At 38.7% G+C, this 955073-nt stretch overlaps 4 protein-coding genes and 2 long non-coding RNA genes across 11 annotated transcripts; 4 read left to right on the forward strand and 2 right to left on the reverse strand.

The window, feature by feature from the left end:
- The first annotated feature begins 47519 nt into the window (after positions 1 to 47519).
- On the forward strand, positions 47520 to 332607 carry GNAQ (G protein subunit alpha q). Its single transcript, XM_058565599.1, has 7 exons — positions 47520 to 47780; positions 143957 to 144141; positions 243722 to 243876; positions 261409 to 261537; positions 264191 to 264320; positions 322062 to 322215; positions 328461 to 332607. The coding sequence occupies exons 1-7, from the start codon at positions 47645 to 47647 to the stop codon at positions 328649 to 328651; spliced, it is 1080 nt and encodes a 359-aa protein (XP_058421582.1). The 5' UTR covers positions 47520 to 47644; the 3' UTR covers positions 328652 to 332607.
- A 67266-nt stretch (positions 332608 to 399873) lies between these two features.
- Positions 399874 to 569830, forward strand: GNA14 (G protein subunit alpha 14). The gene is made up of 7 exons (XM_058565601.1): positions 399874 to 400451; positions 490133 to 490317; positions 559163 to 559317; positions 561890 to 562018; positions 565363 to 565492; positions 568034 to 568187; positions 569294 to 569830. The coding sequence occupies exons 1-7, from the start codon at positions 400328 to 400330 to the stop codon at positions 569482 to 569484; spliced, it is 1068 nt and encodes a 355-aa protein (XP_058421584.1). The 5' UTR covers positions 399874 to 400327; the 3' UTR covers positions 569485 to 569830.
- Positions 569831 to 582913: 13083 nt separating this feature from the next.
- Positions 582914 to 832865, reverse strand: VPS13A (vacuolar protein sorting 13 homolog A). Of its 5 annotated transcripts, none has more exons than XM_058565619.1 (72): positions 832608 to 832865; positions 817636 to 817679; positions 815715 to 815757; positions 812217 to 812312; positions 811844 to 811945; positions 798419 to 798528; positions 797412 to 797471; positions 795547 to 795606; positions 795252 to 795332; positions 792348 to 792405; positions 788068 to 788195; positions 787765 to 787871; positions 786701 to 786872; positions 784734 to 784796; positions 784110 to 784239; positions 782921 to 783015; positions 782458 to 782600; positions 773492 to 773681; positions 773291 to 773405; positions 762868 to 763004; positions 760713 to 760845; positions 757796 to 757913; positions 750991 to 751129; positions 729801 to 729882; positions 728356 to 728510; positions 727784 to 727940; positions 721511 to 721590; positions 720456 to 720515; positions 720104 to 720257; positions 719287 to 719403; positions 719104 to 719207; positions 707970 to 708137; positions 705555 to 705859; positions 698049 to 698196; positions 694701 to 694845; positions 688478 to 688605; positions 687962 to 688131; positions 687193 to 687410; positions 686260 to 686492; positions 678875 to 678967; positions 678026 to 678382; positions 676783 to 676884; positions 675306 to 675464; positions 674868 to 675123; positions 672475 to 672635; positions 666857 to 666960; positions 662999 to 663281; positions 659896 to 660291; positions 659265 to 659369; positions 659001 to 659147; positions 654651 to 654779; positions 654092 to 654225; positions 648768 to 648897; positions 641990 to 642222; positions 638509 to 638662; positions 637858 to 638004; positions 637576 to 637657; positions 636668 to 636737; positions 635693 to 635798; positions 629892 to 630005; positions 628397 to 628539; positions 627119 to 627200; positions 626128 to 626241; positions 625267 to 625342; positions 625016 to 625179; positions 624657 to 624702; positions 624423 to 624546; positions 615183 to 615297; positions 598038 to 598123; positions 595411 to 595534; positions 592562 to 592636; positions 582914 to 584401 (listed from the first exon to the last, which is right to left on the reverse strand). In XM_058565619.1, exons 1-72 carry the CDS (start codon positions 832705 to 832707, stop codon positions 584351 to 584353), a joined length of 9510 nt encoding a protein of 3169 aa, XP_058421602.1. In that variant the 5' UTR covers positions 832708 to 832865; the 3' UTR covers positions 582914 to 584350. The 5 variants fall into 5 exon arrangements, with proteins under 5 accessions (XP_058421602.1, XP_058421598.1, XP_058421599.1 ...); XM_058565615.1 differs by having other exon boundaries at positions 698133 to 698196; positions 832608 to 832753; XM_058565616.1 differs by lacking the exons at positions 582914 to 584401; positions 592562 to 592636 and adding an exon at positions 604764 to 604807 and having other exon boundaries at positions 595448 to 595534; positions 832608 to 832753.
- A 427-nt stretch (positions 832866 to 833292) lies between these two features.
- LOC131419982 (uncharacterized) lies at positions 833293 to 890147 on the forward strand. 2 transcript variants are annotated; one of them, XR_009223421.1, is made up of 3 exons: positions 833293 to 833493; positions 836292 to 836422; positions 889908 to 890147. It is a non-coding gene; the product is annotated as an uncharacterized LOC131419982 (long non-coding RNA). The 2 variants fall into 2 exon arrangements; XR_009223422.1 differs by lacking the exon at positions 889908 to 890147 and adding an exon at positions 889594 to 889763.
- A 26855-nt stretch (positions 890148 to 917002) lies between these two features.
- On the forward strand, positions 917003 to 926038 carry LOC131419981 (uncharacterized). The gene is made up of 3 exons (XR_009223420.1): positions 917003 to 917077; positions 923269 to 923323; positions 924577 to 926038. It is a non-coding gene; the product is annotated as an uncharacterized LOC131419981 (long non-coding RNA).
- Positions 926039 to 949126: 23088 nt separating this feature from the next.
- On the reverse strand, positions 949127 to 952774 carry FOXB2 (forkhead box B2). Its single transcript, XM_058565620.1, has one exon. It carries the CDS (start codon positions 951814 to 951816, stop codon positions 950548 to 950550), a length of 1269 nt encoding a protein of 422 aa, XP_058421603.1. The 5' UTR covers positions 951817 to 952774; the 3' UTR covers positions 949127 to 950547.
- Between the last annotated feature and the right edge of the window lie 2299 nt (positions 952775 to 955073).

Consider the following 955073-nt stretch of genomic DNA (forward strand, 5'->3'; position numbering starts at 1 on the left):
CATGTTCTTTCTCATTTCTAGTTCCATGCATTTATTTCCTTAACATATATCTCCTTTTTCCTCCTCTCGTGTCCATTTACCTGCAGGGTCTATTTAGCCATTAGATCTTAGCTGAGTTATCCCTGCCCTTCAACCCATTCTGATTTGAGACCTCCGTTATGTATTCTCATAGTTCCCATATTTCACATAGTACTCTTTCACTCTCATAGTATTCAGAACACTGTACTGTAATTAATGGTCAGGTAGCTTATTAGGATCCATGTTTAGATTCTAAGTTCCTTGGGGACCAAGATTATATCTTGTGAGTTGTTTTGTCTCAGAACCTAACCTATTACCCAGCAAAAAAAGTAGGGACTCAATAAAGAATAATAACAACAACAACAGCAGCAGCAATGATAATGGCTAATTTTTATTTGTTTTCTGTGTTAGACATTGCACTAAATTTGTCATCTGCATTATCAGTATTCCTTTTGTGATCATTAATTTTATATACCAACTTAGCTAGGCCATGGTACCCAGATATTTGATCAAACACATCTGGATGTTGCTGTGAAAGTATTTTTTAGATAAGATTAACATTTAAATCAGTAGACTTTGAGTAAAGCAGATTATCCTCCATAGCGTGGGTGGGCCTCATTCAATCAATTGAGGGCCTTAACAAAAGACTGACCTCCCCTCAGAAAGAGAGAATTCTGCCAGAAGACTGCCTTTGAACTCAAGCTGCAACATCAACTTTTCCCTGGGTCTGGTCTGCTGGCCTACCTTGCAGATTTTGGACTTGCCAGCCTTCACAATCACGTAAGTCCATTACTTAAAATCTCTTTCTCTCTCTCTCTTTCTCTCTTTTTCTCTCTCTCTACATGCACACACGCACGCGTGCACACACACACACACACACACATTCTATTGGTTCGGTTTCTCTGGAGAACCGTGACTAATACACCTTCCGATAGCCCTATGATGAGGGTAATATTATTTTCATTTAGAAATGAGCAAACAGGACCACAAAGAGGTCAATAAGTTAACTGTCCAAGGTCATTTATCTAGTAAGTAGACAAACCAAGTCCTGAATCAAAGAACTGGACCATAAAATTCATGATCTTAACTATAGTATGCTAGGAATGAATGAATAATTAAATGAATGAATCAACAGATAAATGAGACTGGCTCATTCTTTATGTAAATATCACAAGTAGTTAAATGTAATATCTCTGAAATCTGTAATGATTCATAATCTTCTATCAAAATCATCCAAACATGCAGTGAGAAAACTGAGGTTCACTGTTGTTATCCAGGTGGTGAATGACTTGGGAGTTATAAAATCCAGGTCTCCCGAGGGTCAGTACTGGAATCTTTCCACCATACCAGCACAGCCTTTTCCACAACAACATGTGGTCAATGACTCCAATTATCTGTGGAAAATAGATGATATAAGGAAATGTCCCTGAGGTAGAATCCTGGGGCCAACCATACTGCCCAACTCCAGGGAGCACATTTCCTTTTCTTCTCTCCAGAAACTACACAAGCCAGAGCACTAATACATGTGAATTTCAAGTCTAGCTGGTGCATCCTTCAAACCACAGCACCGTTTAACCATCTGGGGCAAAACAATGGGATAAAGAAGAGAAAGGAATTTGATAATATGAAGTTGACTTTTCATTGAACTCTTCAGCCAGTTAGTAACTTCCCTTTTTCATCTTCCCTTGGCCTTTAGAACAGAACTCTATATTTTATCACAAGGCTTTTAATTCTTTGTTGACCATTAGGTTAATGGTGCTTAATGGTGCCTGTGACATTTTCATATACGCTCAGTGAATACTTGCTAAATGAATGCTGCGTGCCTGTTCAGGAATGATGGCTGAGCATCTATTAGACTGATGGAAATTTCACCCATGGAAGGTAATCTCACCTCACCTTGCCAAATATCCTTTTCCTCACAGCCACCAGCATGAGTGCCTTGAAGCTGTCCAAATATTAATGAGAGCTCATGAAGATATGCCAGGAGGGGCATACTTCCTACCTTCAAGAAGAATGTGATGTGATATTTCCTTCCTGGCTCATTTTTTTGCGGTAGAAAAATATCTCTGGTCTCTCTCAAACACACATTGTACATCTGCTTTAACCATTAAAGTAAAGAATGCACTCAAGATAAGAATGCATACTTCCCCTCCTACGCCCTATTGGTAGCCCCAGGATTAGTCCCTTTCCCCGACATTAGGATCATGTTGACCTGCTAATTTGCAACTGAATACCTCTTTGAAACTTTGATGAATATGTATCCTGGGCAAGTTTAAGGTATGTTCTTTGTTCTAAAAAGGTACAAGACTGTACTTAAAACCATGCTCCTGAATACATTCTTCCCTTGTGGAAACTGCCTTCTCAGGTTATAACCTTCATCCTGGTTCAAGTAAAACTCACCCTACCTCTCTTATCTATAGAATAGTTATTAGTTATTTTGCGTAGACAGCTTCAACCCCATTTATTGAATTCTGACCATGGTACATGATTTATATATATCATTTGACTCTTACAATCATCCTAAGATACATGATTCTATTTTTCTTCAAGTTTACAAATGAAGAAACTGAGGGTCAGTGAGGTTAAGTAACTCACTTACAATCACACTGCTATTAAGTGGTACGGTCAAGATTGCACCCCAGTTGAGCTGGACTCCAAAAGCCACGCTAAACTAATGTGTTGTGAAGACCCGGTGAAAAGATGTATGTGAAGAGCCATTTTAAACTGTAAAGTCTGATTTTGCTAAAAGTGAAAGACTTCAGTAACTTGAGATTTATTGATATGCACTTTCCATTTGGAATTTTTATGAACTGTAGCAGGAAAACTATGCCGTGCCATTCAAAGAGGCACCATTCACCTTATCTACAATGACTTATAGTTAAATAAAATGTGAATAGTGCCCCCTGAAGTTGTGCAACGTGGGGGCCCTGAACTGGAGTTAAGCTGTTAGAAATTGGTCCAATAGAGGCCCGAAATTTTATTTAGCTGGTTGCAGCATATACATATAGATCAAACACACTAAGTATTTGCAGCTTCAGCCATGTTATTGGTTGTTGGCAACAGGGTTTACATCATGAGAGCTTGGGAGGATGAATTGTTGCATACACTGCTGTGATGCTTCAATCCTTGTATTAGTAGAGTTGTCTATAAACTATTAAAAAACACTTATTAGTTCCATCCAGCTTTCTGCCTGATGAAACAGGCTTCCACACAGAAGATAAGCAGAAGAGAATCCCTTTTACTCTACCTGGCAATGATGAGAATATGACTGACTTAGGTAAAAAATAAATCGTAGCCCACGAATCATTGAGTTTTCATTTATAAGTAATTGTTGAATATGTGTTATGATAACATCTCACAAAAGGAAAATATTATGACGTTTACAATAAAGTAAACATTACAATACGAATGACAATTTGTTCCTGAAAACTAGTAGTGGAATTGAAAAGGGCTTCTGGGGCAATTGAGTTTCTCCGTAAATTTGTTGATAACCAGCTGTCATTATTCTTCAGTGCTTTCTCAACAGGTGGCTCTCAGAGCCAAGTCTGTATTATTACTGGTGATGGCATTTCTTCAACATTAGTTGGCATTAGGCTCCATATTTTTAAACCTTTATAAGTTTTCTTCTTTTGGGTTTGAAAATTTGTTGCCTTAGTTTATAATCTTTCTTGTTCAGTTACCTTTGTAGGAAAATTCCAGGCCCCTCTTTCTCTGCATCAGATTTTATCTGTTAATAACATCTCATCTAGCATGTGCTTATTCAGAATGTCATCTTTCCCTTGCAAGCTTTCTGGAAATATTTTAGAGTCAGTGTTGGCCCATGGTTACTCCTATCCAAATCTGAATGGTTGACTTGTTGAATAATATACACTATGAAAACTTGGCCCTGAAGGTTGAGTCTTTTTAAAAAAGTATTGGTCTAGTTGTTTCAGAATCCACTTACACACACTCAGAAACTGGCACACAAACTGCGGATACAGTACTTTTTCTATAGGCTTGGATAAGGTATCAGGTCAGAGTCTGCTCCTGGGGCTGCGTTCCTTTGTGAAGTAGATGCACATAAAGCTAAGTCAAGAGTGTTCAAGCTGCAAGTGACCAGTGGAAAACTGAGGCCCAGAACCGTCACTGTGATGTGCCTGAGTCTTCACAGTTCAAGGCGGAATTAAATGTGGTGCAACCTGCCTTCTAGTTAGTGCTCTTTCTTCTGTTTCCCTTTGTTTCCTGTATGAATATGACCCTGAAAGTTAAGAACTGTGTAAAGGAAGTTTAAATCAGCACTCCTCTGTAAAATCACAGAGGTGAATTAAAGGTTACTGTGGCTCAGCTCCTAAATTTTATCCTTTAATGGTCAATATTTCAGTAAATAATTATTCCTTAATTTATCTTCTTTTTTAAAAATAAATTTTTATTTTAGAATAGTTTTAGATTTACAAATTTATTGCAAAGATAGTACAAAGAGTTCTTGTATACCCCACACCCAATTTCCCCTATTATTAACATCTTACAGGAACACAGTATATTTGCCACAATTAATAAACCAATATTGATACATTGTTCTTCATTTTATCTTCTTTTTTACCGTCATAGTTTGGATTTGCATTAAGAGAGGTCCTCCATAATTTTTGTAGAGAATACATAAGTTTATCTGAGATGTTAAATTAAAATTATAAGTAAATTATTATTGTTTAAAGTTATTCTTCATATTTCTGATCTCATATTCTATTTTCCATTGGACAGTAGTCTCATCTATAAGTTTAACAAATGCTTAAATTTTGTTTATTGTGTGCCAGACATTGTTATAGTTTCTTTATAAATAGTAAGCATTTAATCCTCATAACATCCCTACATTCTATTGTTGTCCTCAATTACAGATTGGAAATTGATGCTCAGAGAGGTTAAGTAACTTGCTCAAGGTGACACAGGGCAGTCTAGCTCCAGAGTCGTGCACTTAATCATGCAGTACTACGCTTTGATCCTAGAAGGCAGAGTGCTTGCTTTATTCATTTCTGTAGTGTGGTGGGTGTATTAGTCAGCTTGTGTTAGCTGTAACAGAATACCACAAACTGGGTGACTTAAACAACAGAAATGTATTTTCTCACTGTTCTGGAGGCTATAAAGTCCAAGATCAAGTTGCCAGCAGGGTCAGTTTCTGGTGAGATCTTTCTTGCTGGCTTGTAGGTGGCTGCCTTCTCACTGGCCTTTCCTCTGTGCACACATACTCCTGGTGTGTCCTCCTTTTCTTTTAAGAACACCAGTCCTATTGGATTAGGGCCCTGCCCTCATGACCTCATTTAACCTTGATTACCTCATTAAAGGCCCTCTCTCCAAGTACAATCATATCAAAGGTCACGGCTTCAACATATGGGTTTTAGGGAGACATGGTTCACTGTATAACACTGGGTAATCACAAAATGTCTGCTAAATTGAATTTACATTTTTATTCTCCCCAAAGCCCCCCAGTGCATGGTTGTATATCCTAGTTGTAGGTCCTTCCAGTTCTTCTATGTGAGCTGTCACCACAGCATGGCTACTGACAGGTGGTGTGGTTCTACAACTGGGAACGGAACCCTGGCTGCCCAAGTGGTGAGAGCACCGAACTTGAACCACTAGACCATCAGGGCTGGCTCCGAATTACATTTTAAAGTAATGCATTCTGGGCCGGCCCTGTGGCTTAGCGGTTAAGTGCACGCGCTCCACTACTGGTGGCCCAGGTTCAGATCCCCAGCGCCCACCGATGCACCGCTTCTCCAGCCATGCTGAGGCCACGTCCCACATACAGCAACTAGAAGGATGTGCAACTATGACATACAACTATCTACTGGGGCTTTGAGGGGACAAAAAAAAAAGGAGGAGGATTGGCAATAGATGTTAGCTCAGAGCCGGTCTTCCTCAGCAAAAAGAGGAGGATTTAGCATGGATGTTAGCTCAGGGCTGATCTCCCTCACCAAAAAAAATAATAATAATAAAATAAAAATTAAAAAAAAATAAAGTAATGCATTCTATATCTGCTCAAACCAGGGGGGTTTTATTTGTTGTTCTTTTTTTTTTTTTTTTAACACCTCAGATGCATGTTTACAATAATGTTACAGTTCAATCCCAGGTCCTTCTATTCTGTAGCACCATTATCTTCACAGTTTATCTCCTATTCTTTCCAGGTTATTTCCAGGGAACACGATATTTGCCATTGAAGACATTGTTACAACCAAGCACATTTGTCATTTTTTCCCATAAGCTTTTATAAACACCTCATGGTGAGATCAAAGCAGTTAATTTATCATTGCTAAAAAAATTGTTATGCTATCATTTTAAGCAGCTCATTTTTGTATTTTAGATCCAAGCTGGTGATTTATTTACTTATGATCTTTTCTTTGTGAGGCATCTTGGAACTTCAAAAGTAATTAATTGCAAATAATTCAAACAATACAGAAATATGTAAAGTAAACTATTATCCTTCTTCATCATCCCCACTCCATCCCAACCAAATTCACTCCCTTGAATTAACCACTATTAACAATTAGTGTGTATTCTTCCAGATTTTTTCTATGCATGGATAGATAGATAAATGATTGATAAAAAGATGGATAGATTAGATCCGTACATACATACATATAGTTTTCTTTTGCATCTTTCTTCTATGGTCATACTATACGTGTTGTTCTGTAACTTTTATTGATCACCAATACATCAAGGTGACGATCCCTGTCATCACATAAAGATCTGCAGAGCGGGTTACCTGAACCAGCCCTAAGCAAATGCCTATGGATTCTACCCACCTACACATTTCTTTTCCAAACTCTGAGAACATGTGAACAGAACCTGCAAGGGAGAAAAATCTCTTAGAAATTAGGGTTCCTATCAACTTAAAATAAAATCAAATAGTTGCTTTATCCTGCTCCCCAACACCTCTTCCAAATCTCCAATGTATTTAATTATTCATGATTTATGTATGTATGTATGTATTTAGGCTTTGCTTGCTTCACAAATGATTTTTGATTTATACGAATATTATTATGAAGCTCGTTCTTGCCTATCACTAGAGCGGGGTAATTCTAGATTACAGAGCAAGTCCGCCTTCTGCATTGTATACCATGGGATGAGATGCAATACTGAGCAAGAAAAAACAAAAAGCATTTGATCATCACAGCGATATCCCCCGTAATTTGATTGCTGCCGAGTTGCTGGAGAAACTGCCTAGAAAATAGGAAATGAACTTAGCATAGATAGAAGGCTGAAAGGCATCAACAGATCATAGCACCTATGATCTTAACAGCCAGACAGTGAGTCCTTGTCGGGAATAGACAAGCAGTTCCCTGTCCGTCCTCTGCCTGCCCGCCCTGTCTTGTGGATCTGCAGCTGTGTGGCAAGTGCACAGGAGAGGAACTGGTGCATAGAAATGAAAGTGGCAGCCACCAAAAGCAGAATACTGCAGTCAACTTTGGAATAGATGTTTATGGATTACTAAATTTTGTAAATTACTAAATTGTGTGATCTATTCCAACGTGACATCTGAAGCCATCAACACACTGTGGAATGACGCCTTCCTCTCTGCAAGGGAGTGCAGTGAGGTGTTGCTGCTCACGCATTGAGTTTTCTTTGCTTCCACTGCTGCTCCTTCTCCGTGTATGTAAATGTCCACAAAATTCAACGTTCTGTTGAAGTTCATCTACTTTAAGTCCACTCCATCTCATGGAGGTATCTCCCTTTTCTAAACTCAGAGCATAAGTTATCTATACCAAGCACTTGCCAAATATTTAAGCATGTTTTGGACATATATTGTCTTGTAATGTGATTTAATTTTCACCAGTTTTACTTCTCAATTCCCTAACTATGATGTAAACTTTCTTAAGGCTTTGTACTGTAAGTGTTTTAGAAATTTCTGACAGTTTCCAACAGGCTTCCTCCAGGACCAACTCAAAAAGTACCTTTTATATGAAGATTTGCCCAAGCACCATGGTGAGATTTATTGCTTACCATTTTTTCAGTGTGAACTTGGACAGTTCCTCCAAAGTGGGAAATGAGAAAGCATAGTGTTTTTCTCAAATGCTCACTCAAGAAGTGAAAATTTTCACTCAAAGAAGTGAAAGCTTGAGGTTGCCAAAGTAGGATGATTCCTGAACACAATTTAAGGCTAACACCCAGCAAAAGCCGGTTGCAAATGGCAGGTTCTGATTTAATGGGCAGCCGGTCAAAGAAACACACAGACCCGAAGAGTTAGAACTGGAGGATAAAGGTAGAATTAGTGCATTCCATTGGCGCACACACACAGGTGGTGTCCTCTAAAAGGAGAACTTGCTGTTTACCTCAGGGCCATGTTTCTGTGAACGGCAATCCATTTACAAGTAGAACCGTGATGTGGTTCAGCCATGTCTCAGCTAATACAGTGTAATTTTTTCCAGTTTTGATCCCTCTTCCTATTTCTTTATGGTACATAAGAAATATAAGCTTAGAAATACTCACACATGCACACACACACACATACAAAAACATTCTAAATAGTTGTTGTGTGATTTAATCAAATTGAGACGGGGTTTCTGTGATAATACCACCTTTCTCCCCTCAAAGCATGTTTATTCAGCGTTTCAACATGACTTCATGGTTCTCTACTTATTATGACTGCCCTGTGTGATAAGCCGTAGTAGATGGGATAGTAATACTTCCCAAATCTAGGGAATCTTAGATTTCAAGGCTCTTCTTTCTCTTGTTACTGGAGGGTAAGTTCCTTTAGAGTGAACAAATCAGGTCTTAGCATTATTGGAACTCCTGGTGCTTAGCATGCTGCCCAGCATATACATGTTGGAAAGCTAATCTTCTGCCTCCTGGCTGCTCACACACCGTGGTGCTGATGTGCACACTCATGCACACACTCATACACACATGATCTATATATAATGGAACTATGATTTTAAAATCTGCTCTTTTGGATTCTCTATGCCTCCGCTTCATTCCATTAGAATGAGAATTGATGTGAGCATTACCAGGTTTGATCTTTTGCATTGATCAGCTTGTTGGTAGCGTAACGGATCTCAAACGTGGCTATATGTTATAACCATCTAGGGAGTTTTGTAAAAATCCTGATGCTTAGGCTGCACCCGAGACCAAATAGTCAGCATCTTTGAGGCCAGGACCCAGACATCAGTACTTTTAATGCTTCCCTAGTGATTGCTATATGCTGCCAAAGTTGACCACCGCTGCAGTAGAGATTCCCTCAAAACAAGTGAAAAGAAACATCAACATCCTAAATAAAAAGGCAACATCTGGAGTGGTGGAAAGAATGTTAAAGTAAGAGTCAGAAAACTTGGATCTAAGTTCCAACTCTACTACTTACAAGCTGTGCGACATTGGGCAGTGTTCCAGCTGCCTGTTACAGTGTAACACACCACCCCAAAAATCAGCAGAGTGAAACAATATTTGCGTGCGTTTCATTATGCTCAGACATCCCATAGTTAGGAATTCAAAAAGTGGATAGTGGGCATGACTTGTCTCTGCCTCACAATGGCTGGGTACTCAGTTGGGAAGACTTGAATGGCTGAGGTTGGAATCCCCTGGAAGCTTCTTTACTTGTCTGGAGCCTGGGCTGGGATGAGTAGGCTTGACTGAGACTGTGGACTGGAGTGCGCCTATGAGGCCTCTCCTAGTGGCTTGGGCTTCTTCACAACATGGCAGCCTTGGGGTAGTCGGGCTTCTTACACAGTAGCTCAAGGCTTCAGAAGTACATGTTTCATTAATCAAAGTAGATGCTGCATGGCCTTTACAACTCAGCCTTAGAAGTCACTTCCAGTGTAGTCTATGGATGGAAGCAAGCCTGCCTAGATGCAAGTAGAGGGGACATGGAACCCACCTCTGGATGGCAAGAGTGTCTAAGACTTTGTGGCTGTATTTTACTATTTCCACAGACAGGTTACATTCAGCCTCAGTATTAGTTATCTATTGCTATGTAACAAATTGCCACAGAGCAACTTAAAACAATACACATTTATTATCTCACAGTTTCCGTGAGTCAGGAATCTGGGCCTGGCTTAGCTGGCTTCTGTACTTCAGGGTCTCGTGCAAGCTGCAGTCAAGGAGTTGGCTGGGCTATCGTCATCTCAAGGCTTAACTGGAGGAGGATCCCCTTCTGGGCTCACGTGGTTGTGGGTAGGATTCAGTTCCTGGTCGCATGGGCCTCACCAGCATGGCATCTTGTGGGCTGAGAAGCAATAGAGAGAATCTGCTTGTAAGACAGAAATCTCAGTCTTTTCTAACCTAATCCCAAAGGGACATCCCTTTACCTTTGCTATATGCCTTTGATTAGGAGCAAGTCACTAGGTCCAGCCCACACTCAAGGGACGAGGATTACACAAGGGCATGAATACCAGGTGGGGATCCTTGGGGGCCATCTCAGCAGCTGGCTTAACAAACCCCCCTATAAAATGGAACATTAACCCTGGCTTGCCCAACTCACAGGCTTTTTATGAAAATTCAGTAAGCTGGTATGTTTGACAGTGTGTTTAAAGATGTATATCACTGTACAAAAGTGAGTAATTTTCAGCAGAGAATACATTGTGACTGTCTCAGAACAGCCTTTCCTCGGAGAAGGAGAGGTCTGTAAAGGTGAAGTGGCACATTTATATGGGAGGAGAGAATGTAAGTTCTTTTTAATCAGTAATTTCTCTGATTTTCTTTTCACTTATAGCTACCTAACGTTCAAATAAAGAATGTGACCTCTTCTTCCTAGGAGAAATGGAATTTATTTTTTATTAAAAGCATTTACGAATGCTTAGATCCATCATATCTTGTGCATTTCCAAAGCAAACTGAGCAAAAGGTCAATGTAAATGTCCTTATGAATGAAATCTTAAAAATGTTCGCATCCTAAAAGGCTAATCTTTAGATAAAACTGCTGAGAAATTCTTGTTTTTTAAAAAACGCTACTTTCTAGTTCTTAAGCTAGAGAGAATTTTTTTTTTTTTTTTGTGAGGAGGATTGGCCCTTAGCTAACATCTGCCAATCCTCCTCTTTTTGCTGAGGAAGATTGGCCCTGGGCTAACATCCATGCCCATCTTCCTCCACTTTATATGGGACGCCGCCACAGCACAGCTTGCCAAGCGGTGCGTTGGTGCGCGCCCGGGATCCAAACCAGCGAACCCAGGGCCACTGCAGCGGAGGGCGCGCGCTTAACCGCTTGCGCCACCAGGCTCGCCCCTAGAGGGAATTTTTGATGGCCAGAAAATATTGACTGGTGGGTTTATGTAGGACTATACCCATTAAAACAAGGTAAATGAGTATCTCACTTTTTTATAAAATAGTTTTATTTGCAGATGTCAAATAGCATTAATAAAACATTATACAGTGTATAAACTGAAATCTTTAAAAATCAATGCTTAAAAGAAAAATTTTACACCCAATAGGTATAAAAACAAAGTTACACATTAAGATGTATAATGTGATGTTAATTTTGTATAAAAAATGTATTTAATTTCTATATATACTTAGGCAAGATAGACACTAAAATGTTAAAAGTGGTTATCTCTAAGTGATATTAGAATATTTTTATTTTATTGTCTTTGTCTTTTTTTAGTTTTCTACAGTAAATATTCTTTACTTTTATAGACACAGAAAAGCTATAAGAATTCAAATTGAGGGGCCAGCCCCGTGGTGTAGTGGTTGAGTTTGGTGCTCTCTGCTTCAGCAGCCCAGATTTGCAGGTTAGGATCCTGGGCGCAGACCTATACCACTTGTCAAGCCATGCTGTTGCGGTGAACCACATACAAAATAGACTAAGATTGGCACAGATGTTAGCTCAGGGCTAATTTTCCTCAAGCAAAAAAAGAGGAAGATTGGCAACAGATGTTAAGGCCAATCTTCCTCAGGAAAAAAAAATCAAATTGAAAAGAACTTATATGGTCCACTTTTAAAATAATAGTAAATGGTCATCAGCAGCTCACTAACAAAATGGGAATAACATGGTAACGGGAAAGCAGAGCAGGCTTTGGAGCCAGGCCATTCCTGCCCTCCCCAAGGCCCTGGGGCCCCTGGCAGTATCCCAGGGATGCTTCAAAGCACAGCTTAGACCACTGTGTTAGGCAAACCAGAGCTAATAAGGGTGAAAATACTACCACCACCCCTCTTTTTTTTCTGACTTAAGAAGTGGAATTCTGAAAGGACTCCCCCATTGAAAGAACGACCTCTTGAACCATTTCTAGTTAATACTTAAATTTTTGAGTTGCATTCATTTAAGAAATAACCGAAGTTGAAGACAAGTCATATAAGTTTACTCCAGGTAGCTACCTTCTCTCCTCCAGTGTGTATCAGGATAAGGGGGTTGTTTCCCACCCGCTCCCAAACCAGGTCGCAGTCAAGTCCAGTGGCTGTTAAGGTCGCTCCTGGCTACTGTTTGGAAACCACCCCAAACAGAGTACCTGAACTCACATCTCATGCCAGGGCTTTTTCTGGGGGACAACACCAAAAATAGAAACCTGAGAATAAAGCACCCCGGCCACGCAGGAGAGGCAAAACGTCTCTAAGGAACCTGGACAAGAGAAGTCTTCTAGCAAAATTTTGCGTGAAGGGTTGAAAAGTAAACTCAGCGCTACAGAGGTGCTCCCAGAACTGATGTGGCTGCGCACTGCTCGACCGTTGCTGGACGGTTAAATGTTGTTTAAAATCAAAAATCGCTGCGAAAGAATAACATAGAAGACCAGCAAAGGAAGTAAGATAAGAACAGTTACTTAGGTTTTTGTGAGAGGAAGAGAGCGAAAGAAAAATCTTTGAAAGGAAGAGTCAAAGAATGATTCATATCTCTAGTCTAAGTAGATTACATCGCTCCTGGCAAGCGTCTTCCATTTAGTACAACTCAGCAAATGTTTGCTGAGTGACTGCGTGGATGGGGGTGGGGGTGAATGAATTAATAAATAAGCAAATATTCATTTGCTCTGCCAAAGAAACCCTCTTGTTGCCCACTCCTGGAGATGAAGACGAAAGGAAAGAGCATGGTGACCTTCATCAAATTAGTGTAGGATGATTTATGTGTGTCTCAGGGCAGGGCAGAGTCAAAAGCTCTCATCACGATAAAGCCAGGGTAGGAGTTCACAGAGAATAGAGTCAAGATGATGATAAGAGAAAGATGAATTTGTCAGGTAAACGTGACTGGGTGTGGGAACAAGTTGAGAGTAAACTTTGAGAAGTGAGAAGTACGTAATTTTTAGTGTTCTAGAAGAGATTTTGTGGACTCCTGGACAGTAAGGAGCTGTACCTGAAGAAACTATATATATATATGTACATACATATATATATATATGTATATTTTTTTTTTTTAGGAAGGTTGGCCCTGAGCTAACATCCGTTGCCAATCTTCCTCTTTTTCTTTTTTTTTTTTTTCCTCCCCAAAGCCCCAGTACACAGTTGTATATCCTAGTTGTAGGTCCTTCTAGTTCCTCTATGTGGGACGCCACCTCAGCACGGCTTGATGAGCGGTGAGTAGGTCCGAGCCCAGGATCCAAATCGGCAAACCCTGGGCCACTGAAGCGGAATGCACGAACTTAACCTCTATGCCACTGGGCCGGCCCCAGAGAAACAATATTTTTGATATTCTGACTCTGCCTCACATGTTACATTTATAATAATCTTTATCCTCCATCCTAAACTCTCTCCCGCCTCCTTCCCTATCTCCTTCCCTCCCTTCATTCTTCTTTCTCTGCCTCCTTTACCTTCCCTTCCTCCCTCTCTCCCTCCCTTCCTTTTTCCTTTTTTTCTGTAAATAATTAATTATGTTACAGTTAAGAAAAGTGATAGTTGACTTAAATGAGATGTCAAAAGAAGAAGAATTGTACTTTAGAGGGGTGGTAAATAAAGAAAGCATAATTTGTAGGGAAGTCTTTTGAGAGGATCATCAAAGAAAAGTTCTAGAAAGCAGGACTGAGGAAGGGAATTGCAGACAGGCAGTGCTGAATGTGCAAAGGAATGGAGGGAGTATATAGGGCACAGGTCACTCGGTGTGGTGAGAACATGGGCTACACATAGGTGGTGGCAGAGGATGAAGCTGGAAGGTTGATAGGGGCCAGATTTTGAAAAGGCTTGTGCCTGACACCATCAATAGCAGCTCCAGAATGTGAACACCTCCTGCTTCCCTCTAAGTGTACAGATACTTGGAATGGCAGATTGAACTCCTGTTTCAATCTGACTGATAGAAATTCATGTACTTCTCCTGATGTGTGAGTGGCCTTGGATTATGCCATGTATGGTGATAGAGGCTGCAACCATTAGGTGACACTACCCAGTGTGGCTTAACCATACCAATGTAATGGTGAACCAAATCAAGGTTAACAAGAGAGCCCAAACTGTGACCTGTGTCCCTATGGGTCACATGTTTGTATGTGGGGGAGAAGGGGCCATGGAATGTCTCTCCACTGGGGATAAGTGTTGCTTTTTGGCACACATATTGTCTCCTGTAATTATTGGCAATGAAATCAAAGATCAGCAGCTCAGCCTATGGAAGGATTTAATAAAGGAGTGAGATGTGATCGGATTTGCATTCTAGAAGAAAAATATAGAGCAGTTGAGAGAACTTTACCTTTAGTTTATTTACACTCAGACCTTTGAACTGAATACCCCTGTGGGATGTGACTCCTTAAATCCTTACAACAACAGGAAAGGAAAATCTCTTAGCAGGCATTGAAGTTACAGAGGCTTACTATTAATGAATCTGAGTAAACACTTTGGAATCCCCCCCCATTTACCATTAACGCAAGGGAATTGATAGCCATCTTAAAGAAAGCCTGGTTTGACTGCCCAGACATAGGACCATTTTTTTTCTTCCTTTTTTTTATGTTAGCTCAGGGGTTCTCAAGTTTTGATGTGCATGAATTTAGTTAGATTGTATACACAAAATCATATATGCTGTGCTTTGTGGGAAATGTTTGAGTCATTTTGACGCTACGAGGCCTTGCTTTATGTGCTGTCTCTGTCCTCCAACCTAAGTTTAAGATTCTCATCTGCGTCTTGTACAATAGTCCAGGAGAGAGATGTGGAGAGCGAGACCCAAGGCAAAGGCAACTGCCTTTTCTCGGATGCTTGCTGGCCTCATCATTCCCACCCTTGCTTTTGACACACATTCTCCCTGCCTTCAAGCTGCCCATCATTTGTAGCTGTTGGCTCAGGCAATGAGCCCCCGGGCTGGATACACATTCTCCTTTCTCTCTGTTCCTCTCTACAGAAGCCAAGGCTTCATGGCAAGTCCTTGACCGGAAAGGGTTCACGGCAAGTTCTTGACCTGAACTCCACAAATATTAAATTAAACTAGGTTATGGGTGTGGATCTCCCATAATGAGTATAATTTTTTAAAAATTCTTTTTCAGTTCCTCCTCACTGAGCTGTGCATAATAATGGCACTGACCTCATGGTTGTTGAGAGGATTAAATTGGACCATGAAGGTAAAGTTTATGGCACAATAACCAGCCAAGTAGTAAGTTTTCAATCCATGTTACCTGCTTTTTCTGTCCTAATTTCTAGGAGTTTTTACAAAGTCATTAATTTATTTTTAAGTTTATGCAGAAGAACAGTATTTTCAGATATCAAATAGGGCTACACCTCTGTTGGCCTCTGCCTTGATATTCTGCTAAAAGTTGCCCTTTGGCTCTGGCTTCAGTCTTTATCTTTGGATGGTTGAAAAGCTGATTGCCCTTTTCACTCTCATTTCTCATATTCTTTTTTTTTTTTTTAAAGGATAATTTTATTCATTTATTTATTTTGTGTGTGTGTGTGAGGAAGATCAGCCCTGAGCTAACATCGATGCTAATCCTCCTCTTTTTGCTGAGGAAGACCGGCTCTGAGCTAATATCTATTGTCAATCCTCCTCCTTTTTTCTTTTTTCCCCAAAGCCCCAGTGGATAGTTGTGTGTCATAGCTGCCCATCCTTCTGGTTGCTGTATGTGGGACGCAGCCTCAGCATGGCCAAAGAAGCGGTGCGACGGTGCACACCCGGGATCCGAACCCGGGCCGCCAGTAGTGGAGTGCTCGCACTTAACTGCTAAGCCACAGGGCCGGCCCTATTTCTCATATTCTTGAACTTGACCATGACCAGAGAGCATGTATTCAGGGAGGTCACCATCACTGTAATCAGCATAGCAACTTCAGTTATGGCAATAAGACCTGTCGCTTAACTTTTCTGTGATTATCCAAATATTTGCTTTCATTCTACAGGTAACTTAAAGTGAAAAGTACCCTTATGTGCTTTATATATTGAAATGCTATTAGTCAGTTGAAATAAATGCATATTTATTACTGTAAGCTAACATGCTATGATAATTAATGGTGACTTTTAAAGTGACGAAAATTATGAACAAAATCATGTAGGAATTTTCAAATAATTAGATGAATAGGGAAATAGATTGATAATAAGAATTAGCTAGAAACATTTAGGAAGAGTATTATATTACTTTTTGAGACAATAAATCCTATGGTAATTTAAATAATAAGAGGTAGAATATTCAAGATTAGGTACTATAGTATCTGCAAAATTGTTTGATAAACTGTCATTTGTAGTTTTACACACAATAACCTTGTTATTACATTCTTAAATTCTTAAGAATTGTATTTAATCTTTAATCAATTTCTATCTGAGCCATGAGTACTTAAAGGAAAATTCTTGTTTATGAGTTCTTCTCATTATAGAGGAAAGCAGAATACTGACTTTACACTTCAACATTTCACAAGGAAGAATAATTTTAAATTATATATGATAACATACGTGATTAATCAACTTTAATTCAGAAATAATAAATAATATAAAGAAACGGAGAAAGCAAAAGAAAAATGCCTATTTACAGACCCCACATAATAAATGGCACCACTTAGTGTTGTGCAGTGTACAGCCTGAACTACTGTATATGGCAGCCTTATATATTCATTGTCAGCAGTGTTCAGAATAGTGCCTTAGTAACAACCTTGGAGCTGGTAGTGCTGAGAAATGATCATTCCTGCGCTGTAATGTCAAAAATTTTACTTTGGTTACTAAGATTTTCAAGAATAAAATTTTCATAATAATTGCTTTTAAATAAATATTTTCAGATTTATTCTTGTAGGCTAGAAGTTCGTTCTGAAATATGATTACTGTCTTCAGCAGAATACCCATTTTAACATACGGTCATTTGGCAATCAGCCAAAATGAGTATTCGGAACACCACTAAATATATGAGGGTTTTCTTTTCTATATTCCTTTTCTTGTTACCACCATGATAATAATACTTCATATTAATGTAATTCTCAAGTGTGCAAAAAAGTTGTTTATTTTTCTCTAATCAAACTGAGCTAAATTCATGTGAGCTTTCGTTTCTTCTAATAGCAAAAAACATAATCTGGCCAATTCAAAGTAAACTCAGCTCTTTCTGGATTAAAATCTCAGCTTCTTCTAGGTGAGTAATCAGTCCAGCTCCAGGCTTCTCTCCTCTCTCCCCTCCTTTTCTTCCTGGGACGGATCTGAGAGCCACAGCACCATTTCTATGTCATGCTGCTCAGCTCCAGCCAGTTGTCAACACCGGGACTTGGGGCTGCCAGATCATCTCACACGATAAAAGAAGCTGGAAATCCAGAACTTTATATAAAAATCTGTCAATTTATGGGGTCTAGCCCCATGCCTAGTGGTTAAGTTCAGCGCACTCCTTTTTGGTGGCCCGGGTTCGGTTCCCAGATGTGGACTTACACCACTCCTCAGCGCTATGTTGTGGCAGTGACCCACATACAAAATAGAGGAAGACTGGCACAGATGCTAGCTCAGGGAAAATCTTCCTCAGCAAAAAAAAAAAAAAACTTTCCGTTTGTAAGTATTGGCAAGTATTTGCCCCTCCAGATCCCCTCTCCACCCCTCTTGACCTGGCTCTGTGCGGGGTGGCTGGCCCTTAGGGACAGTATCGATGGGCTTTTTTGCCCTCCACTTCCTATCGAGCTCAGCCAGTGGGAGTCACTAGCCAGTGGGTCACAGGGGGAGAGAGGACACTGAGGAAGGTGTGTCTCCTCCATCTCCCTCTCTGCAAAGTATGGGGTTGGCTTGGGCTGACCATGGCTACTGTCCTCCACCAAAGGCTCTTGTCCAGAAGCCCATCCGGGAATGGGGACATGTCTCTGCAGCTACAAGCCCAGAAGGTCTTGCCATTCTTTACTGTTTTCCCCTCACTCTGTCCTTACTCTTCTAAAGAGTTCGTTTGAGAATGCCATCTGTTTCCTGCCAAAACCCAGATTGATTCAGAAACCAATTCAACTTTTTGTTTTTTAACTATATGGGCCAAATAAAGCATAAAAAATTGTATGGGCCCAATGAAACCATGCCTACAGGTCACATTTGGCCCATGGCTTATAAATATTTTATTTGTAGCACCTCCTATAACCTGCTTTTGCCTAAAAAAATTAATACAAGTCAATCAAGTATCTGTATCTATATTCCAGTTTAGGGGAAGTAAGAGAGATGGAAGAGGGGCTGGCCCGATGGCACAGCGGTTAAGTTTGCACATTCCGTTTCAGTGGCCCAGGGTGCGTCTGCTCAGATCCTGGGCACGGACCTACTCCTCAGGCCCTGCTGAGGCGGCAACCCATATAGAAGACCCACCACTCTATAACTAGGATATACAACTATGTCCTGGGGCTGTGGGGAGAAAAAAAAAAAAAAGAGGAAGGTTGGCAACAGATGTTCGCGCAGGGTCAATCTTCCTCAAAAAAAAAAAAGAAAGAGAGATGGAAAAGCAAGTTAAGTGACATGATCCAAAATACGGACGTCGCTCTATGGGGCAAAGGACCCAGTTTCTCTGACGAGTCAAAGACATGGAAAAAGGGCATTTGGGCAAGGGGTACTACTATAGAATAAGAGACACTTGAGACAAAACAACGCAAATCAACGTATGAATCTTGTTTGGATCCTGATCCAAGCTAAACACCCTTGAGACAATCAAGGAAGTTGAATATAAATGTAGTAAAATTAAAGAATTGTTAATTTTTCAATCTCAGTTAAAGATGCTTCATGAATAGTTTGAGATATGTAATGAAGAATATGAAATGCCTGATGTCTGGAATGTGCTTTAAAATATTTCGGCAGGAATAATAAATGAATAAGTGGGGAGAGGATGAATGAAAGACCATTGGCAAAATTGTGGCGTAGCTGAAGGGGGGGGGTGTACATGGGGATTTATCGTTTTCTTCTCTCTATTATTGTGAGTGTCTGAAATTTTCCAAACTAAAATGTTTTTGAAAATGGGAAACAAAGATTTCCTTATTTGTACTCAAGCAAAATTCCACTATAGAACAATGCCGTGACCTACGCCCTCTACTCGCTTTTCCTCTTCCCGAGAAAGGCCCCTAAGGGCTCTGTGCCCCAGGGAAGCCCTCTTCCTTCCATGAGAGTTCAGCCTTGCAGCATCCATCTGGAATGCGCTCACTCAGTTCTGGTGTCCCTGCTCCAATTCTTTTGTCTCCTGTGGCTTTTACTTCCTTGCCCAGTTCATTGGATTGACTTTCTCTCTGCCTGGCCTGATTCAGGGCTTAGCCCTGGGTATCAGATCTCCCTGCACCCTGGCCTCTACTGTTGGGGACAGGAGTTGGAAAGTACCAAGTCTAACCTAAGAGATTACCAGGTGAGCTGGTGGCCACCAGTCTTTTCTTTCTGGGATGCTGGAATTCCCACGGACCACCACAGAGATTTTTATGAAAAATTTACTTTCTTGTATTTTGTACGTGGGTCACCACCACAGCATGGCTGACGTGTGGTGTAGGTCTGCCTCTGGGATCCAAACCTGAAAACCCGGGCTGCTGAAGTGGAGTGCACCGAACTTAACCACTACAACCCAGGGCTGGCCCCAATGCTGTGCTTTTTTAAACCAAGACCCTGCTGGAAGATACACACACACACACGTAGACATACACACAGAGATAGGGGGCTGGTTTTGGGTGGGGAAGGGGAGAGTCGGGAGGTAGGGGATGCCTTAGAGCAGAGTCAAATTTTACAGAGGAAATAAGTGAGCCCATTGATAATAGGGACATGTGCTTTTAGTAAGTACATTAAACAGGACTCTTTCAATTGCAAGCAGCACGCTCAAACTGGCTTCAGCGAAAGGGATTTTTCTTGGTTCATGTAACTGAAAACTCTAAGTGTAGATCATCTTTAAGCGTGACTAAATTCAGGGAGGATAGTTTCCCCAAAGAAACTCAGGGATTTGGGTACCAGGGAGGATAGTTTCCCCAGGGAAAATCAAGGATTTGGGTACCAGAAGATCAATGAACATCTGCCCACCATTCAGGCTGCTTGTGGTAGAAGCATTATTTGCTCACAGTTCTTTGTTCCTCCCTTCTTTTGCTATGTGGGGTGTAGAGTATCCTCCCATTCCCAAGAATGCTGGATTTGGCTATGTGACTTGTTCTGGCCAATGGAATAAGAGTGACAGTTTCAGCTTAGCTGAGGTCTTATGATTCACACCAGCCCTCTTGTCCCAGTGTCATCCACCCATAGGAAGAACATGTCCTAAGAAGCTATTGCTCCTTAGGCTAGGTTCTAGAATAAAAGACCAGTGGATTAGATCTGAAACTCAGCTGTGACCTGGAGCCGTGCCCAGCTGAATCCAGTTAGGATCGACAAACTTGCCAGATGCTAACTGACCTGTAGATCAATAGGCAAGAAATGTGTTTGTTATGTGCCACTGAGATTTTGGGGGTTGTTTGTTATTCAGCATTAATACAGTGATAGCTGACTGATGCACTTCATAGACCAGTGAGTATGAAGAAAGAGCGTAAGGCAAGTGCTGGAGTTTAATGTACAGGATCCTTATTAGAGAGGCCCCTTGAGATCAAGACCTGTGGATAGAGGGAAGGAAGCAGGACTGGGCACAAGGAGAAGTTGAACTGAAATGCCTGCCTGCCAACAGCCTTCGCTGACCCCTTGGAAGCTCTGGAGATAAAATGGACCATAAGTGATGCTCCACATTGGGCCAAATGACCAGGTCTTTATCCACCTGCCACTGTGTTGCCACAGCAATACAGGAGATGGCTGCCCAAGAAAGGGTGTGACCTTGAGTGAGGTGGCTCTGTGCGGTTGACACAGTCCCTGAAAGGGTTGAGAGCAGAACACTGTCTGACAACAGCACCCCCTGCAGCTGGAGCAACAAGTCTTTCCTTGAAAGAATCCTCATCACCTCCACCACACCTCCCTCTATCTAGTGAGCTACCACCAGGGGCCCTTGCTCTGGCAGAATGTTTCTGGATTATTCCTTCCCTCTGGGCAGTCAATGGGCATCTACATCTACATAACAAAAAGGACTCATTCTGGTGACTTCCCCTATTCAAAGACAAAGCTAGTGAAATTTTTATGCTTTCACAACATGGATGGGACAATTCTATGATAATCTGGCTGGAGTAAATGGTGAGACTCTGAAGGCTGGGCCAAGGCAGCCTGGGAGATGGCTAAACCGCAGAGTGGAAAAAAAGGAGAGATGTTTGTTTTTATTCTTGAGGAAGAGGGAGCAGACAAGGGAGGCCAGGGAGAGGAGCCAACCAGGTGTCAGAAAGTGGGCACTTCTTGAGATGAAGGGACAATCAGACAGCCCGGTGGCTGACTTATGATGATCACAAAATCGCCTCCATGGTGACTCGAGGTCCCCATTGCCTGAAGCAAACTGTGAGCAGCTTTTTGAAAAATAGTATTTCAACATACCCAAAACATAAAAGTGTAGAGAAGAATATTAAATACACGTGTCTGGCCACAATCCAGAATTAACAACTGTCAATATCTAGCCATATTTTCTTTTGATCTTTTAAATTTTTTAATAAATAAATTTTTACAGATTGAGTGGAAGCCCCTTGGTGCGCCTTCCTGAGCCCATTTTCCTCCCTTGCTGGAGGTAACCACTAAGCTGAACTTGGCGTATATTCTCCCCGTCCATATTTTTATCCATTTACTAGAAATGTATGATTTCTGTTTGCGTGTTTTAACGTTTACAGAAATAGTATCGTACTGTATGTGTTCTGCAAATTCCTTTTTTCTTTCAACTGTATATTTTCAATATATAGTCATGTTCACATATGAACACATATTTCATTCATTTTACCTCCTGTAGAGTATTCCACTGCATGATGAACCTCTGTGTATCTGGTCCTATAATGATAAATATGAGATTGTTTTAATTTTCTTCTCTCAGAACCAATTCTGCAGTGAACATCCTTGAAGAGTTTCCCTAGGGCAAGTAACTTGAGATGAAATTGCTGGATTCACAGGACCAGCTGTCTCCGACTTTTTGTTAACAAGATTAAAATGGCAGGTTCCTAGCTTAAACCTTTTCAGTGCTACCTCACTGGGCCCTCCATTGCATTTCTCTGCAGAGCGTCTCGCACAGTGACTGACAAATAGTAGTGATGTAATAAATGTCTGTTGAGTGAATGGATTACAGATGAAGAAACTAAGGCCTAGAGAGATAAAGTGACCTATACGTTCACATGACTAGTGACAAGGCCATCTCTAGAACCCACATTTTCTGGCTACAGGGCTATCCCTTTAAGGCCCAATTAGAAGTAAAGATGCTCAGATTCAACTCCAATCCCAAGACTAAAGGAGAGTGTCATTAGATGACCAGTTACCCTCCTATTAAGTATTTGTTCCCATTAAATGTTTTGGGATATTAGGAATTATGAACATTTCAAGTTAAACAATAGGAATGAGAACGAATAAACTTTCTTCTTCAGGACAGACTTCCATGAGGTCTGTTTGGGCCATTATCTATCATCTCCATCTCAGCTGGTGGTGTATTTATTTATCTTTTATTTTAAGAGGAAAACCTAGGATTGAGCAATAAGTAAATGGATAGTGGAGGGTGGGAGCCAGGCATCTCACTGTTGGAGTGAGAGATTACAGTCAAGCAAGAGGAAAAGGCTAGAATAAACCATATGGTACTGAATTAGAGTTGAAGACATCAGTATGAACTCATGTTTACCTTACTATAGACACAGATGGATAAAGATAGAAATAATTACACGTATGTGATGTATACACAAGTTCATATACACACATATTTTCAAGCTCTGTTTGCTGAGAGGGCCTAGAAATAACAACGCCCCAATAGCAACAAGCACACCCAGTGCCCAGACTTGGTATCTAATACCATTCTGCAGTAAAAGGAACCACGCCTCCTTGGAGAAATGACAGATTCTAGGGCTGGGGCAGGGAATGTGCAGGTAAGCCTGGAGCATCTTGTAGTGCCAGAAAGTAAGGAAATGCTGAAAACAACAACAACAACAAAACAATGAGGGTATGTCAAAGGAACACAAGAGTCAACCAAAAGAGCTGCCAATGGCCAAAGCTGGAACAATTTGAACAACAAAATAAATAAGGCAGTACTGGATTATAATTTGAAGTATAAAATAAATATCCATGAGTCCATACTCATATAAACAAATGCTTGAATAAATAAATAAATGAAGGAGAAAAACCAAATCTCCTGTACAGAAGAATTCCAAATGATAATGTAGATACTGCCCCCTCAAGAAGGGAGAGCATAACCCCCCAATCCTTTAGTATGGGCTGTGCATAACGACTTCCTTTCAAAAATTACAGTATGCAAAGAAAGGAAAAAGAGTAACACTTTACAGTGGAAAAACCTAACAAACACGACCTCAGCCATTTATATAAGTTTCATATCCTCAGTGATAAATCATGTTGATAGTATGTACTCCTGATATGATGTAATGAGAATGGTACATTATCTCTACGGTCTTCCTCCCCCCAACCCTAATTTCATTCTAACCACGAGAAAAACATCAGACATACCAAGTGGAGGGACATTCTACATAATACCTGACCTGTACTCCTCAAGACTGTCAAGGTCGTTGAAAACCTGGAAAGTCTGAACAACTGTCACAGTCTTCAGGACCCTAAGGAGACATGACAACTAAATGTAATGGGGTATTTTTGGTGGGATCCTGGGACAGAAAAAGAATCTTAAGTAAAAACTAAGAAAATCTGAATAAAATTTGGACTTTAGTAAAAAATAATAATGAATCGATGTTGCTTCATTAGTTTTGATAAACATATCCTCCTAATGAAGGTGTTAACAATAGGGGAAACTGGTGCAGACCATAGGGAAGTCTCTACTATTTTGCAACTTTTCTGTAAATCTAAAACAGAGTTTATTTAAAAAAAAGCTAGGACTTAGAAAGTAAAGTAGGTGACTAGCTTTGTTTTCTATTTGTTTTTATACTCTTTTGTCCTCTACTAGGTGAAAAAGTTACTTGTCACCTATTTGTATTTTAGAAGATTGGTCACTGCAGTAAAAGGGTCCCTGTATACAGCAAGATGGAGGATTTATAGGTCGCTGGATAAAATGTCACCTATTTTCTCTTCTAGTGCATGCTTCTCTGGCTCTTTAGCATTCAGCTGCCTCTAGCCAGTGAACTGGCTGCCTTCTTGAGTATGACAGATTGCTAACTCTTCCAGGCCAATTCACAGCCTGAAGATCTCCTTGGCTAAATGGAGGAGAAATGTTGATGGTATTCTTGCCAGTCACTGTTTTGAGACCCATTGATGCTTTGAAAATATTAAAGGGGAAGGGCCTCATTAAAGGAGTCTTTCATTATTTTTTAAAGAATATTCTCTCATAGACACTTCTGGGTGTGTCCCCCCGCCACAATGATTTCCACTCCTCTGAGTCTCTTTTCTTTTCCATTACCTGGCCCTGCTAGAGGGGGCACCTGTGTCATTTTCACAGTACGTGCTCTGTCCCCCTGGCCATCACTGATTGGATATCCCCCTGGGCATAGTGGACCACTCAGGATTCCTTCCTGAGAATTTTGAATTGGGGCTGAGATTTCCATCTCAGAACTGAATTGGCCTCTTGAGTTGAGAAGAAAACTGTTGCGAGCTGTGGCACAGTTATCTTTTGCCATGTTGGTTTCCTATCCTTGTAGCCGAAAGTATTATCATTAATTTAGAGCAAATCTATTTCTAGTGAGTATAGAAGAGGACGAGAAAGGAAGCTAACATAATGATGTGCTGAGTCTTGTGCTAGCAATTTATATTTATGACCCTGAGAATATTTGTAAATATTAGTAAAGTAAAAATTGGTCCAATAATATGATCATGAGATCTATGTCTTCAACAGAATCTTGATAGCCCCTCAAGACTTACATATCAGTGTGTCCATCGAATATATCGATAGAGTATGAGTTCTATCTTTCTCATTCTAAACCATTTCTGGAATATTTACTGTCATAGACATGTATTGTTTTGGGCTCTCCAGCATCCCAGGTGTATACAGTGTCCCTAAAGGAGCTTTAACATTAGGAACTCTGACCCGCCCTCTGCACCTGCCATCTGTGGAGGGCCAGGGAAGGCTGGTGTGATAACTGGGGCCTTGCCATGGACCCGCTGCCCTTCCTGTTTCTACATTGACATTGTGGGGCAATGAAAAGACCCATGAGGAACTGGCTAATTTTCCTTCTCTACTTTTTGAGGCAATAGTAAGCAAGACTGACCCTTTAGACATAGTAAGTACCACACCCCCAGGGGCCTTGGCCTTAGCTTGACGGGTTCAGAGAGCAAAGACTTGCTTGTTATAAACAGGAGAGTTTCCTTCTCAGAGGGGTTGTAATGTAAATAATCTAAATTATTTTGCATGCCAAGTATAGAAGGTCGGGTTGATTAGATGGCAATAAATAAGACATTGCCTCTGCTCTCTAGGAGTTTACAGGTTTGGGGGAATATATATAAAATGGGAGTGCAAGATTAGATGTTTAACATCTCCTTCAGCTCTACAGTTCTATAATTGTAAGATATGATGCGTCTTCCCTTTGTATAATACTCGTTCAGCAGGCCAAATGCGCAGTGGAGAGTGCCAGATTTAACAAGCTGTTTCATGCCAATGTCAGCACTCCCCGTAGGAGAGAGATGTGAGCATCTACTGATCTATAACATCAGCTACCTGATTGCAACATCAGACAGCAAGTTAGGTGACTTGCCAGCTTATATGAGAAAGTACCTGACATATCAAAATGCATAGCTCCGGGCAAGGCTGAATCCTGAGGACTGATGGCTAATGGGAATAATTGCTCTCATGACAGTATGCAAGGCTGACTACTGTGCTTTACTCTATGGATTAAATTAGTATTTTAACATCAGATAAAGAGAGATGCGTGAAAATCAAGTTCACGTTACTGTCATTCCCTGGTTTCTTGGAGTTGTCAAGGCCCAGACAGCCAGGCCTCATGCGGTTCCTAAGTCAGTCTGGACCACAACAGTGAATTCACTGCAGCCCCGTCCGTATCAGTAGTGGGACCCTGAGTTAGTGTGTTTGCTCTACAGAAAGGACTGGCTTTCTGCTTTGGTACCCGATTCCACTCCAGGTTCTTGGAGGGGCTGGGGTCCTAGGCTCCACTCTATGCCATGCGCCTTGGATTATCCCAAAGTGCCCAGCTCTGGCCAGCGTCCTTCCCTCCAAAGTCAACTCCAACTCTCACATTTGCAGCTGCTGAATAATATTCTATTAAAACTCAGAAGCCTCGTGAGCCCATGTGTCTTTGAGTAATAGTGGTGCCAGGAGGCCCCTTCAGTTATATTCTACTCACCTGAGCAGATCCCTTGGCGTGAACAAGTCTGAATCAAGACTGAATTAACCACATCACTCTCGATGCTGCTATTCATGCTGTTTGCCTCTATTATTGGGTAGAAAAGTCCTTCTCAGTCCCAGTCCCAGTACTAAGTCCCAACATGCTTCCAAGCTAACTCATTCATGTTATGAAAACTACATCTGTGTGTGTCTTCACAGAGAATAAGAAATATATTTACGTTAAATGATGTGTTACCATTGGCATCTTATTTTTTCTCTTTCCTAATGCTGTATTATCCTCAGAAATGACAGAACTCTTAAGGTTTACGCATGTGAGTGTTTTGCCACTGGTTTCTATTGAAACGTTTATCAAAATCTTGAAAAATTAGATCCCCAAACTGCATATGGATTATTTATTTAAGATAGTGAAATTATTTAATCAAAATGTAAAAATGATGGGACTTGGGACTCTTACTGAATCAGTGATCAAATCATTGTTCCATAATATGAAAATTATCTGCTTGAAAATTTCTAGAGGTTGCTATTAGACACCAAAAATTACCATGCAGTATTAAGTAACCAAGGAGTAATTATGGAAATGAATATTTTAAAAGCAGAATTGTGACTGGAAACAATGACGTTTATTTTGGTTAATAAGTGTATTTTTTTCCAAGGTAAATCATATTTTAATGTAATTTTTTGAGGCAATATTGGTACCTTTTATTTTTTTTATTTTTAATTTTTTTGTTTGTTAGTTTGTTTTTTGTGTGTGTGAGCAAGATCAGCCCTGAGCTAACATCCATGCGAATCCTCCTCTTTTTGCTGAGGAAGACTGGCCCTGAGCTAACATCTATTGCCAATCCTCCTCCTTTTTTTCCCTTTTTCTCCCCAAAGCCCCAGTAGATAGTTGTATGTCATAGTTGCACATCCTTCTAGTTGCTGTACGTGGGACGCCGCCTCAGCATGGTCGGACAAGCGGTGCGTCAGTGGGCGCCTGGGATCCGAACCCGGGCCACCAGGAGCGGCGCGTGCCCACTTAACCGCTAAGCCATGGGGCTGGCCCCTTGGCACCTTTTTTTAACTAAAGTCTGTAGTCTACATTAGGATTCATTCTTTGTGTTATACATTCTACGAGTTTTGACAAATGTATAGTGACATTTATCTACCATTACAGTATCATACAGAATAATTTCACTGCCCTAAAAATCCCCTGTGCTTCACATATTCATCCCTCCTTCTCCCAAACCCCAGGCAACCACTGATCATTTTACTGTCTCCGTAGTTTTGCCTTTTCCAGAATGTCATAGAGTTGGAATCATACAGTATGTAGCCTTTTCAGATTGGCTTCTTTCACTTGACAATATGTATTTAAATTTTCTCTATGTCTTTTTTGTGGCTTGATAGCTCATTTCTTTTCATTGTCTGGATGTATTGCCGTTTATTCACTGTTCACCCACTGAAGGACATCTTGGTTGCTTCCATGTTTAGGCAATTATCAATAAAGCTGCTATAAACTTTGTGTGCAGGTTTTTGTGTGGACATAAGTTTTCAGCTCCTTTCAGTAAATACCAAGGAGTGTGATTGATGAATTGTATGGTAAGAGTATGTTTAGTTTTATAAGAAACTGCCAAACTGTCTTCCGAAGTGATTGTACCATTTCGTATTCCCACCAGCAGTGAATGAGAGTTCCTGTTGCTCCACATCCTCGCCAGCTTTGGAGTTGTCAGTGTTTTGAATTTGAGCCATTCTAATAGATAGGTTTTAAATTTGCAATTCTCCAAAGACATATGATGTTGAGCATCTTTTCATATGCCTATTTGCCATCTATATATCTTCTTTGGTGAGGTGTCTGTTCAGATCTCTTGCCCATTTGTAAATTGGATCATCTGTTTCCTTTTTGTTAAGTTTTGAGTTCTTTATATATTTTGGATACGAGTCTTTCATCAGATATGTGTTTTGTAAATATTTTCTCCCAACCTGTGGCTTGCCTTTTCATTCTCTTAACAGTATCTTTCTTAGAGCAGTTTTCAAGTTTAATGAGATGCAACTTCTTTCATGGATCATACTTCTGGTGTTATATCTAAAAAGTCATCGGCAAACCCAAGGACACCTAGATTTTCTAGTAAGTGTATTTCTTTTATAGTGGTAAAATATGCATAACGTAAAATTTTTTATTTTAACCATTTTAAGTGTACAATCCAATGGCATTAAGTACATTCACATTGTTGTGCATCTAATAAATATATTTTTAAAGGTGTATTTGTTGTTTTTTTAAAATTTCAAAGGTAAAATAGGTTAATTTAGAAACTTTAAAAATACAGAAGAGCAGAAAGTATAAAGTGAAAATCACCCACAATCCCCCTTCCCAGAGATATAACTATTGCTATTTTGGTGTACAGCCTTCAGAACACACACACACACGTACACTCTCCCATTAAGTATATATAAAATTAAAAAAAACGTAATTAGGCATAATTAGGATCATTCTATTTATTTAATAACCTGCTTTTTAAGAATGTATTTTATTTGACATTACATTTTCTACTATCGTTAGGTATTTTTTGTATAGTTGATTATTCATGATTACTTCATATTCTATCATATGAATTTAGTGTAATGTATTTAACCAATTCCCTAACATTTGACTCTTGGATTGTTTCCATATTTTGTGTAATCTATCTTAACTGTGACATACAACCTCATAAATGAGTATTTGTTCACATTCTGACTACATCCTTCAGAGAGATTTCTAGAAATGTCATTACTAGGTCAAAGGATATGCATATTTTTCAGGCTTTTTTTTTTTCACTGTCACCAAATCACTCTCCAGAAAAGTGATGCCAATTTATAAGATAAGAATATGCCCGGGGCTGGCCCCATGGCTTAGCGGTTAAGTGCGCACGCTCCGCTGCTGGTGGCCCGAGTTCAGATCCCAGGCGTGCACCGATGCACCACTTCTCCAGCCATGCAGAGGCGGCGTGCCACATACATACATAGAAGGATGTGCAACTATGACATGCAACTATCTACTGGAGCTTTGGGGAAAAAAAGGAGGAGGATTGGCAATAGATGTTAGCTCAGAGCCGGTCTTCCTCAGCAAAAAGAGGAGGATTGGCATGGATGTTAGCTCAGGGCTGATCTTCCTCACAAAAACAAAAAAGAAAGAATATGCCCATTTCTTCACACTATCGTCAATGCTTGACAATTAAAAAAGAAAAATAAATCTCCAACAAACAAAATGCATCGATACAGTTTGCAAGATGGGAAAATGGGAAGAGGGGTTATATTCAGCAACCTGAAGATCAAAACTAAAAGAGTCACCTTCTAAAAGCACCAAAAATGGAAGAAATTTTAAAGCTCAACTGAGAATATGAGAAACAAGGACCATCTCCTTTAAATAATAATATATGTATATTTCTTTTTTTAACAAGAGAAGAGCATACAAATTCATTGAATATAAGTTTTACATGACATGGGAGCCTTGATAAGGAAGTGAAGACCCAAAGAAACAGACCTGAGTACGTATTTTATGTGAGGTTTGATGAAGAGTAGACAGTCATGGAGGAATATGACAGGTTAAGGAGTATGAGGTAAGTGTAGTAAGCTGGGGGAAACTTAGCAAGGTCTGATGGTTAGGATTCTTCCTCGCTTCCCTCTGTCTTCAGAGATAAGGATGCTCCTTTCCTTTGGGAATAGGGAGGGCACCTCTCACATGGGGGTTTATGACCTCTCCTCCTGCAGATCTTTCAATGAGGTTATTGCTGCAGCCCCCTGTTGGAGTCAGCAAGCCTTTTCCTGCATCGCTGGGGCAGCAGTGGGGGCCCCAAGAGGATCCCCGCTGGCCCCGCCGGGCATGCCCCTGAAGTGGCACGTGTCCTGGTCATTCCTGGGGTGGAGCATGGCTCTCCCGGCTATGTAGCCCAAGCCGGCCTCACTGCCCCCTGAACCTTCTTTGGATGTCTCGCAGTCCACACACCACATTTAGAGTTGTTTCGTTGGCCCACAGCTGAAGGAAAACCCGGAATCTGGAGTGGGAAGAACGGTCAGCACAAAGAGCCGCTCAGAGATCAGCAGAGTCTCCCCCTCGAGCCACTGACTTCCTGTCATAAGTCCATAGTTTAAGATTTATGAACACCTTCTTACTCCCTGAAATTCTAGAACTTTAGAGCTAGAGAAACTTACAGAACACCCATAGTTGTCACTCATTTTAAGGAAGAGAACTAGAGGATTAGGTGACTTTGTTAAGGCCATGCTGTTCCTGCTGTTAGTTAAGGATGAGTCACACCTTGGGCCGGCCCTGTGGCTTAGTGGTTAAGTGCACGCGCTCCGCTGCTGGTGGCCCGGGTTCGGATCCCGGGTGTGCACTGACGCAGCGCTTCTCCAGCCATGCTGAGGCCGCGTCCCACATACAGCAACTAGAAGGATGTGCAGCTATGACGTACAACTATCTACTGGGGCTTTGGGGGAATAAATAAATAAATAAAATTATATAAAAAAAAAAAAAGGATGAGTCGCACCTGGAACCCAAGGCCCCAACTCTCCTTCTACCTATTGTAAAACCAGCATCTGCCAGCGTACCTGCCAGGTGGAAGGCTGGGGTCGGGGGCGTGTACACTCAAAGGAGCTGGTGTTAGGGAAGCATTAATCAAATGAATAATAATAACTTTTTTTTTTAATGAGGAAGACTGGCCCTGAGCTAACATCTGATGCCAGTCCTCCTCTTTTTTTGCTGAGGAAGATTGGCCCTGGGCTAACATCCCTGCCCATCTTCCTCTACTTTATATGGGACACTGCCACAGCATGGCCTGACAAGCAGTATGTTGGTCCCCGACCGGGATCTGAACCTGCGAACCCCAGGCTGCTGAAGCAGAGCACACGCACTTAACCGCTACGCCGCCGGGCTGGCCCCAATAATAACATATTTTTAAGGAAAGCCTTATTGCATTAGTCTGTTAAAAGTACTCAGGTTCGAATTTGTTGCCTAGAGTTAACTTGTATTTCAAAATCTCCAATGTTTTAAGCTGTATCTTTTTCTCCAAACCACTGAGCCATTAAAGTACCAAGCCACATGAAATGTTAGTTTCTGCCTTTTTGACTTATTAAGGGTTCAACAACGACTATATTCTCAATGAACTGGGCATAAGGATATAAGGATACATAGGACGAGACTTTATACTGTCTTCAGTTTTACAAGACTCATGGCATGGCTGTATCATCGTGTTCAACCCCTGCATGAGTCTTCTTAAATGATGAGAGGGGTTATTTTTCTAGTATGAACAATATTTGTCACATGAAGATTGGATAAATCACCAAAGTAAATTATAAATTATAAGACTTCCTACTTTTGGTCAAATTAATTAAATTGGCCACCTACAGGTAGAAGACTGCCTCTGAGGACATTTTTTTATTATTATTATTTCAAAGACTTCCAAAGATTTGCAAGTGATTAATCACAAGAGTTTTCTTTCCTGACAATAAATTTTTTCAATGTTTTAAATTTTTCATAAATGTCAAATATTTTATTTATAAAGATATACATCCTCTTTTGAAAGGAGAGAATTTATAATGGCTCTTGTAGTTAACCATTTTTTGTTTCTGCAAAGGGAATAAAACATTGTAAGGAATCTAAGTGCAGTTCTAGGATCTTCTTTGTCGCACACTGCTAAAATGTGTAACACTTATTACTGGGCACACAGCTATTTAGATGATCCCATGTAGACAGAAATTGAGCCACACGCTTATTCAGGTCATGCGCTTCACCAGAATCCAGGCAAGAATGAAGCGTGATGCTGACTACGAAGCCCGTTTTGATAACCCTAACCTTTTGCAAATCAATTAGGAAGCTTTACTTGTAGACTGCCTACTGTTAATTAGCAAAAATGTATCCCGTGATGCAGAATATTTATAACTCACACTTTCTGTTTTCACTGACATGACATTTGCACGGTGCTATAGTAAAATAAATGATTTCCACAGAATTTACTTGATTATTGCCCTCCCCCTGACTTAGATTGGATGAACTACATCTAAGTTCGAAATCTCTTCCATTAGAAAAGCTTATTAGGAAGAGAAAAACCACAAAGTTCTTTCTTGTTAATGAATGTGAAATTAGCATTTTTCTGAAGCTTCGTAAGATCCTCCAAAATTTGAGCTGTGTTTGAAATGAAACCAAGTGAGCACTTACTTTCTCCTATCATCTTGCTGGTATAATTGCTGAAGGTCAGGACTGCACCCTGCACATCCCAAGGGCACAGCAGGTGTTCTGGAAATATTTGGGGACTGTAAAGAGCCTTAGGAAGCCCTTCCAAGAACTACAATTCCATCATTTTGTCATCATCACTAGAATGAGATGCCTGGGTGGCATTTTACTTCCCTTAAACAAATGCCCCCAAATGTATCTGAGATAAACATGGCTCATGATGTCATTCAGCTGTTTGACATTTACTACTACATCTCTGGATGCACACAGATGCTTTTTTTTTTCCCCCCAGGAGAGCTAAATCATGACAAGCCTGCTTGGAGAGTATCAGTTTGCCACCAACTATCTGAAAGTACAAATTTGAGGAACAGGTAAGGTGGTGATCCTGATAGCCTGGACATACTAGAATTCATCCTATTTGGTCATGAGCTCAAGGTGCAGCTGTCGTGGAGTTTCTCTAACTACACCATCCTCCAGGATCACTACCCGCCCCAGGTCTCTGCTGCTCCTTCTCAAGGTCATTTGGAACAAGACTCTCAGTGTGCTGAAACCTAAATCCCACCTCAGGTTCCACATAAAAGAGAAGTTAAGACTCCAGGTAAGGTACAGTTAAACGTCTTGAATCTTCCTTCCCTTCATAATATCTTCTTTTTTAGAATTTAGCTTTGGTTATTATCTGGCAACCACCAGCAATGCTCACCAAGATCTCCAGTTCATCCCTCCTTCCAGGCACATGGTCCCCTGAAGTTAGGCATGGCCATGTGACTTGCTCTGGCCAAGGAAATGTGAGTGGAACCATTTAATTAGTGCTGCTGGACGATCCAGTCGTCTTGCCCCACTGCCACAATTGCAGGTGACACAGATCATTAACCTGGGATTCCAGAGTGAGGACAATGTAGACTGGAGCCTCCTGCTGACGTGCAATGGACATGAAGCATGAGAAAGAATTACAATTGTGCTTTAAACTGTTTAGATTTAGGAGTTGTTTGTTACTGCAGCATAGCTTAGCCTAATTTAACTGACACACCTTCCCCTGAATGGAATTTGTGCTCCAGATCATTTATTCATTTATTTGAGCCCCAAGTCAGAACTTTTTCTCATATATAAGTATAATCCCAGGCCGGGACCTGTTTCTCTGCTTCCTTGTCTAACTCTTGCCGCTTCCTGATCTTGCAGACCAGGTTGATTCCTGCCTCTGAACTCCAGCCTCGTCTAACCCTATGGACAGATTTTATGTGTAATTCCTGTTTACCTAATCCCTCAGTAGCACTCATTCTGGATTCCACACAGCTGGCTCCTTCCGTTTGCTAGCTCTGCCTTCTGTAGCCCTGGATGGTCACGGATCCTGCTGGACCCCATGGATGTTGTATCTGACCCACAGCTGTGCCTTCTCAGTCAGTCCTACACTTGGAGCAGCTCCTGCAATGCGCACCCAGTGTCCTCCAGTGATTCCAGGCCTGGGTCTGGGCTCTTTCCGCTCTGTTAGCCCCGTGCCACCAGGTAGCATTCCTTCCAGAGTAAACACCATGTGATCAGTAGTAGTCAGGTGGGAGGAATGAGACATGAAGACTAACAGCAGGGTCTGACAAGTGGTAAGAATTAGACAGTAATTCTTTATTTAAGATGAAGAAACAGGATTATCTCTTCTCTTTGTTTTGGTAACTTTCTGGTTTTGATATGTGTCCGTGAAAATAGTCTATAATAGGATTTGAATCCTCTGTCCCATCATTACATTTCTGCCTGGGATGGCAATTCAGAGATGCTCATAAAGATTTAAGACCAGGATGTTTCTGATAGTGCTGTTTATAATAGTGAAGAGAAAATGTCAGTATTTAAATGTGCACCAGTGGGAGGAAGGGGAATATAAATTTTTAAATGCTTAATGATGAAATAACATGTTATAAAATATGTAAAGATAAGAAAAAACATAATAGATTAATAAGTAAAAAGAGCAGAAATTCAAAATGGGATGTGCTACCTAATCCTAACTATGTTAAAAATTCACGTGGGCTGGCCCAGTGGTGTAGTGGTTAGGTTCGTGCACTCCGCTTTGGTGGCCCCGGGTTCTCAGGTTCGGATCCCGGCATGGACCTACACACTGCTCATCAAGCCATGCTGTGGTGGCGTCCCATATACAAAATAGAGGAGGGTTGGCACAGACGTTAGCTCAGGGACAATCTTCCTCAAGGAAAAAGAGGAAGATTGGCAACAGATGTTAGTTCAGGGCAAATCTCACTCACCAAAAAAACAGAATAAATAAATAAATTCATATTTATATTTGCATAGAAAATAGAAAAATGATATGTAAAAGGTATTTACCTTGCTGGGATTCAGAGTAATTTTATTTTCCTCCTTTATACTTTTTGTATTTCCTAAATTTTCTATAATAAGTATGTATTATGTCCTAATCAGAAAATAATGTTAAGAAATATGATAAGAAGCATGATTTCTACTTTGGACATGGTCTAAACTGTTATGCTGACACAGTAAGATGACTGTTCCCTGTTCTTGCTTTGCAATTGAGTATCCTCAGGTTTCATAATGAGTTTCTTTCTTTCTTTGTCTTGCTGCGTTTATCACAAAAAAAATTTAACGAAATTACTAACAATTACCATACAGAAGAAACTATGGAGGGCTCCAAAAATGTTTATCTGGAGATGCATATTATATAATCCCAAAAGCTATATTAATAATTTTGAAATTTCTTAGTTATTTTCTAAAAAAAAACTCAGCTGTGAGTGAAGCTTTGGAATAGTATATCCATTTGGAGTATTATTTTTTTAAGCCCAGAAAAGTATTTGAGGAATAGACAAAAAATTATGCATGATTAACTTTGAAAAAATCTAAAATTGTTGAAAACTGGTTTTTACTAAATCCAGAACTGGAAATCATTAAGCAGATCCTGCTTGGAGAGGGAAGAAAAGAATTGTCAAGTGCAGGCTGCTTTTGCGTGCTTCCTTCAAATAGCACATGGGACCATTTGGTGCCCAGCGCAGCAGTGGCTCATCTCCAGCTCCCAGGACCAATCCAGGACTTCTGGTTGAGCCCGGCTTTCTGGGGGTCAGCATCAGGTCACTCTGTGACGAATCTCTCTTTGCGGCGGTGCGCCAGATTTTGTCCCTGCCCCTAAGTTCTGTTCTGCTATCCTCCCTTGACCCTAATTCCCCAGGGGGCTTGGCCTGTTCCGGGAACTAGAGGCAGGTTACAATCTTCTTGCCTTGTGGCCAACTTTCCTGATGCTGACTGCAGTCCTTGCAATCACAGGCTCTTTCTTCTTTCTGCGTCCTGCCTTACTGTAAACTGGGAATTGGATGAATACATGAATGGACAAAAATGATGAATGAATGGAGTTATTTGAGCTGTGAGTTCTTGTGGCTGTAATCCTTGAACACTGTGTGATACTCAACTGCCTCGGACAGAACCTACAGCAGGATCTATCTTGTCAGGCCTCAGTGGGCCAACTAGCATGACCCTCCCCTCTTCCTGCCCAGCTCTCCCCCTATTTCCTGAATACTGTGCTTGCCAACTCCAATCCTAAGACATGTCAGGAGTGGTCCCTATAGTTAGCTTAAAGAGTTTGAGGTTAAGTGACTCAGTGGCATAACAGCAGCCTTTGCAGGACATGACTATTTTACCAAGTTGACAAATGTGGCCTGAGGATAAATAAAATTAAAATTATTTGAATGTGATGCATTGAGGAGACACAAATTATTTTCCTGCCATTTTACCAATATTCTGCCTTCCATATAGTCAGGGCACCAAGCCCCTGCTGATCAACCTGGCATTGAAGTATTCCTCATGGAGAAGAGAAGAGAATGATTCTAGAATCCTCAGATAACCTTTCTTTTTCTATTCCTGTCTTGAAGAAGTTTAGAATCTGTAGTCCTGGAATTGCAGTGAGTGGAATTGGCAGCCTTGCGCCCATCCCTGTGGAAAGATGTACACTGAAATAAATACCTTTGGCACAATGACATGGCTTAGGTGGCATTTCAGAGCCAACAACCGGCATCTGAGCAATCTGCCATCTCATTGACATTCCACCACATGCCTCAAAATTCTCCAGCTGGCCTGACTAAAAAAATTTGCAAGGCATGTACTTCAGGTAAATTGTAACTATAATTTAGTGCATTTGAGTGATTCCAGACCTTTAGATATTAATCGCTTGGCAGGACATAGAGTCCAAGAGAAATGGTGTGTGATGACTTTTAAAAGATTTAAGCAGTGAATGGTCTGAAAGGGTTCCTGTGAAATTGCTCTACCCTTAATTACTCTGCCTCTTAGTTTTTAAAATCAATTGAAATGCACTGTATTTGGAGATTTTCCCTGCAAGTACAGTACCAAAAGCATAGCATGTAACCTGTGGCTTGACAATGTAGACATTAAATTGGACTTCCTGTCTTCCTGGGGAGCAATTTGTTTTCTGAGTAATTGGTAACATCCTTCCCCTGATCCCTGCAAAATGTCACTGTTGAGGTCTAATCCTTATGAAGCTGAATGCACTGCTCCTTCCCTTGGATTCCCTGTGAATGAAAGGAAAGGCTTAGCCAGTAGAATTTTTATTTGCTTTCGGCAAGCTACACCCCTAGATGCAAAGAGTTAAACAGATGTTGAGCATCTTCAGAATGAAGTTTTGGAAATACATATAGGACAAACTCAAGATGTATCCAAACTATGGGTCTGGTGGATTTGTATTAGAAGAAAGCCTGGAATATTTAGGTGTACTACCAAGTAGACTTTTCACTGAATTGTGGGTTTTATGTGAACTCCCTAAAATAAAATTACTTTCAACTTTTTAAAACTTGGCTTTATCTATATGGCTTATTATTCAGTTAAAAGTGTTTATAATGATTTGTAGATAAATGCATAGTTTTATAAAAATCTTTGAAATTATTAAAGCTTCAGGGTAGTTCATAATGATGAAGAAAGATTACAGTTAGAAAAAAAATCACAACGTTTTGACTCCAAACCAATCCCATAATTTTTATTTATTTATTTTTTCAATTTATTTTTTTAAATAATTTTTTATTTATTTATTTTTCCCCCAAAGCCCCAGTAGATAGTTGTTCATCATAGCTGCACATCCTTCTAGTTGCTGTATGTGGGACGCGGCCTCAGCATGGCCGGAGAAGCGGTGCATCGGTGCACGCCCGGGATCCGAACCTGGGCCGCCAGTAGCAGAGCGCTCACACTTAACCACTAAGCCACGGGGCCGGCCCAATCCCATAATTTTTAAATCACTACTTATAGTTTAACAAAGATAGGGGAATGACGCTTTTCATACATTGCTGGTGGGTGTATAAATTGCTACCAACTTTCTGGAGAATAATTTGGCACTATATAGCAAAAGCCTTAAAAAGTGCGTGTCCTTTGGACCAATAATTCTACTCTGCCAAATTTATTCTAGGGACATGGAGATACATACAAAGATTTATACCTAAGAGTTGTTCATTGTGGCATCATTCATAATGAATAAAGAATTGGAAACAACATAAATGTCTAACAATTCAGTAATATTTGAACAGATAGTTATACATTCATACAATGGAACACCAAGAAGCCATGAAAATAATTTTGAAGCATATTTAGTAAATGAAAAAATTCATGGGAAGAGCAAAGAACTAAATAGATAAATGTTTATTATAAAAGTAGCACAACACTGGAAACAAATACCCATCGATAATGGACTGGTTAAGAAATTGTGGGGAGGGCCGGCCCCGTGGCTTGGCGGTTGAGTGCGCGTGCTCCGGTACTGGCGGCCTGGGTTCAGATCCCAAGCGTGCACCGACGTGCCGCTTCTCTGGCCATGCTGAGGCTACGTCCCACGTGCAGCAACTAGAAGGATGTGCAACTATGACATGCAACTATCTACTGGGGCTTTGGGGGGGGGGGGAAGGAGGAGGATTGGCAATAGATGTTAGCTCGGAGCCGGTCTTCCTCAGCAAAAAGAGGAGGATTGGCACAGATGTTAGCTCAAGGCTGATCTTCCTCACAAACAAAAAAAAAAAGAAAAAAGAAATTGTGGGGAATCTGCAGTGGAAAACTATGCAATGTCAAAAAGAAAAAGTACATAATACAGACCCATCTCTGAGATACGTTCTGAGTAGGAAAAGCAAATTACAGAATAGGTTGTATAGTATGCAACCATTTTTGTAACTAAAAGATATATATGTACTTCATATCTATATACGCATAGATATTTCTGGAAGCCTGCCAATAAACTAGTAACACTGGTTGCCTCTGGGGAGGTGAGAGGTGAGTTGGCAGTGGGAGGGAGACTTTCTTCTTGGGTAAAATTTTGTTCTATTTGAGCATTTTTCCATACGTCTGTACAACTTAAAAAATAAATACCAGCATGTACACTATCATTTTAATTGGTAAATAATTTCATATCTATCCATCTGAGTAGAAAAGACTCAAAACCAAACAAGAAAATGTAAATAAGAGTTATCTTTGGGTGGTAGGATTATAGATAATGTTCATTTTCTTCTATGCGTTTTCCTGTATTTTCTGAGCCTTTCCCCCCACCCCAGGACAATAAACACTGACAAAAATTTTAAGAATATAAATGGGCTAGCCCTGTGGCCTGCTGGTTAAGTTTGGCCCGCTCTGCTATGGTGGGCTGGGTTTGGTTCCCGGGTGTGTACCTATACAACTTGTCAGCAGCTATGCTGTGGCGGTGACCCACATACAAAATAGAGGAAGATTGGCACAGATGTTAGCTCATGGCTAATCTTCCTCAAGCAAAAAGAGGAAGCTTGGCAACAGATGTTAGCTCAGGGCAACTCTTCCTCAGCAAAAAAAAAAAAAAAATATATATATATATAATGAGAGGAAAAGGGAAATAAAAAATATATAAAGGTCTGATAGAGGCTGGCCCAGTGGCATAGCAGTTAAGTTTGTGCGCTCTGCTTTGGCAGCCTGGGGTTCGCAGGTTCAGATCCCGGGCGTACACTGACGCACCGCTTGTCAAGCCATGCTGTGGCGGCATCCCATACAAAGTAGAGGAAGATGGGCACGGATGTTAGCCCAGGGCCAGTCTTCCTCAGCAAAAAGAGGAGAATTGGCAACAGATGTTAGCTCAGGGCTAATCTTCCTCACACACACACAAAAGTATGCATATAGATAAAGGTCTGATGGGACAGTGAGTGGGGGAAGGGGCTAGCTTGGTTCTGGTGAGCACTGAGCCTAGTACCTACCAGCCCTGTGTTCTGCAGGACTGGCCTTACTTCCCGGCTAGAGTAGGCAATTATGGCTGCAGTATCCACCTACTGGCTGAGGCCTGCACATATGTAATTAGTTTTATTACTCTAACTCAGCTGTTCTCAATCTTGCCTGCACATTGGAATACCTGGGGTCATAAAAAAAACACTAAAAATATACCAAGCCTCACCCCAGACCCATTAAATTCAAATATTTGGGGTGAGAATCCAGCACCCAGTATTATTTAAAGTCTCCCCAGGTGGTTCTGATGTGCAGCCAAGGTCAGAACCAAGCTGTAAGCCGAGGCTTTAGTTGAAAATGCAAACCCTCCTGCAAGGGTGCTGAGATTTATTATCAGTAGGTTACGAGCTTCCTGAGGATAGGTAAAAAAGGTTAAATGAACCACTGATACTTTCCAAAAAAAAGGGGGACAAATTCTGAGACCAGGAAAGCTGGAGACCAAATATAATTTCCTCCAGGACTCACTCAGTTTAGAGGAAGGGGGCATCAGGAATAGAACATTGGGAGAAAACTCAAGTTCTAGTTCTGCTTTGCACTTCCTGGCTGCAGAACCTGGATCAATCTCTAGACCCTCTAGGTACGACCCTGCTGTAACATGTGCAATTGGATTAGCTCAGAGGTGTTGAAAATAGCCTGCAGGAAGAGGAAAGAGGAAGAAGTGCGGGGCTTCCCTGTCCCTCCTCCCTAATCAGTGTGTCTCCACCTTTGCCCTTGTATAGATTGGCTTCCAGTACGCTTTATTTTAAAGGAATGATTCCTAGATTTAAAAGAAATTCCCTGGATCACATGGCTTTTTAGGTCTCTTTAGTCTACAGTCTTTGCTTCTTAATGTCAGCCAAATAGTGAGCCTAAAATATTTAATATTTTCTGCATTTGTCTCATCATTTTTTGGGGTTTGATACCGTGTGTTTTGGGGGAGGCTGTGGAATCTTCTACTGCTTCCATTTGGACAATCAATGGCTTTTCAACCCAGTTCTTTTGTTCCAATTCCACAGGCAGAAATCATGTATATTTTTAAGTTGTAAAGAGTAGATAATCCTCCATAGCTCCTTCCTTCTTCAAAGTGACAAATTCTCCACTGGTGTGCCAAGTCATGTACAACTTCTATGCCAGGGCCAGGATAGGGTGAGGCAAGGGAGGCATTTACCTTGGGTGCAAAATTGAAGAGAGCACCAAATATGTTAGTAATCAAGATACATAATATTTTAAGGCAATATTTCTAAAAAATAATGCAAAAATCCATGAAGAACAAATTATAAAAATTTTAAATAAAGGGAGGATTACTAATAGTTTTGTGCCAAGCCATATTGGTGCCTCAGGCAAAAAAAAAGTGCCTCACTCACCTCACCCTATCCCATGCCCTATTCCACATTGTGCAAAGCACCCCAAATCTGGCTCTTAAGAATTTGTATAAGGATGGAAAGATGGAAGTATGTTGATGAATTTGGAAGGGGCCTTTGGAAATTTTTGTGGCTCAAACAGATTTTGGTAGGCCTAAGAGATAGGAAAGGAAAGAAAAAATAAAACAAGTGGGATACCTTTAGATCTAATTTTGTGGTCAAGAAGAGATATTTTATATTCCAATTTAAAATTGAAAAGCTATTAGCTTTCTTACATCTTGATAAAATTCATAATGGCAGACTGAAAAATTTACAAGGATAGTAACTCATTGAAAGGTTAATGTTAAGACCATTTCAATCACTGAGAAGGCAACACAACAGACACTTGTGTATTTTTCATCAACATGTGCTGTTTCATCAATTTATCACATATTGAGCAATTAACAACTTTGACTATATATTATGTCATGATCTCCAATATATAACATGCACACGACTTGAATTTGTGTCAGAAATACCAACTTTCATATAGTTGATTTAGGTGGAATTAATACATGTTTCCATATAGGTCTTGAACAGAAATACTGCATCTTCAGCTTTCTTGATATCCTACTGATGGCTGTTTTTCCTTGGTGAACTGATTTGAGGCAAGATTTTGAAGCACAGGCCAAGGAACGTTTTACAGAGGGAGCCAAGCTTTAGTGGGTACCATCTGGCTAAGAAAAAAAAAAAAAAAGGCAGACTTCATGTGGCCAATATATGTCTTCTTTGATTGGAGCATCTCTTTTTCATTCATTCAACAAATGTTTCTTAAGCATCTACTACTACCTCCCAGGCACTATTCTAGGTACTGGATTCAGGAGTGAACAAAACACAAAAATCCCTGCCCTTCTTGAGCTTTACATGAGAAATCATCAAAGGGAGATGAGTGCAATGGGATAAATGATTATTTGATTTACAAACACGGAAACAAAGAATGGGAAAGAAATCAATTGCCTCGATCAACTACTTGGTTAATTCCCAAATCCAAACCCCATCCTGCTAACTGCCTTAGAGGGCCCATCTGGAATGCCCATGTGTACGGTGTTACTGAATGGGGAGTATACACTGGTCCAGGTTATACAGCAATGGGGAGTAAATTAGGTGGTGGGAATGGTTGTCGTCTGGGAATGTAGGCCTGGGATTTGCCAGATCTTGAACAGGAATTGAAATCCAGATTTCTGTGTGAATGTCTTGATGTTTAAGTTCTGGCAGCTAATTCAAAATTTTCAGTAGCACTGTTAAGTTAAAAGCAACACTTCTTCAGCCCAAAGACCACCAGTTTGCACCCTGGGTCTTAGGTGGGAGTCTAGCAAAGCAGAGAGTCGGAGGTCTGGTGGCTCCCACTTGGAGCAACTCCAGGGCAGGAAGGAAACTCCTCTACTAGCGAAGTCATCCTTGATTCTTTGGGTGCCAGAAGGATCTGGATCATGATTTGGGGTGACCCGATATGTTGCTATCTGATTTTGGTACATATTCATTCATTCATTAAACATTAGTAAATGCCTTCTCTGGCTGAGACATTGGTCTACTTAGCTTAAAAATAGCTCCCATCTGGACAACTTTTTAGGGACTTCCAGTCTGATGGGACTTTGATAGCCTTTACACTGTGAGGTACAGTGGCTCCTGTGATAACGGTAACCTGGGATGAGCCCAGAATAGGTACATCGGATTGGTCAGAGCATCATTTGGACGCATTTCTGAGGTGGTAATGGAAAGATGTCATTGAGGTCCTCTGCTTTATCTAGAATATCTGTTTGGTGGCTTTGCAGGGTGAGTGTTTTCTCTTTTGGAAGAAGGTATTCTGTTTCATGCCTGGTCTTTCATCTTCAACATGTTGACCCTGAAACCCTTTTTCAACTAAGAATCATCATCTTTCTGCTATGAAAGCTGTCCTCTAGGTGGTGCCATTTGCAGCTCTCTCAGTCTCCCTGGGCCTGCTCGCCTGACTTCCCCACCAGCAAGGCCTCTACTCCTTGGCCAGACAGCTGTGCCAGCAAGCTCTCGCAGGATGTGCAGTGCTGCAGGCTGACTTCTAATTGTTCTTTCAGGTGACCCCTACTCCTTCGGGCTGCTTTGAATGGATAACTGCTCCTTCTTCTGAACTCCTCCAGCAATCCATTCTCATACTGTATGTTAGCAGCGAGTGCTTCCCATTTCACATTGTTGTTTATTCTTCTGTGCATGTGGACTGTCTGCCCAAATAGATGATTAAGCCTGTAAGGGCCTTGTCTGCCTCAGGCGTCTGGCAGAGTGCACTGCCTGGGACAGCAGTCTGTGAGTGTGTGTGCTGTGGATGCAGGTTCTGGTATTCTTTTGTTTATTCATCACTCACTGAGAAACTGTTGGGCTAGGCACTCTTTTGGGTGCCCGGAAAACAGTTATGAAAAACAAGGTCTATGCTCTCAAGCAGCTCTGAATCTCATGAGAGAGAGAGAGGAAGGGAGCGAGAGAGAAATCGACAATTACAGCCGTACAGTGCACGCTGTGAACAGCCACGCTAAGTGACTCTGGGAACAGAAGTGCAAGCTTTTCCTTCCCCAGGAGCTCCTTGTAGAAGAGTATGGCCTTTCCACTCTTTTACTCTAGGATCACTCTTAGAGACTCAGCTATGCCTTTTGGTGCTTTTCTTTTCCAGCACCCAAGGAACAGGGCCATATGATCATGGGGATAGGTATCTGTCTCAGGATACCATAGAAGAGGTGACAGTCTTCCCATTTTCCTCTGGTGTTCAGTGCTCCTAGGGTTTTGTGGTTGGCTTTTCAGCTATCTAGTAATTGCCCTTGAATCCTCAAAATGGTTTATCATCTTACTGGGGGTGATTTGGAATTGCTGATTTACTGTTTAGTGGTGTGGATACACATTTATTGAATACCTATTCATTCTTTAAGACGCATCCAAAAGTTCCCTTTCCTGTGAAGTCTTCTCCAGTTCTCCTGAACAGAATGAATTATTCCTTCCTTTTTATACCTTTATATTGTTACTTCTATGCCAACTTTAATATAAATTGATTTCATTTTGTCTTTTACTATAGCTGTGCAAAGCCTCATAATGATGTAAGACTATAAGCCTATTGAGGGCAAGGACCATATTGTATTCATCTTAGTATCCTCCCTCTTCCTGCACTTTTACCTTAGTTATTTACACATAGTAGGCAATGAATGTTTGTTGATTTCATGAACTGGGACTGGTAACATGATCCATGTTTAGTTGCATATTTTAGAGTATTTGCTTCTAAAACATGGTCCACAACTGCAGTAGTTTCTTCGTAGATTTTGTTTGCTTGACTTAGGTTGTATGAATATTTCCTTGGCAAATCCTTTCCAGATATATATGCAAAGGTTTCTGGATAGATCTGGGCTCAGACTTGGAATTTTCTTTTCCTGTTTCCTTCTTGACATCCGTATATGGCTTTATCACTGTCAAGTGTTGGTTTTCCTTACGTCCTGATTTCTTCCCAATACTTGAAGGAACATCCTTCTATTGATTTGTCTTATCCATTCAAATATCTAAGTGCCAAGGAATGCCCCTGATGCTAGGGATACAGGGGTGACAGAACAGACTTTGACTGTATCTACAATCTATTGAAACAGTTTAATTCCTTTCATCAAAAAATAGGTCAATTGAGTCAAAATGGATTACCTGATAGCTTCATGGCACAGTTTGAGAGACATTTTCAAAAATCTCAGGGGATCCTTGGCTAGGAAACCAGACACTTGAAGCTTCCTGACTGTCATGTTATCTTCTGGTGTTTTGTCTCTCTCTGAAGCTCACATATATCCATCTATTAGAGGATGCAAACTTATAATTAAGTTTTTCCCCTGAAGCCATTTAAAATTTCTGCATATTGAATTTCAATCTTCAATTTCATTGGTCATTTAATTTTAAACTTCACAGCAAGTCTAGTGGCTTTTTGTAGGCATTCACATGAAGGGGGGTGAGGGTTGTCCTTTCTGCTCTTTTGGCCAAGGTGAAATGTAATCATTTGTAGGCCAAATATCCTTTTAAAAAGGGAGCCTAAAATACAGATCTTATGTCTCGATGACTTGATTGATCTAAGCTCTGGCTTAGAGTGAGTGTGTGTGTGTGTATGAAGGGTAAAAGGTAATGGCAAATGAAAGAAGGTAGTCACACAGCTGTGGTTCAGGAAGCTTATGTGCACTCTTGACCTGTGGCAATAGTACAATCATGACCTTACTTTACACCCTGGATCAGCAGGTTGCACCAGAGACATCTCAGAGAAAACACAAAATGTGTAAAAGAGATTCCATTCTTAACATATAATTTACTCTCAAGACCTCAGGTTCCATTAAGGCAGAAAGCAGTATGAGTTTCACGTCTTGTAGCTATTAGATCCAAAAAAAAAAAAAAAAAACCTGAATGAGCAAGGAGATATTTTTGGCCATTTATCAGTCGTATATCACAACAAAATAAGGAAACAACAGTTTTAAGTAGTCTGCAACGCAAGTGTAAAAACAAAATACTAGATGAAACTTTGCCCGGGCGATCTTGGCTTTCCCATTTCTCTCTTTTGTTCTTTCCTTTTATTTTATTTCACATTATTTTGCATTTTCCCAGAAGTCATCCATAATTCAGTCTCGGTCTAGAAGGGTAAATTCGATTACTTGGCTGTTAAACATCGTGTGCCTTTTCAAAAATAGAGGAACGCTTGTAAAAAACAAAACAAAACAAAAACACCTTCCATGGCATGAAAAGTTGGAAGCTATCAGGAGGCTCTTGGAAACCTGGGCAGCTTCATTTTTCTGCTCAGGATTTAGATTTCTATCTCCAGGAACTTTGTGGCCAGTTTTGCCTGTTAAGCTCCCCCCACCCCTCCAGCAACCAGTGACAATTCCTTTTCCCCAGTCGCACTTCAAGAGGGTATCTTATTTTCTGCGACTGAACTGGGGTCAGAGGTGACGCGAGATACTTGCTAACCGCATGGCGTTTTAGGAATAGAGACGGCAGACAACACTGAAGTGGCTGAGAGCGGCCCCGGGGGCTTGACCGGCGCTGCCGGGAGGGGGGTCCCGAGTGCCGCGGCCGCCCGCGGGGAGTAGGACGGGGGTGCGCGGCGCCAGGGGGGCAGGGGGTGCGCGGGGCCGAATCCCGCGACTTCCCGGAGGGCCGGGGCCGCGTTCCGGGGCTGGTGGGCTGAAAGGCAAGCGGAGGCCGCCATATTCCTGCTCCACCACGCCCGGGCGGCCGCCGGCAGCGGCAGGTTGGCGGCGGCCCCGGCTCGCGGCAGCGGCCGCCGGTCCGGGCTGTGGCGCGGCGGCCCGACCCCGCCCCATCCCCGCCGGGGGCGGCCGTGACCGCTGCGCCCGCGGACCTCGCCGAGGGTGCGGGAGCGGGAGGCGCCCCGAGCCCTGGGGGCCCGGCCCAGCCGGGGAGCAGCGCGGGAGAGGCGAGAGGCGCACGGGGAGGCGCGCGCCGCGGCTGCGAGCCCAGGAAAGCTTTCCAGGAGGGGCCGGGCGGCACCGCCTCCCCGCTCCCCTCCTCCTCCTCCTCCTCCTCCTCCTTCTCCTCCCCCTCCCGCCGCCGCCGCCGCCGCCGCCGCCTCCCTCCCGGATCTGTGCTCCAGTTCAGAGAAAGAAGAAAATGTGTGTGTGTGGCGAAGGGGAGGGCGAGCACTGAGCAGCCGCTCCGCGCCTGCAATCGGGGCCGGGGGTGGGCGTCTGGCGGAGGCGGAGGCGGAGGCGGGGAGCGCGCGGCGGCCGGGCGAGCGGGCCGGCGAGCGGGGTTTGCGCGCGAGCCGGGCGGTGGGCGCGGGCAGGGCCGAGAGCGGCCGGAGCCGTGCCAGGCGGCGGCGAGGAGCGGGCTCGCCGGGCGCGGGGAGCCGTCGGCGGCCGCTCGCTGCGAGGTCGCCCCAGTGGATGTGCTCTCGCCGCCGGGCGCAAGGCTTAGGGGAGCCTCGGCGGCGGCGGCGCGGGGGGCGAGGCGGGCCGCCCGTTCCCGGGGAAGGAGGCGCGGGCGTCTGAGCGAGGCCGGGCGCAGCGGCCTTACCTCGCGCGCCCCCCGAGCCAGCGCCCGCGGCCGCCTCCCGCGCCCGCCTCGCTCCTCCCGGCGGCCCGAGCCGCCTGCTCGCGCCGCACCGCCGGCCCACCTGGTGGCCCCGGCCCTGGCCGCGGCCCCCGCGGCCGTTCCCCAGGCTCGTCCGGGACGCGCGCCCGGGCGGCGGGGGCTCGGCGGCCACCGCTGCCTCGGGGGAGCGAGGGCGGGAGGGTGTGTGTGCGCGCGTGTGAGCAGGGGGTGCCGGCGGGGCTGCAGCGGAGGCACTTTGGAAGAATGACTCTGGAGTCCATCATGGCGTGCTGCCTGAGCGAGGAGGCCAAGGAAGCCCGGCGGATCAACGACGAGATCGAGCGGCAGCTCCGCAGGGACAAGCGGGACGCCCGCCGGGAGCTCAAGCTGCTGCTGCTCGGTGAGTACAGCCCGGGGCCGGGCGCCGCGGGCCCACCCGCCGGGCCTTTGCACCCTCCGCCTGCCACCCTCGGTGCCCCGGGGCAAGTGCCCTCCGCGGCCCTCGCCCCCGGGCGCCGGCGGCTCGCCCCTACCCTTCCCGGGCGCGCCCCCGGCCACTACCCGCACCCGCGCGCGCGCGCGCGTACACACATACACATACACAGGCGCGCGCGCAAAGGGGTCGGGGTGGCCCTGCCCCGAGCCTCGGCGTGTGCCTTTTCGTGTCCCTAAAGGCTGTGTATCAGGGGTGCGCGTTTATCTGCTGTGCTTCTGCTAAATGGCACATCATTTCGGGGGAGAGGCGCGGAGGTGGGAAGGTGGCAGAGGGGTTGAACTTCCAGTGTGGTGGCCGCAGCGCTCGGTGGGGTGGTGGAGTGGGGAGTTGTGTGTGTGTGGCCCGAGGGTGGCGAGCGGAGCCAGGGTACGTTGGGGGATGGCGTGCGGTGGGGTGGCCTGTGTGCATCCATTATTAGTGCTTTCTGGGTTCAGGAGGGAATGGTGGAATGGTGGGCAGACTCGCAACTGGATTCTCCAGGCAGTGATGATGAGGGAGCCGAGTGGTTGGCCCTCCAAAGAAAGGAGGCTTGTGTACTCTGGGGGCGGGGAGGCGAGCCCTAATGTGTCACATAAGTGCTGTTCTCCAGCCACCAGACCACCGAAAGGAGAGACCTAGAAGAGTTTCTTGACCAGTGGATGGTGACAGGCGTGTTTCTCGTCTGCACCATTTCTTCTAGATAAAGATGAGGGATAGGGGAGCGTTGTGCTGTGTGTTGACAGCGACGAGTATCTTTTGTTTAATGAGGCAACCCAGATGTAGGCCTGAATTCACAATAGTTACTACTGAAAACCAGTACAGCCTCTCAATTACTCCCGTGGAAACAAATAGAAACCTTTTGTTTAAAACGGACAGCATTTTAATATTTTTGGAATCTGGGCTAGAAGGAAAACGGAAAGTATACAGCAAAAATTTCCCTTTAATCTCTTAAAAAAAACAATCCCACATTCTGCCTTAACACTAAGTTAGCAAGAAAATGCCATTTCTCAGATAGGAATTCTATTGATTATTATCTCTGAGAGTATGTTCAGAATGAACGATCAGGGTTCACATACAAGCCAGTGTGACAGCTCTGAGCTATTGTGGTAGGAAGAGCAAACAGCTTTGCAATAACAGGCCTGAAAAATGTCTCCACTTGTGTTCTGGATATTTGGTGTGTAATAAATACGTTTCTCAGACATTTCTGTAAGAAAAGGACGTTATATTGTCAGGATTTGAGAAGCATGCATTTTCTTTCTTATCTTGAGCATTCCATCTCCTGGTTCAAGCAACCAGTGGCCTTTGGGACTGAACTGCTTATGTACTGGATCATTTACAAGAAGGAATGAAATATAATGATCATGGAGAGTTACAAATGGTTAATTCACATGCAGTGCTCTATGTCTTCATTTTGAAACCAGATTAGATAAATGTGCACATGTTTATAAAGAAGAGAAGGCAGAATGCTGGATAAAAGAGGTAGGCTTTAGGGAATGAAGCCAGGGGAAGGGAAAACTGCCATTGGAAAATGAAGATCTTTTTATTTTTCGTTTTTATTCTCATTTTGGGCTACTTCTAATGGCTAAAACTGTGTAGTTGAATCGGTTTTCTGAATTCTCAAGATTGAGAAGAAAATAGAAGGGGCAGGAGAAATGTATATAGAGTATTTAAGTACACGATTAAGGGGAAAAGCATGTGTGTTAGAGAGACTTAAGAACAGTTTTTCTATTTCTTTTGCCCTGTTTACAGTCTTTGTTTCTGTTTTGCTGTGAATGGGGCATTTGAGGTCTCCCAAGCCAACCCTATTGCCCAAAATGTGACAGCTCTGGGTTCCTAGCAGCTGTGCGTTAGAGCCCAGGGGGTTTGTCTGTCTGGGGGCCCAAGGTTTGAATGTCTAGGAGGAGGATTTTTGGGGAAATACACATATATGGATGCTTAACTACAAACTGTGTGTTTAAATAACATACTGTGCTTTAAAAAATGAACTTGGAGATAATTTTATGAGAAAAAATTAAAGTAAAACAGTTTTACTGCTAGTGGTGGTAGTTCGGAGAACTTTTGTTTTCTGTTGTTAGATTTCAGTAAGGTTTAATACAGCCCCATCCCCACCTCCAAATATGCTCTATTGGAAGTGGTAGAAAAATATGACATTAATTTAGCACCTACACTCATTAGTAACACTTAAAATTTATAAGGCTTTCTGTTAGAAACATTATCCCTAGACATCATGTAAGAATTGCTACAGCTTCCTGTTCTGGGGTGTGTTGCTTTTGTAACATAGCTTCTGCAATACCTCCACTATTTATGTAGTAGATGCTATATACTAATTGTAGATTTATGTGTGCTCATGAGCCTGTGATTGCACGATTTCTTGAGTCCAGGAGAGAAATGATGGTTGACTTGAACCAGAGAAGGTGTTGGCAAGGGGTTTGAGAAACTCCCGGTGTGTTCCTTTGATGAGTGCACTGAATCTTCTGGTTCCTTCATTCTTTTAAACCGTACCTATCCAAAGAAGGTCACAGGATGTATCCTTGCATAGTTGAAAGTTTTACCAATATTTTTAACTACTTTATTCAAATTGAGGAATCACTCATATTTACATGAAATTCAGTATGAAATTATTTTCAAAGTAAATTTTAGTTTAAGGCATGACACCATTTTGATTCAGATAGATTTATCTGGCAGGCATAAAAGTGTGGACCCTTACATTTATTCACATAATTATTTAATTTTATATATTGATAATATGGAGAAATTAGAAAGGGAAAATAGTGGATACCTGCCTGGAAGAAAGTATGGCAGTAAAATTTGGGTTGTTTTGATATATATCCAGCAATTATGCCAATGTGTTCCAAATTCTATAGTACTTACATATTTTGATTTTTATTCTTTTTTTTAAAAAGGAACCCAGAAACCTACCGCCATAAAATATCTTATTAAATTCTGAATTCTTTTCTTGTTTTCTTTAACTTATTCATTCTCTGAATTCATTTTTTTTTAGTGTTTATTTCTTTTGATACCTCAAGGAAGACTTTGTATTCTACATATATGCAAGAGAATATTTTAACTTGGTTGATGTTTTTATATACTTTCTGGGTGTAAAGTACATTATATTTTCTTTAATTGATTAATATTCATTAATATTAACTAAATATTTCTATTGGTGGTACATGGGTCACACTATTTAATATCAGTATGTCTTTAAGTCTGTATAAAACAAGTGGTTTTGAATGCCTGCCTCCAGTTGCAATATTCATCCTGAAATTTTTTTCAGTTCCTTGAAGATACATTTTTTTTCCTATTAACCTGTTCTTATTTTACATGTTTTTGAAATTTGTACTCTTCAGATTTTAATCATCAAATAGGAAGATTTAGCAAACTCTGTTTATTGATTAGATTCCACCTTTTGGAAACAGGCAAAGTTTAGACCAGTCTTAGATGGAAGAATATATGTTGTTGATCTTTTAACTGAATTGCATATGTGATTATAGATTTTCTTCCTTTTCTAGACTGGAAGCTTCTGAGGGTAGCGATTGTGTCTGTGTTGTTCACTATTAAATCCCAGCTTCTAGCACAATGTCAAACTCATAAAAGGCTCTCAATAAATATTTGTTGAATGAGTACATTTACTTATGACTCTTCTGGTAGAAATTGGGACGTTAAAATAATGAATAAATCATAGAGACACGGAAATATGTAATGTTTGTATTCCATGGCAGATAAAATCATAATCTTCTTTAAAAAACTGTATGTAACTCTTTGAGCCAATTGAATACAAATGCATTCCAGGATCGGAAGTGTTACTGTAAGATGTTACATCACATATTGACCCAGTGTATTACAGTTCGTGCTGGGTGCATTTGGGAATGATACCGGTCATGCTTAAAGTATGAAAGTTTAAAGGAAAAAAAAAAAGAAACCATTCCATATCTTGATTACTTTTTTTCGTGTAGAAGCTAGTTTAACTCTATCATCTTTTGCCATAAATGTTTCTCCATGATACACTCATCGGAGTGGACTTTTAAATTCTCTGGAGCACAGGTGATAACAGATTTTTGCGATTTACTTATACAGTTACGTGAGGACAACCACAGTGATTAAATACAGAATTTTGGAATTGCAGGTAGAACCTTTTTAATTTGAGGGGTATACATTTGTACTGAAAACTGTACAGTTACAGAGCAGGAAGGGACCTGGAAGGCTGGGAATGCTATGGCAAATTTAGACTGTATGGAGAGTTCATTCATGCAGGTCTGGATACAAGCACCCGCCCCCCTACCCCTCCTGGAGTTCACTGGAGGAAGAATGGGGATGTTGATTGCCTGAATTAACCGTGAGGTTAGTGGCTGTCTAGGATGGCTGCTCAGAACCACAGAATGAAAGCATCTCTCTAAAGCAGCCCTAATAGCAGCATCTCCCTGGAAATACCAAAATATGGTGTTTATGAAGCTGCTTTAAGACAAACCAGTTTTATTTTTGCTACTCTTTTAGCTTCCAAGTGTTAATTATGTTTCTAAATGTCAAGATTTATTTGAATGCATTTCCTGTTTTTTTTTTTTTTTTGAAATAAAGTACTTCTAGTTTATATCTGAAGAGTGAAGTGGAACATCCCTCATAAAATTAAAAACTGTAGCTCTGAGCCGGCCCCGTGGCTTAGCGGTTAAGTGCGCGCACTCCACTGCTGGCGGCCTGAGTTTGGATCCCGGGCACGCACTGATGCACCGCTTCTCCGGCCATGCTGAGGCCGCATCCCACATACAGGAACTAGAAGGATATGCAGCTATGGCATACAACTATCTACTGGGGCTTTGGGGGGAAAAATAAATAAATAAAATTATAAAAAAAAAAACCACTGTAGCTCTGACTATATAACAAAGCCTTCAGAGTAAGATTTTTGCATTGAACCGTGTGGATTCATTGTCTAGGTCTGCCATATAATTGTCAATCCTGTATTGACGTGTTAGTTCTTCATATGGGAACTTTGGCACAAATGAAAACCCTTCTGAACAGTAAAATTGTCCTGTGTATATCTATTCAAATGTTTTTAGGTATGTTTAGAAAGGAGAACCAGAAGAAGAATTGAGTAGCCATTTTGTTTATTACAAATAAATTTGATAGCCTCTTTTTCATAAATAAACAAAACAAAACCCACGCTGTGCTTTATAAGAGATGGCTTATGTTCGGTTTTCAGAGATGCCTATTAAATATAGTTATGATTTTTATCACAGATGAATTTTTAAGGACCTGAAACAGCTTTCGCAGTTGTGAGGCTGCGTGCTATGCTAAACTTAGCAGGAAAAAAGGAACAGATTTTTCTTCATGATCCAGGCAAACTTATGCTTGAAAAGAAATGAACAAGATTTTCCAAGGATGATTATGATTCCAGCTTTCAGATTAATTTTTCTTTAAGGGGAGGTTATTAGTTCTGTTGATATTAGTGGAAATGTTGATTAGGTGCTGTAGAGAGAAAATAGGGAGCTGACAGGGAAGAGAGAGAAGCCATTTTAAGAAGGTTAGGATTGCTTTCTCCCTCAGAAGGTAGAGGGAATCTGTTTCCTCCAGACTGTATGTTTTGGGTTGAGGGAAATACAAGTATTTGTAGCAACAAATAAAGTCTAATTTCCTGGTTGAAGGGAGAGGGCAGTGACATTTTTCAAAAGGAAACTTTTATAATGGCTTTTAAGCAATGTTAAGATCTCTGCAGCGTTAATCCTAGGGAAGTGTGAAATAGCAGTAGAAGGTAGAATGTGTGATTGTTGGTAATTAAATCTGTGGCAATAACTGACTACAGTAAACAGTGAATGTTTTCTCTTGTTCTGCCGAATGGAGTAACGTTAAAGAAAGAGCTATTCTCAGACCCAAACACGCTTTTGTGTGAACAGCTGTTACTAATAAAATTATAGGAAGTTGTTCGACAGTCACCTTTGATTTGTTACGTTACTGATATGTAAAAATCTGTCTGATTTCTCATCTAACGTGTAGTAAAAAGAAAAAAAGGACCTAAACGTGCTGTCAGAAATGAGTCCATAAATCCTAGGTGGTCATGCATCTGAACTTTACAAACAAAAATAAACATCCATATTGCGATGCCGAGAACCAAAAACTAAATTCGCTCAATAGCTCTGGGGTTGGCTTTTATACCTAGCCATAATTTCTGAAATCAGTGCAGAATATTTTGCTAAACGCCTTTATGGTTCAATGTTAAGAACAAAATTAGTATTATTTAAGAATAAAGTTAGGATATTTCGAATTCATTTATTCAATAAACATTTGCCAGTTACTGGAAAATAAACATTACCTCCAAATTTTTTACCAGGCATACCTTAAGAAAGAGTAGTTGCATGCAGAATGCTGATCAGATGAATAAGTATTAAGCACCTACTCTGTGCAAAATAATGTGCCTGTGAGACCCTCCTTATTTCTTATTTGCCAGCAGGAAAGACTACAAGCCCTTTTCACAGTTCTTGTTGTTGCACAGCTAATGCCCTCCGACTGACATGTCCTTCTGAGTATTATCCTTCCTGGCTTTGGCTTTTCTACTGGCTGTAAATACAAAGAAAAAGACAAAATCATCTGAAGGCCATTGTAGAAGCTTTCCGGGGATTACACAACTGGAGAGAGCAGATGATCTTGAGAATTTGAACTCCTGAGTTAGATATATTATTTCCTTGGAGCCTATCATTTTTTTTGCCTTAAACTGTGAGACGCTGTTTGTGACCACTTGCCCTGTGTTTCTAACTGGATTGGAAGCTCCATAAGGGCAAAGATAGTGGCTCTTGTTTCTGTGTATCTCAACGTAGCACAATTACTTGCTCAATTTACAGTGATTTTCTTGTTAGTAACTGAGACGTGGGCATGGGGGGTAGGGGTAGGGTGGGCAGCTGGATTCCCAAAAGAAAGGAGAGCAGTTGAAGAAAGGAAACTTAAACTTATTGCTGTCTTCTGATGGGTGTCATCCACATGTTCTCCATTTGCCACTCTTTGCTGTTCTGTGGTCCATGGACCACCTGGGGCACAGTAAAAGGAATTCTCTTTTCAAGACGGAATAGTCTTTGTCTCCTTGCCTGCTTCTCATTCATTCTTCAGTGAGAATGATTCAGTTTAACATTCTCATATTGTTTCAGGTTGAAAAGCCAATAGCAGTTTTTCCAGAAGTTTGATTGGAAAACGGTTACACAAACAAATCCTTTGAAATTTGAAAATTCCATGCACCTTTATTACAAGATTAATCTTGGATTGTGAGCAATTTGAGTGCTTTAGAAACAAAGTAGTTGTTTCAAGGAAGTGTGTAATGGATTGTGGTGTGGTTGGGAACTAGAATGTTATTAATGCCATTATATTTCTGAAACCTCACAGAAGGGAACAATAATTGATCCACAAATTAAAGAAAAAGAGCTAGAGTGAGACTTTTTGGCTCTGTTGCAGGAAGTGAGTAGTGATGTTTGGAAACATATTCATGTATATTTCTAAGAGATAACCTCCCCTTTTTCCCTTTGGAGAACTGAAATTATGAATTAATGGCCTCTTCCCAGAATTTGACTTTTTTTTTGATCACCATCACTTGCTAAAAAACAAATAGCTTTTCTCTTTTGCTTCTTTTTTATGTTTCAAAACTTTTTTCGTCTTTTTTATTGTTTCTTTTTATGTTTCCTTTCGCTGAAGAGGCAGTCAGGTAATTGGTGGCATCTTCCATATATTTTCTGGTGACTGCAGCTGACTAGTTGTTTCTAGAGAGAAATGCTTCAGTGTCTTACCCACCCATTATTCAGTCATCCAGCTAGTATTTGCTGCGGGTCCCCCAAAAAAACCCTTCCATGTGAAGACCACCTACCTATTTACCCTCTCATCACAGCTTCCTTAAACAAATGCTAGGAGTGGTTCCTTAGATTCTCTGGTGTGAGCGTTTCTATAAAATTTAGGGAACTTCCAAGTGGGTGCTGCTTTCAACCATCGTGACTCTGAGCTGGTGAGAGGGGAAGTTGGGTGCTTTAATACGTTAAAAGAAAGACACTTGTGAATGTGCTTCTGGGAGATGATTAACTTTCTTTAACAACACTTTGGTCCACAAAACCGAGTATGTTGTTATTGAACAAATGTGAAATTCTCCTTCCTTTTCCAAAGGGCGGGGACTTGAGATTGGTTCATGATCACCAGCAGAGACTTAGTGAGCCAGTGCCGGATAATCTATCAGGGGCCACTGTGTTTCAAAATAGGATGCAATGCATTTGCTAGAAGGGGAGAAGGTGGTGTAGGCCTCTGTTGAGTAATAGCGCATCTTCCTCATTTAATGATCTGAACGTCCCCATCTCAGTTACTTGAGGGCCTTAAAACGTCTCTTTCTGATTGGATTTCAACACAGATAGTTAGGGAGGGTGGCATTAGTAGCGGCCTTGGCTTTTGTTATACCCTGTCAGTCTGAGTAGGTTTTCTGGTTTGTTTTTTTAAGGTAAAGATGCAATGATATTTTCTTGCCATGCGAATTGGTATTTCAGGACCTGCACTTTCCAGAACGCCTTCATTGTACGTTCTTTCTGCAGATGCCAAATGCAATTTTCCTCTTGTCCTAAAGAGCTGACCCATTTCCTGTAACTTGTTCTAATAATACAGGATGACTTTAATTCTTGTTCCTGGGTTGTCCTTAAAAGAATGCCAGGGTACGCGTTAAGTGTTTAACTCCCTAAATCTTGTGATATATTTTTGAAAATTGGTAAATCATGCAAACACAGTGGCCGACTGGCTTTGTGAAAGTTTATTCGGCTAGGTAATGAAATACTCCTTATGGCTCTACCTGTTGGTTTAGTTGTGTGTCTTTTCCAAAGCCTGTGACTGAAAGGCAGTCCTCCTGTTCTGCCTCTCTGAACTAACCTGAGGGTGTTTTGTTCCTTTGCTCCTTTACTGTTTCTATAGAAACTTGAAGAAGGAAGAGATTGGACCGAATCTAAGGGCTGTTCAAACGTTGAAACTTGCTCTGCCTTGGCTCTGCAGTTTTGGCAAACTCACCCCTGGACGAGGGGCCTCTCCAGGAGGGATGGGCCATCCAAGGAGCCATTGCCAGGTCTGGTGGACTCCTAGCGGCCCCCACTCTTTCTCCTTCCCCTTTGGAATAACTCCCAGTGCCCCGCAGGCCGCTCACGGTCCTGGGGAAGAGCCTTGAGGATGACTGGGAGTGGGGATGCATCAGCCAGTCTGTCCAGAGCTGTCCCTCACGCCTCCTGGCATGCTGCTGATAGTTGCACTGCCTTCACAGGGAATCATATCAAAAGCCTCCTGTCATATCAGCATGGGTCTTTGGCTTCCTGCAGGAAGGGCGATATCCTGGGAGGCGCAGAGGTGGAGCCTGGGAGGCAGTGTTCTAGCGCTGCCCTGCTGAGGCCTGGGTGTTTTCTTAGATACCTTTAGGCAGCTACCTGTGACTCACTAATACTACTGTTTTGTTTTTTCTTTGCTTCATTGGGCTTTAAGCAATGCTTTTCATTTGCTTAGAAATAATCTCTGCTGCCCAAGTTCGTTTCTACCATTTGCACTGAGAGCAGGTTGGCCATTTGAGCCTGGGCCCTGGGAGTGCCCCGAACACCTTGGCGGAGCTCATCTGGGGGCAGCTTTGTATTTGGAGCCAGCAGGTCCCTTTTCCAAGGGCCTTCCAGGGAAGATTTAGAATTAACCCTTGGATAGACCATTTGTGTTCATTTCCTCTTCCACTGCTGTGCCAATTTTTTTTTCTTGGGCTTTCGTTGAAACCAGAAGAACAGGTAATGGTGGACACATCCATAACATGAAGTAAGGAATTCCATACTTTTTTGCTTTAAAAAAAATTTATATTTACATATATATTCCTGTCGTCTTGGAAGTGCAGTCCGTTGTCATGGCCGTGATCAGAGAAACTTGAAGACGGCAACTTCTGGTGTCCCTTGTCTGCATTCTAGAGAAAGGGCTCTAGGACCAAAGAAGGGACAGCCAGACTCTCACCCCAGGTCTGGAGAAGCACCCCAGGAGCCCAGTTCCACTGGAGGTGCCAGGCAGGTGTTTGGCATTCTCACCCCCACTTACCTCCTGGCCCTCGGCCTTCTGCTCATTATCTTATCAGCTTCGGGCTGCCTTACCTTGATCTCAGATTTGGAGTTGGACGGGCACAGGGAACCGTCACAGGCGAAGGAGAGTAATGGGGGCTGGGGGGCTTGGCAGGATGAGAGGGTGTTGTTGCTGGTCGGGGTGGTGCAGCCGGGCCTTGGCTCGGCTCTGGAGGGAAGGAAAGGAGAGGTGCTCTGTGCGTTTGCTTGGTGTCTTGGAGCAGGAAGAGCCAGGCCAGTGCAGCTCCTCTTGTCAGCTCCACTGGCCTGCTGCATTTCTTCATCACTGTCGCATCTCCCATGCCGTGCTACCCCCAGATCGTGGTTTGGGAGATGAGCAAGTGCAGAAGTAGGCGTTGTATGGGAGGAGTTTTTGTTGCATGCACTCTCTCCTGGGCTTTTGCCCCCAGAGGTGGTTACATAGACTTAGCAGAGAGCTCATGTCAAGCAGTGTCTTGAGCAAAACCATTCACACGTTAAGGAGAAAATGTACCACATGGCTCCTCGGTATTTTTTTCTGTCAGCTGTTTAAGGTGATAGAAAGCGTCGGTTACTGTCTTGAGAACTCTGCTAATCTGGTGATAGGTGAGTAGAATGTCTCTTGAGAGATCTTGAGAAAGCAGGAAATCTGCTTTCACCTGGCTGGCTTCTCCTACAATAGAGCGCCTTTTGGTTGGCGAAGGCGATAGATAGATAAGTGGTATCATGAGATGTTTTTGTCAAGTGGATTCATACTCAGGTGGAGGCATGTAATATAGAAGTAACTTTGTAATTTTTGGCTGAGAAGGGCACTGATCAATGGGATATGTTCTCTTATGAGCCATTCGCATTCTTCGCTATCATATCCAAGCCCAGGGAGCAGATTATTCAAGGTTCCTAAAGCCATATCTCCAATTATGACCAACATTCAAAATGAGCTACATTTGTCCATGATAGAATTGACGTAAGAGGATTTTTTGACTCACAGTGTAGGCAAATATATTTTGAGTAATTTGAATAATTTGAGAGCAGAAATAGGGAGTGCTGAAACAAAAGATACTTGAAATCAATCTCTTTTTTTTTTGGGGGGGGGGGGAAGATCAGCCCTGAGCTAACATCCGTGCTAATCCTCCTCTTTTCTGCTGAGGAAGACCAGCTCTGAGCTAACATCTATTGCCAATCCTCCTCCTTTTTTTTTCCCCCAAAGCCCCAGTAGATAGTTGTATGTCATTGTTGCACATCCTTCTAGTTGCTGTGTGTGGGACGCGCCCTCAGCGTGGCCGGAGAAGCGGTGCGTCGGTGCGCGCCCGGGATCCGAACCAAATCAGGGAACCCGGAATGGGGCCGCCAGTAGCGGAGTGCGCGCACTTAACCGCTAAGCCACGGGGCCGGCCCCAATCTCTATTTTTATTTCCATTCACTTCCTAAAGGGTCAGGAACTAATGAATTGCCATAATGCTGGCTCCTCTTAGAGCCAGGCTTGGATCGGGCATGCATTCTGGACATGGAAGGGCCTTGATGTGTTCCAGGACTCTTGAATGGGCAGTCCTCTGAACCTCGTAGTTTCTCCTGTTATGTGTTGGGTCACCATCTAAGATGTTATCCAAAGCACATTAGAAATAACTAAAAATTTGGACATGTACTATCTCTTGTAATGATGAGTTCCCTAAGTTTCCTATCTGCTATGAGAGAAGATAACCTGTATGTTGCTTGATCAGTTTCTGATAAACAATTTGTATTTCCCTATCCATACAATTCTTGGCAAAGGGTTGCCTTTAATGGAAGAAATCAAAGGATGTCATTAATATTTCTTGAGGGGAAATCTTGACTTCAAATATATTTTCACAAAAATCACTAGCTATGTCCTTTGAGAAACACCTTTTCTATAGAACTTTCCACTCCAGGCCATGCTTATTATGGGAACAGAGATTCTTTTCTGGGGTTTTTCTAAATTCCGAGAGTCTATTTGTGAATTGCTTCTCAAATTACAATGTTTCCTTTCCAGAATTAATTAATGCATTGTGCATCCTTAGTACTGAATCACTGGGTCACACAATGATTTATTTTTTCTATTAAAAAATATTCTTCCTTTATATTAATATAATATATCTTCAGGCAGTATGCTACTGCCTGAATTTATATTGTCTTTTATTCTCTTTTTATAATGAAATAAAGAAGAGCACTTGAGATATATCCTCTGGTGGTATGGTTACTTTTTAAAATAGTAAAAAGTTTAATAGTGAGAAAAACTATTATATGTAATAGACAGTCAAAGTTTGAGTCAAGAAGTGTATATATTCTTCCACTTAAGAATTTTCTTACATTCTTAAGAAATAAATTATATTGTTTTCATGTTGGCCTTCAAACGAATAACAGCCCATTCTATGGTAATAACATGTTTTTATGTTTTGTTTTTCAGTGATTTTGAAATTTTACAAATAATGCAAAAGGTTTTTAGACAAAGTTTAAAAAAACGATTTTAAAATTTATTCATAAATTTATCCAAAATGTACCAATCTAACGTAAGAAACGTGATTTTTTTGCATGTTCTTTTCTAGGCTGTTTTATTTTTATATGTTTCTTGCATTAGTGTAATCATACTGTACAATTTAACATTATGCTGTAAGCATTTTCTTTGTGGCTTTAGATTTCATATTAATATTTGGAATTGCTGTAAAATATTCTGTTAGAGGATATTTATTAATTTCCTTGCTTACTATCTTTTTTTTGTTGTTGTTTCGCACATTTAGGCTTCTCCCAGTGTTTCCATTTTGAAAATAATGCTGTGATGAAGTTCTTGGTGAAGATAGTGTTTTTTAAATCACATTTTCTGTTAGAATAGATTAATAGAAATGTTATTTCTACGTCAGAGGATATGAAAAATTTTAGGACTCTTGATTACACACACCTAACACGTATTCTGAAATGGTTGTATACAGTTTGCAACATCATGAGCAGTATTGTGAGAATATCAGTAAGTTAGTAGGCAAAAAATGGTACGTAATTTAAAAATTTGCATTTATTTGATCATTAGTGAGAATGATCATTTTCCCGTATGTTTGTTTCTAGTTGAATTTCTTATTTTGTACGTTGTCTCTTCATTTCCTTTGCCTATTTATGAGCTCCCAACGTACAAAGGAAATCAGCCTTTTTCACATTTACTGCAAACAACTTAACCCCGGTCTGTTGTTTGTCTTTTTCTTTCTTTTGTATTATTTAATACAGAAGTTTTTAATTACTTTGAAGCCAAATCTGTTGATCTATTGCTATTCTCTTTTAAAATAAAAATCTTTATCTGGTTTAGATACTCCGTGAAAGCCAGATTTACTGCTATTGTAATGGAGGGAACTTGATTGAATGTAGTGTTTACACATCATTGTTGTATGATTTTTCTTTCAAAAGGAAAATGAAATACATACACATGGAAGTTCACACTATCACAGATTACACAACGTAAGCTGTTCTGTATGTAATTGGTTTTTTTCATCTAGTAATATGTAATGAATATCTTGCCATGTTAATATAAATCTTTCGCATCATATTTGTGGCTATTTGATGTTCCAGTCTATTTTTTTTGTTCGAGTGTGTTTTGAAGCATACAGCAGTGCACTGCAGCTAGCTTGTACCTGCTCATGGAAGCCAACTCTACGTCTTTTTTCCCAGCTCTGTGTTCAGTGACTTCATTTTGGTAGCCTGAAATCAGCCGTGATGGGAGTATTTACACCACAGAAATTGGCAAATGCTACAAGTCAAGGCTTTCCCCCAACCCTGGCAGAACTAGTTGCCACTACACTACCGTTTCTAAGTGACCCCTATGGATGGATATTTAGTTTGATTCCATTTAAAAAATTTTATAATCAACGCTGCAGTAAATGTTGTAGGGAATCCATCTTTGTATGCTTGTATGATTGCCCCTTCAGATAAGTTCTCAGAGTTGGAATGTTAGCCAAATGATAGACTTATTTTAATTTTTAATACATGTCACTACCCTGCCTTTCAGAAAGGTTGTGTTGGTTTACTTTCCCATCTCTAGTTTATGTTAGTGACTATTTTGGCACATCTTAGCTATTATTAGATTTTTGTCGATCTGCAAAGAAAAAAAAAGATCTATTTATTTGCATTGTATTGACTTAATTTCTATTATACAGTCTTTCTTTTCTTTTTGAAAATGGCCTATTTACAAAAATAACTAACAAATGCCTCAATTTTTTTTTTCTTTTTTGTGAGGAGATCAGCCCTGTGCTAACATCTGCCAATCCTCCTCTTCTTTTTGCTGAGGAAGACTGGCCCTGGGCTAACATCCGTGCCCATCTTCCTCCATCTTATATGAGACGCTGCCACAGCATGGCTTGCCAAGCAGTGCGTCTGTGCGTGCCCGGGATTTGAACCGGCAAACCCTGGGCTGCCGCAGCGGAGCGTGGGCACTTAACCACTTGCGCCACCGGGCTGGCCCCTACAAATGCCTCAATTTTTTATTTAGTTTTTTTATCACTTTTATTTTTATCTTTATTAACTTAGGTATTTCTAGAAAACTGAACATTTTATCTACAGAAGGATAGAATGCCCTAGGAAGAATGTCTCTAAGGGAAAAAGAAAATAGAACTGATAAAATTATATGACACGTTTGGCTATGTGCAAAATTGTTCTGAAACACAAAAGTTTTTAGTTGTGATGAGGTCCAGTTTATGTATTTTTTCTTTTGTTGCTTATGCTTTTGGTGTCATGTATAAGAAACCATGGCTAAATCCAAGTTCACCAAGATTTACCTGTATGTTTTCTTCTGAGTTTTGTAGTTTTAGGTCTTACATTTAGGTCGTTGATCCACTTTGAGTTCATTTTTGTATATGGTGTGAGGTAGGGGTCCAACGTCATTCTTTTTTTTTTTTTTTTTTTGTGAGGAGATCAGCCCTGAGCTAACATCCGCCAATCCTCCTCTTTTTTTGCTGAGGAAGACGGCCCTGGGCTAACATCCGTGCCCATCTTCCTCCACTTTATATGGGACGCCGCCACAGCATGGCTTACCAAGCAGTGCGTCGGTGCGCGCCCGGGATCCGAACCAGCGAACCCCGGGCCGCCGCAGCGGAGCGCGCGCACCCAACCGCTTGCACCACCGGGCCGGCCCCCCAACGTCATTCTTTTATAAGTGGATATCTAGTTGTCCCAGCACCATTTGTTGAAAAGATAAATTCTTTCCCCATTGTATGGTCTTGACACCCTTGTTATTTATTTTTGCCTTATCTTTGTTACCTTCTTTCTTGCAGTTTCTCTAGGCTTATTTGGTTGTACTTTTTCTGTTTTCTTGAATTAAAATTCTTAGATTATTTATTTTAATATTTTCCTGATTTGAATTAGATGTGTTTAAAGCTTTGAATCTGTCTACATGTTGCTATGTAGTGTTATTATATATATATATATATATTTGTTATATTATATAACAAAGGTTAAATATAACCTTTGTTATTTATTCCTAGTCTTACATCATTTTGATGGGAGAATGTGGTCCGTACTGTTTTTACTTTCTGGAATTTATTGTAGTCTAATATATAGTCAATTTTTGTTCTATGGATACATAAAATATGTACGTGTGTATATATAATAATACATAAATACATGTGTGTTATTTAATTTTATTCTTTTATTTATAGTGAATCTCTTTATTTATATTTTGAGTCTGCCAAGTACTGAGAATTGAGCTGAAGTCTTTTATTACTCTGGGTGTTTATGGCAATTTCTCTTATTTCCAGAAATTTTTGCTTTATGTATGTAAGTACTACTCTGTTTTGAGGTACCTAGAAAATGTCCTTGAGAATTAAATTTTCATCATTATAACATTACCTTTTTATGTCAGTTAATGCTATTATATCTTGAGTTCAACTTTGTTGGGTATTAATATGGTTCTTTTGTTTCTATTTGCTTGGTGTATTTCTCCATTTATTTTTCAGCTATCCTTAATCTCTGTTGTTCTTCCTCTCAGAGTTTTTTTTTTTTAACCTCAGCTTGAGAGTCCTTTTCCTTAAATAGGTGAGTTCATTCTACTTACACTTGTTGAGATAATAGATGTGGTTATTTTTTTGCATCTCATGTCTGTCTTCTGATTCTTTTATTGATTTCTGGCAGTTACCTCCCCTTCTGCATTCCTTCTTCCCTCTCTGCCTTCTTTGCTGTTTGGTTTGTATTGGATTTCTCGTTGTGTTTTCTACCTCTGGTAATTTGAAAGGTATGTAGTCCACTTTTAATTTTCCTGTTGGTAGTCTATATAACTTTTGGTAGTGTTTTTCAAGTTATGTTTCTCAGTTTATCAGCTTCAGAGATGAGATGGTATTTATTGTGTCCCTCCTGTGTGCAGTGGACAGATTTGTTCACCTATTACCAGGGGTCGGGAAACTTTTTTGGCTTTTTGGCCCATATGGTCTCTGTTGCAGCTACTCAACTCTGCCATAAACACTTTGTTAATGAATGGGTGTGGCTATGTTCAAATAAAATTTTATTTACAAAAACAGGCAGCAAGCCGGATTTGGCACTCTGGCTGTAATTTACCAATCCCTGATCTATATTACTTCCATTCTCTGCTTTCCCTGGCATTTTATTTGCATGTTCTAAACTTTTTTGACTTGTGGCTATTATAGACAAGTGAGCGATACCAGACTTAAAACAGTTCTTTAAACCTCAATGGTTATTAAGAATATTAACACATTTTATTTTATACATATATTTTATTTTCTTTAACTCTCTTCTCTGAGACAACACTGAACATATCGAACGATAAAACTTTTATAAGAACAACCTAAACTTGTCCATGGCTAAGGACATTTTTCTGGAGGTTCAAGTCTGTCCCTGTAACTTATTCATGGTCACTGAAAGGCTAAACATATAGAAAACTTAAATTATCTTGGTTTGAACAGAAAAGAGATATTTGTGTCAGATGGAATGAGAAGTGTGCGTGGTATTCAAGATCTTTTCCATGCTCATCGTTTTCATCCACATTTCCTCTGCCCTGCGCTTCCCTTTGATTACAGCTTCCTGACTATTCAAATTCGGCACATCTACTCTCTTAATCCTGGAATAGTTTGTTCTTCTTCTGTTCATCGTTGCCTGTATAAAGTTAGTGTTTGATCTTGCAGCCTATGTGATCTTCAACATTTCAAAAATGTTTCTATAGTTTTGCAAAGTTCATACATAGAGCCAATTTATTTTCACACTTTTAAAAACTTTTCATCCTTTGATTTCATATTCAGTGAAATCATTGATGATCCCAGGGAATCATTTCTAGTTAAGCCTGAAGAAACCCATCTAAGTTTTTGTTGTGTATTACTTATTTATTAGAAATTTTAGTATTATATATATTTGTGCCTCTAATTAAAACTACGTATTTAGCATTAATTCTGTGTTTAAATAAATGCTTGTCACAAGATACTTCTCTCAGTTTCTTTAATTGTGTGCTCTTATTTTTCATTCACCTATGAGTTGACTGGATTATACCTTCAGACAGATTTTTCACAAAGGCACTATGGAGGATATATCTTCTGAGTTCTTGTGTATTTGAGATGGCCGTTCTGTGGCATTCACATGTTAACGATGACGTGCGTGAGTACAGAATTCTTGGATTACACCTCTTTTCTATCTACATTGCCTGCCCCATGGTGGATGCTCCATTCTTTCCTGACATCTAAATTTGATGAGAAGTCTGCAGTCGGCCTGAATATTTTTCTCTGTGATTTGCTTTTTCTATTTGGATGTTTCTTTCTTTAACATGGAAGCTTAATAACTTCACCAGGTTATGCTTCAGTGTTTTATATTCTTCTTCTTCTTTTTTTTTTTTTTTTTGGTGAGGAAGATCAGACCTGAGCTAACATCCGATGCCAATCCTCCTCTTTTTGCTGAGGAAGATTGGCCCTGGGCTAACATCCGTGCCCATCTTCCTCTACTTTATATGGGACGCTGCCACAGCATGGCTTGACAAGTGGTGCTTCGGTGCGCGCCCGGGATCTGAACATGCTAACCCCAAGCCACCGAAGCACAGCGCGCGCACTTAACCGCTGCGCCACTGGACTGGCCCCAGTGTTTTATATTCTTTATTATTTATTCTGAACCACTCTGAACCCATTCTATCTGTATATTTATTCTTTCATTTTAAGGATTTCTCCCAATTTATCATTGAATATTTTTTGTTCCAGGAGTTCTTTTCTTCTCTGGGAACGCCAGTCATTCATATATTGGATTTCTCTTGTTTCTCTACCGAACCTGTCAACTTCCCTCTAATTGCTTCATTTCTGCACTCTTTTCCTTGTGTGATTTTCTCAAATTTCTTATCTGCGACATTGATTTGGCAGTGGTTAGCATAGAAATGTCAAGTGCTAACAAATAGGTTTTGAATAACTGAGGTGCCTGCTGTACGTTTTTGATGCTTCGAATTCACTTTTAAGTTCTGCAGTATCATTATTTTTTCTCCTTGTTTCCTTTCTTAGCTCTGACAGTTTCTTTCTACCTTATTCTATTTTTTAATATCCTTTTTCAAACAGTCCACATTTTCTTAAATTTTCTTGGTAGTACAAAGCAATTGTACTCTTATTTTTTTCTTCTGTTTCCTAGAGTAAATCTTCCAAAGTGTTCTTCACAATTTTCTTTTTGCATGTTCTGTGCCTTGTCTTTATTTTTTTTCAGAAGCGTTCCAAATTTTGTCTGACCCTACTGTTTGTCCAAAAATAGTGTGGGTGGAATCTCACTGACTTCCTTCCCTGTTTGCCGTGGGTCTGTTTGTGTCTTTCTTGTAGCACTTAAGCTGAAGGCCTGGAAGATGATGGTATATATTCTGTTTTTAGCTGTTCAGTTGTCTGAGTTGGGTGGTAGAGATGGCTCTGTGGCGGTGGGCAGCTTCTGTCTAGGAGGCTTGCTGCCTCTTCATTTTGTTGTGTTATACTGCCAGTTCCGTTTGCTCCTCTTTTGGGTGAGCCAGCTACTTGGATGAGAAATCGTTCAGAATGGTGCCTCGCTGTTTATGGAACGTTTGTTCTGTGCATCTGTTGGGTATCTTTCTCTGCATTCTTTAGGCCACTTTGCAAAGTAGGTGTGCTTTCAGCCTTCAACCCCTGCCAGGTCAGAGGAAATTCTGGGGTCAGTTGGCTGGATAGTTTCTTTTTAGCTCCTCCACCGCTAGTGTGGGTAGGAATGTGTGTTCCAATACGATGTTACTTATTCTTTCAAGTTGGGGAGTATCAGGGAGTATTTCAGAATTTTTGCCACTTGCTTCCCTCAGTACCGCACTGTTTTACAAACAGCAGAGCTGTGTATAGACCCGCCGTGTTCTCTCTCTTTAGTCCATTTGCATTGCTTCTGGTTGATAAGTCCTTTGCTATTATTAATGTAGATGAAGTTTTCTCTCTGTTTTTTTTTCTTTGCATACATTTTGAGGGGTAGAAAGGAAGTTGTTGTTGTTTAGAGCACTTTGCCTTCTTCCCAGGAAGTCTGCTTGATGAGTCTGGATGGCTATAATTAACACATGTGAAGCCTTTGTAGAGAGTTATGATTATAGAATCTCAGTTAAGAATGGGCTTTACGGTCCAGGCTTGCACCCCAGCTTGCACAAGCTTGGCACCTCTGTAACATCCCCCAATTTATTGTCAGTTTTTCCCTCTACATTCGGTGGTAAGAACATCCTCCCCCGAGAGGAGTTAATTCTCTTTGGTCATCTGTGTTAGAAAATTTTCATATATTAAGCTGAAATCTGTCCTGAAACTAGTTTCGGGTTCCATCCCTTGGGGACACTGGGACTCTGGAACACACTGGAACACAACTACTTTTCCAAGTAATTGAAGTTGGCCTCATGACACCCCTGGGGCTTGCTTTCTTCTTTATGTGAAACATTGTGAGTTCTTTCCATCATTTGTCATAGGGCAAGAATAAAATCATGACCTTTATCATCCTGGTTGTTTTCTTCTTTAAAAACAAATAGCCATAATGGAGCCCAACACTTCAGGTATGGTTTTATGAAATCAGAGCAGGTAATATTTCTCCATCTTGTCCTGAACTGAGATAACACGTGACTCCAGAAATCTTTGTCTTTTCTAAATAAATCAACGCAAGAAATATGGCAGTTTTGAGTGCGGAGGGCTACTGTAACTTTTCTCTACCAGTACCTTGATTGTTCTTAGTTATTTTTTTTCAATAGAGTGCTACATTGCTATCCTTGTTTTTGACCTGTGGTCGACTGTGATCTGTATATGGTCCTCTGCATTTTTGCATTTCCCTTTATCATGTATTTATTTGCATGGAGTTGTTTTTTTTTTCAATTGCTGAGAGTGTTTATTCCTACTGAATTTCATCCTGATTCTGTGGGAATATCCTTCCAAGGTCAAGATCATTTAAACTTTTTTTTCCAAATTCTAACGTTTGTGATCCTACCCAGTTCATTCTCAGAGGAAAGTAGATGAACCTATTACAATAAGATTCATAAAGAATTATATCAGGAAAAAGAAGTATTTTTGTTAATACTGTCAGTAAAGATATGGAAGATATTAGATTTCAGGACAGATCCTCAAAGTCCATCATTCCATATGAATCTCCAGTTGATTCCAAGTCTTTTTATTACTTTTTGTTTACTTACCTAAAAAATATAAAGCCAAAACAATACTATCTGAATTTGACCTCAATATCTAATTTGTGTTGATATAAAAGGGAATAGAAACATTAAGAGAAGGTACATCTGCTCTTCCTACCTCGCCTGTGGCCTGGTCTCCCATCACAGAAGGAAACCAGGCTGCTCCGCCTGAGTGGGCCTTTCACACATCACGGCTGTTGTGGGGCAGGGGTGGTAGGACCCCTGGCATGGCACATCGTGGGTGGTCTATTTTAATCTCTCCTTACATCCTGAAGTGTAGGTTGCCAACCAGTTTATAATGGCCATGACCATTAAGGAGGGAAGGAGCATTTTCTTAGTCCTTGTTCTATGTGAGTTCTAATTTCCACTGAGGAAAAAAGGAATGTTTTCGGAGAAGCAAATTTCATTTGATACTTACTTGCTTTAGGGCCAAATTGGTTTAATCGCTCTTTCTCGCCATAAGTCAAGTGGTTCTTAAAGAGAGAAAGCCAGCTTACAATTCTGTATACTTTATTTTATAGAATTTGCCATCATGCTCACATTTTTAGCAATTACATTAAATTTTCTCATTTAGGAAATTTTATAGTTGAATGGAAGTTATATTCAGTGAATATATATATGATTATTTAATATGAAATAAACTTAGTCCTTCCAGTTGGATGGTGGTGGTCATGATGGGAGAGAAGTTGGTAGTACATAATTTTTTTTTGAGAGGAAGATCAGCCCTGAGCTAGCATCCATGCTAATCCTCCTCTTTTTCGCTGAGGAAGACCGGCTCTGAGCTAACATCTATTGCCAATCCTCCTCCTTTTTTTTTCCCCCCAAAGCCCCAGTAGATAGTTGTATGTCATAGTTGCACATCCTTCTAGGTGCTGTACGTGGGACGCGGCCTCAGCATGGCCGGAGAAGCGGTGCGTCGTGCGCACCCGGGATCCAAACCCGGGCCGCCAGTAGGGGAGCTCATGCACTTAACTGCTAAGCCACCGGGCCAGCCCAACCCCTTGTCTCTTAATTGAGTCTGGCCTATGCCCATGTGGCTGTCAACCATGGGTTGATATTGGGTGGATATTGATTTTTGGACAGTGGTCAGCCTAGGATATTGCCTCTTTCTAGAACTTTTAACAGAAAAGGTGACTGTGTGAAGATTTGAGCATGTCACCTTTAGAAGGGCAGTCTTTCTCCCTGTCTGTGTGTATGTATGGGGGAGTCTTCAGGCTGCTCAAACACACCTTAATGTCATTGTTTTGAGTGTCACCTTGTTGGAAAAATAGGCTCATTGCTTGTAAGCAGTGCTATAAGGAGTAAGTTTATTTCCTAATTAATTTGGTAATTTACTGGAATGTGTTCTTCTAACCCTGCATATTATAGCCTATTGAAATGCCTAAAGTCATTTTTGTTTCCTTTTCTCTTATCCATGAGAATTATTAAAATTCTGACCTTTACGCTAATGTTTTAGAATTGTTCTATACCTGGATTTACAACAGGACACACTGTCCTAAATCCAGTTATAGTTAACAGGATATTGTATACCTTTTTGGACATTTCAGCCTTGGAAGCCAAGGTGCTGACTATGTCTGGATAAACTATGGCCAGGCTCCAAGATGTGCGGAATCCACAAGGTAAGGATTACATATAGGAGTCTCCCTGATTTACCACAGTGCTGTCTTAGGAGCTGCTGCCATTGTAAGTGTGCTTCTTGTGTAATTTCAATGATCAAGATTCCTTTTAAGAAAAACTGTGGTTGTGCAGACATTTACTTTGAGCAAATGAAGCATAGTTCGTATCTTTTGAAATCAGAATTAATAATGCATGGCTACATGAGTGCTTTTTCCTCCCCTCTTTGTATGTTCTTGCATATAAATTTTTAGAACCCATGGTATATCAGATGGTGCAGAGGCTGTTTATTTTTTTTTTCCTGTCTTCCCTGTTTTCCAGTGGGTGGCTTGCTTGAGCAAGGGAATGCAGTGAATAAATTTATCAGCATCAGAATCTGTATTTATACAATTATATTATTTCTTTTATTAAAAATTAAACATTTTGGTCTGAAGGTTTTCAATTTCATAAGTGTCCTTTGCAAAAAAAAAATCATCTTTGGATTGTTCTTTACTGTGCTTTCAAGTCTTCTTTTCCAGCTGAAAATGAAAGATAAGATACAAATATCAGTATTAATTCTTTATTTTTGTTAATTTTTTTTTTCTTTTTGAGGAAGATTGGCTCTAAGCTAACATCTGTGCCCATCTTCCTCTATTTTGTATATGGGATGCTGCCACAGCATGGCTTGATGAGCAGTGCGTAGATCCGAACCAGTGAACCCTGGGCTGCCAAAGCAGAGTGCGTGAACTTAACCACTACGCCACTGGGCCAGTCCCAGTATTAATTCTTTTATTGGCGTGTTTTTTCCCTTAGGATTGTTCTTTTCCTCTTAGTCCCTGAGTGATGAATAGGTTAGAGGCAAACTTCCCTTATCTTGAAACCATAAAGACTGAGTTTCTGTACCAGTGCTTTTTAGGTATAAATACATTCTGGCCTCTGAATGTAAAGTCTGTCCTGACTGCATAGCAGGGAGCAGCTGCCTTGGCTAAGTACCCTGGCGGAGCCAAACAATCCAGGTTGCAAAGAATGCTTGGCTTCTCGCTCGTTTTCATGAGGAATAACATCACACACAGCACTAAGCCTCACTAGGAAAGAACTGAAATTTACTCCTGGCAGGCCAAGAAATGCATCCAGTCACCTCATGTGATCTTTTGCCCCATCCAGCCAAGGCCGTATCTCTGAGGTGAAGAAAATTGTGCATTACATTGCAAAATCTTCTCCTTGTGAGTTAGAAGGAAAGTCTCAAACCTGACTTTATTTGTTACTTTAGATAGTTTTAAGTTAGCACACATATGTAAACATCTCAACTTCCATCATAACTTAGCAGTAAATTTACAAAAGGCAGAATTCAGGAGAACTTCAGATAAGTGTTGTTTCTGAAAGCATCATAAAATGAAAGGGGAAAAGCACTATCCCATTTTAAATGATGCTTTGGAATGTTTTAGTCCTGGAATTTCAGATGATTTATTTTTTTGGCAGTACTGATTAGACACATGCTGAGAACAGGGGTAAAGCAATACTAGGTTTATTCCTTATTGTCTGATAGAGATTTTTCCTCTAAGGTTTTTTAATGTGTTTAAAGGGCAACATTTTTGTTGTTGTTGTTGGTTTCATATCTCAGTGGAAGAAGATAGTCCTAATGAATTGGGATCTTGTGGGATAGGAACTATATATTTCTTTTTTATTGACATAATTACAGCCAGATGGAAATGTGTAATTACATTTCTTATTATACACACATAATGGATTTGTTTTATATCCTACTACTTCCTGAAATTAGCTGACAGGTTAGAACGAATTTATCTGAGTAGAACTAGCATATGTACCTATATCCTTGGGTTTAACATACCCAACCTCCCCCAAGTCTCTATTTATGACAGTTTGCCTCTGTTAAGTAGCCAGAGCTTTAAATCAATAGCCTTATTAGAACGCAGGCTCTAGGAATGCATTCGTGACCCTGTGCAGGAAAGAGTTAAAGTCTAGCTGCTCTCCTTTGAAAGGCCTGCTTGCAGGATTGGCCCTTGGCTGGCATCTGGGAACCTGGTTTTCGAGAGAGTTCCCACAACTCTCAGCGTGGATTAGAATGGCTCATGGCACCTACACTGTTTGTGCAAACAGTGTGCTTTATGTTGAACACCTGCTTTCTTTGGGGAGTCTGGAATTTTGGCAGGTGCTAGGCAGACCGTGCCTACGTGCCTGACCCTCGATAAAATCCCCGGACTCCTAGGCTCAGGCGAGCTTTCCTGGTTGACAGCGTTTGAAATGTGTTGTCACAGCTCGTTGCTGGAGGAATTAAGTGCATCCTGTGTGACTCCACTGGGAAAGGACCCTTGGAAGTCTGTGCGTGGTTCCTTCCAGACTTTGCCCCATGTGTCTTTTCCCTTTGCTGATTTTGCTTTGTTGTAATAAATCACATCTGTGAGTATGACTGGATGCTGGTCCTCTGAGTCCACCAGGTGAACCATTGAACCTGGGGGTGGTCCTGGGGACCCCTGACACCGACCCCATCATCAACTCCTGAAGGTCTCAGCCTGGTTAACGTGGAGTGCTCTGGAGCAGGGTGTTCACACTGCAGCCTGGCCTGTGCGCCAGGCGCTGCGCTGGGGCTGTGTGGAGGAACACGGGGGCTGCTGTTTGTGTGAACTCCTTGAAAGCACCAAGTCACTATCCAAATAAATGCACAGTGATGTTAGTATTATTTCCTTCTTCTGTCGTACGTTTTGGTCACTGCCATGAGTCAGACATTATTGAGTACGCACAGAACACTCAGTTATTTGCCCTTCAGGTAATCTTAGGTCTCTTTCTGCAAACCGGACCAGGCAAACCCCCACTTCCCCAGCGGGCTGAGTGAAGAGTGACAGACGAACTCCCCATCCTCCCTACATTTGTCACATTGCTCTCAAGTGACTTTTCTTCAACTATATTGATATCTTCGTCTGATCCCACTCTCCGTTTCTAGCCTTGTTTCATACTACTCGCCTTCATGAGTCTGACGCTTTGGCTAAACTCTTGGGCATTAACGCTTTTCCTTCCCTTCCCCATCGTCACATCTTGGTTGCTCTCCTCCTTCACCCTCCGGGCTCCCCTCTCCCTCAGGATGCCTCTTTTCCCTCCATCTCTGCCTGTGCAAAGCCCATCTCACCTGCTATGTCTTCCTCAACAGCTCTGCTCTCCGTGCTAGTCAGAGTCTCTCTTAACTTCCTTGACCTTTTATCTTTGTTGCATGTCTGTGTTTATTGGGGATGTGCAGGAAGTGTTGGCGGGAGAGTGGAGAAGTGAGATAGCTGAGGGCAGGCAGCCAATAAAGGTGCGTTATTAAACCAGCCGATGGTGGGCAGTTGGAGCTCCAGCCAGGGGAGAAGCCCTGGTTGATGGTGTCGAACAGGGCTTCACAAACTTTAATATGCGTGAGACTCACCTGGGGACCATGTTACAATGCGGAGTCAGACTCTAGTCTAGGTTGAAACCTGAGAGTCTGCATTTCTCACAGGCTCCCAGTTGATGGTGATGCTGCTGGCATGGGTCCACAGACCACATTTTGGAGAACAGTGATGCTATAAAGTTGTCCCGGAAGGGTGAGGAAGCCGGATTATGTATGTACCAATTCTGGGTGGTCATTAGTTGGGGGCTCTCCTGCCACCTTTGGCCTGTCAAGTGGCCGTCCCTGACTTGGAGAAAGCCCTCAGGCAGAGAAGGGCAGAGACCTGCAGTTGGACGTCTGCTTTGGGTGGTTCAGATAGAGTTGGCCCCATCTTGTAGTTGAGGTTATTTATGCACTTCTCTTCCTCTGTGCCAGACTGTCAGATCCCTGAAGGTAGGATCTGTCACTCATCTTCTCAAGCAGCATCTAGCACACGTTATGCTTTTGTATTAGCGTGATGAATGAGTGGATTGCTGCTGCTCTCTGCTTTGGTAAAGTATTACAAGTGCAGCTTACGGTACAGTCCAGTGACAAACCCTAGTTTGTCATTTCTGATCTCAGGGTCTAAGATGAAGATCCACCGGAAAGAGAGCCTCCTTTCTAGGTCTGCATCTCTGAAGGTAACAGTGGCCTGGTCCTTGTGGGCCAGAATTAACACTTACAAGAGAGGAGAGTGCCCTGGAAGAAAACAAACATGTCCCCTTCAAGGACTTCTAAAGCAATTTTAAGGTGAAAACAGAGAAAAGGGCTCGAGAGAAGAATTCTGGTGGGAAACTTTTGGGATAGTTAGTTCTACCTCATCTAATTTTCTGTCCCGAAAGGCACCTTTCTTTTCATTCTTTTAGGGATTTCCATTCTTTAGTTTTACATGTTGCTTCATATTTGGATGGATTTCCTGTATGAGAGACAAAAATTTGATTTTCTAATGATAAAGGTTAAAACAGATCTTTGACCTTGGTTGATAAATTTCCTCTAAATTATTAAAACCTTTTTTCTTTTGAATACCTTTCCCAAATTTCATTTTTCCTTTGACTCATAAAATCCAAAGTTTAAAAAACTTTCTCTGATATGGAACTTTTCTGACGTTTTATATGAAATAATCACCAAATATTTATTTAAGATCTCCTATCTATTTCTGTGGTTGATTGAAAGGAAATGTAAGACTTTCTCTTAACCCTCAATTAATCATTTAGGTGAGGATAAAAGATAGTATGAAAATGGTAGAAAACCAATTATAAGTGTTTAGGGCTGTCCAGTGACAATTGGCTATCTTTGATTTTTTTCCATTCAGTCCTAATTTCATATATTTCCTTTTGTTAGCAGATTGTTTAAGTTGTGGGTTCAGATTCCTAGTTGAAAAGATATAGTCCTGTCAGATATAGGAATTTATCTACAGGCAGGATTGTAGGTTGGCGTGATTGGAGAATATCACAAAGAATCTCCAGTATCCTGGCTCCTCCTTGAAAAGTAGGCCACTGTAGAAGACACTGCAGGGAGGTCCAGGACAGTGCAGCCATTGGCCTCAGTGCCCAAGGTCTGGTTTGCTGTCTGGATGAACCTAAAATTATGGAAGCTGCCTCTGTCTCCCAGTAAAACCAGCAACCAAATCAGGATTCTCGATTCTTTTTTGGCATGTCTTTCATGTGTTCTTCTTTTGGGTTCTTCTCCGAGTCCGTAAATATTTTAAAGATTCATTTCATAATCCTGTTCACTTTGGTCTTTTCTAGCCTTTGACAACTGGTGTGATCTCTTTCTCTGAGGTGGCTTAGAGGAAGGAGTAAGTGATAAGGGAGTTGTTTCTCAATTAGACAGTACATTTGAGGAAGAAACATGCCTTCCTCTGATTCATGCTCATCGCTTACTGAATAACATTGTATGGAATGGTTGACTGACAAAGTGAAAAGAATGCAAAAAAGTACTGATCACTGAGAAATGCTATCAACTTTTTCTGTATGGATAAGTCCTTATCTTCTGGATAAATATACAACCATTATACTTTATAATGCCGTTTCACATGTGTGATTTCATTTGAAACATAGAAAATTGTGATGAAATAAACATATAGTCCTCATCTTGAGTGGCCTGGAGAGGTTATGTGACCTCATGGAGTAGAGTCTCGAGTCCTCTAAGTTTGAATATTAGCCCTACTATTTACTAGTCTTGTGAAGTTGGTTAAGTTCTTAAGGCCTCGGAACCACAGCTTCTTTATTTGTAAACTAAGGATAATGGTATGTTCTTCTATGGATTGTTGTGGAGAGTAGATAAGATGATGAGGCCGAGCACGGGAGGGGATCTCAGTAAATGTTCCTTCCTGTCTCTTCTCCTCTAAGCTTCCAATTAATAGAAGTTGGGTCCAGAGGAAAACTTAAGTCTTCCAACTCAGTCCATAGCTTCTTGGGAAAAAAAAAGTACAAAGAGGTATGAAAATTCAAAGTAGTATTTATTTTTATAATTCAACTGACTGCGATTAGCTCATGACTGCTGATATCAGCTATACTTACTAAGTGCCTTCTAATAATCCACTGTTTGGGGATATTTCTGTGTCTCACCCAAACTCAAGACCCTTAGTTCCTTGTTAATCTCTTTATTTATTTACTGTATTCTGACAAAGTTACATGCTTGTCTGATATTTAGGTAGTCACAAATTTACTGCAGCATTATTTTGTTGTTTTTTAACCCTGTGTTTATTCTAATTGGTTGGTGTCTATTCTGTTGTTTGGTATGTCTGTTCTGATTGGTAGGTGTAAACTGTTTGGTTATTAAGTATTTTGAATTTCACTGGGGATTATGTGTTAAACATTTTTACTATGTAGGGTTTTAGGATGTGTCTTTTAAGAGAAAAGGTTATTTTAGTAAATTCTTCCAAATTAAAAGATGAATAGTAAGAATTTGCTGGTTTCCTATTTATGGCTGTATCTGAGCAAGCATTTATAGTTATTTTCTAAAATAATCTTAAGTTAATGCTAATGGAACTATGTATTATCAGTCACACATTGGAAGGCTAATTATTGGTCTGTAATCTTAGCAAATTATTATGCTTGTTGGTGTAATCCATGTCAGCAAGGTGACACATTGTAATTATGTATTCATTTTCGCTTGCTCTTTGTCTTCTGTGTGTATCGTCAAACAAGCTTTCTTTATTACAGTTGTGGTTATTTTAGTGGCAGCCGCTTTCACTTGAATTGATACAAAGACCATCCCTTATCCCTGGGCCGCATGGTCTTTCCTGAGACATAAATGTGGTATAGCATCCGCTACATAATCGTTCCTAATGAGACGTGTGTAGACACCTTAAAGCTCCTTTTGTTTCTGTGTCTGAAGTGTTGGATCATTAGCGGATTTACCACTGGACTGATGTGTTTCTCCAAGTTCTGCCGACATAAAATTGTGGGCCTATTTTTCATCGGTTTACATTAGATTTCCCTTTAAATCATCCTATAGTTTTCAAGCTAGGAAAAAAAAATGAATTACTGATGTTAATGACCCTCTTTTTACTTCTCTCAATTGTCGTTTAAGGTGATGTATTAGATTTGGGTTATTAATAGTTTATGTTCTCTAATATTTGAACCTTTATTAGATGGTTTTCTAAAAAGTGTCTTGTTCTGCTTGTTCTACAAACAAATTTCTCCATTAATGTGTGCTTATAGTACTTTCTAAGCATCTTAATTTTCTTAAGTTATGATCTAAACTTAAGTTATGATGAGGGTTTAATCTGTTTTGGCTCAAGGAGGACTAGATACTCATTTACGAAGTGTTACCTTATATTAGAGCTTTAATAACATTATTTTTTTTTTTCCAACTAGGGAACTAACCCACTTATGGGAAGTTCTTCTTTCTTTCTTTGTATTGACTTCAGATTTTCCATATTTGGTAATTTGCGGTAGGGTAGTGTGTGAAATTTGATTTTAGAGTTGGCTTAGAGCTTCAGTAAGAACATATCATGTCTTTGTTACTCCTTTTCATCTATGTATCCTTAGCTCTTTGCACAATGCTAGGCCCAGAATAGACAATCAATATATATTTGTTGAAATAAATAGCTCCCCAGAAGCTTGCTGGAGTCTGTTCTTTTGTTCATTCACCTGGCAGGAAAATAAGGTCTTGATACCAGTTTTGTCTTTGGAGGCCTAATTCCTTAGTTCTTGTGCAGATTGGCATTATGTAATCTTTCCAGTGTTGGAGAACATTTTCTGTGACAGCAGACTCTTCTGGGTGAATGAATTCCTCTATCAGCTGTTGAAGTACAGAGTTTGGGTTTAGACAAATGCAGAAACATTTGTCTATCAAGCCTAAAGAGATTGTTTAACAGAAGAGAGGGGAAGTATTTAGTATTTAAGTCAGAAAAATTTGCTTTCTATTTCACATCCTCCTTAGCCATGCAGGCTGGCCGTAACTTCCTGGATGCAGTAAATTCTTTTGTTAGATTGGAATTGAATCTTGTAAGCCAAAATTGTTTTGCTTGCTGATTCTGTTGGCATTTTAGGGGAGGGGATAATTCTAAACATCTACAGGTAGTCTACAGTTGTGCCAGATTGATGGCCCTCTATTACAAATTTATCTTTTTCTTTGTCTTATTGCAGTGGTTCCTAAATCCAGTTAGTAAACACTTTTGTCTTTGGTTTCATACAGTATCTGCTTTGGTAGTCAATCAGTAATACTGATAATTTTATTCAGCAATGATTCTATGAACCTCGTTAATATTTTAGTTTATATTATGTTGTGTGGTCTTTTTGTTTATATCCGTTCATGTAGCAGAAAATAATTCCTAACAGCATTCATCAGAGAATTTGAGGACATTCCCATAAAGGTAGTGGTAAACGTATGTTTTCTATAAAGTGAGATTCAAATCCAGTGCTCTGGGCTTGTGTGACAGGGAGCTGTTTGCAGTGACAGTCCAGATGCGGAGAGTAAAGGGGCATGTGGAGAACAGGGATATGGCTGTCACTTTTTTCTTGAATATGAACTGGAGCCAGATTTACTAAGAAGCACGGAGCGATACTCAGCATGAGGCAGTGGTTTATGCAATTTGTATTTGGCTATTTCATAGAAACCAGATTCTCACTTCAAATCTGTTTTGAAAGTAGGTACCGTATAAATTGTTAAAAAAAAAAAGTGCTGCAGACAAAAGAGGCAGCAGGAGAGGTGCCAGTGCGCTTTTCTTCCTGGGGCGTCTGCTCCCGCTGGTGAACTGGGAGCGAGTGCTCATTATCAGTGAGTGGGAACGCCTGGGGCCGCCTTCCACAGGAAGCCCAGCAGCTTGACCCTGCCCTTCCTGCTTCGTAAATGGCCACTAGCTCTTACACAGGCATGGGAGGGAGGGCCTGGTGTTCTGGGTCTGGGCCCTGGCCTGTGTGTGTGTGTGTGTGTGTGTGTGTGTGTGTGTGTGTGTGAGACAGAGAGAGAGAGAGAGATTGGAGAGATTGATTCTTTGACTCGGCTGGCTGTTGTTAATGCCTTGGGGTCAGGAAATGCTGCGGGTCTTCCCTTTAGCTAGTTCCTTGGCCTAAGTCCCCTGATGTGGCTCATCTCTTTCTAAGGGAGTCACTAACTGTATTTATTAGCGGTATAATGATCATTCACACGAGCCTCTTCAAACTCTCCTCTTGAGATGCCCTTTGGGATGAGACGCCTGGTGCCTGGGGACTGTCCTCGCGCACAGGGTGCTTATGATTAATGGCTTGGCGTGGTTACAGTGCGAACCTGGGTCTCCAGTGAGGATGTAGGCCAGTTCCAGCCTAGGGTTGCACCGTCCTCCAGCAGGTCGTGCATTTATTGATTTGGCAGGGCAGCCTCCTGCCTGAGGCCTTTGTACAGGGAATCAGGCTGGGGCAGCTCCTGACCACCGGAGCGGGATCCTGTACGGAGCTCTGTTACTTGGGAGGTGAGACTCCAGGCCCTGGTGGGGAGAGAGCACAGCAGCCCACAGGCCAGAGGCAGCCCCAAGATGAATTCCACGGCAGCAGGAAATTGGAGCTGGAGGTCACAGAGCAACGAGGCCCTCAGGAATCTCTGGAGATTGAGAGGCTGAGGTTGGCATGTTGGCTGAATGTGGGAGGGGGGCTCAGGCCCTTTCAATTTACAATTTATAGAAAAGGGTAACTACATAATCTTGGCAAGACCCAGACATGTTCCCTGGATATTACTGTTACACCCCCCCCCCCCGTTTTTCCCGAGGAAGATTCACCCTGACCTAACATCTGTCGTCAGTCTTCCCTTATTTTGTATGTGGGTCGTCACCACGACATGGCCGCTGATAGGTGGTGTAGGTCCGTGCCCGGGAACTGACCCCAGGCCACTGAAGTGGAGTGCTCCAAGCTTAACCACTAGGCCATGGGGCTGGCCCCTGTTACATGCATTGATGAGATAACTCACAAACCATCTTTTAGGCTGAGTGGATACTGGTGGCTAACCGTATGTGCTCCAGCATCACCCTGCCTGGGTTTGAATCTTGACTCCAATGTTTATCTGTGTGATAAAAGATAAAAGTCACTTTATCTTTCTAAGTCTCAGTTGCCTCGTCTGTAAAATGGGAGATAATCACAGTGATTGTTGTAAAGAATAAATGAGATAGATAGTATGTGTTAAATATTTTGCACCAGGCCTAGAAGTAGTAAATACTCAGTAAAAGTTAGTTGTTGTTTTTCTTCCTGTATAGCTGTCGTTGATCTGTCTGACTAATGTCCACAGAAGGAAAGGAAAGTTAACAATTGTGAAGAACACTGCTTATTTGCTAGTTTAATGAGATCAGAACAAAGTGTAGGCTTGATTCTTTCTGATGAAATATAAAGGTTACAGAATTTATTCTGTGAAATATAAGGGTTACAGAATTAACTTTCATGTGTGTAAGCAAAGGAAAGACATGTTAAAATCTTAATTTATCTGACCATTGCCTATTTCTGATAACTGGGTATAAATGACGTCAGTGACAGTATTTGTGCTTGTTGTCATGTTTGTAGTGAGAATTGTGCGTTTTTGTTTATACTGTACTCCCATTAAGTTGTAAACTTATGAAAAAAGAGAATAACATCAAATAAAGCCTGAAGCACCACACGCCTCAGGTAATTCAAGGGAAGTAGGTAGGAGGTAGTCTTGGGAACGCACAGTGGTTTTTGGTACATGTTGAGGAGCTCTTGTGTCCTGACGGTTGTCAAGCCTCCAGCCGCCCGGGCGCCATGCTGTGCTCCACTCCTCTGAAGGGTGCTGTTTGTGTGGGTTCCTGATCGTGTGCTGGTAGACAGAGGAATTGCCAGATGTGAATAAGGCGACACTTCCTTTATAAATAAGAAATACTTGATGTAGTCTTCTTTCTATATGCAAATAGAAAGTGTGGCAAAGACTAGTCATGTAGAATTCCTTAGTTTTTTACTTCTAAGGAATTAAATTTACCAAACCATATCTTCTCAATGCAAACAAACTCTAGTCATTTTACGCAACTGAAATCTCTAATGAATTCTAGAAATGAAAATTCCCTATAGCACGACAAGTTTAGGTCTTCATATGAGAATATTGTGTTAATGATATCCTTATGCTTCCACCTTCCCACTTTAATTTTATACCCTGAAGATTTCTTGGTGATGCCTTTCCCTAGCCTTCATCCTCCACCCCAAATGTACCATCGTTGGTCATATTAATACTCTTCTGAATTATAAGAATTAGGAGAAGCACCATAACACAGTGGTTAATAGCATAGACTCTAGAGCTGTAGAACCAGAGTGTGCATCTGGATCTCCACTTAATAGCTATAGCATCTTGGACAGGTTGCATGACTTCTCTCTGCTCTAGTTTGTTCATCCACAAATGGGGGTATCAGTAGTACTAGCTCATCTGTCTCTTGCTGTGAGGATTAAATCATGAGTTCGTATATGCAGAGTACTTAGAATTTGTCTGGCACATACTAAGCACTACGTAACTGTTAACTTTTATTTTAGAGCATTGTCATAGAGTAATATGAGTTGCTGTAACAAACATCCCCCAAATATCAGTGACTAATTCAGTAGAAGATTATGTCTCATTTATTTGAAGTCTAAAATGGGTTTTCTTGGGAGCTGGGGACCTGCCAAACCAAGCAGCACTTATTATTAATAAGAACGTTCAAATGTTAGAATATCTACCTTGAAAGAGGAGGAATTTCAGCTAATCTTAGGCTTAGTTGTATGTGGTCAATACTTCGACTTAGAACCAAGAAGCTGCTAATAGAGATGTACTTATACTATGAGAATGCCTTGGATTTTTTCAGGTAGAGTTTTAAAAGTCCTATAGGAGGTAAGTTAATGATTTTGAAAAGGGGGAAGGACGTAAATGTAAGCTTGAATGCAGGAAAACAAAGAAGTAACTCAGTCTAGATGAGAATGGCACGTCGTGGTTGGTGTTGAGCACAGGGAAAAAGGAGACTTTTGAGTGTGGAGGGCTGTTAGTGATTGAGGTGTATTGTAAGTGGAGATAGAAGTAGGAATTGGTAAAAACGAAATTAATATGGGTGCTGGAAACCAGGAACACATCATGAAATAGATGAATCCGAGATGGTAGTAGCCCGTTAGAGAGGATTAATAAAATGTCCCACACAGTTCTGAAGGAATAGTAACAGATTCCTGTATTTCTTATCGTAAAGAGAAAGCAAGCAGAATAATAGGGCGAATTAAGTCCTTAAAGAGTATTAACATATCCTGGTGTCCAGAAACAACTACAGATATATCTTGTCTCAAACAAACTCATCATATTTGAGGTTACAGAGCTGCTTCATTAAGGGAAAATTATAAATGTTTCCTCATTTCATAAGGATTTTACCATAGTTTTTTTCATATCTTGCTAGTTTAAAACATGATTTTATCAACTAACTAATTCTACATAAATCATTTCAAAATGATATTTTACAGCTAAACTGGTCTTGAAATATTACTTTTTTCCGTTGAAAGGTTTCAAGTGATATTATAAAGATGAATACCTTATAATAAATTATAAATTTATCTGCACTTTTATGTACTTTTTTCCTCATTAGATCATTGATTTATGATCTAATAAATCAACATAATAAATCAACAGTTTGTTTATATTCCTTTGTTATTTGCTTTGCTTATACTAAAGACAAATCTGGAATATCTGATATAGTCTACTTATATATCAACTGTTAGTATTTTCTGACAACTAATTAAAAAAATTAAATACCAGAGCATATTTCTCCATTAGAGAGAAGGCAAACCATAAATTTTGTGGTTTAGAGTTTTAGAGCATATTTAGAGCTAAATTAAGTTGACTTGCATTGAATTTAATGAGCTTCTAATCCCAGCAAAGGCACCATGTTTTATGTATAAGGCTGCCGTTAAGATGCCTGGATATTTAAACTAACAGTATTGGAGTGTGTTTTGTAGAAGATAAGGAATGTTTTGAAATTAGAATAGAAAAATAATAGAAATTAATTCCACCTAAAATCTACCTATTCCCTCTTTTCTTTCAAATCTCCTAGCTTTTGAAAAGTTACAGAGACAAAATAAATTATTTCCATACCTTTTGTAGAGGTCACATAGATCAAGGATTTTCCATCTTTATTTTTTAGGACTTTTTCATATACTTTTGGGCCTTTGGCCAGATCCCTATCCTTCTGTCACTCAGAAGTCCCAGAGGCTTAAAAAAATTAAAAAAACAAATTTCAATGTTTCTTATTCTTCCTTTTCAGAATGAAAATCATGCCTATAAGGCAAAGCAGCGTTTGGTGACCTTAGTCTTTCCAGTCCTTGACTAACTTGTATGTGACATAAATGGCAGAAGCCCAATAGAAAACTTTTACTTTGTTGTGGAAATTAAAGTAATTGACTAGCCAATTTTAAGTGTTTCTTGCATGGTTCTACTTTGCAGAGGAAAATGATGGAAAAAAGTGAGGACAGAGATAAACCAAGAGGGAAGGGAATTCTGAAAGGAGGTGAAAAGGTAACGAATAGGGCAGTGGAGGTGTGAAGATGGAATATTGAAAAGACAATTCTGGCAGTGATTCTGTCTTGCGCTACTGGTTGGTGTACTGGTCCCGGTTAAGGGCTGTGGTATCTGTTGTTGAAATATGACCAACTTTAGGCCTTTTCTGGTGTTTGAGGCCATTTCGATTCCACGGTGGTTTCTAACCCTTAATATATTCTTTCTGTGATAGTGAGAAACAACACTGAAAGAAAAAGAGTAAAGCAGAAATAGGTCAACTTTTGATGTATATCTGTAGAAGTGACTGATTTGGCCTGAAGAGCCACATAAGCCACCTGAATGTCCCAATTCCATTTAAAACCACCTGCTTTGCTTTGAAGGGTTCTCTGACTGAACAAGTGATATGTCAACTGTAAATGGCAAATATTCTCAAACCCAGTGTACAAGCAGTTTTGCCACCAAGATTTTTTGTTTCATTTTGTGCAGCTTCTGTTGTGAATATTGAAAGCAATTTCTTTAGTTATGAGTATGTGAGGTGCCTTGAAATCTGAAATTAGTAGGACTCTCTATTAAACACATTTTGAAGGAAATTCATTTGGCATTGAGATAAGTGACTCCAGTAGAGATTTTCTTTTGTGCATATAAAAAAGGTCAACATGGTGTTATGCAAAGAATGCATTCTTCGGTCATGTGTGTCTGTGAAAGCAAGCAAATAAACATCGTCTCTTTGTGTGCTGAAAGGGAGGAAATGCTGTTTATTGGCATATCATAACTACACTCAACTTTTGTAAATCCATTTTGCAGGAAAGCCGTCATCTTGAAATGCTTAGGCCAAATTTTAGATTCCAACACCTTTTTATACTTAAGCTGTTTCCAAGGACAGAACTTCTGATAACGTTGGATTGACACACATGTGCTTGTAATAGACATGCATACACACGTGCACACACACATAGACCCCACGGCATTCTTGAGACACTGATACAGGGAGAAGTGTGTAAAGCCTTATGCCTTTGGAAAGGATTCAGGAAAATGCTCAAAAGAGACTAATTTTAACAAAAACCTTGTAATTCCACAAGGCACTGAATACCTAAGGAATAAAAGCAGAGCTCAGAGGTTGTAGTAAATCTTTCCACCCTTCTGGTTATCAAAATACCTTGAGCATATGTGGGCACACAGTTTTCATTGGCTTTTGTAAATAACCAAACCAGGATACGTGTAAGTTTAATAAAAATGAAGACATTATTGTTTTGAAATCTCAGACTTGACTCAGTTCATTTATGAGATTTAAAAATGATTTTTGGAAGGGAATGTACATTACACTTATGATGAAAAAGAGTAAATAAAAGAGGAAAGGTCATCCGTTTATTCATTTGTACAAATGTGATGTCATTTATCAAAATAAATTTTCAGCTGTAGTACTGGATTAAAAGAAAATTGGTAATCATTTATTAAAGCGATGGTTTAGTAGGCTGCTGGTAGCAGAAATACCCAATTCTAATTGGCTTCAGCAAGGAGGAAATTAATTCTTTGAAGTGACAAGCAGTCCAGAGGTAGGGAAGGCTCCAGATGTCACAGCTCAGGGCTCTGGCTTCTCTGGGATTGTTTTGCCTTTGGCACTTAGCAAGCCAGCCGCAGGGCTTCCAGCTCTGTATCCAGATGCAGCACAACTAGAGACAGAAAGGTCTCTTTTCTTCCGGCGTTTCCTTCTTGGGAGCAAAGCAAACTTCCCCAAGGTCCCTCCAACACGTAGCCACCGCCAGTATCGGCATTCAGTCCTTCCCTGAGTCTCTGAGTCATACCTGCCTCACATGGTCAGCCCACTCACAAGGGGAACTAGACCCTGGACACAGTGATGGTCTCATTCGGGATTCAGGATTCAGGTCTGAACTGAGGGCAGGGCCGCCCACCATCCCTTGAAGTGTGTGAGGGAGGGATGAATGCCCTAACACATTTGAGACTTTGCTAGCAAGGGTTAAGGGGGAGTGCATGTTGGGTAGGCAACCAGAGATATCTGCTCTTATAAACAGAAGATGATGGAAAAGAGTGGATTTTTAAAAAACATTATGAAATGTGTCTGTCAAATGAAACCTTTGGCTTTTTAGGTTACTTTAAAAAAATAACATACTCATACTTTTGTAAAGAGAAGATACATTTTTCTAAATAAAAAGAATTTATTTTTTAAAACTTTCCAAATAGAGCAATTATCCAGGAATTCTTACATAGCATCTGGCATAGCATTGGGATGGAACATCATTTTGTCTTCATCACCAAGAATAATGGAGTTCTGAGTTGATAGCTGACACTCACGTTTGATCTTTTTAGGATAACTACTGCCGTCCTTGCTAAATCTCATGAAGTAATCTAACGAAATGCAAGTATTTAGACTTGCAGCAGCTTTCGAAAAAGTCCCTTGTCTTGTACTTTACAGAGGGTTTGGCAGTTGAGATTAGTAAATGAGGAAGATGCTACTGTGTCTTCATAGACCTTCTATAGCGTATGGATTTTCAGCAAAGCCTTGGGTTCTCTGGTCATCGTCACTATGCTGATAATGGTAACAGCCATCCTTTGTTCATCACTGCATGCTCTGCCAGACCCCAGGCTCCTAGGTAGTGTGTTCATCTTTTTTTTTTGTTGTTAAAGAGAAAACATAACTTGGCCCATTTCCCTCATCCTACAAGTGGAGCAGATGGGAATTGAAGCCAGGTCTGTGTGGTCCTTGAAGCCCATGTTTTCAATAAATCATACTTCAAAAGACAAAAGATGAGAAATCATCAATTCTGACCTCTAGTGATGGGAAGATGCTGGATCAAATCCTTCAGCAGATTGATCGTTATGCCCCAAAGTGCCTTTCGGTCACAGTGTAGAATAAAAGTTATACTGTTTCCAGGGTGGCAGCTCTCTTGCCCTGCCTCCCTCCCCGTTTATTCTTCCCACAGCAGTTATCCTGTTTTAAAGCATGTTGTTAGTGCCATAGAGTCGATTCTGACTCCTAGCATCCTGTGTACAGCAGAGCGGGAAGGCTGCCTGGTCTTTTTGCACCATCCTCTCACCTTCTGGTGCTTTATCAGACAGTGCTCCTCTGCTATTCATAGGGTTTTGGTCTTTCATGGTCAATTTCTTTGGAAGTGGGTGGCCAGGTCCTTCTTCCTAGTCTGTCTTAGTCTGGAAGCTCCGCTGAAATCTGTCTACCAGCGGTGACTGCTGGTATTTGAAATACTGGTGGCATAGCTTTCAGCATCACAGCAGTGCACAGCTGCCCCAATATGACAACCGACAGACAGGTGGTGTGGTTCCCTGACCGGGAAACGAACCTGGGCCTCGGTGGTAAGAGCACTGAATCTTAACCCCTTGACCACCAGGGCTGGCTGTTAAAGGATAAAGCGGCTGTGTTACTGCTCTGCTGAGAACTGTCTGGGGGCTTCCTGTCTCACCGTGAGTAGAAGCTAAAATTGTAGACGACCTACTGGTCCTCTGCCTTCTCTGTCCCCACCTCCCTCCATTCTCTGACATCGTCTCCTACGCCTGTCTTTGTTGACCCTGCTTCTTCCTCCTTGCTGTTCCTCGAACCCACCAGCCTCTCTTCTGTTTCCAGGACTCTGCCTTTGAAGTGTGTCCATCCCAGACTGCACCCCCACCAGGAATCAGCATAGCTCATTCCCTCCTCTCTTTCAAGCCTCTACTTAAGTCCTCTCAGTGAGGACTTCCCTCACCGCCACTCCCCATAGCACACCCTAACCCCTTGCGTTTTCTTTCTTTTTACCCTAGGAGTTTTCACCATTTTACATCCTGTATGTTTATTTGCCTGATGTCTTTCTCCTTCTACTAGAAGCTCCACAAGAAGTTTTGCCTGTTTTGTGCATTGCTAGACCCCAAGTGCCGGGAATGGGACCTGACACAATAGAGGCTTAGTAAATATTGTTGACCAGATGAATGAATGAGTGAGTGACTTCTGCAGGAAAAATTTTCCAGCCTGACTTCAGGCATTTCAGAAGTCTTGAAGGCAGTCACCCAGAAGCTTCCATGTGCCAGTGACTCTGCAGAGGCAGAGAGACACTCGAGATAATATTGACACTTGTGTAGTCTGCGTGGTGCTGCTTGCAGATGATAAGCCAAATGAACAGCACTTCGTATGGAATTAGTATTGTTTTTGCTACCCCAACAGCATGATGACAGGCAAAGAATAGAAAACTAAGTGAGGCTAACCAGCATGTTCAACAAGGAAGGAGAACAAGTGACCCTCACATTCCAGACCAGACTGAAGATGTGTATGGCGATGATAGTAACCTGGTTTGAGGGATTAGGCCTCTCCAATTTGGTATCTTGAATAGTTTCCATCCCTTAAATATTTCTTTACGATGTGCCCCAGGTACTGTGCTAAATGCTGGGAACAAATGATAAATTACAGAATAAGATCCCTATCCTCATGGAGCTTCCAAACAAGTAGGGAAAACAGACCTTTAACCAGTACACACATAAATAAGTAATTTAAAAACCATGATCAGAACTCTGAAGGAAAAAAAAACAGGCAGTGTGAGAGGCACTGATGGCGGGAGGGGTCTGGGTGAACCCCCCCTAGAAACTTACACTTAAGGTTTGACTTTTTTTTTTTTTTTTTTTTTGAGGGAGATTGGCCCTGAGCTAACATCCGTGCTAATCCTCCTCTTTTTGCTGAGGAAGACTGGCTCTGAGCTAACATCTATTGCCAACCCTCCTCCTTTTTTTTTTCCCTTCCCCAAAGCCCCAGTAGATAGTTGTATGTCATAGCTGCACATCCTGCTAGTTGCTGTATGTGGGACGCGGCCTCAGCATGGCCGGAGAAGCGGTGTGTCGGTGCGCGCCCGGGATCCGAACCCGGGCCACCAGTAGCGGAGCGCGCGCACTTAACCACTAAGCCACCGGGCGGCCCCTAAGGTTTGACTTTGAGTAGTGTCCCACTTTTAGGAGGTTATTGTGTAGTTTCACCTGCAGCAGTCACAGTCAGCCTCAAAAGTCAAATTGAGATCTCTGGAACAGGGTACACAATATTGGGAAGTTTAGTGAGATTCAAAGGTTACTTAGAGAATGGCTGTTTATATTAGGCTAACAGTGTTGCTTAGAGCAACAGGATTCTGTTGGATGGAGAATGTGCAAACAGCACGTAGGGCCAGGATATCTAGGTAGCAGCTATGTGACAAGGTAAAGGGTGGTGGCAGCTATAATCTGCATGGCCGAAGAATAAGCAAATATTGATGTGGGACTTTAAACTATGGCAATGCTAGGAAATAGCAGCAGCAGTAGAGATGGATTATACTTTTTGGTTAAGGTATCTTTGTTCTGCAAATGATAAGGCTGTATAAAGTCAAACTGTTCCAGAAAAAAAAAACAGACAAAAAAGTCTTCATGTTGTAACGATCAAAGTTCAATTACATTTGGATTCAATGACAGCTGGTTTTTAAAAATCTAACTTGCAGGGCCGGCCCCGTGGCTTAGCAGTTAAGTGCGGGCGCTCTGCTGCTGACAGCCTGGGTCCGGATCCCGGGTGCGCACCGACGCACCGCTTCTCCGGCCATGCTGAGGCTGCGTCCCACATGCAGAACTAGAAGGATGTGCAGCTATGACATACAACTATCTACCAGGGCTTTGGGGGAAAAATAAATAAATAAATAAAATTATAAAAAAAAAATCTAACTTGCAGGAATCTAGCAACACCCAGTTGCTTACAGCATTTTGTGCTGTGAAGGTTAACCCCTTGTACTTGTTAGCAGTATGTAATATTTTTTTTTTTTTTTTTGTGAGGGAGATCAGCCCTGAGCTAACATCCGTGCTAATCCTCCTCTTTTTGCTGAGGAAGGCCGGCTCTGAGCTGACATCTATTGCCAATCTTCCTCCTTTTTTTCTTCCCCAAAGCCCCAGTAGATAGTTGTATGTCATAGCTGCACATCCTTCTAGTTGCTGTATGTGGGACGCGCCCTCAGCATGGCCGGAGAAGCGGTGCATCAGTGCGCGCCCAGGATCGGAACCCCGGCCGCCAGTAGCAGAGTGTGCGCACTTAACCGCTAAGCCACCGGGCCGGCCCCAGCAGTATGTCATATTTTAAATGGCACACGACTATACTTTACTCTGTGGAATACGAGTTCTTGCAAAAATGACTGCTTGTGATGAATTTCTTCAGCTTTTTCCGTTGTATAATGTGATATGGGTTTCCATAGCAGGAAAACCAAACCAAACCAAAACAAAACTCCACAGACTATTTAGAAAACCATTTTGGAGCAAGTAGGATATGTCCATGCCATAGAGTTGCCATTTCTCTGCCTTAGTGTTGGGATCTTCAAATGATAGTTCACTTTAATTTTGTGATTCTCAGCCTTCCCCTCTCAGCTCTTAAATACCTGAATATGTGTTTGAGGATTGTTTCATTATTGACTCGGGAACTTGGTCCCCTTTGTCGATTTCAGTAGTAAATCAAGGAGTTTCTCTCCCTGGCTTTGCTCTGTGCCCTCCAAAGCAGAGTTTTTCCAAGTGTGGAAGGAGCCGCTGCGTCAGAACACCTGCACCGGAATCGTCTGGGGCACTTCTGTTCCAACTGCAGGTTCCTGGGCCCAGGCCCAGAGCTGTTGAATACAGAGCTCTGGGATCCAGATGGCGGATTAGCATTGCAGCTGGGTTCCCACAGGTCTTCAAGGCTACATAATTATCATGACTTCATCCCACACATTTGAACATTATTGTGATAATTCTTTATTGGCAGAGAGCATCAGGAGCTTAAACAAGTCCACTCCAGGGCTCTAGCCTGTACTTATAAATGTTACCTAAAACATTACTCACAGCTGGGCTTTTTCAAATTTTGACCCAATTTCTTTTCACAATACACCTGGTAATTTACCTGTCCATTCTCCATGAGCCAAGTTGTAGAAAAGTGGTGTTATAGGAAGGGGATTTTTTCGTGATGTTTAAAAAAAAGATATTTTGAGACAATAAAGGCATATGAATTTGTAGGAGTTCTAAAGAAAATAAAAATAAAATGAATTTCTCCTTTAAAGAATCCTGTATTTTCCAAAGACTTGGTTAATTATTTCATGAGCTCTGTCTGGCACTTCACGATAATCACAGTTGTACAGGTAGTTCACCTGAGACTCAACAGCTTCCTGTTGGTGCTCTGCTTGGCTACCTGACCACTTGGCCTAGTTGCTACTGTTGCTTTTTCTCCAAAATTCTGTTTACATATATGGCAATGACCCCGGATGACTTTTGAGGGGAGGGAAATAGTTTTGGGATGAAAGGATGAAAGGTTAGGTCTTTTGTTTCTGTATCCCCTGATGCTGAGCAAAATGGCTGACATGCAGCAGGATCCCAGTCAATCCTGCTGTCCTCGAGGTGTCTTGGAGTAGACTTTCTCTAGGATACATTAAGTTCAGACTGTGACTTCCCAGGAAAGGATCTATCTCACTGCAAGAGAGTGGACTAGGGTGAATGGTTATTTGAGTCCAAATTCTCCTACTGATGATGCCAAAACCAAGGCCAGACATGCCAGTGATGCTGGTTTTACATGCATAAGTTGCTAATACATTTGCTGGGTTTCCATAAAATGCAAGAAAATGAGCACGGACCATCTGCTCATAAATCAGCCAAACCCAGCGCCACAGGGAGGAGGGCCTTGAGAGAAAGAAGCAAAGTGCACGGCCACCAACTATGAGGGGAGAGGCCCAGGGCCACACCAGTTCTCTCAGGGTTCACTGGAGAAGCAGCGGGGTGCAGAGGGGAGTCAGGCTGAGAGCTGAAAGGTTGTAGAGGTACCCTGAGGCTACTCAAAGAGGAATTCAGAAGGGAATAAACAGCCATATCCACATATTCTGTTAGATTTTTAGCAGCACAAACTGGCTACTAATAGATTGCCCCTCTTATATAAGAACCTTTAAAAAATGATGTAATTGCTTTCTATGAAAGTATGATGTTGATGTTCAGCACTCCATAAATATATACTCTGTAAATGTTATTACTGTACATGAGTTCATGCTGTTACATAGGACTAGCGCTAAGTTAAAAACATAATGCCTATTTCTATGTAGGAAGTGTTTGTACAATTTCTTCAGTTTTTTTCCTACATCAGTACAGCAGAGTGCTGGGTAGTGTAAGTATTTGAAGAATTTAAACATTGGTACATTGTATAGATCAATTAGAGACTCATTTATGTATTTTCTTTATGATTCTTCTAAAAACATTTATTAACATTTGTATTGATTGTGGCTTTTGTTTTTTTAAATACAGAATTAAATATTGGATCCAGGTAGAGGATTCATTAATGAGAATGCATTTTTCACTACTGTGCAATGATTATTTGATAGCATTTTTGTTGCCTTGAAACACGAAGGTGCTGTCAGTACCCTCACAAAAGCTTTTCAGTAAGCTCACATTACTTCTCAGAAAAGGCTGTTGTCTTTACAGTAATTTGAAGGTATGGCTGTAATCTTCCCCTCCGTATGTCATATGTCTATCTCCTATATTCTGCCAACCCCATGTAGAGTTTCCATGTGAAAAATTCCTGTGAAGTTTCGGTAGCTCATAATGGCTATTACCATTAATTGATTGGTCTTTAACCTGCCCATTTAGCTAGGAGGATTCACTTTTGTTTTTTCATTTTCCCAGCATCAGCAGTCAAATGGTTCCCTATTATTTTTAAACAGTGTGTGTCAGAAGTGGAATTTGAGCCCACACCTCCTTACAAAGACCAGAATCATTTCCTTTTTATAAAACTCTTTCTGAGAATAGTGATACTGCTTTGCTAAAAATGTTCTGTAGAAAAGACTTTTCATAAGTTTACAGACACACACAATGAGTTGTATATGAAATGCTACCAGTAATGGTAGTCGCATTTTGCAGAGGCTGTGTAATCTTTCTGTGCCAAGAGTGAGCAGTAAGTTTGCAAGTCATTGGCCTGGGATGGTTTAGACACGGCCCAGCCTCCAGGTGGGAACCTGAATCAAGAGACTTTCCTGCCTCAGAGGGTTAAACACAGAAGCATAACACTCTCCTCACACCTATCAAGTCAGGTAATTGTTAGGTTTATAATTCCATGATTTGTAATCACTCTTATGGATGGTTAGGCAGTTAACTAGCCATATGGAAGTGATGTGGAGTTATAGTCAAGGTAAAATTGAGCAGCAGAGTAAAAATCCAGCAGCTTTCTGGTTCCTGTGCAGTGGGGAAAAGGGTAAATGGAGCAGTGATGAATACCTGGTTAATAAGTTCTTATGAAGTGCCTAATAGCTTTTCCTTGAGATCAGGGATACAAGAAATAACCATGAAATATGAGAGAAATGAGATTTAAGATATAATTGACAAAAGGGATGAGTATTTTAAAACCACTTCAGCTCATTGGACTTTTAGTTGGCTGCAAAACAGAACATACAACCTGGGAGCAGACAACCGGCCATGAGTTTACTTGATTCACAGTAAATGTTATTTTTGCGCATCTGCGTTTACACATACCTCCCTCTGACTTGCCCTGGGGTACAGTAGCTATCCCCACCTCCTGCCACCAAGGCTTCTGGCTGTGTCTGCCTGTAGAACAGGATTTTGTCAATTGCCTCCTACAGAGGAAGTGCTCAGAGGTATATGTCGAAGTGAATTTCTGAAATAGTTGCAAGTATCACTTTCATAAACAAAAGGACTGATCTCTCTCTCCCTTCCTTTTTTTTTTTTTAAAAAAAATTAAGGTATAATTGACATACAGTGTTATATTAGTTTCAGGTGTACAGCATAATGATTTGATATTTGTATATATTGCAAAATGATCACCACAGTTAGTCTAGTTAACATCTGTCCTCACACACAGAGAATTTTCTTTTTTCTTGTGATGAGAACTTTAAGATCTATTCTTTTGGCTACTTTCAAATAAGCAATACAGTATTATTAACTATAGTCACCACGCTGTACATTACATCCCCAGGACTTACTTATTTTGTAACTGGAAGTTTGTACCTTTTGACTCACTTCACCTGTTTCGCCGACTCCCCACCCCCCCGCCTCTGGCAACCACCAATCTGCTCTCTCTATCTGTGACCTTGGTTTCTTGTGTGTGTCTGTGTTTTTTTTTCTGGATTCCTCATATAAGTGAGATCATATGGTATGTGTCTTTCTCTGACATATTTCACTTAGCATAATGCCCTCAAGGTCCATCCATGTTGTTGCAAATGGCAAAATTTCATTCTTTTTTATGGCTGAATAATATTTCGTATAATATAGACACACACACACAGATATATATATATATATATATATGCCACATTTTCTTTGTCCATTCATTTGTCGATGGATGCTTAGATTGTTTCCATATCTTGGCTATTGTAAATAATGCTGCAATGAACATTGGGTGCATATATCTTTTTGAGATAGTGTTTTCATTTTTTTTAGATAAATACCCAGAAGTGGGATGGTTGGATAATTTTTAATTTTTTAAGGAACCTCCACACTGTTTTCCATAGTGGCTGCACCAATTTACATTCCCCCCAACAGTGCACCAGGGTTCCCTTTTCTCCACATCCTCACCAACAGTTGTTATTTGTTGTCTTTCTGATAATAGCCGTTCTGATGAGTGTGGGGGATATCTCATGGTGGTTTTGATCTGCATTTCCCTGATGATTACTGATGTTGTGCATCTTTTCCTGTACCTGCTAGCCATCTGTATGTCTGCTTTCGTCAAATGTCCGTTTAGATCCTCTGCCCATTTTTTAATTGGATTGTTCGTTTTTTTGCTACTGAGTTGTATGTCCCTTCTCTTTCTTTTGATGATTAAAAGAGAATTTTAAGTATCCACCATTTTTCTTCTGTCTTGACTGATTAAAGGAAATACTATTACATGGCGGAATATTGGCAGTGAGTAGAAATACAAGGCAGCTTTAACATTAACCTTATGGAGAAACAGTGGAAGGCCAATGAAATAATGAAAGAAAAGGCTTACTAATAATATTACATACTAATATAATTAAATGAATATGGAAAATTTCATGCATTTTTAGATGGTGGTCTAGATCCTAACACCTCACCACTCACTTTCAAACAGAAGCTATTTTTGTAGGCGTGTAGGAGTCTAGTAATATAATTTTGGCTAGAAATAAAATCATTTTAAGTTTACATCACTGATATAGCATGGATTAAGCAGATGCAAGCAAATTAAAGAAGAGACTGTTTAGATTTCAGAGAGTAAAATCTATGTACGTATCTGCGAGAGGTGGAGCTTGAAATATTGCCATGGTTTTGGGGAAGAAGTTTCAGTGACACCGTGTCTCTGTGCATGATTCTCACATATGTAAAATGTGTGGGAGTATTCATCGTCCACAATTCCAGAATTCATAATTTTGTAATCAGCTTATAGAGTGATTCCTACAAAGCCTTTCTTTTTCTTTTTTTTTTTTAACCATATATTTGGATAAATTGTGAATGCCAGATTTGTTTCTTTTTTTACTAGTAAAGTGGTGTCTTTTGGAATGACTTCTTAATTGTTCATGGTAAAGTGTATGTTACTTGTCAAAACATCTTAATATACTAAAGTCTAGTTCAGAATTATAATCAAAGAAAGGGCCTATAAAAAAAAATCTTCTGGGACCGGCCCGGTGGCGTAGTGGTTAAGTGCGCGTTCTCCGCTGCTTGGTGGCTCGGGTTCGGATCCCAGGCACACACCGATGTACCGCTTGTCAGGCCATGCTGTGGTGGCGTCCCATATAAAGTGGAGGAAGCTGGGCACAGATGTTAGCCCAGGGCCAGTCTTCCTCAGCAAAAAGAGGAATATTGGCATGGATGTTAGCTCAGGGCTGATCTTCTTCACCAAAACAAAAAAAAAACTTGCAGGGGTTGGCTTCGCAGCGTAGTGGTTAAGTTCGGCGCTTTCTGCTTCCATTGCCTGGGTTCACAGGTTGGGATCCTGGGCAAAGACCTACACCATTAGTCAGCCATGCGGGCGGTGACCCGCATATAAAGTAGAGGAAGATTGGCGCAGATGTTAGCTCAAGGCCAATCTTAGCAAAAAAAAATCTTCCGCAGAGTCTAATTATAAAAGAATTTTATAGTAACATTGTCCTTGACCAAATTTTTGTCTAGCATTGTATGTCTTGTTTTCATTCTGTACCTTTCCTTTAGTTTTATAACTAGATTCTTAATAATACCTGCCTGCCACTCTACTCTCTTATTCCTTCCTAGGACCAGAATAAATACAGCTTGATGCATGTATTTTTTATAGCTAATTTGAGAGACACTTGATCCTGAGCATGTAAGATCTAGTGCTAGTAAGCATCAGGGACTATCCTGGTTGTGTTACACACATCAACTTATTTTGTCTTCACAGGACCCCTGCAAAAGAGATGGTGTTAGGCCTGTTTACAGATTTGGAATCAGAGTTCAGACAGCTTCAGTAACTCTCTCAAGGCCTGTAAGGCAAGTAGTTTACCCAGGAGTTAAGTTCAGCTTTGTCTTCCCCCAAAACCATGCCCCTTTCTACTGTGCAACATTGCTTCTCCTGTAACTTTGCCTATTTCAGAAATTAATTTATCTCCTGGAACAAGCAGTTTTCTCTCTGCTAGGTGTTGTGACTCATTTTCACATTGCCAAATACATAATTTAAGATTATGCATGTTTTTTATTGTTTGTCTATATGTTGTTGCTGTTGCTTCTTTAAGCAGATAAACAATAGCAGAAATCACGTAGCCAAGAAGCTAAATCACATAGCCAAGCTGCACATAGGAAACAGAAAGTCACAACTCTAAGTGAGTCATCTCTTCACTGGTGTCATCTCCCCACTTGGGGAATCCACCTTGGAGTATTTGGGCCTCAGGGCTGCTTTTTATTGGCTTAATTGTTTAGCTCAGTAACTGTTCCCTTGTGCTTTTACAGTAATGTGCACTTCTCTGTTAGAAAGGGATGAACACTGGATAGTATTCAGGTCATATGAATGTAGTTGTGATTAAAAACAAAACAGAACAACATGGACACAAATATTGACTAGACTGGTGTATAATCAAATAGTCATTTCATATGTTTTTTTTAAAATGTGAAAATTAAAGCAAACGCAAGTGCGGTATAGTTTTGAGCATTTAATGGAGTATAAGAAAGGAGACCCCCTTAGAGCCTGAGCTGTAGCCGTGTTCACCGACATAGGATTAAATTTCCTTCTCCAGTTGATCGCTGCTGTTGGTTCTGCAGGAAGTCATATTTGCATAATCATAATGTTGTAAATGTGGCTCAATAGTTTATTGGTTAATCACCACACAAGACAAGAAAGACGTAATTATAACTAAAGAAGAAAAGCATCAAGCTTAACAACCTGGCAGTGCCAGAAGAGTGGAAGAGCTGGCAGAGTCTTTCCACAGAATGGGGACAATGGTAAGTTGGTATGGAGTGACAAGTGACCTACACCCACCATCTCATTCGAGTCTTCAGCTGCTTTCACGGTTGGATCCTGATCAAAATGTGACAAAAAACCCACCACCCTTCCTTAAACATGCAAGGTGAAAGGCTCCTGTGACCAGAGCCTGCCCGGAGAGCCCAGCACGGGTGCTCGCTAATGCCACTGCTGCCTCAGGGTCCTGCTTCCTATTCTCGGGTGCTGTAGCCAGTCTGGAGAGTAGATGCTTGCCTTGCCTTTGTTTTCTCTGGTCTGAGGAGTGGCTGAGCTTCAGGGCACCGACTTCCTTCCAGGAACTTCCTGCAAGGGGAAATTTTGACTTTTCTGCTTGAACACTCCAAATGCCTGTGTGTTGAACAATGGCCTCAGCAGTTGTTTTTCAAGAAGGGGTTTGGTTTTGTTTTGACCCTGAGAAGTGTGGGTTGTTGTGTTCATGGCGCCTCCAGGTGGGCGGTCAAGGAAGGGCGTCTTGGTGGGCTAAGAGCCCTGGGAGAACCATGACTTGATTGTGTCATTTTTACTTTTAGCCTTAGTCTGTGTGGTCCCGGGGCTAGCAGTTCAGTGGTGGGGTTTAGGTGGGGAATGGAGTCCAGGGAAGGGCTCGGGAGTTAGTGCCAGCAGCTCAAGGATGCACCCTGGGAGGAGGTTGTGTAAATAGATGCCTTTATCCAGTGTGTCCCTTTTTGCCTCTCTCCAGCTAAATTTCTAAATAATTCCATTTTTGAGATGAAGGTGATAAAAGGGGGTCCTCTCCCAGCAGCTGGGAAATCCTGCCTAATGGTAGTTGTGGATTTCTCTATCAGAAGTTGATTTGCTGTTGATTTAGTCCATGGCTGCAAAGTCAAATGCCGAGGCAGTCGGGGCGGGTGGTTTTAAATGAGCTGCCACCATCTGGGTGGGGACTCTCGCCGACTAAAATCGCCTGCTCATTGAAGCTGTTGTTCAGCTTCAAATGTTGCCATGTATGGAGAGCAGGTTTAGGGTTGTCAGAGCCTCCAGGTTTTCAAGAAAAACACAGAATCTGGATTTTTTTGGTGTGAAATCTCTTGGATTTTAAATGCTGCCAACTAATTTAAAAATTTCAAAACTACTGTCTAGACTTTAAAAACAAGCCTCTTGGGTGGATACAGTCCATGAGCTGCCAGTTTTCTCCTCTGGTTAGGACTCTAACTCCTGTCTTTCAATTGTTCTTGTGCCTTGGTTGTTGGAAATGAGCTGAACATCTTTTGGGCACTTAACCTGTATTCCGTCTTGTCCCCAAAGCATTCTAAAGATGCTCTCATTATATATAAGATAGTATAGATCAGGAGTAGATGAAAAAGTCAGAACAATTATAGGATAATCACTGGAACCAGGGTGAAATTATACATACAGATGTAAAAACATTTCAGTGGACCTCAGGTTAGGTGTTGAACTTTGTAGCAACTTGCTTAACACAGAAAAGTCTTATCAGCTGTACAGTGTGTAGTGTTCTTAAAACAGACTGTTTAACAGACGCATGGCTCTTCCTGATGCCAAGATCAGAGGATGCTTTCAGAGGGGTCTTGAAAGGAACGAACACGCTGAATCATATGAGAGGCACGACCATCGTGGCAGTGTGAGTTTTTTTTTGTGAGGAAGATCAGCCCTGTGCTAACACCTGCCAATCCTCTTCTTCTTCTTCTTTTTTTTTTTTTTTTTGCTGAGGAAGACTTGCCCTGGGCTAGCATCCACGCCCATCTTCCTCCACTTTATATGGGATGCCACCACAGCATGTCTTGCCAGGTGGTGCATCGGTGCGGGATCCGAACCGGTGAACCCCAGGCCGCTGCAGCGGAGCATGCGCACTTAACCGCTTGCGCCACCGGTCCGGCCCCGCAGTGTGAGTTTTATCGGACTGTTCTTTCTGTTGCTCTTCACGGAAAGACTGATAACATTGACACTCAAGTGTAGTTTAGGAAATGAGATCGTAAGGAGTGCTGAGGTGTAGGTAAAAGTCTTCTAGTGTTCTAACTTTTGTGGTGTGGAGAGGGCTGGAGGTAGAGGATGGGATAGTTAACGAGACGAGTAGTTAAGAGCCAATTTCTGGAAGCAGAGGGCCTGGATTTGAATCCTGGCACCATCCCTTACTAGGGGTGGAACCTTGGGTAAGTTGCTTTATTTTTTAAACCTCAGTTTCCTCATCTGTAAAATGGGGATGATTATATAATAGGATCACTCTCACAGGACAGCTGTGTGGGTTAACTGGTTTAGTTCGAATAAAGCGCTCATTGCGGTTCCTGGTACTCAGTAAGCATTCCACAAATGTAATAAATTAGAGAAACTGCTAGCAGTGTGAACTTGCTTGTCAAAATGATTAAAAATGGCTGTCCAAGGTTTATTTACAGGACTTAAATGTTTGTTTTTGTTTGCCACAATAGGAAAATTTATTTTACTTAATTCCTCGTGACCAAAAATGTGTTAAGTACCTGCGTACAAAGTATTTTGCAAAGTTCTATGGGATGGCGCCTGCTCTCAGGGAACTCGTATTTTGGTTTAAAAGGTAAGTAATGCATGAACAGTACAAGACAGGGAGCACCACGGGCCATCCCAGCAAGGCTGTAGCCAGTCAGAGAGGGAGTGTCACAGCGGGCTGATACCAAAGTAAGATTTCACAGATGACGGTTGACTTTATCATTTTCGGGCTAGATTTTCGTAGTTTGAATAAGTCTAAACACTGTACAAGAATAGTTTCAGTTATGTAACAAAGTACAGTGAGCATTTACCTGAGTCTTTTTACATGAATCGTTATAGGAGAGAATGGAACAACAGCAATTAGCCATGCTTTACAATTTGTGTTAATTAAATATTATCACGGGTAATTTAGGTTGGGCCACCATATGCATATTTTATCATTACAAAGAGAGCGCTTAGCTGGCCTTGGGGAGTACTGAGAGGTGGAGGTCTGTGTTAGCGTGCATGGTGCAGGCCCTGGAGCAGAACTCCTGAGCTCCTCCCTTAGTGGCCCCTGTGGCCTTTGGGAAGCTAGGTGGCCTCTCTCTGCCTCAGTTTTGTCATCTGTAAATTGGGGTATGACTACTAGTGTCTACCTCATAAGGCGTGCTGTAAAGACTATATGAGTAAGTGTCTTTGAAGTGCTTAGAACGGTGTCTGGCAAAGAGTGAGTGTGGCGTGTGTTAGTTATCACCATCAGTCCCTCTTGGAATAATCAGTATTAAAATTTTAAAGACTGCTGTCTGGGCAGGCTTGGGCATGCGGCCTGTAGTTTCAGAACAGACTGCAGCTGACTGCACGTGGGGATAGAAGCTCATAACTTCATAGCACTCTGGACCTCCTTAGCTCTGTGGTTGTGGAAACAGAGTGGGGCGTGGGGAGGGTCCCAGTTTCAGACCCGGAAATTGCAAGCTGAGCCCCAGCCTCAGCAGCAGCTCGCTTGCCCTGTGACGGGTGGCGAGTTCTTCGGTCTCCTCAAGTCTCTTGTCTGTATCTGTAAAACAGGCCTAACCTCGTCCTCTGGATGTGTGCTGGATCGTCATCTACTTGGAAAGCATTGAGGGGAGGTAATGGTTGGGAAATGGGTGGGTGAGTGAGTTATATTCTAAAATGCTATTCAAAATTAAAAGAGATGTAAAGGTAACTACTAAATATTATTGATTTGATTTCAGGTTTTCATAGGAATCCAAATATATGGTATTCCTCATGTGAGAAAATTAAATTTCACCTTTTTATCTAATAATAGCCCAATAAAGACTTTCATCTATTGCTCAGTTTTTGTGTTTCCTGGAAATCTTTAATATTGAGCATGAAGATCCAGAAAATGCATTCACCGGGTTCCTACCTTTTCCATCAAAGAATTGACTTGAATCTCAGTGTGCTTTTGAACCCTTTTTCATGAATCTCTGTTCTTTGTGCTGACACAAATCTCTCACACACATTGGTGGCTTTACACACAGCTGGCTTCTGAGGCCTCCTGTCTGGGGGAGTTGCTCTGCCACGAGGGGTCGTATAGAGATAAAGCCATGCACTGGCTGCATATAAAAATACATGCCATCCTCCAGAGCTGCACACGCGGGGCAAGCAGAGCCACCTTGCAGCAGAGCCAGGCTCTCAGCCCACTTGTATCTGGAAATGTGTGGATGATATCATGACTTCTCTTTCAGAGCAGTTCAGTTCATGTTTTCCTTAAAGAAAAATATTTGGCCATACTCACATGTTTATTCTTCAGATGAAATTTAGAATCGTTTTGTCAACATCTTAAAAAAAAATCCCATTGGTATTTTGAATGTGATTGCACTAAATATATAGATTAATTTTGGGAAAATTTACACTTTTACAGTCCAGGAACGTGATATGTCTCCCCCTTTTTGTTAAAATGTCTTCTCTCTTTTTTTTTTTACCTCAGTAAATGAAATCTTGTACTTTTATTTATATGGGTCCTACACGTTTCCTGTTAAGATATTTTATATTTTGTTTTTGGTGGCTGTAGTGAATAGACTTCTTAAATTATATCTTGTAACTGATGTTGGCTGATTATAGAAAAGCTGTTGATTTTTGTACAAGTAGGCTCACAAAGCGCATTTACTGAATTTCCTGAAAATGGGAACTGATGTGGTTTGCATTTGTTCTGTTCATAAATACAGGAAAAAAAGGAGTCTGAGAAGCTTATATTTTTATTTTGTTCTCTGTCAGACTCTAAAATGCACTCTGGGTTTCTATTTTTATTCACCTACCTCAGGTAGCACCTCCCTCAGGGTTTGCTATGCTCCATACTCGATAAATATTGTGGAATATTTCTTAACTTTCTTAATTCTGTAATTTTCAGTTGTTTCTCTTGTCTTTTTTAAGAAAAGCAGTTATAGCATCCCTAAATAATAATAATTTTATCTGCTTTCTAGTATTTGTTTCTTTCATTTTAATTCTTAGTATTTTGGCTAGAACTTCCAGTATAATCTTCAGTGACGGTCACCATAGTAGGCATCCTTATTCTGGTCCTGAATTTAATGGGAATACCTCTAGTGTTTTACTGTTGGAGTTTGAGAAAGACTTTTTTTTATTGCATTAGAGACAGTTACTTCTATTCCTGGTTAACTAGAGTTATTTTGTTTTAAAATCAGGAATAGAGCCAATACATATATATTGAGATAATTATTTGATTGTCTGACTTTGACTTATCTGATAACTTATTTCTCTCTCTATACTAATATTAAAGTATTCTTGAATTACTAGAGTAATCCCTCTTATTCTAATAATATATTAGTGAATTAAATTTGCTATTTTTTCTTATGATTTTATTTCTGTAGTCATGAATTAGATTTTCTTTAGTATTTTTTGTTATGATAGCCTGATAAAATGAATTAAAAATTTTTCCTTTTTTTTTTTCTGTGCTACGATAGAATTTAAATCATGTAGGAATTACCTGGTCCTTGAAGGTTTGGCAGAATTCACCTGTAAAACTGACACCAGTGGCAGCCTTTATTTATTCTTCTTTCTTTCTTATTATTTAATACTGTACATGTATTAAAGAATTAAAAAATTTGGAATGTAACAGATGACCAGTAAGTAGCCCAACCTCCTGAATTCCTACCTTCCATGCAAAACACTTGTAAACCTTTTGGTTTGTGTCCTTCTATACATATTTCCTATGCATAAAAACACACAAATACACAAAAATTACATGGGTTCTTTTAGCAAATGTTATTCCTCATGTTATTTTGTAACGTTTTGAACATCCTTTTACATCAGAATTAATCTGCATCATTTCTATGGGTTCTTTTAGCAAATGTTATTCCACATGTTATTTTGTAACGTTTTGAACATCCTTTTACATCAGAATTAATCTGCATCATTTCTGTGGGTTGCATAGTATTTCATGATATCAATATATAATAATTAATTTTGCATGTTCTCTATGAATAAATATTTAGATTGTTCCCATTCTTTGCTATATAAAGTATTGAGCAATCATTCCTATATAGACATCTTTGCTTAATTATCTGATTTTCTCCCCACCATGGCAAATTCCTGCAAATGTAATTACTGGATCAAAAGGTAATGAATATTTTTTGAGTACACATTTTGTCCCATTACCTTCCAGAAATGTTGTTCAGTTTAGTGTCTGAGGGTGTCATTTACCTTTGACTATCACAGAAACATTTATAAAAGCAGATTACCTGATGATAATTTAGCATGTGGCCGCAGGAAGGCTCATCTCCCTGACTGGCATCAATGAGGAACTCCCCAGCATTGCGGGCACTGGTGTTAACCTGATTGATCTAATTAACTGCATTGCATTTAGGAGCCTTGGGCCCTCAGGGTGCATATGGTACTGGCATCGAGCCAGGCCCCAGAACCTTTTAGACTGGCTACCAATTCCACACTCCTGTCCCTTTTACCTGCTCAAGGGCTGTGAGCCAGCATTTATTGGGTCTCCCTTGCTGCCATCCCTGCCTTGGGAATAACAGAAGAAAAAGCCCAAACCTTGAAGCAGCACTTTAAAAATTATTTTTTTGATCAAAGTAAAATTTGTCATATAAGAAAAAAAGTTCAAGGAGTACAAAAGTGTATAAAACAGAGGTGGAAATTTTCAACCCCACTTTCCAGAAACAAACTGCCATTTGCAATTTGGTATGTACTGTTTCGGGCGTTGGTTGGTTGGTTGGTTGGTTGGTTGGTTTTCTCTGCTGGAGCATAAATTAAGGGGCAGATGTCTTCTTGTCTTCTAACCCCTGACTGCAGGGAAACCAACATGGACTGAAGAAGGGCTTTGCTTTTACTCTACTGTATTTAATTTCATGACACTTTTCCCACTGACATGCTGTTTTACACTGGGGGAAATATGAGAGAGTTTAAATGGCTTGTTCAAGGTTGATAGGTCGTAAGTGGCAGAGCTGGGATTTGGATCCAGGTCTGTTTCCATGACGCTTGTTGCCCTGTTTCAGGGACCAGACCTGTCTGTCTAAACCTGCAGTTGTATGGTGACCATGAGACACGTGGCGGTTTAAATTTAAATTAATTAATATTAAACAGAAATTAAAAATTCAGTTCCTCGATTGCTCTATGTTTCAAATGCTTAATAGGCACATGTGGATAGTGACTACTAAAGAACCTAGATGAAGACCAGAGAGATCAAGAACATTTGCATCATGGTAGAAATTTCTATTTGACGAAGATGGTATCACTGAAATCTTAAAAATCATGAGTATAGGGTTTTTTTTTTTTTAAAGATCTATGCTAGCACATTGAGTAGATTCTTATGTTCTACATTTACAAAGATAGCCCTGAAAAACCAGCTTGTTTAAGAAATAGGGCAAACCTGCAAAGTCCAAAATTTAACAATGAATTATTGATCGCCTGCTGTGTCTGCAGCTGTCTGCTGGGATTGGGATACAGATGTTCTAGGAAGTGTATTCACTGTGGTTTGGATGGGCGCGAAGGTGGCACATCCAGAACAAGAATGTACTTCCTCCCTTGTCTTTTTTTCTCTCCTTCAGAAGAGTGAGGGTAATGTATTTCTTTTCCTACTGTATGTGTATAAAACCAGCAGAACACGAGAAGGATGGAGCCCGCAGTTTTGACGGTGGCCACACCTACTGCCTTTGAGAGGCTCTGAGTGCTTCTCTTGTTGGCGTGTACACTTGGGCCTTTTGATAACCGCCTGGTGAATAAAACTGGGGAAGGGAACTCAAGTCTGAGGCAGGGGTGGTGCGGGTTTGCAGTGGGTAACAGCATGGGGAGAGTAGAGAAGAGGAGTGTGGACTGTGTTAGCTTTCATCATGGTTCAAACCTTCAGCATCCAGTTACTCATGAAGAACTTGACAGTGAGTTGGGGAAACGGGTGCTTGTTCTCTGCGTCTGTGGAGCACATGCTTGAGACTGAGAGAGCACTACTTCTTTGCCTTATATTTAGTAGGTGCTCAATATACAAATGCTTCATGTATTTAAACAAATAACTGCCTCAGATTTCCAGGAAAAACCATAGGATTGACCTGTTGATGTGGCTAGAAAGTGCGGTTGCAACTGCTGGAAAACATTTTGCTGTGGGATATTTAAAACTCTTAGTATATGAGTACTAATGTCCTAGTACACTCATGTGGACGTCTACATTTTATGACTTTCCTATTTACAAGTTGGCCTTAATTTTATTCTTCAGTACCAGGCACTGTTAAAGCAGTGTATCAGACTAATTGTATAGGAAGGCAAGATCTTGGGCAGTAAACAAGCTAATTCCTGAGTTTAAATTGGAAACTTTGATGGTTGCATTAATTTTCAGGCCAGCAGAAATTCTTAAATTGCTGCTTTAGGGCCTCGCATGGTAATTCGGATGTGTTAGGAAATTACAGGGAATCATGGGAGTGTGAAATTATTAAGAGAGCCACAGTTGTATTTCCTACCTGTAGGAGGCAGGGCCAAAGGGAGCATTAGGAGGCTGAATAAAACTGAAGGGGCAGCTGGGCTGCCTTATGAAGGAATTACTCTTTCCCTGGGCTTAGAAAGAACAGACCTGGGAGGTGTATACAGACTAAGAACGAGCCTCAAAAAGTAAATATACTTTAATTACTTTAGGGATAAAGTGCTGTCCTATTATGATCTGTCCAAAATATTTTTATTTGGAGTAAACTCTTATGCTCTGCAATCACGCATTACTGGGGAGGAGAATGCTGTCCTCATGTAGATGCAGATGTTGGTAGCATCACTTCCTTCAGGCTCTGTGAGGGGGGAATCAACTTGCCCACAGGAGGTGATTTCCCATAAAATCCCCGCACTTAGGAATTACTCACACGGTCAGCTCTGGCTCTGGTTTTCTGTCTGAGTTCTCCTTCAGAGGCCCGGCGTATTAGTGTCTCTGCTTTGGCAAACAGCATTCTCTTTCCTTTGGTTTGGTACACTTATGAAGATTAATTTAGAATGAAATGTAATTGAAGGCCAATTATATCTGATGGCCAGATCTATTAGAACAGAGCAGTGTTGTTGATTGGGAAATGGAAAGCATTTGAGATAGTGCCTGGGAAATACATTAAATGCATCGAATGTCACTGCCTTGTCTAATAGCCTGATTGAAATGGTTTTTTCCTTTGCTATTGCACTAGGTTGTCCCACATAGACTTCGGAGTCCAAGAGGAAGGAAACTGAAGGCAAATGAACACTTAGGCATCCTGATACATTTATTATCATTGGTCTAAGAATTGGAAAACACTTAAAGGAAATCTTTAGTTTTTGATTCTTCTGCAGAGAAAAGTGGGAAATAATTTGCCTTTTTTTGTTTGTTTGGTGTTTTCTTTGTTTTCTTTTTTGAGGAAGATTGGCCCTGCACTAACATCTGTTGCCAATCTTCCTGTTTTTTTCTTTTTTCTCCCCAAAACCCCAGTACTTAGTTGTGTATCGTAGTTGTAGAGTTGTAGCTCTTCTATATGGGACGCCACCTCAGCACGGCTTGGTGAGCGGTGAGTAAGTCTGTGCCCAGGATCCGAACCAGCAAATCCCGGGCCGCCGAAGCAGACGAAGCAGACGGCGCGAACTTAACTGCTATGCCACCGGGCCAGCCCCTAATTTACCTTTTGAATTTAGTCGTTCATTTAGCCTGTAGGGACTTAATATTATCTGAAGTGGCCGTAAAATACTTTATACTAAGCAAATGACATCCTTGGTGTCTTTGTTTCTGCCTTTCTACAGTTTCAGTTCTTTAGAGATGTTTTTTAAATTGAGATGTAATTTACATAACATAAAATTCACCATTTTAAAGTGTACAATTCAGTGGTTTTTAGTATATTCACAGGGTTGTACAACCATAACCATCATCTAATTCTAGAGTATCTTCATCCTTCCCAGAAGAAACCCATACATATCAGCAGTCACTCTCCATTCCTCCCTGCCCCCAACCCCTGATAACCACTGATCTACTTGCTGTGCCTATGGATTTGTCTGTTCTGGACTTTTCATATAAATAGAATCATGCAATATGTGGCCTTTTGTGTCTGCCTTCGTTCACTTACCATGTTTTTAAGGCTTTATCCACATCATAGCATATATCACTCTTTTTTTTATCACTCCTTTTCATGGTGGCTAAGAAGGGTAACAGGGGGACCCTTTGAGCATGGAGAAGGTGGAATGGACGTCTGCCAACAAGACTAGAACCTACATGTTGATGGAGAGGGCTGGTTGTAGGCACAGCAGGTGGCTGAAGCCTAAGAGTTGTGTGGGTTACATTCAGATGTAAAAAGCTGCAGTGTGGGGACCCAGGCCCTTGGTGTGTAGAGTGACCATGGCTGGCTGACCTAGGGAATAGAATCCTTCCCTCCACATCCTTTACTTTTAAACCATTTTTATCTATATATTTGAAGTGTTTCTTGAAAGCAGTGAATAGTTGGGTCTCTATGTATAATGTGCCTTTTTCTCTCTGTTTCTTCAAATGTATTTTTCTGATGTTCCCACCTTTCTTTTCTTTCCTTCTAAGACTCAAATTCTAAGTATGTTAGATAACTTGATATTGTCCCACCCATCACTGAGACTGTACATTTTTTCCAGTCTTTTTTCTTTCTCGGCTTCATTTTTGATAATTGTCTTCAGGTTCACTTATGTTTTCTTTTCAGTTTCTCATCTGCTGTTATTTCCATCTGTTGTAGTTTTCATTTTAGATGTTGTACTTTTAATCACTAGAAGTTCCATTTGGATCTTTTTCTGTATTTTTTTCTCTCTTCATCGTGTTTATGTTTTCCTCTACATTCTTAAGCTTGTGGAACAGAATTAGTATAGCTTAAAAAAATCCTTTTCTGCTAATTCTAACGTTCTTATCTTTTCAGAATCTAATTTTATTGAGTTTTCTCCTACTTATAGGTCATCTTTTCCTGTTTCTTTATTTGCCTAGTAGTTTTGGATTAGCTGCCAGACATTGTGAATCTTGCATTGTTGGTTGCTAGCTTTTTTGGATTCCTTTAAATAGTGGTGGACTTTGTTCTGTTATGCAGCTAGTTCACTTGGAATTACTTTGATAATTTTTAGACTTGCTTTCAAGCTTTGTTAGGATGAGCTTAGAGCAGCCTTTACTAGGGTTACTTAAACTTCTCTTCTGATGACTCAGTGACCCATGTATTATCCTTTCTGACTAAACATGTGTGAACTTTGGCAATTGTTCGAACTATGCTTTCCAATATTTCTTCCCAAGCCTCATTGAGTGTTACCCTACTCATTCCTAGGTCATTATTTGGCCAAAGATTCAAGGGTGGCCCTCTGCACATCTCCAGAGCTCGCGCTCTCTGTGCACCTCTCTCCTTCCAGCATTCTGTCATGCAGATTTTAGGCTTCTCAGCCTCCCTGAACTCCCATCTCTGTGATTGCCAGGTTGTTGTGTGGAAACTGCTTTCAGGCAGTTATCTGGGGGCATTCGTAGGATTTACCTTATTTGTGTCCCTGTGTTGCCTATCATCCAATGTCTTAAAACAATTGTTTTGTATATTTTGTTTGATTTCTTACTTGTTTCTTATTGTTTGTTTTTAGTAATGAGTATAAGCAATTAGGTTCTGAAAGCATTTGTTTTTGTTATTTTAATTTTATATGTAGAAATATTACAAGATATTACTTTTAAAGGAAAGAATATTTTATTTTAGGTATTTTTCCGTAGAAGGGAAGAGTATTTTAAACTGTTTTGTTTGTTAGATCCTGAACTATGTGTTTGAAATAATAAAATGTATTAAAGATACCTCATACACAGAATGATCTCATATATCTTTTATGAAGTAGTTGCTTGTACAAAGTGATTTCCAGGCTTTCTATACTCATTAGTACTACATTAAAAAAATAGGCATGAAAAATGAAGGCGAGAAAGTGAACTCTTAAGTTTCTTATTTTTCTACTTGTTCTAGTGTTAGTGAAGGGAAAGTTGATGTAATAGGCTAAAATGATACTTTGGATCCTCTATGGTCTTACTTTAGCTCAGTTATCCCATCTTTTGTTTTTTTTTTTTTTTGTGAGGAAGATCAGCCCTGAGCTAACATCCATGCCAATACTCCTCTTTTTTGCTGAGAAAGACTGGCCCTGAGCTAACATCCGTGCCCATCTTCCTCCACTTTATATGGGACACCGCCACAGCATGGCCTGACAAGCGGTGCATTGGTGCGCGCCCAGGATCCAAACCTAGGCCGCCAGCAGCGGAGTGTGCACATTTAACCACTACGCCACAGGGCCGGCCCCAGTTATCCCATCTTTTACAAATAATATTTTGTGTTAACTATATTTTCTTATCTTGGTATTCTTTTTTTTTTTTTTTTTTTTTTTTACTGTGGAAGATTTGCCCTGAGCTAACATCTGTCACCAATCTTCCTCTTTTTGCTGAGGAGGATTCGCCCTTAGCTAACATCTGTTGCCAGTCTTCCTCTTTTTGTATGTGAGCCTCCGTCCCAGCAGAGCCACTGACAAGTGGTGTAGGTCCGCGCCCAGGAACTGAACCTGGGCCACCAAAGTGGAGCACACTGAACTTAACCACTAGGCCACGGGGCCTGGCCCCAAACTGTCTTTTCAATGGCAGTTGTCTCCTTAGCTGTTGGCTTCACCATACTTGAATTAAGGCAAAATCCCAGGTACATTTAAAACATATTTGAAAATTATGTTCAAAAGTATTAAAATTCATTTCTTAGAGCAGTCAAGCCAAATGTATTAAAATAAAGTTAGGACTTGAAGTAGAAAAAGAAAGGATGCCTGTAATAATCAACCAATATCAATTCTTTCACTAGTCTCCTGCTTTTGAGGGATTTGGAAGAGAAGGAAATAAGGGGAGTAGAGAAAGTGAAGGAAAAGAAAAATTGGGAATGAAAGGTCAGGATGATTCAATAGAACATTTTAAGTAGACATAAAGCTTCCTTACCCCTAATAACAAATAAAGGCAAAGCCCCACCCATTCTCTTTTCTGGTACCCAGAAGCCTAAAGATAATGATCACATTTGGTTGTGTTATTCCTACGTGAGTAAAAAAGAAAATAAATGGTATTGAATGAAGACGAAGGGAATCCATTTATCCACCTTTGCACAGCTTTTGGAGGGTGGAGGGTATACAGCAGGTCCCACTGACCTTCCACCTGCAGGGTTCTACCAACCTGAGGGGGTGAGGCCTGGGCTGAACAGACAGGATTCCCCGAACTGTCGTATCATCTTTCTTTGGGTCTGAAATCTCAGTTTCCAAGAATTTTGCCATAGAAAAATTGATTAGCGTATAGTTAAATTTGTCAGCAGTTATTTAGAAAGGAGAGACGACTTTGATTTTTTTTTAATACTTTCCTTTGAATAATCATGAAATACTAAATATTATGGGGTGTAGGAAGATAAAAAAAAGTTAGTGATTCTGCAGGCTTCTCTTGGATGTGTAAAGAATCACCTGGGAAGCTTATTAAATGTTGAACTCTCTGGGACCCTCTCCCTGCATGATTCTGATGCAGGTGTTTGTATACCCCACCTTTGATAAACAGTGACATTGAGGCTTATACTGCATCTAAAACAAAGTAATCATTTGCTTATTTCTCTTTTTAGTGAACTGTGTTAAGTACTGATAACAACTTGGAGTACCTTTCAGTTGGGAAAAGTGAAATCACCAAAGAACTGAGGAGTTTATCAGGGGTTGCAAACTGATAGTCTGTGGGTGAAATCAGCCTGCAGGTGTATTTTGTTTTGCATACTTTGTGGTCCCTCCCCCTTCATTTGCATTCCATTGCCTTTAGATAGGCTAAACTGTCTGCTTGGCTGCAGTCCCTACTGCTCTGTGTTGCCCTGCACCCTTGGCTTCCTGTGTTTCCCTCACCTGGTTGGTTGTTAATAGTATTAGATTGTGGCTGACTTTAGAGGAACTTAGTGACAAATATCTTGGCCAAGAAATGATGGCTCAGTTAAAAAACATGTCCCTAACCTTAACAAATAATTCAACCTAAGTTGGTTCCTTAAAAATATGTATCATTCTTACATATAATCATTCTTACATTTTGTCAATTCCATAACCTCCAAAGGAAGTCCTAAATTTTTCACCTTAGTGAATAGGCCAGAGTAATCCACAATATTGCACAATCTGAAAGCCATTTAGTGTTGTTCTGGCAGTGTATTTTATAGCTTGGGGCTATAGATGTACTTTTTTAGTTGCATTTTATTCAGTCAGTTGTTAAAACTAATCTTGATTCTCTTTGTCTTGGCAGTAGGATACAATGGAGACGTAGCCCATAACTGATCATGGAAAAGGTAGATCAGCACATAGAGTTTTAAGTTCTGGCTCTTGAAGGGATTTTGAGAAATAATGAAAAAAAAAATAGCAACAACCAGCATTTACTGAAAATTTACTATGCTCCAGATACTAAGCTAAATACAGTTATTTGCACTTTTAACCCTCCCAACAAGTTTATCTAACAGCTACTCTACTATTCTGTTATCCTGTTATAAATATGAAGAAATTGATGCTCAGAAATATTAAGTAATTTGTCCACATTGCCTTTATAAAGGCAAAATTTGTCTTTTAAAAGACACACTCATAAAGTTAACCGCAGACTAATAATATGATGTTTGACCTTATCAGAACATGCCTGTCATTCAAATGTGGCTTTTCTTTAGGACATTGCACTACATAAGAGGCCCTGCGATTGACGTATCCCATAGGCAACATGGCCAGTAGAAATGTTCAGGTGGCAACAAGCACGTGCCTAAACAAATCCTGCCCCCTCTCATTCTGATTGGACTGTGCCACTGGGCTCCCACAGTTTGCTCCCTCCAGCAGGTGCAGGGCATACACTGTTCCTCCTTCATCCGATGATGGATGAACACCATATTAATTAAGGTGGGCTCGTTAATGTCTGCATCCTCCTCCTTTTTTTAACTCTTTTGCTTGCCGATATCTGACCTTTCTTTCATTCAAGTTACTCATGAAATCCCATCGCCTCTGTGAATCTGACCTAGTTGGAAAAGAACAAGCAAATTCCCAATGCTCTCTGCCCAGCCATCAGGGCATTCACTTCTCATTAATTGCTTCCCATGCAGGAGTGACTGCCCATTCCTGTGTGTAGTGCAAATAGTGCCATGATGCGTGTTGACAGGGACAGGGGCAAGGGCTTTATCTGTCGTGGATATTATTTTATTTTTACACTGCCAGCATTTATTTCTATCATCGTGTCTCCAGCTATACTCTCAAATGAGGTTACTTTGTTAGCTGTCATCCTCATTCAGAGTACTGCGTTGGAATGTGATCATACGTGGGTATGACTGATACCCGTTCTATTCCCTTTGCCCGTCCACCTGGGCCACTTGGGAAACGTCTATACCTATTTCAAAACCCAGAATAAACAGTGCCTCCCTGTGTAACTCTTTGTACCATTCTCCTGTTTCATCCAGTTCCTGTTGTGTAATTCAGGTGTTCTATATCTCTCTCACCTGGAAACAGACAGTGTGTCCCTGGTGCCCAGCACTGAGCGTGGAGGGGCTCTCATTTAATGTTGTGTACGGTTGAATGCATATCGCATTGCAGAGAGACGGCCCCTTCCACTTCCATACCTGTGGTGAGTTTACACATGTTCTTTTCCTTTGGCTGAGAGCTGGGTGAGAGGGTGTTTTCCTTCCTCACTCTTCATGGGGCTCTGTACTCACCACTGGATGAGAGAGGTTGAAACTAGAATTTAGAATGCTGAGAAGACACTCCGTAACTGAGCAGTGCTAATCCAAGAGGGTTATAGTGTCTGCCCTAGAAATTGATCTTCTCCTAGGGTATATGGTTTCGAAAGGGAGGGATCCTTGTACTAAAAGGAAAACATTAATCTTCAGGAGTTTGAAACCATTTTCTCCACTCTTCCTGCATTCCAAGGACATGAGAAAGGAAACTGGGCGTTTGTAGTGTCTAACAGGATCATGACAGGCTCATAGCAGGATAGTAGGGATTTAAATTTGCACAAGTAATCAACAACTTTTTTCTAGTGTATTACTTTCAAATTCCCTGTCTTTGGGGACTCTACATTTCTCCTTCCGTTTTGGGGTCTAGTAAGTTTAAGATGGCATGATGCTGGGTTTCTATGTAAAATAGTAATGTTACCTACCTTCTATAGGGTTGTTGGGAGGGTAAATTAGATAACAGAGGTAAAGCTTTAGAACAGCCCTGGTAAATAGAAAGTACTCAATACACATATTATTGTTGTTACTATTTAATAATGAAAAATGACAACCTTTGGTTAAAAAAATGGATTCAAAAACATTTCACATGAAGTTCTGTACTTACCATGGATGTGGCTTATTCACGGACGTGCTGAAGGTAGCTGAGGAATCGTCATCAGGAGCAGGGAAACATCACCTCTTGGTTTTGAGTGGAAACAGTGATGACCTGTCATCACTGTGTCAGACAGCTTTATATGATGATGACTTGGGACAAATCTAAATCAAATATCTATTGAATATTTTAGTTAAAGTTATTATTAGAGAGCACTTCCTTTATGTCCTGTAAATCTAAAGGTTTAGATTTAATGACCCTGTGGATCTAAAGGTTTATATCACTTATAGAAAGAGTTTAGATGAATCCATAAAATTCATCTACTAAGTGATTTGAAGTAGGCAAATTAAATACTTGTTTTAACCTTTTCATATTTACACTAGCCAAACTTCAGAAATTGATTTGAGCTTTTTGAGAATTATCGAGCAAAATTCTTGAAGGGTTTACCAAATTGTGCATTAATAGAACTTACTGTTATTTATTATTATTTACAATTACTAAAATTTGCTTTGCATATGAAGAGAAACAAAATATAACAAATATTTTTCTTCGATGACTTTGGTAAGGAATTAAGATTCTAGAAAGCCTTCTCATCCCCCCAGTACTTATCTTGGAGCAATTGCTACGGATCTTGAACATTTTCAGTGTTGATGGGGTAAATGTGTCATTCCTATGTCCTCACTATTTCAGGCTTATTATCTAGCCAGCTATTATTCTGTGGTTATGGAGGAGAGTCCTGGTTTAAAAGAATTCGTGTAATGGTCAGGACCAAATTTGATGAAAATTGAGCATATTACTCAGAGTGTTAATATGGAGTTTTCTCTGGACACCACTGTTGCCAGCTTTATCATTGCGTTGGTGGTTAACACAGGAATGAATGGGGATATTTTGTCAGTTTAATAGCACTGTGGCAAGAATCAAGAGACCTTGTTGCCAGGCCTGGTTTTGCCATTAGCTTGCTCTGGATTTAGTCTGGTCTCTTAATTGCTCTGTGCCTCAGTTTATATGTCTGCAATAAATGAGGAGTTTGAGGTGGAGGATCTTGAAAGCCTTTTGCAACTGGGATCTTGATTTTGTGTCCTTTTAGCTCTAATGTTCTTTGAAATAAGACAAGTTTTCTTGAGTGCTAATCTGAGTTAATTAGGATTTGATGTTAAACCATACAGGAAATTCTGAGACTTGGGGGAAGTCACACAGCTGGTATGCTCAACAGTGTTATTGAGCCGACTCTTGGTATCATTCTCCTGTTTTATCAAGCAGGACGCTTCTGAAACAGAAGTCTGAAAATTCGAGTGCTCTCAGGTCTGTTCCGGAAGCCCTGCTGTGGTAGCACTGTGGCCCAGTTGACAATGCATTAGACACACCTTTCTTTGCTTTGACACTTAACTGAATGAAAGGAAGATGACTTCCCGTTAGACTGGAATTCTCCAAAACCATTTGGCATGTGGCTGACCTAAGCGAATTAGGAAGAAAAAAGAAAATATGCTAGAGAGGGTGGAAATCTGTTACAGTGCCTCTTTCATTGAAACCCGGCTGAACCCTGTCTACATGATGGTATTACCAGTTGCTGGAATCAAATGCAAGGAAAGGATGAAACTGGACTTTTCAAGATCGCGTGATCAACTGAGGTGCTAAGGAAATGAAACAATTTTCATTAAAATTGTTAATTACGTTTCATTTTATGTAGTTTCAAAGACGTCTTAAGCCTTTTTCTGCAAGAAAGCAGAACATTTTGTGCCACTCAATTAAGTGAGATACAAAATATTTGTGACCAGATTTTTGAGTTTGATGAGAATAGAGGATTAAACAAGTATTTGTGACACTGAGGGATAGGAGTTTATCAGTTATTTCTTTAACAGTGAGTCTGTGTCAGGGGAGGATAAATTCCAAGGGCCAAATTGGGTTTTAAGGGAAAGGCTGTGTCACTGCAGGTATCAGGCTGGGTCCCTGCTGGAAGAGCCCGTTGTAATTGCTACTTGGTTCTGTCTCATTGCCAGCCAGCTGTATTCAATTTACTTCCTTAGTTTTGATAGCCACAGCATTTGTTATCTGTTTAAACACAGGCAGATTAAATACCGTAAGAGGATTACTTTACTTAAAGCAGTCACACATGGACTATCTGCCCATATTTTGTTTTTATTTTTGTTTTAAGAAAGAAGGAAGGGCTGCCTACTGCTGGGTTTAGGTGTGCAAGAATGCACCGAGCGGTAAGGCCTGTTGGGGGACAGGCTCTTGAAGCAGTTTCTGATTCCAGCTCATCCCTTTCGAACGTGCACACTGCAAGGCTAGCCTACATTAGGTTTCCTTCTGGGAAAGGACGGAGGGAAAAACATGCCTCTCCTCCAATGCAGTTTTCTAGTCGAATTTACACCAACTTTTGAATTTTGCCTTAAAAACACTGAACTATTTTCAAAGCATACAAATTATTTTTTTATATCATAAGCATGGAAATAACAATAAACACCCAGAGATGATTTTGTTGAGAGACAGCAGGGAATAATTAGGGGTTCTTGGACTTTGATGCACATCAGAAGCATCTTAAGAACTTGTCAGAATATACCTGACCCCACACTGCCACGGAGGTGCCCCGATGAGAGCACATCTCAGGCTGGGGGTAGCTCCCAGACCAGCAGCTCGGGAGCCCCCCCAACCTCACCTCCGAATTGTTAGTGATGATTTCCGTCTGGTAGGCTTCACAGAGATGATGTGCTTGGGAACTCAACATGATGCAGCTGATGCTGGAGTGTATGATTTTGTCCATAATCTAACTTAAAAATATTTTTTCATGTTTACTGAAACCTCTATATAGTGAATTTTGGAGAATTGCTCATTTTGATAGAGTTCTTAAGCATGTACTTAATATTTCTTTGCTTTCCCCATTGCAAGTGTTTTTCATGTTTTCCCAGTCTCAATCTTGTCTTTTGATATGAGTCACTAGCATGATATCTGATATTTTGTTTTTGCTTATTATTTATTAATGGGCTTCTTAGACATTTACCTATGAATTATTAAGCAATAGATGAAATGAAACAAATTGTTGAGTTTAGTAGTCAAGTGACACATTTCTGATTTAGCATGGTAAAGTGAATTTGGAAGACACTATATATATTAAATGCTATAATGGCTATTTTGTATTGAAATTTGATAAAGAATAACTTTATAAAAGCCAAAACTTAAGTTAATTTTTTCTGCAATCTTAATTATTCTTCATTTCCTAACTGTTCTAAGTTAATCATGTGAGAATAAAATACAATAAACTCGAGTCCTTTGGAATAAAGGCACAGTTGAATACTGCTAGTGTACTTAGTTTCGTTTTTATTTTTGTGCCATCAATATTTTTGTTAGAGAACGACTAAAAATTAGGAAAGAGAAAAGAGAATTTCTTTTAAAACAAATATCCTCTGTGCTGTTTACATTTTTATTTTTGATTTGACATATGCAGGGAAAGTTCTTTAAAAGTGCAATTTAAAAGATTTCTTTATTTTCTCCTTTGTTTTGTAAAACTGTTAGGTCGTAGTCTACCCGACTGTAACTTTTAGAACAACGACACAAAAGATTCTTCTTAAATACAAAAATGAGTATATTTCCTGCTTAAATCAACCCACCTTGAGGCATATTTTTTCACTTTAGTAAGTAAGATAGAGAAATACAAAATAAAGATGTTACCTAATTTCAGCCTCCTCAAGAAACTTTTTAACAAATAGGGAACTGGACATATTTGAGTTTTGTCTTTTTGCCCACTCGTGATTGTCCTAACGATCATCAGAATACCTTTATGCAGGTAGCTGGAAGGAGGAGAGTGAGGAGCAGAGCTTCTTGTAGTATAAAGCCCAGGGGTCAGCCTGGAATCAATACCATCCACCTTGGCCTGGGTCAGTAGACGTGTGTTGTGTCACATTGATTGATCCTTGGGGTGGAGTGAATGCTGAAGAAGCTTATTTAGAAAACTCTGAAATGTAAACTTTCTTTGAGATCATTCAGATCTCTCGGATCTGATGACTCATCGAGATGACCCCCTGAAAGTTCTTTCCCACAAATCGAATGTGGAGAATCATAAGGCTGAGTGGTAGAAAGGGCCTTGGAGTTCATCTTGGCAGCCTCTCCTTAAAGAAGCCTTTTCTCTGCTATCCAAGTGAGGGGCTCATTTCAGCCGTGGATTGAGAGCAGATTGGGCTTTACCTAAAGAGGTCGACCATCTAGATGATAACATTTTAGATAAACAGCTAAATGAATAGAATATAAGGCCTAGAGACTAATTTGTCATGCATAACTTGTAAACTGACTGTGAAGATATTTGTGAAAGAAGAGTCCAAACCTATCTTTATCAATGGCCGATTGATTACAGTGAGTGAATGAAGATGATTCTGGTAAAAGTTGACTGTGTTCAGCATTCATATTTTATAGATGTGTCTTAAAGTATACTGGGGTGAAGAGAGAGGATGTAAATCTTGTCCTCACAGTGCTTTTAATCTTATCTAAAGAATGCAGATTTTGTTTTCAAATTAAAAGAGTTGTTTTACAACCTGGTTTTAATGTATTGTAGATGTTTCCAATGACAATATAATACTTTTAGTAGCTCCCCGGGATTCTGTTTTATGGATGTAATCTGATTTATTGCACCGAGACCCTATTTATTGATTGACTTAGGTGTTTTCAGTTTCTGCCTATTATTTTCTACCCTTACTTTTTTCCCCAGCTATGAGAACATTACAGTGACTCTCCCTGTACATACATCATTTTACACTAGTTAGCCGGTTCTTTTATAAAAAGTATTTATTTAGTGAAGAGTAAGTGTAGTGCATGCACATGGTGAGAAAACTTCAGATAGCACCAAGTTGTGTACAATGAAGGGAAAAGACCACCTTCCCTTTCCCCATTCCCTTCCTAGAGATAGTCACTTCTGAACATGTTCTTATTTATCTGTATAGATATTTTTGGTTTTTAATACATGAGAAGGCAGATATTGAAATAACCAAGATGTTTAAATAACCAAGGTGGAGATTTCTTTGAGTTTGAATATGAATAAAGATACAGTTGGGAATATGGAAATATGGAAAATTTCCTGCCCACAAGGAAAATTTGCATGTGAGTCTCTTAATGGTTTTCTTTAAAAATATGGTGAAGCTCCCAGCTCTGCTGGACCTGGTTTTAGCCCCCATGTTCCCTACAGATGGAGCAGTAGCCTTCCCCTCCTGCAGCTCACCTAAAACTACTTCTCAGAGCTGTGACCTGGGCTGAGATATTGGTGGTGGCCCACCTCAGCTTCTGTCATCTCCTTGCTCCAACCAGGGCTTTTGCTTGAGTGGCCCTCACTGCTGCTGATCGTGATGTGGTCCCTTCTGACCTCGAGCTCCTGCCTTGCTCCAACCAGGGCTTTTGCTTGAGTGGCCCTCGCTGCTGCTGATCGTGATGTGGTCCCTTCTGACCTCGAGCTCCTGCCTTGCTTCCTGGGTGACAGCTTGTACCCTGTGGGAGCTCCCTTCACATCCTGGGGAGAGAACATCTAAGCCTGACTTGTTCCCAATAGTTTAGAATTTGAATTGTTTGGTTCCCACTGTGGGACACTGCTGTGACAATCTGCCTCACTCCCCAGTGACCTCTGAGTCCTGTGGTCCTGCTGAACTCTTTCTCATTTCCGCCCCTCCCTAGAGCTTCATCCCCAAGCCTGGGTGGAGCTATCCATGACCTGTTCTCTTCAGATCTTGCCTTCCAGCCTCTTGGCTTATGGCTCTCGCTCTGTGACCCGTGTGCACATGCCTGTGCCTTGAGTCATACAGATCTGGCTTCCAGTACCAGCTTTGCCACTGAGTGTTTCTGTGGGTTCGGTCAAGTTTCTTAACCTCTCAGCATCAGTGTCCTCCTTTTCTATTTTGATAATAAGAATTTCTGTCTGCATGTCTGTCATCTCATCCCAAGAAGACGGCTGCTAAAGTAAATGTGGAGGGATTGATTGAAAACACAGGCTTCGAGGCGTATGTGAAATCCCCTTGGGTAGACCCTGAGGCACCTTAAAGAGGTCACAGTCATTTGGGAGAGATGTGCATTTGTATCAAGATGTGGGCAGAGGAACAAACACCGATTTCCAACATGAATCCAGATTCATATGCTAGGGGGTCTCCTAGGCTGCACACTGGGGGTAATAAAACTGAACCTCACAGGGTCAGTCTGAGGATGGATGGGATGACTGGGGCCTTGACACGTAATGGATGTCAGGACATAGTAGAGGCCATCCTTCTCTTTGCTGCGCTGGGCCCACTCGTTAGGACCCTGTGGTAATTCTCGTATCCGTGAGGCCTGAACCATCACTTAGAGATCGCTGTAGCCCAGGGGGCCCAGGCTGCCCTCCTGGCTGAACCCCGCATCAGCTGCCCCCCTTCCAGACCATCTCCATGTCCTCTTGAGTCCTCTCTGGCCCTCGCCTTCCTGGGTAGCCCTGTGTCAGGCCTCAGCCTCCCTCCCCCAGCTGGAAAAGGGTAAAAAAGGCTGCCCCTGGCCAATGAGTACCAACAGTTTGTGTCCTGGTGTTGGGACAGTGGGCTGAAGCAGAGTCTGAGATCAGTTTAAAATGACTAGTTTTAAATATATGTATCAGCCCTGAGCTGACGTCTGTTGCCAATCCTCTTTGTTTTGCTGAGGAAAATTGGCCCTGGGCTAACATCCGTGCCCATCTTCCTCTACTTTATATGGGACGCCTGCCACAGCATGGCTTGACAAGTGGTGTGTAGGTCCCTGCCTGGGATACGAACCTTTGAACCCAGGGCCGCTGATGCAGAGCTCGCGAACTTAATCACTACACCACTGCACCAGCCCCATAAATTTAAATATGATCCATGTTTTGTTATAGTAATGTCCTCTGGGGATTTTAATGTAGATACTGTTTTACTTATTGTTCATACTGTCTGATAAGCATGTTAATTTATTCAAAAATAACATTTCATTCAAAAACATTAATTTCTGCTTTTTTGAATTGTTACTGTTATGATAGATGCAGGAGATATTCAGAAGTAAATATTAATAAGAACAATAGCTAACCTCTATCTAGCACTTTCCCTGTGCCAGGTACTCGTCTAGGTACGTTCACACGTGTTCACTCATTAATCCTCAATAACTACCCTGTGAAGTAGGTTCTCTTATGTACAGATGGGAAGACAAAGAGGCCCAGAGAGCTTAAGTAACTTGCTCAAGGTCACACAGCTATCAAGTAGCAGAGCCAGACTGTGAACACAGGTGGTCTGGCTCCAGCGTCTGTGCTCTGAGTTCTTGCTACTTACGTGGTCGTGCAGTGTGGGCATCACCTGGGAGCTGGTTAGACAAGCAGAATCTCAGGCTCCACCCAGCACTGCAGAATCAGACATGCCTTTTAATAATATTCCCAGGGGATTCAAACGCACAGTCGAGTTTGAGAAGCACTGCTGCAGAAGACTCTGCTTTACTGTTTCCCCAGCCATGAGAACTTCATAATGGGGAAACAGTGTAATGGAGGAAATAAATGGGTATTGAAACATTTATAACTTGTAGAGTACATGGCAACTTCCTGTCCTTCTGATGTTTCAGGAAAGCTTAGCCTGAATGGGAATTTAGTGCTTCAGGCATTTCAAAGCCCAACCCAAACATCCTCATGGCACAGACTTTTGTCTCTTGTCTTTCTCTGTGCACGTGCACACATGCTCATACACACACACATCCACTCACATTTGACTTTTTTTTAATTGAGGTCATAATAGTTTATAACATTGTGAAATTTCAGCTGTACGTTATTATCTGCCAGTCACTGTATCTGTGTGCCCCTTTACCCCTTATGCCCACTCCCCCAGCCCCCTTCCTCTGTGGTAACCACTAATCTGTTCTCTTTGTCCATGTGTTTGTTTATCTTGCACATGTGAGTGAAATTATTTGGTATTTGTCTGTCTCTGTCTGGCTTATTTCACTTAACATAATACCCTCAAGGTCCATCCATGTTGTTGCAAATGGGATGATTTTGTCTTTTTTAAGGCTGAGTAATATTCCATTGTGTATATATATACACCACATCTTGAATCTTTCATCAGTCGATGGGCATTTGGGTTGCTTCCACCTCTTGGCTATTGTGAATAATGCTGCAGTAATCACATTTGACTTTTTCTGAGGTGTAGTAACTTTGGAGAAGATACGAGGATGTCACTAGCGCAGGGCAGAGTCACATCTCATGCTTTTGGCTCTTTGCATCTTCCTTTCATGTTGAGACCCTCCTCAAAGCCTGTGCTCTTTGGGAAGTGCGTCCAGACCCCTGCTTTGGCCCACTGCTTCATGGAAATAGCCCTGAGAGGGTGGTTCTCACATTGCACCCCCCATTCCAGTAAATAAATTTCTTTCTTGTTATATAAGTAATTATAATACAAATGTAATCACGTAATAGACATAGAAGGAGCAGCCAACCGGCCTCAGTTGGCCATCTTCAAGGACAGAATGAGGGAGATTTTGCCAGGCAGAGAAGAGCATGTGAGAAAAAGAGGGTAGCTGAGAGAGTATCCTTGTAACTGGTGGGGAGCTGGGTGTCCCGGCGCACGGAGCATGGCCAGTGTGCGGGCAGAGATGGGAGATGAGGCTGCATCAGCGAACAGCTTTAGGCTTTATTTACCATAATATAGTTGCAGAATTTTACTATGTGGCAGCCAGTTTGCTAAGGGCTCAACATGCATTTCATCTGCAAAAATGCTCTTTGAGATAGGCATCGTCGTTATCTTCATTTTGCAGATGTTGAAAGTGACAGCAGGGATTAGATAACCTGTCCCACGCCGCACTGCTGGTCAGAGTGCCTAGATCTCTCTGTCCTGAGAACCTGGGCTTTAGTCGTTGTGCTTCCAGATGTGGCACCAGCAGTCTATTTAGCAAGTACTTTAAAAGTCATCATAAATACGCTGCTAATGTGTAAAATGAATACTGTTAACCCCAATGCAGAGCATGTTTCATTTTTTGTTTGAGTCTCAGTCATTTCAGGAGACTGGTTTCCAGCAGTCCAGCGGTGGAGAGCCTGGGTTCATATGCCCAGGGTTTGCGTACGGAGTTTGGGGTTCAGGCACTTACTAGCACTGCAACATGGCCCGTCTTTGATGGCGTTTCTCTTGCATAAGTAGTTTGGGGGCTTAAGATATGGAATCTCAAGAGAAGAAAAACCTGATTCCTCAGCTGGAAAAGAAGTTTTTTCTTCTTATTCTAAATCCTTTACTGACATAGTGGTGGTTTTGCTGATTTGGTTGGTGGTGTGATACTGTCTTGTTTTAAGTGAAAATATTCTTCTATCAGTACGTAGATTAGTACTAAGGATATCTTCTTCATCTTGAATTTCTTAGAAACTCTGTTTTTCTAGATACATCAGATTTAATGAAGATTTTCTGTTTTCTTTAGTTTCTGCTGCTTCTCCCTTTGTACAATATCAACTAGCAGTGTGGTTGTTCATCTGTACTTGGTGATGTTACCACCTCAGCACTTGGTCTTCTCTCCTCTGCATCGGTTAACTTTCCTTCTAATATCTTCTTGTTCTGTGAACTGCTCTAGGATTCCTATGCACTGACAGAAGCAGCATGCTAGCATTTTCTGTTTGGAACCAAGAAACGCATGCAATTCAGGAAGTGTAGCAACCCTATAAGTGGTGGGAAAATTAGTTAGAGGATGTAAACTTGGGCAATTCACTGAACTCCACTAGACCTCAGTTTCCTAGTTTATAAACGAAGAGGTAGGTCTAAGAGCCTTAAGAAGAGGCCTTTAAGGGTCCCTTAGATGAGGTTTAAAGTTCATTTACTTTTAGGAAATTTCACCACAAATTCTTGGCTGTCTTTATGTTTTGTAGGTTTTAACACTCCTGTAAATTTAAGTATACTATCCATTTTTCCAATTTACAATTTATTAATAGCTTTAAGGAATTGTGAATGACAGTTTAATTAGATCATCCATATATAATTAGGACAACCATGTTTTTCCCCCTAAGAGGATCTGTTTTTCATTCCTGAGTATACAGCTTACCTCTAACCTAGGTAATTAAGCATTTCCAAAGTGGGAAAGCTTTTTTCGATCTTCTTAATAATCCTAAGGATCTTTTTGCACTTTCTTGAAAAGCACATGCATAAAATATGGAGAGCAGTTTTCGCCTAGGTTTTGCATGCAGTCATAACCCAGACGACATGACCTCAGGCAATAAATTTAGTTCAGTGGTAACAAAGCAGTGTGGAATTTAAGAAAATCTGTTTTCTGTTTACTACTTAGTTTCCTACTTTTTGTGTAGAGCAACTTTACAGGCACTTCATATCTGTTTTGAGTGCTAACTTTTCAAAGCTGGCAAGCAGATTTTCATTAAAGTGTTCTTATCTCTTTTGTGAAGGTGCCACATTAAATATGTAAAAGAAAGTCAACCTTATCTGATGGATGGCCTCCAATTAATTGCCGAGGAACCATTTGTATTTGGCTTTGCAGTGTGTTTTTGTACTTACGTTTAAATATGGGTGTGCCTGATGTTCTGGGAATTTACAATACTTCAAACAAATAAGGAAGTCCCGCTGTGAAGACAGACTCAGAAGGAACTGGAAAGCTGACAGATAGACCTTTGTCCTTTCCGAGTTGCTTTGCTTAGTTCTGGCCCGTGGCGGGCCAAGACCCTCAGTATTCTGGGATGAAACATCCCTCCCAAGCTGAATGGCTCTCTCTTACTTTTTCCTGGATCATCTTTTGATTTATGTCCTCCCTGGAATTGGGTGTATATTGGAGTATTTAGACTTCGAATACCTGAGTTATTCAAGTGTTCTTGTCTCTCCAGTCATGAGCAGGTAATTATGGAAGTACAGCCACTTTAAAGAGGTAGTGTGTCCTATTATGTTCATTGATTATTTGACTGCACTTCATATGGTGAATCCCACACTGGATAAGTTGGTGTCAGAATAGCAGACCAGATCTGTCTTTGCATTACAATGAATGGCAGAGATTGGAACAATACCTCAGCAAAGAGATGGTGGTTGACAAGGCTCAATATGGGCCCCATGAAGCTCTACTTGCCCCCAAACATCTTCCCCATTGGCTCAACTAGAAGGGGCCTCAGAGAATGGGTTGCCAAATGGTTATGTTTAATGGGGGAGGGAATAAGAATGGTTTGGTGTCTGATCTAAAGAGGGAAGATAGGGTGAGGCAGCTTGGTGGCGCATAGGTAACTGAGTGCCTTGGAAGAATGGTGACAACCTGCATCTTATACAGAGCTTTATAAAATAGCCTCTATGGGTAATATATTTTATTTGGTTTCTGAGTGAAAATAGAAGAAAGAGGAATGGAGCCAGATTACCTTGTTCAACTGAAGATTTGTGAGCCCTGTTAGAATAATTCTAAAATGCTCTTTATTATTACAGTTTCTGATTATAAAAACAATGCATGTCCAAGTGTACCAAATTTAGAAAATACAGAAAAGAATAAGAAAAAAGAATCACTAGTATTGCCACCAAGCAGATATTATTTCGTTAATATTATGTGTCTATTCTGTATACGTCAATAGATTTTGAACAGGTATTGTTTGTTCATACTGCCTGCTTTCTCCTCAATGTATGATGAACATATTCTCTTGCTATGAGGTGTTTTTCTGAAGTATTGCTTTGATAGTTGCCCTAACGTGATGTGGGACAATCTTAAAATAAGACATTAGTCACTCTCATGACAAAGGTACTTGATTCTTTTCCTAATCTGTGTTGTGGGGAAAACCAGGGTTTAATTAAGGGTGGCCTTGTATGAATATAGGTGTTAAAGATTTATATCTTGATTGAAATAGAAGGGACTTTTGAGTGTATCTGGTCTGACTCTCTTGTTGTATGTATAATGGAATTATGGCTCATATTATTTATGTCACTGCTCAAAGTCAGACACTTTAATGGCAGAAGAGAGACTAGCATTCCCAGTGTTCTTTGCGCATTATATCATATTTGACAAATATATCATACTTTCCTTTTCTCAAGACACACTGGACATGTGACAGTATATACTGTCGTTAACATCTCTGGGTTCCTTTTGTGGTTTGTAGCTTGGCTTTAAAATGATCTTTAGGCTCAAATTTGGCTCATGAACCGAAACCGCTGAGGGGGAGCCCTTTCTTTGGTTCTGCAGGTTAGAATAATCTTCAAATCTGGGTTGGCTTGAGAGCTTTTGAGGTCGGAAATGGATTCTACAATGCCATATAGCTGCCATTTGAGGTTACTAGCTTTATGTGCTAACTGGAACTAGTGGAACTACTACAAATAATGTTTTATTCATAGATGTTGTTTCTATCCATTAAAAAGTCATTACTCTTTACAGCATTATCTACTACTGTGCTAGATACACTAAATGTCTTTAGTCAGCTGTCACATGTGTTCCAGAGCTTTCCTTGATAAACTTGAAGAACCTGAAACCCAGAGAGGTAAATTGACTTGTTCACAGTCATATAACCAGCTGGTTAGTGTGTGGGTCCAAGTGCAGTAGATTCCTGGAATTTGCAAAGACTGCTTAAAATTTAATTTAATAAATACTCATTTGAAATTTATAAAACAGAGAGAAAAACAAACATTGCCCGTATTCTCACAGCCCAAACACAGCTATTGGTAACTTTTTTGGTAAATTTCAGTGTTTATTTTTGAAAATGTGTGAATGAATTTTTTTTTTTTTTGGTAAAATAATTATTGATCAACTTTTTTTCTTTAAACTCCTACGGTGTTCAAGGTCCTGAGATCAAGGACTATTAGTGATTTATTTAGTGAGAGTTAATTCATTTCCTCTTTTTTTAGTGACTTTCCCAGGAAACCTGCTGGGAATGTCCTGTTATTTTTTCTTCCTTTGATTAGAACAGGGGCTAATGAAATGAGGGTTATGGTTTTAATCCAGCGTGCCTGTTCACTTTGTAACTCTGTCCAGACAGCCATTTTGTAAATGCATCATCATGCTCATAAAGCAGAGTGATGGATCATTGCAGAATTAACAAGAAAAACAACTCAACCCAAAGTACATGTTCTCCTAATGGCAGGCCATCTAGTAGACTCATTCCTTATATAATACTTGAATACTCTTAAGATTTTCTTGTGTGTTTTATCTCATTTTTATCCTCACAAGACTGGATCTTGCGGAAATTAAAACAGGGCTCTAAACCACCTCATTTTTGACTTCTTTTGACTTAAAGACCAGTGCTCTTTTAGCTCTGTCACTGACTGTGTTACATCTGTGATGTCAAGTCCTCTGTAAAGGGGTAGAATATATATTTTTTTGTTTTTTTTTTAACAAATTTTTTCTTCTTACAAAATGATACCCATTCCATTTGTTAAATTGAGAAAATATAAGTTAGCAAGAAAGAAAAAAGAAAAGTTGCTCATCCCACCACCCAGAGCTGATCACTTTTAACACTTTTCTTTCCACCCTACCTTTTTCTATATATAGATGTGTGTGTGTGTGTGTGTGTGTGTGTGTAAGTAAATTTTCAAGAACTGGTGTGATACTTACGTATGGATTTGTAATCCATTTTTTTTCCATTTCCATGATCAATTACCATGAACATTTTCGTATTTAATTTAAGGTAGTAAAAGATCATTTTTCATAACTGCACAGTCTCTCATCACCTATTTTATCCATCCCCTGTTGTTGAATGTTTAGATTTTAATTTTTGATGTTTTTAACCAATTATGGGATACATATGCTATATAGCTAATATTTGCAAAATTTATTTTTATTTCCTTGGGAAAAGTCCCTAAGAATGGAGTCACTGGGGCAGGAATCTATGTGGCATTGTAAGACATGATGGCTATTGCTGAATTTCCCTGAAAAGCTGTAGCTATTTGCATTTCCCTGTAGGTGTATAGAATGCCAGTTTTCCACTAGATTTCTGAGTCCTGAATATGATCATTTAAAAGCAATCTTTGCCAATTTAATAAGTGAAAAATATTACATCATTGTCATTTGAATTTGTAATTCTTTTAATACTAGGAAAGCTAAATTATTTTTTAATCGATTAAATAGATTTTTTTTTCCTGATATCTCTTTTCTTTATTGGGAGATTTTCTTCTTTTTACATATCATTTGCAAATGCTTTTTATACATTTTACTATGAACTCTTTGCAGTTTTTTGCAAATATTTTCTCCCAGTGTGTTAGATCCTATTTTTAATGACGTATGTATTATAGGAGTTCATACCTTTTGTAGAATTGCTTCCATGGCATGAACTAACCGAAAGGACAAAGGTAAGTTTATGAGGTCTCCCATTTCTCTGGGACTATTTTACTTATTAATACTTTTATAAAGTATTATAAATTTATAAAATGACCTGATCAATCATCCAGCATGGAGTTAGTCTTCTCATTTTCTTTTGTGATCACATAAGAAGGCATTACCTAAAAAAGGGCACAGCTATCTCTATCCCCTTTCTTGACTTTCTCTCTAATGTAAGACAGTCAAGCTTCTAGTCAAGAGTCTGTGAGAAATATCACTTTTGGGGGTTAACATCTCTAGCTCTTGACTCTGTAGTATGCTCTCTAAGGGATATTAGTGCTAGCCTTGTTATTGATTTTTATTCCATGTCCTATATTCTTCACCTTTATAGCATCTCTTCAGATTTTTTAATGCTGTGTTACAACCCTCTTTCATACCAGAATACCTGTAATGGGCCACGCATGTGTCTCAGTTCGCCTAGGACTGTTGTGGTTACACATATTGTCCTAGCATAATTTTTATCAGTATACTTTTTTCTCTCTAAAGTTACTCATTTAGGATGATAAATTATATGGTCACTGTAATCTTTAAGTATCAGGACATCAGTGAGTACATAAAATTTGGGTATTTCAATCAGTATCACTTCTTTGTTTTGGCAAAAAAAAAAAAGTAATTAAGCTTGCCACGTGGTCTTGTGTTCTTATTCTGCAAAAGAGTTCTATGGCCATGTCTCGAAATACCCAGCATATTATGGTTATAAAATATTCTCTTTATGGTATTATATATTTGATTCTGAAGACTTACTAATTCTAGTTGGACAGAATAATTATTCACTTAAAATTAGGTTGAAATTAAAATTTCAGAATCATTTTTTGCCCCAGTTGATTGTGATGGCTAATGATTTGTGATTTGAATTTTTAAAATTTTCTTCTTTGCTTTCTCTCAGTGGTTTAGGTTATTGGTTTCTGGGAATGAGTTGAGAGAGAAAAGGGGGATCTAATATTTTTTAATTAATTATGCTTTATACTGACCCAAAGTGGTAAAATTTTTAAGACCTTCCAGTGAGTAGTTTAGCACATCAATTGTACTGTTTTAAAATTTTTAGTTAACTTTAGCAAAAATAAATGAACTTTCAATAGGTGATTGAAATATTCTTGGGGAGGTTTGAAGAAACGTGTTCAGATCTTCGTAATGCAGGATCACAGTTTTCTGACAAACTGAAGACACCTAGCTTAAGCCTAGCTATTGCATGCGTTAATCGAATTTGTTACTTCTGGCCCAGTGGTGCTTCTGAGATGGTGTACAAAGGCTATTGTCATAAAAGGCCCTAAATGTGTGTATTTATTCAGCATTTCTATAGCCTTCCTTACCCCTTATTCCTTACGCTGCGTTAGGAAGGCATAGAGGCACATCTGATAACGAAGCAACAGTGGGAAAGATGTGACACCGTAAGGCATGATAGGCTCGGTTTGTACTCTTTCTTGTCTCTCCCAGAGCAGCCTAGGGACCTCACACCCAGCCCTCCTCTAGGCTGCCCTTACCTCCTTCGTGTAGCTGTTTGCGTGTCGAGGGACAGTGGGCCATCTCAGTCCCATCTTGCTGGTTCCCACTGCTCTTTCCAACACATAAGAAGCCTTCTTGCATCAACCAGTGTCAGCGATGCTGTTGTTCCCTGTCTTGAGCATTCGGCTGTGCACACTTAGCATCATTTTTCTTCCATAAGCCCAGCAGGATGATTTCTGGAACTGCACTTCTAGCTTCTACCACGCCCTGGAAATGCATTTGCCAACATACCGCATCTAAAAGTGGCCCATCAGCTTCAGCCTGACGTCAGTTTTTCCTTCTGGATCCCTATTTGTGCTAAAGGTGTCCCTATCTCTCCAGTCTCCCTATATGAGCCATGGTGTCTTCTGTGGCTTCTTTCTTCCACTCCATCACAGACCAGAGCCACACCCGCCTGTTCTGCCTTTTCAGTATTGTTGAATCCCTTCCTTCTTATCCATTTTCATCACAGAAATTCAGGCTTGTACCTCTTGCCTGGATTTTTGTAATAGGTTTTTTTGGTTCCATTTGAAAAAGTTTCAGTTGATAAAATCTGAACTATCCACTCATGACATGCCTTTGTCTTCTTAATGGATTCCTATGATGGAGTTTAGACCTCCTCAAATATTTTCAGTGGCTCCTCATAGGCTACTGAGTCAAATCCAAACTCTGTAGCGTGTGTTAAGTGGAAAAAGAACAAAGCAGCTACAACAAAGCCCAAATATAAATATATACTTTGAAAGGAGAGGGAATGCATTTAGCAGCAAGCATTTCTAACAAAGTAGTCTGATATTTTGGCTAGTTAGATGTTTGGCAACTCATTCAAGTTTCGTTGTCCAAGATGAAAATGCTCTAGAATTGATTGTGGCGATGGTTGCATTCATCCATGAATATATTAAAAACCATTGAATTGTACGCTTTAACTGGGTGAATTGTAGAGTATATGAATTATGTCTCAAAAAAGGTGTTAGTAAAAAAGTTCATTACCCATACTTTCCCTATGGCACCTGTTAGAGTACAATACAGGCAATACGTAATGATTTAATCCTCTTAGCAATAATATTGATTAAGAAGAATGCATGGTCGGGGGAAGTTTTCCCACATATATTCTCAACCTTTTGTGTGGAATGTCCAGAATATTGTAATAGTCATTCCATTTAATATGTAGTGTATTAACAAGCTTTTTAAAAAAGTCAGTGGTGGGTGTACTTGAGAAAGCCATAGGTAGACAACAGGGTAAACAAGTCATTATTCTAGTATCAGCATTAGGCTAAAGCATTTAGTTTTTGAAGCCCTGTCCCAACTCTATGTATGTGTGTGTGTGCGTGCGCATGACCACATGCATGCATGTGTGCACGTGTTTGTGTGTGTGGTTTTACATATGCCTAGAGATATCACTCCATTTAGCAAGGCTTAGTGATTCAATATTCTCTTTTTTTTTTTTTTTTGAGGAAGATTAGCCCTGAGCTAACATCTGTTGCCAGTCCTTCTCTTTTTGCTGAGGAAGATTGGCTCTGGGCTAACATCCATGCCCATCTTCCTCTACCTTATATGTGGGATGCCTGCCCCAGCATGGCTTGATAAGCGGTGAGTATCTCCATGCCTGGGATCTGAACCTGGTAACTCCGGGCCGCCGAAGCAGAGCACACAAACTTAACCACTATGCCACTGGGCCGGCCCCTCAATATTCCCTGTTGTAAAAATTTGTTTTAATATTTTGCATTCAGTAGATTTAATTTCTGCCAACTTCTTTATTGGTTCAAGTAAGCAAGCACTATCTAGGTGATGCAAGCTTTCACTAGATGCCTTAATGACTTTTCTGCCTTTTCTGTGCTGAAATATTTCAGAGAAAAGGTTGCATATAAGACAGTTGGTTTCTGGTTGTTTTGTTTTTACTCAAGCTACTATTATTACAAGCCTCAAATGTTATATTAATGTATTCTTAGGTCAGTTTGTAAGAAATCACATCCGAGTATATACTCATATAATTTGGACAACATTTGTTGGGTCATGTGGCCTAAAACCAAGACCCATTCCGAGAGCCATACTTTATCTCGGATTATGAGTCTCTTTCCCTTGAACTCGAATTTTTGTTTCTGGGAACAATTACATGGATTGCTTAGCAAGAGAAGAGGCTCTTTAAATCAAAAGAGTAATTAGTTTCAATTCACCTTTTATCCGTCAAATGATACGGAGTCATCATAAGTGCAAGCCTTACAAAATGTTTATAAAATGTACCAATGTGCTTTTTTCTACTTTACTTCCTCAAGGAGCAAATTTGGTTCTAAGAATATTCTTTCTTATTTCCAGCCCGCTGGTAATACGTTTCTAGGTGTGATCCTTCTGAGGAAAGAGTATGTTGTATTCTTTTTTCATGAAGAAGGCATATTTCCATGGGCAGCTTACTTAAGAGTAAGAAAAAAGGCTCTTCTTGGAGGGGAAGACAGCAGAAGGGAGAGCCCTGCTGCCTTACCATTCTGTTGCACATCTGTTACTGTTACTGGCTTGAACACTGGAGAGACATATGGCCATCAGGCAAAATAAATTAGAGGACAAAATTTAAATTAATGAAACAAATCAGAGGGCAACTCTTTAATGGTCTGGGGAAATTGTTTTGACATCAATTGGTGGTGCCAGATGTTGCCCCTCTCTTTGGACAGTACATGGGAATGCCCAAGATGCATCATTGGATCGCTTTGGAGTAATTCAAATCTAAAAGAACGGGCATTTCATGTCCCCGTCTTCAAAGTTCCCTGAGCATTGAATACAAAGGGACCGCTACCATCCTCCAATGGTAAATGTTCCAGCTTTTTAAAAAAAGCTGAGTCTTAAAAATTATTTTTGTTTTATGCTTCTAGCAGAAGTGAGAACCCAGATGATTTCCTAATCCCTCTCTCCATGGTGTAGTTGATGAATCCTCCCAAATTAGCTATTTGGAAATGATTAGTTTTAAGAGTCCTTGCTGGGTGGTATTCATGCTGATAATGAGACCCGCCAGCAGGTACTATGTTTTTGATCAGCATCAACACTTCCTCCCAAGAAAGAGTTTTAAAAATGTGAACAATGCATAGGTTTGTCTTGTCTGTGTGTGCGTATTTTAATCGTGTTTTTTCTCTTCCCTTAAGAAAAGGGAAACATTTCTCTGAGTTGAGTTTCCATTTTAATTAAATCTCAGATGCTACATGAACAGTGAACTTCCCTATTAGCTCCATAACAGCTCTACATGAGCAGATTCACTAACTCTTGTTTTCCATAACACATTCTCTCCTCAAGATCCTGTCATAGTTTTATGCTTACTAGGCAGACTTGGAACATATGCAAGTCCTCCTTAGTATTCCTCGTGTCATTATTTGAAACATTGGGGTGATATTAACTCAAAAAACATGCGGCGTTCTGCAATCTGAATACCCATGTATTTTGTGAGAGCCCAGATCATTGCTTCTCTTAATTGGAGCAGTGCTTGCTTGCTCCCTCCAGCACCTTAATTCCCTTACCTCAAAAGATAATTATTTTTAGACGCTTAAAGTAAAGAGCTACATGCGTAAAAGCAAAAAAACATCTTGACATATTAAAGTTGAAAGAAGACTACTACAGTTTTTAGTCAACTCATCTGAGTTAATATTTGAATTCATAGTAAATAATAGGTCAAGTTTCTTTTCTGCCTCATGAGAAATATAATGAATGGTTTTTAAAGCTGTACAACATACAGAGAAGGAAAATAATCGTAAAACCTGAAAGCTGGAGCCAGTCTGTGAGGTTGTCCGGGCCAGTTTCCTCATCTTCAGCACCCAGAGGCCAAGTGATCATGTGTGGATTGCTTCCTGGGCCCCTGACTGCCGCTGATGCTCTTTGCACGCCACACACCTGTCTCTAGGTCATCTCCTGATGAATATGAAATGAGGTGGAAAATGGCATTTTACATCCGTCCTGGCCCTTTGCCTCCACTGGAAATTTAATTTGTTGCTCTCCTTGAGGGAGGGCCACATGAGCCATTCTATCCTGAGGAAGTATTTACTGGTTAAATGAAGCCTTCAAGGTGCTTTCCAAAGTGCATCTCATCATTTCCCACCTGGTGCGTTTTTGAAGTATACAGTTTATGACTGTGTGTAACCTAAAAAAATCAAGACCACTTACATTCACATTTTTTGTTATCTGAAATAATCAACGTTAACATTCTGTGGGTGATGGGGGCCGGCCCCGTGGTGTGGTGGTGAAGTTCACGTGCTCTGCTCCAGTGGCCCAGGGTTCGTGGGTTTGGATCCCAGGCATGGACCTACACACTGCTTGTCAAGCCATGCTGTGGCAGCATCCCATACACAAAATGGAGGAAAATTGGCACAGATGTTAGCTCAGGGCCAGTCTTCCTCACAAAATAAAACAAAAAAGATCTGTGGGTGGATATTTATTCTGAAGGGTTCCTGCTTCTTAAAATGTTATTATGATGACTTGGTATTTTTATGGTATCTTCATCCATTCTAAATAATGTTCAGTGAAGTCTTGGTTTTCTCTCAAGAAGTGTGCATGGTGACCTCTGCTAACCTTTGGCTATATCTATCACAGCTATTTAGGCAGCGCTAACATACGTAGCAATGTCACTACTTTATAAATATCAATAAATAAGTATGTGTGTGTTTATAACTTAGAGGCTAAAAGGTTTCATATCTTTTTACATAAGGAGATTTATCTCATAGGAAATGAAATTATAACCCTGATTTTGAGGTCTGCTCTGACTCATGCATTAGCATAAGGACCTCAATCGTGGCTGTGTCCTTGCCTTTGCTGGAGGCCCAGAGAACGTAGGATGACACAAGTCAAATCTTCTTTTTCGTGGATATCCTCCACATCAATGCAGTGGACCTTGTAGGTGTACAAAAAGTGCTTCTTCTTGGAATGAAGAAGCATTTCAAACTGACCGTGCCTCTCTACCCAAATCTTTTCCTCTTCTGGCTTCTCTAAGAATCTAGGACCTCCATCCATCTCATGACTCAAGCCAAAAATCTAGCAGTTATCCCTATTTCGTCTCCTTCCCTTACCACCCACTCCTCGTCCATCTCCAGACTAGATGTGAATTGGTCCACCTCTCTCCATCACGTCTCCTGCCATCATGGTCCAAACTACCATTATCTTTTGCTTGGATTTCTAAAATACCCTACTAGCTTGTCTCTTCAATCCACTCTTTACTTAGCATAAATCAAACCATATCATTTCTCTGATTAAAATTCTCCAAAGATGTCCAGTGTACTTAGAATAAATCCACACTTGCTTCCTGAAATACAACACCCCATGTGACTTAGCCACTGCCTCTGTAGCCATTGCTCCTGCATTATCTCCTACCTCTTTCCCCACCACCTGCTATGCCTTGGCCCTCTTGTACTTTCAGTATGCCAGCCATGCTTGTTCTCACCTTGACCTCTTTGTCAGCTGGTCCACAGCCTGGAATGCTGTTGCATTCTGATTTTCTTCTGGCTGGATCATGACTATTCAGATATCAGCATAAATGAACCTTCTGAGAAAGGCTTTCCCCGGCCTCCTAAATTAAAGTAACTGCTAGATCACTCAATATTTCATTATTCTTTAATTGTTTAATGCATAGCACCCTTTTGATCTGATATTTTATTATTCATATCTATGTATATGTCTTCTGCCACTCAGACTTAACATATTACCTTTGTGCAAGGAAGGCCTATGACTGTCTTGTATCCTTGCCTAAAAGATTGTCTGGCATGTAGTATACACCCAATAAAATTATGAACAGTTGAAGCTAAAAATCTCCAAACACTGTGGCTTTAAATATTGAAATACTGGAGATGATTATCTCAGTTGTTTTGGGAAATAGAGAATTAGAATCAGGGCTGAGACTAGGGTAAGGTGACTAAGGTACTTGTCTCGGATGCAGAATTTAAGAAAGCTTCTTGGGTGCCAGTATGGCACAGCACAGCACTGATAATGATGCTGTCTTTATTTAAAATTGTGTTATTTTGTTTATCATGGGTTTTTTGGCATTAATTGTGATTTCTTTAAATATTGCACTAAAATATTTTCTCTTGATTACTAAGTTATTGTCCACCCCTCCAGCCCTGTATTAGACTAGTCTCTCATTTTCCCCCTTGATTTTGCACTGTCAATTATAGCCAGTATTTATTGAGTACTTCTTATGTACCACACTAGGCTTTACTTAGATTAACTCACTGAGAACTCGGGGCAGAGCTGTAAGTAGGTAGTGGTCTTTACAGATGAGGAAACAGGCTTCGAGAAGACAGGTAGCTTACCTGGGTCACAGAGCTGTAAAGAGGGGGAACCAGAAGAGGCAGGATATGCAGAATGTGTCATATGGGTAGAAACAGACTTATAAAGTGGGCGAGAGATTAGGATCTTGAACATCCTGGCATATTGTCTTGACTATTCTTGAGAGGCCTTTAAAGAAATGTGCAGTGAGCAAGAATCTAAGGCTTAGGGAGAGAAAGGTTGACCTGCTAGTTGGGTAGGGAATGGGAGGAGGGGGGAATAATGGGAATGTGTCAGATGCTTTAGGAGACTCAGTATGTCCCATATATTTTATTGATCGCCATTGAGAGCACATTAGGGAACATGAAAAAAAACTCACCTGTTTGGATCAAACACTCCATTATATTTAGAAATACTCCTGTGACAACATTAAAGTGTAGAAGGGTTTGGGGGAAAAATTCACTAGTTTAAAAAAAAAAAAAATCACTGCACACCACACATCAAAATAAAGTGTAAACAGGTTAAAGTGTAAAATGTAAAACCATAAAAGAATAAATATATAGAATACATACATAGAATAAATATGTTTGGGACTTTTAAAAAACAAAGAAATCACAAAAGGGAAACAGATGAATTAAATACCAATTTTAAACTTAAGTATCAAATTTTTTAAGAAAAGGAAAAGTTGGGGAAATATTTGTAACCAAAGATTAACTTTGTTTTAAAAATGAAATTGGGGGCTGGCCCCGTGGCTTAGCGGTTAAGTGCACGCACTCCGCTGCTGGCGTCCCAGGTTCGGATCCAGGGCGCGCACCGAGGCACTGCTTCTCCGGCCATGCTGAGGCCGCGTCCCGCATACAGCAACTAGAAGGATGTGCAGCTATGACATACAACTATCTACTGGGGCTTTGTGGGGAAAAATAAATAAATAAATAAAATTATAAAAATGAAATTGTCCTAAGAAACCAATAAGAAAAACAGTAAGTCCTCAAATTTAAAAAAGGGCGTCTTCATAGAAGAAATACAGACAAGGAAGTATGAAACAATTTCTCATAAGTAAAGATGTAAATTAAAATAAAGATTTATGTTTCTCAGATTGTACGTATTAAAGAAGTGTAGTGTTGGTAAATAAAAAGTGGGGTAGAGAAGGGTCTGATGGATGTGTCACATGGTGCAAGTGGATGGTGGCCAGAGCCTCTACAACTCTTTCACCTCATCGCATTTCTATGATGTTCTCCTAAGGAAGTAGAGATTCCGGAGAAGATTTTTCTTCAGCGATGTTTATTACAACGTTATTTATAAAAGTGAATAATTAGAAATACTCAAAATGTGTTACAACAGGGGAATTGTTAAATTATCACACGTCCTTATGATGGCCTTTCAGACAATCATTCTTAACTATTTCTGAAGAGTAATTAGTATCTTGGAATAATTATCACACTATGTTAAGTGAAAAATAACTGTACAGTATTATTCCAGTTTTATTTTAGAACAAGAGCAGAGAAAGTGCATTTGCCTAGAAAAGGAGACTGGAAAGAAATATACCAAAATGCTCAAATTTTAGCAATTTTGAAAACTTCTGTTTTTCTGATTTTTCTATAATAAATATGTACAACTTTTATGAATTGGAAAAATGTTTTATAAAAATAAAGTTTATGAGGACATAAGCTCAGGAGACCTGGACAGACAGGAGACCTTGGTAGATTCTAGTTCATCTTCATCCTAATTAGTTGTCAACCAGCAGAATCCTTGAACGAGTCACTTCCTCTCTTTAGTAAAATAAGTTGAGTTCAGGGCTCCTCAAACTTTTTCTCTGAAAGACTCCCAGAGGTAGAAGAGAGTGAACATGCTCTCCCGGAGAAGGAAGGGATGGGGGAGTTGAGAAGGTCGGCTGAAAGTCACCTCCTAAAAAAGTTAGCGTGAAGATTTGTGTAAACTTCCTGTGCTTCTCCAAACTAAAATTAAAAAAAATTGAGATATAGTTCATGTACCATAAAACTCATGTACCATAAAACTATTTTACATTGAAATGGCATTTAGTATATTCAGAAAATTGTGCAACCAGCTGATGCCAGTGCTTAATATACAGATGTTTCCCATGGACACTCCAAGGAAATGCTCTTGCTCCTCTGAGTTACCTTAGAAGCACCATCAGGTACCTTTCCTAGGACTGCTTTGAGAAGTCTGGGACTAGATGATCCTCCAGACATTTTCAGTAAATTGCATTTTCAATGCATTTTGTCTGTCTTTCCTTTAAAAAAAGCTTAACTGGATGAGTTATTATTAATAGTTCTGGCTACTGCTAACTTACTCATGTATTCATTTTCCACTCATAGTTGATAAAACTAAGTTCAGTTAGTTTCTATGCTACATTTAAAAAACGTATTTAGTACCTTCTGTGACCTTGCTGGGGATAAAGGATTAAGTATTCCCAACCCTTGCCCTCACAGATCAGTCTTTAAAGGAAAGGAAGTTATGGTGACTTTGGTATCAGAGCTGCTCAGTTTCAAATGTGAGTTTCCAATTTAAGTGGAGGGTAGTGTGCAGCAGGCAGAATACGTGTATTTTACAGTATGTAGCCCGGAATGTGGACAACACATGGATTGTGTTTTGAGCCAGTGTTACTAAATCACTTTTTATCTCAGTGCTATTAATTCTTTGCATGTGTGGGTTAATGATGTACTTGTGGGTAGAAAATTCCTCCTTGAAATGTCTGGTTCTACTTTATCCAAGTTTATGTGGAAGTAGCCCAGGTTCAGCTTTGGTGGTGCTGAGATTCTGTATTTTAGACTCTTGGCCTAAACCAATGGACTTTAAGTACAGTTACTTGAATTATATATAATTGAGCGCCATAAGACTTGGGTTTGTTCTCAGCTGCTCTTTATCTGGGTGCTGGCCAGTCAAGAGGGCAGGGTGGGGGCATTTGGCCTGAGCCTTCACGGTAATTAAAGGCTTCAGATGTAGACTTCTGATGGTTTGACAATATCTCCAAATACAGTCATGAAAGGCACTGGCAGGATGAAACGAATATACTCGTTGTACAACTTTAATACCACAGTTTGTATAACTCTGTTTTGGCATTTCTTCTTTTTCCTGGGAATGTAAAAAATGTGGCCGTGGTGTGGGTCTCTGTGAGCCTGCAAGAGGCCCTGAGAAGAAGGTGTATTTTCTGCCTTTCTTTGAGGATAAAGGGAATGAGCCAGCAGGACCCCTGAAGTTCCGGACAGTGCAGTGTTCAGTGATTGTGTCCCCAGGGCCCTTGTGTGGGGACTGGGGACACCAGCATTCTGCAGAGCAGTGGCAGTGGTAACTGACATTTTTAGGGCATGGAGCAGTTCTTGTGTGTACGTGGATTGTGCTTCGCAGCTCTTTTGATAAACGTGTAGTACGAGAAGCCAGCTGAGGTGTGAGAGAAGGAACCAATGAGTCCATGATTGCTTTCAACAATAATGATAATTCATTGCCATTTAGAAGTTAATGTATTACTGGATTTAAAACTGTCATTCAGGTAGGGTATGGGGTAAGAAAAACTGTCCTGCCTTTAGAGATTAATTGACAGAACTATTTACATATTACATCATGCATATGGGCAGAATAATCAGTATAAACATATAGATGCTTAGTATGAGTTGGGTACAGATACATAGAGTAAGTATGGATTTGTGGCAGAGGCTGTATGTGGAAATCCTCCTGTGTTGAAAAGATCTTGGCAAAGCATAAAATGGAAGCATCAGACTGTGTGTGTGTGTGAGACTGTGCATGTCTAATATGCTATATTCTAACAGCTTAGAAAGTGATGCACTCCACAGCAGGATATTAAATTCATATTTGATGTTTGTTCTGATGGAAGGACATGTGAAGTGAACTGGAGGTTGCTCTCTGCTTTATCCTGATCCAACGGGTAGGGAGGAAAAAAGATTAAGTATCCCTCAAAGCCAATTATGCATGCTGGAGAAAGTGGCGTTTTTAATAGCATGCTTCTTAAATAGTCTCATTTCTGGGTGTTTTGATGAGCCAGGATAAGAAAAGGCCGAGTACTTGTCCAAAGGTGCAAATAACTTTTCTGGGAAAAGTTTTCTGTTGCATTTATAGAGACTGCTAAAGGAGAAAAGCAGGAGTTTTGTGGGACTCACACCCCTGTGTGTGTTGATATGCTTGTTAAAGTTATTAAATGATTTGATTGGAGATATATTCAGATTAGCAAAAATGAGATCTCCCCCCCTTCCACCCGAGCATTTTAGGTAAGGGCTCGTCGCTGGATTTTGTTTTATCATTGGCTTTGGAAACAGTAAATTTGTATTTCTTTCTTTCTTTCTTTTTTTCTGGTGAGGAAGATTAGCCCTGAGCTAACATCCGTTGCCAATCCTCCTCTTTTTGCTGAGGAAGATTGGCCCTGGGCTAACATCTGTGCCCATCTTCCTCTGCTTTATGTGTGGGACACCTGCCACGGCATGGCTTGATAAAGCATTGTGTAGGTCCATGCCCGGGATCTGAATCCACGAACCCCAGGCTGCCAAAGCGGAGCATGCAAACTTAACCACTACGCCACTGGACTTGCCCCAGGATTTATATTTCTTTAGATAAGTTAAGTTATTTATGCCCTGTGCTGTGAAAAGACTTTAGCCATCACTGGATTCACAAAGCAATCTACTAGTAGAAAAGTCTGCTTTTTTTCATTCGGAGACAAAGAATTGTGAAGTCTCTCATATTTTTCATGTGGCCTTAGGAAACAATATCATTTTATAAGATTTGGGCACAGCTGTGTTTTTTTCTTATTGTACCAAATATTTTTTTCATACTAATCATGAGTAGAGTGTTCAAGTGTCCATTTCAAACCCTGAGAATATTGTGTCAGTCTTAAAAAATAGGAGAAGAACATGAAATTTGGCTTACACATTTGTTAAAAATAGTTCATTTGTCTCCATGATAGAACTCTTTCTATGGTACAAAGAAGCTGAGGGTTTTGCTCAGTTGTTTTAGTCCGTATACTTTCTTTTTGGCTAAATCCAGTGTTAGTACATTACAATACTTTTTTAATTTATTTATTTATTTATTTGTGAGGAGGATCAGCCCTGAGCTAACATCCACGCCCATCTTCCTCCACTTTATATGGGACGCCGCCACAGCATGGCTCAACAAGCAGTGTGTCGGTGTACGCCGGGATCCGAACCGGCGAACCCCGGGCCCCCGCAGCGGAGCGCGTGCACTTAACCACTACACCACCAGGCCGGCCCCCACATTATAGTACTTGAATTGACTACTTACTTGTGTTGTTGTACCTGCAGCATTTGCATCACACAGATTTTCTCTTACGTGAAACTTTGCCTTCACTTTGAATTTGCTACATTTATATAACGTCAAAGTGTGAGCATTAAATTCATGGGTGAAATTTACCTGGGAGGGATGGTCAGTCAGTTGGAAGATGGCAGCAAGATTCAAAATGGGTCCCCATGAATTGAAGTAGTATTCAGAAATTCAGAAGTAGGTTAAATGGATAAAAGTTGGGTGTAGTGAAAGCCAGGTTGAGACACTTTTAGACTGTGGGCTGTAGAAGTGCATTATTCTGGATTTGCGGCAGCCGTGGCTGTGAAAGTAGTGCTGAACCCAAACTGGGCAGCTCGGTGCTGCGCGTGAGCCCTTGTGCTGCCCGTTACTGGCCATGTCATCTTAGCCCTGATGCCTCACTTCTCCAAGGCCTTTTCTTTTCCGTGAAATGAGGTTGAAGACATCTGTCTCATTGAGCTTTGAGAGCATAAAATGACAATGTATTTCAAAGTGGCAAAGTATAAAGGGTTGAGCACAAATTTCTTTCTTTTTTTTTTTTTGTGAGGAAGATCGGCCCCGAGCTAACATCTGCCAATCCTCCTCTTTTTGCTGAGGAAGACTGGCCCTGGGCTAACATCTGTGCCCATCTTCCTCCTTTATGTGGAAGGCCGCCACAGCATCGCCTCACGAGCAGTACATTGGTATGTGCCTGGGATCCGAACTGGCGAACCCTGGGCCGCCAGCAGCAGAGCGCGCCCACTTCACCACTTGCGCCACCTGACCGGCCCCAATTGAGCACAAATTTCTTTTGGTTTCCTTTATAAGAGAAAGGATATTCAGGCGGTGGAGACCACTGTTTTCCCTGTCTATATTAAATCTATTTCCCTGTCTATATTAAATCTGTGAGTAGGGGGTGGGGGAGGTACGCACACGTATGCACGCTTTGGGGGACAAGCACTGGATTTGTACTTTGGGGGAGAGTCAGGAGCCCTGGATCCTGGTTTGGGCTGTGTCATTTCTTCATCGTGATTGGCCTCCAGAAGAGTGTTATAAGAGCGAGTTGTGACTAGAAGAACTTTATAAACTAGAGAGGACCTTATAAATAAGATTTACAGAGAGAGGGCAGAGAGAGGAAGAAGAGAGAGTACCTTCCATTCCCGTGCCTTCCGGTCCTTCATTTTACTAAGCTGTTCCTGCTTTCCTTTTGGTATTATACCAGTCAGGGTCCCAGCAGGAAGCACATGGCACCCTCCAGCTGGGTGACTGAGGAGAGTTTTATACAGTGGCTGTTGACAAAGACGTGGGCCGGGTGTAGGTAACCAGTGAGGGCTAGTGCAGTAACCAAGGGCCAGGAGTGGGAGGGAGCAGTTACAGGAACCCAGAGAGGGCAGCTGTCTGGGGCCTTTTGGAGGGGACACAGCATATCTGTGGTGCCCTTGCAGGGAAGGAGCTGGGGGCATAAATGCCCCTTCCTCGTTCTCCTGCTCTCTGGTCTCCTCCTGGTGTCTCTATGGACTAAACCCGCGGAGAAGACCAAGGACAAAAGGGCTGTTCATATGAAATCCTTTCTGGTCAGCCTCCTGGGGCACCAAGCAAGATGAGAAAAGACAGAAAGAGGATCCCTGGGTGTGTCCTGGGGCAACAGGAAAATGTCTTACTTTGGAGTTGATTTTTGGATTTCTTTTTCCATCCTCTTAATGTCTCTCCATTCATTCTTCGCCCTGTATTCTGCCTGTTCAGATTCTTCACTGGTGGGATGACCAGGGGCTTAGTGTCAATCCAGAGAGGTGCCAAGTGTTGTCTGTTCTAGCCTAACATGACTCCAGTGAACACAAGCCAATGGAGTTTATACTTTGTTTTCTGCTTCCTTGTTTTTGTTTTTGGGGGTGAGTATATAAAAGCTTCTCAGAGAGCCAGGAGAGAGAGGCCCTATTGCCTGATTCTTTTTCCTTTTCTTCTCCTACCATTAACGTCACATATTAAGATTTCTTCTTGTTTTTGTTGTGGAAAAAACTGGCAGAGATTCTGATTCGATGATTATGTCTATAGCTGGGCCCTCAGAGCAAGCTTTTGGCGCTGAGATACCGTAATAAACAGAAAAGCCATCTGGATCTCCTTAAGTACTTTGAATTGCTCTGGAGAGTAAAGGTACTGGTTTCTTTCCATAAATTGTTGATTGATAATGAGATACAAATTCATAGCATTATTTCTATTAGAGATTCTACTTTTTAAAGACTTCTTGTTTTTTTCCAATATTTGTGGTTGGGATTATAAAATATTCATTTTAAATTCTTTAGATTACTCTTGTTAAAATGGGTTGATAGCATTCACATTGCAGTGTTAACTTTATACTTCAAGGAATTCCAGGTCACTGTTAAAAGTCATATGAAAGTGATAAAGGAATTGGCGACTGCAGGACTGTGGAGCTAGAAATCATCTTTCATTGTAACTGTGTGAGCCTTCTGTATTTACCAGGACATCTGCAGTCACTTAAGAGTGCTTCTATGAAAACTGCAATACTGATTTGAATTTTTGTGATTGTTTATAAAGATAGTAATGAAATCCAACCACCAGAAAAACAAAACAAAATTAGGACAGATGTTGTATTCCTAGTTTTTAGTTTTCCTTTTCCGCTTTTTTTTTTCTTTTTAATGCCTTGTAGATAGGAAATGGTGGTAAGGAGGCTGTAGTCTTTCTGGGTTTTATTATTATATTCTTCCATGTTCAGTATCCAAATAGGTACTTTTAGTTTTTTTCCACATTGTTAGGGGAACATAAAGATATTTATTGTTTTGGAAATCACAAGGAAATTTGAAAGTGAGTGAAAAATATTCAGAAGTGAAATGACATATGAAAAAAGCCATTTATGTTTAGAAAAATGAAGTTTTTAGATTAATAGTTTTAGATTCATTGTGGAAGAACTATGTTGTCACTCAGTGAAATGATCTCATCTTTCCATCTTTCCTGCTTCCCATGGACATTTGCATCTTTGTTAGGGATTACTTTCAGGCTTATGGTAACAGAAAAGTAATACTGAAGAAGGGAAAAATGAGACAGCACAGGAGAAAAAATCCAATAACATTAAATTTCTATATCATGTTATTAGTCAAGAACAGGCAGAAGAAAGGAGAGTCACCGTGGCTTCTTTGAATGAGGTGATTCCTTGAAATAACTCAGCCGACCTAACCCCCTAGAAATAAATACAGTTGATACTTGCTGTCTAGAAAAATCCTGATTCTTATCTTATCTGGATACCATGCTCCCGGTACACCCCATTTTAAAATAAGAGAAAATGTCTAGAAAATTTTCAGGCATTTTTCTCTTATTATTCTCTGAACAGCACTGGTGTAAGCACATTGTCTTTTCCAGACCCAAATCCTGGCTCCACATCCCAGCCTCCTGGAAGTGTTTCAGATATTCTCCAAAAAAGGAGAGCTTTATCAAGTGTTTATTCTTTCAAAAGATACTGTTTTCATTGTGTTTCTTATAAGATGCATGGTTACAAATCACTATCAAAATTCCAAGATGAGTGGTTACCAAAGAGGTGACAATTTTTTTTAAGCTCGTCTGCCTCTGAAATGGACTCTCATCCCTCCGATTTTGCTGAGTGTTCACCGGCGGTGATGTTTCCACCTGTGGCGATGCCGCTGTCCTGTGATGTTCCTCTCAGCAGGCTGCTGGGGAAAGTCAAGTCCAAGCCGCCTTTTTGGGTTTAGTTGACTGGGAGACGGTGAGAAGGTGTCATGGTCTGATGAGCTGCTGTTGTCCATCTTTCAGGGACGGGAGAGAGTGGCAAGAGTACGTTTATCAAGCAGATGAGAATCATCCACGGGTCAGGATACTCTGATGAAGACAAAAGGGGCTTCACCAAGCTGGTGTATCAGAACATCTTCACGGCCATGCAGGCTATGATCAGAGCCATGGACACACTCAAGATCCCCTACAAGTACGAGCACAATAAGGTAGGCGTGACTCCTCTTGGGAAGCGCTGGCAAAGCCGTCCACGGTGCACGTGGTCTCTCACGCTTCTGGGATGCATAGTGGGTTTTTGAAATGTATGTTTTTCATCTCATCCTAAATGGGACTTTTAATGGTTCGATAAGTTATTTATAAATTTTTTTTTACCTAAGTCTTTCAAGTCACATCTATAAAAAATTGGAGTTGTGTTCTTAGCGATATCAGTGAAAGACATATTTGGATGTTTGATCATAAATCGAGCTTTAAAATATAGGGGCACGCATTACATTAGGAAGACAGCTTATAAGTTCAAGACAAACTGACCAGAGTGAGGGAATTCAGAGAAGAGGCAGAGGCCTTGCTTCAACCTCCCACTTTTTGTGCTTCCTTGAAAAAAGAATGAAAACAGCTTCAGACCCTTCTGTCCGGTTTAATTTTGGATTTCGTGACTGCCTTTCAGTAGTGCCACAGACTGAATTTTATTTCAAAATAGGTCCATCTGTCACTTCCAATAACCTTTTAAACACGTTTCCCTGCAATTGTGTTAAAGTAATGGAAACTTCTAAAATCACTTGAGAAAGGGTTAGGAAAAAAAAAATCTAAAATTTCAGCTTTTCAGAAAATAAGCAAACTTTTCCAAATCCGGGATTCTCTCTTAGTTGGAATAGAAAAACCAGGTTTTTTATTCAGGTGAAAACAAAGATTGTAATTGTTCGCCCTCCAAATATCATAGATACATGATGCCAAACAAGGTTGGCGCATCTGAGGGCGGCTCCAGGTCCGAGTTGTGCTGCAGTTGCCCTACATTTAGCTCATGGGCAAGGATTGGAGTTAGAGCAGGGAGTGACAGCCTGGGCAGGGTCTCCTCCTGAAGGAAGGGAAATCTATTTGGAATTTGTAGAAATGTCTTTATAGTCTGCTTTCTTCCCCTCCCGTTAATCAGTACATCCACTGAGGGATGCAGTCTTTGCTCCTTGGGCTGATCTTATGGTAAGCTGGTAAAGCCTCATCTTTGGTTGACAAAATACTACATTTGCACCTACGATTTTTCAAGGCCTTCAATCAGAAGGCCCTTTCAGTCTCTCAGTCCTCTTGATAATCTACTCTTAGGGATATTTCCATATGCCAGGATCAATAGGTAATAGCAAGAAGTTAGCATGCCCACTGTGACTCACAAACTGATTCAAAAATGAATCATGGGTAAAATAAAGCAATTCTGTGTACCCCCACTTCTGTTACCATCTAGAAGCTTCTAAATGTTATATTGATCATCTTAGAAATCAGGCATTTCTTTTTCTTGGATGGTTCCTTGAAATTAACTGGCTGTTTCTCATCTAATTGATACCCTCATGCTTAGTTTTCCGATGGCAACAAGAGAGTCTCCACAAATAACAGAGAGACCCTCCACATATACTCCCTCCTGCTTCTGCTCTCAAGAGCGAAAAAGGTCCGGGCAGGTTTGTGAGCCTGGGAACATAGAACCAGATGAGGCTGCCTGGATATCTAAGCAGTCTGAATTTAAAAGGATCAGGGGTTTTTTCCCCTTAAGAAATCTCAGTGTAATGAGTTTCTGAAATAGGCAGCGTGCTTGTTTTGTTGCAGTTGTGAGACAATTCAGGAAGGAATTTTTTTTTTAATGCCAGTGACTTTCCCCACCTACAGTTGGTTGATAATATGATGATCTGATGAATTCTGGCTGAGTTACCATGTGGGTGGTGTGATCGATATGTATATACATGTGTATATATAATACACACACACATTGCCAGTTTACGTTATAATATACTACAATCTCCCTAAATTATACCAAAAATCACCTTTCTTGGATGTTCCAAAAAATTCTTCAGAAACTTGCCTCGATATTAGATTTTCATATGAAGATCATTTATTGTACAGTTATATTGATGTAGAAGATGGAATGGAATTTATGCCTTATTCATATAATAACACATTGAAGAATATTTAACAATGTGTGTTATTTGAGCTCTTTGTATCAATTGTAGTTCAGTAGACTTTACCATGATGAATACCATTCAGTTAAAAATCAACATCATAAAAAACTATATGATTTTTCTCAGATATAAGAATCCTGTGAAATCTTCCCGTGTCTCTTGGTTGCTTGACATATTGCCTAATGTAGTGACATTAGTGTGTGCTCACGTCTGAATTCTTCAATATGTTTAATCCCCTTTAATTCATAACATAAATTACTTGCACATTTATTCCATTTTCTGTCTAATATATGTATATTCTAAGGCATCACCCCTTCTTTCATCCATTAGCTTACCTCCTGAGCTCTGCCCACTCCTTCCCTTTGTTAATGCTGATTAAACAAATAATGTCGTCTTCCTGTTCCACCCAACTCTGCTTCCTCTTAGAGTTCTTCTCTACTCCCCCTATAGTACTAAGGAATCCCACCCCCCGAGCAGCACCCACAGTGGAGTATTTATAATTGTCTAGCTTGTATTAATTATGACGATCTGGGTATTGATCTTATTTTCCTGAGTAGACTAAGCTCTTTGAAAGTAAATTTGTGTCAGCTTCATCTTGGTATTCTTCATTGTCCCTGGTATTGTATTTTGTACGTAGTAGGTGCTCAAAAAATACTTTTTTTCTGAATAGATAAATCATTTGTAAGCTTAAACGACTGGAAGTCTCCTCTGCCCCCAAGTTGTTGAAATGATTATTCAAGTCAACAGATAGCTGTTGAGATTGTTCTGTATGCATAAGGGAATAAATGCAATGGGCTGTCAGGGATGCAGGGAAGTTTAATCAGGGCTAAGCAGAAATTTACAATCCAGAAAGAGGCAAGGGCATAGCTGAGGGCAGGACACTTTAGGGAGGAAGATGGCTGGAGTAAAGCTTCAGAAAAAGAAATGTGCATGCAATGGGTGTCAATTCTACAGTTTAACTTGAAAAGAGTTCTTATAGAGGAGAACTGGAAAACAAGAACCAAAAAATGGTTTAGAACGTGCTTCTGAAAGGTTTTGAATCCAGGCTAAGAAGTTTGAATTTTATTTTCTTATATTTATGATACCTATTTAATAATAATTTTTTTATGTTTTGGTTAGAATTTTCTACAGAAGCTTCTGGTTACAGTATACTCTCATATTTTACAAACAGTTTAAAGAACATGGGGGGCATTTTACTAGCAATTACTTGAAAGCAGTGCATTGTGATTTATATTATTTCATGACACTAAAGATATAAAATAAATAACCATTTAGTTTTTTTACAAGCTTCTTTGTGGCTACTGCCAGACTGGCCATAATCTATGGTAGTAGCATAAATAAAAACAAACATGTTCCAGTATTGTCCAGCCTAACTTTCTACTTGCTTCTGAGTTCATCTATTTTATGAAGCAAAACATAGCTTACAAATGATATGGCCTGTTCTTAGCTTGGAAATTGTTCACAGTTTCGTTTTTTGTGAAGTTGTTTCTAGCTATGAGAATGCCATGTCAGAATATTGGAATTTCTTTTGCTTCTGTGTAACTGTTACTACGTTGAATTGGGAGTCCCGCTGGTTAGCTGGGAGGCTGCTACAGCGGTCAGGGGAAGTCCAGGCCACAGTCTCTCCCCAGATGGTGGCGTGGCATCGCTTGTCTTTTTGTAGACCTGACTCAGTGTTCCAGGGATTGCCAGTTCAGGAGTAGCTTGTAATAAATTGCAAACTTTTACCAAAATAAAGATGAATTCTTCACTGAGTGAATATCTGCTATCCCGTTCTTGGACTTTCTTTGCCAGACAAGTACTGTTGATAGGTGAGCTGCTTGGACTCAGCCCCAGTGAGAGAACATGTTTGAGGACTTCTGAATATGCTATGAGCTAGGGTTTGTTTATTCCTAAATATTACTTTGCTGTTTCCCTAAACACAATTGTTGATAGCTGATGTTAAAAGGGATTAAATATTTGTTGCTTAGTCAAATCAAAAGATACATTCAAGCCTCCACTAGGTGCAAGGCATTCAACTGTGAGATGACTCTGTCGTTGCTTACTTTCCCAGAGGGAGAATTTTCATCACTATTATTTATGGTTACTTGTCTTATACAGGCATACTCTTCTGATTATTCTTTGCATTGAAACTGAAATCAGCTCTTAATAAAAAGGAACAGATAAGTTTCTGTGCTGACATGACTAAGAACTGTCTAGAATTATAGCCGAGGGAAGTAGATTCCGGGGTTTTGAACCCCTGATATTTATGTACTTATTGTCTATATCTGGCAGTTGGCATTCTTGCTGCATTGCCTCTTGTTATTTCGTAATGCATGCCTTATTTTCTCAGTCAGATTGCACATTACCTTACAATAAGCAAGCTTCTTGGTTTATAATTCGTTGTCTCCTCCACAACATGCCATGAATGTCGTAGGAGCTTTTGTTCATTGAGTGGATTACTCCAGATGGTGGATCCTGGTGTCCGTTTATTGTTGGGTTATAATTTCTGTGAACTGTGAAATCAAGGTAGTCTTATGGCAATTTCAAAGTATCGACAGGCCTTTTCTCCCTTTGCCAGTCCGAGGAAGAGAAAATGCTTCTTCATGTAGTGAACTCGAGACAGTTATTGAGTAGAACTCAGCCGCATGCTAATGTTGGGTAGACAGTTTCACCTTTTCTTCTCTTCTGGTTTCTGCTTTTAGACTTGGAAGTCTCGATGACCAGGGCTCATGTAGCACCGAGGCTGCAGCTGCCTTTGACTAACTTAGCCAGGAGTTTCCAGGCTGACACCTGTGTTTCCTTTCTCCTGGGGAGGAGAGGCTCTGAGAGGACATGCTGCTATAGTACCTCTTGTCCTCCCTGACCTCTTGTCACAGGGAAAGTACCTCGTTAAACACATTTACAGCTTTCTGAATTTTCTGTGCTTCCTGAGAAATCTCAGGTTCCAGAAGCTACTTTTCAAAAGAAAAATATAGCCAAGATTCTGGAGAACTTGCCAATTTATTCCTGCCTTTGATCAGTTGAACAAGAAGTTACTGTACTACTTTTTTCAATGTGAGGGAATTTTCTTAGTTTACAAAATGCTAAGAGACTGATTTCATTTGAATATTTCTCACCTATATAATAAGCACATAATAAAAGCAGAGCTTAATAAGTATTTATTTTAATCTATTCCTCTGAAGAGTTGTATCAGTCAAGTTTCTCTGCTTGCAAAGAACAGAAGCCAATACCGGCTGACTTTAGAAAAAGAGTTTGTGGGAATATGAGGTCATTTGAAGAATTGAAGAGAAGCTGAAGGACTAGCTCTTGGAAACCAGAGCAAGTTGGGGAACTCCTCTGTGAGAAGGATGAACTCTGGCCATTTTCAGTCGTCTGTCACTCCGCTCAGGATTCAAATTCCTGGGAAAACTTGCCTGATTGGTCTAGCCTGGATTCTGTGCCAGCTCTCTGGACAAGGCTGGGCAATTTGATTGACAGTCCCTGAGGTTCTGGGTACAGTTAGTAGAAGAAGGGGAATGATACTGGCACAGTCACAATTATCCATTGCAAAATCACGCCATCAGTTTAGAAAATAAAATGACACACGGATTCTCTATAGATGCAAGCCCTCCAGTTTTGCTCAGCATTTGCTAAGCCTGTCCTAAAATACAACTTCTTATTCTGGGCATGTTCAGGGTGGGGAGCAGGGGAAGGTTGAGGAGTTAGTGACCTAGTAATAGTTATATATGAAGTAAGTAGCAGAATTTGAGCCCAAGCTGAATAGCTGAGTAACCCTGGGATTGTCACATTTCCTCCCTAAGCCTAAGCATGTTTGCTCTCTGAGCCTGAATTTCCTCATCTGTAAAATGGGACAGATAATAATAGGATTGTTTCAAGTGTTAAATATAATGTATGTGAAAATATCTTGCAAATGATAAAGAATTTGGAAGTTATTAAAAGATGAATTGTCTTCATAGAGAGAACGAATGCTACTAATCTTCCATCTTTATTAAGAATAAGACAAACGGCAAATAACTTAAACAGCACGACCAGATTTAGGAGATATCTAAGGAGAACTTTCCTCAGAGTGACAGTCATTGAAATGGGATACCAAGGGAGGTAGAGAAATCTCCTTATCTGGATGTGTTCAAAAATAGAATGTATTTTTAACATGTGGAATTCTTTAAGGCACTTTTGCTGAAATAAGACAAGGGATGGACTAAACAACCTCTGAAATCCTTTCCAAGGCTGTTTTTCCTCTTGCTGATTCTCTGAGTCCAAAACCCTAACAGAGAAGAAGCTGTTGTTAAAGTTATTTTGTTATAGTTTAAAGCTCCTACCTTTCCTGAACTTTGTCCGTTGTAGAGCACTTATGAAAATTAAAATAGACTCATTTTGACAATAGTCTCTAACTCAGTGGAGATTTTTCTTTCTCTGCATCTAAATCCCATAAGTGATTACGGTATTTATATCTATGTAGGTTTTTTTTTTTTTTTTAACAGCGTTCAAAGTTCAAAATCAGTTGCAGGTTTTGTGAGTATTGTTAGTGATAGTTATTTTAATTGGATTGTTGGCTAGTGGCCACCAAAGACAGCCTGTACTTTCTCATAGGGAAACTTTCTACTCCTGCTTCTACAAATCTTTGAGAGTTTTCTAATAAATAGTGTAAAGGAATCTAGAGACTTTTCATGACTGACTTGATCTGTCAACCACCTCCATTGCTGAGGTGGGTTTACCACTTTCTCCCTTGTTGGGAGTTGAATCACCACTGATTCCCTAGTGCCTATATCAGCTTTCAAAACCCGTTTGTATACTTTCTTTTCTCTTTTAGTATCTTCCAAATACTTCATGCCCACATTTTCTTCCTCTTACTGTCCTTGTTCCATTGCAGTTCTTTATTCATTTTATATCAATGACAGCCATGTAAAAACAGAAGATGAATATGTGATTTTTTTAATCCCTTTTTCTTGGCCAAAATTAATCCATAATCCCAAGGCATGCCATATCATTAATCTAGGATGAGTATCCTGAGTTCAGTTTCATCAGAGGAGGACTCTGAAGCAAAGAAAGACTTCAACAATACAGTGAGGCTGATTTCTTTTCTCTTTTTGCGGGGGCAGTTTTTACATACAGAAAAGTGCACACATCATCAGTATTGAGTCCCCTGTATTTTTCCATTGTGAACACATTTGCATCCAGATCTGTTGATCTGCATCAATATGACCAGAAATTCAGAAGCCTCCTCATCCTCCCTTCCAGTCAATACTCCCAACCCTCAAAGGGTAACCACTATCCTGACTTCTAATAAGATAGATTAGCTTTTGAACTTTCTATGAATGGAAGCATATAGTGTGTACTCATTTATATCTCGTATATTTAGCTCAGCATTACATTTGTGGAATTCACCCATGTTGTTACTTGTAATTCATTTATTCTTACTGCTGTATAATAGCAATGCTGCATAGAACTTTATGAAAATTCTTTATGTCTGTGCTATACAATACAGTAGCCACTAGCCACATGTGACTCTCGAGCCCATGAAATGTGGCCAGTGTGACTGAGAAACTGAAATTTTACTTTTTTTCAATCTTTTTGGTTTACATTTACATTTATATGTGGCTATTGGCTATTGTACTGGACAGCACAGTTGTATAATATTCCATTTTATAAATATGCTACGGTTTGTTTATATATCCTATTGTTAATATAAATTTGGGTGTTTCTGGCTATTACAAATAATGCCAACGTAAATTTCCTGTGCTTGTCTTTTGGTGAACATAAGCATGCATTTCTTTGGTGTATGTGCCTAGGATTTGGAATTGCTGAGTCAGAAGGTATACATCTGGTCAGTTTCAGTACACAGATACTACCAAAGAGTTTTCCAGAATGGTTATACCAATTTATACTCCCACCAGCTGTCTATGAGAGTTCTAGTTGCTCCATATCCTTGACAACACTGGTATTATTAGTCTTTTTATTTTAGCTATTATGGTGGCCAGATAGTGGCATCACATTGTTGTTTAAATTTGCATTTCTTTGATAACTAGGCATGTTGAGCAACTTTTCATATGTGTATTGGCCATTTGGTTATCTTTTGTAAAATACTTCTTACCTTTTTTTTTACTGGGTTGTCTGATTTCTTATTGTTTTGTAGTTCTTTATATATTAAGGGTATGAGTTTCTGTTGAGTAAATGTATTGCAAATATTTTCTTCCCTTTGTGGCCTACATTTTATTTTCTTCATGGTTCTTTTAGTGAAAAGAAGGTCTTAATTTTAATATAGTCCAGTTTATCATTTTTTCCCCTTTGGATTCATGCTTTTTGTATCCTTTTTAAGGAATCTTTGCTTACTTTTGGGTCGTGTAGATAATCTACTGGCTTTTCTTCTAAATTCTTGGTTGTTCTGCTGTTTACGTTCATATCTAAAGTCTACTTCAGATGGATTGTAGAGAATGGTGTGAAGTGGGGCGGTCAAGTTTTATTTTTTTCATATAGTTATCTAATTAACCCAACTCATTTATTGAAAAGACCATACTTTACCCAGTAGAATGCAGTGTTTGTCACCTTTGTTACAAATCAAGTGAATGTATATGTGTGAGTTTGTTTCTGAACTCTCTATTCTGATCTGTTGGTCTATTTTGTATGTCTTTGTGTCAGGACTAGACTCTGTTAATGACTAAGCTTTGCAATGAATTTAATATTGGACAGTATAAGCCATTCAACTTTAATTTTCTTATTCTAAATTGTACAAGAGCTGAATTTATTCATTTGTAATTACAGGTACCTCTAAGGAAGAACATTTCCTTAACTAGTGGGTAGATTTCCCAGGGTGAATCCAGATATTATAATTGTTGTCTATAACACAAACATCCTCCCCTACCTTGGGACCTCAGTTTATTTTTTTGTTCAGGCTTTGTTGGCTGCATAGCTCAGTACAAGGACTTCTATTTTTTCTAGGTTAGTAATGACATTTATTAATTACCTCAGTTACAAAGGGTGATGGAGCTGCTGTGTGACTGTCATTATTCAATGGGATCATGTTCTTCTCACTTTATCATTCTTGTAACAAGAGTAGGAGCTGACCTATGACTGCAATGGGGTTCTACCAATTTCCCCTTCCACTAATCCCTTTTTGGGCCACCATTGTTCTACACCCCCCAAATTTGGCAGATTTGGCACCAGAATCTCTTATTATTTCATATCTTCACTATCCATAGCATATTAGAAGGATTGAACAGGCTTACCTGGATTATCTTTTTTTGTTTTGTTGTCTCTAGCTGTTGTGGAAATAGACCATCTAGTGTGGCTCAATGTGAGAGCTATAGTTGGGTAAGAAGGTAATGCAGGCTGGTTTTTCCTTTTTGTTAACTGTAGTATTTTAATCCTATTATGTAAAATTTTTACTCATTTGTGTTTTAATGAGGATATTGAGAATCAACTCATTTTGGCGAAGTAGGAGTTTTAAGCACAGGCAGAACTGTAGACATATGTATCCACACATACACATGTATGCACACACTCATGTATGATTGTTGTCTTGAGCATTAGAAATGACCTTTGGACACTATTTATATATGTGGGGATAAAACTGATGAAAGACCAGCATCCTTTCCATATTGTATTTATGTAAAGACTGTCTTCAGATAATGTTTCCTCAGCTTATCAGTGCCCAGTCTGCTCTGTAGCCCATCTCCTCTGGAAATAACTCATCTCATGTGTCTGTCTTCAGCTAATCCACATTGTTTAAAATTGGACTAACAGAAGAAAATTCACTCTAGAGGACAGAGATAGGGCATTAATTATTTAAACCTAGCACAGTATTTGGCACATGGTTCTACTCTTGTTTGTTGAATGAATAAATGAATGAATGAACATTTGTTTACTATATGATGGGCTTTTATGTACAGTGTGGTATACTGTCTAAGAACACACTGGTTGGAGTCAGACATAACTTGGTTTGAAACCTAGGTCTACAGCAAAATCACTGTGTGATATTGAGCAAATTAATTTCTCTGCACGCCAGTTTCCTTATCTATAAAATAGTGGCGATTATAATGCCTACTTCACAATGTGTTGTGAGAATTAAATTACAGAGTCTGTGAAAAAGTTGGAAATGTGCATTGTTAAATGGAGATGATGTTCTTTCATCTAGTCATTCAACAAATATTTACCGAGTATCTCCTATGTGCTAGTCAACATAAACCAATTTAGCTATTTTCCAGAAAGAAAATAGTGAGGGCTCTAAGGAACGTCACTGATTTGTCCAAAGACACAAGAGAACTCTGCTTAAGTAATCTCCCTCAAAACCCCTTTCAGCTGCTCAGACCTTGGATGTCCAGGAACTGACAGCCACCATATAAAATACATGTGGCATGGTTTAACACATTTTAGTAGGAAGTTGTGAATCTGGTCATTTGGCTGTTTTTAGTTAACTCCTGGCAAAGCATCACATAAATACTTTCCTTGTTCTTTTAAACCAAGTAATGCTTGATTTTCCCCTGTAATTTTAAAACAGTGCATCTCTTTTCAATTAGAGAGGCAGATATATTTGTTGGAACCAAGGAAAGTGAATGCGTAATGAAGTCTGAAGGGATCTAGTTGAGGGTATGAGAAGTGCTAGCACTTTGCCTTCTTATTCTCACCCCACTGAAGAAATGACTTCAGTTCCGGACTTACTTTTGCCATTATAGACATTTAGGGTAGAGCTTGCTTAGTATTTGGCAAAGCAACAGTTTTGCTTATCTAAGTCCCATGTATCAAGGCCTGAAATCTTGTTTCTAAGAAACTGTACTCTTATTCTTCACTATATTGGTTTACCCAAAATCACTTACACTTGCTACATAATTGTGCTTTTAAAGAATGTATTGTTAATATACTGATGATCTTCCTGAGTGCGTGTGCGTGTATCCATACACGAATATCAGCAACAAAATGTACTTTAAAAAATAATGTCATGTTATATATTATGACACCGGATAAAAAAGTTTCATTAAAAGCTGTGATTACTAATTTCGGCTGATACTTTGTAAACTTAATGCCTTGAACAATTTATTTTCCTGATTTTATGTTTCCTAAAGTGAATGTGCTAAGAAGATACCTTTAAGTTGTTGCCACCACTACTTTGCATGATTATGCAATTTTCTTACAATCTTATATTATTTGTTTAAAATGAAAAATGGCTTACAGGAATGGTGTTACCAACATATATCAAGACACTTGATATCACTGCTGAGATGTACAAGAGTATTAGATGGGTTGGTAGGTTTTCTGCTTCTTGCAATGTACGCACATCCTCTGTGGTAACAAGTATAAGAGTTTTGAGCTGAAAAGAAGATTCTGACTGTAGACGTTGGCATGCCTGGGAAGTGGTGAACGCTCCTTACAGTCAGTGAGTCTGTGGTAAGAGTTCGGTTATTCAGGTAGTTGTTTTCTTTGTTTGTTCTTGAGGGCGCTAACCTAGTCTTTGCTCTCTGGACCCTTTTTTTTTAACCATTTTACTGTGTTAACAGGCTGTGCCCATGACAAAAGGATGAGAATGTGTAGCTGTTTGGTGATAGTATACTGCAGGCAAACTCGCACTGAAGTTGAGTGTTGAAATACTTTTGGATTCAATTATCCTTCAATTGACTTTGATCCTACATTTCATGTTGTAATGGAAAATGTAGTATTAGCAATGCTGTTAGAGTTTTAGGAATTTAGGCCTTAGCAGGGCCAAGTGCAATATGTGCAGTATGAAGATACTTCTTCACTTCAGAGAATATGATATTGGCGTAAAATGGCCAATGCCGTCTACTTTGTGGACGGCCTATGTAGATATTGTGCAGCTTGTGTCCAGCCATGGGGGAGAAGGGTGGCCCCAAGGAGGAGTTGCCTTTTTCTTTGTCCAATGACACTATCATTTTGACAAACGCCATATGCAAATAGGATGCCTTTTTCTAATTTGCATAAAAGGTGCCATATAATCCAATGGCAGCTTTGAGTCATTCTAACTGAATATGAGGTTGTGAATACTGATTTTATATTCTAGAACAGTGCCTTTCCAACTTTAATGTGTGTACAAATCACATGGAGATCTTGTTAAAATGCAGATTGTATTTCAGTGGATCTAGGGTAGGCCCGAGGTTCTGCTTTCCCAACAAGTTCCCAGGTTATGTTGAAATTGCCTAAAGCAGAGCCATCTTTGAAATAAGTGACTCTCTACCACCAGAGGCAATATGAAATCATCAGTGGGCTAAGCTTTGGAGAGAAGGTCCCAGAACTTAGGCTTCAGTAGAATTTCAACCAAAGGACATTCAGCAGGTTACTTAAACTTTCTAAGCTATGCCTTCCTCATCTGAAAAGTGAGATGATGACGGTACCCACTTCGTATAGCCGATGTGGGCATTAATGAGAGAATATAGATGCACAACTTGTCGGATAGTAACATCGTATAGTAAGTGTCCACTGTGTGGTTGTTGAATTCTTCCCTGACTGTGCTGGGTCAGGAGAAATGTATGGGCCTTTGGGGAAAGTGCAGAATGTGCGAAGAGAAATTGCTGATTATTTAAAGATATTGAAGAGGCTATGATCCAAGAATGAGGCACGGGTTCCCATTATCAGGTACACCAGTGGTTTCCAGAAGCAGTGGTCTGGCGTCTGATAGGACCTAAGACAGCTGGTCTAGAATGTAAGTGATGATGGGGACCCTGAAGGGGTTCATGGATCGTTGGGACTGCTGGGATCAAGGAGCACCGACTTTTCTCTGATGGTCACGGTATCTTGCTCTCTTGACTCCAGGATGTTTGCAACTAAGAGAGGGCAGACAGTCCAGTGAGGAACAGGGAAGGGGGGAGGGGAAGGAAAAGGGAGAGAAATAACCTTTGCCCAGCCCTTCTGGGCCTGACACAATGTCAGGTATTTAATATGCTCAGAAGTGTGAGGTGTAGATAGTAGTATTCTGATTTCACACATGAAAAATGTTTAAAATGTGTGTCCCAAATCGCTCAGTTTGTAAGTTTACGGGGCGGGATTTTAAAACCAGAGTTGAGCTTAATAATTCCCAAAGGGCAACTCATGTACTCGACTCCATGAACAACTTTGGCACCTGGACATGTGTATTTAATTTCCTTCTGAGAAAGAGTAAGTGGAGTTCTCTGTGGCCACTCCACCTGTTTTTCCACCATTTCAGCCAGGGCCGGAGGCAAGACTGCTCTGCTCACTGCTGTGTCCCCATACCTCGCACAAGGCCTGACCCACAGTCGGGCGCAGTCAGTGTTGCAGAATGAAGGAATCAGAATTTAATCAGAGGGCCGATTGTCTGATACTGCTATTATTGTGGGCCTTTTAAATTCTTCGTTCTTAGAACCATCCGTTTGACTTCTGCTTCCTGACTACACACTCTTTTTATTTCTTCTTTATATTTTCGATTAATAACATGGTTATTTAACATCTAATTAAATAAAAAACTAAGCATTTTTCATTCCTCTTAGGGCCAGAGGAAGTATAAAACATGTATTTTGCTTATGGGGACTTGCAGTCTCATTGGGAAGGGATGAGATACTTAAAATTATTTAGTTCTTTAATGTGCGGTCACGGCAAAGATTTCTACATGAACGCGTATGTGTTCTTTCTTCCTCTCGTAATTTCCCTTTCTTTGTCCTCCTTCCTGCCATTCTGGGTGGTGCACGCAGTGACACATTGGTGCTGTGGGGCGTCTGTTTGTTTGCCGACAGTTGCCCATGGAGAGATCTTTGTTGGGAGCCAGGGACAGCGTTTGAGCTGCTGCTGCCCTCTTGGGCTGCCGATGGGTCTTAATCTCGACTATTATAAATGACGTAAAGATTCCACTCGGTGATAAACTTAGTCACAAATCAGGGAAGTGATTGGAAAGCTTATTCCGCAGAAAAATCACTTGACTATAAATTATAAAACACACAGTTATAAAATGTGAACATAGCTATAATATGTGAAATTAAGGAATTTGGTTGGGTGTTTTCATAAAGACTAGATTTTTTTTTTTTTTTTGAGGAAGATCATCCCTGAGCTAACATCCGTGCTAATCCTCCTCTTTTTTTTTTTTTTTTTTTGCTGAGGAAGACCAGCTCTGAGCTAATATCTATTGTCAATCCTCCTCCTTTTTTTTTCCCCAAAGCCCCAGTAGATAGTTGTATGTCATAGTTGCACATCCTTCTAGTTGCTGTATGTGGGATGTGGCCTCAGCATGACCGGAGAAGTGGTGCGTCGGTGCGCGCCCGGAATCCGAACCCGGGCCGCCAGTAGTGGGGTGCGCGCACTTAACCACTAAGCCACGGGGCCAGCCCAGGACTAGATTTTTTTTTTTTCCATTTTCGCAAATGGAAATACATTGATTTTTATAAATATAAAGATAAATGTGCTCATTGTAAAAAGGAAATTCAGACAACATATAAAAGCAAAAGAAGAAAGTAAAAGTCAGTTGTAATTTTACGATGTGAGAAAGCCACTGTGAATGTTATGACATATAAACATAGTAAGATTTAACTATGTGCATGTACATATAGGTTCGCTGTACCTTATCTAAAACTCTCTGGGCTGATTGTTTTTCAGTTCAAAGCTTTTCTTTTTAGATTTTAGAAAGATAGTATGAGAAATATACTATTTTATAAAACACCCATTTAGGTACGGAGTAGTCCCCTGTAATCAAATGCAGTAACATTTCAATAGCAAAATATAGTAATATTTACAATTAGTGGAATAAAGACCGTAAGGGGCCTTGCAGCACGTCACGTTTTCCCGTAAATGAATCACGAAAAACATCTTTCAGTTCTGGGAACTTTTGAGATTTCAGATTATAGATAAGGGAGTGGGGACCTGTGTGTAAATACTGATTGTTTTTATTGGCTATATACCACAAATTCTTTTTTTCTGACTTGCTTTCTTAATTGTGCCATAACGAATACCCTTGCAGGATACATTGCTAGAAAAGGAATTGCTGGTTCAAAATGTGTACATATTTTTAAAGCTGTTGATAAAGATTGCTACACTGCCATCCTGAAAAATCATACTAGATTTCAGTGTAGGTTCTGAGTGTGCCTGTTGTTACCACATCCTTGTCAACTCTGAGTTTTATTAGTTAAGTTTTAAGTCTTTCCAATCTAAGAGGTGAAAGTGATACTTCAGTTTACATTTTTTTGTGTGTGAGGAAGATCAGCCCTGAGCTAACATCCATGCCAAGCCTCCTTGTTTTTTTGTTTTTTTTTGCTGAGGAAGACTGGCCCTGGGCTAACATCTGTGCCCATCTTCCTCCACTTTATATGGGACGTCGCCACAGCATAGCTTGACAAGCGGTGCATCGGTGCACTCAGTTTACATTTTTTAATACTCATGATGTAGTTCTTTTCTTAAGTGTTTGGACATAGACTTTCTTCTAGATTCAGAGATTGTGACATTTTCAAATCATTAAACTGGGGCTATTATCTTATGATGTTTTTGGAGGTATTTTTTATTTGTCAGGTACAATCACTTGGCATGGTTATTTCATTTAAAAAGTTAAGTTGAGATGGAGAGCAAATGTTTCTGTGGGTGTCAGCAGGCTATCGGCCAGATATGTGTGTAATCCCTGGCTGGCACATTGTGCTCATTCTCAGACGTGGCTCAATGTAGTGTCCCTTGGTTCTTTTAATATGGGTAAGTATGGTGGTGCCTCCAGTGGGGCTCTATCAAGGATCATTTGGACAGAAATTTCCTGAGTACGAAAGGGGTATTGAACGGCATTCACATCTGAGGGGTTTGGTTTGAGATCTCTCCACGTGCAGCATCAGCCTGTAGGTGAGAGTGAGCAAGCCTGTGCCCAGTGGCCGTGTGTAGTTACCTCATTCGGTTTTCTGACAACTGTACAGTAGTACGGCCACACTTATTCTAAAAGAGGAATTTTGATTTTTTTTTAGAATTTTGATGTTTTATCCTTTCCTTCTGTAGAGTCTGAAAAGGTTTCCCCTAAGCTTGAGGCAGTGGTTCTCAGACATTGGAAAGATCTGGAATCACCTGGGGGGCTTAATTACCATGCAGATACCTGAGCCCAGGCACCAGAGAATCTAATCCAGCAGGTCTTGGACTACCTTGAGAAAGGTAGCCCAGCTCTGATTTTAATCAAGTTATTAGAACAATAGTAATAATCCTAGTGATTTTATACTCGTAAGTATAGGTATTGTTATTATAATGGCAATACAGATAATCATAAAAATTCTTATTAACGGTACTGTTATGAATGTTTTAATTCATGTCAGAATGTTATATCTGATAATTCAATATTAGTCAAAGTTCCATGTTAAATGAATGAGGAACTTTTGATTTTATCATCCTTTAATATCTGATCGAGTTTTATTCTTGGTAATAGAGAATAAGTACTTGAAATAAGGGCCATTCTTAAACACAGAGCAAACAAATATGTGCAGCATTTTTTTTTTTTTTTTTTTTTTTTTTTTTTTTTTGTGAGGAGATCAGCCCTGAGCTAACATCCGCCAATCCTCCTCTTTTTTTGCTGAGGAAGACGGCCCTGGGCTAACATCTGTGCCTATCTTCCTCCACGTTATATGGGACGCCGCCACAGCATGGCTTACCAAGCAGTGCGTCGGTGCGCGCCCGGGATCCGAACCAGCGAACCCCGGGCCGCCGCAGCGGAGCGCGCGCACTTAACCGCTTGCGCCACCGGGCCGGCCCCTGTGCAGCATTTTTTTATGAGAAAGAAATCATTTTTGGAAGGAGATTAGTTTTCGTTAGTTGGTCAATAGAATACTCAACAAACTAGAAAATTTCCTATCGACACTATCTCACTGTTTGATATTTTATTATGGTTTGCATTTCATTTCCTTACAGTGTGTGTGTGTGTATCTTCCTTTGTCTCTTTGTGTCTCTTTCGAAATGAGCCTGTATAGAATCTGCCTACTTCCTTGGAGATCGTATCACAAACAGTGTTCTGAATAGTTGATGCAAGAAAGCAGAACATGTTTGCAGCATTTTCAAACGTGTCGATGTGGTTCAGCGTTCTGGGGTCAAAGAAACGTAAAAGAATGTTAACCTACACCAACTTTAATTTGGGTCAACCCAGAAGACTTGCTAATTATTTGACCTAAGCACTAATTATTTTGTGAACCCTGTTCTTAAAACATAAGCAAGTGTGAACTTCCATCAACTCCCATCACCCAGATCCCTTTGTGTTCTGGCGGTTGATTATTTATGGTCTCCACAGTCAGCTATTAACTAAAAGCAAGGTATGCCAAAACGGGATACGAGAGACCAGGCTTTCCGTCCAAGTAGAAGCGCAATATCCTTCATCTTCTGTGGTCTTGCTGCAGCCAGTGCTCAGCCTAGCAGAGAAAGGGGCTCGGCTTTACCTTAGGTCAGCAAGTCTGACCTGGCTTGCCAAATTATCCGAATAGATATGGAAACTCAAAAAGTCATCCATCACTGGCCTTGTAAGGGCAGTGACATTTTGCCTTTAATTTGAAAATGATTTGACAGGATTTTTCGATTTGTTTTAGTGTTTCCATAAAACATGGAAATATATGTAGCCTGGCTGTCAGGTGTGAGGAAACAGAGGCACCAATTTTTAGGTGACCTCCCAGAAGTCATACAGCCCTGGAGCTGCAGTTCGAAAAATGACAGTTTACTTTTGGACATTTTTTTCCTCTCTCCTTTAAAAATAACGTATAACACTTGTGCTTTAATGATAGATTTAGACTAGAAAGGCCAGTTTCACAAATTATTTTGCTTCCCAACCTTTTCGTTCCCAGCTTCTCACAGGGTGGGTGACTTGCCTACCTGTAAACTGGATTGAGCCTGAGTGGAACAGTCACCTGTGGCCCCCGGGGAAAGAGAAGGGAATCATTTAATGAGAGTTTTTCTCTTATCGGGCTGTTTGTCCCCACTAGGTACAAAATGTCCTAGGAGCTTCCTCTAAGTGTCCCATTTTATTCCTCACACTCCCTGCTACTATCCTCTCCCTTCCTTAAATCCGAAAACTGAGGCTTTGTGAGGTGAAATAATATTCAGAGTTGCAAAGTGGGTATGTGGCATCTCTCGATGAATCTGGCTCTGCAGTGCAGGCTTTCATCAGGCAGCTTTGACCATCAGGCTCCGTGTTGCTGCCTGAGTCCTGTGTCTGTGACCACACCCGCTTAGGTGGAGGCGGACCTGGACTTCCTCAGACCTTCATCTTTTGTGTCCAGCCTGCTTCTCATCTGTAAGTGCCTGATCCTACCACCCTTGGTTGACCTCTTTCCTTGTGACCTCTGACCCACATTGCTCAGACTGCCTTCCAGCCCCTGTCCTGACTAGCTCAGATACTGCTGCTCCTTCTGGGCCTGGCTCAGCTTCCCACCTCGCAGACCATGATGTCTGCCTGGAGATTGGTGACAGCTACGCACCTGACTTCCTCCTATGGTTATGAGCTGTGTGAGATACTGAGGACGGGGCCAAAGTGCAAAACGATTAAAGCAGAAACTCCAGGATTGCGTGCTGAGGTAGTAAGTGAAGCAAAAGAAGGCTGTGAAAGAAGTTAACTCAGTGACGGTGGCTCATGGTTCAGGAAGGTGGGCTGCCTGACCGGGAAGCACTTGTACCCGCTTTAGGGTCACCAGGGACAGAGCTGGGTGAAATTTCGCATTCTCCATTCAAATTTGCCCTGATTCATCCAGAAACAAATTGGTGATGATTTTTCTACCCCAGTTTGGATTTTGTAACCCTTGTTCTTAATTCTAAGATCAGAAGTCATCATCCGTAATATTTTGTGAATTATTTTTTAAAAACAATTCAGATCTCCTTTCCTTTATTATTTTTAACATTCTCGCTTTCCTTTTTTTCTTTCTTGTAATTTAAAAGTAGCATTTTGGCTGATGTGTCATGTCAGACCAGGTTATCTCATCTGTTACTATCATAACTTGTTAAGGTATTCCTCTCAACTTTGCGTGGCAGAGTTTCTGTCGTGGAAGTCTGCAATGAGGATGGATATTGATTAAGGAAGGTGCTAATGCATAATAACCAGGGTAATATTATTGAAAAGCATGCTTGATGAAACTTAGACAAAGACCACAAGTTGAGAAAAGTATCAGGTGAAGTATAGTATTTGGAAATTAATTGTGATGACAGCAAGTAGAAAGCAAACAAGATATGTTTTTTCTGTATGTTTGGAGCTTGCCTTAGGTGTAAGAAAATTCTGAGGGAATGTTTCATTTTGCTTCACCCAGTGAGTTATAATAAATTTAATTTAAATCTAATCCTAAAACGTGGGTATTATTAATCCCATTTACCGATAAAGAAACTGAATTCAGAAAACCTAGGTAACTAGGCTGAAATTGCAAAAGTACAGGGAGGGTGGATTCAAAACTGGGATTTCTAGGCCAGCTGTGTGAGGAATACAGGGGTGGGTCAGGCGTAGTCTCTGCCTCCAGGGAATGGGCCACTGGGTGAGGGACACACATTAACCGGATATGGGGATGGGGGGAGTGAAGGGAAAGCGAGTAGCTCCGCTGGGGAGGAGGAGGCCTGAAAGGCTCTTCCAGGTGATACTTGCGCTGGGTCCTGAAGGATGGGGAGAGTTCCGACAGATGAGTGGGAGTAGGGGAAGGTGATGAGCAAAGGTGCAGAATAAGAAAGCACAGGGCAATTCTGGGGACAGTTGAGTAATTTAAGGGACTAGAAACAACAAGGTGGGCAGGTTTTGTGAAAAGGTACAGGGGGGGCTGGCCCCGTGGCTTAGCGGTTAAGTGCACGCGCTCCACTACTGGCGGCCCGGGTTCGGATCCCAGGCGCGCACCGATGCACCGCTTCTCCGGCCATGCTGAGGCCGCGTCCCACATACAGCAACTAGAAGGATGTGCAACTATGACATACAACTATCTACTGGGGCTTTGGGGAAAAAAAAAAAGAGGAGGATTGGCAATAGATGTTAGCTCAGAGCCGGTCTTCCTCAGCAAAAAGAGGAGGATTAGCACGGATGTTAGCTCAGGGCTGATCTTCCTCACAAAAAAAAAAGGTACAGGGGAATCAGATTGTGAGGAGCCTTGACTTCCGCAATCCCAGGATTGACTCCAGCTGCCACGAGAGCCGCCCAGAGCCTAGGGGCAGGAGGAGGAGGCATGGGAGTCTGTTCTCAGAAGACAGGTGAGGCCAGAGTGTGGCAGGGGGTGCTGTCTGGAGCGCGAGGAACACCTGGGAAGTGAGGTGATGAGAATCACAACCAGGACTGAGGGGATGGACATGGGGAGAAACTGCAGCGGGAAGGGGAAGCCAGAAGCAGGATTCAGGTGAGTGTTTTTTAACTTAAGAAGAGACCTGAGTGCATGTGTAGGTCAGTGGAAATTTGCTGGTAAAGAGGGAAACTCTGGACAATACAGAGAATAAAAACAAAGTTCTGGAGCAGCAGGCTACCCATTGCTCTGACACTGTTGGAAGCGAAAAGAGAATTGGTGAAGTTCAAAAGTTCTAGGTAGAGAAGAAGGCAGCTTTTGACAGACAGTCCTAATGAATGTCGTCAGAACTGGTAGGCAGGATCATCCGCCGAGAAAGAGGGAAGTGAGTGAGGCAGGGGGTTCAGGATTGTGGGAAAAAATCGCTTAGGTGCAGATAATTGGGAATTGGTGAAAGAGAGTGAACCTGAGATGAATTACTGAGAATTGCTGAGCAGGGCTGTGCACCCTTCATCTAACCACAAGTAGACCTTATCAGCTTGCCCTACTGGGTAGCAAGCGTCCATACAGTCATCCCTCAGTTTTCCCTGAGAAGCAAGGACAGGTATTAACATGAATAATTTAGATCTCCAGAGAGGCCTCAAATCTCATTTAGCAATAAGCTTCTTTTGCGGTAAAATATCTTAGTGTCCCCTGACGCATCTTTTTTCACTGGTATTTGTGCATGTGGTTCTGTCAGAATGGGGTATCCCTCTGGCCTGAGACGGTTCAGCTACCCCAGGATCCCTGACTGACTTAGTAAAGAACTGTGTTGAGCCACGGAACCCGATTCAGTCAAGGGATAGCTTTGAGGAGTCTGCTAACCCAGTGAACAAGGGGGTCCTGGAAGGGCTCACAAACCTCCGAGTGCGTAGTTTGGCAGCATGTAATAAAATGTGAACTGTATCTTCTCTTTTGGCCAGCAATTCTTCTCTGCAGAATTGTCTCTGCTGGAATGAAAGCTTTGAGACGGCAGCAATCCTATCTATTTTGTTCCTGCTGAATTGGCAGCATCCAGCACAGTTCCATGCATATAATATGTGCTCAATACATATTTGTTAAATAAATTGGTGATTGAAATGCTCATAAAAGTGTACGAACACACTGCTCTCCACCAGTGTTCTCTGAGGTCCGGCCAGATAGTCTTTCCCTTCTGTACTTCTGCCATGGTCCCTCCTGCACTGGGCCTTTGCACATGCTGCCCACCTCCCCATTCTTCCAGATTCTTTTATGAGATACTTTCATATGATCGTATTCCTTTCTTTCTGAGCATTTATCTCATTTTGTGATTATATATTTGTTAATGTGATTCTTTGAATAATGTCCATCATCCAGCTGTGATCTTCCTGAGGGCAGGGAAGTATCTGCTCACCATTATATCCACAGGGCCTACCTAGTACCAAGGCTGGTACAAAGCAGGCTCGACACACGCTCACACACACACACACACACAGATGTTAATTACTAGTGAGTGAGGTTCTGTACAGCATTGTTTATAATAGTGAAGACTTGGAAATGACCTAAATATCTATCAGTAAGGAAATAGTGAAATTGTGGTATAGCCACTCTTTGGAATTCTGTGCAGCTGAAATAAATTATGAAGTAGAACTAGATGTGCTCATCTGGGAGGTCCTGGGTGACATATTTATTATTATGTTTTTTAAACAGCAAGTTGCAAACTGTTAAGCATAATATAATCCTATTTTTATAAAAAATATGTAAAAGAAAATAACCCCAAAATGTGTATATTGTAAATAAATAGAAAAAAGCCTAGATGGATACACAATAAACTCTTAATAATTTTTGAATTGTGGAATCCAGGCTCAATTTTTATTTCTTTTCTTTTGTACATCATTTATTTGGGGAAAAAAGTAGCTTTTTTGGCTATAAATTTCATTTTCTGCCCTCTTCATTCATTCATTCTTTTATTCATTCATTCATTCATTCAAGATATTTAATGAACCCCGTGTGCCAGGCACGGTGCTAAGCATTATATACATATGTAACAAGCTGCTCTTGAGTTGCTAAACTGCTAGCTGTGGGCACAAGCAAGTACATGGTCAATTTATGATGTAGTGTAATAAGTGTTATAATGGGAAACACTGCAGCACACCTGGACAGGCAGTAGCCTGGATGGGCGAGGAGGACAGAGAGGCTCCCTAGGATGTTTTTGCTAATGCTGTTATTTATTGAGTGCCTACTGTGTGCAAACCTCTGGCTGACCCCCAGGAACCCATAAGCTGGTGGAGAGGAGTGATAGCGAGTGTGTTATGTATTGTGCCTTTTATTAGCATTATGTAACAGGGATGCACAGCGTGTGAGATAATAACCTTGGACTGGAGAGAAAGAGGGAGAATGGCCTGGATTATCCAGTGACAGAACAGTTGGTCTCTAGGTAATTAAGAGTGGCTGTATTTTATGCCTCTAAAGATGTCACTCTGCCATAGATTTATGGTACATGATAATTCTGAATAATTTTTCCCATCCCACCTTCTTGGCCCTTCTCACCATTCACTTGCTTTATTCTAAGTGAAGCGAGTCTTGGATTGCTTCTTTTTCCAGAGAAAGTCTTTTAAATTGTTCACTAATTTTTCTTTTAATAATAGTAATTTCTGAAATAAAATAATGGGTTTGATGAGTAGCTGTGGAGTGCTGGGGCGTGGGAAGGAGGCGGCCCCAGCGCTTCCCAGCCTCCCGTTGTGGACCTGGCCGTCTTGGACACTTGCAGCAGCCACGCAGGTCCTGAGTGGCCTCACTTCATTCACAGATACCTTTTTTGGTGTTTTGGTTCATAGAATCTAAACCAGGAGTGTAAAAGGGGACGATCTTAACAAGACTCTCAGGGGACGCACCCACAGGAAGCTTTGCTCGGCCGGCTGCTGGCCAGGCTCATCAACCCTGGGCATAAGCCCAGCGCCGAAGGGCAAGCCGAGTGAGGGCAGAGCTGCAGCCAAGGGAGCAAAAAGCCCACTCCAGAGTCACTTTGTCCCTGATGGCCTCACTGACAAAACTGGATTCGCCATTCAGGGTTGGCCAGTTTCCTTTTTTGTCCCTAGACCTGACAGTCGTTACCGGTCGCAGAAAGCTGGTAAGAGGCCCTGGCTCCCTCGCCCTGCTCTCAGCAAAGATTTAATAGCCGGGCCCTGCTGCACCGAGGTTTCGTGTTACTAAGACTTCATTATTATTACAAAACATGCAATGGAGCGTCATCATAAATAATTAAAAACCCCTGACAAAGAAAGTGAGCCGAGCACATTCTGTGATACAGCAAAGTGATTTTCCCCCTGCATCACAGTCGTCCGTTAGCCTGCTAATTCCCCTGACTCCATAATTAACAATGGGCAGCTCTGTTCTTGAGAGAATTACCCAGGTTTGGCGCTGGTGCCTCCTTTGTAATGGGGCAAAGGGGGGGGTTGGCTGGGTTCCTACCAGTCTCTCAAATAGGACTTCAGTGTGCTTCCTATTGTAATTAAGTATCATTGTAATAACAGCCATGTTTAGTTGTTAGTAATGTAGATAACTTCTGGAAGACAAAACACAGCTGGCTGTATGGTGTGTCATATGGAGTTGTTTTCCTCTTTGAAGACAAAAAGTAAGGCAACTGAAAAACTTACTCTGAGGCTGGAAAGTTATTAGTCAGGTCCACTTTGGTCTGTGTGCATAGTAAATAATTGGGAGCATGAAATGAATAAAAATGGTTAGAATTGAGCTAGTTTCTTCCTTAAGTTGATGACATGATGAAAAGGGGAAGTTCGGGAGAGGCTGTTCTAGATTAAAAGGAACTAAAGAGATGAAATGCAATGCGTGTCCCTTGTTTGGATCCTGTTTTGAACAAAAGAAGTTAAAAAAAGAAAGAAAGAAAGAAAATTTTTAGATAATCAGTGAAATTTGAATGTGGGCCAGTCATGATACCAAGAAATTATTCTTAATTTTGTCAGGCTTGACGATAACATTGTGGTTTATAAGAAAAAGTCCATATTTTTTAGAGATGCATATTAAAGCACATAGGGTAAATGACAGCTTTAGGACAAATGGGATTTGCTCTGAAATACTTTATTAAAAAAATTTTGAGGGGCCGGCCCGATGGCGCAAGCGGTTAAGTGCGCGCGCTCCGCTGCGGCAGCCCGGGGTTCGCTGGTTCGGATCCCGGGCGCGCACCGAAGTACTGCTTGGTAAGCCATGCTGTGGCGGCGTCCCATATAAAGTGGAGGAGGATAGGCACCGATGTTAGCCCAGGGCCGTCTTCCTCAGCAAAAAAAGAGGAGGATTGGCGGATGTTAGCTCAGGGCTGATCTCCTCACAAAAAAAAAAAAAAAAAAAAAAAAATTTTGAAGGGTGGAATAAGTGAAGCAAATAGTGCAGAATGGCAAAATCTTGATGACTGTTGAAGGGTTTATGGGGATTCATTTTACCATTCTCCAACGTTTTATGTATGTTTGAAATTTTTCATAGTGGTTGATTTGAAGTGACTGAATTCTAAGTTCTTTAGAAGGAAATAGCTACTTTCAAAATATTGGAAATAAGTTAATTTTCAAGGAACTGGAAAGTAAAGCCTAAGAAAATAGAAAGAAGGAAAGAAAGATAGTATCAGAAATCAATAAGATAGGAAGCAAAGCAACTGTAGAGGATCAAAAACATCAAAAAATGACCCATAAAATATACAAATCCCCCAAAAAAGAGAAAAGGTATTTAAGCAATGTTAGAAATGAAAGTAGGACAAAATTATAGTTACAGAATAGATTTGAATACAGTAGGTGTCAATGAATTTGAAAATTTAGATGAAAAGGACAATTTTCTAGAAAAAATACAAAATTTTAAAAATGGACTCAAGAAAAAAGGAGAAAATCTGAATAAACGAATAATTGTCCCCCCAAAAGTGACTGAGTTCTAAGTTCTTTAGAAGGAAATAGCAACTGAGTTTTGTTCAGTAGTTTACAAATACTTCAGTTCAGCTTCTTTGGTTGTCATTTCCTATGTTTTAAGATGGGGATAATGGATTGACTAAATAAACTCCAATAAACTACCTCCCCCTGCAAAACAATTTTTTTATATAAAAGCTGTAAGCAGGTTTCTACCCAGGATTCCTCACTGCCCCATCATACCTCCTGCCATTCTATGAGTAAATGCACAAATTTAGGTATTTTCTAATTTGGAAGTTTTCTGTGTTTAATCTTTGCCCAGTCCTCTTTGTTCCTCTTGTCTCTCACAAGGAGGAAGGGAGGGTATCCAGAGCTTTATTCCCACCAAATGGCTGTGCTGGCCTGTCCCTCCTCTTCTGAGGGCCTGAGACCCAGAGACCAAGGGGAGGTTCTCTTGGGAGTGTCTCCACCTCCCGACTCAGCTCTGAGGCCTCCTCTCACTCACTGTCCATGTAACTTGAGGCAGTGCTCTGCATGTCAGGTAGTGACTGGGCGGTCCACTGTTCGGATTCCCCAATCACCAAGAATTAGATATCAGTGCTGCCACTTACTAGCTGTGATCTTGGGCAAAGCAGTTTCGTTCTCTGTGTTTCAGTTTCCTCCTCTGTTAAAGGCAATTGATGGTAATAAATCGCTGACTCACAGGGTGAGATTAAATGACAGAATACACATAAAGCAGTCACCAGAGTGCCTTGCACAGTGTAAGGACTTATAAATGTTTGTTGCCATTCTTCTTAAGTTTATTATATAAATAAACATTTTTGGAAAATAATGTTTATGACCAATGAAAAAAATAATCGTTTTTCCCCATCTTATCACAAAATATAAGCAGATCCATTCAAACTAATTCTGTTAAATCAATGTATTATTATCAGTACTGTTTTTACTGTTTGGTTTTAAATTAAACCTTTAAAAATTTAATTGATATTTTAAGGATTTAGTAACACCCTTATCTGTGTGGTACAGTTAATATAGAGAAATAGCATGAATGGTGTGGCATTCTAGAAAGAACAAGAGAAACTAGACATACCTGGAATGAAATGCTGGCTTTGTTGCTTATTTCCTGTGTTGGATAATTTCTCCAGGCCACATTTTCCTCAACCCCGAAATGGGGGAACCTGGTGCCTGCTCAGAAGGGCTGTGGTGAGGATTAGGAGAGCCGGGAAGCCCTCACACAGTTCCCAGGATGTAGGTGTGTCCGGGGTTATGACAGTTTCGCACAGTGTGCTGTGCTGAGAGTGGGAAGGAGAAGGTGACAGACAGGACTGGGAGCCCCTGTGAGGAGACCACACATCGCCTCTGCTGAATGCGGAGGCCGCGAAATTGAATGGGTGAAATGCGAGGACCTGATTTCTTTGAATGCTTCTCAAGATGCCAAATACACGAGAACCCATAAATTTGCTTCAAGCTTGTACTGTTAAGTACTTGTCTGACCTCCTAGTTCACCTTTTCACTTCATGACCCAGCTGGGGCAGACTGAGGTTTCCAAGCCTAGATTATCTGTAGAGTGGGCAGTTTACCCTCAGATTATTAGGAATGGGATGGAACAATAAAATTGTTTGACATTTCAGTGAAATTGTCTTGTGTACTGCATTCAAATATCTGTATATTGTATCTACTTCTCAATTTTTCTCCTATTTGAGAGGTTAAGAAAAAACTTCACAAAATTTGACAAGAAGGTTTCTCTCTTTTCAAAAGCTGTATTATTAACTAAGTAACCGTATTATATCCGAAAGGGATCATTCAGTGTTTTTAATCCACTTGTAGATTCTTATCTATGCCCTATAAATGAAGCATTATCCGGTAAGGATGGCTAGCATATGTTTGGTTTCCACACCAGTGAATGCCATAGAATAAAACCCGGGTCCTGTTGATATTCAATTAAATGCTCTTCAGCTTTGGTTTTTAACAAAACATTGCTCATGACTATTGTTAAAAATCACTCTTTGCGACGCTGAGTGGCTTCCTATCGCTGAGTAGGCTGTGATTATGAAATTCACTCTTGTATGTTAGAATATATTGTCACTGTGAACACTGTTCGTGAAAATGGGCATTGACCTGGAAGAAACCAGCGTGGATGTAATTGAACCTGTGAATCTAAGATGTGTTCTTCTTTCTGTTGATTTTGTATTTGACCATCAGTTGTAGTGGGTATGGGAGGAGCCTGGAGCCTACTTAATGTGTTTACGTGGCATCCGGAGTGGCAGAAGGTGTGCCTCATGGGTGGGGTACTGCCGAGGGGCTAGAGAGAGAGGAGGGGGTGGGGACTGACCGTGGGTTGGAAAGCCTGACTATTAAAAATGAGGTGAGAACAGAGACCTCCAGTGTGTCAGATAACATTTTAGAGAACTCATGGACTTGCTGGATTTAGGATTCCCTAGATGCCAAAGAAGGACAAGTGAAACTAGAATCCAGTAAGTTTTTAAATATCGAATTTGGTGCTCAAGACATATCAGAAACCAAAAAAAAAAAAAAAACGGGCCTCTCTGGGTACAGAGCCTTGGCTTCTGAAAAAAGGCAAGAGTTTGGTGAAATTAGTAATTAGAGCTTTATTTCTCATCTTACTTCATGCCTGGGGCAATGACCTGGCCTCAAAGTTCGAATTCAGAGGAGTTCATCCACAAGGCTCAGTTGCTCAGAGTCTCTTAAAATGTGCTTGAAGAAAACAACAATTGAGAAATGAGAGGAAGGGAATTTTGGAATATGCTCTAACCAAATCACACTACAAGAGTGAACGGCACTGCAGGTGTTGGTGTGTTCTGTATTACTGGCTTGGAGGCTCCTGTTATAAGAACTAGTGTGTGCAGTAGGGCACCCAAAGTGGAAAGAGAACACTCCATTCTCCTATACTTGGGGGCAGTGAGGGGGCCTCCCAGGAGTGGCAGAGGCAGGGCCTTGAGGCCGGAGCACTGACGAAGGCACACAGGTGGCGCTCACGTAAAGACAAAGCCATGGCAGTATGTACTGAGCTTTTGCAAAATGAACTTAAACACTAAACTTTCCCCGAATGTATGTGTTGGGGCAAGTTAAGTAAGTTGCCAGATTTTTAAGATTTAAGATTAAAATAACCGTTTCCCTATCTCCTAACCCCCACCCCACCCCAGCCCCAACAAAAAAAAGTCCCCTATGTTAGGCAAGGGAAAGAATCCAACAAAAATATACCAAAACTATTTAAACTTTCGAAGAAAAGATAAGAATTGCTGCTACAAATGATAGCAAGAGATAGAGAGAGAGAACTGTGATGGGTTGGCCAGTGAGGTTAGGCAAGATAAGAATAATTTAGTTGAGAATATGTATGAGAATGAAAAAAATGGCAAAATGGTTACTGTAAAAAAAATAAAATGAGGAAAATTAAAGCTGCTCATTTTTGCTGAAGTGCGTTTTATCTTTGAATGTTATGTTAAGGAATTAGAATGTTAAAGAAGCTCTGAAACAGGGACAAATAAAGTAAACAGATTATGGAAATGAAAGCATTCTCTTCTTATACCGTGACTTTGGAATGAGATATTCTCGTCTGACCAGTCTCTGGGCAGATGATTCCAGCACAAAGGTGTCTGCTCTTTTGAAAACTGAGTGTAAATATCCTGATCATCCTCCCCCATGCATTTTTGTTAGAACTTTTGTTACTGTGCAGTGCTGTTTTATGACACGTTTCTAAATCTCATATTTCTCTACCCCCTCTATTTTCAGGATGAAATAAGATCATTTAGGAAACGACCGTTACTCAAGCTTTCCTAGGCACAGTTTAAGTAATGCTGGATGGCCTGGGTGAATATATGAAGTCTTTACAGTCAAATCACATGTTTCTTAGGGGTCTGACCAGAGGGACTGTGGAGGATGCTAGAAGGAGTGTGGTGTTCTGTCTGGCTACCCAAATAACCAATACAAAGATATGTGCAAATAGGCGGTTGCATTGGGAACAGAATTAAGATACATTATTTCCATGAGACTATTGTATGTGTTGGAAAGAAAAAAACATTCTGAATAAAAATTTTAGTAAAAAACTAAAGAGTAAAGTGTAAAACACACCAAGCAAACAAACCAGTGTCTATTTGGAGGATTTGTTTTTATGTGTTTTGTAAGTAAGTAGATAAAAGGAGCAGCTAATTTGTAGTTTTGCTTGTTTGAGTTCAGTATGTATGATTTGGTGTGTTAGAGAATTTCTGCGTGTAAAATTAATACAAATTGACTTTGACAGAAACATTATCTCATAACTGGAAAATTATTCTGAAGATCAAGACAAAAGCTCCGAAACAGGATGAAATGGCAATTTATTAAAATTTCTAGACTATGATAACTTAAAATTCTGGGGAAAAAATAACAAAAGAATTGATATAGATAGTGGTGCATTGGATAAGAAGTAAACAATGATTTATTTTGGCAAAGAGAAGCAAACTAATTTAATACAGCAAGCAGAACTCATTAGAGACTATGATAATAAAGAGAAGAGAAAGAAAGCAAGAAACGTTTCTGCCTAGTGTCAAGGGTCTAGCGTAGACAGCAAATTGGAAATGAACTTGCAGTATTACATGGGGTCTGGAGGGATCAACTTTGTGTCAGTAAGCATTGGGGTAATGATCCCTTTTTGAAAATATTCTGAAAATGCCTGGAATGCCATATTTAGAGACAAAGGCAAGATGCTAGAAACAGATCAGAAATGAATAAACAGCCTTATGGAAGATTAGATAGGATTAAATAAATTTTTGAAATGTTTAGTTCAATAGTTATATTTTGACTAAAGTGGAAGGAATCAAAAATTGTTTTGAGGTGTTTAGTTTAAGAGATGATACGTGGTGTTTCAAAGGTGTTTCAGAGTGACAAAGGGGAGTTTAGGCTTATGGGCAGAATATAAAATTTTTCTGCTTTTCTAATTTGATTGTCTGTTCCATGCTGAAAATGGAATCTCGTCTGTGCAGTCTCCCATTCTCTACTTGCTGAAGTAACAGATGGCTTTAGTGCTTTGATGCATCAGACGCTTACGGGACTTTGCTGGGCTAATTGTTAGTGAGTGTTTTGGAGGCTCCTACTCTGCTGTTCTGATTTACAGGAACAATTATTTTCCTCATCTTTCTCGTAAACCTAAGCTAAAGACTTCTTTCCAAAAGCTGACATTCTTCTCAGCCCCATGTGCAGAATAAACAGACTCAGTGTCGATTTTTTTAGATTGAGGTACTCTTTTTTTTTTTTTAAGCCAACCACAGGATAACCCCAAATAAGTATTTTTCAGGTTTAAATGATAAAGAGTCATCTTACACTGAGGTGTTAGGGGATTGGTGACATTTGATAGACATTTAACATGTCTTCACTCGTAAGTGACCACTTGCCTCCTTCCTGCCTTTACGCCCAAACACCCAGTAAGGTTGCTGAGCTGAGCTCGTATTGCTGTGCTTTCTTCGTTAGATGTTTTCTCTGGGAACTCTAATTTTGAACGATAAGAATTCCAGAAGTCACCCAAGACTTAGTATTCTGAAATCTGTAGAGTAGCAGGAGGATTTATTGCCAGCTGTCTGGAATGGAGATCCTCTAACTTTTAAGTTTCAGTACTTCTTTACATTCTTAAAAATTATTACAGACTTCAATATGGGCTTCTGTTTATATGGGCTAGGCCTACTGATAGTTATCTTATTAGAAATAAAAATCGAGACACTGTCAAAACCACAAGCATATACAAGCATGCATCCCATTAGCCATCAGAACAATGGCATCATCACGTGTCTTGTAGCTTCTGGAAAACTCCACTGCTCGGTCATGAGAGAAGGTGAGCAATAAAGGCACCACATGTCTTAGGGTTATTGTGAAAGTAGTTAGGTCTCCTGGACCTTCTCCAAGGGTCTCAGCAATCTCCTGGGGTGTCCAGATCACACTTTGAAAACTACTGCTTTAGAATAATTACTAAGAAAGAGAATTATTACTTGAGCCAACATTTGGCTCATAATAAGGCTTTAGTAAATGCTCATTGAGAGGATGTAGATGAAATGATACTAGTCGTGATATAAAATGCAGTAAAAGTACAACAGAAGTCCTTAAGAATAATATTGTGTGTGTATATGACTTATGATTATATAATATATTATACTAATCATATTTATACTAATATGTATCATTTATAGCATATATTAACATTCTATATTATTATTTAAAAATACATATAATATTAAAAATAATAATATGAATGTTCTACCTCCACTGGGAGGATTATAGGATGAAGATTTCCTGAATCTCTAGCAGTGACTGCTAGAATAGGCTAATAGCACACCCCAGCAAAATGTGCCCCAGTTGCTGCATTCCTTACCTATGTCCATGAGCACAAACTACATATATGAAGTTGCAAAACTGGTCTTGCTGTCTTTGGGGCAGATAGAAGTTTAGGGAGTGAAGCAAGTGAATACGAAACAATCTTGATTTATTTCAACCCTAATAGTCTGTGGCTGAGCCCTAAAATCTCTTTCTATATTTTCTTTGATAAAGGCAAAAAAAAAGTATTAAATCCATTTTGGTTTAAAATTATAGACTGAAAGAATGGGTGTATTTACTTTAAGCTCTTTACCTTGAAATGTAGGGAGTGTCTTCAGTTTTTAGTAACATTGAGTCTATCTGCCAGTAGTTAGGAATTGTGATTCGTTTATTTGTTAGATCATCAGTCAAAGCTCTTTCCCAGACGTGGGAGACCCGTCTCAGCTTCTCTAGGCAATTCCTTCTCTATCTGTTTATTTGGACGGCTGGAGTGGTAGCTTTGCTAAGGGCTTTAGTCAGGCAGATACAGAGTTCACAGGGCAGTCGCGTCTCTATGGCACTTGCCCTGTTGTGATGGACTTTATAGCCAGAGACAGTATTCAGTTCTCAATAAAGTTTACCTTACATCATTTACTCTTTCATTTGTCTTGTAAACACCCTATTATCAGATGGTATAAATTTGAATGCCCCATTAACCAAAAATTTTTCTGCTAACTAGCCCCTTTTGTTTTAAGCCAACAGAATCCATTTTTAAAAAGAGTTCAAAATTTATTCCAGGAGTCTGTGGGGCATGTTTTCTGAATTCTAGCAATTCATAGTTCTCCCCCTTCCTGGGAGAAATGGTTGGAATATTAGAAATTAGCTACTAAGATGCTTCTTTTTTTCCTGAAGAGCATAGTCACTGCTAAAAAATTTAATTAAGTTATGTAAATATATCTTCTGACAGATTTCTCCAGATTTAATTTTACAAATAAAAAAGACAGCACTGCCTTTCTTTTTAAATGCTGAGGATAGTATATTAGAGCATTTTAGTAGGTCACTAAATCATATAAAAAGTTTAAACCTTAAGGGGAAGATTTTTCTGTTCTTTTAATAATCAGCGTTTATTGAATTTGAATCTAGTTTCAACAAAAGACATATAGTCAAGATGATAATACTACTTTTTTTGCCCTTAAAGGAAAAACTCTTGTTCTTCCCTATATTCTGTTCAACATGCAATACTTCTGGCCACCAGATGTGGGTTGTCCCCCACCCCACCTCACCTCCCCAAGCAATTCTGTGACACTAGCTAGATGTTCTACAGTTCACTGCAATTCTCATACTGTCTACCTGGAGTTAGTGTCAGTCCCCAAGGGTTAAGGGTTCAGTCCCATAAGACTGTCCCTCTACCCCCACTTCTGATGCCATTCACAAATCCAGGTTGTTACTTGGGCTTCTGACCAGCTGGCTATAAATCAGAGGTTACCATGACCCCCTTCTGGGGTTGCATAATTTCCTAGAGCTGCTCACAGAACTCAGGAGACCAGTTTACTTACTAGATTACCAATTTATTATAAAAGGATATAACCTGGGAACAGCCAGATGCAAGCCATGCATAGGGCAAGGTATGTGGGAAGGGCACAGTGCTTCCATGCCCTCTCTAGGTATGCCTTCCAGCACCTCCACGTTCACCAACCTGGAAGCTCTTTGAGCCCTGTACTTGAGGGATTTTTATGGAGGATTCACTCTGTAGGCATGGTGGATTAAATCATTAGCCATTGGAGACTAATTCAATTGAGGAGCTAAAAGTTCCTCCTAGCAACCAGCCCCCATCCTGTGGTTATCTAGGGGCTTTCCAAAAATCACTTATTAACATAAACTCTGATGTGGTTGAAAGGAGCTCATTATGAATAACAAAAGTCTCTCCTTTCACCTTTATGGCTCTTACCACTTTGGAAATTCCAAGGGCTTTAAGAGCTCTGTGCCAGGAATTGGGATGGAAACCAAATATATAGTTCTTATTTTAAATCATAATATCTTTATCCTCATCCTTTTCTTTCTCTTCCTAGAAATTCTCTTTTACTCGCACTTAAAAAAAATCCATTTTAGGGAAATGTAAGCTGTCCAAAATTGTAAATGATTTTAGTGAGTTTGAAAATTGGCCTTTATTTTCCATTGCTAGTGAGACAATAACCAGATTTGTGGACTGGTATTTTCAAAATCGTAAAGGCAAAGGATAGTCTTTGTGGGCTGTAAGTGCAGAATACCATAGCTCCTGGGAAGGTTTAATATCTAATTTATGCTTTTTCTGTCTTTCCAAACTCAGTTACTAAAACACAGTAAGCCCTCAGGAGAGTTGTGCTGGAGAGGGAAAGCCCTGGTGGTGGCGGTTTCCTTTACCCTCCCCCTAACAAGTAGAAAGAAAATAGTTTATTAAAACCTACTGGACCCTTACTTTTCCGCCAAGCTCTCTTAGAATTCCGGTTTGTTCTTGGGATTTTGTTTTCATCATCTTTATTTTACTGTGTACCTGGCTTGCTTGGTATACTTGACCCTATGAGCATGCTGACTTCCTGAGAACGAGCAGAACTTGCACTTCTGTCAGTGTACTCACACATGTGAGCATTGAGAGGTCCAGAAAAAGGCCAAGACCTTGGGCACATCTCTTCATTTCCCTGAGCTCAATTTTCTTAGTTATAAAATGAAGATGTGGAATTAAAATATCTCTAAAAGCCATCACAACTCTATTATTATTGTAGTGTTACCGCACAAAATTGGAGTTCTCTTGCCCAATATGCATAAAGAGCCAATTATTACAGCATCAGCTTTTGGGAAAAGAATACAGCTTTATTTCAAGATCGATCTGCAAGGAGACAGGAGTCAATGCTCTCAAATCTGTCTCCCTGATCCAGGGCTTGGAGCAGAATTTATGGGATGAAGGGCACGATGGTCTGAAGTGTAGAGATAAGTGATTGGAGGTAAGGAGAAGTGAGATAATTGATGATCTGCACAAGCGTAGTCAAGCTTCACGGCTCTTCATAGGACGCATGTTCGCAACTTGGTGGTGTTAATGTGATCTGAGGCTGGAGTTTTCAGCCCCTTGGCATCAAAAGGGTCACTTATCGGGCATCTGCGCAGGCCCAGTTGAAGGGTTTGTGGTCTCAACTAGCCTGAACTGGACAAGGGATCTCAGTTCCTTAAAAACAACTCTTATTTACTCTGTTGGTAAGATGGGGTCAGATTGGACTGGTCCTAGAGGGCCTGTGGTTACAGTAACAGTAATCATCCCTAACGTTGGGCAGCTTATTATGGGCCTGGAATCTATATGGTCTTTAGTCTTTAGAAACCCAGTAGGTAGGTAACAGTATTTTCTCCATGTTATAGATAAATCTGGCTTTGAGAAGTTGGTGGATTTTCCCCAGGTCACAGAGTTAATGAATAGTAGAGGTGGCCTTTCAGTCCATGGGTGTGTGACATCAATGCTTTTCTCCATTTTGCCTGCTGCTTCCAAAAAAGGGAAAAGTCAAATGGCTGCCATTTTTATTGAGGGCTTGCTATATGCCAAGCAGTGTGCTAGGCACTTTGTGCAGAGTCCTATGATGTAAATATTATCTCAATTTTTTAGATAAGGAAATTGAGGCTCAGAGTAATAAACTTGTCCAAGAAACAGCCACATAAATGGTAAGGAAAGATTTGAATCAAAATCTGTCTGTTATAAAGCTTTTGCTCTTATGTGCCCCTGAGGGATTCCAGTTTATGAAGGCTTGGTTGGGGAAAGAGGAGAAGAAACAGGAGGGACATATTCATCTTGTCAGCTTTTGTGATCCTGGGCTGCAGCTGCTCCTAAAACATCTGTGTTTCTGGATCAGAATGGAGATGTTGCATGCAGGAAGGCAATGATGGACAATAATGAAGTGTTGACCTATTGTTAGGGGCTGGTAGTCAATCACCAGATGTATCTCTGGACAGAATAAGGAGCAGGTCCTTGAGTGTATTTCTTGCTAGGACTGCTTTGATGGCCTATGGGTTAATTAGATGGATCCAGCATTTTAAAATTACACCAGGGCAGTGGTTCTCAAATTATGGTCCCAGGACCAGAAGCATCAGCAGTGTCACTCGGGAACTTATTAGAAATGCAAATTCTCAGGCCCCATCCCGGACCTACTGAGTCAAGAACATGGGGAGTGGGGCCCTGGAATCTGTCTATTAACAAGCCCTTCAGGTGATTGTGATGCAGGCTTGAGGTTGAGAGCCTCTGCACCAGAGAACAGGCACTATCTTCCTCGGCAGTGTGGCTGTCTACAAGACAAGAAAGTGAGTCAAGGGCCAAATCTTCAAAATTGGGGTTTCAAAAATGTTGCTTTTATCTTTCACTGTTGAGCACACAGCATATCATTGTTGTAAATGAATGCCCTGATTGTAAAACACCTGCCACTCCTCCAAAACTAGGTCTGTGTCAATGTGGTATTAAAGTGAGCATCCTTCAGAGGGCTGAGTCAAGAGGAAGAAATCTTGACAGATGGGTTTATTGAATTCCTCCCATTTTAAAAACTTTCTCCCTTCCTGGAAGCAGCTGCCCTAACTTTTGCTCTCTGAACAGCTCAGAAAACAAATGAACTGAAATCTTTTTTCAGTTACAAGACGGTGTTACAAGACGGTGAACGTTTCTGGCTTGCTTTTTGAGGAATCTTCACGGTCATTGTTCATTTAAGAACTAAACTGTGACACAGAGTCCCAAACGAGAGAATAGTACTTCCTCCTCAGAATCTCCCTCTCTGGAGTCTGACTCCTACTAGGGATTACTGATTTCTGACAAGTTTCTTAATGCACAATGCTCTTGGGGCAGTTGCCCTTCCCTAGTAAAAGGAGACATTTACAGTTCAGGGACTGTGGACAGAAATTGAGGGTGTATTAGCTAGGTGTGCCAACTATACCTCAAGACTGAACAGCCACCTGCCCTCGTTGGGAAAGGATGAGCTTCCCTAAGAGCACCATTTGACAGCATAGGCTGGAGGTATAGGCTGGAGTTTCGGCCTCACTTTGGGGGATGGTGGTGGGGTGAGGCCGAGAACATATTCTCCAGGCTTCTCTAGTCTTTGCAAAGGGGAAGCACTGAGATTCTTAACCCCGTATTCACCATTATGGCAAGTTTCGCTTTTGTTGCAGCTTGCTTCATTTACTGTTTTCTTTTGTGCTTTAAATTTTTTCTCTACTTCAGATAAATCCCCCTTTGGTTTCGTAACCGTTTGCCTTTTCTCTTCCTCGGAAATATAGCAGAATGGAGATGTTGGGCAAAATGGCCAGCACACTGATTAGAGACAGCTGGTACGTAGTGGACTGAAGCAGCTGGCTCTCCAGGCAGATTGGAGGAGAAGAAGGCTTCACACCCCCGTAGGAACTTGCCAGAAGCAAGTGCTAGAAGAAGCACCTACACAGCTTAACAGAGGGAATGTGTTTTTTTTCTCCCCCAGTTCCAACCCTGCGAGTGTTTCTGAAGCGACAGAAATGTTAGTAGCTTGTTCTTGGGCTGGCTGTCCCTTTTGCAGTTGCTGCGCCGTTTGCTTCTCATCTGGAGCAACCATCCATTCAGAGATTTTATTTGTCTTTGGGGAAGTCTCCCTCCGTGTCTGTTTTGAGAGCGTATTGGCAGGTCAAAGACATCCTTTTCTCTTTAGCTAAATCCATTTTCCTGAAACACCAAAATCTTGAGAAGAATTTGAGAGCCTGTGACAAACAAGCTTTTGTTAAACAAACTGGGTAGTTTCTACATCACGAATTATCGTAACTATTTTGGAGGGGCTAGGCAGGGAGTAGGAATTGGACAGTTTGGGATTAGAGTCAGTTGAGGAAGCAAAGATGGGGATATGACAGCATGCAAGGGAGTGAACTTTACTCAGAGACTAAAGACTCTTCATACCCTGGTTCACAAATGATTCAGAGACTCAGTGCAGAAGCAAGTATATTAAAACCCATGAATGAAAAGAACCTGCCCCTTTTTTCTGCATATGAGAGGGAACCACTGTTCCTCAGCCTACCTAGAAGAGCACCCTGCCTCGATGCTTTGTTTCCTCTCTGTGAACTAGGCAGTGAGCGTTCAGGTGAGTCAAGTATCCCGGTGTTTTAGATGCTGCCGAAATGGGCCTGAGAATCCTGTATATATAGCATACTGTCACTTTCCCAGCCACTGGCAGAGACCAGGCTAGCACACTAGGCAGGGGCTGGAGGCACACTGTAGAGAGAGTCAGAGTCATGACTGTGTTGTTTATACTGAGAGGTGGGGAGATGGGGATATTCATTGCATTTCACATGGGGAAAAAAATGTCCCCTTCTACTTCTAGCTCGTATGTTTTTCCAGTCACCTAAACATCTTAATTTATTTTACTAATCACTTCTGTTCTCTTATAAGATAGTTTGTTGTGTTAATACTCTGTAAACTGAAGTGTTTGCATTTTGATTTCAAGAATTTGCTTTTTCCTTAGATGAGTGCTAACTCTCTGTTAATCATGCCTTTGATATGTGTGTTAGACAAGAACAATAGACTTATTGGAGTGAAAATCATTAATCAGTTAAATGCTCAGATAGCTTCACTCTGAATCAGTATCATATGTGTGTGTATCTCATCTGCACACGGGCACTTTAAATGTAATTTTTCTTTATTACAAGAATAATTAGAAAATACCAGTAAAAAAGAAGAAAAATTTCTCTCAAGTGTCACATCCCAGTAGGTTCATCATGAATACTTGTGGAATATACCCTTCCAGTCTTTTTTCTCATGCTTTTCCTTTTTCTCTCTCTTACCAAAAATTGGATCTCAGCACGTTGTTTTCATGAGCCTCATTGTGAATGCCTTTCCGTGTCATTTGACCGTCTTCTCTAGCACGTAGTGGCTGTGCCATGTCCCATTGTACATCTATCAACAGCTTGTGTAGTCAACCCCACTTGTTCAACATTGACATTGTTTTTAGTCATTCACTAGTGTAAGTAATGCTGCAATGAAATTCTTGAAAACCTTTTACACTTGCTTGATTGCAGCCTTTAGATAAATTCCTAGAAGTGTTACTTGCTGGGTCAGAAGCTTTTGCCACACTGCCCTCCAGGATGGCTTATTTTTCTAGGATTCTGGGTTCAGTTTAGACTGCTTCAATACAAGATCTAGAACAGCATTTCTGCTCTCCCATTTTGTGTATCATTTGAAGAAAGGGAAAAGAACTTTTAGCAGGGTCTGTTTTTCACAAAACTATGTGTAAAGACATGGCAGTAAATTCATAGTACCATGTAAAATAATTCTTGGTAGCTGATTTGGCTAAGAGTAGTTTTCAGAGTATGAATTCTCTGTACACCTTTGGTTGGTGTCCATAAAAACTCAGTGAAAGACAATTGGGCAGAGAACAGGCTGTGACTAAAAGGGTCAACCAACTATTCTATTTGTTAAAAAATAATCAGCCAAAGGGACATCATTCATTGATTCACCAAAGGGATTTTGAGCCCCTCCTATGTATCCTGCAGTGTTCTGGATGCTGGGGATGGCTCAGTGAGCAAACCAGATAGCAGCCCCTGTCCTTCTGCAGCTGACATTGTAATGTGTGTCTGTGTGGGTGTGTGTGTATAGAGGAGGCAGTGATACAGAAAATAACACAATAATTTACTTAGTATGTTAGAAGATGATCAATGTTATGGGAACAGAAGAGATAGCGTAAGGGGAATGGGACACATTATAAAGAATGAAGGAAGATATTGGCCTCACTGAGATGCCGACATTTGCGCCAAGAAATTTGCAGGAGGGAGAGATCAAGCCTGGTGACCCATGCCTGGCAGGGGCATGTCAGAATCAAGGCCCCGAGGCAAGGCTGTGCCACGGTCCAGGATTTCAGGGACTTGAAGAGGTGCTTTTGCACACCCATGCACACAAACCCAGAATGTATTCAGCCCCCATGAGGACCCTTGCTGGTGGTCCTCTAGAGCACTGCCTTCAGCTGCAGGCCTATCATGCAGGGGCAGACCCTGGGAAGCATGTCCTTTTCATGTAATGAAAGATGCAAAACACACTCGACATATACCTGGGTCAGCCAGGGTAAACTAATGGAGAATGAATTGGTCCCAGAAGGAACAAAAAATTCTCCGCAATGAATGCCAATGCCTTTTCACAGTCAGCTAAATAAAGTGTAGGATACCATGAGATTAGTGAAGTAGGCTTTCTAACAGGGAAGTATGGTCCAGTGAAACATCTGGGCTTATTGGCAGTAATCAAACTATGTGAGAAAAGGTACAAATAATTCCATTTAGAGTTCAGCGGGACTCTAAAAATTATTATGCATCCCTAAATACTAAAGAGTCGTGGACATCTTTTTCAGCTCTCTCCCATTCTACAGTGGAAGAAACTGAGGCACAGGCAGTTCCGGGACCTGTTCTCAAGCTGGTGTGAATGAGCTGTTGAGTTGCTGCGAGCCTGGTCCACAGAGCCGCACTCTCTCTATCCCACGGCAGGTCTCTCCCAGGGCCGCTGTGCTTCCATCAAGCTTCCTTGTTCATTAGAAGGACTGATTGATAAATTCATTTCTAAATACCATCAATTAGGAGATAATTTCCTCTCACTTTTCCTTGAGGTGGTAATCGATTTCTACTTATTAATATGCTGGGCGGCATGCTTGAACACTGAACGAATTACTGAACCTTGTATTTTCCTTGAAGGAAAGTGTAACGCACACGTTGTGAAAACCAGACAGGGCCGGTAAGATACATCTGCCTGGGAATTTTCAAGCCCAGCAACATAGCAGAACCCAAAGGGTAGAGTTTAAGTTCAACCTCAGTGAACCAGTTAGATGAGATTTTTCAGATCTGGTTTGATGTGTTTGTAGACACAACCTAAATCTTGCTGTTGACTCTCACTCTATCAAACCTGCCCCTTGAGTGGCTACTTTGCAAGAATACACTTTTTAATCAATGAAGGCGTAATATATAATTTTTAAAATATTTTAGGTCTTGTCCACAAATATCCATTAGATATTGAGTGGTTGGTTGTCAAGAAAATAATCATCAGAGCTAGAATTTGCCCTTCTAGTCAATCCGAACAGATCCTACTCAAAGGCATGTGTCCAGTAAGAGCAAGCCAACATCCAGTAAGAACAATGTAAGGATGACTTGACACAGAAAAAAGAAAACTAGGCATTTTAGAATTGCAGCTAAAGCTGCAGTGTTTTCCTAGAGTATCTTTTCCTGATTTTTCAGATGCTCTTAGTTTGTCATTACTTGTAAGACTCATTGTTTTGTTTATCTTAAATTAAAATATTACTCAAAATCACTTATAAACTTTAAAATTTCTGTCTCAAGTGTTTAGCTTAATAGCACCAAAATAGGATTAATTTTTACCCCCCTCCCCCCCTTTTACTTAGGAGCTTGATTATCATGATTTCTTTAAAAAATAACTAGCGGTTGAAAAGTGACCCTGAGAAAAGCAAGGAAACCAACACATTCGGTGAATTTTATGGCCCAGGAAGTGTGCTAGTGTTTTATATACAGTGCATTTAAATCCTCCAAATCATATGTAGTAGGTGTTATGATCCCCGTTTTAGAAGTGAAGAACCCGGAAGATTAAATTGCCCGAGTCTCGTAGCCTGCGAGGCACAAAGGTAGCGTCCAGACCTTACCATCCTGAATTAAAAGCACATCGTTTTTCAGTCCTCTCTTTCTCCTCCCATTTCTGCCATTACCCTGGGCCATTTTCCCTAGATCAAATTAAAAAATTTTGAGTTAGATTGTAATTTTTTTTGTGCTTGGAAGGGTTTAAAAAAAAAAATAATCCTCTACTGCTTTGCATAACACCTACCAAAGAGCCAGAACTTTATCTACCTAATATTCCTGGGAACTGGCAGTCAAGGTAGAGACTAAACAAAAACAGTCATTCATTCAACAAATATTTATCGATCATAACACCATGTTCTAGAAACTGTGCTAGGTGCTCGGTTAGAGGAGAGGATGAGACTTTCCCTGCTTCTGTCCTGATGGAGCACCCAGTCTCATGGGAAAGAGGGACATGGTCACTTAAAGTGTGGTGACCAGGTCAGTGGGGGAGCAGTTGGTGTGTGGGAGAGAGTTAGAAAGTACGAAAAGTAAATCAAAGCAAGTCAGTGGAATGGACTGAAAACATGTTAGACATTCAGACAGGGGAGTAGCTGGGACATGTTTACTAGAGCTAATAGAACTTGAACTTCGGGCAGTAGATAAAGAATTATGGTAACAGAAGTGAGTGTTGCAGAGGGGACTGTGTTGTTTGCAGGGCAGTTTAAGCCCATTTTCTCCTACCTTTGTCTCAATAGAAATGTTATTCCTGTTTGATTAAGTACAAAATGGGATCATAGTTTTATATGAAAAAATTTTTTTTTTATAATTTTATTTATTTTTTTTTTTCCCCTAAAGCCCCAGTAGATAGTTGTATGTCATAGCTGCACATCCTTCTAGTTGCTGTACGTGGGATGCGGCCTCAGCATGGCGGGAGAAGCGGTGCCTCGGTGCGCGCCCGGGATCCGAACCCGGGTCGCCAGCAGCGGAGCGCGCACACTTAACCGCTAAGCCACGGGGCCGGCCCTTTTTTTTTTTTTTTTAATAGAAAATTTTTAATTAAAGTTGGTTCTTATAATTGTATCACACCTCTCCCCAAGTAACAAGCTTCTTTTGGGGAGGATAGACATTTATTACCCATCTCTGTTTTTTCCAACTTGACAGAGACTCCTAATTTGAAAAAAATACAGCAGTCTCACAACAAATGTACAGAATCCATGCTTGAACATACATTAACTTGTCAGCTAGCAGTTCAGCTCCAAATTTCAGGTGTCCTTTGAAAAGAACTGATGGGTTTTTACCCGCTTTCATTGTCAACATGGGGTGTTGAAGGAGCTATTTCTGTTACTGAGCCCATTGTCCTTGGTATTCATGATGCTAAAACAAATTTCATGAAAAACCAATAATAATAATAACCTTCATAATGACAGTATCTATGAAATGGAATAGGGAATATAAACAAATTATATGAGAGTACAGAATATTTGAATAGCTGCTACAGAATATTCTTTGGAGAGAGTCTATAAGACAGGCATTAGAAGCCTTATTAGATAGAAAAAAAATGTTGCAGGGTAATAGCAGCCACCCATTCGTTTATAGGACTTGCTCATCATTCTTGGGAATGTCAGTATTGAAATGATTAATCTCAGGTACTTCCAAGTATGAGTTTTTTGGCTAGTATGTTGAAAATAAATTTAGTTGAAAGGATTTATTACATTTAATTAAATAATATAATAGCCATGAAAATCTATTTTAATTGATTTTTCTTCCGTTACTCTATGTGGAGAATTTTGGCCTTTTAAGGCTGTATCTTGTGGTTAGGAGGTAATGAAAGTCAAGTTGAAGATATTGCTGTTGTAGATAACTCACACTCCTACAGCCCTCCACAGTATTTAATTGCTTTCACAGAGACTGGAGTGGAAGCCAGCTCACTGATTTATTACTGAATGACCTAGGGCAAGTCCCTCTTTTTTCTTCTGTAAAATAGGGATACTAATAATACTTACCTTACAGGGTTATTGAGAGGCTGAAAAGAGATAAGGATCAAATGGGAATTAACATCCAGAGCTTAGCATAACGCCTGGCACCTAAGTAAGCAAATCCCTTAATAAACATTAGCTGAAAACAGTGGGTTTAGGGCAGTCCTGTCTAGGAGCTCTGTTTGCTTATCCTCATTGTAGAGTCAAAACAGCAGCAGCAGCAACAGCTATAACAGATACCTGTATTGAGCAGAAGTGCTAAGTGCTAGTACATTATTTCATTTGCTCTTTACAAGCACTGTGAAAAGGAGGTTTGTGGCCATTCTGTGGAATAGAGTGATTAAGTAACTTGCCTAAACTCACCCAGATTGTCCTGTGGTTGGTCCTTGGAATTTAACCCAGGCCTGTCTGAAAAGCCCTCTTCCTCAATCAGTAGGTCACGTTGCTGCCCGTACAGGCAGGAGCTCTGCATCCTGTCCTGGGAATCACTGGCAAGGAGACCTGACTGCCATTTATGCCCACCCATGCCTCACTGGCCCATGTTCTCCAGGTCCGTGCCTGTTCTCTTTCTGCTTTAGAGGCTATTTAAAAAAAAATCAATAGTTACACTTTATTGGGAGGTGTGTATAGAATATGATATTTGTTTTTCAATTATAGCTTTGATATAAGGTGTCTTTTTAAAATATGAAGTAAATAATAATCCTGGTGGTATGCAGATATGTTCGCTGTCAGGGAACCACACCACCTGTCTGTTGGTTGTCATACTGTGGTGGCTGGGTGTTGCTGTGATGCTGAAAGCTGTGCCACCGGTGTTTTAAATACCACCAGGGGCACCAATGGGGGACAGGTTTCAGAGCTTCCAGACTAAGACAGACTAGGAAGAAGGACCTTCTTCCAAAAACACTGGCCACAAAAACCGTATGAAGAGCTGTGGAGCATTGTCTGATACAGAGCCAGAAGATGAGAGGATGTTACAAAAAGACTGGGCAGGGTTCCACTCTGCTGTACACAGGGTCTGTAGGAGTCAGCATCGACTCCACAGCACTAACAACAAAAATGCAGATATGGCAGAAAATCGTGTGGGTGGGTGGATTTGGGGAAACTCAGCGGCGTATCATGTACCTCTCTATATGTAGGTTTCTCTCTCTATTTTCTTCCTCTTTTCAGCCAAACTCTCCGCCTCCCTCCTCCTGAAAAATAACAATGATGAGTTAAACTAGTCAGTCTGATTGTGATGTGGACAGTGGGTGGCTGGATTGGGGTTAAGGTTCTTATTTTATTTGGCATCCATGGATTCTGCTATCTATCTAGTGTGCCCTTCACGTTATAGCACTCTGAGAGGTTCCCATTGTCTGCGTGATTGAAGCGTAAAGTGATGCCTTCAGCATTGTGGCTTCTCTGATTCTCCTTCTAATTACCAGGGAAGGGGTGACCGGTTTATGAGCTCAGCTTCTGAGGCTCTTTATTGGCATTAAAATTGGCTCTGATCTATGAAAGTGGACATTTTCCAAGGCGTTTCCCCATTCCTGAGAGCTCCATGGAGATCATATTTGTGGGAAGCAAATCCATAAAGTAATTAGCAGATGGGTAGACAGACCTGTCTGTAGTGAACACTCAGGCTTTCAACCTAATAGCTTGTCGGCCTGGCTGGTAGCTCCTCCTTCTTTGGGGATGGTTAGCACAACTGATTGTTGTTGAGCCTGGTAAAAAGTTAAATTATATTTCTGTTTACACTTCTTCTAACGGCAGAGATGTGGGTTAATGTACCCGCTTGCCCTTTGATTGAAGAGATTCATGTAGGCTATATAGAGGATTTAATTTCTAACACATTTGGAAGTAGTTCTAGGGTGTAGGGGAACCAGCTGACTTTTTCTAGATTTGAAGGATGTGAGTGGCATTAGTTATCTGAAGCAAGGATGAAGTCATCTTTCATTCTTTCCTTTACTAGTTACTCAAGCCTAACCAGAAAATTTGGTTTTTATAATCTCATTGGGTCAAATAAATCACACTGAACTTTAAACTTTAGATGGGTTGCTTCACCCAGCCACCCTGAATGCTAAGTGGGAATAGTGGTTACCAAAGTTCAAGGGGCTTTGAGAGACATGGGGAAAGCCCCCTACCCCTGCCTCCAGACTCCTTGAAATGACCAGTTCCTTTCTTTTGAGGCTCCTGATGTCCAGTTTTATCCCCAAATCCCTGGGCTAGTGGGTTAAGATGGAAGAGGTTGAGATGGGGTGGGCAACAGGAGGAGGTAGAAGGAAGAGCCCCTTGGAACCTGGGTCACCACCCCAAGAGTTCATGCCTAGGCCAGAGATAGGTAGAAAGTTCCAGAGGAGGGAGGGGGACCATGAAGAAAGACTCATTTTACCTTCCTTATGGACTTACCTAAGGCAAGCCTGAGCCTAGTTTACTAAATGAAGTGCCTGGCTGTTTTCTGTACTTAAGAAAAAGGAATGATGGAAGACTTGAGATACATTGGTGTGAACCAGCCATGAACATAAAATCTGAACACCATGCGATAGGTGTTTTATGTCCTTAATTGTTTAATGCCTAGGCACAGAGCTGCTTTTAAGTGTCTTGCATCTCCTTGCCCCGTGGGCCCAATAGCAGTGTTTGTGGCTGCCTGTCATTGTCTTCCTCAAGACATCATTTCTTCTTCCCCAGCTCCTTCCTCTTGGCTCTTAACCCCTTCCTTATTCTTATGTCACAGGAAATGCCACCAAAACAGAAACACCTGACAGCAGACTCCTAAATGCATTCTTTGTAGCAAGAGAAGAGCAGCTTAGTGATTTGATTGCTGCATATGTTTTCATTTGGGGGAGGAATCTTCAGCTCCTGGGAGCACTGCAAATAAATATAAAATAAATAGGCATCTCTGCAGTAGCCCTGTTAGAGAATACATATACATTTATTTCCCTTGGGGGTAAAGTCAAACCTCAAAAAGGATAATAAATATAATAAGGTTCATTTCCTTTTTGTACCCAACCACGAGTAGGTATCAGCTGTTACACCTTGCATGTGAAAATAGATACAGATATTTTATTGTGCTGGCAAACATCTGCTCACCACTTTTACTGCAATCCCGTTTCTATTCTTCAACTAGCTTCAGCTAAGTGGGGTGTTTGAGTGTTGTAACATCCTCAGGATTAGACCCCAAGGGTATACAAAACCTTATTCTATTGTACTTTCCAGTACATTCTTCCAGTGAAGCAAATTTGCTTGCTGTTCCCTCCCTCCAGTGCCTTTGTGGGAACAGTCTCATGACCTGGAATATCCTCTTACTCTTCTCTAAGCCAGATCTTCCTTCTGGCAGATTCCACCTTGGATTTTCTGTTCTTCTTTTTGCATTAGTCCTTACTCCTGGGGGAGAGAGCGCTATCAATTTACGCAGCCTCCAAGTGCATTGTATTGCTTTCTCTGTGTATTATGCATAAGCCCCTTTCATGTGTCTGTGCCTATGCATAAGCCCCTTTCATGTGTCTGTGCCTCGTACATACACAGAGGCTAGTATTCTGTAAAAAGCACTAGACCAGGAGTGAGAAACCCCGAGAGTCTTTATGTGCGTGACCCTGGACTTTGTCTCCATTTCTCTGGGCTTCAGTGTCCCCATCTTTGAAATGGAGGATCATTTCTTCCACGCCAATCACACAAGTTTGTGGTCAAGAACTCAGTTGTTGCTAAAGGAGGTTAAAATGTGCTTTATAATCTGTACCTCACGTGAAATATATGTCTTAGTAGAGCTGTATCACGTGCACAGTTAGCATATGGCAGGTTCAGCTTACACACAGTGCCCCCTCCACAGCAAAGCCTCGGCCTCCATTGCTCCAGGGAAGGGAAAGCCACAGCTGAAATGCTAATAGAAACGAAAGAAATTATTTTTTTTGTTTTAAGCTTCCCAGAACTCAGCTCCTAGTAGTTTAAAGGTAATTTGACAGTGATTTTAGGAATTTTCATAGGCAGTTTTGACCATATGTAATTTTAACTTAAGTGTATACTTTATGACCAAACCACCTTGCATTTGCATTCTATTTCACATAGTTCCAATTACTTAGCCCAGTGCTGAATGGACGCTCAAGAAATATTGAGTAATATATAATATAATATATCAGGAAGTTATGAGACTTTGACAAACAATAGCAATTTGCCCTTCAGGAAATTTTGGACGCTCACACTACCTGTTATTTGATTTGGAGGAACTACTAAAATGCATTCCTTATTAGCCCTGGAATAAAATAAAACTTAAGATTCAGCATGCATGAGATAATAATTTAGGGCATAGCAGTGTTTTGTCCAAACTTTCATTCTCTGCCCTTGCCCCTTCCATACAGCCATTTGTGTACACATATACACACACCCCCTGGGGAAAGTCCAGTGTTGTTCAGATGATCAGAAAATCTCAAGTTGTCCTATAGGAGAACTTTTTCTGTTATGGCAACTGGTTTCTAATGTTAAAGAAGCATAGGTTTCCCATTTGTCCACTCAGGTAGTAAAATTCTGCAGTTCTATTATAGATCAGAAAAGAGCGATATTTTTATAGCACACTTTGGACAACTGACATGTCTTTATCACTCCATCTGGGGACTGAAGGTGGAGTCAGAACTTGGGAGCAAAGCAAGGTGAGGGTATGGAGAGAGGAAGCCACCAAGAAGCAGCATCTGAATACCTTGCCTTTGAAGAAGACATTAGAAGGGATCAGAAAAGCCTACTGCATTGGAGACCCCTCTGAGATTTCATAACAAATCTTCCCCAACATGTACCCTCTCCCCCCAAAAAAAAACCCCCAAAACCATGTTTGTGCTTTAGAGAAGCAGGCAGAAATTTAAGCCAGTCTGGGTGTTTTAAAAATAACTTCTCTGAGCTCTGCATTTAACCCGTCTCATCTGAACAGACCACTGGGCTGGCTCCTCTCATCCCTGGTTCCTACACTTAGTCCTAGGAGTGAGTAGTGGTTGTGATTTGGGAAGAGTGTAGTGCTTGGTAAAGGGCCGAAATTCTCTTCTGGGGAACCCAGAGGGCTATGCCTTCAGGAAATAGAATGGTATCACAAGAAAAAAGAATTGTCCTTTGTCAACTAATTTTTAGTTCTTTGGCTAGCATAAGTAACCTATAATATGGTATATGTTGTAGGGAGAGTCAAAACTAAGCTTTTAAATTTTTTTTAAAAAATTAACTTTGAGATATAATTTACATTCAATAAAATGTGCCCATTTGAAGTGTAGAGCTTGAGATGTTATGACTGGGTAAAGCCTATGCCATTGGTGGGTAAAAAGCTAGCACCTAAAAAAGGCATCAAACGTTGTCTCATGTTTCAAACGTACAATTCAAACTGCTTCCTCTAACCTCGTTTGTGTGTAACAAATGTGTTTATCCATATCACACAACTGAACTACCCTATAGGAAACTATTTAAAAATTCTCCATTAGCTGATTTGGCTCTCATAACCTTCTTGACCCAGAAGACCATTTTTTATCCTAGCTTTAAAAACTGTCATATTGGCATAATACTTTCAAGAGTTATTGAAAAGAACTCAGTGATGAGGGGAAGCAGTTATCCTGTTCTAGCTGTTTCTTTCTTTCTTTCTTTCTTTTTTTTTTTAAGGAAGATTGGCCCTGCGCTAACATCTGTTGCCAATCTTCCTCTTTTTTCTTTTTTCTCCCCAAAGCCCCAAGACATAGTTGTGTATCATAGTGGTAGAGTTGTAGCTCTTCCATATGGGACGCCGCCTCAGCATGGCTTGATGAGCGGTGAGTAGGTCCACGCCCAGAATCTGAACTGGCGAACCCCGGGCAGCTGAAGCGGAACGCACGAACTTAACCACTACCCCACTGGGCTGGCCTGTGTTCTAGCTGTTTCTGATTGCAGGTGATTCAAAGATCTCGAAGACTAAGTTCTACTATCAAGATGCTACTTAGAAGAGACTATCTCTTTATACATATAGATATATAAATTATAATTTTTTCACACACCCATCATCCATCTACCTACCTACCTACCTACCTACCTATCTGATTAAAAATTCTAAATATTTTCACTGTTCTCTCTGGCTTAAGTGGTCAGAAGAGCCCACTGGCAAAGGGGGACCTTGTGTCAGGCCTTGAGTGATGGGGAGTGGAGAGGGCATTCCAGGAAGGGAATGGGTTTGAGCATAGACAGGGCAGTAAGGTCCATTCAGAGGAGGGTGAATCATGGCCCTGTTGAGGGGTAGTGGTTCATAAAATTATATGGGTAGGAAGTGGCCAAATTAAGGAGCATTTTATAGGCTGCACAGTGAAGTTTGGATTTTATCCTGGAAGCATTTGAGAGCAATTATGAATTTTTCAGCAAGGCAGTGATGTCATTAAAGTAGTACTTAAGAAGATTTAACTCGTGTCTTATTCTCTACATTTATATGTAGCAAATATGATTGTTTTACCAATTCAGGTAACTAAATTATCCCAAGAGGGAATAATTCAAAATTCTCCATAAGCTGATTACACTTATTTAGACTTCTTGACCCATTTGATTATGTTTCTATACTTTCAGTCTTCTTTTATACATATTTTATATGTCCCTGACATGCTGTGATAAACACAGGCAACCATGACCTATTAATTTTATCATTCTTCTTCCAGTGTTTTCTACTCAAGCACTTAGGGTTGGGATTTGTTATTCCCACTGTGAAAGAAAATGGCTTAACATTGAAGAGTAAAAAATATAATTTTCTGATTTCATTTAATCAGGCTTGTCCTACAAATTATTCAGCTAAATTTCCTCTCCTGAATGTCAGTTCTTTGTGTTTTTTTCTATCAAAATGATGATAGAATGAATACTTACATGATTAGTAGTTTATTTAGAAATAAAATTTTATGTCAATAAATACTGACAAAGACAGTGGGGAGACAGTTGAAAATAATATTGTTCATAAGATGAAATATATGGACTAGGTCAATAAATACAGCTTGTCTCCTGGTAATTAGTGTTCATATTTCTTGAGGAGTTAAATTGTTTATTTAAAGCTAATTTGAGGAGATGTCATCATTTAAGAAGAAACTTAATAAACTTGTTTCCTTATTAAAGGTAAGTCTGTTAATCAAACTATGCCACAAATCATTAAGTATCCTCTGATTCATAATTCATAAAGTTTGTTCTGTTTCAATGAGGGTTGACTTTTTGTTTGAAAAGAATTACTGGAGATGGAAAAAATAGGTGACCATCAACATTGAACATCAGAAACATTTGGTTTGGACAGAGTGGGTTATTTTGAAAAGTATAACCGTAGAACTGTCGTGAGATTGAATTGCTTTAGTAATATAATTTGCTGCTATTTCTATTGCTAAGTAATATACATAGGTATTGTATATTCACATAGTATATACTATGATAGATACTTACAAAGACAAAAATATATCATCATATATGCTAATGCTTCTCCTTATTCCATCTGTGATGAGAGAAGAGGTCAGGGTATGGGTAACTTGCAACTATTGACTACCCTTAAGCAAAATTGGCTCTATTGAGGTTTGAGAAGGCTAATATTTATGCTTGGGGCTGGTAGATTTTACATAGATTTACGCTGCAAAGCTCAATTATTGGTCCAGGTTGATAAGTGATTTGTGCCCATAGCCTACTTGAATCTTTCTAAAGGGGTTTAATGATGATGGGACATTCGAAAGGCTTTATTTGTTCTTGCGTGTCTTTTAGACTTGTCTCTAGTCCTCTTCCATAATACTGTATTTAGGAATAATCCAGATTGTGTGAACCAGTTCTCAATGGCATACAACTTTAATTCATAGAAAGGACTGTACTTAAGAATCAAGATTATTTTCCTGAATGCAAGCTCTTGCATGTGATGCTTCCACATCCAGTACTTGTCACTCTTCCTGCCATTCACAAAGGAAGACTGCCTTTGTCCTCCTGAGGGCCACCTAGACAGGGATTCACACCATAGACTTGAGCACAAGGATGCTCTCCTTCTGCTTGATATTTCTCTACTCGCGCACTTTGGGGTTTGTTTCAGATGAGTATATAATCTTAATATATGATGATTTGACTGTAACATTTTAAATCATTCATTCAATTAAGAATGTTTTATTAAGACCCTACCATATCTAGGGCACAGTTCTGGTCCTTATTGGGGATTCTTTATTTCTTTATTTATACTTGGCCTTGATCCAGCAAAGGTTTTAGATGGTTTACAAGGAGTAAAATAACATAAATTAAAAGTAATTTAGAAAAGGAAAATAATATTTGTGATACAGGGAATTTTGGAATCTGGTACTGGCTTCTATGGAATTTTCGGTTTAGTTGAGGGAATACAAATGAATAGTTAAACCAACAAAAAAAAGTCCTTACATGTTGAGGGGCTCAAATGAGTGGCACAGCCAGTGCTACCTGAGTGTAGAGTTCCTAGGGAGCTAGGATGCTCAGACAAGGGTTTACAGAGGATGTGGGATTTGAGCTGGGACTTGAAATGGGGCTTGGGGAGGATGATACAGGTTGATGTCTGCATAGGTGAGAGATATAGAAAGGATATTCAGAATGCATTCTGTCTTATCAAACGAGCTCTGTTTTCAACTGGCAATTCTTTAAGCTCAATAACTCCCTGTTTTAAAATCTAATATAGAGGACGTGTTTTAATTCTCAGTTTAAGATGCAAAGCATGAATATATTTCTTTAAAAACAACGTATTAGTTTACTTTAGAAAACAATAAATTCTAGACTACTACTGTCTTTCAATAAAAGACAACTTTATATGCCTTCATTTTAAAAGTTTTTATTTTATTTTGGATAAAATTTCGACTAAATTTTATATCAGCTAATTTCTAAGCTTATTTTCATTTTTAACTCAAGATAGTGATGCTTAATTTACATTTTAAGAACTACTCAGTTTTTATTTTTATATTTCTTTCATAACTCATTGCTGTATGCAACTGTGAAGTTACTGTGTGAAATTTCTAGAGAAGTACTACTGATCAGATTATTTTGTCCATTGATATTGTTGGTATATACAACTGATAATTGGATAATTTGCTCATCCATAGCAGTCAGTAAAGATTGACAAGATATCACAACTAGCCACTTTGGCTGTATGATCTGGTTTTATTATTTGGTGTTGTTTTTAATTATGGCCCAACTTTGTTTTTACCAGCTAGTGGTAAATAATTATCATAAAGCATGGTTGTTCCCTTTCCTTCCAGGAATATTAGAATCAAACACAATTGTCTGTGTTCCCATTGAACTGCATGTAAACTTCTAATATAGCAATTTTAACAATTTGATATGTTACTCTTCTGAATAGTAAGCACTTCAAGGGTAGGGATAGGTATCTTAATCATTGTTTTATTCCCAGCACCTGAAATAGTACCTGGCACAGAGTGAATCTTCAATAACTATTGACTGACTGAATGAATTAATGACCATTGCTAAGGTTGGCTATACTCAGTGTAACTCAGCTCTTTATTATCATTTTGTAGCACTTTCCAACTCAGTATTTCATAGACTCATAGAACACAAGAGCTGGAATGATTACTAAAGGTGATCTAATTTCCTTTATTATGGATAGAAAAAAGCTGAGACCCAGAGAAAAAATGGGCTTGCCAGAGGACACAGAGCCAGTGACTGGCAGAGCTGGGCCTAGAACTCTGGGTGCCTTGTGGTCAAGCCTTGTTCCCGTGACACTCCTTGCCCTGCCCACCGGCCACTCAGCCATCTCTCCCCAACAGTTACATATTCTACATGGTCGGTAATGCTGCTTTCTACACATACAGCTCCAAGGACTTTGCTCCTTGGTATTTACAGTGTCTAATTGGGTTATCCTGAAATAACATTTTTCTGACCAAGGCTGACATCTTATATGGCGAGAAATTTCCTGAAGTGCCAGGCTACAGATTATATGAAGCAAATAGTTTTCTTACTGTATAGGTTTAGTAATTTCACAAAAATCCTTAGGTAAGAATGAGAGAAGGACTCTTTTATTCTCATAATGTTATAAATTACATGCAGTTTCTTGAAATGATATTCTGAAAAAGTGTGTGCTAGCTGTCATCATTTTGAACTGACTTGATAGTGACTCTTGACTTGTTGGTTGGCCTCAGTGGCCTTTCAGGTAGGGAAGGAAATGTGGAATGACAAAGTGAGCTGTTTGTCAAGAGAAATAAATTAATAGATTACTGACCTTACTGACAAATGTAGAGGAATCTTGGGTTTTAATAAATTTGGCTCCATTTGGAGCTCAGAGCAAAAAGGGGTTAATTTTCTTTTAGCAGGAAAAAGCCAAATGATATGGTGGGATTATATGACTCTGGGTTCCAACAGGGGCACAATCAAAACGGGTAGAGTAGGGTTTATTTATAAAGAGGCTATCTACAAAGGTATGGATAGGAACAACCAAGGAGAGTCAGTGGTCTGGGCCTGAAGGAGAATGAGTAGTTACCGGAACCTGAAAAGAGTGTGTTAGTTTCTTATTGCTGCTGCAACAAATAACCCAAAACTCAGTGGCTAAATCAACACAAGACTTCTGGAGATCAGAAGTCTGAAATGGGTTTTATAGGCCAAAATCAAGGTGTCAGTAGGGCTGCTTTCCTTCCTGGAGGCTCTAGGGGAAAATCAGTTTTCTCACCTTTTCCAGCTTCTAGAGGTCTCCTGCATCCCTTGTCTTGTAGCCTCCTTCCTCCTTCTTCACAGCCAGCAGCAATGTATCTAGTCTTTCTCACATGGCATCACTCTCACCTCTTCTGCCTGCCTTGTCCACTTTTAAGGACCCTTGTGATTATATTGGGTCCACCCAGATGATCCAGGATAATTGCTCTATTTTAAGGTCAGCTGATTAGCAACTTTAATTTCATTTGCAACCTTAATTTCTTTTTGCCTTGTAAGGTAACGTATTCATAGGTTCTGGGGAGTAGGACATGGATATTTTTGGGGGGGGATGCATTATTCTTCCTACCATAGAGAGTGAGAGGTGCGTAGAGTATGTTACCTTCAGCAGAGCCATGAAATTCACTTGGGAGTACTTCTAGCATGAGGGGAGCCAGGGATATCAATGCTCTGCCTTTCAGTCTCCTCCCTGGGCTCCCCAGTGGCTGAACACACCTGAAAGCCAGAGGAGGCAGGGGCACTGTTGATGCAGTATAGTCCGTACAGGGAACGGGTTGCGGGAGGACGACACAACAGACACGGGACGGGGTCGAGGACCGATCAGGAAGAGCAAACTGAAGCTAGGATAGGAGAAGCTGTATTATTTAGTATCATGTTTCAGTCAGTGTTTATTTCCCTTTTATCCTCAAGTATTTAATAAAGTCTTTAAATGGTTCCACCTTTTGTTAGCTACCTGCTGTTAATTAAGAACAGGTTCATGTATGTTTAGTTAGACACCAGTGTTAGTGAAAGTTCCCTGCCACCCTCATGTCACCCCAGCCTATTGATGACGTTAATTGGTGAGGCCTCTCAAGGTAGTTTCTCTCCCTTCAAACTCCAGGAGGATCATGGGGCAGGTTCCTTGATGGGGCCCTGTTGCATGTGGGGAAGGACAATTCTTCCTTGGATGAGGACTATTCAGCATTTTACAGAACATTTAAAATTCCTGCTCCCACCCACTCAATGACAGTAGTGTCCCACAGTCATTGTAGCAATCAAAATACCCTGTGGGAGCAGTCAGACTCCATAGAGAACTACTGGCAGTGGAATGGGTAGTCTTCAGAGTCAAACCAACCTCCCCAATCTTGGGCATTTTGCTTAGCTTCTCCCAAACTTAGTTTCTTCACCTATAAATCGGGGATAACAACGTCTGCTTCTTCAGCTCAGTGGCAGCGTTAGTGATAATGTATGTGAGGTGCCTCCCGTGCATTGTTTGGCAGAGAAACCAATCAGAGAGGTGGGCTGTCTGAGCATCAGGGTTGAGAGTGAACTTGGAAATCAGACACTAGCCGAGCTCCCTTGGCTCCCTAACCCAGCTGGCCTGCAGGTGCCCCGGGGGCCGTGGGCTGTGCCGAGAAATGGCAGTTCTGCTCCAGGACAACCTTGATGTGAAATCTCAGCCTAGGAATATTTTATGGTTTCTGTTAAATGTAGAAGGATAGAAAGTTAGCCTCCTTTGAACATTTTTGCATGAAACCACACTTAACTGAATCATTCCTTTCTTGGCCTTCCAGTAGAAGGTAAATTATAGATGTCTGTCTGTGCATTTATTTAGGGATTTTTTTTCTCTTTGCTCAAGCAGTTAAATGTTTTTACACTACATACTTTACTAAATCCAGCATAAAAAGTTATAATTTTGCTAGCTTACACGTGGCTTGCTGAGGTGGATGAGAGCTGCACTCTTTGAAGACCCAGAATAGCTACAAGGTAGGTTCACGAGATTACTCTTCATCCTACACAGTTGGCCTCATACTTCACTGCATTCTTTATGGCTGGGGCCAGCCTAACAGTACTTTAAAATATCGTTTTGAAGTCTTGCCTGCCATTGACAAAAGTGCTGTTACACAGTCTCTCTAAATCTATAAACACATAAACATCCTGAATGGAGCTAATTTTCTTGAACTTTGGATCTTGTAACTCTGGAACTTATGGTTGCCAGGCTTAGTGTTGATATGTTTATGTTAAAAAGCAACCATTGCTTCTTTATCTTAAAGCAAAGATTCCAAATTACACAAATAGAGGTGATTTTTTAATCATGTTTTCAGGTTTTATACTAGTGGCTTAATAAACTTGATATGCTTTTTATTATACACAGTGTAGCCAAACAGATAAATGGATCAAAGTGTGGGGCTGATTTAATGAAATTATTAAGTTCATCATTATTTCACATCTATCTTCTTCTGCAGTGAAAACAAAACAAAACAACCCATTAAGGGAATGAATAGGACCACTCTTTTGAATATACGGTAAGGATGTACCTTCCTTAGCTCTTAGTTCCTAGGTTTCATTTTGTTGTTATTCATCAGCAGTATGTGAAGTGTCACACTTGGGTTACAGAATAGTAATTGCAAGAAGAGAGGCCTTGTGTTCAAAGGGGACTGGAGAAAACTTCTAGGAGTTAGCATTTAAGCAGATGTGGGCACTCACACAGGTGATGTGAAATTAGGGAGTCAACACGGGGAGACCTTTTGGGGGAGGAACGGGCAGGATTCTGTTACTGTGATTGGCGTGTAGGGCAAAGGAGCAAAAACAGTCCAAGAAGCTGAGGTTTATAGCTGGTGTGATGGGACCCAAGTATAGAGAGGGAAAGACAGCAATAGAAACAGGGCAATCAGGAGGAGACTGAGGGAAGGAGTTAACTGGCCTGAGGTGCACACAGCCCTCATCAGGTGAGAGGAGTGAAAATGCTTGCAGGCTGCTTCAGAGCAGGTTCAGGAGCTTTGAAGAGAGAGGGGGCCGGAGAAATGAGCGACTTGGATGTTAGCTGCCACAGATGACCGCTGCAGCTCAGGGAATGGCCAAGATGGTCAAGGGTGGAGAGAAAAATAGTGGGCTAGGCATAGAGTTCTGGAGGAATGATTGCACAGGGGGTCAGTCAGAAGAGAGGAAGTGGCCAGGGAGAGAAAGGAGACATGGCTAGAGAAGTTGGCGAGAACCCGCCAGCAATTTCAAGATGGAAGAGGTGACTAATGGTCAGATGTTACAGAGGAGGGTGGAGACTGAGACAGGCCAGAAGTAGGCCTGAAAAAGCCATGTCAGCCCTACCCATTGAGAACAGAAGATTGGGTGAAGAGGGGGATTAGGGAATAGTGAGAAGTGAAGACACCAACACTTGGTCTGGCGGTGCAATGAAGGTAATAGCGGTCACTCCAGGTGGCTGAGGGGGACTGATTTTTAGCAGCAGAACAGTGTCCCTTCTTTGATTCGCTCATTATTGTGGATTTAGAACAATAGTCCTCACCCAAAATCTTAAATCCCCTTTGTGTGCCACTTGCCAGAATGGGGGTGAGCAGAGAGTGCAGCTGTGGAAAGCAGGAAGGGTAGATTCCTGCTCATAGGTTCAAGAGCAGGATTGTAATGGAAATGCCACAACTTTCTGACATGGTACTTGCTCTCTCATCCATGGGCTCTTTGTAAATCAGAGGCTGGAACAAACAGAGCTGACAGCTCTGTTTAAAAAAGCTTTTGGGGAGTTTGTGAGGAAATAAAAAGAAGCCTAATGCTATGTGAAACATGTAACCTAAATTCAAGACCGAAAAAGAGAGCCTTTATTGCCTTCTCAACATGCTTTACCTATAAATTGTTTTTTCATTAAGGTAAACAGCAGAAAATAAAATGGCCTTTTACAAAGAGTATAAAAGTCTTTCCTTTTATGATTAACAGGCATGAACATTCAGGGCAAGAATTTAGGTAGCTCCATCCCTTCCTCCCTCCCTCAACATCCTTTGGATTGGAAAACAGTGTGTACTATATAGGATCCGGATCCCTGCAGGTTAAACAAAGATCTAGATAAGAAGTGTGATATTGTTAAAAATGGTGTTTTAGGGAACTGTACACCACTAATCTCACACAGCCAAGAGATGTAGGTCAAGTTCTAGATGTCTGCTGAAAGTGATTGAATTTCAAGACAGAGAAATCCATGTTTGGTAAAGAGAAGGGCCCAAGGTAGCAAGATGCTAATGCCAACAGTGATCAAGAGAACCCAGCCAATCCCATGTTTGGGTTTTCCACCCCACTTGAACCTGGGTGGGTCTGAATTTCCTTCTCTTGCCTTGCTTAGCTGTCCTGCTTAACTTCTCAGCTTTTCTGTAGTTTTAGAGGTGGTGGTGATCATATTACCAAGAAGTTCAGCTCTCCATTTTCCATGGTGATGGAAGGGAGGGCTTACCAACAGGGGAAATTTGGAAGAGGTAGGGATCCAATGGTACGAACACCTCTTGATTCCATAGATTACTTCCACCCGCTTCACAAAATTCCCTTTCAGCTAAACAAACAAATATTTACAAGAACTGCTCGTAAGAGGTCATGTTTAAATATCTCATTTATTTCATGTTATTGGTGTTCAAGGTAAAATAGTGAAAAAGTAACAAAGGCTTGATTGATACACAGCCTGACTATTCCAGGAGTAATTTTCAATTGCCTGCTGAGCAAACCCAGTTAGCAAGTACTCGCAGTATATATCATAAAAATAATTTAAAGTAATTCTATAAAAAAGTCTCCTTAATTTTGATAGTCTTTGTCCTTTCCCTTCTGTCATAATCATGTTGAAAGAATTTAATTTGTGTTTCTAAAGTGATCTTAGGATATCATATAAGTGGAAGTCAGGGGTCAAGTGCTCTCCATCAGAAAATAATCACTTAGATGTTACATGCTGCCAATTATAAATTATTGGTGTATGAACTACTAATATTATTCATTTATTCCAGAAAAAAGTCCTAGTTTCCAGTTTATTAGAAGATTGAGCTGATCTGTTTAATTACTTGTTAGTAATAGTTTATATATCTCCTTCCTTCCTATAGAAGGAATATATATATTTCTAAATCTCCCAATTCTTTCTACATGCAACACACCAATCATTTGAATATAGAATATTCAGCTCCCCTGCTCGGGCTATTGTACTTGGCTTTCATAGTGAGAAGCTGAGTCTGAAGTCACAGGATTAAGAACCTAGACACCTCTTCAATTCCCCCAGAGTTGGAGGTTCACTCCAGGTTAACCATATCCATAAATCATAGCCTCTGCCCACACCAGTCAGAGAATGAAAATACTTGTGTGGGCCCAGAAATTCCTTTCATTGAAAAGCCGGCACTACCCATGCCAAAATATAAAGCAAATATAAATGAGATTTAGATTATTTATTCATTCAACAAATATTTGGTAAGCAAAACCCATGAGCCAAGCCCTAATACCAGGAATTTAGATATAGCTTGTGTTATTTTTGCATTTCTTTGACTAGAAGGTTTACTGTATGTATATTTTGACCAAAGCATGTATGAAATATAAGAACTGAATTAAATGTTTTTCTGTGTTTCGTGCAATCATAAAATATCAGTAGGTGCTTTGATTGATTCACCTGCTTTTCAGTTCTCATATTACAGCCAGTTGTGACATTTATAGCAAATGAGCAGAGGGCTTTTCCTTAGGGTTCATTTCATTGCATTTTTTTTTGGTAGCTAGTAGAACTGACTTTCACCAGGAAATTAAAACTGGGCATCTTTGCCCTTAACTGTTTTAATAGATTAATATTACCAGTGATGGCATTTGTTTTCTTGCTGTGGGTAATTGTATTTGTTTTTGCATGTGGGATTTTTATACCAGTGATAGACATGTTTTATGTTTTCCTACAAAATAGACCTCATTTCAGCCAACAAAGAGAGAAAAAAAAGGTGAGATAATGAGCTGGTTTTACAGGTATACCAAGCAGCATCAAAATATAAGCCTGGAAAATCATTCTTAGGGGCCTGTGTTTTAAAATCTAGCTTACCTCTCTAGCGAAGAAGCCACAGACACTTCAATTTGCTTTTATTGATTTTTATTTTTTATGAAAGGAGACCTTATACAAAAAAACTGTGTATTAGTCTTTGACAAGGTTCTCTATGCCTCCTTTAGTTTATTTCCTCTGTAATTACTTTTGCTTTCTTAATCCTCATTTTTCCTGCTTCTCCTCTTTTATTATTACCAATTTTCGTGCCTCTTCTTGTTTCCTTTCTCGTATTTCTGAATATATCTCTGAAACAGAGCAGTTTTTTCACTAAGATGCCATCTGACCGTTGTTAGGATACAGGTCCGTGTAGTTTCTTTTGGGCTGGGACAAGGGCACAATGGTGCTTTCATATTGTGTCATTGAAGTCATTTCTGGGACGAGAAGCAGTAACCAGTAAACTGTTTGCCGAGCTTTATCAAATACTCTCTATTCCTATTTTTGAAGTGCCCATTTCCCAGAAAGACTGTTGATTTGTTCTGTGAAACTGTAGGTTTTTTTTTAATTCAATTAAACTAAACTTTTATATTCCACACAAAACATTGAATTTTTAGGTGAGCAGGTCTTACATGTTGTAATTATACTCTCTTAATAGAAAAGCAGAATCGATACCATTATCCTGCATACCACGCCAACCCATAAATTATACCATCTGCACCTGTGTCCTTATAGACTGCATTAGGCACACGGCTCCTACAGAGCTCACATTGCGTGATTGCACTGGTTTAGTAGAGAGAGAGAGGAAAAATGCTTGCCTTGGCCTCATCTCCTTAAAAGATGTGCAGACATTTGTTCATGAATGAGGAGGGCAGTCCAGGGCAGAGAAAATAGGATGTATTCACATCTTGCTGATTTGTTTCTGGCTTCAGGGGCCATTTACAACGAAAGTGTAAGCAGGAACAAACCAAACCTGAAGCCGCGAATGAACAGACAACTCCCCAAGCATGCATATCACTGCCACTTAACCTGTGATTAGTCTGGCCCATGATGAATCTTCCCTGGTGTCATTTCTTTTGAACATCTCCTGATAATTTCCATAGCAAGTATTGAAATTGGTGTGACATAATTCCTAAGAAGTAAGTGGGGGCTAACAGTTGCATTATATTTGACCTCAAAGTTGATCAATTCTTATTTCTCATGAGACAGTGTTCATTAGGCACTGCATCTTTTTTCTTTGTTTCTTTCTTTTTTTTTTTGGTGAGGAAGATTGGCTCTGAGCTGACATCTGTGCCAATCTTCCTCTGTTTTGTATATGGGTTGCCACCACAGCATGGCTTGATGAGCAGTATGTAGGTCCACGCTCGGGATCCAAACACGAGAACCCCAGGACACTGAAGCAGAACATGCGAACTTAACTACTATACCACCAGGCCAGCCCCTAGCCATTGCATCTTTAATAGTCTTGTAAATATATTCATCGCTGGGCTAAAAGTGATTTAAAAAACAAACATTCAAACTGAATACTTTTCATATTCATAGGGGTTAGCTCAACAATCCCCTATACTGTGTTCTATGGGTCTACATTTTTGAGCTATAAAAATATACAGGACGTAAGGGAGACATGTGACCCATATGAAGTAGCGCCTCTATATTTGGGTTGCAGGATAAAAATCAGAACGAGATTCTTCCAATTTAGTACCAAAAATAGTTTGAACCCCCAACTTGTTTTTTCCCTTAGCAATGACTTGTGATTATCATATCAACAGGTTTCAGCAAGCTCTGTCCTCTAGCCTGGGGGCACTCAAAATTCATTTAGGTGGTTTATGTAATAGTGGAAAGATTCTTAGAAATGGGACAGGGTGGATATAAGGTAATTGCTTTTCCCTAATGAAATAGTGCCTTTGTGAAATTACGACAAAAAAAACCAAAGATCCTAAATTGAAGTTTAATGGAATGGTGGGACACTGAGGTGGAGCCACTGTGCTGCTCTCTATTATATCTAGCATGTGTGTGTCTTTGACTTATGGTTGTGCATATCATAGGTTTATTTTCAAACTGCCAATTGATCAAGATTTCTCAGGGCTTGATGCAAAAGCTAGAATTACTGTGGCTCTACTGATCCCTCTGTACTGTCAGAAAGACTGTCAAGTTCTTGGTCAAGAGAGTGGTTTCCATGGTTAGCTTTCATTGGAAATGGTTTTGAAAATAAGATATGATCACAATTACTGAAGTCAGGATCTGCTCTTCATTCAGTAGTATAAATAATAATCATAGCTAACCTTATTTACCATTTGCCTTGTGGTAGGCCCTGCTAATACTATTGATGTACATCATTTCATGTAATCCCCATAACATGTCTTTGACATAACTACTCCTGTTCTCATTTTCCGATGAGGAACTAAGTTTAAAATATGCTCAAAGAGCCACACGGTAGTGCAACTCCACCTCAGATCTGACTTGACTGCTGCTGACAAATGCTGTTTGTTTTTCTGGGTGGGAGACCGTGAAGCAGGAAAGTACCATGTAGTATAGTTTTCCAGTTTTCTTCCTTTTGGCGTAGTTTAGTTGATAACAACTCTTACTACTTTTGTCTCTCTCTTCTCCTTTTCTAAAATACCATCAATGTTAATAAAAAGAGAAAAGAGAAAATATGTGGCCTACTGGGAAGTCTTTTCTCCATCTGTGCATGCTTGAAGGAATATGCTATAAGAACCACAGCCATGAGAGCCTCACCACATACTGCCAGGGTATAAATTCTTCAATCTCATTTTGTCTCGGTTGCCCCACTGGTAAAATGGGTATAAAATTGCCTCTGCTTTGCCCTCAAAGTACCAATGAGGGATTGATGTCAGGTTCTTTCAGCTGCTTAGAGAAAGTATAATTGTAAATGCAAGGCCAGGGGTATAATTGCAAATGTAGAACTGTGAGGTTTCCTCATGAGATAATGAGATACCTGAGCAGCCTACAAAAGGTGCTGTGTTTGGAAGGATGAAGGCAAACAGTGACAGAAAGAGCACTGTGCTAAGAGTCTTCCCATAGCCCCAGAATTGAGCAGCAGTGCTTCCTGGAGATGCTGTATGCATACCTGGAAAGAGGGTGTAAATTCACATTGCAGGGAAGGACTGGAAGAGCCAGCTGTTTGAATCCTGCTGGTGGTGAAGGGCGTGAGAGCCAGGAGCAGCACACCCTGTTCAGCAGGCATGTGGCTCTTGGGCATTGGCAGGGCAGAGTAGGTTGGCAAACCATGGTTGCCATGATCATTCTGCCTCTGCACAGTTACACTCCATCCCCTTTCCTCATCACTCTGCCAAAGCGCTTGTGTCCGGAGCTCTGAGTCCAGGCAGAGGAGGCACTGTCCTAAGTGGGCGAAGTGGTCAGGTGGCACAGCGGACACTGAGGGTCTGTTGAAATGAGGGCGGGGCAGAATGGAGTGTTTTCTTCTCTGTGTACACAAACTAGAGCATTCTTCCAGCGAGAGGAGGAAACCCTGTCCAGTTATGCGAAAGCATGGACCTTACCTGGCCACTTCGGTGCAGGCAAACCAACTCTGCCCCCTTCTTGAAGTTCTGGCTCTTTCCCCTTTCGTGCTCTTTTTCACAAAGTGTGAACTCCTGCTTCTGTGTCAGCAGTGGAGCCCCATTCCAAATAATCTTCAGCAAAATCTCATTTTCCATATCCTATTGACTCTGGCACTTGCTCTATTTACTTAAGCACTCAGTTGATAAGAACAGGAATCTTTGCTGATTTTCACCCAGAGCTGGAAGAGAAAGCCTCATAAGCCAAAAAAAATAACCTTCCTCTGAAACAATACATTGAAGGGGAGATGCCAGCTCAATTGGTATAAAGATGTGCATCGCATGAGGCTGAAAAATGATGGCGTAGAGAGGAAGGGGGTTTTTGTGATAAGTGGAAGTAGGGCAGCGACAATTAAAGTAGGCAGAGCAAGCTTCCCAGTACATGCTGCTACCAGCATTTGTAATAACCCCCAGGGTGGGACAGGACTGGAGGGGGCGTTATCAGGTGGGAGACTGATACGAGGGACCACACAGGGACACAGTTACTACAGCAGAGGTACATAATAAAAGCTTGGAGATAGAAACAAAAGTAGAATGATTAGAACAGTGATATTAAGGTTGGCTAGATGCCATCTACCTGTCTGTTTCACTAAATTTCGGTCCTTTTCAATGACCTATATAAGGAGAAGAATGACCTCAGAGCATAAGTCCTATATACCTTCAAGGGAGCCACAGATCTTATCTCCCCACACAAAAATACCCAGACTGTCCAGGTAATGATTTATCATTGAACATTTAAAATTCTGTGGCAGGGAGTGGAGGAGGCATGTCCTGCATGCAGAAACTTTTGGTCCATCATAGAGAAGAAATGGGTCATTTTATCTGAAAACCTGGGTCTCTGAATCTTTGACTCTCCGATTTTAGGCAAACCATACGACTTTGCTGCTCTTTCCCCATCTTAGAAATGTCCTTGTTTGGTGAACATAAATATATACATGTACTTTCCCAAACACGGGTCTGCATGGGAAGAAGGAATATGAAATTCTACAAACCTGCGACGGTCTAGGAAAGAGTGACATCTTCTGTTTTTTTCCAGTAAATGTTAATTGATCATTTACAAGATGCCGAGCACTTCAGGAGCTGTAGAGGGGAGAAAAGAAAAGTGGCGGTCTCTGTCCTAGACCCTGTGTGAGACAGACAAGGGGTCGGAGGTGCACATTTGCTGTGGGAGTAAGGAGACGGGAGTGACTGCCTGGGGATGGGCATGGATGGGGAGGGTCAGGAAAGGCTTCAGAGGAAAGGAGGTGTTTGAGTTGGGTGTTGAAGGACAAGTAGCGGTTTTTAAGGATGGACCAAGGGCATGCAAGGATGGAAGAAGGGCAGAGGGAATCTCAAGAGAGAAAGCATGGCGGTGTGAATGGGCTTGCCAGGTTTGGGGAACTGAAAGGAGGTCTGCTTGGCTAAAATTAAAGGCACAGAGTGGGAGGTGAGGAGACCAGGAAGGTCTGTGGGGTTCACGTTGGAAATGCTTTGTCCTGTAGAAAGTGGGACCAGGATGGGGGGTGGGGGATTTTAAGTAGGTGAGTGATGTGATTGGGTTTGCGTTCATGAGAAATCATCCGACAGCAGTGTGGAGAATGGATTTCAAAGAGAGCTTCCTTTTTTTTTATTATTTTATTTTATTTATTTTTTCCCCCCAAAGCTCCAGTAGATAGTTGTATGTCATAGTTGCACAGCCTTCTAGTTGCTGTATGTGGGACGCGGCCTCAGCGTGGCCGGAGAAGCAGTGCATCGGTGCGCGCCCGGTATCCGAACCCAGGTCGCCAGCAGTGGAGCGCGTGCACTTAACCACTAAGCCACGGGGCCGGCCCTAAAGAGAGCTTCCTGAACGCAGGAAGACGAATACAGAAGCTCTTGCAGTGTCCGAGTAAGAGAATGAGGTCCAGACCCAAGGTGGTGGAAGTGGAGAGACGGGGAGGAGAGAAACGGCATGAGAGATGGGTAGCAAGTAGGTTAAATAATACTTAGTGATTAATTAAAAGTGGGAGATTCAGGAGGCAGGGAGGAGCCAAGATTGTTCAGAGTTTCTGGCTGAGGTGACTAGGTGAATGGGGCACCATTAACTCTGACATATAAACAAGAGGAAGACCAGCTTTGGGGGTTTGGGGGAAGCAGACAAGGGTTGTGTTTGGGGCTTTTGGAGTAGAAGATGCCTAGGGACATCAGGTGGAGTGCCTAGCAGACATTTGGAAGTAGTACTGACTGGGACTCAGGTGGAAAGCCTAGCTGGAAAGGTAAAGTGCTAGGTATTATAGAAAAAGGAGAATGTAATATCAGAAAATCACAGAAGAACACGATTTTAGATGGAGTGGTCAGTATTAGCAAATACTGAATGGAAGACAAGAGAAGAACTGAAAAGTGCCCACTGGATTTGATCGTCTTGACCAGGGCAGTTTCAGTGGAGCGGTGGAGATGGAAGGAAAGTTACCACAGGCTGGGAGCTTGGGGACAGGGGACCTGTTAAAAAGCCGGTATGGACAACCATTTTAATTTAGTTTGGCTGGGAGAGGAAACAGAAAGAACAAAGGGATCCAGGGGGTCAGGGTTAAACCAAGACTTTATTTTTAGACTCCACATGGCTACTAATTGAACTCCCGACCCCACCCCAATATCAAAGCATGGCCTGCAGCTTAGGAATAGTGTACCACTATGAAACATATAAAATCTTTTGTAAAAGACTATTCATTATTTCTAAACAACTCTATTTTTTAAATAGTTTTAGGATGCTTGTTTTGAGAGTCATGTTTTAATTCACCCATCCCTGCAATGAGATGTTATGTTCCTTTCTGGAAGCCCCTTGGGAGTCATCAGTCATCCTCTTCTACAGTTAAATAAGTGATGTCCTTTGCTATCGGCTCGAGTCAGGGGGGTGCTATCCTGTGACTCATGCATTCTCATTCACAGCGTGTTGAGCAATGCACTTGGTACGAGTACCTAATAAAGCCTGCTGAGGATGTTGTCACTGAGCTCAAATTTTCCTCAATGGGGCTGGATTCCTGTCACCACACGTTCTTCTTCATGCCACGCTCTGAGGCACTTCTCAATGAAACATTTGTCCTTTTTTCCTTTATTGTGTCTAGAATGGTGTGTTTTCTAACATATCATTGCATTTTGCTGCGGAATATCTCTCTCTGGTTCTGAGTCGGATTTTTAATGTTACCGGTGTTTTCTCCTTTTTTTTTTTTCCCCCAAGAAAGAACTCCTTAGAAGGTCTTCCATCTAGAGGTGCCCCTCTAGAGTGTCTTAAGAGGGACCAGAAGCTGTGCCCAGTGCATCTTATGATGCAGAGGTTGGCTCTGATGAGAAGCCAGTGCCACATCCCTCAGAAGGGCAAAGGCTCAGTTCTCTGGATGGACCACTGCTTGTTCCCACCACACTAATTAATTGTCATCTCAGAAGGCAATGAAACCAATTGTTCCGGCGTCGCCCTGGCCAAGCCGCTCTGGAAGAGGTTTTAAGCTGCCAGCTCTTCTGCAGTTGGCCAGGAATGTATCTCAGCAGTCTATCGGGGGAAGCAAGCCAATTTGGGGTTTGATTTGCTGCCTCAGAGATGCCAGCAATGGAGTTGCTTGTTAAGAAAGTTGCACCCTAGGACTCTAGTGAAATGACTTGAAGATGTGTGAGAGTGGTTGGAATTTAGATGTGTGAAAAGTGTATGATTTGCTTGGGAAATGGAAGTTGTCCTATTCAAGTGGGCCTGAGGGCGTTTGCCACTTAGCACGTCATTTATAATCTTTATTCTTTTATTTACTTTGAACTTAAATGAGGAGGAAAAGCGTGATGGTAATATATGGGGAAGCTCTGTGGAAGACATTTCTGGAGAAAGAAATATGGTTAGACTTTTGGCAGCGGCTTCACAGTGGCCCTGAGGAGACAGGGGTGAGTGGGCCTGTTCTTGCTCGAGCCGGAGAAAGTAAAGCAGAGACTCACTTAACCTGATTTGCATAAGGCTCTGCATGGCTGGTGCTCAGATCCAGGACATCCGACTTGACTGCATTGCCCAACACGTAAGATGACATGGGCTTGAAGGGCCGGAAGCTGAAAGGGGCAAACCTTTACCAGGCTCAGGGCTGCTGCTAGCACATGGAGTGCCTTTGTGCGAATGGAAAAAGGCATCCAGTTACAAAAAGGGGCTTCCTCCTGGCCGAACCAGCACACAGTTTGTGAGCAGAGTGACGGCAGGGTTTCAGGCCCCAAGCCGACCCCACTGTGCGCACCCTTGCACAAGGCACCAAATGCACAACCATACGTGGAGGACCTGGGTGGCCATGTGTCTTAACAAAGGACTAATTCACACATATTTGCAACCAGTTAAGCAAAACCTTTATCTCCTCGCTCACTTCATTCCCAACCTAAAAACAAAAAAGTTCATCCATTAAAGAATTTTAAGTGCCCCACCTTCACAGTCTTCTTAAGGAACTCCATTTTTTAAACCATTTTTCTCTCCCTGAAAATTCTGCTGCCCGCCCTTCCTTTCTGATATGTGCTGTAGCAAATGGTCAGGCACCAGTCTACCCGCAGGACGTGGTCTTTAAAGGAGTCATTTCCTCTTCCCTCTCCTCCGGCCGTTCCCGGCCTGTTTTTCGTGGCACTGGCAACAGGAAGGCACATTGAATAGCAGCGCTGAAAAGGCACTTTGTTGTTTATGTTATTACTGTGGGTTTGTCTCTGCCTAATAATTAGCGTTTCCGGCTTTCTGAATTTATTTGCCAAAATATTTGCAGAACTTTCGTGAACAAATAAGGGATGTTTCTAGACATAACTGACCACTGCCTTGTAGGCTGAGCAAACTCTTGGCGGTCTGAGTTTTGAGGGATGGATTTACTCAGGGAAAGATTATCCTAGTAAGGGAAAAACCTCCTAAATCACCAGCCGGCAGTGGTGGTTCTCAGCGACCGCAATTCCAGGCCGGCTGAAGAAGTCCAGTGTTCCTGGCAGTACAGAGTGGGTCATTGCCAGGGAATGGTGAATCCGTGGGTTGTAGTGGCAAAAGCCCAGCCTGAATTCCATCCCAATTCCTGTACCTCAGTTTCCCGTATCTATAACATACGATAATACTATTTGGGTAGTCTAGCTTGCAGAATTATGGTGGAGGGGTACCTGAAAGAAAGTGTATATAGTAGTGCTTTGCTAACTCTAAAACATTATAAAAATTTTATTTATATTAGGCTCTAGGGATGCTGTTGTCCACGGGAGGATTAACCAAGGAGAGAACCTTATTCACTATATTTAGGTTAAAAGGGACATGGACTTTCCTCCCTGCTGCATTTTCTCTTGTGAAAGAGAAAATAAGACGATAAACAGTCCGACCATCTCCCTGCCCCCTAGATGACGTACCTGGCCCTTCTAACTAGTTCCCTGTCTGCCTCGTACTTGGGAAGAGGCCTTCTGGGCTGCCCGGGGTCACCCAGACCTCTTTGGGCCCACTGCACACCCGTCAGCATCCTGCCCCTTCAGTCTCCTTTTTTTCTGTCATAATCAGCCTCTCTCAACCAGCTTGTGCTTCTAGCTGGGCAAAAACAACTCAAATGCCTGCAGGTCCTCAGGTAAAATCGGTGAGTGGAACGGCAGAGTGACATGGATTGACAGATCCCCAGACTGGGCACTCATGTCCCTCGGAAGGGACAGCTGCCACTTGGCTTTAGGCAGCCCTGGCCCTGTGGAATTGCGAGTCTGGACTTGCCACACATCTCCTGATTTTTCAAGAGAAGGCAGAAATCAGGATTTCTATGTGAAATTTCTCGATTTTTAATATTGGGACCTATTTCAGTGTTTTTAATAATATCATGCAAATCAGCAGCATGTGGCCAAACACATTTGTGAGTATTGGCAGACTGCTGGTTTGTGACCTTCATAGATCTTCAGTGCATTGTGATGTGTGCCTCATTTCCTAAAGGATTATACACACTGTTGCCGTGCTCAACTAGAGCATCAGCCTCCTTGCCTGCCTCTGCCTGTCTGTAGTTTCACTTAGCCACGTTTCTTTTTGATCTGCTGCAATATAGCTCCCACGCCATGCAAGCAGCTCTTTCTTTCATTGCCAATGACATTCTTTTAGGGCCTTCTTGTCTACGCTAGCCTAGACCTTTGTGCTCTCAGGTCTCCCTGTGCTAGACCCTCCTAGAACCACTCTTTCTGGTGGGGTGACTTCTCATACCCATCACTGTTCATCCATTCCAAATTGCTTATACCTTGTAAAAGTTTACAATAAGTATATTGCTTCTTTCAGTGTTTCTGGCTGAGGAGGCCATCTTCCTGATTTATAAAGAGATGGCTGTGAGACTGGGTGAAGGATTGATGCAGAGGGTGGATACAAGCCTTACAATTATGTGGTGAACTTGAAATTATTTCCCTTAAGTAACTTTTGGAGTTCATGTGAGGACATAACTCTGCTTAGATGAAACTACTTTTTAAAATATTGCCCACAGGAGCCGGCCCGGTGGCGCGAGCGATTAAGTGCGCGCACTCCGCTGCGGCGGCCTGGGGTTCGCCGGTTCGGATCCTGGGCGCGCACCGACGCACTGCTTGGCAAGCCATGCTGTGGCGGCATCCCATATAAAGTGGAGGAAGATGGGCACGGGTGTTAGCCCAGGGCCCTCAGCAAAAAAAGAGGAGGATTGGCAGATGTTAGCACAGGGCTGATCTTCCTCACACACACAAAAAAATACTACCCACAAAGGAATTCGGTAGATTTTCTAATGTTTTCTCTGTGTAGTTACCAATTTAACCTACATCTCTTCTTGATGCCAGGTGGATTGTAAGGGATTTCCGTTATTCCATCTCAAGTTTATAATGAGATAATACACTGAAGGAATTCACCATGAGAGAATTTTGTTTAAAAAGGAAGGCCTAGCTCCAACTGAGGTTCAACAGTTGCTTCTGACACCTGCCACTGGCTTATTACAAGAAGCAAACAGTAGACGTTACCAGGGGAAGGTGAAGTGCAGTACCATTTTAGATTTTCTGACGAGAAGTAGAACAAACAACTAATGCAAAAATGAATTTTTAAAATCTTTAGTTCTTAGAGTTATATTCCCAACCAGTCACAGCCTTGAAATGCTAAAAAACAATTTCTTGTTAGAGAAGCACTTTGCAGTTTAGAAACACTTTCATATACATATAGTGTCTCACTCAATCCCCACAGTTTCATGATGAGATAGGTAAAATAGTTTTTTAAAAGATTTCTGGGGCCGGCCTGGTGGCGTAGTGATTAAGTTCTTGTGCTCCACTTCGGGGGCCCAGGGTTTGTGGTTTCGGATCCCGGGCACAGACCTACACACCACTCATCAAGCCATGCTGTGGTGGCATCCCACATACAGAATAGAGGAGGATTGGCACAGATGTTAGCTCAGCGACAATCTTCCTCGAGCAAAAAGAGGAAGATTGGCAACAGATGTTAGCTCAGGGCCAGTCTTCCTCACACACACACAAAAAAGATTTCTAGTTTTATTTTGTAGATTAAAAATAGGCAGATTCAGAGATGTTAAATGACTTGCCCCAGGACACACAGAGAGCGGCTAGTATATTGAAATTCAAACTCTCATCTTTCATTCTTATTTCTTTCCTACAATTTGTGATTTTTCAAAATATTAGGGATCCATCCTTCACTTAGCAGCTGGTTGAAGCCTGAAATTTCCCCATTAGAATTTATTATGATGTTTTATTTATTCCTACGCATTTTTCTCTGGTTAAAACATATGTCCCTGGAAGAAATAATATAAAGAATAATATAAACCTCCATTCAGTCAGTCGAATGAATGTTTTGTTTTGTTTTTGCAAGGAAGATCAGCTAATCCTCCTCTTTTTGCTGAGGAAGACTGGCTCTGAGCTAACATCTATTGCTGATCTTCCTCCTTTTTTTTCCCCAAAGCCCCAGTAGGTGGTTGTATGTCATAGTTGCACATCCTTCTAGTTGCTGTATGTGGGACGCGGCCTCAGCATGGCCGGAGAAGTGGTGCGTTGGTGCGCGCCCGGGATCCGAACCCAGGCCACCAGCAGTGGAGTGCGCACACTTAACCGCTAAGCTACGGGGCCGGCCCCGAATGAATGTTTTTTCCCTAGACTCTATTTTTATAGGGGAAGGAAGGGTCAGAGTGGATGGAGTGGTTGACAGAGAGAATGAGGAGCCCCTTCGTTGTCTCTTCTCTTCCAGTTTGCCTTGGTCTTGAACTCTTGGCCAGGAGTAGAATCATTATTTAGAGGTGAAGCCAGTGGTACTTTTCATTGTTTTCTGTCAGGTGAAGGCTTAAGGGGGCCATTTGTACACCATAATCTGCTGAGGAACAGGCTATCCTGGTAACCTGAGGTTGGTATTCTCTTTCATACCTTAGGAACCCAAATACTTGGAATCTTTGTAAGTTTCCCTCAAAAGGAATCAAGACCAAACCTGGGGGAAATGTCCGTGTCTCCTTAGTGGATTGCAGGAAAGTAGTTTGGCACCATTGGATTCTCCTAAAATGGTGGCATGTGGTCAATGCAAGAATTTTCCAAGTTACGAGGAAGTCCTGGTATGATAACACAACCACACTCGTCCAGGGCCCTCATCCAAGGGCCTTGAGCTGGAGCTGCAAATGGAAGCGAAGGGTTTTAGGTGGCTTAAGTCTAATGAATAAGCCATGGCACGATCTCATGCAGAAAGCATGCCCAAGAATGTTTGTTCAGATTGTGCCATAAAGAAATTATGCAGTGGCCTGGAAGTTCACCCCCATGTTGGTGTGTTTGTTACATTTCCAAACAAACTTTTAGGTTCCCCACAGACTTCCTCTTGCCTCCACCTAGAGAGCCAATTCCAGAATGAATAGTTTCCCTGAGGTACATTTTCTCTGACTTCATAGGGCAAATGTGCCAAACTACTGTCTCCAGAAGGTTGGGATCCTTCCTCCTCGTGCTTCTGCTTGAAGCCCCTTTGCTAATTCTCATTTAGTTGGACTTACAGCCGGTGCCCTCAGTAAACAACAAAATCATCACCCAGTTATTTGATAGTCACGTTGGTGGGCTCTGTGAAAGGAAGAAAGAAATAACTTTTGAAGGGCCTTGACCTCCCAGTAAAACCAGACCAGCTCTGCAGGTGCTACTTCCATCTCTCACCTTAGCACTCCCCCCTCACTCAGCCTCCCCACCACCTAATGCTCCCATCAGTCTGCCTGGATTTCCTTCCCCCAGATATCTGTATGGCTCACTCCCTCACCTCCTTCAAGAGGGAGGAAAACAGGCCAGAAAGAGGCAGGGAGATGATCACAGGGTTTTCTTCAGTGCCACTGTAATGTTAAGGATGGGTCACAGTGAACTTAGATCATATCTAACCTTAGTAAAATCTAGTTCTTAACTCTTTCAAATTGTATTATTAAAAAGTCAGTAATGCCTTAAAGGAAAATATAATCAGATTACTCATACCTTATCTATGTGTATTTTCACTTTTGTGTCTTTCTGCACATATCTATAAAAATAAAAGCTTTGAGCTCAAAGACTTCAAGGTCTGTTGTTTGAGCCCATTCAATAGGGATGGAGGAATGGGATTGGAGGGGATGGGGATACAGTTTGACAGCTTTTTTACTGGCATTGTGATAATAGAAATTGTGGGTCAGCGTGGTGCCTCCAATAATGGATATCTGTGCACTGAGGTTAATATAGAATTCTGGGAGCCTGGCAGAAGGTACATGTATCCATTGGAGCCTTGCAAAAGATGCATATACTCATCAGAGTATCCCAGGAGCCCCAAAGCCAGCTCAGCTGGGTTGGGCTGAGAATCTCTATACACCTGGGGATCTCCAAGGCAGCAGAGGGGCTGTTCTGCCAAGCCTGAGAGAATCCCAAGGCCCAGGGGTCAGCCGCATGTGGGTAGCCAGGTGAATGTCTCAGTGTCCCAGCATCCCTGGGCTTGGAAAGCATGCTGTAAGCATGATGACATGCATCTTTCAAACTTTTCTGTCTCTCTAGGCATCTTTAACAAAACATCACAAATAGAAATCAGAATTAAGAAAAATCGCTTTCCCCCAAAACAAGGTTATTTTCCATCCCCAAATATTAATCAGGTTTCTTCTTACATTCCACCCAATAGCATGTCTAAACTGGACTTGACGAAAACTGGATACATTTTCTTAGCTGAGGAATGTTGTTTGTTGAGTCTGCGCTCTTCTGCTCACACTGTACTGTCGGGTTTGATCAGACCACAAAGAGGGAACTCATTTGATAGTTTCAGTCCAGCTTTCCTCGCCGCAGTCAGAGCACTGGAGTCCGGGTTTTAACTCCAGCCCCAGTTCAAGGCTAGCAGAAGGTACTCCCATTGTTCCCTAAGAGCAGTTGAGTCTAGAACTGAAAAATAGCCACCGCTAGGTGGGGGTGGGGGTGGGGGATGCTGCGCCCACCATGTTGAATTGCGATGACATCTGTCTGTGGGGGGCAAGATAGCCAAGGAGTTCAACTTAATATTATTTCTTGTGGCATAGAAGTCCCCTAGGGGGATTTGATTTACTGAAAATGAAACTCCCAGGTCAAGTAGTCCTTAAATGATTTCTAAGCTCTACACCTGCAGATGACTAAAAAGGCTATTCTCATTTTTAATGATTTTGCCTATATCACGCAGAGCTTCCTGATAAACATACTGAAGCTAAGGTTTGGGGCCGTAGAAGGCACTCCCAAGTTTAAAACACAAAATAGAATTCTTTACCCCATCAAGAAACCACTGAGCATCCCTGCTAAGAATTTACCTTTGAATCAGTTTCTCCTTGTTTTTTTTGTTTTTTTTTTTGTGAGGAGATCAGCCCTGAGCTAACATCCGCCAATCCTCCTCCTTTTTTGCTGAGGAAGACGGCCCTGGGCTAACATCGGTGCCTATCTTCCTCCGCTTAATATGGGACGCCGCCACAGCATGGCTTACCAAGCAGTACGTCAGTGCGCGCCTGGGATCCGAACCAGCGAACCCCGGGCCGCCGCAGCGGAGCGCGCGCACTTAACCGCTTGCGCCACCGGGCTGGCCCCAATTTCTCCTTGTTTTTTAAAAATGAAATCTCACTGTTAAGGGTGGTACCTCGTCAGAGTCATTCATGTAATGAAGGTCATCTGTCAGAGGACTTCTACCCATGCCAAACTCTGTCTTTTAAAAAACTGGCATAATTTATATATGGTTTGTTTCACTTACTCATGTTATTTGTGTTTAATTACTTATTGATAACTGGGTACAATCCTTGATAAATCTAAAACACGTAATAAATAATGATTATCGTAGATTCTTTTTAAATAAAAATTCTAGAATGCAACAGAGGCAAGGAGGGAAAAGGAACATTAGAATAAAATATAATGCCTACTCTGAGAAGTATACCTGAAAGGAACATTTATACCAAATTGCAGTGATTTTGCCCAATTTATTGTGTGAAAATTGCAGAATGATGACTGTTCCTTTGCCAGTCATTTCTCTGTGGCCACGCTGTTTTAAATATATGCTGAAAGCTTTGGGCTTTTTTCCTCCCATTTCACCTTGTAGGAAATGTCAACGCAAAATTTGACTCCAGTGTGAAATGCTGGATAATTTGTTATTTAAATGCTTCCAATGTCTATTTTTGATGCCAGTCTCTCACCAGAAAGCAGTTAAGAAAGGTTTTCTAATATATGTCTTATGTTTACAGAGATATTTTTCTTTTATAGATCAGCATAAACTATCATGGGGGCAGAAAATATTATTGAAAATTCTTTGTGTATGTGTGTCTGTGCTTCAGTCAATTTTGGTTGGGCTGAGTTTTTTAAAACATGAATGCATGAGGTATAATGTGTGGGGTGCGTGTGTAACAGGATGAGGCTCAGGCACTGCATAAGGAGGAATGTTCCTTCCACCCATGTTTCTCATCAGAGTACAGTTGATACTCCTTTTGTAGTGCTCAGAAGTAGCCACTTCTGACCTGCTTTCCCTGCCTGCCACCTCATTCTTCTCTCTCCAGTGCTGTCCCTGAAGGGAAGGGAAGAGTCTGAGTTATGACCTTGGGCTCAAAGATAAAGGAACTGCCACGGCCAGCTCAAGGTCCCTAAGTACATCATCTCCCTCTCACCCCTCCCCTGAGACTGGCACATTGACGTGACCTTGACTCTCACGTTAATAATGGAAGGCTGATCATTCACCTATTCACTTGTTTCTTTTTTGTTTTAAAATATTTGATTCAGACCTAAGACTCTACATAACATATATGTTATAAAACATAATAAAACGGACACATCTGCACTAAACACCCAATCCGAGAATGAAAACACAGATAATAACTTGCACCTACCTACATGTTAATCCATTGATTTTTTTTTTAAGGAGGAAATATTCTATTTAGAAATACATGAATTCTTTCATATCACCGTACTATGTATTGTTTTAAAAATCATTATTCAGTCAACCATTTACGGAGTGCACTATGCATCCAAAACGGCAGAGTAAGAACTGTAACATTTTTCTTTAAAAAATGAAACATGTGCTTCTTGAGCATTTGCAGAGAAAAATGTCCAGGTTCCCAGACAGGAAAAATGAATTAAAGATGAATCACTGAGTCATTTGGAAAGGTTATACTCTCCAGTTGCCGGTGAAGAAAATAAAACAGACAGTCAAAAGTTGAACTTGGCCCTCTCAGAAATCTCAGCAGTGTTAAAAAACAAAGCTTGCTGTCATTATAAATTGGGCACAGGAATGCTAAAGTATTAGGGAAGGTATGTTTTGGTTCATGTTCTAATTAAATACATAGTTCTTGTGTATTTTTCAGCACTTTTACTCTGATCAGAAAGGTAAGGATAACATTCAGGTTTTTAACTCACTACTCAGAGTAAGGTAGTTATTTTTAAATAGAAAACTTGCCAGACCCAAGTCTCATCAGATGTTTCCTCTGAGTAAAGTAGAGCCAACTCTCACCATGAAAACTGTACCTCCCTGACCCTCTGGTTCTCTCCCGTTCATGGAGCCTCATTTAGCTTGTAGCAGGTGAGTCTCCTGCTATTTCTGGGAGTCCCAGGGTGATTTCAATAACCACAGGGCAGCACGTGCTGGAAAGGGAAACATGACCTTTTCCAGGGAACCTGTATTTAAGATAAAATCAAATGAGAAATCCTAAGTAGAGTTTGGCCTGAGTATGAAGGCTGTAATTTAGATGTGTCAGATTCCTACCCTTCTTTCTCCAGTGTGCTTGAGATATGCCAGGACTTTGGGTACCTTGTAGCTCATAGTTTCTGGATAAAGTTGAGAGGTGTTGATGATTTACGGAGAGCAGATTTCAGTCCATTCAGAAATTATCCTATCAATCCTTCTTTAATTATCTTAGTCCCAAATAAGCTAATGAAGAATTGTGTGAGATAAAGCAATGTTTGAATGACCATGTTATTTTACTGTAAAAGTGGAGTCTCTTGTTGAGGTCTTATGGTCTTGATCAATCAAGTCTAACTTCCAATTTGGGTTAACACAATATTCAGAAAGAACTTTGATTATTCAACTGCTAATAATGTAGTTCTGTCCACCAGGAGACCTGGGGGTGGTAGAGAGACAGAGCTTGAGAACTAGAAATGGAAGTTCTAGAACAAGAAGAGAAGAGCAATCTCCAGTCCAGCCAGTATGGATCCCAAAGAGGGCGCCATTTAAGTTCAGTCCACACATCTCTGATGGTGTCAGCTCTCAGAAAGTAAAGCTTTCTTTCACAATAAATTTTTTTTTTCTCCTTAGAGTCACAAATGCTGTCTAGAAATCATCTTCTCTTCAGAATTTACGTTAAGTCTCAGCTACAGCCAAGTGAAAATTGTCAGGATTCTATTTTTAATGTGTAAATTTATTTATATTAAATTGCATGAGTAATGCTATTCTTTGTAAATAAATCAGAAAATGCTGGTAAAGACCAATTTAAAAATTAAAATCCCCCAGTATCCTATTGGGCATAATCACATAATATTTTTCTATATTTCTTTTTGGAATTTATTTTATGCATGTAGATTTTTAAAACAAAAATGGTATTTTACTATTTTACAATCTACTTTTTAGTTCCAATATTACATTTTTAGTATCTTTTCATGTTGATTAATATATTTAGAATTTTGGTGCTTTTTTTAGAATAATGATACACTTATTTTTTTTTTAAGTCAATCATTATGAAGAAACTTTAATAAAGTTACTCAGAATCCCACCCCTGAGAAACAGCTGTCATCAGCCTTTGGTGAACATCATTCCAGATGGATAGAGAGAAAGACTGAGGAACTTATCATGTCTTTCTATATAAATATTATAGATATATAGTTATTTGACTTTAACTTGAGCTAAGAAGTAGTAGAAAGAATTTAAGGAGACACTGAAAAGAAGTCACTGAATTTCAGACATACATTTCTTCACAAAGGAAATCAGTTCCTAACAGTTCCTCCTCCAACTAAAAGTGGAATATTATAGAAAACATTGTAATTTTGAAATTATTAGTTTTTTAAACTATACATTTAATGTAGGCCTCATCTCTTTGCTTGCTGCCATGAAAGATAGGAAATTAGGAGACTTTTATGCTCTCTCCTTCACTCACCTTTTAATATGTGATGGTTTTAGTATTATTTTTACGTCAAAGTGAACAATATTCACAATATATTCTGTAAACATAATTTTCACAACTTACTTTTAGTTGTAGGCTTAGTAGAACAGCGTTTACTATTAGTTCTTTTGTCAAGTTGAGTGAATTTTAATGTCGTGTAGTTTTGTTTTTGTTATTTCAAGAACAGTTGATGGTCACTAGATTCTCTGCCTTCTTGTCTGTTGAGAATCTTTGATGAGTTCCCTCCTTACTTGGTAGACATCGCTCCAGTATCTTCTGGCGTTGATTGTTACTGTGGAGAAGACTGAGGACAGTAGTAAGAGTTTTTCCCCTTGAACCTGACTTAATTTTTCTGCGTAGAGGTTTAGTATATAATTTGAAAGAAGAAATGAAAGAGATTATTTCAGACAGAACAACATTGCCTAAACAATAGTGTTTTCTCTGCACTGAGGAATCAGTGTGACCATATCCACATTTTCTGACACAGAAGCTCATTGTTAAAAAAAGAAATCCTACCACTTGCTTATTCCCCCTAATTTCAAGAATTTGACCAAGTAGTGTAGTCAGGGAACACCTGAAAGGATATTGGATTTTCTTGGAGTTAGAAGAGAGAGCTTTGGGCCGGCCCCCGTGGCCTAGTGGTTAAGTTCAGCGTACTACGCCTCGGCGGCCCGGGTTTGGTTCCCAGGCATGGACCTACACTGCTCTGTTAGTGGCCATGCTGTGCTGGTGGCCCAAATACTAAAAAAAACTAGAGGAAGATTGATACGAATTTTAGCTCAGGGCGAATCTTCCTCAGCAAAAAGAAGAAAAAGAAGAAAAGAGAGAGCTTTGATGGATCCTGGAGGCCTCTCTAATCACGGGGATCGGGAAATGAGAGTATCTAGAGGAACAATGTAGGAGAAGGCTTGCAGGCCTCATTACTCCATTTGATGGCTTCTATCCAATCCCATGTCTTCAACCATAGTTCCTCAAATAAAGCTGTTTAGATTGGTTATTTTGGCCATTAGTTTACAATACTGAATGTTCAGATCTCGGAGTTTTTTTCTGTTTTTTTTTTTTTTTTGAGGAAGATTGGTCCTGAGCTAACATCTGTTGCCAATCTTCCTCCTCCCTCCTCCCCCCACTCCCCACCACCGCAAAGCCCCAGTACATAGTCAGATATCCTAGTTGTAAGTCCTTCTAGTTCTTCTTTGTGGGATGCCACCTCAGCATGGCTTGATGAGCAGTGAGTAGATCCGTGCTCAGGATCCAAACCAGTGTACCTCAGGCCACCAAAGCAGAACACACGAACTTAACCGTTATGCCACCGGGCCGGCCCCTCTTTCTTTTTCTTAATACCTTAAAATCATCTTAGGATTTTTAGGAATCCTTAGGAAGGAATCCTAAGGAAACAAGTTTTGCAATCACTTTTGGAAACATTCCTATTATACCAATAACCTAGAATTACTGTCTTCAGCTTCTTTATCTAAATTTCGTAGACAAGTAACTTGTGCCCATGTCTCCGTGATTAGTGTGTCATAATGATGCAGGCATTCTGGAGCCAGCCTAGCTGGCTGGGTTGAATCTTGACTCTGCCGTTTATAAGCTTAAGCTACTTTGGGCAAGTGATTTAACAATCCCCCCCCACCGCAATAAATGAGGCTAAGAATAGTACCTATTTTCTGTGGTTGTTGTAAAGATTAAATGCATACTCTATATAAAAGTGCTTACACAACTTTGCCTGCCTAGCACACTGAAGTGCTCAAAGATAACCATTTTTCTGTCCTTACTATATATGGTTATACATAATTTTATACTATATAAAATTTTTCTCTACTTTCGTTCAAAATGACACTATAAAAGTTATACTCCTGGGGCTGGTCCAGAAGCATAGTGGTTAAGTTCACGCACTCCACTTTTGCAGCCCGGGGTTTGTGGGTTCAGATCCCAGGCGCATGGACCTATGCACTGCTCATCAAGCCATGCTGTGGTGGTGTCCCACATAGAAAATAGAGGAAGATGAGCACAGATGTTAGCTCAGGGCTAATCTTCCTCAGCAAAAAGAGGAAGATTGGCAACAGATGTTAGCAAAGGGCCAGTCTTCCTCACACACAAAAAGTTATATCCCTATCTTGGTACTTTAAATCATTAGATTTGAGTATTAGATTTCATCTCCTCACTAGTCATTTGTAGTCTGAAGAGTTGGTGATGAGTGTGTAAATATGTTGCTGTTTGTTTTTTGTTTTTGGTGGGAGTTTAATCATTACTTAACTGAAAAAAGAACTACATCACCCAGTAATGTGTTATCTTGCTAATCTGAAGTTGAAAACTCAAATAACCAATCCCATGACAGAACTTGCCTAGATAGTACTCTTAAAACTCAATCAACTCAAGGACTCCAAAGTAGATCTTCACTATTGCCATCTCCCTAGTCAGGTTTCACAAAAAGCAGACTGGCGGTGGGGTGCGGATTTTTGTTCATTGCAATCACTGTTTTCCCTATCAAATGTCGGAAGTCACTACCTTTCCGGTACCTGCAGACTCTCCTTGTCCTGCCAGCCTCTATGCCAGGAATCAGATTGCCCCAGGACATTTTCAACAAATGTGGGCCAGGCTTTGTTCTCAAGTGAGGTTTGCAGTTCTTTCTAAAATCAGCCAGAGTTGCAGAATGTGCTGCATTAAATTTGGCTAATGATGTAGATCTCTGCAGTGTTCTATTAAAAAAAAAATAGGTGGAGTCCTAGTGTATTTGAAAGATTAGTCCCCAATTTTAAAAATTCTTTGCCAAAAGCCGTCCAAGCCATGGAATCTCAGTTGTAGTTGGCCTAAAGGTATAAAATCTTATCTGCTGAGAATCAGAAACCTTAAACAAATGAATAAAAAAGCAATATACCACTTTTATTTAGTTCATAACATATGTCGTAATTAATCTCTCAATAGCCAGTGTTTCCTGAAAATCCTTGTAAACTACAGGGGAGCAAAGAGGAAGAAATGGGACATATAACTGAGCTCCTTCCAGCTGAGCTCACCTGCTGTGCATTTAAGGGCTACGACAGATATCTTAAACTGCTCTCCTTAGTTCATCAGGGGCAAATGTATAGTTGTGGTGTGACACTGAGTCGTCATCGTGCAACCATTATTACTTACTTGTTTTCTGTTTTAACGCTGTGAGAATTTCGATGCTCAAAGTTCAAAAACCAGTAATATTCATTGGTACCCAATACCTAAATTCTAAATGTATTATTACATATTTTAAAATATTTTTCTCTGTGTCAAAAAAAAACAAAAGACAACTCAACACCACTTTCCATGTGGTTTTAATTTTATCAGACTGTAGGAATTTTGGAAACTGTCTTTGCCTAGATGTTGGAAGAAAATATTTTTTCTACAACAGCCAAGTCTCTCATACTTTAGCTATTGGGTCAGCTTCTCCTTGTGTAGAGCCTGTTTCTTCAAAAGAAAGAGTGGCAACTGTAGGATTTACATAAAACGTTTGCAGTTTGCCTTATTGAGCAAATTGCCTGCTTAGCAATAGAATGCAGGATTAAAAATCGGTGTGTGTATGACCAGACTCACTGCCTAAAGAGGAAATGGAGCTTGCTTTCTTCCTTGCTCTCCAAAGCCATCGTTATATCATAGGAGAGAGATTCTCAGAAAAACTTGTCAATCCCCAATTTTTTTTCAGCATGAGCATCTGAGGAAGTGGAAACTAAACATTAAATCTAGGATATACACTTTTCTTTTCAAGAATGGTTTCATGTGTGTGTACATGGCCAAGAGCAGAGGTATGAACCAGATAACCCTAGAAAGCAGTGAGAAGTTTTTACCACACACCTTGGGGAATTATCGTTAACCTAAAGTGGCTGGGTACCAACCCACTAGTTGTTTACTCTGTACTTCTGATCCAAACAGGTACCCGAAGCGTGGACATTCAGAACCACCGAAGGGAGCCCCCATGGGGAATTGAGCCCAGGGGAGAGACATACTGCTACTCCTCAGGGAAAGTCTAGCTAGGGAGATGATATTTAAAAATACAAAATAAAGCAAGAACAGCACAAGACAGTATATAATTAGCTGTTAAATTGTGTAGCACATGCCATAAATGCTGCTTGGAAGCAAAGAGAACTATCTACGGGCTGGTGCAGTTGGTGCCTTTCCTGCGGCCTGCCCTTACCCAGGCAGTGCCTTCGTGTGCAATGTCCTGTGCGTGAACACTGGGTGCCTGGCCAGCAGCATGCAGGCGGGGTTTCGGTTCCTGCTGTCCCCTTGGCTTAGGGCCTTGTGCTGTGAATAACATAACAACTGTACAAGGTGACCGTGTTCACTCAGCTTCCTTCCCTGGGGCATCATGGATTTAAGTCTGGGGATGGACATGTGAAGAGCTCCCAGAAGGATCTGCATATTTCCCCAGTATGTGCATTTGGGGGATACCTTTTAATTGAAGTCTGCTTTGTCCGCATTCCTCTCCAGCTTCCTTCTTGTTATGATTTGTCTTCATAATTGCCTCTGTAATCATTGGCATCTTTGTGTCTCCTAAAGTGCCTATCACAGTGCTGTGCACAAGGTGGGTGCTTAGATATTAAATAGAATTAAAGTATTTCACATGTAATACCCTATAAATGATGGGAGGAATAACGTCAAAGGAAAAATAGTCTAGAAGGACTGGAAATACGCATTCAGTTAACCTTAACAAGAAGAGAGACAGATGATATTTGTTATCGTGGACTTGGGTACTCTCAAGATCATGTTTGGCTTTTGGGGGATTTCACTGGTGCTTTTCTAAATATCTATTTTAATATTAACTTTGTGGATGCTGTGGTTTCTCACCTACCCAGGTGAAATATTTTGTTACCATATGCTTGGACTCTAGGCATCTCCTGCCTGAATCCCCTTCCAGGTGCACCATATCCATTTCTCCCCACCCCCTAGTGCAGCGCCTCAGTGTAGTATATGAACAGCTCTGCAGAGCTGGGTATCTAGTCTATATCATAACTTTTGACCCAATCACGTTGTGAATAATTGGAGCAAGAGCTTTGTTACTGGACATCTGGGTTTAAGGAAAAATAAAAATGTCCTGGTAGGTGAAACCTAGTCTGGATTTACTTTGTTCTTTTTCCCACTCCTTTCCATTATGCATCAGCAAGCAGGGAGCAAAAGACACTTCCAGTAAAATGAATAGGACAATTGTGATGTATGTGATGGATATACTGCATGGAGAATATTAAAAAGCATTGATGATTTTTGTCTTATTAAAATTCAGATTTTTGTGCCCTATATTGAAAAATAGAAAAGCAGTGGAATAGGAGGAAAAAAAGTGCTCTAAATGCTGCCTGGGGTGTGGGTTAGGTTTAAATTTCTGCAAAGGATGTCTTTGACCTACATGTGCTATATCCTCAGTTACCCAGAGCAGAGGCACCTCAGGTGAGAGAGGCATGTGATATGGAGCCAGTGAGGATTCTTCTAGTTAATGCATTCTGAGAGGTGAGCTGGTGAGGACAGTTGCATACAACTAGTTTAGGTCACATGAGACCCTGACACTGTAAGGAAACTGAAGAGGAGGTATATAAATACATAAAAATGTTCATAAATACTTATTGCGTATAGCTAATCCATTTCCTTAAAGATTTGCTTTTCAGGGTAAGATTTTACAAAAGCAGAAACAGTGTTTCTGTGGTCATGTAAGATGTGATCTCCATATAACAGTTTCCATTATATCACATGGGCATTTTTCAGGCACAATAATATTAAGATCAAGATGTTTAGTGATTCTAGCAACTAAACCAAATATTAATATGTGGAATGTGAAGCAGGAAATTCTAACACATTGAAAGTGGTTGTCTCCTAAGGCTCAAAACACTGTCTCGTAGTTTTCCACTGTACTATATTTAACAGAGGCTTTTTAAAATTCCGTGATAACTAATTAATAATTTTTCCACTTCCCAGTGGCTGAGCATTGTAGATATTATGTCAAAACACATTATCAATTATAAGAGTCGTCATTTTATGTTGCATTCATGGAAGTGGATCCTACTGATATACTGCTGAGATTTTTCACCAAAAAATAAGTGGCTTTTGTCAACAGCGTCTGTTGAGCACCCACAATATAAAACCATAGTATGAGACACTGGGAGAATGAAATATGAGGCACAATCTCTCCCCAGGTTCGTTGAACTGGTAAAATGTCTACTTGCCTGCTGAAGCAGTTATGCTTCATCTCCAAACCAATCTTTAGCAGAGTTCCAGAAGTTTCTTCATGGCTCACTCTCTACGACAGAATCGCTAATCTTTCCTCACCTTCCTCTTGTACACTACTAACCCAACAGGTTACCAGTGTCTACAGTATGCAGTGCAAACTTCCTCTCTCTTCTCACTGTACAATCTCTGATTTCGGTGTGGCTGATTGAATACACAGAGTAGTCTGTTAAATACAGTATGGTCCAAACTTTTATGATCATACACTCCATGGATAAAAATTATTTTGGCTTTTATTGAAATTATGCTTGATAAATTTTTGAATCCTTTGTGATATAAAATATTTAATATTTTTTAAAAATTTGATTAATTCTGTGTCACAGTGATTCAGTAGAGTGGTTCTAAGTTCAATTAAATTCAGTACTTATTTTTGTTGCCTCATAAATAAAAAGATGTCATGCAAGATCTGTGGCTGTAAGAAACTATCTTGATGCAGACATACGTGTGGATGATTATGTGTCCCTACTCTGGAGACCAAGTTCTCCACCAGTGTTTCTCAACTCTGGCTGTACGTTAGACCACCTAGGGAGTGTTGAAAAATCTTGGCCACTTCCCAGGCCGATTAAATCAGAATCTCCAGGGGTAGGACCTAGACATGAGTGCGTTTTTTTTTTTTTTTTTTTTTTTTTTTGGTGAGGAAGATTAGCCCTGAGCTAACATCTGTTGCCAATCCTCCTCTTTTTGCTGAGGAAGATTGGCCCTGGGCTAACATCCATGCCCATCTTCTTCTACTTTATATGTGGGACGCAGCCACAGCATGGCTTGATAAGTGGTGTGCAAGTCCGCACCCGGAATCCAAACCCGCAAGCCCCGGGCCACCAAAGCGGAGCACGTGAACTTAACCACTACACCACCAGGCCGTACATGAGTGTTTTTTAAAGCTCCCCAGCTGATTCCGATGTTCAGCCAAGTATGTATACCTAGTATCACTAAATACCACTACGTAATACTTAGTACCACTTAATACAAGGTTTACATAGGCCCTCCCCGCTGCATGCTGGCGTGCTACAAGCTGCAACTGTGTCCAGAGGGGCCTCAAGCTCCCAGACAGGAGCATTACTATAGTTGCATGTCACAGGGAATTTTATTGTGAACAAAAAATAACACTTTCCTCATCTATGAAGAAAAGGTAGTGGTTAGGTCTGTTCTTGGCCTTTGTGCTTTATTTATTGAGCAAAGCAGAGAACATAGCATGGTTTGAGCTCCGCATTGCAAGATGAATTAATACTATTGTGGAGAAGCCAGAAATTATAGAATGGCTACCTCAAAAAAATGTCGAGTTAGAAGTATGGGGAGGAGCAGAATCAAAAGGATACATTACATTAGTGTTAGTGGGAATTTCTGTTTTCTTTTTATTGCCAGCTATGTAAGCAGTCCTATGCTATCAGATAAGAATAATAAATTTTGGAGTAAAATTAACACATTTATAACTCAAAGATATTACTTATAGGCTGAGTTGGTATTCACCCCTTACCCACTGATAACATTGTACTAATCTTAAAATTTTTAAAATTATAGCTGCTGCCCCAAGTTCCTTGAGTGACCTCCGCAGTCCTTGTCCTACCCCAGGAATCCTGACCTCTTCATGGTCCAGCAGCTAAAAGGTTGATGTGAGGCATAGCAAGGAAAGTCCGGAGCCTGCTCTGTTCTGATGGCCAGTGCCCATGCCATCCCACTGGTTAAATATTTGAATTCCACCCCAGCTTATGTTTGAATGTGTAATCATTAGGGCAAGGCACCTCAGCCCTTCTCTAATCCAGCCACTCAGTTGCAGAAGTCAACACTTAACCTATAAAGATTAGGAGGCCTGTCCAAGATCATACCAGAGGCCCAGCCAGGCCTCCCACCTTCCCACCCTGTATTGGTGCTTATTCCTTCTTATCCTCTGTCTTGTTAGATCACATTTCTGGACAAAGACATCAGAAAGGAAGACAGTTCAGTTCCATTGTAGAAATATTTATTGAGTAGCCCTAGCATTGTACTAGAATATAAGAAATATGAGACAGTCCTTGCCCTCAAGTAACTTACAGCACTGTTGGAAATTCTGTACGTACAGATAGGGAGCAATTAGATAGCAGTGCCAGGCAGTATATAGCTTGGTGCCCAACGAGTATTATACGATGAATATAAATGCCCTGAGAAGATAAGAATAATTAGGAAAGGCTTAAAAGGGAAGATGGATAGGGTTCTTGGCAGACCGAGGCCCTGCTATATGTCCGTTCTTCACCAGATCTGCAGGGTAGCTTTTGATTAGGAACTGCTGCTATTTGTGACGGATTTCCTTTATAAGTGTGAGACTCTTCCTGTGCTGCGTTTACTGGCCACACACTCAGATTGTTTCTGTGTGAAATTTTGAATATATTGCTTTAAGTCTTCCTTTCATACCCCAATTTTTTTTCTTTCTCTGTAATTTATCCTTCTTAAATCTGATATTAATGAATAGATAGTAAAAAGAGAAGAGCATTTTGATAGAATGGTAATTAACCCAGATAAATGATTCTGAAATTTCTATCTATATGTGCGCCATTGTTTTTAACCTCATTCCAGCACCAGCTGTCTCCTTACTCCCCTTCCTTTTGGTTTTCTCTCCCCTCAGTCTTCTGCCTTAGGTTAAAAGAGATGAATTTCCTCCTTTAACTCATTTTCCTAGCAAGAGATCATTTTAATAAAAAGACATTGAAGCTGTATGAAGGTTGATATTTCCTACCACCAAGTAAAAGAAATTTTAAAATATTTAAAATATATATGGATGATGCCCATAGAAACTGCAGAGGGAAAGAAAGTTGTCATCTTGTACTATCCACAAGCACAGAAGAGGTTAGTGAAAGGTTATCTTCCTTCTGAGTCATTTTCTATATAGGTTCCTTGGAGTGAAGATCAGAATGTTATCAGAGACGGACTGTGGCTCAGATGGCACAGAAAAAAAGGAAGTAGGAGCTAAATTTAGAAATTATATGAAAGCTTTTCAAAAATAGATTTATAGCTAAGAACACATAAAAGAGGCAATATGCATTTTTATCCTCCTGAAAAAGCAATGCAAATTGCTAAGTCCTTTTGAGTTATATAAAGATGGATTTGGTTTGTTTTATTTCATGACCCATGGTACATCACCAATCACTTTAAGCTTTTCATGGGAAGCTCACCAGAATTTAAAGGGAAAAGCACATCTGGATATATAATATCTGGTAAAATCTTTGTTACATTTATTTGGATGTCTTAGAAAAGGTTTTAGTCAGGTTGTGGTCTCTGCATGTTTTGAAAACATGACATTGAGATGAATGCAGTATAAGATTTGGGCTTTCCTATGGAGAAATTTTTTGTGTGTGTGTGAGGAAGATTGGTCCTGAGCTAACATGTCACCAATCTTCCTCTTTTTGCTTGAGGAAGATTGTCCCTGAGCTAACATCTGTGCCAGTCTTCCTCTGTTTTGCATGTGGAACACTGCCACAGCATGGCTTGATGAGCGATGTGTAAGGTCTGTCCCTGAGATACGAACCTGCGAACCCCAGGCTGCCAAAGAGGAGTGTGCAAACTTAGCCACTATGCCACTGGGCCGGCCCCAGAAAAAAATTTTTTGTATGTTTCTGAAAGTCAACATGCTTATAATTGGAAAAACAATTATAACTGTAAAATAATCAGTGGTCAATATATGACAGTGGTCACTATAATTATTGTATATAACCCATAATTTAAGTAAAAGTTTAAAACAGCATTTCTTTACATATAAAACTAATAGTGCTATATAGTGTATTGGTAGGAATCATAGAAGTTATTTTATATTTTTGGAACAGATTCCCAAAAGTTGAAACCCCCAAAAGGGTTGGTTCACTGAATATGAGAACAGGGCTGGGTGAGGATATTTCACCATCATTCCCTCTGGATCATACCTGAAGTCAAACTAAAGGTTGCTTCTATTTACTGAACCATTAGTGTGTGCTTGTTACTCATGAGTGTGTGCTTGTTCTTTTATGTATAGCATTACATTTAACCTTTGTAACAATGCTATGAGAAGGTATCATTACCTCAATCTAGGGATAAGGAAATTGAGGCTTGGAGAGGCCCGAAAGCAAGTAAATGGGAGCATGGGTGAAACTCAGTGTTTGACTCCAAAGCCACACCCTTAGCCACTGTGCATTACACCTTGAGATAGTCATGACCCCGCCTGACACCCCAAACCATGTGGTACCATCTGCTGCCTAATGCACGCCCTGGTCCTCTTGGTTAGACCAGGGTGGATTGGAACTCAGAACACACACATTCAGAGTTTGGTGTAGCCACAGCTCTGGGGCATAAATCAAGGGGCTGGTGAGGGTAAAACCCTGGAAGCTACCAGGTGCACAACATTTTTTAATGGATTCTGACCAGGAAGCTGAGAAAGTATCCACTGGTGGGAGTCAGATACAGTTGATTCTCGCTTCCTCTCATGCATAGTGCACTGCACGAGCCTCATCACACAGAGAACAGAAGAATTGCACAACCTCGGGGGAGGAGGGGAATGGGGTTGGGTTGAAATCAGATTTCTTCAGGGTGCCAGGCAAGTGATGGGAACAGAACAGGTTCTGTTCTTTGACACAACAGTTAGTTGGTTAGTTAGTTTTGGCATTATAGGACGTAGAATGTTCTTTACTTCTATGAAGAATTATACTCTCTCCCATTATTTTTGACAATAGTGAGGGGCAGATGGTAGCCTATTTGGTTATGGCCTCTTGTCCTCTTGGAATATGGACACAGTGTTGCTTGATCTTCCATTTTCCAAGAGAACTAGGAAATCGCTTTGTTTGTTTTAGTGAGAAGGCTCTCAATTTTACATGTTGACCCCCTTAGAAAAATTGTACTAGACCAGGTAGCCTGGAGAGTATCAGCTCACTTGTAGGCTTCTTGACTCCCCTAGCCCAAGTCTTCCCCAAACATAGGTTGATCCTAGGTCTTGGTCTGCCTGAAACACTTGCAGTTTGCACTTGTTATCCAAGCATCCCACCAGTTTAACATTTGTTCCAGTTTCTCATTTTTTAAATGAAGGATTCTTATTAATAGCTGCATTAAAATAAAGTAGGATGGGTTTGATAGACTTTCATTTTGTATTTCCAGATTCTGCCCATGCAGTTGAACAGATTTCTCGCTTTACACTTGGTTAAATCTGAAAGATGTTCCGACTCTTTTCCAGATCCTTCCCAGATGCAGTGTAACTGCATCTCCCTTTCAAAGACAATATGTGGGTGCTCACTGCTAATATGCAATAAGCTTGGGCAAGAGTGGCTAGGGACAGCCAACTCCTTCCAGTCTCTAAGGTGGTAGAGAAGGATGTGGTGCTGCTGCCTTTACCATCTGTTTGGTCTTAGCCAACCATTTGCACAGTCAGTATTAGCTGTGCCTTGGTTTATAGGCTGTGAGGTCCGCTAAGACACCAGACCTTCCGTGAGCAGGGTCAGTGGGAAACTGTTAGGTGTATGTAAAATGTAGGTGGAATCAAAGCTGAGCAGTCTTGCCATGGTGGTCAGAAAGCTTTTGCTTCAATGGTTTTATCATTATTTGCTTTAAATCTATTACTATTTGTTTTATTGTTTGATAATGCTTTTATTTTGCAATAAATCCTTTTGGCCATAATAGACTTTTTTTAAAAAACCTGAAAATGCATGTTTAACAAAAAATTAAATACTGAATTTTTGTTTTTCAAGAAAGTCAATGATAATTTGTAACTTGGACAGAATTATTTGTTGATATTTAGCATCCCTCATTGTAGCCATAGTGATATCATCCACCACACAAAATTCGAAAGATACAGATCTGCTGAAAAAGTATCAGCATCTACTTGAAAAGTTAGCTTTTATTTTCAGAAGATTGTGCTCAAAGGTGACACTTTAGCACTGGCAGCTGCAGAAAATGCATTTTTATATCACTCTGTGAAGCATTACTTTTCATTTAGATCAAGTAACTTTCCTTCCAAGTTAATTTAGCTCATTTTTTATTCCAAGTTTTCTTATACATGTACAAAAAAATGAAGCAATAGCTGTTAATCTGTTAACTCTCTTAGTAGAAGAAAATCTTTGCAAGCAATTGATGGTTTGATTTTTTTCACCTCTTTAATTCATGGAATCAAGGTGAAGCTTTTGAAAGTTCATTCTAATAAAGTGAAATATCTGTCATTACTTTGAATACTATGGTAAATGCTTTTGCATCTTTAGAAAGTGTTGAAAATAAAAGTATTTCGTGATAATGCTATGAATATAGTTCTTGATGGAGCATGGTGTCGTGGTAAAACATTTATTGGATTAAGAAGCCAATGGAGCAGAAATGGACTTGGAATTGGTTATGACTCACACATAAATCATAATTGTGTCCAAACAAGCTGTGATAATCTACCAGTCATGAGTTTGTCTCCTAAAAGTATTTGTGAAAGGATAATATTATGAACTGATACAAAAAGATATAGTTCCGATGAAAATATTTGAACTGAAATATTTACATTTTTGTATTTGAGAAAAGAATAGAGTTAAGAATACCTTCCATTTAGCAGAATTTGTTCTGGGCTTACCAAGTATTTCAGCCCCCAAAAGAGAGAATATTTCTGAATTAAAAATATTAAGATCTATAGAAAAGGAAAGGACCCAATTGAAAATGTTAACAATTTCAAATTTATTAACCTAAAATGGTTAATGCAATTTTGAAGAATATTGCAGGCAATTTTATGAAATAGTTAAATATATAATATTTCCATAGTGAGAAAAATAAAGTCTTCTGAAAAATGTCAGGGCCATGATCTTAGAAACAGATAGAGCTGAGAACACGACTAAAGTACGTGACTATACCACGAGAAATGCTTCAGCTCATGCTTTTGGGTTTTTTTCACTTTATACAAATATATGAAAGTTTTATTTTTTAGAAAGATTTTTATATTTGAAAATATTTTAATACCAATATAATAAAACTCATTTGTTGGTCAGTAAATAAATATTTCAAAGATATATAACATTAGCTCTTTTTAATAGCCCTTTTCATACTCAAAAGTGTCGTGTAGACTATAAGCTGTATCATCATACTTTCACTACCAAGTTACCAGTTTCTCAACACTGGTCCCACGTAACTTTTTACAATTGATTCTTGTCCGTAATCTTCCTGAAATTTGGGTCCTTATTCAAAGTGACAAATTATGTAACTTACTATGTATCAAAAAAAAAATACCTAGTGACATGTGGGTTCTGTCCCTTCCCTTCTTCCTTGTCGGATTCTAAATGTTTCATTAGCCTTCTTCATGGGATGAGTAGGCACCATTGCTGTTGTCTCTTTTAACATTCTTACTATTGGAACAGTTTCTTGCTCTGTGAGTCGCTTTTTACATTCTTACTATTGGAACAGTTTCTTGCTCTCTGAGTTGAACGGGTATTTAAGCGAGTGTTCTGAGAAGGTCCTTTCCTTCCACGAGATGCTGGGACTGGGAGCCTTTCACTTTCAGTTCTCTTGAACAAAGTGTGTGAAGCTGCGCTGGTCAGGTTTCCCAGTGGACATCCCGGGAAGATGACATCCCTGTGCAGGACTGGAGTTCCCCGGGCGCGGCTGGGCCTCCCTTCATTAAGAGCTTGTTTGTATTTTTTCAGCTTTGTTTGGAAGTCTACCAAGCGGAGCAGGGAAATCTTCTTTATCTGTTCTTCCTGTTGTCAAACAAAATAAAATCCCAAACCAGTGCAGCATACTCCTCTGGTTAATAACATTGTGGGAGCACAGACATTGCAAAGGGCTAAAATGATTAGGTTTTTTTCTGAGATGTAATATCAGGAAATGAACCACATGCAAAATGTGATCTCAGAAATGAAGATGATGTGAATTCTTAAAGCAGACATTTGCCTATCATGCCAGAATGGGGGAGAATCAGTCAATTGGTTGTTTTGCTTGTATAAAATCAACCCTTAGTTGGCTATTGAGAGTCTCAGTCTCTAGTCAGTGTTTTTCAAAATGTGATCCATGAGATCACCCGTCTTATCAACTGATCTGAGGAGGAAAAAGCTGCCATGGTCAGACAAGTTTGGGAAATAAAATAATATCTCCACTCTACCCTGTGCTCATGGATTCCTAGCACCATTTCATTTTTAAAGGTTCTGAGTTTTGCAGTAGAGACATCTGTTTAACTTTTTATAACCATCATTCTCCACAGCTATCTGACTTTGACTTTAGAACCCATTTTTTAAATAAACAGCCATTAAAATCCCAAATAACTAATATTCCTCAAATATTTTTTGAAAGCAGCCGTATAAGTATACCTAATTATTCTGAATCTTAATAAATATGCATATCATTAAAAGAATCTCCCTTTCTAATTTCTTTTTATCACTATGACTTTGAATAAATTCTTTGAAAATCAATATTTTTGTAGTATTCATAATGTATATATATGCTCTTACTATGGTATTACCATCATAATCATGAAGGTAATAAGTAGCATTTCAAAGAGTGTTGCCTCCCAAGATTTTACAGACCTGAGGGCAAGATTCTTTGTAATGGAACCATGTAATTATATTAATCAACACACCCTTTGGAACTAATTTGTATATGTTATGCCATGCTGCATCAAGCATCTGACCTATAGTGTCATTGATACTGATAATTATGACACAGCAGACAAACATGAAAAAGGAAAATGATTATCAAAGAACTAAATAGAAGAGTAATTACATGGAATCTATAGTGGTAGAGCCAAGAAAGAGATTGAGTTCTTTAAAAGAAAGAGAATATTTTAAACAATAAAGGAGTATTTCTTCCACTGAAGAAGGAATCCACTATATGTTAGAATAAGTAAATATGGCCTAGAGTGAAGGAAAACTAAAGAAAGAAATATATTTCCAGAAAATGTTTTTTAGGAAAGGCAGTATACCTAGTAGTCATTGATTGCCTTGACGAATACCTTAATGGAGATTAAAAATAAAAATCTAATGATAGAAGAGCAAATTAAATAATGGGATGATAAAACAATTAGTAAAATCTTAAAGAAAGTAGAATAATATGTGACAGTTTAATAAACTTTCTTATCTAATATTTTGTTGTCTGGAACATTTTATTAAGCATAAATTCTCTGCTTTATCAGTGTCTTTTGCATTGCCTGACATGTGGTAGATAAATATTTGTTGAAATAATTAATAATTATTAATGGTAAATTTGAGATGCCGTAAGATTTCATCGTAATTATAATACTTGTACTGAGCATTTTGCTAATAACTCTTTTGCTTTTCCTAACAGCCCTACAATGAATTGTTTTCCCCATTTTATAGTTGAGAAAGCTGAGGTTCAGGAAAGTTGAGTGACCTGCCTACAGACACAGGGCTGGTGTGTGAGAGTGGTGATTGAAGCCCAGTTTGGTCTCAAGCTATGGTTCAGATTCTTCCTCTTTGCTACTGTGGTTCTCTGAATTACTCAGTGAGAGACTGAATAGTTTCCATCTGATACCGGAGTGAAGAGGGACATGGATGCTTAGCAAAGGAGAATCAGTAGATGCCTTGCTCTGAAGGATTTCTCACATAGATTTATGATTCTTCATCCGGGACTTCAGAAGCCTGGGTCATGTAGTCATTTGTAATTTTGCTGAGCCACGGGTTGAATCATAAGTGTGGAGAGGCCATTCTGTGGGAATGAGTCACCCTGCTACGTGAACCCAGCCAGCAGCAGCTCACTGTGACTTGGCTGTTCTTTGTCATTTATGCAGTAATGCTCATAAAAAGATGCATCAACAACAACTGTTGCTGTATGTATAATGCACCTTAATGAAGGTTAACTGTTCAAGTTGTGATGAAGTCAGAGAAGATGAAGTGGTCTCAGAAGTGATAGTTCTTGTCCAAGTTTTCTGTAGGAAATTTTATGCTAAGGGGTGCTTACAAATTTGAGGACTCAAGAGATTCAATATCCAGTATGACTTCTAGAATGTTATTTCACATTTGAGCAAATTAAAGTTTGGGTGACTTGCCAAGGGCACAGAAGCTAGTAGGTGTGTGCACCATGGTTTATGTTTTCTGTGCTATCTTCCTTTTCTTTTGCTTTTTAAGTAACTAGTAGCCTTAGGTATTTGGCTCTGCCTTTAAGTGTCGTTCATGCATCTGTCCTTGAACCTTCTAAGATAAGTGCTATTATTCCCCCGTTTAACAGATTAGGTTCAGAGACGTTAAATAGCTTGCCCAAGGTCATGCTCAGCTAGTACAGGGTGGAGGTGGGATTAAGGCACAGCAGTCTGATCTCAGGGTCCATCATTTTACTCTGTACTTCTGTTGAGCAAAAGAAAACAAAACGAAAAAAAGCCTGGGATTCTTTTTTTTTTAAAGTTTATTTAGAAGTCTGCAATTTTTTCTTCAGAGTCAAATGCCGAAATGGAAATAAGCACCAAGGAAAAAAAGAGTGAGAAGATGTGAGCCTCGGTTCAGAATTAAAACGGCCTCTGACAGTGGTTCAGACTTTTTCTACATCAGAGGTCCTCTGTGTGTGTTGGGCAGCCCTTCAAACAGAACAGGCCTAATGAGCTGAATATTTGTTTCTAAGAGCTTTAACAAATGTGGAAGTTACCATTTGGTTTTCTACTTCTGGAGTGTAGGAACCGGAATAGGTGTGACATTCCAGCCTAAAGCCACCCCAAGCTGTTAATGAGTTTTTGAAAATCCTTCCAAAGTGACTATAAGATCTTTTTTATTTCATCTGAAGGCCTGGCCTTCTGAGGGCATGGTAAGACCCACTATGGTGGGAACTCAGTTCTTCCTTCCCTTTGCTGAAGCAACCATGGAAATATCAACATGGCTAAGATTTACCTGAATTTTATGACCACCAAATCACGAAAACAAGACATTACCACATTGGCACATCTTGTGGTTTCCATGTGGTCTTTCCCTAGAATTCTGCCAGAGTTCCTAAGAGTAGCTACTTAATTCTCACAATGTTCCCTCTAAGGCTTGCCACCAGCTTGCTAAGAATTCTGAAAGCTAGCATTCATCATTAAATATTTCCATCCAGTGTGCTCAACTGTAACTTAAAATGAAATAGAATTATATTTTACATTTTGTTTCTATGATTAATTAACTCATAGCTGCTTTGCTTTTCTGTGCACAAGGTTCAAAATAAAAAGGGTAGTCAATTATAATTGTTATTTATATCATTAGAAATGACTTCTTTCCTTTTCATCATAGTCTTTTTCATTAATGATTGTTTAATTTTGCATAATTACTTGAGATTTTTACTGTTATTCACATTTGACATTTGGACAAATAGAAAAGGGTCTAATTTATCTTCTTATTCTAACATACTAAAAAATATTCTTTCCACATACAGACTATTTTTTACAAAAAAAATTGAGAGGATTGCACTTTCACTGGGGACATTTATATAGGCAATTTTAAAATTCTATGTGTATTTTGTAAAATGTTCTCATACTTTTAAATAACTTAGAGAACTTCAGATGAAAGCTCTTACAGAAATGCAAATTATGGCTGATTATATTTGAATGTCATTTTCCAAAACAGCAAGGATGGAATTAAACAACGAAGCTTAGGAGACAGTAAAAACGACTTAGAAATTCTGACCCAGGTGAAGGCAAAGTGGTGCTCTCTGTGTTTATTGAGAGCAGTATACTTTCATAGCTAGTGGAGCTTGACTCCTGAGTTATTGTTCATAGCTGAGACTAATATTATAGCTTTCACTGTGGAGGTTAATTTGAATTGAGTCAGCGTTAAACTTTCTCACTAGACTGATCTTGTCACAGTTAAAAGAAAGTGCCGTGTTTATTTTGTCCACTGAGCCTTCGTTCATCTGTTCTTCCTCCTTGGAAGTGTCATACATCTTCATCCCCACCTGCCAGCTAAAGCCTGTCTTCTCTCTGACACCTTGTTTGACCTCCTCTGTCCCTACTGAGTTCTATTTGCTCAGTCCCCATGTAGCATTGTTCATGTACAGACCTAACCATGTTCTGCCCTGTATTGTCAGGCACTTTTGGAAATAGTGAGGTCTTGTTTCAATAAATGATATTTTGTGCGCCTGGAGGGACAGTGTCGTAACTCCTTGGTGCTCTGTGCATTGTAAATATACTTATTATATATTTACAATCATACAGTTTATGGCTGAGTAAAACCTTAGAGAAAAGATTTGGTCCAATTGCGTCATCTTATGGACAAGGTAAATGAAGTTATAAAGAAGTAAAGCAGTTTCTCCTAAGGGTTATGGCTACTTAGTGTTATGGGTAAAGCCAGGACTAGAAGTTAGATGTTCTGATTTCCAGATTAGTACGATTTCCACTCTTCCTTCCTTCCTTGCATCCTTCATTTGACAAATATTTATTGAGCATCTACCAGGTGGCAGGCAATCTGCTAGGCCCTGACACTGCAGTGTTGAGCCTGTCTTGGAACTTATGCTTGATCAGGGAGGAAGAGAGTAACAAATATCACACAAATAGCTGTACACCAGCTACTGAGATAAGTGCTGTTAAGATTATGTAGTTCCGTGAGAGTAGGTAATGGAAGATTTCCTTGAGAAACTCACTTTGACTTGTAAGACTTGGCATTGTATTTATATGTACTTTTAAATGCAATTAAATTAGAAAAATACTTGTGTCTGCTCACTTTGTACTGGGCCTGAAAAGAAATTAGAGTCAGCAGACTACAGCCCTTGCCCTCAATTTATAGTCCAGAAGAGGGATAAGTCAAGATGTAACTACTAACCTTAAGCAAAATGTAGAAGTTCCGTGGTTCAAAAGACGCAAAGATTGCGTTTTTTAGAGAGGAGGAAAATCAGTAAGAACTTCCTGTAGGAGATAGCATATGATACAGCCCCTGAACAAAAGCTAAAGAAGATACAAAAAGAAGAGGGATGTCAGAAAAAGCAAGCAGAGATAGACCAAGATAGGAAATTATGGGAGTTTTCTAGCAGTAGAAAGTAGTCTCATTTTACAGGAGCAGGCTCTTGGTGGAAAGTTACAACTATACACTGTTGAGAACGTTGTCTTTATTTAAATGCCCTTAGAGTCAACCGAAATTAAGGATGGAAATGCAAATATTTTTTCTTGTTCCAACTCCTGGAGCACATAATCCTCTGCTTTGTTTGGTTGCCATCTATATGGACTGTTCCCCCACCCCAACCCGCCGTGGGAACTATGGCTAATTCTCTAATTGCTATATTACCTAGCATCTCATTGGGGTCCAATAAACATTTCATCATAATAGTGAAAAGTGTCTGGTATGTTGAAATTGTTTTCTCTGGCATAAGCTAACTTCTCTAGAAACAGAAACAGAAATCCTTCCAAATGACATGGCTGGCCTAGTGTAGTAAGTATCAAATTCATTTTTTAAATACTACCTAAAGTATGTCACCACATAGCTTTTACGTAATTCAGAGAGAAGTGTCAACCATTTCTCCCTATGGATAGTATAATAGTTTGTCTAAATATTATTGCAGAAAAGTGCTGAAAAATTACTTATTCATTAGCATGTGTTAACCAATGGCCAGCTTCTGTGCAGGACATAGTGTTATTGGTCAGGCTTATTAGGGAAGCAAATGGAGAAGAATCTTTTAGAACAAATGTTGCAAATGAGTAGCCCCCAATCCAACTCAGGCATACATATACTTTATTTATCTTTTATAAGGCTGCCAAGATTTAAAATTAGGGATATTTCACAGAAAAAATATAGATTTTTGGCTTTCCTTGAAATATTGGAAAATCTGGCAACCATAGGCCTACATTACCAATGGCAACAATTGGTTGGAGCTAAATAGCAGCTGCCCTCTTTAATTAGGGCGCATGTTTTTCAGTGTGCCGCAGTTCCTATCACTCCCTATTGCCTGTATGCAGCCTCTTTTACTCATTTCAGTGGCTTCCTCGCCCTTAGGAACATCTTTTAATGACCCTTGTTTTGGAGTGACTGTTGCTTCTATGGGTCTCTTCTCTTTGGTTTCCCATGGCAGTCCTATGGCCAGCCAGGCAATTAATTCTGATCACAAGAACTAGCATCTGTGTGGGACTTTATAGTTTGCAGTGGTTCTCAAACTTTTGCATGCATCAGAATCATCCAGAGAGCCTCTTCAAACAGATTCCTGAGCCTCATTTCCAGAGTTCCTGATTCAAAGGTTTGAAGTTGGATCGGAGAATTTGCATTTCTATCAAATTCCTGGGTGATGCTTCTGATGTGTAGACCACATTTTGAGAATCACTGACCTACAGTATTGTAACACAATACAAAGCCGCATGAGGCTGGTGAGGCAGTATGTTCCCCACCAGAAAAAAATGCTTGGAAAGATTAAGCAACTGCCCCTGGGTCATAAGAAGAAGAAGAGTTAGATTCAAAACCCTGTCTTGCGTGTATAGCCAGCAGGAAACCACCCTGTATATCCCCGCTTCTGCCCCCAGCTGCCCTCCAAGATCCACAGAAGCCTCCAGAGAACCCTATAACACAGATGTAGCGATAGGGGCTCTAACGTAGGATTATCCCAGGGTGATCACTGTGATATCTCAGGACACAAAGAGTTAGAACTTGTTTCATACTCAGTGAGCAAGGACAGACAGGCAGGGGTTGAAACTTGACATTAGACATAGCTGCTGAGGTATGAGACATACCTGTGGGGCAGAATGGAGCAGGCCCACACTGCAGTGCTTTGTGCTTGGTGGAGTTCCAGTTCAGCAGGCAGAAGGCAGAGTAGATGGGTCCAGTACAGTCCTTGGTATACAGGGAGTTCAGCATTGACTAACAGGTGCTACAGAGCCACGTGGAGCACAGCACTGGGGATTCATTGGGGGAACCAGTGATATTGTTTCAAAGGGTGAGTCTCGTGGGGGACTGTGATGGAGGTAAGCCCACCTGGAGTGGGACTTGAGTACAGGAATCCAGGCTGGTAAGGTTGCTGGTGGGATAACAAGGCGCATTGCCTGGATAGGATCTGGGTACAGAAGGCAACTATAGGGATCCATTTTCCAAGATTGAGGTCCAGGGCAGAGTTAGGGCTTCTCAGTTATTAGATCTGACTGTCAAGGTCAGAGCACAACTAGCAAGAAAGGTGATTTCTTCAGTCTCAGCATGTTGGGCTTCTTAAAAGCTTATTTAAGTCAAGATTAGTCTAATGACATGAGGCTCTTCCCACTTACAGGAAGAGAAAGAAGGTAAAGATTGGAAACCAGACAGTGCCTAACATGGATGAAATGTATTAAAGTTCTATCTCCTTAAAACTCGATGAAATGAATAATTAGGTCATCGTGTGATCATGATAGCCATTCACTAACCTAGTTCAAAAGTTTGTATTTCTCTGCAAAATCAAGACTGTTTCAATAAATTATCAGCCATCTGCCTCCAGTTTCCAATGTAATTAGTTATATTTGTTTATTTGCTTATTTATGTGATTGTATAAATTGCTTATGTTATATCCATGAAACCTATTTTGATTGGAATTGTTAGGCAGTGGTGTATTGTGGTCAGTCTGAGGATTGACCATACAACATTTTTATTTCAATCTTATTGAAAACATTTTTTAAATCTCCTTACCTCTTTCCTGCTAAATGTTGTATATTGAAAATAATGAAGTCCTTTTTTCTTGTTAAAAAATTGAATAGAGTTCTCAATCTGATAATATAGATAAGGCAGATATGACGTAAATATTTTGGAAGTTGGAGTGTGTGGGAATAAAGAGAGAATGGTTACTGTTGTTTAAATTAAATCGTTAATATTAACTGTTCTTGTAGTGTTTTTACACCCTATCCTAAAGATGCACTATAGAAACTAATTCTGATTAGTTGAGGAGTCTGATTGGGTTTCTGGTAAGATGTAACACTCATAGGCTGGGTATATTATGTATTTGATTTTAATAAACTATAAACAGAGAGGGGATAATTATTCCTGTCTTTTTTCCCATTAATAATATTAACTGTTTTAGGATTACGATAGTCACCTAAAAGCAGTCATATGTGTAGCATGACGTCCTCATTGTTCTGATGGGAGCTGAACACTTGGCTTTCCTCTAATCAGCTTTAGGTAGCCTCCAGGTTTACTCTAGAGGGAAAAATTGGGGACTGAATTCTCTCTAAGAATAACAAAAATGTTTGCATTACTTTATTATAAACGAGTTTGGAAGCCAGACTAGAAAGAAAGACCTCAGTTTGCACAATGTGATGTGCAAACCAAAAGCAATTTTCAGTGATGGAAAGAAGTTTAAAACTGCTGTTTTTTTGTGTTTTTTTTTAACAGGCTCATGCACAATTAGTTCGAGAAGTTGATGTGGAGAAGGTGTCTGCTTTTGAGAATCCATACGTAGATGCAATAAAGAGTTTATGGAATGATCCTGGAATCCAGGAATGCTATGATAGACGACGAGAATATCAGTTATCTGACTCTACCAAATAGTGAGTATTCATCCGGAGGCCCTTTAGACCTTTCTCTTCACTTTCATGTGCAGATGCTCAGCAGGGATAACTTCTGCGTCCTGTGCTTTGTACATAGTGTCTAATTCAAACCACAAAGTTAGGAAGTATAGATATTAAACATGTGCCAACTTCATAAATTTAGACTATAGACTGGCATTGTGAGTCAGGGAGAGTATTTCTTTTACTATTTTCTGTTTGAAAAACAAACTGAAGACTCTAGGAATTTGATTTCAACAACCCGTCTCTTCCCCCAAATTGTAAACCAGTGATTCTCAAACACATACTCCATTGTGATTTGAAATCTTGTAATAATAATTTTTAATATAAATTTCTGATCTTACTCGTGTGCTAGGAAACACCTACACACACTAAGAACTGCAAACAAATATGCTTGATTATGGCTTCTAAAACATCAGACTTCCTAGTTTCTAGTTTCCAGACACAGAATCTTGACTGCTTTCTGGGAGCCACTATTGTGTTGATGGATAGGTTTGCCTTTGCATGAAAATTGCATGTGAGTCTAATTTTGCATGCATTCCAAAATTATTTTGTGGGCTGTCAATCAAAATCCTGTGTCCCAGGAGAGATTTGCATCCTAGACAGATTTGTTAGCTCTCTAGATTAAATCTCGCCTAACAGAAAGAAAGTAAAGATTTGGCAATCATCGGATTAATGTAATCAATGTAGTCATCAATCTAGATAATCAGGCGCCTGAAAAATGGATTTTTTTTTAGTATTTAGCCAGATTTCTGTCTACATTAATTATGTTAACCCAGCATTCGCCTCTTGTGTTGGTTCTGCACAGACAGAAGAATGGATGGAAAATATTCAGCAGCCTCAGGCTAGTGCATATGATGAAATAATCTGCTGGATGAGAGCAGGCCCATGGGGACAATAAGGAGCCCCATAGGCTGATTGGCATCACTCATTGGTGCATAGAAGATCCAAGAGCTATTCAGCTCTGTTTTTTCAATAAAGTTGATCATGCTTTTACCCTAGCTCCGGGCATTTGTATAAGATAAGTTATGATTCGGGTCAGCCACAGAAATGTTGCCTGGTCAAAACAGTTCTTGTATTCTTAAGGTAAATTTGAATTACATGATTCTGGAATGTGATGTAGAATGTGATGTAGAATGCTCATGAGCACTGTGTCTATCATATTTTAGCTAATATTAACCCCCTTCTGTGCCTCTGAAATGTGTACTCTACTCATTCCTTATTTTCTGTCTTTCTTCCACACCTTCACTCACACTTCCTATTCCCAGTCTTTCTCTTCTGTCTGCCTGTCTTCCTCCGCCCCTCCTCCCTTTCTCCCTCACTCTCTCTTGCCTCCCTCCGTCCATCTTTTCCTGCCTCCTAAACTCCTACTATATAAGTTTCTGTGAGTACAGAGATGAAAAAGATGCATTCGGCTCTTGTCTGTTCCAAATTCTACCCCCTCAACCTTTGACCAGCTGTCTTTCTTTTACTTCCTGCCCCCTCTGTCCTTCTGTTTCCTTTGCCATTTCCAATTTCATCAGTCTCCCCATGTTGCTGTTCCCTGTTCCTGCTTGTTATGTCTTCTCCTATCTGCCAGTTTACCCCTCCACCCTCATCTTTGATTCTCTCTGGTTCTCCTGTAACTCCTCTCTACTTCTCTCTTTGCTACTGTGATGCCTCTCCTGGCCCTTACTAATGAATAAATTCTCCGTTACAGAGTTATATTTACTAGTAAACTCTCCACCCCTTATCATTTCTAACCCCTATCTTTTACTTTTATCGTAAGTCCTGTCTCTCCCTCTCCTCCCCTGTTCTGTTCTTTACCTGTCACCTGTAACTATTCTCCCTACGCAGAGGTCTTGCTATTGGGGCATCAGAGCATCAATGTCTAATTAAATTATGCACTTCCTAGGGTTAGGGCTCCCCCTTAGGATATAGTTTGCCTCCTGCTCCTGGGATGGACCCTCTGAGAAATTCCTTTTTGCCCTGAGGACACCCGTATCAGCTACTGTGGTTGTGTTCTTGAGACAAAGCTCCCCCACATGGCTGGTGAAGCCGTGGCCTTCAGTTTTAGATCGGTGATTCCTAGACAGGTACTCATGTGTTAGTGTGAGAATTGGATGCTGCCACAGCTCCTTGCTGAGGGGCAAAGAGCTATCAAAGAGAGTTTCTCCAGACTCCTGGTAGTGCTGTGATTCTGGGAAAGCCACTGTAGAATTCTGTCGTACAGGCTGCGTCTACCATAGAAACACGCCTGCTCTTTGGGCACATCCCTTATGCTAGAGCCAGACAAAGATGTGGGGGCACCTGGGACAGGCAGACCTAAACCCTTTCAAATGATGATTCTTTAAACAATTCTACTTTCCCTTAATGGGCATGGGGAGAAATTGGTTTTCTAAATTATATATATGTGGGTGTATGTATATGCACATACACCAAATTCTTTTTATCCGTATTTTTATGCAGAAGTAATAAAGTAAATTATAGCTCATCCTTATACCCACATTTCAGTATACATCTCTTTAAAAAAGCAGGATATTTTCCTGTATAGTAAATAATACCATATGACACCTAAAATTAATCATCAGTCCTTTTAATCACTCTATACCCAGTTCATATTCAGATTTCCCAAAATCTTCCAAAATGTCCTTTAGAACTGGGCAATTTTAGGACTACACATTTTATTTGGTTGTTTTTCCCCTTAAGGCTCTTTTAATCTGTTAGGGTCCCGTTTGCATCTCACTGGCGTGGTGGAGCGATTGGTCTGATTGCCGCCCCATGGTGTGATTTAACATGCTCCTCTGTCTCTGGGATCTGCTATAAACTGGAGGTTACATTTGAAGACTTGATTGGATTCAAGTTAAACCTGAGTAGAGTAGGTTGCATTTTAAGTGATGTTGTGCCCTGGTTTACCCATTATTGGTGAAGTTAAGGTTCACCACAGTATTAGGGCGCTAGCACCCTCCATTATAAAGTTGTATTTTTTTCCTCCTGCCACCGAAAGCAATCTGTGTGGTGTTACTTTGTCACTGAGTGATCTCTGGTTCCCAACAACTCCTCACCTGATGGCTTTAATTCTAATTGATGATTCTTATTTGATTTAATAATTCCATCAGGATTTGTAACAGAATGATTTTCTACTTGTATCAGTTGGTCTACATTGGCATTCTTCTGTGAAGTAGGTTTTCTCCTCAACTAGTGCTATTGGATTCTCCTGAAATACATTTCCTATTGAAAGGTGTATGTTTGAACCTTTTCGTTAACAGTAATTTGTTACATAGACTAAATAGATGGTGACTGTATAATTTATCATCCAAACCAGGACATTTTGAGAAGGAAGGGATTGCTATTAATAATTATGCTGAACTAGCAGGCAGGGACTGGGAATCTCCTGGTTAAGCCAGGACATTTGGTCATCTTAGCTAAATGAAGCCTAGGAAGGCGTTTTGGTTTTGGTTTTTAGCTCCTGTTTATTGAGCACTTACTATATGTTAGATTCTGTGCTTAGTCGTTAACATGCATTACTTCATTTAATCCTCAAAGCCACCCAAAGTGGTAGATATTTCTTTTTTTTTTTTTCTCCTTCATTTTCTCTGGAAGACTCTGTTTATTTCAAGGGGAGTAGAACCAATTTATTCCTGCTAGTTATATAAGGAGTTGTATGTGGAAACCTGAGTTAGCTGGCCCATGTTTCTGATCTCTTCCTGGGATGTTTCAGAACTCTTTATATATCAGTGCCTGAGCAGCCCAGCTGGCCTGCCTTTAATCCCGCTGTGTCAGGGGGCCTGAGTGTTACAGTCACCTTATTCTTCCCCATCTTAGGCCTGGGCACTTTTTCTTAGCCAGGAGAACCTTTCTGGCATCAAGATGAGACTGGTGGCTTTTTGGATTCACCTGTGTGCTGCTGCTGTGTTCCACGCGTTTCTCCAGTGTGGTCCCAGCGGATGCTCTGTGAACTGCAGGAGAAACACTGATGAGGCTGTAGGTCCTATATCTTCAGCATCACTAATTCCTAATACTGAATTCATTTTCACAGAATAACTCAAAATATTTCCTTTCTCTGTATTCGAGATAGTTGTTAGCTCTTTTCCTTTTTGGTTTTTTTTGTGTGTGTTCCCCTGATGTATCTTTAGTATTTTTTCTTGCCTCCTTTACTTCATATGAGGTTTCTATGTTGTTCTTTCTATCTTTATAATTAAAATAAAAAATACTTCATTGATATTCTGGACCTAATTTCTTATACAATATCATCACCTTTCAGAAATCTTTCTGAATATAGGACCAGCTTCTCTGAGTACTGACTGTCTCTAGTTATGGTTCTTCAGTTCAGATTTTGGGAACATGTAGATATCTAATCTCTAGCAGTATGAGAACTGGGGCCTGCCACGCACATCTGCTTCAAGTTTGCAGCATAACAGCTGTTCCCTCCAAGATCCTGCTGTCAGTGCAGGCCACTTGCCAGGAATACTGAGAGCAGAGGCCAAGCATGCCTCTCTTCTTCTTTTCTATCTGGTGAGCTCCTATTCATCCTTTAAGACCCAATTCAGGAGTCACACCCTCTGAAAGAAAGTCTTGCCCAACACCAAAGATAGTGAGTCACTATGTCATCTGTCTTAACACTTTGTACCTAATCTCCTTTGTAACTCTTATCATGTTTATTAAAGTATCTCTCTCCTCTTCTCTCAGTGCATAATGGTGACTGTTGATGTTTGACCTTCACAAATGATTGTTCCATGAAATAGTAGATGGGTAGTTTCCACTATTTCAATGACCATGATGGAGGCGCTCTCTTTGGCCATTATTGATGAACTATGAAGTTTCAGAGCTGAAGGCATTAAGTCTTTTTTCCTGCTGTTTTTCAAGGTCTGGGATCTGGAAAACTCTATTTTCAAAAACAATAATAGCTGCTATTTACTGAACACTTACTATATGTTAGATTCTGTGCTTAATCGTTAACATGCATTACTTCATTTAATCCTCAAAGCCACCCAAAGTGGTAGATATTTCTTATTATCCCCATCAAATAGAGGAGGAAACCAGGTCTCAGAGAGGTTGACTAACTTGTTCAAGGTCACATAATTAGTAAGTGATAGGAGTAGGAGTTGAAATCAGATTTGCTGCCTGCGGAGCCTAAGTTTTTAACCATTGTGAAATATAACCTCATGGAGGATGGATAGATGGATGGATGAGAGAGAGAGAGAATTGACAATTGTGAGATAGATAAATAGGTGATAGTTAAATATCTATGGTTAGATAAATCACTTACCATGAAAGATACAAATTATTTATTAATCTTTATCAATATTGCTTATAGGTAGTTCCATATGTACAAAGTCAAGAGGGAAAGTTATGTAGAATTTACTAGAAAACAAACCCAGCAGGGTTTTGATCATCATCCAGAAAACTTAGTCATGTTTCACAATGAATCAGTTATTCATACAATATGGAAGATGTTGTAAGTCATAGATAATTCAGAAGTGTTATTTATTTTAGCCTACAGTCTGAACCCCTCTGCCCGCACTCCACCCAATAACTTGTACTGGAGTCAAACTGGAGCCAATAAAAAAGACAATAAAATGATTTGAGCTTCCCTTTTTCTACTTTGATTAGCCAACTTGCTGATGATAATAAGCAATCAGATGGCTCCAAGGACAGGCAGCACTGGTAGAAACAAGGAGATGGGAAATTGCAGATGATGGATAGTCAGTTTGGGATAAGTTTGCAATTGGCTTTAATTTGGTGTATTCCAGTTCTATTTAATAAAAAGATAAAAAGCATTCTAAGATGCTGGAGAGTTTTGTAGATTCCTTTTGTGTGTGTGTGTGTGTGTGTGTGTGTGTGTGTGAGAGAGAGAGAGAGAGAGGAAGATCAGTCCTGAGCTAACATCTATGCTAATCCTCCTCTTTTTGCTGAGGAAGACCGGCTCTGAGCTAACAGCTATTGCCAATCCTCCTCCCTTTTTTGCCCCCAAAGCCCCAGTAGATGGTTGTATGTCATAGTTGCACATCCTTCTAGCTGCTGTACGTGGGACGCGGCCTCAGCATGGCCGAAGAAGCAGTGCATCGGTGTGCGCCCGGGATCCAAACCCTGGCCGCCAGTAGCAGAGCGTGCGCACTTAACCGCTAAGCCACGGGGCCGGCCCTGTAGATTCCTTTATTAACTTTTTTGTTATTGATAAAAAAGCCTGGGGGTTCTGAAATCTTTAGATAAAGAACACAATAAACAGATGGCTGTAGGTTTACTTTTTTTTTTTTCTGGAGTTCACCACCTGTTTTAATATACCAGGACATCAGGTCAGATGAGTTCACTGCCTACAGTACCAAAAGCTCCCTGACATTAGCCAGAGAACGCAGATCTCAGTCACACTGGCATATAGTGAGAAAAGTCCTCACACTGCGAGCTTTTGGCAAAAGACTGCTTTATCTGTGTTCACCTTAAGAGACCAAATAATCCCTAAGCTCACTTGACTGAAGTCCTCTCTAAGGAGTTGAGTAGATTAGATGCCGTCTTGAAATTTCCACATGCTCTAGAGCCCATAAATCCAAAGTACATAAATAAATTAGCTTTTGGGCATAAATCAATGTTGGAGTTTAACTTCATGCTTAACTTTTTAATTTTATTTAAAAATGCACAAGGAATTTTAATGTTGAATTTAAAATGCAAAAGGAATTTCAGAGGTAAGTTAACACATCCACCTGATTTAGGGCCAAATCCTTTTTGAAGAGGTACCTTGCTAATAAAGTTCCTGACAGATGAACCAAAAATACTTGAAATCCAGGATGTATTGCCTCTAACTCTCACAGTCATCTTGACTTTGCTCTTTATCTGATGATAAAAAAGAAGTATAAGCCTCCTTCAGGCTTTTGGAGGCAGACCTTTGTATGGTGAGAACGTTGGGTCAAGGTCCAGCCTTCTATGGAATTCCCTCTGCCGCTCACCACCCTGTGGCTTTGACTAAGGAAGCCTCACTTGCCTCAGACGCGATGTGTGATCTGTAATCTCTAAATTCTGTTCTAGATTTTGAAGTCCTCTGATTATATTATAGTAGACTGCCTTTATCTGAGAAACCATTATCCTATGCAGTCAAGTGAAAACCTGGTACCCACAAATTTGCCTGAAAATGTAATGAACGGAGAAATTATTCTCTACATGGTTAAATTACCAAAAATGCTGTCTTGAGCTCAGAAGAGAGCATTGATCTTGAATATGTTTGCTCTTTTTTAAAGTGACAGTAATAACATGGGGTGTCATTTTTTTCACTTGAGTGACATATTTACTTCTATTTTTGTTTTGTTTTGTTATCGAATGAGCCAGATCTCCTAATAACCTTTTGCAAAAATAAAACAAACAAAACATATAAAAAGCCCAGCACTTGTCTTCCGCAGTGAACTCGCATGATTCTAAGATGCAGTCTTTATTATTTCTTTTTCAGAATGCTTGGAGCTGTTAGAGATGGTAAGATAAAGCTTAGATATGTTTAACCCCCCTCAGATCTTCATTACAGAGATGCAGTAAGGAAAGGGCTCAGGTTGGCACCAGTTTGCCTGTTCATTCACTCTGCCTACAGGGCACAGTGGACGTGGGAGACATGCTTCACTTGTCAGTTTGCTGCTTGCTCCATTTTGGCAGAAAGTTTACACCTTCAGTAGTTTGGCCTCTTCTTTACAGTCCTTTCACAGGCTATTCAGGATGATGTTGTGCCCAGCTGAAACCAGGGGCACTGTTACTATAGAACAGAGATTGGCAAACCCACAGGCCAAATTCAGCCTGTTTTTATAAATAAAGTTTTATTGGAACACAGCCATGCTTATTTGTTGATGTGTTGTCTGTCGCTGGTTTTGCGCCCAGCGGCAGAGTCGAACAGTTGCAACAGAGACTGTGTGGCCCACAAAGCCTAAAATATTTACTACCCGATTTTTATCAAAAAAAAAAAAAAAAATTGCAAGCCCCTCCTATAGAAGACGACTGAATATTGAAAGACAGCTGTACTCTGCTGTCACTTCCCCCATTTAGATAGAACCCAGCTTAGGAGTCTGATGCTCTGAATTAACCCAGAGATAAGTTTTAGCTTCTGAGAGAATGGAATGCCTGCCTTCCTTCAACAGTGCTCCATGAATGTCACTTTGCACAACAAAGCTTTTGAGATGAAGTGAGCATCAGAGAGCGCTACTGTATTGTGTTCCCAGGTAGTACCTCTAAATGCTGAGCAAAGAGCGTCTAGTACTAAAGATGGTATAAAGGACCAGAAATGTTCATTCAGTTGATTTGGCTCTGAAAGCATATGTGTCTCCTGTGTCTTAGCTTTGCCCCATCAGAGTGCCGGTTAAGAAGAGTGTGATAGGATTTAACAATCAGTTGAAGCAAAGGTAGGACCGACAGGCTTTTGTAAGGGGCCTAAGAGAACATGTACCTGACTAGAAGACAGCCCCACCCCCACTCACAGGTGAGCCCAGGAACCTTGTTGTCTCCATGTAACCCTTAAGGTCATTCAGTTTCTATTGTTTTGACTCCCCACCTCCAAGGAGTCTTTGGACTCTGATAGGCTGACCCTGATGTTCTTCTTCATTATCACTGTGGCTTCTTGATTGAAAGTAATGAATTGAATTTTGATCTATAGTTAGTTCAATTAGGTTAGTATGACCAGCTCCTCAGAACTGATCATCCTTGTCAAAATGCAAGTTCTGATCCTACAGAACCAATATCCGAGTTCAGGTGACAGGACCAGGAGAGACCTACCTGCTTTAGTCAGGGACCTCGTGCTCATGGCTGACTCTTGGCTACAGTCACTGGGACCTCTCTTATGACCCACATAATATCTGCATTGTAGTATGGTTATTTGGAGCATGTTTATCTCCATTGCCAGAGGACAAGCTCCTTCAGGACAGGCTTCATGTCGTTTTTTTCTTTGTGGTTCTCACTCAGTGCTATGCACGGTGCCTGACTCTCAGTGTAGGCCCACAGAGAAAGTTGTTCGATGAATCAGTGAGTAATAAAAGAATACATAAATTCTGTGTCTTTCCTAATTTCTTCCCATCACTCTTCTCTCTTCTTTTCTGCCTGTACAAATCCCATTCTGTCTGCATGGTGTAACTCATCCCCCACTTCTTCTCAACACTATTCTCTAGTGACTGCAGTTCATAATCATCTCTCCCTTCTTGTTGCATTCAGAGTTAGCCAGCTCACAATTTGGCACTTAATTATTTCTTAATTGATTCATCTTTGCTATCTTTGCTTCCCAGGTGTCCTGATGTCCCTATAGGCAAAGAATATATATATTTTAAGCATTTTGTACCAGCTCCTTATGCCAACTCCCCTCCCTCCAACACACACAGTGTGTTAGGATTTAACATATAACAGATTTTCAATACATATGTGTAAATTAACTGAATTAATTAAGCACTGCCATTACATTTCAAGACAAGCACACTAGGATAAAAAGCAGTCTTCTGGTGTTTCTTGATATGTTTTAGAAGTATAAAAATTGTATCAAAATTAGTCAACAGCTTTGAAAGTTATCATATAAAGGATGAATAAATTAAAGCCAAACAGGCAAATGGAAAAAGTCCTCTTCCCCCATTCTCTTCTCTCTCGCTCTGTTTCTCTCTCTCTCTGTCTCTTTTGTTGTTGTTTTGTTTTTAATTACAAGGTCAGTTTATTTGTTCGAGCAACAGACTTGAGAATCTGTCTCTGTGACCCAAGCCTGGCCCTGGCGTCTGCCTGGCAGACACACAGTTGCCCAGCCCATTCCTCATTTGACACCGGTGGTCTCTTTATGTTACACATTCGAATCAACTCTCCATATATAAGATTCATAAGATACTGAAACTATTTACCAAATGCAGTGATAGGATCTTTTTATGAGATATTTAATTTACTTTTAAAAATCTGATTTTCCAGGTTGGTTTAGTTCTTTGGAAAAGGAAAATGGAAATGCATGATCTCTTAGACTTCTCTTTTATCCCACAGAATAGTCTTCCCTTGAATAGTTTTCATAAACCATGAGATTGTCACCTACCTGCTACCACTGGGTGATCTTTGTTTTAAACCTGGAATTTTGTTTTGAAAACAGCTTCTTAAGAACAAAATCCTTGTAATAAATGCTACAGCTCCTTGAACTCTCATCATGGTGTGCCAGGTGTTAAAAAGGAAAGAGGAAAGTTGATTTGCCCTCCACAAAATGAGCTTTTCAGGAGATGGAAGTGTTTGTGTAGTGAGTAATCCTGTGCAGCCAACCAGCCTAACCAGATTGATTACCAGCCAGGCTCATTTCAGCAACAGGCTCTGCCAGATGAGGGAGGGGCTTCGGTGGCTCTTGGCGCCCAAACCTGCACTTGACTGTACTTGACTCTTTCCTCAGGATGGCAGTTTTGCAGAACTGTTACCTTCTCTCCTTTTTTTTTTTTTTAAGTTCAGTTTGACAATTTCTTTTACTTTTTCGCTTTGAATCCTTGTGGTCACATAGCTACTGTACGACAACCATGTGTTTCTGGTTTCTCCTTAGCTTCCTCTGCTTTTGACAGTGTCAGATAAGATTTCATGGCATGATCTAGCTTTCATCTCCCCCAAGACTGTGCCTCTTACAATGAGGTCTTAATTTTTTTTAATGAAGTTGACCTACTTTTTTTAACCTTCTTTTCAATAATTAAAAATGTGGAATTCTACCTAGAGTCATTTTCTGTGCCAGAATTTCGTCTTAATATCTGACTTGAGCTGCAAATCTGTTATAAATACAGCCTCTCGATAGGAGGCCCTTACACAGGAGTTGAAGAACCCGGACGAACACCCATATCATGCTCCATTACATGCGCCAAGGTGCTCTATTCATTTATCTTACTATGTTTGGTTGGATTTAAACTAAATGTCAGAGATTTCTTTTTCCACTAACCACCCACAGGTACTTTCCCTGTTTTGATATAATTGCTGAGGGTTGTATGCCTATAACTTTCAGCAAATTGTTTTAACCCCCAGCTGTAATGTGATATAGTTTTCTTGCTGAGTCATCTCTAAATTTTATTCGTTTCCTTCATTAAAAAAAGAGCCACTTGAATTTCTAATTTCTATACTATTTTTGGTTTAGATTTCAATTACCCTTCTAGTCATAGGTGTTGGGATTTTTTTTCTTTTTTAATTTTAAAAAGAGTTAAAAAAAATGTTCTCATTACATGTCAAATTGGAGCATAAATTAAATATGAAGGTCAAACTCAAAACTGTAACCTTGGGCCCTCCAGGACCAGTTCAACTGACCCCATCTTATCAACGGAGTAATTAAGAGTGGTTTTTCAGGAACTGAGACCACTTGTCCAGTTCAGGCCAGTCGAGACCACCAACCCATCAGCTGAGCCTGCGCAAATGTCCGCTAAGTGACGTTTTTTATGTCAAAGGGCTGAAAACTCCACTCTTAAATCATGCTAACACCACCATTTTATGAACATGTGTCCTATGAAGAGCCACGAAGCTTGACTACACTTGCGCAGATCATCAGTTACCTCACTTCTCCTTACCTCCAATCCTGTATCTCCACACTTCAGACCACCCTGCCCTTCATCCCATAAATTGTGCCCCAAGCCCTGGATGGAGGAGACAGATTCGAGAGCGTTGCCTCCTGTCTCGTTACAGATCAATTTCACAATAAAGCTGTATTCTTTTCCCAAAAGCTGATGCTGTAATAATTGCCTTTTTTTATGTGCATCAGGTAGGAGAACCCCAATTTTGTGTGGTAACAAAACTGTTATTGACAAACCATTGTCATGACTGGAAAACAATTGGAATCTCTTTTAAAAACGTATTCACGGGCCGGCCCCGTGGCTTAGCGGTTAAGTGCGTGAGCTCCGCTGCTGGCGGCCTGGGTTCGGGTCCCGGGCGCGCACCGACGCACCGCTTCTCCGGCCATGCTGAGGCCGCATCCCACATACAGCAACTAGAAGCAGCTATGACATACAACTATCTACTGGGGCTTTGGGGGGAAAAAATAAATAAATAAAATCTTTAAAAAAGAAAAATGTATTCACGAGAGAAAATGCCATATTTAATTTGATTTGAGCATGTTTTAGTAATGTTTAAGCTTCTCTCATATATTTTTAATCTAAAGTAATGGATTATATCTATTTCTGAATTTCTTATTTTTTCTGCAGCCAGAGATGATCCTGAAGTTAAATGTGTAAAGAATTTAGCAATCACAAGGTGTAAAATTATAAACTAATGGGCATGATTTCCTTAAATCTCTCATGCAAATCAGTCATACCACAGACGGATGTTTCATGGATAATCACCAAGGATTAGAGACCGTTCAAACATGTTCCTAGAAAATGACTCTGTCTAAAATATCAAACATTCATTCCATCCCTAATTAACCCCACCATTTCTCCTCTTCATGTAACCCTTTTTTCCCCACAAGTTGGTAAACTCCTTGCAAAGATCCTAGGAATCTGTGTATCCTCAGCACCTACCAGAATGTCATGGTTAAAATATATTGTTGAATTCCAGATGACCCTGCATTTTTTTCATGGTAGGAAAGGAACTGTTGAAATTTTACTACACAAGTCTCTTTGTTGCCGCACTTTTTGCTAAAAACTATCGGAAACCTGTTTCTTCCATTAAAGAGATTGTGTCAGAATTGTCTATTAATAAGGTACCATTCCCTCCATTTGCCCTGGATTACAGTAAATTCCAAGGCCTGAAAGCTTGATACTGATGGGCATAAAACAGATATACAAATTATGTCATTTTGTGGCCGGGACCTAAAGAAGAGCAGGAAGCACATCTACTAAATGAAGTTAAACAAATGCTGCCTTTCCTTTCTGCGTTGTCTTTACATTCATCAAAGGCATTTTAATTCAGAATTTAGTGCTTACATAATGCAGGCCAATAATAGCCCGAGAGGTAGTTACATAAAGATGGGTAGCTAACAACCCCCTTACTCCTTTGTTTTCTCCTAAAAGGTGTAACCTGCCTTGCTAACCACTATAGCATTTTCCATAAAAGAGTTTTTTATCCTTGACTTTTCATTTTATTTTTTTATTGAGGTAACATTGGTTTATAACATTATATAAATTTCAGGTGTACATCATTATATTTCAGTTCCTAGGTGGACTACATCGTGTTCACCACCTGAAGTCTAATTGCCATCTATCACCGTACACATGTGCCCTTTTACCAGTTTCGCCCCCCCCCACCTCCCCCTTTCACCTCTGGTAACCACCAATCTATTCTCTGTGACTATGTGTATGTTTGTTGTTGTTGTTTATTTCATTTGAGTCACATGTTGAGCACCTGCTGTGTTCTAGGCCCTTGGCTAAGTGTTGATGACCAGCTATGGACATAGCTAGTGATGCTCTCGGACCCCACAGAGTGTGAGAGCCCTAACTGGGCAAACGTGGAAAAATGTTGAGGTTTTTTTTTTAATCATTTATGAAGTTATCAGTTATTAAATGTCTCAAAGCAATGGCAAGTCGTTAAATCCTCATGAATGGATTGGAGTAAGGTGAGTTTAATCTGCTAAACCTCAAATTTTCTAGCACAGTCTTAAACATGTCTTGTCTCCTAGACAGTTCTTTCTCTCCCTGACATCAGGAGAGAGTTACTGCCAGCCACTTGTTGCACATACATTGCCTTGGAAATGTACCTTGTGCCTGTCACCATAGCAACACCCCAAGAATGACCTCAGCAGCCACTCAAAATCATTCCTACAAAACAGATTATAGCTATAATTATAACTCTCTGAATTTACTCTGCAATATAAATTTGTTCAGACCTTGGTGTTTCTTTGTGAAAGTTTCAATGAATGGAATAATCCAGCGTGAACCCATCCCCCCCATATTCCACCAAAGTTTTTCCTCAGAATATGAGATGCTTCAATGGAAAGGACAGTTCAGTTAAGAGGTTATTCCATTACTTTTCTCAGAATGTGACAAGAATCAACAAATGAGGATGCACTAGTCTTACCGTACTAGAACTCCATTCTAAGGGAATAGAGTGGCTTTTCTCCCTAAAATGTGAAATGCAGAAAATGCTATGAGTCCATTCAAGTCCCGTAAAGCTATAAACCCAGAGTGAGGGGGGCACATGGGGTTGGGGCTTACACAGGCAAAAGCTCTCCACACTGGCCTCTCCTCGGCAGTGAAAAATGCTGGTCTTGGTTGCCTGCACGTTTTTTCTGCTTCACAAGTTGTCTGCAACGTATCTTCAATCCTGGTGTAGCTTCTGAGCCACCCAGACCTTCCTCTAGGAGAAAATAGTTTCTATGTCTTTTGTTTGTTTGGGGGACTGTGTTGTTTTGTGTTGTTTTTATTACCTTGTTTTGGGATGTGTTTGGTTTGGTTTTGGTTTTAGATAATGTATGTTGCAACTAGCAGACTTTGATACAGTTCCTTTCAGTTTTTTCTTCGTTAAACTTGATTAATTTAACTTTTTTCCTCCAAGTAAAGTGAGCCTTTCTCCCTACCATCCAACTGAGGCAAAGCAAAAAGAATGTCAAGCAAGAACTGTAGCTCATTTTCAAGTGAATCGCAAATGTATGAAACATCTTTAGTGGCCATTTCCTTGCCATGAAATATGTTGATACCTGGGCAATGAACAGACAGAACTGAGCCTGGCGAGCAGCAAGCGCTCGGTATAAGCTTGTTGTTGTTACAACACGCCGTTAACAACATGCCGTTGTTACTCTCTATGAACTACACTGACACTGAAAAGGAGCAAGAGAAAGATGAAGAGGAATAAATATTCTTGCAAGTACGAATGTTTCAGATATTCAGGTAGTATCTCAGTAGTGCCCCAGGTTCACGGAGAGACACCACTGACAATATTTTTAGGCAGCCTCTAATCCCATGTAAGTGGCTTTTCAATCGCAGGTGTGTACCCTGATTCTATCTCACCCGAGCATGTTTTTCAGGGAGCTCAGTTCATTCTAAATTGGAGAGAGACTTGCAAGGTTCTTACTGTGCAGTATGACAGGTAATTCCCCACTTCATTTGCTGGTTCTTTAAATTCTCCTGTGCAAATGCACATCCATGTTTGAAAATGGAGTGGCAACGAATAATCTATTCAGTTCATCTTCGAGAAACAGAAAGTCACCATTTATCTGCCCCACAGGAACATGATAGCACCTTGTGTACAAGAATTAGCCACCTTCTGTTCTGACCTCTGTGTATTGGGATAAGTAAGTAGAAATGGTTTATTGTGCAGGGTATTTCCGAGCAAGCTTGCCAATGTAAATTGGAAGTTCTCTGATTGCTCTAAATTAAATTTTTGCATATAGTATTGTTAAATAAATGGTGATCTTGTGGGTTTCAAAATGTACATTCATTTCAAGTTTTTCAAATCAAGGAGCTGGTAAATTGGAAAACTCCATCTGTGCAGAGTAGCCAGTTGATTGTGCATTTATGGCATGATGAGTTGGTTTATCTGTAGAGTGAGATACAGACCAGCTCCCAGAACATGGGCTTGTTAACCTCATCCGACAACTCCAAGACCATGCCTAGATATTAACTAAAATTTTGGGTCCAGTCCATTTTTACATTTCCTTGTTGCCTCTCACGCCCATATTCTGCCAACCTCTCCCCCTTTTTGTCCTCCAGCCAGTTTTATAATAATTAAAGATATCAGGCTGGTTCTTATCAGTCGGTAGAGAGCTAATTGCCATCTAGAGAATCACTGATGTGTTTGGGATAAAGCCACTAGAATACTAATTAATTGCTTTGCAATAGGAATTTCCAGGCTGCTACTTTTTTGTCTTAAAGGATTGATACACCTCCAAAGAAGGCAGTAATTTTATTTCTTTGTTAAAGTCAGACTTAGCTCTACTATTTTATGATCCCATGAATCGTAGAGACTTTATGTAATATTTCTTTTCAACACTCAGTTTCAAATTTAATAATATCATTAATGTGGAAACACCACTATTAAGAGTGGTATTTAAATAATGCTAAAACTGAATCTCAACATAATAAATTCATCTATCCATCCAATAATAATTATTAAGTACTATTTGCCAGGCTCTCTTTTAGGTACTAAGGCAGGAATAACGATGGGTGAGACAACGTCCTTATTCTAGGTAGATCGTGTCAACGGAGTGTTGGTGCTCTTGCTGAGGTATAACATGCTCCACACCAGACATTCCCTGTTACGTGTCTCAGAACTCACTGTCTCTTGTTTGTGGGCATACAGGTGTTGAGGATCTAACCCCTTCCAATTCTATCATTGGTTCCACCTTTTCTTTAAATTTTCTTCACACGTTAGTTACTTTGTGTATACACTTTGTAGTTGTATGTCTTGAAACCATATCTGTGCTCCATCCTCTCCAGGGCCAAGGGGAACATAGTTACTCTTTGATATCATGAGGGTGCTACGCAAAACAGTCGTTTTCACCTGTTTGTCATCAATTTATATAATTGATGACAATTTTTAAAGTTGCAAATTACTTTTTGCAATTTGAGAGGATGAAAAGTGAATGGACTATAACATTTTTGAAATGACAAAATTATACTGATGGAGAACATGTGTGAGGTTGCTAGGGGTTAGAGTTGGGATGGGTAGCACGAGGCAGTTTCTTTGTGGTGACAGAACAGTTCTGTATTCTGATTGTGGTGGTGATTGCACGAATCTCTACAGGTGATAAAATTTCATAGAACTATACACTCAAAAATGTGTGTGTATATATGTAAAAACTGGAGAAATCTAAACAGGGTCTATAGTTAAGTTAATGGTATTGGATCAGTGTGGGTTTCCTGGTTTTGATAATGTACTGTGGTTATGTAAGATGTTATCATTGGGGGAAGCTGGGTGAGGGGTACAGGGGAAATCTCTGTAATGTTTTTGCAACTTCTTTGGAGTGGAAAGTTATTTCAAAATAAAAAGTGTTTTGTTTTTTTTTTAAAGGAATGGAAAAGTACCATGTAAGCAGATAAATTTAACGTTTAGGTGTGGTGACTAAACATTAAGACTATCTGATTTAGACATCGTTACCTCTGTAACTAGAAATCTCATGGCTTCACATTAATCATGAATGACTTAGGCTTTGGACAGAATTTAGGACACAGTATCCTGCTGTCCTCTCTTAGGGGAATAAGGAAATACATTCCAGGAAAAGGCTCTGATGTTCTGCAAAAAGGCCAAAAAAAAAAAAAAAAGCATCCTGACCTTATGTGTAACTCTTTATTTATACAAATAAAATTTGTATAAATAATTCAAAAACTATTTGCTTTAAACTTCTGCTTTACCCACCAGACCTGTTAAACAAGTAGAGAGTAGGAGGCTTCATTTAATTTCTTTTCTTTTCCCCCTTTACTTTTTGTATGTGAAATAGTTGATAGTAAGAGAAGAAATGAGAAATACAGTAAACCAGGTAATCCATAGATGGATAACTTTGCTCTAACGGAAGGTTGACTTTATCTTAACTTCCCAAACTTCTCTACCACTTTCTGAAATTTTTGTTTCTTTTCTTTACTTCTCTCTTGTGATTCACTTTTGCCCCTCCCTTTCTGTAGGCAGATTTGGTGTAATGGTGTCACTAACGTTCTCGTTGTGTCTTCCCTCTAGCTATCTTAATGACTTGGACCGCGTTGCCGACCCTACCTACCTGCCTACGCAACAAGATGTGCTTAGAGTTCGAGTCCCCACCACAGGGATCATCGAATACCCCTTTGACTTACAAAGTGTCATTTTCAGGTAGTAACTGAGTCCATACAACCCACTTCCCAGCTCTTATGCCTTGAGTACATTTGGTGAACTCTATAAATATTGAAATCATGTGTAGGCTTTAAAATAATATCACCTTTATACCAATTATTATCATTAGATACACAAATGAAATAATGTGTCCCTGAAAGAGAAGGCAGGGGAAAAATGTATGGGTGGGTGTCTCATTTCAGATTAAATCACCAAGAAATCAATGAATTCTTAGTTTTCTGGTGGTTGATCAAAATCAGTTACTCAAACATTGGTCCTGACTATAATATTCGGGGAATGATTTTAACTATGAGGACAATGGATGTATTTTTAGATTAGTATAAGATATAAATGATCTTATGACCCTATTAATAATAGAAATTATATGTTATCAGAAGCTTTCATGTTTTTCCTCCAAGTCCTCTGGTGCCAATGAACAATTTTTCAGTAGCAATAAAAATATGAGATATTTTGTATTTCTAAAGTAAATTGCTTGAAAAATTTCAAAATACATGATTTTGAAAATAGATTGATTAACCTAGTCTAAATTTACATAGGAAAATCACATGAAAATTTATTACTTCCTCTTTCACTGCTGCTATGCTGCCAGGTAATATTTCAGCAGGAGTATTCTAATATTTTTTTTTAAGATGAGGAAAAAATAAACAGTACTGATGTACTTTCATTTAATCTCTTATTACACAATCACTCAGTCATACTTTTAGTTAGAATAGAACCCACATGGTGTATTGAGAACTGAAGCCATGGGAATATGTCTTTGAGCATAGAAAGTTGAGTTCCTTGGGAGAGCCCATCCCATTGAAGACAACTACGTACAAGACAGGGTTGTGAAGGAGGAGTTATGTAACTCCTGTGTCGCTCTGCCACGTGACTTTGATGAGCACACCCTCCATCATTCCCTGCCAAAGTACTGTGTGTTTTATTCTAATCAGTCTCTGCACCTGTGGTCGCATCTGGCTGCCATATGCTACTCTAATAGACATATCCATAAAGTGGGTGACGTTTTGGAAATATTTCTGAGCCTCATTTTTTTAAATCTATAAAAGAGTTGCATTAAATGATCACCAAAGTTCCTTATAGCTCCAGCATTCTGGATTACTTAAGTTTTGAGTTCATAGTATTCAGAGATCTTTAATTTGAGACACCCAAATTTCCTTCCTTTTATAACCGTATTACAGAATATTTTCAGAAAACGTATAGCATTTCATAGAGATTTTTATCTCCTCATTGCTTTATAATTAATGAATTCTGAAACCAGCTTACTGTTATATCTTGTTTTTTCTACATTTTGTGCACTAGCTTTTAAAGGACATTTTTGCCACTACAGTAAAAGTAATGACTTAGAAGAATAATTTCCTGCCACTGTCAAAAGCACCTTGTTGGGGCTTATCGTGACGGGATTTCATGGAATGAGGATTTCATGTAAATAAGTAGCATATTATTTACTCATCATCACGAAAGAGCTAGCATTTTAATTTTTATAAAGACCTAAGAATTCTAGTTTTGATGTCCATAATTCGTAGGTTCTTCTGGATTCATTGTTTTACCCCTTAGGTATTTCTTCCATGCCGTAGAAAACTTTTAGAAGCAGTCACTGGAAGATCCTTGATTTCTTAGTTTAGGTTTAATGCTTGGAGGCAGGAAAACACCAGGAACAACTGTAATTTTCAACAAATGCTTAAAGAGCCCTACTCTCAAACTTTTGTACCTAAACTCTCATTCTCTGAAAGTATTTTATCCTGCAAACATTGTGCACATTTTAGTCAAGAAATAATTTAAGCAGTTTGAAGAAACTTGGATTCAAGTAGCCAAGTACTGCTAGATATTTTCATGTATACCTGATCACGCAAATGAATTGGTGTCAGTGTTGGTTCCTGAGCAGTAACTCAGCACAGAGCTGATGTGTTAAAAACAAATCCTTGAAATAGTTCAAATAATGGCCTCTTGTAGCATTTTGAAGTTTTATACACTTCACTTGTAGCAGGGTAGCAAGTTGGTTTGTGCATAAGGCTAATTGTACCACGTTACCCAACATGACTGGACTTGTGCCAAATTATTGCCAATATTGGAAGGAAAAAAAAAAATAGCCCAAAATGCCTGCCCTACTGATGAAGGATCAGTGGAGTTGTGTTTGCATTTAGTTGAAGCATCTCACACATCCATATTAAAATGTATAATATCTTACATCTTTTAGATGTATTGGTGGTCATTTCTAGCATCCTTGAGAAATACATGAGGATCTTCATTCTCATTTTATAGGAAAAGAACCTCAAGTCAGTATTGGCCATTAGAGCTTAACACAAATAAAACCCATTTGTTTCTGACTCTTCTGTGCTTGATTAAATAAAACACCATTTTGCTTGGCTTGGCACAGGATTGTTTTTTTTTAAAAGTTATAATTTTTATATGTATCAGATAACTTCCTAGTAATCACAATGATTTGTTACCCAGAATGTCTTGACTTTGATTGGTAGGTAACAGAAAATTAGTAGATGTTCAATAAGTATTAATTGAATTGACTTGGATGACCATTCTCTTTAGAGTGTATTTTTCCTAAGTTTGTAAGTAAAGTTATATTTATCTTGATTTTTTTCTTTATATCCTATTAATGTAAATATTATTAACCTTGCAGAATGGTCGATGTAGGGGGCCAAAGGTCAGAGAGAAGAAAATGGATACACTGCTTTGAAAATGTCACATCTATCATGTTTCTAGTAGCGCTTAGTGAATATGATCAAGTTCTTGTGGAGTCGGACAATGAGGTGAGTGCTCTTTGGACAGGCAATGGATTATCATTTTAATATCTGATACAAATAAATGATGGGATGCAGGGTGTGGAATATGGTAAACTGACTTCATTGCTTTCTTAACTATTGATTCGGGGATTTTTTTAAATAACCAAAAATAATCCTGTGGTACCACATGGTATACTCAGAACAGTAAGCTCTTTGTCAAACGTTGTTCAGGTCTGTGTGTTCAAGTCTAATTAGACCCTATTTGATACTTTTTAACGCTATGCAGGGCTCTGAAAATGAAAATGACATGGAAATCCCTAGGCTAATCATCACATCATTTTATAGCCTTCTTCCTACAAGATGGAGTTGGGAGTGTTGGAGTGAGTCAGCCTGTTTGGTTTTGTTTTCATTTTGTTTAAATCGTTGTTTGTGTGATGGGTAGGTCCCAAAGAGTACTCAAAACCTCTTGGCAAATGTGAGTGACTTTGCAGCTGGGCTCTAAATCAATTCATGGTGGAACCAAGAAGTGTCTTGGTGATGTGGCCTTTCTGCTTTTAATAGAATTCTATGGGCTATTGCATAATTTGGTCTCTACCAAGAAGTGAGTGATTGCAAAAGTGTTCTTGATATGCCTGTCTGGAGAACTGATTCAGTAGTGTAATATCCTCCTCGTTACAGGATATTCTAAAGGTATAAATATGGATTTTGAGGATGGTAAAGGCTCGATGTTGAATCAGAGTTGATGATGGAGGATAATTAAGGGGCGTAGAAAACTGTGACTTTGAACTGGAATTCAGTGTGTGTGTTGGGGGAATGGAGAAGACACCATTGATATCCTGTTAGAGGCAGAGATTGCAGACTGAAATGCCAATAGTTAGTATTAAATATCCTTCTAATAAGGTAGAAAATAAAGAGTGAGTGAGATATCCACGATAGCTCATTAAAATAAGATCTGGCATATTAAAATATGCATATAATACTGTACGTTTTTTTGATACACAAGAATTCTCGCTTGTTGGTCCTTTTAAATATTTTATTTTTCTGCAAGTATTAATGTCTCCATTAAAATACATATTCAATCCTCCACAGCATTTCTGTTGTATGTAGGATTGATAAAGAGTTCATGAACCAATATCCCATATAGAGCTGAGTTACCTGTTTGTGCATTTCAGAATCTTTCCCAGGTTACAAGTATATGGGTTTTTGAATCAATTGAAGAACTTCTTTTTAAGAATGAGGTTTATTAACCATTTGCCCTCTGTAGTTGTAATGCAAAGTGCCTGAAAAGCATGCTAAAATACACAAGAATCAGTTATCAAAATTTAAGTTAAGCCATTGCCGTCAGAATTTTAGCTATGATTTCTCTATATATATTTCTGTCTTTATCTGTATCTGTGTCCGTTTGTCGTTCCATAATCCTTGGATGGAGTAGTATGGAACATAGGATGGAATACTACCTTGGATGTGGTAATTGGAACATACTGCATGTTTTGGAAGCAGACATATGACAACATTTCTTATTTCTTTGAATGTTGAATCAAGACTAAAGATATTTTGAGGGATTGTCTCCTATATGCTGGGTACCAGGGTATCTAAAGAGATAACAAATGAAACAAAAACAAAAACAAAAAAACACTTTGCCCTAAAAAACCTCGCAAAAGAGAGACACTTGTGTCAGAATAGAGAATATAGGGGGAGGAAGGCCTTAGTTATATATAGTTCATCATTTCTCTTCTTTAGTTTGCTATCCAGTAAAATAAAAATTATGACATTTATCAACTACTCAGAAGATGTAGGAAGAACACACAAGTTTATTTATGTCACTGTTTACGTTATAGCTGGAGGAAAACAAGTGTTTATCAATCACATTTTATATGAGATAAATGCACTATATCTGAAGGAATATATATGATGATTTTATAATTTTTTTTTTTTAAACTCATTTATTTTTTTTTTGTGAGGAAAATCAGCCCTGAGCTAACATCTGTGCTAATCCTCCTCTTTTTGCTGAGGAAGACAGGCTCTGGGCTAACATCTATTGCCAATCCTCCTCCTTTTGTTTTTTCCCCTCCCAAAGCCCCAGTAGATAGTTGTATGTCATAGCTGCACATCCTTCTAGTTGCTGTATGTGGGACTCGGCCTCAGCATGGCCGGAGAAGCGGTGCGTCAGTGAGTGCCCAGGATCCGAACTCGGGCCGCCGGGAGCGGAGCGCGTGCACTTAACTGCTAAGCCACGGGGCCAGCCCTATATATTATGATTTAATGCTAATCAATTTACCACTTTAAAATTTGCAAAACAGAAAAGAAAGTAGATTTCTTAGGCAACTCACCAGTTAATTCTAGCATGTGAATCCAGTTCTTCAATTATCTGGATATTACAGATCATATTCATTTTTTCATCTGACATTGCTCATGGATATCAGGTTTTTGTGTAAAAGTATATTATTTTATATTAATTAGAATAAGATGACATTGTTTTGATTATCAGATATCATAATTCAAGTTTCCACGGTAACTTGCCATTCAATGTCTAGGTACTATGTACATCTAAAAATATTTTCCCTGTTTCTTTGATTCCTGTGGTGATGGATTATGCTATAAATTGAAATAATAAATTGATTATTTTTTCATTAAGACTCCCTAATCACTTGTGAATATTTTGAAAGCCTACCTTGTAATTCTATGAGAAAAAAGTCGTTTAATGGTGTTCTTTTCTCAGAACTCAAGTCAAGCCTGATGGTAGTATTGGAGATGATCTTAAGCATACTAAGAAAAATACTGCTCAGTAATTACTTCATTGATGTTAGCCACAGCCATCACTGTTGGTTATTAGGAAATACCGTCTAAAGTATTTTTTTTTCCTGAGGAAGATTCACCCTGAGCTAACATCTGTTGCCCAATCTTCCTCTTTTTTTTTTTTTGTATTGATGTTTTAATAGTTTATAACATTGTGAAATTTTGGGTTGTACATTTTTGTTTGTCCATCACCATATAAATGTCTCCCTTCACCCCTTGTGCCCACCCCCCACCCCCATTGTTCCTGGTAACCACAATACAGTTTTCTCTGTCCATGTGTTGGTTTACATTCCACATATGAGTGAGATCATACAGTGTTTGTCTTTCTCTTTGTGGCTTACTTCACTTAACATAATACCCTCCAGGCCCATCCATGTTGTTGCAAATGGGACGATTTTGTCTTTTTATGGCTGAGTGGTATTCCATTTAGTATATATATACCACAGCTTCTTGATCCAGTCATCAGTCGAGGGACACTTAGGTTGCTTCTACTTCTTGGCTATAGTGAATAATGCTGCAATGAACAAAGGGGTGCATAAGCCTCTTTGGATTGTTGATTTCAGGTTCATTGGATAGATTCCCAGTAGTGGGATAGCTGGATCATAGGGCATCTCTATTTTTAATTCTTGGAGGAATCTCCATACCGTTTTCCATAGAGGCTGCAGCAGTTTGCATTCCCACCAGCTGTGTATGAGAGTTCTTGTTTCTCCACATCCTCTCCAACATTTGTTGTTTTTTGTCTTGGTGATTATAGCCATTCCAACAGGCATGAGGTGATATGTTAGTGTTGTTTTGATTTGCATTTCCCTGATGATTAGTGATGTTGAACATCTTTTCATGTGCCTACTGGCCATCTGTATATCTTCTTTGGAGAAATGTCTGTTCATTTCCTCTGCCCATTTTTTGATCGGGTTGTTTGTTTTTTTGTTGTTCAGTTGTGTGAGTTCTTTATATATTATGGAGATCAACCCCTTGTCAGATATATGTTTTGCAAATATTCTCTCCCAGCTGGTGGGTTGTCTGTTCATCTTGATTCTGGTTTCATTTGTCTTGTAGAAGCTCTTTAATCTGATAAAGTCCCACTTGTTTATTTTTTCTTTAGTTCCCTAGTCTGGGTAGGCATGTCATCCAAAAAGATTCCTTTATGACCAATGTCAAATAGTGTGTTGCCTATATTTTCTTCTATGAGTTTTATAGTTTCAGGTCTCACCTTCAGGTCTTTGAGGCATTTTGAGTTAATTTTTGTGTATGGCAATAGCAGATGGTCCACTTTCATTCTTTTGCATGTGGCTGTCCAGTTTTCCCAACACCATTTATTGAAGAGATTTTCCTTTCTTCATTGTATGTTCGTAGCTCCTTTGTCGAAAATTAGCTGTCCGTATATGTGTGGTTTTATTTCTGGACTTTCAATTCTGTTGCATTGATCTGTGTGTCTGTTTTTGTACCAGTACCATGCTGTTTTGATTACTATTGCTTTGTAGTATGTTTTGAAGTCAGGGATTGTGATGCCTCCAGCTGTGTTCTTTTTTCTTGGGCCAATCTTCCTCTTTTTTAATTGAGGAAGATTCGCCCTGAGCTAACATCCGTGCCAGTCCGCCTCTATTTTGTATGTGGGACACTGCCACAGCATGGCTGCCAACGAGTAGTGTAGGTGCATGCCCAGGAACCAAACCTGGGCCGCCGAAGCAGAGCACACTGAACTTAACCACTAGGCCAGGGGGCGGCCTTCAAAAGTATTTTTAATGTCAGGATATAGTCACATTATCCAATTTTTTCTTTTTTCCAGTTATATTAATATGTGAAAATATCATTGCCTCTCTTTCTTAGATCATTAAGGAAATTCAGAACTACTATAGCATTCTACTTTCCCCAAATTTTCTGGTTTCGATGAGACAAAACTGAAATAAACTCCTAAAACATTTTGTTCTTAGTTTTGAAATCTGAAGTTCATAACTTTAATCCAAAGCAGACCTTGTTGTACCTCCCTTGGTATATATTTGTGAGAAGAACCGGGAAATGAATACTGACAGCCTCCCTTTCTGTCCTGGGGAGCTGTAGAAAATGCGTTGCGGACCACAGCCAAAGTGGCTAAGGGAAGTGTTATAGATTATTGCTTTTGCTTTTCATATTTCTTAAACTTTATGTATTAATCTTCAAAATTTTATGTAGATCTGCTTTTGTCTGTCTAGATTCTCAGCCTTCCTAGAGTTTGGGGAATGAATTTACTTTTTTATTTTTTTTCTCCAAAAAAGGAAATATATTATCAAATAGTGATGAGAATAATCAGGGTTATAGCGCTGTGTTGATTTGCGTATTCCCTTTGCTGTCTTACTTTCCCTGTGATAACACATCAGCACGGAGCCAGCTATTCTGCTGTAATCCTTTCACGCATACATTATTTCACTGCCCCGGAAAGCCCAGAGCACACGATGAGGCATCTGCATAGCATGTTTTGGCTTATCAGTGGTGTCCAAACTCCGTCTCTTAGTCTTTATTTCTCTGGTTTTCTGTTATATGAATATCTGAGCACTAACACAAAGATGCTTATGTTACTGACTCAGGAACTGTCTTACACACTAGGCCCTTTATAGAATCTCAAAGACTTAGACCTTTCTTTCTTCCACTTCCTTTTTATTTATTTATTTTTTTGTGTGTGAGGAGATCAGCGCTGTGCTAACACCCGCCAATCCTCCTCTTTTTTTGCTGAGGAAGACGGCCCTGGACTAACATCTGTGCCCATCTTCCTCCACTTTATATGGGACGCCGCCACAGCATGGCTTGCCAAGCAGTGCGTCGGCGCGCGCCCGGGATCCGAACCAGCGAACCCCGGGCCGCCGCAGCGGAGCGCGCGCACTTAACCACTTGCGCCACCGGGCCGGCCCCCACTTCCTTTTTAAATGTGTGCTTCTAACGTATCCTAATCCTTTTGAAATGGTCATGACCAATTATGTTTTAGTTTTGTTAAAATATTGAGATAAGTCCCCATACCTCAGGCCCTCCTTTGAACCAAGATGGATTCCCCAACATTGGTTCCCATAAATATTTATCTCTCAAACTTGATTCTTGGAATTGCTTAGTAGATTTAAAAAAATAGTAAAAGGAGAGAGTAGACCTTTATAATACCTTAGCACTTAATGCCTATTCAGAACTTGCTTAAACCATTACTCATTTGAATCTCACCAGCTAACCTCCTTTTGAAGTGAGAAGATCAGGTTTGCCGGTGTGCATTATAACAATGAGGATACAGGATGGAAAGATTAAGGCCCATCACCAAGGTCACCCAGGGCCAATCCTCTGCCCTTCTAGAACAGCTTTCTTTCCCCTCCTTCACGGTGTCTTCCAGAAGTTAAAGACAAACTCAGAGGAAAAGCAAGAAGAACTATTAAAGGTGGCCAACGGTGTGGAAGTAAGATGAAAATCCTGCCCTTGCACGAAGGAATTGAAATACCTCCCCTCTACCTCTAAGCTCTTATTTGACTCATAGATAACAGTAGACTAGCTAGAGATCCCTTACTGGTAATCCAGAGTTCCTGTATTGCTCATTTGATTTTGAACTATCTTAGAACAAACAGTCTACAAAAAACATTTCCGTTGGATATTTCTCCTCTACTAGGTTTTAAAATGAAGCCATTTTGAAGTTATTCAACTGCAACCAAAGTCTGAACATTTTCTTTAAAAGTGTGAAACATGTACTTTGTTCTGCTCTAAAAATTCCAAGTGAGCTTTGAGAATTTTCTTCAGATAAAATCCTGCTTTGGGGCTGGCAGGAATTGACTAAAAATTGAGAAGAAAAAATTTAAACTCCAAAGGAAAGATCTAAAGGAAACTTATAAGTAGTAAAAGTGAGAGCTTAGGTTGGGATATCCGGTCTCAATTGTATTGACTCTAACCGTCCTTTGTGGACTTTTAATCATATTATGAAAGCAGAAGCTACACCGTCCTCCTCAGCCTTTGATATACACATCTCAGATCCATGGCCTGATTAACAAGGATATTCCTGAAACGCCCTACTTTTGTGTATTTAACCCCTTTTCCACTCCCTCATTCCTTTGTCCATTTTCAGCCAACTTGTTCCTTTTTTAAACTCCTTCCCTCACCCCTTCCTTCTCTGGTTTTTCTTTTTCCTCATTATTTTACTCCTTCCAATGTTTTTGTATCAAAATTGTCCTTTTTCTTATATGTTTGTGTGTGTGTTTGTCTACGTATTTGCACACACAGTAGGATAAATTAAATCACCTGAAAAATGTGAATGAAAGGACAGTAAGGATTAGAGAATGAAATTAAGAATTGAAATACAAATCACACAACCAGGTACCTTTCCTAGTGGTAGTCCACAGATTTAGTCAAGCATCTCTTAGCAACCAATGAAAGGAGAGAATCATGGTCTGTTAGGATTTATTGTGATTTAATAAATCTGTCTATAGATTAATAAATCTATCTATAGATTAATAAATAATCTATCATGAGATTTATTGTGGCTTTAACATAAAAACAAGTTTCTCCTCCTGGTGCTGAGCCAAGTGACTTCTGCAACCTCATAAACAGATGCTGTGGGAGGTAGGAAATTATATCTGTGATGATATCCCTCCAGGAAACCAAATATTGTGTTAGAATTCATAAGGGCTGTTTCTTAAGCTTCCCCCGGTGTAAGTCGGTGCCGTAACGTCAAAATCTGTGATGGACCAATACCATGTGGTCTAAACACACAGCTGGATGCAAGAATAAGACATAGAGTACCTAGAGAAGTGGTTTATAAACTATTTCAGTGATACAGGAGAGTATAAAATTATAGAGAACTTACGATTTTGACGTATTTGCTTTAAATTTTTATTTTCACAGAAATAAAATGATATAGATATAAAGCCCTTGTGTATCCTTCTCTGACTCATTTTTCTTCCTCCCCAGAAGTCATTGGCCTCAATTTGGCATTTATCATTCCTAAGCATTTTTTTTCACTTTTTTACTACATATATATGTATTGATAAGCAATATGTAATATTGGATTCTAAATATGATGCATGATTGTAAATTTTATTAAAATGATTTCATTTTGCAATTTTTTTTCACTCAGCATTGTTTTTGAGATTTTTTAAATTTTTTTTTTAATTTATTTATTTTTCCCCCAAAGCCCCAGTAGATAGTTGTATGTCATAGCTGCACAGTCTTCTAGTTGCTGTATGTGGGACACGGCCTCAGCATGGCCAGAGAAGCAGTGCGTCGATGCGGCGCCCGGGATCCGAACCCGGGCCGCTAGTAGCGGAGCGCCGCACTTAACCGCTAAGCCACGGGGCCGGCCCCTGTTTTTGAGATTTTTTCGTGTTGCTGCACATGGCTCTAATTCATTTATTTAGACCACCATCCAGCTCCATTATGTCAATATGCCCTCCTGTGTTTCACATGCTTCTCAGGCAGTTGGAGTGTCTGTAAAGCAGATTCTCTTTCCTGTCCTTTGCCTGTTCTCCCCTCACCCCAACCCCCAGTGGAGTTGTCCTTTTTCAAATTGGTAAATACACAATTTTAAACATTTTTCTGGATATTATTGTTTGCGGTTATACATATTATCTCTCAGTGTGGTTTGTCTTTTCACTTTATCTTACAGAGGGTTTTAATGTGGTCAACTCATTTCCTTTATTGGTTGTATTATTGTATTTTCTTCAGGGATTCTTTTTCTTCCCCAAGAATAGGAAGATATATCCTTTATTTTCTATTAAAAGTTAAAGTGTTTCACTTTTCATAGGCTTTTTATACACCTATTATTGATTTTTGTGTATGATAGGAAATAAGGAATTAATAGTTTCTTGCCGTATTTCTGTTCAGTAGCCCAATACCATTTATTAAACTTTTGTGTCTGGCTTTTACTCAGTGTTATGTTTGTAAGGTATATACGTTCTATATTCTATGTAATTCATTCATTTACGTTGCCATATAGTATTGTTTTGCATGAAAATACCAGTATTTGTTTATTCATTCTACTATTTATGGACCTTTGGTGTGCTTCTCATATGGAGATATTACAAATAATGCTACTGTGAATATTCCAGTAAACGTCTCTTGCTACACATTTCTGTTGGATATATACCGAGGAGTAGAACTGCAGCCGCATAGGGAATACATACCTTCAACTTTAGTAGATAAGGCAAAAGTATTTTCCGAAGTGAATGTGCCAGTTTACACTCCTACCGCAAAGTCGTAAAGTTCCTGTCACTTCTGTCTTTGTCAGCCCTTAATGTTGTCAGTCTTTTTCATTTTAGCCCTTCTGGTGGCTAAAGAGCTGCGCTGTAGTCCCTGCATGTGCCTGTTTACTCGGGCATACCCTCACTGCTAGTACATAGCCCTAGGGCAAAGCAGTGATGGTTCACGAGAGCCCCATCCCCTCAGCCTCTGCTGCCACCTCCAGAGTCAGCAAATACCTCCACGGGAAAAGTTGCCCCAAATAGGGCTCACTTCTCGAGACTTGTCCTTTCCCAGATCCTGGTCTGGTAGTTCTTCACTACTTTTTAGCTCCCTGAGGCCTTCAAGCAAATGTATTTTTTATTTTGTTAGGTCTTCTGGTTGTTCACCTTCCCAGTGATACTAATGACACATGTGATGTGTATCAAGTTTTATTACACGCTTGGGTCTTTCTCTGGGCTATTTGGCTCATCTGTTTACTACTCCTGTACCAATATAAAAGTTATCAAAACACTAGTTTTATAATAATCTTGATATCTAGTGCATGAAGTCGACCCATCTTGATGTTCTTCGGAATTTTCTTGGCTATTCTTGGTCCTTTAATCTTGAGTTTGAATTTTAAGATAAGCCCATCAAATTCCACAAGACAGATTTGATTGGAATTTTAATAAATACAGATAAATTTGAGGTTAGTTCTTCAACTTTACAGTATTGAGTTTTACCATCCATAAACATGACATGGTATAGTTAACCGTTTATCGTTTAGAACATTGCTTATGTCTTTGTATGTGGTCAGTTTTTATAAATGTTTCATGCGTGCTTGAAATGGTAATTTCATTTTTTTGGGTGCAAGTTTCTATATTACGTCTATTAGAACAAACTCGTTAATTGAGTTATTCAAATCTTCTGTATCCTTACTAATTTCTTGTCTGCTGGATCAGTTACTGACAGTTATTTTTTATTATTTTTAATAATGTTTTATTAACATATACACATAGAAAAGTATATAAATTATAAGTGTTCAGTTTGATGAATTATCACAAAGTGAGCACATCTATGTAATCACCATCCATCGCAAGAAATAGACGTTGTCAGCACCCCAGAAGCTTCCCTGTGCCCCCTTCCAATGACCACCCATCCCCTCTTCCCCATGGGTAACTACTATTTTAACTTAAATTAGTTTTGCCTATTTTTGAACTTCATATAAATGAAATTAGGTGCGTTCTTTTGTGTCAGCTTTTTGTGTTCATAGTAATGTTTGTTAGATAAATCCATGTCGTACGTAGCCATAGTTTTTCATTTTCATTACTGTAATTATTCAGTTGGATGAATATACCACAATTTATTTATCCATGCTATTTTTGATGGACATCTGAGTGGTTTTCACTTGGGACTATTATGAATAATGCTGCTGTGAGTATTCTTTTCATGTTTTTTGCCTTATATGTGCCCGATTTTGTTAGATAGGAGTAGAATTGATAGTTCACAGCAAATGGATATGTTCAAATGCAGTAGATACTGCCTGTGTTAGTTTCTTAGGGCTGCTATAAAAATCATCACAAACTTGGTGGGTTACAACAGAAATTTGTTCTCTTACAGTTCTGGGGACTAGAAGTCTGAAATCAAGGTATCAGCAGAGCTGGAATCCCTCTGAAGGCCATAGGGGAGAATCTCTTCTTTTTCTCTTCCAGCTTCTGGTGATGGTGGCGTTCCTTGTGGTTGTATAACTTCAGTCTCTGCCTCTGTCTTCACATGACCTTCTCTGTGTCTGTGTCTTCTCTGCTGTCTCTTATAGGGACACTTGTCATTGGATTTAGGGCCCTCCCGGATAATCCAGGAGGATCTCATCTCAAGATCCTTAACTTAATTACATCTGCAAAGACCCGTTTTCCAAATAAGTTCGCATTCACAGGTTCTGAGGGTTAGAATGTGGACATACCTTTTTGGAGGTCACCATTTAACCCATTACACTGCTAGTTTGAACTTTGGAAACAGTTTACACTCTCACGAACCGTAGATGTGTGTTCTGTTTGATCCATATCCTGGCCAACATAGATATGGCCAGCTTGTAAATTTCAGCCATTATATTGGGTAGCATCTCATTGTGGTGTTAATTTGCATTTCCCTGATTATAATGAGATTAAGTACCTTGTATATTTCTTTACCATTGGATATCCATGTCTTGAAGTGCCTGTTTAATCCTGTTGTAGGTTTTCTATTGATCTGCCTTCTTTAAAAAAAAATTATTAATATAGAGTTCTTTGTATATTCTTGATACAAGCCATTTGTATAATACGGGTTATTTGTATTGCAAGTAACTTCTGCCACTCCATGACTTGCTTTTCTACTACCTTAAGTGATGTCTTTTGGTGTGGCCCAATTTATCGGTCATTTAAGTTTTGTCCTTTGTATGTCCTCCTTAAGGTATCTTCCCCCCAATTTTAGTGCATACCATTTACATTTTGGAAATAGACGTTTTAACATGATATTTGCTATAAAGTTTTTGTTTTTGAATTATATTACTTGTGTAGTTTCACCTTTTTTTAAATTTGTCAATTCTAAATATATTTAAAAATGAAATACAACACCAGCATTTTAACATTATAAACATAAATAAATAACCACTGGTGTGTCATTTTTCTTTGATATTAAAATCATTTGGATAGGAATTACCCATTTATGTATTTTGGGAACACTGGAGAAATTGAAATATATAAAACTTTTATTTTAAGATATATATTTATTTAGATAAATATAATAAAACGAAAATAATATCTATAATAATATATGTAAAAATTATGTACACTGTATGCTATATATCAAATTACTCTGCTATTCTTGTGTCATAAAAGTATTTTGTATAGCTTGGTTGGCTCATAAAAGTATACAGAAATGAATCCCTGAAAAGAGAAAAACAAAATCCTCTCACTTTTTGGGAGAGGAAGAAAAGCCATCTGAAAAACAATATGGATTTTTTTTCCCCCTCACTGAGCTGAGTTATTTTTAAATCTCCCACTTTGGTTGTAAACTTGTCTATTTTTTTAATTCTACGCTTCTGCTTTTTATATTTTGAGACTTCATTATTATGTACATTATACGTTTGAAATTTTTATATATTTCTGATGATTTGTGCTTTTTGTCATCAAGAAGATTTTTTTGTAAGTCAAAAATGCTCTTTGCTGAAATAAAGCATTTATGCAAGAAGCAAACCAGAAGTGCTTGTGCCCTGCCTTTCAGTCTGGGTAAGCAGACAGAAAAGGCCGAGTGTTTTCGTAAGAGGTGGGAACTGAGCAGTAGGGAGGCAGCTGGTGGCAGCAGCAGGGCAAGGGCGGCAGTGGGCAGAGTACATAGGAGTGAGTTGAACAGGTCGTGACTAACTTGGGAAGGAAAGAGTGTTTCAGAAGCAGAGTCTGTAGCAACAGAAGGTCTAGCCATATAGGAAGTAGAAAAGATTAAATTGAGTTTTTAAATTAACAGTTTATTGAAATATAATTCATATATCATCAAATTCACCCTTTTAAAGTGTACATTTCAATGAATTTTTAGTATATTCACAGAATGTACAAACATCACCAACTAATTGTTTTTTATATAAAAATACTTTATTTTTTAGAGCAGTTTTAGATTCATAGCAAAATTGAGCAGAAGGTACGTACAGCGAGTTCCCATATACCCTCTTCCTCCACACATGCATAGCCTCCCCCATTGTCAACATCCTCCACCATGGGATTTGTTATATTTGTTTGTTAGATTTAGTACATTTGTTACAATCGGTGAACCTGCATTGACACATGACAAAGTCCATAGTTTACTTTGGGGTTCACTATTTCTATTGTACATTCTGTGGATTTTGACAGATGTATAATAGTGTGTATCCACCATTATAGTATCACACAGAGTAGTTTCACTGCCCTGAAGCCCTCTGTGCTCCACCTGTTCATCCCACCTCCCTCTCCCACATTCTGGCAACCACTCATCTTTTTACTGTCTCCAGAATTTTTCCTTTCACAGAAGGTCGTATAGTTGGAATCCTACAGTATGTAGCCTTTTCAGATTGGCTTCTTGCACTTAGTAACATACATTTAAGCTTCATTCATGTCTTTTTTGTGGCTTGATAGCTCATTTCTTTTAGCACTGAATAATATTCTATTGTCTAGATGTACAACAGTTTATTATTTTATTCACCCCCTGAAGGACATCTTGGTTGCTTCCAAGTTTTGGCAGTTAACGAATAAAGCTGCTATAAACATCCGTGTGCAGGTTTTTGTGTAGACATAATTTCGGGGTCATTTGGTAGTTCTGTGATTATATTCTGGAATTGCTGAACTGTTTCCAACAAGTAATGTTTTAGGGTTCTAATTTCTCTATATCCTAGCCAACACTTGTTATTGTTTGCCTTTTTTATTTTAGCCACCCTAGTGGTTGTAAAATTGTATCTCATTGTGGTTTTGATTTTCCCAGTGATTAATGATGTTTTCATTTGCTTATTGGCCATTTGTATATCTCCTTTTGAGAGAAATATCTATTCAAATCTTTTGCCTATTTTTTTGTGTGTGTGTGTGAGGAAGATCGGCCCTGAGCTAACATCTGCCAATCCTCCTCTTTTTGCTGAGGAAGACTGGCCATGGGCTAACATCTGTGCCCATCTTCCTCTACTTTTTTTTTTTTTTATTAACCTTGTATCCTGCAACTTGCCTGTAGTCACTTATTAGTTCCAGGAGTTTTTTTCTTGATTCTTTTGGACTTGCTACATAGATGATCTGTCATCTGTGAGCAAAGACAGTGTTATTCCTTCTCAAATTATATACTTTTTATTTCCTTTTCTTATCTTACTGCATTAGCTAGGACTTCCAGTACAATGCTGAAAGGGAGTAGTGAGAGGGGACATTCTTGCTTTATTCTTGGTCTTAGCCAGAAAGCTCCCAGTTTCTCACCATTAAGTATGATGTTAGCTTTAGGGTTTTTTTTTTCAGATGTTCTGTATCAAGGTGAAGAGGTTCCTCTATTTTCCTAGTTTGCTGAGAGTTTTTATCATGAATGGGTGTTGGATTTTTCAAATGCTTTTCCTGTATCTATTGGTACGATCATGTGATTTCTTTTTAGCCCATTGAGCTGATGGAGTACATTAACTAATTTTTAGATGTTGAAGCATCCTTGCATACCTGGAATAAATCCCACTTTGTCATTCTTTTTATACTTTGTTGTGTTTGATTTGCTAGTATTTGTTGAGGACATTTGCATCTATGTTCCTGAGAGATATTGGCCTGTAGTTTTCTTTTCTTGTAATGTCTTTGTCTGGTTTTGATATTAGAGTAATGCTGTTTAATAGAATAAGTTAGGAAGTATTTCCTCTGCCTCTGTCTCCTGGAAGAGAGTGTAGATAATTGATATAATTTCTTCCTTAAATATGTGGTAGAATTCACCAGTGAATCTATCTGGGCCTGTTGTGTTCTGATTTGGAGGGTTATTAATTGTTGATTCAATTTCTTTACTAGATATAGGCCCATTCAGATCTTCTGTTTCTTCTCATGTGAGTTTTGACAGACTTTGTCTTTCAAAGAATTGATCCATTTCATCTAGGTTATCAAGTTTGTGGGCATAGAGTTGTTCATAGTATTACTTTATTATCCTTTTAATGTCCATGAGGTCTGTAGTGATGTCACTTCTTTCATTTCTGATATCGGTAATTTGTGTCTTCTCTTTTTTTCTTAGTTAACCCAGACAGAAGTTTATTGATTTTATTGATCTTTTCAGAGATCCAGTTTGTGGTTTAGTTGATTTTCTCTATTGATGTCCTGATTTCAATTTCATTGCTTTCTTCCCTAATTTTTATTATTTCTTTTCTTCTGCTTACTTTGTATTTAATTTGCTCTTCTCCTTGTTTCCTAAAGTAGAAGGAATGATTCCTTTTCTCTTCCCTGATGACCGTGTCCCCCTGGAGTTTTTAGTTCTCAGACTTGTCCACACTGAGCCTCCAGCAATTTGTCAGTTACAATTTAGGTTTTCCTGCCCCTGCACTGGTTCTCGCAGAGGTTTTTTCTCATGGTTTCTGCTCCAGTAAGTTGTGATTCTCTGTGTTCATATATCTGTCTCTCCAATTTGGGGACAGCGGTTTGCCCTGTGTCCTCACTTCTCTGATACAACAACTCTAAGAAGAGTTGCTGATTTTTCATTTTGTTCACCTGTTTATTTGTTATTAGGATGCAGTGGTGACTTCCACGCTCCCTACATGCCAGACTGGAAACAAGAAGTCACTGTTTTCTAGTTTTAAGACATTTTTATTACCCCAAAATGAAACTCTGTTCCCATTATCAGTCACTCTCCCTTCCACCCCCCAGCCTTAGGCAACCACTAATCTACTTTCTGTCTCTATGAATTTGCCTATTCTGGACAATTCATATAAATGAAATCATACAATATGTGGTCTTTTTTGTCCATCCATGAGGTAGCATGTTTTAGTACTTACTTTTTATTTCCAAATAATAGTCCATTGTATTTATATACCATATTTTATTTATCCATTCATCAGTTGATGGACACGTGGATTGGTCATACTTTTTGGCTGTTACAAAATGCTGCTATGAATATTCATGTACATTTTTTTCTGTGGACATGTATTTTCCTTTCTCTTGGATATTCCTAGGAATAAAATTTCGGGGTCATTTGGTAGTTCTGTGATTATATTCTGGAATTGCTGAACTGTTTCCAACAAGTAATGTTTTAGGGTTCTAATTTCTCTATATCCTAGCCAACACTTGTTATTGTTTGCCTTTTTTATTTTAGCCACCCTAGTGGTTGTAAAATTGTATCTCATTGTGGTTTTGATTTTCCCAGTGATTAATGATGTTTTCATTTGCTTATTGGCCATTTGTATATCTCCTTTTGAGAAATATCTATTCAAATCTTTTGCCTATTTTTTTGTGTGTGTGTGTGAGGAAGATCGGCCCTGAGCTAACATCTGCCAATCCTCCTCTTTTTGCTGAGGAAGACTGGCCATGGGCTAACATCCGTGCCCATCTTCCTCTACTTTATAATGGGACGCTGCCACAGCATGGTTTGCCAAGCGGTGCGCTGGTGCGTGCCTGGGATCCAAACCGGCGAACCCTGGGCCACCGCAGCGGAGCGCGCGCACTTAACCGCTTGCGCCACCGGGTCAGCCCCGTATTTTCCTGTTTTTTAATAGGCTTATTTCTTTCTATTGTTGAGTTGTAAGAATTCTTTATATATGTAATGGATACTAGACTCATCAGAAATGTAATTTACAAATATAGTCTCCTATTCTGTGGGTTGCCTTTTCACTTTCTTGAAAGCCCCCTTTGATGTACAAAGGTTTTTAATTTTGATGAAGTCCAATTTATCTACTTTTTTCTTTGCTTATGCTGTAGGTGTCATATCTAAGAAACTTGCCTAATCTAAGGCAATGAAGGTTTACACCTATGTTTTCTTCTAAGAGTTTTGTAGCTTTAGCTTTTACATTTTAGTGTATGATCTATTTTTGAGTTACTTTTTGTATATGATATAAGGTAAAGGCCCAACTTTATTATTTTTTTTTTCCGCATATGGATATTCAGTTGTCCCAGCTTTATTTGTTGAAAGACTATCCTTTCCCCTTGAATTGTCTTGGCACTCTTGTCAAAAATCGTTTGACTGTAAACATAAGGATTTATTTCTGGGCTCTTGATTCTCTTCTATTGATGTGTATGTCTGTCTTTAAGCCAATTACACACTGTCTCAATTATTATAGCTTTGTTGTAAGTTTTGAAATTTGAAAGTGTGAGTCCTTCACCTTTGTTCATTTTTTTCAAGATTATTTTGGCTGTTCTGGGTCTCTTGAATTTATATATAAATTTTAGTATCAGCTTGTCCATTTCTGCAAAAAAATCCAACTGGGATTTGATAGGGATGATGTTTAATATGTATATCAATTTGGGGAATATGGCCATCTGAACACTTGAGAAGAAGGTGAATTCTGCCACTGTTGGGTCAAATGTCTATTAATATGTGTTAGGTCTAGTTGGTTTATAATGTTTTTCAAGTCTTCTTTTTATTTGTTGATCTTCTGCCTAGTTGTTCTGTCCATTATTGAAAGTGAGGTGTTGATATCATGAACTGTTGTTCAATTGTCTGTTTCTCCCTTCAATTTTGTCAGTTTTTGCTCCCTGTATTTTAGGGCTCTATTTTTCAGTTCATATATGTTTATAATTGTTACAGTTTCGTGATAGATTTAATTGTTATCATTATAAAATGTCCTTCATTGTCTCCAGTAACAATTTTTGTCTTACACTCTATTTTGTCTGATATTAGTGTAATCACTCCAACTCTCTTATGGTTACTTTTGCATGGTGTGTTATTCTATCCTTTTACTTTTCAATCCATTTGTGTCTTCGAAACTAAACTGGGTCTCTTGTAGCCAGCATATAGTTGGATCACACACTCCCATTTGCATTTACTGTTACTGCTGGTTTTCACAGCTGCTGTGGCTGGGAGGCTGTTGATTTTCAAGACTACTGCAGAGACGGATGAGAATAGTACAAGTTAAAATGCCACAAAACTCACTGTTCTCACTCAGATCCGGCTATTTTTCTTAAGCAGTTGTTCTTTAGATTGCTTTTCACACCTTTGGTTAATTTTCAAAGTTCTGGAAAAGTTGATGTTGACAGTTTTTGCCAGTTTTCTCATTACTTTTGCAGAAGAGTGGATGTTTGGAGGTCCTTGCTCCATTGTCCATATGTGCTTCTCCAAATTGAATTTTAAAGGTAAATCTGACCGTTTTATAATCACAGAAACACAATTGATGTGTGACAGTACCTTTTACCTATTAGAATGGCAAAGGTTAAAAAAAAGGGGATGTAGAGAAATAGATATTCTTTATATGCTGGTAGGCAGATAAATTGGTACAGTCTGCCAATTGTGTGGTAATTTGTAAAATCCTTTGAAGTGGTTATACCCTTTGATCCAGTAATTTCACTTCTAGGGATTTATACTAATTGTTTAATTGGCTCCATGTCCCAAAGATATGTAGAGGATAGTCCATCACAACATTGTATATGGTTGTTAATAATTGAAAACAGCTAAGTTATTTAATAGTAGGAGATTCGTTTAAAAAATCAGAGTATATCTAAAAAATAAATACTATTTAGGTACTAAAAATGATAATATAGATGTTTAATTAATATTAGATAGAAAGATCATTATATATTGATGTAAAGAAATGATTTCAAAATAACATAGCATGCACCTGATTTTTAAAGATATATAGTACAAGGTGTTTATTATTGATGCATACAAAAATGTCTGGAAGGTTAATGTGAAACTGTTAGCAAGGATTATCTCTGGATGGTTGGATTAAGGGCAGTTTTGTTTTTATGTTTCATTCATTTTACTTATCTTCATTTTCTGATTTTTTTCCATGAACATATATACTGTATGGTTTAAAGAAATGATTGATATTTTAAAAGTTAAATTAAAAAATATTTTTAAAATGTTTATCAATTAAAATCTGGTTAAGTAAAAATAAGCTTTTTAGGCTGCTTTCTCTTTTCTTAATTGCTTTAAGAAGGGTAGGATGGAGATACAAGTAAATAAAGAAATCAGTGCAAATGACTAATCAAAGAAGCTTAGCAGTATTAGAAAACATCCATTTTCTGTCAATTGCTGAAAATGTCTTCAAAATTGAAACAGCCTTTAGAAATAATACAAATTAAGGAGTTCATTGAAATAAGGGAGACAGTCGGATGAGGCCAGGATTTATCTCAACACTTGTTTGTCCGTCTTAGAGGGAGCAAACGCAGAGGCTTTAACGTTCAAAATAAAAAAGGCCTACCTCAGCGCCGGCCTGGTGGCATATCGGTTAAGTGCTCGCGCTCTGCTTCATCGGCCCAGGGTTCGCAGGTTCGGATCCCAGGCTTGCACCCGACGCACTGCTTGTCAAGCCATGCTGTGGAGGCGTCCCATATAAAGTAGAGGAAGATGGGCACGGATGTTAGCCCAGGGCCAATCTTCCTCAGCAAAAAGAGGAGGATTGGCAACAGATGTTAGCTCAGGGCTGATCTTCCTCACACACACACAAAAAAACCTCTACATTGTAGGCAAATGAAGAAGCGATGGGCTCAAAGCCAGAGGAATCTGGACCACTTCGGTGGCCAGATTTAACCAGCTGAGATCTTTCTTGAGTACCATCTGATTCTCCCTTTTTTAAAAAAAGAGGAGAGTTTGTCTTTTAGTGGGGAATCTGCATTTTTATAAAACTTAAGATCATTGTCTGTGTCTTTGATATTCTCTAGAAAAATAGCACATTTGATGGAACTCCAGGCTCAGTATTTAATAGGAGGTCCAGATTGCATAAAATTTTCTTCAAAGAGATTAGATTAAGATTCAGGAACATGAATAACTGCCATTCTCTAGGTTTCTTCTGCTGCCTGTTAAATCTGCTGCACTGCGTCTCCAACATGTTTTCACACATGAACCTATGAAGAAATGAATAAAAGCAGTATTTTTTTTTAATTGTCAATTCATGTGATATGAATCGTCTTTAAAAAATAAGAGAACAGAGTTAAGAACAGAATAAGAGAACAGAGTTTTCTTTTAAGGGACATTGGGCAGTTGTGATGTGTGACTCCCAGGTGGTCCCCTGAAGGGCCACAGGGAAGTAGAAATTAGAAAGAGTCCTGGTTTGAACCACAGCTCCACATTTCAAACTGAGTAATCGTGAACAAGTTAATCTCCCTGTGCCTCCCTTTGAATGTACCAGATGAGGCTATTATTTGTCTTAAAGTGTCATGAGGATTATTAAAATAGATGACATGTAAACTTCCTGGAGCACATAGACATTCAGTAAATGACAGTTATATTATCAATAATTTTAATTGTGAAAGAAATACTGTTATAATTTTAATTTCTAAACATCATCTGTGGCTTTCAGTCTTCTTTAAGAGAACTCTTTGATCTGACATTTATGCCTTACAGCCAGAGTCACAGACTTAACTGGTATTTGTTCAATAAGATAAAAATATGGGGAAGAGTGTTATTTGTGCAAATGCTAAAAAACAAGGAAGCTTTTGTTTAAGAGAATTCCTTTCAGAAAAACAGAAGACAAAAGTTTTAAAATGCAAAAAAAAAGCAACTGTGAAACCAATATGGCTTTTAAGATATAGCTGTTCATATTCATAACAAATTTATTATCTGCTTACATATTTTGATTATCATAGTGTTAGTATTAGTCATGACTTTGTGGTTGAAAAAAGAAAGAAAACCTTGCAAACTAGCTCATCACATAGTGGCTCATGCAACCAGGAAGCTGCCTTAGGGGCTCCTGGAACCAGAGATTTGGTTGCACATCTCTGTCTTTATCTCCTCAAACAGCCCTGAATCACATCTTCCAGCTTAGCAACCCAAGGGAAAAGGGAGTTTCCACTCCAACGCCAAATTGAAAATCTCAGGGAAGCGGATGTAGTATGTTGGCTATCTCAGTGTAGGTAAACACTGATTAGTGGTCAGAGGCAGATTGGGCTTCCAGAAGACTGGGGAGCGTGAAGGAGAGCACACCTGGCAGAGAAAAATAATAGCCACTTTAACAATGTTTTCAAATTGTGAATTTCAACACATCAGTGAGATGGAACCATTATTGGTTTGTGAATTCCATATGGTGGGTTATGAGCAGCATCCTTAAAAATAATTAGATTTAAGTGAAATTGAATAGAAAATATCAAAGGGTATCACGGTCAGAATTATTGTTTCATGAAACTTTTGTTTCCATTATATTTATGTGTGTGTGTGTGTGTTGTGTGTGTGTATCTATTTGGACTAAGTGCAATATAAAATGTATTTATTAATGTGGATTGCAATTTAGAAAGGTTCCAGGTCTACGCTGCCCAATGCTTTTCACCGGTAAATGACTGTCCTTAAGGGAAGGTATTCTGCTCATTCATGAGATCTTATTCTCCTTTCCAACCTAGGTATTGGGGGGAATAGTGAGTTTGGAGTAGCATACAGCAGCAGATGGGAAATAGTTGCTCTCCAGCCTCCCAGTTAATGGGGTTGGGGTTTTGTTTTGTTTATGGTTAGAGAGTCAGGGTCACATTTTTTTTCCTTTGTGTGACTCAAGTTAAGGTAAAAGTAGTTGTCAGGAACAGCTGTAGCAGTGCATTCCACTCAATTTGTATGTTTTAACATACAAAGTCTCTTCCACTACCATGGTTGGCTTATCAGGTGTGCAACCCTGTGCAGTCGCACAGAGCCCCACAGTTGGTTTAATGCTCCCATATCACCATCTTAATAATTTTTGAACAAGGGCCCTGCATTTTCATTTTGCACTGGGCCCTGCAAATTGTATAGCCAGTGCTGTTCAGGCAACACTAAACAGAGATGGGTAGTTAGAATCATTTTTGCCCACACCCAGATAGCTGTGGACATCCTTAGCTCTCACCTGTGCTCACAGGGCACGTGATACTGACAAGAGGAATGTGTCTTTCATTCTGTTAAACTTAGTTTCACCTGATACCTCTTAGTTTTAATTGTTTTTTAAAAAATGACACTGGGACTGGCCCAGTGGCACAAGCGGTTAAGTGCGTGCACTCCGCTGCGGCGGCCCGGGGTTCGCCAGTTCAGATCTCGGGCACGCACCGACGCACTGCTTGGCAAGCCATGTTGTGGCAGCGTCCCATATAAAGTAGAGGAAGATGGACACAGATGTTAGCCTAGGGCCAGTCTTCCTCAGCAAAAAAAAAAAAAAAAAAAGAGGAGGATTGGCAGATGTTAGCACAGGGCTGAGCTCCTCACACACACACAAAAAATGACACTGAACCTGCTCTTTCTGATTATTTTGCAGCGTGTTAATACATAGTGTAATTAGCAGCTGATTTCCTGCCTCACTTCCCCAACGGTGCCAGGCTGACATGCCCAATGAGGATGATCAGAAACTAATCCTTGAAGCCGTGGCAGCCTAAACTTATGTTTAATGTATGCCCCATTTCTCCCCATCCCCTCACTGCCCCTGCATCCCTTAAATAAGCTGTCAGCTTTCTAAAAGGGAAGAGACAGCATCTGATTTAAAAGGGCTGCCACTCAGGTTATGTATTCATTAAACTGAGTTTCTAACACACAGTGTTCGTATGCCGATGCTTCCTTTTTGTCTCGGATTAGGATTGCCCGTTGAACTGGGGTAATGAATAGACCCACTCTACCCCCTAAAAACCCAACTAATTAAAAACTATGAAAGAACAGGTTGAAACAATGTTTTATTTTTCATAACCTAGAAAATACAAATCTTAAAACAGGTTTATCTTTGCTTCGTGATTCAATTTCCAAATTGCCCAGTGCTCAGGAACAGTCCCTTTGGCACAGATACAAAACATATATAATCTTTTGTTTGTTTTGTATTAATTCAGCATTCACTGAAATGACCAGAGATTCCATGCCATTCAGTTCCTCTCCACTGAGAAGGGAGGTGTTGCTCTGGAACTTGTCAAACCAAGAGGAAAAGCTCCTAAGAGCTAGAGTTTCGGGCCTTCTGAGCCATCCAGCTAACTGACTCACAGGTTGGAATTTCAGATGCCGGCTCCCACAGGGGCAGAGCTCTTTCCAAAGGGAAGGACAGGAATGAAAAAACACCAGTGGAGGGAGGACTTTTCTGACAAAGGCCTGTTGTTGACACTGATAATAAGCTCCCTGTTTTTTTGAGTCTGGCAGGCTCTGGTCTCTGGTTTCTGTTGAGATTGTGTTTTTGGGTCTGGGGATGGGAAGTGAAGTATTTACCTGCCTTTCCACAAATCCTCCAGGCATTGAGCACATTATAAATGAACCAACATCTAACTAGATAAAAATCACTCTATTCCTTATTAGAATAATGTTCCTAGTAGATATCATCTTCCTCTTTCTCCTCTCATCCACAGAGTGCCTTTTAAAAACTAAAGATAAATTTTAAACCTAATCTTGTGGAATGATATATATCACTCTAAACACTGAAATTAACATAGAATTCTTAATATTCCAGACCATATGCTAACTTCTAAAACTAACCTGAAATTTCTCAAGTTGTGCCAATCATTTTGCTAATTATTCAGTCCCATTACCCAGCATGCATCACCACGAGGAGAAGCTAGTGCTTGTTGCTATTTGATGACAAGTACATCATCCCCAGTAAGATTCTGTTTCTTTATCTTATACATGAGAGAAGAGGGTAATTCTTGTTGGAATTATTACAGTCCGTGTTCTTCTTTTGAATGAGTATCATAGTCTCAGTAGATAAGAAACCCATGCATTCTTATCGAACATTCTGCCTGCCTGGGATATAAAACTGTGTGAATGTTGAGGGAAGTTTGTAAGTCCTGTTTCTTCTCTCCAGCAGCTCTGCTCCCTTTCTTTGTTGTGTGGCAGATATGCTCTCGTAACAGCTGCCTAGCTGTTTGATGTACGGTGCTCCTCCAGTGGGGTCCAAGGAGCGAAGGCTACCTTCACCCTCTGTCTTTCCGGGCAACAGAGGTCCTTGTTGTATCAGTGTCTGCACATCACTGGCAGGGATATGGAGTTCTCTGGGTTCGCTACCTCGTTCCACTTTGTTATCATCAGAATGGGTTTATTCAGAATTCACTATTGAATCAGAAACTCCATTCAGAGCATTCTTAGACCATGACTGATGTTACAGGAGAAGAAGTCTTTACGATGCCAGTACCTGGGCTTCAGGGTCACCTGTATGTAGCACCTTCCGGAGGCCAGTCCAAGACTGCTGCTGACGGAAGTTCCCCATAGGTTTCAGAATGCACCAGCTTGGTTTAGGCTGCTCTGAGTGGTTTAGTTATGTTCCAGTAGACCCTGTAGAACTGATTCCTTAACTGAAAGTCCAGAGAGAGAAGATTTCTTCAGAAAACACTTGTCCAAATAAAGGAGTGCCTCAAAAAAAAGACGTATACTGCTGTTCTACTTGCCGTTCAAGTTACCCAGTCTGTTTTCTTATAGTGAAACTGAAGATGCGATGGATCTTGTGTCAGGGAGGGACAAAGCCTTTGAACTCATGTCTTCAAGTCCCACGCTCAGTGTTTGTTCCACAGTACCTTGCTTCAATATCAAGCTGAGGTGGGAACATTCTTGTCTCTGAGTGCAATATCTCATGGCAGAAAATTCCAGGGCTAAATATTTATTGAGCGTCTATCATGAGCTAGGCACTGGAACGATCTTTACAAATCATCTAGTTCAATATCTTTTACAATTGGGGGAAGTGAGGCCTAAAGAGATTTGAGTATCCAGGGTTATTCAGAGTTAACTTGCCATTAGCAATTTTGGCGAAAAGTGCTTAGAATTCTGAAGAGGATTCAGATCTACAACTTTCTTGACTTTCTCACTGTTTGACCTTGGGGCTCTCAGGGCCTCAGTTTATTTAGCTGTAAAGTCAGGATAATAACATTGCATTCTTCAACAGCGTTAGGGTTTTTGTAAGGATTCGATGACTTCATATATGTGAAGTATTTAGAACAGTCCCTGACACACAGTAAATGCTCTGTAAGTGATTATTATAATTATGGGGTGATTATTCCTAATCCAGGAGTCTAGAAATATTCCCCTTTGGAAATTTGCCACTTACCTGGGCATCAGAGTTTGAAAGCTACAACCTCAAATCATTACAACTCGGGGTCGGCCCAGTGGCATAGTGGTTGGGTTCACGCGTTCCACTTCGGCGGCCTGGGGTTTGCAGGTTCCGATCCCAGGTGCAGACCTATCCACTGCTTATTAAGCCATGCTGTGGCAGGCATCCCACATATAAAGCAGAGGAAAGTGGGCACGGATGTTAGTCCAGGGCCAATCTTCCTTAGCAAAAAGAGGAGGATTGTCAACAGATGTTAGCTCAGGGCTAATCTTCCTCACCAAAAAAAAAAAAAATACAACTCAATAAATCCCTTATCTTTGGAGGATATTTTAGGGCTTATTCCCTTGTAGGAGGAGCAGGTGGGGAGGGCCCCCATGACTTCAAGATTTAACAATCTTGATTAAATGTCTGGATGGGCTGAAGAGAGAGAAAGAAAGGCAAAGATTTTGCATATGAAATGCTAGGAAAACAGACCAATTTGATATCTGTGTTGTTCCTTCTCTTTTAAGCAGTTTTGTCATCTTAAAGAAAAAGAGAGACTTCTCTTTAGATATTACTATTCTCATTCCATTTTATCAAATTACACCGGAAGCTTCTTGTGGAAAGCTGACAAGAGTTACTGTTGCTATTTGCAGTTTCGAGCATTTCATCTTATATCTTAGCTTGTACCAATTTCTAATAGTTTCAGTGTAGATCTGAATTCCTAAGTGAGATATAAGCCCCTTGGCAAGAACAGCTAGTGATGTAAATTGGCAGAGCTGGTGACCACCTACGTGCTATGTTTATAGCAGTGGTTCTCAACAGGGCTGGGGGGAGGCTGTTTTGTCCCCCAGGGAACATTTGCCAACGTCTGGAGACATTTTTGGTTCTCACAATTGGATGGGTGTTACTGGCGTCTAGTGGGAGAGGTCAGGGGTGCTGCTAAACATCCTACAATGCACAGGACCAGCCCCCAACAGCAAAGAATTATCCTGCCCAAGATGTCAATAGTGCCGAGGTTGAAAAACCTGCTTCAAAGGAACCCAGAGGACCACCATACCTTCCCTGCAATCGTTCCCCTTGCTGGCTCACTGACCTCGAGAATTCCAAAGTTAGAGGTTCATGCGTTTGGTTTATGTCAGACTCTGTAAAATGCCAGTACGCATTAAGCTTCCCCTGACACTCATGTATTAGGGTAATTTGCTTTGCCTAATATTTCCTTCCAAAGGTAGGTTTTGTAGAGATAGATGAAGTGCAGGAGTGCAGAGAGTGTTTTGGAAGGGAAAGGCGCTGGAAAGGGCTCACTGAAACCTAAAGTTCACTTAGTGAATTCTTGCTCAGCACAGCCGTACCCTGTGCAGCCCCCAGAGAGGCCCCCTGCAGCCACCTCATGAAAACAAGAGCAGAGGGCATTCATTCTCAGAGCTAGTCGCTCCTTCTAGAGTGTGGGTCCCCTCCAGCAAAGGCTGCTCCAGCTGTCGTCAGCTCACACCTGCTCTTGGGCCGCAGACTGTGGCAGCAGAGCCGTGTAGCCGGCTCTCCAGGTGTCTGAATGCCAAGTCTGACACCCCCCCCCACCACCACCACCACCAATGCCGAGCCCAGCCTGGAATGGAGTGAACATTTTAACATTGAGCACATTTCTCCATTCTGGATCAAACTCAAAATCGGACATACCCAGAAGTCGCATCAAATGTGCATTATTTATTAGTCAAAAATAAGGGACAATGGTGTTTATTTTCTTTCCCCTGGATTCTTAAAAGTACACAGTCCTCTTTTGAAAGTGTTTCAACAGTTATCGAGAACAATTCACTCTTACCAGTATATATTTATACATTAATGATATATTTTATATGAACTATAAACCACTGAAAAAGAACTAGGAAAAGTGTTTTTTTTTAAGTTTTAAGGAAACAAAGAAGAGCTTTGGTCCTCTAAAAACAGACTTCACTTTCCACTTCACACTGATATCGATTTTTTTAACTGTAGTAAAATATACATAAAATTTACCATTTTTTAAAGTGTACAGTTCAGTGGTATTAAGAACATTCACTTTGTTATGCAGCCATCACCACCATCCGTCTCCAGAACTTTTTCATCTTTGCAAACTGAAACGCTGTACCCATTAAACAATAATTCCCCATTCTCAACGCCCCACCCCCTCAGCTCCTGACAACCACCATTCTGCTTTCTGTTCTATGAATTTGACTACTCTAGGTACCTCATATAAGTGGAATCATACAGTATTTGTATAACTTTTATGACTGGCTTATTTTACTTAGCATAATGTCTTCAATGTTCATCCATGTAGCATGTGTCAAAATTTCCCTCCTTTTTAACACTGAATAATATTCCATTGTATGTATAGATCACATTTTGTATATCCATTCATCCATCAATGGACACTTGGGTTGCTTCTACCTTTTGGCTATTTGAATAATGTTGCTATGAAATTGAGTATATAAATATTTGTTCAAGTTCTTGCTTTCAATTCTTTTGGGTTCCTGCTTTCAATCTTTTCTTCCACCCAGAAGTGGAATTGCTGGATTGTATGGTAATTCTATTTTTAATTTTTAGAGGAACTGCCATAGTGTTTTTCATAGTGACTGTACCATTTTATATTCCCACCAGCAGTGTACAAGGGTTTGAGTTTCTCTACATCCTTGCCCATTATTTTCTGGTTTTGTTTTGTTTTTTATAATAGCCATCCTAGTGGATATGAAGTAGTATCTCATTATGATTTTGATTTCTCTAATGATTAGTGATGTTGAGTGTGTTATCGTATGCTTATTGGCCATTTGTTTATCTTCTATGGAGAAAAGGCCTTTGCCCATTTTTGAATCAGGTTTTTTGTTGTTGTTGAGTTGTAAGAGTTATTTGTATAGTCTGGATATTAATCCCTTATCAGATACATGATTTGCAAATATTTCCTCCCATTCCGTAGGTGATATCAATTTCTTGAAGCCATCATTTTTCTAGCATACCAAATAATGGCACTCAATCAATCTAGTAATGAGAAGACAGATTCTCATATGTCGATGATAGTTATTTTTGACCCGTACTGAAGTGAGGGAAAAGGAGCAATATGACCTTTAGATGTCTTTCCAGTCCTTTGATTTTTTTTTTTAATAGATAAACAATTCTTTCTAGCACTTCTGTAAACTGGCATTTTTATTACTCTTGGCTAGTCAAGATGGCCAAATGTCCACTAGGTGGTACTCTAAGTACAGGATGAAGTATTTGCATAAAGCTGAAGGTAAATTCCAAAGTTGTCCTGACAAAGACTTGTTTGCATAAAGCTGAAGGTAAATTCCAAAGTTGTCCTGACAAAGACTTGTTGCTTCACAAAAGTGTGGTTAATTTGAACCAACCAATCACACTTATAAAATGTTAGCACTGAAGGTTAGAGTTCATCTGTTTCAGCCTTCTTGTAAAATGAGAAAACTAGCCGAATGAGGTGAAGTGACTTGCTCAAGGTCATACTGCTAGTTGCTGATGAAGCCAGGCTTCCATGCAGGCTTTTACTCCTTATCTGGTACTTAATCTAATTCCTCGTGTTGCCACTGCTTCCTATTGAAAAGTCCTCCCAAAGTGTCCTGGAGTATGCTAGAGCCTAGATTAGTTTCTTCCACAGTAAACTATGGATGTGATCAAGATACTAGATTACTCTTGTGAAAGATCCTTGGGCTACAAAAAAGGAAAACAAAATTCCATTAATTTACCTATTAATCTTGGGAAAATCATTTAATATCCAAGTCTTGGTACCCTTATCATTAAATTAAGAGGTTGCGTTAAATGTACGCAGATGATCCTCAAGCTCTGTATTATGCAAAAATTAATCTGAGGCTGGAAGCCTGATACTTCCCTGACTTAGTCTTACTTTCTTGTTTGGGAGCATAGCTTTGTGTTTCTTTTTCAACCATAAACTGAAAGAAATTCTATTTGCCTTTTCTCGTGGCGTTGGATGCAATCTTGGCACCAGCTAACCATTTTTAAACTTTCTGCAACTTTCACTTTCACTGGTGTTGGTACTAAACATTACCCGTAATACATAAGCCTGCAATTAAAACAGAACTACTTACAAAATGCAGCTATCTTATAGCAACATATTGTAGAGAGTACAAAAATAGCACTTATGTGGATCATTTATATAGGGCCCCCAGAGCAGCTTGCAGTGCTCCAGGCTGCTAATCATTTACAGCTTTTCACCGTTTCTCACCTGTCTTTTTCTTGAATAAACTGCTGCTGCATTACCAGTGTGCATTGCTTTTCACTCTGTGTCTGTCTGTTTACAGAATCAGCCCACCAGACAGGGCATTTTCCACTTTATGTTTGTAGAGCTCAGTAAGGTTCAGAGTAAGAGTTTTTATTTACCCTTGTAATGAAAGTCAATGATATCTCTTCACCTTGGTCTATCACAATACAGTAACCCCTCACCAAAGTCAGAGCTGCCTTCCTGAAAAGGACAGCCAGTAGCAGGATCACAAAGGCAAGATCATTGCCTCACAGAAAACAGGGGTCGGGGGAGACATTTAAATGGCTTTATGCATAGAATATTATTATCACAGCACATAATAGTTCTAGAAGGCAAAGTGAGGCAAAAACCCTGCTCCCTTTTCACAGATTACCTTACTTAGTACACATGTTGCAGTTAGGAGCTTTGTTTTACTTTTTTTTTTTTTTCTTTTTTTGCTGATAAAGATTCACCCTGAGCTAACATCGGTTGCCAGTCTTCCTCTTTTTTTTTTTTTTTCTTTTTTTGCTTGAGGAAGATCAGCCCTGAACTAACATCTGTGCCAATCTTCCTCTATTTTGTATGTGGGTCGCCACCACAGCATGGCGGATGAGTGGCGTAGGTCCGTGCCCGGGATCCGAACCCGTGAACCCCAGCTGCCAAAGGAGAGTATGTAAATTTAAACCACTAGGCCACGGGGCCTGCCCCTGTTTTACATTTTTAACATTTTCCAGCCAGCTCCTGAGCTTCTGTCACTAGCCTTTTCCTTTTTTCATTCTTCCAGGTATTAAAAATGTCCTTGTCATTGTCTGGCCTTTTCACACGTTATCCTGAGGTTAAAGGCATGGTTTCCTGGGTGACGTATTGAAGGAGGGAGCACAAGTCAGTCCAGTATCTGCACTGTTCATAGACCTGCCCCACGGTCTGCAACAGAGAGAGCAGGAATCATAGTCACATCCTGCAGTTGTTGATCAAGGGAACTGAACTGAAGATGGGCTTTTAAATATTTGGCATATAAGTAGAAAAACATAGTATCTCAGAGTGATTGGCAAGGGACTATCCCAATTTTGTTTTTTGAAAAATGGCTAATGAAGAGAGTTCACTTTTGCTATGATTGAATTTAACAGAAATATAAAAAAAGATTTTGGATTTGTCATGTTCATTCAACATCCAGATGTTTTCTAATTGTTAATTGAAAAGGCAAAAAATAATGATTTGCTAAAATGTTTAAAGATATTATAGAGCAAAAAATCATAATTTTATAGCTCTACACGTAATGGCATTAGGTTCAGATCAATATTGATAAAATTTGCATGATATTTTGAATGCCATGTTTATGTTGCCAACATTGATCTATGAACTGTGTATTTACACGGAGGGGCTACAGAATTCTGCCAAGAAAGTATGTCTTTAGAGGCTTTATACATATCCAAATTGTTTCATATCCTAAGGACACACTGTTGAGTCTGTTTATTTATTTTTATCTGTTTGTTTATTTTAATGGGCTGTTTTTAGTTTTTACAAACAGTATGATTTATTTTTTTAAGTTAAACATACAGTGGTCTCTTTTGAAAGCAATTTTGGATATCTTTCAAAATTTAAAATATGTCCTTTACCTCAGCAATAAAAATAAATTTTACTTATTTGTGCACATTTATACAAAAAAAACTTAGGTGAAGAGATGAAAAAGACTGAGAAAACTAAATGAACATCAGGATGACTGATTCAGAAAATTATTCAAGCTCTTTAAGAAACATATAGAGTAGATTTACATGTGATAACATAGTCTCCAAAGCATATTATTAAATGAAAAAAAGGCAAGTATGGATAATACATATAGTATACTTCCATTTATCTAAAAACTATTTATACATTAATACATATTATATGTTTGTATATACATAAAGTTTTTCTGAAATAATACAGGAGAAAATGAGGAGTTAACATGAATGTGGGGTGGAAGGAATTCCTATTTTTATTGGTATATTTTTTGATGTTAAAATTTTTTTTTTACCATGTATATATAATTTTCATTTTAAGGGCTAGCAATTAATTTAATTTAGAAATTAGTACATACTTTGATATTTAATAATCATTAAAACACAGATATGTCGTACATATCATTCGTGCCGTCTAAATGTACATCTGCCTTTTGCTGTTAAATGTTTCTTGCATGTATCCCTTGACTTTGTGTTTTAGGACATTTGTGACGTTGTTCAGGGCTTTTCATTTAGTCCTTGCTTTAACTCTCAGATGTTGATGCCTGTGCTGAGTAACCTTAAGGAAAATCATGTCAAAAACATGCAACCTGTATTAGAAGGAAGGATAATTTGAGGAAAGGATAATTTGAAAATGGGTAAAAATAAAATTCTGAAAGCAAATGTAGGGCAAATGTCCTTCCCCGCTGCTGGAGGGAAATAATCCTTTGTACTTGACGTTTCCAGATAGCTTTTCTTTGATTTTGACTTGGCTTAAATTTATATAATATTTTTAGACTGTTAACCAAGAAATAGTATAGTTGGGAATGATTGATCATTTCTATCTTTTAGAATTTTGCTTTTAGCTTTTAGGGACATATTTGGATTTAGCAGGCTTAGAAAATTTCAGAGCAGTTCAGATGTGCGTGATATTTATATGTGGGGAGCTATATGTTGACTCGGGGAAATGAAAAAGGGGCTTTTAAATGTTCCTGGAGCTAGAAATTGGGCAATTGGAAGTTGAAAAAACAGTTGATATGCCAGTGGGAGGTTTATGTGCAGTGAATGAAACTGGAGAACATTTACATTCCTAATGGACTCACAGAGCTGGTAGAAGCCAGAAATGCAGTTACGGGTGACATGGTCCTTATACAAATTGATACCCAAGACATAGTGAGAGCTCTGTGGTGATAGTTGATGGCTTGGTAGTAGTGGTAGAAAATATTATAGTGAGTATTTTCTATGCTGGTGAGAATTGGAGACCTAAGAGATGCAGATGTGAAAGTTGTATTAGCAGTTCTCTTCCTAACTGGAAATATTTATGAGCTGGGAGGAGGCAGAAAGGGAGAGAAAATGACTTAGTGGATGTGGGAGTCATTATGGGGATATGAGGAAGAAAGTTGACAGTTATTCACAGGTCTGGTGAGAGGTAAATATTGAGGTAGCTGGAAGTGAGAGAAATTATTATGTGCTCATAGGTCCTCCACGATGGTTCCTTTGCTGGTTTAGAAAAATAATAAATGAGGTGTTGTTTGTAGTACTTATGGGGATAGATTCTCGTCTGTCGGAAGACAGTTATAACAAATGCATGTTTATATTTTAGTATAAGCAGAGCTTAGCTTGAAGGTTCCATTTCACTGGAATAATTTCATGGAAAGGCTGCCTTCCCAAAACCTTGTCAACTTTGGTTGGTACCTGAACTTTCAAATATGAGCTCAATCCTTTCATTTAAGACTTTGATCCTCAGTAAATGGCAAAAGCTCCAAGTTGAGATAACAAGCTGTTATCAGTGTAAATGAAAGCTGTGGAGGAGGCTCTGACAGGCACAGCGAGAGCCAATTGAGGGGACAGAGCGCTTATTAGGGTGGCCCTGGACAGGTCTCATGGGAACAAGAGTAACGATGAATCATAGAATTTTAGAGCCAGAAAGGATTTGAGTTACCCTTCTCATTTTACAGATAGGGAAACTTGAAGCTCAGAAATATAAAGGGAAAATGAGGCCACCATCTCCTCCTGATTCAAATTTTTCCTTAAAGAATTTATTAGTTAGGGGGATGCTCAGCTGCTGTAACGAAGAGTCCTGAAAATACAGCGGCTTAAAGAATGTAGACAGTCATTTCTCTTTTAAGGAAGCAGTCCAGTTCAGCAGAGCAGCTCTGCTCATGTGGGCAGTTGCAGCTGGGTCATTGCCCCATCAGGTTTCAGTCAGCAGAAAGGGGACAGCATGGTGGACTCACAGACACAGTGTAACTCATCACTTTGTTCATGTTCCAATTGTAAGAACTTAGTCACATGGTCACATACAACTTCAAGAGATGCTTTGACATGAGTCTAGCTGGGAAGCCATTTCTCTGGCTACAATTCTCTTATTATAGAAAGAGGGGAGAAACCCATTTGTAAGGAGAGTGAATCATCTCTGCCATAGGAGCAGACCAGATTCCTGGTCAGGTTCTGTGGCTTTCAGAAATCCACAACCATGCAACATGGTTTCCATCCAGGTGGTAATGTACCCTTGAAGTAAGTCTCGTAATTTGACATACTTGGCAGGTCTTGGAACTGTCTCTCCTGTTAGTGACTCTGATCCCTATATCCTGTGCAGGACACTTACATAGCAAAAAGCACCACTTACCTGGTCCTAGCATGCCCAATGCCCAGGACCATCTTGTATCTACCATCAAGGTCCAGTTTTTATATCCAGGGCTGGGAGTATGGTTATGGCAAAACAAGGGAATTCTGCAGTTCAGTAGTGCTTTTTTGCTCTTTTTACTAGGATCGCTAAAATAGAATAGCTGTTATGATTTGGGAGTGTATGAATGTTAAATGAGATAATACATATAAAATATCTAGTTGTGTTGTCAAGAAACATTTATAGAGTGTCCCAGAAACTGTGCTAGATGCTTGGGATGCTCTAGTCCACTAGATATTGCTCCTGTCCTTAAGAAGCTCCCAGCCCAATGGAGGAGACACTCAAGTAAGTTGGCAGTGAAAGTACAGTGTGGCAGTAAGCATTTCCATAGCAGTCTGTGCAGGTGCTATGGGAACAGAAACAGAAGGCACCTACCCCTGTGTTGCAGGGCCCAGTCCTGAGGAAGCATGCCTAGGCTGATGCCTAATGACAGGTAGGGTTGTCAGCAAAGAGACCCGAGGGCACCATCCATACCAAGGTTAAATCAAAGGGACTCAAACACCCCTTTTTCATTTGGCCTCTCCACCTCCTCTGATGTTATTTCTCAGTACTCCACTCATCGGGGCTTAAGGGAGAAAGAGTGAGATTTTGCTTTCAAGAGAAATTTTTCCTTGACTTGGGCATGGTGAAATAAATCCCCACACACAAAAAAAAGGAGAGTGATTTGACAAAGATATCATCGTGACAGGAGAGTTTGGGGAGATTTTGCTTTTACTGTTTCAAATTAGGAAATTGTTGCTGCATTTAGTAAGTACGCAGAGTAATTTAACATGGTTGAATATCCCACTGTCTCATGAACTTTTTAATTAATTCGGATATATTGGTTTTTCAAGGAAGAATATCCAATGCCTTTCTGTCATTCGTATTATGCAACAATGGTTTTAGGAAACCTGCTAGAGAATAATAAACATGATCATCAGATAGACACCAAATTGGTATTTCTAGACCTCTCTAGGGAGAAAAGTAGTTTTTTACCTACATCATGAGTATTGTTTAAATTATCAGACTGTACTTCCTCTCCCCATCACCCCCAATGATATCACCACATTCCCAAAGATCCTCCCAAAACAATTTTATATTTTATTATTTAAATTTGAGTCTGATTGCAGGCATCTTTTAATCTGTGAAAGCTTATTTGCCCTCTAATTAAAGAAACTCTTAGTCTTTGCCCTCATCATTCTGAAGGCCGCGGTATCCACAGAGCCACCCATAGGCAGGGTAAGCATGACTATTTCACAAAGGGACCATTTATCATCTTAAAGCCAGGAAAACTTGTCAGACTCTGGTAAAAGTGAATGTGAAGATGTGCCTTCTGCAGATATTTCATATCTTACCCTGAAATCCTTTTCTTCAAGATGTATACATCTAGAGATAGATAGATGTATATGTATATGTGTATATCATCATCATGCTGAAGAACGTGTGCCTCAAGTATGTGTCTGAGCAATGGGACTTCAAAACTGGACTTAAATTCCCTGCTACCCATTTATGAAAAAAATCCTTAGCGAAGGCACCTAGATTTCTGTCTATAAGAATGCTAATTGTGAAATTGCCCTCAATTTAAAATCACTTGGGAGGATGTAAGATACAGTTCGTACGGAGAATAACTTCTATAGAAACTCGGTGAGTTTGTGCAAGTACTTCAGGTTTAAGAGGCCTAACAACAGAGACAGTTCCCCACAGCAAAACGAGGAAACAAAGGGCCTTGCGCTGAAGGGCAAGAAAACCGAATTCTAGTCTTGGCATCACCAGAAATGCTTTGTGGCTTTTGGAGCAAGTTCTTCAACCTCTACACTTTACAGTTGGATGCATTGTAAACGGAGGAGGTTGGGTCTGGATGAACTCCGCATTTCCTTCCTGCTTACTCCTAATGCTTGAGTGGGAAGGTAAAGGACTCGTTCACATCAGTCCTATCAACCCTCTTTCAGCCTGGTGGTTCCATTGATCTGGAAACATTTATTGAGTATCTATTCAACCTGCCTGGGGCAAGATACTGCAGCCCATCAGTGAGACACTCCTTAGTCTCAAATAGAGTCACGTTCTAATGAGGCTCTAAATGAACCATTGGAACTCTTTCTGCATCTTAGATTTTTCAAATTTTGATACTATTGAATGTTCCTGCCAAATTACTGAGGTACATTAACTGCAGTTTTGCCTGGAGACCTCTCTACATCATGTTTATTTTGTTTTATCATCTATTTGACAATTCAACTGCTAACAGAAATACTTGCCCAGGTGATTAACTTAGAGTGACTACAGATTTTTAAAAATGAGGTTTTCCTTCCCACTGTGTGCATGACAAGAGTGAAAGAAAGTCATTTTGTCGTCCACTTGCAAGGGAAGCATTTACAAGCTCTCTTTGATAGGCGAGTCTCTCATGCGGCCTGAGCATGGGCCATCGTATTTCAGCACAGTGGCACCTCGTTTCAAATTCATTTTTACATTTCCCTTGGCAGGGCGACAGTTCCTGTTAGAATTAATAATAACAACTTAACTCAGTGACCTGTTTTTTGGGGGGTGGGGGAAGGGGGAGGTCTGTCTGTTCCTTGCTTCATTTCTTAGTTGTCCTGGCAACAGCCATCAAATTGAAATTACAGGAAGTGAAATGTCTTTCTTGTTTATTACTAAGGAGAAGGGAGAGCTGTTGACTCAGATACAGATCTGACTCGTGGTGCCCACAGGGTGGCAGCATTGCTTTGAGTGAGGTCACTGCTCTCTGTACTCCTGTATCCCCAACCCACCCACCCCACCATTACAAAATTTCTGCCTCCTTCTAAGCTAACCACAGTTACTCATGTCTTGTCTTTACTGGGCTTTATGAAACACATTCAACTATTTTCAGTTGCATATACATTGCTTCAGTGAAGATGGCAGCATCTGCTTATTCGTTTTACTGTACATGCCAGGCTCACCTAGAGTTAGTTCTCAGTATGGGATTACTCCAGGCCCCCATAGTCAATCAGGGAAGCCACTCAACCCACTCTACAATATTTCTGTTCTTCTGGTAATATCTCCAGAGAACATGTGGAATCAGTGCAGACTTGAGCAAGGCAAGACCACAGAGAAGGCTGGACTTACTCTTCAAAAATCAAGGTATTAGGCAGTGGCTTGGGGTAAAGGTAGGATATTACTGACTCCCATGCCTGGAATAATATTGAAAGCAATGTCTAATACCTTCCTTAATTGCCTCTAATTGCTAAATGGGATTCCACTGACTCTACACAATGCGTGCTATTTAGACTGTAAAGGGGGAAAAGATTTATAAAGAAATACACCAGAAGGGAAAAACTAGGAAAGGCAAAGCAGGACTGGGTCTCCCTTTATTAGACTCATGAGTCAGTGTGTATTTAAATCACTTTAGAGTAGCATTACTGCCACTGTTTTAGATATATGCCCTTTTTTGCCCTTGTTCAAAATGTTCGCTCACCCAACAAAGATTTATTGATCACCTGCCACAAAAAGGTGATGTTTGGATGTCGGGAGAGAGTATAGAAATAAGTAAGACACAGCCTTTACCCTCCAAGCCAGTCAGTCAGGGTGGATTTACATGAATAGTCGTAATGAAAAGTCAAAGGGGGTTAATATAACAAGTGATGTTAACAAACTATGTGTGATTTCAGAGCTTGTTTCCAGCTTGATGACTGAGGAGGCTTCAAGAAAGGCGGCTTTTAAGCTGAGACTCGAAATAGACCAACTTTCAAAAGAGGGAGATAAGAATTCAGCCTATTCTAATCAGAGAGAATGTTGGAAATAAAGGCAATAAAACCAAAAAATATACAGGCACATTATATTATCACAAAAACCTGGTTACATTTAAGATGTTCTTATTAAGGCCCCATCTATATTTGCTAATAAAATAAAACTGCATCAGGATTAAAACTCCTGGAAGAGGCAAGTTTGCTTGCTTGTTTTTCATAATTTACGTGTAAGAAAGGTTGAGTGTCTAAAACATCTGCTCTTGATCATCCTGTGACAAATATGTGGGTCAGTATAATTGAAGTTGCTAGTCCACACGTTAGGAATCTTGCCATATTGACGGAAAGGAGTTGTAAAATTTCTTCTTTAATATTAATTTGGCATTTATAAAAGGAAAATGTGTTTACAGCTGACTTTCAATGGAGATAGTGTTTTCTAAAGGTATACTAGATGTGACTAATCAAATATCCTTTTGCCAATCAACACTTCTACGCAAGATTTCAAAACTGTGTATCCATTTGGCTATAGAGACATTTTAGCCCAGTCTTGTAAAATATTTACTATTGTAGCGTGATTGAGAAGAAGACAGTGTCAATTAGTGAAGAAATACAGAATATCCACAATAATTTTTTTCAGCACACCAAGAGCCATTACTGGGTCATAAAACCAGTTTAATGGGTCTTGTTCAGCATTTTTTAAAATTCAAGTGGCTGGAATAGCATAGGGAGGATAGAATGTAATTGAGTAGAATAGAGGGCATTGCATATTATAAGGAAAAGTGTTGTTTCATGAAACTTGAATTTCAGCCATGTGTGTCTATATGTATGTGTTACTGGATTGCTGTGGAAACTGTATTTCTTACTGTTGACATACAGTTGTAATCAATAGTTTGAAAAACATAATTTTAGAGAAATGCCAATTTATTTCCTTCAACTGTATACACACTAAGGAGAATTACACCAATAGCTGTGGGCCTGGAAGACTCATCCAAGTCCTAATACTAGTGACCAGAAAAAAATGATCCACACTTAGCATATCATTGATAGAAGTAAATGTTTCTAAAGTGCCTCAGTTCTCATCAGAAACTTATTCCCATACATACAGCTTCCTGGGAAATCTAGACAAAGAGAAAAGGAAAGATGAGAAGGACCTGCTAACATATTTAAAGCTTTCTGCCTGTTTTCCTTGAAAATGTTCTGTTACCTGGTTAAGGGAGTTATAACAAGGGGCACATTGGGGTGAATGCCCAAGAGCCCTCACGTTGTGAAGGTCTAATTGGCATCAGCTCGTTGCTTCTGTACAGTTGAGCCTCTTCCCCCTTGAGGGTCTGCTTCTAGTCGCATGTTCTGACTGGGTTCCAAGCAGGAGGGGGCCTAGGCAGCTGGGGAGAGAGAGAAAATGTCAAAACCATGTATAGTATTGAGATCGTGGGGATAGAGAGGAGAATGAAGACCCACATCCTTCCCAAATATTGAGGCTGAGAACGTGGAGAATGGAGAAGCGAGGAGTGTTGGATACAGTCCACCATTGGAAATGTCAGAAGCCAGTGTCCAAGCAGGAGATAGGCCCTCCTTTCAAGCCTCCTCCTAACGCTGTCCTCAGCATATCCTGAGGAGTCACTCCATCCCTGTGCACAACTTCTTTATACTGGCGGAATCTGACTGTAATAACAGGAGCAGTCCTGACACAGCACCTGGGACTGGCTGATGGGGTGGGACCTGGATCACGTGATACACTTGACTCCCACCCCAGTGAGCTGAGATCCACATAGTGAACACTGGTCATTCCTCTTTTTTCTTTGAACCTGACTGAGCATTTGTCATGTGCATGCTGTGCTATTGATTTCCATATTTTTCACAAGAGCAGTTGATATTTCCTCTCTAGAACTAGGGAATTTCAGCAAAGAAAAGTTAGGTAACTTTTCCTATGCCTCATTCCTAGAGTCATGCATTTTACTACTTAGCCTCCTGAGCTAGGCTGTTGTTTGAAACCGACCCACTCCTGTTGCCCTCCACAGTTGTTTAATGGGAGGCAATTTATGCCCAACACTTAGTGTAGCACGTACTTAAAGCATCAGGCTCTACAAAGCTTTATGCTTGTCCTTAAAAGTTAATTGGGAGTATCAGGGGAGGAGCAAGTGCTGGGAACATCTATTTCCTTTTCCCAGAGTACTAGTGAATCCTTTGATCTTTCCAGGGTATTTTAGGAGAACCTGAGTCATTTACTATACTTTCATTGCCTAGGTTTTAGATTTTCGGTACCTTGACACGACAGCTTTTTAAAAAGCTACTGTTTGGGGGCCGGCCCCGTGGCTTGGCGGTTAAGTGCGCGCACTCCGCTGCTGGTGGCCCGGGTTCGGATCCCCGGGCGCGCACTGACACACCGCTTCTCCGGCCATGCTGAGGCTGCATCCCACATGCAGCAACTAGAAGGATGTGCAGCTATGACATACAACTGTCTACTGGGGCTTTGGGGGAAAAAATAAATAAATAAAATTATTTAAAAAAAAAGCTACTATTTGAAATGCAATGAGATGTAGATTTAACAGAAAAGATGAATATTGAAGTAATCCATTTAAAAATAATAGCTGAAAATATTTATCCTATTAGTATTTCTTTCACTGGATTTTATTTCGTCTTAAGATGTTAGATAGACGAGCCTCCGGATGAGGAAACTGGAGCCTAAAGAGGTGAAAGGACGTCCCAAGAAGTGGCATTGGGGACCAGGCTGAGAACTAAGGCCGCCTGACTACTCCTCTCTATACCACATTGTTCTGCTAGATGGAAACATGAGGAATGCTCACCAGCGTCTTAAACACGTCGCTTATTTTCAATGAGAGTACTTTTTAAAAATTCGTCACCGGTTGATGTCATCCAACATGGCCTAGTAGCAAAAGCATGGACTTTGTAGCCAGGGAGATTCAAAATTGAGCCTCAGATCCCTTCACTTGTACGGTAGGAGAAGTGAATACTTCACCTCACAAGGTTGCGTGAGTTAATTGAGGTAACGGGTGAACTACCTGGCACAGAGCAGATGCTCAGTGAATGAGTTCCGACATGGGAATTATGAGCTCTAGACACATTCCTAAAGTCAGCAAGGTTGGTCTCTAATTCCTTCTCACCTGCCCCTGCTGTTGTCTAGGAGATGCTGTGGATAGGTGTGTGGAGCCTTCACACTGCTCTTAGAATACCTAAGATTTTCTGAAAATACAGTGTGTGGCAGCCTTTCTTCCACGTGCCATCCCATTCCGTCCCTGTTCCCCATCAAAATTAAGAGTCCTTGGACCCATTCCCTGCTGGCCTTGCTAATCATATAAACTGATGTTCACGAAAGTGGTAGTAACTAAAACTAAATTGATGTATTGCTTTAGAATGTCATGTCTCCAGCTAAAGAGACTTGATCTCATTTAGAGCAATTAGGGTACTCTTTTATAAATCTCCTTACCAGTCTTATTTTCTTCTTACTGATCTTTGCTTTGCCTTTTTCCATATGAAGTCTTCTCCTTGACGGAGAATTCAGGGACAAAGTAGGAGTTAAAAGGCTCTGCTTTTCTGTGTGACATTTATCAACTCTGTGTCGTGCGTCACTCCCAGCAATGGCCTTGTCTTTTCCATGGATGTCTCACCTTTTGATTTTGTATTACTTTTTTAATATAAAAGAAATGTATTGTTAATTTCTCAAAATATATTAGCCAATTTTTCTCATTTTAATAACCAAGGTAATACATGTTCATTATTAAAAATTCTGAATATACAGAACTCTCTGGAAGAGAGAAAAAATTCCTCTATATTCTCACTCTACCTTCTCCATTCCCAAATTTGAGTGACTACTGCCAGCAATTTTGTGTGTATCTTCTCAGAAGTTTATTTTTTGCATATGAACCAGTACATCTTTTTTTTTTTAAGTTTAAAAATTAATTTGTATTTTTTAAACCAAATAATGGTTTACAAAGCTGAATAACTAAAAGACATATAATTTTTTAACTAGCACTTCCTCAACTGCCAGCCCTCCACAGTCCTGGTAACCAGGGACACTACTCTCAACTCTTATCTCATGGTTCCTCTTATTTCCTTCATATCTCTTAATGTTGTATTTATACTACTATTTCTTGATTTGTCAAGTATATTGTCATTCTATTATGGTGGATAAAGATCATGCTGTCTTTACACTCCCATCCATTTCTTTTTTTCCCATCCTTTCAACACAGTTATGTCACAATTTTTCTGTAATTCATTTAACACTATAGGACAATATAAATGTTGTTCATTGATGAGCTGAGTAGTAAATTGTGATTTTAGTCATTTTTTTGGTCAACTTTTTTCCCTCTAGAATTTATTTGCCTTACAATTTTCTTCTCGTGTGTGTGTGTGTGTGTGTGTGTGTGTGTGTGTGTGTGTTGTTAGCTGATTCTGGTCTGATTCATCAACAGATCTATGAAATCTTTTAAAACAGTCCACATATCAGATAATGTATCAGTTCCTTTTTTCTTTTCTTTTTAATTGTAGATCTCCTTCTAGAATCCTTTGTCTTCCTTTTCTAATCAGGACTGGTTGTCCTCTTGCATCTTCCACACTTTTCATTCTGGGACTTGTTTCACCATCGTCCTGGAAGTTCACTTAACTTCTTTCCTGCATGGAGTTCCCTGTTTCTGTCTTCTTTCTTGGTTTCTTTCCTTATTTTACTGGGGCATATCCTCCGGTATCTTTCTGAGAAAGGGTCCAAGGGAGATAGTTTTAAAATTCTCTCCTTGTCTAAAAATGTTCATGTTCTGCACTCAAACCTGATTGATATTTTGGCTGGATACAGAATTCTCAGATATAAACCGTTCTGAAAACATCATTCCATTGTCTGCCAGTATTCCCTTTCAAAAATCTATGGCTCTTCTGCTTCCTTATTCTTTGTATGCGACCTGTTTTCTATGGAAAGTTTTAGAATCTTTTGTTTATCCTAGATAGTCTCAAATTTAAGGAAGGATCTGTTTTGCTGTTGACCTCTCTCCCCCTCCCCCACTCCTTCTAGGGCCCTTTAACCTAGAGATTTAATTATAAAAAATTTTAATTTATTATTCATTTGAAAGTTTTATCCTCTCCATTCTCTCTGTTTTCTCTTGCTATTAGTTGAGCAACTTCTTTTAGTTGAATTGAGGACTTCGACTGATTTTTTTCATTTTTCTCAACTTTTCTCTCCAATTTTTCATTTCTTTTTACTTCCTGACAAATTTCCAAGCATTATTTTCCAAACGATCTTTTTTGTTTGTTTTTTGGTTTTCATAAATTTTCTTTTTTGAAACTCTTAAGAGCTCTTTTTATTTCCCAAATGTTCCCTTTTCTAAGGCAGTATCCTGTTTTTGTTTCAGGGGGGTCTTTCTGAGGAATTTTTTTTCTTTTTTCTTTTTTCTTTCTTTTTTTTTTTTTTGTGAGGAAGATCGGCCCTGAGCTAACATCTGCCAAAACTGGCCCTGGGCTAACATCTGTGCCCATCTTCCTCTACTTTATATAGGACGCTACCACAGCATGGCTTGACAAGTGTTGCATCAGTGCACGCCCGGGATCCGAACCGGCAAACCCCAGGCTGCCGCAGCGGAGTGCACGCACTTAACTGCCTGCGCCACTGGGCCGGCCCCTTTTTTTCTTTTTTAAAGTATTTTCAGTTTTCTACATTGATCTCTTCCTTCTGATTTCTTTCTCTTCTCCCTCTTTCTTTTCCCCCGTTTATTTGCTTAGGTTTCTGTTTTTCACATGGGAAGTTTTCTTCAAAGGTTTGGTATTCCGAGGTATTTTACACGAGTGAGGCACTAAACAGCTTGTCCCTGCCTCCTCTGCAGGCAGTTCTCTGGGTTAGGAGTCCAGGTTTTGGAGGGTATAAAGATGGCATAACCCAGCCATTCCTCCCTTCAGTCCTGCTTCCCATACAGCAGTGAGTTGTGGAACTAGACCTGTACTGGCTCTTCCTCTGCCTCTCCATGGACCGGTTCACACCTCCAGTCCTGCGTGTTGTGTGTGAAAGGTTATCACTTGAGTGTCTCTAGATCCTACACACAGACCCCAGCAGGGTTGGAATACGGAAAGGTGTGTAATGGCTTTCAGCCTCCTTTCTGGGTCAGTGCACATATCACATATTTGGCATATTCTTCCACATCTGTGGATGGAGTTGTTTCCCAATTTCTTCATTAGACATTGTTGTTGTCATTTCATTCTGTTGGGGTCTCAGGGACCCCAACAATTAAATGCTGTCCTACACCAAGGGTCGGCAGACTGTGGCCCACAGGCCAGATCTGTTACTGTACAACTCCCAGGCAAAGAATGGTTTTTATATTTATTTATTTTTTTTTTAAAGATTTTATTTATTTTATTTTTTCCCCCCAAAGCCCCAGTAGATAGTTGTATGTCACAGCTGCACATCCTTCCAGTTGCTGTATGTGGGACTCAGCCCCAGGATGGACGGAGAAGTGGTGCCTCGATGCGCAACCGGGATCCGAACCGGGGCCACCAGCATCGCAGCGCGCGCACTTAACCACCAAGCCACAGGGCCGGCCCGGTTTTTATATTTTTAAATGGTTAAAAAATCAAAATAATATTTCTTGACAGGTGAAAATTATATGAAATTCAAATTCAGTGTCCAAAACAAAGTTTTGTTGGAACCCAGCCACACTCATGCATTTATGTATTGTCTGTAGTTGCTTTCCTGCTACATCAGTGGAGTTGAATAGTTAGAACAGAGACAGTATGGCCTCCAAAGCCTGAAATATTTACTGTCTGGTCCTTCACAGAAAAGCTTGCCAACCCCTTTTACATACTAAAGTGCTTTGAACAATGTCCAGTGTATATTTTTGCACTGAGCAAATGTTAGTTATCATTATTAATATTATTAAACTTTATGTAAAATAAATAACACTCATCTAGCCAAAAATACATGTCAGAGTCTGAAAAGTTTCATCATATGTTGTTCCTGAAAATGAGACTTAAAAAAAGGAAAAAACCTATTAATTATATGACAAATCGTTTTCACTCATATGTAGAAGATAAAAACAACAACAACAACCAAACACATAGATAGAGAGATTAGATTGGTGGTTCCCAGAGAGTAAGCGGGGAGGGAGGAGGGCAAAAGGGGGGTGACAGGGCACATGTGTGTGGTGATGGATGATGATTAGTCTTTGGGTGGTGAACATGATGTAGTCTACACAGAAATCAAAATATAATGATGTACACCTGAAATTTATATAACATTATAAACCAATGTTACCTCTGTAAAAAAAATAATAAAAAATTTAAAAAAACAAAAATAAGAAAACCTTCGTATGATGCAATCATTAATTTGCCACTTTTCACAACAGTGTGGGCTAGAATAGCATATATTTTTAAATGCCATTAGGATTACATCTTATAAAAATACATAGATTTTTCTTTCATGGATTTATTTGTTCGACATACGAACAAATATATTTTTTACTGTGATTGAAAGCAAAACAAAAAAATGTAAAATAGTCTTAGGAATATAATGCACCAAGCTCATTTTACCAGGGACTTATTTTCAGAATATTTTGTATATTCCTTATGAGAAAACTTTCAAGCCAACAGGTTACACCTCCTTTCTCCGTAATTTTCTTGTGCTTTAATCACTTTATCTGCTGTTTACTGCTGTCCTTCAGTTCCAGACTAACTCTGATTCCCTATCTTACTTCTCCATTTTTACTTACTGTCTGATCCTTCTCAATGGAAATTCTAGCCATATGCCTGCAGTCCTTGAAGGGTAGAAGAAGAAGAGAGAAAAGGTTTAGGAACAAGAACTTTGGTGTGTATGTGATCACGGACGGGTCAGGTCAAGTTGGTACCCCGTTGTACAGGGCACAAAAATGCAGTCCGTATGAGTCCTTTGAGCTTATCTCTTTGGACAGAAAGCAAACCAAATTCTCATTCTAACGCTGATATCGCCCTATTGTGCTGGCCAAACAATTAGGCAACCACATGTTTGTGGGCCAAACTGGCCCATCATAAAAAAATTTTGAGGCAATAAAGGAAGTATTTTACTGAATTGCTTTAGTTTATTTCATTTCATCCCTATTTCCCCTAGACTTAGACTTTCCTGGCGTAACACACCAGGAATTTGCTCAGATTCAGTCTGATGTACTGATGTGTACGTGATTGGTTTAGGTAGATCGATCAAATCTTTCTTGGACCTTTTCAGCCTATTCAGGATTTCGTAGCTCAGTCATATCATCCAATCCTGTTTTCTTTTTAATCCCTTACCTCTATATCCCCACAGCCCATTTCTATTTCTCTTTATTCAAAGTTCTCAGCAGTTTGGCCAAGTCGCTATTCATCAACTGTAGAATCAGGAAGTGGACAAGCAGAACAAAAGAAGCTGACATTCAGATACTTGGCTTCTTGCTAACAGCTCTAGTACAGTTTGCAAAATACTTTCTCAGGTTGAGCTGTGGCTTACGATGGCCAGGCTAACTGATACAAGAAACTGAGTTGGCTTTAAGGAAAAGACCCATTGGGAAACTGAAATTTGATTTTTGTGATAAAGCAGAACTGTTTTCTAAGTTAGAAATGTTGAAGCTATTTAATCTGCTTTCAGACATGCTCCAGAAAACTTCTTTGAAATACCCAACATTCAAAATGACAAAAATTTAGAAAGAAAAATTAAAATGATGATTACTTCAGTATATAAAGAGTTCATACAAATCCATAACAAAACATTAAGAGCAAAAAACATGAGCAAACAATTTTCATTGGCAAAGACGTGAGCAGACAATTCACAAAAAGAGAAAATACTACTGGTTAACAAATCTATTGGAAGATGTTCAACCTCGCTGATATTCAAAGAAATTCGAACCAAGACAGCGAGCAATCATTTTTTTACCCTGTGTGTCGCTTGGTGCATCATTTCATGCTACATGTAATTTGATATGAAAAAGATTTTGAAAGGCTAGAACTCTCTTCTCAAGAGAAAACAGTAAAATGGTAGGTTCACATATTACTGCAGAGTGCGTGTGAGTTCACCCCTTCTAGAAAGCTATTTGGTAGTCTGTTATCAAGAGCTTTCATTTTACAATGCACTTTGATATGCTGTTATAAAGAAAATTTTAACTATGAAAATCTTATACACAAAGTTGTAAATTATAGTGCTATTTATAATAGTGCAAAAAAAACTATTTTACAATAGGGATTTAGTTAAGCTCATTATAACTTTATGAAGCAATTCGAATACTTATGAATTTTAAAACACAGGAAAATGCTTAGGATGTAATGTTGAAAGCAAAATATAGGATTCAGTATTTTATATACAAGATAATCACAGTCCTTTAAAACTGCACTAATATAGTAGCCACAAGTCTTCATGTGTCTAATTTCAATTAGTTAAAATTAAATAAAATTTAAAAATAGTTTCCTCAGTTGCATTGGCCACCATTCAAGTGCTCAGTAGCCATATGTAGCTAGTGGCCTCTAAATTGGACAGTGCGGGTCTAAGAATGATTTTCCATTATCTCAGAAAGTTGTTTTAGACAGCACTGATATCAAATAACCCCCAAAACTGTGCATAGTTCAAAGACTGGAAAAAAACATAAAAACAAAAAGCAATGGGAATTTTTTCCTTCTCATTTATTCATTTTCCTACTCTTCTATTTTTTTAATTTTCTATCATGACCATATATTTTATAATGGAAAAAATCATTAAACTTTGTTTTAAATAATAAAAAAAGTGTAGAAAATGAATACAAGTATAGCTTGGAGAAAGCCAACTAAAATTTACTCTCTACAGTTGAATTCTTTTTCTTGCTGCTGTTAATATTCAGGTTAGATCAGAATTTCAGAAACTCAGGTCGTCAGGGAATGGGGCACCGTGAAATTGGTTGTTCAGTCCTAGAGGAGTTGGCACATAACTGCAGTTGAAAATTACCACACTTCCATTTCTTCTGTTTACTGTTCACATTTCCATACAAGAAGGTCACAAAGGGAGTCTTCTTTGGCCCTAACTTGTACCCTGGAGCCAACATTACATGCTCACTGCACCTACCAGTGATGCTCAAGGAAAAGAAGAATCACTAGTGTCTTTGGAAATAAACTGCCTTTTCCTCTTTGTTGTCCATTTTGAGTTAATTTGTGTCTGGTTCTGGCTAAATCTGGCAAAGAGATACTAAGTGGACCTCAGTGAATGAGCTGTTTCTACAAGCAAATCACCTTGGATGCAGTAGAAACATATGCTAATTCAGCCAAGTCATGGCTTTGGACTCTTGACACAGTGCTCATGGGTCCATTGGGGTCCAGAGTTAGAGTCCACTCATCCAAGTATCAGCCACGTTCTGTAGATCTATCTGGTTGTTACCTTGGTTCTTTTGATGCCTGGCTCAGTACACGGCCACCAAGTTGGTTGTTGCTGAAATATTATTTTACCTGAATGGGGATATAACCCAAGGAGTTTATGATAGGTTGGAATGCTAAATAAGTTATTGTTCTATCTAAACTCTGAAGGTAAATCTATATCTTAATTACGCTAAAATTTATGTCTTTTCCAGTTAGGTCCAGTAGAAACAAAGAAAGTATAGCCATCAACTTAAACAGGAAATATGGGAGGAACTGGTCCTCATGAGATTCAGGCTAGAAGAAATGGCCAGTGAACTAGCTAAGGGAAAGTCTTTGGTGCCTAGCTGTTTAGTGGAGGGAGAGGAATTTCAGTGCAAGTGAACAGCATATAGGATTTAAGTTGGTGGTATGATAGAGCAGTTTTTAAAAGGCAGGAGGTAGGGTGGAGGGTGACAGTTGGTTTTGGCCATGAGACATCATGTCAGAGAACAAGGAGGTGGTGATCTCTCTTGAGCCTCTAGTGGAACTGCCCCAAGATGATGACACAGACTATTGGATGTGAATGGAGTACAGGAAAGATGGGGGGAAGGTCTGTGAATTGAAAAGTCAATGGCATGAATAATCAAGGCATTAAACATCTGTATCCTGACTCGGTAAGTGAGGAGTGTTATGAGAAAAAGAGAAGGAATTTATGTATGTAATATAAGAATAGACTTTGAATCACTGACATGTAAGCATAAAATTAGTAGGATATGGAGCACAGGGTAATTGCCAAGTAGAAAGATCAGTGTATTGTTATATAGTCTTTGAAAGGAGGTTGCTACTTGGTCACTTGACTGAACTAAAATACTAGAACATACTTAAGGAAGTTGTCCTGTCTTCTCTAACTTCTAGGACTACGGGCTTCCACATGTTGTGTATTCTCTTGCTCATGTTGAGGCGCTCTGCTCTCCTTAGTCCGAGGTTGTGTGACCATCTCTCCTTGCCCCTTCCCTTTTGTCTCTCTTTCTGTCCTCCTCTTTCCTCCCCCACTCTTCTCCTACAACACATTCTAGTTTGCATCAGTTCACTTTACAAGAGCCTGCTCTGTGATATCATCTCATTGCCTAGAAACCGTAGACGTGGAGGTAATAGGCAAATATATTCTATATCTTTGCTTCTCTAAACATCCTGTGCAGGTAGAATATATTGATTCATAGGCAGAAATTATAATATTAAAACCTTTGAGAGCTGTTTTCAAGCCTAGAGAGTGTGCCAAATTTGATCTCAAATAATTACTTGCAAAGATTTGCAAAGACTAAGAAAATCATGGAGGAAATAATATCTGTCCAGCTGGGTTTGGTATCCTTATCATTTCTATTGCTGTTCTCTGATTTGGATAGCAGAAGTGGGATGGTTAGGGAGCTGTCTTTAATTATTTCTCCTTCCAGCTGTTCCATTTGTATACAGTCATGCATTGCTTAATGATGGGGAAATGTTCTGAGAACTGCATCGTTAGGTGATTTCATCATCGTGCGAACGTCATAGAGTGTACTTACACCAACCTAGATGGTATAGCTTACTGCACACCTAGGCTGTAAGTTATATGTAATCTTTTGGGAGCACCGTCATATATGCAATTCATCATTGACCAAAACATCATTATGCACCACATGACTATATTGTATATGTTGTTTTCTTGGTTTGCTCTGGGGTTGAGGATATTGAACATTTTTAGAGATTTTGAAGATACTCGAAGAAACATTCTCAATAAGCAAAATTGACCTGAATGATTTTCCAGTTTCTCTGGATTTGAAATCTTAAATAGATTAACTTTGTGCAATTCCAGGGAGTAGAAAGATTTCACTGGGTTTACAGTTTGGCCAGAGATTTGAGGTAAGCAAATTGCCTAACCAAGAGGTTCTTAGGTAGCAATTTTGCCATCTCTGATAGTGGCTACCATTGAAAGCTATTGTGTGCTGGGGTCATAGCTAAGCGCTTTGCATGCATTGTCTCATTCTGTCCTCCCAAACCCTGGGAGATATAAGGAAACTGAGGTTCAGTCACTTGCCTAAGGTCCCACAGAGTATTTAAGGCAGGGCCATGTCTCAAACCCAGGTCTCTGGCTCACAGCCCTGTTCCTTCCCTCCTTCTGCCTGTCTGAGCTCAGCTCAGAATGTGTTTTGAATTCTCCTAGCGTTGACATCAGATAGGACACATAACAATGTGATCCTGCCGGAGATACGAAGTTCAGACACACCAGGCTTTTTCCTAAATAATCGAAGGAGGAAAGTAATATGCAGACCAGCCTTGCAAATTTTTTTCATCAGGCTTTAAAGTTATTTGTCTCGAGTTGTTGCATTAATTTACCCAGTTGACATATGTAAATGAAATAAATACCTGAGGAAGTATGTTCCTGAGTCCTTGTTAAGGATGTGAATTTTTCAAAGCATCCAGTGTTTGAGAAGCTACAAATGATAATTTCAATTCAAATTTTACGTTATCGTGGGTCATTACATAAAAAGTGAACTAATCTTGCTCTTTTAAAATAATAATGACCTTTAATAAAGTAAATTATAAGGTGTCTTTAATGAGTTATGTCTGAAAAGAAATAATGAGGCTTGTCATAGCAATTAAAAGTGAAGAGTGGTATTTAAAATGTAGTCTTGTCCTGAAGCATAAATACCTATATTCTGATGGTCTCCTTTCCTGGTCAATTTCAGAAGCAGAAATGGTGGCAGTAAAAGCAGTACCCAGTGTAGGCTGCCTTAGCTACCCATTTTTGGTCACAGGCAGTATATAGAAGGCAGCCCTGCGAGCTGCTAAGCATTAAAATTGAGTGTGTGTGTGTGTGTGGCCAGCAGATATCTTAACCTGTAACTCTGAAGATCTGGGTTTAAAAATATTGTAAGGCATGATAAGATGTGTGTTTTTCCCTTCTGAACAATCTGTTACTTCACAGGCATGCTCGTGTATCCACACTATGTCCGTGTATCTCGACCTCACTCATTTAAGTCTTGTGTATGGCTCTGGCCTTCTTTTTTAGCAGAAAGCTCAGGGAACACAAAATCACAGAACTGTGAACGCAGAAATTATGGGCACAGAATCATAGCCATCGACCAGCTTCTTGCATCAGTCAGTGAGTTTGTGGATCATGCAGACCAACTGCATCTTTGATTCTAAAGGGGATCTCTGAGCTCTGGAAAGCTTCTTCCTAGTTTCTCTGGGGTACACCCTACCTCGAGGGACAGCTGAGAACAACTAATAGATGATTGTCAGGCCCTCAGTGGTGATTCAACAGTCTGCACGCTTATTTCTTAAGTGTCTAGTTTGTTTGGTTTTTTTGTGTGTGTGTGTGTGAGGAAGACTAGCCCTGAGCTAACATCTGCCAATCCTCCTCTTTTTGCTGAAGAAGACTGGCCCTGGGCTAACATCCATGCTCATCTTCCTCCACTTTACGTGAGATGCCACCACAGCATGGCTTCACAAGCAGTGCGTCTGCGCGCCCGGGATCCAAACCGGCAAACCCCGGGCCGCCACAGCAGAGCGCACGCACTTAACCGCTTGCGCCACTGGGCCGGCCCCTTAAGTGTCTAGTTTTGCATTTAAGGGCTACATTCTAGATCTTATGGGGAATATAAATCAATGCGGTGTATCGAGGTGTTAATAAGAAAAAAATATCAACAAGGAGAGGCAGCGGGTGGGTGACTTGTATCATGGAAAAGAAGGGTCTCAATGTAAACTGCATTCTTTGTTAAGAAGATAAGTGAGTTTTGTGAGAAGAATATGTCTTTATTGGCAAAGTAATGAGGAGTTGCAGAAGTTCTGGAAATGGGTGTTCCAGTCTCTGGTTTAACGCTGCCTTTTGCCAGAGGGAAGTCCCGACTTGGCAGACAGAGGTGAGGAATGAGAGCCCACCGCGGAAACGTGAGCTGTCCGTGGCAACAGGGCTGCAAAGTGTGTAGACATGAAGTATTGACCCTTTCGGCCCATTGCTAATTTTTTATGCTGAGATCTGAGTCAGGTCACAGCCTGAAGAAAGCTGACTTCCAGCTGGGGTCTTGGACTATGTCCACTGGCTCCAGCCTTTTCCTCAGTGGGAGGGAGGTTTGCACACAGGCCAAAAGGAAAGCAGTGGCCTCCTCCCTCCAGGAAAATATTTGCATCTCAGTGAGCCCCACTTGAATTGTCCCATGGGGTGTCCTGTTGGACTTTCCTACCTGCCAGCATTGGAAACAGGCATGCACGGAGACCCAGCGGGTTATTTTAAGAGTGACAGAGGCTGGAGTTCTCCATGGAACTTAGCCTGTGTGTGCCTCCCAGCCTCCACCATAAGAAGCACATGAGGAGGAGATGTTTTTGCGTTCTTGCCACGGAGAATTTTCTTACTCAGTGCCCAAGTTACAGAAGTATTCGTAAACCATTTTATACAAAATTTTCACAGATCTCTTCAAAGGGTTGTGGGTTTAAATTCCCTTTTGCTTTTGCTCTCCTTTCCTTCCTATAATCTCTCCATCTGTCAAGATTCAACTCAAAACTACCTTTGCTTTTTAAACTTTCCTCAGTCAAACCTTTTGTTCTTATGTGACCCCAGCCTCGTCTGTTTACCACTTTTTTGGGCCCGTCACATGGACCTGTAATTACACATTGACACTCTTGTCTTCAGTCCTGCAGGACACAGGCCCTGACTCCAGCCTACTATCATTTCAGCATCTAACAAATCCTCAGTGTGTGCCTGCTGAATGATGGGCAACAAAGAATAGGTCAGTGTGTGCTGGGGTGGGAGGAAGGAGCCAGCCCAAGGGGGCTCAGGGAAGGATTGCTTGGGGAAGTCAGGTCAATCTGGACCTTGAAGGATTAGGGGTGGAGACAGCATTACAGGCCACAGGTCAGCAACTTGCGGTCACACTTGTGTGACAGTGGTGACATTGAGTCCATTTATGTGGAGAAGAGAGCATTCTTGTAGGAGTTCAGGTTGAAGAGGTGCACTGGGTCAGGCCGTGCAAGTTGTGAATGCTTGCCTAAGGAACTTGGCTGTACCCCGCAGGCAGCATTAGTGAATCACGTGTTAGCAGGGGATTGTGTAAAACAGTAGTGTTTTCTGGAGAGTAGAGATCTTGAGAATCGATTTGAGATGTTAAAGATTAGAGGTGTAAGACCCCTCGCCAATGGCTTGAACAGAGCTTTTTCTGATGACCGTGCAAGGAAGGACACTCAGTGGTCACACTGCTCTGCTTGTGAGTACAAAGTGGGGAGCAGGGAGCCTGTCCTTCCCTGGGGCCAGGGATTGGGGTGAATGCTTCCCAGTTTAGCGCTTCACCTCTTCACTGGTTCTAGCCCTGGGAGGAGTGACTTAGCTCATCAGCATTGTCTTAATCCATTCAAGCTACTATGACAAAATACCATAGACTGGGTGGCTTATAAACAACAAACATTTATTTCTCACTGTTCTGGGTGCTGAGAAGTCCAAATTAAGGTGCAGCAGATTTGGTGTCTGGTGAGAGCTGCCTCCTGGGTCATAGATAGCCGTCTTCTCCCTGTGTCTTCACATGGTGGAAGGGGCGAGGGCGCTCTCTGGGGTCACTTTTATAAGGGCACTAGTCCCGTTCATGAGGGCTCCACCCTTATGACCTAATCACTCCCTAATGGCCTCACCTGGGGGTTAGGATTTCAACGTAATGAATTTTAGGGGGACACAGACATTCAGTCCACAGCAAGTGTGGTCTGGGCAAGACTGACATTTCTGTGGCCACATATACTTAAGGGTGACTGCACGGAGACCAATTAGGCCACCACGCTCAGCTGTCCTCAGGCTCTGTGGCCTCTTCTCGCTCTTCCCTCTCTGGGGGGCCAGAGACCAGGGAGGACCTACTTCCGGCAGGCCCGTCCCGTCACTGCTCCCTGTCTTCCAGCTTGCTCACTGGCACTGGGGCCACCCTTCGTTGGGAGAGACACTTGCTTTCAGTTCGGGAGAAGTAGTGGGTGGGGTGACAAGAAGTCAGAAGTCTCCTTGGCCTCGGGCATAGACCAGACTCACCCTGTTAACAGGGAGCCCTACGTTTGGGAGAGTAAAGCCTTTACTAGACTCCTCTTTGAATCAACTGGTTAAAACCCCAAGAGAAGGAGGGTGTGATTAGCACCACCCCCCAGACCACCTTTAAACCTGTCTTCAGAGGTCAACAAAACCTCATTGTTATCATCAGCCATACACGTGTCTTGTACATTGCTGTTTCCTTTTCCTCCTTGAAACCTCATGCCCCGGCAAATTACTAAAAAGCACGTGCCGCAATGTCCCCTGGGACATGCTGTTCCCTCACAGATTGCAATTTTTACGAGCAAAGTGGATTATGCCTCGCACTCTCCATATTCCACCACCTTGTGAGACATCATGAAAGTCTCATTTTATCTGTTCAGGATTTAGTCCGGGCCTTTGATATGGAGCATGTCGGTTTGTAAATATTCTCCCAATGGGGAGAAAAACGGCATACGGAATTTTCACTGAAAGAAAACAACTCATATAGCGTAAAGTAAGAATCCTAACTCGTCTTATTCGGGAAAAACAGAAGCTGGCACAGATTTTCATCACAGGACTCAGATGCTCGGCTGGATATGTGACTTGCACTTCTTATCATCAGGAAAATGGGATAGAACGCTCCCTACCACTCTGTCGGCCGGGCACAGCAAGCTTTCTGCACCTTCCAACTCAAGAGTGTGATCAGCAGCATCACCCCACCTGGGAGCTTGTTAGAAATGCAAACTCCCGGGCCTACCCCGAGCTGAATCAGAATCCGTGTTTTAACAAAGTCCCCAGGTGATTCATAACATGTTAATTTGGAGAAACCCATCTGCAGGACAGTGCTTCACAAGGTTGAGCCTGCATCTGAATCACCCGGAGGGCTTGTTAGAACAGGGATTCCTCAGGCCCCGCCTCTGAGATTGAGTTTGGTAGATCTGGTTAAAGACCTCGTGATGCCGATGCTGCTGGTCAGCTGCCCACTTGGTAGCTCTCTAGCTTTCTTCTGAATTAGAAGCTCAGGCCCCAGTCCATGTGCAACATGGTAAACGGGGAGATATCCAAGAGCAGCCCCGATCTGCATACACAGGCAAAGCTCCAGTGGGACCAGGCCAGTCAGCAGTCGTGCCTCCATGTGGCCCTGAGCACAGAGGGACAGCCACCCAGGCAAGTCCTCTCTGGAACACGGTACTGGGCTCAGTCCACTCTCCTGGCTGCTGTCCTGCAGGCTGGTACGACGCCTCTCCCAGCAGACCCCACCTGGAGCTTGAGGGCTCCAGTCCAGTCTTGAAACTCTTAATCAGAGAGACCTCAGGTGCCTCCTTGTGCATTAACTCAAAGTCAGGACCACTCTCCCTTTTCCTGTCTCCGCGTAGGCTCTAGCCACTTACCCTTAAAGGACTCCAACCAAAAAAGGCCTAAAAGAGTGCCATGTCCCTGGGGAGCCCATCACACCCCTCCTGATCAGTCTTTCTAACGGGGACTCAGTGGTTGATGCCAAGGTGTACCTACCTGTCCTTTAGACAAGGCTTCTTGGAAGATCACAATATGATTTTCTAGAATTTCTTTAGCCATAAGTAAGAAAAAAAAATGTTAACTCTCCCATCCATCAGGGATGTCACTATCTAATAAACCTTCTTTAGATCCTTTTCTAATTCTTTCAGTTATTAAGGCCTTTGGTTTTCTTCAGTCCTGAAATTTTCAGCCTATAAAATCTCAGGCTAGGGGCCCGGGCCCGCGGCTTAGCAGTTAAGTGCGCGTGCTCCGCTACTGGCGGCCCAGGTTCGGATCCCAGGCACGCACCAACGCACCACTTGTTGGGTCATGCTGAGGTGTAGAGGAAGATGGGCACGGATGTTAGCCCAGGGCCAGTCTTCCTCAGCAAAAAAGAGGAGGATTGCCATTGGATGTTAGTTCAGGGCTGGTCCTCCTCACAAAAAAAAAAAAAAAGAAAAGAAAAAGAAAATCTCAGCCTACGAGGTATCATTTCTTAGTGAATATTGTTTCCAGGGCTTAAAATTTTACACTGGCAATGATACCCAGTAAAAGGCAGTAGATAATAAAGATATTATTTTTAAAGGCTGTGCATGCCATTTATATACAAAAGAAATGTATGCAGTGAAATAAACATTGTCCCTTGAGCCATAAAGTCATCTTTCGCTGTATCAGTCCTACGTGGTTCATCGGCATTTAATTATTTAAGCAATTGTAGGCGCAAAGTTTAAAGATTGAAGAGATTGGTCGTGATCAGCTTTACCAGATTTGGTAAAGATCTTTTGAAAAATGAGCCTTTTCCACTTGATTTGAATTGGCACGCTTTACAGAAGAAAAGAGCAAGACATTCAGGATCTAGAAAATTGTGCTTGGTGAGCTGCATTTCCTGGAGATTTCCTGGAACAGCGGTCAGAGGGTTACGCAGAGGAGTGTTCTTGGCCTTGTAACCCTGTACATGACACAGGGAACATTCTGCATCAGTGAGGCAAAATCTGAGCAGAACGTATTAACAGCTTGAACCCCCAGTCTTAATGGTCATCCCTCAAACATCATTCATTCATCTCCTTTTAAAGTTTGGGAGGGGGATGTATCAGGTATATCAACTAGAAGCATTTTATATAAGAAGAAACAGAAAAACACAGCTCAAACTAGCTTAAAAACTGCAAGGTACTTATTGGCTGATGTTACTAAAATATCCAGAGGCATAACCCAGTTCAGGCAGGGTTTGACCAAGCAGTTAAAAGCAGGTGAGCAGGACCTGGTTTCTTTTTCTCTCAGTTTCAAGATGGCTGCAAGACGCTCCTGAGGCTACGTGATTTCTCTTCCACATTCTTCACAAGCAGGATTCTCTGTTCCAGAGTTCCTGGCAAAAGTCCTGGGGTTAATTGAACCAATTAAGCTGCTTGGCTAAACTGATGACCATAAACCAGGAAAGGGTTGTTCCAAGTGACTTGGGTCTGGATTGACCAGCCCTGGTGCCAGGGGCATAGGATGCTCTGGCTTACACCACCAAGCCTCCTGTTAGCAGTGGAGCTGGGCTCAATCCCAGGCAGGCCTCTCCATGGCCGAAACTCGGTCATAACACGTGGGCTCTGGAAAGGGTAGTCTACGTGTGTGTCCAGGAAGAAGCATGCCCGTGCACCAGGGCTTTTATATTCTCAGGGAAAAGAGGATTCCCCAAATCCACTGCCTTTCTCTGTGACCTGAGGGTGGGAATGATTTAGAGGCGAGTTTGTCTGTGGAAGGAAGAGCTGGTTAGGAGATGTGGACGAAGCGAGGAGGCTCTTCTAGCTTTTGGCTGATGAGTGCTTTTTTTTTTTTTTTTTTATTGATGTTTTAATGGTTTCTAACATTGTGAAATTTTGGGTTGTACATTTTTGTCTGTCCATCACCATATATATGACTCCCTTCACCCCTTGTGCCCACCCCCCACCCCCACTGCCCCTGGTAACCACAGTCCAGTTTTCTCTGTCCATGTGTTGGTTTATATTCCACATATGAGTGAGATCGTACAGTGTTTGTCTTTCTCTTTCTGGCTTATTTCAAGATGAGTGCTTTTTTTAAGAGTGATTTGACTCAGAAGTAACCTTGATTAGCATCTTCTTCTATAACAGCAAGCTGCCGCATTCTTTGAGAATCCATTGAGGTTTTCTATTCCCAAGGCTGGCTTTGCTAGCATAGCTTCAGGTGAGCACACTTTCTCACAAATGCCAAAGCTGAGAATATTACATTTCTATCTCCAAGTAATTACCATGTATATCTCCACAATTCTGTATAAAAATTATCATGAAATGTGGGAAGAAAGTGTGCTCCAATAAATAGGAAATGTATGATCTCAAAACATTTTTTGCATGTGTTTTCTTTTTTTTTTTAAGAAGCATAATTTTTTTTTTTTTGATTTTTATTTATTTATTTTTTTCCCCCAAAGCCCCAGTAGATAGTTGTATGTCATAGCTGCACATCCTTCTAGCTGCCGTACGCGGGACTTGGCCTCAGCATGGCTGGAGAAGCCGGTGTGCGCCCGGGATCCAAACCCGGGCCGCCAGGAGCAGAGCACGCGCACCCAACCGCTAAGCCACAGGGCCGGCCTCCATTTTTCTTATCAGGGGATATATATATTTATATAGTAAGGAGTAATAATTCTAGAAATACAGATGCACATTGGGCAAAGAATTAAGTGACTTTGTTTTGATGGTTTAAAAGAGTTAATTGTGAGGCCCCAAATTAAACACAGCTTAGAAAATACAAAATGAAACCTGGTATTTAGTTCTCAATTTGGATCTTAAGTATTTGGTCATGAATGAATAATTTTTGGTGGAAATTTATGACAGTGTGCCAGATAAAACATGATTCTCTAAGTTTGGATTATTTTCTCTTAAGGTTGAAGGAGTTATTTCAGCAGATTTATTATTATTATTCTCTTCTGCTTGTCAACCTGAGAGTTTGCATAATGAAAACAGCCGGTATGTGTCATGAACCGTTTGCACATAAATCCTGAGAAAAGTTACTACAGCCCAGCCCAAGGTTATAAAAATCAGATGCATACAGAAGATGGATTGGACTTACGAAACAAACACAGTTCACAGATTGAGTAATCATGTAATTTACGCCTTGTTTTTCTGATAATTTTTTTCAGAACCGAATGGAGGAAAGCAAAGCACTCTTTAGAACAATTATCACATATCCCTGGTTCCAGAACTCCTCAGTTATTCTGTTCTTAAACAAGAAGGATCTTCTAGAGGAGAAAATTATGTATTCCCACCTAGTTGACTACTTCCCAGAATATGACGGTAAGTCAGCACTCTTCAGCCAGCCCGATAGCTGATGTGTTTTGCTTCCTAAGACCAATGCAAGAGCCAACACATTACAGTCCGCTGGTGCTGCCTTTGTCCTCAAAAGGCTGTATGTTGTGATTGAGGAAGTAATAATTATTGTTTGCCCTGTCTTTTAATGACATGAAATGTTTCATTCCCTAACAATGCTGAAAGTTACAGCATTTTCTTTTGGAAAACAACTTCTTAAAATTTCTGAAATAGGTATATGAGAGGAGGGAACAATCAATAGTTTTAACCAGCTGTGTATCAACCATTGTAGTTCCCTCTGAATCTCTCTTTCATTTGATGACAGTCTGCTTCTGCCTCTCTCTAGAGAGAGAAACACAGTTTTGTAGTTAAGAGCCCAGGTTCAAATCCCAGTTCTGTCACTTCCTATTTATAGAACCATGATCAAGTCACTTAATTTCTCTGGGTCTTAAGACGAAACTTGTAGGATTGTTTTCTAGACTATAATAGATAACATATGTGTGACATTTTAGCATGATACCTGACATATGGTGAATGTTTGGGAAATATTTATTTTTTGAGAGTTTCATGGCCCCATGAAGTCCCATCATCCTTAGGGACAGCACCGATCCTTGAAGCTCTTCCTATGGCACGTAGAATCTGCAGCACTTGCTTCAGTACTCATATGGCTTTGCATTATTTACTTCCATCTTACAAATAGATCTTGCCTCCCCAACTAGACTGTGAAATCCTGAACGACTGGACACAACACCCAGCCCATTCTGAGAAATACTTGTTACATCTACACCCAGCTTCTCTAAAACACGTGGAAGACTCACCGCCCCTGCCCATAGGAGCTTATGTGGCAGGGTACACACACTCTCCCCTTACCCCCATTCATACTTGAGTCTAGATTAGGAGTGGCAAACTGTGGCCTGCTGCCTGTTTTTATAAATAAAGTTTTATTGAAACAGCACACCCATTCATTGATGCACTCTGTGGCTGTTTCATGCTGCAACAGCAGAATTGAGTAGTTGGGACAGAGATCAAATGGCCCACAAAGCCAAAAGTATTTACTGTCTGGCCCTTTACAGAGAAAGTTTGCCAAACCCTGGTCTAGATGAATAGTAGTTAAGGGGACAAGCTTGGAATGTGACAGAGTTCCAACTCTGCCGATTACTGGTGATGTTGCCTTGGACAAGTTGATTCAACTACTCAGTTTCTTACTGAGTGAAAAAGAATTGAATGGAATCATATGTGTAAGTCACTGAGCACGTTGCCTGGCACAGAGAAGAGCACAAACCTGGAAGTACCTATTATAGACGTCCGTGTAACCACGAGAACAGACTGTTTGTAATATTACATTATCAACATATGATCTCTGGGATGGACATCAGTTCAACAATGTTTTTATTAGAAAGATAATTACAGGTTTCACCTGCTCTCCGAAAGTAGAGCATCCCTATGAAACCTTTTGTAAGTTGAACTGCCATAAAACAAAGAAGCAATTACCATTAATTTATGTGGGAAAATTTTTTCAGCATTCGCAGACCCCAAAAATAACAGCAAAATACATAGAGATAAAGCACAGGCGCTCACAGACAGTTCAAAAGTGTGGAGCTTGATGCTGGGATGCTGGCTGTAGTTCCCGGGGAAGGGGCTGGGCAGCACCACTCTTCTGCCAGGATGCGCAGCCTCTTTAAGAGCCCACTGCAAAACAAATGCTGAAAATGCTATTTTCACAAAATCCGTTTCAGATTTCTTTCGGTTCGTGACAACAGGTACTCCTGTAGGTCTTCCATAAAAGTGAAGTGGCGTCAAGTGAACTTTTAGATAGCGGGGGAAACCTGTATGTCAAAAACCTAAGATTCAGTTTGGCTTCATAACTTTCTATGAAGATACAAACACATCAGGGATGGAATTTTACTCATCTTTTCATCCCACTTGCATTTGGTACGGTGCTGGGGAAACGTTATTAGTTTCGGGATGTTTTCAGGTATTAGCCATAGTACCGTTTTTGTAAGCAGTGTGTTCCCATCCTCTCTCCAAGTGCATTTTCCTTTGTGCTTTGCTGTTCCTTTAAAAAGAAATACTTTCCTAGCCTGAACAGTGTTTTCACTTTTACTCCTTGTAATTTGCCACTGGCCTGCCACCAAGTCGTAAATGCCTGAGACTATTCCCCAGTGTTCCTGAGGAAACTGTGGAAGGAAGTGACTTCATGTGTCGTTAACTTGCTCTCCCAACGGGCTAGTTCTTTATACGCAAGGTCTACCTGAATAGGATGGGCACGGAGCACCTGGCTTAGACCCAAACACACCTGCTTACCTCACACACCTAGAAGGAGAGACAGACTCTTAATTTTTCTCACAATTTGGTGAGAATCAGCAGAAGGGAAATGACCTCCCGCCCGGAACATAGCACCCACCTATGGGCCAGCGTGTTTTCGTGACGTGCGTGCATACGGATGACAGAGGACAGATGCAGCACACACAACCACAGCACACTTGGGTTGATTTTTCTGCAATAAAAAAAGACTTTTTTCTGCGACAGGTGTTTGGGGTACTGTTTTTTTCTCTCTGTGCAATGTCGTCTTAATCTCTTTACATATCTCCTTTGTCTGATAATTTCCCCAGATTCCCCATCACTATGAGCATTTTCCTTCCAACATGTGGCCATTGTGAATGTCTTAAAATCTGAAGAGGTTTTTTTATTGTTAATCTCCCCCTGTATACACATAACACACAGAGGAAACTTGGCCACGAAAAAAGAAACAAGACATCGATTGTTATTCACAAACGCACGCAGCTGTCATTTCACAAGACTCAAAGCCCTTGTAAGATGAGCTAAGACTGAAAAGACTCTAGGCCCACTCTGCAGTGGTTTTTATAATAAACATGTTTATAGTATTATAAATTTCACACTTCCATATTTTTGTACTTACAAGGTCTTAATCGTAATGAATGCCATTTCTGTATTTCTCTTCAGGAAGGGAAATTACCATTTCCACATGGACTTGAATTGCAAAATTGTTCATAGAGACTGTGGAATTCTGTTCCTGCTGTGATGACTATAATGATTTCTTTGTAGTTTGTTTATTCAAATAACATAATTTATGCTTAAAAACATAACGCACTTCCAAGTGCTCTTCAGTGAACTTGAGTTAGTTCTGATATTCTTTAGGTTAAAAGAAAAAGGGAAAAAAAATAGACCTTTCTTTCCCAAATAGGTTAAGTACAAAATCATACGGAAGTTCATTCACAAGCCAGAAAGATAGTGTTCTTTTATGACAATGAGAGGCTTCTCCAGCTCTCAAAATCTATTAGCCTAATTTTATTTCTTCTTTTTTTGTTTTGTTTTTTATTTTTTTGTTGTTGTTTATTGCAGTAACATTGGTTTATCTATTAGCCTAGTTTTAAATATTTTTATCACTGCTATGGAATTAGTAACTTAACAATAGTACATTGAAAAACATCAGACAGACATTAAATAATTATATATATCAGAGTATTTTCAATTATGGCACTTTTTCATTCAATATGATGCGAGGCTTAATCACTGACAAAAATTTCAATTCTGGGCACTTAAGTCAAAAATTCAAACATTACTTTTGTTTATTGTACAAATGAGAATAATCTGTTTTCATGGCTCTTTCCTCCCAACTTCTGGCAATGTTGGATATAAGCTCATAGGGGTAATCCCCAATTTGCAATAACGTTGGTTTAAAAAATTTTCAAGGGGCCGGCCGGCGGCATAGCAGTTAAGTGCGCATGCTCCTCTTTGGCGGCCTGGGGTTCACAGGTTCGGATCCTGGGCACGCACCGACGCACCGCTTGTCAAGCCATGCTGTGGCGGCATCCCATATAAAGTAGAGGAAGATGGGCACGGATGTTAGCCTAGGGCCCATCTTCCTCACCAAAAAGAGGAGGATTGGCAGATGTTAGCTCAGGGCTGATCTTCCTCACACACACACAAAAAGTTTTCAAGTTGGCTGTCGGAAACTCACAATGCATTTTGTTAGAAATGGTGGTCAGGCCCTCAGAGTTTTCAAAGATTTCTTTATCCCAACAAGGAGATAACAGAATATTGATAGAAAAAACCTTAGCTGTGGATCCTGAGAGAATCGTGCCAGGGAGAAGGAAGTGGAGGAGGAGAAAGTTATAGCATGACCTCCTTCTTTCTTAGTATAGAACTAACTGGAAGAAAATGGAGGAAATGCAGATATATAGTACAGCAAAGACTGATACAAGATAGGTGCTCAGTACTTGATAGGTGGTGGTGTTTTCATGTTATTAATTTACAACAATAAGTTTTAATACGTTTATCAGGATCTATTAAATAAGTTTTTAAAACAGCTCTATTGAGATATAATTCACATACCATATAATTCACCCATTTAAAGGGTACAATTAGTGCTTTTTGGTATGTTACATTAATTTTTTTAATTATGGTAAAATATATGTAACAAAATTTGCCATTTTAACCATTTTTAAGCATGCAATTTAGTGACATTAACTATGTTCACAATGCTGTGCAACCATCACTAGTCCCAAAACTTTTTCCTCACCCCCTCACAAATTCTGTAACCATTAAGCAGTAACTCCCCGTTTTCCCCTCCCCCTAGCCCCTGGTAACCTTTAATCTACTTTCTGTCTCAATGAATTTGCCTACTCTAGGTACCTCGTATAAGTGGAATCATACAATATTTCTTTTGTGTCTGGCTTCTTTTACTTACCATAATGTTTCCAAGGTTCATGCATGTTGTGGCATCTATCAGAACTTCGTTTTTATGGCTGAATAATATCCCATTGTATGTATGTACTACTTTTTGCTTATCCATTCTTGTTGATGGACACTTGGGTTGTTTCTACCTTTTGGCTCTTGTGAATAATGCAGCGATGAAAATCGGTGTACAAGTATCTGTTAAGAGTTCCTGCTTTCAATTTCAATATACCTTGGAATAGAATTGCTGGGTCATATGGTAATTCTGTGTTTAGCTTTTTGAGGAACCACCAAACTGTTTTGCACAGCAGCTGCACCATTGTACATTCCCACCAACAATGCACAAGGCTTCAGATTTCTCCATATCCTTGTCAACACTTATTTTCCATGTTTTTGATTATAACCATTCTGGTAGATGTGAAGTAGTATCTCATTGTGGTCATGATTTGCATTTCCCTAATGATTAATGATGTTGAGCATCTTTTCATATGCTTATTGGCCGTATGTATATCTTCTTTGGAGAATATCTATTCAGGTCCTTTGCCCATTTTTTAATCAGATTGTCTTTTTGTTGTTGAGTTAAAGGAGTTCTTTATATATTCTGGATATTAACCTCTTACCAGATATGTGATTTGCAAATATTTTCTTGATTCTGTAGGTTGTCTTTTCACGTTCTTGATAACATCCTTTGATGCACAAAAGTTTTTAATTTTGGTGAAGTCCAGTTGATCTATTTTTTCTTTTGTTGCCTGTGATTTTGGTGGCATATCTAGGAATCCACTGCAAAATTATTACCTAAGTTATTAATATATCCTGATAAATATATCACAATCCTTTTTCAGAGCATCTAGGACAGTGCTTGGCACATAAGAGACCCTGAATAAATATAAGAAAATGTAAACCAATTTTTTTTATCATCACACTTAGTGATGGATGTTACATAAAAGTGTGCCCGGAAACACCAGAAGTCTGTAGAAGTGAGGCTGCAGAGGACGATTGTAGATGGACCTGACCTTAAGGAACAGATGTTCTACTCTGAGTGAGATTTCAGTCTGGAGAATGTAAAGTGATCCATAATGGGGGGACATATGGAGGTAGATTGACAAGAGAGCCTAAGTCTGTGTAAGTGTGAGTATATACAGTAAGTGTGTCTCTATGCACATTTATTGTATCGCTGAAACCAGCACTATTAACTCAGTCCAAAAAAGGAAGCTATTACTCCCCTTCTGAAGAGCCTGCAGTGGCTCCCTATCACCCAAGGAATCAGAGCTCAACTTAGTCTGGCCTTGAAGCCGTCTGCCTGTTTTCAACTAACCACATTTTGTGGATGGATGGATAGCTGGATGGATGGATGGGCAGATAAAGTGACAAAGAGGAGCAGTTACACATAGTAGTATTGGGGAACATGATTGTAACAGATCAAATCTGTAGTGTAGGTGCCGTCTTCATGGGCATTGACCCAATAAACATGTATTGAGCAAACCCATGAATGGATCAGCTGACAAACTGTTCCCCTCTCTTCCCTTGACCAATAGGACCCCAGAGAGATGCCCAGGCAGCTCGAGAATTCATCCTGAAGATGTTCGTGGACCTGAACCCAGACAGTGACAAAATTATCTACTCCCACTTCACATGCGCCACCGACACCGAGAACATCCGCTTTGTCTTTGCTGCCGTCAAGGACACCATCCTCCAGTTGAACCTGAAGGAGTACAATCTGGTCTAATTGTGCCTCCTTGACACCGCCCTTCCCTTCCCTGGTGGGCTACTGAAGCTATACAAGAGGGACTGTATTTCTGTGGAAAACAATTTGCATAATACTAATTTATTGCCGTCCTGGACTCTGTGTGAGCGTGTCCACAGAGTTTGTAGTAAATATTATGATTTTATTTAAACTATTCAGAGGAAAAACAGGATGCTGAAGTACAGTCCCAGCACATTTCCTCTCTATCTTTTTTTTAGGCAAAACCTTGTGATTCAATGTATTTTAAATTCTCAGTCATGCACTCACAAAGATAAGAGTTGTTTCTTTCTCTTTATCTTTTTCTTTTCTATTGAGCAAAACGAAGCTGATTTCCCTCCTCCTAACCCATACCTTCCTCCTGATTTTTCCTGGGTTACAATGGCCTTTATTCTGTTCCATTTTTGGTCAAGTTTTTCCCTCGAATGACACAGTCAGGACAACGTCATTCGATTTAAGCCATCAACATCAGCTTAATTTAACAATTTGTAGTTTTTGCTGAAGGAGTATAAGTATTAATACTATGGTTTTAAATGTATTGCTCTGGATACACATATAGAATTTTTTTTATATAAACATATTGTCTTGCCTCACTTTGGGCTGGGACAGTGGATGCCCATCTAATGGTTGAGTGTCGTTTCGCTTGGTTGCTCAGAGAACTGTGTAGAAGTCAATAAGGCAAGGGCAGAGACACCATGTGCCATTGTCCTTTCTCCCATCCTTGCTTCTTTTTCTTATTTTCACCCTCTCTTCCTTAAATTGCAGATGCCAAAAAACATGCCAACAGACACTACATTATCCCAGTGGCTGCTACCCAGAACCTTTTCACAGGTTGCTCTTAATTTTTTTTTTCTCAGTTCAAACTTTTCCTCCCTTTTTTTCTTAGTGTTTAGGCCACAACTTCTAAATGACTTTTATTATGGGTATGTGTTGCCAAAGCTGGCTTTTTATAAAACAAAATCATTAAGAACTTAAAAGAGAAAAGCCGGTATCTTAAACTATAAGAGAGTAAGACTGTGAAGCCTAAAACGATTGACTGAGAATGAACCTGAAACACCAATTGCCAAACAATTGGTAACTGTAAATTTGAGTCTCATGGTCCATTCTTTTCTTTGCCCGTAAGATCACATTGTTTAGTGTCCACGTTCCATGTTGAGTGTCCAAATCAGCAATGTGGAAAAATGTCCTCTGTGATGCAACGTGAAATCTGCTCATATCTCTTCATTTGAAGCCAATTTTTCTCTCTCTATGTTCCTTAAGGTCGAGTAGGTCTGCCAAGAACATTGGTTGATAGTATCATTCTGAGACCTTCAATTTGCAAAATCTGAAGTTAACTGCTAGTTTACCACCTTTGGTATCTTTTTAAACTGGTGACTGGTTAAGTTGAACTTAAGGAAGATTTGTGGACCTAACTCAAAAGTACCCTTTCAGTGTTCTAGAGAACATGTATTTATGTAACTGAACCTATTAGGAGAGATGTTTGGAATTCTATATGTGCAATTTTTCAACAAATGCAAAAAATACAGCACGTGTATTGATGAGCTTCTGTCAAGCAGCTTGAGTTGAAATACGATTTAAGAAAATAAATCATGATTGTTTTAAAACCGGGAAGTTAGAATTAGGCCATGACACTGGTCTCATTTTAACTACAATGCTATTTGGCACAAGTCTAAACTTCCATATAAATCACTCTTTTGGAATGACAAAAGGGAGGGAGAAAATTAATGGCTTGTTAGATGAGTACCAGAGTTACTCAATAGTAATGGAATGTTCTCTTTACTCTCCCAGCCTCAAACAACACAGGTTACTTGTTTTCCTTGCTCAGATAGCACCTGTAATTTAATTAAGAAACAGACTGCTTATAGGTATAGTGCAATTATGAATGCTCTAATCATTGTACATACATCTCTCTCGATATTGCAGCATCCATACTGGCTTTGTAATCATTAATTTTTTGGCAGATTGAATGTGCTGTATTGATATGTATCTATGTAATTGTATTGTATGTCTTATAGCTAATTCACATTTTGAATAATGTTATTTTATTTACTTTTTTAAGAGAGGAGAATGTAAATTTGTCAGTTTATTTCTGACTAGGGATATTTTTTTTCCATTTAGAAAAGAAGAAAAAAAAAACCTTACTATCGTACAGAGCGGTACTAGCATCGTGCTGTATAAAATCATTTGCACATTCCTGAGTAGAGGTATACTGACTATAAGACCCAAAGGTAATTTCATAGCAAAATACATAAAATCAGTCGGAGCTTTTATACAAACATGGAAACCAACTTTGTAGAACTTTTGCCATTTGACCTAGGATTGGAATATGAGCTTTTATACAATTCATATTCTTATTTGGCAAATGCACAGTTTAGTATTACCTCTCTGATGGCCTTTATTAGAAAGGCAGTTTTAGAAGCTATTGTGATCCACTAAGGAAGTATTTTAACAGCTAGAGACCACTGCTTGCCTGAAAGGGCAATCTTAAATTTGGTGCAGCAAAAAAAAAGGAAAACAACATTTGAAGGCCTGCAGTGTGTATAGAGAAAACCTCATCACAAGATCATAAGTGTTACAGTTTAGGGAATCAAGATATTCTATTTAATAGAGCTATAGTAGATGTAGTCGATTAAAACTGATCTCAATGCTCGAAGAGGCTGAGCAAAACAGGGAAAGATTGTTCTATTTGTCTTTATGAAATTGGGATGGAATTGCTATGCAGAATTGAGGTTTGTGGCTTCACTGTTCATCTTAGGGTGCATGACAAGATCCCTTCTCTTGAGAAAGGAAAATATTGATCACCCTAGCTGCAGTGATGCATAGAAACCTAACTGTATCCACACTAGTCAATTGAAGCTAAAGGATTTTCTTTTTTGTTTCTTTGTTTGGGGTTTTATTGAAGGGGCTAGGGGCGGGAAGGGATTCTTTTCAGTTTTGTATAAAAACAAAGTTTACTCATGCTTTATATTATATTGTGATTGCAAGCGTTATAAGCGTGTGCCACTGGACTCTTATTGTCAATGTTCTAGGTAGCGGAGGCCTGTGGTGAGTTTTATGGTGACTTGGGCATGTCTTATTCAAAAACAAAAACACAAAAACCTTTCTTCAGCATACCAAGGCAAGCAGCCATTTCATGACTCACTTAACACATTGCAGTGTACCAGTTTACAGATGAGTTTCCCTTCTTTGCGTGACACAGCAGTTCCAACCCTCAGAGAATTCCTTATTTGTAAATTGGAGGTTTGTACTATGCCTTACAGAGCTTAAATTCAGAAGTTTGTGCCTCATATCTGAAACAAAGGGAAATAACACACTCATTCAAAAGTAAATAAATCCCCTCAAAGTTTTTTTTTTTTAAACATTTCCATATAGAGAGCTCTGTTGAATGTCATGAATCGACTGGGGGAAAAAAATCTTAGGAACCTGCATATGTTGTTTACTAGCATATGACATCTACAAAACGTATTTGAAGAACACCTGAAACTTGTATTCTTTTTGTAGATTAACTAGCAGGCCTAATATTTAAAAAACGTAATTCAGCTAAAGGACAATTTACTTTTTGTACTTCAGACTATCTTGATTGTCAAGGTGTATGAATTGTAATTTTAAAATTTATACTGCCACATGATTGTAAATTTTAGTTGTCTTAAGTTAGGAATTGGTGAAAAGCTATTTATGCTGGATTTGGGTCAAAATGACTATTATTTGCAAAAAAATAAAAAAATAATGGGAAGAAAGGGCTGCATAATGAGATACTGCAAGACTCAGATATTGGTTGGAAATAATCTTCAAATTACCCTCAATTTCCCTTTGTTTTCAGTTTCTTAAGAACGAATGAAATGAAATATAGCAGAATGTTAACCCATATAAAAATAAAGTGTACCCAAATATTGTAATGTATATTGCTGCTCTTCTTAAAATTAAATAAGGGTTTAAAACCACTTAATTGGTAATTGACAACATCTCAATTGATACAAATAAGGTGTGCTTGGTATACGTTCATATTTTATTCCAAAGATATGTCTTTGGTTAGAAACACACAAAATTTAAAACTAGTAATACTGTATGTTTATCTCTCTCTACATATTCCAGCATATGTAGCGTTAAGAGGTCTGTCCTGGTGACTGTCTTTGGGATTTCATTTTGATTCCATCAAATTAGGAAAAGAAATGGCTTAGTTGTGTGTGATTAGCTAGAGATTTTTGGAGCCAGACACCTGCTGTTTAGTAGATACTTAGTACAGTGTCTATAACTTGTCATTTGTTTTTCTCACAGAATAACAAACCCTTTCCTGCTGTCTTCCCAACTACCGATGCCCTTTCAATAATACTCTTGCCTCTAGAATCATCTGTTCAAAGTATGCATACACACCTAGCACGTAGTAGGTGCTCAAATATTAATTTCCTTCTGACCTCCCTTATCTATCATGTACCCTCCATTTCCCCATTTGATTCCAACCCACTAGTAAATGATATTTACATGTTATAAAAACACCTATCAGGTAAAATTGGATTGTACTTGGATAAAGGAATTCTCACTTTCATATAAGCTTTGGGAGGCAGAAAAACAAAAAACAGGGAGGAAGATTATTCTTCAGTAGAATATTTTTAAGTTTAGGAAGTAAGATGGAAAATTACTATGTAACTTTGTTCAGGTTACTTTGACTGAAACACATTTTTGGTGGATTTCTTTTCCTCAAAGAACTCTCTAAATGCAACTTTTTGCTGGCTCCTCGCCTGTCATCATGTTGGAAACCCTTACTAGACCTATGTATTTAGGGAGTTTTGTCAGAAAACATTTTTAACTTACAGTATTTAAAAAGATCATATTTACTGTTCTTAAAATGTCATTCAAATGCATGTATTGTCTATTGTTTGGGGATGGGAACTAGTTTTGCAAAAAACACCTAATGTTGTATAATAATGCCCCAATGATCTTGCTGGTTAAAAATACAGTATTTTTGGCCATAATTTTGTACTACGGTATTCTTCATTCTTGAGTTTTGCTTCTCTTGAAGGTGCCTAAGCCTCTCCCAGAATGTTTTTTATTATAAGGAGCATTGGAATAAATCCTTTTTTAAAACAGTTTATACTGGACATGCATTTTCCAGAGTAGATAGGTTTAATAGTTTCTAAGCGAACACACAAAAAAATCTTTTCTCTTCTGTGTATAATCAGGAATTTTGGTCTCCTTTAGCAGAAATATTTATATTGATAGTATTTATCAAATTTAATTAAAAAAAAAAACTTGTCCTAATTTAGGTTGCAAGCAACTGTAAAAACAAATTTAAACAGCTGCTCAATAAAGACTTGGGAAAAGCCGCCTATCTTCAATCGAAGGCCATCTTCTAATTAGGAAAAAGAACTGGCCTGCAGAGGCAGATGGGTGGCTTCCAGTTTCCCGGTTTCAGCAGTAGGATGAATGAGTCCACTCCAGGTGGGAAACAGGACCTGGTGTATGTGTCCTTTATGTCTGTGACGTAGAAACACCCATCTAGGCTTTTGAGATCAGCTAAAAACTAGCTTTTCTTTCTCTAGCAATTTTGTGAAGCTGGGATGATGGCAGCAAGTGTTTCTCTAGAAAATTGGTGCTTATGTAGGAGGAACTTAAAACCATAACAAAAGCAAAACTTGTTCCTGCTACTTATCAGGTCTTTCCAACTGGCAGCCCAGCCCTTCCTTGCTTATGGAATTTTGTGCTTTGCAGAATACTGTTCCATCCAAGTACTTTATAGAAGAAAGTGTCATTTTTACTTAAAAGCCTTTGGTTTAAGACTCTACTATTCTTGCATATTTTAGAGACCATTTCCAGTCAGTGGTCTCTAATGGATCTTTCTGGATCTTACAGTTAAGGGAATGGTTTGACTGGGGACCATCATTTCGTACAAGCGTGGAGCAATTGGTTCCCACAGCCTCTCTGCTGAGGAATTGGGATGTTAAGCAGACCCCCGGGGCACTGGGGCTTGGCCACTCTACAACCTTGGTCTATCTGTATCATCATCTTGAAGACCTTTAGCCCGCAGGAAAAAAACAGGAACTCACTGAACGTTATTTGAGCCAAATATTTTAACCTGACCTTTTGACTCATAGAGCAAGCCCGCCTAGTCACATTTTTTTTTGTCCTATCCTTCTGGAAGCAATAAAATAGTTGGTCCCAAAGCTTCTCTGCCTTGCTCTTCATCTCCCCTGCCTCCTCTCATTTTTCTCTTAGGTTGTGATAGCCCAGTGCTGCCTCTTGAGAAAGCGATTAAACCATAGCAAAAAGGTGGGGGTGGAACTTGATGCTAAGGAACAACAATGGTTCATTTGATGATGTATACAGAGCAATTTCTGATGGTAAATTAGCCAGTGTCTTGCTTTTCTCTTTTGTTGTCTAATTTTGAGTTATTACCATGCTCATCAGTTACTCCATACTTAAAGCCTCTATTGAAATTTTTTTTTTTTTTTTTTTTGTGAGGAGATCAGCCCTGAGCTAACATCCGCCAATCCTCCTCTTTTTTTGCTGAGGAAGACGGCCCTGGGCTAACATCGGTGCCTATCTTCCTCCACTTTATATGGGACGCCGCCACAGCATGGCTTACCAAGCAGTGCGTCGGTGCGCGCCCGGGATCCGAACCAGCGAACCCCGGGCCGCCGCAGCGGAGCGCGCGCACTTAACCGCTTGCGCCACCGGGCCGGCCCCTTGAAATTTTGATCAGGGTTGGAGAGTACAAGGCAGCGGTTAAGGGTGGGTTTATGGTTGGTTGGTTTTCTTTTGTTTTAAATTATCTATGCATTACTATTCCTTTGTTTCATTGCCATGGCTAATTAAAATATGGATCCAGCTATTGCAAGAAAATGAACTCAGTCTATTTTAAGGGAGCCCCCTAGGTCCCTGCAAAACAAGGCCTTGGTTATAAAATGTAGGTCTCTTTAAAAATCTAAGATGCACAGGGAATTCTGAAAAGATTCTTTTTTCTTTGAATTCTTATGTCCCAAGACTTGAAATCTGACCTGTATTAATTTTCTCTCTTCCTGTTTTCTTCAAAAATGTGAAGGTCAGAGCATTTTTCTGTCCCATAAGCCTGTGAGTAAAATAAGGCAACTTACTCTCTTTAATTAAGAGAGTGATTAAACAGAACCAGAACAAATTGCTGATGGCGGGAATCCCTTGGCGCCGGCCTTCCACAGCCCTGTTTTGGCCCTCTGCAGCCCTGGAAATGTTTGTGCAGCTTAGAGAACCATGGGCCTGTCCCATCTGGATGGACTGCATGAAGGGCCCCTGGGACTTTCACTCTGTTCCCAGTTTGCCCAGTATACGTGTATGGTGGATATTTAAAGCATCTTTAGAAATGAGAGGACCAGGAAAATTTCGACAGACTGACAAATGAAGCTTGGCAAACCCTAGGAGACTGCACATGGGAATTCCACGCTGTGTCCCCAGCTGCCATGTTTGTGTCTGCTCTGGGGTGTGCCTCACCTAGGATGCTATGCCTGTTAGAAATCCACACTGCCTGCCACATACTGTCCAGTCAAGGCACCAGCCAAGGCACACCTGAGGTGCAGGGCCCACATAAAAGGTTGTAGTGGCGTTGATTATATTCCCGGGATCAGAGCAGCATTAACAAAGAGGCCCGCTGTCTCTTTGAGGAATACGAAAGGCCCCACCCCAGTGGTATCATAGTTAACAATGGGCAGTGGGGGTTGGGGGTAGGACTGTGGTACAGATCTGTAGTGTGCTGATTTACGTGGTGTAGATAAATACTCCCACCATGCCCAATTTTAAGCTACTGATCATGATGTCACTGAACTCGGAGTTGGGAAGAGATGCTAACAATGGTCTCTCTCAAGTGTTCCTGCAGGCCACCCTCAGTCCCTTAAGACAACACCTTTCTCTAAACCTGGGAAAATGGCAGGGCAAGCCTACTTGGCTTATTGTACCCAGAGCCTATGCATTCCCTCCCCTTGTGACCTGGAGCTAATTACCAAAGTGCGTCGTGTTCATGATGGGCCCAGAGAAGTGGCAGCTTGACCAGAAATACGAACTATTTAAACTCTCCAAAGGAGCGGCAGTGATGGCTAGCCAGGAAGCTGAGGAGTGAGAATGCACAATCAATTTGGACGTCAAATTGACGTAACACTTTGAGAGTGTGAGTGTGTGTGAGAGTGTGTGAAATGTCTGAGTGTCTCCAAGCAGCTCAGTCATTGCTGAACAAAGAGAAAAAGCTTGTACAAATGTTCATGTCAGTTGGGTGACGAGATTAAGTCTACATCTTTTAAACACCAAACTTTATATATATGTGGCTAGACATGTAGAATCTAAAAATGGTTCGATCTTGAAGTTTTATACACATGCAAATACACGTGAGTATACATGGTCAGACTTGCTTATCCCTTGGTGATTAGAAGCATTTTAACTCACAGAAAATGTCTTCGTATTGACACGATCAAGACAGAAAAGATTATAAAATCGACGGCTAACGTTTTCATTTTTTAAAAAATTTTCTCTTGCCAGTCTTTCCAGGTGCCATCTTCAGAGAGCTCTGCCCTATCTAGGAAGGAACACCTAATTATAGCAAATTAAAAATGCTTTTTAAAAGGGCAGATGAAGCTAGGCTGCAGCTTGGATGTCTCTGAGCCATGAGAGGCTGTGTTTCCAGCAGAGGCAGGGAGGAAGGGTCTCTGAGAAGGTGTGGAAGCTGGATGAAATCTTATCTAAATTACAAAAGCCAGGCCTGCACGATTTAGGGGCACTATCCCTGTTTGATGTTATCATTTCCATTCCTGAGTTGTCTTTGTGCAGGTTGCTCACTTCCCATGGAGGATGATGAATTCCCAGGACCCCAGGCCCATACCATACAAATGCCTGTACAGAACCACAGACTCAGATCCATGGGGTTTGGGGGCTATGCTCTTGTGTCACTTTTCTCAGACTGGCTGAGGGTGGCCGCCCTTCCATGTCTTCTGGTCCACACAGAGGTTGCTGCAGACAGTTCTCTTTCAGGTCAGGATCTGCCTGCATCTTTGTAGCATTCTCCAGTCACAGATCAGAAACCAAAAGTCCACAACTCAGGAGTGACACTCAGCCAGTGAGGGACAGGAGTTGGTGCATACATTCTGCAGCTTCTGGCCCTCAGTGGTCAAACCTTAGGCTTGTTCTACATTCTCTCTCTCAGAGGGTCCCCAGCGGGCCCCACTTGTTGCCTGAACCCGCTCGTTAACGCACCTCTTATTGGCCTTCCTCCTTCCCTGCCTCACTTCCACACTCTCACTATGCAAATAATCAACTTGCAGCAAAATCTTTTACAGGGTCTGCTTTGGGGGAAATCCCAGCTAAGACAGTAAGGCCAGCCAGGGATGGCTTTCATGTGTGGGGAAGCACTCGCGGGGACTTTTGTCAGGAACCGGTCACAAGTGAAGCTAATAAACAGTTTGCCCTCAATGGACTCTCAACAACAACTGATGATTGAGGTCCAAGATTAGCGCCTGGCACCCTCGCAGGAAACGAATTTGCTGCATGCCACCCCCACCCCAGTGGGAGACTATCTATATCAATAATAATATATCTATGGAAAAAAAATGCACCTTTGCCGGGAAACTACCACCAGAGCATTTTTAAAAATAATCATTTTCAATTGTTGAAGAAAAGTGATGCAGACATTTCAAGCTTATTGCCGTTCTGTTTAGTGGCTTCTTTACTCCTTCCCTCCATGCGCCCAGCCCCGGCTCCGGGATGAGTCCCCACATCAGCCCTGACTAATCGATTCCACGTGTCCTGCCAGCTGCCTCCTTGGAGACACGAATGCTCTTTTGTCTTGCTCACCCCGCCAGTGGATGATGCTGACATAGAGGCAGAAAAGAGGAGAGAATATTTCGTCAGAGAACTGGCACACATGGTGACATTTAATTGTTGGGAGAAAAATCAGAAGAGGTAACATATATTGAAAACTATTACAAAAGTAAAGGAACATTACCCAGGTCATGTTCTGAAAGCGAGTGTCTGCCTTCCTTAAAAAAATAAATAAGAAGTTTCTCTAATTTTTGACGGTTGGTAAAGGTATATCCTTAGAAAGATAAACTAAGGAAAGTATGTTTCAAATCTTGATGAAACAGGACTTTAAAATGAGAGGCTGTCTGCCAAAGCAAAAACCATTATGCCACAGTTTTATTAGTACTAATGTCTGAATATATTGTTTTAAAGTATGTTGGAATGTACTTAAATTGTAGTTAGCTATCTAATTACTTTATTAAGTCAGTCCTCCGACTAGATTGTGAAGGAATGAGTTTTTGAGTAGGGGTTATGTGCCTGTATATTTTGAGATGGTCCAAAGCTAAATAAAATTGTATTCAATATCAAATGCTGTTACCTTTTTAGAAGGCACAGTCAGGATTCCAAATTCTTTCATAAGACTAGATTTCTTTTACCCGAACACTTTTGCTGGGCATAATTATATTGACTGAGAGGATATTTCCAGAAAGAAACAACAACAACAAAATCCAGTGATGGCTTAATGTATTTAAGGGAAAAATTATTCAAAGACACCCATATAAAAGAATATGTGCCAATGTGTCTGGACCTTGAGATAAAATTCAGGTAAACTCAGGGAGAAAAAATTTAGGGTAAAGTAAATTGACTGTTTTTGTGGAATTAGGCACTGAGACAAATTTAATGGTTCTAAATATGAGTGGTTTAGGAAAATTTCTAATAAGATTGACTTCTCTCATTCCAATTAGCCACCAGAAATATGTTACAATTTCTTATCCTTCTTTTCCATCATTTATAATTTTAAAAATATGCCCCCGGGGGGCCGGCCCCGTGGCTTAGCAGTTAAGTGCGCGTGCTCCCCTGCTGGCGGCCTGGGTTTGGATCCCGGGCGCCCACCGAAGCACCGCTTGTCCAGCCATGCTGAGGCCGCATCCCACATACAGCAACTAGAAGGATGTGCAGCTATGACATACAACTATCTACTGGGGCTTTGGGGGAAAAAATAAATAAATAAATAAAATTATAAAAATATGCCCCCGGGCCGGCCGGGTGGCTTAGCAGTTAAGTGCGCGTGCTCCGCTACTGGCAGCCCGGGGTTCGGATCCCCGGGGAGGGCGGAAACCAATGCACCGCTTCTCTGGCCATGCTGAGGCCGCGTCCCACATACAGCACCTAGAAGGATGTGCAACTATGACATACAACTATCTACTGGGGCTTTGGGGAAGGAAAAAAGGAGGAGGATTGGCAATAGGTGTTAGCTCAGAGCTGGCCTTCCTCAGCAAAAAGAAAAAGAGGATTAGCACGGATGTTAGCTCAGGGCTGATCTCCCTCACAAAAAATAAATAAATAAATAAAAATAAAAATAAAAAATATGCCCCTATTTCAGTTATTCAGATGGCAGTTTGAGATCTATTCCTAGTTTCTTTTTTTTTTTTTAAAGATTTTATTTATTTATTTTTTCCCCCAAAGCCCCAGCAGATAGTTGTATGTCATAGCTGCCCATCCCTCTAGTTGCTGTATGTGGGACGCGGCCTCAGCATGGCCGGAGAAGCGGTGCGTCGGTGCACGCCCGGGATCCGAACCCGGGCCGCCAGCAGCGGAGCGCCTGCACTTAACCGCTAAGCCACCGGGCCGGCCCTATTCCTGGTTTCTTACCTTTTAATTTTATTGTTACTTATTAGCTTTTCCAAGATAAACTCAAACACCTCCAGGATTGCCTGATCTGGGGGCACCCATTGAACCATTGAAGAATGAGAAGATGGTTTCCCTTTCTGACATCCTTTGAGAGTTAGATTTATTACTTTAAATGGGACATTTCTCAATAAACTCACTTGTGAATCTGCTGGTGTTAAATATTGGCATTAGGGATAAATTGGATTGCAAAGGCTATGGATTATACTACAGATAATCCACCAAATATGGGCTACCATCCGTGGAACAGACTAAGGAAAAAGTGATCAGTTCCTATTGTTTTAATCCTAGGAATTGTTGACCTGAAATCTGCTTGTACTCTTGCTTGGTTTGGGGAGGTCAGGGGTGTGTGTTGTGGACTGAAGGGCATACATTTGACCATCAGAAAAGGCCAGCTCATTACTATGACCTCATATCTTTTAGCCTACACCTGCTATTTACTTAATATACCAAGTATATTAAGAATTTTTGGACGTAAAAGTCTGCTTAAGTGACTTAAACAGATAGCTTCTCCTCCACCCACTGCCTTTCACATATCAAGAAGTCCAGAGTAAGTGCTGCTTACTCTTTGACGACTCAACTGCAACAGGGCTGATGTCTCTGTGGTCTTCAGGCCATTTCTTCATGGTTACAAGATGGCTACTGCAGTTCCAACCATCATTACCACATACAAGGGAAGACTGAAGAAAGAGACAGAAGTACCTGTGTCAGGAAAGTAAGAGCTTTCCTAGACACTCCATAGCAGATTTCTGCTCACATCTCATTGGCCAGATCTGTATCATATGGCTAATCCTAGAAAGAAGCCAACTAAGGAGAAGGTTGAGAATGGGAGTTGAATTAGTTACTCAGCAGATCTTGCATCATGGGTCCGGGTTTTAAAAACCATTAAAACACGTGCTAAATATGCATAAGTCTTTTGGCAAAGGAACATGAACATCATCAGATGGTATGATAGGGTCGTTTAAGAGAATGGAGGGATGTATAAGGCTTTGCAAAACTTTGATCCATGATCTGGAAAATAAACTTGCCGGGTTCCCTCCTTGTTGCTACCATCTATTAACCCCCCTTGACATTACTCTGGGTGGCCTCAGCATCTATACTGATAACCCATTTGGATCCTCTACATCTGCATCTCAGTGATCAATTTCTCTACTCTAGCCACCCATTTTCATGATCACTCTTGAATTTGTAACTTCTCCATCTCCAAAGCACTAACTCAAACTTCTGACTACAACTTCTCTTCCTAATTGTTTATTCGATTAATTCCACTCAACTGTTCTGAAATCCAAGGGTTTTCTTCAGGCTGTTCACCACTTTACTTCTTCCCAATTCACTAGCTCTCTCTTTTCTGTACTTTTATTCTTATCCATCTTATATTTCATATCCCTGAACTAAAAAACAAACTTGGAAACACTCTACACTTACTCTGTCCCAAACAAGCTTGTCTATTGATTGCACACATGAAGCCAACTAACTAATTTTTCAGTGCCTGCACTCAAAAAGCCGAAGAAAGCTGGAGAGAATGACAAAACAGAGCAATATTAGTTCCACTATAAATTCAACCTCAACTTGACCCTTGAGACATTTCTTTCTTTGTTTTTTTTTTTTTTGTGAGGAGATCAGCCCTGTGCTAACAACTGCCAATCCTCCTCTTTTTTGCTGAGGAAGACTGGCCCTGGGCTAACATCCGTGCCCATCTTCCTCCACTTTATATGGGACGCCGCCACCGCATGGCTTGCCAAGCAGTGCATCGGTGCGCGCCTGGGATCCGAACCAGCAAACCCCGGGCCACCATAGCGGAGCGCATGCACTTAACCGCTTGCACCACCGGGCCGGCCCCCACATTTATTTCTTACAATAGCAGACTAGGTAATTTAGACCAATCATCCCAACAAGGTCATCCAGAAAAGCTGGATAAAATATTTAAAAATAGCTTCCAAAGGCATGAACAAGCTAACAAGATAGTGAATAATTACTGGACCAGGATACAGAAGAAGACAAAAGCCCAGGAGAATGAGCCCAGTGTTTGGGTCTGCTCTTCCTCTGACAGCATTTATCAGTTCCAGAAAGGGAGGAGAAGAAGTAGTGTGACATTTTTATTAGCGCTTTACAGTTAGAAGGACAGGTATTGGAGTGCAGTGCCCACTAGACAGTGTGGTCCAGGTGAACCACCTCACCTTGGAGTGGGAATAAAAAGGACTTCAGCCTAAGAGTAATGATGGACCAGAAATGCATGAGGCCTGGAATTCAACTTCAATATGAATTTGGATTAAAATGAAATAAGAGGGCCGGCCCCGTGGCTTAGCAGTTAAGTGTGCTCGCTCTGCTGCTGGTGGCCCAGGTTTGGATCCTGGGCGAGCACCGAGGAACCGCTTCTCCGGCCATGCTGAGGCCGTGTCCCACATACAGCAACTAGAAGGATGTGCAGCTATGACATACAACTATCTACTGGGGCTTTGGGGGAAAAATAAATAAATAAATAAAATTAAAAAAAATGAAATAAGAGAACAAGATAGTAAATTTTGGAAGACATCTGGTAACTATGAAAAGGAACTAATAAACATTCAAGAAAAAATTAATAATCTAAATTAAGAACTGAGGATGTGATTTATTGGCAGTTTATAAATAGCTGAAGAGAAAAATAGTGAACTTGAAAACAGACCATGAGAACATAATGAGGGTAAATTGTGGTAAGAAGAAAAGAATGGAAAATATATAGGGTAAGAAACACACAGGTTTCAGTGAGAAGGTATAATAAATATATTTGGAATCTCATAAGGAGAAGAGATAGAGAATGGTAAAGAATAAATTTTAAAAGAGATAATGGATAGAACTTTTCCAAACTGATAAAATGCATTAAGCCACAAATTCAAGATGTCCAATGTTCCCCAAGAAGGATAAATAAAAAGAAGTATATACCTATATATATTATAGTAAACATGCTGAAAAACAAATGAAAAATAATGAAAGCAGGTAGTGGGAAAAATCAAAATAGGATTACCTTGAAAGATCAACAATTAGATTTATAGCTGTTTCTTAACAGAAACAATCAAATCCAGAAGACAATGGAATGATAACGTTGAAGTACAGGAAGAAAATAACTACCAACCTAGAATTCTATCCACAATGCAAATATGTGAAAAGAATGAAGGTGATTCTGGCTGTGATGGAGTAAATGCGATCAGATTGACCTTCCCAATGTAAACAACTAGAAAACTCAAAAAAAGTTTTCAGATATTAGACAACAGACCGGTAGAGTTGTGATTCCTACAAAAAGAAAACAAATGAGGTGAGCCCTACAGTCATCTTGGCTTTCATCCTGAAAATACTTTCTGACCTAAGGTAAAGGGACAGAAATCCTAAATAGAGCACAAAGATTACAGTTCAGAAAGGCTGAAGTACCTGGAATTTGGGGGGGAGGGGGGCGCATACTACTAGAGTGAAGGGAGTGGCACCTAGAAAGAGCTCCGCAAATCTGCATAAAGGTCCTAGACCTTGAGCCTTCTGCTCAATACAAAAGCATGCACGCATAGAGTGCATGATACCAGGCAAAGAATAACTGCGTGACTGTAAGCTTAGCAGTTCCCAGAGCTCACAGAGTTGGGAGATGCTTAAGTTTCAACCAACCAGAGTGGAGCCTTCTCACTAAACCTATCTGAGAGATAGGGTTAAATTAGGCCTAAAGTAAGGGCTACTCTAAACTTACCATAGCAGACGTTTAAAAATAAACCTTGAATGGATTAAGCTGGTCTACAAATAACTTCACTGATTGCTAGAGCAGAGTCTAACAACCTGAAATACAACAAATCCAGCATTCAACAACATAAAATACATAATGTCCAATATCCAGTTAAATTAGTAGAAAAGTGAACAATCAGGAAATGTAACCCTTAATCAGGGAAAAAAAATTCAGTCATTAGAAAGACATCTGGAAATCACAGAGATAGCGGAATTAACAGACAAGAACTTTAGAATAGCTATTAAAAATATACTCAAGGATTTAAATTAAAACTTGATCATGTTCTTCTCAAGTGCACATGGAACATTCTCCAGGATAGATCATAGGCTAGGCCACAAAAGAAGTCTTAAATTTAAAAAGATTGAAATCAGATCAAGCATCTTTTCTGACCACAATGGTATGAAACTAGAAATTACACTAAGAAAACTGAAAAAATCACAAATATGTAAAGATTAAACAACATGCTACTGAACAACCAATCAAGAAATCAAAAAAGAAATTTAAAAGATACGTTGACAAGCAATCAGGCAAGAGAAAGAAATAAAAGGGATCCAAATTGGAAAGGAAGAAGTGAAATTGTCACTATTTGCAGATGGCATGATTTTATATATAGAAAACCCTAAAGAATCCACCAGAAAACTTTTAGAAGTAATAAACGAATATGGTAAAGTTGCAGGATACAAAATGAACACACAAAAATCAGTTGCATTTCTATACACTAACAATGAAGTAGCAGAAAGAGAAATTAAGAATACCATCCCATTTACAATTGCAACAAAAAGAATAAAATACCTAGGAATAAACTTAACCAAAGAGGTGAAAGATCTGTACACCGAAAACTATAAAACATTGCTGAAAGAAATTGAAGAAGACACAAAGAAATGGAAAGATATTCCGTGCTCTTGGATTGGAAGAATTAACATAGTTAAGATGTCCATACTTCCTAAAGCCATCTATATATTCAATGCAATCCCTATCAAAGTTCCAACAACATTTTTCACAGAAATAGAACAAAGAATCCTAAAATTTATATGGAACAACAAAAGACCCCGAATAGCTAAGGGAATCTGAGAAAAAAGAACAAAGCTGGAGGTATCACACTCCCTGATTTCAAAATATACTACAAAGCTATAGTAACCAAAACAGCATGGTACTGGCACAAAAACAGACACACAGATCAATGGAATAGAATCGAAAGCCCAGAAATAAACCCACACATCTATGGACAGCTAATCTTTGACAAAGGAGCCAAGAACATACAATGGAGAAAAGAAAGTCTCTTCAACAACTGGTGTTGGGAAAACTGGACAGCCATAAGCAAAAAAATGAAAGTAGACCCTTACCTTACACCATACACAAAAATTAACTCCAAATGGATTAAAGACTTGAATGTAAGACCTGAAACTATGAAACTTCTAGAAGAAAACATAGGCAGTATGCTCTTCGACATCGGTCTTAGCAATATATTTTCAAGCACCATGTCTGACTGGGCAAGAGAAACAATAGAAAAAAAAAAAACAAATGGGACTACATCAAACTAAAAAGCTTCTGCACAGCAAAGGAAACCATCAACAAAACGAAAAGACAACCTAACAATTGCAAAGAAGATATTTGCAAACCATACATCTGATAAGGGCTTAATCTCCAAAATATATAAAGAACTCATGCATCTCAACAACAAAAAAACTAACAACCCAATTAAAAAATGGGCAAAAGACCTGAACAGACATTTCTCCAAAGAAAATATACAGATGGCCAACGGAAACATGAAAAGATGTTCAACATCATTAGCTATCAGGGAAATGCAAATCAAAACTACAATGAGATATCACCTCATGTCCGTCAGAATGGCTATAATTAACAAGACAGGAAACAACATATGTTGGAGAGGATGTGGAGAGAAGGGAACGCTCATACACTGCTGGTGGGAGTGCAAACTGGTGCAGCCACTATGGAAAACAGTATGGAGATTCCTCAAAAAATCAAGGATAGAACTACCATATGATCCAGCTATTCCACTGCTGGGTATTTATCCAAAGAACTTGAAAACACCAATGTGTAAAGATACATGCACCCCTGTGTTCATTGCAGCGTTATTCATAATTGCCAAGACTTGGAAGCAACCTAAGTGCCCATCAAGGGACGAATGGATAAAGAAGATGTGGTATATATACACAATGGAATACTACTCAGCCATAAGAAACGATGAAATCCAGCCATTTGTGACAACATGGATGGACATTGAGGGTATTATGCAAAGCGAAATAAATCAGAGGGAGAAGGTCAAATACCGTATGATTTCCTTCATTAAGTAGTAGATAATAACAACAATAAACAAACACATAGAGACAGAGATTGGATTGGTGGTTACCAGAGGGGAAGGGGGGAGGGGGAAGGGTGAAAGCGTTCATTCAGCACATGTGTGTGGTGATGGGTTGTAATTAGTATTTGGGTGGTGAACATGATGTAATCTGTGCAGAAATAGAAGTCTAATGATGTACGCCTGAAATTTATACAATGTTATAAACCAATGTTACTGCAATAAATAAAAAATTAAAAAAAAAATACCTTGAGACAAATGAAAATGAAAATACAAAATACCAAAACTTATGGGATGCAGCAAAAGCAGTTCTAAGAGTGATAAATGCCTATCTTTAGAAACAAGAAAAATCTGAAATAACCTAACTTTTCTGTGTGTGTGTGTCTGTGTGTGTGTGTGAGGAAGATTAGCCCTGAGCTAACATCTGTTACCAATCCTCCTCTTTTTGCTGAGGAAGACTGGCCCTGGACTAACATCTGTGCCCATCTTCCTCCACTTTATACGTAGGATGCCTGCCACAGCATGGCTTGATAAGTGGTGCATAGGTCCATTCCAGGGATCCAAACCTGCGAACCCAGGCTGCTGAAGCAGAGCGTGCAATCTTAACCACTACGCCACCAGGCCAGCACCAAACAACCTAAGTTTCACTTCAAGGAACTAGAAAAAGAACAAACAAAGCCCAAAGTTAGTAGAAAGAAAGAAATAAAGATCAGAGCAGAAATAAATCAAATAGAAACTAAAATGACAATAGAAAAGATTAATGAAACCAAGATCTAGTTCTTTGAAAAGATAAACAAAATTGACAAACCATTAGCTAGACTTACCAAGAAAAAAAAAAAAGAGAAAAGACTCAAATAAAAAGAAGAGATGTTTCAACTGATGCAACACAGAAATACAAAGGATCATAGGTGACTACTATAAACAATTATATGCCAACAAATTGGACAACCTAGAAGAAATGGATAAGTTGCCAGAAACATGTAAACTTCCAAGATTGAATCATGAGGAAATAGAAAATATGAACAGAAAGATTACTAGTAAGGAGATTGTTGGGAGGTTTTTGGTTACTGATTCAAACAAAAGTTCAGGACCAGATGACTTCAGTGAATTTTACCAAACATTTAAAGAAGAATCAATACCAATCCTTCTCAAATCCTTCCAAAAAAATAGAAGAGGAGGGAACACTTCAAAACACATTTTACAAGGTCAGCATTACCCTGTTCCAAAACCAGATAAGAATACCACAAGAAAAGAAAATTACAGGCCAATATCCCTGATGAACATGGATGCAAAAATTCTCAACAAAATATTAGCAAACTGAATTCACCAATACATTAAAAGGATCGCACACCATGACCAAGTGGGTTTTATTCCAGGGATGCAAGGATGGTTCAATATCTGCAGATCAGTCAATCACCACACTAACAAAATGAAGGATAAAAATCATATGATCATCTCGATAGATGCAGAAAAAGCATTTGATAAAATTCAACATCCATTTATGATAAAAAAATCCTCCACAAATTGCATATAGAGAGAACGTACCTCAATATAATAAAGGCCATAAATGACAAACCCACAGCTAACATCATACTCAACAGTGAAAATTTGAAAATTTGAAGTCCTAGCCAGAGCGATCAGGCAAGAAAAAGAAATAAAAGACATCCAAATTGGAAAGGAAGACGTAAAACTCACTATTTGCAGATGACATGGTATTATATATAGACAATGCTAAAGACTCCACCAAAAATTGTTAGAACTAATAAACGAATTCAGTAAAGTTGCAGGATAAAAAATCAAAATACGGAAATATCTGTTGTGTTTCTATATACTAATAACAAACTATCAGAAAGGAAAAAAAATTTTAAATCCCATTTACAATTGTGTCAAAAAGAATAAAATACCTAGGAATAAATTTAACCAAGGAAGTAAAAGACCTGTAACTGAAAACTATAAGACATTGATGAAAGAAATTGAAGACACAAATAAATGGAAAGATATTCCATGCTCGTGAATTGGAAGAATAATGTTAAAATGTCCATACTACCCAAAGCAATCTACAGATTCAATGCAATCCCTATCATGCCTTTCCAATGGCATTCTTCACAGAAGTAGAACAAACAATTCTAAAATTTGTATGGAACCACAAAAAACCCCAAATAGCCAAAGCAATCTTGAGAAAGAAGAACAAAGCTGGAAGATTCATGCTCCCTGATTTGAAACTATATTACAAAGTTACAGTAATCAAACTCTATAGTATTGGCATAAAAACAGACACATAGATCAATGAAATAGAATAGAGAGCCCAGAAATAAAACCCATGTGTATATGATCAATTCATGACAAAGGAACCAAGAACATGCAATGGAGAAAGGACAATCTTTTCGATAAATGGTGTTTGTTGGAAAAACTGGACAGCCACATGCAAAAGAATGAAACTGGACAACTATCTTACACCATACATAAAATGACTTAAAGACTCGGATGTAAGACCTGAAACCATAAAACTCCTAGAAGAAAACAGGCAGTAAGCTCCTTGACATTGGTCTTGGCAAAGATTTTTTGGATTTGACACCAAAAGCAAAGGCAACAAAAGCAAAAATAAACAAGTGGGACTATATCAAATAAAAAGCTTCTGCATAACAAAGGAAACCATCAACAAAATGAAAAGACAACCTACCGAATAGGAGAAAATATGTCTGACAAGCGGTTAATATCCAAAATAAATAAAGAACTCATACAACACAATAGCAAAAAGCAAAAAATCTGATTAAAAAATGGGCAGAGGATCTGAATAGACATTTCTCCAAAGAAGACATACAGATGGCCAACAGGCGCATGAAAAGATGTTCAACATCACTAATCATCAGGGAAATGCAAATCAAAACTACAATGAGATATCACCTCACACCTGTTAGAATGGCTATTATGAAACAGACAAGAAATAACAAGACTTGGGGAGGATTTGGAGAAAAGGAAGTACTTGTGCACTGTTGGTGAGAATGTAAATTGGGGCAGCCACTATGGAAAACAATATAGAGATTCCTCAAAAAATTAAAAATAGAACTACCATATGATCCAGCAATTCCATTTCTGGGTATTTACCAAAAGAACATGAAAACACTAATTTGAAAAGATATATGCACCCCCATGTTCATTGCAGCATTATTTACAGTAGCTAAGATATGGAAACAAACTAAAAGTCCACCGATGGATGAATGGATAAAGAAAATGTGGTGTGTGTGTGTGTGTGTGTGTGTGTGTGTGTGTGTGTATACACACACAATGGAATATTATTTAGTCATAAAAAAGAGTGAAATCTTGCCATCTACAACAGTATGAATGCCCTTGAGGGCATTATGCTAAGGGAAATAAGTCAGACAGAGAAAGACAAATACTATGTGATCTCACTTATACATGGAATCTAAAAACAAAACAAACAAAAAAACAAAGCTCATAGATACAGAGAACAGATTGATGGTTGTTAGAGGTGGGAGACAGGGGATGGGCAAAAAGGGTGAAGGGAGTCAAAAAGTACAAACTTCTAGTTATAAAATAAATAAGTCATGGGGATGTAATGTATAGCACGCAACTATGTATTGCACATTTGAAAGTTGCTAAGGGAGTAGATCTTGAAAGTTATTGCAAGAAAATGAATTCTGTAGCTATGTATGTCAATAGATGTTAACTAGACTTATTATGTTGATCATTTCACAATATATACAAATATTGAATCATTATGTTGTACAACTGAAACTAATATAATGTTGTATGTCAGTTATACCTCAATAAAAAAAAACTCGAAGTAATGAGAGAAAAATGGAAGACATGAAAAGGAATCAAAAGAAACAACTAGAAATGAAAAATACAATACCCGAAATTAAATATTCACTGATGACATTTAGAGCAAATTGATATAAAGGGATTCCCATAATGGGGAGTGGAGTGTTACCCAACCAAGTAGGCTCACCTCCTGGTGAGTTAAATAAGACTGTACACCAGTGGAAGTTGTCTCACAAAGTAAAGTGTATTTCCAGCAAATAGGAGGCCATGAAGAATCATTTCCAAAGTCATAGCATCTCTGAAGAAAGGGAAGCAGGAACTTTTATTTTGGTTGGGGAATGTATACTCAAAAGGGAGAGGTAGGTATTCGTTAGCACAGGCTCAGCTGGAGAACATGCTTCCACAAAATGAGGCCTAAGATCCTCCTGGAGAGATCTTGGCATTAAAAATAAGGCAAAGGTCATGGGCATAGCTCTTGTGGTGAGGCTCGGTCAGTTTTAGGATGGTTGGTGGTTACTTCTCCTTAACATACAAAAGGAAAAGAAACAACTTGGAAAAACAGTTAATTGCTTCCAAACCCACCTTTGAGTTTCTTGAGGCACCTAGTAGGTGACAGGAGGAGTAGAGGAAATGGGGAGGTGGGAGGAGAGAAAGAAAAAATCTTTGAAGAAATAATAGCAAAAAAACCCCACAAAAAAACATTTAAATTTTATGAAGCTATAAATCCACAGATTCAAAAATTCAACAAACACAAGAATGATAAACACAAAACCACACTAAGACCCATCATAATCAAGTTACTGGAAACCAATGATAAAGGGAAAAAAAAAGGCTTAAAAGTAGCCAAAGAAATAAGACTCATTATATCCAGAGGAACCAAGATAAAAATTAAGAGAGACGTCTTATCTGAAACTATTATGACAATGGAATGCTGTGTTTAAAGTGCTTGAAGAAAAAAAAGTCAGTCTAGATATCCATATCCAGTAGGAGGAGAAATTCTCAGAAGATTAAAGACACATACTTTTTTTGAGAAAAAAAAATGCTGAGATTATGTTCTACAAGTAGATCTGCACTATAATAAATGTTAAAGGAACTTCTTCAGACAAAAGAAATATAGCAGATCAATACTTGGATCTCTCTCTCTCTCTCTCTCTCTCACAAAAGACTGAAGAAAACTAGAAGTGGTTAATATGTGAGTAAACATAAAAGATTTTTCCTCATTTTTTTGTTTCTTTAAAAGACAATTAACTGTTAAAAGCAAAAATAATATATTGTGGAGTTTATAACATACGTAGAAGTAAAAGGTCTGACAGCAATAGCAAAAAGATAGGAGGGAAATGGAAGTATATTCTTTTCAGGTTCTTACAATTGAAGTAGTTTATATTATTTGGAGGTAGACTGATAAAGACTTATCATATTGTAAACCCTAGAGCATATTGTAAATCCTAGTGTAATCACTATAAAACAAAGAGATATAGCTAATAAGCCAAGAGAAAAGACAAATATTCCATTAATCCAAAAGAAGGCAGAAAAAGAGGGGAAAGAAATAAAAAACAGAGGAATCCAATAAAAAGAAAATAGCAAGATGGTAGATTTAAACCTAACCATATCAATAATTACATTAAATATAAATGACATTAACACTTCAAAACAAAAGGCAGAGATTATCAAACTGAATAAAAAAGACTAAATAAATGCTGTTTACAAGAAACACACTATAAATATAAATACACAGATATGGTAAAAATAAAAGGAGACTTCCAGTTTCTAGTCAAGCATGTAAGGAGCTTGGAAGTTGCCACTCCATCCTAAAAACAAGTAAAAAGTTGAACAAACTGAAATATCAACAGCTCTTCTTAGATCCATCAGAGAAGTGAGGTCACAGGGCAAACTGCTGCCCTCCAAAATTAAAGAGACAGAGAATTATAACTTACTGGAGCAGAAACTTGTGAAGAGAAGCCTCCATGGGAACCACTACCAGGATAGGAAAACCTGAACTGTAATCGATGAATTACTGGGTGCTCAGTGTGGACAAATCTGTGAGTTAAAAATTGCATGAGGGAGGGCCCACACTTTTGTGAGTTTTACCTCCAGGAGCTCTCCCAGGTTCTCACAGTGAAGATCAGAGAAAAATCCCCTCTGGCTTCAGGCAGGGGGAGGGGTAAAGTAACCATTTTGAAACACACCAGAACATTTTGTACTTCTTAACAAGGCCTGCTCTCAAGAAAAACTATTGTATCAGCACCTACACTATGGGGGTTTTGTGACAACCTAACTGACATGGGGGAAGGGAAATACCTAAGTCCAGTCCCATCTAGCTATCCAGTCCCAGCAACGGCAGGGAAAAAACAGAGAGTCACTTGTGAAGTTCAAAGCTCAGGGGCAGAGGCACAGGCTCATTAAAAGACCAAGACCTAATCACAGGACTGTAGAACGCCTCCCCTTCCCCCATCACATTACTAAAGACTTATTTACCAGATTTCCTTTCACCAAGTACACAATATGTGGCTTTCAACAAAAAATTGTAAGGCAAAAAAACCCCAAAACAACAACACAGTTTGAAGAGACAAAGCAAGCATCAGAACCAGACTCAGATATGGCAGGGACATTGGAATTTTCAGACTGGAAATGTAAAACAACCATGGTTAAAATGCTATGGGAGCTAATGGATAAGCAGACAGTATGCAAGAGCGGATGGGCAACGTAAGCAGAGAGATGGAAATTCTAAGAAAGAACCAAAAAGAAACTCTAGAGATCAAAAATCCTGTAACAGAAATGAAGAATGCCTTTGATTAGCAGAATGGACATGGCTGAGGAAGAAACTGCTGAGTTTGATAATTTCTCAACAGAAACTTTCAAAACTGAAAAGCAAAGAGAAAAAATACTGGAAAAAAAATGGAACAATATCTAAGAACTGTGGCACAACTACAAAAGGTGTAACATACATGTAATGGGAAGATGAGAAGAGAAAAAGGAACAGAAGAAATTTTTGAAGTAATAATGACCAAGAATGATGTCCTCAAATTAATGTCAGACACCAAACCACAGTCCAAGAAGCTCAGAGAACACCAAGCAGGATAAATGCCCCAGAAAGCTATAACTAGCATAATATATTTAAACTGCAGACAGTCAAAGATAAAGAAAAAAATCTTGAAAGAAGCCAGAGGAAAAAATACCTTACCTTATAGAGGAGCAAAGATAAGAATTACATCCAATTTCTCAGAAACCATGCAAATAAGAAGAAAGTACAGTGAAATATTTAAAGTGTTGAGAGAAAAAAAATGACCACCCCAGAATTCTGTTATCTTGTGAAATTATCCTTCAAAAGTGAAAGAGAAATAAAGACTTTCTTAGACAAATAAATATTACAGGAATTTGTTGCCAGTAGCTCTGACTTACAAGAGATGTTAAAAGAAGCTCTTCAGAAAGAAAGAAAATTACATAGCTCAGAAACTCAGATCTGCAGAAAGAAAGGAAGAACATGAGAGAGGGACTAAGTGAAGGTAAATAAAAGCATATATCTTTCTTACTCTTAATTGACCTAACAGATAACAGTTTTTTTCAAAATTATAATAGCAAAATGCACTTGATTATGTATGCACATATATATGCTTATGTATTCTTAAGTATAAGTGAAATTAATGACAGCACTGATACAAGGGATGGGAGAGAGGAATTAGGAATATTTCATATTTCATAAATGAACTAAGTAAATGGAGAGATATTTCATGTTCATGGATAGGAAGACTCAATATGGTCAAGATATCAATTCTTCCTGAAATCATAAAACTCCTAGAAGAAAACATAAGCAGTATAATCCTTGACATCAGTCTTAGCAATATCTTTTTGAATATGTCTCCTCACGCAACAGAAACAAAAGAAAAAATAAACAAATGGGACTATATCAAGCTAAAAAGCTTCTGCATAGCAAAGGAAACCAATAAAACAAACCAAAAACATCTACCAATTGAAAAAGACACTTGCAATTCCTATATCTGATAAGGAGTTAATATCCAGAATATATAAAGAACTCATACAACTCAACAACAACCACAAAAAAACCAATTATGAGGATCTGAAAAAACATTTTTCCAAAGAAGATATACAGAGGGCCAATAGGCAGATGAAAAGATGTTCACATCACTAATCACTTGGGAAATGCAAATCAAAACCACAATGAGATATCACCTCACACTCACCAGAATAGCCATTATTAAAACGACGAGAAAAAACAAGTGTTGGAGAGGATGTGGAGAAAAAGGAACTCTTTTACACTGCTGATGGGAATGTAAATTGGTGCAGCCACTATGGAAACCAGGATGGAGATTCCTCAAAAAATTAAAAATAGAAGGAGAATGACAAGCATCCAGAAATCAACCCTGTAGGCACAGAAATTTATAACTTAAATGACAGAGAATTCAAAATAGCTATCATAAAAAAGCTCAATGAATTACAAGAAAGCACAGATAAACAATTCAATGAGATCAGGAATTTCTTCACAAAAGAGATTGAAACCATAAAGAAAAACCAATCAGTATTGTTGGAGATGAAAAACACAATGGAGGAGATAAAGGAAAATCTGGAATCTTAAAGTACAGAACTGACAATATGGAAGAAAGAATTAGCATTATTGAGGATAGAAATGCAGATATGCTCCAGATGGAGGAGGAGAGAGAACAAAGACTAAAAAGAAGAGAAGAAATTCTCAGAGAAGTATCTGACTCATTAGGAAACATAATGGTAGGTAGCATAAGCATTATAGGAATTCCCAAGGGATAAAAGAGGGGAAAAAGGAACAGAGAGCTTAGTCAAGGAAATAATAGCTGAGAAATCCCAAAATCTGGGGAAGGAGCTGGAAATACCAGTAAAAGAAGCCAACAGATTGCCTAAATATATCAACAGGAAAAGGTCCTTTCCAAGGCATATAGTAGTAAAGCTGGCAAAAGTCAATGACAAAGAAACAATATTAAGGGCAGCTAGACAAAAACAAAAAATAATGTACACAGGAATTCCCATCAGGCTCTCAGCATATTTCTTAACAGAAAATTTATAGGCTAGGAGAGACTGGAACAATATATATAAAATTCTGAAAGACAAAACCTTTCAGCCAAGAATACTCTCTCCACCAAAAATATCATTCAAATATGATGGAGAAATAATAACTTTCACAGATAAACAAAAACTAAGGGAGTACATGGCCGGGAGACCCTCAATACAAGAAATGCTCAAGAAGACCCTCATGCCTGAGAAAAAAAAGAGAAAGGGGATACAAAGCTTTGAGCAAGGAGAAAAATAGGTAGACAAAATCAGAAAAATAATAGCTCTCTATCAGAATAGATTAGCAAACACTTAAATACCAAAATCAAAGATTAAAGGAAGGAAAACACCAAAAATAAATATAACCTCATCACTTTAAACACACACCCACAACACAAGATGGAATAAGTTGTGACAATAACAACTTAGAAAGGGAAGGGGAAAAGGATCCAATTGACTTAGTCTAAGGAAATAAGAGGTCATCAGATAATGGAGTACCTCATTCACAAGATTTTTTATACAAACCTCCAGGTAAACACTAAACAAATAATCAGAACAGAATCACATATGACGAATAAAGAGAAAACTAAAAGAGTCATCATACAGAACTACCAAACTGAATTGGTAGTCTGAAACATACAGGATGAGAAAAAAAGGAAATGCAAAAGAACCAGAAAATAAGTGATAAAATAGCAACATTAAGCCCTCATATATCAGTAATCACCTTAAATGTAAATGGACTGAATTCTCCAATCAAAAGACACAGAATGGTGGGATGGATTAAAAAGCAAGACCCAACAATATGCTGCCTCCAGGAAACACATCTCAGCTCTAAAGACAAACACAGGCTCAGAGTGAAAGGATGGAAGACAATACTCCAAGCTAATGGCAAACAAAAGAAAGCAGGTGTTGCCATACGTATATCAGACAAAGTAGACTTCAAAATAAAACAGGTTGAGAGAGACAAAGAGGGGCAATATATAATGATAAAAGGGACACTCCACCAAGAAGACATATTACTTTTAAATATATATACACCCAATACAGGAGCAGCAAAGTACGTAAAGCAACTGCTAACAAACCTAAAAGGAGATATTAACAACAACACAATAATAGTAGGAGATCTTAATACCCCACTTTCATCATTGGATAGATCATCCAGACAAAAAGTCAACAAGGAAATAGTGGACTTGAACAAAAAACTAGATGAGATGGACTTTATAGACATATACAGAGCACTCCATCCAAAAACAGCTGACTACACATTCTTCTCAAGCACGCATGGAACATTCTCAAGGATAGATCATATGTTGGGAAACAAGGCAATCCTCTATAAATTTAAGAAGATTGAAATCATAATAAGTATCTTCTCCGACCATAATGCTGTGAAACTAGAAATAAACCAAAGAAAATAACCGGGAAATTGACAAAGATGTGGAGATTAAACAACATGCTGCTGAACAACGAATGGATCATCAATGAAATTAAAGGAGAAATAAAAAAAAATCTGGAGACAAATAAAAATGAAAACACACCATACCGACTCATATGGGATGCAGCAAAAGCGGTCCTGAGAGGGAAACTCATAGCAATACAGGCTCACCTTAACAAATTAGAATAATTCCAAATAAACAACCTTAATCTACACCTAACAGAACTAGAAAAAGAAGAACAAACAAAGCCCAAAGTCAGCAGAAGGAGAGAAATAACAAAAATTAGAGCAGAAATAAATGAAATTGAAACCAAAAAAACAGTAGAAAGGATCAATGAAACAAAGAGTTGGTTCTTTAAGAAGATAAACAAAATTGACAAACCCTTAGCCAGACTCACTAAGAAAAAAAGAGAGAAGGCTCAAATAAATAAAATTAGAAATGAAATGACATTTCTCACGGAAATACAAAGGATTATAAGAGAAAACTATGAAAAACTATATGCTAACAAATTGGACAATCTGAAGAAATGGATAAATTCTTAGACTCATACAACCTCCCAAAACTGAACCAAGAAGAAATAGAGAACCTGAATAGACCAATCACAAGTAAAGAGATTGAAACAGTAGTCAAAAATAAAACTCCAGGACCAGAGGGCTTCTCTGGAGAATTCCACCAAACATTCAAAGAAGATTTCATACCTATCCTTCTCAAACTATTCCAAAAAATAGAGGAAGAGGGAACACTTCCTAACACTTTCTACGAGGCCAACATCACCCTGATACTAAAGCCAGACAAGGACAATACAAAGAAGGAAAACTGCAGGCCAATATCGCTGATGAACATAGATGCAAAAATACTCAACAAAATATTGGCAAACCGAATACAGCAATATGTTAAAAAGATCATAAACCATGACCAAGTGAGATTTATACCAGGCACACAGGGATGGTTCAACATCCGCAAATCAATCAACGTGATACACCACATCAACAAAATAAGGAATAAAAACCACATGATCATCTCAATAGATGCATAGAAGGCATTTGACAAGATCTAACATCCATTTATGATAAAAACTCTCAAAAAAATGGGTATAGAAGGAAAGTACCTCAACATACTAAAGGCCATATATGACAAACCCACAGCCAACATCATACTCAACCAGGAAAGTCTAGAAGCTATTCCTCTGAGAACAGGAACAAGACAAGGGTGCCCACTCTCGCCACTCTTATTCAACATAGTACTGCAGGTTTTGGCCGGAGCAATTAGGCAAGAAAAAAGAATAAAAGGAATCCAAATAGACAAAGAAGAAGTGAAACTCTTACTATTTGCAGATGTCATGATTTTATATATATAAAACCCTAAAGAATCCATCAGAAAACTATTAGAAATAATCAACAACTACAGCAAAGTTGCAGGGTACAAAATCAACTTACAAAAATCAGTTGCATTTCTGTATGCTAATAACGAACTAACAGAAAGAGAACTCAAAAAGATAATTCCATTTACAATCACAACAAAAAGAATAAAATATCTGGGAATAAATCTAACCAAGGAGGTGGAAGACCTATACAATGAAAACTGTAAGACATTATTGAAAGAAATCGATGATGACATAAAGAAATGGAAAGATATTCTATGCACATGGATTGGAAGAACAAACATAGTTAAAATGTCTATATTACCTAAAGCAATCTACAGATTCAATGCAATCCCAATCAGAATCCCAATGACATTTCTCATGGAAATAGAACAAAGAATCCTAAAATTCATACGAGGAACAAAAGACCCCAAATAGCTAACACAATCCTAAGAAAAAAGAACAAAGCTGGAGGCATCACAAGCCCTGACTTCAAAACATACTACAAAGCAATAGTAATCAAAACAGCATGGTGCTGGTACAAAAATAGACACACAGATCAATGGAACAGAATTGAAAGCCCAGAAATAAGGCCACACATATGCGGACAGCTAATCTTTGACAAAGGAGCTAAGAACATAAAATGAACAAAGGAAAATCTCTTCAATAAATGGTGCTGGGAAAACTGGACAGCCACATGCAATAGAATGAAAGTAGACCATCTGCTTTCACCATTCACAAAAATTAACTCAAAATGGATAAAACACCTGAAGATGAGACCTGAAACTATAAAAATCCTAGAAGAAAATATAGGCAATACACTATTTGACATTGGTCGTAAAGGAATCTTTTTGGATACTGTGTCTACTTGGACAAGGGAGACTACAGAAAAAATAAACAAGTGGGACTTCATCAGATTAAAGAGCTTCTAGAAGGCAAATGAAACCAGGATCAAAATGAGTAGACAATCCACCAGCTTGGAGAAAATATATGCAAATCATATACCCAACAAGGGGTTAATTTCCATAATATATAAAGAACTCATGCAACTGAACAAGAAAAAAAACAAAAAACTTGATCAAAAAATGGGCAGAGGAAATGAACAGACATTTCTCCAAAGAAGATATACAGATGGCCAATAGGCACATGAAAAGATGTTCAACATCACTAATCATCAGGGAAATGCAAATCAAAACTACACTAAGATATCACCTCATGCCCGTTAGAATGGCTATAATCCCTAAGACAAAAAACAACAAATGTTGGAGAGGTTGTAGAGAAATGAGAACCCTCATTCACTGCTGGTGGTAATGAAAACTGGTACAGCCTCTATGGAAAACAGTACAGAGATACCTCAAAAAACTAAAAATAGAAATACCCTATGAGCCAGCTATCCCACTACTGAGAATCTATCCAACGAACCTGAAATCAACAATCCAAAGAAGCTTTTGCACTGCTATCTTCATTGCAGCATTATTCACTATAGATAAGAAGTGAAAGCAACCCAAATGTCCCTCAACTGATGATTGGATCAAGAAAATGTGGTATATATACACAACGGAATACTACTCAGCCATAAAAAGACAAAATCGTCCCATTTGCAACAACATGGATGGACCTGGAGGGTATTATGTTAAGTGAAATAAGCCAGAAAGAGAAAGACAAACACCACATGATTTCACTCATATGTGGAATATAAACAAACATATGGTCAGAGAGAACTGTATGGTGGTTACCAGAGGCAAGGGGGTTCAGGGGTGGGCACAAGGGGTGAAGGGAGGCATTTATATGGCAACTGACAAACAATAATGTACAACCAAAATTTTACAGTGTTATAAACTATTGACATCAATTAAAAAAATTAAAAAAAAATAGAACTACCACATGATTCAGCAATTCCACTTCTGGTTATTTATCCAAAAAATAGGAAAACACTAATTTGAAAAGATATATGCACCCCTGTGTTCACTTCAGCATTATTTACAATAGCTGAGACTTGGAAAGAACCTAAGTGCCCATTAACTGATGAACGGATAAAAAAAGATGTGGTATATGGGGGCCGGCCTGGTGACTTAGTGGTTAAGTTCACATGCTCCGCTTCGGTGGCCCAGGGTTTGCAGGTTCAGATCCTGGGCGCGGCCCTACACACTGCTTATCAAGCCATGCTGTGGCAGGTGTCCCACATGTAAAGTAGAGGAAGATGGGCACAGATGTTAGCCCAGGGCTAATCTTCCTCACCAAAAAATAAAAAGAGATGTGGTATATATATATTGTACACACACACACACACACACACACACACAATGGAATACTACTCAGCCATAAAAAAAGATGAAATCTTGCCATTTGCAACAACATGGATGGACCTTGAGGGTATCATGCTAAGCAAAATAAGTCAGATAAAGAAAGACATATACCATGTAATTTCACTCATATGTGCAAGATAAACAAAAACATAGATATAGAGAATAGATAGGTGGTTATCAGAGAGAAAGAGAGGTGGGGGAAGGGCAAATGGGGTAAAGGGGCACATGTGTATGGTGAAGGATGGCAACTAGATTTTTGGTGGTGAACACAGTGTAGTGTATACAGAAGTCAAAATATAATGATGTACAGCTGAAATTTATACAGTGTTATAAACCAATGTTACCTCAATTTAAAAAAAGGAAAAAAAAAGTCAATTTTTCCCAACTTGATCTATAGAGTCAATGAAATCCCAACCAAAACCACAGCAAGTTATTGTGTGGATATTTACAAAGCAATTCTAAAGTTTACATGGAGAGTTGAAAGATTCAGAATAGCCAACACAATATTGAAAGGGAAGAACAAAGTTGGAGGACCAACACTACTTGACCTTAAGACTTACTATAAAGCTACAATAATCAAGACAGTGTGGTATTGGTGAAAGAATATACAAACAGATCAATAGAACACAACAGATAGCCCAGAAATAGACCCACACAAATATAGTCAATAGATCTTTGACAGGAATAAAGGAAATACCATGGAGAAAACACAGCCTTTTCAACAAGTGGTGCTGGAACAACTGGACATCCACACACACAAAAAAGAATCTAAATACAGACTTATACCCTTCACAAAAATTAACTTAAAATGGATCATAGGCTTAAATGTAAATGGCAAAACTATAAAACTCTTAGAAGATAACATAGAAAAAACTCTAGGTGACCTTGGGTATGGTGAGGACTTTTAGATAAAACACCATGAAAAGATACAGATCCATGAAAGAAATAATTGAAAAGCTGAACTTCATTAAAATTAAAAACGTCTGCTCTGCAAAAAACACTGCCAAGAGAATAATAAGCCACAGACTGGGAGAAAATATTTGCAAAAGACATCTGATACAGAACTATTATCCTGGGGCCAGCCCGGTGGCGCAAGCGGTTAAGTGCGCACACTTCGCTGCAGTGGCCTGGGGTTCATCGGTTCGGATCCCGGCACGCAGCAATGTACCGCTTGGCAAGCCATGTTGTGGCAGCATCCCATATGAAGTGGAGGAAGATGAGCATGGATGTTAGCCCAGGGCTAGTCTTCCTCAGCAAAAAAAGAGGAGGATTGGCAGATGTTGGAACAGGGCTGATCTTCCTCACACAAAAAAAAACACAACAAAACTATTATCCGAAATATGCAAAGAATTCTTAAAATTCAACAATAAGAAGATAATCCGATTAAAAAATGGGCCAAAGATCTTAACAGATACCTCACCAAAGAAGATATATAGATGGCAAATAAACATAGGAAAATAAACATAAGAAAAGATACTCCACATCATATGTCATTAGGGAAATGCAAATTAAAACAACGAGATCCCACTCTTCACCTATTTGGGTGGCCAAAATCCAGATCACTGACAACATCAAATGCTGGTGAGGATGTGCAGCAACAGGAACTCTCATTCATTGCTGGTGGGAATGAAAATGGTACAGCTGTTTTGGAAGACAGTTCAGCAGTTTCTTTAAAAACTTAGCATACTTTACATAAGATCCAGCAATCGCACTCCTTGGTATTTATCCAAAGGAATTGAAAACTTGTATGCCACACAAAAATTTGGAAACAGATGTTTATAGAAGCTTTCTTCATAACTGCCAAAATTTGGAAGGAGCCAAGATGTCCTTCAATAGGTGAATGGATAAATAAACTGTGGTGCATCCAGACAAAGGAATATTGTTCCACGCTAAAAGGAAATAAATGAGCAAATCATGAAAAAACAAGGAGGTACTTTAAGTGCATATTACTAAGTGAAAGAAGCCAATCTGAAAAGGCTACATACTGTATGATTCCACTATAAGACATTCTGGAAAAGGCCAAACTATGGAGCCAGTAAAAAGATCAGTGGTTGCCAGTGGGTAGAGAGTAGGGAGGGATGAATAGGCAGAGCACATTTTTAGGGCAGGGAAACTATTTTGTATGATACTAGAGGTGGATATATGTCATTATACATTTGTCAAAACTCGTAGAATGTACAACACCAAGAGAGAACCCTAAGGGGAACTGTGGCCTTTGAGTGATAATAATGTGTCAATGTAGGTTCACTGAATATAATAAATTACCACTCTGGTGGGGGATGTTGATAGTGGGGAAGGCTGTGAGTGTGTGGGGGCAGGAGGTATATGGGAAATCTCTGTACCTTCTGCTCAATTTGCAGGGAACCTAAAACTGCCCTAAAAAATAGTCTATTTAAAAAAGAAAAGTAAAAAGATGGGAAAACATATATCATATAAGTAAACAGAAAGTTGCCTATATTATTAGTTGAAAAAATAGACTTCAGAAATATTACCAGATATAAATAAGAACATTTTATAATGACAAAGGAGTCCATTCATCCAGAATAAATTATCCTAAATACATATGCACCTAATAACAGAGCTTCAAAATACATGAAGCAAAACAGATTGAAAAAAGAAATAGAAAAATAAAAAACTGTTGTTGGAGATTAACACCCCTCTCTCAGTAACTGGTAGAACAAATGAACAGAAAATAAGTCAAGGATATGGTAGACTGCACAACACCATCACCAACTTAATTTAATTCACATTTAACCCCTCATTCTCCTCCAATCGTCATCCTATCTTTCTTTTTCTATTCACTACCACCACTCAAAAGAATTGTCAATATTCTTTATTTTTATTCCTCGCTTTTCCTCGCTCAGCCTCCTCTAGTGTGGCTTCTCATTCCATCATTGCTTTGAAAAAGCTCTCACTGAGCTCAGCAGGGATCACTGCATCACTCAACACAGAAGATATTTTTCAGACCTTAATTTATTTCACATTTCAGAAGTATCAACACCAAGGACTACATTTTACTTCTTGACATAATTTTTTTTTTTACTGCTTTTCTTGTTTCCTTAAACTTCTGTTTTCTTCTCAGTTCACCAAGCCAGTAAATGCTGGAGAACTCCGGGCCTTACTCCTAGCCCCTTTTCTCTTCTTTCAACTCGCTGAGGAGAGAGAGTTCAATTACCAACGGTTCCTAAGTTAACATCTATGAGCCTGGCTCCAGACTCGTATATTCAACTGTCTATCTGACATGATAGCAGATGAAAGAGTTCCAAGTCAACAAGTATGAAATCTACTCTTGTTCTGCCCAGGATTCCTTATATCATCTCTCTCCCACACTAACCAAATCTAATCCATCACCATGTCATCATTTTACCTACTAAATATTTCTTTACTGCACATCTGTCTCTATCATTACTACCCTGGTTCAAGATACCAAGATTTTTCACCTGAACTATGGCAGTAACCTCCTAACTAGTCTGTGTTGATCTAACATCCATTCCGTGGCCCCTATAATCTGTTTTCTTCAAAGCAGGCAGAGAAATTTTCAACACACACATAACATAATCCCCTTCCCCCGCCCCCCCAAATGGCTTCTTAGGATAAAGACAAAGCCTTTATCACAGCCTACATGGCCAGGCTCATCTGGCAGCAAGCTCACCTTATTTTTTTAAGTTCCTGCTGTATCAGCTTTCTTTACATGCCTCATCCTCACCACGCCCCCCCCCACAGACCTTTGCACATGCTGGTCCCTTCTCCTCGAGTATTCTTCTCTTACTTATATCACCAAATTAACTCCTCTCTTTGATCTCAAATCTCAGATTTATTTTCCCACCTTCAGGGAAGCCTCTGGCCTCTCTGTGTATTTCCAATCCCCCTATTATGGTTTATTGTGGTGCCATCTACTTTTTCATTGTAGCACTAAACACAAGCCTTACGTTTGGTTGTGTGACTATTTGATTAATATTTGTATCTCCCACTAGACTGCAAGGAATTGAACGCTGGGCCTGTTTTGCTCACCAATGCACTCCCAGTATTTAACACATTTCCAGGCATATGGCAGGCACTCAATAGATACTCGTTGACTGAATAAGTGCACACATTTGGATGAATGGAAGGCCTTCATAAACAGAAGTTCAGTTTTTCTTTTTTTTATTCCCTTATCTCTCGCTAGTGGTACCTTCTTTTCTGAGGTGGAATAGGACTTGCGTGATACTTTATGCCCAGCTTGTCAAGCCTCAGAAACAAAGTTGTCTATCCCATAGGAAAGAATTCCTCCCAAAGCTCCAAACAAAACAAAAGGTCCAGATGATGATAAAGAGGTGGTTTGGGGAATCAGGCTAGACCGTCAGGAGTGCCTCAGGAGGGTTTCTCCATGACAACAGGTGAAAACACAGCTATAAACTACTCAACTTGGCTGACAAGAGCCTCCAAGGGCAGTGGAGGTCTGTGGGTGGTATTATAATGGCCCCCAAAGAGTCTACATCCTAAACTCCAGAACCTGTGAATATGTTATATTACATGCAATGGGGAATTAAGGTTATAGACAAAATTAAGACTTCTCATCAGATGATCTTAAAATAGGGAGATAATACTGGATTATCTGAGTGGGCTCAATGTAATCCTTAAAATTGAAAGTGGGCAGAAGAAGAGTCAGTGTTGGAGTGACGTGAGAAGAACTCAACTGGCCATTGCTGGCTTTGAAGATGGGGGGGATCATGAGCCAAAGAATGCAGGCACCTCCAGAAGCTGAAAAAGGCAGGAAAGCAGATTTTCCCCTGGAGCCTCCAGAAAGGAATGCAGCCCTGCCCACACCTTGATTTTAGCTCAGTGAGACCAGTGTCAGACTTCTGACCTCCAGAACTGTAAGATAATAAATTTGCATTGTTTTAAGCCACTACATTTGCACTAATTTGTTATAGCAGCAATAGGAAACTAATACAGGATCAAAAAGCCTCTTCCAATTAGTATGGTTGGCTGCCGCATGAAAATACCGACTTGTGAGACCCCTCTCAGAACAGAGATGGCGCTAATTAGTCGGAGTTGTATCACATGGCAAGTACTTCTTAAAGCCTTCCAGATGACTCCTGACTCACTCTCTTGCTATAGGAGTTAACTGTCTCATTAAGGAAACCTCCAGGTTCAAAGGCATTAAAATACATTTCTCAGCAATCCTTGCCTTCTATTGGGCCCCAACCTTGATATTCTTTCTGTCAGATGTTCTTTCAAGCTAAAGGCTCACAAGCAGAGACAGCCTTGAGACTTCTCCCAAGTGCTACACTGAGAACCCCCCTCCTTTCTCATAGTCCAACTAGAGCAGCGTGCAACCGGGCAGCTGGCCCAAGAGTTGATCACTCTGTCCTTGAGGTTACTTGGCATAGTGTCAGTCGGAACTTTTGAGAGCAGGAACTGTGTCTTAGCCTGAATCTTCTGCAGATGGTGACAGAGTAAATAGCTCAAGACTTTCCAAAAGTAAAAGCTAGAAACCATGAATTATCTAAGGGCTAGATGAGTTTTCGGAAAATAAAATGCTGTGGAAGGCAAACTATGTGAAGCACATTCTTTAAGCATTAGTGCATTTGAGCAATGATGATACACCAACTCTACTAAGTATATACTGATCTCTTCATATTGGCTCGCTGCCCCACTGTGACACAGGCCTTGCTCTTAGCTAAACCTTTAATCTGCTCTTATAACCCTTTCCTTCCTGATGTCAGTTGATAAAATAAAACTCAAGTGGATAGCAGAATTAATCCTTCCTTTGTTGGGAATATTGCTTCTGTTCTGTTTCGCCTCTTGAATTCAGTTATCTTGAATACAAAATATTAAAGATTTTCTCACTAGACCATTCCCCTAGCTGATACAGCCCACAATCTAGCTCTTTGAGATGGATATCCTAGCATCATCAACCAATGTTTTTCAAATTTCTCCTAGTCTCCTACTGAGTAGAAAGTTGGACTTTTATTATTGTAAATTTTGCACTGAACATGTGTTCAACATGTGCAACTCAAATACCAACTTCCTAAATTGGGCCTAATCCAGGGAGCATATGGAGGCTAGGGTAAAGGTCAGAAAAGGAGTCAAGAAGATATTTATGGTGAAGGCAAGGGGTCACTCTTTATCCTAACTCCTCTCTCTCCTAATGGAATTCAGCCTCCATGGACAGAGGACCCCTGGCATTGAGGATTTTTAGGGCTGAGAGCACAAAGACTAATGGAGAATCTGGAAACTGGATGTAGATATTAGTTTCTTTCCTGTCCCAAACAAGTCCTTTCCCATATTTGTCTCCCATAGATTATGTCTTCAAAGTCATAAGCCTCTCTTCCTGAGAATGCAAAATTTAAGGAGATTAAATGATCTTGTGATTAAAATTCCTTCATATGACCAATTCCACTGCATTCAGAGAACTTTAAGGAGCATTGTGATCCCTTCAGTCCACACATGGCAAAATAGACACTCTGTGCTAAATCAAACATTCTTGTGAGTGTTGGGAATGGATCCTGTGGCATGTGTCACTTTTCTCTGCCATTCAAGTTGGTAGAAAACCTATGACATACATCATGATATACAGGGAGAAGTCACATCTCTGGCAAACTCAGCTATACAGAACACAGTTTTAAATTTGAAAGAAAAAGAAATTTCTGATGCTAAAAGAGAAATCACAAAGGAAATGTACTAAAGCTTGAATTCTTACGGTTCTCAATCCTATTGACTCTTACTTTACACACAGTGCTAACAGAGTTAATTACATTGTGGTTAAGAGCTCTGTAATACCAATTACAATTGATATTGGAGAAAAAGACAATAATCAGCTTCATAATCAGGATAACCAATAATCAGGAGAATCAGGAGTCATCAAGAAAAATTTAGATGATCTTCAAGATACAGTTTTAAGATGGTAGAAAAGTTAGAAATTTGGTTCAAGGTAATATTTTTAATCATCAAAAAATAAACCCAACTAGAATTAAAAAAGCATACTCTAAATTTGATCAAAATTGATTAAATTGGGCATCTGCTTCTGGGAAGATGGAATAGATATTTTTTTGCTATTCCCCTCATCAAACACAACTAAAAGCCCTGGATATTATATATAAAATAAACATAAGAATCTGAAAGGTAGAGAGAAAAAGGCAGACTGGCTAGACTTCAGGACCTGAAGAATGACACAAGAGTAAGTTCCTTGGCTGTTTTTTCTTCTTCACATATCCTAGACTTGGAACTGAAGAAGCTGGCAACCCAGAAACACCAATGGACAAAAAAAGCGCCATCCCCCTCAAAGTCTGTTCTCTCTAGCCAAAGGACCAGGAAAGGGGTAGCCTAGCAAGACAGAAAACTTTTAGACACTAACCACTCAATTGCAGCCAAACATCCCTAACAAATTGTGCGCCTGCTCCCACCTATGCCAGCAAATGTCAAGTGAGGAGCCCAGACTTCCACCCTCATGCGGCTGTCATGAGGCATCCAACACCCCCGCTAAGGTGGTATCTAAGAGGCCAAGTAGGATGTCGGGACTCTCTTCCCTACATGGTTTCAGTGGAGAGCACATGGAGAGCCTGGATTTCCATCCTCCATCCAGCAATAACAAAATACCTCTCCCCCTCTCTGCTGGGGTGGTGTCAGAGGAAGCATACTGGAGAGTCTAGATTTTCTTTATTGACCCAACAGTAACAAGGCTACAACCACCAAGGTGTCAGTGACAATCACATGGGGAGGCAGAATTCCCACCTGTGTACAGTAAGCAGGAGTCCCCATCCTTTGGTGTCAATGTAGGACTAGTGGAGAACCTGAACTTCCACCTGCACCTGGCAGAAACAAGGTGCCTCCTTACCATATAGGAGTGGTGACAGACCCAGGTAAAATAGAAGGTTTAAATAAAATTCAAAGTCTTATAACATAATATGAAAATGTCCAGGTTTTGCTTGAAAACCACTCATCATGCTAAGAACCAGGAAGATCTCAAAATGAATGAAAAATAAGAATCAACAGATATCAACATCAAGATGACAGATATATTAGGATTATCCGACAAAAATATTAAAGCAGCCATAATAAAAATACTCCTATGAGCAATTATGAACTTGCTTAAAACAAATTAAAAAATAAAAAAGTCTCAGCAAAGAAATAAAAAGCCACAGTAAAGAAATATAAAATATAAAGAACAAATAAATTTATAATCGAAAACTACAGTAATTGAACTAAAAAACTTGATGGATGGGCTCAACAGCAGAATGGAGAAGACAGAGGAAAGAACCAATGGGGAACTGGAAGATAGAACAATAGTAGTAACCAATCTGAACAACAAAGAGAAAACAGACTGGAAAAAAAAAAAAAAAAAAAGAACAGAGCTTCAAGGACCTGTGGGAATATAACAAAAGATTTAACATTCATGCCATTGAAATTCCCAATGGAGAGGAGAAAGGATGGAGCTGAGAAAGTACTCAAAGAAATGTGGATTAAAAGTTGCCAAATTTGGAAAGAGACATAAACATACAGATTTAAGAAGTTTAGCAAACACCCCGAACACAATAAACCCAAAGAAATGCTAGCCAGGACACATAATTAAACTTCTGAAAATGAAAGACAGAAAAACCTTGATAGTAGCCAAAGAAAAATAATACCTTACCTGCAGGGGAAAAACAATTAATTGACACTTGATTTCTTCTCAGAAACCACAGAGGCAAGAAATAATTGGCACAATGTTTTTTAATTGCTCAAGTAAATATCAATCCAGAATCCTGTATCCAGTGAAACTATCCTTCAAGAATGAAGGTGAAATCAAGACATTGTCAGCAAAGGAAAACAGAAAATTTTCACCAGCAGATCTACCCTAAAAGAACATATAAAGGCAGTTCTCTAAACAGAAAGGAGATCAAATAGAAGGTTTAAAAGAAGAAAACATGGAACATCAAGAAGAAAGAACATGGTAGTTTAAAAAATATGAATAAATACAGTAGGTTTTCCTTTACTACTTTTGTTTTTCAAAGAATGCTTGATAGTGAGGCAAAAATTATAACACTGCCTTATGTGGTTCTAAGTGGATCTAGAGGAAGTATGTAAGACAATTATATTTTAAATGGGAGAGAGTAAAGGGACATAAAGAAAGGTAAGATTTGTATTTTCACTCAAATTGGTAAATGATGACACCAGTAGACTGGGATATGTATATATAATGTACCATCTAGAGCAACCACTAAAAAAGCTATTCAAAGATACACCCAAAACCGCTATAGATAAACCAAAATGGAATTCTGAAATATGTTCAATTAACTTACAAGAATGCAGAGAAAAAAACAAAAAAACAGAAATGAAAAACAGAGAATAGAAAACAGAAAATAAAATGTACACTTAAACCCTAACATATTAATATTACATTTAAATGTAAATGGCCTAAATATACCTATTATTAAAAGACAGAGATTGGCAGAGTGGATTAAAAAGCATGACCCAGCCATATACTCTCTACAAGAAACTCACTTGAAATATAAGGATACAGGCAAGTTTAAAGTAAAATAATGGAAAAAGATATATCATGCAAACTTTAATCAATAGAAAGCAGCAGTAAATATATTAATATTAGGTAAAGTAGACTTCAGAGCAAAGAAAATTACCAGGGACATTATATAATGATAAAGGGTTCAATCTACCAAGATAACATAGCAGTTCTAAATGTGTATGCGCCAAGCACAGCTGCAAAATATGTGAAGTGAAAACAGGACAGAAAGGAGAAATAGGCAAATCCTACAGCTATAGTTGGAGACATCAAGACCGTTTTCTCAACAACTGATAGAAAAAATAGGCAGAAAACCAGCAAGGATATAGAAGAATTCAATAACACCATCAACCAATAGGGTCTTAACATTTATAGAACACTCCACCCAACAACAGAATAACACTGTTTTCAAGTGCCCCCAGAATGTACATATACCAAGATAGACCATATGCTGGGCCATAAAACAAATCTCAACAAATTTAAAATAATTGAAGTCATACAGAATGCATTCTCTGACCACAAATGGAATCAAACTAGAAATTAAAACAGAAAGATAACAAGAAAAATCTCTGAACATTTGGCAGTTAATCAGTGCACTTCTAAATCATCCATTGGTCAAAGGGGAAATTGCAAGCAAAATTTCAAAATACATTATAGTGAATGACAAGGAAAATATAACTTATTAAAATGTGTGGGTGTTGAGAGCAAAATTCATTTCATAAAATGCATACAGTAAAAATCAGGAAAAGTCTCAAATCAATCATTTAATCTTCCACTTTAAGAACCAAGCAAAACACACAAAAACCCAAAAAGCAAAAACACCCAAAATAAACCCAAAGCAATCGGCAGGAAGGAAGTAATAATGATAAGAGCAGAAATACATTAAACTGAATACAGACAAACAATAGAAAACAAATCAATGAAACAAAGAGCTGGTTCTTTGAAAAGATCAATAAAATTGACGAACCTCTAGCAAGACTAAAAGAGAAAAAAAGAGCGAGAGAGAAGATACAGACTACCAATATCAGGAATGAAATGTGATATCACTAGACAACAAATATAGTATGGGAATATTGTGAACAATGCTACACACATAAAATTGACATCTTAGATGAAATGGATCACTTCCACAAAAAACACAAACTATCACAACTCACCCAATATAAAAATGGTTAATTTGGATAGCTCTATAACTATTAAGAAAATTGAATTAAAAACTCCCTAAAAGAAATCTACAGGTCCAGATAGTTTCACTGGACAATTCTACTATATGTTCAAAGAAAAATTATCCCAAGTTTAGCAATATCTTCCAGAAAACAGAAAAGGAAGGAACACTTCTCGATTCATTTTATTAAGCTAATATTACCTTGATACAAAAATCAGACAAAGACAGCATGAAAAGAAAACTACAGACCAGGGGCCGGCCCTGTGGCTTAGCGGTTAAGTGCACGCCCTCTGCTGCTGGCGGCCCAGGTTCGGATCCTGGGCATGCACCGATGCACCGCTTCTCTGGCCATGCTGAGGCCATGTCCCACATACAGCAACTAGAAGGATGTACAGCTATGACATACAACTATCTACTGGGGCTTTGGGGGGAAAAAATAAATAAATAAAATCTTTAAAAAAAAAAAGAAAACTACAGACCAATATTCATCATGAATATATGTCTTAGCCTGCTTGGGTTGCCAGAACAAAATACCATAGACTGGGTGGCTTAAACAACATACATTTATTTCTTACAGTTCTGGGGGCTGGGAAGTCAAAGATCAAGTCACCAATCAACTTGGTTCCTGGTGAGGACTCTCTTTCCGGCTTGCAGACAGCTGCCTTCTTGATGTGTCCTCACATGGCCTTTTTTTGGCATGTGCTTGTGGAGAGAAAGAGATCTCTTTTCCTCTTGTTTAAGGCCACTAATGCTATCATGAAGTCTCTATCCTCAGGACCTAATGTAACTCTAATTACCACCCAAAAGTCCCATCTCCGAATACCATCACACTGGGGGTTAGGGCTTCAACACATGAATTTGGGTGTGTGGGTGGGAGTGAGTTGGAGAGAGGTGACACAAATATTCAATCCATGACAATAACAGTAGTCCCCCCCTTATCCACGTTTTCCTTTTCTGAGGTTTCAGTTACCTGCACTCTCAACTGCAGTCCAGAAGTAGATGATCCTTCTCTGACGTATCATCAGAAGGTCAATAGCAGCTTAATGCTACATCATAATGCCTACGTCATTCACCTCACTTCTTCTCATCACGTAGGCATTTTATCGCCTCATATCGTCACAAGAAGAAGTATGAGTAGAGCACAATAAGATATTTTGAGAGCGAGACCACATTCACTTAACTATATTACAGTATATTGTTATAATTGTTCTATTATTATTATTATTAGTTATTGTTGTTAATCTCTTACTGTGCCTAATTTATAAATTGAACTTTGTCATAGGTGTGTATGTATAGGAAAAAACACAGTATGTATAGGGTTTGGTATCATTGGCATCCACTGGGGGTCTTGAAGCATATCCCCCATGGATAAGGGGGACTACTGTAGAAGCAAAAATCCTTAACAAAATGCTGGCAAATAGAACTCAGCAATGTATAAAAAGAATCATGTCCCATGACTTGGTGGGGCTTATTCCAGGGATAAAAAACTAGATTAATATTTGGAAATCAATCTAATCCACCATATCTACACATTAAAAAAGAAAAATTAAAACTTATGGTGATCATTTCATAATACATACAAATATTGAATCATTGTTATACATCTGAAACTAATATAACGTTATGTCACTTATATCTCAATAAGAATAAAAATTTAAAAAAAGAGAAAAGTTACATGATTATATTAATCAATACAAAAAAGCACTTGACAAAATTCAACACTTGTTGATGATAAAAGCTCTCAGAAAAATAGGAACGGAGGAGAACTTCCTCAACTTGATAAAGAGTATCTACAAAACCTACAGCTAACATGTTACTTTCTTTCTAAGACTGGAAAAAAGTCAAGGATGTCCATTCTCCTCACTCTTCTTAAACATAGTCCTAGAATTCTAGCTGATGCAACGCAAAAAGGAAATAAAGAATCTAATAAATAAACAATTTACAAAAAAGCTCCTGATCTAATGAGTTTGTCCAAGTCACAGGATACAAGATAAACATACCAAAATCAATTATATTTCTATATACTAGCAATGAAAACCAATTTAAAATATAATACCATTTATAATTGCTAAAAAAAAAAGAGAGAAATACCTAGGTGTAAATCTAACAAAATAAGTATAGGACGTATATGCTGAATACTACAAAATGCTGATAAAAGAAATCAAAGAAGGGGGCTGGCCTGGTGGCGTAGTGGTTGAGTTCCCACACCCTGCTTCAGTAGCTGAGGGTTCACTGGCTTGGATCCTGGGCGCAGACCTACACACTGCCCATCAAGCCATGCTGAGGCAGGGTCCCACATACAGTAACTAGAAGGATGTACAACTATGACATACAACTATCTACTGGGGCTTTGGGGAGAAAAAAAATAGCAAAAAAATGGAGGAAGATTGGCAACAGATGTTAGCTCAGGGCTAGTCTTCCTCAAAAAAAACCAAACAAACACAAAAAACAACAACAACAAAAGGCTGCTTTAAAAACAAAAAAAGAAATCAAAGAATATATAATAAATGGAGAGACACGTTACATTCATGGATTGGAAGACACAACATAGTAAAGTCAATTCTCCCCAAATTGATATACAGATTTTACAGACCTCTTATCAAAATCCCAGCAAGATTTTTTGTAGATATAGACAAATTATTCTATATGAAATGATAGAATAGCAAAGAAAAGACAAAGAAAATGAAATGAAAGTTTTGGAAAAGAAAAATAAAGTGGGAAGAAGCAGTCTAAAGGATTTCAAGACTTACTATGTAGCTACAATAATCAAGATTATGTGGTATTGGTGAAGGGATAGACACATAAATCAACGGAAAAGAATAGAGAACTCAGAAATAGACTCCCACAAACATGCCCAACAGATTTTTGACAAAGATGCAAAAGCAAATCAATGGAGAAAATAGAGCCCATTCAGCAAATGGTGCTGGAGCAATTGGACACTCTTAGGGAAAAAAATGAACCTCCAGCTGTATGTCTCACACATCATACAAATATTAACTCAAAATGGATCACAGACTTATAAAATGTAAAACTGTAAACTCTTTAGAAAAGAATATGAGAAAATCTTCAGGGTCTAGGATTAGTCAAGGGTTTCTTAGGAATGACATCAAAAATATGATCCATAAAAGAAAAAAACTGATAAATTAGACGTCATAAAAATTAAAAACTTCTGTTTTCAGAAGGACTTCATTAAGAGTATAAAAAGATTGGGAGAAAATATTTGCAAACTGCATATCTGACAAAAGACTGTATCTAGAATAGACAGAATTAAAAACTCAACAGTAAAAAAGCAAACAATTCCATTAGAAAATAGGCAAAAGTCATGAAGAGATATTTCACCAAAAAGATACATAGATGGAAAATAAACACATGAAAAGATGTGCAGCATCATTAGCCATTAGGTAAATGCAAATTAAAACCAGAATGAGATACCACTCTAGGTCTAACTGAACGGCTAAAATAAAAAATAGTGACAACACCAAATGCTGGGGAAAATGTGGAGGAACTGGATCACTCATACACTGCTGATGTGAATGTAAAATGATACGGCTACTCTGGAAGACTGACAGTTTCTTAAAAATTCAACATGCAACTACCATACGACCCAGAAATTGCACTCCTGGGGACTTATCTCAGAGAAATGAGAATTTAGTTTCACACAAAAACCTGTACATGAATGTTTATAGCAGCTTTATTTGTAATAGCCCCAAACTGGAAAAAACCTAGATGTCTTTTCTCATAGGTGAGTGGTTAAATATCAACTCTGGTACATCCATGGCGTGAAACACTACCCAACAATAAAAAGGAACCAACTGTTGATACATGCAATAAACTGGATGAATCCCTGGGGAATTATGCTGAGTGAAAAGAGCCAATCCCAAAAGGTTACATTCAGTATGATTCCACTCACTTAACATTCTTGAAATGACAAATTTATAGAAATGAAGAACAGTGCTGTGGTTGCCAGGGGTTACCAAGAGAGTGAGGGTGCAGGCTAGTGGGTATGACTATACAAAAGTGACATAAAGGATCCTTGTTTTGATGGAAATATTTTGTATCTTGACTGTATCAATATCAATATCCTGATTGTGATATTATACTATAAATTTACAAGAAGTTATCATTGGAGAAAACTGAGTAAAGGATACAAGGGATATCTTTGTTTTATTTCTTACAACTACATGTGAACCTACAATTATTTCAAAATAAATATTTTAATTAAAAATACTGATTTAATTTCTTGGAAATTTTTGATATTTAAAGGCAGTGCTATCCAAAAGAAATATCAAGCAAGTCACAAATGTGAGCCTTTATATTTTCTAGTTAGCAAAGTAAACTAAAAAAGTTGAAATTAATGTATAACTATGTATTTTAAGCCAATATATTTAAAATATTATCTCAAGATGCAATCAATATACAAACTATTAGTGAGATATTTTACCTTCTGTCTCAGGCAGTTCAAGCAGAATAGCGAAAATACCGTAAACTGGGTGGCTTAAGCAACATTTGCTTCTCCTTGGCTGGGAAGTCCAAGATCAAGGTGGTAGCAGCTTTGGTGTCTGGTGAGAGCCTGCTTCCTGCTTTGCAGATGGCTGGCTTCTCACTGTGTCTTCACATGGTGGAGAGAACAAGCTCTATTCTCTTTCTCTTCTTATAAGGGCACTAATCCTGTCATGGCGGCTCCATCCTTATGACTTCATCTGAACCTAATTACCTCTCAAAGGCTCCACCTCCTAATACTATCCCATTGGTATCACATGCCCAAGTTGGAGCTGGGAATAGCATCAACTCCACCCAAAGCATCTGTGCTGAGAGTGAGGGAGGAGACATTCACAATCCTACCTCCCTCACAATCACGGTAGATTGAGTTCAAAAATGGTGAGAACAGTTCTCGTGCTTCTCTGCAGTGTGACTTTGCTGCTCCTCCTATCAAGAGGTGGAATCTATTTCCCCTTCCCTTGAATCTGAGCTGGTCTCGAAGTTGCTGGGTTAATCTAGCTCCTCTGAGAAGCAGAAGCCACGGCAAGACTAAATGCGCAAGGATTTTGTTAGGGGAAGCACTTGTATGAAAGTAATTAGGAAGAGAAAGTTGAGAGATCCATCAGACCTTGATGCAAGTCCGACCCTAAGTGAAGGAGAGATGGAGAGAAGGTTGGGGAGAAGTGTCTAAGAAAGATTTGGCAAAGCCATTGGAGAATCCTTGAGCCAAATTTGGCCAAAAAGAAGTCCCACGTCTCCCAGGAACATGACTGACTTAATATCCAGCCTGCTGGATAAGCTTGGCCTCTGCACCAACTCAGCAATGGATTTCAAAGCCCAGTAGCTGAGGCCCTCAGTCAATTACATTTTCTGTAGTGAAAGGTCTGTGAGATGCATTCTCTTGGCCACCACACTTGCTTTGACCAGTAATATGCAGCAGAAGTGAAGTGATGTGATTTCCAAGACTTGCCCTTAAAAGGCTCTGTAGCTCCACATTTATTCTCTTGGAATGCTATCCTGGACCGCCATGTAAGGAACCAAGGTGCCCCAGCCAACAGCCAACACCAACTGTAGATGTGTGAGTGAGGCTGTCTCGTGTCTGTCAGCCCAGCAAACCCTCCAGCTGAATGCAACTGTGAGTGAACTCAAGCAAAGTCAGCAGAGGCCTCACCCACCAATCCACAGAATTGTGAGAAATAATAGTCATTGCTATTTTAAACCAGTAAGTTTTAGGGTGATTTCTTATATAGCATTTAATTGGAACTAAAATAAAGGTGGTCAATACTCGGGGGCCCAAATTCAGCACATGTCCCATATGTCACTGTATTACTACTAACAAAGAGCATCAGCAGTGCAACAGGGGATAACGCCTCGCTTTTGACAGCAGCACTCAGGAACTTGAGAGAGGAAAGCCGAGTGTCAGCCTCAAGAATTTAGGGATAAGCTACATCTATCACTCCTTTAATGGGCCTATACGAGATTTATCTAGAGCAGCTGTTCTCAATTTTGCATATACATTGGGACCATCTTGAAAACACACTGATGAAATTGGTTTGGGGTGCAGCCTGGGTGTCCAGTTTTTACAAGCCCCCCAGGTGATTCTAAAGTGCAGCCAAGGTTGAGAGACACTGAAAAGGCTTCTTTGATCTTTTTATATTTTCTATCATCCTATCTTTTGAGGGACCAAGTGATGGCTGATATGTGGACTGGGATCCAGGAGACCTTGTTGGCTTCTTCCTGGCCTGCTCCCTTTCCCTCTCTGCCACTCAGGGGTACTCCCAGTCCTTCTTCCTCGGTTCTCCCCTTCTTACTGTGAACATGTAACACACTTTCCTCCCTTCATTATCCAAGGCCCCAAATGGATGCTTGTATCTGTTGGTTTCAGTGTTGATCTGCTTCAGAGGGCGTGAAAGACCAAGTTGCCTCCATATGGGACTCTGCTGATCAATCACACAATCAAAGGAATATGATGCCCCCTCCACGGACACTCTTGATCTCTGTGACCGTAGGCAAATCACTTTACCTCTCTTGGCTTCAGTGTCTTCATCTCTAAAATAAAAGTGCTCCTCCCTTCTGTACTTCTATTAGTTTCCTATATTTATCCTCTGCCATCTTATTTGACAATTCCTTTGGTTTCTGTGATAGCAAAAGGAAATGACAACATTAAAATACCAAGATTGTTTGGCTTCATAGGAACCAAAAGCCACTTTCATCAAAATTCTATAGGGATATTAAATATATTTCTGCTTGAATTTATTGTCAACCTCAGTGAACAACAGGCAATTTAAAATGTTTGCCCAGTGCCAGGAGAAGATATATGGCAAAGCAACCATGTAGTTTGAAACACTCTGTTCTCAGAATCTCTCCACTGTCAGTTTGCAAGTGGCTTTCACCCTCCTGAAGTCAGTGGGTCTGCATTCTTATACCTGTTTGTATACGTCAAAAACAGCTTTCATTTAACTCACTGAAACATGTAATCCCGGGGGACAAACAGCATGGTGACTGTTAAATCTGTCTACAGTGTTTTCAAGAAGTCATGCTCACATGGAAACATGCTGGGGAATAAAGGGTAAAAAGTACAAGCATGAATTATCTCCCTGGAAAGATTCATTATGCAAAATAGACAGTGACTGTCAATAAGTGGGGGGAGCAGCTGTTATTTAATGATAGCAAACATATCAAACTACTTTTAGCCTCCAACTGCACACGCACACACGCACACACACACACTCCTCAAGTCTTTGGCTTAGCAACTAGTGCTGGAATGAGAATTCCTTATTCAGCAGCTACTGGATGGCTTGCACTTGAAAAGATTCTCCATTGGTGGACACTGGCTGAGCCTCTCTCCAGTCCTGGTCACTAGTGTGAACTCTATTTTTTTTAAACAAGCTCCTGAGTTTCTGGGTTCAAATCCCTTTTTTTTTTCTAGCTTACCTCTTTATCTCTCTTTCTCCCTCTCTCAGTGAGAGAGAAGCGAGATTACTGGCCAGCAATGAGGTAATGAAAGAGATTCAAGGCATGTACATGAAGGAAGGGGCTTCTAAAGGTCTGAAAATCTAGAGACAGAGGAATGGAAACGCTGGTATTGAAAAGTGTCAAGTGGTGTTTCTAAACTCTGGCAAAGAATTACAGTTAGAGTTTCTGGTGCATTTTAGCAGTGTTTGGTGGTTGAAGGTCAAGGAAGAATGGTTTGAAACATAGTCCAAATAATCATTCTCAAGTTTATATAACAAAGGACCAGCTGAAATCCATCTATGAAGTGCAATTGCAAATCTGCTAAGGAGAAAGAGAACACTGTATCGCCAAATATGGGGAGATTGAAGACAGATTTTACATTCCACCAAATGGTACCTCTTACATCTTGTAAATCCAAGTCTATATTTTGCAGGCAGAAAAAGAGAACCAGCACGTTTAAACGTACACTACAGGGGAACCTCTCTAGCGAATTCCAAAGCAGCTAATCTTTGAAACACAGGGAAATCTTGAGGATTTTCAATGTAGGCAGAAGCTGGACAAAGTGTCCAGCTCAAAGAGACCTTGAGAGCACAATTTTATCCAAACCAAGTGCCCAGAGCTCTGAGCTCAGGCAGGCCCACAAGTCTACAGGCTGGCTTTCAGATAAAAACCCTGGACAACTGAACCAAGTGTTTTAAAAACTGGTGAGTGCAGGGGACATTGTATTGTCTTATTCCCTTCATCTCCAGTGAAATGATCCAGTCTTTCTGCCATCCACAAAGAGAACCCTTGATAAAGTAGTTATAGCAGCAGTGATGAATAGCTGCTTCATCAAGAATGTATTTCAGAAACCAGGAGTGTCTGTCCATTTTCAGTAAACAATCTTTACCATATATAACATCAACAACAAAACAAATAATCAAAGAATAAACCATAATTTTAAGCCCAAAATTTGGGATCAGATAGATCTGGATTTGATTCCCAGCTATACAACCTCCTAGGGAGCTCTCTAACGCTGAGCAAACGATAGAATCTCTTGGAGCCTCAGGTTCTTCATCTGTACAATGAGATAATAATAATGCTTACCTAAGAGTATTGTTGGGACAATTAAATATTATCATGACTGGCATATTATCAACATTTAAGTTATATGTGTTTCCTATTAACATTAGAAAGTAGAATGATGAAACAAAACAGTAATGGTTCCTATGAGTTGTTCTTTTTTAACAGCTTTATTAAGATATAATTTACAAGGCATAAAACTCACTGTTTAAAGTACACAATTCAGTAGGTTTTTGTATATTTACAGAGTTGTATAATCATCACCATAATCTAATTTTAGAACATTTTATAACTTCCAAAAGAAACCCATACCTATTAGCTGTCACTCCCTATTCTCCCTCTCCCCCCCAGCCCCTGGCAAGCATTAATCTACTTTGTCCCCTTTGGATTTGCCTATTCTGGACCTTTCATACAAATGGAATTATACAGTACGTGGTCTTGTGTGACTGGTGTTATAGCTTGTTCTTGATTTATTTTTACATGAATAGTAGCAAATGAAAATCAAAAGGATTTTCCATTAGATTCACTGGTTGAATTTAAAAGCATCAACACAAGATTTGAGAAGAAGGGAATGGTTAAATGCCATATTCTTTTTTCAGCAGCCATTAAGCAAATAAATCATGCAGTTTGATCATGTTAATGTATAACAGCCTTGCCTTGTTCATTCATTTTTCTCTGGATCTGGTCCTCAGCGTTTGGCTACATCATGAAGAAACTCCTTCCAGCATTGAGAGTGCCCTTGACTTTGGCCAAGGCCTGACACGTTTGCTCCTACAGCAAAGCCAATGGTTGTACCGGGCGACCCCCTCCACCAGGCAATGCAACACGACAAAAGGGTGCCTAGTGGGGGTGCAGGAGATCTGGTTTCAGCCCTCACTCTGCCACCAACCTCAGGTGTTGTTAGAATCAAAGGAGGTAACGAACCTGAAAGTGCTTTGGAAAGTATTCACGGATCAGTTAGGACTCTTGGGTCCTAGGAGTGGACTTGCTGGGTCATAAGGGAATTCTATGTTTAAGTCTTTGAGGAACTGGCCACTTGTTTTCCATAGCTGTTGCATCATTTTGCATTCCCACCAGCAATGCATGAGTGTTCCAATTTCTCCACATCCTCGCCAACACTTATTTTCCTTTTTAAAAAAATTATACCTATCTTAGTAGATATGAAGTGGTATATTATTGTGGTTTTGATTTGGATTTCCCTAATGATGTTGAGCATCTTTGCATGTGCTTATTGACTATTTATATATCCTCCTTGGAGAAATGTCTGTCCAAGTCCTTAGCCCAAAAGACCTGAACAGACATTTCTCCAAAGAAGATACACAGATGGCCAACAGGCACATGAAAAGATGTTCAACTTCATTAACTATCAGGGAAATGCAAATCAAAACTACAATGAGAAATCACCTCACGCCCATCAGAATGGCTATAATTAACAAGACAGGAAACAACAAGTGTTGGAGAGGATGTGGAGAGAAGGGAACTCTCATACACTGCTGGTGGGAGTGCAAACTGGTGCAGCCACTATGGAAAACAGTATGGAGATTCCTCAAAAAATTAAGGATAGAACTACCATACGATCCAGCTATTCCACTGCTGGGTATTTATCCAAAGAACACGAAAACACCAATGTGTAGAGATACCTGCACCCCTGTGTTCATTGCAGCATTATTCATAATAGCCAAGACTTGGAAGCAACATTAAGTGCCCATCAAGGGACGAATGGATGAAGAGGATGTGGTATATATACACAATGGAATACTACTCAGTGATAAGAAACTATGAAATCCAGCCATTTGTGTCAACATAGATGGACACTGAGGGTATTATGCTAAGTGAAATAAGTCAGAGGGAGAAAGTCAAATACCGTATAATCTCACTCATAAGTAGTAGATAAAAACAACAACAAACAAACACATAGAGATAGAGACTGGATTGGTGGTTACCAGAGGGGAAGTGGGGAGGGAGGAGGGCGAAAGGGGTGATTAGGCACATGTGTGTGGTGAGGGATTGCAATTAGTATTTGGGTGGTGAGCATGAGAACATGATGTAATCTATGCAGAAATAGAAGTATAATGATGTACACCTGAAATTTATACAATGTTATAAACCAATGTTACCAGAATAAAAATAAAATAAAAAATAAAATAAAATAAAGTCCTTTGCCTATTTAAAAATTTTAATCAGATTATTTGTCTTTTTGTTGTTGGCTTGTAGGAGTTCTTTATATATTCTGAATATTAAACCCTTATCAGATATAGGATTTGCAAATATTTTCTCCCATTCTGTAGGTTGCCTTTTTACTTTCTTAATAGTTTCCTTTGATGCATGAAAGTTTTCAATTTTGATGAATCCAATTTACCTATTTTTCTTTCTTTTTTTTTCCAATTTGTTTTTTCTTTTGTTCCTCTTGCTGTTGGTGTTATATCTAAGAGACCATTGCCTAATCCAAGGTCATAAAGAGGAACATCTATGTTTTCTTTTAAGAGTTTTATAGTTTTAGCTCTTACATTTAAGTCTTTGATTCATTTTGAGTTAATTTTTGCATATGGTGTGAAGTAAGGTAGTTTTTACATTTTTAAATGGTTACATTTTAAATGCTTATATAAGTGCCTACATAATAAACTCACTGTGCCTTTTGACTCATAAAGCCTAAAATATTTACTATCTGGCCCTTTACAGAAAAGTTTGCCAACCCGTGTGGCCAGGTGCAGTCCTTGTGAATTGAGCGCTTAATAAATGTTTAACGTGTAGACTCGTTCGACAAATATTTAACTCTTCTACTGAATACAAAGCACTTACCAACATATTATGGGGTGGGGGGAAGTTTCAAAGATGAGTGAGAACTCATTACATCCAAGCAGGAATTAGTTACACCCAGGGGAGAAGAAGCCAAGTACTGGGGGGTAAAGATTCCTCTGTGTAAAGCTCAGTCTTGAATGGTGATGACAGCTGAGACATAAGAACTGTTTTTAGAACAAGATGAATAATCTGGAAAGATATATGCCATAATGTGCTCATGCACGTACACGCACACACATACACACGCATACATTTCCTTTTCTTTGGTAAAGTCTAAAGAACTTGACAGAGATAGTGAGCCACCAAAGGAGACTGGAATTGCTGTCATATGAGAAGGAAAAACATTTGCAACACAGGGCAAGTCTTCTTTCACCCTTTTTCATTAACAGGAGATCGTCTTCATATGCAGCAAAAGATGTGTATTATTATTTTTTGTGTGTGTGTGAGGAAGATCAGCCCTGAGCTAACATCCATGCTAATCCTCTTCTTTTTGCTGAAGAAGACCAGCTCTGAACTAACATCTATTGTCAATCCTCCTCCTTTTTTTTTTTCTTCCCCCCAAAGCCCCAATAGATAGTTGTATGTCATAGTTGCACATCCTTCTAGTTGCTGTATGTGGGACGCGGCCTCAGCATGGCCGGAGAAGCAGTGCGTCTGTGCACGCCTGGGATCCGAACCCGGGCCGCCAGTAGTGGAGCATGCGCACTTAACCGCTAAGCCATGGGGCCCGCCCAAAGGTGTGTATTATTGCCTATCTGCGGATCCAAGAGTTTAAGTGAAAATGCTCTTGCAGCAGGAATCTGTCTCGCATATGACAGTCCTCTGGAGGAGGCCCAGCTGGCCCTGCTCACAAGAGGGAAAGGAATACATTTCACAGTGCAGTCTCTCTTAATGGACAAAATCATAAGCAAAACAAAAAACTGAGAAAAAATCTGCCTCCTTTTGTATTTGTGGCTCTATACCAGTGGTTCCCCAAAATCTTCTGTCAAGAAATCCTTTGAATGGTGTATCAGTTATGGATTGAGTTTGACTATGAGTAACAGGAAACTCAGTTAAACAGGGACTTCAACCGGGGGCTTCATTTTACCCGCATAACAGTGGTGCAGAGGTAGGCAGTCCACGGCTCTTTGGGATTCTTGCCATGCAGCCATCTTCAGTATGTGGTTTGATCCCTCAGGGTCACAAATAGCATCTCCATCTCCACCTTCATATCCATGTGCCAGGACGAGAGAAAGGGAAGAATAAAATGAATGTACCAAGTGAATCTGTGTTCTTTTCTAAAATCTTCCCCCAGTGACTTTCATTTCCTTCTTGCTGGCCAGAACTATGTCACATGGCAACTTCTAACTTCAAGAGAGATTGAGAAAGTAGCTTTTTAGCCAGGTACCAATTTTTTCTGTTAGTGAGGAAATGGATATTATGTCCTGAGCGTCTGCCACAAATAACCCTTTGATTTGGAAAACCCAGTATGTCAGATGTCCATCCTCCGGTTAGTATCTTAAATTGGTGCTCCTCAAACTTTAAGGTGCATGCGAATCACTTGGGAATATTGTCGAAGTGCAGATTTTGATTCAATACATCTGGGACGGGGATTTTGAATTTCTAATAAGGTCTGGTGACCACACTTTGAATGGCAATGTCTTAAATCACTGAGTTTTCTCATCAATTAGAAAGCAACTGTTTTCTTGTTTTTGCTATGTTTTAATGTATGAGTTTAAAATTTAAATCATAGTCCCATTACATACCTACTAATATGATGAAATAACTACCCAAGTGACCTATAGTGTTCTTGCCAATATTTTTTAACTAGAATCAAATAATGAAGAAAGCATAAAATAAATCAAATCTGTGGGATAGTCTGTAAGTGGCCTGAACTTGTCAAAAAATCAATAGCATGAAAAACAACAAAAGGCAGGAAGACTGTTCCAGATTAAAGAGACTAAGAAGATAAAAAACCAAATGCAGTGCTTAAGCTGGATTATATCCTGGAAATTAAAAAAAAAAACACCAGCTATAAAGATATTTTTGAGACAACTGGGTGAATTTGAATATGTACTGTACATTAAATTATATTATGGACTTGTTAAATTTCTAAGTGTGATAATCATATTGGGTTTTTGTAAGAGAGTGTCCTTATTCTTAGGCAACATCGGTTGAATTATTTAGGGGAGAGGTGCTGTCATGTCTGCAACTTACTTTCAAATAGTTCAGCAAATACATATTTGGAGAGAGCAAGAGAGAAGATAAAGCCAATATGAGGGGAAATGTTAACAACGGGTGAATCAAGGTGAAGAGCTTACAGGTGTTCATTGCATCATTCTTTCAAGTTTTCTGTACATTTGAAAAATTTCCAAATAAAAAAAAGGAAAAATTTCATCACATTAGAGTTAGAGAGCACATAGAGCTGAGGAATTGATTTTTTCTTCTATTTTGAAGTATTCTGAGAAAGGACCACTTCCAAGGAAGGAGGTTACACACTAACATATTCATCAGGAAAATGTTTGTAATAGAGAAAGTATTCTCTATTCCAAAGAGCTCCCCTCCGTCATCCTAGAGCCCAGGGTACACACCTAAGCACTTCTAGGGTATGCTGTAAATGGATTGATAGACCTGTCTCCCTAACAAGACTAGAAGCTCCGTCAAGAAATAGGCAGAGGAGCCGGTCAGGTGGCGCAGCGGTTAAGTGCACGCGCTCCGCTTTCGCGGCCTGGGGTTCGCAGGTTCGGAACCTAGGTGCGCACCAACGCACCGCTTGTCAAGCCATGCTGTGGTGGCGTCCCATATGAAGTAGAGGAAGATGGGCACGGATGTTAGCCCAGGGCCAATCTTCCTCAGCAAAAAGAGGAGGATTGGTATGGATGTTAGCTCAGGGCTGATCTTCCTCACACACACACACATAAATAAATAAATAAATAAATAAATAAATAAATAAATAAATAAAAGAAATAGGCAGAGTCTTACTCATTTCTACAACTCCAGCTGTAGACCCCAATAAACATATGTGAAAGAAGGTGTGAATTGACTGACAGCCTTTGTCAGGATAATTTGGAAGATAGCAATGAAGCCAAATTCAGGATTTGAAATCAGATATAACCCTGGACTTGGTTGCGTGCCACTGCAGAAGAGCCTGTGTCTGGCCAGTTCAGCAACTTGTATGCACCATGGGGTCACTAAACCTGTCAGACATGTTTGCACTGGCAAGCAGGTCATTCGGAGCCAGTTTTTTATAAGGCACTTAGTGACTTCAGGGTCCTAGGCAGTGCATGGTACACATGATGAATAAAGAGCCAAAGAAAATAAAGACAATGGCCAGAGGGAAACTGTGTCACTCTTAAATAATCACCCAAACAGAAACAAAACACACTCAGACTGAAGAGAAGTCTTTTAGTTTGATTATGTAGTCATTTACCAGGATTCCTTTCCTCTCTAAATTCTACAGTGCAAGTGCTAGAACAACTGGTCTTATTAGCCAAATATTTATTTCTTTTATTTCTTCAGATTCAACTAAATCATCTTGATACAGGTACAGGTGTTTTTGACAAGTTGGCTTTTAATAATCAACTGACATCATATTAAAGACAGAAAGCTCGTTGTAAGAACTGGTTCAGGAAAGTTTAACAGATACAGATTCTTCTACGTATTCAGAAAATTTTGTAAATTTGCTGCACCTAAAAAGTTTACTAATGCATGCATTTTTTAAAAACCTATCTGACCACAGATCCTTAAGTCATAACTAAAGACACAATCAAGAAAGAAAGTTTGGCAGAAAGTCAAAGCAAAATGTAATACCCATGCCAACTCTAAGAAGACCTATTTGCTCCTTTATATTGACTGCTTCCTGGTCCATGTTCAGCTTATTCTCGTGACAAAGTGGGAAGAATCTGATGGCCGTTTACTACTAGCCTTTCTTACAGAAGGTGATAAAGTAGGTATTGAAATATTAGGGCATGTAAAATAATCATTAATAAGGGGCCGGCCCAGTGGCATAGTGATTAAGTTCACGCACTCTGCTTCAGCTGCCCCGGGGTTCACAGGTTTGGATCCTGGGCACGGACCTATGCACTGCTTATCAAGCCACGCTGTGGCAGGCCTCCTACATATAAAGTAGACGAAGATGGGCACAGATGTTAGCCCAAGGCCAATCTTCCTTAGCAAAAAGAGGAGAACTGGCAACAGATGTTAGCTCAGAGCTAATCTTCCTCATCAAAAAAAAAAAAAAAAACGAAAAAAGAAAAAGAAATAATCATTAATGGAAACCAAAGTATTTGATTTTTCCCACCTACTAATCCCCACCACTTCATTTCTCATGGGTCAGCTGCATTAGCCATGATTCTTTGGGTTGCAAGAGATAGAAACCCAATCTACACTGGCTTAAACAAACAAGGAAATTTATTGGCTCGAGTAATTGGGAATCTGGATTCATGGGTTAAAATCACGGGAGGAGGATTCTCTTTCTCTCTCTCCATCTCTTGGCTGGCATTCTGTCTATGTTGGTGTCGTAGGTAGAGACGTTCTCATATCTTTGCAAAGATGGTCCCCAGTGGCCCCAGGTTATTTCATATTTTCAAACTAGTTATCCTAGAGAAAGAGGAACAGACTTTCAAGTGGCTCAGGGAATTTTCGGGAAGGATTCGGTTTAGCATCCCCTGAACAAGTCTCTGTGGTTTAATGATGGAGTGTTCTCATTGGCCAGACTTGAGTCACATGCACACCTCTAAACCAATCTTTGTGGTTGAAGACATGGAGTGCTCTGATAGGCCAGGCCTGGGTCATGTGCTCATCCATGGAGCCAGAAGTAATATTAGTCCCTTGTAATCCACATGGATGGGACTGGATTTTCATAGAAGGGTGGACAGGTCTTTCTCAAAGGGATGCCAAGCAAATATGTCTTTCACTCAGAACGTCTCCTCCCACTTTTTCTTGGACTGAAAACTTGCTACAAGCAATGGTGAATCAGTGTTTAGTGCAGATCCACAGTTCAAATTAAACAGCCCAGCATTATTCCCAGAAAGACAATGTGAATCTGTTTTGAACACACAAACACAGATCAGGCACATGGACTCCAGTGAAAAAGTGAAATACATTCTAGATAAATGGTAATGATTCCTGCACCTGATCCACTTATGCATTCATTTGTTCACTGTAGGTAGCATAACATAATGGGTAAGAGTGTGGGCTCTCTATCACATGGAGTTAGGATCCCAGTTCCATCTCTTTGTGGTTCTGTGAACTTGTCATATAACTTTTCCCTACCTTAGTTTCCTCATCTGTAAAATGGGGGAAATAGCGCCTGCCACACAGTGCTGTTGTGAGGACGTGAGTTAAACTCTGTAAAATGCTTAGCACAGTTCCTAGTGCCTGGTAAGCACTCAATAAATGTTAGCTGTGTTCATTCAACAGATCTATTTAGTATCTTCCATATGTTTGGGGCATGGATTGCCATGACAATGGGAAAGATGTGGAAATGTGATTCCGGGAAAGTTGAGTATGTCAGCAGGAAAAATCCCAAATCCATCACATCACGTTGCAGTGTGAGGTGTTTCCGTGATTGCTGCAGAGTTGGCGGAGGGGGAGCAGGGGTTATCGAGAATCCTTTCTGAGGACGATTTAATTTGTGCAAGACCTGGGAGCACAAGTGAGATTCACAGGCCTCGTGCAGTGGACCGGCATTGTATGGCGGAGCGTGGTCAGCCGACGGGGCGTCAACATCACTGGGAGACTGTGAGAAATGCAAAATCTGTCTAGGGTGACCAACCATCTGGGTTTGCCAGGGATGCAGGTCTTCCAGCGCTAAAACTGGGAAAATCCCAGGCAAACTGGGACACGTTGGACACCGTGGACCTGTTGATTCAGAATGTCTGGAGGCCAGCCCAGGAATCCAGGCTTTAACCAGCCCTCCACAACATGGGAGAGGCCCTGTTCTAGAGGAGAACAAAGTGTGAGCAAAGCCTCGGAGAGAGAAAAGAGGCTAATGAAACTGTCCAGTCGACTCCTCATTCTCCTCAGCTCCCTCCGGGGTGCCTGCTGCAGCCTCTGCCTCTGGCAGGGCTAAGAGGGCAGAGGGTGGGAAGGCTCTCTTGGCACCTATCGCCTCAGGTTATCTGCTTCAAGCCCCACAGCAGCCTAGGGGAGAGCTTTGAGGAGAATGTTAGGAGAGAGAGAGGGAGGAGGGGGTGAGAGAAGGGAACGGAAGGCCCTGCAGGGCCTCAGCCTTTGGGCCTGGCTCAGCCTATCGTTTCTCCCTGGACTTGCTCCATGAGACAGGCCTCAGTTACCTCAGCGCCATAGAAACTGCATGTGCAGCCCTGGGGCCTGCCCTCCCTTGTATGATAGGCTTACTCCAACACAGAAGGAAACAACTTGCTCTTCCTCTCTCCACTTGCTTCTCAAGACCCTCACACTGGTTTAGTCCAGGGCTCCTCAACCTCGGCACTACTGACATCTTGGGCTAGACAATCCTTTGTTTGGGGAGGCTGTCCCGCGCATTGTAGGATGTTTAGTACCATCCCTGGCCTCCACCCACAATAGCCCTCTCCTCCCTAGTTGTGAAACCAAAAATGTCTCCAGATATTGCCAAATATCCCCTGGGGAGGCAAAATCCCCTGGTTTGTTGAGAATGACTGCCAAACTCCCCTGCCTGCAGGGGAAGGGAGTGTGGCTCTATTTGCGGAGCACACAGAGTTTTTGAGACTTTGTTTTGGGAATGATATTTTCAGGCCAATAATCTCAGGTACAATATATATAACTGTATTTTTTTTTTAATATCTAAACTCAATTTCTTTCTTGAGACTCCCTCCACAAACCAGTCAACACAGGGTAAACTCAGCAGTCTACTGACTGGCAGATGGATCACCTCAGATCTTTCTCAGTCAATTCACGATCTCATGTCTTTCCTTTTCTCTAAGTTCCAAAGGAAAGAAGAGGGTGGAGGCAGGGCAGGTCTGGTCTGAGGTTGTCATTTGATCAAGCTGACTTCTACCCTGGTGTCCTCTTCAACCAATCCTAGGCCAAGGCATCTCTTCTCTATGGCATCTACTGAGATGCTCAGATTCCTTTCCCTGATTCTAAGGACTGTTTCATCCTGATGTCTTCTCCTAGGTCCCCACAGCCCTGCCTCATGGCCTTTCGTGCTCCCTTGCTTTACCTCTGCACCTCTCTCGAGGAAGACAAACCAGTTTTCAGATGTTCCACAACTGGGCTCCAGAGCCACAGGAACACAAGTTTTCCTCCCCTACATGTTCCAAGTTGCCTTTTTTTCTATACTGTTCTACTCTATTCTATTCTATTCCATTCCTCTTATACTATAATGAATCTTTAGAGTTGCCCATCTAATGTGGCTAGTGGCTCTCGAACACTTGAAATCTTGCTAGTCCAAATGGAGATGGCTGTAACTATAAAATATACACTGCAAACTCCAGTTTAATATGAATAAAAAATTCATTAGTAATTTCAATATTGAACAAATGATAATATTTTGAATATATTGGATTAAATAAAATACATTACTAAAATTAATTTTATCCTTGAGGGGTGGATATATGATCTTGGCCTTGGCAGTCAGAGTATTCTGTTCCCCTGGCCATTATGAATCAGCTCAGGGAGGGGCAATTGACTCAAGCTCAGTTAATCAGCATCAATCTTGGAATTTTTGCTGGAAGATTGGGAGGGGGAAGTTCTCTTTCTACTTAGCTTGCCTGTAGATATGGATATAGGTGAAGTTTCTGGCAGTCATTTTGCCACCATGCTGGGAGAGACCTACCTAAGACTAGAGTTTAGAGGAAAGTCCATCCAGAAAGATGGAGGGAGATGGTTTCTTTATGACATCATTTGAGCATCTGGCTCCAGCAGAGCCTAAAACCAAGACCACTCCCGAACTTCTCAGTTCTAAGTGCCCAAAATTCCATTTTTAACTTGTCAGTTCATAACTTGTCAGGTCCCTGTCGCTTGCAATCAACATGTTATGGCAAACACAGGCAGGGTCTTATCTCCACAAATTAAGGGTCCTCATGGGTGTTTCGTTTTCCTTGGTATTACATAGTGTGGTATAAAACAGACAAATGTCAAATCAGAAATCCCATACATATATGAGGCAGCACAATTTGCTGATTTTTCTAAGACTTAACTTTATTGTTGAAATGGCATTTGGACAGAGTTCAGTGGTACAATTTTAGGATGATGTAGCTTTCTCTTCCTCCCATAGACCCCTCCTCCAAAATCATCGGGCAAATAATTCTGAATAAATATTTTCTCCAATAGATTATGAGATCCATAAGGATAAGTCTTGTTTCTCACAATTGTTATTATTCCAGTGCTTAATACACAGTATGTGCTCAAAACGTTGGTGTATGAGTATTAAGTTTCTTTGGATTGCTTGCATGTGCTGGGTCCTCCATTCCCTCACTATCACGACAGTACCTGCACACTCTGGGTACTCAGAAGAAAGAGGTACACCCTTCACAAAGTGGAAACTGTCATAAGTTAGCTTTTCCTAGCCACCAAACCACTTTTTTTGTGATGTCCAACCTGCTTCAAGGACTTTCCTTTGGTTAGTTTTGGTATCCTCTGTTGGCCCTGTACCAGTTCAGTAGTAATCCGATTTAGTCTGTTACTAACTATTGCATCATATGAAATATTTTTAGAGGGTTCAGGTTACCTATGGCTGCTTCGTAAACTACCTCCAGACTTAGTCACTTAAAATAACCACCATTGGATGGTAATGAGTCTTTGGATGGTAATTAGTCTTTGGGTGGCAAACATGATATAGTCTACACAGAAATTGAAATATAATGATGTACACCTGAAATTTATACAATGTTGTAAAGCAATGTTACCTCAATAAAAAAAATAAAATAAATTAAAAAACAAACAAAAAACCCAACTACCATATTATTATATATCAAGGTCTGTGGCCCAGGAATTAGAGCAGACTTGGCTGGTGGCTATTCTGCTCTATGTGATATTGGCAGGGTCATTTGGTGGTATCCACCTGGGCTGGGCTGGAGGGCCCGGATGGCTTGACTCATATCCCTAGCACCTGGCGGGTATGGCCAGAAGGATGAGCTCAGCCACGTAGTCTCAGGGTCTTTCTGGGTGATCTCTCCAGATTCTTTATGAGGCAGCTCAGGGCTCCAGGAGTGAGTGATTCAAGACACAGGAAATGGAAGCTTCTGGTCTCTTAAGGCTTGGACTTGGAAACCAATACAGCATCATTTCCACTACAGACCATCAGTCAAAACGGCTATGTAGCTTGCCCAGCTTTAAAAGAAGGAACGTATGCCTCCCCTCTCTAAGGAAGGTGTGTCCCAGAATTTGTGGCCATGTTTAATTCACCACGATGACATTAAAAAGGGGGTGGGTGGACTTCCACGTGTCTAAAGGCATCAAGGAGTGACTTCGGTACTTAAGAAGATAGAAGGCAACTACATCTTTTCTCTTCAACTCTACATTTCTAACTGGTATTAGCCCAGTTTACAGATTTTAAAATCACGAAGAAAAATACTAAATGTATAGACTATTTAGGAGGAAGAACTTGGAGTATCTTCTGATATTTGCTTCATTCATGATGATCTTTAAAAAACTGCGTATTTGATTCAGATATTTAAAATCAACATTTATTTTCAAGAGGACTCAGTGGCTAAATGTGTATCTGGACTAGACAGGCCATGCAAGGCTTTTGTCTGCTTCTCTACCTCTGCTGGGAAGCCTTGCAACGTGATTCCCGTCTGCCGCTGCTCCCAGACAGTTGGAATTATTCCAAATGACTGTGCAAAGTGCAAACTCTTCCTTCTCCCTGTGGTACAGAGCAATCATGAACGTATCTGTTGTGTTGAAAATGAAGTTTTTGATGATATTATTTAAAAAAAATACTATCTACTATTATTGAGTGCTTACTAGTTTCAGGCAAGGAGCCAAAGGCTTGATACAGAGTATTTCTTCTAATCTTCACAATAATCCAATGAGGTAGGTGTTACTCATTCGTTAATTCAACAAAGACTTATTAAGCATTATATGGCTTCCTTATGACATCGCTTTAGCATCTGGATCCAGCAGAGCTTAAAACCAAGACCATCCTTGAACTCCTCAGTCCTAAGAGCCAATAAGTTCCATTTTTAATTTAAGTCCATTTACATTGAGTCTTTGTTGCTTGCAATTAACTTGTTCTGTCAAACACAGGCAGAGTCCCACCTCCACAAATCACGGGTCCTCAGGGGTATTTTGTTTTCCTTGGTATTAAATAGTGTAGCACAAAACAGAGAAATATAAAATCATAAACCCCTTATTGCTGATTTTTCTAAGACTTAACTATTGTTGAGAGTGGGATCTGAATAGAATTCAGTGGTGTAATTTTAAGATGATGTAGCTTCCCCTGATCTAGGCCCTGAGGATACAGTGGTGAATAAGACAGTCATGATCCTTCCTTTCATGGAGCTTACCTTCTTTTTCTGGTGGGAGAAGATGATAAACAAATAAAGAAAGAAAGAAACGAGAAATCAGGTAGTGACAAACACTACAGTGAAAATACAAGAGTATGATGACATCAAGTAGATAGATGAGGCAGGGAGGAGTGGCTTTAGGCCTAGTGTTCAGGGAAGCCGCATTTAGTAAGTCACAGTTAAGTTGATACCTAAATGATAAGTAGAAACCAAACATTTCAAGATCAGGAGGAAGCATGATTTAGGCAGCAGAGCAGACAGTGCAAAGGCCCTGAGGTATGTTTAAAGAAAAAAGGTACAAGTGTGACTGTAGTGTATTTGAACAGGAGGGAGAATGTTAGGATATGAAGTTAGAGAGGAAGGCAATGACCCTATCATGTAGGGAGGGCCTCATGGTCTAGAACAAGGAGATTTTATTTTATTCTCTGATGGGAATCCATTGGAGCATTTTAATCTAGGGAATGATGAGATCTGTTTTGGGATTCTAAAAGCTCATTCTGGCTCTCTTGTCCTGTGGTGAGTGGATTTTAGAGGGTCAAGAGTGAAAGCAGGAAGACCAATGATAAAGCTATTGTTTTACTCCAGGTCAGAGGTGCTGTTGGCTTGGTCAGAAGTGGTGGCAGCAAAAGTAGAAATGAACGTACCTGGGGGACCACATATGACATAACAGAGGACAATTCAGGGGCCTCATTCACAAAGATCAAATGTGTGTGACATCCTTAGAGCTGCTCAGTGCAAAAACTGATGGCTGGATGCAGTGGTTCCAAAGCAATTCAAGATGTGGCCTAACGGAGGAGTCTGGAATTGCTAAGATTAGGTGTGGGAGGTAGGGCAAAGAGGCAATCGGTTGGGTGTTTGGTGGTGCTGAGATGGCAAAGATAGCAGGAAGATAAGTTTTGGAAAACAAATTCAGAGTTTTGTTCTGGGCTTGTTAAATTGAGATCCTGTTAGATATCTAAGCCAACACGTCAAGAAGGCAGTCGAAGTTAGGGTTAAGGGTAAGCTTTGAACTTTAGCTTTTGAACTTCAGGGGAGAAGTCATTGATAAATGATATCATAGTTCATACGGAAGAATAAATTTCTGAATACAACTAAGAAGAGCTTGATAACACTGAGGGGTGATATGTCCTATCAGATATCGAAATATTCCATAGAGTCCCTGTAATCAAATCAAGATGATATTGATATAGGAATAGATAAATAGCTCAGTGTAACAGTATAGACTCAAAGAACTGGAATTCAATCAATATGAGAATGTAATACATGACAAAGATTGAAGTTTAATTCATTGCAAAAAGGATGGAGTGCTCAATAAATAATGTTGGTATGACTGGCTATCCATCTGGAAGAAAATAAAATTAGTCTCCTATCTTACATATTTTACAAAAATAAACACCAGACGGATTAAATATTTAAATGTTAAAAATGAAATAATAAAAGTGCTTGCAAGAAAATCTAAGATATTGCATGTACAATCTAGAAATGGTGAGACCTTCTTACAAAGACTGGAACTCCAGAAGCTATGCAAGAAAATAAAGATATTTGGATATGTAAAAACAAAATCTTTTCTATGGCAAAAGATTCCATTAAAAATGTTAAAGGACAAACAATATACTTGAAAATTTGTAATTCAGATGACAAAGAGTTGATATGTAATATTGAAGAGCTCTTACAGATTGTCAAGAAAAAGACGACCCAATTTAAAAAAATGAGCAAAGGATGAAAATAGACAATTCACAGGGTAGCAAATGCTAACAAGCTATGAAGAAATGTACAAATACACGAGTATTCAGGGAAACACAAAGTAAAGCAATGCTTCAATATTATTTGAATCCTTTCAAGCTGCCAAAAATTAATGAGTGATAATATTTATTGCTAGTAGGGACAAGGGTATTCATAATTTTGGCGGAAATGTGAATCGTTTTAGTCTTTTTGGAAAGGAATCTGGCCACGTCTATTAAAATGAAAAATGTATATATCCTTCAATTCAGCACTCTTTTTCCTGGGAATCTATCCCATAGAAATAAAGCAACAGTGCATGAGGATTTATATACAAAGATGTTACCACAGCTTTGTTTTTAGTGGCCAAAAATTGGAAATAAAAATGAATGCATTTCAAAGGGGAAAAGCTGAATAAAATACGGTCCTTTCACATCATGGAATATTATGTATGGATATATAAAAGACTGAATCAGAGGTAACCAGTTTACTTAGATTGCCACAGGTATTGTTGGATGAAAAAGCAAAATATAGAGTTCATGTAAACGGTCTCACTTTTAAACTAATGATGACAAACTCCCTCTGTGTATGTTTATATATCTATGAGTGTTTTTACGCTTATATATAATTATAAGAACATAAAAAAATAGAGAAGAAAACACACTAGGTTGTTAACATTAGTTCATTCAGGAGGAGAGCAATGTAAGTGGAGGAGGAGTACTTAAGCAAAAAGAAAAAGAAAGCAAGCAAAATAAAAATCTCCAAACTTCTCATCTTAAAGATTTTTACTCCTTAAATTCTTGAGATATCTAACTCCCATGAAAAGTCAGATTTAAAAACAAACAATAGCAATTCTTGCCCACTCACAGTCATGTGTGTATGAAGGCAAATTTCATTGTCTGTAATTCTAGCCTTTTCAGTGGAAGTTACACAATAAACAGTTCTGGCCTTCAGGCAGAGAATATTTTGGAGTGACATGTTGACATGTTGACTGCCTTAGAAAAACAAATGTTGAGTACATCCAGCCACCAGCGACAATTATTACCCATTCACCTAAATATCCATCACTACTCCATCAACTCATCCAAAGTTCACAATAGACAATAGACAGAAATCTCTAACTTGCCACGCTCATCCAAAACCAGAGATGATTGGGTGGGCAGTAGGGGAGTGGTGAGGGGGGAGAAGGACGCAAAATATTTTAGAGAACACATTGGGCTTAAAGAATTGAATGAAAAATTGTGAACACGTTTGTCTCAGAAAGATGAATTACAAAATTGGGAATCATTTAGAACAACCCATTTGGGACATGGACAAGCAAACCCCCATTGATGACTGGTCTGCTTAAGAGTTGATACTCATGTACACAACGGATACACAAGTTTCATGAGACAGTAATACATGCAGCATGCTTGTCTATTTTCTATTTCTATTCTATCCTTTTTCTTTAAAAAATATGTTGGTTACCACCCAGGAATGGGTCACATCCACAGTTTGAAAAACACTGCCACAGAGCAGCATAGGTGCATTAGTATTAGTGCTGTTTTAGCTTTGTGAACTTCTTCAGGGGCATATTTTTACTCTCTGTTACTTGTTAAAATTCTAAGATGCTACAGTTGTCAAAGAGAAATAGCGTCTTTCCAGCCGTTGCACATTCCTTGGAGTTCTGAATCAGAAACAGGGCAGTGATTCCCTCTCAGGGGGCACGTTGGGGGCACAAGTCCTTCCTAAATCAGACATTGATTTGTTGTGGCCTTGCTTGTTGGTTTTTCACTGTCTTCCACCACAAGAACCTTCTTTTCTCTCCCCTAGTTTCTTTCTCTTATCTCAGGCTAATTCTTCTTGATTTCAATTTTATTCAGTCAACTACATTTTATTAATTTAGAAATACCAGGATGAACAAGAAAAAACTCTCCACCTGTGAGTAACTAATGGATTAGGAGAAGAAACAAACAGGTCTAATAGAGCGAGACGTTGAAGAGAGGAACATAGAAGATGCTCAGGCAGCAGAGAGAGATGGCTCTAACTGACATGGGGTGGAGATGGTTTCTCAGAAGAGATGTGTTTGCGAAAGAAAGAAAGTGCCCAACTTTGCCTGGGGTGAGAGGTGGCATTCCCGGAGGGGGAACAGCATGTGCCAAGACATAGAGGTGGGGAGAACATGCAATTGCATTTGTCTGGAGTTCCAGGAGAGTGACGGGAGTTGAGGCTCAGCTAAGGGAGAAGTTAGGTGAAGGGCCTGCTACGCGCATGTGTAGGCTGTGGAGAGCCGCCCAAGTGACTCCCTGCTCTCACTGTCTGCTCTCTGGGAGGAAGCAGGGAGGGGTGGGTTCAGATTGCAAGGTCTCAGTCTTACTTCTTTCTACTAGACTGTAGCCTACCTAACATCTGGAATGTCTTATCACCTGAATCCCCACTGCCTGGTAAAGGGCTTGGCATGGACTCAACGGACATTCAGAGGAACCCAGACTATTAGTTCACCTTTGTAGCCCAGCCTTTGGCAGGTATCTAAAAACTCATGTCCAGGCTGTGCTCTGATCTTCAAGTGGAATGAAATGGAATTGTAGCACTTTGGGAATAACCAAAGAAAACAAATATTCTCTTTTATTAAGACCTCTTTTAAAAACTACCCATTCCTGGAAAGATGTTGCAAATGAATTACTGACTTAAAATTATTCTCATCCTGCTCCCAGATCCTAAAAATAAGGAAAATAGAGATGTGAATAAAAAAACAGAAATATAAAAATAATTGACTTGTGATATCCTAGTTTTATATTTCCTATTAGCCTCCACTGGTCAATAACAACTTTAGGTTTATGATTATTTTTATACTATCTTATAAGGGTGAAAATCATCAAAAAAATAACTGAATGTGAGAGTTGGGAGAGTCGTTAGAGCTTATTCTGCTTCATCCCTCTCATTTTACAGCTGAGGCAAGTGGAGCCTAGATAACTTTGAGATGCCCCCAAATAATTGTATATCAGAGAATTAAAATCAACCAAAAAGCTATGACTCACAGCAACTTACCTGGTTGGTGCGTGTCCCCTTAGACCCTTAAAAATGCAAGTGTGTGTTCCCATAATAAAATTTGTATCATACTGTTTATATTTTTGTATCTTGCCTTTTTCACTCAATATATTTTGAAGTTTTCCCCCAAATATTAATTGTTATTACATATTCATTACTCACTTATTCAATGACTATCTAATATCTCGTTGTATGGATATACCATAATTTATGACCTATTCCCCCTTGTTGGGCATTTAGGTTGTTTTGAGTTATTGTTGTCATTGTTAGAAATGAAACCTTTGCACATAAATCATGGCTTCTCTGATTATTTCTTAAGGGGAGAATTACTAGTTTGGTCAAAGGGAATGGACACGTTTAAGGCTTCTAGTATACACTGTCAAGCTGACCAACCCAGGAAAGTTTTGCAGTTTTGCCATAAGCAATATGTTTCACATCTTTTTTGTGCGTGTGTGTGAGGAAGATCAGCCCTGAGATCATCCATGCCAATCCTCCCCTTTTTGCTGAGGAAGACCGGCCCTGAGCTAACATCTCTTGCCAATCCTCCTCCTTTTTTTCCCTTTTTCTCCCCAAAGCCCCAGTAGATAGTTGTATGTCATAGTTGCACATCCTGCTAGTTGCTGTATGTGGGACACCGCCTCAGCATGGCCAGATAAGCGGTGCGTCTGTGCGCGCCCAGGATCCCAACCCGGGCGCCAGTAGCAGAGCGCTTGCACTTAACCGCTAAGCCACCGGGCGGGCCCCTCACATCTTTTTTTTGAAATCTTAGCAACACTCGACCTAAGAAGTCAGTTATTCTAGTTAACTTGGAGTTCAAATTTGCCCTAATTTTAATCATTTAAAAATACTAATAATTATGATGCAACTATTAGTTTGAGAAGCTAAGAGGTCTTATTCTCAAATTGTAAATGAATCTGCAAGAGCTGAGAAATGTGTGACTAAATGGCCAAGGATCAAATGAGAAATGTCCAGTAGTTTTCCTGTAGGGGTCACTGTTACTGTCAACTTATGTCTGGAAGGAAACTAAAATAGAGTTACGCATTTAAGAATGTATGCCCATTTATTTTTAATGCCTAATTCATCTACATCTCCTAAACTGTAAAATAAATAAAACCTTGCAGCCAGATAGCATCATAATGCCAAGTTCTTTATGTAACGACACATAACACTCTCTCCACTCACTATGCCCCTCAGTTTGGATTGATTCAATATAGCTACTCATATGAAAGGCACTTCTGCTTGCTCTTAATAGAGGAAGCATTAGCTAATTGTCTAATGCTATAAAGTGTTTACATAGCATATGCTGACCTGAAGAGAAGGAAGAAAATCATTCACTGCTGTGGACCACGGGATCCCCTCCCTCCACCTTCTCTTTTCTGCTTTCCCATGGATCTCTTTGTGCTCTGTCTCAAAATCTACATGGAAGACAAAATCAGATGTTGTGATATGCATTCTATTGTGCCATTTGAGTGCAAAGAGGGGCTTTTTAATTTTTTATTAATGCAGCTCAAACGTGATCCCGACGTTCCAGGAGCCCGGCCAACGTGCCTGTGCGGACACACCTTCACAAGGCGGCTGTCAGACTTCAGGGCCGGGTGCTGCTGGAAACGTGTCAGCTCTCTCTACAAAGCAGGAGTCTTTTTCATCATAAAATGCAAAGTAGCCAGCCGTTTTCCATTTCCCCCATCCCCGGCCCTCCTCGTCCGGTGGTGTAGGAAAGGGCCGGGAGGATATTTACCCTCGGCACTTCTCGTATTTAACTGAACCCGGTGGCAGTTGCTTCTCTGAGCGCAGCGCCAGCGGCCCCAGGCCCAGCCGCACCTTGCAGGCAAGCTGCCGAGCTGACCAAGGGCTTTGGCCAAGCCCAAGCTGGGCTGGGGCGTCCGGGAAGCGGAAGGAGCCCGTCTAGGAAACCGGAGTGTGTGTGGTGGTGAGGTCGCTGTGCGAGCCTGAACTTCAAGTCGGGCAGGGAGCTCAACCTCGGCCCTGGCGCGCCGTGTCCCGCGGCGGACGCTTGGCTCCGCTCCACTCCTCTTGCGGCCGGGAGGAGTTGAGGCTGGGAGTTGGCGAAACTCACTCACCTGTTGGCACCCGGATCTGGGCAGGGAGCAAGGTTTGGAGGCCAGAGCGCGCTGGTTACCGCAACCTCCGCAGGCGGCCCTCCCCGCTACGGGGCAACGCAGCCAAGGAGGCAGGTGTGCGGGCTGCTCCCGGAGACTCGAGACCCTCCCTCCGCTCCCGCCCCCACGGCTCCGCTCGCCCCTTTCGCCCCCAGGCGCCATCGGCTTGGCGTGCCCCGAAGGCCAACTCGGGCAGACGCCAGAGCTGCAGGTTCGAGACGCTCCGCCTCCCTCTGCCACTTACAGCCACAGGCGCCAGCCGCAACCTCTCCACTCAGTCTTAGCTGCGGTCACTGCTGAGGTTTTTGTAACTTTCCAGGCAGGGGCCAGCCAGGTCCTTTGCCTCCAACCGACGCCGTGCCTGCCTCCTGCCTGGGACACCTCCAGGCCCGGGAGATCCTGCTCTCCCCTGGACACCGACGCCCCAACTTTTTACGCGCAGTCTGCGCCCCCTGAGTGTCCGGCTCCTGTGCCAAGGAGCGCGCGCCTCTTCCGGGGGCCGGCGACGCTCCCAACCTCCCAGCTCGTCTTCCTCCTCCCCGGAGTGAGTGTGGGGCTGGGTAAGCCTGCATCCGCGGTGCACTTGAACGTTCTCAACGCTCGGGATTCGCCCCCGCCTCGGAGCCGACCCTCGAGGAGGGATTGAGCCCCGGAGGTCCAGGCCTCTGATTCAGAAACTCGAGTCGGCCCCCGTCGTTTGCTCTCCGAACCCGGGTGCCCGTCGCGGATCCGCCGGCGGAGGATCGGGGCGCTGCGGGCTGTGTCGCCCCGTCGGTGCTGCGCGCACCATGGCCGGCTGCTGCTGTCTGTCCGCGGAGGAGAAGGAGTCGCAGCGCATCAGCGCCGAGATCGAGCGGCAGCTTCGCCGGGACAAGAAGGACGCGCGCCGCGAGCTCAAGCTGCTGCTGCTGGGTGAGTGGCTGCGTCTCCCCGACCCCTGGGCGCCGGGCGTTTCCCACCCGGCCGCTTCCCTCGCCCGGATCCCCGCCGGGCCGGGAGCCGAGCGGAGTGCATTGCGGCTTCCTCCTTCCCCCCGGGGGGCGCGTGGATCCTGGCAACTTGAGGCCTTTAGGCGGCTGTCTTCTGCAACTCCAGCTGGGCGACTTGCGAAGGCACCCCCTTCTCTGCCCCAAGACAGGGCTGAGACGTAGCATTTGACCTATGTCTGCTTTTCTCCATCTGCCCTGGTTTGCCTTTCTCCCGAAAGCCTCATCCACCCCACCAGCGTCTTGAATGTTGGGGTCGGTGGTGGGGAGCTGCCTGATCCACATCTTGGGTTCAGCTCTAGCTCTGGCCCCTGTGCTCTCAGTTCTAAATAAGTACTGTTGCCTGAGTGCTTCCCATGTGCCAGACTGTGCCAAGTTCTTATGGGCATCACCGCGTGGTGATGCGGGCAGGTAATATCCCCATTTTAGATAATTAAGAATGGAGGCCTGGAGAATTGGTGAACTTGCCCTGACTGAGAAAAGGCAAAGCAGTTACCCGGTCAGTCTTGAGTGTGAAGCCCAAGCCCTAGCCACCCTCCGGACTGTGAACCCCTCAACCAGCCTCCCACGGCTCCCTTGGGGGAAGCCTTTCTGTTTGCAGGGGGCCCAAACCTCCCTTGCTCAGCTTGACTGGGCATGTGCTCCTTCCTAGGGTTCTGACTCTGCTGCCCCAGGTGCCTGGGCTAGTTCTCCATCCGGCTTTTCTAGTCTCTCTGCACAAGTCTGGTAGGACACCCACTTTGAAAAACAGAAAGAAAACGTTAAGGTTTGCCCAGTTTATGCCACAGGGCAAGGATCCCACCTCTTCTGACTTTCTAGGACCCTGTTCAATCCATTTGCTCTTTAAGGGATATTTACCTTTTCCTTCTTTCAGACCAGGATATCAGCTGACAGATCTTTCTGGATAGCTGCAAGTACTTCAGCTTTTTGCTTTTATCCCTTCCAGACAATCCTCCCTGATACCAGTTTATTCATCTTTAATATAAGGAGTCACCCCCTCAGAAGCTTCAAGGAAAGAAAAATCAATGTAGTTAGAATAAAATAGAGAAGGCTCTTAGTGAATATGCCTTCAGACCTGGGCAAGGAAACCCCTTGTGCTTGTTCAGTGGTTTAGAGGGCAGGGTCTGGCCTTCCCCAGGCTGTGCCCCTCCCCACTGGGCCAGGGGTCTGCAGTTGGAGTGGGCTGCCACCCGGAGTCCATGCTGCCATGCACCCCTACCCCTGATGGAATTCCCTGCCCCAAGGCCCCAAGCCTGCTTCCAGGGTCTGTGCAAGTAGGGCGGGCAGACCCCATTTCTGAGGAGTGCCTGCAGGGGCAGCTGTGCTGAGGCTGTGGAAGAGTTTGGAAACGTGTGCTGGGGTGTCCACAGGTGTGCCCAAGGGGCCTCCCTGCGGATGACCGAGCCTGGTGGGGAAGGGAGAGGGGTCTGTCTATTGGCCAGGGCTGCTCTTTCATGTCTGCCCCATAACTCTGAGGGGTCTGAGAATTCCAAATTGTACCTGGCCTCTCAGGTTGTTATAAAGGTACGTTCCTTGAGGGAGGGGGATTATGTGATGGTTTGCTAGCTTGATCAGCACTTTAGAGTAATTATGGGGGCCTCCATTTGTATTCTTGCCCCAGGCCCCACAAATGATAGGGGTAGGCCTGGCTTTAGCTGCATACTTTTTCTTTTCAAGGACAAGCTGAACCCTATTTCATTTTGCAATGTTTTGATTTGTGCCAGTGTATGAAGTACAGTGTCTGGAATATACCAGGAACTTGACAAATGCTGGCTCTTTGTACAAAAATGTAAGGAGTAAGCTGAGCCATACTGTATTGGTAATAAGCCTGTTTGTTTGAAGTAAAATGCTTGCATTTACACTCACACTAGGGGAGAAATGTCCGTAGGTAAGTTGTTTGCTCTGGAAGTCCTGTTTAATCCTGGAGACTAGAATACCTTCTTGTCGCCCCTAGGCCCTTGACCTGACCCTCTTCCTGCTACCTGGAGGCAGGACCCCCTCGAGGCAGGACTGCCTGATCTCCCAGGACCCCCATTGTCGTTGTGGCCAGCTGTAACTAGCACATCGTTTCAGTGCTTGTCACTCAGAAACTGCTAGAAATACAGTTTCCAAACCATGTGGAGCTGTCCAGAACCCTAAGAATGGACTTGAAAACCTCTGATTTCTTTCACTCTGGAAGGGAACCAGGCACACTTCCATTTCTTCTCGAGATAAAGGAGGAGACCATGACTCCAAGACACAGGAATCAGGGAAGGGTATATGCTCTTTTGTCTGAAGTCACGTAGTTTGAGTAAAAAATCCACCTGAGTCTCCATAATGGGTGGATTAGACGATCCACACTGCTCAGATACCTCAGGTGAAAACTCCACTTTGCAAATAAAAGTGTAGGATCCTGTGTAGAGCATGGAATGACTTGAAAACGACCAACTCTTTCACAAGGAAGCATGCTTTGGCAACGAAAACGATTTGAGGATGTTTCTGAAGTGCATTCAGTGGGGCAGTATCCTGTATGCACTTCATAAAAGTGTGAGTCGGTGTCCACAGGAAAGATGAAAGCTGCTGTCTGGTTAGGGCTAGTAATTGCAGGATGTCAGCGTGATGCTTTCTCTGCAGGAGGAGATGGGGGAAATAAAGATGGTCGAATTTAGTAGAAAGACATTCCTTATCAGTTCCTCAGATAAAAGTAGGACAAAAAGGAGTTCTGATAAGAACCTTGATGGGTACTATTCAGTGTAGGAAGAAAGTGTCTGGACAATAGCAATTAAATGGGAGAAAGTGTGATCTTTTACTGATTTTGGTATTAAATGAGGCTTAGTGAGGTGTTGCTTGTTAAACAAGTTGAGTATATCCAGCAACTCTCTTGGCTTAATTTTGGATGCAGAACTTATGTTGGAACTCTCTGGAAGGAATGTTTATCGGGGAATTGGTATTTAACTTATGCTGATATAGGGGTTAAAAATGTAGGCCAGACTGCCTGGATTCAAACCTTGGCTCTACCCTTTCTTAGCTGTGGACTAACTTCTCTTAGCCTTGTCTGGCAGTGGTAAGTGGCAGCTATCATTGCTCCATTTTTGAGCATTTTTAGCCACTAGTGAGGTATCATTTTCCGTTTTAGTTGATGAGTTGTAGGTCGCACACAGTTTATCTAAATTGTCCTGGTAGTGCTTTGACAGAAATGTTTTGCTTTGAGTTTCCCTTACTGTTTTCTGAGCCATAAGCTGGTTTTAAAGTCTCTCTTCCTACTTACACCAAAGAGTTGAAAATCTGAGTCCCAAAAAGTGTATTGCACTGCTTATAACAAAATCCCGTTTTAGAGCTAACTATCGCGTTCCTGGGCGGGAAGTCCATCAGAGAAAATGGCGCAGATAGTATGGGTTTCTCAGTAGAAAGTAACATAATTTTCTGGCTCTGTGAAGAGGAAAAGGAAGGAAGTGGTAAGTATGCCCACATTCCTTCCTCCGCTTAGTTTCAAGGCAGCAGAAACTGGTAGAGGCAGAGCCTGCAGGGGGAGCCGCTGGAGGAGGGATTCTCTCAGTAGGGCCTTGAACAACGGGGAGGGCAGGATGCTGATGACCGTCCATGAGCGGGGGCTCCTGCGAGACACACACACACTTCTCCTGCCTACCTGGAGAAACTTCGGAAGGCAGTAAGGAGTGTTCTCAGGATCTGGGATAATGTGAAGGACACTTCGGGGGCAAGATGTCGTTGAATTTTATCTTAACCATTTGTGTGAATATTGTGTTCACTACAAAATAGATGTTAATGTAAAAATGCTTACTTTTTTGTGCCATAATATGCTTCAGAAAGAGGGCCTGTACGACTTTCTCTTTGGCTTATGTCCATCCTGGCTGGAGTAAACCAACTTGACCAGAGAGCCTGATCCCTCCCTGGCACAGCGGTACCCGAAGCCCTCTTAGGAGGCAAGTGCGGGTACTCTCGCTTCTTCCTGCCCTTAAACCAATACAGAACCTTTTCAAATAACGGACTTTTACCCTTTGGACCTTTTCAAGTAAGCTTTACTGAGGTATAACTTCCATACGGTAAAAGTCACCAGTTTTAAATGTATGATTCAACGTGTTTTGACAGATGTGAACAGTTGTGTAAGCATTAGCACAATCATGATGTAAAACATTTCCATCATCTCCCAAATTCCCTGTGCCCTTCTGCAGTTGGTCTCCTCCCCTTAAATCATTTTTTAAAACTTTTTATTTGAAACTATCTGCAAGAATAAGAATAGTATGAAAAACACGGGTCTATTACTGAAAATTTACCCCATTTTCTTTCTCATTTGTGTGTTCTCTTCAGTTTTTCTGAAATATTTGAGGGTAAGTTATATGCATCATGGCCTTTACCCCTAAAGGATTTAGTGTGTTTTTCCTAAAAATAGAGACGATCTTTTACGTGAGCACAGTCCACCTATAAAGCTTCCATAAACTTAAACTTGATGCAATATTTGTGTCCAGTCTATAATCTGTGTCCCAGTTTTGTCGGTTGACCCAATAATGTCCCAGGTGGCATTTCCCCCACCTCCAGTCCAGGGTCCAGTGTACGCTCAGGTTGTGCATTTAGTTCTCATATTTTTAAAGTTTCCTTTAATCTGGAACATTTCTACAGGTTCTCATTAATTTTGTGACATTGACTTTTTGAAGAATATAGTCCCCTCTCCCTTTTTAAATTGAACATTCCTCATTTGGGCTTTCTTACTATTCGAGATTCCAACTATGCGTTTTCGGCTGGGACTCTGGATGGGTGATGTTGGGTCCTTCTCAGGCAGTCTCCTCTGGACGCACACCTTATTCATCTGCCTCTCTGTTGGTGATGTTAAATTCGATCACCTGATCAAGATGCTGCTGGTTTTCTCCACTGTCTAGTACTTTTGTGGAAAGACACTTTTTAAGACCATGCAAATATCCTCATCAAAATGTCACCCTAGAATTAGTAACTATTGATGATGCCTGATCCGATCTATAACATGATGATTACAAAATGATGATTTTCCAGCTCTGGCATCTCTCCACATTTCCCAGTTGACACTGGACATTCTACTGTAAGAGCCTTCCCTTTGCCCCTATTTATTTATTTATTATCCATACAAACTCATGGATCCCTAGGTTTTTTTTTAACCAATGGTTTTTTACTTCATTACTATCCCTAATCATTTTGGTGTTCAAATTTGTACCCGATTTGTGCAATGAGATCCCCTTCAAGCTAGCTCCTGTGTCACTGCGACATGCCTCCATCATTTTTTGAGGACTTCCTTACTTTCTGGCATGACTAGATGCTCCAGGCTCACCTTGTACACCCATCCCAGTCCAGGAATTGGCCCTTTCTCCACAGGGCCTTAGTTACTTTTAGTGGAGAACTGCACCTTTTTTTTAAAGATGTTTAAGTGACTTGAAACAAAAATATCAAGTCTGCTAATTCAAATCAATCACCAGTATCTAAGCACCTGGAGAACCACATTTCTAAAGCATGGAGTCAGAGGATGAAAGTTTTGAGGCCGTAACGCTGTGAGCAGATATAAAATGGAAAAATCTGCCAGTGGGGTTTGACAAAAAGCAATGTATTAAAAAAAGTCATAACTCTTAAAGAGTCTTTTCTTTTTTTTTTTTTTTGTGGAAGATCAGCCCTGAGCTAACATCTGCCAATCCTCTTCTTTTTTTTTTTTTTGCTGAAGAAGACTGGCCCTGGGCTAACATCCGTGCCCACCCATCTTCCTCCACTTTATATGGGACGCCTGCCACAGCATTGCTTGACAAGCGGTGCGTCGGTGCGTGCCCAGGATCTGAACCAGCGAACCCCGGGCCGCCGCAGCAGACCGCATGCACTTAACCGCTTGCGCCACTGGGCCGGCCCCAAGTCTTTTCCTTTTAAAAATGCCTTCTAGTCTATATCACCTTTTATTTTTCTGTTCCCATGATACCTGAATCACAAGAGAAAAGTTTCCTGGTAAGAACTCTCATGTGTGGGGTTGCAGAGGGGGAGAGCTAGATTGAGAAGGCAGAGACAGAGGGGTTTTCAGTGAATCAGTGTAGCAAAGCTATTACGTTACTAAAGGCAGAGGTTGAAATTCAGGCAGAAAAGGGACTTGATTGGAAGGATTCGCACCAGAGCATCTCATGAAATTAAAAGAATTGAAGAATAAAGACTGGGAAAGCAAATGCCAGGGAATTTCTGGGGCCCTTCTCCAGGGCACAGCCATCAGCATGACTTGGCTCCACTCCCTTCCAAGGTTGAGAGCCCTCTGGGCCTTTCTTGCCCCTGTGAGAGGCTACGGCCTGGTATGGATCAGGGTGCACTCCTGGATCCATCGGTTCTGGCTAGGGGACATACATCACAGACACGACTATCATCTGAGTACGGATGGCCTGGGGTGGGGGCTCCCTGTGAGTTAAGCAGCCAGTGCTGCGAACACTATCCAAGAAATCTAAGTGCACCAGCGGAAATCCAAGGGCTCTGAAGGTGAAAGGCATCGCAGGAGCCTCTGCGAGAGCCGTAACTTTCCTTATGAGCAATAGGCTCTCTGCTGATGGGTAAATTAATGGATTATCATGTTGGCCAGTGTTCTTGGTTGTAGATCATTTAAGTAGAAGAATAATTTATTGGAGGAAAGCAGGAAGCTCATAGAATCGATGGGAATTGGAGAGCAGGCTCAGCCAAAGGGCAGGATCCGAGGGACTCTTGACACTGGGATCAGACCAGACTGCCAAGTGCACAGCCAGGGACTCATCACCCTGACAGTTGCTGGGCGCCTGCCTCCATGGGGACACTGCAAATCATCTGTCAACATCTCCTGCATCCTTGTTTCACTTTTCAAAACCTCAGATCATCTAATTGTGTCCAGCTGCCAAGGAGCTGGGGTAGAGGCAGCATGGCAGAGTGGTAAGAGCATGTTCTCTGGAGCCAGATGTTGTGAGTTTAAAATCCAGGCAAGAAGTAGTTCTGAATGTCCCTCAGGCCATTTGTGTACCATTACGAGGTCACTGATAGACTAGCATGTCATTCCCAGAAGGACATGTGGATAGGAGGGTCAAGAGCATCGAGTCTGTGCTGGTGCCCTTTCTCAGAGAGCAGGGACCGGATGTGTGGCCCTAAGTGAGAATCACGAAGTGAGCAATGCCTTAAAGCTCTGGAGACCTGAGTTTCTTTTTTTGGTGGGAGTAGGCTCTGAGTACTGGATATATGACCATGAGTAAGACATTCCCTCGGAATCCCAGGGTCCTTACTTGTGAAATGGGAGGTCTGGATCAGGTGACCTCTGAAGTCTTTCCAATTCTGTCATCAGGTGTTTTATACCAGTGGTTCTCAAAGTGTGTTCCCAGGACCAGCAGCATCAGTACCTCCCGGGAACTTGTTAGAGATGCAAAGTCGCAGTCTGCTGAATCAGAAATTCGGTAGTGGGGCGAGCAATCTGTATGTTAATAAGACCTCCAGATGACCCTGATACACACTGAAGTTTGAGAACCTCTGTCTTATAGCACTGGCCTGGAGCTCAGGACTGGCCAGCCTCTGATTGTCACTCTAGGCTCTAAGGCAAATATCCCTATCTTTCAGCAGATATCCAGGAGGCCTCTGGGACTGACCTGCCTAGAGGATGCTCTGTTTCTTGAAGTTGAAGCAGTTTCTCACTCATCAACTTAATGAAGGGTCTTCAGAGTCTGAGCTGGGTTTGAAGAATTCCTTACAAGAGCTGGAGGTCTCTGTTGTTTGGGATGCTCTAGGAACATTCATGAAAGGAAGACAGGCCTGGGTTGGGTCTTTAAGAAAGTCAAACTAGAAAATTCCAGAAATGATTTTTTTTAATATGTCCAATATCTTGGCTAATTACTCATCTTAAATATGTATTTATACCTGGATTAGTGGTGTCAAAATATGAAAATTGAGCCTGGGTCCTAGAAATGAAATGATAGCTGGAAAATATGTTCCTTGTATTTCCATAAAGACTTTTCCTAGTAACTGTACATAAGATTTTGATACGTAACTGGAACTATAGTTGAGATATTTGCTAATTGTTCTTCTCTATTGCTTTATTCTAAAATAATTTGAAAAAAATCGTAACTCATTATGGTCTTTATGTAACTTTTGTAACTATGTAGTAGATCTGACTATAAAATAAAGGAGTTAGGCCTCATGATTTTAGAGGCCCATCTCACACTTAATTTTATGAATAAGAAATTTGGAAGCTCTAAAAAGAGAATCAGTCATTACAAGGACTTAAATCCTCTGAAGCTTATCTAGTTTGGTGTGTTGAGAGCCATACCATGGCCTGAGCAAATTTCATAGGAAAGTGACCTCTTTCTGTGCAGCTAGCAGAAATAATCATCTTACATTGCAGTAATTGAGGATATTTGAGGTGGCAAGACATTCTGTGCTCCACATAGAAATATATTGCATTTGTTGATATAAACCTTTGTAATTGGTGTTATCATTTATTTTATTTATTTATTTTTTTTTGTGACGAAGATTGGCCCTGAGCTAACATCTGCCAATCCTCCTCTTTTTTAGCTGAGGAAGACTGGCCCTGGGCTAACATCCATGCCCATCTTCCTCTACTTTATATGGGACGCCGCCAGAGTGTGGCTTGACAAGCGGCGCATCGGTGTGTGCCCGGGATCCGAACCGGCGAACCCTGGGCCACCGCAGCGGAGCGTGCACACTTAACCGCTTGCGCCACCGGGCTGGCCCCTGGTGTTATCATTTAAAATAGTAGTTTTCAGGTTTTGTAATTTTGAGTTTATATTTTAAAAAATTTGGGAAAGGAAACAAAATGGTACTATCTATTTTTAAAATTTGCCAAGTAAGAATGTTAAAAATATTTTAGTATATTCACCTAAAAAGCAATTTAAAAAGTGGCGTTAGACAGTTAACAACTCCTTTCCTGGCATATCCAAAATGGAACACATTGAACAAAATTGAAGGGTCTCCCTTCTCCTCTTCCTGAGGAGATTTTATGCATTTCCACCTGTCTTTCTTATCTCAATAAATGGTACCACCGACCACCCAGGTGCTCAGACCAGAATCCAGAGTCTTCTTGATCTTTCTTCTAGTACACCTAACGCTAGAAATAGAGATGATAAGAATAAAACAGTAACATTTATATATCCAATCATCATTGTAGGCACTTAAAATGAATGATCTCATTTATTCCTTACCATGCTTTGAGGTGCAGTAAGGATTATTCTCTCCATTCTACAGGTGAGGAAACTGAGGCCTCAAAGCAAGGTTCACCAGCCAGGGTAGAGCCAGAGTTCGAACCCAGGCAGTCTGACTCCAGAGCCCTGGTTCTTAATCATGGTCCTGCTTCTGTCTCCCAGAGCCAACATCTCACCAGAATCTACCCTAAGAAGTCAAATCTCTACTTGCAGTCCTCTTTGTCCCATCTCTTGTCTAGATTACTATGTCATCTACCACTCTCTAGCCCTGAGTTCATTCTCCACATTGCGGAGTGACCTTTTAAGAATGTAAATTGGATTGTTGTTTTCCTGCTCAAAACCTTTTCACATCTTCTCATTGCCCTTGGGTGCAAATCTAAAATGCATGGCTGGTGAGACCTACTATCTGTCCCCTGCCACCCCTCTGCCATTATTCCCCATGACCACTCACTTCTGGCCACAGGGCCTTCAATGGGCCAAACTCTTCCTTTTTAGGCTTCTGCACATGCTGATCTACCTGCCTTCAGCGTGCGTCCCTACCAGTCTTCTAGCTGTTTCTCGTTTTCAGAATGCATCTTTAGTATCCCTTCCTTCTGGAAGCCCTCGCTGTCTCCCTGATCCAAATTAAGTCCTTCCAGAATATTCTCCCATAGCTCATTCTGCATTTTTTTTTTAAATAGTGCTCATCCTAATTTGAAACTCTATTTCTGATATTGTATTTAGTATCTTCCCATCCAGACTCTAAATTTGCAGAGTGTAAGGGACTTTAGAACGAGTGGATCCTCAGCATCTTGTACAGTGTCAGGCATACAATGTCTGGGTGTTTCAGAAACATTTGCTGAACGAACAAATATATTGCCATTTAGTATCAACATTATTGCATAAAAGAAAGGATATTTTAACTTCAAAAAGTGGAAAGAGCTTATTCTTAATAAAGAGTAACACTTTAAATTGAATAAACATAAATTTATGACTAACTCACTATTTGTCCTTTCTAAACTCTCACTCTTGGACTAATGAAAACTTCATTACATACTAATCTTGGACTGTCGGTTGATGTTCTGGAACCAGTGATTTATTGCATGCATCTTATTTGTTTCCTAAGCTTTCAGATTTTTTTCAGCACAAATGTAAACAGACCATCTCCATATTTTTTAATCTTTTTTTTTTTTTAACATAAAAAGTGGCATATTTGTAGCAGAGACTGCTAGCAGTCTGCTGAATCTCTGTCCTCTCCTCCTTCTGCAACACTAGAAATTTTATCTGGGCACATGGACATCCAGCTAAAGACTGTATTTTTCAGCTTGCCAGCTGCTGGTGTGGCCATTTGACTAAGTTATAGCTCTTGAGATGTAAACTGTAATCATACAGGCAATTTCTGAGTTGTGACCTGAAGAGGAAAGGAGCCTTTCTTCCCTTCTAGAGAAGGATGCTGACTTGGTGATAGGCGCTAGAGCAACCATCTTTACCGTGAGATGGAAGTCGGGTGTTAAGGATGAAAAAACAACAAAGTAGAAAAGGCCTGTGTCCCTGATACCACGAAGCTACCATATTAGCTGTGAACTATGATGACTGGACCCTTTCTTATAGCAGCTAAACTGGTATCCTAGCTAGTAAACTAGTTTACATTCTGTTTTGCATTTAGCTTTTTAATACTCAGCAATTTATCTGGGAGTTCTTTCCATATCATATGCAATCTTAAGGCAGAAAAGGCAGAATGTAATATGAGGGAGGATCTAATGTGATGATGTTATTGGCCAGCTGGTGGGCAATGCTGTATCTAGGTCTCTCCTTCTCCCTCTGTCATGAACATTCTAGTGGTACGCGACATGCTCGCCTGTATTTTCGGTAACTGAGTTTGCAAATATTTGATAGGGGCTTTTCTGTGAGCAAATAAACATTTGAAGCTGCTTGTTTTAATTGGCATTGAGTTTATTAAAGTTTAAAAATGTAAAAACCTAGTTTTCTTAAGCCTTTAGTGTTCATTTTAATTTTTTTAAAACTAGCAATTTTTTGTACAAAAATAACCATGGATTTCACTTAATTCTTTGATTAGTTTTAAATTTACTACTAAGTTAACTCCACTTATTAATTCAGTGAATTTTTTTTTTCCCCCAAAGCCACAGCAGATAGTTGTATGTCATAGCTGCACATCCTTCTAGTTGCTGTATGTGGGACGTGGCCTCAGCATGGCCGGAGCAGTGGTGTGTGGGTGCACGCCCGGGATCTGAACCCCTGCCGCCAGTAGCGGAGCGCGCACTTAACCGCTAAGCCATGGGGCCAGCCCATCAGTGAATTTTTAAATGATTAAATTTCCTTTAAACTTTTTAAAACATATTTACACGTTTAAAAACCTGAGTATCCTCAAATATTTCAAACCCCTGACAAAGCTGGCTAAGCATTTAAGAGACTCCAGGAGATCTCATAAAGCTAAAGTTATAGATTAAATTAATCTTATTCTTTTAAACAGTTAAATACTGTCTCTAAATGTAATAAAATACTGTTTCTAAATATAATCAAATCAAATAATCACATTTATACTTTTAATTCCTATAAATTAATCACAACTCTAATATTCAGATTATTTAATATCAGATTAAATACCTTAAATAACAATAGCATCAAAAAAACTCAATGTTGACTCATGGTTACTACACTTATCCTTAAATTTGACTTGAGTATTATTACTATATGTTTAATTTACTTATTCTTATTCCTTTGCCTTATGGAGCTTGCAAAATTCAGTCCAACCAAGAAGAGAAGATTTACAATCTCGGCCTAAGAGTTAGGACAATTTTTCAAGCCTGTACGTTTTCTTGCAACCCAAAGTATCGCTTATTCCTTTATTCCAATTTTTACTATTTAAAAAAATGCTTTTAATTGCCTCATTTTAATTGATTGGATTCTGTATCCACTCCCACCTGCAATGGCAACTAGTTTCTTCACTACCTAATTTGTGTTGAGATTCTATACTTTCTAAGCTCTTTTAGCTGTCTCGTGACCATCATTTCTACTTCGTTTACTGTCACTTAACTTTAAAGTAAAGAAGAAAAACTTAGATCTCAGATTCAAGAAATGAGAGATATGAGGTAGTTTCTTAAAGCTTGTCTATATTCTGCTTTGGATAGCTTGTGTTTGAACACATCTTATCAGTCTAATATTGTTTACATGCATTTCTTCCCTTTCGATGGAAACATTAATCTATTTAAGAATGAGTTAAAGAGCAAGATGGAGTGAATTAAACATAAAGCCCTAATCACAAACCATAACCCTGCCGAAAACTCTACCAGCTGCAAGCCTTCAAAGCCAGTATTTGAGTTTAAATGCTTCTTATTTGTTCTAAAATGTCTACAAGTTGACTGAATCACTCCATGTACTATTTTCCTTCTACCTTTGTATTTGTCGCTGTGAAATTGCAGACTATCTACATGCATATCTCTCATGCGTGAGAAAACTGCTTGAACTTGCCATGAGCATTTTCAAAATACTGTTCATTTAGGGTAAGGAGGAAGTCTTTCTCCCTTGCCTAAAATTTTGTGTTGATAGGGGATGGACAAGTGGAGGAAATGAGGTGGCGACTTTGGTTTATTTGACATAAGCTCATCAGGGTAAGACTGGACATTAAAGGTAGTGTCTATCATCTAGGCCTGGCCCCAAAGAAACCAATTTATTCTACGTGTGCATACATGTGCACATATACACACATATGCACACAGACACCACCATCACCACCACCAGGTAATTTGAAATAATTAGCACTTACAAGGCAATTTGAATTTGCCATTAGGATAATTAAACCAATTCTGTCTACAACGGAGTTATATCTTGGTGCAAACCAGAAAATGGCCAGAAAATGTATTATCCAAGAAAAGTATATTCATTTGTTTAAACTGTTCATCTTGAGCATCTGAAATTTGTCAAGTCATCTTTTTCTTTAAGGAGAATCATGTTGGCCAAATCAGAAAGGGTTTTGTTTTTAGTTTTTATTATGATTAGGAAAACTCAAAGAATATCTTAATTTATATTACGATATCTGCTAGAGCTATAATTAGAAATATTTCTAATTTGCATTTTTTCCAGAATTCTGAACATTCCTTATTGTACTTGCCACATAATATGTTTAATGAATTGCTTTTCTCTTTAATACTTTTAAACTTTCAACTGCGTGAAAAGCTGGGTGTTGTCTAAAGCTGTGTGAACGAATTGCCAGAAATCTTTGGTATGAGTCCCAGTATGGCTTCTAATTTGCAGCGTGACCTTGGGCAAGTCACAAAATCATGGAGGCTCCTCATCAGTAAAACGTGGAGGCTGGATTCAGCAGTCTCTAAGGTCTTCCAGCTCTGAGTTTCCATGGTAACTCTTCAACCATAATGGAAGTTAGTTACCTTGATCACTCAGGACAGAAACTGACTCTGTGTGTGTGTGTGTGTGTGTGTGTGTGTGTGTGGTATACGCCTCCAGCATAACTGAGGACATAGTATCTGGTTGCTGTTTGCCTTCGTGACAAATGGCAGAAACAGAGTTCTTCATATTCTTTGTTTTCTAACCATGTTTGAATTTTCATGTAACATGAGACTTTACGTGTGCAATAATCTCAGTGTATCAGAACAGATTTGCCGGGTACAGAAATGTATTGAATTGGTAATCTGCTTGGAACTTCTGACTGTAGAAATATCTAATGACATCAAAACGACTCCAGGGGGTTGGGCGAAATGGGTAAAAGGAGTCCTAAGGTACAAACTTCTAGTTATAAAATAAGTAAGTCATGGAGATATAATGTGAAAAATAAGTAAATAAAATAAAAATGACTCCTGAACGCTTCGTCATTAGCTAAAAATCTTCTAGCCTTCAATTTACTTTAAAGTATATGAACATTCAATAATAATAATAGCAGTAAACTGACATAGCACTGACTGTATGCCAGATACTATTCTAAGGGGTTTATATCAATTCATTTCATCCTTACAAGTCATTGAGGTATGCAATATCCTTTTTCCATTTTACTGAAGAGGAAACTGAGATTAAAGGATTAAATGAGCTGCCCAAAGTGACACACAATGAAGTGTGGGGCTGCTTAGATTAGACTAAGTGTAGATCTACTAAGTGGGAGTTGATTGAGCAGGTAGTTTGGTTCTGGGGATTCCCTGCCCTTACTGCTCTTCTCTACTGCCCCTGGAAAAGAACTCACTGGAGGGAGTCCATGGCTGGCCTGGGCTGTGGAAAGAAGGGGTCTGGCGTGTGCTGCTGTGTCTTCTGTTACAGTGCAGTAGGTCTTTGGGCAAGTCATTTAATCTCACTGAACCAGTACTGTCCAGTGGAAATAGAAAGTGAACTGCAAATGTGAGCCACACATGTAATTTTAATTTTCAACTAGTCACATTTAAGAAAAAGTAAAAAATACAAAGGTGAAATTAATTTTAATAATATATATTATTGAACCCGATATATCAAAATATAATCATTCAACATATTATTGATAATAAAATTTATCAATGAGATATCTTACTCTTTTTTTTTCATATTAAATCTTTGAAATCTGGTGTGATTTTGCATTTCACAGCACATCTCAATTCAGATTATCCACATTTTCATTGTTCAGTGGCCCAGTGTGGCTAGTTGCTAACATATTGGACAGCACAGCTCTGAACCCTTGAGACTTACCCTAAAATGAGACCATGGTGATGGATGATCACTAAAACCTCATCTCTGAAATTCTAGGAATCTATGATGAGGAGTACCCATACTCTTTAAATGGTTTACCATGAGATTACTTGTTTCTTCCTTGCGTAAGCAGCATGGAGAATGCATTCTAAGATAAGAATTCAGTAATGAAATGATTCTTCATGAATCACAAAGGCAATGTAATGTCAAGATAGTGTGTTCATTCCAAAGAAGGATTTTCAGAAAGTGATTATGCTTTGGGGCTGGGGAGGAATTATTCCTTCCACAAATATCTGAGAATTTACTGTGGCCAGGTCCTGTTCTAGACCTCTGAGATTCAAAAGAGAACAATTCAAAGCCTCTGCCCTCATGGTGCTCACACTGTAGTCTGACAATAAATAGATGTGTAGGATGATTTTAGGTTAGGTAGGTATTATGAGGAAAATAAAATGGAGTAAGGGGTTACGGAGTGTGGAGACTGGAGACCTGCGGGATTAGGGAGTCTAGTTTTGATAGGAAGACTTCTCTGAGGAGGTGACTATTGAGGAGAGACTGGGTTGAAAGGTGGGACAAGCTACATGAAGACCCAGGGAACAGTGTGTCAGGCAGTGACAGTGTTCTAGGCTGGGGAGACAGCCTGAGGTGGAAATGGGCTCAGTGGGTTTGAGGAAGAGTTAAAGGCATTGTGTTGAGTGAGAGAAGAGGTGACAGGAAGCATGAATGGAGAAGGAGGCGTTTGGGTTTCACTTTAAGTGCTGTTGGAGGCCAAGGGAGAGCAATGATTGACAGAGGGAGGTGATTTGATTGTCTTTATAAAAAGAAAACTCTGCCTGCTAGACAGAGAATAGTCTGTATTTATTAAGAGTGGAAGCAGGAAGACCAATCAAGATGCTATGGAATTGTGTAGGTGACCTGTCATGGCATCTTGGACTATCATAGGAATTATGGAGGTTGATTGAATTGGTTAGATTTGGTATATATGTTGAAAGTAGAGTTGATTGGATGTATTGATAGATGGCCCTGGGGTATGTGAGGACAGAATCAGGATGACGCCTGGGTTTTTGGCTTGAGCAAATGGGTCAGTGGTAGTGTTGTTTACTGAGATAGGTGAGAATGAGGGGAAAATGGGTTTGGTGGCAGTGAGGAAGACAGGGAATCAATGGTTCTGTTTTTAGACATTTTCAGATCCATTTGTCTATATGAGTGTGGACTTTAGGATTGAAATTGGGGCTAGAGAGATTTATCATCTTCATCTTCAATATTTGGAGAGGGGACTTTGCTGTGATGCAAAAAGCTGGAAGTAAAGTTACTGTTGCCTTTGGGTACTAACTCTAATTTTTTTTCCTGGGATAAGGATGAGGGCTTTATGATGCTTAGCTTTGGATAGTGGTGTAAGTTATAGGGCCAGGAGCCATGACTTGGATAAAGAAATATTTTTCTTCTACTGCTACAAGGTCTTGGTTCTGTGCTTGGGAAAGAGCTATAACCAGTGCTGGTAATCAGCTGGTGAGCATCAGCATGCCTGTACTAGGTGTTAAATATTGAGATATTCCTATGCCAATTGGTAAGTAGCCCTTAGCCTGAGTGTCCCCTCTTGCTGCCAACCTAGCCATCAGGGCCTCACCTCTGGAATACCCCAGATCTCCCTCTACTTAGCAATTAATAAGTAATTCCTTGCACTGCAGTTACCTTCCTTGGCTCCGTTCAGCCATCACAATGGACCTGCATTTGTTCACATTGGTCAGTGCCCACACCACGCCATAAGCATTGTTAAATCTTTTGAGTATTACTCATGATTCTAACATTGGATAGGCCATGACCAAACCATGTGAACTTAAGAAGAATCACCTTTATGGACTAGTCACTTGCAAATAATCTGGAATGTTGATATCCTTGATCTCTTGCATGAATTATGTTTCCATTCTACTTTACCATTCTGTAAACACTGCAGAACATGTTTTACAGTAGCCAGTGTCTGGGTTGACAAGACCTTACATACTTTACTTGAATCCTAGCATAAATGCCACAGATTGGACACTCCTCATCCTAGTCTGTGGCTAAGACCTGTGAGATTTCAGACAGACACTTTATTCCACATTTATACCATAAACTGTGGCTCTAAGACCAAGATATGAAAAATTAGAGTTACTAATATGAAACAAAAAAGGATCTTCCTTTCTGCATTTGACTCCATGTTATCTCTTGTACTTTGGGTTCTCTCTGACAAAAAATGAAAACAAGGGGCTGGCCCGGTGGTGTAGTGGTTGAGTTTGCACACTCTGCTTTGGTGGCCCAGGGTTCGCAGATTCGAATCCCGGGTGCGGACCTATGCACTGCTCGTTGGGCCGTGCTGTGGCAGCATCCCACATTTAAAAAGTGGAGGAGGATTGTCACAAATATTGGCTTGGGGACAGTCTTCCTCAAGCAAAAAGAGGAAGATTGGCAACAGATGTTAGCTCAGGGCCAATCTTCCTCACACCCTCCAAAAAAAGAAAACAAAACCAAAAGAACTGATGATTCTGTAGTACTTTGGAGGCTTGCATGCAAAGTGAAGCCTCAGGTATGGTAAAATTCTTCACTCATTATTTAAACAATTATATACATATATAGACACATATATATACAACGTATTATATGTATAATATACAATAATATATATAATTCCAAATACTTCATTTTCAGCCACCAACAGTGAGTTGGGATGTTCTAAGTAGACTGTGTATATGATGAATAGGTTGGTGAAGGGATAAAAAGCCTTGGGACTTGGGTGAAGAGAGAGTGTGGACTCAGCTCCTGTTTGGTCATCCTGCTCTGATGGAGAGTCCCATCTCCTTGGAGCAGGGACACAACCATTGAGTGGTGATCTACAGCAGGATGAAGCACATGCTGAGTGCCTGGTGAGGGAGAGCAGAATGTGCTGTTTTCTGAGGGCTGGGGCTTGGGAAAGTTTCCCTGGGGGTGGGGAGAACTGATCAGGACCTTGCCCAATCGGTGGTACTTACCTAAGGAGAAAGGGATAGAAGGCACTTCTGATATTCTAGACTGTAAATAAATGTCCCTTAAGATTGATTTCCATTTAATGGCTTAAAAAACATTCTCTCCTGACAACCAAATTGATTTGGGATAATTTCTGAGAGGCACCGGGAGAGTTTATGCTCTAAAAAGTTGATAGCTAATTTGGAGACTGATGGAATCCAGTGGCTGGTCAGATTTCTCACTGTGGAAAGGCTCTGTGATAGTGCTCTTGTCACATTTGTTTCAGCAGTGAAACCATTTGCCTTTATTCCACAGGCAATTGAGAACTTTCTCTGTGCCAAGAACTGTGGGTACAGAGAAGAGTATGAATGACAAATCTAAGTGGATTTTTGGTTAAATTAGACTTTTAACCCCCCTGCTCTGTCCGAGTTTGTAACCCTTTAGGAGGCAAGCTGGCTTCTCTGCTTTAAATGCTTTCGGCATTTACAGTAAATTATGATTGTGGGAGTATTTACAATCTACCACCCCCGACTGCTTCTTTGAGGACAAGATTCTTTTTCACCAGGTCAGCTGGTAGCTCTCCATGGGGAGAATCCAGGCAGTAGATGATGCAGAGAGAATGCTCAAGAAGCAAGAGAGGCCAAGCTGATCTATAATGTAGAGCTGAAGTAGAGAAGAGGAAAGACAGAGAAAAGCTGTGCGGCTGTGTGGCGGGGGGCTTTTTTGGAGAGCACGTTGAGGCAACGAGAGTTCCAGGGAGCGCTTTCTCTCCATGTGGAAGATATTCAGAGGAACAGTGATAAGGAGGGAACATTTTGAGGATACATTCTGAAAATAAGGGATATGCCTCCCCTTTGGCATTTTGTAAAGACTGAGAAGGGACTGGAGAATTAAATATGTGTTGCTTACCTCATTGTGTTTATTTGAATGTGAAACAATGTCAAAATTGAGTTGCATGGGGCCCCAAGAGTTATTGAGGAAATACACTGAAAACACTAAAATATGGGACTCTGACCCCGATGTCCCAAGAACTGAAGACCCAGCGTGGTTTGGCTGGCCCTCTGTGACAGAGACTGTGAGATGTATGGGACGTGGGTCTAGTTTTGGACGTTAGAATGTGGGTGGGAGTGGTATGCAGCAGTTCCATTTATTAATTGGGACATCAGGAGGGAGTGTTTTTTTAAGTCATTAAGGGAAATCCATCTTAAAGGACATTTATTTACAGTCTAAAATATCGGAAGTACCTTCTCTTTTTCTCCTTAGGTAAGTTATGGAGATTATTAGGGCATTAATAAATCTGGCCCATAATAAATCTCCCATTCACAATCCTCTTCGTCTCCTTCTGTAGTCATCTTTGGGGACATTAGTTAGAGAGGGCAGAGCTGCAAGATAAACTGTGCCTTGTGGTCTGAGTCACCACTTGGAGGAAAGCTGCCCAACCACGAACACATGTGTTGGGCTTTATATGTGTGAATGAAAAATAAGTTTTCATGGTGCTAAGTCACTGAAATCTTGGGATTTCTTTGTTACTGCAACAGCGCCTAGCCTACTCTGACTAATACTGATGTCCCACAAGAAATACAGCTGTAACCTCTCAGCTACTCCGCTGACTGACTGCACTGCTAGCTGCTGTCTCTTCCCTTCCACTGTGGGAGACACAGCTGCTAATCCTTAATGAATATGTTCCTCTCGTCTCCAGCACGTTTTCCAACAGGATTACAACTCTCAATGATGCTGCTTTGGCAAGGAGAAGAAGAGATAAAGTACTGGGAGCAATTCAGTGGCAAATTATCAGCACAAACCGAATTATGGTGGAATTTTCCTGAAGCCAGTTCATGTTCTACAAATTTAACCCATGAATGAGCAAGTGTTTGTCTTCCTTTCTTTGGCCCTGTGTCTTTGTATTTGTTTGCATTTTAGGTTTTGGTATTTGCTTTTCGTTTTTATTACGTTTTGTCTGGTTTCAGACTCAAAGAGCACGAGAGCCCTCAGGGAGGTGTTTTACCTTGCTAGATACAGAGTGTGTTTGGAGCTTCCTACCCTCCCAGGTTGGTAGGAGTGATGTCTGGAACAGCATGTTGGGGGGAACCTTTCCTGGTTGTCTCACTTTATGGTCTTTGGTGAGGATTTTGATTTTGGTTCTTTGGATGGATATGATCTTACTTTTTCTTTCCCGTCAGAGGCAAACTGTTGGACTATGTAGCAGCTCAGTTTTTGGTGTCTGCATTCTGTCTGTCACTTAACATCTGTATGACCCTTGATGAGTGACTTAGTTTCTTTAGGACTCTATTTCCTTATTTGTAAAATCAAAAAGATAACATATATAGGTCTTTAGCATAGCTTCTGGTTTATTATAACCATTCAATAATAATTACTATTATTATTAAGGACAATATTATCTGTGGTTTCCTCTTTAATTTTTCTTATGTTGATTTTTTTTAAGTTGTGCTTTGATCGCAGGTCTTTGTACTTGGCATGTTGGGGGCACCTGAAGTTTAGAAACTTCCAAATCATGACAGCATTCTGAGTAGATTTGTGTTCATAATGGCAGCTCAAGTGTAGAAATCTAAAGGCTAAACTGATGTTTGCGTCACTCAGAATAGTGTTTTCCGTTTTTCACTTTAGCATCAAGCTGTGGTGGGTGCAAGAAGGACATGTTACTCAAATCCATGGACAGCAGAGAAATGAGTTATCACTGTCATTGCCTTGGCTTTGCTTCTTTCTCTTTCTCTGGAGATCACATGTGTAAGAAAAAGGCTGAGAAGGGAACAGTACAAAAGGAGGGCAATTAAAGCCGACAGAGATTCATTGTCTAAAATCTCTGCTTTCTACCTCCACGGTCACTGTTGGGAGATAAGTCCCCATGGGCCTTTCATGTTTCTGCATGTCTTGCAAGCGAGGCACTAACTGTCCTTTCTCTGGACTTTCTTTTCAAGGCTGTTGGTATAATAAACAGTCTTGAAAGATAGAGATAGTGTCTATCTCCAGTGTAAAGGGCAGAGATGCTTACTGCCCACTGTAAAAGATTCAAGTTCCTAAGCTCAGAGTTCCTCTCTTGTAACGCAGCCATAGAGCATCCAGGCATCCATCTGGGCCTGTCCACATAGCCACCTTGGGACTTTGGGGCAGGAGAACATAGATAAAAATATGCTAATGCTCATGCTGCTTTTTATGTTATGAGTAATAAAGTCTTTTGTGTCTGACCCTGGAGTATCATGTCTTCTGCCAGCATCCATGAAAACTGTGGCAAGCTAACTTGTTAGCTTGCAAGTAGGGTAAAATCCCAGACCCTTCTTAGTTCTTGACAGCCACCATCTTAGTTGCCAGTCTTCTAGCTGCCTTAAAAACACTTGAGAAGAAGCAGGGTAAAACAAATGTAACTGGAATGAACCCATGAGCCATGTGGTCCAGTTGCGGTGTGTCTTTATCTACCTACTTCTTATTCTTCCACTCTGCCTCTTTTCTTCCTGATTCTGCATTGTTAAAGGCCCAGTCTGACAAGGGCAAAATCATCTTTGAAGTGCAAGGGAGAGGAAAAAGTTTAAGGAGTGAAACCAAAATCCTTTTTAACACAAATGAGAAGGGAAAAATTGGTGGTATTCATATGTTAATCCTCTCTGTCCCACTACAAGCAAGAGTCCAATCTTCTCACATCTTACAAATATTTTCAATTTATAATTGTTGTTTTTCTCTGCTTTGGTCTATAACATTATAACAGAAATGTATAACAGAAGTAGTTTATTTGGTTGCCTGCATTGATAAAACTCATACAAATATTTGCATTAATGAATAAATGGCTTATTTAGCTTTAAACTTATAAGTGTAGAGGAGCATTTTATGGACTGAATGATTGTGTTTCCCCAGAATTCATATGTTGAAGCTCTAACCCCCAATGTGGTGGTATTTGGAGATGGGCCTTTTAGAAGGTAAGTAGGGTTAGATGAGGTCATGAGAGTGGGGCTCTGGTCCAGTGAGATTCATGTCCTTATAAAGAGACATCAGAGAGCTTACGCTCTCTCTCTCCACCATGTGAGGACACAGTGAGAAGGCAGCTATCTTCAAGCCGGGAAGGGAGCTATCACCAGGAACGAAATTGGCCAGCGCCTTGATCTTGGTTTCCCAGCCTCTAGAACTATGAGAAATAGATTTCTGTTGTTTAAACCACCCAGGAGAGAGAAACAAGGAGCAAACCTCATGACAGTCCTAAGAAATGAATAGTCCTAAGAATGAAAAGAAAGAGCAGCATGCAGGCATCGAAGAGAACTTGGGCACTCAGAAGTTTGTGAGGGTATTTGGAGTTGGCCTCGTTGGGAAACTGTCTTCTGGTTTTCACAACTGCTCTTTATATCACTCAGGTGGTTCAGGTGTGTGAGGTGCAGATGATGCTACTCTGCATAAGACACATCTGAACAGGTTTGACCCAGCGTATCCTCCTCAAGAACCTTCATTAAGCCATCCCAACTCCCATAAATTCTTACTTGAATCATCTGCCTCACAGAGTAGTTCCATCAAGCCACTTTCCCTGATTGATTCATGGTGGCTTCTGTTTTCAGGATTCATCAGCAATCACTTATTATTCTGATTTCTTACTCATGCCTTCTCAGCATATTACTTGATATCTTTGGTCTGTATGAGCCAGTGATTAACTTGAAATGCTCTTATTCTAATTCTATGGTAATCTGTCCTTTCTTTTATTATCGTAGACTGTTGAAGCTCAAAAGAATCTCAAATCATTCCATGCAAATTCATTATTTTGCAGATAAGGAAGGGAATGTGTTTTAGCTTGAGCTGCTGTAACAAAATACCGTAGACTGGGTCACTTAAACAACAGACATTTATTTCTTACAGTTCTGGAGGCTGGGAAGTCCAAGATCATGGTGCCACCATGGTTGAGTTCTGGTAAGACCCTTCCTCCTGGCTTGCAGACAGCTGCCTTCTTGATGTATCATCACATGGTGGAAAGAGGAAGCTCTGGTGTCTCTTCCTCTTCTTAGAAGGGCACTAATCTCATCATAGGGACTTTACCCTCATGACCTCATCTAAACCTAATTACCTTCCAAAGGCCCCACCTCCTAATATTGGGGGTTAGGGATTCAACATATGAATTTTGCGGGGACACAGACATTCAGTGCAAAATCAAAGGCTTAGGGAGCTTGAAGCTTTTGAGTCATACAGCATTTTTCCTTTCACAGCATCTACCCAGAAAACGACTCCCCCATGAACTCCAACAAATTAAGCCCTTTATAGCCCATTTGATGGCAGCATTCATGCAACAGTTCTCCTTTGAGCCTTTGCTAAGACACAATGGGTATGCTAATATGCAGGAGACACTGCATCTGAAAACAGATCTCAGTTGGTCTGTATGAGTTTTACTTGTTTTAATGATGATGGCCATTCCCCTCCTGAAACAAGGAGGATATGCATGTTAATGAAGAAAGAATTCAAGATGTTGAGATTCTGGTTTTGTATAATCACGGGATAATATTCATTAACTGGTTGTTCCAAAAATAACGACCAACTTAATAGGTTTGTAGGGAGAAATGTTGCTTGACTTCAGAGAGATTTGTACATACTTGCGCTAGAAAGATTTAGTGAGAATGAGGTTTTCCTATTCACTGGAAAATTACCTTCTCAGAATTTATTTTTTGGTGGGAGATAGCTTTTTTTTTCCTTTTTAGAAAACAATAACTTTTAAATGCTGGAAGTTTTTTCAGATCGATTAGATTGCCTTCTCCTGGGTCAAGCCCTTCAAAGGAGAAGATAGTTTTCTTCCTTTTGGGAGAATAATAGAGCACTTACAATGTTTCTGTTTCATTTCACAGTTGCCCACCTCAGAATCTAGTTCATCTTGCTCTGGCAAACAGTTCCTGAATTACTTCATTGTTTGAATGGCTTTTGTCCCCCCCATTAACAGGAGACAGAGATGTATCTCAACAGAATATATTAAAGGTATCAAAAATTGCTCTTTGCCAATGGATAGTCTTTTATCTAGTTTTGTTTTGGAATGGAAAAATAATGCTGCTTAGGATAGGATCTTAGAACACGGAAGGAATTTAGAAATCATATAGTTCAACTTCATTATTTCAAGCTGAGGTAAGGGGGACCGAGAGGAGAAACTTGCTAATTAGTAAAGAATCAGAACTAGAACAAAGGCTCTGAGGTTCCAGTTCAGCGTGGTTTCTGACCCATGATGTTGCTTCCCTTCTCACTGGATGAGTCTTTGTCAGCCATATTTCATCCTCATCCACGGTAGAAGACAGAGAAACAAGGAGCAAACCTCATGGCAACATTCATGCAACAATTTGTCTTTGAGCCTTCTCTATGACACAAAGATGTATGAAACATGTCACCAGAAAACAAGGATCTTGGTCATTTGAAAAGTTGCACAAACACTTATTGAGCACTTCTCTGTGCCAGACAATGGGTAGGTCTCAGGGTCAAATTGGCATTTACACAGCAGTCAGTGACTGTCATGTGAAGTGAATATTCTTCCTTAGACTCCTCTTGGAAAAAAAGAATAAAACAAAAGGAAGAAAAGAAAATTCTGACAGTGACTCTAGTCTATGAAGGTCTCTGCTAGTCCAGTGGGGAAATGATAGGGACTTAACTATGCCTCAAAATGTAGAGATTGGGTATGTGAAAGGAGAGAAGCATTAGTGAATCTTAACAAACGACTTGCTGGGTTGATTTTTCTCTGAGTTAGCCAAAGGAAAGTTTCTCTGGGATTTCTAGCCTTCTCTTCCACCACCTTTTCACCTTCCACCCATTCTTCCCCTCGCTAGAGCCGTGGAGCCTGACTCTCTCATGCAGGGAAGGCTCCATAGCTGTGCATTTGCAGCTTAGTGTGAATTTAAGTTGATCATTCTTATTTACCAGGGCTATTTTTTAAGCCTTATCTCTAGTTGCAGAAATTGTGGACAAGAAGCTTTTTAATGGAAGGAGAGAGACCCAGGCCTTTTAAAATCTGGAGTGGCTGGGATATCATCTCTGCAGTGACATCTTACTCTGAACACTTACAGGTCGAGGTAAGGAGTCCCAGGTACCCATCTTTGCACTCAGGGATTGGCAATCTCTTTGGTCAACATAGCCAAGATGTGAGATGAACTGTTTCCTATAGAAATTTTGACGAATTGTGGACAATAAATGAGTGCTGGTTCCCTTAATCGCCATGGCCCAGCTGGATTTTCATATTTAAATATTTTAATTAAGGTATTGAGGTATTTTTATAGAGTTAAGTACCAAGTTAGAGTGACGTTTAAGCCATATGTCCAGGAACACAAAGGCAAAACATTTGCAATTAGGATGTGAATTTTATTACTGTTTGGAAACTGAAGCATTTGCCTGTAAAACGTAGTAGTGGAGTCCTGTGAGATGGCATTAGGGTGATATGAAAAAGGGGAAACTCAAGGACTTATTTTCTGCTCAAATATGAGAGGATTAGACCGTTGGGCAATGCTGAAATCAATGAGAAGAGCAGAAAGAAGGATAGAGTAATTGTTAGCCCCATATAGTTTACATAGTGCTTTTCTCTATTTAATTTGATCCTGAAAACGACCCTATAGGTAGTCAGATATTATTTTCATTTTACCTTTGCAGAAACTCAGACACATTTAGCCAGTGGTGGAACCATGACTTGATCTCAGACTTTTGGGCTCTGGATTATATGTTTTGCTTCATGTCATTCTGCTTCCTTGGTAAGAACTGAAAGGTAGACCAGCAGGCCTGCCTGGTAGTTACCGATGAGAAGCCAGATGGGGTTTATCCTGCCGTGTTTCAGAAAATTTCATGGAAATGTGTACTTGAGACAGTGATCAACTGGTCCTGTTGCCCATGTGGCCAGATTCACCTTAGTGACAGTGTATGTAAGGAATAGCACCAGTCCTGAATTCTACCCTGCTCTGCTGACTTTGGACCTCCCCTGAAGGTTTTGCCAAAATGAGAGAGACTCAACTTGAACCTTTGAAGTTCTGACATTTTTATAGAGTTTTGAGAACATGTATTTCCACCAGATACTTGCTTTCCTGTAAATACAAACTGAGGGACTGTCATCCTATGATACCGTGTCATATTTGTGGTTTTGGACTTGGCGGAACAGAGCATCTCAAACTTTTTCACCCAAGTATCCTTAACAGCAGAGGAAAATGAAGCAGGAAGCCTGGCATTTGCGCATAAGTTCAAGCAATGGTGTCTCTGCAGGAAATCTCTCTGAAGTCTTATATTCATAAAAATTAATGGGGATTTTACATTATGGTCTAAAATATTTATTTCCATATTAAAAATAACACTCCAGATTAACAACAAGGAGTGATATTGACTTTCTAGACATTTCCTCTTTGGCTCTGTGAATCCGGCACACTGCCTGCTACTCTTAGATTTCTATTCCCCAGTTTAAGAGGCATGGACCCAGGCTAGTACTCGAGTTTCTCCTGTTTCCCTGGGACTGTAGGAACCTGGGCTCATTCCTGATAGCACAAGTAGGTGTGGTTTGGGGTCTGCATCAGTGGCTCTTAGACATTTACGGTCGCCAGACCAAAGCATTTCATACCACACCCACTCTCCATTTTCCACACACAAAAACCATTACAATGGTATAGCTAGGAGGAAGGGCATTGCTTTTGTAATGGTAGGAGGTGATGTCTGGTTTTAATATAAACTTAACTGTTCATGGAAGAAGAACATAAGTGCGCCTGTGTAACAGACATCGGTATGATCCTGCCCACTGTGTGAAGAGCTTTGTGGGTAAAACTTTGACAACCACTGATTTGTTTTTGTTTTTTTTTTAACAATTTTATTTATTTATTTATTTATCTATCTATCTATCTATTTATTTATTTATATTTTTTTGTGAGAAAGGTCAGCCCTGAGCTAACATCCATGCTAATCCTCCTCTTTTTGCTGAGGACGACCGGCTCTGAGCTAACATCTATTGCCAATCCTCTTCCTTTTTTCTTTCCCTAAAGCCCCAGTAGATAGTTGTATGTCATAGTTGCACATCCTTCTAGTTGCTGTATGTAGGACATGGCCTCAGCATGGCTGGAGAAGCGGTGCGTCAGTGCGCGCCTGGGATCCGAACCTGGGCCGCCGGTAGCGGAGCACGCGCACTTAACCACTAAGCCACGGGGCCGGCCCCAGACAACCACTGATTTGTCAGAAGCCAGGCGCAACCAGATGTTTGCCCCATTTAAAGAAGGCAATAAAGAGTTGGAAGCAAGGAAATATAATCCAGGACGTAGGGCATTTATGAGTTGGGTGGCAGGTTAAATAATGTTCAGGACTGGCTACATAATTTGCAGGCCAGTGCAAAATGAAAATGTAGGGTCCCTTGTGCAAAAACTATGAAACGTTTCAAGATGGTAACAGCAGAGCATAAAGCCAATCACAGGGCTCTTCTAGGCATGAAGCCCTGTGCAGTTGCACAGCTCACATGCTGTGTGGCTGGCCCTGATAATATTTCTTAAGTTGGAAAGTTCTGGGTTAGTTACAGCGTGAAGGAAGAAACCAAAAATACAAAGTTTACATGAGAAGCAAGAGAAGGAGACTGACATAAGGAATAAAGTTTTCTTGTAGGTAGAGTGCAAAAGGCTGTGGTCCACGCTGGAGAGGAAAGGAGAATGTTGCAGACTGGAGAGAGTGGAAGCAGAGATTCAGCATCAATGTTATAAACCAGGTCTCTCCCAGGAGTTGGCTGTAAGGGCTAATGGATAATATCCTAGCAGACAGAATAACATCTACACAAGCACAGTATTGGTTGGTTAATTAATTGTAAGATTCTCTTTCACACTATTCGTTGAAACTCATTGGCAGTCGGTTGCATTTGCTATGAGGTCAGAGAATCATGAATGAGTTATTACTATTTGTTTTGTCCACTTTGGAAAAAAGTTAGTCTACAGTGTGGAGAGAGTCAAAAAAACTAGTCTATAGTGTGGAGGAATTGGCATGGATGGTGATTTCAATGTCTTTTAAAAAGATGGAAACTTGAACATCGGTGAAATGTAAAGGCTGTGAGCATGATTCAAGTTTTATGGCAGACAGTGGTTAGACGCCATGCTCATTTGTTGTTCAGGCAGTGTCATGAATGCGGTGAGAGGCCAAACTCAAACATAAGTAGGACCAGGCAGGGAAGGTGCGTGTGTGTGAGGACAGTGAGGAACAATGGTGACCAAGGCAAGCCAGGGAGCATGGGGCCTGTTGAAAGATGCTCGGAATCAAATAATTCTAAAACATGGAGCAAAATCCTTCCACAGGTTAGGTTTAATTTCTTGGCCGTCAGTTTATAACCCCTGATAGAAGAGGGGAAAAGGAAAAAGCAGACCCATTGGTGGCCCTGGAAATTGTTGAAGTGAAACTTTGTTACCAAGAGTGGAGAGCTTTCAGAGTAGTCAATATCTTCCAATGGACATAACCCTTCCAACCAGGAGGCAGGCACCAGGGGTTTCCATCAGGTCTACATATACCTGCCTTCAGCTGCTCAGCACCGATGGTGTCCTGTGTCCATAAGGTGGCTTGTGCATTCTTTTGTCAATAGAGATCCTATCGGCTACTTTCACGATCAGTAGGATTTAATTACTAATCAGGAAGATCTTCTTTTATTGCTCTGTGTAAACTTAATTTTCATCCTGTTTCTTCTTTCTTACTCCTAAGAATGACATATCTTTCTATGTAGAATAATGTCTGTTTTTACACGAATGTGAAAATATTGGAAATCTTAATTCCTAAAATATATCGTGTGTAGGACCAGAAAGTTTTTGAATAACATTTATTCCATCAGGATAAAAAATGTTTGTCTGTGAGCCACTGATGTTAATAACTAATTATTCTTGAGTAAAAAAGATTCTTCCTTTGAATTCTCTTCCTTTTGTCTAAGATCCCTAGGTCTCATCATCACGTGTACTCTGTTTTTCATGCTCTGGCTCCTCATCTTGCTTTCAGGACTATCCTGAGTCTCTTGAGGGAAACTGCTTGAGTATGTTTTAGCAACTCTGGCTGCCATGTGAATCATGTTAGAGAGTTTGCACGTTTCGGGCGCAGGAAGGAGAAATTGGAGGCCACAAGTTTCCCAGTTGTGTTAAGGAGAACCCTCACACACACCTGTGTACTCCGGGTAGTAGTTAAAGGAGAAATCAATTGCTCTCAAACTTTCCTAAGAAAAAAGGGTTTAAAAAATCAGCTTTACTGACAAAAGCTCTTTCTTGATAAGAATGCCTGAGCTCTGTTGTCAGGATAGGGGCTGGACCATCATCAATCTTTTCTGGTTTGAATTGCCAGGATGGAAAGGGATGTGCTTCTGCTTTCCTCTCTTCCTTTACTCCATTAGGTAGGTAGAGTTTGGGCGTCATAATCAAATCTGCACTTCCAATATGTTTTTTTAACTAGAGAGCTGTAAAAAGGCCCCCAGACAAGGACATTCCTGACTATTTATAGCTGGATCTTAATCAAAACAGGGAGAGAAGTGTTATTACCTCACTTTTAAAATTGAGACAGTTTATGATGCAAATGCACACTCTACAGTTAGAATTTTTTTTAAATTTTCTTCATTTCTGTCACTAGCCACTATGTCCTGGGAAAGGGGCACCTATAGTCTTAAACCTTGATGTTCCTCAGTATGATGGCGGATGGAAGGGATATCTCACCAGGAGAAATGCCTTAGATTGAAGGAGGCGACATGGCAGCTGTCAGCTCATGGTCCAGCACAATGCGTCTGTACTTGACCATTACTGGATATAGACCACAGCAGGCTCCCCGGGGGTTAGCAGATGCCATGCCCTCAAGGCTCGTCTTATCTAAGTTACAAAACTGGAGGCATTTGTCCCTACTCATCTCTGTTTTCTGCATGACGATCAAATTTTGTTACCAACAGAGCTGGAGTTAGCCTACATAGTGCCTTTGTGGGAATTAGAAAAAGGTTACCTCTCAGAGCAAATCCACTGGGTTGGATTCAAGCCTCTCTTCCTACCCTTTGCGTGGAGTGTGAACTGCCTGCAATCCCTTTCAAGGATGCTTGGTATCCCAGCAGAGAGGTCTAGCCTTTCTCGTTCCCACTACTAAAATCTTCTCTGTTGTGTGACTTCTTCTTCCAGGGCCTTCGTTTTACTGAATGACCTAATCACACAATGAAGAAATTCAAACCAAGATGGTATTAGCAGTGGTTGTTCCAAGCATGCTATTATATTGCCAATACTGTTTTCATTGTCCAGAATACTGCTTCCTGACTTTACATCTGGTAAAAATCCTATTCATTTTCTTAACTCTAATATCAATTACTCTGTGAAAAAATTCCTGAAGCTCTCAACTGAGTTATTTCCTTCTTTGAATGCTTATAGCACTTGGTGTGTTCATCTATCTTCATATTTCTTACATTGCTTAAGAAGTATTTACATGTCAGTCTAATGGGAGATCCCCTTGAGATCAGAGGCGGTGTTACTCATTTTTATATCCCCAGCTCATGGTTTATTATTTAGATGTGAATAGGTGCTCAACAAATAAATAGTGAGTCATGGTGTTGAATGAACTGGTCAATCAAACTTCGTACCCACCATGGTGCTTTCACTTAAATAGGGGACTCCTGGGGACCACTTGTTAAAGCAGCTGATCAAAGTGTAGACAGCCCAAAGGACAGAACCCTCTTGCCTCTTTGCCCAGAATCCAGTTGGTGTTTGGCTTTCCATTCATGGTTGGATCAGGAATTAGTAAGAACTCTGTAAAGAGTGGTTTTATCCCTGTTCTTTGCTTTTTACCTGAGTCTCAGGAGCAATTGGAACCTCCAAATATATGCCAGGAAATCCTTTGGTTTCCGGGATTTGAGGCAAATTTACAGCTTATGTTTACTTAGCAGCTTATTGTGCAGGAAGCGCTGTCTGTGAAGTAACATACACTCTAATTGGAGAGATAAATGTATAAAGTGATAAACTACACATGAGGTCAGAAATCACCACAGCCTTTGGTGCCTGGAGAAGTCTTCACAGGAGCAGATTTGGAGCTGGATCTTGAATGATGGGTAGATTTCAGTTTGTTTATTCAACTGAGAAATATTTATCTGGTGGTCCCCATTCTGTCCTAGGATCTGAAGATACAAAGATGGCTCAGTCAGGAGTATTCTTGTTTCAGTCCAGACTTTTGAGGTGGCAGAGCCCCTAAAAGTAATAGAGTTCTTTGCCCAATCCCATGAAATACTGCCAAATTAACACAAAATGACTAAATGGGCTAAGTAATATATCAGCCAGGTTTCAGTGCAAACAAAAGGAAAGAGGTTCCATATGTTTTAAAAAAAAGTTTTTGTAATAAAAAAATTTGTTGAAGACAGTTAAAAGGGAGAATCTTATCAAATATCTCATTTTTCTGTATACTTGCAAAAGATTCTACTGAGAAGAGCACTGAGGATGGAACACCAGGCAAGAACAATCTTTTAAAACTTCCTGAAGAAGATGGATCAGAAAAAGAATCTTGAATTGAGGCAGAGGCTGTTCATCAAGTTCCTCAATGATTAGGCACGATGCTGTTAGTTTTGTTTTCAAAATTCAGTTTTGTCTTTCAAGTTATACAGTGTTCATGCAAGGCCACTTAGTTACAGCCATTTCTGCTAAATCTGTTCGTCAGTTCTCCAGAGAAGTTCAGGCTATGAGACCAAAAGGGTTTTATGTGGAAACACAACATCTTTAGAAGGGACCTAAATGTGGCCAAGATGTTTGGTTTGTCAGGGTGGTTCTGATGGGATGAATTAGGTCCTGAGGAATGTTGTTTGTTTGAAGTGCTGCCAACAGCTATAAAATCATCTTTCGACAAATTCAACCAGGCTTGAAATTCAAGACTTGAAATAAGATAGTAGAATGGCCAAACTCCTTTTTTCTCCCTTTTGTAATATTTTGAGATCAGCTTAATCTCTTATGCCTACCCCTTTCCCTTGACATTACCCCCTGAAGTATATCCCAAGGAGCAACAAATCTATGACGTATCACGTGACAGGATCAGAAGCATTCATTATGGGATGCTGTGGGGAGGAGGCAAAGGGCAGAGCAAGAACCTTGGTTAAAGGGAGACTTCATGGTTTTTCAGTCAGCTATTCCTTTCTGATCCTAGGTAAAACCAGTCAACAAATATCAACTGGGAGATATGATGTTATATACAACAAATTTCTTTGGCCAGAAACAAAGAAATTAATGTAAAACACTGTTGTCCTTTCAAGGTTTTTATAATCACCTTAATGAACATGGCTTAATTTCAATCATTAAGAAAATTATGTCTTTTTATCAATCCTGACATTTGTGTTGAGACTCGATGCAGTGAATGACATTCGTTTACTGACGCCGTCTGTAGACAATGAGCTTGGGTGTAGCCGGCATTCAGAGAGAAGCATGTACTGGTGCAGAAGAATATGAAGTGGCTTGGCATTTTTCTGCTCAGAATCATTTTCGGTGCTGGACATTTTCATGCACTTAGTGATGTGTTCACGGGCTCAGAGATAACAGCTCCCCTCCCTGCAGGTCTGAGGGAGCCCCAGCATGCCATTTCCATTCTCCCTGCCCTGGGCGATAAATATAGCCCTGTGCTTGGGCAATCTCCCAAAGGACTCATATCTTGTCTTTGTTTAAAAAAAAAAAAAATCAGCCCAGTCCATGAAGAGGCGCTTGTCTTTTGAAACCATCCCTAAAAGCCTTGAGTGCTTCTTTCCTATCTTTCTCTTGTCAAGATGGTTGCAATTTGAATTTTGTCACAGTAAAATTCATTTCCTGTCTGTGGTGCTGTCCAGATTCCCTTTATCACACTCACATGCCTGTCAAGTGATAGTGGGGGTCAGGTGAGAGCAGCAGGAAGCGAAAAGGAAATGAGAAGTGCAGTGTTTTATAATCACACAATCAGCATTTCGCTTTGGAAACAACGGTTCGGGGGTGGGGGGGGAGGAGTAAGATGAACTGGATAAAAGCAGGGCCTATGAGGCTGAATCACACTGCTGTCCCTTCCTAACTGTGTGATCTTAGGCTCAGAGAAGTTCAATAGCTGCTGGTTTCATCTGCAAGATGGGGTGTGTGTGTATTGCCCTCAGCGCAGTGTTCGTGGAAAGCCCTGGATGAATGGTACTTATCGTTAATATGAATAAAGAGCTAGGAAGAAGCATTGAAGGCATTTGTCACTAAGAATCATCCTCTGCTCTCATGAAGTTATGATAGCCCATCTGGGGTAGAGAAGGCACATTCCCTTCTCTCATGCATTCGTTTGGCCTCCTCAGATCCTTGGTGAGCTAAGCTGAGGAATAAATCCAGACATAAACTTAACCAGTATTCATCAAGCGTCAGTTGTGTAGTGGTGGATCAAATATAATAGCAAATTAAAAGCTGTGGCAACAGTGGCAAACAGTTCAATGGGGGCAGGAAACAAGGCAAATAGCTATGTCTTAGAGCGTAACGAGCCAAGTGCCGGCTGTCAAGCGTTGTGGTGGTTTGGAAGGAATCAGAGAAGATTCTTGCAAAAGGTGGCATTTGAGCTGGGCATTGAGGAGTGGTGGAAATTCCGGGGAGTGGTGTTTCAGGCAGAGGCTTAGTTTAATTCCCCACATTTACACACAAAATACTGGTCACTCATTTTCTTTTCCCAAGGCCCCACTGTATTCTTTTTATTTTTTAATTTTTTAAAATTTTTTTGTTGAGGAAGATTTGCCCTGTGCTAACATCTGTGCCAGTCTTCCTCTTTTTACTTGAGGAAGATTAGCCCTGGGCTAACATCTGTGCCAGTAGTCCTCTATTTTATACGTGGGTCACGACTGCAGCATGGCTGACGTGTGGTGTAGGCCCGTGCCCGGGATCCACACCCGAGACCCACTGAAGCGGAGTGTGCCAAACTTAACCACTATGCCACCGCGCAGGCCCCTGTGTTCTTTATTTTTATGACACATTAGTATCTTCTTGCTTTAAACAAAAACAGGGTTTTTGTTTGCAGTGGGCATGGACTTGCTGAGTGCAGCCTGCTCTCCCACACACTCTGGGAAGGCACCGTCCTTGAAACTTGAGCAAACCTGGCCGAGGTCAAGCGCAGTGTATTCCGTTACAAGAAAGGGTGGCTCGTTACCAACTCAGTTATGGCTCAGGAGAGGGTTTCTCATGACAGTTGACAAGTCCTTAAATTCTTTTTACCCTATACAGACACCAGCCAAAGTGTAAAGTTTTGAAAGTGTGTGCAGGACCCTTTTCAAAATTGAGAGATAAGGGGAGAAGGACATTTTACAATGACTGACCAGCTCTGTAGGTTTGGTGTCTTCTCACCTCAGGTTCTTCAGAACCCAGCAGACTACCTAGGGACACCTGAAACTTTGGGTGTAAAATACATCTTGACTTGTTTTTAGTTCTTATCCTATTTAGGGCCAACAGGAGACCAGAGCAGCAGGAGGGTCCATGGAAACTAACATTTTCCTTCCACCACTGTGAGCCGGTGTAGAGAAGTCTGCAGTGCTGACGTCCTTCTGAAACTCTGACCCTGCCTTTTTCTGCAGGGCAGACACAATCTCTACCCTGGACTATAGGGACTGAATATGGAAAAGCGTAAGCTTAGATTCAAGGAATGGGCCTGCCCCAGTTTCTAAACTCAAGAGATTTTACGCTCTGACCCTTCTTCAGTCTGTTGTTCTGACACATTGCTGCTGAACTATTTCCTTATCCCTGTAACTGTTTGTTTATTTAATCTGTACAGTGATGTAATCCCCTCCTCCACCCCTTATACCAAGACTCCAGCAAACGAGGCCTGTCTGTGAACAGGCTTTTTCAGTTCTGATGCATTCGGCAAAAGAGGAAGCAGTTCTACAAAGGGCTTTCTAATTGCTGAACAACTGTACAATATAAGATGGTTTCAGCATTATCAGACCTTCTCATGCTCACTAGGAGGGAAGAAAGTAAAAAAAAAAATACTTCAAAGCAAGCTTTTAAAACTGTGCACATATTTGACCTGGATTTGTTAATCTTGCACCCTTTTTCTGCATTGCCAATATAAGGCACACTTGAAAAGCAGAATCTGTGGAAAAGAGAGTGATTGTGATTCTTTGCAGGATGTGTTGTGACAGCCCTGATCAGAGCTGAGATGGTGCAGCCTGACACGCTGCTGTTGGCTCGGAGCGCTCCCCGCCCGGGACTTTGCACCATTCCAGAAGTCAGGAGCTTGGGGTTTTTCATGCAAAATACAGCTTCAGGTTCCACCTCTGTAACCAGAGGTAACAACACTGCCTCGATACCTCATGGGTTTTGTGTGACTCTAAAGCCACAATGTCTGTGACACTACACAGAACAAAAGAAAATACTCACCAGATATAGAATTATAACACATCTGTCATTAAAGAGTTTAAGGGATTGTTTCCTGCAGATGAGTCTAGGGCAAAATTTGAAATTGGGCATCAGGCCTGTGCGACTCCCTCTCCTTCCCAGTGGACCTCCTTCCCCCTTCCTGCCATCTTCCCCCTCCCCAGCTCCCTAACAATTTTTCCTATGAGAAATAATTGATGATTGAAACTTAGCCCAGCCCAGGGAGAAAAGTCTGAATGCCTTATGAGATAGGACTTTCCTATGGTTAAATTTACCTGTTTTTGTCCAATTAAAATTATTTATCAAATACCTGCTTGTATCTGGTGCTAAGCCAGGCACAGTCCAGTTGTGAGTTTTGTTTCAAGGGGCTTGTACTTCAGGAAGGGCAATAAAGCAAGAATATGAAGTATTATACTACAGTATACTGCAGCGTTAGTGTTATTGCAGTGACACGTGCCTTAACAAATACAGCTATGGGAGTCAGAAAAGAGGAAGAAAAATCATTTCAAATACAGAAGAATCAAGGAAAAATTTATGAAGGGCTTAGGATGGGTCAGATGTAGATCAGGGATTGCAAACTCAGATGCCTTCAGAGAGCCAAGCAGATAACCTAGTGAGTAAATCAGGCAGTATAATACTATAGGGAGTGGTAGTGACTAGGGTAAACTGGAGGAAGTTTCTCTTCTAAACAGGTGGCAACTTCTTGGGCCAAGCTAATGGTTGCCACCTGGGAATGTAGACCCAAAGTGGCCAGATCTTATATTTCATGAAAATATAGGCATCTGCTCTTTTAGGAGAAGTGTCCTAATTTTTGACAACTAATAAAAACAAGCTGAGATCCCATGAAAGTAAACATGTGCACACATGCACGCGCGCGCGCACATGCACACTATTATTGGGTTACAACCCCTGAGTTAAATGTTAGGGGATGGATTCAAACACCCCAGATGCAGAGAGAGAAGTATTAGACGTGAATAAGAAACTAAAATGGGTCAGAGAAAGCTGGCACATTGAGTGCATGAAGGGCTGTATGGGAAATCTATTTGGAAGCAGGTCAGAGGACCTTGCATGCTAGATGGGAAGTTTGAACCTTATCCTCTTAGAATGGGGAGCCAGGGAAGGTTTTTGAGCAAGACAGTGGATTTACGAGATGGAAAAATATCTGATCCACTACAAGAGATATGTTAAATCAGAGAGAGGTAGGCAGTGTGCTCCTGTATTATAAACCACTGTGCCACATGGTTTATACAGATTACACCATCCCACTTTAACACACTAAGGTAGAGGTAGATACTGTTAATTATATTCATTTGACACATGAGAAAATGGAGGCTTCAGAGAGTCCCCCAAGATCATACAGCTAGAGCGGGAAAGGTCAGGATTTGAATCCAGGGAGAATTGATTCTAAAGCCCGGATGGTTAGCCCCTCTGGTGTATCCAGGTTGAAAAAAGAGAGAGAGAGAGAAATCTATTATTTTAATCTAAAAACTCTCTCTTCCTGTCACTTCACCAGATACTCAAAGACCCAAGAGCAAGGATGGAGCCTTCAGTTCCACCAGGAGGGTTGACGTAGTAAGCACTTTGGTGGAGGAGGTAGAGGGCTGGCTGTTGAAAGGTGTGATCAGTACAGTTCTCCTCAGAAATAGAGGGTGATTGCCCTGAAAATGCAGTACTTCAGGGCCATGTCTGCCTTCCTGGAGGGCGAGGCTTATCTCTTCCAGTGTGTTGACATTGCTGTTCATCCTCTATCACTAAACGCCAGATGACTGAGTTTACTGATTCTCTCAAGGTTGTGACCATGTTTCCCTATTCCTTGGGAAGAATGTGGAATCTTTCACCCCAAAGCCAAGTCTGGCATGCGGGCCACGCTCCTGACCTGTGGCAGTAGTGATCTCAAAAGTTTGAAAATACGTTTAATGTGTGCAACATGTCATTCTTACTTATTTCGATGCTTGTTTTTTTCATTTTCTAATCAGAAAAGTGAATAAGATAAAGTCAAAGATCCACTTAAATTCTGGAACTTCTTAGTTCTTTGAAAATGAGCTGATTGTGGGGGATGTTTATATTGATAAGTAATAGTATCTTCCTAATGACTTTGTGCTTAATCTTTTTTTTTGTTTTTAAATGTGTGTGATCCAGGAGATGCCTTTGCTTGTCCCCATGGGTGAATGGGTCTTTAAAAAGCTTACTTCCCTCACGCTGCGCTATGCTACCTCTGCCCCTCATTCTAACGCAGAAACTGGCCCATGTGTTTGGACAACTATTAGTAGACTTGTGGGACAGTAGGACAGAATATATGAAATCAGGGCTGTCAGGGAAAATGTGGCACATCTGGTCTCCAGGCTGTGACATTTCCCCAGCAGAGAAGCAGAGACGAGGCACAGTTCCTTAGCTCGTAGAGAACGTGAAATTGTGCTTCCACGCACGTCTTTAAGTCACAGTGGTTTTGTTACGAATCTTACCTGTGCTTCCTCAACAGTGTGGACATACTGGTTCCCTTCAGTGCAAAGCCCAAGCCCAGACACTGTATTTTACAGGCAGAAATCACTTAGGAATTGACTTCAGAGGTTAGGAAATTGATGGGGAGGTTGTCTGAGGTTACCGCTGACATTGTACTGGCTTCCTCATCCTTAGCATCGCTTTCCTTATCCTGCCTGGGGAGAAAGGGCGTGATTATACTCTTACTTGATGTTTTCCTGACTATAAAGGATGTAAGTTGCACAGCATCATGTTAGGAAGTTAAATTCTCAGTACTGAAGGGAATAACTCTGACGATCATGCTTAATTAAAACCCAAGAGACTATGCCTTTGCAGGCAACTCTGACTATCAGTCTTGCTTTAGGTAACCTACAGCTTACTCAGTGTGTACCGACTAAAGGTTATAACCCAAGCCAACAGGAAGAAGGCAATATCCAGCCACCCTGTGTTTCTCCACCCAGGACGAGCAGACACCCCCTTCCCTTTCGACAAACACATATCTATAAAGGCAGAGCTGACTCACCCTGTGGCTTTTGAGAATAAAGTGCAAGTGATGCCTGAACCTCTAAGATGATACACTGAACAAAGAGTGTTCTTCGCTCTTCCAGGAGCCCTGACTTCCTAATAAAAACCTCGCTCAGTCCGTTTTGCGTGAATGAAGTTTCTAGGTCAAAGTCAAGTGAATTGGCAATACTAACAGTTTGTTTAAGGCGGAGGAAGTCAAATAGCTCTGCCCTTAAAAGGCTCAGGGAAATGAAGTGGCCTGGCCTCTCAGAAAATTAGACTGTCCCCACAATTGATTATTTGCTCACCAGGCTAGCAGAGCTGCCAAGAAATGCACCTGTGAAAACCAAGGCCAGGTGTTGGTAAACTGGTCCCAATGGTTACTGAACTAAATAGATTCCTGGGGCACTCGAAGTTTCTGTGATTCCAAACTTGATTTTTCAAACATATTGCAGAGTCTGTACGAAAATGGAACAAAAAGGAAGATGCCTTTGAATGCTGTCTAAAACGGCTCTCCTTTTTGGCTGTGCTGGCACTTTGCTTGTCTTAATGTGGCTGGCATGTGAGCCCCCCTGTGTGCCGGACACTTTCAGGCAGTGGCAAGAGAAGACAAGCTTATTCTCTCCTTTGAAGAGTTTGCTGTGACTGTAACAGTTCAGAGTAACACGGTAAGCACCAAGCGTGTATCTGTGGAGCACGGAAAGCTATTCATTCCGTCTGGGGACAGCAGATGACTTCCTGGGGTTGATGTGACCTCTGACTCAGATTCAGGCTTAACAGGTGGAGGGTATCACCCCATACAGAAGGGTGGTTAGCAACTTTCATGCTGTGTGTGCTAAACAGTGCTCTCCCTTGGATTTTTATAGGTAATACATTTTCCTGTTTCCTCTCTGTGCAGTCTTATCCTTGCTTCTATGGCCTGTGATTAAATACTTTAGTTAAACTTTCCATATTTTATTCTCATCCCTTTATTCATTCAGCCCTCAGACACCCATGGAGCATCTGCTTGTCTGGCTTCCTTGTTCCTGGGGAAAGCTCTGTGCCAAACATACGACTCACACATTTCCTTAGTCATTCTCCCGTTACGGTCAAGACATCACCACCTCCTGCTTGCAACTTTCATATCCCCATTCGTTCAAAATGCAATGCTGAGAAATATAAAGCATTGTATTGCGTGAAGTTCTGTGGTTACAAGCAACAGACACTTGCTAACTTGAGCAAGAAAAGGAATTCATTGAAGAGACAGGGGGATGTGGTAGATAGAATAATGGCCTCCCAAAGTGGTCCACGTCCTGATCCCTGAAACCTGTGAATATGTTACCTTACGTGGCAAAAGGGACTTTGCAGATGGATTAGGTATCTTGAAATGGGGAGAGTATCCTGGAGTATCCAGATGGGCCCAGTGTAATCACACGGTGCTTGTAAGAGGGAGGCAGGAGGCCCAGAGTCAGAGGAGATGTGAAGACACAAGAAGAGGTCAGAGGGATGCCATCGCTGGAAGGAGGCTGCAAGTCAAGGAATGCAAGTAGCCTCTAGAAGCTGGAAAAGGCGAGGTGTGAATTCTTCTCTGGAGCCTCCAGAAGAAAAGCAGACCTGTCAATTCCTTGATTTTGAGGGCTTCTGACCTCTAGAACTGTGAGATAATAAGTGTGTATGTGTGCACATGTGTGTGTGTTATTGAGAAATTGACATAGCATGAAATTAACCATTTTAAAGTGAGCAATTCAGTACCATTTAGTACATTCGCAAAATTGTGCAACCATCACTCTATCTACTTCCAAAACATTTTCATCACTCTGAAAGTAAGCCTTATACCTATCAAGTAGTTGCTTCCCATCCCTCTATCTCCTCTCCCCCTGGTAACCACCAATCTGTGTTCTATCTCTGTGGATTTACATGTTCTGGGTATTTCATGTAAATAGTGTCATACAATATGTGACCTTTTGTGTCTAGCTTCTTTCACTTAGCATGTGTTTGAGGTTCATCCACGTTGTAACATATATTAGTACTTCGTTCCTTTTTATGGCTGAATAATATTCCATTATTATGGAATATACAGGCTGTACTACAGTTTGTTTATCCATTCATCCACTGATGGACATTTGGGCTGTTTTGACCTTTTGGCTGTTGTGAATCGTGGTGCTTTGAACATGCATGCACTTATTTGAGTAGCTGTTTTCAATTCTTTGGGGTATATACTTAGGAGCAAAATTGCTGGATCATGGGGTAACTCTATGTTTAACTTTTTGATGAACTGCCAAGCTATTTTTCTTGGCACCTGAACCATTTTATACTCCCACCAGCAATATATAAGGGTTCTGATTTCTCGACATCCTTGTCAACACTTATTTTCCTTTTTTAAAAAATTATAGCTTTCCTACTGTGTATCTCACTGTGATTTTGATTTGCATTTCCCTAATAACTAATGATGTTGAGCATCAATTTTCTTGTGTATATCTTGTTTGTAGAAATATATATTCAAGTCCTTTTTGCATTTTTTAAATTGGATTTTTGTCTTTTTATGGAGTTGTAAGAGTTCTTTATTTACTCTGAATGCTAGACCCTTAATTTGTGTTGTTTTGAGCCACCAAGTTTGTGGTAATTTGTTACACCAGCAATAAGAAGCTAATACAATGGGACTCACAGAATTGAAGAAAAACTTGAACAAACAAGTTGTGGGAAAGATGCTCTGGGATTCTGGGTAGCAGGAATTAATGGTTGATTCATTTGAGATATTTATTTTAAGATGTATCTATTCCAATTGCTTTCAATTCCTGTGTCCCTGATTTAAGAGGGGAGAGTGGCTGGTATAGCCTGAGTAGTGTACAATCGCTAGGTCAGAAGGCGGCAGACTTCCTCGATTGCTGGTACCATGAAGACTGCATGTAAATGAAATAGAAGTGCTTACCAGAAGAATGGCAAATGGATGCTGGAAAAGCAAAAACAAAAGGGATCCACATTGGCATACAAAGAAGGTAATACTACAGAAGAAGAAAATAAACCTAATATGATAAAGATTTAAATGCTCTGACAGTCCAAGAGATAAATGTGGAATTATAAAATGGGGAAGACATAGCTGAAGATAAACACCAGTAAAAGACCTAGGGGGTTTAGTGGATAGGCATCATAGGCTTCATCATTAGAGGCATACCGTCTGGGAAAAAGGAGGTGATGATCTTGTTCTGTTCTGCACTGGTCATACTCCACTTTAGATGAGGAATTCCATTTAGTGCTCCCTACCTTGTGAGTCATACAGCAAAACAGAGCATGTTCAGAGAGGAAAGGCCAGGAGACTGGAATCACGTCATTGGAGTAATGGTTGGAGAAAATGGGATGTTTAGCTGAAGAAGGAAAGATTCTGGGCAAGAGGAGGTAGGCTGTGATAGATGTACTCCAAGTAGGTGGGGTTAAGATCAAGATCTCAGTAGCTGAACAAAATACAAGCCTAGTTCTCACTCACATCACTATCCAGGTGAGTCTGTGGTGGTGAGAGCTGAGTTCAGCTTCTTCGATCATGTGCCTCCACCTTCCTCCAGACCTCTGCCTCATTATGCAGTCAAGAAAGAGGGAAAGAGACACCTGCTTGTGTGTGGGTGTGTGTACGTGGACCAGGCCTGGCACTTCTGCACATTACTTCTGCTCACGTTCCATGGGCTAAAGCTCATTCACATGGCCACACTTCCTGCAAGGAATGCTGGGAAATATAGTCTTGTTGCTCAGAAAAAAAATGGCGGCATGGACATTAGTGAGCACGAATCACTTTCCCAAGGCCATGCACAGTGGGCCCACAATTCTGGAAAAGTGAGATTGATTAATCATTGACCCTGCTAGGAGGAGAAAAAGGAGGCAGCAAACAGGAATCCCTGCCTTTGCTCTTTTGTTCTTATTAGCTTGGCCTCTTCATTTTTCTTTTCCCTGCCATTTCTTTCTCTTTTCCTTCTTCCTCACAGGACTTAGCTTTGTGTTGACTCTGACTTCATGACTTATGAGGCTTGCTGTTCCTTTCCTACCTCTTTGTATTAATTATGATTATGTGGCTGCAATTAAAGGTTTTACTCTACACACAGTAGGTAGAGCACACTGATCGCTCATGGTCCAGATGTGGCTTGAAGTCTTGGCAAGTTAAAGTGTGTGTGTGTGCCTTTACCTATGTTTAAACATTGTGTGATATCCAGTAAAATTCCAGATGTGTGTTTTCTTTGAAATATCAGAACCCCTGGCAACTCTGGGTCTGCATACCCATATGGGCAAAGAACAGCAAGAAGAGAACGCATGCATTCTCCATGCTGCCACAGTCTCTACTACTCCCTATTGTCTTCTTGGTGTTGACACCTGGAGTCAGTTTCTGCTTATCCTATCACATTTGTACTGTTGTTTTTTTAACACTCTTCTCTCTTTATGATTTTGTGATCCCTCCCTGACTCTTGTGGGCATTTGAGTTTGGGATCACTGGCTCTTCCTACTGCAGCTTCAGCTGAAATATTTATTGGAGTGGCGAGTTGCAGGAGGAGGTCACAGCACCAGGGACTAGGTGGGCTGTGGGGGCGGGGGAGGGGGGATGACCCAAAGATGCCAAGATGTTTGTTCCATGGTGCAAGGGAGGCCAGCTGGTAGTATAGAGCAGTGGGCTCCAAACCTTGCTTGTGCGCCTCATTGACAAAATAGTATTTGCATACATATTCCTCAAAGTAGGAATTAACATTTTAAACGTTATGTACATATACTCCTATTACTTCCAGATGCAATATACTTTCAAGGTCATAATTAAAGATGACTGTAAGTCCATATTCCAAATAATCATCATTATAATTTTGGATTTCTGGACCAAAACTTTTTGGTTGACAGACTGAGATTCTTAATGTTATCTTTAACAGTTTCTTGGCATTATTTAAACCTCTTATACATTTTGTGAGTGTTAGTTTAATTGAAACTAGATAATGTATTCCATACATCTGTGACATACACATTTCAGTATATTGCAATAAGCTGAATGGGAATGAACAAGGTGGTTCACCTCTGTCAACCCCTCTGAGTTGCAGAATGTTATTTCCACCCTTTTCACAGGATTCCTTTCACAAAACCTGATGGGAGGCCACCTGACAGATGAAGGTACCTGTGTTTTAGATTTAAAAATTTTAGATAAAATTAACATAAATAGAATTCTGATAGTTCCTGTGGATCAATGGAATGTCTTCTTTGTCCCCTGGATGACCCAGTTTGGATCTACTGGTGAAGGGTTAGAGCCTTCCTACTCAGGGAGTGGTCCCCAGACCAGCACTGGCATCATCTGGGCACATGTTTGAAATGCCAACTCTCAGACTGCACTGCAGGCCTACTGAGTCAGAATCGGCATTTTAACACGAGTCCTAGGAGATTTGTATGCACAGAAAGGTTTTAGAAACACTAATTAAGGAGCCAATTGAGGATGTGGGGAGGGGAGATGAAGGTCAGGGGGCGCAAAGAGGCGATGATGGGATCTCACCATAACCTTGTAGACACTAGATGTAGTAGTTAGGGTGTTCAGCATCTTCCCAGACCCACACTCAGAAGTGGGTCAGATGGAGCCAAATAGAACTAATCTAAGAAGATTTAAAAGAAAATCCCCAACCCCTCAGCCAACAAGAAGATAAAACAAAAACAATTAAAATCCCAAACAAACGTTTACTGGAATTTCTTGAACTTAGAGAGAAAGCATGCAGAGGAGTCCAGATTTCTCAAATGGGGTTTTTTGTTGCCTGAGCGTCTCCACATTTCCCAGCTGCCTGCAATTTATCTGCCTTCTTAGCTGATGTGCTAATGACCTCAGATGTAAATTTAATGCTTTCTTGTCTCCCTTGATTGTTATCTTTCCTCCCAGCCCTCCACATCTGAACTCAGTCTTTAAGGTCTTGCCTCCATTCCTGAGCAGATTTTCAAAACAAAGGCTTTGCTGTCTCTTAATTTGTTTGGGAATTAGGCCAATTAGAGATGTTGCATATCCAAGACACCAAGGCCTTGCACCAGTGAGTGCTACTGGGAAGTCTCTGTGCATCCTTCTGTACACAGCTTGACCAAAACAGATTCCAGATGCTAGCACTGCAGAAATCAGTGGGGAACCTGATTTAACATGGCTGGGTAGAGGTGTGAAAACTCAGCCCTGCCAGCCAGATTGGGGTTTCCATCAGTACAACCGGTGGTTTTGAACACCTCTGGAGACTGCTCAGTGCCCTGAGAATCCAAAGATGAGCAAGACTAGGCCTCTGACCTTACAGAGCCCAGTGTCTTGTGGCAAATACAAATATGCAGACAGATATTTTGGCAACCACAGACACGTTGTGCAACAACTGAACTATGTAGGAGGTGTCAAGTGATAAGAGTAGAGTGAAAGATTAAATTTTGTGGCAGCTGAGATGATGGGGCAAGGAGGGTTGTCTTCGAGAAGTTAAATAATATTTGTCTGGTGAACTGAAGCAAAGAAAACAAAATTCAGAGAGTTATAACAGCATGTGCAAAATGGATGTGCAAATTGGCATTGGATGTTGGCCAACTGCAAGGCCAAGGTGATGGACAGGATCTCAGGAAAGGCAGATGGACGGTGAGGAGACTAGATTTTATCCTGTTGGATAGTGTCTCGTAAACCAGGGTGTACATGCCTGGGCTGCAAAGTTGGGGGGAGGGGGGAAGATTGGTAAAGTTGTAGAGGGCAGTGATGAAGGTGGGAATATTAGTGGGTAAGGAACCGATCCAAGCTGAGGGAAAGTGCAGCTCTGAGGGCCTGCTGAAATTGTAAACTGCAATTGAGTAGCAGCACATGTGTCAAGTATTCTGTAGTTTCTTTGGGGCTTTCGTGTGCAATGTAGGATCCATGCAGGGTTGGAAACTTCGGGTGCCTTAGGTGGACAAATGCTGGAAGTTGAAAGTAAAGTGTTGGTGAAAGAGGGTTAAAATGATGGAACACGTGCTCCAGGCTGTGTAGAAAAGAAAATTAAGCCAGGAGGGGAAATAATTTGAGGAGCAATGGGGCTTCAAGGAACCCAAGGTATTTATGAGCTTTAAGGAGCTGAGTTGATCTGAAGTTGTGGTCAGAGAGTATGATGTTAAAACTTAAGATTTCATAAGTGGAAGTTTCCAGTTGGGATCCCAGATTTCCCCTGCTCCTCTTCCTCTGTGAATTAATCTTGGCCTGTGGCCCCTGAATTTATTTAAGGTGGCAGGGGAGGTCCACCAACAGGTGACGCTGAGGGACGGGAGGTTATAACAAGGGTCCACAGGAATATGGGATCAAGGCTGTTTCTTCTGGGGGTTCAGGAACCCTGGGGCCTAAGGATTCTGTGACTGCGCCAAACTATGGGAAGAGGAGCTTCTTGTCGCTAGAGATTCAACTTCAGTGACCTACCTTGTTCATCAAGCATTTATTTCCTGAGAGAATTTTATTGGGTTGATTTTTGTCAGTACCCAAATCAAAGTTTTTTGTACCAAATCTCCTCGGAAAATGGACCTCCCTTATTTTTGGCCAATGTGTAGTTGTCTGTGACTAGGATCTGGATCCAGGGCAATCATTTATGGCAGAAAACACTTTATAGCTGTTAGTATGCACAGACACATTGACTCATGTTATTCACAACAACTTCATGAAGTAGGTACTATTATTATCTCATTATGAAGATAATGAGAAAACTGAGGCACAGAGGTTAAATAACTTGCCCCTGTGTATATAGCTAGGTAATGGCAGTGCCAACAAGTCTGGCTGTGGAGTCTGTACTCTCTACCTCTCTATGTGGCTGTCTCTGAAAAGAAATGATTCTAAACATGTTTCTTTTCTTTTTTTTTTGTGAGGAGATCAGCCCTGTGCTAACATCTGCCAATCCTCCTTTTTTTTTGCTGAGGAAGACTGGCCCTGGGCTAACATCCATGCCCATCTTCCTCCAGTTTACATAGGATGTTGCTGCAGCATGGCCTGCCAAGCAGTGCATCAGTGCGCTCCTGGGATCCGAACTGGCGAACCCTGGGCCGCTGCAGCGGAGCGCGTGCACTTAACCGCTTGCGCCACTGGGCCAGCCCCCAATCGTGTTTCTTAAAAGGTGGCAACAGGTTTCATGGTTTCCTCCCATAGCCTGTCATAACTAAGGTTTCATGTGGTCCCTGTAATGTGGGTCCTTGTCTTCCCACCCACCCCACACAAAGCCTATGAGAACTGCAGATGGATCTAGTTATCCCTAGGGAGACAATATAATTTATCATTCAAACTGAGGCAGTCTGAGAGTGGAAGTGGACACTATTAATAGCTATGCCAGCACAACAGGCACAAACTAGGACTGTCCAGGGAAAACCAGGACATATGGTCACCCAAGTTATATGTTATATATTAAGTGAGAGTTGAAAGAAGCCACAGGGAGACCCATAATATTTCCAACCTGCCAGAGGAAGACAAAAATTCCAAATTCCAAAAGTCCTGGTTCATAATAGGTGCTTAATAGATTTTGAATGAATCTATGTGACTGGGTTTTAGCGTGTCCCAAAGAGGTGTGTGGAGAAGAAATAAATCGCAGGGAGCAAGGAAGGGGCGTGGCTGGAAGGTGCACACAGGTCACTCTCAGCAGTAACTTCTGTCCAAGCACGTCCCAGGTGAACAAGTTAGTACTTGCCATTGACTTAAAGAAATTAGTCGGCAGGCCCAAAGGAAACTTAATAAATCCAGCCCATTTTTGCATCTTTTAGTGAGACTCTCATTGAAATGTCAGTATCTAGGGGAGAATTTGGGTCCACTCAGAATTTCCTGCTGTGGAAAGTAACCTTAAATGGTGAAAGGAGGAATAATAGGTCTTTGAAAAGCCCAAGACCAGGGACTGCAGGCATCAAGATTTCCTTTGAATTTGCAAAGCTAACATCACTTCGCAAAACTGGAGAAACTTGATTCCTGGGAAATTGAAAGAATGTGCCCCAAGGTCACTGAGCAGTCATGAAACAAGCAGCTGGTCTCTGGCTCCAATCTTTGTTTTTCTGTTGTTGGGGGAGGGCAGGACTTGGGACACTCCTCTTCTGAGAGCTTCTAGTCCCAGTAGCATTTGGGGCAACAGTTGAAGGATGTGAGAGAGAGTGAGGTGTTCATGTTGGCACACAGTGTTCTCACCTGAAGACAATTTTCAACTCCATCTGCTCTGCTCCTTTGCAGTCAGTTGTACCCAGCCTTAGAGTGAAGACCCCTAATTTGTTCTGGGTGCCTGAGGGCCAGCCACATGGTCTGGCATTCTGACTTTATAGGAGTGGCAGAGGGTGGGACTAATGCCCAGATCTTAGAAATCCCAGGTAGAGACATCCTTATCCCATCTCCTGCATCTCACTCTCAGCCTCCCAGGGCTGGATGGCCCAAAGAATAGGGCAGAAGCAGTGACCCAGCAGTTGACCCAGACATCCTAGCCAGTGTCACGCTATAGTCTGAGATATGGGCCATAGCGTTCTCTGTGCCTATGAGGCTGTATTTTGGATGAGAGTCAATTTGGAAGGATTTATTATTTATGACAACTATGGATCTCTAGTTTTTTACTGGAGTATTTTAGGTGGATTTCCAGTCTCTGTGCCTCTCATCCAACTGGCCCATTACGTTTCCTGGTAATGAATCTTCTTTGTGTTTGAAGTTTATTTCTTTATAAGGAGAAAATTTGTGCAGAAATAAGGTGCTTGAGGGTTTCAACTAATCCACAATTTGGGAAACATTATATGAGGATAAGATTTTAAGTAAGATAAGTGTTGGAAGAATAGTCATCACTGTTTAAACTGAGGATCTGTGTATACACTTGCATGAAAAGAGTTTTTCACCTTCATTAAATTTTTTAAATTTTGTGAGTTTTAAGGAGCCTATGCTAATCTGTATCTTAAGATTGTAGCAACATGCGACCAAACTTGTTCTTTTCATTTTATAGATTATTTTTCACCATTGTACCTATTCCAACAGTTGGCTCATATTGGAAACACAATGTAGAACAATTTCTAAACAGGTTTTTCAAGTGATATAAAACTGTAGGCCCTAGACATAATACAATTTTATGGAATTATGTGAGAAACTGAAACCACAGAGCCACCAATGCAGGACAGTCCCAAAGGTCCTCAGATAAAAGTGAGGCAAGACTTAATCTTGTTGCCATGATCATTCATCGTTTCACTCCATCACCCTTGGTCTACTGTTTGTGAGTTCTGATCATGAGTGTACTGACACTGCAGTGATATGAACTCTTAATGCTGAGAGAGGAGTATTTATGATTTCTTTGTTTACTTCCATAAAAAACATGACTCCTTGGAGAACAAGAGTTTTGAGGTCATTTGATGGGAAAAACAAGTTTACTGCAGAGCTGAGTAAGCGGCAGAGCCAGACACTGGGGTGCTGGGATCTATCAGAGACTGAGGAAGTTATGATCTCACCATCAGACAGCCCCCTAGAGCCCTGATAGTGTGAGCAGTTCCAAAGTACCTCCTTCGAAATCTTTTTCTGTCTTTCTACTTTTAGATTCCACAGAGCCCACTTTGAAAGTGGACAATAAATAGGCAGGTTCCCAGAGTGTTTAATTTGTAGGTAGAGAATGTCGGAAGCTTAAGGAGGCTATGCTAAAATGATTCTAATTATGTTGATGGTAAACTAGCTCCCTCCTGAACGCCCTTTTGGCAAAGAGAAGTCTTATCTGACTGATGACAGCCTTGTTGCCGTGGGGGTTGGGGGGGGGTGGGGATTCCTACCATTGGAAGATGGTTGGACTTGAGTATTTTTTAAAGCACCTTGACTTGAATCCACTAAAAGGCTTGTGGCTACCAGACCCACTGATTAAATGTCTGAATAGATGAAGGGTAAGCTGTGGTCAAGGTCTGAGAACTGCGCTCTGTTTTATTGTTACACTAACTAAACTGCAAAGCTATGAACTTTCATTTAGGGGGAAATGGGATTTATCAGAAATTCTTTTTTTGAAGTGTGGAGCATTTAAGAAATTATGGAGCAGATGCCTTCCTTCCCCGCAAAGCAGTAAATTCAGGTGTCCGAGCTCATAGAGCCTGGTAATAAGTAAAATGAGCTCTTGAGTGATTTTAACTTAAGATGAGGGATTTTTTTCTCCCATTAACTCTTCAAACAGCCTGTGTATCTGCATATTAGCAAGTGCCTTGGTGTCTAGCCTAAAGCTCTTACTTTCCAATTGCTTGCAGAGGACTAGGAACATAACTGTTGCCAAGGATACTTCTGCATGATTTATTAGATTTCTGTGCATGCATATACTACTGCCTTGTGCTTAGAATTTAGCAAAGAAGAGGCATAAGTTTCTGAGCTATTTGCTGATAAGGTGGAGTTCAGATGTTTTACATGTAGGTTAGAAGATCAGGCTCATATTTTCATAGTGTCATTTACTCTGGCGAAAATTTTCTCTGTTTCTGAGGACAGTCAGTAAATTGGGGAAGGTTTAAAGCATTCATCCAACCCCTTTTTACTGAATTATTATTGAATGGAGTCGTGGAACATATAACATCTCCATAAAGGTTTGAGGGAATGAGTGTAGATTTTTAGACCATGGAGAATATAAGAAATTACTGGACAACTCTATTGTGATAATGATGTGAGGAATGTGGAGGGAAAGGTGAGAAACATTAACCTCTAGGCCGTATCTAATTATTGGGCTTATAACACCATTTTAACTTATTTTTCATAAAGCTACACAATTATGGATAAAAATTGGATAATTATTTTGATCTTTGCCCTATCTGATCTCTGGACAAACAGCAAAGCATCCTCTCTCTTTCAACATCTCTCCTTTCTCCCCATCCACCACTCACTCTACTCCTCAATCTCTCTCCCTTAACAAGCCATAATATACAACTGAAAATCCACAGAACAGTAGTTCTATGCTTGGCGTAATTTTCAATCTCTCTATTTTAAAATAGGCAACAGTAGAAGATTTTGTGTTTTATCATCTCAATAATATTCACTGCCCCATCAATGAAAAACTCATTGCAATGACATTTCAGCACCACGGATAGCACCACCCGGTGCTGTTTCCCCCTCCCCAATTTTAGTCATGCCACTTGCAGTCTGACATAAGGTTGGCTAGAGATGGCTGTGTTGCCATAAAATGGCAGTTCTTATACTTGGCTTCACATTAAAATCACCTGAAGAACTTTAAATATCCCAATGTCCAGCCCCCACCACCCTGACAATTAAATCAGAATATCCGGGATGGGTCCCAAGCATTAATACTTCTTAAAGCTTCCCAGCCTTAAAACCAATAGGAAGTGGTAATTTCTAGGAGATGAGGTGAGTTTACTTCTAAAATAGAGGTTCTCAAACTTAATTGGCTCTTAGAATTACACAGGTAGCTTAAAAACGAAATCATTGCCTAGGTTTGTCTCTAGACGTTGTAACTCAGTGGGCCTGAGATGGGGCACAGATATCAGTAGTTTTAAAAATGTCTCCAGGTGATTCTAATTTACAAGGGTTGATAAACACTACTCTAAACTAAGACCTGGAATTAAAATTTTTTTCCGTGTGGAAAGTTTAGGAAACTTTGATATCTTAATATGAGCCCTACATTCTCGAAGGAAACAATGTCTAGTTTTCATGGCATTGGACTTGAAGTTGAGAAACTTGGCTTCTAGCCAGATTTGAAATCAAATGGGACTCCAGCAGCTACTTTCTGCTCCTTGTCTGGGCCAAAGCCCCAACCCTGAATTTTGAGTAAGAGCATGAAGTGTGAAATCATAACCTCCCAACTTGTCCACAAACATTTTTTGTCTTCAACTAACATTGGCAATTTCAAACTATGCTCTAGAGAAGTTAAAAGTTTCCTTAGCAACCTCATTTACTTTATCCCCAGTGGGGCTGATTCACTCTTCTTTAATAAGTTGGGAGTGTGTGGCAGATGTCAGTTAGTGGTCACCAAATATTCTGCACGCTCCCCTGTGTTTTCCTGACTCCCTTACAGTTATATTGGAGCCATATGATTCTGAGCAGAGAGTCTCTTCTGGGACAAGGCAAGTGAGAGCTCTTGTTACTCTCCTTTTTCTCTTCCTTTGCTGTGGTAACACTGGATGGACCACATGTCACAGATAGCATAGCTTCAACATAGAGGCAGGCTGCCTGCCTGCATGAGATTGAGTGTAAATTAAAAAGCCACGGAGATTATATAGCAGAGCTTATCTGATGTGATGGCTACTGTTAATTATACATAACGAGATTCTCAAAGACTAATAAATATTCCTGAGAGTGTCAGCTGATGAGAATCCTTATGTTCCCACCCATTATAAAGTGAGAGGAAAAAATGTATGTACATTAATCCTTATGTTCCCATCTATTCAAATTAAGAGGAAAAGCAATATATACAATATATGGGTTCCAGATTGTATGAATGTTTTTTCTTCCATTAATTATTCTTAGCAGTACTACTACTGTATATATTTAACTGCTTTTCCAGATTTGTGGCTACCTGGAAAAAAATCCTTCATTCCACCTGATATTACCAAACAACTTCTTTAGCTCAGAAGTAAGGCACTGGGAGTAGTGGTTTCTCTCGACCTTACCTTGCCTTTTTCTTCACACCGTAAATCCCCTTGAAGTCAAGCTCATTGCTCTGTTGCTGAGACCAGTTTTCATGCCATGCCCTTGTTTGTATTCAGTGGCAACTTGCGCCCCAGTGTTTCCTGTAGGTCCTCTCTTTTGCTAAGCTGAGTGTGTGCTGCATTCCTTCCTGGTTCCCTTCTTCCCTGAGGCGGAGCTGGGAGCGTGCCCCCAAATTTCCCCCAACCTCTGGACTAATAACCACAGAGAAGCAGACCCAAGTTAAAACAGACTAACAAACGGTGGTGCCTAGCTGGTTTTGGCCACTGACTGTCTTTAAACTGATGGTTCTTGACCTGATGTCAAGCATCCTAATCTCTTTGAGGTTTTGATGAAAGATCTTCCTCACTCTACTGCTCATTTCTTGCTTTCCCTCATTCCTTCTTCACTCCATCACAGAGCCTGCACATGCCCTGGAGAAATGAAGCCAGCTTATTTGTATTCAATCCCTTGAGCATAGGTCGATTATATCCCAGTGGAAGCTCAAAGTTAGATCTTCACTGTTTTGTGTGTGTGTGTGTGTGAGGAAGATCAGCCCTGAGCTAACATCTATTACCAATCCTCCTCCTTCCCCCCCCAAAGCCCCAGTAGATAGTTGTATGTTATAGCTGCACATCCTTCTAGTTGCTGTATGTGGGACGCAGCCTCAGCATGGCCGGAGAAGCGGTGCGTCAGTGCGCACCCGGGATCCGAACCCGGGCCGCCAGTAGCAGAGCACGCGCACCCAACTGCTAAGCCACCGGGTCAGCCCAGATCTTCGCTGTTAATGCTCCCCTCTCCTGCAACCCCAACATCCTTTATACAGAAAAATTCAACTTACGTTATTCTCTGGAAGTTTTCAAAGTTTGAGAAAAGTAATTTTCAAGCCGGGTGTTAAAGTAACCTATAATCTAATTTTAGCTGAAATAACATCACTAAGTATTTATTTAGCACTAACAGTGTTGTGGGCTTATTATTCGTGGCTTAGACCTGCAATTCCTAATCACTTAGTTACATAGACCTGTGCTTGTCTACTTGCAATGTAATCTCTATGAAGCTACCAATGGAACATTTAGCAAATTATTGCTATAGCTCATTAAATTCTGACCCCAAAGCGTTCAGAAGCATCCTCTGTTCTCCTTTCTAATTGAATCTGGCCTGACCTCATTTTAAAATGTGCAGAGTCCCGAGGGACACACAGACAGCAGGTTTTTGCAAGATTTTCAAGGCATGAGATGCCTTTTAGGTTAATTATTGCTTTAAAATATTTAATTTCTTTATAGACCCCATTACCTTGGCTAATTCAAGCTAATTTGATTTTTTTTATTTGTAGCTGGTTAATTTAAGTTTCTAATTACACATTGTGATTCTGATATAAATATTTTTAAAAACTGTGGATCACAGATCACAGATTAGTTTATTGCGTGTTGAAACGAAGTTGCCTCTTCATAGATGTCTTTTGGGGTATACTTGGAATTAATGTCTCATTACATATTCTGTAGAACTAAGATATACATATTTGTTTTCATTTTATGAAAGAAAGAGAAGTGGAAAGAGAGAAATGTCAAAAGGTAGGGCTGATCCAAGATAGGGAGAAGGTGTAAGATTTGTCTGGATATTTTTTTGGATATTATTTCTCAGTCTAAATACTTTCTCAGATACATTTTATAATCTTTTCTCCTTCCAGGTTGGTCTGTTTCTTCCCCTGATATTTTTTTCTTGTGGAACATTCTTGTCACTATGATTGTCCCTTTTTCAATTCCTTATCACTCACTGGCCAAAAAATCACCCACTGCCAATGAAGACCAATTGTAGTTTTCCAAATGACCTGATTTTTCTGCTTACTCTAGATGATTTTCATGGGTTATCCAGTTCACACTGCTCAGGGCTTCCCCCTAAGCCCTTTGGTCTCAGCTGCCACTCTCTTTCTATTGCACCTCTATGTTGCTAGAACACCAGCATTTCCATAGCGTAAATATCTGTGGAAACAGATTCTCCTCTAAGGTAACACCGTAGCATTAAAGTCAAGGACTCTTGACTTTCTTCAGTCCCTTTATGACCTTCCTCCAGGCCCTGAAGGAAAGGACTAATGTCTGTTTTCTTGGCTTGTCTATAAACAGAGGCCTCAAACTCAGTGAATTTGAATTCTCAGGATCAAGGTTTAGTTTCAGGTTAAATAAAACGTGCATTGTACATTCTCTTCTTCTTTCGTATTCCACATCTTCTCATCCTCTGAACCTGGCATATTATAGGAACATCAGAAAGAGTAAATGCACGAATGATGGAATTGAAAAGCAAAAGGGTTAAAGGAAAACAGTTGCTGTATTACTTTTAATATTTCCTTGTCTTTTCGCTCTTATAAATTGACATGCTGCTTACCATTTTCTTAAATGACTACACTGTTGGGTATAAATATAAATGGCAAAATTAATGTTTTTGTCTCATTCACCTATTAGCTGCTTGTAATATGTAAGCGGGACAGAGTGGCCTTCGCCCTGTGCTGTAATGTTTGGGCCTGGTCTCTATACCTCGGCGTCTGTCCCTCTCATTTTGGTTTCACTTTTCCCCATACCCATTCTGGATTCTTAGTGGGGCTTCACTTCTTCAGCATTCTGTGGGCACTTTTTTGCACCAACCTGGGTAACCTGGGTGTTTGGGTCACTTCTGAGCTGGTGTTCATGGGAGTCCGATGGCAGCCAGCTCCCTGCTACTAAATACCGTTCATGGGCACTCCTTTCTCTCAATCCAACAGCACCAGCACCAAACCTTCTTACCTGCCCTCAGTCACCTGTGCCCCCACTCCGAATAGCTCTGTGGCTTAAGTGAATATCACTCTAAACCTCTGGTGGACATCAGCACCTCTTCCCTTCTTGAAGGCTCCGTCTGTGATCATCATCATCCCCTAACTCTGCTCCTTCATTGATCCTTCTTCTTACCTTGATCTTTAGAATCATTCTTCTGTCTGACTTCCTCTGAATGGCTCTTGATGCTAAAAAGAAATTCCTTTGACTTGCTTTTCTCTTCAAGCAATAACTCATCTCTGCAGTTCACTTCTAAAACTTCAGAGAAGTCCGTGTTCGCTGCCCTCTGCTTCTATTCCAGCCACTGTGCAGACACTACTCTTTGAGGCCTGGGGTAACTCCTCATCACCAAATCAAAAGCACGGTCTCATCTTTGTCTGTTTCCGTTTCTGCTTAGCATTTGGCACCACTGGCCCTCCCCCCTCCTTGACACTGTCTTCACTTAACTCACCAGGCAGCCCCATCTCCCAATTTTCTGCGCTCTTCCTTTGCAAGATCCTGTGTTGTCTCCTTGTCTTTTTATTGACTTCTCTTTTCCAAGCTTCTGTCCTTGCCTCCATTGGGAAGAGATTTTCTAGTATGAATTTTATGCATATGATTCATTTACTCATCCCTTTATGTTCAGGGCGGTGACCTGGGTATTATATTTGATCCAGCATTTTTATGAGTTTGGAGAGTTTGCTGGGGGTGGGGGGTGGAGGTTGTCCTTGATCTTTAATTTTAATAATATATTTTATTTAAACCAACATATCCAAAATATTCTCATTTCAACATGTATGCAATTTGAACATTATTGAGATATTTTGCATTCTTTTTTTGGCACTATATCTTTGAAATCCAGTGTGTGTTTACAGCACTTCCCAATTTGAAGTAGCCACATTTCAAGTGCTGAAGAGCCACATGTGGCTAGTGGCTACTGTATTGGATGGCAATAATAGAGGTGTTACCTTAGAGCATTGATTTAAGATGTTCTACCCATACCTGCCAAACAAGACCCACCTTAAATCTCACTTATGCCAAGATACTTTCCCAGATTCCTTCTGTCAAAATTAATCTCTACCCCCTCTAGAGTACTTTTTAAGATTGTGAACTCGTAGAAAGGTACATATTACCCCTTGCTCATCCTTGAAAAATGCATGAAAACATAGAAGAAGATTGGACTTTGGCAGAAAACTGACCCAAGTTCAAATGCTAATACTACCAAGGTGCATTGGTGGTAGCTGTGTAATTATGGCCCATTTTTTGAAACTCAGTTTCCTCATCTGTAAATGAAGGTAACGCCTCTATTACAGAATCAGTGAACATTAAATAAGGTGTGCCAGGTACTTAGCTGGGGCTCAGTAAATAACTTATTATTGTATTTCTGTTATTCTAAGTTGCCACTAATTTAAGGTACACCCTTAATTTAATAAAAAAACAACTATTAGAATGTGAAGGGGAGATCTACTATGTTAAATATGCACATGGATTATAAATTGTACCCTTATTTCAGAAACATTGAAATTTGAGGGCTCATATATTGCTAACGAGAATGTAAAATGATGCAGCCACTTTAGAAAACACTTTGGCAGTTCTGCCAAAGGTTAGACTTATGACCCAGCAAGTCTACTCCCAGGTCTGTATCCAAGAGAATTGAAACATATGTCCACACAAAACTTGTGCATGAATTCATAGCAGTATTATTCATAAGAGCCAAAAAAGTGGAAACAACCCAAATTTCTATCAACTGATGAATAAACAAAATGTGGTATACCCATACAATAGAATATTATTTGGCAATAAAAAGGAATGAAGTCCTGATGCATGCTACAGCATGGATGAACTTCAAAAAACATTATGCTAAGTGAAAGAAGCCAGTCACAAAAGACTACATATTACATGATCCCACATTGAAGTGTCCAGAATAGCAAATCTCTAGAGACAAAGTAGATTAGTGGTTGCCTGGGCTGGGGTGGTGGGGATGGGGAAGCACTGCTAGTGGTATAAGGTTTCTTTTTGGGATGACGAAAATTTTCTAAAATAAGATGATGCTGATGATTGCCCAACTCAGTAAATATACTAAAAACCATTAAATAGTACACATTAAATGGGTAAACTTTACAGTATGTAGATTATAGCTCAATAAAGCTGTTAAAAATTTGAGAGGAAAATGGTTTAGAATTAAGGACATATATATTTATTTGTCTACCTTAAAGAGCGAGTAACAACTTCCCCCAAACAAGCAGATAATAACAAGAAAACAAAAGCTCCTCAAAATAAGATTCCCAGTCCTACAGTTTATGGACATTTTCCCCTGTGTGATTTATGTGAAGAAAAACATATGTTTCCCCCCAGAAGATGTGTCTGCTTTTGGTTTAGGGAGCCAGACACAGAGACCTTCAAATCCACTGAACCCAGGGGAGAAACTGAAGTCTGAAGGTAACCTTGGTCCTTTATTCCTTCTGCCTTAAACCCTCCCTGGACCGACCCCCATCTCCTACACTCTGAAATGGTCTCCTGTTGAGATGTCTCCCCCTCACCATTCTCTAAGCTCCTGGGGAGGAAGGACCGTGTCCGTCTTTTTCACGGCCGTTTCACAGGACCTGACATAGTTGATGCTCAGGAAACCTGTCAGGCAGGACAGTTCTGGCCCCTTCAGCATAGAGAAGAGTGGCTGAAGCACCAGCACCTTCCAGGCCATATCCGGCAACATATGTTTCCCTTCCTGATTTGTGCCATCTAAGAAGCCCAAGTGCCAGTAACCCTTATGCAGCTGTGTTAACAGGACCACGATCCTCTTGGCCTCTCTTGTTAGTTACGACCTCACGGTTGGGATCAAGGAAAGAGCATACCTGAAGCAGGTTTCAGAAGATGTTAATAGCAAGAGTAAGGTCAACTTCTGCAGGGAAGAAACACTTTTTTCTATCGCATTTAAGAAAAAGAAGCAAAAGAGATACATGAAGCTGGGTATTCAACTTGAAATACATCTGGGGCAGTAGAGCCCTTTCACAGGATGAGTGAGCCTATGGGACTTGGGTTTTTAGTCAAGGTTAGGCTAAATAGAAGGTTCTTTCTGCCTGGGCATTGGCAAACTCTTCTGATTTGGAGTTCCACCAGTAACTATCAAATAACCAAGACCCTCGCTGATCTCAGAAGTAGTCTGACATTCTCTTTCCAAATTGAATCCCATTACCATTTCCTGAAGGATAGCTCTGATGCCTAAATTGCGTCTTTGCCACCTCCCCCAGGCCAGCCGAAGGGGGTTTGCTGGGGGCAGCCATGTTTGCTCTGCAGCCTGCTGCAAGGGATGAGTGGGCACAGAACAAGGGAGGGCCCCCGGGACAGATTCTGAGAGACTTTACCAGCCCTACCCCACCTCGTGCACCCCAGGAAGGCACAGCCTGCATTTCCTCCTCAGGATGACTGTTGAGAGGGGCTCTGCCCACCTCCCACCAGCCTGTCCAGTAGCCACAGCCTTGCCAGGTCTTCTGAATCAAAATCTAGGTCTACCTTGTGTGCTTTTTTATCTGGGTACCTATTTTTCTCCATGTCACATTCTTTAATCAAGTCTTTGAGTTACGCTAAATGTACCAGGAGCTGTGGATAGTGTGATAAATAAGAAAAACAATTCTCTTTCCTCAGGAAGCTTAGAAGCCATTCCTCTTTATCTTCTTTCTCCTCCTCCCCCCCCCTTCTTTCTTTTATTATCTAGAATCTTTTAGGCTCCAAATACGAAAGTCAGTAAATATCAGTTTCGACCAAGACATGGTAAAGGTCATCACAAATCTTGCTGGCCGTAATTTGAATACTTTTACTCTGCAAATTCCCCAGCAAAACCTTTCTTAAAACGTGGGGGAGATGGTGACTAGTCAGAACTAATTGTAATTGTTTCTAGCACTCATCTCGTCTTGCGTGCTCTCATACTGAGAATGAATTCATGATTCAAATCCACTCCAGGAAGAAAATTAAAATTAGTTGTTTATTAGGAGTTTACAACAGAGGAAGCTTATAGGAGTCACAATTCTCCTAAAAAGCTTTACGGCTGCAGAGTACCTTACATTTGACTTGCCATGCAAAAAACTCAGAACATGAACCATGTTTGCTACAATTTGCATTTTTGTAACTACGGAAATTGAAAGTTGACAAGGTAAATAATCTTGCTTCCTAAAAAAGACTAGGTAAAATGCAAATATGGGAGTGATGTATTTCATATAAATTTAACCTCTGGATTTGCATAACAGATTTAGATCTATAATGTATTTAGACCTGCTGATTTGTTTGGCAGGATCATCTCTAACTAATAAATATATAGTATGTTTGAGAACAAACACCTGTTCCTGGCACATGACTTATATTATCAGTTACTATACATTAAGGTCATTCCAAGGGCAATTTGCTGGGAAAACAGCGCTGTAGGGCCTTAGATGTAAGATAAATACAAGTAATTTTTTAAAAATTAGCACAGTATTTGAGACTTCCAAGATTCAAATTTTTGCCACAGTTGAAAAACAGAGAGATATATACTAGTTAGTTTCTTAGTTTAGTTAGTTATAAATTAACGATGCCAGGGCACCAAATGAATTATGTTCTGAGATCAAAGAAGACAATTTTTAAAAGGGTGGGAGAGATTTAACCTCTAAATATTACTTAAAACCCTGGGACTTAAGAGTTGTATTCTCACTTCTGTTGATGATAGCAAGAACTCAGGAAATTTAGTGGACATTTTGAAGCCTTTTCAACTTTTCCAGGCTGGATTTATTTATTTATTTATTCTTCAATGATTAATTTTAATATTCTCATGTATTCTGATGAGAGAGGAAACTGACATATCCTCTCTGGAGGGCAATTTGCTGGTGTCTATAAAAATTTCAGGGGCTGGCCCTGTGGTATAGTGGTAGAGTTCAGCATGCTCTGCTTTGGCGGCCTGGGTTTGCGGATCCTGGGCACGGACCTATATCACTTGTCAGCCATGCTGTGGCAGTGACCCACATACAAAAAAAAAGGAAGATGGGCACAGATGTTAGCTCGGGGGTAATCTTCCTCAAGCAAAAAGAGGAAGATTGGCAACACATGTTAGCTGAGGGCCAATCTTCCTCACCAAAAAAAAAAAAAAAAGAAATCAAAAGCACAGGCAATTCTATGACTTAAGATCTACCTTTGAGAAACACTCCCACATGTGGGCAAGGATTCATGCATAACCAGGTTTCTCAGCCTCAACATTATTGATATTTTGGGCCAGACAGTTCTTAGTTATGGGGGGCTGTGCTGTGCATTGTAGGATATTTAGCAGCATCCCTGGCCTCTACCCGCTAGATGCCAGTAGCACTCCTGAGTTATGACAACCAAAAATGTGTCCAAACATTGCCAAATATCACCTGGGGGGCAAAATTGCCCCCTGTTGAGAACCACTGATGTATAAGAATGTCCACTGGGGCACTGTTTTTTGTAATGTCAAATGAACTACAAATACCCTAAATGCCCGTCATTTAGAACAGAGTTATTCAATAGAAATATGATGTGAGCCATATGAATAATTTTGTATTTTCTAATCATTGCATTAATAAAAGTAAAAAGAAACAGGTGAAATTGGTTTTAATTGTATTTTATTTAATCCAATATATCCACCATGTTATCATTTCAACATGTAATCAATATAAAAATTATTAGGATATTTTACGTTCTCTTTTTCTAGCAGTAAGTATTCCAAATCTGGTATGTATTTTATACTTAAAGCACATCTCAATTCATACAAGCCTCACTCAAGTATTCAAAAGCCACATCTGGCTAGTGGCTACCACATTAGATGGCATAGATTTAGAAGAATGGCTTTTAAAAATGACTGTGGCGTATTCATACTATGGAGCAGTTAAAAATAATGAGGCAGAGAAGAACTTCAAGGAAAGAGCTCACAGGCATATTGTTAAGTGAAAACAGAGCAGCAGAATAATATGCATGGTATGACACGTTAAAAATTATTTGGAGGGGCCGGCCCCGTGGCGTAGTGGTTAAGTGCACGCGCTCCGCTGCTGGCGGCCCGGGTTCGGACCCGGGTGCGCACCGATGCACCACTTGTCAAGCCATGCTGTGGTGGCATCCCACATAAAGTAGAGGAAGATGGGCATGGATGTTAGCCCAGGACCAGTCTTCCTCAGCAAAAAGAGGAGGATTGGCATCAGATGTTAGCTCAGGGCTGGTCTTCCTCACCCCCAAAAAAAAAAATTATTTGGAAAAATGAAATGTATATACATATATTCACTGATATATCAGTAATATACATATGTATGTAAATAAATAGAAAAAGTTCTGGAAGAGCACCCATCTTTGAGAGGTTGGGGGTGGGGCAGTAAAAGTGGCCAAGACAGGATTTAATTGTAATATTTCACATTTTTAAATAAGGAGAAATGAATTCATGTGTAATGTGTGTAATAATAAGCACTTTAAAAAGTGAGCTCAGGGGGCCGGCCCGGTGGCGCAAGCGGTTAAGTGCGCGCGCTCCGCTGCGGCGGCCCGGGGTTCGCTGGTTCGGATCCCGGGCGTGCACCGACGCACTGCTTGGTAAGCCATGCTGTGGCGGCGTCCCATATAAAGTGGAGGAAGATGGGCACTGATGTTAGCCCAGGGCCGTCTTCCTCAGCAAAAAAAAGAGGAGGATTGGCGGATGTTAGCTCAGGGCTGATCTCCTCACAAAAAAAAAAAGTGAGCTCAGGGCTGGCCCCGTGGCTTAGCAGTTAAGTGAGCGTGCTCCGCTGCTGGTGGCCCGGGTTCGGATCCCAGGCGTGCACCGATGCACAGCTTCTCTGGCCACGCTGAGGCCGCGTCCCACATACAGCAACTAGAAGGACATGCCACTATGACATACAACTATCTACTGGGGCTTTGGGGGAAAAATAAATAAATAAATAAAATTATTAAAAAAAAAAAAAAGTGAGCTCATTACGTCTAACCATCCCGACAGCCCCTGGGTGCCAGTGGTTCTTACCCTGGGATGTACCTCAGAATCACCAGGGGAGCTTTCTAAAAATATCCGGCCTGGACCCCACCTTGGACCATTTGAATTAAAATCCCTGTGGGTGGGGCTTCTATCTTAAACTCTTCAGGTTATTCTAAAGTGTGGCCAGGATTAAGAACCACAAATGTGGAGGAAAGGGTAGACTGTGTGTCCTTCAAACAATCATCTGTGGACATTTCTCGAAAAAAGAATTTGGTAAGGATCTGATGGAAGGTACTTTGGGGCATATTGTCTGGTGAGAGTTTTCTGTTGTTGAATAAGGGCAGATCCATATTTTAAAGATAAAATAGATCAAATGAGCTGAGGATGGGTTTGACATAGTTTCTTGAAAATTGCAGTGCCTGACAAGACTCTTTCTAATCTGTGGCCGTCCAACTTTGTGTCAAGTTGGTCAAGAGAGTCTGCAAAAGTAGTGCTGGTCTTTCTTCAAAGCAATTCTAGAGAAACTCTAACAAATGAGCATATGTGGTGGCCAGACCCAAAGTTGCACCCCATAGAAAATTGTCTAATAGGTAGTTCGCAAAAGGAAGGATTATAGACTTTAAAAATTATTTGCTTATATTCAAGAGCTCATCATTACCATTTGGAAACATGGGATTACCCATCCTTGGTATTTAGAAAGCATGACTTCAATTAGATTGATAGGAAAAATCTTGTTAAAAACACGTTTTTCCTATTGCTGTGTTCTGCCTGAAGGCATGACAATTACAATGTTAGTGCCATCCAGGGTGAAGCCAACATAATTTCATTTGACAAGATAAGCCCCTCTGAGAATTAGGCATATTTTACACTTGACCCAGGGTCAATATTGGTTTGGGATGCAGTTCTCTTGCATTTCTCCGTCATTGGCCTCCCCTGCACTTAGAAATGAAACAAATCAATGTTTGGCAAGACTTACAGTCATTATCTGTTTTTTCCTAGGCTTTGAAAATACCTGGAAATTGCCTGATTTACTGAATGCTCCATTCATTTGTTCTGGAGTTTAAAGGCACACACTCTTGTCACCATGGAAACAGACTCACATCCTAAGGAAACTGATTCAGTACCTCCCGCCTAATGATAATATATAGCGTGAGCTCTGAATTGAACAAGAGAGCTACATTAACGTTCTGTTGTTGAGATGATGGCATTCCCTAGCTCCATGAGTCTCTTCCTCACTTGGTTTTAGTTTCTGAGTTTACATTTGCTGGGCAATAGTACATAATGAGAGATTTGATGCTTTAATCCCTTGCCACTGAATTACTGCATTTGTGTAAACAACCCAAATGCTGGATTGGTTTCATACAGACTCTGAGGTTGCTGGATATTTGATGACAGTACCCATGTTTGCTCCCAGAAACCTAGAAATCTGATATTGAGTCTAACTCTGGCTGGGGCCGGAATAAATTAGTTAAGACCTAAGGGGTCCCTATGATCTGAAGATAATTGTTTCAGGGAAAAGGCTACTTAAAGTGAGCCCACTTAGAATGGGGCCCAATATTTCACCGGGGATGGGGTGGCTTAATTAGAATTTCATTCTGAAAAATAAAACAAAAATTATAAACATGAAGTTATTTGATCTTACATTTAAAGAATTTTAGGTAATAATATCAAGAATGGTTGAAAATATAGGTTGAATCAAGCATGAAACAAGTATTGCATTTTTTGTTATGAAATTTCTAGCAGAATTTAATAGCTAATAGGTGCTTTCCAGCACACGAGACTTTTGCCACATGCTAGTAGAGTCTTTTCAGTCATTCAGACCATTCCCTCTTCACCACCCCATTAGGTTTCAGCCTTCCTTTTTGTATTGCGTCTACTTCCTAGAATAAATCCCTCACTCTAGCTTGGTGGCTGCCTTCTATGCCCGCCCCCTACCTCATATGTGATAATCCTTTTGGATTCTGTCCCTTGTTTGTGCTCTTCGAGTACCCTCTTTGCCCTTAGTCCTCATTCCTCATTCATTTTAGGTGCTCCATCCTTGTTAGGACTATTCACTGTACGCTTTCTTTCTCCCCAGACTTTCCATAGCACTTATCTGTTCTACTCACTGTGGCACTTGATCTCACACTGCTTCCTAACTTTACTTAAATGATGTATTGTTATGTGCCTTGCCTACTCAAACAATGTCCATGAGAGAAGGGATGGTGTGTCTTCAGGACCCAGCATGAAACCATTCACATTACTGGATCTCAAGATCCTATTGTTGAGTTTCATTCAAGTGATTTCTGGGTTTTCTGAATACATAGTGTTGGCCTATGATTTTACTTTTTTACATCTACTGAAGTTTTCTAATGAAATCTTGTAGGCAGCTATTCCAGAAACATCTACAGACTCGCAGGATATTAGAGAGAATCAGTTCTAAATATATATGGGTAATTCATGTGGCTAAAACCTTGACTGTGGGTTGAAAACTTCCTAGTTCATCAGGCTTTGAAACCCTCCAAAGAAAGTCAGTAATACATTGTTTGGGCTTTATCCCGAAAAGTAAGGTGAAGCAATGGAAAAGAGGAGAGACTTCCTAAGAAAGAAAGGCTCTCTGTAAGGCCTCATTTGATTGGTAGAAACTAGGTGACAGGAATAGAACATATATATTTGATGTTAGTGTAGTATAAGTTAGCTAGCTAAAGGAAAATGTAGTCAGGTTCTAGCTTGCTGGGTTTTATGCGGAGCATTGGCTTAAGAGTTAGAAGATAGTTATCATTAAACAGGTTTTTTTTTTTTTTTTTTTTTTTTTTTTTTTTGTGAGGAGGACCAGCCCTGAGCTAACATCCAATGCCAATCCTCCTCTTTTTTGCTGAGGAAGACTGGCCCTGGGCTAACATCCATGCCCATCTTCCCCCACTTTATATGGGACGCCGCCACAGCATGGCCTAACAAGCGGTGCGTCGGTGCGCACCCGGGATCCGAACCGGCGAACCCCGGGCCGCCGCAGCGGAACGTGCGCACTTAACCGCTTGCGCCACCGGGCTGGCCCCTAAACAGGTTTTTTTTAATTGTGGTAAGATATACATAACAAAATTTACTACCTTAACAATTTGTAAGTGTATAATTCAGTCATTAAGGACATTTACAATATTGTGCAACCATCAACACTCTCCATTTCCAGAACTTTTTCGTCATCCCAAATAGAAACTCTGTACTCATTAGACAATAACTCTCCATTCCTCTGACCCCAGCCCCTAGACACCTTTATTCTACTTTCTCTTCCTATGAATTTGCGTGTTCTAGGTAGGTACCTTGTATAAGTGGAATCATATGAGATGTACGCTTTTGTGTCTGACTTATTTCACTTTGTATGTTTCCAAGGTTCATCCATGTTGTAGCATGTATCAAAATTTCCTTCCTTTTTAAGACTAAATAATGTTCTATTGTATGTCTATACCACATTTTGTTTATCCACTCGTCTGATGATGGATAAACAGTTGTTAAACTATGAGATATTGACGCCATTTGCATGGCACGTTGTGGTGGTTTTTCTGATCTGCTCTTACTCTTCCCCCTTTAAAAGTTGTCTTAGCCTCTGTTTGGCCTCTACAGAGGGATTTGTTGGTCCCAGGAAACAAATTTGTTTGACTGGTCTGGGAAGGTATTTTGACACAATGGAGTGGGACGGATAAGACCAGGTGTGATCAGCTTAACCATGCCCCATCCTTATTGCTCGGCTCTGCTTGGAGGTGACTTTAGAGGCCCAGAGGGGACGGTGCCATAGATTTTAATAGGTACAAGGTGACACTTGTGAAGCTTGTTCAAGTGTCTGTGTAAAAACTCTGAAAAAAAATTTGGATTTAAGTTTGCATTTGGAGTAAAAGTTCTGGGAAGGAAGACTAAACATTTGAGAATTATCATCCTGGCTGTGGGAGCTCCCTGAAGTAATAAGAGTTTAGGCTCTGAGGAATTTGTGGAGTCGTAGCTAAGAATTCTGAGAGGAAATATTTCCTCTGGTTCATGTCAAAGTGGTGAGAGCAACAGACTTTAAATCAGGCTCAAAGAGAAGAGAAAGAACAAAGCCAAGCAACACAGGAGGAGACCCAGATACTCAGCCCCATCTGCCTGGATGCTCAGGGGAGGTTTCCTGTTTTCACTAATAGTATGGAGAGATACCACACTGGGTTAGAAGCTGTGAAGTTGCTTCTTTAGAATACAAAGGTGAACAAGGCAGTGAGTGTCTTTCCTGGAAAATCATTATTGTCTGTATTCTGTTTTTTATAGGCTTCTTCTGCCTTGCTATAGAAGGAAGGCCCCAGTCTCTACTCCCACGCTAGCCTTTTGTGGAGGAGTGGCATACAACGACACCAGATCCAAGGTCTCCTCTACTCCTAGTAGACAACCTCGCCTGGTTTCTCCCACTCTCTACACACACTTTCTAGATAGGATTTTACTGTCACTAGGTTTAGACGTACCATCTGGTACCCCATAAACGCCCTCCCCTGGAAGGTCTGCCTAGCTGTGTCACATGAGGTGTCTGAGCAGCTGGGCACAGAGTCTATCACTCAAAACCTGAAATGCTTTAAAATAATTATTTAAAAAAATATATCTAGGGGCCGGCCTGGTGGCATAGCCCTTAAGTCCGCGTGCTCTGCTTTGGCAGCCCGGGGTTTGCCGGTTTGGATCCCGGGCGCACACCAACGCACCACTCATCAAACCATGCTGAGGCGGTGTCCCACATAGAGCAACTAGAAGGATGTACAGCTATGACATACAACTATCTACTGGGGCTTTGGGGAGAAAAAAGGAAAAAAGGAGGAAGATTGGCAACAGATGTTAGCTCAGGGCCAATCTTCCTCAAAAAAAAAAAAAGTATATCTACATTTCCTCATTTTTATTATGCAACATTTTAAAAGTAAAGAATTGAAGCCATAATGAGCTCCCCTTCTCTTCTATCTAAATTCAATAATTGTAAATGTGTTGCCAGATTTGCTTATTTACCTCTCTATATCTATATCTATCTATTTCTTCTTTTTTGCTGAACCATTTGAAAGTTAGTTGCAGACTTCATGGCATAGCTCCTCTCATGCTTCTTAGTTAGGATCATTCTTCTTCATAAACTCAATACCATTATCACATCTAAGAGTATTAATAACACTTCTGTATTATAGAATATCCAATCTACATTAAAATATCCTCAATTTTCTTAAGAATAATAAAAAAAATTAGTTTTCTAACAGAAGCCTCAGGGACTGGGAAGCTGAGACAGATTTCAGAGGTGGAGAATTGAGAAGGGAAGAACGGAGTAGCACCAGTGGAAAAAATGAGCTGAAGTCCTGGGTTGTGGTTCTAAATTGTTATGAGACCTTAGGGGAGACATTTAGCTTTCTGAGCTTATTGGGAAAATGAAGGGGTTGGATAAGATAATCCCTAAGGTCCCTTCTGATTCCCCCCTCAAAAATATGATTATAAATTGTTAATATAAACATATTATGCAAATGATACTCTGGTTTTTTGAGGAAGTATTTTTTTCCTCTTCATTCATGATTAGGGATTGTCTTGTTCGGTGATGAAAGCTAAAGGTAACTTGCCCTTCTATGGTGCCATTTTCTCCTGTGAAATAATCATCTATTAACCACTGTACCCCTTGTTCCACTGGAGGAGGAACAGTTTCAAACTTAGCTTACTTCTTTGTGCCGTTTATCCAGGCCCACTCTTGTTTTTCCATCATATCTTTGTTAGTCATTGAAAAGATGGTTTCATCTTCTGCCAAAAGGTTCCCTAATGTGAGCCATTCATAGTCCCTGCTAACCAACATTTTGTCCTTAATGAAATATTACTTGAGTAATTATGGAGTGAGAGTGCTCAGCAAAATGTCTCTACTTGCCCTAGAACATTAAAGACGCTGGAGAGAGCAAGGTGGTCTTCTCTGACTTCTCTGTGATTTTGTTGATACACACCATGTTCTGGTTATTTTCCCAGTGAGCCAGAATTGCTCTTGGGTATAATAAATCTGGGAGATGTGGCTGGCTCTTGCCAATTCACCATAGTCCCCCTGAGTCAGTTGCTTCTTTTTCTATTTTTCTCTCTCTCATCCTTTTTTCTTTCTCCTTCTTTCTCTCTCCCTTCTCCTTTCTTTCTTGTTCACGTACTCGGTACTCGTTTGTTCATTTATTCAGGATATACATACGTTGCATGCCTCCTTGCCCTCAGGCACAGGGCGAGGCTACTGTGGAGAAGCATCCTTACCCCACTGGTGTATTTCTATATTGGCCACAGCCCACATCAAAGTGAATGGCTGAGAGAGGATCAGTGCCTTGAACGGCCTGCTGGATTACCATAATGAAAAAGAAAAGGGACCCTTGGGGCGGGGGATATGGAGTGTGTGTGTGTGAGTGTGTGCATATGCGCAAGCTTCTGATTTGGGAAACCTGGGATTGGTTAGGAACGAGAAGGGGGAGAGCTCAGAGCACATAGCTGTGATTGTCCTGGGTCGCAAAGAAGAGGAAGGCTTGGTTCTCTGGGATTTGCTAACGTCCAAATGGAGATACACTGTGATGCCATGGTGGTGGCCTGGAATGATTCAGTTTTATGATATAAGTCCATTTTATTCCTTTGTAGAACATTTGATCCATTAAGTGAAAAAAAAAAAGAAAATGAAACTTTCCCCAGATGTGGTGCTCAGAATTGGATGGCTTTCCTCAATATTATCTGTAAGCACTGTGATGGTCCCTAATTTTTCTTCACGATCCTCCACTCCTACCCTATTAGCATCCACCTTCATGGATCTACCATGACTTCTTTGAATCCATTCTCCATATCTTTCATAGCTGTGCATCTATGAAATGGTTTTGTGTATGCTTAAAAATGGACATTTAGATAAATAGCACATAAGACTCATTTGGCAACCTGCTTTCCTTTCTTTCTTTATCTTGAACTCAGCCCTAGGTAGCTATACTCCAGGTTCAGTGCGTTCCTTTTCATTGCTGTGAAACATTTCATCCAACAAATGTACATTTGTTTGGACATTTGGGCAATGTTCAGTTCCTCACAGTTAGAAATGATGCTGCAGTGGTGCTGTTGCCCTGTGCACATGAAGATATGCCACTTTTTTCTCCAGCTCTTTTGTTTTGAAAATTTTCAAACCTGTAGGAAAGATGAAAGAGCACATAATCATTACCTGTTTTACTTTTACCTAAAATATCCAATTATTTAATTTCACTGTATATTCTTTCTCTCTCTCTCTCTTAGTCCTTTCAGGCTGCTATAAGAGAATACCATAGATTAGGTGGCTTATAAACAACAGAAAATTATTCCTTATGGTTCCGGAGACTGGGAAGTCTAAGATCAAGGAGCCAGGAGATTCTGTGTTTGGAGAAGGCCTGCTTTCTGGTTCATAGATGGCTGTATTTTTGCTGCGTCCTCACATGGCAGAAGGGGCTAGAGAGCTCTCTGGAGCGTCTTTTATAAGGGCACTAATCCCATTCATGGGGCTTCACCTTCATGACCCAAGTACCTCCCAAAGGCCCCACATCCTAATACCATCACATTGGGGATTAGGTTTCAACATATGAATTTTGAGGGGACACAAACATTTAGTCTATAGCACTTTTGCTCTCTCTCTGGATAGATAGATGATAGATAGATAGATAAACAGAAATACACATGTGTGTGTGTGTGTTTGGGGTTTCTTTTTAACTGAATCTTTTAAAGTTTTAGAGCCTACTCCTATATATTCCATCATTGATCTCCTAATAACAGGTCATTCTCTTCTGTAACCACAAAACAATGATCACACCTATGAAAATTAAATAATAATTCCATAGTATCATATAATACCAATCTAGAATATGCATGTTTTTATTTTAAAAAATACTGCCAAAGTCTCTCCACAGCATCTGTACTAATTTATTGTTCCCAACAGCAATGTATGAAAATTTCAACTTTCCCACACATTCACCCACATTTTGTTATTCTCTGACTTTAATTTTTGCTAGTCAATTGGATAAAAAGTATCACTTTTACATTTGCATTTTAAAAAAGAAAAGCCAGCCACAGAAACATGTAATTCAAGTACAAGATTTTATCTTTAGTTGTCAAAGTCGAAATGAGATCTCAATTGGCTTCCAGCACAGGTTAGTAAGCTCCATGTCTGTGAGCAGTTTAGAGCAGGATGCTCAGACTTTTCTGAAGATTTAGGAAGGAAATATAGTGCAGCTTAATTCTTTGTTTTACAAATGTAGACCTTTCAGCCAAAAGTCTTGTCGGAGAATGTTTTGACACAATTATCTTGGAGATCTGAAATTTTTTCAGTGAAGTATTAATAGTTAGTATCATTTTAAATTCATATACAATGGATAACTTTAGTATTAGAATAGCCTACAGGATATGAAGCCCTTGCATTGAGAATAGGGAGAAAAGAACAGACTGTATCTTTGCTTTTCGTGAAAGTAAAACTGATACTAAAACTTACAAAAAAATTTTAGCAAAAACTCTTAGGTTTAAATTTTGATAACTAACAGATATGATATGCTCATAACCAAAGGGGGATAGAATTTTACTTACTTTTTAATGCACAGCTAGTAAAAACAAACACTATATCCCTAATACCCAGTGATTACCACTATTAACATTTGGTGACTATAATTCCAACTTAACAGTATATGTATATGTATGTGTGTGTGTGTGTGTGTGTGTGTGCACGCAAGCATAAAAATAACCCAGATCACTTTGACCTTGAATTAACACTAACACTTACTGAGTGTTTACTATGGGCTAAGCCCTGATCTAAATACTTGTACATCATCCTTCCCATTTTCCAGAGGAGCCCCTTGAGGTTCAAGGTTAGGCAGGAGGTGAGTGGCAGACCTAGAATTTGAGTACAGGGAGCCCTCTTAACCTTTATTATACTCGCTCCTGGTTTTACACATTGCATTCTCATTTACCATACTAGAAACATCATTCCATGTCAGTAAGTATTCATCTGCACTGATTTTCTTGGCCACATAATATTTCCATTGTAGAGAGTCACCATAACTGGAGTTGATTTCATCTCCTACCACTGTGCATTTAATTTTTTCTTATTTATTTTGTGTCATTGTATATAACACTGTGATCACTGTCTCATTACGTATGTCTTTGGCCACTTGTCCAGCAATTTCTTTAGGTTACATATCCTCGAATTGGAATTTCTGGATGATGTGATATCACATTTTGAATGATATTGATACAAGATGTCATAGTCTTCATATTGCTGTGCACAGGTGCTGCAGAAATAAATCGGAATGGGTGTCTGTTTTCTTATATTCTCACTAACAATAGAATTTTTGTCAATTTTGCCCTTCTAACAGACAAAATACAGTATCTCTTGGTTTTAATTTGTACTCTCATTACAGTGAGGCCAAATATTTTTCATATGCCTACTTGTATTTTCTTTTTGTGAATTGCCTTTTTGTACTTTCCATGCTTTTTCTTCTATTGATGTTGTCTTTTAAAAATTGATTTGCAATAGCTCTTTAAATGAAAAATATAAGTTCCTTGTTATGTTAGAATGGTTTTCCCCTAGCAAGGCCTTTGTTTTTCATGTTTTTATTATGATGTATTTTACATTTGTTTATATTAAAATTGTCTGAATTTCCCCAGTGCAATATTGGACAAATATTCACCTTTACTTCCTTGAAGTTTATTGATCGTTTCAGTTTTTTTGCTTATAAATCTTTAACTCATCTGGAATTTATTTTCATGTGCCATACAGGTCTAATTTTTTCCCATATAGTTAAGATCTAGTCCCAACACTATTTATTAAGATGCCATTAATGAAAATGGTAGGTGAGGTGCCTGGCACATGGTTTCTCGGTAAACTGTCCTTGTCTGACTCTCTCCCTTCTCTGTCTCTTGCGTAGTCTTAGGCAGAGCTACAAAGTGAGGAGCCTTGCCATATCCAAGAGTTGGGTTGGAGGAGAAGAAACAAAGAGCAAGACTGATAATTGAGATTGAACCATTTCATTAATGATACATATTTATGAAGCTCCTCTGAATGATGTATGAGAATTGTTAGCTTCTGTAAAGCTAGTTTGGGATTTTGATATGCCTTTTTTCTTGGGATGTGCTTTTCCAGCATGTCACATCATCACTAGGTCAACGGGAGTGGTCCTTATCTGGATTCTCATAATGACACAGCAGACAGCAACCTTTAGAAAACCCTGGTTGAGTTACCCTTGCTTTTCTCCTGTTAGCCTACATTATGGCGTTTCATTGTCTGGCAAGATTTCCATTGCTTGATGCTAGATGGAAAATAAGTTAGAATCTGATTGTTATAGGCATTTTAGTTGTGGTGCTTAACAGGACTAATTATATTTGGTTATAAGAACCCAAAATGTCTGAGGCATATAAAAAATTAAGGTAAAATAATAATTATTTTAAAATTAGCTCTTATTTCTTTGATGTATCAAGGCTAACTAGAGCTACAATGGTAGATCATTCTGGAAGAGATTGCCCCTGCCCACTTGCTGGGTGAATTGGGTCTTTTGTAGTATTTGTTTCCTTAATTATATCAGAGAATAATCGTTCTTTGTGAGGTGATCTTGGAATTCTTAAAGGAGCAGAAAGTAATTATCATAAATAATTATATATATAATTATTATAAATAAAATCGAATTTACCAGTTGTTGTAACTTGTAACATAGCTCAAAGTACAGGATCAAGAAGAGTTTTTCAGTTTTCAAGTCTAGTTAGAAAAGTTTATCAACAAACCCTTTATTTTGTGCCAAAACCGAAGGCTTTAAAAACCTAAAAATGCTCAGACCATCTTTTCTTAGATTATTTTCATTTTTAAATCTTTTTCTCAGATTTGCTCATCTCTCAGTCTTTCAAAGCCTCCACACTTCCTTCACTTTTCACCACCACTCTCCACTGAAATAAACCAGAAAAGCAGCTATGTAAATAAATAATCCCCCAGAATCTGGATATTAAAGATTCTCTTTTATTTTAGAACTTTTTAGAAATAATTGTGTTGAATATCTTTATATTAAGACTATATTGCAGATATTGCCATTCTAAAATCACTGCAAATATTTTCTACCAAATAAGTCAAAAAAATGAAAATGATTGTCTTTTAAGAAAAACAAAGAGCATGCTACCAACTCCTTGTTCTTATTGTTTCTTGTTTCTCAAAGTTGTTCCTCAGAGCTGGTAGGAGAAGAATCCTTGCCGTGCATTTTTCCCTATATTTCCTCCTGTGGGGCTGGAACTGACCAGACTTTAGGAGCAGGGAAGGGTCCCATGACACAGGGCTTAAGTTTCAGTCTGGAAGCAACTTCAGTTCCTGGTGGCTTGGTGATTTGGGGTCACTTGAAAGAGTGGGTGAGTGAGTGTGTGTGTGTGTCTATGACGAGATCTCAATTGTTCTAGTCTCTTGAGTAGTCTTGTGTCTGCCACAGATGTACTTCATGGGGGAAGGACTTTATGTCAGCCAGTTGTTGACCAGATGTCACAATTCAGATGAAGAAATTTAAAGACCCTGCTGATCTGCAGGTCAGAGTTCGAGTTGTAAAAAATCAGTAGATGAATGGAAATTGCCTCCTCCAGTAACCCAAGAAGATTCAGAATTTGAAAAAGAATGAGGAGAGAGAGGAGGAAAAGAACAGCTAGAGAATGTACATCAAACTGTATCAAAGAACGTTAGCCAAGGGTTCTTGATTTGGGTTGTTGATTTGCAGGCACATAAATTCTGCATAAAGTATAATGAACATTCTTAGCTAATCTGCCACAGAGGTTGAATTTTTTTTTCCGTTAAGTCTATAATGGAAAAAAAGTTCATCCATATATGTTGGGGTGGGGGTAGGGACAGGGGAAGACTAAGCAGACTGCTTGGAAATATCCAGTCTTCGTCAGGAAAATCAGAACTGAATTTTCATTTCCATAGGGGATTTAAAGCAGGAATTAGGCCCACAGTATCAACCAGTAAGGGAAAATCTCAAGTCCGATCATGAGACCCGATGTAATTAAATTTCCAGTGTATGAGAGTGAATGTGGAAGTGACCCTTTTAATATGCACACTGTAACTTATAACTAAGCTCGTTTCTCCCATGGGCAGCCTGACTTTGGCAAAATCCTGTGAAGGCCATCTCACTTCCATCTCCCATTAGAGTCTGTTTGGATTTCAAAGTGTAGATAATGGTTGGATTATAGGAGAATATATAAAGTGTGATTTAATGGCTACTTTGAAGATATTTTAAGCACTTTTAATTAGTATTGTCAAATTGATTTCACACTGTTGTGCCTAACTTGAATGCATTTTATGATAATGCATGTGTTTGGAGCCTAGATGTGCACTGTGATGATGGTTATTTCAGGATGGATATTGATTAACATGGGATCATGTGACATCACTCCTGATTGTCCTGGGTAATATGGCTGGTCCAGAAACACTTGCTAACTCAGAAGAATCTTAGCATATTTAGCCAATAATATGTACATTCTTACGTGCTTTTAAAGTTTTCTTCAGTTCTTAAAAACCCTGGGGGAAGGGGCCGGCCCCATGGCATAGCAGTTAAGTGTGTGCGCTCCACTGCTGGCAGCCCGGGTTCGGATCCAGGCGTGCACTGACGCACCGCTTGTCAGGCCATGCTGTGGTGGCATCCCATATAAAGTGGAGGAAGATGGGCACAGATGTTAGCTCAGGGCAAGTCTTCCTCAGCAAAAAGAGGAGGATTGGCATGGATGTTAGCTCAGAGCTGATCTTCCTCACACACACACACACACACACACACACACACACACACAAAAACCCTGGGGGAAAACAAGTACTCTCTGTTTTAGTCTATCATCCTTTCAGCAAATAACTGACTCAGATGTTTCTCTACTGGGTAGATCTATATCAAAATATACAGAGGCTGGGAGAGTATGTCCTGGGTAAAAGTGGGAAATAAGAGAATTTTGCCGTTGATATTTACCTCTTCAACCTTGAGTGCATATTGAGCCAAGGAGGCACTTAACATTTGCAGGGCCCAGGCAAGAATACAAATGGAAGCCCCTGGCTGGTGTCTCTTTATCACCACCACCTCCCACTCACAATACAAAGGGCTTTACATGCACTCAGGCCCTTTGCACCTCCCTTACAAAGCACATCCAAGCTTTGTCCACACCCCCTCACAAACATCTGTCTCAGGCCTAGGGATGCCCACATCAGCAGCGTATTTTGCCCTCAAGAGGATGGATTGGGGAAGGGCCCACATAGGCACTGGAATAGGGCTTGGGGCAATTTGGGCAGTGAACTTCCAGGGTCTCAAGTGCCTGGAGCATAGTCTTGAAGCTGAAAAGAAGACCTGGACTACGCGTGGGCATGTCCCCTTGGCCCTGTGGCCTCACGTCTCCACTGGGTGGGGAGAGATGAAAGAGGCCCAGAAGGAGGCCCTCTGAAGTTTGCAGCTCCTTTGTCCAACTGTAAGGGTGGTGCCTTGTCGAGCCCTGGAATAGGAGAACAATTGCAGGATGGTGTCTCGCTGGCCCTTTCGTTTTTCGCCAGCAGGCATTTGAATGTTTGTTCTGTGCAGATTGTTAGGCTAGGTGTTGTGGGAGGATACAAAATACAAAGCTATTTTTAATTTAGTTGTGGGGGAGACAAAAGCTGAACTGAGAATAATTACAAAACAACCGATTAACAAGGGAAAATGGTTAGCCTATAATTGTCAAGTAAGGGAATTTTAGGTGAAATGAAGTAAAGTTATGGTCCTAGCTGGAGAAGGACAGCTGGTTTCAGGGCCATAGGCTGTTAGAAATCATGGAGTTCAGAGCTGGCAAACTCATGTTTCCGTGGCTCCAGCAGGTACTGTAAATGTGTGACTGGACCTGGTATAAGACTGTAGGGACTAGGGATAGAATGGGGGAAGGTTTTTGTTGAATTAGCCAACGTATGCTTCATCTAAAGATGTTCAAATTAAAATAAAAAAGTTGAACAATGTACTGACCTAAGAAAATGGGAATGGGATCCCTGAGTCCAAACTTCTGAGGTTATTGCTGATGAAATTAAAATGACATTGCCACATTGATGCAGAAACTGAATAACCTGATCACTTACCCACATTTACTCCTAATAAAGTAACTTTAGTTAAGGAAGTTGCCTCACATAGATAATAAATGTTGAGGGGAAAAGTTATAAAGAGAAAATTATTTGGTGGTTAATACAAGTGGAAACAATGAAGAGCCCCTTTCCCTTTCATGTTGGACGTATAAAAAGTTTGCTATGTTTAGAAAATGTGCAGGAATCCCCTATTGTTCCTTTCATTTCTGTACAACCTTACCAATAATTAGTGTACCAGGTTTGTCTGAGTGTTGCGCCTGTGATCATCTTTCCCAAACAGGTGCTATACTGGGTTGACTGGTGTCCCCGCAATTCATGATGAATTTGGAACCTATGAATGTGAGCTTATTTGGAAATAGGGTCTTTGCAGATGTAATCAACTCAAGATGTGGTCATACGAGATTAGGGTGGGCCCTGATTCCAATATGACTGGTGTCGTTGTAAAATGAGTGAAATTTGGGCACAGACACGTGGGGGAATTATGGCCATGTGAAGACAAAGGCACAGATTGAAGTTGTGCTGCCACAGACTAAGGAGCATCAAGGATTGTCACCAACTCCCAGGAGCTAGGAGAGAAGCAAGGAACAGATTCTCGCTCAGAGCTCAGTGAGAGAATAAATTTCTGTTGTTTTAAACCACCCAGTTTGTGGTACTTTGTTACGGAAGCCTAGGAAACAAATACAGGCACCACTTCTAACTTCCTCATTATTATTAGAAATGCCACCGAGTTCCTGGTCTCAAATGTTATAATTCCTATTGCTAAGCTTATCTCTCAAATGCACTCAGTCTTCCAAACCGTTCCGTTCCCTCTTCCTCTTCATTTCCACAGTAACCACTCTTATCAGTTATCATAATAATTTGAATACCACTTTCTAGAATTAAAGTGATTTTTATTCTCGCAGCAAATGATAATGAGTCATGTTATTCTGCCCACTTGATTGATGAGAAAACTGAGATTCAAAGAGTTTAAGTAATTTGTTTAACCTCATACAATGAACTAGTATATTAAAAATCTGGGATTCCAGCAAAGATAAGCCCTTTAGCTCTAAGATAATAATACTCAACTCAAAATGGAGAGCCTTGCTGTAATTATTTTGCCACACTGCCTTCTACATCATTCCAAAGAAAAGGCCACATGAACTTGTCTGTATCATTGAGGTAAAATGAGAATAATCCTCAAATCACTCTCCTTTGCTTCCCCACACCTTGGCAGATTGTTCCTTAGTATCACAGCAAAGGCATCCCAGTAGTTGATAGAACAAGAAAAGAGAGAGCTTATTTTGCCTCTTTTTTTTCTTGGAACAACAGAATTTCTTTTACATGTTTATTACAGCCTTTGAAGATGCATCAAATTGGCTTTTGGTAGAAAGTATTTTTTTTCCCATAAGTAGGTCACTGGAGATATAATTAATACAGATAATAGCTATCTCGTATACAGATTTCTTGTAGTTGAAGTGACCTCTTTTGCATAGGTTTTCCCACTGTCTGTAACAAAGCAGCTAGCTGGGTTATGTTGTTCAGCTAGTTTTATAGCGAAGTCAAAAAGTACATCCTACCAGCATAAGAAACATGTGAGCAACTCCCACAGTTGTCTTTCTGTAAAGCTGGATTATTTTATTAGGTGGAGGTTGTATGAAAAGGAAAAGCTGGTTGGTTATGGATCTTCTTATCTTGGGCTGTATATTTAAGCAGTGAATTAGAGTTGTAAAGCCAGAAGGGACTGTAAAGTCTCTCCCAACCCCAATATGGCAGAATTATACTAAGGGTGACCATATACTTTATAGTCCAAACCAGGATACTTTTGAAAATGAAAAAGGATGCTATTAATAATTACCTCAGGGCAACAGCTATAAACTAGGCCTGTCCTGGGCAACCAGAAGATATGGCCATCCTGGTTATTTTAATCGACCCTGGAGAGAGGAGTCCAGCCTGTCTTTGAAAACATCTTCCCACAGAGATCTTGATGAGTGGGGCTGGAGATTATTGTTAGTCATGAATCATTAGAATGTCCTTTGGAAATTAAATATATATATTTAAGTAATTTTTTTGGATATCAGTGAGAGACATATTGAAAAATTTTCATGCAAATGTTTTAGTCTGAGTTGTTCTGGAGCTCATGGTTCTGGGGAGACTGAGGCGCAAAGGGATCTTGGCCTAGAGGAAAGGAAACCGGGGAGTTGGCCTTTCCCCCTTGGGTGGAGATGCGTGCCCTAGAATTAGTCCCCAGCCTAGGCACTCAGTACATGCTCAACAAATGATTGGAATGACCCTGAGCATGTCCTGAATTGGATTGTCACCTTACTTGATTCACCATTGTACACCAGAAAAGAAATTTCTTTCTGTCAGAGGATGAAGCCATAATGAAGACCATTTAGTGAGAACTCAAGAGTTGAGTGGGCACAGACTTGTTTGTTGATTTGGGGGTTGAGAGGAGAATTAAAGGGGGAGAGCATATTTCATTTACGTTGGGAAAGGCCCCCATGAATTAAGTGGTAGGAAAGATTCCAAGGCCGTGTGGTGATGAGATGAGGAGGGCTGAGAAAAGTGGTATAAGGTAATTCTTCAAATATTCAGACATTTATTGAGCACCTGCTCTGTGGCCGGTGTTGTCTGAGGTGCTGGGGTTCAAAAGTAGAGAAAAGGCTTGCTAATCTAAGGGAAATCAGACTGATGAGAAGACATAGAAACATGTAAACATCATGATAAAGGCAATAATAATGGTACTTAAAGATATGGCACTAACAGGAAGAATAGAATGAGTCTTTCCACCTGGGAATTCAGGGGGATTCATGGAAAAAGTGATGTTGGAGCCGTGTGATGAATTGGACAAGTTGGCCTGGGAATTAGCAGGCCTCCTGGGATAGAGAAAGGGAGGCAACAATGACATGGCCTGAGTTGTAAGTGGTTTGATGTCACCTTGCCAGTATCTTGCTATTATTTTAATCCATGCGTTCTTTTATTTTTTTCCTCCCCGAAGCCCCAGTACATAGTTATACATCAGTTGTATAACTAGAAGGACAGTTGTATGTCCTTCTAGTTCTACTATAATGGGACACCGCCTCAGCATGGCTTGATGAGCGGTATATGGGTCCACACCCAGGATCTGAACCAGTGAATCCCGTGCCGGTGAAGCGGAATATGCAAACTTAACTGCTATGCCACCGGGCCGCCCCAACCCATGCTTTCTTAAACTGGACCTTTCGAGGGTAAATTCTTCAATCACAACGGCAGGCTGAAAAACACCATACACCTATTTGTATATCTACTTAAATCTGAATAAAACTAATTTCATATCCTGCCAGAATGGTGAGAAGGACTCCAAGAGAACAATTTTTTTTTGTTTTTGCTGAGGAAGATTCACCCTGAGCTAACATCTGTTGCCAATCTTCCTCTGTTTTGTACGTGGGTCGCCACCACAGCATGGCCGCTGAGTGGTGGTGTAGATCCGTGCCAGGGAACCGAATCTGGGCCGCTGAAGCAGAGCGTGCTGAACTTAACCGCTAGGCCACTGGGGCCAGCCCAAGAGACAATTTTAAACTATCCAAGGTGGATGATAGTGCATGGTGCTTTTAAAGCCCTACAGTTTTAGAATTCCCCGGGGGGCTTTCACTCCTAACCTGAACCTACATTTAATTGAACTAGTAGCTACTTTTAACTAACATTTAATTTATTTTCATTTAAATTTATCTTTAGGTGTGGGGGAGGATGATAGAAGAGTAGGTCAGGTACCCTGTAGTTGTTGGTGTTTCAGCAAAAAGCTTCAGTGTTTCAAAGTGGGTACCTTGTCTCCTTGCCTGCCCTTATTGAGGCTTAAGGATTTTAAGTCCATTCTCTCTTTTTTAGAGCTGCTTTCTTTTCCTTTAAGTAATTTTTGTCTTTGCTCTACTATTCCTCCAATTTCTTTTCAACGTGAGCAAAAACTTTCAGACAATCATAACTTGTGCAAGAACAAGTTCTGACTTGAGACTCACTCTTGTGTTAGCCATTCTTGTGTTAAGTTACTCCTCATGTTCTTTCAAAGGTTGAGAAGTCAAAGTCTTACCAGTGCCCTGGTGTTACGACTTCCTGATGAACATTTCTGTAAGAATGGGGGAAATGTTAATTTTCAGGAAAAGTAGTGAACCATGGAAGATTTTAAAACCGTTTCTGAAAATGCTTACAATTTGTCTTTTTGGAAAGTAAAACAATTATGAGTCAGAGTCACAGAGCAGAAAGTGATCTCATGGCTCTCCTTACAAGTGAAATGAGCTGTACTTCCAATGGAAATGCTAATGTTTTAGCTGTAAGCCATAGAGTGTATTTGAATAGGTTTCTCCCTATCCTTTGTGTGGTTTATTCATTTTTAGGTAAAAGTAATTGATGTCAAGGGCATTTTCCAAAATAGAGGTTTGTCAGTTACAAGCATTTGATTCTTCATTTTTTTTTTTTTTTTTTGGCGTGAGGAATATTAGCCCTGAGCTAACATCTGTTGCCCATCTTCCTCTTTTTTTTTTTTTTTGGCTTGAGGAAGATTAGCCCTGAGCTAACATCTGTGCCAGTCTTCCTCTATTTTGTATGTGGGTCGCCGCCACAGCATGGCTGACAAATGGTGTGGGTCTGCACCTGGGGTCCTAACCCATGAACCCAGGCCGCCAAAGCAGAGCACACTGGACTTAACCACTGCACCATGGGACCAGCTGCCAGCATTTGATTGTTTAAGTTTCTGTATATTTTGTTACTTTTCCAGAATCTTATACAGATGAGCTATTGACACAGAATGAGCAAAATTATGTAACTGTTTATGGAAGCGAGAAGGGTAAGTTATAGTGTTTGGCAGGTAGTAAAGATTTCTGGATCATGTGACTACATACAAGGGATGCATATCAATCAATGACAACTGTTTCCTGACATAAAGCCATTAATATTAAGCTAAACATTTGTATTGAATTTTTAAGAATACCACATTTGTAACAAATTGTAGTTGTTAAGTAAATGTAACAAATTTAGTTGTATAGGTAAATGGCGCAAATTAATTTAGAGTAAAAATTAGCTTTGTCTCATTGCATTTGAACTTTCTTTTTTTTTTGGTGAGGAAGATTGGCCATGAGCTAACATCTGTGCTCATCTTCCTCTATTTTGTATGTGGGACACTGCCACAGCATGGCTTGATGAGCAGTGCATGGATCTGCACCCGGGATCCAAACCTGCGAACCCCAGGCCACTGAAGTGGAGCACGGCAACTTAACCACTACACCACCGGGCTGGTCCCGCATTTGAACTTTTAAATGCAGTTATGGCAAATATGAGAAGCACATTACTTTTGATACTTCAAATTAGAAAAACAATTATTCAAAAATTCTTTGTGATTAAACATTGTTACCATGACCTTTTGGCTTTTCCTGATATAAGAACTACTCAGAAATCAAATTTGGACTTGAAAATACTTTCTTGATCAAAATGAGGCCCAAACATGACAGAAAGTGGCAAATAATACTTGGAATGGCTGCTTTTCTTGGTTAGTCACTAAAGATGATTTTGCAGATTAACAAAACAAGAAGACTATCAAATATAATACATCATCTTCTAAATTCTGCTTCATTGTTTATTGTTAGTTTTTCTTTTTTTAATCTTAAGCCATCTATTGAGGCTCATCACTTAATTTCTTTCAGCTTTCCTTTTTTGTTTCAAAAGCCTGTGTTCACCTCTTGTTGAGAGAGCAGCCGTGAACCCCGTCTCCAGTCTGTGTTGCCTAGGTCATTGCTAATTCTCCTTTTATGGGAAAAATCGCACCTCCTCTATTTGCAGGAGCAGAAGCTGGGGACGGTAACATGGTCGCGATGGTGATGAAGGGGCTGGGCAGAAGCGGGCAGGACTGGCTTGAATAAGTGGATCTTTATGGTGCTTTAAAAATGTTTTCCCCCTGGAAATTGCAAAACAGCTCCCGTGGGGATATTTTATTTATATAGACATGAAATTGGAACTTGGTGTAAAAACCCATCCGCTAAACTGAAAATGACATAAAAACTTGAACATTGCATTCCCAGGTAGGTCACATTAGCGGAGGTTCCCCTTGGAAGAGCCCTGGAGAAAGAGCTCCCAGCCAGTCTGTGGACCGGAGCATCAAAACCCCCGGAGTGGGGGTTAAAAATGCATATGCATGGCCTCCTGCAAGGGCCACTCAGACTTGGACTGAGGAGGAGTCCAAGAATCTGTGTTTTTATTGTGTATCTCTCCCTCCACTGGATTGCACTTAGTTCGTTTGGGCTGTAATAACAAAGTACCACAGACTGGGTAGCTTATAAACAACAAAAATTTATTTCTCAGCCTGGAGGCTGCAAGTTGCGGTGGAAGATCAGGGTGCCATCCAGGTTGGGTTCTGATGGAGCCCTCCTCCAGATGGCAGACTTCTTGTATCCTCACGTGGCAGAAGGGGCAAGAGAGCTCTCTGAGGTCACTTTTATAAGGGCAATAATCCCGTTCATGAAGGCCCCCCCCCCATGACCTAATAACCTCCCAGAGGCCTCTTAATACCATCACCTTGGGCATTTCAACATATGAATTTGCGGGGAACACAAACAATCCAACCACAGCAGTAGGGAATCATTTGGAGTTTTCCCCAGCATTATCCAGATTCTCTCATAAATCAGTATCTTTAGAATAACAAGTCCCAGGATTGCTGCACTCACAGGGGCAGAAATCCCACTGCATGGGGTGGCTACTGCCCAGAGTCAGCTGTGCATTAGAGGGGGCCAAGGAGGGTGCCCCAAAGTCTCTAGGCCCTCTGGGCTGCTGAGAACTGCTCCTGCTTAAAGATTCCAAAAGGAATTCTCTTAACTCGTCTACACCCCCACCAGCAAACCCTGATACGGAACCTGAGCCTCCCTGCAAGGCTGGCACTGGGTCCTGCGTGTCCTCAGCAGAAAAGGCAAGCGGCTGGGCGCCTGCTCTGTGTGAGGTTGCTTTGTGTACTCAGCAGACTCATCCAGTCAGCTCCAAGTCTTCTCTTGGCCGGGCAAATCCACTTCCTATTGCTTTCCAAACCGTGATCATCCTGGTTGTCTTGGTCAATAAATACCCATTCACCCATGTTTGTTAGGCTCCTACTGTGTGCTCTGTTTTAGGCTCCAAAGATACGAGGGAACTAGAGAAATAAGGCCCTGTCCCTATAAAGCCAGCCTGCTGGTCACATCTGTACGTCCATACCCTCTTCTGCCCACTGGTCTCATAGATCATTTACACCAACGTCCAGAATGTCCCCATTTGTGTTCTGACTTAACATTTTGTTCTGTTTATATTGTCTTCTTCTGTAAAACTGAGCAAAAAACAATGACTTCTCACTGATGGTTTCAGAAAACATCACTGACTGTTGGAGATGGCTCTGCCCGTCTGAGAAGCTCTATGGGCTCCTTGCTTCTGCTCTCAGATGGTCTTTACTAAGGATTTTAGGTAAACTTGAGAACAATTGGCTTTCTGTTTAGATGTCCTTGGTCTATCAGTTGGAAAGGATTTATTTTGCTTTGGCCTCTGTTCCCTCCTGGCTCCTAAGAAGCAACGTCTTTTGTGTTTTTTTTTTTTCCCAGCAGCCTTTCTGTGTATTTAAAATTAGGCTGAAACTTTAACCTCATATTGCTTTCTCAAAGCTCAGAAAGAGTGTAGAATTTTAGTGCTGACGTATTGTTGGCCCGTTTTCAGTTACATGACTTGCAACCCTCAGTTTTTTTGCAGCTGGGTAAGGTTTATGGATGGAATTTCAGAAGCCTCTAGAGAGAGAGAGGAGGGAGCTTTTTTAAGGATGGAAAGTAAAAGGGTAAATTTCACATAAAGAGGACAATAATTTGTTTGTATTGTTTTCCAAAATGTGATACCCAGATCACTGGTGATAGACAAGATGTTTTTAGTTGGAATATCGCTGTAGTCTGATTTTATTACAATATATTTAATTTGATTAATCCTGGCAAATAATACTGGTTTTTCATTTATGACATTCATGTTTCCTTTCATAACAAGCTTATTTAAATAAAAAAATTTTTAAATATTATATAATCAAATGGATGGTGTATGGATATGATAAAAATAACAAGGTAGGGACACAAAAGACAGAGTTTCGGGAAACACTGGTTAAGTGAGTGCCAGAGGTAGGCCTCTTGTAGGAAAGCTCCCAGCCCTGCAAGGTGCACACCCCTCACCCCCAGAAAGCAGGAAGCTGGTGGAGGTGAGATTTAACTTACACGAGAGAACACAAATTATCGGTATATGCCAACCATGCCAGAGTAGCAAGCTGTGGATGTTCGGTTTAACCACTTACTGAGTGTCTACTCTGGAAACGGAAATAACTCATGTTTAAGGCTAGGGGAGGCGGAGGACCCCCGGGCAGAGCTTTACAGTGAGAGACTCAGGAGCGTACCGAGCCTTACAGGAGAAGCAGTTTGTTCTCCTGCCCCGAGGTCAGAGAGCAGGAAGGCAGGGAACAGGCAGCAGGCCCTCGGGGGAATCTCTGTTACCAGCCAGAGCGTCTTACCCAGAGGTTCCCCGCTGGTTTTATTGCAGACGATAGTTACAGCAGTGGGTGACGATAAGCAAGAGCCTCAAGTGTAGCAGGCTCTTAATGGTAATGAAAGTTGAGAAGCACTTATAACCACTGTTGGGTTTTTTTGTTCAAGTATGAAAACAGTGAAGCAAAAACTAAATGGAAGAGGAGCCATTTCCCTTACTTATATTTGGAATAGAATCTAGAAATGAAATTGTAATTTTATTCCTTTTCCCACCCTGTTTTAACAGCCTTGGGTCCAGAAGCGAAAGTCCTTCTGGGCTGTGGTCCCCTTCTCGATTTCCCCCCATTCTACCCTGCCCCTCCCCCACCCTTCCTTGTCACCTCTGATTGATTCCCTTAGTAACCCGACACCAAAATTCACCTTCCACCCAAAGCCTTCCCCTATCCCTGAGAAACAAAAAGCTGCTCCCAGGGTGAGGGTGATCTTGGCTCTCAGCAGAGGCTGTGGAGGAGCCCTCACCAGCATCTTGATTTTGTGGGGGGAGCCAATGAGAAAGTCTTTAAAAGAGATACAAACCAGCAGAGTGGACCTGTGCTACTGAGCCGAACCACACATTCCAATACACAGTTGGGTGGGATATAAAAGCTAAGTTCACCTAATCCTCCCGTCACCAATAATTTTCATTCTAAAAATCACATCCTTTAGATTTTTCTTTTACTTGCCCAGAATAAATGAATAGTTGTACTCAATGTCTGAGTGTTGAGTTTCTGCTTAGAACAGGTGAGGAAACTCAACTCAGATCCTTAACTTGAATTTACCAGTCCCTGTGGACCTGGTCACAGCTGTCACTGCAGAGAGACCCACTACCTCCCCCTCTTTTCCTGCCCCCATCTGCTGCTGGAACCATCTTATTTAGACCAGAGCTCTGAAGGATTAAAGATAAATTCCCGAGTATTGGAATCGCAGTACCAGCTGAAGACAGTACCTAAGCTGATAGGAGGGTGTGACTTGGCCGTTTATTTGGGGGAAACAGTGTAAAACTAGCACATGGTGTTAGCATGGGAAGTGCATATACCAACATAGATCTGGATTTAGACCCAAGACTCAACACTTCCAAACTGAGTGACCTTGGAAAAACTTTGACCTTGGACAAAGACTAAATAAACTATGTAATCTTTCTGATTTTCAGTTTCCTTCCTGGAAAAAGAAGATACTAACTGGGTTGTGTTGAGGCTTAACGGAGAACGAGAGGATCTCCCACAGTCTCTGCTCTCTTGACCTCAGCCCCCAGGGGTGTGTGACTTTTAATCTCTCTTCTTTGCCTTTAACTTGTCCTTTTTTTCCTCCATGTTTGGTATTTTATTCTTCAATAACCACAATATAAAACTGAAGAATATTTTAAAATATTGGTATTGATCAAATGCATTTGTATCTTCTTTTGCATTAATCTTTAAAATCACTTTTAGCACTTTCTTTTTGAAATTCTCCATGTCCAAAAGCAAAAATCAAGGACTTTTTAAAAATGTTTCTGTGTTTGGGGCTGATGGTGGGGTTGGCTTTGACCTGTTGTAAGTGAACGGCTTTTATAACTAAAAATGTTCTCTACCTTGGTGTAGAAATTGGACTGTTGTCTTAAGTGATTTTTCTGGCTTCAGGAACAAAATCACAGCTTGCTTTGAGGTAGTTACATAATCTCTCCGTTCATGTCAGCTTCATGGTGTGTAGAATGTGGAAGTATTAATATTTGCTTAGGATAAGGTAGCCCTGGACCAGAGGTCAACTCTGCTGGGGTGGAACAGGAGAAAGTGTGGCAGTAACATAGACCAGAGGAGATTCAGGGACCCCAAGATTCTGTGAGAGCAGACGTCTAATCCGATCCGGGATTTTGGACCAAACTCTAACAGTATAGGGTCTTCCCACAGGTCCTCACATTATCGTGTGGGATCTGGGCAGCCCAGAATCCTCATGAAATGGTAACTTCAGGGGCACCTGGTCTTATCACAATCATCTTTGGACAATTTATATCTCATTTTTCTGCGGTTGTCCATGATATAAGACCTATGGAGGAAAAGTGACTTCACGCGTTTGTTCCATTCATTCCTTCATTTAGCCATTTTTTGAGAGCCGACTATGTAGCAGGCACAGGGCTCGTGGTGAATGAGTGAATCCCAAGCCCTACTCTTACTGGACTAAGAGGGTAGTGAGAGACATATCTGCAAACAAGCAGTTAGGGGATGTGCTCCCGGGGTGTCCACAGGCACTTTGAGAGCCCAAAGAGGGCAGGCCTGACTGTGGGAGGGTGGAGGGGAAGAAAACTCCTTCAGGGGAGGTGATATTTGTGATGAACCTTGAAGGCCGAGGCATCGGCAGCCTGGCTTCTAGCCCCAGCTCTGCCTTTGCACTGACCTTGCCCTGTTCACTGACTCACAGCCAGCTTCCTCATCTCTGACATGGGAAGACAGCACCCGCCTGTCCTGCCTCTGGAGGTGGCAGTGAGGCTGCTTTTGAAGGCACTCACCAGTCTGAAGTTTCTTCCTTATGCCCCAGCAGCGTAAGCCTGCAAGATGGTGGGTCTGCCAGGGCTTAGGGTTCAGTGCGCGGCTGTGAACTTGAGATTTGTCCTCATTAGACCAGTATAACTAAGTCCCTTTGGTCACCACCCTGACTTTCTTCTCTGACAATCATCTGTCATTAGAGTCTGATTGAATGAACATCTGTCTTTCTCTTGCTAATGGTGTGACCTTGCAGAGATGACTTAACCAATCTGAGCCCCAGGTTTCTCATCTGTTAACTAAAGAAGATAATAATACTACATACCTCTTAGGGTGGTTGTGAGGATTAGGGGAGATCATTTGTGTAGAATACCTGGCACATACTGACTACTCTAATTTTCACCATTATTGCAACTGGGGGAGTAACCCAGAATCGGGATAAGGCTCCTGCTCGGCCACTTTTTGGGTTGTTCTGCCATGGTTGACGTCACTGTTACCCACATAGCATGCTGGATGGTTGAGAGAGGATGACCCAACCTGTTTTCCCACGTTGTGGATAGTGCAGGTAGTTGAGACTGGATGAATTCTTTATCAGCATCATGTACTCAGAAAATACTGGAATATTATTCAAGCCTTAAAAAGGAAGGAAATCCTGTCACATGCTACAACATCAGTGAAACCTGAGGACTTAAACTGAAACTGAAACTTAAGTGAAATAAGCCAGTCACAAAAAGACAAATACTGTATGATTGCACTTATATGAGGTATCTAGAGTAGTCAAATTCCTAAAGACGGAAGGTAGAATGGTGGTTACCAGAGGCTGGAGAGAGGGAGGAATGTGGAGTTGTTGAATGGGAATGGAGTTTCAGTTCTGCAGGATGGAAATTGTTCTGGAGAACGATGCACAAATGTATATTTTGTGAATATACATTCACACATTTTGCATAAATGTATATTCACAATGTGAATATACTTCTGAACTGTAGGCTTAAAATGATTAAGATGGTAAATTTCATTGTGTGCATTTTACCACAATTAAAATACATTTTAAAAAGCTTATTACGCATGTGCCAAGTGTCAGGCATATACCTGGCACAAGGGGAGACAATGTGAGTCAAAACAAACATGGCCCCTGTCTCCCCTTATGGGACTCACAGGCTGATGTGGGAGACACATGTTAAATGGAGAATGACATTAATGGGCAAAAGTGCAGCTGGAACACGTGCTACAAAGAGAAGTTCATGGTACCGTGATAACCTAGCGTGTGGGGCCTTGACCTCATCAGGGAGGCCAGGCCAAGAGCAAAGGTGATTAGGATGAAGGAAGACCATTCCAGGAATGTGCAAAGCACGAGCAAAGGCTGCAAGAAGGGATGGTCTGAGAGGCCAGTGTGGCTGGAGGGCAGAGGGTAGAAGAAAGTGTGTTGTGAGAAGAGGCTGGTGAAGATGGAGGGGCCAGAATACGTGGCCTTGTTGGCCACAGTAAGGAGTTTTGTCTGTCTTCCTGATCGGAGTGGGAAGCCATTGAGGGTTTTGAGCTAAGGATGAGGAGACAGACAGAAAATCGAGTTTGTGTTTTGAGAAGATCAATCTGAAGGAATATTTTTTCTTACAAAGAAAAATCTTATCAAATACTAAGAGTTGTCTCAGTTATCCGCATGGAAAAATTGAATGAGGCTCCTAAGTGTTTCTCAAGGCCCTGATGTTTATAGGGCCTCAGAGGAGTACAAATGGAGACCCCCATCCCAAAAGTCTAAATAGTTATAGGTTATAATCAAGCTAACAAAATTTTATCAATGTGTTCTATCCTCTCACCATGACAAACATGTCTCTATAACTAAAATGTCAAAAAAGATATGTACAACTGGGGTTTTTATGTGACTAAGAGTTGGCACAGTATCAAAGATGATTGAATTTAATTATAATTGCACTGTCTAGGTGTTCTGTTGATCAACAAAATGTAGATGAGGAATGAAATAAAGATTTTATAATTAATAAATCATTTCCTATTCCATAATTTTTTGCCCTTGTAGCAAAATCACTGTTGTTTTAAGATTTTTTATGTAATTTGTGTTCTTTTGACAGAAATACTGAGTTAGATGACTTTTCTTTTTTTTGTAACAGCTTTATTGAAATATAATTCATATACCATACAATTCACCCATTTGAAGTGTACAACTTTTCTTGAATCATTTTAGTTCTGAGCTGGTTTCTTATTAATTTCAGTTTGAAGAAACTTTGCCCTGCTGAGGACATATCAACCTGAATTGTTAAAATTCTTAAAGCAACACTTAGATTTGAAAATGAACCATGAATATAACATATGATGTTCCAAGTATGGTAATGGGATCTCATACAATAAATTATCTTTTTTTATTGAGATATAATTGACATATTATATTAGTTTCAGGTACAATAAACTATCAGAAAATAATCATATAAATCTCTATCATTTATACTACAACTTTAACTGTCTTTTCAAGCAATATCTCAATCTAATATTAATGTGAAGCCCTGGCATCATATTTCACACATGTTATATCCTGACATCTATACAAATTTAAGAGCAATAGGGATGGTTTGATATTGTAAAATGTTCCCCGGCTGCCATGTGCAAGTGTTATGAGTTTGAAGGAGCTTCTGAACTCTGAATTGGAATATGAGGAGGTGCAAGAATATAGACACTTGGCACAACTGAGGAATGGTGCTTCGTTGTACAAAGATCAGTTGTATTCACGTGTCTGTGAGGAAGGAATTGACGAGTTCATTAGCAGTTTCTCTTATGCAAGTGTTCCTGCTGCTCGAATCCTCCCCGCACTCTGAAGCAGCCTCCATCACTACCACTGCTGTATTGGCAGTGGGGGAAACTCGCAAGTATTCGGGGCTTTCAGACACAATTGCCAATTGTTTTGAAGACTTAGGGCAAAGGATGTGTGGGAGCAGTTCCCTAGGGCCTAAGCCATGTTAGTCACAAGAGCTGATATTTAGGATTACTCCAAGTGACAGAGACAATCATGTGTCCTTAATAAATTGTGTTTGTATGTGTGAGAGAAAGATATTCGAGGCCTAAAGCGAAGGGTCTCGGGTAAGGACCCTCTGCCCCGGGTTTAGGGTGCTACTACCCTACAGCCGAGAACTGCATAAGCTTTCTGCAGACCCTTTCCATGTCCACCCCATCAACCTGTTGATGTGGATCAACACTGCCAGGAGGGCCTTTCTTTCTCGGTGTGTTCCCTTTGAAGCCTGCTGACTGCGTGTTTTACTTATTTTGTCTTACAGGAACTGGTGAAAGTGGCAAAAGCACCTTTATCAAGCAGATGAGAATCATCCATGGGTCTGGTTACAGCGATGAAGACAGAAAGGGGTTCACTAAGCTGGTTTACCAAAACATCTTCACCGCCATGCAAGCCATGATCAGAGCCATGGACACCCTGCGGATCCAGTATGTGTGTGAGCAGAATAAGGTAAAGCGCCTATGGGGCGTTGGCCCTCTTTGGGAATGCATGCTCTGCTACGCAGGTTAGCTGTGTCTTTGAACAAAAAGATTTACTGAGTGCTTTGGTCAGAGGCCAAAATAAGCTCTTGAGCTCAAACTCTGGAGGAGTGCAGTGAATTTAGTCAGCCTGCAGTCTTGTTTCTGTGGGAGTTCCATCACGTGGTAATGTGATGCTACCCAGTGTGCAGGGATTCGGACATGTGGGCTGTCATTTAGCTTCCTTATTTCGGGTGCTGAGAAAAGGAAGATGTGCATTTCTTTTTCAGCTAAGATATCCAGTTAATTTCTTCATTGGAGCAATGGAGATTGTGGGTTTACAATGGCCAACTTTTCAAGAATTCCCAGTCTTAGGAAATATTTTCACAAATGCCCTGCAGACTACTCAGAGAAAGCAGTGGGTTTTGTTTATTTATTTTGGGAGCGAGCCCTTCTTGAGAGCTACTGATTGTTTATGAGGGTAATGCTTATGTCCCAACTAGCAATGGACTCTCATAAAGTAATGGTATCAAGCTGGCATTTGCTTTCCTATTACCACTGGTTATTTAAAATGCAAATCTCAGACCATAGGAAAATAATGAGGCAGGAGGGTGGGAGGAGGAGGCAGATGAAATTTTATATGGTATATTGGAATGCAAATCCACAGGAAAATACTGTGTCTGAGTTCATTAAGAATCTACATTAGAGGGGCCGGCCCAGTGGCATAGCAGTTAAGTTCACATGCTCTGCTTTGCTGGCCCAGAGTTCGCCGGGTTGGATCCTGGGTGCGGACCTACACTCTGCTCATCAAGCCATGCTGAGGCAGCGTCCCACATACAGCAACTAGAAGGATATACACCTATGACATACAACTATCTACTGGGGCTTTGGGGAGAAAAAAGGAAAAATGGAGGAAGATTGGCAACAGATATTATCTCAGGGCCAATCTTCCTCAGGAAAAAAAAAAAGAATCTACAGTAGAAATAGAATTTATTTAAAATAATTGATGCCAAGTTACAATATGACATAATGATAAAAAGAAAAATCCTAAGATGAGTTTCTCATGGATTTGTTAAAAAGAATTTAGCAGGTAAAAGGCCAGAATTGCATGTGTTTTAGTATGGACCCCAAAGACAACTTTATCCTGAACTTGTGGCACCTGTATTCACATATATTTTATATATGTGCTATACACAGAGCTTCAAAACACTCAATCTAAATTTCTTATTACTCAGTGACTGGATTACATAGGAAAACACAGCTGCACCAAATTTAGACTTATCTTTACATCATGTCTGCAGCCTCATGTCTTTACCACTGTTTCCTTGCAATCTTGAAGAAATGAAGGAAGGTGTCTTGCCTACAGCTTCAACCTTCAACAGTGTTATGCTGAAAAGTGTGTGTCTGTGTGGGGGGGGGGGAATTATCCTTTAGTATATCTGGTGCCAAGTAATGTGAGAGGTGCATGCTGAGCCATTGGGAGATTCTAGAAGTGACTGTGATGATTCTTTACACGTTGCTTTTGAGTACATGCATTATATCTTTTTGAACGTGTACAATTCTTTTTTAATCACCCCGTACAAGTTATTTTAAAAATTAGGCCATCTGTGGAAATTTAAGAAAATTTCAGAGAAGAGGTATGTCAGGAATATCCTTGCAGTGATTTTAGTTCATCTATTATCCTCTGTTGTAAAATGCATTTTGTTTCCCAGTCATAGTGGGGTGATGGGGGAAAGCTCGGAACTTGGGGATGGGTTTGTAAACAGACCTATTGGGAAGAAAAGGCTCAAGTTGTAAGTCAGTTCTGCTTACCTTGGCAACATGTGTTTGTAAAACCCAGTCAGATTTAGTAATCAAGGTATCTGGGTTTTTGTTTTGGTTTCCCTTAAGGTCTTCTAGAGGTACTCTGAGTTTATATTTTAAACCAGAAGGTTTTATGGGATTTGACATTCCACCACTTTCTCCTTTTCTCTGAATCTTTATTCTTTTTCATAAGGCCATGTCCACTTGCCCACTAATCTGCATTAGGTTCCTACAGCTGCCATAACAAAGTACCTCAAACTGGGTGGCTTAAAACAGAAATTTATTCTTTCACAGTTCTAAAGGCTTAAAGTCCAAAATCAAGGTTGATTGGTTCCAACTGGAGGCTCTGAGGGAGAATCTGTTCCATGCTTCTCTCCTAGCTTCTGGTGGTTGCTGGCAATCCTTGGTTTCTTTTGGCTCGTAGATGCAATCACTCCAGTCCCTGCCTCTGTCTTCACATGGAGTTCTCTCCTTTGTGTCTCTCTGTTCACATGGCATTCTCCTCTTTGTCTGTGTCCAAATTTCCCTCTTCTTATAAGGACACCAATCTCTGGATTAGGGCCAACCCTTATCCAGTATGACCTCATCATAACTTGATTACATCTACGAAGATCCTATTTCCAAATAAAGTTACTCTCTGAGGTTTCGGGTTTGCATGAATTTCAGGGGGACACTATTCAGCTCACTATAGTCTGCCCTCTGTCTCTTCCCATTCATGTCCCTCCCACGAGCAAAATGTATTCAACCCTATTCCAATATCGCCAAAAGTCTGACTCCGTTCCAGCATCAACTCTAAGTCTCAAATCTAATCTAAATACCAGCTCTAAAGGTCCCAAATCTCATCATTTAAATCATCTAAATATGGCATGGGTGAGACTCTGGATATGGTCCATCCAGGGGAAGAATTCCTCTCCTTCCACAGACCTGTGAAACTAGGAAATAAGTCAGTTGTACCTCCTGTCTCCTCCTCATTTGCTGTATCTGGCTCCATTCTGAATGCTTTCTCTCTTTCTACTTCAATTACCTACATGCTTGATTCATAAACGTCCTCTTATCCCTCAAACATATGCCTGGGATGAACCACATGCTGAAATGGCTTAAGGAGAGGCAGAAGATTGAGTGGAAAGAACACTGGATTGGTTCCCAAAAATCTGGGCTCTGCTCATGACTCCCCTGTGGGTCTCGGGCAGGAGTCAGCAAACTCTTTCTGTAAAGGGCCAGAGAGTAAGTATTTTTTTGGCCTTGAGGGCTGTGCAGTCTCTGTCTGCAGAAGCAGCCGTAGGCAATGCATAAACCAATGAGTTGGGCTCCCTTGTAAACTCTGCAAAATGTAAAAGCTATTCTTAACTCATGGGTCGTAAAAAAATAGGCCACAAGTGGATTTAGTCCATGGGCTGTAGTTTGCTGACCCTAGTCCTGGGGGAAGCCCTGTAACCTCTCTGATCTTACATTTCCCCATCTGTTAAATGCAGACACTACGTGCTCTGTCTACTTCATAAACCAGCATGAGCAAAAGGAAGTGCTTTACAAACTAAATGGCGCTCGAGAAATATAAGGTTATTATTGGGGCAAGTTCAAAACCCCAGATGGACTCATTGTTTCTTCTATTACTTGTTTAGGTTATCTTCATCCATTCTTTATTGTTTTCTGAATAATTTTCTCTGTCAGCTAGTCCTGATTCCAAACACGAAACTAACAAAGTACCATGCTTAGGTCATAAAATGATTAGTGTTCCAGTAGTATTAAGTAATTACTTTAAGCAGCGTGATACATGATTTCTTTACAAAGTATCACATCACTTGAAACAATTGATTAGTTAAGACAGGGACAAACAAAACCTTAATTAAGCTTCTATTTTCACATTGGTGCCATTCTTCCCTCACCTTTTATTTATTTTCATTACCTGATTTTTTCAGAGCTGGGAGCAGTTTCTTAAAAGTCTGCAGAAAGGGATTAAAAGTGATTTGAGAGAGTTTTATTGTAAATATTAGTGAGATTATTGCTCAGCTAGCTTGTTGAAAATCCTTGCCAATTACTTGACAGGCTGCTTAGGAAAGGAAATTGATCTGAAATTTAGTTCAGCATTTGGTTTTTAACCAACATGTTTTTTCTATTAAGATACAGCCTTGAAGATTGTTTTCTTATACCTTGCCTGCCTTTTTTTTTAAAGAAATGATCCATATGTATTTGCTCACTCTGTTGATAAGTCTTAATTTTTATGAGTGTCTCTCTAGAGTGTAGTATGAGCACATATCAGAATTTATGACTTCTTGAATAAATAGTACAAGGGCATTTGTTCAGTGGCAGGGCTCCTAAATCCAACTTAGCTTATAACTCACGTTCACTAGTCATGATTTCACTGAAGCCCAGAGAGCTTCATATTTTTGCTGTTTGTAGTGTCTCCAACTTGGGGAATTCTCATTCTAGGCCTGTGCTGCAGTGAAGGAAATCTTCCTGATCCCCTTAAAGGTTCGGCAAAATCTAGCTGGATGATTTAGATTCAGAATTTCCCAAGGGCAAAGGACAACCCTGCCTGACTTCTCAAAAGCCTTTCAGATCTATATTCAGTGATCCCTAGAAAAAAGAATGAGGTCTGCAGGCTCTTTTGTCAGCTGATCTCAGCTTCCTCCCTGCCCTCCTGCTTCTAGGAGCTCTTAACTACAGTAGGGTCACATCATATTTGCATGTAACTTTCACAAACAATTGCAAGGGCTTATCACAAAAACAAAAACAAAATTTTTAAAAAGGAGAGTTAATAATTAAATGGTAAGAGGGATATTTTGCCTGCTATTCCACTCCAAGTACCTAACTGAGAATTCAGTGTTTCAAGAGGTGTGAGGTCTGAAATTCCCTCCAAAAAGCATCTTATTCGGGCCAGCCCTGGTGGCCTAGTGGTTAAGTTTGGCACACTCTGCCTTGGTGGCCTGGGTTCGGTTCCCGGGCATGGACCTACACCACTTGTCTATCAGTGGCTATGCTGTGGCAGTGGCTCACATACAAAAAAAAAAGAGGAAGATTGGCAGCAGATGTTAGCTCAGGGTGACTCTTCTTCAGCAAAAAAAAAAAAAGAAGAAGAAGAAGCAAAAGCTTCTTCTTCCGTTAGAAGCTTTTGCTGAATTCCAAGTCACAGTTGAGATGGTGGGCTTAGGCCATCTAGCCAACCACAGCTCTGGAAAGGCTGAATTTGAGGGGTTTAATCACAAGGCCTCTGCTGGTTCTGTCTGAAGTTTTTCAGTTCCTACGTTTGGGTAAATGGATGCCTTTGTCATCAGTTCCCTGCAGTGTCTTGAGTTTCAGGCCCCCTAGTTCCCCTTCTCCTGACTGCTGGGTTTATCAGGCCATAGGACATCTGAAACGATGGTTCCCAGTCTTGGCCGCACACTGGAATCACCTGGGGGCTTTTCTGCTGCTGCCAGGGTACCACTCCCAGACAGTCAGAGCTCATGCAGCTCGGAATGCGGCCCGAGCTTTTGGACTGACCCTTAGGAGCTTCCCAGGTGATTCTGATTAGGCAGCCAAAGGTTGAGAACCACTGAGATATGTGTCTTAATATTATTTGGCAGTGTTCAGTTTGGGTTCTATTTTCCTATCAACCTTTCTATAATGGGGAGGGAGACTTATGGTAGTCTTTTCCATGGAATGACCTAATTCATCTCCACCCAAAGGTAAATTGAGTGGCCAGCATTGAGGATATTTGTTTTGTTCAGGTGTGCTGGGCTGCCTTGGTGGATTAGGTGATGTAGCCTTGACAGCATCTCCAGGTGACATTTTTTAATTCAGGGCAGATTCTGTGTTTGTTTCTTTTGAGTCCTGCAGGGGCCTAGCATCATGCCGAGAGCTTCCAGTGATGGAGTGGGAGGCTGGAGAGAGGACAGAGCTGCATCTCGTTCTCTGGGGGTTGCATCAGTGGGCCTTCTCGCCCTCCTTTTCCACTATTGCTACTTGGAAATGATCATTTCTTTTTAATCAGTAAAGAATCAGGAGTTCAGCTTATGTTAATAACATGCCCAAGGTATAGATTTTGTTTATAATAGAAATATCTTACAGTTTCGTTTTGTGAGTAGAGACATTATATCAGGAAATTAAGTAGTTACGTATTTTCACTCATTATTAATAGATATTTTTATTTATTGAGATGATAATTCACCAGGTATAAAGCTGAAACATCAAATATCCAACTTCACATTTAAGCAATAAATTCTAGTATTTATGGGGCAGGATCACAGGAGATTATATTTTTTAACACCAAAAAGAGCTTTGATAATGTCTTACATCTGTGTGTATATAATTCTTCCAGCTTAACTTTTCATTCTCAGAAAGCAGGAGCTGAAGTTGCAGAAGGATCTATTAAAGACTCATGTGAGGAAATCAGGCACAGCGAAGTGAAGATGGTCAATTTATGTTACTTTTTATAGAAGTATCTTATAGAAGAGTTTCTCAGGGCTTGAAGTATTTTAAGACCCTCTTATTTTCTAATTTTTAAAACATCTGTTTACATATATTTTTCAGTCCGACTTCCTCATCCAATTTGAAACATCAGATTCTTCATGAGCCTCTGGGAACAGGGAGGCCAATGTTCAGACTTGGGCTGTAGTCCAGGGTTGCTGGTTCTCTGGCAGTTGTCAAACTCAGGCTCTTTCTTCCCGTGTCCTGTTGGATAGTAAAAATCACGTGGTATGTTTTTCTTCTTACTAAGAACTTGGAGTTATAACTAGAGTCACAACAACAACAAATTCTCCACTACAATCCTAGGCTGATTTTTTCCATTTATCCCAATATTTCTTTGATTAATCAATGTTTACTTTAGTGTGAAAATTGTTATAGTTAGAGCTAAAAATGTAAGAGTGGAAAATAGGAAAGAATAGAATGGAGAAAGAACTGGTTTCCTCCTTAATCACCATCACAACCAAATCTGACCACACACTACCCTTTATACCTGGCTTGGGAGATGAGGAAGGTTTGGGGCCAATGATGAATAATGAGACTGATTTCACCATTGAAATATTAATTTCTTCCCCTCCCTCAAGGCTAGGAATGAACCTGCCATATCCAAAGACATGCTTTCAAAAATCTGGTAGAAAGGGGAAATCTCACAAAGTTACAAACAATCCAGAAACTAGGGTGAACATTCATCTATTTGAACATCTATCCATCTATCCAAGATATGTGAAATATTTGCCTTGAGTCTTTTAAATTGTATCCAACTTTGTTGCTATCCTAACATATAAAGGGGAACATGTGAAACACTCACGATTCAGAACTCTTTAATGATGTATAGAATCATCATCAGTGATGCTAGTGAAATTCTTCTTAGATCTAAAGTCCTTCCCAATTTGCTTTCTCCTCATGGCAGAGCTGCACTCTCATTTTCTGATGGTAGAGAGATAACAGGTGTGTCAGTGCCGCTGTCCTCTCAGACCCCCCTTCTCTGAACACCCAGTGACTCCACTGATGAATGAATGCCATAAAGATGTGCCGACATACTCCCTTGGGTTTGTTTTGGAGTCCTGCCAAGGGAATCACATCTTCATCTGGTATTATTGAATTTAGAGCAGATTTTCTTATTAACTGGTTAATAAATTCTGCCATAGTATCCTAGGCAAAATATTCTAGAAAGTATCCTCTCTGTATTAAAAGCTTTTTCTTAGGTGGGGGCTCCAATGGGATAAAGTAACTAATCCAACAGAAACAAATTGTTAAAAAGTAAATGTGTGTGTGTGTGTGTGTGTGTGTGTGTGTTTTTACCAGTAAATCTCCCTTTAGAGTAAAAACCATATTCATTAGAAGCCAGAACAGTTGGCTTTTTTCACTGATGCTTCTTTTCGGAAGCTCACGTTTTCAGGGGGCTTTGAGATACAGCATCTCATGTACTTCATCTTGACTTCCAACACCTAGACTGTGTTGGGTTTGATTAAGACTGATCTAGATTCCTGTCAAATAGCATTGACATTGTTACTATTGCTTTGTGTGTTTCCTAAATCAAATTTTAAAATATTTTGGCACTTTCTGTCTGTAATTAGAAGTAAAGATATAGGCATGTTGGTTTAAGTTGGCCATTTACAGGATCTGGTTAGGAACTTGTTTGCTTTTTTGTGTGTGAGTGTATAATTTATTAAGGGTAGAAAAATGACTGGTTTTTCTAGATTCTCTTAAAAAAAGAAATACACTTCTTGTCTTTTAATCACTTAAATAGTTAAGGTGGAGTTAGTTGCAAAAAGGTTGAGGATGATAGGAATGACTCTGCTTGTATTTTAGGTGCCTCTGAGTTCGCTCCCTTCCTCTTATATGGCAGCAGCATAAGTGGTTGAATGGTTGCGTCTGAGAGAGACCATCATGTTGACCAGAGGCCACCAATTCCTCTCAAGGCCCTGAACTTCTGCCCCCTCTCATTGTATCTCTGCTTTGTGTTGACATTGACATGGAAGGTCTTCCCTGTTGAGTTGTATGGAGGCTTCCCTTTGGGGTTTTGTCATCATTATCATCATCGTGATCATCATGATTTGGATCAGTTGATGTGTAGAGCCCTAACAATGTTAATAATAATTACCCCAGACAAGAAAGTCTTTCTTTCCAAGGTCAAGTTAGCTCTTGGTATACTAGAATGAGACAATAGCTGACATAAAATTGAATTTCTGCCCTGCCTGTCATTTATATCCTCAACAGCCTTGGGCAGATCACCAAAGCTCTCAGTGTTTTCATTTCCTTCCTCTACTGAGGACTCTGTTGGCTCCTGGTGATATTACAAAGTTTAAACATATGGGTAACCTACCTTCAGAAGCAAAAAAATCGTATTCTGCTGTGTCCTGAACAGGTTACTTTTTTCACCAAAATTTTTTTTATTGCTTTATTTTATTATTAACTTCCTAGTTAATAAGATACTACATCAAGTGCAATGTTATATATATTATATAAATATAAGCTGTTTTATTTCATATAATCCAGGGGTTTTTTTCAGATACAGTAAAAATTACCAGATAACAAGCAGAAAGACACATATACTAGACTTGCAAACATGGAGGAAATCCGTGTTCCAGAATGTGTATCGTTTGTAGATGCATCCTCACCCACTTCCTGAGGATAATACCAATTTTGGGGTTTTTAATACTTATTTTCGAATGAATGAATGAACGAGTAGCCCTCTTTCTTGCAGATGCTGGCGTTCACATCTCCTGCTGCTCTCACATATCACTATGAGAACAAGCATCTGTGGACGACAATGGCCCTCACAGAAATCTTGGGTCAGAATGGCAGAAAGACGAGGCAGAATTCATGTAATGTCTTTCAAGTTGCTTGATTTCTTTTAGTGTTTTTTTAAAAAAATGACAAGGGTAAAGGATTGGAGAAAGGATCTTCCTTAACAAATGATGCTATTTCTGGTGATTTCTTCGCTCCCTCACTCAAAGAGAAATGTCCAAGCTGGACCAGGCAGTTGGCGGGCTCTGGGTGTCCACGTATCTGAGTCTACCCAGACAATGGGCTTTGTTTTAAGGGAAATCAAGAGCTTGTCCCTTTGAATCATGCTCTTCACTTTCGTGTCTACAAGGGACAAGTCATCCTCACTGTAGTTAGAGTGGTTTGTTTTTCTTTTTTCTATTTGGCCAGAGATGACCCTTGGCACTGCCAGCAAAGGTGTGACTTGATGTCCTTCCTAATCCCTTGCAAGGTCAAATCCTCCCTTAATTTGGTTATGAAAACCCATTTATGATCGTTTTGCTTCTCAGCTTGCAGGTGGGTGGTATTTCTGCCACTAGATGTTAACATGAATGGCTGATAGTGCCTAAATGTAATTTCCACCTAGGAAACTTAGAGATGGAGACCCAATGCCTAGCAATAGTAGGCACTTGTTACATATTTGTTTTATGAATTAAATGAATAGCATAAGCTTAAAGTGCTCTCTAAATGAAAAGTTGGGCCCAAGAGTGGATAAAATGGACAGCTTAATCTAGAATCCTAGGGCTTCAAGGATTTAATGGTCTCTCTGTTTCTCTTGAAGAAGGGTCCCTGAGTGATGGTTTCCCAGTAGCCCCTATGTCCTCAGGGACTCTCTCCACAGCTCTCCTGGGACATGTGCCACATGCCTCCATTAGTGCTTGTCTCTCTCTGTGGCATGAGGCCGTCACACGGCTGTCTCTCCCGGCTCACTCGGAGCTCCTCAAAGGCGATGCTGTGTTCATGTCTGTTTCCTCCAGCTCTCAGACAAAGGTGGTGCCAAAAAAAAAAAAAAAAAGCTACTTTTTAAATTCCAGGTGGACAGCATCAGAAATCTCAAGTTATCACATTATGGTTTTGGCATTAAAAGAAGAAAAACAAAAGCCACCCAATAACACAGACCAAACAGGCTTTTTTTTTTTTTTACAAGCATCATGGCTATTGGCAGCAGCATCTCTGCTGCTCTGCTGCTCGCTCGTTCAGCTCCGACCACAGTGACCTCCTCTCTTTTGGCCCAGGATTTATGATGCTTCTTCATGTCCGTGACTTTGCACACACTCTTCTTTCTGCTCTTGGCTTCTCTCTTTGCCTAGCCAAGTCTGTCTTGGCTTCTTCTAGAATAGAAGCTCCATGAAGGCCAAAGACCATGTCTGCTGTTATGCATCTTTGCCTGACATGGATACAGGCCAGTTTATCCACTGAAAGATCCAATGTCTAGGGCAAAGGAATATAATTTTTTTATGAGCCCACACAGGTGATCTTGGGGCCACATTCTGGCCTTGTCTGAACCTGTCTCTGACTCTGTCCAGCCTCATCTGCTCTGCCTATTGGATTGTGGTTTCTGGCATATCCCATGCCTCTCTGTTTTGCTTATGTTCTCCATCCATTGGAACATCCTGACAGCCATTCCCTCTGCACTCATAAATACCTAACTTCATTTATTCATCTTGAATAAGGCATCCAGTGCTGCAGCCAACTTTCTTTGACAATCTTCCTCTCCCATCCTCCCTGGAGTTAGGCACTCTTCCCAGTGTTCCTATAACACCTTGTTTTCACCATACGACATTATTCTTTATGCATCTCTCCCACCTCAGACTAGGCATTCTTTGAGATTGGCAACCATTACCTATTCATCTCTGCATCCCTTTGGGCTCAATAATTGTTAGGGAAGTGACATTAAAACCTTGTGTGAAGATAATATCATAAATCCAAAGCTGTCTGAGAGCTTTGTCCAGGGGGTGAAATCCGCAATCTTAGAGGATGACTGAGCTGTTCTTTCATGTGATGTATTTTTGCCTCCTTACCTTGGGGTTGTGATACTGGGCAGAAAGGAACACAGAGTCTACTCTACATGGCCATGTTTTCCTTTTTCCAAAGAAATATTTGGCAATTGGAAATATTGCTTCTGAGTTGCAGGATAATGAAGAAGACTTGTATGTCATAGGGCTCAAAATCCAGTGGAGGAAGCTTGGGACCGGCCATGATCAGCTTTTGAGATGTGCTTGGGGAACTGCAAATGTACTCTGCCAGTGAAAGTTAGGTCAGCGGCGATGACTCTCTTCAAGCTGAATCACCAGGCAGCTGTTTTGGAATCCCACAGGACCAAAAAATGGTGCTGTAGGGAAGAATGGGGTTTGTTTATGAGCTAGAAGAGAGACTCAGTAAATAATACCCTCTTCACCAACCAAGTTCTAAAGTAATTCAGAAATAAGACAGAGAAGTAAGGCACATAGTGACCAAAATATCATGTTTGTTAGTGCTAAAGCAAAGGATAGGGAATGTGGTTCATAACTCAGTCATGTGACCTTTCTAATACTGAACCCAGAATGTGATAGACTTACCCATAAGGTCATCATTAGCTCTGGAAGACCCCAGGCCTCACCCCCAGGGGCAGGCCTCTAACAGCACAGAAGAGAGGAAGAGCAGAGGCCAGGAGTGTCATCCAACTGACATGCCTCCGCACGGAGAGTATTGAGTCACAACACTTATCATGGGACATCTCTTTCCATGCTTAGTTAGCTCCCTAAGGGTGAGGACTGTATATACTTCTGGGCATTAATCAAGTGTAGATCTGTGCCAGGCTTTATTGAAGATAGATATATCATTTTATCCTAAATAATTCTTTAGTGTGGGTACTATCAGTTTCCCCCACTTCAGAGATATGGAAACTGAGGTTTATGGGGTTAAATAACGTCCCCACAATCACACAGATGTTACATATCAGAGCTGGAAACTGAACCCAGAGGGCCTGATTTCCCAGGCAGAGCTGTTAAGCACTATGCATCAAGCTTCTCTATAGGTATATAAGGCCACATGTAGTGGGACGTCTTGGGTCATCATTTAAAGGTTTGAGTATGAAAGCAGTAAACAGTATGAGAGGAGGATTCGCTGTCTCAAAATCTCTATTCCTGGCCACTTTCATTAATCCTTTCTTCCTGGCTGGGATCCAACTAGCTCACACAACTGTCAGTGTTATCTCTACCAATATTTACACAAAGGGGTCATGCGAAAAAAAAAAAAATCAGAATTAGTGCATCTGATAGATGAAGTTTGAGGATTGAAGAGCTTGCGAACAGTTGCATGGAGAAATGTTTTTTGTTTTCTTTTATTTCCCTAGAAGAGAGAAGTAAACAAGCCAGAGATGCTTTCAAATTTATTTTGCAAATTGAAACAATCAAAACATGACAGTGACTTTCAGACTGGTGCCAGAGAGTGAGGAAAGATCAAATAAAATCTGAAGAGCATATTCTGATAGTGGTATAAGTGGGACTCATTTTAGTTTTGATATTCTGCCTGGATTATGTCTCAAGTGTGGTTATAAGTTTTAATTCGCTTCACCCCAATCTATTCAGACTTCCAGACCTGTTCATGAGTTTGGTTTAATTCAGTTGGAAAAAACATAAGAGAAAGAAGAGGGATGTGAACATGACCTCTCCCATCTCCCCCAAAAGGAACACACACACACGTTGCACCTCCGAGTTCTCTCTCAGTGGGGAATGGCGCCTGATTCCCAGCGCCATTCAGTGAGCTGGTGCATGGAAACCATATGGAGAAATGGTGTGTCTTCTGTTTTCTGTGCAACTTTAGGAACACTTGGACACTTTTGGGGTCTAAGACTGAGGTCTGTTTTGGAGAGCAAAGCAGGGATTAGAATTGTGCCTTTGTGGCTAGTTAGCTGGAATGAGGGAACTGGACTAGATGATCTTTAAATTTCTAAACTATAGAGGAATGGAGGACCCATCTTAGAATTGGAGAATAATAAAGTGAGGAAATCCTGGGATTTCATAAGATTATGGTCAGCTTGGGAAGGTTCTTTTAGCCTCTATTCCCTGCTGCCTTAAAAAAAAACTTTTTTTTTTTTTTTTGAGATGAGAATATGTCTGGTTCCCTGTGATCTTGGGGCCTGAAATTCTACTGGGCAACTCTAACATGGAGACAATTTGGCCCCTTCCTGACTTTGACCAGTTCTGAGAGCCTCTCTCCTTCCCCACAAGGGCTGGACTGCTTCATCACTTATCAAATAATCTTAGAATTCTAGAACATCTCCAGACAAGATGCTTCCTCACTCCTTTCCCCCTTCTCTCCCTGGACACTTTTCAACCTAATTCTCTACACTCTGTTCTGAAAGCTGCCTCCTAATAGTATCCTAGGAGCCTGATATAGAAAGGGCCCAAGGGAACATTCCCCCTCTGTCTCCCTGGCTGTCCCGAGGCATGTGGGTCATGAATGGAGACTTGCTCCTTGATGAGGTGCCCAGAGGCCATTGACTGGGAACCAAACCTAAATGTGCAACAGGACCCATCTGAGGGCAGTGTGCTTTGGCATAAGGACTGAAAGATATTCCCACTGTGTTCAGGCTCATCTGTTTAAATGTTATTAAAGATTCTTGGTTAATATTGAAATAAAGCACATTCTATCCAAAGTTCTGTAAAGTAAAAGCCCTAAAGTTTCACCCCAATGAGAATATATTCAAAGGGAGATTCATTCTATATCCCACTCAGGAAGTATGGTTGTAGAGTCAGAATTTCAGAGCTTGAAGGAACCCTCAGGTATCTTCTAGGTCAACCCAGATCTTTTCATGGTTTAGATAACTGAAGTCTAAAGAGGTTAAATGATGTGCCCAGGCACGTTAGAAGGATTGGAAAGAATCTCTGTAGTGTTCTGTTTTATGTCAATCTCTCCTGGACCTAAACATGAGTCTTAAAGTGAAGGTCTGAGTTTTTTAACATCAGCTTGTCGGAAGTTAAGGTCATAAATTGAGGAGGCAGCTGAAAAGCGCTTGCTCTCTCTCTTTATTTTTTAATTCATGCTTTCTATAGTTGGGAAATTTTTTTGTTTCTGTGTTCTTCAAATGACTTTTCCTCTCAACTTTTTAAAAGGAAAATTTCACAACTAGAAAAAAAGTTGAAAGAATATCACCGTGAACACTCATATAATCTTAGCCAATTATTAATATTTTATGATACTTTCTCTCTTTCCTCTCTTTGCACATGTGTACACACACACACTTACTTTTTCTTTATGTAAGTAAAAAGTCAGCTGCAGACATCGTGATGTCACCCTTAAATACTTCAGTGAGTGTCTCCTCAGAACCACGGCATTCCCCTACGTGACCACAATACCATTAGCACACCCAGGAGAGCTTACTTTGAGCTATAATATTATACAATATAAAATGCGTATTCAGTTGTCTCCATGAGCCCCCAATATGTCCTTTATAGCTTCTCTTTTTTTTTTTTTTTTTTGTGAGGAAGGTCAGCCCTGAGCTAACATCTGCCAATCCTCCTCTTTTTGCTGAGGGAGACTGGCCCTGGGCTAACATCCATGCCCATCTTCCTCCACTTTATATGGGATGCTGCCACAGCATGGCTTGACAAGCAGTGCGTCGGTGCGCGCCCGGGATCCAAAACGGCGAACACCGGGCCACCGCAGTGGAGCCCGCGCACTTAACCGCTTGCACCACGGGGCCAGCCCCTATAGCTTCTCTTTTTAATCCAAGAACAAGCAAGCGCCCTGCATGACATTTACTTGTCATCCTTATTCTCCTTTACAACATCCCCCTCTACCTTTTTATTTTTGTCTCTAGCGACATTGACATTTTTGAAGGGTCCAGGCCGGTAGCCTTATAGAATGTCCCACAATCAAGATTTGCATTTTTGTTTTCTCGTTAGATTTAAACATTTTGGCAAGAGTAGTATATAGAGGAACCCTTATATACTGCGAGCGGGAGTGTAAAATGGTGCAGCCACTTTGAAAAAGTCAGGCAGCTCCTTAACAGGTTAAAACAGAGTTCCAGATGACCCAACAATTCCTCTCCTAGGTATATCCCCAAGAGAATTGGCAACATATGTCCACATAAACACCTGTAAATAAATGTTGGTAGCAGCATTATTCATAATAGAAAAAAAATGGAGACAACACAAATGTCCATCAGTTGATGAATGGATAAATAAAATGTGGCATTGCCATAGAATGGAATATTATTTGGCAATAAAAAGGAATGAAGTACTGATACCCACTACAACATGCATGAAAACCTTATGCTAAATGAAAGAAGCCAGTCACAAAAGGCCAAATATTGCATAATTCCACTTATATGGGATTTCCAAAATAGGTGAATCCAGAGATGGGGAGGAGATTGGTGATTGTCTGGGACTGGAGGAATTGGCAGAAATGGGGAATGACTGCTAATGGGTACATGGTTTCTTTTGGGGGTGATGAAAATGTTCTAAAAATTATTGTAGTGATGGTTGCACAATTCTGTGACTATGCTAAAAAACCATTGAATTTTGCACTTTAAGTTGTAAATAGTATGTGAATGATATCTCAATAAAACTTATTATAAAATGAAGAATACTATGTGGTGATGTGTCGTCTCCATTGGGCACTTTAAGAGACACTTAATGCTAGTTTGTCTCACAATTGTTGATGATAAGTTTTGATCACTTGGATAACGTGGTTCCTGCCACATCTCACCGTTGTAAAAGTACCTCTCCTTTTGTGATTAATAAGTAATCTGAAGGGTAATACTTGCCACCATGTGGACATCCTGTTCTCTACCCATTGGCATCCGCTGATGATCCTTGCCAGTAAGATCTGTTACATAGCTGGGCACAAAATGATGATTTTTAATGGTCATATTTATTAACTAGTAATTTTCTTAGAGAAAGTTTCCTTCTCCCTCTTTTTAAAAACTCACTAGGCCTCAATAAATTAAACATAGAATTATCTTATAATCCAGCAATTCCACTTCTGGGTATGTACCCAAAAGAATTGGAAGCAGGGACTCAGACACTTGTACACCCATGTTCATGCAGCATTATTCACAATAGCCAAAAGGTGGGAGCAACCCACATGTCCATCGACAGATGAATGGATAAACAAAATGTGGTATGTATGTACGATGAGATATTATTTGGCGATAAAAAGGGATGAAATTCTGACACATGCTACAACATGGATGAACCTTGAAGACATTATGCTGAGTGAATCAGCTAGACACAAAAGGTCAGATATTGTATGATTCCCCTTATATGAGGTACATAAAGTAGTCAAATTCATTGAGACAGAAAGCAGAATGGTGGTTGTCAGGGGCTGGGGGGCATTGAGAATGGGGAGTTACTGTTTAATGGGTACAGAATTTCAGTTTGCAAACATAAACGAGTTCTGGTGGTGGATGATGGTGATAGTTGCACAACAATGTGAAGGTACTTAATGCCACTGAACTGTACACTTAAAAATGAGATGGTAAATTGAGATGGTAAATTTCATGTTATGCATATTTTACCACCAAAAAACTTGATTAGATTCTTATTTATTCCTTTTTATTTCAATATATTATAATTACTTATTTTGATACTGGAAATTGGCCACCAGGAGCCCCTTCAAGCTGTTCCTGTGTTCCTCATTATTCTTTGAGTATTTCTTGCTTCCTTGTGCAAGATGTTTCCAGCCTACTTTTACTTCCCCTTTCCCAGTCTTGGACACAGCCATTTCTCCACAGAGACCTGGTTCCATTTACAGGGGAATTGTAGTGAGAAACCAAAGTCTGGGTGCTAGGTGGTTGCTACTTGGTTGTCATATGCTTCTCATGCTTTCCGTGGACAGAGCTAGGAAAACATAAACACACACTCACATATGCATGTATACCTACACACACACATGCATATATACACACACATACAAATATATACAGACGTGTTAATCATTTAAATGGTGATTTAAATCCAACACCACATTCTTCCCCATTCACCTCAATCCGTATTTATCTCTCTCTTCCCATGGTAACAACTCTGGTTTCCAAGAATACCAACATATTTATTCATTTGCTCTATTCCTCGGTAAACAAAATAGTTTCAGATTTATCACACCAATACCACAAATCATTTTTTTTTCTTTTTTTGGTGAGGAAGATTGGCCCTGAGCCAACATCTGCCAATCCTCCTCTTTCTTTGCTGAGGAAGACTGGCCCTGGGCCAACATCCATGCCTGTCTTCCTCCACTTTACATGGGACGCCACCACAGCATGGCCTGCCAAGCAGTGCGTCGGTGCGCGCCCGGGATCCGAACCGGCGAACCCCAGGCCGCCGCAGTGGAGTGCGCGCGCTCAGCCGCTTGTGCCACCGGGCCGGCCCCCACACAAATCATTTTAAAAACTGAAGAATAAAATTCACATCTTCTGAATTTTAGCATTGCTAAATGTATTTTCTAGACCTATTTTCCTTCTTTGTGGGTGGGGAGGGTGAAATTGAGGTAATGGGGATGTTGGTGGTGAGAGCAGTAGAAAATAAGAGAAAAGAAAGAATGGGAAGAGCGAAAGAGCGGGGGAATGGAGGAGAGAGGGAGAATGAGAGAGCGAGCCTTTTCAACATTTAAAACATTCAAAATTTAAAGAATAAACCCCACTAAATAGGAGTGAGGTACATAAGAGGTAAGAATTGGGAAGAAAGGAGACAAATGATTTTTTTTTTTAAAGATGAGTCTGGTTTTATGACTTTTGGAGTTAATGCTTTGTATGTTTACTTAAGAAATAGTACATAAGGTTAGACTCAATGAAAATAGAAGGGAAAGACAGCTGTTTTTTATGAATTCCAATAAGATTTTATCCTGTTTTGGGAGGAGGGGTCAGTTGCTGTACTTGGCTTTGATGGTGACATTTTCTCAGACGTGGCATTTGATCCAGCATACATGCTCTAAATGAGGAATTGATTTATTTTTAAAAGGTTCTCCTGCCTTTGGAAGAGAACCAAATATCTCTTTCAAGTTGGAGAAATAACTTCCTTTTGAGGCCTAACCTCTTTCTCACCCCAGCGAGCCATTTGGCCTTTTGTGTAGGAGTTGGGTAAGCATATTGAAACAAGAGATTCTTTTTCTTCATTACTTAACTCTCCAACAAGCTGTTTTCCCCTGCTATGAAGTATTCTGATTTCTAAGAGAGGTGCTGAGATGGAAGAGAAGGCTCTCCAGAGCAAGTGTCCCAAGACCAAAGTTTCCCTCATGGCCTGAGATTTACTAGCCATGCAACTATCAATACCTCACGACTCTGAATTTCAACTCTTCAACTGTGAAATGGGGATAAAATCTGCTTTGTTTTTCTCTTCATTTAGAATTTGTGCCCTACATACTTCCACAACAGATTTCGGGGCACTTATAAAAAATGACACATCTCTAACCACTCTGATAACATCAGGATAAATGATTGAGTCATGGGATGGGGGGAGAAAATTGATGACACCAGAAACCCAAACAAAAAGTAGTGGCTGCAGTTGAGCACAAATTATGTTTCTAACCTGTTGCTGTCCAATATGGTAGCCACTAGCCCCATGTGGCTACTGAGTCCTTGAAGTGTGGCTAGTGTGAATCAAGATGTGCTGTGACTGTAAAATATTCCCTGGGTTTCAAAGACTTAGTATAAAGAAAAGCAATTAAAATATCTCAATACTTTTTTACGTTGATTATATGTTGAAATGATGATATATTTTGGATATATTGAGTTAAAGAATATTTTATTAAAATCAATTTCTCGTTTCTTTTTATATTTTTAATGGCTACTAGAAGATTTGAAATTTCATAAGAGACATTAACATTACGTATTTCCTAAACGTCTCATCATATTTCTGTCAGATAGTACTGATCTAATTTATTTTCATCCGACGCCAAAAAACAAAAAAGGGAAGAATGTTGTCAGCATGCCATATATTCATATAGAGCTGTGGACTTCAAAGTTGTATATAAAAACAAGACAAAAATGGTGGTGCCTTGCTACCAAGAAGTTTTTCCTCCCTATTAAACGACTGAGTCTTAGTTCATGTCCATCTTTGTCATATATGGGAATTTCTGACTAGCAAACAGCATGTGGCTCAAAATGCACGAATTTATTCCTCATTGATTCATTCATTCATTTATGCATCCATTTATTCATTTCACGAGTTTTATTCAGACACTGTGTTGCATCCTCAGAATACAAAGACGAGTTACGACTCAGTTCTGCCTTTAAGAATTCCCAGTCATCAGGGAGATGGAAGAGGAGGAAAGAGTCAGCCAAGTAGGCTAGTAATTTCCAATACAGCACCTTGAGTACTAATCTGGAGCTCTGTGCAAAATGTAGCGAGGGAGGGAGAAAGGTGACCAAGACTTGGCTTGGCTTTGGGGTAATTCATGATTTGATTCTTCATGCTGTTATTCAAAGAGGCTTTGCCAAGTTTATTTAAAGAGATTGAAAGATAGCAAATACAGACATTAAAATAGTTTCTTATTCAGCCTATGCTTTCAAAAGACTCTTATTATAAATATATATTCTTTATTCATCAGACTGGGTCTACTTATGCTCTCAAATTTAGTCTGTCCACTAAACTGTATCCTTGGCCAGACTTACTTTCTGTAAAGCAGACATGGGTTGTTTATTGATGACCAGTTTCTCAGAAGCCTACTTATCATCAGGGACTTGTTCTCTCTTCAGATTCCCCTCTTTGGATCCATATCTCTGATTCTACATCCTTTCAGGCAAGGGTGAGCGTAAATGATCAGGGACTTTTTAACTTGAGAAGACCCAGTAAATTAGAATTTTAAGTAGACCAGACAGCCACAACTCCATAGCCCAAGAGAGCCATGGCCTTCCCCGACAGAGGACATAATCAGTTGAACTGAATGTGGGCTTATTTCTCATTTTAAAAAAAAAAAGGGAAATCAGACTTTTTTGCAGCCTGTTTCTTTTGGTTAGCAACATGTTGAAAACTTGGTCATGGTAATGAGTCTTCTGAGGAGCTTTTTCCTCTTTAAACATTTCTGGCTTTTGGCCTTCAGAACAAAGCTCTGTGTGATCTAAAAAGTTTGCCCTGCAGGCTGAAGGCCTATGGGAAGCTGGTTCCCTGTGAAAGCAGGCCTTGTGAAATGAAGATCTGGTTTGTATAGTCTCAAGCAAGTGATCAAATATTTAAGGCTTTAAAAAAATGGCAGTGTTTATAAGGGCCCTTGAAAAGAATTTCTGATGGAAGGTGATGAAAAAGATTTGTTTCTACTACTCAGAACTTAAGTCGGCTGTGACGGGAATTGTTTAAGTTCTCACTTCTTAGATGGAAACTTAACAACGGTGGATGAAGAAGCCTGTAGGAATGGGTAATTTGGGGCCAGAATAAGTAGAGAGGTGACAGGGTCTTGCTGGAGGCGACTTTGTGTGCTTGTTTGTATACACATCCTGTCTGTTGCTTTCTGCATTGGAATCCTGGTGTTCTGCCTATGTGGGATGTAAATATCTTTGTGTACTTAGTCAAGTTAGACATTTATTATATTTCCATAGAACATTTTTAGAAATCAATGCAAGCACATAGCTCATGTCCAGAGGAATGAGGAAATGGGGAGGGACATTAACATCACGTATTTTCTAAAGTCACTTTTCATTTAGCAAGTTCCTCTCTATTTCTGTGGGAAGCTCAGTTGAAGCTTTTGAAATTATTGACACTTGTACAGAAATGGTTCGCTCAGTACAAAAGCATTTACTGAGTGCCTCCCATCTAGGCTCCTTGTCTTTTACATCTCTATCTCTCCCTAAAACTCCTTGAGGATCAACCCATAGGGACTGGTATTCATCACACCCCAATGGTCACAGTCGGTCAACCCATGAGGACTAGCATTCAGAACAGGTCGTGTCATATTTGTGCATTAAAAAGAAATGGGGACTTCTGCTTCCAGAAAGATGGAGTAGACATACCTTTCCCTATTCCTCCTCTAAGTACAGCTAAAAGCACTGGACGTTATATGTGAAACATAAGAAGACTATGAAAGGTGGAGAGAAGAAGGAAGACCAGCAGGGACCTCAGGACCCAAGGAAGAACATGATGATGAGTCTGCTGAGTTTCCTTTTTGCCCCATATCTTCCAGACTTGGAGCTGAAGAGGCTAGTAACTTGGAAACATAATGGGCACAGACTAAAAAGCCCCCCTAAAAGCCTGCTCTCTCTAGCCGAAGGACCAGGTAAGGGCAGCCTAGTATTACAGAAAACTTCTAAGCAATAGCCACTCTACTCCAGCCAAACACCATAAAAAAAAAAAACTGTGGTCCATCCTACTATGCCAGCAAAGGCCCAGAGGGAAACTGGGACATCCACCCTCACCGGGCTCTAACAAGATGGCCCAACCCCTCTGCTGGGGCAGTGCCAGAGAAAGCTGCAACTTAAATCTCCACAAGGTAAAACGCACCCCGCCCCGCCCTTTCAGCGGATTGATGTCTGAGAAGGCCAGAGAGTCAGCACTTTCACCACTGCCCAACAATGTTTTCAGTGTACTCGGGATGTATTTTAATCAGGCATGGTAAGACATCCAGACATGGAAATACTGTCATGAGGGAGAAGTTTATACTGACAGTTGTCTAGAAAAGGGAGGCATGACACACCATGTAGGGCCACACAGGGAAGCACCAGAGTGGGTCAGGAGGCAGAGGGAGCCAGGGAAGATATGGGTAAGAGCCTTTATTGTGGTTTCCATGCAAAGGAGTGGGTGAGGCAGGGTAAGCAGGCTTAGAATTGGCTAGTTTGAATAATTTTGGCAGGCTCTGGGCTGTAGAGGCTGTCCCCAGTTGTCTGATACCTGGTGCTAGGCTATTTAGGGCAAGAGAATAGTGGCCCAGGGTATAAGAGCCCAGTCAAGGAGGTGATTGGGAGTGTGGGCTCTGGGTTGGTTGGTTTGTATATGAAAGGTGCTCCCGCAGCAGAGTCATTTACTATATCTAGGAATTGGCTAGGCCTGGGAGGGACCATCCCTCCAAGGTCAGCAAGACTCCAAGATGTCAAAGTATCAGAAAATAAAAGGCATGGTTATTACAAAGAGTAACACGGCCACCCCTCCCAAAGATGGTGTAGGTGGAGATCACAGTGGGAGCAAAAATGAGGCTCTCCTACCTCTCTTAGCAAAGTATCTGTGGAGGTCAGAAGGGAGCTGAACTCCCATCCTCACCCGGCAGCATCAAGGAGCTCCCACCACCTTTGCTGCCAGAGCAGAGTAAGCAACTAAAACAGAATTCAGAGTCGCATAATATCCAAAATTTCCAGGTTAACTGAAAATCACTCATCATGCCAAGTATCTGGAAGATCCCAAACTGAAGGAAAAAGACAATCAATATATGTCAAGACCAAGATGACTGAGATGTTAGTATTATATGACAAGATTTTAAAGCAGCCATGATCAAAATACTTAAGTGAGCAATTATGAACACACTAGAAACAAAGGCTCAAAAAAAAAAGAAAGAAGAACCAAATGGAAATTTTAGATCTGAGAAATACGATAACCAAAACAAAATACTCAGTGGATGGGTTCAACGGCAGAATGGAGGGGACAGAGGAAGAATCTGTGAATTGGAAGATAGAATAATAGGAATTACCCAATCTGAACAACAAAGAGCAAATAGACTTTAACTTCACATTAAAAGGATGAAAATACAAGCTGAAAACTAGGAGAAAATATTTTCAAACCATATATTAAAAAAAAGACTAGAAGTAGAACTCGCAAAGCTCAACACTGAGAAAATAAACAATCCAATTAGAAAATGGGCAAAAGACATAAGGGGACATTTCACCAAAGAAGATGTACAGATGGCAAATAAGCCCATGAAATGGTGTGCAACATTATTAGCCATTAGGGAAATGCAAATTAAAATCACAATGAGATATCTCTATATACCCACCAGAATGGTTAGAATTAAAAAGTGACACCACCAAAGGCTGGGGAAAAGACACCACCAAAGGCTGGGGAAAATGTGGAGAAGCTGGATCACTCATACATTGCTGGTGGGAATGTAAAATGGTATAGCTACCCTGGAAAACAGTTTGGCAGTGTCTTAAATTAAACGTGCAACTACCATGCGACTCAGCAATTGCACTTCTGAACATTTATCCCAGAGAAGTGAAAACTGTGTTCAAACAAAAGCCTGTACACAAATGTTTATAGCCATTTTATTTGTAACAGCCCCAAACTGGAAACAAGCCAAATGTCTTTCTCACAGGTGAATGGTTAAACAAAATGTGGAGCATCTATACCATGGGATACTGCTCAGCAATAAATAGGATGAACTATTGATATGCTGAGTGAATAAAGCCAATCCCAAAAGGTTACATGCTATATGATTCCATTTATATAAGATTCTTGAAATGACAAACTTATAGAAATGGAGAACAGATTAGTGGTTGCCAGGAGTTATGGATGGGTTGGGGACGGGACAGAAGTGGTTGTGGCTATAAGAGGGCTCTTTGAGGGATCTTTGTGATGATAAATATGTTCCATGTCTTGACTGTATTAGCATCGATATCCCGGTTGTTGGAGGAAACTGGGCAAAGGGTACATAGGACCTCTCTGTATTATTATTATTATTAGCATTATTTTTCTTTTTGGTGAGGAAGATTGGCCCTGAGCTAACATCTGTGCCAATCTTCCTCTATTTTGTATGTGAGATGCCACCACAGCATGGCTTGACGAGCAGTGTGTAGGTCCGCACCTGGGATCCAAACCCGTGAATCCTGGGGCACCAAAGCAGAGTGCGTGAACTTAACCACTACGCCACCAGGCCAGCCCCTCTGTATTATATTTTTACAGCCACATGTGAGTCTATAATTATATCAAAATAAAAAGTTGAAATTTAAAAAATGGTTACATATCCTTTGTAGGTTTACTTCCAAAAATTCATTCAGAAGAAATAACCAGAGATTTGCACAAAGATCCTAGATCTTAAATATTTAATAGGAGAAAGATTAAATTGTGGCACATTCATGTGTTTAAATACTATGTAGTCAGCAAGAACCATATTCTATGGTGTTTATTTTCTTTATTCTTAAATGTATTTTTATTTCTTTTTTCTTTTTTTGTGAGGAAGACCAGCCCTGAGCTAACATCCAATGCCAATGGTCTTTTTTTTTTTTTTTTTTGCTGAGGAAGACTGGCCCTGGGCTAACATCCGTGCCCATCTTCCTCTACTTTATATGGGACGCCACCACAGCATGGCTTGACAAGCGGCGCATCGGTGCACGCCTGGGATCCAAACCGGCGAACCCTGGGCCGCCGCAGCGGAGCGCGCGCACTTAACCCCTTGCGCCACCAGGCCGGCCCCTAAATGTATTTTTAAATGTGCATGTGTGTTATGTAGTCCTTTTTGTATGCATGCCTTACTTTACAATAGACTAAACACATTCAAAAATTTTAAGTCTATTTAGTACCACGCTAAGATGTACACAGTCTAGATGGAAAAAATACTGTATTAAGTTCTTTGCAATATACTCATGAGTTTGTTTAAAAAAAAAAGGAATATATAAATTATAAAATTCTGAAGGAAATTTACCAAAATGCTAACAGTGGACATCTCTGGTGGTGTGAAGTTTTCATATTTGTTAATCATTCTTCTGATGTTTTCCAGAATTTTACAATGAACTTTCATAATTACTATGAAAAATGGAATGAGCTTTTGAAATCAGGAAAAATTGCAAATGTTATTTAACAGAGCATGGTCTGAGGGGATGCTTAAAGGTCACGGCTAAAGGGCTTGGGGTCACCACTTGGCTACATTACTTACCCTTAATACCATTTTATGTTTCTGTTATGTTTGGAATTCCCTACATAGTAGCAATTTGCCTATTATTCTCCCCAATCTAGAACTTGCTTGACATCTGCTCCTCTCCTTCCCTCACACCAGGCCAAAATGTCAGAAAATTCCACGCATATTTCCTCATAGCTGTTAGCATGTCTCCACCAGTGTGTGGATTTTGTATGTATTATCCAGTTTGCTGGATACTTGTATGCCCAGGAAGCTTGACGGAATGGGGAGGAGGTAGAGGTGAAGGAGCGCAAGGACAGACACCCACTGTCTGTCGTCTGTCTTTTCATCATGTTATCCTAGAAGCTGCACCACACAAGGCCAGGAGGACCAGAGAAGCCCATCAGCATGTCCCTCTTAGATTGGTCATTACGCTACGGGAAAAGCTAGACTCATGGCATCTCTCAGTCCAGGGAAATCTGGAGGCTGTGAGATCAAGATCAAGACTTGTTGATGTTATGACGTTCCCTCAGAGCCATGAGCTGTTAATCAAAACCATTATTTTAAAGAGGTACAAGTGTGTTCTGTGCTCAGGATGTGCCAGGCATCATGCTGAGCACTTTCATGCACGTTAGATCAGATAATCCCTACGATGACTCTAGGAGGTGGGTCCTAGGATCCATCCATTCACTAACTATGCTGTATGTTGACTTCCTACTATGGCCCTGCCCTATTTGAGGTATGTTAGTGAGTAGATTAGTGAGTAAAATAGATGCAAATCCTTGCCTGGGTGCAGCTTGGTTTCATTTGAGTTAATTTACAGATGAAAAACTGAGAAGCAAAGAGGTTAAGTAATTTGCCATGACAAGTAAATGGCAGAGCCTGGATTTGACCCTAGACAGCCCAGCTTCAGAGGCTGAGGACTCAGTCACCAGCACAGGAGCATCTCCAGGTGCAGCAACTGAAGTATCAATGCTCAGATGGGGAGGTGCTGGCTACCAATGTCCTTTGTGCTAATTTGTGTCACCCGGAGAGAATTTTACCTGGTAGTTGTTTGTATGCTTTATGGATAAGAAATATATGGGTATAAATATGTTAAATTGTAAATATATTTATGTTTGATCAGTTTAATTTCTCTAGTATTTATTGAGCACCTGTTACATGTCAGGCACATGGTCCCTATTCTCAAGAAGCTCATAGTTCAGTAGAGAAGGCAAAGAAGTCAATAATTATTACACAGTTGCGAAATGCTCTAATAGAGGTGAGTTCAAGGTGCCAAGGAGGCGTACCAAAAACACACAGACTCAGCCCTGGTAGGCTTGCAGCTCAGGGGTGTGGTGTCTTCACTCTACAGGTAAATGGGCTCAGAAAGGCTAAGTGTCCTGCCCGTGGTCACATTGCTAGGAGCTGGAGGAGCTGTGGTTTGCAACCAGGATTTCTGACTGTTCATCTAGCATGGTCTTTGTCTCCTCAGATGTGCAATTTCTGGAGTGTCCGGTTCTGGCCCAGATTGGCTTCTGGACAAATGAGGAGCTAAAGGGTGGATCTGACCCACTTCTTTCTTTCTTCCACTTTTTAAGTTGTAAGCCTTCTGGAAAGAGCTACAGTTAGAGGCTAGGCCAGTAGGCTTTATCATTCATGCCAGCTTCACTCAGTGGAGTCCTGGGTGGAGAATTCTTCTAAGGTTCATGGGAAGGAACGAATAGTCTACTAGCAGCATCTGCCATGGAGGGGGAAATAAAAAGCAGAGGATACAAATTCCAAATTAGAAAAACAAGTAGATTACCTCTGGAGAGAAAGGGGAGAATATGAAATTGAGGGCTATCTAGGAAGATTCTGTGTGATATTAAGACCTAAAGCTAATACCTAAAACAGTGTTGTGATTTGACAAAGCAGGATAGTGGGTACAAAAACATTTGTTAAATTATTCTTTATGCCTTTCTATTTGCTCAATATATCCATTAAAAACACAAAGCATACCATGAGTAGGGCATAAAATGGGGATTAATCCCAACTCACAGTAAGCACTTTACAAATTTTCGATCACCTTGACATTTCCTGAACCAGTGCATTGTTACTCTAAGGTCTAGTTCAAATGTCACTTCCTCTGTGAAAACATCTCTGGTTCCCCATCGGGGCTGAAAGAATGTGCCCATGAATTCCTGCCATACAAATGAATACCTCTTCCTTGGCAGATCCAGGTCACATTGCTCCTACTACACTGACTTGTTTAACTCTGTGCTCCCAGCAATCCACAGCATAGGGCATTGCTCAGAGAGCTCTCCCTCAGAGCGGCTAAACGGAAGAACAAGGGGAAGCCAGTTGTTTGATAGTTTTAGCTCTGAGAGTTTCAAATTTGACTCCTTGGGCGGGTCACTGTGGCTAAGTGTCATCAATATAAAATACGAAATTGTGGAAGGAAAACGTACTAAGAACACCAGCAGTGAGGTCAAGGGAACTGATGTAGTCAGAGGCGTTGATGCCCTTTCAGATGGGAGAGCCCTACCGCTTCCCTCACAGCCATTCCTATTCCTGGGCCACAGAGGGTGCTTAAGAATACCTCAGGGGTTTAGACTGTCCTTAAAAGTTTTATGGATCTGAGCTCTGAATAAGCAGGGCATTCTAGGACAAAGCTCTTCTTGAAGCGACTTGGTAACAAGTAATTAAAGAACCCCTATGTTATGTGCTGTGAGAACTTGACTCTTGTACCAGTGGTTCTAGATGAATTAATCAAGGGAAAAGTCACCCAGCCAGGGTTCATACTTTGACCATGCAGGCAGACTACATAAAAGTTTCCTAAAAGTCAGCTGTTTCAAAAACAGTACTTTTCCACTATCATGATTTGAAATGTCATTATTTGCCAAGGGAAGGAAAAACAATAAATTCCTTCCCTATTTACTCATCTTCGGAGGATACAATAAAAGATTCCAAGAACAATGTGGGTATGCTGGTTCCTCCATGGCACTTCCCAAAGCAGAGGGTGTCATGGGCATTGCTCCTGCTCGCCCTGGGATCCAGTCCTTGCACAGCAAGTCCAGGGTCTCCCTGGCATTGTGCACATTCTCCATTCCTTTCGTGAAACGTTATCCTCTCTAGGAAGAAAGCCGACTCATTAAGGAATGTGATTTTTAATTGTTTAACGGAGCAAGTAGCCTTTCTTTTGTGTTATCTACATCATCTCAGGCAACTTGTTTTTAAAGAAATTGGCCATTAAAATACAGTTGAAGCCTCTTGGGTAAACTTTCCGCTTCCTGTTTGCTTCCTTTTTTCTAACTATGACCTGTAATGGATTTCTCAGAGTGTCTAAAGATGTGGAGCATCCTGGTTTCTTATTTATTGTGAAATATTCTAAGCATGTAGCAAACTGTAGAGAATATAATAAATACCTTTGTGCCCACTACTCAGCTTTGTCAAAACCTGTTAGCCGTATTTGCTGTATAGTCAGGGTATGTGATATTAGCTGCTGTAACAGACAACTCCCAAACTTCAGTGCCTCCACACCACAGAAGTTTATTTCTTCTTGGTATAATGTCTGTGTACCCGGTCAGGCAACTCTCTGCCAAGCAGTGACTCGAGGTTCCAGGCTACATTCATATTGTGCTTCCATGGTCTTCAACATGTTACTCTAGGTTGCCATGGCACAGAGGGCTAATTAGCCAAGAAGTTTCCCTGCAACAGCTCTGTGCTATGGTGAGTGAGAAGAATTTGTTCTTGGCTAATGAGCTACTACTGCCACATTTCACGGTTTTTTTGAAAAGAAGTCTTTTTCCTCCTCTAAGGTAGCATATTGACTGTGTAACCACTTGAGATCTTACATAGTTCTTCCTTTGTTCTAACCTAAGTCCCTACTGAATCTGAGCCTTGTTTCCTTGCGTTCTTTCTTCCAGTGATGCAAGAGTTTCCAGTTGTTTATAAAACAACTCTGCAAATTTGAAGGCCCTTTCTCCTCTCTTTGGTTTTCACCTTTTTTTTTTTTTTTTTTTGGTGAGGAAGATTAACCCTGAGCTAACATCTGTTGCCAATCATCTTCTTTTTGCTGAGGAAGATTGCGCTAACATCCATGCCCATCTTCCTCTACTTTATATGTGGGATGCCTGCCACAGCATGGCTTGGTAAGTGATGTGTGGGTCTGTACCTGGGATCTGAACCTGTGAACCCTGGGCCACCACAGTGGAGTGCGCAAACTTAACGACTATGCCACTGGGCCATCCCCTGGTATTCACTTTTAAAGTTAAATATTTACAGTTCAGTATTTCCTTGTATATATAAATTTTCACCTCTTTTAAATCAGAATTTCCCAAAGTGTCTTCCTCAAATGGGATTTAAATAAAAGTAAAATCTAAAATGGTTAAATATGTTTGAGAAATACTGTATTAGACAGAATAAAGATGATCTCTTTTCTGAGGGTATCTCAGCACCTCTAATAACCTAAAAAACATTGTGAGTTTCTGGAAATAAACTCTGCAGTATTTCCCAAATATTTTCAATAATGGAATTTTCCTTTAGAGAAGCAGGACTGGTAGAGGATTTGGGGGAACACATTTTAAGATACAATGCTTTAAGTCTTTGTTTTCTCTGAATCCTCCAAGTTATCCATGCCCCTTTCACATAGTTGTCCTGATATCAAATGTGGTGTCAACTAGGTTTTTTAGCTTGGTGTTAACTGACTTCAGGACCAGCTTGGGACGCTTAGCACAGGGATGTTCATAATGATGGCTCTGTGAGATGGGAGACCTGGAAGTGTCTTCTGAAACGCTAAAGGAACATTAGATCATGCTCAGGAGGGCTTTAGTGTTGGGTGCTTACAATTCTTTAAAATCTGTAATTCATAAATGGCAACTAATATTGCAACTGCGTATTTATCATAGTTTTTAATTAACCAGAACATCCCAGTAGTTCAAGCTCCCTCAACTAAACTATTTTTATTATTTTTTAAAATCAAAGTAACACAGGTATGTAATATTTTTAAAATCCTATACTATGAGACTTAAAAGGAAACAGAGTAGTCTCCTGCCTCATATCTGATTCACATGACCCAGTAATGATCACTTTCAGAATTCCAGCAATTTCTTTTGTTAACAATCTCCATATTTTGAAGCTTTAATCTTATACTTTTATTTACTTCCTGTTATAGAAACAGTTTTATATTTACTCCCACAACACACATACACACACACACACACACACACACACACACACTTCCTCTCCTTTATGTTATCTCCTTATATAACAATTTGGGATAAAATCACTTTTATGATTGTGTAAGAATTGTTACCCGTTGAGCCATTTTTTAACCATGATTTTGTAACACATTTTAATTTTTTTCTATTATGTGCCTATCATTAGTTCATTTGTAAACTTTCAGATAGACTTACAAAGTTCCTCTTAATGTGATAAGACAAACTATAATATCTATGTGTATGAAGTCCATTTTCCTCCATTGGATACATTCCACTTGAAGCCCTTCATCCTCCTGCTCCGAGCTGAATTGATTGTTCTCTTGGTCAGTTGCACACTCTGATCTTGAGACTTCCCTTCGTCTCTTACTGTGTTGCAGCACGTATGCTCCAGGTGTTATTTCTTGCTTCTGCTTCACTCCTTGTTTGTGCAGAGGACATCCTTCAATAGCCTCCTAAGAAAACGGACATGGGAGATCATTTCTTTTGTACTCTTGAATGTCTTCATTGTCTATCCTTACAGTTGAATTCCGGGTTGAAAGTCATTCTCACTCAGATTTTGAAGGCATGACTCTACAGTTTTTTAGCCTGCATTTGTGTTTCGAAAAATTGAATGCCATTCTGATTCTTGATTCTTTGTATTTGATCTTCTTTCTCAAAGAATTTCATACCTTCTTTTTATCCTTGTTGTTATGGAGGTGGGTATTTTCCATTCATTGTACTGGGTTCTCCAAAGCTTTTGTTCAGTCTAAAGATTTATGTGTTTTAGTCCAGAGAATTTTCATCTAAGACTCCTTTGAAAAAGTTTCTCTGTGCATTTTCGCCTTTTTGCTTTCTCAGCTCCTATTAGCCAGATATTAGAATGGATGGATGACTCTTTAATTTTCTTATTATTTTATTTCTAATTTCTACAGCTTTATCTTGTTAGTCCATATTTTGGGGAATTTTTTCAATTTTTTTTTACAAGTTGTCTGCCTTCCACCTCAACACCCAACATACAGTGGTGAAGTAGAAATAACAAAATTCCCATTGAGAAAAGGGAGGGCACACTAGCCCCTGGTCTGTAGAAGTAACTCTTTTTTTAAAAAAATTATTTTATTGAGGTCACATTGGTTTATAACGTATAAATATCAGGTGTACGTTATTATATGTCAGTTTCTGTATAGACTGCATCATGTTCACCACTAATAGTCTAGTTTTTATCTGTCACTATACATATGTGCCCTGTTACCCCTTTCGCCTTCCCCACCCCCTTATCCTCTGGTAACCACTAATCTGTTCTCCTTATCTATGTGTTTGTTTATCTTCCACATATGAGTGAAATCATATGGTATTTGTCTTTCTCAGTCTAACTTATTTCACTTAGCGTAATACCCTCAAGGTCCATCCATGGTGTCACAAATTGCACGATTTTGTCTTTTTTTATGGCTGAATAGTATTCCAGAAGATATAGTATATATATATATATAAGAACCCAAGAAGATATAGTATATATATATAGTATCTATATATATATAGTATCTATATATATATATAGTATCTATATATATATATAGTATCTATATATGTAGAGAGAGTATATATATATATATATATAGTATCTATATATATAGAGGGAGTATATATATATATATAGTATCTATATATATATATATAGAGAGAGAGTATATATATATATATATATATATATATACTATATCTTCTTTATCCACTCATCAGTTGATGGACACTTGGGTTGCTTCTACATCTTGGCTATTGTGAATAATGTTATGGTGAACATAGGGGTGCATAAACTCTTTGAGTTGTTGATTTCAAGTTCTTTAGATAAATACCCAGTAGTGGCATAGCTGGATCATATAGTATTTCTATTTTTAATTTTTTGAGAAATCTCCATACTGTTTTCCATGGTGGCTGCACCAGTTTGCATTCCCACCAGCAGTGTATGAAGGTTCCCTTTTCTCCACATCCTCTGTAACACTCGTTATTTCTTGTCTTGTTAATTATAGCCATTCTGATGGGTGTGAGGTGATATCTCATTGCAGTTTTGATTTGCATTTCCTTAACAGTTAGTGATGTTGAACATCTTTTCACATGCCTGTTCACCATCTGTTCATCTTCTTTGGAAAAATGTTCATTTCCTCTGCCCATTTTTTGATCAAGTGGTTCTTTTTTTTGTTGTTGACTTGTTTGTATATATTTTGGAAATTAACCTCTTGTCAGATATATGATTTGCAAATATTTTCTCCCAGTTGGTGGGTTGTCTTTTCATTTTGTTCCTGGTTTCCTTTGCCATGCAGAAGCTTTTTAGTCTGATGTAGTCCCATTTGTTTATTTTTTTCTTTTGATCTCTTGCCTGAGTAGATATGGTATTTGAAAAGATACTGCTAATACTGATGTCAAAGGGTGTACTGCCTATATATTCTTCTAGGATTTTTATGTTTCAGGTCTTACATTCAAGTCTTTAATCCATTTTGAATCAATTTCTGTGTAGAGTATAAGATAATGGTCTACTTTCATTCTTTTGCATGTGGCTGCCCAGTTTTCCCAGCACCATTTATTGAAGAGACTTTCCTTTCTCCATTGTATGTTCTTGGCTCTTTTGCCAAAGACTAGCTGTCCGTAGATGTTTGAGTTTATTTCTGGGCTCTCAATTATGTTCCATTGATCTGTGTGTCTGTTTTTCTGCCAGTACCATGATGTTTTGATTATTATAGCTTTGTAGTATATTTTGAATTCAGGGAGTGTGATACTTCCTGCTTCGTTCTTTTTCCCAGGATTGTTTTGCCTATTTGGGGTCTTTTGTTGTTCCACATAAATTTTAGGATTCTTTGTTCCATTGCCGTGAAGAATGTCATTGGGATTCTGATTGGGATTGTGTCGAATCTGCAGATTGTTTAGGTAATATGGACATTTTAACTATGTTTATTCTTCCAACCCATGAGTCTTTCCTTTTCTTTGTGTTTTCTTGATTTCTTTCAATAATGTCTTATGGTTTTCAGTGTATAGGTCTTTCACCTTCTTGGTTAAATGTATTCCTAGATATTTTATTCTTTTTGTTGTAAATGCGATTGTATTCTTGATTTCTCTTTCTGCTAGTTCATTATTACTGTATAGAAATGCAACTGATTTTTGTAAGTTGATTTTGTACCCTGCAACTTTACTGTATTTGCTCATTATTTCTAATAGTTTTCTGGTGGATTCTTTAGGATTTTCTCTATATAGAATCGTGTCATCCACGAATAGTGACAGTTTTACTTCCTCCTTTCCTATTTGGATCCCTTTTATTTCTTTTTCTTGCCTGATGCTCTGGCTAAACCTTCCAGAATAAGAGTGGTGAGAGTGGGCACCCTTGTCTTGTTCCTGTTCTCAGAGGGATAGCTTTCAGTTTTTCACCACTGAGTATGATGTTGGCTGTGGGTTTGTCATATATGGCCTTTATTATGTTGAGGTACTTTCCTTCCATACCCATTTTATTGAGAGTTTTTGTCATAAATGGATGTTGGATCTTGTCAAATGCTTTCTCTGTATCTACTGAGGTGATCATGTGATTTTTATTCCTTGTTTTTTAATGTGGTATATCACATTGATTGATTTGTGGATGTTGAACCATCCCTGCATCCCTGTAATAAATCCCACTTGATCATGGTGGATGATCCTTTTAATGTATTATTGTATTTGATTTACTAATATTTTGTTGAGGATTTTTGCATCTAAGTTCATCAGCAATACTGGCCTGTAATTTTCCTTTTTTGTGTTGTCCTTGTCTGGTTTTGGTATCAGGGTAATATTGGCCTCGTAAAATGTGTAAGGAAACATCCCATCTTCTTCAATTTTTGGGAATAGTTTGAGAAGGATAGGTAATAAATCTTCTTTGAGTGTTTGGTAGAATTCACCAGAGAAGCCATCTAGTCCTAGACTTTTGTTTTTTGTGAGGTTTTTGATTACTGTTTCAATATCTTTGCTTGTAATTGGTCTATTCAGATTCTCTAGTTTTTCTTGATTTAGTTTTGGGAGGTTGTGTGAGTCTAAGAATTTCTCCATTTCTTCTAGGTTATCCAGTTTGTTGGCATATAGCTTTTCATAGTATCCTCTTATAATCCTTTGTATTTCTGTGATGTCTGTTGTAATTTCCCCTTTCATTACTGATTTTATTTATTTGAGTCTTCTCTCTTTTTTTCTTAGTGAGTCTGGCTAAGGGTTTGTCAATTTTGTTTATCTTCTCAGAGAACTAGCTCTTAGTTTCATTGGTCATTTCTATTGTTTTTTTAGTCTCTATCTCATTTATTTCTACTCTGATTTTTATTATTTCCTTCTTTCTACTGACTTTGGGCTTTGTTCTTCTTTTTCTAGTTCTTTTAGGTATAGTGTAAGATTGTTTATTTGAGATTTTTCTTATTTGTTGATGTAGGTCTGTATTGCTATAAATTTCCCTCTGAGTACTGCTTTTGTTGCATCCCATAAGTTTTGGTATGTTGTGGTTTCATTTTTCTCCAGATATTTTTTGATTCCTCCTTTTATTTCTTCATTGATCCAATAGTTGTTCAATAGCATGTTGTTTAGTCTCCACATATTTGTGACTTTCTCAGCTTTTTTCTTGTAGTTGATTTCTAGTTTCATACGGTTGTGGTTGGAAAAGATGCTTGATATGACTTCAATATTCATAAATTTATTGAGGCTTGCTTCATTTCCCAACATATGGTCTATCTTTGAGAATGTTCCATGTGCACTTGAGAAGAAGGTGTACTCTGCTGTTTTGGGATGAAATGTTATATATATATATAAAGTCTGTCTGGTTTTTCCTTGTTGACTTTCTGTCTGGATGATCTATCCACTGATATAAGTGTGGCATTAAAGTCCCCTACTATTATTGTATTGCTATCAATTTCTCCCTTTAGGTCTGTTAATAGTTGCTTTATATACTTTGGTGCTCCTGTGTTAGGTGCAAATATATTAGTCAGTATTATGTCTTCTTGGTGGAATGTCCCTTTTATCATTATATAATGCCTATCTTTGTCTCTCATTATCTTTTTATCTTGAATTCTGTTTTGTCTGATATAAGTATGGCTACAACTGCTTTCTTTTGCTTGCCATTTGCTTGGAGTATCATCTTCTATCCCTTCACTCTGAGCCTATGTTTGTCTTTAGGGCTGAGATGTGTTTCCTGGAGGCAGCATATTGTTCGGTCTTGTTTTTTAATTCATCCAGCCACTCTGTGTCTTTTCACTGGTAAATTCAATCTAGTTACATTTAGAGTGATTATTGATATATGAAGGTTTAATAATGCCATTTAACTTTTTGTTTTCTGGTTGTTCTATATTGCCATTGTTTCTTTTCCCTTGTATTTCTGTCTGCCATTTCAGTTTGGTGCTTTTCTGTGATGTTTTTCTCAGTTTTCTCTTTATGTATGATCTGTGACTCTGCTCTGATTTTTGGTTTTGTGGTTACCATGAGGTTTATGTAAAAGATCTCCTAGATGAGATGGTCCTTTTTCTGATTGCTTCTTATGTCTGTTAGCCTATACAGGTTCTATCCCTTTCCTCTTCCCCTTCTATGTTTTTGTTGTCACAAATTATTCTTTGTTGTGAGTTTGTGACCAAAGTGAAGTGGTTATAGTTATTTTTGATGCTTTCTTTCCCTTTATCCTTTATGTTATAATTAAGTGTTTACTAACCTGTTCTGTTATAGAACTGCAGTTTTCTGATTCTATCTATTTATCTCTTTGCTCAAAGCTTTGTAAGCCTTTGCCTTTTTATTTTGGGTAGGAGGGCCCCTTTCAACATTTCTTGTAAGGTAGGTCTAGTGGCGATGAACTCCCTTAGCTTTTGTTTGTCTGGAAAAGCTTTTATTTCTCCGTCATATCTGAAGGATAATTTTGCTGGATAGAGTATTCTTGGCTGATAGTTTTTGTCTTTCAGTTATTTATATCATTCCACTCTCTCTTAGCCTATAGGGCTTCTGCTGAGAAATCTGCTGAAAGCCTAATGGGGGTTCCTTTGTAGGTTATTTTCTTCTGTCTTGCTGCCCTTAATATTTTTTCTTTATCATTGACTTTTGACAGTTTTTATATTATATGCCTTGGAGAAGGTCTTTTTGCATTGAGATCATTGTGAGTACTATTAGCTTCTTGTACTTGCATGTCCAGTTCCTTCCCCAGGTTTGAGAAGTTCTCAGCTAGTATTTCTTTGAATTATCTCTCTACTCTTTTCTCCTTCTGGGATACCTATAATCCTTATGTTACTTTTCCTAATTGAGTCAGATATTTCTCAAAAAATTTCTTCATTTGTAAAAATCTTAGTTCTCTCTCCTCCTTCACTTGAATCATTTCTAAGTTTCTATCTTCAGACTCACTAATTCTCTCCTTAATGTGGTCTCCTCTATTTTTAATACTTTCTACATTATTTTTATTTCATTAATTGTGTTCTTCATCTCCAGAATTTCTGTTTTTTTTTTTTTTTTTTAGAGTTTCAATCTCTTTGGTGAAGTACTCCTCTTCACTAATTTTATTCCTGAACTCGTTGAACTGTCTTTCTGAGTTTTCCTTTTTTGGTTTCTTTATGACAGCTATTTTGAATTCTCTGTCAGTTAGATTGTAATCTTCTGTGACTTCAAGTTTGGTTTCTGGAGAGTTGTCATTCTCCTTCTGTTCTGCTATGTTACTGTAGTTCTTAGGAGTCCTGTTGTGCTGTGTAGGGAATCCTCTGTTGGTCAATGGATGTCCAATTGGTTGTAACTTAGAAGGGAGAGACAAAGGGAACAACTCACTCTGCCATTATGCTGACTGGAATTTCTTCAATTTTTACCCACTAGTCTCTAGATTTTTTTTTTTCCTGAGGAAGATTAGCCCTGAGCTAACATCCGTGTCAGTCTGCCTCTATTTTGTATGTGGGTCACCACCACAGCATGGCTGATAACGAGTGGTGTAGATCTGTGCCTGGGAACCTGGGCCACCAAAGTGGAACACACCACTAGGCCACTGGGCCGGGCCCCATAGAATTTTTTAAATGTTCTGTTTGTTCCTTTTTTATAGCATCTTGTTCTTGTTTCAAAGATTTTACTCTTATTTCTAAAGGTATTGATTATTATAAGGTTTTATAAAATTGTTCTTCTGTTCTCTATATTGTCTCTGTTTCCCCTGAGTTGCTTCATTCTCTTTGTATTTTTCTGTTTTATGTTGAAGGTTGTCTTTAACTGTTAACCCTTCAGTGTTCCTTCTTGCTTAAGAGTGAGACATTATAAAAGATGATACGAAGTTCTGTGTTATAGACAGGTGATTAGATGGTAGACTGACTATTTCATTATGGGGCTTCAAATGCCTGTAATTATAGGCCTTTTCTCCTGGACAGTCTGTTTTTCCAGAGAGGGATGTTCTAATCTCAAGTTTGGATGCTATATTCTGAGCAAGAGAATGAGGCTGGAGGGCTCACCATTCAGCACATAGACTTTTACTTAACATACCTGTTTTCAAAATGCACCTGCTCCCCAAACTATGCTTGATACTCCTGTGTCATCTGACTAAGGGAGCAAACTCTAGATTTCTGACAAAGTGGGAGGATTGTGGAGGGTGGAAAACTCAGCTATTATTCATACAGACTTTCCATTGTCCAACCCACTGCTTTCAGGGGCATGTTCTTTCCAAATGGTGGACCTCTCAACCCAGGAGCCTCTGAGGTGCTCTGAGGTTTTAATTCACTAGCTTCTTTTGGGTGTCTCTCTCAGTAGATATGAAATTTTGGCTTTCTATGCTGTTAAGTGATTATCACTCACTCATCTTCAGTCTGCTTTTCATTTCCCCAAATTTTCTTGTTACCTCTCTACAATATCTCCAATGCATTTTGTCCTTTTGGATTGACACTTTTTTTTGTAATTACTGTACTATCATTTTAGTAAGATTTTAGCAGAGGGCATATGTGCTGAGTTCACTGTATATTATGGATTGAATTCTCCCCAAAATTCATATGTTTAAGCTCTCACTGTCAATGTGACTGTATTTAGAGATAGGACCTGTGAAGAGGTTATTAAGGCTAAATGAGGTCAAAAGGTTGGAACCCTAATCCAATAGGACTGATGTCCTTATAAGAAGAAGAGACACCAGGCATGCACACACAGAGGAAAGGCCATGCAAGGACACAGCAAGAAGGTGTCCGTCTGCAAGCCAAGAAGAGAAGCCTGAGGAGAAACCAAACCTGCTGATGACACGTTCATCTTGGAATCCCAACCTCCTGGGCCGTGCGAACATAAATTTCCATTATTTAAGTGACCCAGTCTCTGACATTTTATTACGCAGCGCGAACAGACTACTACACCATGTTTAAGAGGAGCTCTAGCTCACATTCTTTTCACATTGCCTCTATGACACAAATATTCTTCATTTATACAGCTAATGTTTCCTCTCTAAATGGGAAATCCTCTACACACCTGGGTGAGAACTTTATTACTCTGTGTGAACTATTATTCTGGTTTTGTTCATTCAAAAGACGACGATGAGCCAGCCACTGTGCTGTGCTCTGTGGTTACCCAGAGATGAATAAGATGCTGTTTCCAGCTCTCAAAGAGCCTCCTCCTCATTTACTACAGATGGTGATGCCAGTTTTCAGTATCCTGATTTTATATGCTATTTTAAAGTACCAAAATAGGTATTTTTGTTGTTATAATTTAGTCATTTCAGTATTTAAAAAAATCTAAAATCTTGAATCATTTCCACAGGAAGTTGGATGCTACATTAATGCGTTTTTTTCATTTCTAAAGCATTCTGACCATATCCCTCACCTGCTTAAACCCTTCTAAGCTAAATTATTATTTGAATTCCCATTTCCCAAATTACTCATAAGGTGAGGCATCTCTTTTGTACATTTCTTAGTCGTGTGTATTTCTGCCAAGGCAATTTAGTTCTCAAGGATTCAAGCTAGAGGACCCCACTTGGGTCTGCTCCTGCAGGGATTTTAAGGAGCTGAGAAGACAGGCCCACCTGGAGCCCACATCCAACTTCTAGATGGTCTCTGGGAACTCAGATCCCCAGAATACCCTGCCCAACAATGCTGAGTGGCTTCCAGGGCCCATGTGGGTCTCTTCTCCAGGTGTATCTAGTCAAGGGAAGCATACACAATCCTAGGCCCATGGGGGTTATGCAGGGACCTGAGAGCACATGTCATGTCATGTCCCCTTAAATTTTGTGCCTTAGACACTCCACTTGTCTCAGCCAACTTCTGGCCTCAGGAGGATGCTAGGGAAAGAATGAGAGAGTTAGAGAAGGAGAGGGGACCAAGGAGAGAAGTAAGTTCCCTGGCTCAGTTCTCAATTCTTTCCCTGGAGCCAGATCGCTTACTATCCCTAAGGCCAATTCCCTCCGCTCTGTCCAGTCTTGCACTGAAGGACCAGAGCCGTCCTCCTAGGGCCTGAGCCCCACAGCCCTAGGATACATTTTAGATGGTGCGAAATAAATACATTAAGAAAATTTTGGTCACTAGGATCAGAATTTGGAATATCTTAGGTGGATGATAGTTCTTGCAATGTTGAAGCAAAATGTCAACACTTGTCTGGAGAGAAGTCCCTTATCAGATATATGATTTACAAATATTTTGTCCCATTATGTGGGTTTTTTTTCAGTTTCTTCATAGTGTCTTTTGAAGCCCAAAAGTTTTTAACTTTTGTGTAGTCCAATTTACCTATTTTTTTTCTTTTGTTGCTTTGCTTTTGGTCATATCTCAGGATCCATTGCCTAATTAAAGGTTACAAAGATTTACTCCTATGCTTTCTTCTAAATGTTTTATAGTTTTAGCTCTTACATTTAGATCAATGATCTATTTTGAGTTAATTTTTGTGTATTGTATGAGATAAGGATCCAGCTTCATTCTCTTGCATGTGAGTATTCAGATATCCCAACACAATTTATTGAATAGACACTCTTTTCCCATTGAATTGTCTTGGCACCCTTGTAAAAAACCGATTGACCTTAAATATAAGGATTTTTTCTAGACTTTCAATCTATTCAATTAATCTGTATGTCTGTTCTTATTAGTATCACACTGCCTTGATTACTGTAGCTTTTTAGTAAGTTTTGAAGTTGGGAACTGTGAGTCCTCCAACTTTGTTCTTCTTTTCCAAGATTATTTTGGTCATTCTGGGTCTCTTGCACTTCCATATGAATTTTAGGATCAGCTTATCAATTTCTGCCAAAAAAAGAAAAAAAAAACCACAGGCTGGGACTTTGGTAGGGATTGTATTGAATATGTAGATCAGTTTGGAGAGTGCTGTCGTCTTAAAAATATCGAGTCTTCAGATCCATGAACATCAGATGTTTTCCATTCATTTAGATCTTCTTTAATTTCTTCGAATAATCTTTTGTAGTTTTTGGCATACAAATCTTACCCTTCTTTTATTAAATTTATTCTTAAGTATTTTATTCTTTTTGATGTTATTGCAAATGGAATTGTTAATTTCATTTTTGAAATGTTGATTACTGGTGTATAAAAATACAATTGATTTTTTAATATTGCTCTTGTATCCTGCATCCTTGCTGAACTTATTTATTAGTTCTACTAATTTTTAAATATATTCCTTAGGATTTACTGCATGCAAGATCATGTCATCTACAAATAGAGATAGTTTTACTTCTTCCTTTTCAATTTGGATGTCTTTTATTTCCTTTTTTGCCTAATTGTCCTGACCAGAGCCTCCAGTACATTGTTTCTTGTTGGAAGGTGAAGGCCCAGAAGTGCAGTCCTCCCTCACTGTGACTGAGGCCAGACCATGGGAGATTCAGTGAACTGAGAGGGGCTTTGTGAAACTGTTAGTAACATGGTTCCGCTTAACACAGCTTCCTGTGATGGCATTTCAATATATCTTCTGACAGAAAAATACTAATATGTTGTCATCCATTTTCCAAGTTATCAATGGAAGTTCTAGTGCACAGATTGGCAAGTTTGTTTTATCTGTAAATAATTTGGGGGCCTGGGCAACAGTGCTGATATTAAGCCACATGGATTTAGGTTCACTTGGACAACCACTGCCACATTCAGCACTTTGTGAAATGCCAGAAGACAAATCTAACTCCAAGAGCATCAGCTAGCCAGTAATAATAATTTTATTAATGGGGTGATCACATGAGGAAACAGACCTCCAAATAACTCTAATAGACCATTTCTTACTGATGCATTTGGCACGTATATTACCTTTTATGTATTTGTATATACTTGCTTATAATAATTTCCTGGGTGTATACCTTCTCCTCCCATTATACTTGAGGACAGAGACTTTTTTACTATCTTTACAAGTCCCTATACACCTGGGGTGGTGCAGTGTGCAGACTGCATGCATAATGCATCCTAGCTCAGGCATGACTGCAGCAAACAACTTTAGTGATAGATTCGCCAGTCTTAGGACCACTGCTAACTTTTCACCTATGCCCTCATCTTTCCTTCTGAACATCTCCCCTAAAATGCATCCCTGGCATCTCAAACACAGTCTGTAGCAAACTGACTGCCCACTGCCTCTGCTCAGAATGCTCTTCCCCTAAGATTTCCAACTTCTCAGGATGATGCCATTGTACTTCTTGTCCATCTCCCATGTTTATTTAATGTTAACACCTTCCCCTTTCTTGCCGCCTGTATCTAGTCTTTAACGGGTCATGTTGAGTCCACCTGTTTGGTTTCTATCAGCTCATTCATCCCTCCTCCCACATTCTCGGGGCTCTGCATCCACCCAGAGTGGCCCAGATTGTTAGAGTAGCCTCTGTTCATCTGTTTCCTCAATCAGTGATAATTTGGTGCAAGATTAGCTTTCAAGCGTTGTTCTGATCACACCTCTTTCCTGCTCAAATAACCTCAATGGCTCGCCATTACTTATGAGATTCAACTCAAATTTCGTAGCCTGCAAAGTTTTCCATGAATCAGCCCCGGCATTTCTTTTCCATTTAATCTCTTGCTCAGCTAAATCTCAACATCTTCCATTTTTGTTCTTTTGCATTCTTAGTCCCAGGTCTTTGCTTACTTTATCTCTTCAGCCTTGAATGTCTTCCCCATCTCAGCATTTATCCTATTGAGCTCTTACAACTCATCTCAAAGACTACCTTCTCTTTGAAACCCTTCCTGATCTCTCCAATTAGTAGTAATCTCTTGTGCTTTCTGAACCCCTGTGGCACTTTAGCTGTAGCTTTCTTTGGCATTTGCCGCTTTCTATCTTATCAATTAGTTATGTTTGTAGATGTGAGAATAACTTAATCTCTTATAAGCTCTTTGCAAGGAAGTGGACATTGACTGAATCCACGGCAGAGTATTCCACAGCCAACATGATTGATATTGCCTCGATGGGATCATACTCTGATCATTTCTCAATGTGCTTTATAGTCACCTGTATTTATCTTCCAGCCTCTCATTCTTCTCTTTCCTGTGTATTCTCATTGAAGACACTGTCCAGAATTGTCTGATCAAGCACTGCTCTTCCTAGTATGTTTGATGCCCCATGTCCTCAGGACTCAATCCAGGCTCTTTACTCCTACCAGCCTCTGTCTCCCCCTGCCACACACACACTCCAGTTCATTGGGCATCCCGAACATACCATGCCCCTTCTGTACCTTTGAGAGTTCTCCACTTGCCAGAGTGTCTGGATGCCTTGATAACTCCTTGCTGTCCTCCAAAATATAAATATTTCTTCTTTAAGCCCATGCCATACTCTTTTCCCTGCTGTCCCTATAAGCCCAAGTAAACCCACTTCCTCTGCATAGCTCGCGTAGCCCCCTGAACATACCGAGGCACAGTTTTGTTTGTTTACACAATTATATGTGGACATGTCTGTCTCCCCCCAAAAGGCTGTGAACTCCCTGACGAGTGGAGACTTTCTTTTTATCTTTATAACATCAACATCTAGTCATCTGGCAGGTATTCAATAAATATTTGAATGCATGAACACAAAATCCAGGAATGCTTTTTAATTCTAAAGAGGAAACTGTGAGTGAACCACAACCAATCAAGCCAAGATTTTTAGCTTCCTGAGAAAGGAAAATTGTCCAAACTGGGTCTGCAACAGAACTTTTTGCATGATGTAATTTTCAACCTCCTTCTGGGAAGTAATTAACATTGCTGATTATATGCTTGAGCAATTCTCTGATACTCCTAAATGATTAGGGACTTCTGGGAAGTTAGGGTTATCCACCCAACTGACTGACTAACCTCATGATCTTTAATCAGACTTTTTTTTCTTGTTGTCCATCTTTCCTTGCAGAGAGCTTGAAATAAAACTTTGACACATGTTTGTAAACAGTTTGTCTAGAAAGTTCTTTTTTTTAGACACAGTTCACCTTAAGACTATTTCTGGGCCCTCTCACTTTCACAACAACTTATATGTGAATGCAACATCTTGTAAGAGAGGAAAGGGGAGGAGGTGCATCCTCAGAGGAGCTGAGACCGACAGATTGGGCCACAGACATGGAGCACCTTGTAGACTTTCTAAGGATCTTAGATTTTATACATATACCAAGGGATGAAATTGGCCTTAACCAGGATTTTCCGAAATTTAGAAAAATTTACTGCATGTGCTAGGAGTTTTAAGAAGACAGCATTCTTGTCATTCAGCGTAGGCTAGGATATGAGGCAGAAGCAAACAATCCACAAATTTCAGTGGCTTAGAACATCCAAGATTTGTTTCTTGCTCACACCACATGTCCAACAAGAAGAGTGAAGGCTCTGCTTCACACAGTAATCACTCAGGACCCAGAATAACAGAGGCTTCCCCATTCTATGGCAGTGTCACCTCATCGCAGGCTCCAGGGTTTGTTGCAACAAAGGAGAGAAGATAGAGAAGCATATGGCAGTAGTTAAGCCATTAATTCCAAGCAAATGATTCTTCTTGGAAGTGACAAACTTCTCATGTTTCATTGGCCAAAGAAGATCGTGAAGTCATACCCAACTTCAAGGAGGACAGGAAAAGATAATCTTTCTATATTCCTGGAAAGAGCGAAGCACCTGAAATATTTCTGAATACTCTACCCCACAAAGCAAACATGGCTCAAGGCAGAATAGCCACTTCAGATCTGGGAGGGTGTTTTAGATGGTTGTGGAAAAGAGAACTTGGTTGACCTCTGTACGCCTGAGTATAAGGGAGGATTTCAGACCTTCAGAATGGTGGTGGGAGGGGCTTGGTAGACCCCCTCTCCAGTGAAACCAATTAACTGGTGAAAATAAAGTCTCTGGAAATTGTCCTAAGAGCATACAGCAAATGGAGAAACATTTATTCAAGAAAGTCTATATTGCAGTAAGAACATCGAGTTGGTAGCATTTGAGCCGTGACCTGTTCTCACACCCCTTCCACCAACTCCATATGATGGAAGCTCTGTTCCAGGAGGGTGTGGCTGATAAGATGGGGGCCACAGCTCCCAGTCTTCTCCTCCCAGCTCCTAGTCCAGGGCTACGGTTTCACTCTGGGAGGGGCAGGCTACCAACGTATCTCATCCCCTCCAGCCCTGAGTGTGGAAGCGCTATCCCAGGCAAGTATGGTTCAGAGGTCTGGGCGCGCTTCCCCACTCAGCTCTTACTTGAGGGGAAGATCCTCTGTCCCAGGTGTGATAGGCCAAAAATACTGGGGCCTCAATTTCCCCCACCCAAGCCTGCTTGTTGGGTGGAGTTTCCATGTCAGGAGGGCCAAGAAACGAAGACCAAGGATTATCAACACCCTCTCACCAACACACAGTGCCCACTTGTACAGCAGAGGTTTCACTCCAGGAGAAGTGGGCATTGTCCCCACCCCCAGCTCTGGCACAGGTGTTCTGTCCCGAGGGAGAGGCAGGAGGTGAAAATGGCATTTCTGCCAGAGAGGACTGACTGTACTTGGAATATAGCACAGAGGAGTTCATGCCTAAGGTCATTGTCAAAAACAGTGGAAATCGTGGTGGTAAGCAATTAAGGGGGTGCTGGTAGCTCGATGATACTAGTAGCAACAAGAAAAATGGCAGATTGAAAAGAGACAGTGAAGAATAACCTTCCTGAGATCACACTCGCCCTAAGGGGTCCAGAAGGCTGTGTGCATGCAAAGTGCTGAAAGGAAAAAAACTGTTAGCCAAAAATCCTGTATCCAGCAAAGCTATCTTTTAAAAATGAAGGCAACCCTTGTACACTGCTGATGGGAGTTAAGAAAATGGGGCAGCTGCTTTGGAAAGCAGGCTGACAGTTCCTCAAAAAGTTAAACATAGAGTTGCCCAGCAATTCCACTGCAAGGTATAGGCCCAAGAGAAATGAAAACACATGCCCACCCAAAAACTTTTACATGAACGCTCATAGCATTATTCCTAATAGCCCAAAACTGTAAAAAATCCAAATGTCCATCAACTGGGAATGGATAAATGTAATGCATTCATACAATGGAACATTATTAGGAATAAAAAGAAATGAAGTACTGATACATGTGACAACATGGATGAACCTTGAAAACATTATTCTAAGTGAAAGAAGTCAATCACAGAGGATCACATATTGTATGGTTCTGTTTATAGAAAATTTCCAGAATAGGCAAATCCACAGAGACAAAGAGCATATTGTTGGTTGCCTAGAGCTGGGAAAGTGTGGAGGGAATGGGGAGTGACTGTGCATTAGTTTCCTGGCTCTGCCATAATCAAGGACCACAAACTGGCTGGCTTAAAACAACAGAAATGTATTCTCTCCCAGTTCTGGAGGCTAGAAGTCCAAAATCAAAGTGTCGGTAGGGCCGTGTTCCCTCCCAAGCCTCTAGGAGAGGATCCTTCCTTGCCTTTTCCAGCTTCTGGTGGCCCCAGGCATTCCTCCACTTGTGGTAGCATCTCTCCAGTTTCTGCCTCCATCTTCCCTGTGCATCTGCTTCCCGGGCATTCTCCTCTCTGCATGTATCTGTGTCCACATTTCTCTCTTCTTATAAGGACACTAGTCGTACATATTAGGGCCCACCCTAATGGCCTCGTCTTAACTTGATTACATCTGCAGAGATCTTATTTCCAAATAAGGTGACATTCACAGGAACCAGTGGTTAATACTTCAACATATCCTTTTGGGGGACACAGTTCAACCCATAGCAGACTGCTATTGGGAACAGGGTTTCCTTTGGGGGTGATAAAAGTGTTCTAAAATTGATTATGGTGATGGTTGTATGACTCCTTGACTATTCTAAAAACAATTAATTGTACCTTTTCAATGGGTGAATTGTCGGGTATGTGAATTATGTCTGAATAAAGTTGGTTTAAAAAAATGAAAGAGAAATAAAGATATTCCCAGATTAAAAAAGAAAACACTGAGAGAATTTGTGGCTAGGAGGCCTTCCTTAAAAGAAACACTAAAGGAAGTCTTTAGTCAGAAAGGTGGGGATATCAGACAGAAATTCAAATCCACATGAAAAAACAGAGTTCCAGTAAAGGTAATTATGTAGATATGGATAAAAGACAATATAATTATAAATTTCTTTTTCTTTCTTCTCTTTGCTGATATCAGAAACAATTGTATAAAAGAGAGGAACGCACACCTGTACTTGCACCCACATGAAGCCAGAATGACCCCAGCATTTCTCATAAGTCTTAGCCATTCCCTTAGACTGGTTCTGTCCAGCTTGCAAGATGCTCCCTGATTCTGAGATTTCCTGGCCCTGTGCAGGGCTCGTGGAGTACTGGCCTCTTGAATTTGGTGGTATTCTCCACCACCCATTCCTGAAAAGGAAACCAAATAATCATTGTTCAGACATTTCTAGTTGCTTTTGATATGAGTTAAGAAACTACATATGTTCTCTGCTGAAGGAAAAGGAAACACTTATCTAAAAGCTGATCACACTTTCTAAATGACAGAAATGTTTGGCCGGAGTTAAAAACTAAAGGTTAAGGATAAAGGTCCGTTTTCTCAGATCTAATCCCTTGGCCGTGGTCCTGCCCTCTGCCCCGCAGGGAGATGTTCTAAAGCAAAGGTCAGCATCTGTCTTAGAACTGACCAGTCCACATAAAATGCAACCTTTTTTCCTTTTTTAAATGATATCAATTGATTCCAAACTGATTTTTTTAGGCCGCCCGGGGTCTTGGGTGTCTCAAGTGGGGAATTATTATTGGATTTGCCCAATTCGTGGCAGCTGTTTTGGAGGCACTGTGCTGTCTGATTATGATGGAGATCCGTAGAGTCATTGCTCATCCAGAGAATGAATGAGTCTGTGTATTGCTGTGAGAGGTTTAGGATACCCATGGTCTCCTGCCATGCTCTGAAATCTAAAGGAGAGCCAATACAGCTCTGTATTCTGAAATGGCATGTTTTGTATTAGCAGCAGCAGATCAAGATAAGAGCTTGGTCTTCCAAACCCCACTCTCTTACCCTGTGCCTCCACTCCAAGCTGTTTAATACCCTTGAGTTGTTGCCACCAGAGGGCCAGGGCTTGGGGATAAGGCTGAAGTCACATGAGTGAGCTCAAGTGGGTTCCTCCACCATGAGAGGATCCATCTACGATAAAGAAGCCATCAGAGGCCAGTAGGGAGGCCCACAGATGGCAGATCTGGTGGAGGAAGTTGGTGTTTGGGATCTGTGGATCCTGGGGGAAGTTTGAAGCTCCTTGAACCCCAAAAGGCTGAGAGGAGCTGCAGAAAGAGTGAGCTAAGTCTTTCCTAACCAAAGTTGGGAGACTGGAGGGAAGGCCAGGGGACCTCAAGAGAGATTTCATCCAGTATCTCAAGAGGGAGCTGACAGTAAGAGCCGCTGCGCCTTTCACTGCCGGAGAACTCCTCCATCACCAGTGTTCCACTGACCAGACCCGAGCCAGGCGAGCTTGCAGAGAACTGCCCCGCTAAGAGGCACAGCCGCCTGGTCAACCTGGCTGAGCACATGCCCGGGAAAGAGAGCCAGCAGTTGGAAATCAAGGTGTTGGCAGAGTTGGTTCCTTCTGAAGGCTCTGAGGGAGAATCCATGCCTCTCTCCTAGCTTCTGGTGGTATCCGGCAATCCTTGCTCCTTGGCTTGTAGACACATTAGTCCAATCTCTGCTCCCATCATCACGTCATCTTCCCTGTGTCTCAGTGGTCCTTTTCTGTCTCTTATAAGGACCTCTCCTTGGGTTTAGGGCCCACGCTAATCCAGCATGATCTTACCTCCATCCTTACCTTAGTTATATCTGCAAAGACGCTATTTCCAAATAAAGTCACAGTCTGAGATGGACATAAATTTGGTGGGGACACTATTCAACTGCCAGCATTTGGAAGAGCCTTCTGTCAGGCCTGTAGGGTGGGGAACCATGGCAGAGAAACACAAAAGCAGAGAAGGGAACAGACTTGTTCAGGAGGGTACAGGGAGTGCCCTGGCCACAGAGATGCGGGTGCTACAGGAAATGCTCCACGTGACTCATTGGTGGCCTCCCAGAACCACAAACAGCTCAGTGGGCAGGTCCCCTTGCCCGGGCCACTGTGAGGTAGGGGTACGGGGCGGAGCATGGACACACCTGGAGAGGGCGGCCATGAGATGCCAAGAGGATAAAAAGGCACTGTGTGGGCCCGGTGGGTTGTGAGAAAGATTTGTACCTGTAAGTCAGGGGAGTATGGGGTTGAATAAGAACACATTATTATCCTTGGTTACCGAGAAGCTGCTTTGACATTTGAAAAAAAAAATACATGAAAATTGTTGAGGGATCACGCACTGTTAATATTTTGTAAACAGCAGGAGAAATCATGGGCCCAGCCTCCTGCGCAAGTCAGATGGACTGGGGAAAGCTCAGGAAAGAGTTTGCGGGTGGGACCTCAGAGATGAGGGGCTGAGAGCCGGGGGAGTGTCCTCAGGCAGGAGATGGAGGTGGGGCCATCTGTGGGGGAGAGCCACATGGGGACACATCATAGAAGCAGGAAAGGCCATGGGTTTGTGGAGCTGAAGTAAAGAACCCGTGGAGGCAAATAGTAGGAGGTGAGACCAGATGTGATTTTGACTGAATTCTGCAGGAAGGAGGGTGCCAGGGCACGACAGGCTTGTGGGGCACTTCAGGCCGTCTCATAGTAGGACAACTCCTCTGTTCCCAACTTCTTTTCTTCAGTTGTGGTGAAACATACATGATGTGAAATTTATCATCTTCACCATTTTTAAGTGCACAGTTTGGTGGCGTTAAGTACATTCACATTGTTGTGTGTGTTCCTTCTTATCATATGTGAGGGATGGAGGGTGATGGAGAGGAGACTTAATGCTGGTGACAGAAAGAGTCCCATGAGGAGGTGGGCCTGGAGTCTGGGGTAAGGGGGACAAAAAGTCAATCCTCCCCAGCTTGTGATAAGAAGAGCTTCAATTGTGCAGATAAGTGGACTCTCTGGAACACTGGGAAGCAGAGCAGAGATGTCATTCAGAGACAGATGGGCACTGATTTCTTTCTCCCCTCAAGGAGGTAGCCTTGCTGATGCCAAATTTGCTTCAAATGCCAGGGCAAATCTCCGGCTCAACAGTCCCTGATACAAAAGCAACCAGATTTCATTAATGTCTTTACTACTATAAAATAATTGAGTAAATTGAAGATGCTTTGGCACAACTTCTTTTCAAATGCATGGGGCATCCTTATAGTAAAAGAGTATTTGTTGTGTATCCAAAAGTCACGCTTAACTGGGTGTCCTCTATCTTAATTTAGTAATCATATTCTGATGAAACATTGATATCTGGGCTAATTAAATCCAGAACTTAGGCAAACCATACCCAGTTATAGTGGGGTCTCTTTCCACCAGCCCATAACCCACAGGAAGCACTGCAGGCTCATGCACACGTGGCCAGGCCATCCCTGGGCCGCCATTCTGCTCTGTCACAAGTGCTACCAAGACACAAGCACCCATGGCTCCTGCATACCCCTCAGGCCACATGGGGTCCTGGGAGACCCTTTTCCCTCTTCAAAGCTGTCCGCTTGGACCTGGTTTCACCTACAGGGAAGTGGGTAATGGCCGATAGAGGACTATATGGGCCAACCTGCTGGCCCCTAGAAGCAGCCGCCTCTCCTCCACGGTCCCATCTACAGAGAGCCCAGGACAGGCTCTGAAGATTGCAGGGTGGGGTGCGAGAATGGCCTCCCCTAGAGCCAAGGATCAGGGAGCCCTTGGGAAATCTGGGGTGCCCTGCTCTCCTAATGTCGCCCCCAGGCAGAAATGCCTGTGAGTTCTTCCTACAAAAGGAAAACAACAACCAAAGATGCATCCAGGATTAAACCACCATTTCGAAAGCACATCATTAAAGCAAGCTGTGACCCAGATATTTGTTGTGGTGTGCTTAAGAGTTTTTCAAGTTATTGAAAAGAACGGAAAAAGTGAAACACCGAAAAAAAAAAAGGAAGAAAGAAACACTCCAGAGCAAGGAATGTTGTTGGATGATTCTCTGGGAGTTGTGTGGCAATTTTTTATTCTCAGAAATATAAGCTTCAGTGTGGAGGGGGAACTACTTCAGAACTAGAGGCAAAGCATCATTGGAGCATGATTTTGAGAGTTTAAAGGGTGGCAGGGTGGGTGAGGGTGTCTGTAGCCCAGATGGAGTGCATTTGAAACAAAAGGCATGCCAGTGGGAAATAGCGCCTGAAACATGATGTTAAATTCCATGCAGAGTAGGACAACCTCACGCAGCTCCTTGTGTGCAAGGTTGACCGGCTGCCCTGCTGGGCACGCTGGTAGGACCCAGCCAGCTGCACAGAGCTGGCTGTTAGGGCATCGAGGAAGCCGTGGGGACAGCTTAGGGACGTGGGCAATTGGACTCGGTCCCTTTACACTCATTTGCTATGGCTAGTGGAAGCGACTTAACCTTTCTTGTCTATTTTTATACACTTCAAAGGATATGTCAATAAAATTTAAATTTATAGAGCACTGTCCTCCAAATGGTTAATATTCTACCAGCCTTAAAAGTAGCAGCAGAGACGTGCCTTCCACTAAACTGTAACTCTCAATCTCTCTCTCTCTGACTCTCTCAGTCTCCTTCTCAAAGAGTGAGAATGTCTGGGTCTTTACCCAGATGTTATTAACTCTGCGATAGACTCCAAGATAAAATCCAGATCCTGTGATTCTGGCTGAAACTGTAGGTGTGGGATAGAAAACAAGCGCCATGCTGCTTCTATCCCATCCCAAGCAAGCCGCCTTGCTGCTGTCAGTGGATGCGGTCAGAGAAGCTGTCACTAGGTGGCGCCGTGAGTCATAGTGGCGTGAACCACGTGGCCGGGCTCTCCCCAGTCACGGCTGTTTACGGGCCTTGGTAAGAGTGATGCTTATTTTTCTATAAACATCACATTGATATTGTTATTTATGTAAACCACCACCAGCAATCATTAACTGATTTTAAGAACTGTTTATTGTATAAATAAACAGTTAGGATTTATAGCGTAAGGATTAAAGCACACATGGGCTGGCATCAATGACGTGCCTCAGAACATGCCTTTCTAACTCTGGTTTCCATTTCTGTTTTAAGAAAAACTATTTCACTCCTCAGTCGCGTGGTGAATGTCTGGAAGTCTTCTATATGGAAGCAATCACGTGGTGCTTGGGGCGTGGTGTCAGATGCTCTTACACTTGTTTGCGACTCACCATGGAAGAAGCCAACTTATTTCCAAGCCCTCCTATCTCTGAAGGCCCCTTTCCTCCTTTCTTTTGAGAAGAGCGTGGCTATTGAGTTCTGTATTCCAAAGAACTTTGTTTTAGGTTGTAGAAGAGCAGTTGGCAGGCAGGGGGTGCAGAAAACTGTTCTACTGGCCCTCGCAATGCCTACGTGATCTCTTTCTAGTCCCGGAGGGCTTCCCAGGCATCCACTATCCCCAGCTCCTTCCTCCCTTTCAAATGTAAATGTGTTAAATCAGTGGCGTGAGGCAGTTAACTGCTTAGGCTCTGGCATCAGGCACACCTGAGCTTAAACGGCTGTTCTTCTATTGCTACCTCCTCCTCTCTAAGCCTCAGTTTCCTCATCTATTAAATTGGGATAGTCAAAGTATCTAATTTCTTAGGGCTGTTGTAATGATCAAATGAGATAACACCGATACAAGGTGGTCATGTAATAATGGTTCAGTTTACACTAGCTATTGTTTTTATTTTGTTAGTTCATTTGTATTTATGCCCTGTTCCTTAATACAACACACTGGAAGCTACTTATATGAATATCTACCTGAAAAAAAGAACCTCAGCGCCAGAACAGTTTTGAATTCAAAGGAAAGAGTGAGGCTGGGAGAAAAACAGAACACAGGTATTGTAGGACACAGGTACTCGTAAACTCCTACTGAGTTACTTAGACTTAGCCGTGTATTTGTTTCTGAGCTTCCCACTAGGTAAAGTGAAAAGAGAATCAGGTTCACTTATATGATTCCTATGGACCACAAGACAAAGCCTACCATTCTCTCAAGGAAGCATAGTTGTTCTTGATTCTTAATTCCAAAAATATATATTTCTTATATGGAGCATCATCCAGCAAATGCTAACTGATGTAAGGGAAAGTAACCCCAACAACAGCCCTGGATGAGGTATTGTAGGCACTCCTTTATTATAAGCCAAGGGAAAAGTAAAAGGCCGTTATGCTCCCTGGAACTGTGAATAAGACCATGTGGTAGACAGAATTGTAGGAAAGCTCCCAAGATTCACACCCTCTGGTGTACGTGCCGTGCATAATCCCCTCCCCTTGAGTGTGGGCAGGACTGTGAAGGATGTCACTCCCATGGTTAGATTCTGTGATATGGCAAAGGTGAAGGGATTTTCTAGATGTAAAGTCCCTAATCAGTTGACTTTAAGTTAACCAAAGGAAGGTTGTCCTGGGTGGCCTGACCTAATCAGTGCATTATGAGAAGATCTAGGGGTGGGGAGAGTCTCCAGCTGGTCTTGAAGGAGTAGCTGCCCTGTCCCCACGTGGCTAGGACCTGAGGGCAGGCTTAGGAGCTGAGAGTGACATTCAGGGGACAACCATGAAGAAAACTAGGACCTTAGTCCTGCAATCACAAGGAACTGAGTTCTGCCAACAGCCTGAATGAGCCTGGAATAGGATCCTGAGCTCCAGATGAAAATTCAGCCCAGCAAACACCTCGATTTCAGTCTCGTGAGATGCCCGAGAGAGCCCAGTTCTCCATGCCCAGGCTTCTGGTCTACAGAAACTGAGATAATAAAAGGTGGTTGTTTTAAGCTGCTGAGTTTGTGGTAATTTGTTACTCAGTGATAGAAAACTAATACAGATCATATAGCTGAAGTCCACCGCCTTTGGATAGATTCATAAATGGAACCTAGAACATCTAGGGCATTTCTCAAACTAAATTTAATGTAACATTAGTAGATGTGCCATGAAAAAAGGAAAACTTTTGTTGCAGACCCTGATTGTTCACACTACAGGAAAAGGCCTTCTCGGTAGGTTCTTTGGTTGTAAGCAACAGAAATAAACTGGCTAATGCATGCAGAAGAGTTTATGGAAAGGCTATAGTGGAGGTCATGGCATCAAGAAGGCTGAAGAAACAGTCTTAGAATAGACAGAGACCTGGAAATTCCTGGGGCCTCCCTACCAAGAAAACCCTTGATGGCCCCATTGCCACCAAAATAAAAGAATTTCTTTTGTTCCTTTCTCCCATCCCCACTATTATCACATAATTCTGCTCAAGGTTCAGAGTCTCAGCGAAGAGTCAGTGGCCTGGCACTTAGCCACGGGAGTGCAGGACCCTGACTTAACAGACCTGCCAAGATCCACCAGGTAGTTCCCCCAAGGATGATTGTAGCCAGAAGGAGGGAGAATGGATGGGACTCCCAAAAGCAAAGGGAGTCCACAAAAATAGGATTGGACTTGTAAATTTGGGGTGGAATCTGAGCTCTTCTCCCCTTTGCTGAGTGTTAGAAGGAAGGGAAAATCACTCTCGCAAGAAAAGTAAAGAATTTGGAGCCTGTAAACTCCAAAGCTTCAGGAGAGAGGGCTGAGGACGTTGAGATGGAAGAGGGGGTGCATCTGCTGAGATGGTAGAAGGCTGCGCAGTATGACCCTTCCTCATGAACCCCAAGGTTGTGAGCAGATTGGATGCTCTGTGTGAGGGGTAGAGAGGCTGAGCTTTGTGCCCGTGCAAATGAGAACAGATACTGAACCATGGAGGCTTAACCCCTGGAAATCAGCAGAAATTGCACAAGAGCTTCTGACTTGCACAAGCTATGGAATCAGCAGGGGTCTGAGCCAGTTAGACCCTCTGAGAAGATGGGGCCCCAGCTGCCACTTAAGCTACATGGGTTTGGCAAATAGTGTATCCTAAATCCCTTCTTTGGAAACTCATAATGACACCAGCCTATTAAAGGCTCTGTGCTGTGTTTGGGTGTCCCCACTCAATGTTGTTCTGTTTGTGGTGGTTGCTACAGGCTTAGGGCTGCTGATGTCCCCTCAGGTCAGTAAGTTCTCACTAATGCTGCGTTTGTTGATGGAGTTCTTTTGTAGATTCAGGGCTTTTTTTTCCATCATGCATATGTGCATTCTCATTCCCATGTTTAATGCTCTAATGAAACACGCTAACGATCGAATGTTGAAGAATTTAGTGTGCACAGTTACACAATTTCATGAACTGCCGTATCCTGTTAATGCACATTGCTCCTTGATTTAATATATTTTATCAGTATTGACTAAAAGTGAAGATTTTCATGTAACACTCATTTATTCATTCACACAATATTGATGTCCCAGCCACCAATCCAGGCACTTGGGGTATATGGATGAGGAAAAAAGAGACTAAGATCCCTGACCCTTCAGGGTGCATGCAGTGCACACATATGCATACACATACACACACACACACACACACACACACACTCTCAAATTCTGAGAAGCCTTGTGGTTTAAGATAACTTGGGTAACTGTTTCAGACCTTGTCTTAAATTTATTTGGACAAGGAACTTTTTTTTTCGGTATATTTACAACATCCTGTAGAGTAGTGTTCTATATAGTATAACACCCTGGGAAACGCTGACAAAGGCTTGACTGGACTGTGTGTCCCTCAGAAGAACCATCCATCAATATTATTTGTTTCCACATTTGGTAAGAGTCAGACAGCCGGGAGATTGTTGATAAATTTTCTACCCAGGTCTGGAGTGCAGATATCCTTTGCTACTTAAGGGAACATTGATATACTTCACACGTCCAATGAATAGGTGACTTCGGTGAACACTGAGGCGTTCTCTGAGATGTCACTTGACTAGATGTCTGTCCCATGTCTGCTGACAGGACCAGAAGATTTCTAAGGGATTCTGGATCAGACAGTGTTGCAGTCAGATGTGCACTGGTCTTTGTCTCTTACTGGATGAGGGCTCTCTTAAGGCAGGTTCTGTAGATTTGTATGTGCCTCCCCCGGGACCCAGTGTGACACCTGGCACTGGATCTGCTCTATGGGACTCTGAGGACTTGAAGAGACCACGTCTAATTCTTTCCACGAATATCCAGTACCCACCACCTGGACTGCTCAGCTGATTGCTCGGTCGGGATTTTCAGACGGGAAATATGAAGCTTAGTTAAATGTCTATACGAGTTTGAGATGCTGGAGGAGGGAGGCACTTTGCACTGATCCCGACAGGTTTCCTTCCTCACCCAGTTACGGCCAGGAATCTCAGATGATTGCGTGGAGGATGGCTGAGTGGCTTTGCAGCATATTGACACATTCCATCTGAGATGGAATAACCTGAGGTCCAGAGTCCTCAGGTTTCCTGATGAACGTGTGATGAGAGAGGGAGAACAATTTGGGATGATATCATCTTTTGGGGGTAACTGCCTGTGATGCTGTCTTCCTGGTTATTTTGAGGCTATATAAGACACAGGAGAGAGATCGGCCAACACATTGGTTGTGCTGATGATTTTTAGGGCCAACCCAGAAGAACCTCGACCCTAGGTCCCAGGAGCAGAAACGGCCCCTCGTCCTCTGTGGTTCTACGCTGTGGCTCTTCTTTCCTCTTTAATGGTGGCAATTCCTTACATCCTCAACCAAGTATAATTCACTCATCCTCCCTTGGAAATTATGATGATTGCTTTGGGACTCTCTAGAAAGAGCAGTTATGGTGGGTGTGTTTTCCTTTATACTTTGAAAAAAGAGCATCCACAAGACTAAATGTTTATGGAGCCTTATAGTGAAAGAATTATTAGCAAATGTTGAAAAGATCACCCCCCCATCTCCCTGCCTCATTTTACCGATGAGAAAACTGAGGCCCTGGGATTGGATGGATTGATCTAAAGCTCCTTATTGGTGGATGAACTGAAATTATATCCTGAGTCCCCTCCTACCTGAATGAAAACACATGTGTTTCTTCTGTAGGGCTCGTCCCAGCCTTCCTGCGCCTGGGAACACTAGACAGCATTTCAGCACTGAACTGGGGGGCATTTTAAACAGCAAAATCACCAACAAAAAGCATAAAAATGCCAAAACATGGCACTCAATGGACCGTGAACAGGACACTTGTTCACAGTATGAGAGCGGAAACCAGCAGGCAGCCTCACCTTGTCCCACCTCAGCCGGGAATGTGGGCGTTGAGAGAGTCAAATTTTTCACTGCAGCATGCATGTCTGCCAATGGCTGTAAAAGTGCTGTGAGTATTTTTTTGGTTGAGATATAATTGACATATTATATTGGTTTCGGGTATATGTGAGTTTTGATTTGGGGTTTACAAATAAATTTTAGCAAGTTGGTGAATTTGCAAATACGGAATCCACACAGAATGAGGACCAACTGCATGTCTGTCTTATTGCGAGGCTGCACGTAAGCAGCAGGCATTGAGGAAGGCACAGGGAGGTGGAGGAGGGCCAGGTTGCAGCTGCTAGCATCTGTGGGGGGCTTATTGGCTGCTGGGCGCTGCGATGAGCACTTTATATTTTGCTGGCTGACCATAAGCCCATGAACACAAGTGTTGAGACACAAGAAGACCCCCCCATCTTGCCTTGGTATATCCCAGCTTGTAAATCAAGACTCACGACCAGTGAGCATGAAGAATCCTGGGCGAGGACAGGAAAGGGCAATTCGTTTAGTCTGACCACCTGGAGACCAGACTTCCAAAGTCCCAGAATCCTGCGGTCCCTGGGACAAACGCCCTGAGGATGCAAAGGGCCGTGAAATACCAAATGTCCTTCTGTCCAGCTCCAGCTTCCGGTCTGTCCGGGACCACTTGATGCTACCAATTTTCCTGTTCTCTGGTGTTTCTGATGTTCGTGTCTGGGCAGGGAGGAGGGGGATGACTATGAGGCACACACGAGGAATTTCTAGAATTGTGCCTGGGCCTAAGATGGCCTTTAACGAGAGAGACATCCAGAAAAGGCTCTGGCTCAGTGCCTCGGAAGAACCTTATTTCTTCATGTTTGTCCTTCAGCTCAGCCTTGGACGTATGTGCCTGGCTGATGTTACTGACCTAACGCTTGGTTCTAGCATTTCCTTCCCTCTGTTTGAACAGAAAACCTGTTTTACAGGAGTGGGAGGGAGGATTTCTTTGGAGTTGTGTTAAAGTGGCTTGCCCCCGCTCCAGTGGCTTCTCTGGATGTCCACAGTGCCCTGTGGAGAATATGGCCCCTCCACCTACTCCAGGGCCTGCCAGCTTGTCTCGGATTTCAGGGGCTCTGGGAACGTCTGGTATTGGTCCTGGGCTAGTTGACACAGCATAGACTTTATAAAAACAATGTAATTTTACACCTTAGGAAAAAGGACATCATAAAATGGCCTGCTTATGGAAGTAATGAAGGAAAAAAAGAAATGGGAACATTCTCTAAATTTTGTGAAAAGGAGTGTGAATCAGAAACCATTCCAACTTTTTCCACGGGGTGGTGTTTTTGTTTAATTTTAGTGTGTGCTTCTGGTCTCGGGGCAGGTCCACAATCCAAATGAGTTCTGGGCATTGCCCTTTGACAATTCTGAAGAGTTGGGGAAATTTACTTAGGTGGAATTCTCTTGTTTTTTGCACTAATTGAATATGTCTTTTTAGAGGATTCTTTTTCCACACCTTATACATTAGTTACCATCATTCCCATAAAGACTGGAAACTTGAGCGTAAAGACAACGTTTTTTCGTAGCCGTAATCTTGTACCTAGTGTAGTGTCTGGCAAAGAGTGGGGGCTTCATAATTACATGCCCACTGATTCAGTGAATGAGGGAGTTAAGGGAACAGCAGTGGGCCGCAGCACTTGGGACGCATTTAATTAGAAATTATCCGTCTATCCAGGGCTCAGCAAACATTTTCTGTAAAGGGTCAGAGAGTGAGTGTTTTAGGCTTTATGGACCCTGCAGGCTCTGTCACAACAACTTGATGCTGCCGTTGTAGTTGTGAAATCAGCCAGCAGTGTGGCAGGGCTGGCTGTGTTCCAGGAGAACTTCATTTACAAAAACGGGCAGTGAGCTGGACTTGGCCCATGGCTGTAGTTTACCCTGATCTCTGGGGAAGCACACAGAGCACCATACAAACCTTGGAGGTCCTCGTGGTGAAGAGAAGAGACACTGAGAATCTGTGAGTGGCAGAGACAATGCTATGTTGACCAAATCCTGTTTCACTTTCCACCTGAGCACAGGAAGACCGGTTTCCCAGCCTCCTTTGCAGTCAGGTGGTGCCTTGTGACTAGTTCTGGCTGATCAACTGTGTCCTGAAGTGAAGTCTACCGTGTTCAGACCTGGCCTGTAAAATGTCCGGCCTACTGCTCCACACTCTCTTCCCTCACCTGCTGACCAGGTCAGCAGTCATCCCTCGGGACCTGCGGGGCATTGGTTCCAGCACCCCCTGTGGATACCAAAATTTGTGGATCCTCAAGTCCCTTAGGTAAAATGGCGTAGTATTTGCATATAACCTACTCAGTTCTCCCATATACTTTACATCATCTCTAGATTCTTTATAATACCTAATACAATGTAAATGCTGTATAAATAGTTGTTACACTGTATTGTTTAGGGAATAATGACAAGAAAAAAGAGTCTGTGTGTATTCAGTACAGATGTAGCCGTTGTAGGCCTTTCAATCTGTGGTTGGTTGAATTGGCGGATGGGGAACCTGCGGATACCGAGGGCTGACTGTAATCCAGTGCAGGACTTGAGGACCCTGGGAGTTGGGGGAGCCACTTGATGGAGGGGGCCTGGGTCCCTGGATAACTGTGGGGAGCAGAGTTCTTCCCCCCCCCCCCCCACCTGGGACACATATTGGCCTAGGAAGGCGTATAAAATGAACTTCTGTCTGTTGTTTAGGCACTGAAATTTGGGAGTCATTAGCCTGTCCTCTCTCATAATACCATGTTTGAGTTCAGATACGGATAAAGGAAAGAAATTGAAAAATAGAAGCTCAGAGCCGTTCTCCAGGACTAATAGCCTCCTGTCTGGTGAAGCTCTGATTTTTGATTGGAGAGAAGGGATGTGAAGAGGTTTTGCTGCTCACACTCTTTTGGAAAGTGTGTGTATAGGAAGTGGGGCTGCAGTTTGGGTCTGGGAAACTAGGGCCTTGAGGAGAGAGCCACTGGGAGGTAGAATGGGGGATAGCAGAAATGAGGAGACCAGAGATAAGTAGGTGTTTAGAAAATCGTGCATGAACCACACTAACCCTTGTACCCAGAATGTGGCCCAGTGCCCTCAGTACAATGGTTCATCTCTGTGCTGGGTAAAATGGGGTTCTTTGAGCTAGCCTAGGACCTCCTCATCTTAACATCTTAACATTCTCTCTCTCTGTGGGTATATAAAGTAAAATTCGATAGCCTCTATAATAAACCAACACCAAAACCCCAGTGGCTTAGCAAAATAAGCATTTATTTCTCAGTCACATCCATCTCAATCCAGTGTGAGTTGGGGGGTTCAGGTGGTGGGCTCTGCTCCACACAGTCCTTCAGGGGCCCAGGTTCCTTTCACCTCGAGACTCCCCACCTCTTGACCCTCATCATCCTCTCCTTCCGGCTGTGAAATGGGGAAAGAAGGAATGGAGGAGGATCGCATGGGGGGTTTTTGAAGCCAGGCCTGGTAGTGGTGTGCATCACTTCAGCCCAAGTTCCACTGCTCAGAACTCAGTTATGAGACTGCAAGGGAGGCCAGGAAATATAGCATGACCTGTGAGCCCAGTAGGAAAATAACACAGGAATTGGTGGACCCACAGCAGTCTTTGTCTTGATGGGAAAACACTTTGAGTTCCCGACAACCAAGTTTACAAATAAATATTTGGAACCAACTTCTTGAATTGAGACCTTGGCAGTGTTTTTGTAACTGTAAGCCTTGAGTTATGCCTCATTGTCTGGAGGGGCTGCAGACGCAATCCAATAGCAAAGAGAGGACAAGGTTTCTTACAGCTGATTGTGATGCTCCAGGAAGCCAACAGGGGGAGCAAAGCATTTATTACTTACCCTGCAAGGAGGATGGTGGAGGATTGGGGAGGGGCATCTTTAGGTCTAGGACCCCCACCCCCAAAGCCCTGCTCTCTGATCTTTCCTTTTCCTGCCCCTCTGCCTTTCCCTGTAGGTCCTGGCCTTCCCAACATCAGGGCCCTGGTCATAGTCATTCATGGCTTTATTTGGGGAGGACCTGGGTGGGTCCTGGCATAGACCTTGCCAGTCCCCCCAACAGATTCTGCAAATAGGCACAGGCACAAAAGAGACAGATCTCCCTCTTGCTAATTTGAACTGTCTCTCATAATGTAATTTTGATGTGCTAAAAAACTAAAAAAACTCTTCTCAAGTAGGGGAAGAGAGGGAGGAACAAGAAGGTGACAGGGACAGAAAATCCTGTCGCTACATAACATGACCATATTATATGGCCTCTGGCCACATGCAGTTAAACAGGCCAAAACAAATAATTTTCTGAGAGGCAGGTTCCATTGGCCAAATGTACTCATTCCTTTTCAGGGGGTGCAGAGCGGGTGCTACCAGATGCTGTTGTAAATTATACCTTAGATATGTTCAGCTCTCCTGTGACCTGAGGGGGTTCAAGTGCTTTCCAGGGCATCTCAGGGGAAGGAATCTTATGTGAAAAGTGATACAGCCAAGAGCTGATCTGGTCGCCGCCCTTTCACAGCGCCATCTTTGGCAAGTACAGTCAGGAATCCACGTTCACAGATGCAGGGAGGGGGGATGCAGCCCTCTTCTCCCTGCAAACATCAGGCCTCCTCTGGTGGGAAATGCCCTTACTCATCCCCAATTGGAATTTCTCCCTTTCTTTGGTCTTCTAGCACTTGTGTGTGGATCTGAGGTAGTTCCCACCAAAAGGCATAGGTGTAATTCTGCAATCCTCAAGGGCAGTGCCTCAGTCCTATTTCTATTGCCAGATGTCGGTCCTGGATCTAGCATGGAGCTGGTGTGGGGTACTGTGCACTGAAGGATGACTGAGTCTGGCTGCCAGTGCCCAGCTGAGTCGGGGACATGTAGGTCGCTCCAGCTGGGCCCTAAGCTGCTACCACCTAGGGTTATAGGGGATTTTGCCACTAAAGAGAATTGAATGGACCAGAATGGAAGATTCTGTATATCAGTTTGGGTTTGATCAGGAAATCGTAGTCACTCAGAGTTATGCGGAACAATGGATTTATTGGAAGGACTGCACTGTATGTAGCTGTTGGAGCTGTGAAGAAGGCAGTGGGAGGCTGTTGCCTCTGTGTATCTGGTGGTTGGTCAGCAGGGCTGGCAGTCAGGGAGAGAAGCTGGTTGTGAAGCAGGTAGAGCAAAGACAAACTAGAACCTACAAGGCCCAACCAGAATCCATGAAGGCAAAATGGGGCTGCTGGGGACAAACTGGAACCTGCGGCTGTCTGTCATCACCTCCGTGTTGATTATGCAGGTGACTTGTAGAAGCTGGCGTCCTTTGCCATGGACCTGCAGGTGTGTCTGCCCCAGGACATGGAGAAGCTGCCCCAGGATTTGGAGAAACTGAAGGAGAAGATCCAAGTGAGACCTGGGGCCGCTGAGGGGCCCGCTGCTGTCCCACACCAATGAGGTTGAGCAGAAGATCAGCCACAGCCTGTGCGAGCTGAAACAGCTCTGACCTTCAGACCATAACGGCCATTGTTTCACCTCTGATTCCCAAATCTCCTTCAAATTTCTCTTGTGGCCAACCCTCACCCAGAACCAGACAGGGAAGGGAATTCTGGGAAACGTCGTTACAGCTTAGCCCAGTTGACACAATATGAGGCCACAGATTCGATCTCTCAGTTGCATTATTAACACTCAGTGTAGCAGTAGACATTTGTGCCAAAGTAATTTATCGCAGGAGCCTTTAGAAAGAGCCTTTTTTGTGAAACCCACTGAAGTTTTGACTGACAGGAAAAGATAAAGTTAGTTGGCCTTTAATGCCAACACTTTGTAGCCAGTGAATTCTGTTATTTATTTTCGTTGGAGAAAGAGGAGGACAAAGATTGGAGTAGAAATAAAGATTTCTTTTAAATCTTGAATTGGGTTAAACAGCTTACTTTCCATTCTGAGTGTGGTGGAAGATTGCCTTTCTACAAGGAGAAATCTATGTAGCTTTAGACCAGCAGTTAAATATTCAAATACCTGCACAGTGAGGGGGGTGGGCTCGTGGCAAAGGTGACCAATGGACAGTGTGTCTCTGCTGGGGCCAAGAGTTGCTAAAGAAGCTGGAAATTGATCAAAGCAGAAAAACCAAATTTTTATGTGAAATCTAAATAAGTAAATGGTCATTTTTATAAATTTTCTAGGTGTGCTTGAAAAAAGTATATATTCTACAGTTATTTTGAATATAGGATTCTATAGGGTTTGTAAAGTCATATTTGCTGATCATGGTGTTTGAATTGTCTATATCTTTACTGAATTTTTTGTTTATTTTATCAGTTACTGAGAGACGTATGTTAAAATTTCCTGTAAAATGAAGATTTATCTACTTGACCGTTTTTAGATCTGGAAATTTTGCTCTATATATTTTGAGCCTATGTTATTAGCTGCATAGAACTTTAGCACTGTTATGTCTTTCTGAACCTTTTGTCATTTGAAATATGCCTCTCTATCTCTAGTTATGCTTTTAACTTTAAAGTCTACTTTTTTCAGCTTTATTGAGGTATTATTGATAAATAAACCTTAAAGTCTACTTTTATATTTATAGAGAGACCCCGGCTTCCTTTGCGTTAGTGTTTGCATGGCATATCTTTTTCCATCTTTTTACTTGTCCCCGTGTCTTTTGGAATTGTCTAATCTTCTTATGCTTGGTTATTTTTGTTGGTGGGCTGGACGCATGTGAAAAAAAAATTTGTGGGTGAGGAAGATGTTATCGTCTAAACTTCAAAAAGGAATTTCCTTTTATTTTACCAGGTGTCTGGGGACTCAGTTTCTGAGATTGTGATGATTCCAAGTTGAGTTGCAAACCCCAAAGGGCTACCCTTTGGGATTCCGACCCAGAGTCAGCGGGCTTCTAAGGGCCTTTTGTTCTTGCTAACCCTTAAACTTCAATCTCTATCACCCTAGCCCTGTGACGTTGAAAAATGCACTGCTCAGCCTGACAACTGCCCTTTCCAGAATAAGCAGAAGCCCCAGGGAGAAAGGCTTCCCAAATGTGGGTTCAGCTTCTTGGAGCCATCTTTCCCTATATTCTGGCCCAGTAATTATTTACTATTTCATTAGTTTTCTGATATTTTTGAAAATATTTTGTCCACCATTTCTAGCTGTCCTTAGTGGAAGAGTTGATCTAAATTTCCTAGTCTTCCTTTACCAGAAGCAGAAGTCTTCGTTTATTTTCTACAGAAAAAACTCCTTTTTCTAGCATAGTTGACTGGCATTTTCTTTATAATATAATGTTTGAGATGCTTTAAAAGCTGATGGTTAGGGAGCACTGAAATTTTACTTCATAATTTTTGTTCAAATAGAATATATAATGTAATTCTGGATCTTGGTGTAGATGTTAAAGCAAGTGGAGGTGATTGTACAAAAGTCAGAAATACTATGTTACAGGGAACTTTCATTTTTAATCATATGTTTTATTTTAATCTCACTGGTTTTTACAAAGCTTGTGAGATTCATAGGTACTACAAGTGACAGTAGACACTTGAAATAGTATTAAATTAGGTTTTATCATGTAGAATGCATTAATGAATATAAATTTTAATGAAAATGCTTAATTATCTGATGAGAAGACTAGAACTCTGGCTCACTGATGAGGGGAAGGATCCTCCCTGGAAAGTGAGAAAGTCAGTCTTGGAGGGAAAACTCTGGGCCCTGCAGTCCTGGGTGGTTAATGGTGTAGGGGGCTTCCCTGCAGAGGATCTGGTGGAGAACGGGGCTGCCCACTGGTCTCTGGATTCCAGCCAGAGGGCCATGCTGGGCTCACCAGGGACTGTCACCTGGGCAGCTGTGGGTCCATGTGTGAAACCAGCAAGGCACCACTTCATAAGCAGATCCTTACACTGTCGCCCTGGGAATTTCTGAGTGAAACACACATGTAGGACATCTGTTTTCTGTGTTTCTCCTTCAGAGCCATGAAGATGGTGGTTTTGTTTGAGAAGGGAAAAGAGGAAAAGCCAGATATGAGCTCAGTGTTTGAGAAACTGGTCATGTTTCTCTCTCTGCTGAATTGGGACCTGTAATATTTACTCCTTCGTGACTTTTCTTTCTTGTCAATGAAACAAATGTGCTGGGCGATTTCAATTCAGTATGTTTCTCTAGTCTAGGATTTGCCTATGAACTACAGACCCATTTTATCCCACCGCTTCCTGGACGCCTCCACTTAGATGTCGGCCACCTCGGACTCAGCATGTCCCCTGCCCAACTCACAACATTTCCCTAAACCTGACGATCCTCTTCTGACTTTTCTTCCCCTCTTTGCAAGAGATGAAGAAGCCTGTCCTAAATGACACAAAACTTTCCCCACATTGTATAAGGGGCCCCCTGCTCTTAGAGGGTGTCACTGTAGAGATAGGTTAAACATGCCCATAAAAATGCCCATGCTCCTGTGCATGAAACTATTTAGCCAAGCCAGAGGGAAATATGCACAAAACACCACTTTTTGTAACACAGAGACATTGTTAATGGTGTACAAAAGTCATTCATCTCATATTTCGACAAAATTTATTTAGAAAACAGGTGAGTTTCTTCCTCATTCCTCCCTGCCCTTCCTAAATACTTGCCCCTGGAACATTCTCTGGGGCCTCGGCTGTGCCACTCTCTCTACTAAAGAACATACCCGGGCAGCTGTGCCCTTATCAGGGCACTCTGGATAAAGGTGACAAAACCGCCTTCTCCGACTGAAGAACCTCCAGATAAATGGACAAATCTAGTCTCCAGATAAGTGGAGACTAAAGAGACATGACGACTAAATGCAATGTGTGATCCTAGATTGGGTTCTGGTCCAGGTAGAGGACATTAATAATTGGCAAACTTGGGGTAAGTCCTGAAGATTAGATTACAATATTGTGTCAATGATAATTTCCTGATTTTGATCATTATACTGTGATTATATATTCGAATGTTCTTGTTTTTAGGAAATCACACTAAAGTCTTTAGAGATAAAGAGGCACTGTGTCTGCATCCTCTCAAATATTTCAGGAAAAAAGTATATGTGTGAGTTGGTATACATGTGTGTGTGAGTGTGTATGCATGCTCACGGAGAGGGAGGGGATAAATGACAAAGCAAAGTAGAAAATTGTTAACATTTGGGCAATCTTGAAAGGCATAGAGGAACTCTTTGCATCATGTTCCCTACCTTTTTGTGGGTCTTAAATTATTTCAGGATAAGAAGTTAAAAAAAAAAATCTTGTTATGTGGGAGAGCTAACCAGGAAGAGACAGTGACGGAGAGGAGACCTCTGAACTTGGAATTTGTCTGGGCCCCTTGAGTTCAGTCTGTTCCAAACCTAAGTCCCATTGTTGGGTTTCTAAGAAGACTGAGTTCTCTTCTTTCAAGCCAGATTGCCCCTAAACTCTTAAACACTTAAACTAAACACTTTAGCTGAACAGACCATGTCTTTCTCTCCTGGCTGAGCTCTCCTGGTTACCTGGGAGCTCAGGTCTCTGTCTTTTCCCAGCTTCCATTCCCCAGGAGCCTGTGCACAAGCCTGCATTCCTCTTTGTTATCTCACTGGGATCTACTTTTGCTCTCTGTCTACTGGAAGAGCCCAGTGCTGAATTTATCTATTGCAGCCTGCATAAGTCAGGATAGAGTAGGTTGTGCTGCAGTAACAAACTGTCCCCAAAGTTCAGCTTACTTAACACAATAAAAGTTGCTTTCTCACTTGTGCTACATATGCAATATGTTGTGTTAGCGGCTCTCTGCTTATTGTAGTCACTTAGGAAGCCTGGCTGACAGAGGCTCCATCTTGTCTCTTGACAATCATCATGGCAGATGAAAGGGAATGTGGTGAATTACTCATTAGCTCTTTAAAGTTTCTTCCTAAAAGAGACAAACGTTGCTTCCACTTACATTCATTCAGCATGAAGTACAATCCTACATTGCATTTGTGAGCAGGAGAGGTAGAAATATTTTTTTTTTGGCTTAAAACAACACAGATTTATTGGTAGAAATATTTTTAACATCCCTAATGATTCAAACAGTACTACCTCTCAGCAGTCAAGCTGAATAGTTAAATTTAGGAGCAGCGTACAAGGCATGCACCCAAAGAGCAAAGATGCTGACTGCCACCAGGGGCAGAGTGAGAAAGAGACATTGGCGAAGAGTCACCAGAGCATTTCCTCCTCCCAGGGACGTTCCTGTCTTCTGGCTCCTCTGTGCTCCCACCCAACTGGCACAGGCTTCCGTCATCCTGCCCTGGTGTTCTTTTGCTGTTATTTTCTTGTGATTTTCTTCTGTTAGATAGATACATTTTTATGTGTGCCACAAATGTTTATTGGGCACCTACATCAATGGAGGGCACCTATTATTTTCTAGACACCGCACTAGATTCTGGGATATAAGGACAAATAAGACATTGGCTCTGCCCTCATGGCATTTCCTGACTTGTCATGAAGACAGAGAGGAAAACAGATACTTTAAATTTAGAGGGTAGAGCTAAGCTCAGGGGGAGAAGGGACCCTCTGATGCTATTTGGGAGGAGCGAGAGGAGGAATTGGGAGACAGCCCTTCTGCTCCATACAGACGCTGCCAGCTTCTCCATTCATCATTCTCTGTGGCTAAGAATAGGGCAGATGAGGGGGCTGGCCTGGCGTCATAGTGGTTAAGTTCACGTGCTCCACTTCAGTTCCCCAGGGTTTGCAGGTTCAGTTCCCGGGCGTGGACCTACATACCGCTCATCAAGCCATGCTGTGGTGGCATCCCGCATACAAAATAGAGGAAGATTGGCACAGATTTTAGCTTGGAGCCAATCTTCCTCACCAAAAAAAACCAAAACAAGAATAGAGCAGATGCAAAATGGGCCAGTGGGTGGGATTACAAATCATGGTTTAAGGGCTATCGATGTGTCCTGTTTTTGCAAACAAGAAATATTTATTAAGCATCTACTACAATAATAAGGCTAATTCCACTTACCTTTGGGTGATACTTTACAGTTTATAAATCAGGTTCCCCTCAAAATCACTGGCTGCTTGAGGACACCGAGACACGTAACTTGTTGGGGTCCTTAAAAGACCCAGCGGCACTACTTAGAACTCAGGATCCTGATTCCCCATCCAGGGCACGTCCCACTAACCCATCCTGCCTAGACCTTTTTTGAGACTCTACAAACAGGATCCTTTACCTGCCTGAGGATCCCACAGTCCAGGGGAGAGTTTATATCCACTCTTGATGGATGTAGGCAAAGTCATGTGAATTTCATCACAGCCTTTGGTTTTGCCCCAAGCCAAGTGAATCTATAAGATCTCCCTTTTCTCCGGCTTCCTGTTGGACAGGAAGAATGAGGATGAACAATGCAAGATAAGAGCAACTTTTCAGGGGGTACCATATATGCTCAAGGAGATCATAGCTGCCAAACGGATGCTTTGCTGACTCACAGCTGCCAGTGAATAGCCAGCTCTGCATGATGTAATTGCTGTGAGACGCCAGCAAGATGAGAGAGCGAAGAACAGGCCAGGCTTCCTGTCTCTCTCGGCAGGATTCTCTTGTCTGCTGCAGCTTGCAGCCAAGGATGGGATGCTGAGTCTCCAGGGCCAACACATGACGTGTTGTGGATGCAGGCCAACCTTATCGTTTTCCTTTGCCAAGGTTTGGAAGGATTTCTGGCCTTGTGCTAGCCTTCCATTGATTAAATGAGATAATGTATGTAGAGCCCTTGGCACAAAGTAAGTGAGCAATAAATGGTAACTGCTGTAATAGTAATAATTACAGCAATAAAGATCTTAACAATTAATGTAATAATAGAGCAATAGTATGAGAGCAATAATTATTTAATGATGATGGTAATAATAAATATAACATTAGAGCAATCAGTGGCATGGGGGAGGGGGTTGCAGTGGGAGTGGTTCTCCCAGTGGGGAAGTGTTTTATCAGTGACACATGATAATGAAAAGCAGATGTATGAGAACTCTCTGTACTTTCAGTTTTGCTGTGAACATAAAACTCCTCTAAAAAATAGTCTATTAAAATTTTTTTAAAAAATATAAAGGAAATTTCTGAGAAAGAAAGCAGACTGGCAATGAGTTGGTGGTGGTATTATTTTTCAGTCTCTGAAGACAGTGCCCTCCCTTATTGCCTGCACCAGGGTGGACCCACTTCCACCATCCAACCCTTGGTATGCCATTAACAGTAATGATGGTTATTTTTAAATTGCTCCATTGGCTATGCAGATATTCAAATGAGTAGCATGTTAAGGAGGAAGTAAAGTTTGTTGGTAGGATGATGATCGATCATTCCAGTGTTTCTCTATTCGTGACTGGGTGCTGAATGCTGGTGAAACTGGCACCCGGGCACTGAGGTCTTGGGCTGTCTGTGGCTCTCTCCACTGAGTTTAGCAGCCACATCATCTCCACTCAACATGCCTGCAGCTAGTGGCTTGGCTGTGAGCAGCCCTTCTGGAGGGCACCCACCACACCCTAGCACCTAGGGACATCTTTCCTAACCCACAGACCAGGGCAAGTCTTGTCCCCAAGTCACCAATGCATTGGCTTCCTTTCCTTTGCCTAATGAAAGGTTCTCTTTCCTTTGAGTAGGAAAATGCCCAGCTCATCAGAGAAGTGGAAGTGGACAAGGTCTCCGTGCTCTCCAGGGACCAGGTGGAGGCCATCAAGCAGCTGTGGCAGGACCCAGGAATCCAGGAGTGTTACGACAGGAGGAGGGAATACCAGCTGTCAGACTCTGCCAAATAGTGAGTACAGAGCCCCGGGCATGGCTCCCCAACGTGATCTCAGGCAAGCAGGGCTGCACTTCACAGAAGCTTCTCACTGGGGAGAAATGAGCTGCTTGCTAAAATGCAGGCACTCAGCGGCAACGCTGCCTCCCTCCCCCGCTCATCTGTATCCCCCTCTTACTTCTTGCTGCGTCTCTTACCGCCTCCTAAAACCTTCAGCCCCACTGTGGATCCCCAGATCTCGCTCCCTCCCCACACCTACCTTTCCTGGCTGTGTTCTAAGGCTCTGTCCTCTTCAATAAGAGGCTAAATCAAATGTGGGGTTCCTGTGTGGGGCTCTTGATCTCATTTGGGGTGCTGAAATGATCTGATTTAAAGAAGGACTACATCTGCTTCTGGCTTCTACTTTCCTTCTCTTCATATCTCTCTGCCTTCCGGTTTCCTGATCACTAGATAGCAGGTCCAGTTGCCCTAAAATCTACACTCAGTGTAGACCAGCTGTGCACTAGGCGCATCACTGGCTGATCTGGTGCTGCCCTCTAGTGGGTGAGATGGGCTCTGCGGGCCCAGCAACGGGAGGAAGCTCAGTCCTGGAGCCCTTTGTTGATTCACCTCCTGCGAAGGCCTACATGCTATATTTTGGATCCATAAAGCTCTAGTTTTAAATCATTAATCCTTCAAGGTAAAACAAAATGGATGGTCCTGCATGCAAACCAACCCATTGAGATCACAGAATTTCATTTTCTTCAGAAAATTTCCTGAGGTAATGCCTCCCATCAGCCAGGTCACTGAGCACATAGTTTGATCATGGTCCTTCTTGAAGAGGTGATGGTTCTTGGTTCTGCAGCTCAGCTCCTTCCCCCTCGCCCCATGTCATCTTCCATCCTCCAAGGGCCCCGAAATCCTTTCCCGAGACCCCTGCGCTTCCCTTGAGGTGCTGCCATTGCCTCTGAACTGGTGTGGGTGCGTGGTTCACCCGCATTGTCTGGACAGGCAGTGGGCAGGAAAGGAGACCGGAATCTTACCTCCTCAGTTTTGATGGTCTCCCTTTGGCATTTGTCCCAGGCTGTTTAATGTCATTAATCCAGATTGGCACAACCAATCTGAGTACAGGAACATTTAGGTGCAATAGAGCAGCCAAACAGGAAAAGGAAATAAAAGAAGCCCCCATAAGGTGTTGAATCAGCAGAGAAAAGAGCCAGAAGGAAGGAAGGCAGAGTCCAAGGAGGAGGGCGGAGGAGCCAGGGCATCCCTGGCCTTCCCTGAGACAGCCCGGTGTCGTTTGCTTCTGTGAAAGCCTGGGAATTGACTGGGGCTCTTGATGTAGATCTACTTGGCAAAGGCCCACTGGAACTGCTGCAGAATTCAACGGAGCCCTGAAACTGGGGCAAGTCCATTGAGAGGAATGTGAGCAGTAGCTATGGTGTGGACAGAGCCGCAACAGAGAAAATGGCACTCAGAAACCCGGGCCGCTGCCCGCCTTTGGAACTGCGAGGCTTGAGGCACTTGTGCATTTGCTTGGTGCAGGTCGGTGGTGTCATCCACTCTGCTAGTGCTATGTGCTTATTTGGACAGGCATTCATTTCACAAAAATGGGCCAGGTACTGTGGTAAGGGCTGCAGGTACAGAGATGCTCTTTGCCCTCAAGGAACATGGAATGAGACATGTATAAATCAAAAAATCACACACACGTAAGTCAATGGTGATAAGCCCTCAGGTCATGTCTGAGGCGTGGGTCGGGAGGTTGCCCAAAGCTGCCCCAGTGGTTTTCTTCCTGCGCTGAGGGCTGCACGATGAATAGAGTTTGCCTGTTTCCTCCTGGCTTCCTGTCATGGCACCTGCTCAGCCCCAGGCCGACCTAGGCAGGCTCTGCTTGTGTGGGGAGAAGGCAGGACCAGCCTTGGTTTGCAGCGGGGCTCAGAATCACCAACTCTGTTGTTGGCCAGGGCTTGAGTTATAGTTATTTTACTCAAAAAGGCCTTAAAATTAAAAAAAAAAAGTGTCCTCTCATTTTATCAGAGAAAAAGTGATATGTTTTAAGCTTAGGGCTTTAATATATGGCCCAAAATAGTCCAAGATAAGTTTTGTGTTATTTTGGGGATGTTTAATTTCCCAGTGTAACAGGAAACTTTTTCATGTTATTTTGAAAGAACTTATCATTGGCCTGTTTTGTGCCTTTATATTTTCTTAGAAACTAATTCATCGAGCAAAGCATTTGAGAATAGCACCTGCATTCTATAATGTTCTTGATGAGGGTGCGTGTGGGAGGGAGAAGGACTGACGAGACGCCCGAGAGCCGACTCCAACATCCTATTCCTTCCAGCCCCGTCTCTCTCATGGGTCAGATAGTGACCGAGCTTAGAGCCAGGAGGAGGAGAAGGAGGGATCTGCAGATTTCCCAGGAGGCTCTGGTCCATATTTTCTCCAAAACAGTCGTAGGAGGGCTGGAGCGTTGGCTCTCAACAGAGTCACTGATGGAATCCATGAATCTGAGTGCGGTTGCTGTGAGTTGGGGTGACTTCCCTGGAGGGGGATGGACGCTTCTCCCTTCTCTAAAGCAAGTCTCAGTGCTTGTTCTCTACCATCACAGTTACCTGACGGACATTGACCGTATCGCCACGCCATCGTTTGTGCCAACGCAGCAAGACGTGCTTCGTGTCCGAGTGCCCACAACCGGCATCATTGAGTATCCGTTTGACTTGGAAAACATCATCTTTCGGTAAGAATGTCTGCTCAGCATGTTCTGTTAAGAATTTGTCCAGGCTTGGAAGTCCCCAGATGGATTCTTAAATATGTTATTCCTAAAAGGAGTTACATCTCTTAGGGCAATATGGCCCTCTTTACCACAGAGTATTTGGAATTGTTGTGGGTCTCAAGTCCTGGAATGCAGAGGAACTCACCTCCTATTCCCCTTAGAGAATAAAGGTTTCCTTACTGATGTCTGGAATGATTCTTATGTGTAAAATACATACACACACAGATGTACCTTTTATCCTCTTCACTAATTTTACCTTTCCCCCTACACCCCTGCCCTATGCCCTATGGCAACCACCAGTTTGTTCTCTGTAAGTCTGTTTCTTTTTTGTTTTGTTTATTCTTCTTTTTTTTTTAGATTCCACATATAAGTGAAACCATATGGTATTCTTATTTCTCTGTCTGGCTTGTTTCGTTTAACATAATACTCTCTAGGATCCATACATGTTGTTGCAAATGGGAGGATTTCATTCTTTTTTATGGCCGAATAATATTCCATTGTATATATATACACCACATCTTTTTTATCCATTCATCTACCTTTGGATATTCAGGTTGCTTACATAGCTTGGCTATTGTAATTAGTGCTGCAATGACAATAGGGATGCACATATCTGTTTGAATTAATGTTTTCATATTTTTTGGATAAATACCCAGAAGTGGTATTGCTGTATTTTATGGTAGTTCTATTTTTTGTTTTATTTATTTTATTTTATTGAGGTCATAATAGTTTATAACATTGTGAAATTTCAGTTGTGCATGATTATTTGTCAGTCACCATATATATGTGCCCCTTTACTCCTTATACCCACCTCCCAACCCTCTTCTCCTCTGGTAACTACTACTCTATTCTCTTTGTCCATGTGTTTGTTTATCTTCCACATATGAGTGAAATCATATGGTGTTTGTCTTTCTCTGTCTGGCTTATTTTGCTTAACATAATACCCTCAAGGTCCATCCATGTTGTTGCAAATGGGATGATTTTGTCTTTTTTTATGGCTGAATAGTTTTCCATTGTCTGTATACACACACACACACATATATATATTATATATATGTATGTATATACCACGTCGTCTTTATCCATTCATCAGTTGTTGGGCGCTTGGGTCGCTTCCATGTCTTGGCTATTGTGAATAATGCTGCAATGAACATAGGGGTGCATAAGTCTCTTTGAATTGTTGATATCAAATTCTTTGGATAAATACCCAGTAGTGGGATAGCTGGGTCGTATGGTATTTCTAATTTTCTTTTTTTGTGAGGAAGATTGGTCCTGAGCTAATGTCTGTTGCCAATCTTCCTCTTTTTGCTTGAGGAAGATTGTCGCTAAGCTGACATCCGTGCCAATCCTTCTCAATTTTGTATGTGGGACGCCGCCACAGCATGGTTTGATGAGCAATGCATAGGTCCGGGATCCAAACCCGCAAACCCTGGGCCACCGAAGCGGAGCACACAAAACTTAACCACTACGCTACTGGGCCAGCCCCTCTATTTTTAATTTTTTGAGAAATCTCCATACTGTTTTCCACAGCGGCTGCCCGAGTTTGCATTCTCACCAGCAGTGTTTGAGGGTTCCCTTTTCTCCACATCCTTTCCTACATGCGGTTGTATACTTTTTTTTTTTTGGTGAGGAAGATTACCCCTGAGCTAACACCTGTTGCCAATCCTCCTCTTTTTGCTGAGGAAGACTGGCCCTGGGCTAACATCCGTGCCCATCTTCCTCTACTTTATATGTGGGACGCCTGCCACAGCCTGGCTTGATAAGCGGTGCATAGGTCTGTGCCCAGGATCTGAACCTGCGAAGCCCTGGCCGCCAAAGTGGAGTGTGCGAACTTAACCACTACCTCACCAGGCCGGCCCCAGATGTATACTTTTGTAACCCACAAATTGAATATACTGATGTCTTTTCCCTAAAGTTGAATAATATTTATCTTCCCTTTTATTCCCTTGTCCAAGACTTATCCTTAAAAAAAAAACAAACTAAGAATCAATACAAAAATGTGTATTAAAAATTACATAAGATAATATATATAAACTATCTACAGCTGTGTAAAAATGTATGAATTTCCACATACAAATATAGGAAATACTTTTAGGATGGCTTAAGTCGATCTTCAATGCATTTAATTATGGCAAAAAAACGAATAATCATATGGTTTTGTGCAATGCATAGTACTGCAAATTTCAAAGCACTTTCATATCCATTAGTTCCCTCGTTCCTCCTAATGGTCATTACAAATGCTTGTCTAGTTGAGACGACACAAGTCCAGTCCTGCCATGTCCGGTCCTGTTTGTAAACCCATCACATCCTAGTTCTTCTGGAGCATTGTTGCGCTGGGGGAGCCCTCTGGTCGAGTCCCTCGAAAATCTGCATCTTTGTGAGCACATCCCCTGTGCTGTGTCCCATGAATTTATGTCCCCCTTTTCAGAATCAATGCTGCTTGCAACTTCCAAAACCTATATCTGGTCCACAGATGTATTCTCTTTGGCTTACTTGGTGTTTTAAAAAACTTTTGAGTCAACATTTAAAAACTGGGCTATTTCACTTTAAACATTTGAAATTTAGTCTCTCTTGAAACGTTGGAGGATCTGGTTGTGATGAACCTGCGTTTCTGTCCAGCAGCAGTTGGCTGCAGGTGTGTAGCAGCCATCGCTTTAGGCAGGCCCTGGCACTCTCGCAGTGCATGCTTTTCAATTTTGGAGAGGCCCACTTGACTCATGTCCATAAACTGCCTGAGCCCTGGAGCATTCGAGCTTGTGACTGACTCTTGGGCTATGACTTCCTGAAATCTTTCCCAAAGACACAGATAAAGGCTTTGATTTCCATTCTGGACAGAGGGCACTTGCAGGTCTTTCTTGGGAGAAAGGGGTGGCATCCACCTAATGCAGAAAGGATTTGTGGATAAAGTGGAGGAGCCATGAACACAGGAAGGGGCAAGGGCCTGAAGGAAGCTGGGTGGACCTGGGAGACTGCCTGCCTTCCTGCCCCTTTTGTGTCTGGTGTCCTGACGCTCTACAGTGGTTAGAGCAAACCCCAGTGGATGCTGTGCTTCCTGCCTGGACTATTGCAGCAGCTTCCTAACAGCGACTGCAAGCAGGCTCCACGTGAGTGACCTGTGCATCTGTCTTCAGTGACTTCACTTATATTCTGTGCCTCTTTTGCTAGGAAATATTATTAAAATTTATTAAATTAAAAATTAGTGAGGACCCTAAAGAGTGCTGATATCCATGGTATAATGAATTCATGTTCTTCTTTCCCAAAGAGTCATATATTCCAACTTTGGAGTGATCTGTGTTTCACTTGAACAGGATGGTGGATGTTGGTGGCCAGCGATCTGAAAGACGGAAATGGATTCACTGCTTTGAGAGTGTCACCTCCATTATTTTTCTGGTTGCTCTGAGTGAATATGACCAGGTCCTGGCTGAGTGTGACAATGAGGTATGCTGGGTGGGGAGTTTGGTTAGCTGTGGAAGACTGAGACCTATTCCTGCAGTTTGCAAGAAGCCAGCCAGCTTTGGCATTATTCCTCTATTCCTTAGGTTAAATCATCTTGCTACTCAGAGTGTAGTCCATGGACTAGCAGCACAGGCATCACCTGGGTGCTTGTTAGAAATGCATACCTTTTGAATCAACCCAGACCGAATAAATCAGAATCTCTCTTTTAACGAGATCCCAGGTAATTCAAATACACATGAAAGTTCGAGACTCACTGGCCTGGAAACCTGGTTCTTAAACTTGGATGCACACGGGAATTCCCTGGGGACCTTAAAAATAAACTTGGCACCTGGGTCCAACCAGAGATTCTGATTTAATTGGTGGTGGGTGTGGCCTGAGCATGGGGATCTAATCTAATGTGCTGCCAAGGGTGGAGCACTCAAAAGCATTAGTTCTCAGCCTCTCCTGCATATTGGAATCCCCTGGGGAATTTTTAAAAATACCATCTTTTGGGTTGAATTGGGGGTATCTTTTTCAAGGCCCCCAAGGATGCTAATGTACAGCCAAAGTTGAGCTATTTCTAATAAACTTTATCTGAGAACAGGCTTCCCAACCTCCATGGCCAGTGGTGCTCCCAAATAAGGTACCTAGCTGAGTTGGCATGTGGAGCGGGGCCAGATGCTTGGAGCTGTTCTGGGGTCTCTTGGGATGGCTTCTGCCCTTCACTTCCCCTGGAAGGGACTTGCCCAGGGCAGCTGGGACTGATGCACCCAGTCAGGTACTCAGTGTCCGCTGCAGAGTTGCCATAGCACTGGCTGGGTTGAACTCCATTAGCTAGATCTGCCTGGAAAGTGAAGAGAACCATCATGGTCACTTCTTTGAGAGGTGGGGGGTATTTTCTGTGGGATACCATGGTCTTTTCATCGTCTTTTCCCTACCCTTGCACAGAACCTCTTGACCTTTCATAAACTTGTCTCTTACTCCTAGGGCATGAAAGTAAATCAATAAAGAACTCTGTCCAGGATTAGGCAATAACTATGAACAAATTATGTCTTGTATTACTTGAGAGCAGACTTTTCTCTTAGGAGCACAGTTACATTAGCTAATTAGTGAGGGATTAACCCATTTACTGGTATCATTGTGCAAAGAAGAATAGAAATCTTGGCTGCCGCCCAGCTCTTCCAGTGGAGAAATTTTTTTGAAAAGCAAAGGCATCCAGTTATCAATATGAAAAATTAGCTCCAAATTTGTCTCAGGAATTACTTATGACATTTCTCAGGGAACTGAAAAGATTAGTCAGGTGTGCAAGGGACCAGGATCTCAGCCTTGTGTGCTTAGAAATTAAACATTTTCTCCTCTCTTAAAAACCACAAAGTATTTGGAGAAAAATTAAGTGATTGCCACTCCAGACTTTTCCCTCCGGGTTGTAGATATGTGTTGCATCCACTCACTATGCCTTTTCATATATTGTATTTCCTTGGAGATCATTATTGATATGAACATAATAAATTTTAAAGAAGCTTTAAAAACAAATGAGGGGTTACCTCTCTGGTAATAAATTCCAGATTTTAATCCCCAAAAATGTATTGAGCGGGAGAGTGAGCCTGGGGAGTTGCCGGGAAATAGAGATTTATGGCAGTCTCTCTGGAGTAGGTGCACTGGGCTTTGAGGGAAGTCCTTGTTTCGTTCCTCTTAGAAATACATGAGAGAGCAGAATGCCATCTAGAACAATCATTGTCACCAGATAAGATTTGTATGCGCCCTGTCTGCTCTCCGTAAATTAAGAACATTTAATATTTTCTTGCCAATGTCTACTGTTCAGAAATTATTACTGTCCTTCTACATAATTTCCACCAGATCCTACTGTTAGATGGGCTTGGGGAAGTATTTAAATTCTGTGAACAATAGTATGCTCATCCACAAATGGGGGCCTTGTTCCCCTCACAGAGCTCACCTGTAGGGACACACATGTAAAGCATCACACAGGCTGGGTGCTCAGAAGTGTTAGTTCCCTTCTGGGCCAGCGTCCAGTATGGTGGAGGCCTAAGGTGGTGGCCCTGCTGGGAGAGCCTGCCTTCCTCTCATCGTCACATGACTCCTGACATACAGTCTGGAAGTCCACAGCCAATTAAAGTGGGTGTCTCGGGTCTGAAGCTGTGAATCTCCCCTACTTGGTAATCCCAATAATTACACACACACAACTTTGGTCAAATATGAGTATGAACCTTCTTGTTCCAAGTTGCACGAAAGCCTTTCTTATATCCTTACATGTTAGTTTGGGGCTAGAGAAGAGCTGGGGTGCTACAGGAGAGGAGATCCGGAAGGGGGAGATTAATGAGAGGGTGGGGATGGGGGGGAAATAGAAGCAGAAGGCCCCGTGTCCTGTGGCGCCCCACATGCTCACCAGCTTTAACAAGGACAGTGACCCGGAGACTGCAGCTGGATGAGGGGAGGACAGATGGACAGAACCAGCTATTTGGAATCTTGTTTCCAAAGTATTGCTTTTCTTTCTCGTTAACCCTCAGTCTCTTGTTTCTTACTTAGAACCGCATGGAAGAGAGCAAAGCCTTATTTAAAACCATTATCACCTACCCCTGGTTTCTGAACTCATCTGTGATTTTGTTCTTAAACAAAAAGGATCTTTTGGAAGAGAAAATCATGTACTCTCATCTAATTAGCTATTTTCCAGAATACACAGGTAAGTGTCCATCTTCTTGACCTCCCTGGCATCAGTCCAGAGCTCTTAACATGGGTCACAGGGGCCTCCCTGATCTGCCTCTGACCGACTTCCTCACCATTCCCCACCTTTGAATGGAAGCTTCAGTTGTATCATTGTGTGTCTTCGCCTCAGCACCTCCACCTGGGCCTCTCCCAGTGCCTGGAATATACTTGCCAACCTCTTTTGCTACCTCTACTTTATTCTCCAAGACCTGGCTCAGGCACCTCTTCCTTTGGGAAGTCCTTCTGCCCCTCACTCCACCCCATCTGCAGTAGGTGTGCCTCCCTTGGCAGCCTGGGTTCACCTTGCTCTTGGTCTTCCTCGCTCTGTGGGTATTTATTGTCTGCTCATTCAGCTCTCCCCCGAGTCAGCTCCTGAGGGCAGAGATTGTGCCCTACTTCTCTTTGCATTCCTAGTGCCTGTCAGAGCACCTGGCACTTTGTACATGTGGGTTCAAGTATGGCAGCTCCTTTACCCCTTAAAGTGTGGCAGCCCTATTACCATTGTAATAAAGACACTGAAGTTCTTTATTACATGACCTATCCAAGGCAGGAGAGTTTATGCGCTGTTGCTAATGATTTCTGGTACAGAAGGTCTCAAATATATACTAAGTTTGACATTGACATTTTGAGGAGTAGTGTTTTAGCACTCTCCTTTTTCCTTTTATTGTCCATATTGGCCATGTAGTACAGAGCCCTCAAGTGTTAAAATCAGATTTGGGTGCCTAAGAATGTTAGTTCCCACATTCTTCCTTTTCCCTCTCCTAGCCCACTCTGTCTGCCTGAGTTAATAAGGATTGCCTCTATTCAAAAGTGGTCCAAAGCAGAAAATTAAATTGGGTCACTATTTTTCAATAAATCTCCTTAAAATACAATTTTTAGATTCTAGTGGACACTTTAAAATACTTTTATAGGTTCATAATGAGATATAATAAAAACAATGCCCCAGATAAACTATTCTCTAGAAATAAGATAGCTCAAAGGAGGCCAAATCAGAACAAGAGTCCATTGAAAATGATTTTTGAGAGGACCTGGTGGTGAGTCGGTATCTTTCTTCTTTATTCCTCTAACTGTGCTCTTGACTAGGACCAAAGCAGGATGTCAAAGCTGCCAGAGACTTTATTCTGAAGCTTTATCAAGATCAGAACCCTGACAAAGAGAAAGTCATCTATTCCCACTTCACGTGTGCTACAGACACAGAGAATATCCGCTTTGTGTTTGCTGCTGTGAAAGACACAATTCTACAACTAAACCTGAGGGAATTCAACCTAGTGTAAAAGCTGCTGCCCACTCCTCACCCATACCAGAAGACAGGATTTGCAAGCTCTTTGTGTTTTATTTGCAAGTGCTTCTGACATCACTTGACCCAGCCCACTGGTGGTACCACGTCCATCATGCAGGCCACAGGGACAGAGATGGGGGATAGAGCTTGTAAGATGTCTGAGTTTAGCAAAAATTTTTTCAAAGTCTTTATTTCCAAATCGTTTTTATATTTCTTTGCTTGACTTTTGGCCGTGAGATTTTGTGTAATTTTTGAACTTGATTATTTTACAAAGCCACTGTGATTTACTTTTTTTTTAATTAAATTTAAGTGTGTTTAATAATAGCCATTAAAAAATCACATAACAGAGGGGTCTGTTAATTTATAGGTCATGCCTTGAGACCGCTAGGATTAATCTGGGTGACTTATTTTAAAGAAAGTAAGTTAATGGGTTTGAAGCTTTTTATTAAATCTTCTAATTTAGAGACATTTTTAATTGAGTGTTTTTCTCTCTTCATGCTAAAGCATAATGCCTTTAACAGGCCACCAAAGAATTTTTTAAAACAGTTGGTTCTTTTTTGTGTTAACTTTCTAAGCCAAATTAATGACTATATCAGTACATCTAATTTAGTTTTGCCACAATTTGATCATCATGAAGCCAAAGCTGATATAAAGTAAATGGACTCTAGATAGCATGTATGTTGTATTGGTGAAAAATGTGTGTGTGTGTGTGTGTGTGTGTGTGTGTATATATATATATATTACAACATATATGACTAGGTCTTGTAAACTTATGGAATGGCTAAAAGCCCAAATTATTTAACAAATGTAATGTAACCCCTGCCAAAGATCTGATGGGCACCACAGATTTGCTGTTTGAACCATGTATGCTGTGCCTTTCCCAGGAGGCTAAGAATATACCATTCTGCCATTAGCACTGGATTATGTTGTGTTTCTTTAAGCTCATGGTTGATTGATGGTTCTGCTCCTAAAAAGAAAAATGCTGTGATTTTAATAGTTAGGAATTCAAACTTTCTAAATGTCCTTGTAGGGGAGGAAAAAAATTTTCCCTCTACCCTTCTAGGTTCTTGGCTGAGACCCCCTCCTGTAATAAAAGAAAGACAGATTAACAGGAGAAAAACAAAAGTTGAGTAACATCTATACCTTCTGCATACATGGGAGAGACCCAGGAAAACTGAGTAACTCTCCAAAATGCCCAAGCTACCACCTTAAATACCACCTTCAGCTAAAAACACAAGAAAGATATTTGGAGGTGTGGAAGGCCAGTCATGGGAGGTTACCAGGAAAGTTACAGTAAACAAGGGTAAGGTTGTTATGCAGATTTAAGTTGGGCACCTTCTCCATTGATAAGACTTTCTTGCGATTTTGGGTCATCTTTCTCTTCCTGGTACAGAGAGAGAGAGAGAGAGAGAGAGACACCCTTACACATGGAGATTTTTCACCTATAGATGTAAATTCCCCTCACAAAAGGGTAACTTCTCTGAAAAGTTTTCAGTGCTTTTCCTGTGTCTGCTGTTTCTTAATCATCATCAGCTCAAAATAATCCTTATGCCAAAGAGGCATATTTTGGGGTAGCATATTCTGTTCCCCTTCAGTCCTGCCTTTGAAACTTCAAAGAAAAGTTTCACAGTCCAGAGCTGAGTTGATAGATTGCTCTGTTATTTCACTGAACCACTCTTGTAGTCTTGAGAATAGGTCAGTTCAGTTAAACAGTTGTGTCTCGTTTCTGGAGGTGGTGTTGCAGGTGGGGGTCCCAAAGTTAGGCCTATATGGTGTGAGCAATCAGGTATTTAATAAGAGGTATTTCTATGGAAACAAAAGGAAAACAAAAGTTAATGGTTGGAACAAATTATAAGCTCAGTCCCAGTCCTGAGGGCAGCCTGTCAGAAGATTTCTAGATGTGAGGGTTGAAACATCTTTTGCAGTTTGTATGTCTCTGATGTCATCAGGTGTTCAGGTAAACCTTCTGAGTGGCCCGCACAGCAGCAGGCATGAAGATTGTCTAACCATGAGCTATTGTGGCTATTTCTCTGAAGTTTATACCAAGTTGTTCACATTCAGTTTGTAGGGCTTCGGGAACACTTTTGCAAAAGCAAAACGATAACTTCTGTAAATGACAAAAGACTTAAAAACGGCCATGGTTAAAGATCTGATGAGAGTTCATTATAATGCAGTTGATGAGGAAATTTTGTTATTTCTGTGACATACATTTTAAGATAACTAGAATTACAAGTGATAACATTATACCAGGACGTATCAGATTTCTAGGAATTTCATACAATTTTTAGAACACTTATACATTAATAACATGTATCCAGGCAAATATAACCTAAAGAAAGGTTAGTATCACTTATTTGCCAATGCTTCCCATGTAATTTAACAAAGGCCTAATTGGTTTAATATCCCTTTTTTACAAGGAGAGAGAACAAATCTTGAGATGTTCCAGGGGCCCTCTGGAATACCCCCAAGTTAGTTCAAGGTCAAAAAGACTTCATTTAGAATTTGATTTTCAGAATTTTGATCACAGATCATTATGAAACAACAGTAAATAAGATAGATAATACTAAATAAGATCACAGATCATTATGAAACAATACTTACTTACCTATTTAACCAAAGTAACAATAAAATATTTTAAAGGTAAATACAGACGATTACACAGTTGTGAGCAACACTTAGCTCTTAATATTGAGAAGACTCTATTTTCTTAAGTAATCAAAGATCTTGATGATAAAAATAACATGAAGCATGGGAAATTATTTTAGTAAAACACAAAATCCTTGCTTTCTAGGCAGATTACTTTAAAAGGTAAAGAAAAACCTTTCACAATCTTTTATCAGGAGCAGACCAATAGTCCAAGAAAACTTTGTCCTTTTATCAGATGAAAGAAAATTAAGCTTTAGTTTTACCTAAGTACACTATTGATATTAAAGCTTATCTTTAAACCCTTAAAATAAATTCATTCCATTTTAGTCAGCTTAATTATACAAGGTTCCCTCTCTCTATCTCTCTTTCTCTCACTTCCCAACTTTCTATATGTATTTAATCTGTCCTTTATTCTCTTCTTTCCCATTCTGAAACAACCAGTTCTACTTTAGGACAAAATTACTCTCTTCCCTTTAATGAACATGTGTCTCCATACCTCATATGTTCTAATCAAAAACACATCTTACTTTCCTTGTATACAGAGATGTTTCCCTTACTATTTCTAGTAGTTTTAATTACATATGTTAATTAGAATTCCCAACTCTTGAAACCTTAATTTCTAGTGAAAACTAAGAAGTAAACAATTATGAACTGTCTGTTACATACCAACATTCTATAGATTGGCAAATTTGTGAATACATATAATTTCTAGAAGCATATACTTCATCATAATACAATTTTCCAGTGTGGCACAAGAGATGTTTACTAACAGATCCAAATATGTTTACTTTCTCTGTAATATGAAGCCAAAAGTAGACAAACCTATATTCAGTAGACAAACCTATATTCAGTAATCAATGTTTCAGTATTTTATCTTATTTGGAACTAATCTAGATATTCAATAAATTTCCATCATCTAAGTTAGCAAAATTTTAAGGTTTCAAGTTACCAAAAAGATTCTGGAAGCTATTTTAAAGTAGACATATGCTATAAAACTTCAACATTGTTGAAAAGTTCATTTATAAATTTTCATTCCACTTACATCTATTTAATTCACTTGTTCTTAACAATCACGTTTAGATTACTCCTGAAAATTTCATGAGACATAAAATCAAGTTAGCCATCATCCTATTTTTCTAATAAACCCAGGTAGAATAAAAGTTCTATGTCTGCATTATATCCAACACTGACAACTCTGAAGACATGCCTATTTTAATTAACCCAACTTAAACTAGCATTTATTTACTGAATATTTTCCCAGATCATGTGAACTTGGAAAACATTTGGGTTAGTTTCTGTATTTCTGATAGTGTAGAAATACTTAATTCATATACAGGCATACTGTAAGTGCTTATTTTTAAGCCAATTGAATAGAGCTCTTTTACAAATTAATTTTGGCAATACCATCTGGAGGTAAAAAAATATCACACATCTACAACATACATATGTAGATATACATAAACATACAGACAAATGCAAAGAGAGACCTTATAGCTATCATTATAAAATTTTAGCCATGAATTAGGTACAATAATACAAAACTCACTAGTTTATAAAAGAACAGTTGGATCCAAATTGTGTTTCTGGCAGATGGAATAAGTTAAATTTACCCACTCAGATGGCTAAAGCTTTTTTACCAATATTTGTGGAGAAGACACAAGGTTTTTTCCTTCCGCCCAATTTCCAAATAGCTCCTTTTCCCCTTCTGTGAGAATCATCTCCCTAAAATTTGCATTTCAAAGAGATGGCTCTCAGGTGCTAGAGAAGATGGGGGTAAAAAATTTACATCTCAAAGGCACAGAAAAAAATATGCAAGTTTTCTCCAAGGAGTTTGGGGGTATATTTGCCCATTAGCAGAGGTCTAGGGTAATTACTACTTAAATTTTTCCTTTTCATAAGTACAGGACAATTCTGTTTCTTATGTCCCAATCTTTTAGAATATCTACAAGCATTTTGAGAGAAAGAAGGGAGTTTTGGGGATCGGTAAGGACAGTTGGACTTTATATTGCTTCCAGAGCTGCATTTCTGGTTTTGTAAAGATTCATAAAACAAAGATAGTTGTTTCTAACTCCTCAAAGAATTGGGTGAGCCTGAATGATATCATGGGGCTGACCCACCCATCCAACAACATTATCTTCAATTTGCTTCTTTATATCAGGGAGAAGATTTTCATTCCAACCAAGATGGAAACCAAAAGAATCTTGTGTTCTGAAGGTTCAGGGGTTTAATGCTGTATACCTTTGTAAAGTCTGTATAAAGCATTCAACAAAAGCCTTCGAATGCTCTCCTTTTAAAATATACAATTCAACCTTGGACCAATTCACTTTAAGGGGAAAAACCTCTACTATTGATTCTGTCAGCCCCTGAACATTGGCCTCCAGCTGATCCATTTCCTAATTATTTGTAGGAGGGCCTCGGAGGAATTCTGGTCATCTGTTTCCTGTGTGTGTGTGTGTGTGTGTGTGTGTGTGTGTGTGTGTGTGTGTGTGTGTTTCCCTAGGGGGCTGTCTGGCTTGTCTGTAACTACAGTATAATCATGGGTGGGAGAACACCCCTGAGCAGCTGATCAAGGTCCCTGGGAGTGGGGTTGTGAATGTCCACCGATCTTTTTAACTCCTCTTTAAATCCGGTAGGATCTTCTGAAAGTGAAGGTTAAAAGGGCTTTGTAATTTCGTCTTGTTAAGAAAGTCTCTAAGGCTAGATGCCATACTCCCCCATGTCTTCTTTTCAATTTGGTCATTCCATAGGTATCAATAAGATAATAGTTTAGAATGAGAGATGTCTAAAAATTCTTTTCAAATACAGAAGTTGTTCCAATTTAAAGGATCCATTATCTGGCAATCGATGAGTAGGATCTTTAATGGTATATTAATCTCAATAGTGACTCAAACCAATGAGCCTTTTTATGGCTTAACCATGGAAGCAAGAGGCATCCTCCAAGAGGTTGCAAAAGATGCAGCCCTCACAAGATCCAGAAAGTTCACTCCCAGAGTTAGCCTAAGAAAACAAAGACCTGCATTGGTACAGGTGGTGCGAACGGAGTAGTAAAAACGGTGTCTCCAGTTTCCAACAAGAACATGAGACACCACCAGTCACAGACCCACTAATCTGTGACTCCAGGCAGGTGTTACTGGAATGGGACTTTTCCAGCACTAATGAGATAACAAAGGTTGAGATGACAAAGGCCCCTTATGAACTGGGACCCCTTAAGACAAACTCCCCTGAGAGCTGGCACAGTGGGACAAAGAGAATGCTGCTTGTCCCCTCAGTGTCTCAGATCCCCAGCCTATTCAGCTGGCTGTCAGATACAAGCCAATATTTGCATCTTCTGGCTTGTGAGACCAGAGAGCATTCTCATTGGTCAAAAAGCAAAGCTCTCAAGACATGGAACAAGATGAAAATTTCATCTGGCCTATGGTTCTGTTCCTTATGACAAATGACACAAAAGACAGAGACAACAGAAAACAATGACCATCTCTGGGAAAAAAGAGATCAATAGAAAAACAAGAGTACCCATAATAAAAATATTTACCAGAGTGTCTATCCCCAAGGAACTAATGCACACAAATATTTTCTCCTGCTAATCTAGGAAGGAAGGGAAAGGTGAAATTTTCCCTTCCTCTCTCGACTAGGCACTACTGACAGAGATCTGGGAGAGCTGACTTTGGTAAGAATTCTTATCCTTTGCCAGCTTCTGCCAGTTTTCCAGGATCCTCTCTGTAGGCTCCAGGGCAAGTGTAGTGTCTCAGGAGGTCCATCATAGGATGCCAAACTGTAGGCGAGGAAAAATAATTTTCCCTCTACCCTGCTAGGTTTTTGGCTGAGAGCCACTCTGTAATAAAAGACAGATTAATAGGAGAAAAACACTATAGGAGAAGTTTAATGACATGTATACCTCCTGTATATATGGGAAATATCCCAGAAAACTAACTCCCCAAAATGCCCCAAGACATCACCTTAAATACCTTCTTCAGCTAAAGACAGAAGAAAGATGTTTTGGGGATGGGGAAGAAGGCCAGTTATGGGAGGTGACCAGGAAAAGTACAGTAAACAAGGGTAAGGTTGTTATGCAGATTTAAGATGGGCACCTTCTCCACTGATAAGAGTATCTTGTGATTTAGTCATCTTTCTCTTCCTGGTGCAGAGAGACACCTTACAAATGGAGATTTCTCTTATAAATGTAAATTTCCCTCACAAAAGGGTAACTTCTCTGAAAAGTTTTCAGAGCTTTTTATGTGATTGCTGTTTCTTAATAATCATCAGCTCAAAATAATCCTTATGCCAAAGAGGCATATTTTGGGGTGGCACATTCTGTTCCCTTTCATCCTCCACTTTGAGGCAAGTCTGTATTCATCATTATGATATGTTGGAGTTCCCTTAGTAGCTGGCTCAGTAACGCAGAAGCAGAGTCACCTGGGAAGTGCAGACTGCTTCAAACTAAAGGCCTGAGATGGTTTTGTTTCTGCTTTTTATTGGAAGATGCGCACACACATACAAATACACACACACATGCACATCACTTAGGGTTTAAAGTGTGATATGTCTTCTCTCTGGTCAGTCTACAAGATGTACCCAGATTAGTTATGTATGTTATGGAACAATGTGTCAGCATTCCTAAAATGTACCAAGCCTTCATATCAGCTAGTCAGTCAGGTTCTCATTTTGTTGGAACACTTCCAAGTGTGAAGCTAGTAAAAGAAGAGCATCATTGCTGGAAATGACAGGAATTGTGCTTATAGCTAGTGATTCTACCATAGCAACATTAGCTTTAAAAACTAACCTTCATTCAAGAAATGAATGCAAAAGCAACAGTTTTTGTGGAACCTGACAAACTGATGTTAAAAATGTATCTGGAACAGTAAAGGTCCATGAATAGCCAAGACAATTTTGCACAAGAGAACGAAGAGATGGGGAAGTAGTTCTTTAGGGTATCTAGAAATATAACAAACAAAAAGCAAGACAACTTGGGCGGGCGGGGGTGGGGTGGGGTGGGGGTTGGGGGAGGCACCATGCACTAAAGGTCATGAACTGCTTCTAATCACCCAATTAACACAAGAAAAGGGCTCTAGAAAGTCAGTAATCAGGGAAATTAAACAATGTGGAATTTTTTTACTTTAAGCACCGTTCTAGCACTGAGTTGTTAGTTTTAATTTACCTTTTGCTGACAAAGCATACAAGAAAATGATGGCCTTCAATCACTTCTAGTTGCAGGAGGGCTGTGAAATAAATCATTAATAAAAGGTTGTAATTATAGTATTTTCTTAAGTCACGGAAAGGCTGAACTCTCCATATCAGAGGTGAATTAATTACCTCTGCCAATATTGATTCTGCAAGTAGAAAAGTCTCTCCTAGCCCTTCTCCCAAAATACGCTCATTACTTACTGAGAAAATAAGCCATTTGAAGTTTTCTGAAGTTGAGAGGCACAGTCTGGGTACTTAAGAATTTACTAAGTATTACCACTCAAGCTTTTAGTCAGCAATGATCATGCTGGGCTGGAATGCTGCTGGGTTTGACTGAAAAATCAGGACCTTGGGTAATCTGTTAGTTATCCACATTTAGTTAGGCCCCAAAGAGGGTAGAGTTTAGATAGGTGAGGGAAGACTTACTGCAAGTGGTTCTAGTTTTATCCAATAACTAAAAACACAGGCAGTGAAACCGGCAAACGGCCACTGATGATTAAGTAGCTAGGAACTAAAGTCTTTTCTTTTTTGCAATTACTGGTTATAGCTTTTAGCAGTTTACCCACCCACTGTTAACTGTGCTGCTTAGGCAATATGCTATCTGACTCCCACTAGGTTCCTATAGATAACGTCTCCCTGGAGCCTGGGTCACCATGGCAATGGGTGTTTGAGCTGTTTTTCAGGAATTAGAACCCCCTGTCCACTTCAGGCCTGTTGAGACCACCAACCCATCAAATGGGCCCACGCAGATGTCCCATAAGCAACCTTTTGATGTCAAGAAACTAAAAACTCCACCCTCAGGTCATGCTGATGTCACCATTTTGTGAACATGCGTCCTATGAAGAGGCATGAAGTCTGACTACGCTTGCGCAGATCATCAATTACCTCACCTCTCCTCACCTCCAATCATCTATCTCCACATTTCAGATCACCTTGCCCTCTACCCCATAAATATCCCTGAGTCCCCATTATCAGGGAGGCGGATGTGAGACTTGTTTTCCCATTTTCCTCACTTGGCTGCCTTTTGATTAAACCCTCTCTCTGCTGCAATCTTGTCTCAGTGTTTGGCTTTCTGGGCGACGGGCAAAAACGAACCTGGTTTGGTAATAGCAGACTGAAGATCAGAAATCTTTATTTGACTCAATATATTTGAAAAAGGTATACATAGTTACACTGGGCAGTCATCTTACCAAGTAATCTAATTCTACTAATAGCAAGAAATAAATGTGGGTTATAAAAAGTTAGTCATTTGTGAGCATGGCCAACCAACTTTCAGGAAAAAAAAAAAAAGACTAAGGTCAATTTCAAGAGGAAGAACTTCACTGTAAACATTTGTGTTTATAAATTATCAGAATACACAAAACCAAGGCAGAGACTGTATAACAGGCAACTGGGCCAGGAGCCCACATGAGAAGAATAAGGAACACAAAAGTGAAGGAAATATTGCAGTGATGCAGAAATAGATATTTAAAAAACTAATTATCATCATCAATGACCATATTTTTACCAAAGAATAAGCATTCCAAGGAAGCACAGACTAGTTGGTCAATACAAAAATTAGTATTTTTAAAGTGCACATTTCCTGAAAAATTCATTTTTATATGTAATACACATATTCACATAGAGAGATGATCATTTTTAAAAGTTTATAACAATCTATCTGACCTTGCAACAAGTCCCAAGTACAATTTCTAACAGTTTGTTAGTGTGGGTATAAAACCATTGACATTGAGAACATTTCAATCTAATTTACATTTTTATTTGAATGTTTTTCAGCCTCCAAGTTGGAAACTTTTGGCTAGCCAATGGAACACTGGCGGCACGGTGGCATAATAAGAAACATTGGGGTTTTCCAACATGTTCCATTTTAAGTACACTTCTGATTATTAGACTTTTTATTATACTACTCTCACAGGGTTTCTTGTTACAAGGACTTCATTAGAAGAAACACAAAGGTATCAAAGCAATACTGAATCAATGGTGCTCAGTGACAGGAATTTTCAGGTTGACAGATATCTATCATGGCAGGTGTTAAACTATAATACAAATTAGTTTGTATTTGTATGAAGTAACAAAAACTTCAAAAATACACTCATATCAACCTATAAAATCTGAAGTTACATTTCTTATGTAGCTCTTCAGGTAACCAAAATTATCAAAATTTTTTTTTTTGAAAATGCCATATTTTTTAAAAACAACAACTAATCCATAATTCTAAAGTAAAACCTTTTTTTTTTTTTGGTGAGGAAGATCAGCCCTGAGCTAACATCTGTGCTAATCCTCTTTCTCTGCTGAGGAAGACCGGCTCTGAGCTAACATCTATTGCCAATCCTCCTTTTTTCTTCCCCAAAGCCCCAGTAGATAGTTGTATGTCATAGCTGCACATCCTTCTAGTTGCTGTATGTGGGACGCAGCCTCAGCATGGCCAGACAAGCCGTGCATCGGTGTGCGCCCGGATCCGAACCCAGCTCGCCAGTAGCGGAGCGCGTGCACTTAACCGCTAAGCCACGGGGCTGGCCCAAAGTAAAACTTTTTTAAAAAATAACATGGAAAAATTTATTTTACAAAAGAGGTAATAAAGTAAAAAAAAAAAAGGTTTCACTTAAAGAAACATGAAAGAGGTTTGTAAGAGAGTAGATCCAGCATCTTCTCAGTCCCTGTGCTGGCCTGCTTTTAGGATAGCCCTGAAACAAGTACTACTTTAGACCACGTGTGGCAGAAAGAAAAGAAGTATGACAAAAAGTCTGCACCGATAGCTATATTGGCCAATGATCAAAAGTATAGATTATAAGAATCATAAAAATTTTGACTGATTAATGTTAACTTGACTAGGTTAGCATTAGCAGTAAGGTATAATTTCAAAAGCATATTTCAAAGAATTGGGTAGGAGGGTGAAAGGTCCCCTTTTAGAGCATTAAAGGAGCTATAAGTGATACTGGGTAGCACCAAAGAAAATCAAATTGAATAAAGTTTGTATTGAATCTTGCATAATGAATATAGGTTATCTACATTTTCTACTTGAATCCTACAGAAATGAAGAAATTCAATTATTTTTGACTAAACTGCATTGACATTTGTATAGCACCCTCCAGAGATTAAATATTTTGGCCCTACGAGAATGTGAATGTATAAGCTCCCTATTTTCAAGGGCCTTTGACATCTGAATGATGAATCAGACAGAGGGTAGATGGAGCAAATTCAATTTACTTAAAAGGAGTATTTCTATCCCCAATCCTAGAAAAATGCTTATCAGTAGGAGAGAGATTGAAATACATCTAGTTAAATGATATCCTGTGGTCTTTTTTGGGTCCTGTTTGTGGATCTAATTTGTCTATGTTTTTTCTGGTCCCACTGATGCCAGCTGTCAGTGGGAACTCATAAACAGGTATCTGAGGGTATCTGGTACACACTAGGAAAGGAAAACATTTTATAAACCAAAATAAGAGCTATCCTATTTTCTGACTCCAAAGAAAAATATAGTCCTCATAATATGAAGACTCCCTAAGCTGTGGATCTGCTGCTCCTTATCTAAGGTCAGGCTCCACTCAATCCAGATTGTTCCAACAACCACTGGAGGGCCCACGCCTCCTACGGCATTAGCTGTCAAGGTTTTTTTTTTTTTTTTTTTTTTTAACTGCAATTCCTAATATGAAATAATATTTTATATTGTGACCCAGTACACACAGTATATAGAGTATTTAACTGAAACAATATTTCAGGAAACAATATTTAACTTTGTTACATGAAATGCTTTCATTTTCTTTTCTATTCCACTTTTAAAGTATGCTGGTCTTGAGTTGTTAAATTGATTTCATTGCCCACTAATGGGTTAGGACCTACAGTTTGAAAAACACTGTCCTTGAAGATTTTGGTTGATCGTGAGAAAAGGTAAAAAGCAATGGCCCTGGAACCCAAACGGTTTTCTCTGAATTGTGTTGGCTGGGGCATGAAAACACCCAGTCCAGAACAGCTACTTCCACCTTTAGTGTATTCAGTACACACTTTCAGCTCCTACAGGCAAAGGTAACCCAGTACCTTGTCCCAATCTTTCTAATCCTGGGGCCTTGATTTGGCCTGAAGGATCCACTAACACTGGCAATTGATGACTGAATCACTAAGGTGCAGAAAATTTAGCACTGAGTAGAAGCGTTATTTATTACCAGACAGAAATAGGATACTACCTTGCAGAATATTTCTAAGACACGAGCTAGGTGCATATATATTCACTGGGATAATATTATTGCTACTACCATCAGAAAAAATGAGAGAGATAATTATGACAGGAAAGATAATATAAATTTCAGAAAAATTTATTATTTATTTGGAGCCCACAGGATAGTTTTGGGATGGATAAGGATTATGGAGGAGAGAGGGCCAGGGAAGAACTGCCTCGAGCTGGTAATGATTATTTAGCGATCAGAAAATAACTCAGCTGTACTAAGCTGATCCTGGGAAAAATCCCAAGGTCTTGCCAACACCAGGGAAGCAGCAGCAGCAAAGACGTACGCTATAATCACAAAGCCACTGGAGAAGTGTACATGCTCTTTGGTTTAGACAGTATTTTGTAAATGTGAAGAAATCACAAGCTTCTTTTTGTATCAGAAATCAATGTTGCTATTTCTAATGATCATAGTTCTATGGAGGAGAGTTGGCAGGGCACAGACACTCTCCCTTGGGCTTCATGCAATGATCACAGACCAGAATACATGCTGTGTTAGAATTAAGGGGCTGGGGCTATAGCTAACAAATAATACAAAAGAGGACACAGTACTGAGGACCTCATTCCATAGCAATAACCAAACAACTAAGACAAGTTTAAAGTTCTGAAGCAGAGAGCCATTAAATGTAGTTAAATATAATTCAGGGCAGATTGTTTTCAAATAAGATAAGATTATGGATGCAGAAAAAAAGAATATAGAATCAAACGCATAATTGTAAATTGTAAAATGTTATGCTAAAAAGACTGACATTATCTAGTGATCTACTGATGTTCTTTGTTTAGATGAAGACAATTGATAAACCACTGCTCTTGAAATTGTGGGTCTTTCTACTCTAGAAACAGAGAAAGTGATGGGAGGTGTTGATGGGTAGATGAGTGGTAAAGAAAGAAGAAAATATACTTCTAGGTTCTTATTGGTAAGGGAACAGGAGGATAGGCACACTGGCTTTACATGTGTACTAGTTACAAAACCCACTCCTGCAGTTCCAGAAGATACCAGAAGAATTTCTATGTTTCCTCTTTTAGGCTTTTCCCCTTTACCATGGGACACTCAAGGAGTTATGGATCTGTATTTTTTCTGAGAATGAAATCATGAAACTGGAGTAGGTAATGAGGTACTTAGCTAACGGTACTGAATAGAACTCCAGTAAAGCAACATTTCGGATGAGGACAATCTGATGGAAGTTTTCTGACTACTCTACTCTTAGGTTTAATTCTGATGTATGCAAAATTGGAGGAGCTCAGCAACAGAGAAAAGGCGTATGCTACTTTGAACAAAGGTCATCATAGGAGTACGCACTACCATGTGATTTGAAATTTGTCATCTTTTGACTCAATTTATGTTCAGCAAAGAAAAAAACATTCTGGAGGAAACTACTGATAATAAACAAAGTGTTTTTATAATCAGGAAAATCAATAGTATTTAGTAGCAGGACATGGTCAGGAAGAAATACAATTACAGTCTGGCATGCTGTTTATTTTAGCTTTTACAACAAAGCAAGGGTTTGAGGAGCCTGAGGAGAATTTCACAACCATTGACTATACAATCTCCAATTCCAAAAAGTTTATAATAATTTGGCAGCACATACAACATGCATCAAATACTCTGTATTATTCAATAACTAAATGAGACACTGCATCATTCTCTTCATGGTTCACAATCATATATTCATCCCCTTCCACTTGAAAAAGTCAATTAATATTGAGGTACAAGGATCTTGGACAAAAACCAAGAAAAAAAACAAAACCCATGACCTTATTTTTACTAATATGCAGACCATGATTTTTGTTCTGATGAGCTATATATTTAAAAGAGTGATTCTCATTTGAATAACTGTAGAGAAAGCAAATTAGAAATTCTCAATCTATTGCAAACAGGACAGCTTACTGGGTTAGATTTTAGGGTACATACATTTACCTGTGAGAGGGGCTGTCTGTTCAGAAACATAACTCACATCTAAGATGGTGGGAATTTTGTTTATTTCATATTACCAGTGAATGGAAAGTTGGTATTGTTAAGGCTTCAGGAATTTTCCTTTAAAGTCAAGCAATCTATTAAAAACAGGACCTGGGTAAACCAAGTAGATCCAATGGAGTTGGCTTGAGGAAATATTTCTAAGGCTTCAAAAGTTCTAAGAGGGCTTTCCATTTTTATGTATGCCACTCATTTCTTCAAGCCTTTTGTAAGATGAAGCTTGAAGGAGTATTATTCAATATATATTATATTATATAAAAAAGATTGTTTTTCATAGTCATGCTTTGCATTTGAAGTATAGTTAAAACCTATCCTTTATTTTAAAAAAATAAGGAAAATAATACCAAAATATTTGTCTGTAAAAAGAACTTCATGTTTCTAAAGAAACCACCACTGAAGTTCTCTTGATACCACTGAGGCAATGTCTGATTTGATCATTTATCTGTCACTCATTCAGGGAGTTTGAAGTAAGCATGATAGAAGTTTAAAATGTAAACTAGGAACATTAAACTTAGCTCCATATGAAGGCTAAATATGGGCAACTTCTCCAGCACTGCAGAGAATCACCTAGAGCAAATATTTAAGATTCATAAAAGAAATGTTTCTTTTATAAGGTAATTAGAATTTTAACCAGATGCATGATTCAAGTTAGAAAACCAAATAGATCCCCAAAGAGTTGAAATATTTTAATCACATAGCTATTTTACCTGATTCTAACTGATTTCTTTTTTTTTAGTACTTGAAATACTTCTGTTCTATAGATCCCTAACAGGTTTTGGAAGGTACCAAAGTGCAAACTGTAATGATTTATTGCTGTGTGTCTTCGGGCAGTGTTTTCCATCAGAGGCTCGGGGAAGGTTCTCTTGCTTCTTCTAGCTTCGCAAGGATCCACTGTTGTGGGGAAACAAACCAACATTTGTTTACTTCAATGAACTTGCAATGAAACTCAAAATGTAATGAATGGAAATCTAGAAGCTGGCTTTCTAGATTAGTTGGGTGTATACTCATAGCCAATGATTAAATTCACCTTTCATAAGAGATCATTCACTCACTTAAAACTCACTCATTACCAGGGACAATGGTACTGGGTTTGATTTAGCAGTAGGAATAATGTTTTCCTAAGGTCTTTGGACTTAGATGTTCATCTTCAGAATAAGAAAAGTAAAACGAACCATCCTGAGAGAGAAGGGTTATTTGGCAGCTGGACTAAATAACTTTGGCATAGTGTGAAAATTATCTATGCAAAAATCATTCCATCCTATGCCAATTTAGCATCACAAACATTCATGATTCCATATATAGGATTCCACTGATTGAGTAGGAATAATTACATATAATTCTGCAGTGAGTAGTAGCACAGCAACATTCTTGAGCATTTTAGGTACTCTCATTATATATTTTCTATTTGAAAGGATTTGAAATCACAAAATAAAATGAAAATGTAATGCAAACTTTTCTACCAATAATGTCTATTATTATTGGGACTGTATGACAGATAAAAGCATTGGAGGTGATACTGGGGTTATCCCATTATGAAAAGCTTTAGCAGAGATATTTGTGCTTCTTTAACTTAAGAATAACCTAGTGGGCCCAGTGGCATAGTGGTTAGGTTCATGTGTCCCGCTTCGGCGGCCCAGGGTTTGCAGGTTCGAATCCTGGGGATGTACCTACACACCGCTTATCAAGCCATGCTGTGGCAGGCGTCCCACATATAGAGTAGAGGAAGATGGGCATGGATGTTAGCCCAGAGCCAATCTTCCTCAGCAAAAAGAGGAGGAATGGCAACAGATGTTGGCTCAGGACTAATCTTCCTCACCAAAAAAAAAAAAAAAAAAAAAGAATAACCTAGTGGGAATAGCTTTAAGATAAGTAGAGAAAGAGAACTGAGCTCAGTAGCCTTCTTTGGATGTTTCTGGCAGAGCAGGAGGAATAAACACAAACCTTCTCGGATAAAATAACATGGTGACAGAGATTAAATGGAAAACTTATTACAGAGAAACTGAAATACATGATAAAGTCCTTCAGCAACATGAAAGAAGATGGCCTGAAAGTCATGCTATTATCATGTTCTACTCTGTCTCCCTGGTTCCAGGTAACATGAATATTGAGGCTTTCATTACTCTATTCCTCTTTCTTTGTAACTTATCCGTGCCCTCTTTCAGTTTTCTGTTAGTACGCCAGTGTTGCCTTATATCACAAAGTCTAGATAGAATATTGCACAGCCCATGCTAAACTGTCCAAGGTTCCTGGTTTGGGGTCCAGATGTGACAAGTGAACTGGTAAATGTCATATCCAGCCAGGACCAAGGCAGAGAGCAGTATGAAGGCGGGAGGCCCAGGGATTCAGTAAAAGAATAAATAATGTGTTCTTATTATATGTTTCATGACACAGTGAGTACAATTCAGCATCAGGAATAATGTCTTAGTTATTAATGAGGTGGATACTCAGTTCATAGTCTTCCTTTTCTTGACAGTGCTCATGTTTGTAACTGCCATAATCCTGAAGTATATATAGTGTTTTTCAGTTCATACCATTCACATTTTGAGGAAACTGAGGTTAACTGACTTCTCCAAAGTCCTACAGTCAAGAAGGAACAGAACCAATATTCAAACCCAAATTTTCTGACTACAGGCTTGGCTCCTTTTGCCATGATATGGTAATTAAAAAAAAAAGAAAAATCGGATGTCAGCATCATGGCTGAGTGAGCTTTCCCCATAAACTCTCCTTGAATAAGATACAACAAAAATGACATTTGCATACCAACAAAGGACACTCACATAACACAAAAAACGTGTGAGAGACCCACGCAGCTGCACATCTCAGGGTGAAGGTGCTGGAACCCCCGAAGAAGTGGGGAGAGGTAAGGAGAAATCCTCCCCCTCCCCTTTCCATTGGTGACTCTGGGTCCCTGTGGCTCCCAGAGAGAGAGGGGTGAGGGGTGGCCCTCTGCAGGAAAACCGTCGCTCTGTAAGTCCTCTCACAGCCCGTGGGAAAATCCCATATGGAGGAGATGGAACTGTTGTAGTGGTGCTGTCAACATCTGAGCACCCCAGGAGAGCAGACAGTGAGGGAAGAATGAAAAGGCCCCTGGGATCGGGCAGGCAAAAGAGAGAACCCCTCCCCACCCCACACACCCAGTGCTTCAGAACAACTGCTCAGCCAGAGCACCCACAGAGCACAGCAGGCTCAGAATACACAGCCCTTGACCCCCACCCAGTGGCAGCAGGTGGAAACTGTGACCAGATATTTTTAGGGTGAAGAAAAACAAGCCAACATAAGCAGGCAGGATGCAAAAATATATTAAATCTCTAGACCAGAAGGAAAATAACAAGAACTCAGAAATCAACCCTGAAGGCTCAGAAATGTACAACCTAAACGACAGAAAATTCAAAATAGCTATCATAAAAAAGCTCAATGAATTACAAGAAAACACAGAACAACAAATCAACTATATCAGGAATTTCTTCACAAAAAACCATAAAGAAAAACCAATCAGTATTGTTGGAGATGAAAAATACAATGGAGGAGATAAAGGAAAATCTGGAATCTTTAAAGAACAGAGCTGACAATATGGAGGAAAGAATTAGCATTATTGAGGATAGGAATGCAGAAATGCTCCAGATAGAGGAGCAGAGAGAACTAAGACTAAAAAGAAATGAAGAAATTCTCAGAGAAATATCTGACACAATTAGGAAATGCAACGTAAGGATTATAGGTATTCCTGAGGCACAAGAGAGACAAAAAGGAACACAGAGCTTGTTCAAGCAAATAACAGCTAAGAATGTCCCAAATCTGGGGCAGGAGCTGGAAATACCAGTGAATGAAGCCAATAGATTGCCTAAATATATCAACATGGAAAGAACCTCTCCAAAGCACACAGTAGTAAAGCTGGCAAAAGTCAATGACAAAGAAACAATATTAAGAGCAGCTAGACAAAAAAAAAAATAATAACGTACAAAAGAATTCCCATCAGGCTCTCAGCAGATCTCTCAACAGAAACTTTACAGGCTAGGAGAGACTGGAATGATATGTTCAAAATTCTGAAAGACAAAAACTTTCAGCCAAGAATACTCTATCCAGTGAAAATATCCTTCAAACATGATGGAGAAATAATAACTTTCCCAGATAAACAAAAGCTAAGGGAGTTCATGGCCACGAGACCCCCCCCCACTACAAGAAATGCTCAAGAAGGCCCTCATGCCTGAAAAAAAAAGAAAGAAAGTGGATGCAAAGCTTTGAGCAAGGAGAAAAACAGGTAGACAAAATCAGAAAAATTGCAGCTCTCTTATCAGAATAGGTTAGCAAACACTTAGTTACAAAAACCAAAGATTTAAGGGAAGGAAAACACCAAAAATAAATTATAACCTCATCACTTTAAACACACACTCACAACACAAGATGGACTGAGTTGTGACAATAATAACTTAGAAGGGGGAGAGGAAAGGGATCGAATCAACTTAGTCTAAGGAAATAAGAGGTCATCAGATAATGGACCATCTCATCCGTGAGATTTTTCATACAAACTTCAAGGTAACCACTAAACAAATAATCAGAACAGAGTCACATATGATGAATGAAGAGAAAACTAAAAGAGTCATCATACTAAACTGAATTGGTAGTCTGAAACACATGGGATGAGAAACAAAGGAAACGCAAAAGAACTGGAAAATGAGCAAAAAAGTAGCAACATTAAGCCCTCATATATCAACAATCACTCTACGTAAATGGATTGAATTCTCCAATCAAAAGACACAGAGTGGCTGGATGGATTAAAAAGCAAGACCCAACAATATGCTGCCTCCGGGAAACATACCTCAGCTCTAAAGACAAACACAGGCTCAGAGTGAAAGGATGGAAGACAATACTCCAAGCTAATGGCAAACAAAAGAAAGCAGGTGTTGCCATACTTATATCAGACAATATATCAGACAAAGTAGACTTCAAGATGAAACAGGTAATGAGAGACAAAGAGGGGCAATATATAATGATAAAAGGGACACTCCACCAAGAAGACATATCAATTATAAATATATATGCACCCAAAACAGGAGCACCGAAGTACATAAAGCAACTATTGACAAACCTAAAAGGAGATATTAACAACACAATAACAGTAGGGAATCTTAACACCCCACTTACATCAAGGGATAGATCATCCAGACAAAAAGTCAATAAAGAAATAGTGGAATTAAATGAAAAACTAGACGAGATGGACTTAACAGACATATACAGAGCACTCCATCCAAACACAGCAGACTACACATTCTTCTCAAGTGCGCATGGAACGTTCTCAAGGATAGACCATATGCTGGGAAACAAGGCAAGCCTCTATAAATTTAAGAAGATTGAAATCATAACAAGCATCTTTTCTGACCATGACGCTATAAAACTAGAAATCAACTACAAGAAAATAACTGGTAAAGTGACAAAGATGTGGAGACTAAACATGCTACTGACCAACCAATGGATCACTGATGCAATCGAAGGAGAAATAAAAAAATATCTGGAGACAAATGAAAATGAAAATGTCATACCAACTCATATGGGATGCAGCAAAAGTGGTCCTGAGAGGGAAACTCATAGCAATACAGGCCCACCTTAACAAACAAGAAAAATCCCAAATAAGCAATCTTAAACTACACCTAACAGAACTAGAAAAAGAAGAACAAAGAAAGCCCAAAGTCAGCAGAAGGAGAGAAATAATAAAAATTAGAGCAGAAATAAATGAAATTGAAACCAAAAAAACAGTAGAAAGGATCAATGAAACACAGTTGGTTCTTTGAGAAGATAAACAAAATTGACAAACCCTTAGCCAGACTCACTAAGAAAAAAAGAGAGAAGGCTCAAATAAATAAAATTAGAAATGAAAGAGGAGAAATTACAATGGACACCACAGAAACACAAGGGATTATAAGAGAATACTATGAAAAACTATATGCCAACAAATTGGACAATCTAGAAGAAATGGATAAATTCCTAGACTCATACGACCTCCCAAAACTGAACCAAGAAGAAATAGAGAATCTGAATAGACCATTCACAAGTAAAGAGATTGAAACAGTAATCAAAAACCTCCCAAAAAATAAAACTCCAGGACCAGATGGCTTCTCCAGAGAATTTTACCAAACATTCAAAGAAGATTTAATACCTAACCTCCTCAAACTATTCCAAAAAATAGAGGAAGATGGAACACTTCCTAACACATTGTACAAGGCCAACATCACCCTGATACTGAAGCCAGACAAGGACAATACAAAGAAGGAAAACTACAGGCCAATATCGCTGATGAACATAGATGCAAAAATACTCAAAATATTGGCAAACTGAACACAATAATATGTTAAAAGGATCACACACCATGACCCAGTGGGATTTATACCAGGGTCACAGGGATGGTTCAACATCCGCAAATCAATCAACGTGATACACCTTGTTAACAAACGAGGAATCAAAACCACATGATCATCTCAATAGATGCAGAGAAGGCATTTGACAAGATCCAACATCCATTTATGATAAAAACTCTCAACAAAATGGGTATAGAAGGAAAGAACCTCAACATAATAAGGGCCATCTATGACAAACCCACAGCCAACATCATACCCAATGGGGAAAAACTGAAAGCTATTCCTCTGACAACAGGAACAAGACAAGGGTGCCCACTCTTGCCACTTTTATTCAACATAGTACTGGAGGTTTTGGCCAGAGCAATTAGGCAAGAAAAAAGAATAAAAGGAATCCAAATAGGCAACGAAGAAGTGAAACTCTTACTATTTGCAGATGACATGATTTTATATATATAAAACCCTAAAGAATCCATTGGAAAACTATTAGAAATAATCAACAACTACAGCAAAGGTTCAGGGTACAAAATCAACTTACAAAAATCAGTTGCATTTCTATATGCTAATAACGAACTAACAGAAAGAGAACACAAAAAGATAACCCCATTTACAATTGCAACAAAAAGAATAAAATATCTAGGAATAAATCTGACCAAGGAGGTGAAAGACCTATACAATGAAAACTATAAGACATTATTGAAAGAAACTGATGATGACATAAACAAATGGAAAATATTCCATGCACATGGATTGGAAGAAAAAACATAGTTAAAATGTCTATATTACCTAAAGCAATCTACAGATTCAATGCAATCCCAATCAGAATCCCAATGACATTCTTCATGGAAATAGAACAAAGAATACTAAAATTCATATGGAGCAACAAAAGACCCCAAACAGCTAAAGCAATCCTGAGAAAAAAGAACAAAGCTGGAGGCATCACAATCCCTGACTTCAAGATGTACTACAAAACTATAATAATTACAACAGCATGGTACTGGTACAAAAACAGACACACAGGTCAATGAAACAGAACTGAAAGCCCAGAAATAAAACCACACATCTACGGACAGCTAATCTTCGACAAAGGAGCTAAGAACATATAATGGAGAAAGGAAAGTCTCTTCAATAAATGGTGCTAGGAAAACTGGACAGCCACATTCAAAAGAATGAAAGTGGACCATCTTCTTTCAACATACACAAAAATTAACTCAAAATGGATCAAAGATCTGAAGGTGAGACCTGAAACTATAAAACTCCTGGATGAAAATATAGGCAGGACACTATTGGACATCGGTCACAAAGGGATCTTTTTGGAGTCCGTGTCTACTTGGACAAGGGAAGCAAAAGAAAAAATAAACAAGTGGGATTTCATCCAATTAAAGAGCTTCTACAAGGCAAATGAAACCAGGATCAAAATGAACAGACAACCCACCAGTTGGGAGAAAATACTTGCAAAGCATATATCTGACAAGGGGTTAATCTCCACAATATATAAAGAACTCACACAACTGAACAACAAAAAAAAAAACCCAATCAAAAAATGGGCAGAGGATATGAAGAGATACTTTCCCAAGGAAGATATACAGATGGCCAATAGCCACATGAAAAGATGTTCAACATCACTAATCATCAGGGAAATGCAAAGCAAAACAACACTAAGATATCACCCTACACCTGTTACAATGGCTATAATCACCAAGACAAAAAACAACAAATGTTGGAGAGGTTGTGGAGAAAAGGGAACCCTCATTCACTGCTGGTGGGAATGCAAACTGATGCAGCCTCTATGGAAAACAGTATGGAGATTCCTCAAAAAATTAAAAATAGAAATACCTTATGATCCAGCTATCCCACTTCTGGGTATTTATCCAAAGAACTTGAAATCAACAATCCAAAGAAGCTTATGCACTCCTATGTTCATTGCAGCATTATTCACTATAGTCAAGAAGTGGAAGCAACCCAAGTGTCCCTCGACTGATGAACGGATAAAGAAGATGTGGTATATATACACAATGGAATACTACTCAGCCATAAAAAAGACAAAATCGTCCCATTTGCAACAACATGAATGGAACTGGAGGGTATTACGTTACACAAAATAAGCCAGAGAGAGAAAGACAAACACCACGTGATTTCACTCATATGTGGAAGATAAACCAACACAGACAGAGAGAACTGTTTGGTGGTTACTAGGGGCAAGGGGGTTGGGGATGGGGCACAAGGGGTGAAGGGAGCCATTTATATGGTGATGGACAAATAATAACATATAACTAAAATTTCACAATGTTATAAACTATTAAGACATCAATTAAAAAAATTGTTTAAAAAAATCGCTATAGCTATATAGCAGAGAAATCAACAATGTGGGGCTGTACTTTCCCTGCTAGAGCTGGTAGATTAGCATTAGAATGAAATAATTTCTTTTGTTTGTTGACTTTTTTACAAAGTATTATAGTTAGGATTTAAATAAGATGGAGCAATTTGACATGAAAAACAAGTAGGTGTGCTGAATTCAATCTAATGAAAAATAGTTTTGGGGAAATATTATCTAGTTACATATACTAAAACTATATTTTGGTAGTTTTAAATATAAAAACAAAATTAAAAACAAACAATACTTATCTGCCTTAAAAAACAGCCCAACTTACATGACTTTGAAATGAGAAGCTACTATCCGTTTAAGTAAAAGATTCATTATATTTACCCTAGCATCCTCTGGGGTCTTGAAGTTAATTATTTTTCCAAACTCTTTGGCATGGAATACAGACTTCACTCGTTCCTATAAATAGAATAAGTAACTTCATTAAAATGAAAATCCAGTTGTAGAAATATGATAAAGAAATGCCATGCAGTTTTATAAATTTGTGCTTAAAGTATCCATTTACACATATCATACACCTTAAAAAAAGCCACGAATGGGGAATCAAGAAGAATCAAACACAAACGGAAAAAATGGACTAAATTCTAACATATCTATTATCACTAAATCTAAGTTAAAAAGCTTTAGGTGAGATTTCAATTGCTAAAGCCACAAAGGGTTTATGCAGAGGATGGGAAGGAGATAAGTTTGGGGACAGTGCCACTGTTTTTCCCCTCCAAATAATTTCTCACATAGTTCTTGATATCTGGCCATGGAATCATGATGAGTTCAGCTCAAAAATAATATATACATTTATGTGTGTGTATACATACATACATACATATATGTTATATGAGGGTGTGTGAATGTATGTGTGTATGTATGTAACGCCTGACATTTTTAACTAGTCATGCAATAAGAATGTAGTTTGAGAATCAAAGAAATCAGGGTGGGTCCTAGATCCTATATGATTGTTCTCCACTTTTTACACTCCTTTGGTATTCTGTTCAGTGTTTGTGGTGAAGAACTGTCTAAGGATGGATGTTAAGCATTAGAGGGACAAATAGAAAGAATGGGATTATTGAGGAGAAGGGTGGTGTTTACCTCTATTAACTATGGGTACAGTTATAGAAGAAGCAATGTGGAGGTTTTACTAGTCTAACAATTCCTATAAGTAATTCAAATAACCATGCAAATATAGACTCCGGAAGAAATCAGATTCTTTTATTTTAAAAATATGATTGCTGATACAAGGTCTTAAGAAAAAGTGGAAGGGGAAGAAATCAAGGAGATAAGAGGAAGCCTATCCTTGGAGGGAGAAAAAGATATGCAAAAAGCCAGGAAAGCAGTACGGGCTAGAGCAGAAGCTAACAGCCACTATACATCATTTCATATGTGGCCACAGGGCCTTTCACGTTCTGAGTGAATTAGAGAAATTCTCAGTGAATAAGTTGGTCTAAGACTCTCAAGAATTAATATCCAGGGGCCAGCCCGGTGGCATAGTGGTTAAGTTCATGCGCTCTGCTTCAGTGGCCCGGGATCCGCTGGTTTGGATCTTGGGTATGGACCTACACACTGCTCATCAAGCCATGCTGAGCCAGCGTCCCACCCACATAGAACAACTAGAAGGATGTACAACTATGACATACAACTATCTACTGGGGCTTTGGGGAGAAAAAAGGAAAAACAAAAAAGGAGGAAGATTGGCAACAGTTGTTAGCTCAGGGTCGATCTTGCTCAGAAGGAAAAAAAAAAAAAAGAAATAATATCCCATCTGAGAGCTCAAGAGCTGACCCATGTTTTTGGAATGAGTGGTAATATTGGAGAAATGGTCTTCACTGGTTAAACACAAGGCCTACGGGAAGTTCTGTTCAAAATAGGCTAGCCCAGAAGACATCTGTTGTTTCTGCCTGCCTGTGTCCGATGCTTCTTCCAGTAACAACTTTTTGAATCTCTTTTGGGTAACTATTTCTCACCTTCTCTCACTCCAAATACTTCAGATAGAGCTGATTCTTCCTTCTTGGTAGCAACCATGGTGATCCCTTGACCCTCACCTGGCTATGGCCCATTCCAGCTCCCTGACCAAAGTGACTGGTTCAGGATTAAGCACACGACCAAAGGTGGCCCAGTGAGACCCAGTGGGAAATTTTCATTCTGCTGAGCCAGTAGGATACAAGGGTGGAACGTGTGCTGGCCATTGTGTCACCAGACTATAGCCTGCTTGACAATGAAGCAGAAGAAACTAGAACCTAGAGATGGGGGCAGCAAAGGAGAGAACAAAGGAGGAGAGGAAGGGGTGGAGAATAACTGCTAATGACATCATTTGAGCATATCTAAGCTATAAGAGATAGACTCAGACTTTTCAGTTACATGAGCCAATTAAATCCCTCAAAATCAAAACAAAACAAAAATAACAAAGAACAAAACTTACTTGGGTTGAATCACTCACAATATTTCTGACTAATACAGCCAGTGCCAAAGTGGTCCAACACACAGGTATTTGGTCAAATACCTTGAGGTCAAATATATTATCTTATATTTCTTTGTATCACCTATAATACCTAGCACAATCATTACAACTTACAATAAATATGGAGTTTCTCCTGATTTACTAAATGACTAGCAATTCACTGTATTTTATAGCAACATCCAAGTACCAGGCACTGTGCTAGCTGCTAGTACTCAAAGCAGAATGAGAAATGGTCTCTGCCTTTAAGATGATTAGAATTGAATTAGGAAGATAAGATAACATCTATAAAAAGAGAAAGAACTATCAACAATCAGCTGTTAGAGAGAGAGAGAGAACTTTTCAAGTGTCTTTTTGAGAGACTTTCAGGGAAAAACATTCTGTAGGGAACTGCTAGGGATTCTGAGGTATACAAATGATTTTCTCATTTTAGTGCCTTGGACAGCAGTGGGAAGGTGAGGATCTGTTACTGAATATAAAATAAGGGCCCAGGAACGTTGTTGTCAATGTAATAGCAAATAAAGAACATAAAGCACATAAAGTAGCATCTTTTTTCTTGGCCTAGCTTTCTTTTCTTTAAGCTTGAGTAAGACAGCAGGTATAAAGGAAAACCATATGAAGACAAAGCAACATCTATAAAAGAGATGGAAACGTTACAAAAGGAAAGAGGACTATTTCAGTGCATTATTTTCAATTCCCAGTTTTCAAAAAAATCTCTTCAATATACCTTTGCTTCAATGCGCAATCTCCTTCCATGAACAATGAATGGCTCTTTGGTAAACTCATCAAAACTATACTGCCATTCACACGTAAGCTGTCCAAATGTTCCTTTGGTTACAAACAATACACCACTGGGGGAAAAAAAACAGAATCCACTTTAAAAGACTGAGGCACTTAAATCCAATAATATAATAATAACAGGATACACATTCCTTGCAAGTGCAAATAAAACATTCACCAAGAGAAACTACACTCTGGGTCATAAAAAATCTTAATGAATTTAAAAGAACTGATATCATACAAAGTATGTTCTCAGATCATAATGAAATTAAACTAGAAACCAGTAACAGAAAGATAAGAATATTTCCAAATGCTTGGCAATTAACAAACTTCTAAATAATCCATGGGTCAAAGAATCTCAAAGGAGTTAGAAAATATGGAACTGAATGGGAATGAAAACACAACATAAAATTTGTGAGATGCAGCTAAAGCAATGCTTAGTGGGAAATTTATAACACAACATACTTATGTTAGAAAAAATGAAGTACTTATAAAGTCAAATATATAAGGCACTTTATAAGAAATAGGAAAGATTTACAGAATCAATTAACTAATATTTTGGGGAACTTTCACATAATTAATGCTTTAGAATAAATGATTTTATTACTAAGGCTCCATGTAATACATTGACCAACCTACATCAGACAGACGTCTTTTAAATTAATTCTTGTTTCTTCCCCATTTTGAGGGAAGAAACCAAGAAATGAAAATGCATTGGTTATAATAATTCTATTTAATCCTTCCTTCAAAGGCCTTTCTCCCCTAATTCTTCCTTCTGGTTTAAACATCAACTGTAGGTGCAACCAGAGGTTTAAGTAACAGATACTGTAAGTTAAGGGAGTGAATTAAAGAAAAAGCTGGCTCCTGGTTGGAATGGAAGAGAAAGCTAATCAGGATTTACATCTCTCACCTCAATCTTCTGTCTCTGATCCCCTCCTTCACCAATCCTGGAGTATAGGGGCTGTTGGAACAAACCTACTCGCCCTCCAGTACATCTTCAACCATGTGAAGAATCAAAGGCTAATCTTGTAGCAGCTACCTAGTACTCCCTCTCCTGATTCAAAGATCCTTTCTCCTCAAATCCGAAACTTGGACGAAAAGCAAATTCTAAGTATAAATGTCACCTTTCCATCAACTACAACTAACTCACTAACCTTACTCTGTCAAGGTTTATGTGACCTCATTTAAAGAGCTCTACTATGTTGAGAAGGTAATTTTAAAAATGCTGCAAGATTTTGTAAACTAATAAACTTTGTAACTGACCCATTTAACTCTAATAAATCACGCTTCCTTTAGTCAATGGGGGAGAGGGTTAATAAAAACATGATTGAAAATTGCTATGATCAAAAATGACTGCTGAAGCATTGTCTGTAATAATAAAAGTTTAGAAACAACTTAGATGTAAATGCCAGGCAGTCACTTACAAATTAAGAAAGGTCTCCATATGCTGACATGGAATAATCTTCAAGATATAGATCTTAAATAAAAAATTAAAACAAAGTACAGAATGGTATGTACATCAGATTCCCATTTACATTCAAACACATATGTGTGTATGCTCATATAGGCACAAACTATTTCAAGAAGGATACAAAGGAAACAAGTAACAGTAGTTGCTTCTGGGAAGGGGAAAAGAGGGACTAGTATCTGGAATGGAATGAAGACTGACTTTAACGTGTATACATTCTAATACTGTGTGAGTTTTCTATTTTGTGCTACTTTTTAAATAAGAGAATTAAGACAGTGCTGTACATTTTAGTCTCAAATTATTAGGATTAAAAACATTAAAAATGACTGCTAAGTTCAGTAGTCAACTTGAACTAACAAGATGCTTATAGTTCTTGTCATAAGCATGTGATAATAATAGTGAACAAAACCACGTAGGTTTATCGACCACTCCTTTCTACTTAGCTGTAACCTCTCTCCCTCAGCCGCCTTTTCACTTTCTGCCATCCAGAAATCTCCATCCTAATACTAAATTTGCTCCTTCTTTTCCTCAGTTTAACAATAACGACTCCTGCAAAAACTTGCCCCTCTGAGGCTATGCCACTATGTATTTTTGCTTGTACCCCTCCACTGTCTACAGGTCTATTTGAGGATTTGGCTGTGGTTGAGAGTAACCACATAATAACTGACCCATCTCCAATGGTCTATCTACTTATGTGAGTGAATCTCTATGTATTCTAATGAATAGATACCACCAGAAGACCAGTGACTTCTGGGGTAACCTGAAATTGTATACTTTTTCAGAGAAGGGAAAGGAATGGTATTGGCCAACCCTTGAGAGGATAGTTTTATAGGAATTTCTGTATCGGTCCGAATTGGTTGAAACAAATAATAAATTAATTTATAGTTATGTTTGTGCATGGCTATGCATTTATCTGTATGCACGTACAAAGCTAAACATAAATTTATGTGAGGTTTTAAGTACGAGGTTTGTAGAGCAAGAGGACCAGAGTTAGCAGGAATCAGTGTGACTATCTGGAATAAAAGTTGAATAACAGTTGCTTCACTTCATGAGTGGCTGTCAGTTAACCTTTTATCAAATTATATCAGAAAAAGAAAGAAATTTACCTTTTGGTTATCATTAACATATCTGTTTTATTGATCATGACATGGGTAAAATATTTATATTTTGCAAATCTTCCATTTTCCATGACCTAAAAAAAAGTGCGAGTCAGAAAATCAATAATATTCCTACTCTAATGCAAGTAATGCCTTACCATCCTCTAAATACCATTTCTCAATGGGGGCAAATCATTAACATACTTATCCAGCAAGTATATTTTCAGAAAATTGAATATTCACAAAATCATTGCTGCTTCCTTTTTAAAAGCACCTATTTGCACTGCTTTATTCAAGATAATTCAATTGCAGCTATACCAATCTTTAATGCCAGATTTTTGGAATATATTGCTATTATCTTACAAAGTTTAAATTGAACCTATTAAACTATGACATTCATTTTATCTTGGAAAATACATTAATATTTGATCACATCTTACAAAAACACAGGTAAACACCAACGCATTCAGTCATGTGTCACTTGACTGGGATACGGTCTCAGAAACGTATCCTTAGGTGATTTCGTCATTGTGCAAACTTCATAAGAGTTTACTTACACAAACCTAGATGGTATAGCCTACTACACACCTAGGCTACATGGTACTAATCTTATGGGACCACCGTCGTATATGAAGTCTGTCGTTGACCGAAACATCATTATGCAGCACATAACTGTATTTAAACATATGTATTAATTAGCTTCCACCTTGCCTCTTCCTTAGAATTTCCCTATCTGCCTTACAAACGTGATATTCTTTGCAAATCTCACAACTCACTCAAAAATACGGAGCAGAGGGGCTGGCCTGGTGGCGCAAGTGGTTAAGTGCGCGCATTCTGCTGTGGTGGCCCGGGGTTCGCCGGTTCGGATCCCGGGCACGCACTGACGCACTGCTTGTCAAGCCATGCTGTGGCGGCGTCCCATATAAAGTAGAGGAAGATGGGCATGGATGTTAGCCCAGGGCCAGTCTTCCTCAGCAAAAAGAGGAGGATTGGCAAACGTTAGCTCAGGGCCAATCTTCCTCACCAAAAAAAAAAAAAAATGGGGCAGAGTATTTCTGGACAACAAGGGAACACCAGGACCCAATTAGCCTATGAAACAACCTTAAGTTTATTTTCAAGACTGTTGAAACAGTATATATGACATTGTCAACAATTCTTTGTCCCAGATTATATAAAGATAATTATATAAACAAAATACACTTATTTTTAATTCTATTCTAAATACCATTTGCTCTGAAGATGGAGTTACTTTGGCTATTTAAAATATACAGTAGGCTAGAATACCATTTTTTTAAAGACAAGCAATAAGATCCCTCAAGAAGAGGTATGGTAAGAATTTAGCCAAAATGTTACAACTCTTGAAGAAATTCCAAAGAGAATACAAAGATTTTAGAAAGTTGTGTTCCCTGAGGCTACGTCAAAAAACTAAAATTATTTAGCTTAAAAGTAAGCTAACAAGTGACTTCATAATAATCTTGGTAGAGAAGGCTGATACAATAGTCTTCATTTTTATTGGAGACAGAAGTTAAAAAAAAAACTACAATAGCAGGATGAGGCATACAGATTAACTGCGTGAAAGAATTTTCTAACTTCAAAGATTATAATTTTTGAGGAAAGTGTATCTTTACTATTTACTATAGTAGGTAGGGCAAGTAAATACAAATTCCTTGAATTACAAATGAAAAAGGGACAGAACCACAGATTCAGAAGAAATTAATAAGTATTATTAGTTTGTAAATTATGCAAATACTTGAATAACTAGGTGAAATGGGTCATGTTTTAAGAAAATATAAATTATTAAGAGAAAGAAGTATCAAATATTGGAGAGGAAGAGCAGAAATTATTTGCAGATGATAGTATATCTGGAAAATCCAAGTACATAAAACCCAGTAACTTTATTTTATAAACACAATAATCAATCTGAAAAAAGAAGGAAAATTATCCTGTTTATAATGGTAATAAAAAAGATAAATATTTACACATAAGTTTAACAACATGCAGAATTTATGTGGTAAAAGCTGTAACACACTATTGAGGGGAATAACAGAAAAATTTGAAAATGGAAATTCGTGTCTTATTCTTGGATAGAAAAACTCATTACAATAAAGATGTTATCCCCTCCTCCCAATTTATATATATATACACACACACACTCAATGTGATCCCAAGATTGTGTTTGTGAGCTTGTTTTGGGGAGGGGAAGAATTGATTTAAAAAAATTATACTAAAATTTTTCTAGGAAAAAAAGTGATAATATCCACTAAATTATGAAAGGAGAATGAGAACTACCGTAGCAGGCATAAATACAATTTATAAGTTGCAGTACTGAAACAGTTTGGTACTAGTGGAAGTTACATAAAGACATATCAATAGAAAGAATACGGATTCCAGAAACCGACCAAAATGCACATAGGACTTTATAAAATCAAGACAGCATTTCAAATTACTAGGCAAAAGCAAGTATTATCAAATAAATGGTGTTTCAAGTGACTTGCTGGCTAAAGCTGGATCCCTACTTTTCTGTTTATACCAAATTAATTTCACATGGATCACTGATTAAAGTATACAACATGAAACTACAGAGGGACTAGAAAAAATAACATTTTAATAATCTTAGAGTGAGGGGCCGGCTCTCAGGCTTAGCGGTTAAGTGCGCGCGCTCCGCTACTGGTGGCCTGGGCTCAGATCCCGGGAGCACACCGACGCACCGCTTCTCCGGCCATGCTGAGGCTGTGTCCCACATACAGCAACTAGAAGGATGTGCAACTATGACATACAACTATCTACTGGGGCTTTGGGGAAAAAAAGGAGGAGGATTGGCAATAGATGTTAGCTCAGAGCTGGTTCTCAGCAAAAAGAGGAGGATTAGCATGGATGTTAGCTCAGGCCTGATCTTCCTCACACACAAAAAAATAATAATAATCTTAGAGTGAAAAAGACAAATATAAAACACAAAGTTCATAAAACAACGTAAAAAAATTGATAAGAACATGGAAATTAAACGCTACTGAATGGCAAAACAATAAGCAAAGAAACAGAAATAAAGTAAATTAACACAAAAATCAAAGGATAAATTGAGCAAGTATTTGTCAATAGAGATATAGAGCTAATTTCATAACGCAGAGAATTCTTGGAATATGAATAAACTAAGAGAAGAAAAATGAGCAAATAGGAAAACGCGTGAAGTTTACGAATAGGTAGTTCAGCAAAACACAAACAAAATCTGACCAACAAACATATAAGAAAATGTTCAACTTAACTCAAAATCAAGGAAATCTGAATCAATTTAATGTACCCTTGGAGTCAGCAATTCTATTGCTAGAATTTATCTTATGAAAATGTATGCCAAGATATACGTATAAGAATCTTCATGATAATATTGTGGTAAAAGCAAAAAAGCTAAATGCTTATTAACAAGGGACTGTTTAAACAAATTATAGTATAGCCATACAAGGGGACATTATGCAGTCATGAAAAAGAAAAAGACAGATGTGTGTACCGATATAGAAAGAAGTGTAAGATATATTAAATGAAAAGAAATTAAATTACTGAGAATGAATGGGGGCAGAAAAAAGCAGAAACATACACATATGCTTCTTTATATAGGCACAGGAAACTTCTGGAAGGGTTGGTGGTAACATACCAATCTCTTAATAGCACTTATCTCTGGGTCTGGGAAGGGTAATAGTTGGGGGGGAAGTGAAGCTTTTATTTTTAACTTTACATCCTATTATTTCAGTTTTGTGGTATCTGAAAAGAAATAAGCTGCCTCATTAATAGATCAGGACCTTCAAATAACTTAAAAGCTCTGGTTCAACTCTAAGCACCTGGCTTTTATTTCTATCTTATGTTAAGTTTGGGCATTGCAGTTGAGCCTGCCTCTCATCACTTTTCACTTTTCAGACACAACTTAAATCAAATCTAACATGTGCATATAAGCAATTAAACCAATTTCAATAGTCACATAGCAGCTGGTATAAATAAAAGCTAAAAAAATCCAAAAAAAGTCACTCATGCAATGTTTTCTGAAGTTCATCAACAACTTAGATGCAACACTCGAAAGATGAATGGACATTATGGCCACAGCAGTCTACTTTGAAACATACAATAAACTGTATTCTTTATTATTAGAATGGATATATTTGAATAAACATCAAAGATAACTCCTTACACAGCAAAATTTTGCTGGTCAGTTTCCATTACAAATATGTGAATACGGAATAAGAACAGCATTATAAGCAGAAGCTAAAACTTGGGAACTAAATCCCAGAGAAGCATGGGAGAGAATGTGATAGCTTATCAGCCACCATCTTCCATCATGCTGTAAAGAGTCTACAAATATCATGCCTTTGGTCAGAATTTCCTGCCTAATTATTTGACTTTATAAATTCCCTATATATGAAGCTATATACATCATTATATATTATTTTAGGGAAAAAAACCCAGCATTTTAGACCTGAAGGAATGTTATTGTTCATCCAAACCAATCTCTTCCTTTAACACATGAAGAAATCAAGGATCAGTAAGTGTCTTATCCATCTAATTTTCACAACAACCTTGTGTAATTAGGCAAGATTATAGTTAAGTCACTTGATTGGGGTCATACTATCAGGTGCACAACTGGGCTCAAAAAAGTGGTTTCTTCACTTCTAATTCTAGTGCTTTTCACTATACCTTGATGTCTCCTCTTATGGTGTCAGTCACACATTTCCCCAGGATACCTCAAAAATATCTTCAATATCCCTGGATACTGAATGTTGCTGAGGCAGGCTGCTAAAGCAGTTCAGGCTGGCTGATTTTTTTTTAGGTTAACAGGGTGTAAATAGTTTAGTGTTAATATCCTATCATCCTCCATCCCAAACAGATGTTAGGTATTAATGTTTCTACTAAAATAACTTGAGATGCCCTTTAAAATAAATGAAGGGGGGCTGGCCCAGTGGCACAAGCGGTTAAGTGCACGCGCTCCGCTGCGGCGGCCCGGGGTTTGCCGGTGCGCACCAATGCACTGCCTGTCAAGCCATGCTGTGGCACCCCATATAAAGTGGATGGGCATGGATGTTAGCCCAGGGCCAGCCTTCCTCAACAAAAAGAGGAGGATTGGCAGATGCTAGCTCAGGGCCGATCCTTCTCAAAAATAAATAAATAAATAAATACAGAACTAGCAAAACCAGGGCTAGAAGTCACTATGTAGAGCCTTTTGCATAAAGACCAAGATTTGGATGAAATATCAAATGATCTGAAGTATCAAGTACAATAGCCAGTAATTTAGACATGAAAGTCTCATTTAACACGCTATAGTGCTAAGGAAAAACAATTTTTGCCTTATCAAATTACCTATCATTGTTTGAGAACTTTCTTAAAGAAATAAACAGAGAAAGACAAAGGAAACTGCATTCATTACACATAATTATCAGAATTTGTAGATAACAATTGAAATGTATGGTTATTGGTAAAAGGGTCCCTTTTGTAGTAGAAAAAATGAGTATGTACACTTTAGTTTATTAGATATAATAAATACAAACCAAATTGATCACAAACTGAAAAACACACAGAAAGAAGGAACTTGAAAGATAGTGATGTTAGGGTTACCCTCTACTAATATCCATATTTCCTGCCAGATAAATTCTAATACTTTAGAAAAAGAACATAAGCTAGAAACTAAAGTAATACAGAAAAACATTGCTCTCAAATCATCCAAATGCTATGAAGTAGCAGAGTTCCAAAATAGAAATATTTCTGAAAAAACAAAGCAAAATATGAAAAGACAGATATTAGGAATAAATCAGTAATATGGAAGGCTTTAAATCCTGAACAATATAAAGTGCTAATATTTATGGGAAATATATTTTAAAAAATTGGATAAAGGGTAAGAACACATAGTTCAGCAAGAAACAAAAACAAAATCTGATCAATATCTGTCTCTTTTGGATGAGTCTAATAGAGGTACAAATGAATTTTTTTTAAAAGATAGCAACATGGGGGATAAAAGGAAAATGAAATTCTTCTAGATGAAAGATAGAGTAAGAATGCTATCAAGAAAGAAAATCTACTTGACAACAAATAAATGGTTTATAGATTGGTTAATCTGAGTAGTCAGCAGATGATGGGGAAAGAGGAAAGGTATATGAACAGATTATACTGAAAAATTAAGCTTACTTTTAAAAACAACAAAATTCAGGCAGGGAATCATAAATTAAAATGGTAAATGCTCTATTTTTCAATTATTTAAGAAGCAAATAAATAGACAAGTTGTTCAAAACAATCTTATCTTTAGAGAAAAATGTAGTCAATAAGCGTAACTTCCTTAGAGTTATCTGAGTAAAGATTAGGAATAAAAAATGTTTTACTAATTCACTTCAAATATGAGGGATTTGAGGGCCATGACCAGGAAAAACAAGGCATTCAACCAAGCTTCATAATCAAATATAGTAGAAATTCATTACCTCAAAGCTCAGCGATTTCATACAATAGAATAAATGTAAACAAGAGTGAACAAGTGATATTTAGCTTATTCCATGAGGCAAGCTGGTTCCAAAAAAAAAAATCAAATCTCATGGACTGTCATCAAATCTGAAGAGGAATTAGCCCTTACTTAATCCCCATACCTCTGTCTCCTCCCATGCTAATGAGCTATTTTGATTGTCAGCCAAAGTATTAACTATGCTGACAGCTTAGATAAAGCAGGAAAGCTGAGCATAACCCTGTGACATAAAATCAAATAAAAGAAACTATTACCTTAAGACATGTGAATTGTCATCAAATGGTTCAACTAAAACAGTCTGGAAAAAGAACAGAATTATGCTCATAACATAATTATGTGCATTGACAACAGCAGACCATTAATTAACCTACCTAATACGTTCTAGAAGAAGGGCAAGAGAGGTGGGTCAGAAATAATGTAAGTGGACAGTTACAAGAGTCTCTCTAATGCATTTCCAGCAGAACCTCTATTGAGCAACACTTACTGACCCATGATAATATATATACTTGAAAACAACCATAACATTTCTTTTAAAATATTGTATAATTCAGAACAGTTCAAATTACTACGGTTTTATCGTTTTTATTGCTTACCAATTAGTGTGTGGAAACTGTCATGGTATTTTAACTAAAATATTCTATTAACCTTGAGAGGAAAAAGAAGGATAAGATTTAATGATGCTTTTATCTTGGCAAAAAGAACACAAATGAGGAATAAAGAATTTATATAATGATGACCAAGAACCAGTATCAACTGGTATTCATGTGGAAAAATGAAAATACAATGAGTTCTTATTAGACATTGTACTAATAATCATATATATTACTTCACTTGTTTTAATCCTAGCAACACCACCAAGGGACTGTTCTCTTGGTGTTATGTACTAACACCAAGGCACTGTTAAGTACTACAATTATCTCCCTTTTATAGTCTAGAAACTGAGGTCAGAAAAGCATAATAAAAGATTATAAAGCTAATAAAAGGAAAAGCTAATAAAAGGAAAAGGCTGGAAAGTGAACTCAAGTTTACTTGGTTCTAGAATCCAGCCCCTGGGCCATAGGGTATTGCTGCACTTCAGATAATTTTTATTGTCAAAATGAGTTAGCACAGAAGAACTATATGTATTCCAGTAGATGCATGGGATTCCATTTTAACAGCTCACTGGAATATGGATTCAGATATCCCACCAACTGTAGTACGTTTCTTGCAATGCTTCAATTTCATGTAATACTTGGGGATCATTATCTCTTTGCAAGACTGGAAATATCTTATGTGTCTTTTGATTCCTACAGTTCCTTAGAGTATTGCATGTGGCAGCTAGTCAACAAACAAGAATGAGACTGCAAAGATCCAACATTACAGGTTGGCCTCTAACACGGCATGTATTTTATTCCCAATCACCAGAATAATAAAGATCACTACAATTATAAGCTCATGAGAGATGAGCAGGAAACTTGACTACTCTCTTCAGGGCTGTAACCTTTAGATCTAGAAGAATGTCTAATACACAGCTAATAGGAGTTTAACAAATACTTGTATAAACAATAGATACATGGCATTACATTTTTTCTTTGTATTCATATAAACTATGCTACTAAATCATTCAGCAAAAATTCATTTATACATATATAATTACACATTTACTCTTTTGACGATTTAAAAATTCAAAGTAACCTGGCAATTTATTCTAGAAAGGTTAACTTTACATGAAATATCCAGCCTCCCAGACTTGTATTCCAACACTGCAGCTTGATGGGATCTCTAAAACAACCTCAGACTCAAAGTACCACAAAACGTCTAAATGTACATTTCTCCACACTGCTTCCCATGGAGTACTTTACAGTGGTAAATTTTCACTGAAAAATTGGCATTACAGTTCATTAGAGTCATCATCAGAAGTAACTAAGATATCAATTTCATTTGAATTTATAACTAAAGACTCTTAACTGACAAAAAAAGTATACATGGTGCTTCCTTTCATAGATCACATTAAATTTTTGTTTTTAGATGAATGAAAGTAGCCTCCAATCTGATTTTGTATGAAAATGAATTGTTTCATTTGGCAAGAGAACATCCTTTCTCTCATAGGACATTTGACTGTTAAAAAAAATAGACTTTTCATAACTTATATACTAAAGTCTCCTAACAACACTATTGCTAGAGCACCTACTAAAAAAAATGTGAATGAGCTATACTAAGCTCAATTAATGTTGAGAATCTCTATGCTGTCCAAAGTAACGAGGTGAAGTTATAAGGTAGAGCTCTAACACATCAGTAGAGAAGTCGTGGGTGAGTCCCAGGTTACAATTTAGCACGTTTAGCTAAACAAAGGCTAAAGACTTTCTAAACTAATATCTACTATAGACTTTTAGCTCTATTTGCATCCTTGGTAAGAAGAGAGTAAGACTCTTGAACCTACCTGAGCTTAACATTTAGGGATTTCTTTTAAAGTTAAGTGTATTACATTTTAATACTATTTACCCTTCCTTAATATATTTACAAATTTAAGGGATGCAATGATGACAAACTTTTGAAAAAGATTTAGCAGTCAAATCAGTCTCATTCAAGGTACTGGATTAGAAAAGAGAATTTAAAAATTCATTTAATACTTGAGACAGAGAAAACTGGAACCTCCCTTAAGTGTAACCATCACCTCCAGAAAAAGATATGATTTCAAAGACTTATTCAAAAAGTATTTTTACGTAATATTGGAAAGTTCTAAATGGGGTGAATTACTCTATTGGTCCAAAAAAAAGTTAGTGGGACTTACTACTACATGTTCAAAAGTATAGGCCTTTGAAATGATGTGCCAAAGGCTCTCCAAGAGATTTGTGCTAAACTAATGAATGAGGTGTGAGAATTATATACAAGTTGGATAGGTAATATCCTTTTCCATAGGATCTGCTTTATCTGAGATGCTAGGAACTCTAATTTGTCTGGATAACAGAATTTGGCTCTCTTCAGTTTTCTCATCCCATTCAGAAGAATGCTTCTGGAGAGGAAGAGTTACAAAATGAAGAGTGAAATCCAATAAGCCTTTGTCTAGCTCTTGTCCACTTACTCAAAATTTCAGATGAAGCCAGGAAGAGTGTTCGGCACTACTCTGGTGATCTGACTGCCTATGATAAGCCCTTTCTTCCAGATCAGTTGTAATTCTCCTCATGAAGTAAAGTGAAAGACCACGTCGGCTGAAGGCAGTTATCTTCCAATTGCTACTAAGGCAGTGTTTGAAGCTAATTAAAAACATCTGTAATTTCTGAAAGAAAAGAAACATACAACAAACAAAAACAGCCTCCCTTCTCCAACAACTTACATAATGGCAACTGTGATATCTTTGTAAGAGATTTATGAGATTCAAAGACAACACAGATAAAATTTAAAAATATTTGAAATGGTTAAGAATATACTACCCCCGTTGGACAACCTGGCTGTCAATATTCACAGACAATGAAAGACACAAGAATTATACATACACACACACACACACACGCACGCATTTTAAGAGGAGAAGATTTATTTAAGAGGTACAAATTTTTTAAAAAGGTAGAGTTAAAAGGTAGAAATATGTTCAGTCAAAAAGAAAACGCTTCTACGGCAGCTATAAAAATAAAGAAAAGGTTCTGCTGGCTATTTATGTATTCCAGAAATAAAGACCAGGTTTCCCACATTGGGGATTATTCTATGAATGAGTTACCTTTTTAATCTTTAGAAGTTAATAAATCTGTTTATAAAAACATAATAAAATAAAAAATACAAAACAGAAATTTTTATATTTGGATCATAATCACACGAACAAAAAACTTAAAAGGAACATATAAATGGTGGGGAGACAGAATAATTTTTTTGTTCTCTATAGTTTTCTAACTTTTCTTTACTGAGCATATATTACTTTAACAATGCAGAAAATAATCTACTTTAATTTTTAAAATTTTCATCCCTCTTGTAAAATACTAAAATTGTAGATTGAGAATCAATGTTAGCTAAATGATTCACAAGAGGGATTTAGCTTTTTCCATGGAAGTGCGGGTCTCTAATTTTTTTAATTCATAGAAATCCTAAGTTTTATTGAATACATTCAGAAAATCTTTGTAGACATATGTAGTTAACAGGTTATTGATAAACGGTAACTTATAGTAGAAAAACATAGCATGTCCAATTAAGAAGAATTATATATACTTAGCTAAATCTCTGACTATGGTGATTATTTGTTTTTAAAAAACACAAATAATGACTATAATATTTTAAATGCTCAAATATTTAAGCATCTCTAGGATCTAGAGGAATGGCACAATGCAACTTACTAGATATCTGTTACCGTTTCACTGCTTAGAATATGTATATGCAATGAAGAAGGTTACGTTAAAAACCAATTTTGAAAATTGTTAAACATTTATTTTAAAGCTGATATTTGGAGGTACACTGTTGCTATATATATTAGTCGATATGGAATAACTGCTAAATAAATTTATCACACTGATTGAGGGATAATTATGGATATGAAAATGGTCTACCACATTAAAACAAACCAAACCATAAACCCCTATATATGAAAATCATAAACTATTCTAATTAGCTCCTTAACACAGACCTATTGAAATCATGTGTTTTATTATTCTTTGATTCAGGACTTTCTGTAATGTTTTGTCTAGTATTGATTGTACTCATTGCACTTCATGAATTCAAACATTCATCCACGGAAATTAAAGATTTATTTAATGATCTAAACATTTTTAATTGATCTCCATTTATCCCAAAGGTGCAAGGATAAAATAAATAAAATCTACAGTCTTTTTCCATAATCATCATCATTAATATTTGATCTAAATGAATAATCTGTGCATCTTATTTAGATCCCATAGGACCTTTAATAGTTCTGGACTATTATAATAATTTTATAAATTTGCAAGTAAATCTATAAAATAAAAAACAGAGGATTGAACGTGCAGTAGAAAAGCACTCAGTAACAGTTGGGGTGGTGGCTTCTGGTCTTCCTCCCATCACTATAGGAAAGTATAATGCAAAATTTCACCACAGGGCTTAAATCAGACAAACTACTATAGTAGCTACTATAGCAGTCATCATTCTAGTGTATATGACCTCGGGATGTTAATACAATAGCATATATTTCATGTTTAACACTAATGTCCTAGTCACAGATCTACAATGGTTCCATCTGTAAATTTTGTTAACATAACCTTAAAATTAACACTCAATACTGCATCAATGATATGTGTTTTGAACAATTAGAAAAGGTAAAATTTATAAAATCCTGATTATTTTTAAATACAGAAACAAAGTGAAATTTATTCTGACCTCCCTTTCCATAAGGAATATTGCAAGTTAGCAATAATACTCTGGACTTACATTTGTTATATCTATAATCCACTGTGAACACTAATTAATTTCATTAATTACAATAATTCTTATAAACTTAGATTATTTACTCATGGTGATAGGTGTCCAGAATTTCAGGACTTTTATAAATTTTTCTTCTTGCCAGATTTCAATATGTTACTCAAGTGTCAAGTAGACACAAAGGAAAATAAAGAATGAGTAATTACTCCCTTAGAGACGAGAGAAGAACACTCCCTCCCTTTTTCTACACATAAGCAATGAACAGGTAGAAATTTGGAATATAAATAAAGTTAAAGGACAGAAAAGGTATGGTATTACATAATCAATCTTTCAAACACAGTTTCTCACTAGACTTTCTTATTAGGTGGATACTTCTACTTTTAAAGTTCTAATTCATTATAAAGCCACTAATAAACAAACAAAAGAACTGTTCGTCTCATTAAAATCCCAAAGTTGATCTTATTTTCTATACATTTCATGAGGAATAAGAAGCTATTTTTGTCCAGGTCCTACATCTCCATGAATTTTAAATTTAAAAATTTTTATATAATAAAAGCACATAACATTTTTTTAAAAACCGGAAAAATACCTGTGGTCAAAAAAGCTTCAAAAGATTATTTCACTGTGGTAGGAAAACAGAAACAGAAAGAACAAGGGCGATTATACTGTTAAAGAACATATTTCTAAGGGCTAAAAACTTAAGAATGATGAATTCATAAGATCACATGAACAAAGTTTACTAGTTACTAGAATATTGTTTTAAATCTTTTTACTGTTCAAGAGATTTTAAATAAATGTAATCCTACCTCCAATTTTCTTTTCATTAAAATGGTAAATCACGGCTGAAATATCCACAACTTTTTCCAGATAAATTCTTAAGAACCTTTATGAAACCAGTACTGTAAAATTAAGTGTCACAGACCAACCACAGGAAACTCAGTAAATGTCTTGCAAACAAGTAGTTTTAGCATTTTCCCTTTTAGAAAGGCCTTGTGCCTAGCAAAGGTGGAATATAAGAAGTCAATGAAGACATTTCCAGACCTTTCCTTCCTCAGGCATACACAACACATGACAAGAGGCTCTGTTCTTTCTAGCTTCTAGAAGCAGCAGCAGGCTTGGGCTGATTTTGGCCAAGGGTGAGAGAACAGTGGGTACATGACAAATACAAATTGTATCTGATAACCAGTAATGACTATTTTAGTGATCACTGTTTTCATTTATTTAATTACTCCAAAAAGATAAGAATACTATTATGATGAAAATAATAATTAAATTCTTTGATATTTACATATTTCTTAGTCCTAGTATACAAGACCTTGATTTGAATTTAATCTGAATGAATGCTGGGCAGGTACAAATTTCAAAAGAGCTGGGAATTTTTTAGTTTCCTTTTTTTTGTAAGATCAATAAAAATTTAAAATAATCATTTTCTAAAAAATAAAGAACAATGATTTAACAGAAATAAAATCTTGACAAACTTAAGAATTAGAAGAGACTCAGAAATCATGGGCTGAATCAATAAACCAAAAGCTGAACAATTAAGGCTATTATTTACTACAATCTAATATAAACTCAATATAAGAAAAGTGCTTAACATAAATCAAGGTAAATGTTCCTTTGTTGATCAAAAAGCGCAGCACTCATAAGGGATTAAACATCAGACTATAATATTCACTTTTTAGAGAGTTTTTTTTGGTACATCTCATATACTAGAGAAATAGAAAAAGACAGTTTCATCTAAGTTGAAATTAAAAAAAACCTTCAGTACACAAAACATAAAACAGATTTGCTCATATATCTTTCAGAGACATAGATAGCATTTTCCCAATATTGCTAAGAAAAAATATACATAATTATGCTTACTATAAAATTCTTTTAATGTCCTCAATTAATTCATAACATTTTATAATAGGGATATAGCATATGGATATGTAAGTTAATAAGTGAATATATTGACTGTAAAACCAACTTTGTTCATTGTTTCACAAAAACATACATATATACAATGAAATAAAAAGTAAACCAAAGAAAAGAACATTTTTTTCATTCTCAGACTATAAATTATTTCACTATCTAACCTTCCATGACAAATCGTGAATGTTCCTTATTACAGTAGTTCAACCTATATGATTTTGGAATAGAACAACAAATTAATAGTGCTTCAAGTTATATAAGTTTATTATTATTAAAAGAAATTTGACAAAAAAACATTTAAAATGCTAAATAAATATAAAATATTGACTGGATATTACTATTCTTTTTCTTTTTTTTTACACAATAGCATTACATTATAGCCCAGAAAATTTACAGAGAACATTAAAAATGGCATTTTGCTAACAAATAAGCAGATAATTTAAAATAAAACTAGTGAATAGTAAAAAAATATTTAAGCCTAACTTCAAATCATAAAGACAAACTGTATTACAAAGCTACAAAATATATACAAGCAAATGCTATAATATATGGTATGCTCTACTTTGTAAAATATATTTTTCTGTGCTTAAATAATGCAATTATTTTGCTTTTTGAAAATGTGTAGAAAAACATTTTAAAAGGAAAAAGTATTTTAACTCCCTAAAAATGGACATATGGGCATTATGGTAGCAGTCATACAAAACACGTTAAGGAAACATTCCAAATAAAATGACAAAACATATGAATTTTAACATTTCATATCTGACTAATTATCATCATCATAATCATCATCACTACTGCTACTGTGAGTCATAATCCACTCCCTGTAGACCTGAATTTTCTGTAAGCATGGTAAAAAAAAAAAAAAAAAAAAAGCACAAAGGTTAGTTAAGTATGGTAAATTGCTTGGAAAACATATAAAATTATGAAATGTTCAAGGAGTCAGAAGAATTTTGAAGCAGACTTTTCAGCTCTGAGGAGGGCAGTAACTATGGATATAATGTTCCATAACTTAATAGACCTAAGACTAAACTTTACTGGTTGGCACACTTAATGTATAAAATATTTTGATGATACCAGTAAGGGTATTCTGTGAATATATTAGAATTATTATTCTATTTCTCTAGTAGGCAACTCTGACTACTAGAAAGGATGATAAAAATGTGCTACTTTCTAGAAAGAAAAGGACACAATGAAAGAGTGTATTTTATATTTAATTATTATATATGGGCATATATAATTTAGTGAACACAGAGTACTTTTTTAGAAAACTAGAAATAAAAGGAGAAATATTTGCAAGTTTTCTAAGGGCATCAGGGTTAAATCACTCAGATTAAATCTAGGTGGATGAGATTTTAAATTCTGTTTATATGTCATCTACTTCATTTCCACAGTACTGATATTTGTAGATTTTAAAGTGTTTGCTAATAATACAGAAGAGTTTTGATTCAAAAAAGCACCACTACCACCAAAGCAACAACTCACTGCTTACATCTGTAAGAGAATAATGCTAACCACAAACATCCTAAGGCATCCGATGATTTCCCATAGGTATTCCGGCTAACACTGTGTTTAATGCTCTTGCTGAAAAACAAGTAATGGCTGACAAGATAGTGTGAGTTTTTAGTTATTTACATAGCTCTTTTAGTAATTAGTGCTAAGACTGGCCTACGGAAAATAATACGCATCTTTAAAAATACACGGTCAAAAGTCATGACCTTTGAATCCCAACGTTTAAAGCTTCAGAAAATAAAAAGGAAGGTGTAGAATAAATTTACTTGTCACTGAAATTTACTTGTTACTTGAAACATCAATCGTGAGAAATTTCTGATAACTCATGCCTTTCTTACTTATTATAATCTGTTCCCTAATAACGAGGATGTATTTCTAAAACTCTCCTCACTACTCATTCTTACTTCCTACTAAGTTTGTTACAACAGTCTCTCAAGAAATATTTTTAGTTTTCTAAAAGATGATTTAATCACTATTCAGTCTGGTAAAATATTAGCAACATGTTAATTGTGTTCTAATAAGGAAAGGCAGGTACTGAGCAGAAATATATGTTCAAGTGTATTAACCATAGGTGACTTCTGAACATTTTCATCTTCCAAAGAATAATATGCTGTCACTGTAGAGACTGTAAAACATGCCCTTTAGAGCACAACCTCTCACTAGATGGCCAGCTCTATCCCAATATGCAACTATTTTGATGCTTTAAAAATATTTTAAATACAATGTAAACTCACTTTACTAAATATTGCACATTAACTCAATGGTTATGTTTTACTACATTAGATGGAAGTACATTTTATGCAAAATCATATATTTTGCATGTAGTGGGAAAAATATTAAAGTTTTAAATCTTTACCCTGATCTCTCTAGACATGACAATATTTAAAATATCAAGGCTTATTATAAAGGAAGGATCATATCCCCACAGTTTATTATTACCATGAATATTTTCAAGTCTATACAACATAATCACTCTTTGTTTGTCTTCAAACAAATGATTTAATTTAGTATTCCACATCTAAACACAGAAACGACTTTAAATCAGTATAACCTATTATGGTGTAAGTTACCTACACCATAATCCAGATTTTAAAAAGTCCAAGATACAAAGTAAGAAAGTTGTCTAAACAGATAAAATATTCTACTTCAAGTTTTCTATTGTTCCAAAAGCCAATTTTCCTTACTAAAAGATGTTGGCTTTCATGTGAACTGCTTATCAAATTCCACAAGGTTTTAAACAGACTACACAAGCATAAAGCAGGAAGAGGGTCATGGTCATTTGAGCATCTTCAAAAGGAAAACATAAGAACTCAAGAATTTGCAATAGCAGTGGTCCTGATATTTTTCCTTACCCATGCCTAATTGGACATGAGGGTTATATCTGGTAAAAAAGCTACTAGCGGTTTGATAAACACAAATGGTCTAATTGGCTAAATAAGTACCACCAATTATGAGGGTACAAAAGGCACAATGGCTTTTAATAAATTGAGCAAATCCAGTACACAACTAAGAAGAGCCTATAAAAAGATCAGATTCACTAAAAATCCTATACAAAAAGTTACCGATACAAAAGCTTTCCTTTGTATTCAAAATACTGAAACAGCTGTACGTAGTCTATAAATTTTAAGGCTAAAATCTACTGCTGGCTTTCACTTGCCAAGTCATGCATTAACTGTTTTCATATCAAACTTTCTGATGCCTGTAAAAAAGAAAAAAAATCTTATAGTAAATAAATGTACATAAAACCTAAGTAAATATAAGACACTTATAAATGGAATTAAGCAAAACAAATAAAAGCCCAAATAATCTAATATATATTTAAAGCATTATATAGCTACTTTTTAAAAAGCTAACTTGATTAATCTTAATTTATAAGATATTTCTTCACCGACCTGTAACATTTGATTTCCAGTACCATCCCTCAACCTGTACGGTCTGATAACTCCATCTTCATTAAAGAATCGAGGGGGTCGGAGACTCTCTACTTCATCAGAAGTTTCTGTAGCTCTAGGGGGAAAAATATAACTTGACTTTAAAAATTATGCAAAAACTCATAAGTAACTTTAAAGTGCAACTACTAAAAAGGATCTTCTTTAGGATAAAATAAGACTATTACCTCACTACTCTACACAAATAAGTTCTCTAGAAAAAGCAGAACTGTAAAGAAGTTTGTTTATAGATTCTCTTGGAGTTTCTTTGTAGACAATAACCAGAGAATCAGCAAATGATGAGTACTGCTTTTTTCTTTTACAATGTAAGACCTTTAATTTCTTTTTCTTTTCTTACTATAGTCATGCGTCACTTAACAACAGGGATATGTTCTGCAAAATGCATTGTTAGGCAATTTCGTTCCTGTGTGATCATCACAGAGTGTACTTACACAAACCTAGATGGTATAGCCTACTACACATCTAGCCTCTGTGGTATTAATCTTATGGGACCACCGTTGTCTACGTACTCCATTGTTGACCAAAACGTTCTTATGCAGCGCATGACTACGTACTATCTAGTTCCTCCAGGACAATGCTAAATACAAGAGAGGACTGCAGGCATCCCTGTCTCATTCCTAACTTTAAAGGGAAAGCTGTTAAGAGTTCTCCATGAAGTACAGATATTAGGAATGTTTTTGTTTTGTGTTTTAAAAGCAGCTTTTGTCAAGCCAAGGAAGTTCATTTCTACTCTTACTCTGCTTATTATAGTTGTTTTTCTGTTATTGTTTCTGAAAATCATGGATGGGGAATGAATTTTAAATAAGGTTTTCCTGGTCATTGCTGTAATCATATGGTTTATCTCAAATCTATTAATGCTATAAATCTTATATTACATGGTTTTCTCACATTCAAATAACCTCATATTCTTACTTGGGCTTGATATGTTTTGTTTCAAACTCACATATACACTGCTGAATTTGGTACTGTAATATTTTATTTAACATTTTTGACTATATGGACCTACATGAGAATGGTCAATTTATTTGTTCATTCATTCAACAAATATTCACACATTCAACAAATATTAATTACGAGTTTACACATAATATAATCACATATACAGACACACACATATAGATAAACTCTCCAATTAAAAGTAGAAGTTGGAAGAACGGATAAAAAAATATGATCCAACTATATGCTGTCCACAAGAGACTCAATTTAGAGTCAAAGACACAAATAAGTTGAAAGTAAAAGGATGATAAAAGATATACCATGTAAACAGTAACCAAAAGAGAGCTGGAATGGCTATACTAACATCAGGAAAAATTAGACTTCAAACAAAAAATTCTCATTAGACACAAGGAAGGACATTTTAAAATGAGAAAAGGATACAAAAAATTGTATTTTACAATGTATCAAGAAAATATAAAAACTATAAACATGTACGTACTTAACAACAGAGCCCCCAAATACACAAAGCAAAACCTGACAGAATTGAAAAGAGAAAAAGACAATTCAACAACAATAGTTATTTCAATACTCAACTTTTAATTATGGATACCAAGTAGACAGAAGATCAGCAAGGAAATAAAAGACTTCAACAACACTATAACCCAATTAGACTTAAAAACACCTATAGAACACTCAATTCCAACAACAGCAAACTACATATTCTTCTCAAGTGCACACAGAACATTCTTTAAGACAGACTATATATTAGGCCATAAAACACATCTTAATAAACATAAAAGTATTGAAACATACAAGTATGTTATCTGAGCACACAGAATAAATTTAGAGATCTATAAGAGAAGGAAATTTGGGAAATTGACAAATTTGTGGAAATTAAACAGCAGAAGCCTAAATAACTGAAGGTCAAAGAAAAAAATCACAAAGCAAAGTAACTATTTTGAGGTGAATGAAAACAAAAACGCAACATACTAAAACTTATGGAATGTAGTGAAGACAGTGCTAAGAGGGAAATTTACAGCTGTGAACACCTAACATTAAAAAAGAAGAAAGATCCCAAATCAATAATCCACCTTTATAGCTTGAGAAACTAGAAAAATAAAAGCAAACTAAACCCAAAGCTAGCAGAAGGGAGGAAATAATAAAGATTAGAGCAGAGAAAAATGAAATAGAAAACAGAAAAACAAGGGAGGGAATCAGTGAAACAAAAAATTGGTTCTTTGAGAAAGTCAACAAAAATGACAAACCATTAGCTAGACTGACAAAGAAAAGAAGACTTAAACTGACAGAAGAAATAGACAAACTGATTAAACCTATATCAAATAAATAGACTGAAACAGAAACAAAAAACTTACCAGAAATAAAAGTCAAATAGAGATGGCTTTGCTAGCGAATTTTACCAAAGCTTTAAAGAAAAAATAACACCAATCCTCCACAAATTCTTCCAAAGAAAACGAGAGGAGGGGATACTTCCGATATCATTCTATGAGGACAGTATTACTCTGATACCAAAACTAGACAAAGATACCACAAGAAGAGAAAACTACAGACCAATGTCCCTTATGAATATATACACAAAAATCCTCAATAAAATACCAGCAAACTGAATCCAGCAGCACATAACAAGGATTACACACCCTGACCAACTGGGATTTATCTCAGGTATGTAATGTTGGTTCAACATATGAAAATCAATGTAATATAGCATATTAATAAAACAAAGGAAAAAACAAACACTATCATCTTTAACACAGAAAATCCAGCATGCTTTCCTGATGAAGGCACTGAACAAACTCGGAACAGAAGGGAACTTCTTCAATGTGAGAAAAGATATCTACAAAAAAACCATAGCTTACACAGTACCTAATGATGAAAGACTGAAAGTCTTCCCCTAAAATCAGGAGCAAGACAGGCATGTCTGCTCTTGGTATTTCTATTTAACATTGTACTAGAAGTTTTAACCAAGGCAATGAGGCAAGAAAAAACAAACCAACCAAAAGACATCCAAATTGGAAAGGAAGAAGTAAAACTGTCTTTGTTTTCTGATGACATGATCTTATATATAGGAAACCCTGAAAAATCCACAAAACAACTATTAGAGCTAATAAACGAGTTTGGTAAGGTTGCAGAATACAAGGTCAATATACAAAAACTAGTTTTATTTCTATACACTAGCAATACACAATCCAAAAATGAAATTAAAAACATTCCATTCCAGCACCAAAAATAATAAAATACCTAGGAATGAATTTAAGAAAAGAAAACACGCACATCGAAAACTACAAAATATCATTGGAAGAAATTAAAGACCGAAATAAGTGGAAAGATCCATTTTCATAGATTGGGAGACTTAATATTGTTAAGATGGCAATAATCTCCAAATTGATATACAGATTCCATGCAATCCCTATCAAAATTCCAGCTTTTTTGCAGAAATTGACAAACTGATCCTAAAATTCTTACAAAAATTCAAGTGACTCAGAGACTACGTACACAATCAAGAAAGACAGTCAGAGGACTCACACTTCCTGATTTCAAAACTTACTACAAAGGTACAGTAATAAAAACAATGTGTTACTGGCATAAGGATAGACATATAGATCAATGGAACAGAAGTGAGAGCCCACAAATAAATTTACGGTCAATTGATTTTGGAAAAGGGTGCCAAGACCACTGAACAGGGGAAAATATAGTCTTTTCAACAAATGGTGCTGGGACAACTAGATACGCACACACAAAAGAATAAATTTGGACCCAACCTCATTTCATATCCAAAAATTAACCAAAATGGATCAAAGACCTGAACTTAAGGGCTAAAACTCTAACTCAGCTAGAAGAAAACATAGGTGTAAATCTTCATGACCTTGGCTTAGGTAATGCTTTCTTAGATATGAAACCAAAAGCACAAACAACCAAAGAAGATATAGATAAATTAGACTTCATCAAAAGATACTAGGCAAGAAAACTAAAAGACAATACACAAATAGGGAAAATGGGATCTAGTTTCCAGAATATATAAGGCACTCTTACAACTCAATAAATAGACACCAACCCAAGGAAAAAATGTAAAAGGATCTCAACAGACATTTCTCCAGAGAAGATATACAAATGGCCAATAAGCACACGAAAAAATTCTGAGCATCATTAGTCATTACAAAATGCAAATCAAAACCACAATGATATATCACTTCACATCCAATAGGTTAGCTATTAAAAAAAAACAAAATGGAAAATAACTAGTGTTAGAGAGGATGTGGAGAAATTGGAAACTTCTACATTGCTAGTGGGGATAAATAGCACAACTATTGTGGAAAACAGTTTGGCAATTCTTCAAAAAGTTAAACACAGTTACCATACCGACCCAGCAATTCTACTTCTAAATATAAACCCAAGAGAACTGAAAACATACGTCTACACAAAAACTTCTACATGAATGTTCTTAGCAGCACTGTTCTTAAGAGTCAAAAAGTGGAAACAACCTAAATATCCATCAGCTAATGAATCAGATAACCAAAGGCAGTATATCCATATAATAGAATATTATTTAGCCATACAAAGGAATGAAGCCCTCATGTACAATACAATATGGATGAACCCTGAAAACATTATAATGCTAAGTGAAAGAATCCAGCCACATCCAGAATATGCAAATCCACAGAGACAGAAAGTAGAATAGTGGTTGCTGATGGCTGACAGGAGGGTGAAATGGTGAGTGACTGCTGACAAGCATAGGGTTTCTTTTTGGGGTGATGAAAATGTTCTGGAATTAGATAGAGGTGATGGCTGCAAAACTTTGTGAATATACTAAAAATTACTGAAATGTACACTTTAAAATGGTGATTTTTTTTAACAGTATGTGAATTATATCTCAATTTTAAATAGACTACATTAAGGTGTTTAAAGCAGCATTATAGATTACAGGGATAAATGGGAGGGTGATAGATGTGGTTATAAAAGGGCAACATGAGATATTTTTGTGGTGCTGGCACTGTTTACTATCTCAACTGTGGTGGTCGATGTAAAAACATACACAAATGCTAAAACTGTAGGAAATTAGTGCGCACACAAGCAAATGAGTACAAACTGAGGAAATCTGAATAAAATTGGTGGACTGTATCATGTCTATATCCTGTGTGATATTGTTAGAGTTTTGCAAAATGTTACTACTGTGGAAACTGGGCAAAGTACATGTAGTGGTCTAAACGGTGGTTCCCAAGGATATCAGGCTCACATCCTTGGAACCTTTGAATGTTATTTTATATGGTAAAGTCTACATGGATATGATTAACTTAAGGATTCTGAGATGAGGTGATAATCATGGATTATCTGAGTGGGCCCTATATGTCACCACCAGTGTTCTCACGAGAGGCAGAGGGAGATTAGGCATACAGAGGAGAAGGTAACGTGAACATGAAGGCAGAGATTGGAGTGATGCGGCCACAAACCAAGAAATGCCTGCAGCAACCAGAAGCTGGAAGAGGCAAGGCACAAATTCTTTCCTCCAGAAGGAGTGCAGACCTGCTGACACCCTGATGTCTGACTTTTGGCCTCCAGAGCTGTGAGAGAACAAATTTCTCTTGTTTAAGCCATCAAGTTTGTGGTAATTTGTTACAGAAGCCATAGGAAACATAATACATGTATAAGGGATCTCTCTGCATTATTTCCTACAACTGCATGTGACTCTACAATGATCTCAAGGTGAAAAAAAAAGACTGCCACATGTCAAGCAGTATTCTAAATGCCGTGGAAACAGACAAGAGTCACTGCATTCATAAAACTTACATTCTAGCAGGAAAGACAAATAAAAAGGTAAAATACATAGTGTATAAATAGTGATGAGAGCTAAAGAGAAAAAAAATAAAGGAGGGAAGACAGATACGAAGTATCTGGGCAGGGGTAGCTGATAAATTGAAATTTTAGGGTGGCCATGGAAGGCCTCACCGAGAAGATAATTATTGAATAAAGGAAGTGACCATGCTGATAACAGGGCGAAGAGCATTCTAAGGAGAGGGATTGCAAAGATAAGGAGTGGGGAACAATTGCTGTGTTCTAAGTTCCACATCTGATTTTCAAATCAAACTTATAATACTCTCACACAGATGAAGGAGAGGGAGTTCTCTTTTCTCTTAAACAACAGTATAAGCTAGGATTGTCTGTTTCTTGGCTTTTGGAGCATCACTTTCTCAATTATCCCCCATATGTTAATGGCCATTCCTTTTCAGTCTCTTTTCCTGGGTCCTCTTTATTTCCCCAACTTCTAAGTGTTAGTGTGCCTGAGGGCCAAGTCCTTGGTACTCTTTTTTCTCTCTTTTCCATTCTCTTTCCCTAGGTGATCTCATCCAATCTCTTTTACTGGCTTTAAACACCGTATTATAGGCTCAAGAATCTCTAATTTTTAACTCTAGCTTGCACCCTTCTCTTGAACATCAGACTCCTATACTCAACAACTACTTGATGTCTCCATTTGGACATCCAAGGGATAGTTTAAGTTTAATATATTCAAAACAAAACTTCTAATTCCCTCTTTCCCTAAAAGTAATGACAATCCCATCCTTTCAGATGTTCAGACAAAAACTTTAGAATTGCCCTTGATGAACTCTTTCTTTCATATGCCACATCCAATTTATTAACTAATCCTGTTGTTACTGCCTTCAAAAGACATGCAGAACATGACTCTTTCTTACAACCTCTAGCCTATACTGGTCTAATCATTTCTCATATGGATCACTGCAAAAGCCTTTTAAGTGTTCCCCTGTTTCTGCCCTGGTCCCCCTGTGGTTTATTCTCAATATAGCATCCACCTTACATCATTCTTCTTGTTCAAAACCTTCCAATAGCTTCTTATCTTACTTAAGAAAAAGCTCAAGTCCTTACAGTGGCTTACCAAGCCCTATATGATCTGATCCCCTGCTCCTTCTCTGACAGCATCTTTTCCAACTTTCTCCTTTGCTCACTCTACTCCAGGTACACTGGGCTTGCTGTTCCTCAAACAAGCCATGCATACTCCTGCATCAGGTCTTTTACTTGCTGTTCCTACTGCCTAGGGTATTCTTCTCACATGGCTCACTCCCTTACTTCCTTCACGTCTCTCCACAATTTTAATCTTACCAGTGAAGCTTCTCTGAACATCTTATATAAAACCTTCCTCCCCACCACTTTAGATCTCTTTATGAACTTTTACTATACTTTATTTTTCTTCATAGCATTTTTCACCATTTAGTACATCATATATTTATCAGTTCACTTATTTTCATTTATTACTCTCCCACTAGATTGTAAGCTGTATGAGGACAGGAACTTTGCCAATTGTGTTCATTTCTGGTTCCTTAAGTGAGTAAAACAGTGTCTAGGCATATAAGAAGCTCCCTAAAATGTGCTGAATCGATAAATATTTATGTGTGTGTATTGGATAAAACTTGTTAACTGTGTTCAAATCATTTATTTACTTACTTTTATTTTGTCTTCCTGATCTATCAAGTATTGAGAGAAATGTTAAATTCTTCCACCATTATTGAAGATTTGGCAAGTTCCTGTAATTTTATCAATTTTTGCTTTATAAAGATTGAGGCTATTGTGAACTGACGACAAGTTCAAAATTGTTATTACTTTCTTGGTTAATTGTTCTTTTTATCATTAGCTAATTATCTTATTTATCTGAAATAATTTTTTTTTTTGTCTTCAAGTCTGTTTCATCTAATGTTATGCAGCAATCGTCTTTAGTATATATAGTATATATGTATATATATGTGTGCATGTGTATATATAACAAATCGTATATCCTCTTCAGAAATGATATAAAAATGCTTATGCCAATTATTCCCTTCTCAAATTGCATCGTATTATTTTTAATATTTTGGTTCCAAAGTTGTTTTTATACAGTTCAATTAGCTTTATTTACCAATTTATATTTTTACATTTGATTCTTATAACCCACTTCTTTCTGGTTTCAATGTCATTTACAAGTACGTCCTTTAACAGTTCTTAGTCTTATTTTTTTCTAAAAATGTTTTATTTTGCCCTTACCCCTTAAAGGTAATGTAGCTGAGTACAGATTACAAGATTACAAGATTATTTATTAGATAAATGGAAGGTTATTCTAGCAGCTCTGAACAGACACCTGCATAGCTCTCTACATATTTTTTATTTTTTTGCTGCGGAAGATTCGCCCTGAGCTAACATCTGTGCCAATCTTCCTCCATTTTATATGCGGGTCGCCACTGCAGCATGGCTGACAAGTGGCGTAGGTCCGAGCCTGGGATCTGAACCTGCGAAACCGGGCCATCGAAGTGGAGTGCACTCAACTTGACTACTAGGCCATGGGGCTGGCCCTACATATTTTGAATTCCTTATGTTTCATTGACTTTTGAGTTTCTCTGATGACTATGACTCAACACATCATACGTGTGAAACTAAAGTTACAGGTAGAAGAGACTGAACCTTTTTTTCTCATCCTAATTCTAAATTACAAAACCAGAAACATCCAATTATGGTAAGGAGTATGAAATATTGACTTAAGAGAAGCAGCTCATCAGATGACAATACTTATCCCTATAGAGCAGGAAGTAAGAGAAAATACAAAAGGAAACAGATTAGGGAGATATCCACCCACCTAACTTTCTAAGTTAGGTCTCATTAGCATGAATTTAACCAACTGTTGTATGTGTTGGAAATTTCTAGAACAGAGAACAAAAATGTAACTAGTAAATTTCAGTCATAAACTAAACTTAATTTGGAGGAAGAGATAACATGTTTTAAAATTATTGCACAAATGAAGAGAAATAAAGGGAATGGATGTAATGTTTCGTAACAAAATAAGAGCATCCTTTAAAGGAAGGGCAAACACAGGCTAAGTTTGAACCAGGAATATAAAATGCCATTCTTTATTTCTCAAAAAAGGAGACAGAATATTACATTTGCTAATTTTATAACTGACATATAGCATTACACTATCATAATGTATTTCAATCAACATAACTGAAAAGCTTGTTTAACTTGCTAAACCTTTCCTGCCAAGAACCCTGGGAATAAATGACCAATAAAGGAGAACTCTATCAAGTTGAAATGATGCAATGGCAACAACATAAAAAGTATCAAAAGGAATTATAAAGATCATATGCAACTTGTCATATTACAGGGTTCATAACTAAGTACCTTGAGCCAAACAGCAAATTTATTTCATTTCTTGTGGTTTAAGCATTTTACTCATATCCTACATCAAAGAGAATTTACCTTTTTATTCCCTGAAATGTACTGCTAGCCATGTCTATGATGCCTCCTGTTGGCCTTGCCACTGCTCCAACTAAACCTTTCCCAACACCTTTAAAGAAACCAGCTGCTCCTTCTTTTTGAGCTCCTAGAAAGAAAAAAAGACAAAGTTTTAGACAACTGGATGAAGAATGAAAATAGAATCAACTTGTAAAAGACTTGGTAATATACATTACCTAAAAGAACTATCATACTTGCCTTTGATTGGTTTTGTAACAATTCCTGTTATGCCACTTACAAAACCCTAGAGGGAAAGCACAAGTGAAAATTTATAATACTTGCACAGGATGGCTTGAAGAACTGAACCTGGCTTACAAAAAAAATACAGAGCTGTGCTTTCTAGATACCATAAGAATTAATATACTTCCTAACTATTTTATTTAAACTGAATGCTTTTGGAGGCTACTGACGTATTTTATGTAGGCCACAATTTACTGTTCCTCCAATATCCAAATAATATATGAAGGACTGAAAATTCTATGCCTATTTCCTTATTCACAGAACGTGGCTTTAAAAGAAATTCCCTAAAATGTTCACAACACTGGGAAATTTCTTACAGAAACTAAGCCTTTTCCTCCACGAGTGATGCCTTCTCTAAGACCAGCTGGTTGCTTATTCATGGCTTCTCTTCTCTTCTGTTGGTAGTCTTCATCCATAGTCATAGCTGCTACCCCTTTAGCCATAGCACTGGTGATTCTGGAGGCAGCACCAGCTAATCCACCTAGCAGAAGTTATAATATCTTTAATAAAAGCAAATATATCATGACTTTCTAGCATAATCATATTTGGTAGGCATTCTGTTTCTTACCAACAGCCCCACCAACTAGTGCTTTCAGTCCTAGTGCCATTCCTTCGACAAACTCTTCAGGACCCTGAATGGCTCCCTAAAGGGTCAAAAAATAATAATAACAAATAAGGTTCTATTTACTTTTAAAGGTGAACTTATTGCTATAAATGAGGAAAGTAGTAGTGACCAAAAGAATAAAGATTTCCCAAAAGAACTGATAGCAGCAAAAAACTTCACATTACACAATTCTCAGAAAGTGCAAAGGATAAAATGTTGGAAGTTGATCCAAACCTAGAAAAGATTATGACTATTTACCAAAACATACAAAAGACGCTTGCTCTGTATTGTAAGTTATATGATAAGTAAGCACAAACTACTCTTGATACTTAAAAAAAAATAAAAATACTTTAATTCTTAATATATCTAATCTTTTAAATTACACTATACAAAATAAACAACAGGTCTACTTTATTTTCATTATAAGTGAAAGTATGAGAGTTTTGACAGAAATTTTTAAAGGACATAGAACAACCATATTTTTTGCCATTGATTATTAAGATTGCTCTGCACAGTGTCAGCTTGCACGATTATTTTTATTGTCCCACACTATTGTGCAAAGCAAGAATTCCTGACTACCTGTCCATGGTGGTCTTCCTTCTACTATAGTGTGAAGTTTACCCACCTTTAATGTTCCAACAGAACACTTAAAATTCAGTATATCTTAGTAAAGTCTTAAGTTTAAATTTTGAGAGAAAATAATATCCTTTTGTTGTGTCTCCCAAAATCTATTTATACCCATAACTCAAGTGAACAACTGGAATGCATTATTTATTCAAAAGTGTTAGTGTGATATACTGCATAAGGCAAGGATAACTATTTTACCTGGTAAGGTTCATAAAAAAATGCTTCCACACCTTCAGAAAATTCTCTAATCAAGCCAAAGGGATTTCCCAAAACTTCAAGTCCAAGAATGAGTACATACATCTGCTTAATGGCCTAAAAATGCAATATGAACATTAATCAATTCAGGTAATCAGATTTAATATTTTTTTCTTATGTTTACTACATATATCCAGTTTTTTTTCACTCTTACCACCAATTTCAACACCTAAATCATATCACCTTATTCATCCCTAGTTTTCATTTTTAAAAAGCAGATTGGTGTTAGAATATTGGAAATCATATGACATATTTACATAAGCTTTAGAATATTCAAAATGCTTTCACTTTTACAGCTATGTTTGACAGTTATTACCACCATCATTTTAAAGGCTAGAGAAACATACAGGTCAAATGATGCCCAGGGTCACACAGTGGGTAAATGACTAAACCAGGATCCAAACCCAGACCTCCTGGTCATGCTCAGTGACCTGTCCACTACACAACAGATGCCTCAGATACTAAATAAGTTATATCATACAATATCATACAATACAATACAGTTATATCATATGATACAGGATTCTTTCTAGAGGTGGAAAAAAATCCATTAAGATAATATATCTAACTGACTCAATAACTCAATTACATTAAAAATATCCTGTTTTCATCAGTTAGTTACGAATAAATTGTTTCCCTTGAACCTATTTTTTTTTAAGGAAGTGTGATGAATTACTTAATATTTTATTTAAAGATTTATGTCTAGGCCACACTGATCCAGAAAAGATTTCTGTCAGTGGCTAAAAAACAAGACAAAAAATGAAATGGGGGTTGGGCTCAATTTCTTTCTACAATTCTGAGGAAAAAAAAAAGTTTAAAAAATTTGAAAATGGCTATTCACTTCCTTGCCAAATCTACATTATACATATACAGACACATGCAGATTCACTATTTTATACCACTCTGTCCCTTTGTGAAATAATCTCAGACAAACCTGTTTTGAATAGTGTCTTATTACTTCAGATTGTAGTTCAGATGTTGTATGGAACTGATAGTTGAGTTCAAAAAATGCAAGCCTGAAAAAAACATATAAATATATAAATACGTGTGTGGAGAAAAAGAAAGAGAGAGATGTTTTTACTATTAATGGTTTTATTTTCTTTAGAATTTTTCTACAAATCTTTCCTTTTAGTACATTTTCCCATGCCAATCAGAAAATCTACTCTTTAACATACATCTCTGCACATTCTGATCAAAGAACCCTCTAAGAATCTGATAAAAGCTATGGATCTTATCCTCAGAAAAGCTGCCAATATATACACATTTTCACATAATTTAGGAGATTCAGAGACTGCGCCCCTGGACATGAACCGTATTTCTCAACTCTGTCCTATTATGGCCCACACAGAAAATGTTTGACACACTGAGATAAATGGAGAGGCTGCTCAAGAATGGACACAGTTCAGTTGCTGCAGGTCCTGATCAGCTGACAGCTGAGGAATCAAGACTGGTTTACTTATAACCTGTTCACAGCATATACCCGCTCCACTAACTGGGAAGCTCTATGCTAGCGGATATGACAGTACCAAGATTAAAAATCTCATCCTATTCCCGATGTCTTTAAAGCTATGTTCTTTAATTTGACTGTTACCTAACTTTATCTAGATTTAGAGTTATCTCTCATTGGACTTATTGATTCTTACTACTGTTCTTAACAGGTCTAGGTGCTATCCAAAAAGCTCATTCTCATCTAAAGTCTCCCCTCAGACTCTCTGAGTCTCTTTGGTCAGATACTCTAATAGCTTCCATTATGACTCACATTAAAATGTAAATTCTTGATGGTAACATTTAAACTTATCCCTTCACTTTTGCTGTCATGGCATTCATTTCATTCTAGTCACAAATGCTTTGAAGAATCTTGATCCTATAGGTCTTGAAGCCGTTTTAAGCACCACCTCTTTTAAACACCACACCTTTGGGCATACACAGCCTCTTAAGAATCCTTCCCTAGGCCAGAAAGGCCTTATATAATGCACAAACTTGCATGGCCTCTGTCCCTCTTTCTTAAGGAAATTATTTAATAATTATTCTGCTATTTAATAGTTAAGGGTTAGCAGGTAATATGTTACTTAAATTATATTCCATTTAACAGCAAAAACTGTATTTTGCCTATGATCTGCAATGTACTTTACACACTTTTTCACTTAGAAAATTTTTAGGTAAATATAAAATGGACTTTTCACCAATTTATAGACTTGAATATTAAACATACTTAAAAACTACATCTTGTACATCTGTAAGAGTGGCACCAATACTCTTCAGCAAAAGATTTAAAGAATGAACTGCAATCAGTCCTCCACGTTGTTCTGAATCTTTAGCTTCTTTACCCGAACTCAGTGAAACACTTAAATGCAACTAAAGAGATAAAGAGAGAAATATTTAAAGCACTATCTTCATAATGACAATTTTAACTTTTAAAATTTAATCTCATTTTAAATTCACTACACCATAAATAAGATTTCAAAATTATCTGGTTTATGCCAAAATTAATAAGTGGAAAGTTAAAGAAATTTAAAATCTAGTACAGCTCTTTTTAAATTTTAAATTCAGCAATGTAAGATGATATGATATTTAGTTCAATTCAATAATTTTAGTAAACCTAGGAAAATATTAATTTTTACACACTTTTTGTTTTTAATTTTTCTTTTAATTTTTTTTTCTCCCCAAAGCCCCAACGCATAGTTGTATATCACAGCTGTATGTCCTTCATGGCTCTTCTATGTGGGATGCTGCCTCAGCATGGCTTGATAAGTGGTGCATAGGTCCACACCCGGTATCCGAACCAGCAAACCCTGGGCCACTGAAGCAGAGGGTGCAAACTTAACCTCTACGCTACTGGACAGGCTCCTTTACACACTTTTTAATAACATTTAAATCTAAAAGTTGAAGTTGTTGGAAATAACTCAAATATCTCGAAAAGTGAATGTTTCAACTATTAGAACTAAGTTAGCACGGTGAAGCCAGTCAAAAAGCACTTTTGTATTGTATGCATATACATATTGTATATATAGTTGTAGAATAATTTTTCTTCAAGTATTATGTAAGTAACTCATAGAAACTTTGTGTTAAGAACTTACATTTACTTCCATTCAAACTTCAATTCTTAAATCAAGGTTACTTTATAAATTAATTTAAAACTTATACAGTATAGTTAATAATACTGTATTGCACACATGAAAGTTGCTAAGAGAGTAAATCTTAAAAGTTCTCATCAGAAGAAAAAAAATTTATAACACTGTATGGTGACAGAAGGTAACTAGAATTACTGTGGTGGTCATTTCACAGCATATGCAAATATTGAATCATTATGTTGTACACCTGAAACTAAAAGAATCTTATATGTCAATTATGCCTCAATTAAAAAAAATAGTTATACACACATTATATACAAAATTTTGAAAATTGTCACAAATACCTTAACAGAAAACTAAGGTGACATTATGTTAGGTCAAGATATAAACATATAATCCACATGTAGTAGGTGGCTCCACTATTATTTCCACATGGTAAAAAATTATTATAAGTATAAATAAAAATTTAAAAGGATTATTTCTTTGTTATTTATTTACATTCGTAATTGTAAAGTTACAGAATTTATATACTACTAAAGAACATAATTTAAATGGTATATCCCCCCAAACAGATCAAGTTGATTTGCTATTACCTAGATTATCAAGGATAATAAAAATGACTTATTTTTCCCCTACCTTGATAGGAGATATATGAAAGTATTCATAGAGACTGACTTGTGATGAGTCTGCCAATGAAACTGTTTTACATTCTTCTTGGAAAGCTTCTATATCTTTATGAAAAAGTTCAACCTACACAGGAACATAAAAATATTAAAAATTTAAGGGACCTATCTGCATGAGGTATTTAAGCCAATAGCTCAAACTGCAGAACACTCCTCTATAATATCCAGATTCAACATTGCTCATGATTGGAAAGTTACTGCCTCAGAAGGGAAACTAACATCTCTATTGTTAGGAAAGTTCTGTCACTCACAAACTGATAAGCATATCTTCTATGTTTCCACCCAATCCATTAAGACACTAAGCTTTTCTTCATGTGACCATAGATTTTATTCCAAAAGGCCACTAATCCAATCCATCAGTGCTTTCTTAGAAATATATTTTTTTAAAATATAATCATAGTTCACTGGTAGCTTTTTGGTAAATGCCTTACCAACACACCTACAGAGGCCAGTAATATAATCAAAAAAAGAGAAGGCATTGAAAATAATTTTACATGAAGTGATTAGTGCTTTCATTCTTGATAATCAACACTACTTCTCTTCCAAACACTCACAAATCTAAGTTACTTCTATGTGCTGAGAAATGGCCCAACATTCATATTTTAACCTATTAACAAAATCATCAAAATGAGAGCCTTATTAAAAGTATATTTGGAAATTGACTTCTGGGATGACAGTGTGAGAAGCTCTTTAGACTAGCTCCCCAGTGAAACTGGTAAAATCTATTTAAAAAAACATTTGAGGCCGTTATGAACGGTCCTAAGGATATAAGCAAATGAAATATCTATTAATCCACAAAAATTAGGTTAAGAAAAGGAAGTCTGTGGTATCTGAACAACGAACATTCTCTCAGTTCCCACTCCCAGCTCAACAAGCCAGAACTCCACTCAAGACTGGTACACCTGAGAACACAGAGCTCCCTCTCTGCCCAGACTCCAATTGGAAGACTTTCTTCCCGGAAGGCAGAGGATGTCAGAATTTCTCATCCTGCCCCCAGCTATCAGCTGCTGAGGCTAAATTACAAGGAAGGTAGGAGCTTCCTTCTGAATCTGCCCAGTTTCCACTCATGAAACAAAGTGGGTCTTTCTACTTGGGTGTGATACCACTGAGAATATTGGGGTTCTGAGCACCCTTGCCTCACCCCCAGCTCCATGACTCTGGTTCAGAGATTTTGCCTAGGGGGGTAGTAGACTTTAAAACAGTCAGCTCCTAATCTATTTCCAAAGAAATTGACTTCATTTACAACAGAGCGTGAAGGAGTTCAAGCATAAGAGTGCTTTAGGAAACAGTGGATGTTGTGGTGCAAGGTAACTGGGAGGAAAATCATTGATTCAATGAAGTTACAGGCTAAACTGTAAGCCTATTAGTTTTCATGAGAGAACTCGGGAAAGAAACAATTTAGAAGAGTCCTCCTTCGGTCAGATATTTCAAACACTTATCTCCAGATCAATTCCTTCAAAGCAGCCCAAATTTGATTGGATTAGTCTGTACAGCATTTTACCCTAAGCAATTTACCCAATTTACCTAAGGCACTGTTGAAAAAAATAAAGCAACCAGCCAGCAATCAGTGGAGTTTAACAGTTGAGTGTGGTCATGGAAAGAGATGAAGAAAGCCCTGTCAAAACCACTGTTATTCCAGGGAAATGGTGGGTATCCCAAATCTTTGTCTCCCTGAGGAGCAACATCAAAGGCTTAACACTGCAGGGGAAGGCAGAGGTGTGGGTGGGCTAGACTTCAATAAAATAATCCAGCCAGTCACTAAATGAAGAAACTAATAACAGTAACAAGCCTTGGGAAGAGGGGGACCAGTACCCACAGTTGCTACAGCCTATTATCTAAAATGTCCAGTTTCCAACTAAAAATCACAAGGTATGCAAAGACACAGGAATGTATGACCCATATCCTGGGAAAAGAGTAGGCAAAAGAAACTGCCTGTGAGAGTGACCAGATTGGGTTTAAAAGAAAAAGACTTGAAAGTAACCATTATAAACATGTTCCAAGAACCAAGGGAAATCATAATATTTGGACAAGTAAAGGAAAGTATAATGATAGTGTCACATCAAATAGAGAATATCAATACAGAGAGAAATTATAAAAAAGAACCAAATAGAAATTCTGGAGTTGAAAAGTATAAAAGAAATGGAAAATTCACTAGAAGGACTTAACAGTGTATTTGAACTGGTAGAAGTTTAAATGCTTCATTATATGCTACATCAAATGCTTCACTTCATTAGTGAACTTGAAGATAAACTGTTAGAGATTATGCAATCTGAAGAACAGAGAAAAAAGAATGAAGAAAAAGGAACAGTCTCAGAGCAATGTGCGTCACCACTAAACATACTAACATAGGCAATATGGGAGTACAATCATACGCCACATAATGACGTTTTGGTCAGTGATGGAACACATATGCGATGGTGGTTCCATAAGATTAGTACCATATAGCCTAGATGTGTAGTAGGCTATACCATCTAGGTTTGTGTTAGCACACTCTATGATGTTCACACAGTGACGCAACTGCCTAACGATACATTTCCCAGAACGTATCCCTGTCATTAAGGGACGCATAACTGTATCAGAAGGAGAGGAGAGAGAAAAGAAAAAGAAGTAGAAAAAATATTTGAAGAAATAATGCTTGAAAACTTCCCAAATTTATTGAAAAACACTAAGCTACGTACCCAGGAAGCTTAATGAACTCCAAGGGCAATAAATGCAGAGGTTCACAAACAGATACATAATAGCAAAAAAAATGCTGAAAGTCAAAGACAAGGAGAAAATCTTAAAAATGAGAAGAAAAAAATGACTTATTACATACAAGGGGATCCCAATAAGATTAATAATTGGCTTCTTGACAGAAACGAGGTATGAAGGCAGTGGAATGACATATTCACTGGTAACAAAGCACTGGTGAAGGTAATTACGTAATTATAAAAGACAGTATAAATATATAATCTTTTCCCTTTCTTCTCTTAACTGATTTAAAAAGCAATTGATTAAATAATATATATAATATACTGTTTGGACTATAATGACAGACCAATATCTCTTATGAACATGAACACAAAAATCTTCAACAAAATACTCGCAAACTAAATCCAGCAAAATACATACAAAAAATTATACAAATGACCAAGCAGAATTTACCCCAGGTACAGGTTGTTTTAACATCCAATGTAATAAAAATATCTCAGAACAAAAACAAAAACCACATGGTCATCCCAATAGATGCAGAAAAAGCATCTGACAAAATTCAACACATTTTCATGATAAAAACACTCAACAAACCAGGAATAGAAGAGAACTCAACCCGATAAAGGGTATCTACAAAAAAAATCCACTGTCAACATTATAATTGATAGTGAAAGATTGAAAGCTTTCCCTCTAAGATCAGAAACAAGGCAAGGATGTCTGCTCTTGGCACTTCTATTCAACGTTGCCAGAGATTCCAGCAGGGCAATTATCCAAGAAAAAGAAACAAAAGCCATCCAGATGAGAAAGGAAGAAGTAAAACTACCTCTATTCTCAGATGACATGATCTTACATACAGAAAACCCTGAAGAATCCACAAAACAACTATTAGAGCTAATGAACAAGTTCAGTAAGTTTGCAGAACACAGGATCAATATACAAACGTCAATTTTATTTCTATATACTTGCAATGAACAAACTGAAAATGAGATTAAGAAAATTTCTTTCACAATACTGTAAAAAATGAATGAAATACTCAGAAATAAATTTAACAAAAGAAGTACAAAACTTATACTCTAAAAACCATAAATCATTGTTGAAAGAAAACAAAGAAGATCTACGTAAATAGAAAACATCTCACGTTCAAGGAAGACTCAACATTGTTAAGATGACAATGCCCCCCAAAGTGATCTCCAGGTGCAATGTAATCCCTGTCAGAACCCCAGATGACTCCTCTGAAGAAGTTGACAAGCTGATTCTAAAATTCATATGGAAATGCAAAGGGACCCAAAATAACCAAAATAATCTTGAAAAAGAACCAAGTAGGAGGACTCATACTTCTCAAAAACTTTACTTCTCAAAACTTAGTATAAAGCACAAGACAGTGCAGTATTGGCACAAGAAGCGCACACATCAATGGAATAAAACCATGTGTCTATGGTCAACTGAATTTTGACAAGGGTACCAAGACCATTAATGGGCAATGAACAGTCTTTTCACCAATGATACTGGGACAATTGGATAGGCAAATACAAAAGACTGATGTTGGACCCTTACCTCACAACATATACAAAAATTAACTCAAAATAGATGAAAGACCTAACTGTAAGAGCTAAAACTTTAAAACCCTTATAACACCAGGCTAAATCTTCATAACCTTGGATTTGGCAAAGGATTCTTATAAATGACACCAAAAATGTGAGCAACAAAGGAAAAAATAATTTGGACTTCATTAACATTAAAAACTTTTGTGCTTCAAAAGACATCAAGAAAGTAAAACACAACACATAGAATGAGAGAAAATATTTACAAATCATATATCTGATACAGGACTTGTATTCAGAATATACAAAGAACTTATACAGTTCAGTAAAGACAATCCATTTGTTTAATGGACTGTTTAAAGGATTGCCTATTGTTACAGGCAAAGGATCTGAATAGACATTTCTCCACGGATGATAGGCAAATGGTCAATTAACACATCAAAAGATGCTCAACATCATTACTCATCTGGTAAATGCGAATCAAAACCACACTGATATACTACTTCACAGCCACTAGGATGGCTAGAATTTAAGTAAAACTTGTACACAAATATTCATAACAGCATTATTCATAATTGCCAAAATGTGGAAACAGCCCAAATGTCAAATTAACTGATGAACAGAAAACAATATGCAGCATATCCATGCAACAGAATATTACTTGGCCATAAAAAGAAATGAAGTATTGATACATGCTACAACATGGATGAACCTTGAAGATATTACGCTATGTGAAAGAAGCCCACCAGAAGATTACAGAGTGTATGATTTCATTAATATGAAATGTCTGGAAGAGGAAAATCCATAGATAGAAAGTACATTACTGGCTGCATGGGGCTAGGGTGATTTCTTTTTGGGGTGATGACAACGTTCTGGAATTAGACAGTGATGATGGTTGTACAACTTTGTGAATGAACTAAAAACCACTGAATTGTACACTTTAAATGAGTAAAATGTATGGTAAGTGAACTATATCTCAATAAATTGTTATTAAAAGAAAAAACTAAGTCTTTATCCACATAGTTTGTCTTATCTTCTGAATTCTTTCCATGAAGGCAACTGAAAAAGAGCCCATATCTGATCCATCCTAAAACCCACCTTATAGTCTTTCCCCATCAGTCACAAATAAGATACTTTTATTTGCCTTACTCCTTCTGTCATCAAATATCCTGGTTATATCCATATTTCTAAATTATTAATCAAAACAAAAGTAACACAGGAAAATAAAATAAGAAAAAACTTCTTATCTTCTTCCCCCTACTATTGGCCTAAAATCTTTCTTCCTATTTGCTAACTCACTTTTAAAAGGCTATTTTAACTTGTCTTGCTTCCATCTTTTATAATCTGAAAATGTGATTTCTACCAATATACTCACCACAGCAACATAATAAAAATTTAAAAACTGTATTTTTAAAATGGAACAAAACCATTTTAACACCTTTAAGAATTTATAATGATATCATATTTTTTCAGTCCTCCTCTTTCCCTAATTCTTCCCATCAATGCTATTATTGTATCTTACCTCTGTTTTTTCAGTCACTTCAGCTTCTGTCACAAGTTCTGCTAAAGCATAGACAAACCCAAGATCTAACCTGAGATCCATTTCTTGGATCAACACTTTGAAGTACCTACATTATAAAATAGAAAACATTTAAAAATCATCAATTAGCTGCATTAAGAAAATTAGATGAGAAAAAAAAGTATTAGATAAATATTAGTACATTGAAACTTAGGACTTCCTAGATTAATATATAAAAAAATGTCATGACAAGATTGTTCACAATAGCAACAAACTCAAAATATGAAAATATCTATAGAGAGGAAATCAATAAGTAAACTGTGATATATAGTCATTAACAGAATATTATATATTAGTGATAATGAAAAACTCTAGCTACATCCAACAAAATGAATATATTTTAGTAAAAAGGTGAATGAAAAAAGCAAGTCCCAGGAGTACATGTACATTTTGAAAAAATTTTTTAAAAATTAGGGGAAAAAAAGGAAAACTAAAAAGCATAATGTTTAGGTCCACATATATAATAAAACTATATTTTAAAAAGCAAGGAATAAAGAAAGTGTTTATCTTGGTGATAAGGTAGAGGAAACAACAAATAGGGGAGTAATACATAGATGGATATTTCTGTCAATATTCTGTTTTTTGGACTGAGCAGTGACCAAATTTGAAAATATTTTCTTCCTTGTTTCTAAAACAATATGCAATAATTATAGATAACTTAAGAGAGAAAACAAATAAAAAAGAAAATAACCACAATTTAGAAATGCCTATTGTTAATATCTATGAATATTTCATTCAGAGCCTTCTGACTCACCAAGATTATAAAATAATAGATTTTTCCTATGACCTTCATAATTTAATATTTTACACTTAAATCTTTGACTTATCTGAAATTTATCTTTTTAAAGAGTGCAATTAACTCACATACTTAAGTCAAAACATTAAATGAACACACAAGAAATGTATTAAGACACTTACTTAATACGTGATATCTGGGAATGCCCTGCAGATCTCATGACAATACTGACATCTGTAAAGGGCTTTGGTGCTGTAAAGGTTAATAAATACGAGTAATCCATGATGCTTTAAGCAAAAGATAAGCATTTTCTTGCAATTTAATACACACCACAATGGATAACTAAATTATTTACTAAATCATGAGTATCAATCAAAATTACTGATATTTGTAAGACCCATTACAATCTTAATTTCAGACTCTTTAAATTAGTAATTTTAAACTAGAAGTATGCATTAGAATCAGGGAAACTTCGTGAAAACAGATTTCAGGGTATTGCCCCAAACTTCTAAGTGGAGGGGCTTGGGCATGTATACTGGTCAAAAAGTTTCCATGCAGATTATAAATACCCCCTTAGATAGTTTAGAGCCAGTGGTGTGGAGGTAGGGGGTGGAAAGCAAGGGGAGAGGTGGGAGAAGTAGGGCAGTGGAAAGGGAAGAGAAAGTGAGGGGAAGACGGAGGAAGAGAAAGTGAAGGGGAAGAAGCAGAAGGAAGGAAGGACTTGTCAGTTATTCTCATCTGGAGAATATGGAATAGCTGTTAGAAAACACTCTAAATTTGAATTTCCTCATGATTTATTCCAAGGTCCTGGTGGCTTTTAAATCAGGGGTTTACAAATTAGTAATCTTTTTTTAAATATTAATATTTCTAAAAATTTAAATATATATTTCTAATTAATCTTTTCTTCAGTATTCACTCAGAGTTTTGTGGAAAATAGTTGAGCGCTTGCTGGTCCTTTTTAAGCTGTTCAATTTTCCAATGATCCTATAGAAACTAATCTTGAGGATGGTTTCATTTCATATTGCTATAGCAAAATAAACCAAATAGCTAATACAACTATTTTTATGACAACCTAAAAATACAAACAAACCTGAATCCATGGTGATTGACTTGGGAGGTTTAATAGGATAAAACACAAATGGAAATATAGCACCATGTATCTGGTTTTGGATCTAAGAAGATAAAAAAACAGGTCAGTATATTAATATGTTAATTACAGAACCTGACTAGAATAACAGGATTTAAGAAGCGGAAGGAATCAAAAAGTCTAGTTCACTGAAACTGAAGTACTAGATAAAACAGACCATGGGAATATATTAGGTTTATTGCTATGTTCCTTTAGAATATAATTTGACTATCTTTTCAGACTCACCTGTATTCTATAAATTTGAATTCTAAATGATGACTGGTGTGCAGATGTGCTATATTCTACTTTTAATGCTGGAAGATAATTTCTTCGTATAGCTATTACATGTGGTTGCAGAATTTTCATGTTAGTACCACTGGGTGTGAAGCGAACCTGAAAAATATGTCCCCCCCCCAAAAAAAAATTCGTGAAATTTCTCTTTATTCATAATTGGTTAAATGCAGACATTTCAACCAAAAAATTTTAATAATAATATTAATTAAAATAGTAGGCTAAATATCTGATTAGGTTTAGATTGAGATCTTTATAGTCCATATCCATACAATTCACAAAAATATTCACATAATCCTTATAGCCTGGTTCTATCACTTTTCATATAAATTTACTAAAAAATAAAGTGATAAAAAATAATTTTAAAATAAATGAATAAAACAACTCACTGGCTTCTTGTTAACCAAGGAATAGATCATTAGCATCTTAAGGGAAAGTGAGTTCTTAATATAGGTAACTATTCCCTTAAAATATTTTATATAAAGTATGCATGATAGGTTTCGTTGTTTTGTAAGGAAACCAGATTTTCCTTAATAATTCATTAGTGAATCATCTAATTACAACAGATAAAAATCAAAACTTCACATCAGTACTTAAAAATATTACCGGAATGTTAGTGTCCAACTCTATAACCTTATCTTCTGAAGGTGAAGATTCAGTATATTCCTTGAATTCTTTCTCTAACTTCTCAGTGTGCTTTACACTCATTGGCTTCCATCTTGCCTTCTTCTTGGGCTTTGTCTCCCAAACCACATCAGAACTTATAGATGAGAGCAAAATTCATGGTACAAATTTATAAACATTTCATTTTAACCGGTTTATTACATAATTACAAAACCTTCGTAAAATTTAATCAAGTTTAAAAACACGAATTCATTCAACCAATACTTATTAAAATCCTATTCAGGCACTATTCTCAGTGGTAGGAATATTATCAGTGAACATCTCTGTCATTCTGGAGCTTTATTTTAGCTGAGGAGTGACAGTAAATAAGTAAATACAATAAATTAGTGTATTTTAATATATTAGGAGGTAAAATGCTTTTGAAAGAAAAAAAACACAGGGTAAGGTGGATCTGGAGTAGTGGGTTATGTAAAGTGGTGGGGGCTGCAGTATTAAAATAGAGTGTTCAATGCGGGTGTCATTGAGAAGGTAAGATTTCAGCAACCCTAAAAGAGATGACTGAGGGCCGGCCCCGTGGCTTAGCGGTTAAGTGCGCGTGCTCCGCTGCTGGCGGCCCGGGTTCGGATCCCGGGCATGCACCGACGCACCGCTTCTCCGGCCATGCTGAGGCCGCGTCCCACATACAGCAGCTAGAAGGATGTGCAGCTATGACATACAACTATCTACTGGGGCTTTGGGGGGAAAATAAATAAATAAATCTAAAAAAAAAAAAAAAAAAAGAGATGACTGAATTATCCAGCAGACAACAGGAGAAGAACATTTCAGGTGGAGGGACCAGCTACAGCAAACACTCCAAAGCAGAGCACACCTGTAGTGTATGAAGAAGAGCACGTAGGCTGTCATTCTTGGAACACATTAAGAGTAGAAGATGAAGTTAAGACATATAGGGCGAGGTCAAATAATGCAAAGCCATGTAGGACACTGTAAAGACTGAGTTTTATTCTGAAATGAGGAACCACTGAAAGATCATGAGATCCGCGACATGATCTGACTTAAGCCTTGTTAAGAATACACTGTGTGTTGGGATGGGGGGAAAGAAGAAAGAGGATGAAGGCTGGAAGCAGGAAAACTTGTTAGGAGTTCAATGCAGCAAGCCAGGAGAGAAATGGTGATGGCTCTGCCTAGGGTGTGACAGTTAAGTAGTGAAAATTCTATGTGTGTTTTGAAGGTAGAGCCAGCACAGAACTTCTAGATAGATTAGACGTGGGGTGTGAGATAAAGACAGGAACCAAAGATGATTCCAAAGTTTTTGGCTTGGGCAACTAGAATGATGCAGTTGTAATTAACTCCATTCGGGAAGCAGGTTTTGGCAGGAGGAGATCAGGAGATTGGTCTTACACATATGAAGTTTAAGAAGTCTCAGACATCTGAGTAGGGACTCTGTTTAGGCAGTTGGATATACGAGTCTAAAGCTCAGGACAAAGGTCTGGCCAAAGATAGAGTTCTAGAAATGTTTAGCATACATGTGGTATTTGAAATCATAAAACTGAAACACAGAAGAGAAGAGGACTGAAGTCTGAGAGCCTCAGGGCGCCCAATATTAAGCAGTTGAGAAGACAAGCAACCAACAAATGAGACTGAGAATGTTGGGACAGAAAGAAAAACCAAGATGGTGAGGTATTCTGGAAGTCAGGTCAAAGAAACTGTAACAAGGAGGGATCTGTGTTAAGTGCTACGAACTTAAGCAACATGAGGACTGGTAATTGTACACTGGACCTGGCAATATGTAGGTCTGTGGTGATCTTGACAAGACTAGTTTCACGGTATGTTAAAAGCAAAAGCCTGTTTGGAGTGGTTAAAGAAAAAATGGGTACAAAAGAACTGGAGATAGTGAATATATTACTCTTCTGTAATAGACAGCACTTTTGAGGAGTTTGGCTAAAAGGGAAGCACAGAAATGGGCAAGTAGGCAGCAGGAAAAGTAGGCTCAAGAGAATTTTCTTTTTGAGAGAAGTAACACTGATGGTAACAATCTAATAGAGAGCCAAAAACTATTGACGTAGGAGAGAGAAAGAAGAGAATTACTGGATCAATGTCTTAAGAAAGGAAGAGGGAATAGAATATAGTGCAAAAGTAGAAAAATATGTTTAAATAGGAGCACATATGATATACCTATGGTAACTGTGGGGAAGTATGTCGGCACAGTATGTAGGTAAAAATTGCTGATGGGTAGGAAGTTGTGATATCAGAGGATGGGTCTTTGGAAGTTCCCTTTTGATTGCTTCAATTTTCTCAGTGAAATGTGATACAAGGCAGTGAGCTGAGACAGAAAATGGGGGTTTAAAAAGAAACAAAGTGTGAAATAGTAATGTATGAGAGAAGAGAGAGAATGGAACGAATCTAACTTACTGAAAAGACTTATGCTGAAAGACATAAGTACAGAATAAAAAATCTATCCACATTCTAAAATTACTTCACTCTTTCTGTTTATTTAAGTATATAAGTTATTTAATTTTAAGTATTCTATTTTATTCCTTCTAAGATTTATAATCACTTAATAAACAGAAAGGTAGGAATCATGTATTATTCCCTTTGCATTCACATTATCTAGCATATGAGATAGCAAATAGGTTTTACAGGCTTAAAATCTGTTGCCTATTTGAACTTTTTGTTTAAATAATGAACACATTTTTAAGAACAACAAAATATTTCTAAGAAGATAGTTTTTAATATCCCTGTTTAAATGGCATGGATTCCATTCAGTGAGAAGTCAGGGGCATTTCTAGATGAATTTACATAGAAAAATAAATTTAAATCTATATCATATACCTTTAATATATATATTTATTTGGGAGTTTATCTCAAGTAAAGGATTAAAACTACATTATCTTGGTTATATGACTAGAATCCAGAAATCCTCTCAAATTAGGTGCTAACATATATATAACCTAAGCTTACATGAAGTGTTTATGAATAGGAATATTAAGGGCATAAGAGAAACAAAAGAGTTTTACTGGTGATGACTTACATGGGCAATGATAAATACAGTATTACCTTATTAGATATTAAAGTGCCAAGGTCAAATTATAAAGAAATTGTCTTTATTCCTCCAATAAATATTGATGGAGCATTGACAGTGTACCTCGCCCTGCCCTGAGATAGGTGGTAATGGACAACTAAACATTTTCTTATGACATGTTAAACAAAGTATACTTTCGACAGCTGAATAAATCTAACTTTCTAGAGAGCTGGGAGAATCAACATAATGAGGAATTTATAACTTTGATTTTTAATATATCTTTACTTCAAAAGGCAAAAAAAACCCTCAAAAGCACTTTTAAATTAGCCTTACCTTAGTATCAATGAATAGTCAAAACACAAAATTTAAACTAAATTAAAAATCACCATTCTTAATGATTAAGAACTGATCATTTAAATTTATCCAAATTTTAACGCATCTAACCTTGTAATGCCAATATAGGCTACTTCTTGCTTTGTGTAATTGTTGACGAGAGAAATTCCAACATCTTGTAATGCCAACACAATTTCTTGCTCTGCTAACTCTGCTTTCTCACTTTCATATGTCACTTTAAATACCCTTGGATCTTCAGTAAATAAAATAATGCGTTGTAAGCCTTCAAAGAATGAAACTAAATAAATGGTCTTTTTCCCCAAATTTATAGGTGTCATCATATCCTAAAACAAAACCATCAAAAAATAAAAAATTAGAGTTTTGTCCCAAACAACATGAAATCTAGATTCCACGTTTGAAAACTGAGAATAGTAATGGCACCTCCTTCACAGGGTTGAACAAACTAAATGAATTAATATTTGTGTGATATTTGGAAATTTACATAATTGAAATCATTTGATGTTAACTTCTGCCATTATTATTACGAAGTTATTAATCAAGAAGACAGGCCAATTGTTCTTTTAACATCTTAATAAAATCTAATTAGTCTCCCTCTGTAGGCTAATCAATAACACAAAGTATTATTTTCTCTGCTTTATTCTATGATTAATCAATGTGTTATATGTTAAAAGTTGTCCGGTCAGAAATTCATATTTCCTTACAGAGCTGAATCAATATGATAAAACATATCTGACACCTCAGTTGCATGCTCTACAAAGCATGGATATTCACCACAGGATTAATTCTGCAGGAAGCCCTTATATATAAGCATTGTGCTGATATCAGGGTCTTGAGGTTTAATGACAAGATAAATATACTAAATTCTAATAATTAACACTCATGAATTTCTAGTTAAGAGAATATTCAGATTAACAGAAAATTTTACCATACAGTACACATTCACGGTATAACCCACTAAAATTAAAAATTGGGGTTCTTCACATCAAATCAATATCTAGAAACAGTCATGTTACTTATAATACTTTCTAAAATAGAATATATATCACTAAAATTACATTGAGAAAGAAAATTAACTTATTCCCAAATAATTCTGAAGTCTTTCTAATATTTTGTAGATTTCAGGTTTATCTTTATAAACTTCACCTATCATTATGATATAAATATGCAAAAGTACTAATCAACAGATCAAATAAATAAGAGTTTTATATTAAAATATTTTTTCCTGAATAAGTCTAATAATCAGGAATAAAAAAAAGTTAACAGGTCAATTATAAGCAGCCTTCTCAAATACATCTAAAAAAAAAATACCTACACTGGACTCCATAAGAGCAACACTGGAAGACAATGGAAAAAGACCATCAATATCCTAAGAGAAAATAACTCTGAACCCAGAATTCCTTACTCAGCAAAAACATCCTTCAGTGAAGAAAAGTATACAAATAAAGATGCCTAAAGACAAATAAAAACTACTAAATTTCATCATCAGTAGAGATTCACTGAAGGAAATTCTACAGGAGGAATCAAATACTGGCAAAAAGAAAGTGATCCAAGATGGAAGTCTGAAGCAAAAAAAGGAATGTTTTGCAAACAGAATAGCACCTATGTGGGAGAAAACATTTTATAAAATTCAATATCCAGTCATAATAAAAACTTTCAGCAAACAAAGGCTAGACGAGTTCTTTAACCTTTTAACAAACTCTCCAAAAAAACCCCCCAAAACACCAAACTTTGGCAAAGATCATACTTAAAGGTGAAATACTGAAGGTATATAATTTAAGATCAGAAGTAAGGCAAAGATGTCTGTAAACATCACTTTTATTCAACAGTATATAGAGATCCTAGCCAGCCCAGTAAGGCAAAAAGAAATTAAAGATGAAAGGACTTGAAAAGGAGTATTATTTGTAAGTTTCATCATTGTCCATACAGAAAAATAAAAACCAAATAATCAATATTAATAAGAGAATTCAGTGAGTTTTCTGCACAAAAATCAATAAACAAAATGCCATTATACTCCCATATGCTAACAAGATTAATTTTAAAAAGACACCATGAGTTTCTGCTCTGGTAGTTGATGACTAGGTGGTCTTGGACCAACTCTTTTGCTAAGAAAAAAAAGCTGGACAAAAAACAAAAAGGAAAACACATGTTTGAAAAGACAGAAAAGCTAACAAGCAAGTGAGAATTAATGGGGCCAAGATCTGAGAGAGAAAGAAAGCCAATAAAAGTGAACTTCGTATTTGGAGGCACTTTCTCCAAAAGTCAATTGCCAATTCTACAAGTAGAAGCAGACACTGAGAAATTAAGAAAATCAGAAAAATATTGGGTAGTTTCAAGGGAATGGAAGGACCAAATTTGGAGCGCAGGGCATACCAAAAAGAAGGGGTCAACAGCTTAGGCTTTCAGTTGAGTCCCCAAAGGGCTAGGTGCCAGGGTAAACTGAAAATAGACTAGTTCTCACAAGGACTGAAGACGAGATTCGAATCATTTCAATCCCCATTTGGATTAAGGTAATCTCTCCCTAGACTAGCTGCCTGACAAGTGCAAAACCATATCTTCTCAAAAGATAGGGAACATCATACAGAGCCTCAAATTATCTCTGAAAATTTTCATCTACTACGCCCAGTGCACAGTCAAAAATAAACATGCATAAAGAATGGATTTGAGTGAAACCTAAGAAAAAAAAAGAGAAAATATAAAAATATTCACAAGAGATCTAAATATTGGAATTGTTAGATAGGCTTTAAAGTAGCTATGACTAATACACTCGAGGAATTATGTAACAAGATAGAGAATTCTGGAATAAAAATTTCTACAATAGAAATTCTAGAAGTGATAATTTCAATAATTGAAATTAAGAACTCAATGTATGATTTTAAGAGCAGATTAGACATAGCAAGAGAAGTACAGTAAAAAGTAGGTCAGAAGAAAATATCCATACTGAAGGATGAAAAGTATGAAACGATGTAGAACACCATATAAAAGTCGTAAGTGACACACTGAAAAGGTCTAACATTTATGTAATGGTGGAGTCCTAAGGTGAAGAGAAAAAAAAGAAGTGCCAACCCTGAAATTTGACATCCAGCAAAAATACCCCACAAAAACAGGGTGAAATAAAGATATTTCCAGACAAACAAAAACAGATGGAGAACTCAACTGTAGAATCACACTAGAAAAATAGTTCAAGAGAATAAAAATGAACTCAAATGGAAACATGGAGATGCAGGCAGGAATGAAAAGTGGCAAAAAGGAGAAATAGTGGGTTAATTTAAATGGAACATTAATTATGGAAAACTGTAATAGTACTTCTTATGGGATTTAACATATATTTAGAAATAGAACATACAACAATAGCACATAAAATGGAAGGGGGTACTTACACTACTGAAAGAGTGGTACAAGTACTAATTTATAGCAGGTTTTAACAAGTCAAGAATGCACGGCTTTAGGCTTCTCTTAGTGTGATGATGCTTATATGTCCCTTGCAGAAAATCTGTAAGCTATGTTCATCGGTTGTTACAAGAGATATTTGCTATTGTGGAGTAGTGCTTCTTAGGACAAAGTGGCTCATACACACCCAAATGAGCCTTGTTTCCTCAGAACAAAGCTGTCATTTGAGGTGACCAAAGAGAATACCTCCTAAACCGCTATGTGAAATGTCTGATGCTCCCTGTTGGCATGCTGTGTTTCCTGGCCTGTCTCCTCCTGAGTAGGCAGTTGCAGACTGTGTCCTATGATAGTTTTGTGAGTCTGAATGTTTGAGCCTAAAAGCATACTATAGAGGGCACTGCAATATTATATACTAATAAAAGGATCAACCTACCAGGAAGATATAACAACAATTCTAAATTTGTATCTACCTAATCACACAGTTTCAAAATATAAAAGCCAAAATTAACAAAACCAAAAGAGAAATGTATAAATCCATGATTATACTGGGAGATTTTAAACAGCACTCTCACAGTAACAAAACAAGCAAACAAAAAAATTAATCATAGAAGATTTAAACAACACAATTAACAAACTTGAACTGACATATACAGAACACTGTAACCAACAACTACAGAACACATACTCTTTTCAAATACACACCAAATATTTACAAAAACTGACCACATGCTGACTCACAAAGTCAATCTGAATAAATTTCAAAGGACTGAATCAGAGTATGTTCTCAGATCACAGTGGAATTAAGGTAGAAATCAACAAACATAACTAGAAAATTTCCGTATTTTTTAAAAGTAATAAACTAAGTATCCATGAAACCAAAATATAAAAAATAAATCATAATGCAATTTAGAAAAATCTTGAACTAAAGGATAATCAACATAACATAAAATTTGTGAGATAAAACTAATGCTGGTTTTGGAGGGAAATTTGTGACTTTAAGTGACTTCAAATAAGAAGTGAAGAAATTCTGAAAAACAATGATATAGGTATTTCCTATGAACTCAATTGTGTCCCCCCCAAATTCATATGTTGAAGTCCCAACCTCCAATGTCACTGTATTTGGACATAGGGCCTTTATAAAGGAGGCAATAAAGGTTAAGTGATGTAATAAGGGATGGACTATGGCTCTGATCCAACAGGATTAGTATCCTTATAAGAGAGACCAGAGAGCTCTCTCGTTCTTTCTCTGCCATGTGAGGACATAGCAAGAAGGGAATAATCTGCAAGCCAGGAAGGGAGTCCTCACCATGGTCACCAGAACCTAATCATGCTGGCACTCCAATCTCAGGCTTCCAGCCTCCAGAACTGTGAGAAATAAATTTCTGTTGTTTAAGCTATCCAGTCTAAGGTATTTTGTTATGGTAGCCCAAGCAGACTAACATAGTACCTACCTCAAGAGTTTAGAAAAAAATTATCAAATTAAAACCAAAGAAAAATTAAAGAATATAATATAGATTAGAGCAGAAATTGGTGAAAATGAAAACAAATATATAAAAGAGATCATCAAAAGAGCAAAACAATGACTTTCTGACAGTAAACAAAACAAATAAAACTGATAAATCCTTAGCAAAACTTATTAAGGAAAAAGGAATGAAGGCACAAATAATCTATATCAGGAATAAAATAGAGAATCACTACAAATATTAAAAAGATAATGATGGATATTATGAAAACCTTTATATCAATACAGCAGAAAATTCAGATGAAATAAGCATTCTTAGAAAAACTCTTACCAAAATGACACAAGCATAAATAGAAAACTGAATTGTCCTATATATAATAACAAAATAGAATTCATAATTTAAAATCTTCCTACAAAGACAGCTGCAGGTTAAGATGGCTTAGCTTCACTGGTAAATTCTAGCAAACATTCAAGGAAGAAATCATACCAATCTTACATAACCTCTTTTAGAAAATAGGAAAATTGTACCTCCCAACATGTTTTAGAAGTCATCACGACTTCGATCTCAAAATCTGGTAAGGACATTACAAGGTAGGAAAGTTACAGGCCAACTTCTCTCATGAATACAAGCAAAAATCTTAAAACATTAGCACGCCAATTCCAGAAATACAAGGTTAGTCTAATATTAAAAAAGCAACCATATAATTCATCCTCTCAAGTAAGATAAAGTCCAAATATCATATAATCATTTCAATAGATAAAAAATAAAAAGCATAAAAATTGATAAAAATTCGATACTCATTCATTTGTACATATAGACGCACACAACATTTTTACAAACTAAGAGTAGAAGGCAACCGCCTTAATTTGATACAGAGTATTTACCAAAAACAAAAAACCCTACAGTAAAGACATACTTAATTATAAAACATTCAGTTTCTCCTCTAAAATGGGAGTGAGAACCACTGGCCTATTCACAGGAAGAAACAATAACTAGTGGTAAGAAAAAAGACATTGGAATAGGGGTCAAATTAAGATGAAATTTGAAAGACTAATAAAACAATTTCTGGAAGTCACTTAAAATGTTACTGGAAAATTTTATACATAACTTTAATATTATAAAAAACAAATCAACAATAGCTTCTCAGCCAGAAATAAATTTTTTAGTTAGTGGATGCCTAAATGTTCCTCAGAGAAGCTAAATTGACCTAAGGTGACTGTCAATGCAGAGAATATATCTGTTTATGAGGTGAATGCTGAAAGCACACCTCTAAGCACAGTTTACCCTTTATACATAATAGAAGTAAACAATGATGTAGACAAAATAAGAATTCTTCGATTTTTAAACATTTTTTGACTAAGTTAACAAAATAAGAATTCTTCGATTTTTAAACATTTTTTGACTAAGTTAACATTTGAATAATATTTTTAAAATCTTTGGTAGTTTTTTAGAAGCGTAGGCACAAAACAGGCCTTAAAACCAGCAAGGCTGAAACAGATACTTTTTAAAAAAAAAAAGAAAAGGCTGCTACTCAGCCAGAAAAAAATGACGAAATCTTGCCATTTTCGAAATAAGTCAGATGGAGAAAGACAATTACCGAATGACTGCGCTCATATGTGGAAGATAAACAAACAAACATAGATATGGAGAACAGATTGGTGATTACCAGAAGGCAGGGGGTGGGGGAAGGGTGAAAGGGGTAAAGGGGCATATATTATGGTGACGGATGGAAACTAGACTTCCGATGGTGAACACAATGCAGTCTATACAGAACCCTAAATACAACAATGTACACCTGAAATTTATATAATGTTATCAACCAGTGTGACCTCAATTAACAAAAAGAAAGAAGAAAACAGGAATTCACTGGTTTTTCTATCTATTGTTATTGACATTTACAAGTAGTGAAAAAAAGTTTACTTATATTTTTATTCAAAAGATTTTAAAACAAAATCAACTATTGAAGAGGAAAAAAAAAAGGCTGCTGAGAACACCATAATAATCAATCCAGTACATACATCCTTTTGTGTTACTTCACCGTGGCTTTTTCCACATGTCCACTTCAGCTTTCTAGAGCCCACTGGATCAGCCCATGTATAAAATACTGCTTTTCCTGGAGGGAGGGAATCTTCTATTTCCCTGAGAGAACTGACATAAATAGTAAAAGTATGCATTAAATTAAGTGCATTAAATTAAGTGCAAGTATATGAATATATAAAGAATCCAAAATAATACTTCATTAATTCTGAGTCCATTAATTGAAAGTTGTGATAGTTCTGATTGAGTAGACTGAAATTTTTTCCATAATCAATGAAAAAGAGGTTTTCTAAGAAAATGAGACTATTTCAAGGGAAATATATGTTCTACTTAGAAAATAAAAGTCTTCAGGTCTTTGAAACTACTTTGTCAACTTTCATTTTAATACAAATTAATTATGACAGAGAATTATTCCAATTACTTTATCTTACCTATACTAAATCTAAGAGAATTTAATTGGTAACCCTTTCCTAAGTATTGGTCTTACTCGGCAAAAACAATACAGCTCAATTATTTTCAAAAATCATAAGACATGAGATATAAATCTAAGAAATTCAATCAACGCACAAAATGATTGCCCGAAAGAAAAAAATTGGAGAAGTTACAAACCAAAGAAATAATAAAACATAACTTTTCTGAGCTGAAGAAGAAGCTGACTCTGCAGATGAAATGACTTCATTGGTTATTAGACAAAATTAATGAAAACAGAATATCATCCTAGACATCCTTTGTAAAAAAGAAAATAGAGAGAAAACTGCCTATAAACATCTAGGAAAATCAGGAACCCACAAAGAAACAAAAATACGACTGGTTTCACACTTTTCCATAATACTGAATGCCAGAAAACAATGGAGCAATGTCTACACAATTTTGAGGAAAAGAGGTTATGACTTAAAATTTTATGTCAAATTGTCATTAACTTGCAAGAGTAAAATACTTTCAAACAAGCAACAGCATAACAAACTCTTACTGAAAAACTAACTCAAAGACTTTTTCCAACCAAGCCAGATGTGATTCGAAATAAAATTTTAAGAACTAGTGTGTAGAAATATTAAGCAACAAAACCAGTCAAATAAATCAACTTGTTATTAATATGTTATACAATAAATGCAAATGCCAGAGAAAGCCTTGAATAAACTTTTTTTTTAAAGCTTCAGTGCATGGTTGTGCATCCTAGTTGTTAGTTTTTAGTTGTCTATGTGAGCTGCTGCCACAGTTTGACAACTGACAGATGGGTGATATGGTTCCACAATCAGGAAATGAACCTGAATCTTAACCACTAGACCACCAGGGCTGGCTCTAAACATATTTTCAAAAAACTAACCATTTAATATTAATCTGGGTCAAAAATCCAAAATTCATAAGAAACTGAGACCTTGGAAAGAGAAGTTCAAGAAAATGTAAAAGTTATTTCAAATTTTTCATGTGTAAGTTAGCAGATAACTATTTCATTCTCAAAATTTAAAACACATCAAAATCTTCAAGAACAAAAAAGTAATTATATAGAACAGGAACAGAATGTATATTTTCCAAATCATCATTAGAAAAAAAAAATCCATATTACAAAAAAAATATGGCAAGGAATCATAAATTTGCTTATTACAAGGATTACAAATGGGTTAAGGATTTTTATCAAAAGATAAACAGATTCTAACATAAAATTGAAAATAAAATTCTCAACAAAAGAGGAGTATTTAATTATAGAACATCTAAATGTGGAATATCATGCATTCATTAAAAATTGTGTTTTTGAAGCAAATTTACATGTTCACAATAGCTGTTAAAAATGAAATTAAGAAATATAGATAGCAATAGTAAAATAGTGTGAAAAGAAATGCATCAAAATGTTGACAGTGTTGGGATTCCAAGGATTATGGTTTTCTTTTCAGTTTTTCTACAGAATTTTAAAAATTAATTAACAGCTATTATTTTTATCTGCAGGAAACAACCATATTAACAACAAAAAAAGCCAAGGGAAAGCAGAGGAGACAAAAGACCTATAAGCCGTATTTTTCCATGAAAAAATATCAAATGTAAATGTGTTGATCAGATAAATTTGGTTTAAAAATATTTAGAAATGCTTTCAAGTCATATAAATTTTAGTCTATTTAATTCACTGCAGAATATTCCTTATGAAAAAATTCATCTCAAATATACCTTAGGTAGGCAATGGGAATTCTAAAGAAAATAAAAACTAACCATAGTCCTCAGAATGTTAACTATGTATGTGTACATGTCTTAAACTCACAAGAAAATGACAACACAATGTGACAAACGCTTTAACCTACATATGCAAGGTGTAATCAAAAACTGGGTGTATAGATTAAGCTGGTGAGGGAAGGGATCACGTGGAAGTGTTTTTCTATCAGAAAGGAGCACCTATAAAGGTAAAAACACATGGAAGGACCCATAGCATTCAGGAAACAAAGACTTCATTTGGTCTGAAGGATAGAGAAAGAGTTAGGTAACAGAAAGATAAATGATTAGAAAGGTAGCCTAGAAACATATTTTGTTTTAAAAGAAATGGCAAGTCACTAAAGAATTTTAAACAGGAGAGAGCTATGATTATATTTAGTACTTTTGGAAACCTAACTCTGGTGGCAAATGGAGGATTTACTAGAGACAAGACTACGGATATAGATCAAAAATCTACTCAAATAGATAAGAAATGTTGGGAGCCTGAACTGGGATAATGACAGGAGAGATTAAACAAGAGGATAAGATTTTTAAAAACTAGAGTTTAACTAACTGACGGGTGTGGTGAGGCAGAAGAAATCTAGGATGATAGGGGGTGACAGTGCCATTCACTGAGAGGAGGATACGGAAGAGGAGTAGTTTCTGTAGCATAAATAAGATCAGCTTTGAATCACTTTAGGTTCTTATGTGATACTTAGGAGGAGGTGGCAGCTTGAAACTTAAGAGAAGTCTACACTGGAGTAAAGATTTGGGGATCGTCAGCACACAGAACTCTGGATTCAATATTCTTTTAAACCAAAGTTTCAGGTTCTTGATTTAATAACTACTTCTTCAAATAAATCTAAATTTAAATCCAGTGTGTAATTCTTGCAGACTATTTATTTTATAAATTTCCAGTAAGACTGTAATTTTTTTAAGTGTCAGAATTTCAACACAGGATCACATTCTAGTTTTTCCCTTATCCCTTACTTTTACAATTATAACAATGCAGTAGATAAGATTTCTAAACACTTTATGCCTGCACTCTAATATAAAGAAAACTGCAAGGTCAAAGCCAAAGAAAAGACTGAGAAGTCTCTAGCTCAGCCTCAGCCAGGCTCAACCAGATGTCAGAGAACTAAGCTATGAGGCCCTACATCATCCACAGTACGTAAAGAATTAACTTAGCTCCTATGTATCTAGGATGTTACCAGCTATGCAGTATCCTTGAGAGAATCAAGAAAATAGTCACTCAAGTCATTTTCTGTAGGTCTTAATTCTGGAAACACTGGGAAAAGCTACTTGAAGTACATGGATTGAAGGGCATAGGAGAAAACATTTCTATTTGTTTTTGTCAGTTTTAATTAACCAATTTATTATTTTTGTAATATTAATTTCATAGTATTAATCCTAAAAAATAGGCTTTCCTCTCTTTCAACATCTTCCACAGAAGAGAGAATTGATAGGCAAGGAGGAGTCCTAGGTGTTTGCTAGCCCAGCCTTGGGGTCCTCACTCAATGCCTATTTGATTTTAGTCAATGATCAGAAGTGTACATTCAGCAGTGGAAGGAAAGCATAAGTGCACTGATAAATATAGGCCCACTGACAAGTGACACATGAAAACAAACTAAAAAAGCAGACAAAATATACTCAAGACAGCTTGGGATCAATAAGTAGAGGAAGAAAATTACATAAACTGTAGTGGTACTAGGAGGATATTATATCACAGCAAATTGGAACAAATGATGTTAAGAGTAATCCTGAAATATCGAGATTTATTTATGGTCTTCAGAGAAGCTTAAAGATTTGCAGTCCTTTCCTACACACCTCAGCAAGAAGAAGGTATCTACTGTTTGAAAAAAATCTCATTTCACTATTTACATTATGTTCATTAAAAATATGAAAAACTTCAAAAATAGACAAAATTCTTATGAAAACCCTGACATTTTCCTCACCAGATTCCACACCGATTAAGCTTTTGCCATACTTGCTTCAGTTCTTCCATTTTTCTTTTTTTGAAGCATTTAGAAGTAAATTGTATCACTAATCATCAGGGAAATGCAAATCAAAACTGTAATGAGATATCACCTTATACCTGTTAGAATGGCTACTATCAAAAAGATAAGAAAAGAAATAAGTGTTGGTGAGGATGTGGAGAAAAGGGAACCCTTGGTGCACTGTCGGTGGGAATGTAAACTCGTGCAGCCACTATGGAAAACAATATGGAGGTTCCTCAAAAAATTAAAAATAGAACGAGCATAGGATCCAGCAATTATACTTCTGGATATTTATCCAAAGAAAACAAAAACACTAACTCAAAAAGATATATATAGATATATATATATATACACACGCGCACACACACACACACTACATACATACATACAACTGAATATTATTCAGCCATAAAAAAGAAGGAAATCTTGCCATCTGCAACAATGTGGCTAGACCTTGAGGGCATTATGCTAAGTGAAATAAGTCAGACAGAGAAAGACAAATCCTATATAATCTCACTTAGATGTGGAATCTAAAAAAAACAAAAAGGAAAACAACAACAAAAAACCCAAACACACAGATACAGAGAACAGATTGGTGGTTGCCAGAGGTAGGTGGTGGTGGGGTGGACAAAATGAGTGAAGGTGGTCAAAAGATACAACTTTCAGTTATAAAATAAATAAGTCATGGGGCTGTAATGTTTAGCATGGTGACTATAGTTAATAATACCGTACTATATATTTGAAAGTTGCTGAGAGTAAATCTTACAAGTTCTTATCACAAGAAAAAAAATTTGTAACTATGTTTGGTAATGGATGTTAACTAGACTTACTGTGGTGATTATTTCACAATATATACAAATATTAAATCATTATGTTGTACACTTGAAACTAATGTTACATGTCAATTATATTGCAATTAAAAAGAAAGTAAGTTATAGATATAGAGTCAGTTTTACCCCTAACACACTTCAGTATACCTTTTTTTTTTTAATGAGGACATTGTTTTAACATAGCCACGATGCCATTATCAGTATTTATATGCTTAAGAAATCATCATAAAGTCAATGTCTCATCTAGACTCACCTAGACTCTGCTGAAACCAAGGGATATTGTATTTGTGATAATCTTCTTACCTTTGCTTGTACTGAACAATGTCATTCTTGGTGTGATTTATTAACAGGAATGTAGCTGCTCCATCATGATAATCTGAAAATGTAATAACTGTAGAATGCTCAGCCAAGTTAACTTCTGCTATAATACCTCCAAGCTAGAAAAGAGGAAAAGAAAATATTCTCTGTGATCATTTTCTAAAGAATATTAATAACATTTAATAATAAAACTATTCATAACTTAAAACATTGTTTTGATGATTTAGAAAGCAATTCAGGATTTTACACTGCATGTCTGGGAAATCATGAATCTCAATTATTGTATACAGATGGGTCAAATTCCATACGTGGTATATTCCAGTATTCTAATATTCTAGAAAATTATTCCAACTAATTTTCTGTGTAAGAATTTAATTGTTTTATGCCTCAGTTTCCTTTTAGTATTTTTTCCCTTTACAAAAAGAAATGTTTGTTCATTTTTGACGAAAGGAAAAAAAATCATCAGAGATGATTTTGATACAAAAAATAAAATACTAGTAAGTATACAGTAGCTTCTCTAATCACACACAAAAAAATCACTTACCTCATTATCTAGACGCAATAAAATACAATTTTCTTGCTTGTTAAAATGTATCTTTTTTGGAGGGCCTTCATTTCTTTCAACTTGAATCAGAAGTTTATTAGAAGCATCCTCAGGCCAAAAGGGGATACACTAAAATATTTATTACATTACATATATTTATTAAAAAAAAGATTTTATCCTAAAGACCTTTTTCATTTTAATAAACCCATCAGAGTAGATTTAACCTTAAAATAAATCTCTTTCAACACTGCTCTGGTTATTAGGTTGCTTAGCCAAACAGCTCTAAATTGTCAACTCAGAAATGGTTCTCCACTTGTGTGCACTGAATACAAGCAGTAATGGGTACTAAGTTGCAGAACTATGGTAAGTACAGTGCTAGGGAGGAGACTTTAATGTAGTCCAAATCTAGAGAAGGGTTGAAAAATCAGCAAGTAAGTTGAGCTGACAGTTGGGAAGCAATTGATCAGTTTAAAACAAGGGTACATTAGGTTACTAAAAATCATAATCTGGTTGTGGGCATCATTTGGTAATTAAGCAGTAGTCAAAGTACACACAAATGTTGACTCAGGACACGTATTAAGTCCAGAGTCCTGGAAGTCTAACAAGAGTAAAAAAATAAAAGAAATATCCAAAGTTCAGAGTAGGCAATAGGCTCAAAATCTTAAGAAACAACCTAGACATAACTGATCTGGAAACCAAACTAAGGCTATAGGAGACGGTCAATGCACCCAGAAAGAAGACAGGACAAAAGGAGCTGGAAACAAAGTAAAGAGCTAAAAGAACAGGAATGGAGAAGAAGCCTTGTCTACAAACTATTAGGTAAACTCTGTCTGAGTGTGATAGTCCCTGACTAGACTAGTGACTTCACATATTTCAGTGAGACTGTTCAGGTGTGATACTTGATGATCACTATAGGACCTAGGGATAATGCAGCAGTACCTGGGTTTTAGAATCAAGTGCCTTAGCTTGTTAAAGTCAGTTTTATTCAACTTATGGTAGATAATTAATGGAACTAGACATGGGACATGGTTAAGGCTGTAAGAAGAATGTTTCCACTCAGGTCTTCTTGCAACCTAGCAGGAACTTACCTGGGAGAGTCAAAACAGCAGCAATACTAATCCAAGCATATTTCCCACGAGGAACTGAGAAGACTAAAAGTGATGTGCTCTTTGAACATCCCCAAGCCTGCTATTTCCTGGTAGCCTTGGCTTAAAAAATGTATGTTTTATATTTAGTAATATATGCCATATCTTTTTAAAGAGTTATGTGCTCGACCTCTTGAGACTAGTGAAAGGGCTAAAGTACTTGTTTTTTGTACCAGGAAAACAGAGATATAGGTAAGTTTAAGAAATCAACATAGGTAATAAGCATGAGTATGCATCTTAAGTGAAGGTTGACCACGATAAGCCAAAATTAAAATGTAAAAATTTTAAACTAGCAAAAGAATATTTATCTTAAGAAAAGCTGAAATTGAAAACAAAAAGAAGCAGAGAAAAAAAAATAAAAAGTTGTTATGCAGTTATAATTACAATTAACATAAATATAAATTAACAGTTGAAAGACAGACTAAAGATAAGACCCAGCAACATTATCTGCAATAGACACACAAATCTTACAACAGTTACAAAGAGGTGTTGTAAATAAAAGTATGGAAAAAGATATACCTAGAAAATATACAAAGCAAAGCGAAGCTAGAGTCGTAATCTTAGCATCCAGATATACAGAGAGCTCTACATCCAACAAACCAAGAACTTGCAGACTTAATGAGCACATACAGAATATGTGCAAAAATAAATGATCATTCAACAAATATTTATTGAGAGTCTATTACATTTAATCACCGTTCAAAACTCACAAACAGCTCTCCATTTCACTCAGAGCAAAAGCTAATACCCTTGCAATGGCTCACAAAGTTCTGCATGATTACCCTTCATCACTGTTGTGCCTGTTCTCTACTACTTTTCCCTCTCCAGAAATGTTGGCCTTTTTTGCTATCCCTCAAACATGCCAAATATTCTCCACTTTAGGGCACCTACCCTGGCTAACCCTTCTTGTCTCTAATGCTCTTTCCCCAGATATCCACATTGCTGAGGAGTTTAGCTTCTGGCTAAAAACTTGTAACGTGTAATTTTCTAGGTCAGACCATAGGCAATTACAAAGGCTTTATATGGCAGGCCTCACAGGCCAAAGCTGCCCTTCCCATACCAGACTAGGTACATACCCAGGGCATTGCAGTCTCAAGGACTCAGCTCCCACCTCCAGCCATGCTCTTACACATATCCGCATTCCTACCCCAGGCACTTCCATTCAGAGGTCTCTTAATCAGGGCTCTTGGCAGAGGCCTTCCTCAGGAACCTCTGCAAGACCTCTTTATCAAGGAAAGAGAGGAAACCTTGAAGACACTTCTTCTCCACTCTGCCTCAGTGCCTCAGTACTTTTCCACTCCTAGCCCTTCTCCCTTGCCATCTCCCACCCCCAGGTCCATAAAACTACAAGAGCCTTTTGTTCAGGGCTCTCCTGAGAGTGACACAATCCCCACGTCTATGCTGATTCACCTGACCTCTAACGGATGCTGTTCCAGAGGAAAAATGGAATGGGGGGAGTTGGTGCTTCTTCCAGTTTAGTCTCTATTGCTTATACTATCTTAGTAAGTGATTAAAGATAGTATAAGATTGACTGTTACTTTCATTTTGGCTTGTTGTCTTAATCAGCTACTCCAACACCTGGCAGCTCAGCTCCAGCTCAGCTGAGCTCTTGACAATTACTACCTCTCACATTTCCTTTAATTCTGTTTAAACGTGACCTCAATGAGTCCTATCCTTGACCACCTTATGTAAAATTATAGCTCACCCTTTGCTCATTAGAGCTCTTAATACCTCATAGCCTGTCTTATTTCCTTTTCCCCCATTAGATTTATCATCTTTAAACATACTATATATTTTACTAATTGATTATGATATTATTAATCTAATGTTTCCCCACAACTTCACTGAAATGTAAACTACACGAGGACAGGGACTTATGGTTTTGTTAACAGATGTATCACAAGGCATATAAGGAGTACACAACAAATATTCATTGAAAGAATGAATGAACAGGCAGACTTGAAAAAAGGTAGAACTTCTGGAACTAGGAAATATAATTATTCATATAAAAACCTCAGTTGAAGGTTTAAACAGCTGTTTAGACACAGTAAAAATGAAAATTTATGAAAGCTATATATGTAGAATTTATCCAGAATACAGCAAAGAAAGTTACAGAGATGGAAAATATAAAAAAGGTTTTAAGACACACAGAAGATAGAATATGAAGGTCTAAAATATGTCTGATTAAAGGCCCAAAAGGAGAAACTTGAAGAATAAAGGAGAGGCAATATTTAAAGAGACAACAGCTGTAAATTTTACAGAAAGTATGAAATACATGAATCCACAGATCTAGGAGTAAAGCATCTCAAGCAGAATATATAAAAGGAATCACGTGTAGACAAATAGTAGTGTGACTACATAACATCAAAGACAAGAAGAAGATCATAAAGGCAGCTAAGGAGAAAAGAAAGATGACTTCCAAAGAAAGGACAGAATCACAGCAGAATTTTAAACAAAAATGGAAGCCAGAAAACAGTGAAGCAAAATCTAGAACATGTTGATAAAAAATAGAATTGATTATCAAGAAAAATTATCATAAAAGACAGATGATGATAAAAACTTCTACAGATAAACACAAACTGATGGTCTTTACCTCCAAAACCTGCTCTAAAGGAAATTCTAAAGGATGTACATCAAGAATAATGATTCTAGAAGAATGGTTTAAAAGAAGGTACAGTGAATAAAAATAGCAAATGCTTCTCTTACAATCCTAACATATTTAGAACAAAACTTCTTCAAAAGTATCAATCTCAGGTAGTCTTTCAGAAAGCTCTTATCCACAGGTCTAATAGCTGAAGATGGAATAGAATCAAAACTTCACTCCTAAATCACTAGCACCTTCTTAAAATAACTGGTTTAACCCACACTACAAAGGTATTCCCAACAGCTTCCCAGAGACAATAAATCATTTCCTTCTCTTTGCTGCATTTATACCTATCTAGTCTTCTATTGCTGTATTTATCCCTATTTGGTTAGTAATTGTTAATGTCTACCTCCCTTATCAAGTAATGCATTCTTAGATGGCAAGGTTTGGTTTTTAAAAATTAAATATCTAGAGGCTGGTACAAATAAATAATAAATGTTCACAGAACTGAAACAAAATGGGAGAAGGGGGAGTTAAAACATTACATAGTGATTTCAGGTACCTAACTTAAAGGAAAAATGAAAATCCAAAGAGGTACATTTTTGAAATTCATCTACCCACCTGCTCTAAATCAAGAGAGAACCATTTATCACTTCCCTCTTCAGCCACTGATATACGATATTTGCTTTTGTTTTCAATCATATAAAAAGGGGTAAATGTCACAATTCTGGTAATGTTAAAACTGCTGAGGTATATAGTGACACCAACCTAAGGAAAAAAATATTAACATTTCAAAAACTGTTACATTCTTATAACATCCTTATAAAAATTAGTCAATAGACACAGTTTAATAAAAGTTTCTTGATGAGCATAAAATGAACTCACTTGATATTCTATTTTCAGGCCTTTACATTTGACAGCTCCATGACTACCAACGGTATCAATTGAAAACTGATCTGACAATTCACTATCAGTTACCATAAGCTGAACCTAGGAAAAAATATGTCAAATATATTACAATTTAGGTACCTTTTAAAATTCCTACCTAAATTGACAATATTTTTGCTTTTTAGAATAAACTAATATTATATTGTTAACTGCAGTAAACCGTTCCCAATGTTAAATTCTCATTTTTTTTTTTGGTGAGAAAGATTGTCCCTGAGCTAACATCCGTTGCCAATCTTTCTCTTTTTGCTTGAGGAAGATTGTCCCTGAGCTAACATCTGTGCCAACCTTCCTCTACCCTGTATGTGGGACGCTGCCACAGCATGTTGACGAGTGGTGTGCAGGGCCACGCCCGAGATCCAAACCTGTGAACTCTGGGCTGCCGAAGCAGAGTGTGTGAACTTAACCACTGTGCCACTGGGCCGGCCTCTAAATTCTAATCTTTTTAACCTCAAATATTTAATATATCTTATTTCTACCTGTTTCATAATGTTTTATTTTTCAAAACTCTAAAAAACTAAAAAAGTAATAAATAGCTAAAGAAAAATGAAAGTTAAAAAACTTTACATACCTTATTGTTATTAAAAAAGTGCTTTGGCTGAAAAGAAAAGAGAACTGGCTTTTTATAATTAGGTGGATGCTTTCGATGAATTCCATCTGCTTTATACTGTAACATTCGACCAGTTTTATTGACCATCCAATAAGGACTATGAAATGCCACAACTGTCTGGCCAGTATTATAAGTCACATGGATAGCAATATCTAAATCAGTCTTTTCTAATTCTGTAACACAGGTAAAAGTGATGAAACTAATATCTTGCTGATTAGATTTTATATGATATTCACTTTTCCAGTCATGATTAAGATAGTCAAGTAATTTTAAATGTAGCTTGGCTTTATCCAACTCCACAGTACAAATCTGGGCTGAATGTCCTTCGTTTAGAGTAAAAACTCTATGTTCAATCCCCTGCAATAAAAAAATACAATAAATTTTTAAATGTTCCAGAATAATACGCCAAAAAATTCTATTTAATGATTCCAAATGCTATACAAAATGCTTTTGAAATACCTCCATCAAAACAAGTGAGAAGACTTATATTCAAGTTCCAACTCTGCCAACTGTACAAACTTCTAAAAATTATTTGAGATTTGAGTTATTCTATTTGTGAAATGGTTTAAGTCATCTACTTCAAAGGACTATTGTGAGGATAAAATTAAATAACAATATGAAACTCCCACTGGAACTAATAAACATTATAAAACACTGTAATTAGTAAAACATTAAAAAAAAAATCTTATCCACTAGTGATTTTAGTTTTGAAAAACTACAAAATAATGAAAAATGTATGAGAAAATTTATGGTAATCCAAAAAAGCAATCCCTACTAACTCTGATTCTTGATTTTTAACAATCCCTCATCACTCATTTCTAATCACTGTTTATACTGCACCTTATGTGTCTCTCAGAGCTGTTCATTTTCTCCACCCACACTTTCATTACCTAAGTTCATGTCACTGTGACTTCTCACTTGAAGAGTCTCTTAACTGCTATTGTCCCCTCTAAGCCCTTCTCCATACCACAGCTAAACTGTCATTCTAAAAATTAATCATATCCTCTGGAAACTAGCAAACAGAATGTGATCCCTAAAAGCATCAAATTAAAAGTCCTATGAGAATGGGACATAGATAGTACATCTGGATATCTCACCAGTCTTTCCAGCATCTCTAATCTGGTTCCTTCCTGTTGTTATAACATAGGAATCTCTTCATCTTAAGATTTTAAATTACTTAAAGGAAAAATAATATGTTACTGACACTGGACAGGTTAATTAATATTCCACAAAATAGAATAGTAGTGGTGGTGGTGTGGGAGAGGTAAATAAATGGCAACCATGTGCCTGTGAGGCACTGTGCTAAGTCTTTTACATACTGTATCTAATTTTATTTTCCCCGTATCCCACTCATGCAAGTTTTATACTGTCCTCATTTTATAGACTAAGGCAAATGATTTAAAAAGATAATATAACTCGCCTAAAGACATAAACCTAGTTAAGTAATTGAACTAGGACTCAATCTCAAGTCTGACAGTGAAGTACAAATTCATAACCACTACATCTGCCAAACACATGCAAAAAGACATTCTTTTTTTTTTTCATAATTTTTTTTTTTTTTTTTTTTTGGTGAGGAAGATCAGCCCTGAGCTAACATCCATGCTAATCCTCCTCTTTTTTGCTGAGGAAGACCGGCTCTGAGCTAACATCTATTGCCAATCCTCCTCCTTTTTTTCCCCCCCGAAAGCCCCAGTAGATAGTTGTATGTCATAGTTGCACATCCTTCTAGTTGCTGCACATGGGACATGGCTTCAGCATGGCTGAAGAAGCAGTGTGTTGGTGCGTGCCAGGGATCCGAACCCAGGCCGCCAGTAGCGGAGCACGTGCACTTAACCACTAAGCCATGGGGCCGGCCCGAAAAAAATTCTTAAACCACATATACGTTAAATTCTTCCCTCCCTCCCCAAAAATTTATCAGAAAACTGTAAACATATGTAAACCCCAATAATTAATAGACTATAATAAAAGCAATAACCAGTAGACTACAATAAAGAACTACTTTCTTATATCTGATAAGCACGGCAAATGGAATATTTACTTAAAATCTTAAGACGAAGAGATTCCTGTTATAATAAAAGGAAGGAATCAGATGTAATCTGTTAAAGAGTATTTAAAACAAAAAGTATCTTTATAGGGCATAAAATCCTTTTAGAGAACTACCACTAATATAATATAATATAATGTAATGTAATGTAATATAATATAATATACTAATAAAATGATGAAGCAGGTTTTTTCCATTTAAGTCTAGTACTTGAATATTATTTTAATACTAATTGTCATACTTGTTTCAAAAGTTAGTATCCATCTTTTAAATATATGATATACGAAATATACACGAATGGAAAAAATGTAAAAATATACATTCTAAAACTGAAATGATATCCATCTGAAGTGCTACCTTCAGATGATGTGATTATAGCCAATTTTTATTATCTCTATTTTCTGAATTTTCTAATAGGAATATATATTACCTTCATAAATGATTTTTAAAATGGCATATAACATTTGTGTGTGTAATTAGTAGCCAGATTTCTAAGGTGAATCAATGGAAAATTTTTTTTTTTTTTTTGTGAGGAAGATCTGCCCTGAGCTAACATCCACGCCAATCTTTCTCTTTTTGCTGAGGAAGACCAGCCCTGAGCTAACATCTATTGCCAATCCTCCTCCTTTTTTTCCCTTTTTCTCCCCACGGCCCCAGCAGATAGTTGTACGTCATAGTTGCACATCCTTCCAGTTGCTGTATGTGGGATGCTGCCTCAGCATGGCTGGACAAGCGGTGCATCAGTGCGCACCCAGGATCCGAACCCAGGCCGCCAGCAGCGGAGCATGTGCACTTAACCGCCAAGCCGCGGGGCCGGCCCCAGAAAAAATTTTTTTAAATTCTCCTTTTAAACAACATGATTAAGACATTTGTTTTCCATCTGAAGAATATCTGTACTACCTGTTCACCAGTACCATAATTTTTATTAGACCTTTAAAACATCATTTTACTATTCATAATTTTAAATAACTAAAGCTACAAAATCAAAGATAGGAAGGCATTTAAAAAATTCCAGAATACCTCTACATAATAAGCAATTTTATAAGGAAGAAGATTTTGGAGTAGGATAGGTGGCCATAGATGCATTATGTATGGTAAATCCCAACCATCTTCTGAATATACTGACAGAGATGTCAAGTTATCTTTTTCTGGGACAATATTAATGATAAATGGTTTCTTTGATGGGTTGATAGGTCTACATTTCTTCTTTAGAAAAGTGCCATCATTTTTTATGATTTCTTCAAAGTCAATTCCTTCACACATTTGATAGTCCTCATCTTCTGGCTTCAGAAAAAGGAGTGATCTGCATAAAAGATTAAACAATATGCTTTAAAAAACATATATTAAATTATATGATTACAGCTTTAGAACAATGAAATCACCTTCCTCCATACTAGTGTAATAAATTTTTATATTTTCACATTCTTCTTAGAGATAGGTAAGATAGAGAGCTGGATAGATATTTTCACCTTAACTTTCTGGAAACTAATCAAGTTATTTGGCTTTTAAGAGAATACTTTCTTATAAATTTACTGTCTTAGAAGTATGTTTATAAGATAATAGCTGGTTTCTTACAGAAAAGACATAATCACATAGGTCATATATGCAAAGCTAACATATACAACTATCTGTAACTTGTACATTTAACTTAAAAATGTCGGCTTTCTTGGATATGTGGGTCTAACAGGAAGTACATGTCACAATGGAGCTCACGAACCAAAAAGATATTTCTTTTGAAAAATTAATCACCAGCTTCTCAAGGTTAATCAAACTAAGCTCTCAATATGTACTTAACTTGATTGAAACATTGTATATAGCTGCAGAAGAGGTTGAAGACAGTGACAAAATCATTGGGCATTACATATGATTAATCCTTATATTTAAATATCATATTCTTCATTTACATTTCAACTATATTTTAGGTTTAATAATTTTTAAACCTAAGCTGTGTCCAAGTATAAACACTTTAGAAATATTTTTATATTTGTAAAACTCATCACTTATGATTGTGATACTATCCCTTACAGATGAACAACTGTCAATGCTACCTCCAGCTCTGATTATTTTCCTAAGCTCTAGTCCTAAAATTTTAAATATCTACTACATATTTTTGTAATGATGTTTGATAGTGCCTTATGCTAAATTGAACTCTGAACCCTACATACCCCCTTCTCTGTGTGTCCTTTTACAGGAACTTCCAGCTACTGGCAATCTGGACTATGAAATATTAGACTCTTTTGTCTCCCCTGACACACACATAGACATAATTATCTGTCAAATCAGTTTTCAGATTTAGCCTATTCTCTCTGTAATTTTCATTCTCTTTTCCATTCTTACTTCTAATACTTAAAAACTTAATTTTCTCTAAATTAAACTAATGACAATACACTCATCCAGATTATCAAAACATTTATTTGGATCTACTATTTACCAATGGGAAGGTAAAACTGGAAATGAACAAATGAGTCAGTCATTCTTTCTCTTAAAGAGACCCCAATAAGGTGGGAAATGTAATGTTAAAAGATAACTACTGCACTGCAATGGACACTAAAAAACACAGCAGACTGAGGGCATGAGAGTGTGGTTAAGTCTAGACTGGCCACAGAGGGTTCTGTAGAGGTGATAATTTTCCCAAAAAGCTTTGTTCTGAAGAAAAGACTAGAATTAGAGAAATATGCAAAGTTAAAGCAAAGTTTAAGAAAAGAACGAGGAGGGTTGGTCGGCCTGGTGGCATAGTTGTTCAGTTCGTGTGTTCTGCTTTGGCAGTCCAGGGTTCGAATCCCAGGCACGGACATACGCACCGCTCATCAAGCCATGCTGTGGTGGCATCCCATATGCAAAATAGAGGAAGATGGGCACAGATGTTAGCTCAGGGCTAATCTTCCTCAGCAAAAAAAAAAAAAAAAAAAGGATGATTGGCCAGGGATGTTAGCTCAGAGCCGATCTTCCTCACCAAAAAAAAGAAGAAGAAGAAGAAGAAATGAATGAGAAAAAAACATTAGAGAAAAATGATCGATGACAAGAGGTTCTAAACAAGAAGAGCTGATGGAGTGAATGGTCTTGAAAAAGAACACCAAATGTTCTGAGAGAGGAAAGAAGAAACATGATATTAAAGATGAAGATAAAATTTATATAAATGAGGGCAAGAAAATGAGGGAGCAACTACCTCAACGTGAACTTAAACTATCTTTCAAATTTTAATTTTCAACATGCACATTACACTCTAACCAAATTCCAAGTGTTTTTTATAGACCTATACAAACCCTGTGCTTTCATGCCTCTTTATCTTTGCTCATGCAAGTCCTTCCACTTAAGATTGCCCTTTTCTGCTAATCTCCACATTACTATATTTTACCTATAATTCATATACCTTGCCCAGAAGTCAGTCATTAATCCCTACTTTGTTTTCCATAGTTTTCTGCAACTATAACTCTTTTTGTAACTCTTTACAACCCACTGTTTTCTATTTTCTCTATTTACATAATATATCAGTCTCTCAAGAGGAATAGTGATGCCAATTCACCTTGGTATCACATAGTAGTGCATTACAACAATAAAACACATGATAAATGAAATTAAAGAATTTAATGAATTACATGAATTAAATTTAAGAATCGGTATATTTAAATTACATAGGGCAAGATAGCCATTTGTTAATTTAAGACTTCATATCTTAAATGTAAGTGTACCTATATCTAAGCACTGGATTAGAAATAGTACCTAATGTGAAATCCAAGCCAGTTAGTCACTAATAATTTTAATTAAGATTAACTTCCATGTAACAAATTAAACATTAAACAATAAAACATTCATTAGGGTGAACAGGTCTACTACCTGAAAATATGTGCCTAAAACATGATAGATTGTCTTTTAAGCATTAGGGATGCAATCTTGAACTCCCAGGCATCGGTGGGAATGAATAGAGGCAGGGGACATTTAAGCACTGCTTGTAATTTTGCTTCCATCTTTCTGAAGCATAGGTCTAAGTGTCCGTGTCTAGTGTGTATTCTGAAACAGTACTTAACAAATTACGATGCTTATGAGCTAGCCCATCATAAGTAATTTGTTACAATTTTAACAATCCTTTCTTAATACATAGAAAATTTTATATCAAGTTTAATTACTTTAAATATTTAAGATCAACATACTATACATCTCTATTTACCATTACAATTTTATCTCTGAACAATAAACAAATATGTAGATAAAAAGATCAAATATTTTATGTTTTCTAAAGGAATTTCAAAACCTTTGAAAAGTAAAAATCACTTGACAAGTGTATGTAAAACCAGAATCATGCTCAATTAGACATTTCTTAAAAAATCATGAATATATATGATTATGGTTATGATGGCTATATTGCAAGCATGTAATAACTGTATTTCCAAATTACAAATAATTTACATGGTATAAATTAAATACGATAAATTAAATGATATTTCTTGATTTTTTTTTGTGAGGAAGATTAGCCCTGAGCTAACAGCCGATGCCAATCCTCCTCTTTTTGCTGAGGAAGACTGGCCCTGGGCTAACATTCATGCCCATCTTCCTCTACTTTATATGGGACGCCACCACAGCATGGCTTGACAAGCAGTGCATCGGTGCACGCCCGGGACCCAAACCTGCGAACCCTGGGTCGCTGAAGCAGAATGTGTGCACTTAACCGCTGCACCACCAGGCTGGCCCCTAAATGATATTTCTTAAAAAAAAACCAGAAACCTTCTAAGTACCCTGAAACTTAAATAAGTTAGATGAGATGACATATTAATAGGACAGATTTAATCAAAGTTTAATAATTTAAAGACATCTTTATCAAATTAGAAACTAAAAAATTTGATAAGAGATCTTAGAGCAAACAAAAAAAAGAAAAAAAATCACCGGTAAAATGTTAATGGTATGTTGAATTCATTTCCAGGTGAAGCTGTTCCCAATGAAGTGTCTCCTCCATAAACAGAAAGCGGGATTGAAAAATGGTTTCTAATCTGGGAAATAAAAACAAATAATATTTATTATCATTAAGAATCTAAAGACATTTAAAAAATATTCCATCCAAATATCACAACAAAGGAACTATGAGGCAATATTTACCTTGTTTGTATAAATTAGAAAAGAAACAAACATGCAATTACAGTTATGCACTGCATAACGATGTTTTGGTCAACAGCGGAGCATATATGATGGCAGTCCCATAAGATTAGTACTATATAATGATAGTATAAGATAGTACTATATAATATAATTGCCTGACGCATTTCTCAGAATGTATCCCCATCGTTAAGTGATGCATGATTTTATTGATCCTAGAAAGTACAAGAAAAGATTCCATAGTTTTATAGAAAAGGAATCTCAAAAACCAAACTTCAAAAATCCTAGAAGAAAATAAGATAATATCTTCTTGATCTTGAGATAAGGAATAACTTCTTTAGACAAAAATAGTAGGAAAAAAATCACAGGAAAAGATATTACATCAAAATTTTAAATGTCTATATGACAAAGGTAAAAAACAAGCCACAAGCTGGGAAATGTCTACCTTTTTACATCACTGTTGCATGCCACTCACTGGATGAGATACTCAACATTGAGAGAGTGTATGGAGAGTATCTCATCCAATGAGTAGCATACAACAGCAATGTAAAAGGTAATATAATTTTCATTAATATTTATTATCAGATAAACCACCAAACACTTTACCTTTCGGATGGATAAAAACAAATTGGTTAGTAAAACCATTTTCTTACTGTAATCTTTCTGTATCTTATTAAAATCTTTCTATTAAAAAAAAAATCATACCAAAATGTAAAACATGCTAAGTGAGAAGAATTGTTAAATGGATAACCTTAACTATACTATATTTTACTTCTAGATAAATTGTTTGTTCTACCCCTTTGAAGCAACAGAAATAACATTTTCATTTCTATAAATAGTACCTCTAAGAAATTTAAAATTAATGTTTAACTATTTAATGACATTTAACAATAAATCAATAATAATGACAGCAGCCCAACATCTTTTAAAACAATTACTTGTAAATCAGAAAATAAGAGAAGGAATTTCTGTTTTCAGCCATGATAGGGACCAGATAAACTTTCCCAACCTAAACAACTAAAACACAGGGGAAAAAATACACATTAAACAATGGTTTTCAGATATTAGGCAATAGGCAACACAAAAAAGAACAAAAAGAAACCCCACCAAGATAAGCCCTAAGATTGCTCCATCTTGCTGCCTGGTGAGTTTCTAGGCTAGTATGTGGGGAAGGAGAAGTCAAACAGAGCCCAGTCTGCCTAAGTCAAAGAGAGCTATGAGTATTTGGGGAAGCCAGTGTGACTTAAATTCACAGCATACTGTATGGGAGTGGAGAGAGCTGCATGGAGAGGAAAGAGTTGCAGAGAGAGAACCCCTGAGATGTAAGAGTGTCCCCTGTTCCCAAGACTTCAGTTCAGTATTGATCAGCACATGCACACGAGTAAGAACTATCTAAGGCTCAGTCAAGATCCACCTAAAAGGGGCATGCAGAACAATCTCTGGTGCTGACACACAGTTTCCTTTCTCACCAGCCATAGTGGTAAAACTTTGTTTAGTACAGAGGGTATCAGTTATAGTGCCTTACTAGTGGGGCAAAATTAGCCCTAGACTAAAGGCTGAGTCCCATCCAAAAAGTTTAAAAACAAGCACTGAAAGGCTCACTTTCTAACTAATATATGTATTGGAGAATAAAATTCAAGAATACATAAAGGAATATAAATACATATAAAACACCCAACAAGGTAAAATTTACAATTTTAGGCATCCAAAAAAAATTACTAGGTACACAAAAATAACTAAAAAATGACCCATAATGGCACTGGCCCAGTGGCATAGTGGTTAAGTTCGCATGCTCTGCCTTGGTGGCCTAAGGTTTCCGGGTTCAGATCCCAGGCATGGACCTACACACCACTCACCAAGCCATGCTGTGGCAGCATCCCACATTCAAAACAGAGAAGATTGGCACAGATGTTAGCTCAGGGACAATCTTCCTCAAGAAAAACAGGAAGATTGGCAACAGATGTTAGCTCAGGGATAATCTTCCTCACCAAAAAACAAAACAAAAATGACACATAATAAAAATAAAAATGAATAAAATGAAACAAATCAGAAATGATACATGTGATAGAGTCAGTAGACAAGGACATTAAAACATTTATATAACTATACTCAATATGTTCAAAAGCTAGAGGAAAGACTGAGGATATTGCAAAAAGACATGGAAAATATAAATAAAAATTCAAATTCAACTTCTAGAGATGAAAATACATTGGATGGGATTAAAAGCAGATTGGAAATTGAAAAAGAAAAGCGAACTTAAAGACATAACAATAGAAACTATCAAAATAGAAACATGAGAGGGAAAAAAGCTGAAAGAAAAAAATGAACATAGCATTAGTGAGCTGTGGGGCAAGTTTAAAGACTCTAACATATACCTAACTGTGGTCCCTGAAGAACAGAAGAGAGGGGAAAGAGAAAAAAATATTTGAAGGGGCTGGCCTGGTGGCGTAGCGGTTAAGTGCACGTGTTCCGCTTCGGCGGGTTTGCAGGTTCGGATCCCGGGCGCACACTGACACACTGCTTGCCAACCCATGCTCTGGTGGCATCCCATATAAAATAGAGGAGAATGGGCACGGATGTTAGCCCAGGGCCAATCCTCCTCGGCAAAAAGAGGAAGATTGGCAACAGATGTTAGCTCAGGGCTAATCTTCCTCACACACACACAAAAAATATATTTGAAGAAACACTGGCAAAAAATTTTTTCTAAAGTTGATGAAAACTGCAAATCCACAGATTCAAGAAGCTATTAAAACCCAATGAAAAAAACACAAAGTAAACTACACTAGGATTCATTGCAACCAAATTGCTTAAAATCAGTGATAAAGAGAAAAAAAAATCTTAAAAACATAAAAAGAAAAAATGGAAAGATTTCATACAGGAGCAAAGATAAGAATAACAGCAGATTCTCGTCAGAAACAATGTCATCTAGTCAACAGGGGGAAAACATCTGAAAAGTATGGTTAAAATAACCTATAAATCTAGATTTCTATACCCAGCAAAAATAACTTAAAACATAAAAGTGAAATAAAAATGGAAACAATTCATAGACAAATTTCATGGAAGACACAAAATTACTAGAACAGCTCACTCAAGAAGTAACAGATAACCTGAATAGCCCTTATCTATTAAATAAAATGAAATTGTAATTAAAAATCTTCACATAAGAAACACATTACAAGAAAACCTTAGACCAATATTCCTCATGAATATAAATACAAAAATTCTAAACATGATTTTAGCAAATCAATTCAATAATACATTAAAGGTTAATAATATACTTCACGACCAAGTGAGATTTATCCTGGGAATGCAAAGTTGATTTAACATGTAAGAATCAATCAATCATTTTTTAATATAACAATTAAAAAGCAGTGCAATTCACAATATCAATAAGTTAAAAAAACAATCTCAATAAACACAGAAAATCATTTGACAAAAATACAACAACCATTCCCAATAAAACTCTCAGCAAACTAGGAACAGAAAGGAGCATTTTCAACCTGAGAAAGGGCATCTACAAAAATATTACAAGTCAAAACATACTTAATGGTGAAAAAGGGAATATGTCCCCTCTAAGATTGAGAACAAGGCAAATCTCAATCTTTGCCTTGATTGAGGCAATTTCTATTCACAATTTCTATTCAAATTTTACTGCAGGTTCTTGCAACAGACAAGAAAAAATAAAATGAAATAATGCACATCCAGATTGGAAAGGAAGAAGTAAAAATGTCTTTATTTGCAGACGTTATAACTATATCTATAAAAAAGCTATGCGAACTAATAAGCCCATCTAGACAGGTTGCACAATAAGGGTTAATATAAAAATTGACCGTACTTCTACTAGTAACGAAAAATCAGAAATTAATACATAAACAAAAAATGCCAATTTTATTAAAATTTCTGAGTAAATATTGAAAACACGAGTCTAAAATTTTTGTGTGTGTATGAGGAAAATTAGCCTTGAGCTAACATCTGTGCCCATCTTCCTCTATTTTACATGTGGGACACCTGCCACAGCATGGCTTGATGAGTGGTGCGTAAGTCCGCGCCCAGGATCCAGAACCGTGAACCCTGGGCCACCAAAGCAGAGCAGGCAAACTTAATCACTACGTGACCAGGCTGGCCCCCCAAGACTAAAATTTAAATGAAAATGGAAAGGACATAAAATAGCCAAAACAACTTTGAAAAAGAACAAGTGTGACAACTTGTACTACCTAATTTCAAGACTCAAGATAAAGTAGTAATTAAGACAGTGTGGTATTGGCATAAAGATAAACAAATAGATCAATGAAACAGAACAGAGAGTTCAGAAATAACCTACACAGATATGGTCAATTTATTTTCGACAAAAGTGTCAAGGCAATTTAATGGAAAAAAGATAATCTTGGTTGGAACAACTGAATAGCCATATGGAAAAAAATTAACTTCAACCCTTACCTCACACCATATACAAATATTTATTCAAAATGGCATGTGGCATACCCATATAATAGATTATAATTCAACAACAACATGTAACTGCATGTAACAACATTAACACACAAAAGCTGATACATACAAAATTAAGCTGAGTGAAAGAAGCCAGACTTCATTTTGTACTCCACTCCATTTATATAAAATTCTATATTATATAAGTAATGTACAACAAGAACATATCAGTGGATGCCTGGGGATGGGGAAGCAGGGAAAGAGAAAACTTTTGGGGGTGATAAATATGTTATTTACCTTGACTGTGATAAAGGTTTCTTTCATAGGTATATTTTTGCATCAAAACTCATCAACTTTAAACATATTCAGTTTATTATACATCAATTTTACCTCAATAAAGCTATAAAAATTCTCTCACTATATTCGCTAATTAAAATGAAAGGATATATACATACTACAAAGACCTAAAACAAAATATTGATTTTTTTTTTTTTTGTGAGGAGATCAGCCCTGAGCTAATATCTGCCAATCCTCCTCTTTTTTTTTTTGCTGAAGAAGACTGGCCCTGGGCTAACATCCATGCCCATCTTCCTCCACGTTATATGGGATGTCGCCACAGTATGGCTTAGCCAAGCAGTGCGTCGGTGTGCGCCCGGGATCCGAACTCGCAAACCCCGGGCCGCCACAGAGAAGTGCGCGCACTTAACTGCTCGCGCCACGGGGCCGGCCTCATTGAATTTTTTTTTTTTTACAAAAAGATCTTACAAAATGGTCCTATAAAAATTACGAGAAGTATACTCAACAAAATCCTACCACTGCTCATATCAGAGTAGTATAATTACTGGTAATGAGTCTTCTTTTTGATATTAGCTATATTTCTATTACAGTTTGTATTGTTTTGGTAGTAATTTGTTTTAGTTTTTTTTTTTAAATTAGCAAATATGCATAACATAACTCCACAAAAAAAATGGATCATGTCATACCTGCACTGGGGAGCGAATTGTTACCTTCTTACTTCCTTCTACTCCATCAATTTGACAAACAATAGATCTTTCAACTCCAGACTCCCTGTGTCTTACAGTGTACAGTCGTCGTCCCACTTTTGTTAAAGGAATTTTATCAGCAGCAGAGTGGTTAGCAGGTGCTAAATTGAATATACATGTTTGAAAATTTTTATTATAAATCATTATATATTAATTTTAAGTAGATGTTAAATACCAGAAACATCAGGTGATTTCTTAAACCTATGAATAACAGTGATAAACAGTATTCATCACCTATGAATAACAGTGATACACAAATGTAAAGCAATAGGATATACTGGAGTATATGAGGAAGCCATTTGGTTTAAAACTAATTCAGCCTGACCTTGTTTTTCCAAAAGGGCCTGACATGGTCTGCTGAGCATGCATTGTACATCTGCTTTAAATATTTATTGTCCCCAAGACAAGAATGATGCCCTTAAAGATAGGGATGTAACTTCCCTCCATACTGGCATTTCTTTAAGGATAAGCATCTCTCCCTAAACTAAGAATTACTAACCTGCATGTGACCTTATGACCACTCACCTTGTGACCACCGACCTGCTGTGTTCACCAACCAGCTGTGCCAGCATAGCAATCTTGTTGTAAAAGGGACTATTGTAAAAGGGACATTCCTATCATATGTGATGTTTGCTCTTTGTTTCAAGACGGTATATAACCACTCTGTACACCCTACTTCTTTGGTGCCCTTCCTTCCTTGGGGAAGGCAGGCCCTGGGCTCATCCTCAGATCTGGCTCATAATAAACTCACCCCAATTTTGATTTATAGATTGATTACGGATTGTTTGCATCCACAACAGTCACTGAAGTGTTTGGATATATATTAGACTATACATAAGGATATTTTTTTGTATAGATATATTCTATACAAAGGGGTATTTTAAGGAGCCACAATGCATTTCCACAGCATTCACCTAAAAATGAATGCATCTTCAAAGCATTTTACCCAAAAAATTTCTATTTGGAAAAAAAATCTCATTCAGTAGTCTAACCTAAGACAATACAAACCTTTTAAAAGTAACTGACTAATGAGAAGAGTTATTATAAAACAATAACACTAATCTCTAGTTTGCTGTCAAAATAACCAGAATCTAATACTTTCAGGCAGTCATTGGCAATTACCAAGGTAGTTGAAATTTTTCAGTTTAAAATTTTTCTGACAACCTGTGGCACTTGGTGATATCTAGGATTTGATTAAACAAAATTTTATACATATTTATCTAATATACATACACATAACACGTTGGGAGTGAATTACTTATTTATATAAATTCCTCCTCCAATCCATAGAAGTGTTACTTTAAAAACAAACAGAGATGGCGCTGGCCCGGTGGCGTAGCGGTTAAGTGCGCGCGCTCCGCTGCTAGCAGCCTGGGTCCAGTTTCCGGGTGCGCACCGAGGCACTGCTTGTCAAGCCATGCTGTGGCGGCATCCCATATAAAGTGGAGGAAGATGGGCACAAATGTTAGCCCAGGGCCAATCTTCCTCAGCAAAAAGAGGAGGATTGGCATGGATGTTAGCTCAGGGCTGATCTTCCTCACAAAAAAAAAAAAAATACAGAGGTAAAATTAATGAGAACAATTCACTGACAATGCTGGGACAATACCTGAAACCTAGCCATTGTTATGCATCATTTCCAGACTAAGAGAAAGCACTAGCTATCAGTTTTAGTGACTGCTCCCACGCCTAATTTATCTTTTAAATGCCCTCCTCCATAACTAGTATTTAAATATCAGAGTATCAGAAAGTGGTGTGGGTGAGGCTTTGGGACTGTTTAACTTTACAATGAGTAAATATTATGATAATTTAAGAATTTATTTACTTTCACCTCTCACTACAATGAAAAACTTCTGGGAAGCAGAAAGGACAAAGGAAAAAACTTCCACCTCTATAGGCAGAACATAAAAACCATTTACAAACCCAAAAAACCATTACAATGTGCCACTTTCATGAATTCAAATCTTATTTTGAATTCATTCAGCTGTAAAACTGGTGGAATACTACCGAGTTATACCAAATATGGTTAAAACAACAACCACCAATAGCTATAGTGTGTAACAGCTGAGGATGAGATCTAATATTTTTCTTCCTCAAAATATAAAGTAGTAAATTACCAGGCTCTAAATAACACAGTGGATAAACACAGTCAGAATTTGGAATACAAAGATAATAGCGACAACAGCAACCAAAGCCCTATAAAGGAAAAAACAAAATTCCCAACCTATTTTTAAGAAGGAGATTATAAACCTGTAAGATACCACAAATGAGTAAAATGGGATGTAAAACGTAACTTATAAGAAATTAAAGCCCCAGGAAGGTAATTTGTCACTTACTAAGATGAATGAAGAAGAGCTTGCTGCTTAGGCTGGTCATTGCGTTGAAATGATCATTGTCTTTAGTTCCAAAATAATCCATACTTAAACTTTCCTCATTTTTCAATACATATGATTTTGCCATAGGAACATTGAGTACACTGAAAGAATCACTTGGTGAAACAGTGATAGTAAGTCCAAGAGAATTTAAAATCAGAAATGGCGCTAGATCCCTTATGAAGATAGCTGAAGATCCAGTGGCGGCTTCTGTAAATGCCTAATAAGGAAAAGTTATCATAAATAAAATAAAAATGAAATGTGGAAAACTAAATGACAAGCAGAACATTAACGGACATATGACAAATAACTAAGTTAATAAAAATATTATTATTCAACAAAAGAAAAGGGTTAACTCAGACTAGTACATCAACATTTAAAGTTTCGAATTTCTTTTCTTACCTTGACTAAATTATTTAACATTATAAGGCCACATTTGGATAATGTAATGTTTAGTTGGTCTTTTGAATGAAAAGTGATGACAGTTTTATATTCTGGGACTTTGTAATTTTCTTCTTCAGTATCTGACTCAACAATGGCCTTTTTTGCTTTCTTTTTCATCTAAAACGACATATAAATTACAGAAATATAAGGAAAATTTGTTCCTAGGAGCACAACATAACTCATTTTGCAAAGGAAAAACAAATTTTAGACAAATCCCAGTAATAACATTGGAGAGAGTAATAAACATTATCAGTTCCACTGCCTGACTGGAATTACTCGGACATCAGCCAACTAAGGTCACATAGGACTGGGGCAGCATTACAGGAAAAATTCTTCTCATCCTCAGTGATACTAAAATGGCAGGCACAATTTAGAAGGAAAGAAAAACCCTTAAAATTACTAACTATGTGTGGCATCTGGACGAAAATTAAAAGCACATACTTCGTAGCACATGGAAATTCAGAGTAAAAAAAGTCATTTAGTCTAATGGTCACGCTATAAATAAAGAACAGAAACCTAGGGACTTAAAAAGTCCAACAACAGTTATAGAACAGTGCCACTAAAACCTAGGACTCATGAGAATCAATACCATGTATGTCTTTTTAGGATTCACAGATCCATTGCCCATGTATATTCTGACCTAAAAACTACCAAATAAGTTCTTTTGTCCAAAATCCTTTATCTGAAATATGTGGAAAATCAAATGCAGTGGTCTAATACAAAAGGCTGGATATGCCAAGCCAGTCAACTCTACTGTTACTTTAACTGGCTTTAAACCACTGAAAATTTGTCTGCAGGTTGACTGAATCATTATTAGGGAGGAGACATGCTACTAATTCTGCAGTCTCCTGCTTCAGAAGCACAATTAAATCCATCTAAAGGTCTTGACTCTTATGATTACATAAATTCATAATATATTTCAAACAAATAATAATATACTTTCTTCTATACATACATCCTTCAGAAGACAAAGGAAACTCGGGATAGACAACAACCAACAAGAAGATGCTGGAGGCCTTTTAACATGGTGGGTATGAGTGGGGACTCTGGAGCCAGAAGAATTTCATCCCACCTCTTCCACTTTGAAGGTATTATTACCTTAGGAAAGTCCCTTGACCTCTCTAGTCTCAGTCCCCTCATATGTTAAAATGGAGTTAAAAACTGTATCTTCTTCAGAGGATTGTTGTAAGGGTTAAAGCAAAAGTACACTATTTAGAACAGTGTCTAGTATATAATAAATGTTACAGAATTATTTGTATTAAAGTATAGGAGGCATTGACCTTGAGTTTGAAAATTACATTCAGACGTTAAAGAGGGAAGCGTATGGCAAGGCTTGTACTGAGAAACTTGAACTTTGTTGTGATTAAAAGTAAAGTGTTTTTTGTGGTGTGGACATCCTAAATTTTTGAAAATTTTTTTCAGACTTCAAGTATACCTTGATTCCAAGATTCCACGGTCTAAAATCCTCAGTCTGATCAATTTCTAAGGGTTCAAGCAAAGGCTCCCATACACCAAACATTTCATTGTAATAATGCACCTATAGAGAGAATTTTTAATTTTTTAAATAAGGCATTCTGATATTTTCTAAAATGATCTTCTATGCTGTTTCCCACCACCATTCCTTTTGGCTGTGCTATTTTTTCTACATGAAAACTGTTTTACGTGCCATTCATTAGTTTGCTATATACACTCCTCCTTCAGCGCTGTTCTCATCTGGCTAACTTCATAGTCTAGTCTTCACAATTTAATCCAGATAAAGCTCTCTTTTAAGCATCTTTCCTTGACTTCCAGGCTGGGCTAAACAACAAAAACTGTGTTCATCTATCATATATTATTGACATTTTTTAACATGTCTGTCTACCTCCACTGACTTTTCGAAAGCCCTTGAAGGCAAGTATCATATTATTCAATGAGTGTTTGTTTATTTGAATTCTCTGAACTTCCTGGACATTCTAGATCAAATCTTCTGTAAAATATACAGAACTCTAGCCAGAATTTGAAAATATGAAACTTAGTCAGTTCTACCTCTATTAGTATATAACTCTATATCAATACACAAATAATATAACAGCTTATAAATTTTCATATTTATTGATATAAGAATATCAGATTAGTTTCCACCAAACATAAACTCAATAATTTAAACTAAAATATCTCTGGAGATGATTCTATGTAGATAAATTCTGAAGCAAAACATACATTGGTTCAAAGCAAATATCTCTCATATCATTAAAGTACTCTCACAAAATTTGAAATAGCTCAGTGGATTCTCACTAGAGTATAAAGATTCTGTACTATATAAAAGTATAAGGCATATCCTTCTAATTCTTTACATTACTCTTTTAGAAGACATTCAAAAATAGTCTATCCTTTTAAAGGAAAAAAGGTATTCAATTTAATTCTTAAAAATAAGAATTTTGAATCTAATCAACAACTGTCAATATATCACCTTTAAGTTGATAAAATCAATTGAAATACAAACAATGTACATTTCTAAAAGCAATGTACACATAAAAACAACCATATCAAGGGCATAAATTTGTAAACTTTCTTCCAAAAGTTTTGTGAGCCAACATATTTATAATAAGCTTAATTTAAATATTTAAATAAGATTCCCAAAATATTCCATGTGTAGCATTACTTGTTATAAAATCTGCAAAAATACTACATAGGCTTACTTCCAGCTTAAGTTGACAGTGGAGATTTATTAGGGTACTCCAGTTTTTGCCTTCTCCTGAAAAACGTGATTTTGCCAAAAGCATGGGCACTGTTCTATGACCAATTCCAGCCTCAAGAACTATAAAAATAGAATCAATGTTCATTCTTATTATCTCTCCTTTGGGTACCAATTCAGTTGCGGGAGCTAAGTTTTCAACTTCATTTGGTTCTTCAAGAAACCACATTTTTAAATTCTTTGTATCCTTCTTTTCCCATAAATGTGCTGTAGACGAAGCAGTTTCTTGTGGGATGGTTTCCTTAGTTGTATAAAGTGCTGAAGTTATGGTAATCACAGTATTTATGATAACTGGTGAAACCTAAGAGGAAAAATTTAAACTAATAAAAAATCTACACATACCACCCTCAAAAATATATACTTCAAAAAAAATTAAATATATTTGCTGAAGGATCATGAGAAATTAATAATGAACTATTACCACCAGGAAATAGTAGATACAATTTCTTGCCTTCAGAAAATTTTTTATCATAACTAATTTCAATTGTTAATATATTGACATGAGTCTTGTAGATATTAAACTGATCAAGTGTAATTTTAACTATACATACAATAAGAATGCAGAAGCAGTCAAATGCCAGTAATTAAAGTATATGATAATATTCATTATAAAATGTACATTAAATAATATCATTTTGTAAATATGGTATCATAAAAATATTTTCAAAAACATGGCTTTTTTTTGCTTATTAACAATTAAAAGACTTGCTATAGTAACTGCTTATTTCTAGGTTTTATTAATTTTTTTAAAAGTATACTAAAGATCTGAATAACTGACTACATTTTAATTTACCTTCAGTGTCAGGGATTTTACTGATACATCAATCACTTGTGGATCTGTACCTATCTGAGTAGCTTGATAGAACAAGTCACAGGGCTGCAAAACCTATGCAAGAAAAATCAATACCACTAAATTAACGTTGTTCTTAAAATATTTTTATTTAAGACTTTCCTAGTAATAGCTAACTATATTAAATAAACAAGTTAATCAAAACAAATGTTTAAAAATAAGTAACTCAGTAACACAACTATGCTCTTTACTTACTCATTAAGTATTAACAATATTAGCAATAATACTAATATAACAAAATAGAAGGATTTCTTAAATAAGCTTAAATGTATGAAAAGCCCATAAAATTTGTATTATGTAGTTTATTTTACTTGCTAAAATAAAAATTTATAATGGTATTTTTTCCACTATAAAATTGAAACAAAATAAATTAATCTATATAGGAAAAGTGACAAAAGATGAGAAGAAAAAATTATAAATACATTAGACTTACTAAATAATTCTTAACATAATTATAAACTAACTGAGTTTTCTCTAACTGTGGCAAGCAGAATTCACCCCTCTAGCCCCCAGCGACTCACGTTCTCCCAAATGCAAAATATATTCACAATCTCCTAAGGTTCCTAACAGTCTCATCCCATGATAGCTGCAAAGTCCAAAAATCTCATCATCTAAATCTGTTATCTCATCATATGTCTATCTCAGCTATATCTCTCATTGATTCAAAAATCCTAAATCTCATCTATCTCTTATCAGCTCAAAGTCTAAAATTTAAATCAGATCCAGGTGCTGATGAAGTTCCTGGGTATAATCTATTAAGTACAGTTGCTAGGGCACAATTTCTCTCCCTTTGTGGAACTGTGAAACTAAGGTGAGTTACCTTCTCCGACCACTCCCAAAACAGAACATGATAGGCACAGGACAACAATTACTAATATTCCAGTTCAAAGGGGGAAAATGGAAAGTAAAAAGGAGTCACTAGTCCAAAGCAGTTCTGAAATCCAGCCAGGTAAATGAGTTTCTTGATTAGGTTTCAAAGCCCACAATTCTATGCGGCTCTCAGCTTCACCCTCTGAGTCATCCCTCCTTTTTTATAAAAGATAGCACAAGTTTGCAGCTGAGTGGTTTTTTCATCCTGCTTCCTGTTAGTAGAATTTTGGGGGTCCAAGAGTCTCTCTTCATTTTGTACTCCCTGTCCTTCTCAGTCTATGTTGGCAGTGTTTCTGTTGAAATAATTTTCTCAAGAACCTTGAGGGCCTTCCGTAGATTTCACAAGTTTTCACTCCATTAGACAAAAGCCACATCCACAGATCTTTTTGAGATAATCATGGCTTCCTGCTGAGATGGCTAAGGGGTGGCAACTTTATGATTCCTAGAGGCCCTTTAGTTTGATTGAGAAGATCTGTGAAACACACACTAATCCCTTGAAAGGGCCCTTTGTGTAACTGAACACTCTATGATTTTGATCTGAGGTTTAGCAAAAGGTTAAACAATCACTTGGTCTTTCCTCTATGCTATATTTTTGGCAGCCATTTCTGACATTTAGCATCTTATGCCATTTGGAAGGCTGAGAATGATCAAAATCATTAAGTCCTGGTTCCTTTTGCTTAACTGTTCTTCCCACAATTAAGCTCTCTGCTCTAGCATTTTACTATAAACAGTAAGAAACCAGGCAGCACCTTCAAATCAGGCAGGTTGGAAATCTCCTTAGTGATATATCTATGTTCGTCACTTACAAGTTCTGCTTTCCACATAACTGCAAGACACAATTTTGCAAAGCTTTCTGTCACTACATATCAAGCCATTCCCCCTAGTTTCCAAAAACATGTCCTTTAGTTTCCTTCTGAGCCTTCATTGGCAGCGTCCTCAATGACCACGTTTCTACCAAAAGTCTGTCCAACACAATTTAGGCTTTATCATTCTCCTCAAAATTCTTCCAGCTTATGCATACCTCTGTGTAATGCTCATTCCAAAGCTGCTCCACATTTTAAGTAATTGCTGCAACAGCATCTTACTTCTGGTACAAAACTCTGTATTTGTTTCCTATTGCTACATAACAAATTACCATAAACTTAGTGGCTTGAAACAACACAAATTAATTATTTCCCCATTTTCATGGGTCAGGAATCTTGCTGAAACCAGGTGTCAGCCAGTTGGGTCCTCTTCTGAAGACTTTTAAGGAAAGATCAGCTCCTAAGCTCCTTCAGGTTGTTGGTGGAATTCATTTCTTTGTGGTCCTAAGACTGAGATTCCACTTGTTTGCTAGCAGTTGGCCAGGGCACCTATTGGTCACTCACTCATAGGTTCTTGCTATGTGGCCTTCTCCACAACATGGCAGTTTGCTCCTTGAAGGCCAGCAGGAAAGCATCTCTCTGATGTTCACCATTTTTTAGATTAGGTTAGGTCCACCCAGAATCTCTCTTTGATTAACTCCAAGTTAACTTATTAGTAACCTAATTATACTCATTGGTCCTGTCTACACTCAACAGGAGGAGACTATACTGAGCAATGCAACAGGGGGTAGAAATCTTGGGGGCCATTTTAGAATTCTGCCTACACTAACAATGAAAAATTAATCAGAAAAAAAAATAATCACATCCAAACCTATTCCCCAAAGAAATCACATTAAAATCTACCATTATTCTAATAAATCAGCAAGATCAACTGGTACATGACTTCAATATATAGTATATTATTTCTCCAAACTTCAAGGACAGGAAATTATAACCAAATTCCAATACATAACCCAAGATTTTAAACATAAAATTTCTGTTATCTCTTCACTTTGGGGAAGGTAAAAAAAAAAAAAAAATACTACTATAAATATATAGAAAAGTTTCTCTATAACTTGGAAATTTTTAATTGGCTTTTTTTATAGTCCCTTCCCAAAATAAATATGAAAGTATGCTTTGAGCCTTACCCCATTCCTATATTTTCAAGTCTAGTTAAGTTACTTAGGATTAAAACTTCAGCTGGTCGTTAACAGTAAACATCTTCATGCCAAAACTACATTACAGTCAAGTTGTCCATACTATAGTCCATATAGATCAACTTAATGGTGTAGAAACATTTCTTAAAATGGAATTATTTTATCCTCTCCAACTACATCCATTGTGCTTATAGTGCTATTTCTATCATTTTTTTCTCCTTCCTACTCTCTCACCATACTGCTCCCAGTCTTGTATGATTTTTGACTACTGATGCATTCTTTTTCTGCTGCTACTGCTTCCTTTCAAAGAAGCAATCTTAAGCTATACACCATCTACAGGAACTTATAAGAGCTCACTATAAATTCCCTATTTTATAAACACTATCTTGGTCCTGGGAAGGACTGCCCACTGAAAAACAAGAAAAAAGGCAGAGTATATGAGTATAGATGTTGGCATGTGGGTAGATGTGGGGTGGGAACTTGTGCTCTATGAAACCCAGGATCTCTGCATATGCTACTCCTTAGTCCTGAAACACACTGCTGTGACTCCTCTGTCCCATTTAACTAGCTAACACCTACTCATCCTTCAGGTACCAACATAAACGTCATTTCTACTGAGAAGCCTCCCCCATCTACTCCTCCAGACAGTTATAGTCTTCTATTACAGAATCCTAAGGCATGCTGAGCAAACGAAATATAAGAATAAATTAAAATACACTCAAATTTAGGATTAAGCCATAAATGTAAGGCTGATATACCATAGGAAAAACTATCAATGTAATTTACCATAAGAACAGTAAAAACTATTGTGGTTCTTTAAATAGATGGCAGTAAGCACTCAATAAAACTCCACACTTACTCATGATTAAGATTCTTTCAAAATTAGATACGGAAGATTTTTCGACATACTAAAGCTTTTATATATAAATTGTTAAGCAAATATTAAAATTATAGTACTATCACTTCATTTAACAATGGGAATACAATGAGGATGAATCCTTATTGCCACTCAAGGAACAAACAAGATTCTGACTTTTACAGATGATTTTTTAAAAAAATCTAACATCAATGAAAATAATAGTATAGGTGGCAAAGTTTAGGAAAGTTATAGAATAAGATAAATTCATGAAAAAAGCTGACAACCATCTACAACAGATATAAAATAAATTAAATACTTGGATCATGATTTAGCTTTTTTTAAGATTTAGGAATTTATTCAATAATTATTATAAAATCATAATGGGTGAAATAAAGTCAGACATAAATAAATTTATACTCTACAGGTAGCAAAGATGAGAATATCCCATATATTAATACCTCTAAAAATTTGGGGTCATGTAGCCTTTGAAAATCAAATAAATTCTAATAGAAAAAAATGCACATATATAACACTTTACATACATTTTCAAAAAGTTCATGGATCTCCAATTAACATCCATGGACCCCACAGATGAATGCTGGATTAAGAAACTTTGTTCTAATATAAAATATCAATAAAAGTTCTACTAATTACAACTTATCAAAATGTATGTGGCCCAAACTACTAGCTGGCCATAAATATCCTTCTCAAAATTCTCTATAATCACAGAAGTTTCCCTTGCCACATGGTTGCCCAGCTACAGATCTCCTTTTCTAGACTTCTATTCCATCTGTGAAAGGAACAACTTGTGGCACAGCAATAATCCACCTACAAGTTGAAATGTCATGTTAAAAACAATGTCTACTTGAAAGTATAAGCAAGCTACCAAGACAACCTTGCAAAGTCCCCAAGAAAAGAAAAAGGAAAAGAGAAGTTATCTCAAAACTTGGTGGTAGGTTACCTTCTAGTTATTTGTCAAATTCTTTAGCTATATACTAAGCAAAAGGCTATTGTGAAGTAGAGCAAAATGGTCAGCAATTTCGGAATAGTCAGCAGAATGGGGCTGGGAAGGAAAAAAAATTTCAGAATCTGTCACAGTGGGCTCTAATACGGGCCCTAATAAGTACCCTTGGCTCTCAGATGGGATGACACTATTTAGCAGTGGATACGAACCAAGAATAAACAAGGGCTTACAAAAACTGCAACCCAGCCTTCAACAAATTCAATTACTACTGGATTAAAGTGAATTGTCCCCATTCTATAAGCCTAGCAAAGAACAAGTGAAACCCTCTTTGGAGGAAGAAAATATCACTGAAGCCTCTATAATGTTTCATATTACTGTCTGGCATTCAATAAAAATACAAAGAAACAAATCAGAAAAGATAAAACAGAAAACAGAAGTAAACTAAGAGATGACTCAATTATTGATGTTATCAAAAACAAACTAAAATAACTGTGATTAATTTGTAAAGAAAACGGATGACAGAATCTATAAGAAGAGGAAATTACAAAACTTAAAAATGGAATAGTAGAAATTAAGAACTTAATAATAATATTTAATAGCATATTAGACAAAGCAGAAGACAGAATTAATGAACTGAAAGACAGGTAAGCAGAAAATACCCAGGGTGAAGCATAAAACATTATGGACGGAAAACAAAGAAATGAGCTTAAGAGATATATGGAATATGGCTAAAACATCTAACAAGAAACTGGGTGTCAAAGAACGGAAGGAGAGCGAGTATGTGGCACAGAAGCGATATCTGATGAGATGGTGACCAAGAATTTTCTAAACCCGTGAAATACATTAAGCTACAGATTGAAGACTCCAAAATAATAAATATAAAGCACATCTAGACATATCATCAAAGTCTTGAATATAAATAGCTACCAATTTAAAACTTTATATCCAATAAAATTATCCTTAAAGAGAAAGCAAAATAAAAACATTTCCACACAAACAAAATTGAGAATATCTGTCACCAAGAGACAACATTAAAAATAAATACTAAAAGGAGCTCTTCAGAAGAAAGAAAATGATCCCAGGTGGAAACATGGAGATGCAAGAAGAAATGAAAAATAATAGAGATTATATGTGGGTAAATATAAATGAATACTGTCTACAACAACAACAAAAAAATCCTGTGGATTCTAAATATACGTTGAATTAAAATGTATGACAATACTATTATAAAAGGTTAAAAGAGGATTTATTTTTTTTTCTTTTTTTTTTTTTTTAAATTTTTTCCCCCAAAGCCCCAGTAGATAGTTGCATGTCATAGTTGCACATCCTTCCAGTTGCTGTATGTGGGACACGGCCTCAGCATGGCCAGAGAAGCGGTGCCGTGGTGCGCGCCCGGGATCCGAACCCCGGGCCACCAGCAGCGGAGCGCGCGCACCTAACCACTAAGCCACGGGGCCGGCCCTAAAAGAGGATTTAAAGCAAAAGCCAGCCCTGGTGGTCTAGTGGTTAAGACTTGACACTCTCACGGCCATGGCCTAGGTTTGTTTCTGATCTGTTGTTGTCATATTGTGGTGGCTGCATGTTGCTGTGATGCTGAAAGGTATGCCAATGGTATTTCAAATACCAGCAGGGTCACCCATAGTCAGGTTTCAGCAGAGCTTCCAGACTAAGACAGACTATGAAGAAGGACCTGGCCACCCATTTCAGAAAAAAATTGACCATGAAAACCCTATAAATAGCAGTGGAGCACTGACTGATATAGTGCTGGAAGGTGAGAGGATGGTACAAAAAGACTGGGCAGGGGTCTGCTCTGCTGTACACAGGGTTGCTAGGAGTCGGAATTGACTCGATGGCACAAACAATAATAACGAAAAAGCTTTAGAAGTGGTAAATATTTATATATTAGACTCTACTAAGTTTAGGATGTATGTTGTAACATTTATGTTAATGAATACAAGAACAGTAAAAAGTTTGTATTTCTATGTTGATAATATTTAGAACATTTATGTTTCTATTACTCCTGTAGAAGCCTAAACATTTTTATAAGTGTTTTATAAGAGTACTAACAGTCACATAGTTAACTTGAAAAAGACATCTTTGAAGAAATGAATTTTAGTCAGAATTATGAAAAGGAGGAAGGCCAAGAGGTTACCAGAGAGTAAAATACAAATGTAAAGTATGTCAAAGCAAATGGCTGAAACTTCAAATAAGTCACATGGAGAAAAGCAAAAAAATATATCAGAGCAGAAATGTTCAGATGGGAGAAAAAAATTAAAAATAATAAAACTGAAACAACATAGCAAACAGCTGGTAGAAAGTCTTAAAGGCCTAAGAGCAGTGTGGCACTGACATGGTTAGAAAGTCAGAGTAAGGTCTTAAGAGAGAAGTGTCAAGATGAAAGCTGCTTCTTAGTAGGACTGTTCCCACAAATACATAAGACAATGAGGAGCAACTGGAAGAATGAAAGAGTTTCAAAGCTGGTGTATTAATAATCTAGATTAGGTTCTCCAAGCAGAAAGAAAGGTATTTTACAGAGAAAGGTTAGAAAGTATGCAGGTAGTTTCTTAAAGTGCTATATACTAAATCCAAAATAGTTTACAATTAATTATTTACAAATAATTAAACAGTAAACTCACAGTAGTGATTTTGCCTTTTCTCTTTACTGGAAGAAATGGGCATGCTCTCACTTGGAGATCTTTAATGGCAGCAGTCATTGTATTGCTTTCAAGGTCACCTAGCCAACAAATTTCACATTGTGTTGTAATGACTAAGGCAGGAGCATCATTTCTTGTCATATCAGCCACAAACACAATTTCAGGATTTTTAATAAGAATATTAATTTCCCACTTCACTGATTCCTGTATAGGTACTAAAATAAGAAATAAAAATAATGTTTTAAAATATTTATAAATCTGTTATACATATTATTTGTGAATAATTTATTATTTATGGGAAAATATTATTTTCATTCTAAGTAAAAAGTAAAATAAAAGAATCTCAGATCTCAAAGGAATCTACTGCAACTCTTTCACTATTAGATTTGAAGAAGCTATAGCCATAAGAACATTTTAATATGTGGGAAAAAATCTCCACTATTTAATGGCAGAGCTGGAAACTAATCTAGTTTCCAATTCTCAACTTGACACTCTTTCTACTATACCACAGTGAATGAAATATGTAAAAGATAATAAGAAACTATAAATATAACAAAAACAAAAGAGTACTTTAAGTTAAAATACTATCTTTAATTATGAAAAGAAGTGGTCAGTTCATTATTCCTCCAGCTTGTTTTCTTCCAACAAATTCAAATTGCTGTCTGCAGAGAAGTACAATTACTTATTATAATATAGGTCTCATAATTTTTCAACCCAATATATATTCACATCTTAAAAAATATGCAAACTGCACATCTTACCAGAAAACACATTTAAATTTTTGTCTTACGTGTGAAAAATAAAGATTTTAATTTATTAATTTACTTAACCTCATCATCAAGAAGGCTAATCAAGGTAAGTGCTATTATAACACTTCAATAACATAGATATTACATATTTCACCCAATAACTAACCTTCTTCCTTAGCAGTCCATGTTTGAACATTGGTTTCTACAGCAGTGCTTGTGGTGTAAGCCTCAAGAAAGACATTTGCAACTGTCAGCAGAAATTCCACACTTGCACAAATATACATCTCTTGAAGGACTAAATCAGTCACCCAACCATCTCTGACTCTCCTATACCTTACATCCATCATGTCCTTTTTGTCAAATCCAACTGTCAGTCCTATCATTCTGAAAAACACAATAATAACAACTCCTATTACTATCTTATAAACAACCAAACACACTAATAAAACTCAAAGACTTGTTATCCCTTTCACTAACAGCAAACCAGCATTCCGAAGTCATTTCTCCTAGGAAGATCACAAAGTACTCCAAATAACAGACTTAAAAACTTCTGGAGCACAACTGATTCATAAATTAGGAAGTGTATCATTAAGAAATTATCAGAATTTTAATCTCAGCATATTTTTTCTTCTGAATTTTTCATGTATTTCCCATTAAAATCTGCATGGATTAATAATAATTTAGATATTGTAGATTAATTTAAACTCCAATTTAATTGCAATGATTATTTCTATTTAACCAATCTATCAACCATCCAGCAAGAATAGTATATACCTGAACCAGGATATTTTAAATGTTGACTGAGAACCACGACTCAGTTGAACTGAAGCTCTAAAGATCTTAGGATGTACCCAGAAAATGAACACGCAACTTTGGAAATAAGTTTTATAAAATATATCAACCATTTCTCAAGTAAAAACTGAGAACACTATTACCTAGGAGTTGCCTTCTTGACATGAGGCCTTTTATCATCCAAAATACAGTTTTTTAATGAGAAGGAAGAAAATGTTGAATCATCTGTATACATTTTTAAAGTACTTATAATATTCTCCAACTTAAATTCGGCAAGTTCCAGAGAAGGATCACGAACGTCTGTAAAGGCAGTCTGTGGAAGAGGAAATCAATACAAATTTTATGCAAAAACATAAGATTAGAGCATATTTTAAGATACGACCTACCACATTCTCCAAAGGGTTCATTAATGAAAGGCCAAAAAAATATTAACTCTAATTAAAAAATTTATTTTTCACATCACTAGCTATAGGAAAGATAACTCATTTTAAAGGGAAATGGTTAAAATTATTTTATTATTAAAGTGAAAAGGTAAGTAATTTTTCTCAGAGGAACAGATACTCCAAAATATACATGAAATATTAACAATTATTATTTTAATAAACATTGACCTGTATAATTTTCATCAAGTGAAAAATATATTTTCTTCTTCAACTTACCTGTTCAGGACCTGGACTATACAGTACCATGGTGAGATAATCAGTTTTGAAACTCAAATTTAGTGTTGTCTTAACTTGAGAGGCACGTGAATGTACTTCTACCACAGCAGCTGTCACTACAGTTGTTCCTTGGAAAAATTAAAGTTATTGAATAAAAGAAAAAAGTCAGCAAAGGTAGAACTCATTAAAACACCCGTGAAATAGATTTAACAGAATTATTAATTAAATGGATATAGTATAATGTTATTCAAAAAAATTAAAAAGATTAGAAGATTTAGATGTTGAGCTCAGTAACTCCTGGCTTAGGATTCTTTCCATGATAACTTGAGAAAATCAAACAGCTGATGCTTCTGTTTCCATTTTTGTAAAATGGAAATAATAGAACTAACCACTGGGTTTGTTTTGGGGGTTAAGTAAAATAGCATGTATAAAATGTATACTAGGGTACCTGGGACATAGTTGAGTACTCAAATTTTACTTTAAAAAAACTAAACCAAACAAGATATTTTAGATGACATTTAAAAAATTATCTTATTAAACAGAAGGATCCAAAATTCATTCTTTTCTACATTTTACATTTTGAGTCAAAGTATTATATGTACGATATATATTAAATGGGCTTATAACACAAACACAGCAAGTCCTAATTCTCATTCTACCCAACTCCAGAGACAAGTAACACCACGCCAATTAACTTATTTTTAATTGACGTAAAATTTACATCAGTGAAATATGCAGATCTTATCTGAAAAATTTAATGAGATTTGATAAATGTATACACCCATGTCGCCAACACTCCAATTAAGATACTGAACATTTACATCATTCCAGAAAGTTCCCTTGTTCCCCTTTCCAGCCAATCCCCAACCTCCCTGCCATTCTAATATCAATCACCATAGATTAGTTTTGTTTGTTTTAAATTCCATATAAATGGAGTAATATATATTGTATTCTTTCAAATTTGGCCTCTTTCTGAGATTCATCCACGTTGTTGCATGTGTAATTCATTCTTCCTTATGTACTTTATGAAAATGCATTCTATAAAAATACATAGTATGAAAATAAACAGTGTATCTATTCTAATATTGATGAACATATGAGCTGTTTCTAGATTTGGGCTATTAGGAATAAATCCACTATAAATATTCCTAAATAAGTCATTTTGTGTATGTATGCTCTTATTTTAGAGTGGGGCAGGGGTAAATACTTAGGTCTAGAATTGCTTGTTATAGGGTAGGTATATGTGAACTGCCAAACTCTTTGTCAAAGTAGTATTTCACATTCCTAAGAGCAACATGTGAGAGTTTCAGCTGTTTCACATTCTCGTCAGCATTTGGTGGTGTCAGTCTTTTAAAATTTAACTAGTCTGGTAAACTGAAGATTTCCTGGTAAATAACTATATTAGTATCTTTTCGTGTGCTTACTGTCCATTTAACATATTATCCTTTCCCAAGTATCCAAATCCTTTGGTCATTATTTTTTTTTTTTTAAAGTTGCTATTAATTTCAAGGAGTTCTCAGGTTTTCTAGCTATGAGAATAAGGTCAGAAACATGTATCATGAATATGTGTCCCAGTCTGAGGCCTGACTTTGCACCATCTTGATACTATCTTTTGATGAGCAGAAGTTTAAAATTTTGATGAAATCTGCTTTATAAAGCTTTTCTTTTACGATTAATACTTTTTTTTCTACCTAAGAAATTTTTGGCTATGCCACGATCATGAAGAAATTCTTCCACGTTTTCTTCTAGAAGCTTAAAAGTTTTAGCTTTCAAATATACGTCTTTCATCCAACTCGAATTAATTTTTGTGTATGGTATGAAGGGACAAGGTTCAATTTTTCCCACATTTATCTAGTTGTGACACTACCATTTGTTAAAAAGTTTATCCCTTCCCTGTTGACTAGTCTTCGTTGCAATCAGTTGATCTACTGGTGTCTTCTATTTTCCAAAAGAGTTTGTATAACACTGATATTATTTCTTACTTAAATATTTAATAAAATTTACCAGAGAAATTCAATTCCTTTAAGATACAGAGCTACTCAGATTTTGTATTTTCTATTTCTTCTTATGTCAGTTTTGGCAAGTTGTGTTTTCCAAAAAATTTGTACATTTCATACAAGTTGTAGAACTCATTGTCACAAAATTATTCATAATATTCCCTTATTATCCTGGTAGTGATCTGTAGTAATCTATTTAGTTCTGATATTGGTAATTTGTTTTCTCTCTCTCATCAGTCTTGCTAAGGGTTTATCAATTTCATTGGTCTTTCCAATGAAAACAATTTCTGACTACGTTAATATTCTCTATTATCTGTTTCTTTCATTGATTACTACTCTTATCTGTATTACTGCCTTTTTTTTTTTTTTTTTGAGGAAGATTAGCACTGAGCTAACATCTGTTGCCAATCCTCCTCCTTTTTGCTAAGGAAAATTAGCCCTGGGCTAACATCCGTGCCCATCTTCCTCTAGTTTATATGGGACGCTGCCACAGCATGGCTTGATAAGCAGTGCATAGGTCCATGCTCGAGATCCGAACCTGTGAACCCCAGGCCACTGAAGTGGGGCACACAAACTTAATTGCTATGCCACCAGGCTGGCCCCTATTACTGTCTTCTTTTTATTTACTTTGAGTTTAATTTGCTCTTCTTTTTTCTAGTTTCTTGAGGTAAAAGATTTGATCTTTGATTTTAAACTCTTGTTCTTTCCTAATATAATGCTTTACAGCTACAAATTTCTTTCAGCAATGCTTCAGTTGTATCCTACAAATTTTGTTATGCTTTATGTTCATTATCTTTCAGTTTAAACAATTTTCTAATTTCCCTTGTCTTTTCTTTTTTGACCCATGGGTTATTTAGAGATTATTTAATGTCCAAATATTTCAAGCTTTTTTGACATCTAATTGCTACTGATTTCTAATTTAATTCCATGTGGTCAGGAAACTTTATGGCCCCCAAAATGGTCTATCTTTGCCAATATTCTAGGAATCCTTAAAAAAAAAGTATTCTGCAATTATTGAGTTTAGTACTATATAGTAAGGTCAATTAGGTCAAGTTTGTTAATAATGTTCAAATATTCTATATTCTGATTTTTTGGTAAATATTCTATCAATTACTAACAGTGGTGTGCTAAATCTCCAACTATGATTCTGTATATGCGTATTTCCTCCTTTAGTTCTATCAATTTTTGATGCGTATATTTTGAAGCTCTGTTATCAGATACATAAACATTTAAATTTATTTTATCTTTTTCATGAATTCATCCCTTTATCATTATTTTAAAAAAAATTTGTAAGGAAATATTTATGAGACAATCAGGAGAAACATGAAGCCTAGATGGATACTCGTATGGCTTAAAGGAAGTATTGCTAATTTTTTAGGGAAGATAATGTTACCATGACTATCTTTATAAAAGTAAAGTTCTGGGCCGGCCCCGTGGCTTAGCAGTTAGGTGCGCGCGCTCCGCTGCTGGCGGCCCGGGTTCGGATCCTGGGCGCGCACTGATGCACCGCTTCTCCGGCCATGCTGGGGTCGTGTCCCACATACAGCAACTAGAAGGCTGTGCAACTATGACATACAACTATCTACTGGGGCTTTGGGGGGAAAAGAAATAAATAAATAAATAAAAATTTTAAAAAAGTAAAGGTCTTACTGCTTACAGATAAACAGCAATTAAAGGTATAACATCCGAAATTTGCTTTAAAATAATCTAGTGGGGTGGGAGTAGGGGGAAGAAAGAGAGGAGAGTTATAATAGTAATAAAAGCAGCCACATGATACTAATTGTTGAAATTGGGTGATGGGTACATGTGGGTTCATTACCTCATTCCTTCTACATTGGTGTATGTGTAAAAATTCCCAGAAGAAAATGATTAAAATAATAATACATATTTAAATGTCTATTTTTTGTTCTATCCATTTTAGACATTATCTTTATACTCCCCACTATGTAAGTCCTTACCATTTTCTCTGTTTCATTTTCCTCTTTCCAGCTTTGGTCAGTTATGTCTTCACTTCTATGTTAACAGGGTTAATAACATTTACATTCCCATTTACATAGTAAGTCTTCTATGTGCTGTTTAACTATGGCTATGTAATGATTTTCAATGAAGAGACTAATAGTTTATTATAATACTTCCTCTGCTGCTACAACATCACGACTAGTGCCTCTCTCAAAAAAGAAGAGAGAATCTCTTCTCACATTCTAACAATGGATCACAATCATGCAAAATTTAGTTCACTTCACTTCCGTACCAGAATATATAGTAGAGATTTCTCCCTTCTAAGGAACAGAAACATGTCTTCCTCTTCATATAGTTAGTTAACTCCTCACTCTACACAGTATATGGAATTTATTCTATTTTTCTTAAGACATTCTTCCACTTTTTTTTTCTTAAAGCATTCTGAATCCCTCTTTAATGAAAACTAAGTACTTTCTAGCCCAGTAACACAGACAATTTTGGGATTCCTTTCCAGTGCACTCGTGGGTAGGCCCATTGTTTTTGGATCTTATGTTTCCCTCTTTCCTGGATTCCTTGTTTATTTTGCTAGAATACATTTTCAAACTAATTTCTTTAGGAATGGGTATGAAGGAAGTAAACTTTGAATCACAAAATCTGACAATTATTGTGCTTTCACATTTAGATGATGGTTTGGCCATATATAGAATCCTAACTTCAAAATCATTTTCCTTAGAAATCTGACTATATTGCTTCATTGTCTTTTATCATCCATCCATCCTATCCCATCCAGTTTTGTTGGTGATAAATGTGATTACAATCACTTTTTTTCCAAGCCCCTAACAGGCAGCCTGTTTCTTTTTTTTTGACATTTGTTGTTCTGACATTTCATGAAAATGTGTTTGCATGAGGAATCTTTACCTAATCTGCTTGAAACTTGGTAGATTCTTTACATCCAAGAATTTGTTCCAATATTTAGTTAGTTCTGGAGAGTGTTCTTCAAGTCTTCTCTCCCATTTTCTCCTAAAATATTTATTATTCTGAAATTGGACCTTTTGAACTAAAGCTCTATCACTCCTAAGTTTTATCTCATTTTACATCTCTGTGCTTTTTTTCCCTCTGTGTCATGAGAGATTATATCAAAATACATTCCAACTCAGTACTTACATTCTAACCCCACGCTTAGTGCATTTGTTTTGTTTCAAGATTTCAGAAATCATATTTTTGGTTTCCAAGAACTCTTTCTTATCTTGGGAGAGTGAAAAGTAATGATGGTAGGATTCAATTCTTATATTCTCAAAATTCTCTGATTATGAATTAGAGTTCGTTTTCTGTTTGTTTACATTCTCCTCCGTTTCCTCAATTACTTCTATTTCGTTCAGGAAACACTATTCTGTTTATCTTGGTTTCTTTCATGCCTTGATTCCTGTGTGCTTCTTCATATCTGACCATTAATATTTAACAATAAAGGACTGGGTTGGTTATTCTAGCTAGTAAGGATGGGGTTTCCTGTAACGTTATAAACGTAGGGTTGTTTCTGTTTTAGGATTCTCTCTGACTGGAAAAGCTGTGTAACATCTCAGGGCTTTGCAAGAGTGGGTCTTGTGGACTAGCAGGTTTCACTTTGAGGTAGGTAGGTTTGGGGATCCCCCAAAATGCCAGAATGAGTAGAACTTTATTCTTGTGAAGCAAAATCATCCCAGCAGCCCTAATTGACCCAGTTTTCTGTATATGCTGGTGTTGAACTTAGAACCAAGTCAGGTCCCACATAGCACATTAAATCCAACACCGGATGCAGCCTCGTTCTGAGTTATGGTTCCCTCTCCCCTGCTCCATCCATCTATCTTCCAAATATTTGTTGAAATCTATCATTTACTAATGATCATCTTCTCTTGATACCGCTAATATTTTGATACTCCTAATATCAATATAAAATACATATTCCATCTGAGATATATGTTGCACTAGGAATAAGGGAGAAGAGGGGGGATGGGGAGAAAAATTGAAAATAAGGAGCTTTAGGGAAGTTGGGATAACAAGAATAATACTTAGGAATTTTGTCACAACAGGACTAGGAATTTTAATTCAAAGAAAAAAAATCAACAGAATGACTAATAACAGACAATTTAGAGATACCTGAATGGCACTAGCTAATTAGAAAAGATTTAAAAATCTTATTTTACCCAAACTAGAACTAGAGAATGGAAGGAAAGAAGAAAGACAGAGGGGGTGGGAGGAAAGAAGGAACTAATTTAAAGTTAAGAACATACCTCCTGAATGATATGAAGTAACTCCACTAGTAACACTACCCTGATCTTTTATTCCTACAGGTGAGGCACTATCACCTTCTTCATACCATATATTGCCATACAATGTTTTAAAAATAGTTGTTATATCTTCTTGACTAAGGATGAACTGTAAAAAAATAAAATAAAATTTGCATATTTTAACATTACTTCATGTAGTTAAAATTCTCATACAAGAAAAACGATTGTTTTATTCCAATCCTCTACAAAATCAATTTTTTAACTCATTAGATATGTCTACTAACTGAATACTCAGTTTTTTAAATGACCATGTGATCTTTAGTACTTTGTGAAATACAGAACCAAATGAGATGTCAATACGAATGAAGCTATGAATCATGAACTTTTTTGTTATGAATGTACCAATTAATGTAGTAATTTTAAACCTTTAAAATGAACTTTTATCTTTAAGTATTCATTTAGCTACTTTGTATTTTTTTGGTTAGCAAGCACCTCAATTTACAAATATAGAATAATCAAAAATAATACATTCGTATAATAAAAAATAGTTCACAATGTGTTTTACATGAATTATTTTAACCTCACAAAAATCCTAGGTGTAAAGATAATAATCCTGATTTTATAAGAAGCTGAGGCTTAAATGGTTAAGTATCATGCTTAAGTCCACTTACTTAAAGAACTCAAAGCACTAACTTGAAACCCCATGTGTTGTGAATTTAGCCTAAAATCACCAGCGTAAGACCTGTCTTGAAAGCTGTGATGGTTAGTTTTAGTCAACTTGGCTGGGTCATAGTATCTAGATAATTGCTCAAATATTATTCTAGACGTTATATATGATATATTATATATATATATATATATATGATGCTGCAGATCATCTACAAATGCCCAGCTGCCTTCTGGGGCAGATCCACCAGGATGAAATTGGGTCTTCCTCTACCATAATCCACCTGATTAGTTAACAGCTGCTGCAGGCTGGGAAGGAGGTGGGAGAGACACAGGAAACGGATGGACCACATATTTGACCCCTCCTGGACCTCATCCTCAGCCTCAGGGAGAAGCTAAAATCAAGGCCTCAAGAAGTCAATCTAATGCATCCAGACTAAGTATATACACACACACACACATTCTATTGATTCTGTTTCTCTGGAGAACTCTAACACAATAGCAATTATGTAAACAACAACAACAAAAAAGCAAACAAAAAAACCCTATGAGTTTTTTGGGGTTGGCCCGGTGGTGTAGCGGTTAAGTGCGTGCGCTCCACTGCGGCGGCCCGGGGTTCACAGGTTTGGATCCTGGGCATGCACCAATGCACCGCTTGTCAAGCCGTGCTGTGGCAGCATCCCATATAAAGTAGAGGAAGATGGGCACAGATGTTAGCCCAGCGCCAATCTTCCTTGGCAAAAAAGAGGAGGATTGGCATCTGATGTTAGCTCAGGACTGATCTTCCTCACCAAAAAAAAAAACGACAAAAACAAAACAAAACCCTATGAGTTTTAAATTGATTTGTTAATTAAAGGGGATAACTAAAAGCGGATAACTTTAATCTCACAAAATTTAACAGTTTTATTTGCACCTGGCTTCCTTTGAGTGCATTTCAAAGGTAATATACTAATGTTTTAAGATTAAGTCCATGTGTACCTTATTCATGCTACTTATGTTGTTTTGTTTTTAATTTTCATTTATTCATGACACTTATTTTGTGATTATTATGCAACAGCGTAGTACAAAAATAGTATGTTTATATCAATTAATGAACTGAAATTAAATATTACAACTTCTAAACCACATCTTTCAATTAGTACGTGTATATTGAATGCCCCTCAAATACTGATATTAATCATCACTCTCCACTCCTGCTTAGTGTAGGAAGTGGGAAGAACTATAAGGATCCAGGACCGTTGATCTGTGGCTCCCACATGTCAGGACAGGCTGTGTGTGCTACCCCTAAATGTCTAACAAGTCAGAAATCACAAGATGCAGCACTTAGTCTGGATGCATTAGAGTAACTGATTCAAGTCTCTCCCTGATGCAAAGGATGAGGTCCAGGAGGGGTCAAATATGTGGACCTGGGGTGCGCTGCAATAGCTGCTAACTATTCAGGTGGATCAGGGTAGAGGAAGACTCAATTTCATCTGCCCCAGAAGGCAGGTGGGCATTTGCAAGTGGTCTGCAACATCACCTGAACATGTTACACGGATTCCCCTTGGAGAAGAGTGAATGAAAATTGTGTCCCTGCCGCTCCACACACAACTGCCTAATGACTGGGCCCAGTGGGGAGTGGATTTGCCCAGCATGCTGGGTAGAATATGTTACTTATGTTTTATAAGTTTCTATCTGTTGTCTTACCAAAATAAAAAGACTTCAATTATTTATCTTAAGAAGATACTTTCCATTTATAAGGAGCCCATATGATCTTATACACTAAGAGCTTGAAGATTTTCAGTTGAGATCATCACGTTTTAAATTCTACATAAACTTTTGAGTTACAAATGTGAACTCTTTAAAATTATGGTTTTCCCTTTTTAAGTACAATTTTTATAGGGAGAAATAAAAAGGGAAACTGGGGGTGAAGGAGGGAAGAGAATTGTTAAGTAGGTTTCCTCAAGAAACCTTCAGACACAGTATATGTTGCTGTCACTTCAACACAGCATGTGATACAGTTTTGACTTCATTCAGTCAAGAAGGAAAAGTATGAACTGTGGATACTTACATTAGAGATCTGTGAAGCAGGATCAACCCACAAGGGGGTAAATTTATGCCTAAGGTACTGACTCATTTTCCATTTTCATCTTCAACTTCTCTATTCTTCTAGGACCTTCTCTAGGTTATTTCATAAATTCCCATGGCTTTAAATACCATCTATATGCTGATTACTTCCAAATTATTTCCAGCCTAGACCTCTCCACTAAGTTCTATACTAATATATCCAACTGACTACTTACAGCACCATGTCTAATATTTGTTTCCTCCATGGAATTTACCACAATTTATAACTATTTTAACTATGTGCCTGTGTACTCTTTTACTGTCTAACTACCATGCCTCTAGCCCACCATTACCATCAACCCCTGTATTAGACTGGTAAGTTCCATGAAGCCAGAAACAATGTCATAGCTTCTTTACCACTGTATCTCCAATATGTAGCATAGGGCCTAACACCCAGTACGCACTCAAATATTTGTTGAATGAATGGAGAACATTCAATGAATTCTAGGTTAATATAGCTACTATTTCACTTCAGACCAAGGTGATTAATATATAATTTCTACACCCCAAATGTCTTATGCCCCCACGCAATATTTTTTAACCAACAAAACAGAAATCAATAACCATCCAAAATGTTACCTCCATGGGTTTTAGCTGACCATTTACATTAAAACAAGGAACTTCCTGGTACCACTCCCAGGATAAATTTCGCTCAACAATCACCTCAAGATTTAATGGCAGTAGTAGATCCAGTACCTCCTGATATGCATCATTAATAAATTGAGTCCTATAAGTAGAAGGAAAATTGTTTTGAATTGTTTCATATAGGGTCAGATAGTAAAAAAAAATTAAATTTATCATTTTATATACAAATGTAGAAATCAATAATTTTTTGTGTCTGACGAGAAAAATAAAATCTATCAGGCTTTCTATGTCAAAATGAGAGATGTTCCATCCCACTAGAAATGTAGGTGAATTTCTCTGAGCTAAAGATTTCCATATTGTAGAGAAATGAGTTTTTAAAATAAAATGTTGCAACACGTTAAAAAGTGCCAAAAATATACAAGTTGGATAGTAAACCCCTATAATGAGAATTGTCTCTATATAATCTGTAAACATGCATTATATAAGACCTCATTAAACACCACTTTAATTTACTGATTTAGATATGTAGCAGAATATCACATACCCCCTTACTTTATAAGAAACAAAGTTGCACCATGTGAAATTTCTATTTCTGTGGATCAGAAATAGTTGAATATGGACAATTTCACATTAAGCTGAACCATATTTGCCTTTCCAAGTACTTATAAGGGTAGGACGGATGCTCAGGAATGATGAAAAACGTAGTAGGTTACTGAACCCCTTTCAAGTGACAATGTGACCACAGAAGCCTCCCAATGCACCTTCAAATGACAATCTCAAAGTGGTACTCCTAAATAATGTACTTATATTTTAATTGGCAGCAAATCCCAAATCCTTCAAGCAGGGTATGAAGCTATGACTGTAGAATTTTAGGTATCACCTACTCAACTGGAGAGAAATGCGGGAGTCATCAGGGATCTCGCAGAATGCCTAATATCATACCATTTTATGAATCGACTATCGAGTGACACTATACTTATCATACATGCATGCTTGCAATCTCCACTTAATGGTAATAAGGAATCTAAAAGCCTGATAGGGCATATTACATACACAATTTTAATGGGTACATATTACAATATATGGCTATACTATAAGTCATTTAACCAACCTTCTATTGTTAAAAAGTTACGTTGTTTTTAATTCTTCACTGTAATAGATAATACTTGCATCATTATCTTTGTATATATATCTTTGAGTAAATTTCTTCCTCTGGACAAATTGCTAGAAATATTAACTGCTGTGTCAAAAGATTACTTCCTCTGGCAAAATTTTCCTTATCAATACTACCTAATACCTGGGGTAGATAACTTTCCTATGTGCTGCTACAAGTACCTTGAACTTTTTCAATGATTCTATTTAATATACTGTATTTTAATAGTTTAGTGTCTCATTTATAGTTTCAATTAGAATGAAAGCTTCATGAGGGCAGGCATTATGTTTACCTTATTCTTTGCTGTACTGCCAGGACTTGGCTCAGATGATTGCAATATATCATGTACTGTACAATTATTTGCTAAATTGCATTCAAGAAACTGGATCAATATATAAACAACATATGAGAGCATCCATCTCCTTGTACCCTGATTGAGATATACTGATTATTAATATTTGCCAAATTTAATGGGCAAACAAGAGTATTTCAGTGTATTAATTTTTATTCCTTTGATTACTAATGAGGTTGAATGTTTCTCTTAGCTGTTTATTGGCTATCATTGTTTCTATAAAGAATCATCTAGTCATGTTCTTCCCCAATTTTTCGAATTACCTTTTTCTTACTGGTTTAAAATATTTAAGGATTTTTATCTTTTAAGATGTTGTTAATTACCCCATATACTAGTTCCCTTGTAATTTTGTCCTGGTAATTAACATTCAGAAACTTATATTCTCAAACAGTCAAAGCCAATCAATATTTTTTCGTTACCACTTTTCTTCTTTCTTCAGTGCTTAAATTAGAAAGTTCTTCTCTTCCCTATTACTGATATTTATATGTTATTTGCCTTTAGTTTTTTTAATAGTGTTGAGATAATTCACATACCATACAATTCACTGCTTTTAGTTTTTTTTATGGTTGTAACTGGCACAATGCTTGGGAGCCATTCTAAACAGTGAAATCACCAACAAAAAGCCCCAAAATGCAAAAAACATGGCATGCAAAAACGACACTTGTTTAGAGCCAGCCCTGATGGCCTAGTGGTTAAAGTTCAGCACTCTCACCGCCTTGGCAGCCTGGATTCGGTTCCCAGGTGCAGAACCACACTACTCATCTGTCAGTTGCCATGCTGCGACAGCAGCTCACATAGTGAACAAGAAGGACTTACAACTAGGATATACAACCATACACTGGGGCTTGGGAGGAAAAGAAAAAGAGGAAGATTGGCAACAGATGTTAGCTCAGGGCGGATCTTTCCAAAAAGATACTTGTTTACAGTACGAAAGCTGAAATAAGAAGGCAGAGCATCACTTTGTTTTATACCTCTGCTGGAAACATAAGCTTTGGGAGACCCAAATTTCTTGTAGCTCTGCACATGACCACAAACGACTGCAAAAGTACCATTAGTAGATTCTGGGGTTACAAATAAGTTTTAGTGAGTAGGCAAATTCACAAATATGGAATCTGTGAATAATGAGGATTGACTGTATATATATGTATATATATGAATAATGAGGACACACACACACACACCGTCAATTGCTGAGCTTTCTATTCTGTTTCACTATTTTAATTACTTTAGTTTTATAATACATTTTAGTTGTATTTAATGCAATTTAATATATTTAGTAGTACCTCTAATGTTGTTATGATTTTCCCATGCCCCATACCTCAATTTTTTCTTTCAAAAAAAATCTTTGATATATCTTGTCCCCTATTTATATTTCCAGAAAGACTTTACGATAATTTTCAAAGGCTTTAAAAAGAACTGTTGTGATTTTTATTGAGATTGCATTAAATATATAAATTAATTTATAAGAAACTGACATCTTCATAACATTATGTCCAGGAAAATATTCTCTCTACATTTATTCAAGATTTCTTTCCGGCCCTTGGTTAAGTTTTACAACTTTCCTTAGAGAAGTATTGTAAATACCTTTTAAAAATTTAATATTGCAATTAACAGCTTTGCAACAAAATGATTTCAGTACAGGTGGTCACAAATATGAAATACTTATTTGTCTTTATGTGCTTTCAACAAAGCTGTAACTAAACTGAATTTTCAAATGTCAATTATTTCAGGGAAAAATTGGTTATACTCTATAACTGAGTAATTCTATTTCTAAGAATTCATCCAAAGGAAATGAATTATCCTAAAGAAATGAGTAGAAAAATCACATAAGTATTGATGAACAAAGATATCAATCATCATTACAGTGTTATTTATAACAGCAAAAAAATAGAATCAACTTAAATTTCTAACAACAGGCAAATGGATTTTTAAAGGACTATAGAATGAGATATTTAGAAAAAATTACGTGCTCAACACAACATGGAAAATATTTACAGCATATTGCTAACAGAAAAAAGGAATTTCCAATCTAAAATATACAGTATAATTCTTATTTTACTTAAATATACGTGCAGACATAATGAAACAGAATAAACATAGCAAATTATTAATAGTAGTTATCTTTGGGTGGCCATATTGTCAGAAATCTATTATACTCATCCTAATACCATTTTACCTATTTCTTCAATAAAAAAATAATTCTCTTTTGGACATAAAAATAATAAATATTATCATTTAATGCTCTAGAGATATTTAGTGAACTCTTTCAAAAACAAACTATTCGTAATATAGACTTACACCTAATTTACATCTACTATTTCTTGAAATCAAGCAAGATGTGATCAAATATAGATATATAAATATTCTATTTCAGACTTTTACACAGTTTAAACACCAAGTTAAGGAGCTATCTAAAACTTAAAATTATTACTCTATATGTATAGTATATTCTTACGATAGAAGTCTCTCACCTCAACATTTCCCTGTAATTTCTGAAATCCCTGGACTTGGCTGAACAAATCATTCTACAGGTTCCAATGTCTTCACTAAATGTATCATTTATTTCTTATCTTAATTGATGCCTGGCTTTCCATGGAGCTCTATTAAATAAGGGCCGATTTATCTCCAACACCCTACCTATCTCAAGGTTAAGAGACAGAAATCATTTTTATGAATTTGCAATGATGCTCCTCAACTCTCCTACTCCTTTAAGAGTATCATTATCCAGGTTTACCACCTTCTACTTGTGCTATAATCTATCAACAACTAGTTAGTGCTTATTTTTGAAGACTAGGAGATTACTGAATCTCCAGTTTATAAAGTCTTCTCTACATTCTTTTACTCTATCAGTACCCTCTTGTCTTCAATTTCTTCTCTCTCCATTATCCATCAACATGACTCTCAATACTTAAAATCTCGTCCCACTATTTTTAGTCACACCTATTTGTTAAAAATTCAGTCTTGCCTCAATCCAACTGACTGTTGGATTCCAAATACCAAATATCAAGTATTGCATGAAAAAAAAACCATATACTATTAATTCATGGTTAACAACATCAACAGGACCTTCAATGCTGCCTCAATAAATTCTCCTGGTTTCTCTCATATCTCTCTGCCTACTCCTTAGTCTCTTTTGAGGGTTCTTCTTCTACCAATTCCTTAAATATTGGCATTCCTCAGCATTCTGTCCCACACTACAGACTCTGTGTGATCTCACTTGTTCCAATGGCTTAAAAAACTAGCTAACTGTTACTAAGGACGCCCAAATCTTGTTTAAAAATCTAAACACTCTCCATATATCCAGAAACATATGTCCAACTGTCTTCTAGATCTCTTTCTAGATATCTCCACATAAAAGTCATGCAACCACTTCCAAGTTACTTTGCCCATTGGAGAACTCATTAATATCTCCACTCTACTGTTTTTTCTGTGTTGCTATGTCTTATTTCAGTGAACTGCATTATTACCAAATACTAAATTTTACAAGCGTGCAAGCTGGAGTTAACTTTAACTTCTGAAATCCACTCAATAATCAGTTACCATTAATTCTACTTTTTAAATTTCTCTTAACGGGTTAGTGCTCTACTACCTCATTTCCCTACTCTAGACTGCATCACATATAATTCTTACGTGAATTACTCCAATAGTTAGCAAACCATTCTTCTAACCTCCAGTTTTGTCTCCTTTTGACCTATCTTCTACAACTCTTCCAAAATCTAAATGTAATCGTATTTTTATGCATCAGCTCGTTAAATTCATTAAATAGTATCTACCTCAACAACCCAATGAGGTAGATACTATTTATTCATCCCTTGTAAAGACTGCTCACTATTATACTTCATGTTCCTAGCACAGTGTCTGGGATATATCAGAAGCTTAATAAATATTCAAATATTCAACTGATGGAAATTTTTCCTTTCACCCAAGATGGAATAACATGAACTGAATTTAACTCCTGCCTGCTTTCTTTTTACTCCTTTCCTCCCTCCAAAAAAACAAAAAACCACATACAAGATATTAAAAAAATGGTTTTCAAGACATAGGACATCAGGCAATGGACAGTGATTCCTGAAAGATGGGAAAAAACAAGGTGAGCCCTATGACTGTCCCAACTTCTATTGTTTTGAGATAATTTACAGGCCATGGCACAAGGAGGGGAGGGAGGGGTAAGCTAGGAAAAGACCAGCAAAGTCCATAAGTTGAGAAGACAGAGCTGAGGGTCCAGGAGGAGACCAAGGCAGCTAGAGTTTATACAGTAAAATTCCAGGGAGAAGAGCAGTACAGAGAAGAACGCCAAAATTTTGGTACTAAATGCCTATATTAGAAAAGAAATGTTCAAATCAATAATCTTAGCTACCACGTAAAGAAACTTAGAAAAAGAGCAAAATTAAACCCAAAGTAAGCAGAAGGAAATAATAAATATCAAAGCAGAAACCAAAGAAAGAGAAAACAAAAAAATAAGAGGGGTCGGCCCCGCGGCTTAGCAGTTAAGTGCACGCTCCACTACTGGCGGCCCGGGTTCGGATCCCGGGCGCACACCGATGCACCGCTTCTCCGGCCATGCTGAGGCCGTGTCCCACAAACAGAAACTAGAAGGATGTGCAACTATGACATACAACTATCTACTGGGGCTTTGGGGAAAAAAAAAGGAGGAGGATTGGCAATAGATGTTAGCTCAGAGCTGGTCTTCCTCAGCAAAAAGAGAAAGATTTGCATGGATGTTAGCTCAGGGCTGATCTTCTTCACAAAAAATAAATAAATAAATAAATAAAAAATAAGAGAGAATACCAAAAGCTGGTTCTATAAGACCAATAAAAATGATAAACCTCTAGCTAGACTGATTAGTAAAAAGGTATAAATTATAAATATCCAGAATGAGAAAGGTGACATCACAATAGATACTAATCATAAGAAGGGAATATTATGAACTTTATGCCATAAAATTCTATAATTAAGATAAAATGGACAAATTTCTTGAAAAAAAATTTAATCAATACTCAAGAAAAAATAATTGACTTGAATAGTCCCAAGTTTAGTAAAGAAATGGAAATTGTAGTTAAAAATCTCCTACAAGAAAATTCCAGGGCTCAGATGGCTTTATTGGTGAATTATACCAAATATTTAAGGAAGAAATAATACAACTGTACACAAACTGTCACAAGCATATACATGTCAAAATTTATCAAACTTTATACTTTAAAGATAGGCAATTTATTATATGCCAATTATATCTCAATAAAGCTGCTTTAAAAATATCCAACTGATAGAAAGAAGGGCAACAGGGAGACAGATCAGTCAGAGGCCAATCAAAGAGAAGTAGAAGTGGCAAAAACAAAGGCAAAGACACAAAAAGAATGAGATCAAAGAAAAATGACAGGAAGAAAGAAGAGGGCAAGTAAAGAGTATAAATAGAGATGGATCCAAGCTGGAAAGGGTATAGGGCACTAAATCTAGAATAGGTGATTAGAAATAACACAGAAATACAGTAAAAAGTTCTGAAACTATCTGGATATTCACTTATTTTCCTCATTCCTAATCCTACATCCAATGATTACATAATGCTGTACTCTACCGTGTGGTTTTTTTTTTAAATTAGAGCATCAGATCCACAGCACAAAGCTGACAGAGTAGTTTGGGTACTGCTGTATTTGCAAAGTGAATAAATGTATTATATTAGAAATTCCCCCATTTCTTCCATAACCTTAAAATTTATAAAGAATTCCAAATAAGCACAAATATACTTCCTTGGATAATAAATTTTACAGCATTCCTAATTACCTAAGGAGTGCTTTTCAAATACTTTCTAAGTTTTTAAAAACTAGAAGACTATAATTGATATTGCCAAAAAATACTTGGGGAACAGAGAATCACAAAATTAAGTGTCGTTATAATAAAATCTCATTGTAATAACAGAAGACTCAAGATACCAAAACCTTTAATATAAAAAGTTAGAAAAAGATTGCATTCTACACAAATATACTTGTTAAAAGCTTACCTGTATAGTCGCATTTCACTCAGCTTTATCGTTATCAAATCAATAATGGGTGGGGGGTTGCTCTGGCTCTCTGTTATGATATGGAACGTATTTGTCATTGTAATTAGTCCAAAATCAGCAACAAACACATTTTCAGAAACTGGAGACTGTGGGATGACCACAACTGGGGCTTTGATGTTAACATCCAATGCCATTCTGGAACTCCTTTGTGCCAGTTCTTTTACACCAGTAGCAGCCATTCCTGCTGCCTGAACAGTTGCCTCAGCCAAGGCTTGTTTAGCTGCTTGAAAATTATCTATAAAAGCCTATAAAGATAACAGAATTATATTCTTAAGGTTACCATTAATGATTAAGATTATTAAATGTATACTGGTGTTTATGACTTTACCTCCACAAGAAAAAATTTTTCCTGGTACAACCAAGCATTATTTATTCAAAGTCTGACTGTCTATATTAAATCTTAATTTTCTGCAATAAAAATTGAGAAACAGAAAGATACAGATACAGAAACACGGGTAAAACAATAAAAATCTAGTCCCTGGAACAAAGCAACACGTAGATGTTGCAATGTTTCACTGATATCTGTTTTCCTTGTCTCACTTTCCCTAATGGCTAAACAATTACATTATATTTTTCTATATAACCTCAATGGACAGAGAGCTTATTCATGTTTGTAGGATAAAAAAAAACTCTAACATTTTCTAATTTATGAATTCTGGAAAAAATACTTCAATGACATAAAATACACCTAGAATTATACTTAATTTTCATGTTCAGAAAAAAATTTTATTTTTAGTAATTTTTGAGTATAAGGCTATCACAACATGGCTCAGTGACATAATGCTTCTGATGTAAAAAGAAATTAGAAAAAAAATTAGACAAGGAATACTTGTTCATCTTTATTTTTTTATGTATAAAAAAAATTTTATGGCTATAGGAAAAACTGCATGGTGACCTCAATTAAAAAGATCACAAAAATAGCAACATTATTTATTTAGAACCAACTGATTATCTAGTTTATACACCAAAACTTAGAGACAGCATTTTAAAACAATGAATAGTGAAGTCATAGAGAGAGGTATGATACTCACAGGAAAAAATATCAGCCAATAGGGAGAGAAAAACATGAGAAAAAGAAAACTATGAAAAGCAGAAATAGAACTCAAAAACCTTAGGGTGGTGTCATGTAGGGATTAAATCTAAACCCTTTAAAGCCCCAGATATTCACAGAATTATAATGCAATAGAAAATATAATTTTCTTAATGATTACCTGAGACCAAAATAAACTTCTATTATAGTTTTGGTTTTTTTCTTTTACTTTTTTGTGAGGAAGATCAGCCCTGAGCTAACATCCACGCTAATCCTCCTCTTTTTGCTGAGGAAGACTGGCTCTGAGCTAACATCTATTGCCAATCCTCCTCCTTTTTCCCCTAAAGCCCCAGTAGATAGTTGTATGTCATAGTTGCACATCCTTCTAGTTGCTGTATGCGGGACACAGCCTCAGTATGGCTGGAGAAGCGGTGCGCCGGTGCGTACCCGGGATCCGAACCCGGGCTGCCAGCAGCGGAGCGCGTGCACTCAACTGCCAAGCCACGGGGTCGGCCCTTTTTTTTTTTTGTGAGGAAGATTGGCTCTGAGCTAACATCTGTGCCCATCTTCCTCTACTTTTTATCAGGGATGCCGCCACACATGGCTTGATGAGCGGTGCATCGGTACATGCCCAGGATTCGAACCTGTGAACCCCGGGCTGCCAAAGCAGAGCACGTGAACTTAACCACTATGCCACTGGGCCAGCCCCAGTATATATTTTTTTTAATGTATTTTTTTTTTTTTTGAGGCAGATTGGCCCTGAGCTAATATCTGTTGCCAATCTTACCCCTTTTTTTCTCCCCAGAGCCCCAGTAGATAGTTGTATGTCATGGTTGTACATCCTTCTAGTTGCTCTATGTGGGACACTGCCTCAGCATGGTTTGATGAGCAGCGCGTAGGTCCGTGCCCAAGATCCAAACCAGTGAACCCCGGACTGCCGAAGCGGAGCATGTGAACTTAACCGCTACACCAGCGGGCTGGCCCCAATTTTTAACATTTTTAATTAGAACTGGAAGTCAGGTAAAACAGTTGAACCAATGATGTATAAAATAAAGAATTCAATTAATATATGTAACATGATATATAATGTACACATATTTAATATGTTTATAAAATATATATTTCAACTAAAATATTCCTATGTGAAAACGATGTTATATAAATAATGTACTATACATTTTAGTCATGATAAACGGTACCCAGAAAATTATGAAAAATCAGGAAAAAAAATCAAGCAAGGAATTATTCTTCTTCATCTATGTTTGACGCACAGCAATTTCCAACTAGTAGGAAAGAATAAATAAAAAATTAATTAAAATACTTACCAGTATGGAATATAGAAATTTTGTGACAAAAACTACTTCAATGCAACCAACAGTTAAATTAACTTGAACGTCAACCACATTCATATCTGTGTATGCCGAACCAGCAGTTGCATCCATGAAAGAAACCATTTTGAAGCTGAAAACTTCCTTTCCAGTGATATAAACAGCCTTAATGAGAGAAAATTCAATTGTCAAAATCCATTTTTGAGATGATGTCTTCAGTATAAAAATAAAGCAAATAATAATAAACCCTTCACACATATTTAGAAAATCTTCCAAGTATTCAAGCCATATACAAATAAGCCAACAATTTTAACTCCTTTATTAGAACCTACACTGCAAGGTCTTTCAAATTGATGGTGGCAGCTCCCTTTGTGAGCCATGAAATCAATTTAGTAGGTCTGGCTCAAGATCTTTTTTCATGGGGAAAACAGAAGAAAAATTATCAGAATATACATTTTCATTTAGTGTGTATACTTGTGTACTAAGAGTTGCCACATAAATGTATATTTTGGTCACTGTCAAAAGTTAATGTGATCTACTTCTCTTCATTTGAGGTATGTAAATCGATTTTCCACATTCTTCAAAGGAGTTTCCTCCTATCACTATGCTTTTGTTCCTTATTAGTTTGTAAAGAGTCACCTTAATTTCAAAACAAGAACTACCTCCAGCAGTTTATAACCTCAAGCTCTGTAATACCAGTTAAAAATGGTAGAGACAGCAGCAGATGTGACATGTCAAAAATATTTTGGAAGATGGACAGAGCACTAACTTAGTTTACAGCTTTCTTGACCTCCTAAATGCTAGAAGCAAGGCAAAGGACTGCAGAGCCATCAACAAGCAAATGAATTCCAACCACGGAACAAAGAAAATCTCAGTAACCAAAGATATGAAGGACCTCTAACGGCTGAGGTGCAAGACAAGGCTGAAAAGAAGTCAATAAGAGTTCTGCTTATAGAGTTCTGCCCAGGATGTAGAATGCTGGGGAGAGGGCCATTCTAAATCTTAACAACAAGAAAAAAAACAGATAATTTACAAAATCGTAACTTTTCTTAAAACCATTAGAAATCTGAGGTTACAAGCCAACCAAGCAGCCTAAAATCTAAGGAAAAAAATGTACCTTCGAGAGAGATGTTGAACATAAGCACCAGCTCGCTTGTGGTAAAGGGGCAGGAGAAAGAGATGCCAGATACCATATATTAGCTAAAATGGTAAAGATTGACTATGAACTAATGTAAGATATAGAATCCCTGGGAGCCACAGATACAAGAGGAGTTCACACTCAACTGTAAGCACTGCATTAGGAGCTCTCTGCTGGGAGCTCATCAGAAAGATGGAGTAGTGTGGAAGACCAGAGAAAGCTTTTCCTTGGTACCACCCTGGAAGAGGGGAGAAGCCTCCACTGCAGAAAAGGCCCAACGTACCATCAAGATTATTCTCTTCTCAGAACAAAAGCCTTAAGAAACTAGGCAAAAGGCAGTAACCTTTTGTCCTCAGGGCAGAGGTGAAGATACTATACCCCAGGGGCAAAGATAACAGAAAACTCCATCTATACCTAAGATAAGAAACCCTCCTGGGACCAGACCATTATATGTCACCTTCTGCTAGGGCAAGGAAGGACATTCTCTTTCACAGAGGAGCTACCAAAGATATGAGTCAGATGCTATGGGAAAGAAAGGGGTATCACCAAGAATACCCCATTTCTGAGACCTAGAGAAGACACAAGGCTAGGACTGAAACTGGTCTAGGACAACTGATAAAACTACCCAAAGCACCTCCCCATCCACCCCCCACCCACAAATACTCACCAACAAGCTGGCAAGCACTGAGAAAAAGTAGCAGTAGACTCTAACATCAAGGAAAGAGCCAAGAGTGTAGAAAGAGAACTTTCTGAGGTATGGGAGTAGAGGAAAGGCCAAAAACAGAGCATGGAGCAACACTCCAGAACAAAGCCCCCACCCCCCCGCCCCCAAGCACAAGACATACCTAAAGGAATTTGAGGCACTAGTGTATTGAAGAGAATCTTATTAAACAGGAAAACTCAGAGTCAGTTCACCTTCCACTAAATTGACTTAACTCTCTATGCTAACAGGCTAGCACAAAAAAGAGGCATTCCAATTTTCATACATAAATACTATTCACTTCAGTCTCTATCATCCTATACATGATGTCTGACATTTAATCAATAATTACAAGATGTCCCAAAAAGCAAGAAAAAAATAACCAACAAATGACAAAGCAATCAACAGAAACATATCTGCCAATAACACAGATGTTGGAACTTTTAGCCAATGCATTTTAAATTACTATGATTAATATGGTAAATGCTTCTAGTGGAAAAGATGGAAAATACGCATGAAGAGATGAAGAATATCAGCAGAGAAATGGAAAAACAGAAGAGTCAAAGGGAAATATTACTGATTAAAAAACACGGTAATAGACATGAAAAACACCTTTAATGGATTCATCAGTAGATTCAACAGAGGCAAGGACAAAAATCAGTGAACTTAAAAATAGGTCATTAGAAATTATCCAAATGGAAACATAATGAGAAAAGGATCTGAAAAAAGTTGTACAGAGGATCTAAAGGTTGTGGGACGATATCTAACAGGAATCTAATAAGAATTTTTGGAATCCAAGAGGAAGAAAAACAGGAAGGAGATGGAGGAGGAGAGAGAGAGACAGGCAGAAGAACTATTTGAGAAGATAATGAAAAATAATGACAGGCAGATCCAAGAAGCTCAGAAAATCCCCAACAGGGCAAATATCAAAACATACATACACCTAGAAACATCATATACAAACCCTGAAGGCAGTCAAATAAAGATGAGAAATTATGTACAAAGGAACAACGATATATGGCAGACTTCTCATCAAAACTATATATAACAAAGGACAACGGAGTCACAACTTTAACAGTTTGAAAGGAGGGGGGAGAAAAACTATCAATCCAGAATTCTATATGTAGAAAAATATCACTCAGAAAATGAAGGTGAAACAAGAGTTTTTTTCTAGCTCCCATCCATCCTCTCCACAAGAAGCTGCGATAATTCATTACCAATATACTTGTATCACAAGAAGTGATCAAGTTCAAGTAGAAATAAAAATAACAGACAGAAACTTAAAGCTACCTAAAAAAATGAGTTCCAAAAATACTTAAAATGAAGGTAAATATATCTTTTTAAAAAAAATTAATTGCTCTAAAGAAAACTGACTAAGCCAAAATCAGAATTGTAGATTTTCAGCATACACAAAAATAAAACATATTACAATAATACCACGAAAGACAAGAAGTAGGAATTGACAGTATAGTGTTGTAAGATACACTACACATAAAGGGGTAAAATATTATTGGAAGGTAGACTGTGATTAAAAATATGTATTGTAAACCCAAGGGAAACCATAAAATAATGATAAACAATTCAAAATCAAACACAACTAGAAAATAGAAAACAACTAGGGACATAGCAGATTTTAATCCAACCATATCAATAGTTGGATTTTTAAATTGGCCTAAATATAAATTAAATGTCAGACTGGATTAAAAAACAAGATTGAAATATATGCTGCCTACAAGAAACCCACTTTAAAAATACAGGCATAGATTAGTTAAAGGATAGAAAAAGATATACCATGCAAACACTAATCAAAGAAATCTGGAGTGGCTATATTACTACCAAAGTAGACTTCAGATTAAGTACAATTACCAAGGTTAAAGAGGAACATTACATAATCACAAAAGAAGGTATAAAAATCCTATACAGTCATGTATAGGATACATGACATAACAACGTTTTGGTCAACAATGGACTACATATATGACAGCAGACCCATAAGATCAGTATCATATAGCCTAGGTATGTAGTAGGCTTTGTAAGTACACTCTATGATGTTTGCACAAGAAAACCACCTAATGACACATTTCTCAGAATGTATCCCCATTGTTAATCATTAGGCGTATGTGTATGCACCTAACATGAAATCTCCAAAATATAAGAAGCAAAAATTGAGAGAACTGAAAGAAGAAACAGACAAATCCAGAGTTGAAACTTTAACAATCCTTCCTTAGTAATCAAGAGAACCAGTAAACACAAAATCAGTAGCTTGAACAATTCTATCAACCAACCTACTTGCTCTAATTGACATTTATGAAACATTCAATCCAGCAACAGCCAAATATACACATTAATTTCAAGGACACTCAACCAAGGTTGAGCATGCATGCTCTGGGCCATGAAACAAACATTAACAAGTTAAAAAGATCCAAAAAAGTTTCTTCTCTGACCACAATGGATTTAAACTAGAAATCAGTAACAGAAAGATATCTGAAAAATCTCAAAATATTTGGAAGTTAAACAATATACTTCTAAATAAACCATGGATAAAAGAGAAAGTCACAAGAGAAATCAGAAAATATTTTAAACTGAAAGAACATAAAAACACAACATATCAAAATTTGCAAGATGCAGCTAAAGCAGAACTTAAAGGAAAATTTATAGCAGTAAATGCTTACATTAACAAATAAGAAATCTCAAATCAATAATCTAAGCTTTCACCTTAAGATACTAGGAAAAGAAGAATAAAGTAAATCCAAAACGGAAAGGGTAAATTTTATTGTATGTAAATTATATCTGTATGTATAGTAAACTTGACTTTAAAAAGGAAAAAAAAAGCACAATAAAGAATTCAATATAAAGGTTACTGAGGTCCCTACAACCTCCCAAAAACACCAAGCACCTTCCTGCCATAAGGCCTTTATAGTTGCTATTTCCTCTACCTAGAATGCTCTTTCCACAGGGCTCACATCCATAATTGATTTAGATTTCTGTCAAATGTTCCTTCCACAGAGAGGTATTTCCTGATAATCCTAAAATACCATTCAAATCACTATCAAATTACCCTACTTTATTGGTTTTCAAAGCACTTATCACTCTTTGATATTGTTTTCTACTACTGAATATTTATTATTTATCCCATGAGGAGAGGGACTCTGCATCTTTTGTTGACTATAATATCCCACATACTGTTAATTAATAAAAAACAGAATATCTTCCACAAGTCACATGAGTGACCCTGTGACTATGTCCCCTTGAGCCCAAGAGAAGAGAAGAAATTTGCTTAAGACAGAGTTTAGAGCAGAGAGGCTACGGCCTCGGAGACAACAAGTGCAGGTAAGAGGTAAATAAAACACCATACTGAAAAATAAGTATTTTAAGTAAATCTCTGTAAATTGAAAGGTGAGGTCCCCACATTCTTCAACCAATTGGCTCCCAGAATCTCAGCTGTCAGGGCTATACTTATAGTACCTTTCTCAAAGGAAACTGACTAGCCAAAGGAAAAAAATTTTAGATACTCTGAATTTTTAAGGCCATAAAATCACTGTATCACTGCCTAATTATCTACTGTGATATCCACGTGTCCAAAGTCCTGCCCACACAAAGCTTCCAATCAGCTCTGAACATCTAGGCAAAATGATCAAGTCCTTCAAGGGGAAAGAGAGGGAAACTGTTATCAGAATCATCATCAGCAATTTGACTGAACACAGAGACACAGAGTAACATGTTTAAAAACCACCTATGAAAGAAAATGCAATCTAATCCTTAGCTTCAAAATCCAGCCAAACTGCCCTTCAAACATAAATGTAATGCAAGATGTAAACACTCAGGGAGTATTGTTCCTATGATTACGAGCCTTGCCTGAGGAATCTACTAAGGAATAAACTTTTGAGAAGCCAAAATAATTGAAGATATCAGCATCAAGACTGGTGAAAACTTCTATTTAATAAATGAAGAAATGATTGAATCAGAATATTATTATTTTATAACCCTTAATGAAATAATGGCTTTTAACATCATAAAAAGAAAGACAGCTAGACACTATGTGCATCCTTTGAAAATACACAACACCAACTATGAAGTATTCTTGTCAAAAAAAAAAGAAAAACCAAAAACCTGAATCCCATCATGCCTTGAGATTTAACTATCAATTTACAGGAAATATAAGGAACAGAGGAACATGTTAAATATCATAAAGAACACAATCAGCAAAAGCCAGGCTGTGGAAAATTCTACAAAACAAATAGGATAGCGCCAAACAGCACAGGAGAGAGAGAGAAATTTATAGATTAAAACAGACTTAAGAGGCATATTAATCAAATGCACTGTGTGGACCTCCTGTGGATCCCGAGCTAAACAAACTAAAAGAAAAAAATTATGAGACATTCAAGGAAATGTGAGCACTCACAGGATGTTTGATGACATTAAGAAATAATTGCTTGCTTTTTAAAGGCAAAATACCAATGAGATTTCTTTGATAGAATTTGAACGAAGATTCTAAAATTTACATGTAAACACAAAAGTCCAAGAACAGCCAAGACATTATTGAAGAAGAGAAACAAGGTGGAATATGAAGTATAAAGCTTAAGAATTAAATTAAGCTCAATAACTCAGTTTGGAATTATTGGAATTATTGGAGGCAGTATAAAATGGTTGTTAAGAGCATAAACTAAAGAGCCAGAATGCCTAGTTTTTACATTCAGGACATTAGATGAAGCTCTACTAGCTATGTGACCTCAAGAAGTTAACCTTTGTGTGCTTCAATGTCTTTATTGATAAAATTGGAAAACGAACTTCTGATCTCAATGAAATTTGTGAAGATTAAATAAGTTAATATTTATAAAGTATTCAGAACAGTCTCCTACGTGAAGTAAGACTATATGTATGTTTGCTACTGATTCAAGGATAAGTAAACCAATGGAACAAAATAGAAAGTCCAGAAACAAATCTACTCACATATCTACACCTAATATTTCATAGACATAGTACTGTAGACAAGAAAAGCACGGCTATTTCAATAAATGGTACGAGGAAATTCAAGTGTGAAAAAAACAAAATTGGACCCCAGCCTCAATCATATAAAAAAATCAATTCCAAGTAGAATGAAAGATCTAAAAGTGAACGGCAAAATTATATAACTTTTAGAAGACCAAGAAGGGGAATACCTTTATGAATTCAGAGAATGAAATGATTTAGAAGACACAAAATTCTCAAACCAAAAAGGAAAAGAATGATAAATTCTACTTCATTAAAATTAAGAACTTTTGTTCATCAAAAGACACCAGAACGAGGGGCCTGCCCGGTGGTGTAGCAGTTAAGTATGTGTGCTCTGCTTCAGCGGCCTGAGGGTTCACAGGTTCGGATCCCAGGTGTGCACCGAGCACTGCTTGTCAAGCCATGCTGTCGTGGCGTCCCATATAAAGTAGAGGAAGATGGGCACAGATGTTAGCCCAGGGCCAATCTTCCTCATAAAAAAGAGGAGGATTGGCATCGGATGTTAGCTCAGGGCTAATCTTCCCCACAAAGAAAAAAAAAAAAGGCACCACAATGAGAAGATAATAACCAGACTGAGAATAACTATTTGAAACATATATAAACTAAGCAAGGAATAATGTACAGAATACTAATGATTTCCTACAAATCAACAAGGAAAAAAATAAATAACCCTTCCCCTAAAATTGATAAATTAAGTCAGGGGTCAGCAAACTACAACTGGAAGGATTAGGTAAGAATGTTGTCACACTTTTAAGGTAATTGAAAAATATCAAAAGAAGAATAATATTTTGTGACATATGTACATTATATGAAATTCACATTTTATTATCCATAAATAAAATTTTATTAGAACACAGCCAAATCACTCATTTACATATTATCTACAGCTGCTTCCACACTACAATAGCGGAGTTGAATAGTTATAACAAAAACTGCCTGGCCCACAAAGCCTAAAATATTTACAGTCCGGCTATTTACAAAAAAAGTTTGCTGATGTCCGAGTTAAACTAACAGGCATTTCGTAGAAGAGCAAACATAAGTAGCCCATAAATACATGAAAAGATGTGCAATTTCATTAGTAGTAAGAAAAATACAAATGAAACACCATATTATATACTCCAGATCTTCAAAACTTTAATGTCTGACAATTTCAAGCATTGGCATTAAAGAGAAACACCAAATCTGTCTTCTTCTACTCCTTCTTCTTCTTCTTCTTTTTTTTTTGGTGAGGAAGATTGGCCCTCAGCTAACATCTGTTGCCAATCTTCCTCTTTTTGCTTGAGGAAGATTGTCCCCGGGCTAATATCTGTGCCAATCTTCCTCTATTTTGCATGTAGGACACTGCCACAGCATGGCTTGATGAGTGGTGTGTAGGTCCGCACCTGGGATCCAAACCAGCGAACCCCTGGCCACCGAAGCGGACCGCTGAACTCAACCACTATGCCACTGGGCCAATACCTCTCTTCCACTTCTCCTGGAGGTACATGTGCCACTAGAAATAGATTCTCTGAAAACGCTTGCATGAGATACATACAAGAATATACTAGGAGACGTACAAGACTAGTTATAGCAGTAGTGTTCATAGAAACAAAAAAGTAGAAACAACCCAAATATCCATGAACAGACCATTGAATAAACAGCTAATAATATATTCATACTATAGAATACTACACAGTAATAAAAATGAATGAACTATACCTACACACATCAACATGGATACATCTCAAAAATATAATGTTGAATGAAAAGAGCACATATGAAATGAATAAATATAACGTTGAATGAAAAAAATACATAAAATATGATGTCCTTTAAAAAAGGAGGAGGCAAAATGAAACAAGGTATTATTTAAGGATTCATACATAGTTGGTAAAACTTATTAAAACCACAAAAATCAGGACATTGTTAACTCCATGAGGAGACAGTAGAATGCAGTCAGGTTAGGACTTATTGGTAACTTCTGAGGTAGGCTCTATTACTTTGTTTGAGAACTGGGCATAAAGGTGTTTGTTTTACTGTTGTTCTTTAAATTACATTGTATGCTTTTGTGTATATGCTATATTTCAAGATAAAATATATGTTTCCAAAACACCACAAAACTAGGTAATACATTGTTTTAGGATGCAAATATATGTGGTTAAAAACTATAACAAAGAGTAAGGAGGAAAAAAGGCAACGATATAAAATTTATATAATGTTTTGTATCATCTCAATTTTTATTAAAAAATGTAAAGAATAATAGAATCAAAACCACATATGTGCAACAAATTCTAAACAAGACACATTACCAAAACTGACTAAAGAAGAATTAGAAAATATAATTAGACCTATATCAAGTAAAGAAATAGAACAATAACTAAAAGTCTTTCCCCAAAGAAAACCTCAAGGCCAGATAGCTTCACTGGTGAATTCCAAACAGTTAAGGCAAACATAACACCAATTCGACACAAATCTTTTAGAAAATAGAGGAGGAGAAAATACTTCCAAATCATTTTATGAGAACACGTCCAAATCATTTTATGAAGCCAGTATTAGCCTAATACTAAAGACAGAAAAGTAGACAATAGTTAGAAATACTTAGGTACCTATCACCCAGAATTAACAAGCATTAATATAACTGGATAATCTTTTTAAACATTCACTTTTAAAACATTTTTCTATAAAGAAGGTGTAATGAAGAAACTAATTTGCAATGATATCTTATTTCATAAGAATGTCAGGATCAGTTAGAATACTTTCCAGCTTATATCACACATAAATAACAGTATCTGTATAATGATACTAGGGAAAATGGAGGATGCTGCTGCAGGATAGAGTCAAATAGTCTGAGGACTCCAGGCGTCCTTTACCCAACTGTCCAGAAAGCTGAGGTACTCAATGTATTATTATACCTAAAACCTGTTCAGGGCACAATAGTGTGTCACATCACAATAATTAGGAAGCTCTGATCTAGGGCAAAAAGCTTATCTCTCTGGCTCCTTGACATGTAGAGAGTTACTGAACAAGGTATAGTTTGTTTAAAAATCAGGTACATTGGAATCAAAGTCAATGAAGAGGGAGAGCAAAATAGGGGTGGGGCGCGAAGACAGAAGTGAGAAACTTCTCCTTTTGCAGCTTTTTGTAAGTTGGATTTTTAACCTTATAGATGCATTAAAAATAAAATTACAGAGAAAAAAAGTAAATGCCTTGGGTTATAATATCAGTTTCACTACTAACTACTTGTATGACTTTTGGTAAATGCATTTATTTATGTGAGCTTTACTTTCCAGACAGGGCAAATAAAATAGATAATCTACTTCTTAAATGCTCTAATACTACGATTTTTTAAAAATAAAAGCAATAGAAGCAAATTAAACCTGAAAAATTTGATTTCTGAAAAAAAAATTTTTTTCAGAAGCCAAAAATTTGGCTTCTGGAAAAATTTCTTGTTCCTTATTCCTAAGCGCCATGCACCTTTGATGTTTTGGGACTCTTGTTATCTCACGCTAAAAAGCCCTAATAAAATATAAGAAATAAGATTTTTATTTAACATAAAAATCAGGTCATCACTGTATCTCATCAGTATTACTGGCTAAGCCTATTCATCTATTTCCTTTCTTTCTGCTACACTTCAAACTCTGACTTCCTGACTCAACAACTATCTCAGGCTTTTCTGATCCTACTTTTGATATTCTCTTCACTCCCTTAAATATACCATCTTACCTAGATGCTACACTGTTCAAAAATTACCTGTCCACCTCCATAACAGCATCTAGTCCAAGAACCTTACTGTCTTACACCCAGTAACAAAATACCTATCCCTCAACCACTAGCCATCCAGTTCAAAGGACTCACAACATTATAACTGCTATAGTACTAGTAAGCATCCATGAAAATAAAAATCTCATTTATTCAATCTGACTTCATATCTTCTGCTGCTGAAATCTGAAATGCCTTACAAGGTTCAGAGTATTTGAAGAGAAGAGCAAAAGGAAAAAAGTGAAAAAGGCATTTACAAGCCCCCTCACTCCCACCATCCCCACAGACCCCCCGCAACTGTGTTCTAGAAACATTACTTACACTTATTTCATTTATGAGATATTTAATCCTCATTTTACAAATAAAGAAACAAAATCCAAGATCAGGCCACACAACTATTTAGGAACAGAGCTTCTTAAAACCCATTTACGCCTAACTCCAAAACCCATGGACATAATAAGCCACATTGCTAAAATCCAACGACTATCTAATTTACACCTACGACCAATCTTAAAGGACAATCACATCTAATGATGTATTATTAATTAATAGTAACAAATTCCTACCTTTTTGTATACAGCTGTTACATCAGAATCCAAAACAATTATATTCCTTAGCTTTGCATTTATTTCAGTTACTGAAGGCCTCATTATCATCTCAGAATCAAGCCCTAAGGGAATAAAAGAATGATTAAATGACTTCTCTTTCATTTAATAGTTCTGAATTTATTTTTTCTGAAGTTTTATTACCTTCAATCTTAATTTCAGAAATGTTACGTTTCTGATCTTGAATAAAGATCTGTAAACATGATAATTCTGCTAAAATCTGCAAGGTAATAATATCTTCACTCTTGGGTAGTTTTAAAGCTGCAAAAAAAAATCATATCGTAAAATATAAGGAAAAACTTTTAGTAGTTACCTCACTACAGTTATAAGTAACTGAAATATCACATCAAATGATGATATGAAAGGAAAACCTGATTTACAATTCAATTGTAAGCAAGCAAGATATTCCCTACTAAATTAGGAATTCTAAAAAACAATCAAATCTAATGAAAACAAAGCCACACAAAAGCAAACAGACAAAACAAAAAACAGCTCCTCGATGAGGCTAACATTTGAAATTAAGAAACTGTAGTTGTAAAATCATAAATCTTTTGAGATTTACTAGGTGATACTTGCCATTATCAAACTGTAACTTTTCACAACTTAAAAAGTATTCTGATTTAAAAATATACTCTGATATTCAAATTTTGTTAGTTCTATTTTTCTAATATAAAATAACGATATTAGATGCATGAATTTTAATCTAAATCAAATACTTATACTGTATAATCTTCAATTAAAAAGAAGGATAGATAAATAAAAGCCATATTTTCTTCAGCAGTAATCACTTTTCTTTACTATTATTTTTTAAAATTACCTGGTAAATAATGAACCTTTCTAGATATAATCTAGGCAATAGAATTCTGAAGCCAATACTATAAGTTAATAATAAAGCAAGAGCCAAAATTCACTGATCTACTTGGTAAAAAAAAAATAGAAGTTGAACTTTAAAGAAACATACATATTTTTTTAATGACTTCTCCTTTGTCTTCACTCTCTGCAACATACACTGAGGCTGATTTTTCCTCCAATTGTGGAAGGATATTATTAAAATAATTTATTGTATTCAGAAGTGCTTCAGTATGTAAATGAATATCCAAAGAGGAAAAATTCACCTGAAGAGCAAAGTTGATTTTAGTAATAGGTCAATAAATATTTGTTTGCCTGTCCTGTATAAGATACTATGCTTTGTGGTATAAAAGATACAATTTATCCACAAGGATCTTATGGTTCTAGTTATAAAATAATTTTCAAAATATATTTACTTATAAATACAGTTTCTAATTAAAAAACCGATTCATATTCACTCATACCTTAATCAGTTGCACAACATTGTTATAGGTACTTTTCAAGTTGGGTACATTCTTTTCAGCCTATCCAAAGAGAAAAAAATCAGAATATCTTAGGAAGACATATGTATATACAATTATATAATGGTCTTAACATACATTGATATAATTTTCCAGCTATTTATATATATAATTATCTAAACAAACAACTGCTTCACCACAACAAAAGAAATTTGCTAAGCATAGGACTCTCTCACACATGGCAAGTATTCAACATATTATGTACTATTTCTCTTAGTATCAAAAGTGCAAATTTAGGTATTATCAAGTGTGGACAACAATCTTTCAGTCATCAACAACTCTGTAAGGTCCTCTGAATTCTTCCTGTATGTGAAAAAAATTTGTGACAGAACTGTCCACCAAGTACCCAAATACTCTGCATTATTTTTAGATCTTTACTCTATTAAAGATCTTTAGATCTTTAGATTTCTTTTGTAATACAAAAGCTATTTAATGCATAAAAAACAACAAAACCCCTAAAATATCTACATCAATAATAGTAAAAATGGTCTTAAAAGTGGTAAAATGCTCTTTTGGCACTATTCTCATTATAAAGTAATTATTAAAATAACATGGCACTTACATAAAAATAGGTCACATAAAAACTTATAAGTGATGAATCATAAATCAATAGGGAAGGAATGGTGTCACTGACACCAGGAAAATTAGGTAACTTCAGACAATGGTAGGAAATCAAGTGACAGCCTCATCTCGCATCATATACCACAATAAATTCCATAAAGATTATAAAGTTGATTTCTTTTGGATATCCTAATGGGGGAAAAAAGTCAACCTGCAGGACATTTCTACTTATAACGTAGGCTTCTTATTATTTTGCTATATGAAGTATTTATAAATCCCAACTATTTAATAGAGGATGACAAAACAAAAAAAAACCTTAAAGTTTTAGGAGTTATAGAGATCACATTAGAATGAAGATTAAACTGAATATTACTAAACTTACAAAAACTTGATTATAACATTTCAGCAGAACACTTACCATAGCAAGAACTGCTTACCTTCACATATTCCAGTGTTAACAGATCTTCCATTGTGTTATCCAGTGTTGTAATCAAATAAACTGGTTTCTTATTTGCATCTAAAAATACATTTAAACACTATTCTTTCATAGGAAAACTAATGGAAAATAAATGTAGGAAATATTAATAATTATAGAATTGAAAAAGAAGGATTTTCTGTATCACTTGTGAGCCTTGGATTCCATCTTGCCCAAGTCAGGTCCCTCCCTCCTTTATTTTAAACTCTAAAAATTTAATTTCTTCTCACAATTCCCTTCCCTTCTCTTATGCTACAACCCTAAAGACTCTTACCCTTATAAACCTAGGTAGGAGGTAAGGTAAGAAAAAGTAGCAATCAGTTAAAGAAGAAACAGAATGGTTATTATGAACAATGAAAGGACATGAGGAAAATTCTGGCCCTGAGCCACAGAAATCGCTAGAAAGAAAATTGTCAGACTCCCTGAAAACCTAATTGTTAAGAAGACAGATCAGGTATGTGATGAGAAACTAAGTTTTTCTGTATATTAGTCTAGATTAAAATAAACCCTAATACCATATAATCAGTCTTTATCAATTGTATTATTGCTTCTCCTCAAAATCTAAGAAAATAAGTGGGAAAACTGCTGTAGAAGAGTATTTTGTATAAAACTTTTAAAAGTATTATCACCAAATTACTTATAGCGCCTGGAAATCAATATTTAGATACTGGAAGAAAAGACAACAAATCAATCATTCCTCTCTTAAAGAAAAAATGCAACATATTACACAGAATCCTCCAGATTTAAACACTCATTAGCACTTAAGCCAGTCTTCTCCTGCAGGCACTAATCACATTTCAACCCTTAAGAAGATCCTCACTCTTTTCACACATTTATTCATTCAACAACTATTTACTGATCATTTACTTTGTGTAAGAATCTGTGCTATTCAATTCTTTCCACTCCCTCTAAGCGGAGAAGCAAGAATATTACAGAAATAGGTGCAGTGATGATTGTATATCCTGTATTCTGTGTGCGTTTTCCTACTCTTTGCTCTTGAAAAAACAAACAAAAATTAAAAACTGGTATAATACTTCTGGATTACTGGAGAACACTATCAAGTTGATTCACTTTTCTTTCCAATTACCAAAGCAAACTGTTTCTTGGTGTAAAAAGCAAAATAAAACAAAACTCTGTATCTGCTATGTATGATGGTTTTCTTAGCAAGAGATTATTTTAATGCAATCCACCACACTCAAGTTCTCAAGGGCTACAGAACCAGTGTAGAGTATGGAACTAAAATGTATAAATCATATCCAACGACTGAGCTTGCAGACCATAATACTTAATTTGCTTCCCAAAATACAAAATCATATTTAATCCAATGCTCAAAAAAAAAAAAAATGAAGTTTTCATGATACTAGTTAACTGACATCTTTGCCTGGGAATGAGATCCTAGAGAAGATGGGCTTCTTAAATCTTTAAGATGTATATAAGTTTATTCTCTACTTCTCTTAATTCCCACAGATAGAAATTAGGATTTCAATTTTCACTTTTAGTTTAGTTCTGCAACTACCTTATTTTCAGTATCTCAATTTACTGGGGGGGAAAAATCCTAAATGAGTTCAAAGTATTCACAAGATAGCTTCAATTTAAAACTTGAATAACTCATAGACATTAAAAAGTCAATAATCCAAAAAACGTCAGATTCCAGGATGGCCAAAAGTAAAGTACTTTTATACACATGTAAGCAGAACACATTTATGTGGTCTCAAAAATAAAGGTAAAGCACTACTACCTTTAATCTAAAAAAAAAATTTTCAAGCCAACTATATCAATAATCAGTTTGAATGTCAATGGTCTAAATGCACCAATTAAAAGACAGAGATTGCCAGAGTGGATCAAAAAATCAAAACCCGGGGCCGGCCCGGTGGCGCAAGCGGTTAAGTGCGCGCGCTCCGCTGCGGTGGCCCGGGGTTCGCTGGTTCGGATCCCGGGCGCGCACCGACGCACTGCTTGGTAAGCCATGCTGTGGCGGCGTCCCATATAAAGTGGAGGAAGATAGGCACCGATGTTAGCCCAGGGCCGTCTTCCTCAGCAAAAAAAAAAGAGGAGGATTGGCGGATGTTAGCTCAGGGCTGATCTCCTCACAAAAAAAAAAAAAAAAAAAAAAAAAAAAAAAAAATCAAAACCCAACGATATATTGTCTATAAGAAACCCACCTCAAGTATAAAGAAACATACAGATAGACAGCAAATGGATGAAGAAAAATATATCATGCTAACACTATAAAAAGAAAGCAGGATACCTATATTAATTTTCACACAGAGCACACTTCAAAGCAAGAAAAGTTATCAGGGATAAAAAAAGGCATCACATAATGATAAAGGGGTCAATTCTCTGTGAAGACATAACAATCCTTATTCTTCTTTGGCTTCTGTATATCTTCTTTGGTGAGATGTCTGTTAAGGTCTTTGCCCCATTTTTTCATGTTGTTCATTTCTTCTTGCTGAATTTTAAGAGTTCTTTGTATATTTTGAATAATAGTCCCTTATCAGATGTGTCTTTTGCAAACATTTTTTCCAAGTGTGTGTGGCCTTTTATTTTCTTGACAGTGCCCTTTGCAGAGCAGAATTTTTTAATTTTAATGAAGTCCAGTTTATCAGTTCTTTCTTTTATGGATCATACTTTTGGTGCTGTATCTAAAAAGTCATTGCCAAATTCAAGGGCATCTAGATATTCTCCAATGTTCTTGAAGTTTTATAGTTTTGCATTTTATATGTAGATCTGTGGTCCATTTTGAATTGATTTTTGTGATAGATGTAAGGTCTGTGTCTAGATTCTTTTTTTGCATGCGGATGTTCATTTGTTTCATCAACATTTGTTGAAAAGACTTTGCTCCATTGTACTGCCTTTGCTTCTTTTAGTTTGAAGTAGTCTCACTTGTTTATTTTCGCTTTTGTTGCCTTTGCTTTTGGTGTCAAATCCAAAAAAATCATTGCCAAGACTGATGTAGAGGAGCTTACTGCCTATGTTTTCTTCTAGGAGTTTTATAGGTTTAGGTCTTACAATTCAAGTCTTTAATCCATTTTGAGTTAATTTTTGTATATAGTGTAAGATAGGAGTCCACTTTCTTTCTGTCACATGTGGCTGTCCAGTTTTCCCAGCACCATTTATTGAAAAGACTGTCCTTTTCTCACTGTATATTCTTGGCTCTTTTGTCGTAAATTGACTATATATGCATAGGTTTGTTTCTGGACTCTATATTCTTTTCCATTGATCTATGTGGCTGCTTTTATACGAATATCATATGTTGTCAACAATATAGCTTTGTAATATAGTTTAAAATCAGGGAGCATGATGCCTCCAGCTTTGTTCTTCTTTCTCAAGATTGCTTTGGCTATTTGAGGTCTTTTGTGGTTCCATACAAGTTTTAAGATTTTTTTTTTTTTTCTGTGAAAAATGCCATTAGAAATTTGATAGGGATTGCATTGAATCTGTAATTTACTTTGGGTAGTATGGACATTTTAACAGTATTGATTCTTCCAATTCATGAGCACAGAATATCTTTCCATATATATGTGTCTTCTTCAATTTATTTCATCAATGTCTTATAGTTTTCACTTTACAGGTCTTTCACCTCCTTGGTTAAATTTGTTCCTAGGTATTTTATTCTTTTTGATGCAATTGTAAATAGGACTGTTTTCTTAATTTCTCTTTCTGATAATTCATTATTAGTGTATAGGAACGCAACAGATTTTTGTATACTGATTTTGTATCCTGCAACTTTACTGAATTCAATGATTAGTTCTAACAGTTTTTTGGTGGAGTCTTTAGGGTTTTGTATACTAACATCATGTCATCTGCAAATAGTGACAGTTTTACTATTTGGGTTAATGAACAATTACTGCAAATAGTGACAGTTTTACTATTGAGTGAACAAAGAAATCAAAAAGAAATTTAAAAATACCTTGAGACAAATGAAACAGGAAATACAACATACAAAATTCTCAGAATGCAGAAAAAGCAATTCTAAGAGGGAAGAGCATAGCAATAAATGCCTATCTCAAGAAAGAAGAAAAATCACAAATAAACAACCTAACTTTACACCTCAAGAACCTAGAAAAAGAGGAAAAAGCCCAAAGTTAGTAGAAAGAAAGACATAACAAAGGTCAGAGCAGAAACAAATGAAATAGTAGCTAAAAAGACAATAGTAAAGATCAATGAAACTAAGAGCTGATTCTTTGAAAAGATAAACAAAATTGACAAACCTTTACCTAGACTCACGAAGAAAAAAAGAGAGAAGTCTCAAATAAAATCAGAAAAGAGGAGATGTTACAACTGATAACACAGAAATACAAAAGATCATGAGACTATTATGAACTATTACACGCTAACAAATTATACAACCTAGAAGAAAAGGATAAAGAAACATACAACCTTCCAAGACTGAATCATCAAGAAACAAAAAATCTGAGTAGACCAATTACTTGTAAGGAGACAGAATTAGTAATCAAAAATCTCCCAACAAACTAAAGTCCAAGACCAGGCAGCTTCACTGGTGAATTCTACCAAACATTCAATGAAGAATTAATACCAATCCTTCTGAAACTCCTCTAAAAAACAGAAGAGGAAGAAACACTTCCAAACTCATTTTAGGAGACCAGCATTACCCTGATACCAAAACCAGACAAGGATGCCACAAGAAAAGAAAATTACAGGCCAATATCCCTAAGGAACATAGATGCAAAAATCTCAACAAAATATTAGCAAACCGAATTCAACAATACATTAAAAGGATCATACACCATGATCAAGTGGGATTTAGTGAAAAATGCAAGGATGGCTCAACAACTGTAAATCAATGCAATACACCACATCAACAGAATGAGGGATAAAAATCACACGATCATCTCAACAGATGCAGAAAAGGCATTCGACAAAATTCACCCATTTATGATAAAAACTCTCAACGAAGTGGGTATAGAGTGATTGTACCTCAACATTATAAAGGCCACATATGACAAGCCCACAGCTAACATCATACTCAACAGTAAAAAGCTAAAAGCTTTTCCTCTAAGATCAGAAACAAGACAAGGATGCCCACTCTTGTGGGTACTCTCCACAGTGTTCCTTCATTGCATGAATGTTCAAGATGTCCTCTCCCAGATGCAGTGGAAAGTATAAAAGTCTAATAGGAAGATGTTCCTAAACAGCTACCTGCCACTTCTACACAAGTATTGGAAGTTCTAGCTGGAGCAATTAGGTTAAGAAAAACAAATAAAAAGCATCCAAATTGGAAACAGTTTATCTTAATCATTCCATCAACCATTCAGAATTATCTTTCAAGGAAAAACCCAAAAATGTAAGGGAGGAAATATAAATAATACTCTCCTAAATGCCCAACACAGCAAATGGAAATATTTTCTAAGGTATCATATAACTCATCCATTATGATTCTAGGACATAAAGTGTTTGTGGTAGGCAGAATAATGCCATGCCCTTTCCCCTACAAGGATGTCCATGCTCTAATTCTCAAAAACCTGAGAATATGTTACCTTATATGGCAAAAGGGAGTTTGCAAAGGTGATTAATGTTAAGGTTAAGGGGAAATTATCCTGGGTTGTCCAAATGTGCCCAATCTAATCACCTTAGTTTTTAAGAGTGGAAGCAAAAGGCAGAAGAAAAGGTTAGAGAGATGACAGCATGAGAAGGATCTAACACCGCATGCTAGTTCTGAGATATAGTGGACAATGTGCAATGACCTAGAGAGATCTCTAGGAGCTAAGGCCAGGCCTCACCCAACAGACAGCAAGGAAACAGACTTAAACCACAGGGAATTAAATTCTGACAACACCTGAGTGAGTCAGGGACTAGATCTTCCCCTAAAGCCTCCAAAAAGGAAGTCCTGTTGATACCCTGATTGAGACTTGTTTCAGCCTTCTGATCTACAGAACTTATAAGATAATAAATTTGTGTTGTTCTAAGAGACTAAGTTTGTGGTAAATTATAACAGTATCAACTAATTCAGTGTTGTAATATACAGTTAAGTAGATTTAAAATTAAACCATGACTTTTATTTTCCTTAATGAAAAAAATTATCTTCATTTTATCTCTGATCTACCCCCCAGATTGCCAAGTATAAGATACAAGTTGAAGACTAACTCATAATGTATATTTCTCTGAGGATTTTTTAGCAAATATACTGATTTAAAGTCTAGAGAATTTAAAATTCACTAGTAGGTAGTAAAACAATAAAACTAATTTATTTATTTTAAAAGATAGAGATTCTTACCAAAGTATTCTGGGCATTTTAAGCAGAACTCTTTCAAAAAGGCATTTGCTTTCAAATCAAATGTTCTAAGCTCAATTTCTGTGCCCAATCCTAAGACATCAATTTCTACCACAGGTAATTCACAATCTCCAACAAGGTGATAAAACTGAATCAAAACCTGGAGAAGAAAAAAAAAAGAAACTACCACTACCTAAGACAAAAAATTGTTTACGTGGATGGTGGTTATATATGGATATATGAGGTATATATACAATATAAATGATACGTACTAAAATTTAGGAGAGATTTTATATGCACACACACACACAATTACACACTTACGCTGTACAATTATTTTCAGTAAATACATATTGAATAACCACAATACATCATCTAAACCCCTAATTCTGATTAAGGAAATTAATCTTCAAAGAAAGGGAAGGAAGAATCACACAGCAATGTTTGGATTCAGCTTAAACAGGATAAAAACAACAGCGCCTATTAGTAGGTAATGAGACTATATAAATAAGCTGTGAATAGCAGAAATGTCAAACAGTTTAAATAAGCCATATTAATTTTACCACTGTACATACCTCTGGCACTTCAAATCTTATTTTATACTGAGTCATATTTTTTGAACAATCCGGCTTCTGAAACTTTTTCTGTTGATAACTTTTAACTATAGTCGGAGATGGAAGAGGCTCCTCCAAGGGACTACACGGTGCATCAAAAAATTCCTCCTCTGACTCTAAATATCATAGAATATTGTTTAAGTCAATAATCAAAATGATTGTTTTAATAACATTTTCATAATTTTTCTGAAACAAATATGAAGACAAACACTAACAGTCTATTTCAAAAATTGAATGTAAAAATAAATAGAAAAGAATAAAGAGATTACATCTGAGCAAATAACATTCTGGATGAAAAAAAAGTGTGGAAAAGTAAAAGATGCAATCATCAGATTAATGAACATCATCTTTTAAACATCATCATCTTTTAAAATCCTTAGTCTATCTAAAGCCTGCCATAGAAAATTTTACAGCAAATGTCAATGCCAATGATTATATACACCATCAATACTCATAGGAACACACTAATATTAATATGCTCATTCTACCTGGATAGTAAAACAGGACTTAGTCACAAACTCTCCAATACTAAAAGCAGAAAGCAGGCCTTGAAGTCTGAATGAAGAAACTGAGATTTACCACCAGTTTCTAGAAAACAAATTTCTAGAATTTGCTATTAAAAAGGAACCAGAAACTAGTAAAACCATTAAGAGAAGGTTTAAAGCAAACTAAAACCATCTGAAGTATATCCCTAATAGCCTAAGATCGAATTTAAGGTACATGATCTCACAAACAAAATCTCTTTCCTGCCCTCCCCTCCCTGGTCACCACACACAAAGGAAAATATGCTCTGGAAAACCAAGGATCAACATGGCAATTTCTGTTATTTAACATTTAACAATTTTAAAAGTCTTAAAAATAAAGAAATACATTTATTTTTCTTTCCAGTGTGGATAAGAAAAAGCATATATTTGATATCAAAATATTTACCAGTTTTCATGTGTGATACAGGAATTAAAGCTTGATTTTTTTCCGTTAACAAAAAAGGAAAATATAAAAAGTAAAAAAAAAAAAAAAATTTTTTTTTACCATAACCAAATTTTCCAAATAGCTAACATTTAATAATACATTGGGTGTAAAAGTAACATTTAATAATACATTAAGTGTAAAAGTAACAGTAACACATTATAAATTAGACATCTACAAAGTTTCATGGGGTCTCAGCTCACAGTAGGATAAAGATGATTAACTTAGTAGTGGTCCTTGCGATTATGAGTTCAACTTTCACACACAAAAAATTCCACTGCAAAAGCCACTTAAGAAACATCCAAATTATTTTTAAAAAAATGTTAGTAAAAATTTACAAGTATCTGCTATTGCCTGAAATTTTTATATGGTCTCAAAATGAAAATTATTTTCATAAAATATTAAAATAAGGAAAATTTCCTAAAGCAGTTTCATTTTACCATCTTCAACACATGGAATTTCCAAGAGAGGATACATTTTCTGTGAAATCTGTGACGTTCCCAAAGAAGTGGACCTTTGAATCTGAAAGAAAAGTAATTTACTGTCAATTAGCACAAAGACTTTTATTCAAAGTTTTAAACAGTTTTGACCAAAACAAACAAAACCCTCAATTTGAATTAACTGAGAAAAAAATCCAGTCTTAGATTTAGACTAGCAATTAGAATTAGAAACATAAATTGTAAAATGTAGATTTAAAAAAGTGGTTTTACAATTTCAAGACAATATAAATTGTGTTATAACTGTAATAATAATTTCCTTGTTGATAGACTTTGAGTAGGAAGAGATCTGAAATATATCTTAACTCAATGTCTTACTAAATAAGGAAGCCACCTCCAGGACACCCATAAGAACAACCAAAAGTTTCAATATTTAAAGCTTCTAGAGTGAAGGAACTTGCAATTTTATTTTTATTTTTTTTAAAGATATTTTAGCAAATTTACTTTTTTACTGTTCTGGGAAATACAGCATACAAAAACACATAATGCAGTCTAAAAAATAATAATGAAAGACACTCCTCAATCTTTCACCCAGGCCAAGAAACAAAACAGTACTACACCCTTACCTAGAAGCATCTTACATGCTCCTCTTTGATCACAATTCCTGTAACTGATCATAACCTGTTTTTAACATCCTATGAATGATTTTCTAAATAATACACTGTTTACCTCTGCTTCTTTCTAAACTGTAGAAAAACGGAATGTTGTCGCATATATTTTCCTGTAACATTCTTTTTCTACAAAACAATCTTTAAATTTTATCCATATTGATAGTTTACTCATTCTCACTGCTATATTGTATTGCAATGATGAATAAACCACTACTTATTTGTCCATTACACTGTTGGTAAATATTTGTATTGTTTATAGATTTTTGCTTTTGCTCACAGTGCCACTATAAGCATCCTTGAACACGCCTCCAGGTACTCATATGCAAGATTTTCCATAGTGTATATATCAAAGAGCGGAATGCATATGTTCACCTTACTAAGTACTATCAATATATTTTTACAAGTGGTTGCAACACACTACACTAACGTCAGCAGATTAGAGTTTCTATGGCTCCATATCCTCACGAATGCTTAGCATTGTCAGACATTTTAAATTTTGTCAATCTCGCTAGCAATTTCACCTTAATTTTAAGTAGAATTTCACAAATGTGTAATAATTACACATCACATCATAGGTTCATGGATTGGGTTTGTCCTTCTCTGAATCTTGTCCATTTTGGGAAAATATTTTCATTGAAATATAACCTACTACACAGAAGTATAAAATTCAATAAATTTTCAAAAAGAAAACACACCCACGCACCCAAAATCCACATCCAGGAATAGAGGGATTACCAGCAACTCAGAAGCCTCCCTCATGCTCCTCACAATCATTAGGCATTCCCCCCAAAAGTAACAACTACACTGCCCTAATTTCAATTTTTAATGATCTGAAATTTTTTACGTCCACATTCATGAAAGAATGGTTTTGTTTTGCACTTTCCTATGAGTAAAAAAGTCTAACATCTTTTCACATGTCTGCTCATTTCCTATTGGGCTGTTCCTATTTTAGATAAAGCTTCCTATAAATTTATGTGCTACCAATATTTTTCCCAATTGGATGGCTTGTCTTTTTCATTTTTAACAGTGTCTTTAAAATGCAGAAAATTTTCATTTTCATCAAGTGTCATTTATTTTTTTCTTCTATATTTGTGCTTTTTTATTCCAAAATATCTTTACCTACCATAAGTACTCAAAGATTTTCTATAATGCTTTTTGTTAAAGACCATTTACATTTAGGTCTATATTCCATTTCAAGTTAAATTCCGTGTATGGTAAAAGCTAACGGTTGATGTTCATTTTTTTTTTCCCCACATGAAAATCTTGTTATTTCAGAACCATTTGTAGAAAGGACTATCCTTCCCCTACTTAGTTGGGTCAACACCTTTGTAAGAAATCAAATATATATTAATTAGATATTCTATTGTGGATTTATTTCTTGAGTCTGTTCTACTTTATTGATCTATAAGTCTATTCTTATGTCAGTACATCACTTTCTTGAATAAAGTAGCCCCTAAAATAAGCTCTGAAATCAAGATTTAGAAATCTTCCAACATTATTCTTACCCAAAATTTGTTGGTAATTGTATCCTTTGCATTTCCATATATACTTTATAATAAGCTTGTTAATTTTTGGAAGAAAAATCTTCTGGTACTTTGATCACTATTGTGAGAAATCTATGGAGTTTGGAGAGAATTGCCATCTTAATAAATTCAGTCCTCCAATCCCAGACTACGTATATCATTCCACTTATTTAGGTCTTCTCTCATTTTTTTCAGAAATGTTTTGTAGTTTTAAGTATATAAGTCTTATACTTCTTTTGTTAAATTTTTCCTAAGTATTTAACCTTTCTTAACACTATTATGAATGGAAGATTTTTCTTAATTTCATTTTTAGAAACAACTAATTATTTACATTGGTAATGTATCCTGCAACCTTGGAAATAAGCTTACTATTACTACTGGTATTTTTCTATATTCCTTAGGACTTCCTGAATAAATGATCACGTCATCTGCAGTAAAAATAGTTTTACTTTTTCTCTTCCATCCTGCCTTTATTTTTCTTGGCTTACTGCAGAGGCTAGAACCTCAGTACAAATTTGAATAGAAGTGGTGAGAAAAGGCATTCTTGCATTATTCTTGATCTTATGGGAAAAGCATTTAATCTTTGAAATTATCATATTAGCTATAGGTTTTTCCTAGATGTCCTCTACTAGGTTGAGGAAGGCTCCCTTTTATTCCCAGTTTGTTAATAGGTTTTATCATGAATGGTTGTTGGATTTTGTCAATGCTTTTTCCTCTTCTATTGAGATGATCATATACTTTTTCTCCTTTACTCCAAGAATGTGGCTAATAACATTGATTAGTGAATCAATTTTACTTCCTAGGGTAAATGCATTTAGTCATAGTGTATTATACTTTTTAAATATCATACTATTTTGATTGCAATATTTGTTAAGGATTTTTGCATCTATGTTAATGAACACATAGGTCTGTAGTTTTCTTTTCTCATAATTCCTTTGACTGGTTACAATATCATGCAAAGAAGCAAGAAAGTATGGCCCATGCACAGAAGAAAATTAGCAGAAACAGTTCAGGAGAAAGCACAGGCATTGGACTTACTGAAAGAAAATTTCAAATAAACTGTCTTGAATACACTCAGAGAGCTAAAAAGAACCACTGAGAAAGAGCTAAAGAAAACCAGAAGAATAACGTCACAACAAATAGAAAATATCAATAAGGAGACAGAAATTAGAAACAGAAATCAAACAGAAATTCTAGCCCTGAAAAGTATAATAACTGAAAAAAAAATTTCATTAGAGAACTTCAACTGCAGATTTGAGCTATCAGAAAAAAGAATTAGTGAACATGAAGATAGGTCAATCAAAATTGTCAAAAAAAAAAAAAAAAGAGTAAAGAAAAGTGAACACAACCTAAGGGGACCTGTGGGACATCATCAAGTGAGTCAATATACACATTATGAGAATTCCAGCAGCAGAAGAGAAAGAGAAAGGGGCAGAAAGAATATCTGAAAAAAAAAATAGCCAATAATATCCCCCAATTTGAAGAAAGACACAAATCTAAAAACTTCAAGAACTTCAATGAACTCAAATAACACACACTCAAAGTGATCCACACCAAAACATAGCATAATCAAACTGTTGAAAAACAGACAAGAGAGAAACTTGAAAGCACCAACAGAGAAGCCAGTTACCACATACTAAAAATCCTCAATAAATTAACAGCTAATTTCTCATCAGTAACTATGGAGGACAAAAGGCAATGGAATAACATATTTAAGATGCTGAAAGAAAAAAAAAATCAACCAAGAATTCTATGTCTGGCAAAACTGTCCTTCAAAAATGAGAGAGAAATTAAGACATTGCCAGACAAACAACAGCTGAAGGAGTGTGTTACCACTAGCTCTGCCCAACAAGAAATGCCAAAGAGAGTCTTTTAGGTTGAAGTAAAAGAACACTAGATAGTAACTCAAAGCCATACAAAGAAACAGAGATCACTGGTAAAGGTAAATACATGGGCAAACACATAAGAAGGTATTATTGTACTTTTTGTTCACACCCACACGTTTTTATTTCCCATACATTTAAAAGAAAAACATAAAAAATAATTATAACTCTATGTTACAGAGCACCCAGTGTAAAAAGATGCAATTTGTGACAACACCACCTTAATGGGGAGAGGACAGAGCTGTAATGGAGAAGAGTTTTTGTATGCTATTGAGGTTAAGTTGGTATCGATTCGAAACACAATATTATAAATTTAGAATGTTAAATGTAATTGACATTTAACATTTGATTCCATTGTGGTTGGAGAAGATTCTTCATATGATTTCACTCTTTTAGTAACCATAAAGACCATAAGGAAAATATCTAAAAGTATACACGAGAAATTACAAAGGAATCAAAATGATTCATTCCAAAACATCAACTACACACAAAAAGAGGCAGTAATAGAGAAAATATGAGACAAAAAGTATAAGATATACAGAAAGCAAACAGCAAAATGGCAGAAGTAAGTCCTTCCTTGTCAGTAATTACTTTAAATGTCAATGGATCGAACCATCCAATCAAAAGGCACAGATTGGCACAATGGATAAAAATATATTATCCAACTATATGCTGTCTACAAGAGACTCACTTAGATCCAAGTACACAAATAGCCAGAAAGTGAAAGGATGGGAAAAGACATTCTATGAAAACAGTAATCACAACAGAAGTGGCTATACTGATTTCAAACAAAAGACTTTAAAGGAAAAATTGTAACCAAAGGCAAAAAAGTCATCATATAAAATGAAAGGGAGAATTCATTAGGAAGATATAACCATTATAAACATATATACACCAAACAGTAGAGTCCCAACATATGTGAATAAAACACTGAAAAAATAGTATAAACAGTAATAGTAGGACAATTTCCAGGACAGACCATGTTAGGCAACAAAACAATGTCAAAAATTTTAAAGAGTGAGATCATATAAAGAATCTTATCCAACCACAATGGAATCAAGCTAGAAATCAATAACGGAAGGAAAACTAGAAAATTCACAAATACGTGGTAATTAAACAAAACACTCTTTTAAAAATCAATTGGTCCAAGAAGAAATTGCAAGAAAAATTACAAATACTTTGAGAGGAAGGAAAACGAAAACACATCGTATGAAAACTTACGGGATACCTTGAAAGCAGTGCTCAGAGGGAAATCTATTGTTATAAAAGCATACATTAAAAGAGAAGAAAAATTTCAAATCAATAACCTCACTTTATACCACAAGGAGCTAGAAAATGAAGATCAAACTAAGCCAAAAGGTAGCAAAGGTAAAGAAATATAAAGATTATAGCAGAGGTAAACGAAATAGTGAAGAGAAAAATAATAGAAATAACAAAAGCAAAAGTTGGCTCTTTGAAAAGATTAACAAAATTAACAAACCTTCCATTAGACTAAAACAAAAAAAAGACATAAATAACTAAAATTAGAAATCAAACTGAAGTCATTATTACCAACCTTACAGAAATAAAAAGAATTATAAAGAATACTATGAATAATTGCAGGCCAACAAATTGGACAACCTAGATGACGTGGACAAATTCCTAGAAAGATACTGACTACCTAAACTGACTCAAGAAGAAAAAGAAAATCTGTATAACAAGATTGAATCAGTAATCAAAATCCTCCCAAGAAAGAAAAGTCAGAAGGGTTCACTGGTGAATTTTGCCAACATTTAAAAAAGAAGTAAAACCTTCCTTCTCAAACTCTTCAAAAAAAACAGAAGGGGTGGGAACACTCCTAATTCAGTCTCTCAGGCCTGATAACAGAGCCAGACAAATACACCACAAGAAAACTATCGATTTGTATAACTTATGAATATAGATGCAAAAATCCTCACCAAAATACTAACAACCAAATCCAACAGCCTATTAAAAGGGTTATACATCATAACCAAGTGAAATCTATCCTAGGAAAGCAAGAGTGATTCAACAACAAAAAAAGAAATTTATTGGGGCTAGCCCTGTGGCGCAGTGGTTAAGTTCAGCGTGCTGCACTTTGGTGGCCTGGGTTCACGGGCTCAGATCCCAGGCATGGACCTACACCAGTTGTCAGCCATGCTGTGGCGGCAACCCACATATAAAAAACTGAAGGAAGATTGGCAACAGATGTTAGCTCAGGGCTAATCTTCCACAGCCAAAAAAAAGAAATTATTGTAAAACACCACATTCATAGAATGAAAGAGAAAAGCCCATATGCTCATATCAATTGAAGCAGAAAAAGCATTTGACAAAATTCACCACTATTTCATGATAAAAACACACAAAAATGTAGACATAGAGGAAAACTTCCTCAACACAACAACAAGCATTTATGAAAAACTCAAAGCTACAAGACTGAAAGCTTTCCACCAAGGATCAGAAAAAAGACAAGGATGCTCTCTTTCACTACTCCTATTCTATACTGTACTGACGTTCTAGCCAGAGCAATTACGCAAGGAAAAGTAGTAAAGACATCCAAATTGAAAAGTAAAACTAGACCTATTCTCAGATGACATGATCCTACATAAAGAAAATCCCACAGTCCAGAAAAACGAAACAAAACAAGAACTAATAATACTAAAAAGTTAATTCAGCAAAGTTGTAGAGTACCAGAGCAACATACAAATCAGTTGTTTTTTGATGCATCAGCAATGAACAATCCAAAAGGAAAAATGAGGAAATAACTTCCTTTACAATATCATCAAAAAGAATAAACTAGGAAAAATATTAAGCAAAGTAAAAAACCTGTACACTGAAAACTGCAACACATTTCTGAAAGAAATCAAAGAAGCTCTGAGTAACTGGAAAGACATCGTCTGTGTTCATGGATTGGGACACAATATTTTTAACATGGTAATACTATCTAAAGTGATCTGCAGATTCAATGCAATCTCAATCAAAATGCCAATTGCACTTTTTGCCGAAATGGAAAAGCCAATCCACAAATTCATATGAAATTGCAGGGAGCCTGAATAACTAAAACAATCATGATAAAGAAGGGCAAAATCAGAGGACTCACATTCACCAATATCAAAACTTACTACAAAGCTACAGTAACCAAAACAGTATGGTACTGACATAAGGATAGACATATTTATTGACCAATGGAATAGAATTGAGAGTCCAAAAATAAATCTATACAACTATGGCCAATTGCTTTTTGACAATGGTGCCAAATCCAATCAATGGGGAAAGAACAGTCTCTTCAACAAATGATACAGAGGTAAGTGGATTTCAACATGAAAAGAAAGACTTTTGGTACCCTACCTCACACCGTATTCAAAAATTAACTCAAAATGGATCAACAACTAAACATAAGAGCTGAAAGCGGGGCCGGCCTGGTGGCGCAAGCGGTTAAGCGTGCACACTCCACTGCCGCGGCCCAGGGTTCACCAGTTCGGATCCTGGGCGCGCACTAATGCACCTCTTGGCAGGCCATGCTGTGGCAGTGTCCCATATAAAGTGGAGGAAGGTGGGCATGGATGTTAGCCCACGGCCAGTCTTCCTCAGCAAAAAAAAAAAAAAAAAGAAAAAGAGAAGGATTGGCAGATGTTAGCACAGGGCTGATCTTCCTCACACACACACACACAAAAAGAGCTGAAGGTACAGAAGAAAAGAGGGATAAATCTGCATGATCTTGGATTTGGAAATGGATTCTTAGACATGATACCAAGCAACAAAGGTACATGAGCAACTAAAGAAAAAAAAATAGATAAATTGGACTTCAAAATTAAAAACTTTTGTACATCAAAGAATATTATCAAGAAAGGGAAATGACAAGCCACAGAATAGGAGAAAATGTTAACAAATGATACATCTGGTAAGAGTGATTATGTAGAATATATAAAGAACTTATAATTCAACAGCAAAAACAAACTCCAATTCAATTATGGACAAGGAGCTAATGAGACATTTCACCAGAGAAGATTAAAAAAAAGGTGGCCAGCAAGCATTTGAAATAGGTTCAACATCATTAGCTGTTAGTGAAACGCAAATGAGAACCACAATTAGATATCCCTTCACACCCACTGGGATGGCTATAATAAAAAAGGGAAAATAACTGTTGGTGAGGATGTTGATAATTTGGAACACTCATATATTGCTAGTGAGAATGTAAAATTATATAGCAGCTGTGGAAAACAGTTTAGTGGTTCCTCCGGTCTGGTGGTTTTATGGTAAACGTAGAATTATCCTGTGACTCAGCAATTCCATTCCTAGGTATATACCTAAAAGAACTTAAAACAGGATGCAAACAAACACTCATAGGTAAATCACCAAAATAACAAATGAAAAATGAGGTATCATTAAATATCCTAAAGCTATCAAAATGATAATAAGGAAATAACAGGAACAACTTTATTTCTATATATTCAACACCTTGGATGAAATGGACAAATTCCTTGACAGACAACATCTTCTAAAACTCATGAAAGAAAAAACTGATACTGTAAACAGTCCTGTAAAAATTAAATTCACAGTGTAAAAATCTTTCAAGAAATAAATTCCAAGCACAGTTGGCTTCAATGGTAAATTGTGACTCATTTAAGGTGGAAGTAGTATCAATTCTATACAAAGTATTTCATAAAGAAGGCAACATTTGCCAACTCATTTTATGAGGCTAGCATTGCCCTGATATCATAAGCAAGACAATACAAGAAAAAAGTACAGACCAATATCCTGCATGAACACAAATACAAAAATCGTCAATAAAATATTAGCAAATAAGTTCAAGAATATATTAAAAGGATAATATATCGTTAACAAATGAGGTTTATATTGGAAATGCAAGGAGAGTTTAACATTCAAAAAGTAATCAATGTAATTCATCATAGTAACAGAATAAAGAAGAAAACTATATGATCCCAATAGTTGCAGAAAAAGTATTACATAAAATGTGACACCTGTTCATGATACAAATAAAACTGTCAGCCAACTAGGTATAGAAGACTCTCTCTTCAACCTGGGAAAAAACATCTAGGAAAAACCTACAGCTATCATTATACTTAATAAGGTAAAGACTAAATGCACTTCTGCCCTCTAGGTTCTGGATAGTAGAAGCCTGGCCCACTGAAATTGAGGAGGAGGCTCCACCCTCTGAAATCCAGAAGGAGATAGCTTCAGCCCTCCAGACCTATGCCCTCTCAGCCCATGTTGGTAGTGGCAGCCCTGTGGATCTCAGGATAGCCTTCGGGGTTATTCTTCCCTTTTCTTGAAGGATAAAGCACGTTCCTGGCTGGATGACTCTGCTGTCACGCCCTGTAACATCTCAGAAGTCCAAGAGCTTTCCTTCATTTTGTCCTGACACTGTCCTTTTTAGTCCCAGCTGGCAGTGTTTCAGCTGGTGTAACCCCATCTCTATTCCTGGCTTCTGCTGAGATGGTGGACTGGATCCATGAGTTACACCCTTAACCTCTTTATCAAATGTTTGTACAGCAACACCCTTGGTGTTCTCTCTGTAACATACCTTCATTTTTTGCAAGATAGATAGGCTGTGCATTTTCCAGATCTTTACGTTCTGATTCCCTTTTGCTTAACAATTTCTTCTTCAAAATATATCTCTCCTCTCACCTATTACTATAAGCAATTAGGAAAAACAAGACCATGTCTTCAACATTTTGCTTAGACATCTCTTCAAATATCAAAGTTCATCACTTACAAGTTCTACTTGCCAGAAAACAATTCAGCCAAGTTCTTTGCCATTTTATAACAAGGATCACCTTGCCTTGAAACTCTTCCAGCCTCTACCAATTATCCAGTTCTAAAGCCACTACCACATATTTCGATAGTTGTTACAGCAACACCTCACTTTCTGGTACCAAAATCTGTATTAGTCTGCTAGGGCTGCCATAACACACTACCACAGATTGGGTGGCTCAAACAACAGAAAATTATTTTCTCACAGTTTTGAAGGCTAACAACTCTGAGATCAAGGTATTGGCATGATTGGTTTCACCTGAGGCCTCTCTCAAGACTAGGCTTGCAGACGTCCATCTTCTCACTGTGCCCTCACATGGTCTTTCTCATGTGCATGTCTGGGGTCTTTTCCTGTAACCAAATTTACTCTTCTTATACAAATGGCAGTCAGACTGGATTAGGGCCCACCCTAACGGCCCCAGATTAACTTAATCATTTTCGTGTGTGTGTGTGTGTGTGAGGAAGACTGGCCCTGAGCTAACATCTGTTGCCAATCTTCCTCTTTTTGCTTGAGGAGGACTGGCCCTGAGCTAACAACTGTGCCAATCTTCCTCTATTTTGTATGTGGGTTGCCACCACAGCATGGCTTGATGAGCAGTGTGTAGGTCTGCACCCACAATCCGAACCTGCGAACCCCAGGCTGCCGAAGCAGAGCGCACAAACTTAACCACTATGACACTGGGCTGGCCCCTTAATCATTTCTTTAAAGGCCCTATATCCAAATACAGTCACATTCTGAGGTACTAGGGTTAAGGTTTCAACATATGAATTTGGGGAGGACACAATTCAGCCCATAACAGCAGCACAATATGGGTAGCAAATGTATGGTTAAACTATAAAACACTGATTTAGAAAAACTTAAAAAGACCTAAAGAAATGAAGAGATATATCATGTTAATTGATTGAAAGATTCAATATTGTTAAAATTTCAATTCTCAGTCCAGCCACCCTGCAAGAAAAAGAAACTTAAGGAGAGTGATGTCAGAATCACGGCAGAGTGAGCTGTTCCCTTAGTGTCTCCTCCCTAAGATACAACCAAAAGGACATTCATTAACGAACAGAGGATACCTAAACAGCACAATAGGATGTCTGAGAGATCCACACAGCCATACGTCTGAAGGCAAGGGTACCAGATCCCCAGAAAGCAGCAGAAGGAGGTGAGTCGATCTCCTCCCCCTCCCCAGTGGCAGCGATCTATGTCATGGGTCCAAATGCACTGGACCAGCTGGTGTGCGACTCTAAGAAGAGGCAGGGGAACAGGCAGGCCTCTGTACGAACGCTGTCACTTTTGGAGTTGCATCCTAGCGCCCAGGAACACTCCACACAGAGGTGGCTCAGCCACTGTGTGGGCGCCCCCACCAAGCCCAGCAGCCAAAGTGGGCCGCCAGTGAGTGCAGAGCAGGCTTGTGCATGTGAAAGAAAGAGCCCCTCTTCCCCCTTCCCACCTGGCGCACCAGCTCTGCTGGTCGGCCAGAGCAGCAGATCTGCACCAGAGTGCACCTACATATGTGACCTGCCAAATAGCAGCAACCAGCAAATGCAGATGAGCCCTATCAGCACAACTACCAGCAGACAGGCACAAATTGCAGTGGATGCAGCGGGTTCAAAAAACACAGCTCCTGCCCCTCAAGTGGTGGCAGGTGGAATCTGCGACCAGATACTACTACTATGCATCGGCAAAGGTCCACTTCATCAAACACCATGAAAAAATACATTAACACTCTGGAACAGAAGAAAAATGATAATTCCATCCTGAAGTCACAGAAATTTAGAATGTAAATGACAGAGAATTCAAAATAGTTATCATAAAGAAACTCAACAAATTACAAGAAATCTCAGAAAGACAGTTCAATGGCCTCAGGAATAAAATTAATGACAGGAGGAATTCTTCACAAAGAGATTGAAAATCTTAAAAAAAAACACAAACAGAAATGCTGGAGACAAAGAATACAATGAAATAAAAAACAATCTCGAAACCTTAAAAAACAGAGCTGACATTATGGAGGACAGAATTAGTAATTTAGAGGACAGAAATATAAAAATGCTTCACATGGAAGAGAGAGAACGAAGAACTTTAAAAAATGAAGAAATTCTCCAAGAAATATCCGACATCCCCTACAAGAAATGATCAAGAATGCCCTCCAACCTGAAACAGAAAGGAAAAGGTTTACAAAGCCTTGAGCAAGAAGATAGACAAAACCAGAAAATTGCAGCTCTCTATCAAAACAGGTTAGCAAACAATTATAACATTAAAGATAAAGGGAAGGAAAGCATCAAAATAACTATAAACACTTCATTTTAATCACAAACTCACAACATAAAATGGAATAATATGTGACAACAATAACTTAGATGGGGAAGAAGAAAGGGATGGAACCTGCTTAGACTAATGGAGATAAGAGGCTATCAGAAAATGGACTATCTCACCTATGAGATCTTTTATACAAACCTCATGGTAACCACTAAATAAAGAATCAAAACAGAGACACAAATCATAAATAAAGACAAAACTGAGAAAAGCATCATAGAAAATCACCAAACTGAAATGGAAGTCACAAATACAGGGGAAGAGAAACAAGGGAAATCTAGGACAATCAGAAAAGAAGAGATAAAATATCAGTATTAAGCCCTCATAAACCAACAATCACTCTAAATGTAAATGGACTGCATTCTCCAATCAAATGACACAGAGTGGCTGGATGGATTAAAAAACAAGACCCAACAATATGCTGCCTCCAGGAAACACATCTCAACTCTAATGACAAACATAGGCTCAGAGTGAAGGGATGGAAGACAATACTCCAAGCAAATGGCAAGCAAAAGAAAGCAGGTGTTGCCATACTTCCATCAGACAAAGCAGACTTCAAGAGAAAAAAGGCAATGAGAGACCAAGAAGGGCAGTATATAATGATAAAAGGGACACTCCATCAAGAGGACATAACACTTATGAATATATATGTACCTAACACAGGAGCACCAAAGTACATAAAGCAAATATTAACAGATCTAAAGGGAGAAATTAACAGCAAAACAATAATAGTAGCAGCCCTCAAAACCCCACTTACATCAATGGATAGATCATCCAGACAGAAAGTCAACAAGGAAATAGTGGAATTAAATGAAAAACTAGACCAGATGGACTTAATAGATATATACAGAACATCCCATCCAAAAACATCAGAATACACATTTTTCTAAAGTGCACATGGAACATTCTCAAAGATAGACCATATGTTGGGAAACAAGGCAAGCCTCAATAAATTTAAGAAGATTGAAATCATATCAAGCATAGTTTCTGAGCATGATGCTATGAAACTAGAAATCAACTACAAGAAAAAAGCTGGGAAAGTCACAAATATGTATAGGCTAAACAACATGCTACTGAACAACCATTGAATCAATGAAGAAATCAAATGATAAATGAAAAAATATCTGGAGACAAATGAAAACACATCATACCAACTCATGGGACACAGCAAAAGCGGTTCTAAGAGGGAAATTCATAGCAATACAGGCCCACCTCAACAAACAAGAAAAATCTCAAATAAGTAATCTTAAACTACACCTAACAGACTCCTATTCAAAACAGTACTGGAGGTTTTGGCCAGAGCAATTAGGCAAGAAAAAGAAATAAAAGGTATCCAAACTGAAAAGGAAGAAGTGAAACTCTTGCTGTTTGCAGATGACATGATCCTATATATAGAAAACTCTAAAGAATCCACTGGAAAACTATTAGAAATAATCAACAACTACAGCAAAGTTGCAAGGTACAAAATCAACTTAGAAAAACCAGTTGCATTTCTATACTCTAATAACAAACTAACAAAAAGAGAACTCAAGAATACAATCCCATTTACAATCACAACAAAAAGAATAAAATATCTAGGAATAAATTTAGCAAGGATGTGAAATACCTATACACTGAAAAGTATAACACATTATTGAAAGAAGGCAAAGATGACATAAAGAAATGGAAAGATGTCCTATGCATATGGATTGGAAGAATAAACATAGCTAAAATGTCCACATTACCTAAAGCAATCTATAGATTCAATGCAATCCCAATCAGAATCCCAATCACATTCTTCAAGGAAATAGAACAAAGAATCCCAAAATGTATATGACAACAAAAGACCCCAGATAGTGAAAGTAATCCTGTGAAAAAAGAACAAAGCTGGAGGCATCACAATCCCTGACTTCAAAATATACTACAAAGCTATAGAAATCAAAACAGCATGGTACTGGCACAAAAACAGGCACACTGATCAATGGAACAGAACTGAAAGCCCAGAAACAAAACCACACATCTCTGGACAGCTACTCTTCGACAAAGGAGCCAAGAACATACAATGGAGAAAGGAAAGTCTCTTCAATAAATGGTGTTGGGAAAACAGGACAGCCACATGCAAAAGAATGAAACTATACCTTAAGGATAAGGTGTAAGAACATCATACACAAAAATTAACTCAAAATGGATTAAAAACCTGAAGGTAAGACCTGAAACCACAGAACTCCTGGAAGAAAATATAGGCAGTACACTCTTTGACATCAGTCTTAGCACCATCTTTTCGAATACCATGTCTACTTAGGCGTGGGAAACAAACAAACAAACAAAAACAAATGGGACTATATCAGACTAAAGAGCTTACGCAAGGCAAAGGAAATCAGGAACAAAATGAACAGACAACCCACCAACCGGGAGAAAATATTTACAAATCATATATCTAACAAGGGGTTAATCTCCAAAATATTATAACTCATACAACTCAACAACAAAAAGACAAACAACCTGATCAAAAAATGGGCAGAGGATATGAACAAACATTTTTCCAAAGAAGATACACAGATGGCCAACAGGCACATGAAAAGATGTTCAACATCACTAATCATCAGGGAAATGCAAATCAAAACTACAATGAGATATCACCTTACACCTGTTAGAAAGGCTATAATTACCAACACAAAAAATAACAAATGTTGGAGAGGGTATGGAGAAGTGGGAACCCTCAAACAGTGCTGGTGAGAGTGCAAACTGGTGCAGCCACTATGGAAAACACTATGGAGATTTCTCAAGAAATTAAAAATAGAAATACCATACGATCCAACTATCCTACTACTGGGTATTTATCCAACCTTGAAACCAACAATTCAAAGAGATTTATGCTCCCCTATGTTCACTGCAACATCATTCACAATAGCCAAGACATGGAAGCAATCCAAGTGCCATCAACTGATGAACGGATAAAGAAGATGTGGTATATGTATACAATGGGATACTACTCAGCCATAAAAAAGACAAACTCGTCCCATTTGCAACATGGATAGACCTTGAGGGTATTAAGTTAAGTGAAATATGCCAGAGAGAGAATGACAAACACGGCATGATTTCACTCAAAAGTAGAAGATAAACACATGGACAAAGAGAACAGATTAGTGGTTACCAGAGGGGAAGGGGGTTTGGGGGTGGGTGAAAGGGGTAAACAGGCACACATATATGGTGATGGATAAAAATTAGACTATTGGTGCTGAGCACAATGCAGTATGTACAGGAACTGATAAATATAACGTAACCTAAAATTTCACAATGTTATGAACTATTATGACCTCAATAAAAAAAAATGTCAATTCTCCCCAAATTTATAATACAATATAATCCTTATCAAAATCCCAGCAGGAATTTTCTGTAGAAATTGAAAAGCTGATTATAAAAGTTATATGAAAAGAAAAAGAACAAGTCAAACCATTTCGGAAAAGCAAACTAGTTGGAAGTCACATCCTACCTGATTTCAAGACTTACCATTTACAACTGTATCAAAAAGAATAAAATACCTAGGAGGACAAATTTAACCAAGGTGGTGAAAGACCTATACACTGAAAACTATGAGACACTGATGAAAGAAATTGAAGAAGACACAAATAAATGGAAAGATATTCCATGCTCATGGATTGGAAGAATTAATATTGTTAATATGTCCATACTATCCAAAGTAATCTATAGATTCAATGCAATCCCTATCAAAAATCCAATGGCATATTTCACAGAAATAGAAAAAACAATCGTAAAATTTGTATGGAACCACTAAAGACCCCAAATAGCCAAAGCAATCTTGAGAAAAAAGAACAAATCTGGAGGCCTCATACTTCCTAATTTCAAACTCTATTATGAAGCTATAGTAATCAAAAAAGTATGCTACTGGCAAAAAAAAAAAAGTCCCAAGGGAACAGAATCGAGACCCCAGAAACAAATCCGTGTATCTATGGTCAATTAATTTACCACAAGGGAGCCAAGAATACACAGTGAGGAAAGGACAGTCTCTTCAATAAATGCTGTTGGGAAAACTGGACAGCCACATGTGAAAGAATGAAACTAGACTCCTATCTTACACCACACACAAAAATCAACTCAAAATGGATTAAAGACTTGAACATAAGACCTGAAACCATAAAAGTCCTAGAAGAAAACATAGGCAGTAAGCTCCTCAACACCAGTCTTGGCAATGATTTTTCTGGATTTGACACCAAAAGCAAAGGCAACAAAAGCAAAAATAAACAAGTGGGACTACATCAAACTAAAAAGTTTTCTGCATAGCAGTGGAAGCTATCAACAAAATGAAAAGGCAACCTACAGAATAGGAGAAAATATCTGCAAATCATATACCTGATAAGTTCTTAATATTCAAAACATATAAAGAACTCATATAATTCAGCAAAACAAAAAAACAAAAACAAACCGGATTAGAATATAATCAGATTAAAAAATAGGCAGAGGAAAAGAACAGACATTTTTCCAAGGAAGCCATTCAAATGGCCAACAGGTACACAAAAATTGCTCAATATCACTAATCATCAGGGAAATGCAAATTAAAACCACAATGACATATCACCTCACACCTGTTAGAATGGCTATCATCAAAAAGACAAGAGGTAAGTGTTGGCTAAGATGTGGAGAAAAGGGAACTCGTAAGCACTGTTGGTGGGAATGTAAATTGGTGTAGCCACAATGGAAAAGTGTGGAGAGTCCTCAAAAATTAAAACTAGAACTAGTATATGATCCAGCAATCTCACCTCTTTGGTTTATCCAAAGGAAATTAAAACAGGATATCAAAGAGATATCTGCACTCCCATGTTCACTGTGATGTTATTCACAATAGCCAAGATATGCAAACAACTTAAGTATCCATCAAACAGATGAACGGATAAAGATGTTATTTATATATATATTATATATATATATATAATAGAATATTATTCAGACATGAGAAAGAAGGAAATCCTGCCATTTTTGACAACATGGATGGACCTTGAGGGCATTATGCTAAGTGAAATAAACCGGACTGAAAACGTCAAATACTGCATGGTATCACTTTTATATGGAATTTAAAAAAAAAAAATTCAAACTCACAGAGAGTAGAAAAGGGGTTGCCAGGGGTTGGGAGCTGGGAGAAATAGGGAGAAGCTGGTAAAAGGCTACAAACTTTCAGCAATAACATAAATAAGATCTGAAGATCTAATAATGTAAAACATGGTGACTATAGTTCATACTGTTCATATAATTTAAATTTTCTAAGAGAGTAGAACTTAAATGTTCTCAAAAAAAAAAAAAAGGTAAATATGTGAGATAACAGATGTGTTAATTAACTAGAGGAAATCTTTTCACAATGTATATGTATATCAAATCACCACAATGTACACATTAAGTATTTTACAATTTTATTTGTCAATTATACCTCAACAAAGCTGAAATAAATTGTTTTTTTTTAAAACAAATCTATTGCAGAAAGTGAAGAACATATAGCTTCAAGAGATATTTAGGTGTTAAAACTTTAAGACTTGTGGGGCTGGCCCTGTGGCCTAGTGGTTGGGTTCAGCACACTCTGCTTCAGCAGCCCAGGTATCGGTTCCTGGGCACAGACCTACACCACTTGTTGGTGGCCATGCTGTGGCAGGTGACCCACATACAAAATTGAGTAAGACTGTCACAGATGTTAGCTCAGGGTGAATCTTCCTCAAGCAAAATGAGGAAGATTGGCAACAGATGTTAGCTCAGGGCACATCTTCCTCAGCGGAAACAAAAAAAAAACTTTTAAGACTTATAACTGAAACTTTGTTTCTGAGACAAGCCAAACAAGCATTCATGATGGGGTGATTCTTTTTTTATAAATTGTTTTTTGATTTAAACTGTAAAACCACTTCAAGTCAAATCAAAACTCTTAGTGAGGGTTTACTGTTTTGCACTGCACTTTCTTGGGAAACTTGGAAAAGCTAGAAAACAGACTCCCTGCAGATTAGGAAGTCATCTATACAGAAAGCAGCACGATAACAGTAGAAAGAACATCAGTGGTAGGGCTGTAAATCTGTTTGAAGACAGGGAGAAAAAAAAAGAAAAGAAACCTGAATTCAAAATTTGGCTCAGCAAGCTACAACCTATATGATCTTAGGCAAAACATTTAACCTCTCTAAGATTTTATTTCCTGAGCAAAATAAAGATCATAATACCTAACTTGCTGGATTATAAAAAGGATTAAAGATAAAAATATGCAAAAATCTAGAGGTGTGCTAGGTGTTAAATATAAATAATAGATACCCTCATATAGTAATCCTTTGCCAAATGTGTGGCATGGCATATAATAGAAACTCAGTATAAGAAGACATATTACATAGTTATCCTCTGCCTATTTTCACATACGCACTTGATTTTAAAAAGGAACATGATCTAGCATAGATCATGTGTTTGAGACTCTCTTGATATATAGATACATTAAGCACAGAAGGGGGGAGAAAGTCCTCTTAAGCATCATTGAAAACTAAGAGAGAACCTAACAGTTACACAAGCACTTTTTCTAAAACTTATAAAACCTTAAGAATAAAAAAGTCAATAAAATTGTAAAACACAAGACACATTAACCCAGAAACGACTTAGGGGTGCAGTCATCATAGCATAAAGCTGATAGAAGAACTAGACTCAGAAGACTGGCACAGAAATTCTCCTTAACATCTAAAGAAGATTAAAAAAAAAAAAGACTTACCATGAATATATATTTACTTATATAGTAAATAAGACTATGGTTATCAGTGAAAGGACAGACACAGATCAAAGGAACAGATGTAGAAATCACTGGAGAAGAACAAAGCCAGAAACAGACTCAACTCAATGGAGAAAGACAGTCTTTTCAACAACTGAAACTGAAATGACTAGAAATACAAATGTAAAAATAGAATGATGATTCAGCACATGCATCATACAAAAATTAACACAAAATGGATCACAGACCTAAATATAAAACCTAAAACTACAAAATTTTTAGAACACAGAAAATCTTTTTCACCTTGTGTTTGGCAAAGATTTCAGAGATATGACATAAAAAGCTTCATCCATAAAATAAAATACTGATAAATTGGATTTCATCAAAATTTAAAACCTCCACTTGTCAAAAGAGACTGTTAAAGAAAAAAAAGCTCAGTAAGATTATGAAAAAATACTGCAAAACACTAAAGTGTTAAGGGTAATGGTACACATCATCAACTTACTCTCAAATGGTTTAAGGAAGAAACTTCTTGACACTATTTTCACAACTTTGAAATTATTTCAAAAGAAAAAAAGTTAAAAATGAAAAGAGAAATTAGAATTAAAAAAAAGAGAAAGCGAGGGGCCGGCCTGGCAGCATAGTGGTTAACGTCACGCGCTCAGCTTTGATGGCCCACGGTTTGCAGGTTTGGATCCTGGGTGCGGACATACACACCACTTATCAAGCCATGCTGTGGCAGGTGTCCCACATATAAAGTAGAGGAAGATGGGCACGGATGTTAGCCCAGAGCCAATCTTCCTCGGTAAAAAGAGGAGGACTGGCAACAGATGTTAGCTCAGGGCTAATCTTCCTCACCAAAAAATAAAAAAATAAAAAATAATAAAATAAATTTAAAAAAAGAGAGGGGCCGGCCCGGTGGCGCAAGCAGTTGATTGCACATGCTCCGCTTCGGCGGCCCAGGGTTCACAGGTTTGGATCCCAGGTGCGCACTGACCCACCGCTTGGTAAGCCATGCTGTTGGCAGTGTCCCATATAAAGTAGAGGAAGATGGGCACAGATGTTAGCTCAGGGCCACTCTTCCTCCAGGGAAAAAAAAGGGGAGGATTGGCATCAGATGTTAGCTCAGGGCTAGTCCTCCTCACAAAAAAAAAAAAAAAGGAAAATAAAAAAAGAGAAAGCGAGAATACATATTTTCTTTTTGTTGATAAGAGATAAGGTATATAATGAAAAAAGAAATCATGAAGTAAAAATCTAATAACTTAGATTACAAAAAAAGTAAGCTTTGGCATGGTGAAAATAAATGTATCAGATAAAAAACAAATTGGAAAAAAACATTTTTGTAAATGATAAACAGCGATAATTTCCTTAATTGGAAAACCATAATCCAACAAAAGACATGAACAGCAGTTTCCAAAAATAGAAATTCAAATACCCAATAAACTTATGAAAATAAGTCCTATCTTACTCATAAAGAAATGAAAATAAAAACCAGAAAATAACATTTTTTCATTTACTAGAAGAAATTTAATATTTGTTAATACTCAAAACTAATGAGAACAGAGAAACACACACTCATTTACTGTTGGTGGGACTATAAATTAGTACTCAATCTAGAAAGGAAATTTGGCAAAGTTCATGAAAACATAAAATTCACATATCTTTTTATTCAACAATTCCACTTACAGGAATTTATCCAGTAGATAAAAATATACCCACATATGTGTACAAAGAAGTTCAAACCAGTATTTTTTATAACTACAGACACTCAAAACAATATGAATGCCCATCAAAAGGGGATTATGTTAGGCACAGGATGGTACACTCACACAATTCAACAATATATCGACATAAGAAAATAAGGTAGATGTGTATGTGCTAACAGGAAAATATCTCTAAGGTATATAACATATAGGATAACAGTAAGTATAATGATCCCATTCATGTAAACTTTAAGTACATAAGAATATATATACACGTACATACACACACACAGGCAGGCACATGTTTGTATGTGCACATACTAGTACATGCCATAAACATTTTTGGAAAACTAGAGAATTAGTGTTTAACAGTGTGACCATTGAGGAGAGGGAGTGAAGGCTGGAGGACTGAAGGAAAGCAGATTTATCATTTTATACCTTTCTTTACTATCTGCATCTTTTACTATTTTATCATTTTCTTTTAAAATGTAATTTTCAAAGGTGTATTCAAAACGAATTAAACTGTTTTACCATAAATTCCTGTGGTTGTTACAAATACTATCTGTGAAATTTTTCTTAATTCATGCTTTTATTAATTTTGAAAATAACATTCATTACCTGAAATGATTTGACAGGGTCATGTACTTCAGTTGCCGCTTTTGGTTTTGGAATGCTTTCAACCAATTCCAAAATCCCTTGCAGTTTTTTATCTGAGATTCGTAAAGAAATCAGTGGTAACTTTCCAAAAATCTTGAATCTGTTTCAACAAGGTAGGAATCATTATAAAGCAACTTTCATCCCCATTTAAGTGCATTAGACAACTGTCCCCCTTAAATTATCCAAGAATAGTCAAATGTGATTTTAAGCACTAAAAATTATCCACACAGTGCATGGGACAAATTATCCCATAGTTTCCACTCAAATTTCCATTTACCTTATTGACCAGTCTTATTAGACGAACTAACCTCATTACTTTTCAGAGGCTTATTTTCTAATGTTATTATGTTTATTATCCCTCTAATATTTGCTAAAGACAGTTGACAATTACTATTTATCACGTTTATTACATGACAGGCATTAAGGAAAGCACTTGATATGCATTATTGTAAATAGTTCTCACAGCCTATGAGGTAGACAACCTATTTCTGCTTCTGGTTTCTTATAAGTTCCCACATGTACGTGGCTCCTATCAGGAAACGAAGGCTTATAAGCAAGTTCAAATAATTTGTCCAAGAGATTATATATCTAAAACCATGTTTAAAAATGAGATCTGACTGAAAAAGAAAAACCATATGATCATATAAATAGATGCATATTGCAAAATCCAATACCCATTCATGATAAAAACTCTCAGTACACCAGGATAAAGGAGAACATCTTGGAAAAACCTACAGCTAACATCATACTTAATGATGAGAAACTCTAAGTTTTCCCACTAAAATTAAGTAGAAAGCAAATATGTCTCTCTCACCACTCCTTTTCAACATCATACTGGAAGTCCTTGCCAATGCCGTAAGGCAAGAAAAAGAAATAAAAGGTACATAGATTGGCAAATAAGACATAAAACTGTCTTTGTTCACAGATGACATAATCATCTATGCTTCTGAAAGAATTTTAAAAAAACAAAAACTCCTGGAACTAATAAGCCATTATAGTAAGGTTGCAGGATACAAGGTTAACATATAACAGTCAATTGCTTTCCTACATACAAACAATGGACAAGAGAATTTGAAATTAAAAACACAATACCATTTATATTAGCACCCCAAAAATGTAATACTTACGTATAAATCTAACAGAATATATACAAGATCTATATAAGGAAAACTGCAAAACTCTGATGAACGAAATCAAAGAACTAAATAAATGAAGAGATAGTCCATGGATAGAAAGACTCAATATTGTCAAGATGTCAGTTCCCCCCAAACTGATCTACAGAGTCATTGTAATCACAATAAAAATCCCAGTAAATTATTTAATGGAAATTGACAAACTGACTCTAAAGTTTATATGGAGAGGCAAAAAACTCAAACAGCCAACATAATATTGAAGGAGAAGAACAAGGTTAGAGGATTGACAGTCCCTGACTTCAAGACTTATAAAGCTACAGTAAGCAAGACACTGTGATAGTGACAAAAGAATAGACAAAGAGATCAATGTAATGAAATAGAGAGCCCAGGAACAGACTTGGGTCTATTATGATACCATAATGATGGATACAAGTCATTATGCGTTTGTCCAAACCTATACAATGTACAACACCAGAGCAAATCATAATGTAAACTATGGACTTTGGGTGATTACGATGTGTCAATGTAGGTTCATCAATTGTAACAACTGTACCACTCTTGGGAGATGCTGTTAATGGGGGAGGATATTATGCATGGGTGAATACAAGGGGTATATGGGAAATCTCTGTATCTTTTTATTAACTTTTCTGTGACCCTAAAACTGCTCTAAAATAATGTCTTTAAATAACAATAATAATAATAAAGAGACTGACATCAAAGAGAAAGTTTTCATTCACCATTTTTATCCCTGCATTCTTCCTAAAACTTACTTTTTCAACTCACACACACTGACTACTAATGTTATCATTCTAAAGATATATCTGAATTCCTCAAAAAAAAACTATAAGCTTTCTTTTACTTTCAATAGCCTAAATATCTGTAATTAATTCCATACATCCTGGTTTAACTTAGGTACATACTATGGATCAGTCTCATTAATGTATCTAAACTTCCCAATTTCTTTAAATATGCCAGTTGTACAACCTGAAGATGATGGGTGCCAAAATACTACCTACCAAATAATAGAGGACTTCTTTTTATTTGTCTTAAACTTTTTAAGCTCAAACTTCAAAGGAAGCTGCCTCATACTTTAGAGTTGCAGGATTTCATATAACATCATTCTCACTTTATACTGCTCACAACTTACAAAACTGAAACTAAATGCTTCTTAGATTTCATCTTTTTAAATCATTATAGCTTCTCCCTGTGATTAAAATGGTATACTTCTCTGGTCCTAACTTAGAGCCATTTTAGTATCATTAGACTACTAGTTCAAATGACTTTCCTGGTGTCTTTTTCCTTTTATTAATCATGTTTGGCTATAATGCACTGGACCAGAGGCTGACAAACTATGGCCATGGGCTAATCCAGCCTGCTGCTTATTTCTGCAAATAAAGTAATATTGGAACACAGCCATGCCCATTCATTATGTATTGTTTACAGCTCCTTTCATGCTAAAACAGCAGAGTCGAGTAGTCGCGACAGACAATACAAACTTCAAGCCTAAAATATTTACGATCTGGTCCTTTATAGAAAAAGTTTCCTGACTGTTACACTGGATTAATTTCTCATGATCTTGCGTTCCCTTATCTATATAGATATTTTAATCAGCTATTTTAATTCCTGCCACGCCATACATATTCCCTGCATTACAGGACATAAATTCTCCATAATCACATAATGATAGAACAATCCAAAGCAAGGTTAAGTTACCATTTTCTTCCCTCAGAGTAATATCACCTCCTTTTTTCTGGTATCCCATAACTTCCTAGATTCTAGCATACTTACCAAGTAAAAAGAAAACTAAACTATCAGAAAAAGATGAATTTATAATCACAGGTTTACAACAGGAAATCACATACATCTTTGTTCTTTATCACATACTGACAAACTTTACAACAATAAATATTAGACAACAGTAAAAAGGCAGGGGATCATTTGAGAAGGAACCAAAGAACCTAAGCCTTGTATCTAAAATCAAATTATACCTAATACTAGATTATAAAAAATAGCAAATATGTAGAATGCCTTTCTTTCCTCTCTCTTTCTCAAACCAAACCCTTGGTATTCCTCTGCCTTAAGACTCTCAGAGTGCAGTTTGATTTTCTAGAAGAAGGAAGTCTGGGATAACAAGACTTAGTACACTGCACAATGTTTGCTAGTAGATAGAGTCACTATAATTTAAAAGGCAACAAGAAGGGTGCAGGTTTCTCTTAGAAAGTATCTTTTTCAATCACAATGGAATGAAACTAAAAATCAATAGCAGAAGAAAATGTAAAAATCACAAATATGTGGAAATTAAACAACACACTCACTGTTAAACAAGGAGTCAAAGAAAAGATCCTAAGGGAAATAAGAAAATATCTTGAGACAAGTGAAAATAAAAACACAATATACCAAAATTTACAGGATGCAGCAAAAGCCATGTTGAGGGAAATTTATAGCTGTAAACACTCACATTAAAAAAGAAGAAAGATCTCAAATCAACAACGTAACTTTACATCTTAAGGAACTTAGAAAAAAGAGCCAACTAAACCAAGTTAGCAGAAGTAAGGAAACAAAGATGAGAGCAGAGAGAAACAAATAGAGAATGGAAAAACAATAGAAAAACAACAAAATTCACAGTTGGTTCTTCAAAAAGATCAACAAAATTGAAGAACCTTGAGCTAGACTGAGAAAAAAAGAGAAAAGACTCAAAATCAGAAATGAAAGTGGGGACATCTACCAATTATACAGAAATAAGGATTATAAGAGACTACTAAGAATGCTTTTACACTAACAATTGGATAACCTAGATGAAGTACACAAATTCCTAGAAACACAAACATATCAACACTGGATTGTGAAGAAACAGAAAACCCATAGACCCATAACTAGTATGGAGACTGAATCAGTAATCAAAATCTCCCAACAAAGAAAAGCCCATGATCAGATTGTTTCACTAGTGAATTCTACCAAAAATTTACAGAAGAATTAAAACAAATTCTTCTCAAACTCCTCCAAAAAATTGTAGGGAAAGAAACACTTCCTAACTCATATTAAGGCCAGCATTACTCTGATATCAAAGCCAGACAAAGACACTACAAGAAAAGAATAATACAGACCAATATATCCCTTATGCACATTGATGCAAAGATCCTCAACAAAATACTAGCAAACAGAATTCAACAGCACATGAAAAGGATTATACACCATGACCCAGTAGGATTTATTCCTGGAAGGCAAGCATGGTTCAACATATGAAAACAGATCAATGTAATACACCACATTAACAGAATGAAGGGAAAAAAAACACATGATCATCTCAATTGATGAAGAAAAAGCATTTGAAATAATCAACATGTTTTCATGACAAAAACACTCAACAAACTAGGAATAGAAGGAAACTACCTCAACATAATAAAGGTCATACATGAAAAAAACCACAGTTAACATACTCAGTAGTGAAAGACTGAAAGCTTTTCCCCTATGCTCAGGATAAAGGATGCCTGCTCAAATCACTTCTATTCAACATAGTATTAGAAAGTCTAGCCGCAGTAATTAGGCAAGAAAAAGAAATAAAAAGCATCCATATCGGAGAGGAAAAAGTGAAATTGCCTCTGTTCAAAGATCAAGTGGTCTTATATGTAGAAAACTCTAACAATTCCACAAAAAAAGATAGAAATGTTAGAACTAATAAGCAAATTCAGCAAAGCTGCAGGATACAAAATCAACTTGAGAAAATCAATTGAGTTTCTATACACTAACAATGAACAATCTGAAAAGGAAATTAAGAAAATAAGTCCATTTACAGTAGCATCAAAAAGAACAAACTTAACCAAGAAAGTAAAAGATATACACTGAAAACTACAAAATGCTGCTTAAAGAACTTACAGAAGACACAAATAAATTGAAAGACATCTCATGTTCATTGACTGAAAGACAATATTAAGATGTCACTACTCAAAGCACTTACAGATTCAATGCAATCTATACCAAAATCTCAATAACACCTTTTACAAAAATAGAAAAACCCATCCTAAAATTCATATGAAATCTCGAAGGGCCCCAAATAGCCAAAACAATCTAGAAAAAGAACAAAGTTGGATGCCTCGCACTTCCTGATTTCAAAACTTACCACTAAGCTACAGTAATAAAAACAGTGTGGTACTGACATATAGGCAAATACAGAGACCAAGGGAATAGAACAGAAAGCCCAGAAATAAACCTTCATAAATATGGTCAAATGATTTTTGACGAGGGTGCCAAGACTATTCAATGGGGAATGGACAATCTTTTCAACAAATGGTGCTGGGAAAACTAAATATCCAGGTACAAAAGAATGAAGCTGGATCCTTACCTTACACCATATCCAAAAATTAACTCAAAATAAATCAAAGACCTAAACATAAGAACTGAAAGTATAAAACTCTTTGAAAAAAACATACAGGAAAAGCTTCATGACATTGGATTTAGTAATAACTTTTTGGCTATAACACCAAAAACACAGGCAACGAAGAGAAATTAGACTTAGTCAAAATTTAAAACTTTTGTGCATCAAAGGACATTATTAAAAGAGTGATAAATAAGGCAATCCACAAAATGAGAGAAAATACTCACAAATCATATATCCAATAAAGAGTTAATATTCAGAATATATTAAAAGACAAAAAATACTCCTACAACTCAACAACAAAAAAACAAACAACCCAAAAGATGGGCAAAAGACTTGGATGGACATTTCTCCAAAGAAATATATAAATTGCCAATAAGTAAATAAAAATATATTGGCTCTAAGGCAATAATGAAACATCACTCAACATCACTAATCATTAGGGAAATGTAATTCAAAACTATAATTAGATACTACTTCACACCTATTAGGATGGTTATTATTTAAAAAAAAAGAAGAAAATAACAAATGTTGGTGAAGAGGTGGAGAAATTGGAACCCTTGTGCATTGCTAGTGGGAATACAAAATGGTGCAGCTGCTGTAGAAAACAGAAGGGTGGTTCCTCTAAAAATTAAAAATCAAATTATCATATGATCCAGCAATTCCACTTCTGGGTATATACCCAAAAAATCTTAAAGCACAGACTTGAACAGATATTTGGATACCAATGTTCATAGCAGCATTATTACAAAAGCCAAACATTATTACAACTTAAACTTCCATCAACAGATGAATGGATAAACAAAATGTGATATATACATACAATGAAGTATTTTTCAGCCTTAAAGACAAATGAAATTCTGAGGTATGCTACAACATGGATCAACCTTGAAGACATTATGCTATATGAAATAACCCAGATACAAAGGACAAATATTATATGATTCCACTTTTATGAGGGACCCTAGAGTAGTCAAATTCATAGAGACATAACACTGAATGGTGACTGACTGAGGCTGGGAGAAGTGGGGAGTGGGACATTATTGTTTAATGGGTACAGACTTTCAGTTTGGGAAGATGACAAGTTGTCTATGGTTGCACAACAATGTGAATGTACTTAACACCACTGAATTATACACTTAAAAATGGTATATTTTATGTTACATATATTTTACCACAAAAAAATCAATCAAATATGGTATTTCTTTAGCTACAGAATTACTGAGAAAATCTACAATCACACGAAACAGAGAATACATACTTGGGCATTCTTGTATCCATGAAAACCATGGCCTTAGAGACTTCCACATTGAAGTGCATAGGTACCAAAATATGCTGTGTAGATACATTGAGTTTTCGTGCTTCTTTCCAATTATCACCTAATTATAGAAAACAGTACATGCTTAACACATGTATAATTTGAAAAAAACATTAAACCTAAAATTACTACCAATACTTCACAATCATACACTACATGATATAGGGAAATCTTCCCACATGTAGATAATCTTAATGCCACATTCCCAGATACACAGAATCAGCAGGTAAATTTTTTTCCCTTTCATTACTTTCCTTCTGCTGTTTCAAAACACTTTCTATGTTTTAACAGGAAAAATGCTTATTAAAACAACAACAACATAGTTTTAATCATATCTACTGTGTATCCACTGATAACCACTACGCCAACCAGACACCTTACCCCAAAAAACAACATGGCTCTAAGGTAATAATGAAAAACGTAGGGAAAAGCACAGTTCTTCAGCATTACCTAATAAAAGCTACCATTTATTCAAGACTTACACCTGGCACTGTTCTAGGCAATGTTTAAATTTTCATTTAATTCTCACAATGATGCCTAATCATCTCATTATAGAAAACTGAAACTCAGAGGAATTTATAACTTGCTTATGGTCAAAAGGCTAGTAAGTGATAAAAGCTGAAATTTACATCCCTGTCTGCTAACATGTGACCTCTGGCAACATTCACTGCAGTGTTACAAGCCTAAATGTTCAATAAGGGAATGGCTAAGTAACTGACAGCATGGCCTTAGAACATTAGATAGCCAATAAAAGTCATGAATTCAAGTGCCCAAAATATTACTGGTAAATGAAAAGAAAATCAGGATATAAAACTATATAAATCATGTAAAAAATGCATTCAAAAATACTCCCACTCATAAACATCACACAAGCACATCCCATACACTGAAAAAATACCAAAAGGATATGCACTGAAATAGCAATGTTCATGTGTGAGCTGTAAGATAAAAGATGATCTTTTTTTGTTTTCTGTATTGTCCAGATTTTCTAAAAGACATGTTTATAATTAGATGAAATAATTTTTAAAATTTATAACAAGATGAATGGCATCTGTATAGTACAATGCATTTTCATATACATTACCTCACTTGAATCTAACAATTCCATCAGTCTGATAAAAAATTCTCAGTCAAGGAAAACCAAGCCAATGAAAGATTAGATACTTGGAGAAAGGTAGTAAAATGGATTTTATTACAATTTTTAAAATTGCAACACTATTGAGATAAATATTTCCTTCACTTCTTAATTTACAGATAAAAAACTAAGATATTTAAAAACGTGTTTCAGTATTTATCAAGACACTTTATGAACAATTACATAAAGTAACCCCAATGTCAAATAAATCCTGCTTAAAAAATATTTAATTATTTAAGAATAGTTAATGCTTATCAAAAACAATTCCAAGGAATTCCAATAATTTTCAGACAATAATAATGAAATACTTAAAAATTTTTTTCACAAAACATCTCAATATCTTAAATATTAAATATGGTTCATGGACTTCAAAAACCAGTGACCAAAATGTATCAAACATACCAAAATGTAGTAATTTATTCCCTGAAAAAAACGTTACAGATCTTCTATAAACAATTTACATTTGCTACCCACTATACTTCTGGCCTCCTTCTACACCAACTGAAATATGATAAAAACAGAAACCAAGTTCATTATCCTAAAACAAATATAAAAGAAAGAAAATCAAAATGCTGCAGTCCTATATAAACTAACATTTTTAAGAACCATTACTTTGGGTTCTCATTGCTTCTTCTTTTATTAGTTAGCTCAGATAATTAAAATTTTACCATAAACATACATATTTAGACCTGTAAATCAGTCACCAATCCAACTCTTTTGAATTATCTGAGTGTTCACTAACACTCCAGGGAGTCAGAAGCAATACGACAGTGGAATGAGGGCTCAATTAGTCTGGGCTCTCTCACTATCTACTTCAGTGACTCTTGACAAGGGAATTTCTGGCTCTGTTGACTTCATCTAAAAAACTAGATCTAGATCAGAGACTCCTGATTAGTACTCCAAAGTGAATGCGGTAAAGGTATAATTAAGACAGTGACCCTCCTCAGTCTATTTTTTTTTTTTTTGGTAAAGAAGACCAGCTCTGAGCTAACATCCAATGCCAATCCTCCTCTTTTTGCTGAGGAAGATTGGCCCTGGGCTAACATTCCTGCCCATCTTCCTCTACTTTATATGGGATGCCGCCACAGCATGGCTTGACAAGCGGGGCATCAGTGCGCGCCTGGGATCCGAACCTGCAAACCCTGGGTTGCTGAAGTGGAGCGCACGCACTTAACCGCTGTGCCACCGGGCCAGCCCCAACTCCTCACTCTTTGTGTGGCTGTTGATGGCCTGAGCTCTCAGAGCCCCTAGGCTGGTTGCCTCTGGCCTTGAGCAGCCTCTTCTGGTTATCCCACCATGTACTACAAATATCATTTTAAATATGTGCCAGCGTTTTCCAGCCTTGGGTTGGAAAACATTGTAGATCAGGATTTCTCAATCTCAGCACTACTGACATTTGGGCCAAATAAATATTTATTGCGGGGCAGCTTTCTTCTACTTTGTATGATGGTTAGTAGCCTCCCTGACATCCACCCACTAGATGGTTGTAGTGCTCCAGTCCCACTTGTGACAACCAAAAATGTCTCCAGACATTGACAATGACTGTTGAGGGATAAAACTGCTCCTAGTTGATATATTGCTCCTTGGCAATATCTACTATCCCTTCTAATTTAAAAATATAAAAGTTCTAATATATTTAGGATGAAGGTCTTCAGAGAAACTATCTAAAAACCTAATTAATCACTTCAGCAAAATGAATCAATAAATAAGGCATTGTATACTTACCAACTCTGCTGTAAAGCAGCTGTATGCTTGTAAGCTGAATATCAAAGGAATCATAAGCTCTATGCATTATTTCTTCAAGTTTGGCCCCACCTTGTTTCATATCTGGTAATTCCGAACGACTTTTACTTGTCACCTTGAAGTTAATTTTTATAGTTTAGACTACGCAAAACACTTCAAACTGAAAATATAAAGCTTTTATCTTTCAGACTATAATATAAAAATGTAATAGGAAAGGACAAACTCACAAGCTGACATACATTATAAGCTGACATACATACTATTAGATATGTCTTTATCCACAACGTATACAGTAAGAAGGCTAGGTATATAGTAAAGATTTACATATTGAGTTAATATCCCAATTATTTATATTAAAAGAGGGGAACCAAGGCAGTCCTTGAAACTAATACATCTAAAATTTTTAAAAATCTGCTAAGAAGCCTTTTTATTAAAAACAAAATTAAGAGACAAATATAGCTTACAAAATTTTTCTGACACAATGACAGATATTTAGATAGCTTTATAAGAAGAAGAGTTCAGAATATTAGAATAGCGAATTTTAGTCCCAACTCTGCCTTTTATGTGACCCCCCCAGCAAGTTATATTTGTACCTCCTCCTTCTTGGAGTACCATGCACATTACTTTTTTCACTTAAATATCTTGGAGATCACTCCATAGCCATATATAAAGATTTTATTCATTTATATTTATATATACATGCATGTGTGTGTATATACATATTTTAACATTTTTTCCTCTATTTTATATAGCTCATGTGAAGTAGACAAGCAAAATTGATTATCTCTGTTTGAAAGGTAATGAATTTTAGGCAAAAGTTTAAGCAAATTACCTAAGATCACAAAACTAGACAGATACCCTTATTCCTGACCTTATGCTCTTTCCACTATACCTTGAATCAATTCCATATTCAAATATGAATAATTAGCTGTGTAAATTTTATTATAAATGTAAATCCAGCAGATGTCTACATAATTACCAACTGAAGAGTAAAAAGTATAATAAAGGAGAATGTCAATATCAAGGAAAGGCACACTTCTGTTAGGCAGCCAGGAAGAGCATTCTAATATTATCCATCCCTCTTGGGTCTTGACCTTTTGTGTGTGCGTGTGTGGAAGATTCCCCCTGAGCTAACATCTGTTGCCAATCTTCCTCTTTTTTTCCTTGAGGAAGATTAGCCCTGAGCTAACATCTGTGCCAATCCTCCTCTATGTTATATGTGGGTCGCTGCCACAGCATGGCTGACCAGCGGTGTAGGTCCACGCCTGGGATCCAAACCCGGGAACCTGGGCCGCTGAAGCAGAGCACACTGAACCTAACCACTACGCCACCTGGCCAGCCTCTCTTGGGTCTTGAAATTGTTATGGCTATTCCTCTACATTTAACGATCTAGAGCAGTATTGTCCAATAGGACTTACTACAATGATGGAACTGTTCTCCATCTGTGCTAATACAGTAGTCACTAGCCACTTACGACTATTAAACACTTGAATGTGGCTAATATGACTAAGGAAGTGAATTTTTTATTTTATTCAATTTAAATCAATTTAACCAACCACATGTGGCCAGTGGGTACCACATTAAATAGTGCAAATCTAGAAACAGAAAAAAATTATTCTCTACTCAAAAATGAAGAAAAACGTACATAATTGGATAGAAAGGGACGACTTAGGTAAATGCAAGAAGACCATCTCTCAATTTAGGATTAATTAACAGAAATATTAAAATGTCAATATCTAAAGTTATATACACAAAAAATTTCAGAAGGATGAAGATACACTGATTACTTCCAGAACTCCCTCTCATTCTATATATTTTGATTAATCAAATAATAAATTTAACTTGAAAAGGAAATAAACTCAGCCATTATTCTCAAATTCTATAAATGTAATTCTTAGGTTCACTCCTGACCTGCAGAGATCAATTGGCCATTTTGCTTTTAGAAATGTAGGAAAACTACTTAATTAAACGAAGCTTCACTTCATTCACCAGAAAAGAAAGATTTCTCAAATCCTAGTTACCAACCATAAACCTAAAAATCAATACCCCAAATCAAACTGTCTAAAAAACAAAATATATTTTAAACAAAGAAATACCCTAAATGCCATATTATAAAACAAATATTATTAGTATATACCTTGAGATGACCAAGATCCAAAAGAAGTAGATTTGATGTAGGGCTAAAAATTCCATCTTGTGGGATAATAACATATGAGGCCTTCAAATTAATTTTGAGATCAAGAACTTTCTGTGTTTCAATAATATACAGTAGACCTGCAGAAAATTTAAATCTTCCCAATGAATGGTTTTCACAAATTACTCAAGAAACAGAGAATCATTAAACCTATGAATTGGTAGCACAGTCTTAGAATAATGTGAAATTAGAATTAATTTTAAAATGACCTTAAGCAAAATATTTTCAATAGAAAGCTAAAATATTTGTTACTCAACGTGTACACTCCTAATTAAATATAACAGTACAAAATTGGAATGAGTCCTCAAATAAATGTTTTTAACTTGCAAACTCAATTTGGGTGAACCTGGGGAGATATTATATATCCCAAAAAATTAAGGTGTATGAAACATTTATTCATAACTGCTATATTAGAATCTATGTAATTCCCAACTGGTGAATACAGCTACATCTACCATAGTGAACAACGATATCTGATCTTTATATTACTCTGAGACAATGAAAAATCCTGGCTTATTAAATCATCTTCAATAAAACCATACATAAACCAGAAAAGGCAACAAACCAGAGTTCCCCATTCCTTATTTCATTCACTTGAGGTTTTTTATTCTAATAAATTTAATTCATTCACTTGCATGCGATTTGTATATCAAATTAATCTATTTTATGTTCCTAAGTTCAGCATCTGCTTTTAAATCTAAACAAATTATTATTATTATCAATTATCAGATTATTATGACCCTATAAGATGGGAACTCCTCCTTAAAGAGGAAATTCTGTAAGGAGCCACTGAACCAGTTTGAGTGAGTAAACAATGTTGATTTATAAAGTTTAGGGGATCTGATACTCAAACAGAAAGGCACCTCTCTTCACAAAATACAACAAAAAATCTACACAAGAACTATCAAGAGGACTAGATTTTTTTAACATGAATTATAATGAGAAACTAAAAAATATCTATAACAATCTAATACATAAAATTCTGAATAGCCAGGCTGAAAAAATTTAAGTAATATAGTTTATTTAATGTGTATACCCTCATACTGCAGTCAAGCGCATACACATTTTAACTGAACATTTTGTTCCGAATAGATATAGGTTAGGAAAGGCCACAAGAGAGCTGAACAGGAAGGGCAGTGATTAAACCAAAAAGCCTTTACAAAAAAAAGCCCCAAGATTTTATAAAAGAATTGATCCAGAAAGTTAAATGATATTTGAACAGTTCATGGTATTTCTGTTTGGAACTACCCTGACTTATATTTCATCACTATCTAGTCCCTTCTTCCCCCAAATCTAAATCCCCAAAAATCATTCCATGTTTTTTGATTCCATATTAACACACTATTATGAAGGATTAAAGTAAAAAGGCTTAAATGTAGGAATATTGATATATTTTACAACAACCTTTCAAGTTAAGGATTTATTATTAAAGAATATACGTTCAAACTGAAGAATAAGTCAACAACTTTAAGTGTACATATAATAAATTAAAATTATAAAAAGATACTCAGATAAAATGTATATACCATGACAGAGTAAAGTAAAGCTTGACAGGAGATGTGGAGCAAGCGAGTCAAGTGCCAAGAGATGACTGGCCTGACAGGCTAGAGAAAAAATTAAATTAAAAATAATCAAAATATCTTCTGTTTTAAATATACATATTTATAGAATAATTGAGAATAAATAGCTAAGTCTGGGACATCTCTTCCTTGAAATATGAAAAATTGATAACAAAATTGTGTCATCCTAAGGGACTCCAAAAGCCTTGCCCAGGCAGGCCCAAGCAAGACTCTGATAGAGAGAAAGGCAGAAAAGACCTTGATATCTCCAATAGTCTATAAGAGGCAGATTCAAATGAAATCTCTTAAAATGGGGATGGAGAGCATTGAGGGGTAAACACAGATTAACAGATCATCACAGAATTCTGAAGATCATCCAATAAGCTTAGAATTTAATAGCAGAACTGACTCAAAACACAATTGTTAATTTTTTTCCCCAAATGATTTGGATTCAAACACAGAAGACATGGTTTTACTAAAGTTTGTTTGCTGGATGAATCAGATAGGACAGCCAAAAGCAGCAGCCAGAAGGGATAAGCTGACATGGAAATTCTCCATCTAACTGTTAAGCATGTCTCTACCCTCAATGCCATCTCCCACTCTAAGACTTTCTCAACCAAAATGATCTGTTTCATGTATTCCTGCTTAGATTTGTAAATCTAAGTCCTGTTATCCCTGGAAGTCTTACCTTCAGCCTTACTTTCAATGAAGCCTTTCTTGATGCCAGGTAACAGTGATCTGTCTAGTTTGTTTTTTAATGGAAGGGGCGGGGGGGAATGTGAGTATTTTGTTTTATTTTGAATGTAAGTCTATTGTGTCTCTCCCCTACTTCTCACTGCCCTTAGAACAAAACCCAAACTGCTTCATATGACTTTCAAGGTTTTGCATAATCGAGACTACGCCTTTTTAACATCATCCCACTCTCTCCCTTAGTAACTACATTAGAAGCAATCTAGCTTTTGGCAACTTACAAATTCTGTCCCAGGTTAGGGCTTTCACAGTTGACCACTGCTTCAAAGGCTCCTCCTTATACTCTTCAGTTGAGTGGATCCTACACACACATCTGGTCTTAATGCTACTTTTTCAAAAAGACCTTCTCTGATACCACCACCAAAACTAAACTGGGGTGTCCTTTATTCTCCTTTCCTTCACGGTATCTGGGCCTGTTCCTCTATCAATCTGTTCCTCTATCAGCCCCAAATTCACCCATTTGCCTGCTCTATAAAAGTGGATCTGAGCCCTTTAAATACTTCTCCTTTGCCAACCAGCACCGAAGGAGATAGAGAACTCTGTAGAGACACTGCACGTGGAAAGAGTTTTGCTTCCTGGTTCCAGTGTGTTCACCAGCAATATCCTTCTCATGCACTGACCAAGAGCCTACAGCACCCAATAATAGGTGGTCTTTCCGCTAAAACCCAGGCAGTTTCACAGCAGGATGCATCCAGTGAGACACTGTCCCATGAACAGCTTTCCTGGTCACATCAGAGGGTGGATTTCCAGAAAGTTTCAGAGCAAACTTCTAGCTAGTCTTGCCAGCATAGCACCACAGTGATTTCTTTGCCATTTAGTGAGTCATAGCTGTATCTTCTCCAGCAATGTCTGGATCTCAACCCTTGGGGAGGAGAAGGACCTCTTTCCAGGAATGCTATCTCAGCCTTATGGTAGTGGCTACTTCTTATAGCTACTCTTCTTATATTCTTTAAAATTACTCTTTGGTGTAGTGAGCCAATCCCCCATTACAGTTAATAATTCATTATATTCAACTTTACCAGTTTAAATTACTACGCGGTTTCTCTCTCTTGATTGGACCCAAACAACATTTATCACAATTTTTAAGTAGATAACTCTTTTTTGTTTTAAAAGATTTTGACATGGGGAGATTTTCTTGGATTATCCAAATTTGTCAGTGTAATCACAAAGTTCTTTTCTTTTTTTTTTTTTGACGGAGATTGGCCCTGCGCTAACATCTATTGCCAATCTTCCTCTTTTTCTTTTTCCTCCCCAAAGCCCCAGTACCTAGTTGCATATCCTAGTTGTAGTCCTTCTAGTTCTTCTATGTGGGACACCGCCTCAGCCTGGCCTGACGAGCGGTGAGTAGGTCCATACCCAGGGTCCGACCCGGCCAACCCTGGGCAGCCAAAGCAGAATGCGCAAACTTCACCGCTCTGCCACCTGGCCAGCCCCCATTAAGTAGATAACTCTTAATTTTATGTCTCTCCTATCCAAAAGATTATAAAGTCCATCAATAAGTGAGAATGACATCTGTTTTGATGACCGTTGTGTTCCCCAACATCTAGCACAATGTCCAACATAGATTTGGCTCTTGACGAACATTTGAATGAGTAAATAAATGAGATGACTGAAGAAAAACGAATGACTATAATCCTATCAGAGAACCCTATACTTCAAAAGAAGAGTTTTAATAAATGACCACATTTGACAAAAGATAACTACATGTGCATGTTCTACAAGCTGATCCCTCTACTTGACAAAAAGGAAAAGATCTAAAAATCTTGACTTCCTAGAAAGGATGAAGAAAATAATACAAGAAAGAAATCAGGTTATAGAGGAAGAGGATAATTAATAGGGGCTAATATAGAAAAACAAAAGAAAGGAAGGAGGGAATGATTAAGGAAGAAAAGAACCAAAACAGATAGAGCTATATAACAGATATGAATCTCTTCCTAAACAAGTAAATTTTAACTTTCTGGAAAAATATCCAAAATATATTACTGAATTTTTTTTTTTTTTTTTTTTTTTTTTTTTTGTGAGGAGATCGGCCCTGAGCTAACATCCGCCAATCCTCCTCTTTTTTTGCTGAGGAAGACGGCCCTGGGCTAACATCTGGGCCTATCTTCCTCCACTTTATATGGGACGCCGCCACAGCATGGCTTACCAAGCAGTGCGTCTGTGCGCGCCCGGGATCCGAACCAGCGAACCCCGGGCCGCCGCAGCGGAGCGCGCGCACTTAACCGCTTGCGCCACCGGGCCGGCCCCTGAATTTTTTAAATTAAATTCTAAAACATATTATAGTAGCACCTCATTTTTTCATATTAGCATTTTTATTCTAAGTGATAATAAACAACACTATTTGTGTACAGAAAAAAACAGAAGAATAGACTACAAATTGTAAAATTTGTTACCCCTAGAAGGTAAAATACTGAAAACTTTCACTTTCTAAAATATTTCTAAAATATCTGAACTTTATATAGTGGATATTTACTATCTGGGTAATTTTTTTTTTAAGTAAAAAAATAAAAGGCTTAAGAAAACAAATCTTAAAGGAAAAAGATCTCTAAATCTAAATGACTATGGTGAGTTTCCAATACAACATATTTATATGTAACTGTAATGAGTAATGGTTTCTATAAATCAGGAAGAATCTATCAGAGAAGAGGCCTGATTTAATACTTATGAATTCTACTGAGTATATAAAGTACCAATACACAGAATTTGAACTATAAACGGAATTTGAGATTATAACAAACAATGGAGGGGTAAATGCAAACCCTACAACTTCTAGAGTTAAGGCAATCATCTGCAATCTAATATAAAACATAATCAGATGTAGAAAATAATGGAGAAAATGAGTAAAAACCAGAGAAGACAGATATTTTGAAGAATAAAATGCACGCACACCTCTCTGTGAAAAAGGGAGAATAAATAATGTATTCAAGATGCATATTATAAAACTGAGAGGTAGTGGAGCCTAACAATAGGATACTTAAACTAGTTAGATATTTTTTGAAGGTCTTATCAAAACACGTGGGGATTTCTTGATTTACCTGGCTAAAATATTTCCTCTTAGGAGAGATAAGAAACAAAGGAGAATGGTAATTAGTACATCTCATTTTTACCAATAAGGATAAAGTGAATGGAAAATAAAACTTTGACAATAAAATTGGAAATCACTTCATAATGAGAATTTCAGCCAAGAATTAAAAAGTCAAAAGTAGGTGAAGAGTGGCCTATGCAATAATCTCAGATTTTTAAGGAGACATTCACAACAGGAAAGACACGTTAAAAAGACAAATATGAAATTTTTATGAATCTATAAGAATGCCAGTAAGATTAAATGCTTGGTATATATTGGAGAAAAAAGTTAACTGCTTTAAAGGGAGACTTTGGTGACAGTCAGAGCAGAAATAAACTAATATGGAATTAAAAACAAACCAGCTTTCTTTGGGGAATATCGTATAATGATAAGAGAAGACTGAAAAGCAAAATAGCTCTGTTCCTGTTTTTTTAATCCATCTTCTCTGTCAAGGATTACATTCAACCTGTAAGATGCAGGACATAGTAAAAGAACTTAAAACTCTAACTGGTGAGACTTTTACTTATTAGTCCAGTCACACCACATCCCAGATACCTAAGCTGGTGATATTACTCAATCAATATTTCCAAGAAATCACTGAGAACTACAGAGATCTTAGAAAATTGAAATGGAGAAACGTCCAGATTTCTTTAGAAAGAAAAAAAAGACAAGTTAATATCTTTTATTAACTGGTGAAGTGAATGTGCATTTTGAGAAAATTTTATACACATAAATTAATTCAAAAGTAGAAAGGGAAGCATTGATGATTACAAGCCAATAAATTTTATAAAAATGAGGCATTCTATAGTAACTAAATTTCTTCTTTTTTGGATTTTTTTTCAATTCTACTAAACAGATAACTGATAAACTGAGGAACTATTAACAGACATAGTATACCAATACTTCAGCAATGTACTTAAAGTCTGCCTTAATATTCTTGAGGAAAAATTTAGAAATATGAACTAGATCAGGCACCATTAACCAGGGGTCCATGAACGGAATTCAGAGGTTTCACGAACCTGAATGGGGAAAAAAAAATCACATCTTAATTTTCATTAACTACTGCTGATATTTAGCATTTCCTTCTATTAAAAATGTAGGCAACAAACCCCTACACCTGCGACTTTGTTACCTACAGAAATTGCATAAAATTTCATTTTTATTCCTTAATATAATTGTTGAAGATATACTGAAATATCATTTATACTTGTCCCTACTTCAAATTTATGGTAGTTTTTTGACCTGCCATTAATTCTTATTAACTTATAAATAAAGAAAAGCAGATACATTACTAGTATCATAAATTTGGGTTTCTAAAAAATATTTTGAAACATGTTTTACTATAATTTATTTTCTTTGTAATTCTAGTTTACTTTATGTATTTAAAACCATTATTTTGAGAAGGGATCCCTGGGCTTCACCAAACTGTCAAAAGTGTCCATGACACCAAGAAGGTTTAAGTACCCCTGAACAGTCAACTGTCAGTTGATATTGAATAGTAGTTCCCAGAAAATAATACCCATTCATCCTAGGGCTCAAAGAGAAGACTCAAACACAACAGAAGATGAAAAATGGATCAATCTAGCAAGATGAATTTTAACAAAGATTAAGTCTTGAACTTAAAGTAAAACATTTAACTAGACTTCCAAATCTTGGTAATATGTATGAGTAGGTAGCCAGACCTAGTCTTCCACTAAAAGCAACAAAAAATGTTGGCTATAAAACAAAACAAACAGCAACAAAAAACCTACTAAAAAACACTGAGAGGAGGCAAAAGAGTAAGGATTTGTCAAGCCAAAAGTCAAATTGAAGGAGTAAGCTAAGAGATTTAAATGGAGCCCAGAAAAATTTTATCCTGGTTTTCCATACCTGGTGAACTTGGGAACTCCTTTTCATAGCCTCACAGAGCATAGGGAACAGAAGATAAAGATGAAGAGTCTAGCTGGAGTTCTCACAAATCTGGGATCTCAGAAGATACACACTCAAAGTAAGAGGAATCCAGAAGTTAAACCTCCTCTCCCTAAAACCCACCCACAGCGGAATGTAAAGAAAGGCTGTGAAAAAAACTGGGAAAAGGAGGATAGCATCCCTGTGAATTGTAATCACAGTATAGTCCTCAAGTGGATACGTAGCCAAAAATTTCCTGGCATTCCAAAGTATCTCAAGCAATAAGTTTAAAGTGGTCCCACCAACATGCCTAAGATACCTGACAGAAGAAAATAAAATTCTTCCCTGAATGAAAATTCATTTATCCTAGACTCCAGAGAATTCTCCCAAATAATTTTCCAAGAAAAATGAGCAGCTCACGATAGAAAATCACCAAGTACAAAAAGATAAAGGTTGTCATGAATAAGAACCAGCAGAAACAAAGGACAAGAAAAAAGAAAAACACAAAAGTCTTCACATAATGGAAATATCTGAAGAGAGAATTATCTGGTGAGAAAGAATATAAAATAACTATACTTAGTGACAGCTGAAGAAATAAAAGACAAGTTTGAAGATATCCACAGGAAACACAAAACTATAACAAATGACAAAGGAAATTTTAAATATAACAAACAATTTCTAAAACAAAAAATATAATCACTGAAATTAAACTCAATGGGAAGATTTAATAGCATATCAGACATAGCTGAAGAGGGACTCAGTAAATCAGAAGATAAATTAGAAGAAATTACCCAGCATGTAACACAGAGAAAAAAACAGATGGAAAGAAAACAGGATGTAGAAGTTAAGAAGAATGGAAGCTAGGGGCTGGACTGGTGGCGTGGCAGTTCAGTGTGCGTGCTCTGCTTCGGCGGCCCAGGGTTCACGGGTTCAGGTCCCGGGCGTGCACCGATGCACCGCTTCTCAAGCCATGCTGTGGCAGCATCCCATATAAAGTAGAGAACGATGGGCACAGATGTTAGCCCAGGGCCAATCTTCCTCAGCAAAAAGAGGAGGATTGGCATCAGATGTTAGCTCAGGGCTAACCTTCCTCACAAAAAAAAAAAAAAGAAGAATGGAAGATAGAGTAAGAAAGGCTAAAATACATTTAGCCAGAATTCCAGAAGAAGAGCAACAAGATAAAAAAAATATCTAAAGAGTCAATGGTTAGGAAGTTTCCACATGGATTTTCTAGAACTCATTAAAACTACCAATCCTAAGATTGGGTCCATAGCTGGATACATCATACTGAAACTATAGAATACAAAAGATCAAAAGAAGATTTTACATGTAAAAGAAAAAGTACAAATAATCTAAAAAGAAGAAGCAAACACTGACACCTGAATTCTCAACATCAATAATGGAAGCCAAAAGATAGCAAAATGGTCACTTTAATATTCAGGAGAAAATAACTGCCAACCCTGAATCCTATATCCAGTAAAGATGTCTTTCAAAACTAAGGACCAAAAAAACCACTTTTTTCAGACCAAAACAAAAAAAAAAAACAAACAAGAAGTTTGCCACCAACAGACTCTCACTAAAGAAAAAATTTATAAATGAACTTCCAACAGAAAGGAAACAATCCCAGATAAAAGATGTGAGCTGCAAATAAGAATGAAGAACAAAGAAAGTAGTTAATATGTAGGTAATTCTAAACTAACACTGACTATACAAAAAAAAAAGTCTTATAAAGTTAAAAAAAAAAAAAGACTTACAAGTGAAACAAAAAAAATAACAATAGTATGTAAATCAGGAGGATGGTAAATGGAGTTCAAGTATTCTAAAGTCCTTGTAATGACTGATAGAAGGTAAAATTTTATAATACATTTATATTTTGATGGAAAAGTGTGCTATAACTACTACAGTAAAAATGAGAGAAAGAACGTTTAACTTTCAAATGGTACAGTGAGGTGAGGAAGGGGAAGCAATACTAGAATTTAACCAAAGGAAGGCAAGAAAGAAAAAAAAGACTGTAAATATAGATTGAAAAACATCTCATTATATATATGTTGTTGATGTGACACATCTAAAAATAAAGATACAGGAAAAAAAGTAAGTAAAAGATTGAAAAAAACATATAGCAGGCAAATACTAACCAAAAGAAACCTAGAATATCCATACTAATATCAGAACAAAAATTAAAAATAAAAAAACTCTAAAGGGAAAAAAATTAAGCATTACTAAAAATATAGGCAGTCAACTTCATACAGATAAAAGATTTGGTTCATAGGAGAAAAAAATTTTATTTCAACATGTACTTAATGATAGCATCAAAATATATAAAGAAAAAAATGTCAGATCTACAAAAAATAGACAAACCTACATTCACAGTGAGGTATTTTTCATGCATTTCTTTAAATAATTGTTAGAATATGGTGACAAAAGAAGGAAAGAAATCCAATAAGGATAGAGAAGATTTGAAGTATATGATAAACAAATGTGACCTAAAGGATATGTATAGATACAAAAAATATATGCTTTTCAAACACATGTAGAACATTTTTTTAAATTACTGTATATTTAGCCAGAAAGTAAGTCTCAACAAACTACAAAGCACTGAAATCATACAGATCATCTCTATAGTCATCTATATATTTTAAAAAAGGAATCTGTAATTTAAATCTTCCACAAAAAAATCTTCAAGCCTAAACTGTTTTACTGTTAAATTATGCCAAACACCAAAGGAAGAAATAACATCCAAAATTACAAAAACTCTCCAAAAGAGTAAAAAAGGATGGAATTTTTATTTTCTGTGGCCAATATAATTAAAATCTGGAACTCATTACAAGAAAGGAAAATGCCACGCCAGTTTCTGTCATGAACAGAATTCCATAGATCCAAACAAAATTTTGCTAATAACTTGAATGTGGTTAATACGTTTGACCTTTCTGAGTGAAGAAATGATTATTGTTATATCTGAATTTAAATATGAAAGTACCAAATTAGTTGCAATTAAACTGTATCCAGTCTAGAAATACAAAGTTAAAGTATACTTTACTAAATAATCACTTGAAAAGTTTAGTAGAGGATATTCACTTAATTCACCAACATTAATACTGGCATTTACCTGTTGCTGTCTTATCACGAAATTCTTCAAGTTTTGTCAAAGTTGCTGAAGTGAGCTGTGCTAGATTTACTTCTTCTGGAGGTCTGAAGAATTCCACTATACTATTCACTGTTCTCTGTTAAAATAAGTATCAGTAACATGAGTCCAAAACTCAAAGCTAACTGGAATATATTAAAATTTAGGAATTAAAAAAATGCTTACTGCATCATATATCATTTCTAAAGGTTCAGCTTCTATGATACACCTTTGAGCCACAGTTTCATCTAAAGGATTTATCTCAAATGTAATTTGGAAGAGTGATGTAGCATCATCCAATGAAGACAGGAGGCGGGGTTTTGTTGAATTATCTGATAAGCCAGTAACATGAAATGAATCTATTTTGGTTTCAAATCTGCATGAAAAAAGATAGGACAAAAATCAGCAATCAATACAATTTGAAAGTATTTATCAAATTGAAAATAATAAAATAAAAATTTTTAGAAACAATTTCACTTTGCATTTCCTTCTACTCCATTCCACTCAGAAAGAAAATATACAACTATTCAATCTGAATTGACATAGGTTAATTCACAAAAAACGCTATTCACATGTTGATTTCTATATAAAAAAGCTATAAAGGGTTAGGGGTTTTCAGTTCCCCATGAAAAGAGTTTGGAAGTCACCACTCTGTATGAATAACAAATAAAAAACTGAACTGAAAAACAACTCTTCTTGGATATGTAAGAGAGGGGAGGACACAGGGCAAACTGCTGCCCCCAAGACTGTAGAGACAGAAAGGTAAATACAGGGAGTCACAGCTTACCAGGGCAGAGACTGACAAAAGGAAACCACCATGGACACCAGTGCCAAGGTTGGAAAACCTGAACTGTAACTGATGAATTGCTGGAGACTCAGTGTGGACAACTCACCGAGTTAAAATCTCTAGGGGGACCCAGTCATAAGGGAGCCTCTACAATATTTTGAGATGTACCTCCAGGAATTTGACCAGGTTCCCACAGTAAATATTGGAGAAAAATACCTCACTCTTCAGGCAAAGAGAGGAGAAAAAGAACCATTAAAAAATATGCCAGAGCACTCTGTTCTTAACAAGGCCTTAACAAGGAGAAACTAACTAAACAGAGGCTATTAAACAGAGCCTAACCTGATGGGGTATTATCAGAGCCAAAATGACCTAGGGAAGGGAAATATCCAACTCCAGTCAAGTTGACCATTCCTTATGGAAGAGGGGAAATACCCAAACCAGCCCACCATACTGCCCCACCTAAGCAGGGAGGAAAAAACTGAGAAACTCCTGTTAAGTTCACAGTTCAGAAGCATAAGCTCATTAAAAGACTGAGAGCTAATCATAAGACTATAGAACTCTTCCCCTTCCCCTACATCTTACAACTAAATTACTAAAGACCTATTTACAGCAGTTCCTTTTACCCAGTACATCACGTCTGACGATATCAAGTAAAAACAACAAGGCATACCAAAAGGCAAAAAACATAATTTGAAATGACAGAGCAAGTATCAGAACTAGACATGGCAAGGATGCTGGAATTATATGAACAGGAATTTAAAACAACTACAATTAATATACTAAGGGCTCCAATGGATAAAGTAGACAGCTCGCAAGAACAGATGAACAATGTAAGCAGAAAGATGGACATCTTAAGAAAGAACCAAAAATAAATGCTAAAGATCAAAAACACTGTGACAAGGATGCCTTTGATAGGATTACTAGGAGACTGGACAAGGCTGAGGAAATTAATCTCTGAGCTAGAGAATTTATCAGTAAAATCGTAAAAATACAGAAAGCAGAGAATAAAGACTAAAAAATGGGCAGAATAACTAAGCACTGTGGGACAACTACAAAAGGTGTACCATATGCATAATGGGAGTACCAGAAGGAGAAGAAAGAGAGATAGGAACAGAAGAAATATTTGAAATAATAATGACTGAGAATTTCCCCAAATTAACGTCAGACACTAAAACACAGAACCAGGAAGCTCAGAGAACACTGAGCAGAATAAATGCCAAAAAAGTACACAGAGGCGTATTTTCAAACTACAGAAAATCAAATACAAAGAAACAATTCTGAAAGAAGCCAGAGGAAAAAAACACCTTACCTATAGAGGAGCAAAGATAAGAATGACACCTGTCTTCTCAGAAACCATACAAGCAAGAATAGAGTGTAGTGAAAAATTTAAAGGGTAAGAGAAGAAAACCCACCAACCTAGAATTCTGTATCCTGTGACTTTTTCCTTCAAAAGTGAAGGAGAAATAAAGACTTTCTCAGACAAACAAAAATAAATGGAAAGATATCCCAGGTTCATTGATTGGAAAACTTAATATTGTTATGATGGCAACACTACTGAAAGCAACCTACAAATTCAATGCAATCCCTAACAAATTCAAAGGGGCTTTTGTGTAGAAATAGAAAAGCCAATCCTCAAATTCATATGGATTTGCAAGGGACCCTGAATAGCCAAAACATTCTTGAAAAAGTAGAACAAGTTGGAAGATGCACACTTTCCAATTTCAAAACTTACTACAAACCTAAAGTAATCAACACAGTGTGATATTGGCATAAGGACAGACATAATGGGAGTCCAGAACTGGCCAACTGATTTTTAACAAGGGCACCAAGACCACTCAATGGGCAAGAATAATCCCTTAAACAAGTGGTGCTGGGACACCTGGATATCCACATACAAATGAATCAAGCTGTATTCATTCTTTACACCATATACAAAACTTAACTCACTACGGATCATAAACCTAAATGTAATAGATAAAACTATAATACTCGTAGGAAAAAATATAGGAATAGATTTCTACAATTCTGGATTAGGCAAACCATGATACCAAAAGCATGAGCTTTTGACATGACAGATATGACACCAAAAGCACGATCAACAAAAGAAAAAAAACAAACTGAACTTCATCAAAATTAAAAACTTTTGTGCACCAAAGGACACTATCAAGAAAGTGAAAAGACAAGCTGAAGAATGGGAGAAAATATTTGCAAATCATGTATCTGATGAGAGTCTAGTATCTTGAATATATAAAGTATTTTTTGTTATTGAGGTAACATTGGTTTATCACATTATATAAATCTTAGGTGTACATCATTAGTGAACATATAAAGTATTCTAAAAGCTCAATGACAGAAAGAATAACCCAATTAAAAAACAGATCCAGTGAAGATACATAAATAGCCAACATCCACATGAAAAGATGCTCAACATCATTAGCAATCAAGGAAATGCAAATCAGAAGCATAATGAGAAACCACTTCACACCCACAAGAATAGCTATACTTTAAAAAGAACAAAAAAAGAAAGTATTGGGGAGGATGTGGAAAAACTGAAATCCCTGTACACTGCTGGTGGGAATGTAAAATGGTGCAGCCCTGTGGAAAACAGTTTGGCACTTCCTCAAAAAGTTAAAAACAGAATTACCCTATGACTCGGCAATTGCACTGCTGGGTACCTACCAAAAGAATTGGTACTCAAACAAATTCTTGTACATGTATGTTCATTGCAGCATTATCACAATAACCAAAAGATAGAAAGAACACAAATGTCCATCAACAGATGAATGAATAAACAAAATGTGGTATATACATACAATGAAATATTATTCAGCCTTAAAAAGGAATGAAATTCTGATACATATAACAGCATGGATGAACCATGAAAACATGCGAAGTGAAATAAGTCAGACACAAAAAGTCACATACTATATGATGCCATTTATATGACGTATCCAGAATTGGTAAATCTACAGAAACAGAAAGAAGATTGGTGTTTTCCAGGGGCCAGAAGGAGGGGAAAATTGGAGGTAATTACATAATGAGTATGGGGTTTCACTTTGTGGTGACAATAATGTTTTGACTAGATACAGGTGGTGATTGTTTAACATTACGAATATACTCAATTCCACTGAATTGTACTCTTTAGAATGGTTAATTTTTATGTTATGTGAATTTCACCTCAATAAAGACAAAAATCATTAAAGAAAGTTAATGGGTGGGCTGGCCCAGTGGCATAGTGGTTAAGTTCAGAATGCTCTGCTTCAGTGGCCCGGGTTCGTGGGTTCGGATCCCAGGCATAGACCTACACCATTTATCAGTCATGCTGTGGTAGCGACCCACATACAAAATAGAGGAAGACTGGCCACAGACATTAGCTCAAGGCAAATCTTCCTCAAGCAAAAAGAGGAAGACTGACGATGGATGTCAGCTTAGAGTGAATCTTCCTCAGCAAAAAAAAGTTAAATTAATGGATTAGTAAATGCCTATAATATTAAAAAAAAAATCTCAAATAACTAAACTCCCACTTAAAAATACTCAAAAAAGAAAGGCAAACAAAACGCAAAGCAAGCAGAATGAAGAAAATAGTAAAGATCAGAGGATAAATTAATGGAATAGAGAAGAGAAAAATATTTTAAAAAATCAACAAAATCAAAGCTGGTTTTTTAAAAAGATCAACAAAATTTAACTAGACTAAGAAACACAAGACTCAAAAAAATTAGGAATAAAAGAGGACAATACTACCAGCCTCACAGACAGAGAAAGGGATTATATGGTGATACAGTGAACAACTATATGCCAACGAATTAGATAACTTAGATGAAATGGACAAATTCCTATAAAGAAACAAACTACTGAAATTGACTAAAAAAGAACTAGAAAATCTAAATAGACCTATAACAAGTACAGATTGAATTAGTAATTAAAAACTAAAAACTTCCCCCACCGGCCCGGTGGCGCAAGCGGTTAAGTGCGCGCGCTCCGCTGCGGCGGCCCGGGGTTCGCTGGTTCGGATCCCGGGCGCGCACCGACGCACTGCTTGGTAGGCCATGCTGTGGCGGCGTCCCATATAAGGTGGAGGAGGATGGGCACTGATGTTAGCCCAGGGCCGTCTTCCTCAGCAAAAAAAAGAGGAAGATTGGCGGATGTTAGCTCAGGGCTGATCTCCTCACAAAAAAAAAAAAAACTTCCCCCAAAGCAAAGGTCAGGACCCAATAACTTCATTGGTGAATTTTACCACCAAATATTTAAAGAAGAATAAATACCAATTCTTCACAAACTCTTCCAAAGAGGAGGGAACACTTTCCAATTCATTATATGAAGATAGTATTATCCTAATACAAAAAAAAACAGACAAAGCCACCACAAGAAAATACAGACCAGTATCTCTTATGAATATAGATGTAAAAGTTCTCAACAAAATAAAAGCAAACCAAATCCAGCAACATATAAAAAGGATGATACACATGACCAAGTGACATTTATCCCAGGAATACATAGTTATTTTAACATCTGAAAATTAAGGTAATATACCACATATCAAAAGAATAAAGCACAAAAACTATATGATCATTTCAATAGACGAAGAAAATGCATTTGACAAAATCTAGCAACCTTTCATGACAAAAAAAAGACTCAACAAACTAGGAATAGAGGGAACTTCTCCAACCTGATAAAAGGCATCTATGAAAAACCCACACTTAACATCACACTTAACGGTGCAAGACTGAGCACTTCTCCTTAAGATCAGGAACAAGACAAGGATGCCCATTCTGACCACTTTTTTCAACATAGTACTGAGGTTCCAGCCAGAGTAATTAGGCAAGAAATGAAAGAAAAGGTATCCACATTGAAAAGAGAGAAGTAAAACTATTTCTGTTGGCAGACAACATGATCACATATGTAGAAAATCCTAAGGAATTCATTAAAAACTACTGAAACTAATTAACAAGTTTATCAAGGTTGCAGGGTACAAGATCAATATACAAAAATTAATTGTATTTCTATGTACTTGTAATAAAAATTCCAAAAATGAAATTAAGAAAATGATTCCACTTAGAATAGCATTGATGGGGTTCAGGACACACTATCCCAAAATATGGCACCTTGGCATACTGAATATTTTAAGCTGAAGAAGTTTGAGAAAACAGCAGAAGCAAGAAGGTGACTCTGACATTCCCCCACCCTTCTTCCCTCAAGCAAGTCATAAAACCCTCATGTAAGAGGTCCCCTCCCCATACCCAGAGGAAAGGAGCATCCTTATCTCCAAAGACAAAGGGACACTGAGAAAAATCCTAACAAACAGGCCTTGCTAAGTTTCTCCCAATACTATGCTTACCTCATACTCCTTGACCTATCATATTCCTCCACAACTATCCACTTTTCATCAAATCTAGCATAAAAATGCTCAGGTCTAACTGATTCTTTGGGTCTTCATTTCCTTATGAAATCTCTCGTGTCAACAGAAAACTTATATTAAATAAATCTGTATGCTTTTCTCTTATTAATCTGTCTTTTTGGGGCAGCCCGGGGCTTAGCGGTTAAGTGCTCACACTCCGCTACTGGCGGCCCAGGTTCAGATCCTGGTCGCGCACCGACGCACCACTTCTCTGGCCATGCTCAGGCTGCGTCCCACATACAGCAACTAGAAGAATGTGTAGCTATGACATACAACTATCTACTGGGGCTTTGGGAGGAAAAAAAAAATCTGTCTTTTTTAGTTTAATTTTCAGACCCAGACAGGGACCTAAAGGAGATCGAGGAAAACTTCCTCCCCTACAGCATCAAAAAGAATAAAACACGTGAATAAATTTAACAAAAGAGGTGTAAAATTTGTATTCTGAAAACTATAAAGCACTGTTGAAATTAATGAAGGTCATCAAAAGTTCATGAATTGGAAGGCTTAATATTGTTTAGATGTCAGTACCCCCAAAATTGATCTACAAATCCAACACAATCCTTATCAAATCCAAGCCGCTATTTTTTGCAGAAATGGACAAGATGATCGAAAAATTTACACAGAAATTAAACAGCCTCAGAATAGCCAACACAATCTTGAAAAAGAAAAAACTGGAGAAGTCACTTTTTTATTTCAAATTTTACTACAAAGGTATAATAATAAAGACAGTGTGATATTGGCAGAAGTTTAGTGATTCAGAGCAATGTGAACAGGAGTCCAGAAACAAAACCTTACCCATTTTGACAAGGGTGCCAAGATCACTCGATGTGGAAAGAACAGTTTTTTTCAACAAATGGTGCTGGGACAACTGAATAATCTCCAGCAAAACAATCAAGTAGGACCCCTATTTCACACCATACACAAACATTAACACAAAATGGACCATAAACCTAAACTTAAGAAGTAAAAGTATAGAATTCTCACAAGAATATACAGGAATATATCTTTGTGTCCTTCAGTTAGGCAAAGACTTTTTGAGTCTTTAATGCAAAAAAATAAAAAATAAATTGGACTACATCCAAATTAAAAACATTTGAGTTTCAAAGGATACCCTGAGAAAATGAAAAGAGGGGGCCTGCCTGGTGGTGCAGCAGCTGGGTTCACGTGTTCCACTTTGGCAGCCCAGGATTTGCTGGTTCGGATCCTGGGTGAGGACCTACTCACTGCTCCTCAAGCCATGCTGAGGCAGCGACCCATGTAGAATAACTAGAAGGACCTACAACTAGGATATACAACTATGTACTGGGGGCTTTGGGAAAAAAAAAGCAAAAAAAAGGAGGAAGATTGGCAACAGATGTTAGCTCAGGGCCAATCTTCCTCAAAAAAAAAAAATTAAAACACAATGAATGGAAGAAAATAATTGAAAATCTTTGTGTGATAAGAGACTTATATCAACAATATATAAAGAACTCTTACAACTTAATAATAAAAAGACAACCCAAATTTTAAATGGGCAAAAGAACTTAATAGATATTTCTCAAAAGATATACAGAAACAGCCAATAAGCACATGCAAAGATCCTGAACATCATTAGCCGTCAGGCAAATGCAAATCGAAGCCACAGTAAGATACCACTTCATACCCATTACGGGGGCTATAATCAAAAGGACAGATAAGCACTGGCAGGGATGTAGATAAATTGGAAACCTCATAAACTGGTGGTAGGAATATAAAATGGTGCCGCTACTTTGGAAAACAGTTTGGCAACTCCTCAAAAAGTTAAAGACAGAGTTACCATGTGCCGCAACAATTCCGCTCCTAGGTATATACCCAAGAAAATGTAAAACTTATTGTCCACACAAAATATTGACCATGAATATTCATAGCAGTATTATTTATAGTGGCCAAAAAGTGGAAACAAACCAAATATCCATCATCTGATAAACGGGCAAACAAAATGCGGTATATCTAAACAATGAAATATTATTAGGCCATAAAAAAGACTGAAGCACTAATTCATGCTATACAATAGATGAACCTTGAAAATATCATACTAAGTGAAAGAAGCCAGACAGAAAAGGCCATATATTGTATGATTCCAGTCAAATGAAATGCCCCAAATTGACAAATTCTTAGAAATAGAACATAAATTAGTTGTTCCAGACACTGGAGAGAGGGAGGAATGGGAAGTGACTGCGAACGAGTATAGGGTTTCTTTTTGGGGAAGTTAAAATGTTCTGGAATTAGACAGTTGTAATTGCTGCACAACTTTTTAAACATATCAACGTGAATTTGGTATACAGTACCGCGTGACAACCAAATGAATTGTACACTTTAAATGGATAAATTTTATGGTATGTGAATAATATCTCAATAAAGCTATTTTTAAAAACCAAGGTAGGGGCTGGCCTGGTGGCGCAACAGTTAAGTGCTCGTGCTCTGCTGCGGCAGCCTGGGGTTCACAGGTTTGGATCCCAGGCACGCACCAACGCACCGCTTGTCAAGCCATGCTGTGGCGGCGTCCTATATAAAGTAGAGGAAGATGGGCACAAATGTTAGCCCAGGGCTAATCTTCCTCAGCAAAAAAGAGGAGGATTGGCATCGGATGTTAGCTCAGGGCTGACCTTCCTCACAAAAAAAAAAAAAAACAAGGTAAAACACAGGCATTCCTAGATAAAAATCAAATTCTTAATGCCCTTTCCTTTTGTGTGGCGCAGTTGCTGATATTTTTGTATTATTCTTCAATGTCCTTCTATGTGTCCTCAGCATGCAGTATGCTATGCAACATGTATTATTTTAGTAATTCCAAAATATATATATTACTGAAAAAAAAATCTAAGTTCCTAAAAATACAAAAGGATACATTAAACCATAGTACTCTTTACAAAATACTATAAGGTTGTAACTAACTTCTAACCTCACAGTGAAATTTTTTCTTTTATAAATAAAAGAAAATAAATTGATACTTACTTAATTGCTTGGGCTCCTGGTCTCTGCACAATCAAAGTGCTAAATTCTTCTACTACAATATCTAACAGTTCATGTTTTTCTTGTTTTTCTCTTAGAACAATAGACATACTTTTCAAGTGAACAAAGAACTTCATGGCTTCAAACTAGAGTATATTCAGAAAAATAAAATGGAAAAAAGTATATACATATAAATATAATAAATACTCTTATTCATATAGTTTATTCTTTCCAAAGGCCAGAAAATACTTTAAAAACAACCCTAATTATATATGAAAGAATCACCACATAACACTACAAAGTAGGGGGCAATTTTTATTTCTACTTTGGAAATTAAAATAAATGTAATATTTATAGACCCAGAGAAAGATCACAGAACAAGTCAACAACAGGTTATTTCTGAAGGGATTGTAAATAGGCATATCTATCACTAACCTCCAAGGTATAAGGCAAAAAAACATCTTACTGTTTTGGGCAAGGTTGGATCAACTGCTGTTTCACTATAGCCAATTGCTTCATAGAGTGAAGTTTTTTCTTCAGGTGTCAACATTTCTTCAAGAACTACAAATCATAAAGAAGTGTTTTGTGTTCTGAACCGGTAACAAGATAGAACTAACCCATAATTTAGCTGCCTTTAATAAATTAAATACAAATTTTACTCTCTTTTTGTAATGCTCCTAAGAAATTATAATTACTGAATGTTAGGAAGGCATTGGTGATTGTAGAAGGATTATTCTCCAAAAATATAAATAGCTAAATATACAAGAATTTAGCAATATAAATTTCTAAATATTTGTATTAAGCAAGAGCTTGCAAAATGTCTAACTGTATTAGGCACTTAGCATGGTGCTAGGCAACATATTTAGCATACAAAGTGGGTGGTATTAATATCATAATTTCCCCCCATTTTACAGATGATAAAATTGAAGTTTAGAGAGCTTAAATAATTTGCCAGGGCCACACTGCTAATAAGTGATAGAACCAGGATGTAAACTAATGCCCCAAGCCTCCAAAGTTATGATCTTAAGCATTTGGTTAGGAAACAAAAATCTTTCCAAGAAACAATTTCAACAAAAATTTACAATGGTTTATATCCGTTTGGAATTTTTATTTATCTATTACTATATGCTATATGCATTTACTAAATCCTTTGGGCATAAAACTCTTTTGTAAACATTAGTAAGATAAAAAAAAAATTTACTTAGGGGCCAGCCCAGTGGTGTAGCGGTTAAGTGCACGTGCTTTGCTGCGGCGGCCCAGGGTTAGCAGGTTCAAATCCAAGGTGCGTACCAATGCACCGCTTGTCAAGCCATGCTGTGGCGGTGTCCCATATAAAGCAGAGGAAGATGGGTACCGATGTTAGCTCAGGGCCAATCTTCCTCAGCAAAAAGAGGAGGATTGGCATCAGATGTTAGCTCAGGGCTAATCTTCCTCACACACACACACAAAATTTAATATTTGACATATATATTTACAATGCTTTAATAGTAATTTTATTGATAATAAGGATAAATTATATATCATATGTATATATACCTACAATGTCTATTTTAATTAGAAAATTTTCTTCAAAACTTTATTTTCACATCTGATGATTAGCTATAGTAGCATAACCTGATGATTAAGGACACTACTATAAAATGAAATGGACATACTTCCAGGTTTAACATCTGGTTGTTCTTTAGTATTTGGTTCTGACCAAGTCCACAGCCAGCTAAACCATCCTTTATTATCCTCTGAATCTTTTGCTCCTTCTCTGTAAATCTTGTATCCAGCTTTCTTTACCTAAAATGAATGAGTTTCCATATAAATGACAAATTATCCTTTATTTAGCAATCTGAAGAAACAAAAGCATATTTCCAAAAATTATCTACTTGAGCGAATAAATGTAAACAACATACAGACTGACAACAGGACACAGTAACCGCAACATTACCCAAACATAAGAATTTAGGTTAACCAGGTAAGTATCTCCACTGTCTTAAAAGTGATGGTAATTGCAAAAAAAAAAAAAAAAATTGACTTTTCACTTCCATATGAACTCTGAGTATTTGATAAGCCCAATTATTTAGAAAGAATTTTTTTCCCATAGAAATTATCTGATTTAAATGGATGTGGCAAAACATTAAATCAAATTTTCTTCTAACACTAACAAGCAAATTTGAACCCCTTTTAGAAAACAGTATATTATAGCACAATACTAATAATATCACAGAATCTGTCAAATCTATATAGAATCTAGATTTATTTTTACTAATTGAAAGATAATTTGGAATTACCTCAACTTCTGCTTGTTGTCTGGATATAGTTATATTAAATACATCCAAAGTCTTTTCCAACTCCTATAAATATAAGAAAAAATGTGTTTACATAAATAACTTTATATAAATAACCTTACTAAATCTATAAAATTGCTGCATTAAAGAAAGGATATGACAGGAAGCAGAAAACAGATCATCCATCAACATAATATTCCTGTTAATTTCTGAGAAGCACTGTTAGTATATATGTCAGCTTGGAAATTAGTAATGATGGAGTAACTTTCTGAACAAAGAAATCACACATGTCATGCATATAAGAGTTACAAATCTACAAGATTTACAGATACTAAAAGACACCACCCATGCATTGTTTAAAATGACTTTTATTTCAGTTTTAACTACAGCTAAGGGTAAACACATTAGTGTCACTTTCAACTAAAAATACAATTATAAATCCTTCATGTTATGTTCACAGTTCACAGTATGTCATCATTAAGATATTCCAAGTAGATCTAGATACACCTAAAACTTTTTTTTAAATTTTACACTTTTCAAGGGCCAGCCCAGTGGCACAGCGGTTAAGTGTGCGCGCTCCACTGCGGCGGCCCGGGGTTTAGATCCTGTGTGCGACCAACGCATCGCCTGTCAAGCCACGCTGTGGCAGCATCCCATATAAAATGGAGGAAGATGGGCACGGATGTTAGCCCAGGGCCAGTCTTCCTCAGCAAAAAGAGGAGGATTGGCGACAGATGTTAGCTCAGGACTAATCTTCCTCACAAAAAAAAAAAAAAAATTTACACTTTTCAAAGTTGTTAGGGCTGTTGAAATAAAATGAGATAAGCTAAATCTTCATTATATTTATACATTATTTCCATGATTACTTTTGAGAGTTTCATCCTCAAACCATTTTTCCCCTCAAAGAGAAGCAACCATGACCTAGTTTTATCTAGAAAACAACTTAACTCAGGGTTCTACTGTCCAGTAGACTTGGACGATTCAGATTAAGATCCAAAACTAAGTAAGGAAACCTGTAACCACCCCAAAAGGCCTCTACACCCAAGCATTCCTAATAGCATAGGTCTTCAGAAAGTCTCCTACCTCAAAAATAAAAATAAAACTCAATCTTTAGGGAGCTCCTAATTGGAAACTGGCCTGGTTTCAGAATGGTTACATCAATTTCAAGAGGCTAACTCCCCTTAGCCTCCCTAAGCTGTACTTCATCCACCTGTAAAACAGTCTCTTCTAAAACATACCATAATGCTAAAAGATAAAACAAGATTAATATTTAGAGAACTCTCAAGACAGATAATTAAATGTCAAGTTGCTGGTAAAGACTAGAAATGGCATAAGAATTAAGAGAATAAGAGCTCTGTATGGGCAGAAAATTCAGGAAAGTTTGTACAAGAGATGGGACTTCAGCAGAACTTGAAGGATGACTAAAACTGGGATAGGCAGAGAGATGAGAAAAGGCAGATGGAATACATAAGCACAGACTTAGCTATAAGTATAAGCATAATACGTATAGAAGAGGAAACATTTGATTAATGCACAGTCAGATGGTAAAGAAATGGAGTGGTGACAGATAATGTAAAACTCTGAAACTGACACAGAGAAGATTGGAATCAATGTAGCAAACACTTTTTAGGTTTGTGAGGTTAGGAAGGTCATAATAATGTGGGGCTCAAATAAACAATCTAACACTATACCTAGAAAAAGAACAAACATCATAATGTGAGGCTTCAAGTTACTATTTGCATGAACCCAAATCGCTACAGATTAAGAATAATTTCAAATTCCAAAAGCTCACAGGAGAATATCACCAGAGCTTATATCACCCAACTGAAGTTAAGAACAGGAGCATGAAAAAGTCTAATTAAAAAAGAGATAGGTCAGTCAAAATTAGAGCGAATAAGTAGGAAGTGTTAGTCACTAAAGACTGAGGAGTTATGTAGTACAAAATATTCAACAATTTTTAAAATGCTAACCTCCAAAGAGATGAGAAGTTCACCAGATGGCTTCTTACTTATTAGCCTTTTTTTATACAGTTCTTTATATTGCTTCATTTTTTGCCTGTGTTCGCTAATATGCTTCCATGACCACATTCGTAAGCGGGGACCAACATTTACTTCAAGAATACCATATATAGCATAAGCCCACCTAGTTAAAAAACAAAAACAAAAACAAAAACCCCACTTAACACCCTCAAACCAACAGTATGAAATATAATTGATAATGCTTCTTCTCTAACAATATTCATTACTATAATACAGAGACTATGAAAATGGTATATTATCTGAGTACTTGCTTTTTCCCAACCCTATCTGTATTAACAACATATGAAAACAAAAACAAATGAAACAACATATGAAAATGAAAACACTAACTCAACAAGATATATGCACCCCGATGTTCACTGCACCACTATTTAAAATAGACAAGATATGGAAACAACCTAAGTGTCCACTGATGGATGAATGAGAAACAAAATGTGAAATATTTTTACAATGGAATATTATTCAGCCATAAAAAGGAATGCAATCTTGCCATTTGTGACAACATGGATTGACCTTGAAGTCATTATGCTAAGTGAAGTAAGTCAGGCAGAGAAAGACAAATACCATATGATCCCACTTACATATGGAATCAAAAAAACCAAAAACAAAAAAACCACACTCACAGACGCAGAGAACAGATCAGTGGTTGTCAGAGGCAGGGGGTGGGGGGTGGCTGAAATGGGTTAAAGGAATCTAAAGGTACAAACTTCCAGTTATAAAATAAATAAGTCATGGGGATGTAATGTACAGCGTGGTGACTACAGTTAATAACACTGTATCGCATACTTGAAAGTTGCTATGAAAATAAATCTTAAAAGTTCCCATCACAAGAAAAAAAAAATTTGTAACTATATATGATGATGGACGTTAACTAGACTTATTGTGGTTATCATTTTGCAATATATACAAATATTGAATCATGTTGTACACCTGAAACTAATATAATGTTATATGTCAATTATACCTCAATTTTTAAAAAATTTAAGTCATTTTACCATTCTCTGGCATGGTAGTGAAGAGGTACATCAGGTTTGAATTTTCTATATGGTAGATTTTGTGTCATCATATCAACTGATTCAAGAAGCTCCATAACACTGAAATACTGAAAAGTAAAAAAATTCAAGTTCTTAAATGTTTCAGATTTTACATTCAGTTGTTGAAGACAAAAGTTACATTACTGACTTTTTAAAGAAAATGTTACCATATAACATTATGAATTTTTGAAAAATATTTAAAATCTTAGTTCTGCTTTTATCAAACTATAACTCACAATTTAAAATTTTGTTTAAAAAAATCACCTGCAGTTTATTAAATTCAATTGCTATGTCATGTAACTCAACATCCAGATTTATCTTGGGGGCAGAAAAGTCAAAATCCGATCTGCGATTCATCTGAAGTTTGGCAATAGCAGATATGGGACGAAATACTGGAAAATAATACAAATTTTAAAAAATTAAATTGAGTTAAATTGAGTTACATTTCAAAAGTCTCAAAGCACTAAAGGGATCAAGTTTAAAACACTGAATTTCACTTCCTATATACCCTTTCTACAATTCCCAGATTTCCACACTGCTGTGATTTGGTCAGATGGACTGTCACCTTATTAGTTGAGAAGATTCTTTTACTTTTTTCCTACCTTTAATTCATATTGTCTTTTTTTTTTTTTTTTTAATTTTATTTTTTTCCCCCCAAAGCCCCAGTAGATAGTTGTATGTCATAGCTGCACGTCCTTCTAGTTGCTGTATGTGGGACGCGGCCTCAGCATGGCCGGAGAAGCAGTGCATCTGTGCGCACCCAGGATCCGAACCCTGGCCGCCAGCAGCGGAGCGCGCTCACTTAACCGCTAAGCCACGGGGCCGGCCCCATACTGTGTTCTGTAAGTACAATAAATGCTAAGTGAACTCCCTCTCAAAACACCACTATAACCCTTAAAAGCAGGAACATTCTCTAAATGGCAAATAGTCCAATAAAATAGTTTTAATAAAGTACAGTTTTAAGGAATGAATGTACATTAGAAATGCTAAGGAGAAAGAAGATTATATTTAACCACTGACTTTCATTATATAATTCTAATTTCTGAACAGTTTCTCTGTATCCATGCATTCCCCCTTTTTTAACTTGTAAAAGGAGGAGAGAAAAAATGAGTGCAAGTTTGCCCAGTATAACCTTCTTGGTGCAACCCATAATCTAAGACAAATTTCTCTCAATCCATTGTATTAGTCTCAAAGGGAATAAGAATAATGCAGAGGGAGACCAGTAATAGCAGAATCTAGACAGACATCAACTATTACATTATAAGCTAATATATATACAAAGATAATATATTCCTTTTGTTGTAATCAGTCCCACGGCATAACACTTAATTTTTTACACATTAAGCATTCAAAAATACTTTTAATTTGAACAGAACAAGAAGATATCCATCAATAGGAGATGGGTTGAATTCATTATGGTACATGATATAATAGAATAGTATACAGTTAAAAATGAGAAAAATTTATATGTACATAAATGGAAAGATATACAAAGAGAAAGTTTAAAAAGTATATGTATTGGGGCCAGCCCTGCTGGCCTAGTGGTTAAGATCAGCATAAGATCAGCATGCTCTGCTTTGGCAGCCCGGGTTCTGTTCCCAGATGCAGACCTACACCACTTGGCTGTCAGTGGCCATGCTGTGGTGGCAGCTCACGTACAAAAAGAGGAAGACTGGCATGGCAGCGAATGTTGGCTCAGGGCAAGTCTTCCTCAGCAAAAAAAAAAAAAAAAAAAAAAGCACATATATAAAGCAATAACATCAGTATTCGAAAAATAAAATTATTCCTCTTCCCCAGCTTTAATTCTTCTGTTACATGCCAGACTACATCACCCACTATACCTTCCCTGATTGCAATCAAGTATCCTTCCCTGGGCTATACCTTCTCCTACCTCTCTGAGATTTTAGCTCCTGGCAACACTAATTTCTGAGTGATTTCAATATACAGATGATCTTTTCAAAACCATGGCCCCTCAGTTCCTTGAACTCCTCCACCCTTACTTCATCCACAAAACTTTATCAAACTGATATCCTAGACCTCTCCATAATCTCAGTCTCAAGCATCTAACTCTTCTACTACCACCACCACCTATCTCTCTAGGTCCTTTAATGTTATAAATCTGAAGTAGGTCCTTAACGTTGCTGAGCAATCACACACACTCCTTTAGTCCAGGGATAGGCCAAATCCATACCATAGCCTATTTTTATACAGTCAGTGATCTAGGAATGATTTTTATACTTTTAAAGAGTTATTTAAAAGAAACAGAGAAGAATATGCGACAGAGGTTGCATATGGCCTACAAAAGGTAAAATATTTAATTTACAACATGGCTCTTTACAAAAAAATATTGGCCAATTCATACTGTAAGCCAGTGGTTCTCAAACTTTAGTATTCATCAGAATCACCAGAAAAGCTTGTTAAAACATAGATTGTTGAGCTTCACTCTCAGGGGTTTTGATTCAGTAGGTCTGGGATGGGCCCTAGAATTTATATTTCTAACAAGTTCCCAAGTGATACTGATGCTGCTAGTCTGAACCACACTTTGAGAATACTGTTCTAGTCAATTCAATCTCTCATTCCCCTACATTACTATTTCACAGCCTCTCTGCCCTCCAAAAACCTCTAAGACCTCAGATATTAAAAAATATATATATATATATAAAAGCTCAGATGAGAAATTCCATAAACTCCTATCACCATATCTATTTGTCCACTCAATATTAGGACTTCTCTCTTATAACTAAAATCTATCTTACAAATGAACTGACTATGCTCCTATCTGTGGCAAAGGACTCCTCTTGTACACTAGATCCCATCCCCTTTCACCCATATCAATATAGAAATTAGCCGTTCCCTCTCTTGCTTCATTTATTCATGTTCTATGACTCATTCCCTACTTAGCCTATGAAAAAACGATTATCTCTCCCATTAAATAAAAGAACAAAAAGAAACCCTTCATTCCTTCTTCCCCCTCCAGCAGGTATGCCACTTATCAATTTATTGCCTGTGAGCTCTAAATTCACCCTTCATTGCCTGCTCTAAAAACTAAATTTGGGCCCTTTAAACTTTTTTCTTTATCAGTTAACATAGTGTTAATCTTGATCAGTAGAGGACACTAGAGAGACACTGTAGGAAGAAGTTATGCTTCATAGTTCTAATGTGCTCATTTAATCAACTCCTGTAGTGCCACGGCTTCTCTAACACCCAGCTCCTACAGAAGGTGGCTTCTCCAGTGCCTGGCTCCTGCCACATGATAGATTTCTTCAGTATCAGCCTCCTCCACTGCATGGCAGCTAGCAACATCCAGCAGCCAGCAAATTCTCCCAGCACTCTGCTAAGGCAGTTTTGTAGCAGAGTGCCTCTCATGAGACAACTCTCCATAAGGCTTCCTAAAGGATAAATTTCCACAAAATTCCTGCGGGTAAATTTCTAACAAATTTTGGTGGCACGGCACCACAGAGACTTTCCTGCCATTCAGTGAGCTGTGGCCATGCCCTTTCCAATAGGGTCTAGATCTCAGTGCTGAAAGAGGCAGACCCTCTTCTTTGGGCACTTCATCTTAATCCCAGGGTAGAGGCTGTTCCTTCTATACTATTCCTATATTCTTTAGAGTTCTCTCTACTTTTTATTACCCAATTCTTTGTTACTCCAATCAGCTGTTATAGCTAATAATTCTTTATATTAAATTTTCCCTGCTCATATTACATATGGTTTCTGTCTCCTCACGAGACCCTGACTGATACAGGAGGAAATGACAGTGGGGCAAAGAAAAAATAAGTCAAACCTAAAGTGATAGATTTGAGAATCAACAACACACATGATAGACAATCTCATCTGTTCTTAATGTTTCCTTTGAGAAGAGAATCAAGAAAAAGAAACCAATTGAAAACCATGAAAATGGTATTTTAAGAGTGAGCACAAGAAGAGCCACTTTAGGAAATTAATAAAGAATAGTCATGAAGGTAGAATACAAAAAAGTATCACTGGTTAATGACATCAGACAGCCAAATCCAAGAACTAAGTTTTCCAGCACCAATCAATATTTATTGAGTGCCTTCAGGGAAGAAGAAACAGCACTCCTTTTCTCTACATATTTTACTAACTCATTTCTGATTATAAAAGTACTACATGTTCTTTTCAGAAAATTTGGAACCAGAAAAAAGTATAAAGAAGAAAAATTTTAAATACACATTTTTAAAATAGTAAGATCGCACTACAGACTGTAGCAGCTAGCTTTATTAAATTGTATTTTCCATGTCAAAATGTCTTTAAAACATTATCATAATTGTTATTGAATAACCCTTAGAGATTTACCACAATTTAATAACATTCTCTCTTGTTGGACATTTTCTTTCCTATAGAAATACAGCCAAAAGCTCCAACAACGAATGACAGAAAAAATAAGTGTTTTGTTTTTGCATATATAAATACATTTAATTACATAAGAAAATTAACATGAACTAGCACAATGATATTAACAATGTTCATTTAAAATTTATACTAATTACTTTAATTGCACTTTTTATTTTATGAAATGTACTTACCAAAATCATAACCTTCTGGAACAATATTTTCATAGACAATGCCATTTTTCAAGCTGTCCTATTAAAAGACAAATTGCTTTTATTTATATTCATGCCAATATACCTTTAACCTACAAAATCCTATTATATGCAAAGAAAAATGTTTCAAAGCAATTAAAAAAAATAACTCAAACTTAGGACTTAGCTATGGAAAATATTACAGCGGTTAGACAATATCTCATTAAACTACTATTATAAAACAATGCTCCAGGATCTATTAAGATATATGTGTGTGTTTACACATGTTTGTGTGCAGGCACACATACAAAATTTGAGGAAATTCAACATCCATTTATGATAAAAACTCTCAACAAAGTGAGTCTAGAAGGAATGTGCCTTATCATAATAAAGGCAATTTATGACAAATCCACAGCTAACATACTCAACAGTGAAAAGCTGAAAGATTCTCCTCTAAGATCAGGAACAATACAAGCATGCCCACTCTTGCCACTTTTATTCAACATAGTACTGGAAGCCCTAGCCAGAGCAATTAGGCAAGACAAAGAAATAAAAGTCATCCAAACTAGAAAGGAAGAAGTAAAATTGTCACTCTTTGCAGATGACATGATAGTATTTATAGAAAACCCTAAAGACTCCACCAAAAAACTGTTAGAATTAATAAATGAATTCAGTAAAGTTCCAGGATACAAAATCAATATACAAAAATCTGTTGTTTCTATACACTAATAACAAACTATCAGAAAGAGAAATTAAGAAAACGATCCCATTTACAACTGCATCGAAATAGCCAAAGCAATCCTAAGAAGCAAAGCTGCAGGCATCATGCTCCTTGATTTCAAACTATATTACAAAGCTATAGTAATCAAAACAGTATGATACTGGCATAAAAACAGACACACAGATAAATGGAAAAGAATAACGAGCCCAGAAATAAACCCATGCAACATGGTTCATTAATTTACAACAAAGGAGCCAAGAATACATAACGGGGAGAGAACAATCTCTTCAATAAATGGTGTTGAGAAAACTGGACAGCAACATGAAAAGAATGACACTGGACCACTATCTTACACCATAAACAAAAATTAACTCAAAATGAATTGAAGACTTGAATGTAAGATCTGAAGTCATAAAACTCCTAGAAGAAAATTTAGGTGGTAAGCTCCCTGACATCAGTCTTGGTGATGATTTTTTTGGATCTGACACCAAAATCAAAGGCAATAAAAGCAAAAATAGGGGGCTGGTCCGGTGGCGCAAGCCATTGAGTGCGCGCGCTCTGCTGCGGTGGCCCGGGGTTTGCTGGTTCATATCCCGGGTGCGCACCAATGCACTGTTTGGCAAGCCATGCTGTGGCAGCGTCCCATATAAAGTGGAGGAAGATGCGCATGGATGTTAGCCCAGGGCCAGTCTTCCTTGGCAAAAAAAAAAAAAAAAAAAGAGGAGGATTGGCAGATGTTAGCACAAGGCTGATCTCCTCACATGCACACACAAAAAAAGCAAAAATAAACAAGTAGGACTACACAATCTAAAACGCTTCTGCACAGCAAAGGAAACCATCAACAAAATGAAAAAACCTACTGAATGGAAGAAAATATTCGCGAATCATATATCTGATAAGGGGTTAATATCTAAAATATATAAAGAACTCATACAACTCAAGAGCCAAAAAACAAACAATCTGATTAAAAAATGGGCAGAGGATTTGAATAGATATTTTTCCAAAGCAGACATACAGATGGCCAACAGGTACACAAAAAGATGCTCAACATCACTAATCATCAGGGAAACGCAAATCAAACCACAAAGAGATATCATCTCACACCTATTAGAATAGCTAGTATCAAAAAGACAAGAAATAACAAATGTCGGCAAGGACGTGGAGAAAAGGGAACCCTTGTACACTGTTGGTGGGAACAGAAATTGGTGTGGCCACTATAAAAATTAGTATGGAAGTTCCTCAAAAAATTAAAATAGACTACCATATGATCCAGCAATTCCACTTCTGGGTATTTATCCAAAGAAAACAAAAACATTAACTTGAGAAGATATATTCACCTCCATGTTCACAGTAGCGTTATTTACAATAGACAAGATATGGAAATAACCTAATTGTCCATCAGTGGATGAATGGATAAAGAACATATGGTATATATATATATATATATATATATATACACAATGGGATATTACGCAGCCATAAAGAGGAATGAAATCTTGCCATTTGCGACAACATGGATGGACCTTGAGGGCATTATGCTAAGTGAAATAAGTCAAAGAAAGATGAATACTGTGTGATCCCACTTAAATGTAGAATCTCAAAAAAAAAAAAAAAACCAAGGTCATAGATACAGAGAACAGACTGGTGGTTGCCAGAGGCAAGGGGTGGGGATGGGTGAAATGGGTGAATGGAGTCAAAAGGTACAAACTTCCAGTTATAAAATAAATAAGTCATGGGGATGTAATGTACAGCATGAAGACTATAGTTAATAATACTGTATTGCATATTTGAAAGTTGCTAAGACAGTAAATCTTAAAAGTTCTCATCACAAGGAAAAAAATTCGGTAACTATGTATGGTGATGGATGTTAAATAAAATAGACTTACTGTGGTGATCATTTCACAATATATACAAATATCGAATCATTATGTTGTACACCTGAAACTAATATAACAATGCTTGTCAATTAAACAAACAAAAAAAAAGATATACGTGTGTGAGTTTACACATGTTTGTGTACAGGCACTTACATATTCACCTATTTTTGTAGATTCTACTAATGGACTCTGGCTAGAAAAAGACGACCACTGACTACAGTATGTTAGATAAATGACAATGAATAAAACCTTACGCAAGATCTGATACCAACAAATAAGTACATATATATATCAAAAAAATTTACTTACCAATGATTCATCATAATCATTAAGATAAAACATCTGAGACTTCACATTCCAATAGGCAAAAAGGTTATCCAATCGGATTAACTGAAAATAAATCAAGTTTATTATATGTCACGTTCTCTTTGAAGGATCTTTAACATATGCTATTTTAAGAAGTCTCAAATAATTGAGTCATATAACAGAGTCAAGCAAGTAAACACAAGTCACATAAATCCTTATCTATACATTACCATTTGCCTTTCTAAAAGTCTCTTGTCAAGTCCATGGATTGACAAAATATAATATTTGTTTATTTTACCTTACGAAATAGTTTCTCACTTTCATCATGTAAATAAGGAACCCAGTACTGATCAGTGGTCTGAAAAGGAAAAAAAAAAAACAGCAGTAAAAATGTCATTTACATGTGAAATGGCAGTGATAAATCATATCTATCATACTCTAGACCGATTTCCCATGAAAATGTCCTTGAAAACATAACATTCAGTCAAAGAATATTAACTGACCACAAGAAGTCTCTGCTTTCAAGGAGCTCACTGCTGGTTGAAAAAGCAAACAAGTAAATAAGCAATTAAAAACAGATAAGTGTCACTACAAAGGTTAAATACATAGTACTCTGGGAGAACATGGTAGGAGTCTAAACTCAGGGGTATGCTGGAGAATGTGATGTCTAACTTAATATATGACAGAAATTTCTGAATAGAAATTACTGATTCTAAGGTCAACAGGAAATATGATTCATAGTAGGAAGATATGCAAATATAGGACATGTTCAGGGAACTGAAGTAGCCCAGTATGGCCAAAGAAGGTAATGCAAAACAAAGAGAAGAGGTGAAACCAGATATGTTACCTGGGGTCAGATTACAAAGGGATTATAAACTATTTTAAGACAAAACTATGGACTTTATTCTAAGAGCAATGAAAAGCCACTAAGGGGAATAAAGTGATCAGATGCTTATTTTAGAAAGATGGTTTTCATTTTTTTGTAGAGAACTGAATGGAGAACAGTGCTTCTCAAACTTTAGCATGCATTAGGATCACCTGGAGGGCTATTTAAAACATAGATGGCCGGACCCCAACCTGAGTTTCTAATTGAATAGGTCTGGGCTGGGGGACAAGTTTCCAAGGACCTCCAAGGTGATGGTTAAAAACCACTGCTGTTGCAGTTACCAATGACCTTCACACTGCCAAATCCAATGGCTAATTCTTCGTCCTTATTTTTCAACCTAACTGCAGCACTTGACAGTTTACCCTACCCAACTTGACTGAAGTTATTGAATAACTTTTCTTTGGCTTTCCTTTTTTCTTTTTTTTTTGCTTGCAGTGGATCCATGTTTTAAAAAGAAATCGTACACAAAAGTCCAATGGATATAATAAACAAAAGCATGTACCGAAATACTATACAGCGTGAAGTGAATTTCAAGTGGCAATGGAGATAAATGTCAAAATCATTATGAAGAGAAAAGGAAAACTTATAGAAGAATCATGTAAAATACTTATGTAAACTTTTAAAAACCTACCCAATACTATACATTTTTAATGGATATATTAATATAAAAGTTTAAAAACTTAGATGTTTATCTCTGGGGTGGGAGTAGAGAACAAAAGGGATTTAAACTTTATTCATAACATTACATTCTTTAAAAGTATTTAAAACTTAAACCAAATGACAAATTCAACAATTGTCCATTCTGGATGCAAGCAAATGTTTCATAATCTTCTATGTGCTCTCATACTTTTAAAATTCATCAATTTGAAAAATGATACAGGAATAAAGTATGCCACAATATTAACAATGGTGGTGAGGAAATGGGTGATTTATTTCTTTATGCTTTTCATGACTTTCAAAGCTGCTGAAGTGAACATTTATTACTTTTATTTTGTACTTATTCATTTAAAACTCAGAAATAGATTTTTTTAAGTAAAAAAGTACCAAATATAATAATTAGCATAATAGGCTCTCATATTTTAAACTAAATTTGATTATCAATCATTTTTTGAAATGTGAAACTATCTACCCTCAATTCCATTCCAGTGTATGCACTTTTTGTACCAATTCTACATAGACACCTATTTCTGATGCTGGCATACATGAATAGTAATTAGCAGTTTGATTAACTATACTGCACAATTAAATATGGTTACATTTCTTTTTAAACAAAGTACCTGCATGCTGAGATTTTGAAGGGAAATACCAAATGAGAGTGGGTTGTCCCGATTTGTGATCTAAAGAGGAAAGAGAGTAAATTTTATTCAGATTTTCAGCAGCTGGACAAAATTCACTTTATAGAAATTCACTTTCTGGGAAGTATGCTATTTCAAACATTCAAAACATCTTACTTTCTGGAACAACTTTTATTTCTATATTTTTCCTAATACCAATTAAAATATTAAGTATCGGGGCCGGCCCCGTGGCGTAGCAGTTAAGTGTGCGCGCTCCACTGCTGGCGGCCCGGGGTTCAGATGCCGGGCGCGCACCGACACACCGCTTGTCAGACCATGCTGTGGCGGCATCCCATATAAAGTGGAGGAAGATGGGCACAGATGTTAGCCCAGGGCCAGTCTTCCTCAGCAAAAAGAGGAGGATTGGCATGGATGTTAGCTCAGGGCTGATCTTCCTCACAAAAAAAAAAAAAATTAAGTATCAATGTAGTAGTGTTGTACAATAATAATACATCTGCATAATGTTTTTCAGTTTACAAAAAAAAGTTTTATTTTAAAAAATGATTGACTCTCAAAATAGTACTATGAGAAGCCAATAATTATGTGTTTTAGAGAGAATACACGATCTATTTGAGATCAAACAATTTAGTTACATCTAGCTCTACTGATTCCTAGACCAGTGCTGTTTCTAGGAGGTAAATATAGTATAATTTAAAATATTTTAAAAATATGTAACTGCTAAATTCATAACTCCTACCTATCAAAGGTGATTATAATATAAAAAAGACACTTTCCTTCATTATCTGATGTTCGAACAGTTTAGGAAAGTGTAATCAAGGCACTAAGGACTGCAAATTACAACTATAATTATAGAAAAGAAAGATTATGTCATCTTCAGCTCTGTATCCCTCCACTTCCCAGCCTCTTACAGGTTGGCCACTATAGAGCAAGCAATAAACAGCAAAATATATATAAATATAAAAACAAGGATCACCTATTAAAATACTTACATCATCTTCATAACGAATATGGATGTTGGAAATTTTCACTTGAAGATTTTTTATGATCTGAGTAATTAATTTTTCTGTAAAAGTGTCCTGTTTCTCCACCCGTTGGTTTTCTACAATTGCAAATATTTATTTTTTAACTTGAATGAAAAATATACTCTATAACTATCCACATATTGAGGTAACATAAATGTTATCTTGTTAAAGAAAAAATCTGTATTTGCAAACAGAACACTAAAAGTCTGCTTTCCAAAGTATGCCACACCAAAGACTTTCAAAGGCAACTAAACACAGTTTTCAAAAGCTACTTTCTTGTTCAGTCAAACTAAAGCCAACTATGTAGAATTTATTGGCATTAAACTTTATAACTTCTCTCTGTTAACTATACCTGAGTACATAAAAACATGGAAAACAACTAAGATTATTAGGTAAGAATTATAATAGGCTTAAATTAGAAAAGCCAGAAACAGCAGCAAAAAAGGAATCTCCCTTAAAATTAGCAATACCATCATAATGTATAAAATAGTTGAATATGCTCCTCCCACTGATGAATACAAAATAGAAGCTATAAGACCCTTTCCCTCTACCCTTTCAAGCAAAGATGAAGGAAGTTCATCATTTGTTTCATTTTCTAAAAACACTATTAACTATTTCTAGTTTCAGTACTTCCCAGGGGAATAGAAAGCATAAAGAACTGAGGTTCTTAATTTCTTTTTTAATATGCCTTTGATAACCACTAGTTACTACCCCTTTTTCCCCTACTTGAAAATGCCAATAAAATCTATCTCCTTTCCTATTTCTAGTCCAGCTCTAGCTGTATACACGTATTATCTATCTTTTCCTCTAATGACCTACTACTACTCCCTAATTCAGCTGGGCCAGGAGGCCTTGGATAAAGAAAAGCTGATGAAGATATCACATGAACATCAAATGCAAGTGATATGAAATGCAAGAGAGGTAAGTGAATATATTTGAATATAAAAGAACTTCGGAATTAATAAGTAGACAGTAGAATATAAGCTCTTTGAAGACAGAGCTTTTTATTTTAATCTTTGAATCCCACCACTCTTATAAAATCCTTTGCTCTATAAATTTATTCAGTCATTCAATTAAATGCTAAATCTTTCTTTCCCTATTGACTAGTTTCCTGCTGACTTCCTTATCCAGCTCAGATTCCATAATATATTATTTCACCAACACTTTAAACTCTTTTGCTCTTTTTTTCTCCTTTTCCTCTGTCAATAAAACTCCAACCCCGAATAAAACCAACTACCTACTTTTTATATAAACATAGCTATGCCTTGCCAGGTGAGTACTGGAGGAGAAAATTACAACAGGACAGACTGGAATTACTGTAAACTGGTCATCACCAACTTCAACCAACTAACAACCTTATTACATTTCTCCAGTCAACTTGTTCACTCTCCAGAATAACTATTTCAAAATTCTTTTTGATTCTCCTCAAAAGTCCAACAACTCTTCCACTGCTCTCTTTACTCTTAGCAGATGATCTTGCCCCCAACTTTGGAAGAAACAGAAGCTCCTTGTCTGATATCATAATGCAATAAAAACAGCTATTTCTAAGGTGACCAATGACTTCCATGTCATAAATAAAATGATTATTTCTTAATCCTTGATTTACCTGTCTCAGCAGGATGTGATACATTCTTTGCTTCCTAAAACACCCTTTCATGATGGAATCATAATCTCCAAATTTCCTTCTACTTATCTGACCATTCCTTCTCGATCTTCTTTTTTTGTTTTCCTTCTCCATACAATCATTAAATGTTGGATTTCCTTAGGGCTCAGACCAAGGATTTTTTCTCATTATACTGCTGCTGCAGGGAATCTCATCCACATCTTATAGCCTAAAATATCACCCTAATGCTGATAACTCTGATAAATCCAAAGGCCAAAAGAAAGAGTATAAGAGAAAGAATAAATAAGAGGTAGCTTCAAAAATTTAGAAGCTGGAAAGCAGCCAGCCTTAACTGATTTAGCATAGAGGAAAAAATTTAATCCTCAATGTCCATAGATGGAGATGCTAATAAAACACAAGATGAGTCAAAAAACAGAACCCTGGCAAGATTCAGGAACTGGAGTAAATGGCAAAGAGGGAACATGGTGGACGGAGAGGGTGATGCTACAAGGATTGCTTTAAAGTCTGTATAATGAGCAGTTGGACTTCTACGTACCCTCCCTACCCCAGCCCACATAGCCAAGCAACTATCCCTTTCCCACTCTAGTGAGAAGCAAGGGTTTATTCTGGAGAAAATGAACCTGACAGGCTACAGACTCTGAAACCATGTACATGAAGGTACAGGGAGATCCATCTACCAAAAACAGACACATTAAGTAAATGTTCTACATAATAAGCATTCACACCCACATCTACCTATTATTACCAAGCAAATAATAAAGTTGTGCCAGAAAAATATATGTAATCAGAGTAGACTATTTGGCTCAGTAGTAAACATTCATATATGGCCATGATAATATAAACAAATACTGATTTAACTAAAAATATAACTATATTGGGAAGATGGAAAAATGGGTTTGATCTTCATAGTCCATAAAAGGAAGCCTATATATACATAAATAATGTATAAACATAATAAATCAAGTAGTAGAGGAGTAATCATCTTATGGAGCACTATGGAGATAAACACAAAAAACACCTTAAAAACTTGAAAGTAGATCTGCAGGGAGTAGGGTGAGGGGCTAAGCCAGGAAACAGAGTTTTTTTTTTTTTTTTTAATTATGGGTCCTATACTACTGTTTAACTTTTAAAGCTATGTATATGTATTATCTTGATAAAATAAAAATAATTTTTAAAAGGAAAAAGCCTAGGAGACTTAGGAAAGAGAAGACTGGAAGAAAGGAGGATTCTGGGGAAAATGGCAGGGTAGAAAACACCAGGAATCTGTCTTCTCATCTTAGAGAACAATTGAACAGGCAGAATCTGCCTAATATAAATATTTCAGAACTCTGGAGTTTACTAAAGACTTGCAACTTCAAGACAAAGGTTTGGAAAATGAATGGCAATTAATTTACATCAATTTTAGGTCTTAGCACAGCAGCAACTATCCCTCCCCTACCCCCAGGCTCATGGCAGGCAGCTATGCACTTATTCCTGCAGCAGCTTGCACACAACTTGCTGGAGCCAAGTTGAGCAGAAAGGACCCTATCCTCCAAATATTTGGAGATCTGTGCTCTAATTGCTGACTGCTGTTTCTGATCACAGAGGTGCAAAGAGAAGGGTGGCCACTGTTGTCCTACCTTCCTCCATTTTTGCAAGCCCCTCATCCTCCAGCTGAAGTGACGACATCCAGGGGATTTAAAGGGCCAGTACCTTTTTTTTCCACCCCCTTCATTTTTCTCTTCTTCTCCTTTTGGGAGCAAAACATTAAGGACTAGGACATTCAAGAGCAACTGCATATATGGGGAAAATTAGAATGTGACCACACATGCTCAGGGAAAGGCACAGGCTCAGAAAAGACCTGAGACCTTAAGTTTATACCTCAGGCTGATCCTTGGCACAGAGACATCCTACAGTAATCAAAAAAATAAATAAATAAATAAACAAAAGCAATAACAAAAAAACAGAAAACCACGGGAAGGGGGGGAATTTGATTTCCATAGACATCACATTATTAGATTCAAATGTCCAGTTTCCAATGAAAAATCACAAGGTATACAAAGAAACAGGAAAGTATAGCCCTTCAAAGTAAAAAAATAAATGAACAAAAACTATCCCTGAAAAAGACCTAATGACAGATCTACTAGACAAATTTTAACACAACTATAGACTAGGTGCTCTAAGAACTAAAGAAAGATGTGGAGAAAGTCAAGAAAACAATGTATGAACAAAATGAAAATATCTATAAAGAGACAGAAAACCTAAAGAGAAACCAAACAGAAATTCTGGAACTGAAAAGTACTATAACTAAAAGGAAAAATTCACTAGACAGGGGGCCAGCCCGGTGGTGCAGCGGTTAAGTGCGTGTGCTCCGCTTCAGCAGCCCGGGGTTCACAGGTTCGGATCCCAGGCGCACACCGATGTACCGCTTTTTAAGCTATGCTGTGGCGGTGTCCCATATAAAGTAGAGGAAGATGGGCACAGATGATAGCCCAGGGCCAATCTTCCTCAAGGAAAAAAAGGGGAGGATTAGCATCGGATGTTAGCTCAGGGCTAGTTCCCCTTACCAAAAAAAAAAATTCACCAGACAGATTCAAATGCAGATTTCAACAGGCAGAAGAAAGAATCAATGAACTTTAAGACAGAACAATGGAAATTATCAAGTCTAAGGAACAGAAAAAAGATTGAAGAAAGGTGAACAGAGCCTAAGGAACCCACAGGACACCAACAAGCAGATCAACGTATGCATTGCTGGAGTCCCAGCAGGAGAAAAGAGAGAGAAACGGACAGAGAGAATATCTGAAGAAATAATGGCTGAAAACTTTCCAAATTTGAAGAAAGACAGGATTACATACATCTAAGAAGCTCAAGAAACTCCAAGTAAGCAGAACTCAAAGAAACTCAAAGAATACACATTATAATCAAATGTTGAAAAGCCAAAGATAAACAGAGGATCTTGGAAGCAGCAAGAGAGAAGCTACGTATCACATACCAGGGATCCTTAATAAGATTTTGAGCCGATTTCTCAACAGAAACATTGAAGGCCAAAAGGCAGTGGATCAATATATTCAAAGTGTTAAAAGAAAAAAACTTTCAATCAAGAATACTATATCCACCAAAACTGTCCTTCAAGAGTGAGGGAGAAATCAAGACATTCCAAAATAAGCAAAAGCTGAGAACATTTGTTACCACTAGACCCACCCTACAACAAATGATGAAGGCAGTTCTGTAGGGTGAAATAAAAGGACACTACATAGTAATTAGAAGCCATATGAAAAAAAATAAAGATCCCAACAAAAGAGAATACATGGACAATTTAAAAAGCAAATATTATTGTAAAAATGGTTTGTAACTCTACTTTTTGTTTTCTACATGATTTGAGAAACTAATATATTTATAAAAAAATTCTTAGCCTAAAAGCTAGTATTATGGTAACTTTGCTTTGTAACTCCACATGTTGTTTTCTACATAATTTAAGAGACTAATGTATTTTAAAGAATTATATTTGTTTTTGGCAACACAATACATAAAGATGTAATTTTGCAACATCGGCAACTGAAAGTTGGGGACAGAGCTGTAAAAAAACAGTTATTGTATGTTATTGCAGCGAAGCTGGTATAACTTCAAATTAGAGTGTTATAACTTTAGGATGTTAAATGTAATCCTGATGGTAACCACAAAGAAAATAGCTATAAAATATACACAAAAGGAAATGAGCAAGGAATTTCAAAACTTCTCTACAAAAAAATCAACTAAACAAGAAAAAGACAGTAACACAGTAAATGAGGGACAGAAAAACATATAAGGCATATGGAAAACAAATAGCAAAATGACAGAAGTCTCTCCTTATCAGTAATTATTTTCAATGGACACAGATTAAACACTTCAGTCAAAAGAGGGAGATTGGCAGAATGGATAAAAACACATGATCCAACTACATGCTAGCTACAAGACACTCACTTTAGATCCAAAGACACAACTAGATTGAAAGTGAAAGGATGGAAAAGATATTCTATGCCAATAGTAACCAAAAGACAGCAGGGGTGGCTATAGCATCATCAGACAAGATAAACTACAAACAAAAGAAGGTTACAAGAAACAAAAACGGACATTATATATCAATAAAATGTTCAGTAAAGCAAGACGATATAACAATTATAAATAATTACTCACTTAATGACATACCAGCAAAATATACATAGCAAAAACTGATGGAATTGAAGGGAGAAATAGACAGCTCTATAATAATACTTGGAGACTTCAATATACCACTTTCAAAAATGGATAAAACAACCAGATAGAAGATAAGTAAGGAAACAGACGACTTAAACAACACAATAAACCAAATGGATGTCACACACATATGCAGAACACTCTACCCAACAACAGCAGCAGACATACTCTTCTCAACTGCACCTCGGACATTTTCCAGGATAGATCACAAGTTAGGAGACAAATTAAGTCTCAACAGATTTAAAAAAAAGATACCATGCAAAGTATCATCTCTGACCAAAGCAGGATTAAGTTAGAAATCAACAACAGATGTAAAACTGGAAAATTCACCAATTTGTGGAAATTAAACAAAACACTCTTAAAACAACCAATGGATAAAGAAGAAATCACATGGGATAGTAGAAAATACTTAGAGATGAATGAAAATAAACACACAACACACCACAACTTACAGGACACAGTGAAAGAAGTATTAAGGGAAAAGTTTATAGCTATAAAAAAGAAGAAAGATCTCAAAACAACCTACCTTTAGAGAACTTACACAAATAGAAAAAAAATAAACTAAACCCAAAGCTAGCTGAAGGAAGGAAATAATAAAGATTAGAGCAGAGGTAAACTAAATAAAGAACAGAAAACCAATAGAGAAAATCAATGAAACCAAAAGCTGGTTTTTTGAATAGGTCAACAAAATCAAAAAATACCTAGATGGACTAAGAAAAGAGAGGTAATTAGGTTCAAATTACTAAAATCACAAATGAGAGTGGGAACATTACTATCAATTCTACAGAACTAAAAAGGATTATAAGAGAGTACTATGAACAATTGTATGCTAACAAATTGGATTAACCTGATGAAATGGACAAACTCCTAGAAACACAAAACCTACCAAGACAAAATCACAAAGAAATAGAAAATCTGAATAGACATATAACTAGTAAGATTGAATTAGTAATCAAAACTCTCACAACAAAAAATGGCCCAGGACATGAGGGCTTCACTAGTGAATTCTACCAAACAATTACAAGACAACACCAATCCTCCTCAAACTCTTCCAAAATTCTGAAGAGAAAAGAATACTTCCAAACTCAATCTATAAGGTTAGCATTAATCTGATTCCAAAGACACTACAAGAAAACTACAGATCAATATCTCTGATGAAAACTGATGCAGAAATCTTTAACAAAATACTAACAAACAAAACTCAATAGCATGTTAAAAGGATTATACACCATGACTCAATACAATTTGTTCTTGGAATGGAAAGATGGTTTGATATACAAAAATCAATCAATGTAACACACCGTATTAACAGAATGAAGTGAAAAAAAACACATGATCATCTCAACTGATGAAGGAAAAGCATTTGACAAAAGTCAATTATCTTTTCATAATAAAAACACTCCAAACTAGGAATAGAAGGAAACTACCTTAACATTATAAAGGTCATATATGAAAAACCCACAGCAAACAGCACACTCAATGATGAAAGTTTGAAAGGTTTTCCTCTAAGATCAGGAAGATGGCAAGGATGTCCACTTTCACCACTTCTAGTCAACATAGTACTAGAAATTCTAGCCAGAGTAATTAGGCATGAGAAAGAAATAAAAGGCATCCAAATTGCAAAGAAAGAAGTAAAATTATCTCTGTTCATAGACAACATGATCTTATATGAAGAAAACCCTAAATATTCCACAAAAAAACTGTTGGAACTAATAAACTAATTCAGCAAAGTAGCAGAGTACAAAGTCCACACAAAAAAAGCAGTTGCATATCTATTCCTTAACAATGAACACTCTGAAAAAGAAATCACAAAAACAATTCCCTTTACAATAGCATCAAAAAGAACAAGATACTGAGGAAATAAGGTAACTAAGAAGGTAAAAGACTTATACAATGAAAATTACAAAACCCTGCTGAAAGAAATTTAAAAAGACATAAATAAATGGAAACTTATACCATCTTCATGGATTGGAAGACTTAATATTGTTAACATATCACTAATGCCCAAAATAATTTACAGAGTCAAAGCAATTCCTATCAAAATCCCAATGATATTTTTTGGACATAGAAAAACCCATCCTAAAATTCATATGGAATCTCAAGGGACTCTCAAATAGCCAAAACAATCTTGAAAAGGAAGAACAAAGCTGGAAGACTCACACTTCCTGAATTCAAAACTTACAACAAAGCCACAGTAATCAAAACAGTGTGGTACTGACATAAACAAAGACATACAGACCAAGAGAACAGAATAGAGAGCACAGAAATAAACTCTTGCATATACAGTCAAATGATTTTTAACAAGGGTGCGAAGACTATTCAATGGGAGAAAGGACAGTATTTTTAACAAATGATGCTGGGAAAACTGGATATCTAGATATCCACATGTAAGAGAATGAAGTTGGACCCCTATCTAACGACATATACAAAAATAACTCAAAATGGGAGAGTGAGCTTTCCTGTAAACTCTTCCCCGGATAAGATACAACAAAAGGAACAGTCACAGACCAACAACGGAATCCTAGACAGTGAAAAGCAAGATCGGAAAGATCTACACTGCCGCACATCTGAGAGTGGAACGTGCTGGGCCCCCGGAGGAAGTGGGGAGGGGTAAGGAGAACTCCTCTCCCACCCCATCAGATCAGCGATCCTGATCCCCAAGGCTCCCAGAGAGGGGGGAGGGGCGGCCCTCTGTGGGGAAACTGTAGCTCTTCGGGCTCTCTCAGCCAGTGGAAAACTCCCACACAGAGGACTCAGAACTGCTATGGGGTACCATCAACATCTGAGCACCCCAGAGAGCGGATAACGAGGGGCGAACGAGAAGTCCCCCCTCGCCAGGGACCCAGCGGGCAAAAGAGAGAGCCCCCCCCACCCCTGCAAACCGGACCCTACAGCTCAGCCAACCAGACCAGACCAAGCGACCTGTGCGGATCGCAGGGAAAAACGGCAGCAGAGCGCAGGGGGCTCAGATTACATAGCCCTTTACCCCCACACAGTGGCGGCAGGTGGAAACCGCAACCAGAGATTTCCAGGATGAGGAAAACCAAAGCCAATACACGAACCACAATGCAAAGATACATGAAATCACCAGACCAGAAGCAAAATGACAAGCACCCAGAAACCAACCCTGAAAACACAGAAATCCATAACCTAAACGACAGAGATTTCAAAATAGCTATCATAAAAACACTCAATGAAATACGAGACAACACAGACAAACAATTCAACGAGATTAGGAATTTCTTCACAAAAGAGATTAAAATCATAAAGAAAAACCAATCAGTGCTGATGGAGATGAAGAACACAATGGAGGAGATAAAGGAGAAACTGGAATCTTTAAAGAACAGAGCTGACAATATGGAGGAAAGAACTAGCATTTTAGAGGACAGGAATACAGATATGCTCCAGATGGAAGAGGAGAAAGAACTAAGACTAAAAAGAAATGAAGAAAGTCTCTGAGAAATATCTGACTCTATTAGGAAATGTAACATAAGAATTATAGGTATTCCTGAGGGAGAAGAGAGGGAAAGAGGAACAGAAAGCCTATTAAAGCAAATAATAGCTGAGAATTTCCCAAATCTGGGGAAGGAGCAGGAAATACCAGTAAGGGAAGCCAACAGGTCACCAAAATATGTCAACAGGCAGAGGCCCACTCCATGCCACCTAGTGGTAAGGCTAGCCAGAGTCAATGACAAAGAAACAATATTAAGAGCAGCTAGACAAAAACAAAAAATAACGTACAAAAGAACTCCCATTAGGCTCTCAGCGGATTTCTCAACAGAAACTTTACAGGCTAGGAGAGACTGGAATGATATATTCAAACTACTGAAAGACAAAAACTTTCAGCCAAGAATACTCTATCCAGCAAAAATATCCTTCAAATATGATGAAGAAATAGTAACTCTCCCAGATAAACAAAAGCTAAGGGAGTTCATGGCCACAAGACCCCACTATAAGAAATACTCAAGAAGGCCCTCAGGCCTGAAAAAAGAAGAGAAAGGGAATACAAAACTTGGAGCAAGGAGAAAAATAGGTAGATAAACTCAGAAAAATAGTGGATCTTTACCAGAATAGGTTAGCAACCACTTAAATACCAAAACCAAAGATCAAAGGAAGGAATTCACCAAAAATAAATTTAACCTCATCACTGTAAACACACAGCCACAACACAAGATAGAATAAGGTATAACAAGAACGACTTAGAAGGGGAAGAGGAAAGTGATTGAATTGACTTAGTATAAGGAAATAGGAGGCCATCGGATAATGGACTATCTCATACACAAGATTTTTTACACAAACCTCAAGGCAACCACTAAACAAATAATCAAAACAAAATCACACATGATAAACAAAGAGAAAACTAGAAGCGTCATAAGACAGAACAACCAAACTGAATTGGCAGTCCAAAACAAATGGGACAAGAAACAAAGGAAACACAAAAGAACCAGAAAATAAGTGACAAAACAGCAACATTAAGCCCTCATCTATCAATAATTACCCTAAATGTAAATGGATTGAACTCTCCAATCAAAAGATACAGAGTGGCAGGACGGATTAAAAAGCAAGAGCCAACAATATGCTGCCTCCAGGAAACACATCTCAGCTCTAAAGACAAGCACAGGCTCAGAGTGAAAGGATGGAAGACAAGCTAATGGCAAACAAAAGAAAGCAGGTGTTGCCATACTAAAAATAACTCAAAACGGATCAAAGATTTAAATATATGACCTAAAAACCACAATAAACTCTTAGAAGAAAACATAGGGCAAAAGGTGCAGACATTGGATTTGGCAAGGATTTCTTGCATATGACACCAAAGGCACAGGCAACAAAAGAAAAAGTAGACAAATTGGACTTCATGAAAAATTTAAAATTTTGTGTATCATAGGACACTATCAACAGAGTAAAGAGGCTACCCACAGAATGGGAGAGAATTTGCAAATCATAAATCTAATACGGGATTAACATCCAAGACATATAAAGAATTCCTATCACTCAACAACAACAAAAAATCAAATTGAGTGGCCTAGTGGTTAAGTTTGCACATTCCACTTTGGCGGCCTGGAGTTCTTGGGTTCGGATCCTAGGCGTGGACCTACACACCACCCATCAAGCCATGCTGAGGCAGCGTGCCACATAGAAGAGCTACAACTCTACAACTATGATACAAAACTATGTACTGGGGCTTTGGAGAGAAAAAAGAAAAAAGAGGAAGACTGGCAACAGATGTTAGTGCAGGGCCAATCTTACTCAAAAAAAAAAGTAAAAAAAAATTCTTAAAAAAAAAAAAATCAAATTGATTAAAAGATGGGCAAAGACGTGAACAGACGTTCCTCCAAAGAAGATATACAAATGGCCAATAAGCACATGAAAAGATGCTAAAATACTAATCTCTAGGGAAATGCAAATCAAAACTATATGAGACACCACTTCATTCCCATTAGGATGCTACTATCAAAAAAAACAGAAAATAGCAAATGTCGGCAAGGATGTGAAGGAATCGGAACCCTTCTGAACTGTTGGTGGGAATATAACATGGTACAAGTCCCTGTAGAAAACAGTATGGCGACTCCTCAAAAAATTAAAAATGTAGTAGAATTAGGGACAGGCCCGGTGGCGTAATGGTTAAGTTCACACACTCTGCTTCGGTGGCCCGGGGTTTGTGGGTTCATATCCCAGGTGCAGACCGACACGCCACTTATCAAGCCATGCTTTGGTGGCATTCCATATGAAGTGGAGGACAATGGGCATGGATGTTAGCCCAGGGCCCATCTTCCTCACACACACACAAAAATATACATACATAGTAGAATTACCATATGATTCAGCAATTCTGCTTCTGGGTATATATCCCCAAAAATTGAAAGCAGTGTTTCAAAGGGACATTTGTACATCCACGTTCAGAGCAGCATTATTCAAAATAGCTCAAGCACAGAAGCTACATAAGTGTCCTTTGATAAATGAATGAATGGATAAGCAAAATTTGGTATATACATAAAATGGAATATTATTCAGTCTTAAAAAAGAAATTCTGACATATGCTACAGCATCGATGAACCTTGAAGACATGATACTAAGTGAAACAAGCCAGTGAGAAAAAGACAAATACTGTATGAGTCCTCTTACATGAGGTACTTAGAGTAGTCAAAATCTTAGAAAGCAGAATTACAGTTGCCAGGGAGTGGGGTTGATGGGGGAGGAATGGATGAGTTACTGTTTAATGAGTATAAAGTTTCAATTTTGTAAGATGAAAAGAGATATGGAGATGGATGGTGGTAACGGTTGCAAAACATTACAAATGTATTTAATACCACTGAATTGTATGCTTAAAACTGATTAAGATGGTTAATTTTATGTTATGTGTATGCTACAGTAAGAAAATATCTTTTTTTAAAAAAAGAGGATTGAGGGTAGGGATAAATGACTACACAGGATAAGAAAGAACTGTGACTGAAATGAAAAAATTACAAGTGTTGCCAGGAATTGTGTTAATTCTCCTTTCATGTTTTTACCTGTTTGTCAAAAGGTAAAACTTTTATTATTGTATTTTATTTTTTAATTAAAAAATCAATGCATGGTAAGGACAGCAAAGTTGGTACATACATATATTTTTTAAGATGCTTAGCTATTAAATGAAGGATCAAGGAATAGAAGATAAAGAGATGAATAGGTTAGATTAGGAAGATGATTTTAGGTTTGAAGATAAGAGAGGTTACAGTATATTTACATGCTAAGGAAAAGGATTCACTAGAGGGAGAAGTTAGACTACAAAAAGTAGCTGATGATGGTGACCACAGCACAAGTGGACAGTGACTAGATTTCTGCAGGACATCTCTTCCACTGACAAGAGAAGGGGCTGAAGTAAAGGACCATTTGGTCTAGGTTGAATAGGAGAGGATGCGAAGCCAGAGGGTAAACAGATTCGGGAAAATATAAATATATTGATGGACTAAGTATCTGCAAAAGGTGAAGAATTAATATAAGGGGAATAAAAAAGGCTAGAAAGGTAAGAAAATATAATTGATGAAATTAACTACTATAGGGCCGGCTCCTTGGCTTGGTGGTTAAGTGCACGTGCTCTGCTGCTGGCGGCCCGGGTTCGGGTCCCGGGCGCACACTGATGCAACGCTTCTCTGGCCATGCTGAGGCCGCGTCCCACATACAGCAACTAGAAGGATGTGCAGCTATGACATACAACTATCTACTGGGGCTTTGGGGGAAAAAATAAATAAATAAAAATTATAAAAAAAAAAAAGAAAGAAATTAACTACTATAGATAAAAACTAATCTTACTCATAAACTAGGTATATTATTTGCCCTAAATTTCTGTAAAGTAAAATTTCTGTCAATATGATAAAACACACAAACCACATTAAAATTCCCCATGTAATAAGATTCTCTCATATTTGTTAAATAATCTCAGTGCCTCCAGAGAAAATAATATTCAAATATTATATATAGATATATATTGATATATTATAAATATCGATATAATATTGATAAATATTTAGGTCTTTTCCATTTTCCTTATTACCATCCTTATCTATTGTTTTCTTTACCTTGATCAGCTACTTTTTGTTTTGCTTCTTCTATTCTTTTTAGTTCCTGCTGCTTTGCTTCTAAGAGTTGTTTTTCTTCTTTTAGAGGATCATATTTTATTTCTACAGGAAGCATAAAAAGGAAGAACCTTAATTACCTTAAATTTAAATATACTCATTCCAAAAACTATCCTTGAAAATAATCACTAACTCAAAGTCTGCAAAAATTTAGAGTAAAATCCAATTTAATCTGAATTACCAAATAGCAAGTTTAAATGTAAAAATATCTCAAAAAATTCCCCAAAAGTATGTTGAATATAATTATCAAATATAAAGATTTTTTCCATCCACAAAAAAGAGTAATTTAAATTATGATGTTTAAAATTTGACTTACTAGAAGAAGGCACTATGAGTAAATAAATGTCTTCCAATACAGCTTCAACTGGTTGAGTATAAAGGTTTTTCCATGGAATTATAAGATTAAGATTACCTACATTAAAAAAAAAAAAAAAGACAAAAATTATTATTCATTCAACATACAGTCACTGTCAGCCCATTTTCTGTCAGGCATTAAAAGACACAACAAAGTAGCCTTTGACCTTAGGAACTCAGTCAATTTATAGAAAGCTATTTTACAACCAAAAACAACAAGCCTTTGTTGAGATGATTTAAATTACTTGTATTAGTATTTTTGGAAATCCTACTAATTGATATTCTAAATATTTACAAGTTTCTATTTATGGTGATTTGTATCAAAAATATACCAATATTTTTCTGTTAATCAACAATCCTTGATATCATAACTTGGAATTTCCCCAATTCTTACTCTAAATCTCTATAAGTATTTTTCTTATACTTTAAAAAAGTAGATTACTTTATGTAAGTGTGAATATGTGCCTTTTTCACATATAGAGATTATATGTATCTATATATAGTAATATATGTGTATGATTTTCTCCATAAGTGTATGCACAAAGTTCTATGGTAATAATCAAGGATCATGGGCAATATTAGAAAATTATTCAAACTAATGAAAATGTTACTACAATCCAGTAGCAAAGTATTTTAAAAAGCGTTAGATTTCTTGAACTATAAAATACTATGTAAGAGGTTCATTATACTATTGACTTTAATTTTGCGTATTTAGAAAATTTCCATAATAAAAAGTTCTAAACAATTTAAAAATTTTTTAGAAAGTAGGCGTCTCTAGATTTAGAAATAATTGTCATGATTGGGGAAGGGAAAGATTACTAAATACACTATTACTGCATTAACTGGTTAGTAACTTAGGAAGAGAAAAAAAATCTACTTAGATCTATCTCATTACATAACCCCAAAAATCCATATCTTAAAAAACAACAAAATGAAAAAGCGATTTAATCATATAATATCAATCCAGAGAAAAATAATCTGATTTCTAAAAGAGGGACAATGTTTTAAGATTTAGATGAGAGAAGATAGAACCATGTCAAATTTTTATACAGTCCAAAATATAATCAAAATGAAATGAGCAGATTGTAAAAAATAATTGTGCCAAATTTGACACAGTTAATTTATTTATAATTGTATCCAGCAGAGCCAGCCCTGATGGCCTAGTGGTTAAACTTTGGCGTGCTCCACTTTGGTGGCCTGGATTTGGTTCCCAGGCGAGGAACCACACCACTCATCTGTCAGTAGCCAAGCTGTGGCAGCACTCACACAGAACTAGAAGGACTTACACTTAGAATAAACAACTATGTACTGGGGCTTTGGGGAGGAAAAAAAAAAAATTACAAAAAGAAAATGTACCAAGCAGACTGCTTACACACATATACACACATACACTAATAATCCAAAAAAGTAAATGAACAAAAGGACAGAGAATAGTGACAAAATAACATTAAGTAATCAAAGAAGCACATATAAAATTAATAATGTAGCATTTTCACCACTAAATCTTTTTTTTAAACCAAACTGTTTTTTCCTCTCACTATAAAGTGTAGACTTCTTATAGAAAATGTGGAAAATTCTGAAAAATATAAACAAAGGTAATTACAAACAAATACAAACAAAAGTTGTCCACACAAAGACAACTACTTTTAAAATATGTGAGAATTTATATTTGATATATATGTAACTCTGTATGCTAAATGAAGAAAATTTTGAAAGATCAGTAAGATTAACAACACCCAGTAATGGCAAGGGGACAATATGTTCCTATAAAACTGGTTGTACTACTATACCACTCATTTGGATATGTGTAGCTCTTTCATTCAACAAACTGTTCCTACTATATGCCAGGTATTGTGGTAAGTGGTGAGGATACAATAAAAATTAAATCTACTTCTTCTCAAGAACCTTACTGTCAAGTAGTAGAAAAAAAAATAACAATGATATTCAAGAATGACAGGCCCTATGATAGAGGTATGCAAACGACACCTTAAATGATTCTCAAAATTATCTAGTATTTAGTGCAGTGTACATTTCACTATCTTATATTAATACTGAAAATTACCTTAGTATCATTTTTAAAGATGGTCAGGCAAGAAAAAATAGGAAGGAAAAAAGGCAGGCTCTAAATGAAACCAGGTCTATCTAGTCTTACATATTTTTTCACTTTTCTTGAATTGATGTTAAATTTATATACACTGAAATACAATGATAATTATAAAATTCAATGATGTTTGGAAAAATTTTAAAAACTACATGAAAATGTTTACTATAATATTTTTATACCAATGGAAAATAGCAGATTATTCTACAATGTCCAAATATGCATTCATCGGATTATTACACTACCACAAGAAATAAATGAGGTCAAATCAACGTGGATTATGAGAAATTTTTATTAAATGTTAACTTTAAAAAATTGAACATAAAATCATATATATATCATGATTACAAGTAGTTAAAATTTACACATGTAAACAATCATATAGAAATATGCAAAAATAAATATGTTAGGTGGAAAAGTAATGGGTGACATTTTTTCCCCTCTTATTTACACCAAATCATCTTTAAATTGAGGGAGGGAAGAGACAGATTTTGAGTCCCAGCAATGTAAAATGATGAAAACTTTCTCTGGCATATCGTCTAATAGCAACCATAAGTGCACAAAACTGTGGAGACAGCACCATGTAACTTACACAAGCTTTCAGAATACCTTGTTCCCCAAGTGACACCAATATGTTGCAACAACATTATATAAATCCTACTACACAAACTATGTAACAAAAACACTTCCAAGTCCCAAACAATGACACTATTGTCTTGCACAATATTTAAACCAACAAAGTATAAACAACAATTTAAACAATAAAGTTAAAACAATAAACTAACGTATTGTAAGAAACCAAACATACATGTTTTTATTGAACATGTTAAAACGTCATATTCCAGTCAGTTTCTGCTCCCCCAATTCACTTAAAATGTAAACTACAAATACTGCAAAAATAATACAATATTTCCTGCAAACCTAGAAAACTTCCAGAGCAGAAAGTAGGTTTCTGATTGGTCCCTAGCCACGCTGCCTGGATGATCCAGACCCTACTCCCTACACCACATATCCATGGCCAATCAGAATACAGCAATGATAACTAGTGTCAAAAACCTAAGAAACTGAGATAGTTATGCTCTTCATTAGATTTAATGCTTTGGCTCTCAATTAACTCATTTTTAACACCTAATAAAATGTATAATTTCAAATGTGTAATTTCATAGGTACTGGACAAGGGATATACGGACCACACAATATTTTTAAGTTACACAACTAATATCTACCTAGATGAAAACACACGATTATTTCCAATTAATGCTCAGAAACATTAAAAATATCACATTATAGAGATACTAGGCATATTACTCTAGTTGCATGTCCAGCAAGGAGGACATTTAAATAATAAACATAGCTTACCTATATGACCAACTTTAATTTTAAATGGTACATCCAGTTGACTCTACAAAAAAAATATGTAAAATTATAGTACATATACAGTTCCACAAAATAGATAACGACTTTTTTCTTCCCAAAATTATTTAAAGGATTTAAGGTAACTTACACTTTCCCTTTACCTTCAACACTCATTTAAATTTATAAATATATAATTGCAATATAATTCTCAAAATCATGAAATTCAGGGAGACTGGTCACTTTAAAATAAATAGGGGAAAGAGTCTACAGTAATACTAATCACGTAAATTACCCATACCAGCATGACTACTGCTTTTACATTATTTGGGGGAAAAAAAAGTGGGAAATTCCACTGTCAGTTTGTGCTTGTAAAGAGAATAAAACCCCACTTTGCAAAAAAAAAGAAAAAAAACCTCAAAAAAATTCCTCCCCATTCAATGGGGAAAAAGACAACCTTTTCAATAAATGGTGCTGGGAAAATTGGATGGATATCCACTTGTAAAAGAATGAAGTTAGACTCTTATACCATATACAAAATTCACTTAAAATGGACCAAAGCTCTAAACACAAGAACTAAAACTGAAACCCTCAAAAGAAAATATAAGTTAAAATCTTCTTAACATTAGATTTGGCAATGATTTCTTGGATATCACATCAAAGGCACAGGCAACAAAATAAAAAATAGATGAATTCAATTTCACCAAAATTAAAAACTTCTATGCAAAGGATACTATCAACAGAGGCATAAGGCAATCCACGAAATGAGGACTTGCAAATCATATATCTGGTAAGGGAAAATATTCAGAATATATAAAGAACTACAACTTAACCACAAAACAAAACAGAACAAACTTGAGTAAGAAATCAGCAACACTTTTCAATAGACATTTCTCCAAGGAACATACACGAGGGCCAGTAAACACATCAAATTTGCTCAACTTCACTAGTCATTAGAGAAATGCTAAGAAAAACCAAAATGAAATACCACTTTATACTCATTACAACGGCTATTATCCAAAAAGCAGAAAATAAATGCTGGCAAGGATGTGGAGAAACTGGAATCCTCATGCATTGCTGGTGTGATATAAAATGGCTCAACTGCTATGGAAAACAGTGTGGCAGTTCCTGAAAAGGCTAAATATAAAATTACCATATAATCCAGCAATGCCATTCATAGATATTTACCCAAAGAAATTGAAAGCAGGGACTCAAATAGACATACGTATGCCAATGTTTATAGCAGCATTATTCACAAGAGCCAAAAGGCAGAAGCAACCCAAGCATCTATCAACAGATGAACGGATAAACAAAATGTGCCATATACATACAGTAGAATATTATTCAGCCATAAAAACGAGTGGTGTTCTGATATATATTACAACATGGATGAACTTTGAAGGAAATTATGCTAAGTGAAATAAGCCAGATACAAAATAAGAAACATAGCATGACTCAACTTATATAAGGCACCGGGAATAGGCAAATTCATAGAGACAGAAAGTAGATTAGAGTTTAGCAAAGTCTATGGAGAGAGGGAATGGGGAGTCATTTCTTAATGGTTGCACAGTTCCCTTAGGTGATGGTTGCACAACATTGTGAATATAATTAATGCTTGAATTCTACAGTTAAAAATGGTTAAAATCGTATAAAAAAACTTGAAGACGATTGGGGAAATAAATTAACCATTTAAAATAAAATCATATATGAGAAATAAATATTAGAAACATTTTTAAATGGGAAAAATTACCCTGTCAGCCTGTGCTTTTAAGGAGATTAAAAGTCCATTTTGCAAAATTCACAATTTACAGAAATTATTTTCAAAAAATTTTCTCAAACTTAAATAATTTAAAGTGAAAGTAAATCAAGAACAAGTCTATATAGCTAAATGCACTAACATTACAAATTTTTTATAGTGAAAACTTACCAGGGCATTTTCTTTAATTTCAAGGTTCTTCAAGGCCACAGCTCCTAAAAAAATTTTAAAAAATAAAATTGAAATACTCAAATATTTTTCATTTTAAAATTAGAAATACTTATTCTTAAATGTCATTTTAAGGAAAAATAATTGTAAATAATGTACATAACAGAAAACAGAATCCAACTATGCTCTTATTAGCTCACCTTCATTCTTCAACTTAGTCTAAGACGGTATGTTTGACCACATCATTTACTGTAAGTTCTGACCTCCACAGTTACAGCTCAATGTTAATGTATACAAACATTTTAATCAGAATTATACAAATAATATGAACCCAGCAAGGTAGCATAATATAAGAACAACATAAAAAAATAAACTGAATTTAAATATACTTGCAATGAACAACTGGAAAGAAATTTTTAAAATCCAAAATCAGCGAACTTGAAAATAAGATAAATACAAACTTTCCAAACTGAAATGCAAAGAGAAAAATGAAAGAAAAAAAATAATGTAACAGAACGTCCAAGAACTGCAGGACAATTATAAAAGCTGTAATATATGCATAATGGGAATACCAGAAGAAAACAAAGGAGGGAAGCAGAAAAAAAAAATATTTAGAGTGATAATGGTTGAGAAATTTCCGAAATCAATGATAAAAGCTCCAAACCACAGAACAAGGAAGCTCAGAGAACACCAAGCAGGAAAATGCCAGAAAATCTACACCTAGGCATATCATAATCAAACCATATTCAAAATCAAAATTCAAAGAAAATATGATCTAGAAACACCACTTCTGGGCATATATATACAAAGGAAAAGAAAATGGGATATTGAAAAGATATCTGCACTCCCAGGTTTATTGCAGCATTATTCACAATAGTCAAGAAACAGAAACAATATAAGTGTCCATCAACAGATAAACAGATAAAGAAGATGTGGTGTTGGGGCTGGGTCAGTGGTGCAGCGGTTAAGTGCATGCACTCTGCTTCAGCAGCCCAAAGGTTCACAGGTTTGGATCCCAGGCACTCACCGACGTAGCGCTTGTCAAGCCATGCTGCGGCGGCATCCCATATAAAGTAGAGGAAGATGGGCACAGATGTTAGCCCAGGGCCAATCTTCCTCAGCAAAAAAGAGGAGGACTGGCATCAGATGTTAGCTCAGGGCTGATCTTCCTCACAAAAAAAAAAAAAGTAGAAGATAGGGTGTGTCTATACATACACACAATGGAATATTATTCAGCCCTGAGAAAGGAAATCCTGCCATTTGTGACAACATGGATGGACTCTGAGGGCATTATGCTTAGTGGAAAAAGAGAAAGACAAATAATCTACGACATTATTTATATGCAGAATCTAAAAAAGCTGAAGCTGAACTTGTAGAAACAGAGTAGAATGGTGGTTATCAGGGATGCAGGGGAACTGGGAGATGTTGTTAAAGGATAAAAACTTGCAACTAGAAGATGAATAAGTTCTGGAGATCCACTGCACAGCATAGTGATTATAGTCAACAATACTGTATTATATACTTAAAAATTGCTAAGAGACTAGGTCTTAAATGTTCTCACCACAAAAAAGGAAATGATAATTATGTGACAAAATAGAGGTGTTAACTAAAGCTATGGTGGTAATCATACTGCAATATACAAATGTATCAAATCAACACGGTGTACACCTTAAACTTACACAATGTTATATGTAAATTAGAACAAAAAAAGAAAAATCCTGGAAGAAGGCAGAGAAATACACACAAACACCAATAGAGGCACAAAGTGTAAGTGAATTGAAAAATTCACTAGAGAAAATCAAAAGCAGACTCAAACAGGCAAAAGAATGAATCAGCAAACTTGAAGTCAGGTCATGTGAAAATATAGTGTGAGGCACAAAAAGAAAAAAGTTAAGAGAAGTGAAGAGAGCCTAAGGGATTTATGGGGCATCATTAAGTGGATCATGCATTATGGGAGTCCAAGAGGAGAGACAGAGAAAGGAGCAGAGAGCTGATTTGGAGAAATAATGGCCCAAAATTTCCCAAATTTGAGGAAAGACAGGAATATACGAATCCAAGAATCTCAACCAAGAAACACGATAATCAAAGACAAAGAGAATATTACAGGTAGCAAGAGAAAAGTCACTTGACATGTACACAGGATCTTCAATAAGAGTATCAGTAGATTTCTCTACAGAAACCTTGCAAGCCAGACAACAGGGGATGATATATTTAAAGTGCTGAAAGAAAAAAACTGTCAACCGGGAACATTATATCCAGCAAAATATATCTACTTCAAAAGTAAGGGAAAATTTAAGATATTCTGAGATAAAAAAAAAAACGCTGAGGGAGTTCATTACCAGTAGATCTTTTTACAAAAATTTTAAAGGGAGTCCTTCAAGTTGAAAAGAAAGAACACTAGGCGGTAACTTGAAGCCATATGAAAATATAAAGTTCTCAGTAAAGGTAAGTACATGAGCAAATATAAAAACCAGTATTATTGTAATTTTACAAAGACAAAAGAATTAAAAAAGCATAAGTCTATGTTAACAGGTATATAATATATAAAGATGTCATTTGCTACATCAATAACAAAGTTGGGGAAGCAGGTTGCAAAGGAGTACTCTTGTATGCATTTAAAGTTAAACTGTTATCAGTTTAAAATATATTGTTATAACCTTAAATACGTAATCCCTGTAGAACCACAAAGTAAATATCCATAGAATATACACAAAAGGAAATAAGGAAATCAAAACATGTCACTACAAAAAAACTGAAACGGAAGGCAGTAAGGAAAAAAATGAGACAGAAAATTGTAACACATACAGAAAATAACTAACAAAATGCCAACAGTAAGTCCTTCTCTACCAGCAATTACTTTAAATGTAAATAGTTTAAACTCTCCAATCAAAAGACATAGATGGACAGAGTGGATTTAAAAAAAAAACAACATAATCCCACTATATGCTGTCTACAAGAGGCTCACTTTAGCTCTAAGGACATGCATGGGTTGAAGGTGAAAGGATGGAAAAAGATTCCCTCATGCAAATAATAACCAAAAGAGCAGAGAAGGATGTACTTATTTTAGGAAAAATAGATTGTAAGTCAAAAGCTGTTACAATAGACAAAGAAGGACATTATATAATGATAAAAGGGTGAATTCACTAAGATATAACAGTTGTAAACATATGTGCACCAAACATCAGAGCTCAAAAATATATGAATGAAACACTGACAGAATTGAAAAGAGAAATACACAGTTCTATGATAACAGTAGGAGGCTTCAATATACAACTTCAATAATGGAGAGAACAACCAGACAGAAGATTAACAAGGAAACAGATGAATTGAACTTAACAAACATATACAGAACACTCTACCTAACAGCAGCAGAATACACAATTTTCTCCAGTGCACACAAAACATTCTCTAAGACAGGTCATATGTTAGGCAACAAAACAAATCTGCATAAACTGTAAAAGACTGAAATCATATAAGGTATCTTTTCTGAAAACAATGCAACAAATCTATAAATCAGTAGCAGAATGAAAACTGAAAAATCCACAGATACGTGAAAATTAACACACTTTTAAACAAGTAATGAGTCAAGGAAGAAATCACAAGAAAAATTAAAAAACAAAAAAATTAAAATGAAACACGTCAAAATTTATGGGATGCAGCGGAAGTAGTCCTGGGAGGGAAATTTATAGCCGTAAATGTTCACATTAAAAAAGAAGAAATATCCCAAATCAACAATACAAATTTGCACCTTAAAGAAATTTAAATAGATTAACTAAACCCAAAGCTACCAGAAGGAATGAAATAATAAAAATTAGAACAGAGATAAGCAAAATAGAGAACAGAAAACCAATAGAGAAAATTAATGAAACCAAAAGTTGACTCTTCAAAACGAACAACAAAATTTACAAATCTTTAGCTAGGCTCACTAAGAAAAAAAGAGAAAAGAGTTGACTAAAATCAGAAATGAAGGAAGGGATAGTACTACCAATTTTGCAGCAGTAAAAAGGATTATAAAGAGTACTATGAACAACTGTACATCAACAAATTGGATAACCCAGATGAAAATAGATAAATTCTTAGAAACACACAACCTACCACTAATGAATCATGAAGAAATAAATAATGGGAACAGACCTATAATTAGTAAGGAGATTTCATCAGTAATCAAAAATCTCCCAACAACAACTACAAAAGCCCAGACTAGATAATTTCACTGGTGAATTCTACCAAACATTTAAAAGAGAACACCAATCTTCCTCAAACTCCTCCAAAACAACTGAAGAGAAGGCAATAGTTCCAAACTCAATCTATGAGGTCAGTATTAATCTGATACCAAAGACAGACAAAGAAAACTACAGATCAATATCTCTGATGAATATTGATACAAAAATCCTCCACAAAATACTAGCAAATAAAATTCAACAGCACAGGAAAAGGATTATATACCATGACTCAACACAACTTATTCCTGGAATGGGAAGTTGTTCCAATACATGAAAATCAATCAATGTAACACAACACATTAACAGAATGAAGGGGAAAAAACACATGATCATCTCAATTGATAGATAAAAAGCATTCAAAAAATTTCAAATCCTTTCGTGATAAAAACACCCAACAAACTAAGAATAAAAGTAAACTACCTTAACATAATAAAGGCCATACATGAAAAGCCCACAATGAACATCATTCTCAATGGTGAAAGACAAATCTTTCCTCTAACGTCAGGAACAAGATAAGGATGCCCACTTTCACCACTTCTATTCAACATAGCACTGAAATTCCTAGCCAGAGCAATCAGGCAAGAAAAAGAAATAAAAGGCATCCACCTTGGAAAGGAAGAAGTAAAATAATCTCTGTTTATAGATAACATGATCTTTTATGAAGAAAACCCCACATATTCTACCAAGAAAACCACTAGAATGAATTAATTCAGCAGTGCTGCTGGATACAAAATCAAAACACAAAAATCAGTTGTGTTTCCTTACACTAACAATGAACAATCTGAAACAGAAATTAAGAAAACAATTCCATTTACAATAGCATCGAAAATAATAAAATATTTGTGAATAAACTTAACCAAGGGGGTGAATAACTTGTACCCTGAAACTATAAAACAGTGCTGAAAGAAATTAAAAAATGAAAAGATATCCAACATTAACAGATTAAAACAATTAATGTTATTAAGATGTCAATACTATCCAAAGCAACCTACAGATTCAATGCAATCCACACTAAAATCCCAATGTTTTTTGCAGAAATAGGAAAATCCATCCTTAGAATTCATATGGAATCTCAAAAATAGTCAAATAGTCAAAACAATCTTAAGAAAAAAAAGAAAGAAAGCTGGAAGTCTCACACTTTCTAATTTCAAAACTCATGAGAGTAATCAAAACACTGTGGTACTAGCATACAGACATTTAGACCAATGGAACAGAGTAGAGAGCCCAGAAATATATCCCCACATATATAGTCAAATGGTTTTCAACAAGGCTGTCAAGATCATTCAGTTTGGAAAGGATAGTCTTTTCAACAAAAGGTGTTGAAAAACTGGATATTCACATGCAAAAGAAAGAAGCTGGATCCTTACCTTACACCACATCCAAAAATTAACTCAAAATGGATCAAAGACTTAAATGTCAGACCGAAAATTATAAAACTCTTAGAAGAAAGCATAGGTGAAAAGTTCCACGACATTGAATTTGGCAATGATTTCTTGGATGTGACACCAAAAGCACAGCAAACAACAACAAAAAAATAGATGATTTGGACTTCATCAAAATTAAAAATTTTTGTATATCAAAGGACACTATCAACAGTGAAAAGGCAACACATGGAACAGAGGGAATATTTGCAAATCACATATCTGACAAGGGGTTAATATCCAGAATACATAAAGAACTCCTACAACTCAACAACAATACGACCCAATTCAAGGATGGCCAAGGGTCTTGAATAGATACTTTTTCCAAAAAAGATATACAAACGGCCAATAAGCACATGAAAAGATGTTCAACATCACTAATCATTACAGGAATGCAAACAAAAACGACAACGAGACATCACCACACATCCATTAGGATGACTACTATCAACAAAACAGAAAATAACAAATGTTTCTAAGAATTTGGATAAATTGGAACACTAGTGCGATGATGGCAGGAATGTAAAATGGTGCAGCTGCTATGGAAAGTAGTAAGGTGTTTCCTCTAAAAATTAAAAATAGAATTACCATATGACCCAGCAATTCTACTTGTGGGTATATACCCAAAATATTTAAAAGCAGGGACTCAAATAGATATTTGTACACTCATGTTTGTAGGAGGATTATTCACAATAGCCAAAAGGCAGAAGCAACCCATGTGTCCATTGACAGATGAATGGAAAAACAAAATGTGGTATATACATACAATGGAATATTATTCAGCCTTAAAAATGCATGAAATTCTGACATGCTACAACAAAGATGAACCTTGAAGACATTATGCAAAGTAAAATAAGCCAGACAAAAAAAAGGAGAAATAGTGTATCATATCACTTATATGAGGTACCTAGAATAGTCAAATTCACAGAGACAGAAAATAGAATGGTGGTTGCCAGGAGCTGAGGGGAGTTGAGAATGGGTAGTTATTGCTTAATGGGTACAGTGTTTCAGTTTTGCAAGATGAAAAGAGTTCTGGAGATGGACAGTGGTGATGGTTGCACAACAATGTGAATATACTTAATGCCACTGAACCGTACACTTAAAAATGGTTAAGATGATATGTTTTATGTTGTATTTTACCACAATTTTTTAAATGGGAGGAGTGGTGACAGAGAAATAAAGACTTTCTCAGACAAACAAAAACTGATAGAATTTGCTGCCAGTAGACTTCTCTTGTAAGAAATGTTAAAAGCTTTCAGAGAGCAGGAAAATGATACAGGTCAGAAACTCAGATCTATAAGAGCATTAGAGAAGGAATCAACAAAGGTAAAATTAAGCCTTTTATTATCCTTATTCTTAATAATCTAATGAAAAACTATTTAAAATAATAACAACAGTACACTGAGTACAGTTTATAGGTAAGTGAAACGAATAACAGCAATGTTGTAAGAGGCATAAGGGATGGAATGAAATACTCTGTTATAAGGTACCTCTATTCTCCCTGAAGCAGTATGGTCTTATCTGAAAGCAGACTTGGATTAGTTTTAAACGTATACTATAATTCTAAGGCAACTACTAAAAAAAAATTTAAAGAAATATAATTGATATTCTAGGAGAGGAGAAAAAAATTAAATCACATAAAATGCTCAATTAAAACCAGAGAAGGCAGAAAAAAGGGGGAAGATTTTAAAAAGCAAAGAAAGACATGTAACAAATAGAAAAGAGCTACAAATATGGTATATATAAATCCATTAACCCAACTATACCAATAACTACTTTAAATTAAATGTGAATGGTCTGAATACACCGATTAAAAGACAGAGACTTGACAGAGTGGATAAAAAGAAAAACCCAACTATAAAGTGTCTATAAGGAAACCACTTTAAATATAAAGACACAGGCAAATTAAAAATAAAGGAATCTCATTGAAATTATAGAACATTTCATCCAACAACAGCAGAATACATATTCTTCTCAAATTCACATGGAACATTCACCAAGAAAAACCACACTTTGGCCCATAAAACATACCTTAACAAATTTAAAGGAATAGCATTCACACAAAGTTTGCTTTCAGACCACAATGGAATTAAACTAGAAATAGGTAACAGAAAGAAAGCTGGAAAATCCCAAAATATCTGAAGATTAAATAAAAATTAGTTCTAAATAACACATAGGTCAAAGAAGCCCCAAAAGAAATTTAAAAATGTTTTGAATCAAACGAGAACACAACTTACCAAAATCTGTGACATGCAGCAAAAGCAGGGCTTAGAGGAAAATTTAAAACCATTGAATTCATATATTAGAAAAGAAGAAAGCTCTAAAATCAATAATCAAAGCTTCCACTTTAGGAATCTAGGAAAAGAAAAGCAAATTAAATCCTAAGCAAGCAGAAGAAAAAAAATAATAAGAACTAGAGCAGAAATCAACGAAATTCAATACAGAAAATCAATAGAGAAAAAAATGAATGAAACCAAAAGCTGGTTCTTTGAAAAGATCAATAAAATTAATAACTCTCTAGCCAGGTTAACCAAAGAGAGAAGAAAGAGAAAAGACACAAATTAATAATATAAGAAATGAAAGGGGGGCTGGTCCGATGGTATAGTGGTTGAGTTCACGCACTCCGCTTCAGCGGCCTAGGGTTTGCAGGTTTGGATCCCGGGCGCAGACTTGCACACCACTCATCAAGACATGCTGTAGCTGCAACACACATACAAAGTAGAGGAAGACTGGCACAGATGTTAGCTCAGGGACCATCATCCTCAAGCAAAAAGAGGAGGACTGGCAGTGGGTTAGCTCAGGGCCAATCTTCCTGATCAAAAAAAAAAAAAAAAAAACACAAGAAAGAAATGAAAGGAAGGGCTATCATTACTGATTCCATGGATATTAAAAGAATAAAGGAATATTATAAATATACCCACAAATGTTATAACTTAGACGAAACATACCAATTCCTTGGAAGATACATTCTACCAAAATTCACACAAGAAAAAATATATAATCTAAATAGGCCTATATATATATTAAAGAAATTGAATCAATAATTAATAATCTTTCAAAACTGAAAGCATAATGCCCAGATGGTTTCACTAATGTTCTACCAAGCATTTAAGGGAAAAATGATACTAATCCCTTACAATCTCTTCCAGAAAACAAAGGCAGAGGAAACACTTTCTAACTCATGTTATGAGGTCAGCATTACCCTAATATCAAAACCAGATTAAGATATTACAGGAAAGAAAAACTGCAGACCAGTATCTCTCATGAACATAGATGCAAAAATCCTCGGGGGCCGGCCTGGTGGCACAGTGGTTAAGTTTGCTCACTCCGCTTCAGCAGCCTGGGGTTCGCGGGTTTGGATCCCAGGTGCGGACCTACACACCGCTCGTCAGGTGTGTGGTGTCCCATGCTGTGGTGGCGTCCCATATACAAAATAGAGGAAGATGGGCACAGATGTTAGCTCAGGGCTAATCTTCCTCAGCAAAAAGAGGAGGATTGGCAGTGGACGTTAGCTCAGAGCCAGTCTTCCTCACACACACACACACACACACACACACACAAGACTTAAAAAAAAAATCCTCAACAAAATATCAGCAAGTTGAATTCAACAATGTATAAAAATAATTATATATCATGACCAAGTGGGATTTATTCCAATGTATAAAAATAATTATATATCATGACACACACACACACACACACACACAAGACTTAAAAAAAAAATCCTCAACAAAATATCAGCAAGTTGAATTCAACAATGTATAAAAATAATTATATATCATGACCAAGTGGGATTTATTCCAGGTATGAAAGGCTTGTTCAACATTCAAAAATCAGTTAATGTAACCTATTACACCAACAGGCTGAAGAAAAATCCTACAATCACATCAACAGATGCAGAAAAATCATTTTACAAAACCCAACACACATTCTTGAAAAAAACTCTCAGCAAATCAGCAATAGAGGTATGTATGGTAGGGGAAAAAAAAAAATCACAATATTGGATGCCTCTGGGGAAGGGGGCAAGGAAACTTCTGGGTGTGATGGATATGTTCATTATCTTGATCATGATGATGGTTTCCCAGGTGCATACATATGTCAAGATTTACCAAACTGTAGACTTTAAGTATGTTCACTTTACTATATGTCAATTACACCTGACTAAAGCTGTTAATATAAAGGTAGAATCTAGATTGTGAGTATACAGATATGACTGCAAAATCCTGTAACATTGATGTATGTTTGAATACTTCTCATAACAAAATGTTCCCTTTCAGCTCTAAAGTTCTATGAAAGTATCTTAGAACATAAAGGTAAAAATAACACTTAAGGAATTAGAATTAGTAATTACCACTAGACTATAACAATCATTTGTTTGGTTCCCCAGTATATTCCTATCACAGAAGAAGGACTCCTCAAAATCAGGAACTGTGCCCTGACTGAATTTTCATCTTCCTATAGAGCCAATGGTATACTGAGGGTATGCAGTAAGTGGCAACCGAACGAACATAAGACACTACTGTCAAGAGAAAACTGGGAGGTTAACATTTCAAAAACAGAATATGCATGTTAGTTAAAAAACAAGAAATGTGAGCTTCAATGTTACATAGAGATGTCAGGCATAACAAAAAAAAAAAATTGCAAATTTGTCTGAGTATTGTAATTTTGGAGAAAACAAGAGAGAGAAAGAGTGAGAAGAAGGAAGACCATATATAATAAGACCATATATAAAATAATACATGGAAGACCATATATAAGAAGATGCTATAAAGTACGGGTACTCCCTGTGTTACAAATAATAATTCTATCACAGAAGCCACCCTTATAACTGCTCCTGTCTCTGAATTTCTAATACTTTTGCCCTGAAAGTGCATTTTTATTAGTTATGCATCACAATCCCATGTCATTTCCTTAAAAAAAAAAAGGTTTTGGTGTCCTACTCCAGATACATGAATTATAATCTCTGGGAAGCAGTTTAAAAATCTGTATTTAAAACAAGCATCTATGGCTGATTTTAATCCAGCCTAGCTCTTGACAGAAATGTGAATGCTAGATTGCTTAGTAAAGTTGGGAGATGACTCTCCAATGAGTCTACCAAGTACTACCACCTCTCTAAGTAGATGATACATAGGAAGGGTGGAGAATTGTAAAGAGCAGTGAATAAAAAGTATACTTTACCAACGTCAAAATTTGCAAAGAGTTTGAAATAAAGCTCAATTCCTCTTTCCCCTCCCACAAAAGAGAGCTTCTAGTACTTTGTCTACTTACTTTATAGGACCCAGTATAGTAGCACTATTCTGCTACATTATAATTAAATCGGCTTTTGCAAACTATTTCTTCATATACAACGTTTCTAAGGAAAAATGGATTCTAATTTCCAAAGAACCATCTCAGAAACAAATTTTCAGAGCACCACCCATTATTAGGTTTGAAACATCCATATAACTTCTGAATACTAATCAATACTATTCACATGCTAATAGTGAAATTAGTTGGACTATTACACAGAAGTCTAGCAAAAGCATACCTTTAAATCTAATAGGCCCTTTTACCATTAGATCATAAAATATTAAGTCCATAATCTTAACATTTTTCCTATGTAGCATCTAGTTTCTATTATTGAAATTTTCAAAGAATGTTTTTTAAAAATCCTTAGAGGATTTTTAAATTTTATAAATTTAGAATTTATAAAAAATTACTGCTTTTTAAATTCTCAAAGGATTTTTTTTTTAAATTCCCAGCCATTAAAGCTTCATTTATCAAAATACAACCAACTTCTATACATGAAACACTGACGTTATTTTAAAAATTTGATAAACACTAAAGTTAGAGGGATCACACTACCTGATTTCGAGACTTACCATAAAGCTACAGTTACCAAGGGTGGTACTGATGAAAAAGATGGACACACAAATCACTGAAACAGATTACAACCCAAAAATAAACCCACACAATATAAAGTCTACTGATTTTTTTTACAAAAGTGCAAAGATAATTAAATGGAGAAAGGATATTCTTTTCAGCAAATGGTGCTGAAACAACCGGACATTTGGATCCACATGCTAACAAACGAACCTCAACTTCCAACCTCTACCACATCTTATAACAAATGGATCAGAAATCAAAACATAAAATTACAAAACTTCTAAAAGAAAACATAGGAGAAATCTTTGTGACTTCAAGTTAGGGAAAGATTTCATAGACACAATACCAAAAGTATGACTCATAAAAAATTTGTGATGAACTGGACTTGATCAAAATTTAAAACTTTTGCTTTGCAAAGACAGACTTGGAAAAGACTGGGAGAAAATAGTTTCAAATCACATATCTAACAAAGGACTTGTATACATAATATTTAAAGGACTCTCAACCTTCAACAACAAGAAAACACACACTTTGGAAAAGAGTTTGGTAGTTCCTTACAAGTCAAACAGAGTTACTATATGACTCAGCAATTCCACTCCTAGGTATATATCCAAGAGAATTTAAAACATATGCCCACAAAAAACTTGGACATGCATGTTCATAGCACTATTACTTATAAAAGCCAAAAAGTAGGAATAACTTAAATGCCCATCAAATGATGAATGGATAAACAAAATGTGCTATATCCATATGATGGAATATTACTCAGTCATAAAAAGGAATGAAATACTGATACATGCTACAACGTGGATGAACCTTGAGAATACGTTAAGTGAAAGAAGCCAAAAACAAAAGGTCATATATATTGCATGATTCCATTTAAAATTGCATGATTCCATTTAAATGAAATGCCCAGAATTTATGAATCCATAAAGATAGAAAGTAGACTAGTGGTTGCCATAGCCAGGCAGGCAGGTGGGCTGGGGGGAGCGGGGACGATTAGGAGCAAATTTGGAGTGACTGCTAACCGGTATGAGGTTTATTTGGAGGCTGTTTAAAATGTTCTGGAATTAGTGGTGATAATTGCACAATTTTGTGACTATCCTAAAAAATACTGAATTACACATTTTAAAAGGGTGAATTTAATGGTATGTGAATGAAATCTCAATAGAAAAAGAGAAACAACCCAATCTAAAATGAGCAAAAGATTTGAACAAATGTTTCAGCAACAGAAATATACAAACAGCAACGAAGAATGTGAAATGCTCAACATCTTTAACCACTAAGGAAACGCAAATTAAAACCACAATGCTTTATCACTATATACCTATTCGAATGGCTAAAACAAGTTTTTTAAATGACAATAATAAGTGCTAGTGATGGTGCAGAGCACCAAAGCACTCATGCAACGGTGGTGAGATCGCAAAATGGTACAGCCACTGTGAAAAGCAGCTCCATAGTTTCACATAAATTGTATATTCACTTACTATATGACCTCACAATCCCACTCTTAGGTATTTACCCAAGAGAAATAAAAATCTATGTTTACACAAAAACTTGCACATAATGTTTATAGCAGCCCTACTCATGAAAGCCAAAAACGGAAATGTCCTTCAACCTGTCAACTCAAACATTTAGAGTACATCTATACAATGAAGTACTACTCAAAAATAGAGAAAGGAAATACTGATGCACGCAACACATGGATGACTCTCAAATTCATTCTGCATAAGATGTGAAAGGAATGAAATTAAGTAAAAGAAGCCAGACCCCCAAAAGCCACATACTATATAATTCTATTTATATGGCACTCTAGAAAAGGCAAATCTGTAGGGATGGAAACAGATCAGCGGTTGCCAAGAGGAAGGGTGGGTTTGGGTGGGGTGGACCACAAAGGCGCAGCATAGGGAATTTGGGGGTCCTGATGGACTTTTCTGTATCATGATTGTGTCAGTGGACACATGCCTCTTTGCATTTGTCAAGACAGAACTGTATACATCACAAGAGTAAATTTTACTGTTGGTAAATTTTAAATAAACCAATCTGTTGATAAATCACACTCTACACAAACCTCCACCTTGAACGGAGAAGCAACCTTCTACTATGGATCAAAACACATCATAAAATGTTCTCAAGCCTTCCTTCTGAGGTAGGTGAAGACAAGTTTTATTATTTTTACTTTGCAAATGAGCAGCAGCACAGATTAAACAATCTGCAAGTCTGGTACTAGTCAGAGATGCTGAGCTAGCATTTATGTCCCTATTTCTTGTAGTCCCACTCTCTATCATGGTACTACCAAAGCAGTAACAAGAAGTTTCCTTTATCAGACTAAATTACCTATTTACAGTATTTCATAAACAAGAAAAATCAAGACAAGTATTTCAGAAGGCTGAAAGTGTGTGCATAGTCTAGAATAGTTAAGTTTTACATATATATATACACACACACACACACACACATATACTATTCACACAAAAAATTAACCCTAACTTTAGCCTGGGAGATTCATTTTATAAAGAAAAAGAATCTAACTTCTAAAAGGTGTTTAAAATAAATAAGAGTATAATATAAAAACAGATGGAAGCACTAAAAAATGAGGTTCCAAATAAAGTAGAGCACCAGAGCAAACGGACACACGGTAAGGCCCTTCACCATCTAAGCAACGCAAGCGCATGTCCATCCCTGACTTTCGCAGCTGAGATGTTGCACAGCACACCTAGTTTCTTAAAAAATTCAGTAATTCACTCTGACCCACAAACCTTAGAGCCTTACAAAGTGAGACATTCCTAGGTTAGGTTGTGAACTGAAAACACACAATATTTGAATTATTCTGCACAGAAGTTTCGCCTTTTGTTATCAGCCGAAACTAGGCGAGCCACCCGGCGTCCAGGCGGTGTGGCCGGCAGGGGGAGCCGAGAAAGGGGGAGCCGAGAAAACACCAGGGATTCGCCGCCCACGGGGGCGGGGGAAGGAAGCAAGAAGAGGGCGTCTCCGGTCCCAGCGCCTGCCTTCACGTGTGAGGCAGCGTGCGATGGACACGCCGTGGGCTCTCCCGGGCCCCCGCCATAACCCAACGGCGGAAATGACGGGATGAGGCCGAGACCAGGTGCGCCTCGTCGCCGCCCCACGCCCAGCACAGCTGAACGGGACCGCTCGGGGCGAGCGGCAGACATGTGGCCTCGGCCGAATGCGAACTCCTGCCTCTTGGGGTCCACCGCGGGTCCCCCCAGCCGCTCGGCTCGTAGAGGGGAGGCCTTTCCATCCCGCATCCACGACCCCACCCCCACCTGTCAAAAAATAACTCGCGGCCGTGGGCCCAGGAACTGCCGCCCGGCTCTACGTAATTTGACCCGAGGAAGGCGGCGGCAGGTGGTGGCGCCGGGCGAGCGACAGGCCCGAGGCCCCGGCTCCGGCAACAAGGGGCTGGGAGGGAGGCGAGGGTGCCGGGCGGCGGCGGGCGCGTTACCTCCCCAGATGCCCAGAGTGAGCTGGGACGTGTCGAGGTTCACCACATAGTCCCCCAAAAACCGGTTCAACACGTCCACGACCACCGACTCGAACACCATTTTCCTCAGCCGCGGCGGCACACCGGCCGCCCCCCGCGCTCCTTCTTCCCCTGCCTGCCCTCCCGCGCCCCTCCTTCGAGACGGCTCGGTCACCGGCTCCTGGACAGCTCCGACCGTGGCGCCACCGGCGCCGGAAGCGCAGAACAGCCGCGAGCCCAGCAAGGGGCGGAGGCGGCGGCTCGCGCGACGCGTGCGCAGCGCGGGATGCAGAGTGGGGGCGGAGCGCGCCGCCGACGGGGCTCGAGCGCGGCTGCGCGGCCGCCTCCGGGACGCGTGCCCGCTGAGGGCGGCGTGCGGCTCGTTTTTTCTGTCGGCCCCACCTTGCCTATTGCCCGGCAACGGGACAATTGTCCGGAGACGCCAGAGTTTTTCCGACCCTGCCCCCACCAGCAGACCAGGGTTCCGACCGGCGCCGGGGGCGGGGCGCGGCGGTTATGCCCAGCCGGGAACGCCCCTTCCCCAGCCGAGGAGACGAGCCCCTCACGCGGGCGGGGGGGGGGGGGTCTCGCCTTTCATGAGGCGTGGGCGGATTCCCGTCCCTTCTATGTTAGGTCCCAGGGGCGTCCCAGGGAGCACTCCCCCATTATTAAAAGCTGAGGGGCAGGGCTCCTGGGGCGGCCGCCTGTAACCGCTCTGCTCGGGCCTCCGTGCGCAGGGCGAGGACGCGCCGTGGTGACTCGATTTCCCCGGTTGCTCCTGGCGGGGAGGAGGAGTGAAGAGTCAACTCCGGGCTGCAGTTCCACGCCCCGTTCCCTGCATCTGGGATGGCACTCTTTTTTGGTCAAGGTATTTACACGGAGCCGCCTTGCATTCTATAGAGAGCCCTTCAGATTCGGAGTTAGCGAGTCAGCCGGTTAGGAAACTGCTGAGCGCCCTCCAAGAAATACTGCCAGACCTAGACTCTCAACCCTGCAGCCTTCTCGGAAAGACTGCCCTAAAATAGATACAAATCAGAGCCTTCAGCCCTTCTCCCACCCACGTTTGGTCTTATGTAGAGCTAGGGCCAAAGGCCTGAGATCACAGAGAAGTTGGGTGTGAAGTTCGGAGAACTATAATTTAAGGATTTAAGATGTAAGGGTGTTCTTTGAACTTTTTGTATGGCAAATGAATGATGTCTCTGATGACTTTCTGTTAATTCCTGTCTCATTTTAGTACTTTTTGTGCATAGTCACCCAAATTTTTTACGATTTGCCTTTGTAAGTAGAATGCCTGGCGAAACAGTAAAGTCTTATTTTACATGAGTTTGTAAGTTATTTTTATATAATTTCATATTTGAAGTTCCTTTATTGGGTCGTCAGTTCAATCTCTTGGTCTTAAAGATAATGAAGCTGAGATGTTAGGGATTTATCCAAGGTCGCACCACTAGTGCTCCGCAGAAACAGAGCTGGAACCTGGCACTGCTGACTCCACTCCACCACCCCACCTGCTCCTCTTGCATTTGCCTGACGGTGTTGGAAATCTACCTCAGAATACCAGTACAGAGAAACGAATAGAGGCTAAAATACCCAGAAAAAGGAGAACCTTATCTAATGTGATATTTTGCTACTGTACTATTATTAAGAAGTAGCCAGGTATACAGTAGCTACAAAATTCCACTGTTATATCTAGCACCATAAATTTAAATACAAGAACTTCCAGAACTCACTCCAAGAATATGTTTTAAGTATCTTGCAAACATTTCATTCTAGTTTTCTAAAATCCAGGCAAATCCTGTGGAATTGAGGGAAGAGGAAATGTGCTGCTGAAAATTTACAAGTATAAGCATTTAATTGCTAAAAAGAGCAATGAAAAAAAATTCTGCTGAGAAATTGTTAGAAATATATAAGATGATGCATATTGTAACAATTCTTATTTAGCTTTAGGTGGTGTCTCATGAATCCATATTTCCTAATTACTAAAAGATACAATTTTGCCTTCAGTCCTTGTATTGCTTAATCCATCTGAGGAAGTTTATAAGCAAAAGTATGTTAATGTCATCATGTAAAAGATAGGTACACTGTTAAGCCATTAAACTAAATATCTGTTGGGCCTTGAAAAATAAGCCCAAAGACTACCAAAAAGAATGTTCAAGTTTCAGATTGGGGAATAAGTCAGTGTAAGGCGTTTTTTCTCCAGATCATAATTAAAATGCTGTACTTCGTTGTTTGATCAAATGAAAAAACAAATTCGAGTGACCCCAAACTGCAATATCATCCAATTGTACAATAAATCTCTAACTGTACAAGTAGGACTTGCTGTCTTATCCTTAGTTTACGTGCCACAGCTTTCCATCTTTGAAGTTTTGGCATACTGGTAGTAATCTTGGACATTTTTTTCTCCTAATCTTAATTCCTCTGTCCACAAGTAAATGTCTTGTGTGTTGCTTGTCCTTATCATTCCCCATGTGAGGTCAGCATCGTGGTGGCAGGCTACATGGCTAGATACAAAGCCATTGAAGCAGACCCCGTTCATGAAAGGTGTCCTGGAGGAACAGGTCTAAAAGATAGCCATTTTACAGGACGACTTTTCCTGACACAGCTTCACAAAGCCCTGTGCTCCTATCTCATTTAACCGTTTTAAAATGATGAAAAAGAAAGTTATTTGGATTTGTGTTCCCATTGTTAAAAAAAATAAGAGAGAGAAATTTGTTGGAAGGGAAACACAAACAAAAGGTTGAGAAACTTACAAGAATCTTACTCAGGCAGTGCAGGTGAAAATGTAAATGGACACAATCTTTCCAAACGGCGGTTTGTAAACATCCAAAAGCTGACATATAGGTATATATACACACATATATACATGTGTATATGACTTTTGACTCAGCAATACCACTTCTAGAGATTTACTCTAAGAAAATAATTATGAAAATTCAAAAAGCTTTCCCCACAGTACATTCATTAAAGCATTGTTTATAATAGCAAAAACTTGGAAACAATCTAAATACCCAATAATAGGGAAGATGGTTAAGGAAACACACATACACATATATGCACACACAGTGGCTTACTATGCACTCTTTAAAAATTATAATGAAGATCTATACTAATATGGAAGGAAGTCAATAATATATGCTCGTGAGAAACGAGGTTCAGAATAGTATCGTACCAATTATATAAATTGTGGACATGTTTTAAATGTGCAGAGCATATATATAGAAATAGAGAAATCTAGACGTATACTCACCAAATGTAAACAGTGATTACCTCTAGATGATGAGGCATTTGGTAATGTGTATTTTCTCTGTTCTTTCAAGTTTGATTTTTTTTTTTTTACAGTGAGCATGTATCTTTTCCCCAAACAAGAAAGCTGTTTAAATAGAGTAAGAAGATTACTACAAACCAACTATAACAAAACTTCTCTTATTCATACTAATTGAAATACTTTTAGTCTAAAGAAAATCAGCTTTGCAAATTTTGAAACAAGGAAATTGAGTTTCATTACATTCAACTAGCTGTACACTTGGAACAGTAAAAAATAAGATATAAACTTAATTTGTTCCTCTAAACCAGTGAAGGGAGATGTATTAGAAATGTTATTATATTGTATATTCCCTTCTAACTCTTGGGTGAAACTATATATGCACATGGATGAATTTTTCTCCCTAGAATTAGAGCTAACTGAAGTTTGTGAACAGGGTCACAACCCTGGTGGAAAATTGATATAGAGATGCATGTGAACTCAAAACCAGACAAAAGACGTGAACAGACCTTTTCTGAAGAGAATATACAGATGGCAGGTAAGTATATGAAAATATGTTCCACATCATCAGCCATTGGAGAAATGAAAGTTAAAACCAAAATGAGATAATCACCGCATACCTGTCAGAATGGCTATAAAAAAGAAAAAGTGATAACACCAAATGGTGGTGAGGATGCAGAGAAAATGGATCATTTATGCATTAGTGGTAGGACTGTGAGATGGTACAGGCACTCTGGAAAATAGTTTGGCAATTTCTAAAAAGAAAAACTAAACGTGAACCTACCATATGAACCAGCAATTGTACTCCTGGACATTTAGCCCAGAGGTTTACATTTAAACCTGAGTTCACACAAAAACTTGTACTTGAATGTTCATAGCAGCCTTATTCATAATAGGCAAAAACTGGAAACAACCCAACTGTATTTCAACAGCTGAATGGTTAAACTGTATGTAGTACATTCACACCACGGAATACTATGCACCAACAAAAAGGAATGAACTATCAATACATGGAACAACTTGGATGGATCTCAGGGGAATTATGCTGAGTTAAAACTGTGATTTTATTTATAAAACATTCTTGAAATAAAATTATAGAGGTAGAGAACAGATTAGCAAATGCCAAAGGTTAGGTATGGAGAAGAGGGATGGACATGGCTACAAATGGATAGCAGGAAGGAGCCTTGTGTTTATGAAACTTCTGTATCTTGATTGTGGTAGTTGTTACATAAAATTGCATGAAACCGTATACACACACACACACAAATGGATCCATATAAAATTGGAGAAATCTGAATAAGCTCCATGGATGGTACCGATGTTTCTATTTCCTGGTTATGATACTGCACTATACTTAGGCAAGATGTTTACCCTTGGGAGAAACTGGGTGAAAGGTGCATGGGACCTCCCTGTAAATTTGTTTTGCAAGTTTCTATAAATCTATAATTATTTTGAAATAATTTTTTAAAAAGCTCTGCTAACCTGGGGTCTAAAAGGGGGTGTCCCTGAGGATGAGATGAGCCTATAAGTTCAGAGATTCTACATGATGTATTAATATCCCTGTGCAGGGTGCTTGGTAAAATATTCAAGAAGGAAAAATAGCTGAATGTGATGCCTTATCGGAATGTATCAAAATATCAATTACTCTGTGGTCACCAGTAAAATACTAGAGAGAGAAATGTACAATAAGGGATCTTCAAGCACCTTCCTCTAGCTCTAAATATGTAAAATGACTGAATGTTTCCCAGTTAAAGAGGAGTCCTAAATACTGATGTCTATCAGGGTTTGCTGATCCAGGATTTTCACATGGCTGATTGCTTGTCATTCAGATTTCTGTTCAAATGTCACCTAATCAGAGAGGTCTTTCTTGATCTCTCTGTCTCAAGTAGCCAGCAGTCACACTCTGTCCTAGTCACCTTGTGATCTTCATGTCATTTATCACTCTCTGAAATCATCTTCCTTATAGGTTTAAAATTTTTCTGCCTTCCCCATTACCACCACTTCTGGAACAGGGAGCTAATGATTCTAGTTCAGTATTGTATCCCCAGGACCTACATGAGCACTTGACACATAATAGGTTTTCTTTTTCCTTTTTTTTTTTTTTTGAGGAAGATTGGCCCTGAGGTAACGTCTGTTGCCAATCTTCCTCTTTTTCTTTTCTTTTTTTTTCTCCCCAAAGCCCCAGTAGATAATTGCATATCCTAGTTATAGGTCCTTCTAGTTCCTGTATGTGGGACACTGCCTCAACGTGGCTTGAGGAGCAGTGAGTACTTCTGTGCCCAGGATCCCAACTGGCGAACCCCGGGCTGCCGAAGCGGAGTGTGGGAACTTAACCGCTAGGCCACCGGGCTGGCCCCAACACATAATAGGTTTTCAATACATACTTGTTGAAAGAATGAACAAATTTTGGATATGAAATCACCCCTAACTCGCTGAACATACCACCAGAGAAGTAGATTAGTATATCAAGACTGATGGAAGGAGAGACTATTTAGAGGGTACAAAAAGACAGAGGCTGTTATTGTGGAATGAAGTTGCAGCCCCAGGAGAAGAGGCATGGGAACCTTGGTTGGGGGCCCTCACTGCAGTGCTGTGAGAGGCAGGTACACAGAGGAAGAAATGATGCATGTGGAAGGCAAGACTCTAGACCCAGAGTTAGGTTCCCATTGACAGAGCTGAGGTGAATCCAGGGAGGACAATCTCATCTCAAAAGAGCACCCAAGGGTCCAGTCCAGTAGTGTAGTGGTTAAGTTCGCAGGCTCCCCTTTGGCGGCCTGGGGTTCGCAGGTTCAGATCCCAGGCTCGGATCTACACATCGCTTATCAAGGTATGCTATGGCAGGCATCCCACATATAAAGTAGAGGAAGATGGGCATGGATGTTAGTCCCGAGCCAATCTTCTTCAGCAAAAAGAGGAGGATTGGCAACAGATGTTAGCTCAGGGCTAATCTTCTTCACACACACACACACACACACACACACACAAACACACACAATCAAAAGAGCACCCAGAAGGATCCTTCAAAAACATAAGTCAGATCATGTCACTTCCCTCTTCCAAAGCTGCTACTGCTGCCCATGTCATCAAGGCAACAGTCACAGCCCTTGCAAGGGCAGATAAGGCCCTACACAACAGACCTTCCTGTCCACCCTGCCCTTATCTAGAATGCTCTTTCCTCAGATATTTGCATGACTCACTCTCTTCATCCTTGCTCTGTGTCATTTTCTCAGCCCTTCCCTGAACAGCCTGGTTAACATTGATACCTGCCTTTCCCACCCCTCAGCACTCCTAGCACCTTCCCTGCTTTATTTTTCCTCAGAGTACTTACCACCTGACATGCTGTTTTTTGCTTATTTATTTTTTTGTCCATCTATCTCTCCCCATTATAATGTATATAATATAATGTAAGCTACTTGAGGAGAAATTATTATTATTGTTTTGCTCATCATTCTATCCTATGTGCCTAGAACAGGGTAGACACTCACTTATTTGTGGAAGGCAGGAAAGGCATAGCTAAGGTGCCAGATATTGAATTATTGCCAATCAGCTCCAAATCTACCCTTCTTCTTTTTTTTTTTGATAGATGAGGTTGCATTTTTTTTTTTTTGAGGAAGATTGGCCCTGAGTTAACATCTGTTGCCAATCTTCCTCTTTTTCTTTTTTCTCTCTAAAGCCCCGGTACATAGATGTGTATCGTAGTTGTAGAGTTGTAGCTCTGCTATGTGTGACGCCACCTAGGCATGGCTTGATGAGCTGTGAGTAGGTCTGCGCCCAGGATCCAAACGGGTGAACTCCGGGCCACCGAAGTTCCCTTTCTATGGGGAGCAGAGTCAGGACCTGCAGTTGAGTCTGTGCCAGGAGAGATGTAGAGCTGAGAGAGAGAAGCAGTATTATCAAAGGGAGTAAATGCAAACTGCCGGTGAGGAGGGAAGCCAGGCACAGGGCCAGAGATCAGATTAAGTGTCAGGACTGGCAGCAACTGCCTGTCTATAAATAGATAACAAGTCTAAAGATCAAGGGCTCGGGCAGTCAAGAACAGGTCAGGCCATGAAGTGTGAGGTAGATCAAAATGAAAGGTGCCAAAGATAGGCTATCCAAATGAAGTGCTGGGGGTCTGTTCTTGATTGTTCTGTGGCACACGGCAGGGGAGTAAAGGTGGATTCACAACCAGCTAAATCCACTGATACCACTCCCCCCCTTGTTTGTTCAGTCCAGCCTCCCCATTCGTGAGCCAATCTTGATTTAGACAAGATTTGAAAGACCTCCCAGATGTGAACTCTCTGGCTATCTGGACTGTTGAATATTGACCACTATCTCCATTTCCTACTTCTCTTCTCTTTCTTGCCTTTGCGAACCATTGACTGAACTGGAGGCTGTGTGACCCTGTGTGTGTTGCTGTTTCCATGAAACCCTTCCCCAGAGCCTGGGCCACCTCAGTGTGCAGTCTAAGGCCAGCTCCTGTCACTCTGCCTTGCCTACCCTGCCAAACCTATCTGTTAATACAAGTAAACTAAAACATACAGATAGCAGCCATTGACCAGGATGGAGTGGGGTGGGAAAGTACAGAGTTAGAGAGCAGCCAGGAGGCCATTGTTGAGATTTAGGTAGGAGGTAGTTATGGATCTCAACTAGGTCATGGTGGTTTCAACAAATATGAAGGCATAGTTGGAGGACGTCATAAAGTTGGAATTTATGAGCCTTGGAAACTGATTAACTGTAGTGGATGAGGTCAATAAAGTAATTTCAAGATTGTATCATTCACAGTTAACTGGAACGTGAAAACAAAGCATTGGTTTTTTAGGACGTGATGAGGAATTCAGTTTTTGGTTGGTTCCATGAGAATTGAAAGCTGGAGAAAAATATCCAGTACAGTGTAATTTGTCTAGCAAAAGTTAGAAATTAAGGAATGAGGTCCCAGTGAGAGTCCAGGACAAGAGATAGACACTTGAGAGGTCCTTTCAAGGACTGAACTGTGAAGAAACAGTCTTATTTAGGGAAGAGCCAAATGGACATGCGAGAGGAGGCCTAGAACAAGAGCCGGTGTACTCGGAGTGGAATGACACAGAAATCCAAGACGATTTTGTAGGAGGAAGGGGTGGTCAACAATATTAAAATTGTAGAGATGTGAAAAAAGACAAAAACTGAGAAAACTCAACCAAATTTAGCTGTTAGTGAGTACTTGCAAGGTCTTTTGATTCATGTACTAAGAGATGTCTAACCAAAGTCATTTAAAAAGAGTAGCTTTTAATAACAAAAGAGTTACTAGCAAATTTGAGCCTTATGTTTACCAGTAGTATGCTTTTATTTAGAACATTAAGTTCATGTCAACACTTACCAAGTACGTAAATGACGCAGCTCCTTCAGTATTAAAATAGAGATTCATTGTCAATGAGAGTTCATTAACTCAATAAATATCCACATTATTTTTTGTTTTTTTGCGGTATTTAAACCCTTCTTATTCTAGTATATGCTTTTATCATCACAATATAACACCATTCCTGGTAAGAATCTTAACAGATCCATAAATAAACCAAACAGTCACCTCCACATATCCTATTTTTTGGCTGCTTTAACCAGTTTGTCTCTGCATTCTTTATTTAACAACTACTTGCCTGGAAATATGCCAATCTATAAATAGATATTTAGCAAACTGCATATAAAACTGTTTTCGAAGTTGAAGTACTTCTATAAATCTTGACAAAATATACCTTTACTAACATCATACGCGTGTATGTGGGGTTATGAGAAAGCAAATCCCTCACTCCCCTGTCTACGTACACAGGTGTGATGGAGAAGTTGTAATATGCTCCAATATTTTAATAAATAACATTTTCCATGTCATGTAGAGATAGTTTATGTACTTTATATAGATATCATTCACATGTAGTGTCACAGTTGCAAGATAGATTTTTAATAACAAAAAAAGGCTATTGACACGTTCGAGCCTCATGTATATCAGTAGTGTGTTTTTATTTAAAATATTTAGTTTAATTCAACAATTACTTATTAAGTAAAATCTGATAATGTCTAAAATTTTCCAGCGTTCGCATTTTATAAGATCTTATTTCCCAAAGAGCACAAAATATTCACAGACTCTCTTCCTTGAAAGTAATCATGGTGTTTTTCCACTGCTAATAAAAGTAGTCTCCATCAATTAGTTGTCACATTTTTACTGTTCTTAGATTATACACTGTGCTTTTTATGTTCGAGGAAATGGTGAGTCAGATGCACTAATTTGGTTTCGTTAACATTAAATTAGCTGAATCAGGCATCAACTACTGATTCAAATTTTCCCTTAGAAGAAGTTAAAAGAGCACCACCTAGTGGAAATTTTGACATAACATCCTTCCAAGCTGGTCTTCAAATTGAAGTAATGAATTTTTAAACAATTTTTTTAAGTGCTAATGATTATAAATCAATTCTTATATATTTTCTAAAATAAATCCTAAACATATTTCAACTAAGTTTTAGATTAGAAAATCAAAATCAATAATTCATTTATGACATTTTTAATGATGTATTTTAACTACTGACTTCGTATTGCTCTTAAGTTTTAATTATGATATACTAAGGATATTTTACTTTATATGCAGGTTAATATCTTTCTAAAAAAGACACTTGATTGTAATTTTATGCTTTGAATGCAAATATGGCTTTGTTTTTCCCCAACATTGATTGTTAGTGGATCAGTTCCTAAACAAAGAAGATTTAATTCTACTCACTGGCTATGTCAAGCATTTGAGCTGGTCTTTGAGGAGGTTCAAAAGATTTAGGTATAGAATTCTGATTTATGTTTTAGTGGGTATGCCCAATACAAACAATTTGACTTTTTCCTTAATTGCATAAAATTTATCAGTAATTAGATATGAAAAGACAAATATGGTGACTGCCTCACCTTGAAATACTGATTTCGTCAACAGACTAAAGGTCATGTGAACAATGTGAGTGAGAAATGAAGTTCATGTGTCTTTTCAGTCCTGGAAACGCATTGAATAAATACGTAAAAGTAGTCATGCAACCATGTGGGCTGATGGGAATACAAGTTCATAGCTTCCAGCTGAGTTCTCTTTTCACTTTCGTTTGCTTATTCCCTTATTTCATCATTTTTCTATTTTGTTCCTTTTAGCCTCTATTCCTCAAATTCCCTAAATGATCCTTCCTCATATTAAGGTCTCTCTTCAAATATCTCCTAATCAAAGAGGCTTTCCTTGACCATCCTTTCCAAAACAGCACCATCTCTCCACCCGTACCTCCACTCCATGTCATTATTTCTATACCCTGCTCTCTTTATTTTTTCTTACAACACTTATCACTACCTCTCATAATATATATTTGTTTTCTGTCTCCCTCTGTAGTAATTTCAACATTGGCTCCAGTATTTTACCCATCTCTGTAGGGTTCTCCCATTGTGCGTGGGGCATTCAGCCTACCCTTTGACTCCACATTCAGTTGTGTGACTTGCTTAGGCCAGTGTGGTATTAGCAGATGTGACGCAAGCAGAGCTTGAAAATTACTTGCACAATTGGGCTTCCTCTCTCCCTCGTGGCCATTGCCACACCTGGACCAGGCTACAAGAGGATGAGCAAAGCGTGGGGCAGTGCCAAGTCACCAGACTTGCCCCAGTTGCCCCGACTGGCCTAGTTAGGCTGCCTCTCAGGTTTGTGTTCTGGAAACTCTAATAATAAATTGCTTTTTAAGACACTGCACTTGGGGGTGGTTTGTTACATAGCAATAACTAATTTGTACACCCTCCCCTAGAATGCAAAATCGACTGCAGAGACTTATGTATTTTGTTCATTGCCACATCCCTCACACCCAGCACTGTGCCTGGCAAGTAAATATTTGTTGAATAAATGAATGGGGTGGGGATAGGTAGGCCATCAATTACAGTTTAAATAATAACTTTTCTGATAGTCTGTCTTTATTTAGGGATAAATTCAATAACATGGAAAGAAATGGGTAGGCTACCTATCCAAAAGGCAATTCTCAAAAATTATTTTTTCTCTCAATCAAGTTTTTGATAAGAATTAAGGTGTAGTTAGTTCAAGGTTATGTATCTTACCAAGTATTTCAAGTGTAACTATTTTAAGTGCACAGCAAAATGTTATAATAACCAACTCTAATGAAGTGGAGTTATGACTGGCTTCCTTGTATGATCATTGAGTAGCCTAACAAAGAAATGTGAGAAAGCCGTCCCACCTCCACTTATAGGTGGGCTCAGGATATAGCTTCTCACCAAGGCATCATTTTGAGCTAGCTTAAAATGAAGATGAATGGGTAAGCAACATACCAAAGTTCTGTATCAAAGAGCATAGCTACAATGCTTGTAGCCTAAAGTGTTTTTTTTAAAAAGAGGTATTACCAAACTGTCACCCAAGCTATTTTTTAGCAATGTAATAAAATACCCATTAAATGTCTAATTTTAAGAATTATTACCCCCTAATCCAAGTTAAATAAAATATATTGCCTTATGTTATAAAATTATTAGCTCTAAGCCAGGGTTTTATCAACCTAACTCTAACATTAATATTAACATTTTGGGCTGAATAATTCTTTGTTGTAGGGCATTTCCTGTGCATTGTACGATGTTTAGCATCATCCCTGGCCTCTACCCAATGTCTCAAGACATTGCTAATATCCCATGAGGAGCAAAATCACCCCTAGTTGAGAACTACTTCTCTAAGCTAACAGTTGTCGGTAGAATAACTACCATAAAGGATGGTTCATTTTTATAATTTTGTTTATTTATTTATTTTTTCCCCAAAGCCCCAGTAGATAGTTGTGTGTCATAGCTGCACATCCTTCTAGTTGCTGTACGTGGGACCGCGGCCTCAGCATGGCCGGAGAAGCGGTGCGTTGGTGCGCACCTGGGATCCGAACCCGGGCCGCCAGCAGCAGAGTGCGTGCACTTAACCGTTAAGCCATGGGGCCGGCCCTGGATGGTTCATTTTTAAATGGTTTTTAAAATCTTTTTATTTTGAGTAATTGTAGTTCATATGCAGTTATAAGAAATAATATGAAGACTCCCATGTACTCTTTCCTCAGTTTCCCCCAATGGTAACATCTTGCATAACTATGGTACAATATCAAGCCAGGATATTGATACTGTCAAGATCCAGAGCATTTCCATCACCACAAGGATCGTTCTTGTTGCCCTTTTATAACCATACCTACTTCCTCTCCTATACACTTTTCTTAAATACTGGCAACCACTAATTTGTCTTCCATTTCTAGAATTTTGTCATTTTAAAACTGTTGTATAAAAGGAATAATACTTTGGGGTTGGCTTTTTTCACTCAGCGTAATTCTCTAGAGATTCATTCATATTGTTGCATGTATCAATACTTTGTTCGTCTTATTTTCTGAGTAGTATTCCATGGTATGGATACATCATGGTTTGTTTAACCATGCTTCCATTGAAGGATATGTTTCCCATTTTTGGCTATTATGAATAAAGTTGCTATAAACATTCATGTCCAGGTTTTTGTGTGAACATAAATCTTCATTTCTCTGGGATAAATGCCCAGGGTGCATTTGGTGGGTAGTATGGTAGTCTCATGTTTAGTTTTTTAAGAAACTCTCAAACTGTTGTCCAGAGTGGCTGTCCAGTTGCCCCAACACCATTTATTGAAAAGTCTGTCTTTCCTCCATTGAATTGCTTTTGCACTTTTGTCAAAAGCATTTGCACATATTTGTCTGGGTCTATTTCTGGATTCTCTGTCCAGTACACCTTACAAGAATACAATAAAACCCCAAATGCAACAAGATGACATTCACAATGTCCAGCATCCAATCAAAAATTACCAAGCATGCAAAAAACAGTGTCAAAAGAGAAATGATCGAAACAGTAGCCAGATGCATGGGTTAGTCTCATAATGTACCTGGATATATATGGTTTGAATTACAATTCTTTTTTTAAATTGGATTATAATTAACATATAATATTATATTAGTTTCAGGTGTACAACATAGTGATTTGATATTTTCACATATTATGAAATGATCACCGTGCTAAGTCTAGTTACCATCTGTCACCGCACAATGTTATTACAATATTATTGACCATATTCTTTATGCTGTACATTACATCCTTGTGACTTATTTCTTCTATAACTGGAATTTTTACCTCTTAATCCCCTTCACCTATTTCACCCATCCTCATCCCCCCTTCCCTCTGGCAACCACTAATTTGTTCTCTGTATTTATGAGTTTGTTTCTGTTTTGTTAAGTTTGTTCATTTGTTTTGTTTTTTAGATTCTGCATTTAAGTGAAATCATATGGTATTTGTCTTTCTCTGTCTCACTTATTTCATTTAGCATAATACTCTCTAGGTCCATCCATGTTGTTGCAAATGGCAAGATTTTATTCTTTTTTATGGCTGAGTAATATTCTTTTATATTATTCTATATAGTAATATTTTCTCTCTCTATATATATCACATCTTCTTTATCCATTCATCTATCAATGGAGAATTATAACTCTTCATTCCTCTGTCTCCTCAATTGTAAAATGGAGATAATAATAGTACCTATCTCACAGGGTTGTATTGAAGAGTAAATGATGTAATATATAAATCACTTGGCAGAGTGACTAACACCTAGGAAACTTTATGAAAACATGAGATGCTATTATTTCTATCATTACAATAAACTACTATTTGCAATATTGCTTCTAAGAAAAAAATAAATTCTGTTCCAACGCTCTTGATGCCAGATACACTTCATTGAATATGAAATTTTTTAGTTACTGTAGGGGTAATAGCTGTGGAATGTGAAGACAGAAAGAGTCAAATACATTTCAGAAAAGCTTAAAGTATCCATTAGGAAAATTAGTAGGAGAAATAAAAGATATATCTATCGATTACACCATAGGAAAATAAAAGGGAAAAAAAATCAAATGATCAATATATCAAAGAAAATGAGAATTTTTTAAAAAGAGTGAAACAATAAAGCATACTAAGCCAAAATATAAAGTAAGATAACAAGACTGAAAATAACATATCAGACATTATACTAAATGTGAATGGGTTAATTGCTCTCTTGTTAGACCCTGATTGAGTCAAAGAACAAAATAGCTATACAGTCATGCACCACGTAATGCCGTTTTGGTCAACAAGGGACCACATATATGACCATAGTCCCATAAGAATATAATGCAGCTGAAAAATTCTTATCATCTAGTGGCATCATAGCCATTGTAGCATCATAGTGCAACACATTACTCATGCGTTTGTAGTGATGCTGGTATAAACAAACTTACTGAGCTTCCAGTCATATAAAAGTACAGCACATACAATAAGTACAGTACATAATACTTGATAATGATAATAAACAACTATGTGACTGGCTTATGTATTTACTATACTATTTATTGTTATTTTAGAGTATACTCTTTCTACTTATTAAAAAAAGAAGTTTACTGTAAAACAGTATGCCATGCTATGCTGGCAGCAGCCTAATACATCTTGTGTTTGCTACATCTCTTGATTGCATCATTTTATCTTGTGCTTGATTTGATCTCATGTTATTTTGTTCATCATGCCCCCTAATCATACAAAATCCACTGCTAATGTTGTCAGTATGAGGCCACGTCAAGTGATTGGCCTGGAAATAAAGTTAAAAGTGATTCAGGACTAGAAAGATGGAAAATCAGTGATGGTTATTGCCTGCCCATCAGGCATGTCCCATTCCACTATAGCTACAATCTTGAAGAACAAGAACAAAGTGACAGAAGCTGTTAAAGGATCTGCTTTATTGAGGGCAATGAGACTAACAAAAATTCAAGAAGGGCCTACATCAGACATGGAGAAGCTTCTAAACACCTGGATTGAAGACCAGACACAGAAGCGTATCCCTCTTAGCACCATGATGATAATGGCCAAAACAAAAAGTTTGTTTGCAATGTTGAAAGATAAGGCTGGACCCAAGTGTGATGTTGAATTTACTGCTAGTTCTGGGTGGTCTAAATGATTAAGAATCTCTATTCGTTACATAATATGAAAGTGAGTGGTGAGTCTGTGAGTGCTGAAGTGTAGGCAGCTGAAGAATTTTTGAAAATTTTAGGTAAGCTGATTGTGGAGGAAAATTACTTGCCAGAGCCAATATTCACTATGGATGAAACATCCCTATTCTGGAAATGGATGCCTGAAAGGACTTTCATCCATAAGGAGGTCACGTCAATGTCAGATTTCAAGGCTTTTAAGGACAGGATAGCAGTCTTGCTTGGGGACAATGTTGCAGGCTACAGATGGAGACCCTTTGTGATCTGGCACAATGAAAACCCCAAGGCCTTCAAGCATATCAATAAGCACACACTGCCAGTATACTACAGGAGCATAAGAAATCATAGATGACTCAGCTCCTCTTCCAGGAGGCCCTCCTGAATTGCTATGCCAGCAAAATGGAGAAGTACTATTTGGAGAATCACATACCTTTCAATATTTTGCTTATTGTTGATAATGCTCCTGGACACCCTCCTTTTATTGGTGATCTTCATCCCAATATCAAAGTGGTGTTTCTCCCTCCAAATGCCACTTCTTTGATCCAACCAATGGATCTAAGACATATAAGGCCTACTACCTGAGGAGGACCTTTGCCGAGGCTATTGCTGCCACAGGAAGACACTGATGAAATTGTGGAAGGATTCCAACATTTATGACTACATAAGGAACCTTTCTTAGGCTTGGGGTGATGTCACTAAGAGTAGCATGAATGAATAGCATCTGGAAGAAGAGACTTAAGAGGTTCGTCCATGACTTCGAAAGATATGGCAAGGATGAGGAGGTTACAAAAATCAACAAGGCTGTGGTTGAGATTGCAAACAACTTTAACTTGGATGTGGATGAGGATGACATTGAGGAGAAACTAGAGGTGGTTCCTGAGGAATTGACTAATGAGGAGTTGTTGGAACTGGAACAGGAAGGCACAGCTGAAGAAGAAGCAAAAGAAAAGGAAACTGCAAGAGAAGAAAAAGAAAAACTTCCTCAAAAATTAACACAGAAGTGTTTAGCAGAAGCTTTTGCAGACCTCAACAAGCTCCTTAAAAAGTTTGAAAACGTGGATCCCAACACCGAAAAGTTTTCATTAATAGAGAGGAACGTTCATGGTGCATTATCTGCTTACAAGCAAATCTACAATAAAAAAAAAAGAAACAAACCAAGCAAACCACCATGGACATATTTCTGAAGAGCGACACCTCCTCAAGAAGAGTCTCAGGCAGTCCTTCATGAGGTGTTCCAGAATAAGTCATTGTTATCATAGGCGATGACAGCTCCCTGTGTTACTGCCCCTGAAGACCTTCCAGTGGGACAAGACGTGGAGGTGGAAGACAGTGATATTGATGATCCTGACCCTGTGTAGGCTTAGACTAATGTGTATGTTTGAGTCTTAGCTTTTAACAAAAAAAGTTTAAAAAGTAAAAAAAAAAAAAATAAAAAAATTTAAAAACAGAAAAAAGCTTATAGAATGATACAAAGAAAAAGTATATATATATATATATATATATATATATTTTTTTTTTTGTGAGGAAGATTAGCCCTGAGCTAACATCTGTTTCCGATCTTCCTCTTTTTGCTGAGGAAGTTTGGCCCTGGGCTAACATCCATGCTCATCTTCCTCTACTTTATATGGGACACTGCCACAGCATGGCTTGACAAGCAGTGTGTCAGTCTGTGCTGGGATCCAAACCTGTGAACCCTGGGCCGCCGCAGTGGAGAGCTCGAACTTAACCGCTATGGCACCAGGCTGGCCCCAAGAAGAAATATTTTTGTACAGCTGTACATTGTGTTTGTGTTTTAAGCCAAGTATTAATTCAAGAGTCAAAAAGTTTTAAAAAATTTAAAAATTTGTAAAGTAAAAATAGTTACAGTAAGCTAAGGTTAATTTATTATTGAATAAAATAAAATATTTCTTTTATAAATTTAGTGTAGCCTAAGTGTACAGTGTTTGTAAAGTCTCCAGTAGTGTACAGTGATGTCCTAGGCCTTCACATTCACTCACTACTCACTCACTGACTCACCCAGAGCAACTTCCAGTCCTGCAAGCTCCATTAATGGTAAGTGCCCTATGCAGATGTACCATTTTTTATCTTTTATATCCTATTTTTATGGTACATTTTCTATGTTTAGATACACAAATAGTTACCTTTGTGTTACAATTGCCTACGGTATTCAGTACAGTAACATGCTGTACGGGTTTATAGCTGAGGAGCAATAGGCTATACCATATAGCCTAGCTGTATAGTAGGCTATACTGTGTAGGTTTGTGTAAGTACACTCTGACGTTCACACAATGGCAAAGTCACCTGACGATGAATTTCTCAGAATGTATCCCCATCGTCAAGTGACACATGACTGTATAGCATCGTAAGGTATGCCTCTAAAAGAAAAAAGACACAGAAAGATTGCACTTAAAGGATAAGCAAAGTTAAAATAAGAAAATTCAGCAAGAGAAATCCAAGATGCTGATATTAATGTAAAACAAACTAGAATTCAGGTCAAAAAGAATTAATAGGACAAAAAAATATTTTATATTGATAATAAGTACACTCTACAAAGAAGGTAGAGCAATTATATAACTTTATGCACCAAACCGCATAGGACTCTCAGGAATAAAGATTCAGAAGCTCTATATCATAATTGAGAAAATTGATTATATATCTATGTACGTATACAAACAAAAATGTAGGTGAATAATATAATCCTGGTATGTTGGAGGATTTTATAAGCATGACACTAAAGCCAAATATCCCAAGGAAGTTTAAAGGCAAATGATAAAGTGAGGAAAAGATTTTCAAAGTCATCATGTAAAAATACGAGATATTCTTATAAATTTAAAAGTACCCTCTAATAGAAAAGTGCACAAGTGATTTGAATAAACAATTCATGAAAGGAGAGAGATAAATGCCCAATAAATAAATGAGAAGATGTTCAAGTTTCCAGGTAACATAATAAATACAAATAACATAATAAATACAAATAAATAAAAATAAATACAAACAAATACTTTTCACCTATAAAGTAGACAAAGATTCAAAAACTATTGATAGTACCCAGAGTTCTGAAGGAAATGGTGCATGGGCAACCTCAGACACCAGTGATGTGAGTAAAAATTGGTAAAATCTTCCTGGACGGCCGTTTGACAATATCTATCAAAAGCCTTTAATTTGTGCTTAACCTTGGGCCAATGTAGTCTGCAGTTAGTAAGTTATTCTAAATAGAATATATCACTTATTGAATTCTACCTCTGAGCCAGGCACTGCAGTAGGCATTTTGAAACTTAAGTATTTAATCTTTACAACAAATTTGTAAGCAGATGTTATTATCAACTTTTACAGATGATACTTTTAATATATGTAATATATATTAAATTCTTTTGCCAATGAAGAAACTAATGCACAGAAAGCTTGGTGATGAGCCAGAGATCAAACAGCTGGAATAGAAGTTTACATACATCTATAAGATTTTTAGAAAAAAATGGGCATATATGCACATCTGTAAGAATAAGGATGTTTACTGCAAAGTTTATAATAGAGAAAAGTAGGAAATGGCATCTATTATCCATTAATAAGAGAATTATTATGTAAATTGCATTCATTCAAATTATACACATTTTGAATGGAAATCTATTTAGAATGTATTGTTAAGTTAAAAACCTTGGTAGAAAAACAGTGTTCATAATAATAGCTAACTTTTTTTTTAAACATTTGCTGTGTGCTAGGTACTTATACATTTGTTCAACTCTGTAAGCATTTTCCGAAAAAATGATCTGGAAGGATTTACACTAGACTGTAACAGTGATTGTTTCCAGGTGGTAGAATTAGGGATAATTTTTGAGCCTCTGTTTTGTTTTTTTGAAATGATTGAATTTATTTCAATGGGGATGTATTTATTTTGTAATCAGAAAAAACCTTTACCAAGAAAGAGAGAGAGCGAGGAGAAATCTTGTACATTAAGAAGAAAGTGAGTGGAGCTTATTCGTTTTGTTTTGATACACACATGAGCCAGGAGAGTGTGCTATGCTTCCATCTTCCTAAATCTATCTTTTTTTTAATAGCGTACTGCAATTTCAAAGATGAGCATCATATTTTTACTGTAGATTCTTTAATAAACTCTTTGTAGTCATGATTTAGTTTTCAAAGTGTTCGAAATATTTAGAAGACCACAAAATGAAACAAAAGCAAACAGGAGGTGTCTGATTCCTCTAATAGATTTACACATGTGACTCACGAATCTTCATTTTCCTCCTTCCTGGAGTATGGATACAGCCCAAAGGATGTAGGTTATAATGACAACAGTCTCTTTTGAATCCTATTCTGCTAAATTAGGAGGGTGCACTAATTTGCATCCGGGCCTCCCTACCCCTGGCAGGATCCTGGGTGGTTCAGGTTCTCTCCTCAACAACTTGTTTGCCAAAGTCCCTGGCATTGAACCCTTGTCTCCTGCCCCTTGCCATGCCTGCCACTATCTGCAGAATGTAGTTTCTGGCAGCAGGAATGTGTCTTTGAGGTTCAAGAGTGAGCCAGGGACTTGATATTACCATGCTTGACTTTGCCACTACCAACTAGGTCACTTCAGGGCGATCAGTGGAATTGTTGGCAGTTTTCTCTCAATGGGGCCTAGAGCTGCTCTGCTCTGTTAAACACAAATGGAGGATTAAATTTTTTTTTTTAAAAGAGATTCTTGCTTCTTCTTTTCCTTCTTTTTCCTACCTTCCTCCTTTTCTTGTCCAGTAAAGTTGATTGTAAAACAAACTATAATTGCCTAAAGTTATAAAATAGAAAATTGAAATATACACACACTCATACATATAGACACACATTTTCCCATTCTTTAGTTTTTTTGCAATGTCTTAATATCACAATATTAATTAGTATTTCTCCCACCTCTGTTCACCAGACTAGGAACAGTTAACAGTCCTCTGACATCATCAAGTTCCCTGTCTATTAAACAAATCCACCAAGTGATGATCTGCATTTTTCTTTGTTTTAGAATATTTAACTTTCATCTTTCCCCCTTGTAATCTTGATAATCTACTGATATTTTACATGCAGGAGGAAACCCAAGTGATATCCTTGGTACAAAGATGCCAAGGAAACCTGAGTCATATGGAAACTTTTTAGTTCTAAGGGGAAGGTTCTATGTGTCAGAAGATGCCAAAAGCTCTCCAGAGGATTAGTTGGTACTTCTGGAGGTGTTAGATGTATTGACAGGTTCACACCTCCTATCTTCCGTAGTGCTATTAAGTTGAGCCATAAGATACTGTTGGACTTCCTAGGTAAAAAATAGTTGATTATCAGTGATTTCATAAGGTTCAACCCAAGATAATGAAATGTGGGTTGTATGGCAGAGTGAGGAAAGATAATCTGGAGGAGAATAGTGAAGTATTTCCATGGAAAAAAAGTTTTATTGACTTCTTTATGTGTTGGTTAACACATATCCCCTTGAGGATAGGTTGGACATGTCCAATCTTCCCTCATAACACTGGCAGGTATATTGAAGTCCATAAATCCTCCAGAGAGCCAGTGAGCTAGACTAATCTTTACTTTAATGAATATTAACCAAGAATCAATTGTGTCAAGTTATTTATCATAATAGAGAGACACTCTTCCTTCAAGGAGCATTGAATCTATAGGGAGGAAGGCATACAATTATGTTACAATATGTCAATTGTCATGATGGACGTGTGTTCATGTGCAACAGAAGCCATGAAGAAGGAGTACCTGCGACTGCCTGGGGGAATCAGGAAGGCTTCATAGAAGTGGGTCAGAATTGACTCAGGTTGTGGAAAAGCAGAAATAAACAAGGATCTCTTCCATAGCATTTTCCATAAGATGATTGGCCAGAATTGAGCATTTTTCAACTTACAGGGATCATATATAGTTGATGTTGCTGAAGTTGTATCATGAGTAGGCAGAATGGCAAGAAGGGACATGAGCCCTACCAAAGGTAACACAAATGGACATTGCTGGGATTCCAGTAGTGGGATATCCTGCACAGACAGGGGAGAAACCTGCCTTCAATGTTAAGAAGTCATTTTGGGTGTAAAAGTCATGACCTTAAAAAAATAAAAGCAAGCTCTGTCTTGAGGGTTAAATTAACTGTGCCGACTCAGGCATCTCTAGATTAAGTGACTTCTTTTAGTCTTGCTTGGTGAATGTATCTCTCTCTCAGAAATATTCAAGGGACTCTATCCTTTGGGGCCAGGGCTTTCTATTGAAAGCCTTGAAAAAAGAAAACCTTCCCTATGCCTTGAGCCTTCCTGGTGCTCATTTTGGTCCCTTGTACTCTGCCTCTTTATTTTTATAAATATTTTTAAATGAGGTAACATTGGTTTAAAATATTATATAAATTTCAAGTGTACATCATTATATTTCAATTTCTGTGTAGACTACATCATGTTCACCATCCGAAGACTAATTACATAACATCCATCACCGTATGCATGTGTCCTATCACCCTTTTCGCCCTCCTCCCTCCCCGCTTCCCCTCTGGAAACCACCAATCTAATCTCTGTATCTCTGTGTTTGTTTGTTGTTTTTATCTTCTACTTATGATTGAGATCATATGGTATTTGACTTTCTCCATCTGACTTTTTTCACTTAGCATAATACCCTCAAGATCTATCCATGTTGTCACAAATGGCAAAATTTCATCTTTTTTTTTTTTACAACTGAGTAGTATTCCATTGTGTATATATACCACATCTTCTTTATCCATTCTTCCGTTGATGGGCACTTAGGTTGTTTCCAAGTCTTGGCTATTGTGAATAATGTCGCAGTGAACATAGGGGTGCATATATCTTAACACATTCGTGTTTTCGTGTTCTTTGGGTAAATGCCAGAAATGGAATAGCAGGATCATATGACATACAGATGGCCAACAGGCATATGAAAAGATGTTCAACATCACTAATTATTAGGGAAATACAAATCAAAACTACAATGAGATATCACCTCATGCCCATCAGAATGGTTATAATTAACAAGACAAGAAATAACAAGTGTTGGACAGGATATGGAGAAAAGTGAACTCTCATACACTGCTGGTGGGAATGCAAACTGGTGCAGCCACTGTGGAAAACAGTATGGAGATTCCTCAAAAAATTACGACTAGAACTATTATATGTACTCTACCTTTATTATTTTTTTAAATGTTACTTTATTTTATTTTTATTTTTTCTTTTTGAGGAAGATTGACCTTGAGCTAACATCTATTGTCAATCTTCATCCTTTTTTTCCCTTTTTCTCCCCAAATCCCCAGTAGATAGTTGTATGTCATAGTTGTACATCCTTCTAGTTCTTTTATATGGGACGCTGCCTCAGCATGGCTTGATGAGTGGTGAGTAGGTCTGCGCCCAGAATACAAACTGGCGAACACCAGGCCACTGAAGCAGAATGCGTGAACTGAACTGCTACACCGCCAGGCCTGTCCCTGTACTCTGCCTTTAATCAACCATTTCGTTAGTTCTCCTGGCTTCAAGATTTCACAGGCACTCCTATGATCTAAGCCCTATGAAATATTTCAAAGTGCATTCATGTAGCTGATTTCACCATCCACCCATTATTCATTCAACAAATATTTATTGCCACCTACAACTATATGGGGGAAACTGTTCTGGGTGCTGAGTATACAAATCAAAGCCCCTGCTCTCAGGGAGCATTTTCACTCAGTTCTAAGAAGTATATTATCCTGATTTCACCTAGTCAGAGGAGACATGCAATTGACGTATTATAAAATCAATAATCCTTGAACATTTAACTTTCATACATTTCTGTATGTGTTTAGCAATACCTGAAAGGAACCAAGAAAGATAAAACATGCTGTCAGAGTTATGAAATTAATACATCTTAACCAATCTGCATGTTTTCTTCCTCAATAATTTCATTCAACACCATGTGAATCTGAGAAAGTGCACCAGTTGGTATCAAGGAACTCTATTTAACTGAGTGTATTTTCCAGTCTTACTAGAGCTCGATCTTTGTAAAAGATTAAATTATATGTACTGTATACAGTGTGTATTTATGTATTTTAATATATGAATAATTTTGAAATTTTATTTTTCAGTACTGTTTAAGAAACTGAGTACTTAATCACTATGAACTCAACTATAATTTCCTCCTCAATCTTTAAATTCCTATTTTTCCCAGACGACCTACTTTAAAGTTTTATTTTCTACATTACAGAAGCCATTAAATGAGTCTATGCAAGCAATTAAACAGCATTGCTTGGGATCAGTGGAAAGCATGGATATATTCAGTTGTCCTGGTTTTAAATCAATGAACTAACATGGATCCCTAATTAACACTCACATGGTGGACAAGCTCACCTTGCTTAGAAAACAAGCTATTTCTGTTAGCTTTGATCTCAAAACTAATGAAAGGCAACAGTGATTTTTATCTTGATCCTAAATTCCTTAGGGCAGCAGTATGGCAGAGCCACTGAGAGCATTGCAAGAAAAGCCAACGGGGCTCCATGCCAGTGCTAATTGATGGTGGGGGGACGTGTCAAGGATTGGAAGGTCTTATGGAAACTGCAGGGAGGCAACAGGGAGGCACCTGCCTTGAGAAAAGACCTGCTCCTTTGTCCCTGGTTGTTTCATATGACTGGTATCTGTCTGCCCTGAACACCTGTCCCTCCGAATACAGTACTTAGAATGATCTTTGTTTATTAACTCCTAGAGTCTTTATTCTCTTCACCTAAAAGGACAGGACACATTAAACTTATTACTCAGCTTAGCTGCTCACAGCCACTAATCCTAGCAATGATGTAAACCTGCCCTGTCTTTGATCCAAGGGCATACAACGAAGGGCCAGGAATATTTTTAGTTCTGACTCATTGGGAAATGAAAATAATTATAATAGGAGTAATATGTAAAACTTAAAATACATGAATTCCACCCTGACATATATACACATATATATATGTAGTTAGCTAGGAGGATGCTGTAGGGCACCTGCCGGACCTAGACTCATTCCCTCAACCTCTGATGGCTGCAGATAGTTCACAGCTGAGTCCCTCTCTGAGCATTGGGTAAGAGAGTGTTCCCTCCCCAAGCTTATGCCTCATCCCCAGGACCAGCCCACACCCAGGAGCTGGTTAATGCAGGAGTACAAAGACTCAGCCCCCGTGTCTTCCTATAGGACAACTTCTGAAAGGCCATCTCAGCCCCAGAAGTGTTCATAGGATCGGCTGAGCTCTCTGTTGCAACTGCTCTGCAGCTCATCTTCTCTCCACCCAATCCTGTTGCTTTTGCTTCCTACAAGGACTGTTTCCAAGAGCAGCCCCTGTAAACTTCTTGCATGCAGATATCCACCTCAAACTCTGTTTTCCAGGAGAACTGACCTAAGACAGTGCCTGCCCAAAAGGAGAAAAGGTGTTCATTGAGGAGAATTTTATTGAGCTAATTTTCTTACTCCTTCTGTTAATTGTGTAGTAAATCCTACTGATCAGAAAACTGAGATACCAAGTATGAAAGACTTAATATCACAGAATTGATACAATCTCCTGGTTTTCTTGAAATATACAGTTTTCTCAGTCTATCTCTCATTGCCCCAGTTTTGTTAAAGGTACAGTATATCAGGTTTAGCTGCTTCTAACAGAAAACCCAAATAAGTCGCTTAAACGAGATAAAGTTTGATTTTTCTCTCAAGTAAAAGAAGTCTATTGGAGACAGTCCAGAGCTGGGATGGTAGCTCCATGGTTGTCAGAGATTTAAGTTTGTTCCATTTTTTCTTCACCATGTTGAGCCCTTGACCTCCATCCTCACGTCAACTCAGGATCCAAAATAGCTGCTGAAGCCCCTGCCATCATCTCTGCAGGCGGAAAAAGGAAGGATGCAAGGGCAAAAAAAAAAAAGTGATTTCTTTGTAGTTGAGTCAGCCATCTTTAAACAATATTCTCAGAGGTCCTGCCCATAAACTTCCACCTATATCTCGTTGGTGACTAATATCTGCAAGGCGGGAGGGGAAACATAATTTTTCATTGGGTCCATGCCATCTCTGATAATATAGATACCAATTACTAATGACAGAAGGGGAGAATGCAAGAGTATGCAATTAGCAAGCTCCACCTTACCTAGGTTAAAAGAAAAGTCTCTACTTGAAAAAATCTATATAGGGCAAGAATGATAAGTAGCATCTGACCCTTGGGCTCCAGGTGGGGAGATAACCAGAAGTGGTGGGAGCACATGTCTCATCCACCAGGCACAGCCAGAGCCGCCCAGCCATGTGGGACTGGAGTTTGGTCTGATGTTCTGATTTTTCAAGAGAAGCTGGCAAACCAGATTTTTATGTGAATTTTCCTAATTTTAAAATCAACACCCACATTTTAATAAAATTCTATGTCTGAATTTTGTAATCTGTGTCTAACCTCCAGTTTGCAATCTCTGATCAAGAAGAGCCAGTTTTCCTTGGGGCAACATTTCAGGAAATGTGCCACACAATAAGATACCTTTGCAATCAAAGGTGAGGGAGGAGGAGCTTGAAATGAAGGTACAGGTGACCAGATCTGTGGACCAGGGCAAATACTTATACCCCGTGGGCAGGCAGCCCATCAGCACTTGGCCCTTGTCTTGCCTCTCCAGTCAGAAGGGCCTGGCTCTGAAGCCGGGTGTACAGTATTTTTACAAGCACAATTCTGGATGATTAACCCCTCCTTGCTCTACATAAATGCCTGTGGCGCAGACTTGATCAAATTCCCTCTATACGTTTGTCCATTCCTTGCAGCTTTCTTGTTTGAGCAGCAGATGGCAGCAAATATTGACTGGACTTGGGCACTAATTTACACTTTCAGAGTTGATGTTTGTTTTGATGCATTTTCTTTGACTTATGTCAACAAAAACAATGAGAGTCATTTACATTTGCCTCATTCATTACTTCTCACACTGAGAAACAAAGAGGTTAATCCATTTTAGACCTGGTTTATCTTCTTGAAAGGATCGTCATGAAAGTCCAACTGTATAAAATAGCGGAGCACACGTCTTAATTTATTCCCTGATAATACAAGGATATACAATTTAGTATATATCACCAGACAAGGATTATTTATTTAATATTGACTCTGAGGGCTACTTTTAATAAAAGACTATGAATATTTTTATTTATGTTTCTAAGCAGAATACAACTTCAGGACATGAAGATTTACTTGTGGTAAACAGTAAATGTTAGACATTTACTATTGGCAAACACTTACTATCGTTATTTTATGAATAACTCCCACATTTGCCCAAATCCTTCCCTTTAAAAATGTACTTCATCCTTTTAATTACCTGGAGATTGGATGTAAATCTCCAGGTGATTAAATAATGAGATATATGTCAGGCAAAGTTACTAGAAAAATCTCCTACATGTCATTAAATTAAACTCTCGTCACATCACCTTTTGGAGAGTAGCAATGTAAATACTTTTTAGAGTTTTTGTCATGTCATCAATGATTATGGAATAAATAAATATCTTTGAGGAGAAAAGAAAACCATACTCAACAAAGTAATTCAGGCATTAGAGGGGATTAGATCTGCAGTACAATTATTTCCACACTTCATGCTTCAAAGTTATTTTTATGTAATGTAAACTAAAATCTCAAAAACCTATGAAGCAAGAAATATGACAAATGAGCAGTCAGGCTACACAACAGGTAAGAAGGAGATTCGACGTGAGAACCAGGAATTACCAGGGCCTGCAGGTGTCAACAGAATTTACATGTAAATTGGTTGGGTTTATTAAGAAATGCAAAGAAACCTAAAGATGATTGTTAAAGGTAAGGACATAAGAAGGTAACAGACTGAGAAAGATGCCATGGTGGCTCTGAAACAATGAAAATCTTTGTAAAGTTAAAAAAAAAAATAAAAAGACAAGACAAGTTTGTTGTGGATTGCATCTTAGAATTACAGAATCACAGAGGTTGAAAAAGTGTGGAAATTTTCTTAGTGCAGCCTTCAGCCAGCCAAAGTTCTACGCATTCCTTTCTCTGTATCTTTGGGCTTGTTTATCTGGCCTCTGCTTGATTGCTCCACTGATCCAGAGCTTTTGACATTTTGCTGTAAAGATTTTATTTTCAAACAGCTCTCCTTGTTATAAATTTTCTCTTTACAGAGATCTGAAACTGGTCTCCCTGTAACATCTGCTCATTGGTTCTCCTCTGGAGAAATAGTTCTAAACATTTTTATTTGGGGTCACAGAGAGCTTTGTGAGATTTATGGAAGTTATGGACCCTCATCCTAGAAAAATGCATCCCCTAAGCTCATTCATGGAGTTCAGGTGTAAGCATCCTCACTACAGAGAGGGTAGAGCCTTTTCCACTTGACAGTTCTTCAGACATTTAAAACAGCAACATGTTTTTCTTAAAACCTCACCAGTTTCCTCAATTCCTTCTTTTCTTCCTTTCTTCCTCTCTCTGTCCCTTCATCCACTCTTTTTGAACAAGCACCTATTCTGTGCTGGACTAAGCACCTATTCTGTGCTGGACTAAGCACCTATTCTGTGCTAGACTAAGCACCTATTCTGTGCTGGACACGGTGTTAGACACTGGGTATGCAAAGTTAAATGAGACACCATTCCTGTCCTCGGGGAGGACAGCTTATTTGGGGAGCTAGATCTATAAATAGACAGGTTAGGTCAGGCGGTAACATTTGAATTGAGCATGGGCTGCAGGGGTGGATTCAGTCTAGATTGAAATCCCAGCTTTGCCACTTATGAGTTCTTGCCACCTTGGGAAATATATTTAACCTCTTGGGACCTCATTTTGCTCATCTATAAAGTAGGCACTCGGTATGTGATATTGCTGTTATTATTGTCATTTGCTAAATAAGGAATCTGGACTTAATTATGTAGACTTCTGTAAGCCTCCAGTTCTTTAAGAAGGGGAGTGGTGGACCTGATTTGATTTTTTTTCTTTTTTTACCACTGTTATTTTAAGATTAACCGCTTTACTTAGGAATACGAGGAATAAACCGGACCAGGGAGAAACGGAAGGGAGGGAAACTCGATAGGAGACTTGCAATTGGAGAGGTGAGAATGGTGAGAACTTGAAGTTAGGCAGGAGCAATAAGGGTGGAGAGTTGTTAGGAGATATCGTTGAGGTATAAATTATAGGACTTGGTGGTCAGTTGACAGGGAGAAAGTAAAGCATGACTCACAAATTTCTACCTTGGGAGACTGGTTGGATGGTGATTCCATTAACTTAGATTGTAATTATAGTACAAGAAGCAAAGTGAGATGATAGTAAGTTGGTATGTTAAGTGTAAGATGCCTTTTAGATCCTTTAAGCATTGGAAAAATTGGGACAACAGCTTCCACTGGAAATAATAATTTGGGATTTCTTTTTGTTTTTGGTAGCTGAAGTCATGAAAATGGATGAGATCACCCAGGAGGCATGTAGGGTGTGAAGAAAAAGGAAGGCAACCAAGGAAAGATCTCAGGGAAACACTAGCATTTAAAGGAAGCTGAGGGAGGAAGAGGAGGCAGAGCTAATGAAGGCAATTGACAGTAAGAAGTTAGGGAAGTAAAAAAATATCTGTGCAATAAGCCCCAGGCATTTTGCTAATTGTTACTCTTAATGTTTCCCCTCACATAGATAGATAGACCCCATTGCCCGATGCATCCTCCCCTGTTGATCTATGGTCACCCCTACAATAAACCAAGACCCCACCTGTGCTTGGATGTGTTTCTGGGCTCTTTATTATGCTCTGTTGGTCAACATGTCTATCTCTGCACTAATGACACACTGTTTTAATTACTCACTTAGAAAACCTTCCAAACATCTTCTCTCCCTCTATTCCAAGGTAAATATGAATTATTGTCATATTTCAGGTGGACAAAGTTGTTGGCATATTTTCAGTAACAGAGGTATGCGCTGAATTATATATGATGGTTTAGAAACCCTTACTCTGTGAAGCCACCTCTAAAATGAAATTAAAGAAAGAGTTAACATACCATATGGTGCCCTTTCTCTTTTTCCTCTTTTGATCTACATAAATCACATTCTTTTAGACAGTGATTCCCAAACCTGGCTGGGTATCAGAATCAGCTGGGGAGCTTTTAAAAAATGCAAATTCCAGAGCCCCATCCCAGATGTACTAAACTGGGTAGGGTGGGGCATTTGGATCCCAGGAACAGGTACGTGCAAAATAATCCTTAGGTAATTGTGATGTGTTCAGTTCATGGACTGGCATTTGGGAATCCTTGATTAGGAAGTTCTGAGAACCTCGATTAAAGACATTTTTAGTGATTTTAGAGTGCTATTTTGCAGTTAACTTTCAGAAAGCAAGAAATTTATTAATCTTACTGTTTTTCTTCTTACTGTAAAATAATGAATGTTGTAAAAATTTACAAACATTGTAGAAATAAAAAGGAATGTAATGTAACCTCATAATTTCCTCCTCAGTAGATAAATGATATGAACAGTTTAATGAATATTTGGTATTTTTTCCTATAAATTTACTAGGTTATTTTTTTTTAAATTGGATCATGGACCATCCGCAGTGGTCTAGTGGTTAAGTTTGGCATGCTCTGCTTCAGCGGCCTGGGTTCGGTTTCCTGGCGCCAACCTACACCACTTGTCTGTCAGTGGCCATGCTGTGGTGGCGGCTCACATACAAACAGAGGAAGATTGGCAGCAGGTGTTAGCTCAGGGTGAATTGTCCTCAGGAAAAAAAAAAAAAAATTGGATCATACTATACTTTGGGAGTCTAGATTAAGAGACTGCCCTAGGAAGCAGGCATATCTGGCTTCAGGACCCAGCTCTGGCCCGTACTAGCATCCTAGGGCAAATTATTTAGCCTCGCTGTTTCAGGGCTTCTTATCTGTTAAATGCAGATAAAAATACAACCACATCATAAGCTTCTTGTGAGAATTATGAGGTAATGCTTATAAAGGGCTTAGTGCAACCTGCAAAATAGATTCTTAATAAATATTAACCTTTTATTATGGTTATTATAGTTTATTATTCTAACTGCTATTACTAAAGCTACTAATGCTATAGGCATTTTCACCTAATATATATTGAACATTCTATTAATACAAGATTTTCTTAATTCTTTTAAGTCCCTATATATAGTATTTCACTCTATGGTTGTACAATAATTTATTTAACCAATGCCCCGCTCATACACATGTAGGTTTTTTCCTTAATTTTTCAGGATCATAAATGATCCTGCAGGGAATATCCTTGTACATATACCTTTTCACACTTGTATGAGTGTCTCTCCAATAAAGGGAATTGTTGAGTCAATGAGTATGAATATTTTAATAAAGTTTTATGCATTGGCTCCACACAGTTTATTTATAAATAAATAAAACAATAAATCAACCAACAGTATAGGAGACTATTTTCCCACATACTTGCCCAAACTGGATATTAATATTCTTTAAAATTTTTGCTAATGGGATAAGCAAAATGACATACCATTGTTATATTATTTTGCATTTATTTAATATTAGAGAAAAGAAGGAAAAGAATCTTCTCCTGCCACAATTTTTTATTTAGCTTTGTATTTTCTCATATGCCCCAGTTTAATTTCTTTTTTAAGGATTTTTTCCCTCTCCTATCTTATTCCTTTCATTCCTTTTTCTTCCATTCACCTTCTGATTCTTCTCTCTCTCTCCTTGATTTATCAATTGAATGGGTATTTTACAAGTCAATGTCATTTTCCATCTTCCTTTAATATTAGGTGGCCTCTGGGTCCCATTAATTAATATTCTTTTTATTTGCCTTCTCTAAACAGAAGACTCCAAATCTCAAGTTTGTATTTTTTCTTTCCCCAACTTCTCATCTTTTACAGAAGAGAGGAGGCTGACTGGTGTTGTAGCTCCCTCGCGACCTCTTTGAAGTGGAAAAGAGCTAGCTTGTTTTATATTCCCTCCCTTCCCAAATCAAGTTATCTTCTGCAACATGTAATTGTTTCTTTGGCTTTGCAGATACTATCCTATTGCTGACAGAAAATGTCACAGCTTGTGCGAGTGCCGGTAGCAGCCAATTATACCCTAAATGGTCTGCAATTGGCATGAACAGGCTTGGCAGAACATGTTATGCTTTGGTCAGATGAAAATTTGCTTCAGTAAATTGTGCTTGCGTGGGATTGACCTCAAACGAAATCACACTGTTGTATGGACCTAAGGAGGCTGGCAATCAAAGTTAAAACAACAAGATTATCATGAATATCCACATGCTATTTTCAGATATGTTACTATTATAGCATATTATAATAACATAATGGTCACGAATAGGGCTGCATTCTTTTCATTCCAAATTCACTATATTCTAATTTTGCCAAAGTTATCTTTTTCTTATCTCCTACAAAAATAATGTATAGAAATATCCCCTAAACAAACACATAACATATTGATTTAAATTTTATGTTAAACAAATCAAAATCATTTGGTATTTATTGTGAAAATAATTTGTACCTTCAAGATACATTTTCCCAATTGAATTAAGTTAGTTCACACATTAAGATTACAATGTTTTCAAGAGCCTAAATCATTAAAATAATATCTAACTGGAAAAAAATTTTTTAGTGGCTTGTATCGTTTAAGTTTAAATATGTGAGGTTTGCCAAAACCATTATTATCATTACATTTAATCTTAAAGTGATAATGTCATAGTTAAAATAAAAACTATATACATTATCATAGTACGCAGCTGTTGAAATATGATTAGAAAAACTATGCAGAGACAAGGAAATATTTATAACCATGTAAAGTGAATAAAGCATAACATTAAAATATGATTGTAGGCCTACATGTAGAATCCAACAAAAATAGCTACCTTCTATTTTTGGGATTAAGTTTTCTTCATCCTGCTATTATATTTCCTTCTCAATAAAAAATTCCTGAGTAATAAATCTAAATAGTGGCTCAGGTCCAATGTTTATTCAGTAATTCAACAGTTATATCTTTCATTAAACAAAAATCAGTAACAGTTACTTGACTAGTGTTCATACTATGCAATTAATCTTCAGAATGCACTTATTCCCTGTATTCTTAATAATCTTGGAAACTTGGTCCTGAATAGGTTTGGATAGAAACAAGGGCAATATTTAAAATATTAAAAAATCAATCATGGGGGCTGTCCTGGTGGCGTAGTGGTTAAGTCCAGTGCGCTCCGCTTCAGTGGCCTGGGTCCGCTGGTTTGGATTCTGGGTGTGGACCTGCACCACTCATCAAGCCATGCAGTGGTGGCGACCCACATACAAAATAGAGAAAGATTGGCACAGATGTTAGCTCAGGGCTAATGTTCTTCAAGCAAAATAAAAGGGGAAGATTGGCAACAGACATTAGCTCAGAGTGAATCTTCCTCACCAAAAAAAAAAAAAAAAAAATCAGAACAGACAATCAGCAAGCAGAACAGACACAGCCATACTCGAGTGGTAGGGGCTGAATATCCACGCTGGATAGAAGTGAAAGTGTGCTTCTAGAAACAAGCCAGAGGGAGCCATGATGTATTGGATATCAAGATAGGTTGATGAATAACACATTTGGTTCACAAAGAGAAAGCAAAGGTTCTAGTTCCAACTTTGCCAGATAATCTCTTTGAGTCTTATTTTCTATATCAATAAAAATAAACTATTGAAAGAATGAGATAATTAATACTGAAAGAATTATATTGAAAAAAATGAGATAACTTGGTAAAACACTGTAAATTTTAAAGCACAACAGAATCCATGAGATCTTAACAGTTATTAATGAAATATTAACATTTAATTTATTTACTTATATGTTATAGACACAAATGGCAATCTTGTAATCTTGTTTTTCTCACTTATATCACTCAATGAGTTCAGTAACTGAACTCTGACTAAATAATGCAGATTTCAGATGATATACTCCGATTAAACAAAAAATCTGTCCCTGTGAATTATGAACGATTGAAACTACCAAATGTATAGGAAGCTGTCTTCTTTTAATTATGAAAGGCATAATTGTGTTCAGTGAAATGAGAAGGATGTACCACATATGGTCCTAAGGCTCACAGTTAATACACATATTTTCTATGTTAAACTCTTCCAGGGTTGGTTATAATTTGCTGAACGTTTACAAATAGTGCTGATATTTTATTAATTCTATAGAGTTGTGCTATTTTTTTTCTCATTTTCTAATTCATTTTTCTTCCTTCAATGTTCTCTGCCCCACGATGTTATAGTGGAGTTTCCACTGGTCTCCTAGTCCATTTGGCCTCGCCTATGACATTTCACTGGCATGTCAACTATAGATTCTCTGGGTTTTATACACAGATAAAGCAGTTTTATACTTCTAAAACTTTCAAACTCTTGGTTTACTTTGCAAATGCTTAAAAAGCACCATAAAGTTATGTTGGTTAAGTAAATGGTTAGGAGATCAGGCGAAGTCTTCATAAAGACCTTTTGCACTCTATTGAGTTTGCATATTATAAAAATTCTGAGCTTAATTTTAGAAAGCTTACTTAAGCAAATACTCGAAAATCATACAATTCTTACCAAACTATATGGACCATCTATCAGTGTCAACATTTAAAAAGTACAACTTGATAATCATTTCTGGCTGGAGTGATAAAATTATATGTATATACATATATATATATTTCTAGTACTAGTACTGGGGACAGAAGCAGTAGTTGTAGTAGTAAAGACAATTTTGAATACTATAGAGACTGAGGACCAAAACAGTGTTTATTTGTCCAGAATGGTTAAATCAAATCTAAGCATTTTGTTACGATATTGTCCTAAAAACCCACAACTTAAGAATTATTTATGTCACTTAAAAGCTTCATTTATTACTTAGGGCAAATACACGTTTTATATCCTCAAGGGGCTCTTCTCGTAAGAATTATTTCATTTTTCTAGCGTTGAAACAATATGACATTACAGATAGACTCCTGTTATATCACCTATCTTAATACAAATACAGGTACAGCTCAGATTTTATGTGTTCTTTAAAAAATACCAACTCAGGGCCAGCCCGGTGGTGCAAGCGGCTAAGTGCACGCGCTCCGCTGCGGGGCCCCGGGGTTTGTGGGTTCGGATCCCGGGTGCGCACCAACGCACTGCTTGTCAAGCCATGTTGTGGTGGCGTCCCATATAAAGCAGGGGAAGATGGGCATGGGTGTTAGCCCAGGGCCAATCTTCTTCAGCAAAAAGAGGAGGATTGGCATCAGATGTTAGCTCAGGGCTGATCTTCCTCACAGAAAAAAAAAAAAAGTACCAACTCATTTTATACACATTCGTACACACCGTAATAGTACGATTACAATCATACAACATAATCTTAAAAGATTCCTCTTTTCAAGGAAATGATTGAAATGCTTGCATGGACAAAGTGGGGTGGTTTTCTATTCTTCCTACCTTCCCTCTTCAGGGGTTTATCTCTGGCAGAGAATATATCAGCACTGCGTACATGAAAAATAATTATGTACACATAAACATACACACACAACACAACATCACATCTGTATCTTCCTGTCTGTTCTTATGGATATGTTCATCTTCCAGGCTTGAAGTAATTGATATTTTCTGATAACATCATATCTCTGCTCTCTGCCATCTTTCATGGCCCCCAAATCAGGAACCACTTTACTTCCCCCTATTTACCTATACCTACTTTTACTTGTAGTTAAACCAATTTCCTTAATGTTCAAAACAAACAAAAACAGAACAAGAAAACAATGCTTCCATCTTCTTTGTTTTTGCTTTGCATACGTATCACCTACAAGTTACATGATGTTGGGCAAGCCAGCCTCTCTGGGCATCAGCTTTTCTTCTGTAAAATGGTTGCTAAAAGACCCCATCAGATTGTGAAATGCTATGTTTTACTCCATACAGCACCTTACTCTTAGGAGCCTATCCCAGAGCATTACATAAAAATGGGGTTACTGCACCCTCAGATTTTCATGGCCTCCATTTGAACTTTTATCTTAAACTGACTTGCATTCCATTTCCCAAATTCTTATGCTAATTCCTTTGCATTCTGACTATGGGATTTGTTTTATTCATGGCTTTGCCTCCTCTCTCAGACCAGGAATGTTTATATACTCCTCTAGCTCTAACTCTGATTTCCCTGCAAGTGAGCCCTCACCCGCTATTCCTTTGCTGTGGCCTCAGTGGGTAAGAACTTTGTCTTGGCCACTCAACTGGTCTTGGACTTTGCACCTTGGGCAGAAGCACTTGGGGCTGATGCCCTTGCAGCTTCACCCCGCCGAGAGGGGGAACTTGGCGTTATGATTCTATGTTCTCTTGCCTACAAATTTTTCTACTTCTTATGCAAATGCTGTCCATCCTTTAAGGCTTGGCTCAAGTCCTAACAATTCCATGAAACTTCCCTATATATCCTTACTATATCAACTATCATTGATCTTTCTCATTTTGGACTCTTACAGTACCCACCTGCAACACATCTGGCACTAGATTATAGAATAAAATATGTTTTTTGAGCAAGCTTAGAAGTCATTTCATCAAATTACACCATGCAAGATTCCACTCTCCCATATTCCTCACCAAGCCTTAGTTGGGATAATTTTGCCACTTGGGAAAACAGCTACTCTGTGGAACAACCCAAATATCTCAGACATCATTTTCTTCTCTGGACATATTGGCTCTGGGGTGTTACCAAGGAATGTGTATCAACTCATTTTGAGAAAATGTAAAATGGGTTCCTAGGAGAGAGAAAAATCCCGCTGTTCAGAACACACCAGCTTGTCAGCTTTAAATAAAGGACATGGCAGGGAGGATTCAGAATAAGGGAGGGGGTAGGATGTTTAATGGAGGGATGGTGGGAATCTTTGGTCTGAGGTCTCCCAATGGAGCAGAGTAAAGGTGGAAACGCCTGATATCTTACTCTTGAGAGTGTGAAACTTCTACATGGACAGATCTCTTTTTTCCTATTAAATACTTGATGATGATGTTACATAAATGAGTAAAAGATGGTCCCTGTTTATTGGTCCCTATATTGTTTACTTTTTTGGAGCAAGCTAGGACTGTTAGCTCAAAGCCTGCTGATGCCAAACTCAAATTTTTATACACCTAATTGATTTAAATATAGCCCAAATAAGCAGATTTTTAGCCATTTAGAATCTGTTTGCTTTGCACGCCCCCACAAAACTGCACCTAACATCTGCTAGCCATAGGGAGGACAAACCCTGTAGCTATAAGACTCCAAACCACCGCTGCCTTTTGAAGCTCTCTGGCTCAGAGATTCCCCACCTTGCAGCTGCGCGACATTCTAGACACATGACTCCCCTCTTCGATTTCCCCTCTTCCCTGAGAATCCCCTGGCCCTCTTCCCCCTCTGGGTAGTGGCCCCACCTTCTGGGTAGTGGAGCCACTGTCCTCTGGAAGGTCTCCTGTTGTGAGGGACTTCCTCTCTCATGCAAGCCTGTCCCAGCACTGCCCAAGAATGCTTGTTGTGCAATACTACCATCCTGGCTTTTTCTTGATCAGCCCTGAAATCCTCAAAATCACCACAGATATATATGGTAAAAGTTAAAGCAATATAAAAGTTAGTCTTTCCATCACACACTCTCTGGAGATACTGTCAACTGTTTCTTGGGTATACATCCAGAAATGTCTCAGGTGCATATATGCACATACATGTTGTATTAGTCTGCTAATGAGACAGGAACCAGCCTAACGAGACAAGACCATTTGCAAGCCCCTGGCCTAACAAGATAAGGCCCCTAACCATCCGCAAGCTAGGAGAATCAGATAGAGACCACCAAGATCCACGTTCTGCAGTTTCAGAACTTTCCTGGGTGTACGCATGTGCCCTAGCACCCAGGAGTCCATCGAAGGTGACCCTAGCCCCATTACCATAGTAAAAATCACACCCAGGGTTGGAGAACTAGCATGCTAATGATACACGTGTCACACGTAGTAGTATGCTACACGACAGCGTAGGCACAAGCACAACCCCACCTCTACATGCCAGGACAAGGCACTCCTCCCTAACCTTTGCCTAACAAAAGCCCCACAGTCCTGCTCCCTAATGAGCCGGTCACCTGCCCCTGTCCTTTCCGCACCGGCTCTCTTGTGCCTCTCCTGTGCACAAGCTAATAAACTTTTACTTTTCTACTCCCGTTTGTTGTCTCTCTTGATTTCTATCGTGGGGGACAACAAGGACCCAATGTGACGGTAACACAAGGGCTGCTGTAACAAAATACCATAGACTGGGTGGCTTAAACAATAAGGTATTTATTTTCTTACAGTTCTGGAGGCTAGAAGTCCAAGATTAAGGTATCATCAGGTTTGGTTTCTCCTGAGGGCTCTCTCTTTGGCTTTCAGATGGCCGCCTTCTTGCTGTGTCCTCACATGGCCTTTTCTCTGTGTCTGCACACGCCTGGTGTCTCTCTGCATTCTAATCTCTTCTTATAAGGACATCAGTCAGATTGGATTTAAGCCCATCCTAATGGCCTCATTTTAACTTAATTACCTCTTTAAAGACTCTGTCTGCAAATATTGTCACATTCTGAGATACTGGAGGCTAGGGCTTCAACATATAAGTTTTGGGGGACACAATTCAGCCTATAACACTTTGTGTGTGTGTGTGTGTGTGTGTGTGTATATATGTATTTCCTTTAGAAAAATACTAATGAATCTTACTACGCACACTGTTCTTTGCTTTTTTCATTTACTCTATGTTGATGGTCATTTCATTTCAACAAGCAGGGATACATTTACCTCATTCTTTTGATGGCTGTGTAGTATTTGACTGTCTGGATAGATAGTGTATTTTATTCATCCAGAACCCAATTGTTGAACAATTTGGCTGCTTCTGTTTTTCATTTCTTTTACAAACAATGCTATATAATATCTTCATAATTATGCTTTCTTTTACAAGTGGATTGATAGCTTTAAGATAGATTTTTAGAATGGAGACTGCTCAGTCAAGAGGTATGTGAATTTCCACTTGGCTAGATATTGCAATTGTTCCACAAGTAGAGAGTACTAGTTTATACTCCCATCAACTGTATATGTGCAAGTCTTCGACGCTCTTGCCGGGATTCTACATTATCAAATGTTTTCATCTTTGTTAATTGAGTTGTTGAAAATGATATCTCGATATAGTTTTAGTTTGACTTTCTTTCATTGAGAGTGGAGATTGAATATCTTTTCATGTTCAAAGCTGTTCGTGTTTCTTGTAAACTGCCTCTTCAAATCCTTTATCCACTTTTTCTCATGGATTGCTGGCCTTCACCTTAGTGATTTATTTGTCAGGCCTCTAAATAAGAGAAAGGAATGAGTCTCTTGTTATATGTGGTTTTATAGGAGACAAATTTGCAACATTGACCTGGAACTCTTGGGTCTTCTTGAGCACCTTCTGGGCAAATGGTTTCTAGAACCAAAGCATTTTAGTCATGGTTATGCAGGCACAGATAGGAAACAAATTTCCATCCCTATACCTTATAATCTCTTGTTATGACTAATACCAAAAAAACTATACCTTATAATCTCTTGTTATGACTAATACCAAAAAAACTGAGAAAATTCGTATATTGAACACATTTCCTTGATTCCATGTTAGGCACTTTCCAGAACTTTAGTTTTTCTACTAACCACGTGATTTAGTAAACTTAGTGCACAATTACAGACTAAATAATTTAGCTCATAATACATTTCTTTCCTAAAAATTAAAATCTTAATTTCAATCAGTAAATCTGCCTGGGAAGTGGAATCATCTTGTTATTCAGGTCAATGGGATCAAAATTTGTGGAATATGTATCTAAACCTTAGTGACCTGTTCACTCACTTGAAAGGACCACACTCCTTCCCACCACTGACCATTGGTCATGAAACATTTTTCCTGCCTGGCATCTTCTCTTCCTTTGCATCCCAGTTTAAATGTCCTTCCCTCCAAGAAACTTGCCCGACACTTATCCATCCCCTAGCCTCATGGAGATTCTTTCCATTAGGCTCTCAAAGTACACTGTTCCTTTCCTTTCCTTACTAGCGTTGAACATGATTGGTAGCCGTATACATATTTGTTTAGTGCAATGTTTGAAATATATTTGGTACTCAATAAAGAGATGAATATATAAGTATAAATTCCTTTGGGTTCTAATATTGTACAATTTTATAAAATGTCAAATTCCAAAGAAGCCATAGATATTTCTGTATCTTGTAATTCATGAAGTTACTATAAATGCTCTGCAACAAAAACATACATGTCTGGACAAAACTCAACTTTCCCTATTCAGTTCCATCTATATTCTTGGGGAGACAAGTTATCTGATACATCCCAGACTCCTGTCCTGTTGACGCCATAGCAACCCTTCTCTGTTTTGAACTCTTCACAAGTCTTACCTTATAACTTAGAAGTGAAGAAAGTGTGAGAGAAGGCAATTAATATGTCCAGAGCTCTGCTCCAGTGTGTAGGTACAGGTTAAATGTCTTTTATATTTTTATCATTACAACAGATTTTATGACTGCAATAAAGATGTGAGTGGTTTCTTCAAAGATAAACATCTGAAACAGAGAGGCAGGTTACATTCTAATAGCCTGTGGCTGCTGTCAGAAATAATTTAATGTTTAGTGCCTTGTTGGCTGACCCAAGTCCTTTGAAGAAGTGAAGCATGCTCCTTACACCATCATGGCTGCCCAGAATCTACTCATTTATGTGAGGTGCTCTGTAGTGCTGTTCAATGAAGGCAAGAAGCCTGAACTTGGTAATTGAGAATGAATGTCAAGTAGTGTCAAGACGCCTCAATTCATAAGGCTGATAACTCCTTCTGTGATTGCATTTCCATTTTTACAGCTGCTTCAGTGGCCAAGTTTGCCAGCCTTGTTTGAGAAAGTATATATATTACAGGACCCTTGGCACTGCCTGAGAAGGAGCTAGTATTTTTTATTCATTTCTAAGGGTTGTGGAATTTTCCAACCATTATAGAAGTCAATTTTATAAAATTTATAAAGAGATAGAAAGGAAGAAGAGAGAAATTTTTTTAAAGACACGAAATAATGACAAGAAAAGCACTAACCTTTGTGCTATTATTCTAGCAATCACAAATTTAAAAGGATTTTGATGTTGGCAACATATTTCTTTGAGAGGAAGAAACTTCCTTAAGTGAAATGAAAATATACAAATGATTAAACAATGGTGAGGAATAAATTCAGTTTCTAAAATGTTTTGGAAGTATAGTTGTTTAAATAGAATAATATACGTGTTACCCCTAGCATAGAGTCTATCCCTTCTTTCTGTAAAGAGCTAGAGAGTTAATATTTTAGGCTTTGCAGGCCAGATGGTGTCAGTAGCAATTACCCTACTCCAGCATTGTGCAAAAACAGTCATAGATAATATGTAAAAAAATGAGGTTGGCTGTGTCCCAATAAAACTTTATGGACACTGAAATTAGAATTTTATATTGTTTTATGTGTCATGAATATTATTTTTCTTTTGATTCTTTTTAACTATTTAAAGATGTAAAAACCATTCTTAGCTCGTGTGTTGTACAGTTAATAGTTGGCTTGCTGGATTTGGCTCACAGGCTGTAGTTTGCTGACTGCAGGTGTAATACGTGGTAGATGTGCCATGTCTCTGCCCGAGTCCCTTCTCAAAAACAGTTATGTCTCATGGATGAGCCACCCATATGGATGGGAATTGAATTATACTTAGTAGAGTCTTCAGCCAGGGCTTTGTGATAGAGTCTCTGAGCTTTGTTCTACACATAGTGATGTCTGTTTTTAACAGCAATTTGCTCCACATACAGAAAACTATCTGGGCAAAGTTAATAGATAAAGGGAAGCATGAACTGTTTCAAGGACCTCCCCTCCCCGCCCTGCCCTTCCAAAAAAACCCCTCTTTGGTTCTCTTAGAATGATCTGTAAGTCAGAGTGAAGCAGAAACCACATGATATAAGGAATACTGTAACTGAACAGAGGTGTTTCCAGTTACTCTGGAGCCAGGGTACCTTCCTAAAGAGAGTGAATGGTGAAAATTGGAGAGCAATTTGTAGACCTGCAAAACTGAAAATTTAGTTTAACATCATATGGTTTGTTTATACTTAAGTGGTGAGTCTGCCTACTGTCCTCTTTCCTCCTTATTTATATATAATCAATTAGAAGAGCTTTTCTAATCAATAAAAGCATTGAAACTTTTAAAAAAGAGAATTTGGGTATAAATACATTTGGGAGAGTCTGGTTTTTTCTTATTGTTATATAAATTGTCTTGGTTGGCAGACAATATGGACATCAGCTGCAAAAATATGTTAACTAATTATTTATCTTTTCTCTGACAATAGAAACCTACGACTTAACTCTAGCAATGGCAAAATTAAAACCAAAACCAAAACCAATAAAAAGACGGTGTGGTTATTTTCACAAAGTCAGTCCAGGTGCCCACTTTGTGAGACTGAGCTGCTTTAATCGTGTCCCATTTCAAACCTTTCATTATGTGCATACCAAAGTGTGGTAACGGTGAGAATCAAAATCACCGAATTGCGAGATTGACTGTCTAGTTTGTCTAAGAAAGGGAATTAATATATAAAGCCAATGCAAAATTGGATTTGGTATTCGAGAGCAAATGCTACTTTTGCATACTGAATTCTAATAGTTTAAGAAGGAGCTTCAGATTTGAGGTGTTTAATAATTCAGAAAATAATTTTGAGACGCAGTATATAGCTTTTACAGTTTTGTTGTGCTGGTATTCTTATGTCTTAGAAAGCAAGTGACAAAAGTCATATTTGCTTTTATAGTATTCAATGTGCTTTGGGAGGCCCAGACAAAACTACACTACAAAAGGATTTGAATAAAAGTTTCAGGCATTTATTTATATATTTCCCAATCACAGAGTCAGCTTATTATCTAGATTTTTCTCAGTAACAAATATCCTGGTAATTGAGGAGGTCTTTGGTTTTCACTTGGATGTCAGACATTGTCCAGGTGTCTGAGACTACTTAGCATTTCTATGCCACTTTAGAGATGCTTTCAGACTTTGGGTGGCTAATGAGCTGTGTTTTGTACAACACTAAGGATCTTAATCTGATCAAATGGTGGTGCTGAAAAGCTCCCTTGGTTTTTAATATGATGAGCTAATGCTAGGAAATTGCAGTCCCTTGTTGTTATACATAGATCAAGACATTCCATTCTGGACATGGGCTGTCACCTCTGCAGACCTTATTCTCTTGCTGAAGATCAGAGGATCTCAGGGCCACAGGAGCAAGTTTAAATGTTTTTGTTTTGCCTACAAGTATTCCTTCCTCCCATTCTCATCCTGAACACATTTTAGTCCAAAGCATAGCCTTCATAGAAAAATGGGTGGTTCATGTAGTTTTAATTACAAATCACATTATCATTGGATAACTAAATAATTCCCTATGAATGACATGAGTTAGATTTATTTTAAATGCTGTTTTGTCTATAAGCTTTCCATTTATCTTAGCCTTTTTATTATCTTTACCTTAAGTTGTTGGAATCAGTACAAATTGATCATAGTGGGTCTTCATAGTCTTAATTAGAAAATATTCATTAGTCCTCTGAATCTCAGGTAACTTAGGTAAAATAGTCAGCATTTGATAAGTCCCTGAAGTGCTTCCATTAGCTTCTTTGTGAGTTTAATCCTTGCTCTGTCCATTCCTTCTAGCCAATTTTAGCAGTTCTTGCCATCAGGTATTTTTATTCTCAAGTAGGTTCCCTTCTTCTGATCATTGGAAAACTATTTTACTTTATCCATCATCTGCTTATTAAATACAATACCATACTTTTATGTTACCACAATAGCTTTAGGTTAGTTGGATCCAAGAGAGCTATTAAGTTGGACCATGAACACGAATAACATCATCTTTCTGAAAACCAACTTACCTGAGAGCAGCTAAGTATTCCTAAATGAAACAAATCAAATGCAGAGATTTCTACCAGGGTAAGCTAATAAACTGGCTCCTTCCTTTCTTCAATGCTTATTCTCTCTTTCAATCATACAGTAGATTTTTTTGGTGCTATTTTAAAACTTTCTTGGTTTGCCGTGTACAAAAGGAAATTTTTTTAAAAATAGAGCTTAAACTTAGTATCTCCAAGAAATGAAGTGTTTTTTGCCTTTTCATTATATCATTTAGTTGGTTTGGGATATTTTTTTAAAACTCTCATATTCTTGGTATTTAAATGTAAGCTCTCTTTTGGCATCCCAAATATTACATTGTAACACTGATACGGTTAAGTGAAATAAATAAACAAGCTCAGTTGTGACATGGTTTCAATTACATAGGTAGGTCTTGGGCATCAAAGATGGTTTTCTTTCTTTTCCTTCAAGGTTTTTTTTTTTGCTATTACAAAGAGAAAGAGAACTTAAGTAACCATTGGAGGTTGCTGCAGCTGTTAAAAGCTCTCTGAAACCCATTGAGCAAGAACAGAACTGTTGAATAATGCAGACAAGATAATGAACAGCAGACAAATGATCCCAGGAGGATCCCCGCTGGGTAAAGGGAGTGTATACTTAGAGGCTAGATTTATTATCCTAACATCTTTTCTGGTGACCTCCAATTTATTGGGAATACCTGAGACATTTATAAACTCTGAGTTCTTTCCCTTCAGCCAAAGACCAACTTGCTCATCGTTTCTACCTCAGCTTCTTGAAGCCACATAGCAAAGTTGTAAAACCCAAAACATCCTCTTTGAAAGAAGAAACTGAGTTGAACTAATCGTGTAAAGAGAAAAGAACCAAGAACTCAATCTTGCAGTCTGTTTGTTAACTGAAGTACAACTGTGTCTCCTGAGACTAACGGAGGGCATTCTAGATACGTGGCTTTCTTGTTTACTAGAAATTGCCAGTAAAATTTAAACCCTAAGTAACTAAATTTAATAACGCAGCACTTTAGAGACATAATCTATATCCAGCCAAATTTAGGCCATTTTCTAACAAAGGCAAAATTGTGGGATATATAGTAGTGTGGGATTGTAAATCACCTTTGTTTTAAAATGAGCATCCTTAAAGACAGCTTTTTTTTTTTTTTTTGGTGAGGAAGACTGGTCCTGAGCTAACATCTGTTGCTAATCTTCCTCGTTTTGCTTGAGGAAGATTGGCCCTGAGCTAACATCTGTGCCAATCCTCCTCCACTTTGTATGTGGGATGCTGCCACAGCATGGATGACGAGCAGTGTGTAGGTCCGCTTCCAGGATCTGAACCTGAGAACTCCCGCTGCTGAAGTGGAGTGTGCAAATTTAACCACTATGTCACCAGGCTGGCCCGATTAAAGACAGCTTCTAATGCATAATTTATTCTTTGAGTGCAATTCATCAAGTTTTATCTTACAGAATCTCACAGTCAAGTTCAGTGAAAACTTCAATTTGAGATTGAAGAAATTATTCCATAAAGGAAGAGAAGAATAATTTCTAAAACTATGAGTAAAATAGTTTTGGGAATCTTTGAGATATCCTAATGAGTTCCTAAGATATCTAGTCCATTTTTTTAAACTCCACATTGCTGGTTTCTCAACTACTTCTTAGGAAAAACAAAACTCTATCAAACTTTAAACCTTCAAGTCTATCAGACCAATTTACCTTATTGAGGTTTTAGAACTTAACATATGCTAATTATATCAGTATGTTAATTTAAGATAGCAAAATTCTGAAGACCTCTGTTGCTTGAAAGGTACTACTCTAAGTGTTTATTCATATTGTATCCATCATTTCAGTCATATTAAGGAAAAAGTTTGGGAATTTTTAAGTTAGTGTTGTTTGACAATACTTAAATCATCAAAAATCTTTGTGGGGTTTTTTTGGCATTTGTGTATGTGAATAAATGAAATGGAAAGGTTTTAGTTTGCAAAAGAGATTGTCCTGAATGAGATTAAATATGAACTCGGAATAGTTGGGAGTTTTTCCCATTGTCCTGAGAAGTTACTGGAAGGAGAAAATCATGGTGGGGTCTTTGCAGAGCCTGGTGGATGGAGTGGGAGTCTTAATAATTAGATGAATTAAACTTAGTATAGCTGACATAAGATGTGTCCCATTATACTGTGGTAGCTGCTGAAATAGCACCTATATGGCTTAACTAAGTATGTGACTTTAAATGCCCAACAGTACCACAAAATAGCTAAGGCCATGTCTATATGATGAGTCCATTTGTCCTTTTTTCTCTTTTTGACCTCTGTAATGATTAAATTCTGAGTTCTTGAACAGTTGATGTGTAATTATTTGAATCACGTTAATGACCTGATCGCTTTGACTACTTGCTAGAGTCACTGAGGCACCACAATAATTTCTGAATAGTAAAACTCACAACGCACATAATCCAATTTCAGACATTGAGCAGCAAATTGCATGAATAGATGTAATTAAGCATCTAGAAGTATATTATGTACAATGTGTATATTCTTGCTTATCAAACAAAATGGTAAAACATAGAAAAAATGAAATATGTGTGCTCAAGCTTATAAAATTATATAAATTCATTCATTCGTTCATCCTTCAACTATTTTTTAGCACCTACTATGAACAGGCACTGTTTTTAGACAACACAGATTCTATGGTGAACAAGATCTACAAGATCCCTGCTTTCATGGAGCTTACATTCTAGAGGGAGAAGAGGACAATGAATACATATGTATGGACATTCGTTCATTCAATCAACAAACATTTATTGCATAACCATTCTGTGCTGAGCACTGGAGATAGAAAAAGAATATAATAACATCACGGCTCTTGAGGAACTCATAATCTATTGGAAAAACAAGTAGGTAGACAAAAATGTTACAGTCCTTTAAGGCTCCATCTAAGATAGGACTTCCAGTTAAACGGGGTAAATTAAACATGTAGAATTATCTTATCTTTATTCCCTCTTGGAACTTCAAGAAAATGATAGTAAAGGAGTAAAGAATTCATAAACTCATCAGAACAAAGAGAGGATGAGTGAAAAAGATAGTAGAAGAGATAACAAATTTTTTGTAATGGCAAAGGGGATAGATAACCAGTGCTAAGTAATGTAGCCGACCAAGGAAAGCTGAAACTTAAACCTACAGGAATGGAAACTCGGAAAAAGAAGGCCAAGTGCAGCAGAGGACTCTGAAAAGGTCAGGAACTGCAGGCAATATGAACCTCTGATTGGGTTGTTCATCTTCTTACTGAGTTCTAAGAGTTCTTTGTATATTTTGGAAACAAACTTGTTGTGAAATATATGTTGTGAATATTTTCTCCTAGTGAGTGGCTTACCTTTTCATTTTCTTAACTGTGTCTTTTAAAGAGCAGAGGTCCATTTACATTTTTTTTTCTTTTTTGGTTCTTGTTTTGTGTTGCCTATCTAAGAAATCTTTTTATGTCTCAAAAATCTGTTGCACAGATTTTATCATGTTTTCTGCTAAAAGTTTTGTAGTTGACTTCACACCCATTAGAGCTGGGCTGTCCATTACAGTGGCTGCTAGCCACATGTGGCTCTTGAGCACTTGAAATGTGTCTAGTCCAAATTGAGATGTGCTATAAGTACTCCAAGCATGAAATACATGAAAAAGAGAAGGTTGAATATTTCATTAATATTTTTATGTTGATTACATATTAAAATGACAATATTTTTTGATATATTGGGTTAAATAAAATATATTGACAAAAGTAATTCATGTTATTTTAAAACTTTTTAAAATGTGGCCAGAACACTGAAAATTACATATGAGCCTCACATTTGTGGTACAAATTATTTTCTGTGGGACAGGGCTGATTTAGACACCCTTCCTTCATTTACCGCATCTTTTATCCTGCTCCAAGTAGCCAGGTAACCATACTGGCAGAAGACAGCATGTTTTATAAAGAGCTTGAATCAGAAAAGCTCTGGACTTAGAAGCTTCAAAGCCAACTGTGGGCAGGAGTGAGGTGCTATATTGAAAATAGAGGGATCAGGAGAAATTTGACATATAGAGCAATAAAACACCTTAATCCCCTTCCCATGCAGATCTGTGAAAACTGGCATTTAGATATATATCCTAATACAGAATACTGAAGAATTTTTTTCTGAGGACACAAACTTAACCAAGAGAAAACTTTACATATAATAATATTTGGGAGTGTCCAATTTCTGATCACTGGTTGGTGAAACCCATCAACTGACAAGCCTCACCCATGCACACAGAGATTACAATCAGCATTTTAAAGCCTCATCCTGGATGGTAAGAGATCACCAGACATTTGAGGAAAGCCTCAAATGTGAAAGCCAGAGACCATAATAAAAAAAAAAAAAAAAAAAAAAAAAGAATTCAGAGGGCGTAGAAAAAATGCCCTGGCAGAAAGAGCATTCAAAGGAATCCATAATTATTTTCCTCAGAGAAATTAGAAAATATATTCCTTGCATAAAACCAATAACAGTAGGCTATAAAAGGAAAACATTATGTCAATAAGAATATTAAAAATAAAAAAGATAGGAGAGATTAAAAATTCAAAGAAGAGTTTAAAGCCAAGGAAATATTCTAGATGGTAGAACAAAAAGATAAGAAAAAATAGAGCATCAGTCCATGTGGTCCAATATTTAAATAATTTTCAAGAACTTCCTGAAAGAACAGAGAAAAGAGATGGGATAAAATCATCAAATAAATACATGTTAAAAATTCCTAGAACTGAAGAATGTAAGCTTAGATTGAAAAGTCTATTGGAGGTCCAGCACAACAAATGGAAAAAGACCCACCTATCCCACCTCAAGGCTCATGACTGTGAAATTTCAGTACGTTGGAGAAAGAGAAGATCCTGAAAGCTTTTGAATGCTTTTTGAGTGCAAACAAATAAAAACACCTCACAAAGGATCAATAATTAAAATAGTATTGAATTTCACAACTACTACATTGGAAACTAGAAGACAGTGGAGGAATGTCTTCAAAATTCTGAGGGAAATGATTTCCAATTTAGATTTCTATACCCAGAAAAACTATCCATCAAATGAGAGGCTTGCAGATACTTAATGTCCCCAAAATTTATTCTCAAAAATTCTTTTTCAGAAAGTTCTTAGAGGATGTATTCCACTAAAACAAGAAAGCAATCTGAGAAAGAAAAAGTATGGGATCCAAAAAAACAAGGGATAGAAGACATAGAAGGGTAAAAGGAATCCCCAGGACGATGGTGAAAGAAGATTCCCGGGATGACAACTGTGCAGCAGTCCAGAATGGAGCAGGAGGAAAGAGAGCTCCAGCAGGGATGTAGCACAGGAAAAAAAAAAAAGATAAACTCTATATATCTGATATATTTGAACATATCAAAAGATTTCTTCTTCCTTTAGAGAGTTTGGTGATGAGCTGGTGATTCATTCGTAGAAATGAACAAAATATGGACAAAAAATGAGGCAATCATTAAGTTTAGGGAGAAAGATAGGAAAGGTAGTCACAGTATTTGATGTACTCCTCCATGAATAATATTTATATCACTACAATCATGTAAACACTGAATATTTATCTAATAAAAACAGGGGCCGGCCTGGTGGCACAAGTGGTTAAGTTCGTGTGCTCCACTGCAGTGGCCCGGGGTTCACTGGTTTGGATCTCGGGCACGCACCGACGCACCACTTGTCAAGCCATGCTGTGGCGGCATCCCATATAAAGTGGAGGAAGATGGGCATGGATGTTAGCCCAGGGCCAGTCTTCCTCAGCAAAAAGAGGAGGATTGGCAGATGTTAGCTCAGGGCCGATCTTCCTCACCAAAAAAAAAAAAAGAAAGAAAGAAAGGAAAACAGGGTTATATAGGGGCCAGCCTGGTAGCATAGCAGTTAAGTGCGCATGCTCCACGGCAGCAGCCTGGGGTTCAGATCCTAGGCATGCACAGATGCACTGCTTGTCAAGCCATGCTGTGGCAGTGTACCATATAAAGTGGAGGAAGATGGGCACAGATGTTAGCCCAGGGCCAGTCTTCTTCAGCAAAAAGAGGAGGATTAGCAGATGTTAGCTCAGGGCTGATCTTCCTCACACACGCACACACACACATGCACACACACATAAAACATTTGAAAAAAAAAAACAGGGTTATATATAATTTTTTGGATGGGGGATAAAAGTATATGTGTGTGTGTGGCAGTGGTGTGTAAGAGAATCATACATTGGCATAGGATGTCAATAGATATTACCTAGGACTGAAATATTAAAAGAAAGAGTTAAAGAAATTGAAATAGTTATCACTGGGAAAGGTCACTCATTGCTGTAGTCCATACAGGTCAGTTCATGGGGCCCACGGTAGTAGTGGAGAAGGGTAAAGAGTGGATTTGGAAGGGCAAAGAGAAGAAGATATCCAGTATAGGAAGTTCTAGAGAAGGATGGGAAAGATCACAAAGAAATGGGTCATAAAGAAAAGGAAAATGAATGTTAAAATAATAAGAATTCTTAATCCTAGAGAACAAAATGATTGATAATAATTCCAGAATATGAAATTTCTAGACTAGAAAATAGCTATTTTATGTAAGGTTTTTTTTTTTTTCATTCTGGAATATAATGAAATGGTCTTTAACTTTGTAGATAATCTATATGCTGGCGAGACCATATTAAACACTTGAATGATTCTTTGGGAAGGTGTTGGGCCTGTTCTCATGATATTGAATAATTTCTATGAGGGTTATTTAAACCTTTCCCCTTTTAAAGGCAAGAAGGATATACCAAATAACTCTTTTGTGGTTCTAAATTTTTTTCAATGAGCCGCCAAGTTAAGAGCCACATTGTTTTTTGAGGCATTTATAATATCATTAGAAGTTGTATTAGTTTTCTATTGTTATATAACAAATTACCACAAAATTAGTGGCTTAAGACAATACATATTAACTAAGTCACAGTTTCCATAGGTCATGAGTCTGGGCATGGCTTAGCTGGGCCCTCTGTTCAGGGTCTCACAAGACTGCAACCAAGGTGTCAAATGGGCTGTGTTCTCATTTAGGGGTTCAACTGGGGAAGAATTTGCTTCCAAGCTTGTTCTGAGGTTACCAGAATTCATTTCCTTGTGGCTGTATGACTGAGGGCCCCAGCACTTTGCTAGCTGGTGGCTGGAGGTCCCTCTCCGATCCTAGAGGCTGACTGAAGTTCCTTGCCATGTGAGCTTTCTCAATATGACTGCTTACTTCAGTAAGCTGGGAAGCAGAATCCCTCACTTCATTCTGCTAGGACAGAGTCTTATGTAACATAACATAATCACAGAAGTGATAGTCCATCACCATTGCCTTCTATCCTATATGTTAGAAGCAAGTCACAGGTTCTGTCCACTCTCAAGGGGAGGGGATTATGCAAAGACATAAATACTACACGGTGGGAAATCAGTGGGGCCCATCTTAGGTCTGTCTGCTATAGTAGTGTATGAAAAATATAGAAAAAGTTAGGATTTGCTAAACCGTGGTATGCAAATGTGGTGTTTAACATAATAGTTTCTCTACTCATATATATTTCAAATATTTAAAGTTTAAGAGTAATTTATTGACAAAAGAACTCATAACTCCACTTTGCTCTATTTTCATCACCTATTTGACTTGCAGTGCTATGGAACCCAATTCAATGGTTATGCATGGTGTTCATCTAATTTCCCATACCTACCACAGTGCCCAACTCATAGAAGCTGATCAATGAATGACTGATGATCAAATGAATTCCCTAAAATGTTTCAAAAATCCAAATTATATATCCACAAATTCTTCTCCAGCTTTACACTGTCAGGATCTGCCATATGGTAAATGATTGTTACCGTCACTCAGGTACAGAATAACAATAAAAACTAAAATGTATTGAGTGCTTACTCTGTCCCAGATAATGGTCAAAGTGCTATACCGTTTTAACTATTTAATTCTCATAACAACCCTAAGAAGGTAATTATACATTTTAAGAGTGGTGAATCCCTCTAAAAATCCTATGGTGATAAGTTTTACAGTCAGTAGAGCCGAGATTTAAGCCAAACATTTATCCTCTTACACTTTCATTATTATAAACAATTTACTCTTTTTTTTTCCTTTGTAATATAATGGTTGCCTAAGCAAACTCGAACCTTAACATTAGAACATCTTTTTCCTCTGACCTCAGGTGTTCAACAGGTCTTTGCCCTTTGCACAAACAGTAGCCTTTCATATTTAAACCAGGAATGATTATTTTATGCAGATCTTAAAATGTATTTATAAATAATCATGCATTCAAACATATTAAGTCATTTAGCACTGTAATTAGTCATTGTCAAGTCCTGGCAAACAGCAGGATTCTAATTGGAAAGCAGTGTTTGCCCTACTTGTGCCTCAATGAAACTTTCAGAGAAGGGCAGCATGTGCTTCTTAATCTGTTTTTCTAACAGCTAGTAGCAAATCAATGAGGATGAGGCTGGTGGGTATGATAAATTAATATGCACACTGACAACTTATAACCGTGCAATTGTTTAGGGAATTACTATGCGACTATATCCAAGTAATTATATGTTTTAAGTGATTTATCTCAATTTGTTAACAATACATCCCTAAAATGGAAATAAAAAGAGAGAAAATGCAAATAGCATGTTATACCAACTTTATGTTGAACCTATTAAGAGGTTGCCCTTTTAATGAAGAATTTAATGAATTAAGAGGTTTGTTATGAATAAGCATTCTTACTACTTATTAAGTATTTGTCACCACAGACCTGTCAGAGTCATTCTAATTATGATTAATATCTTATCTTGAATTCCGTCTTCATTCATATTTCAGTAAAAAATGTAACTTCTGTTATATGATCAAGGTTCATGACAACAGGATGATTTGCCTGTGACCTTATATTTTATTCATTTTTACATTCATATTTAACAGATTTCTCTGAAAGTTAACCTTATGAATCTTGTAATTTTTAAAGGGCATTTTATCCTTGACATGCTTTCCAGCCCTTTATACTGTTTCAGATCATGACTGTGTACTCAAGGTAAATGAAAAATCCTAACATTTTAATTATCCTCATATATATATCTAGAAGCTGCTACTTTGAAGCATTGTTTAAAAATATATTTTGTCTGCTACGGAAAGAGCTACCTTAATTCTCTCAAGCACTGCTAATGTTCTCAATATGGAAGACACAGGTTTAGGAAGTTCAAAAAAATCATGCATTAGAACGCAAGGTCAGGTTTTCATTGTAGTCTGTATGTAAATTGTGGCAAATATGGAGGTTTTTGTTGTTTGGGTGTTTTTAGTGGTATAATATAATGCACAATCCTTATTATGTTATGTTAGGTTGTATGTTAGATATCTCTTCCTTTTTAGTTCTGTCTTTTCTTCCTTTATATTCTTTCTTCTCTTCTACTTATTTTTCTCCCTTTTCTTCTATTTTATCCTATTTCTCTCCCCATTTTATTCTCCCTTCTTCGAATTTTTCCTCCATTTTAATTTTATTCCCTTCTCTGCAGTTCTCCTTTGCTCTCATTCTCTACAGTCGTATTCTTCTCACCATTTCCATCCCCCTCTTTGTCCTATTTCTCTCTCACCCTTTCCTTTCTAGCCCCGTTCGTCTCCCTCAGGGGAGTTCATATTCTCCACCTGCATAAAAGGCAGGCTATAAGCCATCTTTGCATTTGATTTTTGTGGTTTTAAGAGTCCTCAATTATTTACACTACCAGGTGTTAAAAGCTCTGAAAGGAAATAAAAATAATAATATTACTTCTTTTTCTACTCTTTTTATTAGACTTACCTTTTTTTTTTATGAGTCTCTATGAGAGTATAAAGTGCTACCTTAACTAGTAAGCTCACTGGCTTCACCATGAAAATTAAGCGAATTAATTTTTGGCAATAATAATAATAATAGCAACAATGGACTACAAGAAAACCAGATCATTTATCAAACATGAAGCCTGCTCTCCTAAGGGCTGGGTATCACTGAGGGGCAGCTTCTTTAGCAGGAAGAAGCTCTCTGGTCCCCAGAGCCACTGGATCCTTCTCCATCTCTGGTGTTGATGACGAACACTCCACACACATCATCGAGGCATTTATAGTAAGCCAGGGAGCATGAGCAAAGTGTATGCAAATCAGAGAAATGAATCCTCTCCTGAGGTCTTCCAAATCACTCAATTCTTGAAGCAATTAGCAGATAGTCTATTTCCCCTTAAACTAGATACATTTACATTTTCCTCATCATTTGAAGCATGTCTTCACACATTTCAGATTCTCCATTATAAGCAGAGATAAGTACTATGCACTTATTGTCGAATCCAGTGGAATAAAGTCAAACACTCATGTTATGCAATATTCTAATGTTATAAAGATCTGATGAGTTTGCCCTTAAAAAAATACCACAAAACAGACTACATTTTAATTATATTTTCTCAGAGGCATCTGGGGGAAGGAGTGTCATGTGTTTAAGAGTGTTTAATGTACTCAAAAAATTATATCTTCTTGCAGTCTCCAGTACTGATTTAATAGGTCTGATCTTTTGAAATGAATCCTATATCATATTTATGATGATGTCTTATTCAAGAATGAGGTTAAATCTAATGAGAGGCAATTTCTTTGATGAGAGTGACAATTACATCACTTGAACCAACACATCAACAGCTATCTCTTCTTATTGACAATAAACTAGTTGCTTTGGAAATAAATTTAATGTTGTAATCTCAGGTTTTGAGTTGCCATTTGTGAACAAGCCAGATCTAACTGAGGTGTGTCCATAATCATGTAAAACAAAGAGGAAATAAAAAATCAAAAGCGAAAGATAAACCAGAATTTCTCATTCAGCATCATTTTCAACTTCTCTAAACACCAAATTTTTCCTCTAAATTCAAGCAAGTGAAGAGAATTGGTACATATAGAGCCTCTCCTACTTGGCAGACTATGCTACAACTGATCTGCTTTTGTTCAAATCTTTTTCTTCTACAAATCCTTTGTAGTCAGAGCTAATAAGAACTGAAATGGTTCAAGTGCCAAAGGCAGGGAAACGTGGCAAAGTCCTATGTGCTTCACGATCTCCTGGTAAGTATTACAGAAACCTGATTTAATGCTGTGTAGTCGAGATCTTCGAAGGCTTAATAACTGAAAGACTTTAAAAGATAACTCTTTTGTTGGGGAAAAGGGTAATGGGCAGCAACAATTCACTGTTCCAGCTTGGCTAAGTTGACACAGTACAAAACACCACAGTTGGTAAAACATGTATTATTAGTCAATTAGTCTATTATTAGTCGATAAATAATATTGAGACAACTGGCCAGGCAAATGTGAACAACAACAACAAAAAAAATCAAAATCCTTACCTAAATTCTAATATCATCATAAATTCTAGGTGAACAGATTGAATCACAGGAACAAAAATTTGTTCCTCCTAGCTCTTAGGTACTTTGATTTGAAAAATGGAGTTTCAAATTGTCTTTTTAAAAAATTTCAATGAAGATTTTAATAAAACTGCAGAAAACAGTAAGTAAAAGATTGCTTATATCTTGTCTAAGTACAAACTTTATTTGTAGACTTTGCTCATCCATCTGCATATTTGACAGCCAGTGCAAATGTATATTTTGCCAAAATCTATTCAATCTATAAACTTCTTACCAAAGAAAATGAACAGATTGTACCTGCTAAATGTCTTGCACACTTTGAAACAACACTGCTAAAAAGAGGTGTGATTTGCTTACCTGCGATATTGAGGCTTTCATAATGAAAGCTTTTGGTTACTTTTCATTTTCCTCAAAACCTACAGAAGAACTTAATGAGATTTTTGACTTTATAGAAATGGAAGGAGCCAGCCTCCTGAGACACGTAACTACAAGTTCGAAATCATTGATGCCGGCCATAGTTAAAATGTTGGCCTGCCATAACAATCAGATTTTTCGAAGTGTGAGATGAGCAGAATGTCCTTATCTAGTTTGGAAATACATTGAGAATGAACACTGAATAAAGGATTATAGTAAAACAGAAATTTAGTTGCCATTTAGTGACTCCAGTAATGCCACATAGAGCATCCAAGTCAAGCCCTTCCCAAAATTGGTTTAATGACCTTTGAAGAGGTCAAAAGGAGACTCGTAAAGGATGAACTGATTGTTCAATCAGGATCACCTGATTGTTTGATATTATGTGTAGATTGCAGCAAAACTTACATGGTGAAAAAATTGACTTTTTTTTTTGGAATAAGATGGCCTGAGAACTAGAAAAAATTGTCACTAGAGAAAGGTAGCCAAGTTAAACAGGACCTTTTCAATATTGTTACTAAAACTGTGACTTATTTGGAATCTACCTTCGATTTCGCAAGTTCAAATTAGCTGTGCTTTAAAACCATTTGCCCTGAGAAAGAGGGGCTTAATTAATGATGACATTTAATGTGTTTCAGAGTGTTTAAAAGTGATGGACAATTTAGATATGGATAGCCTATAATGATGAAGTTATAGATACAAAACACCTGTCTGACAATGAGCTGGTCCCCAGAACAAGCCGTAGGTGCAGAGTATATGGGCATTATTAGAACGCTACAAGTCTAAATCTTGCTGGGATTTGGTGCTAGTAAGTAAAATTCTAAGTATTCCATGCTGGAACGGCTTTGCTGGGAGGATCTTTAGCTTGATTGACATCACATCGGACTCATACTGGGGATCAGTGTAAAGTGGGCTTGATAGGAGCCCAACTGTGTATCATACTTTTGACCATATTCAATTTCATCACCAGATAAAAGGAAGAAAGGAGGTCCTCCAGGCTGCAGGCAGTTCAGAGAAGTGTTATTGAAAAAGGAAACAGAAAGAGTAAAAATATCCTACTGTATCATAGGACAGAAAGAAACATCTCATTTTTTTATTAACTAAAAGTACTGTTTTATTATTCCTATCGTATTTATGTTCTCCTTTTAAAAAGTCCTTGTATATCTTAATAATGTACAATGATATAACCTGAAAATTTAAAAATCCAATAGTTAAAAAAAGAATCCAAATAAATTGCTGTATCAAAAGACAAAAACATCATAAAATACTGTTATATTTTCTCATGCATATTACTTAATTAATCCTACTATTAATCACTTCTAAATGCCACTGTTAACTAGGTTTACTGTTTTGTTAAAATAATCACATTTATTTAACGTAAAAGTAAATAATACAGAATGTATAATTTCAAATGAACATCTATTTTTCATATTTTTATGTTAAAGTAATAACACATTTGAGTATACTTATCTGTTATATATTATGCTATTGTGGTGTTTTTGGATTTTTTAAATCTAGTATATCTGTGTCCTGGGTTGGCTCTCTAAAAAGTTGCTCACCCTCCTAGCCAGGGTTCTTACATGTCAGTTCAAGGCTCCCAAAGCTTATGTCCCAAGGGAGAGAGATCCAGGTGGAAGCTGCATTTCCTTTTAGGACCCAGCCTTGAAAATCATGCATTGTCACTTGTGCTATAGTCCATTTTTTAGAAGGGAGTCACTGAGTCTGGCCCACATTCAGTGAGAGAACTAGACTCCATCTTCTGAGAAAGTGAGTGTCAAACTGTAAATATGTTTTAAAACTAACACAAAGTATGAAGAATACAGTCACTTTCATACAATTTTGGTAGGCAAATATACTGATACATTCTTTTCGGAGAGCAACTTGGAAATATCTATCAAAAAAAAGTAATTCTATTTTTAGGAGTTTAGGTTATGGACATACTTGCAAAAAGATGCCAAATATATTCATTAAAGGCTTCCTGACCCCCCTCAATTTTTGATTTTGAAAATATCTAGACTAGAAAAGATTATAAATGGGCACAAATTATTTGACACCCTTCCCACTGAAACATGGGTTTCTTTCCTCTTCCTTTGAATTTGAGCTATTGTGACTAGTTTGAGCAATAGAAAATGGCAGAAGTTACCCTCTAGCTTCTGAGAGGACTGGTTATTTCTGGTATGGTTTCTTTTCTTTATTTTTTTTTTTCTCTTCCCCACAGCCCCAGTGCATGGTTGTATATCCTAGTTGTAGGTCTTCTAGTTCTGTGTGAGCCCCTGCCACATCATGGCAACCGACAGATGGGTGGTGTGGTTCCCCGACCGGGAAATGAACCCGGGCTGCAGAGATAGAGAGCATGGAACTTTAACCACTAGACCATCAGCGTTGGCTCCTGGTATGGTTTCTTTCTTTTTCTTTTTTTGCTGAGAAAGATTCTCCTTGAGCTAATATCTGTTGCCAGTCTTCCCCTTTTTGCTTGAGAAAGATTCACCCTGAGCTAACATCTGTGCCAATCTTCCTCTATTTTGTATGTAGGTTGCTGCCAAAGCATGGTTGCAGACGAGTGGTGTAGGTCCTCGCCCAGGAACCAAACCCGGCTGTGGTAGCAGAGCGAGCTGAACCTAACCACTAGGCCATGGGGCCGGCCCCCCTGGTATGGTTTCTTGTAGCCTTGAACCACTATGTAAATTCAGCTACCCTGACGAAGAGACCTTGACCTCAGGGAGAGGAAGAGGGTTCTAGCTAAATCCAGCTTTTCACCCATCCCCACCAAGAAACCAGGCAAGTTTTGAATTCTCTGTAAAAGCTCATTCATTAACTGAAAGCCACAGAGTGACTTCAGGTAATATCCACATAGAGCAGAACAACCACCCCTCCAAGCCCTTCCCAAATTCCTGATCCACAAAATGGTGAAATAGAATGATTATATTTTAGCCACTACGTTTTGGAGTTGTTTGGTATGCGGCAATAGATAATCAGGACGCCTCTATACACTTCACCCACATTCATCAACTGTTAACATTTTGGCACATTCACTCTCTCTCTTTTCCTGAATCATTTGAAAGTAACTTGGAAATACCATGACACTTGACCTCTAAATACTTCAGCATGAATTCTCCTTCATAATTGCTATACCATTATCACTCCCAAGATATTTGACTGATGAAATGATATTATATAGTGTGAACTATATAGCTTTAGAAAGAAAATACAGTTTCCAATCAAAGATTATGCATAGCATTTAGTTGTCACATTTCTTTAGTCATGTTTTAATATATTACAATAAGCCCCTGCCTTTTTTGTCTTTCATGTTATTGATATTTTTGAGGAGTCCAGAGAATTTGCCTTGTAGAATGTCCCACCATCTGGATTTGTAAAATTATTTCCTCTTGATTATCTTAGGGTTAAACATTTTTGGTCAGAGTACAACATGGGGTGATATGCAGTTTCCATTATATCACACAGGGAGGCACATAATGCCAGTTTGCCTCATACTGATAATGCTAAGTTTGATTATTTGATTAAGGTGATATGAGCAAGATTTCCCCATTGTGAACATATATATATTTTCCTTTATAATTAGTAAAGACTCTGTAGGGTGATCCTTGACAATGTGAATATCTTGTTCCCTGATAGCATTTCATCAAGTTGTTCTTAGCATTCATTCATATCCTTGCTTGACTCAATTATTATGTAGGTGGTTGCATAATGGTGGTTTGCTAATTCTGTATTTCTTTCTTCATTTGTTAGAATGTAGAAATAAAATAAACTAATCAACTAAACTAAGTAAAATAGTTTATTTATTTTTGGTGAGAACTTTTAAGTTCTACTTTTTTAGTAAATTTCATTTATACAATACTGTGTTATCAGTTATAGTCACCATGTTATACATTAGGTCTTCAGATCTTATTCATCTTATAACTGAAAGTTTGTACCTTTTTACCAACCTCTCCCTATTTCCCCCAACCTCTAGCCCCAGAAAATCACTTTTCTACTTTCTGTTTCTATGAGTTTGACTTTTTTATTTTTTAATATTTAGATTCCATATATAAGTGGTATCATGCAGTATTTGTTTTTCTCTTTCTGGCTTATTTCACTCAGCATAATGCCCTCCAGTTTCATCCATGTTGTTGTAAATGACAGTATTTCCTTCTTTTTAAAGGCTAAATAATAGTCCATTGTCTACATATACCACATTTTCTTTATCCATTCATCCACTGATGGACACTTAGGTTGTTTCCATACCTTGGTTATTGTGAATAATAACCTGAATCAATGCTACAACGAACATGGGAGTACAGATATCTCTTTGAGATAGTAATTTTGTTTCCTTTGGATATATACTCAGAAGTAAGATTGCTGGATCATGTAAAAGATTCTTTTTAAATTGGTTTTGATGCCCAAATTATCCCAAATTAGGCCAGTTTGCTCCTTTATTTTCTTTGCTTGTCCCCTTAAATCTCGAAGTGCTTCCTTTCTTTTTGGCATAAGATATTCCAGGCTTACTCAGACCTGGAATTGACCATTTCCCCAAGGATTCCCAGTCTCTTTTTATGAGGAAAGTATTTAAAAGCCAAGTTCTGGGCTCTAGGAGTGCTTCTTGCTACTGGAACTCAATCTATACTGATATTGCCTATTCAAATCCAACATCACGTGGTCCCTCAGATTCCCCTATTCTATATCTGTATCTTCCTTTTCTCACAGTGAGAAAACTGGTTCCTAAAAACATTTATCCATTTGCCCTATCTTATACATACACAAAAAGTTTCCGAATTATTCTACCAATACAACTAACAACAATGGAGTCAAGTTCAAGATTTCCTTGTAATTATTTTTGTCCTTAGAACGTATTTCACTAAAGATTTTCAGCCGGAGTTGCATGTATGAAAGTTGCTTGAATTAATTCTTTCTTCTGTTTGGTTATGTAATCAATTTTATACACAGCCAAATTCTATTTGTTTTTAATGTTAGTGACTTTTTTAAAATTTAGTTTGATTTTAAAAAAATGTGTAAACCATTTACCTGGGTCAAAAGTCGAAATTGTATAAAAAGGTCATACTCAAAAAGTCTTTCTCCTATCCCTATTCATTCCACTCCCTTTCCACTTATCACCCATACGTAACCATTTTCATTAGTTTCTGTTTTATACTTTCTTTGTTTCTTTTTTTAAAACTAGGAAAATATATTGTCCATTCATTTTTACACAAAATGTAGCCAAATAAACATTTTTAACTCCTTTTTCCTCCCACTTAATCTGAGAATTAATAAATCTAGGAATATCTATATCAATTTACAAATCTCTTGTTCGTTCTTTTTTTTTTTTATGGCCAGTTGCAGAATCTTTTTATAATAACTAAACACTGTTTAAAAAAATAGTTACTAACATGTTCTCTGGGGTCAGCTCGCCTGGCTTCAAAGCCTGACTCCTCATCAGTTGCTTACTCTTTCTAAGCCTCTCTTTTTCTTTTTTTCTTACTGATGTTCCAAGTTTACTTCTTTTTTTTTTCTCTCTTCAGAGAACTTCCTTTGGGTATAGGTTTCTGGATTGTCAGTTTTTTTCTTTCAGTACCTGAAAAATTCTAAATCACTTTCTTTTGGCCTCCTGGGTTTCTGATGAGAAATATGCTGTAATTCTATTTCCCCTGTAGATATGGTGTTGTTTTTCTCTGGTTGCTTTCAAAGAATTTTTTTTGATCTTTAGTTTTCAGAAGTTTAATTATGATGTGCCTTGGCATGGATTTCTTTGGGTTTATCCTGTTTTGCATTCATTTAAATTCTTGAATCTATAGGTTTATGTCTCTTATAAAATTTGTGAAGTTTTCAGCTATTATTTCTTCAGGTACTTTTTCAGCCCGTCCCACTTTCCCCCCTTCTCCCAGAACTCTGGTGACATGATGTTACATCCTTTGTTTTAGCCTTACAGGTTTCTGGGGGCTCTGTTCTCCTTTTTTGTCCCAGTCTGTTTTCTCTCTGTTCTTTACAGCAATTTCTATTGTTCTACCTTTCTGTCCACTGATTTTTTTTTCCCCCTCTGTCCCCTCCATTCTGCTATTGAGCCCATCCACTTAGCTTTTTATTTCAGTTATTGTATTTTCGTTTCTAAACTTTCCATTTGACTCTTCTTTATATCTTCTATTTTTGCTGAAGCTTTCTATTTTTCATTTGTTTCAAGCACATTTGTAATTTCTTGTTGAAGTGTTTTTATCAAGGCTGCTTTAAAATATTTTTCAGATAATCCTAACCCTGTTGGTATCTATTGATTATCTTTTCATACAGTTTGACATCTTCCTGTTTCTTGGTATGATAAGTGATTTTTAGTAGAAACCTGGACATTTTCATATTACGTTGTAAGACTGGATCTTATTTACACCTTCTGTTTTAGCTGGCTCACTTTGACACTACTCCATCACAGTGGATGGATGTGCTGCCTCATTACTTCCAGGTGAAGGTAGAAGTCCAGTTCTACTCAGCCTCAGTTGATACCTGAGTTGGAAAGATTCCTTGTTACTTCTGGGAGGGGGTAGGATTTCCAGCTCCCCATGTGGTCTCCATTGCCACCACTGTGGGGGTGGCCTCATTACTGCTGGGCAATGGTGAACGTCCTGACTCTTTACTAGTGTCCTCTGACATCACCCCACTGGGGAGAGAAGGAACTTCTCATTACTGTCATGTGGTGGTGGAAGTCCAGGCCCCCCAATTGGTCTCCACTGACATAGCAGAGGTGTGGGGAAGGCCTTGTTACCAGCAGTGGGCATGAAAGTCCCAGCTCCCTATTTGGCCTTCTCTGATACCACCATGAGGGGTGTTGAGCTGCCTGTTACAGTTTCACAAGGTTAGAAATCTAGGCTTCCCACTCAGTCTCTGCTGGTGGGGCCAGAGATGGGTCACAGTCTTCTCTGTGGTGCTTGGTTGGAGTAAGGTGGTAATTGACTAAAAGTTTTTGTCCTTCAAGACTACCCCTTTCCTGGTCCTTTGGCTACAGAAAGCAGGCTTTGTTGGCGCCTTTTGTCATCTGTGCCCATTGGTGTTTCTAGTTTTATTGTCTTCTTCAGCTCTAAGTCTGGGATGTATGAGGTAAAAAGAAAACCCAGGGAATTCACTGCTATATTGTTTCTTGAGTCCCCAAATCCCTAACCAGTCTGCCTTCTTCTCTGACCTTTTAGAGTCTTCTTACATTTGTTTAATATATAATGTCCAGGGTTTTTAGTTGTACTTAGCAAGAGGAATAGGAAAAAGTATGCTTATTTCATGTTCCTGGAAGCAGAAGTTCCCTAGTGTTGAATTTTATCAGAAGCTTTTTCTAAATCTATAGATATGATCTTTCTTTTTGACGTGTTGATTTGACCTGTTGATGTATTATTGCTCATTAACAGATCTTCTAAAATAAATACATAGTACTAGTTTTATAAAAAACGTATGCAATAGATTATAGGAATATGTGTATGCAAGTTAGATAAATTAAAAAAAGAAAGCTTATGTATTTAAAAGAATAATTATCAGTTATGTAAAATGTAGTTTATATGAAATATTATTCTCCAGTTCTAAAAAAAATCATTTGCATATATTTTAAAGAAGATTGCTTATTGGATTTTTGTATACAACAATGCCCATTTTATTTTTCTCCTCTTTTCTCTATCAGTCTAAAATTGAATTTAAAGTTGAATTTAGAAGAATGGTACCCAGAATATTTTAATATTTGGTTCATTTTTGCTCACATAAGGTCCTCATTAAAATGGCAACCTGATTCTTGCAGTTGCTCAGGGCAAAAATCTTGGAGTTTTTCTCGATTCTTCTCTCTCTGCCTGGTTATCTCTTTAGCTATGTATCCATGTATCTTGTTCTCAGTTTTTTAAGGTCTTCTCTGCCCCCTACCACCACTGCTCCCAGCCCACCATGTAAAATAGAACTCCTGCATCTGCTGTCCCGTTTCTTCCCTACTTTGCTTTACCATTTTTTTCCTCTGTACCATTTATCTGTACCTGACATGTTCTATATTTATTATTTATACAAACTGTAATCTGTATCAGGGCAGGGAGTTCGTTTTATTCACTGCTTTATCCCAGAGCCCAGAACAACATCTGGCATGTTATAGGGATTCAATAAATATTTTTTTGGTGAGTGAATTGATAAAATGATTGAGACTATGGTGTATAAATGACTCTAGTGAAGATAGGCTTGGTTTTGTGCTTTTTATTCTAATTTGGCATCCATATTTCTTATATTGCTTCATCTTGATGTTATGAAGCCAAAACTTATGCTTTAAGACATAAAATTAAATTCCCTAATAAGAGAGATAGACACTTATGTTTGTAACAAGCCACCAAAATAAAGGTTTGTCTCCACCTTGATGTGGTGTGTATTATGGACTGTAATTATGGTACATATTGTGGACAGTATGCTAATGAAGGGCATGGCAAAGGATGCATGAGGAGTTTAATTGCAAGTCACCACTGCACTTGAGTTCAACCTTTCTGCATAGAGCCATTCATCATGAGTGACAGCCAAGAGAAGGAGGAGAAGCAGCAGATTCTTCCACAGATCACTCTCCCCCCTACCCACCTCACCCTGTCATTCAGTTTATAGTCCTCTTTGTTGGCTGCAGTCATTCCCTGAGGATGTATTTATCACCATGGAAAAAACTCGAATGACATCAGCAGCAGCACTTACAACTCTGTGCTCTGATCCAATAAATAATGTGCGCTCAGTGTGTGGAAGTGTTGAAGCAGCCCCTAATGTTATCAAGAACCGAGTGGGGTTAGCAAACACTAGCTTTACCTGGGAGCTGGTTAGACAAGCAATCTCAGGCCTCACCCCAGACCTGCTTCTTAACAAGCTCTCTGGTGATTTGTATGGACATTGGAGTTTGGAAAACACTGGTCTATAGAAGATCTGACTAATGTTTAAAGCCACCAACTCTTTAGGACATAATTTAAGACCATCATATCACAAATAGAATCCAACTAAAGTGAGAAAACAAAACTTTCACTTCTCACCCAGGGGATGTAATAAAAACAGAAGTTGAATTAACATACTGAATTGACGTATGTGGTTATATGGTTTTCAAAGCTCTTATAAGTAAATTTCATTTCACTCCCTGCAAGGTGGATATTATCATTCCTGTTTTCAGTGGAGTAAACTGATGCTTAGAAAAGTGAACTGATTCTCTTCAGGTGACACAGCTAGCAAATGGAATAAATATTTCCAGGACCAATTTTTGGACACCCGCCAACTCCAATCCAGCTCTCTTTTACCTCATCATAAAATTTTAAAGTTTTTCTTTCTCTCTTTTTGTCTTTCTTTCTTTCTCTTTCTTGGTGAAGGATGAAACATAGCTAGTCACAGCACATTATTTTTCCTTCTCGTAACTGAATCCCACAATCATTTAATGTGGTGCAGTTTTGAATTTTTGATGATTTTTGATGATTCTTTACAAATAACTTATTTGAATCTATCTGAAAGGGCTCTGCCTCTGGTGAATGTTCATCATTTGGGTGATGTTATGTAGATATAGAGTAAGTGTGTATTTGGGATCAGCTATATGAGTACTTAGCATTGTAGCAATCTATAAAGAGATCCCTAGTTAAGTGGTACCACTTAGCTTTGGCTTATTTCTTAAATATGTATTAATGTTCATGAATATTTTTGCTGCTATAAAGAAAAAAATTTAACATAGTTTTAGAAGGAGAAATAAATGGTGAGGATTTGAGAAGAGTGAGGGACATATTCAGTAGTTCCCTAAAAGGATTTTTAAAAGATACATGAAAAAGTAGAAAGTATCTCTATTTGACTTAATATATGTTGGAGGGATGGGAGGAGGCGGAAAACAGCAGAAGAATTATGTGCACACACATAATTTGATCCTAATGCCTACTTAAACATCTTTCCTTGCAGCATTTTAGGACAGACCCTATACACTTGAGCTGATATCTTTGCAGAATCTGTGGAAGACTGACAGTAATAGCACTGAGTGGATTATACTTCTGTAAACAAAATTATCAGTGATTAAGATAGAGTATACTTAGATGAGCTCCAGAATATCGTGAAGATTTGCATTTTTAGGCTCTTCCAGCTCTCTTCTGTAGATTCTTTGCTAAAAATAATGGAAGAGCTGAAAGTTTCGAAAGCTTTTTACTCCGCCACAAACCTCGCATTAAATGGCTGTTAGGGAGTACATAAAATATTAAATGTAACAGATTTATAGGGTTTGTTTATTTTAAGTGTCAAAACCAGTTCTGTTTGGGAATCTGAAATCCAAATTGGAGAGAACACAATTTGGGTAGCCTCTGTGCTGCCATCAACATACCAGACGGCTGTAAGTTACGAAAATATGGCTCAAGAAATAATAGTTGACAGTCTGTACATACACTAGCAGGTCTCAAGGGCCCAAGCAACATGTATGGTCTACACATTGGGTACATCTGTACGATCTGTTTTTCCATCAGCCATATTTCATCAGCAATCATTTAATTAAAAATTGGGGCACTATAGGAGGTTCATAGCTTATTGCCACTATTTAATATTTGTTTTATGACCAGCTAGGAAGGGGTTGTGGCAACCAGCAATTTTTCTCTTGGGGATAGACACAATCAGAACCATCAACCCTAAGCGTACATAAAACAGGATCTAAATCACATTTATCTCCCACCAGAGAACCAGAAACACAGTGACTATGTCTCCAGAATTAAAAATTAATAGCCATAAAAGGAACCATAAAAGAGGTGAAAAGGATGTAGGTTTTGTAACAATACACAGGCAGCACCTAGAGGACCGTTTGTTTGCATTTTGGAGCCAGAGACTCACAAAGATGGTCAATTCTAATAATTTTTTAAGTGAGAAAGGCTTGTTTTCAAAAACCAACTTTGATTTGGTTAAACTTTGTTTTGAAGTGAAAGGTTTTTAACCTGAATTTCTAGTTCAGCTGAGAATGAAATACAACCAGATAATTGCAAAATCTCTTTATTTGGTAATGCTTGAACACAATTTTATTGTAATAATATTGCTTTTTTATTCCAATTTTGTGATTATTTACGAAATCAAATATTGACTCTTTCTAAGGGGGAAAAACTTTAATCTTAAAATGAAAGTAATACAATCACAATATTTTATGCTTCATTTCATAATATGTTAGCACAAAGTCACTTATTTATCCATCTGGAGATATTTTCCTCTATGCTACATTTTTAAAGAAAAAAGGCTAGGAATTTTGTCTACTGTATTCAATAGGACAATTGATACTCTGCTGGTCACAGTAAAATTAATGGCATCTCCCTGAATAAAAGTCCTTGTATAGCTGCATATGAGAGGGATTATACTTCACATTTATATATATTTATATTTACGTCACACATTTTCTAAGAATTCCTATACTTTGGGATCTTAGAAAATGTTTGTTGAAGGGCTAACCAACATACATTACTCTCCCAGCCAAATGAGGGCAATAGATGAACAGTACACTACTCATCCCCATTGGCAGATGGTGAGCATGAGGAAAGAGACGTTAAATGTTTGCCAACATCCTAAATTTAAACTGTGCAATGTATCTTTTGGGTCCTAGAGGAAACACGAAGTGGAGAGATCTAGGGGGCACTGTAGAACCTGGTTGCAGCTCATCTTTGCCTGAAGCAATGGGGAAGCCTCTTCTTACTTCAGTCAGCACAGATCTAGGAAAAGTCCCCCAAAGAGACTGACGCAAACCCAGGCCTTACAGAAGCCACAGTATTAACATAATGAAGGAAAGAATCTGTCAATACAGAGAGGGTTGACAGTTATATCAGCTAAAGAAAAGGAGCCCATCTAAATTCCATCCTAGAGGAATCTCAGCCCTTGACGTTTTCTTAGTTGTTTTGGTAAGGGTGAATCTCTGAAAGAGATCTGTAAAAATGCACAACATCTAACTCCCCCACCTCTGAGTCCACATCTGCCGATCTTCGGGCTCTAGTTTGGCTTCCCATGCACGTCGCCCATGTGGAGCCCACGCTGGTCAGGCAACATGAGCTCCCTTTTCTACATCACAGTTATACTTCTCATGGTTTGGTTTTATACAGGCTTTAGAGCTCAAATAAAGTGAATTCCCCCCCAACAAAACATTGACCAAGTTCCTGAGTCTGAGTCTTGGTAAGTTCACCAAAAGAAAGAGTGCCAGTTATAAAGTCTCATGTCCTATGGCTGGCCCATCGTTCCCTGAGGGTAGTCCTCTGTGCTGAGCCTGCCCATCTGAAATTTCTACAGAAGGATAGACTCTCAATCATGGAGAATCTTGGATCTTAAGTCAACTTATTCAATAAATACATTCAGAATCTGTGGAAAACCAAAGAACAAAATATGTGTTATAATGGTCCCATGGCTACTCCTATGGACAGTGACCCAGGTTTCTGAACCTCTTGTCTAATTGCTCTGAGGATTTGATCAGATTATGTATGTGAGAGCATCACTCCTAGAATGTATTAAAGATCAAAAATCATTAATAATAGCCAGTAATTATTAAGTGCTTATTATGTGCAGAACACTGTGCTAATCATCTTACACAGTCTTATTTAATGCTCTCAACAACCCTTTGAAATGGGAGCTATTATTATTTCCATTATCTAAAGGGCACTGAACAACAGAGAGATTAAGTAACTTGTCCAAGGTCACAAAGTTAGTAAGTATTGAGGGCAAGATTCAAACCTAGGTTCTCTGACATTGTCCAGCTCTTAGCCACTGTTCTGTTCTGCTCTGCTTTTTTGTTTTTCCAATGCTAGTTCTTTCTATTGAACCAGAAACACTGAGGATCATAAAAGCTTTTGCCTCGTAGAGCCAAACGTAGATGACGTTGAGAATGGAAACCCCATCTTTTGTCTTAGTGTAAATGGGTTCTTTCTGCTGAAGTTGGAACAATTCACTTCATGATTTTTATTCATATTCAGGTGGCTCGAGTACTGAGTGATTAAAAAGTCCCAAGTGTAAGGGCTTCATCTAGGCAGCTGTATCCACACCAATGGGATTTTTGTCATTTTACATTCCCAGTTAACTTCCCTTTACCCAATTCCCTAACCTTTTAATTTTTCTTTAAATTATTAAAGAAATATATTCTTATGATAAAAACACATTTTAAAATAGTATGAAAGGGTATAAGTGAAAAATAAGAATATCCCTTTTCCTCATGCTCCCCCCAGTCCTGTCTCTCTTCTTAGAGTTAACCACTGTTACCGTGTCCTTCTAGGTACCTCTATAAATAGAGCCTGCCCTGGTGGTCTAGTGGTTAAGATTCAGTGCTCTCACCACCACGGGGCAGAGTGCGTTTCCTAGTCAAGGAACCATACCACCTGTCTGTTGGTTGTCACATTGTGGCGTTGCTGTGATGCTGAATGCTATGTCACCAGTGTGCCACTGGTATTTCAAATACCCAGCAGGGTCACCTATGTTGGACAGGTTTCTGCAGAGCTTCCAGTCTAAGACAGACTAGAAAGATGGACCTGGCCACCTATTTCTGAAAATTGGCCATGAAAATCTTACGAATAGCGTTGTGCTGTACACAGGGTCACTAGGAGTTGGAATCAACTTGACAGCACTAACAACATTTCTAGGCATTTATAACTATTATTTTTAGATAAACATTATCACACTATACATGACATCCTACCCTTTTGTTTTAACTTAACAATATATCTCGCACAACATTTCTACAAATATCTATAAATCTATTGAAAGCTGCGTAGCTTGGGGAACTGGCAAAACAGGGGCAGAAAGGAGGGAAGGAAGGAAGGAAGGAAGAAGAAACCAACTTTAATAAATTTATACAAACTGTGTTGCAAGATATTTTCAGAATCTAAAAAATCTAGAAAGAAGCTATTTTGATTTCAGCATGCAAGGAGCTTTGAGTTTCATGGTTTAAATTTATTGCAAATTGAAATTACATATTGGGGGAACACCATAATATTTTCAATGTTTAAGGCTTTAAAGTTCTTACATCATCTCTGAATCTCATTATTTTTAATGGCCCCACCCATTTCACAGAAGTGCCATATTTATTTAACCAGTCCCTATTCAGGGGCATTTATAAGATTTCCCATTTATGATTGTAAACAATGCTGCAATGAACATCTGCCTCTGCATCTGTTTACTTTTGCTTACCTGTATACATACATCTGTATATATGGCTATAAATTCCTACATATCCTATCCCCAATTTGATTCTGAGATTTTATTGACAATTCAAACATTTCTTGGAAGGAAGAAGAGGACATAGAATTTTGAATGAGAAGATCACACTATTATTTAAAGTTCTGGAGAGAGGGAACAGTCTCTTCTTTCATTGTTCTAAAATTTCACTCCAAGAAATCTTGTTGGGAGAACACGACAAATCTCCTTGTACTTTGTAGAAAAAGTTTGTGAGTGTTTCAGGTATAGTTGATGGAGTCTGGAGTCCTCCAGAAAATTTGACTCACCATTTTCATCAGTAGACACTATCATTACATAACTTTCCAATTTTCATGTTTTTTCTTTTCACTCCACGCGATAGCTCATAGATACTAGGAAATAAGGAGGAAGGGCAAGATTTTTCATCAATTTTTTTTTTTTTCTTATTACAACAGTCCTGTTGAGATACATTGGCTTTTTCACTAGGATGTGCTAGGGGCCATTAATTTGGAGCCCTGAGTAGGAGGACAGCCTCAGAGATGAGACTTTCCTTACCTTTTTAAGAGATTCTTCTAAAAGTTCACTGAACGAGGCCCATACTAAGACTGCCGCTTATGTTGCCTTATGCTGAATTCTACTTTAGAACAAATGCTCGTGATAATGCAAGATCCTATTACGTTTCATAAACCAGCATCAATCTTTTCCTTGGAGAACATGCCACTATATTAAGCAATTTGGACATACACAGCAGAGGGCAGAATCTGGCTTGGAGTAATTAATTTGTAATTAGTTAGCTAAGGGTGTGTGAGTATGAATGCACATGTGCAAATATACTCGTCTTGGAACATTCACCCAGAGCCTCCTTTGTAGATGACACTAGCCTGGCTGTGGGGAAGAGAAAGGATGAACTCTTAGAATTGCAGAACTCTTAGTATTTCTATAGATCACCATTTTTTGTTGCCCTCAAAAGATTTTTGTTTTTTGGAAATTAATCCATTTTGTATTCATACCTATTTTGAAATTGGATAGCCATGTTAGAGCCCTATGTTTCCTGGAGAATGTGCTTTTTCACAGAGCAAAGGAGCCCGAGATCCCTGATTGCTTTCTAAACAATGGCTCCTCAAGATTATTTAGTCTTTAAAAGCACATGTAGCTTACCTGATTAGTTGCCATTAAAGCTAATGTAAGACAAATACTCATTCTGTGAGGAGAGTGCCTATAACTTGAATAATGCCCAGAGGAATATGTATGACCTCACACCTCCAGCCCAGACATTGTATAACCATACCCCACAACTTGTGAATTTCAATTATTTGTTCAGAGGGGCCATTCATAATTGCCTAGTGTAAGCCTGCCTTTAGGATGCAAAGCAGAAGACAATGAAAATGCTACCCAGGCGAATTAGGGCAGCAGCACTTAAACATATAAATTAACTAGGCTTCTTTTCACGTCTCCCCCTTTCTATTCTGAGAGGTTTCAGTCTGGTGACATCAAAGACAGGATTATGGGAGAAGATAAAAACTTGATCTAACGTCCATGTTTGAAGTCATGAAAGTTCTCCTCTCTCCATGGCAAAATAACCCTCTCCATAACACACACACAAAAACCAGGGTCCAGGTGCAAAGGGGTTGGGGGCGGGGGAAGGATGCGGGAAGGCTGCAAGAAGGCCCTGGCTTCCTGAGGTTGTAGGAACAACTGGGCGTTAAAGCCCTGCGTTGCCGAATGTGCTAATAGATTGTTGTAGGCTTGGGCTGGCTGTGTTCTGCAAATTAATATGTTAAGTCTTTCTTTTAAGCCCATGTGATGTTGGGATCGTTCTTTAATGAGATTTTAACTAGGTTTCCCTAACTATCAGCAAAGACTAGAACAGAAATTTTCTTAGGTGAGAGGAGAGTGATCTTTAACTTCAGCACCATTAACAAATATTTCCTTTAATGTCATTTGTCAATCACATTTCTTGCCCTGTAACAAACTATGGTATTTGTGTCCACTGCACCAATGGGATATGAAGCATATGTATTCACATCAAAGTGATAGGTTTAAAAAGGTTCCAATAAATAGTTTCTTTGGGGCTGACAGTTTGCAGGAGGAAAGTATGTTATAATTTGAAGACATTATCTTACTCAGGAATTCATAGAAATTGTTTGAGATGAATACAAACCTTGGCCCTTTAAAAATATATGCAGCTGCACTCCCTGGCGTTGCAGCCCAGAAGATTTATTTTCAAAACTCTGCAAGCTACAGCCCCATGACTTTTAAAGTCTTTAGTCCTTTAAGCACTAAATCAGCATTCAAGTGGCTGGTTAATCTCCCAAGGGCCAAAATGAAGTGCTCCGGCCTAGTTTATAACACAGACTGACTGTTAGAAAACTCTTTCTTAGCACCAAACCTAGTAAGCACGGAATATAAACACAGCCTCTGGACAGAATTGCTGTATTGGCTTCCCTCCTCACTTTCTCTTTTTTTCATACTTTGTAGACTCACACACACTTGAACCAAAAAACAGAAAAAAATAAAATTTTTTCTTGTGGGGAGGGAGGTAGTAGGTATTACAATTTTGTCTGACAGATTTAGTTGTTTAGGTTCAACAACCATGAAAAGCTCTTAGTTACTCTGTGTATTCCCAGCTTCCTTTGTTGGGAACCTCATAGAGTCTTTATTATTGCTCTCTATATGCTGTGATTGGCACAGCTCCAAAGGAAGAAGGCAGAAAACGGATGGCATCCTGAACAATGGCTCTGCCTAGCAGTTGAAGAGGTCTTTAATTTCCTTGTATTTATCCAAGTTTAACAGAAGAATTAAACCTCCTAGTTTACCCAAAGTGTGGGTCTTTGCTATGTGGTAGTCCATGTAGATCTCACCATTTTCTGGAAAAGTCAGATTCTTTTTTTGGTGAAGAAGACTGGCGCTGAGCTAACATTTGTTGCCAATCCTCTTCTTTTTGCTTGAGGAAGATTGTCACTGAGCTAACATCTGTGCCAATCTTCCTCTATTTTGTACATGGGATGCTGCCACAGCATGGCTTGATGAGCAGTGTGTAGGTCCATGCCTGGGATCCGAACCGGTGAACTCCAGGCCACTGAAGCAGAAGGCAAGAAATTAACCACCATGCTACTGGGCTGGCCCTAGAAAAGTCAGATTCTAAGAAGGAAATTTAAGGATCCCAATGGCTTTGAAGTCTGAGCAGTCCCAGATGACTTTCATCAGGCTCAGTTTTACCTCTTTACCCACTTCCTCAATTTTATGATTATATACTAACCTCAAAAGTTATTGGTTAAATGTGATAAAGTTCAATCATTTATTTTGTTGAAGAAAATGTGTCAACCTCCTGATTTCTACTTCCAAAGGCGTTTAAGAAAGTAACATATCCAAAGCTTGAAAATTTTTTGCAAGCAAGTTACATAAATGGTCTACAGTGAGTTTTCAGAGTGTAAGTCACATACTGGAAACTGATAAAACAGACTTGTCTCTAAGAAATAGTCAAGAAACTTGCCCTTTCTCTCAGTGTCAATGTTCACAAATTTCCCACTTACATCTTCAAAATCCTTTCTGTTTTGGACTGGTCTTCCAAAGTACAGCCAGACCTGTATAATTTTTATCCCTTTTCCTCAAAAACCCTCCCTGGCTGGTATAACGTATGCCTTACTCTCCCTTGGGCGTTGACTATCTCATGGCTCAGCCTTTGTAAACAATTCTTTTGGGAACCCATGGGCTGGGACGTTTGTCTGCATGTCCCATTGCAAAGCAGCAACCACGGATCAGGCATTCTTTCTGGGATGACTCGCACACCAGCATACACACTCTCACAGTATTTCTTCTAGACTTGGTATTTGATCTTTGCTCATCACTGGGAACAAGAGAAGATGCATCATGACTTTTCTATATTTCCTAAATAATTGGAACAGCTCTGAGATGTAAGAACTTGAACTAGAGCGATTTAGAGGAGAGCTTTTGGACTTCTAGTCATCACAGAGTTAGACCTTCCGTTAGGGCACATTCTTCCAGTCCAGTTTCAGACTTCCTTGCTACTCTGTAAATTCCTGCAAGATTAAAGGCAAAGGTTTTCATTTCCTGATGGGTTTCTGGAGGCCTTGGTAGGTAATTTCCAGCACATTGAGGAGGGAGTAACTCTAATTCTTCAAGAGGCCTTTGAAGGTCCTTGTAACACAGTAGCTCTGGGTGGCACTCCTGAACCTTTTTTGGTGGTGATGGGGTTTGCTGGAAATGTTCTTTAATCCGTACAGTTCTTGGAAAAAGTCTCAGTGAGAGTGACTGCTTGATTGTTTAATGTGATCTCCATGCCCTGGATTGCTGGTTATGCAGCTTTCATACTATCGTTTTTCCAAGTTCTTAATCTATCAGGAGTGGACTTTCCACTCTATAATATTATATAATAATTATAAATAATTAAATAATAATAATATTATTATTATAGCCATCCTAATAGATGATATCTCATTGTGGTTTTAATGTGCATTTCCCTGATGATTAATGATGTTGAGCGTCTTTTCATACACCTGCTGGCCATTTGTGTGTTTTCTTTGGAGAAATATCTATTCAGGTCCTTTGCCCTTTTTTTTTTTTTTTTTTTTTTTTTTTTTTGCTGTTGAGTTGTATGACTTCTTTACATATTTTGGATATTAGCCTCTTATCAGATATACGGTTTGCAAATATCTTCTCCCATTCCGTAGGTAGCCTTTTCATTTTGTTGATGGTTTCATTTGCTGTGCAGAAGCTTTTAGTTTGATGTAGTCTCAGTTGTTTATGTTTTCTTTTCTTGCCTGTGCTTTTGGTATCATATCCAAAAGAATCATTACCAAGATCAACGTCAAGGAGCTTTTTCCCTATGTTTTCTTCTGGGAGTTTTACAGTTTCAGGTCTTACTTTCAAGTCTTTAATCCATTTTGAGTTGATTTTTGCATATGCTGTAAGATAAGGTCCAGTTTCATTCTTTTGCATGTGGCTGTCCAGTTTTCACAGCACTTTTTATTGAAGAGGCTATCCTTTCCCTATTGTATTTTTTTTTTTTTGCTCCTTTGTTGAAAATTAATTGACCTGTGTATGTGTAGATTTTTTTCTGGGTTCTCTATTCTGTTCCATTGGTCTATGTGTCTGTTTTTATGCCAGTACCATACTGCTTTGATTAATATAGCTTTGTAGTATAATTTGAAATCAGCAAGTGTGATGCCTCCAGTTTTGTTCTTCTTGCTCAAGATTGTTTTGGCTTTTTGGAGTCTTTTTTGGTTCCATAAATTTTTAGGATTGTATTTTCTATTTCTGTGAAAAGTGCCATTGGAATTTTGATAGAGATTGCACTGAATCTGTAGATCTCTTTGGGTAGTACGGACTTTTTAACAATATTAATTCTTCCAATCCATGAGCATGGACTACCTTTCCATTTATTTGTATCTTCTTTAATTCCTTTCATCAGTGTTTTATAGTTTTCAGCGTACAGATCTTTCACCTCCTTGGTTAAATTTACTTGTAAGTATTTCACTCTTTTTGACGCTGTTGGAAATGGGATTGTTTTCTTACTTTCTTTTTCAAATAATTCATTGTTACTGTATAGAAATGCAACTGATTTTTGTATGTTGATTTTGTATCCTGCAACAATATCTTCATTTGTTAGTTCTAACAATTTTTTGGTGGCATCTTTAGGGTTTTCTATATATAATATCATGTCATCTGTGAACAGAGATAATTTTACTTTTTCCTTTCTGATTTGGATGGCTTTTATTTATATTTCTTGCCTGATTGCTCTGGCTAGAACTTCCAGTACTATATTGAATAGGATTGGTGGGAGCGGGCATCCTTATCTTATTACTGATCTTAGAGGAAAAGCTTTCAGCTTTTCACCCTTGCATATGATGTTATTTTTAGGTTTGTTATGTGGCCTTTATTATGTTGAGGTACTTTCCTTCTATGCCTTATTTGTTGACAGTTTTTATCATGAACAGTTGTTGAATTTTGTCAAATGCTTTTTCTTCATCTATTGAGATGATCATATGATTTTTATTCTTTTTTTTGTTAATGTAGTGTATCACATTTATTGATTTGCATATGTTGAATAATCTTTGCATCCCAGGGAAAAATTCCACTTGAGCATGGTATATGATCCTTTTAATGTATTGTTGAATTCAGTTTGCTGGTACTTGTTGAGGATTTTTGCATCTGTGTTCATCAGGGATATTGGCCTATAATTTTCTTGTCTCGTGGTGTCCTTGTCTGGCTTTGATATAAGGGCAATGCTGGCCTAAAATGAGTTTGGCAGTGTTCCCTCCTCTTCAGTTTTTTAGAAGAATTTGATAAGGATTGGCATTAATTCTTTAAATGTTTGGTAGAATTCACCAGTGAAGCCATCTTGTCCTGGATTCTTTTCATATACTTCTACTTTATATTTTTAAAGTTCTAATTTTGGTAAAATACACATAACATAAAATTTACCATTTTAACCTTTTTTTTTTTTTGAGGAAGATTGGCCCTGAGCTAACAACTGTTGCCAATCTTCCTCTTTTTCTTTTTTTTCTCCCCAAAGCCCCAGTACATAGTTGTATATCCTAGTTGTAAATCCTGCTAGTTCTTCTATATGGGACTCTGCCTCAGCATGCCTTGATGAGTGGTGAGCACGTCCGTGCCCAGGATCTGAACCAGCAAACCCTGGGCCACCGAAGCAGAATGGGCAAACCCAACCACCACACCACCGGGCTGGTCCCCCATTTTAACCATTTTTAAGTATACAGTTCAAGTAGTGTTTACTACAGTAACATTGTTATGCATTCAATCTCCAAAATTTTTTCATCTTGAAAAACTGAAACCATATCCATTAAGCAACTTCTCATTCTGCCCTTCCCCCAGCCCCTGACAACTATCATTCTACTTTCTCTTTCTATGAATTTTCTACTTTGGGTACTTCATATAAGTGGAATCAGACATTGTCTTTTTGTGACTGGCTTATTTCACTTATCGTAATGTCTGCAAGGTTCATCTATGTTATAGCATCCCTCAGAATTTCTTTCCACTTTAAGGCTGAATAATATTCTATTGTGTGTATTACACATTTTGTTTCTCCATTTAACCATTAATGGGCACTTGAGTTGCTTCTACCTTTTGGCTGCTGTGAATAATGCTGCTATGAACACGGGTATACAAATATATGTTCAGGCCCTTACTTTCAATTCTTCTGGGTATATACCTTTTGATATATTTTAAACTTTGAACTCTGTGTTTTTCATATAAAAAAGTAAAATCAATTAAAAAGAAAAACTCTAAAATTGAAATCAAACCCCTAAATTGAAAACAAAAGAAACTATTAAATTGGTGTCTTAACTACACAGAGAAAAATAATTATTTTGAGCTCTTTACAGAAGAATTAAAGCCAATCAATGAAGATGGAATGGTAAATGGAAGCATCATCAATGGATTATAAATCCATTCAGTGAAAAGATGTAGTGGACTGTATATTTTAATGGTGCTAAAGTATAATCTCACAGATTTCTTGCTAATTTCAAAGAGAAAGTAATATCTTTACAAAGTCTAGGTCTCATTGTCACCACTGTAAACAATGGTCAAACGTAGATCAGAAAGAATGACACACCTGACATCATGTCCTCCAAGCATGAAAGCATTACCTACGAAGTATTCCTGGCAAAAATGTTTAACTGAAATCTATTCGAGCGCTTAAATTTCCACTTTACAGGAAATATAAGAGCTGGAGGAACAAATTAAATGACTCCAAGAGTCCACAATCAAACACATACAGAATGTGGAACATTATACAGGAATTTCCTGGTATCTTCAAAATCTTGGTGTCAGAGAAAAAAATAGAAGAAGAATAGGGGAAAGTTCTTCTAGAATAAAAAATAATAAAGTGATACAACAACCAAATGCAATGCATACACATTGTCTTAAAACTGGCTTAAAAATTAGCCATAAAAAACAATTTTTGGATCAAATGGGGAAATTTGAATTTGGACTGGGTATTATGTGATATTAGGGAAATATTATTAATTTTCTTAGATGTGTTAATGGTATGTAATTACATAAGAGAATGTTCTTATTCTTAGAAGATGTACACTGTAGCATTTAGTAGTGAAGGATCATGATAAATAAAGATATATTAAAATATACCAAAATACGTTAACATCTTGATAGTAGGTATATGAGTGTGAATCTGGGTGATGGGTCTATGGCTGCTTATTGTAATATTTTTTAAAAATATTTTCATCTTCTCTGTATAATTTTTTTCTTAATATACAGTTGAAAAAGTAAAAGATCAGGTTTTGAGAATCAGCACAAAAGGTGCATACAGATGGCCTGCAGGGGCTCCACACTGAAACTCCACCTCAGGGGACTGTCTCAGCTGAGCTGTGGAGAGGAAACTTGAGACCTAGAAAGTTCAGCGTTTGTCTCGTGATGGATCTCCTTCCCCCAAAAAGAGCGAGGATTCAGTGACTAAGTTTTAATTCTAGGCCCCCAAGCAAAAGTTTCAGAAAGGGACCTTTTAGCTTTTGCTAATTGTAAATTAATCAGCTCTCCAGTGGTGAGAAAACTCCCTTCTCTCTGCACCCACCCCCACTCCCTAGTGTTTATGCCTAGGGCAAGAGGGAGACATTTTAGAAAATGCAGAGAAGCTCTTTGAGAAGATGATATGGTTACTTAGTTGGTAGTGATGAATAGAGCATTGGCATAAGTATGATCTTTAAAATTTTCAATGATAATTAATACTTTTTCCTTTTTGAATGGTGAGTGGAATAGTGCTTAAGAGGGATGGGCTGTGGAGTTAGACTGCTGGGGTTCAACACTGGACTCTACCTCTTAGTCACTGCGTGAAACAGGAACTGTCTAAATCTTCCATACTTGTAAATGAAGATAATGATAGCACCCACCTCAGAGTTGTGTGAGAATAAAGGATGAAAAATAATGCATGCAGCATTATTAGCTCAGTACCTAGCAAAAAGTAAGCCCAAAAATGTTAATGATGATTATTATAATTATGACTCACTGAAGGGAAGTGAACGTTTATGAACAAGTTGAAAGGTAGACTCTTATTGGGTCTTCCATGTTGCATGTTGGAATTTCCATAGACAAGAAGTAAATTTTCGGCCACTCAGTAACTTAGATCAAGTTTATTGTGAATTTAACTATTTCCATGAGCTTCCTGAGAATTCTTTCAGCACAGAATTCTCCTTTCCGTCTCTAGTATCCTGAGGAAAGCTGGAGTCAGGACTCGGTGGTGAAAACCCAGAACCATAACCTTCTTAGTCACTACAGAACAGTGATGCTGTTCCATTAGCTTGCTGTCTATGAAGCAAGCTGTTAACCCCTCTCCGTGGGGGCTGCTATTTTAGCACTCTTTTCCTGCAGGTGCTGAAATGTAAAACTACTGTTAAATTAGCTGATGGTTGTTGGAAAACAAAAACTTTCCTTAAATGTATTTTTTCATTTCTTGCCTGAGACACGATTTCAAATACTTTGGGGTTCCTGGTGGTTGAGACGTCATTTTGTGCTATAATTTCACTGATTATGCACCAAGCACTCAAAGATACCACTTTAGCTTCTAATTTTACTTAACATATTTTTTAAAATTATAAGTGGCCATTGGCACTCATATATTTCTGAGACGGGTAAAGTTTTTTTTTTAGGTGGGAATCATTTAGTAAAAGTTTTTAAGGGTTATCTTGAAATATGAGACCCTTCCCTAGTTGATCATTAGCCTTCAAACTTCTGAAGATGTCTTTGATAGATGATGAAATCTATAGAAATCATAGATGATGAAATAAGACTTCTTGCTGTCAATAGCATAAGAATTTAACACCTTTATAAAAAACAGCTTCCTAAGGAAAATTTGGTACTACCATGAATGGCAATTCTGTGATCCTTAAACTGGGAAAGCCTGAATATAAATACAAATTTAGTAGGACAACCTCTTTATAACTACCTCCCTAAAGAAAGAAAGGTCACATATGATAGAAAGAATAAGAAATTTCCTTTTTAAAAAAAATGTGAAGAATACTAACATCAATGCAATATAATTACTATAAAATAAGCTTTTAATTTTGTATAAAACATCCTTTATTTTCAACAATTATAGGTTCAGAGTTAGGTTTATTACAGGTGTCCTGCATTGAGCAATGCTTTTTGCTGGTATCAAAGGGTATCATTTAAAGGCTAGTTGTATGTTAGACTTACGACTTTATTTTTGTCTGACTTTCACATCACAATTAGAAGGCTGCTGGTAATTCTTCCTCTTCAAGGAAAGAAATCAAACTTATAAATTAGCTTATAAGAGTTCTGGCCGCAAATCCAGTAATACCTATTTCAGTGTAAATACAGACGTGGTGTTTGAAAAGATGTTGCTAAGACCGATGTCTAAGAGCGTACTGCCTATGTTTTCTTCTAGAAGTTTCACAGTTTCAGGTCTTACATTCAAGTCTTTAATCCATTTGGAGTTAATTTTTGTGTATGGTGTAAGGTAAGGGTCTACTTTCATTTTTTTGCATATGGCTATCCAGTTTTCCCAACACCATTTGTTGAAGAGACTTTCTTTTCCCCCTTGTATGTTCTTGGCTCCTTTGTCAAAGACTAGCTGCCCATAGATGTGTGGGTTTATTTCTGGGCTTTCAATTCTATTCCATTGATCTGTGTGTCTGTTTTTGTGCCAGTACCATGCTGTTTTGGTTACTATAGCTTTGTAGTATATTTTGAAATCAGGGAGTGTGATACCTCCAGTTTTGTTCTTTTCTCTCAGGATTCCTTTGGCTATTCAGGGTCTTTTGTTGTTTCATATAAATTTTAGGGTTCTTTGTTCTATTTCTGTGAAAAATGTTGCTGGAACTTTGATAGGGATTGCATCAAATCTATAGATTGCTTTAGGAAGCACAGACATCCTAACTATGTTAATTCTTGCAATCCAAGAGCATGGAATATCTTTCCATTTCTTTGTGTCTTCTTCAATTTCTTTCAGCAATGTTTTATAGTTTTCAGTGTACAGATATTTCACCTCTTTAGTTAAGTTTATTCCGAGGTATTTTATTCTTTTTGTTGTAGTTGCAAATGGGATTGTATTCTTAATTTCTCTTTTTGCTACTTCATTGTTAGTGTATAGAAATGCAACGGATTTTTGTATGTTGATTTTGTATCCTGCAACTTTACCGTATTCGTTTATTACTTTTAAAAGATTTTTGGTGGATTCTTTAGGGTTTTCTATATATAAAATCATGTCATCTGCAAATAGTGACAATTTCACTTCTTCCTTTCCAATTTTGATCCCTATTATTTCTTTTAATTAATTAATTTTTTTTTTGTGAGGAAGATCAGCCCTGAGCTAACATCCATGCTAATCCTCCTCTTTTTGCTGAGGAAGACCGGCTCTGAGCTAACATCTATTGCCAATCCTCCTCCTTTTTTTTTTTTCTCCCCAAAGCCCCAGTAGATAGTTGTATGTCATAGTTGCACATCCTTCTAGTTGCTGTATGTGGGACATGGCCTCAGGATGGCTGGAGAAGTGGTGCTTCGGTGCGCGCCCAGGATCCAAACCTGGGCCACCAGTAGCTGAGCGCGCACACTTAACCGCTAAGCCACCGGCCGGCCCCCTATTATTTCTTTTTCTTGCCTGATTGCTCTGGCTAAGACTTCCAACACTATGTTAAATAGGAGTGGTGAGAGTGGGCATCCTTGTCTGGTTCCTGTTCTTAGAGGGATAGCTTTCAGTTTTTCACCATTGAGGATGATATTAGCTGAGATGATATTAGACTCATATATGGTCTTTATTATGTTGAGGTACTTTCCTTCTATACCCATTTTATTCAGAGTTTTTATCATAAATGGATGCTGTATCTTGTCAATTGCTTTCTCTGCATCTATTGAGATGATCATGTGATTTTTATTCTTCATTTTATTATTGTGGTGTATTATGTTGATTGATTTGCGGATGTTGAACCATGCCTACATCCCTGGAATAAATCCCACCTAATCATGGGGTATAATCTTTTTAATGTATTGTTGTATGCGATTTGCTAGTATTTTGTTGAGGATTTTTGTAATTGATGTTCATCAATGATATTGGCCTGTAATTTTCTTTTTTTTTGTGTTGTCCTTGTCTGGTTTTGGTATCAGGGTAATGTTGGCTTCTTAGAATGATTTAGGGAGCTTCCCCTTCTCTTCGATTTTTTGGAAGAGTTTGAGAAGGACAGGTATTAAGTCTTCTTTGAATGTTTGGTAGAATTTACCAGGGAAGCTGTCTGGTCCTGAACTTTTTTTAGGGGGAGGTTTGTGATTACTGTTTCGATCTCCTTGCTGGTGATTGGTGTATTCAAATTCTCTATTTCTTTTTGATTCAGTTTTGGAAGGTTGTATGATTCTAAGAACTTATCCATTTCTTCTAGATTGTCCAATTTGTTGGCATATAGCTTTTCATAGTATTCTCTTATAATCTTTTGTATTTCTTTGGTATCTGTTGTAATTTCTCCTCTTTCATTTCTGATTTTACTTATTTTAGCCTTCTCTCTTTTTTTTCTTGGTGAGTCTAGCTAAAGGTTTGTCAATTTTGTTTATCTTTTCAAAGAGCCAGCTCTTGGTTTTATTAATTTTTTCTATAGTTTTTTTAGTCTCTATTTCATTTTTTTCTGCTCTGATTTTTATTATTTCCCTTCTTCTACTGATTTTGGGCTTTGTTCATTTTTCTTTTTCCAGTTCCGTTAGGTGCACTGTTAGATTGTTTATTTGAGATTTTTCTTGTTTGTTGAGATAGGACTGTATTGCTATTAATTTCCCTCTTAGAACCGCTTTTGTGTATCCCATAAATTCTGGCATGTCATATTTTTGTTTTCATTTGTCTCCCCTACTATTATTGTGTCACTGTCTATTTCTCCTTTTACGTCTGTTAATAATTGCTTTACATATTTAGGTGCTCCTACGTTGGGTGCATAGATATTTATAAGTGTTATATCCTCTTGTTGGATTGTTCCCTTGATCATTATGTAGTGCCCTTCTTTGTCTCTTATTACAGTTTTTATTTTAAAGTCTATTTTGTCTGATCTGAGTATTGCTCCCCCAGCTTTCTTTTCATTTCCATTTGCATGGAGTATCTTTTTCCATCCTTTCACTTTCAGTGTGTGAGTGTCTTTAGGTCTGAAGTGTGTCTCTTGTACACAGCATATGTATGGATCTTGGTTTTTTATCCAATCAGCCACCCTATGCCTTTTAATTGGAACAGTTAGCCCATTGACGTTTAAAGTAGCTATTGTTAAGTATGTACTTACCGCCATTTTTTCACTTTTTGTTTCTTGGTGTTTTGGTAGTTCTTCTCTGTTCCTTTCTTCTTCTCTTGCTCTTTTCCCTTGTGGCTTGATGGCATTCTTTAGTATTATGTTTGGGTCCTTTTCTCTTAGTTTTTTGTGTATTTATTATAGGTTTCTGGTTTGTGATTACCATGGGGTTCATATACAGTAACCTACGTGTATAGGAATCTATATTAAGTTGATGGTGTCTTTAGTTTGACGTCTGTTTGAAAGCTCTACCCTTTAACTCCCCTCTTCCCACATTTTATGTTTTTGATATCATGTCTAACTTCTTTTTTCTATGTTTGTATCCATTAGCTTCTTACCATGGAAATAGATAATTTTTCCTATTTGTGGTGTTCTCTTTCCCCCTTAAATAAGTCCCTTTAGCATTTCTTGTAGTACTGGTTTCTTGGTGACAAACTCCTTTAATTTTTGCTTATCTGGAAAACTTTTTATCTCTCCTGCCATTTTGAATGATAATCTTACCAGGTAGAGTATTCTTGGCTGTAGGTTTTTCCTTTTAGCACTTTAAATATATCATGCCACTCTCTTCTAGCCTGTAAGGTTTCTGCTGAGAAGTCAGCTGATAGCCTTATGGGATTTCCTTTGTATGTTACTTGTCTTTCTCTTACTGCTTTTAGGATTCTCTCTTTATCTTTCATTCTGGACATTTTAATTATGATGTGTCTTGGTGTGGGCTTCTTTGGATTTATCTTGTTTGGTGCTTTCTGTGCTTCCTGTACCTGGATGTCTGTTTTGTTCCTTAGGTTAGGGAAGTATTCAGCTACTATTTCTTCAAATAGATTCTCTGCCCCTTTGTCTCACTCTTCTCCTTCTAGGACACCTATAACGTGGATGTTAGTGCACTTGATGTTGTCCCAGAGGTCCCTTAGACTGTCCTCACTCTTTTTAATTCTTTTTTCTTTTATCTGCTCAGCTTGGGTGATTTCTTCTAGTCTTTCATCCAGCTCACTGATCCGTTCTTCTGTATCTTCTACTCTGCTTTTGAGTCCCTCTAGTGAATTTTTCATTTCCAGTATTGTATTCTTCATTTCTGATTGGTTCTTTTTTATATCTTCCATTTCTTTGTTGATGTTCTCACTGAGTTCATCCATTCTTCTCCCAAGATCAGTGAACATCCTCAACACTCTTAGTTTGAACTCTCTGTCGGGTAGGTTGCTTATTTCTGTTTCACTTAGTTCCTTTTCTGGGGTTTTGTCCTGTTCCCTTACTTGGAACATATTCCTTTGCCACCTCATTTTGCCTCTTTCCCTGTGCTTGTGTCTACGTATTAGGTAGGTCAGCTACATCTCCTGATCTTGGAGCGGTGACCTTATATAAGTGATGCCTTATGAAGCCTGACGTGTGCTTCCCTCTCATCACCAGTTCTGAATGTTCCAGGAGTGACCCCTGTGTGGTCTATGTGTGTCCTTCTGTTGTGGCGTGGTTGCTCTTCCCGTAGGTGCCCAGGTAGGCTGAGCTGTCCCCCTGGCCAGCTGTTGTAATGCTCAGCTGCGTGTAGTTGTTGTGGGCCTTTCAGTGTCTTTATCAGGTATGGGGAGCCCCAGCACAGTTGGCTTCAAGGTCTCATAGTACATTCCTGTTGCAGTATTTCTGTTAAGTGGGTAGGCTCCCAGTGTGGCTTGTTGTTAGGCTCAGGGGCTTATAATTGCTATAAGCCTCTGGCCTTTAAGTCTCTTATCAGCTCTCTCAGGATTACAGCTGTGTAGGGCTGGCCTCAGGCACGGGAACACCCAATTGTTTGAGGCTTTGGAAGGTGGGCCCAATCCCCTATGTGGCTCTTTGAGTAGCACAAGTCTTCTGCAGCTGACAAGCCTCATCGCCCACAGGCCCACACACACAGTCAACACAGTCCTACCCTGTGTGTGTGCCCTGACCTCCTGAAGTAGACCCAGTCTCTCCAACGCAGGAGCCTCACACACTCCACCAACACCCCACACTCTCCACCTGCTCCTTGTGCATGCCCTGCCCCACAGAGGTGGATCCACTTGCCAGGCTGTGGAGAATCCAGTCACCAATCTATGCAGGACCACAAGTTGCCCGAGGGCTTGTTGTTGGGTGGGGCCAGTCCCTAGGGTGGGCTGCCTGCCCTGGCTGAGCTGGATTAAATCAGTACTCTAGTGGGTGGGGCAGACCCTGGGCTAGCAGGCCACGGGGAGAACTCCAATGGTGTCTGCCAGCGTCTATGTCAGCACGCCCACATCAGGCCACAACAATGGCCGCTGCCAATGTCCCAGTCCCTGGAGAGGTCTCACCTCTCACCAAGATGCACTCAGAGCCTATCAGGTGAGTCTCTTTTCATGAAAGCACTGTGCACCTTTCTTTCTGGTGGTTTTAGGTTGCTTTCTGAAATGGGTGAATTTGTGTGTGGGCCCTTTAACAGCCAGCTTTAACAGCTGGGTCCAAAAAATGCCTATAGCAGGAGCACTCCCTGGCTCAGGTACCCTACTCCTCCAGGGAAGGCTGCATACCTTTGGGTTGCTCCTGGGCAGCCGTGAAGTGTTGTGGCTTGTGAAGGTGGCATTTTTCCTCTCCAGAAGGGAGTTTCTGCCTCTTCCACCTCAATTAAGATTGCTGTTTGATGCAGGGGTTCCTCTTATCCAGTTTTCAATTCTCTCTCAGGGGTAGTTTTTGCAAGACTAGTTGTAAATTGGCTGTGTCTATGGGAGGAGGTGAGTTCAGAGTCTTCCTATGCTGCCATCTTCTCTCTCCAGAAGTTTTTAGTTTGATGTAATCCCACTTATTAATTTTTGCTTTTGTTTTTTGTGTTTTGGTGTCATATCAAAAATTATTGCCAAGACCAATGTCAAAGAGCTTTTTTGCTATGTCTTCTCCTAGGAGTTTTATGGTTTCAGTTCTTACATTTAAGGCTTTAATCCATTTTGAGTTAATTTTTATGAGTGGTATAAGATAGATCTCCAATTTCATTCTTCTGCATGTGGTTATTGAGTTTTCCCAACCCATTTATTGAAGAGACTATCCTTTCCACATTGAGGATTCTTGTCTTCTTTGTCAAATATTAGTTGATCATATATGCACAGGTTTATTTTTGGGCTCTTTATTCTATTCCATTGGTACATGTGTCTATGTTTTTGCTAGTACCATTCTGTTGTGATTGCTATAGCTTTGCAGTATAGTTTGAAATCAGGAAGTTTGATGCCTCCAGCTTTTGCTTAGGCTATTCAGGGTTTTTTCTGGTTCCATACAATTTTTAGAATTTATTTATTTATTTTTCTGCAGAAAAATACCATTGGAATTTTGATAGGGATAATATTTAATGTATAGATGTTTTTGGGTAGTATGGACATTTTAACAATATTAATTCTTCCAATCCATGAACACAGGATATTTTTCCATTTGTTTTATCTTCTTTAATTTTTTTCGTCAAAGTCATAGTTTTCAGTGTACAGATCTTTCACCTTTTGAAATTAAGTTTATTAAATTTATTCCTGAGTAATTTACTGTTTGTGATGCCAGCGTGAATGGGATTACTGTATTTACTTTTCAGATGGTTCATTGTTAGTGTACAGAAATGCAATTGATTTCTGTATGTTGATTTTGTATCCTACAACTTTACTGAATTTGTTGATTAGTTCTAAGTTTTTCGGTGGAGTCTTTAGGATTTTCTATACATAAGATCATGTCATCTGCAAACCAGGACAATTGTACTTCTTCCTCTCTGATTTGGATTCCTTTATTTCTGTTTCTTGCCTGATTTCTCTGGCTAGAACTTCTAGTACTATGTTGAATAGGAATTTTTTTTTATTGAAGTTTTAGTAGTTTATAACATTGTGAAATTTTGGGTTGTACATTTTTGTTTGTCCATCACCATATATATGTCTCCCTTCACCCCTTGTGCCCCCCCCACCCGCATTGCCCCTGGTAACCACAATACAGTTTTCTCTGTCCGTGTGTTGGTTTATATTCCACATATGAGTGAGATCATACAGTGTTTATCTCTCTCTTTCTGGCTTATTTCACTTAACATAATACCCTCTAGGCCCATCCATGTTGTTGCAAATGGGACGATTTTGTCTTTTTTTATGGCTGAGTAGTGTTCCATTGTATATATATACCACATCTTCTTGATCCAATCATCAGTCAAGGAACACTTAGGTTGCTTCCACTTCTTGCCTATAGTGAATAATGCTGCAATGAACATAGGGGTACATAAGCCTCTTTGGATTGTTGATTTCAGGTTCCTTGGATAGATTTCCAGTAGTGGGATAGCTGGATCATAGGGTATTTCTATTTTTAATTCTTTGAGGAATCTCCATACCATTTTCCATAGAGGCTGCACCAGTTTGGACTCCCACCAGCTGTGTATGAGGGTTCCTATTTCTCCACATCCTCTCCAACATTTGTTGTTTTTTGTCTTGGTGAGTATAGCCATTCTAACAGGCGTGAGGTGATATCTTAGTGTTGTTTTGATTTGCATTTCCCTGATGATTAGTGATGTTGAACATCTTTTCATGTGCCTATTGGCCATCTGTATATCTTCTTTTGAGAAGTGTCTGTTCATTTCCTCTGCCCATTTTTTGATCGTGTTGTTTGTTTTTTTATTGTTCAGTTGTGTGAGTTCTTTATATATTATGGAGATTAACCCCTTGTCGGATATATGTTTTGCACATATTTTCTCCCAGCTGGTGGGTTGTCTGTTCATCTTGATTCTGGTTTCGTTTATCTTGTAGAAGCTCTTTAATCTGAGAAAGTTCCACTTGCTTACTTTTTCTTTAGTTTCCCTAGTCTGGGTAGGCATGTCATCCGAAAAGATTCCTTTATGACCAATGTCAATTAGTGTGTTGCCTATATTTTCTTCTATGAGTTTTATAGTTTCAGGTCTCACCTTCAGGTCTTTGGTCCATTTTGAGTTAATTTTTGCGAATGGCAATAATAGATGGTCCACTTTCATTCTTTTGCATGTCGCTGTCCAGTTTTCCCAACACCATTTATTGAAGAGACTTTCCTTTCTCCATTGTATGTTCTTAGATCCTTTGTCAAAAATTAGCTGTCCGTATATGTGTGGTTTATTTCTGGGCTTTCAATTCTGTTCCATTGATCTGTGTGTCTGTTTTTGTACCAGTACCATGCTGTTTTCATTACTATTGCTTTGTAGTATGTTTTGAAGTCAGGGATTGTGATGCCTCCAGCTTTGTTCTTTTTTCTTAGGATTGCTTTAGCTGTTCGGGGTCTTTCGTTGCCCCATATGAATTTTAGTATTCTTTTTTCTATTTCCATGAAGAATGTCATTGGGATTCTGATTGGGATTGCATTGAATCTGTAGATTGCTTTAGGTAATATGTACATTTTAACTGTGTTTATTCTTCCAATCCATGTGCATGGAATGTCTTTCCGTTTCTTTATGTCATCATCGATTTCTTTCAATAATGTCTTGTAGTTTTCATTGTATAGGTCTTTTACCTCCCTGGTAAGATTTATTCCTAGATATTTTATTCTTTTTGATGCAATTGTAAATGGTATTATCTCTTTGAGCTCTCTTTCTGTTAGTTCGTTATTAGCATACAGAAATGCAACTGATTTTTATAGATTGATTTTGTACGCTGTGACTTTGCTGTAGTTTTTGATTGTTTCTAATAGTTTCCCAATGGATTCTTTAGGGTTTTCTATATATAAAATCGTGTCATCTGCAAATAGTGAGAGTTTCACTTCTTCATTGCCTATTTGGATTCCTTTTATTCCTTTTTCTTGCCTAATTGCTCTGGCCAAAACCTCCAGTACTATGTTGAATAGGAGTGGTGAGAGTGGGCAGCCCTGTCTCATTCCTGTTCTGAGAGGAATGGCTTTCAGTCTTTCCCCATTGAGTAGGATGTTCGCTGTGGGTTTGTCATAAATAGCCTTTATTACATTAAGGTACTTTCCTTCTATACCCATTTTGTTGAGAGTTTTTATCATAAATGGATGTTGTATCTTGTCAAATGCCTTCTCTGCATCTATTGAGATGACCATGTGGTTTTTATTCTTTGTTTTGTTGATGTGGTATATCACTTTGATTGATTTGCAGATGTTGAGCCATCCCTGCATTGAATAGGAATTTTGAGAGTGGGCGCCTTTGTCTTCTTCCCGATCTTGGCGAAGTTGTTTCAGCTTCTCACTGCTGAGTATGTTGTTAGCGTGGGTTTGTCATATACGGCCTTTGTTATGTTGAGGTATATTCCTTCTATACCCAGTTTGTTGAGCATTTTTATCATGAAACCATGTTGTACTTGTCAAATGCTTTTCTACATCTATTGAAATGATCATTTGATTTTTATTTTTTATTCTATTAATGTGGTGTATCACATTTATTGATTTGTGCATGTTTAACCTTCCTTGCATCACAGGGATAAATCCCACTTGTTCACAGTGTATGATCCTTTTAATGTACTGTCAAATTTGGTTTGCTAATATTTTGTTGAGAATTTTTGCATCTATATTCATCAGGGATATTGGCCTGTAGTTTTTCTCTTCTTGTAGTGTCCTTATCTGGCTTTGGTATCAGAGTAATGCTTGCTTCATAAAATGAATTTGGGAATGTTTCCTCCTCTTCAATTTTGGAAGAGTTTGAGAAAGATTGGTGTTAATTCTCCAAATGTTTTGTAAAATTCACCAGTGAAGCCATCTGGTCCTGGACTTTTATTTGTTTGGAAGTTCTTGATTACTGATTCAATCTCCTTACTAGTTATTGGACTGTTCAGATTTTCTATTTCTTCCTGATTCAGTCTTAGTAGGTTGTATGTTTCTAGAAATATATCCATTTCTTCTAGGTTATCCAATTTGTTGGCACATAATTGTTTATGATAATCTCTTAGGATCCTTTGTATTTTTGTGGTATCAGTTGTAATGTCTCCTCCAAAAGACATATTTGATGAAAGATTGTTATTCAAAATATATAGGGCCGGCCCTGTGGCTTAGTGGTTAAGTGTGCACGCTCAGCTACTGGTGGCCCGGGTTCGGATCCCGGGCGCACACCGACGCACTGCTTCTCCGGCCATGCTAAGGCTGCATCCCACATACAGCAACTAGAAGGATGTGCAACTATGACATACAACTATCTACTGGGGCTTTGGGGGGGGGAAAAAAGGAGGAGGATTGGCAATAGATGTTAGCTCAGAGCTGGTCTTCCTCAGCAAAAAGAGAAGGATTAACATGGATGTTAGCTCAGGGCTGATCTTCCTCACACACACGCACAAATATATATAAAGAACACTTAAAACCTAACAACAAGAAAATGAACAACCCAATTTAAAAATGGGCAAAATATTTGAATAGACCCTTTACCAAAGAAGATATACAGATGGCAAATAAGGATATGAAAAGATTCTTCACATCATATGTCATCAAGGATTGCAAATTAAAACAACAAAATATCACTACAAACTTATTATAAAGGTAAAAATCCCAAACACTGATAACGTTGAATACTGAAAATTGTGTGGAGCAACAGGGTCTCTCATTCATTGCTGATAGGAATACAAAATGGTACAGCCACTTTAGAAGACAGGGTGGTAGTGTCTAACAAATTAAACATACTCTTACCACACAAGCCAGCTATCATGCTTCTTGGTATTTATTCAAAGGGGTTGAAAACTTATGTCCATACAAAAGTCTGCATATGGATGTTTAGAGCAGCTTTGTTCAGAATTGCCAAAACTTGGAAGTCCTTTAGCAGATGAATGGATAAATAAACAGTGTGCGTCCAGACAATGGTATATTATTCAGAGCTAAAAATAAAAGAGCTATCAAACCATGAAAACACATTGAGGAAACTTAAATGCATATTGCTAAGTGAAAGAAGCCAATCTGAAAAGGCTACATACTGTATGATTCCAACTATATGACATTGTGGAAAAGGCAAAATTATGGAGACAGTAAAAAGATCAGTGGTTGCCGGGGGTTAGAGAAAGGGAGGGATGAATAGGCAGATCCCAGAGGAATTTTAGGGCAGTGAAACTATTCTGTATGATACTACGATGATGGATATACGTCATTATACATTTGTCCAAACCCATAGAATGTACAACATTGAGAGTGAACCCTAACGTAAACTACGGACTTTGGGTGATTATGATGTGTCAGTGTAGATTCATCGATTGTAACAAATGTATCCTCTGATGGAAGATGTTGATAGTAGGAGAGGCTGTGCATGTAGGGGAGCAGGGGTTATATGGGAACTCTCTGTACTTTTCACTCAATTTTGCTGTGAATCTACAACTGCTCTAAAAAAGTCTATTAATTTTAAAAAATTGTCTTTAAATCCTTACTTGATCACTTACTAGTTATGCAACATTAACAAATAATTTCTCTAGGCCTCCATTTCCTCATCTGTAATGTAGAGCAAGAATATCCATCTCAAAAGGTTGATGTGATAAAAAAAATTGATAATCCAGATAAAGTGCCTGGCATAGAGCCTAGCACACAGTAAGTAACATGAAGAAATGCAAGCAGCTATTATTATTGTTCTTTCTTTTATCTTACAGATTTGGAGATCTCATTGTCTTTCAGAGTATGGAGATTTGCTGACCAGGGAAGCAGGTGTGCAATGTTTAGAATTTATCTGACACCCTTCCCCCAAATGGAACTCAAAAGCCCTATGCTGGCGGTGAATGTGAGCTATCTCACTGGTTTGGAGAACTGATATGCACCTTGAAAAATTCCTTCCACATGAAATATTAATGTGTTTTTTTCTTCAGAAAGCTACTCTGCCTCGAGGCTTCAGGTGTTTCTTCTGTTCAGGAATTTTCAAAACTTTAATGGGTTTAAGATGAAGATAAATTTTTAGAAAACATCCTGCTTTTTTTTCTTTTTTTAGCAATTGGGAGTTTGGATTATTTACATTGCCTTAAAACTTGTTGCTTTGTTCTCTGCCTTGTAAACTACAATCCATGGGAAAAAACAACAAAAACTTGTATCACTTAAAAACTTCACAGTGAACAAGGACACTTTGGATTCCAAGTGATCCTCATTGCCTTTTAACATCTAGATCAGTTCATTTCTTTGAGGTACAAAATTTGAATCAAAAAAAAAGAACACAAAGAGAAAGTGAATACAAATAGGAATTGCAGGCACCCAGCTGAAGGCATCAATCACCCAGGTGCCTTTATTTGTCTGGTGCAATTTGTTCTGTGTGTCACACAAAAATGTGGCTTTCATTTCCAAATGATAAGTGTAACGGAGTGCTTTGTGAAAAACAACTGCATTATCGATGGCAATTTATGATAGAGTCTCACTGACTGACGACTCATGGTTTTAAAATTTAAGATAATTTATACTAGGAGAAAAACTAGCGAATCTTTTAAAAACATATGTTTTGAGGAGGAGTTGGCTCTGAACTTGGAGTTTCTGACACTGTCCACATTTTAGCCAAAGTCTAGGAGTTGAGCTGATTAGCACTTGAGAGGATTCGTGTAAGAGGCTTCAAATCTGGGCTTGTTCTGGGAGATCTTGCCAAGCCTCAGGTAGTCTAGGAACCCTCTCTGGACAACAAGTGGAGCTTCAAACACTGAACTATTTTAGGAGATTTTCTCATGCAGAGTTCTTGGCATACAGTATAGATTCAATAAATATTAGTTGAATAGAAATCTAAATTTGTGACGATCATCTTCCTAGCAGAAATGCAGCACCTGAAGACGCTATTATGGCTTAATCTGTAGTGGTCACCAGTACAGCTTTCATCACGAAGTATGAACAAATTTATAATGACTTTCTACGGCCTCTCACTAAACGGAGTTCTGTGTTGTTTTCTCTCCTTCTCCTTCTTTCTTGTTATATTCCTTCCTTGCCTTTAGGGTGGCCAGTGGCACTCACAGGAATTCTGCCCCTTGTGGTAAGATTGCTGACCCTTTGACTGGTCATCAGATAATGGAGTTGGGGGTGAAGCCCATCTAGGGTGATTTCAGAAGCCGAGGAAGCCTCAAGCTGCTCTCATCCACTGCTTATGCATGATGTCACATACAACTGAAAGTTAAATTTTATGATTTAGGTACCACTAGAAAATGAACTTCATAATTCATCAATCAACAACCAATATTATTGAATGCTTGCTATAAACAAGATCATGGACCAAGTGCTGTGAGTGCTACAAAAACAGATAAGACAATGACCTGATCAGATTTGCAATGTAATAAGATCATTTTAGCTGGATTGCAGAAAAAAGATCCTGGCTGGGAGGCAGAAAGGATTAATAGTTAGCGTATTGGTTTAGTTGTTTTAACAGAGGCCCAATAACTGTGGCTTCCACAAGAAAGAATATTTATTTCTCTCTCACATAAAATTTTGAGGTGGAAAACAGTCCAGGAGGATAGGGTTCCTTTTATCTTGAGCCTCCCTCATCCCCTTCTATGCTGTTTTGACCTGCAAGTTTCAACCTGAGTCCCCATCGTCTCATTACAATCCAGACTACAGAGAAGGAAGAAAAGGATGACAAGCATGTCTATTTTAAGGATGTGGTTCAGAAGGTGCGCGTGTCACTTCCTTTACAGGGTAGTGACCAGAACTTACTTGGCGAGGTGACATTAGAGCTTGGTCGTATGGAGCAGCCAGGGAGGTTGAGAGATGCGGTCTCTAGCTGGGGGGCACGGTGCTTGGTTCTCTTACCAAGAGGAAGAAGGGAGTATAGATATTGCGTATAATTTGCAGTCTCTGCGATAGGGGACAAGACTGGAGGCAAAGAGATCAATTAAGAGACTATTAAAGTGATAATAGTGGCCTGAAGCACGCTAGTGTCCACAATAATAATAAGGATTGAAAGAGTATTTGGAGGGAAGAATTAATAGGACTTTGGAATTTACTGAATTTGAGGAATTAAAGACCATAAGGAGTAAGTAAGTAATTCATTCCTTAGGTGTGCATCGAGTCCCTACCATGTGCCAAGCATTGCCCGAGGTGCTAGATATACAGTGGTGAATAAATAGATACTATTCTTGCTTTAAGGAACTTAAAGACTAGGGTGTCATGTCCAGATATCTATTGAAGCAGATTGTACTGCTATCTATTGAGATAGGGAAGACGGAAGAAAGACCAAGTTTGGGGGAAAGTGTACATGATAATCATAATAAACTTGAGGTGCCTGTGGGACAGCCAATTTGTAATATTCAGGAAATGGTTGAATATGTGAGTCTGAATCTCAGGAGGAAAATTGGAGCTTGAGATAGCTATGCACTGGGGACCATAAGCACAGGTGGTAATTTGCAGCCACCTGAGTAGTAAGATTGCCCAAATAGAGTGTAGAGAGAAAGAAGAGAAGAGGCCTGTGACTTAAGGAGGAGCCCATAACAGAGGAGTGATTGGAAGGGTTAAAGGAAAACTAGGTGGACCCAACATCATGAGAGCAAAGGTAAGAGAGTGCTTTAAGAAGCATCAAATACTTCCAAGAGGTTAAATAAAATGGAGAGCGAGGCTGGGATGGTGGGAGAGGGAGTAGAGTGGGAAGATACAGGACTGCAAGGGGGTGTTTTTTGTGATTGCAAGGGAGTCTTTTTGTTTTGACTTAAAGGTGGAAGAGAATTGAGCATGTTTAAATGATAATGGGAGGGAGCCAGTACAAAGGAAGATGCTGGTGATAAAGGAGGGAGGATCAAGCTCCTGAAGGGGTGATTGGGGTGGAAATGGAGTTTATATAACAAATAACCCTTATAATGAGGGGACCTTTTCTTCCTTATGACCTGAGAGAATTAAGAGAGTGCAGGTATAGATTCAGGTATGTCCAGGAGTTCTCAACAGATGGTAGAGCAGCCTCATCTTGAGTCTTCTGTTGAAGGCAAGCTCATCAAGTTTAGGGAAACTGAGAATTGCTTGATAGGAGGGAGGGCACCAATTGTGGATAGGAATTGTAACACAAATTTACAGTTGCACCAATGTACTGACGGTTCTCATGTGGGGCCATTTTCTCTAGTAATTTTAATAAGCCTAGATAAAATCCTGGAGGTGGTGGATGATCAGATTGGTTCAGGATTAGATTTTGCTAGATAATTGTAATAAAAGGACTGAAAAACAAAGGGGTTGGGATTGTTGACAAGAACCTGGCTGAAATGATGGGTAGGGAAGGAAGAGAGGTGCTGATAGGGAAAACAGAGGGAACATGGAAACTAGAGATCCAAAATTTGTCTAAGAGAAGATAATTGAGTATGAGAGCTGGAAGGATAAGGGATTCTGGTCAGAGAGTAGCACAATTTGGAATAATGCCAATATCCAGATTTTGAGAATCACAAATTTTTACAGGATTTCAGAGGCTGGAGATTTTATTGGGAATAAGAAAAGGCTTTGTTTATGGAGGAAGTGACATCTGAACTGGACCATAAAGAATGGGTTGGTTGGGGCTCACCTGGTGGCATAGTGGTTAAGTTCATGTGTTCTGCTTCTGTGGCCTGGATCCTAGGCGCGGACAGAGCCACTGCTCGTCAAGCCATGCTGTGGCGGTGTCCCATATAAAGTAGAGGAAGATGGACACAGATGTTAGCCCAGGGCCAATCTTCCTCAGCAAAAAGAGGAAGAATGGCGATGGATCTTAGCTCAGCACTAATCTTCCTCACAAAAAAAAAAAAATCAATTAAAAAAAATGAATGGGTAGGTTGGAAACAGACTAGATAGAAACAAGATGACTGTACCTGAAAGCAAACAGTACTGTTTCAGTCTGGACAGGTAAACTGGGTTCACATTGTGGAAGGCCCTGAAAGTCATAATAGTAATAACAATAAGAATAACAACAATAATAGTCACTGATTTTTTTGTATTGATTATGTGCTGGGAACAACACTAGGCATTTTGCGTATTAGGGAGATTTCTTCTTGTCATCTCCACTTCAATTACTTAAAGGAACTAAAATTCCATACACTCAGAAGTGAACTCTTGATCTTCCTCCCATATCCCAAACGTGGTCCCCTTCCAGGGTTAATTTCAGGGAATGATGTCCCATTCATCCAGTTAGGCAAGCCAAAAACCTGGGAGCCATTCCTGACACCTCCCTCTTCTTAACACACCGTATCCCATTTACCATCAAGTCTTGTTGATTTTACCTTCTAAACACTGTCCTTCTTCTTATCTCTTTCTCCACACCTGCTTAATCCAAACCACCCTTAGCTCTCAGTTGACCTACTCCCATGGCCTCTCGATTAGTCTCCTTACAGTGCTCTTTGCCTCCAACGGCTTCTCCTTACTGCAACCTGAGTGATCTTTTTAAAACACAAACCAGACCATGTCGTTCCCTTCCTTTCAAACCAAAGAGGTTTCTGTCAAGTTCTTCCCTTTGCTCTTAGTTATCCTAAGAGACCAAAATTCTGAACACAGTTGTTGGGGAAGGTCATCAACAACATGTAACTGCCTGTTTGGCATGCGAGCTGGTCCTGAACAAGTGGAAGCTTCCCACCCCTCCCCCGTCTTTGGAATGTGCTCTCCACTTGCCTTCCCCACTCCCTGAAGCTTCCCCAAGGATACAGCCTTGAGATAGTAATGTGGTGATGAGACTCTGGCCTGGGTATGTGACTAAACCTGGTTAAGGCCTCCTGTGTACATGACTGAACCCAGTTAAAGCCTCTATATAAACTTTTAAGATTCTGGTGGGCAGGTACGGAAAACTACTCATCTTGTGCCCAAAACAAACCTCTTAAGTTCCTTTGCTAATTAAAACTGTCACCTACCAATCTGGAATGGGCTGGGCTGCCTCTTTCTTGGGTCTCTCCCTGCCCTCTGAACAAGACTGCGAGGGCCGGTTTCAGATTACATCGGGGAAAGTGGTTACGTGGCAACAACAGTCTACAAGGTCCATGTTCAGTCTCCCTCTCCATGCTCCACCCACATGACTTTCTTTCAATCCTCCTACTTGCAGTCGTCCTTCCCAATAGATCATTTTTCCCAGTCCCCTTCATCTGTAAATTCCTCCTCTGCCTTCATGTCTCTGATCAATTTTCTCCTCGCAGGACTCCTTCCCTGGCTCTTATGACTAAGGAAAAACACCCCACCTTCACAACAATCCTTAAAGGGAGGCATTTTTATCCCCATTTTACAGACAAGAAAATGGATGCTCAGAGAAGATCAGTAACATCCTCAGGGTTACCTGATAGAGTTGAGGACATGGCATCTGATTCTAAACCCTGTGCTGTTGCCATTACGTCAGATTTGCTTTAGCTACATCCCTGAACAATATTCAGTGATAATGGTGCATTTATAAACACATCCATTTTTAACCTTCTTTTGAAAAGAAATTTAGATCCAAGGGAAGGTAGAGAGAACAAGACTCTTTTACTAAAAGGTATCCTTTTTTCACATACCTGAGGGGTCCCCCACATCTACTCCCACAGCTCCCATTCTGCTTGCTTAACTATTTGGAGATGGGACTGTAGCAGAGATATTTACCTCTCATCACATATCCACATGCTCTGCCACATTTTCCAGCTCTAACATACAGGCAGGGCCACGTAACTAGTTCTGACCAAAGGCTGTTAAGTGGAAGTGATGTGTGTCACTTCTGAGCTACAGCGTTTAAGTGTAACCCTCCAGTTCTCTCTTCCCCTGCTGTGGCAACTTGGAGGTGACATGTTCCAGAGGACATAGCTACAAAATGAAACCTGCCAAATCTTTGACTCACCAAACGGAAGGGAGCTAACCGGAAAAGATGCTGGACTCCAGCAGATTTTGTGGAGGGGGGATGTAAAAAAAAGATTCTATGTGTTAACCACTCTGGTCAGAGTTGCTTGTTAGTGCAGCATACCTTGATTTGCTTGGACTAATACAAGCTCTATAACTGAAGGGCTCTCTGGCTGAATCAGTAGAAACTATTCTGTTAGCCATATTCCTGACCTCGGAGTCAGAAGTTGCTCCTTGAGGTATTATTGCTGTTTACCATTAATTAGATTCCTAGATTTCTTCCACCTCCCACATTTGTTCCACTGCATGATCTTAGGCAGTCACCTAATCCTTTTTCCCTTAAGGTTTATTAATTGGGAAAAACAGAACAAAACAAACTTGGCTCTACTTTGAATAGATAATGAAAAGAATCACGAATAAAAGGATGGAAAGGTGCTTTGAATGGAAAGGATATGAAGCTGCTAGGTGCTTTGTTGATGGGTGCCACAAGTGTGCAGAGTATCGTTTCTTTTTCTTTGAAAGTTCTCAGGACGTTAATGAGAAAACTAGTAATTACTATATCCTGCCACTTGGTGAAGGGTCTCTTGGAGGAATGGGTTTGAGTTGAAAGTTGCAGTTGTTACTTCACTGGAAATTTTAAACAATGTTCTTAGGGAAAATAATAGCATTTTGACTTCTAGGTCTTAGACTAGAGCATGAAGGAAGACATTTCTTCAAAATTACTTACAAAATAGATGTTTTGTGGATAAAAGATGCTAAAACTAAACCACATGGTAAGTATTGAGGGCTGTTGGGGTTTGGCAGGAAGTTTGGAGCTACCTGTTAGACTTCAAAATTTATTTCTGGGTGAATCTAACCTCCCTGGACCCACAGCAGCTCTCTGGTGAATACCAGCTTGCTGTAGGTCTGCCAGGAAGCTTCCATTTTCTCCTCACCATACACTCTCCATTCTTTCCCACTCTGCTTCCTTCCCCAGGAGGCTAGTGTATGTGGATTACCCAAACTGGCTCCCTAGCCTAATGGGAGTTTGGCCAGTGGGGAGCCTTCCCAGGAGACCAAAGGGAGAAAAGGGAGGTCAAGTGTTTGGTCCCTCATCCTCTCTCTGCAGGGTGGCCTCAGGCTGCCTGTGTCCCTCCATTTAAGGTCACTGCTTCCCCAAAGGTGGCTGCTCAACAAAATCCTCTCCTTTGTAGTTCTGGTAACCACTTCCTTCCCTTTAGGTCAAGGGGGTGGTAACAGTTCTGCAGCTACTAACCCCAGGTTGGTGTATTATTCCTTGTGGCTCCCTTAAACTCCACATAGTCTGTTTATAAATAAACCTTCCTAATGACTCTAATTCAAATGTGTGATCTGTTTCCTATTGGACTTAATCAGTTGACACCCGGGACATTTCTATGCGTCCCCCAAAGCATGACACTCAACTTTCTGCTTTTGTTTATTTTCAAATGATGGAATATGCCTTCACTCCTATGATCTCCAAGCCACGAGCAGAGATCCAGGATAAGAGCCAAAGATGGTATAAACCAAGAGATGATGTAAAGGATGGGTTACCAAGCGATAGGATTGGTCCTTGGAAGGGGGTGAGCGTAAAGATTAGGGTGGAATTCAAAGATATAGTCAATATATTCCTTTCTAATAAAAACAAAATGTTTACATTTTGGTGAGATCTATTTTTATGTAGTACATAAAAATTCTCCTCTTGACTTTGTTCCAAAGCATTTTAGAGAGGCAGTATAGAATTGTGGTTAAAGCATGAAGTTTGGAGTCGATCTTTCTAGTTAAATTCTGATTCTACCACTTACAAGCTACACGGCATTGGGCAAGTTATTTAACCTCTCCGTCTCAGTTTTCTTGTCTGTTAAATGTGGGTAGTACTAAGGATTTGTGAAGATTGAAGTAGTGGTCTACGGAAGTGCTTCGAATAGTGCCCAACTCATAGCAAGTGCTCTGAAATGTTACCTATTAACATTTGGAACCAGAATGAATCTTAGAGTTTATTTAGACTAACTCATCAGACAAAGAAACAGAGAAGTAGAGACCACTTGCCCAAGGTCACATAGCAAAGATTAATCTCAGGTTTGTTCAGTGGTCTATTTGTGCAGCAGATATTTGTCTCACCAATATAACTGAGATAACAAAAGTTCCATTAATTTGGCCAAGTCTATAAAAATGGTTAGAGCTAGAGTGAGAACTAAGTAAACAAACAAACAGCAGTAACAACAAACACAACCATAAAACAAAGCACTGGATCCTACCTGTTCACCTGTTTCTCCCCTCATCATGCTGCCCATGGTGCTGCCTAGCTGTCAGAATGCTTATCTTGGATTTTAATCAGTTTCTTGTCTAGTATTCTTTGGAAAATCCACTTACATCATATGTGGGGCTTATGATACTACATTTGGTGCTTAGATCTTGGTTTTTGGCTGATATGCAAAAATGAAAAGGAGGAAGAAATTCCCCCAGAGACTCCACAGCTGTGCATGTGAAAGAACACGAATCTCTCCAACTAAGATCTAGCAAATAAAAAAAAGTAATTTATGCTCTAAGATTTCCCTCTGGATCTGCATTTTCTGAAAATCTCAGGTGGTATATTTTGTGTATGTGTGCTACTTTCATCCTCCTTGGTCAAACCATCTACTTCTGGGAGTGCAGAAGTCCTGCTGGTTGGGGAATTGTCTCTGCCACTGGGGAGAGCAAGATCTCACTAAATCCTCATTTAACTGTGAAGACAGCTGTAAGCCCTTTAAATTCATAGGAGAAATTAAATTGCAGAATTCTGTAGGGTGGGTTTGATGCTACCCAAAGATTCCCCAAGTGTAAAGCTAATCCTTGAGTTAAAAAGTATCAAATCTAAATGCTCCATCCAGGGTGGATGATTCCCCTGATTGCCAGGGAGAGGGGTTGGATGAGCCTTAATCAAACAATAAAACAAAACAAAACAAAACAAAATCCGTTGATAAGTAAGTTTGGGTCAACATAGGACATGACGAAGTGCACAACTGAAGTAATTTTCCAAGGAAATTGTGTTTGAAACAATGCCTTAGAGGATAAAAAGGCTTAAATTTTTTTTTTTGCATTTTAGATCTACAGTCAATAATTTTAAGCAAAATTTGTTCAGCTTTAGGGAAGGCAGTTGGTATATTTTTCATGATCCTGGCTGGAAGTCAAAAGTCTGGTGTCTGTTCCCAGTGCTAGAGTTGTCTGCTGGTGTTTTTGGGCCACTCAATATTCTCGTGCTTCAGTTTTTCTATTACTGGAAGTAATGTATAATCTATGTGTGATCTGCTTTTAACACACACACACCAATTTCTTTACATAGTAGGGAGTTCAGGATTATTAACATTCAATTTGAACTATAAAAATCTATTTTGTGTTTTAAGAACACAACTATTGAGACAAATCAAGTACACCATCCCATGTTATTATTGGAAAGAATATTTAAAATTATTTTGGGGGAAAAACACTATTTGGAATTCAAAACACTTTCCCCCATGCTCAGTAATGACAACAGTGGAAAATGGAGCTTTATGTTAACTTTTAGATGAGCAGATCTATATTACTTGAGCACACGTCATAAATCTTCTTGAAAATAAAATAGGCTTCTGCACAATTTTACAAAATAAGGCTCGCCTTATTTCTGAAAGACACCTGCTCTGTGTCATATGGTCTGTAAAGGAGTCTCCAGGTATTGTCAGCTGAATTCCTGAAATTTACATTTAGTATACATGTGCACGTGCGCGCGCGTGCGCGCGCGCACACACACACAGAGTTCCTTTAAACGTGGAAATAAGATCTTCATGTGTTACAAACAGTATAAACATCTGCTTCATTGAACTGAGGACCAGTTAATCTCACCTGTTTTTCCTTTTCCTTGCTGTTTCTTTGCATATCAACACTTAGGGGTGGATCCAAGATTCTCAAATCCATAGCGATTGTTAAGGTTAGATCCCACCTCCCCTCAATGTTGGAAGAATCAAATTCTCCCTACCTAAAGGTCATATGAAGATTTCTCTTGTGACAGATTTGCATTTTCCTAACAAGGTTAACTACCTCAATTGTTCACCCTAAATCAGGTTGGTGGAGGCTCTTTCAAATACACTTTGTGGTCATTCTACAGACTAGTCAGATTGTACACACTTGGTCTACATATTTGAGGACCCGTGTCAGGTTCCAGGAATTAGCTATTTCTGGAAAACTGAGCTTTCTTTTTAGGTGGTTGTTCTGAGTCAGATTTCTGATTTGATTTTTCATATGATGTCAGTATCAAAAAGTAAAAGAAGAGCCAGCCCTGATGGCCTAGTGATTCAAGTTCCGTGCTCCGCTTCCGCAGCCCGGGTGTGGAATCACACCACTCGTCTGTCGGTAGCCGTGCTCTGGCGGCAGCTCACGTAGAAGAACCAGAAGAACTTACGACTATACACAACCATGTACTGGGGCTTTGGTGGGGAAGGAGGAAAAATAAAAAAGGAGGAAGATTAGCAATAGGTGTTAGCTCAGGGCGAAACTTCCCCTGCAAAAAAAACAAAAACAAAACTAAAATAAAATTATTCCAGGAGGAAGCACTTGGACAAAGAATTAACACTTCTCCATTGAGTATCTTTTGTTTTGTTTACTCCTAAAGATTTTCCACACAGGCTGGCTTCCATTTGCTTTGAGTGTGTCTTTAATTAAAGAGATGGAGATTGAGGGCAAGCAAATAATCTCCTCAGGTATAAAATCGTCGTCTTCTCAGTTAATCTGAGGGATGTACAATGGGACCTTTTCAGTTATCATTTTCTCGTTTATTCCATTCCTTCCTGCCCCATGATCTTGAACACCAGCTGCTGTAGTTGGAGTTCTCCACAGAACTCACCATGATGAACAAATTAAGACATGAAATAAAAAGTTGTTTTATCATTACCATATAGTAGGAAGTCTGGGTGAGGTCTAGATAAGCCCTCAATTAATGAATGATTCACCCATGTGGTAGACAGAATGATGGCTCCCCAAAATGTCCACATCCTAATCCTCACAACCTGTGAATGTTAATTTATATGACAAAAGCGATTTTGCAAATGTAATCAAATTAAGGATCTTGAGATGAGATTATCCTGGTGGCCCCAATGTTATTATAAGCATCCGTATAAGAGGGATATAGAGGGAGATTTGACTACAGAAGAGGAAAAGATGATGTGATAATGAAAGCAGGCTTTGAAGAAGGAAGAAGGGACCAAAAGCAAATACAGGTGGCTACCAGCAGTTGAAAAAGGCAAACAAGCAGATTCTCTACCGAGAGGCTCCAGAAGGAGCCACTCCTGCCAATACCTTGACTTTAGCCCTGTGAAACTGATTTCGGACTTCTGACCTCCAGAACTGTAAGAATAAATTTACATTGTTTTAAGCCACTATGTTTGTAGTAATTTGTTACAGCAGCAGTAGGAAATGAATATATCTGGCATTAAGCATTTGGATTTGTATCTATACAAATAGTTTTGAAATTTTATTTTGGATTCTCATCCATCCTGATTATATCCACAATGACACATCATTACAAAAAATGAAACGGATATTTGGCTGTAGAGTTCTGAATCTTGGCTTTAGTATGAATCATAATATGATATCCATAGAGCTATCTAATTTAGACATTCACAAATCTCAACTATGCTTATTTCAAGAATGATTATAATAGGGTGTAATGATGGATTTTTTTTCAGAAGCTGTATGATATCATGGTAAAAAAATGAGAGATAAAAGTTTCTAATTCCTAGATTTTAATCTTGTTTAACTCAAGGAGCAAAGTAGTGTGGATGTCAAGTGTTTCATTGTTACATGTTTATGGCAAAGAGTGCTAAAAAAAAATGCTCGGTATGTGGAGGGGCACATAATCCGTTCTGGGACTGTCTTTTCCAGTGAGACGCTCTGAAAAAATTTCAACCTGTAAATTTCATTGGGCAGCTTAGACAATTACAAACAATTCACTAGGCCTTAATATATCTGAGTTTCTGCCTGGGATCTTGTCTGTAAAATGTGTTAAGAAGAAGCTTATTGTCCCATGTCATAGAGACTCCCGGAATCTGATCTCTGAGAACTTGAACTCAGTGTTTATATATGTGCTATAGGCTCCATGAAGCAACCCTCTGTTGTTCAAGGCAAAAACTTCTCCCATTTCCTATCCCATTTCCATGCCGTAAAGGTTTTATTTGCCTCTTCGAAATCCTTAGTGAGTCTAGAAGAGCGGCATCAACCCTTTCCTAAACACAGGTTTAGGATGGATGCTGACTATTCTCAGCATCCTCCTCCTCCTCCTCACGGCCATTGCCATCAGTGACTATTCTCAGCACCCTCCTCCTCCTCACGGCCATTGCCATCGCTATCCTCATCACCACCACCTCCATCACCAGTGTTTGTAGCACACTAAGTTCACAAAGAGCTTTCATTGGCATGACCTCTTCAGAATGAGAATTACTGACCTTCGGAGCTGGATGGAGCATCTGGGCACTTTATCTTGCAAAGGTTTTGTAGAGGAATTAGGGTAGCATTATTATCCCCCAGCACACCTCCCAAGACACTGTGTGTTACCTGGGAGTGCTTGATAAATGTTTGCAGAACTAATGTTTGTAAATAAGGAAACCACATCCAGAGAAGTTCTGTAGTTTTCCCAGTGTCAGACAGGCAGAAAGGGAATTGCAGACACTAGAACTCAGGTTTCTCCATCTATCACATGAGGGACAAAAATAAATAAATAAAAATGTGGACTGGAAATGGCTCCATGATGTCTTAGTTGAATAAAAGTTAGGAAAGGATCAAAAGGCAATGATTCATCAAAAAGTACATATTCATTGGCCTTATGTCACCACTCATGAAGAATAGAGAAAAAAACAATTGAAAATTGATGATGCATCAGCTTTTAAAAAATCAGCATCATAATATTGTCACTAGATGTTGACCATTTGTTGTAGAAAAAGAGGAAGGGATTTAGCAATGTTGCTATAGGTCATTTGTACTTTCTTTGTCCATTCTTTTTCTCAGTGGGAAGCAGGAGTCAGATTTCCTCTCCTTTGTGAAACTAAAGACAGTTTCCCTTTCCAGACTTTCTGTTTTCCTCACCAGCAGTTAATACACAGCTAACCCATCTCAGGTTGATAGGTATGTAAATTCACACAATTGTTTCTATTTGTAAAGGGAAAAGCTATTGTCAATAAAATGTGGCAAGTGCTCTTTTAAAAGTCCTTGATCACTCACGGCAAAGGTGTTTGAACAGCTGAGGACCAAGGAAGGCATCTCCGAATCTTGCTCTCATTTGGAGACCCAATTCTGCATCCAGGGAACATCTGGGTCATTGGGAAGCCAATAATCAGTTGGAAAAACAGGGGATGAAATTTAGGGCATTACATAGGATGTTCCCTTGTTTGTACCAAAGGTCTTCATTTAGATTGATTTAGCTTGATGAAGTTCTACAGTTCCAGGTGAAAGGAAGCTAATGTCCATTGGGCTGCCACTTCAACAACCCAATGAGGTAGAAATTATTTGTTTGGTGTGTGTGTGTGTGTGTGTGTGTGTGAGGAAGATTGGCCCTGAGCCAATCTACTGCCAATCCTCCACTTTTTGCCTGAGGAAGATTTTCCCTGAGCTAACATCTGTGCCAGTCTTCCTCTATTTTGTGTGTGGGTTATCGCCATAGCATGGATTGATGAGTGGTATAGGTCCGTGCCCAGGATCTGAACCCTCGAACACCAGGCTGCCAAAGCAGGGCCTGCTGAACTTAACCAGTATACCACCAGGCCAGCCCCTCTTTGTTTGGTTTTTAAGATGAGAATACCAAGAAATAGACAGGCTAAGAAACTTAATGAAGGAGCAGTATAACATTGAAGTTAAGAGTTGGGACTTGAGTTTTATTGCCTTGAGTTCCAAACCTGACAGCATCATTAATTAGCTGTGAGGCTTTGGGAAGAAAGTTGACTCTCTGATCCTCAGTCTCTTTACCAGTAAAATGGAGATGGGATTTGGGACTAGAACCTACTGCATTCAGTTGTTTTGAGGATTAATGTCTGACTATAAATAATCAATTATTATCATGAAAGTGATCGAGGTAGTAAATTTCAGAAATGGTGTTCAAAGCTTAAGCCCTTCTCATTGCACCATGTCGCCCTTTGGAGGATATTCACAGAGGCCAGAATTTCTCATAGTGAGATGTCTAGGATTAGAACTTGAAAATGATCTTTCTGGTCAATTTACACTACTATAAAACAAGTTGCCCACCTAAAATTGGGGCACATCTTAAATTGGGTGATATCAATGGCTGCAAGAATATGGGATGAAAGCCATCAGTCCCACATGATTTCAAGTTACAGTACATGGAATGGGTACCAGGAAATACAAATGGGGTTGGACAAGAGAGAATCTACCTATCTCTTTAGAAATCAGCTTTGAAGGAGACCAGCTAAGGGCAATTCTGTTACACACACAAACACACACACACACACACACACACTTATTGAATCCATAGTGTGTGGAAAACACCATGCAGTGAGGAGTATGAAGATTTCTAAAAAGGTGAAGTCCATGCTATTCTACAGTTCATTTTGGCAGTGATACACCCCGTCCAAATCAAGGCACGCTGTGCCATGGGTCTCATAACATGCTCTAAGAATGAGGAAAAGGGAGATTAACAACAGAAAGTAGAAGAAGGTGGAGGAAAATTGGTAATACTCCTTGGAAAAAAGATAGAAAGGAAATATTGTGTTCCTACAATCTATTAGGCACTATAAGAGTTGGTTTTTAAATTGAATTTTGACAGAAAGACAAAATTCAATAGTTGGATATAGAAAGAATTGAGAGAAAGAGAGGGGGAGAGAGAGAGAGAGAAAAAGAGAAATATGCCTGGGATGTTGAGAGCAGTTATGATTTATATGGCACATAGTTACTCATCATCTTGGGTGAATCCACGTTTTCACATGATCTTTCAATTACAGTCAATTTCAAGGTTTTCCTTCTTGCCATGATATATTGGAAAATTTCATTTTAAATAACGTTCAAATCATTTTACAATTTTTCTTTTAATATGCTTTTAATATTTTTGAAACCAGGAAAAGTTACTTTTAAGTAAATACCATATAATACCAAAATTAATTTTAAAGCCAGGAAATTGTTTCTATAAGTATGGTTTTAAAATCATCACACAGCTTTGAAAAGTTGTAAGAAATATTGCCTGGATCTAGTTTTTTTAATATTGTCCAAAACAATTTCCTCTTTTCAGCTGGCGTCCTTTACTGAATCATATTAATTTTTAAGAGAGTTTTTTCAATCTGTCTCCAATTACTAAGAAACATTTCTCAATTGGTTTTTGAAAATATGAATTTCAATTTTGATTGTCAACGTATTTGATTTTATTTATTGGTTAAATTAAACCTAATTAGGTAGGTATTATTTGTCCAATTTTACAGATGTGAAAACTAAGAAACAGAAAAGTCGAGAGACTTGAAAATAGTTTAACACTGTGGCTAAGAGCTGGGCTTGAGTTTGACTGCACTGAAATCCACACTTGGCTCCATCACAAACTAGCTAAATGACCTTGGCAAAGTAGCTGAATCTCTATCTCTCTTGAAGCCATTTAAGCTATTTAGGATTTGGTTATCTAAGTTTGTTTTTTTAACCATTTAGGCAGACAGACTGAAACCAGTAAACAATTAGCCATTGATGATTAGGTAGCTAGTAAATAAAGTTTTTTCTTTTTTGCAATTAGTGATTATAGCTTTTAGTTGTTCACCCGCCCATTGTTAACTGTGCTGCTTAGGCAATATGCTATCTGACTCCCACTAGGTTCCTATAGATAACGTCTCCCTGGCACCTGGGTCACCATGATAATGGGTGTTTGAGCTGTTTTTCAGGAATTAGGACCCCCTTGTCCAGTTCAGGCCAGTTGAGAGCACCAACCCATCAAAGGGGCCCCCCCAGATGCCCGATAAGTGACCTTTTGACGTCAAGAGGCTAAAACCTCCACCCTCAGATCATGCTGATGCTGCCATTTTGTGAACATGCATCCTATGAAGAGGCATGAAGTTTAACTACACTTGTGCAGATCATCAATTACCTCACCTCTCCTCACCTCCAATCGTCTATCTTCACACTCCAGACCACCTTGCCCCCACCCCATAAATATCCCTGAGCCCCAATTTTCGGGGAGGCAGATTTGAGACTCATTCGCCCACTTCCTCACTTGGCTGCTTTGTGATTAAAACCCTCTGTCTGCTGTAATCTCATCGTCTAGGTGTTTGGCTTTCTGGGTGATGGGCAAAAATGAACCTGGTTCGGTAACAAGCCCACACATTTGAACATTCATTAAATCAGGATGGAGGTATGTATTAACTAAATTCTTCTTTCTTTTCAACAAACTTTTATGAAGAACTTACCATGAGCCAGGTATTATACTAGGCAGTGGAGATACAAAGATGAAAAAGATAGATCAACTTTGAAAAAGTTTCCACGAATATTCATGTCAAACAAAAAATAATATGTAGTGTGTCGACTTGGTCTCTGACATCAAATAAATCTTGCTTGGACCTCATAGTGCTCAAATTTCTCTTGAACTCCTTCATTAGCTATTTGGTTAAGCAAAGTGCCCAAACACTTGGGTAAGTTCCTTGAACAGCCTATGTCTCAGTTGTTGCGTCTGTAAAATGAGGCCAAGGGAAGCAGCTAAATTAAAGATTTGTTGTGAAGTTAGATGAGATTTAGGATGTAAAGCATTTAGCTCATAGAAGGTAAATAAAAAAGCTCAATAGGTACTAGCTTTTATTATTGTAAGTAGTTAAAAAATTTCAACATCTTCCTATTACATCTATAAGCAGAATTGTCAAATTCAGAAATTTCAAAAAAATCCTATTTACCTTTGACTTATTTGCTCAGTTGGTTTGTTCCCAATGGTGAGTTGTTTTTGTTTTTTGTTTTCTTTTAATTAACCACTTTGCTCTCTAGTCTCCTACCTTCCCAGGGAGAATTGGGTCATCTTTGTTCCTTGATTCTGGGATGGTGGAGGCCCAACAGGGTGGTCTGGAGTGGCCTCACCCTGGGGACTTAGCTCCTGGACTGGGTCTATCACACTGAGACTGCAGACCCTATCGGCAAACCAAAGCAACTTTTCAAAGCCACGTTGCAATGAAGTCATGCAGAGAACACAATGTCATGCTGCTATAAATACATGCTTTAACAGTTTTCTTTAAGCATAAATTTTATTATTTGCAAAGACAAAGAAATTTTTAAATGTTTTTTCTTGGTTGATATGTATTAGCATATCTATGTCTATACATATTGTTTCACAGTATAAATTTAAACCTTAATGTTCTCCTCCATGTTCCCCTACACTTGACAATCTTCTGCTTCTGATAATCAGGTCCTTGAGGGCAGATGGATCAAAGTCCAGGCAGGAGACAGAAACCCCTCCAGTTATTTCACAGACAGAATTTAATATAATGAATTGTTAACTAGGTGTAAAGAATGAATAATAAGGGTAGAAAGAGAGCTCTAAGATGTCACAGACGTAGCAACTATAGGCAGCAGCTACCACCCCCAGGGTGGAGAGTATAAAGAGAAGTTGGAATTGTTAACACTTAGAAACTTAGAGGTGGTCCCCATGGAGCTAAACCTCAGGACCTCAGGGGGCACATGCTGCCTAGTGCTGGTGTCTCTGAGATGCACCATGACAAGGCTGGTTCTTCAAGTATTGGAAAAACTTCCAACTTGATTCAGCAGCTGCTACAGGATGGAAGTGTAGGATAAAGAAACTTTGCCTATGTGATGCTTCCAGGAATTGAAACAGAAAGGAAGCCCCAGAGGGAACAGACAGGAAGGAGCAAATCCCTTCTTCTTCCAACCTTGCTAACTCCCACTCGAGCCCCATATTACCAGGGCCCAATAGATAGCCAGCTGGCAAAGCAGAAATATGGTTTGCAAGATTCCAGCCCCAGCATCTCAGAGCAGAGTTGGAAAGGGTAAGTTTGGAGCTGAGAGACAATAGCTTAAAAATTGGCGCAGTAGGGAACATGTCTTACTGTCAGCACCTGGCATGGTTCCTGCAATACAGTATTGAATGAATGCTTATGGAATGGATATGTGTGTACAGTTAGATTAAAAATGTGATTTTAATAGCTAACGTCTTAGTTCCTCTTATAAAAAGAGCTGTCTTCATTTAGGAAAATAACTTGATAGACCACTTTCATTGTACAAGGTGAAGTCCCATTGTTAAAGTCTGGAAAGAGTTAGAGAAACAGAGAATTAAAGTGTCCATCATGAAGAGTTAGTGGGAATTGGAGTGGAGTAGGGTGAGGGGCCAAGTAAGCAGCTAGAGAGGAGGGGAGAGATCAACCAGTCAAAGAAGAAAGTCAAGGCCAGGCAAACTGTAGGAAGACTGCAGTGGATGGCGAAAGGTAATGAGTGAGAAATTCCCAGTAGAGATACGCTAGATGGACTTTTAGAACGAGAAATGATAAATATTTGAATTTAAGTTTACGACTATGACTCTAAAGCAAGATAAAATCAAATCTTCAAGGCATTGGCATTGCTGCTAACTCTGGTTTATGTCTGGAGTTTACAAATAAAGGGGCAGTATGCTTTGGATGGTGAGAGGATTCATAAGTTGAACCATGTCTGTGGGAGCTGAAGTTATAAGTCAGAGATAGCTAGGAGCAATAAAACCTTACACCTTCTTGGCTACTCACTAAAATTCCCCAGATAGACTAGGGTGTAAGTCTGCCACAGTACAGAGTGAGGCTATAGGAAATGTCATGAACTCGCACAGATCAGAGGGGACCCTAGTGCATACCCTGGTAACATTTGTTTTGTTAGAGTGCACACTATTTAGTGCCTCAGCCCTGAAGAACAAAATAGTTCATGAATATTTGGCTGAACGGCTCCATTTTCCAGCAAAGTGTGGGTTCACTGAGATGATGCATCGTTCCAACGTCTGTGTGAACCCCATCCTCCAAGTTGTGGATCTGAGCCAGGGTATATATAAACTCAGAACAAACCTATTCCCCCTATATAAAATAGTAGATATAAAAATCCCTCAATATAATGAATAAAGCGTGGTATGCAAACATAATTGCACCACATTAAGGAAGGAAGTGAAGTAATACAGTAGCTCCTTAATCCCATCGGTTAAAATGCTTTTGTGATGGAGTTGGCTTATGATGTAAAGGGAGGAATGAGAGGAAGAGTGAACTAGGTCTAGTTTTCACTAATTTGCTTTTCAAGCAGCTCGCTGCCTCAGTTGCCTTGTCAATGAAATAAGGTTGCTGCCTTCCAACCCTACTTTTCTATGTCTTCATGTGACTTACAATAGGGAGTGCTCCAATTCTGGAGGCATGTGGAGTTTTCTATGCTTCCCTTGTGCATTTATATAGTATTCAAAGGTTACTGGGAAGGGGATGGGTAAATTTGATAGGCACCAAGGAGTTTTTGAGAGAAAGGGGATAGAGATCTTAATGGCTTTTCTATGATGTTCAAAGTTATTTGGATATTTTTGAGGGACTGAGACGGCTGTAGCTGAGGTAAGCTGACTAAAAGGAATCTCTTTTAGCACAGAACTTCTCAAAGTGTAATTTGGGGCCCAGCCAACATCAGCATCACCTGGGAGCTTGTTAGAAATGCACAATCTCAGGCTCCGATTCACACCTGCTGAATCAGACTCTTTGGGGGTGGAGCCCAGCACACTATTTTAAAACCCTCTCCAGATGACTCATATGCACCTGAAGTTTGAGAAGCAATGTGAGTAGACTGATTAGACTTTTTATTTTTTCTTTGTAAGGTGGGCATAACCAGGCCTGAGTCAGCCTGGGGTCCCCTGGCAGGGAAGAAGAGAAGAAATTTTCTAGTGGTAACTGGGATGAGGGCTCAAATTTTTTGTATATTAAAGAAATAGGATCTTATTTTGTTCTCCAAGCTGGTGAAGCATGATATATTTGATTACACTTTAATTCTCTGATTCTCTTGGATTAAAAATTCAGTCTTATAATTTCAACAATTTTAGTTCTTCAGTTCAACTTATTTAAAAATCCAAATCTCAATGATCTGTGGCCATTTTTATAGGTTATCAGGCTTCTAGCATAAAAGTCGAGGCACATTTAATCTTCTGAAAACATGTATATTCTGGATAGTTACAGGCTTTTGCATGTTTTTGACAATAAACTATTTCAGTGTAGATAGGGAAGACACAACACAGGTTTATTCAAACTAGTATAAATAGTATCTAAAACTTTTCCCTTGAAAACATTGTCACTACACAGAAAAGATTTGCCAACTAGGAAAAAGAAAAATTATACTACTATTTTGGAAAACTGTATACTATTTTTCATTTGGAAGGAAATGCCTAAGCTTGTAAAATGTATTTACCTCATGTTCATCATCTGCCTAGTTTCAAAAAGGGATCAGGCTGCTGCAAAAATTCATGAAATACGAAAAATGAAAGGAAGCTAATAGGAAAGGTAATAAAAGAATGTGAGATTTATTCTTTAGCAAACCCCCTTTGTAATTTTAACCCCTTCATATTTTCCCATTCCAGCTTTACGGGATAGCTATTCTCAGAAAATTCCCCAAGAGTCAAAGCTTAAAGTGACAGTCTCTTTTTCTTCCTACCAGAAGGGTCTGCTGCAAAGGGGCTCTTGTCAAAGGCACAGCAGGAGGACAGCAAGGTGTGTGCAGCTCAATTTATCTTTGTAGCTCTTTGCCTTGAATGTATATTTCTAGCAGCTCTTTCTTCCGCCTCCCCCCACTTCAGACACTACCTTTAAAAATAATAATTCATCTTTTGTTGAAATGCCAGTTATGCTGGCTGCATAGATTTTTGAGTAACGCTTACCTGGTTATAAAAGGAAAACTAGATGACCAAAAACAATCTAGAACATATGGAAAACAAGAAAATAAAATGACTATTATTTCCCCAATCTAAAGTTACCACTGCTAATATTTGGTGTAGTTTCTTCTAGTACATTTTCAGTGTACATTAGAGGGTTGATATTATTCCCTCAATAGGATTTCATAAACGTTTTCTGCATGAGTAAAATTTAATAAGCATTATTTGTAATGGCTGCATTATATTCCATAGTATGCAAAGAGCATCATTTATTTATACATTTCCCTATGGGTGATTTAGGTTAATCCCTTTAAAATAAATTGCAACAGAGTTAATATCACAAAATCCTCACCTGGGATGAATTATTAGGCAGAGTAAAGCCTCATCTTTTTAGGCAACAAGTGAGGCTGCCTGTTAGTTATACAATGCCCTGTCCTCTCTCGCTAAGAAATATTTTTAAGAGAGGAGGAATACTGTGTGTAAAGCAAGATTACTTTAGGTAAGTCGTGGTACAGATATAGTCACATACATTGAAAAAATTGATCTACAGTTTCCTGAGAGAAGACTAAAGCAACATTAGGTTAGAAAATTATAATTAAAAAATTTTTGGCTGTGTCAGTATTACATGCACACATCTGCCTCTTCTCTCTTCCCTTCTTTTCTTCCCTTCCTCTCTCCTTCTTTGCTCCTTCCCTCCCTCCTTCCTTCCTTCCTTCTTTTCTTTCTTTTCTCATCTGTGTGTTTCAGTGTTGTGAATTCTTTCTGGAATGAATCTAGTTCAGCTGGGCCTGGACTACAGCTCTCCAGCTCCCTTCTTACTAAGCATGCATCCGCAGTAACAGTAAAAACACGCTGTCCCTGAAGGTGCTGACAAGACTAGAAGTGGCTCAGATGGGAAAGCACATTCGAATGCATTTTTTAAATGATGCTGCAATAATGAGATCTGTGACTTATAAGCAAATCTTGGGTGTCTTGTGCACACAAAAGACCTGTTCCTTGTGGCAGAAGAAAACTATTTGGATCAAACTAAACATAACCAAAATATATATTTAGCAATATTCTTTTAAAAATATTTTCGTGAGTCACCAAGTTAGCTTTTTTGAATTTTTTGATAATTTTATAAAAGCCGTTTTAATATGGCATTCTCAGCACAGCTCTTCAGTCTACAGAAATGTTGGTATAATAATACAACTATAGTTCTCAGATGCATTATTTTCTGCTTAATGATATATGTGCATATCATGTGACTGCGTGTAGATCATATGAATATATTATGGCTTAAAACTCAGAATTTGAATTTCATGGGCCATGCTAAAATTCAATAAAACTACATTTGGATGCAAGGGGGAAAGAGCAACATGTGGCTTGAATTTTCCTTAAAATACACAGGGAATAGTTAAGAAGGAAAAGTGCTTGGGACAGAGTACATCTGGAGTTTTTCCAAACTCATACCATTTAAACAATGGTTTAAGACTGAATTCAAGTCCCAAGCAGATCTCTTCAATCTTCCCCAAAGGGTATAAGGTAGCATTTCAGCTTTGAAAGATAAAGTTAATAAAAATACTTTCAATGAGCAAAATGAAAATGTTGGGCTTGAAGAAATTGTTTTGCCCTTTGGAATTCAAGGTCTTCCCGCTTCCACTTGCATCCCCACTCTGCCTTTTCACCAAAGAGATTATCACTCGCCTTTGAAACCATTTCTTTAGTTTTTTCTTCTCAATGCCAATACCACCCTGCCCCCACACCACCACGGGAATCACACACACACAGTCTGATTAACACCAATACCACTTCAAACCCTTGCCACACCATCCAAGCCTGAACACGCCCCCAAACTATCCTATCTGCCCATTGCATAGTAAGGTACAGTGAAGAGTGAGAATTCTTATCCAGTGGAGGAGACAAATCCCACCACAACTTAGAATGATCTTTGTATAATTTTGTGCATTTCAGAAATGGCAATTTTGTTGGTGAAAGGAATTTAGGGGAATCAATGGTTTTGATGATCAATGCTTCTTCTCCTAAGGCATCTGTTTCCACACTCTTCTGGAGTCTGTCTGTACTAGTGCCAAGCAGGCAAATGTCACCTTTGAGTCCCAGGAGGAGATGTGTTGATCAGCCTTCCAAACTCCCCAGTGCAAAGATGCTTGGAGTTCAGCATGCCACTTCCAGCTCACTGGCTCTGATTCCTATGGATGCAACCAGCCCTCCTCCCTGGCTGGACTAATGCCAGTCTACTTAAGGAGATAATTGACCACAAGCCAGCCTGACTGACAGGCTTCCTAAGTGCCAGATGCCAGCTGTGTGGATTCTGGCCTTTGCAGGAGGGCCTGTTCTCCTAGGGACCACAGCTAAAATAGCTTTGTCCTCCCTTGGCCCTTACCTCTCATCTCAGCTTCCCAAGGAAATATAATCAAACAGATCATTCCAAGTTGTTTTCCTTCTACCTTTATTGTAAGGACATCTACACTAAAACCTTTCTCTCTCCTCCTTGCTTCTCCTCATCTTTCTCAGGGTTCTGTGCATTCAGTTAAGTGGGATACAGGCTGAGCAACTAGTCTTTTCTATCATGCTGGAAACGAGGGGCATAATTTCAGGTTATCTCCACCAGTACTTAGCAGGCCAGAGTGACTTGATTAAACTTGTGAACTGAGATGGTCATAAATTTGTAGATGCCTTTACATCTACCTTACTTATGTCCAAAACTTACTTTCCCTCTATCCCAACATGTAGCTAGAGAGAGAATACCTGTAAGATCATATGAGATCACATACTCAGTTGAGATGGTTACCAAAATATCACCATCAGTTTATTATTCTTATTAGCCTTAGTGGTTCTCTACATACTTTGATAATTACCAGGACAATATTTTTTTAATGGCTTGATCCCTATTAACATGTTTAAAATAAGCACTGAATCTGTGTGTGGGTGTCTTTGAATGGGTGTTTTTTGGCACATGGGTATGAAAATCTGATTCTGGTGAGGAGCAGTGAGTCAGGGCCCCGGATGCTCCCAGTCCTGGTATCTCAGAGGTCTGTCCTGCCAGGTTCCTGGTTTGGCAACTGGGCAGTGGTTGCTTGGGCTGAAGCCCCTCACAACACAGTTACAGTTAGATTGCAGATCCTATCTTGGTTAAGAGGAGTCTTCAGGGCCATGTCCAGGGCTTTAATTGGGACCTCCCTTGGGATCAGAGTTTTGTCCCCACCTCCGCACCTTGTTTATTTACATGAATTCCCATGTTCTCCAGTCTCAAGGCCATGCATAGCTTCCTTTGGGTACCAGGGTCTCCTGGATGAAAACTTGAGTAGAATGCTCTCTAACCTCACTTTGCTTCTCTTCTTCTTTCTCTTTCTCGTTAGGGTAAAAACAAATCAAAACAACCGTGTTTTCCCAACAGAGGTAGGAGGGGGTCCACAGAGGTATGCGGGTATGGGGCTGGGTGCTAAGAAGATCTGGGAAAACATTGAGGGTCAATTACTCTCTTTCACCGCAGCCGTGGCCACAGGCTCTTCTCTCCTCAGGAGGGGCTGTCACTTAGGACAGCCCTCTGGGTGCCGAACGTCACTTTGGGCCGCGCCCCTTTCCCGGAAGTGGGACCATGGGCACCGCTAAAAAGTACACTGGCCCTTTCCGGCAGGTGGAGAAGGAAAAAGAGATGTTCTTTTGAAGAAACCTCTGGGATCCAGCGAGCCCTTCGTCCGACGAGTGACTTGCCACCCCCCAGGACTTCCACCAACTCACTCAGAGGTGTACAAAGAAGCCAGACTCCCAAGTGCCCCCAAATGTGTGACCCCCATTCAGTGTCTCCCCTTGTCTCTCTTTCAACAGCCTCAGATTAGTGTAGAGGAAAACCCTGCAGGACACCTTGCAGTCTCAAGTTGAAAGAACGGGATGAAAGAATTGTTTGAGCCTCCAAGGAGGCGGTGACCTAAACTGAGACTTGTCTCCCCGGCGAGGCCAAAACTTAGCTGCACACTGAAACGGGAGTTGTAAATAGGGGATGCGTGGAAACACCTATTTTTAAGATGTAACCAGAATCCCCCCAGTGTCATTACTGTGCACAGGTCATCTTGTTGTCCCTTTATTTCCTTCTAATGAAAGTTTAGAGAAGGCTGCCTCTGGCCTGACTGGGTAGAGACAAAGCGGTTCAAGATAGAACCCTGTTCGAGGACGGAGAGCGGAGGCCCGGCCACGGCTTCCCCGGCCCCAGCGGGGTCCCCGTACCAGGCGGGGCCACCTGGCCAGCTCCCCGCGCAGCTCCGCAGCGGCTGCAGCCCACAGGTTCCCTCCGGGGAGCGCGGGCTGCGGGGCCGTCGGCTCCTGCGGGCCTAGAGCTCGGCAGCTCCGGGCCCCAGGCTGCCGCCGCCCCCGAGGCCCTGCTCACCGAGGAAGCAGCCCGGCGCCCGCGCGCAACAGGTTCCCCACGCCGCGGTGGCGGGGCCGCGCTCCTCGTTAATATCCGCGGTGGCCGCTTCCCGGCGCCAACCTCCCCGCCTTGGGCCCGCCCGGCAGACTTAAGGGGGCGCCGCCGGGCACCCACCCAATGGCACCGGGTCCCTGGCCTTGGCCCGCCCTGGAGGCCCTCAGAAAAGGGAAAAGGGTGTTGGGTGGTGATGATGATGTATTGATATGAACCTCATGTAGGAACAGAAAAAATGCACCGTTGCCGGTTTTTGCTGATTCAATCTCTAGTACTGAGGTGGACTAGATCGGATAGAGTAGGAGATAATTGCGCCAACTGATAAAAGGAGCAATGGAGGGAACCTGTCGGTGCTGGTGGCTCGCCTGTGAACTCTCCCCTTTGAAGCTCTGAAGTTAAGAAATAAAGGGGAGGAGGAGGATTTATTTGCAAAGCCTCCTGACCGCCCAGTGGGCACTCAGACCGCGGCCTCGTCTCCTGAGAAGCGAAACACCTTCACGCGGGCACCGGCATATCCAGAGAGAAGCTTTAATGGAGAACACCGCGTACAACACTGGCAGACATGAACTTGCACAAAGTCACAACCCGAACGCGGCGCGGACACAAGCCAGAGGTGACGTAGAGGCAAAGGGCAGCCCCCTCCTCCCTATCCGCCCCCCTTCGTTCCCAAAAGTTTGTTGGAGTAAAGTGCTATTCTTGGGGCTCAAAAAGGGGAAGGAGCAACAGCCGCTGGGCAAGTTTCTTATCCATTCACGAACTGAAACTGAAGAATTCGCCTGAAAGACGTACGCACCCAAACGGCACACGGAACACCAAATCGACCGCCTCCCGCAAAGGTGCCCGGGTCATCCTCTCGCATCTGTCCGGAGGAGGCTGGAAGGCAACGGCCACGAAACGCTCCTGGAAGCGTTAAGAGCAATACTGTCGGGTGATGTGGCAGGCTTTTCTTGCATTCGTGAGTTAGGGGACAAAATCCCGTGATGCAAGTGATCTTTTTTTTTGTTTAAAATCCCCAAATGGAATGGATCGTGGGAATTCACATTATTTTGGGGCTCCTTAACGGTCTCATCCGATCGATACACAAACGAATTGCCGGTAGAAAGTCGCCTTCATTGTCTCTCTTTGGTTGTGTTTCCCGAACTTTACTTTTGGAATCTGGGGCTTTTCTCTTTGTGCCGCTGCCACTCTCTTTTGTGCAAACTAATTGTTTTAGCTGTTCCTGCTATCCTTCTCTGCTCAGGGTATCCCTGCTACCCCGGGTCAGAGCCAAGAAACTTGACTGCTTCCCAAGATCCTTCGTGGGGTTCCCACTGCCCCGTAAAAGTGGCCTTATTCACGATACCGTGTCCTTTTGCCCATTTAACCGACCAGGAAAATCACGGTATCAAACGCTCCCTCTTTTCCTTATTAAATAAAACGAGGTTTCCTTAGTGAAGAGCAGTTTTGTTTGAAGGCTCACGACAGGCGGCTGCCCGGGGAAGACACAGCGCAGAGAAACTTGGTGGCCGAGGTCTGTTTCCGCGTCACTCTGCTGGATTTCTCCCCGAGAGGCTTAGCTCCACCATCTTCGGCTCCCAGGGATAAGGGTCGAAATCCATTTCCAATTTGCCAGCAAATGAGGCTTCCCCAACCTCCTTCGCTCCCTCCCCCCATAACTTATTGATTCATAATATTAATTACAATAGAAACTCTTACCTGAAAATTGGCTTTCATTAATCTGATTGTACAACATAGTATAAACACAGACACCAGAAGTGTTATATTTATTCAGACCACTGGAGAATCCACTTTTCGGGGTTGTCTGTTTAAATACGTTCCTTTCGCACAAAGGCTGGACTCGTCAGCCCTGTCCCGCCTCGCCAGGGCGCCCTCTCCCTCTCTGGCCGTCGCGGGCCAGGCGTCTCCGCGCGTTCGTCTCCCCCGCCCCCGGGTACCCTAGGAGTGCACCAGCACCGAGTGCAGGGAGCCGCCCTTGCTCTGGGCCGCACTCGGGGCGGCGGGCTCCAGCAGAGAGGCGGTCGGCAAGGCCGCGACCGCCGGGCACACGGCGGACGGCGCCGGCGGCTGCTGTGCGGCCGCGGGGACAGTGAGCGTCGGCGGCAGCGCGGTCACCGGCGGCAGCGCTGGAGTCGGCTTGATGGGCACGGGCACCGCAGGCAGGCTCTGGCTTGCCGAGTGGCACAGGGCCTTGACCGGCACCCCGAAGGCCCCGTACTCCGGGCCCACTGGGACCCCCGCGGCGGCGGCGGCGGCGGCAGCCGCGGCCACCGAATCCATGACGCCGACGTGCGGCCACACGGAGCTGACGACGTTGCCGAGCTGGCCTGGCACAGGGTAACCCAGATGGTGCATGACGGACGCCAAGGGCAGTCCGCCGGCCTGCAGCACGCCCTTGTAGTCCCGGCCGATGATGTTCTCGATGGCGAACGGGTGCTTGAAGCCCGACGTGGACGCGGCGGCGGCGGCGGCAGCGGCGGCGGCCGAGCCCAGCCCGTAGGGCGGGAACTGCGACAGGCGCCCCACGCTGCCCACCGCCGCCGCCGCCGCCGCCGCCGCCGCCGCCGCCACGGCCGCCGCCTCCTGCATCTTTCCGGGGTGAGACGGCTGCTGAAGCTGCGGCTGCTGGGGCGGCTGCTGCGGGGGCTGCGGCGGCAGGTGCGGCGGCGGCTGCGGAGCCGGAGGCGGCTGCTGGTGGAAATAATGCACCATGTGCGGCGGGGGCGGTGGCGGCTGGGGCGGGTGGTGGTGATGGTGGTGGTGCGCGGCAGCGTGGTGGTGGTGCGCGTGGTGGGGGTGCAGGTGCCCTCCGGGCCCCGCACCTGGCGCGCCCTTGGTGCTTCCCGCGTGCAGGTGAGTGTGGTCCGCGCGTAGCACCTTGAAACGCTTGCGGCGCCGCAGGAAGCTGCCGTTCTCGAACATGTCGCCGCAGTCGGGATGCAGCGCCCAGAAGCTGCCCTTGCCGGGCTGGTCGGGCCGCCGCGGGATCTTGATGAAGCAGTCGTTGAAGGAGAGGTTGTGGCGCAGGCTGTTCTGCCAACGCTGCGTGTGCTCGCGGTAGTAGGGGAAGCGCTCCATGATGAACTTGTAAATGTCGCTCAGCGGCAGCATCTTCTCGGCCGAGTGCTGGATGGCCATGGCGGTCAGCGAGATGTACGAGTAGGGCGGCTTTTGGTCGCTGTACGAACTCTTTCCCGGCCGCGGCATCGCCCCCGGCACCTCCACCGCCCTCCGGCCCACACTGGACCGCAGCGCCGCTCCGCACCCCGCTCCCAGGGCCTGGCTGTCTCCACTAACCCCCACTCCGCCCCGCCACCGCACCTTCTCTCCCCCCAGACCCTCTCGCCGTTTCTCTCCGGCCTTCTCTCAGCTGCCTGGGGTCTCCGCGATTAATCTCTTGCGCCGACTTAGCTCTCCGACGCTCGCAATTTCTGGCCCCGACGGTCGCCGACCAGCGCGCACAGTCGCGGGCGGGGCGCGCCAGCTTCACCGCCACCCTCCCGGTGGCCAGAGGCTGAGCGCGAGAACTGGCGGACTAGGAGTGGGGAGGGGCTGCGTTCCCTTCCGGCCTCGTCTTTGCTTTTTCTCGGTCCCAGGGAAGCGCAGGCCAAGCGGGCTGGGAGGGACTGGACAGTTAGGACTCTGGCCCTTTAAATCCGAGTCGGCGCTCGCTGTCCTGGAGGCGGAGGGCTGCCGGACTCACAGCGCTCTGAGCGCTGCCTCCCGACCGGCCCCTCAGTGCGCTCTGGAGTTGTTTTCCTGGAAGGGAGAAGTGAGGTAAGGGGAAGGGAAGCTCGGATCCTGGCAGCCTGCGTCTCCCTTTTCTCCGGCGGCTCGCAGCGGAGCTGGGGATAGAGCTGGAGGCGGTCGCTTGGGGGAAAAAGTTTGCTGGACGGGGGACGCAAGCCGCGGGCCGGCGGGGGCGCCTGCGAATGCCGGGAGGATGCGAGGCTGGCCGGGGCTGCTCGGCCGTCCGCGCCGCAGCTGCCGCCGCTCTCTCGGGCCCGTCTTGAGCTGGAGAGGCGGCGGCGGCGGCTATGGCAGCGACGCGCTCTCCTGGCTGCGTTTTGTAATGGTCCCCGAGACGCCGAGACCCCCGCAGCTCGCGCTTCGAGACTATCACATGACCGAGGCTGAGGGACTCCGCGCCGCCGCCGCCGCGTCTCTAGCTGCAGAAGGGGCAAGAAGGCGCCGTGCCTCGCCCCCGCCCCCTCCTCCACCTCGGTTCAGGCGCCCCCACGCCCAGCATGCACCACCCGCTCGGCAGCCCCCTGCCGCGGCCGAGGGGGCGGGGAGCGCGGGCTGTTCGCAGGGAGGGGCGCAGCGCCGGGTGCTGTCCCCTCTGGCGCACCCCACCCAGGTCGCGACGCACGGCAGCGAACACTGCTTTCTCGCGCCTTTCCTGCATCTTCCGCCTGTCCCCGCCCTTTCACTCTTCCGGTTTCCCACCTACCCGCTCTGAGCTTCTCTCTCCTAACACTACCTTTCTCCTGTCCTAGCCACTCTGGGCCAAGTTCGGAGCACCGTGGCCTCAAGGTCTCTTCTCTGCAAGAAACCCCAATGCCCGGAGGGTTGGAGAGAAAAGCTAATGGGGAGGAAAGCCAGGGGCGTTTTCTTCAAATGCCAACTTCATCACAATTTTATTGAGCGCCAACTGTATGTCAGGCCCAGTGATCAGCGCCAGGTACACGGAGGCATAAGACAGCTCTCTGCGCTCCAGGACCGCGGTCTAGAGGGGGAGACGGACAATAACCAGGAAATTAGGACAGATACTAAGGGCTTGGTGGTGGAGGCTCCACCGCGCTTCTCAGGAGCGGGTGGGTGGGACAGGGTGAGGCATTTCTCTGGGGGTGGTGACGTCTGAGCTGAGGCGGGAAGGAAGAGTTGGGAGCTTAGAGGTCCCATCAGCTGGGTGTATCGGAACGAAGTCTTTGCTTCTCTTAGGGAAAGGGAGATAATTAAAATTAAATAGCAGGTCAAAATGATGACCACAGGACTCTGGTGTGACCTTTAAGAGAAAGGTAGATGAGCCCCAGCGTTGAGGTCCCCGTGCTTGCTGGAGTCCGGGAAGCAGATTCCTGCTCCGCCCGCCTCAGCACCCCCAGCAGCGAATCCCAATTGACTACAGGGAGAACCCGAAGTTATATTCTGGTTTTGGCTGCCTTTGCCCTTAGGCTGGGAGGAAAAGCAGAGTATAGAAAAAAAAATATGCCCTCTTCCTGTCTCTGGGCCTCAGTTTCATTATTTGTAAAATGAGATATCTGAAGTTGGAAATTTCACAGGTCCCTTGCAGTTCTGCGATTTGAGGAGAAAATAGCAATTAGGGACTGTGGCTAACTCGGTTTTTAATTTTTTCTTTTCCCTGCCTAAATCCGAAGGCAGAAAGCCGTGGCCCAGACTGCTTGGGAGACGGCCTCTTACCCTCCAACCTTGGCGACACCAGGTCGAGGGGTTTTTAGCTTCCGACTTTTGGTGAGCTGCCCGAAGGGAGGATCACGAGAGGGGCTGTCTGCCCATCGGGTCGCTTCCTCTAGTTGTAGGAGTGCGGGGAGCGGGGCAGATTCTTGATTTTCATCGTTAGTCAGGAGCTAGATTTCTGGCTAGTGCTCTTTGGCCAGTTTGTCCTGGGCCAGCAGACGTTTTAGAGTAGGTGTTAAGGTGAAGCATCCACAAGGGCCCCCAGGGGAAAGAGCAGCCTCTTGGCCTATCCTAAGGAAAGGAGGCCCTTTCAGAGGAGGATGCTTTCGCTGTCACTCCATGCCAGGAACGTGCCTTCCGCCGATAGAGATTCTAAGTGATTTTTGGTGCGCTGAGGCAGCGTAAGGAGCCGAGCAGCAGACGGCCTCCTGGCCTCGCAAAGCCGCGGAGGAATTCCCAGGACGCCCACAGTCACAGGGACAGCTAGAGCCCGCTGGGGCCGGGGGTTCCCAACTCCCTTGACCGACGTGGTGTGAGAACAGCCCCGTCCAGGCCCGAAAGCCGCCGAAAAGCCGCTGGTGGGAGATCGGCGTGCGGAGCGAGCGCTCAAAGGCTCTACCGGCCCCGGTCCCGCACGCAGCGTGGGTAAAGGCATCTTTTGTTGACGCCTTGCGAGAGTATCATTTCCGCTGGCTCCCGGAAAAGCAAGCCTTCCTCTTTGGGAGCAGCTCGTTCCCGTCGGGCAAGCGAGCTCCGCGGCCGGCGTCTGGGGACAAGGTGAGGGGAGGACCCCCTTCAAGGGCGCGCCGGGCAAGCTTTACGCGCATAACCTGAACACTAAAGCTGTGAGCTGGGAGCTCACCGGGTGAGCCCGTTACAGCCCTACAGACCCGCCGCCACCATCTCGGTCTGGGCGCCTTCGGCCTCGGCGACCCAAGTGCGTTCAGCTGGCTAAGCGGCCCCGCGCAACTTGGACCAAAACAGAGCCGCGCAGGTCGAGCGAAGCGCCCCAGGCCTCACTCTTCCGCATTCCGGGAGGACTTCGC

Source organism: Diceros bicornis, chromosome 22 (assembly GCF_020826845.1).
Source record: "Diceros bicornis minor isolate mBicDic1 chromosome 22, mDicBic1.mat.cur, whole genome shotgun sequence".
Classification (NCBI taxonomy): Eukaryota; Metazoa; Chordata; class Mammalia; order Perissodactyla; family Rhinocerotidae; genus Diceros; species Diceros bicornis.

Excerpts from the sequence above, each read along its gene's own strand:
- GNAQ (XM_058565599.1), top strand. The coding sequence starts at position 47,645 with ATGACTCTGGAGTCCATCATGGCGTGCTGCCTGAGCGAGGAGGCCAAG. Across the intron at positions 243,877-261,408 it reads TTATCTGACTCTACCAAATA|CTATCTTAATGACTTGGACC; the intron begins GTGAGTATTCAT and ends TCTTCCCTCTAG. Across the intron at positions 322,216-328,460 it reads CTACTTCCCAGAATATGACG|GACCCCAGAGAGATGCCCAG; the intron begins GTAAGTCAGCAC and ends CTTGACCAATAG.
- GNA14 (XM_058565601.1), top strand. The coding sequence starts at position 400,328 with ATGGCCGGCTGCTGCTGTCTGTCCGCGGAGGAGAAGGAGTCGCAGCGC. Across the intron at positions 559,318-561,889 it reads CTGTCAGACTCTGCCAAATA|TTACCTGACGGACATTGACC; the intron begins GTGAGTACAGAG and ends CTACCATCACAG. Across the intron at positions 562,019-565,362 it reads TTGGAAAACATCATCTTTCG|GATGGTGGATGTTGGTGGCC; the intron begins GTAAGAATGTCT and ends TCACTTGAACAG.
- VPS13A (XM_058565619.1), bottom strand. The coding sequence starts at position 832,707 with ATGGTGTTCGAGTCGGTGGTCGTGGACGTGTTGAACCGGTTTTTGGGG. Across the intron at positions 817,680-832,607 it reads CACTCTGGGCATCTGGGGAG|GAGCTGTGGCCTTGAAGAAC; the intron begins GTAACGCGCCCG and ends AAATTTTTTTAG. Across the intron at positions 782,601-782,920 it reads ATCCAACCTTGCCCAAAACA|TTTGAAGCCATGAAGTTCTT; the intron begins GTAAGATGTTTT and ends AATATACTCTAG.
- FOXB2 (XM_058565620.1), bottom strand. The coding sequence starts at position 951,816 with ATGCCGCGGCCGGGAAAGAGTTCGTACAGCGACCAAAAGCCGCCCTAC.